The following is a 953,175-nucleotide window of genomic DNA, read 5'->3' as shown; positions in this document are numbered from 1 at the left end:
GTAATGCTAAATACTCACAGTGTGTCATAGCCTGAATGAGTCTGATCACAAATACACCCACAAGAGTTGCTGGCACTTCCCTGAATTTAATGTCCTTAAACTATAATATTATTAAGAATAATTTCCCCCAGTTTTCCATGGGAAGGCAGGGAGATGACCAAAAATGAGCCAGCACAGGTGGTCCTTGAAGTGAGCTCTGGAAGCAAACTGGAGCGTTTGGCACAGGAATTGTGGTTTTGGAGAAGATGGAGGTGATGGATTGGAATCTGTTCACAACCTCAAAAATGCTGCAACCCAACCCTTGCTGTGTGAGTCTCTTCCAACACTGGATATTCTGTAATCCTACAATGCTGGCATTCCATGATACTGAACAGCAACCTCCTTGCCCACAGTCCTTGCTTTACCATGGACACGCTCCATCCCTTGCCACAGGATCACCTTTGGGAAAAGGAAAGGTGCATGTGACCCTGTCCAGGGCTGGAAATCCAAAGCTTGTTTTTCACCAAACATCAAACAAACCTCTCCCAAGAGCTGCCTCGCTTTCCCCATTTCTAGGACACTTTCCCAGTCACATCCTTGTGTTAAAAAACACTGTACAAACCCCAGGATTGTTGTTGCAGAGGCGGAATTCCTTAGGAAAGGCAGGAACAACCATCATTTGCATCACTTGGAGCTGCTGGGTGTTTTCTAACCCAGGTTCATTCTATCATGTCAAACACGCTGCTCTTCCAGAAGTGGTTTTACTGCCCAAAGCTGCACCTTAACGATTTAATTGCATGGAAATTGCTGAAATCTGTAGGTGAGTCAAGAGTACTCATTTATACGAGCTGTATTTGAAACACGAGGTAATTAGAAGCATGATAATTCCTTACTTACAAGGGGAAGGATTCCACAGTAGCTGTTGAGGAAGAGCCTCTATTTATTACAATCAACAGCTGTATCTGTGATCATTAGCAGAAGGGCAGAGTAAGAGCACAGGCACTTTAATTCTGAAATAAAAGATACTTTATTCCTGAATAAGCAATGTGTTTTCAGAACAGAAGAATTACTCCAAAGTAAAGTGATTTTTATCTCCAGGCAGGGTGTGCACTTCAGTGTGTTCCTGTGTAGCTGTTTTGCCACATTTCCCCTGTGCAGACGAGCTCTCAGCCCCACAATTTCCTATGCAGCTATGCCAAAATAAAAATCTCATTTTCTGTTTTTCTGAGCAGGTTTGCCAATGCCTTTGCCCAAGGACGGTGATTTGAATGGCAAGAGATTTGTGCACTGGCTGGAGGGAGTTTTTCCTCAAACTGCCGACTTGCCAATATTGTTTTTGTTAATTGGCAATTCCCATTGACTGCTCTGGACCAGCAGGGCCTGGAGCCTGCAGAGGGGGTGAAATCGATGGGTCCCACCTTTTCATCCCTGACAGCTGCAATAATCACCTCATTTAGGAGGAACTTCATCAGGACAAACAGCAGCAAATCTGCCTCAGAACTGTGACCTGGCTGCCTTTCAATCCTGGGCTCTAATTGCTAAACCACTGCCTGCTTTCATTGAGCAGCCCTTTCCCTTCACTCCTCACCCAAGCAAAGCCGCAGGTGGGAATTTATGTTTTCTTTAAATGAAAGGGGAGAAATCGACAGAGGCCTGGCTGGTGCAGCATGTGAAGGCTGAGGTCTTTCTTGATTAATAATATATGATAAAATGAGGCTGAAGTGTCTTGAGAACATCATTTTTCCTTACACAATTTACAATGAAGGGTCTCCATCTGAAAACTGATGGAAGGAAAAACAGACTAAAGATTTTTTTTTCTTTTTCCCATTCCTTTCACATAGTATTTTATTGCTCTGAGGTGTATCAGGTAAAATGGGTGGTTCCTGGATTACTGAAACTAAAGAAAGTCCAAACTGACAAACAAAATGCTCATGATGATGAATGAATCCTTGTCACAACTTGTCAACAGAGATCAGATTAGCTCAGTAGAGGATCCCCCATTCAGAAGGGACTGGGAATCACAGATGGTTTCACTCATCCTTCCCATCCATCCTCCCTTCAATAATAAAAAAGGAAAGGAGGGGTGAGCTTGTACTGAGCTATTCCTCATCAGCTGGGCCATTTTCCCCCATAGTGCAGAGTTCTGCCAAAGAGAATTCTGAAGAGGCACAGGCAGAGCAGTTCTTTGGGAAATATGGTTTATTCCCTTGGGATGATGCCTTGTGAAGGAGCAGAGGCTGGGCAGAGTTCCTGAATAAAGCAGGGATTCATTCCAAGCATCTCCTCCATGGATGCACCTTGGGCAGCACCAGAGCCCAGCCAGGGCTGCACCCAAGATGAACCAAAATGGCCCCAAAATGCACCAGCGCTCCCGGGGTCTCTCCCTGGGATCAGTTCTGCTCCATTTGCATCTTGCAGTTCATTGTCCCATTCCAGCTTTAGCCCCTGCAGTCCCACCCTGCTTGTTTTTCTCTCTCCAGCCCACGGGGTTTGTGCTCCTGGGCTGAGATTTGGGTCATTTGTCCTTGGTGCCCAGCTGGAGCAGGAATTGTTTTGTCTCCCTGCTCTGTGCACAGAGCTCACCATCCCATAACATGAAGCTCAGAACTGCACACCAAACCAGCAGAGAATCTGAAAAATATAAAATCCAAACCCTGAGGCATCGTGGGAAGTGTTTTACAAATTCCACTGGCCAGAGTTCTGTTCCCCATGTGACTTGTGTGACACTAAGGGATTGCTTCCCTCCTTTCCTGAGGTAATTTCATCTGCAATCCCTTTCCACAGTTTATCCTCTGATATTTTCTAAGCGTTTCCTGGGAATTCTTGGGAATTCCTAACCCTAAGAGATTTAGGGCTGATGTACACATGGGGTCTCTCAACCACAGCTGTACCATTTGAAAAAAATACCGCAAATGCTTTGTTATTTCATTTCAAACATTGGTGAAAATGTCAGACCAAAGGGTTCAGCCCACACCACCTTCTTACAGGTGCAGTTGCCTTGAGTGTAATGCTTTAATATTGGTTATAAAGAAATCCCCTTTGACTTCCAGCAGTGTAGATGGGAGCAGAGTGAAGGCCAGAATTTCCTTCTAAGCTGTAGGAGCAGTTCTGCCTGTAGAAAGTGAGCCTAATCTTGTTGGCATCTCTCAGTCAGTTTAATAAAAATGATTTTACCCTTCTTCAGGAGTTGGTCACCCCCACATCAGCTGCATTAAGCTGAAATTGGTGCATGGGTAAAGAATCAGGTTCCAGCCACTCTCTTCTTCCAAATAATTCTGGTTTTCTTATGAAGCTTTACCGAGCTTTGCCAAACTGCCTGAGTAAAGAATAGAGTACAAGTGTGCTGAAACATCAGGATTTGGCTCTAGGATTAGTCACACATCTGGATGACCTTGTTATTCCTCTTTACCATTAAATAAGTGTGAACTAAAGCTGGTTTATGTTGTTTTTTGGATTTTCTGCACAGCCACGATCAGTTTCTCTTTCCAGCACGTAGCTGCCATCAATTCTTTTTGTCTCTGTGAATAAGGAGAAACTCCTGGGGCAGGAGAAGGAGTTGCCTGGCTCAATGCTGGGAATCAAGGCAGAGATATGATTCAAATGTCTCCTTATTGTTTTTTGCCTCCTGACATTTCCCACGTTGCACTGTGTTCTGCTGCTGCAGAGAAGTAATAGCTAAGATTAAGTTAAGTGGAAAAATACTGCTGCTTTTCCAGTGTCAAAGCCACAGAACCTCTGGTAATGCAGTCCCTGAAGGAAAGCAGAGCAGGTGTGAGGCGTTGCTCTTCACAGGCAGGTAAAATGCTGTAAGAGAGGATGTTCACCTCCTCTTAACCATAAAAAAAAAAAAATCCAGTTATTTGGTTTATTTTTCCCCTTTATTTTACTTATCTTCACTCAGGGAATGTTGTTTCCACCATTGTCCAGAGGCATTTTCCAAGTCCTCAGGTTAATAGGTGCGGGCTGCTTGTTGGCTTCTTGAAATTAAAATCCTTAAGCCTTAATCTTCCTTTGGAACCATGAAAAACCTTGGGTATACAAGAAACATAGAAAACAACTCCCATTCCAACTCTCCCATGTTTAATTATAGCTTTTTCCCCCCTTCTGTAAAGAAGTTTTTAAATCCCACCCACAAACTTCTTCTTTTAACCCAGCTCCATTAAGTTCCTCATGACTTGAAGATTTGTTGGGCATCAGCTCTTGCCTCAGCTGATATCCAAGCCTAAATTCCTACAGTTTGGGGGAAAACAGGTGGCTGGATAGAAAAGAAAGTCCCAGAAGTCCTGCTGGCACTGAGCTGGAACCACTTGGATCATCTATCCCAGCAAATCAGTTTGGGAGGAAGAGTTAATGGATGCCCAACCCCAGGAAAAACCCTCAGATCAGAGCTCCACCTTCTTAAACCACGGGCAGCTGAGCACAACAAATGCTGGAGATAAGGCTTCAGAAGTTCCAGTGCTCACAGGAATATTTAATGCAGCTTTGGATATTTTCTGGTTTGTGTAAGTAGAAGCTCCAGGCAAGAGCAACAACAAGAACTTGAAGTGAAGTGAGTAAAACTCCCGGTAGCAGCAACGCGCTCTTGTATTTCCAGGGGAAGCAGCGGTGGTATCAATCCTCCTGAAATGAGACATCAGCCAGCCAATTTCAAGGCTTGTCTTGCAGAAAATGGGGCACAAGATGCAGCAGCTGAACAGTCCTGCTGGCCTCAAATTTAATTTGCTCCGAGGTGATATAAGAGCAGGATAATACGATGGTTGTTGTACTTCTAGAGAGATTTTGACAAAGTAAATCTATCACTGACAGGCACCACCACTCCTGTTTCACAGGAGGAACTGTGGCCCACAGATGCTAAAATCAAGCACACCACAACAGTCCCCACTTACCTGGCAATCTCAAGGATTTGCTGCCAAGAGGGGAAGAAACTGGAATGATCTGTGCTCGGTCTGCAGTTCAACACAGGAATTTTGATGGATATTCCAAGGACCAATTGCCTGGTCAGGCTCTGATCCCAGGGAACAAGTGATGGGATGAGAGGAAACAGCCTCAAGCTGCACCAGGGAACATTCAGTTTGGACATCAGGAGGAATTTTTTCATGGAAAGGGTTGTCAAGCATTGGAATGAGTGCTCAGGGAGGTGGTGAGTCTCCATCCCTGGATGTGCCCAAGGAAGGCCTGGAGGTGGCACTCAGAGTGGGGGACAAGGTGGGGATCAGTCACAGGTTGGACTCCATGGTTTTAGAGGTCTTTCCCAACCCAAATGATTCTGTGATTTTACAGAGAATGAGAAGTGCCTTTGAAAGGGCTTCCCACACTGCTGTTAGAAATCTGAGCCACTGTTTGACCAGCACCTTCTTGTCCTTCATTTTCACTAAAAAATAAAAATCAGGCAGAAAAGGGATTTTTTGGGGGGAGTTTCTTTAAGAAAAAGCCCTTCAGACCTTCTGTACTGTAATGTCCCACTCTGAGCTTCAATGATCCTGTGTCTGTCACATGTGGCTGATGGTTTTTGGCTCTGTTGCTTTTGATGGTGCCAGTTAAATTCACCCTGAGCACTGTTGTGATCCCTCCCCCTGCCCATGCCTGGGACAGCATGAGGTCAGGACGAGAGGAAACGGCCTCAAGTTGTGCCAGAGGAGGTTTATATTGGATATTAGGATTTTTTTTTTTCATGGGAAAGATTGTGAAGCATTAGAGCAGGCTGCCCAGGGCAATGGTGGAGTGACCATCCCTGGAAATGTTCAAAAAATGTGAGAATGGGGAACTTGAGGGCACAGTTTAATGAGGAACATGGTGGTGCTGAGTTTACAGTTGGACTTGATGCTCTCAAAGATCTTTTCCAACCTTAACAATTCCATGATTTTATGTGCCCAGACTCAGCTCTTCAGCTTAGGTGATGGAGAAGGGTTTTACTTTCCCCTCACCCAAAAACTTTACAATGCATCACGTTGGAATTATTCCAGTTTGGTGGGGAAGATGAGCCCTGAACTGCCCTGACTCTCAGGCTGGGCAAATCTAAAATTTCTGGACAAACCCATCAGGCATCCTCAACCTGGAACCTGTTGAGCAGCAACCAACCTGCAAGAGCTCAGTGACGGCAATTCCCAAATATTTGATGGTGTGAAGGGTTTGTGGGCAGAGTGAGGATGCTCAGAGAGCTGCAGGCTTTGAAAGCCTTGTGATAAAGGGCCAAGTGAAGCACCAAATCTACAGGAACAGACTTAAATCAACTTTATTGCACAGCAGCGTTCTGTGGGCACTGAATAAGGCTGAAGACTGATGCCTTCAATTTATTCTGTCAGCAAGAAGGACAAAATCAGCAAGACAGATCCTTGCAGATGAACCCCATGACTCCTTCACCACTGCAGGGTTGGAGACACAGCAGACTGGGAGATTTTGGGTTGTTTCACCCATAATCTTTCAGTCACCAAAAGATCTGACAGTGCTTTTAAAGATGTCAGTGGAGCAGAGGTGACCTTTGAGGTCCACATGACCTTTGGAACACAAGAAAGATGAGTCTCTTGCGAGATTCACTTGGAATTGCAGGAATTTAAGCTGTCAGGGCACCTGAAAAGTTCCCAGAGGTGGTGGTGTATCCAAATGATTCAGCAGAGGTTTTGTGATTCCCATTGAAAATCTGGTCAGGCAATAGTAAATGCTCAGCAAGAAAATGAAGTATTACCTGCTGTACATCTATAAAATGAAATGTAATGTGATAAAATGAACTAAAAGGTCTCCTCATCTCTGCATTAAAAACGGCATTGGTGTGACTGCTGTTGCTGTGTAACAATTCCCCTTCAGGAAAGGCAATTCCTACAATGTAGGATCATTTTTTTTTCCTTGTGATCTTTATGGGTTTGGGAAAGAAAAACATTTCAAGGAGTACCCAGCTGCAGGGGTCTGGTGAAAAATTAGATCAGCACAAGTAACAGGTATTTCCCACAAACTGAGAGGTGTCTGTCAGAGCAGGTGCTGGAGATGACTGGGCACTGAAGGACATTCAGCTGCTCCTTTTGCTGCCTTTCATCACCCCTTCACTGCCACCCTCCATTCCCCATCCTTCCCCAAATCATCTCCTGCTTCCCACTGTGTCCCCTCTTCCTTCATCTTCACGTCTTCCACTAAACAGCACTGATATTTTTAAAATTGTAGTGGCACAACCTAAATTTTGCAAATCACTGTGCTGCTGGTTCCTGTGTTAGATCTTTCTCCTTAACTCATGTGCCTCATCTATTTGAATTATAAACTCATCAGGGCAGAGGCCACATTTTAACTGTGGCATAGTGGAGATTTATGTAGCATAATTAAGCAGCATAATAAAATACACCTCAGTGAAGGCTGAAATGGAAATTGTGGAACCCATGTTGGTTTCATTGCTCTTAAAGTGAACATGTGATGACTTTTTTCTTACTTCTTTCGTAATTTAGGTGAAGGGACTTGATGCAGTGAAATTGTCACTGAGAAAGATCTGCTGGTGGGCTGCTCACCCAGTCATACCCTGTCCCAAAAGAAATTGTTCTTCTGACTGAAGCTGTGTCCCATGTGTCCTGATTTACCTTCCTCAGGCCTTCAGCCATTTCCTGGGCCTGCAAGAGAACTGGAGAGGGACTTTGGACAGGGGTATGGAGTGTTAGAACAAGGGGGAATGGATTTACTCTGCCAGAGGGCAGGGATGGATGGGATATTGGGAGGGAATTCCTGGCTGGGCTGGAATTCCCAGAGCAGCTGGGGCTGCCCCTGCATCCCTGGAAGTGTCCAAGGCCAGGCTGGATGGGGCTTGGAGCAGCCTGGGATGGTGGAAGATGTCTCTGCCCATGGTAGGGGGTGGCACTGGATGGGCTTTGAGGCCCCTTCCAAACCATTCCATGATTCTGTGATTTGGTGCCACTGTGGCAGAAGATCTCCAGACCTCTCCACCTTCTTCTGTCCCTGTGCTTGTGACACCCTCATGAAACTGAGGTCAGCATCTTTCTTGTGTCGGGGGCTACAGAACCTGGAATGTGATAACAACAAATACCCGTGCTAGATTTGTGCTCTCCTGAATTTCTCTGTATTGGCAGCAAGATTCCCTCATGGATCACAGGGAGCAGAGTGGTCCCACCCAACTGTGCTCATGGCATTAAACAGGGCAGCCATGGATTCAGGCAGACAAGGAGAGTTGAAAAGTGCAGCACAGAGCACAGCCTTGGCTGTGTGCTTTTCACACCAAGGCAAAAAGGAACCAGAGGACATAAACACACGCCTCACTTTCATTTTTCCAAGGGAAGAAGCAATAAGTTTGTAGCCTTGGGTTATGAACTTCTTGGTCTCTCAATCACTGTCTTGGCAACCAGCTGTGGTCATTATGAGTTCAGTAAATTTTGGGAGCTTTGCAAAATGCTGCAGCCTCTTCAGCAAGAAGCTGTTTGTCTGAAGTGGGTTTATTTCAGTGAGTACAGACGTTGCAGGAAAAGCCATGGGGGTAGAGATGCTCCTTAGTGTAATTTTTCAAAGTTAATGCTCCCCTGCTTCCATGGAATAAGAAGGGGCTGGAATATCTATGAGAACTTTATTCCCACCACAGCTGGAAATATAAATCAGCATGCTGCAGAAGGAAAACAAAATCCAGAGATTATTTTCCCTTGTTTGGGTTCCTTCTTTCCTCAGTGTCTCCACGTGCTCAGCTCTCCCTGAGCTGGGAGAGAGCAGGGAATACACAGAGGAGCCTGGAGCCACCAAGGATCACAGCAAAGGGAGCAGCTGGGCTGGCACACACCTGGAACCTCTGGGTCCAGCTCTCTCCTCTGGAAGGTATCCATGACAATGGATCTTGGGAATGCAGCAAAATTCTTTTTTTTTAATCCCTGCATGTGGTGGTGTTCACAGGGGGTCCCAAGACGAGGGAAGAGACGAGAATCTTGACTCCATGTTTCAAAAGGCTGATTTATTATTTTATGATATATATTATATTAAAAATAAATTATATACTAAAACTGTACTAAAAGAATAGAAGAAAGGATTTCATCAGAAGGCTGGCAAGCAATAGAAAGGAATATGGAATGATAATAAAATCTTGTGACTGACAGTCTGAGACAGCTGGACTGTGATTGGCCATTAATTAGAAACAACCAACCTGGACCAATCAAAGATGCACCTGTTGCATTCCACAGCAGCAGTAATTTGTGTTTTTCTTTTCCTCTGAAGCCTCTCAGCTTCTCAAGATTAAAATCCTGGCAAAGGGAATTTTCAGAAAATATCATGGCTACACCTGCAGGCTCTCTAAATGCCAACATTTTCACCAATAACCATCCCTTGAGACAGAAAGTTTTCATTCTGCTACTCAGGAGCCTCTTTACCCCAGCAGAGCTGCTCACTGCCCTTGTTCTCAGCCAGTATGAGGCAAGTCCTGTCCCCCACTTCAAAAAATCTGGTTTTGTCACCCTTTTCCCATCCAATACACACAAAGATAACACAGCTCACTGTCTGAACCCCTGTCATAGGAAGGAGTGGCCTCCTGTGGTGGGATTAGAGCACTCATCCAACCTTGAACAGTTCTTCTCATTCCTCTCCTTGGGGACTACACAACCCCACACTGAAATCAGTAAGGTTCCTGCAGTCCCAGGCTGAAGTTCTTCGAATTGCAAAACCCACCCAAAATGAGTGGAAAATGAGCAAAACAAGTTTTAAAAAATGAAAGAAAAATTTGAGGTCTGGCATTAAGCCAGGTAAAATTGAAGCGTTTCAGACTCATGCAGGTATCAAAGGAAAAGGGAGACAACCCAGGCTGAGAATGAGAAGCCTCTTTACCCCAGCAGAGCTGCTCACTGCCCTTGTTCTCAGCCAGAATGAGGCAAGTCCTGTCTCCCACTTCAAAAAATCTGGTTTTGTCACCCTTTTCTCATCCAATACACACAGAGATGAACACAGCTCACTGTCTGAACCCCTGTCACAGGAGTGGCCTCCTGTGGTGGGATTAGAGCACTCATCCAACCCTGAGCAGTTCTTCTCATTCCTCTCCTTGGGGACTACACAACCCCGCACTGAAATCAGTAAGGCTCCTGCAGTCCCAGGCTGAAGTTCTTCGAATTGCAAAACCCACCCAAAAGGTGAAAATGAGCAAAACAAGTTTTAAAAAATGAAAGAAAAATTTGAGGTGTGGCATTAAGCCAGGTAAAATTGAAGTGTTCCAAATTCATGCAGGTATCAAAGGAAAGGGGAAACAATTGAGGCTGAGAATGAGGGGTGCAGAAAGCCCTGATTAGGAGAGTGGCACCATGGGCCTGATGAAGAAATGAGAGGGGACAGCTTGGAGTTAAACATCAAAGTACAGACAGGTGAGATCATAACAGAATGAAAGCCAAGCATGGACTAATGTTCTGCTGGGAATTGTTCTACTGTGCTGCAAGGAGCAAATTTCCCATTGTCTCTGCTTGAAAATCCTCTGTGCAAAGAAGACCTTTGGCAACTCGGACCTGGACTTGGCATAGCAAAACAACATTAATCCTCAGCAATTACAAAGTGTTTTCAGGCTGACCTTCTCCTGCCACATGGAAGCCGGGCAGGAGGAAGAGCCAGAGGTTTGGAATGTGTCTCTGAGGCTTGGATCATAATGAAAACATTCATGCTGCAATCAGAGAGTGGCTGCAGACCATGTGGATGTGCCTGGGAGAGCTTTAAAAGCTGTTTGGGGAGGCAGAGAGAGGGGCAGCATCCACAATGTGATGCTCAGAGCCAGCTGCAAGCCCTGCCTGAGACACAGCAGAAATGAGTGTTTAGCTCAGCATCCCTCTAATTAGTGCTGCCGGTAATTGGCTCTATGGGTTAAAACTGGAGCCTGGCAGCTGGGCTTCTTTGAAGGCCATGACCCAGGTGAACCCAAAAATCAGCTGGCAGCAAAAAGTGAGGTCCTTAGGTGGAGGTATCCACGTGTGGTTGCACTTCCCAGGACACACTGGCCCATGTGGGGACTTGGAGCTGCCTCAAGTGGCCTGAGGTGTGGGAACCCTTGGAGAAGAGATGGATCCACAAAAACGCTGATGGATCAGCAAGTTAGGACAAGTGCTTGGCTGATTTAGTGAGGAAGAAGGGAGATTGTGATGTAGGGAAAGACTCAGCCTGGATTCTGGAATGTTCCATGGATCATTCCCTGTGATTCTGGAATGCTCCATGGATCATTCCCTGCTGTGTTGAGGGAAAGAGCCAGCAGCCATTCCAGGAGACCCAACTCTCATCTTTTAGGACTTGGCCTAGCCTTCCTCCCAGTGACTGGCCAAAAACCAATGGGAATGGGAATGGGGCTCTGTGGGGCAGGGGAACACATGGCAGAGTGAGATTTCTTAGGACAGTTTGAGTTATTAAGGAGTATCTCCAACAACAAGTGGCTGTGTTCCTCTCCCACCTTCCTTCTACTCACTTCCATATGGGTAGCTCAAGAAATTCCTGTGTTTTCCTTATTGTCAGCACTGGGTGCTGAATCAGGAGAAAGTTCCCTGGAGCATTTGCCCAGCTACTCACCGCACTCAGGTCCCAAAATGACTTGGGCCAACAGAGGGAATTCAGGATTTTAATGAGCTATCAGATCCTGAGGTTGTAGTAGAACTACACCAGCAGCAAATCCTATTTGCTGTCCCATTCCGTGCTCGAGGGCGCTGACACACTGCTCACTTCTACTGGAGAAAAGTCTTTTTGTGCTGAGAATAATGAATGGCCTGAGCCAGAGTGTGGCCAGATGGTCCCAATCAGCAGTTGTTTATAGCCAGACCTGGAAGAACAGGTCAGGCAAACCCCCTGACCCTAATGCTGTCTGTAGAAAAATAATCAATTTACAAGGCCAGGCAGAGCGACCTGTGAGCCCTGTTTGTTGATCCAAGACATAACGGCTCAATAGCTTTAATTATTAAAGCCAGAACAGACAACCATTGATCCTCCCATTTAGTGCCATCTCTGCAGCCTCAGGGCCAGGGATTTAGAGCAGGGGAATTTGCAGGGAAAGAGAGAGAACCAACTTTGAAAGGCTGATCCACTGGATCACCAAAATTTTGGACCCTGATTTTGAAATCTGGCTCCCACCTGTCCATCCATTCCAGTACCTCAGAGCAACCAAGTGATGACTCTTCCCTGAGAACACAAGTTCCTACTTTTCAGCTTAACAAGGCATTGAAAAAGTCATTTATAGAGTTGACCCAGATCATCTTTTCTCTCCAACAGTTCACAAAGCAATCGGTGTAAAGGACATTAATCAAGTTGGCGCCAAGAGGTAATTGAAGACAGTAATTACTCAGTTTTTATAGAGCTGGAAATGTAATAAGGATTTTAAGAAAGTAATAAGTGAAGCTTTCTGCTGAGAGATCCCCTGGTGCACACAGTTTAGCCAAGGGCCCATCTTTTTGAAAATACATTTTCGTGTAGTTATTACATCACTGTCTTGCTGGGACATCTCTCCTGAGCTTTTGTAAATGTAATGGGCTTTGCTGAATCTGAATCCATCATCTCTGCATCCTGAATTTCCGTGGCAGATTGACACCTCTAATGCAGCAACAATGCAGGAAGCAGCAAACACACATTTTTGTGCTTTACCTTCTCCCAGCTCCTGCCTTCCCTGCTCCAACCTGGTGGATTTCTGTCAGGCACCCAATTTTTCGCTCTGCTTTGGAAGCCATGACAAAAAGGATCTGATTAAATTTCCCAAAGGTACATTCAGCTCATGCAGCAGCTCTGAGGCTTTTTGTGGTCAGAAGTGGAGGCAAATTTTCCTGGCAGGCTCAAAGGCCATTTCATCTGCTTCAATCACAAGATTCCTCAACAGAAAGAAAAACTTGGATGAAACGGGAAATTTACCTTCACTTAAACCTGATGAAAACTGACAAAAACTCCTTGTTTATGCAGAATACCCTGAGTTCAGTGAGATGCTGGTCCAGTCATTCCCTGATTTCTCAGTCAATTTTGGGATCCATCCCACTCCTGAGTCCTCTCCTTACCTGGTATTTGTTCCTTATGGGCTCTGAAGCACAAACCTAAACTGCTCCATGCCTTTGTTTCTCCACTTTTGCTTACTTTGCTCTGAATTCCATCCTTAATTCTTTGGAAATTCAATCCCTGCTTGCTGGGCACCCCTTCTGTCCAGACTTGTCCCTTGAGTTACTGATGGGGACTGTAAACTCTTCAAGGCAAACAGCAAATACACTTTAATTTGCTTATTTGCAAATTGGTTTGCACAGCGTGGTGGCACAAGCAGGTGCTGCTGGAATAGGAAGCCTCAGTCTTGGCTAAATGGGTTAATTAGGGGGAGGTGACAAAAAGCTCAGGGGATGTCCCAGGCCCACACACTCAACCTCAAAATTTCTACCACATTTGCTACTAAGGCTTGACATGACCCTGGTTCTTTTAAAATGATTTTAACATAAGTTCCAGCTACATCTGCATTCAAACACTCTGGGCTGGGAGCACACATTCCATCACTCCAGCAGGTAGCTGCAAGGGGAAAGCTCAAGTTGAAGAATTATTTGGGATATGTCTGGTTCTGGCTCTCCTCCAAGGGCAGACAGCTCATTACTAGCAAAGCACTTCTGTTCTACAGGGTTTTGTGGCTTTCTGGCTCTGATCTTTGATGAAATTTCATTTCATGACAGGTCTATTCACAATATCTCCTCCCTAACAAGGACCACTCCCTCTGGAGGGAGAAATCTTCCATGATGTTGCTGGGATGGGATCCACCTGGCTCTGCTTCAACCTCTTCCCTGCCTCGCAGCCAGCAAAGTCCTCTGAAGCTCCAGGAGGAAAAAACTGGGCTTGAATTAATCACCTGTGGTTCTAGGTGCATTTGCTGCATTGCACAACTCATCTCTGCATTCACTTGTTGGTCTCATTAGGTTTGATTAAAATTTGGTAGAGAATTCTAGGACCTTCCAGTGACCCATTGTGGTGTCTGCTGGAAATTTATTCAGGTCAATTAGACATCTGCCACGTTCAGCCTCAAAGGCCGTGACACATGTTTGCTCAACAGGGTATGGCAACAAGGAGAAATTGAATTTGCATGCCGAGCAAGGTGCCACGACGGTGTATCAATATCGGTTTTTAATGAGATGTGCTGGCTTTCACAGGCAGCAAAAAGTGGAAATTCATGCTAAAGTGTCAACAAATGCCAGTCAAAGGAATCTCTCTGTGGTGCCTGAATGCAAAAGACACAGAGGGATAGGAAGAGTCATTTGGATCAGCTTGTGGACTCCAAGAATTGAATCAACTTGCATTTATTTGGCTGCACTTGCACAAGGTAAAATCCCCGCAAAACCTGGGGGGCTGTTTTGAGCCCCTCGTGACCAGAAAGCCACTGAGGGGCTGGAGCATGTCCAGGGAAGGGTCTGGAGAACCAGGGGGGGCTGAGGGAGCTGGGAAGGGTCTGGAGAGCCAGGAGGGGCTGAGGGAGCTGGGAAGGGTCTGGAGAGCCAGGAGGGGCTGAGGGAGCTGGGAAGGGTCTGGAGAGCCAGGAGAGGCTGAGGGAGCTGGGAAGGGTCTGGAGAACCAGGAGAGGCTGAGGGAGCTGGGCAGGGGCTGAGCCTGGAGCAAAGGAGGCTCAGGGGCCCTTGTGGCTCTGCACAAGTCCCTGCCAGGAGGGCACAGCCGGGGGGGTCGGGCTGTGCTCCAGGGAACAGGGACAGGAGCAGAGGGAACGGCCTCAGGCTGGGCCAGGGCAGGTTTAGGTTGGACATTAGGAAAGATTTCATCCCTGAAAGGATTGTCCAGCCCTGGCACAGCTGCCCAGGCAGTGGTGGAGTCCCCATCCCTGGAAGTGTTAAAAAAACCCATAGAAGTGGCACTTTGTGATATGGTTTAGTGGGCATTCAAGTGAAGGTTGGACTTGATGATCTTTTGAAGATTGTGATGATTGATCATTTGAAGACCTCTTGAAGGTCTTTTCCAGCCTTACTAATTCCATGGTTCTGACTTTCCCAAGCCAAGGGTGGTTGCAGAGCCAGGAAGAGAATCCGGAATTCCTGAGTGTCCGATGACACCAGACTAACAGGGACCCTCCCAATTACTGCCATGTGTAAAGTGAGTGCAAACACAGACACAGCCTGCAGCCAGACCTGTTCAAATGTAAAAATGTGTAACTTATTAATGCAGCTCCCTCAAAAACACATGGCTGGTTCACTCAAAGAATCCCAGAATATTTTGGGGTGGGAGACCTTAAAGATCATCTCATTCCAACCCCCTGCCATGGGCAGGGACACCTTCCACCAGACCAGGCTGCTCAAATACTGAATTTTGGGCACTCAGGATACTGACCAGAGGCCACTGATTGATTTGAATGTTTCCTTTATTTCCAATTTCTTTGGTCTAAAAAGTAACTTCACCAGTTTAGCTGAGTAGCTGCTCCCTGCCAGTTGTCCCAAATGGAGAGTATTGTACACATTTTCCATAATTAGCTAATTTAACCAGCTAATTTAACATCAGTAGCAAATCTGTGAGTTGAACACCAGCAAATGAACTCATTAAAGAGAAAAAGACTAGTGCTTTCTCCTTTCTTGATCTTTTTTTTTTTCTTGTTCCCTCTAGTTTTGCACTTTTAGCAAGATGCTCTGGGGAAATCAGGATTTCAGGGAAATTTGGATGATCAAATAAAGAGGGATTTATCGATGAATTAAAAAGGATGCATTGGAATGTCAAAAAGCTTTTTCAGGAAGATGCCAGCATTGTCTGTCTTGTTTAGGAGGGACCCAAGGCTAGAGGACCCCACATGGGCTTCTTTTAATTTGTTCTTCTCAGCCTCCTCAAGTGCTGCACCCTCAGAGTGTCCTCTCCAGCCCTGGGGCTTGCTGTGAACACTGATTATTTCAGAGATAAATCTGAGGACTTTAGAACACATTATTGTGGCTTTCACATTAGTGTGGCCCAGGACACAGGGATTTAATTGTCTTCTCACCCAAAGGCTTCCACCAATCCTTCACTACTTCAGATACTGCAGTTGGACCAGATGACATCCAGAGGTCTCTTCCCACCTCAATCATTCTGTTTCCTTCTTTTTTGCTGCTGTCTGTTGGTAAAATTTTGGTGCTAATACAAGGCATGAGTGTACCCAGGTAAAATGTTACAATACTCGAGTAGCCCAGCCATGAGAGTGTGAAAATTCTGTTATCTCCAGACACCTGTGGCTAGAGATAACCTCTGTGTTATCTCCAGGTACCAGCTCTGCTCCTGATCTGTGCCTGGACAGACCCTGCAGCTGTGCTCAGGTGCAGGTGTGTTTCTACTGAGGGTCTGAGGCACACCAGAAAGTGCCTTGGGTGAGAAAGTATGTGGGAGGTTCAGGGAGCAGGAGGAGTTTAGGATGGACATTGGAAAACATTTCTTCACCAGAGGGTGATCAAGCATGGAACTGGCTGTGGTTGAGTTGCCAGAGAATTAGAATCACGGAATGCTTTGGGTTGGAAGGTGCCTTAAAGCTCATCTCATTCCAACCCCCTGCCATGGCAGGGACACCTTCCACTATCCCAGGCTGCTCCAAGCCCATCCAGCCTGGCCTTGGACACTGCCAGGGATCCAGGAACAGCCACAGCTGCTCTGGGCACTCTCTGCCAGGGTCTCACCACCTTCACAGACAGGAAGTTTTTCCTAATACCCAATCTAAACCTACTCTCTTTCTGTTTTAAGCCATTCCCCCTTGTCCTGTCTCTCCGTCCCTTGTAAACACTCCTTCCCCATCTTGTTGCCTCCTTCAGGTCCTGGAAGGCCACAGTGAGGTCACCCCAAAGCTTCTCAGCTTTGTCTCCAGGCTGAACAACCCCAGCTGTGCCAGCCTTTCCTCCCAGCAGAGCTGCTCCATCCCTCTGCTCATCCTGGTGCCTCCTCTGGACTCCCTCCAACATCTCAAGGTCCTGTTTGTGCTGGGAGCAGAGCTGGAGGCAATTCTGCAGGCGGGTCCTCGCCTGAGTGAGCAGAAGGATCCCACAGGAAGGGTTTAAAAGCCTTGTGGCACTTGGGGACATGGATTAGGGGTGGGCATGGCAGTGCTGGGGGCATGGTTGGATTCTATGATCTTGGAGGGTTTTCCCAACCTCAATGATTCCATGATTCCGTGATGGGCAGGAGGGTTGGCAGGAGAGGGCAGCTCCTCACCCCACCACAAGGTTAACAAAGCACAGTCACACCCACAGCTTCCAGAAAAGCAGCTCAGGGAATTGTTCCAGGAACAACTGGACGTGCTCTGGTGTGGCTGACAAGGTGGGGATCAAAGGTTGGACTCGATCTTGGAGGTCTTTTCCAACCTCAGTGATTCTGTGATTCCATGATGAGACATTGGGCAGGAGGGTTGGCAGGAGAGGACAGCTCCTTCTCACCCTGTCACAGGGTTAACAAAGCACAGTCACACCCACAACTTCCAGAAAAACACCTCAGGGAATTGTTCCAGGAACAACTGGACATGCTCTGGTGTGGCTGACAAGGTGAGGATCAAAGGTTGGAGTCGATCTTGGAGATCTTTTCCACCATCAGTGATCCTGCGATTCATCGAGCGGGATGCATCACCTGGAAGTGATCTCAGCCCTGCTCCTCTCCAAAGCTGACCCAGCTCCCACCCTGTTCCTTCAGCTGGAGATTCCACTCTTGGCTTGGACAGATTGGAACATCCTTGCACAACTTTGAAGCCCCATTAATCCTCCCCCCAGAGCGTGTGTGTATGAATAATAGATTTTCTGTGCTAAAACTATCAAAGCTCCTGCAGCAGCTGCTCAGCTCCCTTGGGCAAATATCCTGGGAAGGAGCTGCAGCAGCAGAGCAGATTTGCATGTTTGATGCATTGCTGTGTCTCAGTTTCAAAGCACACAATCTGTTGGCTCTCAGCTCCTTGCACACTTGTTGAAGCCAAGATGCTGGACTGCAGCACAGTAGAAAGTGTGGATTTTATTTATTTTTTTATTTTTTATTTTTTTTTTGGAGACGCTGAGAAGTTTCTCCCTCCCAGGAGTGCAATTTATATCTTGATTAATCTAAAAGTTTGAGGCTTTTATGCTGAGGGGTACAAGGGGACTTTTTTTAAGGAGTGTGGGTAAGAGTAAAGAGGAAAGGAAGGCGTGTGTGGAGTCACTTTCATCCTGGAAAATCAGCTATGCTGGAGGCAAATGCTGTGCCTCAGTGGAGCAGAGACAATTTCAGGTAATTAATGTTCTTCCTTTACCAGCACTGGGAAAATCAGGGATTTTAGTGGGAGATTTATACAACTTTATGTCAAAGCTTAGAGCGGCTGTGGAGAGGGGCTGATTCATAAGGGAAAGTTCAGAATCTGCACACAGGAGCTCAGCCCTGAGTCAAGGATGTTGGGTTGGAGCTGAGGAGGTTTAAGCCACTTTCTTCCATAGCTAGTGAGTTTTTCCAGTCATTTTTCTTATCCTGATTCAGGCATTCTCCTAAAAAACCCACATTTGGCAAATAAAGAGGCAGTAAATCCCTCACATCCCCAAAGAGTAGGGAAGAAAACCCCCACAAACACAAGCTGACAGCAGTGCAAAAAGAGATTTTTAGCAGCTCTGTGGACAGCTTGACCAGCCAAGAAAGTTTCATTGTGGAGTTTAGAAAGCAAGAACTGCCAAAAATTGAGCTGACATAAAACCACTCATGGACATGAACACTAATATCAAAAAGTCCCTATGAAGAGGCCTTGCTGTGGCATAAGGATGAGGATTTAGATTGAAGATTAGCAAGATTTTGATCACAAAATCCTCTTTCAACCAGCCTGACCCACCACAGCTCCCTGTGGGTGTTTGCATCTGATTTCATTTCAGAACTGCCCACCCAGACACAGCTGCCAGTCCATGGTGAGCATTTGGCTCTGCTCAAGTATGGGATGGGGTCATCCTTGAACTCTTCTCCCATGTGCAAAGTCTTTGGCCTCACAAAGTCCTTGGACCTACAAAGAATCCTCCAGAAATGTCCTGCTAGAAGTGCAGAAAAAGGCAGAAAAAATCAACATTGTGGTTTCTACACCCTCCCCGGTTCTAATACAAACAATTTAATTCCCAGACTCTAATATAAAGAATTTAATTCCTGTCTTCCACCTTCTAATGTGTTATCTGTCCTACATTTGATTATGTGGGATTAGAGTGAGAAGATATTATCTTTATCCTTAACAAGAGGAGAAGAGGAAAATATTTACTTTTGTGGCTCATGTATCATCAGCTGGAAGAGCTGTGAAGGTGCCTATTGATATTCAGAGGTGACTCCTCTACTCTTAAAGCAACCCTGAATGTGAGAAACCTCTTCCTCCAGGTTGTAGCTCCACTCCCAAGTTGCCTGACCTTTGGATTTGCATTTCTGGGAGTGCAATCAGTGCCTCAGCCCAGGAGTTGTGAGGGTGCCCTGAGAGGAGCACAGAGACCTTTCACTCCTGGTTTTCATGCCTGAAGATGATGCCTCAGGTTTTAGCTTTTATATTTTTCACATTCTGTGCTGCTTTAGTGCGTGGGTCTGAGCTTCATATTATGGGATGGTGAGCTCTGTGCACAGAGCAGGGAGACAAAACAATTCCTGCTCCAGCTGGGCACCAAGGACAAATTGTCACTGTCATATTTTCTGAAAAATCCCTTCACCAGGATTTCTTTTCCTGGGAAGCTGAGAAGCCTCAGAGAAAAAGGAAAACAATATGATCTCATTTGCTTCTCCTGTGTTTTGCTGCTTTGGAATGTGGTTGGAGATTGTTTATCCAACAGGTGATTGTTTCATTGGTTTCATGTGAGTGGTTTTGACTCATTGGCCAATCAGGGCCAAGCTGTGTCAGGACTCTGGAAAGAGGCACGAGTTTTCATTATTATCTTTTAACCTTCTGTCTGTATCCTTTCTGTATTCTTTAGTATAGTTTAGTATAGCATAATATAATATAATTATAATATAATATAATATAATATAATATAATATAATATAATATAATATAATATAATATAATATAATATAATAATAAATTAGCCTTCTAAGAATATGAAGTCAGATTCATCATTTCCTCCTTCATCCTGGGCACCCAGCAAATACCACAACAAATGACCCAAATCTCAGCCCAGGAGCACAAACCCCGTGGGCTGGAGAGAGAAAAACAAGCAGGGTGGGACTGCAGGGGCTAAAGCTGGAATGGGACAATGAACTGCAAGATGCAAATGGAGCAGAACTGATCCCAGGGAGAGACCCCGGGAGCGCTGGTGCATTTTGGGGCCATTTTGGTTCATCTTGGGTGCAGCCCTGGCTGGGCTCTGGTGCTGCCCAAGGTGCATCCATGGAGGAGATCCTTGGAATGAATCCCTGCTTTATTCTGGAACTCTGCCCAGCCTCTGCTCTAGCTCAGCCTTCTCAAGGCATCAAAGATCTCACTGCTCCCCTAAAAAGCAATTTGCACTCCCTTCCCTGGCAACACCTCAGAGCAGCAGGCAGGATCTGGCTCTCCAGGGGCACAGGAGATGGTTTTGTGCAGGGTGAGATCCTACAGGCAGCAGAAGGATGAACCAAAACCTGAGGCAGAGACTTCTTCTCCCCTTTACCACCTGCAATTTGCAAAGCCATTGCTGGGGGCAGCCAACAAAGCCAAACAAATCCCAAGTGCCTCCCAAACAAAAGGCTAATTTAATTTCAAATTGATTTGCGCTCTCGGTACAAGACACTTGATTTTGTACCTCTCAGCAGTAGCACAAAAATAAAAAGAGCATCTAACAGTGATTAACATCTGAGTCATGGCTTGCTGGGTATGTCACACCAGCTGAATTCGAGTGTTCCACTGGCACAGGAACTTCCAGACAACATTAAACTTTCCTGGCGGAATTGAGCAGCCCTCCTTCATTTGTGCATCTGCTCAGCACATGGTCCCTGGGCTCACAGGCTGGCTTTGCCATCTATAAAAGGCTGCTGACTTCCCATCAATAAGATGCACGTTGCTGTTTGACAAGAACAATGTGCTCAAAGAACGGGCTCACAATAGCTCCTATCAATCAGGCGCTCTGTGGAAAATCAAAGATGACAATGAAACCCACAGCATTAAATAACCCACAGTGCTGGAAATTAATCAGGAATCCTGGGTGCTTGAAAAACAAATGTGTTTTTAATAAATTGGATTTGAGCATCACTTAGAAGCCCTGGATTACCAGCTGAGTGGAGACTGGTTTGATTTGCACTGATAAACTCCAGGGGAGCTGGTGCCTCTCTATATCCAAGCCATTGATGTCACCCTGAGCCTGCTGGGCTTGGTGACATTTAAGCAATGTGGACACAATTCTTTTTAATACATACAGAATAGGTTTTATGAAAAAAACCCCAACCCAGGGCTCTGATCCTGCTCTCAGCAATCCCCAAACAATCCAGGGGTTAATAAGAACCTCTGAGCAGAATTTCAGTAACAGTTCACTCTTTGATGAAAGAGAATGAAGAGTGTGTGACATAAATTGGAGAGGGACATTGGAAAAGGCCTGCAGGGACAGCACCCAGGGAATGGCTCCCAGTGCCAGAGGGCAGCCAGGGATGGGATCTTGGCAATGAGGAATTCCTGGCTGGGCTGGGATTGCCAGAGCAGCTGGGGCTGCCCCTGCATCCCTGCAATGCCCAAGGCCAGGCTGGACACTGGGGCTGGAGCAGCCTGGGACACTGGGAGGTGTCCCTGCCATGGCAGGGGTGGTACTGGATGATCTTGATGATCCCTTCCAACCCAAACCATTCCATGATTCCATGATTCTATAAATCAGTGGTGTCACTGTCTGAATGATTTACCTCTGTTTTCATTGCTTTTCCTTCCTGCCTCAAAATTTCCTAAGTCCAAAAACAGAAAAGATCTTTCCATTATTTTCCAACAGACTCTTTCACTCCTTTCCTCCACCCTTTCATTCCAAGAAAACCAGATTAGTTCAGAGAGTCCCTTGCTTACCAGACTATGGACTGAGTACCCCCTCCCATATCCTGGGTCAAACAAAACACTCTCCAAGGTCAGGGAAACACTGAATATAATTCCTGCATTTGGTTTTTGAAATTAACACCTGAAAGAAGATTTTCATCTGCCAAGGACATTAATAGCACAAAACAGAGGAATTTAGCCTGGAATTTGGGGAAGACTTGAGTTCCTTATCTATTTCACAGAGTGATGTCTACTCTTAGGTGACTGAAAATGCAGAAGAGAACTGTACCTCAGAATTTTAATTATTTAATTGACAGAAATGTGCAAGAAAAAAGGAAATTTATGAAGAGCAGAGTGAGACAACGGTGAAACAAAGCTGAGAGGTGATAAATTCAAAGTTAATGTAAAAAGATATTTTATCAAAGATTGCTTAATTAATCTGCAAATCTCACAGTCCCAAAATAGCGCTGAGGCTTGGAGACTTGAAGGACTGAAAGCAAAGGTGTGGATACTATTTTGTCAAATTCAAACAGGCAGTTTAAACAATTTCAAAAGAGCTCAGAACAGACAAAATACTGCCAAGCTTCAAGGTATAAACCACATCTGGACTCTCAGAGGCTGGGGACAAATTCTTCCCAAGACACAGAGCAGGGAAGAGCTGAGCCAGCTGGGAGTCAAGTGGCACTGGCTGCCCTCAAAAGCAGCACCAGGAATTCCACAGCCACTGCTCTGGTCATCCATGGACATCCCCACGTGCCTATCAAAGCCTTCTTATCTGAACAGGAAACTCCTTGTTTGCCAGGACCAGCATCTCCAGCATCATTAGATGCAAAAATGGGAACATTATCTGAGTGGGTCTCATCTGTAACCAAATTCCCGTTGATTTCAGTGGGAACTATCACTCTAATCCACACAGGATTAGCAGACTTCAAAAAATATTTGAAAGCACAAAGCTTGAGTGTTTAAATCCCACTGATCTCAGCTGGAGCTGGGAGCAGATCCAAGGAGAAAGTGCTGAACCCCTCACTTGTGTGGCTTCTTGTCCAGCCCAGCCAATCTCATCCCTCTTGGACTCTTCCCTGCAATTAAACTGATAATTAAGAAATAATAGCATAATATAAATGGAGAGTCGCTGGCTAGCACGGTTAACATCAGGGATAAATTGAGCAGTAATCTGCAAAGGATGTTATTGCCATTATAAAAATAAAGATCTGTCTCCCCAGCCAATCAATTCAGCAGATATATACCAACAATCAAATTGTTAAAAATGACTTCTATAAATTACCCAGTGCTCCATCTAATGGAGCCAGAAACATCTGTGAGACAATTTAGAGCTGACATAACCATACGTCGGGAGTGCTTTTTCATCCTGCTGCCTTTCTGTTCTCTTCAGAGCTGCAGCAGGCAGCTTTGTTTAATGCCCCCGTGTGAAAGCAGCCTGGATTTTCACACCACAGTCAGTTTGGCTTGGAGAAACCTCCAGAATATATACGCATTTAATATGGGCGGAATAATTCCATTTCCTCAGTATTATTTCGGCTATGCAGTTACAATCTCCTTAATTCTTCATTAAACCCTCTGGGCTCGGGGTTGTTGCTGGGTTTTTATGATCAGCCATAGTTCTTTTGAATGAGTGTGGAAAGACACACAGAGGAGCAGTCCTGGTCATGTATTTTTTAGTCAGATATAGTGGTGATTTCAGATAAATCTGAGTGATTTAGCACCTTGCCCTAGGCAGGGCCCAAGTAGTGTCTCTGAGAACTTGGTCTAGTGGAAGGTGTCCCTGCTCATGGCAGGGGCTTGGAATGAGGTGATTTTTAAGGTCTCTTCCAACCCAAACCATCCTATGATTCTATGTTTATATGGCTGCTCAATCCCAGAAAGGATAAAGGGATTTAAAGGTGGAATGTTCTTCCTTTTGCAGCTTTGTCCTGGCCATGCCCCAGCCCAGCCCTCTCCAGCTGGAATACACCAAGTGGCACCACTGAAAGCCACCAAGTGGCACCACTGAAAGCCACCAAGTGGAACCATTGAAAGCCACCAAGTGGCACCACTGAAAGCCACCAAGTGGAACCATTGAAAGCCACCAAGTGGCACCATTGAAAGCCACTGAGTGGCACCACTGAAAGCCACCAAGTGGCACCATTGGAAGCCACCGAGTGGCACCATTGGAAGCCACCAAGTGGCACCTCTGTGCCTGCAGGCTCCTACCAGGGTGTGAATTTTGGGAAGGGACGGGGTGAAATGAGTGATGTCCATGCTGGCTCCTGGACTGAGCCGTTACTGAAAGAAATCAGGAAAATCCTGGCTGGGAAGGGTGTCTTAGTTGAGACAGAGACAATACAAAGCAACACACTCCATCTCCAGAAGGTTCCAAACTGTTTTTATTCCAGCATTCATGCTTTTTATACATTCTCACACAACTCATCAGTTTGCACTTCACTCATGGGTCACAAGCGACAAACAAGGTGCTCATTGGAACAGGCAGTTGCAGTTTCTCTGATTTATCCTTCTTTCTGTCTTGGGTTCTGTGTCAATGACCTGGGGAGGAAATTCTTTCAGGGGTAAACATGGATCCTCTTATCAAACATGGATCCTGTTATCAAACATGGATCCTCTTCATATCAAACATGGATCCTCTTCTTATCAACCATGGATCCTATTATCAAACATGGATCTTCTTATCAAACATGGATCCTCCTATCAAACATGCATCTTCTTCTCAAACACGGATCCTCTTCTCAAACATAGATCCTCTTATCAAACATGGATCTTCCTATCAAACTTCTCTCTGGCTCACAGAAGTTCCTGTAAAACCTTTTCCACAGAAGGGTGGAGATGTCGTTGTTTTCCATGTGGGGTGATTTCAGGGTCAGGACTCACACCTCAGGCAATCCTGTGAGCTGCAGGAGCGGAGCTGGTATTTCCCAGTCCATAGAAAGTTTGGACACTGTTGTCCAAGAATCCCTCAGTAACCTTTGCTCTGCATCAGGAATTAAATCCCTGCCTGGCTTCCCAAGGCCCTGCTTCTCCACAGCTGTCAAACCAGCACTGGTTTTTAATTCAGACAGCAGAGGAGAGCTCATTTCTCTGTCTGGGCACTATGTGTGATAATCCAGGCTCTGTAAATTAAATTTGGGCTGCAATTTAAGTACGCAGGGATTTGGCAAGGCCCAGAGCTGCCAGCAAGCAGACGTTGCCATGATCAGCTCAGTGCAGAGCGGACATGGAAGGGGAATAAAGCTGGGAACAGTTGGGTCTAAAATCTCATCTGTGTGCAAATGTGGCTGCTCCTAATTTTTCAAATAGGACATGCACAAGCGGGACCTGCTCCTTCTGAAGCTTTGCAGCTCTCGTGTTGGTTTAAATTAATTTTGCATGAAACTCACTTTCAAATCTTAAAATTAGCTCCAACTTCCCTGGCTCCCTCTCGTCTGCTCTACGGGCATTTTCTTCTCCCTTTCATACTTTAATTCCCCTTTCAAAAACACTCTCCCCTGCACAAAACACACTCTTCTAGAATCTTCTGTGATTCCAGTTATTGTCCCATCTCTTTTCACTTCTTTTATCCGTGTATCTCTCTTACATTCATTTTTTCCCCTCTCCATTCACCTTCTTCCACCCAGCATCATCTGTCTCCATGGAAACCAGTTTGTAATGATTCCTACCTGAACAAGTGGCCAAACCTTGCTTTATTTTTATCCCCCATTGTGATCTTTCCCTTCGAGTTCTTCCTTTCTCTTGCCTCTCATGGTTTAGTGGCGCTGTCATCTCTGTGGATATTCCCTGAGTATTTCTCTCTCTGCAGCCATCCCCTCCTTCCTCCCATTTTCCCCTGTATTTTGGAATCCTCTGGGGTTTTGTACCCCAGTGAGTGGTAGTTTCAATCCAAGGCAGGTGTGAAACTCTCCTGTTCATCAATGGCTTGCAGGGATCTGCCTTCTATTCTCCAGTCCATCTCTTCTGATTTGCATCTTCCCCCACTTTCCGAGGGCTCAATTTGCATATTCTTTCATCTGGGGAGCACAAATTAGGTGACATTAATCTGCTTTGCCTGACCTCACTTGATATTCAGGATCTTGTTTATCCCATCATTCATTTTCACCTTCCACTCATCTGCAGTTGTTTACAGCTTTATCTGAATTTCCACTGGGGCACTCCAGGAGCTGCAGAATTCAGCTCCAGCTTCCCAAAGGAGTCACTTCCCTCTAAACTCCTTCTATTACCTCTGTTAACTAAACACACTTAATAACACCATTCTTCTTCTTGCCTTCTGGCTGATGAAACCCAAGATCATGTTTGACTTCTCTTTTCTCCCTTTCCTACCGAATACTGCGAAAATCCACCCCTCCCTTATTTGTCCTGACAGCTAAATTACCTTCCCACCTTTCCTAAATCAATATGCCACTGTCTATCTTTGCTTCATCAATCCCTAAAATGTTGCTCCTGTGGCACTGATGACAAGGCACTGCTTCTCCTTGAGATGCACAACTGGTGCTCAGTGACTCCGGAGGCCCTGGCACAGGTTTTCCAGGGAAATTGTGGCTGCTGTGGATCCCTGGAAGTGTCCAAGACTGGGTTGGATGTGGCTTGGAGCACCCTGGGATGGTGGGAGGTGTCCCTGTGAATGACAGGGGGTGGCACTGGATGATCTTTAAGGTCCCTTCCAACTCAACCCACACCAATCTCAAACATTGTGAGACTCTGTGTTTAATAACTGATAAACATCCCAGCCTGTGCCCCATTTTCCCCAGACTCTCCAGACATGCTGAGATGCCTCACTTGCTTTTTGTGCTTCCTGAGAAGGGAGAAGTTCACAGAGCAGGTTAATAAATGCTTAATTTTCTTCTTAATTGCTTGGTATCCTCAGCCAGGTGTTGCAGTGTTGAGGGTCCTCAGGATGAGGTGAGAGATGAGAATTGACTCCAAGTTCTCAGAAGGCTGATATTATATTATATTATATTATATTATATTATATTATATTATATTATATTATATTATATTATATTATATTATATTATATTATATTATATTATATTATATTATATTACATTATGGTATATTATACTATACTATACTATACTATACTATATTATATTATATTATATCATATCATATCATATGCTATACTAAAACTATACTAATCTATAGAGAAAGGAGACATCAGAAGGCTGGACAAGAATGAAAAATAAAAACCCATGACTGACCAGAGAGTCTGACACAGCTGGACTGGGATTGGTCATTGAGTAAAAACAATTCACATGCTGGGAAAAAATTTCTCCAAATCACATTCCAGAGGAGCAAAACATGGAGAAGCTGAGGCTTCTCATCTTCCCAGGAGAAGAAATCCTGGCAAAAGGATTTTTCAGAAAATGTCACAGTGACAGCCAGGGAGAACCCATCCTGTAGTGGGCTGATTTCATGGCAAGGTGCATCTCTTTCATGCCAAACTCTGTACCTCGTTTTCTGGCTGGTAGAGTGACAAATAGCAGCAAGAATAATTCCAAACATCAACAGGCAGAGAGCCCTTGCTCCTCCACACCCTCAGTCCCCACACAGTTGCTTATCCCCAAGCACAGGGGGTGTTCCCATTCTTCTCTGTGTTATTCCCAGCATGGAATTTGCTGCTTGCACCAGCAGGCAGTGGCAGCAATGCTGATGTAACCACAGCAATCTGCCTTGGATTGTTTGTGTGGAAGGGCCCACAGGTGGTCTGTGAGTCAGAAAGAGTTGGAGAAGCTGATAAGAGTCACCTTTGCCCCTGAAGGGAGTCCTACCAAGGCCATCAGCATGGAAATGGAGAAGAAGAGGTAAACAAGGGCCCTGCAGTTGGATTTTGGTGGAAAACAGTGGTGGAAATCACCCTGCACCGTCCATTATGTTGATTTATTGTGGCCAGGGAATAGGTATAAACTTTGTGAGGGGGTACAAAAAGACAGCATGCTGCTAAAATGAACAAAGGAGAGAAGTTCTTACATACATGGTGTTCTTCTGTTTGTTACAACCATCTCAAGGACACATTTGAACCTGAAATTCCAACTTTTTGCACACATCTGCTGCCCATCTGAGCTGTCCTGGGAGCAGCTGGAGTGGATCCAGGGGGTCAGAGGGTTCCTGCACAGCACAGCAGGGCTGTCCTACATGCTTGAGATATCCAGAGAAGCAGCAGGGGCACCGTGCCTGAACTTTGCATTTCTGCAGCAGCACAGCAGCTCAGACACCCAGAATAATGACAGTAGGATGATGAGCTGGGTGGGGTGAGGAGAGGGAGGAGGAGGACCCACAGCACTGCAGCTTCTTGCATTGGTACTGAGCCATGGGAATGCTGGTTTAGGATCATGTTTGATAATGCTGCATGTCCAAATGCTGCAAAGCCCTTTGATGTGAGTGTTTGTGCACTATTCATTATGGAGACAGCCTGGGAGAGCTGGGGGTGCTCACATGGAGAAGGGAAGGGTCTGGGGAGACCTTACAGCCCCTTCCAGGGCCTAAAGGGGGCTTCCAAAAAGGAGGCAGAGGGACATTTTATACAGGCAGATAGTGCCAGGACAGAGGGAGTGGTTTCAATCTGACAGAGAGCAGTTTAAAACCACTGAGACATATTGTATTAGGAATAAATTCTTTGTTCAGAGCATGGTCAAGCACTAGAACAGGGTGCCCAGAGAAGCTGTGGCTGCCCCTGGAAGTGGCCAAGGCCAGGTTGGAGAGGGCTTGGAGCAATGTGGGATAGTGGAAGGTGTCCCTGCCCATGGCAGGAGGTTGGAATGGGATGAGCCTTAAAGTCCCTTCCCATTAAATTTGTTTTTGTGGTTCTCTGGTGTACACTGGCTGATCTGTCTCTGCAGGCAATGGAGACTGGAGCTGCTCCAAGGGCCTTGCTGAGCAGAAGGTTAAGACAGGTGAAACAGGGAACATCTCCTGCCCAGGACAACCTAAGGATGAACTCCCCAGCTAGTTTGGTTCAAAGTGGAGATGCAGATCCCTCACAAGGAATCTCTGTTGATCCCACCACCACCCTGAGTCTGGTCTGACTGGAGATGTGTCTGTGTGCAAAGCTGAGCACTCCAGGGTGGGATGAAGCACTTTCTGTGATAACCTGTCCTGTTAAACACCTGTGGGAGCCAGGCTGATGTGATCCAGCCCAGCAGAGTGTGTTCCCCTCGTGTTACAGGCTGGGAACACGTGCAATATGTCAGAGCACTTAGGCAAGGCAGTGATATCAATAAAACAAAACTCAGCTGCTCTCTTAGCATCTATTTCATTTCCCCATCTGCAGTCACAATTGGGGAATAACTAATTCAAATCAGAACATCCCCAGCATGGATTTAGCACTGCTGCTAAATTCCATGTCGTGCTACCACCACTTTCAAACCCCACAATGAAAACACCAAGTGAAATCACCTTTGGGAGGAAAAGACAAATGAAGCATTTCCTAGACAGAGGAACACATCACATCAAGAACCAGAGGTCTGCATCAGATGCACCACGACAGTTCCCCTTCAGAAAACATCCCAGTGGTTCTGTTACTCCAATTCATGCTGTGAATTGTGGATTTGCTTCCAGATGAAATGGAAGTTGCCAGGTCTCCATTTAAAGCAGACACAGAAAATAGGGAAAAATTGGGTCATTCCACTGGGGGGAAAAAATGCAGGCAGGCCTGACCTCTTCTTTAATTTAAGGACCTGAATTTTACAAATTCACTGACAGGAACATAAGAAAAATATCCCAGCTCACCCCAAAGATGTATCTTGTTCAGTGTCCTGCTCAAACACCCAAACAGACTTGCTTGGTGTGCTCTCCCAGCCTCCAGGAATTTGTAGATAATGAATTTTGTATGTCTTAATTGCCATTTTAGTGTTTAATAACTTTTGGGGCTTTATCCACTCATGTTTCTCCGAGCTGCTTGGGACATTTCAGCCCCCACCTCTTGCAGTAGGGAGGCCTTTCCTTCTCTGCTCTGAACCAACCACCTCCTCATTTCATTGATGTTCCCTTAATTCTTGGCTTCAAAAACCGGTGAACAACTGTTCAAATTCACTTTCTCCAGGACCTTCATTTTTTTATAGATTTCTAACATAATTCTCCCTTTCCTCTTATTTTTTCCCCATTTTCCCTGTGGTACCTCTATGACCATTCCTGCTGTGGGAGCCACCCCACTGAGCCCCAACCTTCCCATATAACCTTTTCCTTCCCATGTATCCTTTTCCTTCCCATATAACATTTTCCTTCCCATATAAACTTTTCCTTCCCATGTATCCTTTTCCTTCCCATATAAACTTTTCCTTCCCATGTATCCTTTTCCTTCCCATGTATGCTTTTCCTTCCCATATAACCTTTTCCTTCCCATATAACCTTTTCCTTCCCATGCATCCTTTTCCTTCCCATATAAGCTTTTCCAGCTCCACTTTATCCTTCCCAAGACCAGGAATCCAGTGTTACACACAGTGCTCATGGCACACACAAAACCCAAGGAAATATTGGCAAAATCAGAGCTGTCTTGACCTTCTGTGGCTGGCTGCCCAAAGAAATGAAGGAGAGGGAATGGTGATAAATTGATCAAGAAAAAAAAAAAAGTTGGAAAACACAGACAAGGGCTGAGGGCCCCCAGCTTCTCAAAAGATGATGAAAAATCATAAAGAAGCAGCAAAGCATCCCAAAATTTGTCTCCTAGGGAGGAATCAGTTCTCCTGATTAAGGACATTGCCTTGCCAGGCCCCATACAGGCATTTAGTGTGAATTAGGATGTCTCTGGTGTTATTGCAGAAGGCAGGAAAACCTTCAGCACCTGGTCATTCATTTGCCAAATGTTCAGGGATTTGCAGAGGTTAAACAGACTCCATAAATGTCAGATGTCGACAGCACCACTTTCAGCAATAATAAACTTGAAGCAGAAGAAAGTTCCCTTAAAATATCAACCTTTCACCCAGCAGGGCTCCTTCCAGGCTTTAAAGATGCTGCACATTACTGGCCCATAAATATTGGTAATGAAAAGGTCAAGCAACCTGTTAGGAAAATCTCACTGCTCGGTGAATGAGCTTGGGAAATCACAACTGGTGTGAAAATCCAGTGTTATAGCCCTGGTTCTTTTGTGTCCAGCCTGTCCTAATTCACAGAGCTAAACCCTGTCCTTGCTCTGAAATGATCTTGAAGTTGCAGTGGCTGCACCATGTGCCAGAATTGGCTCAGGCTGAACTTTTAACCAGTTTTTCCTGATGAGCTTAGCAATGTCTTTCAGAAGAAAGTTTTGGTATTTAAAATATCTTTTTATTTCATGGGAAATTTTCAAAAGTTTTTTTTTAAACAACTATTTTATCTAGAGGCAAAAAAAAAAATAACCAAACCAAAAAACAGCCAAGAAAGGATAAAAGAAAAATGTAGTAAGGAGGATGCAGTACATGCAAGGTCAGGCTCTGCTCCCAGGGAACAGGGACAGGAGGAGAGGGAACAGCCTCAGGCTGGGCCAGGGGAAGCTCAGGGTGGATTTGGGAAAATTCCTTCCCAAAGGGGTTGTTCAGCCCTGGCACAGCTGCCCAGGGCAGTGATGGAAGCCTCTGAAAATGTTCAAAAAATGTGTGGATGTGGCACTTGAGGACATGATTTAATGGTGACCATGGTGTTTGGTTGACAGTTGGACTCAATGATCTTTTCCAAGAGTTCTATGATTCTATAAATAAAACATATTACTCAATACAGATCACCCAATATATTTTTCCCAACGCTGCCAGAAAGCAGCATCTCTTTTTTTTTTCCCTGTTTCCAAACACTGAACATCCCTGGGAAAACAAGAAGGGAATTTACAGCAGGTTTTTTATTTTCCCCGCGTTAGATTGCAATAAAGATTAGGTCGGTCAGCTCTGTGCTGCTCAAAAGTTTATTTACTTCCCACTGTGATTTCTCCTTGAAAGAGTAAGGGCAGGGTAACCTTTGGATCTTCAAAAGCTCTGTCACTGCTGTGATTACTCCAAGAGAAATTTGTGTATTGTTGGGTTGGCAGCGAGCGCTTGATGCCGCCGGAGATTCCCGTTAACAGCTCAGGTGAGCCCAGAGGAGCCGCAGCTCCTTGGATGTTTCTATCCTGCATCTCATTAATTAATCTACTCCAGCCAGCTCTTCCTGATCCATTGTACATTCCCTGCTTATGCAGCCTTATCGACCCGACCCTGGGGAAAATCAATTCTTGTAATCTATCTTATTACATTTAAATATATGTACAGAGCTTGATACGCTACAGCAGCAGCGGGGCTTGGGAGAGGCAGGGGAAAAAAAGGCTGGGAAGGAGGAGGAAAAGCCCTGCAGAGCTGCCCCAGTTTAGGGCTTTTCCAAGTTCAGGCCAATACAAACTAAGAAAAAGGATTTAGGGGAAGGGGTCACTTTCATCTCAGGTGAGGGCAGGCACAACCTGGGATGTAAATTCCCAGAAATCCATGGTGGGGTTCCCAAGGCTGCCAGAGCCCAGGAGCATTGGACAATGCTCCCAGGGAGAGGGTGGGATTGTTGGGGTGCCTGTGTCTCGGGATCTTTGGTCGCTGTGACCCTGAGAGATGTTAAAAGTCTCTTTTCCCAGCCCTAGTGCTTGAAGAATGAGTCAGAGCTCTTCATTTCTCGGTCTCAAGGTTGTTTATTGCCTCTTATCTATAAAAAATTTTCTCCTGCCCTGCCAAGGTCCATCCAGCAGGACACTTCCAGGCACTCTGCCCGCCCCTGGGGTGGTGTAGTGTCTTTATACTAAAAAATTCTGTACACAATGTTTACAATTACTTTCCAATACCTATCCCCTATGTTAGACAGTGAGCTTCTACTCTAAACCAATCTGTGAGTGCCACCATCACAGCAGGAGATGGAGGCCAAGAAGAAGAAGGAGAAAGGCTGGACACGCCCAGATTCCTCCATCTTGCCCCCTGAACCCCCATTCCAGAAACCCCAAATTCTGCTTTTCCACCCTGTGATAACTTCACTATTATTCTACCTAAACTGTTGTGGCTTGCTGGTCTTCACATAAGGTTGGTGATTTGCTCCACAGGTCATAATCAAAACCACAGATGCTTTGGGCTCTGTGCCAGGGTCTCTGAGCCCCCTGGCAGAGGTCTTGGCCATCCAGGAGAGCCAGAGGGATGTCCTGGGTTCCCACACCTCTGCAGGGCCAGGAGCTGGATCCTTGTTGATCCCTTCTACCTCAATGTATTCCATGATTCCATAAAAAGCCCTCAGAGTTCATGCTTTTAACTCTGGATGTCCCTGCTATTTTAATCAAAATACAAAATCTTAAAAAGCAAACCCATTTTTATTCATCAGTCCAACAAAAACTGTATCATTATCCTCCTTTTGTTGTTATTGAAACTGTTTTCATATTTAAGTAGAACTTGATAGATAAGGTGACCTGAGTTTCAGCTCAGAGGTTGCTGTCCACAGAAGCTGGGGCTGCCCCTGATCCCTGGAAGTGTCCCAGGCCAGGTTGAGCACTGGGGCTTGGAGCAACCTGGGATAATGGAGGGTGTCCCTGTCCATGGCAGGGGGTGGCACTGGATGATCTTTCAGGTCCCCTCCCACCCAAACCATTCCACGATTCTGTGATTAGGATGATAAAGAATATAAAAGGCCAAGAAAAAATGATCTGGGGATGTAAATGACTCAGATCCCTGGAAAAACCCTGGTGAGATTCTTGTAATGCATCCTTGGGGACAAGAAGGAGATTAAACAAGCAGGAAGGGCTGGCATGGATTTACCAAGCATAAATCATTCCTGACCAGTTTAACCAGGCTCTTCATGGTGATGCTTTGTGGGAGTGATGCCTCAGGGTTTAGCTTTTATATTTTTCCCATTCTGTGCTGCTTTAGTGTGTGGGTCTGAGCTCCATATTATGGGATGGTGAGCTCTGTGCACAGAGCAGGGAGACAAAACAATTCCTGCTCCAGCTGGGCCCCAAGGACAAATGACCCAAATCTCAGCCCAGGAGCACAAACCCCGTGGGCTGAAGAGAGAAAAACAAGCAGGGTGGGAGTGCAGGGGCTAAAGCTGGAATGGGACAATGAACTGCAAGATGCAAATGGAGCAGAACTGATCCCAGGGAGAGACCCCGGGAGCGCTGGTGCATTTTGGGGCCGTTTTGGTTCATCTTGGGTGCAGCCCTGGCTGGGCTCTGGTGCTGCCCAAGGTGCATCCATGGAGGAGATGCTTGGAATGAATCCCTGCTTTATTCAGGAACTCTGCCCAGCCTCTGCTCTAGGGCAGCCTGCACAAGGCATCAGGAGGACTTGGAGAGAGTGGACACTGAAGCAGGAGAGGTTCAGACTGGAAAAAAGGACAAATTTTTCTATGAGACTGATCAGGAATTGGCAGAAGTTTCCCAGCTTTGTTCACTGCTGTCCAGGACAAAAGAATGATGTGAGGATAACTGAAAGCAGGAATTACATCCAGAAGGGAAATGATTGATTCTATTTTCTTTATTTTGACTTCCAATAAGTGAGAAGCAGAATAGAGCCATCAAGGAATCAGAAGTTGATATGCAGACACAAAACCCCTCCTAAGACAGAGGGTGGGTACATTGAAGCTGATTTGTAGAACAGATGGAGCTGTTGATGTGAGCTAATTTTTTGTTAAAAAGAAATGAATGCCTTTAGAAGTGGCCAATAAAAGCCCTGGGGATTATCCACCTAAGGAAAGGCAGCACAGAGTGCTGTGTCTGGTGGTGTTCCATTTTTCCTATCTACTCATTTGAGACTGAAAAGGGGTGAGTTTGCTGAATCCAGAACACCCTTCCTGTGACCCAGAACTGTTGAGTTTTATTTTCTTTTTCTTCTAGAGTTGGGATTCAATGTGTGAGATGATATTTCTTGTTTGGATTTAGATGTTTATTAGTTCTTATTTATATTATAGCTTTACAAACTATGAGTTTTACAGTTCTTCACTCTAATAAGTCAAAAATGGAGCTGTATCTCTCTCTCCACAAGGTCTTTTAAGGATAAACTGTCTAATTAAAAAATCATACTTAATTTTACTTTTAACTTAATAACTAACTACTTGTGGTTTATAATGTGGACTTTTTTATTTAATTACAAAATACTAAAACTTATGAAGAAGAAGGTGAAGAAGAAGGATTTGTTACTGCTCTAAAACTTCTATTTTGTTATATATATATTACTATACCTTAAACCCTTAAACTTTAGGTTTTCTACTATGTGATATTACACATTTCTATTCAAACTTCACACTCATAATCTTAGTTCTATTATTCAATTTTGGAAGCCCTCTCTACAGCCTCAGGTCAATGCAGTGTTCTCTTGGGGTCAGCGTTAGCACAGAAAGTCTAAAATTTTCAGTAACCTGGGTTAAAACACAGAACCATCCAGGCATGGACAGAAATGGGTGCATGTACACCAAAAATATTATAAAAATGGCGTTTTTTAATGGAAATCTGCAGGGCCTTCTCCTTTTTTGCCCCTCTCCTTTGTTTTTTCTAAGCCGACTTGAGAGAGAAGGGACAGAGGATGTGAAGCCTTGCTCTGGCTGCCTTCCTCTGACAACAGAGGCAATGACAAACCCGAGATGCTGCCAGCCCTCCTTCAAGGGCTGGATTGATGTCCCTGCCTTGTGCTCAGACCCAGCTGGGAGAAGGGGAATTAGGCCTTGTCTTTCAATTACTGCTGTTTTGCTCAGGGCCGCACATTGAAGCCTCCCAGCGGAGAAGTCCCTCTTACCGCTTATCATCTCCGCATTGTATTTGAAAATAAAGCTTTTAATTAAAACTGGCATTTCTCAGCTTCCCACTGGCAGCCAACATCTGCCTGAGAAGGAATATCTTTTGTGACACTGGCAGTACAGAAGCCCAGTGTTAAAGAGAGTAAATAATTCACCCCTCTCCTGCCAGCAGAGGATTCGAGCTCCTCCGCACTTCGGGCCATGAAAGACCCCTTGGCACTTCCCAGCAGCCAGGGGGTTAATCCAGTGACCTGGCTGGATTCCAGCTCGAGTGATCTCTGTCTCAAATCCCCCACCCTGCAGTTCCACAGTGAAATAATCCCCTGCCCCTGTTCTGTCATTATAGAATCAGAGGATCATGGAATATCCAAAGTTGGAAGAGGTTCATCCAGTCCAGCTCCTGCACAGACACCCCAAGAATCCCACCCTGTGCATCCCTGGGCTCCAAACGCTCCTGGAGCAGCCTTGGGAATGTGGCCATTCCCTGGGGAATGCCCAGCACCCTCTGGGGAAAGAACCTTTCCCTAAAATCCAGCCTGACCCAGTTCCACAGGAGCTGTCTGAATTCCCCCACCCTGCAGTTCCACAGTGAAATAATCCCCTGCCCCTGTTCTGTCATTACAGAATCAGAGGATCATGGAATATCCAGAGCTGGAAGGGACCACGAGGTTCATCCAGTCCAGCTCCTGCACAGACACCCCAACAATCCCACCCTGTGCATCCCTGGGAGCACTGTGGGAATGGGAATTTCTTGGGAATGTGGTCATTTCCCTGGGCAGAGCCCAGCACCCTCTAAGGGAAGAACCTTGCCCTAAAATCCAGCCTGACCCAGCTCCACAGGAGCTGTTGATGCTCAGGGTTAAACAGACCTCGGCTGGCTCATGCACAACAGCATTTCCTAGCTGGGCTCTTCCCCAAAATCATGCCAAGGCATCTTTTCCCAACCCCAAGATGCTGCTCCTGCTCTGAAGACAAACCTTGTGAAGAAAGTCACCCCCAAAGCAATATTTTGGCAGAGTTTTCAGCAGCTGACAGGGACCATCTCAAATGCTGCAACCTCAGTAATGCCACAACACTGCCTGCATTATCTCACTTAATTAACACCCAAGGATGAAGAGAGTCTTAACAATTTTGGCAAAGCTCTTTAAGGGCTTGAACTGCACAATGACACAATTGAATCCTCTTCTGACATCTTTTAAATGTGATGTGGATCTTTTTGTGTTCAAAGTGAGGATCCTGACATGTAAGTTAATTTTATTATGCCTCTCCTGAGGGCAAGGGTTTTTCCTCTGCTCACAGTTGCATATTCTGATGTAGGGCAATCATCTCTCATCCTCCTCCCTGCACTTCAGGCACTTTCTGTACCAAATCTGTCATGTTCAGAATAATCCTGGTGAAGGAGAATGGGGAGAGGGCACATGGGAATGACTTCTGGACAAAATCTCTGATGGTCACGTTAGAGGTCTGTGCTCTGACTTCTACAAGTTTCACGATATTCTAGAATTCCACCAACAAAAAAAAAAAAAAAAAAAAAAAAAAAAACCAAAAAAAAAACCCCAAACCCAGGTGGGAAATGGTGATGATACAACACCAGACAATAAAAATCAACATCAATTATCCTCCAGCACTGGCAACCCTGGAGTCATGAAAGTCAGGGAAAAACAATAAATAGAAAACAAATGTGGCCTCAGGAGCTTGTTCATAAATTTCCATGGCAATAGCTCTGCATGTTCCCAAACCTGGAATAGTCTCAACTCAGATATTAAAGCTCAGAATCACCTCTGCTAATGCACCATTTCTGTCTGACACAACTGACATCACCCTGCAAATGCTTTATGGTTTTAGCAGCTTTTCCCCTCCCATCATTGAATATTTAACAGTTCTAATTTACCATTGGGTTATTTTGGCTGAGTTGTTCATGGACTGAACTGTACAGATGAGAGGAAATTATCAGTCACACGTTGAGGAACGACATTTTGTGTTTCCATCTCCAATCCCTGTTATCCCACAACCTCTTCTATCAAGGTTGGGGCTGCCCCTGCATCCCTGCAATGTCCAAGGCCAGGCTGGACATTGGGCTGGAGCAGCTTGGGATGGTGGGAGGTGTCCCTGCCATGGCAGGGGTGGCACTGGATGGGATTTAAGGTCCCTTCAACCCAAACCTTTCCATGAATCTGTGATTTAGCTTTTCCATCTCTTCTGCTGACTGGATACATTTGCAAAAGAGAAAATGTTCCTCCAAACCCAACTGTAGCAGAACGTGGCCTTTGGTATTTTTGGGGTTCCCCAGATGGAGGAGGAATTGAGAATCTGACTCCATGTTTTTAGAGGGTTAATTTATTATTTTATGATATTATATTATATTAAAGAATACTATACTAAACTATACCAAAGAATAGAGAAAGGATATTTACAGAAGGTTTAACAAGATATTAATGAAAAACTCATGACCCTTTTCAGAATCTGACACAGCCTAACTGTGATTGGTCATTAAGTCAAAACAATTCACATGACACCAATGAAACAATCACCTGTTGGATAAACAATCTCCAACCACATTCCAAAGCAGCAAAACACAGGAGAAGCAAATGAGATAATATTGTTTTCCTTTTTCTTTGAGGCTTCTCAGCTTCCCAGGAGAAGAATCCTGGGCAAAGGGATTTTTCAGAAAATATGATAGTGACAGTGGCCTGTGGCCCATTTCTGGGACAATCCTGACAAAAAAAAATATAAATGTCTGCTTTGGACACTTCCCAAAAGGAGTAGAAAGAAAAAGAATTGCATTCTCCACAGGGTCTTTTGAAAAATCTCACCCTTAAAGCATTTTAGGCCCTGGAAGAACAAATGTGACAGAAGTGGGCATTTCCCTGTGGATGTGAGGCCTCAGGCCTTGGCTGCCTTTCAGGGAGGGTCATTTAATTAATCCAGCCCCTCTCCAGAGCAGGGCCCTGCCATGGCTGCTCCGTGCTGGGCAACCATTAAAAGATAAGAACTGCAATCCAAATTTGTATAAAGATCTGAATAGACAGGGCCCAAGTTGCATGAAAGAAAGAAAAGCACAATCAGCATTTGTGCTGCTGAAAAAAAAGAAAAGCAGGCACGGGGTCTGAGTCTTTGCACAGGCTCGGTCATCTGTGGATGTGGCACTTCTGCAAGTTCCCTGATTGACTGGCAGTGAAAATCAGAGCTGAGGAATGGCCTCAACCTGCTTTGTGAGGTGGAAAATGGATGTTGGAGTAAAACTTGTCAAATACTTTGGTTACAAGGGAGTAGGAACAAATCACTCTTATATTTCTTCCTATTTACAAGTAGAAAATCTCTGCAAAACTCCCTGCAGGAAAGATGTGCTTACGAGACTAGACTGCAAAATGAGCAGAGACCTGAAACAGATCTTGGATCTTCATCAAAATTTACATTTTTTTATTTGAAAATTGAACCTCCAGATCCAAACCTGCCAGTGGTTCAGAGGCTGGGCTGAAACTGCAGCCTGGTAAAGGGGATTTTGGCCATCACTTGCAGAAGTCTGTGGACTGATCCAACACCAAAAGGTCTCAGGACAGCTCTGGACTTGCTGAGCTGGGTGTCTCTGTGACCACAAATGTCCCCTGAAGAAGGGCCTTGTGTCTGAGCTCATCTCTGGAGACACCCCCATGGCCACTGCCCAGTAAAACCCAGCCCTGGGTGGGGACAGGAGGATGGACACACCCCTGGGGACACCCAGGAGAGAGGAGAAGAAACCCCCCTGTGGACATCACACCCCTGACAGGGAAGAAGAGCTCAGGGTGGTGGCAACTCCCCACACCAGAGTGTGGAAGGAGAACAAGGTGTTCTGCATTGCTGTTATCTCAGGGCTGAGATCTCAGGGAGCTCTGTCCCTTTTCCCTTGGAGAATAATTCCCAGCTCTGGTTTGGGTTTGGATTTTGCCAGGTACAGATCAAGGGTATCTCAGAGCATCTGTCCTCGGCTCGGCTGAATCAGAAATATCAGACCCTCATCTTGCTGAGCAGAATTTTCTATTATAGGCAGGAGTGTTATTAAGAAAATGTTCACCTCCTGATATTCCCAAGGGAATGAACCACCTCTCTCACCTCTCTCACATCTCAGCAGCCCCGCAGGCTGAAGAGATGCAGGAATTTTACTGCCCTTGGGAACAATCTTTCCCTGAGAACAAAACCCAACAAACTGTAATTTGGCAGCCAATGTCATCTTCAGCATAATCAAGTATTGACTTAATTAGAAACCCTTTAAAGTGATGCATTGGGAGAAAAACACTTTTTTTTTCAAAGTATTCCTCATTTGTAATTATTATTTCACTTGTGAATCTTCCACACTCCATTGAAAATGCCATATGGAAAACAAATTAGTTTGCTACAGTGACTAATGTTTATTGCCTCTGCTGCTCTGAAGTTTTGGGCCAAGTTTTTAAATCACCAGTGCTTTCTCTGGCAAAAGTGCCCGAGAAATTGGTGTGGATGAGCAAAGTGTGGAGAGGAGTAGGAGCAAGACTCCGGGGAGCAGCAGCATGTCCCACCTGGGCACTGGGAGAAATCCAGGAATTTCAGAGCAGGCAGCTCTTTATTTCAGCAGCTGCCTGAAAACGTTGGATGTGCTGAATAGGAGAGAACTGAAATGCTGCTGCTTTCTCTGAGAGAGGGATGATATCCCTGGGATGCTGGTTTTGGGAAGGTTCTTCTGAGCTGTATGGCTGTGCAAGGCCTTTGCACCTTTCTTTAGATGAGTCTTTCCACTTGGAATAATATAATAAATATAATGTAGCATAACATTACATTATACTATTATATTAAATATATATTATTGTCTATTATATATATATAATATATTATAGGATTGTATTAAATATAATAGGCTGTAGTATATTATATAATAATATATTATATTATGATGTAAAATGATATTATATAGTATAATGTAATGTAATGTAATATAATATAATATAATATAATACAATCTAATACATTATATATGATATATATGATAAATAAGATATTATATTATATATTATATATTATATGTTATATATGATATATATTATGTACATAATGTATTACATATATTTTATATATTATATGAATAATATATTATATTATATTATATTATATGTTATATATGTTATATATATTATATTATAGGTAATATAATGCATTTTGCTTTACTGCACCTGCCATTCCAGGCTCAAGTGTCTCCATTTCACTTGGCTCTCCTCTGATCCTTCAGTGCTTTTTTTCCTCACTCTATTCTTCCCCTTCATTAAGTGCAGGCATTGCTTTTACAGCACAGTCCCTTCCAGGCTTATCCTGCTTCCCTCTTTTGAAGCCTGTCCACAAGCTGGACTCTGTCCCACCTTCTGCTGCATTTTCCATGTGCTCTGTCCTCTTTCCAAACAGGAACATAAGAAGCTCCTTTGTTGGGCATGTTTGGCCTTGCACCACTCACTCACTCACTCAGGTAGAAATCACTGGCTCTCCTTCCAGCCACGTCCAGGTTATTGTAACAACCAGAAAAGATGGGATTTCACTTTGCCTTTCCATCCTTCCCCTGGAGCTGGGAGGGACCATCTGGATCTGAGTGCTCAAAGCCGGCGAGAGTTTTTTGACTCCCGTGCTGTGGGAATTTAATGGAAGCTCTGATCAAAGTTTCCATGGCAGAGTCCTGCATGAGCAAGCTCTGTTCCTGACAGCCATATGGAATTCCCACAGGAGAGGTGGCATCTGGAGGATGCCCACAGGACGTGTGTTCATAAAAGTGAGTATTGGGAACGTGGATCAAGCAAAACAACTCTGGCATCCAAAGGCAGGAGCACAAAGTCTTGGAGAGTGTGGGAGTTGCTCAGGACTAAGGACTCCAGGGTTTGGGCTGTTTGTATCATCATTAGGTATTATTTATTACTAATAATATATTAATCACTGCTTGGAGGACAGGACAGTTGGCAGCAGTGACTCTATTAGCCAAAATTATGAGTGTTTCAAAACACCATCTGTTGCTGGTTACCTCGAAGCCACGAAAATAGAAACTCAATTTACATACTGGACTCTGCTGAGGACACACTGCTGGGCACAGGCTCCGTGATTGAGGAGGAAATTGCCTCTTGCTGTTCCCATCCGTGTCTGTCTGGACCTCCTGCCTCCCTCTTCCAATGGATTCCGATGCTCTTGTCAGCTTCTGCATCTCTGAGCTGTGGAATCATTTATTTACTAACCCTGGATAGAAATACAGGACAAAAATCTTCTCAGTTATCACAGGCCACCACATCATCTGGAGGGAAAAGCACTCTGCTGCTGTTACCTCAGAAATCTTTGGAATAAAAGGACATGTATAAATTTAAGCTTCCCATTCAGGACTCAAATCCTGCATTAAAAACATACAGGACACAGCACACGTCCTTTAACAGGAAACCCTGTTAATGTGGCAAAGTAAAGCACTTGAAAATTAGGGAATGCCAGATTGATTGTTGCCATGGAGAAGTCCTTGAGAGCATTAATCACTGCCTGGAGAGCTGGGATTGAAGAGTGTGCAGAAAAGGAAAATGTGGGGCCACACACAGCTCCAGGGTGTGGAAACAAACCCTCCCATGGCTGGTGATCAGAACCACCCTGTTATCCCAGCAGGGAAGGGATGTGTCCTGCAGGAGAATCCCTGTGGGATGGGGTGTTTGACATTCCTGCAGCAGGGAAGGGATGTATCCTGCAGGAGGAATCCCTGTGGGATGGGGTGTTTGACATTCCTGCAGCAGGGAAGGGATGTATCCTGCAGGAGGAATCCCTGTGGGATGGGGTGTTTGGCATTCCTCCAGCAGGGAAGGGATGTGTCCTGCAGGAGGAATCCCTGTGGGATGGGGTGTTTGACATTTCTGCAGCAGGGAAGGGATATGTCCTGCAGGAGGAATCCCTGTGGGATGGGGTGTTTGGCATTCCTCCAGCAGGGAAGGGATGTGTCCTGCAGGAGAATCCCTGTGGGATGGGGTGTTTGGCATTCCTGCAGCAGGGAGGGGATGTATCCTGCAGGAGAGTCCCTGTGGGATGGGGTGTTTGGCATTCCTGCAGCAGGGAAGGGATGTATCCTGCAGGAGAATCCCTGTGGGATGGGGTGTTTGACATTCCTGCAGCAGGGAAGGGATGTGGATCCACAGAGTGGATCCTGGTATATTAAATACATATTATATATATTTGTATATGTATTATATATATTTATATTTAGTGGATCCAGAGTGAAAACCCTGAGGAGCTCTCAGCTCTGCCAGGGCTGTGTGACCCCGAGCCAGACACTCTCCTGCTCTGCACCTGTAAAATAGGGATAGAAGTGCTTCACTTGCCAAATGCCTTTGTGAGCAAAATGTTATTCAATATAAATTAACAATTTATACATTATATATTACATATTATATATATTATATTATATATAATATATAATACATTACATAATATATAATACATTATACATTATACATTATACATTATACATTATACATTATACATTATATTGAATATAGAATATAGAATAGATAGTAGATAGTATAGAATAGATAGTATATTACATATTACATATTAAATATTTTATATTCTATACTATATATTACATATTAAATATTATATATTATTGATATCTTATTCTGGTATCTGATATCTGATATCTGATATCTGATATAATATATTATCTATTATCTATTATCTATTATCTATTATCTATTATCTATTATCTATTATCTATTATATATTACATGGGTGCATTTTTCAATGTAAATTAAAGCTTTTTGAAACAATAACCATAGAAATACAGAATAGTTTGTGTTGGAAGGGAACTTAAAGCACTTTTAATTCCAATCCCCTGCCATGGTAGGGACCCTTCCACCATCCCAGGGGGCTCCCAGCCCTGTCCAGCCTGGCCTTGGGCACTTCCAGGGATCCAGGGGCAGCCACAGCCTTGACAGAAGAGGGATAGAAGAGATTGGAGATGGAAACACAAAATGTCCTTCCTCAGTGTGTGACTGATAATTTCCTCTCATCTGCACAGTTCAGTCCATGGCCCAAACAGCTCAGCCAGAGCAACCCAATAGTAATTTACAACTCTTAAATATTCAGTGATTGGAGGGGAAAAGCTGCTAAAACCAGAAAGTATTTACAGAGTGATGTCAGTTGTGTCAGACAGAAATGGTGAATTAGCAGAGGTGATTCTGAGCCCCAGATCTGGGCACAGCACCCCAGGTGGGGTCACAAAACTGCATTTTGGGGGCCTGTCTTTGTTTCCTCTCCCTGCTTTGTTACTTCTCCCCTATTGCAGCTGATTAAAAAAGATCTGTCTCTTTCACTGCCCTTTGATGTGAGCATTGGCTGCCCTTTACTCACCACTCCGGTTTAATATTCCCAAATTTTATTAACCAGCTATTTACAAACTGCCAAATCAAACAGATTAGCAAGCAAGACCGAAAACAAGACAAAAGATCCTGTGTTAGTGTCTGACTGAGTAAATAATCTGCCTGGGTCATGCATAATTAATCAGTTTGCTGTTTCACCATTCCTGATCATCCTGGCAAATAACACACAACTCTGGGTTTTGCTTGGATTGCCTCTGTTGCACACACAGGCAGTTGGCTGCATGATTTCTTCCAGAAAGGAAAAGAGCAAATTTCACAGAACAAACCTCTGGAGAAGCTGGCGACCTCCCCACAGTAACCTGAGAGCTCTGGGCTGTGTGAGTGCAGCATTAGAGATAAAATCCTTCTCCAGAAAGGGATCAAACATCTGCAGAAATGTGGCATGATCCACCTTTCCCCAGTATGTGGCCACAACAGCTGCCACAGACAGAAATATTCATATTAGTTGGTTTATTGTATCTTAACAAGAATCTGATTAGGAAAAAATCAGGAAAATGTTTAGTTTTAATCTGTTAGATCTGCTGAGGTACCAGCAAAGGCAGGAGGTCCTTGTCAAGGCTGTGCCAAAGGAAAGAACAACCAAAGTTCTTTTCCACTTTGATTCCCACAATCCTTTTTTATGCTGTTTCCCATTTCAAGCTCATCATGGAAGGCCCACTGCTCCCTCCCTGCCAGAGTGAGGCAAACTCAGCCATGGAGCAGAGATTTCATCCAGCTCACACTGAAAGCTCTGGCCTCACTGGCAGGAATGTACTGGGCAAAAATTGGAGTGGCAGGATGGCTCAGTGAGGCTCAGCCAGCTCCCATTTCTGGGGATCACAGAATCCCAGGATGGCTTGGGTTGAAGGGACTCAAAGCCCATCCAGTGCCATGGGCAGGGACACCTTCCACTGTCCCAGGGTGCTCCAAGCCCTGCCCAGCCTGGTCTGGGACACTTCCAGTGACCCAGGGGCAGCCACCGCTGCTCTGGGCACCCTGTGCAGTGTCACCACCTTCATAGTAAAGAATTTCTTCCTAAAATCACCATCTTCAGCAGACTCAGGTGTCTGACACTGGCAGTAAGATGGGGCAGTCCCCCCAAACTGCCCCTGCTGTCCCCAACCCAACCTGAGCAGACACCTGAGTTTTCAGAGCAGTGTAAGAGTCTGTTCCTCACCTTGATCTTCCACGTGCCCACAATAGGAGATTAAAGCTCCAGGGACAGGATTTTTAACACCATTTAATCCACTTTGCCCTCCTGCCACATTTCCTTCCCTTGCCAACGCTCCTGAAGGAGAACCTGCTCCAGGCACCCAGGGTGGACACAGGGGATTTACTTTTCCTTCAGCTTTGTCCCAAATCCTTGCAGATCTGTCTCATAAAATGTATTTCTCCTCCTTTAACACCCACCCTCTGTTAGAATTCCTCCTGAGAGGTTGAAAAGCTCCAATATTTGCTCCTTGTGGAAGTGTTTCAGCTCTGTAATCAAATAACCCATCAGTCATCTTTCAATCAAGGCACAAACACTGAACTCCCTGACTCACTGTGGAGCTTTATTTCCACCCCTGAGTTGTTTCCTGGGCTCAAATCCACAGTGCACCAACCCCTGGAATAGATTTTTGGGGCAGAATGTCATCACTGGTGTCCCTCATGCTGCATTCAGAGGGAAATGCACCTCTTTCAATTAGTCACTGTTCTCCTGAATTGTTTAATCTCCTCTTTAATTATTATGGCACTTTAACAACGGAGCTGTCAGCCTGTTGGAAAATTTACTCCTGGAAAAGCAAACAGTGCCAGTGGAGTAACCTGGATGGCAAATAAAGGACTTTTCCCTGCTGATTCCCACAGACTGGGTCTTGTTTAAAGCTCCTATAATGAGCTGAAGGAAATACAGGCACATTTCAATTAAAGAACCACAATCTCCCTGGGGAAAGCTCTCCAAGAAAATTGTGTAAAGAAACAATCTGACTGCTCTCCATTTTGGGTTTGGATACACGGAATTAAGGTCTCTAGAAGAATAAAATATTTTATTAGGCAGTGTGGAGCAAAGTGATGCTGATCCATTTTCCTCTAATAAACTTTAGGCCACTGGATTGAATCAAGGGTTTCACTTTCCCCCAAAGATCAAACCTAAGATTGAGGCTTGAATTTCCCTGTAGAAATTGAGGGGTTTCAATGAATGCATATCCAGGACTGCTAAGAATTGCTTTTTCTTTTGAACAGTAAACTACCAAAAACACTGAAGGATTTTACATGAATCCTACTCCATTTTAAACTGTATCCTACACAATTTTAAAGTTGCATCCTTCATAATTTTTAAGTTTCTTACTTAGTTGGAGCTGCTGTCTCACATGATGTTGGATATTGGATAAGCTCTATTATAGAAAAAAAGTCTATTTTAGTGGCAGTGGAGGTGATGTCCCAGCATGGGATGATTCTTTTCATGTCTGCTGGAAGGACTGGAATGGGATTCAGGACAAGGGCAGTGTGGAAGTAGAAGGATCTCACCCATAAATAAAGAGATAAGGCACAGAAAATTTAATTCCAGGAGGGTGAAGACTGTTGTGTTTGTATCCAAGAAAGTGTTTGAATCCTGATTTTTTTATCTTTTATTACTGGGGGACAGTAAAGACCTCCCCATCCTCTGTGACTTTGGAGCTTTTACCCACATGCTCCTTCAAGGAGATTTCTCTCACATTGGAAAATTAATTCCTCTTCTAATTCTTCCTGACTCTTCTTTCCCTCTTGAGCCTTTTTCCTGGTGGCCAGACCACCCCCAGGCTGAGGCTGAGCTCCTCAGCAATCCCCACATCCCCATGGACACCCAGTGACCCTTCCATGTTTCCATGGAGCTCTCCATGACCACTCTGCTCCTTCCCCTGGGCTCCCTGTGCACACCAGGCCTGGCCTTCCTTGTGGAAGAGGCTTTAGAGCCACTTCTGAGAGCCAGAGAGAAGGTTGGGAAGAGGATCCATGTTTGATAGAAGGATCCATGTTTGATAAGGGGATCCATGTTTGAGAAGAGGATCCATGTTTGATGAGAAGAGGATCCATGTTTGGTAAGAGGATCCATGTTTGATAAGAGGATCCATGTTTGATAAGGGGATCCATGTTTGATAAGGGGATCCATGTTTGAGAAAAGGATCCATGTTTGATATGAAGAGGATCCATGTTTGATAAGAAGAAGATCCATGTTTGATATGAAGAGGATCCATGTTTGAGAAGAGGATCCATGTTTGATATGAAAAGGATCCATGTTTGATAGGAGGATCCATGTTTGAGAAGAGGATCCATGTTTACCCCTGAAAGAATTTCCTCCCCAGGTCATTGACACAGAACCCAAGACAGAAAGAAGGATAAATCAGAGAAACTGCAACTGCCTGTTCCAATGAGCACCTTGTTTGTCTCTTGTGACCCATGATTAAAGTGCAAACTGATGAGTTGTGTAAGAATGTATAAAAAGCATGAATGCTGGAATAAAACCAGTTTGAAGCCTACTGGAGATGCAGTGTGTTGCTTTGTATTGTGGCTGTCTCAAGCACAGCACTTCCTGGCTGCTGAGGAAGCACAAACAATAAACAGAGATATCAGATAATGTTTTCCAGAGAGGAATTCTGCAGTTCAGCCCCCACAAAAATATAAAAAAAAAAACAACAAGGGAGGGAGAGAGGGAGGGAGATGTTTAATGATGCAGTGAAAAAAGTGAATATTAACAGAGAGAACTTCAAATTTCTCTCTCTCTTCAGAGAGAGCAGAAAGGACAGAGAATCATCAAAACCCTGATGGTGAAAGCTCAGCTCCCAGGCCTTGTGACTCAACACCAGCAGCTCTCTCCATGTGTAGGAGCGTTGGAGGGTAGGACGGTCGGGATGGACGGAGACGAGAGATCTCTGAAGCCAGGTCGTGGAACTTGGGGTTTATTGCAAAGGGCCTGGGTGCAGGGGCCTTTTGGGATTTGGGGTTTATTGCACAGGGCCTGGGTGCAGGGGCCTTTTGGGATTTGGGGTTTATTGCACAGGGCCTGGGTGCAGGGGCCTTTTGGGATTTGGGGTTTATTGCACAGGGCCTGGGTGCAGGGCCCTGCTGGGATTTGGGGTTTATTGCACAGGGCCTGGGTGCAGGGGCCTTTTGGGATTTGGGGTTTATTGCACAGGGCCTGGGTGCAGGGGCCTTTTGGGATTTGGGGTTTATTGCACAGGGCCTGGGTGCAGGGCCCTGCTGGGAGCTGCCAGCCACAGCTCGGAGCAGGCCCGAGAGAAGAGAGGGGCAGAGAGGATGAGAGGGTGAGAGAGTAAGGGAGTAAAAAAGGGTAAGAGGGCAAGGCTCCCGTTACAACACCATAAATCTTCTTCTGTGTTGAATATTTTAATTCTCACTAACCAATCTCATACAAGATACAAATCCCATAGCATTTCCATACAGCCTATAAGAATCACTACATTACCACACTGTGTTACATTTTAAACCCTAAAATCCTCTTTGGGCCAAGCTGTAGGGTCTGCTCGGCCCCTTGGGCCTGTCTGCAAGCAGAGGGTGTTGTTCCATCAAAAGGGGATCACCTTCAGCTGGCCACACCATTGTTTTCCAGTTGTTCAGTAACTGAGGGATCTCAAACCTTGCTTTCATTTCAATCTCACTTATAATTTCCATATTCTCAAAATCTTTTGCCAGCCAATCATATTTACAAGGCTTTCCTGTTTCATCTTCCCCAACCATCCAAGCCCTTGATGCTCCCTGCAGGAGGCTCTGGGATGTGGCCTGGATGATGCCCCAACCCAGCCAAGTTCTCTGATGAAAAACTCCACAGGAGGCAGAGCCTGGTGAAGGTCAGGGAACATTGGGGCTGACATTGATGTCAAACATGAAATCCTCCTGCTTTTGTACCCAAGCAGCTGGATCCCTGTGGATGTGGCACTTGGGGACATGGCTCAGTAGTGCTTGGCAATGTTGGGGAATGGTCAGACTTTATCTTAAAGGGCTTTTCCAAACTTTTCTGTGATTCCCTGATTTGATGTTCCTGCTTGTTTTCCAGATTCTCAATTCAATACCTGGAGTTTGCCAGTTTGAGGTGGATTTTCTGCCTCCACACATCTGAAGTGGGTTCAGATCAATCACCATCAGAAGCAATTAATAGATGGATTTTGATTGCTACACTTTTATTTGCCATTCTGCTTTTTTTGTTGTCTTTTTCCCTGGTAGAAATGCACTCTCTGCTAACCACTGAAGGGAACTCCTACAATCCCATGTACCACAATTACACCAGTCCTGAAATGAGCCCATTATTTATGTGAACATATAAAATGTTCCACTTTTACACAGCCCAACTTCCCTTTCTGTTTGCAGATTGCTCCTGAGAGTTGTGAGCTGGAGAGGAGTTTATTTGCCAGTAGTGAACAAATGATCTTTGGACTGCAAATTTGTGTTCAGCCCTGCCCTCCTGGATTGAGCCAGGCACAGGAGACCACCCCAGACAGGCAATCCCTGTCCTCAGGGATCACCTGAACCCATGGAGCTCCTTGTGGCATCCACTCCATCGCTCTGCTGGAAACAGCCACTTAAAAATTCATTTTTGAAGTCCCTTGGTCATTTCTGTCTGTTAACAACACAAAAACCCCAATACACAACGTGCTCTATGTGACCACAACCATCTTAATTTATATTTTATTTGTACTGAGGAATGGATAAAAAGTTATCCCTAAAGTTCAGGTTTTGGGTGCTGGAGTGAAGCTTAATTTAGATTAGAGGAGCTTTATGCATACTTGGGAATTCTGGATTATTCACACAGAGATTGCTTGGAATGGATCAAATCAGGTCCTTTTTTTTGGTCACTCATTCAGTAATTAGGCCTGAGTTCATCAGCTGAAGAGAAAACACAGATAAGAAATGTTTGGGAAAGAATTTTTATTGCTCCTAAGATTTAATATTCAGACATTATAGACTTGAGTAAATTCTAATTGTGTTTCTAACTCTTCATTTAATAAATGGACCATGGAAAAGGAAAGAAGAAAAAAAAGTCTGTGAGCAGTGGGAGGAAAAAGCAGAAAATGAGACCATGAATCAAATGTGGACTTGGAGATGACAGTCGGGCTGGCTACAAATCCCACAGCTCACTTGCTGCTGAAGGGAACCACACCAGTCAGATAAAAGGATATCAACATAAATTATCACAGATTAATGTGACATTATGTTAATACATCACACTTTGAAGTCCACAGGTAAATCTGAGGGTCCTGCATGTAACACATCAAGCACTGAAATCAGCTTTTCTTTTTATTTTTTTTTTTGCTCAGAAAAAGAAAAATTCATCATTGATCAGAGTGTGAAACTGACAGGAACTGAAATTTGTGCCAAAAGCACCAACAGCACCAGGGTGTGGCACAGCAGGGCTGGAGGCCAAGGTCCTGCACAAGGGTCAGGGCAACCCAAGCACAAATCCGGGCTGGGGGGACAATGGCAGGAGAGTCCTGGCAGAAGGACTTGGGGGCATTGGTGGGTGAGAGCTGGACATGCCCTGGTGGGCACTGAGAGCCACAAAACCCCGTGGCAGCAGGGGAGGGAGGGGGATTCTGCCCCTCTCAGGTGAGACCCCACCTGCAGAGCTGCCCCCAGTCCAGCATCAGCAGCACCTGGAGCTGCTGGAGAGGTTCCAGAGGAATCCATGGAGCTGCTCCAGGGCTGGAGCCAGGCTGGGAGAGCTGGGGGTGCTCCCCTGGAGAAGGGAGGGATCCAGGGAGAGCTTCCAGCACATTGCAGGCCTGAAGGGGCTCCAGGAGAGCTGCAGAGGGACTGGGGCCAAGGCCTGCAGGGACAGCACCCAGGGAATGGCTCCCAGTGCCAGAGGGCAGCCAGGGATGGGATCTTGGCAATGAGGAATTCCTGGCTGGGCTGGGATTGCCAGAGCAGCTGGGGCTGCCCCTGCATCCCTGCAGTGTCCAAGGCCAGGCTGGACACTGGGGCTGGAGCAGCCTGGGACACTGGGAGGTGGCCCTGCCATGGCAGGGGTGGCACTGCAGGGGCTCTGAGGTCCCTTCCAACCCAAATAATTCCTGATTGTCTGCATGTCCTGAAGATACAATCCATGATTTACTCATTGTGATGCCTTGAGCTTTAGCTTTCATATTTTCCAGATTCTGCATTAGTGTGTGACTCTGAACTCCATATAAAGTGTCAACAAGTTCTCCTCACAGCTCAGTCACACAGAACAATCCTTTTCTAGCTTGAAAACCAAGGACACCACTGCAGCTTTAGGCTCAAGCAATAAAAACAGCAGTGAATTGAGGTGAGCAATCTGTAAGGATGGGACTGCATAACCTGGAGCTGGAATTGGACAATTAACCCCAATATGGAAATGAACTAAAACTTATAAAAGTGTGAAAACTCGTGACTCACCAGCCATCTTGGCTCCATCTTGGCTCCATCCATGGCTGGGCTCTTGCACTGCCCAAGGTGTATCCTGTGAAGGCCTTTGATAAATATCTTTATTCCTTTAACTCTTCAAGCCTCTGTTCCAGGCAGCCTCTCCAGGCTTCAGTGGTATCCCTGTTGAGTTTGTGAGGTCCACAGGATGAGATGAGAGTTGTAAATCTGACTCCATGTTCTCAGAAGGCTGATTTATTACTATATTATATTATATTATATTATATTATATTATATTATATTATGTTATGTTATGTTATATTACATTATATTATATTATGCTATACTAAAACTATACTAAAGAAAGAGAAAGGATACAGACAGAAGGCTTAACAAGAATGAATAATAAAACTCATGACTGACTCCTCAGAGTCCAACACAGCTGATGGTGATTGGTCTTTAAGTAAAAACAATTCACATGTTTGGATAACCAATCTCCAGACCACACTCCAGAGCAGCAAACACAGGAGAAGCCGAGGCTTCTCATCTTCCCAGGAGAAGAAATCCTGGCCAAGGGATTTTTCAGAAAATATGACAGTGACAGGATCCCATTGCCAGCAGAAGGCTCTGTGTTCTGTGCCACAGGAAAGAGCTGTTTCCATGCTCTGAGACCTGGCAGATGTTGCTGTGACATTCAGTGGCTGCTGAGGAGGAGCTGAGGAACAATCCCAGCCCTTCCACACTGAACAGTTCTATGGGGCACACAGGACTGATGGGGTCTCTGGTGTTGAGATGACCCTGAAGTGTTGGAAAGTCTCTTTTTCCCAGCCCTGAGACCCAAGAAGAAGACAGGATTCCTTGGCTCTTGTTCTCAAGGTTGTTTATTTTCTCTTACCTAATACATTGTCTGTTTGGCCTGCTGAGATCTGTCCAGCAGGTCAGGTTGTGGCACAGTCCCTGCCCTTGGGGTGGTGTTGGCTTTTTATACTAACAACTACCTGTACTTTATTTACAATAATTTTCCAATACCTATCACCTATGTTAGACAGTCTGGCTCTACTCTAAACCAATCCAGAGGTGTCACCATCACAGCAGAACATGGAGGACAAGAAGGAGAAGGAGAAGAAGGACAGGACATGCCCAGATTCCTCCATCTTGCCTCTTGAACCCCCATTCTAAAACTCCAAAATTCTGCATTTTCACCCTGTGACAAATTCCCTATCATTCTGCTCAAACTCCTGTGGCTTGTAACTCCTCACACAAAGTTGGGAATTGTTTCCATGGGCTAAAATCAAAGGCACAGCTGTTTGTGACTCTGTACCAAGGTCTCTGAGCCCCTGCCAGGGTCTGGAATCACCCAGGGCAGCCAGAGCAATGTCCTGGGTCTTGACAAGGACCACCAAGGGACACCTGGCAAAGTCACTCAGTGTGACAGTGACTGAGCAGGAGATGCTCCACAGAGCAGAACCTGACAGCAGGAGTGCAATGAGCCATGAGCACCTCACCCATCCAGGGTTCCCATGGCATTTTAAAATTCCTCACACAAGAGCCTGAATTTTAATAGTCATTTGTTCCTGGGCTCATTAGGATTTATTTGGGAATGCCTGGCAAGGCTGTCCTTCAGTACTGGTTGAGTACATCCGAAAAATCGAGTATTGAGTGGTGGAAGAAATATTTCTGCCTCAATGGAATATGTTCAGACAAGGACAAACAGGACTGGACAAGAGCGTTGTGATTTAACAAAGAATCAGGCATTTATAACCTGGTCATAAAAATGGAAAATGTGGAAAAGCACATGGCAGAACAAAAAGGGAAAGCTTTTAACCTAAAAATAAAATAAAATAATGACAACCTAATCACTGTTTTGGGCACTGCTGAGGCCCCACCTCTGTCACTGTTATATGTTCTAGAAAAATTTCTTCACCAGGATTTCTTTTCTTGAGAAGCTGAGAAGCCTCAGAGAAAAATGAAAACAATAATTATCTTCTTGCTTCTCCTGTGTTTTGATGCTTTGGAATGTGTTTGGAGATTGTTTATCCAACAGGTGATTGTTACATTGGTTTTATGTGAATTGATTTGACTTAATGACCAATCACAGTCAGGCTGGGTCCAGGCTCTGGAAGGAGTCACCAGTTTTAATTAGTATCTTGTTAAGCCTTCTGTAAGTATCCTTTCTCTATTCTTTAGTATAGTTTTAATGTAACATTCTTTAATATAATAATATCATAAAATAATAAATTAACCTTCTAAAAAAATAAAGACAGATTCATCTTTCCTCCCCATGACAAAAGACCCCAAAAATTCCACACACCTCAATTCCCGTGTTCAGTTTTGGGACCCTCGTGACAAGAAGGACCTGGAGAGGCTGGAGCAGGTCCAGGGAAGGGAATGGAGCTGGGAAGGGTCTGGAGAACCAGGAGGGGCTGAGGGAGCTGGGAAGGGTCTGGAGAACCAGGAGGGGCTGAGGGAGCTGGGAAGGGTCTGGAGAACCAGGAGGGGCTGAGGGAGCTGGGAAGGGTCTGGAGAACCAGGAGGGGCTGAGGGAGCTGGGCAGGGGCTGAGCCTGGAGCAAAGGAGGCTCAGGGGGCCCTTGTGGCTCTGCACAAGTCCCTGCCAGGAGGGCACAGCCGGGGGGGTCAGGCTGTGCTCCAGGGAACAGGGACAGGAGCAGAGGGAACAGCCTCAGGCTGGGCCAGGGCAGCTCAGGGGGGATTTTGGAACAATTCCTTCCCAAAGTGCTTGTCCAGCCCTGGCAGAGCTGCCCAGGGCAGTGGGGAGTCCCCATCCCTGCAGGGATTTCAGAGCCCTGTGGATGTGGCACTTGGGGACATGGGTGGCCTTGGCAGGGCTAGTAATGGTCAGACTTTATCCTAAAGGGCTTTTCCAAACTTTTCTGTGATTCTCTGATTTGATGTTCCTGCTTGTTTTCCAGATTCTCAATGAAATACCTGGAGTTTGCCAGTTTGAGGTGGATTTTCTGCTTACACACATCTGAAGTGGGTTCAGATCAATCACCATCAGAAGCAATTAATAGATGGATTTTGATTGCTACACTTTTATTTGCCATTCTGCTTTTTTGTTGTCTTTTTGCCTGGTAGAAATGCACTCTCTGCTAACCACTGAAGGGAACTCCTACAATCCCATGTACCACAATTACACCACTCCTGAAATGAGCCCATTATTTATGTGAACATATAAAATGTTCCACTTTTACACAGCCCAACTTCCCTTTCTGTTTGCAGATTGCTCCTGAGAGTTGTGAGCTGGACAGGAGTTTATTTGCCAGTAGTTAACAAATGATTTTTGGACTGTAAATTTGTTGTAGCTTTTTCCAACATTAATTTCTAACAGTATTTTATTTTATTTTTTTTCTCCATCTAGCAATACCCTCCAAAGAGCTCTCCAATGGGCCTGACAGCCCACAGAGAGAAGCTCCTGACATATAGATAGCCCTGGCCTGCAGCAAAGACTCTTTCATTTCCACCTATTAGAGGGGAGCCATAAATTCTGGGGTACCTCAGTCCTGCTCTTTCCACTGCCACTGAACTTCCCAGACACAGCAAAATCACCCAAAGCCATTTTGAGATTTAATTCTGCCCATTTGTCCCTTTTTTTTAACCCTCCTGCTGAAATCTCTGCATATGTTCTGTAATTTCCAGCCATAGAAAACAATCATAAAAAGCCCCTGGTAGGAAAGAGCTGTTGTTAAAACCTTAATTCCTAAATATAAATCTTCCTGTTCAGTGAGGCAAGGGTTGTGTCTGGACTCTGCCAAATAAATTGGGAAGAGCTGCTTCTGATTTGGAGCTGAGCATTTCCACAAGTGCCATCACTCACTGAATAAACACAATTTGACCCTTTAAAAACATTCCCAGAGGAGAAAAATAAAGAAAACTCATTGCCATCAGTTTGTTGGTGCTCAAAATAAAGACAGAGAGATCCACATTTATTCTGTGAAAATAAAACAGTTCCAGGGATGTTGAATTCTTAACAGTGCTCAGAATGAAGACAGAGGGATCCACATTTATTCTGTGAAAAAAACCCCAGTTTCAGGGATGGTGAATTCTTAACAGTGCTCAGAATGAAGACAGAGAGATCCACATTTATTCTGTGAAAAAAAAAAAAATTCAGGGATGGTGAATTCTTAACAGTGCCCCCTCACAGAAAGTGGTTTAACATCTATAAAAACAGCCCATAAACATCACATCACACCCCTCAGGAGAACAGCTTTGTGCCCTTGAAATATTCCCCAGCAATTTTTATTTGGTAGCAAAGTGGCCATCAGCAAGATCTTAAGCCCCAAGGAAGGCAGCCAGTGGCTGACAGACACTTTATATCCAAATAAAAATGGGTTGGAAATGGATCAAGGAGGCAGGAGCAGCTCTATTGATGCTGGTGGTGGTGTGGGGACAGAGAAATGAGATGTGGCAGCTCACAAAGGCTGCAAAAAGCTGCTGGGATTGTGCAAAACCCACCTTGGGACAAAGGGGAGGGGAAGGTTTTGGGATCACTTTGGTGCAAATAGCCTTTCCCTCCTTGAGCCAAGAAATGAAGGACTTGGAAGGGGAAAAGAAGCAAAGAGGAAGTTTCCCAAATATCGTGGTTGTTGGTGTTTGGTAGCATTTGACCAGCAGAAGATTTGGGACTTCAGGAGGAAAGAGAGGTTCCCAGACTGGCCAGAGCTAGATGCAGTTTATCTTGCAGGCTGAAAAGACAATTCATTAATAACATTATTAATCTGCTGGAAAGGAAATGACATGCCCAAAGGGACGGTGCTAATGGGAATTTCATGTGGAAAAGGGAATGAGGCACCAGCCCAGGCCCAGGGTGCAGCAAGGCCCTGGAGCTCTCACCCCTCAGCACAGCAGGGAACCCTGTGTGAAAAACACCAATCACTTGTTTTTAGAGTTTTAAAAGTTTAAGAGTAATTAAATGGTTATTAAAATAGCAATATAATTAGAGTAATAATAATTTTGGACAATTTGGATTAGGACAATACGAGACAATAAAAACAAAGAGTTATGGATGTCTGGGTACCTTTTCTGGGCAAAATAAGCCTGAAAAAGGACACAGTTAACAGAGGATTAACCCTTAAAAACAATAACCTGTTGCATATTCATACACCTCATCCATGATGCATAAATTCCATTCAAACACAGGATTCTGTCTGGGCAGTGTCAGCTTCTTCCTCTGAATCCTAACCAGCTTCTTCATGGCTGAGCAAGGCAAGAGGAAGTTCATTTCTTTTGATAAGAGGGCAATAAATTCTTTTTCTCTGAAAGATTCAGGTGTCCTGTGGCTGCTATCTGGTGTGAGTCCTTTCTTTAGAAAAACAGTATCCTACATAGCATAGTTTCTATTTTAACCTTATGTTATAACCTAAAACTGTATTTAACACACTACTTAAGAAAATTACTACAGCATAACTTTCTAACACAATACATATAATATTGATTGGAATATTTGAGAAAAGCCAATCATAAAATAGGCATTTTTCACACGTGGAATGGTTTAGGCTGGAAAAGCCTTCCCAGAACATCGAGTCCAACCATTCCCAGCCCTGCCAAGGCCAACACTGACCATGTCCCCAAGTGCCACATCCCCAGGGCTCTGAAATCCCTGCAGGGATGGGGACTCTGCCCCTGCCTGGGCAGCTGTGCCACGGCTGGACAGCCCTTTCAGGGATGAAACCTTTCCTAATATCCAACCTAAACCTGCCCTGGCCCAGCCTGAGGCCGTTCCCTCTGCTCCTGTCCCTGTTCCCTGGAGCACAGCCCGACTCCCCCGGCTGTGCCCTCCTGGCAGGGACTTGTGCAGAGCCACAAGGGTCCCCCTGAGCCTCCTTTGCTCCAGGCTCAGCCCCTTCCCAGCTCCCTCAGCCGCTCCTCAGAGGATTTTCAGCACCCCGGAGGTGCTGGAGGAGCTCGGATACCGCGCAGTTCAGGGACGGCCATGACTACATTACCCAGCGCGCACCGCGCGATGGGCACGCCCCTCCCGCTTCCTCCCTCCGCGGAGCATCACGGGACTTGTAGTCCTCGCGCCCCACGTGAAGTTCGCCCCGAAAAACTTCCCGCACCTTTCCGGGTACCTGTCTCTCCCCGGCAGGGGCGGGCCGCGCCGTTTCTATAGCGACGCGCCGGCTCAGCCAATAGGGAGCGGCGTTCTACGGGCGGGGCGGCTCGCCTGGCCAATGGGCAGCGGCGTTGCTGCGGGGCGCGCTGGCAGCGTGCTCGCCGAGTCTCCTTGGGGCCGTCCGTGTGTCCGCGGGCCGAGATGGGCGGCGGCGGCAGCACCCGGCGCGTCACCTTCGAGGCGGACGAGAATGAGAATATCACCGTGGTCAAGGGCGTGCGGGTGAGCGCGGGGCCGGCCCGGGGCTCGCCGCAGCGCTGCGGGCTCGGCCTGCCCGCGGCTCCCCTTCCCACTGTCCCTCCCCCGTGTCCCAATGGCTGCCCCCGCTCGCTTCCCGCTGCCCTCAGGGATTTCCCCTCTCGGGGGGGATAAGGAGCGTGTGGGCCGTTCTGGGGGCTCCGTGCGGCTGCAGGAGCTGCGTTTGTCTTTGCCTGACCTCCACATGGAGCTCCTCCCTTTGCCATGTCCTGCCCTGCACGCCTTGGATCCACCTTCACTGTGTGTGCCACCGCTCACTGCCCGGCTGGCCTTGCGAGGACATTAAAGTGCCACCCCTGCCATGGCAGGGACAGCTGCCACTGTCTCAGGCTGCTCCAAACCCTGTCCAGCCTGGATTTGGACATTTCAGGGATCCAGGGGCAGCCGCGTCCAGCTCCAGGGCAGGTGGCAGCAATGCCACCCACCCCTGCTGTCTGTAACGCCCCTGGATCCCTGGGATGTCCCGTGTGAAAAATGCCTATTTTATGATTGGCTTTTCACAAATATTCAAACGAATATTATATGTGTTGTGTTAGAAAGTTATGCTGTAGTAATTCTCTTAAGTAGCCTGCTAAATATAGTTTTAGGTTATAAAAAATGTTAAAATAGAAACTATGCTGTGTAGGATACTTTTTTTAAAGAAAGGACTTGCAGCGAGACAGCAGCCACAGGACACCCGAATCTTTCAGAGAAAAAGAATTTATTGCCCTCTTATCAAAAGAAATGAACTTCTTCCTGCCTCGAGGGCACTTTTAGGATTTAGAGGAAGAAGCTGACCCTGCCCAGCCAGAATCCTGTGTTTGAATGGAATTTATGCATCATGGATGAGGTGTATGAATATGCAACAGGCTGTTGCTTTTAAGGGTTAATCCTCTGTTAACTGTGTCCTTTTTTGGGCTTATTTTGCTCAGAAAAGGTACCCGGACTGTCCATAACTCTGTTTTTATTATCTCCTATTGTCCTAATTCAAATTGTCCAAAATTATTATTACTCTAGTTATATTACTATTTTTATAATCATTTTATTACTCTTAAACTTTTAAAACTCCAAAAACAAATGATTGGCGTTTTTCACATCCAAGGAAGGATTGGGGCACCCCAGAACTTGTGACCCAACAAACTTCAGGAATTCCTGCAGCTTAGGAGTTGTTTCCATGTCAGACACTGTGTGGCCCCTAGCAGGAGTGATAATAATTTATCATTTATTGCTGCTTTTTAGGGAGGAGAGGTGCAGGAGGAGCCCTGAGAGTTCATTCTGTTTCAGCAATCTGATGTTTTCCATTTCTGGTCATTTAATGCTCTTGAGTAAATAGGTGACAGGGATATAAATGTAATGTAATTTATATATTCTCCACAGTGGGGTTCATGTGCTCTGAAATGTTCATGCTCATGTGCTCATGTGCTGGGGCTGCCCCTGGATCCCTGGAAATGCCCAAGGACAGGGCTTGGAGCACCCTGGGACAGTGAAATACGTCCCTGCCCTGGCAGGGAATGGAATTCAAACTCTTTAAGGTCTCTTCCAACCTAAATAATTCTGTGCTTGGATGACAGAAGTTGGAATCCAGAAGTTCTTATGCTAATAATTCTTTCCCTTTTGTTAATGTTGTCCATGGGCTTCCATAGATGTGGAATTGGAGGCTGCTCTTACCCTGATGGGTTCTGCACCATTTGAATATTTTTCTGTGCTTGTGTCAACATCAGAATGAACTTTGTGTTCCACTGTGACACCTGTGTTGCACAAGTCCTTGCAGGGCTTTCCCAGGATGAAATTCTTCATCTGGGTTGAGTGCTCTGCATCTCAGAAAGGCAAATTAAATCACAGAGAAAGGCAAAACCACTGATTAATTACCAGCAACACACCCAAAAGTGTTTTATTTCCTTTACTCTTCCCTGTGTCCTCTTTGAGCACCAAAATAATTTTATTCTGCTTTTTTTGTGAGGGGAGTGCTCTGAACATTGAAGGGCACTGTTTATGTTGGGGGTTGAATTGGAGCAGCTGCCATGTGTTGCAGAGAGGCTGCAGGCTGTGTTTTTATGGGGTTTTCCTCCATTTGGAGGGGAAATGGGGACAGGAAGGAGCTGAAGTTTCCTTGGTTGTGTTTTGCAGCTCTCTGACAGCGTCATCGATCGCATGAAGGAGCCCTCCTCAGGCAGTGGCAGACAGCACCGAGGGGCAGGTGAGCTTGGCTCCTCCTTCTCAGCTTTTCATGGCAAAAAACAAATCAGATTTGCCCTTCAGAGCATCCCAGTGAACTCATTGCCCTTTCACAGGGATGGGTTTTTTTGACATTAATTTTTCGGCTCATTTTTAGCTTGTGGACTGATGGAGGAGTTAATTCCTCTTGGTTTTCTTTTCTGCCTGATATTCAAGTGTAAAACACAAATTAGAGTTGGTTTTCCACACTGTTATCCATTGTTAAAGATTTTAAAAACTCCAAAACTGCCCAGAACATGCAAATATCCAAATATGTCTTGAAGGGAAAGGGAATTTTCCCTTCCCTTCTGAAGGGAATATTCTTGGTCCTTTAATCAAAACTGACTTTTAGTTTGGGAAGTGTTGGAATCCTACATGCCCTGGGTCCCTGGAATGTCCAAGGAAGGATTGGAGCAGCCTGGGACAGGGGAGGTGGCCCTGGAATGAGCTTGGAGGTCCCTTCCCACCCAAACTGCTCTGGGATTCTGGGATTTGGGACACTCAGAATCTATCCTGAGGGATTTTTATGGAAGTTGGGGATGGAAAAGGGGAGGGAGACCCTTCCTGGAGTCCTGAGATTCCCAGTGAAGCCCCCGGATCCCAAAATCCCTTCCTAGAGAGGAGTCGGGGTGGGGATGGATCCAATCCCAGGCTGGGAGAGCTGGGAATGGAGGGAATTCCCTGGAGAGGGAGACTGGGCTGGGATTTTGGGAAGGGATTCCCAGAGCAGCTGGGGCTGCCCCTGATCCCTGCAATGTCCAAGGTTGGACCCTGGGGCTGGAGCAGCCTGGGACAGGGGGAGCTGTCCCTGCCATGGCAGGGGTGGAATTAAAAGCCCTTTAAGGTCCCTTCCAACCCAAGCCATTCCAGGATTCCATGAATTGCTGGACCTTCCCAAGCTTAGAAAACATTAAATGTGTTTTTCCTTGAAGAACTTGTGATTTTGGGGAAGTGCTTCTGTATCCCAGACAAATAACACTTTACAAAAATAAGAAAAGATGCCTGGAGGGAGAAACATTAAAGTTCTTAAACCCAGCCCTTTCTTCCAGGCAACCTCTGGTAGCTTTTGGTGGAGGAATAATGGATTAAGTTCCATGGAAGAATGTGTGTCTTGTTGCTTGCCAATAATGATGAATTTATTGACTTCAGTTTGGGGTCAGAAATGAAATTACATCCACTTACATCTAAAGACAATGTCTGAAAGCATCTCAGCTTGCTTGGCTCACTTGCTGGCTTCTGAGTAATATTAAATGCACTAAAATATTTAACAAGTGTAAAATCTTTCAAGTCTGTCTGTGATTCCTAAAGCAATATTGATGGAAAGTAATTTGGTCAGGCAGCAAGGTTTAATTTTATTTTTTTTTTCTGGGTGTGTATTATACCTAAAGCTTCAGACAGAGGGAATGCTTTAATTCATTTTAGCTTAGTACATATTGGAAAAACTAATAGTTTATTAGGGGAAAAAAAGAAGAAAAAATGCTTAAATTATCAAGAGTGTCAGTAGCTCAGACAGTAATTTTTTTCCCCTTTGCAGAAACAGATTCTATTAAGGACACAGAGGATTTTTCTCCTTTTTTTTCACTGTATTTATTATTATGTCTTCATTAAATAAATGAGCCAAGGCTGATTTATATCACAAAATATTGTGTAGGGGTGAAGTGAAATAAGCCCTGCTGGTGCCTCTCAGGAGCTGGGTCACACCTTGCTGGTTTTCATGGATGAATTTTTGTAGTTTGGTTTCTTTTTTTGTGCTGCTGTCTGGTTTTGGGTGGAGTTTCAGTGGATACCTTGTGTCAGGAACATGTAAAGAGATTATTGGGATGTGAGGATTTCAAGCCTTGGGTTCCAGTTGGAAACAAACCCAGGATTTAAGTGAACTTTAGGAGAACAAACTTCATCTTTTGGTTGTGAGGTCACACAGGGGAAAGCTTTCAGGGACACATTTGGGGAAAGGGGGAGATCCTTAAGGACATCCTATTCCTGCACATCCCAGTCCTCAGAAAAATCAGGATTATGAATTTTAAATTTAATGTATTTGAAGAGTTGCAGCATGTCCTGATGATATTAGTAATTCTGGATAGCTGGATACTGCATGGAAAACTGAATTTAAAACTGGAATGTCTGAGGAGAAATAAGAGAGAGGCTCTGCAGTATTGCTTGTGAGAATTACTTTGTGTTCTCAGTTTTTGGGAGCACCTGGAAGTTTAGAGAATTGGGCTGAATTTCTGCCAGTTAAGCAAGACTCCTCTGCAAATAAACCCTGGCAGTTCTTTGCCCTTTCATGTATTAATTGCTTCCATCCACCTTTTTTGTTCCAGCAGCACTTTTTCTCTGCATGAACTGAAAGATGAAATAAACTGACATTTGTGATGTTACTTTCTAGAACTCCTCTTATTTTTAGAACAGGAAAAAACCCAGAAGTTTGGCAGTGCTTGGGTTGATTCCCTTTGCTGTGAGACACCTGGGAAGCTCAGAAGTTCCTGATGTGGATTTTCCACCTTTTTTCCTGCAGCAGGAGCCAGGAGAGCTTGGGTTTTGCATTTGTTTTTATTTGCCCTCCTCTATTTACAGCTCTGGGAATTCTTCCTAAATTGTGTTTTAAACTTGTACTGGAAACCTGAAATAAATGGAGTAGAAGCCTCAGGCAACACTCAGATTATGGATCACTGATAGCCTGAAAGGCCATTATTTTCTTGATATAAATTCATATTACTATTATTAATAATAATACCCATAATAAGAAGAATAAATAATAAAAAATATAATATTATATATATCAAAATTTATGTATTGTTATATATTATTAATATTATTATTGATATAATATTATATATTAATATATAACAATATCCCTATATAATATTATATTCTGTATTATTACATTACATATCAATATATATCTATAATACATGATAATATATATTTGTCTATTGTATATTTATAATATTTCTAATAATAATAATATTATATTACAATATAATAGTATAATAGATTCTAATAATAATATAATATTATAGTATTATAATAGTATAATATATTTCAATATTTCAATATTATATTATTATTATTATTATTATTATTATTATTATTATGTAATGATAATAATAATACTATTATTAATAATAATAACATTCCTTTTCAGTGAGGTGCCTTGATATCTTTTGAGTTAAAGGAAGTGTTTTATTATTCCAAAGGTGAAATGTTTTGTAACTCACCAGGTTGCTAAAGGTGCCAAAGTTGCAGTGCTGGCAGTGGAACAGCAGATTTTTAGTGGAGTTGACATTCCTGTTATTGGATTGCAGGAGAATAGGGAGGATGGAATTCTGCATTGGAGATGGAGGAAGTGCTGCTGGAATTAAAGTTTTTGCTGTCCTGGTGATGTGCAGGGTGTGCTGTGGGTGCTTTCAGGTGGCTGGGTAAGCCCTTGTCAAATGGTGCTGGAATTCCAGGGAAAAACTGGCAAATCAGGGAATTGAATATGGAAAATATCCATAATTGTGTAAAAGGAATGTGCCCCTGGATCCCTGGCAGTGTCCAAGGCCAGGGTGGACAGGGCTGGAGCAGCCTGGGACAGTGGGAGGTGGCCCTGCTGTGTCAGGGGGTGGCACTGGATGGGATTTAAGGTCTCTTCTAGCCCAAACTATTCCATGACCATCCAGAACCTGGTGAATTTTCATCTTGCAAGGCATGAATGAAAAAGCTGGTCCTGTATTCCCAACATTTGTCTCATTCCCAAGCAGCATTTTGAATCTGCTGTTGGGATTTCAGCAGCCCTGCACCTCTGGGCTGCCTGGTTTTGGTGCTATTCTGAGTGCTGAGACATCCTCTGCAATTTTACACTAAAGGCAAGCAGGAATAAAAGGCAAAAGGTGTTGGAACATCCCCTGCAAATGTGATATTTTAACCTCTAATTGATGTCACAATGAACCTCATCTGCTCATTATCCTAACGTGGTGTGCAGTGATTTAATCCACAAGGAACTCCCCACCAGAACAGCTTAAATATAAATAAATATAATAAATATAAATATAACATAATATATAATTATATATTTTATATTTATATTTACTATATTTAATTTTATATTTATTATGTTTATATGATTATATATTATATTAATATGTAACTTTCTGAGTGCTGGGACATCCCCTGCAATGAGGGATTTTACACTAAAGGCAAGCAGGAATAAAAGGCAAAAGGTGTTGGAACATCCCCTGCAAATGTGATATTTTAACCTCTAATTGATGTCACAAGGAACCTCATCTGCTCATTATCCTAACTGTAGCCATGATATTTTCTGAAATAAACTTTCCTGAGGATTTTTCCTCCTGAGAAGCTGAGAGGCCTCAGGAACAAAATGTAACCAATGGTTATCTGCTGCTGTGGAATGCAACAGGTGCATCTGGGATTGGGCTCATGGGGTTGTTTCTAATTCATGGCAAATCACAGCCCAGCTGGCTCAGACTCTCTGGTCAGTCACAAGATTTTGTTTTCATTCCTTTTCTATCCTTAGCTAGCCTTCTGATGAAATCCTTTCTTCTATTCTTTTAGTATAGTTTTAATATAATATAGATCATAAAATAATAACTCAGCCTTCTGAAACATGGAGTCAGATCCTCATCTCTTCCCTCATCCTCAGACCCCTGTGGACAGCACCAGGATCCTAACGTGGTGTGCAGTGATTTAAACCACCAGAGCAGCTTAAATACAGAATTAAATAGATTTAAACATGCTCCAAGAAATGCCACTTGTGTTAACATGAACCCAGAGTTTGACATGATACAGATTTGGATTGAAGGAGGTTTTTTCCAGTGAGGGTGGGGAGTTCCTGGCAAAGGAGGGAAGTTGTGCCTGGCTCTGGCTTCCCTGGAGGTGCCCAAGGCCAGGCTGGAACCCCCTGAAGTTAAAGTTGTCCCTGGCAGGGGGGACTGGACCAGCTGAAAACTGCAAAATCCATCCCATCCCATTCTGAAATTCTGTGTTTGTGCCACTGTGCAGTTTGGCCAAGCTAAATGTAGCATGGATTTCTCTGTCTGCCCCTACCTCTTTTTGTTTCTTTCCTTGGAATTTTATCATCCTGCTCGACTCTGAATGGGAAAAGTGCCCCCTGTGTGGGCTGGAATTGCACTGAGTGATTCCCAGCCCCCCTTCTGCTCCCACTGTTGCTTTATTGGTTGTTACTCAGTGTTGGAAAGGGAACTAAAGGAACAAATTCTGAGTTTCCAAGGGTTCTGCAAATGGAGGAATTCAGTATTTCAATCTGTGGCCTTGGGCTGTGGTTTTGTTTTCTTTCCCTAAAAGACTGCCAGGGTGCAAGCCAATTTATCCCATGCCTATTGTCAGATATCAGGGGGGCATTTAATTGATTTAATAGTTTCTTATTTTACAACTGATGGAAAACTTGGGCTATTCCAGATAAAATTTCAAGGAAATTGAAATTTCCTGAAATGGCCCTGAATGTGCCAGGTCCTGTCCTCATATGTGGAAGTAAATAGGTCTCAGGCACACTCATTGCAGTGACAGCCACTTTCTTTTGTAGCTTTTTGCCTTTTACAAATGATTTTCTGTGTGTGGCTTCTTGCAGAGAGGCAGAATTTATTTTTCAAGGAGCCTTCATTTATAAATGTCGCTTTTTGTTTCCATCTATTCTTAGAAACAGGTAATTTTTATGTACTGCCTTCCATGTGCTTTTTGGGTCTCTGGTGGATTTGGGGAAATTAAATTTCATGCTATTCTGCTTTAGGCTGCCTGTGCTCTATTAGGGTTTGCTGAGTGCAGACATTGCCTCTCCAAATCTTGTGTAGCACACAAATAAAGGGATTTTTGTCATAGCTGCTGTTTAACAAGCACATCCAAAGTATTTGCTTAGCAATGGCTTGTGAGTTAAAAGTTAAAACCTTCTGCTTTTTCATGTGGGAGCACGAGATTTGTGCTTGTTAAAGCCTCATCTTCCAGTGCTTAGCAGGAAAATCATTTTGGAAAACAGCTGTTGTGGCTTTTGTGTGATTTTTGTATTAATTTCTAGTGTGAATTTTGTATTAATTTCTAGTGTGATTTTTGTATTAATTTCTGCTAAGCTCAATTCAGGAGGAAGAGTTAAGTTAATGGAGCCCTTTGCAAAACATCAGGAAATAATGAGTTTTAAGGATTAGATCTTGATGCATTTATGGATGGAAGTGGTGCCATTGCATTTTACTAGTTCTGAGTAAATTGTTTTTGTAGTTAAATCCTGGCAAAGCTTTAGGACTTTGAGCCCAGCCTTAGGCTGAGCTTGCTGAAAATGCAGCCAGAGTTTATCTCCTGTTTATGAGCCAGACTTGCATGGTAGGGTTTTTGAGTTTGGGGGTTTTTATAGATGTTAAAATTAATTAAAAACCTATCTAACAACATTTTTTTTCCTTTCATTTTTCCTTAGTTTTGGTTACTTCATGCATTAAAAATCAGAAAATGCCTTTTTGGGACCCATTTGTCTTTGTCAGAAATGTGCCACGTGTGTTCTTGCAGAATTGTCTGTGTTCTGTCCTATTCCTCCTTTGTCCTTCAGAGACCTTCCTGGGATTATAGGTCAGAAAGCCCAGATAGTTGGCTCAGATAAAGAGCTTTGTAATTTAAGGGATTGTTGGAATAGAAGTCATTTCGAGCAGTTTGAATGATTTTTTTTTTTTAATCTTCAAGAACAAAATAAAAACCATTGACCATTTGAAGGAGATAAACCCAATGAGTAAATTAGAGCTGTTTGATTTTACCAACACCAGTCTTGATAGCACCAAGCAAGGAAATTGTCATTCAGCTCTGTAGAATCCTCTCTGGTTTTATAGCACACCAGATATTCTTATCCAAATTTATCTCTGCACTGACTGAGGAGCAGAGGAGTTTAAGTGCATTTGTTTCTTGTGTATTATTGAAAAATAGCACTTGTTAGCTATAACACCCCTTCAGCAGCACGAGGAGACCTCCACCTACTAAAACCTTTAGGTTTAATAGTAAATTGCTACTTTTCTTCCCATCCCAGTTTATTTACAGCCAGAGACTCCTCAGTGTGGTAGAAAAAAGCCCTTTAAATGGACGATTTAATCGCATTAAGATGAAAAGAAAAGCTTTGTTTTATATTCTTTCATCTTCAGGCTGCAGCAAAGTGTTCCTAAAGCTCTTCATCACTTGTCAGCTGAGGCAGGTTAAGTGTTTTGTTGGTGCTGCTGCTTGAAAGCTTTGTGCAGTTGTTTTTTAGTTAAACAGCAGGTACCACTTAGAGATCCTTTTCCTCAGCCTCAGGGGAATGGGAAAAACTTTTCTTGCCACAGTTTTTCCCCCCATCCTGCTTTGCTTGTGTTCTGAACTCTTTGACTTTCAATGATATCATATGAAAGTTTTGGCCAACACCAGGCTGGAAATTGGGCTTCAGATATTCCTACCTGTTGGTTGAAATAGAAATTTAAGGAGTAAGGAAAGGACATTTCTTCCCTTTTCTTGTTTTTTGCAAGGTTTATTGTGTGCCTCTGGCAATGCTTCACAGAGCCAATTTATCAGATTCTCATTTTTAGCTTCATTAAGCACGTTTGATTTCACCTCATGTTAATCACATAAAAACAAGCATTTAATCTCAGCTGCTTTTTTAGAGTGGGAGATGGTTCCTTCCCAGAAAGGTTCTGCTTCTCCTTTTATCTCTGGAACTTTTCACTGAAGGAGTTGAAGGTTTGTCCAAGATGCTTCACTTTTGGTTTCCTCCTCTTTTCCTCCTTTCCTCTTCCTTCCTTTCCTCTTCCTCCTTTTCCTTCTTTTCCTCCTTTTCCTTTTCCTCCTTTTCCTTTTCCTCCTTTTCCTTTTCCTCCTTTTCCTTTTCTCCTTTTCCTTTCTTTCCTTTTCCTTTCTTTCCTTTTCCTTTCTTTCCTTTTCCTTTTCTCCTTTTCCTTTTCTCCTTTTCCTTTCTTTCCTTTTCCTTTCTTTCCTTTTCCTTTCTTTCCTTTTCCTTTCTTTCCTTTTCTTCCTTTTCCTTTTCCTTTCTTTCCTCTTCTTCCTTTTCCTTTTCCTTTCTTTCATTTTCCTTTCTTTCCTTTTCCTTTCTTTCCTTTTCTTCCTTTTCCTTTTCCTTTCTTTCCTTTTCCTCCTTTTCCTTTTCTCCTTTTCCTTTTCCTCCTTTTCCTTTCTTTCCTCTTCCTTTCTTTCCTTTTCCTTTTCTCCTTTTCCTTTCTTTCCTTTTCCTTTCTTTCCTTTTCCTTTCTTTCCTTTTCCTTTCTTTCCTTTTCCTTTTCTCCTTTTCCTTGTCTCCTTTTCCTTTTCTCCTTTTCCTTGTCTCCTTTTCCTTTTCTCCTTTTGCTTTTCTCCTTTTCCTTTCTTTCCTTTTCCTTTTCTCCTTTTCCTTTCTTTCCTTTTCCTTTCTTTCCTTTTCCCCCTCCTTTTTCCCCTCTCCTTTTCCCCCATCCAGGAGAGGGAAGCAGTTTATCCTTGATCAAAATCTGCATTATCCCTGATCCTACTGATTGACATTTCTCCACAAGGGGACATGGCACCAACTTAGGAAATTTAAGGAGGAAAAAAAGGAAAATATCAGGAGAAATGGGTAGGAAGAATTAAAAGACAGTGGCTATTCAGAAGAGTGATTTTGGTGTTAAACAGAAACCTAAGGAAGCTGGAATTTTGGGAGGAGCACCACTGATACCAGATCATGTTGGTCAGAACTCAGTGGTTTTGTGTTTCTGTGCCTGTGTTGAACACATTTATTTTTGCTTTTATTCTACTCAGAAGATTTTTTATTCTACTCTGAAGAAAATAGAATGTTCCACTCAAAGTGAACCTTAGTAATTCCTGAATTCTCTGGGAGCATCTTTGTGATAATCAAATTATTCTTTCTCCTTAAGATTTTCATATTTCAACTCTTCAGCCTCTTTTTTTCCCCTGTAGTACCTTGGTTTTCTTCCTGCTTACAATTTGTAGCACTAAAAAACCACCATTTTTAGTAAGTATTTCATCAACTGAGACCAGTCATTGGCACAAGTGATTTTGATTAGCAGATCTCATTGCAGATCATTAAAAATGCAGGTGTTGGATTAATGATGTTGTGAGAACTTCAAGCATTTCAGCATTATCTTTTATTTTTATACCATTTCTGAATAATGAAAATAACCATAAACATCATAATTACATATTGTTTGCAGCCTGTTTTCAGTTATTATTAAAAGCAGCAATACAGGCCTGGATATTGGGCTGAAAACACACATTTCAAAGTTGACAATGCTGTAGCTGTGTGCTGATAATAATAAAATAATTCAATAAAAAAAGCTGCTTTGGCTGGAGTTGGAGAAAAAGCATCACAAAGTGTATAAATCACCTCCAGTTTCCTTGGGAGAAATAAATCCTTTCTAGGAGTTCCTTGAGGGTGCAGATATTTGAAATGTGAATATTGGCTATTTCCAAGCTGACTTCTTGGCTCCTGTTGTTAATATTACATGAAATAAATGTTTTTTCCCACTTGGTCACTGAATTCACTTCCAGATTATTCTCCAAAACAAGCTGCTCTGTGGGCTGTTGGACTATGGAAATCTTGTCTTCAAGGCAAGAAATTCTTGAAAATTCTCCTTTTTAAAAGGGATTCTCATGTCCAGGACGTTGTACAAATGTTTAAATTCTTTCCCTCATCCCTTTTCCAGTCAGCAATTCCAAACCTGAACGTGCTGCACTTTCCATCAGAGCTGAATAAACAAATGGTACAATTCTGCTTTGCTCTGCTCTGCTGGATCCTTTGTAGCAGCCTCTTGTTATCAGCTGACTGAATGAACAGGAGATGAGATTTGAGCACGCCACAACAGCTCCTAAAGATCCACTTATTTCTCACTGCTGCTTTCTTTGTCCCCAGTTTGAGATGGAGTGATTGCTTTCAGAATTTGTGCAGCCTTTTGGTGCCCCTGTCATCGATAAATGAAATTAGGACTTGATATGGAGATAGTCACCTGTTTTACTTTTCTCAATATTCACCTTCTACTGGGAACATTTTTTAAATCCCTTTAAAATTTAGTGTTAAATGGCTTTAAATGTACAATGTGGAAGCTTGATATCCTGATTTATCTTGCCATGCAACTCCAACCACTGAGAAATCTGTTTAATGGGATCAGCAGAGCTATTGATGAGTGTTATCTTCTTTTTTCTTTCATTAACCTTTACCTGTAAGGACACTTCCACTGCTTGTTTTTTTTTCACAAAAAAAAAAAAAAAAAAAAGGATTATGGACTCTTATGTTTTTCTCCCCCAGAATAGCTTTGAAAGTTATTAAGCAGTTTTAGCCACAGAGGTAGATATGACAAGGATAATTCATTAACAATTACAATTGTTATTAACAATTACAATATATTAACAATCACAATATATTAACAATTACAATATATTAACAGTTACAATTATTAACAGTTACAATTTATTACAATGAATTTATTGACATGTTTGTTGATATCTTGGGAATGGTGTCAGTGGCACTGTTGCAGAGTTTTGTGGCATTCCTAAAAGCTTCCTCAGAGGAATGTGCTTAGGACAGATGGGGAAAAATCATACTGGATGTGGATCTGCTGCAGAATGGTTACAAAACCTCTCTTAAAGCACCTTTTCCACCATTCTTGTTCACTTTCTTTTTCCATCATTCTTGTCTTTTCCTGGTTTAATTGTAGATTTGCTTCTCTGAGTCTCACCGCTTCCCCTTCCACCTTACCAACGCTTTTAAAATTCTGCATTATTCTTTCCATCCTCCTTCTTGCTGGATTTCCTCACTCATTTAGGTAGGAAAAGACCCTTAACATAACAGAATTATGGACTGGTTTGGCTTGGAAGGACTTTAATAATTATTTTGTGCCATGGGCAGGGACACCTTTCACTGTCCCCGGTTGCTCCAAGCCCTGTCCAGCCTGGCCTTGGACATTCCAGGGATGCAGGACCTTCTGTGGGCCAATGTCCCCACTTTAAAAAAAAGAATTAATGTCACACACATTTGATCTATGGCATCAAGGAACAACTTAATGAATGGCTTTAATTAACATGAGCCAAAATGAGTGCTGGGTGCAGGTTTGGGGTGTGCTGGTCTATAAAAGCAGAGCCACCTGTCCCACAAAGAGTTGGAATGTGAATAGTTTTCAGTAAAATTCCACGCTTGGAGCCAGTGTTTCTGCCCATGGAAAGGTATAAAAATGTCTCTGTGAGTGAGTGATGAGCAGCTCTGTGATCTCCTTTTTCCTGCCCAAAGTGGCTCCAGGCCAGAGCTGAAATGGGCCAAGGATGACTTTTCAATGCCACTGCTGATGCACAATCCCAGCTGGAGATTCCTCCTTAGAGATGATGGTGGCAGATGAGCTGAACATCAAAATTTGCTATTTTTGTAGCCCTGGCAGTGCAGGGCTATTTGGGAATGTTGGACTGAGCAGGAGTGGTTGGCATTAGTTGTGACTTCTAAGAGATGTTTCAGTTAAAAAACCCTTTTTTACTTATCTGCTACGTGTAAAAATCCGTAATTATTTCCCTGTTCTCTGCAGTGGTAGAAGGAGTTTGTTGAAATACACGTGAAAGAATTTAAAACAGATTTTTTTTCCCCTAGAAGATGAAAAGAACACCAGTAAATTTCCCTGCACTGTCAGATAAAATAGCTTTACAATAAACTTCTGAACCATAAAGATCAGGAAGTGGACAACTTAAACTGTCCTGAAAGGACACCACATGCTTAATCCTCTTGAAAGCAGAATCATCAAATCCTTCTTATCGTTGCTTACAATATGATGATTATTTTTTTAATGTTGAATTATGGAATCCTGATGCTTTTATCCATTGTGTTCCACAAGAAAAGCCTTCCTCTGTGTGTGGAGCAGGGATTACTGAAACAGGTGAAATGGGAATTTTCTCCACTGCTGTATTCAGTTGAAGGCAGGGATGGTATTTTAAAGGTGTCTGATACTTCTGTTTCATTATTTTTATTAATTATTTTAAATTAACAGGAGGGCAAAATGACTTCAAATAACAAGTTATTATCTCTATATTTGATTACAGAGTTGGGGGTTATGAAGAAGTTTTGGTTGAAATAATTCCCTCCCTTCCAGGGGCATCGAGAAAAATTGAAAAAGTCACGTTAAAACTCCACACAATCATTTATCCACACAGCAGGAGTTCCTGCAGAAACTAAAAATTAGGGGAATTTATATTAACTGGCTTTTTTTAACTCACTGCACTTACTGGTGGGAAATACCTGATTTTATGGGCTCTCCCATATTTTGAGTTGTATTGAACATATTTCATGTTTTTTCTCTTGCACAACATCCCTGTGTCTGTCACCTGTTTATCAAATTCAACTCTTCCAAGACAGGATATTTCAAACTATCAAAAATATGTCAAACCCACATATTTTTGGTGGAGTCAATCTCAGAAACAAATTGTTTTTATAAAACAGAGCTGTTAGCACAGGCAGGTAGAACCTAATTCAAGGAGTCACAGGGGAAAACCTCCTCATCCTGTTTTTTCCAGCCCCCTCAGAAATCCAGTGTATTTTGCTTTATCCCAACATTAATGGGATATTGAAAGGAGAATATTCCAAATATAATAGGAACTGACTTTGTTTTGTTTCTTCTAGACCATGCACTGTCTTGTTTCTAATTGAAATTAGTATAAATTGATTGATACCCACATTTACATTGGAAAATAGGGAATGTAATCTATGCAAGAGCGCCTTTGGAAAGTAAAATATTAAATATTTTTAAATTATGCGCACTTAATTGCATTGTTTTTGTATTTCATTAGCCTATGAGCTCGTCTGAAATATTCCTGCACATTACCAATATTTAACAGTTCATAAAAATTTCTGTCCTTGGAGGGGAGCTGTGTTTGTACTGAATTCCTGATTGGAGGAAGTGCCTGGAATTGGGAATTTCAGTGGAAAAGTTGCTGGGTGTGTTGGTAGTTAAAATTGTATGAATCTGAAAGTAGAGTTTATTCTTGAGAATGCTCTTTAAAAATAATAATATTTAAGGAAACCCACAGCAGGTTAAATGCTGGGTTTTAAAGCACAGAAATTACTTTTTTAGTGGTTTTAGGGTTTTCTTTCTGCTGCTGCACTGAAGGAATGGTTCATTATTGTTTCATTGAGTGCAAGGCTAATTTGGGTTATTTATAAGGTTAAAGATCAGGTACAGCAGTATTTGAAACCCACTAAATTTTTTAAAAATAATTTCCTATTTTCTCCTCTATGCTGCTCCCAGTTCTCTTTGAGAACTAAAAATTAAGGAAAGCAGGGTAGATTTCATGGTGGTGTTGTCTTCCCACCTGATTTAAACACAACAAATACATTTCCTACAGCTTTAATTGACATTGAAATTATCTCTTCCCCTATCCCAGGGTGCTCCAAGCTCCATCCAACTCAACCTTGGACAATTCCAGGGATGGGGCAGCCACAGCTTCCCTGGGCAGTGTCTGAGGGAACAATTCCTTCTGTTCTTACTGAAGATTTTTGGCCTGTGGAATTTAGATCTGGACCAAACCAGAGCTTTTATTAGGCAGAAAGAATAAATCAAGGCTATTTACATATTATAATATTTGAATTGTACACATCTGGAGTTGAAATGTGGGTGGGAAATGGTTTTAATTGTGGAAGAGCCCTGATGTGTGTGAGCTGGGAAGGCACCAGGCACGTGAGGTTCCTGATCCAATATTTCTGAGCCTTAAGGTACAATCAGGAATTTTCCTGCTGATATTTTCATGAATTCCCTCACTGTGCCAGCAGCTGAGGCAGATGGTGGGGCTGAAGGCAGCCCTGAGGTGCCCTGTCCCAAATATTCCTACTTCAAGGGATGGGAGAACTTCCCTTGGATGGATCCATGGTTTGACTGCCCTGATGTTGGTTTTCATATTCCTACTTCAAGGGATGGGAGAGCTTCCCCTTGGATGGATCCATGGTTTGACTGCCCTGATGTTGGTTTTCATATTCCTACTTCAAGGGATGGGAGAGCTTCCCTTGGATGGATCCATGGTTTGACTGCCCAGATGTTGGTTTTCATATTCCTACTTCAAGGGATGGGAGAACTTTCCCTTGGATGGATCCCTGGTTTGACTGCCCAGATGTTGGTTTTCATATTCCTACTTCGAGGGATGGGAGAACTTCCCTTGGATGGATCCATGGTTTGACTGCCCAGATGTTGGTTTTCATATTCCTACTTCAAGGGATGGGAGAACTTTCCCTTGGATGGATCCATGGTTTGACTGCCCTGATGTTGGTTTTCATAATCCTACTTCAAGGGATGGGAGAACTTTCCCTTGGATGGATCCATGGTTTGACTGCCCAGATGTTGGTTTTCATATTCCTACTTCGAGGGATGGGAGAACTTCCCCTTGGATGGATCCCTGGTTTGACTGCCCAGATGTTGGTTTTCAGTGCCAGAGGGGAAAGGCAGAAACTGCAGGAATTCACTGGGATGTGGTTTTTGCAGCACAAAAAGGAGTTTTCCCATGGTTGGGAGGTACCTTGGAGCTGTGTTCTCTGTTTGGGGAGTGTTCCAAAGGGATTGTTGGGTTAAGTCCATGAATTTTGGTGCAAGTGAAAGGGATTTTAGCAAAGTTTATCCTGGCTTGGGGTGTGGCTGATTGAACACGGTGGAGGTGCCTCATTTCTGACTAACATTTCATATTCTTTAATTCTTTACACCCTCTCTTTCCCTTTAACCTTCTTCCTTCTGGAGGAATCTTCCAGAAACCACCCCCAGAGCTTCATATTATGGGATGGTGAACTCTCTTCCCAGAGCAGGGAGCCAAAACAATTCCTTCTCCAGCTGGGGACCAAGGACAAATGATCCAACTTCTGTTGGATAAGTCCAGAGGAGGGCACAAATTTAATAAAGGGACTGGGGCACCTCTCCTACAAAGAGAGGCTGAGAAAGTTGGGGCTGTTCAACCTGGAGAAGAAACAAAGATTATGTGGAGAACTTGGAACAACCTCCCAGTGTCCTGTACACTGGACAGCCTTTTTCTTTTAAATAGCCAAGCTTAACTAGAAGGAAAAACAGAACTTGGGCATTTTTTGTGTGGTGTTTTCTTGTTTTAATTCATTATCTGAACATTACCTAGCTAAGTATTTTCTAAAAGACATTTGATTGTACCAAAGCTAAGTGTCTCTTCATTAATAACTTAATGCACCTGCCCTTTCCAGAGAATTTAGTGAAGGTGCCTGCCACTAAATGCTGTTTGCATTAATGTTTTTTTTTTTCCAAATGTAGGGCTAATGGGCAGATTCCCAGCTCTGCAGGCTGGAAGTTATTTGAATAATTTGTTCATCTCACATTGCTGATTTCTCAGGCTAACATTTCTGAGGCTGCAGGTGTCTGCTTTCCCTGAGGTTTGTTGTTTACTGCTCGGGGTGTAATCCTGCCATCCTGCTGATTGTTTCTTTGCTGCTTTAGAGAGAGAGGAAAAAGGTATGGATTTGGATCTTGTGATAAACAAAGGCTGAGGAGTTGGAGTAAAATACTTCAAGAGTTGTAAAAATCTTTCTGTGCCAAGCTGTTGTAGATGTGGAGGAGAAAACTGCTGATGGTTCCTCAAGAATTGGCATCATGTGAAGCTTTGCTCCCATCCTGCTCATGGGTGGCCTTTGGAATTCCAAAGCAAAGCACATTTTATGCATCTGAAACATCAGGAACTGATGGGGAGTGAGAAGTGCTTCAGTCCCTTTTGCTCCTCTGTCAGTTGTCCTTGCAAGTACCCAAAAACCTTTTGGATCCTGTGGAATATCTTGGTTTTCTGGTTCTTTATTTGTCTGATTTTGAAGCACAAGTGGGCTTCAGATTAATAAAAATTAAATATTGAATAAATATTCAATAAATATTTATAAAAATAAATACAAACGGTTAAGCAAATGGCTTGGCACACTCATACAAAGGGTTAAGCAAATGGCTTGGCACATTCATACAAAGGGTTAAGCAAATGGCTTTGTAAACTCCTTATAAATATATTTTTAGTAGAAATCAGGGCTTGTGGCAGTTTAAAAAGATGGTGGGATAAGCCTTTCTCAGGTTTGCCAAAGGATGTTGGATGGATGGAATGTTGGGCTCTGGAGCAGACTGAATGGAAAAGTGTTGAAATCTGCTTTTCCACAAGGGCACAGGACAAGGAGGAATGGCCTTAAGCTGAAGGAGGATGGGTTTAAGTTTGATTTTAGGAAGAAATTGTCCTTCAAACTTTGCCTGAAGAATTAGTGGACAAATAAGAAAAGTCAGGGTGCTGTTTCCCAGAGGCCACCAAAATGGCAAAAGTTCCTTGTGCCTGGACAGTCCCTGCTTGGTCTGCCCAGATCCTGGCAGGAGCTTGCTGGATTTTATCACTGTTGACCCTGTGTGGATCCAGACTCCCACCAAAGCTTCTCCCTCAGTGCCCTCCACAGCTGGGAGGGGAGAGAAAATAAATTTAATGGAATTCCCATGGAATCTCCTGGGAATGTCAGCTCTGGAGCAGCTCCTGGGTTTCTGCAGGGGGTTCCTCTCATATTCTCGCTCCATTCTGCTCTGTCCAGCTGCACAATACTTTTTCTTTCTTTTAAAATCCGTTATCCCAGAGGCATCACCACCATTCCTGGCTGGCCCAGCCTGGTGGGTCCATCCTGGAATTGGCTCTGGATGTGGCGGGAGCTCCCAGAAACCGCCCCCAACCCCAAACCCTGCCCACACAAACCCAGCACAAACATTCTGTGTCTGGGAGCACTTTGGTGCCTCTCAGAGCACTGTGCTGATGCCTCAGGTTTGGCTTTTATATTTTTCACATTCTGAGCTGCTTTGGTGTGCAGTTCTGAGCTTCATATTATGGGATGGTGAGCTCTGTGCACAGAGCAGGGAGACAAAACAATTCCTGCTCCAGCTGGGCCCCAAGGACAAATGACCCAAATCTCAGCCCAGGAGCACAAACCCCGTGGGCTGGAGAGAGAAAAACAAGCAGGGTGGGACTGCAGGGGCTGAAGCTGGGGTGGGACAATGAACTGCAAGATGCAAATGGAGCAGAACTGATCCCAGGGAGAGACCCCGGGAGCGCTGGTGCATTTTGGGGCCATTTTGGTTCATCTTGAACCCTTGAGTGCATCCAGAGGGGCAGCGAGGCTGGAGAGGGGCTGGGAACACAAAGCCTGAGAGGAGCCCCTGAGGGAGCTGGGGGTGCTCAGCCTGCAGCAAAGGAGACTCAGGGCTGCCCCCATCGCTCTCTGCAGCTCCTGAAAGGTGCCTGTGCTCAGCTGCCCTTGGGCTCTTTCTCCAGCAGCACTGACACAACCAGAGCACACAGCCTCGAGCTGAGCCAAGGGAAATCCAGGCTGGAGAGCAGGAAAAAGCTTTTCCAGCAAGGGGGATCAAGTTCTGCAATGGCTGCCCGGGGAGGTGGTGCAGTCCCCAGCCCTGGGTGTGTTTGACAGCCTGGATGTGGCACTGGGTGCCAGGGGCTGGGCTGGACTCCGTGGCCTTGAAGGTCTCTCCCAAGCCAGGGATTCTGGGAATTCTGTGAATCTGCCCAAGGTGCATCCATGGAGGAGATGCTTGGAATAAATCCCTGCTTTATCCTGGAACTCTGCCCAGCCTCTGTTCCAGCTCAGCCTTCTCAAGGCATCTCTGCAGTCTCTTTGGGGTGCCCATCCCCATTATCCCAGTGTTTTTCCATCCCCATTATCCCAGGAGAACTCTGCCCATCAAACACCCGTCCCTGGCTGTGCTGAGGGGCCAGAGCAGCTGTTCCTGGTGTTTGGAATGTGTTCCCTTCACTGCCCAGCTCACAGATGGGTTTGTGATGGGAGCTGTGCACTCTCACACTCACCTCACACTTTGGTTTGTCCTCCTGGAGGAGCAGGGGAAGCCCTGGGGTGCAGGTGTGACCTTGTAAATGTACCTGAAAATCTTCCCACTTTGCTCTGGGATGAAGCTGCCACTGGTTTCAGCATCCTGAGAAACTTCTAATGTTAAAGGGGGTTGTGGTGGGAATGGCTATGCAATAATAATTTAATGTTTAATAGAATAATATTAATATATTAATATTTTAGCAGACTTGCACCCCCCAGGTTTAATATTAGCTAGTATTTCAGTGGTCAGCTCTATGTTTTTAATGCCCTGTTGTGTGAGCAGAGATGGCCATCAGAAATGTTATTTAACATTTAATGTTAAACACTCTTTTCCTGATCCTCTCTCAAAGAAATTCCCTTTTCTTTTTTTAAATGCTTTTTCCCCTAGAACAAATCCCTCCTCCTTGTAGAACTACAATTTTTAATTTTTTTTTTTTTGTAACTGAAACATCATAAAGCTCCCATTTGGGAGCTACCCAATTACATCTTACAATAATTCCATTGAATGATCTATAGCTCCACTTTTATTCCCTATTAGTATTTGCCTGATCGATGGGCAGCCTAATTGATTGTTCAGGTCAAATGTCTTTATTGGCTGCTGCCTGAATCCCTCCTCATTATGACATAAACCATCCTCTGGTCTGTTGGAGTTCTTGTACTCATTTTTGTACATCAGAACCATAAATTTCATTCTGTAGATGCTGGTGAACAAGATAATTAATGTTTGTAATAGTAATGTTTGTTAATAGTTAATGATAATTAATGTTATGTCAATCAAGGTAATCCCAATAAAATGGGGGTTTCCTTTTTCACCCAGCTTTTTGCTAGAGATCTGTGGAAAGGTTCATATTTCCCTTGGAATTTTAATTTTAAAATATTTTTTAGGCTGGGGTCTCACTGGTAATTTAGAATTTTCCCCCCACTTTTCCCTCTGTTTCTGTGATCTCAGCATTTCCTGGGCCTGGCACGATGGATATCGATTCCTGCTGCTTTTCCAAAGATATTTCTAACTGGATTAGTTGGCCAAAACTCCCATAAAATTGATGAAGCTGCTTCATTCATTCATAAAACCCTTTTGTGAGGCTGCTTTAGCATGAGCAGAATTGCAGGGAGGCTGAACTAGAACAGAAATGTGGGATAATGATTTTGGATAATCTTTGCAGATAAACCCAGCTCCTGGACATGAGGTCACAGAGACTCTCCAGAGCCTAAAAATGAATTTGAATTTCCCTGGGCTTGATTTTCCTGTGCAGGGTTTTTATGGCCCTTTTTGGGGTTCAGCAGTTCTGTTTTCCTGGGTGTTGTGGGGTGGGATCCCACCCTGGAGCTCTGGGCTTCCATGGAGGGGGATCTGAGGCGGGAGTGAGGGAATTTTCTGGAAATCCAGAGCATGGCACAGCTTCAGTTTGGTGTAGGTTGGGCTTTATTCCAGGCAGGATTAGGATTAAGCTGGATTTTGGTGGTTTTGGAGATGTCTTTCAGCCTTGCAGGATTGGTGGCTCTCCCTCTTTTCTCCCTCTGTTTGTATTCTTGAAGAAGTTGCTTCCCTGGTTTTTTTGTTGTTTACCAGAGTTTCACTGATTTATCTGACTGAATCTAAGTGAAGGAAATGTTCTTTCCAGATCTTGATTAAAATCAGGAGAATTTGGGGCAAAATCTTTCTCTAGGATCTAGAGATATGCATATTTAGGATGTTGTAAGAGCTTTGTTGTGTAAAATGCATCTGATAATACTTGATTTGTTACACAAAGATACTTATTTTGGTTCTATATGAATAAAAAGCTTCATTTTATGACTTTACTGTTTATGTCTCTCTGTCATCCCCATAGTTTTACTTTACAAAGCCATATTTCTGAAGAAAATATTTAATTTAATGTACAGTCCATGTTGTTTAATTTTTGAGAGATTGCACTAATTGAAAAGCTGTTTAATAAGAAAGTTTTTTAAAGGCTCACTGGTGTGCTAAAATTTCAAAGATGGTTAAACCACAAGAAAGCAACTCCAACTGCTCTGAGGAAAAAAAAGCAAATAAACAATTGAGGGCACTGTATTATGCAGTTGTTTCTGTAATTGGGGATGAGTTGTGTTCTGTTAACATTTCACTGAATTTTCTTTTAATTGCAGTTAGTGATGAAGAGCTGAAGAAAAGAATAGCTGAGGAACTGGCACTGGAACGAGCCAGGAGAGACTCTGAAGCTCAGAAGAGAAGGTTGGTTCATTAATAATAACAATATTTCAAACAAGCTTGCCTTTAATGCTTTTATTTTATTTATCTGCTTACTGGAAATAACTGAATTTTGTGCACAAACTGCCTGTGAGGGCTCAGGGGGCTGCAGCAGGTTTGGATATTAAATCCATGTTCAACAACAAATGAGCTGGAATTTCCTTGTAAGAGCTGATCCAAACTGTTGCTCTAAATCCCCTTTGACCTCTGGAGCTTGGCTTTTTTTGCTGCCTTTTAAGCTCAATTTTGCTGATTTCTCTGGAGCCCAAATAATCACTTTGAGCTGCACAGACAGAGCAGGGTGGGGTCCCTGTGACCCCAGGGCTTGAGCAAAAGTACCTTGAAATGGGAATTCTGGAGATTTCTGGGAATTCTGGAATGCCCAGGATGTTTTGAGGTACTTTAAATATGTAAAATACTGTATTAAACCAGTTCACACCAGTAAAACTCTTTTGGTTCCTTTCTGTATATTGAAACATTCCTTTCTTAGGCATGTTTTATTCTTAGAGGTTGCAGTGATTCTGAAAGCCTGATCAGAGCCATTATTAATAATTAAAAATTCCTCTTTAAATATAGAAAATTTGGTATCTGCTGAACTTCTGTGTTGATTTCTCCTTTCAGCGATTGTTGTAAATAGATAACACAAACACACTCAGTACAAATACAAATATTCCACACTGTCCTCCACTGAGAATGGGAAGAAAGGCTCATTATGATGGATTAAAAAAAATTAGGCTGTAATTAGTACTACTTCAACTGTCTGCATAGATCTCAGTTGTTTCCTACCCAGCATTCTGTTATTTAATTGAGTTAGGTTGATGGAGTATATAATTAGATAGGACTGTATTAATGTCCCAGGGAAAAAAAAAAATCAGGCTTTTCTGTTTTTTTTTGCATCAGCAATAAAGGAAATCAATAACTTCCAGTGAAATCCCCCCTCTCCTCAACTGGGCTTTGGGAGGAAAACTTGGGTTATTTTGGAGCTTTTTGAATGCTCAAGACTTCAGCTAAATGGGATTAAAATCTGGAAATATTTGTTTTGCAACTTCAGCATTTTCTAATGTGACACTTCCAGTACCTTCCAGAATTCTCCTTGCAGGGGTTGTGCCTTGGTCTGTGAAAAGGAGGGAGCAGATGGGGTAAAATATCAAAGTAAATTGATGATGATGATGATAAAGAAAGGAAAAAGATCAAAATTTGTTAACAGCTTCAATTCTTTTCCAGTTCTGATTTATTTAATTCATTGTTTTTGGTTGTTTTATTATCATTTTTACACAGTATTTGCAATTATAAAAATCTGGTTTTAACAGAGCATAGAGGTTTTTTTGTCTTGGATGAAACAACTGTAAAAGATGCAGATGTTTTTCTATAAGTAAAACTTAAAGTCTTTATGGGCTGAATTCTGGTGGAGGTTTGTGTTTTAAAAGCATTCAAGAAACTCACATTATTCAGGTAAATTCTTTTGTCTTTCATGTGCAGAATGTTCCAGCTAATAGAAACACGGAATATAAGCTGTAGTAATTTGTGATATAAATCCAAACACATTGATGCTGTTTTGGAAAACAGAACAAAACCCTCAGCTCTACAGTTAAGCTTCTTGACCTTGCACTTGTGATTTATTAACAATTTCATTTCATAACCTGCTAATTTTAAGAGAAATCCTGTTGGGATGTAACATAAAAATTAACTTTTTTACCTCCATATTCATCTCATGGATTGTTTTACCATGAATGGTATATTTTACATATTTATATTCTCACTTCTTTCTCTAAACCAGGGTTTTTTCCCCAATATTTCAATGAAATAACATTTCAACATAAAAAATATCTGAAACTTTGGGCTGTTTGTTTGTCTGATTCCAACTGCCTAATAGCTGATTTTGGTGCTGTTCTGTGAGCAGTGGATGAGCACATTTGGGTTGGATTGCAAAATGTCTTTTACTCATTTCAGACTGTGAAGGGAAGAAATCTTAATTTGAACTTCCAGCTAAATTATTTATTCACACATCCCTCCACAGTACAGATGGGCTGCTATATAAAGTTACAATCTGTGCTTATTTTGGGGATTAGAGCTGAAGAATGACTCTTAAATTGTATTTTAATGCCATCAACTCTCTAACAATATATGAATTACAGCTTCTATTTAACAGGACTTGGAATAATTAATAAAATAATGATTTAGACCCACCCTAGAATATATTTCCAAAATTCTGCATTGATTCCACTTTACTCTTCCCAACTGTTGTTCCTCACTTTGGGTTTTTTAACATTTTGAAATGTTTCATCTGGAAAGTGTTTTCATTTTGGAAAGTTCATTTAGAAAATTGCTGATCATTGATTTACAACAGAATTTGTAGAGTTTGCAACAGTAACTGGGAGCAGTTAATGTGGCAGAGCTGCAGTCTTAGGGTGATACTCAAGGGAACATAAAAATGAGAGGATGGACACAAAAACTTAAACCTGACAGTGGTGACAGGTAATAAATGATAATTAAGAGAAGAATTCTGAATAATAAATAAGAGAAATCCACACAACTCAATGGAACCAGTGGGTGATAATTTCAATTTTGCCTTTTCTCTGCTTATTCTAGACAAGCTCAGCAAATGTTTAGCATTTTTTTCTAATTTCCCTAGAAAATGAGGAAATTTTTAATGTCATGGCTTTGAGAACAGGCATTGGGGAAATAACTAAATTTCCTTCTCCCATCAGAGAGCAGAATTTATCCACTCCATCCATTAACTTTGTCCTTGGATACAAAGCTGTTCATTTGTTGGGCTCCACCATACTGATGGTGCTCAGTAAATCTGTTTTTCAAGTTTGCTTTAAATGAAAAGTGCAGGCAAAGTAAAAAGTATTTTGAGGCAGCAAAAAGAACAACTTCTATCATCAGCATAATGATAAAATTTTAGATACTGCCAAGCTCATCAGAGTGCTGGATTCCTCCACTAAAATATACAAACCACTGCTTCAGAGGCAAGTGATGGATGTGATTTCCCATGGAAATTGAACGTTCCTGAATGATGACTTGCCTTTTTTTCCACCCCTGAAAATCAGAGAAATTTCAGACTTTTTATTTTGCTAATCATTTAGCTGAGGCTAATGATATTTGGGCGGGGTTCAGTTTCTTGCTTGGTGAGTGTTTCCCAGCTTCCACTTTTTCAATATGATTTGGCACAGGGCAAATATTAATTATATGTAGACTGAGGTGGTTTTGCAAGCTGCTGTGGCATGGCAGTGCCTTCAATCTTCAGTACATTCATCCCTGGAATGGTGTTGGTGTGCCAGAAATCTGTCCCTGCACTTTGGATGGGAATGTCCTGTGACGTGCTCTGATTCCAGGGCTTCTTTCTTAGAGGAAAACTCCTGCTGGAAGGAGGAATTTTAAGGCAGGAAAAGGCTTAAAAATAGACTTTGGTTTGTTTTGGTGGCCCTGCAGTAATTCTGCTGCCAGCTCTGCTCTAGAAGTGTTTAAGGTATGACAGAGGAGGAGAGGAGAAGGCTCCAGGGAGAGCTTCCAGCACATTGCAGGGGCTCCAGGAGAGCTGCAGAGGGACTGGGGCCAAGGCCTGCAGGGACAGCACCCAGGGAATGGCTCCCAGTGCCAGAGGGCAGCCAGGGATGGGATCTTGGCAATGAGGAATTCCTGGCTGGGCTGGGATTGCCAGAGCAGCTGGGGCTGCCCCTGCATCCCTGCAATGTCCAAGGCCAGGCTGGACACTGGGGCTGGAGCAGCCTGGGACACTGGGAGGTGTCCCTGCCATGGCAGGGGTGGCACTGGAGGGGCTTTAAGCTCCTTCCCACTCAAACCATTCCAGGATTCTCTGGTGGCTTTTGATAACTGAGTTTTTTGTGTGTATCTGCCATCTCATCACCTGTGAGCAGGTGGTCAAACTTGGGTAACTTTTCTCTTAAAAAATCCTTTCCTTGAGTAATGCAGACGAGAGCTCATTGAGCGTTGTGTCTGGGTTTGAAAAGCCAGGTGTCTGCTAAGGAAGGCAGGAGCCTCCCCTGAAATGGAAAATGCAAACCCCCTCCCTCTGAATTGTTATAAATTTGAAATGAAGGGGCTCTCAGGCAAAGATATGGGAATAGGAATAAGAGTTATTTACGAGGAAAACTAAAAATTCAAATGCAACAGTACAAACAAGAAACCAGCCCACTGTCAGAGTGAGACCAGGAGCTGCCCTCTGTGTGTCAGGGGGTGGCACAGCCCCATCCCATGGGGGCTCAGCCCTCCTGCAGTGCCAGCTGTGGCTCTGCTGGAGCAGGGGTCCTGCACAAGGGGGGAGTTTTCCTCTGCAGCTCCAGGGCTGCTGCAGATGGGCCTGGGCTCCCTCTGGCAATGCAGGGCAGCAGAAGCTGCTCCTCTGGCAATGCACTGGGCAAAGGCTGCTGTGCTGTGCCCAGGCTCAGATTGGATCCAGGTAGGAATGCTTGGCTCCTCCCCTGGGCAATGCAGCATCTCCCCATGGGATGCTGGGATTGGATCAGCCCTGCAGGGACACTCAGTGGCCATGGACAGCAGAGATCTCCTGCAGGGAGGATTGGCTGTGGGAGAGATAAAGAAAAAACTGCCCCATGAACAGAGAGAACTGCCCCAGCTCTGACAGATGGGGATGGAACACACACAGCCCCAGCCACATCTTTCAACCTAAGACACATTCCCTGGGAATGAAGTGCTGGGGTTTTGTTCTCTGTGGTTTTGTTCTCTGTGGCTCTCTGGGCTCCAGAGGATGTGACATTTTATCTGTCACCAGCTGGACAACTGATTGCAGCCTCTGTTTTTGCCATCCTCATCTGTTTGGAGGAATCTTTTTAAACTGTAAATGAGCTTTGACTCCGCCCTGGTGCACGGAGTTGCTCTGTGATGGGTTATTAAAGTTGTAGCCAGGAGATTTTTTTATTTGTTGTTTTGTTGTTGTGCTTCAAGGAGGGTCTGGAGATAACTGCTCATCACTCTGGGGTTTCATTGATGCTCTGAGTGCCTCCCCCCAACCTTTTTTTTTGTCATGTCTCAGCAGCACATTGCATAAATGATGAGCTCTTAGTAAACCTGGGGTAGAGTGTTGGTGCAGAACAAATTCACCAGTGAAATGTAAAGTGAGAGAAGAATGAAGAAGAGTATTGGACAAGAAACCTTTGGGAAACTGCAAACCAAAATTGTTATATTAAAATCAATACTGGGGCTTGACCTTTCTGTGCTAGTGGATACTCTAAAACTTCCTATTGATTTCTGGTGTAATGACATGTTTATTCCAGTTTCCTGGCACAGGTGTGGAGAACAAGGGGGAAAATAAAATTATGGATTTCTTTACAATATTAATTTTATATTTCAGTGAGTTAAAGATATGAGGAGCATCTTAATGCATCTTTAGTTCATATGGGGAGCTAATTAATTGTGATGAAAATTTCTTCAAAGCATTCTTTTCCTCCTAAATGATATTTTTTTTTTCCCAAGTAATCAACTATGTTGAATTGGGAAACCTCCTTTTTCCTGTAGGATTGTCCTCAGGGGGAGCAAAAAATTCCTTTTTAGGAAATAGCTGTTATTTTGTGTTCTGCCACAGGGACCTGTTGGTATTGTTTGGATTAAGTGGGGAAAGAGTCTGGAAAACTCCATCTTCTCTGCTGCTGGCAGTCAGAGGAAAAGCTGGGAATACTCCAAAGCAGTAAAAGTGATGATAATTGTTTTGACATAGGAGAGCTCAAAAATAAGAGTTTAATATCTCCTGGTAAGAGAAGCTGCACTGGTTTGGTCAAACCAGAGATCCCAGTTGATAATCACATCGAGGAATGCCAAGGGGATTTTTATTTTATAAAACTGGTTTTATAAAAACTTAAAATCAACCCTTTTTCCTTGTGTTGGAGTTCTGGCTGCTGAGAATTGGAGATTTCTGTGCTGCCAGGCACTGACCCCCAGGAGAACCCTGCACTGCCCTGAGGCCTGGAGAAGCTTCCAGAATGGAATGATGGAACTGGGATTGTGGGTGTGCAGTTTGGACAGGAGTGTGTGAGATCACAGGGGGGAAACTCAGAGTTTAAGGGTTTAGAATGCAGGAATGGATATAAAGCAAGATGCAGGTTTGGGGCAGGGCTGCTCCTTCTTCTTCACCTTCTTCTCCATGGGTTTGGGTGGTTTTGTGTCATTGGATTAAAAAGCCCCCATTGCAGGCATGGGTGGTTGGTTATTGGGTTAAAAGTGAAAATAATTAGGTGTCATTTCTTAATTGGACAGTTTATCCCTAAAAGGCCTTGGAGAGAGAGAGAGATGGGGCTCCATTTTGAGTTTGTTAGAGTGAGGTGTAGTAGAACTCAGGGTTTGTGAGACTGACACGGATAAGAACTAACAAACATCTGAGTCTGAACAAAAAATATCATCTCAGGCATTTAACACCAACCTTGGCAAAAAAGAAGCTGAACTCACCAACCTGCTGTCCCTCAGTTCCCAATTATCCCAAAGGCAATCAGCAATTAACTTCTTGGAGTTCTGGCTGCTGGGAATTGGAGATTTCTGTGACCCCCAGGAGAACCCTGCACTGCCCTGAGGCCTGGAGAAGCTTCCAGAATGGAATGATGGAACTGGGATTGTGGGGGTGCAGTTTGGACAGGAGTGTGTGAGATCACAGGGGGGAAACCCAGAGTTTAAGGGTTTAGAATGCAGGAATGGATATAAAGCCAAGATAGAAGTTTTAGGTCAGTGCTGGTCCTTCTTCTTCACCTTCTTCTTCATGGGTTTGGGTGGTATTTTGTAATTAGACAGAAAAATCTGCATTGCAGACTTCGAGTGAATAGTTATTAAGTTAAAAGTGAAAATAATTTAAGTATAATTTCTTAATTAAATAATTTAACCTTAAAAGACCCTATAACAAAAGATTGTTAATCATTTTGTACCTTACTAATGAAGAACTGCAGAACTCACTACCTATAAAACTATAACATAAATAAAAATAATAAACACCTAAATCTAACCACAAACTAAGGTCTCAAATACCTTCAATCCCAACCTCAAAAAAGAAAAAAAGCCCAGTTCAACAAAAGGAAAAAAAATCCAAAAACCAACATTTAATGGATTGTGTGAGGATAATAACAACAACAACAACAGCAATAATAATAATAATAATAATAATAATAATAATAATAATAATAATAATAATAATAATATATAATTAAATATAAGATTATATAGTCTTATGATACGATATTATTTTAATAATAACAGCAACAACAACAATAATAGTAGTAATATTAATAATAATAGTAATAACAAGAATAATATAGTTAGGAGGAACCTAACTATAATAATAACTTCGAAACTTGAAATTAAAAAAAAACAAAAACCCTTGGAGTGCCAAAGGGCCCCTTCAGCCTCAGGGCTGGGAAGATTTTGGCTTCACATCCCACCTTGAGTTCCTCCCCCCTCTCTCAGCAGACACTTCCCTTGTCTGATCTCACACTCAGCAAAAGATTTGGATTCAGATGTTTCTTAGGTCTTATTTATATTGCACTCTTTATAATTTGTGTGTTCTGTAGTATTTAAGTCTAATAATTTAAAATGGAGATGTATTTCATTTTTTATAAGGTTTTTTTAAGGATAAATTAAGAAATGATACTTAAATTATTTTTACTTTTAACTTAATAATTAATAATATGAGACTTAATACTTGTGTCTCGTAATGGGGATTTTTTTATTTAATTATACAATATTATTTAAACTCATGAAGAAGGTGAAGAAGAAGGTAAAGAAGGACTAGTTTTATTTTAAAACTTCCATCTTGTTTTATATATATTATTATACTCTAAAACTTTAACCTTATGTTTTTTATTAGGTGATATTATACACTTTTATTTAAACAATACACTCATAATTTTAGTTTTATCATTCAATTTTGCAAGCTTTTTTTACAGCTTTAGGTCAAATGCAGTGTTCTCTTGAGGGCCAGTGTCTGTCAGTATAGAAAATCTAAAATTTTCAGCAGTCAGGGTTCCAACAGGAGCCTTTTTGGGCAGGCAGCTCTTCAAAGCAGGGAAGTTTAGTGTGTGATTTTTACCTGCAAAATGCCAAGGAGGCATCAAAGTGTTTATCAAGTTGGGAAGTATCAAACTGCCTTAGAAGCCTGTTGAAGTTTTATTGTTTTCAGTAAAAAAATGCATTGTTTTCAGAAGAAAAAAAGGTGTTTGGCAATGGCAGAGTTACTCTCCAAGGTTTCCTGCTCTGATTCTCCATTAATACCATTATGTCTGGCTCTCAGGATATGGAGAGATGAATCTTGGAGATGGGAGGTGAAAATTGGAGAAAGCAGAGCTATAATTCACTCCTGCCTTTATAAACCCCAATTTTCAAGGGCTTATTTTTCACATGGATTTTAAAACCTGCCATCTCAGCTGACAACTTGGATACCGAGCTTCATCTTGATCAGTTTATTTCTAGGAGAGATGGGAAAATGACTTGGAGCTGGTGAGAGAGCATCCACAAAAATAATCCTGCTTCATAGTTTCAGATTCAGGTAGGAAAGAGGAAAACTATTTCCCCCCCTGGCAATTTTAAACAAACCTTTGCTTTCAAACTGCTGAGCTCTTTCATTTTGAAAAGCAGCAAATGAGCAGCAGAGAAACACTTAAAAATAGTAATAATAATAATAATGATACTAATAAAAATTTTTCTAACTGTCACTTCATTTTAATGGATAATTAATGTTGTCATAATTCCAGGACTGCTGTTGCAGATCCCAAGGGGAAGGATATTAAGTTGGAAAGTAATTTCAAGTGGAGTTATGTGGCTAGCTAAACATACACAAATTATGTAAAGCAGTTTTACAATTCTAACTCAGGTTCTCTGTGTCCCTCAGGCATAAAAGTGGGAATTTGCTCATCTATTTTGTCTCTATATAATACTGATCTAAATGCACCTATTTTAAAAGCAATGGCTTTATGAAGTGTAATTAAAAATCCCCTCAAACAACCTGCCCCCCTTCCTACTCACCCCTCCTCCTTCCAACACCAAACACTGCCCCAAAAACACTCCCACAACTCAGGAATCTCCAAGAAAACTCAACCACTGACAAGAGTCACTGTCCTTGTTGCTCTGAGTGTTCACAAGCTGTCCATGGAAGTGCTGTTGGTAAATTGAATTAATTGGAGTGAGTTGAGGAATAACTGAGATTTGAAACGAGTCTTGGATCTTCTGATCAAGGCCTGGCACATAAAACCACGTGGTCATTAGCAGGGATTTCTCCTTTGACAGATATTAGGCTGGGGTTGGAAGGCAGCTGGGAAAGGGAGAGGGATAATGAGGGGGTTCTGCTGGATGGTGTGGCTTGGATTGAGAGTTTGGGTGATGTGACAAGTCTGGTGTTTGAAATAGGGTGACTGAGGCAGTGATGGTTATGTGGGACAAGGTGGAAAATAACCTTAAAATTATATTTTCAGTGTTGGCTTGGGTTTGAGAACAGACATCATGGAATCATAGAATCATGGGATGGTTTGGGTTGAGAGGGACCTTCAAGATCATCTCATTCCATAGGAGCAGGGCCACCTCCCAGTGTCCCAGGCTGCTCCAGCCCCAGTGTCCAGCCTGGCCTTGGACACTGCAGGGATGCAGGGGCAGCCCCAGCTGCTCTGGCAATCCCAGCCCAGCCAGGAATTCCTCATTGCCAAGATCCCATCCCTGGCTGCCCTCTGGCACTGGGAGCCATTCCCTGGGTGCTGTCCCTGCAGGCCTTGGCCCCAGTCCCTCTGCAGCTCTCCTGGAGCCCCTTCAGGCCTGCAATGTGCTGGAAGCTCTCCCTGGAGCCTTCCCTTCTCCAGGGGAGCATCCCCAGCTCTCCCGGCCTGACATTGGATCCATCTCCTCCCCAAGACATTCATGGACCCAGGGCCTTCACTTGGAATCTCAGCAAACCATGAAGGGTCTCCCTTCTCTTCTCCTCTCTTTTCTCTCCCCATTTCCCATAAAAATCCCTTGGGATGGATTCTGAGTGTCCCAAATTGCAGAATCCCAGAGCAGTTTGGGTGGGAAGGGCCCTCCAAGCTCATTCCAGGGACACCTCCCCTATCCCAGGCTGCTCCAATCCTTCCTTGGACATTGCAGGGATGCAGGGGCAGCCCCAGCTGCTCTGGCAATTCCAGCCCAGCCAGGAATTCCTCATTGCCAAGATCCCATCCCCGGCTGCCCTCTGGCACTGGGAGCCATTCCCTGGGTGCTGTCCCTGCAGGCCTTGGCCCCAGTCCCTCTGCAGCTCTCCTGGAGCCCCTGCAGGCCCTGCAATGTGCTGGAAGCTCGCCCTGGATCCTTCCCTTCTCCAGGGGAACATTCCCAGCTCTCCCAGCCTGGCTCCAGCCCTGGAGAAGCTCCATGGATTCCTCCAGATTTGCTTCAGCAGCTCCAGGTGCTGCTGCTGCTGAGGGTCCCAGAGCTGGACACAGAACTCCAGGCAGGAGTTCAGCCTAAAGAAGGAACAGAATCCCCTGCTCTCCTTGTTGCTGCTGTGGAACATGTCCCAGACTCGTGTGGGAGTTGTGTGACAGTGTGGGATGGACCAGAAATGAGGGAGGATTTATTGGGATGGACCAAAGATGAGGGAGGAGTTACTGGGATGGGAAAAGGTCAGTGCCAGCTCAGGGATCAGTGCTGGAATCACTTCCCTGTTCTCAGCACTGTGTATCCTGAGTTAAGAGCTAATTTATATTCATGTATGGCAAATGTTAAGGAGGAGCAGTCACCCTGAGGAAGAAGTGGATATGGAATAAAGAGATGGAGTTCTCATTAAATTTAATCATGAGAAGTTCAAGCATAACTGCTCAGAAGGGTGATCCCTTCCCTCTTCTGCCTGTGCCAGAGTCGTGAGAGCTCCTGGTCACTTGTGATGGATTTGTCAGAGGGTTTTAATGGTGCTGGGTCTGGTGGGTAAAGTGGGGACAATTTGGGTCTCTGTCATCACATTTGACTGGTTTTGCACTCATGAAATGATGATAAATCTGGGTTTGATGAGATGTGTGAACCTTTTTGAGTTCAGATATTCCCATGATTTTAAAGCTTCAGCATTTTGGATTTGGATTTGGAATCTTGAAATCATGGAATCTATGAGGCTGGAAATTCCTATAAGATGAAGTTCAACCATTAATCCAGCACTGCCAAGCCACCACTAAACCATGTCCCAAGGTGCCACATCTTCAAGTTGTTTAAATCCCTCCAGGGATGGGGACTCCAGCACTCCCTGGGCAGATGTGCCTGGGCTGGACAACCCTCTCCATGAAGAAATTTTCCCAATATCCAAGCTAAACCTCCTCTGGCACAGCTTGAGGCTGCTCCCTCTCCTCCTGTTCCTGTTCCTTGGGGTTAGATCCCAAATCCTCTCCCGGCTGTCCCCTCCTGGCAGGGAGTTGTGGAGAGCCACAAGGTCCCTCCTGAGCCTCCTTTTCTCCAGGCTGAGCAGTAGGAGCACCAAAAATTTGAAAGCAAAATGTCCTTTTGACACCACGGCTTTCATGTGCAGAAAAATGATATTTTCTGTTAATATTTGCATGATTTGAAAGGTTTAAAAGTGAAATTTTAGAACAGTTGTTAAGAATGTCATTGCTACTAATGTTAGGAACAGCTCCTGTCACTTGTGCTGTGCAAAGTCTTATGTGAGTGGAGAATAATGTTTTTAATGAGCGAGCAGTGGTAGAAACTTCAGTTTTGAACAACTTCTTTGTGTTTTCTGTGCCTTGACCTCCCAGATAATTTGTTTCCCTCTCTCTGTCCTTCGTTAGGTGTTTGTAAAATCAGAAAAACTTGAGGTAATTTCCCTGACTTTGCAGACAGGTGAGATGGAGGCAGAGCAATCTCCATTTCACACCTCTCAGGGCTCAGCTCAGCTTGGAGATGTTTTCCTGACGTCTCTCACATCCTTTCAAATCCCTGGGCAGCTTCGCCGGTTTCCAGCCGCGGCTTTCCTTGGCGCATCCCGCTCATGAAATATTGAAACTCAGCCCTCACAGACATCACTCTCTCATTAATATTGCAGCCTGCCCTAAACACATTGCTCCAAACATTTTGGGATCTTCTCTGATGTCGGGTCTGTCTGTCTGTCTCTGCCCTGACACGGGTAGGGCGGTTCTTGGGTGGCACGCGATGCAAAGGACGAGTCTGGACTCTTCAGCTTTTCGATCTTCAGGTTGTTTATTATTTCTTATCTGCAAAATTTTCTGTCTGCCCAACAGAGGTCTGATCTGCAAGCAGTCACAGGCACTCTCTGACCACCCACGGGGCGGTCATGTCTTTTTATACTAAAATCTACGTACACAATATTTACCTTTATTTTCCAATGCTTTTCACCCATGTTAGCAAGTGCACCTTCACCATAAACCAATCCCCAAGTGCCAACATCACCACAGGAGATGGAGGACAAGAAGAAGAAAGAAGAAGGACGAGACACGCCCTGATCCCTCCATCTTGTCTCCATAACCCCCCTGTACCAAAAACCCCAAAGTTTATATTTCACCCTCTAAATGTGTCCCTTTTACACCTTTCACTCTAAAGTGATTCTCTTGTCCTCAAACTCTTGTCACTTCTGTGGATGGATCAAAATCAAGCCACCAAACACTCTTGGCAACATTCCAGGGTTTTCGAGACCCCCAAGGGTTCTCCTGGCATCTCTGGACATCGGGAACGATGTGCTGAGATCCCACACTCTGAGTCCATCAGGTGCAATTAAGGAGCTTGTTGAGGTCCAAGAAAGCAGAAAACCTCATGAATGCTCCTCATATTGCACCATCTCCAGTTGGAGTGAGTTTTTGGGTTCCATATTGAATGATACCTCATGACATTTTTCCCTGATTCATAGAGGATAGGATGATTTTCCTGACAGTGGACTTTGGAAGGGGGAATATTTTGATTTTTGCTTGCTTGGAAGTAATGAAAAATGACACTGTTCATGCTTTAGGCTTGAGTGAGTTTATGGTGGAACGTCACAGATCCATCAGATTGTGTAGCTTGGAGACTGTAATAAAGATAAAACAACTGGCAAGTAATCACTGCCCTGAAAAAATAGCAAAAAGGAAATTCTTAGGCTTTGATAGTGTAATAAATTTCCAATATCTGAAAATAAGGGTTGGAAATGACAAATCACTGCATTTCTCTAAGAGTATTGTTTGCCAGTTTTGGGTTTCTGTGGATTCTTGATTAATGGAGAATAAACTGTGAAGTGGCCATCAAAGCACAAAACTAATATTTTTCAGCTTTTCTCAGTGTGCTGCTGTTGTCTCTGAATTAAAAGGTGCTTTTTCCTTAATTAACATCTGCAGGTGTTTTTCAAGAACAACAGAAATGGATATTTTGAAGTAAACAAAAGAGGGAACTCTTGTGGATTTAGAATTAAATTACTCATCTTGTTATTGTGGCTAACAGGGGTCATGCTGGGCATGAGGAGAATCCTGGGCCATAAATCCACATGGCAAAATTAACAATTTGCTTTTCTTGAACTTAATTAAAAACTAGATATGAAAAGGATGGAAACAACTTGGAGTGCAGCAAAGTTTTATCAGTTTTTTTTTTTTCAGAGTGTATTTTTGTTTTTCTTGTGATACAGAAAACTCCTTGGCCCTCAGAGATGATTTCTTGTTTGGGTCTTAAATTTCTATTTCTGTGTTTCAAATTCTAATTTCTAATTGGAAAGTGGAGCCAGTTTTATATTTGTGCTTCTCTTACCCTGTTTGACTTTATATGATGGTTGTCAGTTATTAATTTTAGGTTGTGATTTAATTGAGAAATTATCTTTCCTCTTGTTTTGCCTTGTGTTACTATGTTGTTATTACTTGATTTTAAGGGATGTGGGTTAAGTGTTTCAGTCTGTTTTAGATCATGCACTGAAATATTTGATAAATTCACAGGTAAATTCTCTTGTGCTTAATCTTGCATGTAGGACGTTCATAGTTGAAAAGCTGTACAATAACAAATGCCATTAAAATCCCATATTTCCTGCTCTTCCAGAAAAAAAAGATAGGACTAAAAAGATGGAATGCAGAAGCAGAAATGGTTTTTTGGTGAAGTATTTTCCCTTTGGTCTGAAGCTCTGCTGGAGAGGAGGTTGGAATGGGTGGTTTGATCACATGGATTTGATTTCTGCACCTCCTGCCCATATCTCAGAAAATCAAAGTTAACAAAATCCATATTTTTATTTATTTCTATTTTAAATCTATTTAAACTTTTTATATTTATATATTTTTTATATCTGGGATAGTCTTCCAGAATTCTTTTTGCTTGTTGTTGTGTGATTGCTCCTCGAGGTGATGTGGTGGCTTTTGTGTTCAACGTGAGCCAAATCTGATTTAGAGGTGGAATGTACTGCAAACATTATTTTGATTAAAGTGACTTCAGGACTAAAACAGTCCAAAATTTGTCTTACAGTGGAGCCTGAATATGACAATGTGATAACAAAAATACTCAAATTCTTGTTATGCTTCTCTGACAGGAATAAATCTTCTGAGATCCCTAAATCCTGGGTGATTGGTTTGTCAGGATTTACCCATCCTCTTACAAAAAAATACAGATATATAAATTTTCTTCACAGCATTAAGTTAAGAGTGTTGAAGTTTTCAATGACAGTGCTGGGGAAAGGCAGGAATTGTTGCTTTTTTTGTGTTAGTTGTGTGCTATAAAGCAGTTGGGAAATGAAATATTGTGAAGTGTTAACGCAGACTTTAACTGGAGCTGCTTCTTAATGCTTGATGTGTGTTTTCCAATAGCACCATGAGAAGTGATTGCCTTGCATGCCACACTTCATTAAATCAGCCACTCCACACTTCTTAAAGCAGTATTTCATAATTATTTCGAAGGATTTTATTCAAAAAGATATCAATTGTGTGGGGAAAATGTATAGCCAGCAGCCTTTTCTGCTGCTTCAGCAGCTTTTTTAACATCCTTTCTGTATAAATGATCAGTGTAACGCTCTCTGTTGTCTGGAGTTCTGTGCTCAAACACAAGAACCATTAACTTGAGCCTTTATTTCTGCTGTAATTAAAAATGCCACTTGAAAAATTCCTGTGGAATTCCTGGAGTAGTGACAAGTTTTTATATATATATATATATATATATATATATATATATATATATATATATATATATACACACACACACACTTTTTTAAGTTTTATTTTTTTATTTTACTTTTGCCTAGCTAATATAACTTATAGATAATAATATCATTTATTACTGTAAATCCAGCTGATGTTTGCCTTTATTTGGTACATGCTGAATGCCAGGAAAATGAATTTGTAATGCCAAGGAAAAAAAACCCTACTGGAGGTTGATGCAGGCGAATGTTTGCCATCAGCAGGATCTGCAGAATGTTTGTTTCATTAAGCTCCTACAAGCCACCCAATTATGGAACTCAAATAAATGAAAATGACTTCAAAATCCCGCTTATTTGTTAAAAACTCTGCTGAATTTCAATCAGTTGAGATGGCAGTTTAGGATATTGTTTTGGGAGTAAAAACTGCCCTAAGTTAAAGTTTTTTTGAGGAATTTAACTCGTTGCGTTGTGTGATCCTGGTCACAGAAATGAGGGTGAGAGTTGATAAAAAAAGAGTTGAAATTTTTGCTTGAAGGTGCTGCCAGAAGCAGTGTTGGACATGAAGAAGTTCCTTTTTGGCCTAAATTGTAAAAAATTTGATCATGAAATAGTGTCATTTTCTTTTATGGTAGAACACCCTGCAAGGAAAGGGAAAGGAAGGAAAAAAACAAACAGTAAAATGCATTTTCTTTGACTGAGGTGACCTGAGTGTTTTGATCTAGATTTAAATGAGAGATTAGGAAGAAGATCTAATTTGATAAAAAGAAGAATGTAAATATCTTAGTGCTGGGGGGGTTGCTTTATATTGGGTTTTTTTGGAGGTTTTTTTTTTGTTCATGAGGGTTTTTTGGTTTTTAATTTTTCATCGTTTCGAATATTGAAACTTTTGGCTGGGTTTTTCTGCTATTTTATATGTAAAATATGTTTCATATCTTTTAATTACTCTGCTGTGTACAGCAGCATAAAGAAGAGACATTTTTAATGGAAAACCTGTTTTAGGAGGTCAAATCCAAGAAGAATGAGGAAGGATCTTCCTTCAGTCTTGGAAAGCATTAAATGCTCTTTATTGCTCACCAGAAAAAGGTGCTGAGACTACTATTTTGACACTTTTTTTCCTTTTTAGGCAAAACATGATTTCTCCAATCCAAGAGACAACCAGCATGTTTTGACTGAGCTGTGTGAAGGATTGTTATGATTGTATGAAGGATTTGTTATATCAATCCTGATGGAGTAATTTAGGGGACCTTGGGAAATCACTTAATGGAATTTGGTCCATGTCTGCATAATCTGACTTTTTTATTTTTTTTTTTTTTAGCTGGAGTAATTGAAGATGCAGCTTAATAAACTTTTATAAAGATTCCCAGTTGGTAGCTGCATTTCAGAGGCTTTGGAGCTGAGCACTGAAGTAATACATCTTGTAATTGTCTTTTTTCCTCCCTACCTCACTTAAATGTATTCCCTGGGGAAGAATCTAATGTACTCTAATGCTGGTACCTTTTACAAAGTGACCCGACTCATTAGGATTTGTTCTCCAGAGCTCCCTTGACAACAGATAAATGCACTGAGAATATTGAAGCTTCCTCTCCATCACTCTTTCAAACAACAACAACAAAAAAAGAAAAATCTATTTGAAACCCAGTGTTTCATAGCTCCATTACTGCTCTGAGTTCCGTGCTTGGTGTCACAGCACACAGGTTTTATTCACTGAGTGTTCCCATGAAAATGAGACACGGTGTGCTTGTCTCAAGCACTCCATTGAAGGTTTCAAATCTATTTATGGCTCGTGACATAGAAACATTGAGAATTTTCTGGGCCTGAAGTTGCCTTTATTAACTCTGTTGCAACAAGTTCAATAACTTATTTTCTCTGCTCCTCTCAGGTGGCTGGGAAAGGTTGATGATGGTTCTTCGATCTTCGTGGAGCTTGGGAAATGGGTGAAGTCCTTGGGTTTATGGTGTGTTTAGGGAGGAAAGCACTTCCCCAGTGCAGGAAAGCTTTTAGGTGGAAATTGAGTGCCTGCTGGCTGCTGGGAAAAGGATTTTCCCAGAAAAATGGTTCCATAAAACCAGACAAAAAACCCAGCCAACCAACAGAGTTTTCTGCATCTTACTTAAAAATATATTTATTGAATCAGTTTTAATTTATATGATTTAACGAACAATTGTGTCAAAACTTGTAGCTTTTGTGTATTCAGATTTTGATACTTCAATTAGAAATAAACTTCTGGATTCTTTCAGTGAATATTTCTATTGAAATGTCTTAAGAAGCCAAGAGTAAAAAGCATTGCTGTGACAGCTTTTAAAGCGACTTACCTGCTTTGCAACAACACTTGGAAAGTAGATTTTGAATTTTCCCTCAGCCTAAATCTCCCTGCACCTCCTGCAGGTTGAAACAAGAGCAAATGTACGTTCGGGATGAGTTTGGCAAGCTGCTGGAACGGGAGAGGATCTCCTCAAACGAGCACCTGACTCGAGCCATCCTTCGCGAGAGAGCGGCCACCGAGGAGGAGCGGCAGAAGGCTCAGCGCTTTGTGAGTCCTCACGTGCTGGGAAGGGTGGGAGTGGGGCAGGAAAGTCTCACAGATGTGTGTGTGTGCTTGGCAGAAAGGTCTGTGAATGGAGAATTTGAGAGTGACATAGAGGTGGAAGCAAGGTTTGGTATAAAAGAATAGTGGATGTGTAAATTGAGGATTGCTCAGCCAGTCTTGCTGGACAACGGAGAAAGCAAAGGTTGTGTCGTGTCTCTGAATGTGGAATTTGAGAATGAAATAGAGATGGAAGCAAGTTTTGATATAGAAGAATAGTAGATGTGTAAATTAAGGTTTGCTGAGTCTGATTTATTAAAAATATGGATATTGATCTAGTACCGATATCCAGCTGTGGTGGACAAAAACTCCCTAACAGTTTAGAGTTAGAAAGTGTGTGTTTATTGTGGGATAGCTCCCAAATACACACTGTGATTTACAGGTGATTCCAGAGTCCTTTTATCTGTACAAGTATTGAATACCCAAAATACAAATCCATATCCATAACTTTGGTACATCCCATTCCCAGATCTAGATCAATATGGATATTGATCCAGTACCAATATCTAAAAACTCCCTAACAGTTCAGAGTTAGAAAGTTCAGAGTTATTGTGGGATAGCTCCCAAATACACACCACGATTTACAGGTGATTCCAGAGTCCTTTTATCTGTACAAATATTGAATACCCAAAATACAAATCCATATTCATAACTTTGGTACATCCCATTCCCAGATCTAGATCAATATGGATATTGATCCAGTACCAATATCCAAAAACTCCCTAACAATTTAGAGTTAGAAAGTGTGTGTTTATTGTGGGATAGCTCCCAAATACACACCACAATTTACAGGTGATTCCAGAGTCCTTTTATCTGTACAAGTATTGAATACCCAAAATACAAATACAGATTCACATCTTTGGTACATCCCATTCCCTGTTCCATGTGGTAATTAGTTCAAAAGCTGTTAAGCATTTGTTCCTTGAAATAGGTCTGTGGTCCTTTTCATGGGGGGGGGGTCCCAAAATGAGGAAGTAAATGAAGTCTTCCTCATTATGACCTTTCTACCTTTTCAATGCAAATCTGACAAATGAACCTTTGATGGAACTCCCATTCCCTGTCTTCAATTGGTTTCAGATCAGAGGAGGCCACAATTGTCTTATGTTCCTAAAAGCCATTTATCAGTTTCTGTATTCTTCATTATAAACCCAGCTAACCAAACATTGTGCTGACAAGCAATCAATTATTAGTTAACTACTAACTCTTAACTTCATCAAGGCCTACCCATTTATTTTAATTAACTCCAATAAAGCTGATCTCTAACTAAAATCTTGGCTCCTCTAAAATCTCTAAATTCCTTAAAGTTTATGTCTCAAGTCTTGCTGGACAACTAAGAAAGCAAAGGTTGAGTCTCTGAATGTAGAATTTGAGAATGGAATAGAGATGGAAGCAAGTTTTGATATAGAAGAATAGTAGATGTTATTTCCTGTATCAAAGCTGAATTCAAAATCTCTACCACAGGGAAATGCATTTCTGTGTATCCTTTGTCAGGATGCTTGAGAAATTCCATATTATGGATATGAAAGTCCTTTGTTTAGTTATTTGGCTGGTTAATTATCACTTGCTTCAGAATATCAAAGTTAGCAGTTGTGTCATCTGGGTTTTGCTCAATCTTCCTGGTTCCATCTGGGAAATTTGGAAATAGCTGGTGCTTCTTGGGTTCAGGTTTGTTATCACCACTGCAGATTTGCCATTTCCACTGTAGCCTGTTCATTCTTTGAAGTGGGTACTCTAAGATTACAAAATAGCAATAAGGTTTTGTTTATTTCCTTAAAACTGAAAATATTGAGTAATTCTCACCTTCCTGTAAGCCTGCTCCTTTATTTTCCTTCAATTAATTTAATAAATTGAGGATTGCTCAGCCAGTCTTGCTGGACAACCAAGGAAGCAAAGGTTATGTCGAGTTGGAAAGAGGTTCTGTGACTTAGAGCAAAGAATAAGCTGACCACAAACAAAAAGATGTTTTTACCAAGCAGAAAGATTCCACAGGCAAACAAGACATGTCCATGTGGCAAGTAGAAAAAAGTTTAGTTATCTGGCTGGGTAATTTTTAATTTTCCCTTGCTTCAGAATATCAAAGTTAGCAGTTGTGTCATCTTGGTTTTGCTCAATCTTCCTGGTTCTATTTGTGAAATTTGGAAATATCTGGTGCTTCTTGGGTGCAGCTTTGTTATCACCAGATATTTTCAATTTCTACTCGTTCATTCTTTGATGGGTGTACTCTAAGATTGCAAAGTAGAAATTAAAGAATTTTCCACTGCAAGAAAACTGAAAAGCAACTTGAAGCTTAAACTGTGACATACTAACTCAAGTGGTTGGACAGCATTGACCATAACATGGTAATTGCAGTAGTTATGACAGGCTATAGGTAAAAGTAAAGGTATTGGTTGGTTCTTATGGATTAAGATGCTCAGCAAAGAAAAATTTATAATGCAATGTAACTAAAACTAAGGGTCTTCAGGCCTGCCTGCAGCTGTAGTGTGCCTCTGTCACCAACCCTGGACTGTTGTAACATCTTGGATACAATAAACTGCATTTTGAAGACCCCATGAAGGCTGTTACTCTCAAATATTTACAGAAATCACAGATATTCCAAGCACCTTTCTCCTCTGGCCTATTGGTAGAAGAGGAGAGCAGATCTCTTATTTTATTTCTTTTTTCATGACTAGGTAGCAGCATGTCATTTTATTTTGGTTAAATATCCCTCTTTTAAGGGGTTTTGCTGCTTGTTCCCGACTTTGGAAGCAGCTCAGTGAAAAATTCTGTTTAAAAGATTCATCTCTTGTTAGAGCTGATGTATTTAACCTTCCTGACAAGGAAATTGGAACATATGGTTGGCTGTTTTCCTCAGAAAACTGACATTATACAGTTCAGTCCATTTCAAATGTCTGCCAGATTTATAACTTCCTCTATGGAGTGTTTGCTTGCTGTAGTGAGTCTCTATTGACTCTTCTTTCTAACAATAATCATTATTGTATGAGGTGGGAATATGCTTTAAAAATACAAATATACTTGAGGGTGAATACTAAAGAAATCATTATTTTCAAGGCAAAAAGTTGAAAATACTTAATGTGAGCATTGCTGTGAAAATAAATGGGAATTACTTATGTCAGCTGCAACATAAATATTTGTTGGGCTCTCTAAATCTGGAGTAAAATCCAAAGGTTTTGAGGTTTATGGGTTGGTATCTTAGTAATCAATCACTTCAATAAGCAATAGCTTTGTCTGTGCTGTGGGATTTAAAATCTGATGTTCATGTTATTTTTCCAAATCCCAATTTTAAACCAAACCAATTCCACCTCAGTGCTGATATCTTTTCCAGCAATTTCTGGATTCTTTTTCACCTCTGTGCTAATGTTATTGTTGAAGAATAATGTCAATGTTGTAAACAAATGTTTAATATTTTGTCATTGTAAAACATGGGAACAAAGGAGAATGGAAAGGAATTATGACCAAGGTACAGCATCAGTTATGTGCCTTAAATCCTTGGATTCTTAATGTTGTGTGGGAGAGATAAGGGTTTTGTGGCCTGGAGCTAATGAGGAGCTGAAGATTTATAATGGAGACTATTATTTGCATAATTACTGGGGGTTTGCATCTTTTTCTCCCTGTTGTGGTGATTTTGGGAAGCACAAGCTGGATTTCTCCTCAGCCAGAAGCTCAAGAAATTCCTTATTATGGATATGGAACTGCTTTATTTAGTTATTTGGCTGGTTAATTTTCACTTACTTCAGAATAAGATATATAATTTTATATATATATATAAATATATATATATATAAAGTTAGCATATATATATAAAGTTAGTTATATATATATAAAGTTAGTTTATGTCTTCTTGGTTTTGCTCAATCTTCCTGGTTCCATTTGGGAAATTTGGAAATACCTGGTGGTTCTTGGCTGCAGGTTTGTTATCACCAAACAGATATTTTCCATTTCCCCTGTGGCTTGTTCATTCTTTGAAGTGTATACTCTTAATATTGCAAAATAGCAATAAGGTTTTGTCTGTTTCCTTAAAACTGAAAATACTGAGTAATTCTCACCTTCCTGTAAGTCAGCTCCTTTATTTTCCTTTAATTGGTCAGATTTTATTCCTTTGGCTTCATTGCTTACCCTAACCTGTGCATTTATTTCTTGTAACAGAGCAGAATTCCACATCTGTACCAAAGGAAAATGCATTTCTGTGTATGCTTTGTCAGGTACTGTGAAGAATTCTGTGTTTCAGTAAACTGCTCCAGCAGGTTTGTATTTTATGGAGCCCAGATTTGATTTGTCAGACTCTTTTTGGAGAAAAACAAAAGTGTTCCTGAAGTGTCAGTAGCGAAATAAATTCCTTTGCTGCTGCTAAATTGTTTAAATAGTGCAAAGGAAAAGAAATTATGGTGAAGAAGGAAGAATTTGATTTTTCCTTTGTAAAGGGTGCTAATTCAGGTTTTATTAAATAGATGCAAAATGAAGTCACATTTCCCATTCTTGAAGAATAAATTTATAGTGTTATCCCAAAAGTTTAGAATTAGCTTTTTATACAAATGAGGGAATAGAAAAGGATGAAATGATGTGTTAATACCTGAAATACTTTTGTGCTGTGACATGTCCCAGGAAGTGCCCTCAGTTCAGGGGTTGGCAGGTGGCTGCTGGGATGTCAGCTCCTGCAAAAACACATTTTGGGCTAATCCAAAGGCTTGCCAAGCAGTAATTCTGACATTTGTGCCAGCAAAAGTAGAAATTATTGTTCAGAGTGGCATTTCCAAACCCTGGAAATCCCTTGTGGGGTTAGTGTGAGGATTTAATCAACTCTTGGTGCTTAACTCAGCAGAAATTAAGGCAGCTGCTGTCTATTCCTGGAGCAGTCCTTGAAATGCCACTGGCTGGGAGCATTTTGGACACAGCCTGGGTTTGCTTATCCCACAGATTTGGGATTTTGTTATCCCACAGAATTGGGCTTTCCTTGTCCCACAGATTTGGGATTTCCTTATCCCACAGATTTGGGATTTCCTTATCCCACAGATTTGGGCTTTCCTTGTCCCACAGAATTGGGATTTCCTTATCCCACAGATTTGGGCTTTCCTTGTCCCACAGATTTGGGATTTCCTTGTCCCACAGAATTGGGATTTCCTTATCCCACAGATTTGGGCTTTCCTTATCCCACAGATTTGGGATTTCCTTGTCCCACAGATTTGGGCTTTCCTTATGCCACAGATTTGGGATTTCCTTATCCCACAGATTTGGGATTTTCTTATGCCACAGAATTGGGCTTTCCTTATCCCACAGATTTGGGATTTTCTTATCCCACAGAATTGGGCTTTCCTTATCCCACAGATTTGGGCTTTCCTTGTCCCACAGAATTGGGCTTTCCTTATCCCACAGATTTGGGATTTTCTTATCCCACAGAATTGGGATTTCCTTATCCCACAGATTTGGGATTTTCTTATCCCACAGATTGGGATTCCCTTATGTCACAGATTTGGGATTTTCTTATCCCCCAGATTTGGGATTTCCATACCCCACAGATTTGGGCTTTCCTTATCCCATAGATTTGGGCTTTCCTTATCCCACAGATTTGGTATTTCCTTGGCTCCCAGCACACCAGGGTTGGGTGCTTTGATGGTGAAGAATTTATTTTCCTCTTTTCTGTCATGTCAGTGCCGATAGGAGCTGAAGCAAATACTTCACAAACCCATCCTGCAGCCCTCCCTAAATGCAGCCAATCTGCTTTATAACAACTCCAAAAGCAGCTCCATTGAGGAAATTGCAGAGTCTGTGTGCAGGGCAATTGTCAGGGGGGCAAAATGAGAACTGCTTGAAGTGGCCTTGCCACCAAACGAGGTGGTTTTGTACCTTTAGCTTTACTCACCTTGGAATTGTGACATTTGCAAAGCATCTCAGTGTGATTTCACCAATGGACAAAGTGCATTGTGTGCTGGAAGTCAAGAACTGCAGCTGGTTAAAAATACTTCTTTTTTCCACACACTCTTAACATGGATATGATGTTTTTTTCTGCCCATTCCTCTTGAAAAAGAGCTTCAGAATAAATCAAATCTTTTATTTCAGCCCAGCCATAAAGAATTTTGATGTTGGTGTGGTTCTCTGCAGCAAAGGGTGAAGCTGAATGTCCTTATGATGGCTCCAAGAATACTTGAATTATATTTCATCACTTAGACCTGTTCTCTGCCATATTTATTATTGGAGATTTTTGCTGCAAATCTCAAACTTGGGCCTGGTTGAGTTGGGCACAGTCTTGTAGAGTGGCTTTCAATGTGGTGGCTTTGCCATAAATAGTTTATTGATGTTCCATCACTTGAGTCATTATGAAAGTCAGGGTGAGATGAGGAGAATATGGAGTAGAAAATCAATAGTTATCCAAAGTGCAGAGGACCTGTTGTATTTCCATCTCCTAATAATGACCTGGAGTGTACTGTGAACACATTTGCTCCTCTGTCTGGACTGAAACGAGTTGTCATTAGAAGCCTTTATGTTAGAAAATGGTTTTATTGAGCTGCCAATGACATTAAAGTCTCATTTCCCTTTGAAGAGGCACAGAAATATTGTTCTGTTCATGTGCTGTAACCAGAACATTAAAATTTGATTATTGCTATCATTAGAAGTCTGTATCCATACTAATGCAATTACATCTATTTGCCCATGTGTTGTTCCAGGCTTTCATTGAAGCACCTGGTTGAGAGTGAAATCTGCTGGTGCTGAGGAATCTCATTGTTTTGTAAATTACTTTCTGCACAAGAAGTTCTATCAAAAAATTCCTCGCTCAGAAAAAAAAATCAATCTGGTAGAAGTATCTTTATATTAAAAAGCACTTTTTTTTTGCACTTTAGGTCACTGTGATAATCAGATTATTGGAGATTTTTTTTTTTCCCTGGCAAAATCCTATTTGAGATGTGAAGTTCTTTTACTTGTCTGAGCCCTGAGATCAATAGACAAAATACATTCCTGGCCATATCAGAGCTGAAGTGTGTTGAGTTCTGTGAGGAGGAAATCTGACCTGTTGTCATAATTGAATACAGGTTGTTAAAATGGAGTCTTCTGCTCCTCTGGGCCTGAACTGGTTTGGTGTTTTCCCCATCACCCTGGGGTGACTGGTCCCAGTCAGTGCTGGGCAATGACCTCCTCTTTGGGCTGCATTTATTTTTCCTGTCCTCAATTCATTAACTCTGGCATGAGGACGTTTCCTATTTTCCATAAACAGATTAAATCCTGACCCTTCCTGCTCTTTCCAACCAGGCCTGGACAAACCATATTTTAAGGATGATTTCACTAGGAAATACCAGGGGGAAGAATTAAATGAGTTAAGGCATTAGTTCTCAGGAGAAGAGTCTGTTTACAAACCTGCAGTATTTATTACATACCTCATTTAGCTCATTCATCATTTTAATAGAAAAATGAATCTTTTTAGATGATTCTGAAATAATTTGAGGTAAACTACACAGCCTGAGGCAAAACAGGATTGCTTGGTGCAGGGAGGGCTTTTGGAGAAGTAAGCACGAGCAGAGACTGTAATTCACAATTTATGGCAGTAAAAATATTAAAGGCTCATATTTGAACATGAGATTTAAGGTTTGGGAAGCACATGGTATAAAATTAAATCTACTGACAGTTGTTTTGTCTCTCCTTCCTCAGTTTTATAATTTAGCAAGTAGAAATTTTTCATGAAACCTTGTTGAAAGTGGAGATTTGGGGAGATTCACTCATAAAACCTTATTTAGTCCTACACACATGGGGTTTTTTGTGATGTTTTTATGGCTTGGAAGTGGCAGTTTTGTTGCAGCAAAAACTCTGTTTCCTATGGGCAAACCTGGATTTGGTTGTTCCTGTCATAGAAGACAGGAGGAAGAAGGTATTTTGGAATATTGAGGATGGGATCTATCATTTTTTTGTGTGTTTAGTTTTGGGGGAAAGAAGTTTGGTTGGTTTTTAGGGAAGGGAGTGAGCTACAGTGAGCAAGACATTTATATTTGGAATATACACAATTCTACTGCACTGACTGCACTCCTATGCCTTGGAATAAACAGAATGTTGCTCCTTTGGTTTATGTCTCTCCTGGCACACATTCCTTCTTCCTCTCCCTCTTTTTTAGTATTTCTACTGCAGCACTAAAATGTGTGGGATAGAAACTCAGGTTTTTGGGGTAGCTCTTTTAGGGGATCTTAAAACAGGTGATGTGAAACTACTGTGGGAGCAAGAAGCTCTTGCTAAGCAAATAAAATTGATAATTTTCTCACAAATAAGAAAAGGGGCTGCCTGTCACATATTTGCAAATCATGAGTGATTTTCTTATCTGGCCTTCAAGAAGTGAAGGCCCATTTGATTAAAATTAATTAATGAATTAATTAATAAGTGAACAGTTTTCCTTCCACCTTGATGGAGGAAAAGAGTAAAAAGAATTTCAAATAGCCTGTGAGTGGTGCTGGAGTTGGAATCCCAGTGTAATTTGTCACATAAACTGGTAAATAAATGTTTTATTTCCTCTCTGAAATTGCCATGAAGGGCCTGGGAACCAGAAGTTGCCTTTTCCTGGGTCTCTCTTCTGTCCCTTTACAACATCCATGCTGACATTCAAAATATTTGTTTCAGTGGAACAATAGAAATAGTTTTCTCCTTCCTTCAGCATTTCACTTGGCAACATGTTATAGATGTATTTTTTATAATTTTTCTGTGTAACAGTTAATGGCTTTTTTTTTTACTCTGTGTCAAAGTTTGACAGACAGGAAAACCACGGTAAAATGAGAATTTTGAAGGCAAGCAAAGTACAGAAAAGGAGCATTTATTCTCTTTAAGCTTTCTTTTTGAATGGTGAATGTGTTTTGATAGTCAAGCAGCATTTAAAGCATGTTATTTTTTAATTCCTATATAGCAAACCCCAAGATATTTGACTGAAGCAAAATTAATCAGTGTTATTTCAGCATTCAGATGAAGATCTAGTGCTTTACAAAGCCTGCTGCTCCATCAATTTGTTCTTTGGGTTGAATTCAAATTGAGTTCATTTTTATAGATTCACTGCATAATACTCTGCTCTCTCCTCCCTCATTCATTAACCAATTTGTTTGTGCTACTCCCTTTTTATTGAACGGGAACAAAATTGCCCTGCTATCTCCCCAAATGAATATCATCATTCCTTGTCATGCATGGGCAAAAAGTAAGGCTAATAATCCCTTTTTCTACACACCTTCCCTCTTGCAGGGACAAGTCTTCCTTCTGCCCTGGAGGTAGCATGAGAAGAACACTTAAAATCCTGTTCTTTGTCTATAAATATTCCAAGCCAGGCTCTGTCACCATCATATTTTCTGAAAAATCCTCTCTGCCCAGGATTTCTCTCCTGGGAAGCTGAGAATCCTTGGAGAAAAAGGAAAACAATATTATCTCATTTGCTTCTCCTGTGTTTTGCTGTGTTGTAATGTGTTTGGAGATTGTTTATCCAACATGTGAATTGTTTTTAGTTATTGGCCAATTATGGCCAAGCTGTGTTGGACTCTGTAGAGAGAGTCACAAGTTTTTCAATAGTATTTTTTTAAGCCTTCTGTAATTATCCTTTCTGTGTTCTTTAGTATAGTTTAATATAGCATTCTTTAATATAATATAGTATCATAAAATGATAAATCAGCCTTCTGAGAACATGGAGTCAGGTTCATCATTCCTCTCCACAACAGGGGATCCCAGAAAATACCACAAGGCTCCTTTTGATGACTCATGGGCCTTTGGAGCGTGTACACCCTGCCAGTTGTGTGACACAACAGAAACCACATCAAAGCCTTGTCAGGGCTTCTCCTTGTACGTGACAGGCTACAAATCCAGGGGAGGCATTAAAATGTGTTTGTTTGACACTGCACTCGAAGCGTGACGTGGGCAAGGCTCCTCTGCTCAACAAAACCACTGAATCACAGAATCACAGAAACCCAGAACCACAGAATCCCAGAGAATCCCAGAATGATGAGGTTGGAAGAGACCTCTCAGATCATTGAGTCCAACCCATGCCCCAACACCTCAACCAGACTATAGCACCCAGTGCCATGGCCAGTCTTTTTTTAAACACATCCAGAGATGGTGATTCTGCCACCTCCCTGGGAAGAGCATTCCAGTGCTTTGTTATTCTTTCAGTGAAAAACTTTTCCTTAATATCCAACCTGTCCCTTCCCTGCTGTAGCTGGAGGCTGTGTCCTCTGGTTCTGTCAGGGACCGACCCCACCTGTCTGCAGCCTCCCTTCAGGAAGGTGTAGAGAGCAATAAGGGCACCCCTGAGCCTCCTCTTCTCCAGGATAAACAGCCCCAGCTCCTTCAAACAGGGTTCCTCACAGGGTTTGTGTTCCCAGCCCCTCACCAGCCTTGTTGCCCCCTCTGGATGTGCTCAAGCATCTCAACATCCTTCCCAAACTGAGGGGCCAGGACTGGACACAGCACTCAAGGTGTGGCCTCACCAGTGCCAAGTGCAGCGGAAGAACGACCTCCCTTGGCCTGGGCCTCTCTTCCTCTCACTTTTATTCAATATTTCCTTGCTCTCACATTTAGCTGGTTTTTTGGGTAGGGATATTCACTTTAGAGTGCTCTGGTTGTCCTCATTTTGGGTTGAATTACCAGATTTTGGGTTGAATTACCAGATTTAGGGGTTTTGAGGGACAGAGGGATGGAAGTCATAGGGCGGTTTGTTTTAGGGCTGTTTTCAGGAGTGGCTGAGGTCACTTGGTGTTGAGTTTTTATCTTCTTTTTGCCAGGGTTGGGGCTAAATATGTGAGATGATATTTCTTGTTTGGATTCAGATGTTTATTAGTTCTTACCTATGTCACAGTCTCACAAACCCTGAGTTCTACAGCACTTCAATAACAAACTCAAAATGGAGCCCCATCTCTCTCTCTCTCCAAGGCCTTTTAGGGATAAACTGTCCAATTAGGAAATGACACCTGAATTATTTTCACTTTTAATCCAATAACCAACCACCCATGCCCACAATGGGGACTTTTTTATCCAATGACACAAAACCACCCAAACCCATAGAGAAGAAGGTCAAGAAGGAGCAGCACTGCCCCAAAACCTGCATCTTGCTTTATATCTATTACTGTATTCTAAACCCTTAAACTCTGAGTTTCCCCCCTGTGATCTCACACACTCCTGTCCAAACTGCACACCCACAATCCCAGTTCCATCATTCCATTCTGGAAGCTTCTCCAGGCCTCAGGTCAGTGCAGGGTTCTCCTGGGGGTCAGTGCCTGGCAGCACAGAAATCTCCAATTCTCAGCACCCAGGGTGCCAACAGCTTGATTTGCTCAGCTTGGAGAAGAGCCTGAGGGAAGTCCTTTTTAGATGTAATTTCAAGTTTTTAAGGGTTTTTTAATATCTTTTTAATATCCTTTCGTATCACTGTCTGTCTGGAATATATTGAGTTGCTCCAGTGTTGTAGCAATAGGTGCCAATACAGCTAAAGCAGGTGTACACAAATCAATTAATATTTCAAGGAGAGGATGAGGAAAAATGTGGAATGTCATGGTGAAGTCTGTAGGTTTTGAGGGATTTTATACAAATTTTAGGAAATTTTTCAGTCCTCTCAAGTGTTATATAATCTGTTCTCTGGTAGCTGTACCATGATGTGCCTAGAGGAAAAACTACTCTGCCTTCTTGTTTTTTAAAGAAAGGAAGAGTTTAATATAAGGCTTAATAAATTGAGGATGTTAAAACACCTGTTTAGTTCAGTAATAAGAATAAATCTCCTGATAGCCCAATCTTCTTAAGGCTGAGGGTCTTTGATTGCACTCAGCCCTGCAAAGTGCAGGGGAATTTGGAGCTGGGAATTCAACCTCCTGCCAGGAACTGTGATGCTGAGGGTGTTTGTGTGTACAGTTGGGTGTTTGGGGAATCTGACACAATATTACAAATGGAAAACAAAAATAAACTTGGAATAATGTAAATAATAGAAAGATTTTAAGACAAAGAGGCTCCTTCTGATGCCTTATGAAGGCTGAGCTAGAGCAGAGGCTGGGCAGAGTTCCAGAATAAAGCAGGGATTTATGGAAAGGATCTCCTCCATGGATGCACCTTGGGCAGCACCAGAGCCCAGCCAGGGCTGCACCCAAGATGAACCAAAATGGCCCCAAAATGCACCAGCGCTCCCGGGGTCTCTCCCTGGGATCAGTTCTGCTCCATTTGCATCTTGCAGTTCATTGTCCCATCCCAGCTTTAGCCCCTGCAGTCCCACCCTGCTTGTTTTTCTCTCTCCAGCCCACGGGGTTTGTGCTCTTGGGCTGAGATTTGGGTCATTTGTCCTTGGTGCCCAGCTGGAGCAGGAATTGTTTTGTCTCCCTGCTCTGTGCACAGAGCTCACCATCCCATAATATGGAGCTCAGACCCACACACTAAAGCAGCACAGAATGTGAAAAATATAAAAGCCAAACCTGAGGCATCACTTTGACTTCACACAAGACCTGATTTCAACAAGTAGCCAACAAAACTTTAATTTTGAAAGGAGAAATTGGTTTCAGCTGTCAGTGCTGTAAAAAGTTTCACACAGGCATGATATGGGAGAAGTTTGTCAACATAAATTTGGGGTGGCTGAACCAAAAGAAGATGATAATATTTCTTGTCTCATTACTTTCAGTAATTTAGTTGAGTTTGGAAAACCCACCCCTCAGATCACATAACAAGATGCTGCAGTGTCTTTTTTTTCGAGATATTTGAATTCAAATCACGCTTCTAAATAAATAAATAAACCTCATTATTTCTCATTTTCCTAATTATCATGCAGATAAACAGTGGGAATCGTGACATTAGGATAAGTAAGTGGCTTATGATTTTGCTTCAGAGGAAGAAAGTCTTGCTGTTCCCCCTTTTCCTCCCTTGGGCCACACAGGAGTAATAAATGAGCAAACCCAGAGTAGTTTCTGATGGATGCTTAATGGGGCTGTGCTGGAGCCAAGGGCTGCTTTCTGCAGCAGCTGTCACAATTCCGAGTCATTAACACACCTTGAATGCTTGCATTCCAAAATCAGGGCATGTCAAAGCCATAAAGGCACAAAGCCATGACTTTGAGGAAGGACTTTGGGCTGCAGGCTGAGGGAAGTATTGGAGTTGTGGGGCATGAGGAGTGTGAGTGTGAATTAAAACAACTCAAGTCATTTTGGAGGTTACAGGTTGACTTTTAAAGTTTATTTATGTCTTTAAGCCTGTGAAGAACCCATTGAGGGACTTTTGCATCCTTTTTGGTGGTTCCTGCCTTTGGAGCCAGAAAATCTTGAAAATTTTCTTGAATTTCTTGAAAATCTTCTGGGAGGGAAGAGGATTATTGTGTGCAGCAATAACAAGTCATTTCCAGTGTGTAAAACAACTGAAATATTCAAATATCCCAAATATTCAAGTCATGCTAGCAGACTCACAACAATGGCTTCATGTACATAATATTTTGGAGTGAGGAAATACTTCTGTGGAATAACTATCAGGTTTTCTTGTAATGCTCTGGAAAGAAGGATAATTAGTGGGGGTTGTTTCTGCCTTCATAAAGGGACATCTAAGAAGTGCTCAGATAAAGAGGTCAGCTGGATCTTTGTTTTACATCCTAGTAACTCATGTCATATTTTAATTTTCCTGCTCACTTTTATCTGCCTGTTTGAAGCAGGAGAAAAACCCCCAAACGCTTGTAGTTATTCCTTTTTCAAAGTAATGATGTGGGAAGGAGATACTGAACTTGAGGAAATCGTTCTTTGAACCAACTACCTGCCAGTGAGGGACTGCACAGCACTAAAATAGCAACCTTTGATAGGTCTGGAAAGTGAATTTGAAATTTTTTTCTATGAACCAACTTGACCTTGAGGAAAATAAGGGGATGTTGACCCTCAGCACATCTGCAGGTGACACCAAACTGACAGAGAGGAGGTTTGGCTTGGAGATTAGGGGAAGTTTTTTTCCTTGTGAGGATGAATTAGATGTGGAATATCATGGAAAAAGCTGTTTGTAATTATCTGTTCAGAGTGTTGACAGTCTGGTGCCTGAAAATGGGTAAAGGTGATAAATAAATGAGAATTAAAGATTACAGAAATACAAAGTTCAGAACTGAAGTTCACCACAGAAGAAATAGCACATAAAGTAACTCCTGAAGTCATGATTTTCCTGTGTTTTGTTGTTTTGGTGTTGCTTGTTTGAGAGTAATTTTGTTCTGCTTTAAAAAAAACAAATTTTCCTTCTCTTCATCTTTGCAAAGCCCAGAGACATTAATATCATATTTTAGATATCGGGGAGAGTAACAAAACTCTTTTTCCATGTGAACTGCTGGACAAACCCAGGGCATTTTTTAAATTTTCCAAGTTGTCTTGAAAACAAAAATAGTTTTTACAGTTGGAATTGTGACTCAGTGCTGGTTTTGTGTAGGCTCATATCTGAGTTTTAATTTTTCTTTTTAAATGTGGTTATTTATTTCATAAATTCTGCTCTTAAATTGGTTTTTTTTTTTTTGGAACATGTTTCTGTCTAAATTTTTTTCAATACCCCACTTCTTCCTCAAATCTGTTTCTTTCCATCTCTGCCAGCTCCTGCTGCTTCCTCCCAGTTCTTCATTTTTGCTTTCTTTTTCTCCAGCTCTCTCCCTTTTTTCCCTCTCTTTATGGAAGAACCACGACATCCTTTTGTCCCTATCTTCAGGACAAACTTCTGCCTCTTTTCTCTGATGCCTGGGAGTTTTTTCACTCTTTAATTTAATTTTGTCCTCTTGGTCTCTATTGTCTGATGCTGCAATGTTCCAGAGTTGGTGGAAGGAATAATTGCCAGCAGAATTCCCTATAATCCCTACATTCCTGAGAGGACTTTTTGTGTTCTACAAAGCTCTGGAGATCTCTGGGCTCCCTTTTTCTATTTAATTTTATTTTTCCTTAGGGTCTCATGGACATGGTTAAGTTAAATTTGATTTTATTGGAGGTAGAAGGAGGAAATGGCCTGAAACTGTCATGGTGGGCACCTCTGTGCTGGCTCTAACCAGATTCCTTGGAAAACTCCATGAATGCTGAAATTTCTCAGCAGGAGAAAATGAAATTCTGTTTATTATTAGTGAAAGGTTTTCTCTCTTCTTGACATGGATGAAATGAATTTGGCTTAGGCCCTCAGAAAAGGTGGAGATGAAGCGTGGAGCATCTTTGACTCTCTCTCGTGCTTCTGGAACTGTAGCTCGAGGGTCTGTGGAGTGGAAAATGAATGGAAAGTAATTTTATTTTATGGAGAGGGTGACACAAGGTTTTTGCACTGCTGGAACAGTAAGGAGACAACAATTTCTATTCCCAGTAGTTTTCAGTGCAAGTCTGATCATAATTTGGAAGGAAAAGAGGGGGTTTTAAAATCAGTTTTACTGTTCACATTTGGTTTTAAGGGTGTGATGGTTAATTATGCAGAGGAATGAAACTAATTATGGGAATCTCCAGTTTATGCTGCCTTAAAAGTTTATATTATTTGGATTTTTTCCTGTGCAGTGGCCTAGCTTTAAAGCTTTATTCCATAGTATCCCTGCAAAGAGAGGAACATTTTCCCTGCCTTCATTTCAGGTGCTTACAGGTGTCATCAGCTGTGCCAGAATTTTTCACCCTCAGATCTCCTTAGTATTAAAGAAAAACAGGTGTTTTCAGAGTGCAATCTGAGCTGGCTCAGGTGTCAGCTTTCTGATAAAAGTGCATTTTCCTGAAGAAGTGTCCATGTCTCTGTAAATGCCTCTCTGGCTTGAGGGCTTCTGGTTGTCTTCCTGTTACATAATTAAGGTGATTAAACTAATATAATTAATTAAGGTGTTAAACTTCTATATTTAAGATGCTTTTCACACAAATGATGTAAATATTATCATGGCCCCCACATCCATGGCACATGAAAGCTGCTGATTATAAATCAGAACCATCCATGTGACAGGACAAGGAGCGGTGGTTTGAAACTGATAGAGGATTTAGGTTGGATTGAAGAAGAAATTTTGTGTGATGAGCCTGGGAGGTCCTGGAATAGAATTCCCAGAGCAGCTGTGGCTGCCCCTGGATCCCTGGAATCCAAGGCCAGGTTGGACATTGGGACTTGGAGCACCCTGGGACAGTAGAAGGTGTCCCTGCCATGGCAGGGGATTGGAATTTAATGATCCCAAAGGTGCCTTCCAAACCAAACCATTCCAGGATTCCCTCTTAGAACGTTTTTTTTTTTTTTCCTTTTAATAATTTGTGAAGAATTGAGGAGAGTCAGAGGTTTTTCACTGGGCTCCCTTTTCCCCTTTTTCCATCATTTGGTGTGATGAGGGTGGGAGGTCCTGGAATAGAATTCCCACAGCAGCTGTGGCTGCCCCTGGATCACTGGCATTGTCCGAGGCCAGGTTGGACATTGGGACTTGGAGCACCCTGGAACAGTGGAAGGTGTCCTTGCCATGGCAAGGGGTTGGAATTTAATGATCCCAAAGGTCCCTCCCAACCCAAACCATTCCAGGATTCCCTATCAGAACATTTTTTTTCCTTTTAATAATTTGTGAAGATTTTGGGAGAATTGGGGGTTTTCCACTGGGCTCCCTTTTTCCTTTGGGATCTATTGTACACTCCATTGTTCTGTTAATTTAAAGTTTTAACTCTTTGGCCTTAAAATCCCAAATTTGTACTTGTTCCTGCATTCCTTGGGATTGGGGCATGTCCTGCAGGATTAATTATGGATGTTAATAATATTAATTATGGCCACTGGGGGGTGGAAGTGGATTAAACCCCTTCCCCCAGAGGGGTTTTAGTGTTGTGCTGCAGGTTCTCATGCAAGGGCTTCCCTAAATTTCTGAAGGAGCTGCCTGTGCTTTCCTGGGATTTCCTGCTGTGTTCTTGGCAGGGTGCTGTGATAGCACTTTAAGGGAGTAATAAATAGCTTGTGTAAGTTGTTCCTTTAAGTTAGAGTTTCTATAGAACAATTTTACAAATTGTTGCATGTCACAGCTGTAAATGGGTCGAGCACATCGCCGAGTGTGGAGCTGACAACAACAACAAAAAAATCAGGGCTTGTACTGCTCATGAGAAGAAAAAAAGCTATTTTATACTCCATTAAACTGTTACACATCATAAATAATTTATGCTCAGCCTGCTCTGTTCTGTAGCAAAGATGATAAACTCGACATTTTTGGAGCATTTTAATGGATATCATCATTTCCATGAATTTCTCTGTAACAGAAACCTCGTTCCTGCAGTATTCCCCGGTCATTATAGGGATGGAAGTGGGTTAAATGATCAGAGTACATTCCAAAGTCAGTCCTTGAGTCTTGCTCTGAGTTCCACAAGTATTGGAAATGGATTTAAAATATATTGTTGGAAGGGACCCTAAAGATTATTTAATTCCAACTCTCCTGTTTTAGGCAAGGATGTCACCCACTTGAGCAGGGTATATATGTAGTGTCTAGATCTAATTTTGCTCATTTTAATTAATGTTCTAATTTTTATTGGTTATTTCTATTATTTCCAGAAGTGTCTGAACACCTAATGTAATATTATGAGTGTGTCTCTGTTTCCAGACCAGAATGTTGATGATATTTCTACTTTTCACTGAACTTTCTGATAATTCATACATTTTCTCAAGCACACAGGAAGGTTTTTAGACTGTTTTGTGTTCTTAAATCAGCCTTTTGCTTCGCCAGTGAAAATATCTTAATTTTTTCTTAGTGAAAAACTCTCCAAACAAAACAGCACTGTAAAAATAAAACATGCTTGGAGATTAAAAAAAAAATACAACAAAACTGAAGTCTTTTGGACAGCATTTTTTAAAATGTGGAATTTAAAAGCTGACTGAAATGTTCAAAGTTGTAGATGAATGTCTGAATGGAGAACTAGTTCTGTTTATGTTGTGGTTTTATTTCTGGAGTCCCATACTGTTGTTATCAGATCTCTAAAGTCCCATACCTCTTTGGTGTGTTCTTATGGCTGCAGATCTTCATGGCACAGACTCCTTCTTCTGCATCTTGCTCTTTCTCAGCTCAGGGCTCCTTCCAGGCTCTCCCTGACTGGTTAACCCACCCCCTTTTATCCCAGTTATCTTCATTGGTCACAGCTGTAGCCCAATTAAGGACATCACAGCTGCAGCCCATCAAGGGCAACCGGGACCTTCCAGGGCAAAGCCTCTATACAGATATTCAAGTACAATACATTTCCTCTACTATATTTCCCCCTTTTCTTTTACTTACAGAGCTAGGTTTTACATACAATACCTCAAGTACAATACATACATTTCCCTTTGACTCAAAGGCCATGTACAACCCACATATTTCTCTATGACTCAAAGGCCATGTACAACACACGTAGCTCTTTGCTCAAAGGCCATACTCTTTCACAGCTCCTTGACCCAAAGGCTATGTTCTTTTGCAGCTCTTGGCTGTCTTATCTTCTACCAACTATCACGTCGGGGTCACCAATTGTTGTTGTTCTATTTCTGGAGTCCCATACCTCCTTGGTATGTTCTTATGGCTGCAGATCTTCACAGCACAGACTCCTTCTTCTGCATCTTGCTCTTTCTCAGTTCAAGGCTCCTTCCAGGCTCTCCCTGACTGGCTAACCCACCCCCTTTTATCCCAGTCATCTTCATATTGGTCACAGTTGCAGCCCATCAAGGACAACCAGGACCTCCCGGGGCAAAGCCTATATACAGATATTCAAGTACAATACATTTCCTCTACTGTATTTCCCCCTTTTCTTTTACTTACAGAACTAAGTTTTACATACAATATTTCAATTACAATACATACATTTCCCTAAGACTCAAAAGCCACCTCTACTATATTTTTATGTATACAGGGTTTTGGTGTTTCTGAGTGTGTTCCTGCTGTGTTTTCCTGAGGTGTGGTGCCTGAGCTGAATATCCAAAGGGTTAAAATGGGGCTTCACTTAGAGCTGCCTGATTTTCTTCTGCTAATGAATAGATAAAATGTGATGTGGTATTTTTGGGGTCTTTTGTCATGGGGAGGAAATGATTGAATCTGACTCCATGTTCTCAGAAGGCAAATTTATTATTTTATTGTATGATATTATATAAAAGAATGCTATACTAAACTGTACTAAAGAATAGAGAAAGGATACAGACAGAAGGCTTAATAAGATAATAATGAAAACTTGTGGCTCCTTCCAGAGTTGTGACACAGCTGGACCGTGACTGGTCATTAAGTAAAAACAATTCACATTATACAATTCTATATAATATAATAAATTATAATCAGTCTTGGATAAACAATCTCCAACCACATTCCAAAGCAGCACAACACAGCAGAAGCAAATGAGATAATATTGTTTTCCTTTTTCTCTGAGGCTTCTCAGCTTCCCAGGAGAGAAATCCTGGGCAAAGAGGATTTTTCAGAAAATATCATGGTGACAATGTGATAATGCTGAAAGGGAACTGCTTCATCCAGTGAGTGATGCAGAGGAAGTGTCCAGAATTGATATTTGACTTGGGGTAGCAATGCTGGATTTAAGGGTGAATCCAGAGTGCCATTAATAGAAATTACAGTTCAGGTTCCAGTGTTGGTGCTGGGAGTTCATCCTGAAGTTAGAAATGAGATAACACCAAATTTTTATTTTCCTGTCAAGACTGCAAGCATCCCCCAAGGGAATCTTCTTTTTGACAAATCCGTTTTCATGTTTATACTCCTACACAAAATACAATCGGTTGGGTTGGAAAAGCCTTTAAGATCCTCTGGACCAGCCATCCCCCAGCACTTCCAAGGCCACCACTGACCCTGTCCCCAAGTGCCACCTCCACATGGCTTTAAACCCCTCCAGCTCTGGGGGTTCCACCCCTGCCCTGGACACCCTGTCCCAATGCTCATTATTTCACTGATAGTACTGATAAAACACTTGATATTTGTGTTGAACACCATTGTAGTGTTGAATTTTAAATGATGGCAGAGATTTTTTGGGCTTTTGTGTGTGTTCTTCAAAGTATTTTTGTGTAGATTTATAATAGAAATGTCACCTTAAACTTGTTTTGTATTAAAGGAATAATCAAGTAGTTTTGGTCTCTGTGAGAGATTGGGTGTGTAATTACACCTTGAATTTCTCTTTGTTGTTACCTGCTCCTTTAAAACTGCTTAAACCTGGGTAGAATATTGCAGAAAATATTTTCTAGATAATGAAATTCATGGTCCTGTGCCAGGAGATGACTTTGACTGGGGAACTGTCCTCGGACAAATTAGTGATGCTTCCCTTTGTGTAGAACATTGCAGAAACAGCAACAGCCATATTAAATCTTAATCAATAACAATGTTTCACTAATTACAGGAGCGAGTTTGTATATTGGATAAATTGCTGTTTGTAAACGTTGTATTATATTAACTAAACCAGCTAATTACCAGAGCAGAATAAACATAAGGTTTGCTAAAAGCTTCCATCCGTAGCTGGGAGCAGTGGCTGCTGTCTAATATTTCAGTCAATGTGGAAAATAAGGTAATGACATTATAAATACATTTATAACACAGGACGATTTCTTCTGAAATGCATGTAAGTATTATTGCTTTACTATGAAATATGATTTATTTAATGCATTTCAGCCCCCATAATATTAAGATATAATTGAGATGGGGGGAAAAAATTGCATGCAGTCAGAGTCTGCATGAAAGTGAATCACAGTCTAAATTGCTTGTAATTTTAAAAGCACTTAGGGGAATAGTGAAATTTAGCTAATGCAGCCTTTGGTGTAAAAAATGGGAAGAAAACAATTGGCCAGTCTTTCAAGTTTTATTTGACTTCACATGGTGGTGATTTTTTTTTTTTTTTTTGTATCCTGGTGACTGCCAGTCTGGGAATGAATAAACAGAGCTGCTAAAATTTATCTCTGTCCTGTGGTGAGAAATAGCTGCAGATGCGGGGAGGGATGGGCATTTGGGGTGAGCAGTCAGGAGCAGAGCTGGGGGGGAGCTGGCAGTGAATGATAGCACAGAGTGCTGATGATCTGAGATGGGAATTCTGATGGTTATTGCTTTCAAAAGGCTGGAGCTTTCTGGCCTTTATGAGCAGTTGTTGGTGATTTCACTAAATCACAGAGCTCCCACACGGGCACCACCAGCTGAGCTGTGCCAGAGCAATCCCAATTTCCCTGCTAATGGACACCAGCCTGGGCTTAGCTTAACATGAGCTGTCAGCTGGAGAGAGCCTGGCACTGCTCCTTGTCCTCAAGCTGGCTCCAAAGATGGAATAAACAAGTCAGAGTAACCCCTGGGGCTGGGCCATGATCGCTTGGTCTCAGTAGGAGATAAAACGGGTGCTTGTAAAATCAAGCTCATTTTGGCTTTTATGATGAGTAACTTCTGTTGAAGAGATGACTTCCTGCTTTTAAGACATTTGTCATTTCTTGTGTAAAATGTATTAATGATTCCATAAAATATAAATCATGGAATCACAGAGTGCTTTGGGTTGGGAGGGATTTTTAAAGCTCCATTCCATCCCCCTGATCACAGAGAATGAGAGTGTTCACCTAGAGAATCCTGGAATGGTTTGGGTGGGAAGGGACCTTAAAGCCCATCCTGTCCAACTTCCTGCCATGGCAGGGACACCTCCCAGTGTCCCAGGCTGCTCCAGCCCCAGTGTCCAGCCTGGCCTTGGGCATTGCAGGGATGCAGGGGCAGCCCCAGCTGCTCTGGCAATTCCAGCCCAGCCAGGAATTCCTCATTGCCAAGATCCCATCCCTGGCTGCCCTCTGGCACTGGGAGCCATTCCCTGGGTGCTGTCCCTGCAGGCCTTGGCCCCAGTCCCTCTGCAGCTCTCCTGGAGCCCCTGCAGGCCTGCAATGTGCTGGAAGCTCTCCCTGGAGCCTTCCCTTCTCCAGGCTGGACACCCCCATCTCTCCCAGCTGGCTCCAGAGGAAATCATCTCCCATTGCCCATAATTTCAGGATTATTGGCAGGCAGAGCATCACAGGTAGGAGGTGAAACAAGGAGTCATGGATGGCTCAGCCCCATCATCTCCTGGCTGGACAGACCCTGGGTTTTGGCCAGCACCTTCTCCATCCAGGAATTTCAGTGGAGGAAAAGGAAGCCTCCAGCAGCTCCTCCTGTTCCCCTTGCAGGAGCTGTGTCCCTCACCCTGCAGCCATTCATGCAAATTCTTCCCTGATTTGCTTTAGGTATTATCCCTGTGCTGGAAAAGCTGGAATGAATGGTTTGAGCTAATCCCATTCCCTCACTGCTGGGTTGACACAGAACCGTGGCAGTGGGATCAGGAACCTTTGCAGAGGGAGCAGCTGCACCTGCAAGATGATGTTGAATCTCATTTGACCCAAATTAATTTAAATCTCCTGCAATGATTAGTTACTTTGTGAGTAGTACAGACTGGAAAATTCTCTAAGCCTTTCTAATATTAACTCCAGATTACTGGATGTAATCACTTTTTTAATAAAGGAGAACTTGGAGGCTGGCAAACCACATTTTATTTTGTGTGATTAATTAAAAAGCATAGCAAGGATGAATAATAAACATAAAGAATTGGTAGCTCCACTGAAGCACCACGGCTCCCTTGCCTCTGTGTACTTCTGCAGGCCGTTGCCAAGAGATTTTGTGAGAATTGATTAAAATAGTTTGAAATAAGGCACTGTCTATAGAAGTTCAAAGTAATTGGTATAAGTACTTTTATTAATAAAGAGAGCTTCCATAGAATGAATTCTATCTCCAGGGCTCTCAAAGGGCTTTTGCAAGTTAAATATATAATTAAGTACATTATCTCACACTATTCACTGAAATGTTTTTTTTTTCCTGGGATAGAACACAGTAGCAATTTATGGTGTGAAGATCTATGTGAAATTTTGCTGATAAATGAGAAAAACACAGTCCTTGTATTGTTGAAATCCAGTGTACAATGACAACTGAGTGTTAGAACAGAGAGAGCAAGACCAGTACAAGCCCAGCCTAAAATGAATCAGCAACATGAGCTTAGGGAAGGCTTGGATTGCCTTCAGAGCAGAGGATGTGGAATTAACATCTGCCATGGTCTGCAGCTTTGTGTGGAGCTTTAGTGACTCCTAGGCAAGGACTAAGCTCTGACTGAAGTGGGAACTGGGAGCCTGTTGCTTTTCACCATGAGGCTGCTCAGGGGAGTTGTAAGATGTTGCTCATGGTTGTATTTTTGGGTTAGGTCTGCTCTGGTGCAGCAGCCAGAGTTTATTTGGGACCAGCTTTGTGATACTGATTGGTGAAGCCACAAAATTCCTATTTTGGAGTCAATGGATTGTTGAGATTGTGAGGGGTCCCCAGGATGAGGTGAGAGATGAGAATCTGACTCCATGTTCTCAGAAGGCTGATTTATTATTTTATGATATGATATGATATTATATTAAAGAATGCTATACTAAAGAAAAAGAAAGGATACAGACAGAAGGTTTAACAAGAATGATCATGAAAAACTCATGACTGACTCCTCAGAGTCCAACACAGCTGATGGTGATTGGTCATTAATTAAAAACAATTCACATGAAACCAATCAAACATTCACCTCTTGGTAAACAATCTCCAGCCACATTCCAAAGCAGCAAAACAGGGAGAAGCAAATGAGATAATATTGTTCTTTCTCTGAGGCTTCTCAGCTTCCCAGGAGAAGAGATCCTGGCAATGGGATTTTTCAGAAAATATGGCAGTGACAGTGGACATGGCTGGAGCAGTGCCTGAGTGAATGAGGTGGGACCTGGGGCTGCTCCTCCTCCTGCACTTGGGGCCCACCAACCCCATGGAGCTCCACAGGCTGGGCCAGAGGGGCTGGAAATGTCCCTGGGGGTGCTGGTGACAGTGGCTGGACATCCCCAGGTGTGCCCAGGTGGGCAGGAGGCCGATGGCACCTGGATTTTAGCAGGAATGGAGTGGCCAGCAGGGTCAGGGAAGGGACTGTCCCCTGAGCTGGCACTGCTGAGGGACCCCCTGGAATCTTGGGGTCAGCTCTGAGCTCCTCAGGTCAGGAAGGACCTGCAGGGGCTGGAGAGGGTCCAGGAATGGAGCTGGGAAGGGTCTGGAGAGGCTGAGGGAGCTGGGAAGGGTCTGGAGAACCAGGAGGGGCTGAGGGAGCTGGGAAGGGTCTGGAGAACCAGGAGGGGCTGAGGGAGCTGGGCAGGGGCTGAGCCTGGAGCAAAGGAGGCTCAGGGGGCCCTTGTGGCTCTGCACAAGTCCCTGCCAGGAGGGCACAGCCGGGAACAGGGACAGGAGCAGAGGGAACGGCCTCAGGCTGGGCCAGGGCAGCCTCAGGGGGGATTTTGGGGAAAATTTCTTCCCCATCGGGGTTGTCCATCCCTCGCACAGCCGTCCTGGCAGTGCTGGAGTCCCCATCCCTGCAGGGATTTCAGAAGCGTGTGGAGGTGGCACTTGGGGACATGAGCAGTGATGGCCTTGGCAAAGCTGGGAATGGTTGGACTGGATGATCTTAGAAGGTTTTTCCAACCTGAATGATTCAATGATTCTGTAATGGAATTATTCCAAGGCTTTGATCTAAAATCCTCTTTAAAACACCACTTAGAGTAGTGCAGTGTGTATCAAGTACTGGCCTCAGAAAGATCTCCTTCCAAATCGGTAACAAAGTAAAATAAACAGGCATTGACATATAATGATGAAAAAATGGGATTTTTATCCGTGTCTTCTCTCACTTCCCTTGGGCAGTAAATGTTTTTAAACATTTTCATGTTTTTTCACTTTTCATGTGTTTTTCTCTTTGAGAGCAGCTGCCACCTGCGTGCTGGGCTCTGCTGAAGTCTGAGGGATGTTCAAGGGAATACAAAAAGCACAAATTAATGCCCAAATTCTTGGTACCAATCTCAGTTCTAGCAAAAACCTCTTCCTCCTTCCCACCTCCAGATCCACAGCAGTGAAGTCAAACAAAATTTAATTTACTCCAGGAATGAAATGTGGTTTGGTTTAGAGCTCAGACTTACTTGTAGGTGTGAATAAGTGTGAATTCTTGAAATAATAGTGAAAATATTTAGCATGAAATAGAGATTTGCCATGTGTGCTAATGCCCATGCATGCATTTCTGTGTGGGGATGCATTTATGGATGGAAAATTCATATTTAAGTTGACATCTCTGCAAAATAGAAAAGATTCAAATATCGAAAATCAATAAAATTATAGAACTTTTATTATTTTATACTGCTAGAAGCAATTTGCCTGTATAGCTCTGGCTTCAGAGGAGGGGAAAAAAGAGGATATTTTTCTAAAGCTGCTTAGTGAACAACACATTTTCATGTTTGGATTTGTCCTTTTTTAAATGGAAACCCTGAATTTTCCACCTTTTCCCTGCCATCATCCCATGGCTTTTCCCCCTGACTTCCTTTCAAGTCCATTCACTTTGGGATCCCCCATGTGGCAAATCCCTGCAGTGCAGCAACATTCCAGCTTTCATTTCCAGAATTCTTCATTCATGTCTTGAGCCAGAGAAGGCTTTGAGGGGCTGCAAACTGACAGGCTTTGAGAAAAAATAGTTGAAAAAGCAAATAGAATTTCCCCCCCCCTTATTAGTTGTCTTTTATTTCTTTTTCTGCTTATGGGGGAATTTATTTTCAAGCTGGAGAGTGTGAAAATAAGCAGAATACAACCGACATTGAGTTAAATATTTAAAAATATTTTTACAGCTTTTTACAGATTTTTATATATTTAAAGATTTTTTTACAGATTTTTATATTACTTAATATATTTACAGATATTTTAGGTATTCTTTATTGTTTTAAAGTATTTTTTCCTTTGAAAATCAAATTGAGTATAATAAAAAGAAAATGAACATGACTTAGACCAATAATTTGTTGTACTTGAAAAGAAAAGAATAGTTTAAAGATGCAATTTTTCCCAAAACCCATAATTTTGGCTGGTTTCATGGATAGCTAAAACCTGTGGGTGACAGTTTAGCAATTCCAGTCCTAACCACTCCATGGAACCCCTTTGTCCCCAGCACAGGTATTTTAGTTTTGAATTATTTTTTAATAAAGTGCCCATGAGGAACTCTACACCTACAGGAATGCATTTTGTGTGTCTGGAAGATTTCTTTATCTTAACACTTCTTGCCAGTCCTTCCAAATGCACAGAATTACCTGAAATTGCATTTTTTTTTCAGGCTCTTTAACTCAGTGGTTGGCAAAGACCTTTTGTACACAGAATTTCTTCCTTCATTTTATTTTCCAGCATGACCTGTAATGGCTCTTTAATTTCAAAACATGACTCTGTCTAGATCAGCTTGTTTTTACCTCAGCAAAGTTAATATTAAGAGCTGCAGCTAATAATAAAAATTTCTTGGAGGAAAGCAGGCTGGAACTGGAGCTGGTGGGTGCTGATGGGGGCTGAGATAAGGAATAATTTCAGAGAATGAGCTTCATCAAGCTGAGCCTTCCGTCCATAATCATTGTTCCTGCCTTTAATTTCCTTTTACATGACCTTCCCTGATCGCTTGGGTGTCATCCCTGTAACAGTTGTGCCCAGAAAAGATAATAATTAAACACAATTGGAGTGAAAAGAGAGGAATTGTTATGGTTTGGGTGTGCTGGACTTGTCAGCACCATGTCTGCAACATTTCATGGGCACAAAGGTGTGGGTGAGAGGAAGGAATTTTTTATCAAAACTTGTTTTCATTTCATACAATGATGGAATGGTTTGGGGTTGAAGGACCTTAGAGATCATCCAGTGCCACACCTGCTAAACCTGGTTCAGCTAAAATTTTTCCTCAAAATTTGGTTTTAGCAGTCAGAATCCCAGGATGGGTTGGGTTGGAAGGGATCTTTGGGATAATCTCCTTCCACCCCTGTTATTGTCATATTTTTTAAAAAATCCCTTTGCCAGGATTTCTTCTCCTGGGAAGCTTCAGCTTCTCCACGTTTTGCTCCTCTGGAATGTGATTTAAAGAAATGTTTACCCAGCATGTGAATTGTTTTTAATTAATGGCCAATCACAGCCAGCTGTGTCAGACTCTCTGGTCAGTCACAGGTTTTTATTATTCATTTTTTTCCTAGCCTTCTGATGTATCCATTCTCTTTCTTTAGTATAATTTTAATGATATGATGTAATATAATATAATATAATATAATATAATATAATATAATATAATATAAGTGAGATGATGTGATATAATATGATATAATATGATATCATATTATATAATATATGATGTGATATAATGTGATATAATGTGATATAATATAATATAATATAATATAATATAATATAATATAATATAATATAATATAATATAATATAATATAATATAATATCAGCCTTCTAAGAACTTGGAGTCAGTTCTCACCTCTCACCTCATCCTTAGAGCCACAACAACACCACAACAATTAATAACCACAATAACCACACACCCCTTCCTCCATCCCAGATTGCTCCAAGCCCCATCCAGCCTGGCCTTGGGCACTTCCAGGGATGGGGATATTAAAACAGTGAAAAAAAGCTTAATTCTGAGAAAAAAACCCCAGCCAGTAAAACCCAAATAAACCCTAAACCAAATCCAATGAAAACAAAAATGTCTCCCCAAATCTATATTTTGAATTCTGATTTTTTCTTGGCTTTTGGTGGAAATCTTCACATGATCACCACTAAGAAACTGCTTGGAGCACAGAAAATTAATGAAAATAAGTTTTGAAGAGACCAACTCAAAGTTACCCTGAGGCTGAATTAGCACAAGATTTTAATTTTAATGTGTTTAATACTTTACCTGGCTTGTTTATAAGAGTGAGCATTGATTGCTTTGCATTCCCAGCATCAGTGCTGATCAAAGATTCTATAAAATTATCACTGCCAGTTTTTCTTTCTGGAAATAGAGACTGAAATACAGAGGAATGGATTTAATTAACCCTGCTGTACTAACAGGTGGGAAAATGAAACTCCTGCCCTCTGATTTTTAATTTTAGAACAGAAAAGTTCCTGCTTCTGTTTCTGGATTGATTGAATTCTTAGTCACAGTTGCATTGGAGTTGGGGCAGAATGACACCAGGTACAGCTGATATTTTACTGTGCATTCCTCCTTCCACCATGGCTTTCATGGATGTAGTGATTAAAAATAATTTTAGGACAAAATTCTGGAAAAATAAGGATCTGCCACGGTGGGAGAGCACTGTGGAAAATCCTTATTTTTATTTATATTCACCCTTTGACTCTCCTGAACACATTTAATCCTCAGAGCTCTCTGCCCTGCTTTCATTTATTAGGAGTGGTTTTAATTTGAAAGCTTTTTCTGTGACAATGCAGATCAGAGTGACACAGGTTCCCCACAAATGTTCTGCAGCTCTCTCCAGTCCTGGACCTTCAAATAATAAGATTAAATTAATTTGTTCCTGCCTTAGATCTCTCTGTGGGCATGTGGAGCTCGCATGGCCGGATTTTGTTGCATGCTGAGTGCTTGGCTTTTTAATTTTAATATTTTTAATATTTCTACATAAAAATAGACTCCATAGTTCTAAAAAAAAAAAAACAACAAACAAATAAACAAAAACCTCTGTGGTTTATTTAAGGCAGGAAAAATTTGTGCTAACAAGAATCACTCAAAGCTGTTAAATAAGGAGTGTTTGTAACTTGATTATTTGACATAACTTTTGCTCCTCCTGAAGCTTTTAAGGCATTTTGAAAAAGAGGATCCCTTGAATTTGGCTCTTAAGCCAGAAGTGATGCTTGAGACCTGTCCCAAATGTGGGCACTGGTGTCAAATGTAAATAATTTTTCCTAAATAAATCAATGTTTTGGGGAGAAGGGGAGTTAGGGGCAGAGTGGAGCCAGGTTTTATGGTAATGACTTTTATTGATGGAATTCCAGAGTGCTTCCATTAGTGGGAATGGTTCCACAATAAATGGGGATCCAGCCTCCCCCTGCACTGTGCTAAGATGCTTCTGAGCTGATATTTTTCATAAGCAGATCATTAATTTTTTAAAAATTTAATATTCAGGCAAGTGGGTAAGGCTATAGATGTAATTTCTCCTTTAAATCTAAATTTCCTTGCCATTATGGCTTTATGGCTGTCTAAACCTCAGTGATAAGATAATACAAATTATTAACCTACTCCATTTAACTTATTCTCTTCAATGTTTTTATTCCTTTTTATCCAGAGGGGTTTTTTTAATTCCAAGGCAATCTTTGAATTGCTTACACGAGTAATTATGAATTTCTGAGCATTCCACACCTGGTTTGTTGGTTTTTTTTTTTTTTTGTACCTCTGGAAATATTAGAAATCATTTTACTGCAGACATCCTGAGAAAAAGAGCAGCAGGATTGTATCTCCCATTCCTCATGCTGTGGGTGCATCTGAATTTTTAAAAATCCATCAATAGCTTAAAAAAAGAAAAAAAAAATCCACCAGAAAAGAAGAAAATTCCTTCTTCCAGCTGCAATTCCCAGGTTTTTTTTGGTAGATCAGGTTCTCAAGCCATAATTTGGGATTTTGTCACCTTTTCCAGATCTATCTTTTTTTTCCCCCATTTTATTTTCATTTTTTCCATAGTTCTTGCATTTCTGTGTCTTCTGATTGAGCAGTCTTGCTCTGAGAACATCTCAGGAGCAGGAGATGAGCTGTGGTTGGGGTTTTACCATCTCTGCTACCCAACTTTGATGAAATTTTAAATTTTTTTTCCCATGTAAATACATCTGCAAGCAGAGAGGGCAATAAAATCCTTGGCACAATTATTCCTCCTCTAAATAATAGACAGAAAATCTAAATTATACTCAGGGAACAGGAGGATAAAAGTGATTCCTCTCATGGAGCTCAGAGCATGCTGAGGGTCCCTGTGCTTGCACCCTTATCAGGTATTTTGTACAATTTTAAACCTCTAAAGGGTGAATCTTTGTCTTCAGATTTGCTTTTCTGTTGTACAAAAAAAATTGAATTTAAAATATTGTTGTCACTTTTGAGCAGTTTGGGAATGTTTGTGTTAAAGCTTTGGAGTTTTTTGAGGAGCTGAGCAAAGAGGAAATCAAATATTCAGGGGTTTTGATACTCCCTGTTATATTAAAAAGAAACAAAAAACCCCTGTAAAAGTATCAATGTCTGGTTTTGGTCCCACAGAATTCAGGGGTAGATTTGTAGTTAGGTAGTAAATTAAGTATAAACATAAATATAAATAATTACATTTATAAATAAAATTTAAAATTATTTAAATGTAAATAAATATAAATAAACAAATAATAAATAAATTTATAAATAATGAATACATTTATAAATAATACAAATATATTTATATCTAATCACACACACAGATGGTCAAAATTTTATACTCAGAGTGAGGGAAAAATCCACCTGTGTGCCTAAAGCACACACAAAAAAATTCTCCTGTTCCTTTTTCCAGCTTAATTTTGGTGGAGTTAAGAATTCCAAATTCCTGCCTGCATTTTTATGTCACTTGAGCACAGCTCCATTATTGACTCTCATTTCATTTGAGTATCCTGAGCATTAAATACTTCCATTGAAAATCTGCCTGTTTGCTGCTAGAATATGGATTTAGGAATAAAAATAAAACTATTCCTTGAGTTGTCTGGAATATTTCTCTGGTTTTTTGAGTAATGTAGACTTTGGCAGAAGTAAAAGCACTGAAAGGTGACACCTCTAAACTCCCTGAGAGGAAAAAATCAAACATAATAAAAATAAAATGTCTGGTTCGAATAGGCAGATTTCACTCTGAGCATTGCTCATTGATTTTATCTCAAGTTTTTGGGGTTTTTAGGGTTTTTTTGAGTCTTCATTGATGCAGCAGCTCTGTTTATGTGAAGCACAGACCATGTGCAGCTTGGACTCTTTGGTACAGATTTAGAAAACTGAAAATTCATGTTTCTCTTAAGATTTTGAACCCTCACAGCTTAAATTTCAGGCAAAACTGCTGTGTCTGGTTTTTTCTTAATCAACTCCAGTCAAGTTTCAGGAGATGTGAGGTTTTTCCCCATCATTAAATAAGTTTATTACTCATTCTGTATTACAGATTAAGCTTTCACAGGAGCAAATAAGACACTCTTGAATTTCAGTTTACAGCAGCTGAATTTCTGCACCAGGAGTGATCTTGCACATACCAGAGATTCCCAGTTCCAGGTCTCCTCTGGAATTTCTGGGAAGGGTTTTTCCCCATCATTAAATAAGATTATTGCTGACTCTGTATTACATATTAAGCTTTCACTGGAGCAAACCTTGAATTTTAGTTTACAGCAGCTGAATTTCTGCACCTGGGGTGATATTGCACATACCAGAGGTTCCTAATTCCAAGTCTCCTCTGGAATTTCTGGGAGCACTGGAAAGGTTTTTCCCCATCATTAAATAAAACAAGGCCCTGTTGAATTTCAGTTTACAGCAGCTGAATTTCTGCACCTGGGGTGATATTCCAGATACCAGAGAGTCCCAATTCCAGCTTTCCTCTGGAATTTCTGGCAGCACTGGAAAGGTTTTTCCCCATCATTAAATAAGATTATTGCTCATTCTGTATTACAAATTAAACTTTCACAGGAGCAAATAAGACTCTCTTGAATTTCAGTTTACAGCAGCTGAATTTCTGCACCAGGGATGATATTCCACATTCCAGGGAGTCCCAATTCCAGCTTTTCTGGGAGCACTGGCAGGAATGACAATTCTGCTTCTACCAGGGTTTCCTGGTCAGGATCTCAGTGCCCAAACACAATTTAACTTGGGCATGGAAAATACAGCCCTGTCTACCTAGAAATGGGATGGAATGGAGGAAATGCCCGCTAGAGCTCCATGGGATAAAGAAGGGAGTGAAAAATTGTCACTGCTAGGAACTGGCTGGGTTTGGAAAGGTAAAATAGAGATTTTGTCTGTATTTCAAAACAGAGCTGGAGCCCTCTGCCATGGAGAAAACTGGGGGTGCTCACCTGGAGGGGAGAAGGCTCCAGGGAGAGCTTCCAGCACATTGCAGGGCCTGAAGGGGCTCCAGGAGAGCTGCAGAGGGACTGGGGCCAAGGCCTGCAGGGACAGCACCCAGGGAATGGCTCCCAGTGCCAGAGGGCAGCCAGGGATGGGATCTTGGCAATGAGGAATTCCTGGCTGGGCTGGGATTGCCAGAGCAGCTGGGGCTGCCCCTGCATCCCTGCAATGTCCAAGGAAGGATTGGAGCACCCTGGGATAGGGGAGGTGTCCCTGAAATGAGATTTGAGGTCCCTTCCCACCCAAAGTGCTCTGGGATTCTGCAATTTGGGACACTCAGAATCCATCCCAAGGGATTTTTATGGAAAATGGGGAGAGAAATGAGAGGAAAAGGGAAGGGAGACCCTTCATGGTTTGCTGAGATTCCAAGTGAAGGCCCTGGGTCCATGAATGTCTTGGAGAGGAGATGGATCCAATGTCAGGCTGGGAGAGCTGGGAATGTTCCCCTGGAGGGGAGAAGGCTCCAGGGAGAGCTTCCAGCACATTGCAGGCCTGCAGGGGCTCCAGGAGAGCTGCAGAGGGACTGGGGCCAAGGCCTGCAGGGACAGCACCCAGGGAATGGCTCCCAGTGCCAGAGGGCAGCCAGGGATGGGATCTTGGCAATGAGGAATTCCTGGCTGGGCTGGGATTCCCAGAGCAGCTGGGGCTGCCCCTGCATCCCTGCAATGTCCAAGGCCAGGCTGGACCCTGGGGCTGGAGCAGCCTGGGACACTGGGAGGTGTCCCTGCCCATGGATGGGGTGGACTGAGATGAATTTCCAGATCCCTTTCAACTCAAACCTTTCTGTGATTCCATAATTCCAAATGCACCAGAAGATTCCTGTATTTTCCTGCACGTAAATAATTTTTATATCACTTTGGATGGTCAGAGATTGCTACAGAATAAGAAACCAAAGATTGCTACAGAATAAGAAACGAGAAATTATTAATAAAAATAAAAGAAAATTATTTTGAGAAAAGCGGGATTTCTCTTGGAAAACCAGGATTTTTAGCCTCTCCATCCATGGGTATTTGTGTTAATTAGAGTGTCAGGTGAACTTGAATATCTGAGTTACCATGCTGATAGATGGGATAACTTACTGATAGTAGCAAGGCAATTAAATGTAATTATAGCTATATATAAAACATGTAATATAATCTCTTGTTTTCTGCTTTGCAAAGAAGTATTTTTTCCCCCTTTTGAAATTTCTTTCTGACATCTCTTAAAGCTCCATTGTATTTGTTACTCCTCTAGCCCTAAAATGATTAAAAAGGAGAATGAATTTCTTTAGAGTGTGGTAGAAGGGAACTTGAAGATCATCCACACAATTCAGAGAATGACCAGGCTGGGAGAGACCTTCAAGCCCATGGAGTCCAGCCCAGCCCCAAGAGCTCAGCCAGCCCCTGGCACCCAGTCTGAGGTGCATCCACAGGGTGCTGTGTGCTAAAACTGAATCTCCCCCATCAAACAGGAAATAGACTTGCAAACAGAGGTGGAGGAGACTCCAGATTTGTTTAGGAACCTGTTTTTTTCCACATTTGCTGTGGACATCTGTGTGAGCAAAACACTCCATCCTCTGGAAGCTTTGTGGTTGGGCAACACCAGCTGAGCTCTCTGGGCCTGTGACTGCCTGTGGGACCTGCCATGGTGCCAGGAAAAGCATTGCACAGAATGCACAGAATGCACAGAATTTCACAGAATTCCCAGAATCCCTGGCTTGGGAGAGACCTTCAAGGCCATGGAGTCCAGCCCAGCCCCTGGCCCCCAGTGCCACATCCAGGCTTGTGAGACACACCCAGGGATGGGGACTGCACCACCTCCCCAGGCAGCCATTGCAGAACTTGATCCCCCTTGCTGGAAAAGCTTTTTCCTGTAGGGGGATACAGCATGGGTAAATGGAGGTGGTATAGAATGTATTCTTACCCCCTAAAGAGTTGCAGCTGAACCAATTACTAAAGATTAAGAGCAGGCCTGATGTTAACAGGCCACAGCTGTAGCCAATAAGAACAGTGTTATAAAAGAGTGGATTGGTGGGACCTGGAGTCACTTGGCTGCTGTGAGGAGAGGAAGAGTCAGTGCCTAGAGGAGCTGCCTACAAGAACCATCAAGGAGGTACAAAACTCTGGCAATATGGAACCCTTGCAATGTAAAGACAACAGAGCTCTTGCACTATAATGACAACATTTTCCTGCTCTCCAGCCTGAATTTCCCTTGGCACAGCTTGAGGCTGTGTGCTCTGGCTGTGTCAGTGCTGCTGGAGAAAGAGCCCAAGGGCAGCTGAGCCCAGGCACCTTTCAGGAGCTGCAGAGAGCGATGGGGGCAGCCCTGAGTCTCCTTTGCTGCAGGCTGAGCACCCCCAGCTCCCTCAGGGGCTCCTCTCAGGCTTTGTGTTCCCAGCCCCTCTCCAGCCTCACCATCCAGTGCCTCACTATCCACATTTTCCACCTTCATTCATGAAACTACAGAATGGTTTGGGTTGGAAGGGACCTTAAAGCCCATCCAGTGCCACCCCTGCCATGGCAGGGACACCTCCCAGTGTCCCAGGCTGCTCCAGCCCCAGTGTCCAGCCTGGCCTTGGACATTGCAGGGATGCAGGGGCAGCCCCAGCTGCTCCCCACCCTCCCAGGGAAGAATTCCTTCAATCCCCACCCAGGTGTTTTTCCTGTTTCATTGCAGAGCCCCATCTTGTTGAATAACCTGAATCACTGCAGGGTGTCGTGTACTCTGTTCTAAAGGCTGAATAAACATTTTATGAGCTCTTTTCCTCTATTTATGATCAGTCATGTTTTGTTCTGCACATTTTCTCCCTTCCTCTTAAAGGACAGAGCAAAGTTGTAACTCTTCTATCATTTCCAAATTAATCTAATTTGAACAATTCTTTGCCATTCTCAATTTCATGCAAATACCAGTGCCATTACTTGTGCAAATAGTTGGTGTGTCTCTCCACGTTTAGAAAATTAAGCATTAATTCTCACTGTGGGCTAGGACAGCCTGTGTTGCATGACAAATAGATTGGAGGCATGCAGGAAAAAAAATTACACTTCACAAATCCAGCAGAGAGCTTTGCTTTTGAGCACTCACAGCGCTGGGTAGAAAAAAAGAAAGATTGTATAAAAATTGACATGTTTTAGCAACTCCCAAAAGAGGGTGGTGGGGGTTTTTTTCTCCATTATTATAGAAGGGCTTGGCAGCTTCTATTTTCCTGAAGCATCCTATTGACTGGGATGAAACCTCTTTTTTAGAAAGCACTTTTAAGTGTTTGCTTTCCCTTCCAGATGCTCTCACCCACAACAGAAAAAAAAAAAAAAAAAGTTAGTGTTAAAATAATGATGTTCCTTTGGAAAATGCAGGGATTGTGGAGCCTCCAAACTCTGCACAGACTGAACTCAGACTCCTGGCAGGTGCCCCTGGGAGCCTGGAAAAGGAGGGGAAGGAAAAGGAAAAAAATGAAAAGGAGGAGAGGAAAGGAAAGGGGAGGAAAGGAAAGGAAAAAGGAAAGGAAAGGAAAAAGGAAAGGAAAAAGGAAAGGAAAGGAAAGGAAAGGAAAGGAAAGGAAAGGAAAGGAAAGGAAAGGAAAGGAAAGGATGACAAGAAATCTTTCCTGAGGCTGCACAAGGAGTTGACCCAAGGGCACAGCTCTCCTCCTGTATGGGATGGTGCTTCCTCAGTTTTGGGGTTATCTTCAGGAGATGCAGGAAGGGCACCATGGATAACCTGGGTGGGGACACCTCCCAGTGTCCCAGGCTGCTCCAGCCCCAGTGTCCAGCCTGGCCTGGGACATTGCAGGGATGCAGGGGCAGCCCCAGCTGCTCTGGCAATCCCAGCCCAGCCAGGAATTCCTCATTGCCAAGATCCCATCCCTGGCTGCCCTCTGGCACTGGGAGCCATTCCCTGGGTGCTGTCCCTGCAGGCCTTGGCCCCAGTCCCTCTGCAGCTCTCCTGCAGCCCCTTTAGGGGCTCTGAGTTTTCTCTGGGTCCTTCTCCTCTCCCAGAGTGGAAGTGGGAATGGAGAAGCCTGAGGAGCAGCAGTGGTGCTTTCCTTTGGTGAACCTGGGCCATGGAATCCCTGTCCCTGTCTCCCATGTGCTCCTCAGCACTTTTGTTCTTTTTCAGGCTGGAAATTGCTCTTTCTGCTGCCTGGAATTCTTTGGGTTCGGGATGATGAGGCTGATTTTGGGAAATTCACTGAGCAGAGACTTGCTCAAGGCATTGGATGCAGTCAGGGTTTGTGGCTCAGCAGTTTTAAATTCCTCATTAACTCTTATTTTCCCAGCTGATGAGATTCTGTAGTTTTGTACCTTGAGTTCCATTTCCCAGCAGTTTCTCACCCCCTTTAGCTGCTGCCCCAAACAAGGAGAGGCAGCTCTGCACAAAGCTCTGGGTGTGGATCTGTCATCCCCATATAAATTCTCATCTTGAGTGTGGTATAAAAAGCTGGCAAGGTCAATTTTAAACTTTTTTTTTTTTCCTGGCTGTGTAAATACAGCATCACAGCAGCCGAAAGGGGCTGAAATTTAGGACTCAAATCAGGTTTTTTGTCAGACACCACCTGAAATAAATTAGTTCCTTGGAGTTTCCTTCTGCTGATGATCTCAAATAATTGACACATGCCACATTTCAGTGTTGTTCATTGTTTAAAATAATAATATATTATTAAAGGATGGTTGATGCTCCAAGGAATGCAGAGTCTGAGGCAGTTTAAAGGCAAAAGTGGGTGTTTTCAGAGGTAATACCAACATCTCAACTTTTCAGGTTTTGCTGAGCGATCGGCTTCGCTGATAACTTGTGGCAATGAGTTCTGCAGGTTAATTATGCATTTAATTGGTTTCAAATTTGTTGCTTTTCAATTTCACTGTTCACTGAATATTTCCTCGGTCTTGTATTATGAGAGGGAGTAAATAGGAGAGCCTGGCTCACCTTCTCTGAACATTTAATTATTTTGTGTACCTCTCTCCTGTACACACAGCTCTTCTCAGGGGTTTGCTCTTTATATATCTCCAGCTTTTTCTTTTCCAAAACTTTCTCTGCAGTGACCAGAATATAAATACACAGAGAGTGATCAGAGCTCTGGGAGGATCTGAATTTTATTTCTATCAAATCCTGTGATCTCATTGTGGTGCTGTCTTCTCCTTCCCCTTTTCTTCCTAAATCTCCTCCTGTTTTTATTTTGCTGTTTTAACACACAGGACAAGTTTGCCTTGGCTGTTTCTGTGGGAAAATCAAGTTTTTTTTCTCTGGGGATTTGTATTCAGGATAAAAAAGCTTCACCTGGCTGGCGCTGACTTTTGTTTCCAAGTTATTTTCCACTCATCCTCATTGGATCCACTGCTGGAAATGTCCAAGGCCAGATTGGACAGGGCTTGGAGCACCCTGGGGTAGTGGAAGGTGTCCCTGCCATGGCAGGGGTGGCACTTCAAGGTCCCTTCCAACCCAAACCCTTCTGGGATTTTACCTGCCATGAAATTCTCTGGTTTGATCTTTTTGGCCATCCCAATGCAGTAATTTTCATGAAAACCTTGAGGATTTCATTGAAGTTCATTATTATTTGCTTTACGTTGTTTTGTGCATAAGAATTATGCACAGAGTTAATAGAAATATTTTTCTGTGCTATTGAATTTTTTTTGAACATCCTCTTGGGCAGCTGCTTTATTCTTTCCAGGTGTGACAAAAATCTACACTAAACTGTATAAACATTTTAGTAGAACCATGTAGAACCATGTTTTTGGAACAATCCCTGCAGTGTTAAACCCTTTAAATGTTGTGTCAGCAAATGTTCATGACAGGGATGTCAGAGCATGGAATAGAAATGTCAGCATCAGTCCCTTTCTTCCCTGTTTTTCCTGGCTTCAATTACTTAATTATATTCATAATTTTGAGGGTTTGTTCAGTTGCCCATTCCCAAACTCCTGGCACACTCAGACATTCACCATCTGAACAGGGCAAGGTCTTATTAAAACCAAAAATTATTATCATTTATTAAAACCAAAAATTATTGTCATTTTTTTTTACTATGGTCTTCACAAAGCTCAAGTCTTTGTTTCCCTTTCTGTCTTGCATTAAATCAGCTTTTCCCATCCAGCTGAATATTTTCAGTGCTTAGAATATTTATTTATTTCTGTTAGAATAACACAAACAGCAGCAGAGCTTGAAGCTTAATTCTGTTAAACACTGCACAGATGTGTAGTGAGTTCCAGGCTGTGCCCTGGAGACTCTGAAGTCAAATGAGAAGAGAAATCAAAGTGCAGTGAGTGGAAGTTGGACACAGGAATTCAATGACACGTGTTATAGGATTATATAAAAGGGAAATGCTCACCAATAATCGATGCATAAATCAATCCCAGCCCCTTTCAGAGCTCTTCTACTCAAGGTAATAATTCTCTGGTGCTTTTATTTCAGAATAAGTTGTTCAATCTTGAAAGAAAATGCTGAAAGACCGGCGTTGTAATTTAGTAATTAAAATACAAAGAGCATTAAATCCTGCTGTGTTCTCCCACTTTCCCAGGGGTTTGCTGGGTCTTTGTTTGTAGGTAGTAATTTAGAGAGTTATGGTAACTACATGGTATTAACTTAGGATTTTCACACTTAGTTAAATATTTTATGGATATAAAGTGAAGAACTGCAAACTATCCTGTTAATTGTTTGAATTGAGTTTTCAGAGTACTGGAAAAAATGAAACAGAGCTAAAAACTGACTTATTAATTGGGATAAATGTTTAGTTTGATATATGTACACACCACTAGTGTAAATATTTTCTTTACCACATTAATTTTTTGTGAGTCTCAATGCCAAAAGGTCTTTGGGGAATGTTGGACTTTCCAAAAGTTCACTAAAATTATCTTCCCTTGGCAATGCTGAGGCTAATCCCTGAATTTCCCTGTTAAGTCAAATATTCTGTTTAGAGATGAATTTGTTTCTGAGTTACATCTGCAGTCTGAAATTACCTGCTGGTTACAATTCTTTTATTCTCCAGCTGAATAGAAAAATCTCTGGGAAATAAAATGGCTGCATAATTTGAGACTGAATCAATGAGTTTTGATGGTTTGTTTATTACTACATAGAAGAATTCAATTTAACAAGATCAAAATTCCAAAAAACACAGCTAAAATACCTTTAAGACAAACAGATACCTGTATTTTTAGTGCCTTTTTGAACATCTAAAGATGAAGGTTCTGCTTGTGTTGTATCTTTCAAACTGAGAAACACCTGATGTAATTACAAGTGGCTCAGTTCTTTGTCTTGAGCAGAAATCAATCCCTTGAATAGCAGAGCAGCAATAAATGTCCTCTTATTTGCTATTCCAAAGTGGATTTCCCTCCTTGGGCATTGTCACTTTTTGCCTTCAGTGGGAATTGGTTCTCAGGATCACAGATTGAGCAATGAGGCACCTTGTGCTGGGAGGGAATGATCTCAATTCATGCAGAGTTTGGGTCACTTGATAGAAGGACTGGGATATTCACAGATGGAAAATAACCCTGGAGAATGGCCCCTGATGCTGAGGCCTCTAATAAACACAAAATACAGGAGGATTTCAATGGGATTCCAAATGAGATTGGCTTTGAAGTGCCTTCAATGAGGTGGTGAATTTTTATTGCTTTTATTAATGCTGCATCCCTAAGAATTATTTCACTCTTTCTGTGCATTCCATTGACTCTTCAATTTACAAAGCAGGAGAATTGGGGCTTTTAAAATGATGATAATACAGCATTGTTGATAAATAGTGCTGGAGTTTGGACACAAGAATGAAGAGCCCTAGGTGGAAAGCTTAAATTTACACATTTTCTCTGAATATTTGGGTATGAGGCAACTGAGGTGCAAATTTCTTCTCTCTGGCTTGGTTTTGGATTTCAGTGGTGAATTTTTGGAAGGGCAGTACTTCCTTATGTTTTGCTTTGTTTTACATCATGTTTGGTTTAAAAACGCATCAAATATTGGCTCACTGTGCTTAGCAATAACTTTTCTTTACCCTTCTGTTGTTTAATCCAGGAATTGAAAAGTATTTCTGTAAAATCATCATTGATACCAATTCTGAACACGGTAAAAAATGGCAAAAATATTTATGGTTTGCTCCAATAGCAGTGGAAGAACAAAGATGGAAGTAGAACACAGTCCTAAATCAGTTTGCTGTCAGTTTTTTCCCTCAATTTTACAGGATAACGGTCCTCTTGCTCTGTTTCATCCACTTTGGCTCATGTGGAGCAGTCTGCTTCTTTCAGTTTAGTGAAAAACTCCATATTTGACATATGACTGAAACATCAGAAGCTGTCAGCCACGGTTAGAGACAATATTTGAATTGCTACAAATACCTGGCAGCAGTACAGATAGTCTTTAAAATGTTTGATCTCCTTGGATTGTGTTGGCTGACTGAAAAGCATGGATAGAGTTTCAGGAATAAGTCATGCCTCTCTTTCATTCCCAGTGACACACAGAGATGTAATTCAGATTTTTTTCAGCGTCTCTTTTTCCTTTGAACTGTGGTTGGATGGAAACATGAGGCTTTTCTGCCTGTTGCTAATCACTAGAATAGTCATGAGTGTATTTTAATTTTTATTTGCAAGGAAATCAAGTCTTCAGAGTCTGTTGTTTTGAAGCTGAGCTAACCAGATGGTTCATTGGGAGTTTGGTGAGAAGTGGCAGCTTTTCTTTAGTGCTGATATTGTACAAGGATGGGTTGGAGCAACCCGGGCTGGGAGCAACCTGGGCTGGTGGAAAGGGTTGGAGTAAGGTGATCTTGGAAGTCTCTTCCACCCCAAATCAGGCTGGGACTCTGTAATTGTTCATTTCTGCTCACTTGGTGCAAGTGTGTGATTTTTCTGCCCTTGTTTTGGGGTAGGATCATAAAATAAATCAGGCTGGAAGAACCCGGGGTCCTCTCACGTGAATGGTGACTCAGAACTTCCCTCCTGCTGCTTCTGCTCCATGAGCCCTGTCCCTTCATGGGGTCTGAAGGGCCTTGCAGATGGAGGAGGCTCAGCAGAGCTTCTCTGTCTCCATGCTGGGAAGTTCTCAAACCCCAGCTGGACGCAGCCCTGGGGATGCAACCTCTGGGGTCTCTCTGGGTGTGTCTGCTCTCCCTAAATCATCCACCTCCTCCTTCTCCAGTGTCCCACGTCCTAGAGGGGCTGCCCAGTGAGGTTTGGAGTCCCCATCCCTGCAGGTGTCCAAGGAATGCCTGGAGGTGGCACTCAGAGCTCTGGGTTTGGGACAAGGTCAGGATTGGGCACAGCTGGGACTGGATGATCTTGGAGGGCTTTTCCAGCCTGAGGGATTCTGAGATTTTCCTTGTTCAGCTTTTTATTCTGGCATAGGAGAAGCTCTTGTTGGTGAGGGCGATGGCTCAGGGTTTAGCTTTTCTATTTTTCCCATTCAGTGCTGTTTTAGTGTGTGGGTCTGAGCTCCGTATTATGGGATGGCGAGCTCTGTGCACAGAGCAGGGAGACAAAACAATTCCTGCTCCAGCTGGGCACCAAGGACAAATGACCCAAATCTCAGCCCAGGAGCACAAACCCCGTGGGCTGGAGAGAGAAAAACAAGCAGGGTGGGACTGCAGGGGCTAAAGCTGGGATGGGACAATGAACTGCAAGATGCAAATGGAGCAGAACTGATCCCAGGGAGAGACCCCGGGAGCGCTGGTGCATTTTGGGGCCATTTTGGTTCATCTTGGGTGCAGCCCTGGCTGGGCTCTGGTGCTGCCCAAGGTGCATCCATGGAGGAGATGCTTGGAATGAATCCCTGCTTTATTCAGGAACTCTGCCCAGCCTCTGCTCCAGCTCAGCCTCCACAGGGCATCAGGGGCAACAACCTCAATGAATTTCTGCCTTGGTGGAGAGTGACGTTCCTGTGGGTTTTCCTGTGCATGTTCCCATGACTCACATTTGGATTGGAATCTGTAACTCTTTTCTTGGCATTTGTACATTTCTGTTTTTCTCCTTTGGTCTATAATGAGATTCAGTAAATGAAGCTTCTTGTCACATCTTCTGTTCTACACTAGATCTTTACTTGTTCATAAATTCAATTTTTTAATTTTCTCCATTAGCCTCCTCCTCTCAATGTGATCTTTTTTATCTGCTCGACTCACTCTTTTAGGACTTCATTATTTTTAGAAAATGTACTGTAGCACATTTAGTGGTAATTACAAAAGCTTGTTTTAATTACACTTGTCAAAGACTCCGTTTTATGATGCATTATTGGTGCTGCCATTTCCAATTCCTAACAATTCTCCACCTTCACAAGTGGAAATGAACATCCCTCTTTTCAAGTGATGTGTCCACATGATTTTTTTGTGCTTAGGGATGATTTTGTGTGTACTGATAATTTAAAAGGAATTCTTTGAGGGGGAAGGGACCAGCATCTGTTCCCAAGAATATCCATAAGTTCCTGGTGTTGCCTGTTCAGTATGATGAGTGTATTTATATGCTGAAACAGAAGGTTAAAAATTAAAACTGGGCCATTAAATTTGGAAATTGGGAGTTATTTTTCTTGGGATACTCCATGCAGTGGAAGAGGAGAGTAGTTTTTCTGATCATAATAATTTATGCAAATAATGAAGCTTTATCTGATTTTATCTGTGCAAACGTGGAGGCACGGGGTCATACCTGGGTGAGTGGGAGAGGAATTCAGTGGATGTCAGATCCCTGGAAACATCCAAGGTCAGGCTGCACAGGGCTCTGAGCAGCCTGATGGAGTTGAAGGTGTCTCTGCTTGTGCAGGGGTTTGGGAGATGATCCTTAAGGTCCCTTCCAGCCCAAACCACGATTTATGAAATGCCCAAAAACTGTTTTACAATGTGACACTCACAGCCTGGACCTGAATTCCCAGCTCTGGAATTCACACCTAGCTCTAACCATGAATATGCTCATCCAGCAAACCTCAGGCTGGAAAACACATGGAAAACCTCCAGCAACGTGGTGGAGGAAGATCATGTTGTTTTGAGAGGATGATGGTTTGAGAAGATCATGTTTTGAGACAATCATGTTTGGAGAAGATGACGCGTTGAGAAGATCATGTTTGGAGAAGATCATGTTTTGAGAGGATCATATTTGGAGAAGATGGTGCTTTTGAGAAGATCATGTTTTGAGAAGATCATGTTTTGAGAGGATCATATTTGGAGAAGATGGTGCTTTTGAGAAGATCATGTTTTGAGAAGATCATGTTTTGAGAGGATCATATTTGGAGAAGATGGTGCTTTTGAGAAGATCGTGTTTTGAGAAGATCATGTTTTGAGAGGATCATGTTTGGAGAAGATGACGCGTTGAGAAGATCATGTTTTGAGAAGAACATGTCTTGAGAAGAACTTGTTTTGAGAGGACAATATTTTGAGAAGATCATGTTTTGAGAGGATGATGTTTTGAGAGGACAATATTTTGAGAAGATCATGTTTTGAGAAGATCATGTTTTGAGAGGATCATGTTTGGAGAAGATGGTGCTTTTGAGAAGATCATGTTTTGAGAAGAACATGTCTTGAGAAGAACTTGTTTTGAGAGGACAATATTTTGAGAAGATCCTGTTTTGAGAGAATGATGTTTTGAGAGGACAATATTTTGAGAAGATCATGTTTTGAGAAGATCATGAAGATGATGTTTTGAGATCTCTCTTGTTCCCACCCATCCTGAGCTGCCAGCAGATCTCCTGTGGGATGGTGCTTAGGGAGCTGCCACCACTTCCTTTTAAACTTTAATCCATTCATTTTTCCTTCAGGCTCATCCCAAGACCTGCAGACACTCCATGTGGGCTTTCCCAGGAGAGGAGCCCTCATTGCTGTGCTCAGCATTTCCTTTGGAAAATCTTCCCTCACAAACCTGATGTGACAGGAGCTCTTCCAGCCCTCAGCCCCAAAGCCAGGTCTGGAATCCTTGGATGTGCCCTGGGAGGTCACCAGTCCCTTGGTGTGTCCACCTGCCCCATCCCCTGATGTTTGGTGAGATGAGCCTGAGGCAAGATCTTCAAGGCACTTTCACCTGGCTGATGTTAATTTATAAATTCAAACTGGAGTCTTCCTTTGAGGCAGATTGTTCTTTTCCCAGAAAAACCCAAACTGGAGACATCTCAGCAGTTCCACTGTGAATTGTTGGGATATTAATGAATTTGGAGTTTGGACTCTGTGCTGAGGGGCAGCTCCAAACCTGGGACTGCCAAAGGCTTCAGGAGCTGAGTCTGAAATCTGCCTACAAACCTACATGCAACCACCTGATAATGTTTTTTTTTTTATCTTCACCTTAAATAATAGCCATTTATGACCACACACACTTGGAATCTTGTTGCATCCAGCAGTAGATTCCTTTTTTTAATTTTAAAATTTAATTATTAAACATAAGTTTTCAACTGTTCCTCTGTTCTCCCTCACAGAGGACAAAATAAATGTGTTTTTGTTGTATCCAGTGTGAGCAGAGCTTGGTTTTGTCCCAGATGGCTCTGCTGGTATCCCTGCAGTCAGGTACAAGGTGATTCCTGGAATTTTTTTGTAGGGAAGAAATCCATTTTTCCAGAGATGGCAACTCCTACCAGAGCTGTCCAAATCCAGGTGCTACCTTTGAAAACAAAACCCAGGTTGGCCTTCAAATCTTGGTCCAATTTCCCTGTGATTGTGAAGAACCTGTATTCAGTAGTAGTGATCTGGTTTGGGTATTAAATTTGGGTGGTTTTTCTTTAGAAAACACCCAAGCAAAGGTTTTGTCTGTCAGACCTTTTCACGAAGAAACAACCAACCTGTTCCAGTACCTCATTTACACCTGAAGTGCAGCATTCAGCTAATTGAAAACATGGCTGTTCTTAATTATTTTCTTGCAGCTCATTGACATTCACAAGGATCTTGTTGCTGCAGCCCCATAAATATAATATTACTTCACAGGTTTTTATTTTGGCACTCAGTTCTCCTCTATTGGCATATTTATAGTCTCCTGTATAAATGAATAATTTTATTTATTATTAATTCATTTGAACTTTGCTGTGTCTGCGTTGCTATACAAGTGTTAGGGGTGGAAGAAACTCTTTTTTGCTGATTTTCTTACTTGCCAACCAAATCTTCCAGTTACTTTCACAAATCAGGGAAGCAAACCTTTGGATAAACAGATTATTTAGTATTTTATACATTATATATATTATATATATATACACACATTATATATACTATATATACTATATATATATATACACTATGAATACATATATACTATAAATATACTATATATATACTATAAATATATACTATATATATACTATATATAATAGAAATATATATTATAAATACTATATATATACTATATATATAGTATATATATACTATAGTATATATATATACTATAGTATATATACCATACTATATAGTGTATATATACCATACTATATAGTGTATATATATATATATAAATATACTATATATACTATAGTGTGTGTGTGTGTATATATATATATATATATATATACATACTATAAGTATACTATAGTATATTTATCAGTGACAGATCACCACAGTGAGCAGTGTCACTGCAGAGCAGTAAAATCCAGTTGGTTTATGATTATTTTGGGAGGTCCCATGGAACCAAAGCTGAAAATCAACCCAACTTTCCCAAGTTACTCAAATTTCCAGAGCAAAATCTTCCATTCAGAGGAATATCCTTGGAATAAATGTTACTGTGATCAGGGAACACAGCAAGACAGAGGAAAAGGATTAAGCTGAGCTTAAATCCTGGAGGATAAGGATGGGTTTTGTCTCTTCTGTCGTCTCTGTGCCCTTGACCTGTTGTGCTTTACACCCTGCAAAGCTGTGCCCTCGAGAATTGTCAGAAATGGGGTGAGTGAATCCAGTCAGGAGGTTCTCCCCTAGGTTTTATTCCATCCCATTGCCTTTCCAAAGTCAGTTTTAGTTCCAGCTCTTGGATAGAATCATGGGGAACGCGGTTGGAATGTAAGAACTAAACATTAACTGAGTTCTCTTGAACTTTATGGAATATTCAGTATATATTTTCTTTGTCATTAGCCTGTTTTGAACATCAGGAATATTCTGGAGATCTTCTGTGCTTTGGGGATCATGGGATGGTCAAACATGGAATATTGGCAATGGGTACCCATGAAGATGCCTTGCAGATATGGAATATGAGATCTGGAATTTGAGATAAGGAATATGAGATCTGGAATTTGAGATATGAAATATGAGATCTGGAATGTGAGATACGGAATATGAGATATGGAACATGAGATATAGAACGTTAGACCTGGAATATGAGATCTGTAATATTAGATATGGAATATGAGATATGGAATGTGAGATATGGGATAATGGAATGTGAGATATGGGATATTTGATATGGAATGTAAGATATGGAATATTAGATATGGAATGTTAGATCTTGAATATGAGATATAGAATGTGAGATATGGAATATGATATCTGGAATATGAGTTAGGGAATGTTAGATCTCTATAATGAGCAATGGCATATTAGAGGTGGAATAAGAGATGTGGAAAATGAGATCTGGAATGTTAGATATGGAATGTGAGATATGGAATATTAGATCTGGAATGTTCAATCTGGAATGTGAGATATGGAATATTTGCTACGGAATGTAAGATAGGAAATATTAGATATGGAATGTTAGATCTGGAATATGAGATTTAGAATATTAGATATGGAATTTGAGATCTAGAAAATGAGATATATAATATGAGATATGAAATACGAGCTATGGAATATTAGATCTGGAATGTGAGATCTGGAATATGAGGTGTTCTGGCACAAGTTTCCAGAGAAACTTGTCTGTCCCTGGATCCCTGGAAGTGTCCAAGGCCAGGTTGGACAGGACTTGGAGCAGCCTGGGATGGTGGAAGGTGTTGGGGTTGGAATGAGATGATTTTTCAGGTCCCTTCCAACCCAAACCATTCCATGAATCCATATTTGGGAGAGGATGGCTTGGGGGGACACAAAACCTGCAGTGAATTTTAGAGGTTCTATAACCGCTGGATCTGGGGCGTCATCAGAGATTGTCTGTAGGGAGAAACAAACTGTGACCAATACGGAACATGGGAATTTGGCTGTGGAATAATTCATGGGATGAGCTCTGGAAAAGCTGTAATTAATGAGGCAAGGCTGATTTAAATGCTGGGGGACAGGGCACGTGCTCCATGGAATTCTGAGAGGCTGGCAGACAACAGAGTTTAATTCATCCAAAATATGTTTTTTTTAGAATATTCTTGAGGAAGTTGCACAAAAAAACCCAGCAATTTCCAAGTAGTTTTCTGCATTTTTCCAGATACACCTGAAATGCATGTGGTGGAGTTTTTTTGCATTCTTTCTGTTCACGATGATAAAATAAATTTAATTTGAATTTTAACATTTTTTACATGCTTCAGGACATAGAAGCAAAGGTAAGGAATTGAATGAGGAAACAAGGGAAAATCCAAACTTTTTAATGTATTCCTTGGGTGTTTGCTAAAAAACCCAAAAGATTTGTCTTGACAAAGGGAATCAAATCTTGTATCTGTACAATCTGTGGTGTAATTGTTGTAATGACCTTTATTAGATGATTATTAGTCACTAAGATATTTTATTAAAAAATGCTGAACCTGGAAAGTATTTGCACTGATAATTTAGGTGTTAAATCCTTCCTAGCTTGTTAAAAATCACTGGTCTGCTATTTACACTGCAGGACTTAGAGCTTTATATATATTTAACAAATTCCTCTGTGCATGTGTGCTTTTAAAATGTATTTTCTGATTTTTAATGAGTCCCCTTAATCCTGGAAAATGGGAAATACTGCAGATGAAAAGCCAAAAACATCAATTTGCTGGGAGCAGTATCTCTTAAAAGAACACTCAGGTCATACTGGGATTGAAAAGATAAATATTTTAAATTATTCTGTATTATTTTAGATTATTGGACATGGGAGTGATCCCGTGGTATTAGTGAATACTTCAACCACTCTGGGAGTTTCCAGAGGAGTGATTCCTAATTAAACAGAACAGGAGAGTTTTGGATGCACTTTTTAGCAAATATATAAAAGGATTTTGTTTTCCCAAATATCCACCTGTTTAGAATTAGGTTTTATTAAATTCAGAAGTGATTTGCCAAGTTAATTCAAATTAAAACCAAAAATAAATCCCAGCCTGGTGCATTCTGGTGATGGTTCCAAATCCATTTGGGCAAACTCGGGCAGAGCTGTTGAGGAGGGGAGGAAAAAGCCCAGAACTATGGATAATATCCTTAATATTTTCAATATTTTTATTATTCTGTTCCTTTTTTTTAGGCCAGGCAGCTGGAAGAGAAGGACAGGGAGCTGAAGAAACACGATGCTTACTACAAAGAGCAGCTGGCTCGGCTGGAAGAGAGGGTAAAACCTTTTTTTTCCCCTTTAATGAACATTTTTCCCCTTTTTTTTTCCCTTTCTGTTCATTTCTGCTCCTGGTTATATTTACAAGATGACTTTTTTAAGGAGAGAAAGATTAAAATTCTGGCCAGAAGGGTTATTTTTGTATTGCTGCTGCTGTTTCTGGCTTAATATTGACAAGGTGGAAGGTTTGATGGGAGAATATTTGTTTTCTTTCCTAACAAAGTTCTCACATTTGCCGTGGGATTTCATCTGTCATGGTAATTACAGACAGAAAAATGAAATAATGAGGTTATTTTATCCCAACGCTGATGAAGAGCCAGTGGAAATGAAGAAGTGTCACCAAGTAAAATAATTTAAATTAAAATAACAACAAAAAAAAAAGTGAAGTGTGAAGGGACATTGCGAATTTCTGCTTTCAGTGGGTGGAATTAGTGATTCCTCCATCAGTACATGGAGAGTTTAATTTTAATTCCAAGTTTATGCCGTGTTTAAAAGGCACTTCTGTGTCTTTATCTCATCACAGACTTGAAATTAAACTGTAGAGAGCAGCTTGGGAAGCTGTGGGACTTGCTTACAGTGGCTTAACATATTGCTGTTAACATTCCTATTCTTTACAGGGTATTATTTTATAGGATGTTAATTTCAAATAATTACTGCTGTCATCATTTCCTGGCTCCCAGGTTGGTTGTAACCTCCAGCCTGAATACATTTGCCTCCTTTACCCCTCTGCCTTCTTCCTGAGCTTATCTATTGGTGATTAATTCCGATTTTTTTGTGTTAGTTGGTTGTGAAAATTGCTAACAAGATTCATATTCATTGATACAGCTTAGCAGGCCAGAAGAAAACTCCTTGTTTTTCTGGATTAGGAGGAAGAACATGTTGCATAAATTATCAGGGTGTGTAATTGGTCTTAATGAATATTTTAAATCAAGGGTACATCCGATAGCGTGTCGGTGTTTTGTCCTCTCTTTGTGAAGATGACATTAATGAAGTCCCATGTTCTTGGCAATGAAAAAGAGCTTGAAAGGATGAGGGAAAATCACTTTAATGATTCTAAATCGGTGCATTATTTAAACATATATTAAAAATATTTAATATATTTTAATTAAAAATTAAGATCCTGCATTAAAAAACTTCACAGGACACTTTCCTTTTTCTCCCATAACTGGCTTGGTGTTAGAGGAAAAACCTTCAGTGGGATTTTATCCAAACTGGATTTTTCTGGGGTCTTAGTGTGGAATAATTCATGGCAAAGGGTGTCTGATAAACCATGGGTCTCGGACAGCTTTTTCTTTCACCTTTTTTTACCTTTTACATCTTTTTTGGTGTTTTTCTTGGTCATTTTTCACATTCATGTAGGTCAGTGGCAGAGTGATTTCACTTGCTCCTGTTGGTGAAGACTCCAGTGTGTGTAAATACATTTTTGTGCTGTGCAAGGGAGATAATGAACTTTAAATAACTTCATTTGAGTTCTGCTGGAGTGCCACCCCCAGGGAATGTGAAATAGGAAATTCTGCCATCTCTTGGTTTCTCTGCTTGGTTTGGAAATCCCTGAATTCTTGTTTTATACCATGGGTGATGTTTGCTCTGCATTCAGAGTGGAGTTTCTGTGCTTCCAAGCCTTCTCTTTTCATTCTGACTCCTATTTGTGAGGTAAAATCCTCTGCTTTTCCAAGTTGTCATCCACTTTGTCATCAAGGTAAATTTTCATCTCTCTCCTACACAAAAAAAGTGCTGTTCCAGCTCTGAGAGGGGTGAATTCTGTGTTCCAAATCTGACTTGGAATTTCTTCAGAGAGGTGGAGATTTCAGAGTGAAAACCTGGACAAGCAGAGGGGTCAGAGCTCCTGCAATTCCACCTTCCCTCATGGGCTCACCTGGGAGCCTCTGTGCTGGGAATTTTGAAAATTGGGATGGAAATAGGTGTGGAAATGACAGAGCATGGAAAGAGGCTGGTTTGTTGTTCCTGAACTCGTCCTGATTTCAGTGGAAGGTGCACAGAGACAGAGCATGGGCTGCTCAGCGGAATTGGAATTTCGGAACAGGAGGTGGGGTGGGAGCAAGTGGAGCTCGGAGAATTCGTGTCAGGATGAAGAAATGTTCAATCTGAGTCTGTCACCTGTGACAAAGAATGCTAATTACAATCTCAGATCATTCCCACATCAAATAAGCACACTTTAAAAACACTTCAGTTATGCCTGTGTGGTATTTCTGGCTGTTGCATCATGGAGTGTCAGAGCTCATCTCGATGATTAATTGGCTTTTTGATTATTTAGCCTTTTCAATTAGAAGCATCATATTTGTGTTCTTCAGTGCTGCTGAAAAAACAATGCAGACGTTGATAATAAAGGGAGATGACAACAGAACAGATTAGTGTCAGCACAGTGTGCTCCTTATGGAGAAAATTATCCATATTCAGTGCCAGATGAAGCCTGTCAATTATAAAATATTTCAGTGACTGAGGGAAGATGCTCAACCTTTACAGGGTATTAATACAGGACAAAATAACTGTGCACAAGTGACAGCTGTGATAGTAAAACATCAACAATTCTATTCTCAGGGGGAATAACTGTTCATAAATTTGGTTTATGTGCTAAAAATCTTTTGATACTTCCCCAAAACCCAGCAATTCCCCGACCAGCTGCCAGTGTTTCTAGGTCAAAGATAGCACATAAGCTATTAGTTATTACATGCTCCACAGCAGCAGAGCAGGAGCAGAGAGTTGAACAAAGCAGTTAAAGAACAACCTTGCCCTGCTCTGCATCTGACTGGGGTGTGCAGCTGTGATTTAGGTGCTCACACGTGGGGCTTGGAAGGGAATTTGTCTCTGTTTTTCATTGTCCACCCACAGGAGGAAAGTGGTTCTTGACTGCAGTAAAACCCAGACATAAAACAGTGCTGAAGTCACTGAGTTTTTGTGCCCCACACTGTGTTAATTATTTTACTTACAAGGTCAAGGTCCTGCACAGGGGTCAGGGCAGTCTGTTGGGAAGGATGAAAGTTTGACAAGAAGGTCTCACAGATATGGATGCTTAGCAGAAAGATTTTTAAATGTAGAGTCCGATGAAGGAATAGAGATGGAAGCAAGTTTTGATATAGAAGAAAAGAATTGCTGAGCCAGTCTCACTGGATAACCAAGGAGGCAAAGGGTGTGTTAGTTAGAAGGGGTTTTATGGCTTAGAGCAAAGGATAAACCCACCCCAAACAAGAAGATGTTTTTACCAAGCACAAAGAGAGAGCACAGGCAAACAAGTCAGCAAATGGTGCAAGTAGGAAAAAAGTCTCAGAATTTTTCACTGCAAGAAAACTGAAAAACAACTTCTAGCTTAAACTGTAATGCACTAACTTGGAGTGATTGGAGAACAGTGACATGAATATGGTAATTACAGTAGTTATGACAGGCTGTAGATAACAGTTCAGGTATAGATGGGTTCTACTGCATGAAGATGCTCAGCAAAGAAAAGTCTATAATGCACTGTAACCAAAACCAAAGGGTCTGCAGGCCTGCCTGTGGCTGGAGCTGACAGCTGTGGGCACAGCTCTGTCACCCACAGCCCTGGGCTGCTGTGACACCTTGAATACAATAAACTGCATTTTGTATACAATAAACTGCATTTTGGAGAGCCCCTGGAGGCCCACATCTCTCATTCAGGCTCTTATAGCAGTCCAAGCACAAATCCAGGCTGAGGGGAGAAAAGGATGGAGAGCAGCCCTGGGGGAAGGACTTGGGGACTTTGGTGAAGGAGAAGCTGGACATGCCCTGGCCATGGGCATTGGGACCCAGAACCCCCTGTGGGCAGCATGGGAGGGGGGGATTCTGTCCCTGTGCCCCTCTCAGGTGAGACCCCCACCTGCAGAGCTGCCCCAGCCCTGGGGACAACAGCAGCAGCACCTGGAGCTGCTGGAGAGAGCCCAGAGGAACCCATGGAGCTGCTGCAGGGCTGGAGCCAGGCTGGGAGAGCTGGGAATGTTCCCCTGGAGAAGGGAAGGCTCCAGGGAGAGCTTCCAGCACATTGCAGGCCTGCAGGGGCTCCAGGAGAGCTGCAGAGGGACTGGGGCCAAGGCCTGCAGGGACAGCACCCAGGGAATGGCTCCCAGTGCCAGAGGGCAGCCAGGGATGGGATCTTGGCAATGAGGAATTCCTGGCTGGGCTGGAATTGCCAGAGCAGCTGGGGCTGCCCCTGCATCCCTGGCAGTGCCCAAGGCCAGGCTGGACACTGGGGCTGGAGCAGCCTGGGACGGTGGGAGGTGTCCCTGCCATGGCAGGGGTGGCACTGAGTGATCCTGGTGGTCTTTTCTAACCCAAGCTATTCTGTGACTCTCTAAGGAGAAAATTTTTTTTTTTTTTTGAATAAAGAGTGAAATCAGAGCCCTTTTTCAAGGGAGGCCATTCCTACCCTGTGTGGCACATGCATCTCTGTCTGTCCTTACTCATGCACTTCCCTGTAGCTGAGGCTGTTCCATTTCTGGTGTTTATAGGGAAAATTGTTGATATCTTCACTTGCTTGTGTGGCATTCACATTTTCTGGAAAAATCCCTTTGCCCAGGATTCTTCTCCTGGGAAGCTGAGAAGCCTCAGAGAAAAAGGAAAACAATGTTATCTGATTTGCTTCTCCTGTGTTTTGCTGCTTTGGAATGTGGTTGGAGATTGTTTATCCAACAGGTGATTGTTTCATTGGTTTCATGGGAATTGTTTTCCCTCTTTGGCCAATCAGTGCCAAGCTGTGTTGGGACTCTGGAAGGAGTCAGGAGTTTTCATTATTATCTTTTAACCTTCTGTCTGTATCCTTTCTCTATTCTTTAGTATAGTTTAGTTTAGCATTCTTTCATATAATATAGTATCATAAAATAATAAATGAGCCTTGTGAGAACATGGAGTCAGATTCATCATTCCTTCTTATGTCTGGGGGCAACCCAAATTCAATACTCTTTGCCCTCTAATTCCAGTGGAGAGGTGCAGTATTTTTGCCTGGTTTCAGTGCCAGTCCCAGTGTCCATAGACTTTATTCATAACCAGCTCTACATCTCCAGTGGCCCCTTTGCTGTGCAGCTTCCATTCCCCATCATCCCTGGCAAACAATCTCCATGCAGAGCAGCTGCCATCCCCGCTTTCCTTCACCCCTTTGCTTTTTGCTTTACAACATTTTTTATGAAGGGCACACGACCCTCTCCTGCTTCTTGCTGTAGTTTTGGCATCACACAGACACTCAGTGAGCTGTGTGTGCTCCTGCTCTGCCTCTGAGACTGATGGGACTCCCCAGTTCCAATTTCCTCCAGCAAACCCAGCTATTTTCATGTTGCACTGCTTCCTAATGCTAATATGCATCATTAGGAGAATCCTGCCCCAAGTCATGGGAGCAGAAGGAAATTAATTTTAATACCCTGCTGTATGACACAACTGCTTAGTTTATCAGTGTGAATGAGCAAGATATGGATCCCCATATTAATCATAATATTTTCCACTGGAGCCAAATTTCTGTGCTCCTAGAAATACTTTTAAGTGTTGAGCAGTTTGGTGTGAAGGTGGTTTTGGGGTGAGGTAATAGGATTATCCTGGAGCAGCAATCTGAGGGGTGGCTGAGGGAGCTGGGAAAGGGGCTCAGACTGGAGAAAAGGGAGCTCAGCCTGGAAAAAAGGGGCTGAGCCTGGAGCAAAGGAGGCTCAGGGGGCCCTTGTGGCTCTGCACAAGTCCCTGCCAGGAGGGCACAGCCGGGGGGGTCGGGCTGTGCTCCAGGGAACAGGGACAGGAGCAGAGGGAACGGCCTCAGGATGGGCCAGGGGAAGTGTGGAAATTGGGAAATTCCTGTCCTAAAAGGGCTCTCCAGCCCTGGCAGAGGTGGAGTTCCAATCCCTGCAGGGATTTAGACAACTTGAAGATGTGACACTTGGGGACATGGCTTGCTAGTAGCCTTGATGATCTCAGAGGGCTTTTCCAACCTGAACAATTCCACAATTCTGCCATTCTGTGGGAATTTGGAGGTTTCAGTGTTACCTTGGATTCAGCACACATTTAACAGCCTAGGACTCACTGCTCTGACAGTCTCAGCCATTCCACAGCCCCCACACAGCCTTGTGGTGACTTTTGTGTGGGGACACTCGTGCCCCACAGAGGGCTCAGTGCCAGATCCCAGCCTGGGAATGCAGACATTCAGTTCAGGAAATGTTGATCCACTTCTCTGCACCCGTTTTTCCCCTGCCTTAAACGTTGAGGAAGGATTTGCAAATCCCAAGCTCTGCACTTAATTTGGGGATTCTGCTTTCCATAGAGGCTGTCAAGGAGCATTAACCTTAAGGTAAGATGAGCACACAGAGCACAAAGCTCTGAGCTGATGGCACATTCTATCCCAGGTGTTAAATGGTATTATCCATCCTGCTTGCTACAGTAAATAGGATTTTGCTATTATGATGTGTCAGGATTTTCAGAGAAATCAAATTTACTAGACACTAAACTGCCATCCTCACTGCTGAGCAGCTTTATTCTGGGATCTTGTATTCATCCTAATCCTGTTGGTAGGAAATGCTTATACCAATTGTGTGGGGAAATTATAACTTAATGATCTCTTCCTTTTTCTATTCAAGGCTTAGTATGGCCCAACATGCTCTGCAGTGATAGCCCCAGTGCTGAGCTGAGGAGCTGATCTGCAGCTTCCCAGCCAGGAATTGGCTTTTGCTCATCAGCACAAGTGCTCAGGTGCCAGCAATGCCAGCCCCACATTTGTTGAGATGCTTCAGAGCCTTGTTTACCTTTTCAGATCTCAACAACTCAATACTCAGAAGCTGTTTGCTGGGCTTTTTGTAAAGTGGAGTTTGCAAGATGGAGATAACAGAGGGGGGACTGGTACACAGCAGGATAATAACCACAAACACTTTCATTCCCTACAAGGTAATTTAGCAATTTAAAGGGTTTTATTTTTTCACTTCTATTTGTGTTCAGTCATCAGTGTGTTTACTCTTTGTGATCTCACGTGGCTGTAGCAGGGAGAATTCCATGAGCAGAGGATGATTCTACTCTCACCTCTCAGAGTGTTTGGAAGTCTGTGTTTGCCAGAGCAAACACATTTACTCTCCCCACATTTGTGTGCATTCCTTCACACGTTCCAAAGCCAACTAGCAGGGATGTAGGTGCATGTTTGGAGACTTGAGGCTGCATCCAGCCAAGTAGGAAATTATTTTGGCTGATGAGCACTTAGGGAAGAGGCAGGGACAGCTCAACAAACCTGGTGTTCTCGTTCCCATGAAAGCATGGAATTACTCCAATATTCCCTAAATATGCGTGGTTTGAAAGAAAATAGGTCCATCATTCCCACTCTGCTCCTATTTTTGAGATTCTCTTGGTATTAGTTTCCTGTTTCTGTTTGCCTGGCTCTATTTCCCTTTCTGTATCAAATAAATAAATGTATATATGCACCCACACACACAGAGTCAATACTTTAACTCTATTTCCAAGCACTTTTCCAATAGAAGCAATAAAATACATTACAGCTTCCATGTGATGAATTCCACTGACTGCCATATCATCTCATTGTTAATGAATTGTGTTATTTCTGTGAAGTTAGTGGGGCCTTTTCCTTTTTAAATGGATATTCAGCTGCCACTGTGACTTCTTGCAGCTCTCCCAAATCGCTGCAGTGGGAGACCTGAGGAGAAAATCAAGATATATTAATTTCTCATTTTGTGCTTGGGCCAAGAGACTTTTCTATGTCTCAGCTCATGTGCTGCACCAGGGAGATAAAAGTAGGAGTTCATCAGACTTTCCCAGTGCTTTGTATTTTCCACATTGCTCCTGAAAAACCACCCTTTTTAGCACTGACCAGAACGTAATGTTTTTGTCAGTTTAGCATAATAAAGCTGTCAACCCAACCAGTGATCTTGCCAACATTAGAAAATTCCTCTTTTCAGATTTCATTCTGTTTGGGGGACAGAGCTTTTGTTGAATTGCTTCTTGCCTGGCAGGTTGAGATTAGGAAACTTGCTACCAATTACAATATCTGAAACCTCCACCTGATTGACAGCCCGGGCTGGAGTGTTGGATTTAATGCTCTGCCTCCATATCTTGCCCAGTCACAATCATTATTCTGAACAATTGGGTCTCAGCCTTGATTTCCTTTTTTTCCTCCTCATAATCTTCTATTTACCCTTTCTGACTAAGTAGCTAAGATGTTTATTATTAAACACACACCTCAGACATGCATTTTTCCCCCTAGTGCACCAAAAATGCAGAGTTTCATGTTTGCCATGAAAAATACCTGCTTCAGTCTCATCTTTCACTATCACATATCCAATCAATAGCAAGGCTGAAATGCTGCTTAATAACAAAATGAGGAGTTGTTCCACGCTGAATAGCAGCTATTGATGTTTCCCTAAATGTTTGTATATAGATTATTTTGCATTATGTATGTGTATCTATAGAGAACAAAAAACCCCTGTGATAACCAATATTCCAGGATTTTTCCTGCTGTGCACTAAGATACCTGATCATTTTAACATGGAACCACAGTTTCATACAGGTTGTTGCAGTTTTTTATTGTGCCAGCATGTGCAAAAAAAAAAAAAAAAAAAAAAAGGTTCAGAAAGACTTCTGGTTATTCTGTAGTTTCAATTCAGGGAAAAAGATGACTTAATTCCATGTTTTTATTTTGGAACAATTAGCACAAGTCCAAGGAGTGATGGTATCTGGATGGAAACTGATAACTCAGAGCCATGGAGCTGGGATGTGTTTATAGAATCACAGATTAATTTGGGTTGGAAGGCACCTAAAAGCTCATCCAGCTCCACCCCCTGCCATGTGCAGGGACACCTTCCACTGTCCCAGGGTGCTCCAAATCATCTAGGAATGCCTAACCTGGACAAGAGAAGGCTCCAGGGAGAGCTTCCAGCACATTGCAGGCCTGCAGGGGCTCCAGGAGAGCTGCAGAGGGGCTGGGGCCAAGGCCTGCAGGGACAGCACCCAGGGAATGGCTCCCAGTGCCAGAGGGCAGCCAGGGATGGGATCTTGGCAATGAGGAATTCCTGGCTGGGCTGGAATTGCCAGAGCAGCTGGGGCTGCCCCTGCATCCCTGCAATGTCCAAGGCCAGGCTGGACACTGGGGCTTGGAGCAGCCTGGGATGATGAAATCCCAGTAAAGCCAAGTTTATCCAGCACCTGTCACTTTTTGAGTCAAAATTCCAGCATTTCCTCAGCCCCCTTGGTGATTGTGGGTGTTTTTTTGAGTGTAGCTTCATCTGAGCTTTTCCCTTATCCTCCTTCAAGAGCAAAAAAAGCTGTCACGAGAGGGAAACGTTTAAAACAGGCAAAAAGGACCAAACGGAAGGAATTTTTTGAATGTTAAAAGCTGTGTTTATCGCTTTACATAGGATATGGCAAAATGTTTTAACATATGGGGAGTTAATGAATAAGCAGCTTTTGCTTCACCCTGCTCTGTTCTCTCCTCCCACCATCTTCCCATCACAAGCTGAAGTTTGGGAACAAATACTGTGCTAAGTTAATGTTGGATTAAAGAAACCCTCAGGGAGGATTTCTTAATTGAGGTAACATAATTAGAAATGATTACAACTCTAAATTGAAGTGACCATTCCCCTGTGCTGGCCCTGCTGAGGGACCTCAGATCAGAGGGGCCGGAGCGGGTCCAGGGAAGGGAACAGAGCTGGGAGGAAGGGTCTGGAGAACCAGGAGAGGCTGAAGGAGCTGGGAAAGGTCTGGAGAACCAGGAGGGGCTGAGGGAGCTGGGAAGGGTCTGGAGAACCAGGAGAGGCTGAGGGAGCTGGGAAGGGTCTGGAGAGCCAGGAGGGGCTGAGGGAGCTGGGAAGGGTCTGGAGAATCAGGAGGGGCTGAGGGAGCTGGGAAGGGTCTGGAGAACCAGGAGGGGCTGAGGGAGCTGGGAAGGGTCTGGAGAACCAGGAGGGGCTGAGGGAGCTGGGAAGGGGCTGGAGAACCAGGAGGGGCTGAGGGAGCTGGGAAGGGTCTGGAGAACCAGGAGGGGCTGAGGGAGCTGGGCAGGGGCTGAGCCTGGAGCAAAGGAGGCTCAGGGGGCCCTTGTGGCTCTGCACAAGTCCCTGCCAGGAGGGCACAGCCGGGGGGGTCGGGCTGTGCTCCAGGGAACAGGGACAGGAGCAGAGGGAACGGCCTCAGGCTGGGTCAGGGCAGCCTCAGGGGGCATTTTGGGGAAATTCCTTCCCAAAAAGGGCTGCCCAACCTGGCAGAGGTGGAGTCCCCATCCCTGGAAGGATTTAAAGCCCAGTGGATGTGGCACTTGGGGACATGGGGCAGTGGTGGCCTTGGAATGGTTGGACTCAATGACTTCAGAGGGGTTTTCCCACCTTAATGGTTTTATGATTAGAGGAAAACAGTCCCTTTTTGCCTGAGCATTAGATAGTAATTATTCTCATCAGAAAGCAATAATGTTTATGAGAAATTATGCTTTTTTTTTAAATTGTAAATAGTCCTGCAAACCCAATGGCTGAAATCATGGAATCATAGGAACACTCTTCCTTTATTACAGGAAGACTCGCTGCCTTCATTTTCACTGCTGTCACTCTGAGTGATATTTTAATTTTTCCTGCCCCGAAAAATAGTCCAGTCCCATAACTGATGGACAAATTAAAGAATCCCCAGGAAATGCTGCTCAGAGTTTCTGTTTGCCAGCACAATAAATGCAGAAGGCAATAAATGTCCTCTTACATCAAGAGGAGGCGGGTAATGAGTAAATGATGGGAAAAGGGATTTTGAAAATAAATGATCAATCCACTCTAAGTTGAAAAACAATTTATTAATAGCTTGGCCTTCAGTGAGAGAGAGGGATCTGTGCAGCCAGAGGAGCTGGAGATGGACCACTGACACCTGGCAGCAGGAGATTTTTGGGAAGTCCATTTAGGTTTATGAACAATAAGCTGTGATTTAAACCAGCTTTTTCCATATGAATTTTGCTGGTTCACTGTTGTGTTACAGGAAAAAAAGAGATTTAATTTTTGTTTCTGTAATTTAAGCACAGAGGATGCTGGCTTTGGGGAGAGCTTTGTGTAAAAGATGCAGCTTTTACAATGCCTGCGTGTAGGGGGATAGAACATAAGTAAATAAAGGTGGTATAGAAAGTAATTTTACCCCCTAAAGAGTTGCAGCTGGGTTAATTATTAAGGATGAGGAGCAGGCCTGATGTTAACAGGCCACACCTGTAGCCAATCAGAAGAGTGTTATAAAAGAGTGGATTGGATGGTTGAGGGGAGCTGGAGTCTGTTGGCTGCTATGAGGATGAGTCAGTGCCTAGAGGAGATGCCTACAAGAACCATCAAGGAGGTACAAAACTCTGGCAATATGGAACCCTTGCATTGTAGTGAGAACAAATGGTGACCCTGACGTGATTTGGGAGAAATGACCCTGTGGATTTGAGACTAAACTATATGACCCCGTGGATTTGGGGAAACGGGATTTGACTATATAACCCTTTGGATGTAGGGAAAAGGACTTGAATACTAAACTATTGGTAAAATACATCAATTGCAGCCATTCATATTTGTTCAATATGAGTATAAAAGCTTTTGACGATAAGTACTTTGTAAACTGAGAAAAGCTTCAAAACTGAACCAACATTTAGAAATATATATATTTGTACTATAATATATTGTCTGAACATCTATATAACTATTGGTTCTGAATGAAATGTGTGAATATGTCATAATGTTAATTTATTTAAATATGTACTTCTAGAAATGCTGCAACTCTGTAATTAAAAAGGGGGAATTGTAGGGGGATACAGTATGGGTAAATGAAGGTGTTATAGAAAGTAATTTTACCCCCTAAAGAGTTGCAGCTGGGGTAATTATTAAGGATTAGGAGCAGGCCTGATGTTAACAGGTCACACCTGTAGCCAATCAGAAGAGTGTTATAAAAGAGTGGATTGGATGGTTGAGAGGAACTGGAGTCAGTTGGCTGCTGTGAGGATGAGGAAGAGTCAGTGTCTAGAGGAGATGCCTACAAGAAACATCAAGGAGGTACAAAACTCTGGCAATATGGAACCCTTGCAGTGTAGTGACAACAGAACTTGTGCAATATAATGACAACACTGAGGAATTTTGGGCTCTGCACCACATCCTGCTCTGGGTTTATCATTTTTTCACCTCATTTTGTTGTGCTTTTCATGTGCAGAGGCCAAACCCTGCTCAGGAGTGGCTGTGTCCAGTGACAACATCCTTTAAATCAGGGAGAGTCTGGCCACAGTGAGAGCTGAACCAAAATCCTGGGATTGTGGTGCAGAGACAAGAGAGCTGCACCAGCTCTTTCTGACATTGTTTGTGACACAGATCCTGCCTTTGGCCAGGCTTGGCCACAGGAATGAAAGTGTAAATAAAGTTTTTTTTTTTTACCTTGAGAATTCACTACAAAAAGCAAAATTCTGTGTTTTTCTGTGTTCTGTGAAACTCCCTTGAAACTTAAACAAGGAATTTAAAACTGGGAGAAGGAACTGTCATTAAAGATGATCAGAGGGAGTTGTAGGAAGAAAATAGGAGAGAAGAGAGAAAATCAGAGTAATGGACTTGGTGACAAGCCTAGTGACAACTTTTTTGCAGCCAAATTTTTGCTTTAAAGAGCAAAACCAGTTGGTTTTGGGCACTGCAAGTTTCCTTTAAAATCTCTGATCCCCCATTCCTTCAGGAGAGGTGAGATGGCGTCAAGTTTCTATACTTGAGATCCTACTGGAAAAATAATGTGCCATTTTTACACTCATCCTTGCAAGGTGGAATTTTCTTCTCTTTTTTTATTCTGATTGAACTTTTTTCCACCCTCTTTGTGGCTTCTGTTTTTGGGTGTGAAATAGGCCCAGCTCTGCTCTGTTGGTCTTGGTTTTAATTGGGAATTTGCCACAGCAGAAGTGGCTGAACCCTCAGAGCTGGGGTTGGGGACAGAAATGACCCTTTGAAATTCAGAAATCCTGGTGCTGGTGGCATGTTCAGCCCCTTCAGTGTGTCAGGGAGGAATGAAAGTGCCCAGATCTCACTCCTTTGGAACCCAAAAGCATTTTCATACCTGAGAGCTGGGGCTGTTCAATGCAGCTCTATTCACATGCATATTGCTGGCCCTCTAAAGGCATTGCCTTTTGAAATGGAGGAGGATAATCATGTGTTTGAAATCAGGAGATGCTCTCCTGCCACTTTAGAAATCTTGATTTTTTTTTTTTTATTTTTTTCCCCTATGTCAGGAAGTTTAACCCTTTGCAGGCCAGAATCACTCGGGGAATTTGTGCACAGGGAAGCAGCAAAGCAGAGCTGTGGTAATTGGGAAGCAAATCCAAATGAACCCTGGCAGAGGAGTTCAAACATTTGTCTGATTCTCAGAAGAGAGTTATCATTGTTTTTAATGTCTTACTTTTTTCATATCTGGTACCACTTTAATCCAGTTCAGAGATTTTTTTTCCTGCAACAAAAATTGTCTATTTATTTATCAACTTAAAGCCCAAAGAAGATATTCTGTTTCCCACAGACTGAGACAATACTGCAGAATATTTTCTGTTGTTTGGTACCATATGTGTTTTTAAAAGCACTGCAGATCATTTTTGTTCCATGCCAGCTCTGATATCTGTTCATGCCAAGCTTCCTGTGGGTATCAGGAGTTCAGAGAATCGTGGAATCAGAATGGTTTGGGTTGGAAAAGACCTTAAAGCTCATCCAGTTCCAACCAAGGGACCCTTCCACCGTCCCAGGCTGCTCCAAGCCCTGTCCAGCCTGGCCTTGGACACTTCCAGGATCCAGGGGCAGCCACAGCTTTTCTGGGAATTCCATCCCAGGGCTTCGTGGAACTGCTTCTGTTTCATCCCTTGGGAAAGTCACCATTTTTTCACTTTTCTCACCATTTTTTCACTGCCTCACTTTCAGCAGGCAAGAGAAGAGCAATGGAACCATGCAGATACTGAGTGAATTCTCTGATAAATTCTGTACCAGGAGGCAGCACACAATTCATTATCCAGAGGCATCAGTTAAAATGTGCAATCTTTTCCTGTAACCGTTTTATTCAGCAACTTGTGAAGGCGTGATTTTCAATGGTTATTTACTCATTTCTGGCACTCCTTGTCTGCCATGTGTTCATCCTGCTTCCCTTTCTGGATCAGATTCCAGCTTTTAAGATGAGGAATTGTTGTTTTTCATATAGGGCAGCTCCTGTTTCACGTGGATTTGCTGTGCAGGGCAGTGAAACAGCAAAATGCAGCTTACAAAACTGAATATTGGGGACTTTTCTGGGTTGTACTGAAATAACTCCTGCATCAGTTTTCAGCAAATCCTGCTCTGTGGTGTTTGGGGCTGTGTTTGGGGCTGGATGTGTGTGTGGCTTTCTGGGATTACAACAATAATGGGAAGATTTTTCCCTCTTTTTTTCATTCCCATCTCCTGCTGGTTTTGGGTTTCTGGAGCTTTGCATTCAGCAGGTAAAGCTGGAAGAGGACACAATGAACCAAAACAAAACTTTTTGGAAGCTCTGGATTGCTTTGTTAAGAGGAAGAGGGGAGGGAATTCTGTCCCTGTGCCCCTCTCAGGTGAGACCCCACCTGCAGAGCTGCCCCAGCCCTGGGGACAACAGCAGCAGCACCTGGAGCTGCTGGAGAGAGCCCAGAGGAACCCATGGAGCTGCTCCAGGGCTGGAGCCAGGCTGGGAGAGCTGGGAATGTTCCCCTGGAGAAGGGAAGGCTCCAGGGAGAGCTTCCAGCACATTGCAGGCCTGCAGGGGCTCCAGGAGAGCTGCAGAGGGACTGGGGCCAAGGCCTGCAGGGACAGCACCCAGGGAATGGCTCCCAGTGCCAGAGGGCAGCCGGGGATGGGATCTTGGCAATGAGGAATTCCTGGCTGGGCTGGGATTGCCAGAGCAGCTGGGGCTGCCCCTGCATCCCTGGCAGTGCCCAAGGCCAGGCTGGACACTGGGGCTGGAGCAGCCTGGGACACTGGGAGGTGGCCCTGCCATGGATGGGGTGGAATGGGATGAGCTTTAAGGTCCCTCCCAACCCATCCTTTCACTCTTTAAAAAGAAAATCAGAGTTGTTTTGGAATGAAAGGAGAGCCCCAGTGTGAAATCAGAGCCTTTTTCAGGGAATGCCATTCCCTGTGTGCCAGAGCTCAGTCTGTCCTTACTCTGTCCTTACCCTGTAGCTGAAACTGTTCCATTTGCTGTCTTTAAATGATAACTGTTGATATATTTTCTCCCATCTCCCTCTAATTCCATGAATAGGTGCTGTATTTTTGACTTTACACTTCCAAATAATTCCTTGGCAGCCAAACACACCCTGAGAAACAAATCCAGCCCAGCCTGTGTTCATTGCACCTCTCCAACAGCTTCCATGAGCCTCCTTCCTTAGAAACTGAAGAGTTTCTGCTGCTCCTGTCACTGCATTTTTTAGAAACTTTCTTTAATTATATGTTTAAAATAATGTGCAGAATGCTGATGGTTTGAGAATCTCTTGTGGCTGAGCAGGCTGGAGTTTTTCAGTGGGATCTCAACTGAGCAAAACAAAACAATTCTGTGTATAGGTGAGATGAGTTATTGGATAATAGTAGAGGTTGGGCTTCCTTTTGTTAGAAACTGTGCAGAAATTGAGGTTTTTTAAAGGCCTTTTAAAAAGCAGTAAATGACCCTTTTAAATTCAAAAAACATCAGTGAATTTTTTGCTTTGAATTGTTGCCATGAACTGACAAGAGATTATTTCAGGTACTTGTAAAATTGAAAGAACTTCATGAAAAACTGAGAAATCCTTACAAGACCTGTGCTTTTATATTGGAAAATCAAGTGTAAAGTGCTGTGTGTGTTTGTACCATGCAGCATGTGGGATGTTTTTGAAGTGGGAGTTTTACCAGTGGTTGACAGAACAAGGATTTAGTGCCAGTGTTTGAGGGGATATTTGATGTCTTTTTCCTGCAGTAGTTGCTGCAATTAAAAGTTTGCAGACATTTGAACCTCCTTTTATGTGACTGAGTTTGCTGGCAGTGTTTTACTCCTCTTCTTGCCCAGGCTTAAAGAATTTGAAGACAAAATTACTGGGGAATTTCAGGGTGCAGGTGCCACAAATACAGTTCCTGCTGGAAGGAATTCCTGGCCCTGCACAGGACAACCCCAAAAATCCCACCCTGTGCCTGAGAGAGCTGTCCCTATGAGGTAATTCCAGATTTTACAGTAGCAAAAGGGATGTTTCTCCTGTAGCTGCCCAGATTAAACATGTGGGAGCTTTTGAGAGTCACTTTTGTACTTGGAGGGAGAAAAAGGAGAAAAAAAAATATTGATTATATCAAGTTCATCCTCAATGCTCTCATGCCTTATAAAGCAAAATACAAAAATCCAAATTTACAAGTATTTCCATATGTTATCAGCCAGCTGGGGAATCAATACAGAGATGGAATTTATCCAGCTGGACCTGTTGCTGTGAGGAGTGAAGGAGAATTGCAAATGAAGTGGTTGTGTTTGTGGCTTTTTGAAAGAACTACAGCGTGGAATCCTTCTCTCAGCTGGGAGGTGTTATTTGGGCATGGCACAAGTCTGGAACAGAGCATTTGTGGGTCTAAATTCTGGTGTTTTTGTAAATCTCAGAGTGGTTTGGTTTGGGAGGGACTTTAAAGCTCATTTCCATGGCAGGGACACCTTCCATTATCCCAGGGTGCTCCAAGCCCCATCCAACCTGGCCTGGGACACTTCCAGGGGTGAATCCCATCCTAAAAACAAATTCCAGGATGGATACAGGGGTTGGCAGACCTTTTATAACCCTACACAGGGAAATGTTGAATTCACAGATTGTACTCCAAGAAATGGTTGTGGTAGAGGGTCAGAGTGTGTGACACAAAGTGAGTTCACAAAAATAGCTGAATGTCTGTTCAGGGAAAAAGGGGAATGTCTGGAGAAATGCAGGTGTGCAGCACAATGGAACCCTTGGAATGGGAAAGAAAAATAAAAGTTACAGTAGAAAATAATCCAATCTGTAGGACAGAACATCCCCCAAACACCAGGGTGCTCCAAGCCCCATCTATCCTGGCCTGGGACACTTGCAGGGGTGAATTCCATCCTAGAAAACAAATCCCAGGATGGGTACAGGGGTTGGCAGACCTTTTGTAACCCTACACAGGAATTTCCTACAGGGAAATGTTGAATTCACAGATTTGACTCCAAGAAATGGCCGTGGTAGGGGGACACAAAGTGAATTCAGAAAAACAACTGAAAAGTCTGTTCAGGGAAAAAGGGGAATGTCTGGAGAAATGCAGGAGTGCAGCACAATGGAACCCTTGAAATGGGAAGGGAAAATTAAGGTTAGAGTGGGAAAAAAAGTCTGTTTGTAGGACAGAACATGCCCCAAATAGCTGTGGGATGGCTGAAATGCAGAATAACAGCTCTGGCTTCAATGATGCCCTGTGGGAGGGAGATGGAAATGGCCACTGGGAATAAACCAAACTCAGGAAGAATGCAGGAAAAAGGAGCCCAGGAAATGGTGGGAATCACCTTCAGAGGCCACAAAACCCAGTTACAGATGAGGAAGGTTTGTAGGAGTCTGTGTTTGAATTATTTGGCCTCGTGTGTCAGCCCGCTGTAGGAATTTGGTGGGTTTTGCCTCATTGAGAGCAATGCTGTGATTTTTAAACCTCCAGATCAATGTGCTTGGTGCTGATAATTCCACTGTGTCATGCTTTCATTTTCCTAGGTCCTGGATTGATTCTGAGCAGGTTTTTAGGGAGAGCCCAGCTGCCTTAGTTGTGGCTGCTTTTCCTTCAGGAGGCAGTTCCTGAGCTCAGTGGGTCTGCTGGGATCCACTCTGGGAAAAGCACTGCAAAATTCTCCCTTGCCCTTGATTTAAACATGCTCAGAGCTCGTTTCCTTTCTTGCTTCCCTAAATTTAAATTAATTAATTTCCCTAAATTAAATTTGAGCAGAGTTCTCCACCTAATCTGAGTGTAAAATGCAGTTTGCTTGGATTCAGGTGCTTATCACTCATCCAAACCAATACCTACATTATTTTTCAGCAGGGATTTTTTTATATCCTCAGCATTTTTGTTTGCTGATTCCTCCTCGCTGCTCTCACCTGGTGTTCAAAGCAGCTGCCAGAGACCATCCTTGAAGTCCTTTAGTTGCTTCAGCATCACCAAAACCTGATATGGATCCGTAGATTTTTACAGTTTGGCTTTTGTTGTAGCAGCATCAGCTGTCAGTCACTTGGTATCAGATTTTCTGCCTTTTCTTGTGGCTCTTTTCACTTGGATCTTGAACTTTGCACAATGAAAAACCTGCTCTCCATATTCACCCCCTCTTTGCTCTCCTGCTGATCCCGACCATCAAAATAGCACCTGACAGTGAGACCAAAATTCAGATTATTTGTGGCAGCAATGTTGAAAAAAGTTCATTGCTCTGACCAAATTAAAGTGGTTTTGAATATCAAACTCATCCTGTTTGGATGCTGCAGCTCATAATTCCACAAAATGAGAATTTGATAGGCTTGATCAAGCTGGTTCCTGAGGAAAGTTCCCACAAACACCAGCTCAAAAAAAAACACAGACAAAACTTTTTAAAGCAGCGAGAGAAACAGCAACGAGCCTGTGCCATGGCATTGTTTCCAGGGTTGTTGGATTGAGAGAGACAGAATATTTTAGGATTTTTTTTTTTCAGGAACTTTATTCATGGTCTGTCTCAGGCTGGCGTGCGAGTGTTATTTGTGCTTTTCAAAAAATGGTAATCTTGCACTCATTATGGCCTGAGGCAGCCAATCTCAGGCAGCAGTGATGGGGGAGATCTAATAAACACAGCTAAACCCAGCTCTTTTCCATTGATTTGAAAGAAGACAGAGCTAATCTGTGATTCTTTCTGTTGGGCTTCTGCCACAAGATGAATTTCACCTCCAGCTGCAGAGCAGATTGCACATCTACAAGCCAAAAGAGATTTTCACTCTGATAGCAGATCTGAATTTCCATATTTATGGAGTTGTTCTGACTGCAGGGGGCCTTGGGAGGTCCAAGCACTTGCTCAGAGCAGGTTGGTGAGGGCTTTGACAGGGGGATTTTTGGGGACCTCCAGGGCTGGAGATACCAAAACCTCTTATGATCCCTGTCCCTCAGCTATCCTTGGAGGAATTATCAAACTATTTTTTGACCAATTTCACGGGATCTCTGCCTCCAAAAACTGGCTAAAATGAGTTGGAAACAAGGGATGGTTAAAGGGATTTCCCCAGATCTTCGCTGACTTTGAGATTTCCCCTTAAAATCGTGGCTGCTGTAGGCCATGGAAGGGCTGCCCTGGACTCTGCTGAAGTTTTCCTAAAAGAGCTTCATGGATGACCTCAAATTGTCTTCCTTTGGGTCTGCAACACCTCAGGACTTGGAAGATTTGGAATGGAAGATTTCAACTGATCTGACTTTGTGCTGCTGTAGCAAAGCTGAGTGTTTGGGAATGATCCATGCAGAATGGACAGCTCTGTCCATGGAATAAAACACTTGGGATTGCCTGTTTTGTTCCAAAACACTTTGGAATTCCAAACACTTGGAAGTCACAGCCATTCCTGGATGGGACCCTGAGCAACCTGGGCTAGCAGGAGGTGTCCCACCCCATGGTAGGAGTTGGAACTGGATCATCTTGAAGGTCCCTTCCATCCCAAACCGTTCCAGGATTGTAGAATTTATGCTGATCCTGCTTTGCTTTGAGCTGTGGTTTCCTGTGATGTCATTTTTGTTTTGCATGGGTGGCCACTGGACCAGTATTGAAGCATTAATTCCATAAAAGCAACCAGCACCAGGAATTTAAAATCCTCATTCCTGTGCTGCTGTCTGCACCTGATGCCACCAACAGAAGGGAGTTCCCTGCTTAGATTTCTTGGGCATCACCCCTGGCAGCAGCAATTCCCATTCCTGTGTGCCTCAAAGATGTACCACACTCATTTTGGGGGCCGTGGAGAAATAACCCCATTGGGAAAACAGAATTTAAACCATGGAATAGTGACAGGGCTGAGCTGAGAGGGGAAATTGGAAATGGGAATGATCTAAATGAGGCTTCTCATCATCAGGAAGGGCCATAAATACACTTGTGCATTTTCAGGTGCATCTCTAAGCCTAAGCACATTTGTATTAATACCACTACTACAATTACATGCAGATTAGCTGCTTGGCTGAATAGCTGTAAGAACTTGGAATAGATTTGTCCTTTTCACCAAGGTTTTCATTTTCTTTGGCAGCTCTGAGTGTTAACAAATTAGAGATCGATGTTCTAGCAGGGCAGAAAAGTGAAGTGAGCCATGGCTGGGGAGAAACTTCAGAGCCATTAATAGTTGCAGTTAAAGGTATTAGTTAGTGGTGCCTGAAAAACTGAAAATCAAAAGAAAAGGTCAAAAATCATTCTCTTTTTCCCCATTTTCTGCTGATAACTGAGTTAAGTATTTTACCCTGCTTGCTGCACTCTGAATATCTTTGACATCTTTGAATATCACTGAAATTTTTGACAAAAACCCATCATGGAATCCAGCAAATACTGGTGGGGAGTGAATTTCCATTCTGCAGGTTGCTCCTTTGTGTTGTGGAATCACTGATTGGTTGGGACCTTAAACTTCACCCCATTCCAACCTGCCATGGGCAGGGACACCTCCCAGGTTTTTGTTTGTGTGGGGGTGTGGCATTTTCAACAACTTTGGGTACTTTTTGGGTTTTATTTCTCTGTAGGAACAGGCACTGGGTGGTTTCAAGTGTCCCAAATCCTCCCTTGAGTCTGTGACAGTTCAGGCACCCCTTTTGTTACAGGCACAGCCTGGTCCTGACCCAGCTTCTCTCAGGACACAGCAGACAACTTCAAAACACAGAAGTTTTGAAGTTCCAAAACTTCACTTGGAAGTTTTCTAAAGGTAGAAGAGAGGGCATTGCACTTAAATTTGAAACAGGGAGCTCTGTGCAATCACCACCAAAATCCTGATAATTGCCTTGATCTCAGCTTCCTTATCTGGGTGTCCTCAATAGGCTCAGTCCCAGGTTCCTTCCTTTGCTTTTTTTTTTTTTTTCTCTGTGGGGCTTCTTTTTGAATTCAGTTTGAATTCCCTCTCCCTTCCTTGCAGCCACTTCTCCCACTTGTTGCACATAAGAAATTCTCCTGTGCTGTAAAAGCTCATCCCCTGCTCTGTCCATTCATCTTTAATCCCTGATCTGTCCTGAATTGTGCTGGGAGGGATTTGTTGGGTCCTTCCCCAAAGGCACCTTTGATGCTGTAGTTCAGGATTGGAAAACTGGCTTGCTTTGGGCAGTGACCATTTTTTTTGTGCAAAGATGCTCCATTTGGATAAATTTCATAAAATCCTGATTTTCAGCCCTATGGCAGAGCCACAGAACTTTGCCCAGTGAGGTCAGTCAGTCCCCTCATTAAAAAGGAGCTCCTAATAGGGTTTAAAAACAAGAATAAAAGCCTTAAGTGTTATGTAGGATCTCTGAACGTGGATTTGGACATCCTTAGTTTCATCTCTGGAATAAAAACTGCACCAATTGACTGACTAGAGCAGCTGGATCAAATGAGAGCAGTCAGAACTTGTAGAAAGAATAACTTATCTAAAAATTCAAGCACAGGCCTGATGTGCTGACATTTCAGAAGAAATTCCCTCATCCATAGATCATTTGGAGGCAGAATGAAGATGCAGTGTTACTTGGGAAGCTGTCTGATGTTAAATGCTTGGTTTTCCATAGCTTATTAAAATCAATTCAGGCACAAATAGAGGCTTTAAACTCAAATGAAAATGCCATTGGAATGGTCATATTTATAAAGCTGTAATTTAATGTAATTTGGAACTGGGGTGGAGGCACAAAGCAGCTGATGGCTTTATTGGGTTTTTTTTGGTCTTTTTTTTTTCCCTAATTCCTTCTCTCCTCGCTCACTTGGTGGCAGTTCCAAAGATGAAACATGACTGGAGGTTTTCAAGTTTATTTCTTCTAATCTTGCCTTTCTCTCTGTAGTCCAGAGGAACCCATGGAGCTGCTGCAGGGCTGGAGCCAGGCTGGGAGAGCTGGGAATGTTCCCCTGGAGAAGGGAAGGCTCCAGGGAGAGCTTCCAGCACATTGCAGGCCTGCAGGGGCTCCAGGAGAGCTGCAGAGGGACTGGGGCCAAGGCCTGCAGGGACAGCACCCAGGGAATGGCTCCCAGTGCCAGAGGGCAGCCAGGGATGGGATCTTGGCAATGAGGAATTCCTGGCTGGGCTGGGATTGCCAGAGCAGCTGGGGCTGCCCCTGCATCCCTGCAGTGTCCAAGGCCAGGCTGGAGCAGCCTGGGTCAGTCTTGAGTTTGGACTAAAAGTAAGTGAAACAATTTCCTTGTGCCTTTGGAAATCTCTTTTGAGGCTCTTCAGATCTCAGGCTCTGTGTCAACAGGATGATTAAAACAAAATGCTCCCTATTATCCACAAATGGCTTTGTTAAAGATCCTGAGATGAAATGGCCACAAGTACAATTAAGGGAGAAAAGGAGCTTAACTGCAGCAGAAACGGATTTTAAAAAGGCACAGAAAACTTCCCAATTTGCCATTCAGGGAACAGGATAATCTTTGCCTGCCGATGCTTTGAGTCTTTTCGTGGGGGAGGATGAGAAGGAGAGCGAAGTCTTTAAATTAAAAATTCTCCCCTGATTCTCAAAGGTGCCAAACAGCCCAAGCCCTTGGTTCCTTTGGTGGGTGGAGCAGGTGCTGAGCTGAGCTGGAGTCAAGCTGGGCTCATTTTTGTCTTTCCCAGCACTGACTTGAAGCAAAGGGCAGATTTGTCTCTTTTGTATGCAAGTCAAAAGTCTTTTTTTTTCTTTGTCCAATCAACTGTTAACTATGTAACTATTAAATTTAATTTTTAAAAAAATTAAATAGATTGCATGAATGTTACTCTCCTAATGAATCTCTTCAGGGCTTTAAGGGCTTAAAAGCAAGAATTCAATGCCAAAATCAGTCGTGGTCTGTCTGCAGTAAAAAACAGTTTTCACCACATTTTTAATAAAATAGTGCATATAGGTGAAGCATCTCTGGTGAAATTAAATGAGGGATCTCAAGTTCTCCTGGTTCTTTTGATAATCTTTTATCAGCTTGGATGACACAGGATCTCTCAGAACTTTCCCTGCTTGCAAATCTGAAGATTTTCAGCCCAGAGTGAAACGTGTGCTTGTGCTTTGAGTTCCTCCATGCAGACAAAACACTGACCTTCTGAGGGGCTCCAGGGATTTATTTTCTGACACAGACCTTTGAAATCAGAGCTCTTGAGAGAAATAATTCTCCTCTTATTCCTCCAGCTTTAAGGAGCTTCTGCTTCCACTTTTGCTCAGGGAAAGTGATTTCAGTGGCAAACGTGGTGAAAACACTTTCACCAGTGGCCACATGTCATTTTTCTCCTCCTGACTTTATGGCATTATTTATATTTTCTGTGGCTCTGTGTTTGTATCAGGGCAAATTGGATGGATTTAAAAGTGAAATGGAAATTCTCTTTAACTTCTCATTCAGCCTCTGTTTCTTTCAGTTCACTTGGAGGGAAAAGGCACCACTTGTTACTCATTTTTACTGCAATATCTTCATTATCTTTGGGCCAGAACCTCTGGGTTTGGGTTTGAAGGGGACTTTAAACTCATCCAGTGCCACCCCTGCCATGGCAGGGACACCTCCCACTGTCCCAGGCTGCTCCAAGCTTGGACAGGTGGGAAGTGAATTTCCATTCTGCAGGTCACGCCTTCATTTTGTGGAATCACAGATTGGGTTAATAATAAACCAATAATAAATGCCTGCCTTTATCTGGAGTTGAGGAAATGATGCTACAGCACCATTTTTAATCTGTATTTAGGGAAATGACCACTGCACTTTTATCTGAAGGATTAGGGAGGACTTGGAAAATGAAACTTCATCTCTGGGTTACGGAGAGTTTTTCTCTAAAAAAGAATCTGAGGGAGTTTCAATAACAGACCTGAGCCAACAAACAGCACACTTCAGCTAAGATAACAAATGATTTCTTGATAGCTTGTAGGATTAAAACTTCTGGGCATAGAGAGCAGCTCAGTTGATCACTTGAACTGCAATTAAAAAGCAGAACAAGTACACCCCAAATATTGTTTTTATGTCAGAAATGCTCCTTCATGCTTGAAAATGAGAAAAAATTGCAATCGATCCTTACAACTGTTGTGTTCATCTTTATTGACTGGCCCAAAGAAAGACAAATGGCAGCCTCAATAAGATTCCAGTCTGTGCTGGCCTGGGAGGGGACAGGGGGTGATGGAGAACCATTCATCATCTCAGCCCTGCCCTGCCCCGGCCACGCTCGCCCCACCGTGGGCTCGTCCTGATGCCTTGGGAATCTGAGCTAGGACAGAGATTAGATGGAGTTAAAGAATAAAACAGGGATATAGTAAAAGGATCTCCTCAGTTGTGGTGTTTGTGAGGGTCCCCAGGACGAGGTGAGAGATGAGAATTTGACTCCAAGCTCTCACAAGGCTGATTTATTATTTTATGATGTTATATTATATTAAAGAATGCTATACTAAAACTACACTAAAGAAAGAGAAAGGAGATATCAGAAGGCTAAACAAGAATGAATAATAAAAACCTGGGACTGACTCAGAGTCCAGCACAGCTGATGTGATTGGTCATTAATTAAAAACAATTCACATGTTTGGATAAACAATCTCCAGACCACATTCCAGAGCAGCAAACATGGAGAAGCTGAGGGTTTTCATCTTCCCAGGAGAAAAATCCCGGCCAAGGGATTTTTCAGAAAATATCATGGTAACACTCAATGGATGCACCTTGGGCAGCACCAGAGCCCAGCCAGGGCTGCACCCAAGATGAACCAAAATGGCCCCAAAATGCACCAGCGCTCCCGGGGTCTCTCCCTGGGATCAGTTCTGCTCCATTTGCATCTTGCAGTTCATTGTCCCATTCCAGCTTTAGCCCCTGCAGTCCCACCCTGCTTGTTTTTCTCTCTCCAGCCCACGGGGTTTGTGCTCCTGGGCTGAGATTTGGGTCATTTGTCCTTGGTGCCCAGCTGGAGCAGGAATTGTTTTGTCTCCCTGCTCTGTGCACAGAGCTCACCATCCCATAATATGGAGCTCAGAACTGCACACCAAAACAGCACAGAATGTGAAAAATATAAAAGCTGTACCCTGAGGCATCACTGTGAACCTGCTAAAGCAAACCATTGGTGCCCAGTGGTGTCCCCATGAGCTGCCAAGGTGGGTATGAGCCAGGTGGGCACTTTCTGCCCTCCACTTTAAGTTTCAACTCTGACTCTTTTTTCTGTGGATTCAGGGAATTGAGCAGGGGAAGATTTGAGATGCTGAACCTTGTTGAATTATCCTGGATTTCATCAGAGAATATTTGTTGGCTTTTTCAGCACCTTTCTACTCCTTTCCCCTCACCTTGGCCTTTGTTTCACCCTCTCTGGAAGATCTGAGTTATGTGTCAAGCCCTCCTGGTTGGTCCTGTGCTGAGGAACTGGGGCTCATTTTAATCAAGGCTGAACGGTCATTCTGGCCCTGTGCCATGCCATGGATCCCATCCCATCCCACAGATCTCATCCCATATCACAGATCCCATCTCATGGATCCCGTCCCCTCCCATCCCACAGATCTCATCCCATATCACAGATCCCATCCCATCCCTTCCCTTCCCATGGATCCCATCCCATCCCATCCCACGGATCCCATCCCATCCCATATCACAGATCCCATCCCTTCCCTTCCCATGGATCCCATCTCATCCCATGGATCCCATCCCATATCACAGATCCCATTCTATCCCACAGATCCCATCCCTTCCTATGGATCCCATCGCATCCCACAAATCCCACCCCACAGATCCCATCCCACAAATTCCATCCCATCCCACAGATCCCATCCCATATCACAGATCCCATCCCATGGATCCCATCCCATGGATCCCTTCCCATGGATCCCTTCCCATGGATCCCATCCCATATCACAGATCCCATCCCTTCCCTTCCCATGGATCCCATCCCATGGATCCCATCCTATCCCACAGATCCCATCCCTTCCTATGGATCCCATCGCATCCCACAAATCCCATCCCATCTCATGGGTCCCATCCCATCCCCCTGGGCCTGCCTGGGGTTGCTGAGTGCCAGGGGGTCACTGGTGTGAGGAGAATTTCACTTCCATTTGCTCTCTGGCCGACGATGATTTATGAAAAAATAAATGAGGGTGCGTGGCAAGCTGGGTTTGAGTGCAAATGAGTGATGAGGAGTGGGGCTGGCACTGGGGAGTGCAGCACAGCTCTCTGCTCCTGCTGATCCAGGCCTGACCTTTGCCTGCAGTGCCTCTTACCCAATTTGTTATCATTTGTGAGAAAATATTAGCCCTGCAGTACAATTTTACCCCTGTCTGGAGCTGGCATTTTATTCACTGATTTTGGTACATTTCGAGATTATTGTTTGCAGGGAAGAGGCTTGGTAGATGAAATCTTATAGTGGGAAGGAAAAATGTTTTTCTTTGCAATTTTTTGTAGTTGGTGTTGCCTCTTTTGGAATTTCAGGAAGTGTTTTTGCAGGAGTGAGACCTGCACTGCTCATAAAATGATAAATATTCCTCAGGACATGTTTACTCACCCAGTGACCACAGACCTGTGTCATCTGTGACTTTTATGGAAGAGTGATCTCTCTACTTACAGCCTTTTCCATTTTTTCCCCCCCTAAAAAATGTTTTCATCCTATTTCTTTTCCATACATCAATGTCTTAAGCTAAACTGCTTTATTTTACCCAAAATTAAAATTGGAATGATGCTTCCCATGGACTGGATCGTGGCATCCATGTGTATTATGGAGTCATGGAATGGTTTGGTCCATCCAATGTCACCCCTGCCATGGCAGGGACACCTCCCACTGTCCCAGGGGGCTCCAAACTCTGGCCTTGGGCATTGCAGGGATGCAGGGGCAGCCCCAGCTGCTCTGGCAATCCCAGCCCAGCCAGGAATTCCTCATTGCCAAGATCCCATCCCTGGCTGCCCTCTGGCACTGGGAGCCATTCCCTGGGTGCTGTCCCTGCAGGCCTTGGCCCCAGCCCCTCTGCAGCTCTCCTGGAGCCCTCTCTGAGATCCCCCAGAACATTTTCCTCTCCAGGCTGAGCAATCCCAGCTCCCTCAGCCTGACACAAATTAAATATTTGGAAGATGCCAAATCAATATTGAGGCATCAATAACTCCAGAGCACAGGATAAAGTCCAGGTTGTTAAAAGAAGGGTTCAGCTGGTTTTGATGTAATCACACAGTGTGGGATTGTCAGGGTTTTGTTGCCATGTTAACATCACTCCCTGGGATGCCCATGACTCAAAGCCACACCAGAGTTCTTGCAAGTGCCAGCACAACTTTTTTGCTTCTCCACACCCTGTTGCCAGCAGCACTCCCAGGAAAATGATTTCAGAGGAGTTTGGAGCTGCTCAAACTTTGCTTTCTCCCTCCAGCTGGGCAGCCAGGTGCCTTGGTTATTACAGCTGAGGTCCAGCTGTGCCCAGGCTATAAAAACCTCCTGAAAAATGCCACCTCTGTGTTATTGAGACATGGAGCAAAACAACATCCCAGTGATTTATCTCACCCTGCATTGTCACAGAATTCTTCAGGCTGGAAAAGACCTTTGAGGTCATCAAATCCAACCATTCCCAGCACTGCCAAGGCCACCACTGAGCTGTGTCCCCAAGTGCCACCTCCACAGGGCTTTAGATCCCTCCAGGGATGGGGACTCCATCCCTGCAGCTGTTCCAAAGCCTGACCAGCCTTTCCACGAAGGAATTTTCCCAATATCAAAGCTGAGCCTTCCCTGGCACATCATTTTCACACCTAGAAAACTTCTGTGGCTTGGTGAGCATCTCTCACCTGCACTTTGGAAATGAAGGATTTTGTAGAACTGAGTCAAAGCCATGCCTGGGTTCAGGAGAGATGCAAAATCTCTTCTGAAGCTGCCTGGCTTTAAAAACTGAAATTAGCAACTGATGGAAGCAATCTGGGAGTTTGGAATATTCCAGTAAATCCTCAGAGGTGCGTTTTAAAGGCAAAGAGCAAAAGGGAAATTGCAGCTACTGTTAATTTATTGTAGGATTTTGAAGCTTGACTCGAGTGCCACCCCTGAGGCAGGGGGGAGATGTGTGTGAGGAACACAAACAGGGCACTGCAGAGAAGTCCAGAATCACTATTTGGAGTTTAATTTCTAATGAAGAAGTTGCAAAGCCTCCAGGAGCACCTTGTGCTAAATACGGGATTCTTGCCTCATGTCCTTTTACAGTTTCTTCCCCAAGAGCCATTCCTTCTGCATAATCAGGACACACTAATTCTAAAAAAAAAAAACACCCCCAAAAAAAAGTGATTTCTGAAATTCTGTCATTTTATGGTTAAGTTTTGACAGCTTTTTGAAACAACTTAAATCCAAAATCAGCTTTATTGACTAGATCTTAGCATGGCTGTAAATGATGCTAACTGAAATCTGTATTTATTCTGTTTTTCTTTTTTTTTTTCCAGAGTGCCCAGTTCTACAAAGTCACCACTGAGCAATACCAAAAAGCTGCTGATGAAGTCTCAGCTCGCTTCAAGTGAGTCCCCCCTCCTGTTTTCTCCTGGCTGAGTTCTTACCCCATTAAAATGCACAATCATTCCCCTTTCCTCCCTCACAGATCCTATCAGTCCCCCTGGCTGTTGAAAGGAGGGAATTTGGGAGAATTTGGAGGCCAAGGTATAGGAACCATGAGCTGCAGAGAAATGGGATGCACACTTTGTACACATTGATTAATTTCTAGTTGATAAGAAGCACGAATTATTCTAAAAATAGATTTGATGGAGCACCAAAAATGAGATTCCAACTTTGCATCACAATGGCACCACGGGAAGGATTTAAATGAGGAATTTCACTCTGCCCTCAACAGTGAAGGTCAGATTAAATAATTTTTATTAGTGCTGAAGAAAGTGAAGTGAAGATCTGGTAATTGATGGATCAAAGTGACAGTGACCCTTGGCCTTGGACCTTCCCTTTGGGCTGCTTCATCCCTCAGGCTCCAGGGTCCATTTATCATTTTAGTGAGGACACAGAACTTTTTACAACCTCAATTCTCTCCTCTAACCAAGAAATGCTGCAGAAAAATGAATTATTCTGCCACGATTTTTGTAGATTTGTGGAGGGATTTTCTTCTGGTTTGTGTTTTGTTTTGGTTTTTCGATGAGCGGGAGGAGAAAAATCCTTTCTGAGCTGCTGATAATGATACAAATATAATTTTAAAGTATAAGAAAAACTCATTTTATCTCTAAACAGCAGGAATTGTTGAATATTCTTGGGTGTATATATAAAAATTTTGTAGTGTTTAATGGTCAGAGTATATTGAGCACTAAATTCATCTGTCCCTTAAACAGGATGACCATTGATCAAGGTCTGATTTAAACATAATTTGCAGGGTTTTCCAGCATGTCTGGAAATCCAGGAAGGTTGGGATGAAATTCCCACCTGGTATCTCCTTCCTCTGTTACAGGGGGATATTTTCAGCTTTCTAAATCAAATTATTTTCTCATTGCACATGCATTATTCCAAAAGAAGCTTTTGGTGGGATTTGAGGTTTTGCTGAAGGGCTCTGGGTGGGTTTAGTGGGCAGAGGTGGGTTTGGGATTGGGTTTTTCCTCCTGATACATGAAGGATTTCCTAAGTAAATCCAATTCTTTGGGTTCCTTTTTGTGCACAAATGGAGCTGATTGATGGAGCAGGGGTCAGTCCTGAGCATCAAAGAAATTTAAGAAAAATTTAGAAATTAAAAAAAATTAAGAAAATAATTTTATAGGGTGCAGAAATCAAGGAATATTTACTAAGGAGGATTTGGAAAGGGAACCACATTCCTAACCCTTGATGGGATTGTACTTTTCCTAATTTTCTAGAAACTAAAGGTATAAATTGAAGTCATCCATTTGACTGTTCTGTAATAGCAGTACTGCAATCACTGTGCTGTTTTTGCACTTGAAACCAAATTCCCTAAAAATTATTGGGAATTTTTACATCTGTGGTTCTGGTATTGGTCCATTGCCTTCCAAGAAAAAAAAAGGAAAGAAAAAGGTGCCTGAAATATGCACATAAATTGTGGCAGATTTGATGAAGTGCCTGAAACACCAATATTATTTATAATTTAAAGGTTTTTCCTTACATAAAATCCTTTCCAACACCGTGTCTTTTTATTGAAGGTTTCAGTGCAGGAGGTGTTATTTTATCACTGCCTCTTTTATGGAACTTGATGGATAAATGAGGAATGATTTAGTGGGACCTGAAGATGCTCTTTTGGCACTTCTCATGTGCAGTTTAATTGCATGTGAGGATTGAGAGGACAGAGGCTCCAGTGGTGTTTAAAGAGTTGTTTAATTGGCTGTAAAAGAAGAATTAAATAAGGTTGAGCTGCTAAATTTTGTTAATGCATAAAGCCATGTGCTGCCTGTGATTGCAGGTTCCAAGTGCAAGATTAATGGATCTAATTGTGGTATTACTAGCAAATAGTCTGACTTTATTTTAGGCATGTCTAGAATTAGGTACCCAGTTTTAGTGCTATAATTTCAATTTCTTCCACTTTTTAAGCTGCATCACTTCCCAGAGCAAGAAGTGGACGGTGTTGTTATATATTAAATATTTCCTGGATTTTCCTTCCTCCATTTAATCCCTGAAATTACATCAACTGTACCTTCATCAGTCTTTAGGGATAATTAAACTTTATTAAAAGGGGAAAAATACAAATACCCTGCATGGGTTTGGATCGGAGACCTAGCACATCTTGTGTCTGCAGTTCCTATTGCTGCCTGCATTAAACTGATATTCCAAATATCCATGAGGAATGTTTTATCTCCACCAAAGCCCTGATTCACATTGATCAAATTGGGAATTATCAAATGCTTCATCTCTTTACCAGCCTAATTCCCATTGATCAAATCCTAAATGAGCAGGTTCAGGCAGTTCCTGCAGTCCCCAAATCACATTAAAACAACATTACAGGGCCATGCTGCCCCTCCTAAAGCTGGAATTATCTTCCCCCAGTTCCATTATAACCCCAATTATTCCATTATGAACATGGCTCTGTTCTAATGAGGAGTTTACACAAGGAGAGAAGAATGCAACGTTACAGGAAGAGCTGGGCTTTGGGCAAAGATTTGAACTTTTCCTAATCAAATTCTCCCTTTGTTTTGTGGGTTTTTTCCCTTAATTTGGAGGGCTGGGAGCGGGAAATTCGGCAGCTGCAGCGGTGACATTTTATTCCCCCGTGGTGTCTGGAGCCAAGTGACATCTTCATTATTCATTTAAGAAGCAGAGAGGGCAAAGGCAGCCTAAAATAAATGTTTTTATCTTCAGTGGGTTTTGATTTCTGGTGGTGTATTTAGAATTCATAGCTGTGCAGCAGTGCTTTTTCCTAAATATTCTGCCTAAATATTCCTCTCCTGCTCTGCTGTCTTGTGGGCAGCATGGGATTCCTTCTTGCTGCTGGGTTTTTTTGGGAAAAACTTCATTCCCAGCCATCCAGACTGATGGAAACCCCAAATCCTCCTGGGGGATTGACTGAGCAGTTTGGGGTGAGGTTCCCCCCAATACTGGAATGAATTCCCCAAAGTTTGCTTGGACAGTGACAGTTGTGATCCAAAGGATGCAGCTGGAAGTGTTGGGTGTTTATTCTGAATTACACATCCAGAATAAGTACAGAAAAAGTACAGTTTTGTAGTTAGGTCCCAAGTCTGGGCTCCTCCACTTTTACTGTGGATGTGTGGTGTAAATTTGTGTCAAACTACTTGAGACTGTTTCTTCAAAAACTCTGTTTGTGCAGTTGCAAATAGCTCCTCCACAATTAATCTCAGAATCTCTGAGCCTCTCTAAAGGGGCTTTATTCCTTTATTATGAATCTTTTGGACATGATTGTCTCCATCAATTTGCATAGAATGAATGGGAATAAATGACAAATCACCAATATAATATCTTCCTTTAATTAGGATTTCTCTATCACAAAGCCCAGGTCGTTAATGTTAACTGAAAATAAAATCTAAGGCATTGTTACCATCAGAAAATCACTGAGTGGTTTGGCTGGGAAGGACCTTAAGGATCATCCAGTTCCACCTCCCCCATGAAGTTCTGTTTGATGCTCAGCTGGGAATATTTAAGATGTTCCCAATATTTCCTGGGTGTTCTGACTGATGCTGTTGTGATCTGTGAAGCTGGGAAGGAGCATAATGAAACCACAGTAAATTAATAACAGCAACACTTGGATATTCAGGTATAATTGTCTCACAAAGCAGTGGTGCCAATTCTCTGGACACTGAGGGGGGAAAAAAGCAGGGTAGAGAGAAAATCAGCATTTTATTGATGACTTTGGAGCGAGTCCAGGGAAGTGTGGCTTTATTTCCCTGTCCTCGTTACCCTTCTGATGTTGGGGCACATATGGTGACTTTTGAAGGGCTCTTGCACTGCCTGTAAATTAAAAATGTTGATAGTTTCTTAATGCAAATATCTTCAGTCACCATCCTGGTGCATTCACATAACTCTGTAACATAGAAATCTGTGGTGCTGAGAGCCAGGCAAAGAATTTCTGCTTTATTTCTCCTTGTGCAGAGCCAGACTTCCAGTTTGTACCTTAAATAACCTCATTGATTCCCAAAATGGTTTGGGTTGAAGGGACCTTAAAAATCCCTTAAAGGGACCTTAAAAATCCCATTCCACCCCCTGCCATGGGCAGGGACACCTTCCCAAGACCAAATTGCTCCATCCTGGCCTTGAATTAAAAGCAGCTGCTTTTAAAACCTAAAGTTAAAACTACAAATTACCAGTTATTTATGAAATACCACCTACTGTTTTGTCAGTAACAGAAAATAGGAAGCTACAAAAATTCCTGCAGGCTTTGTGCCTTTAGTTCAGCTTTTTTTTTTTTTTTTTTGCTTAGCCAAGGGCAGTGAGCTCTGCACAGAAACCTCCTGAATTAATGTTTTCTTTTACAATTACAGCAAATAGAAGTGGTGCTTTGTCAGGAGAGAGAATCACTGCAAGCTTGTTGGCCTTGATGATGCTGTTGCTGGTGGTATCCTTGATTTTTTTGTCATGTGTTCTGTCTGGGGATGATGGTCCCAAGTTCCTCCTGACATCCCTTAGAGAGGTGTGAGCTGTTTGTAAGTGATGCTGGAAATTAGAGAATTAAACACCATAGCTCAGCTCAGCCACCCAGCCTTTCTTAGCAACAGAGGTACCCAAAGGTCTCATTCCTCCTTCTGCTCTTGCCCCTCTTCACACACAGCTGTGCTGCCCCCAGGAGAGGTTTTTGAAGTGCTTCAAGCAGAGGTGTGTGATCTCAAACACATTTCACTCCACCAGCCAGGTGGAGGTGCAGCTTTCCAGCATGGCAGTGATGCTGTCACCCCTGTTAGCTTGAAACCAGCCCAGATTCTGAGTGCACAGAGCTGCTGTGTCGCAGACATCTTTCATGAAAAATCCTTTCTTAGGATTTTTCCTTGTGAGAAGCTGCAGTTTCAGCAACCAAAAGTAACCAATGGTTATCTGCTGCTGTGGAATGCAACAGGTAGTCCTGTGATTGGTCTCCTGTGGATGTTTGGATTTCCTGACCACTCATGGCAGAGCTGGCTCTTGCTCTCTGTCTGAGACACAGATCTTTGTTATTCATTCTTGTCTATTCTTAGCTTAGCTAGCTTCTGAAGAAACCTTTTCCTTTCTATTTCTTTTTAGTATAGTCTTAATGTAACATATATCATAAAATAATAAATCAAACTTTCTGATCATGGAGTCAACATTCTCGTCTCTTCTTCATCCTGAAAACCCTTGTGACCGCAGTCACACTGCTGCAGCTGGGAAGAGACTTCAACAAATCTTTCCAGCCTCTTGTTTTTCCTGCACATCCCAAACCCAGTTCCTTTTGAATCAACTCTTTTCTTTGCTCAGTTCTTTAACTCAGGGCTTGGATTCACCTGAGGGCTGCAGGAGCAGAGCTCACTCAAGAAATCTCTTGGACCTTCTGCTGCTTTGTACAAGAGATTGTGCTTTGACCTTTAAACATCACCCAGTCCCAGTTTAAAGAGTGGGTTTTGGTGGGCTGGGGGCTGCAGGAGCAGAGCTGAAGCTACAGGAGCAGACCTCACTCAAGAATTCTCTTGGACTTTGTTTTGTACAAGAGCTTGTGCTTTCACCCAGGGACCTTAAAAATCACCCAGTTCCACTTTAGAGAGGGGATTTTGGTGGGCTGGGGGCTACAGGAGCTGAGCGGACTCAAAAAATCTCTCAGAATTTCTCCTACTTTGTACAAGAGATTGTTCTTTAATCCAAGAGCCTTAAAAATCACCCAGTTCCAGTTTAAAGTGTGGATTTTGGTGGGCTGAGGGCTACAGGAGCAGAGCTCACTCAAGAATTCTCTTGGACTTTCTTTTGTACAAGAGATTGTGCTTTGACCCAGGGACCTTAAAAATCACCCAGTTCCAGTTTAAAGAGGGATTTTGGTGGGCTGAGGGCTACAGGAGCAGAGCTGAAGCTACAGGAGCAGAGCTCACTCAAGAATTCTCTTGGACTTTCTGCTGCTTTGTACAAGAGCTTGTGCTTTGACCCAGGGATCTTAAAAATCACCCAGTCCCAGTTGAAAGAGGGATTTTGGTGGGCTGGGGGCTACAGGAGCAGAGCTGAGGGCTACAGGTGCAGAGCTCACTCAAGAAATCTGGATTTTCTGCTGCTTTGTACAAGAGCTTGTGCTTTGACCCTTAAAAGTCACCCATTTCCAGTTTAGAGAGTGGATTTTGGTGGGCTGGGGACTACAGGAGCAGAGCTGACTCAAAAAATCTCTCAGACTCTCTGCTCCTTTGTACAAGAGATTGTTCTTTAATCCAAGAGCCTTAAAAATCACCCAGCTCCAGTTGAAAGAGGGGATTTTGGTGGGCTGGGGGCTACAGGAACAAAGCTGAGGGCTACAGGAGCAGACATCACTCAAGAATTCTCTTGGACCTTCTGCTGCTTTGTACAAGAGATTGTGCTTTGACCCTTAAAAATCACCCAGTTCCAGTTTAGAGAGTGGATTTTGGTGGGCTGAGGGCTACAGGAGCAGAGCTCACTCAAGAAATCTGGATTTTCTGCTGCTTTGCACAAGAGCTTGTGCTTTGACCCAGGGACCTTAAAAATCACCCATTTCCAGTTGAAAGAGGGGATTTTGGTGGGCTGGGGGCTACAGGAGCAGAGCTCACTCAAGAAATCTCCTGGATTTTCTGCTTTTTTGTACAAGAGCTTGTGCTTTGACCCAGGGACCTTAAAAATCACCCAGTTCCACTTTAGAGAGGGGATTTTGGTGGGCTGAGGGCTACAGGTGCAGAGCTGACTCAAAAAATCTCTTGGACTTTCTGCTCCTTTGTACAAGAGATTGTTCTTTAATCCAAGAGCCTTAAAAATCACCCAGTTCCAGTTGAAAGAGGGATTTTGGTGGGCTGAGGGCTACAGGAGCAGAGCTGAAGCTACAGGAGCAGACATCACTCAAGAATTCCCTTGGACTTTCTGCTGCTTTGTACAAGAGTTTGTGCTTTGACCCAGGGATCTTAAAAATCACCCAGTTCCAGTTAAGGAGAGGATTTTGGTGGGCTGGGGGCTACAGGAGCAGAGCTGAGGGCTACAGGTGCAGAGCTCACTCAAGAATTCTCTTGGACCTTCTGCTCCTTTGTACAAGAGCTTGTGCTTTGACCCTTAAAAATCACCCAGTTCCAGTTAAGGAGGGGATTTTGGTGGGCTGAGGGCTACAGGAGCAGAGCTCACTCAAGAATTCTCTTGGTCTTTGTTTTGTACAAGAGGTTGTGCTTTGACCCAGGGACCTTAAAAATCACCCAGTTCCTGTTGAAAGAGGGATTTTGGTGGGCTGAGGGCTACAGGAGCAGAGCTCACTCAAGAATTCTCTTGGACCTTCTGCTGCTTTGTACAAGAGCTTGTGCTTTGATCCAGGGACCTTAAAAATCACCCATTTCCAGTTTAGAGAGGGGATTTTGGTGGGCTGGGGGCTACAGGAGCAGAGTTGACTCAAAAAATCTCTCAGAATTTCTCCTCCTTTGTACAAGAGATTGTTCTTTATTTCAAGAGCCTTAAAAATCACCCAGTTCCAGTTGAAATAGGGATTTTGGTGGGCTGAGGGCTACAGGAGCAGAGGTGAAGCTGCAGGAGCAGAGCTCACTCAAGAATTCTCTTGGACTTTCTTTTGTACACGAGACTGTGCTTTGACCCAGGGACCTAAAAATCACCCAGTTCCAGTTAAGGAGAGGATTTTGGTGGGCTGAGGGCTACAGGAGCAAAGCTGAGGGCTACAGGAGCAGAGCTCACTCAAGAATTCTCTTCGACTTTGTTTTGAACAAGAGATTGTGCTTTCACCCAGGGACCTTAAAAATCACCCAGTTCCAGTTGAAAGAGGGGATTTTGGTGGGCTGGGGGCTACAGGAGCAGAGCTCACTCAAAAAATCTCTCAGAATTTCTCCTCCTTTGTACAAGAGATTGTTCTTTATTTCAAGAGCCTTAAAAATCACCCAGCTCCAGTTGAAAGAGGGGATTTTGGTGGGCTGAGGGCTACAGGAACAAAGCTGAGGGCTACAGGAGCAGAGCTCACTCAAGAATTCTCTTAGACCTTCTGCTCCTTTGTACACGAGGTTGTGCTTTGACCCTTAAAAATCACCCAGTTCCAGTTTAGAGAGTGGATTTTGGTGGGCTAGGGGCTACAGGAGCAGAGCTCACTCAAGAAATCTGGATTTTCTGCTCCTCTGTACAAGAGATTGTGCTTTGACCCAGGGACCTTAAAAATCACCCAGTTCCTGTTTAAAGAGGGGATTTTGGTGGGCAGCAGCTGCCCTATCTCAGTTGCTCTGCACCTCTAAACAAATCAGAGAATCCTTTGCCCTTCTCCAGTGATCCTTTGGACTCTCAGAATTCCCTGAAGGCATTTGCAGTTTGTTTATGTGTGATTGTCGCTTCAGCCATGACAAGTTTGGGTTTCCCTGCAGCCACTCAGGTATTTAACTTTGTTTCTTTGATCACTGCAGTCCATTAGGAGCAAGGGCTGGATAAAACATGAATTGTGCATTTGGGGCTGGAACAAAGGGGAACCTGGTGGAATATTTGTGTGTTTGTCTTTCTCAGAGAATCTGGGCATGGGGATGTGTTTTCATCACATCTCTGAGCTCTGATGTGAAATTTCAACGTGCTTGTTTGGTCAGGAGGCAGGATTGAAGCTCTGACAGTGTGCTTAGAGTTACATTAACTTTTAAAATCCATTATTCAAAATTTAGCACATTAATAAAGAGGGCAAGTCAGTTCTTTCCATCTTTGGCATAATCTTTTTTTTCCCCCTTTCTAGAAATCATGGATACATTCATTAAATCTCCCCTCAGGCTATCCCCAGCTTTTCCCACAGTGAGATCCTTTACTCTCTGTAATGGAGAAAGCAATCTTAAAATTAATGTTTCTAAAGCACCAAGTCAGGAGTAGGATTTTTTATTAAGTTTTCTATGAATTAATATGTAAAATAAAAGATTTTTTGGGAGGGGGGACAGGTAGAAGAGGATAATTATTGTAAGATATTGTTATGGGGGATAACTGAGTAGGATGGAGTGGGATAACTGTGTAGGGTATTGTGGGATAACTCTGTGAGAAAGCAATCTTAAAATGGAGAAAGCAATCTTAAAATTAGGAAAGTAATATTAAAATTACTGTCTGTAAGACACCAAGTCAGGAGTAGATTTTTTTTTTAAATTTTATATTAATTAATATGTAAAATAAAAGATTTTATAGGAGGGGAGACAGGTAGAACAGGATAATAATTGTAGGATATTGTTGTGGGGGGATAACTGTGTAGGATATTGTGGGATAACTCTGTGAGAAAGCAATCTTAAAATTAAGAAATCAATCTTAAAATGAAGAAAGCAATCTTAAAATTACTGTCTGTAAGACACCAAGTCAGAAGTAGGATTTTTTTTTTAATTTTCTATGAATTAATAGAATTATTTTAAATTAACTGTGTAGGATGGAGTGGGATAACTGTATAGGATATGGTGAGATAGCTCTGTGAGAAAGCAGTGTAAAAATTAAAAAAGCAATCTTAAAATTAAGACAACAATCTTAAAATTAATGTTTGTAAAGTACCAAGTCAGGAGTAGGATTTTTTATTAAGTTTTCTATGAATTAATATGTAAAATAAAAGATTTTTTGGGAGGGGGGACAGGTAGAAGAGGATAATTATTGTAGGATATTGTTGTGGGGGATAACTGAGTAGGATGGAATGGGATAACTGTGTAGGGTATTGTGGGATAACTCAGTAGGATGGAATGGGATAACTGTGTAGGGTGTTGTGGGATAACTGTGTAGGATATTCTGGGATAACTCAGTAGGATGGAATGGGATAACTGTGTAGGGTATTGTGGGATAACTGTGTAGGATATTCTGGGATAACTCAGTAGGATATTCTGGGATAACTGTGTAGGATATTGTGGGATAACTGTGTAGGATATTCTGGGATAACTCTGGGGGAAAATTTGCCTGTGGAAGGGGAATTGGAACTGGATGAACTTGATGATCTTTAAGATCTTTTCCAAGCTGAACCACTCTGTGATTTTATGGTCTGCAGGTCCTTTCCTTATTTAGGAGGTCTTTTTCCTGTTCAGGGTGGATGTGTTGGAAAGAGAAATGTGTTCAACCACTGCTGCTTTTCTCCATTTTCTGCATTTTCTGCTTCTCCATTTTCAAGCATTTTCTGCTTACAGAGAAACACAAAGTCATTTGAAAGACTTCCCCGTGAAAGAAGCAAGTGAAACTCTGCCCTCACCCCTTGGTGGTCTCCTAGAATTGGTTCTGATTCTCCTTTGGAGATTTATGTATAAAAGTTTATTTATTCATAAATAAATGAATTATATTAGGAATATAATTTACACTGAGAATTGTACTGGGAATCAGCCCAGTGCTGGGGAAATTCCTGGATGTCCTCACTGGGACAATCCCTGCCCTGGCTGCAGGTTTGGGAGCTGCTCCTGAGTCATGAGCAGCTCCTCCTGGTGTGTTTGGCATTCCAGGGCACATCTGGCTGACTCCTCCCTGCCCAGGTTTATTCCAAACAAGGAATAAAGCCTCTTGATTTAATACTTTATGCTTTGTTGGGATTTCCTCTGAACACCAGTCACAGATTTCCCAATTACAGCATTAAAGCTGGGAGGTTAAACCCCACAGCAGCTCCTTTTTATTATTAATTTGTTCTGTATTTCCTAATCTTTTGTGGCTGAGATTTACAAATACCTTTTCTAAGGATGTTTTTAATGAGGCCAAGCCATCTGTAGGATCAAATCCTACAAATCTCACTTGGGAGCCTCCAGCACAGACCTGCCTTTGGGGAAGGGAGAATATTTCCCAGAGCTGCTGGTGGGATTTTTTTAAGGAGAATTCACCTGTTCCAGGGTACAGGGTGAAGAATGAATTACAAATTATCTCTGTTGCCACATGACATGTGGTTCCCCTCTTTTATTTTAATCTCCTTTCCAGCAGTGCTGGAAAATCAGGGCCAAAAATACACCACAGCCATTCTGCTTGGAGTGCACCTGAGGGAAATCACTGTTTAAAGGCAAAGTGGGCAGTAAATATTTGGGGAAATAATCTCAAATCGTGGTTGCAAAGAGCTGTCAGGCTCAGCAAATAAGGCTTGTAAAATGAGGATTATGGTTTCTTTAAAGTGGTTAAATCACAGGATCACAGAATGGTTTGGGTGGGAAGGGACCTTAAATCCCATCCTGTCCAACCCCCATCCATGGCAGGGACACCTCCCACTGTCCCAGGGGGCTCCAAACCCTGGCCTTGGACACTGCAGGGATGCAGGGGCAGCCCCAGCTGCTCTGGCAATTCCAGCCCAGCCAGGAATTCCTCATTGCCAAGATCCCATCCCTGGCTGCCCTCTGGCACTGGGAGCCATTCCCTGGGTGCTGTCCCTGCAGGCCTTGGCCCCAGTCCCTCTGCAGCTCTCCTGGAGCCCCTGCAGGCCCTGGAAAATACAAATTAACACAGATCAGGTCCCCCTTCTCCTCCTTCAGAAGGTATGGGTGCCACTGCAATAAGTTTATTAATTCTGTCAGATTTTCAGTTCACTACCTGAATATAAAACCCCTCAGTCCCACAGATTTGTGCTAAAAGAAATTCCTGAAATCCTGATAATTTCCCCTTCCAACTGCAGTTCCTTAAACACAGCCCACGTTTTCCTGGGGTCTCTATTTTGTCTATTGTAGCACAATACACATTTTTCAAGGTGGAAGGGGAATAATTTCATCCTGCATGGAAAGAAATGAGAAAAGCAGTTATTCCTTTCAAACTTCCCTTGCCACTTAGCGTGGCTCCCACTTCCAAGGCATTTAGGAGCTCCATTAAGCCCCTGGGTTTGCTCCTGTGCATGCATTAGGAGCAGAGCTGGGGTAATATGGAACAGATTTGCTGTATCATGGACACATTTATGAAGATTGATAACAGCCAGGGCTCGGTGTTAACTTTTATTTTCAAACAGGCTGCAGGAGAAACTGCCTGGTATTGCTTTGAGGCTTTGATTTATGAAAAGGTTTGCTGCATGAAAAAGACATCCCATAAAGCAGCTCTGCTGGCAGGAGCATTATAAAGTAGGGTTGTGAGTAGAGCAAACAATAACTAACTGTAATTATGTTCATTATTGTCTCTATGAACTCCCTGTACCTTTTAAGGGGGGTTTCTGCACTTATTCCCTCCTCAGCTTTTAAGTGGACTCACCTTTCCCATGGAGTGGGATGAAGGTGAGAAAATCCTGCTGGTTTCTAGTGGCAGCACCCCCAGAGAGGCTTTTTCTGTTGGTATGGAATGAAAGAGGTCACTAAAATTATACCTGATTGCACAAATGATGCCAGGAGGAGGAGGAGGAGGAGGAGGAAAGGCCTGTGGTAAAAAATGTTGTTTCTTTTACAATTCCCATCACGGATTCATTTTCCCCTAAATTATGACTGTTCTCTGAGGGTTATTTCACACTGTTGCATTTAAGCCCCTTCAAAACAAACCCAAAAACCCCAACATGATGGCAAAGATCACCAGGTTGCAGAACTATTTTCCTTCTCTCAAACCATCCTTTGTAACAGGATGAGCCTCAGGAGCAGCAAGATGAATTCTTCACTCAGCAGCAATTAGCAGAAAACTTTAGTGAGAGCAAATTGAAATCAAGGGGCACGACCTAACTGGGAGAAATGTGAGTGGTTAATCTAAAGTTTGTCAAACTTGAGCTGCTTTGACTTAAAAGCATCCCTTTACCAAACCACCTGAAGACCTTGCAAAAAGAAATAGGAGCTTGAAAATTGTGCTGAGGTTATAAAACACAAGGATGACTTTTTTGGAGCAGAGTGAAGCTCTGTTAAATAAGCCAGTGTCTAATTAATGCTGCCAGCACAGGGAGGGGGTGAGGAGAGGCCTTGGAAAGGTTTTTGTGAGCTGGCACTGAGCTTTCCATCAGGATCCTCTGCCTTGTCCTCAGACTGTTCCCCTGGTGCCCTCACAGATCCAGGGAATGGTTTGGGTTGGAGGGAACATTCCAGACCATCCAGTGCCATGGCAGGGACACCTCTCACTGTCCCAGGCTGCTCCAAGCCCCAGTGTCCAGCCTGGCCCTGGACATTGCAGGGATGCAGGGGCAGCCCCAGCTGCTGTGAGGGGCTGGGAACACAAAGCCTGAGAGGAGCCCCTGAGGGAGCTGGGGGTGCTCAGCCTGCAGAAAAGGAGACTCAGGGCTGCCCCCATTGCTCTCTGCAGCTCCTGAAAGGTGCTGTGGAATTTGCAGGCAACCCCGACAAGGGAAGAGATGAGAAACTTGACTCCATGTTTCAGAAGGCTGATTTATTTTTTTATGATATATATGAAATTAAAACAATATATTAAAACTATACTACAGAAAGAGAAGGGAGACATCAGAAAGCTAGAAAGGAATGAATAAGAAAATCTTGTGACTGACCAGAGTCAGACACAGCTGGACCTGTGATTGGTCATTAATTAAAAACAATTCACATCCTGGGTAATCAATTCTCCAAATCACTTTCTAAAGTAGCAAAACCTGGAGAAGCTGAAGATTCCCAGCTTCTCAGGAGAAAAAATCCTGGCAAAAGGATTCTTCATAAAATATGTCAGTGACGAGGTGCCTGGGCTCAGCTGCCCTTGGGCTCTTTCTCCAGCAGCACTGACACAGCCAGAGCACACAGCCTCCAGCTGAGCCAAGGGAAATTCAGGCTGGAGAGCAGGAAAAAGCTTTTCCAGCAAGGGGGATCAAGTTCTGCAATGGCTGCCCGGGGAGGTGGTGCAGTCCCCAGCCCTGGGTGTGTTTGACAGGCCTGGATGTGGCACTGGGTGCCAGGGGCTGGGCTGGACTCCATGGCACTGAAGGTCTCTCCCAACCTGGTCATTCTGTGATTCTGTGATTCTATAGGAATTAATAGATTTTTTTAGTTTGTTTGGGTTATTTCTCTTCTGTCCTCATTGCAATTAGTTCTTTGTTAGTTTGGCTCATCCTCCAGCTCTCACCAAGGTTTTCCTCCTGCAAGCTCCCAATTCCTTGGAGGTTCCTGACTTTGATGGAAGATGTGACCACTGAAGGTCACAGCCCAGTGGTGGCTCTTGAGTCAAGGCTTGGAGAGAAGGGTCCAGTCCCCAACCCTGCCATGGGCATTTCCTGAGTCACATCCACACCTTGGAGAAGTCCTGGATGGAGTTAGAGCTGTGCTGGCTCTTCCACATCCTCAGTGCACTGCCAGGGGCCCATTCCAGCCCTGAGCAGCTCCAGGCTCTTCCAAGATCCCATCCCTGGCTGCCCTCTGGCACTGGGAGCCATTCCCTGGGTGCTGTCCCTGCAGGCCTTGGCCCCAGTCCCTCTGCAGCTCTCCTGGAGCCCCTGCAGGCCCTGCAATGTGCTGGAAGCTCTCCCTGGATCCCTCCCTTCTCCAGGTGAGCACCACCAGCTCTGCCAGGGGCTCCAGCCCTGGAGCATCTTTGCTGTCGTGTCTTACAGCAGCCTGAGGGAAACACCCACCAGCAAGCAGTGAAAAATTACTTGAAAAATAATTTAAATAATGAGAATAATGAAAAAAAAAGTGAGTGTTGTCATTTACAACTCACCCCTCCAGCTCTAATTCCTGACCTGGTCCTGGTATGGGGAACATTTTCTTTTCTTGGGTGCCACAAAGGATGTTGAGGACATTCTGTTTTAATGTTTCTGTAACACATTGTATATTGCTATTAAAGTATGATTTTATTTTTATTTAAAATTACATTTATTATTTTATTATTAAAATAAATTTATTAATAATATTAGTATTATTAAAATAGTAACTTTAAACTATCATGCCTTACATAAAATGACTCCAACATCAACACTACTATACCAAGCAGTACTATTTTATTTTTATTATTTTATTAAAATATTATTTTAATAAAATAATAAAAATATATTATTTTATTATTTTATTAAAATATTTTATTTTATTATTATAAATAAATTTATTATTAACATTATTATAATTTTAAGAAATACTAGTTCTAAACTGTCATACCTTAAATAAAATATCTCCACCTTTAAATACTACTATACCAAACAGTACTATTTTATTTTTATTATTAAAAAGAAATTTATCATTAACATTATTATTTTTTACATATTAACTGTAAAATATCATACTTTAAATAAAATAACTCTACCATTAAACACTACTATACCAAACAGTACTTTTTTATTATTAAAAATAAATTTATTATTAAAATGATTATTATTAAAAAAGAAAGATTAACTGTGAACTACCATACCTTAAATAACTCCACCATCAAACACTACTATACCAAACATGTTAAAACTCCAATATAAACTAGAATCCAGAACAACAAAATAACATACCCCTATTAACATTACCAATACATTTTTCTCCATTCCTTTAATACAAACCTCACTTTACTTTTACCTAAAAAAATATACAGTACACCTAAAACCAACCACCCCAAAAATAAAAACACAACCCCACCATCTACCATAAACCAATCCAAACTACATTAATAAAAAGTAAAACTCCAAAACATCTACAATACATCAATAACATCATTGTGTAGAAAAACACAACAAAAGTATTTTAAAAAAAGAAAAAATCATCCAGGTTTCCTAAAGCTAAAATATATTCTCAGCATCTTCTCAGTGGGATTATTGCTCTTGGTTGGAGTTGATGACAACATCTACAATAAATACATCAATAACATCATTGTGTAGAGAAACACAACAAGAAAAGTATTTAAAAAAAGAAATCTTAAGACTAAGATATCTTAAGACTAAGATATATTAGAGCAAGGTGCAGTGGCCACTGGTTCTCAGCACACTCTCAGTGGGATTATTTCTCTTTGTAGGAGTTGATGACGTTTGATTGTTGAATCATTTGATTGATGAATTTGTTGTTGCAGCCCTGCTGATTCTGTTTTATGAAAAGAGTGGCTCGACCTCATCCCAACCCAAGATTTGTAGAATCACACATGGCCTTTGTGGCTTAGCAGAGTGAATCCAAGCCTGTTTTCTTAAATAACTTCATGGCCAAATGAAAAATTGGCATTTATTTTGCTTTCTCTTAAGATTACAACCTTCAGTTCCCTCGAGTAATCGTCGCCCACGCGAGCGGCGAGGCTCGAAGTGTTTAACTGGTGATTGCTTTTTCTGGACGCTGCTTCTGCCCAAAATATCTTTGATTTTTGTGGTCACTTAACAGGGGTTTGGGGCCTTTTATAGCTGAAGAGAATAGTTAAATATATATTGCTCTGGAGAGTAATATTTGGATAATAATGAGTTAGTGTCTTGTGGTGCTTTGTGTTGAGTGCTGTAGTTGACCTTTGCTAGAGAGGAAAAAAGTGCCTGCTTGTTAGAACATATTATTTAGCACCTTTAGAAAGGCAAAACTGGTTGGTTTGGGGTGTTTTTTTTTTTTAGTGTGAGGCTCAGTGAAGGTTTTATCACCAGGGTTTGGGGATGATGGTGTGGTGTTAGGCCTTTACAAAGCCTGCAGTGAGTTGCAGCTCTTAGGAAATAAGTGGCAGTAATAAATCCACAGTGTGCTTTGCTGTCCTGCATTTGGTTTATGCTGCTCATTTGGATCTGTCTGGATTTTTTTTTTGTGTGTCTGTGTGCTTTACACAGTGATGTAAAGTTACTGTGGAAAATTTAATGCAGGGACAGGGAGAACACTAAAATAGATCATTTAAGTGGATGAAACTCTGTCTTTTTTGCCACCTTCATAGAGAAGCAGGGTTCAAACTGTTGCAGAATTATTTTTTCCTTTGAAAATTAGAAATATCAAGGTTTAATCTATCCAAGTAATCCTGCAACTGGCATCAGTCACTTCTTTGAGAAATAACAGCAAAACATCAGTTCAGTCTCCCAGAGCCTGGATCTGCCTTTCCACCAGCTGGGGCTGGAGCTGAGGAGAGCTTTGATTCCTTTGCTTCCCTAAACCTTCAGAAACCCCCTCCAAATTCCTTATTAGGAGTAAATAGTAAGAAACTCTAGCACATGGTGTTGTTTGCAGTGATGATCCTTGACTTGTGTTCTCCTGAACAGCCAAGTGGAATCTTGCCAGTCTTCATTAAATAATTCTTTTTTGGGGTGAGTAAGGCTGAGCTCAAGTGATACCACATGCAAGCTCTAAAAATAGTCTGTGATCTGGGTTGACATGAAGAGGTTTGGATGCAAATGTTGGATTGCTGATCATGAAATTGGAGGGGTTGGCTCCATCCACGCTGAGCTGATGGGACTCTGGAGCTGGGAAGAGTTTGGATTTTGTCCTCAGCAGTGGTGGGACAGGCTTGGGAATGATCTGGGATCATTTTTTGGCTCTGAGCTTCCCAAAATTAAGAGCTGGGTTTGATCTGTGCAAGGCCAAGAAGTATTTCTCTATATATTTCTATTTATAACATTTAGGTACTACAGAATACTCCACAAAATTAAAACTGCTCCTCCTTGAGTTCCTTCTAATTAAAGCCTGCAGTTGCTAAATTCTCTTTCCTACTTTCTAGCAGCATCCATGCCCCTGTTAGAAGGAATTTGTATCATTGCCATGCATGTGATTGTTTATTTTAGTATCTGCTATTCACTAAAAACTGTCCCTTAAGCTAAAAAGAAAAGTGCATCCTAAATTTGGGTAATTCCAACACTCTGCTCCCTTTGCAGCTGCAGGAACCAGCTGTGGGAGAGGTACATTTGTGCATTAATAGTGGTGTGCTTTGGATTTGAAGAGGGTTTTTCTTCTATTTGAGGGTTTTTCCTCTATTTTTGGAGGGGAGGGGAATTTTATAAACAAATAGTGGTTTGGGATCATGCAAATCGGTTCATATCAGTTTAAATCAAAGTATTCAAACTCATTTTGTCTCTCAGGGTGGATGGGAATCCTGTCTTCATTTGTTAGCTTGCTTCTTGACATATTTGGAATTTAAGCAACCACAGCAGGTCAGATCAGAGTCTCCTGAGCTGGGAGTGGGTTTTTAGGGAATGCTGTAAAAATGAGGGAAGTGTTCAGTGGTACCATTTTGCCTTCAAACAAGTGGTGTTGTGGGGCTTTCCTCTGGCACATCTTGCTTGTAATCTCCTGCTGGGCACCTCACACCTTCCTGTAGAATTCTCTTTGAACTTTTGAACTAAATGTGCTTTTGATAACCCCAGTATGCTCTGACAGTGAGTCCCAGCTTTTCATTGGCTGTTCTTTGGGAAAGGTTTGGATTATTGAGTCCCAGCCTTTCATTAGCTGTTCTTTGGGAAAGGTTTGGATTATTGAGTCCCAGCTTTTCATTGGCTGTTCTTTGGGAAAGGTTTGGATTATTGAGTCCCAGCTTTTCATTGGCTGTTCTTTGGGAAAGGTTTGGATTATTTTTGCATTGTGAACCCACTGCTAGGAAACCTGTCTATAATCCATTGATGATTTCATCCTGTAATTCATTGATAATTGAGATCCAGCTCTTGCAGTTGTCCTTCTCTGGGCTGAAGAGATCTGCTCCTCATGTGGTGTCCTGAGGGCCTGAAGGTTCTCCTTGGCAACCAGTTCATCCAACAAATTAGGATCCACAACCAGAATATTTTTTCCTGATCCTCATCCTGTTGTCTTCCTCTTCAGTCCTTGCCTGAAAAAGGCTTTAAGGATGTGCATAACTTTCCATGGGCAAATGTGAAATTGCTCAATCCTGGAATGGTTTGGGTTGGCTGGGACCCTAAAGCCCATCCAGTTCCTTCCCTTTCCCTTTCCCTTTCCCTTCCCCTTTCCCTTTCCCCTTCCCCTTTCCCTTTCCCTTTCCTTTTCTTTCCCCTTGCCTCTTTCTCCTTTCCTTTTTCCTTTTCCTCTCCTTTTTCCTCTCCTTTCCTTTCTCCTTCCCTTCCCTATTCCAAAAGCCAGAATGTTTGAAGTAGATCTTTATTTGCTTTTGACAAGGCTGGGTAAGAGATGAAATAAATGAGAGGGTGACAAACATTTGCCTGGGATTTTGGGGTGCAGGGGTTTTTGGAGAAAGGATATAAAATAACACAGGGAAGATTAATATTGGACTTGATTATGAGTAGCACAAAAGGTGGAGTAAGCTGCATTCCAACCTTTAAGTCATTTCTTTAGTATTCCTCTGTGGATTTTACATTCTCAATTGCAAAGCAGAAACCACTGTGGTTCCCTTGCAGCATTTCAGCAGAGATTCATTAGGAAAATTCTTTCTTTGACACCTTTTGGAGAAGTCACACTCAGCACCCGAGTGTAAATAAAAGCAAGAATCAACTCTGCAGTGCTTGATCTTTTGCTGGCAGCACTTCCCACGCAGTGATTGTGAGGGCTGTGTGTGGGCACAGCTTGATTAGGGACCAGCATTTGTAGATATTCAGCAATCAGATCTGTGTTTTTCCTTCCCAAGCACTGGGAGAAGAACTGAACCATTTGGTTTGTGCCTCACACGTTCCGTACCCTGCCTTCGAGTCATCACCTACTGCATGTGCAAAAACAAGCTTCAAAAATAGTTTAATAGAAAGAGTAAATTAATGGAAAAACTAAAAATAATGGTGCAGCAATGAGGACCTTCATTACCATATGCCCTTTTGTCTTTTTTTTCCCTGGGGTCTGTTCTACAATTATTTTCTGTGCTACAAACCCGTCCTGTGGATTCACTCAGCAGTGATGCTGCTGGGAGAGGCTTTTTGGGTGAGGTGATGTTAAAAAAAGAAGAATCCTTTCACCAGCACCTTTTTGGGTGGGGATAAAGAGCACAAGTGCCTTGCTGCTGTTTCAGAGGTGTCCTCCACACTTCAGCTTTGTGCTGCCCTTCCCTCAGGTTCTCCTGAGCTGGGCTCACATTTCTCTTGCTGCCTTCATATGCAAAAATCCCTCCACTGTGGCCTTTCCTGTCCATCTGCTCAGCTAAATCCTTCTCTGCTCAGGCTACCAACCTTTATTTTCCTTTTTTTTTCCTCCTGTCCAAAAGAAATGGAATCTTGCCCTGACTGTGTCTGGTGAAAGCAGCGCTGCAGATTTTCCTACCCCAAATTCACATCATCCCCTTTCATCCTGCTGCTGGCTTCCTCACCAGTGTTCTCCAGGAAAAATCACACATCTTCACTTTCCCAGCCCTGCCTGTCCCATTTCTGCTTCCCTGCTGTTTCCAGTTCCCTACTGACTTCTCTCTGAAGCATCTGTGACTCCACCTTTACCCCCCACTCATCCCCATTTCAGTTTCAATCTCATTTCCAAAATTCCCAGAGCAGCTGGGGCTGCCCCTGCATCCCTGCAATGTCCAAGGCCAGGCTGGACACTGGGGCTGGAGCAGCCTGGGACACTGGGAGGTGTCCCTGCCATGGCAGGGGTGGCACTGGATGGGCTTTAAGGTCCCTTCCCACCCAAACCATTCCATGATTCCATGAAACACCTTTTGCTCTTTCTCAGAAGGAATTTCTGCTGGACACAGACAATGTTAATTGATTAAATTCCCACAAATCCTTCTGAAACCACTCTTCATAAAGCACCTGAAAACAATTCAGCTGTTACACACTTCATGGGCTGCCCACGGGTGTGGATTGCCTTTGGTTTCACCATTTGTTGTTCCTTATCCTTGTGTTTATTCTGAGAACACTGAGAAAAGAAACACCTTCCTTTTTTTGTTGTTTATTTTGCATTCTGCCAGGCCTGGTCACAGCATGGCTCCTCTCCTCCATCAGTAGGACTGAATAAACCAGGTCAGAACACGTCTGCAGCACCCTCCTGTGCTGCTCCTCTGGGGCTCAGTGGGATCACCTTCATTTGTAGGGTTTTGTCTTCAAGTGAAGACTTCCCTGGACTTCCCCAGCACAGCCCCATGCTGGGAACCAGCCCCAGTTTGTGGTTTGGATGTGCTGAGCCGCTCTGGGGAGGAGGCACAGCAAGATTTGATCTTAGAGAGCTGCAGGTTGGGCTGGGCTGGGCTGCTTGGACACAGAGCACCAGTGTGGTCTGTTTAATTCACTGCTTCAGAAGTAGCCAAGGGTTACACAAATAAAATCAGCTGCCTTTGATAGGTGTCAGCCCTTTAATGAGGAATTAAATTAAGCCCTGGGTACTCCTGCCCATCTCATGGCACTATTTTTATCTCACGCTCTCCTTTTTTGTTGCTATTTTTTTCCCCCCCATATTTTTTTATGACAATTGCTTGAAGTCCTGATCTGGGGGGGATTATGCCAGATACCTGCACAGCTGGAAACTCATCAGCCATTCAGATTCCTTCAGTGAGAGTGTCAGTTTTAGCACGAAGCTCGCAAAGCTCACCGTGGTGATTTCAAATTTCCTCTTTAGTAGACATTTTGTTTGAATGCCATGAAGGGGCTCCTCTCCCCAAGCCCCCAGGAGCACAATAAGCTATGCTCTTTGAGAGAGCCCAGATGAGTACAAAGTTCCCTTCATTAAATTTTCTTTTCATGCTTTAGCATAGAATATTTCTTTTTAAGACTGTCTCTCCCTCTCTCATTTCCTTTTGTGTTTTCATCCTATTACCTTTATGAGGTTGTGATGCATCAGCTCTCTGGAAATGGTGGGTGCACAGCTCCCTCAGAGGTTTATTCCAGCACTGAAAGATTATTCTGGCATGGGAGGTGCTTCAGGAGCAGCTGGAGAAGGGAAAGCAGATCAAGGAATTGCAAACTTAATAAAACCACGCTGTTCCTCACATGCCATGTGGCTGCTGCTCATCTTGACTTGTGCTGAGAAAAGCACAAGCTTGGAGATTTTGGGTGTGTTGGTTCTGTTCAGGAGTTCTGGAGTTGCACTGAGCTGGAGATCTGTCAGCATTCCCTGCCATTCCTGCTGCACTCCCATGGCTTGTGGTTTTCCTTCAGTTTAGTTGTGAAATCCCTGAGCAATTAATTAATTAATGAATTAATTAAATGTGGTGTAGGACACAATGTTGTTTATTTTACAGGGGCAGGTCGTGATAGGATAAGGGGCAAGAGATTGAAACTGCAAGAGGGAGGATTTAGATGGGATATTGGGAGGTAGTTCCTGGCTGGGAAGGCACTGAGGCCTTGGGATGGATTTCCCAGAGAAGCTGTGGCTGCCCCTGGATCTCTGGAAGTGTCCAGGGTTGGGGCTTGGAGCAGCCTGGGACAGTGGGAGGTGTCCCTGCCATGGCAGGGGTGGCACTGGATGGGCTTTCAGGTCCCTTCCAACCCAGCTCATCCTGTGATACTCTGGTGACACTTTTCCTGCTGCATGTCCCACAGTACAGATCTCTCTCAGGGCATGGGATAGTTCAGCACCTCCTGCTCTGAGATCTCCTGGCCCTGCCTGGCACCAGACCAGGTTGCTTTATCCACTCAGGCATTTAAAACCTCCACATTTTCCCAATAGATTCCACATAATTGCTGAGTTTGCACTATTAACCTTTTCTTCTGAGCTTTTCTCTCAGTCAAACCCCACAGGCCCTAAAGTACTTCTGTAAAATGACCTTTATTCATGGGACCACTGAATGATTTGGGTTGGAAGGGACCTTAAAGCCCATCCAAATCCATCCCCTGCCATGGCAGGGACACCCTCCACTATCCCAGGGTGCTCCAAGCCTGCCCTTGGACACTTCCAGGGATCCAGGGGCAGCCACAGCTGCTCTGGCAATTCCACCCCAGCCAGGAATTCCTTCCCAATATCCCATTTAAGTATTAAATGATGTAATCATAGCAGCTTCAGGATGTTCTCTGTTAGGGAGATACTGCATTCCCCTTTGGAGGAATTTCCTTGCTGTTTTTTCTGACCATCCATCTGTGAGTGAGTCCAGAAATCAATGGGAAACCCTTCAGAGGGGTTCCCATAATGCACAATGGAACCTCCTTTCCCAACAGGAGATTCTGCAGCCTGTGGTTTATGGCCCTCTAATGCCAGGCAGTGATTTCATTTAGTGCTTTCCCAAAAGTGCCAACAGAGCATTAGGGGAGTGGAACAAGCACAGCTGATCAATACACAGACAGTGCTCACCTTCAGATTAATCCAGGAAATGGACCTGGCTGGCTTGGAGGAAGTGGCTGTGTTCTCACAAGGACAGAGCTGAGAGCAGGTTTACAAAAATCCCCCCTGAATGGGGGTAAAAAGTCAGAGAGTGAAAACAAATCACTGAGGGGCAGGAGATGATGTGGCTCACAGGGCTCCCATAGGGTTGGCAATGTACAGAATCCTTTGGAACATTCAAATAAGGAATTTTGGTCACTGATGGTGTGACTCTGGGGAAAACCCCACCATTTAAAAGCTCTTTATCATGGCTTAGAGAGTTCCCCCATTGAAATGGCTTTATTTACATTGACAGAATTTATGCAGCCGTGCTAGAGCAGCCATTCCTTTCTCTCTTCACCTGTGTATAAGAATTCATTTTAAAATCACTTGTGAATAAAGGCACAGCAAGGTTTACTGTGGGTATTTTTAGTTAATTCAGGCTCTCTTGTATTGATTTATCAATTCACACCAGGAGTTTGGGCATTTTAATGGAGCTCTGGTTTAGCTGGACCTAAATCATCACTGCTGGGAGATGTCTACAGAGAACATCCCTGCTGTTTCTGTGTTCCCTGTCCCAGTGCAGACCTTGCCATCCTCCCTCCATGTGCAGCAGTTTGTGGTTGCACATTTTGATGCCTGACATGCCTTTGAAGCACGTGCTGATCTCAGCACAGGGGGGATTAAGGGAAAATCCTCCCCTGTAAGAGTCTGCAGAAGTTTGAACTTGGAGATCATAAAGTGTGGAAGCACCTGGGACTGCATTTAAATTCTGGTTTAGATTTCACAGATTCAGATAATGAATGAAAGGAGGAAGAGATGTTTTATATAGGTACATGCTGTAAAATCAAGGTGACTTAACAGTCTCTTTATTTTAGCACCATGTCTTCAGTGATTGTCAAGAAATCAATTCCCCGGAGGGGCAGCGTTTGTGCTTCGTGTTTCATTCCCCTGATGGAGGAAATCTGCCCTGGCCAATCAGCAAAATGAGAATCAGAATCACAGAGTGGATTGGGTTGGGAGGGATCTTGAGGATCACCCAGTTCCAACTCCATTTCCATGGGCAGGAACAGCTTCAACTATCCCAGGGTGTTCCAAGCCCTGTCCAACCCAGCCTTGGACACTGCCAGGGATGGGGGTGATGCCTTGAGAAGGCTGAGCTGGAGCAGAGGCTGGGCAGAGTTCCAGAATAAAGCAGGGATTCATTCCAAGGATCTCCTCCATGGACCCACCTTGGGCAGCACAAGAGCCCAGCCAGGGCTGCACCCAAGATGAACCAAAATGGCCCCAAAATGCACCAGCGCTCCCGGGGTCTCTCCCTGGGATCAGTTCTGCTCCATTTGCATCTTGCAGTTCATTGTCCCATTCCAGCTTTAGCCCCTGCAGTCCCACCCTGCTTGTTTTTCTCTCTCCAGCCCACGGGGTTTGTGCTCCTGGGCTGAGATTTGGGGCATTTGTCCTTGGTGCCCAGCTGGAGCAGGAATTGTTTTGTCTCCCTGCTCTGTGCACAGAGCTCACCATCCCATAATATGGAGCCCAGACCCACACACTAAAGCAGCTCAGAATGTGAAAAATATAAAAGCCAAACCCTGAGGCAACAGGGCAGCCCTGAGCAGTCAGTGCCTGAACCTCACCACCCTCACAGGGATGAATTCTTTCCTCTGGAAGCGTCCAAGGCCAGGTTGGACAGGGCTTGGAGCACCCTGGAAGGTGTCCCTGACCAGGGCAGGGGGTTGAACTGGATGTGCTTTGTACCTTCCCACCCAAACTGATTCAATAATAATAATAATAATAAAATAATGCAAGTTTTTTTGTCTCTCCTGAGATGTTTTTAGAAGGAAACCCTGAAGCTGTTGTCTGTTCCCACAGGAGATACGAGTCCCATCCCATCTGTGGGGAGCTGCAGGATAAAATCCTCCAGTGCTACCGGGAACATGCCCAGGAGACCCTGAGCTGCTCTGCCCTGGCCAGCCAGTACCTGCACTGTGTCAATCATGCCAAACAGGTGAGCTGGGCCTATTCTCACTGAAAAATGATGGAATGATGAGCAGAGGCATTTCTAATTAGTCCTTCCTCTGTGCCTAAGCATTTCCCAGTGTGTGCATTCCCAGAGCTCTGTGGAGACCACTCAGAGTTGATTTAAATGCTCAGGTTTCCATCTCTTCCCCTGGGAAGATGTTGTTTAGTGTAGCAGCTCTTGCTGTTGGCAGATGTTTCCTGTTATCTACAGTTTTAGCAGTAAAACAAGGGGATTAAAATACCTGGTAGTCTTTACCATAAATTTGAGAAACTCATGGATGCCTCAAACTACATCAGTGACCACTTGGAATTCTTGATTTCTTCTGTCTTGTGTTATGCAAGACTCTAAAATTGCCCTTTACCTGCTCTTGCCCTCCTCTCCTCCAGTTTTGTAGGGTATGGATGCCACTGCCAATTAAAATCTTTATGCTTTATTAGTGCAGCATGAAGGAAAATGACAGTAATACACAAATCATTAAATTAAAAGGAGCTACAATTTCTCAGTTTTACTCTTTTATTCATCAGCTTGCATCTTTCAAATACAGAAATGCATGCATTGACCTCAATTGTGTTCTTAAACAAACCAGGAAATGCAGGATGTGTAAAAAGTGCTTCAATCAGTCTGTTGATCTTTATTTCTGCCCAAATCTGTGAGTTAATATTTGAGCACGTGAGCACACCCATCTTTATGTGATAGCAGAGACCTGGTGAGTACAGCTGGTGTTTGATCATGGTAATCACCTTCCCTGGGCTTAACTCTGCCTGGGCACAAAATCCCTGAGACTTTGCCTCTGATCCTTCTCCGTGACCTTTTGCTTTCAAATGCTGCAGCCTTGAGCTGGTATTCCCAAAGATCTGCTGGAATTAACACTCCTCGTTGTGCCTCAGTCACTGAGAGCTCCCTGTCCCTTCCAACTCACTTATTTTAATATATCCTTCATTGGTATTTGTTGTGCCATCCCTGCAAGTGTCCAAGGCCAGCTTGGAGCACCCTGGGATGGTGGGAGGTGTCCCTGCCATGGCTGGGGTGGCTCTGGATGGGCTTTAAGGTCCCTTCCCACCCAAACCCTTCTGTGAATTCCATGATTTCTCCTGCTGCTCATTTTGGAATGCACCAACATGAGAATCACAGAATCATTAAGAATCTTCAGCCCATCCAGTCCAGCACAGCCAAGGCCACCACTGACCCTGTCCCCAAGTGCCACAACCACATGGCTTTGAAATCCCCCCAGGAATGGGGACTCCAGCTCTGCCCTGGCTGGACAAGCCTTTGAGTGAAGAAATCTTCCACAATATCCAACCTCAGCCTCCCCTGGTGCAGCTTGAGGCTGTTTCCTCTTGTCCTGTCACTTGTAGCCCTGTTTTGGTTTGTTCTCTAGTGGATTTCCCCATGGCTCTGCAGCATCTGCAGCACTAATTTACTGCATGTATATATTTTTTTAATTATTTGTTTAAAGTAACCAGAAAAAAATGGATTAATTACTTAGACATGTTTAAGCTCTAAGTCGAGTTTGTATCTGATAGGAATTTCTTCGGAAGACTCTGATGGGGATGAATTAATTCATGTTCAGAAGGTGCAGGAAAAGCAAATTGCATAAATATGAGCATTAGGTTTTTGAACCCTTTTAAACACCTTTTTTTTTGTTGAAGATCTTTATCCAAGCCTGTCAAGTAGTTAAAAGTGTTTCCTAAATGTTTCTTATTCTGTTTCACACATGCTTCAAGATGAGAATTCAGAGAGGCTTCTCTCATGATAACAGAGAAGGAGAAGCCTTTTATGATGGAAATATTTGCAAGCAGGAGCAATTGTTTTTCATAATGAACTCCAGCCCATCCTCCACGTGCTGCAGCTGTAATTGTAATTATTTTTACTCACTGTTTGCCCACATGTCCAGACAGTTCCTTTGAAATAATTCTTAAACGCCGCTATAAAATCACTTCAAAATTACCTTCTCTGTGTGCCTGGTTGGGAGCCAGAGGAGGGGGATAAATGGCAGATTCAGAAATGAAAAAGTTAACTGACACTGGCTACAAGAAACAAAGGAAGAAGAAAATTTGCTAGAGGGAATAGAGCAAGATATTGAAAAGCAAATAAGTGAACTAATCCGATTTCCTGGCGGTGAGTCTGGGCACTTGTGCTCGGGCTGAGCACACTCTGTGCTTTTCATAAATTGAATTTATTGACTCCTCTTTCTTCCCTATCTTGCTTATAATTATCTCCCCCTCTCTTCTGTGTGCTCCTTATTTCTCATGCTGTCTGTAATCTCATGTCTCTATCTGTCCTTTTCTCCCCTCTTTAGAAAAGCCCAGAGAGTTGTTAATTCAGAGGGGTTTGACACATTGGTGTATCTTGCCTTCAAATCTCTTCCCAAAGTCATGAGAAGCTGGGGAGATAAATTAAACTCTGTTATTAATGTTTGCATGTTATTATAATGATAATGCCAGTAATGGAGAGGAAAACTTAACCTAATGGAGCCATTAAGAGGAAGATATTTGGATTGTGTCTGGCATTTATTTATGCTGAAGTAACTCCAGCCAGACCATCCATGGCTTTTTAATCCTTTCTCCTGGTTTTCCAGCCATGGATATGGACTTTTAACTGTTAAAATACACATTTTAGGGGTGTTTTTTTCAATTTTTCCCCCTCCTGGGTTACAAGAAGTTCTGATTCTTACAAAAAAACACAACTAGTCCATGGTTTAACAAATCTGTGCAATAATTTCCTGTTAAACCATTGAATTCCAGAAGGATTCAGGCCTCTGCAGGCAGGTGAGGTTTAAGAGTACTTAAAATAACAACACCAGCAGCTGCTGGTGCCTGGCAGCCTGGCTACAAAATGTTATCCTTTAGCCTTGGATAAAGTGTAAATAAATAGTGTAACCACTATTTTCATTTGTTGGATCAAGTGGGTCCTTAATTATGCATCCTAAATAGAATAAAACCAGGATTTTAGCCTCATCTTCCAGTATTTTGATAGCAATTTCCAGTCTAAGAGAAAAATAGATGGAATTTGTGTATCTGGAAACACTGAATTGAAATGAAGCAAAAAGACCTCATCATTTAGCACTGCCCTCATTGAAGGAAGTTTATTGTGGACCAGCTTCCCTCCATGGGGTTATGTAAAAGAAAATAATAAATTAAATGCACTAATGTTAAAAGGCAAGCAAAAAAATGCATTAATTTAAAAAGGGACCAGCTTCCCTCCATGGGGTTAGGTTAAAAAAAAAAAAGGAAATATTTTAAATGCATTAATTTAAAAAGACAAGAAAAACACTAAAAACCCCAAAATATAGATAAAGCCAAAGCAAAGCTTGGAACAGCCCTGTTTGTCTGAAGGTGAAATTTTGTGGGCAGAAATCTGGATGTGATGAACAAATATCTGCATTTTCTTTCCTTTGGACACTAAACAAAAGTAGACCAATTTTTCTCAGATCCCTTGGGAATTTCCTCTGTTAACTTGTGCAGTGTTAAATCAACATAAAGTTAATATTCAGCTCAGAGATGGCTTGGAGTGAGTCTGTAACTCCTGTGCAAAAAGGAATTTTCCAGGTAGAGCTTTCCAGAAATCTCCATGGGGGTGCCATGGATTGGAGGTTTTGGTAACAGATGAAACTTCCCCAGATTTTTGTTTGCACCCAAGGAGCTCAAAACTGACTCTTTTTTATTCCTCCAGCCTCTTTTTCTCCTCTTTGGATGCTGGTGGAAGATTTTGTGGGCACAAGGACAGGCACCACCTCTTTGTGTGGATTCCTTGGAGAATTTTAAAGTCAGAATTGTTAAGGTTGGAAAACACCTCCAGGATCATGGAATCCAAGCGTTCCCAGCACTGCCAAGGCCACCACTGACCATGTCCCCAAGTGCCACATCCACATTTTAAAGGGTTTTAAATCCCTCCAGGAAGGGGGACTCCACCCCTGCTCCCTGGGCAGCTGGGCCAGGCTGGACAATCCTTTTGGGAAAGACATTTTTCACAAAATCCAGTCTGAGTGCAGCTCTTAACCCTTGCAGGAGCTGGGTGGAATAGCACAGTTTACTGGACTTTTTAGGAATAATATGAGAATTTGGTTTTAATTCCCTTTATTGTTAATTTTCCCTAATTTCCATGACTGTGACAATGCAGTCCAGACTTCCAAGGTGTGTCAGTGTTGCTCAGACACTCGAATCAGCTGTTTGGAGGATTTCAAGGTTTCAGTTTGGGCTTGTTCCTGACATAAAGCCTCAGAATTATCAAATCTCTTCTTGCCATTTCTTGCAAGGAGAGACTCATAATTAGTCCTTACTCATTTGATGGGTTTTGTGGCAAGAAAAAGGGTTTGGGTTGGAAGGGGCCTTAAAGATCATCTCATTCCAAACCCTGCCATGGGCAGGGACACCTCCCACTATCCCAGGGTGCTCCAAGCCCTGTGCAACCTGGCCTGGAACATTTCCAGGGACAGGAAACCTGGTCTATTGAAAAGAATTAAATTATTTTTAAGCTCCTTTCCAAGCCAAACCATTCCATGCTCATGAAGCCCACACTGAGTGCAACATGTTGAGACTGTTGGGGTTTGATTCTGACTCAGCACCCAGGAAGGAGCCAGGTGAGGGATACTCAGTGTTGGATGTTTCCAGGATATTTTTCCTCAAGAGTTTAATTGCTGGGAATGGGATTTTTCTTACTCTAAGGTCAGGTGTTTTAATTTCCTTTAATAGCCACAGCACTGAAGCCATGATAGCATGAGGGGAGATGAAAATGGATCATTAGTGAGACTCTTCAGGCCTCCAAACCACTGCCTTGTTGAGTGCTCAAACTGCTTCACTCTGCTTCTGGGACTTGTCTCTGGCATGATGTGTTTATCAACAATGTTTTTGCTCTGCATTTTTACTTTAAAAAATGAAGATTCTAGGGGGAGAATTGTAGCCAAACTTCAGAATAACTTGGAGTTACTGAAATGTGTGTTTCTCCCTGTCTCTCCCCTCCCCTCTGATGGTTTTTGCAGCAGAGAATGCTTGGGAGAGGAGGATAAAGGCATTGTCCGAATCAAGCACAAGACCATCAACTAATTTCAGCAGAAGAGCTTTTTTTTTTTTTCCTCCCCAAGAACGACCCAGCAGCCCATTTGCAGGGCAGCCCAATAAAGAGAAGAAGTGGAAGAGCCATTTGAAGGGCAGCATGCTCAGGGCTCAATCAGCAGGAGCGCTCGGGAAGCCAGGCCTGGATCTCCTTCCATCAGAGCTCGCCCGTCCGAGGCCGTATCAAAGCCCACTTATTGCTGATTGAAGGCAGAGAAAGAAAAGAGCCTTTCTCTGACCTCAGAGAGGGGAAATATCCTTCAAATGCTGCTATTTCACTGGAGGATCTCCTCAGAAACATCTCTCTGTCCGAGGCAGGGGTGTAACCCCTGCAGCGCCGGGAGGGACGCGGCCGTTCCTCGGAGCAGCCCCTGGTCCCGCTGTCAGAGTTCTCCTCACAGTGCAGAATTGCAAATTGTGCTTTAACTTATTTCCCAAATGGCCTGGCTTGATGAAGTCTCTCTCTGCAGGCCTTCTGCTGGAATGATGTTTGTGACCCAACACTTTGGGTGCTCCATGGCCTTTGTTCCCATGGGATGGTTCTGTTGTGCTCCTCGCTCGTATCAAGTGCTGACGAGAACGCCTCGCTCTGTACCAACAATAAATCTATTTTATGCACAAGATTGATGCTGCAGTCTGTCTCCCTTCCCACTCCTCGGGGGTGGATGGTGTTCCCTCTGCTGTGTCAATCACGCTTTCCCAGCAGATGTTGTTGCTGAAGCTTTTCAAGCACAGACTTTCATGCACAACCAGCCCTGGTGTCAGGAAGGGGGCTTGGATTGAGCTGTTTTCCATCACAGCCACCTAAAAGGATCCCACGTGATGGGAGTGTTGTGATTTATCCAGCAGCACTTCCCTCCTTGGGAGATGCTTGTGAATGGAGCAGCACAAGCTCTCATTGCCTGAGAGGGTGTGGGTTCCCCATCCCTGGCAGTGTCCCAGGCCAGCCTGGATGGGGCTTGGAGCAACCTGGGGTAGTGGAAGGTGTCCCTGCCATGGCAGGGGGGTGGAATGGCAGGGTCTTAAAGTCCCTTCCCACCCAAACCATTCTGGGATTCTGTGAAAGGCCAGAAACCCCCTCCAAAACCTCCAAACCAGCTTTGTGCAAGCACCCAGTTTTCTTTAATTCTTTTTCTTCAGCTAAAAACTGCCACACTCCTTGTCCCAAGCAATCTTAGAAAAGACTTTTTACACAATAGTGAAAGTAATGATGTCAAATGAGCAGCGAGTCTGGAGCCTTCTGCTGTTTATTTACCTGTTCTCCCTCTCTAATTGGCTGTGTTTGAACCTCATCCTCCTGAACAACTGCGGGTGCACCTGTGGATCTCATTAATTATTCATGCAAAATATTACCAGTGACTTTCCTAATTATCAAGATGCTTTGTGAGCACTGTTTAATTAAGGATTTTTTTTTTTTTTTAATGCTGCCCAGAGAAGCTGGAAATTTTTTTTTAAATTTTTTTTACATGCCAAGCAACCGTAATGTTGGTGGGAGGGGAGGATCCAGGAGTTCAACATCAGGTGCCAGGTAAACTGCTCAGGAGAAACAACAGGGACATAAGCACCGTGTTTACACAGTGCCTTGCTGTAGTGTTTACAAATCAGCTAACTCACAAATCCTTCTCTCTAATGTTCTCTTTTGTAACAGAGAGCCAAGAAGTTGGCAGAGCCAGCCTTGCCAGACTCAGAATTGGCAGCAAAATACAGCGTAGAGGAAAAGCAGACGTTTTTTCAGGCCAGATGATGCTGTAAAATCAGGGGAAGAGCTGTGTCGGGAAGGAAGGTCTCTGTTACTGCCAAATGTTTATTGGTTTCTCATCCTGACAGCCTTGAGCAATGAGAGTCAGCCTTGCCTGCTTTGTTCCAACTGTGTTTGAGGTGTTGTGTTCTTTAAACATCTTCTGTGGCATCAGGGCTGGCATCTGCAGCCTGCCGGGCTTGGGCTTGGGCTTGGGCAAGGCTGGTGGCAGCAGCAGGGTAAGGAGTTTAGAAATGGCCCTGGTGGTGGTGTGGGCTGCAGAACTGTCCATGGTGTGGGATTCAGAACTGTCCTTGGTGTGGGATTCAGAACTGTCCTTAGTGTGGGCTTTAGAATTGTCCATGGTGTGAGATTCAGAACTGTCCATGGTGTAAACTTTAGAACTGTCCATGGTGTGAGATTCAGAACTGTCCATGGTGTAAACTTTAGAATTGTCCGTGGTGTGGGATTCAGAACTGTCCTTGGTGTGGGCTGCAGAACTGTCCTTGGTGTGGGATTCAGAACTGTCCATGGTGTAAACTTTAGAATGTCCATGGTGTGGACTGCACAACTGTCTATGGTGTGGACTGCAGAATTGTCCACAGTGTGGGCTGCAGAATTGTCCACAGTGTGGGCTGCAGAGCTGTCCATGGTGTGGATTTCAGAACTGTCCAGTGTGGGTTTCAGAACTGTCCATATTGTAGGCTTTAGAACTGTCCACAGTGTGGACTTCAGAGCTGTCCATGGAGTGGACTTTAGAACTGTCCATGGTGAGAACTGCAGAACTGTCCATGGAGTGGACTGCAGAACTGTCCATGGTATGGATTTCAGAACTGTCCATGTTGTGGATTTCAGAACTGTCCATGTTGTGGATTTTAGAGCTGTCCATGGTGTGGAAAACCTTTGCCTTTAAAGTAGAGCAGTAATTCTGGATATTTCTGGCGTTTCACCACCACCTCTGCTTGTGCCACCCACACCTTCTCCTTTTGTGTACCTGCACCCCTGTCCTGCTGTAGGTGCTTGATTTGATTTTTTCCTCCTCCCCACTTGCTGAAATAATGAAATCTTGGAAGTTTCCTTTTTAGCATGGAAAACCTATGGAGAAATTTCCCTCCTGTTCATGATTTTAGGATTCTGTGACCTTTTTTAACACCTGCAGATCCCAATCCAACACCAGCTGCTGGTGACAGCAGGAACTGCTGGGACAGAGCAAGGCCAGCCTCCTTCACCACCAGCAGGGACAGAGACAGTGGAGAAGTGCCAGGATTTTTGTCCAGGGTGTCAGATGTGATTTGCAGGACCCAGAAGTCGTGGATTGTCCTGTGCCAGGTGACAGCACCCTGCAGTTCCCTGCCCGTGGGCAGTCCTGTTCCATCAAAAGCAGACAAGGATTTTGATTTGGGCACAAGCAGCTGCAGATGTGGATTTTGTGACCTGCTCAGTCCATAATTTGTGGTGGTTTGTGCTGAGCTGACACTCTGGGAGCTGGCTGGAGACACAGGAGGGGATGTGGGAGCAGAGAGCAGAACAGGGAGAGGTCCTGCAGCCAGGAGGGTCCTTTCTGTGCCTCTCTTCCCACAAAACCCTCTGGGGCCATGGCCAGCACTGCTGACACCACTCATGTCCCTGCTTTCCAGGGAAGGAGCTGGGGGCTGTTCCCACTGTCACAGCAGAGCTCAGGACAGCAGTGAGTGGCCCCAGGGCAGGATTCCCCTGGGGCAGGGGTGCTGAGCACGCTGCTGCTCTCAGCTCTGGGCTGGCTCTGTCACCTCCCTGGCTGCTCTCACAAGTGTCACCCAGGGCCTGGCAGCAAAGGGCAGCTCTGCTTTGATCACCAGAGCTCTGGAGCAGCAGCCCTGGGGAGGAGGGACGGGACCTGAGCTCGGCCATGGTGTCAGGGGGGACCTGGGTCTTCAGGTCCTTGAGGGAGGCAGCAAAATTCCGGGGGAACGTGGGGCACTGAGCCAGGGCTCCTCTGCAAGAACGTCAGCTCCATGTGAACAAAGACACTGGGTAATTAGAGAGGTAATTAGTTTGGTAATTACTAAGGTAATTAGTTTGATTCTCTCTCAAGCCAGTAACTGCTGGGAAGTGCTGGAGGGAGCACCTTGAGTTTCAGGCTGCAGCACCCCCTGAGGTTAACCCTTCACCCCCTGCTTGGGAAGCTGCAGCTGGCATTGCTGGAAATGAGAAATTTTTGAGGGAAAATAACCCTAAACCCCCAATTTGTCAGAGGTTTTGTGCCCAAAAACTTCTGAGCCACCTTCTGATGACACCCAGAAGTGCTTGTGCCGTGGTGCCATGGTCAGGGCAGGATTTAAGGCAGATCACCCAGCAGTGGTGTGTTTATTGCAAGGTTTTCTATTTCCTTTAGAATGCTGGGGACACCTTTAGGGTGGGGACACTTCCTGGGGAGCTGTTGGGCAGTGTCCCAGTGTCACTGCTGAGGCTGATCCCTCCTCCTTGTGTTGGATCCCCCCCATCCCTTCACCCCTGGGCTGCTTTGCTGCTTCAGCAGAGGCATTCCATGGAACCCCTGACTGCTTTGGGTGGGAAGGTCTCGGGTTTCTGTGGTTGAGATGACCCCTGAGGCATTAAAAGTCTTTTTCCCCCACCCCACAACCAAAGAAGAAGTCGAGATTCCTCAGTTCTGCTTTTCAGGGTTGTTTATTTTCTCTTATCTATTCCATTCTTTCTCTGACCTGCTGAGATCTGTCCAGCAGGTTGGGTTGTGGCACAGCCCCTGCCCTTGGGGTGGTGTTGGCTTTTTATACTAACAACTACCTGTACTTTATTTACAATAATTTTCCAATACCTATCACCTATGTTAGACAGTCTGGCTCTACTCTAAACCAATCCAGAAGTGTCACCATCACAGCAGAAGATGGAGGACAAGAAGAAGAAGGAGAAGAAGGACAGGACATGCCCAGATTCCTCCATTTTGCCTCTTGAACCCCCATTCTAAAAACCCCAAAATTCTACTTTTTCACCCTGTGACAAATTCACTATCATTCTGCTCAAACTCTTGTGGCTTGTAACTCCTCACACAAAGTTGGGAATTGTTTCCATGGGCTAAAATCAAAGGCACAGGTGTTTGTGACTCTGTGCCAAGGTCTCTGAGCCCCTGCCATGGTCTGGAATCACCCAGGGCAGCCAGAGCAATGTCCTGGGTCCCGACAGGAAGGGACCTTCCAAATCATCTCATCCCACACCCCTGCCATGGCAGGGACACCTTCCACTGGGCCAAGCTGCTCCAAGCCCCATCCAGCCTGGCCTTGGAGCCATTTCCAGCTTGGGGTGCAGCTCAGCACCTGGAGATGAGTTTTTCTGCCTGTGTCCTATGAAACCAGGCATTTTCAGCCCAGGAAAACCATCCCTCCTTCCTCACCACATCCTGTGGGTGGACAGGGCAGTGCAGCTGTCCCTGATGATCCCAAAATGAAGCTCAAACTGCCAGTGCTCATTTGGGAGGCTGGTGCTGCAGGAAGTGGATCTAATTCCCCAGAAAACTGCAAGCAAAGCAGATTCTTCCCCGTGTTCATCTGTTGCTGGTACAGAAATAGCAGGGCTGGGAGGGACTTGGCACATGCTGGAGTCCACTATTCCATAAAAACTGATGGAGGAAATTCACAGGTTCCTTCAGCTCCTTGCCATGTTGTTCACAAGTTTGATCGTGGTGGAGGGATCAGATCTGCAAAAGGTTCAGTGGGTGAAGTGTAGTGGGAGCAAGGAGATGAAAGTCCATTAATAGATGAAAATATTTTTGCCAGACATGAGAATTCACTGGGTGTCTCCTGTTTGTCAGGTGGTGAGAATTTTTTCTCCCCCCTTCTCAGTTTTAATGTTATTAACACTTGGCCTGCTTTGAAAAGGTCAAAGTCAGCTTGAATGTCCTCTAGTCTGACTCTTGGTGAAAAGCAGGCAAACAAGAAATCTGCATCCCAGAGCTGCCTTTAAACAGCAGGGCCTGATGAAGGAGTTTGCAGCACTGGGTGAGCTCTGGCTGATAGCCAGGTGGTGTTTGAGGCCAGGGAAAGGGCTCTGAGCTCTGTTCTTGCTGAAAGTCCCACTCCTGGAATTGGGCAGACAAATGAAACCTCTGCTTTTGCCTGAAAAAATTACCTTTGACATGAGAAGTCTGTGACCAGGAGGCAGCTGCAGGAGCACAGGAAAGGAGCAGGGCAGGAGAGATTTTTGGTTTTACACCGTGGAAGTTGATCCTGTTGATGTTTTTGGGAATACTGTAAAGTGCTGGGAATGGGGAACCTGAGTGAGGCTGGAGCAGGTAGATGGAAATGATTTAGAAAGAAAACCACTTTTTTAGCATCAAACAGAAGGGAAATCTCCCAGCTCCTGTGCCTTGGTCCCAGTTTGGTCTGGGAGGAGCAGCAAGGGAATGTTGTGGCAAACGGGTGCCTGAGTTCTTTGTTCCTGCAGGTCTGGGGTGAAATTGCTGGAGAGAGGAGGTGGGAGAGGGACAAGAAGGGATATTAAATACCCTGCAGTAAAAGCAGAGCTGGCTGGGATCCTCTCCAGGCCCTCTGGAGTGGGCATTTTCCTGGGAAGCACCGTGAGGTGTGGGATGTGCCTGTGATCAGAATCATTCACTCCAGCAGTGAACTCCATGTGCTCCTTGGTGTCAGAACCCAGGACATTGCTCTGGCTGCCCTGGGTGATTCCAGACCCTGGCAGGGGCTCAGAGACCTTGGCACAGAGTCACAAACACCTGTGCCTTTGATTTTAGCCCATGGAAACAATTCCCAACTTTGTGTGAGGAGTTACAAGCCACAAGAGTTTGAGTAGAATGATAGTGAATTTGTCACAGGGTGAAAATATAGAATTTTGGGGTTTTTAGAATGGGGGTTCAAGAGGCAAGATGGAGGAATCTGGGCATGTCCTGTCCTTCTCCTTCTTGTCCTCCATCTTCTGCTGTGATGGTGACACTTCTGGATTGGTTTAGAGTAGAGCCAGGTTGTCTAACATAGGTGATAGGTATTGGAAAATTATTGTAAATAAAGTACAGGTAGTTCTTGGTATAAAAAGCCAACACCACCCCAAGGGCAGGGACTGTGCCACAACCCAACCTGCTGGACAGATCTCAGCAGGTCAGAGAAAGAATGTCATAGATAAGAGAAAATAAACAACCTTGAGAATGAGAGCCAAGGAATCCTGTGTTCTTCTTCAGTCTCAGGGCTGGGAAAAAGAGACTTTCCAACACCTCAGGGTCATCTCAACACCAGAGACCTCGTCACCTTGGATGCCAAGTGCACCCTCAGGGAGGCTCTGAAGCAGCATCACTGTGAGTCACCAGCGAGCCTGGCCTTGCTGTGGGGTTGATTTTTCTTTAAATGGAAGGATTTCAGTCTGATGTGGCAGCACTTTGGGGGGTTTGAGCAAAGCTGTTACCAAGGAGAACCAGACCCGTGTGTGTCATCAAAGCTCGGTGACTCAGGGCTCCCACAGAGCCCCTGCCCTTCTCTGGCTGCTCCTCCCAAAGCCTCTGGGACCTGGTGGCCTTGCAGGTCCTTCCCTTCTGCTGCCCAGAGAGGTTGGAGCTTCCTGCAGGTCCCAAGGGGACCCCGTGCTCAAGGCGAGGTCATGGAATCACCAGGTTGGAAAAGACCTTAACCATCATCAGATCCAACCCTCAGCCCACAGCCACACCATGTCCTTAAGTGCCACCTCCAGGGGTTTTTGGAACATTCCAGGCGGTGGGACTCAAGACAAGGTGGTGTCACCTCCCTTTTTTCCCCAGCTGAACCAACCAGAATTTGAGTTTTGGTCCATGAAAGAGATGCCAAGTGCACCATGGGTGTCACCCACGTTGGGCATCAGGAGGAATTTCTCCATGGAAAGGGTGGTCAGGCCTTGGAAGGGACCTCAGGCAGGTTTGGAGTGCCCAACCCTGGAGGTGTCCCAGGAATTCCTGGAGGTGGCACTCAGAGCTCTGGGCTGGGGACAAGGAGAGCATCGAGCACAGCTTGGACTTGGTGGTCTCAGAGATCTCCAACGCCAGTGATTCTGTGATCAGGGGATGAGGTTTGTAATTTCAGCATCACTAAATGCATCATTCAGCCTTTCCACGCCTCTGTCTCCGGGTGGAAATCACTCTGCCAGGCTGGAGAGCACCCCATGGGCTGGAGGACATGGAATGTGCAATGGACCCACCAGGGTGGGCTCTGGCTGTGTGGGTGGCTGTGTCTCTCCTGTTTCTGAGTTTTTCCTTGGACAAGCTGAATTAAGGAATGGTGTTGGGTCTGTCCTGGGGCTGTGTGGCCACCAAGTCCTCCCTGGGACACCCTGGCTTTGCTGGGAAAGCTGAAATGGTTGGCTCAGCTAGGGAAAGAGGGGAGTGACACCCCCTTGTCTTGAGTCCCACCACCTGGAATGTTCAAAAAAGCTGAAATGGTTCAGCAGCTCTGCTCTTGAGCTTGGCATGTGAGAAACAGCAGAGTCCAAACAACTGCTTTGCCCAAAAAAACCCCAAAAATATCAGTTTGTCACTGCTGTCCCCGATGTGGATCACGTGGGGTTTTCTTCCCTTGGATCTCAGCCTGCAACAATCACCTGCTCAAGACCATGAGGTGCTGAGGGCAGGCAAGGGCCCCAAAAGTTGCCTGTAGGAAGTTCATGACCCTCAAACATCAACAACCTTTTATTAAATGTGTTTAATGTTGTTGCATTAAGGGGAAAGCTGCTCTTTTTTTCAATGATTATTTAATTTTTTAGGGGGTGGTGTGATGGTGTTTGCAGGGGTCCAAGGATGAGGGAAGAGACGAGGATCTGACTCCATGTTTCAGAAGGCTGATTTATTATTTTATGATATATATTATATTAAAACTATACTAAAAGAATAGAAGAAAGGATTTCATCAGAAGGCTGGCTAAGAATAGAACAGGAAAGAATGAATAACAAAGGCTTGTGGCTCGGACAGAGAGTCTGAGCCAGCTGGGCTGTGATTGGCCATTAATTAGAAACAACCCCATGAGACCAATCCCAGATGCACCTGTTGCATTCCACAGCAGCAGATAACCATTGGTTACATTTTGTTCCTGAGGCCTCTCAGCTTCTCAGGAGGAAAAATCCTAAGGAAAGGATTTTTCAGAAAATATCATGGCTGCAGGGGTGGTGTACAATGTGCCACAATCTGACTTCCAACCAACTAAAGGCAAGCAGCACAAACACCAACCTGATGTTCTGGGGCTTCAGCCCTTCTCCTGGGTTTGCTCTTCAGTGATCTCTTGCCCCTGCCAGAAGTTATTCTCCACTTGATTTAAGGGATTGCAAACATTCCTTCTGCCCAGCTGCCCCTGGGGATGCCCCAGTTCCCTCCCTGGTGCAGGAAGGAGAAGGCTCAGGATCCCTGAGCGGGCTCCTTAATTTTTAAATGGAGTTTCTGCTCAGAGGTTAAATCATTTCAGCTCTGATCCTCCTTAAAAGTGGTGATTAATCCCCTCACACAGAGCAGGATCATGTACAAAAAACACCAACGTGGCCCTGGGCATTTTTCCCCCTCCAGTAATGAGAGCAATTCATAACCCAGCATCCCTTCAAGATCCCAGTTCCCCTGGAGGAGACAGCGCTGCTCATAAAAACAATCCTGAGATGCTCTGCCCCCCAGTTTCTGGTGGGGAAAAAGTCTGCAGAGAAAAGTAATTGTTGGTTTAAAACTTCAGCCTGCATTCAGCAGCAATCCATCACCTCCCAGCATGTTTGGGAGCTCAGGTTACTCAATATTCAGGCTGGGAATCCTCAGCAGGAAAAAAAAAAGGGACTGGGGGCACTGTGAAATATTGCCAGGGAAATTCTCTCTAACCTGCTTGCATTTCACACCCTTCTCTTTGCTGGGCAGGGAGGGAAGAGGCACCAAAGCTCAGTTCTTGTTTCTGTTCCAGCCCTGGGAGAGGCAGCAGGAGTGTGGGGATGTGGAGAGCAGCTCCATGGCTGGGAGTGCAGCTCTGTGCCTGGGATGCTGCAGGGCCCTGGAGCTGCAGAGGGGCTGTGGTGGTGGGCACACAGCTCCTGAACACACCTGGGATGTGGATTCAGGTGTTAAACACATCTGGGCTCTGGTGGTGGGCACACAGCTCCTGAACACACCTGGGCTGGGGTTATAGGTGCTAAACACATCTGGGCTGGGGTTTAAGCTGTTAAATACATCTGGGCTGGGGTTTCAGGTGTTCAATACACCTTGGGCTGTGGATTCAGGTGCTAAACACACCTGGGCTGGGGTTACAGCTGTTAAACACGCCCTGGATGGTGTTGCAGGTGTTCAGTCCCCCTGGGCTGTGGCTTCAGGTGTTAAACACACCTGGGCTGGGGTTACAGGTGTTTAATTCACTTCAGGTGTGGTTTCAGCCCCTAAACACACCTGGGCTGGGGTTACAGGTACTAAACACACCTGGGCTGTGGTTTAAGCTGTTAAATACATCTGGGCTGGAGTTTCAGGTGTTAAACACACCTGAACTGTAATTACAGGTGTTGAACACACCTTGGGTGTGGTTTCAGGTGTTAAACACACCTGGGCTGTGTTATCAGGTGTAAAATGCACCTGGGATGGGATTTCAAGTGCTCAATACACCTGGGCTGTGGTTTTTCATGCTAAACACACCTGGGCTGTGGATTCAGGAGTTAAATACATCTGGGCTGCAGTTTCATGTGCTAAACACACCTGGGCTGGGGTTTCAGCTGTTGAAAACAACTGGGTTGGTGTTGCAGATGTTTAACACACCTGGGCAGGGGTGTCAGTTCCTGAACATACCTGGGCTGTGGTTTTTGGTGTTAAATACACCTTGGGTGTGATCTCTGGTGTTGGACACACCTGGGCTGTGGTTTCAGGTGTGCAACACACCTGGGCTGAGGTTTCAGGTGCTAAATACACCTGGGCTGTGGTTTCAGGTGTTGAACACACCTGGGCTGTGGTTTCTGGTGTTGAACACACCTGGGCTATGGTTACAGGTTCCAAACACACCGGGGCTGTGGTTTCTGGTGTTGAACACATCTGGGCTGGGGTTTCAGACCCCCATCAGTGCAGTGGCCTTGTCCCCATCTCCCTTTAAGGCAGACTGGGAGAGAAGCCAAACTGCTGAAGAAGGAAACACAAAGGATTGCTGCCACTCCACATAAATTTACATCACCAAGGCCGTTCCAGGCTCCAGGGAGTCCCTTTGGCTGCAGCTTGATGTTAATTCTCTGTAGTTACAGCCACCTAAGGGGGTCTGAATGCCAAACTTTTCATTCCTTAAGGGTAATTTTTACAAGCTGTTGTTGATCTGTGCTCAGGGAGGCTGGGGAGGTGTCTGCTCACAGCACTCATGGGGTCACAGTGGGTCTAAAACCAAACCTGACCTTTCCTAGCCAGGGTGTGGGGATAACACAGCAAACCCCACCCCATTTGGATGTAAAACTTCTCCTGAAAGATCCCAGAATGGTTGGGTGGGGTTGGAAGGGACCTTTGAGATCACCTCATTCCCTCAGTGACAGACAAAACTTTATTTCTGACCCAGAGATGTGTTTTAAAATCCTTTATTCCATTTCCAGTCTCATGTGAAGGGTGAGACAATGGAGATGTTATAATTTATGCTATTAAAATCAGAAGCCAATTATTTCCTAATTACAACACATGATAAGTGTTTCTTGGTCTGTCAGCTTTTTGTTACTTTATGTTGTAGATGCTTTAAAGCCAGCCATCTAAAACTACTCCTTGTGGGTCTTACTGCAGTGTAAGACAAAATAAATCTACAAATCCACTTCCCACACCTCAGGAGTGTTCACCTTGACAAACCAAGTTCTCACTGGGAGAGGATCTCCTGTGGAGATGCCAGTGCAGGGCTGCCACTGCAAAAACCACCCAGCTCTTCCCTTCCTCCCACCTCCTTCTCCAGCACAGACTGCTGGAAAGGTGAGATGGAGGTGAGCAAGGCCATTTTCCACTCACATTCCTGCTCCATCATCCCACAGCTGGAAACTTTCCTGCTTTGAGACACGTTGAGTCTGGATCTGTCCTGGACACTTCTTTACCCAGGGGAAGCTCTCATTTGGGGTTTGGTACAGTTACCCTAAACCTGTTTGTCTTGAGGGAAGATCACTCAGCAACTCCAAGCTTCTCCTGAGAGATGTCAGAGACACAGGGAAAGAAAACACCAGGGTAATTTTATTTCAGGGTTGTACCACCCTCTGTTCATCACCTACAGCTGGAAGCCCTTGAGCCAGTGCCTCTTCTTCCTGCAGCCCCCTCCCATCCCTTCCAGAGGGGTTTGGATGCTCCTTTTCCAGCAATGCCATTTATCTGCACGGGCCTCAGACTCTGAGCTTGGAAAAACCCAGGTGAGGGTGCACAGAAACAGATCTCAGAGTTTTTCTGCACAAAATTAACATCCCTTTGCCCTCAGTGAGGACCTGGGGTAGTTTCCCAAATGCTCCATCCCTGGAATGTCCAAGGCCAGGTGGGACAGGGCTTGGGGCAGCCTGGGACAGGGGGAGATGTCCCTGCCATGGCAGGGGTGGCACTGGGTGGGCTTTAATGTCCTTTCCAACTCAAACCAGGGGTTTCCATATTCATGGAATTTCCATATTCATGGGTTTCCATGAATAAGACTTGGATCACTGTTTTGTCCATCCTGCAGCTGATGAACTGGATGCAGATGGAGCCAACTCCTTGTCCTGCTCTGGGACCTCCCTCAGCTCACTCCTCTCTCTGCTGGGAGATGCTGACACTGTTGGATCCCCATCCCAGTGAGTTCTGGACACCCCCCATGGCCCTGCACTCATCCCTGCTGCCCAGAGCTGCCAGCTCCTCTTCCCTTGCCTTGGCCTCCCCTCCTGCTGCAGCCCCAGCCAGGTAATTGATCAATAATGTGTGGCAGGAAGCTGGACTGTAAACCTGAGTGATGGGGCAGATCACAGAGCAGAGGGATTGAAGAGCCATCCCCTGGGGCATCACAGAGGTTTATGTCTGGTAATATCTTGTGGAATAAAAATAAAACCTGACACAACATGCTGAATGATCCTCTGATGGGGGAGAGGGTTCCTGGCTGGCTGCAGTTGTTGCAGTGATGTCCACAGGGTTATTGTTGGCCATAATTAATTCCCCTGCTGGCAGGCTGAGCATGGAACCTGCTTCTGCATCCCTGACTCCTCTTTTCCCTCAAGCAACAGGATCAAGGCGTGCAGGATGTTCCCAAAAGGAGCAGGGAATTCTTTTTTTGGGTTAATTCAAACCCAGGATGAAGCAGCAACAACAAAGTTTTCACTCAGCTCTTTGTAAAGGGAAGGAAGGGACAAAAGCAGTGTTTCTTACACCCCCACAAGTTGTTTATTGGATGAGATTGACACTTCTGGGAACAACCTGTTTGCACACCAACCCCTCTCTTGTTAAACATCTTCATTAATTAACTCCATCTGGCTCGCCTGCCTTTGGATAGAAAAGCTTTCTTGCTTTGATCATTTGCTGTTTACATCTTTCTTGCCGTTTGGTAAAACACACAATAAATACTGTGTGGCACAAAACAAACAAAAAAAAAAACAACCCTGAAACATGCTGAAAAACTGTCAAACACCTACAAAATGTAGGTTTTCTGATCCTGATCAGATCCTGATCCAGCTCAGTTCCCCTTGAGGACAATGGAGCCCAAAACCACGTGCATGGTTCAAGGTGGGGTTTGCCACCTCCAGGTGTTTCTGGAGCCCCTCCAAGAGATGATGGTGTGTGATGGTGTGGCCCCAAAATTCCTTTCCTGCAGACCTGGGTCTTGCAAAGACTTGGGAGCAGCTGCTTGAGGTGATGGTGGGGTCTGGATGTCCCATCCGTCCCCCATCCTTCCTTCACCACTTTCCTGGGAAGCACAATGGGATTTGCATGGTTCCCTGTGAACTCCCTGTGAGTTTTGGGGGTTTTTTCTGTGCCCAGGATGGTGCTGGCTGAAGCATGGGGTGGAGAAGGGACCAGGGCTCTGGAGGATGTGATGGATGCCTGAGGACAGCTGCTGCAGGAGGCAATGCTGAGCTGAGCATTTTTATGGAGTATTTTCCCTGTGCTGCTCTCCTGGTTTTGTGGCATGTTCCCCATGGTGGGTAACTCCAGAGGATGGGACTAAAGGGGGTTTCCTTGTGAGCCTTTATCACTTTGCAGCACCCTGGACTGGCCCTGTTCCCCCCTGTGTCCCCCAGGATGTCCCTGCAGCTCCTCAGGGGTGCCAGCCCTGCCAGGCAGTGCCAGGGCTAAGCAGGGCTCTGTGCCATTCACAGTCCCTGAACTTGATTCCTTCACCGAGGGTTCTGCTCCTGGGAAGCTGAGAAGCCTCAGAGAAAAAGGAAAACAATATTATCTCATTTGCTTCTCCTGTGTTGTGCTCATGTGGAATGTGGTTGGAGATTGTTTATCCAACAGGTGATTGTTTCATTGGTTTCTTGGGAATTTTTTTGACTCATTGGCCAATCAGGGTCAGGCTGTGTTGGGACTCTGGAAAGAGTCAGGAGTTTTCATTATTATCTTTTTAGCATTGTGTAAGAGTATTTGCCCTGTCCTGCTCTCCTGGTTTTGTGGCAGATTCCCCATGGTGGGTAAAGCAGGGCTCTGTGCTATTCACATTCCCTGAACTTGATTCCTTCACCCAGGATTTTTCTCCTGTGAAGCTGAGAAGCCTCAGAGAAAAGGAACACAATTCTTATCTCATTTGCTTCTCCTGCGTTGTGCTCACATGTGGAATGTGTTTGGAGATTGTTTACCCACAGGTGATTGTTCCATTGGATTCTGCTGTGAGTTGTTTTCACTCTTTGGCCAATCAGGGCCAAGCTGTGTCAGGACGCTGCAAAGAGTCACGAGTTTTCATTATTAGCTTTTTATCCTTCTGTAAGTTTCCTTTCTGTATTCTTTAGTATAGTTCAGTGTAGCCACATTTCTCTTCCCAGAGAAAAGCAAGGCACAATTCTTCCCAAGAATATTTCTGGTTTTCACATTCTCTGGACCTCAGAGAAAGGAAAAACAATTCTTACCTCATTTGCTGTGCCTGTGTTTGTGCCAAAGCAGAATGCAGTATGGAGATGGTTTACCCACAGTGATGGGGTTTTGGTTCCTTGGCCTGTCAGGGCCAGGTGTGTGTGTGTGTGTGTTGGGACTGTCAGGACAGTCACCAGATTCTGTGCAGTGTGTGCGGAGTTGAGTGCTTGGCAGATTCAGTTTAGATGTAATATAATATAGTGTAATATAATTTTGAATAATGTAGTATAATAAAGTAATTAATTAACCTTCTAATATCAGTGAAGCCCTCCTCATCATTCCTCCTTCATTGAGGCCTTCTCAGCACAGCAATAGTATAGTTTAGTATTCTTTAATATAATACAGTAGAATAAAGTAATAAATTAGCTTTCTGAGAACATGGAGTCAGATGCTTCATTCCTTCCCTTGTTGGGCTGCCTGCATTTACAGCAGGGCTCAGTTTGCCCCTTCCTGTGGCTGGGATGTGCAGACTGACCCTGTCCTGCTCCTGTTCTGCTTCCCCTGTCCTGCTCCTGTTCTGCTTCCCCTGTCCACTCCCACCCCAGGTGCTCTCCCAGGGCTCTGTGGCCACCATGAGCATCCCTGGGATGCTGGGGAAGGGGTTTCCATGGTGACAGCACACTGAAAATCTCCCAGCACGTTCCTTTCCTCAGTTTTTCCCCCAGCTTGGGTGGCAGGAGGGGATGGGGTCCCCCCAGGCTCCCCAAACCTGCCCCATCCAGCTGGGTGGGCTCCCTCCCATCCCAGCCATTCCCCCAGAGATGGGAAAGGGCTCCTCCTTCTTCCCATCTCCTCAGGGAAAATGTAAAAGCATCAGGCACTGAAGTTTGGGGTGCAGGGGTGGGGGGGATTGGTTAGAGCTCTCCCAAAGCTCTCCTGAAGCTGAGTGAGGCTTTTCCCTTGGCCAGGAGCTGTGCAAGGGCTGATCTCAGGGTAGGACTCAAGGGCCATGCTGATCCCAGATTTGGAGCTCCTGGGGAACAGCCTGGAGTCTGTTTTGGTTTTTTACAGAATTCCTCCTTCAACCCTCTCTGCCCCTTTCTCTGTTTGAACAACTTCCACCCTTGCAGTGTGAGGAGGACTCTGCAATAAAGTGCCATTTCCAGAGCAGAGGGTGAAGAAGAGCCCTGGGCTGTTTGTCCACACAAATAAAACAGGAAAGAGATCACTCAGCATGGCAAAGCTGTGTTTCCATGATGAAATTTTCCAGAACAAGGTGACCAAACCCAGTCTGTGTTTTGGGAAGGCCAGGCTGGCCAGGGCTTGGAGTGGGATAGTGGAAAGTGTATGGGAACAAAATGAGCTTTAAGGTCCTTCCACTCAAATCATTCCACGGTTCAGAGTCCTTTAGCCCAGGGAAGACCTCCCAGTGCCTGGGAGGCTGCTCAGGGTGCTCTGAGGCTGTGACAGAGCTGCCAGAGATAAAAGGATGTGCAATTGTGAGCTGGAGTTTGCTCTGTGCCCTGACCCTGTCTGGTTTGCTGGAACAGATGGAGCTGGGCCTGTCTGCTCCTGGGGAATGGCAACAGCTGGGAGTGACCTGAGGACACATCTGGCCACAGCTGCTGGGCTCTCCCCAGGGGCCACGGGTTAAAAAGGCAAATGTTTATTCTGGTCCTTTTCTGAGTGTTCCTGAGAGGTGAAAGCCATTTAGAAAGTCAGATTTAAGATCTAGACAAGGACAGGGGGTTTCTGTAATGGGGATAAGCAGCAAAGGAAGGCTGGGCTGGGGGGAATCAGGGGTCAGAACCCACAGTTTGAGCTGGGGGAGCATGGGGTGCTCAGGGAGGGTTTTGGGGTAACTGTTGGCCACTGCATTGATGGGCACTGGTTTGGTGGGCACTGGTTTAATGAACACTGGTTTGATATTCACTGGTTTTCTGTGCCCTGGTTTGATGTTCACTTGTTTGATGTTCTCTGGTTTGTTGGGCACTGGTTTGATGTTCTCTGGTTTGATATTCACTGGTTTGCCCTGCACTGGTTTGATGTTCACTGGTTTGATGGGCACTGGTTTGGTATTCACTGGTTTTCTGTGCCCTGGTTTGATGTTCACTTGTTTGATATTCTCTGATTTGTTGGACACTGGTTTGAAATTCACTGGTTTGATATTCACTGGTTTGTTGGACACTGTTTGATGGGCACTGGTTTGATGTTCACTGGTTTGGTGTTCTCTGGTTTGATTTTCTCTGGTTTGAAATTCACCGGTTTGATATTCACTGGTTTGATATTCACCGGTTGGTTGGGCACTGGTTTGATGTTCTCTGGTCTGATGGGCACTGGTTTGATGTTCTCTGGTCTGATGTTCTCTGGTTTGCCCTGCACTGGTTTTCCCTACTGGCCCTGTGTTGGCAAAAAGAGAATATCAGCAGGTGAGCCTGGCCATGGTGGGGAGAGGCTGAATGTCTCTGTGAGAATGGGAGCACAGCCCTGTTCTACAGATTTCAGAGCTTCCTGCAATTTCAAATATCCAGTAAAATACCAAAATCACCTTTTGTTCACACACAGAGCTGTCGTCATTTCCAATATTGGGGGTCTGGGTGCATTTTCTGTGGGACAAAGAGACCCCTGGGCCTGGCAGTCTGGGGAGGGAGAGGTGTCAGAAGGAGATGTCACAGGAAAGGATTTGGATGCTTTTGGATGAAGCCCCCTGTGTTGTTCCAGACAGCTCCAGAAGATCCTTTCCCACCCTGGGGCAGGATGAACTTCACCTCACCCTTCCTGGCAGATGTCTGGCCAGTTTGCACCAGCTCTCATTCTGCCCATTAAAAGGGAATTATTTGGGATCATTGAAGCATCTCTGGTCACGCTTTGGTGGCTGGCACCACATGGGCTGGCACAAAAGCTGCTCCCTAAATCCAAGAGTTTACAGTGCCCTTGATGAGTCCATTTCCCAAACCTTCTGTTTTCACACCAACATTGGTTCAGAAAATGCTGGACTCACAGCCTGGGCCGGGGAAATCCAGGAGAAGAGCTGGATCCTGGTTTTGGGGAAAAGGGAGGGATTGATGTCCTCTGCAGCAGGGATTTTATAGGGGCAGCAGGGAGCCAGTGCTCCCCAAAAAATGCCTCCTGATCCTTGTAGGGAAGATGGGAATAGCCAGGGGGATGCTTCAAGTTTTCCCTTTTGCTGGATCCCACAGGCATTTGAAGGGTTTCTGCTCCTACCTTGTGAGTTGGGCAATGACCCCAAAATGTTGCAGGTTTAGAAATGAGTTTGTGGTTATAAATCTGAGTTTGACTCTGATTGAATCCTCCCAGTCTCTTTGTGTGACCCAGGTGAGCCTTGGGAATGCTCAGGAGAGTGTTTTTTATGGATTTCAGTAGATTTCTGCATTGTGTTTCTGTCCAAGATTCAAACCAGTGGATCTGGGAGCTGCAGGTTGGTCCTGGTGCTTTTCTCTCCAAATTTGGTTAAAGGGAAGAAATTCTTTCTTGGCAGAGGTTTCCCAGAGAAGCTGTGGCTGCCCCTGGATCCCTGGAAGTGTCCAAGGCCAGGCTGGACAGGGCTTGGAGCACCCTGGGATAGTGGAAGGTGTCCCTGCCCATGGCAGGGGGTTGGAACAGGCTGACCTTTACGATTCCTTCCAACCCAAACCATTCCATGGCTCTGTGATAAATCCAAATGTGTGCACTTCTGCATTTTCCTGGGCAAAGTCAGGTCACAGCCATGACAAAGCAGGGGCAGGCTGGGAGTGCCCACCAGGGTGTGCAGACAGACTGAACCTCTGCAGTGACTTCTGCCAGGTGGGAAAAGTCTCCCTAAATGACTCCCACTATTAAAAACCTCCTTGTTAAATCTGATTTTTATAATTTTTTTCCGTGTTTTTAGGCTCTTTGAAACACTTAGATCAGTCTGACAGCCATGCTCTTAATAATAATCTTAAACAAACTGGTGCAGCAGTTGTTTGTTGGGGTGGATTGCTTGGAATTTCCAGGGAGAAGACGACATTTCCCTGTGATATTGCCAAAGTGCTCAGTGTCAGACAAAACTGACCATCCAAGCTCTCAGGAATCCAGCTAAAGCTTCATTTTTATGCCCCCCAAATGATGCTGATCTCTGACAGGGAAAAATAATCAATGTTTGGCTGGGTTTAATAAACTCCAGGTTGTGCCTGTGGGCTGCAGGGAACTCCATCACCTTCATGAAATGGGGACACAGAGAGGGACAGGAGGTCCCTGGGAGCCTCTTCCACAGCTAGAAAGAAAAAATGAGGATCTGTGGTTGTGGTCTGGCTTCTAATCCCTCTCTAGAATCCTGGAATGGTTTGGGTTTAAGGCTTGCGTTTAAGGAACCTTAAAATGGTTTGGGTTTTAACCTTGAAATGGTTTGGGTTTAAGGTTAAGGAATCTTAAAATGGTTTGGGTTTAAAGGTTAAGGAACCCTAAAATGGTTTGGGTTTACGGTTAAGGAACCCTAAAATGGTTTGGGTTTAAGGTACCTTAAAATGGTTTGGGGTTTAAGGTTAAGGAACCTCAAAATTGTTTGGTTTTTAAGGTTAGGGAATCTTAAAATGGTTTGGGTTTTGAGGTTAAGGAACCTTAAAATTCATCTCATTCCAACCCGCTGCCATGGCAGGGACACCTTCCATCATCCCAGGGTGCTCCAAGCCCCATCCAGCCTGGCCTTGGACACTGCCAGGGATCCAGGGGCAGCCTCAGCTTCTCTGGGCACCCTGTGCCAGGGCCTCACCACCCTCACAGCCAACAATTCCTCCCCAATATCTTTCCTAACCCAAATTTATTGTTCCTCTCCAAAGCTCAGCCATGGGTAGGATTCATCCCCTCAGTGTCTCTTCCTTAAAGTGGGGCTAAATCCTTTTTTCTTCAGGAAAAATGGTGTGTCCCAATGATGACCCTGAAGGTGACTGGGAAGAATTTTCCTCTTAGTGAAGGAAAAGGGACCTGCCATCCTTTGAATACCCATCCCAGCCTGCATTAATGCAGCTGCTCCACTGCTCCAAAGCTCTGCCAGCTCGAGTGGATGTGTGCCAGAGTGTGATGGATGTGTTGATTTTCCCTTTCTCTCTGGAGCTCAAACACTCTGCATGGATTTGTGTCCTCGTTTGGGTGCTGGGTGAGCAGCCAGGCTGGGAAGCAGCTCTGCCTGTCGTCCATCAAACCCTCCCAGGGCTTTGTCTTCATTCCCACTCTGCTGCTCCTGCATGGAACTGGGGCTGGGGCCCTGCCAGGCTGTGCTGGGGCTGGGAGCTCTTCACCACAGCCTGGAGAAACTGGGACAGACAAATGGCATTTGGGGTGTTCAAGCCAGCCCTGTGCTCTGTGCTGAGTGCTGAGCTCTGCATCCAGGGGCTGGGAAAGCTCCTCTCTGTGGAGAGGGGTGGGTGAGGTCCCTGTGAGGCCTTGAGCTTTAGCTTTCCTATTTTCCAGATTCTGCATTAGTGTGTGACTCTGAACTCCATATAAAGTGTCAGCAAGTTCTCCTCACAGCTCAGTCACACAGAACAATCCTTTTCCAGCCCCAGAACCAAGGACAGCTTGGGTTTTGGGGAGCTTCAGACCCAAAAAGTGCAAAACCAGCAAATTGAGGAGAGCAAACTGGGAGGATGGAACTGCATAACCTGGAGCTGGAATTGGACAATTGATGCCAATATGGAAATATTGGGGTTATATATAAAATGTATATATATATATATATATATATATATATGTATATATATATATATATATATATATAAAAAAATATATAATATAATATAATATAATATAATATAATATAATATAATATAATATAATATAATATTATGTAATATAATATTATTTTAAGATTATGTTATATATAATATAATATTATAATATATATTATAAATTACATTATAAAATAGAATATAAAATATAAATATAATATATATATATTATAATTATATATTTATATAATAATATAAATGATATAATAATATAAATAATGATAAATAATATGGTAAATAAAATATAATAAATAATGATATAATAAATAAAATATAATACTATAATAATAATATATATAATATTATATATATATATAAATAAAATCTATTATAAAATATATGGAAATATTTGGGTTATATTATAAAAGTGTGAAACTCTCATGACTCAGAGTCCATCTTGGGTCCATCTTGGGTGTAGCCACAGCCAGGCCTCTGCACTGCCCAAGGTGTATCCTCTGGAGACCTTTTAATAAATCCCCACTTTATTCCTTTAACTCTGTCCAGCCTCTGTTCCAGGCAGCCTCCCCAGGCATTACCTGGAGGGTGAGGATGATGCAGGGCATCTCTGGATGGAGCCTTGGCATCCTGGACATGGAGAGATTGATCTCCTCCCTCTTCAGCTCTCTGTGCTGCTGCAGATTGTGCTCCCTGTTTATCCCTGTCTCCATCAAACATGGGACAGAAGCAGGGGGAGCATTGGTCTTTGTGCCTCTAAGGGAATTTTGGGGGCCATTAATCCCATCTTCAGGATCCTCAGGGAGCTGCTTGCCTGCTGATCCCTGGTCTTTGCTGGAGACAGCAGTTTTCTTTCATGAGACCATTTTTGGTTTTAATTCATTCACAAAAAAAGCTGGACAGGGAGAACCTGGAGCCCTTGGGGCTCATTGGATGCTGGGTTTTTCCTGTCCCTGAGCAGCCTGGCAGGAGCAGGAGGCTCAGATGAGTGACCTCAGAATCACAGAATTGTTTGGACTGGAAAAGACCCAGAGGGGTGTGGTGGTGTTCACAGGGGTCCCAGGATGAGGGAAGAGATGAGGATCTGACTCTACGTTTCAGAAGGCTGATTTATTTTATAATATATATTATATAAAAAGAAAATGATATCTTAAAACTATACTAAAAGAATAGAAGAAAGGATTTCATCAGAAGGCTGGCAAGCAAGAAGAAGAATGATAACAAAATCTTGTGTCTGACCGAGAGTCCGAGCCCGCTGGGCTGTGATTGGCCATTAATTAGAAACAACCACATGAGCCCAATCACAGCTGCACCTGTTGCATTCCACAGCAGCAGATAACCATTGGTTACATTTTGTTCCTCAGGCCCCTCAGCTCCTCAGGAGGAAAAATCCTAAGGAAAGGATTTTTCATAAAATGTGTCTGTGACAGAGGGGTTTGTACGGAGGCACCCACTGCTCCCAGTGCTGGTGGCCTTGGCAGAAGAGCCAGGACCTGAATTTCTCAGGAATCTGCTTCTCCTCTTCCTGAGGAGCGCTCAGGCTCTCCCTGCTCACCCAGCTGTGCTGCTCTGGACACAGAAAACATTTGCTGGACACATGAAAAGTTTCTCCAAGGAGAAATACCCCAAAAATGCCCTGCTAGGAGGCACTGAGGTAAACTTTCCCCAGCCAGGCTGTGACATCCCTTAATTGGCCACCAGCCAGTCCAAACCCTGCTCTTAGAAGCACCTTCCAAGGGATGGGGTGGATTTATGGAGCATTAACACCACCAATTCCCAGGAAAACCAATTCCATGGGGTGCTGGGATGTTGGAAAACCTCAGACTGCAGCTGGGACATCCTGGGCTCCCTGCCTTGGCTGGGGGATTGTCACTGTCATATTTTCTGAAAAAATCCCTTCACCAGGACTTCTTCTCCTAGGAAGCTGAGAAGCCTCAGAAAAGAATGTAAATAATAATTATCTGAGTTGCTTCTCCTGTGTTTGCTGCTTTGGAATGTGGCTTGGACATTGCTTACCAACAGGTGAATGTTTGATTGGGTCCATGTGAATTGTTTTTAATTAATGACCAATCACCATCAGCTGTGTTGGACTCTGAGTCAGTCACAGGTTTTTATTATTAATTCTTGTGAAGCCTTCTGATGTCTCCTTCTCTTTCTTTATTGTAGTCTTAGTATAGCATAATATAATATAATATAATATGATGTGATATGATATAATATAATATGATGTGATATAATATGATGTGATATGATATAATATAATATGATGTGATATAATATAATATAATATAATATAATATAATATAATATAATATAATATAATATAATATAATATAAAATATATACATGGAGTCAGATTCTCATCTCTCACCTCATCCTGGGGACCCTCACAAACTCAACAGCTGGTGTGACACTGGGGCCATCTGTCCACACTGACAAGGCCATAACCAGTCAGAGCCAAAGAAAAAGTCAGATTTGTGACCTTGAGTCACTGGAGGGAGAATCAATTCTCCCACTATAATGGTAATTATGAGGTGTATCTTCCCCTCCTACCACCTGGGAAGCTTTATTGGGACTATTGATTAGGTTTTATTCATTAAACAGCAGTGGTGGGAAAAGGAAAAGTTGAGGAAAAGCTCCCACAGCAAAAAACTGGCAGGCAACACCCCCAGGGATCTGCCCTGGCACTGGGGAGACCCCAGGGAGGGTGGGAGGTGAAGGCTCCCAATTTGGCTCTATTGTAACTTCCCCCAGTCAGGGGGTGGGTTTTGTTTGCTTTGCTTGAAATGCTTTTGTTTGTTAGGATTTTTTTTAAACTACTTTGATGGTTGAGGGGTTTTCCAGATTAAAATCTTCCCTATTTATTTATTTATTTATTTATTTATTTTACTTTCAAGGGATGTGCTGGAAGCTTTAAATGGTTGGGAGTTACATAACAAGAGTTCGATTATATTTTTACAGTGAAGAGATAAGCTCTGTAAAGCCTCCATGAGCTTAAAAGACACCTTCCAGCATCCTTGTGTGCTACCCATGCCAGCCAGCCCTGGGCTATCCCTGGATTTTATCCCAGCAGCTGCATTTGCAGCCTTGACTGTGAGGGAAGTGTCTCCTGTGGCTCCCTGTGCACACACAGCCCTCTCCTCACCCTATGGATTTGGGATCTTGGCTTCCCTGAGCTCACCCATCAGCTCCACAGAGCTTAGCAACACCAAATCTGTGTTTGCCAACATTTACACCCACAGAGAGGGGGAATTTCAGTGTCCCAGTGACTGTGGGGATGCTGCAGTCAGTGCTGAGCTGTCCTGGCTGTGGGTGATGCCTTGAGAAGGCTGAGCTAGGACAGAGATTAAATGGAGTTCCAGAATAAAGCAGGGATTTATGGAAAGGATCTCCTCCATGGATGCACCTTGGGCAGCACCAGAGCCCAGCCAGGGCTGCACCCAAGATGAACCAAAATGGCCCCAAAATGCACCAGCGCTCCCGGGGTCTCTCCCTGGGATCAGTTCTGCTCCATTTGCATCTTGCAGTTCATTGTCCCATTCCAGTTTTAGCCCCTGCAGTCCCACCCTGCTTGTTTTTCTCTCTCCAGCCCACAGGGTTTGTGCTCCTGGGCTGAGATTTGGGTCATTTGTTGTGGTATTTGCTGGGTCCCCAGGATGAAGGAGGAATGAATGAATCTGACTCCATGTTCTCAGAAAGCTAATTTATTATTTTATGATATGATATTATATTATATTAAAGACTGCTATACTAAACTATACTAAAGAATACAGATACTTACAGAAGGCTAAAAAGATAATAATGAAAACTTGTGACTCCTTCCAGAGTCCCAACACAGCCTGACTGTGATTGCTCATTAAGTCAAAACAATTCCCATGAAACCAATGAAACAATCACCTGTTGGATAAACACTCTCCAACCACATTCCAAAGCAGCAAAACACAGGGGAAGCAAATGAGATAATATTGTTTTCCTTTTTCTCTGAGGCTTCTCAGCTTCCCAGGAGAAGAAATCATGGCAAAGGGATTTTTCAGAAAATATGACAGTGACAATTTGTCCTTGGTGCCCAGCTGGAGCAGGAATTGTTTTGTCTCCCTGCTCTGTGCACAGAGCTCACCATCCCATAATATGGAGCCCAGACACTAAAGCAGCTCAGAATGTGAAAATATAAAAGCCAAACCTGAGGCATCAGACACCCCTGTCCCCAAGTGCCACAGGCACAGGGCTCTGGAACCCCTCCAGGAATGGGAGCTCCAGCCCTGCCTTGGGCAGCCCAGTGCCATGCCTGGAAACCCTTTCCATGGGGAATTGTCCCCAGGGTCCCCCCTGAAGCTGCCCTGGCCAGCCTGAGGCTGCTCCCTCCTGTCCTGGCCCCTGTCCTGGCCATGGAGCTCCCCAGAGTGACCTCGTGCTCCCTGCGGAGCTCGGCCTTCCCAGCCCCTCTGGGCAGGATCCAGCTGGGCCCAGAGCCAGGCCTGGCCCCAAAGGTTGGATTGTCCCTGGGCCAGGGCTGCTGGGCCAGCCCCACCTGGAGATTCCATGGGCTCCAAGGGGCACACGTGGGATCTGACACAGCAAAACCCACACTTGGACCCGCCTGAGCTTCAGCCCACGGGGTTTGTGCTCCTGGGCTGAGATTTGGGTCATTTGTCCTTGGTGCCCAGCTGGAGCAGGAATTGTTTTGTCTCCCTGCTCTGTGCACAGAGCTCACCATCCCATAATATGAAGCCCAGACCCACACACCAAAGCAGCACGGAATGTGAAAAATATAAAAGCTGAACCCTGGGGCATTTTGGGTGTTCTCCTGTAAATTTTGGGGACTGCAGCCAGCAGAACAAATCCCAGCTCTGGGGACACCCAGGCTGGCAGGCACAGGTGGGTGTGCAGCTTTCCCAGCACGTGCAGGGAAATCCCAGATTCAGCTCCCTGGGATAGCAGGGAGGGATTTTCCAGCACAAAGAGAAAAAAAAAACCCAGCAAACCCACAGTGCAGAACCCTGAGGGGGAACAAGCTCTGACCTATTTTATCTCATGGACTGACTGGAGATGAAGGCTCGACTCCCCAGAGAAAAGCCACCTCTCCAGGCCAAATGTGACTTGTCACATGAGGGAGGACATGGTTTTCCACTTGGATGTCCCTCCCTGCCTCAGTGCAGCCCTAAATGTTTCTCTGGGTCTGCATTGAAAGCACTTGAGATGGGGTGGCTGCTGCACCTGAATGTTGCTCTTGTGTAAGACACAGCCCACAGTCCAAAGACATTTCTTTGATCACTTTATACCATTTTGGATAAGATATTTGCTGTTAAATCTTTGTCCCATTGTTGCCTCTCTGCACTCAGATTAACTCTTTGGTAGGACATTAAGGAATCAGCAATAGAACAAACAAAATTCTGGAATGGGAGGGATTTTCTGGCTGGGAGGAGTTCCTGGCTGAACTCTGGAGTCGGGACAGGCAGGATTTGAATGTCAGATATTGGCAACACTTCCTAAAGTGCACTGCAATTTGGGAAACCCTGGGGTTTGCAATCACTGGATGTATAAAAGCTGGATTTCATAGGTTATCCATATATTTAATCTTTTTTATTCCTTTTTTTCCCCCTTCATGTACCACTTTTTCCAAGCTTCAAGTTCCCAGGAAAGGAAAATAAGGTTGGAATAAGCAAAATAAACAGGTCAAGATGAGACAGCTTAGGTGGTTAGTGGAGATTGGATCTTCTATGCACCTAAAAATGGATCTTGTATGCACCTAAAAATGAGTGTGGATGAAAATAATCCTAAACCCAACATCTTTAATCACCTTTTTTTTTTTCTTTTTGTTTTCTTTTTATCTTTTTATTTTCAATTTTTCTTTTTATTTTCTTTTTTCTTTTTCTTTTTTCTTTTTTCTTTTTTCTTTTTGTTTTCTTTTTCCTTTTTCTTTTTTCTTTCTATTTTCTTTTCTCTTTTTTCCTCTTTTTTCTTTTTTCTTTTTTCTTCTTTCTTCTTTTTTTCTTTTTTTTTCCATTTTCCTTTTTTCTTCCTTTTTATTTTTCTATTTTTTTAAAATAACTGGGATATCAGACTGTTACCATGGGCAAGATGAAAAGCAGAGGGTGGGAAGACAACATGGAAATTACTAATTGCCCCCCAGGAAAAGCATCCATCAGGAATATGCCCAGCAATGGACAGATGGCAATTCTTGAGTGATTTTATCTTTGGATGCTGAACACAAAGTTCCTGCTGAAAGTTTCCTCCAAACCTTCCTGTGGAAACTGTTTGTTTAGAAATATTGGCCTTCTGCACAGAATAACAATGTCAGGGAAAAAGTCCTCCTGGAATATTTGCCATTGATTCCCCTGAGCCTGTGCATTAATCCAGGTACCATGTTCATTTTTATCAGGTTTATTCTTCCCTAGAGGCTGAGCCAAAGAGCTTCCAATTTACCCAGGTCATTAGTGATTTATATGATAATTGGATCTAAGTTGATTTTAACTATTTGCTTTAAATCTCCTGGGATTTGTATTCTTGGACATTTTAATGCCACTGGAAATTTCACTGATTAAGCAAAGACAAGTATATGTACTTAATTAGTCCTGAAACCAATTAGTCCTTTGTCAGTCAAATTAATCTTGCATCTGGACTTTAAATGAGCTCCAAGAATTTTGGGGTTTGACCTTTGTGGGCTCGAGGGTGGAGTTCAGCACATTCCCCTGGGATGCTCAGCTTTGTCCTCCTTTGTTCCTGCTGCCATGGAATGTCTGAAATGCCCTCGTGGGTGACCATCGAAATGGGAAAAGGGACATGGGAATGATGGTGGAGCTGATCTCCTGAGGGTGGAAGGCAATAAGAACATTGGAGGGCTCTGTTGGGGCTTCCTGCCCCCATGGCAATGACCAAGAGGGTCTTTGTAGTGCCAGGACAGACTGACAGGAGTGGTCTGGCTGCAGCCTCCAGGATTAGGAAGCTCATCCTAATAAGGTTAGGCTCTGTAGGAACCTAATCCTGACAAGGATGAGGTTCTACAAATGAGCTATTCAAAAGATTAAAGACACATAAAGCTTTGCTCAACCTCACCTGAGGTGTTGCTTGGGCCACTCCCCCCTTGCGTTGATCTAGAGTGGGTTTTAGAGTGTGGTGTGAATTTTTAATGATTGTCTGACTTGTGGGGGAATAGGGAATTCTAAAAGTGTGGTGAACACTCTAATCTATTAAAAATGTGGCTATTTTTTTGTGCTGGGGATGTAGGAGTTGTTGTTGGTTTTTACTTTTTGGGAGACACTTAATGAAGTAAAAGTTTGTAAAAAATATTGGTAAGTGTGATTGGTTGTTCCCCTTGTGGGTGTAGAGGTAAAAGCTGTACTTGTGTACAGGGTAGGAAATGTGGCCCTCTTCCCATGCAGAGTGCAGGCCAACACCTTCTCCCAGTTTTTTTTTTTCATTAGGATTGGGATGGATATCCCAAAATCACAGAATGGGGAAGATTGGGAGCAACAACTGGAGATCACCCAGTCCAGCCTGCTCCAGCAGCAACTCAGGATTGTGTCCAGACAATCTGAGTAATTCCAGGGAAGGAGACCCCACAGCTCCTCTGGGGAGATCTGTTCCCAGATGATCCCTCCCATCCTTGCAGGACTTCCTGAGGATGGTGCTGACCTACCTGAACTTCTGCCCTTGGGCCCACAAGTACTCTGGCAAGGTGAGCATCACACCCCCACTCATCAAACTCATTGTTTTCTTCCATTTGGCTTGATCTGGTTTGCCCACAACAAAGTTTTGGGTGTAGGACACAAACTCTCCAAGAATGTGGCCTGTGGACCCAGAGGCCAAATCTGACACTTAAGAAATGTCAAAATTTTGGTTCTTTTCCAGGTTTGAGGTGTGCAGCACCGCAGGTGGAGGGGCATCAGTAAGAGCAATGTCCCCAGAGATGGGGAGGAAGGGCAGAGGTGGGATCTGGATTTATCCTGCCCAGAGGAGGAGAGGAAAGTGTGCTGGGGAGGGCTGGGATGTGCTGGTGGAAAAGGTCTGGGAGATGCAGAAGGTGTGGCAGTAAATCTGTACAATTCCTCTTGTTTCCTTGCAGTCCTTCTGAGACTCTGGAAAGGCCAGATTTGGATTTTAGGCTCAATTGCAGCAACACTTGTCCACCCAAATTTATCCTCTACCCTTTGATCCTCCTCCTGCTCTGAGCATTTGGCCAAGGGTCAGGGAGGAAGTCTGAGATGGAGCCAAGAATAGACCCCTGCTTCATTCAGCTCCCTGTCCTTCTTCCCAGCAGGACAAACAGCTGGACACATCCAGCCTGCTGGCACCAGGAGCTGAGCCAAAGGTCAGAGCTTGGGCACAAAGATGCTTCTGTCTGCAGGGCTCTGATCTGGGCTGAGGCTGGCAGTCAGAGCTGCCTCAGATGCAGATGGGTCTGGGGGCTGGGAGGCTGAGGCAGAGCAGTGAATATCCCAGGGAAAAGAAGCCTGGAGAGAGAGGAGTGTGAGGGGATGGACAGCTGGAGCCTGGGCAGGGTGCAGCCATGGGACAGCTCATCCTACTGCTGGGGTCACCAGGAGGAGCCATGGGTGGCTCAGGTGCCCCTCCTGACCCTGACTCTTGGTGCCATCTTGTCCCACCTGGGCGGTTTGCACCTCCACAGCCTGAGCTCTCCTCCCTGCAGGTGATCCCACCACAATTCCATCATTTTTAGGAGAGGGCCTGCAGGGCTTTGTGCTGCTGCAGTCTCGTGGTGAGTCCCAGGTCTGAGTGCCCTGGCTGGGCCACAGCTTCCATCCACCCTCTCATTCCTCAGTAATGGGGCTCTTTGTCTTGGAGGAGATGTTCAGGACTGTCCCTCTGACCAGGGAAGGACTTAGAGGGTTCCCTGCAGTTGGGATAATCATTTTTGGAAGGTGAAGAGCACAGCATCCTGATGTAGATCCACCAGAGTGAAAGGCAGGGAGAGCAGAAAGGGGAAGGGAGCCAAACCCCCCTCTTGGCTTTGGGGTTTCAGCCAGACTCTCTCTCTGTAGCATCTCTTTAGTGTTTTTAACCACTGAGAGGCCTTAAAACACATGAATTAATGACTGGCCATTCTTTTCCTCTGATAACCATCCCCACTGTGCAGGACAGGACCTTGCCTTCCTGCCATTCCTGCAGCCTGCCCCATTCTGACCCCAAATCCTTCAGGTTCAGTTGTTGCCTCATCCTGTGAATTTACCAGAGGACAGAATTTGGCTGGTGCTGTCTGGTCAGGGGTTTCTGTAACTAAACAGTGGCACCTTTCCCCTCAGGATAAACCTTTTGCAAATCCCAAATGAGGAAATCAGGAATTTAGGAAACTCCTCCTGCAAACATTACCCAGCCTCTCATCCAGCTGGAGAGGAGCTGTCTGCAGGGAGCTGGGGTTTAATTCACTCCTGAGCCTGGATGGATTCTCTGCTCCCCCACTCCAGTTGGAAACCCTTTTCTAGGATGTCTGAGAGCTGTCATTTATTACCCACAGAAACTATAAGCTGAAATCTATAGCTGCAGCTTCACTGAAGGGTAATTCCTGCTGGAGCTGATGCTGTTAAAAGGAGACTCTTCCTGCACAAAGCAGCCCTTTAATGACTCTCAAATGCAACTCAGACAACAACCACACCACTTACACCCTCTCCAAAGATCCAGGCTCTGCTAAGTGGATTAACTGCTTAGGGAACTCTCCCAGCATGGTGGCCAAGCTCTGACCCTGTAATGGACCAATTAAAAGGTCAGTGTTACTTAGGGCTGCAGGAAGAGCTTCCACACTCCCCTGTCCTACCCAAGGCCAGTATTGACATTTTAATGTGTTAACAACACAACAAATTCATCCTTTGGATTCCTATTTGCATTTTGGAAGGCACCAAAGAGTTGGGAAGCACAGGCAGCAGGAAAACCTTGTTGTCTAAACTTTGTTGGGAAACTTTCCACGGGGACAGATTCCTTGTCACCTGCTCTGACACTGGCTCCTGTGGCTCAAACTGGAGCCACCTTGGCTTTACGAGCACTTCATGTTGTGCTGGCAGCACAAAGCCACCATGGAGATTATTCCACCCTGGCCATGGGGAGCTTCCCAAGTCCTTGCATGTGTGGTGCCCCCAAATCCATGGCTGGATTTGATGTCCCCTGGCAGGAGAGCCCAGGGCATCCTGCTGTGACCACACCAAACCACCCAAATGAGTGATTCCAGGGCTGCCTGTCTCCCTCCAGGCTGTTTGAGGAAACCCTGCTGAGGATGGGACACAAAATTGTTGGGAAGGATGAAAGTTTGACAAGAAAGTCTCACAGATATGGATGCTTAGCAGAAAGATTTTTAAATGTAGAGTCTGATGAAGGAATAGAGATGGAAGCAAGTTTTGATATAGAGGAAAAGAATTGCTGAGCCAGTCTCACTGACTAACCAAGGAGGCAAAGGGTGTGTTAGTTAGAAGGGGTTTTATGGCTTAGAGCAAAGGATAAACCCACCCCAAACAAGAAGATGTTTTTACCAAGCACAAAGAGAGCACAGGCAAACAAGGCAGCAAATGGTGCAAGTAGAAAAAAGGTCTCAGAATTTTCCACTGCAAGAAAACTGAAAAACAACTTCTAGCTTAAACTGTAATGCACTAACTTTGAGTGATTGGAGAACAGTACCATGAATATGGTAATTACAGTAGTTATGACAGGCTGTAGATAACAGTTCAGGTATAGATTGGTTCTACTGCATGAAGATGCTCAGCAAAGAAAAGTCTATAATGCCCTGTAACCAAAACCAAAGGGTCTGCAGGGCTGCCTGCAGCTGGAGCTGACAGCTGTGGGCACAGCTCTGTCACCCACAGCCCTGGGCTGCTGTGACACCTTGGATACAATAAACTGCATTTTGGATGCAATAAACTGTATTTTGGACACAATAAACTGCATTTTGGAGAGCCTCTGGAGTCCCACATCTCTCATTCAGGCTCTTACACAAAACTTTCCCATCTTTGGAGGCTTCTCCAGCACCTTTTTTTAAAAACATTACTTTGGCAAGCTGGGAGATGGGTGGGGGGGTTAATTCCTAGCAGAAACACTGCAATCCTTCTGCTGTCACCTGCCTGTCTGGTCCCTAACCTTGAATGATGCACCCTGGCATCCCCAGGGACTTCCTCTGATTGATTGATCCCTATCTGAGCTGGCAGATGGAGGAGGATATTTACTGCCCAGCAGAGAACCCTTCAGAAAGATGTTTTATTGAGGCTGCTCAGAGAACAGGAAATGCAATAAAGCACCGAGAGACAAAAGAACAGAGGTAAATACAACCTGCTACCTGCTAGAAAAGAGAAAAATACAGCCTGCTACCTGTTGAAAAAAAGGAAAATATACCCTGCTACCTGTTGGGAGAGAGAAAAATACACCTTGATACCTGTTGAAAAAAAGGAAAATATACCCTGCTACCTGTTGGGAGAGAGAAAAATACACCTTGATACCTGTTGGAAAAGAGGAAAATAAATACACCCTGCTGCCTGTTGGAAGAGAGGAAAATACAGCCTGCTACCTGTTGGAAGAGAGGAAAATAAGTACAGACTGATACCTGTTGGAAGAGAGGAAAATGCAGCCTTGATACCTGTTGGTAAACAAGGAGAAGAGGAAAAGAGGAAAATACACCCTGCTATCTGTTGGAAAAGAGGAAAATAAATACAGGCTGCTACCTGTTGGAAAATGAGGAAAATAGAAAATACAGTCTGCTACCTGTTGGAAAAGAGGAAAAATATACCCTGCTACCTGTTGGGAGAGAGGAAAATACACCCTGATATCTGTTGGAAGAGAAGAAAATACACCCTGCTATCTGTTGGAAAAGAGGAAAATAAATACAGGCTGCTACTTGTTGGAAAAGAGGAAAATAAATACAGGCTGATACCTGTTGGAAAAGAGGAAAATGCAGCCTGATACCTGTTGGTAAACAAGGAAAAGAGGAAAAGAGGAAAATACAGCCTGCTATCTGTTGGAAAAGAGGAAAATAAATACAGGCTGATACCTGTTGGAAAAGAGGAAAATAAATACAGGCTGATACCTGTTGGAAGAGAGGAAAATGCAGCCTGCTACCTGTTGGAAAAGAGGAAAATACACCTTGATACCTGTTGGTAAACAAGGAAAAGAGGAAAAGAGGAAAATACACCATGCTATCTGTTGGAAAAGAGGAAAATACAGCCTGCTACCTGTTGGAAAATGAGGAAAATAGAAAATACAGCCTGATACCTGTTGGAAGAGAAGAAAATACCCCCTGCTACCTGTTGGAAAAGAGGAAAATGCAGCCTGATACTTGTTGGAAAAGAGGAAAACACCCCCTCCTGCCTTCCAGGCCAGCCCAAGAGCTGGAACAGCCCATCCTGCCCACTGGCACAGGTCACTCTCTGGCCATCACCTGCAGCAAGGGATGGCTGCTGTTTGCCAGCTGATGTATTGAGCCAATAAAAGGCATTATTACATTGCCCATCATCACTGACAGCAGCAGAGTGCTTTGCAGAGAGTGATGGCTCCCTTTGGAGAGGCTCAGAGCAGGAAGAGGTGGGTGTGGATGTGTGTCAGCACAGGAGATTCCTCTGTCTGGAGGGAGCAGGGCTCTCCAAAGACAGCCAGCAGGAACAACTGCTTCATTCTGGAGAGGATTTTGTAGAAAGGGCAATGCAGCTTTCTGTGTTTTAAACTGAAGTGCAGAGCACTTCAGGGGAAGGGAGCCAAACCCACCCTCTTGGCTTTGGGGTTTCAGCCAGACTCTCTCTCTGTAGCATCTCTTTAGTGTTTTTAACCACTGAGAGGCCTTAAAACACATGAATTAATGGCTGGCCATTCTTTTCCTCTGATAACCATCCCCACTGTGCAGGACAGGACCTTGCCTTCCTGCCATTCCTGCTGCCTGCCCCATTCTGATCCCAAATCCTTCAGATTCATCTCATCCTGTGAATTACCTGCTGGAAGAGAGGAAAATACCCCCTCCTGCCTTTCAGGCCAGCCCAAGAGCTGGAACAGCCCATCCTGCCCACTCACACGGGTCACACTTAGATCCCAAGGATGGATGCTCACCTGTTGGTTTTAGCAAGGCAGCTCTGAAGTTGTTTTTATCAGCAAAATTGACTGCAGCAATTTTAATTTATTTTATTTTATAAAATTTAATGTAGTTTATTAATTAAATAAAAATAATTTTAAATATTTGATTTTATAAAATAAAATAAATAAAATATTTTATTTATTTTATCATTTTTTATAAACACAATATATTTTTAAAATGCATTATTTATTTTATAAAATATTTTCTTTATTTTATAAAATATTTTCTTTATTTTATAAAATTTATAAAATTTTAAAATATTTTCTTTATTTTATAAAATTTTATTTTTTTATAAATTAAAAAAGTAATATTTTTAAATATTTTCTTAATTTTATAAAATAAAATAAATAAAATATTTTCTTTATTTTCTAATATTTAATAAAATAAAACATATTTTAAAAATATATTGTTTATTTTAGAAAAGATTTTATTTTATAAAATTTATACCATTTTAAAAATATTTTATTTATTGTATGAAATTTAATTTTTTTTATTTTATAAAACTTAATTTATTTTCATCAGCAAATGGACTCCTGCAGAAGGTGTGGGGTCAGAAATGTGCTTTTTTGCCAGTCATAGGTGTGCATTTGTGCACCTGCGCCCATGGGCACACCCTTCCTCCACAGCACACAAATCCATAGGGGATGTAAGAGTTTCTGGGACTTCTCCTGGGTTTTGCTGTTTGTTTGATCCAGGGGCTCTGTAGTGAAATGCAGGAGCAGCCCAGAGCCCAGAGCAGCTCCTCTCCCTCCCTCAAGTGCTCTGAGCACCCTCAGCAATCCCAGATTTCCTTTTCCCCTGGTCCTGCACCTCTCAGTGAGGCAGCCTGGCACCATTTATGGGCCTGGATTTCACCTTTGTCCTGGTTTTGGGCAAATTTGGGAGAAAACCTCGAAAGAGATTCTTTAGAAAGCAGATTCAAGTGGTCTCTCCCCCAACTGGTTCAGGAAAATATTTCCTTGGAGAAAAGTGGAAAAAACCAGTTTATTTAAAAAACCTGAAAAGCATTCAGCAGCACAAAAAAAAAAAAAAAAGAACAAAAAGTTGTGGTTGAGGCCTGACCATAGCTGGTCAATGGGGTCACCTCTGTGTCACTGTCACATTTTCTGGAAAATCCCTTTGCCCAGGATTCTTCTCCTGGGAAGCTGAGAAGCCTCAGAGAAAAAGGAAAACAATATTATCTCATTTGCTTCTCCTGTGTTGTGCTCACATGTGGAATGTGGTTGGAGATTGTTTACCCACAGGTGATTGTTCCATTGCATTCTGCTCTGAGTTGTTTTCACTCTTTGGCCAATCAGGGCCAAGCTGTGTTGAGCCTCTGGAGAGAGTCAGGAATTTTCATTATTATCTTTTTAGCATTCTGTAAGTATCCTTTCTGTGTTCTTTAGTATAGTATAGTATTCTTTAAAATAATATAGTACCTTAAAATAATAAATGAGCCTTCTGAGAGCAAGGAGTCAGACTCATCATTCCCTCCTTCCTTCATCGGGGCACCCCACAAATACAACACCTCTGTTCCATCACTACAGGGACCCAAAGGTGCCACACGGCTGGTGGCCCATGGTGGCCTCATTCCTGGAGCTCTGTACCTGGAGTTTGGCCTGAGGAGGCCCCAGCTGTAAGAACACAGCCCTTGACAGGATAATCCTCCCTTCCTCTGCTGCCACGGGGCCCAGGGACCGCTCCAAGGCACAGCCCAAGGGGATTATCTGGACTTTGTGGCTTTGTTCCCTGCTCAGGAGGTGCAGGGATTACACAGGCACCATGGCTGGTGAGTCAGCACTGATTGTCTCATTCACAAAAACAGCTCCTTTGGAACTTCAAACAGCACAGAGGAGTCTCAGGGAGACACAGAGGGATGCTAAACAATTCCATCCACAGCTTTTGTGCCCAAATGCCCTGAAAATGCTAGACAGTTGTAAAACTTGCTGCACATTCCCAGCCTGGCAAACACCCCTGTACCTCTCTGTTTAGCTAGGTTTGATTATATAAATATTACATTTGGTTATGTATATAATACATTTATATATAATAAAATAATAAAATAAGTATATATAGTATTAATTTAATATCTATAATTCTATATAATATATAAATTATATATAATATAATTTACTTTAATTATTTATATGTATAATATACATTTAAATATTTAAATATATATATAAAAAGATATATATTTATACACATATATATTTATACATATATATATTTATACACATATAATATAAATATATACATTTAATATGTTCTAAAATATATTTATTTATATATATATACCAAAATATATATAAAATTTAAATATTTAAATATATACAATATATATATTATATTAAAATATTTAAATATATATAATATGTATTATATATATCTATATATATGATATATATAATATGTGTTTATTTATATATACTATAATAATAAACATTTATTTTTTATAAATAAAAAAATTATTTTACACATATATATATAAATACATAAAATAAAATAAAATAAAATAAAATAAAATAAGGGGTGTATATATATATATATATATATATATATATATATATATATATAAAATTAAGGTTTATATAATATATATATTGCATACACACAGACACACACCGAAAGCAGTTTTAAATTACAAATGGCTTTTCCCTGCCCATAAATCACACAGGAAATTGGCTGTAGCAGCCCCAAAGAAGCCTGCCCTCCCCACTGTGGCTGGAGGCAGAAGACACCCAGGGTGTGCAGCCCCCACTGCTCAGCCAGGGCCCCCTGTCAGTCCCCCTGCCCCAAAAACATTTTTAGCAGAGGTCAGAGCTGGTGCAGCAGCAGCCCCAGGTCATTGCAGATGAGCTCTGGCCGTAACCTGGAGGTGAGGCAGGGAGAGGAGCTGTCAGGGAGGGAGTGTTGATGGAAGTTTCCACTTCTGGATGAAGGCTCCTGGTGGTCTTGAGTTACCCCTGACAAGCCCTCGTGCTGCTGGATGTAAAATAAGTGCCAAAGGCAGGTCACAAACAGGGGGGGTGTGCTTGGGGCTGGTCCCCTCCCAGCTCAGGGTCAGGCTGAGGGCTCTGCTCTCCCCCTGTCAGAAGCCAGGACATCCCTCTGGCTGCCCTGGATGGCTCCAGCCCCTGCCAGGGGGCTCAGAGACCCTGGCACAGAGCCCAAGACCTCTGTGACTTTGATTATGACACATGGAAAAAATTACCAACCTTATATGAGGATCTGCAAGCCATGAAAGTTTAAGTAGAATGACAGTTAGTTTGTCACAGGGTGAAAATGTAGAATTTTGGGGTTTTTAGAATGGGGGCTTGGGGTCCCAAGATGGAGGAATTTGGGCGTGCCCTGTCCTTTTTCCTTCTTCTTCCTGGCCTCCATCTTCTGGGTGATGTTGGCACTTTTGGATTGGTTTAGGGTAGAAACTCACGGTCTAACATAGGTGATAGGTATTGGAAAATAATTGTAAATAATGTACACATAGTTTTTAGTATAAAAATTCAACACCGCCCTGAGGGTGGGTAGTGTGCCACTGACTGACCTGCTGAGCAGACCTCAGCAGGCCAGAGAAAGAATTTTATAGACAACAGCAAATAAACAACCTTGAAAAGCAGAACAGAAGAATCCTGACTCCTTTGGTTGCCAGGCTGGGAAAAGAGACTCTCTGACACATCTCGGGGTCATCCTGACCACAGAGACCCCCAAGATCCCCCTTTTTCCCTTATTTTCCACCTCATGGTGCCTCTCCAGCTCTCTCCTGTTCCCATGAGAGCTGGGAAGAGGCAGAGCAGCTGCCTCAGGGCTGGTCCCAGGACTGGGACTGTACTGAAGCAAGGGATAGAGAGATGTGGATTAGAATTAATACAGAAAACTCTTAGAGATTATTGTGGTGGCTACATGGAGTAAAAACTGGTAGAAATCAAAGTGGAATGCAGGGCATTGTGAAATGGGATGAGCTTCCCACCAATTCCAACCTGCCCTTCCAGCACTGGGTTTACTGGAGGGCCCGAGAGAGGTTTGGTGTGGCCTTGGTGCTTTGGAAATTCCCCAAGCTTTGCTCTCCAAGTGTCTTGATTTGAAAAGCCAGGTGTCTGCTAAGGAAGGCAGGAGCTTCCTTTAAAGTGGAAAATGTAAACCTAAACCCTCCCTCTGAATTGTTATAAATTTGAAATTAAGGGGCTCTCAGGCAAAGATATGGGAATAGGAATAATAGTTCTTTACTAGGAAAAAATAAAAAAATGAAAAGAAAATATAAAAATAAAAATGCAGTAATACAAAACAACACTGGCAGAGTCAGACCATGCCCTGCCCCCTGTGTGTCAGGGGGTGGCACAGCCCCATCCCATGGGGGCTCAGCCCTCCTGCAGTGCCAGCTGTGGCTCTGCTGGAGCAGGGATCCTGCACAAGGGGGGAGTTTTCCTCTGCAGCTCCAGGGCTGCTGGAGATGGGCCTGGGCTCCCTCTGGCCATGCAGGGCAGCAGAAGCTGCTCCTCTGGCAATGCACTGGGCAAAGGCTGCTGGGCTGTCCCAGCACCTCAGATTGGATCCAGGTAGGAATGCTTGGCTCCTCCCCTGGGCGGAGCTTCTCCCCATGGGATGATGAGATTGGATCAGCCCTGCAGGGACACTCAGTGGCCATGGACAGCAGAGATCTCCTGCAGGGAGGATTGGCTGTGGGAGAGAGAAAGAAAAAACTGCCCCATGAACAGAGAGAACTGCCCCAGCTCTGACAGATGGGGATGGAACACACACCCCCAGCCACATCCTGCATTTCCAGCCTAAGACACTAAGCCAGCCAGGGATGGCTGTGTTGGCAGCTCCCAGCTCTCAGGCCACACTGAGCCAGTGCATCATCGCTCTGCTGCATCCTTCTGACAGCAAAAAATACCTCCGACTTTCAAAAAATACCTTGAAGGCTTCATCTTGGCTCATTTCCTTTCCAGGATTTTTTTTTTCCTTAGAGTAAACACCCCCATGTCCTCTTAAGAACTGACATTTTCTCTGAACCTTCTGCCACACCATACTCCTGAGGAAGGAATTTCAATAATGACATATCAGTGTCCCTAAGTCCTGTAAAGTGTTTTAAAAACCAGCCCTAAGGGTTTGATTTACCTGAAGGGACCTCATTCATGCCCCAACAGGTTGGGGATTTTTGTCTTTCCCTCCTAGTTCCCCAACAATTGAACCTGGACTTTTTGTCCATCAAGCCCAGCATAATTAAAAAGCAATTTTTGTCTTTTTTCCTTTTCCTTTTTTTTATTTTTACAGTGTCTTGATGATTTATAGACAATGAGATTTTATCAGTAGAGCACCACATTAAGAAAATGCTTGTTAATTATCTTCTGCTTAATATGATAATTTAGCAAAAAAACAACACCTATTAAGAGCTCCTCATTAGGTGAAACGCTTCTCATTTTTTAACACACAAAGTGTCCAAGTTAATGAGGTTCACCTTCGATTTGTAGCTCGCTGGGAGATTAAAAGCTCCCTCCATTTATAACTCCTCACACAGCTCTGTTTCTAAAGGCTCCAACTCCTGGCTGGGGCTCTGCCTCTTCAAAGGCAAGGTGACAAACCCCTCTCTCCTCCCATGAAAGCCTTTCCAGCCTCTCCCACACCCTCCTGCTGCTTCTGTTTCTGTGGGGTTGGTGCTGCTGAGGTGGAAGTTGGGCAGGACCAAAGCCAGCCCGTGGTGGCAGGGACAATCCAAAGCCTGTTTGTGTCACTGAGCCCCACCTCTGATCTCTGTGGCGCCACTGAAACTGGTGGAGTTTGCCACTTTTCAGGAAAATCACACTTTGGCTGCATGGGGTGGAATTCCCTCCTTTCATTCTGTGTTGGAGGAGAAGCTGTTTTGGGGAGTAAACCTGGTATTTGTGTTTTACCTTAGGGTGGGGGTTATTGAGAAGGAGGGGTCTTCCCTTCTGGAAAAGTGGCTCCCTCATGAGATCCCTCCTTGTGAGTGTCATTTTTACAAATACAAACCAAATTCAGGTGTTGCTTCAACCTTTTATCCCCTTTCTCCTGGATAAGGCCACGTGGCTGTGCTGATGATTCTTCTCACAGGATCACATCATTTTCATGGAAACCCGACCTTTACAGGTGGGACAGGAGGCTGCTGCTACTGTTCAGGAGAGCTTTTGTAATTCCAAGGTACATCTTACCCACTTTGTCCAGCTGGAAAATGCTCTAAAATCCCAGTAAATGCTTCTAAATTCCACCTCAGTGTCTTCCTTTCTCATTGCAGGGCTGGGAGTTGAACTTGAGGGCCCTCCTGGGTCCCTTCTAATTCAGATTATTCTGTGATTTTGGAGCAGATAGTAATTCCATCTGTGTACCAAAAGCAGGCAGCATCCAGCATTTCCATTATAAATGTTTAGGGAAAATATTCGTGACCAGACAAACTCCCTCAAGTTAAGATTTCCTATTTTTCCCCCTCGTCGTTTCTCCCAAACTTTGCCACCCACCGTGAATATTCAGCCTGGCTTTGTACAAACCAAGAGATGAAAAGAAATTCCTCCATCCTCCCCTTTTACACCCTTCCTTTTCATCCCTCAGCCATTCAAGCCTGGCCTCTCTCCGAGCAGATCAGCCAGTTTAATTTCATAGTGGCCCGTGGATTAACGATGGTATCGAGCCTGTGAAATGCCTGTGAAAATCAGATTGAGAGGACCCACAGTTATCTCCCTTGGCGAGCAGCATCTTAGATAAGCTCCACACTGATGAGAAGGCCTCTTGCTGGTGTGGGGGTTTTTTCTTTTTTTTTTTCTTTTTCACTCTTGCAAACTCATCCTGAAGCGCGAGATGCGAGTTGGGTGCTCTCTGTTTTACAGCACGTCACGAGTAATAAAGGCTCGGCAGCCCAAATGAAGAACTTCTTGACAGCTCTGTAAAATATCCTGTCTTCAAATTATGCCTTTGGGGACCCGTCTCCCACCTCGCTGCTGTCAAGAGCCTGGTGAGTGTGGAGCTGCCTGGAAATGAGTCAACAATTTGAGCGGGCAACTGGAAGGAGTAAAACCCAGCGCGGGCTGTATTTGATTAACGCCGAGGCGATGAGAAGGAAGAGTGGGAAAAAAGCTTCCTTTTGTCACTGCAGTTAACAAATCTGTCTCTGAGCACAGGCAGCAGCTGCAGGAAGAGGGCACTTTATGCATTGCCCTTTTTCAGGACAGATCACTTGAAACACTTTAGTCACGCTGCTTTAATCATCTTCTGCAAAGCCCCAGTAATCGCAGTCTTCTCACGCAAGCCTTGTAAGCGAGCCCCTCCAGGCTGCACGGTCGTGTAAATAAATAATTACATCCCAAATTCTGCATTAAAAGGACATTAAGGCCACAAAGATGAAGTTGGGAAGGGGCAGGATGCTGGTGGCCTGTGCCCACGTGGGGACAGGCATTAGGAGAAGAGCTCTAATTGCACGAGGGTAAAGGATGGGAAGATGTCACCAAAGCCGCCCCTCATGAGGTGCTCCCGTGGCCTGGAACATCACCTTTGTCACACCTCTGGCTGGTTACATGCTCAGCACTCATTTCTTTCATATATAGAACGTACAATGGATGCAATTAAATGTGTTTTAATTATGAGAGCTGTGAAATTCTTCAGGGAGAGCAGGAAACGTGGTTTGGGTTATCCCTCCGCAAAGCAAGGCAGTTTTGGTGACACTTTCCAAAGCTGGGACATTTTTGGATTAGGGCAGTGGATGGACACATCCATGTCGTGCAGATGGGATGTGGACAAGGCAATTTATTACTCTGGTGAATCAGGATACATTTATAGCCAGGAACATCCTGAGCAGAGGTAGAAGAGCTCCTGGACAAAAGTGTGTGCCCATGATTGAGGAGCCTTTCCAAGGGAAACCCCTGGATGTGCTGCTTTTGGCTGGTGTAAAGTAAATTTTCATCATAGCAGCTGGAATTGGGCTGTTTTGGATTTGCTAACACAGGGATGTTTGGTTATTGGTGAGCAGCTCTTGCACAGAGCTGAGGCCTCTAAAACTCCTCACCCTACCCAGCCCTGGGGAGGCTGGGGCTCACAAGAGCTTGGGAGGGGACAGCTGACCCCAATGACCAAGGGGACATTCCAGACCAAGAGCTTGGGAGGGGACAGCTGACCCCAGTGACCAAAGGGATATTCCAGACCAAGAGCTTGGGAGGGTTCACAGCCAGGACAGCTGACCCCAGTAACAAAAGGGCCATTCCAGACCATGTGGTCAGGATATAAAGCTGGGAGGAGGAGAGGGACGTGGGGATGGTCAGGGTGATGGTGTTTTTTCCCCAAGTCACCATTCCATGTGATGGAGCCTTGCTGTCCTGGCAGTGGCTGTGATGAGAATTGGGCAGTCAATTCCTCATCTTGCTTTGCTCCTGAGTGGCTTCTGCTTTCCATATCAAAATATCTCCATCCCAGCCCATGAGTTTTGTCACTGTTACCCCTCCTGCTGTCTCCCCATCCCATGGATGTGTAGAGCTGTTTCCAGCTGGGATTTAACCATGACTCAGGATTGTTTCTCTGCTGAACCCACAGCCCAAGGAGATGACCTTGAGCAACCCCATCTGGATTCAGAGCTGATCCAACTTTGCAGCTGGCCTTGCTTTGAGTGGGGAGCTGGGCCAGACACCCCCAGATGTCCCTTCCAGCCCAAGGCATTCTCCAATTTATTCTTTGTTTCTTGCTGACTGCGTGGCATTTTCACTTAAAGTTTTGGGGTTTACCAAATCTCCAGTTTCCTTGACTTATTATTTTATTATTAAAATAAAGAAAAACAGTCATAAAGATCCCATTTTTTCTTTTTTTTAGACAAGGTCTGTTTCCTCTATTGCAGAGGATCTGCAAAGGCTGTGGTCTGCAGCTTGATTCAGATCAGGGACTAAATTTTGGCCTAAACTCATTCCAGAAACACAACCTGACCACAACTCAACTTCTTTTTGCCCTCTCATCCTTTGTAGAAGGTCTCAGATTCATTAATGCATTTCAAACATTTAAATCCTGATTAGTAATTTTAAGAATCAAATCTTGATTTTTCATTTCTCCTCCTTCAAAAGAGAATTTTTGGGTTGTGACCAGCCCTATTTCAGCCCTGGCTCTCCCACAAAAGTCCCTTCATCTTGCACACACAGAAAGTAATTTAGACTAAAATCTTCTTTGTTGACCATTCATTGAAACCAAGCAATCCACTTTGTAAAAATGTTGAATAGCTAAAATTGCAGCTAAAACCTAATGGTACCTTAGAGATCTAACAAAGAAAGCTCCAAAAAAGGCTCAGCTTTGGGAAGAAATGAGTTTTTGCAGCTGAAATCAAGCAGCCCTAATGGATGTATGTTTTTTATCTATGTATCAGCTCCAAGAATTTAATGTGAGGATCACACCACAGCTTCATCTCAGGAGAGTGTTTTGAAAGGAAATTCATAATCCCATGGACAGAAGGGATGGGGTCACCCCCTGAATGACAGGGAGAAACCTGGTGCCTGCCTCTGTAAGAAAGTTGTGTCCTGGGAGCCAAACTCTGCAGACAAAACCCATTCAGCCATGTAATCAGGATTATAATGTAATGGTATATTTGGGTTGGATTCAAGTATCCACACTGGCAATTTGGGCCTTTCCTAGGTTTGATTTTAAAACACCTATGTTCATTTTGCTCAGGGTTATAAACATTTTCTTTCTTCTTTTTAGCTTTTCTCCTTTTTTTAATAAGGAAAAAGGCTGAATTTCCATAATTGCCCCTCTGTGCCTGCTCTGTTGGTTGTCACCAGGACTCATCTCTGAGATTCATCCTGCAGAATTATGCTGAGTGTGATGGGTGCTCTCTGTTGAGCAGCAGGTGAGAGTAGAAAAATCTCATTTCTGTCACCTGACAGTGGGAAAATTGTGGGATGGGAGCACCAGGCTAGGTCAGTGCTGACAAACACGGGCCAGGATTTGGGCTGGGAGCAGGATTCTTGGAGAGGTTTTGGCCCAAGCCCAACAGTGCATCCCAAAATGATGCCTTGTCATGGTTTGGACAATCAATATGTGTCCTATCAATCCACAGACTCTCAGCCAACACCTGCTCATGTCAAGTTCTTCTCTCTCATTCCTTCTCTGTTCTTTACTCTTGCTGGTGACAGGGCTGTAAGGAATGTCCTGTGATGGATGTCCAAGGACATGGGTTTGTTTAGTTTGGAGAAAAGGCGGCTGAGGGGCTCTCTACATTTTCCTGAGGATTCAAAGCAGAAAGGGAGGTGCTGATCTCCCTGGTATCCACTGACAGGACATGTGGGAATGGTTCAAAACTCTGCCAGAGGAGGTTTAAACTGGGTATTAGGAAGAATTTCTTCACTGAAATGCTGGAAAAGGCTTCCTAGAGAGATGATCAATGCCCCAGACCTGTCAGTGTTGAAGAGGCATTTGGACAATGCCCTTAAAAGCAGGCTTGAACTTTTGGACAGCCCTAAACTGGTCAGGCAGTTGGGCAGGATGGTGACTCTAGGGCCTTTCCAACTGAAATGTTCTATTCTATTCTATTCCATTCCATTCCATTCCATTTCATTCCATTCCATTCCATGCTATCCTCCTTTTTTATTCTAAATTCTATATTCCATTCCATTCCTTTCCATTCCTTTCCTCAGTCATTGCCTGGGAAGCCAAAAGGGGCCCAGTTTATGAGTTTATGGAGAAAAATTTTCTTTCTCCAAGTTCCTCTCCTAAATAAGACGGGACCATCACTGGGGTGGGCTATCAAGGCAAACCTTCCAGGGTTTATGCAGCTGCTTTCCTGGATGGGTGAGGGGAAGGAGCATGGCCAGTTCACACAAATGACTCAGGGGATGTGGCCACCATGTACCAACAAGCTTTTCTTGAAAGCTGAAGTTTTTGGAGAATTTTTAACTTAGCAAACACATGGCTCACGGGGAGTGGAAAAAGCCATTTCCCAGGTATCAGAATGACTCCACCTCTTTTTTCTCGTGTCAAAACCCTATTCCAAAACATGGAAGAGCCAGCCCTGCTCCTCTAGAAAGCTGAACCAATCTTTTCTCATGGTTTGTCCCATACATTTTCACTCAGAATGCGTTGCACTCATTTTGTATTGAAATCTGAGCTTCCTCCCTCATTCCACCTCCTCTGGCAAATAACAACCCAAATAAGCAGGTCCCCAGCATCAGCTGGGCCAATTAAACTTTGGCAAAGTAATGAAGATCAGGAGGCAGGGTGTGAGCAGCCCGGGTGGCCTGACAGCTTCGAGGAGCAGCTGAGGATGGGCCTTGTCATCAGAAAGGGAAAAAAAAATGAGTCTTCCTCTAACTACCTTAGGGGTCATTAGCTGAGCCTGCTGGTGCCCTCACCTGCTTCTCCTGCTGACCCCCTGACCCCCCAGACATTATGTTACATCCCTGTGCAATGCTGAGCCTGTGGGTGAAGTCTGAATTTTACTTGTGTTGCTCATTCAGCATCATTTAAGCTGCACTTAACTTGAGGCTGCTCCTACCCCTGTGAGTTACTCCACACTTGGTCGCAGTAAATTTCGTATTCTACTCCTCACCTTCTCTGTTAAGATCAGCCTGCAAAATGGTTGTGTCCTCCTGAATGCCAACAACTGCCCTCACTTCATTGTCTCAAAAAAATTCAATGATCTCCCATGTCTGAATCAGTAGTCAAAAAAACAAACATTAGAGGGTGCCAGCCTCAAATTTGGTGATTTGCCCCAGTTGGAGATTTGGGGCTTCTCCAGCTCTGCAAAACATCGTTTCAAACTACCTTTGTATGAGCCAAGATTTAAAAAAAAAATAAATATAGAATCAGAGTGGTTTTGGTTTGAAAGGACCTTAAAGACTCTCTTGTTCCAACCCCTCTGCCATGGCAGGGACACCTTCCACTAGGCCAGGTTGCCCAGAACAGCCATGCCTGCATTGCTTCCTTTCTATATTTATATATTTATTTCTCTAAATCTGTATGGATGATGCTGCTATAAACATGCTTCCCTGGTTTCCAGAGGAATGCTTTGCTCGTCACAGGATGTTGCAGCCATGGAGGGTGGTTTCAAACATGAATTTTTATCTAGCAGTGCCACATCATTTTGGCCACAGCCATTCATGGCGTTGGGCTGGTGTCAGGTGTTATGGTTCCTGTTTCTGGGTCCCAAATGAGGTCAGAGGTTTTGCTTTAATCCCCATAAATCCAGGCTGAGGGATCAGCTGCATCCCAAAGACAGACCCTGCTGCTCCCAGCTGGTTTTATGGGAAGTTGTCAGGCCACTGCCTTGCTTTAAATCAACCTGACTTTACCAAGGCTTGGGTTAAGTGTGTGACATTTTGGTGCCATCCTCTCAGGTACCTGCAAGGTGTCTGCACATGGTGGTGGCACATATTCAGGGTGAGAAACACTATTTTCTGGAATGATCTCCAAATAAAAGTAGCTTTTTCTTGTGCAGCTACCTCCAAATGACCAGTGCTGTTAATTTGGCATAGTATAACCTGAATTACTTTCACAAACCAGAATTATTCAGGGAAGAGCAGTGAGAGGATCAGGGAGCAGGTGTGTAACTCCACTAGGCAATGACAGGCAGGAGCACATCCTACAGCAGGTCCTAAAACACTAAAGATCCCTGAAGTCTGTAAAAATCAGAGAAGGAGGGATATAATGTTGGGCAGTAAACTGGGTTATGACTGGGGAGAGTAGCACTTCAGGCTAAATATCAGAGGCATCAATTCCTAATGGCCAGGGAAAGAAAAATGATAAAACATTCCAGCACTTGGGGTATTTAAATGTGTCCTTAACAGGACAGTGCCACAGTGCTGCTGTGATCCTGCCTCTGGCTGGACACCACAGGGGCATTCCCAGCCCTGAACTAATTCCCAATCTGATTTTGGAAAGCCAGCTCACTTCTCTAAGTCTCTTGTTCCCTTCCCACATTTTCTTGACTATTTGAATTTTAAACTCGACAGGGCAGAGATTAAACTTTGAACTTAAACCCTGTTGTGCCTTGCATTGTGGCATTCACATTCTCTGAACAGAGAGAGACAAAACTCACTCTCTCAGGTTTTTTCCTGGAGAAGCACAGGGGGAAAACAGTGTTTATCTCTGCTTACTGGTGTTTTGCACATGTGGAATGTGTTGGGAAAATTGTTTACCTGAAGGAACTTGGTAATTAGATGCTGGTGGAGATTGTTTATGTTAATTAGCCCATCAGGTCCAAGCTGTGTGGACTGTGGGTCTGCAGGCAGTCACGAGTTTTTCAGTAGTATTAAATATGATATTGTATAGTAGTATAGCATCTCTCTTTAATGTAATACAGTATAGTTTTAATAAAGTGAGTATTCAACATTCTGAAGCCTTAGAGTCAGATACCAACCATCACCTTCATCAGAAGTCCTGATTTTACTATATTGCATAAGGTGGCCTTGATTTTTGGGCACTGCTGAAACAAAACCTGGGTTTTCCAAGATGCTCTGAGCAGCAGCCTTGATTTTTGGGCACTGCTGAAATAAAACCTGTGTTCTCCAAGGTGCTCTGAGCAGCAGCCTTGATTTTTGGGCACTGCTGAAATAAAACCTGAGTTTTCCAAGATGCTATGAGCAGCAGCCTTGATTTTTGGGCACTGCTGAAAGCTGAAATAAAACCTGTATTTTCCAAGGTGCTCTGAGCAGCAGCCCTGCCATAGGGAGCCAGTCTGCCTGCGAGGAGGGTTGGCTTTATGAATACAACACAAAGTTTGCCCTTGGGATCCCTCTGTCTGCTGTTGCTAATGATCAGTGATTTTCCTGCTCATCCTGCTCACCGAAAGCAACAGGGAGAAGCTGTGAGCAGCCCAGCTGCATTATGGATGAGCTGGGATTGAGATGGGCTGCCCTGTGTCACTGGGATGTCACTGAGATGTCACCCTGGCTGCTGGCCCACCCCTGGAAGTGCCACTGGTCACTAATTGGCTTGGTGGGTGTGGAGCTGGCTGGAATGCTGTAGGGATGTGCTCCCTGTGGATGGAGTGACAAAACTGTTGGAACTCAGGACATCCCCCTGGCTGTCCTGGATGGCTCAAGCCCCTGCCAGGGGGCTCAGAGACCTTGGCACAGAGCCCAAGACACCCCTGTGACTTTGATTTTGATCCATGGAGCAAATTAGCACCTTTATATGAAGAATTACAAGTCAAGAGAGTTTAAGTAGAATAATAGTTAGTTTGTCATGGGGTGAAAAATAGATTTTTGGGGTTTTTAGAATGGGGGCTTGGGGTCCCAAGATGGAGGAATCTGGGTGTACCCTGTCCTTCTTCTTTCTTCTTCCTAGCCTCCATCTTCTGGGTGATGTTGGCATTCTTAGATTGGTTTAAAGTAGAAACTCACTGTCTCACATAGGAGATAGGTATTGGGAAGTTATGATAGACAATGTACACGTAGTTTTTAGTATAAAAAGATAACACCACCCTGAGGGCAGTCAGTGTGCCTCTGTCTGACCTGCTGGACAGACCTCAGCAGGCCAGAAAGAGAATGTTACAGATAAAAAATAATAAACAACCTTGAAAACTACAGCCAAAGGATCCTGACTCCTTCTTCGACTGCCAGGCAGGGAAAAGAGACTTGTACCCATCTCAGAGTCTCTCTGACCAGCAGAAATGCCAAGACAAAACAATCTTTTGTGCCTTTAAAAAGGAAATAAGCCCAGAAGTTTCTCTCTTCCATTAGGTGAAAAAGGCATCTCATAGGCTTGGGGGCCTTCACCTCAAACTTAAGGATGGCCAATTGGACAGGAGCCAAAAAGTCCCATCTGGTTTATTTATTAGAAAAAAGAAGAGAACAAAGAAACTGATGGCTTTTGTGAGGTGTTGTACCAGGGGCAGGTGTTGTGTTGTGCCTCTTGCACCTGGGTTGGTTTTTCTCTGTAAAGAGTTTGTTATTTTACCTTCCATTAAAACCTTTTTGCTTCCAACACTTCCACAGAAGCCATCCTGCTGATTTTATGCCTCCAAAAGTAGCTGAGCTGTCTTAGGTGTGAAATAGATCTCCAAGAGATTATGAGACCTAAAAACTCAAAAAAGCTCCTATTTCAGAATACAGAATGTGCCAGCCCTGGGTCCTGCTCTGTGGGCAGAGGGGTGGGGAAGCAGGGCTGGAAGAAAGGCTGGCCAGCATCACAAGGAGCAAAAAGGAACATCCAGGCTTGGTTTGGATGCAGGGAAAGGTGTGTTTGTGGGAGTTTGAAGCTCTGGTATTGATCAGCACCTAAAAGGAGCCCAGAAACAAAGGCTTCCTCCTCTTTAAAGTTCACTTGCAGAAAATAGTAGGACTTGTTCCTTGGGAGTCAGCTTGCCAGGGAAAGGTTGATGTTCCCACCTTGCACAGGAGGTTGGGAACAACACTTTGTAGCATGGAGGATGAAGCTTGAAAAAAAGGAGAGAGATTTCTCTCTTCAGCCCCTTTCTCCACCTGAATTGAGAGGGAGGGCCAGGGGAGGCCTGAGAGGGGGTGATTATTTCTCTCTAATCACAGAGCATCTGCCTCAGAAATGCTCCACGGTGTGAGGGATTCCCTCACAGAGACTCCCTGTGGGTAAAGCACTTGGCCAACTTCCTTTTGGCCTCTTTGATGGCAAAACCCCCATTCCTCTGCCAGGCTGCTTTCAAATCCTGCATTCTGTGTAAAAAGAAGGCCGCAGATGCAAATTCTGCAGTGGGAAGAGGACACCTGGATGTTATCTATGTTCAGATACAGGTTACTGTGGAAACAGATTGTCCAGAGAAGCTGTGGATGCCCCTGGATCCCTGGAAGTGTCCAAGGATGGGGCTTGGAGCAAGCTGGGATAGTGGGAGGTGTCCCTGCCCATGGCAGGGAGTTGGATTGGGATCATCTTTAAGGTCCCTTCCAACCCAAACCATTCCATGATTGGAAGCTAAGCCAGTGTTGGAGGTCCCCAAATTGTGAGCATTGCTGCACAAAGCACAAGCAGGGGATGGTTAGAGTTGGATGGAAGGCAAAAAAACAGTGAAGAGAGCATGAAACAAAATCAAGGAGCAGGGAAGGGGCAGAAGCTGGCATCAGGAACTGCATCAGGGAAAGGCTTTGTGCAAGCAGCAGGCACAGCTGAGTTCCTGGCCAGGGACAGGCACCAAGGAGCAGAAGGCTTCAGTGAAGAAGGGATAGAGGAAAGCCTTATAAATATGATTGTCTGGCAAAAGATTTTGAGAATATGGAAACTATAAGTGAGATTGAAATGAAAGCAAGCTTTGAGATCCCTCAGTTACTGAACAACTGGAAAACAATGGCATGGCTGGCTGAAGGTGATCCCCTTTTGATGGAACAACACCCTCTGCTTGCAGACAGCTCCAAGGGGCAGAGCAGACCCTGCCAGCTTGGCAGAAGGGGCCCAAGGAGGAGTTTTTAGGGTTTAAAATGTAATACAGTGTGGTAATGTAGTGATTCTTATAGGCTGTATGGAAATGCTATAGGATTTGTATCTTGTACTGGATTGGTCAGTGAGAATCAGAATATTCAGCACAGAAGAAGATTTATGGTATTGGAACGGGAACTTCGCACTCTTACCCTTTTTACTCTCTGATGCTTTTGCTCTCTTACCCTTTTACTCTCTCACCCTCTCATCCTCTCTGCCCCCTATCTTCTCTCAGGCCTGCTCTGAGCTGTGGCTGGCAGCTCCCAGCAGGCCCCTGCACCCAGGCCCTGTGCAATAAACCCCAAATCCCAAAAGGCCCCTGCACCCAGGCCCTGTGCAATAAACCCCAAATCCCAAAAGGCCCCTGCACCCAGGCCCTGTGCAATAAACCCCAAATCCCAGCAGGGCCCTGCACCCAGGCCCTGTACAATAAACCCCAAATCCCAAAAGGCCCCTGCACCCAGGCCCTGTGCAATAAACCCCAAATCCCAAAAGGCCCCTGCACCCAGGCCCTGTGCAATAAACCCCAAATCCCAAAAGGCCCCTGCACCCAGGCCCTGTGCAATAAACCCCAAATCCCAAAAGGCCCCTGCACCCAGGCCCTGTGCAATAAACCCCAAGTTCCAAGACCTGGCTTCAGAAATCTCTTGTCTCTGTCCGTCCTGACCATCCTACCCCTTGATGCTCCTACAGGGTGGGTTCAGAGCAAGGATTCAAAGCAAAGCACAGCCTTTCAAAGCTGCACATCACAGAGGTGCTTCCCACCTGCTTGGTGTCTGGCTGCTGGGTGTAGCCCTGGTGGGTCTGTCCTGGCTTGGATGGGCAAACAGCATCCCTGTGCCTGCACAAGGACTGGTCCCCAGATTGCTGTGGGGGCTCTGATGAAGCCACATCGTCACACAGTCTGGATTCCACCTCCCAGGGGGGTTGAGATTGTGTTTTTCAGAGCTGATTTGTTATAGCACTGTGGCCATTTCAATTGTAGGAGTTGTTGATAATTTTTCATAATTCATCATGCCTCCGCCGGGCCTCTCTCCAAGAGCTCTGTGTGGTTTAAGAGGGGATTTTTCTCCATAACAACCCCTTGTCCCCTTCTGCCACCGATCCTGGGGTTTCCCCTCGATGGATTTAATAAAAATGCTCTCCAGGCTTTTCATCAGCTGAGAAAAATGAGCCCTCCTGCCTGGCTGCAGCTCTGCAAACTTTCCAGCTGATTTGGTGACGCTGCGGCCGATCCTGCTGCAGCTCCTCGTGCTGTGCGGAGCTCAGCTTTGAATTCTCTGCATGCTGAGAGCAAACAGGGGCTGGAGAGGAGGTTCCTGTGCACATCCTGGTAACTGCAGCAAGGAATTTATTTAACTGCAGCAAGGATTTCTATTACAGGGGGTTCCTGTGCACATCCTGGTAACTGCAGCGAGGATTTTATTTAAATAAAATGCAGGCATGGCACTGTGGCAAAGCTGGCTGGAGCAGATGGAATCCCCCTGGCCTGAGCTGAAGCTGCTCCAATGAGCACTGCGTGCCCTACACTGATGACTTCTGATGGATTCTCCCTCCAGCCCAAATAACAGGCCCATAATTCTGTGTCTGAGCTCCAGCTCCAGGGAACAGCTCAGCGTGAGCTGTGGGTTTGCTGGGTTCTTTCCCCCCTAAATGGATCACATTCCAGAGTTTACCCAGGTCTCCTGACAGCTGTGTTTTCTGATTTGGCAGGTTTTAGAAGGGGGTTTGGTGGTGTGGCTCTGGTGCCTTGAGAGGCTGACCTGGAACAGAGGCTGGACAGAGTTAGAGGAATAAAGTGGGGATTTATTAAAGGTCTTCCAAGGATACACCTTGGGCAGTGCAAGAGCCTGGCTCTGACTACACCCAAGATGGACTCTGAGTCACGAGTTTTCACACTTTTATAAGTTTTGGTCCATTTCCATATTTGGGTTAATTGTCCAATTCCAGCTCCAGGTTATGCAGTCCCATCCTCTCAGATTGCTCTCCTCAATTTGCTGTTGTTTGCACTTTTTGGGCCTGAAGCTGCCCAAAACCCAAGCTGTCCTTGGTTCTGGGGCTGGAAAAGGATTGTTCTGTGTGACTGAGCTGTGAGGAGAACTTGCTGACACTTTATATGGAGTTCAGAGTCACACACTAATGCAGAATCTGGAAAATAGCAAAGCTAAAACTCAAGGCATCAGCTCCACTACATGAAGCTCAATTGATGGTTCTGCCCCAGAAAAAATGCTGGAGAAGGCAGTTCCCTCATGGATCTTCTCCATTGTCTTGGGAAGGAGCTCCTCAGGTGGACAGAGCTGCTGAGCTGCACAGCCACAGCCTTTTGGATGAGGTGGTGCTGTGCCCACCTTGCCCCCTCCAGACTCCCACAACATTTCAGTGTCTGCCAGTGCCCTGTAACCCAACCAACTGGTTTTGCTGCAGCTCAAACCAACAAGTCTGGTGGTCCTTGCACTGGGATCAGCAGGAGGGGAAGAAAGAATTCAGGGCAGATTTGGGGAACTTCCACCCCCTGAGAGCAGCATGAAAATCTGGGGGATTGCCAGGGGAGGAGCATGAAGCATCCAGGGATCAGCAGGTTACACCAGGGCAGGGGATGCAGGTGGAGCAATAACTTGGAGGCAGAACTTGGTGGAGATCCAAAGCCATTTCCAACCAAAACTGGTTTTGCTGCAGCTCAAACCAGCAAGTCTGATGGTCCTTGCTCTGGGATCAGCACGAGGGGAAGGATTTGGGGAACTTCCATCTCCTGAGAGCAGTGTGGAAATCTGGGGGTTGTCAGGAGAGGAACACAAAAGCATCCAGGGCTCAGCAGATTACACCAGGACAGGGGATGGTGGTGGAGCAACAACTTGGAGCCAGAACTTGGTGGAGATCCAAAGCCATTTCCAAGCTAAAGCGGTTTTGCTACAGCTCAGCAAGTCTTGCACAGGGATCAGCACGAGGGGAAGGATTCAGGGCAGATCTGGGGAACTTTCACGCCCTGAGAGCAGCGTGGGAGTCTGGGGGTTGCCAGAGGAGGAACATGAAGCATCTAGGGATCAGGACAGGGGATGCAGGTGGAGCAATGACTTGGAGCCAGAGCCTGGTGGAGATCCAAAGCCATTTCCTCCCTGCAGGTCCCCAGTCCCCTGCAGTGACATGGGGACACTTGGGTGTGACCGTGCAAGGAGCTGAGCCCAGGTGACAATCTGTTCCCAGGGAGCCAAGATGTGCCTGCTGCTTGCCCAGCCTTGGAGCCTCTGGCAGGCTGCCTGCTCCACGTGGAGATGGGAGCAGAGTTAACTCCACCATTGCCACCAAGGAGGTGCACAAAGAGGGCTTGGAAGTGCCCGTGGTCCTCCTGTCTCATTCTGGCTCTTCCTGAATGGTCAGTGCCTGATGCCAGCTTCTGCCCCTTCCCTGCTCCTTGATTTTTTTGGTTCATGCCTTCTTCACTGTTTTTTTTTTGCCTTCTTCACTGTTTTTTTGACTTCTTCACTGTTTTTTTTGACTTCTTCACTGTTTTTTTGCCTTCCATCCAACTCTAACCATCCCCTGCTTATGCTTTGTGCAGCAACAGCCACAATTTGGGGACCTCCAACACTGGCTTAGAGTCCAATCACAGAACCATGGAAGGTTTGGTCTGAAGGGCTGAGAAGGATTTTAGGGGTGTTAAATAGGGTCTGGCCTGGCTGTCCCCTGTCCTTGGGGTTCAGTGGTCCCCACAAACACATGGTTGTCTCCCGAGCCACCAAGGCAAAGAACAGCAGGAACTTTGCACCTCCTGGGTTACAGGAACAAAGTTATTTCCTACTTTATTCCACCTTCCAAGGTGATTCCAATCCCAATTCTTCCCCATCTATAATTTCTTTAAATTCATTCTGCAATGCAAAGAAAAGGTACTATTTATCTGAATTTCAGGCTGTGTCTGATTCTTTTCCCCTGAATTTATGGTCTCTACTGCCTGTCCTGTGTTGCAGGTTTTCTCTTTGTACCTCCCTTCCCACTCTCTCCATGTTGTGTGTCCCACCTATGACTGCTGGATTAGGTTTTCCCTAAATATAATGGGGAATTTTCAGCCCTGAAAATACTGGAACAGCCCTGAAGAGAAGTATTTGTGTACATACAGACATATATATTAAATATACTTTTGAATATTTAATATTTTAATGTGCTTTAATTTTTTATATATATATTTTAATCTATCCATTTGGTCTCTTCTGCTCTTTAGGGCTAAGAACCAAATCTGCCTTGTGGTTTCTGGCCATATGAAGCTTTTGGCAGAAGCTTGTAAGATTTTATCTTTCCCTTTCAAGGCCATGCAGACAATGTCTTTTGCACATACTTTAGCTCTTCCCTGGTCAAAAGTGAATATAAAAATCCTAATGTAAAAGTTAAGCCAAAAGTGGATCTTCTTTGATGGCTCATCCCTGACAAATCAAAGGGAAGTGTGCCTGGCACTCCCATTCCGTGCAAATTTTCCCTCATTTTTCTGTCTGTTTCTAAGAAATAGTTTTTCTAAGGAAGTGTTTTATTATGAAAAAGCCACTTGAGACTGGTGGCAACCCCTCCTGTGGTCTGGCTGAGCCCTTTCCAGAGGGCAGCACTATTTCTATGTGTGTATCCACCCCAATTTGCAGCCACCCTACAGTCCAGGATCAAACCTCCTCTTCTCTGGCAGGAGCTCCTTACTCCTCCAACTGACAAATTTGTCTTTTATCTTGTCTGTGCTTTCAAGAACTGAGACTAATGGTGATCTCAGGCTTATAAATCTCTGTCCATACTGCAAAGCACTAAGATTTGCTGTAGGACACACGGGTTTATCCATCCAGAGCATGTAGGAAATGAGGAAATGTCCCTTTAAAGCTGCAATGTGAATTTGGGCATTAGAAAACATAATGATTTCTTGGGTAGGCATCTGTCCAGCCCAGTATCCACAGTTTTGCCATCCCCTTTAGGGATCATAGAATCATGCAATCATTAGGTTGGGAAAACCCTCTAAGATCATCAAATCCAACCATTCCCCAGCACTGCCAAGGTCACCACTGACCATGTCCCCAAGTGCCACATCCACATGGATTTAAATCCCTCCAGGGATGGTGATTCTGTTACCTGGAACAGCTGTGCCAGGGCTGGACAACCCTTTCAGGGAAGAAATTTTTCCCCAGTATCCAGCAGAAACCTCCCTTGGTGTCACTTGAGGCCATTTCATCCTGTCCCTGTTCCCTGGAGCACAGCCCGACCCCCCCGGCTGTGCCCTCCTGGCAGGGACTTGTGCAGAGCCACAAGGGCCCCCTGAGCCTCCTTTGCTCCAGGCTCAGACCCTGCCCAGCTCCCTCAGCCCCTCCTGGTTCTCCAGACCCTTCCCAGCTCCCTCAGCCCCTCCTGGTTCTCCAGACCCTTCCCAGCTCCCTCAGCCCTTCCTGGCTCTCCAGACCCTTCCCAGCTCCCTCAGCCCCTCCTGGTTCTCCAGACCCTTCCCAGCTCTGTTCCCTTCCCTGGACCTGCTCCAGCTCCTCAATGTCTGTCACGACCCCAGCACTGGACACAGGGCTGACCAGCTGAAGGATGGCCACAGCAAATGGGTGACATCACCTGGGTTCTGTTCCCAGGCTGGCAGGGTGTCAGGACCCAGGACATTGCTCTGGCTGCCCTGGAGGACTCAAGACCCTGGCAGGGGACTCAGAGACCTTGGCACAGAGTCACAAACACCTGTGCCTTCAATTTTAGCCCATGGAAACAATTACCAACTTTGTGTGAGGAGTCACAAGCCAAAACAGTTTGAGTAGAATGATAGTGAATTTGTCACAGGGTGAAAATGTAGAATTTTGGGGTTTTAGAATGGGGGTTCAAGAGGCAAGATGGAGGAATCTGGGCATGTCCTGTCCTTCTTCTCCTTGTCCTCCATCTTCTGCTGTGATGGTGACACTTCTGGATTGGTTTAGAGTAGAGCCAGACTGTCTAACACAGGTGATAGGTATTGGAAAATTATTGTAAATAAAGTACAGGTAGTTCTTGGTATAAAAAGCCAACACCACCCCAAGGGCAGGGACTGTGCCACAACCCAACCTGCTGGGCAGATCTCAGCAGGTCAGAGAAAGAATGTCATAGATAAGAGAAAATAAACAACCTTGAAAAGCAGAACCAAGGAATCTCGACTTCTTCTTCGGTTGTGGGGCAGGGAGAAAAAAGACTTTTAATGCCTCAGGGGTCATCTTAGCCACAGAAACCCGAGAGCAGGGATTTGAGTGTCAGCAGGACTCAGCACCTCTGGCTTCACCTGAGCCAGGTGGGTATGGGCCAGCTCCCAGCAGCTGGTGGCTACTGGGGGGGCATTGCTGTGCTGGGCTGGTGTGACCCAGCAGTCATGGAGTCATTGTGCCTGTCCCATGGGGAGGGGGACAATGGGTCCCAGTCAGGTCTGTCTGCCTCCATCCCTGCCCTTGGAAGCTGAGCACTCTCCGTGGAAGGACAAGACAAAGAAAACAGAGGGGGATGCTTCTTATAATGGAAGCTGTGCTCCCCTCCCCTTATTTCCAGTAAGTGAGCAGGAAGGCCAGCCCTGGCCACCAGAGAGTATTTAGGAGTAATTGAATCACTGGATTAGCTAATGCAGCATCCATTAGGAGTCCATGCCATCCCCAGAGGACTCAGCAGACATAAAGGAGCTGCAGGAAGCCGTGAGCATTCCATGTATGTACATAAACCTCCTGCTTCCAGACTATAACTTTCTTCCTGGCTGACAACACCAAGGTGCTGCTGGCCCTCCTCCATCCCCCTCGGCACCAGGTCTGAGCTTGTCCAGATGGCCCTGGAAGGTAGAGAGAAGCCCAGGCAGTCACTCAGTGCTGCTACAGCTGATGTGGGGGTAGGGGGAATGGCAGCAGGGCTCCCAACTTGGCTCCTCTGGGTGTGGAGAGGAGCAGTTGGGAGTGCTCGGGCGGATCCAGGCTGGGGAAGGTTCTGCCGGGAGAAGCAGCCGGCTCCAGACTTGGCCCGGGGCACGGCGTGCCTGGCAGATGGCAGGGAGGGGTGGGTGAGCGGTGTGAGGCAAGATTTCAACACAGAAGGCCAAAACACTGCTCACCCAGCCAGGGGGAATGTGCCATGCCCGGGGTGCGCTGGCAGCCGTCCCCGCGCTGTGGCCAGAGCTGGTGTGAGCCCACGGTGAAATAAACACGGGCAGGAGACCTTTCTCCTTTTTAATGCCTTTATTGAAGGTGATCAGCTCGGGTGGGTGTTGGGGAAGATGAAACAGGAAAGCCTTATAAACATGATTGTCTGGCAAAAGATTTTGACAATATGGAAACTATAAGTGAGATTGAAATGAAAGCAAGCTTTGAGATCCCTCAGTTACTGAACAACACGAAAACAATGGTGTGGTTGGCTGAAGGTGATCCCCTTTTGATGGAACAACACCCTCTGCTTGCAGACAGGCCCAAGGGTCAGAGCAGACCCTACAGCTTGGCAGAAGGGGCCCAAAGAGGAGTTTGTAGGGTTTAAAATGTAACACAGTATGGTAGTGATTCTTATAGGCTGTATGTAAATGCTATAGGATTTGTATCTTGTACTAGTTTGGTTAGTGAGAATCAGAATATTCAACACAGAAGAAGATTTATGGTATTGGAACGGGAACCTTGCCCTCCTACCCTTTTTACTCCACTTACCTCTTTTACTCTCTTGCCCTTTTTACTCTCTTACCTTTTTTACTCCCTTAATCTCTTATCCTCTCATCCTCTCTCCCCGTCTCTTCTCTCGGGCCTGCTCCCAGCTTCAGCTGGCAGCTCCAAGCAGGGCCCTGCACCCAGACCCTCTGCAATAAACCCCAAGTTCCATGACCTGGCTTCAGAGACCTCTTGACTCAGTGTGTCTGTCCTGACCATCCTACCCGCCCAACACTCCTACAGGTGGGAAGAGCCTATGGGTCCGCGCTCACATCACCGCTGCTCCCAGGAGCGACTCTGAGGAGGAAGAGGAGAAAAAATACAATTTTGTTCACTGGTCTGTGGGCAGAGCTGGGGATTCCATCCTCACCACAGCAAAAGGAAATTCCCACAATTTTGGTTTAACATTTGAGGTCCTCCGGCTAGCCAACATCCTCTAGGTTAGGGTGAGGGCTAAAAAGGGTCTTAGAAGCTACTAGATTCTGTTCCTCATGTCTAGTCACCACTTTGATTCATCAATTTTGTGTTGGCTTGTTGTTTTTAGGGGTTTTTCGCTAGGTTTGGTGAGGGGTCTTTCCCGTTGCATGCTGGATCTGATGTCATTTGCATGCTGACTCTATGTCCCTTCCCCTTCACTGTCTGGGTGCCATCCTCCAGGGAGCAGCAGGGTGTCACTGACAAAAGGGGGAGTTCTTAACCATAAATGACAGGTAGTTAATGAAAACAACAGGTGATTACAACAACAAACAGTTAGAACTCCACCCTGGCAGCAACTGGCCCAACCTGTGAACTCTGCAACCTTTTAAACAAAATGGGCAGCTGTTCTACTCATAACACACAGTGTTTGTGGGCACCCAAGTTGGGCTGGGGATTTTCTGTCTGTGTTTGGAGCTGCTTCTCCTCCTTCAGGATGTTAGGAAAATTAATCTACAAACACCAGAGGTTTATGTCCAAAAAGGAGACAGAGGAGTCCTTTTACTTTATTGGCATAAAGGGAGAGGCCATGGGGCATTCCCCTGGGATCTCTCAGATTTTTGGAGGATGCAGCTTCCTTTTTATCCCAATTTCCCAGCCGCATTTCCCTTCTCTCTTTCCCCATTGGCTGAGGTACTTGAGAGGTTCAGACTTCCCAAAACGCCTGATACCAGAGATTTCCCTCTAATGTACAACCCTCCCTTTTCATTTTTAATTCTTGTGGAATTTAAGGAAGTTTTTCTTCCCCATTGTTTCTTTCATCTTTCAATGTCTAATTTAATTTATCAGCGAACCTAAGGTTTATTTGCAAAAGCAAATATCTTTTTCCATTCATCAATCAGTAGAATCCTTCCCATTGTTTCTTTTATCTCCCAGTGCTGGTTTTATCCATCAGCAGACCCAGAGCTTGTTTCTAAAGACAAATCCACCATTCCTCTCAAGGAGCAGCAACACCTCCAGATGCTGCAAAGTTAAAATGTGTGTGCTCTGAATTCTGGAGGAGGGAAAGGAGGAGCTGGCCTGGGTGATGGAACAGGAATTGGAGTGCTGCAGGTGGGTCTGAAGCTTCACTTCCTTCCAGCTGGGCCCACTGGGTTCAGGGTGCATAAAATTGCTTTAAACAGCATGGATTTCATGCTAAGCTTTCCAAAGAGAGAAGCACAAGTCCCATTACGTGAGAGGCTTAAATCTCAGCAAAAACAACACATGGGGCTGCTAATCCTAATTCACTTACACACTGCTCCATCCTTTCTCCCACTTTGAAGTGTCCTTATTTAACAGGCAAAATAGCTGGAAGTTTGCATGATGGAGCCTTTCCCAAACTGGGTGAGCTGTTTCCCTGTCTGTCTTTCCCATGGTGACCAGTTCACACGTTTTTGTGGGAAGGGGAGGCCCTGTGGCAACCTAAATATAGATGCACAAAAGGAAACAAATGCTACCCCCTGTAAATTTTGCCATCAGCAGCTGGAGTGGGACACACCATTGCTTAGCAGGAGATTAGTTTTGCAGGCTCCGTGTGTCTAAAGGGAGAATCATCTATTGTTTGCCATTTAAGATTTATGGCATCTCCGTTCAGACTGAATAATTTATCCTGAATGAGCCCTGAAACCCTTTGGCAGTTGCAGGGAGGAAAAAAACACACCCCAGGAAAAAAAAAAAAAAGTTTCACCCTAATAGGAAAAAATCAGCAGGCATTTGGAGAGGGGGGAGGAGGGGGTGGTGAAGGGTTGGTTGCACTGCTGGAGACCTCGGTGGTTCTGTATCCTTTGTCATTACTTTATAATGATGAACTCCGTCGTTAGGAGCCATTCATTCCCCCTTAGCCTGTGTGATCTGAGCCTGGTTTGATGGGATCCAATTTAGCATTTCACTCTGGGCTCCATTCCATGGCCATTTGGGTTTGGAAGTGAAAGGCAGTTTGATGGTGCCTTGATGGTGCTTTAAACTGCTGTAAAAAACGCTGGCGAGGCACTTCAGTGAGGATCATCAGCCCGGGCCTGCTCTTTGAGGCAGCTGCTTTTCTTTGTCCTAAAACTTGGGCTGAAAGTGGGTAGGGGTGCCTTGTGCCCTGTTCTGGATTGTTTATGGGGTGAGAAGGAAAAGGGGGACCCTGTGCCAGCCCCTGGGGCTCACCCAGGTGAAGGAAACTTGAAAATTGCAGGAGACTTCTCCACTGTGGTGTTTGTGGTGTCCCCAGGATGAGGTGAGAGATGAGAATCTGACTCCATGTTCTCACAAGGCTGATTTACATTATATTATATTATATTATATTATATTATATTATATTATATTATATTATATTATATTATATTATATTATTACATTACATTACATTACATTCATATCATATATCATATCGTATATCATATCATATTATATTATATCATACTAAAACTACTAAAGAAAGATAAAGGATACAGACAGAATGTTCAACAAGAATGAATAATAAAACCTCATGACTGACTCCTCAGAGTCTGACACAGCTGATGGTGATTGGTCATTAATTAAAAACAATTCACATGTTTGGACCACAGACCACATTCCAGACCAGCAAACACAGGAGAAGCTGAGGTTTCTCATCTTCCCAGGGGAAGAAATCCTGTCAAAGGGATTTTTCAGGAAATATGACAGTGACACTCCAGCACTGAGATCTGCACCCCAGCACAGCTCCCAGTTCCACCCCAGGCTAAGAGAAGAGAATCCATCTGGATTCTCCTGGTTCTGGGGATGGAATATCAAGCGCTGCCTTGGTTGTATCCCATGTCTTGGTGACTCCTGAGCTCCAGCTGTTCCCACAGCCAAACCACTGGGGCTGGGATTATGGATTTGAACAGAGCAAGGCTTGCCCCAAACCTCAGGATCAAGCTGGTTTAGGGTTTTTTTCACCTTTTTTCCTCTCAAATATCTGACTTTAACTCTGGTTTTGAACTTCCTGGTTCTGGAATCAAATGCAGCAAACCGCTTTTGTTTCCATTTCCATCCAGGCTGAAGTGAGGATGTGAAATATTCCCCAGTAAACTCAGAGTCAGGCACTTAAGAGAAGCTTTTCTCTAGATAAGCCTTTGACCCTCCTCTGGGTTACTCACTTCAGTGTCCAGAGGTGATTGAGCTCTCTAAACATTGGGTTCAGCCCAAGGCACTCCCTCAAATTGAATAATTTTCCCTTCTTCCAAGGCCACCACATTTCATTAAGCTGTTGCCATCAGACTCCTCTAGATTTTTTAGGCTGGTGTGAATCAGGAATAAGTCAGGGTAAAGCTCTTTTTTCTTTACTTACCTCCACCCAAGCATGTTATTTTCAGAGCTATTCTCTGTGGATTTAGTGGCTCTTTGATGTTTGGGACTCAAAGTACTCATGGAGGTGCTTTGCTATTTTTCCTGTCACCATGTCCTACAAGGCCCTTTGGCTTGACCACGATTAGTAAGGGAACACCAGAGGATTTCCCTTCCAGGTCACTGCCTCAAAGTCAATCCAGCCAAAGGATATTTCTGCTGTCCAGGTCACAGGGTCACTTCTTCAAGGGAAATTGGATGACTTTTCCAGCCTTTTGAGCAGTCATGAGCAGCAGTGACAGAGCAAACCCAGAAATGGCATCACTGAAATCATCCAGCATCTTTTCTGTCATCCCCAAGCAGAATGCCAAGCTCCCTCCAGAAGAACTGACTTTAACAGAAGTGTGAAAGACAGTTGGAAACCCCCTTTTTATTTTTATTCCATGGGATTCCATTGCAGTTCCAGCTGGATGAAGACATTTCTAACTTTACATGCTTACAAGTTTTCAGTTCAGTGAAAATGTTAACTCGGGAAGACAAAGGCTGGGAAATAAGAAAAATTGTTTCCAATGGATCATTCTCTGCTGCCTAAAGAGAATTGCTCCATTTTTTTTCTGGATATATTTCTTGATAAGCATCTTCCTCTAGGATCTTAGAGGAAAAAGGGTGGTGGAACCTTGTTGGAGATTTCATATCCCTGCTTACGGCAGGGGGTTGGAACTACAGGAACTTTCTGGTCACTTCCAACCCAAATCATTCTGTGATTTCTTTTTTCCTTGGTTTCTTCCTAGTTTTTTTTTCTTTTTTTTTCTTTTTTTTCCTTTTTTTTTGTTTTGTTTTGTTGTTGTTGTTTTATTTTCTTTTTCTTTCTTCTCTTTACTTTTTTCTTTTCTCTTTTTTTCTTTTGTTTCTTTTCTCCTTTTTCCTTCTTTTACTTCTTTGTTTGTTTGTTTTCCAAAAACAGTATCAGCAACAGAAATCAAGCAAACAAAAATCCAACAACTTTCTGTAGAACAAGTCCCCTGACCAAGGGGATGATTTATTCCAGGCAGGAAATCTCTCACTGTGGGAGAATAAGGCTAAAGGCAGGTGAGAAATTCTCCCACCCAAACATTTGAGGTTTGAGCCACTCAGCTGCTGGGTTTGATGTTGAAGATACTACTGGGAAAAAAAATAAATTACTGCTTTGAGAAATAATTTGTGATGGGAAAATGACATTTATTCCTAAATGCAGGGCTGAAAAAGGAATCCTCCCAGAGGGTGGTGGGGCACTGCCCAGGCTCCCCAGGGAATGGGCACAGCCCCAAGGCTGCCAGAGCTCCAGGAGTGTTTGGACAACATTCAGGGGTGCAGGGCCAGGAGCTGCACTGGATGATCCTGGTGGATCCCTTCCAGCTCAGGACATTCCATGATTCTGTGAAACTGTGAATACCATTTTAACTGTACACTATGGATGAGCTCATGGCCAAGAACTGCCAGCCTCCAGCCATCCCCTGCCTCCAAAACCATACATTATCTTTATTATTTTTGTTCCCAAACATCATCTGCTTTATTCCCTTTATAAATATTTTGGGATGTACAGCACCACAAACTCCAGAGTTCCACCAGAGCTGAAAGCAGCTGGGTCAGGAGCAATGCAAACACAAACCTGGGGAAGGCACTGCCTCCAGCTGGGGATAACAAAGCCCTGTTGGAATGGACAGAATGATCTCTTGGAGGCCAAATTGACTCAAATTGGAGCTATTTCAGCTCAAGTTGTAATTATTTATTCTCTATTTACCCCACTGTAATTTCTTTGCATCTCAGCTTTGGAACTGCAGAGTTCTCACATCATTTTTATCCTGGGGAATCTGAGGGCACTTTGAAGGGCTGTGTGAAATGATTGTGGACTGGCTGTCACCAGTGGAAACTGATGTTAGGGACAGAAACCAAACCCTGCAGGGTTGATGGAGAGCACTGCAGATGATTTGGAATTTTACCTAAATGTTAGCTTAACTTTCCCCTCATCCAATACTATCTCCCAGTTTCTTCAGGCTCTGAATCCCTGGGAGCATCAGCACAGGTGTGAGCCAAAGCTTGGACTTTACCAAGGAGATTTTGTCTGGCAAAACACTCCTGGTCCAGCCCAGGCATAGAAATGGATGGTCAAAAATGGGGAGGAAAAGATTCTTTTTGTTTGCCCGGCAGGGAATTTCTGTTTAATCAGCAGTTGTTTGCAAAACCAAACACTGGCTGCCATGAGCCAAGGTCCAGGAACATCAATATCTGGGCTCTCTTCCAGGGCTGTGGCTGAGCTCCAAATGGTTTGTGAGTGAGGAGGAGGAGGGAAAGTGGCTCCCAGAACTCTGCAGTTGGCAGGATTGGTGTTTGCTGCAGTGCAGGGACAGGGACAGGGACAGGGACAGGGACAGTGTTCATCTTGCTTGAGTGAATCCCCTGGAGAGGGGCTGGGAACACAAAGCCTGAGAGGAGCCCCTGAGGGAGCTGGGGGTGCTCAGCCTGCAGCAAAGGAGACTCAGGGCTGCCCCCATCGCTCTCTGCAGCTCCTGAAAGGTGCCTGTGCTCAGCTGCCCTTGGGCTCTTTCTCCAGCAGCACTGACACAGCCAGAGCACACAGCCTCCAGCTGTGCCAAGGGAAATTCAGGCTGGAGAGCAGGAAAAAGCTTTTCCAGCAAGGGGGATCAAGTTCTGCAATGGCTGCCCGGGGAGGTGGTGCAGTCCCCATCCCTGGGTGTGTTTGACAGCCTGGATGTGGCACTGGGGGCCAGGGGCTGGGCTGGACTCCATGGCCTTGAAGGTCCCTCCCAAGCCAGGGATTCTGTGAATTCTGTGAATTCTTGGAATTCTATGAACCTTCTCTGGCCCCAGCTGAGGATTGGCCCAGCTGCCCAGGGCAGGAGTGGAGTCACATCCCTGGCATTTCACAGCCCTGTGGATGTGGCACTTTGGGACATGGTCAGTGGTGGCCTTGGCAGTGCTGGGAATGGTTGGACCTGATGATCCTGGAGGCTTTTCCAAGCTAAGATTCCATGGCTCTGTGGTTGGGGTTGCTTTGGGAAGCACTTCAGTTGTTCCTGTTGATGGAATTCCTGCATTGGCCACCCAAACCCAAGCACAGATCTCCCCTCCCAAGGAGAGGACGGAGCTCTCAGAGAGCTCTGACTGAGTCCTTGTAAAAAGCCAGGAATAGTTTCTGATGGATACAGAATTCCTGATAAAAATCAGGAAAATTTCTGATCAAAATCAGGAATATTCCTGATAAAAATCAGCCCAGGGGGCTCCTGCATGTTCTTTGGGAAATCAGATCTCCTCTCTTGAGTGCTTGGTCAGGAGCCCCCTTGGTCAGGGGGCTTTTTCTATAGGAAGTTGTTGGATTTGTTTGCTTGATTTCTGTTGCTGATACTGTTTTTGGAAAACAAACAAACCAAGAAGTAAAAAAAAGGAAAAAGGAGAAAAGAAACAAAAAAAAAAAAAAAAAAAAAAAAGAGAAAAGAAAAAAGTAAAGAGAAGAAAGAAAAAGAGAAGGAAAAAACTCAACAACAACAGCAACAAAAAAAAAAAAAAAAAGAAAAAAAGAAAAAAAACCAAGGAAAAACACAAGAGAAAAATGAAAAGGAAAAAGACTAGGAAGGAAGAAGGAAAAAAAAATAAAGGACAACAAATGAGGAAAAAAAGATAAAAGGGAAAAGAAGAAAAAAGATAAATATTTTAAATTATTGGTCTTAAAAAAAGACCAAAACAGACAAGAAAATAGGAAGAAAGAAACAAGAAAAAGAACAGAAAGTAAAAGGGAAGAAGAAAAAAAGAACAAAAAGGTAAAAAAAAAAAAAAAGGAAGAAGAAAATAAAAAAGAAGAAGAAAAAATATAAAAAGCTAAAGAAGATGAAAAAGGAAAAGAGAAAAAAAATTAAAAAAGAAAAAGAGAAAAAAGATGAAAAAGAAAAAAGGAAAGAAGAAAAATATGAAAAGAAAAAAGAAAAAAAGAATAAAGAAGAATAAGCAAGAAAAAAGAAGGGAGTTCTCTGAACGGGCACATTTTTAATCAGAAATATTTTTTTAAAAAAAGAAAGCTCCAGTTTCCCTACAAACCGATAAAATGCTGTTTCCAAGTGTCCATATTTTTAACAAATCCTCTCCATGTGACAGAGTGACACAAGCCCAGTGTTCTGCAGCTGCCCCAGGAGCTGGGCTCCCATCCCTCTCCTCAGCCCCTGTTCCCCATCCTCTGCCTTCCCCTTGGGGACCCCACAGCTCTGAGGGGCTGCAGCCTCCTGGGGCATCATTGTGGCATTCAGGCTTTGTCTTTGCCAAATGTGAGCTCTGGAAATCCCTTCCCAGCTGAGTTGGCCAAACTGCAGCACTTAGGACCAGAGTGAGAGTTACCACCAGCAGCACGAAAATTCAGCATTCACCAGGTGTTTGTTTTATTTCTCTTTTTTTTTTTAACCCACTGAAAATGTGATATGTCTTCAGCAGTTGATGCTTTAAGTGTCTGTGGCTTTTCAGATATTTTTTACCTTTTTTTTTCTTTTTACTGTTGTTTGTAACGTCTCTGAAAGCCTTGAAAAATGTCAAATTTCCATCAGTTTGCAGAGGATGAGGTTTGATATCCAAATTCAGGCTCAGATGCCATGGTGGCTAAATCCCAGGAGTGCTAAAAAAAAGACTGTAAGAGTCATAAGCTGACAAATACATTTTAAATCTTATGGTATCTTTTCCATATTAATAAATAAACAACCCAAAATCATGAGGTGGTTTAAGAATATCAAGACTGAAAACAGGTGAGGAAGAAGGTGAGGAACAACCATTGATTATGATAAGAAAGGGTAAAAAGCTGCCTAGGAAATTCTTTGTAGGGCAAATGAAGGTGGGAGAAAGAGTAGGGAAGTTGTAATTATTTATTCTCTGCTTTCCCCACCATCATTTCTTTGCATCCAAACTGACAGGAGATGATCAAAGCCAGAGAAATTTGCTTTGGATTGACCAACACTTTATTTAAATTAAAATAAAAAATCTGTTCTGTTTTGTTTTCCCTCCAGATGAATATTAAAAGGTGACATAGCTAACATTCCAGCCCACTACAACTTCACCTCCTGTTTGGATCTAAAATGGAACAAATTTAAGTAATTTTCTTACTGTGGGCATGAAAGGGACTGTGGGCCTCTAATCACTGCCTGTGGGTTTGACTCAGCCATCCATAAACTGCAATATCCACTCGTTTATTCCTTCTCATTCAATTGCCTCCAAATTGCTTCAAACTGGCTCCAAGGCTGCTGGGGAAAGAGGAATTCTGCCTGATCCTCATTAGAGGGGCAGGAGTGAGGAGGAAATGGGAATTCTGGGCTCCTTCCTTCCTTCCTTCCTTCCTTCCTTCCTTCCTTCCTTCCTTCCTTCCTTCCTTCCTTCCTTCCTTCCTTCCTTCCTTCCTTCCTTCCTTCCTTCCCTCCTGTTCAAATCCATTTGTGTTTTCAGACAAAAGCCAAACCACTTTTTTGGGTGATAGCTTTTACATTTCAGGCATTTTGGAGATTAAAAAAATCTATCAAAAATGTAATTTTTCTGTCTCAGAGTGATGGACAAGCCATGGGTCAGGTGCCCTGTGGTGAGGACATCATGGACACCACAAGGGTGGTGCACATGGGCTTTTCCCTATTGCTGGACAGAAAAACTCTGGAATTTACCCTTTTATTTTTTTTTTCCATCCTAGATATGACAAGCACTGCATAATTGATGCCTTCCCTAATCCCTCTCCACACCAGCTGATGGATGAAGAAACATCTTGAGATGTTTTCTGAGCTTCTCTGAACACAAAATCCTCAGAAACTGGGCTGCCCCACTGGACAGCTTTGCTGGTTCTCCATTCCCAGTTTGATAAGAGCAGCAGAGCCAGGGTGTAAAAAACCTTCTGGAGGCTTCTGCTCCATCCCTGGGCTGAGCATGGATGCTCTGGAGATGGGAATGGTGGCAGCTTTGCAGAGCAGCTCCCTCATTTCCTCCAGCACTCTCAGGGCTCCACTGAGCCAAGCAGCCAGAGCAGAAAATGCTGCATTGCACCAAAGGCACTGAGACAGGGAAAGAGAGAGAGACAGAGAGAGAAATCCCCCAGTCTGACAGGAAAAGGCTGTGCCTGTCCCACTCCTGACAGGCTGTGCTGGGCCATGGAGCAAGGCACAGCTTCCACCCAAACAGAGCTGGGGAAAGCTCAGCCCCAGCCCTGGGAGGGTTTTTTGGTTCTGCATTTCATGAGGAGCCCCCCTGAAAGCTCCTGTCTCAGCTCAGGCACCTTTGGCATCTGCAGAGAGGCAAGGAAACAGTTCCAGCTTGCTGCCTGGAAATGAGAGCTGCAGTGTTGGCTCGGCTGGGGAGGGGTCAGTGCAGGCAGGGACAGATGATTTTCCACAGGATGGGTCTCTGCCCCATTTCTGTCCCCTCTGCTCCCTGTCCTTGGCACCCTGCAGTGGGCTGGGTCAGCTGTGCCCTCTCCAGCCACCCCTGCAGGAGTCTCTGTAGATAGGGAGAGCAGGGGCTGGCCCAAACAGGGGCACAGAGGTGGTGACAAACACCAGAAATTAAATTTAATCCATGTCAGCCTTCCCCAGCACCCTCAGACTGAAGGAACATCCCTCACATCGTCATTCCTGCTGGAACTGGGCTCAGCTCCTTCTGCCACAGCTGGGGGCTGGAGGAGGAGACCAGGCTGGTGCCCATCCTGATGATCTTGGCCAAGAGTCCAGACCCTAGAACTGACTCCAGGACAAAAATCTAGACCCCAGAACTGACCCCAGGACAAGAATCCAGACCCTAGAAGTGACCCCAGGACAAAAATCCAGATCCTAGAACTGACACCTGGACAAGAATTCAGATCCTAGAACTGAGCCCAGGATGAGGATCCAGACCCTAGAACCAATTCCAAGTCAAGAGTCCAGACCCTATAACTGACCTCAAGACAAAAATCCAGACCCTGGAACTGATCCCAGGACAAAAATCCAGATCTTTAATGAGCCCAGGACAAAAATCCAGACCCTAAAACTGACCCCAGGACAAGAATCCAAACCCTGAACTGACTCCAGGACAAGAATCCAAACCCTGGAACTGACTCCAGGACAAGCATCCATACCCTAGAACTGACCCCATGACAAGAATCCAGACCTAGAAGTGACCTCAAGACAAAGATCCAGACCCTAGAACTGAGCCCAGGACAAGAATCCAGATCCTAGAACTGATCCCTGGACATGAGTCTAGACCCTAGAATTGACCCCAAGACAAAACTCCAGACCCTGGAACTGATTCCTGGACAAAAGTCCAGATGCTAGAAGTGACCCCAGAAAACCTGCAGGAAATCTTGCCAGATGAGGAGTGCTTCCTAAAAAAAAAAAAAAAAACCCAAAAAACAACGAATATGCCTCTTTTGAAAATGCTCCTGTATAATCAGTGACCAAGCTGAGGGCTACAGCTGATCTGTCACCTCAAAGCCATGGAGCCATTGGATCTCCCAGCCTCATCTCCTGGCACTGTGTCCCTCCCTCAGGAAGAACAGCAGTCATCCATTGGCACCCATGGAAATGAAGGTCACAGAATCCCAGGATCACTGAGGTGGGAAAAGATCTCCAAGGCCATGGAGTCCAAGCTGCAGCCAATCTCCACCATGTCCCCAGCCCAGAGCATTGAGTGCCACATCCAGGCCTTCCTTGGACACCTCCAGGGATGGATGGGGACACCAAACCTCCCTGAGCAGTCCCTGCCAGTGCCTGGCCACCCTTTCCATAAGGAAATTCCTCCTGATGTCCAAAGTCATGGATGAAGTCATTGTGAGGTCTGTCCATTCCCTCACTGCTAGAAGACCATCCTGGTCTTATCAAAATCAATCACTTGTCCTGGAGACAAGTCCTGTCTCATATTCAGGTGATTTGGTCTACAAATGGTTAAATTTGGGAGTTTGGTCCCCTTCACCTCGTGGGTTATCATGGAGGGGAGTCCCTGAGTAGCTATTGGCTGTTGAGGTTCCATCACTGAGGTACCAAAACTGGGCAGCCAGAGCAACCTCTGACCATGAGCCCTTGTCCTGCACACCTTTAATATCCTAAGGTTTGTCTCCAAAGAAGTTGGAATATCCGCGTGCTCTGGAAATGGAGGCAAGGAGGGAGGTTGGAGATGGAAAAACACAAACAAACAGGGAAAAAAAATCATGAGTTTAAGCTTTGAGAGGCAATAGTACCTCCTGCAGAGACAGTAAACAGAGATGAGTTGTTTCCAAGGAATACCCAGTAACAGATCCTGGAATCAGTGAAAGCTCAGAGTAAACAGGGGGAGGGAGGCAGGAGCACAAAATGTGTCACATGAACAGAGAAAAATTAAATGAATCTTTTCCTTCTTGTCTTCTTGATTATCATTGTTCATCTGCACATCAAAATCACACAATATTATGTGTCTGGGGAAAGATAAATCGCATTGCCAGCAGGAAATGGGGTGGGAGGAGCACTCCAAACCCCCATTTGTCCTCAATCTGCTTCAAACCCTCAGCTGAAACACAGTGGGACAAACCTTGAAAAGAGTCAGGCACTAGAGATGATGGGACACGTGGAAAAATCAGGTGCAGACTGGAGCACAGAGACTGGGAATCGATTCCTGAGGGAATTTGGAGGATTAATATTTAGGTGGCCTGTGGGAAACCCTTCAGGGGGATTTGCCTTTCAGGGCGTTAGGCTTGGGCTTCCTGGAGCTCCATCCTTTTTGAGGGGCAGGAAATTTGCCCTGTGAAAAAGAAGCCCCCAAAAATCTCTGGCTCTTTTTGATAATTGGAGAATTCTTGTCAAGAAAAGGTCGAAGCCAGAAGTTGGGATGCATTTGAGGTGTTGGGGCTGGGTTGGACTCGATGATCTTGAAGGTCTCTTCCCACCCAGTCATTCTGTGAATTCTGTGAATTCTGTGAATTTTATTGTCCTATGTAGCAGAGTGATGCATTCCCATCTCTCCTCCACTTGGTTGGAGACATCACATTGCAATCATTAAAGGTCTTGGGCATTGCAGGGATGCAGGGGTAGCCCCAGCTGTTCTGGCAATTCCAGCCCAGCCAGGAATTCCTCATTGCCAAGATCCCATCCCTGGCTGCCCTCTGGCACTGGGAGCCATTCCCTGGGTGCTGTCCCTGCAGGCCTTGGCCCCAGTCCCTCTGCAGCTCTCCTGGAGCCCCTTCAGGCACTAAAATGTCCCAATAAACTCTCCCTGGAGCCTCCTCCAGGCTGAACAATCCCAGTCCTCACAGGGGCCGTGTTCCAAGGCTCAGCCTGGCTGACCTCTTTCCCATCTTGTATTTTAGGATGTGTTGCTGTCCTAGGTTGATAAGGAAGTGAGTTCTCTGGGAGGTGGTGGTCAAACCAATGGGTGCTCAGTTATGAATATTGGCACCTGCTGTGGCCACTGAAGACATGGATGTGCCTCTGAGAACATGGGGGGTTTCAACTCTGTCTCCTGTGGTACAAGAGGGACTCCCCTCTCTCCTTGCTGAACTGGGAGTTGATTATCTGAGGGGTGGTAACTTGACTGAGAATCCAAGGTTTTGTCTCACTGTGCTTGGGTGGAAACTGGGTGGGAGGAGGAGGAATGTTTTGGAAGGTTTTCATTTTGAATTTTGTGTGTGTTCCTTTTATTATAGTTATAGGTTAATAAAGATTTTTTCCCCTTTATTTCTAAATTTGAGCCTGCTCTACTCTATTTCTGGTCACATCTCACAGCAGCCATTAAGGAGAATATATTTTCATGGGGGCACTGGCATTGCACCAGCATCAAACCATGACAGTTGCATTACCTGTGATTGTTTGTCTTGAGGAGGGACCAGGGGGTCAGTCTGGATTTTGGTGGGACAGGAAGCCACCCTTAGCACCCATGGATTGAACAAACAAGGGGAGGAACGTGCAGTGGGGGGAAATTCTCTGTTGTTCTCAGGCTTGCCTGAGGGCAGGCAATGAGGATGGGCACGTGTCACTGTTATATCTTCTGAAAAATCTTCTTTGCCCAGGATTTCTCTCCTGGGAAGCTGAGAAGCCTCAGAGAAAAAGGAAAACAATATTATCTGATTTACTTCTCCTGTGTTTTGCTGCTTTGGAATGTGGTTGGAGATTGTTTATCCAACAGGTGATTGTTTAATTGGTTTAATGTGAATTGTTTTGACTTAATGACCAACCACAGTCAAGCTGTGTCTGGTTTGGAGGAGTCATGAGTTTTTCATTATTATCTTTTTAGCCTTCTGTCTGTATCCTTTCTGTATTCTTTAGTATAGTTTAGTATAGCATTCTACAATATAATATAATATAATATAATATAATATAATATAATATAATATAATATAATATAATATAATATAATATAATATAATATAATATAATATATCAAATTAGCCTTCTAAGAGCATGGAGTCAGATTCATCATTTCCTTCCTGCCACGGGGAAGGAAATCAGGAATTTTCCTACTCCGAAATAGGGGGAAGGAATTTTCCTACCCCAAAAATACCACAATCATGGAGATGCTCTCCTCTGTTCCTGATGCTAACTGGGAATGTCTGGCTGTAGAATCAGCTTTGAACCCCTCCATTGGTGGCTCAGCAGTGCAGCCATGCCCCCACTCTTCCCCACAGAGCCCCTGGAGATTTGTGCTCCCAGCCCTGGAAGCTGCAGGTTCAGATCCCTCCATCCAGCAGACAAGGCACAATTATATCTGGAAGGCAGGTGCCAGGTACAGATCCTCCTCACATCTCCTGCTGCCTTCCCCCATGGCCCATTAATATCTGTATTATCCATCTTCCACAACCTTCCTGGGGCTGGGGCCTTGCTGGGCTGTGCTGCTGCCTCTGGATAAATCAGCCAGAGGTGTCCAAGCCCTGCAGGCCTAGGGCTGAGCACACTTTGTCACAAAGGCCAGGGGGTCACCAGCCACGCTCAGCTCCACCAGCTGAGCTCCAGCCCTTCTCTCCCTGCTGGGAGGGGTGACAGGCTGTAAGAGCATCAAGGGGGTAGCACGGTCGGGATGAATGGAGAGGAGAGATCTCTGAAACTAGGTGGTGGAATTTGGGGTTTATTGCACAGGGCCTGGGTGCAGGGGCCTTTTGGGATTTGGGGTTTATTACAAAAAGCCTGGGTGCAGGGGCCTTTTGGGATTTGGGGTTTATTGCACAGGGCCTGGGTGCAGGGGCCTTTTGGGATTTGGGGTTTATTGCACAGGGCCTGGGTGCAGGGCCCTGCTGGAGCTGCAGCCACAGCTCAGAGCAGGCCCGAGAGAAGAGAGGGGCAGAGAGGATGAGAGGGTGAGAGAGTAAGGGAGTAAAAAAGGTAAGAGAGTAAAAGGGTAAGAGAGTAAAAGGCAAGAGCTAAGAGACAAGAGGTAAGAGTGCAAAGTTCCCGTTCCAATACCATAAATCTTCTTCTGTGTTGAATATTCTGATTCTCACTGACCAATCTAGAACAATACACAAATCCTATAGCATTTCCATACAGCCTATAAGAATCACTACATTACTATACAGTGCTACATTTTAAATCCTAAAAACTCCTCTTTGGACCCCTTCTGCCAAGCTGGCAGGGTCTGCTCTGCCCCTTGGGCCTGTCTGCAAGCAGAGGGAGTTGTTCCATCAAAAGGGGATCACCTTCAGCCAGCCATGCCATTGTTTTCCAGTTGTTCAGTAACTGAGGGATCTCAAAGCTTGCTTTCATTTCAATCTCACTTATAGTTTCTATATTCTCAAAATCTTTTGCCAGACAATCATATTTATAAGGCTTTCCTGTTTCATCTTCCCCAACAACAGGCAAAGCTGCCCCTCTCCTTGTCATGTCACAGGGCTGTGTTTTGGCTCCCCAGGACAAGTGGGGACAGTCCCTGCCCCAGACTGAGCTGCTGAGGGTCAAGCCCAGGCTGTGACACTTGCAGTGCCCACAGGTCAGACCATCACTATTAACAGGAAGCCCTGCACAGCTCCCTCTTCTCCCAAACCACTTCTCCTTGCTCAGTTTTCAGAGCAGCTGAGCTGAGGAGAGGAGTTTGGAGTCAGATGTGAGAAGGAAAAGTGCCAGCACCATCAGCACAGGTCACTGAGTGTGTCTGAGCATCCCTCAGGCTCTCAGCAGCACATCTCACCCTCCCTGTTCCTCACAGGGGCACCCTGCACTGGGTATTCATGAGGTCCACCCCAGGGTTCTGTAGGGAGATGTTTTTAGATGCCAAAAATGCAGTTTTTTTCTGTACTTTTTGAGCTGCTCTGGGCTTGGCCATTGAACCTCTACAAGTGGCTGCTCTCACTGCTGTTTACGACCACTCCATGGGAGCTCACCCTGCTTCCCTGCAGGGATTTGTTGCCTTGGTAGTGAGCAAAGGAAACTCAGACAGCTTGAAGGGGAGATGATTGTGACTGTGTGATGCAGCCCCCACAAACCAGCCACTCAAACAGACTCACTGAACTCAGCTCCTTTTCTTGTCCCCCTGCTCCCAATCCCCCACCTTCCCCCAAATCCCACACCCACAGTTTTTTCCAGAGGACTGATGTGTTTATTTGCACAGTGCCAGGCTGGGATTCCTGACTTTTTTTCTGCTTTTTTTTTTTCTGGGTTTTTTTGAAGCACTGGGCGAGTTATTTGCCTGACACCCTGTGTGTCAAGCCCTGCTCCTGTAAAACAAACAGGGGATGATGCTGGGAAAATAAATACAGAGCTGGCTGGCTGTACATAAAAATAGCTGAGGTGGTGGGGGAATTTAAGCACCAAGCTGTGTGCTTGTTTTGGTAAGGACTTGCAATGAATTGTGCTTATTTCATCCGGAATTTGTGGAGCTTGGTGGGGAATCCTTGGGCTGCCATCATCCATCCTGGCCTTTGGAAATGCCTTGCTACAATTTTTACACCAGCTGAGGAAATATTCCCCTGGTAAAACAGATTTTTTTCTCTCTTTTACAGGCTACCCATGGGATGATTAAGTCTGCAAAAGACCTCAAAGATCATTAAGTCCAGTCATTAACCCAGCACTGCCAAGCCCAACCACTAAACCACATCCCCAAGTGCCACAACTGCACATTTTTTGAACATTTCCAGGGGTGGTGATTCCACCTTTTCCCTGGGCAGCCTGTGCCAGGGCTGGAAAACCCTTTCAGGGAAGAAATTTTCTCAAATACCCAACCTGAGCCTGGGACTGCAGGGGCTGGTCTGTGCTAAAAAATAAGGGAGAGCAGCTGCCTTCACCTCAGGAGGGAAGGACAGATTTTGTGCCATCACAAACTTGGTATTTTGAGTAGGGATGATTTTGAAAATCTGCTTAAATAAACCTTAAATGCACAACATTTAAGGTTTGCACAACAAATCCTCATCCAAGAGAGCACCAACAAAACAACACCCAGCAGGTATTTTTTTGCCCAGATGTTTCAGGGATATGATTTTGGTGTGGTCCCACAAGCAGCTGTGCTGGGCCACTTTTTGGATGTGGGAAAAATGAGCTGCACGGGGAGGCTGAGGTTTCCTGAGCTGATTTTGCACCAGGAAAAGAAATTTTGTGAAATTTTTCTGTAAGCAAGATGCACAGACCTGCAGATGTCAGGGGAGGAAATCCATGGATTTCTCCATAAATTCATGGAAAAAGCCCTGAGAAGACAGGGCCAGACCCAATCCTCTTGCAATTCATTAAATCCTTCCTCCTCCTGGGGCAGGTGCTGGTCGAGGGAAGGGGCAGGAGGTGGAAAATGCTGACATTTTTGATCCCATTTTGATCCCATTTTTGATCCCATTTTGATCCCATTTTTGATCCCATTTTGATCCCATTTTGATCCCATTTTTGATCCCATTTTTGGTCAAAGCCATTTCAATCTCAACAAAAACCAAGTGGCTCTTTTTCCAAGTGGCTTCTAAAGCCTTACAAAGAGGGTAATGACCCTATAAAGCTCAGCCTTGGGTGATTTGGGATCAGCCCAGCTCAGGCCCCAAAATGCTGAGAGCCCCCAAAGGACAGGGGAGGAAATCCTGGATTTAGGGTGCTATCTTGAGTACAGGAACACCCACAATCTTAAAAACTTCCCCTGCAAGGAAACTCTTTGCACAAAACATGGCTTTGCCTTGCTCTTCAGGATAATTTCCAAGACTTGTGCACAGCCAGTATTTCTTCAAGACAGAAAAGGAATGAGCCTGTCCCCAAAGCAAGGAGCTCCTCCAGGGTGCCCTGGACAATAACAGAGTGAGGAAGAGGAGGAGGAGGAGGCTGGTGCTGCCCAGCTCCTGGGACAGTCCCCTTTGGGGAACCAGGCCCATCTGTGGAGCAGCCACCAATTGGGATGGGGCCATTAGAGATCATAAATAACATGGGACGTGTGGAGCTCCAGGGAAATAAGCCCTGGATCCCAGCACCATGCAAAGGGATCATTTTTCCTGTTACTTACAGCAATGCTGTGCCTGCCTGACCCCTGCTCCCTCACACACTGATGCATGCTCACAGTTCCAGGGCCAATCTTCTCCTCAAGCAATGGGAAATATGCACCAAGCAGCAAGAACCAATTGCTTCATTTGTTTCCTTCAGAAACCACTGACCTCCAGCCATTTCAGACCTCATAAAATACATGGAGAGCTCTGGGTCCATCCAGAACTGGAGGAGTAGGTGTACTACTAGGATATACCTATATCCAGGTATCTTCTGTAAGGAAAGAAAGAGAATAACCCTCCTGACTTGGATATTTGCTCAAAGCAATTCCTCCAGAGAAAGCAGGCAAACTGTTTTACAGCCTACCAAAAGCTGCAGGCAGCATGGGAACAAATTCATCTCCTTTTATGTTTTTTTTCACAATGAAATGTAGACTTTCATTCCCAGCACTGCCAAGAGTTGTTGCAGCACCATCACTTTCTGTCTGTCTTAATAAGTGCAGTCCTGTTATTTCACAGCCTTGCTCTGCTCTTTTTTTCTTTTTCTTTCTTTTTTTTTTTTTTTTTGAGTGCTTTTACCATTTCATTATTGATATTTCCTTTCTGCTTTTAGGTGGGTGATGCTATAACTGGGAACTGCCACCTTAACCAAGCTTGCAGTCAATAGTCATAGATCCAGCAGGCTCTGGCTGTCAGTCTTTCTGCTGCCTGCTCTGTTTCATTTCCCACAGTTTTCATCCCCCCGAGGAAGATTTCATTCTTCCCTTCCCTTCCTCCCAAGCAGAATGAGCTTCTTTTTTCGGGATTTGGAGAGCTAGAAATGCTTCCAATAGCTGATTCTTGAGCACAGGTGAGATCAGAGAATTGTTTAGGTTGGGAAAAACCCCTCAGATTGTGGAACCCAACCTTCAAACCAGCACTTCCAAGCCCACAACTCAACTGTGTCACCAAAAAATACAATGGTATGGATAAGTGTTGCCATGATATTTTATGAGATAAAATCCTTTTGCTAGGATCTTTTCTTCTGAGAAGCTGAGAGGCCTCAGGAACAAAATGTAACCAATGGTTATCTGCTGCTGTGGAATGCAACAGGTGCAGCTGGGATTGGGCTCATGGGGTTGTTTCTAATTAATGGCCAATCACAGTCCAGCTGTCTCGGACTCTGACAGCCACGAGCTTTTGTTAGCATTCCTTTCTATTCCTTTCAAGCCTTCTATGAAATCCTTTCTTCTATTCTTTTAATGTAGTTTTAATATATCATTTTCTTTTAATATAATATATATCATAAAATAATGAATCAGCCTTCTGAAACATGGAGTCAAGATTCTCATCTCTTCCCTTGTCCTGGGACCCCTGCAAACACCACCACATTTGGTGACCCCGAGTGAAGAATTCTACAGATAAGCAGAGTTCTTCCCTGCCATTGCCAAGCCAGTTCCTGTCACCCTGATTTTTTAAGATTTTCTAAGCCTTCTGATGTTTATATTCCTGTAATGAACTTTCTCACACACCTTCTGTAAATAACTCGTTGTTTTACATTCTTTTGTGGAAGAGGAAAAATTTTATGGACTGTTGGATTGCCCATTGTCATTGGAGAGGTGGCACTGTCCCCCTCCAATCCACTGTCACTTTTAGGAAACTATAAATGTTGAAATTAAAAAAATAAACTCCCTTTTTTTGCCTTGAAAACAGCAGTGTGTGCACCTTGTGTTATTTTGTGCCCTATAGTGACAAGATCCCTCTTGGAAGGACAGTGTGGAAATGGAAGAGCTGGGAAATGGAGCTGCAAAAGCCTTGCTGGGGGGTGTTCATCTCACCACGCCAGCACAGGCTGGTCATGCTCTTCTAGGAAGGGTTGGTTTCAAACCTTCAACAGCCAAATAAATGCTTTTAGACATAAAAGTGCTGAATCCTGAGGAATCTGGACAACACCCACTTCAACAGCCAAATAAATGCTTTTAGACATAAAAGTGCTGAATCCTGAGGAATTTGGAGCATAAACATTGCCTGTATAACAAAATAAATAAAAATATAAATAAATAAATAAATAAATAAATCACCCTTTCCTTCTGTTTGGACTGGAGCTGTTTGAAAGAAAGAAAAATAAATTCTTTTGAGACGTAAAAAGGGTGGCAACCCAAGAGAACACAAAGATTGTCTCTATCACTGAATCAATAAATAAAGAAATGAATAAATAGATAAATAAATAAGCCTTTCCTTCTATTTGGACCAGAGTTGTTTGTGAGACAGGAAAATTAAAATAAGACACGCATAAGTGTGATTCAAGTCTCATCAAGTGTAATTCCTCTGAAGGTTGGATATCCAGCCTGAACAAAGTTTGGGTCTCTCTCCACAAAGAGCAGAGTTTCATTCCAGCCTAAGCTCAGCATCTGGGACAAAACATCTCCTGGAATATGTTGCTTTTTGAGTTTTTATTAAAATCATCCCAGGGTTTCTGAGTTCAAAATCCTCTCAGCCTTTTCCTGGGAGCTCCCTGGAAGCTTGAAGCCATGGCTGATGCAGAGAGTCCTGTGATAACCTCCAGAGTCAGGCAATAAAATTCAGTTTGGGTATCAGCCTAACCCCCCAGCACCTCCCAAAAACCTTCCTCAGTCTGCTGAGACACCAGGAGCAGCTGGATTCAAATTCCGCGTTCCTCTCAATGCACTTTGTGCTGGTGGGGAAAAAAGCAACCTGCAGGAAAGATTCATGGAAAAAAGTCTCAGAGCTCCTGGCTGAGAGGGGCTCTGTGCTCAGAGGGAAACCTCTCTGGCAGTTTGATTGCTTTTGGAATCAGCAAAACAGGCTGCAGGAATTGTATTTCTTCAGCCAAGGAAACAGAAGCCAAGTGGAGATGGAATAATAGTCTTCCAGGAGGCTGGAGACACTTGAAAAAGTGATGAGAGCAATTCAGGTTTTTCTAGGAGAAAAATAAGAAGAAGTGAGTTTAATTTTCAGCAAAAAGAGGTTCAGTTAGGATCCTAGGAGAGACTGGAATTCATGTTCACAATAAAATGCTAAAGTGGCTAGACAGGGATGGCTGTGAGATTCCCTGATTAGAGCTTTTCATCTGGGACAAACTTCTGTTGAGCATAAGCCATGTCCCTGGTTCAGCTTTGATCCAAGGGGCTCACCTGTGATTCTGTGATAGATTTCTTGTAAAGAAAACTGATCACCTTAACCCCAAACTGATTCCACAGTTCATTTCTCCCCTTAGCACGAGACCTGGGGTTTGGCCCAAGGGTAACAGGGCAAAGCTTCTCTCTGCCTTAATTTAATTTATCATCTCTGTCCATCCAGGCTGCTGGATGATGAGGCTGATTTTAGGTTGGAACCCCTCAGTCTGGGGCTACACTCAAATTCTATCTTTATCTCTACAGAGAAACGGAAAATTCAAATTTGAATTCCAATTCTAATTCTAATTCTAATTCTAATTCTAATTCTAATTCTAATTCTAGGTTGGAACCCCTCAGTCTGGGGCTACACTCAAATTCTATCTATATCTCTACAGAGAAATGGAAAATTCAAATTTGAATTCCAATTCTAATTCTAATTCTAATTCTAATTCTAATTCTAATTCGGAACCCCTCAGTCTGGGGCTATAGTCAAATTCTATCTATATCTCTACAGAGAAATGGATCATTCTAATTTGAATTCAAATTCCAATTCCATTTCAAATTCCAATTCCAATTCCAATTCTAATTCTAATAATTCTAATTTTACTCTAATTCTAATTCTACCTCTACATGTGAGATAGAATTCCTGTGGGTTAATCTCTCCACTTCTCTTGATCAGGTCTCTCCAGGAGGCTCTCCAAAGGCTCTGCTGGGAAATGCTGTCAGGTTTAGAGGGAATTCAGTCCACCTGAATGTGCCTTTTTAAAGGTTTCCAGAGGGCACAGCTGGACTGATCCTGCATGGGCTGGCTTGATAGCAAAGGTTTCTGGAGTCTGCTCCCATCCTTGCAGCTCTCACTTCCATAATCATGTATCTATTTAATGACTTGGCTGGAGATGCTGCCTGCAAGGCAGCCTTGGGAATTCTTCCCTTTTCCAGAGGCCAGGTTAGGATGATAAAGATATTCAATGATCAGTGCATGCTAATGCTGAGCTATCACATTACTGACAATTGTCAGGTTGCTTCCCTTTGGACTGGCTGGATCTGGTGTTTTTGTACAGTGTATTATGGGCTAATTAATGCTGTTAATGATAATGGTTCTCCTGCAAGAAGCCTGGAGTCTTATCTCTATTAATCTCCTTGTCACCATCCTTTTATCAACCCATTAAAGGCAAGCAGGCTGCCGAGTGGGGCTATCAGCCCCAGCAGGATAATTCACTTACACCCAGATGGAAAGCACTCCACAGAGGGAGGATGGAGCCTTCCACTCATGGTGGGGCCCGGGCTCTGCTCTCCTGCCTTCCCCTGCCCTCCTTTTCCCTGCACTTTGAGCCACCACCCAACTCTGCTTGAGGTTAGAGGGTGATTTATCATCCACAGGGCACCTTGGCAATCTTTAATATCTGCTGGAGACACGGGTGTTGGACATTCTTCTAAACCACAAATCAGCAAAGCTGCTTCTTCTTATTTTTTTTTTCTTCTTTTTTTTTTCTTCTTCTTCTTTTTTTTTTTTTTTTCCTTCTTTTCTTTTAATCCACCACGAAGAAGAAAACACAGTGTTTGGAGAGCATTGGTGTTCAGGGCACTGGCAAGAGGAGGGTAAATGGTGTTTCATCTGGGGAAACTCAATTGAGATGTTCTTTCCCAGTCAGTCCCTACCCCCAAGTGGGAGAGCAGGAAATTCTCCACATTGGCTCCCTGACAAAAAAAAGGAAAGGGGTCTTTTGTGTTTCTGTGGTGGTGGAAAGAGCCACAGACACCTTTCCCAGGGGAGAAATGATCACAGCAACAGAAATCCATTGGACAGATAAAAGCAGATTCTGCTTATGCTCAAAAGCAGCATAAATAGGAGCTGGGGAGGTCTGAGGCTGCAGAGAGAAACCCTTTCTGATACGTGTCTCTTCTCTGTCAAAACAGCTTAATATTTTTTTCTCAAATGCAGGCTTGAAAGCTGCCTTTGTAAAGGAAATGTTTAAACACAAAGAGCTTGAAGAAGATGTAGGGATAATCTTCAGGGATCTGTCGTTGCAGAGAGGGACTTTGGAGAACACAGGCACGGTCCAGCCATTCATGTCACCATCACCACTCCGGAGTGGAAAAGGAAAACAGTTCAGGGTCTGAACTGTTCTGGGGTCCTTCTGCAGCCCTCTGGCTTCACAGCCTGCAGGGCTCACCTGTGCTGGCTTTGCTCCTCAGCCACATCCACCCAAAATTTGCTGCTCCACACAAAACCGTTCCACTGGTTCAAGACACCCTGAGACGTTATAAGGCCACAGGGAAATCACAAACGCTGGCAGAACAACATCAGTGCCTCCCACCAGCACCCTGCAAACTGCCAGCCTGTTATTTTACTCTTTTCCTTCGTGCTTTTATACCTGGGGAGCTGGGATTCCTGTGGGCCATGCAGGACAGAGCCAAGTCTCATCTGTGTGTGTGAGCTGTCACCGTCACATTTTCTGGAAAAATCCCTTCACCAGGATTTCTTCTCCTGGGAAGCTGAGAAGCCTCAGAGAAAAAGGAAAACAATATTATCTCATTTGCTTCTCCTGTGTTTTGCTGCTTTGGAATGTGGTTGGACAGTGTTTATCCAACAGGTGAATGTTTCATTGGTTTCGTGGGAATTGTTTTAATTAATGACCAATCATGGTCAGGCTGTGTCAGGACTCTGGAAGGAGTCACAAGTTTTCATTATTATCTTTTAGCCTTCTATAAGTATCCTTTCTGTATTCTTTAGTATAGTTTAGTGTAGATAATATATGATATGATATGATATGATATGATATGATATGATATGATATGATATGATATGATATAATATAATATAATATAATAATCAGCCTTCTGAGAACATGGAGTCAGGTTCATAATTTCCTCCCTTCATCGGGGGACCCCAAAAATACCACAGGGACCTGTTTGGTGTGGCAGCAGCCAGAGACAGATGCACAACGCTGCTCCTCATCAGCTGAGGGCAGAGAGCCAGGAGCAGCCAAGGGCTGAGAGGTGTGAAACAACAGCATCCCATAAAACAGCTAAAAAATCCTCTTATTCGGGTTAAGACAGGCAGTGCACCAAGGCACCCTCTTAGGATGATGTTTCCCCAGTTATAGAGTGAGGGGAGATCAAACCCATCTTGTGGAGGAGCTGTAAAAGTCCCAAATCTTTCCCATGATGCAGGGGCTGCAAATGTTCAGCAAATTAAGATCCTTCTCATTTTGCAGGGTGAGTCCTTGACTTGCCTTTTCCCTGTGCCACCAGACTCAGCAATAAGAAAAATAACTTATTTCGCCCTAGGAGACAAATCCATAGGAAATTCATGGATTTCTTTACCCCTCATCCAGCTGTCATCTTGTGCACCACACCAAAAAAAAAGGAATTTCCCAAATAATCACTTCCATCTAATCAGGCAAATGATATCCAGCCTTGTCCAAAGATGGATGGATCAAGGAAAATGTGCAAGTGGTGTATTCCTGGTGTCTCCAAAACACCCAGCTCCTGTATGAACAAAATTCCTTGACAACAGATTATTTTGGAAAAATTCTGAGTGGGGCGTAACTGTGGGGATGCCATCAAATCCCAAATGATCCTTTTTTCAAGTAACAAAACCCTGTTGAAATGTTTTACCTCACCTGGAATTGTGAAGAAAAATACGTTAAAAAATTACATCTATCATGAAAAGCTTGATTTGAGAGGTCAGGTTTTCCTAAGCTGGGCTTTGTCTGGCTATGGTTCAAGCCTAGCACAAATCTCCTGGGTGACATAGAGGACACAGCTGGCACAGCTGGCAGGTGACTCTGCAGAGGGGCTGATCCAGACTCTGTGGCTCCACCAGTCCCTCTGGATGTGCCCAGATGGAAAAATTCTCAAATTCAGCCCCCTGGTTGCAAGGCTGCAGTGAGAAAAAGAAAATCCTGTTTCCCTACACACCCTGAGGATTTGAGGAATTGTTCTTATTAGGGAGAGCTGGTGGGAAAACAGAACAAAAAATCCCAAATCTGCACCAAACTTCCACCCCCCTGAGGCTCTGAAAGTGCCCAACAAATGGCTCAGCTCCTCCTAGATGAAGTTTTGGACACCTGGAAATTTTCTGGAGCTGCATTTCATCTTCATTTCAGCCCCAACCCCCCCGATTCAGCCACGAGTTTTGATGGGATCTGATTGAAGTGTGCCCAGGAAAAAATATGAAACATAAACATGGGGATGGCAAAAATCAGCTGGACATGCCTGCTCATCTATTTACCTCAGAAAGCCTCCCTGGAGACAATGCCTGATTTTCTTCCACAAATGAGCAATAATCAGAAAGGGAGTGTTGGCCAATGGCTGCCAATTTTTGCAAACACCATCCCTGGCTTCAACATTTGTCCCCATTTATTTTGCATAAGTATTTTCTTTTTTTCAGACTCTGCTAACTCTCTATCTCTGTCTTTTTTTGGTTTTTTTTTTCTCTTGCTGGTGTCTTTCTTACAGCTCTGAAATGCAACAGGTGAAACCTCTTAGTCCAAAAGCTGCTGGAAACAACAGGAGCCTCTGGTGTCCAGCAGGCTGTGAGGTAGGGATGGAATTAATTAATATCTAATTAATAATTCGAATAATAATAACAAAAAGTGTCATGTGATGATTACAGCTCCTAGCTGGATTATTCCATAAATCCAGATGTGCTCCTAGACAATCCATGAAATCTTCTCTCAGTTCCTGCTGCTTGCTTGCCATGCTGGTCTTTCCTTCCATTATCTTTATTTTTGTTTTCCCTGCTGAATAAATTGCATTTTTTGGGATGTACTTCCACTGGAAGCAGGAGATATTATTGCAAAGTGTGTGGGAATACAAGAGCTGGTCTTCCACAAGTTTTGTGGATGTGGAATCCCTGTCCTAATCCTGGATACAAGGTCTGGGAAGGGTCCTGTGATCCAGTTTGTCACCCCTGGTTTTTTAATCTTTATAATAATTTTAACCATTAAATCCTCTGCAATCTTCTATCTCTAATTATTTGTTGTGATGATGTAAATTGGGAGCAGTTTTACTCCTGGACAAGTCAGGAGGAGCCTTGATGTCCAAGGAAGTAAAAAAGAAACTTTCATAAGTGATCCTTGGCACATTCCTTGCCCACAATCCCATCCAAGGGCAGGGCACTGAATCCTTAGTTCCCTCTGATAAGGTAGAGATGGATAAAAAATGTCTAAAACAGTGGTTCTGTAAAATTATTCAATAGTTGTAACCCCCCAGCCCTGCTCACAGGGCAGGAAAATAAATAATAACAGTTTAATATTTGTCCAATGCTCTGCAAATCCATAAAAAGTCATTTTCTCTCTCCAAGATCATTAAATAAAACCCCAGAGTCTTCAGGGGCTGGAGAAATGGGGCAAACACTCGATGTGGGAGCAGAGGGAGCCACAGAGATTGCTCAGAACAAGAACAAAGGAGGAAGGATTTGAGGAGAGGTGAGGCTCAGAGGAAGGACAGAAAGGTGGAAAAATCCCCTTTACTAAGAACACACAGCTGTGATTTTTACATATTTAAAAAAAATTCCACATGAAACAAAATGAAGAAAGCTCCTTTGATGGGTTTATTGCTCTGTTTTTATGGATCTGATTCTTGTTCCTACAAAGGTCTCATTCCATCGTTGACCCTCAACAAAGTGATTTTATGGTGTGTTCACCCTCCCTTAAAATAACCCCAAAATGTGGGGTTTTGTATAGGAATTGAGTCAATCTCTCCAGTTTCCCCACATTTTAAATGTCACTCTCAAACCCTTCTCCAAGTTAATTCATTGGGATAAAAAAACCAATTGTTTCAATGGGCGAAAAAATAAGAAAAACCCTTCTCTTAATGCAACATTAAATTATGATTTAAAGCCACAAGAGCCAGAAAATGCAGGGTGAAAGTTCCCAGAGCCCACTGAACAAGCCCTACCCAAAAAGGAGCTGTGATTTATTGATTTATGATGATTGATTTATGATTATTATTTATTGATGTTCGCATCCACCCAGCACAAAAATCCCAGAATGGACGTGGCACATGGGAAGTTCTGGAGTGGCTGGGAGCCTTTTGACCCACAAGTATCTGGAAAATCAGAATTTATCTATCTATCAATCACTCCAACAGCCCTGCTGAGCTGTGGCCAAGGATAATTCCCCACATGTTGAGTTTTAATTTTTTTTTGTTAAGGTTAATGCGAGAGATGGTATTTTTTGTTTGGATTTCAATGTTTATTAGTTTTTATTTATGTTATAGTTTTATAAATTGTGAGTCTTCTAGTATTTTATGCTAATAAACTAAAAAACTGGAGTTGTGTTTTTTATAAGGTTTTTTAAGGATCAATTGTTCAATCAAGAAATTATACTTAAATTATTTTTATTTTTAACTTAACAACTAATTACTTTAATTAATTTTTAACTAATTTAATTAATTTTTAACTTTAAAACTAATTTTTTAACAACTTAACAACTAATTACTTGTGGTTTGTAATGTGGACTTTTAAATTGAATTATATAATTATATAATTATATATTACTTAAACTTATGAAGAAGGAGGATTAGTTTTTGTTTTAAAACTTTTGTTTTATATATATTGTTATATTTTAAAGCTTTAAATTCTAACTTTTTTTACTATTTGATATCACACACTTTTATTTAAACTAATCACTCACAACCTTAGTTTTATCCTTTATCTTTGGAAGCTTTTTCTATGGCTTTAGGTCAATAGCCTTCTTTTGGGGTTTGGTGTTTATTAGTTTATTTTAAACAAAAAGTTGAAAATTCTGTTTATTTCAACTTATTTATTTTAAGCAGAAAGTTTAAAATTCTGTTTCTTTTAAACAGAAAGTTGGAGAGAGGTTTGTACCTTCCTCACTTGTCTGGAGTCAAAAATTGTGAATTTCTCATCCCTGAAAGTGTTCAGGGCTACCTGGATGGGGTTTGGAGCAACCTGGGACAGTGAAAGTGTCCCTGCCCACGGCAGGGGTGGCACTGGATGGGCTTTTCAGTCCCTTCCAAGCCAAACCAGTCTATGACTCTATGATTCCATGAAAAATAACAATAACAGTTTTAGCTCACCTCTCCACTGATTTATGACACTAAAAACTGATCTGAAAAGGTCTTTTCCTGCTGGTTTTTGTTTTTTTTTTTTCCTTGCCCACCTGATTTTTTACCTTAGAAATAGCAAAACCAGCAAAGACACAGGAGAGTCACTGTGGTGCCCTGGAAGGGTTTTTTTGCTCTTTATCAGAGACATTCATAAGTCCACAACAAAATTTCTTTCTCCTACTGTGTTCTCAGGCCCTGGAGCTGAAGGGGAGATAAAAATGAAGCAAATGCCAGCTGGAAGGTGAATTGGAATCCCATCCCCTTTTCACTTACTCATTGTCCATCTCTTTTGACACCTTGGGCCCTTCTAGCCACGGGTTTGTCGGGTGGCTTTGATTTTTTTTTTTTATTATTAAAAAAGCCATGGAAATACTTCTGCTCCCGTGGTGCCATCCATCTTGGCAGCACTTTGAAGCCATTAGTTAATTGAGTTTCTGCACAGTGCTGTGAAGGGGGGGAAAGCTGCCTGAGTTTTAGGAGATTTGTGGGAAGGAGAAGGCTGAATTTCCCTCCCCAAACCCCACAGCTGGGATTCAGCCAGCTCAGATAAAGGTGCCCCTGCAGGAGGGGGTGGTTGGAGTCCTGTGACACTTTGCAGGAGGTTTTATCTTCCCTTACAGCAAATCTCTGTGTTTGGCTGGTAAAAAGAGTTTGGGGAGGCGAATCCAACGTCAAGGAGTTCGGACAGGACTGAAAAATAAATTTGTGTTGGAGGCAAGAGTGATTTGCAGCAAGCCAGGAGCACAGGCACTGCGAGGTTTTGTGTTTCCTTGCAAACCTTGCTCAGTTTGTGGCTTAGAGCCAGAAATGACATCCTGGAGATGTCTGTAAAACCACAGATACCACTGAGAGATACAATAACCAGGGGGCATCCACTCTGACAGGCAGGCAGCCCTTTGTAAAAACCAAGCTGAAAACAAACACCAGGACATCCTCCAGGTGGGAGCTGCTTCTGCTGCCTGCATCCTCACAGCAGGGATTTGCACAGGGTCAAAAAGCTGTTGGACAAATTCCTGAGAGGAAAACCCCAAATTCTGAATGCTTTGTAAATATAGAGGGCCCTTTCCCAGGCATCTGTAGTGGGGGCTCTTGCTGGATGGGAGCTTGTTAGGGTAATTCTGGGGTTTAGGGGATGGGGAGTGCTGGGTAACATCAGTATCCATCCATTCCTCCATCCAGCATCCATCCAACCATTCCTCCATCACCCACCCACCCACCCATCCATCCCTCCATCCATCCCTCCTGGTGCCCTCAGATCCCACCTGGGACACCCCTGAGCTGCCAGACCTCCAGCACAAACATTCCCTGCAGCAGAACCTCTGCTGGCTGGCAGAGAGGGCAGGGATTGTTGTTCCCACTCGTGATCCTGCAGGGATGGGTTTAGGGTCAGTCACCTTGCAGGCAGACTCTGGGCACACAGGGATGAGGGAAATCTGCAGAAGCACATCCCAAAAAGCACCTGCTCTGTGGCTGAGTGAAGCTGCAGTCCCTGGCAGTGTTTGCAGCTCTCAACTTGCCTCTTATTGAGGCTTCAGAGCAGAGGCAGGGCTGGGCACCAGAGCACAGAGGGTGGATTTGGGCTCAGGCCCATCCATGCTCCACTGAGTGTGACAATCCACCAAATGTGTGACTGGAAAGAGCAGGGAGAGGAGGGGGAGGCACCTCTGCCAGCCAGATCCAGCCTGGGCTCATGCCTTAAATTTTAGTTTTTCTATTTTCCAGCTCCTGTTCTGCATCAGTGTGTAGCTCTGAACTCCCTGCAGTGTTTGTGAGCTCTCTTCACAGTTTGGGCACACAGAACAATCCCTCTGCCCTGAGAACCAAGGACACCCCACAGCCTCAGGCCTGAAAAGTACAAACAAAAGTGAACTGGGAGGGGCAAACTGGGGGAATGGGACTTCATCACCTGAAGCTGTAATTGATCAATTAACCCTGGAAATGCAAATGGACCAAACCTATATCTGCCCAAAAAAACTTGGAACCCTAATTACAAAATACCACTCAAACCCGTGAAGAAGGTGAAGAAAAAGGTGAAGAAGAAGGACCAGCTACTGCCTAAACCCTCCATCTTAGCTTTATATATTTTATTATATTCTAAAACTCCAAACTCCAAGTTTCCCACCCTGTGATATGACACACTTCTAATCAACTACACACTTGTAATTCCAGTTCCATCATTCCATTCTGGAAGCTTCTCCATGGCCTCAGGTGAAATGCAGTGCTCTCCTGGGAGTCAGAGTCTGGCAGCACAGAAATCTCAAATTCTCAGCATCCAGACCTCCAACACTGCCTCTTCCAGGCTCTTGCACTGCCCAGGGTGTATCTATTTAGGCCTTTAATAAATCCCCACTTTATTCTCCAGCTCTGTCCAGCCTCTGCCCTAGGCAGCCAGTCCAAGGCATCGGGGCACCCCTGGAAATGCCTCACTGGGGCCCAGGAAGGAGCACAGCAGGATTTCCCCATGAATACAGCAGGGTTCTCCCCTTCTGCTGTCACAGACATTCACAAACACAAACCTCACCCTGCCAAATCTCACCCAGACACTCTCTGGATTTCTCAATGCACAGCTTGGAGTGTCAGGCACCAAATGGATCAAGGCTGCTCCAGCATCTCCCCTGCTTTAACAGCTCCTCTCATGTCCCTTGTTGTCACCCCATCATCATGACTCTGGCAGCTCTGGAGCTGCATTTTGCTGTCACTCTGCAGCTCCTGCAAAGCCTCAGAGAAGCAGCTATACAACACAGCCCTGAGGTGAGGGGTATACAGTACAGGTAAATGAAGGTGGTATAGAATGTATTCTTACCCCCTAAAGAGTTGCAGCTGAACCAATTACTAAAGATGAGGAGCAGGCCTGATGTTAACAGGCCACAGCTGTAGCCAATAGGAACAGTGGTATAAAAGAGTGGATTGGTGGGAGCTGGAGTCAGTTGGCTGCTGTGAGGATGAGGAAGAGTTAGTGCCTAGAGGAGCTGCCTACAAGAACCATCAGGGAGGTACAAAACTGTGACAATATGGAACCTTTGCCATGTAAAGATAATAGAGCTCTTGCACTTTAACGACAACACTGAGGGATGGATATTTTCTCTGATATCTCCCCTCATCCCTTGTCTTGGCCACCTCTTGTAAGAGGGGACCCTGGTCTGTGAGACTAAGATGGGAGGAGAGAGGAGGATGCAGCCCCAAAGAGCTCCTGGTTTGTTATTTGGGGCTTGGTTTGGTTTTTTCATTTGTTTGGGTTTTTTTGGAAGTGCCCTTGAAGATGCTATTCCTTGGTGAATTACTCAGCACCATATAAATTCCTACTGGATGTTCCCTTTGGTTTTTCTTGGGTACCATAGCATTGGAGAGGAATAGAGGAGTTCAGGAACCCTCTGAATGGTTCCTTTCAGGCCTGATTTCCATGAAGCAAAGTCCTGGATGGTTTTTTTTTGTTCAAATTCACATCAGGTGGTGCCTTGTGCAGAAGGTCTGAGCTGCAGCTCTCGTGCCAGCCCTCTTCCCTCTGACATCCCCAGCACATCCTGGGACAGAGGGAGGGACAGCAGGAGTGCCTTGCTGTCGCTGCAGCTTGTGATGACTCCAGGAATGGGTTTCAGAGCAGGATTCATCCCAGCTTCCCTCTGAAACCTGGCCTTGTGAAAGGTGCCCCTTCCCATGGCAGGGCAGCTGGGACTGGGTGACCCTTAAGGTCCCTTCCAATCCACTCTATGATTCTGTGAGACAAAATCTGGGGGGAAACTGCAGGTTTTGCAAAGCTGGAACAGTCAGAGATAATTTTAACCTCTAACCTCACCCACATTTCCCTTCACGCCATCACACTGAGCATTGCCAGGATGAAGGATGCCATTATTCCCATGGGAATGACCCTGGGGCTCTGGAGGGAAGGATGCTTCACATGGAGCTGGTCTCTTGGCTCCACACCATGTCCAGGGGCTACCTCCAGCCTGCTCCAGAAGCTGTCTGACCCCCAAGTCCATCCCTGGGCAGAGCTGGGAATGGGGACTGCAGAATTTCCTCTTTTCCATTTGCCTTCTTGGAGCTTGGAAGGAGCACACCAGGGCTGTGCCCTGCCTGAGGAGCTAAAGTGTCACCCTGTTCTTCTAAGTTCTTCTGAGCCTTGTGATGTTTACAGTCTTGTAATGAAGTTTCTCACTCACTTTTATGCAGATAATTATTGGTTTTACATTCCTCTCTGGAGGAGGAGAAATTTGATGGACTGTTGGTTTGTCCAGTGTCATTGGAGAGGCGGCAATTTCATCCTCCAATCCACTGTCACTTTTGAAAGTCTATAATTATTGGAGTCAGTGTGAGAGCCTGAATGAGAGATGTGGGACTCCAGGAGCTCTCCAAAATGCAGTTTATTGTATCCAAAATGCAGTTTATTATATCCAGGGTGTCACAGCAGCCCAGGGTCTGGGTGACAGAGCTGTGCCCACAGCTGTCAGCTCCAGCCCCAGGCAGGCCTGCAGACCCACAGCCCTCATTCAGGCTCTTACTAATGGTGCCCCACGTTGGGCACCACTGGAAAAGCTTAAATGAGGGATGTGGGACTCCAGGAGCTCTCCAAAATGCAGTTTATTGTATCCAAAATGCAGTTTATTGTATCCAAGGTGTCACAGCAGCCCAGGGTTGTGGGTGACAGAGCTGTGCCCACAGCTGTCAGCTCCAGCTGCAGGCAGCCCTGCAGACCCTTTGGTTTTGGTTACAGGGCATTATAGACTTTTCTTTGCTGAGCATCTTCATGCAGTAGAACCAATCTATACCTGAACTGTTATCTATAGCCTATCATAACTACTGTAATTACCATATTCATGGTACTGTTCTCCAATCATTCAAAGTTAGTGCATTACAGTTTAAGCTAGAAGTTGTTTTTCAGTTTTCTTGCAGTAGAAAATTCTGAGACTTTTTTTCTACTTGCTACATCAGCAGGTTTGTTTGCCTGTGCTCTCTTTGTGCTTGGTACAAACATCTTCTTGTTTGGGGTGGGTTTATCCTTTGGTCTAAGTCATAAAACCCTTTCTAACTAACACACCCTGTGCCTCCTTGGTTATCCAGTGAGACTGGCTCAGTGATTCTTTCCTTCTGTATCAAAACTTGCTTTCATTTTTATTTCTTCTTCAGATTCTACATTCAAAAATCTTTCTGCCAAGCACACATATCTGTGAGACCTTCTTGTCAAACTTTCATCCTTCCCAACAAGTCAGGAAATAAACCTCCCTTCTTCTTACCTCGGAGTTCCAGTGTCTGTGTTGTTTTACTTCGTGTCCTATTGCGACACTGAAGCATCACATGGAGTAAATAATGATAATAACAGCAGAGCTATTCTGGTGTGGCACGTGCCCTTTTGTGTCTGATTAATGCTTCCCCAGGGCACAGAGCCCTCCCTGAGCCCATCCAGCAGTGCTGTCCCCGTTACCATGATACTGCTATTGTTGCCTGCTTCTCCCCTCTCCCTCCCATTGATGAGAGCAGAGAGATGATGGATGGCTGGATTAGATGCTGCACACCTACTTCAGGCTGACAAAGTGATATTTTTCTGTCCTGTTGGATGCATCTCTCTCCCATTGTGATCAGGGAACAATTGTGGCAGGGCAGTGACTGTGCTTTACACTGACGTGTGCTGCATCCTCCCATTCATGGCATTCAAAAAGAGAAAAAGCAGGCTGGCAAATATCATCAATTACAGCAGGAGTGCTGCAAGGTGAAATGGAATAACCATGTGCTTCACTGTTCAAGGTTCACTGAAGGTCCCAGGCAGGAGAAAAGAGGCATTGCTGCTGGCCTTTAAGGACAGCTACCTCTCTCTGCTCTGAGGCTGAGTCCCATGTAATCCAATTTCACATCCTGCCTTTAAAATGTTATTGGATCTTCCTGGAATTCACAAAGGTTGGGACTCCCAGGAGGGGTACAGCAGAAGCCCAGGACTCCAAAATGTATTCACAAGGCTGGAGCAACACAGCAAAATTTCTTTCTCCTATCTTGTTCTCAGGCCCTGGAGCTGAAGGGGAGATAAAAATGAACAGGTGGGTTCTAGAGAAAAGCTGGCAATTAAAAGTGTCCTCTCTGGGGCTGGATTTGCTCTTGAAGGGCTACACTGTGCAGCTGAGTTTCCAACAGAGCTCTTGGTTTCAGGTCTATCATTTCCCCAGTATTTCCCCAATCATTTCCAGCAACCTGGTCCAGTGGAAGGTGTCCCTGCCCATGGCAGGGGGTTGGAACTGGATGGGCTTTAAGGTCCCTTCCAACCCAAGCCATTCTTTGATTAAATTATTTACTGCTGGTAACAGTGACTAAATTTCAAGCAAGGCAATCAAGGATCCTCTTCTCACATTCCCACCTCACTGAGACCTTCTGTAGGGTCTCCCATTGCCCTTGGGTAACACTGCTGCCAGGGCACAGCCTGATCTCCAGAGAGCTTGGAAGATCATGGGCAAATAAAAAACCTCATCCCAGTGCATTCCACCAGGGGAATGTGGCCTCAGAGAGAGGAGGAAGGATGGGTGACACACCAAAGCCATCCTGGGATACCAGCCTCTCTCCTCCTACCAAAAATAAACCACAAGTGACCAAAAGACCTGTCTGAAGCACCACAGAGCTGCTGGGAAGCTGCTGGCGTGGCTGGGCCTTGCAGCACTGCTGTCACAGCCGAGAGAGGAGAGGGGATGGATATTTCTGAATTCCCAGCTGTCACAGCAGCAGGATTTCTGTGGGGAGCATTTATTTGGAAATCTTGCAGTGACTTCTTTTACAAATATAGGCCCAGGATTTCCAGGGAAGGAGCTGTATCAGGAAAGATCTGGCACACCCTAAATAATAATCATTATTATTAGCGTAATTATATTAATTACTGTAATTACAAGCAGGGCAAGACACTACAGGAATTACAGATGAGTAGGGTGCACGCAGATGCCAAATGTTAGTGGGTTTTCCCTTCCTCTCTGCAGTCTGAAAGCATCTGCAGTGCTTAGGAAGAGGAATGCACACACAACACACCCAGCACACGCACGGCTCCAGCCCGGTGTCAAGATCAGAGTGTCAGGTAGAAAATGCTGCCAGAGCCTGGTAGGCAAAAATTGACAAGGGAATCCAGTGTTATCTGGAACTGCTCTCTCCAGAGAGGCTGAAAATCTTTGATAGGTTCACTCCAGGGGAAATAACTTCGGAGGATAAGAGGCATTGATGTGTGCTGAGCAAAGGCAGCCCGCGTGCGGCAGCTTGGAGCTGACATGCATTCTTCTTTTTCCCAGCTCTCTTTTTTCCCTCTGCTCATTTTCCCTGGGTTTTTATTTTTTTTTTCTCACTCTCTTTTTTTTTTTCCCCCTCCCTTTTTTCTAATTTTGCTTTATTATCATTTTTCAAAGCAGCCTGGGATCTCACAGTGATGGTAAAGGATAGAAAGGATTGAGCTGTGCCAGTGGGGGGAATGAGGACCAGGAGATGAGGGGAAATGTCAACAGGCAAATCTGAAAAGCAAACGTGGGGAAGGGCTGTGTATCTAGGCTGGTGTGTGTGTTTGTGCTGATGGAGCCTCTGATGGAGCACAGGAAATATTTTCAGGATTTTTCCCCATCTTTGGAAAGGAGGGAAAGGTGGACCCTTGTAGGAATGTGCCCCTTGTTGATGGAGTGACATAACCATCCTTTGTCACCTTGAAAAGGAAATAAGCCCAGAAGTTTCTCTCCTCAATTAGGTGAAAAGGCATCTCATAGGACCTGGGGGACTTCACCTCAAACTTAAGGATGGCCAATTGGACAGGAGCCAAAAAATCCCATCTGGGCAATTTACTAGAAAAAGAGGAGAACAAAGAAACCAATGGCTTTTGTGAGGTGTTGTACCAGGGGCAGGAGGGCCTCTTGCACCTGGGTTGGTTTTTCTCTGTAAAGAGTTTGTTATTTTGCCTTTTAATAAGCTTTTTTTTTCCAACACTGCCACAGAAGCCATCCTGCTGATTTTATGCCTTCCAAGGTAGCTGAGCTGTGTTGGGTGTGAAATAGATCTCCAAGAGCTTATGAGACCTGGCTTGAGGAGACTCCTACTTCAGAGCCTCTTTTGCCAGGAAAACCTGCAGCAGTATTCCCATCCTTTTGCAATCCAATGGTCTGTCCTTGTACCTCAGGGAATGCTGCTCCTGCCATGGCACAGCCCACACCACTCTGTGAGGGTTTGCATCCTCTTTAATACCTTCCAGCTTCTCCACTGCTGCAAAACCATGATGTCTCCCTGTTCTTATAAAGTTCTTCTAAGCCTTCTGATGTTTGCATTTTTGTAATGGAGTTTCTCACGCGCTTTTAATGTAAATAATGATTGGTTTGCGTTCCTTGATAGATTTTGCATTCCATTTCTGGAGGAAGAGAGAATCGATGGACTGTTGGTTTGACCAGTGTGGTGTGGAGAGGTGGCAATTTCATCTTCCAATCCATGGTCACTTTTAGAATTCTATAAATATTGAGGTCTGGAAATAAAACCCCCACTTTTTGCCTCGCACATCTCAGCGTGTGAGCGTCGTTCATTTTGTGTTGTGTGGTGACGCCACGACCTGGGCAAGCACCACCCCTCTGGCACAACACAAATTCTGAATTCTGCTCCAGCACAGCCAAGCTGTTGGATGAGCTCACTGTGCTCACAGGCTCTTGGAATCTCTGCTGCTCACAGTGACCCTGAGATGTGTCAGAGAGTCTCTTTTCCCAGCCCAGCAGTTGAAGAAGGAGTCAGGATTCTTCTATTCTTGTTCTCAAGGTTGTTTATTGTTTCTGATCTATGACATTCTTTCTCTGGCCTGCTGAGGTCTGTCCAGCAGGTCAGACAGAGGCACTCTGCCTGCCCCTGGGGCAGTGTTATCTTTTTATACTAAAAACTACCTGTACAATATTTACCATAACTTCCCAATACCTATCCCCTATGTTAGACAGTGAGCTTCTACCCTAAACCAATCCAAAAGTGCCACCATCACCCAGAAGATGGAGGCCAAGAAGAAGAAGGAGAAAGGCTGGACATGCCCAGATTCCTCCATCTTGCCTCCTGAACCCCCATTCTAAAAACCCCAAAAATCTATTTTTCACCCTGTGACAAATTAATTATTATTCTGCTTAAACTTTTGTGGCTTGCAGATCCTCATATAAGGTTGGTAATTTTTTCCATGAGTCATAACCAAAGTCACAGGGGTCTTGGGCTCTGTGCCAGGGTCTCTGAGCCCCCTGGCAGGGGTTTGGGCAATCCAGGACAGCCAGAGGGATGTCCTGGGTTCCAACAACAGGCTTTGCTGGTTTGAGGTCTGTGGGGGAAGCACGTTGCTCCACCCTTATTTCTGTTTAGGGGAGCTGGTGTTTTTTGGGGGGTCATTTGGGACTTTTTGCATCTGCCTGCAGCTTGCTGAGGGCTGGGTTATTTCTGAGCTGCTCTATGGTCAGGAAAGAGGAAGATTCACGATTCTTGTCTCCCAGCTGGGCTGGGTTGCACAGGGGATGTTCCTCTTTCTCTCCATCCACTACAAAAGGCACCCAGACAGCTCATGCAGATTCACTCATCCCAGCTGATGGCACAGAAAGTTGGATGGATGGAACCTGGACAGGGATCATTCATTCCCTTTCCAAGCCTGAGGATTTTTCTTTCATCCTGCTCCAGTTTTGGGGTTTTTTTGCTCCTGCAGGACAGAAAGGACAGGAAAATGGTGCTGTAGGAGTTCAAACACCTTGGGGACATTGCAAAGTCTCTGGATGGAGAAGGGGGATCTCTAAATGTTGCTATGGGGCATCCAAAGTTCTGGGATGTGATTCCAAACCTTTCCTTTTGTATGAGCCCACACAAACCTGAACCCGGACGTGGGCACGGGGGGATGCAATGAACTCAAAGCCTTGTGGGACCACCACAGCCTCTCCTCACCCTCCAAACCTCCCTCCCCTGGGGACACTGCACCCCAAAGTTCTTCTCCTCTCACTGCACCTGCCCTTGGAAGAGGATTGTTTTATTTACAGGTGTAGCACAAGGCAGGAGCTCAGTTTCTCACCAGGCTAAAATAAAGGAAAAGACCATTCCCAGGTCCAAATGGCTCTTCTTTGTTTTTTTTTAATTTCCTGTTTTCTTGCATTCACCAAATCCCAGACAGACTCAAGGGGCTGTAGCTTCACTTCCATCATGTGGTCCAAAACCTGTGCACCATCCTGGCTAAACCAGTTCCCTGTGCTCTCTGTGTGGAAACCTCCAATTTCAGAGCTGTGCTGGTTTCACCAACCCCAGAAAGGCTGAACAAAGACAATAATTGTTACTATTCATTGCATTGCAGCAGATTTTACATATGCCAAGCAGAACTGCCATTCCATCCTTTTGGGAAGTGCAGCTTGGCCTCCTGCTCTCCAGCAATTCCCACTCCAAGTGCCCAAACCCTGCAATCTGATCTGCAGAAGTGGGAGATGTGGCAGGAATTGCCCTTCCTGTGGATATAAACCCATGTTTTAACAACAAGGCCATCTCTGTTTGCTGTCCCTCTTCCAGTCTGAGGATCTGGAATGATTGCTCAGGGAATGTGGCTGATTTATCCCCCTGGGATTCTCAGAAGGATAAGGACTTATGGAATTTGGGAACAACAGAGAGCCTCTGTTAAGTGTCCCATCAACATTTCTCTGTCCTGGCTAAGCACAGTGCACATCCTCACTGGGGTTATAAAGGGAATTATGGATTTTAGGGGGATGAGTACCCAAAAAAGCTGCCTGTTGTTTGAAATCACCATGGATTGCAGTTCTAGGGAAGCTTTCGCTTTACTGGAGCAGAATTCCCTATTCCTCTAGCTCACTCTGTTCATGACATCTTCACAGGGCAGAAATTTTTTCACAAGAATCTGTGAATTTGGCCAATCTGGCACCAGCAGCTCTCCAGGCATGGGGGTGTATTCATTTCCAGCAAGAAATCAGGGGGTTTGCTGCACAGGTGGAGAGGTGGTTCCAGCCCTGCAGCCTGTGCAGACACATCCCAATCCCACCAGCAGTTTTGCCCCAATCCCACCAGCAGATGTGTCCCAGTTTCCCCAGGATGGCTGAGCTGGTGGGGTGAGGTGGTCTGGGCCATCAGGAGCTTGGGCAGAGCTGTGGGTTGCAGGTAGCCCAGCTCCTTTTGGCCAGGAGCCTGCAGCCTCAAAACTCACAGGGAAGTCATCTGAAAGCTCACAAAGTATAATTGGTTCAGGAGCCAGCTCAGAAGTCATCTTTGTGATGCAGGAGATGTCTTCCAGATTAAAAAAAAATAAAATTAAAAATTAAAAAATCCTGCCTTGCCTTTGGAAAACTCTCAAATGCCTTCCTGGATTGACTTCTTGCAACAGTGTGGGCTGAGTTATGTGAAACATTTCCTCCCAGCTATTGCAGAAGGAGGCAGGCTGGAACTGGAAAAGCCTTTCCCAAAATCACCCAGCAGACTTGGAGCTTCCTGCACTGAGAATTTTGGAGCTCCTGGATTCTGGTTTCATGCTCAGGAGGCCACGTTTTGTCTCTGGATGAGGGAAAACAGCCACATCCAGGGAAGCTTTTAGCCTAGGATCAGTTTCCACCTGGAAGATGCAAGATTTGTTTTGGAAAAAATTGTCAGGCAACAGTTATTTAGAAGGAAATAATTCCCAGTGAGGGATTGAACTGACCTTATAAACTGTGCAAGTGAACTTGTGGGCTCCTTCCCTCCCCTGATGGAATTAGCTCCATAAAATGCTTCGCAGTCCATTTCTTGTGGTCTGCATTTATACATATTTTACTCCATAAACATACATTTAATGTCCCCTTGGAAATTATTCCCTGCCCGTACTTAAAGCTCCACATCATCCTAGGGCAGCAAGTGGATGAAAAATAATTGAAACCATTAAGATCAGCTTTTATTTCAAAGGAGGGGAAAGAAAAAACCCCACAAGGTAATTGTTGGAATGTGTCTTTTTTAAATTACACAGTCCCTGGGATGCTTCTGCCACCGATGTGTTTTAATGCTGTAACAAAAATGAGGTTTTCCAGTGAGTTGTGATATTACATTTCTGACCACGTGGCACCAGAGGGACCTGGTGACATCTGAGTTGTGCCTCCACCTCCAGCCGGGGACTCACCTCCATCCTCAGGCTGCTTTCCAACATTTCCAACATTTCCAACAGTTATGCTCCCACCTTTCCCTCAGAACTGCAGTTCTTTGGGATTATTTCTCTCCAGTTTTAATCCTAATGTTATCCCTAAAATTATAACCCCTCACTTTTCCTGGTTTGGCATGAAAAGGGTAACCCTGACTGGAGTGAAGCTGTTGTACTGATCCTAAGAAATTTGAGCTAAGTTAGGTTCTTCTTTTTCCTCTTTTACCAGTTCTCTGCATCACTCTAATTTCAGGTGAGTCTGCATGAGATTGAACACAGGTTAGTATTTCTGTGGGTAGAATTGATGTGAGTGAAGATGTGTGAGGGACTGAAGGGTGACAAGATGGGATCTTCAAAATGAAACTGATGGTTCAGAATGATCTCAGGTGTGCACATGCCCAAACAACAGAATTGTATTTATTAACTGTATCTCACCAAATTCACCTGTAATGGCACCTGTGACATCTACACTGGGGTAAATATCACATTTTTTGAGACAGTTAACACAACCCTTTGTCCACAGTGAGGGTCCTGGTGGTCATTTCCCACTGACCCTCTGACCTCCAGCTGTGCCAAAAATTCCCACCTGAGTGAACTCCCCCCGGCCCAGCTCCCTGGTTTGCTTTAATTACAGCTGCTCCTGCTCGTTGTGGGCTCCTAATTAGATGTAAGTGGCAAAGAAAGAGCTAATCTGAGCTGCTGCTTGAGAAACACAGCCTGAAATCAAAGAAATTGGGGTCAGCACCTGACTACACTTCTCTAATGCTGGCTGCTGATTAGCTGCTGTTTACATGAGTGGCTGCAGCTCCTGTTTCTGGGGGAGGCTCCTCTGCAGTGCTGGGCAGTGGGCACTGATGGATTTGTCAGCTCACAGCTTTTAATTGGCTGGAGGGGGTGGCAGGACTCCTGGGAGTGGGAGAAATGTTGATTATAACGTTGGTTATAACATTACTAGAACCCTGTGGGGGAAAATGAGGCATGGATGGGGTGAAATAGGAATAAGAGCAGAGCCTAAATCAAGCAGTTGGGTTCTTTGGGTGTTGTGCATTGTCCCCCAAATGATGGAGGGGTGGTTTGGATGCCCAGCTCAGTCTAATTCCTTCCTAACTCAGCATGGCCTGGCCATGGTCCAGCAGCACAGAACCCCCAGCTTGGGCTGCAGGGGAGGGAGGGGGGATTCTGCCCCTCTCAGGTGAGACCCCACCTGCAGAGCTGCCCCCAGTCCAGCATCAGCAGCACCTGGAGCTGCTGGAGAGATTCCAGAGGAATCCATGGAGCTGCTCCAGGGCTGGAGCCAGGCTGGGAGAGCTGGGGATGCTCACCTGGAGAGGAGAAGGATCCAGGAAAGGTCCCAGCATCCATGGCAGGGGTGGCACTGGACGGGTTTTAAGGTCCCTTCCAACCCAAACCATTCTCTGAAATGAATGAAGTTTGAGGATTCAAGACATGCAAAATAATTTGAGAGATGATAAATTGTGTTTGGTTCCATGTGGAAATAATTGAAATGTGTGTGAGTGCCAGTGCAGTGAATGAGTGCAGGAGAAGCAGAACCTGGTGTTCCTGTCCTGAAACAGAACCTGGAGAAATAGAACAGGAGAAACAGGACCTGGTGTTTGTGTCCTGAGTGGTTCATGGAGCCAGGCTGGGAGAGCTGGAAATGTTCCCCTGGGGAAGGGAGGGCTCCAGGGAGAGCTTCCAGCACATTGCAGGCCTGCAGGGGCTCCAGGAGAGCTGCAGAGGGACTGGGGCCAAGGCCTGCAGGGACAGCACCCAGGGAATGGCTCCCAGTGCCAGAGGGCAGCCAGGGATGGGATCTTGGAAGAGCCTGGAGCTGCTCAGGGCTGGAATGGGCCCCTGGCAGTGCACTGAGGATGTGGAAGAGCCAGCACAGCTCTAACTCCATCCAGGACTTCTCCAAGGTGTGGATGTGACTCAGGAAATGCCCACGGCAGGGTTGGGGACTGGACCCTTCTCTCCAAGCCTTGACTCAAGAGCCACCACTGGGCTGTGACCTTCAGTGGTCACATCTTCCATCAAAGTCAGGAACCTCCAAGGAATTGGGAGCTTGCAGGAGGAAAACCTTGGTGAGAGCTGGAGGATGAGCCAAACTAACAAAGAACTAATTGCAATGAGGACAGAAGAGAAATAACTCAAACAAACTAAAAAAAACCCTGTCAATTCCTATGGAATTACAGAATCCCTGGGTTGGAAGAGACCTTCAAGGCCATGGAGTCCAGCCCAGCCCCAAGAGCTCAGCCAGCCCCTGGCACCCAGTCTGAGGTACATCCACAGGGTGCTGTGTGCTAAAACTGAATCTCCCCCATCAAACAGGAAATAGACTTGCAAACAGAGGTGGAGGAGACTCCAGATTTGTTTAGGAACCTGTTTTTTTTTCCATATTTGCTGTGGACATCTCTGTGAACAAAACACTCCATCCTCTGGAAGCTTTGTGCTTTGGCAGCACCAGCTGAGCTCTCTGGGCCTGTGACTGCCTGTGGGACCTGCCATGGTGCCAGGAAAAGCATTGCACAGACTTACAGAATGACCAGGTTGGAAGACCTGTTTTTCTCATTGAATTGTTGAATGGTTTGGGTTGGAAGGGGCCATCAGGATCATCCAGTTCCATCCCCTGCCACGGGCAGGGACATTTGTCATTGGACCAGGTTGCTGCAAGCCTGGCCTAGAAGGGAGGGAATAAAACCTGGGGATGTTTGTGCAGCCTCTGGGTGTTGTGTTGGAGAAGGTTGGTTTGGGGAGGGTGTAAAATCACATAAACCCAAACTTTGCCTTTCTCCTTCACACACAGAATTCCCAGAATGACCAGGCTGGGAGAGACCTTCAAGGCCATGGAGTCCAGCCCAGCCCCTGGCCCCCAGTGCCCCATCCAGGCTTGTCAAACACACCCAGGGATGGGGACTGCACCACCTCCCCGGGCAGCCATTGCAGAACTTGATCCCCCTTGCTGGAAAAGCTTTTTCCTGCTCTCCAACCTGAATTTCCCTTGGCACAGCTCGAGGCTGTGTGCTCTGGTTGTGTCAGCGCTGCTGGAGAAAGAGACTGAGGTTTGAACTAATTGCTACAAGGAACCAAACAAAAAAACCCAACAAAACCAAAAACAAAAACCGGAACAATCTAAAAGAATCTGTCAATTCCTGTAGCTGATGTTTGTGTTCTGCCACAAGCTCGAGGCAAGAATCATTGTCACACCCAGCCACGGACAGTGTGTGGGTTTCTCTCTGTGCAAGAGCCATAAGTTTAAAAAATTTATTGATTTTATAATTAAGGAACTCTGCAATACATAAAGTTAAAAGCCGTGCAAGCGTCTACACAGAGACCACATAAAGATAAACAAACATTTAGATTTAACACAGCATAAGTGCAATAATCACCCATAAATGTAGTCATCACCAACTGTTTAATATAGATCAGTAGCAAACAAAAGAATAGATGGGATGGAAATTATTATTTGTACTAGGGGAGCTGCAGAGGCCACAGGCAAGATCACATCTCTGCTGTGGCAGGCAGCACCCACATGCATAATGAGAGGCAGCCCTGGTGAAAACAGCTCCAAAATTAAGTCCAAATTCAAGAAGAGGAGCAGTGGAAGGAGGGACATGGTCCCATCTGGAGGTCACCAGACTGCCAGGGTGAAGCTGAGTCCTCCTGGTGCCCAGATCCACCCCAGAGCATACAAATGAGATTACACTGGCAATTGGTTTTATTTCTTTTATATAACTTTGATATAACATAAAATCATCAGGAAAAATAACGTGATTTCTTCCCAGGCTGTTTTGGCAGGGGTAGAAGCACTTTTTCAGCTGAGTTCATGGACCACCTGCCCAGTGTGTGGGGAGAAACTCTCCCTCTTTCCTTCTCTGCTTTTTTTTTGCTCTTTAGACATCACAAAATGTTCACTGAGCAGGAACTCTGGACATGCTGTCCCAGCAAGGAGCTCACAGGGTCGTTTTTCTTCTGCTGTTGCAGTCACAGGGTAGGATTCGTCTCATTACACTGGAGATATTTATATTTAAGATACCTCCCTTGATGCTCAGCAGAAAAAAAAAAAAAATTAAAAACCCTTTTTTTAGCTTTATAGGGAATGTTCAGACATTTATCCAGGGCATGTCAGCCCCTGAGTGTGATGCCCCAGCTGGGTGCCAGGGGTGCCCATCGTGGTGGAGATGTCCCAAATCCCCAAATCTTCATGTCATTTAACTGGAGATATTTATATTTAAGATACCTCCCTTGATGCTCAGCAGAAAAAAAAAAAAAAAACAACAAAACAACTTTTTTAGTTTTTGCTGGGTGCCAGGGATGGCCATCATGGTGGAGGTGTCCCAAATCCCCAAACCTTCATCTCATTTAACTGGAGATATTCATATTTAAGATACCTCAATGCTCAGCAGAAAAAAAAAATTAAAAACCCTTTCTTAGCTTTTTAGGGAATGTTCAGACATTTATCCAAGGCATGTCAGCCCCTGAGTGTGAGCTGAGGGTGATGCCTCAGCTGGGTTCCAGGGGTGCCCATCGTGGTGGAGGTGTCCCAAATCCCCAAATCTTCCTCTCATTTAACTGGAGAGATTTATATTTAAGATACCTCCCTTGATGCTCAGCAGAAAAAAACAAAACAAAACAAAAAAACCCCAAAAAAACAAAACAACAAAACAAAACAAAACAACTTTTTTAGCTTTTGCTGGGTGCCAGGGGTGGCCATTGTGGTGGACGTGTCCCAAATCCCCAAACCTTTCTCTCATTTAACTGGAGAGATTTATATTTAAGATACTTGCCTTGAGGCTCAGCAGAAAAAAATAAAAATTTAAAAATCCTTTTTTAGCTTTTTAGGGAATGTTCAGAGATTTATCCAAGGCATGGCAGCCCCTGAGTGTGAGCTGAGGGTGATGCCCCAGCTGGGTGCCAGGGATGCCCATCGTGGTGGAGGTGTCCCAAATCCCCAAACCCCCAAATCCAAAGCCTCTCTCTTCCCTGCTGCAGCAGAAATTTGGAGCATGCTCTCCCAGAGCATCCCACAGGGCACAGGAGGGATGAGGAGTAGGATGGACTCGCTGTTGGTCACCACCTCCTGCCTTTGCCCCATCTCTGCTGCCTGGGACATTTCCTCTGCCATGTGCTGCCCCTGACATTGTTGGCCTGATCCTCTGATGAGCCTTTCATGGTTTCTCCAGCTCCTTGAAAATAATGGAGGTTAATTTACCACCCTAAACTGCTGCAGCATCTCAAAGCCATGAGGAAAAAGCTGTGCATTGTCTCTCCTGTGGCCCAGCCTCCCTCTGCTCCAGTGAGGGCTGTGGTCCCAGGATGTGCAGAATATGTCAAGTTTCACGTTGTCTAATTCCCCCCCAAAACAGATTTTTCAGAAATAAGGACAACTCCTGTGGCTTTGCAATTAAATATTAAAAGGCCTTGATTAAAGAGCCATAAATCACTGAAAGGCCTTTAAATTTCTGTGATGTCTCCTGGCCTGGCATTGCAATCTCATTTTGCAGTGGTGAGAGACAGGTACCTCCAAATATTGGCCATCAGCTGTTGATGTCTACAAGGTAAAGGATAATGGGGAAGGAGTGAAAGAAACATTTAAATCAGGGTAATAAAAATGTGCTGGTGGGACAAGAAGTGAGCAGGGGAGCTGGAAATGGGTGCAGCAAGTGCGGAACGGGGCAAAGTGTAAGTTTAAAATCTCCTGGTGTGGTGGAAGGTGGCCCTGCCCATGGCAGGAGTGGAATGAGATTTTCAGATCCCTTCCAACCCAAAGTGCTCTGTCATTCTCTGATTTTCACCTGTGGCTTTGTCCTGCTCAGGTCAGGGATTCCTGTGCAGGATGGAAGCAGAGCTGTGGTGCCTGCAGGGCTGGGGGCTCTCCCTGCAGTCCTGTGTGCCCCAGACCTGCTGCCCTGGAGAAGATCCTGATCACATTCCCTCTGCTGTGGTGCAGGAATGAGCTCCAGAGTGTTCCATGAGCACAGCTGGCCCTGGAGTGGAGCAGGGGAGGGATGAGGAATATCCTCATCATCCCCATAAACTCCAACTTCGCCTCGTTCAGCTGAGATCCATCTGATGCTCTTTAAGCTCTCCTTTCAAGCCCACCATGAGTCCATTCCTGATGCTCTGGGATGCAGAGGGAGATGGAGAAACATCCTCCTCTCCACTCTGGGCACCAGGACTGACAGATCCAGGATCTGCTCCTGGTCTGTGTGTAGAATCCTGGGATCTTCAGGCCTGGAAAAGTCCTGTGCAAGAGCACTGGCTCAGGGACATGCCAGGAGAATATTGGCAAATTCTCCTTCTGTTTTGGAACCCCCAAAACCCTCATGCCTGGTCTATCACCAGCCAAGGGGGTGAAGAGGGGATCCCCACTCCTGCCCCTCCTGTGCTGCAGAATTTAATGCAACGTCTCAAGATGTGGCAAGGAAATGAATTATTTGGAAATGATGTGCAGGAAGGGAGGGTCAAACCTAGTGGATAATTTATTCATTACTAATATCTCCAGCAGCTGTAATTGAGGTGCTCTTTTAATTGTCCAAGCCACTCCAAAAAAACCCCAGCTTTTCTAATAATGGCTTGGAAGGTAACTTGTCATTCAGCTGTATAAACCTCTATCAAAGCTGGGTTTTGACTGGCTGATGGCATCACCCACTGCCTTGACTTTATTTTAGCTTATTAAAATTGATCCTAAATAAACCTGATCTGTCCCAAATTTTTTTTTTCTTAAATTAATTTGAATGCAATTTGTTCTCAGCGAGATTTTCTGCCATGTTGCATCTCGCAATGCAAACACGAGTTTGTTGGGTCACTCTAATTAATTTGATTTTGTATCTCAGCCCTCCTACCCATCACCAGCACTAAATGGAATTATTTAGAAATAACAGAGATAATGCTGGCAAAATAACATGCTGTGACAGGACCAAGCTTTGCTTCTTTAGGAGAGAAAAAAAAAATAATAATACACAACATATTGAGGTGGTTTATTTTTTGATTAAACGCTTCTGCTTCGCCTCGGCATTTATCTTTCTGAGACAGCTCCAGATCAGAGCAAATGCATCATTCCATTACCATTATCTCCCTGTACATTTGAGTGGGGGTCCCCAGATAATAAAGGGCTACAACGTGCGTGGCCAGCTCACACCTCCAGCAGCTCTGATTCCTTCAAGAGGATTTCTACAGGAGGCGTTGGCAGGGAAGGGAAGGGGGAGGAGGTTTCTTTGTGGGGGGGGGGAGGCAAATGGCTTCAAAGAGATGAGTGGAACAACTTAATTCAGAGATTTTTATAGGAATATTGGTGTCAGGAGCTGCACACAGCGACCTGGGCTTGAGGAGATGGTGTTGGGTGGTTTTATTCAAAAGCTTTGACACAAGAGCTGAGCAACTTGAGGATGTGAGATATCCCCTGCTCCTGGATGGTTTGGAAAGAGGAAGGGGAGACAGGCAGGTGTTGCAGGTGATGCAAAGCATGGGAGGGATTTGGGATGAATGAATTCCCAAAAGGAGCGTGATGGTGTAGTAGTTTTGTGCAGATTCTTTGTTTCTTTTCTCTGTTAAGGTCAGGATTAAATGCCTGAGATGTTATTTCTTGTTGGGACTCAGATTTTTATTAGTTCTCACCCATGTCACTGTCTCACAAACCCTGAGTTCTACAGAACTTCACTCTCACAAACTAAAAATGGAGCCCAATCTCTCTCTCTCTCCAAGGCCTTTTAAGGATGAACTGTCTAATTGAGAAATGACACCTGAATTATTTTCACTTTTAACCCAATATCCAACAACCCCTGCCTGCAATGGGGACTTTTTTATCCAATCACACAAAACCACCCAAACCCATGGAGAAGAAGGTGAAGAAGAAGGTGAAGAAGGAGAAGGTGAAGAAGGTGAAGGAGAAGAAGAAGGAGAAGGAGAAGGAGAAGGAGGAGAAGGAGAAAGAGGAGAAAGAGGAGAAGAAGAAGGAGAGGAAGAAGGTGAAGAAGAAGGAGCAGCACTGCCCCAAAACCTCCATCTTGCTTTATATCTATTCCTGTATTCTAAACCCTTAAACTCTAGGTTTCCCACCCTGTGATATCACACACTCCTGTCCAAACTGCACACCCACAATCCCAGTTCCAATCCATTCCATTCCATTCCATTCTTCTCCAGGCCTCAGGGCAGTGCAGTGTTCTCTTGGGGGTCAGTGCCTGACAGCACAGAAAGTCTCAAATTCTCAGTAATCAGCATTCCAACATTTTGGGTTCACCAGTTTGAGATTTCCCTGCCAATGCACTGGTTTGGGTGAGTGGTGGAATAAAATAATCCAGAATAATCCTGGGTGAGAGAAAAATCCATCGTGCCCTTGTTACTCCTGAATTAATGGGAGTTTTCCATGAGGTGGGGCAGTGGGGAAAGCAGAGAGGGGAAGGTCTCAGCATGACCCAGAAACAGAATAAATACTGGTGAAGGGAACATCCATAGGGATAACACGTGTTAAAGGGTGTTCCCCTATAGAGGGGGGATTTTGCTGATGTGAGTGTGGGTGGTGGCCCCAAGCACCCCCAGTGGCTTCTGGCCAAAGGCTGAATTCCAGACCATTATCCCAATCTGCTTGGAAATAGACATTGAAGTGGAAGGAGGTAAAAAAAAATGGAATTAGGAGGGAAAAAATTGGAATTTGTACACTTGAGGCGCGGCACCATCAGTTTGTAGCACTGCAAAGGGACCACAGGTCTGCAAAGGTGTTTTTGGGCACAGTCCATTTTCACCACAGAGGAATCCAGCCAGGATGACAGGAGAGAGAATTCCCTGTGTTTGGTACAGGTCCTACCAGTGAACAAAGGGGAGAAAGCAGATGTCTTCATGTAAATATTCAGTTGTATGTGAATATATTTCTATTTTTACTGAAGTTTTTAGGAAGGGTTGACTGCACCAGCCCCAGTCCAGCATTCCAGAAAGGATCTGCTCTTGTGAATTTGGGAACATGATAAGAGGTCCTTTCTGAAGGGCCCAGCAGCATTTCTCAGTCTGTACCAGGGTACCCCACACCAGCTCTTTAACAAGTGACACTGCCCATCAGGGAAACATCTTCCTCTTGCCCTTCCTGTGTGTCTCCTCAGTCTCTCCCCCTTCTTTTCTGTCATTTCTCCCTCTGCTCTCCCTCCCTGATGCCATGGTGATGGAGCTGACACGTAAGAACAGCTATTCTTCACTGGGGTTCCCACAGCATCCCGAGATGAGCTCCTGCTCCTCCCCCTCTCCTGTCTCCCACCTTCCCTAAGTGGGTAAATCTGAGTGCTGCCAAACCCACGTGCTAAAAAAGATGGGCCAACATTCCCCCTCCTCCCTCCCTGCTTCCAACTGGCTCTAAAAGCATGAATTGCTGCAAGGAAAAAAAAAATAGCATAAACGTTGGGCTTGGTTTGTGGGTTTTTCTGGTTTTCTTCGGAGCTCGGGGTTCTAACAAAATAAATCTTTCACTCCCTGCTGTCTGCAGGGCCCACTGCTGGTTTGGGGCATTTTCAGCCAGATTTGACAGGCAGCAGGGAGATCTTATTCCTGAAAGTTTTTGGAAGTAGTTTTTGGCTGGGTGGATGTTCCCTGAGTGAGAGAAATGCCAAGGTGGGATTTACAAATCCCCCCTATTCAGGATTAGCCTCCAGCGACATCCACAATTAGCTGTGAGATCTGGTAGGCTGTCAAGTGCATTTTATGTATCCTTTCCCCACTATCTGAGGGAGGCAAACTTCCCAAAAGACCTTTCTAGAGTGTTACCAACTGCAGATTCTGTGAAGATCCCTGCAGCTCTATCCTGGCTCCTCATCTCTCTCCTGGTACCCACTGGAGCTGCACCAGCAGCAAGTCTGGCCCAGGTTCTGCAATCCCAAATCAAAGCCCTAATCTGTGGATAAGGCCCTTCCCTTCTTCAGGCTGTCCTATTTCCCTTTGGATTTATTCTGATTTAAGGGCTGCTTCTCCTCAGATGAATCCAGCCTTCCCCTCTGTCCTTCCAGACACTCTCCAGCTCCTCCTGAGTGTCCCTGGGCTGTTTTCCTCTGATTTCTCCATCTCATCCCTCCATCCTCACTTCTCCTTCCCTCTCTCCTTCCAGACACTCTCCAGCTCCTCCTGGGTGTCCCTGGGCTGTTTCCCTCTGACTCTTTACCCATTTCTCCATCTCATCCCTCCATCCCTACTCCTTATCTTGCCCCAAAGCTCTCCAGCCCTCCTGAGCAGGGATTGATAGCTCTTCCTCCTGGTATTGTCCTCCAAAATGAAACAACAATGAATTCCTCCGACTTTCTGTGGTTGTATCTTATCACTCCACCTGCCTGCTTCCAATATTATTCCCTTTCACTCCTTTCCCGTTGTCCCCTCTCAGATCCCCTCGTTTAATTGGCCAGCCCCAGCCTGGGTTTTGTAGTCTCCTTATCATGATGGGCTGAGTGCTCCCCTGGCTCCCATCTCACCCTGCCTCCCTCCACCTGCCCCTCTCCCCTGTCCCTCCTCCCGCTGTTTTGTTTGGCCAAATGACAGCCTGGGTGTGACCAGAGGCGATAATGGTCGGCAAATATTTGAAGGGGGAAGGAGAAAAATTGTCCCTGGGGGAGTTTGAACGGGGAGGGCAGGGATGGGGAGGGTTGGGATGGGGTTGGGAAGATGTGCAGATGATGCTGTCGGCCTGAGGACATCATAAATCCCCTCTGGGTGGGAGGATGGGGATGGGGAAGGAGCATCTCTCTCATCTCTCTCATCCCTTGGAATGGGCAGGTCCTCTCTGGAAGGGGCATTTTGCTGGGGAGATTGGAGTTGGAGCAAGGGGGCAGAGAAGAGGGGATGGGAAGGGAGAAAACAGGAATGAAATAGCAGCAAAGAGGGGAAACTTGGGCTGGGAACTCTGGAAATCTTTAACTTGAAGGGTTGGTGAGCTGGTGCCTGAATCCAAGTGCTAACATGGACTGGAGCACACACTGATGGGAAGGAGCTCTGGAGAGGAAGGGGACAGTCAGACCCTGCAGGTCTGTGGCTCCTGTGAATTGCTGGATTTGCCCCTGGGACAATATAAAAGGAGATTTTGCTCAAAAACACCCAAAAAAGTGATCAAAAAAAATGAAGGCAAACCTCACCTCTGGTTGACATCGTGCCTGCTGAAGGGCTGGGAAGAGGGAGATGCTGCACAACTGGTAAAAATGTTATTTATAAATATTCTACTGAAAAATCTGCCCCAAAAAACATCCCTGCAAAGAGTGGCAGGGGAGTTAAGGCAGTTGCCAGAGGCTGTGCAGCAAAGCAGTGACAGAGGAGAAAGGGCAGGTGACACCCCTCTGCTCCATGCCAGGACACCCTGACTTCCCAAAAAATCCAGTGTGCAAAGCCCCAAGACTCCAAGGAAATGCTGGGCAAAGCACAAGCAGAGGGTGGCTGAGATGGACCCTCCCAAGGGCTTTTTTTCTCCACTCATCACCCAAAATTGGTTGTACAATGCTGCAAAGGAGGGGGAGGCAAGGTGACCAAGTGACACAATCCTGCTCTTCCCTGCAAACTTCTCTTACATTTTTTTGGGCAGCACTCTCATCCCATTTTCTGTCAGCACAACCCTCCCTGAAGCTGGCAAAAAAATGAGAGAGTGACAGCCCTAAAGGTGTCACTTAGGGGCAGAGCTCACCCTGAGCTCACCCAGAGCCCTGGCCCAGCTTTAAACCAGCTTGCACAGCATTTCCCCCCCTCCACAAGCACGATAAAGACATCCTTTGTCAGCAGCAGGGATGGTGACAGCTACCCAGGAGAGGCCAATTTGATCCCGTGTACCAACAGAGAGGGGCAAGCTGGAAGCACCTGAGAGACCGGAGGGCAGGAGGGGGTGACAAAGAGACCTGGAGGGAGAAGATTTCGAGCTGGCAGCCGCGTCCCCGGGCTGTTTTGTGAAGGACTGGCCCGGTTTGGGGGGTTTTGCTGCAGGTGGCGCTGCGATGTTGGGTTTGAGCGCTGCCTGCGCTGCGCTCGCTGCAGCCCGAGCTGGAGCAGCCAGCGCCGGCTTCCAGCCACTTAAACACCGCGCTGCTTTAACAAACTTGTAAAATGGCGGGGGAAAAGAATCATGGAAAAAATCTCCGCACAAACGAACTTAGATTTTCCGTCTCTCTCCCTTTTTTCTTTTTTTTTTTTAAATTTTTTTTTCCTTTTTTTTTTCTCCTAATTGGCTTGTCCTGTGTTGTTGGAGCCTTGAAGTGTACAGGTGGATGTCCTGGCAAAAATGATTTTTTTTTTCTGTTCTTTGGGTGTTGGTGGAAGTGATTCCTATGTGCCACTGTGTGTGGCTCAGGTAACAAGGCAAGAAATGAAAGAATGCATCAGTGAGGGAGGAACCACAGAGAGATTCAGGGAGGCTGTTGTTGGCACACAGGGCTTCAGGGGCATTGGGGGATCTTTTGGGGCAGCAGGAGGGGAATCAGGTGTGTGGGGTTGTTTGGATGGAGACAAGAGGATTTTGCCTCATCCCCGATGATGCTGAGGCAGCTTTGGTGCTGTTTGAGCAGAGCAGGGGGTGCCCAGCACCTCTCTGTGATCTCTGCTGTGACTTGGGGGGGAAATACCCACTGGATGACACCAGGGTGAGCCTGAACCCTCCTCGTCCTTGGGCCCTTTTGCTGCAGAAATTCCCAGGTCAGGGGAGGTCATTTGGGTTTTGCAGCCCTAACCCTCTCCCGCCCCCGCTGCCCGGTTCATGAGCAGGCCTATAAATAAAGTCTCATTTGTCACTCACTCCTTCATGAACCCAAACAGCACGGGCATCTATTGACTCCTGCCATTGTCTTAAGAAGCAGAAAGAGCTGGTATTCATTTCTTCCTCCCTACCAGCTAGTGGGAAGTAATCTGGGCATATCCAGATTATCCGTGTTTAGGGAACAGGTTTTAAATGTGAGACCGAATTTCCTTGAGATTTTCATATGTTTTTATTAAATGGAGCTGTGAGCTAGGCTGGACACTCAATAATGCTGTAGCACTCAGAGCAGCAGTGATCTTTAGAGGTTACTAACCTGCCATTGTATCTCTCAGATTCCTGTCTGGCTCCTCCGTTGTCATTTCGCTGCGTTATTACTCTTCAGGCTTCACATCGCATTCATTTCTCTGAATGAAAACAAATGACTCCTTGCGAGAAGTAGGAGATAAAGAATAATAAATACATTTTATGCACCACCTTAAAAAAAAAAGGGAAAAAAAAAAAGGGCTCTGAATCCCCCATCCATCCATCAGGAAATGTAAACGGGAGCTCAGGCAAAACACACACACACACAGAGGAGCGCGCCGGGGAGATAAAACTTGTTTTAAGGAAAACATGATATTGTTTCTAAATAAATATCTTGGAGGATGCAAATAGACAGCCCCCGGCCCCTGTGCTTTGTGGCATAAATTTAAGATAATTAAAAATACTAAGCTGGGATTAAGCCTGATTTTCTGTCAGTGGTGGAGGCTGTGGGGAGGAGGGGGGAGTCCTGCTGTGCTTGGTGCTGCACAACCCCTGGAGAGGCGATTCCTGCCTCTGATCTCGGGTCTGGATTGCCGAGGGTGCTGGGACCCCCTTCCCCAGGCACCCCCTGCCTCCCTGCCTGATGCCTTTGCCTTCTGCTGGGGAAGGGGAAGCTGCAGGGCCGCTTGCAGAGTTTTCTCCCCGGCCTGAGCATGGGCAGCCCCCCTGGAAGCAGAGGAGATCTCCCCCAGCTGCTTCTCCTCTTCTGCAGACCTTTGTGAGGAGCCCATCCTCGGGGAATCGGGGCTCCCTGGGGAGCAGCCCTGTTGCTATCACCACCCTGAGAGCATCCCTGCCCTTCCCACACCTGCTGCCGGCTCTGGCATCACCTGCAGGGAGGAGTGCGGCTCTCACACGCGGAATGAACTTTTGGGGTGGGCTCTGGGGGACACCAAACTCAGGTAGGAAGCACCAACAGCTTCTGAAAAAATCCCTTTATTCCTGCGGCTGCCGGGAATGGAAGGGAGCCGGGGCCAGGGGAGCAGCTCGCAGCCGCTCTCCGGGATTGTTGCTCACCCCAGCTCGGGGACTGATCTTCCCCGGAGCCTCCCCACGCCCCGCTCCCCTCCTCGCTGCCTCCGAACCGGAGGAGAGCCTCAGAGAGGGAAGGGAAGGCACGGAAAAGGGAAGGGAGATACCAAGCAAAGCCGGGAAAGGCTTTTTTGGAGGAGCAGATGGGGGCAGGCAGCGAGATGCTGTTGATTCCGCGAGTGGGTTTTGGGTTTTATTCCCTTTTTTTTTATTTTTTAATTTTTTTCCTCTATTTTTCGGGGAGGGCAGAGACGTTTCCCAATTAGCCCAATCAGGCTGGAGATCCTAGGTGTCAGTAGTGAGTAGGAGCGAGGGAAGGCACCGGAGGAGGAGGAATCCAGGCAGCCGGAGTTCCAGCCGGGGGAGAGCGGCGGCGGCAGCCCCGGGAGGCGGCCCCGCTCCCTCCCCGTCCCCATCCCTTGCCCCAGCCCCTGCAAACTTTAGGACGACGAAAAGCGCCTTGGGGGACCCCCTCCAGAGACAACCTGCGCTCCTCCGCCTTCTCCCCTCTCCCGGAGGTGGGTGGGCTGGAGAAAGGAGGAGCAAGAGCGGCCACTCTCTCTCTGCAAAGCTAAAAAAAAAAAAAAAATAGGAAAGAAAGAGAAAAAAGGATAGAAAGGGATTTTTATTATCGCTTCAATTTTTTATTTATTATTTTTTATTGTCCCTCCCCCCGTGCATTGAGCTGCTGTTGCCACAGCACTTCTACACCTCTCTCCGGCTATTTTTTTTTTTTTTTTTTTTTGTAATTTTTTTTTTTTTTTTTCGGAAAGGGGTGTGTGCCTGTGTTTGCAAAAGAGCCTGGGTGTCCAAGCCGGCTCCGCAGCCACCATTGGAGAGGAGGGCTGGGGAGGAAGGAAGGGCTGGCTGGCGAGACAGCCGCAGTGCGAGCCCTCCCCGGCGGGCGGGCGGGAGGCCGCGGAGCCGGGCATGGCCCCGTAGCGCATCCCCTGCCTGCATCCCCTGCCCGCACCCCGCCCGCAGCTCCGCTGCCCGGCTCCCCCCACTGCCGGCTGCTTTAGAAGCGGAGGGAGGGAAGGGCTGGGGGAGGGAGGGAGGGAGGGAGGGGAGGGAAGGGGTGATTTGGGGGGGGAGTGAAAACTGGAGCTGCTTCCCCCCCCCAATCCCCCCCCCACCATTCTCCCCCCCCTCCTCCGGCTCTGGGCGAGCCAGACACGGTTTGCCCAGTGCAGAGAGAGGGGCTCCGTGTTCCGCCTCCGTGGAGTATTTGGGATTGGAGAGAGACACACACGCGCACACACACACACACGCACACACAGAGACCATCTGCAGTGTCAATGCGGCGCCTGCTCTGAAGACTGAAGTGGGGGGAAAGGAGAGGAGAGAAATATAATATATATATATATATACATATATATATATATATATACACACACCAAAACCCACCCAAAGCAAGCCAGGAGCATTCCCAGGTAAGGAGCCCCCCGCCCCACCCGGGCAGCGGGGGCTGCGGGAGGATGCCCCGGAGGATGCCCCGGAGGATGCCCCGGCAGGGCTGGCGGGGCTGCAGCGGTACCTGCCCTCCACACCTGGCGGCAGCCAAGGGAGGGGGTCTGGGAGGTGCCCCCACCGCTGCTCGCCACCCCCGAGTCCCGGCAAGGGGGTCTGGGATGGAGGGCAGGGACCCCCGCGGGCAGCGGGCTGAGCCGGGGGGCTCGGGCACGGCCCCTCCCGGCCCGCCCTGGGAGGATGCTGGGCGGGGGGCGCGGCGGGGACCCCCCTGCTCCACATCCCCGGCGCGGAGGGGACGCGGTGCCCGCTGTCCCCCGTTCCTGATGGCTTTTTCCCCATGCACAAGGCTCAACTTTTCTCCCCGGAGGTAGCGGCTCAGCCCGCAGCCCGTCCCTCGTCACCCCCGGCATCCCCCGGCTGCGGGTTTGCCTCCCCTCGGGGGGTGTTTTCCCCCTGCGATGCTCCGGAGCTCTCCTCGGGCGAGGAGCTGGAGGCATTTCCAAACTTTTCCTGCTCGCGGTGAGGTTGCAGCTGGACGGGGCTGGAGGCAGAGCCCAATTCCCGGGGAGGATAATAACACCTCCCGGGTGACCCATGGATGGGGACAGGGGACAGCGGCCATCCCTGGTAGCGAGCACCTAAGAGGGAAGGGCAGACCCTCGCGGCTGTCCTTTCCTGCAAGGTACTGGAGAGTTTTCCTGCCCAAATCCCGGCTGCGGAGTCAGCGCTGCCGAAGCTGCCTCCTTTCCCTCGGTGCATGTGTGTGCTGCGTATCGATGCTCTGCGTTTATCAGACATATGCCCTTAAATGATGTACACCGGGAGAAGTGATCTGAACACCGAGCCGCGCGTTGTTTTGCTGGAAATCCACGTTGTTTTGCTGCAAATCTAATGCTCCGGCAGCAGCTGAGTTCCTCCCAGACAAACAAACCCGCTTGCTCAGCCCCAGCAGGGCTGTTTGGGTTTGTAGCGGCTGCATGTGGCTGCTCCATCCCCAGCCCGGAGGAAATCCTCCTTCCTGGGGCTCCATCTGCTCGCTGTGCCGGGAAGGGATGGATGAAGGGATGCTGGGGTAGGACCCCCGAGAGGGGCTCGCCCTAATGGCAAGGAGCCGCTGGAACGCGGGTGGCTCCGCACCTCTCCCGCAAAACTTCCCCACCCGGCTCTGCTTCCCAGCCTTGCTCGCTGCGAACGCACCTGACTGCCCACGGCTTCCCTCCGCCGCCGGGAAAAGAGATTTTGGGAAAAGCGAGGGGGGGTGTGCCGGGAAAAGAGATTTTGGGAAAAGCGAGGCGGGGGTGTGGTGCTCCCCGGGTCGTGGTGTGAGTGGTGCAGAGAGGGGAGGTTCGGAGCGGGACCCCCGAGATGCCGGGGGATGCTCTCGATCCGCGGGAACAATGACGGTGCCAGGGGATTTTTACAGCCGATGCAAACTGCTCGCAGCCTTCTAGGGACTTATCTTGAGCGTGCACGAATATTTCGGAGGGCGGAAAGCGTGTTAACTTATTTTCCTCAGCTGCCCTCTGTTTCAGCCGGGTGTTGTTTGTAGAAATCCAGGAGCGGGCAGGACCAGCGGGGCACGGGAGGCTCGGGCTCCTGTGCTTCTAATTTCTGTGATTTTAATTACGGCGTGTGCCTCCCAGCGTGGGATTAGGTGCTTCCTCCCCCCGCCTAAGCCTCTGGCTGGAGGTGCAGGGGATGCGAGCAGCGTTTTGCTTGTGGTTTTGTGTTATTGTTTTTGGGTTTCTTTTTGCCGGGGGAAGTGCGTGTTTGTTTGTTTGTTTGTTTGTGTGTGTGGGATCCTTCGCTAAGCCGGGTTTCAAGCGGTGCAACAGATGTGTGTGTGTGTGTTTCTCGTGTGCAGCCAGGTTTAAACACGCAACCCCAGCCCCGGCACGAAAAGCTGGGCTTTTCTCTCCTCCTCTGCCCAGACCCACCCTCCGTGGGGTGTCTCCTTTCCGAAAGGGTCACTCCAAGGCTTCTTCTCTCCCTGTCCCATCCCGAACGTGCGGCGCTCGGCGGTATCGATACCACGCGAAATGAATGCCAGCCGCATGATCTAAGTGTTGTTTCTGTCCAAGACGGGTGTTTTAGATGCTCAGTCGCGGTGCTGTAGGGAAGCATTTGCTCGAGGATCGCAGGCACTGCTGTCAAACGCGCTGTGCGCGGCTGGGGAGGGATGCTGCGAGCCCAAAGGGACGCGCTGAACTTCTCCGCAGGGAGAGCGAACATTTGAGCTTTTCCTCAGCGGATTCACCTGCCGGCACCCCTCCCTGCAGCGCAGAGAGCAGAGAGGGGGTGGGTGAGGCAAAGCCAAGGGCTGAGCAGAGGCAGGAGAGCGGCTGGGCTGAGCTGCGCTGCTGGGAAGGCAGGAGCCGTCTGTGGCAGCTCCATCCCGGGGGGCTCAGCCTTGCCGGAGCTGCTTTCATATCAATTCCTCCACTTTCGCAGGCTGACGAGGGGGAGGAGAGATGCCGGCGCCCCTTTTGTGTTGCATCTTTTTCCTTTTCCCGAACCGCTTTGTCTCTGCCTCCCGATGCCGAGGGGATGCAGTAAAACCGAGCTCCCGCTCGCCGTGCCGGGGCTGGATTCGTGTGATGAGCCCGGCAACATCTTACGATGCTCGGGGTGTGCTGAGGGTTAAAGCCATGTGGGAATCAGTTTTTTTTGTGAATAAGGGAGCCCTGAGGAGGATGCTGCGGTGCTCCACGCTGATCTGACCTGGGGAGGGTGTCAGAGGTGGGGCTGCTGCTGAGTTTTGGAGTTTGCAGTGCCAGAGTTTGGGGCTTGGCACTGCCCACATCTGTTTGGGAGCGGGATGGCGTGGTGTCCTGGGAATCATTTGGCTGCTCTTGACATGTTTATTATTTATAACCCCTCTGAAGCGGGCTCCCACATAGCTGAGACTCCAAAGTCTCATGTGCTGCCCATGAATCCCCCTCCCCACCTAAGGATGCGTTTTGGGCTGTGACCGTTCCTCCTAGCAAAGCCCTCAAACTGCTTCATGCTCTAACACAAAGCATCTGGGGAACCTTTCTGGCTCTCGGAAAGGCTTCAGAGGGCTCTTTCTTACTCCTTCCTTCTGGCTGGTGAGACTCGGGGAAGGGGCAGCAGCGCTCCAGGCGCCCAAGGCAAGGAGACTTCCCGTCTGTGCAGAGAGTCGGGGCAGCCCAGCGCCTTCCTGCAGGGCATCAGTGATGAGCGTGCTTCCCTGCCTGGCTGTCTTCCTGTGAAAAGTGCTTTATATCCCTCGGCTTTGAGCTCTCAAGGAGCCTGTGACAAAAAGAAAAAAGAAGAAGGAAAGAAAAAAAAAAAAATTACGTCGTGCTGCCCACATGTTTTTCACTCAGGCTCTGAGTGGTTTTAAAACAGAGCTGTTCACTCAATTCCTGTGGTATGGATGGGGAAACTGAGGCACAGGGTTTTAAAACAGAACCATTTACTCCATTCCTTGGTGTGGATAGGGAAACTGAGGCGCAGGGTTTAAAACAGAACCATTTACTCCATTCCTTGGTGTGGATAGGGAAACTGAGGCAGAGGGTTTTAAAACATACCTGCTCACTCAATTCCTGTGGTATGGATAGGGAAACTGAGGCATGGGGTTTAAAACATAACCATTTACTCCATTCCTTGGTGTGGATAGGGAAACTGAGGCACAGGGTTTAAAACAGAACCATTCACTCAATTCCTGTGGTATGGATAGGGAAACTGAGGCACAGGGTTTAAAACAGAACCATCTATTCCATTCCTGTGGTGTGGATAGGGAAACTGAGGCACAGGGTTTAAAACAGAACCATTCACTCAATTGCTGTGATATGGATAGGGAAACTGAGGCATGGGGTTTAAAACAGAACCATTCACTCAATTCCTGTGGTATGGATAGGGAAACTGAGGCACAGGGTTTAAAACAGGACCATCTATTCCATTCCCATGGTGTGGATAGGGAAACTGAGGCACAGGGTTTTAAACCATAACCATTCACTCAGTTCCTGAGTAATTGGGAAACTGAGGCACAGGGTTTTAGAACATACCTGCTCACTCAATTCCTGTGGTATGGCTAGGGAAACTGAGGCATGGGGTTTAAAACAGAGCCATTCACTCAATTCCTGAGTGACTGGGAAACTGAGGCACAGAGAGGCAAACAGCTCAGTCCACATTTATTGATGAGGAATTCTCACTCACCAGCCTGAAATGCAAACTGAGCCCCCAGTGGGATTTTGATGAGAGCAGGGAGTGATGCCTGCACTCCAGTCTGTGCTTCAACAGCCAAGAGCAGCCCTTGGACACCACGGGACATTTCCAGGATTGAATTTTTTTCCAGTTAAAATGGCAAATGGGTGCTTTGAAGTGAGAAAAAATAATGGAATTACAGAATAGTTTGGGTTGGAAGGGACTTTAAAGATCACCTAGTTCCAATGCCCTGCCATGGGCAGAGATAACCAAACATTTTGGGTTAGAAAACTGGCCTGGGAGCAGCTGTGCTTTCATGGATCTCAGTCCCAGTGCCTTTAAAATTTGCTGCAGAATGTTTTGAACCACCTTTGGAAATGGAGACACCACTGCAAAAATGATGTGCTGAGTTCCCCACAGCCTGTGTGGTGATTCTCTGTACCTGGCATTCTCCCTTGGGGTTTCTTTGACTCATCCCAAAGAATAGTCTGGGTTTTTCTGTTGGTGCATGAGCTCTGTGAGTTTGCCTCATCCTTCAAGGGCTGAGCAGCCACTCATGTACGAGGTGCCAGCTCTGTGTCCCCGCCAGAGCACCCAGTGTCGTGTGGCTCCATCCTGAGCCCTTTCCTTGGTAAAAACCTCTGGGAGCCCTCAGAGATGATCTGAAGGCCCTGAACATTGGTTTGAAAGCCCAATGACCACTTTATTTTAGGCACCTGTAGCCCTCCAGCTCCAGCTGATGTGAACATTGCCAGGGACATGCTCCCTTCCAAGGGGATTCCTGGAGCCATGGAGGAAGCCAACTTTTTGCTGAAATATGATGATCCCAGCTGTTCCTACCTCAAACACTAATGTTTGTAGAAAACACCAAGTTCTCAGAGCCTGAAGACCTGGGGGAGAGCAGTAACTGGGTTCAAACCCCCATCCCACTCTGCTGCCCCTCAGCAGGTGGCTCTGACCTCACCTGGAATCACCAGAGAGGGAGAGAGATCATTTGCAGACTCTGTGACTTGCTTTTACTCCAGGCTTTGCTGCTGAGAGGGTTTGCCCCCCTTTAAAAAAGTGGTTTTCAAATGCTTCATGCAGTGAAACGAAAATCCAGCCCCAAAAGTCAAGTGGCTGAGACTCCCAGGCTTCTTTTGCATGGGGATAAATAAAAGGTCCTGGTGAGTGTGGCAGGATTTGCACTTGTGACCCAAAAGGGAGATGTGAGACCTCTGCTTCTCCTGCTTTTCATGCCTGATCTCTGAGTTTCCTTCCACCTCTATTGTCCCCACACTGATCTGCTGGGGCTTTCCCACCCAGCCATTGGCAATAAATAAATAAATGGGATTTGAACTTGCCAGGAGAAATGTGTGGCTCTGATGCAGATAATACAGGTTAGCTTTCAACTACAGGCATTTGCACGATCTAAACCCACACAGTTCCCCCTCCTCTGCTCTCCTGCAAGGTCCAGAGGAATAAATCTTGATCCTTGAGCCAAATGAACATAAATGTTTGTGAAATGAGGCTCCACGACCTCTGTGCTATTTCTCCTGGAGCTTAAAACACTCCACTAGGGAGGAAAGGTGAGGCTGGTGAAGATGTTTACTCTCAGTAGTGCTTTCCTGGGAAACAGTGAGGTGATGCTGGCCTGGTGACCACCTGTGGATGGTTAATATTTATATATTTGCTGTTTTTTCTGAATGAGGAACTCACACTTGCTGCCAGCAGCCCCCTGATGCTCATTCATGCCGAGCCTCGCTGGGGACCGGCCGGGCATTCCACTGCTTGGTGACTTGGTTTTAGAGTTATAGGGATCAGGAGGATGAATTAGCAGTAAATTACAGCCTGGATGGCTTCATCCTCAGCAGTGACAGGGTTTAAATTAAAAATATCTTGCTGGGATGAAGCACCAGTAAGTCAAGCTCTGGTGTTGTGTCAGCGAGAGCTCAGCCCCGGTGGAGCAGGAACACGAGGAGCCCTCACATCGATTCCCAGCTGAAATGGGAAATTGCCACTTTGTTTCTCCCATCAAATATTCTTCCTTTCCTTTCCTTTTTGCCTCTTTCCCCAGCTGGAGGGAGGATGGCCAGGCTGGGAAGGTGAGGGAAGCTTTGCGGATTCGCTGCACGCGCGTGTGGCCCTGTTTGACTTGGTTAGAGCATATTTGATTGTGAAAAGGGATTTATTTGTTTTTTGTGACAGGGGATTTGTCTATAATGTAGTGCTGGAAAGAAAACTCATTTAGAGACTAAGGAGGTGTATCCTGTTACAATTGCCTATTGATGGAATAGCAAGTGCTTGGTGTGCTACACAGCTTCATTTTACTTTAGGGAAACTTCTCCTGGGCTGCCAAAGGGAGACTTGGGTTTGATGGAGAGCTGTCCCACAGCCCTCAGGGGCTTCTTTGGCTTCTTATTTCCCCATCTATCAAGTGGGGGAGGTCTCCTAGAAGTGACTGTCCCTTCAGCCACCACCTAATTCTTCCTTTGCTCTAATGATCTTTAAAAATGACTCATTTTTTGTGAAATGAGTAGAACCAGGGGGAACTCACTCACCAGCTGAGGAACGGCATCATGTCCATGGATAATTGTCACTAATGGGCACTGTCCCACCCCTGGGCAGTGCCACCTTCTTCTGCTGGCTGGGAAGAGGCTTTCAGAGGTGCTGAGGAACAGGAGGTTCTGTATTCAAGGCAAAGGCTCTGCCCCCACAGCCCAGACAGGGAGAGGAGGTGAGCTGGGAATACAACCCCACCAACTGTGGAACCAATCAAAAGCTTGGGTTTTTCTTTAATGGACAATCTAGGGAAGAAAAACCCACAGCCAAATCAGGGTGGGCATGTGTGCCTTGGAAAAAAGGAGTTTTGGGGCTGTTTTGGGAAACTCCTCCTTAGAAAAAAGAGTTTTTAGGCTGTTTTGGGAAACTTCTTCTATTTGTCAGGGTTTTGGTGCAAATTTCTGGGTCTTGCTAAAAGCAGAGCAACACGTGGAGTTTTTAAGCTGTTCTGAGTTGTATAAGGGTTGAGGGGTATTTGCATGGATAATTTTGGGTGTTTCCTCCTTTTGGTTGTGCCTCACCCTTTGCACTCTCCTATTTCCTCCTGGCTGGACAGTGAGTGGAGCTATCCCCTGTCACAGCCTCCTTTCCTTCCAGCCCTCTGGATCCCAGCAGGGATTTGGATTTGGGGGGTTGTAATGACCTCAGTACCCAGTGCTTCTGAGACTTTCTACCCCCATCCTTCCTTGGATCCCAGCAGTGATTTGGGGGGTTGCAATGACATCAGTACCTGGTGCTTTTTAGACTTCATACCTCAGCCCCCCTGGATCTCAGGAATGATTTGGGGGATTGCAATGACCTCAGTACCCAGTGCTTTTGAGGCTTCATACCCCATCCCTCCTTGGATCCCAGGAATGATTTGGGGTTTCTAATGACCTCAATACCTGGTGCTTTTGAGACTTTCTACCCCCATCCTTCCTTGGATCCCAGCAGTGATTTGAGGGGTTGCAATGACATCAGTACCTGGTGCTTTTTAGACTTCATACCCCAATCACCACTTGAACCCCAGCAATGATTTGGGGGGTTGCAATCACCTCAATACCTGATGCTTTTGCGACTCCATACCCCCATCCCTCCTTGGATCCCAGGAATAATTTGGGGATTTCAGTGACATCAGTACCTGGTGTTTTTGAGACTTCATACCTCAGCCCCCCTGGATCTCAGGAGTGATTAGGGGGGTTTCAATGACCTCAATACCCAGTGCTTTTGAGATTCCATACCCCCATTCCTCTTTGGATTCCAGGACTGATTTGGGGATTGCAATGACATCAGTACCTGGGGTTTTTGAGACTCCACACCCAAATCACTGTTTGGATCCCAGCAATGATTTGGGGTGTTGCAATGACCTCAGTACCCAGTGCTCTTGAGCTTCCAGCCCCATCCCTCCTTGGATCTCAGGGGTGATTTGGAGATCGCAATGACTTTGTGTTTTGAGACTCCATACCCCATCCCTCCTTGGATCCCAGGACTGATTTGGGGATTGCAATGCCATCAGTACCTGGTGTTTTTGAGACTCCACACCCCAATCACTGCTTGGATCCCTGACTGCTCCTCTCCAGCTCATCCACACAGCTTCCCCAGTGGGGGCAGTGCTCAGGGACAACCTGGAGGGGCACTTCTTGCTCTAAGTCCATCTGTGCCACCACTGAGGCCACCTCTGGGAGGGCATTCACCCTGAAGACGGCGGGATGAGCTCTGAGTTCTCTCCTGTGCTGAGCTGCTATGGTGATGAGTTGCTATAGAAACACATATTTAGCATTATTATTTATTATTGAAAGGTGCTTCTTTTCATCCCTTAAAAGCAGGGTTGTGCCCAGCAGACCCCAGTGGTGGCTGTGGGACACTGCCCACCCTGTCCATGTGGGATGGGGGGGTTAAGCTTCCTGGGAATGCAGGTTTATCCACGCTGGAGGCAGGGAACCGTGCTGTGCTGGCCCAGCAGGCTGATCTGGTTAAACAAATCCCCCAGTTTGTTCCTGTCACAGGTCCCTTCCCTCATCAGATCCCTCCTTTGGAGGGGGATTTGAGTGTTATAATGAGCTTACTCATCTCCAAACTGGTAATCTCGTGCCACCACTCGGGGTGCATCAAGTTCTGGGACAATGTCTGCTCATCCAGCACAAATGCTGCATTCACAGCCCCTCGTGGGCATTGCCTGGTGAATACCTGCTCTTATCTCTGCCTCCGCTGCTCCTCCTTGCTTGCTGGAGTCCCTCCCTGTCTGCAAGCCCCTCCTCTGGTGCTCCTGTGCTGGGGTCCAGCTCAGCTGAGCCCCTCTGGATCTGCAAGGGCCAAGCAGAGCAAGCCCTGCTCAAGGCATGGCTCTGCCTGCCCTCACCATCACTTTCCAGTGCCCATGGGTGGGATGGATCCTGCTTTGGGGGGGTCTTGCTCCCCAGGAATGGGGGCAGGTTTGCTCTGCAGCAGAGACCCGTTTATCCAGCACATCCCTGGGTTTTTATCCACCATCCCTGGGATGCTCAGAAGGTGCAAGAAGGATGCATTCACAGGGATTCACAGCTTCCCCTGGAAGCTGGCAGTGCTGCAGAGGTGGCTCTTCAAGAAAACCTCCCTCCTCCCCTCCTGCTGTCCTTGACAGCCTGGCAGCCCTGAGGATGCTGCAGTGGCTGCACAGGGGTGGCTCAGTGGGGACAGGAGGTGCTGGGAGGATGGAGAGGTGTCCAGGGCCACTGGGAGGAGTGGGGCTGCTTTCCCTCTCTGGCTGGGGCTTGGCTTGCAGCAGGGATTAGCTGTGCAGTTCTTTTCTTGTTCCCTGGAAATTGCCTAGTGGGAAAAAAAAAAGGCAAAAAAAAAACAACAAAAGAAAGGAAAAAGGAAAGAGAAAAGGAAAACAACAGAGCTTTTCTGGATGCTGAATGAACAACTGGGAGGTGAAGTTGTGGAGCAGCTGCAGGGGGTGGCTCAGCCCCTCCTCTCACTCCCTGCACAGGTGCTGCAGCTGCAGGTGCTCCCCTGGAGACGGGGTGGGGAGGGATGCAGGAATGGCTGGACCACTGCAGGATGCTGGGGAGGCAGAGCCCTGGGCTTGGGGGATTCTCTGCTGCTGCTGCTGCTGCTTGCAGGGTGAGTTCCCTGAATGCCTGCAGGTCTCCACCTTTGGCAGCCTTTGAGGAAACAAAAGGAGGTTCTTGAAAGCACCCCCTCAGGCAGGAATAAAACACCTTCCTTTGCAGAGCCCTCTCACTGCTTGAAGTCATTCCCTTTGGGCTTTGCATTTTCCTTCTTGGAAGCTCTGCTCCCTGCAGGGAAGAGGAAAAAAAATTCCTGGGGTGAAGGAGCTGGGCTGAGGGGGATGGGGGCCCTTCCTGGAAATGGAGGAAGGGATAAAGGGGTCCAGTGGAGGGGTCTAGGGGTGAATGGAGACCCCTGTAACCCCTTGTGTAGGGTCACATCCAGCCTGGCTCTGCTGTAGGGATGGTTGGGAGCATCCTGTGGGGTGGGAGGTGCTCCTGCACATCCCAACCCCTTCTCCTGGTGAGGGGAGGCAGCAGAGCGGGGTTTCTCTGAAAGGAGGAGGGCTGGCTGTGGGAAATGAGAGCTTGCTATGCCCTGGTTGGGTCACCCTTGTCCATGTGGGTCAGGAGGGTTTGGGGTTTGCCTCCACCATCCCTGTTTTCCACTCTGAGCTACACCAGCTGCTTGGATACGTGATTTGGAGAGGCATCCAAGTGATGGAATGGATTTGGGGCCGATTTGGGACCCCTGTGAGTCCCACCAGCCCTGAGACCACCCAGTGTCAGATCTGTCTCCAAAGCCCACTGAGGGTGGAGTCATTTTGGCTACCTTTGCATCCTCTGGCTTTCCCTTGCTGATCTCCAAGGTCACTCCCAGAGATCAGGAGCTGCTCACCTGGGCCAGGAGGGACTTTGGAGCTGCACCCTCTGCCTGGGTGAGGGATGGAGAAGGGAGGAGAGCCATGGCAGGAGCTGGGGACTTAAACCAGCACCCCTTAGAGCCACTCAGGAGGGATTTCCCCCCTCCTTTATGAAGGAGTTGCTGCCCTTGCCTGCCTCAGCAAGGCAAATGGGATGCCCGAAAATGAAAGCACCGACTTTTAGGACAAATTTCTCTCTGCATAATATCTCAAAGAAAGCAAGGAGAGGAAACAGCAAGCAGGCCTAATTAGGTAAGTATTCCCCATTAGGAAGGGGAAGGAGCTATCAAGTCGATTTCCATTTCCTCCTTGTTTTACATGCCTGATTGTTCCGCCTCTCCAGGAGGCGGTGTGTGAAGTAGGTCTCTCCTTAGCTTGGAGAAGTAAATAATCAGGGCACCACGAGCTCCTGAAGCTCTTCCCAAAGCTTTCCAAATCTGGACTGAGCTGAGGATTTTTAGCATCTTCACCAGCTTTCCAGGAGCTCCTCAGCATCCATGAGACCTGGCAGGGACTCGTTTTCCCCCCTTCATGCTGAGAACCAAGGTGGGCAGCAGGACTTGCATATTCCTGCAGATATTTCTCCCTGTTTGACCTGTTCTGGGTGGAATTTCTGCAATTTCCTGGCTGCTTCCCAGTATAAACCTGGGTGTGGGTACATGGAGGTGCATTGGGAAATGAGATTGGGATCACCACCCAGCCCAGCCCTACCTGAGCCCAGCGTGTCCCCATGATGTCCCCAGTGTCCCCACGGTGTCCCCACGTCCTCCTGGCTGTGTACCCAAAGCTGCTCTGATTGGGATCAGCCCCTGAACCACCACTCAGGCCATCCCTACCTGAGCCCAGCATGTCCCCATGATGTCCCCATGTCCTGCAAAGCTGCTCTGATTGGGATCAGCCCCTCAACTCCCACACAGTCCACCCCTATCTGAGCCCAGTGTGTCCCTATGGTGTCCCCATGTCCTGCAAAGCTGCTCTGATTGGGATCAGCCCTTAAACCAGCACCCAGTTCACCCCTACCTGAGCCCAGCGTGTCCCCATGATGTCCCCATGTCCTCCAAAGCTGCTCTGATTGGGATCAGCCCTTAAACCAGCACCCAGTCCACCCCTATCTGAGCCCGGCGTGTCCCTATGATGTCCCCAGTGTCCCCACGGTGTCCCCACGTCCTCCTGGCCGTGTACCCAAAGCTGCTCTCCTGGCTGTGCTCTCTACTGCCTCTTAGAACAACACATTGCAGCGTGGGCTGCAATTATGGAGCCATCAACGGGTTCTTGTGACACATTTTGGCGAGCCTGGGGACGCTTTGTGTGCACCAGCCTGCGAGGGAAGCTCTCTCCTCCCCCCCTTGTGCTGCCTCCCCCTGCTGCAGAGTCTGTAAGTGGTGTTATTAAAGGCTGTCATTGGCACAGTCAATGGCTGACACAAGGCAGCCCTCAGACTTTGACTCATCACACACACACACACACACACACACTTTGCAATGCATGAGCCACAAAAAAAGCCCATTTCTCACCAGCATCACCCTTTCCCCAGCTGCTTGGGCCCTTTTCTGCATTCATTTCAGAGAAGAAGCCTTGATTGTCCTGCAGTGTGAGGAAGGGATTGGAGTTGCATCATGCTGCCTGCACGTTTCCCAGCTCTCTCATTATCTTTTGCTGGAAGTTGTGATGCCTTTTTTTCCCTAAATACAACTCCATATATATAGATATATATGTGTGTGTGTGTGTGTGTGTGTTTTATACATATACATAAAAATACACATTTATATGCACATTGCTACACACAAATGCAAACTGCACATGCTTTGGAAATGCCAATCTGTTCACCCTGCACTTTTCACAGATCACTGCCAATTTTCCCTCACAGTTCAGGAAAGGTTCTGCAGGTCCAGATTTTTGGAGAAGGAGGAGCAGCCTTGCTGCAATAGCTGGAATTAGGAGGAATTTAGGCATTAAAAAAACCCCCAAAAATTTTACTTTTTCCTCCAGCATCCCTTGATCAGATGCTGATGGCAGAGAGATGTTTTCCAGCTGGTAAGGAGGAGAGGGAAGAAAGAAAAGAGTTTGAGGTTTTCTTCCACTGCAGAACTGGGAAGAAAAAGAGCAAATTTGGACAAACCTTTGTGTCTGGGCATGTGCTCCAGTTGGGCTTGGCTGCCTCAGTGCTTTTCAGAAGGTGCTGGTCCAGGCCCTGCTGGAGACAAAGGAGTCTCTGAGGGGCTCTCAGGGGTAGGGGATGATTGTGCAGCATTTCTCATCCTTCCCAGTGGCTCAGCTGGACCCTGGCCACGAGCACTCAAGTGGGGCAGCACGAGGTGCCACGAGCCTGGAGGAGATCCCAAGCAGATTGGAGCTCCATGACAATCTGCTTTTCTGCTTTCCAGTCCTTGGCTGTGCCTGGACACGTGCAGAGGTCTCCCTGCCTCCAGCTGGTTGATGCACAAGGTTCTTGGAGCCACATTTCCCCCACTCACAGCCCTGCTGGCCACTCAGGCTGCTGCCCTGTTCTGCTGCCCTGCTCTGCCTTCCCTCCTTCTGGGGATTTGTGTGGGAGGATAATTCTGAGGCTTCTCCAATACTTGTACAAGGGTATGGAGAAGTGACTGTGAGATGCTTGTGATGCCTCAGGTTTGGCTTTTATGTTTTTCACATTCTGAGCTGCTTTGGTGTGTGGGTCTGGGCTTCATATTATGGGATGGTGAGCTCTGTGCACAGAGCAGGGAGACAAAACAATTCCTGCTCCAGCTGGGCACCAAGGCCAAATGACCCAAATCTCAGCCCAGGAGCACAAACCCCGTGGGCTGGAGCTCAGGTGGGTCCAAGTGTGGGTTTTGCTGTGTCAGATCCCACGTGTGCCCCTTGGAGCCCATGGAATCTCCAGGTGGGGCTGGCCCAGCAGCCCTGGCCCAGGGACAATCCAACCTTTGGGGCCAGGCCTGGCTCTGGGCCCAGCTGGATCCTGCCCAGAGGGGCTGGGAAGGCCGAGCTCCGCAGGGAGCACGAGGTCACTCTGGGGAGCTCCATGGCCAGGACAGGGGCCAGGACAGGAGGGAGCAGCCTCAGGCTGGCCAGGGCAGCTTCAGGGGGGACCCTGGGGACAATTCCCCATGGAAAGGGTTTCCAGGCATGGCACTGGGCTGCCCAAGGCAGGGCTGGAGCTCCCATTCCTGGGGGGGTTCCAGAGCCCTGTGCATGTGGCACTTGGGGACAGGGGTGTCTGATGCCTCAGGTTTGGCTTTTATATATTTCACATTCTGAGCTGCTTTGGTCTGTGGGTCTGAGCTCCATATTCTGGGATGGTGAGCTCTGTGCACAGAGCAGGGAGACAAAACAATTCCTGCTCCAGCTGGGCACCAAGGACAAATGACCCAAATCTCAGCCCAGGAGCACAAACCCCGTGGGCTGGAGAGAGAAAAACAAGCAGGGTGGGACTGCAGGGGCTAAAGCTGGAATGGGACAATGAACTGCAAGATGCAAATGGAGCAGAACTGATCCCAGGGAGAGAGCCCGGGAGCGCTGGTGCATTTTGGGGCCATTTTGGTTCATCTTGGGTGCAGCCCTGGCTGGGCTCTGGTGCTGCCCAAGGTGCATCCATGGAGGAGATCCTTGGAATGAATCCCTGCTTTATTCTGGAACTCTGCCCAGCCTCTGTCCTAGCTCAGCCTCCACAAGGCATCACTTGAAGCCTTTTCACTCAGTGATTTGCCTCTTAGTTTCACTTGGTCCTTGTCTTCTCTCCTGTCTTGCTTCTCCCTCCCTGGGAACACAGGCAGCAGAATCAGCTTTATTTTCTAAAAAGCAGAAAGGTCTCCAGGTGTAGGGTTGTGCTCACCTGTCTCTCCTGCACTGCTCTCTGCCAGTGAGTGACTTCTCTCACCACCCATAATCAGCCTCTCCCCAAGGTCTCTCTGTTGCTGGGCTCAGGGTGAAGGTTTTACAGCCACTGCCTCTTCTCAAGCACAGGAGAAAAATAATCCCTTCCTCAGCTCAAGGAGCAGCTTTTAAACTGGTTCCTGCTGCTGCTGAGGCAGGGTGGCTGCAGGAGGGGCCCAGCCCAGCCCCTGGCAATGCTGGGATGGATGGAGGATGTGTGTGTCAGGCTCCCCACGCAGAGGAAGGAATCAAATATCTGCCCTATCTCAAATGCCATGCTGGGCTCCTCTGGGACAGAGTTATTGGTGAGGAGGAAGCTGACCTTCTCCTGTGTTTATGAACTGAATCTCTGGTTCACTTTGGGTTTGATTTCTCCCCCCTCCCCTCCTGTTACAGAGTGCAGTACTCCATTTCAAAGGAAATAACATTTTCTTCATTTTCTCTTTTGCTGGGATTTTTTTTAAAGTGTTGCTCAAGATGAACAGGATTCCTTCCCCTCAGCTTTCTGTGCTTTACCCTTGGCTTGTCACTCTGGAAGTGGATGTTGCTTGCCCATGTTTTTTGGGGCACCAGGGATATTCCCCTGTTACAGCTGTTGAGGTTGCACAAATTCTCCTGGAGCTGGGAAAACACATAATTATTTTAGTAGTCAGACCCCAGCGAGTCTGAGAATTAAAAATTCTCCTCATTTCCCTCAGTGCCACATGGATCTGTCCTTCTTCCTCCTGGCTGACTTATCTCCAGCCTTCCCTGGCACAGCTTTAGCTGCAAATCCTTTCCTGCAAGGGCTGGTCTTGAGCATCCTTAGAGCAGCAAGTCCTTTGGAGCCCCATTTCCTTTTCCTTCTGCTTCTGCCTGTGGAGAGCAGATTTTAGGAAGCTCAAGAGCTCTGTCTCTCCTGTGCACAGGTCCCTTGGAGATATTTAAAGGCACTTTGCTGAAGTTCACAGGTGACTTTTGAAAACCTTGGCCATTGCATTCACGTATATATATATATATATATATATAAATATAAATATATATAAAATATCTGTTCTCTCTTCCCTCCTGTTTTCTTTCTCTGTCAGGAATCCAGCTGTGCAACATGTGGCACTTGTAGGGCTTGGAAGGCAGGAAGATCAAGCAAACACAGAGCTTTCAGCAAGAAGAGATAAATTTCCAGAATAAATTCAAGCCACGTAGGCCCAGTCTGTTTTAGTTTTAATGCCCTGCTGGTAGTGATGTGTGGGAGCTGCAGATATAAAGCCAGGGAGAGAAGAAGAGTTTATTTGTATTATTTCTGGCACCTTGATAGAAAGAAAACCCCAGCTCTGAGTTCGTGGGGCTTGGCACAATGTTTGTCTGCATGGTCTGGAGCAGCAAACTGCCTGTTGAGCTCTGTCTTTGTGCCTGGCTGGAAGGCAGAGGAAAAAAAGGGAATTATCTGCCCTGACTGTTGTAACTGGAAGAGGAAAGTGCTGGATTTGTGGCAGTGTGTGGGATGCAGATGGCCCCAGAGGAGAAATATCTTGTTATTAATAACCCCCAGAATTGTGATAACAATTTCCCACCTGTGTGGAAACGCCGCCGCTGTTTTTATCTCAGCACAGGAGCTGGGGGCTCCCTGCTCAGGCAGCTGCTGGGGTTTCCTATTTACTGTGGAGACAGAGGGCAGGATTTGGGGTGTTGAGCCCTGATCATAAATTGGCCCCAGAGTAGAAATATCTTGTTATTAATAACCCCTGGAATTGTGATACCAATTTCCCACCTGCGTGGAAACGCCGCAGTTTTTATCACAGTGCTCTGGCAGGAGCACAGCTGGGAGCTGGGGGCTCCCTGCTCAGGCAGCTATTGGGGTTTCCTATTTAGTCCAGAGACAGAGGGCATGGCAGAATTTGGGGTGTTGAGCCCTGATCATAAATTGGCCCCAGAGTAGAAATATCTTGTTATTAATAACCCCCAGAATTGTGATAACAATTTCCCACCTGCGTGGAAACGCCACCGCTGTTTTTATCTCAGCACAGGAGCTGGGGGCTCCCTGCTCAGGCAGCTGCTGGGGTTTCCTATTTAGTCCAGAGACAGAGGGCAGAATTTGGGGTGTTGAGCCCTGATCATAAATTTGCCCTAGAGTAGATATATCTTATTAATAATAACCCCTGAAATTGTGACAGCAATTTCCCACCTGTGTGGAAACGCCGCCCCGGTTTTTATCACAGGAGCTCTGGGCTCCCTGTTCAGGAAGCTGCTGGTGTTTCCTATTTTCTGCAGAGACAGAGGGCAGGGCAGGATTTGGGGTGTTGAGCCCTGATCATAAATTGGCCCCAGAGCAGAAATATCTTGTTATTAATAACCCCCAGAATTGTGACAGCAATTTCCCACCTGTGTGGAAACGCCTCGCAGGTGACAAATTCTATATCTTACAATATAGAATATCTAAGACAAATCTTATGAATGAAGATAAGAAATCTTGAAAATCTTATGGAATGAAGATATCTATATCTTATCTTTCTCTATAAGATAAAAAGCACAGCAGCACCCAGCACAAAACACTGCTGTTTTCAGCCTAATGCCAGCACTAACAACTCAGACTTCATCCCTCTTTCCCTCTGCCTTTTTCCTCTAATCCAGAGTTCATTTCCATCCCTCTTTCCCTCTGCCTTTTTCCTCTAATCCAGAGTTCATTTCCATCCCTCTTTCCCTCTGCCTTTTTCCTCTAATCCAGAGCTCGTTTCCATCCCTCTTTCCCTCTGCCTTTTTCCTCTAGTCCAAACTAAAACATTACAGGGTCCAACTCTTGAGTCAAGGGCAAAATTCAGCCCAACCTCCTGCCTCAGTGATGCTGGGTCATTAAAACCCACCTGCATCCAGTCCCCAGACATGTCCCAGCCACACAGGAGGCAGGAAAAGGCCCTGTGTCCTCCAGCCCTGGACCTGAGCCCGGGGAGATGGAGCACAGGTGATGCTCTCCAGGAGCAGGGAGGATGCTCCTGCCTCATGTCTCAACAGCTGTGACTGCATCCCCAAGGGTAATGGGCACAGGTTTACAGCTTTTCACAGCATTTGAGGCTTGTGTGGCATTCCAAGTGCAGCTCTGGGGTCCTGTGAGGAGAGGGAAGAGAGCAGCAGGTCCTGTTTTGGAGGCAGTGGAGAGGCGCAGACAGTGCCAGGTGAGGCTAAGGGGCTGGAGCACACATTGGTACAGTGCTTGTGGGTTTTACTGTTTTAGCACCTGGGCATCTGCTTAATAGTGTTTCTTCAGCTCTTAAAAGCTGTGTTATCAAGGGCTCCATTTCCTGTGAGCAGGATTTTTATGAACAGAGGTGACCTTTGCACGCCCCCCACATTAAAAACACCTCTTGTCTCAGCCACAGGTGCCTTTATCCTGTGTGAGCAGAGATGAACAAAGCAGATGGTGTTTGGATCTGGATTAAATTAGAGTTCTGCTTGCAGCTGGCTTAGCAAACAAATAACTTTCTTCTGGGTAGCACAACCCAGATCTCCAACCTCTCACTGCAAACTAAAGTGTCCTTTGCAGCCTGCCCTGCTCACGTGCCCCTCTGTGCTGCTGGGTTTCTGTGTGCCACCTGTCCTAACACAGCTAATGCTTTGTGGTGATGCATCTGCAATTGTGAGGCTGTGCAAACAGCTAAAACAATTGCATCACCCTCCCTGTGGCTGCTCTGGGGTGTGACCGTGTTCACAGGGGTCCTGGGATGAGGGAAGAGACAAGGATCTGACTCCATGTTTCAGAAGGCTGATTTATTATTTTATGATATATATTGCATTAAAACTATACTAAAAGAATAGGAGAAAGGATTTCCTCAGAAGGCTGGCTAAGAATACAATAAGAAGGAATTATAACAAAGGTTTGTGGCTTGGGCTCTGTCCGAGCCAGCTGGGCTGTGATTGGCCATTAATTAGAAACATCCAACATGGGCCAATCCCAGACCCACCTGTTGCATTCCACAGCAGATAACCATTGCTTACATTTTGTTCCTGAGGCCTCTCAGCTTCTCAGGAGGAAAAATCCTAAGGAAAGGTTTTTTCATAAAAGATGTCTGTGACACTGGGGTGATTTGTGGGGCTGCTGATGGCACCAAGCACGATCCGTGCAGATGAAGGGTCAGGTCCATGAAGTGCAGGGCACCTGCAGCTCCCATCTGTGTCTGAGTGGACATGGGGAGATCTTTATGGGAGGAAAAGTGGGGATTTTGCCTTTTTGCAGCAGCAGCAAGCTGCCCACATGGAGCAGAACGTGCTGGCTGTGTCTCCTCTCATTGCTGGTCAGTGTGGGGGAGCACAGGGATGAACTGCAGGAAGCTTGAGCAGCAGGAGCAGACACCTCCTCCCTTCCTCCCCCCGGCCTCCCAGGCTGGGTGCCAGCAGCTGGGCTCTGCTGTATCATTTCAGGACATGCTGGATGCATCCCTGCATCCCACAGCTGAGCAGGGTGACCACTGAACTATTTAAAGTCGCCCCAGCGCTGACACTCGGGTGTGTAATGCAAATTCTGCTGATGCTGGGAAAGTGCTGGGGCAGGGGATGGGTTAGGACTGAGGGGAATTTATCACTTTTGGGTGTGTGTCCCTCAAACAAGCACCAAAGGAGATAAGAATAGAGAAAATCAGAGGTGAAGGAGCTTCCCCTGGTGCTACATGCGTGGTTCTGTGTTACAGTAACTTTTTTGAGTTAGGTCTAACAAGCTCTTAGAAGCTTATAACACACTTAAGATAGCTCAGCTATCTTAGGAGGCATAAAAATCAGCAAGATAGCTTTTGTTGCAGTGTTAGAAACAAAAAAAAGTTTCATAAAAAGCACAATAACAAACAGAAAAACTGAGCTGGGTGGCAAACGTTTTTGCTATTAGTAAAACACTTTACAAAAGCAATTAGTTTTTTTGTTCTTTTCTTTTTCTATTAAATTGCTTAAACAAAACTTTTTAGTTTTTGTCTGATTAACTATCTTTAAAGTCCCCTGGGTCCTATAAAGTGTCTTTTCACTTAATCAAAAAAAATTAAAAACTTATAAAGTTCTTTCCTTTTAAAATGACAAAAAATCATTTTGTCACTCTATCAACAAAACCCACACTCCTACAGCTCTGCAAAATAGAAGTTATTGCTGTGGCACGGAGCTGGGAATTCAACCTGTGGGATGAAGATTTGTCTCTGCTTTTCTGGCTCTGTGTGACCTTGGGCAAGTCACAGAATCACAGACTGGTTTGTGTTGAAGGGACCTTCAATAATTTTGGGCAGGGACACCTTCCACTAGCCCAGGTTGCTCATCAGGATCGAGTTCTCCTCCTCTCTTGGTAAGCTCAAGTGTTGTCTGATCCATCCTAGGAGCAGTGGGAAAAGCAAAACTTTTCCTTGCAATATTTGTGTTATTAGATGTTCAACTTGGTCAGATTTAGACAGACTTTTAGCCATGGCCACAAGAGAAGGAGCATTCTGATTTTTCCTCCCTGCTCCAAAGCGTGCCACCTTTTCAGTGAGGCAGAAGGAAGAATCTAACAGAGGTCAAATATAGAAAAAAGGAAAAAAAAAGTTAAAATCAGTAACTTGCAAAAACTTTTCCCCTAATTTAGTTCTCAGCATTGCCCAAGTCATTCTGAATGCAGCTTTCCACAGAGCTGGTAGCCTGAGGCAGACACTGAGCTCAGGAAATTGTCCCCTGAGTGGTTCAGGTCTGTCAAAGTAATGAGGACCTTAAAAGTGAGCCTTGGCACAGAACATGTCAGACAAGCTGAGCTGTAGGTGTTGCTGCTAATGCTCACTGGAATTATGCATGCACACAGTGCCCTGCACGGGAATTGCATCATTTTGGTGCAAAAAATAAATGTGTCTGTACAGGATGGAGTTGTGTATGTCCCTGCAAGCACAGCCTGTGTGTGTTTGTGTGTACTGCAGCTCCTCTCTAATCTGCTTGTTAACAACCAGAGCATGTGATGATCTCCTCACCCACATGAGCTCTGTTCTGTCTCCTGCCTGCCTCTGATCCGGGCCATAGGTGTCCTGTCCAGCTCAGCAGCAGCTCAGGACTCTCAGGCACGATTTGGGATTATTTATCCTGCAGCAACAGCCGGGCTGGGCTCTAAGAATAACTTTCCATTGGCCTTTGGATGTGTTGGCAGGAGCTGGGCTCGTCACAAAGTCACTGGGAGAAAAAATTAGCAGCAAATTAATAACAATTTATCCATGGTTTTATTTCTGGAAGGAGGAATTGAGTTTTGCTGCTGGTTCTCTGCTTTTGTGGTCCTCCTGTGCCACCTGTAAATTGGGACATCACAGGACAGTGGTGGGACAGATGTCAGGCTGCTTTTTATTTTTTCTTTTCCCTTGAAATGCTCCCAAAGCTGCAGCTTATCAGGGCTTGTGTCCACAGTGCCTCATTACAGCTCTCAGCACAGAGAGTCCTTCCCCAGTGCTGCTGCTGGGCTGGAAATTGGGTCTCAGCTGGAAGTCTCTGCTTGGAAAACGTGGGGCTCTCCATCAGTGCTGTCCCTGTGCCTGCCTCTTGGCTCAGGAGCAGCTCAGCTGCCCTTCAGCCTGCTCAAAACATCCAAGTCAAGTGGGGACAGAAGTTTTTTTTTTAACCAGAATGCTCTGAGGGGAAGTGTCTGAAGAGGGCAGATCTTGTTTGGTCTGATCTTGGGTGTTTCTTCTCAGGGAGCATCTTGCTCTGGATGCAGCAGCTGTGCTGTGCCCTTAATTTTGAACATCACAAAAAAGTACTGTTATGCCAGAATGGTTAAAAATGATGAACAATTGTAATGCAGTTTTTATGGGGTTTGTAAGGGAAAGCCAAGAATAGCACACAGGAGATTGGCATTAGTTTAAAAAATGTCTATTTGGTGCTGTATTATTTGTGAAGGAGAGGTCGTGCTCTGTAGCAATCTCATATCTGCAGAAGATGCCTGGAATTAGGGACTAGTGAGATTTGGGGCAGAAATATGGACTTTTTATCCTTCTGACACCTCTTCAAGAGCCCTTTCCAAGCCCTTGGAGGCAGCAGGAATAGACACTTCAGCTGACATGTGAAAGTTTTGAACGTCCAGACTGGGACCTAATTGCCCTGGGTGCTACAAGATGGAAAAAAAAGATTCATCTGACCCCATCTGACCTGCTGGAGGGCTGAAAGACAGGGAGCAGTTGGTGGAAGAGCTGTCATGCAGAAGGCAGAGTGATAAAATGAACAGTACATGTCTGCCCAGGAGGTTCAGGGTGCCTAAAAACCCACCCAGAAGAGTTTAGGAATTTGGCCAGAGTTAGGAAGTGCAGAGCAAATAAAAAAAGGAGGTACCTGAAAGTTTCTTTTTCAGAATCTCCTGTCAATATCAAAATTCTGCTAATGGTTGCAGTGAAGTGCAGCTTTTTTTTAGGGTTGGGAGAGCAAATGCCAGTCAGCACTGCTGCTTCCCAGGGGTGTGCTGGGCTGGAGATCTGGCTGGGATTTGGGATGGCCCAGCCACCCCTGTTTTATGGGGCTGGCTCATCTGCTCCCTTTAGCCACTCGCAGGAGAAGCTGAGGATGAAGAATTTGCTGTGTCAGATCTTTTCCCTGGCCCCATCCAGAGCTGGTGGCTGCTGCTCCAAAAGGGGCTGGATACCTGCCATAAATGAAAGCAGGAGATTTTATGCTGAGTAAAGCATAAAGAGAGACTCTGTTCTCGCCTCTGCTGCAAACCTTGCACCACAGAAGAGAAATTATCACACCTCTGACTCTTCCTGCCAGCAGTACAGCGCTGCTAACAGCATTTTCTTGATGTTGCCTCTCCTGCTGTGTGTCCAGCCCATTTCCTGCGAGGTTTGGTGCAGTTGCAGGATTGATGGTGCTTCCCTGGGGGATCCTGGCTCTCCAGGAGCACACAGCTGTGCCCTGCATTAACCACATCAGCCTGGCCACTTGTCAACTCCTCATCTGGTAGGAGTTCCCACGTTCTGTGAGCCAGCAAGTGCTTGATTTCCAAATCTTATTCCCCATCCCTATCCAGGCACTGAGCAACCTGGTCTATGGAAGGTGTGCCTGCCGATGGCAGAGGGCTGGAACAAGATTTCTTTTAGGTCCCTTCCATCCCAAACTGTTGAGTTTTTATCTCCTTTTTTGCAAGGATTAAATGTGTGAGATGGTATTTATTGTTGGTCTCAGATGTTTATTAGTTCTTATCTATGTTACAGTCTCACAAACCCGGAGTTCTACAGCACTTCACTCTAACAAACTAAAAATGGAGCCCATTCTCTCTCTCTCCAAGGCCTTTTAAGGATAAACTGTCCAATTAAGAAATGACACCTGAATTATTTTTACTTTTAACCCAATAACCAACCACCCATGCCCTGCAATGGGGACTTTTTTATCCAATGACACAAAACCAGCCAAATCCATGAAGAAAAAAGGAAAAGAAGAAGGAGCAGCCCTGCCCCAAAACCTGCATCTTGCTTTATATCTATTACTGTATTCTAAACCCTCAAACTCTGAGTTTCCCCCCTGTGATCTCACACACTCCTGTCCAAACTGCACCCCCACAGTCCCAGTTCCATCATTCCATTCTGGAAGCTTCTCCAGGCCTCAGGGCAGTGCAGGGTTCTCCTGGGGGTCAGTGCCTGGCAGCCCAGAAATCTCCAATTCTCAGCACCAGGGTTCCAACACCAAACCATTCTGGGATTCCCTGATCCTGCTATCATCTCTGATTTTCCCAGTCCTGTTGCTTTTACTTTTTCCCTCAGAGCACTCTGCTCCAGCTGTGTTTTGAATGTATAGCAAAATCTCAGACTTTGAACGCTGGGGATTCTCTGCTGCCTTCTTTGCCAGTGTTTTCCCCTGCTCCAAATTTAGATCTCAGTGCTTCCACAGCCAGCTGATCAAGGTTTTGGTTTATTCCCTTGAAGTCTCATGCTTTATCTCACAGAGATCTGGAGAGTGAAGTAGCCAGTGGCCACCAAGTCCCTGTGAATGCAGAGTGGCTCTCCCTGCCAGGAGGCAGCTGAAGAACAGTGAGATTTGGCTCCTGAGGATACACACAGTGCTAATTGTGAGCCTTCAGCCTCAGACAGGGGACTTGTGTCTCACAGATCTTCCCAAAATTGCCAGGCAGGGGGAAACATCCACCCACTGCCATCCAGAGCAGCATAAACTCTGCTAAAACAGCTTCAGCCAACAAGGAACCAGAACAGCTGCCTGGAAATTCGTGGGGAAAGCCAGGTCACAGACCCTTCCTGGCTGTGCTAGGGCTCCCACCTGAACCAAACCCAGCAAATTCTGATTTTTTTGGGCTTTTTCAGAGCCCCCAAAACCTCAAAGGGAATGTGTGAGCATAAACTGAGCTTCTGAGGAAGGAAATGCCATTTTCCTCAAGGCTGTCCTAAAATGCTGGAATGGATACACGAGCTGGGGAGACCTGCTGGGATGAAACCCAGTTCATTTTCTTTTCAATATTCATCACTCCTTTAGGGGCAGAGGCTGGGTTTATTCCTCTTTGTGTCTAGAGCTCATCAGGGTCTCCTTCCCAGTGAATTGCTGTCCTGGTTTCTGCTGGAATAAAATTAATTTTCTTCCTGGGATGGTGTGTTTTGGATTTGGTGTGAGAATAGTGGTGATAACACACTGAAGGTTTCAGTTGCTGTTAAATAGGCTTTAAATGAGCTCCAGGACTTTTCAGCTTCTCATGGCCTGACAGGCAGAAGGCTGGAGGTGCACCAGGAATTGGGAAAGCACAAAGCTGACCCTGAATATTAGGAATGTTCCATAAAATTTTAATTTTTTTGGCCAACCTGGCACTGCCAGCCCCATGAGAGCTGCATGTCAGTGAAATACAGCAGAGAAACTCTTAGTGCTGGGGAGAACAGAGTGCCAGCACTGTGTGATGGCTTTGCTGGGGACAGGAACGAGACAGAAGCCAACCTGACACTCTGGCTTTTGGCACTATTTCCCTTTTCTCAGTGCCTCTATGATCTCACACCCACAAAAGGTGGGACCAGCCAAGCTAGGCACTGCTGTGACGTGAAATCAGTGACCTTGGGTGCTCTTGCTACACCAGTTTGTTTGTTGGGGGGGTTTACATTTCTCCAGTCACTGTGATAAGGAGTAATTTTCATGGATTTGTCCTCAGGACACTTTCAGGAGGCTGGGAAATACCTGTGTCATGTCATTGGAAGGTTGGGTCCCTTCCAGTTCTGGATGTTCCATAACACCCAGCCCTGGGGACTCACATCCCTGTCTGCTCCAGAAAAGAGAGTTTAACTCCAGTCTTTGGATTTGTAGGTTATTTCCATGACCTCAAAACTCCATTCTCGTTTCTGTGACGCTGAATATTTGTGTTCTTTCATTCAAGTCTCTGTAGCAAATTCCTGGAGGAGCAGAGAAATCATTACAAACCCCTCTGCTCTCCCAAGCACAGAGGAGCACAGCTCTGACCTGCTTTTGCTGGTAGAAAACCAAATTTGAAATGCAGGCAGAAACAACATCCACATGCAGTTTTATCACATGGGAAGAGCTGGGAAAAAAGGGAATAAAGTCCCACCCATGGCATGTGTTAATCCCATCATTTAATACTCTTCTGGCACAGACACAGGTAACAAGGTGATGGGCAACATCTGAGTGCCTGAGAAAAATAATCTGTGTGATGAGGGAAGGCTGTGTTGTCCCTCTGTATTTTAATTCTCTTGCAAACAAACCACTCCTGAAATAAATCCCTTTATTTGGAACAAGCTGCAGCTCTTGCAGGGATCTGTTCTTTTTGGTGAGCTCCAAAGTAAAGCTCCTCTGGTGTGGGGTGTCCCCAAAGTGAGACTTGCCTTCAGCTTGGGCAGGTTGTAAGTTCAGCGAGAAAGGATTTAGCCAATGTTAGAATCCAGTCTTTGTTGGGGAAGCTGTTGACAATGTCCCTATATGGGTTTTTCTTGCCATGTTGGCTCCCAAAAAAAGCTTCTGTCCATGGTAATCAGGGTTTATTAAAGGAAACCACGAACAAAAGTCTTTAGATGAGATTAAAGGGATTGTGTAGCTGCACTTGGTGCTGAATTGCTCTGTGCTGGCTCCAGCACTTGGAGTCTGCCTCATCAGCATCTCCTGCATCCCAGGCATGAACAGCTTGTGAAAAATGCCTATTTTATGATTGGCTTTTCACAAATATTCAAATGAATATTATATGTGTTGTGTTAGAAAGTTATGCTGTGTTAATTCCCTTAAGTAGTGTGTTGAATATAGTTTTAGGTTATGACATAAGGTTAAAACAGAAACTATGCTATGCAGGATACTTTTTTTCTAAAGAAAGGACTCACACCAGATAGCAGCCACAGGACACCTGAATCTTTTAGAGAAAGAGAATTTATTGCTCCATTATCAGGAGAAATGAACTTCTTCCCACCTTGCTCAGCTCTGAAGATGCTGTCAGGATTAGGAGGAAGAAGCTGACCCTGCCCAGACAGAATCCTGTGTTTGAATGGAATTTATGCATCATGTATGAGGTGTATGAACATGCAACAGGTTATTGTTTTTAAGGGTTAATCCTCTGTTAATGTGGGTCCTTTTTCGGGCTTATTTTGCCCAGAAAAGGTACCTGGACTGTCCATAACTCTCAGTTTCTATTGTCTCATACAGTCCTAATCTAAATTGTCCAAAATTTTTCTTACTCTAATTACATTGCTATTTTTATAACCATTTTATTACTATTAAACTTTTAAAATTTTAAAAACAAGTGATTTGTGCTTTTCACAAGCCTGAGTGCAGGAAAAGTGTAGCCACATTTCTCTTCACAGAGAAAAGCAAGGCACAATTCTTCCCAAGAATATTTCTGGGATTCACAATCTCTGAACCTCAGAGAAAGGACAAACAATTCTTATCTCATTTGCTGTGCCTGTGTTTGTGCAAAAGTGGAATGCAACATGGAGATGGTTTACCCACAGTGATGGTGTTTTGGTTCCTTGGCCTATCAGGGCCAAATGTGTAGCCCCACATTTCTCTTCACAGAGAAAAGCAAAGCATGACTTCCCAAGAATATTTCTGAGACTGACATTCTCTGAACCTCAGAGAAAGGAAAAACAATTCTTATCTCATTTGTGGTGCCTGTCTTGTGCCAAAGTAGAATGCAACATGGAGATGGTTTATCCGGAGTAATGGTGTTTTGGTTCCTTGGCCTGTCAGGGCCTATCAGCGCATGCGTGTCAGGACTGTCGGGACAGTCACCAGATTCTGTGCAGTGTGTGCAGAGTGAGTGCTTGGCAGATTCAGTTTAGATGTAGTGTAATATAATACAGAATATTATAGTATAATAAAGTAATTAATTAGCCTTCTGATAAGATGGAGTCCTCCTCATCATTTCCTCCCTCGTTGGGGCCTACTCAGCCCAGCTATAGAAAATCAAACACAGGAGCGTGCTGCCTCATTAGCTGGGCTTCATTAGCCACCCTGGCACTGCCCAGGAGCCCTGGGTGCTCCTGGCTTCCTCCCAGCCAGGTGAGGAACTCACCCCACCAGGGCTGCCAGGCCCACTGTCCACAGGGATGGGCTGAGTTCTCCCTCCCTCCCTCCCTCACTCCCTCCCAGAGCTGTGTTTCAGCTCATTTTGGTTGTATTCAAGGCTTTAACATATATTTTTTTGCACTGAGCTGGACCCAGAGTGGGATTGTTTCTATGGCTTTCTGTATCCAGGCTCTTCCTGCTGACTTTGTGGTGTCCCTGCTGCCACACGTGGCCGTGGCTGGGGACCTGGTGAGGTGGCTCTGTCTGACACCTTTGATGGCAGGAGGGCTGTGTGTGTGTGTCTCTGAGGGAAATGCTGTGGTAATCACATGTTCTCTGAGCAGAGAGAGGCATAGTTCTCCTAGGATTTTCCTGGGAAACTGTGAGAAGCTGTGGAAAACTTGGAGAGAAGAATTCAAACAATATTATCTCTCTTTCTGTAAAAATATCTATTAAAAACCATTATTATAATAAATAGAAATAGAAATATAAAATAAACAATGGGGTTTTTACAGATATTTGGTTTTTTATAGATATGCTTCTCCAGAGTGTGCTGTTCATAGGTCACCAATAGGTGAGAGAAGATTCACCAAGGCCAATCAGGTCTTAGGTCCACCATTGTTTCTATAAGAACTGTACATTTCTAATAATAAGGTGTCTTTTCATACCCTTTGAGGATGGAGTCTCTGTATCACCTTTGGCTGTCCCTGATACCCCTTTGGTGATAAAATACTCTTATGCTCACCCAGTGATGTGTTCCTCTCAGGAGCTGTCACTGGAGTGGGGTGGATTTGTCCCAGACTCCAGTTTAGGGACATGACCATGGATTTTGTGAGATTGTCAATCAAAACCCAGCTCTTTCTTTCCTCTCTCCCTGTACACTTCCTCTTGAGTCCTCCCCTCTCTCTCAGCTGACAGATCAGTCCTTTGTGTCCTCTTTATTCCTGATTTATTCCTACTTCCTCAGGCATAACTCATCCTTGACTTTGTCCCCTTGCACGCTGCTGCATTTTGAGGATGTATTCATCATTCCCTAAATTTCCCATCTAATAATCAGAGTTAAAAGCCATTTGGAGTGTTTCTTCCTCTGAGACTCTTTCACATCCAAGCTGTTTTTGCCCAGAATCCCATGTATTTACCACAGTTTCATGTTCTGGAGTCTTGGGATTGTGTCCTGGAGATGGCTAAGCAGATCTAAACTGGCAACCTTTAACTCAGTGGTCTCAAACCTTTGCTAGAAATGCTCAATAACAGCAAAAAGAAAAAGTAACCAGGCTGTGGGGTAGCACCATAACTTGCTGTTTTCCAGGGGGAAATCAGTACTTAAACCAAACTCTGGGAGTTCAAGGCATCTTCTGGGCAAGGTGTTGTTTGCAAGCCATAACATTGTGATTCCACAGGCAGGACAGTGGTGTGAAACCTCTGAAACAGCTGTCTGAAACAGCTGGATTTGCTCTGTGACCTTCCCAGGGACCTTGGATGTGCTGATGGAGAGGTGATGTGGCAGGAGCCACGTCAAGGGATGACCTGGCCTCACACAGGAGCCCTGTGGTGGCTCATGGCATCCCTGCTGGCCATAACCCCAGTGGAAAAGGCATTTTGGGTTTATTTTGGAAACAGCCAGCTCAGAGCCCAAGTTCAGCCCTTGCTGGCTGTGGCCTTTTGTTTATTTGCTTTGTTTTTAGGATATAATTACTCTCTTGTAGTCTCTGCATGTCCATGGCAGTGATTATTGCCTGCCCAGCTGCTGTGATTCCTGCCATCCAGACACAGGGAAAAAAACCCATCCACAACCCTCTTCTCCTTGGTGCATCCTCTGAGGGCTTGTACAAACCCTGCTCTATTCTGCAGGCTAAACATCCAGGCCTCCTTGCCCCTGACCTCTGCTGGTATTTATTAATTAAGCCAAATTATAAATTATGAGGCTCCAGGACTGATTGGGGCTCCAGGACAGAGGGTACAGCAGGAGCAGATGGGAGAGGAGAGAGTGCCAGCAGCAAGCAGAGAGAAAATCCTGCTCCTAGGGTCACTCAGATGGCTGCTGGAAGATGGCAAAACAGCCCCAGGCTCTCCCTGCTTTGTCCCAAAAAGCTGCTCCTGGTGCTCTCAGACTGCTGATGCTCTTTCCTCTGCAGGTGAACTTCCCCCCCCATGAGGTTCAGTGATTTGGAAAGCATCCTTGCCTGCTGTAAAGACTTCCTGCAGTTTCTCACTGGAGTCTCTCTGGTTTCCAGATGAAATTTGCTGTCTTTTCCTGGAGGGATCACAGAATGGTTTGGGTTGGAAGGGATCTAGCAAGGTTCTCCTCACCATTCCTTTCTCCTGTGAGTGATAGCCTGACCTCAAATCAATTCTCACCTGCATGGGCCTTGAAGAATTTATGTCTGGAGCCCGTCTCTTCTCATTTTGTGTTGGCTGTTTGTTTGAATGGGCAGATTTTATCCCATTTTTGCAGGTGCTGTGATGAATTTTGGGTGGAGGGGCTGCTCACTATCAGCCTTGAGATTGCAGCAGTTCCCATTTCCCTGCCCTGCAGCTCTGCTGACTCTGCAGAGCAAAATACAGTAAAATACAGCAAAATACAGAAAGTCCTTCCTGGAGTTTCTCACTGGAGTCTCTCTGGTCTCCAGATGAAATTTGCTGTCTTTTCCTGGAGGGATCACAGAATGGTTTGGGTTGGAAGGGATCTAGCAAGGTTCTCCTCACCATTCCTTTCTCCTGTGAGTGATAGCCTGACCTCAAATCAATTCTCACCTGCATGAGCCTCGAAGAATTTATGCTTGGAGCCTGTCTCTTCCCATTTTTTGTTGGCTGTTTGTTTGAATGGGCAGATTTTATCCCATTTTTTGCAGGTGCTGTGATGAATTTTGGGCAGAGTGGCTGCTCGCTATCAGTCTTGGGATTGCAGCAGTTCCCATTTCCCTGCAGCTCTGCTGACTCTGCAGAGCAAAATACAGTAAAATAGAGGGGTAAAACAGATACCTTTTTAGTACTTGAAAAGAATAATTTCTCCCTAGATCTGCCTAGCTCCTGATCAAACCAGTGCCTGTTAGAAAGGTGGATCATAACTCATCAGTGACGGGAGCTGGTGTTCAGGGTCACCACGTGATGCTTCTGAACACAGGGCTCAAACAGGGACAGCTTCCCTCTTCTGCTGCTCCCTCAAGGATGGGTCCTTTTGAAAGAGGAATGGTTGTGTGGGGGGAGCTCATCCCACCACTGCTCTATCCATCATTATAAAGGTTATTAACAGCCTACGTGACCAGCCTGCCTATCCCTGCAGAGCCAGTCCTGCAAACTCTGCACTATAAGCTTGGTTTTATTAAATATTTGCTTGACCAGAGAGGCAAAGCAGAACAGGGTAAACATGACTAAAGTAAATGTGGGCTGACCTTTGTCCATCATCCATGCAATGCCTGCGGCTGCTGCAGCAGGGAGGGCAGCAGGAGGTGAAGGTGATGCTACAACAGACTGGGAATTCTGGCTGCTGTGAGAGAATTTTGAAATATTTGGGGTGGCATAAAAGTGGTGGCTGCTCTACAAGCCCAGACTTATCCTTTCCACTATCAGATCTTGGGGTGTTGTGAGGTCCCCAGGATGAGGTGAGAGATGAGAATTTGACTCCATGTTCTCAGAAGGCTGATTTATTATTTTATGACATTATATTAAAAGAAATGCTATACTAAAACTATACTAAAGAAAGAGAAATGATACATCAGAAGGGTAAACAACAATGATAATGAAAGCTTGTGACTGACTACTCAGTCAGACATAGCTGATGGTGATTGGTCATTAATTAAAAACAATCGACACGGAACCAATCAAAGATGCACCTGTTGGTAAACAACATCCAGACCACATTCCAAGCAATCAGATAATTATTGTTTACATTTCCTTTCTGAGGCTTCTCAGCTTCTCAGGAGAAAAATCCTGGCAAAAGCATTTTTCAGAAAATATCATGGTGACAAGATCTAATCAGCCTATGGGTCAAAAGAATGTGGGATTTATTCTCCCTATTATTTTTGAAGTAAATTTTTCAGTTCCACTGGTGTTAGCAGAGCTGCACAGATATGAAAAAGCTGCACATCCAGGCCTGTGTCACTGTCACATCTTCCTCCCTGCTGGGATCTGCAAGCAGGGATTTTTTCCTTGCCTCCTACTTGTGCCAGCCTGGCTGCCACCACTGATGACACCCCTGATTTCAGCAAAGTCACTCTGTGACAGAGGGGCTGGGACACTGCAGGAGTGGAGCTGTGTTTGGCTTGTGTCCTTTCTAAAATCAAGAGCAGCTTTGTGAAGTTCTGATCTGTATGACAGGGGGGTGAAGGGCCTGGCCACCAGGTTTGTGTGGTCAGCACTCAGTGAGGAGTTTGGCTTGTAAGGCCTGAGCTGGTAGAACTCCATGTCCTACATGCTCTGTGGGGCCATGAAGGGGTAAAGCTGCTCTTAGTACAGAAGCAACCAAAAAAGTGAAGGAAAAAGGAGCAGATGGATGTGCTGAGTAGGAAGAGGTGTTTCCATAGGGCTTGGTGATGTTTGAATCCCACTAAATGTTTGAATCCCACACTGCTCCCATCACCATGATCAAAACCTGGGAGACTTTAAGGGACTGAGTCGTGCAAGGAAAGCCTCTTTCCTCTCTTTGGAAAGGTACCAGGCTGGTTCTTGGGTTGTTGTTTTTCCTACTTCATGGTGCTTTAGGCTTTTTCACTGCTGGTAGATAAACAACCCCTTTCTCCTCAGTCAGCTGAGATCCCCAGGAGAGCTGGAATCTCTTTTAGATGATGTTTTCTTGGCTGTGCAGTGGGTGGAGAGTGGTCTGTGGTGAGAGCCCAGGGCAGAGAGGACACCCAGTGCCCCTTTTGGTCCCAGCCCTTTGCAGATGTGGCAGTGACAGCTGGCACACCACAACCCCTGTGTCTGTACTGCAGGCTGGGCTGCTGTGAGGCAGCTTTGATCTGGATTCACAGAGCTCCTGCCCAAACAGAGCTGTTCTGGGCTGGGATCTCCCTGAAAGGATGTTAATGTCACACCAGAGCTGGCTCCTTCCTGGCAAACTTCAAGGGCTGCGGGAGAGCTCAGCATCCATCTGGCCCCCATTCCTGTAGGCAGATCCCTGACCTTCTCCAGGCTTCAGTGCCTCGTCCAGAAGAGCAGGATAATAATCCTTCTCCAGTTCTGGTGTCTCAGATAGCAAATCCACAGCTGGGCTGGTGCTGGCAGTGCAGGCAGCAATGCTGGGTGATGTTTTTACCATTACCCTTCTGCACTTGCAGTCAATATTTATGCTGCACCGTGGGACACGTGGGTGTGTAATGGAGAGGGAAAGGGTGCTGATTTATTACTCTGCTGTGTGATTTCTGCTTTTTCTCCCAGCATCTTTTCTGTCAGGAGGGTTCCCTTTGTGCTGGTTTTAAGTAGAGAGCTCAGAGTGGAGAAAGGGAGGATTAGCAATTAAATACGCTCTGATGATGGCATGGTTGTGAAGGAGGGAGGAGGAAGGAATACTCCATAGTAATGTACTTTTGTTTTCTTTTTTCTCTGCTTGTAGGACAGAATCTGCCAGGGAATTGGCGTTTTGAAGAGTTTTACAGCTTCTGATCCTTGTTGCCTTGGGAATACAAACCTCTCTAATCATGTCGCCGGCCATGTGGAAATGGACTTGCCTGGTTTCTCACCTCCTGCTGTCCACCACAGTGTCACCTCTGGGCAGACAGCAGCCACCCCATCCAAAGAGGCCCTTCATCACCTTCACTGGAGAGCAAGCAGAGGGAAACTTCAACCACTTGGTGGTGGACGAAAGGACTGGGCACATTTACTTGGGGGCTGTCAACAGGATCTACAAACTCTCCAGTGACCTGAAGGTCCTGGTGACCCATGAGACTGGTCCTGATGATGACAATCCCAAGTGTTATCCTCCCAGGATAGTCCAAACCTGCAACGAACCCTTGACGCCCACCAACAACATAAACAAAATGCTCCTCATAGACTACAAGGAGAATCGGTTGATAGCCTGTGGGAGTCTGTACCAAGGCATCTGCAAGCTCCTGAGGCTGGATGACCTCTTCAAGCTGGGGGAGCCCTTCCACAAGAAGGAGCATTACCTCTCTGGGGTGAACGAGAGTGGCTCTGTTTTTGGAGTCATTGTTTCTTACAGCAACATGGACGACAAGCTGTTCATCGCCACGGCCGTGGACGGCAAGCCGGAATATTTCCCCACCATCTCCAGCAGGAAGCTCACCAAGAACTCTGAGGCTGATGGGATGTTTGCATATGTCTTTCACGACGAGTTTGTGGCCTCCATGATCAAGATCCCCTCAGACACCTTTACCATCATCCCTGACTTTGATATCTACTACATCTACGGCTTCAGCAGCGGGAACTTTGTCTACTTCCTGACTCTGCAGCCTGAGATGATCTCCCCACCCGGCTCCACCACGAAGGAGCAGGTTTATACCTCCAAGCTGGTGAGGCTTTGTAAGGAGGACACGGCCTTTAACTCCTACGTGGAGGTGCCCATTGGCTGTGAGAAGAACGGGGTGGAATATCGATTGCTGCAGGCTGCCTACTTGTCCAAGGCTGGAGCCATCCTGGCCAGGTCTCTGGGAGTTGGCCCTGAGGATGATATCCTCTTCACAGTCTTCTCCAAGGGGCAGAAAAGGAAGATGAAGTCCTTGGATGAGTCTGCTCTTTGCATCTTTGTCCTGAAGAACATCAACGACCGCATCAAGGACAGGCTGCAGTCCTGCTACAGGGGAGAGGGGACGTTAGATCTGGCCTGGCTCAAGGTCAAGGACATTCCCTGTAGCAGCGCGGTAAGTGGAGCCCTGAGCACCCCACCTTGCCCTCCTCAACTATCAACAGGTCTTGTCTTCAAATAACCAACGGTCTTGTCTTCAAATAACCAACCTTAAAGCAGAGGCCAAGGAACTGAGACTGCTTTGTCCCAGTGCTGGCTCTGCCTCCAGCTCACCACACCACCTGATTTAATCAGTTCATGCCCCAGTTAGCTCATGGACAAGCTGGTGAAGGTATCAGAACAAGCAGACATGCTGTGTTTGCTGAACTAAGGGGGCCTGGAATATTTGGGAGGGACATACCTGTTGTAGTTACTTCAAGGGTGAAATCACTTAGAGCCAGGTGCACTCTCGACTCAAACCCAAACCAAAACAAGACCTAGAGATGTCACAGCTTGTGCCAGTTTCTGTGCATGCTGGTGTCATTTTGCTTCCCTGGGCTGTAGCTGGGGCAGGATTTATTCAGGGAACTTTATGAAGCCAGGGCTTCATTTCTTCCAGGGCTGAGAAGCACTGGCCATTAACCATCAAAGCCCCTCGCCTTCCGGTCTCCAGCCAGCTCTGCACTGAGAAATTAAGGCCTGGCTGCAGATCAAGGATTAAACACTGCAAGATTTAAGGGCAGGATTGGGGTAGAGGCTGGTCTGTCTGACCTACAAATGGTCTGAAGAAATTGCCTCGGTTTATTCTGAGTGCCACTGCAGGAATGTGCACAGGGCTGGCTTTGATGGCAGGCACAGACAGGGGCATTACAGCCCAGGGCTGCAGGAGCCTCTCCCCAGGCTTTGATTCCCACCCTTAATGAGCTCTTTCAAGTGAGAGGCCAGTTCCAGTCTGAGCAAAGGGAATAGGGAGAAAAGTCAGAGTGCTTTCCTGCCCCAAAATCTCCAGGCAGGCAATGGGATATGGGATATGGGATATGGGATTGCTCCTTGGTGCTCCAGCCTTGTTTGCTGGGGGATTCTCCTGATGCTCCAAGGATGGGCCATGAGGAATGTGGATGGCAGTCTCATTGCAAGGACACTGATCCTGCCTTACTCTGCCCTAATTCCCCTTTACACCCCTCAGTGTCCTTGCTTGACCTTGCCCTGCCCTCATTCTCCCACACCAAAGGGACAAATCCTTGATTTCAGTTGGGATCTCCTCTGCCTAGACCCTCAAATCTCCCTGTGGAGCATTGCACAGGGAGAAAGGCTGTGCCCAAATCTGGCTTTGATTTTTTTGTTTAGCCTCAAGGCCTGTGCACATTCAAAGAGCTGCCTTTAGATTTAAGCTGGGAGCTTCCCACTGGAGTTTCTTTCCTGGGCTCTTAAGCCTCTCCGTGCATTTGCATATTTGCTCTGCTTGTGCTCCACACTAACGTTTGCAGTGCTGGACCTCTCCAATTAGGAGGCTTGAAACCACTCACTCCTGCTTTCTGTGGCTTTAGACAGGAGCAAAAAAAGCCAGCAGCTTTCTTGTGTCCCATGGGGTGAGTCCCAAACCAAGAAAACTGGTGTCAGACTGAGCAGGGACAGGAGCGCAGAGCTTGGAGAGAGGACACGGTGGGGAAAAGTGTTGGAGCATATTTATGAGTGTATATCTTCACTGTGAATCAGAGGCACTGCAAAAGGACCTGGAGATGCTTGAATTAAAAGCAGCAAGTCTGAAGTGTGTAACTAAGTAGGCTGAACTCCCCTTAAATGAGCCTGCTTAGAGCTGCTGGCAAGCCCTGCCTGAGATCAGCTGTGCTGCCTGAGGGAAGGGGTATTAGTGACTTGGCTGCTGAAAGGGGCTGCAGAGTCCAGCTGCTAAGCTTGGAAAATATTTGATGGTTGGTGAAGTGTTTTGGAGGCTGGATGTGTGTCTGTGAGAGCCTGGTCTCCTCTGCTGGTGTCCTGCTTGCCAGCCAAGCCCCAGCTCTGCTGCTCTGCCACTCACACATGTGTTAGAGGCAGCTCTAAAAGCAATCACAGAGCCATCAGTGAGACTTTCCCTGTGTTTGTGGGGATGTCAAATGTTTATCTGGTGGTGAAAACAGAGCCTTAGCCTACCTATGGTTCAAGCTGGAACTGAATTTCAGCTTTGCTGCCCTGCCTCTGGCAGCTGAAATCCTGGATGAGAACAGGTCCTGCTGGGCACTGAGCATTCCAAAGGGACAGAGGAGAGATTTGGATTAGGTGTTAGGGAGAAATTCTTTACACAGACGGTACTGAGGCATTGGAACAACTTGCCCAGAGAAGCTGTGGCTGTCCCTGGATCCCTGGAAGTGTCCAAGGCCAGGCTGGACAGGGCTTGGAGCAACCTGAGATAGTGGAAGGTGTCCCTGCCATGGCAGGGGTGGAACTGGATGATCTTTAAGATCCTTTTCAACCCAAGCCCTTCTGTGATTCTTTGTAGGACTGAGGAGCTGGTCTCACTGCTCTGTCCTTGCCTATCGAGGCACCAATTTGTTTTAGCAACAAATATTCTAATTTTTGTAATATTTCTAACAGGGCAATAACTGACTCAAGGGGGATCCACATGCCTGGATACTTCTGCTCCTGCCTTGGTGTAATCCCTGCTCAAGGCTATTTCAGGGCTAGAGAAACCTCCTGGGGACTATTCCCAGCACAACTCTGCACACAAATAATTCCAGGGATGTGGGGGAACAATGCTCTGGTCCCCAGCAGCAGATTCTGTAGCTCCTCTGGTCAGGCAGCTTGCTTACATCTGGAGCTGAGAGAGCTGAGGTCAGGAAAGACCTTGGCTGGACAAACTTTGTCTCATGGTTAGAATTCAGCAGGAGGCATTGAGTCCCCAGACGTCCTGCAGGGTTGGATGTCCTGGAGGCTTGTTCCAGTCTGGTTTGCAAAGGCCAAGGCAAAGACAAAAACCAAAAAAATTCTGCGATGAGCCTGTGGTTTCCCCCAAGTGCCTGTTGTAGATGGCAGCAGGGTGGTAGCAGAATCTCTAGGGCAGGAAAGGTGAAAGTCCAGAGATGAATGGAGAATCCTCAGTATTCTTTCTTCTCCCATCCCTGTGTTACAGCTGTCCTCCCATTCATCTTCAGCATAAATCGAAAAAAAAATGACAGATTTTTATGTCTGGGCAGTTGATTTGCAAATTGGTGATGTTCACTCAGGTGATGAATGGTCTCAGGTAATACCTCTCTGCAAAAGCAGGATGATAGCTTATATTTAAGCAGTACACTTGACCCCAAATGCTTAGAAATTCATATAATCAGAGAAAAACGAGGCTGGGAAAAAAAGGATTCCTCTGAGGTCATCTGATTTGCCCTTCTGCCCTACTTATAACGCTTCTGACAGATGTTTGTCTCACCTGTTCTTAACCTCTGGCTATGGAGATTCCTCTCTCTCCCTAAAATCTGTCTGTGCTGTGAGGAAGCTTTCCCTCATGTGGAATCTAAATCTCCTCTCTGGATGCTGAAGCCCTTCCTGCTTATGCAGTCAGAGGGCACCTTCAAACCCTGTGGACGTGCAGGGTGTTGGCAGAGGCAGGGCTGCTCTGGAGGGGAAAAAAAAGGCTTCTTAAAACAGAAAAGCAGCTTCATGTTGGGTAAAGAAGGCTGTGGTTTCAATGTCCTTCATAAACTTGGTAATGGAGCAGCCTGACCTGGTTGAAGTTATCCCTGCCCATGGCAGGAGGCTGGACTGGGTGAACTTTTAAGGTCCCTTCCAACCATTCTGGGGTTCTGTGACAGTGTTGTGGAATGCTGGATTTCTTAAAAAGTAAAAGGGGGAGAAAATAAAAGGCAGTTTGAGAGGAGAATGGAGATGTAAAAGTGTTATTTCTGTCCAGGACTTGATCATTGGGGCATTTGTTGATTGCCATCACAATGAAATAAGATTATTGGGTGCATTTTGAAGCCTGGTGAGAGTTCCACTCCTGGGATGCTCAGCAGAGGAGGCAGGGGAGCCTTTCCCTCTACCTTGGGGACCAGGCAGGTGAAAGCTGTGAGACAAAAAGTGGATGAAGAAGAGGAGGGTGCTGGAGACTGACCCCAAAGCAGCCTGAGGGTGTCAGGGCTGTGGGGAGAGGAGAGGAGCAGGGATCCTGCTGGAACTTTGGCTGGCAATGAAGCCCCAAACCAGGGGTGCTGCTGGTGTGTGACCCTGGCTGTCAGCTCAGGCGCTGCTCACATCCCAGGGCTGCTCTGCTGGCAGATCCTGGCCTCCTCCTCATCCTCATCCTCCTCCTCATCCTCATCCACCTCCCAGCCTAAGAGACTCCAGTCCCTGCCATGCAAAGCTGTCGCCTCCACCACTGCAGCTTCCACCAATATCTGCCCAAGATAATCAGAATGTCAGTCCCCAACTCCTGCCTGGCTTCTGCCTTTTGCTGGTATTTTCCTTTCCTTTTGGCAGGAAATGGGGTTTGACTGTTTAAATTGCTGCATTCAGTCTCTTCCTGTTTTTCATGGCAGCGCTGTCACTTGGGGGAGAACAGAAATGTTTTCAGAGCTGACTGGCCAACAAAAGGCCTTGTGTGAAGAGCTGGGCAATATTTTCCCAACACTTTGCTACCAGAAGTGGATGTTTGGGTCCCAAGCCATTGTCTGAGGAGTGACTTGGCTGTGAAGGCTTCTTGTGGCTGTTGGTAACTCCCCAAAACCTCTCTGCAGATGCTGCTGGTGAAAGCTCTGAGAGTCCTGCACTATCTCCATGCATTTGTTCCTCAAGTGGGCTCCTCCTGCTCTCTCCTGCCCACCCCTGATGCAGCACTGCTGTTGTCATGGGGTTTAGCTGCATTCAGGAGGAGTTTTTGGGATTAGTTTTTGGATTTGGGTATGTTTGGGGGCCAGCTGGGTGCACTGACATTTTCCTTTGGCAGCATTGGGATGAACACTGCCTGCTCCTTGGGGATCACCCTTGGGCTCCCTCCTGTTCCATCCCACCAGGTTAGGAAGGGCTATTTCCAGCTCAGGTGGTGGAAAGACTTTTTGTAAGGTATGGGACAGTCAGCTGGACTCCTGGGAAGTGGAGAGATGACTGAGATTTTGGTTTTTTCAGCCTATTTCATATTCCTCTTCCTCCCAGGGCTTCTCTTTGCAATCAGTGGTGTTAACAGGGATGGCCAAAATTTTTCAGCCTGTTTCATGTTCCTCTTCCTCCCAGGCTTGTGTTCACCATCCCTGGTGGTGACAGGACACAGAGCACCTCTGAGGCACCAGGATGTGGAGCAGCAGGAGGCTGTTTCACAGGGGGGTTGGCAAAGGCAAAACCCCTCAATTTGTGCCCCAGGGTCTCCTGGATCTTGGTGCTGTGCCCATCTGTGGCAGGAGGAGGAAATATCTTTGCTCTTACATTTCTCTCTGGCATGGTGGGAAGCACAACAGGGTCAATAGAAAGAAGGACCAGCTGGATCTGTTGGAAAGAAGGGGTGTTTCAAGGGGAAAAAATCACTTTACAAGTAAAAAACCAGGAATTGCCATCCCTATCTGTCATTTCTCCCATTTTCCCTTAAAAGAGAAAGGTTGGGGGAAAGGAATGTTAGCTTTTGGTGAATCCTTGGGATGAGGAAGGTGTGGAAGGAGGTCCAGGGGCTTTGGCAGCCCTGCCCATTTCTTCTGGCTGCACTGGTGAGGACGTGAGCCTGACTCTTTCCCAGGGGGATGGATCAATCCCAGGGATGAGTTATCAGCTTCATTTTACCTCTTAGTCTCCCTGCTTGCCAGTTGGGCTATCCTAAATAAATCCCTGTGTGTGTCAGTGCCACTGGTGCTTGCACAACAGCACTTTTTGCTCATGCCAATGTTGCAGTGTTGTGTCCCCAGGACGAGGTGAGAGATGAGAATCTGATTCCAAGTTCTTAGAAGGCTGATATATTATATTATATTATATTATATTATATTATATTATATTATATTATATTATATTATATTATATTATATTATATTATATTACATTATATTATATTATATCATATTCTATACTAAAAATATATTAAAGAGAAAGGAGACATCAGAAGCCTAGACAAAAACGAATAATAAAAACCTGTGACAGACTAGAGAGTCTGACACAGCTGGACTGGGATTGGTCATTAAGTAAAAACAATTCACATGCTGGGTAAACAATTCTTTAAATCACATTCCAGAGGAGCAAAACATGGAGAAGCTGAGGCTTCTCATCTTCCCAGGAGAAGAAATCCTGGTGAAGGGATTTTTCATAAAATATCACAGTGACATCCCAGCTGGACAGACCATGCACAAGTTTTGTGTACATGTCTTTACTCCAAAGTAAAGACATGTACACATTTTCAGGCTGGTGTTTCTGATTCAAAGGTTTTGTGGACAGCTGAGGTCAGTTCTTGGTCAATTTTTAACAGCATTTTCTTCTTCTTCCTCTGAAAATGCAAATAAGAGCAGGAAACCCCCACAGAAACGATAAAGTTCAGTTTTTGGAAGGGCAGTACCCCGAGCAATGCTGTAATGCCTCTCTGGGAATGCTCACTGGAGCAAACAGGCTGGTGGCTGCCAGATCTGTGTTTGTGCTCTTGCTCACATCAGTTTGTGTTGGATGCTGAGTGTGCAGAGCTGGTGCTGTGATAAGAGGTGACAAGTGTCCTCCTGCTGACACTGGGGCTGGAGAGGGTGGGATCTGAGCTGGGGAGGAAGAGGGACACAATCACTTCTGATTGTGATGGGGTGAATTATAACATCTGTGTTGTCTCACCCGTCTCATGAGACTGAAAAGGGAATAAAAGTTTTGAAAACACCTCTCACTGCCCCATCTCTGGGTCAGAGAAGGGTTTAATCCAACAGGTAGGGCTCTGACTTCAAGGTTTCTGCAGCTGAGCTCTGGGATTTGCAAACCTTCCCCTGCACCTTCCACCTCCAGCAGGCCTGAGCCTCACCTCCCCTGCAAAGCTGGCTCTGCTCCGGGGTGAAAAACTTCCACAGAGAGGAATTCCAGTTATTTCCCCACAGGAGGCAGCTCAGGGAGATACACAGCTGGTATTTCTCATGGTTGTGGTGGAAGTGGCCAGAGATGTCTGGGGCTGTGCTCTTTGGAGAGCAACTGAGTTCATGTCTCCAGTGTTCCCAGTAAGGTCCTGGCTCCTCTGAACTGGGATTGGGAAATTCTCCCCACTGTGGGGTGAGCTCAGGCAGAGTGTGGGTTCATCTCTTTGCCCTGGGGGATGGTTCTCTCTCCCAAGTGCCACCTCTCTGCTTTCAGCCAGCAGGGACAGAGACAGGTCTCTGCCTCTGCAAAGTGCTCTGCGCTCCAGGCAGGGAGAAAAGGGGCTTTGGGTGCTCTGAGGGAGAGCAAAACAAAAACTCCTAATCCCCCACATCAACAGAAGCTTGCACTTAAGGGCTGTAAATCAGGGCCTAATTGCTTGGAGAGGATGATTGCATTTGAGGTATTAAGTAGGTTTCTCAGTATTAAACACCTGTCCTTGAAAGGATACTGCCTGACCAGTGGATGCAGAAATAATTCTGGCAGTAATTAATTACCTTCACCCTGAAACACCCCCATGCTGAAACCTCTCCACAAATCCTCATTGTCCTGGGGGGAAAAACCCAAACATGCATTGGAAACAACCTTCTCAAACCCACTTATTTCCTTCCAAAGCACAAACCAGGAGGAAAGCCTGTGTCTGAAAGTGGCTGGGTGCCAAACCCTCTGACAGAGCTGCTCTCTCACATCGGGGTGACCCCGCTCGCACAAAATGTTCATTGAGGGCAGAGCAGGGCCCAAGGCTGCTGTGTCTGAGATATTCCAGGCACAGCTCCCTCCCCCAGCATCCCTCCCATCCCTGCACCAGCTGGCTGTGCCCGAGCAGCTCAGCATCACCCCAGGTGCTGCAGCTCCCTGGTGTGCAGGTGAGCAGAGTCCCAGACCCTCCATCCCTGCGCCATCTCCCCACCACATGGACAATCAGATTTATTCCTGGAAACTGCTCTTTGCTGCTTCCTCTGCCAGCAACCCAGGCTGTTTTCTTCTGTGGTCGAGCCCTGAGGTCGTCTGTGGCTCAGCTTTGCATTTTTGGAGGCCTCCACGTGATCTGCTCACATTCTCTTCCTCGCCAGGAGATTGGCGACTTCGCGAAGCTGACCTCGCCTTGCCTCGCCAGGAGGTCGCCTGTCAGGCCAAGAGACTTGTGCAAGAGGGTTTTTTTTTTTAAATTGGAAAAAAAAATGCAGAGAAAGCAAACCCCAGATGTCCTGGAAGAGCCAGAAGCAAAATGACTCCAGCTCCCTTGGTGAGGCTGCTGCTATTTAAAGCAGCCGGAGCAGGGGAGGTTGTACAATGCCCATTCTGTTGAGGAGGGGTTCGAGGGGGTGCTGGATTCAGCTTTGCTCTCTGGGATAAATCCTGCACAGACCCTTCCTCCCTCTCCTGATGCCAGTGGAGCTGTGGGGGTGAAACACAGTGCAGACTCTGTCTCAGAACTTGGAGGCTCAGTGAAGATATTCAGCCTCCGGGAGCGCTCTGATGTGTGTGTCTATTTATTGATATTCCAGGAGTATAACATAAGACTTATCTGTTTTTCCCTCCCTGAAATGTCTCTATTTATCCAAATTGCATGGATGGGTTCCTATTGTACCTGCTAGGATAACACAGATATTGGAAGAGTGGATAAAGTGGAGATGGAGATGAAAAAAGCTCTTTTACTCACAGAGAGATGCCTGAATCACATCTGACCATATTTCTGCCCCAGACAATCCCAGCCTGGCACCTGCATGGCTTTGCTGTTGGAGGATATAGTTTTTGCTCTGAGTTTGTTTGAAAAGCATTTTACTGAGAATGGGACTATGACCCTGTTCACAGGGGTCTTAGGATGAGGGAAGAGACGAGGATCTGACTCCATGTTTCAGAAGGCTGATTTATTATTTTATGATATGATATGATATTTATTATTTTATGATATACTAAAAGAATAGAAGAAAGGATTTCATCAGTAGGCTGGCTAAGAATAGAAAAAGAAGGAATGAATAAGAAAGGCTTGTGTCTTGGACAGAGAGTCTGAGCCAGCTGACTGTGATTGGCCATTAATTAGAAACAACCACATGAGACCAATCCCAGATGCACCTGTTGCATTCCACAGCAGCAGATAACCATTGTTGACATTTTGTTCCTGAGGCCTCTCAGCTTCTCAGGAGGAAAAAATCCTAAGGAAAGGATTTTTCATAAAAGATGTCTGTGACATGGGACAATCTTTGGGTAACCCTGGCAACAACTTTAGGACAAAATTTGGTGTTTGCAGAGCCAGCACAGACCTGGTTGTGCAGCTGTATCCAGGTTCAGGATGGAGCTGGAGTTCCGTCTCTGGAAGTGTTCAAGGCCAGTCTGGATGAGGCATTGAACAACCTGATCCAGTGAAACCTGTCCCTGCTCATGCCACTGACTGGTCTTTAAAATTCCTTTCAAGCCAAGCCATCCCATGATTCTTTATTTAAAGAAACACTCAACACTAGGAAAGGCAAGACAGCCAGATAGGCCTGGAACTGAATGGTAAAGACAGAGTTTGCTCTGTTTCCTCCATGCAGCACTGGGAGCTGGTGCAGCTGATGGAACATGTGGGTGACATTAGATGAGTACATTGCATTTCCCCGTTTCAATGTCATTACCCCGTCGTTGTCAGTGATCCAAAATATAATAGGATTTGTACAGCTGATTTATCCTGTAAACAAGCAATATTAGCCAGGCACGTATTTAGACAAGGAGAGAGAGTGGGAGAGGCAGAGTGAGGGAATGTGCAGCAGGGAATAATAAAAATTCACTCCTCCTAATGAGGGAATGACCCACTGTGGTGGTGTTTGAAGGTCCCCAGGATGAGAGAAGAGATGAGAATCTTGACTCCATGTTTCAGCAGGCTGATTTATTATTTTATGATATATATTATATTAAAAGAAAATTATACACTAAAACTATACTAAAGAAAGAGAAAGGAGACATCAGAAAGCTAGAAAGGAATGATAATAAAAACCCATGACTGACCAGAGTCCTGATACAGCTGGACTGGGATTGGTCATTGATTAAAAACAATCCACATGGAACCAATCAAAGATGCACCTGTTGGTAAACCATCTCCAGACCACATTCCACAGCCATCAGATAGATTTACATTTCTTTTCTGAGGCTTCTCAGGAGAAAAATCCTAGCGAAAGGATTTTTCAGAAAATATGTCAGTGACAACCCAGCACTCTTGGGTTGGGGCTGTTGGTTGGGGATCCCACTCCAGGCAACACAGGGCTGTGGTTGTGATGGTGTCCCTGCTCCCAGGGCTGCCTGCAGCCTCCCAGTTGCTCAGTCCTGCTTCTAGGTTCGGGAGCAGTTGGAATTTCAGTGAATTGACACTGCCTGGTACAAACGCTCTGAATTCCTCAAGCACCAAGATCTGCCCAGATAAGCAGCTACAAGCAGGAGATTTTCCCTTTCAGGGCTCGAGTGCTTTAATTTGTTGTTCAAACTGATAACCAGGCCTCTTTAAATGCATCTTCTGTGAGATGATGGCACCAGACACATCTCGATTCTCCCCGATACAGGATCTCCACTCTCTGTTATTTGTTGAGCAGAGCCAAGCTCTCACCATTTCCAGCAGCACATACATCTCACTCATTACAGCACTTAAATCACCTTTGCAGGACCGTGGTGAGGCTTAATTAATGCTTTTAAGAGGCTCAGGGCTCTCGGGGTGAAGGTGTTGCCTGCATGCAAAGCAGCCTTGTTGTTTAATTTCTGCAGCGCCGTTGGCGCGGGCGGCACTTTGCAGCCCAAATGATGATTTTTTTTTGTTTTTTTTTCCCTGTGTAACAAAATAATAATTATAGCAATTGTGATTGCAGCAACAGTGAATTGCTGGTGGTGCCATCAAAGGGAGGCAGCCAGACTTTATCTGACCAGGTGCTGGTGTGTGTTCAATAGGAATGAGAGGGCTGATCAGGGACATCCTTTAGGATAAATGCAGCACCTTCTCTCAAAGGTGTTTTTCTGATACCCAAAACCCCCTTTTCACCTAAGATTTCCTCTCACTGAGACTCATTCTCCCCATCTCACCTATATATATACCAATACCAGTATTGCTGCTGTGTTTCAGGTGTGTAGCAGAGCTTTGCTGCTGGAATAAGTTCTTACAGAAGAGCTCTAGCAGCTTATTTGATCAATACTTCCCTTTTGAAAAATCCCTAAATGCTTATTTACCCAACAGTCCGTGCCACTTTCAAAGGCAGAGTCTCCACACTCAATAATCTCTTTTTTTTTAGGGGTGTGAAAAATTTTGAGTGAATTTTTCAAAGCAGTGATCTGAGAGCCACAGAGATTATATTCCTCTGTTTATCCCTCAATGCTGCAGCCACACGATCCTCTGAGCCAGCAAGGGGAAGTTTATGGGACCACAGGAAAGCTCAGTTTCCTTTTGCACCTTTTACAGTCACACTTGCTGCTCTTCAGGTCACATCCATCCTCCTGGCTTGCAGGGATGAACCTCAGTGGCCACACAGCTCTGGGGTGTGGTTTTCACCCCACCTGCATGGCTTGGGGTGCTGATGCTGAGATTTGGAATTGTGATGCTGGAAATTTTCTGAAGAGATGGAAATGCAATATTGTGAAAAATGCCAATCACTTGTTTTTAAAATTTTAAAAGTTTAGTAGTAATGAAATGGTTATAAAAATAGTGATACAATTAGAGAATTAATAATTTGGACATTTTGGATTAGGACAGTATGAAACAAGAGAAACAAAGAGTTACGGACAGTCCAGGTACCTTTCTGGGCAAAATAAGCCAGAAAAGGGACCCACATTAAAAGAGGATTAACCCTTAAAAACAATAACCTGTAGCATATTCATACACCTCAGCCATGATGCATAAATTCCATTCAAACACAGGATTCTGTCTGGGCAGTGTCAGCTTCTTCCTCCTAATCCTGACCAGCATCTTCATGGCTGAGCAAGGTGGGAAGAAGTTCATTTCTCCTGATAATGGAGCAATAAATTCTCTTTCTCTGAAAGATTCAGGTGTCCTGTGGCTGCTATCTCTGTGAGAGTCCTTTCTTTAGAAAAAGTATCCTACACAGCATAGCATAGTTTCTATTTTAACCTTATGTTATAACCTAAAACCATATTTAACACACTACTTAAGGGAATTAATACAGCATAACTTTCTAACATAACACATATAATATTCATTTGAATATTTGCAAAAAGCCAATCAAAAAATAGGCATTTTTCACAAATATGCAAAAGGGAGATTTGGCTGACACAGTGGTGTTTGGGATTTGGGATGGGAAGGTCTCCATGAATCTAATATTTTATTTATTATGTTTTATTATCTCAGTCTGCATTGCTGCTGGAGGTACTTTCCCTTCTCAGACTTCTGGGGTCTAACCAAGGCACTGGAAATACCACTTAAATAACAATATGAGTTTCCTTCATGGGGACATGAGCAATTTCCCTCTAATCACAGCATCTTAAAATGGCTAGGTTGGAAAAACTCCTCCAATTCCACCCCCCTGACATGGATAGGGACACCTCCCACCAGATCAGGTAGCTCAGAGCCCCCAGCAGCCCAGTGCTGCTTCCAGAACAGTCCCAGCAAATGTGGGAACCAGAGATGGAGAACAAGCAAAAATCAATCTTTGCAATTGTGTCACCATGGCTGTGACAGGGTCAGCTGAAAGCAGGGCTCTGCATCTCTGAGGTGTGACACAAAAAGTAAGGAAAGCAGCCAGAAGTATTGAAATTTTGCATTATTGAGCTCTAGAAAATTTGTAGGGGCTCACTAATGGATTTAGCTTGCACACATCTTTGGGCACTTAAAAAGGCAGGACTTGGAGGATGTTACATTTATAGCACAAATTTACAGCACAATTCCTTTTATCCACAATTCCTGATAATCACCCAGCTCTGCTGAGCAGAAGGCCTGAAGACTGAAGGAACCTGTTGCTCTCTGCAAGAAAGGCAGCCTCCTCTTCAGGAAATTGCAAATTTTACGATGTGGAGGAACATGGTGTGGACTGTTGGGGAGCCTCACACTCCCAGCAGAGCAGGAACATAAATGCAGGCATAAAAAGTCTGTACTCCATTAAGATTCTGCAGCACTCTGGAAACTTGACACCAGCCCTTGAACTGATGCTTAAACTCCAGACCTAAAAACCAAATGCCCTGTAGAAGTTCTAGTCAATTTGAGTAACTTTCCCTCTTGTTCTTTTGTTCCTGAGATGTGTCTGAACGAAAACCTCTCCAGCATAGTGGGTGCAATTTCTCTATAATTGGTAAAGTTCCCGTAACTGCACTGTCATTTGTATATGGTGACATGTAATTGCACAGCAAGCACTGCTGTGGGTGCACAAGTGAAAAGCAGTGTGCAATTAGAATGTGTTTCCAAATGCTGGCTCTTGATCTGCTCTATCACAGAGCACCCTGGGGAAACAGGGCTGGGTATTTTTGGATGTCATCACACTCCAGACTGACCACTGAGGAGGGGTGGGTTGGTGACCTGTGCTATCTTTGGTCGCTGCCTATCTCTTTGAACACAAAATTTTGAGATGCAGATGACAAAGATCTGCAACCAGGCAAACCTGCAGCCTTTTCCTGACCTAGGATAGGGAGTGTTGGAATCCTGGATGCTGAGAATTTTAAACTTTCTGTGCTGAAAGGCACTGACCCACAAGAGAACACTGCATTTGACCTGAGGTCGTGGAGAAGGCTTCCAAAATTGATTGATAGCTCTGGAATTATGGGTGTGGAGTTGGTTAGTTGTGTGATATCACAGGGTGGAAAACTTAGAGTTTGGTATTTTAGAATATAGAAATAAATATGAAGCAAGATGGAGGTTTTAGGGCAGAGGCAGGTTGTCCTTCTTCACCTTCTTCTTCCTTCTTCTTTACCTTCTTCATCTTCTTCTTCCTTCTTCTCCATGAGTTTGGGTGTTTTGTAATTGGACAGAAAAGTCCACATTGCAGGCTTCAGGTGATCAGTTATTGGGTTAAAAGGGAAAATAATCTAGGTTTCCTTTCTTAATTGGATAGTTTAGTCTTAAAAGACCTTGTACCAAGAGATTGTTGGCCATTTTGCCCCATGTTAATGAAAGGCTGCAGAATTCATGGTTGTGAGACTGTTTTAGTGATAAGAAATAATAAACACCTGAGTCTGAACATGAACTGCCATCCCAAGCGCCTTCAATCCAGACCCAGAGAAGCCAATAGGGGAGGGCAGTGACAGGCATCAAATTCCAGGAATGATGTGGCAGGAGGGGAAAGGCAGAGAGGGGCCCTGTCCATCCTGCACTGGGATTTCACAGCTCAGCCCAGCAGCAGGATGAAATGGGATGGTTCTGCTGAGTTTCTGTGGGGAGAAAGGGCAAGTGGACCAAAATCCACTGATTTCAAAGGAGGCAGGATGGCCAGAAGCAGAGATACTGCAGGAGGGAGAGTCAATCCAGTTTCAGGAATGCCAAGTGCTAATGCCATGGGCAGGGCAAAGCAGCACCCAGCCAGGAATTCACCTTGCACTCAAACATGCTCAAACCACCAAGAGAATGTGTGCAGGCAAACAGGAGCAGCACAATCCTTGGGTACCATCCTGCTGCTGCTGGAATTTAAATTCCTGTGATTTGCAGGGAGATGTTTTCCATTATTTCCAGCTCCACTCTGTGGGAATTTATGGTTCACCCCTGCTGCAGGTGTCCTAGACCCTAAATTTCTAAGCTTGTGTCCCTTCAAATACCATGAAGTTCCTGCTGAGAGGTTTTTCTATGTCTTCCATCTCTCTAGATTTTTAAATATCCTATTGAATGGACATGTGCCCACCTTCACCCTCATTCAGCTCTTGCAGCCAGGTGATGGAAAAGACCTTGGATGTCTCCTTGCAAAGACTCAAATGCCTGTAACTGCTGATTTCTTACTGCTGCTGGCTGCCTGGCCCTGCTGGCAGCACAGACATCCATTAATGTGTGTTCCCTCCATCCTCTGCCTCAGCCAAGCCTGAGATAACAGGAGAGAGGAGCCAAGTACCTGCCACCACATGAAGACAGGGCTGTTAGGTATTAGCTGTAAATCAAAGGCAAGACTTGGCCACTGGGACAGCCTTTATCCCTGGTGAGTCTGTGGAATTGCTTTGGAGCCTGCTGAGATATCTGGGAAAAAAAAGGCTCCAGTGCTTTGATTGAGGAAGAAGGTTCTGCTGGAGTGAAAGCAAGGAGGAGTGAGGCGTGGCTAATCCTTTATCAAGGCTCTTCCCCAAATGTGGATTAGGCTGTGTTTGATTATCAGGGGCTGTTTCAGAGGCAAACAGTGAAAGCAGATGTTTAAGGGACAATTGGTGTATTATGAGCACTGTTTGCTCCTGTCCCCTGATATTTGGTGCTTCTGCCACTCCTGCAGTGCCAGCACAGCTCATTCCTGTTGGGAATGAGATGAGGACAGGCAAGGAGGTGATGGAATCAAATCTCCAACCCTTCTGCTGAATTTGGGGGTTTTGGGGGCTCAGTCAATCCCTCCAGGACTGAGCCAGCACCAGCCTTGTAAAGCCATCCTCTCCAGGAGGGCTTGGATGTGTTAATTATTTATTTGATAGGTTTAATCCTGGAGGAGGCGAACTCCTGCCAGAATCCTGTAAATCAGGGCCATTCTTTTGCACATCCTTCCTGTTTCAGTGGTGACTGTGACACTTGGCCATGGAGTCAGGGTTGCAGGTGGTTGGTGACACAGGCAGAGGTGGCAGGAGCAGAGCACAACCAGGTAGAGAGGCAGCTGGTGGGACTGGGGAGGGCATTTATACCCTGGGAGCTGCCAGTCCATCTCAGATGAAGATATTTTGGATACGCAGACCACCTGTGCTTCTGAGTTTCCTTGGGGCAGGGTGGTGGTGAGAAATATTCCCTCATTTGCAAGTGGGAATTCGGTGTGGGATGATGAAGTGGTTGATCCCAGCCCAGCATTCCAACTGCAGGGCCCCCATTCCCTTCCAAGTTACCTCTGGCTGTGACTTTCTGGGTTGGATTTTAACTGCCCAGGATGTGGGAATTGCTGAAATCATTCCCACCTATTTTAGACCTTCCCTTTGCCTCTCCCTGCTATCCCAGCCACCGCTAGAAGTGAATTCCTGCCCTCACCTCCCCCTTCATTCTGCAAAGTCGTTAACGTGAAATTGCCAGGCAGAGAAGCTCCAGAGAGTTTAACGTGGCTACTTTATATTGCTGCTAGGAGTGTCTGGAATTGAAAATAAACCTGTGCTTGCAACTCCTGACCCTTTCATCATAAATCCAAACTTCCTTACGTGTCTGTCTTTGCTGCAGAGGATGACTGTATTTCTGTATTTCTGGCTCTACAAAGGCCTGTGTGCAGCTGAGAGCCACAGCTGTGCAGGAGCTGGGTGCTGTTTATTTGGAGGGTTTTGCTTGCTGGCATTTTTTTTTTTTTTTTTGGCAGATGATCCCCCAGAGGAAATAACCCAAATATGTTCAATGAAAATAGTTTTCGTGTGGCTTGCTGGCCTTGCTCCTGTTCCTGGGGGAGGGCTGTCCACATGGCAAACCAGCAATGCTCTGATTGCTTCTCTGGCACCCAACCAGCAGCACACAGAGTTCTAGAATTGTTTGGGTTGCAAGTGACCTAAAGACCATCAAATTCCACCCCCTGCCAATGGGCAGAGACACCTTCACCTATCCCAAGTTGCTCCAAGCATTGTCCAACCTGGTCTTGGGCACTCCCAGGGATCCAGGGGCAGCCACAACTTCTCTGTTCCAAGGCCTCCCCACCCTCATCATAAACAATTTATTCTTTAAACCTAGTGTGACTTTACCTTCTTTAAAAAATCTGCCCCTCTATTTCTGTGTAAGTCCTTCTTATAAGGATGTGTTCTCCTGTCAGTAATGTCAGAGGAAAAAAGATGACATAAATAAGGCTTAAATTTAATTTTGTGTCTGTGTGAGATTATCAGCCCCATTAAGGGCAGGTCTGAGTTCAGCTGGAGTCCAATCAGGTGCAGGAGGAGCTACCCAGTGGCAATTAGATTAATGAAACCTCAACAGGTTGGAGACAAATCAGCCACAGGTGTTTGTGTTTAATGCTGTGATTTTGGGGGCTGTGTCCTCCCAGGCTCCTGCCTGGATTGGGAGGGTCTGGATGGAGTAGAAAGGCAGCCAGAGGATGCTGTGGCTCCTTTCTGGTCTCTGCTTCAGTGGAAGGGCTGGTTTTGGCTGTACTCCTCTGACTGTGCCAGCTCTGCTGGATTCATCTCATTTCATCGTTTGTCTGAGTAATTTTCTCTGGTTTGGGATGGAGCTTTGCACCCTGCACCTTGGGTAAGAAGTTTGCTGGCACTATGAAGCTTTTCATCTTCTTGGTGGTGAAGAAAGCTGTCTTGTTTTCCTTGGAAACTTTCCTCCCTTTCCCCTCTTTCTGCTCTTTGGGATTTTCCTGCTTTTAGTCTGAGGTGATTGTTTCCAGCTTGTCAGAGTGAGCACTTGGGCAGTTTGATTGTACCCCTGAAACACAAATTGTGCTCATCTCTGAGCTTAAGGGTTTCTGGGCAAGGTGGGCCTAACTTTGGGGACCTGGACTCTTGGATCTTACATCCACAGGAAAATTCAGCTTGGAGGGACTTCAAGGGGCCACACAGTTGGGCTGAGGGCATTGAAGTTTGGGGCCGATTTTTGTGGGCGGAAATTTTTTGGGGCCGGTTTTTGTGGGCGGAAATTTTTTGGGGCCGGTTTTTGTGGGCGGAAATTTTTTGGGGCCGGTTTTTGTGGGCGGAAATTTTTTGGGGCCGGTTTTTGTGGGCGGAAATTTTTTGGGGCCGGTTTTTGTGGGCGGAAATTTTTTGGGGCCGATTTTTGTGGGCGGAAATTTTTTGGGGCCGATTTTTGTGGGCGGAAATTTTTTGGGGCCGATTTTTGTGGGTTGGAAATTTTTGGGGCCGATTTTTGTGGGCGGAAATTTTTGGGGCCGAGGGGATCACCTGGAGTAGTTTTGTGGCCACCTGGCTCTGTTGGAAGGTGCATTTCCAGTTTGGTTGGGTGGTTCCTTCTCTGGCACACCTCCTTTCCCTGCTGATTATGGATTTCCTTGTACTGAAGCTGGGTTGCAGATTTATCTTGGACTTGTTGCTGTCATTTTGGACTAGCAGCATCCTGCCTGCTGCTGCTGGAGGCTGCTGATCTGCTCCCTAATTGCTCTTTTAGCTCTGCTAAAAAGGGCAGTCCACAAACACTAATGACTCCTGCAGGCCAGAGCTCAGGCTAGCTGATCCCTCCTAATGGCCCTTTGAATTCCTCCTAGGTTTTATGTATTTATAAACACATTTAGGACGCATTATTCTTCTATTCAGCAAAACCATCTGTAATTATTGCCCGTAATTGCTGGGTGAGGATAAAATGAATCAACTATCAGGCTTTTACTGCTGGTGAACTCACTTTTTTTAACTGTGTTTCCAGGAAGATGTGAGCTCAAAGAAAATTGTCATGGTCCTTTAGTTCTGATATATCAAAACTAGGCAACCTTCCTGTACACTTAATTATTGCTTCTCTAGGCCTTAGCAAAACATCTTAAGTGTTGAAATCTGTGAGTGACTTCAGAGAAGTTAATAAACTCCAACTGCTCTGGCAGTTTGTGCTGGGATATTTGGAGTTTTATTTGATTTATTCTGTGGAGATCTGTGACCTGTATTAGCTTCACCTGCCTTGATGGTGCCTGAAGGTGGAAGAGCTGGCAGTGCCATGTTCCTGCTGTGTTTCTGGAACTCCCTGAAGCCCAAGGAAACGCCCTTAGGGACAACTGGACATGACATTAATTTAAGAGAAGGGATCCCAGTGGAACATCCATGTGGTGAAAATGCCACTGAGTTCAAATGCGGTGGGTGTTGGAGCTCAGGAAGCAGTATTGATGGATAGGGGTTTTCCTCTGGTTGTTGGGAGTTCATGGGTATCTCCAAAAAAAAAAAAAAAAAAAAAAGCTGGAAATTCCCCGTGGTAGCTGTGGAAACTTCCCTTCTCTCAAAAGAACTTCAGGGGTTTACAGCATCCCAGTTAAATCACAGAATGGTTTGGGTTGGAAGGCACCTTAAAGGAAGGAAAGATGGATGTTAATGTGCTTACAAACAATTCGATGGGTGAGGGGTCTTTAGGAGGAATGGGTGTTAATGTCTTTGAAATGGGCCTCAATGTCTGTACCAACCACAAAACCTGGGAATTTTAGCTACAGTTTGAACTCCTGAGCTTTAGGGTTGGACAAATGGGTCCGGGTAAAGTCTGTGGCACTTCTGGATGGTAGATTCCCTGAAGGCAGACTGCCAAAGCTGCTGAGTTTTGGGGGGAATGATAGGTTCAGGGGGGGATATGTGGGAGGTGGATTGGGAAGGCTGCACCTTCCTGGTAATGGGGAAGGCAAGAGGGTGAGTTTAGGATAAAAGGAGGCTGTGTCCTCTGAAACCTAGAGAGTGAAACCCCATGGGGGTATGCCCCAGTGGACTCTCTCTTCATTTATTCCAATAAAATTGCAGAACTCCTCTGTCTTTTTTATGGACACTTGCATTTCACAGAATGGTTTTTTCCACACTATGGGTGGGAACACCTTCACCTATCCCAGGCTGCTCCAAGCCCTGTCCAACCTGGCCTTGGACACTTCCAGGGGCAGCCACAGCTTCTCTGGACCATGCGTGCCAGGACCTCACCACCCTCACAGCCAACAACTTCTCCCCATCTAATGCTGCTCTCTGGCAGTTTGAAGCAATTGCCTCTTGTTCTGTCCCTCCATCCCTTTTCCCAGGTTCTGCTCCAGCTCTCTTGGAGCCCCCTGAGGTACTGGAAAGGGCTTTAAGTTTACGATATTTAATTCTCTCCCTTCTGCAGATTTGGCCTGGGCTGACCATCTCTTTCTTGGACAATGCCTGGACACTCCTCAGAGGATGATAATTTCCAAAGATGTAACTTAAGCAACCTTGCTGAGTTCAGAATTAGGAGAGGAGTGGTTATTTAGGCTTTGTAGATGTGATCCTTAGTGTTGGATCCTGGGTCTAGAGGACAGGTCAGGGTCTATTTGTCTATTTTATTATTTGCCAGTGCAGATTTAGCTTAGTATTTCTTAGTCTGGATCTACAGGAATGGTGTACTTTTTTTTTTTTTTTTTTTTGACAGAACTTAGGGACGTTTAAGACATTTTCAGCAGAGTTTCACTTGATTGGTGAGTCTTGACTGGTAAAACTGACTGGTACAGCAGTAGGAAAAAGGCTTAATGTAATGTATCCTGCTGGGCTGTCATTCAAGAGAACCAACTTTCCAGTTCTCCTTCTGGCTGTAACTCATTGTGTAACTTCAGAGAGTTTTTTTTTCTTTTTTCCACCTCTTTCTCCAGTCCTCCTTGATTTTTGTCAGCCTGTATAAATTACAGGCATGTTACGCAACAGATGGATACTTCCCAAATGGCTGAAAAATTGGTGACTTCAGCTGTTTACCCCCTTTTTCTTTCTTCCTTTGCAGCTGTTAACAATTGATGACAATTTCTGTGGCCTGGATATGAATGCCCCCTTGGGAGTATCATCCATGGTGCGAGGTCTCCCCATTTTCACCGAGGATGGGGACAGGATGACCTCGGTGATTGCCTACGTCTACAAGAACCACTCCCTGGCTTTTGTGGGCACCAAGAGTGGGAAGCTCAAGAAGGTAAGACCTACATGGCCCTCTAACTCAGATTTTCATGTTTTTATGGTGATTTAAGTGTTGCGTCGAGCACGAGCACGGTCCTTGTCCTAAGGTGCTCCTATTTTGAGGATAAAAAATGGTTTGGTTGGCAAAAAAACTGGTTTTCACCCTCAAGGGATAAAGATGATCTGAGAAAGGATAAAATCCTCATTCCAAGTGGTTATTCATCAGGAAATTAATGCTTCAGAAGTCAAACCACAGTTGCAGATGGACATGATGTGATTTGCATCCAACAGAATTTTTGGTGTTCAGACCGTCTCTAATTGAGTCATTGATCACAGGGTGTCTGTGCATGCTGGAGAAAATCAGACTGGGGCTGAAGTTTGGGAAACTTCAGGATCCATGCCCTGGAGATCTTTCTTCAGAGCAGCGTGACTGGGTTGTGATCTCACCACGAGCCCAGCACGGGATCGGCGGCCGCCCCGCGGACATCAGGCTGGGGTTTGTGCTGAAGGAAGAGGGTTTGCTTCAAAGGAAAGCTGTGTCCTGAGCCATAATGAGCTTTGTGTTTATGGCTGGTGCCACACAAACAGAATGAAGAGTGTGTTTGTGCTCCTCTTTGGGCATTCTCACTGAAGTGTGGCCATTGCATGGCTGGGGTTTGCCTCGTGAAGCCCCCAGAGAGGCTGGGGAGGTGGAATCCTCCACCTGTGGCTTTCCCAAGGAAAGAAGAGTTGTTGGAAGTGGGCCAGTGATGGGCACTGGCTCCATTTCAGACCCTCTGTGCCAGTCTGACAGTGTTGGTCTGAATGTTCAGCCCAGGAGTGTTGTAAGACATTGCCTGTGCGAGGAGGTGGTGGCTTGGCCATGGTCATGGAGATGGGGGAGAAGCTGGGAAGGGAGGTTGGCCAGAGCCTGGTGATGTTTTAGGATGTTGTTTCCTCTTTAAATCCCTTCTGTGAGTGAAGACTTCCAAGTTGGGGCAAAGTAAGGTGATGTGAAAAGATGACCCACTGTGGCTTGTGGGGAGTAAAGGGAGTTGTTTGCATACAGATGCTTAAGGATAGTCTGGAATCTCTGTTTTTTTTTTTCTCTACCTGTTTCTTCACTTGAAAAGCAAATCTGGGCTGTAAATTCAGATGGCATTTCCCCCATGCTGAGGGAGGAATGGGATCCTGCCCACTGGCAAATGTCTCTGGCTTTGCTCGAAGCAGAGGAAAGACTGCTCGTGCTTTTGAAAAGAAAATATGGTAGGTTTTTTTTTTTATTATTATTCAGGCATGTGAAAAAGGAGCCAAATGGTTTTAAAAAATGGTCATAATAAAAATAATCTCCTCCCCTGGCTAATTAGCTTTTGCTTCCCTGTCATGTGTGATATCATAATAAACTGTTCAGTTCTCCAGTCAGTCTCTTGGAGGGAGGGAAATGGGGCAGCTGAGATCTGAATGGTAAATATCAAAAAGACCTAAACTCTTAATGACTGCTCTCCCTGCACTCACAAGCTTTTGGTTGGGGGTTTTTTTTTGGCTTCAGGAGAAGAAAACTCAGCCACAGCTCTGTCTTTGCCTTTGCAGGTCGCACTGCAGAGTCCAAGATCTGATTCCTTTTTCCTTTTTAATAGGGGAAAATAGGAGAGAAAGCTTTCTGTGCTTTATGGAGTGTGGTAGGGAGCGGGGACAGCCTTATAGGGTAAAGAATGAGCGGAGGAGAGCAGAAGTGGCTGGTGTAACTTGAGAAAGGGAATAAAATTAAGCTTTTTCCTAACATGCTGAATATTCTACTTGTGGTAGTTCCTGCTTTGGGTGAGTTGGAGCAGGGCTGGAGCCTTGGGCTGAGATTTGCTCAGGTGAATGAACTTCCCCCAAAGAGGCAGAACACAAAGCAGAATGAGGCTCCCCCGAACCATGTGTGATTGTTTTGGACCAGTTGATCCAGACTCCTGGAAACCTTTAGGTCCAGCCCAATCTTTGCTGTGCCTACTGCAATCCCTGACTCTGCTCCTCACATTGTCCCCCTCCAGTGCTCCTGAGGGTGTCTGACTCTGGGACAGCAACCTGTCACCTCCTCTGGGTGGTTTGGCACTCAGGACTTTCCCTTGATGCCCCTTGGCCATGGCCCTTTGGAATGCTTTGTTTTCCACCTTGGCTCATCAATCAGGTGCTGCCAGTAAAATGCTGCATTGGGATTGCAGCTCCAGCATAATCCATTATTTCAGCACAAAGTTTGTTTTCTGTTCAAAAACACCGGTAAATTGGAGTAAGCCTTGTAGGATTAGATGAAACTCCTGGACATATCCCAGGAGCTGGGATTTCTTTTTTTTTTTTTGTGCTGTTGGCTCCTACCAGGCATGTCACACTCTACTGCTTCTCCTGGTGCAGTGCAGCTCCTCGGTCAAGCTGCAGTGGAATTTTTGGGATGGCATGAAAGAAGAGTTCTGAGATCATCCCCAAGATAGCAGGATTTATTCTGTGCTTGGAAGACTCACTGCAAGTCATTACAAGATGCTTTTGGAGAAACTTTGCTGCTTTTTTTTTCCCTGCAGTTTCAGTATTTTCCTCTCTGTGTGTGGTTTTTTTTAATGTATGAAAGTGGCAGACTGTGTATCAGATTTTGATTTATGTGATCCATGAATGCTCTGCAAAATACCCACAGTCATAAAGCAATATCTGTTAGTTGATATACAAATGTCACATGTGTCAAAGGAATTTATCCAGTGGCACACACAACTGAAGGAAAATATTGTGCTTTACGGGAACATATCATTAAAATGAATACTAGCAGAGTATCAGGAGTCTGCCCATGTAACCAAGACAACAAAGAGGAAAAGAAAAGGAAAAACCAAGATAGAGATAGGGTAGGGAAAGTGTGAGTGAAACCAAATGACACGCTTGGCCCCAGCTATTTCAGTGCCCCAGGCAAAATACATTTCACAACTCCTGCTCATTCACAAAGCTCCCTGTGCAGTCCATCAGGAAGGAACAGAATAATGTGCTGGAGAAATATTCCCTCCAATGCTGCTGCCTTGTCCACGCCACAGCCCTATTGTATTTGTGGGGTTCCCAGACGAAGGAGGGAATGCTGAATCTGACTCCATGTTCTCAGAGGGCTCATTTATTATTTTATGATACTATATTACAGTAAAGAATACCAAACTAAACTATACTAAAGAATACAGAAAAGATACTTACAGCAGGCTAAAAAGATAATGAAAACTCATGATTCTTTCCAGAGTCCTGACACAGCTTGGCCCTGATTGGCCAAAGAGTGAAAACAACTCACAGCAGAATCCAATGGAACAATCAGCTGTGGGCAAACAATCTCCAACCACATTCCACATGTGAGCACAACACAGGAGAAGCAAATTAGATAAGAATTGTTTCCCCTTTTCTCTGAGGCTTCCCAGGAGAAGAATCCTGGGCCAAGGGATTTTTTCAGAGAATGTGAATGTGACACAGCTCAGCCCTGCAGAATGAAGAAATAAATAGGATAAAAATGAAGAGCTGTGGAAAAGGAAAAATTCTCCCTGTCCATATAAAAACTGTTGTCCTTGCATTAAAGGTTTCATGGGGATTTGTGGGTTCTTGAAGATGGAGAAGGGTGGCCCAGGGAGGAGAAGTTCAGTCCTTTGCTCTGCCAGGAACTTCTGGTGTGTCTCCACATTCATTTTCTCTTCTGCAAATGGCAGGGAATGATTTCCTTGCAGGAGAAAATGAATGGATTAAGTGCTGTGAGGTGTGTGATCACCTCAGCAGCTTAATTCAACAGATCAGGTGGGATGGAAAACCAGCTCCTGACCCACTCGTGGCATTGTTTAATGAGAAATATTTAATCTTGCTCTGCTTTGGTTAGAACCCAGTGTCTGATTTCCTCCTGTGCTGGCTGTCCCATGTGTCTGTACCACTTTGGTGGTGAGTGTTCCCACAGTTTAGTGCAATCCAGGGATCCTGATGGGCTTCCTTGGCTGCAAAGCCCTCTGCACCCTGGGGAATGCTTCAGGCAAAACCCGTGGCTGAAATGCAGTTGGCAACCCTGGGAGTTTTTAGTGATTTCTTCCAGGAGATGCAAAAAGAAACTTGAGTTTAGCAAATGTCTGGTTTGTCTCCCTGCAAACAGCACAAGAGCTATTCCTGGAACTGTTCTCCCTACAAACCACTCTGCCATAAAACAACCAGGTGCCAAAATTCCCTGCCTTTTTATTTTTTCCTTTGCTCACTCTCTCATTCACACTCAGCTCTTCAGTGGCAGGAGAAAAGCAGGGATGTACCCATGGCCTTGGTTTGGAATTTTCCTGGTGCCACTTATACCTGGCATCACTAAGAGAGTGTAGCAGTATTCCATATTCCTTGTATTCCTTCCCCAGGCGTTTAACTTATGGGTCGCTACTTCTGTAGAGATCATTTCTAGTCAAAGAAACACAACTTAGCTGCAATAATTCTGTGTGGAGATGCAGGTGTAAAGGGGGAGTTGAGCTTACAAAAATGTCAGCCTGGGATTAGCCCCAGGAATTGCATTTCTCACAAAAAAAAAAAAAAAAAAAAGATCTGGTCTATTTTGAAATGTTTATTTGATAATGGAGTAGTAGAAATTTTCATTTATTTGAAACTTCCCTGTAAGAAATTGTTTGGTTTCTTTTTATTCCATCCAAATATTTCACTCAAAGCCTTTTCTGTGCTGAATTCCTTGCAGAGAGAGAACTATAACTTAAAAACCAACACTTTCGCTCTGCGGGCTGTATTTAATTTTTCATCAAATCCAATCAGTTTGTGGTCTTTGAAGGATTTTTAGATGTGGAATGTCATGTGGGGTGAAGGTTTTCTTTTGGATCCAACAGCTCTGAAATCTGGCCAGCACTTGCAATCAGGTATCAACTCTGTTTAGGAGAACATCACCAGTTCCATGGTTATCCATCCTCTGGATAACCCAGAGCCCTTGGGACTCTGCTTTCCTTGGATCCAGAGACACCACAGGGAGAATTTAAAATCAGAGAGCTCGGATTTGCAGTTCTCATTTTGGCCCCTCTCACTGTGGTGTTGGGGAAGTGCTAAGTTGTGACTGGAAGTGTTCAAGGCCAGGTTGGATGACGAGGTCTCTGGTGTGGAGATGACCCCGAGGTGTTGGAAAGTCTCTTTTTCCCAGTCCCAAGATGAAGACAGGATTCCTTGGCTCTGGTTCTCAGGGTTGTTTATTTTCTGTTATCTATGACATTCTTTCTCTGACCTGCTGAGATCTGCCCAGCAAGTTGGGTTGTGGCACAGCCCCTGCCCTTGGGGTGGTGTTGGCTTTTTATACTAAGAACTACCTGTACTTTATTTACAATAATTTTCCAATACCTATCACCTATGTTAGACAGTCTGGCTCTACTCTAAACCAATCCAGAAGTGTCACCATCGCAGCAGAAGGTGGAGGACAAGATGAAGAAGGAGAAGAAGGACAGGGCACACCCAGATTCCTCCATCTTGCCTCTTGAACCCCCATTCTAAAACCCCAAAATTCTACTTTTTCACCCTGTGACAAATTCACTATCATTCTACTCAAACCCTTGTGGCTTGTAACTCCTCACACAAAGTTGGTAATTGTTTCCATGGGCTAAAATCAAAGGCACAGGTGTTTTTGACTCCATGCCAGGGTCTTGAGTCCTCCAGGACAGTCAGAGCAATGTCCTGGGTTCTGACAGTTGGATGTGGCTTGGAGCAGCCTGGCAGAGTGGAAGGTGTCCCTGGCCATGGAATTGGTGTCCCAGTTCCAGCCAGGGGGTTGGGATTTACCTCCCATCTGAGGAGGGGGCAGCTCTGGGATTTCCATGCTTGGAATGTCAGTGGTAGCTGTAGGCACAGCCACATATCCCCACTGCTCCCCAAGGCCAGAGGGGGTTTCTGAATACACACAAAACAAGAAGCCCTTCTCAGTTTGGATGCTCCCTGGAGGGAATTCTGCAGCTGACAGCTCTGTGTGAATGCCAGCAGGGAAACTCAGCTCCCTTCTCCTTCCCTCTGCTGCCTTTAAAGACTTGGGGATCTTTTGAATTTTATTTTTTTTTCCCCCAGCTGTTTGGCAGGTGGACTTGACTGCTCTGAAAATGTGCTGGAGAGGCTCTGGCTCCTGCTGGGAAGATGGTTTCTGCAAGAGGGGCTGGTTCACCCAGGCCTTTCCTCACAGCTTCCTGAGCCAGCAGGAGTCCAGGTGCTTCACTGACTGGTGATGGAGTGATGCTGGCTCCTGTCAGAATTTGATGTTTGTAGTTGTCTGTGCTCTACCTTGATGTGCAGTCCCTCTTTGAGAGGTTGGTGCCAGCTTAGACACCTGGAAATTAGTTAATTTTTCTGGCTGAAGCACTCAAAGTTGTGGTTTTGGTAGCTGTGATGAACTCAGCACTTGGTATTTGTGCTGGGTGAAAGGGGTGGTGGGAAGTTGTTGGTTTCTCTGGGTCTGGATTGAAGGCACCTTAGATGGCAGTTCATGTTGGGACTCAGGTGTTTATTATTTCTTATCAGTAAAACAGTCTCACTACTGTGAGTTTGGCAGCTTTTCATTAGAAGGCACAAAATGGCCAACAATCTCTTGGTACAAGGGCTTTTAAGACTAAACTATCCAATTAAGAACTTACATCTAGATTATTTCACTTTTAACCCAATAACTGATCCCACAGAGCCCACAATGGGGACTTTTCTGCCACCCAAACCCATGAAGAAGGAGGAAGAAGAAGCATGAAGAAGAAACCCAGGACAGCACCCTGTGCCCTCCATCTTGCTTCCATCCACACCACACTAAAAATCCCAAACCCTAAATTTCTCACCAAGTGATACACCTACACTGCTCTCCATAATCTATTTCACTCTTTTGTGGATTCCAGTCTATCTTGAAGTCTGGGAAACTTTCTCCAGGAATGAGGGTCAAAGTCAGTGCTGCCCTGGGGGTCAGGGCAGCCCAGAGCAGACACAGAAATATTCCCAGTGCCCTGGGTTTCCACAGGAATCAATGTGGACATTGAGCAATGGCACAATTTCTCCTGGGTCATGCAATAATCATTGTCTAGTGATCATAAAGTCCTCAAACATCACCTAAACATGAATAGACTCTGTTCCCATGGGTGAAATCAAAGATGCAGGATATGCAAATATGTTGCCAATAGATGGAGGGAAGGTGATCACCTTGGGCTCAATTGCCAGGCCACATCCAGATGCTGCCCCCAGTTTTAGGCTACTCAGAGCAAAAGCTTTGTTGACAACCAGAACAGGTTCAGGAAATGGTCAAGAGTTTGGCCAGGAGCTGGAGAATCTTCCTTGAGAGGAGGGGAAGAGAGGAATGAGCTTATTCAGGCTGGGATGAGAAAATGTGGAGGGACCAGGTTACAGCATTGCCATGCCAACAGGGAGGTTATTGAGGACTTGGAGACAAGTTCTTCATGTTGGTGAGTGAGGAGAGGATCTGGAACAGCAGCCATAAGTTGGCATGAAAAAATTCCAATTGGACACCAGGTAAAGCTTTTTGTCCATGAGGACCTTGAAGAAGCAGCTCCTGTTCTTGGAGACTTTCAAGGCCAGAAGGGACAGAACAATCTGGTCTAATCTCCCTGCAGAACCTGCTTTGAACAAGAGGCTGGGTTAGATCTTGGGTCTCTAGCTGCTCAGAATGACCCCAAGATGTGTTAGAAAGTCTCTTTTCCCAGCCCAGCAGTCAAAGGAGTCAGGGCTCTTCATTTCTTGGTCTCAAGGTTATTTATTGTTTCTTATCTATAAAATTCTTTCTCCTGTCAAGCCAAGGTTTGCTCAGCAAGACTGACAGAGGCACTCTGCCTGCCCCTGGGGTGGTGTTATGTCTTTGTACTAAAAACTACATGTACAATATTTACAATAATTTCCCAATACCTATCACCTATGTTAGACAGTGACCAATCCAAAAGTGCCACCATCACAGCAGAAGATGGAGGCCAAGAAGAAGAAGGAGAAAGGCTGAACATGCCCAGATTTCTCCATCTTGCTCCCTGAACCCCCATTCTAAAGACTTCAAAAATCGATTTTTTCACCCCATGATAAGTTCACCATTATTCTACTCAAACTTTTGTGGCTTGTAATTCTCCATAAAAGGTTGGTAATTGTTTTTTCCAAGGGCTAAATCAAAGGCACAGGGGTCTTGAGCTCTGTGCCAAGGTCTCTGAGCCCCCTGACAGGGTCTCGAGCCCTCCAGGGCAGCCAAAGGAATTTCTGGGTTCTGACTGTTAGAGACCCTGTGAGGTCCCTTCCAGCCTGGGTTACCCTGTGATCCATCCTCTGCCCTAAATCCACACCAGAGGGGCTCTGTCCAGGCTCTGCTGCTGAGCTGGTGCAGCCAGCACTTGTTTGAAGCACCCTCTAAGGTATTTCCATCACTGCAGGTGGCTGCTTTGCCTCTCACATCCCTCATTTCCCTCATTTCCATTGCTCTGGGACTTCCAGCTACAACTTCTCCATGTCTCACACTGCAGCTTGTTGCAGTGTAAAACTGCAGGAGGAAAACTCCATTTTTTTTTCTTTCTTTTTTTTTTTCCATGTGACATGAAGGCTGCTGTTCCTGGGAAGAACTGTAGCCTGCTTTTTTGGCAGAGAGCAATTAATTTTCCATGTCTCTCCTTCGAGTACCCCTCTCTGCTTTCTGACTACTCAGCAATCTCCGTGCTGGTGTGCAGGGTTTGGCTGAGCTGTGCTTTCGCTGGGTGCTTTTCCTACATGTGTTGAGTGCTGCTCTTTTTCTTTTTTTTTTTTTTTTTTTTTTTTGGATATTCTGGTTTAGCTGTGACTCAGTCTTGTCAGAGATGGAATCTTGTGATCATGCAGCGAGATTTGCAAATAACTGTCTAATCCCTCCAAATTCTACACCAGCAGTTCTGCACTGTGTGTTTTTGCTCCCAGCTCCAGGAGATAGAGCAGGCTCCAGTGAGCCCAGGGGAGGCAGCAGGCCGTGCCTTCACCTCTTCAAACCCTTCCTTTAAATGCAGCCTGCATTTGACAGCTTTGCAGAGCTGGGTTTCCCCTCAGAGGGGTGTTGAGCAGGCTGGGGGATGTTAGTGACAAAAGCAAACAGGAGGGGACAGGTAACAATGTCCTGCTGCCGGTTCCTTGCTGGAATCCATGGGTCCTGCAGCCTCCTGGGGGGACAGCTGGCTGTGTCACCTGCCCTGTGGTGGTGGCAGGTGATGTTCTGCATGGTGTCAGGCTGCAGAGCCAATGGAAATCGTGCAGGGGTGGGATACAAGGAAAAGCAAATCCATTCCCATGTCCCTCTGGTCCATTTGCTTCTCTTTGTCCCTTTGTATTCAGGGAAATGCTGTGGCTGGGACATCAGGCAATCAGCTTTGGTCTTCACCTGCTCCTTCTGCTCTCCAGCCTCCAGAGAGGCTGTTGAGCTCTCCATGCACTCCAGTGAATTCCCAGATGGGTGCCCAGCCAAAAAGGCTCTTGTGATGCCTTCCTCCTCTCTAGCCCCTTCCTTTTTGACTGGGATAATGACTTTTCAGGGAGCCCTTGAAGTGCCTCTTGCATCTGCCTTTGATTTGAATGCCTCTTGCCTGCTGACCCTTCTTAAGGGAAGTCGGCTTAAGTGTGGTTCTCCTAATTAGTTTTGCTTTAATTTAATCTTTTGAAATCATTTTATCAAAAAGAGGAAACCTTCTCCCCACTCCCTTATTTTATCGGCCTGTTTTCATGCACGGTCTCTGGGTTTATTTCTCTGTTTCCCTTGTCTCTAGATAGGACATCATTTGCATATTTGATTAAGCTCCATATGTTATCAGGGAGCCAGTTGAAAGAAGAGCAAGTCCCTGATAAGGTGCTGTGCATCCATCTCTCCTTTTCACTTTGCATGTGGTTGTAGCAAGATGATCTTTTTAAGAAGTGGTCCTGATGATTTTTTTTTGGGGGTGATTCTTCACATTGTCTAAATTTTTGTCTGGACTCCTCACTAAGTAGTTAGTGCTAGGAAAGCACTGAAGCTTTAGAAAATGGATGTAGTTTACTGAAATGCCATCTTTCTACAAACCCTTTGCAGAAGACCCCAAATGAGCCTGGATGCTGATCGCTGGCCCTTGGCTGCTCGTTTTTCACTGTCCTCCACTCCATCCTCCTCACCACCCTGCTGCTGTATCTGTGCCCCAAATCAGCTCCTCTGGCCAGATGTCTGATCTCTTCCTCAGCTGCTGGTGGGGGCAATGCAAACAGCACAGTTTGACAGCTCCTGACCTTAGGAAGGGATGGGCAAAGGAGAGGAGCTGGGCACTGTTGGGGATGTGAACTGGGCAGTGAGATCCAGGTTCAGTTTTGCAGAATCCACAGAATTCACAGAATCCCTGGGTTGGGAGGGACCTTCAAGCCCATGGAGTCCAGCCCAGCCCCAAGAGCTCAGCCAGCCCCTGGCACCCAGTCTGAGGTGCATCCACAGGGTGCTGTGTGCTAAAACTGAATCTCCCCCATCAAACAGGAAATAGACTTGCAAACAGAGGTGGAGGAGACTCCAGATTTGTTTAGGAATCTGTTTTTTTCCACATTTGCTGAGGACATCTGTGTGAGCAAAATACTCCATCCTCTGGAAGCTTTGTGGTTTGGCAGCACCAGCTGAGCTCCCTGGGCCTGTGACTGCCTGTGGGACCTGCCATGGTGCCAGGAAAAGCATTGCACAGAATGCACAGAATCACAGAATTCCCAGAATGCCTGGGTTGGGAGAGACCTTCAAGGCCATGGAGTCCAGCCCAGCCCCTGGCCCCCAGTGCCACATCCAGGCTGTCAAACACACCCAGGGATGGGGACTGCACCACCTTCCCGGGCAGCCATTGCAGAACTTGATCCCCCTTGCTGGAAAAGCTTTTTCCTGCTCTCCAGCCTGAATTTCCCTTGGCTCAGCTGGAGGCTGTGTGCTCTGGTTGTGTCAGTGCTGCTGGAGAAAGAGCCCAAGGGCAGCTGAGCCCAGGCACCTTTCAGGAGCTGCAGAGAGCGATGGGGGCAGCCCTGAGTCTCCTTTGCTGCAGGCTGAGCACCCCCAGCTCCCTCAGGGGCTCCTCTCAGGCTTTGTGTTCCCAGCCCCTCACTTCCTGCTCAATGGCAAGTGGAATATGAACCAATTATGTCCTGGAGGGCATCAGGCACAGCTTTGCTGGGTGGTGGAGGGAAGGGGTTGTCCTGCCTTGCTCCCACTCTGAGTCCTGTGTGCAATTTTGGATGCCACTGTATAAGAAAGATAATGATAAAGCCATTAGTGTCCAAAGGAGGGCAATGAAGATGGGGAAAAGCCATTTGAGGAGTTTCTGGGGTCATTTGGTTTGCTCAGCATGGAGATGAGGAGTCTGAGGGAGACCTCATTGCAGTCTGCAGCTTCCCCCTGAGGGGCAGGGACTGCTCTCCTCTCTCTGTGACCAGGGACAGGACCCAAAGGAACATCTGGAGCTGTGTCAGGGATGGTTTAGTTTGGAGATCAGGGGAAAGTTCTCCCCCACAGGGTGATGGGGCACTGAACAGGCTCCCCAAGCAATGGGCACATTCCACATTCCTCTGTCTATGACCAGGGACAGGACCCAAAGGAACATCTGGAGCTGTGTCAGGTTTAGCTTGGAGATCAAGGAAAAGTTCTTCCCCCAGAAGGTGGTTGGGCACTGAACAGGCTCCCCAAGCAATGGGCACATTCCCAAGGCTCCCAGAGCTCCAGGAGCACTTGGACAATGCTCTTGGGCATGCACAGGGTGGGAGTTTAGAGTGTCTTGAGCAGGACTGGAAGATCCTTGTGTGGGTCCATTCCAACAGAGGATATTCTGTGGTTCTCTGAAGCTCTTTGCAGGATCCCGTTGTGCCTGTGGGGAATGTTCTGCACAGAAATTTTGTGTCCCCACTCTTCACTCTTCCCGTTGACTCTGCTTTGTTGAGTCTCAGCTGGGCTATCTCCTGCAGGTAGCTGCTGCACTCTGGGCTGACACCTTCTCCCAGGTGCTGGAAATCACTGCTGTGCAGGCAGCAGGGCTGGAGGGGCTGAAAACAGAACAGCCACGGATGCACAATTCTGAAATGTATTTTGTACAAATACGTGTAAGAATGCAAAAAAATCTCTTTAAGTAAACACATGCCTTGCAGCTTTTGTTCTCTGAGTATTGCACTATGAAAACAATTTGCCTTAAGCAGCTCTCCCAGCCCACCCCAAGGAACCCTCTAATTTGAGAGCAGCTGTGGGATACCCCTGAGGAAATACAGGGGAATGAGCATTTAACAGTCATTTTCTCCTCCTTTCTGCTGATGTTCCAGCTGGAGGATGCTTTGTTTGGGTTGTGACCCATAATTAGGCATTTGTGGTGGTGATCAGAGTCCAACTCCTGGCCTGGCAAAGGCAGGGCGAGTTCATAGCAAACAAAAGTAGTGTAATTAGTTGTGTTGGAGCTGGAGAAGGGACCACAGCTTGGAAAAAGAGTTTTTCCCTCAAATGACAACGAAGTGTAGGAACCAGAGGTTTGATTTACGAGCCAGCTTTTAATTAGAGGGCAAAAAGGAATGTGCCTCTCTTTGTTAGGATAAGCAGCAATGGGCTGGGGATGGTTTGAAGATCTCTCTCCACATCTCCCCTGCACACACCCCATGTCCTGATCAGTGCAGAGGTTGTGAACTCTTGAGAGGGAGCTTCAGTGCCACCAGCACATCCAGGAGTTGTGAGTGCTGCTGGTGGGGCTTGAGAAATACAAGCAGGAACAAAATAAAATAAAATCCCCCTTGCTCCTTTCCAACTTGAGCCCTCCCCTCATGCTTCTTTCATTTTGGTTTAAGGACTCTGGATCTGTCGTGTCCCATTCTGTGGTGGCAGCCTGGCTGGAGAGAGCTCAGGCTCTGGTGGATTGCTGGGGGTTGGACTGGTGTGTGAGGAGTTGTGCTGGTTTTGGGGACAAGCCTTGATGGATTGCTGGTGGTTGGACTGGCGTGTGAGGAATTGTGCTGGTTTTTGGAGGCAAGCCTTGATGGATTGCTTGTCTGTGAGGAATTGTGCTGGTTTTTGGAGGAAAGTTGATGGATTTCTGGCATGTGAGGAGTTGTGCTGGTTTTTGGAGGCAAGTTTGATGGATTTCTGGTTGTTGGACTGGTATGTGAGGAGTTGTGCTGGTTTTTGGAGGCCCCAGCCCACCTGGTGTCTGTGGGAGTGAAGATGTGCTGCTCTGTGGGACTCAGGGATCTGTTCCTGCTTGTTCTGACACTTGTCTTTTTGTTTTGCTTTGGGTTTTTTTTCCTTTAACCTCCCAAACCCTGCTGATGACCTCTCACCTCTCCTAAATGAAACCATATGGAAGAGCTGCAGGTTCCTAGCCCTCTTTGGAATTAGGAAGGCTTTGATTGCTGGGTGAGGGGTGTAGAAATATGGACTGAAGGCCAGACCAGGGCAGTCCATCAAAGATGAGATTTTCCAAGTCCCCCTGGGATGCTGTGCCCAGGGTGACCCAAAATAATCTGCCTGGCTGTGACAGCAGCAGCTAAACCTATAGACCCGCCTGTAACCTGGTGGTGTCAAATCTAGGTTGATGTCAATGACTTTTTTCTCATTATTTGACTCTAATTTCTTGGATTGGTTCATCCTGGCCAATGTCACTATGGCACCATGGATGGTCTTTCCTCCTCTAAACTAAAAGAGGCATTGAATTATAAAGAGTTGGAGTGATATTTGAATTCAAAACACTCCCCAAAAAAAAGATTTGCCAGCTGGGCTGGTGTCCACACTTGACTAGAGATGGCAGGACAGTGTTTGTGGAGATACCCCTTAATCCATGGAACATCACCCCTGAGAGCTGTTCACCAGGAGGCACCAAGCTGGGATCCCCCTTGGAGCAGCCAGGCTGGAAGTGTGTGCTGGAATCCACTGGAACACTCCAAGGCTCTAAAGAGAGATGGTTTGGGACCCCAGGGGGTGCCAAGAGAAGCCAAGACTTTGTCATTGTCATATTTTCTGGAAAAATCCTTTTGCCCAGGATTCTTCTCCTGGGAAGCTGAGAAGCCTCAGAGAAAAAGGAAAACAATATTATCTCATTTGCTTCTCATGTGTTTTGCTGCTTTGGAATGTGGTTGGAGATTGTTTATCCAACAGGTGATTGTTTCATTGGTTTCATGGGAATTGTTTTGACTCATTGGCCAATCAGAGCCAAGCTGTGTCAGGACTCTGGAAAGAGTCAGGAGTTTTCATTATCTTTTAAGCCTTCTGTCTGTATCCTTTCTGTATTCTTTAGTATAGTTTAGTTTAGTATTCTTTAATATAATACAGTATCATAAAATAATAAATTAGCCTCCTGAGAGCATGGAGTCAGATTCAGCATTCCTTCCTGCCATGGGGCACCCTGCAAATACAATAAAGTCTGGAGAGGAAAGTTGGGAGCAAGTTCCTCTGTGGGTTTGAGCTCTGGTTGCACTCTGTCGTGCTGAACGTGTTCTGCTGGTGATTCCCAGGGCTGGGTCACTCTGGATAACAAAGCAGCAGCTCCTGGGGGGTTCTGGTGGCTTTGGGAAGCTCTGCTGAGGGTTGTTTTTGCAGCTGATGTGGTGCATTGGCAGAGGAGCCCAGCACGCTCCATCTGTGGCACCCTGGCCGCTGTGCTGGCATCCCACCCTGCTGAGATCCTCATGGATGAGCTCTGGAGTCATCCTCCCGACTTCTTGTAATTTTATTAATTATTTTTAAATTGAAGCTGGCAATAAATTCCAGTGATGTCAGAGGAAAAAGGTTATCACTGAGACTAGCAGAATTCATCATATGAATTTTTCAAGACCCCTCCTGATGAAATCTAATTAAACACCACCACTGGCACTGTGCACATCTCCCTGTGTTTGTCATGTGGCTGATCAGGGCTGGGTTACCAGGGGGAGTTTATGGCTTGTGATATCTGCTGGGGTGGATGTGGTTTCACACAGCACAGGCACTTTGATCTTTTTCCCCCCCACTGCTCACAGATTTCTGTGGGTTTTTCTCGGGTTTCCCGTGCCACTGATTGATCTCCTCGGGCTCTGAGGGAAGGTGTTGAGGACAGAGAGAGAACCTGAGTGACAAGGACACTTCTCCTGCCCTTCTGGGAAGAGGTGGGACCCTGGCACCCTGTGAGCTTGGAGTGTCTCTTACAATGAGAATAACTCATTTTGTTGTTTCCTTATGGAACGGAGCAACATTTTACAAGAAATAAATAAACCCAACCCAAATGCAGCCCCGTGCCAAATCAAAACTGATTGCTTCTCCCTCCTCTCTCTTTCAATACAACAAACAAGCTGTGAAAGTTGTGTGGTCTATGAAACAACCACTTATGGTTATTTGACCTCCTCCCCTCCCTTTCCCTCCTTTCTTTTTTATTTAATTAGTTCTCTTCTCACAGATATTTCTACTGTGAGATAGAAAAGTCAAAATGTTTTGATGCTTTCAAGCCCCTTCTCCCCCTGCGATGATGTAAATTAATTCCCCAAATCCCACCTAAATTCTGAATTTTTAGCTAATTTTTCTATTAATGGAGAGAGAGAGGGGGAAAAAAAAAAGAAAATGTTTGCAAATTTGTATGTCTGTTTTCCTTGCACGTCTGTCTTAGTCTGCAATATGTGGAGAGGTGGGAGATCTTATGAGACTGCTGCCTTTAGTCTCTTTGTTAAACTTCTTCTGCCGGGTTAGCATTTTTGTCTGCTTGGAAGCTGGAGGATTGAACTCACCTGGGAGCCCCAGTAGTGAAATAAATTATCATAATAGAGCAGGAAAAGAATATATTTTAAGATGGTGAGCAGTGCAGGACTGCCCTGGTGTATTACATCTGTTCATGTAGAGATGTAAGATGTGGCTTTGGCTTTGGGGCACACGGCTGGGATATTCTTGTTTTGAGGGGAGGGGGCTGAAGGGATGCAGGTAAATATAACATAAATACAGTCCCAAACACATCCTGACACTGATAGCAACTAATTGCAAGCTAAAGCTGAGAATTGATTGTTAATTCTTGGTTTTTAAGCCAACCTCTAAACAGTTTTTAGAGGAATCTGGTTCTTCTTAGGGGACTGGCAGAGAGATGGAGGGCAGGAGATTGGAAGATCTGTTGTAATTAATATTCCAATGCTCTGCCTTAACAAATTGTCAGCACAATGGGTGGAAGTGCAGGTGCAGGGCTGTTCACCAGGGTGTTTTATGCCCTTCTGTTAAAAAAAGATTAAGCTTTAGCTTGAACCAGGGTACCTGGCAAGGGGGATCTGAGCTCAGAGCAACAGGATCTGAACACCCCCAAAGTCATTACACAGATTCTGTCATGTTTTTTTAACCAACATTGATGTTCTGTGGGGTTATTTTTCCCCCTGGGGTTTTCACCTTGCTCATTTTGCAGCCCCTGCCCCTGTGGTGGAGCCTTTGTGCTGCTTCCTTCCCTGTTAAGGAAATCTCAGGCTCTTCCCCCTCTGCAAGCCCTGCCTGACATTGCCATGGCAGTGCTGCCCTTCTCTTCACTGCTAGGAAAGATGAGATCACTGGCACTAAATATATCCCCTTGTCCATGCCAGGGATGCTCTAGCAGACTCTGCAGTGACTTATTTTCTATGTTTTGCCAATTCTCTGTGGCAGGTGATTTCATTAACTGCTCTTTGATTTGTCTTGCTTTTTGTTCTTTTCACTCTCCTGATGGGAAGGTGCTGGTGGCCACCTTGCAGTTCCTCCCTCCAGGTCAGCCTTGTCACCTGGTTCCCAAATTTACTTCTCTGTTTTTATTTTTTAAAGAAAAATAAGCTGAAAAATGTGGAATTGGAGTCAAACTGCCCAAAAGTTCCCTCTCAGGGTTTCAGGCTGGGGTGGGATCTGCTCCCAGTTATGTTCCATGGGTGATCTCTGGATGATCTCAGGCTTGTCTGTCTGCTCTCCCTGTTTATGCTGCAGTTATTAAGATGAAGAGTGGGGTGGGAAGATGATGTTTGGGGCAGGACTGAGTTCCTCCTTTACAATATCTGGGCTGGGGATGGTGTCTTAGCAAGGTTTTCCCCATATACATTCACTGGGACAGTCAGTGTGTGCTCCTTGTGGATCATCCTCACATCTGCAGTGTTTTATGAGCAGTGTGACCCCCAGCTCTGCTGTTCTGTCATCTATCCCCTTTCTTCCACTAATCACCTTGCCTCAATGTCCTTTTAACTTGCTTTTTAGGATATTGCAGTTCTCCCTCCTCCATGCCCTCTGTTCCTTACCCATAAGGAGCTTCCTTCAAGCCCCCACAATATTTTACTGCTGGGGTGACCCTTTGGCTCTGTTCACCTTTGATGTCCATCTACAGTTTGATCAGACTAAAATATAAGAATCCTGAACTCACTTCCTGCTTTGCTACTGACTTTTGTGGACCTAGCTTTTGGAGAGTGGGGTTTCAGCTCATTAAATGGGGAAATCTCCATTCCCAGGAAGTTCTGTCAGCTTCCTCCCACTCCAAGGAGAGAAATCAGAGACCTTTCAGCACACAGCTCATCTCATTCTGCAAGAGAATGAAACTGCCTTAAGCAGGGCAGGTGAATTATGTCCAAAAAGGTTCTTTTCCTCTCTATTAGAACTTAGGAGAGCTGAGGACAACTTGTTCAGATGTGAACATCCCTTATTTCTCTGTTCCCTGGCTGTAAGTGACAGTAATGGTGTTTCTCTGCTTTGATAAGGATCTCATCAACAGTTGGTGGTCGTGAGGTGCTCCAACATTATGATAATAGAAAAGCTCAGTGCAGGCTTATTTTTTGCAGGGTTTTCCTGCTGGAAATCTGATTAACATGTTCAGATGGGGCCATTTATTTTGGTCCTTCATGTTTTCTTCATTCTACTGCAGGTGGAATTTAACCTTTTCTGTGAAGGTCAGGGTCTCTTACCTGGGGCAGGCAAGGAATATAGAGGAGGTGGCTCAAGAGTAGGGACACTGGGCTGCAACTTCAGCTCAGGTGATTTAGGAGGAAAAAGGGGCTGGAACAGACCTGGCACATCAGCACCCCCTAATCCATGGTTTCCTTTTGATGTCCTCGCAAACTCTCCCTAAACTGCTAAAAGCTGAGGGAAAAACCTTTAGTCTTGTTTAAAAGGGAAAGGAAGCCTGCAGGATTTATGGCACCTGCAGTGAGCAGGGGCACTGCCAGTGAGTCCAGGGAGGAGGCTGGGGTCTCCTTGGGATCACACATCTGACACTCACAGGTGAGTTTTGCTGCACTGATAGCTCAGGTTTTGGGTTTTATATTTTTCACATTCTCTGCTGCTTTAGTGTGTGGGTCTGAGCTTCATATTATGGGATGGTGAGCTCTGTGCACAGAGCGGGGAGACAAAACAATTCCTGCTCCAGCTGGGCACCAAGGACAAATGACCCAAATCTCAGCCCCAGAGCACAAACCCCGTGGGCTGGAGAGAGAAAAACAAGCAGGGTGGGACTGCAGGGGCTAAAGCTGGAATGGGACAATGAACTGCAAGATGCAAATGGAGCAGAACTGATCCCAGGGAGAGACCCCGGGAGCGCTGGTGCATTTTGGGGCCATTTTGGTTCATCTTGGGTGCAGCCCTGGCTGGGCTCTTGTGCTGCCCAAGGTGGGTCCATGGAGGAGATGCTTTCCATAAATCCCTGCTTTATTCTGGAACTCTGCCCAGCCTCTGCACAAGGCATCAGCAGCAGCACCACGGGATGCTTTGGGTGGCACAGCACATTTGAGGATATTTTGGAATGCCCAAATTATTTCCACGTGTTTTGGAGACTGGAGTTGGCAGGATGGGGTGGATTAAAGAAGTGAGAAAGTATTTAGGCATGCAAAGATGAAATCAAGATACTTTCAGGTGCATGCTTGCACTTACAGGAGGCCCTGACACCCAGGAACTTGCAATCAAAAGGGCACAAGTAACTGGAGCAGACCCTGAAAGGGGTGAGTGTGGAGAGGAGCAAATTTCATGGAAGGAGTGGATGCTAAAGGCCAGCTTGTGGTGGGGGGTGATGTGGAGAGCATGAGGAATTGTCACGGTCATATTTTCTGGAAAAATCCCTTCACCCAGGATTATTCTCCTGGGAAGCTGAGAAGCCTCAGAGAAAAAGGAAAACAATATCATCTCACTTGCTTCTCCTGTGTTTTGCTGCTTTGGAATGTGGTTGGAGATTGTTTATCCAACAGGTGATTGTTTCATTGGTTTCATGTGAGTTGTTTTGACTCATTGGCCAATCAGGGCCAAGCTGTGTCAGGACTCTGGAAGGAGTCACAAGTTTTCATTATTATCTTTGTAGCCTTCTGTCTGTATCCTTTCTGTATTCTTTAGTATAGTTTAGTATAGTATTCTTTAATATAATACAGTATCATAAAATAATAAATTGGCCTTTAAAGAACCTGGAGTCAGATTCATCATTCCTCCCTTCGTCTGAGAACCCCACAAATACAATAAGGAATGGTCAGAAAAAACCCAGTGTGACATCATGGCAGAGCAGGAAGCCTTGATCTATTCCTGGCTCTGTTGCTGATTGCAGCATGACCCCGGGCAAATCACTCCCCTCTCCCCATCCCTGCCCTGCTCCTCCCCGAGCTCTTCAGGGGAATGGGCTGTCACTTGCAATGAGCCTGTCCTGAGCACAGCCACCCTTTGATTTCATCCTGATGCTTCCCAGGCTGCTGAACCCAGAGTTCAAAGCTGGGTGCTGTTTGTGGGCTTCAGCTGCCTTCAGATGCAGAAATTTCCACGTGCAAAAATTCCCCCTGGTGGGAGTGGGGGCTCCTCCCACGTGTGTTTGTGCAAGGGCTTGGGCTGAGCTCTGTCAACACAAGGCTTTCCCCAGCTCCCTCAGTATCCCTGATTTCCTTGCCCCCTCCCAACAGGTTGGTCATAAATTAGGTTCTGATGTGGGGATTGGATTTCACTCCAGCTGCCAGAGCTGTGGCACATCTGGGGTCCTCCTGTGGTTAATGACTTCACAAAAATGAAGCAATAAAGGTTATGATGGCTGTGTTTTAACCCCGTGGCCCTCGTTCTGCTCAACAGGAAGGTTTCCCTGGAACAGTTAAAAACCTGCTGTCTGCATTTAAATATCTCCCAGTGATGTGCCATCTCTGAGCAGCTTTTTATGAAGTGATTTGAATTTTGAAATTTAACAAAGCAGAAGCATTTTTTCATTCAGCTTTTTCTTCATAAAAGATGAAATGGTTCTCTTAAAACTGGAAAAAAAGTCCTGTCTCTAATTTATGCCATGATTTAGAATTTACATACAACAGAGCAGGCAGTATAAAGAAGAAAGGGGGAAAAACCCACCTAAAATTGAGGATTTTTGGTGTGAGTCAATAATGCTTTTTGAAGGGATTATTTATCTGTGAAGAGCAGTTCCCAGCTCTGGTCACCAATGATCCCTTCAAGGGATGGTGCTTCCACTCTCTCACAAACTCAAAGCCATGGTGAGGAAAGCTCAGATGTGACTTTGGGCACTGAGCTCATGCTGCATCAGAAATGCTGACATTTCAGAATGTGTAGATTCTTAGAAATCAAGGTGTCTTTTCCCAGTCTTCCTTTCCTGATAAATACCAGTTGCCTAAAGAATAAATCTACTGTTTTTTATTGAAGGGAAGTGAAGTTTTGGTGCTCCAACCAAACCCTGGTTGTGTCTGTTGGGTGCTGTGGATGCTGCTAAAGCTGCCACTGTAGGATTTGGCTGCCCAGCAGATCAAATCAATAAATGTATTTATCCTCCCAGCTCTGCTGATAGGTGTGGAACTGGAACTGTGTCTGAGTTGCAGAGGGAGCAAAACCATTCAGGCTCTGAGCTAAAGTGGATTTACCTGGAAAAAGGCAGATATTTAATTTTGAGAGTGGTTCCCATCACCTCCTAGCCAGGATGTCCTTGTGTACAGTCAGTGGACTTAAAAGCATCATTTGTGGATATATCTTGGAGATATCTGCCTATTTTCTATATAAATAACTCCAGTCCTTAAGGGGAAAGTCACTTCCCCTTAAGGGGAATTCCCTTCCTGACTTGCTGCTGGGGTGGCTCCTTGGGGCCAATCACAGCAGAAACTCTGGGTTTGCACCAAGCTGCACAACAGGAATGAACCACAAGGTCCTTGGGCTGACAGCAAAATTATTCCCTTAATCACAGCAGTTGTCCTTAACAAGTTATTCTGCTGCACTTGGGGAAGAGGGGTTTTTCCCTGACCCTATTTCCACCCTAAATTGTGTTTTACCCTTGCTCCCAACATCCTCAGGATGTGCTGGTGGTGCTTGATGTGCCAAATTCTTGTTAAAGGGCAAGAAAGGCATGGCAGACACACACCCAGAGGAGATAAACATCTCCCATTTATTTGTTTAACACTTTATTCATTGCAGAGGACACTCATCTGTTATGAAGTGTATTGACTTCCCCTCCACAGGAGATTTCCAGGAGATTTGCTGCTCCAGCACAAATCCTGAGAGGGCCCTGGGTCAGTTTTTGAGGAACAGGGGGGCTGATGTTGGAGCTAATGAGCTTGTTATGAGACATATCCTGGGATCTCTGGCAGCTCCAGCCTCTGCCACCGTGTCCAGCCAGCCTGCAATTAGGAACAAGGTCTGTGACACTGCTTTATCCTAAATCTGCAACCAGAAATAAATGTTTGATTTTCACTGAACACACAGAAACTCCTGATCTGCAGAGCGGGAACAAATTTTTCTTCTTTATGACTCAAAAATCTTTAGAAGTCCAGAAGTCCTCAAGGACTTACCTTTAAAAATTAGGTAAAATTGGAATTTTTTTTTGTTTTTTTTGGCAGAGCTGCTGCCCATTTTTTGCAGGGATTCAGAAATCAGAACAGTGTTACCTCAGGTAGCTGGAGCTATAACCCAGGGCAGAGTGCTCATGAGAGCTTGTTAGGTAATTGGTATTGATAAATTGCTGTGGTGGAAGGTAAAAGATTATCTGGATGCCTGTGACAGATGCAGACACACAGACCTGGGGCCATGTTGCCTCCTTGCCATGGAATCATGGAGTGGTTTGGGTTGGGAGGGACGTTAAAATCATCCAGTTCCAAGCACATCTCCCACCCTGCCAGGTGCTCCAAGCCTCATCCAGCCTGGCCTTGGACATGTCCAGGGATGGGCAAGATGGCTCTTGGCTGGAGCTGGAAGAGCTCAGTTGTAATTCAGAATGCGAATCCAAGATGCCAGAGCATTCCTGCAAGTGATTCCCTCTCCTTTGATCCTGAATAGTTAAATCAGGGAATACAGGTATGGAAGTGACCTCAAGAAGTCCCCCGTGCCCCAGAGCAAAGCCACTGCAGCCAAACCATTCCTCTGGGATGTTCCCATTAACTCAGCCACTGCAGACTCTCAGGCCAGGCCCCAGGAGTCCAGTGGCCTCTGCCTGACTCAGATCATTTCTGACTGTTGGGTTTGCAGGTTTCACCCTTATTTTATTTTAATGAATGTCACAAGCCTGCAAGCTCTGTCCTATATCTGGGGACGTGCTCTTCTGGGGGATTATCCAGCCATTGTCAGAGCATTCATCTGAATTACCCCATTCATTTCAGCCCTATTCACTCCCAGCCATCCATTATCCTCACCTTTCTTTCCCTACCCAGAATATCACCCCAGCTGCTCTTTCTTCTTGCCCTGGAAACTTTAAATATAGATAGATATGTTAATTGGAATCATTGCAACAAACGGTCCCAGTCACCCTGCAATTCAGGGAACATTTCGTGTTGCCATTTAAATGATGAAGGTTTCTTTCCTTTTTTTTTTTTTTTTCTTTAATGCCACTGACAGCTACTTGTGTTTAATTCATTTTGATTTTGTTAGGAGGGGGAAGTTATCAGGATCGTATCATTAAAAATGCATGCTTGGGTTATTCATGCATGTTTCACATATCCCTGTGTATGATCCATCATAATTCAACATTAGCCAATGGGGATACCAAGTGGAAAGGGTCTGCTGAGCATACACATAATTCAATTACACCTGTGACGTCACATTGATTGGATTCTTAATGACACCTCTGAGCTGTGCTGGGAAAAAGGAGGGTCTGGGAAAAAAGGAGGGTTTCCACCCAGGCTGCAAGGTTTGTGCTCCTGATCCTGGCTGGCACAAGTTTGGGCCTGGGCAGGAGCTGGGCAGCTGCTGGGAGCTGAAGGACAGATATGAAGCAGCTCAGGCAGGAGCCCTGAGTGCCACAGGAGTTGTGCTGCTTGGGCTGTAGTAAAGAAATGAGATATTGTTCCTGGTGTTTTATCTTAGCAGGACAGCAGTTCTTGTGTGTCTTGGTTTGAAAAGCCAGGTGTCTGCTAAGGAAGGCAGGAGCCTCCCCAGAAATGGAAAATGCAAACCCCCTCCCTCTGAATTGTTATAATTTTGAAATTAAGGGGCTCTCAGGCAAAGATATGGGAATAGGAATAACAGTTCTTTATTAGGAAAATTCAAAATACAAATGCAATAGTACAAACAACACAATCCACTGTCAGAGTGAGAGCAGGCCCTGTCCCCTGTGTGTCAGGGGGTGGCCCAGCCCCATCCCATGGGGGCTCAGCCCTCCTGCAGTGCCAGCTGTGGCTCTGCTGGAGCAGGGATCCTGCACAAGGGGGGAGTTTTCCTCTGCAGCTCCAGGGCTGCTGCAGATGGGCCTGGGCTCCCTCTGGCAATGCAGGGCAGCAGAAGCTGCTCCTCTGGCAATGCACTGGGCAAAGGCTGCTGGGCTGTCCCAGCACCTCAGATTGGATCCAGGTAGGAATGCTTGGCTCCTCCCCTGGGCAATGCAGCATCTCCCCATGGGATGCTGGGATTGGATCAGCCCTGCAGGGACACTCAGTGGCCATGGACAGCAGAGATCTCCTGCAGGGAGGATTGGCTGTGGGAGAGATAAAGAAAAAACTGCCCCATGAACAGAGAGAACTGCCCCAGCTCTGACATTGGGAATAGAATATACATTTATTTTACAATCCAGGACACTGTGGCAGAGGGACAATGTGTCACCTTGCAGCAAATCCTCCTGATCTGGGATAGCTCTGCTCCCACTGGAGCACTGGTTTGGTTAAAACCCCTGTTCCCCTTGATGGGTGATGTGGAGCAGTGCATGGTGGAATTCTCTGCAGCTGAGGAGGGAAACAGATTGATTTTTGATTGATTGATTTAAAGACAATGCAGCTGGTGGCCCTTTTATCTTCTGCTCTTGTCATAGATCCTGACTTAAGATAAATCAGTAATTACACCTTCCTTCCCCTTCACCTCCACGATGGTCTTTCACCCTGTTAGTGAAATGAATCCCTTCTTTCCAAAGCCTGATAGCAATATCCACAAAGAGGCAGTGCCATTTCTGGGCCTCCAGGTTCCAGAAGTCAGGGAATGTAAAAAGGTTGTAAAAATGTCCATTATTTTGATAGCAAGGATGGGCTCCCTCTGTGACAGGAATGTTTGGGCTGGATATGAGGAAAAGGTTCTTCATCCAGAGGATGTTTGGACCCCAAGGCTGCCAGAGCTCCAAGAATGTTTGGGCAATGCTCTCAGGCACAGGGTGAGATATTTTGTGTGGTCCTTTTTGGGGCCAGGAACTGGACTGGATGATCCCTGTGGGTCCATTCCAAATTGGGATATTTTATCTGTAATTCCACCTAAGGCAGCACTAGGATGCTGAGCTCAGTTGGGATGTCCTGGCACTGCTGCTCCTTGGCATCAGTCAAGTGGAGCAGGGATTGCTGATGCAGAGTTTTCTTTGATGGTCCTAAAAAAATAAAAAGGAGGGAGGCTCGGCATCCCTCGCTGCCTCTTGCTGCAATATATTTAAAAATAACTCCTCTGTGAGCGTGTCCCAGCACCTCTCTGCCTCAGCACTTTTGAAGCTCTGGTGCATTCCAACCCAACACTGGATTATCTCCATTTTACTGGTGCTGGATCATGAGCTGAGAGAACTCAAAAATATCTCTCCTTATGGTCATGGCTGGGAGGAGAAATCACTCCTGACTCCCAGAGCTCTGCTTTAAGCACATGAACATTCCAGCTACCAATCCTATTGATTTTCAATTATGGCTCAAATGGAAGTGGTTGTAGCTTTGTGCTTACCCTCGGGAGGCTTTGCCTTGTCATTGCTGCTGGAGGAGCAGGCGTGGGGAAATGCTGATGTGGACGTGTGGTTTTGGGGCTGGAGCTCACTCCTGGGCAGAAATGAGGGTTAAACCAACAAAATCCCTTTTTATGGCACTGGATATGCTGTTGGGGGGTGTGGCATGGAGAAATCATGGCTATAAATACAGAGCCAGTGTGGCGTGGCACAGAGTTATTGCTGGCATGAGAGCGGGGTATTTTTAAATTACGTGGGGAGACTTGATTTCAAATGGGAGCAATGCTCAACCTTGCTGGCATGTCCAGGGTGGGCCAGGCAGGAGGCACATGAGAAGCTGGAAGCTGCAAAATTCACACTCTCCCTTCCCTGATTTGTAGCTTGGTCAGTGTTTGCCATGGCTGCTGTGAGCAGGTGGGTGTGAGGGTGGCCTGGAAAAAACACAATTTGAGTTTTGAAGGTACCTTCCTCCTTGGATTTCTCAATTTGCCAAAGGCAGGAAATACTGGAAATACAGGAAATACTGGAAATACAGGAAATACTGGAAATACTGGAAATCCATTCCCTTGGCTGAGGATGCAAAGGAGTTAAACAATTTATAGAGCCAGGTTAGGATTATGGAACCACAGACTGGTTTGGGTTGGAAGGGACCTTAGAGATCATCAAATTCCACCCCCTGCCATGGCAGGGACACCTTCCACTATCTCAGGTTGCTCCAAGCATTGTCCAGCCTGTCCAACCTAAGATGCAAATGAGTTAAATAATTTATAGAGCCAGGTTAGGATTATGGAATCACAGAATGGTTTGAGTTGGAAGGCACCTTAAAGATCATCCAGTTCCAACTCCCTGCCTTGGCAAGGACACCTTCCACTATCCCAGCCTGCTCCAAGCCCTGTCCAGCCTGGATTTGGACACTTCCAGGGATCCAGGGGCAGCCACAGCTTCTCTGGGCACCCTGTGCCAGGGCCTCCCCACCTGCCTGTGTAAAAAATTATTTTTCCTCTGTTCTAAAAGCTTCCTTTAGTCCCTGGAAGGGGCTCTGAGGTCTCCCTGGAGCCTTCTCTTCTCCAGGCTGGACACAGCAGAGGAGCTCCAGTCTTCGGAGCATCTTCCTGGCCTCCTCTGGATCCTCTCTCACAGGTCCATGTCCTGAGAGCTGTCAGTCTCACAAGGGCCCCATCTTTCAGATATTCCCTAAAATCCCTCAATTTTCCCCACCAAACCCAAGGATTGTTATTCTCCCCAGCCTGCCCAAGAGCTGGGATGAGTTTGCCAGGGTTTGGATTTGCCTGGGCCTTGACATGCCCTGCCCCACATGTGTGGGGTGCCCTGCTCGCTGTGTTTGTTGCCCTGGCTTTCCCTGAGAGCCATCAGGGTGTTATTTATAGCAGCTGGGGCAGCTGGAGCCCAGCTTGGGTTTCCATCACCTGCTCCCCTGCCCTGCAGCAGGGCTGGGTTTCAGCCCAGGGTCAGGAGCTGACCCTGACCCATCGCTGCCCTTGGCCACAGGGCTCTGGCTTCATCCTCTTCATCCTCATTTCCCCCTCAGGGCAGAGCCTGCAGGGAGTGAAGTGCAGCAAAAACCTGAATTATATATTGCAGGATGATCTTAGGGAGGACTAAAGGGAATATTCTTCAAGGTTTTATACCTCTGTAGTTTGCGTGTTTGCCTTGAACCAAACCCATTTCTTGTTAATAATATTAAAAATGAGCACCTTTTCTGTGGAGCAACCTCTCTTTGGGATATGCCCTCTTGAAGGTCCAGAAGATCTTTTTGGGGTCCTGCAAGTCAGTGCTGAGCATTCCTGAATGGCAGGAGGAGAGAATCTCTGTTAGATGGAATCAGGATCCTCACAGGGAAGGTTCCAGGCTGCTCTGATCTGTGGTTTTTATCTCACTTCTTCTCCCTGGAGGGGAGCAAGCAGCCCTACCTGCCTCTTTTCCCTCCCTTATCAGCAGCATCTGGCATTATCACATATGCTGTATTTCCTCCTTGCAGTGCTGACATGAGGGACATCTCCCACGGTTGATAACAGCATAAAAAAAGTGGGGAATTAGCAAAGCCTGGATGAGTGAGTCTCCATGACTGCTTCCTTTCCAGCCTGAACACCACCCCTGTGGTGTTCAGGAGGTGACCACACTCCTCCTGCCACTTCCATGGATATCTGGAGAGTGCAAACTCTGTCCATGTGCTGGCAATAACCAGGAGACAGTGGCCAGAGTGGCATGCAAAAATAAACTGACTTTTTATTTTGCCAGGGAAGCTGCTGAGAGCCAATTTGATTTTTTCAGCCTGAGTGTGCCTGTGAGGAGGCCTAACAGAGGTGAAAGGGCTGCAGCTTGATTATAGGCTCCCTTTCCCTGTTTTTTTGAGTCCCAATTGGAAACAGCTCCCCGCAGTGGCTCTGCTTCAAACCCTGCTCCTTGGAGCTGACTCTGCATCCCGGTGGGAGGCCCTGGCTTCCCACAAGTTCACAACCTTCCCTCCCTGCCCCTTACAGCTCCCTGGAAAAGCTCTGTGAGCTCCCTCCTCCCTCTGCCTCGCTGGGGAAATGCCCTTTGTAATGCTCCCAGCTTTTGTTTTTTGCATGAGCTGTGTTGGGGTGAGCTTGGCAAGCCTGCCAGAACATCATGAATAAGTTAGGAGGGAAGCAGAGCTCGGGGTGTGCACGGGCAGGGAAAGCAGGCTTGGTGCTCAAACAGCCTCCAGAGTGCCTTGTAGTGGCATTTTATACCCTCTTTACTTTTATGCCCTTGTTGATCCCAGATTTCTTCAGGAGTCTTCACTGGTCTTGTAGCTCCCCAGACATGGCTGTCTTCATTTTTCAAATTTGGTGCCCTATCCTGATATTCTGATGTCTAAGAGATTTCTTGCCTCAAATAAAACATCCTCAACCCACAGAGTTCATGGCAGAGTTTTGTGTCTCCTCAAAGCCTCTGCCACCACAGCATCCCATTGCCCAAGGCTCCTCCTGCAGGCTCTGGTTCTCCCACTACAAGAGAGAAATGGTTAAAAGGGCAGAGGGGACACTGTGGTCATTCACTGCCACCAAATGCACATGGCCTTGTAATTATTTTTATTTTTTAATGGGATTTTCCCAGGAGACGTAACATCTGTGATGTTGAGGTGAAATTTCCCAAAACCATCTTTGGACAATTGGCCAAATGGGGAGCACCTTCCTCTTCCTGGAAACATCTCAGCTCCTCTTCTACTCAACTGCTGGTGCTTTTTGATTCCTGAAGGAATCAAGGAGTTCTCAACCTCAGGGATGCCTCTGTGCCAGTGAGGACAGCCACACTTTGCCCTCAGCCTCTGGTGCATCAACCAGATATTTTTGCATTTTATCCCATTCTCCCTCTCTCTTTGAGCCCCTTGTCACCATGATTTCATTCATGCTGTCCCTGGAGGGTCATTGCCAGTCACCTCTGTGCAGTTATTTCTGCACAGTTGGGGCTTTGTCATGAAAAACAAAACTCTCACTCTGCTTCATTCCCAGAGCTGCTGGATCAGTTCCTGATTCCTTCCTTGGCTTTATTTCAAACCACAGCAGGTCAAGGAAGGAGGTAGATCAATGTCCTCTCCAAAATGTGACCTGCTCTGGATTAGGAGGACTTTTCTGACTGCTACATCAGGACTTGTTGAAGGGTCAGGGAGCAGAGCTCCTGTATAGAGATCTAGAACTGGAAATGGCATTTTGGGTCAAATCTCTGTCCCTGCCATGTCACCCCCTTGTGTGGCTCTGATTGCAAACCTTGCAGGCTCCGTCCTTACCTTCATAATTTTCTTCTTGGCCCATTCTTGGCTTCATTCTTTCTGCTTGGCCCAGCCCAAAGGTTCCTCATTGCTGGTGAGGGAGAGGTGGGATCAGCTGGACCTAAACTGAGACCCAGGAGCTGGACACAGGGACTGGGCCTAAACTGAGGCCCAGGAGCTGGACTCAAACTGAGGCCCAGGAGCTGGACACAGGGACTGGGCCTAAACTCAGACCCAGGAGCTGGACACAGGAACTGGGCCTAAACTGAGGCCCAGGAGCTGGACACAGGAACTGGGCCTAAACTGAGGCCCAGGAGCTGGACCCAAACTGAGGCCCAGGAGCTGGACACAGGAACTGGGCCTAAACTGAGGCCCAGGAGCTGGACCCAAACTGAGGCCCAGGAGCTGGACACAGGGACTGGGCCTAAACTCAGACCCAAGAGCTGGACACAGGAACTGGGCCTAAACTCAGACCAGGAGTTGGATACAGGAACTGGGCCTAAACTGAGGCCGAGGAGCTGGACACAGGAACTGGGCCTAAACTGAGGCCCAGGAGCTGGACCCAAACTGAGGTCCAGGAAGGTGCCACCTCCACCAGATGTCCTTGCTGGAGCCCAGAGGTGACATCCTAGGGCTGGGCCAAAGGCACTTTTCGGTTCAGAGTCAGGAGAGAAGATCACCCCAAACAAGGAGAAGGTTTTCATCTATTTGCACAAAGCTGGTGAGCTCAGGATGCCCAAATGCTGCCCTGTGCAAGGTGTCTGTGGGATGCAGCTGCTCCTTTGGGGGTGTGACCCCAGCCCCAAAGCCACAGGTGTCACAGAACCATTGTCCCAGAATTATTTGGGTTGGGAAAGACCTCCAGGGTCATCAAGTCCAACCTGTGGCCACCTTTTCAACTAAAACAGAGCACTGAGTGCCTCCTCCAGTAATTCCTTGGACACTTTTAGGGATGGGGACTCCAACCCCTCCTTGTGCAGCCCATTCCAGTGTTTGACAACCCTTTCCATGAAGAAATTCCTGCATGAAGAAGATGTCCAACCTGAGCCTCCCCTGTTTGCTGTGATGGGAAGTGATCCCAGATTTGGAGTGATGCTTAAAAATTGCCTCTCCCATGTTTTTTTTTTTTTTTCTATAAAAAGCAGCAAAACCAGTGCATTGAGCATGTCTTTTCTGCAACTGCTTCCACCAGGAATATTTGATAGAGACGTGTGCTCACTTCACACAGAGGAGCTAAATGTGATGAAGGGATTTATTAGCAGATAATATGAAATGTGCTCCTGCTGCTGCCTCCTCTGATTTCATGGTGCAGGACAAGGTTAGTTTTGCCTTTTCGTTTGGTTTTCCTTCTGAGTGCTCCTCTGATGGCTGCTTTTCCTTCTGCTCTGTGTCCTGGGGGAGCTGAGTCAGCACAGAGCACCCAGCCCTTGCTCAGAGGAATTTGCACTGGTTTTGTTTGTTATTTTGAGTACAGCCAGTTCTGCTTTGCCTTTAATTGACAAGCAGGAAATATCTCTTGGTCTTTTCAGAGAGCTGAGTCCATTGCTTGGAGGAGGAGGGAAGCTCATAGGAAACTGGGGTTTGAGTGATTAGCAAACAGAACATGATTTTGTTGCAAATGTAGCTCTTAATACTCAAGGTGTCAAATACTCTGAGTAATGATCATGTTTTAAATATAGTTTATAACTTTCTTCTCATGCATACACCTCCTACTGTATCTGCATGGTGGAATTTACACCCAGGGTGGCTGTGTATAGATGATGTCTCTGTATAATTACACCTCCAGAGGAAGAGAGAGATCTGTCGCTGTTTATTTTTAAATATTATCTATATCTGTGCATCTAAAGAGAGAGAGGGTTTTTACACAGATGGAATCCCTTTTAGGTCACATTTCAATAATAATTACAGCTTAATGATGCTGCAGCTATTTTATTTTATCTTGTATTATTTTAGCTGCTTCTAATAATTGCTAATTTCCCTACCACAAAGGTCATGGCATGGATGAGAATAAACACGTCGTAAACTGGGTGTAGTAAATAAATCCACTCCCCAGAAGCTGTGGTGCTGAGCACAGTGAGAGTGCAAGGACTGGGAAAACAGGCTTGCCAGTCATTTTCTGCCTGTATTAATGGCAGTTGTGTAATGAAAGATCAGACTGTGGTAATTGATTGAGGTGTCTTTGATGTGGGGTTAAACTCTTAGTAAATCGTGAGTAGCTACAGGACCCTTTTTACAAGACCTGACTGTCTGGGTTTGGAAAGCCAGGTGTCTGCTAAGGAAGGCAGGAGCCTCCCCTGAAATGGAAAATGTAAACACCCTCCCTCTGAATTGTTATAATTTTGAAATTAAGGGGCTCTCAGGCAAAGATATGGGAACAGGAATAAGAGTTCTTTATTAGGGAAATATATGGGAATGGGAATAGTTCTTTACTAGGAAAATTAAAAATACAAATGCAATGGTACAAACAAAACAACACTGTCAGAGTGAGAGCAGTCCCTGTCCCCTGTGTGTCAGGGGGGTGGCACAGCCCCATCCCATGGGGGCTCAGCCCTCCTGCAGTGCCAGCTGTGGCTCTGCTGGAGCAGGGATCCTGCACAAGGGGGGAGTTTTCCTCTGCAGCTCCAGGGCTGCTGGAGATGGGCCTGGGCTCCCTCTGGCCATGCAGGGCAGCAGAAGCTGCTCCTCTGGCAATGCACTGGGCAAAGGCTGCTGGGCTGTGCCCAGGCTCAGATTGGATCCAGGTAGGAATGCTTGGCTCCTCCCCTGGGCGGAGCATCTCCCCATGGGATGATGGGATTGGATCAGCCCTGCAGGGACACTCAGTGGCCATGGACAGCAGAGATCTCCTGCAGGGAGGATTGGCTGTGGGAGAGAGAAAGAAAAAACTGCCCCATGAACAGAGAGAACTGCCCCACCTCTAATAGACAGGAATAGAACACACACCCCTCCTTTCCAACCTAATGCACTGACACAAAGTTACTCACTGGTTACACCTCCACCAATGCCTCCAGCTTGGATTTGTAAAGCTCCATCACCTATCCCCTTCCTCCTTGCTGTTGTGTTTTGGTGTTATGTGTCTGCTGAGATTTTCCTGAGTTTATTTCCTGCACTGGAGAAAAAATCAATCCGCTCCCCGTGCCATCAAATGTCATCTCTGATTGCTTTTGGAGACAGGAGACAAGATTTGGATAGACTCAGTACCACCAAAATCTGACCCTAAAACTTGTGACTGAGAGAGTTTCTTTGGTTTTATTTGTTTGGACTCCTGGATGAAGATTACTGGTAGACTCTGGTTTAGATTAGATTCTGGTTTAGATTAATGGTTGAAGAAAATTTGATGGGCCACAGAGGGCTGGGGCTGAGTGGCTGCTTGGTGTAAGGAAATGATCAGAGAATCCCAGAATGGTTTGGGTTAGAGGGGACATTAAAGGTCACCTTGTTCCACCCCCTGCCATGGCAGGGACACCTTCCACTATCCCAGGCTGCTCCAAGCCCCATCCAGCCTGGCCTTGGACATTCCAGGGATCCAGGGGCAGCCACAGCTTCTCTGGGAAACCTGTCCAGGAAATTCAGGAGCAGTCTCTGATCAGCACTGCCAGGGATGGAGCTCATGGAGGTGATGAGCTGCTGGCTGTGCCAAGGATTAACTGGAGAGGGAAGGTAATCCCAAGGCAACAGGTGGGATATGCTGAATTTGCAGGACAGAGAGCCCATCCCAGAGGGAGGGATTGGGCTGCTGAGGTGTCAATACCTTCACACAGAGCAGCTGATTTTGGGTGTGTGTCTGGGCCCTGTGAAGCCATCATGTGTCACCATGTTCACAGGGGTCTTAGGTTGAGGGAAGAGATGAGGATCTGACTCCATGTTTCAAAAGGCTGATTTATTTTATTATGATATATATTATATTAAAACTATACTAAAAGAAGAAAAGAAAGAATTTCATCAGAAGGCTGGCTAAAAATAGAATAGGAAAGAATGATAACAAAGGCTTGTGGCTCAGACTTTCTGTCTGAGCCAGCTGACTGTGATTGGCTTTTAATTAAAAACAACCACATGAGACCAATCCCAGATGCACCTGTTGCATTCCACAGCAGCAGATAACCATTGGTTACATTTTGTTCCTGAGGCCTCTCGGCTTCTCAGGAGGAAAAATCCTAAGGAAAGGATTTTTCATAAAAGATGTCTGTGACAATCATGGGTTTGGAGTTTTTTTTTTTTAGCTGAATGGGTAAAATCCTGGTTCTGCTGAAACTTCTGTCAGAGTGAACAGCCCTGGGGATGTCTGGGGGAATTCTGTGGCAGTGGAATGAAGCATCTTTTCTGGAGAGAGTGCTTGTGGGAGGAGGGGAGTGGATTGTTCTCACCTGCTTCCATCCTGCTTTCTGCACTGCTGCTCCCATCTCAGTTATCTCCACCACGGTGCTGTTTTTTCCTCCCTCCCTTCCAACTGTGCTGGCTCTGGAGGAGATAAAGCACAGCCTGACACATTTCTGTCTGCAGCTCTCCCTCTGCATGGCTGGGCTCCTCACACCTGCCTGCTGGGAGGAGCAGAGGTGGGAGCAGCTTCGGCTGCTTGGCTCCTGCCACATGATCCCAATCCAAGGTGGGATGTTCCTGTGAGACAGGGAACTGAGGCAGGAAAAACCTTAATGGTTCAGGGACTGCTGGTTGATCTAGCTGCTTAAAAAAAACATTTTCAGGTGCTGGTCCATTGAGGGTAAATGTTTCTGCAGGTCAGATATTGGACCTGAGTTTTTTGGCCCCCGCAACTGTGTGATCAAACTCTCAGCCATGCCTGATCTTTTATTATCCCACCCAAAGCATTCCATGACTCTTTGTTTCTATCTCCTCACCTGGCTGGTGTGATGAGGTGGGTTTGGGGTGCCTGGAGGTCTCTTTGGGCAGCAGCAGCCTCTTCCTCTCTCACACACCTCTATTATGTCAAGCAATACCCTCACACAGCATCTGAAGGGATTTTTTTTTTTTTTTTTTTTTGCATGCAGAGAACCTCCTGGACACATCCTGGATATTCCGGGGGTTTCCAGCAGTGAGAGGTGGTGTTGCAGGAGCTCCTGAGTACCCCATTGGGCTCCTGGCCCTTTTCTCCTTCCTTTCCCATAGTTTGGAAACACCAGAGAGCAGTGACAGGCAGTGCTGTGTGAGCACCCTGTGCTTGTGCTGCTGCTGCTTTCCATTGATAATTCACCCCAGGATCAGCATTCACAATTAATTCAATTAAAGGGGCCTCATCACTCATTTATGAGGAAGGGAGGCTTACAAAGGGCTGTGCACAGGGAACATGTCTTTGTGTGCTAAGGATGGAGCTGTTTCTAGCTGGGTGCTGCTCCTGTGGGGTCTGTGGTGGGGAACTGGGCATCTTCTGGCATGGGGAGGGCATCAGACATGGGGGGTTTATGCAGTGATATAGCAGAGAAGCCTGGCCTAACACTGAGATGTGCTTTTGGCATGATTTGTGAGGGTTTGGGTCCAATCTAAACCATTTTAGTGGGGCAGTGCAGTGCAGGGATCCCTCCTGGGGGTGCACAGGTGTATCTGCCTCCGGAATCCCCAGTTCAGCCCTTCTAACTTTGATAACAGCCCCAAATTTTATATGTTTTCCTCTCCAGCTCTGTGATGAAAACACTTTTTGTGTCTTTAAAATCTGCCTCTCACAGATTTTAACTCTCTGTCCCTGTCCTCACTTGCATCCTGCCCTTCAGACCCTCTGTCCTCTCCAGCCAAAGCTGGAGATGATCATCACAAGAGCTCTTCTCTCTCTTCTTCCACATCCACATTGAGTCTGTAGCTATTCTATCATCAGGGAGAGACTTTTCCAGCTGGGGATTTGGAGATTTACTTGGGAAATTTGGGGATTTACTTGGGGATTTGGGCTCACACCATTGACCAGCTGGAATGTGGGTCTTTAGCTTTCCAGATTCTGGCTCACAATCTTTCTCCTGGAATGAGTTGGGAAGGGAGGGAAATGTTTGGCTTTTGCACTCAGGTGAGGCTGGATTTTTTTGGGAATTGGGAAATTTGCCTGACAGCACAAAGGTGTTGTAAAAAAGGTGATTACTTCACCCCTGGTGCCCTTGGGAACTGGGTAAACACTCCTGGTAAATCAAAGTCCACCAAATGCCAACAGGATTGTGTCACCTCATGGGCAAAAGCTACCTGTGAAAATGATTTCTGGGTGGCTTTTGCCTCAAATTGCTTTTCCTCCTTCTGTTGTGGCTGTTTGAGGTTCTCCAATCACCACCACAGCTCCACACCATCTCCAGGATAATGAGGATGGAGCACCTTGCTGTGCCCAGCTCAGGGTGGCAGCTGCTGGCGCTCCACATTTCCTAGAAGTGACTTGACAGGGAGCTGTTCCCAGACTCTGTCCTTTTCCTTCCTTATTTCTGAGCAAAAACATAATTTTGACAGGCCAGTGATGCAGAAAATAACTTGCTGCTCTCCAACTGTTGCATCCCCTGACCCCAATTAGAATGTGGTGCATGTAGAAGTGTCAGCTTCTTGCTTTCTCTCCGCTCCCCGTCTCCCTGACCAAAATTCCCATTACAAAGATGACACCTGAGTGCTTCACGGGGCAGAAAGAGCTGCTGACCAAAGAGAGAATCTGAGTGGATGTGAAGTCCAGCTCCTCTGGGGGTTTTCTGCCCTTGGTTCCAGGACAAGGAGCAGGAAAACTGTCAGGAAAGGAGTGTGGTGGTGTTTGTTGATGGTTGGGTTGGATGATCTTAGAGATATTTTCCAACTGTAGTGACTTTATGATGGAATTAGATATTCCAACCTATGGGAATATTTCCCCTTCACCTGCCTTTGTAGGGGTGGATCCATAGGATTGAAATGTAAAGTTCCATTGGAATGTAAAGTTTCAAGGCCAAAGCCTTGAAGCTGTGGCTGCCCCATCCCTGGAGGTGTTCCAGGCAAGGATGGATTGGGCTCTGAGCACACTGGGATAATGGGAGGTGTCCCTGCCCATGGCAGGGGGTGGAACTGGATGGTCTTGAAGGTCCTTTCCAACCCAAACCATTCTGTGATTCCATGATAAATCTCTGTGTTCCTTGCAGACCTCCAGAGCTTTTCAACAACTGACGCCCTGAGGGCTGTGAAGGATAAGTAATAGTGTCTGTGGAAGGGGTGTGAGGCAGCCCATGGACCAGTGGGATTCAGCCCGTTTCAGTGGGATTCAGCTCATTTTAAAGGTATTTCAGTGGGATTCAGCCCATTTCAGTGGGATTCAGCCCATTTTAAAGGTATTTCAGTGGGATTCAGCTCATTTCAGTGGGATTTGCCCATTTCAGGGGTATTTCAGTGGGATTCAGCCCATTTCAGTGGGATTCAGCCCATTTCAGTGGGGTTCAGCCCATTTCAGTGGGATTCAGCCTATTTCAGTGGGATTCGCCCATTTCAGGGGTATTTCAGTGGGATTCAGTGGTATTTAAGTGGGATTCAGCCCATTTCAGGGGTATTTCAGTGGGATTCAGCCCATGTCAGGAGTATTTCAGTGGGATTCAGCCCATTTCAGTGGGATTCAGCCCATTTCAGTGGGATTCAGGACCATCCAAAACTCCTCCTTCTTTTACCACCCCATGACCCTGCCCTTCACGTCGAGCACCCGCTGGCAGCTCCCTCACGTTCTCCTGCAAGCTTGGCATGAACTCAGGCTGAGAGAGCAGAAAGCAGGGCTGGATTTGTGCCTGAGCTGGCTCTGGCTTCTCCTCCCACTGCTCTGAAAGTTGAGTTTTTGGGATGGGACATTGGGCTCGTTCCAAAGTGAGGCACAGCCTCTCCTCAGGTTATCTGAGTGTGATTCAAGGGGATGGCAGGAGGGCAGAGCTCCAGCCTCTGACTCATTCACTCTTTTCCCACTGCTGCTGTAATTCAAGTGGAAATCTCAGGAGATGGTGAAACCTTCAGGCATGTGAAAGATGCCAGGATTTGAGTGCGTGTGAATGAATCCAGGGCTCATTTCTGAACTTGGAAAAGCAGGGTAGCATTGCTGGGATCTGCCTGCTGCTGTGGAGGGGCAGAGCAAGGGAGAATGGCTTTCAGCTGGGGGAAAGAAAGTTTAGATTAGATATTAGGGGGGGGAAAATCATTATTGGAAGGGTGGTGAGGCCCTGGCAGAGGTTTCCCAGAGAAGCTGTGGATACCCCCTCCCTGGAAGTGTCCAAGGCCAGGTTGGACAGAGCTTGGAGCAACCTGGGACAGTGGAAGGTGTCCCTGCCCATGGCAGAGGGTGGAATGAAATGATCTTTAAAGTCCCTTCCAACCCAAATCATTCTGTGATCTTAATGGTTGGGTTTGATTTCAAATGTCTTTTCTGACCTAAGGGATTCAATGATTCTGTGATTTTTATCATGGTAAAGCTCAGGACCAGCACAGGGACACAGCTGAGCATGCAGAGCATGCAGAGCAGAATGTTCCATCAAAGCTCCTGTGGGATTTCCCTCCCTGCTGGGTGCCCTGGGACCTCCTGTAGTCCCTGAGGATGGACCTGGCCATGAGTTTTCCTCCCTATCAGGCCATTGGGATTCATCAGCATGCTCTGGATATTCCTGCTGGATTCCTTTGTGCTCCCTCTGACACTCCCTGTGGCCTTTTTAGGCAGATATTGAGGTGAAGGTGGAATATCCTCCTGCCATGGGGTGATGGAGCTCGCTGCCAGGGTCAGTGCATCCAGGCCTCCCTCAATCCTGCTCCTGACATTGAGTTTCTAGTCAGGCTGCTCATCCTGACCTTCCCTGCAGTGCAGGGCACAGGGAGGGTCCGTCCCCCAGGCCGGGGTGTTGGCTGTTCCTCCCTGCTTGGAGGAACCTCAAAGAGTTCCAGAAACCCTCCAGTGCTGCAGCAAGGAACATCCTGCTGGCTGGAAACTCTGTGAAGAAAATCCAAGCTGTGATCAGAAAGCTGATCAAAATTTTCAAATCAAAATACCATCAGGATTTTGATTTGAAACAACTGAAGTGTAAGTCATGCCAGAAAAAAAAACAAAAACAAAAAACCCAAGTGTGACCCTGTTCACAGGGGTCTGAGGATGAGGGAAGAGATGAGGATCTGACTCCATGTTTCAGAAGGCTGATTGATTATTTTATGATATATATTATATTAAAACTATACTAAAAGAATAGAAGAAAGGATTTCATCAGAAGGCTGGCTAAGAATAGAAAAAGAATAATAACAAAAGCTTGTGGCTCAGACTCTCTGTCTGAGCCAGCTGACTGTGATTGGCCATTAATTAGAAACAACCACATGAGACCAATCCCAGATGCACCTGTTGCATTCCACAGCAGCAGATAACCATTGTTTACATTTTCCTCCTGAGGCCTCTCAGCTTCTCAAGAGGAAAAATCCTAAGGAAAGGATTTTTCATAAAAGATGTCTGTGACACCCAAGCACCTTTTTTTTGGCCCTGGAAGAGTTCTTTTGTCCATTAAACAACAGCAACAACCACCACTGCAGCTTCCAAAGCTCCTGAATGAACTCTTTCCTTTGTTCCTGCTGTGTGAGGAGCAGGTGATGCTGAGGTGTTTCAGAGTTTCAGCTCTGAGGAGGTCTTTAATCTGAAGGAATCATGTAATCTGTGAGTGACAGGAGTAATTGTGACACTGATTGAGCTGTGGTGGCTCCACTCAGAAGACTTTTGTCTCTGTACTTGGGATGAGTGGCAGATGAAAGATATGCTTCCTAATTTGTGCCATGAGAGCAGGAGAAATGATGTGGGAGGGAAGAACTGAGCCCTCTGAACGGATCAATCCCTTCATTCATTTTCTTCTGCGCTCTGCATTGGGATGGTGAAGACTGCTGCTCTTGGAAGGACCACTCCAGATGAGGAATGGTCTTCCATTCCATTTCTGATCCTTCTTTATTCTGGCATGAAGAAGGATCAGAAACTCCCCCTTTTTCTGACCATCTTCCCCAGAGATGATAACCAGAGGGAGAAAACAGAAAATCTGTTCTGTTCAACACTGCTGTCAACAAAGCCCTGCCTTGGCTCTCTGGCTGGAGAGCTCAGAACGTGGTGAAAAATTTCAGTAATGTTTATTTTACAGAAGATAAGCTTTAAGCTGAATATATGATGGTGTTTTGGCTGACAGCAATCAGAGTTTTTTTTTTTTTTCCCCTAAAATAAGAAAAGAGCTGCCCAATCTCCAGCTTCATTTTAACATGAAAAATGTTGGTGGCTTGACAATGGTTTAAAAAAGGATTTCTGGATGAAAACCTAATGAATGGCTCAAAAGTTGATTAAGAAGGAGGGGAGATGCTAAGTCAAAGTTTTCTAGCTAGAAATATTGATTTATTATCCAGCTATCTTTACAAATGACAAAATAACTAATTAGATACAATTTTTCATCAGAACTTAAAGCTGCCATGGGTGTAAGATGGAAGGTTTTATGTAGAATTCATAGTCTCAAATTCTGATTTAAATGTAGTATAATGTGTATTGAGAGTTAGTCAAACACACTGAGGCACTGGGAAAGGCTTAATCAGATTCTACAGTTCTGACCCCCTGTAGATTTTTATTTTTTTTCTGATGAAGGATTTGAAAAGGGCGTTTTGGAAAGATGTTTTATATGGTAGTAGTCTTCTCCCATAAAACATCAGCCACAATAATTATTTTTATGCAGATCCTGAGGCACAGAAAGATTAAATGACTTTCTCAAGGTCAGACAGTGAGTCAGAGGCAGATCCAGGGAATGAAGGTGAGTTTTGATTCAGGTTTTGATTCTCAAGTAGCTCTCACTCAGATCTCCAGGGCTGGATGCACTCAGTCATTCTGGGTCTGATGCCCCAGCATTTCCTATCCCAGTCAGGAGGATTTCAACCCTGGAAGTGGATAATCCCAACCATTTTTTGATTTGTCTTTGGAATCAGCATGACCTTCATGAAGCTGTTGATGAGCACGTTGTCCTCGGTGGGTGAACTCCCCTGGGATTACTGTGGTGATGAATGGCTTCTCCAGTGGCCTCTCAGTACTTAAAAGGAATTATAAAAAAGGGGAGAGTGATTTTTTCCATGGGCAGTTGGTGATAGGACAGAGAGGAATGGTTTCATACAGGCAAGAGGGCAACTTCGGATCAGGTGTTAGGAAGAAATTCTTTATTCACAGGGTGGTGAGGCCTGGAGCTGGTTTCTCAGACAAGTTGTGGATATCCCATCCCTGGAAGTGTTCAAGGCCAGGTTGGATGGGGCTTGGAGAAAAGTAGGGTAGGGGAAGGTGTCCCTGTCTGTGGCAGGGGCTGGAACTGGATGATCTTTAAGGTTCCTTCCAACCCAAACCATTCTGTCATTCTTATTTGGCTGTGCTGCCACTCAATATCCGAGGTGAATATTGTGGGAAGGGATCAGGCAGAGACTTTTCTGCATGGCTTTCTACTGATAAAAAACCTGTCCTTAGTTTCAAATCCTCACTGGATGATATTCAGACCATTCCCTGGGACCACCCGGAGACTGGAAACCTCAGATCATTCCTGGATCGCCTGGAGAGTGTCACAGACTGAAGTGCTGTGACATTGCTGCCTGTAAGGACACATGTAGTGGTGAATCTTGCATTGCTGCTGCTGCTGGCCACTGCTGGGGAGGGATTTGCATTCTGGCCTTTTTGCAAATCTCTGTGCTCAGCCAAGTTCAGCTGCACCAGCTCCCAGGGGACACATGAGCTGGAGAAGTTGTTCGCTCGCTTGGTGAAGTCAGATATGTCAACTGCATTCCTCTCTGGACATTGTTTGTGTCTCCAGATATCTCCTCATGAATTATTAGCTATGGAAAAGACTTATTGCCAAGATACTGAGCTTAGTTTAGTCTCCTGGTCACTGCAGGTTTCTCTGCAGATATATTTTGTTCTGAGTGTCTCGAATGCTGCTCCTCCCGAGGTTTCCCCCCGGCCTCTCGCCTGCAGTCTGGTGGTTCTTGCTGTCAGGAAGTTATCCCTCATGCTCAGACTATTTCTTATCAGTCTGTCACTTTTTCAACTCATTGAGCTGATAGTTCACCCAGTGCTAGAGCTGTCTCTCTGTGTCCTTTTGCCCTGGTCTCCCCAAGGGAGCCCCTTCTTGCACTAAAAGAGACTCAATGACTTTACACGTCTTTTTACACGTCTTCTTCTGCCCTTGTGCTCTGGCTGCTTAGAGTCTCAATCTCAGAGTCTCAAATTCAGAGTCTCTAGATCCAGTCTCAAAGATTCTGGATCTGACCTGCAGTGAACTCTGACAGAATGAGCTAAAGAATAGATTTTACCAAACAGAACAAGGGAATCATTTAGGTTGCAAAAAACCCCTCTAAGATCACCAAGTCCAATGATTCCCTCAGCACTGCCAAGGCTACCACTACACAGTGTCCCCAAGTGCCACATCCACATGGCTTTTAAATCCCTCCAGGGATGGGGACTCCACCACCCCTGCCCTGGGCAGCCTGTTCCCAGGCTTGACAACTCTTTCCATGAATTTTTTTTTTCCCTAATATCCCACCTCAACCTTCCCTGGTGCAACTTGAGGCCATTTCCTCAAGTAAGTGATGAAGATATTTGAGTTCATAAATCCCAAGGGTTTAGACATTCTCATAAACATGAGAGTTGTACCCATGAAGGTGTGAAATGGTCCTTTCTGTCCTGGATGTATGTTATTTCTGGGGCCATGGGGAAAGCCTGAGTTATTCCAGCACTGAAACTGTTTCTCAGATTTGCAGCAGGGATGTGAAGAAACAGGGAAGAGAAGGCAGGAAAAAAACCCCCCAAAAAACACAAGAAAGATGATTTTTGATGCTCATCTGAGGAACCCAGAAAAGGCTGAATCTGAATCTCCTCATAGATTCAGTTCAGGGCTTGGACACCACAGAAATCTTCCAGACACCCCATCCATTTAGGGCTCATAAAGGCAGCTATCCCATCTTGGCTCCAGATATGCACAGATGTTGAGCAGAGCCTTGCCCTGCCGTGCACCATCATCTGGCATCCCCATCCTCCTCTCTGGAGGACACCTCAGCAGCTGAGCAGCTGGACTGGAGAGGAGAGCAGCAGTGCTCAGTGCTGATGAAGCACTAATGTAATTAATAGCCTCTTACCGTCCTTACATTACCAACAACGTCAGCGTGTCAGGAACTATTTACAATATAACTTACACAAATGTCATTTTGCTACACTGAGCACTTCATATTTTGCAATTCTCTGCCACAGTAATAAAATCAGTCAGCCAGTCGGAAGGGAAACACACCCAGGAGATATCATTATTAATGGCACTGGGCCAGGCTTTCCACGAGCTGTGCAGGAGGCAGAGGAGCAGAGAGGAGCTCATTCCTGCACTGAGATGCCCTCAGGTCTCTGCAAGGATCACTTTGAATCCAGCTGAAGGAGGGCTCAGTTGTCCACTCAGCAAACTTTGGAAGGGTTTGTCAATTATCTCTCCTCGTGGTTAACATCATCCCAGTGTGTTACCCAGGGCTCTGCACAATTGGGTTTTAAAGGTCTCAAATAATTTCATTTGTCTTGAATTGATTGTTTCCTGCACTAAAAGATCTTCCTGCTTAACATCCTGAACCATCCAAAGGCCCCTTGGCCTCGTGGGCTGGGGATTCTGCACTGGTGCTGAGTGAAGGTGGCTTTGATGCCCTGGTGCTTTGTTTTAAAGTCATAAATTAGTAGATGGATAGGACCTTGGCATCCCTAATTGGTCATTTGCAGGGAGTGCTGGTCTCTGACACTGTAGTCCTGGCTCATTGTGGCCTTGCAGCTCAGAAAAAAGGGAGGAAGTGACTTTATCCCCAGGCAGAGGGTGAGTGGAACAGTTTTAAACTAAGAGGAGAGGTTGGCATCAGTTGTTAGGAAGAAATTCTTCCCTGTGAGGGTGGGCAGGCCCTGGCACAGGTTGCCCAGAACAGCTGGGGCTGCCCCTGGATCCCTGGAAGTGTCCAAGCCTGGCTTGGATGGGGCTTGGAGAAACCTGGGATAGTGGAAAGTGTCCCTGTCCATGGAAATGGGGTTGGAACTGGGTGATCTTTAAGGTCCCTTCCAACCCAAACCATTCTGGGATTCTATGATTCACGGGGGTGTGAAGACACTTTATTACTGAAGGTGCCCAAATCTCATTGTTTTAAGGCAGAATATGCTGAAATATCCTAAAAATCTTCCATCAGGATGCAGCTCCCAGTGATAGCAGTGCAAAAATTCCTGCTGATTTCCCTGGGAGCTGCACAGATCCCAAAAGGACTTTTCATATCCTGTTGTCTTCTCTGATGAGAAGAAAGACTTTTCAAAGTGCCACCTTTACATGGATTGGTCTGTTGGCATTGATCTTCCAGAAAGGCCCAGCTTTGCAAAGCTGGGATCAAATGATTTCCTGCTGTTGTCCCTCTATTTTCCTCTGCAAAATCCTAAACTTCTCTATGCAAGTCTGCCATATCAGGATCCAGGAATATTTGTGATTTTTGTAATGGATATGAGACCCATTATTATGGATCTCTATGCAAGCAAATTATGTGACAGCATTTGAAGGTATTTTGCTGTGGTTTCAGATCTAACAGCAGCCATGGCAAATTCACATTTGTCTGTTAAAAAAAGAAAAAAACCACATAGGAAAAATGAAAAAAATCCCAGCACTTGATGGATTAAATAGTGCATTGACTGCCTAGAGCATTGGAGGTCTGGGTGGGATAAAAATGCACATATTGAAATCAGTGGAATTACATGAAATGTAGAATTTGCCCCTTCAGTCCTCACTTTTCACTGTCACATTCTGATTCCAAGGCAAAGCAGGGATAAATCATGAACAGAATGGGGAAACGTGGAGCCTGTGTCAGCTAACACAGGTGCCCGAGCTCCTGCAAGCTCTTGAGCTCTTGCAGAAGAACTGATGAGCAGAAGTGGCTGCAGGGAGAAACCTCCAAGGGCTCAAATCAAGCAGAAGTGTCAGTCAAGTAGCCTGACAATGCCTGGAAATCAGCTCTGAATTCTCCAGGAAGAGCATGAGGGGAAAATGATGCCATTTGTTTGCAATTCTATTACAATGCATCAACAGATCCCTTGCAAAATGCTCCTAATGAAAATGGGCATGATGGGTGTGCACAACCAGAGGCTGTGAGGAGAGAGGGGATCTGGGCCTGGATTTGCTGCTGAAATTTGGAAGTGGTTTGGTCAAGCTCAGGTGGATCTGACATATCCATAAAGTCAAGTGTTGGGAGAGCATGGAAGTGAAAAATGTCATTTTTGGTGCTGAAAAGGAGGTTTTGGTAAAGAGGGAGTTGTTATGGGGTGGTTTAAGTGTTTGGTAAAAACAGCAAAATGTGGACAAAAGATATAAAGTCTGAATGGATTAAAAATCACCTGGAACTGAGGCAGGTCTCCTACCAGACATAATTCCTCTGTCTTCCTTTCCTGCTGAGAAATCCAGCTTTTAGCACTGTTTGATTTTTGTTGTTGTTGGGTTTTGATGGGTTCTTTTTGGGGCTGGAGGAATTTCCATGGGAATTGGATAGAAATCAACTGTTCATTGTCTTTTTTGCTGTAAGAATGAGGGATTTTTGCAGGGAATGAGTCACCTCTGGAATGATCTGGGCCTGGATTTGCTGCTGAAATTTGGAAGTGGTTTGGTCAAGCTCAGATGGATCTGACATATCCATAAAGTCAGGTCCTGGGAGAGCATGAGGGTGAAAAATGTCAGGTTTTGGTGCTGAAAAAGAGGTTTTGGTAAAGAAGGAGTTTTTATGGGGTGGTTTAAGTGTTTGGTAAAAACAGCAAATGTGGTTTTGGTGAAGAACAAGTTGTTATGGAGTGGTTAAGTGGTAAAAACAGCAGAAGTGGACAAAAGATATAAAGTCTGAATGGATTAAAAATCACCTGGAACTGAGGCAGGTCTCCTACCAGACATAATTCCTCTGTTTTCCTTTCCTGCTGAGAAATCCAGCTTTTAGCACTGTTTGATTTTTGTTGTTGTTGGGTTTTGATGGGTTCTTTTTTGGGGCTGGAGGAATTTCCATGGGAATTGGATAGAAATCAACTGTTCATTGTCTTTTTTGCTGTAAGAATGAGGGATTTTTGCAGGGAATGAGTCACCTCTGGAATGAAAAATTGCAAGTTTTAATTATTTTCACATTATAATTTTTTTCCAGTCATACCAAGGACAAGCAGAACCTAAATCCTTCTCCTAGACAGAAAAAAAGCAATTAGGCTGCCATACCAAAATAGTTGATATGGGATGACCTGTTGGGGATCTGAATAAAACTTCTGAACCAGGTGACCTCGAGGATTACCTGGGATTTGTGCTCTTTTGGGGAATTGTTCTGTGGACAAGGAACAAGCTGGTTCTGAGGGTTACTGGTGATCTTCTGGTCTCTGCTTCTTCTGGAGTCTCACCTTTTCAGAGAGGTGAGAGGTGGGAATTGCTCAAAACTGTCTGCAGTATAATCTTAGTCCTTGTTGGAGGCTACCAGCGTTTCCCTACGAGTGGAAAGGTTGAGTGAGGCTGGAAGCAGGAGTGTGATAGCACAGAATTCCCACTGTGCAGTCCATTTGCCCCACAAATTGTGTGTCAAAAATACCAGATTACACCCATGGAACAAAATGCCAGGTCTGGAATGCTGGAATTTTGTAACATCACACATCTACTCATGTTGGTTTCAGATCCAGAAGGATCCATTGCTTTCTCCCTTAAAGGACTATTGGGCAGCAGAACAACAAATTCCCTGAAGGATTGGCCCAGAGCACCTGTATTTTTTTTTCCTCCACCGTGCAAATATGGGTATTGTGGCATTAAATATAGCCTGGGATGGTGGGAATACTCTGCTGCTTTGGCACTGAGAAGCTCCATTGAAGAAGGGCAGGAAATTGGGTTCCCTGAGCCTTTTTCCCTCCCTAGGATGATGCCTAAAAGATCAGGACTAATTTGTGTCAGGGCAGAATTTCTACTAATTATATATTTTATTTATGTAGATTTTTTTCTCCTTCCTCTTCATTAGTTTTTTTTTTTTCTTTTTCTCCCACTTCTGCTTCTTCCATTTTCTCTTTTCCCTAATGCTTCCCTAAAGCAAAATAAATGAACTTATGGTAAAACACAGTTTTTATTGTCTGCACTGAAATTTCACTGAAATTTTACACCTGCTATTTTTTTGTCTGGACTGAGACAGAGGTTAAATAAGAGGTAGAGTTGTCTTTCATCTTCACACTGGTCCTTGAAGTGCTGCCTGGGCAAGGTCACTTTTAGGACCAGTCTATCCCCCTGTGCATCCAAAAAGTGAGCAGGGCCCTGAGGAAGAGTGTGAAGATGAAGCAGCTCCATTTTCCCAGCTTCCAGTAGGGTGGGTGTTGTAAGGAAGAGTTCTGAGGGAATTTTTTAAAAAAAAGTCTTTGGGATTTGCCTCAATTTTTCATGAGGGGCAGCTGAGGTGTCTGAGCATCCTTTGGAGCATGGAGGTGGCTGATGTCTCCTGGGAGCATGGAGCTGCTCTCTTCCTTTCTTTTCTCCATGCTTTAGGATGGATGATGCTTTTATGAGCCCCAGGAACATAAAAGAGACCTGCTGGCCCAAAGAGGAGGAAAGAAGGGGGAAAAGAGTGACTTTAGGGCTGTTTGGAGGGAAACTGGGCAGGCAGGAGGGTGCTTTTAATTAATTGTTTCCATCATTCATGTTTCTGAGAGCACCTGCACAACAGAGGAACTGAACTGGACTCACTGCTGGATCTTTTCAAGATTGAAAAGCCCTTGACTATTTCATGGCTTTATATGAAGGGTAAACACAACACTGAGCTATTTGACAGCAGGACCTGGCTGTTGTTATCACCTCTTGTCCTTCTTCTACTTTAAATTTACATTTTTATTTAAAGCTATTTTCTCTCCTCCCAGTAGATGGAAAACCTGGAGTTATCTCCAAGGTTATCACAGGCTGTCCCTTCCCAAGGACCGTAGCACAGGTAATTTGGGGAAAGTCAAGCAGCAGGGAGAATGTGAAGGGAGCTCAGAGCAGACAACAAACAGATTTAAGTGGGAGGAGAGTCCAATAACCATGAGATGGAGATTTGCCTTTGGAACAAATAAAGAAGGCTCCCTCTTTAGTCAGATCTTTTTCACCCTTTTAGAAATAGCAAAACCATATCAGCCCTGGGAGAAAGGGGCAGCCCAGGCTGTGGTTGATGCTCCAGATGTGAGGAGGACACAAAGAGAAGGAAGAGCTGCAGATAACTTCTCTCCTATCAGCACTTGAGGGAAATTCATTGCTTGGATCTAGACCTGGGGGGGGGTGAAGCCTGGCCTATCACAGACCTGCTGTAAGGCAGCAGCTCCCCCCTGTCTAGGTGGCATGGCAGGTGAATAATCTCTTTCAAACACTTGCTTTTATTCATGGGGATTGAAGCTTCCTTTTTGAAGCATCAAATCCCACAGTGGAATTCTGGGTGGTGTACACAGGAGAAATCATCTTTTCTGTCGCTGCTTGAATTCCTCAGAACGGGGTGGGGGGGAAAAAAGAGGCTCCCAGGAGCAGCTCAACTTTTGTGGAGGTTTGATAAAACCATCCCTGCTTCTTGTTGGTTTTCATTTTCTTTTAACACTCTGTAATAAAGGGAAAGGATTTCCAGGGGCTGTTTCTGGCTAAGGTTCTGCTGGGGATGGCTTTGTGCTCTTGGTGCTTTTCCCCCCCCCTCTCTCTTCTGGTGTGGCTCTTGCCTTCAAGCCTCCTTCTTTTTTAATTTTTTTTCCCCCTAAGAAGAGATTTTTTTTTTTTCTTCTGCAGAGATAAACATGATGACTATTTCATGAGCATGGAAAAGCTCAGAAGCACTTGCAAAGTCCCAGCTCTTGTTTGATTTGTCCTTTGGACAAACAAGGGACAGTTCATAACTATCCATGGAGGAGAGATTTGTTTGATTCCATCAGCAGCATTGCAGGGAGTTATGGTGGATTTGGGCTTTATTTGTCTTTTTGTTTTTTGTTTTGTTTTGTTTTGGTTTTTTTTAAGTGGAAATATATAAGGGAGAATTATTGATTTCATTCTCCCATAACTGTTAATTAAACTTCTCTTCCATAGGTGTAAATCTTTTCTTATTCACTTGAAGACCTCTCATCTTTAAGGGAAATTATTTTATAAAGTATAAATTACATGTCAGACTGTTTTTAGGCACTTTCAGGCTGGTTAGTTCAGAGACAGCACTGCAAAAAGGAGGCAAATTGGGTTTTATTGGGGGACAACTTCCTTTCTCTCCCAAGCTGGCTGTTTTGTTTCATAATGGAATTTCTGACCTGCAGTCGAGTGTGTGGCTTGACAGGCCTGGGCAAATGTGATATCCCAACAGGATCCACGGCAGCTTTTCTGTATTATTTACTCTTATTTACTTATTTATTCTATTCCTGAAGTGGAAGTGGCTCTTACTCAATATAGAAACCCACACTGTGCTGTGTGATAATGGAGGATTTATTCCTGTTGGGTGTAGAAAGGAGCCCCAGTGCACAACAACATCCCAGTCACTCGTGTGCTGCATGAGATATTTCCAGAAATACTTCTCCATCTCACCTCTTTTCAGTTCTTTTTCCTTTGTGTGAGGCTGGAATAACCCTGGGAAGAGGGTTTACCATGGATCTCACTCACACTTTGCTCTTGGGAGGTGACACAAGAAGATTTTGTGGGTTTTTCTTTTTGTTTCACTTGGGTAACACAGCTGAGATCCACAGCCAGGAGGTGGGAAGGGCAGAGAAGGGTGACAGAGAATAGGAGGTCACTGGTCCATACCTTGCCAGTGGAGGTTCAAGCTTTTTTTTTTTTCTCTCTTCTGAGAGAGCAGAAAAATGGGCATATGTTTGTTATGAATGTGGATTTCAGAGGGGAAAACATCCCTCTGCCCATTTCCACCACAAGGTTTCCTTCAAGGGGAAAACAGGAGAAAATCTAAAACTGATCTTCCCTATCCTTAGGTGCCTTTCTGCCCAGTCTGGGTTCAGCTAAAAACAGTGTCTGGTTGGTTAGCCTGGGTTTGGGTCTTTTTTTCCATTTCCCAGTGCTGACAACACAGGTGTCCATGAAGACTTGAAAAATCCATCAATTCTGGAATAAGTGCTGAAAAGTGGATGTAGGCAGGGTTCAGATTTCAGCCCCTGGGCACAAACCTGTTAAAAGCTTGAAAATTAAATACTTCAGGGGGAAAAGGAACTTAGAGCTTGTAGGTAAATGCAGCTTTTAAATAATAATTTATGTCAGTGGTTTTAGTTCTGTATATTTTATCCTTTTGGTTGTTTCCTCTCTCTCTGTACATCAGTGTCTTACTGGGGATGGAATGAAACCTGAGCTCAAAGGCAGACAGAAAACTGGAGGTAGAATATTACTCACCCCTGTTTTACAACTGACTGAATTTGGGGATTCATCTGTATGACTGTAGGACACAAAATATTTCCTCTGAGTGCCTGATTCTCCATTTCTCCCCAGCTGACAAAAATCAAGCAAAACCTGTATTTTCCACCTGGGAGGGCAGAAGGTTTCCAATAAAGTCCATGGTGCAGGGAAATGAGGGATGCAGAATCTCCCAGGGCTGGGTGTAGGATCCAGTTAGCAACACACTGGACAAGCTGTTCTGATTTCAGGGTTTTCTCTGTGCCATTGCCACCAAATTTCTCAGAATCCTTGGCCAAATGCCTCGACCTGGTGTTCAGGTTCATCTTTTTAAAAAGTGAGGCAGTTCTGATAACATGCATGTGACAAAGGGGGAACCTTGAGCCCTCCAGGATGCAGCAGCAAATCCAGACTGAAGGCATGGCTTTCTAACATGGTCTAACATAATTTTGGGTTTTTTTGCTTGGTTTTGCTTGTGGTTTTTGGGTTTTTTTTTTTCCCTCATGAATGTGCTGGTCTGACCTTGCAGATATAACCTCACCCTTGTAGCCATGCATGTACCCTGAGAAATGCTGGAGTGATTATGCATGAACATTAATTAATCCCCAGCATGTTGGGTGTCAGGGTATTGGGGGACATTTATTCCCTTCCACTGCTTGCCTCATGCATGAAAGTGTAGAAAAAGCCCGCAACACTTAGAATTTTGTGTGGTTTTTTTGCCTATTCCCAGGAACTCCTATTTAGATGGAGGTTTTCTCAGCCAGGGACCACTTCCAGCAGCGTGCAGTGCCTGGCACAATGGGCCCCTGCTCTTGGTGGTGACCTCCAAATGTTGCCACAATAATAATAATAATAATAATAGTCTGTGGCTTTTGGCACATCACCTATTAATCACAGCAGCTGTCAGGCAAAGCATTAGATGGGAATAGCTCCCTGCAAGAAAAAACAAATACAACAACACCCTGTGGCTTGTGGAGCTCGAATCCACACTCTGGAGGGTGCCAGGGAAGGAAGGAAGGGCTAAGCTGTGACATTTCACTCTGATTTGTTAACCTTGGCTGCTGTTCAGCTGCTCACTGCTCAGCCCAGGGGGTCCCCAGGGACATCCAGCATTTGAAATATTTACAGTGAGCACAAGCTGCAGGGAAGGTGCACAGAGGCACCAGGGACACAGCTTGCCATGGGGAAGAGGCATTCCTGGCATGGTTTATGTGCTGATCCCATATTTAAGGCAGGTGGTGAATTTTTCTCCACTGAATTTTGTTTTGTGCAAAGAATTTTTTTTTTTTTGCTTCAGGTCCACAGGGTGATCCCTGCTGGAAAGAGCAGGGAGCTTTATCAGGCACTTCCCTCAATCCCATGAAATGTGGGGGTCTGATGCCACAGACCACTCGTTTCTCTCCTCAGAAAAGGAGGTGAATGTGTTCAAAATTCACCCTCCAGAGGCATTCCCTGAAAATTGCTCCCCATGTTTATGCTTGAAAAATTTCCTGGTGCTACACTGGTCCATCTGCAGAAAGCAAACTGGTCCATTAGAACATCTGCAGAGAGCAAACCCAAACAAATGAGATTACTGTCAATTTGTGCTTATTTGAATTACTGGATAAGTCCTAGTCATGGATCAGGGCTAAACATGTACAAATAATTGATTTTAGGTTCAGTGGCTCAAAGCAAAAACACATGGAAAATCTTCTGGTTGACCTAAACTACTCTTTTTTCTCGGTTTTCTGTTAAAATGAAGGCATTTAAAAAAGCAGCAAGAGAATGCAATGCTTTAACACAGAGCATTGCTAAATATTTTAAGCTTTGTGAAATATTTTTCTCTTCACTTTGATACTTTCTAACTTTTGTCATTTAAAAAATTCTACTAAAAATTCCTTCAAAATGAAATATCAACATCTTCGATGCTGCAATTTTACAAAGAAACTTCGCAAACTTTTCCCAGCTATTAACAAATATTGTGCTGTGGGTAATGCTTGCCCTGTGTTGATTGATGCCAAGTCAACATCTCTGTCCAGTTGTAACTCAGACCCCAATGTGAGAGATGCTGTTCAAGGAGTGAGCAGGAAGATTTTTAACTGAGGATTCTGACACTTCCTGCTTGAGGAATTTATTTTATTTATTTTATTTTATTTTATTTTATTTTATTTTATTTTATTTTATATTTTTTGCAGAGGCCAAGGGCATTGTGGAGTTTTGATCAGTTGGGTTAATTTTGCACTGTGAAATATTGGGGGAATTGGGGTGAACTTGAACTGGAGGTTGATTTGAACCCTCTAACCAAGACCTGCTGTTTTGGGGTTGAACCAGAGCTGAATTTCAACCTTTTCTTCTTAGAAATGACACCACTACAAATCCATGGAAGATTTGGCATCTCATAGGCTCCAGGCAGGAAAGAGAAAAGTGTGCTTGGACCAGACCAGTGGGAATAACCCAAACCAAGATCCCCTGTGTGCAGTGCTGAGGACTGAGCTGTTCACCTCCTCCAGGTGCCACCTCCATGAGCTCAGTGTGTCCCTGTGTCCTCCACCCCAGCAGCTCCCTCTCACAGACATCTTTCATGAAAAATCCTTTCCTTTGGATTTCTCCTCCTGAGAAGCTGAGAGGCCTCAGGAACAAAATGTAACCAATGGTTATCTGCTGCTGTGGAATGCAACAGGTGCATCTGTCATTGGCCCATGTTGGTTGTTTCTAATTAATGGCCAATCACACTCAGCTGGCTTGGACTCTCTGTCCGAGAATGATAACAAACAAACCTTTGTTATCATTCTTTCTTTTTCTATTCTTAGCCAGCCTTCTGATGAAATCCTTTCTTCTATTCTCTTAGTATAGTTTTAATGTAATATATATCATAAAATAATAAATCAGCCTTCTGAAACATGGAGTCAGATCCTCATCTCTTCCCTCATCCTTAGACCCCTGTGGACAGGGTCACAGCTCCCTCTGGACCTTTTCCACCTGGTTTGTTCCCTACAGCCAGCAATGCCAGCTGAAGGCTTTTGGGGCAGCTTTGCAAACCACCAAGGGCTAAATTTGCTGGTTGAGGAGGCTTTGGAGCTGCTTGGGTTGAGGTTTTCCAGGAGGAGAAGTTGTGAGGATGAGGATGGTGGCAGAAGTGAGTGTGCCCGGAGCATCCCTGGCACCCCATCCCTGCCATGGGGGAGGCATCAGGGCAGGAGGCCCCATGGAACAAACATGGAACAAATCATGGAACAAAGAATTTCCCTGTTCCCTGCCTCTGGGAATACCTGGCCCCACCCATCCCAGTGCAGGTACTCTGGGAAGGGAGTGCAGACCCCAGCAGAGTTTATTGGTAAATGCTACCACTGATTAAAACAGGCTTGAGCTGCTGTAGGAACAAGAGGTTGCCATGGAAACAGTCTCTTGATGTGTCCAGGTTTTGAAACCACTTTTCCCTCCTCTCCCACCCTCAAGGCTTCTTTTCTGCTGTTGTTTTGTTGGAGATTTGCTCTCCTGGGGTGAGGTGGTGCAGGTGGGCTCTGGGGACCAGGAAGGTGCCAAGAGGAGCTGCTCATCCCAGGGAGGGCTGGGAGGGTGGGAGACCCTCTCTGCTTGTAGGGACCCTGCAAAATGGGGTGTGGATGGACCCTGGAGGGTCACAGTGTTGTGGGGGCATGTTGGAACTCAGCACATCCCTCCAGGTGTCCAGGGTTGCTGAGGACCCTGCCGGGGGGCTTGGAGCTGGCATGCATCCCAGAGCACCTGGGGATTTGATTTTGACCCGTGGAACAAATTACCAGCTTTGTATGAGGGCCTGAAAGTCACAGAAGTTTAAATAGTATAATAATAAAATTATCACAGGGTGAAAATGTAGATTTTAGGATTTTTGGTATGGGGGTTATGGGGACAAGATGGAGGAACTTGGGCGTGTCCAGCTTTTCTTCTTCTTGGTCTCCATTTTCTGCTATGATGTTGGCACTTTGGGATTGGTTTAGAATAGAAGTGCACTGTCTAACATAGGTGATAGGTATTGGAAAGTAATTGTAAATATGTTATTTGTAGTTTGTAGTATAAAAAGACAGCACTGCCTTGGGGGCGGTCAGAGTGCCTGTGGCTGCCCTGCTGAGCAGATCTTGGCTGGGCAGAAAGAAAATTTTATAGATAAGAATTAATAAACAACCTCAAGACCGAAAAGTGAAGAGTCCAGACTCGTTCTTCAGTTGCATGGGCCAAAGCAGAGACATCCTGCACATCTCAGGACAGCAATTAACAGCCAACATCCCAAGAGGGGCAGGGGAGAATATGCCAGGGAAACCCTCCTGCCATCAGAGCTGGGATGCTCTGCAGGGCTGTATCCCACTGGAGCGTTCATCTCAGTGGTGACTCTGCTCCATCCCCTCTTGGGAATGGTGGCAGAGATGGGAAGCCACCTTTGGAGCAATGGCAAATCAAGCCACTGCCATGAGGAGTGGCTCTGAGAGGCAAAAGAGGAGCCCCCTCCTCCTTCCCCAGCCCTGCCTGGGCTCCCCACCTTGGGAGAGGAGCTTTGATTCCTCTCAGGTGGGTGAGAGGCAGCCCCTCCCCTGTGCTGGTGTCATTATGCAGCTGTGCTGAAGGGCCATTGAGGGCCCCTGCAAAGCTCTGAGGAGAATTTTCCTCGTGGATCATTCAGCCCTCTTTTCAGATGTGGAATTTTTTATTTTTACCAACATCCTTCTTTGTTTTTTGCGGTTTTTTTTTGGAAACACAGAAGCATCTGCATAAGCATAGGCTCCTCCCTGTGTGTTGCTGCTTTTGTCTCTTCCCTGGGAACTCCCCTGGCTCTTTCCAAGTCCATCCTAAGCTCCTCAAATCCTGCATGAAACTCCTCTCTGCAGGAGCTATTGAGGATATGATACTATAATGTTTTATATTATTTTACTATATTGTATGAAGGAGTTATTTCAGTGTTTTACTGAATCCAGAGCAGGCCTGGGAAATCCTAAACCTGGGGTGGCTTTTCTGTCATGTTCTAAAAGTTCCAAAGATTTTCCTCTACAACTCCCTGGAGGGTGGAGCCAGGTGAGGGTTGGTCCAGGGAATAAGGGACAGGACAAGAGGAAACGACCTCAAGTTGTGCCAGAGGAGGTTTAGATTTGATGAATTTCTTCACTGAAGGGGTTGTTGAGCCCTGAGAAGTGCTGGAATTGCCATCTCTGGAGGGATTTAAAATCTGTGGATGTGGCACCTGGGGACATGTGTCAGTGGTGGCCTGGGCAGTGCTGGGGGAGCAGTTGGACTCGATGCTCTTGGAGGGCTTTTCCAACCTAAATGATGGCAGGAGTTATGAAATCCGAGGTAACCTTCCATGGACTTGCTAAAACACATGGAAAATCTGTTAATTTTTTTCAGTATTGCATCATTGTCCAGATTTCCTCAGCAGGAAAGATAATGCCACAGCAGTCCCTGTTTGTGGTTTATTTTATGTATTTATGGTAAAATCCCCAAGAAACAGAGGCCATAAAGATAAAGAATAGAAAGAATGACCTGCCAGGCCTCCCCCTGGGCTTCATGGAATCACAGAATGGTTTGGAAGGGACTTTAAAGACCATCAAGTTCCAACCCCCTTGCCATGGGCAAGGACAGCTCCACCAGAACCTTCCACAGGCCCTGCTGGGCCATTTCTGCATCCAGGTATGGGCTCCCTTGGGTCTGAGCTGCTCTCCAAAGGTGCCTTCTCCCTCTCACTGCCTGATGCAGCAGCAGTGACTGGTTTCCTAAATTACATTAAATTTATGTGAATCCAGGTCTGAACGCTCCCTGTGATTTCAGAAGAGTTAATTTGGAAACTTCTGTGTCATTTATCTGTGTAATTCCCCAAACTTGATCTGCACTGACTTATTTTAAATGACAAAATGAGTCTTTTTGGACAAAGATCTCCTAATGCTTTGCTTGCCCAGCAAGACCTGATGATAAAATGGGGAACACCCAGCAGCCAAAATTGGAGAAGAAACCTCCAAAAAGCCCATCCCTTTTGCTCCAAGCTTGTAGGAACTTCTGTACATCCCCATGTTGTGTGTTATTTCTCAGGTTTTCAAATTTCAAGGCCTCCCTCAAAGCTTGGACAGTTCCTCACTTTCATGGCATCTTAAAAGGGAGCAGGGAGGCCCTGGAGTCCTTCAGCAGGAATGTCTCAATCAAAGGTGCCATGAAAGGGGTTTAATTTCAAAAAGCTCTGAATTACACCTCGATCAGGAAGGACGTGGCAATGGTGGAATTGCTGAGCTCAGGAGGTTAAAGAATGAAGGGGAATTCACAGTTCACATCTATGACACACCAGGATGAGAGAGCCTCCATCCTCAGAGCAGCTATCAAAGCCATTTCCCTGTTCCCCTGCTTTTGGGAGATTTTTAATTACTCTGATGTTGGTTAAGAGTCACTTTATGGCCAAAGAAGTGGATTCTTAAATTCAAGGATGTTTGTTTTTTTTGCTCCCAGCAATAATGGCTGAGCAGCCAACCAACCCCAGTGAGGCAAGGAGGATGCAGTGAGCTCAGAGCTGCTCTGAAGCCAGATCAAATATCAGTTCACATTGCAGCCCCTGCCTCCACCTGCACCAGCATGATGACAGGAGAATTGCTTTGAAACCCTCTTAAAAAAACCATCCAAGACAGTGCTCTCCTGGGAAAGCCTCTCCTTTCCAAACCTTCTATTCCCTGCAGCTCTAATGCCAGAGGTGGCAGGTGGTGAACCTGTGCTGTGGGGAGGGCCAGGGGAATTGGAGAAGGGGAATTAGGCAGGTGTTCAGCAAGGCAAGGAGCAGCCATTCAGCACTGGAATTCCTGGCTTCACCTCCCAGCCACCTGGAGGGACCTGGGGCTCTGGTGTCACAGCAGAAAATTGGGAAAATACTGGAACAAGGAAGGGCTGGGGCCACACAGGTGAAATGCCCAGCAGGACTTGGGTGGAAGGGCTGTGTTGTAATTGTGGGGTGCCCCGTGGCAAGGAGGAATGATGGATCTGACTCCATGCTCTCAGAAGGCTAATTTATTATTTTATGATGATATATTAGATTAAAGAATGCTATACTAAACTATACTAAAGAATACAGAAAGGATACAGACAGAAGGCTAAACAGATAATAATGAAAACTGGTGACTCTCTCCAGAGCCTCAACACAGCTTGGCCCTGATTGGCCAAAGAGTGAAAACAACTCACAGCAGAATCCAATGAAACAATCACCTGTGGGTAAACAATCTCCAAACACATTCCACATGTGAGCACAACACAGGAGAAGCAGATGAGATAATATTGTTTTCCTTTTTCTCCGAGGCTTCTCAGCTTCCCAGGAATAAAATCCTGGGTGAAGGGAATTTTCCAGAAAATGTGACAGTGCCACAGGGGTGGAGGAGAGGTCAGGGGTGTAACCTGGCTGAGCTACAGCCACACAAGCAGATTTCCTTGGAGCAAAACATCCTTGGGGGAATGGGTTTGGGGTGGTGCTTGTAATATGGGCACAGCTTTGTCCCAGTGTGTGCAGCTGCCCTCAGTGTCTTGCTGGCAGTCCATGATCTTCCTGCTGGCACATCAGAGCCTGGCTTAGCTGGGGAATATTGCATAAGCCTCACTGGGGACCTCAAGAGCAGATTAAGTCCTTGAGCATTTTCCTTCTGGCTGCTGGTGAAGTCTGCTGCTCTGAGGAGATCCAGCTGGGCAGGGCTGAGACCTCCCCCAGACAGGCAAGGCACGGCAGGAAGAAAGATTTCCCTTCCTCAAGAGCTCAATTCTGGATTTTTGGGAGAAATCCTTTCTTGTGGCAGCTTGCAGTGTCCAGCTGCAGAAGGGACCTCTCTCCAGGTACCACAGTGATGATGATGATGATGACGATGGTGAGACAGTCAAGTTAAGGCAAAGACAGAGTGTGATGAAGTCCCTCTCCCTCCCCCAGGCAGAGCTCAGACTGGGAAAACGCTTTGGATGCTGTGGCCTGTAATTATGTAATTCCTCCTCGTTATCTTTTCTAATTGTTCTCAGTGCTGTTTCCTAAACTGATTGGAAACAATGGCAGATGGGGGTGAAGTGGGAGGCAGACGTGAGCATGGCAGGCTGCCAGCATAGTACAAGGCTCTCCAGAAAGGGAGAGAGGAAAGGAAAAAGAGAGGGAAAAAAAAAAAAAATATCCACGGTGGAGACTTGGATGCCAGGACCTGAATGGAGGGGACACCTGAACCACTGCCAGGCTGGGAGGTGCTGCCTGGGGATGTCTCATTCAGGCTCATGCATATGCAATTTTCTCTCTTGCATTCAAGAAATCCCAAGCCTTCCCCCATGCCTGGCACACCTCTGCTCCCCCAGAGCTTTGCTCTCGTCCTTTCTCTCCAGCACTCCAATGATGCACTTGGAGCCCTCACTGGGAGGGGCTTTGCCAGGACAATCTGTGGCCTTCTCCCTCTGGCACTGAGTTGTTTGTTTGCTTGTCTATGGGAGAAATAGGTTAAAAAATAGGAGAATTAGGCTTGCTGCATTTGGGGGTGAGTGCAGGGCAGAAGGAGGGCTGTGGGGGGAGGTACTGCAGTGGGATTTTCTCATTTTTCGCACAGGTTTCAGGGGAACCACAGGGTGCAGCTCCCTGGGAGCTCCTTTTTGTCATATTAAATCATTTTCTTTGCTGCTCATCCCCCACTGCCCTCTCCTTATGCGGGTGAGGGTTTTTTTTTTTCAGGGATGTGCATCCCAGAGGTGCTGGATCCAGCAGAGATTTGGGGATCCAGCAGAGCCCCCTGCTCTCCTCTCACTGCCAATCCTCTTTTGCAGCACGGTGGGAAGGGGGAGCTCACACTGCTGCTGTAATTTTTGTGTGGAGAAGGCCAGAACAAGCCTGGGTGCAATTCTGAGCACCAGTTTCCTGTGGCAGGGGGAGAGGACAGATGTCTGTGGGGTGATGGGGCATCCCACAGTGGCAACATCACCACCCCTGCAGGGTAAATCTGGGTAGATCTTGTCTGCAACTCATCTTTTCCTTTCTCAAGAGCATTGCTTCAGTACCTGTTGAAGCCATTTGTGTATCTGACCCATCTTGCATCCCTAGTGCTGCTCATTTCGACTTTTTCTTGTTTTTTTTAATGCTCTTACAGCATATCTGATTGTGAAAAACGCCAATCGCTTGTTTTTAAAATTTTAAAAGTTTAATAGTAATAAAATGGTTATAAAAATAGTGATACAATTAGAGAATTAATAATTTGGACAATTTGAATTAGGACAATACGAGACAATAGAGACAAAGAGTTACAGATGTCCAGGTACCTTTTTATGGGCAGCACAAGCCTGAAAAAGGACACCCATTAACAGAGTTTTAACCCTTAAAAACAATAACCTGTTGCATATTCATACACCTCATCCATGATGCATAAATTCCATTCAAACACAGGATTCTGTCTGGGCAGTGTCAGCTTCTTCCTCTGAATCCTAACAGTGCCTTTGAGGTGGGAAGAAATTCGTTTCTCCTGATAATGGGGCAATAAAAGACCTGGCACTGGGATGCAGGGGCTGGTGTTTGGGAGGAGCAGGTGTGGATGGGGAGGCAATATCACCACCTCCTTCCCAGGTGCCAACCTTCCCTCTGCAAGAGGGAAATCATTCTCCCTCCAGCCCCAGGATTGATTATTTATTGTGTGTGTGTGAGGTGTGTACTTCCATCACTTTCACCACACATCTGCATTACTTTCTTCTCTCTTTTTGCAGAACACAATCCCAGGACTGTCTGTTGGGAAATACAATCAGAGAAACTCATGTTATTTCACACTATTGTTTTTCTTCTATTAGTAGTATTTTTCTTTTTTTTCTCCCTTTTTTCTCCCTAACTCATGTTATTTCAGTGTGTTTCACACTATTGTTTTTCTTCTATTATTAGTATTTTTCTTTTTTTCCCCCTTTCTCTTCCTTTCTTTCCCAGTGTAGAACAAACACAGCGAGACTGCCAGAAAACTGGCAAGCTTCAGCAAACCAGGGGCAGTGATTTTTTTTTTTTAAAGTATCTTAATGGAGTCTGTATTTTTTTAATTGTTTCCTCAGCCTGCAGAGAAAACAATTAAAAAATTGTTTTTCTCTCTTTTTTTTTAAAATACCTGCAGAGAAAGCCTGCAGGTATTTAATAAAAGAGGGAGAGAATTCAACAAACCCCCTCCCTTCCTCCTCTTACCAACCCCTTTTAGAAAGTCCATGAACCTACAAGAACTCTTCTGAGTTATCCATATTTCAGAATTGGATCTGCTGAATTGCTCACAGGCATTCATGAAGGAGGTGGAATTATCCTCCAGGTTAAGTTTTGGATCAAAATATTTACACAACAACCAGACTCACCTGCATCAGCACCCTTGCAGCACTCCTGATGTCCTTCCATCCTTCTCCCTGTTTTTTAAGCTGGAATTTTCTGTCTTCCAGTTAAATCTCCTCCAGGTCCCTGCAGACCTTGTTTCCTTCTGCACACAGGCAGCAGCACCAAAGCTGTTTTCCCCTCCTGGTCTCATGTTGTGCCAGGAAATGTTGGATATCTGGAAAATTCCTTCACCAGAAAGGTTGTCAAGCACCGGAAGAGGCTGCCTAGGATAGTGGTGTCCCCATGCCTGGTGGGATTTGGGGATATGGGTTAGTGGTGGACTTGATGATCTCGGAGGGTTTTTGGAGCCTAAATGAATTTGTGGTTGGTTCTGCCTGGATTCCTTGTGTGTGGGGGAGTGCTCAGCTCAGAGGTGATCTCTGGATCCACCCTCCTCCTGTCCTGGTCCCAGGTTTCCCCATTTGAGCCATTAAATGGAGCTCCTGGGAGCTGCAGAAAGCTGTTGTGAGATGGTTCCTGTTCCTGCTCTGCTTCAGTGCAGCACAGGGAGGCTGTGGAGGGCATGGGGAGAGTCAGCCCTTGGTTGTGGGAGCAGTCATGTCTTGATTTCTGGTCATCAAAAAATCCAGAGACATTTCCTTAGAGCTGAGCAGGGAAATCCCAGCCTCTCTCTTCCAGCCATGTTCCTCTGCAGGACCTTGCTTTGGTTCTGCTTACCTGAATTCCCCAGCTGCCTGTGGATTTGCAACTCATTTTACCCAGTAGAAAATCCTAAGCTGTTTTTTTAGGGTTTTTCCCCCCCCTTCAGGAGCAATGTTTTTGTTTGCTTGCTGTTTTTAATGCCTTTCTCTTTGGGGAGTCTGAGTCAATACACTATATTTTTTTTTTTTTGTGGTGAATAAACTTTGCTGTCTCAGTTCATCCTTGTGAATGATTTTAACAACTTGCCAAATGCTCTCTGCTTTGCTTCTGTGACTCCAGTCTGATTTCTTGTGGTCCTAAACCCCCATAGGTTGCTCCCAACTCCATCCTGTAAATCCATATCACTCCCATTTTCTGTGTCTCTCCTACCAGGGCACTGAAACTTCTGGAAAATAGCTTTCAACCTTGAAAATGAGCATTCAGAGCTGTCTGTAGGTGTAAGATAATGAGGCAAAACATTCACCAGGGGCTGTCATTTACTCCTGCTCCTCAGTGATGATCCAAAATCCAGGGCAGAGGGTGAGGCTCTTGCTGGAATGAGCTTCCTGATGCTCAGCTCATCTCACAGAAGTGCATTAAGCATTAAGGTATGGGCTTAAATAAACAACACAGAGCTCAAAGGGAAATCCTTCATGTGATGAAGGCCTATTGAATGACTAATTTGATTTAAAACCAGGCCTCAGAGCCATCCTCCAAGAGCTCTGTGCATGTATTTCCAGGGAGCCTGGGTTTTTCTGTCTCTGCACAGGTCAATGCTGCCATGAACTCTACAGGAGAGGGGCTGAGCTGTGTCCAGGCTGTGGCATGTTCAGCACTAACACAAAATTATAGATTATTCAAAGCTGTCAAGCTCTCTGTGGCCTACAGAGCAGGGGTGCAGGGTATCCATCTTTTGGATCCTCCTTGAACAACATCAGCCCCCTGAATCAAACCCCTGGATTGAGAATCTCCTGAAACACAGCTGAAATGGGCTGGTGCCATAAAAATGTTGCCAAGGTCCCTCACAATCTCTGTAGTTTCATCTCATTTTCCAGCCCCATGTTAAACTCTGACACAAAGATCAGGAGCCCCTAAACCTTCTTCTAAAACCCTTGGGGAGCCCACTCACCTCTGAGCCCTGAGAGGAAGCATTTGCAAGGCAGAAAAGCTGCAGTAAAAATCCCCACACGAAGCTGAATTCCTGGAGTTTATTTTCTAGGTCTGAAAGTGACAACTTGTTGGCCTTGAAGATTTTTCACCAGCGCCAGAATAATCCAGAGGGAGAGATTTTCTACTTCTTTCTCAGACCATGGGATAATTAGCAGATTTTAATGACTGCTAGAGAAAGCTGGCTAATGAGCTATTAAAAACACCCCTTACCCAGCCCCTAAGTGAAAGCCACAAAGCAGTTGGTCATCGTTCTGACCGTGTGCATCTTAAAGATATTTTTCTTTTCAAGCGAATTGTGGCTGCTTGGTGTTTGCTGGGGAAAACTCCAATTGGGAATGCAGCAGGATGAAAAATGGTCTGTTCTGCTTCCACAGAAGTGTGGAGTACAGCCAGAGCCTGGTGCAGGAATTGCAGAATCCTTTAGGTTGGAAAAGGCCCTTAAGGCTGAGCCCAACCATTAATCTAGCACCGCTACTAACATTAACTACTAACTCAGCACTACTGCTGATTCACTCATGAGAAATCCTTGGCTCTCTGTGGCCTCTTGAAGTCCAGATGTGTCCTGTGAGCCAAATTCCTGCCACATGGATGCTGATATCACATGGTAGCACCAGGGCTGGGACCCTTTGGTGCCATGAACTCTTGTTTTTAGAGCCATTTTCACACTTGGTTTAGTGACACCTTGGCAGCCAGGCTGCTCTGCCTGGCCTTCCTTGGGGTTTTCTCTTCAGGTAACAGGGAGAAATTCTTCCCTGAGAGGGTGGGGAGGCCCTGGCACAGAGAAGCTCTGGCTGTCCCTGGATCCCTTGAAGTGTCCAAGGGTGGCTTGGATGGGATTTTGAGCAGCCTGGGATGGTGGAAGGTGTCCCTGCAGATTTTGGAAGATTGTTAAGGTCCTTTTCAACCCCTAGAGAGGGGCTTGGAACACAAACCCTGAGAGGAGCCCCTGAGGGAGCTGGGGGTGCTCAGCCTGCAGCAAAGGAGACTCAGGGCTGCCCCCATCGCTCTCTGCAGCTCCTGAAAGGTGCCTGGGCTCAGCTGCCCTTGGGCTCTTTCTCCAGCAGCACTGACACAGCCAGAGCACACAGCCTCGAGCTGTGCCAAGGGAAATTCAGGCTGGAGAGCAGGAAAAAGCTTTTCCAGCAAGGGGGATCAAGTTCTGCAATGGCTGCCCGGGGAGGTGGTGCAGTCCCCAGCCCTGGGTGTGTTTGACAGCCTGGATGTGGCACTGGGGGCCAGGGGCTGGGCTGGACTCCATGGCCTTGAAGGTCTCTCCCAAGCCAGGGATTCTGGGAATTCTGTGTATGAAGGAGAAAGGCAAAGTTAGGGTTTATGTGATTTTACACCCTTTCCAAACCAACCTTCTCCAACACAACACCCAGAGGCTGCACAAACATCCCCAGGTTTTATTCCCTGTCTTCAAGGCCAGGTTTGGAGTGACCTGGTCTAGTGGAAAATGTCCCTGCCCATGGCAGGGGATGGAACTGGATGATCCTGATGGCCCCTTCCAACCCAAACCATTCAACAATTCAATGAGAAAAACAGGTCTTCCAACCTGGTCTTTCTGTGCATTTTGTGCAATGCTTTTCCTGGCACCATGGCAGGTCCCACAGGCAGTCACAGGCCCAGAGAGCTCAGCTGGTGCTGCCAAACCACAAAGCTTCCAGAGGATGGAGTATTTTGTTCATGTAGATGTCTATAACCATGTTCACAGGGGTTCTTGGATGAGGGAAGAGACGAGGATCTGACTCCATGTTTCAGAAGGCTGATTTATTATTTTATGATATATATTACATTAAAACTATACTACAAGAATAGAAGAAAGGATTTCATCAGAAGGCTGGCTAAGAATAGAATAGGAAGGAATGATAACAAAGGTTTGTGGCTCAGAGAGCCTGAGCCAGCTGGGCTGTGATTGACCATTAAATAGAAACAACCCCATGAGACCAATCCCAGATGCACCTGTTGCATTCCACAGCAGCAGATAATCATTGTTTACATTTTGTTCCTGAGGCCTCTCAGCTTCTCAGGAGGAAAAAATCCTAAGGAAAGGATTTTTCATAAAAGATGTCTGCGACAGATGTCCACAGCAAATGTGAAAAATACAGGTTTCTAAACAAATCTGGAGTCTCCTCCACCTCTGTTTGCAAGTCTATTTCCTGTTTGATGGGGGAGATTCAGTTTTAGCACACAGCACCCTGTGGATGTACCTCAGACTGGGTGCCAGGGGCTGGCTGGGCTGGACTCCATGGGCTTGAAGGTCTCTCCCAACCCAAGGATTCTGTGAATTCTGTGAGTTCTGTGATTCTTCCTGAGCACGCTGAGTGCTGAGGTGAAGGGAGGACACAGCCAGGGTGCTCCGTGCTCCCCACGTGTCTGTCCTGCGTGACTCAGGCCGTGGCAGGAGATCGCCCTCGGTGCCTCCCGTCTGTGCTCCTGCAGACACTGACAACTGCTCCTGCTCTCCACAGCAGAGGTGGACAGCTTTGCAGAGCAAAATAGCTCCACACCCTCTGGCTGTGAACTCTGATGCTTCTTAGCTCAGCTCTTGGCATGTTCTCCCTTCATTAGTGCTCCTTGCCTCCTCCCAGGGTTGTTCCCCTCCCTCTTCCCCTCTCCCCTGATGTAAAGTGGTTTCAGAGGGACAAAATGTTAGCGTGACAAGACTGAGGCCCCTTTTGCTTTTTGAGGTGACTTCTTCTCCTGTCACTTGCCATTCCCTTCAAGAACACTGAGGTTGTGCAACCCACTGAGCTGGGGTGGCAGCTCCTGCTCAGGGGCTGTCGCTCTCCCCATCTGCTCCCACCACAAATCCTGCCCTGCCATGCCAGGGAAAGAGCCTCTTCCCTGCTTTTGGGGAGATGCTCACCTCTTCCACCTCTTACATGAGGACAAAGGACTTCACTATGACACAAATGAGAGCATGTGGGGTTTTTTTAGGGATTGATAAGTGACAGGGTTTGTTCATCTCCTCCAGCCCTGACATCAGCTGCAGAGAGGTCTCTGAGTCTCAGCTGCTCTGAGTGACCCCAAGATGTGTTAGAAATTCTCTTTTCCCAGCCTGGCAGTTGAAGAAGGAGTCAGAACTCTTCTGTTCTCATTCTCAAGGTTGTTCATTGTTTCTTATCTATAACATTCTTTCTCTGGCCTGCTGAGGTCTGTCCAGCAGGTCAGACAGAGGCACTCTGCCCACCTTGGGGCAGTGTTATCTCTTTATACTAAAACCTATGTGTACAATATTTACAATAACTTCCTAATACCTATCACCTATGTTAGACAGTGAGCTTTTACCTTAAAGCAATCCAAAAGTGCCACCATCACAGCAGGAGCTGAAGGCCAGGAAGAAGGAGGAAGAAGGACAGGGCATGCCCAAATTCCTCCATCTTGGGACCCTGAGCCCTCATTCTAAAACCTCAAAAATCTATTTTTCACCCCATGACAAACTAACTATTATTCTACTTAAACTCTCATGACTTATAATTCTTCATATAAAGGTGGTAATTTGCTCTATGCATCAAAATCAAAGTCACAGGGGTCTTGGGCTCTGTGCCAAGGTCTCTGAGCCCCCTGGCAGGGGCTGGAGCCATCCAGGACAGCCAGAGGGATGTCCTGGGTTCTGACAGAGAGGCTCCATATTTGCTCCTTCCTTAGGTGTTGGTGGGCACGAGCTGGAGTCTGAACTGGAGTAACTGGTGTCACCCCAGTCACTTTTCATGGGGTAGTTTGTGTGTTGCTTCTCCCCAGGTCCCACTCAGCAAACAAGAAACATGGAGAAATTAAGTCCTCCTACATGGCTGATTTCCTTTTCCAGCCCCTCATGTGCAGCTCTCTGATCTCACAGTCTGTTGTTATGGAAATAATGCAATTACAGTCACTGTGAGTAACGAGGAAACACAGTCTGCCACAGGGAAGAAAGGGAGACCAATTTTCCAAGGTTTCCTTAAGTATTTGGTGAGAGGAAGAGGAGGGAGAGACACAAGTGCCACAGGGCAGACCTGTATTGGTTTCCAGCTCTTATCCTCTTTCTCCCCAAGAATTCACATCATTTTTTTGCTCTTCTGTAGAGAATGGCCAAACCTTGGCCAGTGTGTTCACTGCTGCTTGGCTAATTAATACTTCTTAATCAAGCCAGTGAAGGTGGACAGCGTTTCAAAACAAAGCCAGTCCCCAGCCTGTGTGCAGCTGTTACCTCTGATGCTTTTCAGCTTTGGCTCTTGATGTATTAATTCATTATTGCTCCCTCGACCTTCAGGGGGCTGCTGGCACCTCCTGCCATCGTCCTTCCCTTCCGCTTCCATCCTTCCCTTCCATTTCCATCCTTCCCTTCCATTTCTATCCTTCCTTTGCACTTCCATCCTTCCTTTCCACTTCCATCCCTCTGCACTTCCATCTTCCACTTCCACTTCCATCTTTCCCTTCCATTTCCACTCTTCCCTTCCACTTCCATCCTTCTCTTCCATTTCCATCCTTCCCTTCCACTACCATCCTTCCACTTCCATCCTTCCTTTCCATTTCCATACTTCTCTTCCATTTCCATCCTTCCCTTGCACTTCCATCTTTCCCTTCCATTTCCACTCTTCCCTTCCATCTCCATCCTTCCCTTCCATTTCCATCCCCTTCCATTTCCATCCTTCCCTTGCATTTCCATCCTCCCCTTCCACACCACTGCTCCATCAGCTGCTCTCACAGGTACCTGCTCCTAGGCTGGCTCCTGTAGTAGAGTTTCCAGCTCTCTGCTCTTGCAAACCTCTGGAATTCTTCCAGACCATGGTACCAGGAGTGGTCTGTGCTGAGGGGATGCCTGAGAGCCTGCGGGAAGGCTGATGGAGCAGCCCTATGGAGCCTAAATGCTGCTGCCCTTTCCAGTGCCAACACATCAGACAGGGGTGCATTTGCAAAGATAATGTAAAAAGAGATGTGAAACATTGAGGGATGAGGCACAGAGGAGGAGATGGAGGCTCCGTTTGAGTGTTGGTTATCAAGTCTGTAGGATATACGGAAAAATATTTTTATTTCCTGTGCCTTTGTTCAAAGTCTTTAAACAGGGAAGATGAAACCTTGATTTTAACTGTCCTAGGGACAGGGACTATTGCTGTCTCTGGAAGCATCTGACTTGGGGTGATCACTGATTTCTCTGAAGATGAAAATGTTCTTTTCTTTAAACTATTTTCTGTCAAGCAAGGGCTTGAATGGCTCCGATTGCTCAGGCCTGGGGCAGTGACCCGTTCCTGAGGCCAGTTTGCAAATGACTCTGTGCTGCTCAATCCGACAACATTCATTCCTCTTTCCTCCTTCCACCCAAAAAAAAAAGAAAAAAAAAATGCTTCAGGGAGAGAAAGACAGGGAGAAACAGAGTGGAAGCTCTGGAAGGGTTGTCTCAGTTCCCAGCAGTCACATTGCTCTCGTCAAAGCCAGCCAAGTGGAACTGGTGACACTCACCAGAAGAGCTGCTCTAAATTAAGCAAAGCTGCACAAAGTTTGTAAACAAGAGCTGGGGGCTCCAGGCTGCAGGAGGGAAAGGTGGCAAGTGTGGTTTGTCCTGTGGAGGAAACCAGAGTGGAGCAGAGCCCTCTGAAATGGCTCTGCTGAGATCTGCATGGTGTAGGAGTTCCATAGGTCTCCCAGTTTGCTGGAAAAGCAGATGCCCCATCCCTGGAAGGGTTCAGGACCAAGTTGGAGCTGGGCTTTGAGCAGCTTGTTTGAGTGGAAGGTGTCCCTGTGATGCCTTGAGAAGGCTGAGCTAGAGCAGAGCTAAAGAATAAAGCAGGGATTTATGAAAGGGATCTCCTCCATGGATGCACCTGGGGCAGCACAAGAGCCCAGCCAGGGCTGCACCCAGGATGAACCAAAATGGCCCCAAAATGCACCAGCGCTCCCGGGCTCTCTCCCTGGGATCAGTTCTGCTCCATTTGCATCTTGCAGTTCATTGTCCCATCCCAGCTTTAGCCCCTGCAGTCCCACCCTGCTTGTTTTTCTCTCTCCAGCCCACGGGGTTTGTGCTCCTGGGCTGAGATTTGGGTCATTTGTCCTTGGTGCCCAGCTGGAGCAGGAATTGTTTTGTCTCCCTGCTCTGTGCACAGAGCTCACCATCCCATAATATGAAGCTCAGAACTGCACACCAAAGCAGCTCAGAATGTGAAAAATATAAAAGCTAAACCTGAGGCACCACCTGCCCATGGAAGTGGGCTTGGGATGAGATGATCATTAAGGGCCCTTCCAACCCAAAACCAATCTGGGATTCCGTGGTGTCCTCTGGGCCAGTGTGAGGAGCAGGGACCTCACTGGGAGCTGGACAAGAAGCTGACAAGATGTACAGGAACAGAACAAGTAGAGGAAGGGTTGATGAGGTTTTGCTTAGGGAATTATTCTTGGTTTTGAGTGTCCCATCCTTTATTGCAGTGAGGATATTCACCCTGTTCTGGATAACAGGACAGAGATGGACTGGGATGGAAGCTCATCCTATTCACATCTTTTTATATCCATTTTACAACACTAGTCAGAGTAAGGAGGCTTTAATGTGAATTGGAGCCCCTGTTTTCCCAGTCTGACCTATCCAGGTGTGTTTGGCACATTGTCTGACTCCCTGAACAATCCCTCTAGAGGGTAGGAAGAGGTTGAATTTGCCAGGCAGGTTACAGTGCCCTGTGGTTACCTTACTCTGTGGAAATGCCCTGCATTATGTTTATTTTTGATGATGTCTTCTTGATTATGATGGAATTTGATGATTTCTCCATAGGCTCTCCTACAATTGTTGGAGATACTTGGAGTTTTTTCCCAGCCTTAACAATTCTGTGATGCTGTGACCTGGTGATTTGGTTTGTGGGCACTGAGGGCAGGGAAGGATAAGTTTGAGTGTGCCAGCAAATTGTAATCTTCTTTTCCTTGTTCTGCTTCCCCTCTTCCCAGCTAGAAAAGAATCTCTGTTGTGTGCAAGGTTTATCATGCATTGGCTGTGTCTCATCCTGGAGAAAACCACTGCCCCTTGTGACTTGGGGGATCTTTCAAGATAAAAGAGCCCTGTAAGAAAATGCTTTTACTGTTGAGCATTTCATTATAATTACAATTTATTTTGAATTGCGTCTTACAGCAAGAATTTAATCTAATTTTGATTATCCAGAGGATTTAAACCTCTTCAGCTCCTGTTTTAACTTGCATAAATAAAACTCCTATCTTCCTTAACTTATATTCCTCAGCAAGCCCTCCTGGTAGGGAGAAATTTCTTTATTGTACCCCATTTCCAGAGCTATTGGCATGAGGATATTGTACAGAATGAAACACAGAGGTCTGGATAACTTTTTCCTCAAAGAAAAAGCTCCCCATGGCTTTTTTTTTTTTTTTTTTTGTTGGGAAGGCACTTTATCTTGCTGATGTATTGCATTACTCAGAGTGCCACCTTTAATTCCTACCAACTGCTAAATGGAGGATCCTAAATATTCCTCCCTTAAGGGGCTCTTGCCAAGCTCAGTGCAGCCCAAAGTATGCAGTGAAAAAGTGGGATGGGAAATGAGAGTCAGGAAGGGCCTGAGCCAGTTGCTGGTTTCCTTATTAACAATTAAAGTTTGAGGCAGAATCGAAGAGGGATGTGGTTGTCTCTGTCTGAGACAGAAAATTGCTTCTCATTTCTGATGGATCCTGCCAGTCTGTGCCAGGGGCAGGGCTGCTGTGGCTTACCTGGAAAAACTCCTGCAGCCAGCATGGATTTCAGCTGTAAATGCCTGGGAAAATGCTGCATCCAGAATGTGGAGGGGAGGGGTGAAAATATTTGGAGTGCTGTGCTCAGGTCCAGAATTTGACTGTTCCACCAAAAACCCTCCTGCCACAAAGCTTTGTGTTCCATTTACTGGAAAAAAACCACTAAATAAATCCCTTTTGGTGTTGACAGGCACTATAAAATATTGACTGCAACCATGATAATTATATGTCTAATTTATTATTTAGCTGTGTCCATTTTCACTGTATAAAACCAGCCTGAAGACCAGGGTGGTGGGTACAATAACAATAAATATATGATCTTCTAAATGTCTAATGTGGGTTTAGCCATGGTGATTCCAGATTGATGGAATGAGTGTGTAAAATCTTCAAGAAGAAGTAAAAAAATCTTCTGCATCTCCAGATAGATCCCAAAACAAATGGGCCCCTGGTTTTCTATAGAAATCTCTTCATAGGATCTGAAAAGAAACAGCAAAATCCTGGTTAAATACTAGTTAGACACAATTATTGTTCTTCCTTTAATCTAATTAAGCCTTCAATTTAGTGAGAAAAGCAATTAGCATCTGAAAAGCCAAGAGGGGTGGTAGAAACAGTGGAGGAGGCAGGTCCCACACAGTGGGAGAGAGGAAAAAATGCTCTCAGTACCAGTGCAGAAGGGAGATGCCATCACTGTATATGGCACCAACAGCTCTGTGCAGTCCATGGTCTTTAATTCCAGTGAAAACAGGAATTTTAGTTCCCCAAATTGATTTTGAAAATATTTTATGAATTTACAATAAAGACCAGGAATGAAGAAACAAAAATCAGAGCAGGGTTATTTTTTTTTTTAAATGAAAAAATGTTCCTCCCATCAGTTCTGCTCATGATCTTTTTTAGCTCATTTTTGTGGTAGAGTCGTGGTTTTGTGCTAACTCTGTAGTTTCCATGAGGACATTGGGTTCTTTGGATGAAATGAGCTGTGTTTTGGAATGATCCTGCATGGAATGATCCAGGGGTTTGCATGGATATCTTGTAGAGCAGAGTTACAGCAGAGTTTGAGCTCCTTCCCAGAGAAACAAGGCGAGAATGGAAAGTGCCAAGGTCTGGTTTAATTTGTGATTTGTTGGCTTGTGGGAAGTTTGATGGAGGAAGTGATTGCAGTGGAGACTGCTGGGCTGCTTGGGAGCTGGGGCACGGATTGGGAGAATGCTGCCACCAAGGCAAGGTCTTCACTCAACACAGCTTTTAATTATTTAATTGTCTCTGGCAAAATCCAGCATGGGGCAGTATTTGGTAGTAAAAGTTTAGAGATATTGGGAGATTTTTTTTTTAATGTGTGCGGTGGTTTTAGTTTAACAATGGGCAGAAACTTCCGTGGTACAAAACCAGCACATTATGGTAGTTGTAGGAAAATACAATTTAATTATTTAATTGTCTCTGCATGAAATCCAGCGTGGGACAATATTTGTAGTAGAAGTTCAGAGATATTGGGAGATTTTTTTTTTAGTGTGTGTGGTGGTTTTAGTTTGAAACCAGGCAGAAACTTCCGTGGTGCAAAACCAGCACATTGTGGTAGTTGTAGGAAAATACAAGTGGAGACTCAGAAAATGGTGAAAGGAATAAGCAGTTAAGGCTAGGAAAGGAAAAAAAAAATGGAGGGAAGAGTTGAGAGGCAGAATAACCACACTTGGGAATATTATTGCAAGGGTCTTAATTCCAGGACAGGGACACAGTGATTCCAAAGGTGTTTTGAGAAAAATATTGCTGCATAGGGATGCTTTTGAGAGATGTGACCCAAATCCATATTAGCTGGATGCTAGTTATCCTAGCAAAGACAGGATCCATGGGGTGGCACTGAGGGATGCGTTGGCCAAGCAGCGAAGAGCTGCCGTAAAAACTGCCAAAATGTGAGCCCAGCTCAGCAGTAAGAGGATCCCAGCCTGGAAAGTGCTGGGAATGGGATTATATCGAGTGCTTTCCACACACAAATGTATTTCAGAAGGTGTCACAGGAGTAATTGAAAAACATCAATAACCATTGATAAAAACACAAGACTGGACACGCCTGGCGGAACCTCTGTCCTCTGGTAGCCAAGAGTGAGGATCCATAAAGGGCTGAAATGAATTGTTATTCTCTTGCTACTTAGATGAGATTCACGGGAAAGTTGCTGATTTTTGCATGAAAAGATGACCTTGTCCTGCAACCAGATAAATCTCTAAAGTCTTTCCACCCGTTGGAATTGCTTTATTGAAGTTGTGAGAGGAATTTATTTGGTCCTCAGTCAGGTAGTTTTGCTGGAAGCAGCATCCTTAACTGAAGTTAGGGATCCCAAAGGATTAATTTTCCTCTAACTTTTAAGCTAAAATATCTGGGCTGGGTTAGCATTTGGACAGGAGCTTTAAAACCCCAAAGTGGCAGAAGTTGGAGCAGAGGAACAATGGGGTGCATGGTATTTGCTGGAATGTGCTGAAGTTTTGGCAGGATGTTAATCTGGAGTTGTTAAAGTTGTTAAAGGTTCAGTCCTGACTTCCTTGTGGTTGTTTTAAATGGACAGTGCCCCACAGCCCAGACCAGCAGACTGAGGTTATGGACCTCAGCATCCTGGCCAAGTCCAGCTTAGGTCTTCAAAGCAACTTGAGTGGGATTAACTGTTCTGTGGGCATTTTCTGAGTTCTTGGATTTATGGACTATTTTTTTATTAGGACAGTCTTGCACAGTGTTTTCCTCATAGTATCTATGGATTACTTTGCTTTTTTCTTACCTGTTTATGTGGCTCAAGAAGGTGCCTGTGGACCAGAGACTAAAAAACCACTGAGTCCTAATATTCTTCAGATCTTCAGGTGTTGAATAGGAAGGAGTATTAAACTATCATCTAGAGATGATGTGAAGGGGTTTTAAGAACACCTATGGAAACCTCTCTGGGAGAATTTGGGTTTATCTTCATATAAACCAGGGCTGAGATTCAGAATCCTTCTAGGAGATTGAGTCTAAGGTCTTCACTAAATGACCCCTTTTCTCTTTTTTGGCTGTTTTCTATCCATGGCTGAGAAGGGAAGAGTTAGGACAAAGCTGTAGGAAGAGAGACAAGGAAAGAGTGAAGGCAAAAGTGATGTGCACTTTAGAATCATGGGATGCCTTGGGTTGGAAGAGACCTTAAAGATCATCAAATTCCAAGCCCTGCCATGGTCAGAGACACCTCCCACTATCCCAGGTTTTTCTAAACCTTTTCCAACCTGATCTTGGACACTTCCAGGAATGGGGCAGCTACAATTTCTCTGGGCAAACCTCACAGAGAAAAATTTCTTCCTAATATCCAATCTAAATAATCCCTGTTTCCCAGGTGGATGTTGCATGGGTAGGCAGAGGGTTGGGAAGGCTGTAAAGATTAAGGGATGTTGGATGACTTATGCAGTTGCAGAGAGAAAAAAACTGTGTATCAGGAGTAGGAAAGCAGATGCAGGAACGTTATGGGATGGGGAATAAGGATTTGGTTGTTTCACCCTGGCACATGAAGTGAGGAAATGTCCTGACACTGCTTTGCTGTGGGAAGCAAAGGGGTAGAAGTGGGACATTAAACCTGGGACAAAGCAAGCGAGAGGAGAGGCACTTGTGTCCCATGGGAATGTGGGGCTGCAGGAGGCTGAATCCCTGGGTCAGGAGCTCTGCTAGGACTGGGCTCTGGTGTCTTCTCATGTGTAACAAAACATTTCAGCTGTCTCTGATGCTGTGCTGCTGATTCCTGCCTGAAATCCTTGTCTGATCACTGGGCAACATGTGGAACTCCTGTTCCTGCCCTCACCCTCCCCGTGAATTTTGGATTGATTTATTCAGCCTGCATCTCAAATGTCCAAACCTCTTTGGTGCCTGATTGCTGTCTGGTGGTGGCTGCTGGTCCCTCCCAGAGCTCTGATCCTTTTTGCCCATTTCCATCCCCCATCCCAGCAATGGGTCAGCTGGGAGAGACAGAGGGTTGATTCCTTTAGGAATCTCTGTGCCTGTGATGGGAACTGTGTTTGCACTCAGATCTCCTGTGGGTTGGTCAGTGCAACAGGTGAGTGTAGTTTGCAAGTGGTGTTTCCTCAGACATTATTTTTAATGCTTCTGCTTAGTCCACACTGGACTCCCCACATTTTTTCCTTTTCTCTCAGATGTATTTGATCACAGGCTTTCATGTAGTGCTGGGAAAGGCCTCCCTCACCAAAATACCTCTGTTCTTGAAAGCTTTATTTGAAGGATTTAACACAGATCTCTCCACTGAGCCACAGTCTTGGTGGTCCTAGGAGGGACCCCGATTCTGCTGAGATTTCTGCTCTTGCTTTCAGCTGGCAGTGCCACCTCTGTGCCCTGAAAGGTCAAAGTAAAGCCCTGGCCTCATGTGGGACAAGGTAAAGCACTGGCCTCATGTAGGACAAGGTCTGCACTCTGAGTTTTGTCCTTTGCCCCAGCAGAGTCTCCTGTGCACCTTTGGGAGGAGAGTGTAAAAGCATCTGGTGAAGCTGATGCCTGAAGTTTTAGCTTTTCTATTTTTCACATTTTATGCTGCTTTAGTGTGCAGTTCTGAGCTTCATATTAGGGATGGTGAGCTCTGTGCACAGAGCAGGGAGACAAAACAATTCCTGCTCCAGCTGGGCACCAAGGACAAATGACCCAAATCTCAGCCCAAGAGCACAAACCCCGTGGGCTGGAGAGAGAAAAACAAGCAGGGTGGGACTGCAGGGGCTAAAGCTGGGATGGGACAATGAACTGCAAGATGCAAATGGAGCAGAACTGATCCCAGGGAGAGACCCCGGGAGCGCTGGTGCATTTTGGGGCCATTTTGTTTCATCTTGGGTGCAGCCCTGGCTGGGCTCTTGTGCTGCCCAAGGTGCATCCATGGAGGAGATCCTTGGAATAAATCCCTGCTTTATTCTGGAACGCTGTCCAGCCTCTGTTCTAGGTCAGATTCTCAAGGCATCAAAGCAGCAGCTCTTTAAAGGGATCTCTAGTGCCTGGAATGTTATAAATCAGCTCCTTCCCTGGGTGTTAGCAGTGAGGATCTCAGCCTCAGTGTTCTGAGAGTTTGGAGGGTTTTCCTCAGACCTTTCCAGACCTCAGAGACCCTGCAGGGGCTGAGTTCAAGAGTGGCTAAATCCCCTGTCCTCTGCCAGCAGCCTGCAGTCACTACCCTTTCCTAAGGACCAATTTCATGGGTGGCATTTCCAAATCCAGCAGAAAATCCCAAACCATGTGAGCAAGGAAGAGAGGAAATCCAGGTCTCTATTCATGCCACTTAAAGGAAATTTGTGTGTGGATGCAGCTGCAAATTCCCCACGTAGCTGAGTTTGGGCTGAGGGTGGTGGTCCTGCAGTGTCCCAGTACTGAGAAAATGAGAACTGGGAATGGAATGGGAACTGGACCCCTGGATCCATTTGGGATGAAAAGGCAGCACAGATAAAATCCTCAGTAATATTGATGTGGGTAATGCCAAGGACAGCCTGTCCATCCCTGACCACTGTGCTGTGAGCCAGGCTCAGTGGGGTTCAATGAGATGAAACTTTACCCTGAACTTGATGCTGGAGACAAACCCAGTTTTATTTCCAGTCTGCCAAAGCTGCTGCAGCTCCACCTCAGCTCCCCCATGGCAGATCCCTGCTGCTGCCATACGGAGGAGTCTCGCAGAATTAAGCAACAAACTTTTCATTTTAGCCAAATTCTGGCCTGAGGAGCTCCATACCTACACTGAAGTCCTAGAGGATGTTAAAAAATAGCTAAATATAGTAACTCTGTGCAGAGGGGCTCATCCTCAGCTGTGCCATAGAATCACAGAATATCCTGGGTTGGAAGTGAGCCACAAGGTTCATTAAGTCCAACTCCTGCACAGACACCCCAAAATCCCACCCTGCCCCTGGGAGCAGTGTCCAAACTCTCCAGGAGCTCTGGCAGCAATGAGGCTGTGCCCATTCCCTGGGGATCCTTTCACCCTCTGGGGAAAGAGCCTTTCCCTGATATCCAGCCAAAATCTCCCCTAACACAGCTTCATGCCATTCCCCCAGGATCTGTCATCTCAGTGACACTTGGATGCACACCAGGGTTTGTCTCTGCTAAAATCCAGAGGAAGTTTCTCTATTGAGCACCCTCAGTGCTGCTTCAGAACCTGCTTTTCATCCTCAGAGGTTCCAGTTTGTCAAATTTTTTTCCTTTTTTTTTTTTTTCTCCCTCTACACTTTTAAGCAATTCTAGAGAGCAAGAGGGATAAGAGGACTAAAGCTGGTGGCTTGGGACTTGATAAATATTTTCCCTCTGGAAGATTTAGTGTTTGCAGAAGGTGAGTGATTGATTCCGCTGGTCACTTAATTGAAGCAAAATGAAAAGCGAATTTCCAATAAGCTAAACCATTATTCATCCAGGATCTCCAACCTGCACCCAGGCAGCCCTCACTCAGCAAACCCCAGGCTCTGTGTGAGTTTCCAGTGGAGGGCTTGGGAGGATCTCTCTTTTTCATTCCTGTGCACTGGAGGGGCATCACAATGCCAAAACACTGCTGAGGATTTTCCTTCAGCTTTGGTGGGGTGCTGTGAGCACTCAGATATTGCAGTGACAGGAGATCCAATAAATATCCTGGGAGATGGATGGCTGGAGGGGAAAATGAAGTTGGACTCTGTGGCATTTTATTTTCTGAAAATTCCCTTCGCTCAGGATTTTTCCCCTGGGAAGCTAAGAAGCCTCGGAGAAAAAGGAAAACAATATTATCTGATTTGCTTCTCCTGTGTTGTGCTCACATGTGGAATGTGTTTGGAGATTGTTTATCCAACAGGTGATTTTTTCATTGGGTTTCTGTGAATTGTTTTCACTCTTTGGCCAATCAGTGCCAAGCTGCATCAGGACTCTGGAAAGAGTCACAAGTTTTCATTATTATCTTTTTAGCCCTCTGTCTGTATCCTTTCTGTATTCTTTAGTATAGTTTAGTATAGCATTCTTTAATATAATATAGCATCATAAAATAATAAATTGGTCTTTTGAGAGCATGGAGTCAGATTCATCATTCCTTCCAGCAAATACAATAGGACTCCACTCACTCTGTTCCTTGATGTCTTGGGGGAAATTTTGCTGGTGCCTGGTCAGAGTTTCAGAGTTAACTTCAGCAGAGCTGGGGGTTGGCTGCTGGGTTTCCAGCACAGTGAAATGAGATGAATTAAAGAAAAACAAGCATGGCACTTAATTGCAGCTCCTCCTGGGACCAAATCTGTCAACCTTCAAACAGTGACATGACAGCAAACAGTGCAATACTCCATGCAGATGCAGCTGGGATGGGTAAAACGTGCAGGCAGGAGCTGGATTGGTTTTTATTTCCATTTGCAGTGAGCTTATATAGAAATTATAGGGTGTCCCTGTCATGGGAATGATTGATATTTGACTCTGAGGTTTTGGAATGTTGAGTATTTATTTTATTAAAACTATATTAAATGATACTATACTATACTATACTATACTATATTTATATTACAAAGCATATTAAAGAATACTTACTACTAACTAAAAACTTGTGACTGTCTGTAGTTTGACAGTCTACACAGCTTGGACTTGATAGGCTAATTAACATAAACAATTTCTACTAGAATTTAATTATTAAATTCTTTTAGGTAAACAACTTTTTCAACACATTCTACATGTGCAAAACACCCGTAGCAGCAAGCAGAGATAAAAATTGTTTTCTCTCAATGCTTCTCCAGGAAAAAAACCTGAGAGAGAGAATTTTGTCTCTCTATTCAGAAAATGTGGATACCACAAGCCTGGAATCCAGGAAGGCTGTGGGCAGCACAACCCACATCCCTGCCAGGCACTGAGTGCCAAGTCTACCTGGCCGGGACCCAGAACTGCTCCTCCTGAATTGTGTCATGAGAGAGGAGCTGGTGATGAGACAGGGTGACAAAGGCCTGCCAGGAATGTGGCAGGAGGTTTATGCAGCCAGGTAAAATGTCACTGAAGGATTCCACAGCCCTGGAAATGCCCAAGGCCAGGTTGGATGGGGCTTGGAGCAACCTGGGATAGTGGGAGGTGTCCCTGCCCATGGCAGGGGATTGGAATTGGATGATCTTGAAGGTTCCTCCTGACCCAAATCCTTCTCTGTAATTCTATTATATGGTTTTATGATTAGTGTTAACAGAGGGGTCTCCTCTCTGGGGGGAAATTCTGGGCAGCAGAGAGGCTGTTCTTGTTGAGCAGCTGCAGTTTCATGTCAAAGCCCAGTATAATCTCTTCAGAAGTCCTGCTGCAGTGCATGTGGGCAGGGTGGTAACTTGTGAGGAAAATGATAGGAGTTTGGGGACTAAAGTTTAATATACAGCTCCTATAAAATATAATAATCATGGCCTCCACATGTGCAAGCCAACCCCCACACATGGTTTGGATTAGTGCTGGGGGTGGGTGGAATGACCATGTTGGAGAAGCAGAGCACCTTCAGCACTAACACCACATCTCCTGAGCTAAAATGTGATCCCAGCAGCCTTAAAAAATGGGATATTCATCTTTATTCAGAGCCAAACACGAGTAAGGAATGTAATCCCAAGTCTTGATGCAGAGATCACGGGTGCAGAAGGGAAATCTTGGAGCTGAATGGGGATCCCACAGTTAAAACCCAACCCTCAGCAGTGTGTTGGTGATGGTATTTCTTATTGTGGCAAATGGATTGTACAGAGAAACTAAAGCAATGCAGAGCCTGAGCTGCTCACAGAATTAAGATCTGCCTTCAATGTGGGACTGAATTTCTGGGGCTGGCTTTTGTCATGCTTCCTTTGGCAACCATCCCCGTTCCTCTTCACTTTCCCTGTAGCATTCCAGTTCAGACTGCCAGGACATCCCATGCCTGATGGGATGAATTGCCCAGACCTGCAGCCTTCCAGCCAGAGTCAGAGGAGCTCAGGGAGCCACGGGGACAGAGCTCAGGGATCAGCTGTAACCATGGGCTGTGTGGCAGCAGCATTTCTCAGCTCTGGCTGATTCAATTAACTTCACTCTTTGGCCATTGTGCTCATCAACTCCCCTTTATTATTAATGTAAAAACACACAATGGCAGGAGAGCTTTCTTTGGGGCTGGGTGGGGATGTGTTTCATTAAAATAAGCAGGTCCTGCTTAGTTCTAATTCCACAAGTTCATCCCAGTGGTACCTGAGACAGGTGAGCTGCTTGAATGCTTTGCCATCCATGACACTGGGGACTATTTTTGGGGAAAAGCACAGGTTTCTCACAGTGCTCTAGAGAGATGCTCTTTTTTAGGGGGTTAGAAGGTGAGGGATTATGGGGATTTTTGAAGAAATTTTGAATGAGTTATAGACAGGACCTCTGAGTTGTTTTTGATGATGCAATTTATTTTCTTATCTTTTATAAAGGCAGGAAGGGTGAGTTCGACTCATATCTTCACTGCATGGCTCAGAAGGTCACAAGACCCCTAGTTAGAAGACCTTTTAAGGAGTTATTGACCAATAAAACACTTCCAACAAGGATATTTATGTTTTTGACCCAATCCTTAAATACTTGGTCTTATGGACCCATGTTACAGTGTGAGCTTTCTTAGCCAATCATGTTATAGCACACAAACCTACAGTACTGCATTCTAAACTCCTTGTTTACCTCTGTAACTACTTCTATTTTTTCCTAGATCTTAAACTCTAAAACTCTAAACTTTCCTCTACTTAGCTTAACGTGTCTCTGCTTCAAACTATAAATCCACATTCTCGCTTCTAGCACCTCAGTTTGGAAGCCTTTTCCAAGGTCTCAAACCAAATCCTAAAGCCAAAGTTTATTTGGTTTTAATTTAATGGCCAAAGGAATTCTCAAAGTTCTGAGAATTCCTTACATTTCAGATTCCAGCATGGGGTGGATCATGAACCCCATGTGAGTGTATGTGCAGAGGTAATCAGAGCCTTCACCGTGTGTGATTTTATGTCCATACCTGCTTTGTTGCATCTATAATATTTGTGTGGTGACTTGCAGGTGTTTTTTTTTTTTAAATGAATTGGGCTTGGAGGGGTCACCCCCTTGGAGGGGTCACACTGACAGCCACAACACAGCCTTGCTGAGGTGTATTGTGGCTATCAATGGCTCTGGCACCACTTGCCCTTCTCATCCTCGGATGGAAAGGAGCTCTAAGCCCTCAGCCCAAGCTGCTGCAGAATCCCTGTTTCTCTGAGCCTGTCCACTCAGCTGCTGTCTCCACAAACCCACAGGCTGCTGAGGAAGGAGGCAGGTGAGTGATGGCAAAGTTAGTTGTATTTTCCAGTGGCTTTCCCTTGGCGCCGCCGCCATCGACCTGGGCTGAACCCACGGCACTCACAAAAAATGAGAACCATTTCTCATCCCCAAGCCTCTGCCCCGGGCTCTGTCATTTTTTTTCAAGAGAAATGCTTAAACACTTACCAGGCTCCATGTGCTGAGGGAGGCTGGGGAGCAGGTCCAGCCAGCTGAGCTCCTGGGAGCTTTGGGATGAAGCAGAAGAGGAGCTGCTGCCCTCAGCAAGGCCAAAAAATGTCTCCTCACCTCTGAAATTTGGTCCAGTAACATGCTGGGTTTTTCTGCCTTGTCCCAGCCAGCTCTAGGTTATAGAGAAGGAAATGAAAATTATGTATGTTTGTAACCAGAGCAGCCCAAAATATGGGCAGAAGGGCATTTTCATGCTCCACCATGGAATGATGCTGCTGCTCAGCCGCTGTGGTTGACAGGGAGCAGCAGTGACATCCAGGGTATCCTGAAAAGCCAGCAGCTTTCCTTCTTCCAGCCCTGTTGGGTCTGGCAGCATGGCTCACAGTCCCCAAAATGCATCCAAATGAGTGGGAATACCCACTGCTGAATCACTGCCTGTTTTTCTCATTGAATTGTTGAATGGTTTGGGTTGGAAGGGGCCATCAGGATCATCCAGTTTCATCCCCTGCCATGGGCAGGGACTTTTGCCACTAGACCAGGTCATTCCAAACCTGGCCTTGAAGAGAGGGAATAAAACCTGGGGATGTTCATGCAGCCTCTGGGTGTTGTGTTGGAGAAGGTTGGGGGATCATATAAACCCAGACTTTGCCTCTCCCCTTCACACACAGAATTCACACACAGAATGACCAGGCTAGGAGAGACCTTCAAGACCATGGAGTCCAATCTGTTCCCTGACACCTCAGGCAGCCCCTGGCACCCAGTGCCACATCCAGGCTGTCAAACACACCCAGGGATGGGGACTGCACCACCTCCCCGGGCAGCCATTGCAGAACTTGATCCCCCTTGCTGGAAAAGCTTTTTCCTGCTCTCCAGCCTGAATTTCCCTTGGCACAGCTCGAGGCTGTGTGCTCTGGTTGTGTCAGTGCTGCTGGAGAAAGAGCCCAAGGGCAGCTGAGCACAGGCACCTTTCAGGAGCTGCAGAGAGCGATGGGGGCGGCCCTGAGTCTCCTTTGCTGCAGGCTGAGCACCCCCAGCTCCCTCAGGGGCTCCTCTCAGGCTTTGTGTTCCCAGCCCCTCTCCAGCCTCGCTGCCCCTCTGGCCCCGCTCAGTGTCCCCAGGCCCTTCCCAGGCTGAGGGGCCAGAGCTGGGCACAGCCCTGGAGCTGAGCCCTCCCCGTGCCCAGGGCAGGGCACAGTGACCTTCAGCCTCTGTGGAAGTTCAGTCCCTCAGAGTGGCAGCAATCTCTGAGCTCCACTCGTGTCCCTGGAGTCCCATCACAGCAAGAGAAGGGATGGTAATGTAACTCAGTGCCAGGTTATTCCTTCACTTATTTTGTCCAGCCAGAATGTTCCTGCTGAGGGTAATGGAGTTTCCCCTTGTTGCAATAGGACATGAAATGAATGACACACAGAAGCTGGGACATCCAAGGTAAAAAGAGCGTAGCTTACTTCTGACTCCAACACTTATAGACTTTCAAAAGTGACCATGGATTGAAGGATGATATTGCCACATCTCTAACCACACTGGTCAAACCAACAGTCCATCAAATTTCTCCTCCTCCAGAAAGGAACACAAAACAATCATTATTTACATGAAAAGTGTGTGAGAAACTCCATTACAAAAATGGAAACATCAGAAGGCTTAGAAGAACTTAGAAGAACAGGGAGAGACCCCTCTTTCCCCCCCTTCTTGGAGAGTGTTTCAGAGTCTAATAGATGCTACTGTCAGTATATTTTCTGTAGATACCACTCAAGTTTCTCTCAGCCATCCCTCATGATAATCAGTCAATATCCTTCTTTGGAGCCTTTTCACCCTCCTGCTTCTCACCTTTGCTGTTTATCTGAGCCCAGCTCCACAGCTGAGCCCTCCTGAACTCCACACTCTTTTCCCAATTTGCAGAAAGCTGGATTAGCTTTTCAGTAGCCTGGGTCATCTTGTGAGAGGGAAAAAAAAGGTGTGTTAGAGGGCAACCAATTTATTTGTTTAATATTCTGAGAGCAGCAGCCTCTTGTTTCCCCCGTCGCGTGTGCCTGTGTATAATAAATCTTCTGGGAAGCAGGGGTAGGATAGATTGGGGAGCTTTTTTAAAACAAGCCCGTGGTGTGTGGATTCATTTGGTTTGCTGAACGCCCAGGCTGCAGCAGAGTGCACAGAAAATTGCTCTGGCAGGATCAAGAGGTCTGGGATGTCTGGCAGCAGGAGCCGTGGAGGGCAGAAAGTTTCGCAGCTCCTTGGTGCTGCAGGTGGCAGGGAGCCCTCAAGGACATCACATCCATAATATCCAGATTTGTGTTGGTGTTTGCTGCAGTTTGGGATCACACCCAGCTCTCCTGAGCCCCAAACAGGGGGCTACATCTTCAGTTAACAGGCTGAGTGTGGCCTTTCCTTGTGATTGGCGTGGCAGCACACGAGCCACAGGAGATGCTTTTCCCAAAAAATGCAGTGGAGGTTTGTTTTTAGCCCAGCTGTTTCTACAGCCTGTAAAATACACTACAAACTCCTCATCTTAATGCCCAAAAGGATGTAGCCACACACCCCTCCAGTGGCACTAATAAAATAATGTAAAATGAAATTAATCCACCTGCTAAACCCCGACATGTCACCAGATAATTATCAGCAGCATACAATCTCCTCCAAGGAAGATCTTATTCTATTAAAGAGAAATTGGCCTACACTTGAGCTGCAAGAATGACAATGTGCTCTTTAGATGAGGTTTCCAGCCTTGGAGTTAAAGCATACAGAGATCTCTGATAAGCAGCTTTTTTTTTGTCCAGAAAACTCCGAGGCTTATTCTGAAATAAGGCGATTATAATTATTTTCAATAATGATTGTTTTTGCAAACTTGCATCTGGGGTTTAGATGCCATCTAATCTTGCACAGTTAAGAGTTCTTGAAGGTCAGGTCCATCAGAGGTGATGGACTAACACAGAATTGGTGGTTTCTGGAGTGAGCCTGCAATACCTCCAGAGGAGTTAATTTGCAAATCCCACCTGATCTGAGTAATTAAGGGATCCATGATACACTCCCAGGGATTGTTGGTAGGAAGGATGTGATCACCAAAGGAATGAGCAATCCCTGGCTTGCTGGGTGATATGGGAAGCACCCTCTCTCAATTTCCCTACCTTTTGGCAGGGAGGTTCATTCTGCTGTCCCTCTATCCCGGGAGCCTTCAGCTGGAGAGATCAGCATGGGACAGATTTTGCTGGATTTTTTTTGGAGTGATGGGACCACCCCAGTGCACTCCTGGCAGCTGGTACTATTCTGTCGAGTTTCCCATGTGGATCAACTTAAATTCAGTCTCATTAAGGGCCTCTAAGTGAAATCAAATGCCACTTTCCCTTTTTTACCAGACTTTGCAACATTGTTGTGTGAGATCCAGTGGAGGAATGAAGATTCTTCACCCCCCTTCTCCAGCCTTGATGGGGCTCTGAGCATCCTGGTTTAGTGGAACCATGGCAGGGGTTGGGATGAGATGATCTTTAAGGTCCTTTCCCACCCAAACCATTCTGGATCATGCTTAGAGCTGAGTCAGGACCCTCATTGTTTTTGTTTTGTCTTCTCATTGAATGCCCTGGCTGCCCAAGCTCAGCTGGAATCTCACCCTGTCCTACATCACTGCAAAGCATGGATCAGCTGTGGGATGCTCTGACTGAACTGCTTTTTCCTGAAACATCAGCATGAAGCCCTGTCTTGGTTTGGAAAGACAGGAGCCTGCTAAGGAAGGCAGGAGCCTCCCCTGAAATGGAGAATGTAAACCCTCCCCACCACTCTGAATTGCTATAAATTTTAAATTAAGGGGCTCTCAGGCAAAAATACGGGAGCAGGGAATGACAGTTCTTTAATAGGGAAGAAAAAAAAATAAAAGGATAAAATAAACAATGCAGTACACTAGAACAACACTGTCAGAGTCAGAACCCAGCCTGGCACCCTGTGGGTCAGGGTGTTGGCAGCAGTTCCATTGGAATTGTGGCTGCAGCCCTCCTGCAGTGTCAGGGGTGGTTCTGTTGGAGCAAGGAGGTCCTGTAGAGAAGGGTGTATTCTTCCTCTGAAGATCCAGTGGAAGAAGAGGCAGCTGCTGTTCCTCTGGGCAATCCAGTGGAGAAGCTGTGCTGGTGTTCCAGAATCTCCGGATTATATCCAGGTAGGAATGCCTGGCTCCTCCCTCTGGGCTCACATCTCCCAATGGGATGCTGTAGTTCTTATCAGTCAGGCAGTGACATTCAATAGCTGTTATCAGCAGATGTCCCCTCCCTTGGGAAGTGTGAATGTGGTCACTCAAAAAGAGACATGAGGCAAACTGCCCACTTGACAAAAGATAATCTGCCCTAGAGATGGCAATAGAAAACATCTTGCATTGCAGTCTGGAACAAGCCCTGCCAGAGGTGGGATGGAGGCTGGAGAGGGATTTGGCCCCTGGCTCCCAGCATCTCCCACCCCTCTGCCAGCAAAGTGGTCAGTGAGTGGATAAATGAAGGAAATCATCTCTCTTCCCACCAGGAGGAAAGGGGCTCCAAGATTTTCAGTTCATCTATGGAAGCAGAGAGACACAAATCAGAGCTGTCCCCTGGGGCAAATCTCAGTGTAAGCACAGCCCTGTTACAGGACACCAGAGGCTCCACAGTGTGGGGCTGGCAGGAGAACCTGTTCTGAGGGAATGGCAAGAGGAGTGGGCCTTTAAAAGCTGAGCTTTGCACTCAGGTATTTGTTTAATAAGTGTGTGGCCAGATGCTGGTGCTTGGGAAGGCAGAAATTCCCCTTGCATGTGCAGCAGGAGCAGATGAGGTCTGCAAAGCCCTCAAATTATGGTGAGAGTTTATGAGCCTTTCTCCAGAGACTCAGAAACACTGGGTTTAAATAATTTTATTCTTTTTAAAGTATGAAACTCTCGAGTGTGGGGACCTCTGTTCTGCCCCAGTCCATGGAGAAGGGAACAATGCACGGACAGCAACAGCAGCTGGATTTCTGATTCCAAGGAGGGGATGGGATGAGATGTTGGTGTTTCCTTGATCTTGAATGCCTGCTCACAGGCAGCCAGAGCCCTGCAGCTCTGCCTGAGCTCTTTCCACCCAACAATCATCTCTTTTCCCATGGCCACCATGCTCCCAAAATCCCAGCGCAGCCAGGAAGGGGTTTTGGGATGGCAAGGCAAGGTCAGGTTTTATTGGAAGGGATGTTTAAGAAGAGACACATGAACAGCCTGTGGGAGCAGGTCCAGAGGAGGCCACAGGGATGCTCAGAGGGCTGGAGCCCTGCTCCTCCCCAGCCAGGCTGGCAGAGCTGGGGCTGCTCACCTGGAGAAAGCTCCAGGGAGAGCTCAGAGCCCCTGGCAGGGCCTAAAGGGGGCTGGAAGAAAGAGTGGACAGACTTTTTATCATGGCCTTTTGCAACAGGACAAGGGGGGATGGTTTTAAAGTGAAGAAGGTTGGATTTAGATAAGTTATTTAAGAAAGTTTTTTACAATGAGGGTGGGGAGGCCCTGGCACAGGGTGCCCAGAGAAAGCTGTGGCTGCCCCATCCCTGGAAGTGTCCAAGGCCAGGCTTGGAGCACCCTGGGACAGTGGGGGATGTCCCAGCTTAGATTAGTTGACCCTTAAATGTCCCTTCCAACCCAACCCATTCTGTGATTCTGGGTTCCTAGATAATGATTGTACTCATCCCACCTTCCTCACCTTCTAGCATTTCCCATTTTCCCTCAAAACACCACCAGCAGCCCACCAAAGCACTACAAACCTCTTGGGATCCCTGTCCCCTGTGGCTCTGTTCCTGCAGGGCTCCATGCCTATGGCAAATGCATTCCCAAGGATAACCCTGCACTTGGAGCTTGGCTGTGATTGGAATCTTTCCTGCAGAAAAAGGGGTCCCTGATGGCTGTCAGAAACATCACCCAGCTCGTGTGACATGGAAATGGGGGTGCAGGCAGGGTCTTGGGTTTCTGTGGTTGAGATGACCCCAAGGTGTTAAAAGTCTTTTTTCCCAGCCCCATGACCGAAGAAGAAGAAGTCGAGATTCCTCAGTTCTGCTTTTCAGGGTTGTTTATTTTCTCTTATCTATGACATTCTTTCTCTGACCTGCTGAGATCTGTCCAGCAGGTTGGGTTGTGGCACAGTCCCTGCCCTTGGGGTGGTGTTGGCTTACTAACAACTACTAACAACTACCTGTACTTTATTTACAATAATTTTCCAATACCTATCACCTGTGTTAGACAGTCTGGCTCTACTCTAAACCAATCCAGAAGTGTCACCATCACAGCAGAAGATGGGGGACAAGAAGAAGGAGAAGAAGGACAGGACATGCCCAGATTCCTCCATCTTGCCCCTTGAACCCCCATTCTAAAACCCCAAAATTCTACTTTTTCACCCTGAGATAAATTCACTATCATTCTGCTCAAACTCTTGTGGCTTGTAACTCCTCACACAAAGTTGGGAATTGTTTCCATGGGCTAAAATCAAAGGCACAGGTGTTTGTGACTCTGTGCCAAGGTCTCTGAGCCCCCTGCCAGGGTCTTGATTCCTCAAGGGCAGCCAGAGCAATGTCCTGGGTTCTGACAGCAGCATGGGCAGTGCAGGAAGTGTGTTTCCTCTCCCAGGCAGGCAGAGCAGGAGCTCCAAATCAATTTGGGAAGGTGCAGGGACTCAGGCACTCTGGCTAATCCCTTTTCTGAGCACAGCTCACCTCTGTGCTCTCCTCCTCCCCTCTCCTTTCTCCCCAGTGATTGATTCCCATCCCCTCCTCTCCTCTCCCCTCCCCACATCCTCTTTGAACTCTGCCTGCTGATCCCTCCTGCAGTGGCCAGGGTGTCCTGCAGCTTAGGGTTTGCAGGTGACCTGTTCTGGGGGATAAATCTGTAGGGGGATGCAGTATGGGTAAATGAAGGTGTTACAGAAAGTAATTTTACCCCCTAAAGAGTTGCAGCTGGGTTAAATATTAAGGATTAGGAGCAGGCCTGATGTTAACAGGCCACACCTGTAGCCAATCAGAAGAGTGTTATAAAAGAGTGGATTGGTTGGTTGAGGGGAGCTGGAGTCAGTTGGCTGCTGTGAGGATGAGCCAGTGCTAGAGGAGCTGCCTATAAGAAACATCAAGGAGGTACAAAACTCTGGCAATATGGAACCCTTGCAGTGTAGTGACAACAGAACTCTTGCACTATAATGACACCATAAATCCTGCTGGGACACTCCAAATATTGTGTTATCTACAATAATAATGGTCAGGAATGAAGGCTGTGGGGATGCGGGACACCCCTTTGCCAGTCCCTGCAGCATCCTGAGGAGCACTGTGGGCTTTTTGGAGGGGGCGGGATTTATGTTTGTATTTCCAGGTATTTGTTTTTAAGGCAAGGCCACACAAAACAGGGACTTTTGAGTAGAGCATGGAGTGAGAGGATGAAGGGGAATAGTTTCAAACTGGTGGGTTAGAGGGGATATTGGGAAGGAATTTCTGGCTGGGAGGGTGGGGAAAGGCTGGGATGGAATTCCCAGAGCAGCTGTGGCAGCCCCTGTATCCCTGGAAGTGCCCAAGGCCAGGTTGGATGGGGCTTGGAGCAACCTGGGACAGTGGAAGGTGTCCCTGCCCATGGCAGGGGGTGGAATTAAAAGCTCTTTAAAGTCTCTTCCTATCCAAACTATCCTATGATTCTATAAATCTTTCTGTGAGAGTTTATTGATTTTGATTGGGGGGACTTTTGTGCTGAAAGCAGCTACTTTGTCTTCGATCAGGAGGTAAAACTATGTACTTTGCCTTTTTTAATGAACTCTTGCCTTGCAAGGAGTGGTTTTTCCTGCCATGTTCATTTAAGGAAACCCAAAGTGAAGCCTCCCCACTGACAATAAAGAAGCCTCCCAGTGTCACTCACAGAAATATCCGAATATGACATTTTATCTGCTTGAGCAAACGCAAACAGAAGCCCAAACTTGTGGAATTTGCTGTGAACCAGAAGTTGGGGTCCCCACATAACTCTGGCTTCCCAGCTGTAGGGCACAGAAATTTGGGGTTTCAGACCCAAACCTTCCTATGGCTCAGGTGGGAGCTGTGATTTCAGATCTGTTTTGACAGGAGGATCCTGAGCAAATCCAGTCCTGCTGGAACCAATTTTCTTTGAAACCTCAACCCTTGTCAGTGATATTTCTCCTTGTGGCTTTTTCCAGCTTCTCTGCTCCTTTTAGGCTTCAAAAAAAGCAGAGGCCAGGCTTGAAGGCATATTGCAGGTGTCCAAAACTCAGTGCCCATGGAGGTGTTTTTGGTGCCTGATCCCAAATGTCCCCTCATGTTATGTCACAGACATCTTTTATGAAAAATCCTTTCCTTAGGATTTTTTCCTCCTGAGAAGCCTCAAGAACAAAATGTAACCAATGGTTATCTGTTTCTGTGGAATGCAACAGGTGCATCTGTGATTGGTCTCATGGGGTTGTTTCTAATTAATGGTCAATCACAGTCCAGCTGTCTTGGACTCTCTGTCAGAGCCACAAGTCTTTGTTATTCATTCTTTCTTTTTCTATTCTTAGCCAGCCTTCTGATGGAATCCTTTCTTCTATTCTTTTAGTATAGTTTTAATATAATATATATCATAATAAATCAGCCTTCTGAAACATGGATCAGATCCTCATCTCTTCCCTCATCCTGGGACCCCTGTGAACATGGTCACAATGTTGACAGAAGCCTTCCCTTGCCTTCAGTGTGTTTCTGCTCATGGGTTCAATCAGGGCTCTGCTAATTATTCCCCTTGATTAATTGCTTGGTAATTTTGCTGTGTGTTATGTGTTTGTTAGTCCAATGGTGTAGCAGCTGCTGTGTCCTCCTGCCCTGTGTGTTTCTCCTGGCCCTGCTCTCCCAGGAAAAGCAGAGGCTAAGCAGGGACAATCTGCTAAAATGGAAGTGGCACTGCTGGCCCCAGAGCCTGTGGTCACCTCTGCAATTAAACCTTAACGAAGGCCAGACCTGGCTGGGCAGGAGATCAAGGCAGGTGCAGAGGATGGAGTCAATTTTGGCAGGTGCCTGAGAGCCCTGACCTCCACATTTGAGGTTGCTGGTGGTTTGTTGAGATCTCTCACCCTGCTGAGGGCTGGAGAGATGCACCAGGTAAAGCCTGGCTTGGATTTTCAGGCTGTGCCAGGGTTAGAAATTCCACCATGCACAAGCTGTGGCCCATGGCTGTCCCCACAGTTTCATTCCCAGCTCATGTCCTGATGAGGTTTGGGGTAGTTTGGGCTGGAGTTCACCCCAAGACAGACTCCCTGGTAGGAGTGTGGGCATGAACTGCTTTGGGAAGCAAGGAGAATATCAGCTCTAATCTGATTTATTGGCTTATCCACCGATGTAGCCACCCACTCCTCCAGAAAGCACAGGGGAAAAAGGGTCTAGACCTGCTCTTCTCCCTGCCAGCAGCTGCTCCCCCAGAACTGCTGGCACCATGTGTAAAACCACAAAGTTTGGCCATTTTTTGTGCAATTTCTTCATCATCTGGATGTCCCTCTCATTAGTGAACAAAATGCCTTTTTTGAGATTTAAGTCACACTTGGCCAGAGGCCTGAGCATGATCACTACAAATAAAGCTTCCTCTACTGAGCCTCCCAATAAAGCATCTGTACTTATTTAAAAGAGCAATAAAATAACCCTCCAAAGCCCTATGAACCCTGGGAAATCATTGAATTATCCAGAAAATAGTAAATGCTGTTTTCCACAGAAAAAACACCCAAATTCTCAAGATTGTTTTGGGGTTGTTTGTTTGCTTGTTTTGCTGTCAGAAATCAGATAGATGGGGGAAATTGGGCTTTTTGCAAGTGGTTCATTCGAAATCCCCATTCCCCATCCTAATAATGCTTGATGGGAAATTTTCAATTAGCCCCGATCATTATCAACATTTTGCAAATTAGGGAGACTCAGGCACAGAAGCGTAATCATTTGTTTATGGGCGTTGTGCATGTCAGAAAGCAGATTAGGGCTGTCCCCTGGGCCATTCCTGATAGCCTGGCCAGTTCCACTGGGGCTGAACTCCACGCAGGCCTGTTCAGAATGAGAAGAGGCTGTTTGTTCAAGGCTAATTTTAATTATTTTTGTGTCTTTTAAAGAGGAAGCCCTGTCATAGATCTGGGAATCCAGGCTGTCTCTGCATGTAGTTGTTCCTCCAGCTCTGGTCTCAAATTCAGATGACATGGGAAGTGTATGATGTGTGACTGCAGTTTTCCAATTAGACCTTCCTGCTATGGTCTGAGACCTTAATTTTGTTTGATCTCCAAAATTAAACTTTGAAATTAAAAGAATCTTCCAAAGCAGAGAGAAAAATAATCCCTAAACTCTGTGTCTTTTTGGTTCATAGAATCATGGCATGGTTTGGGTTGAAAAGGACCTTTAAGGCCATCTCACTCCAAGCCCCTGCTGAGCTCAGGCACACCTTCCACTACACCAGATTTGTAACTGCAGCACTCCAGAGCAGCTTTGATTCAAACCATAACATTTGGCAGGTGATCAGTCCATAAATATTCTAATTGCTGATAGAGTTTTAAATTAAATATGTAATGAGATCCTTTTCCCCCTTTCCATCTATTTTTCACTACAGTTGCAGAAGGAATTTTTAATTTTTTTTTAAGTGAATCGAGTGAGAAAGGGGAAAACAAAGTACAACAAATGGGCTGCAGAGCTCAATTCAGCTCTGCTTAGTGCCTGCTCATGCTTTATTAATTGTGAGAGCGCTGCTGCCCCTCATAGGTGTTGAGCTGGGTCCCTGGGGAAGCTCATCTGTGTTTGTGTTTGTGAGGAAAGACACGGCAGGCTTGTTTGGACAGATCCTGGGATGCACTAATTAGAAGTTAAAGATCCACATTCTGGCACGAGATGGGAATGCATTAGAGCAGGGAGCAATTCCTAATGCTCTGACTCCTCCGCAGCACACGCCGCATTAAAGCCTGTGGTGCTTCTTTGATCCACGCCACCAAAATAATTCCAGGGACGAACACAAATGAGGGATAATAACTAATTTAACTGGACTTATTGGAGAGAGACACTGCAGAAGATTAGGATATCCAGAGCAGACTGTAATTGCTGGGAGATTGGGGTCTGATGCCTGTTTATCTATTCTATTAATCTTTCTCTGCATCTGTCCTTCCACTCGATCAGTTGCCCATTAGCCATCATTTAGCTCCTGTTCCTGTCTTTCCTGCCTTCAGTGTCTCACCCTTTCTGTCTGCTTGTTAGCTAGAACAGATGTAAGGAAATTGCATTCTGCACAGAAGGTAAATGGCAGCTCTGAGCGGGCCAGATTTGGGTTTTGAATGTTCTGGTGTGACTTTGAAGAAGTTAAGAAACTCTTCAGCATTCAGAGTAGCACTGTGGCACCAAAATTGGTCCCCCACCAGTGATCCACCCTTCAGTACTTGTTAAATCATCTCTACAGCATGCTGGTGGATAAGTGAGATTCCAGGTTTTAAGCCATTGGGATCATGACTGGATTGTGTCCATTTCTGGGGAAGCACTTTCCCCCTTGCAGCTGATTCTTTCCTTTATTTTTTATTCTCTTCTTGTGAGCCTGACTTGATGTTCAAATGCCATTTTTAGGGAAGTGCTGAGGGGTGAAGAGCCAGGACAGGTCTAGGTTGAGCACAGTGGAATTGCCAACATTTGCCATCCATCCATCCATCCTCCTGCTGTGCCTCTTCCTATCCCTGCCTCTCCCTGTGCTCTCCCACTCCTTAGCCTGTCATCCCTCTGCTCTTCTCCTCAGCCCTGGACTGTTCATTTAGACTCCATTTACCTATTCACTGTTGATTTTGCACGTTAAAATCCCTGCCCATCTTTGCTTAGCTAATGGGGATATTCTCTGGATCTCATTTTCTAATAGGGCATTAATTAGACTTTTCTAATGGGATCCCTTCGGAATCGCACATTGCATCCACAAGAGACCTTAATGCTTATATATTTATTTATTTTTTTCTTGAGGGAACCAAAGGAATTGGACATGTTTTCACTCTGGTCTTGAAGCCTGGCCACCAAGCTCCCAAAAAACAAGGTGTACCTCAAGAGTGGGGCAGTCAATGCCCCTGTCTGTCATCAAAAATTCCCTCAATTCCGTCTAGAGGGAACACACACTACACAGGAGGAACAAGGAGATGGAATTAAGGAGATATATTGATGTGTCTGTATAAAATGAAGAAAACATAGGCCTTGGAGACTTCTGGGAATCTTGGGCTTGAGTATTCTTAAAGCTTCCATGGATTTTTGCCTGTGTGTTAAAAATATTGTTAACCCCTTAGGAAATTCAGTGCCTGGAATCAATGCACATAACACACAGGTGCCTAATAATGGAAAATGGGATTGATGGGTTGGGCTGGTAAAATCAGCCCAGCAGTTAATTCTGCTGCCACAACAAGCCTGTCAATAATGCTCCCTGCTGATTCCTGCAAGGATTTAGGGAATACTGCAAGACATCTGGGAAGACAAGAGTTGAGTTTGCCTCAGCAGAGTTGGAAAAAAGATGGGAGTTCAGCTCCAGCAGGGAGTGTGTGTTCTCTAGAATAGGTCTGGGCACTGAATCAGGGACAGCACATGGCAGCACCTCCCACTCCCAAATGCTGGGAAGATATTCCCCAAAACCCCCACAGCCCCAGCCTCCCGTCTCCCTCCCAGCTATTCCTGGCTGCTTTGGGGCACACTGACAGACTTTCTGATCTTTTCCAGGTTGGTAGACTGAAAGAAAGTTTTTCACTGCATTTCAGTTCCCTCTGGATCTGACCTAGCACTGATTCTGGAGTGTGAGCGAAGCAATCCAGAATTTCGTGTTTTATCAGGAAGGATAGAATCTGAGAAGGAATAAAAGTGATTTTTCTTTACCTGACCCCTGTATGGTGGTGCTGAGACCATGTGTGAAAGGAAGAGAGATTCATTTTGTGGGAGGCAGCATTTGGAAGACCCTGTCCTGCAGGAAAACATCCCAAATGATGGGACCTTGGGAAGGTGAGCTGCTGCCCCTTCCAGTCTCAGCACATCACAGTCATCTCACTCCTTGGAGCAGATCAAGTTGCCTCTGGGTTTCTCTTCAGGTTATGAAGTATTTGGCTCTCTCCTGCTTCTGTGCCAGGCTCTGAGCTGGGATTTGTCTCCTGGATGTGTTCAACACCCTGAGCCGTGAAGCAGGAGAGAGAGCAGGATTGCACCATGCTGATGTAGCCAATCTTTGGGTCCTGTGCCCAGGGGTTTTGCCTCCTCCATGCCTGGTGAGCAGGAGTGGGGTTGGGATTGTGCTTGGAAAAAAAACATCTGGCAATATTGACTTACAGATGTTGCTCATTTTTCTCTCTGTAATTTGCTCCATCAGAGATTTGGTTAGACCTTTAAAGATCACCAGGTCCAACCCCCCTGCCATGTTCTTCAACAACAAAATGTTGCTCAGAGCCCTGTCCAAGCTGAACCTGAACGTTTCCAGGGATGGGGCAGTCACCACCTCTCTGGGCAACCTCTGTCAGTGTTTCACCACACCATCATCAAAACATTGCTCCTTATATGGATGTTTCACCAGCCTGAACTCTTTGTTTGCTCAGAGGTTGTCCTTGTTTTGAAGTTGATCCTCTTTTTTTTCTTCCTTAAGCTCCGAGCTCATGAGGAAATCAGCTGTTGGTTGCTAGGCTGCAGCAAGCCCCAAAGTGCTGATGGAACCGGGCTGTGTCTGAGAAATTTGGGTCTGAGGCCAAATTTCAGACACCCACAGATTTCAGGGCAGTCTAGATGTGACTCTTCAGTTCTTTCCCTTCGTGGGAGGTGAATCTCTAATCTCTTCCTCGGCTCTTCCCAGACACGGGGATTTTGGGGTTACGGATCAGATCCACCTCTGTGTCTCTAAATAACAATAAGGGGATTATCCTCCTTGAGGGGGTGGGAATTGGAGGCAGGAGTGGGCTCTGCAGGAGACTCTCTGGGACCCATATGTTGGGTGGATGGTTAATTTTTGCACTAGGCCAAAGACCAGCAAATCTGCCTTGTGTCGATGCTGGGTGCCCCAGATCCTGTCCTGCCCATGGTTTATTAAGGATCAGGAAAAAAAAATTGCTGATGGTGCCCACTCCATGGAGAGGGGGGAGGTGTCTGGGCAAGTCTATTACATCTGGGCTTCTTTCCAGCGTGAATAAAAATGTTCTGTATGTCCAGAGTTATCAACATACTCTTTTTTATTCCTGTCAATTAATCTGATCCAAATAAGTCGCTGCTGCTCATGGAATAATAGCCTTGAATGTAAAGTCTTATTTCTCATCTGCTTTGTGGACTACACTCCAATGTTGCTGGCCCCAGAATGATGCTGTTCAATTATTTTGAGCTAAATCAAGCCTTCTTTGGCCTAAAAACCTGCCAGCCTTGCTGAAGGAGTTCAGTGGTGAGGAGGGAGCATCCCAGCTCTACCCTGGTTCACACACTGCTTTTCCAACCCTGTCCTGGCTCTTGGCACCTCTTGCCCTTCTCCCCGTGCTGTTTATTTTTCCTTCCCACAGATGAAAGGCAGGGAAGCAAACAGCACCAGGGCTAGATTGTTCATGGCTTATTGAACAATTAGTTTCAGCTCAGGGTCTAATCTTCCAGCATTTCTTTTCTTCCCTTTGTGTGCCAAGCGTGCCTTGCGAACTTGTTGGCTTCAGGACTCGTGTGGTGCTGGGGCTCTGGGCTCCAACTCGGCTCAGAGGGCTGCAGTGCCCACAGCAAAGCAGGTGTGAACTGCTCTGGCTGCTCTGACAGGAGCAGGAATGGGGCTGTAAGCAAAAAATAAAGAATAAAAGCTGAAAAAGGAGCATTTGCTCAGGCTGGGGTATGCCCCTCTGGCATTCCTCTTCCTGATGTCTCTCCATCAGCTGGATTCTCAGAATCTCTGCTGGTCAGAGTCACTCTGAGATAGGTACAGGCCTCTTTTTCCCAGCCCAGCAGTCAAAGAAGGAGTCAGGATTCTTCTGTTCTCATTCTCAAGGTTGTTTATTATTTCTTATCTATAACATTCTTTCTCTGGCCTGCTGAGGTCTGTCCAGCAGGTCAGACAGAGGCACTCTGACTGCCTTGGGCTGGTGTTGTTTTTTTATACTAAAAACTACATGTACTTCATTTGCCATAACTTCCTAATACCTATCCCCTATGTTAGACAGTGAATTTCTACACTAAACCAATCCAAAAGTGCCAACATCACCCAGAAGATGGAGGCTAGGAAGAAGAAAGAAGAAGGACAGGGCATGCCCAAATTCCTCCATCTTGGGACCCTGAGCCCCCATTCTAAAAACCCCAAAAATCTATTTTTCACCCCATGACAAACTAACTATTATTCTAGTTAAACTCTCTTGACTTGTAATTCTTCATATAAAGGTGGTAATTTGCTCTATGGGTCAAAATTAAAGTCAGAGGTGTCTTGGGCTCTGTGCCAGGGTCTCTGAGCCCCCTGGCAGGGGCTGAAGCCATCCAAGGCAGCCAGAGAGAAGATGTCCTGGCTTCTGACACTGGATGAGGTTTTTTCAACCTTTTAACCCTTTTCAAGGCTCTCTGTGTTTCCTTTGGCTGGTGGGCTGTGTCAGGAATGCAGGATCTGGCTCCCTGGAGTGCTGGGGGGGTGTCAGGCATCAGGACATGTCTTGGCAGGGTGGGACAGTGCCAACACCATCCTGTGGCACCACAACAGGGCTGCACGTGCTCCTTGCTGCCTCCTGAATGAACTTTGCTGCCGTGTGCCAGGAGCTGGAGTGCTTGTGCTTCTGGAGGAGGAAGGGTTTGGATGTTGTCTCTCAGGATCTCAGGGCCATCCCAAGGCTTGGGACTGGGGCAGAAACCTGACTGAGAGGAGAGCTGTGCCTCATTTCTTGCCCAGCACCTTCCTCCTCTGAGCTCTGCTCTGTCTTACTCCAGCCTGCCACATTTCTCATCCCCAGCGTTTGTGGCACTGTTTGTTTGGGACTTTTTCCAGCTGTAGCAATTCCTGACCTCTCCCTACACAGGCTCACACGTGAGTGGATTTTTTTCCTCCCACATTTGGGCCCTCCTAACCCCAGCTCAGCAATCTTGCTACTGTTCACTACTCCATAAAGAGGGTTCAGTTCACGTGATCCCCCCCTCCCATTAGCTGCTCCAACTTAAGCCTCGGGCAAATAGTCATTGAGGATTTATTTTTATTAAAAAATAAAAAAAAAAGTTGGATTAAATATTCTGATGAACAAGAATAACATTAGCAGCTGTGCCTGCTCAGCCAGTGTGATCCCATCCCTCAGATCATAAGCTGATTGCCTGGATGGGTCAGTCAGTTGTGCCAGCAGCCCTGCACTGATAATGCTTCACATGTTGTTTTCATAGTGCATGAGGGGTCTGGGAAGGGTTGTGATATCCAGAGAGGCTCCATGGGTGCAGAAATCCTTTCTTCAGATGCCTTTGAGTGCTGTTGACCCCATCTGAGGGCTGTGACTGCAAGAGCCCACCTGGCAGAGGTGCCATGCACGGCCAAGGTGTGCTCCCTGCAGCACAGAAACTACTCCATCACCTGGAGGAGGTGATGGGGACATGTCACAGACATCTTTTCATTAAAAATCCTTTCCTTAGGATTTTTCCCTTCTGAGAAGCTGAGAGGCTTCAGAAACAAAATGTAAACAATTTTTTTTTTGATTGTCTGCTGCTGTGGAATGCAACAGGTGATTGGTCTCGTGTGGATGTTTGGAATTAATGGCCAATCACGGCAGAGCTGGCTCTCTCTCTGTCCAAGCCACAGACCTTTGTTGATTCATTCTTTTCTATTCTTAGCTGGCCTTCTGATGAGAACTTTTTCTTCTATTCTTTTAGTGTAGTTTAAATATAATGTATATCATAAAATAATAAATCAGCCTTCTGAAACATGGAGTCAGATCTACATCTCTTCCCTCATCCTAAGACCCCTGTGAACACCATCACAGGGACACTGGGGAACCTCAGCTCAGGTGGGGAGAGGTGACCTGGAGCCTTCTGCTCAGGCAGTGTGGAGCTTTGCCTCTGATGGCTCAAAGGGAGGCACAGGCTGGAGGGAATGTGGGGCAGCAAATCTCCTGCCCCACCCTGAGGAGCAGGGCATGGGTGATGCTGTCACCCCCCGACACGAAGCTGAGCAGTGTCCTTGGGTCACTCCTATTTCAAGGTGCTCAGTTATTACTGGGTCAGTAAAATCCCTTCCTCTGCCCCCACAGCAGCCAGAATTAGGGTTTCTTCTCCCTGGGGAGCAGTCCCCAGGCCCATGCTCTCCCTGTTTGTGTTCCAGTGTTTGTATCAACACCTTAAATCCTGCTGCTGCTGAACCCTGGGCTGGCTCCTGCTTCACAGGGCCCTGCCAAAAGCTGTGGGATGCCCTTTGAAGATGGGGAAGCAGGAGCCATAAAATTATGCAGCCTTATTAGTGGTGTTATTATTTCTTCTTTGCAAACATCTGAGACTCTTCTTATTCCCCCTCCCCCTGCTCCCAAATCCTGTGGCAGCTTCCAGGAACCTGCAATCAGAGGCACCACTCAGCAGCCCCAAACTGCACGTGGGGGTCCCAAGGGGGGAGAATTCGTGTCCCCTTCCCAGATTCATCTCTCCAGGAGGGCCATGTGTGCCTCAGAAGCTTCTGTGCCACGTAGCTCTGCTGCCAAGAGATAAATCCCAGCGTGGGCACTCAGCCTGGCAGAGGGGAGCATCCTCCTGGGGTGCCAGCCCTTGGGAGCTGGGCAACTCCCAAGAGGAGAAAGCCCAATTTTCACTGGAAATCATGGAATTACAGACTGGTTTGGGTTGGGAGGGAACTTAAAGATCATCTCATTCCAAACCCCCTGCAGGGATACCTTCCACTATCCCAGGTTGATCCAAGCCCCCTACAACGTGGCCTTGGACACCTCGTTCTCAAGGTTGTTTATTATTTTTTATCTATAACATTCTTTCTCTGGCCTGCTGAGGTCTGTTCAGCAGGTCAGACAGAAGCATAGTGACTGCCCTGGGGTGGTGTTGTCTTTCTATACTAAAAACTATGTGTACATTATTTACAATTATTTCCCAATACCTATCACCTATGTTAGACAGTGAGTTTTGGGGAATTGACAATTGGGAAACCTTTTCCCAGCTGGAAAGTGGGATCTTGTACCCTGCAGATCTTGCCCTGAAATGTGGGAAGGTGGATGAGGTCTTGCTGGGGTTTTCACCCTCATTTTTGTTATTTGAGGCTTTGCCACAGAGGAAACTTCCCTGTTGGAAGTGAAAACTGCCACAGAGGCACTGCTGAGCCACATTCTCCTTGTGGGACTGGTGTCACCTCCAAAAGACAGATCCTACATCAGCATCAATAGCTTCTAGCTGAAAATCTGTTTGGCTTTTTGTTGTTTTGTTTTGTATTTTTTGTGGGTTTTTATTTTGTTTGTTTTGTTTTTGTTTTGGTTTTTTTGGTGCTTTTTGTTGTTTGGTGGTTGGTTTTTTTTTGTTTTTTTGGTTTAATTTGTTTTGTTTTTTAGTTTTGGAGGATTTTGTTAGTTACAGTGTATGAAAAACAAGACTGTGACTTTGTCCATTTGTTGGTCTGGGATTTTCTCTTTTATCCTGGAATATCTTGCATTATTTTAGGACCTCTGTCTGGATGTGTTTAAAAAAAGACTGGACATGGCACTTGGTGCTATAGTCCGGTTGAGGTGTTAGGGCATAGGTTGGACTCGATCTGAGAGGTCTCTTCCAACCTCATCCTTCTGTGATTCTGTCTCAGTGCTGCAAACTAGACAAACTGCAAATATTACATTTCTGCTCTCTGTAATCTTCTAAGAATTCCTAGTGGATGCAGGACTTCCATCAGGATTTTCATCCCCATGGCCGGGAAGTTGGAATCAGAAGATATTTCCAACCCAGCCCATTCTGTAATTCTGTTATTTTATGATGTTTTTTCTCCGTGGGGAGGACACTGTCACAGAGATGAAGAGCAGAGTGTGATTCTCTTCAGAGGGTGATGGATGTGGTAGGAAATGCTGCATGAAGGTGTTGCTCCCCTTATTCTGCAGAGAAAACCCTTTTTTTTTTTTTTTTTTGTGATTGGAGAGAAGCAGCTGCTCTGTCCCAACAAAGCAGAGCTTCTCTGATGCTTCAGGAGTTGTTCTACAAATATCCCTGGGTTCCTTGTGAACAGGACTCGTGTAAACCTCGTGATCTGTGAGTTGAGGTTGACCAGAATTTAACAGGCAAAAAGAGTCAGGAGAGGCTCTCCCAGCCTGGGACAAATATCCAACATAGAATCATGGTGATGCTCAGGCTGGAAAAGTCTTTTGGAATAATGGAATGAAATTGTAGAATTGTTTAGGTTGGAAAAGCCCTTTAAGATCAAGTCCAACCTTTCCCCAGCACTGCCAAGGCCACCACTGACCCACGTCCTCAAGTGCCACATCCACTGAGCTTTTAAATCCCTCCAGGAATCATGACTATGATTATGGGAATGGGATAAGAGCAGAGAGTGGGCCTGATACCTAACCCTTGGCTTGCACCAAGAAGATGAGGAAGAAGAAGAAGAAGAAGAACTTTCATACAGAAAGTTGCATTGGGATGGTTTTGTTGAGTTGCTGTGGATGATTTTTCCACCCCTGCACATGTTTAACTCATTTTCCGAACCCTTCCCCCAAATCTTCTGCCACTGGCACCCAAACTGCACCAGGGAAATACCTGTTCCATATTCTAGTGTGGGAGAGAATTGGAAGGAGAAAAAAAAGGGGCAGAGAAAGGAGCAAAAGACCCACTTATGACATGGGAGATTAAATAATTAGCAAATGTGGCAGGAAAGACGATGAAAAACAAGTGCAGTGATTCATGTTCTATGTCTCCTACTGCAGAGAACACTTTCAAGTGTCAGACAGCATGACAGTCACTCTTTAAAGCCAATTAAAGTTTTATAATAAATAGAAGCCTTTTATTTTTTTTAATCTCTCTCTCCCCATGAGATGATGGAGTTCACTGGCAAGAGCTGGGTGTGATGCATTTGCCAGAAATCCACAACAAATGGATACAGAGACCTGCTTTTCAAAAGCCTCTTTTTTGCCAATTATTTACCTTCCTTAAATTCAGCTCCGGAGGGGAAAGGAACCGTAATAATATCGCATTTTCTCATTGTGCTTTTCATTGGAGGAGATTACAGCCGATAACCTGGAGAGGGCAGGGAGAGGGGCTCTCTTTTCATGCTTGGGCAAGGTGATTTTCAGGAGCTCGGAGAACAGCAGAGCAAGACGTGAGCTGGCAGCAGATTTTGGGATCCCCATGGGCGGGGATTTCATTTGGAGAAGGCAGGTTGCTCTGAGCTCTGCGGGTGGAGGTGGGTTTGGAGGTCAGGTGGGGGTCCAATTAAGTGAAGCAGGGTCATTTTGGAGCCCAGGAGAGCAAAGGATGCGAGAGAAGGAGCTGGAATTTATTTTCTTTGTGCGCCATCTCTCCGAGGGAGTCTGGTGCTTGTTGACCTCTTGGACTGGTGATACTGGAAGATGCTGTGAATTGTGAGGAGCTCTGGTGAAGGCTGTGCAGGGGAGGGGACTCTGGTTTTGTGGCTCTTTTTCCTTCCCCTCTAAGGTAGCATGGACTTGCACAGGATTAATTTCACCAAACTCCTCCTTGGCTGTTCCTCCTGCACAGCTCATTGTTGTTTTGTCTTTGTATTAATGGTACTTCTTGCCAAAAAACAAACAAAAGAAAGGATTTCCCACCACTCCAGGCTGGGGGTAAGATGAAGTTCACAGCTCTGAATAAAGAGATCTTGCTGGGGAAGAAGCTGTGGGTGATGCTCCTCTCTGAGCCACCACGGCCTCTTCATCCTCCTCTTTCCCCATTTCCTCTCCCATCGACAGCGCTTGCATTGACGCGCCTTTATCACACACATACAAAAATACACCTCCAACCAATTGAAATGTTAATCCAATTAACACTCAGAGAAAATGAAAGGACACTGAAATGGAAGGTCCCCCTCGCCATGGCCCCCAGTCTCCCTTGGCTGCAGTAGCTCTGTGAAGCTCCTCAGACTGGAGCCCGCGATTCCCCGAGCGGTGCCACTTTCATGTTTTGGAGTGGGCAGGTCTGAGATGCAGGCAAACAGCTCCTTTGTTCCCCATCTCCTCAGCTTTATTCGGGAGGGTGATGAAATTATTCCTTAGCTTTGCTGCCAGAGGGGAGCTGGAGGAGCGGTGTTCCCGCTATTAGGCAAAGATCCCTTTAATTGGACAGAGTGAATATTCACTCTTTAATAACGCCGGGGCTCTAATCCTTCATTAGGTGCCTGCATCCCCCCTCCCCAATGGTTTTTAATGACCCGTTGCCTGCATCATTAATATCACAAGTGCTGACACTGGGAGGAAATGCAACAATCAAAGGGACACCCTCAGAGGTCCGGGAGCAACAACATTTTCCATCTCCCCTTTGTTGTGGGAAATGTCCTGCACAACCAAACTGGCTTCAAGTTCTGGCCTCCCGTGGTGGGCAAGGGTAGGGTTAACTCCTGAAAATTGCAGGAGCTCAATTAGTTCAATTAGGAGCTTGATAACTAAAGCAGCTCTTCCTGAACACTGTCTGGGACCCGTGGGCTCTGCCTGCAGGCTCTGAGCACTCCCACACTGCCCCGTTCCCTGGGGCTTGCAGCTTTTGAGGGCAGCTTCACTTCCAGAGGGAAGGTGGGATTCCCACCACCCTTACTCCATCCTGGGCTGGAGCAGCTCTCTGTAGGAATCCATGCCACATTACTCCAGCATATTCTTGAAGGCAGAGTCTGGTCCAGAGAGTCCCAACTGGGAGATATTCCATAAATCAGAAGAAAAATTGTAAAATCCTTTTTTCCCTCAGTTTTTTTTCAGTGTTCTTTTGAGTGCCTTCCCAGCAGTGCATGAGCAATAAGCACCAGTCACATCCATCCATCCCCAACTGTAATTTTTTTTTTTTTTCTCCTGTGTGACAGCACTTGCCTTTTGATAATCTCAGAAGGAGACGAGGGGGTATTAACATAACAAATCTGTGGCTGTCTAGAGAGTTCCATGTTGCTGGCACGTCACAGGATGTGTACGTTGAGCGCTGCTCAGTTCTCATTGTTCTAAATCCACCCAGTGTATTAAGACCTAATGAATTACTACCTGACAAATTAAGCAGCTGCTGCAAGGAGCTCGTGTTGGCAGTGTCCTTCTCTCCCTCCTCCTGTGCTATTTGGATTTTACAGCTTTTTATCCTCGTGCTGTCAGTCTTGGGGAACACTTTGGTGACTCTGCATCATGGTGAGTGTGGTGGATGCTCTGCAGAGCCACTGAATTAAAGGTACACGTGGTGACACTGGGAGCTGGATGTGGCCAGTGTGATCCTTTATGAGGTTTTTAGGCTTAAAATGGGAGGTTTTGTTCATAGAATCGTAAAATATCTCAAGTTGGAAGGGACCCACAAGGATCACAGAGTCCAATCCCTTGTGAACAACCAAATCTGGGGAAGGGCACAGGGAAGGGCTCTGGTCTATCCCACTGTGCTGCACTCAGGAGAGAAAAGCTGCTCTCCCTGCAGTGGGGGAACAGCCCAGCAGTGCTTTTGACAGCTGTGGAGGGGGAGAAGTGACTCATCTCTCTGGGTTACATTAGATGAGAGAAAAGTGTTTGTCTAAGCTAGAATTTAATGAGAAAATAGGGGTTAATAACCTCCAAGTCCTGGCTATTCTGGGAATATTAGCTTCAGTTTTCATGTCCTTTTCCATCTAATTTATACCAGGGTGGGTACAGCTCACAGAGATGCCCCAGCTGTGATCTCTCCCTGGTGCAGCACGGGGATGGGCTCGGAGCTGTCACCTTCTTCCATCAAGGCACAAGGATGCTGCTCTGGGGAAAAAATTATGTTTACTCCCAAGTTTCCTTTCACTTTCTGAAGTGCTCAGTGATTAACTTCCCAGTCTCCTCACAGTGCAGACAGTGTTTGTGCAGCTTTTATTACCTGAGCTGCTCTGGCAGGGGAAGTTGTGTGCCGTGGGTGAGCCGCTCGTCTCTCCGGAACGTCTCGAGCGGCCACACGGTCTCTCCTTCCATCCTCATCCCTCCTGTCCCCTGGAGCTGCTGCAGGAAGGGAGGCAGACTCCTCTTGAAAACCACAGGAAGATGCTTTCCTCCTCCACCCCATCAGTCCTCTCATGGCTGGCACCACCACAGAGCGTGCCAAGCCAAGGCTTTTGTGCAGCATGCTGGGGTGGATGCTGTGTGCAGACTGCCTGTCTCAGCCCTGCAGGATGGATGGGGTCAGGGCTGGGGGGATGCTGATACCTGCTTATCTTTCCATGCCTGCTTGCCCCAGCCCAACATCTGTTTGCAGCAGGTTCTCTGCTCTGCCCTTTGTTACTGTGCTGTGCACTGAGGGGTGCGGACTGGAAAGGGTGAGGAAGGTGGGATGTTGGAATTTAGGCTTCTGAGGTCTAAGCCTGATGCTGGAGTGGTTTATAATCACACCAATCTCCTCCCACAGACCCTCTAGCCTCAAAGGAGCTGCTCATGTGAATACATTCATGGCCAGGTGGGATGGGACTTGGAGCAGCCTGGTCTGGTGGGAGGTGTCCTGCCCATGGCAGGGGTGTGACCGTGTTCACGGGGGTTCTTGAATGAGGGAAGAGATGAGGATCTGACTCCATGTTCAGAAGGCTTGATTTATTATTTTATAATATATATTACATTAAAACTATACTAAAAGAAGAGAAGAAAAGGTTTCATCAGAAGGCTGGCTAAGAATAGAATAGCAAAGAATGATAACAAAGGTTTGTGGCTTGGCTCTCTGTCCGAGCCAGCTGGGCTGTGATTGGCCATTAATTAGAAACATCCAACATGGGCCAATCCCAGATGCACCTGTTGCATTCCACAGCAGCAGATAATCATTGGTTACATTTTGTTCCTGAGGCCTCTCAGCTTCTCAGGAGGAAAAATCCTAAGGAAAGGATTTTTCATAAAAGATGTCTGCGACAGAGGGGATTGGAACAGGTTGAGTTTTAAGATCCCTTTCAACCCAAACCACTCTGTGATTCCTTTCCTGGAAGGTGTGAACCTCCAGGCTGGGCTTTTCTTTTGAGTTATAAAATCAGGCACACCTCAAATGGAATATATCCAGATAGTGAGGCTGTGACACTGCCCAGGGACTGCTCCATGCTCCTTTCTGTGCCACAGAAAACAGGTGGCACTGGCTGGGTTATCATCTGTTCTCAGATCATGTGAACATCATATCCTTCAAAATGGACACATGGATTCACACACACACCTCATTGCAGAGCTCGAAATCACACCAGGCACTTTGTCTGTGCACAGTTCCCTGCTGAGCTGCTCTAAGAACCAGCTCCCAGGGCAGAAGCACGCTCAGATATCTGTGTACAACCTTCACACGCAGGGAACATCCGAGGGCATGCTCCTCCCCATGCAGAGCTGGAGGCAGTTCTGCATTTTTCTGTGGCTCCTGGATCCTGGCAGGCTTCCCCACGCCAAAAGGCTCTGACTGTGCCTACTTTGCAGGTGCCACACTCTGTCTGCAAGCACAGGCGTCCCACAGAGGGATCCTGTGTGGCCAAGAAGCCCAGCTGTCCCCAGTCAGTGTGACAGCTCCGTGTGTGACATCAGCCACAGCCGCCCCGAGCACACGGAGTGATGCAGATCAGCCTGGGAAACGTGTGTGCACCCTGGGGGAAAAATGGGGATCTGGGAGTCCTGCTGCCTTGGCAGATATGGGGAAAGAGCTGGAAATCCTAAGGAATGCTATCATGGCTTGCTGTAATGTCACAGCTCTTTTTGATCCCTTCCATGCATGGGGTGATAGAATAATTTGGGTTGAAAAGGACCTTCCAAGGTGTAGCTCAACCCACAGCTTCCACTGCACCAGATTGTCCAGAGCCCTGTCCAACATGAATTTTTCTAGGGATGAAGCATCTGAGCAACTTGTGCCTCATCATGCCCACTGTCAAAAAATTTCTTCCTTACTTCTAATTTGAAGAGCTCCTGCCTGTGTAGCTGTGCCTGAATAGTCCCTCCCTCCCCAGTGCTCAGGGAGAGCACCCCCAAATTCACAAAATCTTTGTCCTGGTCCAGCTGGGACCCTGCTCTCCCAAAACCTGTGGAGGGGACTCCTTTGTAAAGGGGTTGCACCATTGGTGCCTCTCTGGCAAAAAGATGAAAGAAGACGATGGAACCTCTAAGAGCCTCTGGCAAAACTCCTGATCCTTGGAAGGAGTCCTATTACAACTTTTTGTCATATGTCAAGTCCAATAAAAGACGCAACCACATGAACTGGAACAGCTTTACAGGCCACTAGGGACTATTTCTTGATTTATTTCCTTGATCTGCTGCAGACAAGTGTCCCTTTCCTGCATTTGATGGCATTTTATTGGTATCACCTTTTTTGCCAGGCCATGTTCAATCATAACCATCCATGACAGCGTTTGAAAAGCTTCTTACAGTTAGTACAAACAGAACCCAGCTTCCCAATTTCAGTGCACTGCCTTCCCCTTCCCAGTCTCAATTCTCTCCCCCAGCTAGCCCAGTTTAATCCACTTGATTATTTTTTCTTCCCCTTACCCCCTCTATCTACTCTGCCCCATCTTCCTTCATTCCCACCATCCTTCCCTCTTCTCTTTGCACTCCAACCCTGTAACCTGTGGCCAACCCTTCTCTGATGCTGATCCCTCTTTGTCTTCATTCATCCCTGCCTTCCCTCCCTGCTCCATCCCTTCCCCAATCTGTTCAAGGCTCCTGTTGCAGACACTCTCTCAGCTCTGGAACAGCACATGACACTCCTGGCAGTCGTTCTGAGCTTGGCTGCTGTCCCCAAGTTGTCTGAGGCTCTTCTGAGAATGATGAGAAGCTGCTGTGTGCCTTCAAAGTCACAGCTAATTGCATTAGCTCCAGATCATGTAACTCCTGTAGATGACAGCTGCCAAATTTAGGAGCACTTGAGAGGTCTTATAGAAGATGACGGGGATGGTGTGCTGGATTCAGCAGAAGGGAAGTCCTGGGTGTTTGTAGAGGCACTGGTGGTGGGTTCTGTGTTTTTCAAAATTTTCTGCTCTCTTATTCTGGCTTTATTGGGAGTATTATCTAAATAATCTATGTATTATCAACATTCTCTATATATTATCTATTTATCTGCCCATTCTTAAGCCCAGCATTGCCCACCATCCCCACTTAAAATTCAGGATATGGAGGAATATAATCTAAACAGAGTAAAGCCTCACCTCCCTCATCTCCCTGTGTCTGTTCTCCTCCTTGTTTTTCTGGTGGTGTCTGAAAGCAAATTGCAGTTTCCAAATCATCTCAAACCCCAAAGCGCTTGCACCAGAGGCATCTTGGTGTTAAATACTGGCTTTGAGACCTGCTTTGATCATCTCTGTCTCAGTGCTTTTTATATCCCTGTGTTGGCAGAATTTAGGAGAAAAATAATGAAATTAAACCACCTCCACCAAAAGCTTGAAGTGGCTTGGATTAATATTTCCCTCTCCCATGACACTGAAGCCTTGAGGTGGGAGTTTTCTCTTTCTAGTCAGTCTCACAAGACCAGCTGCTGTGTTTTCCTCCTCATGGAGGATATTAACAACACCTGAACTTGAGAGCACAACTTTCTCTGGGGAGGTCACACGCAGAAGTTCACAGAAGGTGGCATCCTTTTTCTCTGGGATCATTGATGATTCCTCTGTCTGGAGCAGTCCTCTCAACCTGAGAGCAAAACAAGCATCCACAATGCAGCAGGAGATCTAAACCCAGTTCTGGCAGTGCTGAAATGAAGGCTGTGATCACCCAGCCCCTGTAGCTGGAGGGCAGAAATGTCACAGCCAGAGTGATCGGGGATAAGGCAGAAATTTTATCTGCTGAGATCTCACACAGCTCTGTTCCTGTTTATCTCAGGATCTGATAGGAGCTCACACCCCAGTATCACAAAATCCTGTGCTTTAATTTGGCCTCAGAAAAGACATTAATGATAAAAGACAATATTAAATATAGCATGGTTGCTATTCCTCCCTGCACTTGCGCTGCTTCCTTTGGTGGAGCCCACAAGAGATCTCATAGCAACTTTAGCTCCAGCTGCATGGGAAGACCTAGGAGAACTTTTATATTTTGTCCAGTTCCAGGTCACCTGAGATGTCTGAGTCCTGCTGAGCAGGATGATTGGTGTGAAGGGATGAGTGCTTGGTGTTTGCAGCTCATTTCTGTCGGCTCTGTCTGGACACTCTCACAAAGTGTTTTTTTAGCACTCTTACAGATGATTGTTTTTTTTTTTTCAGGTACCACAGTTTATGTTCATTTTTACAATGAAATTTGATTCTCAAAAGTCAGTTTATGTGGTCAGGCTGTGAAATTATATTATGGGGACCATGCCTTCAGTCCAAAGAATTTGAAATTCATTAATGATCACATAGAGCAGTTGGATCTGCTGCATGGATGCATCTGCAACCCAAGCAGATTAGGATTGAGATATTTGAAGCCACCTAACAGATTTAAGAGAAATGGAAAAAAAAGCCCCAAATCAACCCCTAAGTAAACCCTTCCTGCTAGTTTGAAGGAATATTATTTTAAATCCCCTAATCGGCTCTGAGATGAACCTCTAAGCAGCATGTTCAGGGTCAGATGGGGAGTCTGTCACAAGGGGGGCGCTAACCCAGATCTGTGGGGCTCCAACCCCACAGCATCCTCCACTCACCTGCCTTAGGGAAGAGGCAATCCCTCAGAGCAGGCTTTTCCCAGGGAGGAGAGACCAAAACCACCCTCCTCCCAGCACTCTGCAAGGCCATTCACTCCCTGGAAAGCATCAGCCACTTGTGGGCCAGCTGGGAATAATTAAAAAAATAAATAAAAAACCCACTAAAAATTAAATCTTAAGGAAATTTTTGTTTAGTTTTCCATGCAGTAGGTGAGAGGAAAGGCAGCAGTGTCTTGCCTCACTGGAGTGTTGGACCCAGTGAGCATCACTCTGATGCTTCCCACGTTTTGCAGCCTGACGGCTCAAGGCTGTGTTAATCTCCCTTCCCTGCCTAAGCCTTTCCCAAATCCCTGTGCTCACAATCCCCCTGTGGTGAGAGATCCCCCTTGTTAGGGAAGGAGGCACTGAGGTGCAGCTCTGGCAGGGCACAGATGGGAACTCTGGGTATATCCCCAATTTCCCCAATGCTGACAACTCACATGCAAAGCTCTCCCATCAATAATCGTGGGCAAAGCAGAGATTGCTGATTTTTATTTATTATTTTTTATTATTTATTTTATGCAGAGAGGAGCAGAGATAAAAACAACCTGGTTGATTCAGTTGTGGGTCTTGTATTTTTGGGGTGCCCTGTGGTAGGGAGGAATGATGAATCTGACTCCATGTTCTTAGAAGGCTAATTTATTATTTTATGATACTATATTATATTAAAGAATACTATACTAATAGATACTAAAGAATACAGAAAGGATACTTACAGAAGGCTAAAGGATAATAATGAAAACTTGTGACTCTTTTCAGAGCCTCGACACAGCTTGGCTCTGATTGGTCATTAATTAAAACAATTCCCATGAAACCAACGAAACAATCACCTATTGGATAAACAATCTCCGACCACATTCCAAAGCAGCAAAACACAGGAGAAGCAAATGAGATCATATTGTTTTCCTTTTTCTCTGAGGCTTCTTGGCTTCCCAGGAGAAGAATCCTGGGCAAAGGGATTTTTCCAGAAAATGTGACAGCGGCAGTGAGAACCAAGCTGAGGCTCTGGGTTGTATTTGTATTCAGGGCAGGGCATGGGGATGCTCAGAGGGAAACATCCCAAAGGTGACTCCCAGTTCTCCCGATGACAAATGGCTGCAAACTGATCCAGCAGATTCTTCCCAGCGTGGAGCAGGCTGAGGGATGTCAGCAGTGCTCGGAGGTGATGTGAGGGCATTCTGTGCCAGAGGTTTTTCAGTCAGTGCCCACTGTACTGTCACATGGGCACAGAGCTGTTCAGCATCTCTGTCAGGCACGGCGAGCTTGTGCACAAGATGCTGCCACGGCCTCTGGGGATGTGGGGAAGGTCAGCTGGTGTAATTTACTCTGCATTAATTCTCCAGAGATATCAGTCTGTCTGCTGTATCCCTGATGCTCCAGGGTGCTCATGGATGTCTGGGAAATGCCAGGACATCCTTCAGTATGGACTGAATCCTCCCAAGCTGGCACTGCCAGGTGAACTGCACCAGGGAGAACAGGAAATGTGGTTAATAAGGTTTATAAGATTTTCAGCACAGATTTAAGAAGATTTGTGCCACATTGGACAAATCTCAGAGGATTCATTAAGTGTTTGAGGCTCAGTTCTTATCTGGTGACACACATGAACCTTTGGGATATTTGGTGGTGAACGCAATGTGCCCGATTTGCCTCTGAGATTTTCAGGTTTGCCACTGAGCTAGACTTCACATCTGAAAAGTCTTTCTCATGTGAGCTCAGATGGCTCAACTTCTGGCTGAGATGGAGCTGTGAAGAAACTGTGAAAGGAAAAGCAAGGGAGTCGATAGGTTTGGAAACAGTCTCGTGAAGCAGAGGCAGCGTTGAGGGGAGGGAAAGCTCCATTTCCTTTTCAGGTCAGCTTTGATTTTCCTTGTCATCATCTGGGCACGGGAAGCCCCTGGAAAGACATCCCAGTCTTGGTCTGGATGTGCCTTGCTGATGTCTCGTGTCTTCCAGTGCCATCTGGACCCCGTTTAGCTCAATATCCCCAGGGGCTTACGGCGAGCTGGAGATTGGCTGGGCAAAGCTTCAGAGAAATCACATCTTGGTGTGTGATGAGCTGTGCTCAGAAAGGAATCCCACAGCTCCCAAACACCCTTTGGAGAGGGCCACAGACGTGTCATGTGGGCAAGCTGGCAGAGCTGGCATTGGAGCTGCCCAGCCAAGCTCTCCGGGCATGTGGAGCATCCCACACTGGCAGAGGAGCAGGGATATTGGAGCAGGGATGGACCAAATGGATCTGAAAGCTGATGAGTGGGAGGAATGAATCCTGGGATCAGGAGTGGATTGGGATTCTGTGTCTTCTGTTGTGAGCTGAACTCGGGTTTAGAATGTGAACATTGGAGAAGCCATAAGCAAAATGTGGAGCCTTGCCTGAGCTCAAAGAGCCCCTGCTCTCTGTAGGAAGCTGAATCCAGGCTGCAGCACATCCAGCATTTACCTGACAGCCCTAAACTCCAGGATTGACTCATTAATTCAAGACCATAATGAAAGGTAAATGCAGATACAAATTTATGCTTCCCATCTCCAATTCTTCAGTTTAAAGAAAACCCAAGCTTTGGGGTTAATAAAATAATACTGAAAGGTACAATACAGATACAATTTATGCTTCCCATCTCAAATTCCTCAGTTTAAAGAAGACCCAAGCTTTGGAGAGGCAACAGGACCCAAATACCTGAATTTTACCATTTACCCTTTCTTTGAACTTTTGCTTCTTTTTTATAGAATCCTAAAATGGTTTGAGTTGGAAGGGGCCTTAAAGACCATCTCATTCCAGTCCCCATGCCATGGGCAGGGACACCTCCCACCAGATATTTGCTATCTTTAGATCCCTTCCTGCTTCCCTCCAGAGAGAGACACAGATTTCACTGGGCACAGTGGCTTTTTCACTGTAAAAAAATTAAAATTCTTGCTTCACTGCTGTTGTAGAAATAAAGCCCAGGAGAGGCTGGATTAGACTGGGCTCAGATCTGAAACAGGAGACAGGATGGAAAGAATATAATCCTTTTCCTGGTCCTACATGCTGACCTGGACCTCACTTTTCCTTCCCTTCTGATGTTTTCCTCTTCACTCTCCTCTCCCTTCCTAGGAGAGATTTAAGGACAGATCTTTAACATGCAGAATTTTGGGTTCCTTATGATCTGGGAGGGTGGATAGGACAACAAATCTCCCCCAATTTCCCGTGTGCATCCCTCCCAGAGCCTGTGTGTGTCCCAGCAGGACCTGCCGTGTCTGCAGCCCTGCCTTTGGCTCTCAGTCAGCCTTGGCTCCTGTCCAGAGGCTTGCACCAGGTCTGGCATTGCTGGGATGGACTGCCAGACACAATCCTCAGATCTCCCCGCTCCTGAGTTAATTCAGGGCTCTCCGTGGATTAATTCCAGAGCCAAAGACAGATATGGAGAGCAGTAATTACCTCTCTCCCACACAGATCTGTTCCCTGAGACGGCACACGGTATTTTCGTGTCACTGAAAGTTTCTCAATGGCTGAGATCTGCTGTGCTGCCTAATGAATTAAAAAAAAAATAAAATTGAGGGAAATAAAAGGGAAAAAGGGAAAAAAGGGGAAATATGTAAAAAGAGGGATAAAAGAAAAAAGGGGGGGAAAGGGAAAAATTAAAGAAGTGGTAAAAAGGAGGGAGGAAAGGAAAGGAAAGGAAAGGAAAGGAAAGGAAAGGAAAGGAAAGGAAAGGAAAGGAAAGGAAAGGAAAGGAAAGGAAAGGAAAGGAAAGGAAAGGAAAGGAAAGGAAAGGAAAGGAAAGGAAAGGAAAGGAAAGGAAAGGAAAGGAAAGGAAAGGAAAGGAAAGGAGGAAGGAAAGTAGGTGGGTTCAGAATGTCATTGTAAATGGGGTAATAGTTTGACTTGATCTTAGAGGTCTCTTCCTATCTTAATGATTCTGTGACCAAACTGCTGTTTCCAGCTAAAAATCTCCCCATAAATCCCCATCCCAGTTTGCTTCTTTGTGACCTGTGCCCTGTGTAAAAGCCGTTTAGGTGTCAATTTGAAGTGCCCAGACACAGCCTGGGCATCCCAACATGAAACTTCAAGCATGGAGAGAAACTCCAGGAAGATTTGATGTCCTGGAGAGCTCCCTGGGTGGAGGGGATGAGGAGTCTGCCTGCTCAGCTGCTTCCCCTTGGGGGAAAACACCCTGCTTGGCTTTGCTGCATGCCCCGTGGCTGGGTTTTGGGGCTACAAAACCACGTCAGATGCCCTGGTGTGTGTCCAGGTGGCCCAGCCAGGCTGATTCCAGGCTGCTTGGAGAGGGAGATGCTGCTGCAAGCAGCTCCCCTTCCAGGCACACATTTGGGCGGCTGTTTTTAGAAGCGAGCAGATGATGTGCTAATTAGAAACAGGGCCAGAGCCATCCCGGCTGGTTTCAAGTGTCTCTCCTTTCATCAGGGCCCAGACGGGAAAAGGAGCTCCCTGGCTGGGGAACAGAGCTCTCCCTTTGCTGGGAGGAACAAAAGTCCCACAGAGAGAGATGGGAAAAGAGCACCAGGGCTGGAGGCAGAGAAAGTTCACAGCAGTGAAAGGCTCCCAGCAGGGAGCTGGGGGTGCTCAGCCTGCAGAAAAGGAGACTCAGGGCTGCCCCCATCGCTCTCTGCAGCTCCTGAAAGGTGCCTGGGCTCAGCTGCCCTTGGGCTCTTTCTCCAGCAGCACTGACACAGCCAGAGCACACAGCCTCCAGCTGTGCCAAGGGAAATTCAGGCTGGAGAGCAGGAAAAAGCTTTTCCAGCAAGGGGGATCAAGTTCTGCAATGGCTGCCCGGGGAGGTGGTGCAGTCCCCAGCCCTGGGTGTGTCTGACAAGCCTGGATGTGGCACTGGGGGCCAGGGGCTGGGCTGGACTCCATGGCCTTGAAGGTCTCTCCCAAGCCAGGGATTCTGTGAGTTCTATGAGTTCTGTGACTGTGGGAAGAGGAGGAGGAAGTTGGAGTTGGGACTTTGGGGTTGGTGGTGTGACCCCATGTGGAGTGAGGGTACCAGCATGCACTCTTGGGCTTGGTCCTTGGCATCAGGGCAGTAAAACACCTGCCTTGGGAGCAGAGGGTTGGTTGGTTTTGGTTCACAGGACGTGGTTTGGCAGTGCTGGACTCGATGGTGTTTGAGAGCTTCCCCAACCTCAATGGTTTTGTGATTCTGTGATTGTAGGACCCATCACAGCCCACATCAGTATTTAAATCAGTGCACAGTACTGGGTCAGATGTGAATGTGAGCTGTGTCCTGGCTGCTCTTCCAAACTCATGAAGGAAAAGGCTTCCCATGACTGTTTTACATCTTGGTTTTCACTGTTGAGTTTGACTCAGTCCTCCTGAATTGCTGATGCTACTCAAAGGCAGGTTTAGAATTAGGCAGGGGATGGAGGGGGTCCAGACTTAGCCTAAATCTTAAGCCTGGATTCTGTAGTGCTCCAGAATCCCCTCTACTTTGCTTACATGCTCTGTGCTTGTGGATGAACTCCGAGTTTCCTTTCAAGTTTATTTTCCTGGTGCCTCTCCCAAAGACTAGATTGTACCATGTAGGAACAGCCCATCTGGGGATTCCCTGCATATCACAAAAGGAGGAGGAGAGATTTGCTCCAGTTCCTGCAACTTTTGGTTTTCTGGCAGCACAGGGGAGTGAAAAACTCTCTGTGGGTTTTGTCTACAGCCTTTTGAAGTCAGTGGGAAACTCCTGTTACTTTGGGAGGCTCCAGGCAATGTGCAGAGTAATTTTCTTGCAGCAACATTGGGTGAGTTTTATTCCAATCCCCAAAATCCTCCCCTCCTTCTGCAAAGGCAGCATATACCTGTTACTCCCTTCTTTTTTTCTTCCATGGTGCCTTTTGCTCTCTCTATTATCCCATTCGAGTCTCACAAACCACAGGGGAGTTTCCAAACACACAATTTTAAGGCCTTGTGGTCAATAAGAAATTTATTGACAGACCCTACTGAGGCCAGAATGAAATTCAGCTCTTGCACCCAGGTTTTCTTGGTGAAGGGTTTGGCAGCTGGATTTACCTGACAGCCCTGAAGTCCAGGATTGACTCATTTAATAATTCAAGACTATAATGAAAGGTACAATGCAGATACAAATTTATGCTTCCCATCTCTGATCCCTCGGTTTAAAGAAAACCCAGGCTTTGGAGAGGCAACAGGACCCAAATATCTGAATTCTACCATTCACCTTTGTCCTTTCTTTCCACCTTTGCTTCTTTTTTTATAGAATCCTAAAATGGTTTGAGTTGGATGGTGGTTCCCACTGACAGCTCTGGGAAAAAGGGATGGGAACAGAAAATCACCAGGGATTGAAGAGGGTTGTGCCCCTTGTAGTGCAAATTCACACTGAGGCTCTTGATTTACCATGTTTCTGATTAAAAAGGCAATCCTATATCCATGATTTTCATGTCAGGGTCATGGTGGGGTTCTTGGGGGTGTCCTGTGCAGGGCAGGACTCAATGATCCTTGTGGGTCCCCTCCAACTCAGGATATTCTGTGATGGGCTGAGGGAGATGAATGAGGAGCAGGAAAAGCAGCTTGGCAGCCCAGGCCACTGAGCCAGCACCTTCCACAAATCCTCAGTTCACTTTGCCCTGAACTCTGGAGTGGCTTGAACTCTGTCTGCCCCCCTCCAGAGCAGTCATTTGCTCTGTTCCCATCCTCTCCCAGCGAGCTGCACAAACCCTCTTCCTTCCCTGCTTTAAATAAGTCCCTGTTGCTCTCTGGGCTAATAACTTCCCCCTCATTTTTGCAGCTGTGAGGTTGCTTGATGGAGAGGATAATAAGTATGTCTGAGCTTTCAACTAAAAACCCAAACCAACTGAAAAACAACCCAACCAAAACCGAAAACACCCAAAGGAGATAAAAAAGAAATCTTCATTGGAGAGAAGTGAACTAAAGTTTCCCATGCAGAGCAGCAAAGCAGCTCTGCAGCCTTCTTGCTGCCACTATAATCAGAAAAGCATTTCTTTTTTCTTGTACCAGCGTGCATATCAGCACTTAAAAAGGGAAAATAAATTACGAGGAGTGGAGCTGGAGGCAGGAATCATCTTCCAGGAAAGAGGAATGAAGCCTGCAGCTCCATTTAGTTAATATGTTCTCACGAGGCGGGGGTGCTTGAGCGTTTTATATGAGCTCCTAAGCCACTGCAGGCAGGGAGTTTCTAGAGGTGGTGCCACGGAGAGTAAGTCACTAGGAGAGCAGGTGTTATTTCTAAAACAAAGATTATGGTTTATGGCATTGCAATTACAGACTTCTTTCCAGCACTGTTATTGCTACTGCTGTTGGCTTCTGCATTCAGGCAATGTTTGGGTTTCATTTCAAAGGAGAAATTGATGATGCAGTTATTATCCCTTTGATGCAATCCCACTCTCGTATAAAGGATGCATAAAGTTCTGCTCCCTGAATACGTCTGGCAGCCGAACAACGGGGGTGAAGTTGCTTGTGGTTCCTTTTTCTAGTTAGCACTTTGCCTAAAAACTTTCCCTCCACCCTTCCAGCTATCTATGGGGAGCCCAGCCTGATTTCTTTATGGCTCTGGCACTTCATCAAACCCCAGGATCTGAATCCATCCAATCCATGCCTTCCAATCGGGCTTGGCCTCTGGGGCTCCTCTTCTGACATTGCACATGGACTTAGTTTTGGGCATTGCCTTCTGCTTCTTCTCTTTGCCTCCCCTCCCTGGGTGCTGAGCAAAGAGCAGTTCTCAGGCTTTCCAAATTTAATGAGGTTTTACCCAGCCCTCAGTTCATTGTTATTTATAGAGGTTTACCAGGAGGAGAACTCAGAACTGGTGTTCACCAGAGCAGATGTTCTTTAGAGAGGATTGTTGTCTGCAGACAGTACCTAAAATATCTGTTACTTCAAGGGAAATTTGAGGGCAGATGTTGGTGGTTTTTTTTTTTGTGGAGCCAGGGCTGTCACCTCCACTTTTATCAAAGCAACTCCTTGCCTGCTGGTCAGCTTCCATTCTGGAGAGGGGAAGGAAAACACAGGCAGAATTTGGTGTTTCCAAACTGTAGCCATTGGGAGGAAACGGATTTGATTTTTGAGATCTCAGCCCACATCCAAGCAATTTTATCCCACTGGGACTTGGCAGTGCACTGCCTGGAGGGAACAGGAGTGAAAGGACACGACAGGTCCTGGAAGTGTTTCTTGCCATGAGCAGGAAAGAACATTTATTTGTGTCCTCAACTATTTGCTTGAAAAATCAAGCTCCTAAAATGGGAGCTTAAAGCCTCTTGTAAATACTAAGGGAAGGACTTGCCTGGCTGTGCAGGCAGTGCAGGAGCCCTCAAATCCCCACAGCTTCCAGGAGTTTTAGTCCTCTGTTGTTTAACAGAGACCTGGGAAATCACAAGCAAAGCCTGGTTCCTAATGGTCGATGATATCAGCAACACGGTTCCAGTTCAGCAGCACCAAACATTCCACGTCTGATAATGGAACTTCCTGGTGCATTCAACCAGAAAAGTAGAAACTAGATTGAAATAAAGATGCTACTGCCCCTGCCAGGCTCAGGGAGTGGGGTTTTGCTGCTTTCTGCACAGGGACACCCAGCCTATCCCAAATACATCTGGACTCTGCTGCTGTTGTTGCTCCATCAGAGCGTGTCCGGCCAGAGATGAAGTAGCTGGATACTGGTGAATGTACCATGCTGGTTTCTGACTCCTGGGTTTGAGTCCACAGCAGGTCAAAAGGAAAGAAAAGTTTTTTTTTTTTGTGTGTGTTTTCTTATCCCAAGGGTGGAGTTTGTCCACATCATGTAACCAGGCTGACAATTTGACCTCGGTGGATTCAAGTGTGCAAGAGGAAGCCAAGGCTGTCCATGCATGTGAACACAGAATCAAGCCCTGCATCCTTCCTCTAGGATTTTAGAAGAGCCATACAAGCATTATGTGCCTAAAATAGCTTTATTCCTTCTTATTATTATTATTGTTTTCAGCACAAAGCCAGCTTTTTACTGAGCAGGTTTTATTTTCAGAAGAATGTGGACTATGCAGAGATTTCTGGTATTTCTATCAAAAGCAAAAAAAACCCCAATGAAATAAAGAAGAAAGAAAAGAATACTGGAAAAGAAAATATACCAGCATTGGTGATTACTGTGGTTTGGTTGCTTGTCCTCCTTTGCTCCAGCAACAACAGCTCCAATTTGCCAGAGAATCACAATTTTCCTTATTTTGCCAATTTTCCCCATTTGCCAGGGAATGACGTGATGCCTTTTTTCCTACCACTCGCAGTGTCCTGTAATGAGGGGTGATGTTCATCTGGAGACCTCAGGCTGCCCAGGAGCATGGAATGTGAGGATAAACTTAAATTGCAGCTTTGAATGGGCTGCCTGGATTATAGAGAAACATTTTTTTGGGGTGATTTCTCTGGATACGTCCAGTATCTTATGGCTTTCCATAGCTGAAATCTGTTCTTGCTCTGTGTTTTCCAGCAGATCCTTTTGCCTCCCTCTGCTTTCTGTAAACCCCTTGGAAAAGTTCCACTGCCCTGGAGGACATCTCATGGTTGTCTCCAAAAGCCTTGTGATGTCTCCATAGGGTGCAGTCATCCCATACCTTTGTGTGGGGAGGGATGGGAATTTCTGAACTGAAACCCTCTCATCCCACCTCAAAGAGCTCAGGCGGATGGTGCCCAGAGCTGCCCATCTCTCACTTTGCTGAGGGTGATGAGTGACCAGCTCAGGATGAAGGAAAGCACAGTGGAGCCTGAGTTTAGGGTATCTAGACAAAGCTATGAGATCTGAGGGGTCACAGAGAGATTTGGGACTAGCACATTGACTTCAACACCTCTTTGTTTCTAAGCAAACCCCAGCAGGAGCTGAGAATAAACTGGCCCCACTCTTCCCTTCTGGTGACCAAGGTCAGGACACCTTTAAGGTGTTCAAGACCAAGCTAGACTGGGCTCAGAGCAACCTGCTTTGGTGGAAGATGCTCTTCCATGGCAGGGAAGTTGGGATTTGATGATCGTTTAGGCCCTTTCCAACCTGAGCCATTCTGTGATTCTGTGACCATTTTCACTGACCCACCTCATGAGCAGCTCCACTTTCATTTCTGATCTTCCCAAGCTGAGCTTCTCTCCTAAATTTCAGAACCCCTGAGACCTGCACAGGCTGCACAAAACAGAAGCAGTTTAAACAGAAACAATGCAAAACCAAGTGCTGGGTTGAGACTTTTTTTTTCTGATACCCTGCAACCAACCTAAAATCTTTATATCCTCTGTGCCCTGCTGACCTGGCCTCAGCACCTTTGGTGCAGAAAGCATCCCAAATATTGATCAGGAGCACGATGGGGACACTTCCTTGCCTGTCCCTTCCTGCACACAACACGTCCACAGGCACACATTGACATGCAGGGTTTCCATTGCTGCTCTTAACCCAGGCATTTACAATTCCTCTCGCGCTCCTTGCGCTTTCTTCTTAAAGAAGGCAAATAAAAGTGTGAATAATCAATTTCCTAACTGGAATTAAAAACGGCTCCAGTTAAAATAAGGGAAAGCGTGAACCAGCATGTAAAGTAGGATGGAGGGGTTATCTGAGCCCCCATTAGTATCCTGCTCATGCAGGAGAACAATTAACGTGTGCATGAGAACGATTAAGCAGAAGGTAAATTACACGGAACGCGCCCATCCACCAAACAGGAGGGCTCGTGGTCAGGGCTGGTGTGAGAGTTTTTATGGCTCAGTTGAAACAAGTGCCAGAAAAAAAAACCAAACAACCTTGCTTCTCTGCTTGCTCAGGGCTGGAGACCAAAATAGGGTGATAAAGATCCGGTCTCATCTCGGGCTTTTATCAGAAGTCGGGCAGTTCTGTCTGAGTAAAGGCAGAATTGGGGTGGGTTTAATGAGCTCTTTAAAGGGAGATTTTAAATTCTCTTGCTTGTGGAGCGTGATGTCAGTGCTAGACCAGGGGCTGGGAATGGGGTTTTGTGTGTGACTCACCAGTGAACGTTTCCTGGGGCAAATCTTTGCCTTTGATTGTCTCCTGGGTAGAGCGATGAGGGCAATGGCTCCTTGTCAGCTTGGGATGCTCTTTGAAATATTCCTGTGGAAAAACTACCAGACAAATGTGAAATGTGGGGCTGCCAGCCTGGAACCCAAGGGATGCAGGAGGCTGGATGACCCCAAACCCTGTGCACAGCTTCTCAGGGATGGTGGAAGGGATCACGAGAGCTGTGGCCTGCAAAGTGGCCAATTTAAGGAAGGATAAGTCCTACCATAAAAGAGAAAACGGAGCATCAGGATGTGTTTGGTTGCTTCTCCATGTGGAAGATTTCCAAGATCTCTCTAGTGAAAGCAGGTAATGGATTTTGAAGGTGATCTCAAATATAAGAACAACTCTGCTCATTAAAGTCTCCACAGCCACTACAGCAAATCACAGCAGACGCCTTCCAGGAGTTTTGACAACAGACATCAACCATCAACAAGGATAAAATAAGGACAAGTCAAAGGCTAGTATTGATTCCAGGAGCCTTTGAATTAAATCCTTGTTGGCCCACTCAGCATGTGGAGCTCAGACCAGTTTCAAAATGCCTGTTCTTTGTGGCTGTAAGGCTCAGTGATATATATCCTTAAAAAAAAAAAGGGTGAAAAAAGCAGAAAAAAATAGATTGGCTCTTGCTGTAATCAATAAACAGAGAAAGGGCAATAGAAACAAAGTGGTAATGGGAGAAGTGTGTGTAGGGGAGCCACTCTAGTGGTATTTGTAACAAAAGAAGGTGATAAATGAAGAATAAAGATGAGATAGTTCTCAGTAAAAAAAAAATATTAAGAAGAAATAAAAAGCAAAAGCCTAATTTTTAAGTGGAAAATTTATCCTAATGAGGGCTTTGTGTGCAATAAAAATATTATCTCCATGCTGTCAGATAAAGGTAAAAATGTACTTTGGTGCAATTTAAAGAAAAATCACAATTTTAAAAAGTCTCCCCAGTCTTCCACTTTTTGTTTTCTTGTTGGAATTAACATTTTCCTCACGGGTTAGGAAAGCTGTTTCAATAGTACAGCTCAGATCTGTTGGAACGAGACCCTGAAAGGACTGAAATCAGTCAGGCTCATCTCATCACCCGAGCAGAAGAAAGTGCCCAAAGTAACTCAATCCCAGTGCTGCAGAGAGGGTGAATTCAGATGCCAAACTTGCAATTTCACAGCCTGGTTGTTTACAACTTCCTCATCATTTATGGCTCATTAGGATGTGAATCAGAGGCTGCCTCATCCAGGTGATGTCCTCATCCATGGATTTGCCTGGTGTTAAACACCCAGGGGTGCTCCTGGCCTCTGGAAGGGAAATGTGCCTTTTCCTTCTTCCCTGGGGTCTGTAGCTCCTTTTCTTTGCTGCATTTGAGGTCTGTGTGCAGCCTCTGCTCATCCTCTCTCCTGGGGGGTTGTTGTATGATTGGAGTCACGTGGAAGGCTTTTATAATAATTTTATAGGGGGTCAAGAGGCAACGAGGAAGGCTGTGGACCATCAAACTCACAGGCCTGACGTAGTGACCTCTGTAATAAAACTCAATCATTTCCCTTCTGCAAATCCCAGGGGAAGGGGAGGAAGAAATGAAGGAAAAATAAAAAAAAAATAGCAGAAAAATAGAAACCAGAAAGAGCTCTTTCAAAATTCATGAAAGAGGAAAGTAAGGTTTTTGTTGACATTCATGTTTGATGAAGAGCAAGCACACAGGCAGGACGAGCTCCCCCATAAGCAAACACTGCTCTGGGCTGTGTCCCGCTTTCCCTGCTCCAATCAAGTGATCTAATTAGCTCCAGGAGACTTCAAAGCGTGGGGGGCAACAGCAGGGGGACGGAGGGGACAGATCTCAGGTGGGGTGAAATCTTAGATGGCAGGGGAAGAATGGTCTTGGGGTGGCACTTTGTGGGTGGGAGAGGAGGGGGTCTGCAGGAGCTGAGCACAATCAGCGAGCGGAAAGGAGCTGATTTCATCCCTCGCCGTTCCCCACCAAGAATGAAAAGGCAGGGGATGTTAAATCGAGTCCATTGAATCAGATTAAGGGAGATTAGCTCTTATGCTGTTGCTAGACTGGGAGATCAGTTGACCAGTTTTTTACTAATTTTCCCTCTTGGGGTTCGGCGTTATCTGAGATTGATCAAAACCCTGGGAGCATTTTATCTGGAAGGCAAGGGCCTCCCTCCCAGGCCTCAGATCTAAGCCCTGCATTCTGAGCCTTGATGAGCTGCATCTTGCTCAACGCCCCTTCGTTACAAAGCCTGTGTTCACTTGACACGGCTTGAAAGGTGCTCATTCAAAAAAATTTTCTTCCTTCCAGACGTATTTTGAAACAACTCTGAATGAGTTGTTTCAGCAGGTTGATGGGGGATGCTGTGGGCTCGGGGTACCTCATTGTGTCTATTCATGTAGGAAATGGAAAAAGGGATTTTTGAGGTTGTCTTTGTCTGATGCTATTTTTTTTTTTTTAATTTTTTTTTTTTTTTTTTTTTTTTACAATCAGGGGAATAGGAAACAGTTATCTTTAATCATTTTTGCTTAGCTGTTGACATATGAACGTTCTTCCAGAGCATAACAGAGTGTGAATTTAAAGGCAGTGAGTTTTTCCAGAAGACAAGTCCTCAGGGAGGCAATGTTTCCACTGTTTTAATATAAGTGGATGAGCCCCTGGTTAATGCTTTGGGCTGCAATTTAGGAGTTCAAGGTGCAATTCCCAGCTCTGATGTAAAATATCTGCAGCTTTTGATGAGTCCCCAAAGGTCCCATCTGTTGCTGACCAGGACCATTTACAGAAGCACAACGTGGGTAAAAACCACACAGAGCAGGGGATTTCTGGTTTGCAGCAATTATTGCAGCTCTGCAAGGAGCTGGATGGGATTTCACTCTTAAGACCATTGTTCCCTACCTGTGACGTGAGACAGTCCTGTCCTCTTTGCACCTTTGCCCACTTGATACCTTCAGCAAAACACTGAATTAGAAATGGCAGCTGCAGTTTCACAGAATCATGGAATATCCTGAGCTGGAAGGGATCCACAAGGATCATCCAGTGCAGCCCCTGGCCCTGCACAGACACCCCAGCAATCCCACCCTGTGCATCCCTGAGAGCATTGTCCAAATGTTCCTGGAGCTCTGGCAGCCTTGGGGCTGTGACCATTCCCTGGGGAATCTGGGCAGGGCCCCAGCATCCTCTGGATGGAGAAACTTTTCCTGATCTCCAACCCAAAACCTCCTTGGCACAGCTCCAGCCATTCCCTCGTCCCCCATCCTTGGTCACAGAGAGCAGAGATTGGAGCTGCCCCTCCACTGCCCCTCAGGAGAAACCTGCAACCTTTGATGAGTCTCCCTTCAGTCTCCTCCAGGCTGAAAGAGCCACGTTGGCTCTTAAAGTGGTGGTTCTGCTTTTGGGAAGGATTTTAGGCTGTGTTTTTCTTCATCATCTGGGTTCCCCTTGTTGCAGGTGCATGGAGGGGTACCGTAGTGGGGGTGGTGGTTTTCTCCAGGACAGGAGGGAGGCTCAGGAACATCAGCTGGAAGTAGGGAGCTTGGCTTCTGAGGGAAACACTGAGGACAACACACTTTGGAGTCCCAGTGGAGACCTGCTCCCTCAACAAGCATCCATATCTTATTGCAAAGTAATGTTGGAAGCAGAAAAATAAGGTCTGGGTCCTCTGCCACAGATCCTGACATTTAAAGCTTCTCTGCCTCATGGAATCATAGGATGGCTGGGGCTGGAAGGGAGCTCTGGAGATCACAGAATCCAGTTGGAGCAGATTGCACAGATTCACATCCAGGCACATTCTGATTATCCCCAGAGGAGGAGGAGACCCCACAACCTCCCTGGGCAGCCTGTTCCAGTGTCCTCAAGTTCCAAACCTCCACATGCAGGATGGTGTCTTGCTGGCTTCACAGAGGAGGTTGAAGTTCCCTCAGGTTGTTTGTGGTCAGAGCAGATGGATTTGTCACCTTTCCTTGCTTGGGCATTTCCTTTCATTCACCAACCCCATCCCAATTATTGCACTTTAAATATCCTCACTACTCAGTCCTGGCTATGGGAGGGCTCCTTTTCCCCTGTCCTGGTCTGAAGGGACCTGTTTTGACCTTGACTGACCAGTCAGTGCAGATCCAGTTAATCCTGGCCATCTCTGACTGTGAGATCCTATATTTGGAAGGCTGCAGGCAGGGCCAGAAATTCCTAAATTGTTGCTCAGCAGGGCACCACAGATCCATTATGTCTTTTTTAGCTGCCCCCCCTGTTCTCCCTTCTGCAGCATCAACCTGGCTGTGCCTCCTGGAAATGCATGGAGGAATATCACAGGGCAGAAAATGCTGCAAATATAATCAGAAGTTGGCTGGATTCAGCTTTACAACCAGAACAAAGAATTTCCTTCAGTGCAGCATCAGCTCTGGAAGTTCCTTTTGGTGAGCTGCTCTTAGGAACACACAATTTAGTGGAATGCATCCTTGATAACAAACCAAGAAAATCAAAAAACAAAACGCCCCAATGCTCTCGGGTGGTGCTGAGGCAGAGAATGTTTCTCTGTACTGAAATCCATCCCAATTCAGGAATATTTCTGAAAGATCTGGTGAGTGATGCTGTGTGACAAAGGATCACCCTTGGAACTCTAAGTGAAATCCATTTATGGAATCATATGTGACAACAAACATGAATTCATAAAGACCAGTGATCCTAATGAACATGATATCCCTGTCCTAATGAAAACCTAAAGGAGTTCTGCAGGGAATAAAACTGTAGAGGTTCACAGAAAAAACATATACCCTTGAAAATAAAAAAATAATTTCAAAAACCAACCAAGATGCAGCAATCAATCATTTGTAAAAATCTTGAAACTTTTTTTTTTTAATTTTCATTTCTTTGTTGCTTCCAACAAGGAAAAGTGAGTGTTGATTGTACTCCCTCCCTTCACAGCTGCATGCATGTCTTTTTGATTTGGGCTGGCTGGCTGGATCATTAATTGAATATAGTAAGGTCTTTTCAGATCTTGGAAAAGAGAAAGAAATAAAGGAAAAAAAAAAAAGGGAAGAGTTTTTTATTGCTGTTTATATTCCCCATCAGGGCTTGACAATCCAGCCTGTCTGTTCCAGAGGGCTTGGACCACCTGAGTCTAAGTTTAGATCATATCCTGCTACATTAAACTCCACACATAATACGTTGGCCACATGGGAAAATTTAAGGAAAATGAGATTTTATTAAAACCAGGAGACCGCCTGACTGCAGAGGGATATAATAACAGTGTTATGAGGTTCTTATCTCACATGAAAGTTTCACATTTCCCTGGTTTCCTTTCCTTTATGCTACTGTGGCCTCCCCCTCCCCCAATTCCATATGGGTGTCTCATTATTTAATGCAACAGCTGAAAAGGCAATTAATAACCCTATCACCACAAATGTTTGATTGTTTAAGGAAGGCCCCATAGAAGTTCTAAATTAGCACAATGGCATCAAAGATTCCCATCAGCATCCCAAACACTGGTGGGTCATGCAATCCCCCTTCCCAGAGGGAAGCAGATGGAAAGGGGAGAGCAAAGTTGGTTTGTGTGTCAAGGAGAATGTTTTGGGTGTTGAGCCTGAATTCCTTCTGCTTTCACATTTTGAAGATGCTGTTCTGTGAGGTTTTCCCAGGTTCTGGAGGACATCTGGATTTCATGGTCTGCCAGGCACATCATGATTTGCTCTGGAAGCACCACAGATCTCGTGCTGAGGTCTGAGCAAGCCTCTGTCACAGACATCTTTTATGAAAAATCCTTTCCTTCGGATTTTTCCTCCTGAGAAGCTGAGAGGCCTCAGGAGGAAAATGTAACCAATGGTTATCTGCTGCTGTGGAATGCAACAGGTGCATCTGGGATTGGTCTCATGGGGTTGTTTGTAATTAATGGCCAATCACACTCAGCTGGTTCAGACTCTCTGTCCGAGCCACAGGCTTTTGTTTTCATTCTTTTTCTATTCTTAGCCAGCCTTCTGATGAAATCCTTTCTTCTATTCTTTTAGTATAGTTTTAATATAGTATATATGATAAAATAATAACTCAGCCTTCTGAAACATGGAGTCAGATCCTTATCTCTTTCCTCATCCTCAGACCCCTGTGAACAGGGTCACAATCCTCTTTGTACAAGTCTGCTGGAGCTGAAGGTGACATCCCCCTCCTTGGGGACAGCTTTGGAGTCCCACTCTTGGATGGCTCCATCAGTTCACGTTCACACCTGGTGTCCTGTTCTGCCCTGGCCACACTGCCTGTGCCCATCCAGAGACATTTCTGGGATGTCAAAGGAGCTCTGACAGCCTCAGCTCTTCTCAACACTTGGCTCTGGTTGGACTCCAGCAGATCTTCTTTAGCTGATGGTGTGGTGGAATTATCAGAAAAGGGGGACAAATCCAGACTGGCACTGACTGTTGGAAGAGAAAAAACTCCATAATTCATCTTCCTTGAATGAACTTATGAACTTCCTTCATGAAACCTGAGGATTCTTCTTGGGATTTCCCCCCCCCCCCTTTACCTCCTTCACTCAGATAATCGCAGAAGTCACCAAAAATCACTAAAAAAACATGTGCTTGATCACCCCAGTCTTCAGAGACTCACCTCAGCCTTCCCCAGGGAACATCCCTCCAGCATTTCCCACAGGTGCTCTGATCCACACATCGCTCTGCCTGGGGTTTGCTGCTCTAATTATCCTCCTGAGATCCATTCTGTGGCTGGGAGCTGTGGGAAGGCTCTCCAGAGGCAGCAACAGGCAAACCTCTGGCATTCCCACTATTCCAGATAGGTGAAATCCGAGGGAGGATTTCTAATAAAGTTCTTCGAGTGGGGAAGGGTTTTGCAGCACTGCTGGATTACATCTGTGCTCCTTCCCAGGCCATTCCCAGGGCTTTGTCAGGAATAGATTAGATATTAGATTAGGCATTCTGGAGAAATTGTATGAGAACTAAATGCTTTTGATGAGTTTTATGTTCAAAGCAATGCATTCAGGGCAGGGAAGGAGCGCTGGCTGCACACTTTGCACAGTTATTACTTTTTATCAGTTTGAGTCACTTATCTCTTAAACGATTTCTTTTATCATTTCTGGGTTACTCCACTCCTGGCATTCTGCATGGGATGGTGTCTCAGGGACAGAAATGCAGCTTCTGTGGCTTCTCCAGTCTCACCTTGGAGTTGGGGACACTTTTTCTGGGTAGCCCATCTGGGGAGTCCTGGGTTGCCTTCTCTGGGGATTGGCTGTTTACAGAGCAAGCAAGGTATTTAATTATGGTACTTGCACCCTGGTGGTTTGCTGGGAATTGTAATCAAAAGAGGAGGCTTAGTGAAAAGCTTAATACAGCCTGTGCAAGTGATTTTTGCCTGAGGGGACGAGGAGAGTTGAAAGGAGCTGCAGTGGTCAGAAAAACAAACATACAACTCAAACTAATGAGACAATTGCCTCTTCCTATGCCAGAGGTTCTGTGGAGACCTCGCTGCTCCCTCACAAGGTCCACGAGACCTTCTCAGGGTGCAAGGTCATTTCCTTTCCCTTCCTAATGAACTTCCAGGGAGGAAAAGGTGGGGAGAATGTATTGCTGTGCTTTTGAGGGATTTGTGCTGTTCTGAGCACAAACCCCAGTTTCCTGGGCTGTTCTCTCATGGCCCTTCTATCCCTCGGATGAGCTGGATGAAATCCTGCTCTTAGAGATGGATGCTGTGTTCCAGTGTGTTCTCACAGAATTCCCAGAATCCCTGGTTTGGGAGAGACCTTCAAGGCCATGGAGTCCAGCCCAGCCCCTGGCACCCAGTGCCACATCCAGGCTTGTCAGACACACCCAGGGATGGGGACTGCACCACCTCCCCGGGCAGCCATTGCAGAACTTGATCCCCCTTGCTGGAAAAGCTTTTTCCTGCTCTCCAGCCTGAATTTCCCTTGACACAGCTGGAGGCTGTGTGCTCTGGTTGTGTCAGTGCTGCTGGAGAAAGAGCCCAAGGGCAGCTAAGCACAGGCACCTTTCCTGTGGGTCTTCCTCAAAATGGCACCACTCATTTTGGGCAGGCTGGAGGAACCTGGGCTGCTCAGAGATATCCAGGGATGGACACATCAGCCCATTCATGGAAGAAGGGATTCATCCCCTCTCTGTGCCTGCTTTGAGTGGGATGAGAAATCAGAGGACAAAATTGCAGCAAAAGTGGGGAAAATGGGGAGAACCCCAGGGGTGGCAGCAGGCTGGAAAGGCTCCCAGGGGGACAGGTCCTGGTGTGTCCCATGCAAGGGGAGCTGGGCTGGCTTTGGCCAGCAGCAGGAGCAGCTGTGGGTGTCAGAGGGCTTTTGGCACAGCAGGGATCCCTGATGTGGCTCCTCTTTGTTCCACAGGGTTCAGAGCACAAATATGCAAGGACCCAAATGCCAATGGATTCCTCCCACTAGCGGCCCCAAACCATTCCCAGCCCATACCCCTGACTTCTCTCAGAGGGAAGAACCACTGCAATCACTCATCTTAATCACTCCAGCCCTTCCAGTTCCACCCCTCACAAGCTCCCACTGACACAGGGATGGCTGTGGTGTGGTATTTGTTGGGTCCCCAGGATGAAGGAGGAATTGATGAATCTGACTTTATGTTCTTAGCATGCTAATTTACTATGACGTGATATGATATTATAGAATGCTATACTAAGATTTTACTAAAGAGTAGAGAAAGGATACTTACAGAAGGCTTAACAAGATACTAATGAAAAACTCATGATTTCTTCCAGGGTTTTCATACAGCTGGCTGTGATTGGTCATTAAGTAAAACTAATTCACATGAAACCAATGAAACAATCACCTGTTGGATAAACAATCTCCAACCACATTCCAAAGCAGCAAAACGCAGGAGAAGCAAACGAGATAATATTGTTTTCCTTTTTCTCTGAGGCTTCTCAGCTTCTCAGAAGAAGAAATCCTGGTGAAGGGATTTTTCCAAAAAATATGACAGTGACGCTGTGTGGCTGCTGTGACCACTGTGGGGCAGGTTTTGGGTGGGATAATCCAGGTGCTGAGGTAAAAAACTGGGGACATCCCATTATTTTCTGCATGGAACTGGTTGCTGCTGTGAACAGAACTGTGTCTGAAGCTTGTGGTTCCTCTGCTGAGAGCTGATGGATCAGGAAGGGTTTGTGTCCCTGGATAGGTAGCATGAAGGATTGGGAAATGTCTTCACTCTCTGTCCACTCTGGGGATTGCAAATGCAGTGGGGGAAGAAATGCATATTTGGGGAAATAGAATAATTTTATCATATTTCCCCGAATCACGATGTTTGACTTTACATTTATGGGATTTTTTTTCCCTGCAACAGGAATCCCAAATTCAGGAAGGCATTAGCCCACCTTCTCAGTCAGGTACTTGGCTGTGTAAGAAGGTCCTTCCCTTTGGATTTTAGTGTTTAATTTGTCAGTTGGACAAGAGGTGGAGGCACTGATGGATCATGTATCCCTGGAATTGGGATTGCTGGCTGGCTGGGAGACAGTGCCACATAACCTGGGAGAGGAGCACCTGGAAAGAGGAGGGAGGAGAAATGGCAGCAGCCATGGGAGGATGGGGTTGGGATGAAGGATCACCCTCATCCTCTTTTGTGTCCCATCAGCGACCCTTGTCCCAGCAATGGCAGATGAATTGCAATACATTGCAGTTACATGAATTGTATTACAGATGAATTTGCTCTACAGGGAGCAAAGAGAAGGATTTTAAAAGCAGAAATCTTCCCTGTTTGTTTTGTTTTTTAAGGTTAAGGCTGAACACTTTAAAATTTCCCACTCTTAAGCAATTTGCATGTTTGTTTCTAAAGGTTTAATGAAGGAGGAAGGGTGTCATCACTTCTAATTTGTAAATATAGATGTGTGTGTGTCCCTGGTTCAGTGAGGGGTGTCCCTAATCATGGCAAAAGGGCTGGAATTAAATCATCTTTGGGGTTCCTTCCAACCCAAACTATTCTGTAATTCTGAGTGGATAGTGGTGCTGTGACCTGGAAGTGTCCCAGGCCAGGTTGGACAGGGCTTGGAGCCACCTGGGACAGTGGAAGGTGTCCCTGCCCATGTCAGGGCGTGGAATGAGATGATCTTTAAGGTCCCTTTCAACACAAACCATTCTGGGATTTTGTGACTTGTCCAGCACATGTTTCAGCAGAGTTGGGAATGGAACTGGACTCATGAATCCATTTTTCCATACACATCTGGCAGCCTGGGACCCAAGGTTTATATTTATATACATTTAGATTTATAAATTATATTTATATTTATTATTTTATGTTTATAATTTTATTTTTATTTTTTATTTTTATTTGTCTCTCACAGGAACTGCCAAGAGTTGCAGCTCCAGGGCTGCTGGGAGGCAGTGTCCCTGTCCCCTCTGGGGCAGATAAAGTTTGCTCTGGTGGCCACAGCAGCCTGGCTGCACTGGGATGGGGGCAGGGAGCAGAGCCAGCCCAGTAATTTGGTGTTATTGGAAATATTGCTTTTTGCAGCCCAGCATTTGGTTTTCATTTGGTGCCTTGCTCAGCTCATTTCTGCTGGCGCTTCACTTCTGATCCAATTGAGTTATCGATGCAGGCAGGGAGAAGGAGGCAAACAAGATTGGTGTCACTTTTTTTTTTTTTTGTGGTTTTTTTCTTTTTTTTTTTTTTTGTTTCTCTACCTCCCTCTTGCTTCTTTGCTTTCAAAGATCAAAAGAGGACAAAATAAAACTTTCTATATAATGAAACACAGGCAGAGGGAAAAATTGTTTTCAGTCTTCCTTTAAGGTTGCTGTTGGTATCTTTGATTTAGGCACCAAGGCTTTAATCAGAGTGTTGGAGACGACACAAAAATTATTCATCTAACCAAGTTCCCCTCTCACTCTCTTTCTCTCTGTTTTTCTGTCTCTCTTTTTTTATTAATGTGGGTTTAAAAAGATTCTCAAACTACAGTGCTGGCTCAATTTTGTTTTCCCAACTAATAACCCAAAGCAGGATCAGCTATTTTGCAGCTGACAGATCTGTCTCTAAACTAGATTGTCTTTCTTGCTGAGTTCATCCATCATGTATGAAGTTAAAAAAAAATATAGAAAAAGATAGAAAAAAAATAATAAAAAATATTTCTTTTCCACGGGCTCATCTCTCCCTGCAGCAGCAATGACCTGAGCTCATCCGTGCCTTGGCAATCCCACTCCCAGCATGGGATAACCAGGACACCACTGCAATGGCAGACATTTTTTGGGGTGATTTTCCTGCTCCCAGGGGGCTCAGTGGGGTATTTATGGGATATTTTATAAGGCATAGCCACGGAGCAACCAGTGCTGCTTGTGCCTCTGAGGGAGAACTGGAACATCCTTGGGCAGCTCTGTTGTGGCTCTGCCCCTTTTGTGGCACTTGGACCTTTGTGGTGTTTTCAGAGTCCCCCATCATAGGGAGGAATGAATGAATCTGACTCCATGTTCTCAGAAGGGTAATTTACTATTTTAAGATACTATATTATATTAAAGAATGCTATACTAAACTATACTAAAGAATACATAAAGGATACTTACAGAAAGTTAAAAGATAATAATGAAAACTCGTGACTCTTTTCAAAGCCTCAACACAGCTTGGCTCTGATTGGTCATTAACTAAAACAATTCCCATGAAACCAATGAAACAATCACCTGTTGGATAAACAATCTCCAGCCACATTCCAAAGCAGCAAAACACAGGAGAAGCAAATGAGATAATATTGTTTTCCTTTTTCTCTGAGGCTTCTCAGCTTCCCAGGAGAGAAATCCTGGGCAAAGGGAGTTTTCCAGAAAATATGACAGTGACAGACCTTGTTGTGGAAAGGATAAAAAATGTTGGTGCTGAGCACTGATGTGCTTAACCTGCACCAAGGGCACCTGTTGGAGATTAACACAGAAATTCAGCTTGTCCTGGATATCCTGTGGACTTCCAGCAGACAGTGGTGTAAGGACTTCCTGAGGTGAAGGTTATATCCTGAGCAGTGTTTAATAGCTCTTAATGGACTCATCCTCCCTCAACCACCCGAGCTTTAATTTATTTTTTCTTTAATTCATTCATATTTTGTTGGCCTGCCTGACATCCTGCCCAGACCAGTTCTGTAATTTAATTACACACTGGATGAAAAAGTGCTTCCCTTCTTTTGTCTTCAACCTGCTGCCTGCTGCTGCCTCTGCCAGATCCCTTTGCTCCTGTGTGCCAGAAAAGGAAAATATGTTTGCTCTTCCCTGCCTCTGATCTGTGATTTCATAGACACCTCATCACTTCTCTCTTCTCCAGGCTAAAAGCTACTGGTCCAATATCTCCTTTTCTGAAGCTGTTTTGTACTTCTGCTTATTTTATGCCCTTCTTCTGCATGAAGATAACAAAATAAATATGAGGCATAAATATAAAAGCACCTGTTTGTGTCAGGCCTTCACTCACACTGGCTGTAGCAGATCAATTCTGCATGGTACCAACCTGGAGCAATCTGAGCCGTGTTTTCCCCTCTGAGGGACAGGAATTATCCACAGGGATATGAGGAGGAGGAAGGGGAGAAAATTAACAAAGAGGTTTTTGAGGAATCATATCCAATTTCCAGGCAGCAGGGGCTGTTAGAGGGGAGAACATCCTTCCTTAGAGGGTGAGGAGAGTCTGGTCACAGTCTTTAACCCAAAGCTGTCAGATCTCTGTGGTGTTGGCTGTGCTTGGTTTCACTCTTTTCTCTAAAACTACTTTTTTCCTTGGTTCATTTCTTAGTTTACTCTTCTTTTTTTTTTTTTCTTTTTTTTCCCCTGTAATCTTTGCCTCTCCAGGCAATCTTTGCCCCCCTTCCAGGACAAAATCCAACCATTTTTTGGAAGATCAATGAGAAATTCCAGAAGGGAGAGGAAACCCTCAGAATCTGGTGGTAGAAGTGCACCATGAGGGGAAACCAGGACATGGTATCTCTTAACTGCAGTCCCCCAAAGGGAATATATTTGTTAAACATTATAATTACCCTTCAGTGCTGAACTCCACAGCAGTTGAATCCACGGCAATGCGCATTATCATTTCTGAAATGATGCTTTCATTTAGATAAGGCATGCAATTATACATCTTGATTAGGTCACTGTTCCCAGGAGCTCCAGCTTATTTATGATGAGTTGCCCCCTTTTGTAAATGATGTGGTGAGGCTGTGAATAAAGACAGATTCCCTCCCTCTGCTCCTTACCCCTTCCTTACCCTCCACAGACCCTTTTGCTCTTCTTCTTCTTCCCTCAATGCACACTTTTGTGTGGCAAAACCAAAAATCCATCCATCAGAGAGAGAAAAATGTCCTGTACGTAGTGGGGACATTGCCATGAGAAAGGAGATCTGGGAGTTCTGCTCATCCCTTGGTTTCTTTGTGAGACCTGCTAGGGGTGGTATTGAGGCTGGGATTCCCACCCACGCATTTTAGACCTCTAAAATTGCCATTTTGGACCTCTAAAATTGTCATTTTTTTGCACAGCAGTCAGCTCAGTGATCAGTGGCACCTCCTGAGGGTGCCTTGTCTCAAGCCCTGACCTGGGGATGTGGTTTCCAGCCCAGCCCATGAGCTGTGTGTTCTCCAGAGCTCAAATAACTGCACTGGCAACAGACCCCACACAGGATTCCCCTTCCCTCCTCACTCCCCAGTTCCATTGAACCAGTGCTGAAAACTCCCCCAGTTTCCATAGGACAAGTGGAAATGAGGTCTGATCCTGTTGATTAACAGGGAAGTGTTGATTGAGGCAAGGAAAGTAGGATGAGAAAGTTCCCAGGGAAGACAAGTGGTGTGGAAAGAACTAAAGAGAAAGAGCAGGAAAATTATATTCTTGAACTGTTTCTGGAGTGCTTCTGTCACAGACACATTTTCTGAAAAATCTTTTCCTTAGGATTTTTCCTCCTGAGAAGCTGAGAGGCCTCAGGAACAAAATGTCAACAATGGTTATCTGCTGCTGTGGAATGCAACAGGTGCATCTGGGATTGGTCTCATGGGGTTGTTTCTAATTAATGGCCAATCACAGTCAGCTGGCTCAGACTCTCTGTCCGAGATACAAGCTTTTGTTATTAATTCCTTTTCTATTCTTAGCCAGCCTTCTGATGAAATCCTTTCTTCTATTCTTTTAGTATAGTTTTAATGTAATATATATCATAAAGTAATAAATCAGCCTTCTGAAACATGGAGTCAGATCCTCATCTCTTCCCTCATCCTGAGACCCCTGTGGACACGGTCACAGCTTCTAAGGAGCACCTTCCTGCTGGAAACTGGAATGGCCTTTTGTTTCTCCAGGCTGTTCTAGTAAATCCAAGCTCAGGGAGGGAATATTGAGGAAGCACAGTCAGGATGAAGCCAGTCTGCTTCTATGATATCATCTTAGATAAATAAGGATCTTATCGGGGAATTATTCAGGCTGGGGAAGAACTTTGAGGCCAGCCATTCCCCCAGCACTGCCAAACCCACCCCAAGTGCCACATCCCCATGGCTTTTGAACACTGCCAGGGATGGGGATTCCACCACTGCCCTGGGCAGCTTGTTCCAGTGCTTGACCACTCCTCTAGTGGAGAAATATTCCTGATATCCTACCTAAACCTGCCCTGGCCCAGCCTGAGGCCATTCCCTCTGCTCCTGTCCCTGTTCCCTGGACTGTCCCCTCCTGGCAGGGACTTGTGCAGAGCCACAAGGGCCCCCTGAGCCTCCTTTGCTCCAGGCTCAGCCCCTGCCCAGCTCCCTCAGCCCCTCCTGGTTCTCCAGACCCTTCCCAGCTCCCTCAGCCCCTCCTGGTTCTCCAGACCCTGCCCAGCTCCCTCAGCCCCTCCTGGTTCTCCAGACCCTTCCCAGCTCCCTCAGCCCCTCCTGGTTCTCCAGACCCTTCCCAGCTCCCTCAGCCCCTCCAGACCCTTCCCAGCTCCCTCAGCCCCTCCAGACCCTTCCCAGCTCCATTCCTGGACCCTCTCCAGCCCCTGCAGGTCCTTCCTGACCTGAGGAGCTCAGAGCTGACCCCAAGATTCCAGGGGGTCCCTCAGCAGTGCCAGCTCAGGGCACAGTCCCTTCCCTGACTCTGCTGGCCACTCCATTCCTGCTAAAATCCAGGTGCCATCGGCCTCCTGCCCACCTGGGCACACCTGGGGATGTCCAGCCACTGTCACCAGCACCCCCAGGGACATTTCCAGCCCCTCTGGCCCAGCCTGTGGAGCTCCATGGGGTTGGTGGGCCCCAAGCACACAACACTTGGCCTTGGTGAATTCATCCAGCTGCTCCCAGCCCATGGATCCAGCCTGTCCAGATCCCTCTGCAGAGCCTCCCCACCCAACTTGGTGTCCTCCACACACTGACTGAGGGTGCCCCCAGCCTCCTCATCCAGATAATTGATAAAGATATTAATGTATGAAAGAGAACTCTTCTTCCAAAGATTTCAGTGTGGGATGGGCATAGATAGAGGCAATCCAGAGTGAATCAGGGTACAGGAATGAGAAGTGGGACAAATTCACCAGGCTCAGGAGAGAGTGAGCAGGACCTGAGCAGTCCTGAGAGGCAAGACAGTGCCAAGAATAATCCTACATGGTCGGGGGAGAGATGGGCTGTTATTGATGGGATTTTAAACAGCTCTCAGTTGCCTTAACTGTTTCCATCTGCCACCTTCCAAAGCTGCCTTGGGGCCAAAGTGCAAGTCCCATCCCAGATGACCTGGAGGCTCTTTCCTGACTCTGGCTCCTCTGCATCCACAGTTCCTCAAAGAACACAGCACATCTTAAGCAGATTAGTGTAATCTTGATCTTCCTCCCTTGCAGATCTGTGATCCTTTCTCCCCCTCTGTGCATCCCAGCAGCTCATAATCACCTTTTGGGGTATTAAAGAGGTGTTTTCACTTGGTGCACTTGGCCAACCCCACTCTCCCCTCCCAATTTTCAGAAGCAGAAGCAGAGAGAGGAGAGGTGCAGTCAAATGGGACAGTGTTTCCCGTTTGCAAATATTTATTTGCAATAATTATCCATTTTTTTTGAGATTAAAAGAGCCATTCACATGTGGAAAGCAAACTGTCTTATCTCTCTTTTTAAATAATATGTTTAGAAAGTTTGACCGAGCATGAAAGTTCATCCTTCAATATTGCGACTTGTAATCCAACAAGAAATATTTACTGTATTATAATTGGCATCATTAAGCTTAGGTGACGTTATTAATACTAATTAATACTAATTAAACTGCTATAAACCTAGTTTGCAGTTACATAAACACATCATCTCCTGAACCGCCTGCCTACATGTTCTGGCATTGGAGGGGGGGGGTTGGATAAAAGCAAATTCAAATGCAAATGATATGAACATACTTTAATCAGAGGATCAGAGAAATCAGACACAGGGAAGGCTGATTAGGGCTGCTCTGTTCTCCAGAGGCAGGGCCAAGACTGTCTCCCCACAGAGACTCCCAGGAGCTTTGGGCAGTCTCACTCGAAATGCCCCAAGCCATGGGACTTCTCCTCTGTGTCTCAGGAAGAAATATTCCCAAAATCCCCCATATCAAGAAATGGGACTTGATATTCTGTCAGAACCCAGGACATCCCTCTGGCTGCCCTGGATGGCTCCAGCCCCTGCCAGGGGGCTCAGAGACCCTGGCACAGAGCCCAAGACACCTCTGACTTTGATTTTCACCCATGGAAAAAATTACCAACCTTATATGAGGATCTGCAAGCCACGAAAGTGTCGCAGACATCTTTTATGAAAAATCCTTTCCTTAGGATTTTTTCCTCCTGAGAAGCTGAGAGGCCTCAGGAACAAAATGTAACCAATGGTTATCTGCTGCTGTGGAATGCAACAGGTGCATCTGGGATTGGTCCATGTTGGCTGTTTGTAATTAGTGGCCAATCACAGCCCAGCTGGCTCAGACTCTCTGTCTGAGCCACAAGCTTTTGTTATCATTCCATTCTTTTTCTATTCTTAGCCAGCCTTCTGATGAAATCCTTTCTTCTCTTCTTTTAGTATAGTTTTAATGTAATATATATCATAAAATAATAAATCAGCCTTCTGAAACATGGAGTCAGATCCTTGTCCCTTCCCTCAACCTGAGATCCCTGTGAACAACATCACACGAAAGTTTAAGTAGAAAGATAGTTAGTTTGTCACAGGGTGAAAAATAGAATTTTGGGGTTTTTAGAATGAGAGCTTGGAGTCCCAAAATAGAGGAATTTAGGTGTGCCCTGTCCTTCTTTCTCCTTCTTCCTAGCCTCCATCTTCTGGGTGATGGTGACACTTTTGGATTGGTTTAAGGTAGAGATGGACAGTGCAGTATAGGTGATAGATATTGGAAAATAATTGTAAATAAAGTACACGTAGTTTTTAGTATAAAAGACAAAACTGCCCTGAAGGTGGTCAATGTGCCACTGACTGACCTGCTGAATGGACATCAGCAGGTCAGGAAAATAATGTTATAGATAAAAAATAATAAACAATCTTGAAAAGCAGAACAGAAGAATCCTGACCCCTTCTTTGGTTGCCAGGCTGGGAAAAGAGACTTTCTGACACATCTCGGGGTCATCCTGGCTGCAGAAACCCCCAAGCCATGGGACTTCTCCTGTGTCTCAGGAGGGAGCTGCCTGCAGACTGACAGAAATGGGACTCAAAATTCAGCCTCTGCTTTCCTGCTGGGGCAGAATTCAGCTGCAAAACAGAGAAAATCCATTCTCGACTCTTGAGGAAGGGCTTGAGATCACACCCAAGGGCAGAGGGGAAGAGAAAGGCATTTGTAAGGCATCTCTAAAGCTGTCTGTTAGTGCAGCAGAGCTGGAAAATCATCTCCCCCTCTTGGTTTGGCTTTCTGGCAGCACTGGGCAGTCCTGTCACTGCTGGCAAGAAGTGGCCATAGGCAGCACCCAAAAGCTCAAATGTTTGACCCAGTTTCTCTACAGCTGGGAAATCCATCTTCTGTCTAGAATTTCCCTGAGTTTGGCTACTTCAGGAATATCATGAGGACAGCATTTTCCCTGATCCATTGGTATTTGGGTCCCATCTGGAGCCAGAAAAGTGCAGAATCATGTGGAGCATTAAAAATAGGAGTGCCCTGAGAAGGCAGCTCCTGCTTGCTCCAAGTTCCTGCTCTCTCCTCCTTTTCAATCACCTGTTTCCCACTGGACCAGAAGGGTGTGGGAGCATCTAGGGCAGAGACCAGAGCAGCCCTTTCAGGATGGTGTTTTTCCAAAGGAGCCCATGCCAGAGGCACTTATTTCAGAAACTGCTTTAAAGCATTGCAGCTCCATTCCTTGGCCTGTCTGTGGCTCATCTGCAGAGTGGCACAGATCACCAAAAACTCCTCTTAAACAAGATTTTCTCAGTCCAAACTGATGGGGAAAGATCCCTACAACCATTGAGAAGTAGCTCCCCAAAGCAAGGGTATGTTTTCCATGATGTCTGCATTACAAACATTGCTCTGTTGGTTGCTGGTGAGGTAAATGAATAGTGGAGGCTGCTCAGAGAGACTTTTGGGTCTCAGATTCACAGCTGTGACTCTCAACCAGCAAATCCATCTTTATTCCTGATGTTCATTATCAAGTTGGGGTTCCCAGCTTTGTTTTTCCTTCCTCTGGCTCCCCTGGGCACTGCCCAATGAAGTTATCTGGGCTTTTCTAATGGATGTGGTTAAAGCCAAGCACAAAGATTGAGATCTCAGCGCAATCAAAGATTTTTGTCCAGCTCCAGCTACCCTCATGTAGTTTTACTGACCACTGAGTCCTCCCTGAGAGGCAGGTAGGTCCCACAGAGTTCAGACTGGGCTGGGTGAGTGTCAGGACAGCAGGGATAAAACTGTGTCCATTCAGGCCACTGGGAAGGGATGTGACAGCAAAAGCTTTGTGGCTGCTCGGGAACCACAGAGCATTGCTGGGCTGTGCTGCCACCCTGGATCCATCAGCCCCATTTGGCCTGTCTGAGCTCCCCAGATACATCTTGAAGCAATCCCCAGGCTGTTAGGAAAGGAATAAGGTTTGTTTCATCAGATGAAAAGCATAATCTTCTTGGGCAGCTCCATGTTTGTGCTAATGGGCTGCAGCTGCAGAGCTGTGACATGTCAGATCTCACCACACACACACACACCCCGTGCGTGGACAAATGCGCCCACATCTGGGACATGGAATAACAAAATTTCTCCTAAAATCTACTTCACAAAAATGCCCATCCCACCTGGGAGCATCCTTTCAAATTTCTTTGAAGAGAAGGGCCAAACTCATTCCTTTTGTTAATATTCCACTAATGATGAACATGTTTGTCTAGGGTTTATGGAGTGAGAAGTTCAGAAGGGAAGCTTTGGTAGCATCCCCCAAAACTTAAGAGGTCATGGGTTGGGAGAGGAAAGACTCTAAAGCTTCTCTAAAAACTTTCATTTCTTGTAAAAATGGATCTTGAAGCATCCTGTCAGGAAAACCTTAAGTTTGGCTGGACCTGGAGTTAAACTGCTTTCCCTGATGCCTTGTGAGAAGGCTGAGCTAGAGCAGAGGCTGGGCAGAGTTCCAGAATAAAGCAGGGATTTATGGAAAGGATCTCCTCCATGGACCCACCATAGGGCAGCACAAGAGCCCAGCCAGGGCTGCACCCAAGATGAACCAAAATGGCCCCAAAATGCACCAGCGCTCCCGGGGTCTCTCCCTGGGATCAGTTCTGCTCCATTTGCATCTTGCAGTTCATTGTCCCATTCCAGCTTTAGCCCCTGCAGTCCCACCCTGCTTGTTTTTCTCTCTCCAGCCCACGGGGTTTGTGCTCCTGGGCTGAGATTTGGGTCATTTGTCCTTGGTGCCCAGCTGGAGCAGGAATTGTTTTGTCTCCCTGCTCTGTGCACAGAGCTCACCATCCCATAATGTGAAGCCCAGACCCACACACTAAAGCAGCACAGAATCTGAAAAATACAAAAGCTGAACCCTGAGGCATCCTCCCCTTGCAGGATCTGCTTTATGGGAACGCCATCCCTGACACAGCCAGATGTGGAGTGGTTGGTGTTGTAAAAAATGGCTTTTATTGTTTAACAAAATTGTCACAAGATGTCACCAGGATGTGGATAAGCTCCTAACATCAGTACTGAGGTACAAAGTGGTATTTTCATGGTGGAAGGCTCCTCTGTGTGTCTGGGGCTTCAGGAGGGCTCAGATGCCCTTTGGTAGAGCCAGTGTTGGCCCATTTGGATGTGAAGTCAGGGACATCTCTCGAGGTGCAGGGTGAATGATCACTCAGCCTCTGCCCCTGTTAAACCTGAGGTGCTGCACCCTGTATTTAAGTGAGCTTTATTATCTCCTTCCCAAGTTTCCACATTTCTTTCCACATTTCACACGGGGTGGGTGACTCAGGAGCAGACAGAAAATAAAAACCACTAATTTCTGCAACACCTTCTTCAGAGGAGAGCAGCCTGGGGACTGCTGAGTGCAAAACCCACCACGTTCCACATGTCTGTGCACGTCTCAGGGCTGCTCTCAGTGTTTTTTTGGGAGAGGGAGGGACGTGTCACAGAGAGCCCCTGACCTCCAAGCTCCTGAGACCCTCCCGTGTCTAATCAGGGGACGCATGAAACAAGCCAGGTCGTGGCAGTGACTCCTGACTCACCCTCCCAGCACGGGGGGGACCAAGCAGGGTCATGTTTTCATTACTGCCTGTGGCTCTGATGCTCTCAGCTCTCTGGAGGTTAAGTCAAGGTCTTGGCTTTGAGATTTTTTGTTGTTATAACCTTACACGGGCAAATACTTCACGTGAAGTTCTGGCAGGCTGGCTGTGGCCAAGAAAATGCCATTTTCTGCCCAGGCTGCCAGAAAAGCAGAGCTCTGGCCATGGCAGCCAGGCTTTGGCTAACAAACAGGGGTGAGTGCTGTGTTTTGGCAGCCAGCTTGCTTATCAAATTGATATAGGAGCCTATAAGCAATTGCATCTGGATTTCAATGGGTTCCCCAGCCTGCTCGGCTGCTTGGGATCCACGCCAAGGGAAAGGAGAGGAGTTGTGAGGAGAATACCCAATTTCCCTCTGTGAGGACTGATTTTAGTTTAATGCAGCCTCCTCACCCTTAAATCCAATTAAAAGCCTATATTATGTCAGTGGAAATTTATGCCAATCCTAATATAGTCTAATAAGCCTCAAAATAGCACTTTGCTAGTGAAAAGTCCTGTGGTTTAATTTGATTCTGAGCCTAATAACAGGCTTAATATGAGGGAATTGGCCCCTTTTTCTCTTCTAACGGGGCTCCACATGCCTGCTCCCTTTTTAGGAAGGAAAAGGTTCTCTCCAAAGCTGGGGCAGGAGACAGCTCACCTCAGCAGGTTGCCTCTTTTCCACTTGTTTCATTTGTTGGCTGTGGGAAGTCTCTCTAAAGGCATCCCAGGTTGGAATCTGTAATGAAAAGCAGTGAATATCAGACTGCAAAGGCTCAGGTCTTTCTTTCAGGTTTTCTGTGCCTTACTTTTCTTAGGCACTGTGGTCAAAATCATTACCTTGACCATCACTCAGTCCCAGCTCAGGATCTGACCTTCAGAACAAGCTTTTTGCAGGTGCCTTTCACTGACAGCTTCAGAGACACAGCTCTTTCTATCCATCCATACCCCTAAAACTTTCCCTGGCCCCATCCTCTTTCAGGGTTTCTGTTCCTAAACCTCCCTGTGCCCTCCCTCTATGCCAGCGTTGCAATGTCCATTAGCAGCCCATGGTGTCCTCTTCCCTGGCCATTTGGGAGGTGTTCATTCTTTTAGAGTATTTCAGAAAACTTCTCTTCAACAGCCTCATTATTGTCCCACAGCTTGTTCTCTGGGATAAACTACATAAATCCCTGATTCCTTTAGGCTCCAGCATTAACACTTCATAGAATCACAGAATATCTCAAGTAGGAAAGGACCATAAAGATCAAGTCCAATTTCCTCCTCCTCCTCCTCCTCACAGATCTACCTGAAACTAAACCAAGCATTGTCCAAATGCTCCTTGAAATCTGATGGGCTTGGTGAGACTTCCTTTCCCTGCAGGGTGTTCCCAGGAGATAAAACCTGCAATGTTTAGGCAATGGTCATTCTGGGGAGGCTTTGAAGGAGCTTGTTTGGGTGGGAATCTGATCTTTTCAAGATGCTGATTAGAATCAGAGAATCACAGGATGGTCTGGGTAGGAAAGGACCTTCAAGATCATCCAGTGCCATGGACAGGGACACTTTCAACTGTCCCAGATTGCTCCAAGCTCTGTCCAAACTGGCCTTGAACACTTCCAGGGATCCAGGGTCAGCCACAGCTTCTCTGGGCTTCACCACTCTCCCAGCAGAAAAATTCTTTTTGTAATGTTTAATCTACAACTGCTTGGACCTGCTTCTGGCTGCTGAACCCTTTGCTGAGCCCATCTGCTCTGAGGTACCGCTTGATTTGGAGGGGGGCTGTCAGCTCCAACCTCACACCCTGCTCCCCTGCCCTGGCTGTCCTGCTCAGCTTTCCTGCACACACTTACCCAGCTGCTGCTCTGCAGTCCACAGATGACTGAATTTCGGGGGTGGGCGGGGTGATTTTGATATAGCACTTACTAAAATGTGTGGAGATAAAAGCCTCTGCAGGAACATAAAAGGCCCTTTGTACTCGCAAGTTGTTGCTGTTATTTTTCGATTAAGAACAATAGTAAACAGAGCTGCCTCCAGGAAAAGAAATAAAGGGGAAATAAGGAATGATTTGATCTTAAAATAAGAGAAAACACTTTTTTTTTTTTTTTTTTTTTTTTTGGAGCACCTAGTAGATTTAGGTGCCTAAGCCCCTTTGAGTCAAGCAGTCTGACACCCAGCTGGCACAGCTCTTCTCTTCTGACTGAACCAAAGACCACAAACCCTCCCCATCAGGTCCAGTCCATCTCTGGGCTACTCTCTTGGCATCAAACAGATTTATGCTGGTAGGAAATTTGGCCCAGAGCCCTGATGAGCAGCGCTGTGCCTCGGCAGTCCCAGGTGGCAGTTTTGTGTCTCCGGCACCTCTTATTCCTCCTCTCCTTTGTACAGAAGGCGACTTCACGCTGCCACCCCTTTATCCCTGTCCCTGCCCAGCCCAGCCCTGTCCCCCCATCTACCTAGGGGCAGGCTGGTGGGTTAAGGGAGCTTTGTTTATGCCCTAATCCTCACGTGTGCTCAGCCTGACAAAGCTCCGTAAATGTCCCGTGTCCAATCGATTGCCGCGCTCGCTCCGGCTGCTCGGCAGCTCCTCCAGCCAGGGCCAGATTGCTCTGGCAAGCTCATCCATCCTGCAGGGATGGATGGGGGCAGAAGGGTGGGGGATGGATGCCTGGGATTGGGTGTTTGGGATTGTGGGGGGAGGGAGAGCTGGCGGGCAGTGAGCAAAGGCAGGGTTGGAGTAGTGCTGGAGATGGCGACGGGCACGGAGCTGTCGTCTTCTTCATCCCAAAGCCTTCCCTGCTGATGGTGACCCCATGCCAGATCTCATGGAGCATGTGGGATTTAATTGCACCACTCCTCGTGGCCATGGAATGCTCAGCTGGCCCCTCCTCCTCCTCATCCATGTCCCTCAATTCACTCTGAGCCCCCCAAATTCTTGTGCATCCTCGGCGACCAAGGACATGGAAAAATGAAATTATTCTGCCAAGGTTGGTACTTCCCATCTCTGCCCCAAATTCTGCAGTTTCAATTCCTTGCCTAATCCTTCCCATAGCTCAGGACAGGCAAGTTTCCAAAATTTCTTGGGCCTAAAAATGTCTTTATATGCGAGGTGGAAACGTGGAAGTTCTCTGATCCAAGGGACTGGGTCTGCATTAGGAAGTGTCATATTTATTTCTAATCCTAGAAGCATTTAAATGCTAGATATAAAAATGTGATTTTTTTTTTTTAATGCATAGTGGAGCTGTTCAGGATTCTTTTCAAGGGTTTTATGGCTCCTTCTGTGCTCTGCACATTTAAGCCCAGAGTGACTCAGTCATCCAGTTTCATAGAGGACAAGAATCCTTGTCCCAGTAAATTACTTTACAAACTTCTTGAAAGGTTCCTAAAGTTTCTTAAATGTCTCTGGCTTATTGAGGCAAGACAGAAGAATGTGAGAAGCAAGGGGGAAATGGATTTATTTCCAAAGGCTGTGCACTGAGAGCCTCACATGTCAGGAAATTGCATTCCCTCCTTGTTTTAAAGCTTTGTGAAGCAGCACAGCTCATGCTGGTGTGTCCTGTGCCTCTTCCCTGCACTGCTCTGGCCAGGAGTAGGCTTTGGGGTGCTCTTCCATGGGAAAAGGTGACATGATTTGGGAAGTTTCCATTCCTTGCATTTCCCCAGCCCTGGTGCTGGGTATTTCATCTCTCCCTTATTTACCCTTATTTTCTTGTGTTCCCCAAGGCTTGTGAATGCAGCCCAGCAGCAAAGACTGACCTGCTCCAAGAGGGCTGGAGAGGGGCTTTGGACAAGGGTCTGGAGAGGCAGGACAAGAGGGAATAGCTTCAGACTGACAGAGGGCAGGGCTAGATTGGATGTTAGGAGACAATATTGTGGTTGATAGGAAGGAAGATGTTCAAAGCCATGGTTTGAACCTTTCATGGGGTTATAAAGCAGCACTGAAAGCCAGTGGCCACCTGGGGCCATCTGCTCTGCAGCCCCTCAGATTCTGAAATCCTGAGTCAAGCATCAGGAACCATCAGATGAAAAAATTGTCATCAATTTGAACTTTTTTTGATTGTCCTATAGTTTCTCTGTCTGTGGCTGATTTCCAACCTCCTTTCTTTATCTTGGCTTCTCCTTGTATTCTGGAACGCCTCGAGGCAGTGCTTTCTGTTTGATGGTGTCCATAAATGGGTGGCTGCTTCAAGACTGGCCCTGCTCAGTTTGAAGTAGGTGAGGTCGTATTTTCAGGCCTCACCTACCCAAGAACTCAGAATTCCCTTTTACACAAAGAAGCCAACACTGGGGTTCCAAATGAAACACTTGAATCCAGAAGCTGGAGAATCCAGAAGCCTGGAAATTTTTGAGTCAGGTTGGATGGGACTCTGAGCAACCTGCTCTAGCTGAAGACATCCCTGCTGATTGAAGGGGGACAAGATGACCTTTAAATGTCCCTTCCAACCCAAATGGTTCAGCGATTCCATGAATTCTGAATAAACTCTGAGCTACCACGAAACCTCTCTGGAATCAGCAGAGCAGACAGGGAATATCTCACACCAGACAGTGCCTTGGATGAAGCCAAACTCTCTGGAAGGCTCCAGGTCAATCCTTGCTCCGTGATGGTTTAGTTGCCATAGAGACAACCAGGTCTCACTTCATCCCCCAGCACTGTTGCTATTCACTGGTGACCCCTCTGGATTAAAGTTGGAGTGTTTTGGATCATTCTCTTTATTTTATCAGTGCTGTAGCACACCGTCTAATCCTAGCTGTACCTCTCAGGAAGGGAAAAAAAATAAAAAGAAAGAGACAAAAAGGAGCCAACCTCCTTCCCCACCATTTGTTGTAGAGGCCAATTATCCGAAGGGGTGACAAGTAGAAAAATGAATTAACCAGAGCTTTGTAATGTCAGCATTATTTATCGTGTCTAACTTTGCCCAGCTCAGCTGTGGATCAGCAAAGAAGTGCTTTTATTCTTCCCTCCTCTTTTTGATGCTGTTTTTACCTTTCCTCCCTTCCTTGGCCTTCTGTAGGTCCTTTGCTCTGCCACACCATTGTGACCATGTTCACAGGGGTCTTAGGATGAGGGAAGAGATGAGGATCTGACTCCGTGTTTCAGAAGGCTGATTTATTATTTTATGATATCTATTATATTAAAACTATACTAAAAGAATAGATGAAAGGATTTCATCAGAAGGCTAGCTAAGAATAGAATAGGAAATAATGATAACAAAGGTTTGTGGCTCGGGCTCTCTGTCCAAGCCAGCTGGGCTGTGATTGGCCATTAATTAGAAAAAAGCAACATGGAGCAACCTCAGATGCACCTGTTGCATTCCACAGCAGCAGATAATCATTGTTTACATTTTGTTCCTCTCAGCCTCTCAGCTTCTCAGGAGGAAAAAATCCTAAGGAAAGGATTTTTCATAAAAGATGTCTGTGACAGACCATCCTTACGGAATCTTTTTCTCCTGCTCCAAACCAGGTGGGTTTCCCAGCTGAGATGAGGGGCTGGGGAAGAGATGCCCTGCAGGAGGTGCAGGAGGGGAGATCTCCCATCTCTCATCTTCCCCTCTGCCCCTGTGATAATCAAACCACTCTGTTGGGTTTATCTCCTTTCATCTCCAACTCACACAAGAAGTAGGTGCTGAGACTGGAACCTCTGCTCCCCTTTTTTTTCCCCCCTCTGCCTTTTCCTGTGCACACTTTGCTGAGTCTACGCCCTCTCCCACCTGCTGCAGTGAGGACTTTTCAAAAGGAAAAAAAAAAAAGGCACTTGCTGGCAGGAGGCAGGAAAACAAGGGACACTCAAGCAGGATCCAGCCTGAAAGCAATGCCCTGGCAAGGAGCCCACAAACACTTCAGATGTGAAGCACCGAGTCACAGAGCAAAGAGGCAAAAAATGCATCCTTGTAAAGCCACAGTGAGGCTGCACCTGCTCCAAACGGCTGCAGCCAGTACACTGTGACACTTCAAAGCTGCCAGGGAATGAGATACTGGAATCAGATACCCCTGGCAGGGTGTAAAAGTAGCCAAATCTTGCACTGAGGCAGCCGGAGTGCTGCTTGATGTAGGGAGCAAGCCTGGAGGATAGTATGTGTGTATCCAAATGACAGATGATGGGGAAAGAAATAAATTATCTTGCAGTGTGTCTGTCCCTGTATGAGTGTTGCTGGCTTCCCTGCATGGATTTCGAGACCATCTTCACTGTGAATTTCTCCTTCCAACACCCACAGCCTGCAGAGCCTACACATGCATTAATAAATCAGTCAGGTTATTGGCTCCAGAGGTGATAGCTGGGTTTGCTGGTTCAACTGGGCCGGTTTTTGCTGTTTAAAATCCAGTTGTTTCCTCTCTGAAGGTATCTTGGTGGGGTAGGCCAGCCCAGATCCGACAGCACGTCAGGAATTTTCCTGGAGGAGTGGGCAGCTGCACCAGTGTGGCATGCAGGCTGTCAACTGGCAGTAAATCTGCTTCAAGCTCTTTTGTTGTGCCAAGCAATTGCTGAATAACTTCTCTGAATTACTTCCAGTCGATATCTCTTATATGAAAAGCTCACAGAAAGCTTATTATGTTCAAAATTCGCCAGATACGGATTCTCACACGCTAAACATCCATTAGCAACTGGATAAAGGCAACTCTTGGGATCACATTTCTATAGGGGCAGCTTTTTGCAGACATGCAGGTGAAGCTGGCTTTGTGTGAGGCATCTTGGATTTGTTCTCATACAAGTGAAAATAAATTCTTAATAAAATCTGGTGCTTGAGGCCGGGCATGAGATGAGCAGGACTGCAGGCAAAGCCAAAACGTGTAATAATCCTGAAGAGGAGGGGAAGTTTTGTTTGTTTGTAGGTGATTTTTAGCCCCATCCTTCAAGGGTTAATTTTTGGAGAGCTGAGATCTTTGAATGGTGAGAAGAGCATCTTTATCCTTGCTGCCTGGGCATGCTCTCAGTGCACTCCTTGCCACGAGGCTGCTGAGTCTCAGGATCTCTGGTTGGTCACAGTGACCTCGAGATACGTTAGAAAGTTTTATTCCTCAGCTTGGTGGTCAAAGAAGGATTCAGAACTTTTCATTTCTCGGTCTCAAGGTTGTTTATTGTATCTTATTTATAAAATTCTTTCTCCTGTCTTGTCAAGGTCTGCTCAGCAAGACAGTCTGAGGCACTTTGCCCACCTGAGAGGCGGTGTTATCTTTTTATACTAAAAACTACATGTACAATATTTGCAATTATTTTCTAAAACCTATCACCTATGTTAGACAGTGAGCTTCTACTTTAAACTAATTTAAAAGTGCCACCATCACCCAGAAGATGGAGGCCAAGAAGAAGAAGGAGAAAGGCTGGACATGCCCAGATTCTTCTATCTTGTTCTCTGAACCCTCATGCTAAAACCCCCAAAAATCTATTTTTCACCCTGTGATAAATTCACTATCATTCTACTTAAACTTTTGTGGCTTGTAATTCTTCATACAAGGTTGGTTATTGTTTTTTCCAAGGGCTAAATCAAAGTCACAGGTGTCTTAGGCTCTGAGCCAAGGTCTCTGAGCCCCCTGGGCAGGGTCTCAAGCCCTCCAGGGCAGCCAGAGGAATTTCCTGGGTTCTGACAACTCAGTGGGCATTTCAGTGGATTTTTTTTTTTTTTGTTTTAAATGTGAGGTGGTTGTTAACATACTGGGTAAAATGTCGTGGCAGGGTTTTCAGATGTGGCCAACACAGGGCTGATGCTTCTCTAACTAGAGATCCTGGGATGCTGGGGAAGCAGCAAAGATGACTTGTCCCAAAATTACCTCTTCCAAAGAGCTGCCAACAGCCAGATTCTTGCTTTAGAAGGAACAAGAGACTGTACAGCTGGATCCCATGAAGGTGAAATTATTTCCCATTGTCCAGCTGCTAGAAATGACTTTAAAATAACCGGTTAAGTCAATGCACCAATTACTCTGTGGTTACAATCTCTAGAAGGTAATTGAGATCTCATTTGTCCTGGCAAGGGATCTGTCTTTTTCCTGTTGACTGGATGGGAAGCCTGAGATGACAATTTCCAGCTCAACATTGTGGCTAACTAAAGCTCAGTGGGGTAAAAGCAGTCACAAGCTTGGTTTTGACTTCATTTTTCTATGCTAGGTTCATTTCTTGTGAAAGGGTTTGTCAGGTCTCAGAAAGAAAAAGAAAAAGTGGAGTGTTGGAAAAGAAAAAACTAATAATTTATACAGCTTTTAGGGCCTCCTATTTGAACCAACTTGTGTTTGAAACAAAAATTATCTCTGTTAGACTTGATATTGATTATGATGGATTCAAAGCAGAGCCCCAAAACCTCCAATCTTTCAGTTTTGAGGAGCTTTCAATGATGAATCAGACTATTTTTCTGGCCCCTGCAGAGTTGATGTTCTGCACCAAAACCCACCATCCAAACTGCCACCAATCTGCTGCTGTCTGTGAGCTGAACTTCTCTGAGTTAGTCCTTACTATTTTCTTCTGAGAAGACAAATGTTTAGATGACTTCAGGCTGAGTCACAGCTGAAGAAGACCCTGAGATCAGCTCAGTTGGTTGGAGGATGGTGCTAATAATGCCAAGATTGAAGGTTTGGTCCCCCCATATGGGCTCATTTAGGAGTTGGACTTGATGATCCTTGTGGGACCCTTCCAGCTCAGAATATTCTGTGATTCTGTGTGATTGTTGTGGTGAAAAGCTGGATTTGGCTACAGTGAAGGAGGAGATCTCCTTCACTTGGGCTGGTGGCTTGGATACCTCTGCAGGGACTCCGAAGGTTGCCTTGAAGGTTGGTCCACCCAGGCTTGGTGACCAATTGTTTTGACCTCTTCCAGCCAGAAGAAGGTTCCACCTTTGCCATCTTCTGCAATTGGTCACCAAGCAATTGGTCACCAAGCAATTGGTCTTCTGGTCTCATCCTCTTGATGCTCCAGGCCAACTGGACCCCAGTCTGCTGCAAACTGGAAGCCATGGAGTGGAGCTGGTTTCATTTTCATCCCATGGCTGTCGATGCCCCTGGGAGCCCAAAGCACCGCCAGTGGTGGCAGCAGGGGCTAGGAAGGGGCTGGTGTGACGTCCTAAATCACTCTGTGTGTGGTTTTATGCCCGTGAGTTCATTCATCTGGGACAGAAATCTGAGCTGAACCTGCATGAACCCCTGAGCAGTGACTATGGGTAACATGGGAAGGAGGCACCTGCACCTCTGCATAACCTCTCGTGTCACTGGTCTGGCTTCATTGCCACAGTGGTGGCAGGGAAAGAAATGAGTGGTGATTCAGGCCAGTCATAGTTGGTATCATCCAGGCTCTTGGCCAGCAAGGATTTACCCAGGGCTGATCTTCCCTCTGCATTCAGCAGCTTGAGTGATTTGGCCAGCAAAGCATCCAAAATCCCAGCATCACCTGATGGATTTTATCCATCTCTCTCCCCACTCTCCCGTCCTTTCATCCTCCTTGGTGCTGGCAGAGCAGGAGTGCAGGCTGCCATGCAGGCAGCAATCTCATGGCCAGGGGGATTAAAAGGGTCTGGGAATGTGGGATGATCCCTGGAGATCCTTGGGATGCTCCCTGGAGCTCCCAGCCTTGACTCCCCACTGCTCAGAGCTGGATGGTGCTGTGCCTTGCAGGCAGAGGATCAAAAACCATCGTGTCCCTTGTCACCCAGCTGTCACCAGGCTCCTGGCTGCAGCAGGGCACAGGCAAGGGTGTGGTTTGTTTACTCACTGCAGAGGGTTCATTAGCTCCAGCCCTTATTCCTGGAAGTTTCCAGGATCCCAGGGGAAGCTGACACGATGCCCTGGGCACCCCTGAGTGGCAGAGGAGGAGAGCAGAGGGAGGAAGGAGCTGGAAGCACCCAAGGCAGTAGGGCTGGGAAAGGACATTGCTCCATTTCCACAGCAGACATGCCCCTGAGAGCTGGAGCTCCTTGCCCAGGGTAAATGCCTGCATTTATCATTGCCAGGGTGATTTCTTGGCCACCCAGGCTCTTCTGGTTGTCCCATTTTTATTTATCAGTTGCCACCACCTCTGGAGAGCAGGGCTGCCCAAGCTCTTAGGGAGACCAATCTCCATTGCCTCTTGAACAGCAGCTCCCCACTTCCATCAGCTGCATTCCTCTGACACCCCTAAAAATGCCCTCTCCCAATGGGGGAAATAGATTTGTAGAAAATTCTTAAGTCTTGATAGAAGGTTTATATAGTATGTATGTCCATGTAAATGTGTGTGTGTGTTTGTATGTAAATATGTGTATGTTTCTGTGTAAATATGTATGCATGTTTCTATGTACACATGTATGGGGTTTTTTTTGGAGTATAATGATGTGTTTTGGATTTTTTTTTTTTTAAGAGTTGTGGTTCTTTTCTTCTGATGGCTGGAACTGGAAAGGTAAATTGAGGAGCATCCTCTGGATGCAGTGGAATGTTGAGAGAACATTCTGTTAAGTTGATGACAACAAGAGGTTAGTTTTTGGAACTATTGAAAGAGAAGGAAGTCTAGGTTGTAGATGGTTTATGTTTTCTATGATTTTGTTGATTGGGCTTAATCCAACATCCTGAGCCTTGCTTGTTTGCTTCACCAGACTGGAGATGGATCAAGCTCTAATTTGGGAGAAATGGATTCCACATCCATTATTGAGATCTCCCCATACCTGTGCATGGGGAAGTGTGTTTAACATATTTTGTTATTTTGGTGCAGGTTGAAATACACCTGTTCCTCCTGACACTTTGATCTCCACAACTCCCTGATGTTGTAGAGAGCTGAGGGTTGGCCCTGTTTCCCAGGTAACAAGTGATAGGACAGGAGGAAATGGCTTCACTGAGCCAGCTGAGGTTTAGATTGGATATTAGAAAAAAAAATTCTCCATGGAAAAGATGGGAACAGGCTGCCCAGGGAAGTGGTGGAATCACTGCCCCTGGAATGTCCCAAAAATGAGTAAATGTGTTGCTTAGGGACATGGTTTAGTGCTGAAGATGGCAGTGCCAGACTGATGGTTGAACTCAATGATCTTTTCTGGCTTTAATGACTCCTTGATTCTGTTCTTTGATGGTGTCTCTTGGTTTGAAGCCGTGGCTTTGTTTGCATATTCACTTTCCCCATGTTCACTGCTCATTTAGGCACCCTGGGAACATCTGTGAGAATTTCAGAGGCTGAATGAATTTTCCATTGCTGCTGTGTCTCACCCTGAAACCAGCTGCATTTCTCCAGTGGATTAAGGGATTTTCTGTACTTTCTAATTTATACCAATCTTGATATTCTCAGATATGAGCTGGGTTCTCCCCTCAGTCGTCACTGCTGTAAACTGGGAGTGAACTTCACTGAAAGTTTTACATGGGCATGTATTGACAGAACAAGGATGTTTTAAAGTTTTAAAGGGTGTTTTGGGTGTTTTAAACTAGGAGAGGAGATTGGTTATTAACCAGAAATACTTGTGAGGGTGGTGAGGCCCTGGCACAGGGTGCCCAGAAAAGTGGTGGCTGTTCCTGGAAGTGTCCAAGGCCAGCTTGGATGGGGCTTGGAGCAACCTGGGATAGTGGAAGGTGTCCCTGCACATGGCAGGGGGTGGCACTGGATGATCTTGAAGATCAAACAATTGTCTGATTTTAAGAACTTTTCTTTCTTTCTATCTATCTATCATCTATCTATCTATCTATCTATCTATCTATCTATCTATCTATCTATCTATATCTCCAAGAGGAGGAAACAACTCTAATTTTGCTGTTTAAAATCACAATGTGCCCATCTGAAGTATAAACCTGGCATACTGGTTGATTTCTAACCCTGGATGTGCATTGGCTGCAAATCCCCTGGAGGGACCTGGGCTGGAAGTTCCTTTAACAAAATAAACTGTTTAAACTCTCAGTTTTCCACCATGTGATATTACACACTTCGATTCAAACTATACACCCATAATCCTCATTCTATAATTTAATTTTGGAATCTTTTTCCACAGCTTCAGGTCAATGCAGTGTTCTCTTGGGGGTCAGTGCCTGGCAGGACAAAAAGTTTAAAATTCTCAGGAACCAGGGTTCCAACAACTATTGTCTGATTTTAAGAACTTAAAGAACTTAAGAACATCCTACTTGGGATGGAATTTCCTTTAACAAAATCATCTGTGCTACATTAAGTTCTGTGTGTAAACAAGTGCACAAGGTTTGGCTTTCTAGAAATAAACCCAGAGGCAGCAGTTTGGGGTGTGCTGTGTACTAGGGCAGCAAAGGGCAAGGGAAATGAGAGACCAGAGCCTCGAGGAGTTAAATGAACACTTTGGAGCTTAAGAACCTCCTGATGCTTCATGGGAAAATGGGAAAATATTCTATTTAGAGGCTCTACTACTCACACATCAGATGTTTTCTCCAGTTCTCTCTCTGTGTAATCTTTTTTTTTTTTTTTTTTTTAAATCATCATCGGGGGCAATTTGCATGAGAGGGATCTTTGTCTGTGAAGTGCCCATCTGCTGTGCAGCCCCACCTCCCCCCTGACGACAGAGCCATCTGCTTTTGACATCACAGCCAGCAGGGCCGAGACCCAGGCAGCCTCAGGCACCTGATTAACACCTTGCCTCCATGCCACCCTGATACCTGAAAGGGTTCCCAGCTGCTTTCCCTGGCTTTTTCCCCCCAGACAGGGATGAGTGTCTCAGGCTAGGCTGGGCTGGTGAGTGGGAGGTGCACACAACCAAAGTCAGGAGCGGTTTTGAGCAGGGACAGTGATTTTTGATTTGCCTTTGTGTGACACGTCATGTGAAGGAGAAGTCCCCTTGTCTCTGCCTCCTGGGAATGGAATAATAATAATTATGAGGCTGATGATCACTCTTGTGAAGCAGTGCTTGATTAGCTTCACTTGCATCTGCTTGAGACACTTCTAATTACACAGCAGTGTCCTGGTGTCATTCATCCTCCAAACTAAAACTGATTTGCCCTTCAGAGCTCGTCCCACCCCAGTTAGGGATGCTCAAAACCAGACTGAGAAGAGAAAATATCCACTACAGACCTCATCTCTGACTGATTTACCTGCTCAGGGCTTAGGTACCGCATGGATAAGCACAACATGTCTGAAAAAAAAGTGTATCCAACAGCCCAGATGGTCATGGCTTGGTGAAAACAGTGGCACCTTCCAGAGTGCCAGCACTTGTCTGGCTGTGTGTCCTCGGGTGGGTAACAGCACGGGCTGTCACCAATGCTGCACATTGAAGGAATTTGCTGTGCTGAATTAAGAGAGTTGCCTTCAGGTTAAAGCCCTGCTGCATCTGGATTTTTGGGCATTTATATTCATTTTCCTGCCTCGAGTCCTTGTCCAGGTGGTGCTTGAGGTTTGAGGTTTTCATGTGTGCTGTGGTTTTTTTGTTTGCTTTTGGTTTTGGTTTTTTTTCCCCCCTCTGTATAAATCTGCAGTGGGTTTCTCTCCTTTGGGAAGGAGCAGAACCACTGCAAAGCCTCTCTGGTCTGGCTGCCATCCACCCAGAAACCCTGAGCAGCTCCCAGGCGCGTGGAGGGATCAGCTGTAAATCCAACACGTCCGGGAAGGGCTGTGCTCTGCACAGCCCCCGCTGGAGCAGGCTGGGAGATCCCACTTCATTTCATGGAGTGTGGAAGTGCTGCTGCAAGCTCTTTTTCCTAGTTATTTTAATCACCAAAAAGTGCAGGGTGATGCTAACTGAAAACTTGTCTCAAATTCAATTTTGATTTACTTTTTTCAATGAAAGCAATCTGTAAGCAAGGCTTGGATAGGAATTTGGAAAATGTTGTGGGTTTAGGGTTTTGAAATGAAACTTGTGAATTACTCCTCTGGGAACCGAGCTTATCTTCAAAATTCACTGAAACAAAACAAGCCAACTGTAATATTATTGATTAACATCAGCATGGGGGTGACATTGGTTTTGATGATAATAATAAAAGACTAAGAACAGAAGAGGGAAAAAATATGTTTTGTTTCAGGTCAAGCAAGTTGTTTTGTTTTACCTGACCCATTTCCCTTCAATAGTCTTTCATTTAACTAAGAAAAGCTCAGGAGACAAGTGGTGTGGATTAACCCTGACCAAAATTAAGACCAACAAGAGAGGTTTTCCTGGGCTTGTAACCAGGGTGTTTGATCCTGGGAATGACCCTGGCATTCAATGTGAGCACAGCCACTCCTCACCACACTCCCTCAAGGCAGGGAGGTTAAATCCTGGAGTGAAGTGCTTCTGAGCAGGTTCCCAGCCTCTCCAGCCTCTCCAGCTTTGCATGGGAAATACCAATGCACGATCCCAAATTCCTCTTGAATCCAGACCTATTCTTCCCCCTTCTGCCACAGCTGGGGGGAATTGAAAGAAGCAGCAGGACAGATTGTTCCCCAAAGTTTTCCTTGCTCGCCAGCAGGTCCATTAATCTCATTGCAGAGCTGCTGCTGCTGCACCAGGTGCCCAGATTATTCTAATATTGCCACCGTGCCTGCCAGGAGAGGCTCGTGCTGGATGATAACTCTTCTAATCCACTTACTGAAGGTGCTTTCTGGCTGCAGATTGAATACAGCTTCCCCCTCTGATTGTGTCTCTGCCAGTGCCAATGGAAACTCTTAATCCTTTGCAAGCATCTGTCAAATTCTTCTCCCGCCCAGGACCCCCTCTTTTGGTGAGCCCTGAATTTCGTGGGAGGTGAAAGCCAGCAGCACCTTGGGGGATCAAATGTGCATTTACATTGAGCTATGCTGGAGGCACATGGGTGCTTTGAAAGCTCCATGGAGTGGGAAGAAAATCCTTTACTTCCCTGTTGGAATCCAGGACATTGCTCTGGCTGCCCTGGAGGACTCCAGACCCTGGCAGGGGGCTCAGAGACCTTGGCACGGAGTCACAAACACCTGTGCCTTTGATTTTAGCCCATGGAAACAATTCCCAACTTTGTGTGAGGAGTTACAAGCCACAAGAGTTTGAGTAGGATGATAGTGAATTTGTCACAGGGTGAAAAAGTAGAATTTTGGGGTTTTTAGAATGGGGGTTCAGGAGGTAAGAGGGAGGAATCTGGGCATGCCCTGTCCTTCTTCTTCTTCTTCTTCTTAGCTCTTCTTCTGCTGTAATGGTGGCACTTTTGGGTTGGTTTAGAGTAGAGCCAGACTGTCTAACATAGGTGATAGGTATTGGAAAATTATTGTAAATAAAGTACAGGTAGTTTTTAGTATAAAAATATAACACTGCCCCAAGGGTGGTCAGTGTGCCTCAACCTGACCTACTGGACAGATCTCAAAAAGTCAGAGAAAGAATCTTATAGATAAGAGAAAATAAACAACCTTGAGAACTAAGGAATCCTGTCTTCTTCTTCAGTCTCAAGGCTGAGAAAAAGAGACTTTCTAACACCTCGGGGTCACCTCGACACCAGAGACCCCATCACTTCCCAAATCTTGTCTTAGAGAGGGCGTCCTGGAACAAACCCACGAGCAGTCAAACACTGAAGCATCCCCCTCCCTTTCCTTGTCCTGGAGCTCGGGGAATGCCGGTGCTGGTGGGAGCTGGCAGCGTGCCGGGGCTGCACAGAAGGCTGGGGGGCTTGTGCCATGTGGGAGCCGGGCAGACTGGGAGCAGCTGTTGGAAATGCAGCGAGTTTGGGTTTGTTTGCAAAGCAGGACGTGGGGGTGAGAGGCTGGGGGGGAGCAGACAGCCCCCCCGACTCCCCCTCTCTAGGGTGGAGAGTTGCTTTTCTTCTCAACTTAGAGAGGGTTTTTTCTTTTTCTGTGCCCCGTGAAATAGGGGAGTGATGCAGTTATTCAAGTCTATTGAAAGCAGCGTGCAAAAGCTGCTTCACTTTGTGGTGCAGGTCTCCACCCAACAGGCTGGTGGGGCTTGAGGGCATTTTTAGCTTTATGCTAAAAATGGGGGATTTTTCTCCACCCATGCTCATGGCTGGTCCCTTTCCATGCAAGGGTGGCCTTCGCCCAATTTCCTTAGTTGGTCAAATTAATTGACTCTGTTTTATTAAACAATTCATAATTGAAGTATTGAAGGCTTTTGGGTTGCCTTAAAGCCTTGATCTATTACTGTGCTCGTCATTGTTTAAAAGTAAAAAAATGTCTCAGTTATCCCTTTCTTCTCCTTGGGAAGTCCAAAGCAGTGAAGCTTTGCAGATTGTGGATGTCACAGAACATCATACATTTGTTTTCCCCTTTTCTAGCAATTTAACACATTGTGCTTTTGCAGAGGTTCAAAAGTTCGCTCAGCAACAGTTGGTTCCTGGAGCTCGTGCAAAGGCCTGTGAGGAAACTAAAAAAAACCCCCAACCAACACCATTCCATGGCTGCAGGACATAACAGCAACAAACCACATGTAATGCCCTTAATGTTGCTCAAATTATGCAAGAATGCAACCCCTCAAACCCCAGCAAACCCATGTTTTCTGTTTCCTCACCATATGTCAGTGTGTTCTGCGAGTTGTTAGAGGTAAAGCCTGACCTTTACATGGGGCGCTTTCTGACTTTCTTTTAATTTGACCCAGCAGCTGGGATCAAAGCCCTGGTACGTTGAAACAGCCTAAAAATATGGAAAAAATCCTGTTTGTCCTTCAGCACGCTTTAGTGTGCAGTGGGGAGAAGGGCTGGGTGAAGGGCTGGGTTAGCAGATGTTGCCCACACAGCGCCTGCCATCGGTGCCACCTCCAGAGCCCAGAGCCAAGTGTTGAGCTCTGCTCTCCTAAATGCATGCAGATGTTTGAGGGCCTGACAGATGGGACCCAAAATCGTGTGGAATAGACCCAAACAGTGAAATCACTGAGTGGGGATGGCTGCTGGGGTTTGATGGATTGTGGGGCTGGTTCATGAGTCAGCTGGAGGGAAAGGGGCATCCCCTCCTGACAGGAGAGGTGAAAAATGTCATGGAGTGTCTGTTGGTTGTGAAGGATGGTGGGTGAAGGTTCCTCCTCGAAAGATGGTTCAGGGAAATCATTAATTTACTGGGTTTTATCTTGTTCTGAGATTATTCAGGAGTGGGCAGCAGTGCACAGCCTGCCAGGGAAAGTGGGATGAACTGGGTGCTCCTGTGGAGTGATTCTGCCCTCTGGTTTGGTGTTGGGAGGGCACTCAGGGGGATGGGGCCAGGCTCTTCCTGAAGCTCCTAAGGGTGACAATAATGCCCCCAAAGCATAAAAATTATGACAGATCTGATGAGCAGCCCTGAGTTCATTAACATTGCCAAAATCAGGCCCTGACCCTGATCATTGCAGGGGAGCTGGACTATGTGACCTTTAAAGGTCTCTTCCACCCCAAACCATTCTATGATTCTGTAATTCTACAATCAGGATTTGGACATGCCCATGCATTTATCCACAGACTGTTGCACACAGCAGTCCCTGGGTACACTCTGCCACCCCCTCTTGTCCCAGTTCCAGCAGAGTTTTCCCCACAGGTCCCTTTTGTAGCTGTAATAGAGTCCCCAGAGCATCCCAGCCAGGCTGGTGACACGGGGGCTCACACCGTGTGTCCCCAGACCTCTGAGCAGCCCACAGGAGCACTCTGTGCACAATGAAGGTGGCAGACTGTCAAAGCTTTAGCTGTGCTTTCCTGACTCCTCAGCCAGCTTCCAGAGAGGGGCTGCAGTATCTTCTGGGCCGTCAGCCATGCCAGAGAGCCGGAATTCTGGAATCTGTCTCTTGGCAATGCTGCTGGCTGCCGTGCCTCCTCTGTCTGCTGCTGCTGCAGGCACTTTGCAGGTCTTGTCTCTGGGAGGATGCTAAACACCCTCCCCGCCCCTTTGAATGCCCACTTTGTCTAATTACCAGCACATTTGCCAATGTGGTTTTGGCACCAGCCAATCTGTTGTGTCTCAACAAGGGCTGAGCTGCTCCAAGGGTTAACACCTCCCAAAACCCATCCTCAGTAAGCAGAGTTGGGGGCAGTCCCTCTGGTTTGGTAGCAAAAGGATCTGAAAGCACAAACCCAAGCTGTGCCATGTCATTTGGGGACAGCAGAAGTGATTGTGGCTCGTTTTATGTTCCAGCTGGGAGTTAACAGAGGAGCCAGGATCTGCAGTTTGACTTTTTGCTCGGCAGCATGGCAGTGCTCCTGTGTTCCCCCAAGCACCTTCCCTCCAACAGGAAAACCAGCAACACCTCCTTGGAGGAGATTTATGAGCCAGCAGAACTGACACCACTTTGCTCAGTCCCTCAAGGCACAAGCATGGCCCCAACCCTTATTTTTTAGCAGCGTGGAGGGTCCCCTTAGCGGCGATAAACGCGGCGTGGCGTTGAACTTCAAAGGCTGCTGGAGCAAACTTCTCCAGCCTGGTGCCACATGGCGAGGAGGGACAGGGCTGGAGTGACAGATGCACCCACAGATGCACAATCAGGGGACAGATGTGCCCCTTGGCAAGGGGCAGGGCTGCAGGAGAAGAGGTGCAGACCCCAACTGCTGTTTCACGCTCCATCCCTTTACAGGCTACCCTATATTTTGTAGGGATTTTACTTTGGTGGAAATTTAGTGGCAATTCCTGCTGTGGGGTGGAGCCTGTTCGGGGTGTTCCCATCTTCTGGTTGGGTTTTGCTCTAGGGGATTTGGTTTTTTGTGGTGTGACCTGGTGAGCAGCATGTGGGGACAGCTGCAGGGTGCTGGTGGAGCCACACCTCAGAGCATCCCCAGCTCCACTCCTCAGGATGGCATTGAAACAAAAGGATTGAGACAGTGTGAAATAAATGCCATTAATTTCCCCTTAAATGGAGATTTCTTTCGCTGCCCTCTCACAGCACTTTCTCTGCAGAGTGCCCACACTCGCTGCTCCTTCCTGGGGTGCACTGGGACCTGCTAATTCCACCCTGGAGGTGTTAAACTGCATCTGCACTAGGTGCTAAAAGGTGTTCAGTCTGAGGAATAAAAGGAAACATGGAAAGAAAGAGCACTTATTTCTCCTGTCTGTGCACTGTGTGTGTGGCTGGGACATCTCCCTTGCTGCTCTTAGTGTTTTTCAAGTCTGGAAAAACACAGAAAGCAGGAGTTTGTGTGTCTGTGAAGGCAGGAATTCTCCCATAGCCTGGCAGCAAATCTCATCTCTTGGTCCAGGCTGGGAATAAGCTTTATTGTCCCTGTGTCGTCCCTTGTTTGTTTTCCATATTTTGCCATTTAACTGCAAATCCTGGTGGACCTGCCTGACAGGAACACTGATGCCATGTGCCCTGCAGCCACGCGGCTGCAGCTTCTCCATGGTGAATTATCCAGCATTTCAGTGCTGGGAATGAGTATAAAAGTGTTCAAAAGTGGAGGAAAAGAGGATAAAAGTGGAGAAGACAAAGCTTTTCTTGCCCTATTCTCCATGTTTATCTCCCAGGTGTCCACAAGCAGGTATCCACCACCTTCCCTGGCTGCAGATTGACTCCCTGCCTGGCTGGCTTCTCCTTGGACTCTGGAATTTCCTGCCTTTGCTCCTTGACCAGAGCTCAGGCTGCCCAGGGCAGACCCTTGGAGGCTCCTGGGCAGAGCTGCATCAGTCTTAGCATCAGTCTTTGAGCAGGTCCAGAAGCAGCCCCTGCTCTTATACCCCAACCTGCAAACACTCAGGGAGGCAAATAACCGCAATTCACAGCAAAACAAAGCTGTTAGGATTCTCCTTCGTGCTGTTAATGAAGGTAATTAAGCTGCATGCAAAGAGACGGAGGTTGGAAGGCATGGAGAGCAGGCCATGATTTCATCAGAACATGATGTTCATGGTTTCCTTCTTTAGGAGGACCTTTTATCCTTTCTTAGGGTGAGGGGAAGGGGTTGGCAGGAAGAGCAGAGCTCTTCCAGGGTTCTGTGAGATGTGCTACAGCTGCAACAGGTTGGAGGAAGGGTTTTTAGGGGTGGGTGGGAACAGGGCTCTTCCTGCATCTGTGAGCTGAGTTTTTCTCTACTGTCAGTGGTTTCCTCCTACCCTGACCCTGATGGTGGGGAAATTTTATCAATTCTTCCACTGGGACAGCACTGGCAGCCCCCACCACCTCTGGCTGCATCCATTTGGAAGGCTGGGGACAGCAGGGCGTCCTATCTGTCCATCCTGACAGGCAGGGGGAGGCTGGAACTTGATGGTCTTCAAGATCCTTTCCAACCCAACACCACTGCTCAGGAAAAGGGGGGGGTGTGACTTCCTCGCCACAACACAATCTCTCCTCCCTTCCTACAAAAAGAAAACCCCAAACCACCAGCAAATAAATAAATAAATAAATAAATAAATAAATCAGTGTCCCACTGCGATGGTGGCTGAAGGTGATGATGATGATGATAAGGAGGAAGAGGCTTTCAAGGCAAGTTGTGCCAGTGGATCCCAGGCAGCAGAGTTGTCTGGTGCCTGAGGGGGATGTCTATGAGCAGAGGGAATTTGTGAAGCTGTGTGGAAACCCAGGGCACTGGGAATGTTTCTGTGTCTGCTCTGGGCTGCCCTGACCCCCAGGGCAGCACTGACTTTGGCCCTCATTCATGGAGAAAGTTTCCCAGACTTCAAGGTAGACTGGAATCCACTAAAGAGTGAAATAGATTATAGAGAGCAGTGCAGGTGTATCACTTGGTGAGAAATTTAGGTTTTGGGATTTTTAGTCTGTTGTGGATGGAAGCAAGATGGAGGGCACAGGGTGTTGTCCTGGGTTTCTTCTTCATGCTTCTTCTTCCTCCTTCTCCATGGGTTTGGGTGGCATTTTGTAATTGGGCAGGAAAGTCCCCATTGCAGCTCTTTGGGATCAGTTATTGGGTTAAAAGGGAAAATAATCCAGGTGTCAGTTCTTAATTAGATAGTTTAGCTTTAAAAGCCCTTGGAACAAGAGATTGTTGGCCATTTTTGCGATGCTTTTCCAGTGCGCTGAGCCTGGTGTGAACAGCATGCAAAACTCTAGATAAGACAACAACAAACAAGAACCTGAAGACTGAAAAAATCCAGTGGGTCTCTCTTTCCTGACACAAGACCACTCCAGGAGGGTCTCCCTGGACAGGGGAGTCCCCTGGGAGGGCCCAGCCTGAGTCCCAGAAGTCGGGTGTGAAAAATGTGTATTTTATGATTGGCTTTTCACAAATATTCCCATGAATATTATATGTGTTGTGTTAGAAAGTTATGCTGTATTAATTCTTTTAGAGTAGTGTGTTAAATACAGTTTTAGGTTATAACCTAAGGTTAAAATAGAAACTATGCTATGTAGGATACTTTTTTCCTAAAGAAAGGACTCACACCAGATAGCAGCCACAGGACACCTGAATCTTTCAGAGAAAGAGAATTTATTGCTCCATTATCAGGAGAAATGAACTTCTTCCTGCCTTGCTCAGCCATGAAGATGCTGTCAGGATTAAGAGGAAGAAGCTGACACTGCCCAGACAGAATCCTGTGTTTGAATGGAATTTATGCATCATGGATGAGGTGTATGAATATGCAACAGGTTATTGTTTTTAAGGGTTAATCCTCTGTTAACATGTGTCCTTTTTCGAGCTTATTTTGTCCAGAAAAGGTACCTGGACATCCGTAACTCTTTGTTTCTGTTGTCTCATATTGTCCTAATCCAAATTGTCCAAGTTATTATTACTCAAATTATATTACTATTTCTATAACCATTTTATCATCATGAAACATTTTAAAATTCTAAAAACAAGTGATTGGCATTTTTCACATCGGGGAATCGGCAACAGGTACCCCAACAAAGCTGCTGCCACACGCTGCAGATGAGGTGTGTGAACACAAATCCACCTCACCCAAACTTGGGGATTTGTGAACTCACATCCATCCCACCCAAACCTGGGGATTTGTGAACTCACATCCACCTCACCCAAATTTGAGGATTTGTGAACTCACATCCATCCCACCCAAACCTGGGGATTTGTGAACTCACATCCACCCCACCCAAATTTGGGGATTTGTGAACTCACATCCACCTCACCCAAATTTGAGGATTTGTGAACTCACATCCACCTCACCCAAACTTGGGGATTTGTGAACTCACATCCATCCCACCTAAATTTGGGGATTTGTGAACACACATCCACCTCACCCAAACCTGGGGATTTGTGAACTCACATCCATCCCACCTAAATTTGGGCATTTGTGAACTCACATCCACCTCACCCAAACTTGGGGATTTGTGAACTCACATCCACCTCACCCAAACTTGGGGATTTGTGAACTCACATCCACTTCACCCAAATTTGAGGATTTGTGAACTCACATCCACCTCACCCAAACTTGGGGATTTGTGAACTCACATCCATCTCACCCAAATGTGGGCATTTCCTCCCCAATCCTGTGGGCTGTGGAAGCAGAGCTGCTGCACAAGGCGGCTGCTGCAGCCTCCCACACCTCATTGTGGATTCCTGGGGAGTGCACGACTGGAAGGGGGAGCAGGTGCAGCCTTTGGAGGAGGTGGGACCAGCAATTATCAGCCCGAGCGTTAATTGTCGAATTAACATCACACTGTGTAACACGAGTAAATAAGAGTCGGCAGTTTGGGTTTCTTGTGGAAACCTTCATTGCAAGGGCTTTGTGTCTGCTCTGATCTCTCTTACAGAGCCTGGCAGGAGTGGCTGGTGTTGTCTGAAATAGCCTGGATGGTTTTTCCTCCCCACAAAGCAGGATTCAAAGTGGGATGAACATGCAGAACTGGCCTGGACATAATTTCTGCAGAAGTGCCTATGTTAACACAGTCTATTATCTGGCTGCAGGTTGGGTGTGGGTGGCTCTCCATCCTTTTGGAAATTTCTGTGGGTTTTCTGCTTTTCTGGTAACTTTGACCAGAAGCTGTTAAAAACCCACTGTACATTCCACACTCAGAGGCAGCTGCATTTCAGGAGTGGAGTGACACTGGGAGCTGAAGCCCCCTTTTCTCCAGGCATCTTCATCTGCCAGGCACTGCAGGTCCTTGGGGATGATTATAAGGTATTTATAGTTGAGGAGATGGATGACTTGGTCCTAACAGTCTGAGTGATATCTCAGCGATGGCAGCCTTAAACACAGACAGCTAGAGGTCACATTTGATTACATAAAAACTGGATTTCAGCCCAAGCAGCTGGGAGAGATGTTCCTCCCTCTTTGAGAAATGACAAGTGCAAAAAAAAAAAAAACCTCCATCCTTCCTGACTTGGGTTCCTGAGGCAGCCAAGAGCAGAGTGCAGGGTTGGGTGTCAGTGGCTCTGTTATCCTTGGCAGCAGGAAGCAACTTGTTAGTGGTGGCAGCAGAGCCCCAGCTGGCAGGGTGGAGAGGCTGGGTGTCCCCAGCATCCGTGTCCCTGTCCCCTTGCAGGGAGGGCACCAGGACGTGTCTGCTTTCTGTGCTGGTTGTTCATTTGTGGGTGTGTAAATTCCTGCTGCTATTACACGGTGAGGTGATGCAGAACAAAGCTGCTGATTAACACATGCAGGAGCCATGGATGCTCCTGGGAAGGGACAGGGACTCTGCTCCATCCACTGCCAGCTGAGCAAGGGCCTGGCCAGTCCCTCCAGAAGGAAAATCCTAAGGCTCAGGCATCCCTCATGCTGGGGATGGTGGGGTGGGGTGTGCAGGTTGGTACTAGAATAAAATAAAACATGTGTGGGACAGATCTCCCGCCCTAAATGAACTTGTTGGCATCTTCTCTGTGGTCAGCCCTTCTCACAGCCTGGCAAAAAGGGACTGGTCCAAGTTGGAGAATGTGACCATGTTCACAGGGGTCCCAAGATGAGGGAAGAGATGAGGATCTGACTCCATGTTTCAGAAGGCTGATTTATTATTTTATGATATCTATTATATTAAAACTATACTATAAGAATAGAAGAAAGGATTTCATCAGAAGGCTGGCTAAGAATAGAAAAAGAAAGAATGATAACAAAGGCTTGTGGCTTGGACAGAGAGTCTGAGCCAGCTGACTGTGATTGGCCATTAATTAGAAACAACCACATGAGCCCAATCCCAGATGCACCTGTTGCATTCCACAGCAGCAGATAACCATTGCTTACATTTTGTTCCTGAGGCCTCTCAGCTCCTCAGGAGGAAAAACCCTAAGGAAAGGATTTTTCATAAAGGATGTCTGTGACAGGAGGAGACCTGTTTTTGTGTGGATAGGGCAAGAATAGAACAGGAGAAGGGACAGGAGGGTGGGAAGTGAGAAGAGAGAGCCAGAAACCAGAAAGCTCTGCTGGTTGGGAGCCAGGCACCTGCACCTGAGGGGAAGAGAACAGGACAGGTGAGAGCAAAGTGGGGCTGGCTCTGAGCTGTTGAGGTTTGCTGGCTTGGTTCCCTCTTGCAGAGACAGCAGAGAGCAGAGCAGATCCATCCCTGCATGGATTTTAGCTGGATGCTGCTCAGATGGAGAGCTGCCAAAAAAGTGACTGACCCTAGAAGAAGCCTGGGTCTGGGAGGGATCAGCTCCTGCAGGAGCCACAAGATTTGCAGTTGCTGTGCTCCTCTGGCTTTGCCACATCATCAAAACCAAAGAGGCTGAAGCTGCATCCAGGTGGAGACCAGGGTTGGAGGTGCTTCCAGCCAGGAGGGCAAAGAAGGTGTGATGGTGTCCTGCTTATCACCTTTCTCCTTTCCCTGTCACAGTTTTCCTGACTCTCAGTCCCCAATTCCTGCAGCTCCAGCAGGAGCTTGCCTGCAATCCTTCATCCCCTTCCAGTCTGGTGTGGTGCTCAGCCAGGCTGGGCTTTTCCAGACCCTTTTCCAGGTGAGCTTTGGTGTCTGTTGAATAAGGCTGGGACAAAAAGGAAGGGCTGGAGGTCCCTCTGTCTTGCCAGAGCTGAACAATGGTGGGGAAGGGAGGTCAGACCTGGCCCCATGCAGGCAGAGCTGCAGGGAACACATCAGCAGCAGCTCTTTTGTGTCCTCCTGCCCTCCAGCTGGAGGGGTAGTGGCAGGCATGAAATTCCCCCTGCAGTCCTGTCAGCCTGAGGGACAGAGTGGCCCCTTGGCCCTCCTGAGGGTGTGGGGAGGCCAAGCAGAATGGAAAGGAGTTGTGCCCTGAGGGAAGGAGCAGCTTTGTGTGTCTGGGGTCCCTTCTGCAGCCTGTGCTGGGCTTATCTCACACAGTTATATCACCAGTGTTGGACACAACCTCAGCTCCTGGGGCCACAGGGCTCATGGACACGAGTGCTTGCATTTTGTATGTCCCTGTGGATGGGGAATGTAGAGCAAAGCTACTCCAGGTTCATCATCACCTTTCCAACAAGCTGCTCTGTGAAGGCTGAACATTTTTCCTACCTCTTAAGCAAGCCCAGATCCCTGTCAGGAGCACAGCCAAAGTCTCTGAGGTTTTGTAGAAATAAACAAAAGCCACGTAGAGTGAGGCCAGCTGCTGAGCCCAGATGTGGGATGGTGGCCACATGCTGCTCCTCTGTGCAGACCTTGCTGTCACCTGGAATAATACTCAGTGCTGGGAAGCAGGAGGTGTTAATCACACTGATGTGAGAGACCTGACCTTCCCCATTTGTGCAGCTATCCAGCCTCCAGCAGTGGTATTTGACCCACCAGAGCCAGGGAGATGTAGATATCATAGTCAGGGTGCAATAGACCTATTCTTCCCAAGCTGTCACTCTGTTTAGGGTTTTGTCACAGACCTGGTTCTCCACAGCTGGAAAAGTATGAAAATATGTGTTGGGTGTCTTGGTGGAGTCCCAGGTAGTCCTGAGCTGGTTGTCTCCAGCTTTGTGTAGTAAACCAGAAACCAGAATTAATTAAACCAGAATATTTATGTAATAAACTAGAATATTTGTGTATTAAACTAGAATATCTGTGTATTGAACCAGAAACTCACAGATGCATGAGCACAGGACCCACTGCAGCCACACATGGGCAGGCTCTGACCTGCCCACTTGGCACTGGACATCTGCATCCTGCTGGGAATGGAGTGACTCCTTCAAAAGTCCTGAGGGTTCCCAGCTTGGAGCACTTGGTGTTGAACAAAGGAGAGGTCCCAAACATCACAGAGCCATAGAATGGTTGGGGTTGGAAGGGACCCTAAGGATCCCATGGTGTTGTTCTGTGTTCACTGGTAGCCAGATGGACCCCAAGGCAGAACCCTAGAAATGAAGCCCAGGCTCTGGTAATTCCTTGGGGCTGACTAAACATGGATTTTGGGTAAGTTCTTCTGGCCAAAACCTCTGGCTGATGTTTGCATTTGCTTCCTGAGGATTCAGTGTCCAAGTCAGCTCCCAGCACTCCTCACTTACTGCTGACTCTGGAGCTCAGTGGTTTTGCTGCTCTGAGAAGTTATTCCCACCATCAGACTCTCTCAAAATGATCCTGCCAAGATGCTCTGAGTCCCCCTGTTAAGCAGCAGGAGAGTTCAGGCTGTGCCTCAGAATAATTATGCACAAGTCACAGTGTCAAAACAAAGCAGAGGATCCTAAAACACTCACGGCTGTGCTGCACTGTTCCCATCCGTGTCCTTGAGACACTTCAGCACCTTCCAGAAAAAGAACTATCAGGTGCCAAATGCTGGCTGCAGTCCCCTTCTCTCCCAGGTGCTGCTTCTCAGGAGATTCAGACTTGGCTGGGAAGGGAGCAGGGGTTATCCAAGGCTGTTTGCTGTGGGATGCTGGGGTGATGCTGGGACAGGCTGTGGCACTGGAGCCTCAGGACGGACCCTCGTGGGGTCAGCACCAAACTTTTTCTGTGGGAAGGATGCAGGCTTGTCACAGACATCTTTTATGAGAAATCCTTTCCTTAGGATTTTTTCCTCCTGAGAAGCTGAGAGGCCTCAGGAACAAAATGTAAACAATGGTTATCTGCTGCTGTGGAATGCAACAGGTGCAGCTGGGATTGGTCTCATGTGGTTGTTTCTAATTAATGGCCAATCACAGCCCAGCTGTCCAGACTGTCTTGGTCAGTCACAGACCTTTGTTATCATTCTTTCTTTTTCTATTCTTAGCCAGCCTTCTGATGAAATCCTTTCTTCTATTCTTTTAGTATAGTTTTAATGTAATATATATCATAAAATAATAAATCAGCCTTCTGAAACATGGAGTCAGATCCTCATCTCTTCCCTCATCCTGAGACCCCTGTGAACACGGTCACACAGGCTCTCCTGTGAGAGAACCCTGACACAGAGGAGCCAAGGTCCTTGCAGTCTAAGCAGGAGCACTTCAGGTCCCTCCTGTTTCAGACCCTCAAAGTCTGTTTGTATTTGCAGTTCTCTGCTTTTGGAGGTGAGCTGTGGTGGTGTTCACAGGGGTCTCAGGATGAGGGAAGAGATGAGGATCTGACTCCATGTTTCAGAAGGCTGATTTATTATTTTATGATATATATTATATTAAAACTATACTAAAAGAATAGAAGAAAGGATTTCATCAGAAGGCTGGCTGAGAATAGAAAAAGAATGAATGATAACAAAGGCTTGTGTGTCGGACAGAGTCTGAGCCAGCTGGGCTGTGATTGGCCATTAATTAGAAACAACCACATGGACCAATCCCAGATGCACCTGTTGCATTCCACAGCAGCAGATAACCATTGGTTACATTTTGTTCCTGAGGCCTCTCAGCTTCTCAGGAGGAAAAAAATCCTAAGGAAAGGATTTTTCAGAAAATGTGTCTGTGACAGTGAGCCACTGCAACCTGGAAATGCTGGCTCCAAGGCCATTTGGGATGTGGAGACAAGTGACAACACCACACCTTTGGGTTGCCCTTTACATCAGCTCTTTCCTCCTTTGCCTCAATTCCCACACTTTTATTGCATTTATTTTTTATGGGACCTTCTGAGGGAGGTACAGACATGAGGCTATCATGGAGCAACTGTCCCATGGTCCTCCAAAGCCAGGGACACCAAATCTGCCAGCTGGGGTGAATTTAGGGCTCCTTCCAGCCCATCTTCCCTGTTACCACTGACAGGAGGAGCTTTGGGAGAGGCGTGGACATCACCAAGACATTTTCCAGACTATTTTGGCATCAGGCAGTGCCAAAGGAATCAGCAGAGCTGTTTCTCTGGAGAATGCCCCGTGGGGCAGGGCTCTGGCTCTCCATCCTGCTGCCACCATCCAAGGCAGTGTCAGCAGCCTGGGAGCCACCAGCTAAGGGAGGCTGATGTCACTTGGGGCCCCACGTTGTGCTCAAAGCCCTTCAGCCTCAATTTTCAGCATGGGGGCAGCCAGGGCTGTGTCCCTCTGGCACAGATTCCATCATCTCCATTCCCACCCCATCATCTCCATGATGGGTACATACATCAAGGTGGATCCATCCTCTCCTGCTGCTGATGGGGCCACTACAAGCCATGGAGCCAGAAGTTCCTTTAATCAGTGTTCTTCCTTGGGGTTTTCAAATGTTTCCAGGCAAGGTGATTTTTAGGCTAAAAAAAAAAAAGCACAAATTATCTCAATAATTGATGTGTTGCCACTGTCTGAGGCCCTTTGGGTGCTGCAAGCATCCCAAACTGGCTGTCACTGGAATGCTGGTCATGCTTTAAGCTGTCATCAGCCAGGTGAGACCACCAGGTACTGGCAGATACCATCCAAGGAGAGTTTATTTTATCCAGCCTATTCCCCTAATCCGTTTGAGACACACTCCTGGGGCTTTGAAGGGGATTTGGGATCCTGCAGCAGGGATCATCCTGTGGGATCAGCCCAGGGATGGAGGAGGGGGATGGTGCCTCTGCTCCCAGGGTTTCCAGCTGCCTGTTGTTCTGCTCTGATGTCAGGGAGGCAGCTCTGCCAGGGAAATCACAAAGGCAGCCACAAGTGGGCTTAAAATAGCTCTCCATGGAGGAGAGAGGGGAGGGAGGGGGGCCAGGGCTCTGCCTGCCACATTGACAGCTTTCCCAGGGAGCCTGGACTCTGCCTGCCTGTGCTCTGCCTCCTCCCAAATGGAAACCCCCCCGGGGCAGGAGGAACCTGGTGCCTCTTGGATTCTGCAGAGAGCTGAATGGGAGCCAGCAGAGTGCCTTGGTGGCCAAGAATGCCAATGGCTCCTGGTCTGGATCAGGAATTGTGTGGTCAGCAGCAGCAGGGAGGTCATTGTTCCCTGCCCTGGGCACTGGGGAGGGCACAGCTCGGGTGCTGTGCTCAGTTCTGGCCCCTCAGTTTAGGAAGGTCTCAGAATCTCTGCTGCTTAGAGTGACTCTGAGATAGGTACAAGTCTCTTTTTCCAGCCCAGCAGTCAAAGAAGGAGTCAGGATTCTTCTGTTCTCCTTCTCAAGGTTGTTCATTGTTTCTTATCTATCACATTCTTTCTCTGGCCTGCTGAGATCTGTCCAGCAGGTCAGGCAGAGGCACACTGACCACCCTCAGGACAGTGTTACCTTTTTATACTAAAAACTATGTGTACAATATTTACAGTAACTTCCCAATACCTATCACCTATGTTAGACAGTGAGCTTCTACCTTAAACCAATCCAAAAGTGCCACCATCACCCAGAAGATGGAGGCCAGGAAGAAGAAGGAAAAAGGACAATCTTGGGGTCTCTAGCTGCTCAGAGTGACCCCGAGATGTGTTAGAGACTCTCTTTTCCCAGTCCAGCAGTCAAAGAAGGAGTCAGGATTCTTCAGTTCTGTTTCTCAAGGTTTTTTATTGTTTTTTGTCTATAAAATTCTCTTTCTGGCCTGCTGAGGTCTGTCCAGCAGGTCAGACAGAGGCACTCTGCCTGCTCTGGGGCAGTGTTATCTTTTATACTAAAAACTATGTGTACAATATTTACCATAACTTCCCAATACCCATCACCTATGTTAGACAGTGAGCTTCTACCCTAAACCAATCCAAAAGTGCCACCATCACCCAGAAGATGGAGGCCAGGAAGAAGAAGAAAGAAGGACAGGATACACCCCAATTCCTCCATCTTGGGACCCCGAGCCCCCATTCTAAAAACCCCCAAAAATCTATTTTTCACCCCGTGACAAACTAACTATTATTCTACTTAAACTCTCTTGACTTGTAGTTCTTCATATAGAGGTTGGTAATTATTTTTCCATGGATCATAACCAAAGTCACAGGGGTCTTGGGCTCTGTGCCAGGGTCTCTGAGCCCCCTGGCAGGGTCTTGAGCCATCCAGGACAGCCAGAGGGATGTCCTGGCTTCTGACAGGAAGGATGTTGAGATGCTTGAGCACATCCAGAGGAGGCAACAAGGCTGGAGAGGGGCTGGGAACACAAACCCTGCGAGGAACCCTGTTTGAAGGAGCTGGGGCTGTTTATCCTGGAGAAGAGGAGGCTCAGGGGTGCCCTTATTGCTCTCTACACCTTCCTGAAGGGAGGCTGCAGACAGGTGGGGTCAGTCCCTGACAGAACCAGAGGACACAGTCTCCAGCTACAGCAGGGAAGGGACAGGGTGGATATTAGGGAAAAGTTTTTCACTGAAAGAATAACAAAGCACTGGAATGCTCTTCCCAGGGAGGTGGCAGAATCACCATCTCTGGATGTGTTTAGAAAAAGACTGGCCATGGCACTTGGGGCTATAGTCTGGTTGAGGTGTTAGGGCATGGGTTGGACTCAATGATCTGAGAGGTCTCTTCCAACCTCATCATTCTGGGATTCTCTGGGATTCTGTGATTCTGGGAGGTTTCCAGGCAGCTGGGAGAAGGGGACAGAGTCAAAGTGGCATCCCAGTGGAGGGAGGGGGACAGCCCCTTCCTGGCTGGTGGCTGGGTTCCTTCCAGAGCCAATTCCCCCTTCCCACATTCCCACTCCTCCTGTGGCATCCCTGAGATGCCAAGGGCACTGATTCCATGGTGTTTGCTCAGCCAAGTCCCTGCAGATGCCAAGATTGGGGGCTTCAGGGATAAATGAGGTGGCTCTTCAAGCAGAGGATGTGGACACCACACTGAGGGCTGATAAACCAAGAAACGCTTGTAATGTATTGTAATTAAGAAATATTTGGCTTCTGATTGTGATGGAGTGAATTATAACATCTGTATTGTCTCACCCTTCATATGAGACTAAAAATGGAATAAAAGTTTTTAAAATGCCTTGTGGTGTTGTGAGGTCCCCAGGATGAGGTCAGAGATGAGAATTTGACTCCATGTCAGTCAGGAGTTTTTATTCATTCTTTTCTAACCTGATGTATCCTTTCTCTTTCATAAGTATAGTTTTAGTACAGCATTCTGTAATATAATATAACATCATAAGATAAAAAATCAGCCTTGTGAGAGCATGGAGTCAAATTCTCATCTCTCACCTCGTCCTGGGGACCCTCACAAACACCACACTTCAAGAGCTGCCATCACACTTGGTTAGTGCCAGCTTGGAGAGGTGTGAAGTTAATGCCAACACACTTCCTTATGTCTGAGCAGAGGAGATGTCCCCTAGAGAGGGTGGCCAGCCTGGGGTCCCTCCTGGCCACCCAGCTGTGGCAGCAGGGGCATTTTATGGTCCACAGATGCATTTCCTGCATCCCTTTTTGGCAGCACCCAGCAGAATAATGCCCTCACAAGCACCCTGGCTCTGTCTTCTCTCCACAGGCTGGCAACTCTAGAGCTGATATCCCACCCCTCCTCCAACCAGCTGGGGTTTTTTATCATTCCTTTTGCCAAGTTGCAACCTGTGTTGTGTGGTTGTGCTGATCCTTGTCTTGCACTCATAAATATTCAGTGTATGCTGCAGGAGGCTTTGGGCTGGAGCGTGTCACACAGCAAGGAGCCTGATTTTGCTGGGCACACAGCACTACAGGAGCTTCCCTGACCCTCCTCCCAGGGGATAACGCTCCCATTCTGCACCTTTTTGTCCTTAAAATGGAAAAAAATTCAGCCAGATAAACCTTTAGTAGATCAGGGCTGAGGGGGTTTTGTGTTGGGGCAGGCAAGGTTTGCAAACTTCTGGTGCAGAGAAATTATGAAGTGCTCTGAGATAAGGTACCTGCCCTCTACATGACTCCAAAAATGCACTTTTCCCTTTATGACTGTCCCAAACCCAAAATATCCTCAGTTTTTGCCATCTGGTCCATGTCCCCTGTGTCCCCAGCAGTGCCAAACTCGACCTGTTCCAGCCTGGCTGCTGGAAGCTCTCCTTGGCAAGGAGGCTGAACGTGACTCATGGCAGTGTCCATGTCCATGTGTGCAGCCTCAAACATTCTGTTCTGCTCTTTCCCCCATTTGGGGCCCTCCTTTGGGGATTCCACATCTGCTGTTAGCCCAAAGCTTTAAGCTGATGTGAGGCTGCAGCCAACTTTCTGCTTTGGATTCAATTTGCCAGGGGTTAAAGAAGATCACTGCTCTTCTCTGTCCTGTGTCCCAAACTGGATTTGGGATGTATTGCATCCAAACTGGGATTTGGGTGTATCACAGAGTCATGGAAAGGCTTGGGTTGGAAGGGACTTTAAAGATCACCAGGGACACCTTCCACTAGAGCAGGCTGCTCCAAGCCCCATCCAGCCTGGCCTTGAACACTTGAAAAAGGTATTTAGTGCAGCATCACTCTCAGGCTGTCTGTCCTACCTCCCATCCTCTAATTTAGGGACTGTCTTGCCTGAATCAGATGAAATTCTCCCTCAAGTTTCCTATAAAATCAGACATTTTGTGAAACTAATTGGGAATTTTATAATATGAGAATACTGCTTTAAAATCATGGAATCATTGAATGGTTTTTCTTGAAACAAACCTTACAGATCATCTTGTTGAGGGCAGGGATGCCACACTCTAGTCCAGGTTTCTCCAAGCCCTGTCCAACCTGGCCTTGAACACTTCCAGGGGTTTTGAGCACCCTGGGATAGTGGGAGGTGTCCCTGCCCAAGGCAGAGAGTTGGAACTGGATGGTCCTGAAGTCCTTTCCAACCCAAACCATTCCATGATTCTATGATCTACCTGACAAGACCTTTTCAATAGCTTGGTTTGCAGTGTATTTTTACTTCTTTGAAGCCTTGGAGCTCAGGCCTGCTCTCTCCAGGATGGGAGTTTGGGGCACACTTGTCTTTTTGCTCTGCTTTCCTGGCTATCCAGAGAAGATACACTGAGAAATTCTGCTCATTTCTGATTCTATCATCTTTATCTGCAGCATTTAGAGTGTGACCATCACACCTTCCACACCCACTCAGCCCACCTGGGTGAGAGATTTGCTCTGGCAGGTTTTCCATCCCCAAATCTCCTTGGCTGGCTCCATTTTGCACTTTAACAAGGAACAAGCACTTCATAACAGCTGCAGACATTAAACTCTGCTGGACCTTCAGACCATGAACCTAAAGGAAACATAACAATGAATTAAATGCATTAATGAACTTGCACAACAAGCTCTGGATTTGTCAGGTAAATTGTAGAGTGTTTGACCACAAACCTGACTCAGCATGATCCATTACCAGGGAGGTTTGGGAGCTGCAGGTGGGGATGGATACCAGCATTCCTCCTCCATCTGTGTGCCAGGAGGTTCTTGTATGTCCAGCCTGGGCAGCCATCCCTCAGTCCAGCATCTGAAGTGAAATTCCACCTAAATAGATTCACCCTGTCCCCAGCCTGACTAGGAGGGGTCCTGTGTGGCTGCTGTGTGTTTTTACTTTGAAGCCTTGGAGATCAGGCCTGCTCTCTCCAGGATGGGAGTTTGGGGCACACTTGTCATTTTGTTCTGCTTTCCTGGCTATCCAGAGAAGATACACTGAGAAATTCTGCTCATTTCTGATTCTATCATCTTTATCTGCAGCATTTAGAGTGTGACCATCACACCTTCCACACCCACTCATCCCACCCGGGTGAGAGATTTGCTCTGGCAGGTTTTCCATCCCCAAATCTCCTTGGCTGGCTCCATTTTGCACTTTAACAAGGAACAAGCACTTCATAACTTATTCACTTCATAGCTGCAGAGATTAAACTCTGCTGGACCCTCAGACCATAAGCCTGAGCACATTTAATTCATGTAACAATGAACTAAATGCATTAATGAACTTGCACAACAAGCTCTGGATTGGTCAGGTAAATTGTACAGTGTTTGACCACAAACCTGACTCAACATGACCCATTACCAGAGGTTTGGGAGCTGCAGGTGGGGATGGATATCAGCATTCTGTGTGCCAGGAGGTTCTTGCATGTCCAACGTGGGCAGCCATCCCTAAATCCAGCATCTGGAGTGAAATTCCACCTAAACAGATTCACCCTGTGAATCTAGGAGGGGTTCTGTGTGGTTGCTGAGTGTTTTTTTGGGACCAGCAGAGGTTGCACAGCCTCCAAGGTGTTTTTGCACCCCAAAGGGTGTTTGGCAGGTGGTGTTACCTTTTCCATGGATTGTGCTGGGAAAAGGGCCTGGTGGTGGTACTTGTGATCAATTCTAGGGACTGCTGTCCATTGCCTCTCATTCCCTGTCATGGGCAAATACCCTTTGGTGTGCTGGTGCTGTTTAATCATTCCAGGAGGGATGCAGATGGAAAAGGCTGAAGCACAAACCTGTGACAACACAACACCACATTTTGCCCCCAAAATCCTTGCCATATTTTGCCCCCAAGTGCACAGAAAATCACCTCCTATGGAGTCCAAGGGAAGAAGCAATTAAAAAGTGCTTGGTTTTCCTGCAGCACTGAGAACAACAGGGTGCAGCAGGATGCAGCCCATGCCCCGGGATAAATGTCCTCAGGAGAGCTGTGGCTCCCTGGAAGTGCAGGTGGCTGCTAATTTGAACAGTATCCACTCTTTGAATGAAGCCAGCAGGGGTGAGGAACAGGGATTTGTCATTTCTAGGAGGTGGCTTTGGGTCCCTGCCAGCTCAGCGGGGTTGGGAAGCTCCTCTCATCCAAAGCAGCAGCTGCAGAGTCAGCCCCAGCCAGAACCTCCCCTGTGCATGGGGAGGCTCTCCAAAAAACAGGGGATAATTGGGTTGGGAGACACCTGACAGCTTGCCCAGCCCATCCCACTGAAGGCAGGATCCACTCTTACCCATATCCAGCCTGACAGAAGCTCCTCCAGCCTGTTCATCCACTCCCAAGCTCCCCAAACCACTAAAAAGCTTCTTCAGTGTCTAAAGCCAGCCTCCCTACTGTTATCCACGGAATACCCACCCCAGACAGGGAGAAAGATTTATTTTCTTCATTTTTCTGCTCCACATTTGAAGCTGATTATTCTGCTTCCCCTCTAAACAACTCTCCAGTTCCTCCTGTGTTGCCATGGAATTTCTGGCTCTCCAAGGTCCCCCTTGAGTCTGATGCCCTGGAGTGCCCCATTCCTGGCCTTGGCAGCACCATCAGGGCAGCTGGACTGTGCCATGTGCCCACATGCTCTGGGATTGGGGTCTGTATCTCCTGCAGCAGCTGATTTTAGCACATTTATCCCCCTTTTGCCTCAGTCCCACAGTGCCACCGAGCCTGTGCTCTCATTTCTTGTTTCCTGAGAGTATTTGCCCTCCCTAAGTCCAGTCCTGTTTCTTTTTCCTTTTCCTGAACTGTTCCTTCTGCTCATCCAGCTGCTTTTGCATCCCAGGCTCTCCAATCAGCCTTTCCTGATTTAACAACCTTCTTCCTTCATCCTGGTCACCCAGGGAGTATCAGCCAGCCAAAGGGCTTGGGTGTCTTCCCACAGCTCCCAGGAGCTTGGTGCACCCTCCAAAAGCTCAGGCTGCCCTAGGCTGGTGCTCTGCAAAGGAGGGATTGAATTCCCAGAGGCAGCAGAAGGATGAGGTCTCTTAGAGATTGCTCACCTACATCTCCTTCCTCCTGCATTCCAGGGTGGGAAGGACTCCTTCCCTCACCCAGGATTCTGGATCCACATGCCCAGGATTTCCCAGCTTGTGGACAAGCAAGGAAAGATGGTTTTGAGGCAGGCAAGAGGATCTGGGTCAGGGATCCTGAAAACAATGGAGAGTTTTCCTCAGCAAGGTGCCAACCACCCTTTGAAGTGTCAATCACATCATTGGGCATTGATTTTTCTGTGAAGCTCTCCCTGCTGCTGCCCTCCCAAGAGCCAGGCTTTCTGCTGACAGCCTGTCTGGTGTGGGAATTTCGAGGATGTGCAGTGCAAAACTTCCACAAGTTGCCTGCCTTGGATTTGGGTTCCTGGAAATGGGGCCACCCCTGCTCCCCAAATGAGAGTGTTCCCATATCCTGCTGCTGCCCTGGCTGGGAACTGGGTTTGCACCAGCAGAGCCTTGGATGCCTGGTGCTGGGGGCTCTTCTTGGCAGGGAATGGAATTTAGGGGGTGATTTTGCCATTGATGCTGTGGGATAAACTCAGAAAACTTCCACGTGGCACAACAGTGGGGTTTTCCCCATGGCCTTGGATGGCATTGGACTGACAAGAGAATAGGTGTAGATTTGATATTAGGATGAAATTCTTCCCTGTGAGGGTGGTGAGGTTGCCCAGGGAAGTTGTGGGTGCCCCAACTCATTCAAGGCCAGATTGGATGGAGCTCTGAGCACCCTGGGCAAGTGGAAGGTGCCCCTGCCCATGGAATTGGATGATCCTTAAGATCCCTTCCAACCCAAACCATCCCATGATTTTATGATTTTAGTTTTCAATATTTTTTTCTTTTTTGCTGGATCCCATCAAACCTCCAGATCCCTCCAGGACATATTTAAATTACTTTTCACGTGTTGTAGCAGGGATTCTACTTTTACTCAAAGCAGTGGATGTCTCTGCATTTAAATGATGACGTTTTATTTTCCTGGGACTGACAGCTGGGAAGTTCTAGGTGGCTCCAGCTTTATAATTACCTCTGTCTGTCTTGCCTGTGTGTTCATGCACACTCACACGTGCACTTGTGCTCAAGAGGAAGCAGTGAATGCAAGGAACAGCTGGATCCACTATGTGACACGTCAGGAAGGATTGTTTTTCTTTAAACATCTTTTTATCTCCATCTCAATGCTGCTTTTCCTGAATGAAAAACCCTGGAAATCCTCAGCCTGTTGAGGGGAAAAAAAATAATGGAGGTTTGCTAAATATTGGTTGTGTCTGTGTGCACTTGGCTCCTGCCTGGGGATGGTGTATCAAGGAGAGTTCCCCAGGGGCTGGACTCCTGGGACTCTTGTGAGGAGGATGCCTTCAGGTTAAACTTCATGACAGGCAAGGCAGAACAGCCCTGGGGATGGCTGAGATTGAGCCAGAATTGTGTTTGTGCAGCATTCCTCCTCTTCCCTCTGTCCTTCCCACTCCCTGCTCCATCCCAGTTGGATTTCCTCGTGTTGAACCAATCCTATCCTTTCACTGCAAAGACATTTAAATGTTCCAGCTTCAGAAATAGAGAAGATCTCCATTTCTCTCTCCAGAGCATCTATCTCTTCAGCAGAGAGATATCTCCTGGCCAGAGAGACCTGATCTCTGTGGGTGTCCTTCCCACTCCCTGCTCCATCCCAGTTGGATTTCCTTGTGTTGAACCAATCCTATTCTTTCATTGCAAAGACGTTTAAATGTTCCATCTTCAGAAATGGAGAAACCATCCCTCTCCAGATCATCTATCTCTCCAGCAGAGAGATATCTGCTGGCCAGAGAGACCTGATCTCTGTGGGTGTCCTTCCCACTCCCTGCTCCATCCCAGTTGGATTTCCTCATGTTGGACCATTCCTATCCTTTCATTGCAAAGACATTTAAATGTTCCATCTTCAGGCAGGTGTCCAGCAGGGAGATATCTCCTGGTCAGAGAGACCTGATCCCTGTGGATGTGTGGGCAGGCAGAAGGTGGGGGTGAGATTTTGGGAGTGAGGCCTTTCCCCATCAGCCCGAGAGGCCGCGGAGTGGGGTTTGGAGAGGCCTCATCTCACAGTCTGTTTCCTTTTCCTTTTAATGTGTTTGCTCTCTAATGTGTGTTGACACAGTAAACACACGTGTTTGTACAAACATCCCAGCTGAGGCTGCTCTGAGAGCCCCTTGCAGGGGGTGGGAAATGTGCCTGGCAGATGTTGGGAGCCTGGCACGCTCCACTTGTGCCAGAGGTGCTGGGAATGGTCCCCACTGGGAGGAATTCCATGGGACAGCAGGAGGAAGAGTGTTGGATTTTCTGGGTTCCCCAGATGGAGAAGGAAATGATGAATCTGACTCCATGCTCTCAGAAGGCTAATTTATTATTTTATGATGCTATATTATATTATATAATGCTATACTAAACTATACTAAAGAATACAGAAAGGATACAGACAGAAGGTTAAAAGATAATAATGAAAACTCCTGACTCTTTCCAGATTCCCAACACAGCCTGACCATGATTGGTCATTAAGTCAAAACAATTCCCATGAAACCAATGAAACAATCACCTGTTGGATAAACAATCTCCAACCACATTCCAAAGCAGCAAAACACAGGAGAAGCAAATCAGATACTATTGTTTTCCTTTTTCTCTGAGGTTTCTCAGCTTCCTAGGAGGAAATCCTGGGTAAGGAGATTTTTCCAGAAAATGTGACAGTGACAGAAGAGGAGGCTTTTGAGGGATTTTTTTGGATTGCTGCTGAAATACACAGGAGCCCAGTGCTGTCCAGGGGCAAAAAGTGTTCCATTGTGGATTTGGACTGGTGTTGAATGTGAGATGGTGAGGAAAATATGGATAAGGGTGGGGAGAGGCGGGGGGAACTGGACAGAGCTCCTATGGAAGAGGCACTTGGATGGAGATGGAGCTGAGATTGTGGGAAATGAAGGGCAGAGCCAAAGCTTTTTGTGAGGTGCTGCCAAAGCTCCCTTCAAACCCAACACTGGGTGTTGAATGGGACAGGAACCAAGTTTCCCCATGGAAGTGGTGGAGTAATCATCCCTGGAAGGGTTCAAAAAGCAAATAGAATTTGTGATCTGGCTCAGTGGGGTGGTGGTATTTGGCTGAAGGCTGACTTGATGATCCCAATAATTATCTGATTTGCTTCTCCTGTGTTTTGCTGCTTTGGAACGTGATTGGAGATTGTTTATCCAACAGGTGATTGTTTCACTGGTTTCATGTGAATTGATGGTGACTTGATGATCTTGGAGGTCCTTTCCAAGCTTAATGATTTTATGATTGTAATTTCTTCCAGATTCCCCTCACAGTTGATCAATGTGCTTTGGCACCTGAATTGATGCTCAGAGTTGTCTGTGGGATTTTTTTCCCAACCATAAAATGCAGGAACCAGGGTCGTGGGGGGCTGAAAATTGGTTGAATGATGTTAAAACTGATCCCATTGTGAAATGATAGAATATCCTGAGCTGGAAGGGACCCCCAAGGATCATCAAGCCCAACTCCTGGGCTTGCACAAGACACTCCCAACGCCTTGCACAAGACACCCCAACAATCCCACTGTGTGCCTGTTGAGTATAACAAGAAAAACAGAGATTAAAGCACAGTTCTTGGACCCTCTTGTTGCAATAGGCCACACTGAGCAAACAAACAAAATTAATTAATTAATTTTGCCCTCAAAATTAAGGCTTTCTGTACTAGCCCATGCACACCTTTCAGCACAGGGAAGCCAGGAAAGGGAGAGATGAGTGAAAGTGAGCCTGGCCCAGCTGTGAGAGATGCCAGACACTCACTCAGCCTGAAATTTGTCTCACCTAATGCTGGTCATCAGCACTGAATCGAAATGAGCTGCTGTTTATAGATAATGGAGAGAGACTGGCACCTCCAGAGAGCAATTCACTCCATCTGCCTGAGACACCTATTTAGGATGGCACAGATCAGCCCTTGGTGAAACCTGTCTCTTCCCATCCACTCCAGGGGAAACCTGCCTGACTCATTAGGAGAGATGTCTAATTTTGGGGAGGACCATGTTAAACAAGATGAATCCCACGTTTAGTGCGTGCCTGGAGGGTGACTCTGGTGACAGCAAAATGTCTCTGGAGCCAGCAGAGCCTGGCTGCTCTCTCCTCAGCTGTTTTCAGGTTGGTTTTTTTGCCCCTCTTTGCACCCAAAATATCCTGCTTTGAGCTGGGTTGCTGTGAGTGACACCTCATTTTGTCACAGTCAGGGGGAGTGGATGGGGCAGTGTTTGTGACAAAAGTGGAAAAATTTGGAGGATTTCTGCCACGTTTCTCCATCCTTGAGGCAGCTCCTGCTGTCCAGGCTTTGGAAGGGAGAGAGAAGTCACTGCTCCCATAATGGGACAGAGGAGGCTCAGAACAAGTGACAGGGAAGGGCAGGGTGGGACTGGCACAGGGTTTGATCCTCCTCAGCACCAGGGATGGCTGTGCCCATGGAGTTTTCCCTGCTGCTTCCCTGCCCTAGGAAGGCCAAGGGCAGTTTTTAACTCTTTGGTGGGTTAGAAACCTCTGTGGTAATGAAACCATACAGGTGGTGTTTGAGGTGGGAATTGGCTGTCCCCAGTCCCACTGGTGTCCCCCTGGGAATATTTCCTGGGAGTTGGCTTCAAAGCTTCAGAAATACAGGAATTAGAAAATTTAGTCCATTTTCACACCTGTCATCTCTGGGTTTTTTCTCCTTCTAAACCCCCCTTCCAACCCTATAAACCCCTTCTGTGCCAGGACATGCCACCAACTCAAACTCATGGATTATTTTGGATAATTTCACCTCTGGGGAAGAGCTGACATCACCCTAAAACCCCCCAAATCTTCTGTGTGGGGGGCTTGGAGCAAACCCTGGCTGCAGCCTGTGGGACAAAGCTCTGCTCTTCCCACTGGGATCTCTGATGGGAGGACAGGGCAGGATGAGACCCTTCCCAAACCATTGCTCCAGCTCCGGGACATCTCAGGGAACTGGGATCCCTTTAGGAACCCACTCCATAGAGCTGCTGACACCCTGTGGCTGTCGGGGAGAAACGCAGCGACTTTCACGGCAGGGTTGGGCAAATTTGGGCTTGAAAAAATGTTCTTCCAGGAAAAAGAAAAAAAAAAAAAAAAAGCGACCGTTCTAGGAATTAAAAAGAGGGAAACCAATCCAGCAGACATTTCCCAGCTGTGCTGCCACAGGGACAAAGGTGGCAGCTGGCTGCCTGCCTGCTCGTGGCTGTCCCTGCTCCTCTCCCAAGGCCATGGGCTGAGGGCAGGAAGCTTTGAAGAGCTCCCGGTTTGGGGTGGGGAAAGGCCAGGGCCAGCAGAGATATGAGCCATGGCCACTTCTTCACCAAAATAACTTAAACTCTTTCTCCTTCCTTCTCCTCTCGTGGTTAGTCACAGCTTCCACACAGAACAATATTTTCCTCTTGGTGTTTTCCTTCCCAGCCTCCAAGAGGTCTGTGTGAAAACAACAATCTCTCCCTTTTATAAGCCACCAACTCCTCCTCCTCCAGGAGAGAGCAAGAAAAGGACAGGAAGAGTAAAAAAAAATAAGGAGAAGGAGAGGCAGGATCATGCTCTGCCCCTCGACACAAAAAGGGATGGGGGGAGTTGTTGGCCTGGGATAAAATTGGCAGTGTGATGAGTTTTAGCTGCAGCCTTTGAAGATGAGAGGAGAAGCAGCTGATTGTCATGGAGGGAGCAGGCTTGGCCCTTTAAACAACAAAGCCTGCAAAGATAGATAGCCCCAAAAAGAAAAGGCTTCACACTGCCTGCCTCTGTCACTGCCCCACAGAAAAATGTTCTGAAACAGAAATAGCAGCCCAGGGGGAACCATTAAGGGCAGGATGAGAAGCTCCAGTCTCCTGCCATGAATGCTGTGCCCAGGAGGGTGCAGGCAGTGGGAGGGGGATGGCTGCTGGTTCCTGGGGCAGCTGGATGGGGTCTGGCCTCCATCACCCAGGCTGGCACTGCCCTGCCCCAGGGATGCAGCTCTGCGCTCCTGCTGTGGAAATGAAGCACCTGAGCCAGCCCTGGATTGCTCCCCATGGTCCCTTTTGGGGCTTTGTCCATTGTCTCACCCTGTTTTAAACAGCCTGGGAAGAGCTGCAGGGCTCAGGGCTGTGAATGATGCCAGGGCCCCAGGAGGCACCGAGATGGGGCTTTAATGGCACATCCATGATGGAGCTGTGCCTCCTGCATCCCTGGTGGGATGGTCCCCCCTCTCTGGGACAGCTGGTGTGGCTTTTCATCCCTCTGAACTCCTTGGAGAGTGCTAAAATCCAGTGCTGGGGCCAGAGTCAGCCAAAAAAGGGCAGGAGGGACCCCCAGATGTGACAGTGTTCACAGGGGTCTCAGGTTGAGGGAAGAGATGAGGATCTGACTCCATGTTTCAGAAGGCTGATTTATTATTTTATCATATATATTACATTAAAACAATACTAAAAGAATAGAAGAAACGATTTCATCAGAAGGCTGGCTAAGAATAGAACAGGAAAGAATGAATAACAAAGGTTTGTGTCTCGGACAGAGAGTCTGAGCCAGCTGGGCTGTGATTGGCCATTAATTAGAAACAACCCCATGAGACCAATCCCAGATGCACCTGTTGCATTCCACAGCAGCAGATAACCATTGTTGACATTTTGTTCCTCTCAGCTTCTCAGGAGGAAAAATCCGAAGGAAAGGATTTTTCATAAAAGATGTCTAAAAGATGTCTGTGACACTCAGACAGAGGGACAGCCTTTGGATGGTCCTGGGGCTGGCAGGGGGACAGTGGGGACAGAGGTGGCAGTGGGACAGCCACTGCAGCTGCGCCATCTGCTGCACACGTGGAGAAGCTCCGGCCAAAAAGGAGCATTTTGGGTTGGTCGTTTCCAAAAATAATCAGCAGTCCAGCCCCAGCCCCTTCTCCTTCCCTGTGACAGTGCTCACAGGGGTCTTAGGATGAGGGAAGAGATGAGGATCTGACTCCATGTTTCAGAAGGCTGATTGATTATTTTATCATATATATTACATTAAAACTATACTAAAAGAATAGAAGAAAGGATTTCATCAGAAGGCTGGCTAAGAATAGAATAGGAAAGAATGATAACAAAGGCTTGTGGCTTGGACTCTCTGTCTGAGCCAGCTGACTGTGATTGGCCATTAATTAGAAACAACCCCATGAGCCCAATCCCAGATGCACCTGTTGCATTCCACAGCAGCAGATAACCATTGGTTACATTTTGTTCCTGAGGCCTCTCAGCCTCTCAGGAGAAAAAATCCTAAGGAGAGGATTTTTCATAAAATGTGTCTGTAACACTTCCCCTCCTTTTGCAGCCAATGTTGAGGCAGAGCTGCTTTTTTGCCATCTCCCGTGGACCAGGAAAACTTTTGATGCAGTTTGGGAAGGGTTAGTTTAATACCTGTTAAAAAAACCTTTTTTCCCCTCCTCCTTTTCTGTCCTATGAGGCAGATCTGGAGAGAGAGAATAAAACAAAGGAGCTCCAGGCATTTGTCAATCAGTTTTCCCCAGGGCTCTGTGGAGCATCCTCAAGGGATTGTGATGATCTCCAAACCTGGGGTTGCTCTGTTTTGTTTCAGTTTCATGGAACTGATCCAATTTCATCACAACAAAATGCCAGAAATGTGAAAGGCTTTCCCTGAAAAGGAGATGAGGCTTTGAGAAAGAAGGAGCAAATGGCAATTCCTGTAAAAAGTCTGTTTTTCAGGGAATCCTCAATATTGCAGATGTTTCAAGCTGTTTTTTGGGTAAGGTCAGTGTGTACCTCACAATGCAGAGGGTTTTGCATGTTATGTCTCCTTAACTCAGGATTTCAGTACAAAATACCCCAAACTTTGGGAATATGAAACACCTGCACTATTCCACTCTGGCAGCACTTCAAGGAAAAGGAGTCACTCCTATTTTGGAGGTTAAAAGTCCTTTTTTTTCTATTTTTTTGCTGCAGTTGCCAGCACACATAAATGTCCTGCAGTCTCTGGTGCTACTGGTGTGGGGTAACCTTGGGAGAGCTGGGGGTGCTCACCTGGAGAGGAGAAGGCTCCAGGGAGAGCTTCCATCACATTGCAGGCCTGCAGGGGCTCCAGGAGAGCTGCAGAGGGACTGGGGCCAAGGCCTGCAGGGACAGCACCCAGGGAATGGCTCCCAGTGCCAGAGGGCAGCCAGGGATGGGATCTTGGCAATGAGGAATTCCTGGCTGGGCTGGGATTGCCAGAGCAGCTGGGGCTGCCCCTGCATCCCTGCAATGTCCAAGGCCATTGGAGGGGGCTTGAAGCACCCTGGGGATGGAACTGGACGAGTTTTAATGTCCCTCCCAACCCAAACCATTCTGTAATTCCATTATTTGCTCCACCCCAAAGCTGGAGCTGATCCTGGATACAACTGGCTGCTCTTAGGAGTGATTCTGCTGAAACCTTCAATGCAGGAGGGGCTCAGCTCTGACACCCCTCACCTTCCAGCCCCTTTTTGCTGTGTCAGTGGGGATGGGGGGGACCCTGCTGGGACACAGCCCGTGCAAGGACAGAGCCAGGAGAGCCGTGTGAACGAGGGAAGGAGCAGCAGGGATGAAAGGAGCAGTAATTATGCATCTCAATGCCCTCCCTCCCCAGCAGCCCTCTCAGGTACATCTGATCCCAGAGCTTTTGTGTCCTGACTGGCACTGGCTGTATTGATGCTGAACTCCTGACCTTGCTTTGTCTCCAGCCACGACCTGATGTCAGAGTGGCTTTGGGTCGGGTTTCAGTGCCCGGGTTACCCTGAGGTCCCAGAGAAAAGTGATCCCTCTGCTTGTGTGAGGGACATGATCCTGCTGTCCCTCCCTGCCCACAGGACAGGGTGGATGGCTGTGGAGACAGGAGATGCTGCCCAGGCTCTTCTTCCATCACCTTCCCATCACCAGAGATGCAGCTGAGCTTGCTGCATGCTCTCCTCCTTGATGGACATGCTCAAAAGAGTGGGAAAATATCCAGTTTGGGAACCCTGGTGCAGTGCTGTGATTGGCTTGGGGAAGCAGTTTTTTCCCAAATTCTGCTGTCCAAATGCACCAGGGGAAGTTTAGGTTAGAAATCAGGAAAAAATTCTTCACTGAAAGAGTGATTGGGCACTGGAATTGTCTGCTCAAGGAGGAGCTGGGGTCACCTGTTGGAACCCTGGGTGCTGAGAATTGGAGATTTCTGTGCTGCCAGGCACTGACCCCCAGGAGAACCCTGCACTGCCCTGAGGCTGTGGAGAAGCTTCCAGAATGGAATGATGGAACTGGGATTGTGGGGGTGCAGTTTGGACAGAAGTGTGTGAGATCACAGGGGGGAAACTCAGAGTTTAAGGGTTTAGAATACAGGAATAGATATAAAGCAAGATGGAGGTTTTGGGGCAGTGCTGGTCCTTCTTCTTCACCTTCTTCTCCATGGGTTTGGGTGGCTTTGTGTCATTGGATAAAAAAGTCCCCATTGCAGGCATGGGTGGTTGTTTATTGGGTTAAAAGTGAAAATAACTCAGGTGCCATTTCTTAATTGGACAATTTATCCTTGAAAGGCCTTGTAGAGAGAGAGACACAGCTCCATTTTTAGTTTATTATTGAAGTGCTGTAGAACTCAGGGTTTGTGAGACTGTGACATAGGTAAGAACTAATAAACATCTGAGTCCCAACAAGCAATACCCTCTCATTTAATGAGATCTACATTTAATCCCAGCCTTAACAAAAAAGAAGCACAGACTCTGCACAGTCAGCATCCCTGAAGGTGTTTAAAAGAGCCTGGATGTGGCACTCAGTGCCATGGTTTAGTGGATGAGGAGGTGTCTGGTCATCGGTTGGACTTGATGATCTCAAAGGTTTTTCCCTACCCAGTTCATTCTGTGATCCTGTGCCTCAGCAGTGGTGTCTGGGCCATGGCAGTGACCACCCCAGCAATGTTTGCACTTTGTCCCCACAGGTTTTCAGGCAGGTCCCTGTTTGTTGGTGTCCCCTGATGTGTCCCAGGGATGAGCAGCTTGCACAGAGGCAGCGAGCTGTGTAGGTAAACAGCAAACCCCAGCAAACCTTCAGAGGATGGGGGAGTTCTGCAGCTCATGGGATGCTGCTTTTAGAGCTCAGACATCTCAGTCTGGCATCAGAAGAGCACCTGGCTGTTTGGCCTCAGACAGGACATTGTTCTGCTACTGACACAAGTTTGGGGAAAGATCTGAGGCACAAAGGGAGCTGCAAACCTTTGAGTTGGCCCTGTTGGTAGGGTAGTGACACTTCTCAGCTCTGCTCTGACTCCCCTGCTGGGCTGTGGTCCCCTGAGCACCACTTGGCTCAGCTGAAGCATCCTTGGAAATGGTCTGTTAGGTCCTTTTTGTGCTCAGCTTTTCCAGACTCTCTACCTCCTGCATTTCCCTACGTTCCTATTTTGCTTCCTGTGAACAAGAGGTTTTGGGCTGAATCAATGCTGCATGATGGTGATGCCTTGAGGAGGCTGAGCTAGAGCAGAGGCTGGGCAGAGTTCCAGAATAAAGCAGGGATTCATTCAAAGGATCTCCTCCATGGATGCACCTTGGGCAGCACAAGAGCCCAGCCAGGGCTGCACCCAAGATGAACCAAAATGGCCCCAAAATGCACCAGCGCTCCCGGGGTCTCTCCCTGGGATCAGTTCTGCTCCATTTGCATCTTGCAGTTCATTGTCCCATTCCAGCTTTAGCCCCTGCAGTCCCACCCTGCTTGTTTTTCTCTCTCCAGCCCACGGGGTTTGTGCTCCTGGGCTGAGATTTGGGTCATTTGTCCTTGGTGCCCAGCTGGAGCAGGAATTGTTTTGTCTCCCTGCTCTGTGCAGAGAGTTCACCATCCCATAATATGGAGCTCAGACCCACACACTAAAGCAGCACAGAATGGGAAAAATATAAAAGCCAAAACCTGAGGCATCAATGTTGTTAAATTCACAAATACCATTCTAACCAATTTATGGGGCAACTTTGCCTCCTCACCAGCCTGATCCAGGGTTTGATTCCCAGCTCACCTGCATGGCTCCCAGGAGTCTCCTGCCTCTGCCTAAGTGGAATAATATGCCAGCACTCCCCTCCTAAATCCCTCTGGCTCTGTTAATTCTCCCCTGAACACGCCTTGTGCCTTGCCCCCTGTGCCATACAGCTCCTCAGGGCAGTTCCCAAATCCTTGGGAGTGCACATGGAGGGCTCTGCTTCCTCCACAGGGTCATCAGCTTCCCTCCCACACACCTGGCTTGGTGCTGGGTGTGCTTGGCTGAGAGGAAATCACTCCCTGCCACCCTCAGCCCCTGCATTCCCACCTTTTGTTTCCCTGTGAACGGGGGCTTCACACTGATGGTCCTGGCTGGGGATTTACTGACATTAAAAATGGGCCTGCCACACTGTTATTTTTAAATTCATTTGAATTAGTTTTGGATAATTCAATCAAGGGGTCTGAATACACTTCTGGTTAATTCTGATTGATGTGCCAGGCACCCCTGTGATTAAGGGTCTGGGGATATGTGCCATTCTTGCACTATTGGAGGTAATAATTAAAATTATACAATGATAGAGTTGTTAAGGTTGGAAAAGACCTCTAAGATCATGGAGTCCAACCTAAGACCATCACTAAATCATGTCCCCAAGGGCCACATCTACATGGCTTTTAAATCTCCCATGGTTTGTGTGGGGTTTGGAATGAGATGATCTTTGAGGTCACTTCCAACCCAAACCAGACTGTGATTCTCTGAATGGAGAGGAGCAACAATTTATCTGGTGTTCCTGGAAGGAAAAAAAAGCATGAGAGACATTTTTGGGTCCAGAGTCTGCTAGGTGTGATAGGACAAGGGGTGATGGTTTTATCCTGAAGGAGAGTTGATTTAGGTGAGATATAAGGGAGTTTTTACAACTGGCTCACGTTGTCACAAATGAGGGAGCAGTGGGAGGTGAGAGGAGCTCTTGGGGACACTAGACCTCAGTGAGACCTTTGCTGAGGTTGGCTGGTGGAAGAGCTGGGGCTTGCTGGGGTCAGTGCTGCTCATTTGGGGCTGGATGGGGAGAAAGGGGGTCTGTGCTGGGGCTGGGCTGCAGAGAGCCCTCCTTGGTCAGGTGTCAGACACAAAATCAGAGGTAGATTGGGAGCATCCTTCAGCCTATGGGAGGTGAATGGAAGAGGCCTCGTCCACTGTTTCAGTGCTGGATCAGTTTTCTGGCTGCTTTCATGAGAGGGGAGAAAGGTCAAATGTGAAGTTTTGTCCCCAGATGGTGCTTCCCTTTTATCTGAGGCAATATTGGAAGATAAGCATTCGCTTTCTCTTTTTCTCTCCTCCTTCTATTTTCTGTGGATAAACATAGATTATGAAGGTTAAAAAAGCTTTGAGGGATGTTCTTTTTATCTGATATTAAGTTCTTAATAGGTCACCTTGGCATTGAGGAGCCCAGGAGCTGAAAGAGTCAGCAATTGAATCACAATAACCTTTGCAGAGCACAGCCCTGTCAGTGGGGCTGGGGCCCAGAGATATGTGGGACCTCATTATCTCAACCTTAGCCCCAGGGGTGTCAGCTGACAAAAGGGGCTGGGGACAGCTTTTCTTCCAGGTTCCCCTTTCCCCTGGCCCTGGAGATAACCTGTCCCCATTTTGCTGACAGGAATTGTTCCCATGACACCCACCCAAACCCAGTGCTCTCAGTGAGGCAGTGAGGAAAGAGCTGTGGGTCCCAGATTTCTCTCTTTTCAGTGATGCACTCACAGCCCATCACTCTGCAATTCTGAAGCCATTTAGCACCAGCATCTGACACAAATATCAGTGCAAGAACAGCCAATCTCACTTGACCGGTGATAGCATCTCTGGGATACGGTTTTTGATTTTTTTTTTTTTTTTTTAAAGAAAGTGCCCAAATCCTCAGCAAAGCAGGAGCTTTGGTCTGCCTCTCTTAAGCTTGAAAGGGAAATTGCAAATGTGTCTCTCTATCTCCAAGATTGAATGTGACAGGCTGTGATTGAGTTCGCTGCCCTCGCTGGTGCCTGGAGCTGCCCAGGGCCCTGCACCACCCGAGGTGTGGAAATGCCCCCCTTGGGATCAGATCCCCTGGGTTATCTATCCCAGGTCCTTTTGGGGGAATGCCTGTGGTCTCCACAGACTCTGCTGGGTGTGATAGGACAAGGGGTGATGGTTTTATCCTGAAGGATGGTTGATTTAGATGAGATATAAGGGAGTTTTTACAACTGGTTCACGTTGTACAGAGAGTTGGTGGATGCGCCTTCCCTGGAATCATTCCAGGCCAGGCTGCACGGGGCTCTGAGCAGCCTTATCCAGTTGGAGATGTCCCTGGCTGTTGAACCAGGTGACCTTTAGAGGTGTCCCTTCCAACCCAAGCATTCCATGATTCTGTTTTTCTCTCATTTCAAGCCAGCGCACACGTGTGCTCATCTCTCCATCACCCCTTGGTGATCACATCCTCAAGCCAGGAGGATGATCCTGGATGATCCAGGTGTTTCTGGGTGCCTCCACACCCCCTGTTTTGCCTGCCTGGGTACCCTTTCACACTGCTGTGCTGATGTATGCCTTGCTGCCTGCATCTCCACAAGAATTCCCGCGTCTCCATGAGAATTCCCGCGTCTCCACTCGTCCCTCCCGTTGCCAAAGGGCAGCTGGCTCCCTCTCAAGTGCCACAGTGTGGTGAGGATCCGTGGGTGTCTCCAAGCTCTCCCTGTCTGGCCACACTCAAAGGACCCTTTGTGGTGCTGCCCTGCACCCCCTTCCCCACGGCTCCCAACCCTCGGGGTCAGCGCGTTCCCGGAGGGATGAGCTCATCCCTGCGGGAGTCTGGTCCCTCAGCCCCATGAACAGACACTTATAAAGGGCTTGCATTCATCATCCAGCCTGTCTTGTGCTGCATCTGTCTTCATTCCATCCCATATTACTCCCTGCCTGGGTTTTTGAGCTGTCCCACAGAAGGGTTTGTGCTCCGGGCCAGCTGCGTTGGGAGCATTGTGTCTGGTCAGTCCTGGTCACACACACTGGGTGAAATTTCTGAGGCAAAACTCTGAGTCTCTCTGGTGTTGCAGCTTGTCTGAATTATTTTTATCTGGGGTTTGAGCCCTGCTGAAGAGCTGACCAGATTTGAGGGAGCATTTTGGTTTCTGCAGCTCTTGAGCTGACACCCGTGCTCTCACATATAAAAAATTAATTTTCATACTTTTTTCATTATTGTTCCCTTAATCCCAATCAGAACCAGTGTGACCCAAAGCAGTCTCTTTATGAAGAACCAGGAGTGATGGCAATAACAGCTATAAATATTTAAAAGTTAGCAAGTTCCCAAAATATTGGCCTTGTGAAAGAAATTCCACCAGTTTGGGAGAAACAGAAGCACCTGAGTGGCACTGTGGTGACCTTTGAGATTATCCACTGGGATCATAAATATGAACATCCAGCAGCAGGACCCTCTCTGTGAGACCTGAACTTTACCTCTGGGAATGTCAAACAGAGAATCCTTATTTTCCATGAAGGACCTGGAGTGGCTCTGCAGAGCACCCATGGCAGGATTTGTGCCTGAGAATGACCCATGGATGAAGAGACAGCTCTGTTTCCAGTGGGACTGAAATCCTGCAGAGCTTGGGAGGCACAGAGCCTGGATGGGCTCCTGTGGGGCAGGAGCAGGGTTGTCCCACCCTTGTCCCTTCCACAGGATGGTGAGTGGTGGCTTATCCTTCCCTGATGGAGTTTCATTCCCCCAAAGCACTCACTCAGCTGGACAGAGCTTGTAAGAGCCTGAGGTCAGAAATGTGGGTGTTAAATCTGGTGGCCGAAGCATTCCAATGGCCTCTTCATTTGGCCAGGCACAACTTGATGCAGAAATTGTCCTTTAGAGATGCCACTGATGCCAGCATGGAGTTTCCTAGGACCCACCTGCAGGTCAACACCTTGAATACCCACCTTCATTTTCCACTGATAGAGGACAGAACACAGTTTTTCAGGCTTAAATAACTTTAATTTCAGGTTGCAGGGTTGGGGTAAGTGGAGAACAAATGTCCAGGTGATTCCTTGAGAAGGCTGAGATAGAACGGAGGCTGGGCAGAGTCCCAGAATAAAGCAGGGATTCATTCCAAGGATCTCCTCCATGGATGCACCTTGGGCAGCACCAGAGCCCAGCCAGGGCTGCACCCAAGATGAACCAAAATGGCCCCAAAATGCACCAGCGCTCCCGGGGTCTCTGCCTGGGATCAGTTCTGCTCCATTTGCATCTTGCAGTTCATTGTCCCATCCCAGCTTTAGCCCCTGCAGTCCCACCCTGCTTGTTTTTCTCTCTCCAGCCCACGGGGTTTGTGCTCCTGGGCTGAGATTTGGGTCATTTGTTGTGGTATTTTCTGAGTCCCCAGGATGAAGGAGGAAATGATGAATCTCACTCCATGTTCTCAGAAGGCTAATTTACTATTTTATGTTATTATATTATATTAAAGACTGCTATACTAAACTATACTAAAGAATACAGAAAGGTTACAGACAGAAGGCTAAAAGATAATAATGAGAATTTGTGACTCTCTCCAGAGTCCCAACACAGCTTGGCACTGATTGGCCAATGAGTCAAAACAACTCACATGAAACCAATGAAAAATCACCTGTTGAATAAACAATCTCCAACCACATTCCAAAGCAGCAAAACACAGGAGAATCAAGTCAGATAATATTGTTTTCGCTTTTCTCTGAGGCTTCTCAGCTTCCCAGGAGAAGAATCCTGGGCAAAGGGATTTTTCAGAAAATATGACAGTGACATTTTGTCCTTGGTGCCCAGCTGGAGCAGGAATTGTTTTGTCTCCCTGCTCTGTGCACAGAGCTCACCATCCCATAATATGAAGCTCAGACCCACACACTAAAGCAGCTCAGAATGTGAAAAATAGAAAAGCTAAAACTTCAGGCATCATAGAACAGAATCTGAAAAATATAAAAGCTAAACCTGAGGCAGCACAGGGTCTGTGGGAGCAAGTGCACTCCAAATGCCTGGGTCTAGGGTGGCCACTGGCAGCAGGAGCTGAGGAGGAGGAGGAACAGCAGGTTTGGAGCCCTTGCACTGATCCCAGCCCTTGGTGGGGACTGGACTGCAGAGGCCTCACTCAGCCTGGTGCCATAGGTGAGTGCCAGCAGCCCTGTAATGGATTGCCTGGCAGGGCTGGGAGCTGAACACGGATGCTTGGCAGGCCATTACCTTGAAAAATGAGCTGTGCCGAGCTTGCCTTGTGTTGTTACAAACTAATGATTTGCATTGATTAGCACATGGCTCATGAGTGTCTAATTTATCAATCAGGGAGCACCGGGGGAGCGCGTGTAAACCATGCTCTCAAAAATGATGTCATCTGTCAAGGGGCTCCTGCATGTGAGAGCTGCACATACCTGACAGCTCTCCCTGCTGAGGGACAGGGACCTGCTCATGTCCTTCCCTTTCCCTCTGCTGTTTCACGTTGGGGTGAGCCCTGCAGTTCAGGTACAATTCAAGCTGTAATTGTTAATTTTTATGGTGCTGGGAGCAGCAGTCAGAAACCCACTGTGTTAGGTGATGTCCAAGCCCAGAATGAAGGGCTTGAAGAGAAAGTCATTCTTTGTGGGGGAATAGAATATAAGAAAATAAAGATGGTGTAGAAAGTAATCTTACCCCTAAGGAGTTGCAGCTGGACCAATTAGCAAAGATTAGGAACAGGCCTGGCTTTAACAGCTGTAAGCAATGAGAAGAAGAGTGCTATAAAAGAGTGGGGTGGCTGGTTGAGAAGGGAACTGGAGTTATTGGAAACACCAAGAAGGTGTGAAACTTTTGTGATATGGAACCCCTGCAATAAGATGCCAACAGATCAAGGGCATCTTCAGTCAGTTCTGGGATCACATGAGGCATCTGCCAGAGGGCTCTGGACAGGCTGGATCCATGGGCTGAGGCACAGCAGGACCCTGTGCTGGGCTGTGCCCTTCAGTGACCATCACATCCAGTGCCACAGGCTCCATCCCACAGCTGGACTTTGGATGGGAAAAGCAGCTTATTGTGGGGGGATAGAATGTAAGAAAATAAAGATTGTGTGGAAAGTAATCTTACCCCTAAGAAGCTGCAGCTGGGCCAATTATCAAAGATTAGGAACAGGCCTGACTTTAACAGGCCACAGCTGTACCAAATGAGAAGAAGAGTGCTATAAAAGAGTGGGGTGGTGTTGAGAAGGGAACTGGAGTTAGTTGGGTGCTTTGTGAAGGAGAGAGTCAGTGCTCTGAGGAGTTGCCCACAAGGAACACCGAGAAGGTATGGAACCCCTGCAATAAGATGACAGTAATTCTTTCACTTTGTCTAATTTAATTCGTAACTCCATTGCAGCCAGGGGTATGTCTTGCAGTAAATGTTAGGGGGGTCCACAGTGGGATGGGACAGCAGTCCTGTGCTGTGGACTGGGAGCAGCAGTCAGAAAACCACTGTGTTAGGTGATGTCCAAGCCCAGAATGAAGGGCTTGATGAGGAAGTTGAAAAAAAGGGATCTCTGTCAGCTGGGAGTTTGTCTTTGGGCTTGAAGAACCCTCTGGCCCAAAGCAGGTGACTTTAAGATGACAAAGGGTTGATTTAGGTTGGATATTAAGGAGAAGTTCTTCCCTGTGAGGGTGGGCAGGCCCTGGCACAGGGTGCCCAGAGAAGCTGTGGCTGCCCCTGGATCCCTGGAAGTGCCCAAGGCTGGGCTGGATGGGGCTTGGAGCAGCCTGGGATAGTCAGAGATGTCCTTGCCTATAGGAGGGGGTGGAATGAGCTGAGCTTTTAAGATCCTTTCCAACCCAAACCAGTCTATGATTCTATGATCCCAGTGAATCCCACTGTGCTGGATGTGTGTAGGACAGTGACCCGCCATGGAACCACAACACCCAGGAGCTCTGTGATGCACAGTGACCCACATGTCTCCAGAAAACCAAGCAGATGCCCACCAGCATCTTCTCCCACGTTTCTTTGGCCCTCCTGAAGCAGGAGCCCTCTCTGCTATGCTGGCTCTGCAGGGCTGATCTCCTCCTATCCAGCAGCCAGGCACAGCTGTGTTTGACCCAATTTTCCAGGATTACACCAGAGGTCAGTGGATGACTCCAGTGCAGGGATTAAACCCTGTGGCCCTGCCCAGTGAAGGCCCTGTGCCCCCTGGCCTGGGGTGGGGATTACACTGCAGTGCCTGCAGATGATCAGGATTAGCCAGCAGTTATTCTAGGAACGCTGTCTTCTTCAAAACCCTCTATTGCTGCTGGGAGAAAAGGCCCTGGGGGAAGGCTGAGGAAGAACCATTCTCCCTGGCTGCTGCTATGCTGTAGGTGCAGCAAACAAGCCTTGTTTGCTGACAACAAGATTTGTTCTGTGAGATTGGATTCGATGATCTTGGAGGTCTTTTCCAACCTTAGTGATTCTGTCACATGAGACCTTTTGGACAAAGGAAATACAAACCAGGAACCTCATGGAATTGCAAAGGCCAACCTGCTTTGCTGTCCCTTCTGTTTTGTGGGGTGCACTCAGGGGCACCTACATTTTGGGAGGGTGACTTTTACTGGGTGATAGAGACAGGACAAAGAGGAATTCTTTTAAAGTAAAAGAGGAGAGATTTAGATTAGATATTAGGAGGAAATTCCTGACTGTGAGGGTGGGCAGGCCCTGGCACAGGTTGCCCAGAGAAGCTGTGGCTGCTCCTGGATCCCTGGAAGTGCCCAAGGCCAGGTTGGGATGGGGCTTGGAGCAACCTGGGACAGTGGAAGGTGTCCCTGCTTATGGCAGGGGGGAAACTGGATTGTCTTTAAGGTAACTTCCCACCCAAACCATTCCATGACTCTCCTGTCCAGATCAGCTCTCCCCTCTGCTCGGAGTGGCTCCTGTCATGACAGGAGTTTGGGTTCTGGACAGCACTGAGAGCAGGAGCTTCAAGAACACTGTAAACACCTCCACATGGCTGGGGGTGCTCTGAGATCCGTGTTTGGATGGGATGGCAAGGTCCAGGCACAGAGCATTTTAAAACATGTGTACAGGAGAAGAGAGAGAGCTGCTGGCTGAGGCAGGAGTTAAGGGTGTACCTCATGCCTTGCTTTTTCAATTAGTGTTTCTAAAAGCTTTTAGGATCAGTGGATAGACAGGGCTATTGAAATGCCATGTTTTATTAGGAATTGATCTCCTGTTAATAGGCTTTAGGCAAATTAGAACAGATTATTTTACTGGAAAAAGGAGGGAAATGGGCAGAACATGGAGTGTCACCAGCCCCTTCCCTGTCTTTGCTGAGATCAATAGAGCTCCATAATGAGACCCAAATCAATGAAAAAGCAGGAATAGGTGATCATCAGAGGGGCCTGACATGAGCTCGTACACTTCATGCTGTGTCCTTTCTCCCTCTCCATACCAGGAACAGCAGCCAGCAGTCCTGGCATCCTCTGGGGAACATTAGGTTCATAAAACAGGGAGGAACTGCTATTGGAAAAGCAATGAAGTATTAGTGGCCCCTGTGCAGTCATAAGGCTCTGGCTGGGCCCTTCTCAGAGCAGCCTGGATTGATGTGCTGGGCTCCAGGGCTGCTTGGATCCCCTGGAAATGCTGTTTGCAGATCCTTAATCCAATAGTGAGAAATGATGATGGTGATTTCAGTGAGATGCCCTGCAAGAAGGAGAGGCAGGGACAGCAAAGGAAGGATGCCTCAGAGGATGGGGAGGACAAAACAGAGGATGGGGAGGACAGGGATGTCCAAAACATTTTCCCTACTTTCTGAGGCAGTACCACAGTTACTGTCGCTCCCTCTCACCCTGGCAGAGGTGGCAGGGCCTGATTCCACGACCTGAAGGATTTTCCCTTTGAAATCCACCCTTGCAGCCCATTTAACCCCTTCCCTGGGGAACTGGGGCAATTTCATGGCCAAAATAAGGCACCAGCATGACTTGAGTGAGAGCGGCTGGAAGCGCCGGGGCAGGAGGTGATGAATTCCCTGGAACTCCATCAGCCCAGGGGCTGCTGACACTGCACAAAAGCAGAGTGGTGGGGAGGGATGGCTTGGCCGAGCTTGCCATGGTTCACCAAGCTCCTCTTCTGCTTAGTTATTCGTTTAATTATTTGTAATGACTCTCATCCACCCAGCGTCTGCTCCTGCTGCCCGCCTGGCCAGTCGCCGTGATCTGCTCCCCACCATGCTCCCAGCAGCCCTGGATGGTTTTAAAGTGCTTTATGCAGAGATATTAATTGAAGGGGACCTTATTTTAACTCTGGTGGGCCAGGAGTGATGGTTTTAGAGGAGCAGGAAACAGCTGAGCCCAGTTGGCACAGTGGAAATGATCCTTTTTTTTTATTTTGCTGCCAGAGACCAGTCCAAGCTGCTTGGACAAATAAAATAGAAGTGAGGTTGTAGCTGGAGATTGGGTTAGGAGTGTGTTTCTGAAGTGAGTCTGAAGATAATTTTGAAAGGACACATTACACTAGATCAGGCTCCAAGTCCCATCCAACCTGGCCTTGAACACTTCCTAGGATGGGACATCAAAAACCTCTCAGAGCAGCCTGTGCCAGTGCCTTTTTCTTGAATAAACCAAAACTGGACCATGTTAACGTGCTCCAAACACTGATTCATTCTATGGGACAGGCTTTGATGGGCCTGGAGTAAAGCTCCTGAAGTACATCTGTGTGGATGGATTTTAGCAGGAAATGTCACTTTTTAGGAAAGAATAGAGGTGCTAAAAGAGGTGTGTGGCCGTCTCTGGAAGGAAGGTGTTTCTGTTGCTCTGCTGAGTTTAAAGATATTTTCTTTTTTGCCACAATCGTGATTTGTCTTCCAGCAAAGGCACCAAGTGCTTGCTACCACCAATTCCTTTTGTTCCCCAATCCTGCTGCTCTTTCCTTGACAATTTTGAGTCCATCCCCATGATTTGGAGAGGGTTACTGTGTCCCACTCTTTGATAACTACGTGATACCAACCTCTATGTCCCTCTTAGAAGTGTGATTGAGGCATCTGCCACCAACTTGCTGGGGAAACTGTCCTCGAGCATCAGCCTCCCGTGGATCCCTCAGCAGCTGGGGAGGCCCAGATAAGGCTGAAAACCACCAGCCAAGTGATGGAAGGTATCTTTTACCCTCTTTCATCTACCAGACCCGTGGGCTGCTTGCCAGGGATGCCTGTGGGTGTAGCCATGGCCAGGGTGGGAGCTCAGAGAAGGCCGGAGCCTGTGTCTTTAAAGATTAATGGTGTTGTTTGCTCATTAAGGAGATCGTTTTGAAGCCAGAACATTCGAGTGCAAGCATCTGTTTGCTACTGGGAGAGGATATTTATTGTCTGATACTTCAATGGATGTAAATAAACAGCCAGCCCTAGATAATGTTCAGACAAACAAACAAACAGCTGCCAGAATGGGTCCCTTGGTAGTTGACCTTCGGGAAGCATCACGCTGATGTTTTAATAGCAGCCAAGCCCAGGGAGTGAAGCCTTCCAGGAAGAAGAAGGATTAATGTGCAGCCTGAGAGTGCTGGGCCCTGGGAGCTCCCACATGTCCTGGGTTAAAGGAGGACAAGGGAGCTGAGCTGAGTGTGCCCCGTGTTCACAGGGGTCTCAGGATGAGGGAAGAGATGAGGATCTGACTCCATGTTTCAGAAGGCTGATTTAATTATTTTATGATATATATTACATTAAAACTATACTAAAAGAGTAGAAGAAAGGATTTCATCAGAAGGCTGGCTAAGAATAGAAAAAGAAAGAATGATAACAAAAACTTCTGTCTTGGACAGAGAGTCCGAGCCAGCTGGACTGTGATTGGCCATTAATTAAAAACAGCGAACATGGGCCAGTCACAGATGCACCTGTTGCATTCCACAGCAGCAGATAACCATTGTTTACATTTTGTTCCTGAGATCTCTCAGCTTCTCAGTAGGAAAAATCCTAAGGAAAGGATTTTTCATAAATGACAGCTGAGCATCTGGGGCTCTGAGGGGTGGGCATGTCCAGGACAGACATTCAGGGAGGGGGAGCAGGTGGATGATCCCATTGTGGGGTAGATGGGGGTGTTTGTGGACTGTGGGTTGTGGTGGACTGGGCATTTTGAGACTCACATGTAGTCCTGGAGCCCCCTGTGTCACTCATCCCCCTCCCAAGGAGCTCATGGTTCACAGGCAGCTCCCAGAAGCGACCCCAACTGCACTGTTAGCCAGGTTCTCATCTCCTACAGCCCCCAAAAACATCTTGAATATGGGAATGCCCATCATTCAGTCAGAAGAAACCTCCATCCATGCCAGCACCCCAGCTCCAAGTGGGGCTTGGGGCTGATGCCAGCAGAGAAGAGCAGGAGCAGAGGGAAGGGGGGTACGTTCTTCAAATTCCCTGCAGCTGGAAACTTGTGTTTCCAAGCAGAGATTGTTTCTGTGTCCCTGACTTTGTGGTGATCACCTGCAGGGTTTGATGAGAATCTTCCCATTTTTCCTTCACAGACTCTTCTCTGATTTTTTTCACCAGCCCAAATGCCCTGGTTCTAGCAGGAGCCTTGGAGCCAGGAATAAATCTCAAAGAGAAAATCCAGTTGTGTTGTCTGATTCTCAGGACTGTGCAGAATGTGTAGAGAAGGTGGAGATCCTCAAGGCTCTGTGCCTGGGGTCCAACATAAGAGAGTGTTTAAGACAGGTAAAGGCATGGCTGGAGTTAGGGGCTACACTTATGGCTGCAGTCTCCCATAATCACCTCACTGCTGGCACAGGGCTTGCACAGGCTGTGCAGTGTGGGTTGGTGTCTGCCAGATTTTCTGGCCTTTTTCTGAATTTTCCTTTTTATTAGCCACCAGATTTAGTAGAGAGAGGGGTTTCTGCATGTAGAGCTGTTGGGCTGTGGGAGTGTGACACGTGTGTGTGTTTGCACATGTACAGCACAACAAGCCCTGTCCTTCTTTCCCTCCCTCCCCCTCTGCAAAATAATGAATTTTCAGGCTATTAGGCCAGCAATAGCTGTTAAATCACTTCCAAGTAGCTCTGCATTCCTGGTGTGAAGCCTCTGCAATCTTTTACCTGCACCAAATGCACAGGGGAGATCCCTGGGGGCTGTGCCTCCTGTCTCCATGGTTTGTTAACTCCTCTCCAGCCTGCCTCTTCCATCTCCGTGCTCTTTCCCCTCTAATGGGGCCTGGCAAAGGCTGAGGACAGTGACTGAGCCCTGGGGTGATAATTGGCTGCTTACATATCTGGCAGCCTGCAGATCTGACCACGGTGGTGCTGGAAAATCAAGGTCAAAGTGGAGATGTGAGGTTTGTTTAGCACAGGGATCAGCAGAGAGCGAGGATGCTGTGACAGGAATGAGAAGCCACCAGGGACTGAGGGGAGGCTGAGTGGAGACAGCAGAAAAAGCTCCCTGAATGCTCCTTGAGAGGGAGAACTTGGAGCTGGAAAGCCTCAGAGGGAAAGAGGAAAGGCTCCTGCTTTGGGGGTATTTGGTGTGTTGGAGCAGAGCCCCAACAGGGAGCCTCCTGTGCTCCTCAGCCTGCAGCTCCTCCTGCCTCCTTCCTTTCCCCTGCCTGTCCCAAGGGGAATGACTCAGCCCAAGCCTCTTGGCATCTTTGCCCTTGGCCTCATGGGTGATTTACATCAGGGTCCATTTTCAAGAGGGAAGAACTCAGAGGAGCTGAATTTCCCTGTGAGGGACCACAGAAATGAGCAAGCCCCTGCTTCCAGGCAGCCAAAGCTGGTGGGAGTCAGGGATGTTTAGAGCTGGGCTTCAGATCCTGAATTCTTGTGTTTCAGGGATGTTCAGGCTTCAGACACCAAATTCTTTGTGTTTCAGGGATGTTCAGTGCTGGGATTTAGACCCTGATTCTTCGTTTCAGTGATATTCAGTGCTGGGAATCAGACCCTGAATTATTTGTGCTTCAGGGATGTTTAGAGCTGGGATTCAGAACCCAAATTCTTGGTGTTTCAGGGATGTTCAGTGCTGGGCTTTAGGCTCTGAATTCTTTGTGTTTCATGGATGTTCAGCGCTGGGCTTTACACCCTGAATTCTTTGTGTTTCAGGGATGTTCAGTGCTGGGCTTCAGACCCCAAATTCTTTGTGTGTCTGTGATATTCAGTGCTGGGCTTTAGGCCCTGAATTCTTCATGTTTCAGGGAAGTTCAGTGCTGGGATTCAGTCCCTGACCCCTTGGTGCATCAGGGCTGCTCAGTGCTGGACTTTATGCCCTGACCTCTGTGTGTGCTGATGCTGGATGTGTGCTGCTCTCATCAGCAGCTCCATCAAGATGACAAATTAACTGCAAATCCTCCCCTGTCACTGGAGTAGCCCAGCAGCCAAGGCCAGCACGTGCTCCCACTTCTGCGGAGTCTGATGGATAACATGCAGGATCTGAGCATCCCTGAGCACCCTCCACACCCTTTGCTGGCACAGAGAGCCCCTTTAAATCCTATCTGCTTCATTTTCTTTATCTTTCCTGGGGAAATAATATTCCTTTGTTGTCCCACAGCAGGTGAGTAGATCAAGGAAGGACAAAGATAACAATCTGTATATCACTGCTGTCCTTTACTCATACAGGCTTTCCAGACCCTTTATCGTTCCCTTCTTTTTGACTTTCCAATACAGAAGATGATTCAGGCTCAGTTTCTTGGCTGAGAGGTTGATACAGAAGGAACAAGCTCAAGGACTGTGCCAGGGAATAGTGGGAACAGGTCTTGACACCATAAGTTCTCCACAGCTTGTTATTTCCCTTGGATGGGAAGGGTGCTTTTTGCTCAGCTATCCAGCTGCAGGCTGGGAATCTTTGGTCAGGAAGGAATGGAGATGATAATGTGGGGCAGGATGAAGATCTCCTATAACTTTGTTTCCTTTAGGGAAAGGTACTGTGATGTTTGTGTTGCTGCAGGATAGAACATTTTCAGAAAGTGAAAGGCAACACATGGGAAACAGAGGGACATAAGGAACGTGGAAACGTGAAACGTGTTTCATGAAACGTGGAAACATGAAACTCTGAAACATGACTGTGGGGTTTGCTGCTGCACAGAGCCTCACAAGGTTCAGGAGAACTCCTGAGAACAGCTGTTTTATCATGACTTGTTCTATATTGAAAGGGATTACAAACCTTCAGCTGCTTTTGAGCCCAAACTCCAGAAATTGTTTTTAAGCAGGCAAAGAAAAGTCTGTAATTTTCTGCATTTTCTTCTGCATCACTGGATCACTGTCAGGGACAGACTGGGACTGTTTGTCTGGTTCCTCCTCATAATCCCAGTTATTGATGTCCCTAAGTGACACCCTGTTATGAGAGGTGTCTGGAATCATAAGGTGCCACGTTGGTGCAGGACTGATTTCAATACCTGATATATGCAATCAGCAAGAGAAATAGTCTGTGTTGCACTGAACACTCTGCAATAATAAATTGCCCCGTGGAACATTAGCAATAAGAGCAATAATATTATCTGAGTGGCATTCCAGTGAGTCACTCCTGCAGATTTGTGTGGTTTTTTATCTCCTGCTCACCACCACCGCAGATCCTTCCCTCATTGCCATCATTTTGAGCATGGTGGATTTGTCCAGGCGCTGACAGGAGCACAGTGACAGTGCCAGATAAAAGCCAGCATGCTCTGCATTGTTCTCACAGTGCTCTTGTGTTGATGGGAGCAGCAGAAGTGATGAAATCTGCTTCTTCCTCTTGGTGGGGAGGCTGGGAAAAGTTCACTTCTTGTTGACAGTGGTTGTTGTCTGAAAGACCTGGGGCAGAATACATTTGTCCAGTAATTATTTTGTATATATATTATCTATCTATTATATCTACATATCTATATATCTGTATATATATAGACATGCATATATATGTCTATATACATATATTTATAATAATATATAATATACATGCATATAATATACATAATGTATATATAATCTATATAATATATACATAATATAATATGTAATATATATTATATAATTATAACATGTATTATATAATTATAATATATATTATATTATAATTTATATATAAAATAAATCTATTAAATATATAAAATATAAATACTATAACTGGAAGTAAATCTATAAATATAAATAAATATACAAATAGAAATATAGATAGAAATATAAATGTATATATAAATGTATATATATAAAAATGTATATATATAAATTTATATATATATGTATATATATATGTATATGTGTATATATATATAATTTTGTGTATGTATTAAAAGTAGATGTATATTTCTGTGAGGGTGGTGAGAGAGAAGGCTTCCCAGAGCAGCTGTGGCTGCCCCTGGATCCCTGGCAGTGTCCAAGGCCAGGCTGGACAGGGCTTGGAGCAGCCTGGGATGGTGGAAGCTGTCCCTGCCCGTGGCAGGAGGTTTGGAATGAGATGGTCTTTAAGGTTCATTTCAACACCAATCACTCTGTGGTTCTGTAATTATTTGTTTTCAGTGGAAAGAGGGAGCAATGCTCACGCTGTGCCTGTGTTCTTGTTGTTGCTGCACAGATCCGTGTGGATGGCACCAGCAAGAACACGCTGGAGTACGAGATCGTGCAGGTGGTGGACACTGGCCCCATCCTCCGGGACATGGCCTTCTCCATGGACCACGAGCATCTCTACATCATGTCTGAGAAGCAGGTAAGGAACTCCAGCAGCACCTGCTGCTTTATAAACCTTTACAAACCTTTCAGCTCCATCCTGCTGTGGACATCAGGCTGCTCATTAATTCTGCCAGTGACCACACTTCCCACAAGGATGGGCTCTGTTGTCAGTCTCAGGGTTTTTATGCTCATAACCCCATGGTATTTATATACTTTTGCAATACTGAGGGGCCAGGGGCACAGAACTCAAGGGGAAGGAACCACCCCAGAATTGTTTTGTCCTGCTGGCTGCTGGAAAAGGAGTTGTTGCTGCATTGTTCTCCATCCCCACCCAAACTGTGGCTGCATCTGCCACAGACACAGGAAGGTGTAGCACTAAATAACTGCCTCTAACTGGAGTTTTTGGAGAGGCTGCAGCCTCTTTGGGACACTGGGCAAGAGTGCAGGATGCTGCCAGCCAGGATGCAGACCCAGTTTAGTGTGGTGTTCCTGTTGTGTTGTCAGCATTGTGATCGAAAATGCTGGCAGCCAGATCCCAGGGAAGGAATAACCTGGGCATTCAGCATGGAACCCTGGCTGATTTCAGTGGAATTCATGGCCTTGGGAAGTTTGCTGCTTGGGCTGGGGGTGGGAGGAGGAGATACTTTTACATGAAGAACGCACTGTTTATACTGAGTCCTGTGGGTGTGCAGGATTACTTGAGCTATCATACCTGGCTGATTCACAGATGCTCGTGAGGAGCTCTAAATCCACAAAAAGAATGGGAGCAATGAGAGATTGTGGTGGGTGATGGTAGTTGCCCTGGAGTGGAGGCCAGCAGTCTGAGGGGGACATGTTCACCCATACATGTTCAGTGATTTATTAAATAAGTATTACTGGTTATATTTTTAATCTACAAGGGTCATTTCTTCCTCCTGCACCACTTAAAATCAAGTGGTTTGTGATGTCTCCAACCATTTCCCTCTTCTGTGCATATTTATACCTGAAATTTGGTGTGGGGAGGGGAGCAACTCTGTAAATTCCTCCTGATTAAAGAAGCTGAGAGATGCCATAACTCAGGAGACAGGACAGGACGACAGAGCTGGGATTCCTTCTCATCTGCTCCATGCTGGGCAAAGATGGGATTTCACTTCCAGTCCCGAAGTGGAAACACTTCCAGTCACTTTTTGGAATGGGGTGAGAAGCTGGAGGCAGGTGATACTGAGCTCCTGCAAGACTTTGAGCATGACACCATTCCTTTTCCTCATTCTTTTGCTGCCTGGGCCCTTTCTTTTTCCTTCTGCACAGAGTGGGGCTCCTTGTGGGCCAAAGCCCTGGAGCAGAACAATGAATGCACCAATAACCAGCCCAGGGTTTTCAGGTGTGCTCAGTGTCCTCCTTGTGCAGGCCCACCTGAGGTCACCTCAGATGTCAGGACCCAGGACATTGCTCTGGCTGCCCTGGGTGATTGCAGACCCTGGCAGGGGCTCAGAGACCTTGGCACAGAGTCACAAACACCTGTGCCTTTGATTTTAGCCCATGGAAACAATTCCCAACTTTGTGTGGGGAGTTACAAGCCACAAGAGTTTGAGTCGATTTAGAATGGGTTTTAGAATGGGGGTTCAAGAGGCAAGATGGAGGAATCTGGGTGTGCCCTGTCCTTCTTCTCCTTCGTCTTCTTGTCCTCCGTCTTCTGCTGTGATGTTGGCACTTTTGGATTGGTTTAGAGTAGAGCCAGACTGTCTAACATAGGTGATAGGTATTGGAAAATTATTGTGAATAAAGTACAGGTAGTTTTTAGTATAAAAAGCCAACACCACCCCAAGGGCAGGGACTGTGCCACAACCCAACCTGCTGGACAGATCTCAGCAGGTCAGAGAAAGAATGTCATAGATAAGAGAAAATAAACAACCTTGAAAAGCAGAACTGTGGAATCTCAATGACTTCTTCAGTCACAGGGCTGGGAAAAAAGACTTTTACTACATTGGGAGCCATTTAAAACAATGAAACCTGAGACTTGGACACCACTGCTGCCTTTGCACAGCCCTTCAGATTTACAGACACTCCCAGGGGCTGTCTCAAGCCTCTGGGGGAAAGGGCAGTGGGACAACAAACACCATTCCCTCACATCCTTAAAACATGAAATCTGGAACAAGAGGAACAGTTCATTTTTCCTCCAGAGATTTAAAAAAACTTCTTTTTCCTGGTCCATTGACTTACCTGCACTTCTCTGACCATGACAGCATGAGCAGCTTCATTTTGGGCTTGGCTGTTCCAAAGCACAAGTCAAAGCTGGTGTTTTTAGGACTCCAAGCCCTGTAGAGAGCTCTTGGCACCTTAGTTAAGGTGTTTAGGGCATGGGTTGGACTTGATGATCTCAGAGGTCTCTTCCAACCCAGATATTCTGTGATTCTGTGAGCTCTGAGCCCCTGTGATTTATCAATCATCTCCTCCCACCCATCTTTGACGCCCATGGGTGTCTCTGTGAGAGAGGCTGGTGAAAAAGGCAGTGGCTGTTGTTATTTAAAATCTGATGTGAGCCTGTGAAACACTCAGCGCTGCATCAGCCTTTGCCCAAATCTGATTTTATCTGAGGCAGGCAGTGTGAGTGACAGCACTGCCGTCCCAGCAGTGCAGTCACTACCTGTGTGCTCGTGACAGAACACACTTTAAATGCTGGAATAAATTAACATTTGGAGAGCCTCAGTGAGTGGGTGCAGGGGTTTGCCTTTGCTGGAGGCAGGATTATGAAGAGGCTGCCCTTGGGGAGCAAATATCCCACCCACTCTACAAACCACGGATAGATCTTTTATAAAAGGGTGAAATCTGACTTATCAGAGGTTTTCACTGCCCCCAGTGGTACTGGGAGATCTGATCTGTGGAGATGAGGGACAGGGGGGTGATGGCTTACCCTGACCTTTTTAAAGATAGACAGGCACCAGGGCTTGTGCTATCCCTGGGGAAGGAGGAGGTTTCTCCTTGTTTTGTTTTTTTTTTTTTTCCTCAGCTCAGCCCTGTCTGTGCCCCAGAGATAAGAGTGGTTCTGTTATTACCTGTGTAGTTATTAAAAGCTGTTTTCATAAAATCATAAAATCATTAAAGTTGGAAAAGGCCTCTAAGGTGATCAAGTCCAACCTTTGACCAAATACTCCTGTGCTCACTGAACCACATAATGAAGTGCCACTTCTACTTGTGTTTTGAACGCTTCCAGAGATGGTGATCTCCACCACTGCCTTGGGCAGCCTCTTCCAATGTCAACCAGTGCCTCTTCCAATGCTTAACCACTCTTTCACTGATGAAATTTTTCCCAATATCCAACCTGAGCCTCCCCTGGTGCAGCTTGAGGCCATTTGTTCTTGTCCTGGGGGTGGTTACCTGGGAGAAGACACAGACCCCACCTCACCACAAGCTCTTTTCAGGGAGTTGTGAGGAGCAATGAGATCCTCGCTGACTGTAAGAGCCAAGATGAGGGATGTGGGACTCCAGGGGCTCTCCAAATGCAGTTTATTGTATCCAAAATGCAGTTTATTGTATACAAAATGCAGTTTATTGTATCCAAGGTGTCACAGCAGCCCAGGGTTGTGGGTGACAGAGCTGTGCCCACAGCTGTCAGCTCCAGCTGCAGGCAGCCCTGCAGACCCTTTGGTTTTGGTTACAGTGCATTATAGACTTTTCTTTGCTGAGCATCTCAATGCAGTAGAACCAATCTATACCTGAACTGTTATCTACAGCCTGTCATAACTACTGTAATTACCATATTCATGGTACTGTTCTCCAATCACTCAAAGTTGGTACATTACAGTTTAAGCTAGAAGTTGTTTTTCAGTTTTCTTGCAGTGAAAAATTCTGAGACCTTTTTTCTACTTGCACCATTTGCTGCCTTGTTTGCCCGTGCTCTCTTTGTGCTTGGTAAAAACATCTTCTTGTTTGGGGTGGGTTTATCCTTTGCTCTAAGCCATAAAACCCCTTCTAACTAACACACCCTGTGCCTCCTTGGTTATCAGCAATTCTTTTCTTCTATATCAAAACTTGCTTCCATCTCTATTCCTTCATCAGACTCCACATTTAAAAATCTTTCTGCTAAGCACACATATCTGTGAGACCTTCTTGTCAAACTTTCATCCTTGCCAACAACTGATCCTCCTTTTCTCCAGGCTAAACAGCTCCAGCTCTCTCAGCCACTCCTCACAGGACTCGTGCTCCAAACCTTATGGTTTTGCCAGACTTGGCTCCACCTCTCACAAGAGTGGAAGCCCCTGTGATAAAGCAAATTTCTCCAGCTTGTCCCAGTCTGGACATCCCAGTTAAAGGACATCCCTTTGACTTGGGACACCTAAAAAAGAGCTGTCACTGTAAATCTGGATACAAGAACATCTTTCTCACGCTGCCAGAATAATCCCCTGGCCTTTTTAAGGTCAATTTCTGCATGGGAGAGTTTTCCCCAGTGAATTTGGGAGCCCTTGGTTTGCACATGGGGTTTTCCTCTGGAGCTGGACTCCCTGGGCTCCAAGGGAGATGGAACCCAGCTCAGCCTTGTGGTCTGTGGCTGAAACAAGCCCTGCCTTGCTGCTCCCCTGGGCACTGAGAGGTGACAAGCAGCATTGCCCACTCAGTCAGGGGTGCAATGCTCTGAGGAGCAGAATGCAACAGCTTTTCACCATTGGCTAGAAATCCATATTTTATACAGACAGTGATTGAAGGAGGGAGAGGAGATTTGTCACTGAAACCCAGAGACAGGGTCTACAGAGGTCCCATCATTTCCCAGAGATGTGGACATCCCCGTGCTTTAGGTGTGAATGGGTTTCAAGTCCCTGTTGACAGCACAGCAAAGGGTTGGTGCACACATGGGAGCTGCCAGGATGGATCAGGACATCATCCCTGTAACTCCAGCCTTCACAAACACCCTGAGGGAGCTACAGCCACTATCCCAGCTTGCTCCAAGCCCCATCCAGTCCAACCTTGGACCTTGCAGGGGTCCAGGGGCAGCCACAGCTTCTCTGGGCAGCCTGTGCCAGTGCTCATCACCCTCAGAGCCAAGAATTTCCTCCTGATATCCCATTTAAAGCTACTCCCTCTGTCTGAAGCCATTCTCCCCCTGTCCTGTCACTACATGCCCTGCAAACAGCTCCTCTCCACATTTCCTATGGCAGTGCCCTGGAGGCTGGGGCTGCTCCTTTCTCCTTTTTCTGTTTCTGGAGTGCAGAGGAGCCCTGTGCCTCACATGCTGATCTCAGGGGATGAGGAGCAGATGGGAAATGCTGGGAGAACAGGAGGGTCTCTGCTGCAGCTCCTCTGCATCTTCCCTGCTCTTCATCACACATGCCTGGGCTTCCTTCCCTCCCCTCATCATCTCTGAGTTTCTTTCTCTTCCCAGCTGAGAAACTCCCTGGAAGTCCTTGCAGGGATGGAGATAATTCTTCCACTCCTTTCTCATTCTCCCTGCCTTTCTCTCTGATCCTTTGCAGCCCTTTCCTCTCATTTCCAGGCTTGCACTTGCTTTTCCAGCCCTCTTGCATTGCTGCCATCCCTGTTTCTCTGCTCTCCCAGCTGTCTCCACAGTGCTGTCTCCTTGTTCCCTTGCTGCTCAAGTGTTGACACACACACAGAGCCCACCTCTGCATGCCAGGAGGTGCAGGATGCTCACTCCCCTGTCCCACCTTTGGAAGGTCACCTCCATCACTCCCTAAATAACTTTGTTTTAGCAAGTTGGGCTCCTGGGTGTCTCCCAGCATTTTACAAAGCTCGTACAACACATGGAAGCAACTCCAAGACAGGAATCTCAGCCCTTCCTTTTGATAGAGAGGGATCAAAGGCAAGAGCTGCAGGAAATAACCTTAAAGGCTCAAAATCCAGAAGGTAAAGAGAAAGAAGTGTCAACTTCATATTATTTAAACCTCATGGTTTTGAGCTTTCTTGTACTTTTGGTTTACTGAAGGTTAGGGAAGACTGTTCTGCAACCAGGTTTTGAGCAACCCTGTGTTACTTATGAGCAACTTTACCCGTCCCTGGAAGTGTCCAAGACCAGGTTGGACATTGGAGCAACCTGGGCTAGTGGAAGGTGTCCCTGCCCATTGCAGGGGTGGAACTGGGTTTTTATTTAAACCTCATGGTTTTGAACTTCCTCTTACTTTTGGATTACTGAAGGTTAGGGAAGACTGTTCTGCAGCCAGGTTTTGAGCAACCTTGTGTTACTTATGAGCAACTTTACCCATCCCTGGAAGTGTCCAAGGCCAGGTTGGAAGGGGCTTGGAGCAACCTGGGATGGTGGAAGATGTCCCTGCCCATTGCAGGGGTGGAAATGGGTTTTTCTTGTGCCTTAAACCATCCTGTGCTTCAGTGTTTGCCTCAAGGAAGGAGATTTGCTGTCCCTCCCTGTGCAGGCAGGTTTGTTCTGTGGGTCAGCTTCACGCTCCAGTGGAAAGCTGTGCTTTTCCCCTGTAAATTAGCAGAAAGTCACCCACAATCTGTGAATAAATCACATCTGTGCAGTGCTATCATTCCCTAAAACCATTACAGTGTGTCGGAGGTGAGGCTGGTAGGGTCATGCGTAGCAGAAGCAGATGGGTATTTTGGAGGCTCTTTTAAACTTTGCCAGGGAAATATCAAATAAATATGTACTTCAACTAAAGCGTGGCAGAAAGCACATTTGGTAAAAATTAAGTAACTGTACTGCAAATCATGTTGACAGGGTCTTTTTGGCCTTTTTGTGTCTGTTTCTCATTAAAATGGGGAAGGCTTATACCTATTTATCTCCTGAGATTTATTCTTCTCCCCTCAGCCACTGAGTCACTATCAGCAGCAGAATTATTGTTTGCAAATTAGCTGCCAGAGAGGAGGGGGTGTCTGGCCAGTTTACTTCTGGTTTCATGACCACTGATTAAAATCTTGTCTGCTGCTTATGTTATTGTATCAATTAGTTAAAGCAATCATTAATAACTTTGCTTAATTATGGCTTAATTTCTTCAAATGTGGTCTTTGCACAAGATATCAAGCAGCATTAACTCCTGGTTTTGGAGTGGCTGTTTCTAGGGGATTGTCAGTTTAAGGCTGTCCCCAAAAACACTGGCTCAAGATCACAAGTTTTAAAAATAACTCAAGAGAATTTGTTTGTTTGTTTTTGCATTTTAATTTGCATTTGTTTGGTTGTGAGCCATCAGGTTGTGTGCAGACCACGTTTTTCATCATTGGGCCAGAACCAGAGAATGCAGAAAGATCTTGTTTGAAAACAGAAAGCTGAGATTTTTCTAATAGGTGTAACTTTTTAACCTGGGGGTTTAAAAGCAGCAGAGACTCCCAGAAACTGTAAATTTTGGTGCTGTCATTGCAGATTTCTGTTATTCTGCTGTCTTGGAGTGTTGGTTTAGGAGGGGCTGTTAAAGATGACTGCTGTGCACATCCACTCTTTGGAGGTGGTCAGGTCTTCTGCAGGACTTCACTACTCAACTTCTGGAAGGTCATTGGCAGCATCATCTCTTCACTGCATTAATTATCTGGCTGTTAGGAAGAAATTTTTGGCTGTGAGGGTGGGAAGGCCCTGGCACAGGGTGCCCAGAGCAGCTGTGGCTGCCCCTGGATCCCTGGAAGTGCCCAAGGCCAGGCTGGATGGGGCTTGGAGCAACCTGGGATGGTGGATGGTATCCCTGGTGGAACTGGATGATCTTTGAGGTCCCTTCCAACCCAAACCATTCCATGATTCCATAATTGGCTATTCCCAAACCAGACTGGCATCCTACATAAGATCAGGGCCGCCACAGCTTCTAAGATGCCCAAAACTTGATCAAATTCACCATTCCATGATTCCATAACTGGCTGCTCCCAAACCAGACTGACATCCTACATAAGATCAGGGCCACCAGAGCTTCCAAGGCACCCAAAACATGGTCGAATTCACTGTCATTGCAAAAATATGTCACATTCCTCTCCCTCTAAATCCTCCAAAGCAGAGGGCTCCAAACCACCCATCTCCTTGCCAGCTGCCCCACTCTTGGGCAGCCCTGCACAAAACTGATAGGCAAGAGCAGTTCCTAGAGTTCACTCAATGCCTCTCAAGCAATGAGTGAAATCCCAGTTGGCAGCAAAGGCAACTTTTGTTCTCTTTGATTGTTCTTTGCTGCCCCTGGAACACTCCTCATTACCCTCAGCAATATCAGAGGCTGAACTCCGCTCTCCCTCGCATTTGCTTTCACCTAATTAAGGGCTTGTTAAATAAGGTCAGATGCCCTCTGAGAAATGGCTGAATAGATGGAAAATCCCGCATGGATGCTCAGCTATGGATGGAAAAGACACTGTGTGAGTGAGTGCCTGTGTTTCTCAGCCAAGAAGGATAAAAGTGATTTGGCCCACTGGCAAAAACAGCAGTGCATTGTGCTGCTGACTCTTTTGAAATAATTCTTTATCAGCAAAAGGCAAATTATTGAAAAAAAAGTCATCATTTAGCTTGATTTTAACTCATTTGCTGCTTTCATGTGGGTGTTTTGGAGTAAGCTGGGATAATTCAAGGAGTAGGGAGTCCCTTAACCTCCTGCTGGGTTGGTTGTGTGTTCCAGAAGGGATATGAATAACTGAGAGAGCTGAGCAGGAGGGGAACAGATTCGAGGTCTTGGAGGTGTCCCAAATGCATCGTTCATGGCAAGGGAAGAAATTCCACTTGGGGCTGTCTCCATCCCATGAGATAAACGGGCAGCTGGAATTCCAGCTCTCACTGTCCCTCAGCCTTGGGTTTTTCACACTTGAATTAAGCTCTTTTTATGCTTTGGAAAGGTTTTCATGAGCCAGTTGATGCTGTATTGAAGTTCCTCACTTTGCCCTAAAACCAGGACTCTGCAAAGTGCACTGGAAAGGAGGAAAGGCTGGGAGAAAGTCCAGGATTTGGGAGACCTTGAATCATTCCCTGCCTTGCTCACAGACCCCTGGTACTCTCAGACACACAGTATGACTTTTGGGCTTGGACTTGGTGATCCTTCCAACCCAGGATGTTTAGGAATTTATGATTCAATGACAGTTGAGGGCAACAAGGCTGGAGAGGGGCTGGGAACACAAACCCTGAGAGGAGCCCCTGAGGGAGCTGGGGGTGCTCAGCCTGCAGCAAAGGAGACTCAGGGCTGCCCCCATCACTCTCTGCAGCTCCTGAAAGGTGCCTGGGCTCAGCTGCCCTTGGGCTCTTTCTCCAGCAGCACTGACACAACCAGAGCACACAGCCTCCAGCTGTGCCAAGGGAAATTCAGGTTGGAGAGAAGGAAAAAGCTTTTCCAGCAAGGGGGATCAAGTTCTGCAATGGCTGCCCGGGGAGGTGGTGCAGTCCCCAGCCCTGGGTGTGTTTGACAGCCTGGATGTGGCACTGGGTGCCAGGGGCTGGGCTGGACTCCATGGCCTTGAAGGTCTCTCCCAACCTGGTCATTCTGTGACATCAGCTGTGTGCAAACCTCTGTAACTCCCTGTGCCCTGAAGGTACAGAAGATATTTCCAAGATAGGACCTCTTTTGGAACTCTCTGTAGCACCTGCCACTGACCATTAAAAACTCAGCTCTCCTCCTGACCTGTGCCCATGCCCTGATGAGAGCTTTGGTTCCCAAAGGTCAGAAGGACTTTTGCTTTGTCACCATCAGATGTCCAGTCTGAGCTTTGCTGTGCATCAGAGAGAGAAATGCTCCTTCAGAGAATAATTTGTGGCCACCTAAGTGACATGAGTTAAAGGTTCCTTGATCCCATCTGGAGGAACCTTGATGAGCCCAAGCTGTGTGGAGAGGACCAGCAGGGAGCAGTTTGACAGCTGTTCACTGGAGGGAAGGATTTCACACAAAATGCAGGTTGGGATCCCTTTGCTTCATGCTTGGCCTTGCTGATCCATGCCAGAGCCATCCCAGAAAAATTACCTCCCTGCAAGCTCATTGCATTAATCACTGGGCCCAGCTGTGGGGGAGGATCTGCAGCTGCTGCAGTACTTTGGGTTCATGGATCCTGGTCGTGGGCAGAGTCTAAACCCTCCCTGCTGGCAGGACATCAATTCCTCTAACTCTGGGTCGGAGCACTGCTGGTGAAATTTTGCATCTGATGAGCAGAGGGGCCAAGTGACACATCCTTGGTTGTGCCTGTGACAGAGCAGAGCATCAGGGCTGAGTCTCTGGGTCCCCCCAGGGCCAGGATTTGGGTGCATTTAGCCCACATGAACACAATTTATTGCCTGTCACACTAAAAGACCTGTGTTCAGACACAGTGGTGGCATATTTGTGCCTGAACTCTCCAGTTGTACCCTGCTCTGCGTGTTCAATATTTGAGGGTAGAACCACAGCTTTCCCAGTGCCATCTGTGGATCTGCATTTGGCTTGAGCTGCAGCCTGAACTAATGTCAGCATCCATCTCTCAGCCTGCCAAAAAAGCCATGTCCCCATGCCAGGATAGTTCCTCCACAGGCTGCTCAGAGAAGCAGCACAGGAGCTGGAGGATTCTCAGAGGGTTCTGAGGGTGCTGTGTTATTTAGAGATTGGTTTAATTCATCTTTGGGATTCCTTGCCTTAAGGCTGGGGCGGGGGGGGGAACACACCTGCAGGGCTTTTCCTGCTGTCAGGACATGAGGTATGGGATGGGTCATTCAGTCTAACCAGGTCTCCTTCCTCCTGCACCTTGTTTGTAGGTTTTAATTATTCCCTCTAGTTCGTGGGGTCTGCTGACAGCTCCCCCCTGCCTTGTAAAAAATGAGTTGTATTGGGTTGTATTGTTTAACAAAATTGTCACAAGATGTCACCAGGATGTGTGGCACAGGAGACAGAAAACAAGGAATGGTGGAGGAAGGAGTGAGCAATGCCCAGAAATGCAAAAAAACCACTTGCAGAGTCACTCCCTGGGTGAGGAAAGGCAGGGACTATTGATCCTGGGGTGGGAAGCCATGGAGATGTGTCCCCTGGGGCACAGTGCTGGCCAGCACATGGCCTGGGGGTCACCTGGCACTATTGATTGTGCTGCTGCTCCTCTGTGCAGTCAAACACAGGCTGCTCACTACAGCTGCTGGGCTGTTCTGGGAGAAACAAGGTGGATGTGTGGAGTTTAATGCATCCCTCTCATGTTTAAAAAAAAAAACAACAAAAAACTCCCCACTCTCATCTCCCTGAGTGCTGTCAGACTGGTAGGTTGTGTTTTCAGCTAGGAATAGGTCAGAGTATTAAGGGCAGCTCAAGGAATTTAGTTAGAAATCTGAAAATCTCCCTCCACCCTTCCCCCAGCCCCTGACCCTGTGACAGACCCAGGAGAAGGGGAGAAGAAAGAGGAAACCTAAGAAGTTGGTGATTACATGTGAAGCCTGGCAGATGTGTAATCCTGGGCTCCATTAAACATCTGTCTGCTCCAATCTCCCTGACAGCCAGGTCCCCTCCTCTGCTGCCCTTGCAGGTCACCCAGGGGCACAGGGTGTTAATCACCATCCTCTGCTTTGGGGTTCCACGGCCCTGACGGGGCAAGAGAGCTCCCAGGGAGGGGAAATTGGGCAGGACAATGCCCAAAAAGGCTCAGAGCTACGGGCACATCCACAGCTCTTGGGGTGGAGTTTTCCATCTAACACATCCTTGAGTGCTTTCCCAGATCGGTGTGATGCCTCAGGTTTTGGGTTTTATATTTTTCACATTCTGTGCTGCTTTAGTGTGTGGGTCTGGGCTTCATATGAGGGGATGGTGAGCTCTGTGCACAGAGCAGGGAGACAAAACAATTCCTGCTCCAGCTGGGCACCAAGGACAAATGACCCAAATCTCAGCCCAGGAGCACAAACCCCGTGGGCTGGAGAGAGAAAAACAAGCAGGGTGGGACTGCAGGGGCTAAAGCTGGAATGGGACAATGAACTGCAAGATGCAAATGGAGCAGAACTGATCCCAGGGAGAGACCCCGGGAGCGCTGGTGCATTTTGGGGCCATTTTGGTTCATCTTGGGTGCAGCCCTGGCTGGGCTCTTGTGCTGCCCAAGGTGCATCCATGGAGGAGATCCTTGGAATGAATCCCTGCTTTATTCTGGAACTCTCCCCAGCCTCTGCTCTAGCTCAGCCTCCACAAGGCATCAGGTGCCTGTCTGGGACCATTCTCTTAATTATTGCATTTTAAACATTTTTCCAAAGTTCTTTCCATTTCAGGCTCATGTGTCTTATTACTTTCTTTGAGGCAAGTATTTGCTCTCTTGGGGCATTTCCTTGCACCAGAAGTGCACAGAGTTATCATTTTCTAATGCATTTTCTATTTTTCATGTGATATCCCTGAACTCCTAAGCACACTCCACGTTAGTGGATTAATAGGAATTTCATTGTAAGACTCAGGGAGAATTTTTTTCAATGCTCCAGAGTTTGCTGTGTCTTCTGCACTCGTGGCTTTGAGTCTTTCTTGCTGTAAGGCCCCTGCTAAGTATCTTTCATCACTTTATATTACTTGATACAGTCATTATCATCATATGTAGTAGGGACTCGAAAATGAAATCCATTCCAGAACCTGCCCTTGAAAGGCAAACTGGCTTTTATGTTCTTTTCTATTAAAAAAACCCTTTAAAGTCATACTGTAATGTTATTTTTTCCCTATTTTTTTTCAGGGTTTGGGTTTTTTTCCTGGGTCTTGTGATTTTTCATCTTGTGATTGGAGACAAGAGTACTCAGCTACCCTGAAAATTATTTTCTTGTTGCATTTCCTAACTGTATGAAGAAATAATGGGAATACTTGAGACCTAAATTAGTCAATCAGTCTGTCTTGCTTTGTTGTTTGTTTTTTGCTTTTTGTTTTTGTTTCTTTGGTTTTTGTTTTTGGTTTTTTTTCCTTTAGAAAGACATTTTGAACCAGCAATCTGAGCACTTGGTCAATACTCTGCTGTAATTTAGTTTGCAGTGTAAACTTGGCTTTCACTCGTGTTTGGGTGGTTGGGAAGATTTGAGGGGACAGCAAAATCCATGCAAAAAGTTGTGTGGATGAATCAGTGGCTGTTTGCACACAGAAAAGGGAATTTCTCTGCTAAATGTCCCTCATGTCATTGCCTGGATAAAGGCCATGTTAAGATTTTTTTTTAATAATGGGATTTTTTAAAATAATGGTCTTTAAACTTTTAGTTTTACAGTCTCATCCCAATTGCAGCATTTCTCTCATCAATCCTAGGAATCCTTTCCTTCAATTCACCTCCTGAATTTCTCACATCATTCCTAGGAATCCTTTCCTTCAATTCACCTCCTGAATTCACTTATTTTCCTACATAAACACCTGCTCTTGTGCCCCTCCTCTGAGAGTCTGGATCCGTGGATGCCTTCATGATGGATTTATAACTTGCAAAGCCCTTTGGGATTCTGGAGGATGAAAGACAGTGTTTGTACAAGATCCCTGCCCTCGTGACATAATTTGGGAAGCTTTCCCTGGAAGGAACCTTCCAAGCACTTGTGGGTTCACGTGTCAGTGGTTTCTGGCCCTAGGAGGGAAGGTAACCCGTGTGTTCCCTCCAAGCATCACACCAGGAATGTGTTTTGATGGAGCATGGACTCCAGGGTGATTCACATAATTAATGCTGGGCTCACGGAGCACTGGAAAGAGGGAGATGTTTGCACTGACCTGGGCTCCATCAGGACAAGGCTTCCTTTATTCCCACATGTTATATCTTTGTTTTATTCCACTTTTTGGTTAAATGCAATGAAACAGTGAACGGTTTCTGGCTGTGAAGCCAAATCGTGCTTTGTGCCCGTAGATCTCAGCTTTCTTCCTCTCCCCAAAACAAGGATAGCTCCATTCAAATTGATAGGTACTAAACCCTAAAGCCATTCCTGGGCTCTGGGAGGTTTCCTCCTCCTCTCCAAGAGCATTATCTCCTGCTGAAACTTAATTCACATAATTAATGCTGGGTTCATGGAGCACTGGAAAGAGGGAGATGTTTGCACTGACCTGGGCTCCATCAGGACAAGGCTTCCTTTATTCCCACAAGTTACATCCTTGTTTTATTCCACTTTTTAGGTTAAATGCAATAAAACAGTGAACAGTTTTACTGCCTTGTGCCTCTATATCTCAGCTTTCTTCTCTCCCCAAAAAAAGGATAACCCCATTCAAATTAATAGGGAATAAACCCAAGTAATCCATGAACACTGGGAGGCTTCCTCCTTCTCTCCAGGAGCATCATCTCCTGCTGAAACATCCACCTCAGGCCATGAACTGGCAGCTTGGCCATTAGGATCCCCTTGGCAGTGACTGATTGTGGGGATCTCTTTTGCTGTGGAAAATGTGGAACTGATTGTCTGGGCGACCCCGCTTGACCTGGGCAATTCTGCATTTAACCTGGCTTCAGACATAATAAACTGGAGTAATTAGCAGGGAAATTCAGTGGTGACACTTGTAATTGATTGGAAATGCCAGTCCCCAATGAGAGCAGAGCTGTGGTGAGGGCTGTGCTGGGAAGGGGTGGTGGGGATGCTGTCAGGAGGCAGGAAAATGCAGGGAAGGAATGTGGAGCCTGCTGGAGGTTTGCTTTTCTTTGCAGCTGAGAATGCTGCAGGTTTGCTTTTCTTTCCAGCTAATGGCCTTGGTGAATACACTATCCATCACTAATTACTGATCCATCCACTCAGCACTTTCCCAAGGTTGAGCTCACACCTCTGGGAAAATCCACCTCAATCTCTGCGCAGCCCATCTCAACCGTGGGCTTGCAAAGAGAAAAACACCTTTTGTGCTGCTCATCTGAAAATCCAGCAGTTTGTGGCCCACCAAGGAGGCAAAGATGGGGCCTTTTTGGGAGAACATTTATTTCAGATCATGGATTGATGGCATCTTATCTCCTGTGTCAACGTGGATCTGTTTGAAGCACAAACCTTCCCGGGCTTTGTGCTTCTAGATTGATGACAGCTGAAAAAGAAAATATTTAAATTAATTTCTCTTTCAGAATTGTGTTTAAAAGTGGGAATTTTGCTGTCCTGGCTTGAGGCAAGGCCTCAGGACTGTGTGTGTGCACACCTTGGAGCAAGGTACCTGTGGCATGGGAGCTGGAATGGCCTGGGAGTGTCCCCCAGTCCATCTTGGACGTGGTTCAGGGATGACCACAGCCAGTGACAGTTCCTGAGAGGCATTTTGGCTGCAGCTGCTCCATTTGCAGGCCAAGGGAGCCAAATGAGGTGTAATTCTGGTATTCTGTGTTCACTGGCCTGAGGAGCAGAGTGAGGGAGGCACATGAAACTTCCCAGTGCAGGCACGGCTGTCCAGAGTGGTACAGAATTGTATTTGCTGGGAAAGGCCCTGATGAAGGCAGGAATGATGCATCAGACTCCATGCTCTCAGAAGGCCAATCTATTACTTTATTATATTATACTAAAGAATACTACACTATACTAAAGAATACAGAAAAGATACTGAATGCTAAAAAGATAATAATGAAAAGCCCTGACTCTCTCCAGAGTCCTGACACAGCTTGGCCCTGATTGGCCAAAGAGTGAAAACGACTCACACCAGAATCCAATGGAACAATCACCTGTGGGTAAACAATCCCCAAACACATTCCACATGTGAGCACAACACAGGAGAAGCAAATGAGATAAGAATTGTTTTCCTTTTTCTCTGAGGCTTCTCAGCTTTCCAGGCAAAAAATCCTGGGCCAAGGGATTTTTCAGAGAATGTGAATGCCACAGTACAGGGCTGTGTGATTTGTGTAGGAGGGTTCAGGGTCTCTGCTATTCTAGTACTTAAAGAGAGCTTGTAAAGAAAGAGGAAGAATGATTATTTGCATGGACAGGAAGTGATAGGACAAGGGGACAATGGTTTTAAATTTAAAAAAAGAGAGATTTTAATTAGATAATAGGAATAAATTCTTGCCAGTGAGGGTGGGCAGGCCCTGGCACAGGGAGACCAGAGAAGCTGTGGCTGCTCCTGGATCCCTGGTAGTGTCCAAGGCCAGGGTGGACGGGGCTTGGAGCAGCTTGGGATGATTGAAGTTGTTCCTGCTCATGGCAGGAGTTGAAATTACATGATCTTTAAGATCCCTTCCAACCCATTCCATGATTCTGTGATACTTCACAGGACAGGAGCCATTGCAAGCTGTCAAGAATTTAGTGGGTTTTTTCTCTTGTAGTGCTAATTAAACATTTAAAATCTTGATGAAGAGCTTCTTATAAACAGGAGTAGAAGAGAAAAGTGGGTCCATGTTTAGGGAAAGCTGAAGCAGCCACTGGGAGAGCTTGGCAGCAGCCTCTGGAGGGGGATATATCAACCATATCTTATGGAAAAAGGTGAGAAAATAAAATGTGGGGGTCATTGGCCTCTTATCTCATAACAGGGACACAGCCTCAGAGGTTACAGCTGTTACACCATGAGAAATCTCCATTTGCTGAGGTTTTTTTCTTCAAGGAATGGTTTTCTTGAGGTGCACCCTCCTCCCACCAGAAGGAACCTCTGGAAACCAATCCTGGGCTTGGGGAACACTTTCCTGTGCTGGATCAATAAATAAAAAGGGAAAAGGCAATACAGTGACACCACCATATGCACTGAAGCATCCCATGGAGATTGTGGAGTCTCCAAACAAACATTAGATGTGTAAACAGTGGAACAGCATTCCTTTACTGCAGACCCACTTATTGCCTTCCTGATGATTTATTTTCATTAATTTTCATCGCTAAACAGACAAAAGTGCTTGTGGCAAACATCCCTGCTCCCTCGCAACTCAACATCCCCCCTTCCTCTTTTCCAGATTTTCTTTTTCAGCTGACAACCAATCCATCAGCTGCTTCTTTGTGGCACAAAGTTTGCACAGCCCAAAATTTGCAGAGGCTCCTTTCCCAGTCTTCAATACTCTGACCCTTTTGGGATGTTATTCTTTCTACTTAGAGGAGCAGTGGTAACAGTGAAGATGCAACAAGATCTTTTAAATACTGAAGTATTTGTGTCTGATGGGTATTTTTGGGTTTGTAGCCTTTTGTTTGCTTCCTCCTGTGCAGTTTGGAAGGAAGGAGGATTCACACATGACAACTGCACTTTGGAATAATTTTTCCTTAAATCAGAGGGACTTATGTGTAGGTTTAGGCATTGGCAGTTTTACCCCAGGATCCTGGAAAAAGAGAGGAAGCATTTTTTTCTGGGTGCCTGGATGTGGCACTGGGTGCCAGGGGCTGGGCTGGACTCCATGGCCTTGAAGATCTCTCCCAACCCAGGGATTCTGGGAATTCTGTGAAATTCTGTAAATTCTGTGCAATGCTTTTCCTGGCACCATGGCAGGTCCCACAGGCAGTCACAGGCCCAGGGAGCTCAGCTGGTGCTGCCAAACCACAAAACTTCCAGAGGATGGAGTGTTTTGTTCACAGAGATGTCCACAGCAAAAAAACCAAACAGGTTTCTAAACAAATCTGGAGTCTCCTCCACCTCTGTTTGCAAGTCTATTTCCTGTTTGATGGGGGAGATTCAGTTTTAGCACACAGCACCCTGTGGATGCACCTCAGACTGGGTGCCAGGGGCTGGCTGAGCTCTTGGGGCTGGGCTGGACTCCATGGGCTTGAAGGTCTCTCCCAACCTGGTCATTCTGTGAATTCTGTGAAAGTCATGTCACAGAGGCATTACCTGGCACTTTTAGACATTTCTACATCCAAACCCAGTGGGATCACCTTATCTGCCAGGGAAGCCTGGCTGGGCTGGAAGGCAGCCTGGGCCTGGCAGGGCACAGCACCATTCCAGTAATGCATCCACAGATGGGAGGCTGCCCAGGGGCTCTGGGATAATGGAGTGCCTGGGCTAATGAAATTAACCTGGCATTCACAGCATGAGTGGGGAGGAGGGAAACTGTCCCTTTCAGTCTTCCCAATCATCCCCTGACATCTCATTCCAGCCCAGAAAGGGAAGGAGGCAAGGGGAGCCTTCCAGCAGAGTGAAAATGTGCTGCTGTGTTGGAGTCTTATTTTATAACTAACTAACCAACCATGGCCTGCAATGTGGACTTTTTAATCTAATTATACAATAACACCCAAACCCATGGAGAAGAAGCTCAAGAAGAAGGACTAGCACTGCCCCAAAACCTCCACCTTGCTTTATATGTATTACTGTATTCTAAACCCTTAAACTCTGAGTTTCCCACCCTGTGATCTCACACACTCCTGTCCAAACTGCACACCCACAATCCCAGTTCCATCATTCCATTCTGGAAGCTTCTCCAGGCCTCAGGGCAGTGCAGGGTTCTCTTGGGGGTCACAGATATCTCCAATTCTCAGCAGCCAGGGTTCCAAAACTGCTGCACAGATGCAGTGCTGGGGCTTTCTGGAAAACCACAGGGGGCTGGGCTGTGGTGGCTCCAGCTGGGTGACAATGCCAGCACAGGCTCGGGGAGCCCTGAGCCACCATCACTTGGCAATACATTTGTCACTCCAGCTCCAGACAGCAAATGAGGCTGATTTAATTAACCCAGGGAGCCCTGCTGGCCTTGTGTGCAGAGCTCAGGACAGCAGGATGTGGATGAGGGGAGGCAGGGAGAGGAGGGAGAGGGGAAGAGGGCAAAGACACGAGGCTGGTAGAGCATCAGGAGCCATCTCAAAGCACTTTGCTTCTCACCACTGAAAGCCCTTCACAATTAGTCTTGATGTGATTTACATTTACTTTAAGGCATCTGCATAATGGGATGTAATGCACAGGAAATGCAGTCATGAGCTCCTGAAAGCTTTTGGGGACTGACAATTCCTGCAGGGCACAAAATCTCCCTTTTCCCTGCAGCTGGAAGTGAGTCTGGCCTTTACAGAGAGTGTGCTCATGGGCTAAAATGCCCAAAATTTACCTTTCAGTGTGTCTGAACAATCAGTTCTATTCACCAAGCATCCAGACTTGCCCTTCCTTTTCCACTTTTTTGATGGATTTCTTGGGACCTTGGACTTCTTACTTAAGCACCAAGCAGGAGGATTTTCATCTCTAGATTTTAGAATTCTAGATCTAAATTCATCTAGATTGATTTTTCAATCTCTAGATTTCCATTCTCATCCAGGTGAATGTTGCTTTGCGACAGGGGCAGACCTGGGGCTGGGGGAACTGAACCACCTCTGCCCACACCTGGCAGAGCTTTGGTGGGCAGGTTTGCTGTGAGAGACGTCCCTCCTGCTTGTAGAAAGTCACCTTGGCCAAGGAGCTCTGAAATTTTAATGCTCCCCACCAAATATTGACTCTCTGAGGGCGTCTGAGTAAGCCCTTAGTGGAGAAGTCGATATTTGTCTGATGTTTCAATGGATAATGTTGCTTTTCTCTGAATTTCCCCTGGACTCTGCTGGCCTCTCCCAAACTCTCTGCACAGTGGCAGAAGCAAGATAAAAACGTGGGAGGAGGAGGAGGGAGTGCTCCTCTTGGAGGGTTGTTTAGTGCTGTCCACTTCTCCCTGCCTTAATGAGGCTCTTTGTTGGGTTCCTCTCTCTAAACTCAGCCTCTGAGCCTGGTGTAATCACTCCCAGCACACAGTAATCCTTCCCCATTTGGCTCTCCCTCTCTCTCTGAGGAATTTGGACAGCCAAAATTTACCATGGACACACAGAAACGTTGCAAGAAATGCAATTTTCCATGAACAAACATTCCTCTTTTCACTGGAGATCAGTGCAGGATAATCTTGCCACTCCATCCTGAGTGGGTCTCACCTGTCCTGTTGGGAAAAGAAGCTCCAGGTGAGATTTTAGGTAGGGTTGTAGCCATAAATTGGTAATAGAAGGCAAATGTGTCACCATTTCCTTGCTTTACTACACAGCAATCCTTCCCCATTTGGCTCTCCCTCACTCTCTGAGGATTTTGGACAGCCAAAATTTACCATGGACACACAGAAACGTTGCAAGAAACGCAAACACCTCAGCAATTTTCTATGAACAAACATTCCTCTTCCCACTGGAGATCAGTGCAGGATAATCTTGCCACTCCATCCTGAGTGGGTCTCACCTGTCCTGTTGGGAAAAGAAGCTCCAGGTGAGATTGTAGGCAGGGTTGTAGCCATAAATTGGTAATAGAAGACAAATGTGTCACTTTGCTTTACTACACAGCAATCCTTCCCCATTTGGCTCTCCCTCTCTCTCTGAGGAATTTGGACAGCCAAAATTTACCATGGACATACAAAAACGTTGCAAGAAATGCAAACACATCAGCAATTTTCCATGAACAAACATTCCTCTTTTCACTGGAGATCAGTGCAGGATAATCTTGTCACTCCATCCTGAGTGGGTCTCACCTGTCCTGCTGGGAAAAGAAGCTCCAGGTGAGATTTTAGGCAGGGTTGTAGCCATAAATTGGTAATAGAAGGCAAATGTGTCACTATTTCCCTGCTTTACTGCAGCTCCTCAGTTGAACTCTGCAGCAAAGGCTCCATCCTGCCCTTGGACATGGTCATTCTGCCTCCTTGGGTAATTTAACATCTGTCCCCTACAAGTCTGAGCTGCAGAAGGATCCCAGTGGGGTAGAAGTAAATACATTGCCTTGCAGGCAGCAAAATCACTGCTGCAGGTTAAATTTCTGCCAATTTACCAACCATTAGGGACTCAGTCTAAGTTGGCTGTGCCTCCTAAGAAAGAATAAACCTGTAAGCAGTGTAGCTCTAATATACTGAACAATTAAAGAACTTGTTTCTGATTGAAGTTGAAATTCATTATATTTCCATTTGCAAGGCGAGCTGGGCAGGTTTCAAAATAAGTGCAAAAAGGAGCTAATTTATATTTCTGTTCGTGCTTGTAGCAGCTAGTAAATAAATCCAGGTGCTCAAGGGGAGCTGGGAGACTTTAATTTCAATGGCAGCTTGGGTGTTTGGTAACTGTGGGAGTCTGGAGCTAAAATAAATGCAGAGGAACAGTTTTGAGCAGCAAAGAGCGTTGGATTTGTGGGTGCATCTTCTTTGTTGTTTTGAATTTGTTGATGGAATCTCAGAATGTTTTCTGGTGGAGGGGACTTAGGGATTCATTCCAACGCCCTTCCAGGGGCAGGGACACCTCCCACTATCCCAGGGTGCTCCAAGCCCTGTCCAGCCTGGCCTTGGACATTTCCAGGGATGGGGCAGCCCCAGTTTGACTCCCCAGTAGAGATTTTATCCCATCCAACTGCTGCTTGATGCCTTCACAGATGTGTGGCACATCTGGAAGACATCCCTGTCTGGGATTGACGTTTCTGGGGTGGTCACCTCAGCAGGGCAGCCTGGGCTGGCAGGAGGTCTGATCAATATTTATGTGGCCAAGAAAGGGAGTGAGTGATGCTGGTATGAGCAGTGTCATATTTAAAAGGTGTCTCCACTTAACTGGAGGTCACAGTGTACACTCTCCTTGAGTGGTGGCATCATTTCATAAAAAAGCTTTTTCATTAATTAAAGTCCCTTAACCTTGCGTCGTGCTCAGGGTTTGGTATAGAAGCTTATTTTTTTCTGATCAATATATATTACCATATTTCCTAGAAAGAAGCTTTCACCCCCTCAATTAGCTGAGGAAAAAATAATTGTGTGCATTTGAAAGCATTTTTGTGCCTCTAGTATCCATTAAGTAGATCAGAGCTGCAGTTTGCTTGTTCTTATGGACTTTTGTCCATATCAGTTACCCAAAGGAGCAGAAAGCATTGTTTGCTCTCATTCAGATGACATTTCAATAAATGCCAGGGGAAAATGATGATTCTGTTCTGCCTTTTTTTATTTTTATTTTTATTTTTATTTAAGCTTGCAAGAGAGGGTATGAACTCATGAAAATACTCCAGCCCATAAGTCAGGAGTTTTTGGGTTGTGATTCCTATGTGGTCTCCATATGATCCCCCACAAGTCACTAAAGGCCACCAAAAGCTCCTTGCAGCAAGGTCTGGCATTTATTCTTATGTAACACCCAGGGCCACTGATTTTGGTGAGGTTTCCAGGCAGGAACATGCTTATTAATTTATTCTCAGAATTAATGGAATTGAGCAGGAGAGGAGAACTGTTTCATCTCCCAAACCTTCCCTTGCTTCCAACTCCCAGCACTCTGGGAAGCCTTTGGGCAACTTTGCACTCCCAAGCCATGGGCAGAGCCCTGCAGGTGAACTCATCCCCTCTCCTCCCCAGCAAAATGTCCTCCTTCCCTCCTGCTGGGCTGGAATTAATATTCTTATTTCAATCCCTTTGTACAGGAAAAGCTAAAAATTAATTGCCTGTGCACAGGAGAGGTGAACAAGCAGATGCCCAGGAAAGCACAACAGAATTATTGAGTGATTCTGCTTTAATTAAGTGCATCAGAGAGCTGGGAATGGTGGGGCCCCGTGCTTGGTGCCAGTAACATCATTGAGAGGAGGATGTGAAGGGATGGCTGCTGCCAAGGCATGATGGAAGGTACTCAAGGAATATAGAAAGCTGTTTTAATTCTGGCTTCCTTTGAGAAAGCTGCAGCTACAGCCAATAACCATAAAACTACTGGGGCAAAGCTGCAAAAGCACCAAGGGCATCCCTCAAGCACTTATCTCTGTGAGTCCTGTGAGCAGGGACACCTTTTATCAATGAGAGGGGAGCACAGCAGAGCTGCAGATGTGAATTCCTTGCCAAAAAAAGGGGCTGCAGGCAGCATTTTTAACCTCTGCCTGAAGCTGGCACCATCCAAACCCATCCAAGAGGGAGGAGTTTTGGGGCATCCTCCCTTCTGAGCAGGTGAAGCATCCAGAGAAAGCATCCAGACACCTGCTGGAGGTGGGAGAGAAGAATTGGTGGGAATTGGGTGAAATACACTTGATTTCCTGCAGGTTCAGCTTTAGGATAACATGAGGGACCCCAGCAGTGGCTGCTTCACAGCAGTGCTTTGCAAAGAGAGACAAAGCAGCTCATTTTAGGGAGTTATTTGCAATGTCTGTCAAAAATTATTTTTACTTCAAGTCTTTATACCACAGCTAAGGGATCTTGGCTTGTCTCCAGTGTCTGTGTTTTTCCTCCTCAGGATTCCCTGTGATCCTTACAGAGATGTTGGAGACTCTGGCTCTGCCACCAAGGAGCAGCTCAGATTTTTGTCCAAAGCTCACACCCAAAGCAGAGACCAGGTTGTTGACAATTATTCCAATAATTCTGCCACAGAGGCAGCATGTGGCCTTGTCTCTGCTGGGCAATAAATAATTTTTTTCTCCCCAGGGAATGAATTCTCCTCCCTTTGGGAGGGTGCAGCATCTCCCCTTTCATTTCTTTCCATCCCCAGCTTGCCCAGGTCGTTGCTCTGTGCATCTCAGGTGGCCTGAACAGTGATGATTTTGGGGTCTGCCACCCAAAAAATGGCCAGAAATGGGTTCTGAGAAGTCACATAATTATATCACTTCTTCAGCTTTAACTCTGAGTGCTTGGACCAAACATTCTGGCAAGCTCAAGCTGTGCTTTACTTTGGAGTGCCATGGTTTGATGCTGGTGCAATGCCAGGGCCCCCATGAAAATATATTCTCCTTAATGTCTGCTGTGAGATGTGACCAGAAATAGGGCAAAGCAGGTTCCACTGGGGAACTTCCTGGGGAAGCCTGTGGTACAAGAGGGACTCCTCTGTCCTTGATGAACTGGGAGTTGGTTACCTGAGGGGTGGTAACTGGATTGAGAATCTAAGGTTTTATCTTATTGTGCTGTGGTAGAAATTGGGAGGAGGAGTCTTGGATTCTCTAGCTGGTCAGTGACATTGAAATGTGTTAGAAAGTCTCTTTTCCAGCCTGGCACTCGAAGAAGGAGTCAGAGCTCTTCATTTCTCAGTCTCAGGGTTGTTTATTGTTTCTTATCTATAAATTTTTTTCTCCTGTCCTGCCAAGGTCCACTCAGCAGGACAGACAGAGGCATTCTGCCCATCCTTGGGGCAGTGTTAGCTTTTTATACTAAAAACTACCTGTACATTAGTTACAATAACTTCCCAATACTTATCACTTATGTTAGACATTGTGTTTCTACTCTAAACCAATCTAAAAGTGCCACCATCACAGCAGAAGATGGAGGCCAAGAAGAAGAAGGAGAAAGGCTGGACATGCCCAAATTCCTCCATCTTGCCTCCTGAACTCCCATTCTAAAAACCCCAAAAATCTATTTTTTCACCCCATGATAAATTCACTATCATTCTATTTAAACTGTTGTGGCCTGCAGATCTTCATCTAAGGTTGGTAATTTGCTCCATGGGTCATAATGAAAACCACAGGGGCATCTTGGGCTCTGTGCCAGGGTCTCTGAGCCCCCTGGCAGGGGTCTTGGCAGTCCAGGACAGCCAGAGGGATGTCCTGAATTCCAACAGAGGAGGAGGAGGAATGTTTTGGAAGGTTTTCATCCTGAGTCCTGTGCGTGTTCCCTTTCAATATATGGTAAATTAATAAAGTTTTTTCCTTTATTCCTAAGCTGGAGCCTGCTTTGCTCTGTTTCTGGTCACATCTCACAGCAGCCATTAAGGAGAATATCTTTTCATGGGGGCACTGGCATTGCACCAGTGTCAAACCATGACATTAGCTATTGAGATTTTCTTCTCACCTTCTTCTATTCTGGCTCCCAGGCTCTCTGTGAAGGACACATCACACTCCAGGCACACAGATCCCACACTGGGAGATGACCCACCTGGAATTAGCAGTGTGGCTCAGACATCAAGGGGTGTCAGGATGACTGCACATAATCTCCCATTAATTAAAGCATTTTAGCCCTCAGTTCCAAGGCTTTAAAGACCCAAACCCACATCACTGCTGTAGGAAATGTGTCTGGGGATGCCAGAGGTGAAAGTGCTGACAGAGAACTCCAGAGAAATTAGGAAAATCAGTGATCCATGGCAAAGCCCTTCAAGGACATTTGTGGGGTTGTTTCTCAGAGTGCATCAAGCACAGAGGGAAGCAGGGAATTTGTGGGAATGGCTCCCTGGGGGTGCTGAGTTGTGGAAGCTCCTTGGCTTGGTTCTTATGGACAAATTGCAGTAGGGATCAGGACATTCTTCCTAAAATTTTGTTCATCCCCTGGGTTATTTCCATCCTCCTCTGACCTTCTGGGCACTGCACTGATTCAGCTGCTGATCCTTAGATGTTGGAGGATATTCTGTTAAACGTTGCAGTTGTGCTTCAATGCATAAAGTTGTTCTTCAAAAAAGAACAAAGTTGTTCTTTTTGAACAAGTTGTTCAAAAAGTAAAGTTGTTCTCCAAATCACAGAATCATTAAGGTTGGAAAAACCCTCTAAGATCATCAAGTCCAAGCATTAACCCAGCACTGCCAAGCCCAGCACCAAATCATATCCTTAAAAGCCACATCCATGCATTTTTTGAACACTTTCAGGCTTCTGTGTAACAGGAGGATAAATTTAACAAAAAGCCCAGATCAAGTGCTAAGGGTCTAGAAACGGCTAAAGATGGACTTAAAGTTTAAACCACACTGAAGGAAAAAGAAAATGTAAATTATCTCCACTTATCATCATAACTGGAACCTCAAAGGTGCTGTCAAGGTTTGGTAGAGGTGCAGTGGGGAAGCTGGGCATGGCCTGTGAATGGAATAACAGAGCTGCAGGAGAGCAGTAAAACTGAAAAATAACTTCAAAACCGTGGAGATTTTGGCACATCCACTCTGGTGTTGCTACCAACAAACCTGGGACCACAGGGAGCCTTTGGGCAGGGTAAGGATTGTGGCCAGAGAGGAAACTGCAGGGAAAAATTAGGGGGATAATGGGGTCTCCACTGGAATTTTGTGCACAGTGGCCTTTTAGGGCAGCCCTAATCACATTTTGTGCATTTTGTCACACTCTGGGGCAGTGTCCCAGGTCTAGCACAGCATCTCAGTGCCTGAAGGTAGAGAGGAGATCATCTGGCAAAAATCAGCTCCATAACCTGAACGTGAACAGCCATTTCCAGTATCCAAAGCAAACTGGACCTCTTCCTTTTTATGTGCCCACAAAAATACCGCAATTCTGCACTGCTCCTTTAATTTTTATGGCATTTTGCTTCTTTCTGTGGCGTGCAGGAACTTGCAGTGTGCTCATAACAACATAAGATCACAGCATGGTCTGCTTTATATCTGCATATGTACAGAGACACACAATGTTTCTCCCAGCATGCAGAAAGAATAAATTCTTGAGTAATTTTTCATTGTTGCCTTTATGAGCTTCAAGAAATGAAAAAAAAAAAAAAAAAGAAAATAAACTCCAAAAGCCTCTAAAACTAATAAATAATTTATTCTGAAGAAATTGCAGTTTATTGTGCCAGACTTTAGATAGCTTGGAGTGCCACATGTGGGATCTGGGACATCTTGTCTATATTCTCATTATATAATTTTTATTATTTTTTTTCAGGGAGTCCATGAAGTTTGTGTGTGTGTACTTGCATTTGTGGGAGAGCATGTGCATGTGAAGGCAAGAATAAGGAGCAAAGAGATGTAATTTCTATCTGTACATGAATCATAGAATGGTTTGGGTTGGAAGGGACCTTAAAGATCATCCAGTTGAATATTTGTAAAAAAAAAGAGATGAAACCCTCTGTTTTGGATGTGCAGGCTCCCTTCATCATCCAACACAAATGATGGATTCTTTATACCTCTTTCCAGAGCAGGACAGGTCACTGGTGGTCACTGGGGCTCCTGGTGAGCTTTTTTTTTCAATCTAAACAACCATTTAAAACACACCAGATGAACTGTGTCCTCTTTGTATGGGTAAACACATGTGGGGTTTGTGCTGTGGACCACAATAATATGATTTTTTGTGGCTGCATAATTAGCAATTGCAGTTTTCCAGGTGAGTACCCATGGTGGCTGCATGGACAGAAGTGTCTGACCACAAGGCACTTTATAACATTACCCAGTGAAATGAGACACTAGGGAAAATAAACCCAGAACAAAATGACAAAAAACCCTCATCTGTGTGGGCTTTTTGAGGGTCTGCCTTAGAAACACCAAAAAAGTGACATTCAGGGTCATCTTCTTGCTGTAGCTGAGGGGCTGAGGTTACCTGTGGAGTCACAGAATCACAGGATGGTTTGGGTTGAAAGGATTTTAAAGCTCATCCAGTCCAAGCTCTGCCATGGGCAGGGACACTTCCCAGCAGCAGATCAGGGAGCCCAGGGTCTCATCCAGCCTGCATTGGCAACCAGGCTGCTGGGCCTGGCCTTCCAGAAACAGGGCTTTGCCACTGACCTCTGGGGTAAATCATTTCTCTTTTCTCTCTTTGTCATTCTGATCTGTAGGAGATCAATCTGTTTAATTTCCAGTGCCTTGAAGCTCCTTTCTCCCTGAATTTTCTGCCACTCTCATCATTTAGATGTAGACCTGAATGTCTTTTACTCCACGTGTGCAGCAGGGTTGGGGTGGACACCGGGTGCCCTCCACCCAACCAGTCCATCACTCCCTCCCTCAACAGGACAGAAAATGAGATTTTAAAAACTGGTGAGTGAGCCTAAAGGCAGTTAAATAAAGCAGAAAAGAGAATTGTGCACAGAAGCAAAGGAGAACAAAAGATTTATCCTCTATTTTCCATCAGCAGGTGATGTCCAGACACTTCTCAGGAAGGAGGACTTCAGTATGTCTGACAAATATTTTACTAACAAATCCAACTCCTCTTCCTCCTTTTTCTTAGCTTTTCTTGCTGAGCAGACACCATATGGTCTGGAATATCCCTCTGGTCAGTTTGGGACAGCTATCCTGGCTGTGTCCCCTCCCAGGATCTTGCCCACCCCCCGAGCCTGCTGCTGAGGAGGAAATGTTGGAGAGACAGCCTTGATATTGTGGCCAAAACACTGGAGTGTTACCAACACCTTCCCATCTGCCAGTCCCCAGCACTGAGAGGGATCTGGGAGAATTAACTCCATCCCAGCCAGGCCCAATTTGAGGGCACAACACCTCCCAGCAGGGAAACCTTGGCACATCAATAAAATAGCAGAGATAAACGACTGCTGTGCCACCAGGGCTCGTGTCGTGGCTGATGCTTAAAATGAAACACCCCCAAATTCACACGGAGTGGAAAACAGAGAGCTGGGAAAAGCACTGCCTGAGCTCCTCCCTTGCTGATTCCAGGGGCTGGTTTGCATTGGTAAAGCCAGAGTAAAGCCTGGGATGTGACATCCCTGCAAGATGAGGTCTTAGGGAGATGAGGCAGCCAAAGCGGAGGGGCACAGGGTCACTGCTGCTCCCGATTGCTGCTGCCCCTTGCTCAGGCACGCTCCAGGATCAGCATTTCCAAGCAAAGCTGGATCTGTATTTCCCCTTAATGTGCCACTGGCTGCTTGTCCTGACCTCTTCCATGCTGCCTATTACCTCAGCTCTGCTTCCCCTCCCTTCTGATCGAATTACTAAAGCACACAGTGGAGTCTCTTGGCTCAACAAAATTTAATGACAGTGACAACAGAGGAGGATAATAAAGATAAATCAGCTGCTCCCAGGAAGGAAAGATGAAGTAAGAGCAGAGTGAGTTAGAAGGATACACCATGTGGTGACCCTGGTGTGTGCATGCCCCTCATCATCCCTTTTCTCCCAACATCTGTGAAAGAAAAAGCAAATTTTTCCTGCTTTTTGGGGGGATTTGACAGGAAAAGCAGAGAGCAGACGGGACCAAGGCACTGGAGATTTCTGCCTTAGGCTTGTACTTGCCGTGGAATTTGGGGTACATCACCACCTCTTCTCCATCTCCTCCCCAGGCTGGAGGCTGAGAAGAGACCAGGAGAAGTTTTTCATTATGGAAAACTGTAAAGAATATCAGATCTGGGGTTTTGATCTCATCCCTAGCCCTGTGTATTCATGTGATCCACACAGTTAGTAAAGGGAAATGGAGTTGGTAAAGGAGCTCCTTCGTTCTCAATGCCTATAAACCCCTGGCCACAGCAAATCTTGTTAATCCAGCCTTTTCTGACAAGATTTCTCATGGAAGCCAATGGAAGCAGAGCCTGCAGTGACTGTGACTACTGAAATCTCTTCTCTGACATTCAACGTTTCCAGTTGCAGAGCATTTAGTTTTTAATGATAATTCCTGGGGAAAAAAAAAACAACCTCACCCTTCAACTGCAATCCTCTCTCCCCTCCCACCAGGTTGTTAAATGTTTGCAGCCTTGCCCTAAACAGCCCAGCACAAAACAGTGAGCTGTAGCTGAGACCTCCTGCAAGCTCAATAAACTTAATGGACGTCCTCAAGAACTTGTAACTGGGAAGATTTAGTTCCTGAAGAAGAAGAAGGAAACAAACAGCCAGAGCAGCTTTGTCTGCCTGTTGTCCCTCATTTTGCCAGAAACAGCTGTTCACGCTGGGATTAGCTCAGAGGTTTGTACTGAGCAGAGTCTGACTCACAAGAACAAAAACAGGAGATCATTACATCTCAGTGCAGGCTCCAACTGCTGCGGGCTGCACGGGGAGAGAGAAAATTAAACTGGAGTGGGAGCTCGATGTGCAGAGATGCTGCACAACTTCTGTGTGTGACAGAGCAGAGGGAGGAGGGAGCACATCCAGCTCTGCAGGGCTGGGATGAAGCTCCAGCCAGGGGCATGGAGGACATGACTGCCAGACTTCCCTTCATGCAGCCCCTTTGGTCAGGATTCCTGTGAAGCAAATGCTCAGAAGAGGAGGAACAAAGTTAATTATTTTACAAAGATGCTGCTTACGCACAAATTCTGCTTCCCTCCAGACAGTGAGTGATGGGAACAATTTCCCCATCTTTTTGAGGCAGGTGGCAGAGTCTTCACCCTCACTGAATTTTTCAGTGAAGGATAGTCTCTGAGTTAGGTTTGAAGCATTATTTCCACACTTTAGTGGAAGGTGTCCCTGTGTGTGGCATTCACATTCTCTGGAAAAATCTCTTCACCTGGGATTTTTCTCCTGGGAAGCTGAGAAGCCTCAGAGAAAAAGGAAAACAATTCTTAATTTCATTTGCTTCTCCTGTGTTTTGCTGCTTTGGAATGTGTTTGGAGATTGTTTACCCTCAGGTGATTGTTTCATTGGATTCTGCTGTGAGTTGTTTTCACTTTTTGGCCAATCAGGGCCAAGCTGTGTCAGGACTCTGGAGAGAGTCAGGAGTTTTCATTATTATCTTTGTAGCCTTCTGTAAGTATCTTTTCTGTTTAGTATAGTATAGTATTCTTTAATGTAACATAGAATTATAAAATAATAAATGAGCCTTCTGAGAACATGGAGTCAGATTCATCATTCCTGCCTTCATCGGGACATTTCCCAGCAATGTCCTCACTCTCTGAGATGACAATGAATCTGTTCCAGAAGGTGCTCAAAATAACCCTTGGAGACTTAACAGAGGGGAAATCTGAGCTTTCATCTGTCTCCCCACTTGAGAAGAAAGAGATGGAGCAGGGGTATAAATAACCATCCCTGCAAGGCAGAACTGGTGGGGCTGAGCACTAAAACACAACTCCAGGTCTTTGGCCAAGGTGGAAGGGTAGCCAGGGCTTCAGGAGCATTAATTGCAGCCAGCCAAGGTGCCTGGTACCCCTGAGGCAGCAGCTCCAGGGCTTGTTGTCAGGAGGTTTTTCTCATCAATTTTGGTGCTCTATGGTTTAGCCATTGGGCCATGACAATACTGAGTTATTTGATGAGGAGTACAAAAATAAATTAAGGCCAAAAAAAAAAAATTACTTAGCAGCAGCCATCAGCAGATGATGGAAGTGCAGCCTGCTCTGTTCCAGGCAATGATGACTTACCATGGAGGAATGGGCTTACTGAGCATTTCAGGGCACTGTTTATTATATTACAGGGCTGAAGGGTGGGGGGGAGTCCTGCCTGAAAGACAGAAAGACAAAGAAAGGTGACCCCGAGTTCACATCAGCACTGAACTGGGGCTGAGAGCCTGTCTGGTGAAGCCCTGTGGGCTCCTCAGGACTTACAAGAACAGTCTGTTCCCACCCACAAGCCATCCCCTGACAAGGATGGGTAGAGCAGAGCCCCTGAGCTGCAAGCACAGATTTAATGTGAAAGACTGTCCAAGCAACCTTTTCATCTCCTGCTTTCCTCTCCTCCCCTCCAGGGCTTTCATCACTGTTAGAAAAGAAGTTATTCGAAGAAAGGAAGTTGTTGTTAAATCAGTAGCTGCTCCCTGATATTCCACATGCTATTAAATTGTCATGTTGGGTAGAGGGATGCTGGTTCCTTGTTTATAGCAATAATAAGGTGAGGATGGAGAGCTCTCACTTGATTCTGTCTTGTGTTTCAGCCCATTTTTTCTAACCCTTATATTTTGTCCAACATGATTTCCTAAACCAGACCACCCATTTCCATGGAGGCTTGATGGAATGGTTTGGGTTGGAAGGAACCTTCAAGGCCATCTCTTTCCAGCCCCAATGCCAAAATTGATGAGAAAACCCTCCTGACAACAAGTCCTGGAGCTGCTGCCTCAGGGGTACCAGGCACCTTGGCTGGCTGCAATTAATGCTCCTGAAGCCCTGGCTACCCTTCCACCTTGGCCAAAGACCTGGAGTTGTGTTTTAGTTCTCAGTTCTGCCTTGCAGGGATGGTTATTTATACCCCAGCTCCATCTCTTTCTTCTCAAGTGGGGAGAAAAATGAAAGTTCAGATTTCCCCTCTGTTAAGTCTCCAAGGGTTATTTTGAGCCCCTTCTGGAACAGATTCATTGTCATCTCACAGAGTGAGGACATTGGAAGGCTCTGCCACGTGCTGTATTGATCCCTTGACTTGATTAGTTGGTGTATTGAATACCCCTGCTTTTCTAATCTAATTAATGCAAGATAAATACTCCATGCAGGGGCCTGGAGTCACGTTCCAAGAGTAATCAGGGACTGGGACTGATTAAAACCAGAAGGCTTCAAGGATAATTTATGGACTACTTGACACTGCTGGCAGTTTGGGGTATTTTGGAGGGCTCTGTGTTGTCTCTGGCTCAAAATTGCCTCCTTGGCGGGCTCCAAATCCAAATTCCTGCTCAACCCTCAGTAAGACAGCTTTGGGTTTGGAGGGGTTTCATCTCCGGGGTGAGACACCAGCCTGGAGGTGAGGACATCTGGTTTCACATCTCACCAGCAGTGAGGACACTGTGCCAGAAAGGCAGATGTGTCACTTCATCTCTGACCTTCAGAAAATCACATGTCATGGTCTGATAAAAATGCTGAGCACCAGGCATGTGAGGACTTCGCTCTTATTTGGGAATCTGTAAGGAAACATGGCTAAATTATTGAGATGGAGCTTAGTTCCAGTTTGTCCCTATTTCAGTCCAGATCTTGGTGTTTCAGGACAAAAGAAGGCTCTGGATAAAGAGGGATAATAAAGAGGGCTAACCGGAGCAGGGAAGGTGAGAGTGATAATTCATGTTACGTGCATTAATTAATTAACTCACTAGGAGGGAAGGAACACCATCACTGCTGTGAGGAGCAGGGAAAAGAGACAGAGGGGATTTTCATGCCCAAACCTGTGTGCTGCAGATGTGGTTGAGATCTTGGGGGTGAATTTGGTTCCAGTCCCCTCCTGAGGCAAGGCCTAACTCCTCTGGAAGGAAGCCTGGCTGGGTGGATTGTGACACAGGATTCATCTTCCCTCTGCTTTGTCCTCCAGCTGTGGTGGCTCTTGTGACACCTGGCCATGGGATGTTCACCCTCCCACACTTTGATGAACAGCAGGAGAAGTGAGGAGTTCAGGGGTGGAATTCCAGGGCAGTCTGTAGAGAAACTGCTCTAAAATGTCTCCAGAGTGTGGGACAAGAGTCTTCTGTGAGAGGTGGTTGAGCCAAGCTCCACCTGCCCCAATTGCAATTACTCTGTGTCACTCTCATATTTTCTGGAAAAATCCCTTTGCCCAGGATTCTTCTCCTGGAAGCTGAGAAGCCTCAGAGAAAAAGGAAAATAATCTTATCTGATTTGCTTCTCCTGTGTTTTGCTGCTTTGGAATGTGGTTGGAGATTGTTTATCCAACAGGTGATTGTTTCATTGGTTTCATGTGAATTGTTTTGATTTATTGGCCAATCAGAGCCAAGCTGTGTCAGGGCTCTGGAAAGAGTCAGGAGTTTTCATTATTATCTTTTTACCCTTCTGTCTGTATCCTTTCTCTATTCTTTAATATAGTTTAGTATAGTATTCTTAATATAATATAGATCATAAAATAATAAATTAGCCTTCTGAGAACATAGAGTCAGATTCATCCTTCCTGCCTTTGTCAGGACATTCCCAGCACATACAATAATGTAATGGTCCCTTCTAATCTTAAAAGTTATTAATTTGTATGATCCCTGAATTAAATATCCTTGGGCTTTCCTTTTATGTCTGGGAGCCCCACAAATACAAGAACTCTGTGGTTAGAACAGCATGACCATTTTTTCCAGGGAATAGGGAGCCTGAGCATGGGGTCACTGATAGGAATGGCAGGGCCATCTATCCCAATCCCTTCCTTTTGCATGGATGTTTTCCCAGGCGGGAGCACAGCTCGTACAGCCAGGGGAAGGCAAGGGCAAGTTCAGCAGCCAGATGTAATTGCATTTTCTTCCACAATTGCCTGCAGGGCTGAACCACGGCCCTCCTGCGCCTGCCTCTCTCCTCACAATGCATCAGAGAGAATTGGTGTAAAATCCAGTTAAAAGGCCACTCTGGGGTCCCAGCTGCTGCTGCACAAATTGCGGATGAATTTCCCCTCTCCCGTATCCGCCTGATGGGTTTTGTCACCCAGCCCCATATGGCTGGGTTGGATTTCTGCTCCCAGCCTGCTCTGTTGGTCTCTCCTCACAGGCCCTGTAGCTGAGCTCTTTCTGCACTTCAGGCTCCCTGTTTTACAGTGCTGTCATTACACCAAGATTTCTCTCCCTACACGTGTAAAAGGGAGCCTGAGATTAATGGGGTGTTGGAGTGGATAATCACAAATCCAGCTGCCCCAAGGTAGCTGAGAACAGAGATGGTGCAGGGCAGGGGGAAAAGGGTAGTGGGGCCTGAGGGAGCTTTGTAGGGTACATTTATCACACTGTTGGCAGAGAGATGCAATTTATATGGACGGAGCATAAATCCTGTTGGAGTTGCAGGAGGCTCCATATGGGCAGCTGAGCACCTGGGCCTGTGCTGGTGCTGGAGCCTGAAATGTGCTGCTGTGGCCATCCTGCCAGCTCTCTGCTGCTCCTCTTCCCTTTCCTGCATTTCCTTTTCCCTTTCACATCCTGGTAATTTCCATTCTCAGCCCTCCCTCTCTGTGGGTGCAGGTGAGCAGGAAGGGCATTTCCCTGTGCTCTGCTCACAGGGACACATCTCTGCTGGAGTTACTGAATTATTTGGAATAACTGGAGTTAGTGGATTACTGGAAAAGCTCTGCTCACCAAGCTATTCCCCGGGAACAGGTTCTGCTCCAGGGATTTTTCTCAAAAGACCTCATAGAACCACAGAATTGTTTCGGTTGGAAGGGACCTTAAAGCCCACCCAGTGCCACCCCTGTCATGGCAGGGCCACCTCCCACTGTCCCAGGCTGCTCCAGCCCCAGTGTCCAGCCTGGCCTTGGGCATTGCAGGGATGCAGGGGCAGCCCCAGCTGCTCTGGCAATTCCAGCCCAGCCAGGAATTCCTCATTGCCAAGATCCCATCCCTGGCTGCCCTCTGGCACTGGGAGCCATTCCCTGGGTGCTGTCCCTGCAGGCCTTGGCCCCAGTCCCTCTGCAGCTCTCCTGGAGCCCCTTCAGGCCCTGTAAGAGGCTCTGAGGTCTCCTTGGAGCCTTCTCCTCTCCAGGCTGAACAGCCTGGGAATAAGGATGCTGTTGCACTGATTCTTCCTAGGTTTTGTGCTGTATCTTCATACCCTTCCCAAAAACCTGCCAAGCACATCTCCCCTATATCATTAATTGTCCTCCTAACATCTTTGCCTTTTCACAATCCTGAAAAATACTTTTCCTTTTGGTTTTACATTTTAGAACACAGAGCACCAATATCTCCATTATTCTGTCCCTGTCACTATCCAGTCACTCTTCCCTGGATTTCAGCCATCCTTTGTTGCACCCCCAGCTTCTACTCCCAATTTAACAACCACAAATTTGTTATTCAGCTCCAGTCTGCAGACACACACACACACACATGGAGAGGTCCCAAGAACTTGGAATAAGGCTTGGAAATGAAATAATAAATAGAGACCCTCCTCCCTCCCTTCCTTCCTCACACATACTACGTGTTGCTCCAGCAAACGTTGAATAAATCACTGAGCTATGGGGTAATAAATCTTTCATGAGATTAGGACCATCTGAACCTCAGCGATTGTGTGGGGAATGTATAAATTCACATGCAGATATAGAGTGCAGGAGGAGAAAAAAAAAAGAATCTTTAGATTAGTTATTAACTTTGGAAACACTTGATGAGTTTTGATTCATTAAGTGTTTCAAAGTCTTGTTAATTTAATAAGTACCGATGAGGCTGTAATGTAAGACAACAATCAGTAATTTGGAGGGGGGAAATAATAAAGTAGTCATTACACAGCAGAATGTTTAATCAAAGAATGTGGAAACTTACAGTTTCACATTAATTTGAAAAGGTTGGAGATTTAAAATTAATATTAGCTCTGACACAGGGAGGCTTTTTCTACAAGCAGATAGGGTTTATATAATTGCTTGGAATTAAAATGCCTGTAAATTTAATGGCTTCACCTCTATAACTGGATCCTCAGGCTCTATAGGTAGAATTGAAATGGACCTAAACCAGTCACAATCCTTCAAATCCATTTGGAATTTTGGCTGCAAACCTCAGGCTTTGGTATTCTTCTGGTGTCTTGTGCTGGGATGGAAAGAGCTCCCAGGAAACTGAGACACACCAAGGAAAACTCAACTAAACTTTTGTCTACCATGGAAACATCTCTTCTTGCCCAGAAAGTTTTGGATGATCTTGGATCCCTGGAAGTGTCCAAGGCCAGGTTGGATGGGGCTTGGAGCAACCTGGGATAGTGGGAAGGGGGAGGGAACTGGGGGGTGGAACTGCATAATCTTTAAGGTCCTTTTGAACCCAAACCATTCTGGGATGATTTTGTGATGATGATTTTCATCTGATTTGTTACCTGAGACTCCATTGGCAGAGTTATTTTTCTGCTGTGACCTCTCTCACTCCCTTAGCTGTCCGTACCAGGATTCCACAGATCCTTCCCCAGATCCTCCCCAGGATCCTTCCTGTGTCTCTGTGCTCCCCAGGGAGGCAGCATGGACAGCTTGTTTGCACACAGCCACAGGCATTTCACACATCCAATTTTATCCCCAGCTCTGCGTCTGCCTGTACCTGTGAGCGTGTGGGATGTGTTTGTGCTGTACCTGTTTGTGGGACAGGGAAAGCAAACCCAGGTGGGCACTGGTGCTGAGTGTCCAGCCCCAAGACAAACAAAGTCATTGCAAAACTCCCTCTGGAAAAAAAGGGCAGCTGGATGAGTTCTTGGAGCTGTTGGTGCTCCACCTTTTTCCAGGCAAGCCCCATAATTCTAAGACTTATTATTTTCACATTTCTCCCCATCCTGACAGGGTTTGCTCTGCCCATGACTCTTCATTTGGTGTGGTTCTCTAGAGGACAGGGTGACACTGTCCAGCTAAGCAGAGTGGGAATGATGGTCTGACAAGCAGCAGGAGCAGATAAATGTGATTTAATTTGTCCTCTGTCTAGACTCAACTTAGGTAAGCAGGACAAATCTGTCCAGACACAGTTTGTCACTCTTTTAGTGTCTGTCCAGGCTTTCTCCTCTGCAAGGACAGAAGGAGAAGGGAGCAGCCTCCTCTCACAGCCAAGCTGCTGGAAAATCCAGTTGGGATTCAGCTTGGATTCACCATTAGCAGGCTGGAAAGGTGGACTAATTAGATGGATTTCAGGCCTGTGTGGGCTCAGCTTTGCCTTGCTGCTGCTGCTGGTGTCCTGTGGGACTGCTGGATATGGAAAGGAGCTGACTTGGGGAAAAGCAGAGCACAAGCCCTGCCTGGCTTTGCAAGGCTCTGCTTCCAGCATGCAAACCACCAGCTCTGCTCTTTGGGTGCAAAGGGAATTTCCCCTCTGCAGAAACTCAAAAAATTCACTGTGTTTCTGCTCTCCCTGGGGGATCCTCATTGTGCTCTGGAAAGAGAAAACCCTGGACAAAACACAGTTGGGCTATTTGAAGGAGTCAGGATTTTTTTGTAAAGGGAGAGTCTATGTTCAGCCACTTTGGAGAACAACCAATCTTGGATGCATATTTTGTCCTGAAAGCTATTGTTTAAAGACGTGTTGACTTTCTCCTCTCTTATATATAGAAGTTCATTTCTTCCCCTTCCTTGCAGGAGACGAAAATGAAATTATATTTTCCTTTACAGACCACTTGAACCATTCTCATTGTTTTTTGTTAATGTCCTTTTGGTAAGGGGAAGGGAAAAAACCCCAGAAATATCCAAATTTCAGTTTGATCCCAGTTCCTATATTTATTCTGAGGGCTGACAGACATAACAAGAGAAAATTTGTTTACTATAATTTTTTTCCTCTAACTTCTGCCCTTGTACAGCTTCAACATCCTCCCAGTGTTTGACATTATTTCCTGTGCCCACTGAACACTTTTGCTCTGTATTTTTGACCCAGTTTCCATTGGCTGCACCCTTGGGTTGACAGGTCATGCTTTTAAATGATCCCTGTTCTTCCAAATAATGTCCTCTCTTAAGATTTTTTTTTTTTAATGATTATTTTTATTATGTGCTTTCATGGCACCAGGAGATGAATAATGATAAGGAGACAAAGACACCTAATATTTATAAGATTATTTCAAACTACTGTGTGTCCTCAGGTGGTTTTATGCTCAGCAAAGAGATTTATTTTGGGGTGAATAGTAGTTTCCAAATATATCTATATGGAGGCATGGATGATTTGTAAGCTCTACTGATCTTCCCACAAAAAAAAAAAAAAAAAAAAAAAAGGAGTTTTTTTTTTTTCCCTGAAAGAACTGAGTTGTGTGATTTTTATGGCATTCCCTTGATGTAGGGATGCACTTTGTTCTTCCTGTGCTATCCATTAATTCCATGCAATGTTCAGGTAAACTGGAGGGCAGGCAGCCTCCAGTGCTGACCTGCAGCATCACAGCTCCTGCCACATTCTGGGCCAGTGGATAGGGAAGGGGATGAGATGAATTGCAATGAAATTTATCATTTTCCTTTGTCCAAAAGTCCCGAGTCCTCCCATGACAATGGAGTGGGAATGAAAGGATTGGCTTTGAAGAGGGAACTAGAGGGAGCAAAAAGCTACAAAAGCCTCTAATGACCATGGGCACAGGGAAAAACGTTGATGTAGGTAAGGGAAGATGAAACTGATGATTCCTGAAGTGAGTTTGATCAGAAAACTGGCACAGAAGGAACCCTGGAGGGGCTGGGAGTTGGGTTCTGTGTGCAGGCACATGTTGGGGTGTTGGCTTGAGTGTTCAGACACCTGGTTCAGCAGCAAGTTGTTACAAGAGTTATTTTGAGGCTGGAATTGAAAATTCAATTTATTCTGCTGTTCTGTTTTATTTGTGGGGGGGAAAGGAGCATATCCTGCAAGAGAAACTCTAAACACAGGGTTTTCTCTGGCCTGAAACTGCATTTTTAGAGCCTCTTCTGTGCAGCTAAATGGACAAAGCCAGACAGGGAAAGCTCTAGATTTGAGTCAAAATAAAGAATAGGAAGAAAAGTCTTGGAATGCTGCATTGGCCACCTGCAAGCTTGGAGAATTACTTTGATTTTTTTCTTTGAACTTTAAAAATTATGGAAGTTACGATATGGATAGAAAAGATGAGAATAGGTTAAAAAATGTTACAGTGCTGCAAAACACTCTTCCCATTTACCTTTCTCCATAAATTCACCAGTGCTAACCCATTAGTACAAATAAATGATGGTATGCATGGGGAGATGTTTTCAGCAGCAGAGGTCAGATTATACCACAGAATGAAGGTAAAAACCCAAATTTCCTGGTGGTTTTGAGGAGATCTGGTGCCCAACCCAGAGCCTACTCGGATCTCAGCTCTTTGGCTGCCCTGTGGGATGTGGGGGGAGCACTGTCCTCACTCTGACACGATTTCAGGATGGATTTTGTTCCTGTAGCCAAACTGTTTGTGTCCCTGACTGGCTTCTGTCATCATCACAAAGGTCCAGTTTCAGGGAGGGATGGGCAGTGCTGAGGTTATTGAGAGCTGTATCTTGCACCTGCAGAAAATGCTTCAGAAAGGGGGAGAAGCTCAGATCTTGCAGCAGAGAGGTGGAAGAAGGAGTGCTCAGGTGACAATGACAGCTTTCAGTGATGGGGATCCCTTGTGCTGGTGTTCACAGGGGTCCCAGGACGAGGGAAGAGATGAGAATCTTGACTCCATGTTTCAGAAGGCTGATTTATTATTTTATGATATATATTATATTAAAAGAAAATTATATACTAAAACTACACTAAAGAATAGAAGAAAGGATTTCATCAGAAGGCTAGCAAAGAATAGAAAGGAATGATAATAAATCTTGTGATTGCTCACAGCCTTGACACAGGTGGCTGTCATTGGTCATCAAGTAAAAACAATTCCACTTGCTGGGTAAACAATTCTCCAAATCACATTCCAAAGCAGCAAAACATGGAGAAGCTGAAGCTTCCCAGCTTCTCAGGAGAAAAGATCCTGGCAAAAAGATTTTTCAGGAAATATGTCAGTGACAATCCCTGGGCTGTGTCTTCATTGATCAGCCCCCGTCATGGCTCAGGGACTCCTCACAGGGTGGGGAAGGTAGGGGTGGAATGAGAGCAGCTTTGTGTGTGCTTGGTGGTGGATCTGCAAGGAAATCCTGCAGCTCCTCTGCAGGGAGGATGCTCTGACCCCACATTCATCCAGCACTCAAAGTGTCAGGCACAGCCAAGAGCTCTGAACAACCAGGAGCTTTCAAATCCACCATCTCCCCACCACCTTCCCAGGAGGAATGGCCCAGAGCATATTTTGGCAGGAACAGGGTTGATTTTATCTCTCACACCTAAGGATTTGGCTCTTTGACCTTCGAGGTACAGCCTGAGCTGGTTGGGATGGGGACAAGGACATTCTCTGTGGTCTGGTGTCACTGTCACATTTTCTGAAAAATCCTCTTTGCCCAGGATTTTCTCCTGGGAAGCTGAGAAGCCTCAGAGAGGAATGAAAACAATATTATCTGATGGCTGCTCCTGTGTTTTGCTGCTTTGGAATGTGGTCTGGAGATGGTTTACCAACAGCTCATTGTTTCATTGGTTCCATGTGAATTGTTTTTAATTAATGACCAATCACCATCAGCTGTGTCGGACTCTGAGGAGTCAGTCACAGGTTTTTATTATTCATTCTTGTTAAGCTTTCTCTTTCTTTAGTATAGTTTTAGTATAGCATTCTATGATATGATATGATATATGATATGATATATACTATAATATAATATACTATAATATACTATAATATACTATACTATACTATACTATAATATAATATAACATAATATAATATAATATACAATATAACATGACATAACATAACAATCAGCCTTCTGAGAACATGGAGTCAGATTCTCATCTCTCACCTCATCCTGGGGACCCCACAAACACCACAGTCTGTGCTTGGCCATGCTGTGGAGTTTGGGATGCTGTGGTGAGTCAGTGGCAGCATTGCTGATGGGGAGGCTGTTCCTGGGAGTGTTTGCAAAGCAGAGGCTGGCCTGGAATTCTCTCCATCTGCTGCAGAAGCAGGGATGGTGCTGCCCATGCCATTTAATGCCAGGGATTTCACACCGAGCTGAGCAGTCCTGGGTCACTTTCCAACAAACTCCAGAAGCCTTTGCAGGACAGCTGTCCCAGAGGGAGCATCCTGCTGTGTCCTGGATGGACACACAGACAAGGCCAGACGGGCTTCTTGATCAAACCCTGCAGGAATTTCTCCAATCCCTCTGTGGTCCCAAACCATATTTGGCACACCAACTGTGATAACGTTAAGGGACAGTCAACAACCCAGCCTGCTGCTCCTCAGTGCTGCCAGACCCTGCAAGCAGCACAGAAATGCCAGAATTCTCCTCAAAACAGCCACATATTTCAGGACTGTTTCTCTCTATTCACCCTACCAGGAGCCAAAGTCTGGCCTTCCTGGACAATTGTCCATCTGAAAGGGTCACCAGGGGCACTGGAGTGGATGTTGGGTCTCTGATTGTGGCACAGGCAACACATTTTGGGGGCTGATATCCTACCCCCCTCTAAGATACTCCATAGACCATAAGATGCTCTTATTTTTATGAATTTTGAATTCCCATCTATGGCGTGCCTGGCTTTATCCATGACTTAACCTCCCTTGCTCCACTGTCTCTTTTTACCAAACAAGGTGAATTAAATAACCCTCTGTCAACATTTTCAACCTTCCACTATTTTTCCTGGGATGTTCAGTGTTGGATTCTACAGAAGAGACCCCTGCTGCTGCCCAATATTCCAGGCATCACCTACTACTAAATTTCATAATTTTCTTTTGGGATACCTCAGCCATGAAGGGATCTTAAATCTATTGATGCTGCATCTATGGAAGGGTTTTAATTTTGCTCATGAGGGACAAGTCCATCCTAGCAGCACATGCCAAAATGCCACACAGCCAGCACTTACTTTGAATAATAATTAAGAAAACCAGGAATAAATAGCCTGTATATGCCACAGGAAAAATGTGGGGGGATTTTTCTACATCTACAAGTCAGATAATGTGTTTAGAGAAAATGAGTTAAATGGAAGCATCACCCTGTAGCAGATCTAATAATCAGCTTAAATGTCTGCAAAAGAAATGGAGAAAAAAACCATTGTGGATATTCAAGTCTAGCCCGAAACTGCACATGATTTATTCAATTTTGAGTTGATCCAATAAAAGGTGGCAATTTAATCCATTCTATTTAACATTTTATACACAAAGACACAGATAAAGAGGAGCAAGAGATGGGTTGGAAATGGTTGGTCAGCTTGAGATGGGAGTTGGACCTACACAGTCTGAGTTCCTATGGACATCCCTGGAGTCTGTGCTAGAAAAGGTCATTTCTAGCAGTGAGCACCAATCCTTCAGTCATTGTAGGAAGAGAAGACATTCAGGAGGTGAAGGATGAGATGGAGGACAGACAATCAACACTGTCAGGGCCAGTGTGACAACCCAGCTGCTCTGATCACAGCTTTGTCCTTTTGTTATTTCATTTCCATTACTTATATTCACATTCATAACTTCCTCTTTTACTTGCCTTTTTTTTTTTTTCCTGTTCTCCTGCCTCCCTCCATGGCTGATAACATTTTTTTGGAAGGAATGAGACAGAGAGTGAAGGTTCAGAGTGTCTCATGCATGCAGAGCTTTCCAGACTGCTGCTTTTGCCATCCCCATCCTGGAGATGAGATGCAAGATGGATCTTCTTTTCCCTTGACTTGTTTGACAAACCTAATGTGCAGCTGCATAAAATATTTTCCCTCCAGGCAGTGGAAATGTCAAACTGTGTCTCTGTTGGTGACATGGGCATATTTAAATTGGGTTTTTCTTACCAGACAGCACTTTAGGGGACTTTGTCCTGTCAAGTATCCCCCAGTGTTGGGCACTGCAGGGGATCTGGGGCACAGTGCACACGCACATGCCTGGCACAGGGGTGATGCAGCACTGCCTCTAATGTGTATTTGAACATCATTTCTGCAGGATTCGTGTGGTTGAAGCACACACCTCAATCTAGATTAGAACCAGAGACTCTCCTATGAAGGTAGGCAGAGAGAGTTGGGGAATTCAAGCTGGAGAAGGGTCTGGGGAGACCTTCCAGTGCCTCAAAGGAGAGCTGGAGAGGGACTTGAGACAAGGGCATGGAGTGATAGGGCAAGGGGGAATAGCTTTATATTGACAGAGGGAAGGATTAGTTTGGATAGTGAGAAGAAATTCTTGTCTGGGAGGGTGGTGAGACCCTGGCACAGGGTGCCCAGAGCAGCTGTGGCTGCCCCTGGATCCCTGGAAGTGTCCAAGGCCAGGCTGGAAGGCGCTTGGAGCAACCTGGGATAGTGGAAGGTGCTCCTACCCATGGTGGGGGGATGGAATGAGCCCCATCTCTCTCTCTCTCCAAGGCCTTTTAAGGATAAACTGTCCAATTAAGAAATGACACCTGAATTATTTTCACTTTTAACCCAATAACCAACAACCCATGTCCTGCAATGGGGACTTTTTAATCCAATGGCACAAAACCACCCAAACCCATGGAGAAGAAGGTGAAGAAGAAGGAGCAGCACTGCCCCAAAACCTCCATCTTGCTTTATATCTATTACTGTATTCTAAACCCTTAAACTCTGAGTTTCCCCCCTGTGATCTCACACACTCCTGTCCAAACTGCACACCCACAATCCCAGTTTCATCATTCCATTCTGGAAGCTTCTCCAGGCCTCAGGTCAGTGCAGGGTTCTCCTGGGGGTCAGTGCCTGGCAGCACAGAAAAGTCTGAAATTCCCAGCACCCAGGGTTCCAACATTCTGTGGATGAGTTTTCTGGGAAGGATGAGTTTTCCATGTGTTGCAGATGTCAGCTCATGTTGTGGGGCACTTTCCTCCTTGTTTCTTACATTGCTGCCCCTGAATTTTTTTTAGTCCTGGAGGTGTTTTCATGCAGAAGAGGAGGTTTTAAGCCTGAAGGGGAACACATAAAAAAGAAACCCACAGGGGAAATGGCGAATCAGGCATTAAAACATGCTGGGAGTCAGGGATTTCATTCTAATGCCATGGGACAACATGCACATGCTTCCAGGATGGCCAGAAATGCCTGATTTCCCCAAAGAATCTTGTTCTGTTGTCTCTTCTGATTCTTTTCTGATCCCTTAAGCAGAAGAGGACTGGCTTCCTCTGTTGATGCCCATTTGAAAATAGTGTGATCACACAGTGCCATGCTGAACTTGGGCTCCCAGCTCCTTCTCTCCAGGGAATCAGTGTCAAGCAGCTCTGGCTATGAGCTGAATGGAATATTCCATCCTTTTCTCAAGAGAAAGCAGAGCAAGAGATTTTCAAAGCACTCCTAGGTGCCACACTAAAACCCAGACACTCAAGATTTATTCCAGGGTCCATTTTTAAACTGGTGTGTTTAGATGTGCTCAGCATTTTTTATGGTGCTGTTCTATTTATCTATTCATAGTTTCTATGTCTGTTTAGCTGCTGTTGGATGATTCAGAGCAGTAGCTCAGCTAAAAAAAAAAAAAAAAAACACAAAATAAAGTTTTAAACTGGAATAAAAGTCAATGAACAACGTGCTCAGGTTGAAATATGCTGGTTGAAATTAAATTCTGGTTGAAATATGCTAGGTTAAATTAAATTCACATAAAGCTTGTGTGTAAACAAGTCCAAAGTCTAACTTAACTTCTGTGGACATATAAACTGGTGGTTTTGGATGAGCCCAGCACTCAAATATACAATTTATACTGCTAAAGTTTTGCCCCACAGTGTGTCAGCTCTGGTGATGAAATCCACATTTATACCATGTTGTAAGAGGAGAAACCAATGAAAATTGAGGAGAAACCAATGAAAAACCAATGAAAACACAGTTTTCCTTTGCTTTTACTGGTTTATGATATTTTTACTGAACTGAACAAATGGAAATTAAAGGAAAGCAATGCAAGCAAGCCTTTTTCCAGGGTGGGGACAGCAAAACTTGTGCAAACAGCATTTGCAAAAGCAGCCCTGCAGGTTTTACATCTTGTCACCAGCACCTAGAGCATATCAACATTTTGGAGTTGGCTGTAACACAGGCCTGGGGGAATAAACACAAGGATACAGCTAAACCAGGAATATAAATATCAAACTAAATATAACTCAGAGGAAGAAATGCAGGAGCTGTAACTTGTCAGGTATTTGCTCTAATGAAGGTTGATCTGTGAGGAATTAGCACCAGGGAGATCTGCACACCAGATGCTCCACAGTCCAGGGCTGGGGAGTTTTAACTCCAAAGTCCACCCAGGGCCAGCTCTGTGTGGCACAGAGGTGTCAGGAGCTCTCAGCTGCCTCTCACCACTGTGGATCTGTGGTTTTACTAATCCAGGACTCAACCAGCCCTGGCTAACAATATGCTGATGTAGGTCTGACCACTTCTCCACAGCTGATCTTAATTTTTGGCTTTGTGGCCAGTTTAGGTTGAAATCAAGGAGCAAAATCTGATTTGTTTTTCCTGGAGATCATTAATGTGCAGCTTTTTGGGTGGGGGGGAAGGGTTGTTTGATGATCAGCGAGCTCTGGAATTCAGCAGTAGGTAGGAGACAGCTAAAAACTCTCCCATGGGAGAAGGAAGTCTTTGGTTTTACGTAGAGCAGAAAAGACACCACAAAATCAGAAGTACAAACCCCCTTCTGTCAGTGGAACAGATGTGGCCCAGTTTCCCACTGTGTTAAACGACCTTGGTGGAAATGGAGAAAATCAGGCCAGTGGTTCATTTGTTCATTTTCATCCTTGGACCTCACTGACCTCCTGGCCTTCAGGCCTTGCTAGTGCTGTCTTGAGCTGTTTGCCCTCCCCTGATGCTCATCTCTCTTCTTTCCCCTCTGACTGCTCTGTTCTTCTTCCCATCCTCCTGGATCTGGTATCCAGAGGTTCCCTGTGTGTCTGCCCATGGCAGAGGGATGGAGCTGGATGATCTCTAAGGTTCTTCCAGGCCATTCTGTGATAACCCACAGAAACCCACAGATTTCTGTGATAATCTGACTCAGCACAAGCAATTCTCTAAGCTGGGTCCTCTGGATTTCTGGGATGGTATCAGCCACAAGGAAGTGGGTCCAGGACAAGCTGAGTTACAGATGTTTTATCCAAGCAGCATCTCATTCCATGTCTCTCCAGCTGGCTTTCAGCAATTCCTTGCAATTCTGCACTCATTCCTCTAAGTTAATTTCAGTGATAAATACCTGATATGCAGCTTAACAGGGAATCTGCTAATCAGGTAAATAATAGACTGTCAGCCAGGATTCTTGGAAGTCTTGCTGGGATTGCCTCTGTGGGGACACAGCAATGCATGCCACCAACAGGATCCTTACCTGGCATGAAACCATTTATTAAAGCAGGATCAGGATTATGAAGCATAAATTGCTCCTAATTTCATCAGCTTTCTCTGCTGCCCCAGGAGCCTTTCCTTGTTTGTCTTCCAGACTTTGTTATTTAACCAGACACTGATCAGGTGACGATGAGATAATTGCTAGGTATCAAAATTAACAAATCAATTAATTAAGAGGAGACCTAGGACTTCCTCTGGCCAGCAGTTCCCCTCCACTTTGCTGAGTTGGAACAGAAATCACTGCCAGCTTTATTTGTGCAGAGTTGTGTGATTATCTGGGCAGCACTTGCCCTCTTGGGAAAATTACATTTGTTTGTATTTGCTATGCTTTTCCAGAAGTCCTCCAAAGGTTTGTTTGGGAATACTAGCCAGCTCCAGATGAACAAGCTGAATAGATAAGGTTGTCCCAGCCAGCTGGGGTCCAGGAGTTTGCTCATTGTCCCCTGCCATTGACCCTGCTGTCACCACCCAGCCCATGGAAATTGTGGTTATTTTCCATTCAGAGACAACTGGGAGAATTTTCTGGAGGATATTCAGCTCCCAAACTTGCAGGCTCCTGCCTGCCCACGGTCCTCATTCCCCATCTGCTGCACAGCCTCCCATTATGCAAATAGAGGCAGCTCGCTTCAAGTTTATTTCTTAATTTAATAAATGTAATTTAATAAATCTTAACACGATACATTTCTGGTGAATGGAAGGATAGCTGAGTGCACAAAACAGCATCAGCTGTCAGACAGCCTGAGTGTTCTCCAGGAGCTCAGACTGCTCTGAGAATTGTTTCTTTTCAGAAGATTTTGCCAAATCAGATCTGTAGTCATGCCTGGGTCTTGCTTTTGATCATGGCCAGGAGGAAAAATTACTTGACCCATTCAGTTCCAGGAGAAGCAGGAGATGGCTGGAAGGAGAGGGAGCTGTGTGCAGTGTGACACTGGACGTGGTTTTCTGCCTAGGACAGCAGTGTCACCTCTCGTTTATCTCCCCTCTGTCCCTGCACTAGAGATTCCAGCTCAGGGCTTCCCCCCTGCTTGTGACAGCACAAGTGAGTGGGCATTGCATTTATCCCCTTCTGCAGAATTAATTCACTTCCTGCTGCAGCCCACCCAGATTTGGGTGTGCAAGGCACCAGGTGTTTGAGAGCATCTTCTTTTGGGGTGTGACAGTTCAGCCTGGTGATCCCTATTTCCCAAGAATACCCTCAGGATCTCATAGGACTTCAATGCTGCAAGGTGGGAGTGGACTATGGCAATCTCCTAACCAAAAAAAACCAAAAACCAAAAAAAACCCAACAAATCCAACCAGGTACTTCCCTGAATGAGCTTCTCTTTGAAACAGAGCAAAGGGTAAGAGGGGCTCAGGTCTTTTTTATGTCTCCACCAAGGGGACACATTAAGGTGTCCACTCTGGGCTGGACACCTGCTTGAGGGCCAGCAAAATTCTTGTCTCAGGAGCCAGCTCAAGTTAGGTTTAAAGTCCAAATCCAAAGAGGAGGGTCAGCATTTAGGAGATTTTGCCATCTTGCATCAAGGCACCCTAAAGAAGTTTTAAGCTTTCTGCACTGGGGGCTTTACTGTACGTGTTTGGATAATAAAACAATCCCCATGCTGATAACCATAAAACTGTCTAAATATGATAAAAAACACCATCCACAAGTAAAATTTCCCTGCCAAGTAGCAAGGATATATCCTTTTGCTGAAGCAGGAAACCAAACTGGGAACTGAACGATTGAAACTTTGGCAAAAGTAAAGAGGAAAGAAGCAATTCATTGGAATCTCATTATTTGGATGCCATTCCTGCAAGGATGATTTTTCTGACTTGTCCTGTGTCATGATAACCTCACGCAGAAAGATGGAGAGTCCAACTTTTGTTTTTCCCCATTTTCCTCTTTTTTCTTTTTTTGTATCATTATCATAAAAAAAACCCCAAAACCCAATCAACAAAAAACTGCCCTGCCTGCATAAGGAATCTTTGGGTCAAATGTTCAGCCACTTGAAAAAATATATAAAATAAAACACATGTATGTGCTGTGGAGGCAGTTGCTGGGTGATGGGTAACATATGCAAAAACCCGGCATCCAAATGCAAGAGGAGGCTCTGGAGGCACCAACAAAGATAGATATTTTTGGTCACAGAGACAATTGTGCCTTTTATTTTTTACCTCATTCAAAATTTTTCATGAATGCATTCATCTCCCTCTTAATATCAGTCTTTTATTTATAGATTTTTATTGAAAACTTGACTGTCATTGTTTGGGGAAGACAATGAAACCAAATTTGAGTCAGTTCTTACTCTTGTTCTGTGATTTTCCAGGAAGAAAAAAAAAAATCTGTGTAAAAATGTCTCTGTGTAAATTTATTAAAGTGGAAAAAACCCAAAGAAATGCAAATCAGAAAAAAAACCCCAAAAAAGCAACCAAAATACCAAACCCAGAAAAATCTTAGATTTCTTTTACTACAAAGAACTGTTTAGGTTGGAAAAGACCTCCAAGATCATCAAGTCCAACCATTAACAAAGCATTTCCAAAGTCACAGCTAAACAATGTCCCCACGTGCCACATCTATAAGTCCTCAAACCTGGAGCAGAAAAGCCATTGTTCCATCTGATGGTCCCTTGTTAGGCTTTAGGATTATTAGGAGGATAAAAGAGAAAATTCCTCTTCCTGTTGAGTTTGAGTGTGTGGAGAAGGGTATGAAAACTCATATTTCAGGCCCACAGTTCTTTTCAACCATCCAGCAAACCCTTGGCCTCTTTCCTGCAGGTGCCTCTAGCAAAACTTCCATGGTGTCTTGGTTTCAAAAGACAAGTGTTTGCTAAGGAAGGCAGGAGCTTCTCCTGAAATGGAAAATGTAAACCCCTCCCCACCTTTTTCTGAATTCCTGAGAGCCCCTAAATTTAAAATTTTATAAATTTTAAATTGAGGGGCTCTCAGGCAAAAAATTATGGGAGCAGGAAATAACAGTTCTTTAACAGGGAAGAAAATAAAAAGATAGAATAAACAATGCAGTAAACTAAAACAGCACTGACAGAGTCAGAACCCAGCCTGACACCCTGTGGGTCAGGGTGTTGGCAGCAGTCCCATTGGAATTGTGGCTCAGCCCTCCTGCAGTGTCAGGGGTGGCTCTGCTGGAGCAGGGATCCTGTAGAAAGGTGCAGTCTCTGCCTCTGAAGATCCAGTGGAAGGAGAGGCAGCTGCTGTTCCTCTGGGGAATCCAGTGGAGAAGCTGTGCTGGTGTTCCAGAATCTCCAGATTATATCCAGGTAGGAATGCTTGGCTCCTCCCTCTGGGCTCACATCTCCCAATGGGATGCTTATCAGTCAGGCAGTGACATTCAATAGCATCTTATAGGCAGATGTCTCTCCAGTTGTGGAAGAGATAAGGAAAACTGCCCCCTGAACAGAAGACCACTGCCATACAGATGGCAAATAGAATACAATTCTCTTGACAACCCAGGACACATGGGAAGCATGGGAATGGAGTGCCTGGCTGATATTAGCATCTGGGGAGGGCCCTGAGCACAGAAATCCTCTGTGGAAAGGAGAGCATGGCAAGAGGGACCATCTGTGGAGGAGCAGAGTCATCCTCCCTTGCAAGCACTCAGCACTGCAAATTCCCAGAAAATTCCTCCCTGTGCATCAGGCCCGGGCGCTGGGAGAGGACACGTGGGGCCGTGGGTGGGTGAAAAGCACACAGACTTCCAGCAGCTGGCACTCCTGCTGCCACCCACGGCAGAAAAAGGGCAAGGGAGTTGGAAAAACACCAGGCCCAGCAGAGGGAGGCTGCCAAAAATCCACCTCATTCCCGTCGGCCGGCTCATCCACAGCGGGGCCTTGCTGACACAGGACTGGGTTTGCCCTGTCCTCCTGCACCCTGATGCACTCAGGGACAGCTCCTGCCCCAAATGGAGGCTCAGCTGGTCGAAATTCTCATGGTTTATAGGATAGAGAGCTGAGATGGCCTCGTGAGGTTACAGAGAAAAGGGATGCAGGCCCTGGAAGCTGCATCCAGCAAGGGCCCAGCTGTGTGTCATCCATGCAGGGTGAACAGGGGGGGATGCAACGTGAAGAGATGGGCTGTGAGGGGGAACTTATCACCTCCAATAACTCCTGGGGGTTTAGCACTAGAGGAAACTGCCAGAGATCCAGCCAGGAGCTGTTATCACCTCTGGTGGGAAGATCTGGCTTGGCCCTCGCTGACCTCATTTCCCTGGCAGCATCATCTGGGTGCTCATAAAAGAATCAGGGAGATAAAGGAGGTATCTTTGCAAGAAATGTCTCTGTTGGCTGCCAAGGAAGCTCTTTTTCCTCACAGGAGCTTTGTTTTCTCCGTCTGAGTTTGATTTTGTCTGACTCTCTCTGCTTTGGATACAGTTCCCACATCCAGGATGCAGGAGGAGGGTTCAGGAAGTCTCTGGGCTTTTCTCAAATTCTCCATTTCTCACCTCTCTTTTTTTGGAACTGCTTTCTGTGTTCCTCCTGTTTCTGCCCTGATAGGAGTCCAAGGTGGGGGTTACCATTGATTCCATTAAATTCCAATTAATTTATTTATTTGCTCCCTGGTACCCTGCCTGATGTATCCATTAGAAGGGAATTGAGAGCCAAGGGAGAAGAACTCCGATGGATGAGACAATGTGTGTCTGTTCCCAGGTGCTTCTGGACAGCTCTCTGAAGACAATTTTTTCCCCAGTTTTTCACCAAGTGTCCCTCACACTTGGTCTAATTTTGCAAGGGAAGATGCAGAAAGTCCTTGGCAGTTATGCATCAGGAAAAAAAAAAAAAAGACAAAACTCAAGCTTTTATTTTAATTAGACTTTCCGCAGGAGATCCAAATGTATATAAATCCCCAGGGTTTGGCTCTGATAATATGAATTCCCAAAGGGCTCAGCCCCAAGTGCTGAGAAGTGTACAGGGAAAGGGTCTGGGGTTTACAGGAGCAGTGAAATGCTTGTGTCTGTCTTGGAGAGTTGGTGTGATCATGGCTTTCTGCTCTGGGCTGATCTGAAAAGATTATTTAATCTTTTTCTTCACTCTGTTGTCAGGGATGGTGACCCTCTACATCCCTTTGTGGATCTGGACACGAAGGTGCCTAAATAATTGTCAAATAATAATTCTCAAATTAGGCTTGATTTGGCTCTGGTGGCCTCTCTGGGGGTGCCTGAAGTTTGGCACTGGGTGGGCCTTGGGTTCCTCCTGAAAAAAGATTTATCCTTTATCATGGTACAGGAGCCAAGTACCTTTTGGGATACCCCATATCCCAACCACCCTCTGGGCTGGAGCCTCTTTCCTCTTCCAGTTTTGGGCCTGTATTGAAAAATAGAATAGAAAGAATAGAAAAAAAGAAATGGAAATAGAAAGAAGAAAATCTCTTGAAGCAGCACACGTCCCAGTAAGGCTGACTCTGGTAGAAATGGTGATGGGTAATCACAAGTATCCTAAATATATATTTTTTAAAAAGCTCTGGCCAGGAGGTCACTGGTAAATCAAGTTTCAACCACCATTATTTGCTTAAAACTGGATCCAGTTTTATTCATGACCTTTTTTTAGCCTTTTGCATATTAATACAAAGGATAATGACACTGATGAATATTGTCCAGTGAATGCAGGGAGGGCCTGAGGGGAAAATGAGCCATTATCTCCCCTTCCCTCCACATCCAGGTGCAACCTTCTGTCTGCGTCTCCAAGAGGCCCCAAGTGATTTATTGATACAGCAATCTGATTTTGGTAATTAAAATTGATTTTCAGCTTAAGCTTTGTAAATACAATGATCCATAACAGACGTGGGTCATGTTCTGGGGGAAAGGGGGAAGAGGGAATCAGGGAATTGAGGATGCCAGGAGGAGTGATGTGGATGACACACAGTGCTGGAGGAGGAGAGAGGCAGGGTGAGGTCTGTGAGCTGGGCTGAGCTCTGCAGGGCAACCCATAAAAGCCTTGCAGAGTCCCTGGGAATGTGCTGATCCCACTGTTGGGTGGCAGCAGGGCTGCCCTGAACCTGGATTCCAACATTATCAGCTCTGGAGGCTCCAAGGGCTGCCAAGAAAAGCAGCTGGGCCTGGGAGCAAAATCCTGCTTGCTGCTGAGACGTGGAGTGGAAAAGGAGCACAGGGAACAGCTGGCTCCTGGGAGAGCTGGGGGACTGTGATTGAAATCCCATCACTCAATCCCTCTCCTTTAACCTCCTCCTGATGGAAATCCACTGATCTCAGAGCAGGCCCAGAGTTGGGAGAGCTGGGGGTGTCCAGCCTGGAGAAGAGAAGGCAGAATTTATTGTGGCTTTTCAGTACTTAAAGGGAGCTTAGAAGAAAGAGAGAGAGTGGCTTTGTACTGGACAAATCCTCATAGGAAGTGGTTTCAAACTAGAAGAGGAGAGATTTACATTTGATGTTGGGAGGGAATTCCTGGCTTGGGAGGGTGGTGAGGCCCTGGCACAGGGTGCCCAGAGAAGCTGTGGCTGCCCCTGGATCCCTGAAACTGTCCAAAGCCAGGTTGGACAGGGCTTAGAGCAGCCTGGGAAGGTGTCCCTGCCATGGTAGGGGTGGGACTGGATGATCTTTGAGGTCCTTTCCAACCCAAACCCCTCTGAGACTCCATGAAATTTGTCTGTGGCTACAGCTGAGGGCTGAGAGCAGAGCATCTCCTGCTGCAGGGCTCTGCCCACTCACTCCTTGAAGCATCCATCTTTTCCCAAAACCTTTCCCCTTTCCCTGTGGCAAGGACAGGCTGTGCCCACCCTGCACGTGCACAAAACTCCTCTGCTTTGAGCCAGAGGGATTTGTGCCCCTTTTGGCACAAATCTGAGCTCAAGCACCTTTTCCTGCTTGTGCTTCAATTTCCTCACTCATTCAGGGCAGGGAAAGTTGGTTTTCCTTCTGTGAGCAGCCTGTGCTGCCTTTGAACAGTCTGGAGGAGGAATGATGTCCCTGGGCTGTCCCCATCCCGGGCACTGATAAACTGAGCTCTGCTGGGAGATGTGCACGTTGCAAAGGGCTGGGAGCTCTCTGAAATCCCAGCAGAAGAGATCTCTAAGCTTGAAGCCCTCCACCTCCTTCTTCCCCAGGCCAAGCACTTAAATCACTCCCTTTTGAGGTTGAGAGGGAACATGGCAAGCCAGCCCACACACTGGCTGTTTTCTGCTTCTGAGCCATTTTTCCAAGCCAGCCCACTTTTGTAGCAGGGCTGCTTCCATTAGCTGATAATCTCACTGTACAACTTCTGCAATTGCTTTTGGGAAATCTCAGTGCATAACATCTATTACATTTCCCTTGCCTACCTTGGCAGTAATGCTGCAGCTTCAAAGAACTCCCCATAAGTTAGTTAAGCAAAAAGACCTCCTGCTTGTAAATCCATGCTGGCTGTCTCCTCTAATCCAATTATGCTTTACAAGGTGCTTCCCTCACTAAATCCTGAAAAATTGTTTCTGATATTTTTACCCACAATTTATGTTAAGCTCCTTGGTGTATAATTGCTTGTCTAATCTTGTGCTCCTATTTTTGAATAATGGGGTTAGGTTTGACATTTCTGCAGTTCTCCTGTGTCATCTGAGAACTGCTAAAATGTTATTACTCAAGACTTCACTCACGTGTGTGTGCTTATTTCCTCCAAAACTGGTGAAGTTCATGTACCTGAACCATGTCTGCACTGATGGCTTTGGTTGCCATTAATGTTCACTCATCAGCTGAACCCCCTTTTTGAAACAGGTGGGAAATGCAGATGGAGCAGCCAAAGTCCTACTCACAGTAGTAATTCTGCTTTTACTCTGAGTATGAGAGCTGGGACTTAATTCAGTCTCCATCTTCAGACACCGGGAACCATCAGCAAAAGATGTGGGGCTTTGTGCTGAGGGTCTTTCTGGCAGAAAAAAAATCATTCCTATAATTTCTGGAGAAAATGATGCTCAGAGGAGACTTTATTACACCCTACAGTTACCTAGAAGGAGCTTGTGGGGCTCAGTGGGTCAGGCTCTTCTCCCAGACAAGTGACAGAGAGGAAACAGCCTCAAGTTGTGGCAGGGGAGGTTCACGTTTAATATCAGACAAAATTTCTTCACTGAAAGAGTGGTTAAGCTTTGGAAGAGGCTGCCAAAAGCAGTGGTGGAAACATTCAAAAACTGAGCAGATCTGGCACTTCACCCTATGGTTTAGTGGGTATCAGGGGTATTTTGATTGAAGGTTGGATTCAATGGTCTTGGAGGTCTTTTCCCACCTTAATGATTCCATTGCGAGGGATCATGAAATGGGTCCCCCACAGCCCAGAATCTGAAGGTTTTGCCACTCAGATCTGGGATTCTTTGGGGTTCAGGAAGACACACTACCCCTGATTATGAAGCTGGCTTTAAAATTTTGAGCACACCAGCAGGTAACAGGCAATATTAGAGGAGGGAGCTGAGCAGGAGGAGCTTTATTTGCCTGCCCTTTTCCTGTTTTCAAAGGCAGCAGCAACTTCCCAGGCAAATGTCTCTGTCTGTGACGGTGGCATCAGCTGGGAGTGTTTTTTCCACAGCATTGGCAGGGAGCTCTGTTGAGATGTCACATCATCACACAAGCAAGATTTAGGGAATAATCCGTGCTGTACCATCAGCAACACCATGGGTTTGAGCCAGATGAAGGAAAGTGGCATCCTCTGTGCTGGCAGCCAGGCAACAAAAGGGATGGAGCTGCACTGGGGATGGAGCAACAGATGGGTTTGAACCTTAAATAGACTGGTCTTTTCAAACCAAGAGGAAGAGTTGTGGTTCCTCATGCTAGAATCCTTCCTAGCCAAATATCACATTTGCAATCCTCAGCCTTTCCTTAAAGTTTAACTGGAAAAAAAAAAAACTGAGGAGAAAAGAGCAGAACAGCTTCTCCAGCAAATCCCTCCTTTAAGGCCAATGTTTTTAACCTCTAAAAAGGAGGAAACAGCTCCCCAAGCCTGAGCTCCAGGTGAGATCCTCCTCATAAAGAGCACTGAGCAGATTCCAGTTGCCAGTCCTGCTGGATGAGGGAATGGTGGCTGCAGGGACCTGGAGAAAAACACAGCAGAAAAGGTAAAAACTGAAATCCAGTTTGTTAAAGGTGGAGCTGCACTCTGACCCCTCTCCTTTCCCAATAACCCGTGGGGTTTGTCCTGAGCTTATCAACATCCAGCAGCCAGGGGAGCTCAAGGATGCTCTGGGAATTCAGCTTTGTTTTCCAAGCCTGGGAATTCTTGTCTAACAACCAGGAGAGGTTTTTATTTCCTTCCTTTTGGTGGACAGTTTGAAGAGCATCTCCTGTTCTCATGAAAGGTGAAAATTAAAGGTGAAAATTAACTGTCCTCACTCACCATTTCTGCCTCTCAGGATGTGCAACCCAGGATTTCAGTGATCTCTTGTAACAGGGACAATCATTTCTCAAGCAGGGACAGGTTCTGCAGAGAGATCTTCCAGACTTCTACTCATTAATGACTTATTAATGCTGGCTCATATATATTTATCCAAATTATGATCTCTGGAGGATTATTCTGCATCAGACCCTTCATCTCCTGTACTTTGGGTCCAAGTTCTGCCCACCTCCCACCCCTCCAGCTGTCCCAGATAAATTGCTACCACTGGTATTTCCAGCAGAACTCCTGATCCTCTAATTCCTTTCTGGGGGGAAAGGTTTATTTTGGAAAAAAAGATTATTCTTATTGCTCCAAAACCAGCTCAGCATTTCTAAGTTCAGGTGCACAACTTGCAAATTACAAGTTTTTTTGCCTCCACTCTGATGTGCTGAGCCTAAAAACAGCTCCTTGCAATCTGTCAGGGCTCAGTGGACTGAATTCTGTGAGCCAGCATCTCCCCATGGAAATTTAATTTTAGCCCTTGCAGTGGGTCCTGGCAATGATTCTCTCCATTGTTGGACAGAATTTCCTCAGGACAAGGACTAAGGTGGTTATTTATGTTTTTATCCTCATTCTTTCATTTTAAACAGCATTCCTGGAGATGCATTTGTAAGCAAAGACAGGAAAAAAAAACACCCTCAAAAAAAAATTGAAACATTTTGCAGCTTAATGCTTTAATGTGATTTTTAATTTAAAAAATAGTATCTGTCTAGACATTTAGAAGCCTTAAATTATTCAGATTATAAACCATTCTCTAGGTGCTAGAAAATACAGACACCTAATACAAGGCCCTGGCTTTTATAGGATACTTTCCCCTTTTATGAAGCATCTCACTGGAGCTGACAGCAGAAACAGGAGATGGAGAGGGCTGGATATTAGTTTTTATTAAATCTGTCAATTTCTAAATAATTAAGGAAGCATTTGATATAAATTGTACTTCTAAATCATGCTTTAATCTCAGTTATTTTGCCAAAATGGTTTCTTAGTGAGCCTTTATGCCTAAAAGCACCCCTGGGCATTTGCTCCCCATCTGTGGGGTGGTGGGGGAGCTGGTGGCCTTTAGCTCAGCTTTTGGCTCCCCCCACCTTGTCACTCAGAGGATAAACCTCCTGATAGATGGCAGTGCCAATAAAAAGGTTAATATTTTTAAAAGCTAGATAGATCTTTGTTTAGCTGCCATTTTGTGGCAGTCCTGCAGTTCTGTTAGGAGGAGTTTGCCCATCCCTGGGTTGACTAATTGGTCTCTGAGCTATCCTTTGCAAGGAGGGCCATGCATCAACTTCTGCTTGACAAATTGTATGAAAAAAATAAATTAAAAACCACAAACAAAGCCAGGGAAATGGAGAAGTTAATTCTAAACTATAACTAAATGTTCTGGTGAAATGGAATTTTACTGAGATCTGACCCGTCTGGAGTCACAGAAAAATGAACCAGATTCTTTTATGAAAGGATTATGATTTCTGCAGACATTATCTGGGGTGGAACTGTTCAGCCTACATGCAAAAAAACAATTTTGATGATATTTCGTGGGCTGCTCTGAATTTGAAGTTAGGGATTCAGATGTGGTGGTCAAGTTGTAGGAACTACCAGTGATGGGCTCACTGATGCTCCAGACCAACATCTTGGAGGAAATGAGAAGCTGGGGCTGCCCCTGAATCCCTGGAATGTCCCAGGCCAGGTTGGATGGGGCTTGGAGCAGCCTGGGATAGAGGAAAGTGTCCCTGTCCATGGCAGGGGGTGGCACTGGATGGGCTTGAAGGTCCCTTCCCACCCAAACCATTCTGGGATTCTGTGAAATCAGTAGGAGAGGACTGGGGGCTTTTTTGAAGCCCTGGTCTAATTAGGTGAGAATTGAATTAATTACTCTCAACTTGGTAAATATCTTTTACACCACCAGCCAACATCCTCCTCTTTCCCAGAGTTTCCAGCATCACAAATGCTCTAGATTTGTGAGAGATCCCAAAACAACAAAGAATTCAGATTCATGCACTAATATTTGAGGAATTTTGCTGGAATTTCCATGGAATCACAGAATCGTTCAGGCTGGAAAAAACCCTCCAAGATCATCAAGACCAACCATTAATCCAGCACTGCCAAGGCAAACACTGAGCCATGTCCCCAAGTGCCACATCCAGGTGTTTTTTGAACACTTCCAAGGATGTGATTCCTTGGGCAGGTTCCAATATCTTACCACTCTTTATTTCCCTGTGAATTGTCTTAAAAGCCTGTGCTGTCAATAGCCCACAAAACCTCTGACATGAACAGGAAAATGAGGTGGAAAAGGGAGCCCCTAACACAGCAAACTAATTGCTGGGATGTTTATGCATCAGCAGAAAACAAAACACATCTAGGGCGATGATAAACTTCATCTCTGCTGTCTGTGTGGCTCATCTGGAAGAGGCAATTCATCCTTGTCTGGCAAATATGGCAATTACTGTCCCAGTCCCATTACAGGCCTGGTCACAGGGTCAGACAACTTGTCTTGTGAAATCTGCATCCTGATGGAGAAAATGGAGTTTAAAGCTGAGCGAGACGAAACCCGTCTGCAATAAAAATAAAAATAATAATAATAATAATAATAATGAAAACTTTTCACTTCACATAAAGCCTGTGTGCCTAGCTAAGCTCTTTTCAGCCCAGGCTGACAATTATGGTTGGAACTATTTGGTGACTAGTTATAAATTCATGGGATTGAAAGCTAAAAGAGACTGGTGTGATTGTCTAATGTGATCTGCATAACTCAGGTCACAGAGCTCCTCGGGGAGATGTCTGCTCTGAGCCCTCAGCTCAGCAATATTTCATATCTTTTAGGAAAACAAACTGAGCTGAGCTAAATGTTTCCAGGGATTCAGAACATGCTTTTCTAAACATCCCCCATTAGCACCAGGCAATCCCAGCAGTCCTGGAGCTTCACAGCATCCTTGGGAGCTGCAAATAGGATCTAACTCTTGCTGTGTATGGGGAGGAGAAAAAAAAAAAAAAAAAAAGACTGCTCCAGATTTATCCCCCCTCCCTTCATAAGGAATGGGCAGAAATAGTCCTTGGTGGGGTTTGTGTCCATCTCAGAGATGATTCGGCTGCATGGAGGGAATTGGAGATTAAATAAATTCTAAATAAAGGGTCTCTGGCCAGGGAGGGATTAGAGCTGGGCTCCTACCTGGCTTGTATTCCTTTCTTCCCTGACTATTTCTGTTTGCAAAGGTATAAATAAGATCTTCAGACAGGAAAGGATGTTTGGAGTTGCTGATTCAAGGGGTACTGGGTGAAACAAGAAATAAAATAAGTGTTAAACCTCATTTTCCCTTCACCTCCTTTTAGGACAAACTCCTATAAAATCTGTGTGTCCTCTGGAGGAGATAAAGGAACAGGAGCATGAACTCTTGTGTTCCCCTGAAACATGAGCCAAAAAGGTGATATTGTAACTCCTGGCATTAAAGCAGGACATCTATAGCTCTCCTTAGGTAAAATCCCAGGCAGCTGCAAGCAAACTCTCCTCCTCACCTATTATTTTGGTGAGATTTGAACCTGATCCTCATCTGGCTTGATAACACATCCCTAATTTCCTGCTCTCCATAAATGCTGAGGAAACCACTCTCCTGCCTGCGCCGGGTGAGGGCTTTTCTCCACGCCTGCTGTTGGGTTAATAAACCAGGGGCAGGGATTGCTGCTTTGGGAAGAGGCAGCCTGTAATCCTGGGGAAGCAGAGGTGAAATTGCTCCTTCAGGACATCCATTATTGCCACCAGGCTGCACCCGTGTGGGTAGGAGAGAGACAGACAGACAGATGTCATAGATCCTGTAACAGGCCGGGGAAAAGCTGTGGTTATAATTTTATGGTTCACTGGTGTGAAATGGAATCTGAGAAATAAAAGAAATGTTCCCCACAGCCCCTTTGCTGTGCTGTACAAACCTGACAGGGCTTAGGAACACCGTGAGCTGGCTGCCAGGCTGGGGGTGTGCACAGGAGGAGTGGGATTGGGGACCATCAGTGTGAAAAACACCAGTCAGGTTTTTTTAAAATTTTAAAAGTTTAATAGTAATAAAATGGTTATTAAAAACCAATGTAATTAGAGTAATAAAAATTTTGGACAATTTGAATTAGGACAATACAAGACAATAGAAACAGAGAGATATGGACAGTCAGACAGACGGACAGTGGGATTGGGGATCATTAGTGTGAAAAACACCAATCACTTGGTTTTAAAATTTTAAAAGTTTAATAGTAATAAAATGGTTATTAAAAACCAATGTAATTAGAGTAATAAAAATTTTGGACAATTTGGATTAGGACAATACAAGACAATAGAAACAGAGAGGTATGGACAGTCAGACAGACAGTGGGATTGGGGATCATCAGTGTGAAAAACACCAGTCACTTGGTTTTAAAATTTTAAAGGTTTAATAGTAATAAAATGGTTATTAAAAACCAATGTAATTAGAGTAATAAAAATTTTGGACAATTTGGATTAGGACAATATGAGACAATAGAAACAAAGAGGTATGGACAGTCTGGGTACCTTTTCTGGGCAGCACAAGCCTGAAAAAGGCCCCACGTTAACAGAGGATTAACCCTTAAAACAACAGCCTGTTGCATATTCATACACCTCATCCATGATGCATAAATTCCATTCAAACACAGAATTCTGTCTGGGCAGTGTCAGCTTCTTCCTCTGAATCCTGACGGCGTCATCCTTCCCAAGCGAGGTGGGAAGAAGTTCATTTCTCCTGATAATGGAGCAATAAATTCTCTTTCTCTGAAAGATTCAGGTGTCCTTTCTTTAGAAAAAGTATCATACATAGCACAGTTTCTATTTTAACCTTATGTTATAACCTAAAACTATATTTAACACACTACTTAAGAGAATTAATACAGCATCACTTTCTAACACAATAATTTGTGTTAGAAACTTTCTAACACAATAACAATATTCATTTATTTATATAATATTCATTTGAATATTTGCGAAAAGCCAATCATAAAATAGGCATTTTTCACAATCAGCACCTCTGTTGATCCTGTGCATGCCACAAGCCTGTTGTGGCTGGAAGGAGGCCAGGGCAGTGTCCAGAGCTCAGGAGAAGGGATCTCAGCTTGCCCAGCTTCCCTGCACTTCAGCCAATCTGTGCATCAGAGGGTTTCTTAGCCAGGTCATGTGTGGCCACAGCAGTATTTAGACAGTGGCCAGATTGCTTTAATAAAACTTGTGTCAATTCTCATGCCAACCAAAGGATGAGTGTGTTTGACCTTCAGGCAGCCACTTGAGTGCTAGGCCTGGCTTTCTCCTCATCCCTGATGTTTTTTATTCCCTGTTCCCTTCCTGGAAGGGCCTGAAAGCCACAGGTGAGAGGCACTGGCCCTGTTGTGAGTGTGTCTGCATTGGCTGGAGAAAAGGAGGAGTAAGGAGCAGCAATGAGAAGGTCACCTTTGCTACTGAGATGGAGAAACCAAGCGCCCTGAGCTCTGCAAGGAGACTCCAAACTCTTTGAAGCCACTGGCTTCTTTTTGGGGTGAGGGTGAGACATGGATGAAGGGGTTTAGGGGACACCAAACTCTCTGAAGCCACTGGCTTCTCTTTGGGGTGAGGGTGAGACACAGATAAAGGAGTTCAGGAGACTCCAAACTCTTTGAAACAAACCACTAGCTTCTTTTTGGGGTGAGGGTGAGACATGGATAAAGGGACTCAGGGGGCTCCAGACTCTTTGAAGCCACTGGCTTCTTTTTGGGATTAGGATGAAACACGGATAAAGGGGTTCAGGAAGGTCAGCAGTGTCCTGCCAAGAGGCACAAATATCACCTGCCTGTGAGCCAGCCCTGCAGGGAGGTGCTGGGGCAGTGAGGAAGCTTTGCCCTCCCATCTGCTGGAGGTGGAGGGCAGGAGAGAGTCCTCTGAGCTGCACAGGGTGTGTTGTGTTTCAGAGGTGCTCTCTGAGCACCTGACACTGCTCCTTGCTCTCCTTTCTGTCCCCTTGCATGACATGCCAAGCACGGCTCCCTCCTTTGTGGCCAGGGACAAAAGGGTATGTGGGGAGTGTATCATTTCGGGTTTTTTATTTTCTGGTGAGCACTGTGAAACGCACCTGAGCAAATCCTCCAGCCCAAACCCTTTTGTAAGGGCTGGCCACAAGGGAGGCAGGTGTAACCAGAGCCCTGGAGCCAGCATGCCTTTGATCTTTGAAGTGGAGGGCTCCTTTAAGGTGCCTTAGCGGGCTAATCCCGCTCCCTTTCAGGGTGCCAGTTTGGGAACCACCTGGATGGAGTTGGCAGGGGCTTTGTGGGGTCTCTTGGGTCTCTGTGCTTTGTGCACAGGCCAGCTGGCAGCGTTCACCTTGTTCATGAACGTTTTCAATAGATTTGGGCCCAGTATTGATCCCTGGAGAATACTACTAGGAAAACCCTCAGGCTCTTTGAGAGCTACCAAGTATTAAGCCATTTCAGAGATCTCTTCATGCTATTTTTAGGGTTTGGGACTTTTTTTTTTAAAAGGGAACAGGCTGTGGAGTTGTCTCAAGCACTGTGTGGAAAGGTAAAGACAGGGCATCAACAAAGAAAACTTCATTATTTCCTTCAAGAATGGATCACCTATTTCCTTACAGATTGACAAATATGCTATTTTTTCCTAAAATCATACTGCCCAGATGTCATTTGGCATCCAAGAACACCATCCCCCTGTCCCTGCCCCCCTGGATGGCGGCTTTTGTGAACTCAGGGCTTGGCTGGAGGAGCTGAAACGGGATCTCCCTGTTATATACAGCACCAAAGCTTTACCTCAAATCAAATTTGAATAGTTCCCTGCAGGGACAAAAGTTCTGTTTCTCTGCAGAGCCTCATGCCAGCTGTTTTTTTTCCCCAGGAAATCTGGGCGCCGGGTCTGTCGCTCCATAAAAAGAAAGGTGCGGTGGGAGTCTCGTCTTTCTGCTTTGGCTGGGGAGGAATGTGAAAAAAACTCACCAGGGTACAAATGAAACTAATTGGAGGAATAAGAACCTTGTGTGCTGCTGCACAAGCTCGGGGATGGTGCAGAGGCCTAAATTTGGGGTTATTACCAGGAGTCAGGAGGGTTTTACAACTCCACAGGTTTCCCAGGTTGATCCTCTCTAACTTTGGGCTCTTCAGCAGGGAATTTAGGTGTAAAGCTGCAATAAACAGGCACTGGTTAATGCATGGCTCTTCTGAGGATGACCTTGCACACCTGAGACCTGAGTTATCCTACATCTAAAATGCTGGGGACTACATTCATGATTTAGGAGCATTCAGCCTCCCATTCTAAGGATTCCTGAGGGCTAGAAGGGGTAATATTAAGGAATGTTGAATAAATCTGAAGCTCCTGATTTGGGCCAAATGGCATCTGGGCAGTATGATTTTAGGAAAAAATAGCATATTTGTCAGTCTGTAAGGAAAAAGGTGATCCATTCTTGAAGGAAATAATGGAGTTTTCTTTGTTGATGCCCTGTCTTTACCTTTCCACACAGTGCTTGAGACAACTCCACAGCCTGTTCCCATTTATAAAAGAAAAGTCCCAAACCCTAAAAATAGCATGAAGAGATCTCTGAAATGGCTTAATACTTGGCAGCTCTCAAAGAGCCTGAGGGTTTTCCTAGTAGTATTCTCCAGGGATCAATACTGGGCCCAAATCTATTGAAAACTTTCATGAATGAGCAGGAAGTTGATATTAAATCCCACAGATAAAATATTTAGTGGAACAATGATTAGCTCAGCATTAACCACAACCAGGGCACAGAGGTTGGGCCACTTTGGCTCCCGCAGACAAAACAAACACAAACTTTGCTGTGTCACAGGAAGGAATTTAGGTCAGGCTGGGAAGTGGGAGACTGAAATGGATGAGGGGCCCATTTCTTCACATCTTTCTAATGGGTTTTTTCCTTGTCTGGCCTGTTGTAGAAGCAGGTTGACATCATCCTGCATCCTTGGAGGAGTGGGAGAGCTGTAGTCATGCTCTGTGGCCAGATGGGAAAAGCAGGACTAAAGGCCCACAAAAATAATTTGTAGGAAGTGGGAAGGTCCTCGTAGGGTTTGAAAGCATCTCAGTGTTAATTTATCAGTAGGAATGTTGAAGAATAACTTGATCAGGACCTCTGAGCATCTTCATGGGGTGAAAACAGCAGGTTAAAGGGCTTTACAACCTGGAAAAGAAAACCAAAATAAACATCAGTGGTTGGAAGCCAAAGGCTGATGAATTAATGAAAAGTAAGGTGTGTGAAGCTTTTAATGGTGTGAGTGATGAGCTGCTGGGACAAGCCACCATTTGGAGGATTCTCCCTCTCCTGGTATCTTCACATCATCATGGGAGATCTTTCTAAGGCAAGATGCTTCAGCTAAACCCAGATTATCTGGTTCAGCCTAAGAGCAGGTGGGTAGTGGCCTGTGATGTACAGGAGGTGAGGACAGATGATGTAGTGTGGCATTCACATTCTCTGAAAAAATCCCTTCACCCAGGATTTTTCTCCTGGGAAGCTGAGAAGCCTCAGAGAAAAAGGAAAACAATAATTACCTCATTCGCTTCTCCTGTGTTTTGCTGCTTTGCATGTGGTTGGAGATTGTTTATCCAACAGGTGATTGTTTCATTGGATTCTGGTGTGAGTTGTTTTGACTCATTGGCAGGTTGTTTTGGCCATTGTTTTGACTCATTGGCCCAAGCTGTGTTGGGACTCTGGAAAGAGTCACAAGTTTTCATTATTATCTTTTTAGCCTTCTGTAAGTTTCCTTTCTGTATTTTTTAGCATAATTATAATACAATATAATATAATGCAATATAATACAATATAATGCAATATAATATAATACAACACAATACAATATAATATAATAATAAATTAGCCTTCTGAGAACATGAAGTCAGATTCATCATTCTTGCCTTTGTCAGGACATTCCCAGCAAATACAATAATGTAGTGGTCCCTTCTAATCTTAAAAGTTTTGCATTTATATGATCCTTGAATGAAATATCCTTTGGGATTTAGTTTTATGGCAAGATGAATGCCTGGGAAAGCTGGGAAAACACGTGTAGTGCTTCATCCACTGAAATATGGGCACTGGGATGAAGCAGCCCTCACTGCACTCAGTAGGAATTCTGCATTTCAAGCCCCCTTTGTGAGTTGAAACCACACAGAGAAGGGGCTGGGTTTTGCTGGGGTCTTCTTCCCTCTAATTCCATGCCAAAACAAACAGCAGGGATATCTAAAGACAAATGGATGTGCCCTAAAATAGTGACTTGCATCTCTGCCTGGCCACTGCCCCTTTTGGTAGCATTAATTACCCCCCAAACCTTGAGGGGGCTCCCACAGGTGCCAGCTGAGCAGGGAGTGCTGTCTGCTTTTCCCTCCTTTAATAAACTGACACATACATGTAAAGGTTTGGGAATTTTCACATTTTCTCCCTGAATCCTGCTCAACTCTGGAGTGAAACCCTCAGGAAGGCTGCTGGTGGTGGGAGCTCTGCAGAGGCAGAGGTGCTGTGATAGCCCTGAAAGCCCCAGTTGTGGGGCTGTGGGTTGGGTTGGTGTGTGTTTGCTCAGGAACAGCTGCAAGCAAACGTTATCACAGCTCTCCCTGCCTCACATCTGGAGATTCTGGGCTGCAGATTAAGCAGTGTGACCTCAGAACTCTTCAGCTGATGTTATCACTGTGATTGATGCTGCCTGTGGAGCTCCTGTCAGAGAGATTTGAGTGCACTGCTTGGAGAACAATGTGTGAAAGGAGAGGGGGTAGTGATAGGAGGAGAAAATTTGGGGTGGGGTGTGTGTGAGGGTGTCTGGGAGCAATCCAAGTGCCCCTTTTTGTGGCAAGAGATGTGGGCTCTGGGGAGCTGTGTGAAGATCAGTGCCACTGCACCCTCACTCAGCTGAAAGCAATCGAGATTTCTGAGCCACCTGCCTCTGATAAAACAGTCACAGGTCAACCTGATGTGCTGTGTTTGTCACCTGGGATGAGCCTGAGGGATGTGGACACCCCTGTGCTCAAACAGAGAGGTGACACCCTGCTAAAGGCAGTGATTTAATAAGTGATTTAATAGCTTTTGGTGAGATAAGGCCCTGAGAGCCCAGGGAGGGGACAAGATGGTGAAGGCTACAAAGAGATGACCACCATGTAGCCTCTCCTTTTGCCCAACATGTGGCTAAAAATGGTAAATAAATGGTTAAAAGAGAAAGGATCAGGACAAGTCTGATGAGGAGAGGCTGAGGGAGCTGGGAAAGGGGAGCAAAGGAGGCTCAGGGGGGCCCTTGTGGCTCTGCACAAGTCCCTGCCAGGAGGGGACAGCCAGGGGGGTCAGGCTGTGCTTCAGGGAACAGGGACAGGATGAAACAGCCTCGAGTTACACCAAGGGAGGTTTAGGTTGGGTATTTGATAAGATTTGTTCATGGGAAGGGTGGTCAGGCATTGGAACAGACTGCCCAGGGCAGTGGTGGAGTCCCCATCCCTGGAAATGCTCCAAAGCCCTGTGGATGGGGCACTTGGGGACACATCAGTGGCGGCCTTGGCAGCGCTGGGTTGGACTCCATGACCTTGGAGGGCTTTTCCCACCTTAATGATTCTTAATGATTCTTCACCTTAATCTGATCAGAGGTACAGGGTGGTTTCCATGTGGGAGGTGACTGGAGAAGCAGGAGCTCCTCAGCCTTGAGGGAGGTGAGCTGGGGTACATGGAGACATTGGCAAACTTAGGAGTGCCAGGAGGGGATGGATAGGACCTGACTGCTCAACACCTCTGCAAATACAAGAATTACAGAGCATGAAATTAAACTGTTGAAAAATCAAGCCCTGAACAAATGAAAGCAGGTGATTCCTCCAAGCAGTGGGCGCTGTGGATCTGTGAAAATCCCTGGCAAAGCGTACTGTGGATGCAACAATGCAATTTCAAGGATAAACCAAAATAATGAATTATTAAATAAATAAACAGCTCTTGAGGTTATGATGGTTATGATATTTTCCCTGAATGAAAATAGCCAAAGGCTGGGCAGCTGCTGGGGACATAAATGTTTACTCTGGTCTTATTCTTTCAGGCCATGGCTGATGGAACTGGGATATGTGGGGTGTTGGTCCCAGCCAGTACAGCTGCTCCTGTGTGGAATTATGGGGGATTCAAAATCTGATTGTGACTGAAAAAGGGGCATTTATCAAACTGCCCCAGTTCCTGTAGCCTGATAGTGCTGGCAGGGGTTGCATCCTGCACAAGGGAGTTGGATCAACACAGTCCTTCAGGAACTGCCTGGGTCAGGAGTGGTGGAGCCAGAAACCTGGGAGAGGGTCAGGGTGCCAGGGGAGAGAGAGGAGCAAAGCTCCTCCAGGCAGTTGGATGAGGATGAGGATTAGGATGGAACTTCATAGCCCAGGGAGATATTTTTCGGGTTTTGTGTTGTTGAAATGACTCCCAAGGAATTAAAGAGTCTTTTTTTTTTTTTTTTTTTAACCCTGTGACCAAAGAAGTTGAAATTCTTTAGCTATGGTTTTTAAGGTTGTTTATTCTCTCTTACCTATGACATTCTTTCTCTGACCTGCTGAGATCTGTCCAGCAGGTCAGGCTGAAGCACACTGATTGCTCTTGGGGTGGTGTTAGCTTTTTATACTAGAAACTCTGTGTATTTTATTTACAATAATTTTCCGATACCTATCACCTATGTTAGACAGTCTGTCTCTACTTTAAACCAATCCAAAAGTGCCACCATCACCCAGAAGATGGAGGACAAGAAGAAGGAGAAGAAAGACAGGACACACTTGGATTCTTCTATCTTACTTCTTGAACTTCTATTCTAAATCTCTAAAATTTTATTTTTTCACCCTGTGACAAATTCACTATCATTCTACTCAAACTCTTGTGGCTTGTAACTCCTCACACAAAGTTGGGAATTGTTTCCATGGGCTAAAATCAAAGGCACAGGTGTTTGTGACTCTGTGCCAAGGTCTCTGAGCCCCCTGCCAGGGTCTCAAGTCCTCCAGGGCAGCCAGAGGAATTTCCTGGGTTCTGACAATATTAAATGTGTAAAGATGGAATTTGCAGTGGTGACAGCATTGAATAGATGGGAATAGACACAATGAGATACCTGAGAGGGCTGCTGAGGAGAATTAATTTGTGGGAAGATGCTCACTGATAACTGAGGATAAGGATCCCTTCCCATGATGGGGTGTTGGAGCCAGATGATCTTTAAGGTCCCTTTCAACCCAAGACTTTCTCTGATTCTGTGGTGGGAACATCTGGAAAGAACAGCATGACCTGCAAAGCACCATCACCAGCAGAAACAACTCCTAACTTCTCCCTGTGTTTTTTAACTTTCCAAGCCTCCACCAAGAGCCTTCAAGGGATGCTGAGCTTTGACAAACCCATTGCAGTGGCATGAATTCCTTCAGAGGTCCCAATTAAATCTATTTATAGCCTTTTTGGAGCCTGAGTAACAACCTCTCCCTTGCTCAGCAGCCACGCTCCAGTGGCCACACAGGCACCAGCTCTCATTAAGCCTGGCCTGGCCCTGCATTAATTGTGACACGAATCTCTTTTTTTGAAGGCTTTTGAACACAAATGTTTAGCCAAACCTCATTTGTTTCACAGTTTACAGAGTGAAACACTTGACCAGGGGATCAAGATTTAGTGTAAACAAGGCAGGGGGAGTGTGAAGGTACCTGGATGAAGCAGGGACAAACAAGGATGGAATGCTGCAGGCAGAGGAAATGAGGCAGAGCTGATGGTTTGTAGGGTGGGGAAGAAGGTGTTTGGTTTCATCAGGTTTGGGTAAAATCACCTCTTTCTCCTTCCACACCTCTGAGCTGGTGAACTCTGATTTTTACAAAGAAATTTAAAGATTTCCCTCTCTTGTGCCACTGGGATGCAATCCCAGCTGAGGAAGGGTTTGGCAACCTTGGTGAGGGAAAAATGGGTGAATTTGGTGGAAATCTGAACTGAAACCTCTGAGTGTGTGAAACACTTTTCTATCGCCGGCCGGGGTCTCTGTACAAATCACAAACAGGACAGGGCTGCTGGGAACGTGCCTTGAGCTGTTTGATTTCCAGCATCAGCCTCATTCCATGGTTATGACAATGGGAGGATGCCACCAGCTCACATCCCAGGCAGCAGACACAGAACTCAATGTCACCACTCACTTTAGCAGTTTTTTGACCAATCCCACAAAGCAGAAGCACATTGTCAGTGGTTCCATCCAACCACTCTAAGCACAGGTACCTTTGGTTAAACAATGCCTGCTTATTTCAAATCCAAACCTGCCTGTGAGCCTTCAAACACAATGCACAGAGCTGCATTATTAATCTTCAAACTTCCTAATATCTTGCTAGATAAACTTTTCTGTAGCTTAGAGAGTTATTCTAGACAAGCATTAATACACAGACCATTGTTCTGTTTGTCCTTGCTTTTCTACTTTTTAAATAATTTTTCTGCTGACCAATCTCATGGCTGCTGCTTAGCTCTAATCACAGTTCCACTGCCTCTGAGGGCTGCCTTTTGCAGCTTTCCTAAAACCCTCTAATTTTGTGGATTCCCACACTTTTCAACCCCCAGGATGCCAACCAAGCTCCCAGCAGGACACTGTGTCCCTGCTCCTCCTGGAGTGGGGTTTTTGGGAGGGGAGTCACTAAGAGAGGAGGAATTCTTTGAAGAAGGGACAGCACAGGGCAGAGGCTGAGCAGGGAAAACTGGGAACTTGCCAAACCTTTAAGAAAAGGGCTGAGATCATCTTTGTTATCTGTCTGTTCCCTTGTAAATACAGCCAGGAGAGAGAGCAGGGATGAGGTTGGTGTGAGGGCTGTGACAGAGCAGATGGGGAAAAGCTCCTGCTCAAACCCCTGGCACCACACAGGGGTTTTGGAGTTCTGCAATGGTTCACAAGCTGTGGAACACAGGGGATTTCCTACAGCACTCCCCAGGAAATTAAAGAAAATATATTTTGTGTTGTGACTGGTTATTCTGGTGCTGTGATTAAGGAGAGGCCTGAACATATCTGAGGATTATTCTCAGTGATAAAATTTGAGGAAGAGCAGAAAATGAAGTGTGGCATTGGTGTGGGAGTCACCTCACCCAGTGACTGTGGTGTACATTGTGTCTCCACCTGACCTGGCTGTCCTTTATATCCACTGAACAGACACAGAAACATCCAGTGTGTGATTTATCTCATCCCTGCTTGACATCTGAAACAGAGAGCAGACAAATCCTGCCCTGCAAAAGGTCTCTCCTTCAACAGAGCACGAGTTCCTAGCTCAGAATTGGACTCTGATGTTGTAGACAGAGTTTAGTGAGAAGGCAAAGCCCTCCCTCTTCTCACCTGCCACGACAAAGCTGTTCCCTACAAGCTGCAAGACAGACAGACTTGATAGATCAGAAATGAAGCCCAGCATGGTTTACATAGAAAACCCCTGATCTGAGGGGTTTTCTGAGCCAGCTGCAGGGCAGGGTCCTGCCAAGGGGTGGATGAAGAGAAGAACTGCACTGCAAGGTGTGCAAAGCCAATTTCACTGCTGTAGGAGCAGAAATCTCATCCTGGGAGCTTCTGATGGGAGCTGCCAGCACTCAGCCTCACCTCAAAGTTTCCTGGAGCTGTTGCCACAGAGGCTGTGGGCACCAATTCATTCTCTTCATCTTTTCATCTTCTTGGTGTGCCTCTGTTGGTGTGAGTGGGGATTTGCTCTGGCAGTGTCAGAGTGGAGAAATCTCTCACCAAAGGTGCCCAGAACAGAGACAGGAGAGGAGGAGGAACAGCAAACACACAACTGGAGGTAGGGGTGGACAAGGATATTTGATCAGGTAATTTATCCTGTCACACAGCAGGACACTGACCCCCACTTTAATTATTGTGTCATTTGTCCTTGACAGCTACTGCTGCTTCCAATTAACACCCTTAATTAAACCCCCCAGTTTTCCAAGGATATAAGCATGGATTTAGTGGGAAGAGGGCTACAATGGAGAGGCAGAGCTTGGAGGGGTCTGATGAGAAATGACATTCCCTGTCCCAGTGGGACTGGCAGGTTATGTGCTTATCCTGCAGAAGTGGCAGGCTGGGATCACACCCAGCTCCTCAACCAGCAGTCTGACATCTCCCTGTGTGTGAGCCCTGTTTCTCACCAGGGTAAATAAATAAAAATTATTTTTATTATAATATAATATATTATAATATAAATATAATTTATATTTATATTTATATTTATTTACCCTGATGGTATATAAATATAAATATAAATAAATATAATTTTTTTTGCCTTCCTCTATTTAATAAACTGTATTATCATGAACACTCTATTCAGGGCTTTGAAATCAAATCAGCTCCACTCTTAATCTTCCTGCAGTTTTTTTGGGGTTTCTCACCAGGGTAAATAAATAAATAATTTTTTTTTTTTTAATATTTATTTACCCTGGTAAGATATAATAGTCCTAATACTAGTACTAATACTAATAATTTATTTTATTTAATTTTAATTTTATTTAATAAATTATTAATTAATAAAATAATTTATTTTATTTAATTTTAATTTTATTTAATAAATTATTCATGTTAATAAAATAGATTAATATTTATATTAATAAATTATTTTATGATTTATTTTATTTTATTTTTTATTTATAGATATATATTTTTTATTTATTTTCCCTCTCTGGGCTTTGCTTTTCCCTGTTCCTGCTTTATTATTGGGTCTCTAGGTCAGGTAATAAGGCACAGGATATCAAACATGACAGAGGAAATCCAAGTCCCTTTGTCCATAATTCAGGCCAGAATAAAATCAGCATCTTGGGATGCTGTGCAGGTGACTGAACACCCTCACTGACTCTCATAAAGGTGCAGAAGTGCTTCAACTTGTGCTTCCTTCAGGTGGTTTTTTGCCTTCCTCTATTTAATAAACTGTATTATCATGAACACTCTATTCAGGGCTTTGAAATCAAATCAGCTCCACTCTTAATCTTCCTGCAGTTTTGTGGGGCTGGCTGAGCCTTGAAAGATAGCAGCATTCACAGAACCCACATGGCTTGACAGAGCCACTGTTCAGTGTTTTGGAAATGTATCTTTTGACTGTTGGGAAGGAAATGGGCTACTTAAGATGCCTTTTTGTACATTTAAATTAACTTAGTCCATCAGACTGAATAAATCCTGTCGCTGTATTAACATCCAATTATAACAACAGAGATTGAGCAGTGATTCAGGTTTTGACCAGAATGTTGGCAGTTTAAGGGGGAAAAAGGAGTAATGTATATTGAAATAAAAAAAGTCAAAAATGGGAGCCAGAAAATTGTGACTGAGCACATAGCAGGAGCTTTTGTGAATGCATAATGGCAGAAGCAGGAGCCAAATTTCTAACAGGATTAGCTGTTCCTGTCTATCAGATCCAAAAAACTCAATAATTTTGTTTTAAATGACTTTTTGTAACTCATTCATACTAGGAATAGGAAGGGGAAGGGAGGCTGGGAGCTGGAGAATGTGCAGTTTGGAATTTAGGCAGGATCAGAGGTGAGGTGTTGTGTGAAACACCCTGAAGGAGCAGCTGAGCTCTGAACCATTCAGCACTTTGCAGATTTTGCCAGATTTTTAAGATGTCCTTATGAGCCAGAAACTCCTGCGTGATTTCTTTGGGGAGCAGTGAATGAATGTGTTGATGAGGTGAAATATTTCTTCCAATCCTGCTGCAGCCATGGCAGCTGGGCCTGCTCATTGTCCCTGAGAAGGACACAACAGCCACCTTCCCCTTGTCCAGCCCTGGCTCTGGGATTGCATCTCACTGGGACAGGGACCATCTGTCCCTCTGCTCTGCCCTGGGCTCACCTTTGGAAGCACAGCAGCTCCTGGATGCCCACCACGTGTGTGGACAGGCATCTGAAGGGACCTTACCCTTCAGATATCTTCAATATCTTCAATATTCAATGAATCCAGGGCCCGAATATGTTGTATTTAATAACCTAATTTACAGCACTTTGCCAAGAAATGGCAAATTCCAGTCCTCTAGGACTTCTCTCTTGTTCCTATATCAGAGCCAGCAGCTCCTGGATGTCCACCAGGTGTGTGGACAGGCATCTGAAGGGACCTTACCTTCATATCTTCAATATTCCCATGAACCCAGGGCCTGATTATGTTGTATTTAATAGCCTGGTGCTCACTGAGGAGGTGTTAGCTGAACTTCCTCCTCAAATTTGCTCAGATGCCATAAACCCCCACCTTCAGAGACACTGAGGCAGTTCCTCCTTCTGCTGCTGAGACCTCACTTCCAGCTTCAGCTCTCCTTGATGAAATGGGGAGATGTGGGGATGCAATCAGGGAATCTCCTGAGCTGGAAGGGACCTGTGAGGATCATCCAGTGCAGCTCCTGGCCCTGCACAGACACCACAGATCCCACCCTGTGCATCCCTGGGAGCATTGTCCAAATGCTCCTGGAGCTCTGGGAGCCTTGGGGATGTGACCATTCCCTGGGGAGCCTGTTCAGTGTCCCACCACCCTCTGGGGGCAGAAACTTTTCCTGATATCATATATTTCCTTAATATATGGGATTTAAGCCCTGAGAACAGCAGCAGTCTGTTCTTACATCCATATATTGCTCTGGCACAGTGAGACTAAAATACCAATGAAGCTGTGACCACTGCAGGAATAGAAATTACTCCAAACTGGCTCCTAATGCCCCAAAATGAAAGAAAGACATTTTCCTTTTCTAATCCTGCTGAATCCCTGGTTATTTCTGGGCAGCACTCTCAGGCACGTGGTGGATTATTGGAGTTGCCCTTCAATCAAGGACTGAACTTTAATGGTCCTTGCGGGTCCCTTCTAACCCAGGATATTCCAGGATTCCATGGTATTTGCCGCAAAATGTTGAATCCAGGTTTCAGTCCCACAAAGAACCAGGGCTAGGGGCCCTCACCAAGGTTGGGAAATGACCTTGAAGAGTTTGTCAGGCTCTCCAAGGATGGAGAAGGGGTGGAGGGAGTGAGCACAGCCTGGTTTGCCATGGAGATTTCCACCTCCAGCACTGCCTTGGTCCCTTCATCATTATTCATCAAGTGAATAATGGCAAGGCTCTGTAACTGGGAGGCTGCATGGACTTCCCTTCTGCTGACATTTTAGTGGCTGTTCCCTGGAGGGACACAGTCAGCTCTCAAACCCTTCAACGTGGAAAGCTGAGCTGAATTAATTACAGTTTATGCTCCAAAAAAGAAAATAAGACCTCTGATGTGCCTTATTTGCTTGATGTTCTTCCTCTTTTCAGCAGACGACCCTTAGGTGGCTTTTCTTTCTGCTGCAGCTCCTTTGTTTTTTGTGTTTTCTTTCTGCATTAATTGGGAGGTCTGACACTTCCAGCCCAAGACATTTATCAGCGTGGTACAGTTTTAATTAATCTCACCATAAAGCTGCTAGAGGTGAGCTCCTAAAAGGACTTTTAGGGCAGGAATAATGCACACAGAGACACACCCTGGTGGGATTGACAGGATTTGGGATGTGGGGGGCTCGTGACAAATCCCTGTGGGCCCTGGGACAGCAGAACAAGCCAGGTGTGCTCCTAAAAGCAATGCATATCCCACAAAATATCCCCAAAAACACTGAAAAGAAAACATTTCTGCAAAGATGAAGTCTGGGTTCCCAGTAGGTTTCTCCTGCCAATGAGCTTGGCTATCCTTTGATGGCTAATTAACTAATAAAAATAAAACATACAGAGACCACCTTTTATCTACTTTTTTTACAGCAATTTGCCAAGAAATGGCAAATTTCAGTCCTCTAGGACTTCTTTCTTCTACCTATATCTGAGCCACAGGTGGATTTTAACTCTGAGCATTCAAGCCAGGATCAGCAGGTGTTGGAAAAGTTCATTTTCTGATCTAAACTTCTCAACCAAGGCTCACTTCTTACCAGACAGGTGTAAACTGGCTCAGAAACGAGGTTGGATGGAACTATCTAGAGCTAATGAGGATAAATCAAGCAGCACCATATGTCAAACTGAGGGTGGTTTGGGTGGGAACTTCAGAGCCAAACCCAACTGTGCTCACAAAATTCTAATTACCAGGTGGGAATTGCATCTGGATTGAGGAATGGCAGATTTAGAGTCTTTCAAAACTAAATTAGCTGCTTCTTCTTCAAGTCCTCTGGTGGCCACAGTGCAAACATGGCCAAGCTTGATGTGATTGAGATAACTCACAATACATTTTTCTCAGGTGGAAATACAAGGTGGGAATGGCTGACATAATAAATTATAATGTGAGACTTATAACTTATAAATTTATAAATTATGAATTGTAAATTACAAATTATAGTGTGATATATATTATATGATATATGATATATTATATATTAGGTATTATATATTATATATTATTATATATTATTATGTGATACCTTTTGGTATCTTCTTGTAAAAACTTTTGTCTTTTTGGAATTTGGATTCAACACAGACTATTGGGTTCAACAAGTTTAATTGGGTGAAAACCTGAGGCATAAAATTTATTCTTCATGAATAGGTGATACCTTCTTGATCAGAAGCTTAAGGAAGGTGAAACAACCTCATTCATGGCCAAACAATCTTAATTTTTAAACTTCTTGAAAGAATCATAGAATCTTGGAAAATACCTTTAAAATCATCAAATCTAACCATTAATTCACCACTGCCACAGCCACCATAATTAGAGAAATCTGAATTACTCCCTCCCTGTCTTGTTCTTCTAACTTTTACTGCTCTGTGGTTTGTTCTGATTGTGTTTTTATGCTCATGGCTATAGATTCACTTGAGAAAAGTGAGTTTGTGTTGTTTTTTGTTTGAGTTTTTTCCCCTCATTCTCACTTTTTCATTAAAGGCTTTCAGTAGCCGCAGTTGGCTCCTCTGGGTGACTTGGCACAGGCTCTGGTGCAATGGTAAATAAACCCCATCGTGTTTCTACCTGAAGTTTTCTAAAGCTTCTGCCATTTGCCAGAGGCAAAGCTGCACATTTTCAGCTTTTGCTTATAGACTATCAACTGGGATTTGGGGGTGAGAAAAACAATTTCTGATACAACCAGAAAAAGGTCTTCGTACGGAGCTGGAATTTTGCCTGATACATATTTATATTAAAATAAAAATATAAAAATTAAAAAGCCAGTTCTTGGTTCATTTACAGATGCAGTTGAGATGGATCTTAGTCTGTCACTCCACAGCTCAAACTCTCCTGAATGCAGTGCCAAGTAAAAAAATTGTCCCTGGGATCCAGGTGCATTCCCTCATCATTTGTCAGGAGTAACTGTTCTGCAGTTTAGAGCTGGCAGCTCTCAGTGGTGTTTCATCAGGATAATGCCTCACTCCATCATCTGAGGGAATAAACTCTCCCTGCTGACAGGAACTGGGGTGAAGACACCAGCAATTGACTGGATATTACAGAGGCTCTCTGAAGCTTATTCAATGGAAAAGGGACTAGCAGGTCATTGGGCCCAAATTGTGTGTTTGGCTTCAAAAGCTGTGAGGGGCTTACAAAATGTAAGAGGAATCAAAATCTGTGAGACAGGAGGTCAGGCTGGGCAGTCCCTTCAACCTTTGAAACCTCTCACTGAAACACTTTAATTAAAAAGGAAAAATAAAAGAAAAAATAGATGATAAAATGAGGTATTTTGGCAGTACCTGGGTGTTTCAGGTCCTACTCTAATGCCTTCTGAGCTGCAAAAGCAGGGCTACAGGAAGAAAATATCCAGCCTGGTAGCCTTTGTCCCTTCCCTGCTGGGAGCAGCCTCTCCAGGGATGGGACAAGAGATGGTTGGAAAAATGCCCAGGCAAAGGGGAGTGGAGCTAATGCTTCCCTGGGACCAGCAGTGGTGGTGGCAGTGGGGACTGGTGGTGGCAGGAGGTCATGGGAGGGAGACAAAGATATCACAAGACCTCAGTTCTCACAGGAAGCCAGAAAGAAACAGAGTCCAAAACCAGAGAGATCAATGAGATCCAGGGAGTTTAACTTACTGCAGAAGATCTCAAAATGAATTAACTTAATTTCAAGGTACCACATCCCCCCAGCCTGCCTGATTTGCTGATTGCTGGGAAATCCTGCAAGTGATGAAGGGCTACAGGGAGAGGGAAAGGCCACAGGGGATGTGGAGCAGGATGTGGATAGGGATTGCTCCAGGCTGAGCTCTGGAGCAAACCCATCCCCATCCCTCTGCCTGCCCTGCGCTGCAAGGGTGTTCCTGCAGGAGGACAGGTGTAGCCACATTTCTTTTCACAGAGAAAAAGCAAAGCACAGTTCTTCCCAAGAATATTTCTGATATTCACATTCTCTGAACCTCAGAGAAAGGAAAAAAACAATTCTTATCATTGCTGTGCCTGTGTTTGTGCAAAAGTGGAATGCAATGTGGAGACTGTTTACCCACAGTGATGGTGCTTTGTTTCCTTGGCCTGTTAGGGCCAAGTGTGTAGGCCCACATTTCTCTTCACAGAGAAAAGCAAGGCACAATTCTTCCCAAGAATATTTCTGGGTTTCACATTCTCTGAACCTCAGAGAAAGGAAAAACAATTCTTATCTCATTTGCTGTGCCTGTGTTTGTGCCAAAATAGAATGCAATATGGAGATGGTTTACCCAAAGGGATGGTGTCTTGGTTCCTTGGCCTATCAGGGCCAAGTGTGTTGTCACAGACATCTTTTCTGAAAAATCCTTTCCTTAGGATTTTTCCTCCTGAGAAGCTGAGAGGCCTCAGGAACAAAATGTAAACAATGATTATCTGCTGTTGTGGAATGCAACAGGTGCATCTTTGATTGGTCTCATGTGGTTGTTTGTAATTAATGGCCAATCACAGTCAGCTGGCTCAGACTCTCTGTCCGAGCCAAAGTCTTTGTTATTCATTCTTTCCTTTTCTATCCTTAGCCAGCCTTCTGATGAAATCCTTTTTTCTATTCTTTTAGTATAATATAATATAATATATTCTTTTAGTTTTAATATAATAGATATCATAAAATAATAAATCAAGCCTTCTGAAACATGGAGTCAGATCCTCATCTCTTCCCTCATCCTTGGACTCCTCTGAACATGGTCACAGTGTGTAGCCCCACATTTCTCTTCACAGAGAAAAGCAAGGCACAATTCTTCCCAAGAATATTCTTATCTCATTTGCTGTGCCTGTGTTTGTGCAAAAGCAGAATGCAATATGGAGATTGGTTACCCAGAGTGATGGGGTTTTGTTTCCTTGGCCTGTCAGGGCCAGGTGTGTGTGTGTGTGTGTGTGTTGGGACTGTTGGCTGAGATTCTGTGCAGTGTGTGCAGAGTTGAGTGCTTGGCAGATTCAGTTTAGATGTAATGTAATATAATATAAACTAATACAGTATAATAAAGTAATTAATTAGCCATCTGATAAGATGGAGTCCTCCTCATCATTCCTCCTTTGTCGGGGGCGAAAAACATCCACTACAGACAGGCAGGAAGGGGACAGGGAGGGTGGCACCTCCACCCAGCCATCCTGAGCTGTGTGAGAAGCCTGACAGGTTTTCCCTTCCCTCCTGCAGCTCACCAGGGTGCCCGTGGAGTCGTGCAGCCAGTACGAGACCTGCAGCGAGTGCCTGGGCTCGGGAGACCCGCACTGCGGATGGTGTGTCCTCCACAACACGTGAGTACCAGCCCAGCCCTGCCTGTCCCCACCACCTGCCCTCATAGAAACACAGCTGATGCCTGGAGAGGCCACCTAGAGCAGAGGCTGTTCAGGCAGGTCGTAGTTTTCTTCATTAAGTAGGGATTTAAGTGGTTACCTGAAGGTAATACATGTACCTGAAATCATGTTTCATGAAAAAACACAACTTGCTTGGTAGCAAAGCCATATCCAGCAAAATGAAGTGAGCAGTGGCATTATTAAAACCTAAGAAAACAGTGATGGTTGGATGATAATCCAACCCTTTAAGATTATAATCTTAACCCTTGATTCTAGTGCAGACTCAATAATGGAAATGTTTTGAAACTAACAGGTTCAGGGTGTTCAATGTAACAGTTTTCTTAGGACTAAAATGTGCTTGCTTACCTCACTGCATCATCTATTACCACTGTGAGGAAAAAGGTAAATATGCTTCCTTTTTCTTATGTTTTGCACTTAGCAGCACACGTACATGGTTTATTTTCAACAGCCTAATAATCAGTCAGCTCAATCCAGATTATTAATCTACTTTCCTGCACAGGAATTTCCTATTAAAGTAGGGATTTATTAAAAGGCCTTCAAAGGATACATCTTGGGCAGTGCCAGAGCCTGGCTCTGGCTACACCCAAGATGGACTCTGAGTCACGAGTTTCCACACTTTTATAAGTTTTAGTCCATTTCCATATCGGGGTTAATTGTCCAATTCCAGCTCCAGGTTATGCAGTCCCATTCTCCCAGATTCTCCTCTCCTCAATTCCCTGTTGTTTGCACTTTTTGGGCCTGAAGCTGCAGTGGTATCCTTGGTTTTTAAGCTGGAAAAGGATTGTTCTGTCTGACTGAGCTGTGAGGAGAACTTGCTGACACTTTATATGAAGTTCAGATCTACACACTAATGCAGCACAGAATCTGGAAAATATGAGAGCTAAAACCTAAGGCATCAAGGTAGAGGGGCAAAATGCTGTCTCAGTCCCTGGCTGAGCCAAATATCTCCAAAAAAGTCTCTGGTGTTTGCTGGAGAGAGACTTTGCCTAATTATGAAGAGTTTTTTGGAAGACAAGGGGAAAGAAGGGTGGCAGAAGCTGGCAGAAGCTTCTCCACCAGTTTGCTGGTGTTTTGAATTCAGCACTCCAGCAGCTCTTCTCTGGGTCACATTTTCCTGGTGGTTCCCATTCCATTTGAGGGAATTTGACTCTGGCCCATTCCATTTGAGGGGATTTGACTCTGTCCCACCACCTCCAGCTTTGCAGTGCTGACCTGAACCTCTCCTCTTTTGGACATGTCAGGATCTCCATTGCCCTTAGAGAGGAATCCATGGGGATCCGCTCCAAGGGCTCCACTCCAAGGAAGTTTTCATTGGGACCTTATGGTTTAACAAGCCAAGCAGGGGCCTCATTCCACTCTCCCATTATTTTGTTGTACTGGTTTATCCCCTGCCTCACAAGAAATGTTGGATCCAGGTGTCCTCAACACTGGGATATCAGTTCATTCTTGTTTTTCTTTAGGCTTTCAATGTAAGTGATGCCAAAGCCCTGGGAGGGAGGTGTCAGCTTGGCTGAGCTCCTGGCCCTGAGTGGCAGGGAGGTCTCCTTTGCCAAGCCCCTCTGAGCACAGACAGGGGCTGGAAGTGCTGGGATCTGTCCAGCCCAGGGCTCCAGCTGAGAGTGGCTCTGCAGGGTGCTGTCACTCCAAGGCTCACCATGTCCTTGGCAGCCTTGGAGGGTTTTTCTGATGGCCTTGTCGGTCTTCACCCTCTGAGCTCACCTGAATTCTTCCTGTTGAGTTGCAAACTCTCCAGGTGGAGACAGGGATCCAGTTGATGTGATAGACTTTGCTACCTCTCCTTGCTGGAACAGAAGGGAACAAACCTGGACCATATTCCAGCCTTCTGTCGATCCTCTGAATGCTCTGCTTCTGTCAGCTTGTGTGACCCTCATCCAAAACCACGGCAGTCTACCTAATTTCAAATCAGATCTGGGGGATCCATCCCAAAACATGCCCAAAAATGGGGCTCATGCTCTGGAATTGTTCAAGAGAACCTTGGCAAACCAGTCCTGAATTGTGGTGTGGTGGGTAAGAGCCCAGAAAACTTTCATCTTGCTGAGTTGAGGATATTTCCATTTGACACAGAGCTTTACAGTGTGTTCCCACCCCATCTCACCCTGCATCCATCTCCAGTGTGTTTGCTGTCAGTGAAGGGACAGCACAGAGATCTGCAAGCAGCATAGAAAGGCATTAATTTGTTCACTGATTGTACCACAGCAATGCTGGATATTTCATCTCCTTGCATCCAGGGTCAGTGGCAACAAAGAGTCAAAACATGCAGCAATAAATCCCCAAAAGAGAGAGAAGGGGCACAGAGAGCTGCAGAGTGAGGAGTACTGGGAATGAAATGGAGGGTGATGGGTGGGGCTGGCAGATTGAATTTGGTCAAAAACATCTCTGTGCAGGCTCAGCCCTTGAGGGAGGAGTGTGGCTGGAGTCTAGACCTGGCTGATGGCACTGTGTCCTCCTCCCTCTGGCCACTTAACCTCTGATTCCTTATCTGGAAAAGAGAAACACCTCTTGTTTATGTACCTCGCAGCAGGGTCACTGAGGTTGACTCCCTGACGGGATTTTTTGAAGCACTTTGAAGGCAAATGTTATCAAATCCCACTTCAAGTCTTTTGCTTCCCTCTCAGTTAAGAAATCTGATTTTCAGTCCTAGTTTGGGAGGGGTTTTCAGGGCAGCCTCGGGTGCTCCTTTCTGAGTCTCAGTTTCCTCATCCTTTTGGGCAGCCCTGAGAGCAAAGGAGCCAATTACATCCCACTCAACAAGTTTTGGCTGCACAGGATATTCAGGGTAAGGATATTGGAATACTGAGTCTCTAATTAGAAATTTTTGCACATCAGGACCCCTCAAGCCTCATTAACAGACTTTTCCTCAAGTGGGATACGTCATCAACAACTCCTGCACGAGGATCCCTGGGGAAAAATGCCATCAACGTTTCCCATCCTGGCTGCCAACCCTTCCCTCTTCCCTCCCAGTCAGGAATCCCAGGGGATTCCCAGTTCAGGGCTGAATCCAGTGATGGGGAAGGCAGGGAGGAGGCAGCTGGGCTGTGCAGGAGCTGGGATAGGGCAGGGTTGGGAGCCAAATTTTTGGGCAATGCCACGCTGTTCCCTCATCCTCCTCCAGTATAAACCATTAAAAGGAGCAGAGGTGGACTGGGAGACAGGTGAGAACTGTCCAATGGGTACAGCAGGGTGGTTTTTTCTCTCCCATGCACACCACTGTCACTATAGGACATGAAATAAAATGGCATCTACACTGGAACTTTTAAGGTAAAAAGAAGGGAAGTTTATTGTCACAGACATCTTTTATGAAAAATCCTTTCCTTAGGAGTTTTCCTCCTGAGAAGCTGAGAGGCCTCAGGAACAAAATGTCAACAATGATTATCTGCTGCTGTGGAATGCAACAGGTGCATCTGGGATTGGTCTCATGTGGTTGTTTCTAATTAATGGCCAATCACAGTCAGCTGGCTCAGACTCTCTGTCCAAGCCACAAGCCTTTGTTATCATTCTTTCCTTTTCTATTCTTAGCCAGCCTTCTGATGAAATCCTTTCTTCTATTCTTTTAGTATAATTTTAATATAATATATATCATAAAATAATAACTCAGCCTTCTGAAACACGGAGTCAGATCCTCATCTCTTCCCTCATCCTGAGACCCCTGTGAACACGTGTCACAGACATCTTTTCAGTAAAATCCTTTCATTAGGATTTTTCCTGCTGAGAAGCTGAGAAGCTACAGCAACAAAATGTAAACAGTGGTTATCTGCTGCTGTGGAATGCATCAGGTGGATTCTTGATTGGCCCATCCTGAATGTTTGCAATTAATGGCCAACCACAGACCAGATAGCTTGGGCTCTCTGTCCGAGCCACAGATCTTTGTTATTCATTCCTTTCTATTCGTAGCTAGCCTTCTGAGAGGAAGCCTGTCCTTCTATTTCTTTTTAGTATAGTTATAATGTAATATATATATCATAAAATAATAAATCAAGCCTTCTGAACGTGGAATCAACATTCTCGTCTCTCCCCTCATCCAAGAACCCCTCTGAACACTGTCACAAACATGGTCACAGTTTATTTTTTGCTTTTAACATTTATAGATTTTCAAAAGTGAGAGTGGATTGGAGGATGAAAGTGCTACTTCTTTAATGACACTGGACAAACCAACAGTCTGTTAAATTTTTCTTCTTCTGTAGAAGAACGTAAAACAAAAATTATTTACATAAAACTGCATGAGAAAGTTTATTACAAGAATGTAAACATCAGAAGGCTTAGAAGAACAGGGTGACACACCTCTCTTATTTTGGAATATTCCCTACAAGGGCTGATGCAACTCCTCTTCCCCAGACCCCCATTTCCAGCTCTCTTCAGCTCCCACTCCCCATCCATGTTTTCCCAGCAGAGCTGGGCTATCTGTGCCCAGGGCAGCGTGCCAGGGCTCAGGAATTGATTTCCACAGCTCTGCTGTCCTAACCTTACACTGAGAAACTCGAGTCCTCTGAGAGAGAGGCAGAGACAGACAGACCCACAGACAGGAGAGAGGGGGGAGGATTGATTGGCCTCTGCTCCGAGGAGAGGAGCTGATACAGAGCAGGTTAACCGAGCTTTTCATCTCTGTATCTTTACCCCCATCTTGCCCCCCCTCCTTTTCCCAGCCCTGCTCCCTCCCGGGCTCTCTCAGGCCTCTTTAGGTGGTGATGAATCATTTACTTGGTGTAAATTGAAATTGTGGCTCTTGCTGGTAGGGGGAGGGAGAGGGGCTGTGGTTGGGAGCAGTGGGGATGGAGCAGAGCTGGCACTGGGTGCCTGCTGCAAGGTCACAGCAATGTCACCAGCCGGGATGGGGACTGCAGAGAGGGCTGGGAGCAAAGGGAAGTTTTCTGCAAGCCTGAAATGAATTCAGCAGCTTCCTCCTGTGTCAGAGGCAGCACTGCCCAAAGATGCCACCCAAATCTGGCCACTCTGGTAATCCCCTGGCAAGTCACTCCTGCCTCACCCATTCCCAAGCTGTAACCACCCCTCTTCCTTCTTTCCCACCAATAGTTCAAACTCTTTATCCCCAGAGCAGGGGTAAACCCCTTCAGCTACTGAAAGAGCCCTCCCTAATTCTAGATTGGATATTTGGAAGGAATTCTTCCCTGTGAGGGTGGGCAGGCCCTGGCACAGGGTGCCCAGAGAAGCTGTGGCTGCCCCTGGATCCCTGGCAGTGCCCAAGGCCAGGCTGGATGGGGCTTGGAGCAACCTGGGACAGTGGAAGGTGTCCCTGCCCATGGCAGGGGGTGGGATTGGATGATTTTGAGGTTCCCTTCCAACCAAACCATTCCATTATTGTATGTACATTCCCTGGTCCATCTGCATGTGGTCACCAGGTAGGTTTTCAGCCCTGCACAGCATCCCTGGGTTGTGTTTATCACCCCAGACTGGAAATTTGGGGCAGAAAAGCAGCATCCCTATAGAGAAGGGCAACATTTTATTAGAGGGAAATCCACTGCTGGGTTCAAAGGGACCTGTCCCAGGCTCTGCTGTGTTAGTGACACTCCTGGATTTTGGCTTTGCTGCCTCATTTCATCCCATGCAACATCCATCTAATTCCAGGAGGAATAGCTGAGCACACACAAGCTGTCCTCAAGGAGAATGCAGCAGCCCCAGGCAGAAGCCTCCTTCTGCTCTGGAATCTGCCCTTGCAGGTCTGGGGACTCCTTGCCTGGCAGGTCATTAATTGCAATCAGAGAGGGAAACAGTCCCATTTTCTGGGAGAACTTGTGATATTTCAAAACTTTTTTTTTTTCCCCTCCAGCTCGCAGTGGCCAATTATTTTTTTTAATAAGAAATGTTCTTGAAAGCTGTTCTGGAAGGGGCTGATTCCATTTAGTAATTGGAGAATGATTCATTTAGGCTTTGGAAGTCCTCGTTTTGGGGTTTGATTTCATTTTTTAGCAAATTGCGTGAGATTTCAAAATAAAAAGTCATTCTGAAAGGAAGCATTATTATTTTTTTTAATTTTATTTTTTTCCATTAGAACGAAACATTTGGGCATCTGTGATTTCTTTCTCCCCCAGAAGCCTTTACCAGCCCTAGAGACTGAGCAAAGCAGTCAACAAGAGCTGTTGGTTTAGAGGAGCTGACATTTGCTGTGGAGGGAAGAGGGATTGTTTAAGCATCTCCAGTCTGTCCTGCTTGGAGATATCTGAGCCAGGAGCTGGCTCTGCTCCCTGCACTCCTCTGCTCAGCTCTGAGGAGCTGCTCCTGTCCTCTGTGTGTCCTTCTGGCACCCAGAGCCTCCCCAAGACACCCAAGCTGGCTCTGTTGGCGTTGCAGAGCATGTGCCAGCAGATCCTGCTGCTCCTGAACCTTGGGAATGGGAGCCAGTGGCCTCCTGAAGGCATCCTCACCCCATGGAAGAAGCAATGACATAAATCTCTCATGTCTGGGCCACCTTCCTGGATCCCTCTGACTCTGGGTTAGTCAAGGGATGGCCAAAATCTCCCTCACACAATTTCTCAGGTGGAGCTGGTCTGGATTGATTATTAATTTTATGGATCCTGTTATGAGACACCTCAGAAGTCACTGTGATGTCTTGAGAAGGCTGAGCTGGAACAGAGGCTGGGGAGAGTTCCAGAATAAAGCAGGGATTCATTCCAAGGATCTCCTCCATGGATGCACCTTGGGCAGCACAAGAACCCAGCCAGGGCTGCACCCAAGATGAACCAAAATGGCCCCAAAATGCACCAGCGCTCCCGGGGTCTCTCCCTGGGATCAGTTCTGCTCCATTTGCATCTTGCAGTTCATTGTCCCATCCCAGCTTTAGCCCCTGCAGTCCCACCCTGCTTGTTTTTCTCTCTCCAGCCCACGGGGTTTGTGCTCCTGGGCTGAGATTTGGGTCATTGTTGTGGTATTTGCTGGGTCCCCAGGATGAGGGAGGAAATGATGAATCTCACTCCATGTTCTCAGAAGGCTCATTTATTATTTTATGATATTATATTATATTAAAGAATGCTATACTCAACTATACTAAAGAATACAGAAAGGATACAGACAGAGGCTAAAAAGAAAATAATGAAAAACTCCTGACTCTCTCCAGAGTCCCAACACAGCCTGACCATGATTGGTCATTAAGTCAAAACAATTCCCATGAAACCAATGAAACAATCACCTGTTGGATAAACAATCTCCAACCACATTCCAAAGCAGCAAAACACAGGAGAAGCAAATGAGATAATATTGTTTTCCTTTTCTCTGAGGCTTCTCAGCTTCCCAGGCAAAGAAATCCTGGTGAAGGGATTTTTCAGAAAATATGACAGTGACAATTTGTCCTTGGTGCCCAGCTGGAGCAGGAATTGTTTTGTCTCCCGCTCTGTGCACAGAGCTCACCATCCCATAATATGAAGCCCAGACCCACACACTAAAACAGCACAGAATGGGAAAAATATAAAAGCTAAAACCTGAGGCTCAATAAGAGAATTTTTTTGGTTTTCCAACAAAAAACCAGCCTTGTTCGGAGGGGTTTGATACCATTCTCTGGCACAGACACCCACCCTGGTGTCCAGGGCTGACCCTCCACATCCTCCTGCCCTCCACCTCTTCCCATCCACCACAGCCCCTTGTGTGTACAACTCATCCACCCTGAAACTACAGCTCTCCTTTCTAACATGACATGAAGGGGGGAAAAAAAAGCCATTTAAAAAAGCTGTTTTCAAGTGATCACAGTGGAGGGGGAGGGAGGTTTGTTACCCACGCTCAGACTCACTGCCAGACCAGGAGGAAAAAAAAGGGAAAAGTTCCAAAGTGCAGCTCGTGGTGCCTGGGCTCAGCAGGTAACCTGATGCACTGCCTCTGGCAGAGCTCATTGATCGTCCCTGGCTTTAACTTTCTTGGTCTAAGTCTTCTGAACCACCAGAGAGTCTCAGGTAACCCCAGCTGCCTACACAGGCTGCAATAAGACCTTTCTTGAAGGGTCTTTTTCTTGTTCGACTTTCTGCTGTCTGAAAGCCCGTGACTCTTTCAGGCTGAGAGGTTTTGTTCTTTCTTTTTTCCCTTTTTTACCTCCTTGTTTTTGCCTCACAGTCTTTTCCTCCAGTGCTGCTTCCAGAAGGGGCTGTGTGGGTCAGGGCTGCAGGGTCTCAGAAGGGCAGGAGGTTGGAATATCACTCCTGAGCTTTAACAGTGAGAAAAGAGGGATTTCCTGACTCCTGCAGGGGTTTGTGATCCTATAAACCCTCAGCTGTCCCTGCCTGGTATTCCCCATGCTGTTTTTTCCCAAGGTGCAGACTGGAGTCCCTCCAATAAGGCAGCAATTTGTGGGTGTTTTGCACTTGCCTGGAATGATGAAAAAGTCATAGAATTAGGGAATATCCCAAGCTGGAAGGGACCCATATTGTCACAGACATCTTTTATGAAAAATTCTTTCTTTAGGATTTTTCCTCCTGAGAAGCTAAGAGGCCTCAGGAACAAAATGTAACCAATGGTTATCTGCTGCTGTGGAATGCAACAGGTGAATCTGTGATTGGCTCATGTTGGATGTTTATAATTAATGGCCAATCACAGTCAGCTGGCTCAGACTCTCTGTCTGAGACACAAACCTTTGTTATCATTCTTTCCTATTCTATTCTTAGCTAACCTTCTGATGAAATCCTTTCTTCTATTCTTTTAGTATAGTTTTAATGTAATATATATCATAAAATAATAAATCAGCCTTCTGAAACATGGAGTCAGATCCTCGTCTCTTCCCTCATCCTCAAACACTTGTGAACACCATCACACCGTATGGATCATCAAGGTCCAGCTCCTGGCCCTGCACAGAAGAACAGCCCCCAAAATCCCACCAGGTGTCTGAGAGCATTGTCCAAACTCTTCCTGAGCTCTGGCAGGCTTGGTGCCATCACCACATTCCTGGGGAGCCTGTTCCACTGCCTGACCACCCTCTGGGTCTCATATTCATAGTTGGTGCCACTTTTATAGAAAAATCTTTCTCCTTTCCTGCCCCAACCCAGCCCCATTCTAAATCCCCAAAATTCTACTTTTTCACCCTGTGACAAATTCACTATCATTCTACTCAAACCCTTGTGGCTTGTAACTCCTCACACAAAGTTGGGAATTGTTTCCATGGGCTAAAATCAAAGGCACAGGTGTTTGTGACTCTGTGCCAAGGTCTCTGAGCCCCCTGCCAGGGTCTGGAATCACCCAGGGCAGACAGAGGAATGTCCTGGGTCCCAACACTTATGGAAACTGGAGCTGGTGTTTCAGAGGGAAAAACAGCAGGGGAGCATCAAAGCATCCTGCCCCAGCCCAGGGAATCTCTGATCTGCCTGCTGAGGTACAGCTAAAGTACCCATCCTTTCACACCTTTGGACAAGGAAATAGCCCCAAATGGGACAGCTCTGCAATGGCCTTTTGAAATGAGATCCCCAGGGAGGAGGAGGAGGGAATTTTCAGCACTGGGATGGTGGCTATTGATGGTGATAAAGCCCTGGGTGAATCAGAGGCTCCTGGGAATCCTGTTTCTCTGCGGATAACACTGAATAAACCCCTCTGAGCAGATCCCCAGTCCTGGAGTGTCGCCACATTTCTCTTCACAGAGGAAAGCAAGGCACAACTTCCCAAGAATATTTCTGGGATTCACATTCTCTGAACCTCAGAGAAAGGAAAACCAATTCTTATCTCATTTGCCTGTGTTTGTTCACAAGTGGAGGAAAAGGCTGGCGTCTCATTGTCAGTTCAAAGTGCTGGAAAGCCACGAGTCAGCCTCAGCCCAAGTGGTTCAATTAAGGGCTGTGGCCAGGGCATTCCAGGAATTTTCTCAATATTTTTCGATACTATCAATGGATTTCTAATAGTTATTGGTGACTTTCTTTTTTTTTTTTTTTTTTTTTTTTTATTTTATCAGAACCTTTCTCTGAGGTCCAGAGAACATGAATCCCAGAAATTTCTTGGGAAGCTGTGCCTTGCTTTTCTCTCTGTGAGGAGAAATGTGGCGACACCGGAGAACCGACCCTCAATGCCATCGTGTCCCCCTTGGGAGCACTTTTCCTGCCCTGGTGAGCCAGGCAGTGCAGGGCAGAGCTGTGCCCTTCACAGGTTGATTATCTCAGTGCCTGTGACTGCCTGAGGCAACTCAGGGACAGCACTGGGCACTGTGGGCCATAAGACGCAGGCGTGTGGTAAATGTGTTTTGATAACAACCTTTCCTTTGATTAGCTTATTTTGCTAGAGGGCAGTGGGGAAGGGTGGGAAGATAATTAGTTTGTGCAGTGGGTTCCAGCAGAAGCTTTCTCCTCCTGCAGCCTTGTGAGTTTGGTGTCCTACTTGGGATTTGTCTCCGTCACAGGAACGTTGGCAGTTTGGGTTTAGCATTGCAGAAAGTTCAGCCCCTTCAGGGGAAGGTTTCTGGGTGAAATACCCACATATCCCACAGGAGACATCCAGGGAGGGAACAGGGGCTGGGGAAAGCTGCCTGGCCACCCCAAGCAGCCTTAAAAATCTCAAAAATCACTGGAGATGAGATGCAAAGTTACAGGGACTGTCACACGGAACGAGTGTTCCCTGACTGGAATTGCAACGTGGATGTTGGCAGAGCCAGCAGGGAGATTCAGACCTCAGGAACCAGCAAAATAAGGAATAATTCAGGTGCTTAAACACAGATAGATTTGGAATATAACGAGACTTTGAATTATAGGTGGTTTTATGTACACAAAGAACTTGATTCAGTGCTGCAACTGGGGAGCCTCCGGTGTGAGACCTGGGGCTGACAAATATGGCACAGAGTCTACATTTCTTCTGTAGGATAAGATGAGATCCTGAGGCCATCTCAAGTGACTTTAGAGCTCTGCATGTTTGGGATGTTCTGCCCTCTTAAATTCCTGGAATGGACAAAATTCTGTGGTTTTTGCGATGTGACCCCTCTCATTCCTCCCCTGATGTTTGTAGGGAATCTCTTTCTTTTAAGGAATCTATGTTGCTGTCAGGTACTCCCTGGTGTTTCTGCAGCCAATGAGGGAAAGTAGCACATAAAACCAGCCCTCCCCAGGGTGGGGGGACATAGCCTTGTGCTGCCACTGCTGCCTCTGTGACATTTCATCAGCCTCCACCTGTCACAAGTCTCAGACGGGAATGGAGCAGGAGAGGGTCGGGGAGAAATTCCTCCTAAAGAAAAGCACTGCAAACCTTTAAGGTGTGTCTTTGTCCAGCCTCAGTCTCTCACACTCCTGCCCATAAATTCAGGCCATCAGAGAACCATTTGTGTGAGAAGAACCCTTCAAAAATCATCACATTCCACCCCCTGCCATGGCAGGGACACCTTCCACTATCCCAGGGTGCTCCAAGCCCTGTCCAAACTGGCCTTGGACACTTCCAGGGATCCAGGGGCAGCTACAGCTGCTCTGAGCTCCCTGTGCCAGGGCCTCCCCACCCTCACAGCCAAGAATTCCTTCCCAATATCTTCTGCTGCATATTCCCATATTCAGTGACCTGCCACCCAATCTCTCCTTGTGCCACCAGCACAGCCCCTAAATCTCCCCATTTCTCCCATATCCCCTGCACTCCATCCCCCAAGCAGAGCTGCAGAGGTAGATGCTTTCCCTTTGACTTCTGTACCAGGGAAGAAATAATAATAATAATAATAATAATAATAATAATAATAATAATAATAATTTGGATACAAGAATTGAGTTTTTTGGAACCATCTCCACAGGGCAGTGGTGACACCATGAAGCCTGCCAGAGCTCAGGCAGAGTTTGGGCAACACTCTCATGCACAGGGTGGGATTTTTGGGGTGTTCTGTGCAGGGCCAGGAGTTGATCCTTGTGGGTCCCTTCCAACTGAGGATTCCCTTCCAAGCAGAACTGTGGTCCAGGAGGGAGGTTCTGAGAGTTCACAGGAGCTTCTGGGCTTGAAGCTGATTCTCTCATCCTGCTGTGGGGCTTTTTTTTTGTGGGGCATCCTCCTCAGAGTATTTTTCTTCCTAAGCCCAGCAACATCTGCATTTCTTTTGCTTGGTGAGTTGCTCTGAGCGACTCATGTTCCTGTTTCCTTGAACATCTTCTCTTCCATCGCTTCCAACTTCAGATATGGATGCAAGAAACCAGGATATTCAAAGAAAACGTGTTTTTTCTGCAGGGAAGGCCAAATTCCCAGTGAAGAACAGAAGTATTGGCTCTGAATTTCTCCTGCCACTGCTTCCTTATGTGCTGTAAGGACATGGGGCAGCCCCAGAGCAAACAGCTTGGCTGTTTCTTGCTAGAAAGCATCCACCTGGTAATGGAAGGAAGAGCAAGTTTCTTTTAATTTCCCTCCAACATTTTCTTCCCTGCCTGGGAAGTTTCACCCAGCAATTAGCAAGACTTTTTGTGGGAAAAAAAATAAAGAGGAAGCTGAGGAAAATTTGAGATAAATATTCTGAGGAGGAGGGGAAATGCTGGGACAGAGTGGAGGAGCTGGAGGATGATCCTGCCTAGCCTGGATAAAGGGATTTGAGAGGTCAGGGATGTGGGAATTGCTGTGGGCTGAAGGACTGAGTCACTGTTGTAAGACAAGATCTGGGACAGGTTCTGGCTGCAGAAAACACGTCCTGAAGCCCTTGGAACATTGAGAAAGGAACGTCAGCATGATCCACTGCTCACAGGATTTTCCTTAGGCAAGAGAGAGCAGAATTCATTTCCTTGCTCTGCCGTGGTACCTTACATGAATCTGGACAAATTACTGAGGATGGGATTTATCTCATCTGCTCCTCGGTTTCCTGTCTCTGCAGACAGTGGAGACAAGGACTTTTCCTGAGCACATTCCTCCTAACCCTGAGCTGTGGAAGGCAGTGGAATAATTGCCCTCTGGAAGTGCCAGTTTCTTTTAGAAGCTACTGAGGAGCCTTAAATGACCATTTCAAACAGTGCCTGACTTAAAATGACTCAAATCCTTAATTTCCCTGTGTTTTAGTCCCTTGTTTGTAGGACAGGAGCAGCAGCTTCTCATCACTTGAGTGGGTGTGAGATCCTAAGGCTTAGAGTATTTTGGACAAGGGATGGATTGCAGAAGTCCTGTAGGGAGCTGGATGGGATGACTGCAGTAAAATACATATAATGCATTATATATATATATATATATATAATGTATATTATAATGTATTTTATATATATAAAATACATTATAAAATTGTTTAAGTATAAATAAATATATCAAATATACTATAAAATTATATTATAAAATACATTATATATATAGAAAATATAGATATATATGTATATATAAAAATGCATAAATATCTATAAATGCAGTAAAATATATAAGTATATATAAATAGAAAACATATATAAAGCATGTATAAAGCACAAAAATAATAGTTCCATCTCACAAGTGTCTGAGTAGGCTTTGAGTTTGTTTAATTAGAGCAGAAGGAGCCTTGGCAGACATGACAAGGTGCAAACACACGTGAAATTCCTTGATTGTCCCAGTGAACCCCCTTCTGTCAGAGCAGAGGTGGCAGCAGAAGGGTTAAGGCAGACAGGGATGAAGCAAACACTCCCCATGCCTTGCTTCTCCCTCCCATATCTCATTCCCAATGCCTCCTGCCCCTCTGCCCCAGGCAGTGGAGGAGATCTGCATTTTAATTGAGACATGTGAAGAAAATAACCTCAATCTAACTCAGTCTAACTTCCCATGCCTGGAAGGCCTCTCCCTTGGTAGCTTGGTGCATATTTTGGGGTGAGGGTGGCTTAGAGCCCCATCCAACCTGACCTTGGATGGTCCCAGGGACCCAGGGACAGCCACAGCTGCTCTGGGCAGCCTCCACCAGTATTTTACCACCCTCATTGGAAAAAAAAAATCTATATCTCACCTAAATTGACCCTCCTTCAGGTTAAAACCAGCATTAATGAGGGCCCTGCATTAGTGGGACCCCTGTATTAATGAGTCCCCTTTATTAAGGAAACTTCACTCTAATGACTCAGAGCTGAGGTGAGGAGATGACCACAAGAAAACCAAGCTCCTTTTGTCCTTCAGACCCAAACCCCCACCACAAAGATGTTTTGCCTGCAGATTTTCTCAGCTGTAGCTGAGGGACAGGAGCCTCCCTGTGTGGCATTCACATTCTCTGGAAAAATCCCTTTGCCCAGGATTTTTCTCCTGGGAAGCTGAGAAGCCTCAGAGAAAAAAAAGAAAACAATAATTATCTCATTTGCTTCTCCTGTGTTGTGCTCACATGTGGAATGTGGTTGGAGATTGTTTACCCACAGGTGATTGTTTCATTGGATTCTGCTGTGAGTTGTTTTCACTCTTTGGCCAATCAGGGCCAAGCTGTGTTGAGATTCTGGAAAGAGTCACGAGTTTTCATTATTATCTTTTTAGCATTCTGTAAGTATCCTTTCTGTATATTTTAGTATAGTGTAGTATTCTTTAATAATATATTTAATAATAATTTTTAAAAATATATTTTTATTTCTTTATTTATTTATGTTTATATATAGTTATAGATTCAATAATAATATATTTGAAATAATAATAATAAGAAGAAGAAGAAGAAGAAGAAGAAGTTATAAGGTAATAAATTAGCCTTCTGAGAACATGGAGTCAGATTCATCATTCCAGCAAACACAATACCCCTGGACCTGTCCTTCCCTGTGGCTCCCCAGAGCTGGGAACAGGCAGCCAGACACGTCCTGCCCCCAAGACCACTTTGGAAGGGCTGCCAGCCAGCCCTGCCAGGGAGCACAGGGTGATTTTGTGCAGGGCAGGAGGGCAGGGTTTCAGTTCAGATAGCACTTGCCTGCTTTGTCTGCTCCCAGTGTGTTAGAGCTTGCCTGGCCTGATAAGGTGTTATCAGAGCAGAGCATCTCTGAGATGTGGCAGGGCCAGAGGTGGCTTTTCTGCAGGTAGCCCTGGCCCCTTTCCACCCAGCACCCCTGAAGAGGCAGCCAGTTAATAACAGGAGGAGGAGGAGGGTGGTGTTGGGATGCTTGCCAGAAGCTTTAGCTCTGTGCTTTTCTCAGGGAGAAGAGAAAATGCAAACATGGATACAAACAAATCAACCTGATTCCTTCCTCATCCTCACCCAGCCCCAGCCCTGCAAACAAGCTCACAAATAACTTTCAGTGTATGATTAGGCAAGAAAGCAGAAATGATTTTTCCATCTTGAGGCTATTGCCTCATAAAGTTTATTTCCAGAAAATGTTCTGAATTTTGCAGTATCTCTGGGCAGGGTCTCAGTGTACCTGGACCTGTGTGGTGGAGAGTTATTTTTTACCAGAATTGTAGGGCAGCAGTAAATCTTTGTTCTCTGTTCTCCTCTCTGCTTTTAAGGACATTAAAAAAAAAAAAATCTGGACCTGAAGAATTCCCTCCTGGGCTTATCTGATAGAAGATCATAGAATTACAGAATCCTAGGATGGTTTGGGTGGAAAGGGACCTAAAAGATTATCCAGTCCCATCCCCTGCCATGGGCAGGGACACCTTCCACTGGTATTGGACACTTCCAGGGATCCAGGGGCGTCTGGATCAGGATCAAAAAGGGCTGATGAGAAAGGAAGGGGAGTGGACCCACAGCATAAACTCATCTGTCCAATTGACAAAATATCATTTGATGGCCTCTTGAGCTGTTGAGGAGCACATCAGTTCCATTATTGAGTGTTTTACTTGATCTGCTATTGACTGGGGTGAGCTCGAGAGGACAGCCTTCCCCACTTCCCCCATCCCCAAATTTAAAAATAAAAGAAGTAAATGCTTTGACTTTTTTATTCTGCCTGGATGTTTAGGGAATTTACTGCTAATAAAAAAACCCCAAAAACCAAACAAGAAAAAACCCAACCCTTAAGCATGAAAACATGAGTAGAATGAATTATAGCAAAATCAATTAATACTAACAGTATCTATTAAATATTGCACTCTGGAGCTTTGCAAGAGTACATTGCTGCTCTGATATGATCATGACATCATTAACATAATATAAAGAATCAAAAAATCAATAGCTTGCTGGAGCCCAAAATTAAGGCCAAGCAGTGTGTTATAGCATATCTTTAAAAATCTGAAATAGCAACTTGTCTCTGTCATGTACAACCCATTTGCAGATGAAACATCTCTCCCAAAGTGGATGGGAATTTGTTTGGCCTGCCTGCCACTCCTGCAGCTGCCCCTTTAGGATACTTGGCATGAAGTTATCTCACATTTTCCAGCACAAACTGAGCAGGAAAACTGAGCAGGGTTACTCTGGCATAACCCTTGAGGAGAAAATCTGAGCAGGGTTACATTGGAGTAACCCTGGAGGAGAAAATCTGAGCAGGGTTACATTGGAGTAACCCTGGAGGAGAAAATCTGATCAGGATTACATTGGAGTAATCCTGGAGGAGAAAATCTGCGGAGGGTTACATTAGCATAACCCTGGAGGAGAAAATCTGATCAGGATTACATTGGAATAACCCTGGAGGAAAAAATCTGAGCAGGATTACATTGGCATAACCCTGGAGGAGAAAATCTGGTCCAGGGTTACACTGGCACAACCCTGGAGGGGAAAATCTGGTGCAGGGTTACGTTGGCATAATCCTGGAGCAGAAAATCTGAGCAGGGTTACATTGGCATAACCCTAGAAGAGAAAATCTGGTGCAGGGTTACATTGGAGTAACCCTGGAGGGGTCCAGAGCAGGCCCAGGGTCACTGCACTGCTGGACAGACTGACGGATCTCTGCAGGGTGGGAACATGCACCAAGTGTCTTCTGCTGCTGCCTTGGTTTCTATTTTACAGTGCTCATGTCGAGGAGGTTCTTTTCCTTGGCTTACCAGGTTCAACTCTTCTGCTTGCATTGAGGAAAAAACAAAAAAACCACCCCACAAATAGAGATAGGAGAGGCTTTCAGGTGGGCTGGGAGAGGTGTTTGGGAGAGAGGGGACTGGTGTGGGTCTGCCAGAATCATAAAATGGTTTGGGTTGGAAGGGGCTTCAAGGACCATCTCATTCCACCCCCTGCCATGGGCAGGGACACCTTCCACCATCCCAGGTTGCTCCAAGCCCTGTCCAGCCTGGCCTTGGACATTCCAGGGATCCAGGGGCAGCCACAGCTTCTCTGGGCTCCCTGTGCCAGGGCCTCACCACCCTAACAATAAAGAATTTTTTCCTAATCTCCAACCTAAATCTGCCCTCTGTCAGTTTGAAGCCATTAGTTGGTGGCAGGAGAACATCTCTGCACATTTCTGAGGGCAATCAGAGAGACTCCAGTGGGAGGAATCCTGTGGTCATATAGCATATATTTACAGCAGGAATTAAAGCAACTCCATAGAATATTTTATTAGGCACTGGAAGACAATTCCTATTGATGCAAATTTATTAGGATGGAGCTTGGCTTGGGCCAGCTATGGATCCTTCAAACAATTCCTGGACATGTTTGGGCATGAAAAGGATCAGGGAGGGTTTCCAGGAGGTGTTTTGGAAGTTAATAGAGTTCAATAACGTGGCTGTGATCAGACCATGCCATTTGGCCCCAGAATTAGGGAATATTTCCTGGTATTGTTCAGTGCACTGATGGGATGTTGCCACAGCTCCCAGTTGCAGGGGGACAGTGGGAGGAAAATCCTGGAGGAAAGACTCACACTGTTGAGATAACGGGCTAAAACATTTTTACGGAGGCATTTTCTCAAATGCAAAGCCAGAGAAAATGTTTCAGTGCATTAGTTAAGAAAACAGAGTAGGAAAATTTGGGAGGAATAAGGAAACCTTTCAAAGAATGGGACTGACAGAGGAAGGAAGATATTTGTTGCCAGTTAAATAAAAATTAGGCAGGGAAGAGGTTTCAAAGGTTGAAACTCATTGTCTAAAGGTGAAGTCATAACATGCCTTTATCCTTGGAAGGCAATTGGATTGGAACTTGATAAAATTCAGGTTAAAGCATCAAAAATCAATCCCAATGAATGTCCCTTTTAATCAAGGCACGTGAGAATAGGCAATCAGACAGAATTAAATATATACTTGCTCCTGTGCACTGTCTGCTTCAAATGAAGATGCTAATGGGATACACAGCCTGAAACCTCGATAAAGGGAAGCTCATTTATGGCATAAATCACCCAGGAACAATAGAGGAGGCCAAAATGATAAAGGAAGGGCTTCCATGTTAAAGAAAATGTAAAATCAAAGAAAGAAAATAAGGTCAATGTGCGCACAAGTGACAAGGTGTCCCCAGGGAAGGGCAGGGTGTTAAGGCTGCTTTATTGACCACTTGAAGGCTGTGACAGTGACAGTGACACGCTGAGAGAAATGCAAGAGGTTGGGAGGGCAGAGAATGTGGTAATGAGAGGCTTCAAGTGGCCTCAGTACTGAGCAAATGTCACAACGCCCGGAGCTCCTACCTGCAAACCCAGGAACAGAGACACAAATGTGGATTTATTCTTGATTTACTCCCAGGATGTGCTGCAGGACACAGATATTCAGTGCATTGCTCCGAAAAGGCGACCACGTGCTGCTCAAATCCTGTAGAGGCAGAGTAAAATAAATAAATAAAAATTAGCGGAGTTCAACTTCAAAGTGGAAATAACGTAAAATTGAGGAGCTTGTTAAAAGGAGCAGACAGGGTAAAAAAAAAAAAAAGGTGCAGTGCCTCACAGTATCCTGCATAAAAACATGATGTAACAGGCTTGTGAAGTTATATGAGCTGTGAAAAAAGACCTAAAGATAGTAAAAGTGAATGAAAAAAAGAATTAAAATACCTACTTAAATGGCAAAGTCAAGAGACATTATTTAAAATAAGAAGTTGCACTCAATGAAAGAAAAAAAACAAAGAATAAAAAGATCACTGAGTCTGGGGTGTGAATTGCAAAACAATCATCAGGCAGCCCACATAGGAAACACATTGCTAACCTCATAAAAATAACTGATTAAAATTTAACGAGGTTCCCCCGGAAGTTTACTTTACAAAGGGCACAAGCTGTGTGAAGTGGCTGCTGCTGAGGCCTCAGCAAAAAAATGCTTTTACAGCATAAAAGTGATGTTCACTGCAAGATCTTGGGAAACTCTGGTGTGAAATTGCCGCATTATTAAATCTGCTCTACACCTCATTGCCTATTCTGGCCTTGATGGAAGAATGAAAGGTGGAAAACATATATATTTGGTTGTTTGTTTTTTTTTTTTAATCAAACTCCTGAAAGGTTCAAGATCTGGAATTTGAAACCATGAAATTTGAATCCAGGCTGTGGCTGCCCCATCCCTGGAAGTGTTCCAGGTCAGATTGGATGGGCTTTGGAGCAACCTGGGATAGTGGAAGGCAACCATGGCAGAGGGATTGGAATTAGATCATCTTTAAGATCCCTTCCAAGGCACCATTCTGGGATTCTATGATTCTATGGAATATTTTTATTCCCATTAATTTGGTTGAGCCATGATTGAGAATAGATGAATAAAAAAAGAAGCACATGACACGCTGGGGGAGGGCGGTGGGTGTCACAAATCAATTATTGCTCCTTAAATAAATCAAAGTCCATGTGATAGGGATGATGTGGTTAATACAAAGGAATTTATCCTTTTCCCATAGCTAGGAACCTCAACAATGCTGTCATGGGACAGGAAGATGAGCCCTCTGATAGATCAGCAGCCAGTTCAAAGGTGGGAAATAAAGACCATGAATAAAGGGTTGTGCTGGAGGGAGGGAGTCTCTGAGAGGGTCCCATGGGAATGTCTGCTGAGGGTGTTTGGTATATTTATAAATGGGCTAAAAAATGGGTGAAGAATGAAGTAGAAAAGGTAATTGGTGCTAGAGAGGGTTTTCAGGGTTGTCAGAGGTACACAAGGAGAGATTGTGTGACTTGGCAATTTTCATCTTAAAAGAGAGATGACTGAGAGGGCCACAATAGATCCAGACAATCAGGAGGGCAATGAAGACAGGGAAGAAAGGATGATTACTGCTCATTTCTCATAACACAAGATCTGGGGAACTTTATATGAGATTATCAAGCGGAATATTAAAACAAACAGAAGAAAGGACATTTTCATACAGTGTATCATTCATCTGTGCAGCACTGAGAGGCACATTATGGAGGCCAGCAACACAACTGGCTGGAAAGCAATTAGACAAATTAATGAAAGAAAGATCTGTTGAGAGCTGTTCAATACAATGACATCAGTGCAGGCTCCAGGGCAGGCAGCCCCTTGCCAATGCTGGCTGGAAGCTGGGAGCTTAAACCAGGAGAATTTTCACTTTATTATCTTTGTTTTGTCATTTTTTTTTCCTGCCATTGGAGTGGGAGAATGAATGAAGGGCTCTATGGATGTTTGGGCTGAGCTGTTGCAGCCATTTCTACTTTTCTGCATTTTCAAGAGCCTCTGAAATGTAATTTTGCACATGAAAACCCCCTGATCTGTGTCCTCAGCTCTCTGAGTCTCTCTCCTGCCTTCACCCAGGTCTAAGTATGTGTCACTGCAAAGTTAAGAGGAGATGGCACTGTCACTCCTCAGATGTAAGGATTTCTCCTCTGAATTTTGGGTCTTTTGGAACTAGGGAAGGAATTAGGGCTGGAATTAATAGCCTGGGCCTGGCTGAGCATTCCAGTTCATCTCTGTCCTCCTTGGCAAGTCCATGGGCAGAAATCTCTGATTCTTTCCTTTAAACACCCATGAAATCAGAGGGAACAATTCAAGGTCATTACAGAAGCACAAAAATAGAATCTGTACCTCAGGGGCTGTGTGAGACCAGAGAGTGGGACATTCCTGGGTCGGAATAGGGATTAAAACTTCTCACAAAGTTCTGAACCAACTGGTGCTTCCTCAGAGCAGCTCCAGCAAATCCCTCCATGGGTGCTGCACATGCTTTAATTAGACATTGAATCACTGACTAATAATGAGACCCCTACATAAATGTGTCCTTGCTCGTGCAGTCCCCAGCGCTGACCCAGAGCTGCTGATGTAGAGCCCGATGAGCACCTTGGCCTTGCCCATCCAGCCAGGAGGAGTCTGGACACCCTTTGCAGACATGGAGCCATCAAACTGCTCCTCCCCATGCCCAGCACTCCTTGGAGGTGGCCCTGGCTCTGCTCTTGGCAGGGTTGGGTGCTCTGGCTCTTTGGGGTGGTGTTTGGCCATTTCCCTGTGGCATTTCCCTCCCATTCAGCCACCCCGTGCTCCTGCTCCCAAACTGCCTCTCACCAGCTGTGGATTTTGCTGGCTCACAGTCCAGACTGAATTGTGTTTGATTAGCTCAGTAAATCCAGGAAGGGGAAGCCAAGATTGTTGCAGAAGCCTTTCAGCAGCAGCAGCGGGGAGTCCAAATCCCCATTAAAATGTGTGCTCGGCTCATCTCCACTCTCTCATTTTTGCTGTGTCCCTCCATCCCCTCCTTTGTTTTCCTGCCTTTGATTGCAGCTGATGAAGTTTGGATCAGGGCTGTCATGCTGGGTTCATTATGAAGTGGTCTTTTCCCTGCAGAATCCATCAGGATTCCTGGTTTTCCATCTAAAACTTGAGGTTCCATGGGTGAGTGATGTTTCTCCTGTGGATCTCAGGTTCTACAGCCTGAAAAATAAAAAAGTTGTCTCAAAGTTTTGCTCCTCCCTGACATACAGGGAGGAAATGTGCTGGATTTATGGATTTCCTTTGGATGTGTGATGGGGGATGCTTTAAGGGTGGATTTTGAAGGACAACTTTATCCGCTCATCTAAACGGTTCCAGCGTGAGGTGTGTCAATGTCACAGCCACCAGCTGAGCTAAAATTCAACCTGCCACTCACTGTGACAAGGTCGTGAGAGATAGCAGGGTGGAGAAATCCCTGAGCTGAGCTGCAGGAAGCCTTCAGGGAATTACTGCATGGATCTTGCTGGACCCCAGACTCAATCATAGATTTGAGAAAACCCTGAATGTGGATGTCTTGTGAGATCTGTGCCCACTGTGAGCTCTGGGATGAGCTGGTGGGCTCCTATTCTGGTCAGACTGGGAATAAAGGAAGAGTTATTTTAACAGGATCAGTTTCTTGTGCCAGAGAGGGATCTGACTTGCTGCTGCTGGCTCCTCTTTTCCAGCCACCTCCTTGGTGCTGAGGATCCCCTTTCTGGAAAGAATCCCCTTTCCTTCCATGTGAGAATTACCAAAGACCTGAGGGGGAAAGTAAGGAAAGGAATCCATAAAGCAAACACAAACTGGGATTGAGCTGTGTTTGAAGGGATGGAGGGAAGCTGCAAGGAAAGAAACACCAGCCTTGCAGCAGGATGGAAATAATCATCGACCACCTGAATCACCCAGCATCCCACAGACCCTCCAAGAGAATTTCCTCTTGTGTTACAAGAAAAGCTCTTTAGAAGAGACTCTCAGGATGAATCACAATTCTTGTTCCAGAGGAATTAAGTTTTTAAATATCTTTAGAGCTCTCTGAGTCTCTCTCCTGCCTCCACCCAGGTCTGTGTATGTGTCACTGCAAACTGGCACTGTCACTCCTCAGATGTAAGGATTTCTCCTCTGAATTAAGTTATTAAATATCTTTAGAGCTCTCCGAGTCTCTCTCCTGCCTCCACCCAGGTCTATGTGTGTGTCACTGCAAACTGGCACTGTCACTCCTCAGATGTAAGGATTTCTCCTCTGAATTTTGGGGTTTTTGGGACTAGGGAAGGAATTAGGGCTGGAATTAATAGCCTGGGCCTGGCTGAGCATTCCAGTTCATCTCTGTCCTCCTTGGCAAGTCCATGGGCAGAAATCTCTGATTCTTTCCTTGAAACACCCATGAAATCAGAGGGAACAATTCAAGGTTATTACAGAAGCACAAAAAATAGAATCTGTACCTCAGGGGCTGTGTGAGACCAGAGAGTGGGACATTCCTGGGTGGGAATAGGGATTTGCTTCTCACAAAGTTCTGGACCAATTGATGCTTCCTCAGAGCAGCTCCAACAAATCCCTCCATGGGTGCTGCACATGCTTTAATTAGATATTGAATCACTGACTAGAAATGAGACCCCTACATAAATCTGAGGTCAGCATCTCCCACCTGCTGTGCCTGAGCTGGCTGCCTCAGTGCAGGCAGAAGGTCTGTACCTGCCCCTGACCTTCCTCTAATTATTTGGAATCCATATTATGGACCTTGCTGCACAAGGCAGCCAATGCCAGGTGTTAAATTAATAAGCTGAACCAGGTTTTCTGATCAGTGCTCTGGGCTGTTTGCCATTGCTTTTTCTCCTCAACATCTGACAAAATAACCCAGGGCTTTGGTCAAAAAGTATTTTGTGATATTGATAGGACTTTGAAAGTGTTGGGTATTTTTTTCCTGCTGGGTAAGAAAGAAAAAAAAAATGGGGGAAAACTCATCCAGTCAGGGGAAAAAATAGGGGAAAACTGATCAAGTGAGGGAAAAAAGTAAGCAGAAAGCTGATGTTGGGGTAAAGTGTGTAAAGGTGGTCACAGACATCTACTGCAGGTGCAGTGCTGGTAATTTAGTGCTGTTGAACTGAAAATACAAGGAGATAAGGTGCTGGGGAGATTTTAATCCATACTGGCACAGATTCAGCCATGGGATGAGCAAGGACAACTGCCCAGCTCCTACCCATGATTGTGGATTAAAGTCTTACTCAACAGCAGGCTGAGGAACATCTCACCATTATGGCCAAAACAGCTAAATCCACGTGCTGGAGGTAAACAATTAACAGGCTGGGGGAGGGAATGTCAGTGTGGGACAGGGATTCTGCAGAGTGGCTGGCTGGGAGTGAACCTGTCACCTGAGACTGCCACCAGGGAAATCCCTGACACGGGCATTCATTTGCTTGTGGAGTACTTCCCCTAATAGAAGAGGCAGCAACACATCAATAGAGCATCCAGGAGGGGCTGGAGAACATCCTGGAGGAGATGCCTGGAAAACACAGAGGGGGTGACTTGGGATGTTGGCCCCAGGTTCAGATTTTTGGGGTGAATAATTGAGAGGGGCCCAAGGAGCTGCTGCAGGCAGAGCTGTTGGGCTGGACCTACAGTGTCACTGATTTGCTGGTTCTGTGGAGAGATTTTATGGCTGGTTTTAGGGCTGTGTTTGGGGTTGGAAGGCTCTGGTGTGCTCAGTGTGGTTTTTGGGATGGCTTGGCCACCTCCTCCCTGTGGAGGAAGGTCCTATCACTCTCACCCTGCAGCATCTCCCATGGGGAATCTCCTTTTGTTCTCAATGATCCCTGAGGGTCCCTCCCAGCTCAGGATATTCTGTGATTTTCTGTTTTTATGCTGCTTCTGGCAGCAACAGTTCAAGGTTGAACAGTTTGAGGCAGAGTATCCTCCTTGTGCACCTTACCCTCTGCTGCACAGAGATTTTTAGCATCAGGACAGGAGGTAGAGGACAAAAATAATTGAGAAAGTAATAGTTGATTGAGGTCTCTAAAGTTCATGGATATCTCTGTTTTTTACATCCAGCACCCTCCTTTTGGTCACTGTGCCTGCTGCAAGTGTGTTAAAAAGAGAAAACACAAAGATTACAGAATTGTGGTATTTTTGGGGTCCCCAGGATGAAGGAGGAATTGATGAATTTGACTCTATGCTTTTAGAAGGCTAATTTATATTATATTATATTATATTATATTATATTATATTATATTATATTATATTATATTATATTATATTATATTATATTATATTATATTATATTATATTATATTATGCTATACTAAAACTATGCTAAATAATAGAGAAAGGATACTTACAGAAGGCTAAAAGATAATAATGAAAACTTGTGACTCCTGCCAGAGTCCTGACTCAGCTGATTGTGATTGGTCATTAAGTCAAAACAATTCACATGAAACCAATGAAACAATCACCTGTTGGATAAACAATCTCCAACCACATTCCAAAGCAGCAAAACACAGGAGAAGGAAATGAGATAATATTGCTTTCTTTTTATCTCTGAGGCTTCTCAGCTTCCCAAGAGAAGAAATCCTGGAAAAGGGATTTTTCAGAAAATATAACAGTGACACAGAGTTTGTGCTGGAATGGACAGAGGGGAAGGTTCTCTCTAAAAGGCAGCAGTGATAAAAACAGATCTTCTGTCCATCCATCCATCCATCCATCCATCCATCCATCCATCCATCCCCCACATGTAATAATCCTGATTGCAGCAGACATCTACCTCCAGGTATCTCTCCACTCCTCCCCATCAGAACAGAAATCCATTCAGAGCACAGGGAGAGTGATTGGTGTTGTGTGGATGCTCCAATAGATTTTTTATTGCACTTTCCATGCAGTTTGCAAACCCCCAGCCATCCCAAGGCTGCCTTTGCTTCATCAATTCTTGTGACTGCTTAATGCTGATGCTGTAGAGTTTGGCAGCCTCCATTAGGAATGGCTTTCCCCATGATATTAACAGGCAGGGAAGCTTTGTGCTGATGGATAAAGCCTGGTGTAAAACCTGATTGGAATCAATCAGAGTAATTGTCTGGATGTGTGGTGGTTAATAGGAAACCTCCTGCATATTATTGGCTGGTTTATGCAGCACAAGGATTAACTTCTGCTGCCTTTCATGGCTCACATCCTCTCCCGAGCTGCTGGGGGAGGTTATGGATCTGTTGGGAGGCTCATGGAGCTTGGGGAGTGCCCTGCAGCTTTTATTTGTCCCACTGATTATTCTGCTTTTCTGTCTGTGGCTACCAAATGGGCAAAAGGCAGCTGGCATCCTGTTCCTTGGGTGAGCTGAGCCCAGAGCAGGGCTTGGGGAGGCAGCAAGGAGCAGAGGTTCTCTGAGCCTCATGTGTGCCTCAGACTCACACACTGGCCATCAAACACAGCCCTGAATCCATCCAGGTGTTCCTATAGCTGTGTTGGGGAGGAAACACAAGGAGACATCCATCAGGAGCCTGGGATCCCTCAGGATCAGGGTGCAGAGCCAGCCTGGCAGGGCTGAATGTGAGCAGGCACTGTCTGATCCAGCCAGGGACCACCACAACCACCCTGGAACAGGCTCCAGAGGCAACAAACACTGTGAGGTGTCACCCACAGCCCAGGAGGACCCAGACAGCTTCTGCCTGATGAGGAACTCTGTGATCAGACACTCAGCTAAACCCTCTGTGGCTGCAGGAAGCAACTGGACCACAGCACCTGGCATGGTTACACATAAACTGGGAGCAGCTTCCTTTTTCCTTTCCCTCTCCTCTCCTGAAATTTCCTTTCCTTTCCTTTCCTGAAATTCCCTTTCCTTTTCCTTTTCCCATTTTTCCTTTCATTTTTCCTTTCCTTTCCTTATTAAAAAGCACATTAAGCTTCCTCAGGGAAGCATCTCCCTAGCTGTCTGGTAGCTGTGGGTGCAGCATCCTCTGACCTGCATCTGCACCTCCAAATTCTACTGAGGGTGTTCTTGGCTGGCCTCTGGGTTAGTGAGGAGTCAGTTTTCTCCCTGACAGAAAGAGTGGGCTTTTCCCCCACTCTGTTTTGGAGAATTTATAATTATTAGGGTTGATAAATCCCCACAAAACACAGAGACACCACTGGCATTTCATGAGTAAGGGGCTGACTCTTGCCTCAGGTCAGGAGTAGTAACTTTAATTTAAATTCAGTGCTGGAAACGTCTGAATCCCTGGAAAGAGATCTTTCTTGCCAAAGAGCAGGAGGAGAGGGAGAGCAAGGTTTGGCCAGGAGAGGCCAGTTCCCCTCAATGACCAGAGCCCTGGGTACCACCTGAAGTGCAGCAGGCTGGGGTCTGAATGAAAGAGCTTCCTGAGCATTTCTTTCTTCCCTCAGTGAGTCGAATACTATTAACCTTTAAGGCAAAATTATATTTTGTGCCTCTGGGAAGCAGTAACATTTCACAGAGCTGCACTGGGGAATCAGGTAAACAATTGTTAACTCTCTCCAGCCCCGTTTCGAGGCCGCCTGTGCAAACCCAGCCAGGCTGAGAAGGTCCCTGAGCTCAGGAACCCCTGAGATGGAAGGCCCAGCTGGAGATCCTCTGTCCCTGATTCAGCCTGAGGTCCCAATTTCATGTGGCCGTTCAGTTGAACAGAATCATAAAATCCCAGAATGGTTTGTGCTGGAAGAGACCTCAAAGATGATCCAGTTCCTACCCCATGCCATGGGCAGGGACACCTCCCACTGGAACAGGCTGTGACCAAAAGCTCTGCATTGTTATTTTGCCATTTCTGAGCCCACACAGATTTTGGGGAAGAGGCCTGGCTTTTCACAGCTGAGGATGTGGTTTTTGGGAGTCACGTCATAAGAAACCATTCATGAACCTGTGCTGTGATATCTCTGACAACAGGGGACAAATCTGCTGTTTGTATCACTGCTATGAAATAAAGCCATGCTGGCTTTGAATTAAACATCCAACTGTGCTTAGAATCTGCTTCACCCAGCAGCTGTGACAGTCCAGAGGCTCTGACCAGGTCCTGTCCTGCCCTTGGACAGAGTGTGGGACTCCAGCCCACCAAAGGCACGTGGACATTTTACTGTCAGGGTGGAACTGGTGTTGAACTCCACCAAGCCTTAGTGTGCTTTGCAGAAGAGCTTCTGAATCTGTTGGATACTGGGATCCATTCCTGTGGGGAAGAATTAAAAAATAAACTAACGAGCAAACCCAAAGAGAATTAAAAAGTGAGGCCTTTCTCTTCAAGCCAGTGCTCCCAACAGCAGGCAGTGCAGGTTGGGCAACCAGCAGCAGTGAGGGGGCTCTGAGCCACTCCAGCCTTGGCAGGAGCCACAATCCCAGGACAAAGTCAACACCTTGGGTGGAAAATTAAATCAGTGAAGCAGCAGGAGCCAGAAAGCAAACGATGCACCGGCAGCAGAGCCGGCTTCCAAATTGAAATATGTTTGCTGGGGATTGTCCATTGGCTTGGGGAGTTATTATTTCCATTTCTCTAGTTATGAATTAATTTCTAGAGGACTTAATCATCCCCTCCCTTTTCCCCTCCACAACCCCCTCTTCCCTTCTCCTTCTAATTTTCCACTTGACTGGGGATCCTCTGACAGTGAAAATTCAGGCTTAGAGGAGGTCCACGCAAGCTGCTCCATTAGGTTGGATAATCTCATTGGAACCAGTGGCTTGGATAATAACACCTTCACCTCCTGCACAGCACCTGATTCCAGTGGCACTTAACACCCTGGGCTGGAGGGATGGAAACACAGGAGAAGGGGAAGGGGCAGAGCCTGCACCCAGCACCCTTTGTCCCCTGGATCTGCCCATCTGCCAAGGACACTTCTGCAGTTTGAGGTAAAAGCCTTCTCCACTGCTGGGGAATCACAAAATCATTGTGTTGGAAAGACCTCAAAGACCATCAGACTCAAACTTTGTCTTGAACGCCCCTGCCCATAGAGCCAAGTGCCACATCCACTCATTTTTTTAACATTTCCAAGGATGGTGACTCCACCACTTTCTTGAGAAGCCTGTTCCAATGCTTAACCACTCTTTCAATGAAGAAACTTTTTCTAATATCCAACCTGAATCTCCTGGCACAGCTTGAGGCCATTTCCTCTTGTCCTGCTGCTTATTACCTGGAAGGAGAGACTAAAAACTGGGAGGTGCAATTAAAAACCTGAGTTCTGCCACCAACCCATAAGATGGATAGCTTGAATCCAGGGTTCTGGATTGGATGTTGATCCTGAGGGACTTCAGGCAGGACATTTTTGCCCTTCAAGTGCATAATTGGAGTTCTGTCCATCACAAATTATCATGTTGGGAGAAGATGTCTCATATGGGTGGATGAGGGACAACATGAAACTGCACTTGAATTCCTGTCTCCTTCAGCATTCCCAGCCTTTTCCAACCACCTACCCACACTGGATCCCTCCTGTGTTGTAGCACTGTATTGTATTTGCTGGGAAAGGCCTCGGTGAGGGAATGATGAATCTGACTCCATGTTCTCAGAAGGCTAATTTATTATTTTATGATACTGTATTATATTAAAGAATGCTAAACTATATAAAGAATACAGAAAGGGTACTTACAGAAGGCTAAAAGATAATAATGAAAACTCCTGACTCTCTCCAGAGTCCTGACACAGCTTGGCCCTGATTGGCCAAAGAGTGAAAACAACTCCCAGCAGAATCCAATGAAACAATCACCTGTGGGTAAACAATCTCCAAACACATTCCACACGTGAGCACAACACAGGAGAAGCAAATGAGATAAGAATTGGTTTCCTTTTTCTCTGAGGCTTCTCAGCTTCCCAGGAGAAAAATCCTGGGCAAAGGGATTTTTCAGAGAATGTGAATGCTACAGCACTGCCCCCCAGCCAGAAGGAATAACCCCTTCCCATGGTCACTCCCATCACATCCCCCTGTCTGGCTCACTCCAGGTGTGACCAGAGAGCAGCACCATGTGAGCTGTGTCCAGAAATTCCAAAGGGCAGGGAACTAGGGAATGAGCCTGGGAGAGGCACACCTGGAATGTGTAATGGATGGCTCCATCACCGTGCATCTGACAGCCCAGGCTGCTGGAGGTCACTCCCAGCACCAGGGCGATTTCTCAGTGCTTAACCCACCCCCTCCAGCCATGCACAGAGGGGGGAAATCCATCCATCACCTGCTGACATAGTTTTCCTGGCAGCTGGAGCGTGAGCAGGGGTTCCTGGGGTAGCCTCGGGTCAGGGAGTGCTTCCCAGAGCCTCATGGTGTGAGGGGGGCTGGGCCTGACCTGATTGCTTCAGGAGAATTACCCCTAAAATAGTAATAATTAAAATTTTTAAAAAGTCAAAATTACCACCACCACCACCACCACTAATAATAATAATAATAATAATAATAATAATAATAATAATAATTCCTTTTGGCTGCATGTTTAAACTACCAGAGGGATGAAGCCAGGATTGGTTTTAAGGTGTTTTGGAGCCCCAAAATTTTCTGTTTCTGTTTCTTATGGCTTGGTTCTGGATGGATCCTCCCTCCACTCCAAACCTCTCTGCAGACCCAACTCGAGAGGAGGCTTAGGAAGAGAGAAACTCAGCTTGTTCCTTGGCTTTTTGGCTGGATCAGGCTTGGGCAGAGAAAGGCAGAGAGATTAAAATTAAAATACTTCTTGCTCTAGTTTTCCTCTTATCATTCTGCCCCCAAATTCCCGTTCCTAGAAGGAGCTGTGGTGTGAAAGGCAGAATTCTTATTGTTGTTTTTGTCAGAGCTGGGGCAAAATGCTGATTTAAGTAGCTGGGAAGCTGCAGCTCTGATCCAAAGCCTGTGCATTGGTCATGTGAGGGTCTGAAAACTGCCATGGAAACACAGCTTCTCTTTATTTCTGGTCTCTGTTCACCTGTTGAAGGCTGTGCATCCAGCTCAGCCCAGCCTTTTTCCTTGCTCCAAGGAAACAAATAGCTTAGGGATGGATCCAGGGCTTCAGGCATGGCCTGAGTGGGGTTGGTGGAGGTGCATGGATGCCTTTTTCAGGTAGCAAATCCCATCCCACTGATTTCACAGCCCACAGGGAAAGCCAAGCCAGGGCTGAGAGGTTCCTTGGCTTATTTTTCCCAGCTTCCTGCAGTTTTCTCTCCCACCAGAGCCATGGAGCTTCTGGAGACTCCCTTCCCAGGCCTGTATGGGAATGGGGACTCAATGCAACTCCCTCTATGCTATCCTGTGGCTTTTCCTGCAGAAAAGTCTGGGCCCAGAGGGAGGAATTGTCTCTGCCAGGAGCAAATACTGGAGTTACAACACCCATCAGTGTAGGCTCTGCTGCTGGAGGACAGAGGGATGGATGGATGATGATTGGATGGACAGATGAACAGATGGATGGATGGATGGATGGATGGATGGATGAGGAAGAGGAAAGGAGCTTATCAGCAGTGTAAAAATAGAGATACTGATGAAGATTAAAAGGAGCAGTGGGTTGGGAAGAATCTGGTTTGAGGAACTCTGTGGGATCTCCTCTGCCTTGCACCCTTCTGGGTAAAACGGCTCCAGAAGTTCCCAGGGGTGGGGGATTTGGATGAAAAGTGTTCAGGCCTGATCAGTCTGTGGATGTGGCATTCATATTTTCTGGAAAAATCCCTTTGCCCAGGATTCTTCTCCTGGAAAGCTGAGAAGCCTCAAAGAAAAATGAAAACAATATCATCTGATTTGCTTCTCCTGTGTTTTGCTGCTCTGGAACGTGGTTGGAGATTGTTTATTCAACAGGTGATTGTTTCATTGGTTTCATGGGAATTGTTTTGACTTAATGACCAATCAGGGACAAGCTGTGTCTGGACTAGAAGGAGTCACGAGTTTTCATTATTATCTTTTAGCCTTCTGTAAGTATCCTTTCCGTATTCTTTAGTACAGTATAGTTTAGCAGTCTTTAATATAATACAGTATCATAAAATAATAAATTAGCCTTCTGAGAACATGGAGTCAGATTCATCAGTTCCTTCCTGCCATTTGGGGCACCCCACAAATACAATATGTGGGAATGCTTTCCCTCTCCTTGCTGTGCTCCCCCAAGGCATGACAGCAGATGCTGACAGCAAAAGAGCAGTGAAATGAGGTACTGGTGAGCCTGGCAAGGATTCAGTGTCTGTGTGAGTGGGGACTCCTTACAGTGCCCTTCCTATGGCTCCCTGACCTCCTGGAAAACCTCCTTGAACACAAATCATCCTTGAACACAGATCCTCATTTACCTTTTAAGAGACAAGGCTGAAGTGGCACCAAACCCTCCCACCTGGAGGACTTTTTGGCTACGTTTTCAACAATCACTTCAAACCCTACTGCCTTGAGAAGCAGTCCAATCATCTGGCTCCAGCTGCTCTGGTTGTTCCTGTGTCTTCTCCTTTCCTCCTGCTGGCACAAGTGTTTGTGGAGCCATGTGGGAAGGAGCTGGGGCTGGAAGGAGCCATTTTCTGTGCTGAGCTCATGTGGGTTGGTTCCCAGTGTGGATCACCCAAGAGCTGTGGGGCTGCTGGTGCCAGCAGGAGGAGGAGGGCAGCACACAGGGCTGGGTCACTGCTCCTTCTGTTGGCTTGCATCTCTTTCGAGTATTTAAGGCATCTTTTTACGTTGAATTTTGAGCATTGGTTTCCAAATTCTTGTTACTATTTTGCCCTTTGTCTGCTGCAACAAAAGGACCTTGAAGGTCAGCCTGTTGTTTGTGAGTGTTTGCAAGTTGTTATTTATTTATTTCATCCTTGAACACAGACCTGATTTGCCTTTTAAGAGACAAGGCTGAAGTGGAACCAAACCCTCCACCTGGAGGACTTCCAGGTCTCACTGCAGCCTTGAGGAAGCCTCAGCACCATTAATCAGCCCCAGTCTCTGAGCAGGAGACCCCAAATTTGACCTTTCTGAAGGCAATGGCACCTCCCATCACCTTCACCAACAGATATTTGGCATTTGGACCACAGTGACAGGGAAAACACCCAATTAATTTCCTTGGAGTTACTCGAGAGAAGCTCCCACGAAGAATTTGGGGATGATGCTCTGAATCAGGCCAGGAACAAAGAACCTGAGCCTCTTTGAACAGATTATTTGCATCAGCCCTTGCAGAGGAGAGCATGTAGGAGCAGGGGAGAGTGTAGGTGTTATCAGCCCAGGTTCTGGGGAAGACACTCACAAATATTATTAGCATGAATAGGAAGCACCATGATAGGATGCTCTCTGGGAAAAGTAATTTTGTTCATTAATTACTTGCCTTATCTAGCAGCCTCGTTCCCTTTTCTCTCTCTTTCTTCTTCTTTTAATTTTCTTTAAAACGGCTCTAAGTGAATTCAGCGCGGGGAAAGGAAAGTTATTTTGCTGCCTCCTCAGAGACAGGAGCTTGTATTACTCAGGTAGCCTTCAGCTGAGCCTCCAGGGGTTTCTCCACCTCCATATGAAGCTCAGCCATTCAGGGGCAGATTCCAGGCAGATTCCTGTGATTCCTTTCTTGTGGACCACCTCAGTGCTGTGGACTGAGTGCAGTTCTCATGCCTTTGGCTCAAGTTCTGCCTCTTTTCTGTGGTTTTTCTGCTCTGCGATTTTCCTCCTCCTTTAAGCTACCAGGCTCTTGTTGTGCCTGGTAAGTTCAGCAGCAAAAGGAGCTGGAGGGCTGTGATTGAAGGGGCAGCAAAGCAGAGATCCTGCAGCTTCAGAGATGTCCTTTCCTTGTGTCTTTGACCCTTGCAGGAGGTTGGGAAGGTCAGAGGATGGAGGGAGGAGATCCCCATCTGTGCTGGCTGTTTTCAGGCTGCTTTTACAGCAGGAAGTGATTTAGGAATGGATTTTTGGAGGGAATTCTTGGCTGTGAGAGTGGGGAGGCCCTGGCACAGGGTGCCCAGAGAAGCTGTGGCTGTCCCTGGATCCCTGGCAGTGCCCAAGGTTGGGATGAGGCTTGGAGAATCCTGGTGTGCTGGAAGCGTTCCTGCCCATGGATTATCTTTATTGTCCCTTCCAACCCGAGCCTGTCCATGAATGCACAATCCTGTGATTCACTGAGGAACTCCACTTTTCCCTATTAACCAGCTGAGGAGTGGGTTTCAACATCACCTTCCACAGAATGCCTTCCTCATTCCCACACCTTCCTTCCCCTGTGCCAGCAATAAAAATGATTTCCACTCTTCTATTGGACAAAGGGTCCAAATTTCCAGGGATTTGCATGTGAAAAATGCTCAAATCGCTGGTCCCTGGTTACACCCCAGCCATGCATTACCTGTGTGGTCCTTGGGGCCACCTCTGAACCTTCCTTCAGCCCCTTCGTTAACCCCCACTTAGATTTCAGCCCCCAATTTGTTGATCTGTTCAGTTTTTCCAGTTGGACTCTTGCCTGCAGGTACAGCCTGGCTTGCCATGGGCTCTGGCTGGGCTGGGAATTCTCAGATTTTCCCTTGGAGAGGGGAGAAATGGAAAATCATTGTCTCTTAGCCTGTCTTGATGCAGGACAGGATCTGGGCTACTCATGGTTGCATTTGATGCTCCAACCCCATCTCCCCCAGGGAAGATTAGCAGAGCCAAGACAATGCACAGCTCTGAAAATTTGGGGAGGGGGAAAAGGAGAAGGGGCAGGAAATCCCCCAAAGCAAAGGGGAGGGATGCTGAAACTTGGGGGAAAGGAGAAGGGGAATGAAATCCCCCAAAGGAGAGGAGAGGGATGCTAAAACTTGGGGAGCGGGCTCAGGGAAAGGAGAAGAGGCATGAAAACCTTCAAAGCAATGGGAAGAGGTGCTGAAACTTGGGGGAAAGGAAAAGGGGCATGAAATCCCCCAAAGCAGGGGAGAGGGATGCTGAAATTTGGGGAGGGGGCTCAGGGAAAGGAGAAGGGGCAGGAAATCCCTCAAAGCAATGGGGAGGAATGCTAAAAATTTGGGCAGGGGGCTGGGGGAAAGGAAAGGGGGTATGAAATCCTCCAATGCAGGGGGGTAGGGATGCTAAGACTTGGGGAAGGGGCTCAGGGAAAAGAGAAGGGGCATGAAATCCCCGAAAGTGGGGGAGAGGGATGCTGAAACTTGGGGAGGGGGCTGGGGAAAGGAGAAGGGGCATGAAATCCCCCAAAGCAGTGGGGAGGGATGCTGAAATTTGGGGAGGGGGCTGGGGGAAAGAAGGGGAATGAAATCCCCCAAAACAGGGGGGAGGGATGCTGGGGGACAGGAGAAGGGGAATGAAATCCCCCAAAGGAGAGGGGAAGGGATGCTGAAACTTGGGGAGGGGACTCAGGGAAAGGAGAAGGGGCAGGAAATCCCCCAAAGGAGAGGGGAGTGAACTGAAACTTGTGGAGGGGGCTCAGGGTAAGGAGAAAGGGCATGAAAACCTTCAAAGCAATGGGGAAGGATGCTGAAACTTGGGGGAAAGGAAAAGGGGCATGAAATCCCCGAAAGTGGGGGAGAGGGATGCTGAAACTTGGGGAGGGGGCTCAGGGAAAGGAGAAGGGGCATGAAATCCCTCAAAGCAATGGGGAGGAATGCTAAAAATTTGGGCACGGGGCTGGGGGAAAGGAAAAAGGGCATGAAATCCCCCAAAGCAGGGGTGGGGGATGATGGAACTTGGGGAGGGGGCTCAGGGAAAGGAGAAGGGGCATGAAAACCCCCAAAGGAGAGGGGAAGGGATGCTGAAACTTGGGGGAAAGGAGAAGGGGCATGAAATCCCCCAAAGCAGAGGGGAAGGGATGCTGAAACTTGGGGAGGGGGCTCAGGGTAAGGAGAAAGGGCATGAAAACCTTCAAAGCAATGGGGAAGGATGCTGAAACTTGGGGGAAAGGAAAAGGGGCATGAAATCCCCCAAAGCAAAGGGGAATGAACTGAAACTTGGGGAGGGGGGCTCAGGGCAAGGAGAAGGGACATGAAATCCCTCAAAGCAGGGGAGGGGGATGCCGTTTGTGGATCTCTTGGCTTTGTAGGGCGGGAGATGGAGGAGCAAATCCCTCGCCCCCACGCCCCGGGGGGCTCCGGGGGTGGGCTGGCACAATTGCTGGGCTGGAGGGAGGAGCCCACCTGGGGACAGAGATAAGGGGCGGGCGGGGGGATTGCGGTTCCGCAGCGTGAGCCGCACGAGTTATCAGGGCAGAAACTCGGCTTCTATTACCATGCATTAGAATAGATTAGCAGGCAGAGCAATTAGCAGCCTCGCTCCTCTTTGGCCAGGCGACAGGGGCGGTGGTGCTGGGGGGAGGCAGCTTTGGCAGGGCAGATTTTGCCTCCCCAAACTGCAGCACAAGGACAGGGATGGAGTTTTGCTCCTTCCACCCAGGACTGCCCCGCTGGGACATTGAGAAGAGCAGCTTTGGATGGTGGGCTGAAGAATTTTGTGGCCTGTGGCCCCTTAAAAATTGCATCCCTGGGAGAGGCAAAGCTCCAAAGAGTGAAATTCCCAGTGATTATTCCCAGCAATAATCCAGATTTTTTGAGTTTCTACTTCCAGGTCCCTTTGGAAAAATCTACAGATCTCTTGGTGCCCATATAGTACCTATTAAAGATCCTACAGCTTTTACTTCCCCCAGTATCTTTCCCCCCCTTTGTCCAGTTTATCTCAATGCCCTACTGGGATATTGAGAAGAGCAGCTTTGGATGGTGGTCTTAAGAATTTTGTGGTCCCTTAAAAATTGCATGCAGGGGAGATGCAAAGCTCCAGAATGAATTCCAGATCTTTTGAGTTTCCATGTCCCTTTGGAAAAATCTACAGATCTCTTGGTGCCCAAATAGCACCCGATAAAGACCCTACATATTTTACTTCCCCCAGTGTCTTTCCCCCCCTTTGTCCAGTTTATCTCAATGCCCTACTGGGACATTGAGAAGAGCAGCTTTGGATGGTGGTCTGAAGAATTTTGTGGCTTGTGGTCCCTTAAAAATTGCATCCAGGGGAGATGCAAAGCTCCAGAATGAATTCCAGATCTTTTGAGTTTCTACTTCCAGGTCCCTTTGGAAAAATCTACAGATCTCTTGGTGCCCATATAGTACCTATTAAAGATCCTACAGCTTTTACTTCCCCCAGTATCTTTTCCCCCCTTTGTCCAGTTCATCTCATTGCCCCACAATGAGATTGCATCCAGGGGAGATGCAAAGCTCCAGAATGAATTCCAGATTTTTGAGTTTCTACTTCCAGGACCTTTTGGAAAAATCTACCTCTTGGTGCTCAAATAGCACCCATTAAAAATCCTACAGCTTTTAATTCCCCTGGTGGCTTTTCTCCCCTTTGTCCAGTTCATCTTTGATGCCCTGCTGGGACATTGGGAAGAGCAGCTTTGGATGGTGATCCGAAGAATTTTGTGGCTTGTGGTCCCTTAAAAATTGCATGTGGGGAGATGCAAAGCTCCAGAATGAATTCCAGATTTTTTTTAGTTTCTACTTCCAGGTCTCTATGGAAAAATCTAATGCTTGGTGCCCAAATAACACCCATTAAAGACCCTACAGCTTTTACTTACCCCAGTGTGTTTTCCCCCCTTTGTCCAGTTAATCTTTGATGCCCAAACAGCATCTTCTGGGTAGTTGAGCCTGTTTGTGGTTAGAACCAATGATGAAATATTCAACTCCTTCCTCAGATACTCATGAAGTTGCTGAGAAAACTCCTCACCAGCAGGACAGGTTTCCCAGCAATAATCCTGTGCATTATCCCAAATTTGTCACTTTTCCTGGAGCATCTCCTGCCATTTTTTTTTTTTGGTCCAGAATGGAGTATCCTGGGCAGTTGGTCAAATTTAACTTCTTGGTGCCAGGGACAGCTAAATTTCAGCCATGCCCTGGGCAGCCTGGAGGTGAAAGAGAGAGGGCAGGGAGGGAGTGGGGTATTCACCACATGGCCATGTAAAGTTTAAGGTCAATTATGTCTGTGTCTCGACATTTATGGCATTCCTGTTCTCAGGACCCCCAGGGAGCCTGGAAATGTCAAAACATTGCTAAAACTGACCTTAAACTTTACATGAGAGTGGGACTGAGTCTTCTCCCTTTTGCTGGCTCCAGCCAGAAAATTGCTTTGGCTGCAGCAGAGGGAAAGGCAAATTTCAGCTGCTCCCTCCTTCCCCAGCCTTGCTCCCCCTTGGTGATAAATGCACCTCAGGAGACCCAAAGCTGGCTCTGAACATTGGTCAGATTCGGGCTAAAACAAACCTCTTCATCCATCCCCAGATTCCTTTAATTGCTCTGTTCTCCTCTCACCCTTCTTTCTGACTGGAAAATCAAAAAAAAAAAAACAACTTTTCCCCACTAAGGAATGAAGCTGTCACATTGCATCTCACCCTGAAAGAGGGACCAGACTGATGAGCCTGAGCTGGATAATTTGGATCTCCAGAGCCTCCCAAAGCCAACCATCTCTGTCCTGAATCTTTCCCAGATTGCTGCCCCCAGCCTTGGCTGAAAATGCCATTCCCAGCGTTTGCACTTGGCTTCCACCGAGCTCCCTCTGCTGATCACTCCCCAAAGGCACCTCGGACCTGCCTGTTCCTCACGGGAACAGGGACAGGCACCCCTGGGTGATGCTGGGCAGGCTGCTCTGGGATCCATCAGCCTCTGCTTGCTTGGGGAATGTGGGGCTTTGTAGAGAGAGAGGGGGAACCCCAAGGGCTGCAGCAGTGCCAGCAGCACCTCTGCCACCTCCTAGGTTCTGTGCTGCTCCAGCTTATAGTATGTCCTGGTTCAGGGCAAATTTTGGAGAGAACCCCCAAAGGGGCTCCTCTAGGAAAGCAGATTCAATCGGCCTCTCCCCCAACTGGTCTGGGAGAAAATACCTCCTTGGAGAAAAGTGGAAAAAACCTGTTTATTAAACAATAAAGCCTCTTGCTGTTCCGAAAAGAGATGACAAACTGAGAAATCCCCTCCCTGGGTCGCAGTTCAGGTCACTCAGTCTCTTATCAGTCCCTCTGGTGCTGGAAATGTCGCAGGCCAGGCCCGGCCCGGTGGCCACAGGTGGGAGCTGCTGATTCTCTGCTGGGTGTTCAGGCCAGAGCAGGTTTAAACAGCTCCAAAAAAAAGGGAAAAAAGAAAAAAAAACAAAGTCCAGGGAACTTCTTTGCCTCAGCAATGGACTATAATAGAACCTTGAGTTAACCAGGACTTTGAGATCTTCTTGATGTGACTGGGCAAACTCTATTGGCTGGACTATGAGGACTTAGTCTCTCCACGTTTGGTAGCTGTACTCCTGTCCTGGTTCAGGGCAAATCTGGGAGAGAACCCTCAAAGGGGCTCCTCTAGGAAAGCAGATTCAATCGGCCCCTCACCCAACCAGTCCAGAAGAAAATACCTCCTTGGAGAAAAGTGGAAAAAACCTGCTTATTAAACAATAAAACCTAAACAATATTAAACAATAAAACCCTTTGCTGCTCCAAAAGAGATGACAAACTCAGACAGTCCCTCCATGGGCTGTAGCTCAGCTCACTCAGTCTCATCAGTGCTGGAAATGTCGCAGGCCAGGCCCGGCCTGGTGGCCACAGGTGGGAGCTGCTGATTCTCTGCTGGGTGTTCAGGCCAGAGCAGGTTTAAACAGCACCAAAGAAAAAGGAAAAAAAACCCACAGTCCAGGGAACTTCTTTGCCTCAGCTAGCTAAACTAACTGAAAGCAAAGGAGAGCTCTGTCCCACTGTCTGTCCATCCACAGACAACACAGGCCAGGAGCAGGAATGTGGAGGAGCGAGTGCAGTGTCTGAAAACAAACTGCTGCTTCTTCTCTGCCCCCTTCACTCTCTGGAACAAGTCTTAAAGGTGCAAAACTTATTATTCAGCATAAACAGAACAAGATGATTGGGGATAAAAGCATCATATAGTCAACCTAGGACAGGTATTGGCAGGGAAATGCCCCAACAAAGGAGGAATGATGAGGAGGACTCCATGGCTATCAGAACGCTAATTAAATACTTTATTATACTATATTATTCTATATTATATTACACTGTATATTCTATACTACATTACACTATGTTACATTACATCTAAATTAAATCTGCCAAGCACTCAACTCTGCACACACTGCGCAGAATCTCGTGACTGTCAGCCCACAATCCCCACATGATGAGGTCTCTGGTGTTGAGATGAGCCCAAGCTGTTGGAGAGTCTCTTTTTCCCAGCCCTGAGACCCAAGAAGAAGACAGGATTCCTTGGCTCCTGTTCTCAAGGTTGTTTATTTGCTCTTCTCTAATACATTGTCTGTCTGACCTGCTGAGATCTGTCCAGCAGGTTGGGTTGTGGCACAGTCCCTGCCCTTGGGGTGGTGTTGGCTTTTTATACCAAGAACTGCCTGTACTTTATTTACAATAATTTTCCAATACCTATCACCTATGTTAGACAACCTGGCTCTACTCTAAACCAATCCAGAAGTGCCACCATCACAGCAGAAGATGGGGGACAAGAAGAAGAAGGACAGGACATGCCCAGATTCCTCCATCTTGCCTCCTGAACCCCCATTCTAAAAACCCCAAAATTCTACTTTTTCACCCTGTGACAAATTCACTATCATTCTGCTCAAACTCTTGTGGCTTGTAACTCCTCACACAAAGTTGGTAATTGCTTCCATGGGCTAAAATCAAAGGCACAGGTGTTTGTGACTCTGTGCCAAGGTCTCTGAGCCCCTGCCAGGGTCTGGAATCACCCAGGGCAGCCAGAGCAATGTCCTGGGTTCTGACACCGACACACACACACACCTGGCCTTGATAGGCCAAGGAACCAAAACACCATCACTGTGGGTAAACAATCTCCACATTGCATCTACTTTGGCACAAACACAGCCACAGCAAATGACAAGAATTGTTTTTCCTTTCTCTGAAGTTCAGAGAATGTGAATCCCATAAATATTCTTGGGAAGAATTGTGCCTTACTTTTCTCTGTGAAGAGAAATGTGATGACCCTGCTTGGCCTAGGAGAAAAGTTCTGCTGTGTTACAAGACCAAAAACTTGACAAAAAGCCACTATTGCTGTTATTTGTTTTTGTGAGAATCAGAAAATCACAGAAGGGTTTGCGTTGAAGGGACCTTAAAGCCCATCCAGTGCCACTCCTGCCATGGCAGAGACACCTCCCATTGCTCCAAGCCCCATCCAGCCTGGACAGGAACAATTCCAGGGATGGGACATCCCCAAATCACCCTTCCCCTCATGCCTGCACCCCCTCTTAGATTTCAGATCCCCAATTTGTTGATCTGTTCAGGTTTTCCAGTTTGACTGGTACAGCCTGGCTTGCCATGGGCTCTGGCTGGGCTGAGAATCCTCAGATTTTCCCTTGGAGATGGGAAAAATGGAAAATCATTATCTCTTACCCTGTCTTGTTCCAGGACAGGGGGAACCATCTGGGCTACTCATGGTCTTCCAACTGAGACCTAAATCCATGAAATCCACATCTTCTGTAGCCTGCTCCTGATTTTTGTTCTGGAAAGGAGACCACTGGAGGCGGTGGTGGGAGTGAGGGAGGCAGATGGATAATCTGAGGGAAAAAAGAAGGGAACAGGTTGAATTTTAAGGAGAAAAACTAAAGAGAGGAGAAAAAAGAGTGGGAACTTTGCCCAAGCTGCAAACACACCACTGGGAAGAGGTGAGGATTGGGATGGGGCAACATCTCCATCTTGCACAAGGGGAGGACCCCAGTGTGAGGGACCCTACACCACAATAAGCTCAGGAATGAACAGTTTGGGGGTGAAAAGGAGAATTCCACCATTAAACTTGTATCCTACCAAAATATCCCACCCTGGCCTGGTGACCCCTCCTCACTGGTGTGACTGGGGGTGCCCTGACTGCCCCCCAGCACTGGAGGGAAGGTGTGAGGAAAGGGGGGCTGAGATCATCCATCAGAGGGTGAGAGAATTCATCCCCTGAGGGAAATGTCACTGTTTAGAACCAGAAAGGAAAACTGAAATGTCAAAACCTTTTGCAAAAGAGTGATTCCAGCAAATTACCTGTTTGGAGGTGGTGGAAAGGTGTCATTTGGGGCTGCTGGGATGACCCAAACCATTGAGCTGTCTCTGAGCTTTGCCATCAAACACAGATTTTTCACGTCCCTCTCCTTCCCTGAGAACCCACCTGAACAACCATGATCAAAAGAAAGCTGCTGTGCATCAAATGGTGAGGCTTCTCCAAAAAGGATTAATTTCTTTAGAATTTATATCTGGGAATTAAACATTTTTGATGGTGGTTTTTTTTTCCCACTGCATTAAAAAAAAATTACATTGTGTGCTAATTGCCACTTGTAAAAAGGCCCCAAATACTCTGTTCTGAGTAGCAATTTCTGATCAGATCCAGTCACCACTCTTTTGTCTTGAAATTTGTTATTAATTAACAGAATTGCAGATAAGACCTTTTCCATTGCCAGAAAACTGACTTTTTTGGGTCTCACATTCAAATAGCTGGATAGTTTAGTCTTCTTCTTGGGAAATTATGGGGAAAAAAGTAAAACGGAATCCAAATCTTCTCCTTTTTCAACAGTTATGGTTATGAGCAAGCAAGGCTTGGTCAGGTGAAAAATAAAGGTAGTTTTTGGGGGGCTGGGAGGGGTTTATGTTTGTAGGGTGGTGGTTTAGGGGTTTTTTGTCTACAACAGGATGATGGAGATGAGAGTCTGGGCTTGGTTTGGCCAAGATTTAGGGATTTAATGGCCTGATTTAGAGATTTAATGATGATTTCTTGTGTCCCAAACCAGGACCCCCACCTCAGGCTTTGCCCTGCTCTCAGTCTGTGCCTCACTTTCCTGTCTCTGCCTGCTAATTCCAACCTCATGGAGGTACCCTGAACTTTAATTAGCTGCAGGCAAAGCCCTCTGAGATTCTTGGGGGAGAGACACGAGAGAAGAGGAAAGTATTAATTGAACATTATTAAAATAATTGGTTGGTGGCTGGCGAGCAGAGGGTGAGCAGCAGTGGTATTTATTCTTAATGGGAGCTGAGGAGGAAATCACATTCCTCATGGCTCAGTGGTAGGAGCAGCTCCTCAGTGTTTGTGCTGATGGTTTTGGACCAAGCAGGACACTTGGAATTGTTGAGGACACAGCTGATGAGGAAAGAGCAGCTGCTGGTGAGGCACCCAGAGGTGTGTGGTGTCTGCATCACAACCAAAACAAGCTCAGGGGTGGGAAATGCTCTTTTAGGAGCCTGGAGTGTGGTGCCACTGGGTGGGAGCTACACATCCCCCAGTTATAGCAGGGAATTAGGGAATGTGGCAGTGGAAAGGGATTTTGGTGTATGGGCACCCTTGGAATGTTGGGGCTACAGGTATTTTATTTGGCAGTAAAAAGGGGATTTTTTTCTGTGTAAACAATAATAAACACACCAGGTGAGAGTCACAGGAGCTCCCAGGGCAGACAGTGACTGTCACCAGGGACAGAAGAAATGATGAGTTGAGCTTGGGATATTTCATCATCCCTCCCTCAGCCCAGCTGCCTTCCAGGTGACCACTTTCATAGGCAGGGCCTGGAAATACTTATTTATTAAAAGTCCATCTGCCTTTATTTACAGTTTGCTGAACTTCTGGGGCTGCCACATCCCCTCTGGGCAGATCCTTCTGTGACCAGATCCTTTGTCACTTTTGTTCCTGCATCTCAGCCTCACCACCCAGGGATCTGAGGCTGGTGCTGGAGGGAAAGACTTCTCTGCACATGTTGGAACAACTTTTTCTGCTGTTTTTTTCTCTCTTTGGAGAGGACAGAACATTTTTGGTGGTGCAGAGGAAGGCTGGAGGGAGAAGGTTTCTTTGTGTCAGGTATCTTTTTCTGCTCACCTGAATTGTAGGATCACAGAAGGATTTGGGGTGGAAGGGACATTAAAGATCATCCAGTTCCACCCCCTGCCATGGGCAGGGACTATCCCAGGCTGCTCTAAGCCTCGTGCAACCTTGGACACTTCCAGGGATCCAGGGGCAGCCACAGCTTTTCTGAGCAACCTGTGCCAGGGCCTCACCACCCTCTGAGCAAACAATTTTTTCATAATATCCAACCTAAATCTCCCTTCCTTCAGTGTAATCCATCACAGGAGACCCCACCACGTGGAGAACCTCAGCTGCAGGTGCTGGGCAGACACCTTGGGTGATGTGTGAACCCACAGGGTGCTCCAGCTTAGGAGAGGTGAGGTGGTCATGGTAGAGGAGATGGAGGAAATTTGTCCATCCTTCAGATGGACAAAATGATCTGAAGAGGAGCTCTTGGAGTCTCTGTGGTCAGGATGACCCTGAGATGTGTCAGAGTCTCAGCCTGGCAGCTGAAGGAGTCAGGATTCTTCTGTTCTGGTTTTCAAAGTTGTTTATTTGCTCTTATCTATCACATTCTTTCTCTGACCTGCTGAGATCTGTCCAGCAGGTCAGGTTGAGGCACACTGACCATCTTGGGATGGTGTTAGCTTTTTATATTAAAATTACCTTATTTACAACAATTTTCCAATACCTATCACCTATGTTAGACAGTCTGGCTCTACTCTAAACCAATCTAAAAGTTCCAACATCACCCAGAAGATGGAGGATAAGAACAAGAAGGACAGGGCATGTCCAAATTCCTCCATCTTGGCTTCTGAACCCCCATTCTAAAAACCCAAAATTCTACATTTTCACCCTGTGACAAATTCACTAACATTCTATTCAAACTCTTGTGGCTTGTACATCTTCACACAAAGTTGGTAATTGTTTCCATGGGCTAAAATCAAAGGCACAGGTGTTTGTGACTCCGTGCCAGGGTCTCTGAGCCCCCTGCCAGGGTTTTGAGTCCTCCAGGGCAGCCAGGGGAATGTCCTGGGTCCCAACAAGGAGCCCCCATCACCCCTTTCTGCATGCACAAACCTGCCAAAGCCACTGGCAGGTGGCTCCATCCCTTCAGATTTGATTCCTGAGGCAGCTGTGGTCACTCACCTGGGGCATTGACCCCAGAGCCTGAACCCTGACCCAGAGCCCAGCGCAGCAGAACTCCCTCACCACCAGACTCAGCACCAGGCATTTAGAGCTTTTCCAACTGAGGAACTGCATTCAAAAAGTCAGACAGTGAAAGTCAAAAGTTAGGAAGTGGCAGAATTGAGGTCACCGTGGAAAAAAGGAATAATAACCTGTGATCCTGTAATTAAAATCTGGCTTGCAGTGTGTGAGTGCAGGCAGCAGATTTGGAAGTACAGAAGCTGCTTTCAGTCTGGCAGTCCCTAATTCCTGAGACCCTGACACAGCAGCCTTAACATTATGTTAAACCCAGGCTTAGTTTGGTTTGGTTTTTCATAAATTCATGCTTTGGATGACATTATTTTCACCCTATGGCAGACATCAAGGCCACAAGGCACATCAGTCTAATATGCAGCAAGAGTTTGGTCTGAAAAGTTTAATTTTTTTAAATGTGTATGACCTGTAAACAGCAAGGTAAAATGTGGATTATTATATTCCTGCTTAGTGGTGGGATTTGGAATACAAACCACATTCCTGGATGCTTAATCCATATCCATAGATTTGAACTGAGGCTGTTTAATTTTAGAAAATCCAGATGTTTCTGTTGTACTGCAAATGAAGGAAATAAATGGGAGATAACAGAACATCTTGAAGAATTTGAGCACTTGCGTTTCGATTCTGAGCCCAAAAAGGTTTCCCTTCCAAGCTATCCCCAGGAGAGGAGCTCCCACACCCTGTGGAGCTTTAATGGGATTGCTGTGGCTGTTTGTTTTATGGAAGTGCTTGGAAAAATCTCAGGTCAGCATTTTGCCTCTTGGCTTTCATGCCACCATGGGGGAGTTAGAGTTTTGGGGGTATTTAATGGGCTATTGGTCCAAGCCTCTGGAGAGTGCCCGTTTAAAATTCCTGATCCAGCATGTGGCAGTGCCAGAGGAGATTTAATGGGATGAGGGTTCCTGGGGAGGAGAGAGCAGGAGCTGCAGTGCTCCTTTTGCTCCCTCAAACCTGCAAAGTGTGCTGAGAATGGCCTAAATATCCCTTTATGGGTTCTTCCTCTGGAAATACAAAACTTTGCCAGAAAGATGGAGAAATTTGGAGTTGGGGTGTTCATTTCATCTAGTCATTCCTTAGAGAGAAGCCAAGCCCTGAAGTTTTAGCCAGCCCCAAGCTTTGTAACATTGGGATTAACCACATATAGAGATTTGTGGCATGTGTTTCCATGGATCCTCATCTGCAAATCCCCGTGCACAAGGATGCAGTCTCTGCTCCAAGGTGTAGGGATGCTGAGGGGTGATCTTGGAGCTCCAGCAGCCCCCAGGCTCTCTCACAAGTGAGACTCTGAAGTCTGGGAGCAGGTGAATAATTTAACATCCGCACTTAAGTCTTTATAGCTGCTTTTAATGGGGGGTAACAGCACTGCTAATAACAAAATCCATTGAAGACACCCTGTGCAAGTCCATAACATTAACTTAATGGCAGGAGGTAATTGGCATGCAGCTGGAGCTGTCCTTTTGGATTAACCCTGAGGATTTCCAGGCAGACACCTTCCTTGGAGCAATGGCCTTGGCAGCGGGCGTGGAGTGAAATACAGATGTGGTTTATGTTAAACGAGAGCAAACCTGGGTGGAAGCAGGGCAAACAGCCACCAATCCACTTTTCTGGGTTGTGTTTGCACCACACAGGTGAGATGAGGGGTAGTGACAGCACTGAAAACATCAACAGTCAGTGGGTGGTGTGAACTTCAGGCATTTGTGCAGCCCGGGCGTGTGCACACACAGATTTCACTGGGCTGTCACTTGTTGGAAACACCTGAATTTTTAAGATTCAACTCTCAGCACTTCTAGTCAGCCATTTTCAAGACATGTAGAATTATACTCTTTTCTGACCTGGAGATGGGGCAACTGAGAGGTGTTTTAAAAATTTTTATTCTATTTTTAGTCTTATGAGAAAGGTGAGAAAACACACATGTTATAATTCACCCCATCACAATCAGAAGCTAACTACTTCTGAATTACAATACATTTTAAGTATTTCTTGACCTATCCCAAAAAGGCAGATGCAAAAAACACCTTAATCTGCAGGGACAGTTGTTTGGGAGGGTGGCTCCATCCCAGAGGTGAGGTACCAGCAGCCCAGAGGCACCACACAAGTGTGCAGCATCCTCAGGAGGGACAAAAAACAACATGGGCTGTGCATGGCCTCTCTTTAAGGACAGCCCTGTCTGAGGTGTCCCACAGCCCTTGGACAGCAGAGTTGGAAGGGCTGGGGGTTTGGCCTAGGGAAGGTAGTGCTGATGGGTGAAGAGACAGAGAATTCCTGCAGCTGGGATGGAGCTTTCACCCACCACCCTCCCTCCTCTTACAGGTTCCTTGTGACTCCCCAGCCTGCTTGAGCAACCCCACAGCTGCCAGCAGCAGAGTTAATGCTCTCAGGCACGTGGTGGGGCTCTTGGGAGTGTCCTGTGTGACCGTGTTCACAGGGGTCTGAGGATGAGGGAAGAGACGAGGATCTGACTCCATGTTTCAGAAGGCTGATTTATTATTTTATGATATATATTATATTTAAACTATACTAAAAGAATAGAAGAAAGGATTTCATCAGAAGGCTAGCTAAGAATAGAAAAAGAAAGAATGATAACAAAGGCTTGTGTCTCGGACAGAAAGTCTGAGCCAGCTGACTGTGATTGGCCATTAATTAGAAACAACCCCATGAGGCCAATCCCAGATGCACCTGTTGCATTCCACAGCAGCAGATAACCAATATTTACATTTTGTTGCTGAGGCCTCTCAGCTTCTCAGGAGGTAAAATCCTAAGGAAAGGATTTTTCATAAAAGATGTCTGTGACAGTCCTGTGCAGGGCCAGGAGTAGGGCATGATGATCCTTGTGTGTCCCTTGCAGCTCAGGATATTCTCCACAATCCCATGAGCGCACCAGGGCACGTGTGTGGTTTTCCACTTGTGCTGTCCCAAAGAGCACAGAGCCGACTTTCTGTCCACACTAACCGAAAGAAACATGGACAGGAGACCTTTCTTCTTTTTAATGCCTTTATTAAAAGCAATCAGCTCAGGTGGGGAGAACCGACAGAGTGACTCAAAAGAGGAAGAAAAGTGCAGCTTTGTCTACTGGTCTGTGGGCAGAGCTGGGGGCTCTGTCCTCACAAGAGCATCAAGAGATTCCTAACTCTCTGCGTTTAACATTTGAGGTTCTCTGTCTAGCTGATATCTTTAGGTTAGGGTGAGGGGTAAAAAGGCCTTGGCAGATACTAGATTCTGTTCCTCATGTCTATACATCACTTTGATTCATCCATTTCATGTAAACTCATTGTTTTTAGGGGTTTTTGGCTAGGTTTGGTGAGGGGTCTCTCCCATTGCATGCTGGATCTGATGTCATTTGCATGCTGACTCAATGTCCCTTCCCCTTCACTGTCTGGGTGCCATCCTCCAGGAAGCAGCAGGGTGTCACTGGCAAAAGGGGGAGTTCTTAACCATCAAGGACAGGTAGTTAATGAAAACAACAGGTGATTACAACAACAAACAGTTAGAACTCCACCCTGGCAGCAACTGGCCCAACCTGTGAACTCTGCAACCTTTTAAAAAAAAATTGGCAGCTTTTTCTACTTATAACACCCTGCAGCTCAGGATATTCCCCACCATCCCGTGAGCTGGAGCGCGCCAGGGCGTGAGCAGGGTTTTCCACTTGTGCCCTCCCAAAGAGCACAGAGCTGACTTTCTATCCACACTAACTGCTGCTCCCACCCCCCAGAGCTGTCCCCACGCTGCCAGCCTGGCCGTGTGCTCACCCTGTCCCTGTGTGTTCCTGTTTCCCCAGCTGCACGAGGAAGGAGCGGTGCGAGCGCTCCAGCGAGCCGCGCAGATTCGCCTCGGAGATGAAGCAGTGCGTCCGCCTCACCGTGCACCCCAACAACATCTCCGTGTCCCAGTACAACGTTCTGGTGAGCAATGACAACCCCCTGCCCCCTCTCCTCGGGTTTCACCTGCCCGTGCAGCGTGGCAGATCCAGGGATTCAGCAGCAAGAGGTTCTCCAGACTCCGTTAACTTCCGTAGTGGCTCTGCTGGCGCAGGGAAAGATTCGCCACGGGAGGACGTTTTGGCATTGGTTATTCTCTGACATTTTGGCATTGGTTATTTGTTTAAAAGTCTTGAAGTGGACTAGGGAGAGTCTTCCTTGTTGTCTGTGAGGGCAGGTCTGAAGGGACTCTGTGTCCTGCAAGCGCTGTGTGGTGCCCTGGGAGAGGAGTTAATGAATAGCTCTAGGCAAGGGACATTTTTGTGGTTAGAAATTGCATTTTAGAAGAAAGCCAAGTGAAGGATGATATGAATTATTTCAGTGAGCTCCAAGTTCCTGTCATTTTGGATGGAAATGTCTCCTTCTAACCTCCCAGGAAGTCCATCCTGCTGCAGCACTAGGCATGCAGAGCAGGGAGGCAGGATGCTGTGCAGAGGAACCCGAGGTTTCCAGGGCTCCTGCTGTCTCCTGTGACCTTCCACAGCACAAGTTTTAACCTTTCTGACCTCGAGCTACTCAGTCAGCAGCCAAGGAAACCACACAGTGAACGCTGGCAGAGCAGCAGATGATCCTGATCATTCCTGGGCTTGAGGCAGGAAATCTCTGCTGAGGATCTGACCAGTTTGTGGTTTCCCTCCTGACTCATGGCAGCAGCACCAGGTGTGGTGAGATCCCAACATGCCCCAAGAAGGAGACAAGAACTCATTTCTCTCAGGCTACCAGTGCTCTGTCTTTTTGACCATGCTAATTTGGGCTGCAATTAAGTTAATAACCCAGGCCCTAAAAGCTCTATCTCTAGGCAAGCTGGTCATTAGCCCCACACCCTGAAAGGCCTAAATGGAATTTAGGCAGCTGCCAGACCCCTTCCAGGTGACACGTTTGGATTTCTCCAGGGATAATGAAATCAGCCTTTCAAAGCCTGCATGTCCAATCATTGCTGCTTTGTTTCAGCCTCTTAACTTTGCTGTGACTTTACTTTCCCCAGGCTTCAAACAAAACTGATCTGAGACATCTTAGGTTCTTTGTTCTTCTGGGAGTTCAAGGTTTCCTTTCCGTATTCTCTCAGTAGCTGTTGAATTCTTTCATGTTGGAATAAATCCTGGGGGACTGGCTGGCTCGGGGAGACTGAAAATGATAACAGAATAAGAGACCTTTTCCTCTGGGTTACTCCCAGGGTGAGTCAGCCCAGAGCTGCTGGGATCAGAAGTTGCCATCATCTGTTACCCAACAATCTGCATGGGCCTTTTGATGGAAGTCTCAGCCCAGTCCCAGCTAAACTGGTGACCCAGTTCATCCCATCAGCAGAGGCAAACCAGGAGGGGAACAAACAGAGGGTTGATGGTGTCCTGGGCAGATCTCAAATCTAGAATGCTAGGATCTTGAATTCTAGCAAAATGTCAGTGACAGTGAGTTCTGCCCATGGAGGCAGAGCAGGTGTTTGTGTGGTCAGCCACGCTTTTAAATTTTGGGCACTGACAGGGCCTTGGAAAACCTTACCTGAGTCTGTTTCACTGCTCTGGGCTCTCTGAGAAGAGCTGCTTGCTGAGGGAAGGCTCCATGCTTTCCCTGCTGTCCCAGGAGTGTGGGATGTAGGACTTCTTGTCTGCTTGGGCTGTGCACTGGCTCATGGAGCTTGTGGCCAAGCGCTGGTCTGCCCACCAGTGTCATCTTCTGCATGGCACAGCTTCCTCCTGCATCATCCATGCCCAGAGGGAGATTTGTTAAGGAAAACAGATTCCAGATTCCACTTCTCCACTGCTAGCAGGGAGAATGAATTCAGCCTCAGTGCTAAACTCATCCAAACAACCAAACTTTTTTCCTGTTCCCCATCCAAAACAAAAAGTAAAAAAAAAATCACCTTTCCCACTGCCATTCCCATGGCCCCAGAATGATCCTATTCTCTCAAATGGCATCCAGGGCTAAGGCCTGTTTGCTCAGCCTTCCTCCCTGATGGTCCTCAGTGTGGAGAAACAGCTCCAGCCTTTCCCTAAGAGAGGGAAACACACTGTGTGGGAGCACTGCGTGCTATGTCACCTTCTCATCCGTCCTGCTTTGTCACCTGGACTGACCCCTGCTCTTTGTGCTGGTACAAACAACACCTCAGCATGCACCTGTGTCTCCTTTCAGTGCCTGTCACCTCAGAGGGACCTCAGCCAGCTCAGGGATGAGGCAAGTGTGGAGAACATCTGCATTTGAGCCTGTGCTGAGTGGTTGGCGCCAGTGTTTGGTCACAAAAACACTAAACTTACACCAATTCCCAGGTGCTAGGGGTCCCTGGGGTGCCCCTCTGTGTTCAGGCATGACCTGGTGAGTTGAGCAGGACCCTCAGTGATGGAGAGCTGTGGGACAGGACCTTTGTTTGGGAAGCTGACAGCATGACTGTGCTCTTCCAAAGCATGGACATGGTGCAAACCAGCCCCGAGATTCATTTTCCCATAACCATGAGCAATGCCAGAGGGTGTTGTGAACTCCAAAAACACAGGCAAATCCTCCTTCATGGTTTTTTTCCCATATGGAACCCCAGGATAGCACGAGGAGCCAGCTGGTTCTTCAGTGGGATGGGCAGGAGAGGTTTCTGTGCCTGTAGAGACAGGGGATGTTTTGGTGGTGGACTGAAGGCTGTCGTGACAGTGTTCACAGGGGTCTTAGGATGAGGGAAGAGATGAGGATCTGACTCCATGTTTCAGAAGGTTTGATTTATTATTTTATGATATATATTATATTAAAATTATACTAAAAGAATAGAAGAAAGGATTTAATCAGAAGGCTGGCTAAGAATAGAAAAGGAAAGAATGAAAAACAAAGGCTTGTGGCTCGGACAGAGAGTCTGAGCCAGCTGGGCTGTGATTGGCCATTAATTAAAAACAACCCCATGAGACCAATCCCAGATGCACCTGTTGCATTCCACAGCAGCAGATAATCATTGGTTACATTTTGTTCCTGAGGCCTCTCAGCTTCTCAGGAGGAAAAATCCTGAGGAAAGGATTTTTCAGAAAAGATGTCTGCGACAGGCTGTAACTAGACTCTCCTCACACAGGAAACTTGGGGACAGAGTGCTCCCCCCTGCTGGTGCTGGCAGAGCAGCCCGTAGAGAGTTAGACTGGAGCGCTCCAGTTTCTCTGGAGTCTGCAGAGTGCCTCTTGTGAGTAGCAGTCACCTTCCTCAGAAACCCTGGGGGCCACCACAGCCCTGGGGGCCACAGCTGGCTCCAAAGACTCCCTGCCTAACCTGACACCTGCATGAGAGACAGCGAGCACTCCCTCCCCTGCACCTCCCAGCCAGCACTGGGACACTGTGCAGCTGTCCCTGCACAGCCACCTGCCACCTGTGCCAGCACCAGCATCTTGTGCCCTCCCCTCCTCACTGGTCCCTCTCCCCAGTCGCTGCTTTCTGCTGAAGGAGGATGCTCTCTCTCTAGCAAGAGGCTCTTTGTCCGACCTCTCCAGTGTAATTCTCTCCTGCTGGCCCAGCTCTGTTGTTTGGCTCAGTGTTCTCTCTTCTCTCTTTTTCTGCTTCTCCTTCTCTCCCTCCATCTTTGCCTGCAGCTGGTCTTGGAGACCTACAACGTCCCCGAGCTGTCTGCAGGAGTCAACTGCACCTTTGAGGACCTCTCGGAGATGGATGGGCTGGTGGTGGGCAGCCAGATCCAGTGCATCTCTCCAGCTGCCAAGGAGGTGCCCCAGATCATAACAGAGAATGGTGAGTACCCCACAGCTCCTCCACCTGTGCCTCTCCCTCCCATCCTCACCCCACACCCTGTGTCTGTCCTTGATGCCCTGTGAATCTGACCTAGAACAGAAGTTAGACAGTGTTACAGAATAAAGCAGGGATTTATGGAAAGGATCTCCTCCATAGATGCACCTTGGCAGCACAAGAGCCCAGCCAGGGCTGCACCCAAGATGAACCAAAATGGTCACAAAATGAACCCAAGATGGACCAAAATGGCCCCAAAATGCACCAGCGCTCCCGGGGTCTCTCCCTGGGATCAGTTCTGCTCCATTTGCATCTTGCAGTTCATTGTCCCATTCCAGCTTTAGCCCCTGCAGTCCCACCCTGCTTGTTTTTCTCTCTCCAGCCCACGGGGTTTGTGCTCCTGGGCTGAGATTTGGGTCATTTGTCCTTGGTGCCCAGCTAGAGATGGAATTATTTTGTCTCCCTGCTGTGAGGAGACCTCACTAATATGAAGCTCAGACCCACACACTACAGTAGTACAGAATGTGAAAAATATAAAAGCCAAACCCTGAGGCATCATCATCAAAGGAGGATTTGGCTCATGAGAGCCTGAGGAGAGGGCAAGGAAAGCCCTGGGAGCAGGAGGGACTCTGGAGCTGCACATCATGGCAAAGTTGTGTGGATGTCAGAGTGTTTCAGAAGTGCCAGCCTTGAGCTGCAGCCCCAGCAGCTGCCTTGAGGTGCTCCTCTGTGTGACACGAGGTGTTTGCAGGCTGCCACCGAGTGGCAGTTGCACAAATCCAGCAGAGACACGACATGGATGTGAGCTACTCCCTCTCCTTTTGGCCAGGCTGTAGTTACACACCAGGGGTACAGGCTCTCAACGCATCCCACCCTGTGTAACAGACCGAAATTCCTCCAGAGCTGGACAATCCTGCCTGTAATTTCACCCTGCTCCTCCCAGATTTAAGTCTGTGTGCTCAGCTCTCTGTCTCCATTCCTGGCCTTTGCTGCCTTCAGCTGTTCCAGGTTTGCTTCTGGCTCCTTCTCCCACAGCGGTCCAGCACAGAAAAATGCTTTGTCTCCAAGGGTGCTTCCCCTATCCACAACTTCCTGCACTTTTTCCTTTCCCTTTTCTAACAAACTTTCTGGGTAATTTCAAGAATTCCTGTGGCTCTTTACAGGGACTTATTACAAAAACCTTGACCCTGCTATCACCCCCCATGAGACACAGAGAGGATGCCGCCAATTTTTGTCCTTGGCTTCCTGTGTAAATTTGCTGTAAAATTTGCCTCTGGAGCTCCTCAGACCGCAGAAAATGAGGTGACATGAACTGTCACCATCACCTGTGCTCTCCCTGAGCTGCACACAGCTGCTGTGCTCTCCACTGCAGCCCCAAAACAAGCTCCCAGGAGGTTGTCACCACTCTCAAGTCCCACTGAGTTATCAGTCATGTTTGCTTACCAAGACAGGCACCAGAAATTCTTTCCTTGCCATGGACATCTGTCCCAGGCCAGGCTATCATCAACCAGCAAACAAAAACAGCAGTGAAAGGTGGAGACAGGACAAGAGGGAGAGATTTATCTGCTTTCAGGGCACCTGCAGCTTGTCTCAGCTTCAGAGCTGCTGCTCTGCACCTCTGCAAAAACCAAGTTCTCCCTGCAGTGCCAGAGGCTGGATTTGAACCAAAGGACGTGTGACTATCACACCTGGGGCCATCCAATTCTCATATCCTGGTTTAAAATACCTGCAAGATGCTGGCAAAGTTGTTAAATATGGCAGAGTAGACGTGCAGCAGGGCCAAGCAAGATGTGTCCAGTGGTGTGTGTGCCCCAAGGTGGGTGAGTGAGCACCAGGTGCTCCTTGTGACCCCTTGTCAAGTTTGCTCTGGCCTCACTGATTAATGAATCTCTCAGGTGAGGAGGAAAATTATGCAATTATAGACTGGTTTGGGTTGGAAGGGCCTAAAAGATGATCTCATTCCAACCACCAGCCATGGGCAGGGACACCTTCCACCATCCCAGGGTGCTCCAAGCCCTGTCCAGCCTGGCCTTGGACACTGCCAGGGATCCAGGGACAGCCCCAGCTTCTCTGGGCACCCTGTGCCAGGGCCTCACCACCCTCACAGGGAAGGATTTCTTTTGTAATATCTCATCTAAATTTGCCCTCTTTCAGTTTAAGGCCATTCCCCCTTGTCCTATCACTCTGTGCCCTTTTATAAATAGCAGGGAAAGGGCCACCCAGGTAAATCTTGAATTAAACCTGGATCACTTCCCAGCTGACTGCCCAGCTTGGAGCAGTGGGAAAAGGGATGGGGAAATGGTGTGGAGGAGCTGGGGTGAAAAGGGAAAGGTGCAGAAATGGGTGGATCCCCCTATGAGTGCAATGGATTTCACATCTCTCACACTGAGATGGGTTCTTTGCAGCCACAGGCAGAGGGGAATGGAGCCTGGGGTGAGTGAACATGGAAGGAATGTCCACATGCCCTTTTTCTTTGGGAATGTTGAGTGAACCAGCAGTATGCACCAACTTTAAGGACAAAATTATATTTTAATGGCCCCAAATTCCAGGCATCTGCACTCATTCTTTGAGCTTGGTTTTCCAAGCTGTCACTCTCCAGTCCAGACCCCGCTACCAGGCACAATAATTTCCAGTGGCAAAGACACACTGTACCTGTGGGAGAACTGGGCTCTAGAAGGATTTTATAACACTTTTTACATCTATTTTACATCTGTACTGAGGACAGCCCAGCCAAGGTGCTGTGGGATAGCTCTAGAAGGTTTCATTTTTTACACCTACTGAGGACAGCCCAGCCAAGGTGCTGTGGGGCAGCTCCAGGCTCAGGCTGGTGGCCTGGCCACCAGGGCTAACAGAGCAGTCACACCCTGATGTGCCTATTTTTCCCTCCAGGTGACCATCACATTGTCCAGCTGCAGCTCAAGTCCAAGGAAACGGGGATGACCTTTGCCAGCACCAGCTTTGTCTTCTACAACTGCAGCGTCCACAACTCGTATGTTCAGTTCCTTTGGCAGCATTTTCTCGTGGGCACGTGTCCCTCGCGAGGATGTTCAAGTGTGGAGGTGACCAGGGGCTGGGGTCACTTGTGTGGTGCCCACAATGGTGGGTCCCTCCTGAGATGACTCAGAGCATAGGGACCACTTTTCCTGATGGCAGAGCATCGAATTAGGAGCAATTTGCTACAGAATTGAGTCAAAACTGAATTGTGGCCTCAGCACGTGGCCCCCTAATCTTCCTATTGCTCATTTCTTTGTGGATTTTCAGCTCCTCATATGCACCTCCAACCCTCATCCATGCTGCCAGTCCCACCAGTAGCCCACCCCAGATGGTTAACATAGACTTAAACCCTCCCATCTGGAAAAATAAAGCTTATGGTTCCTGCAGGATATGCGCTGAACCCATCTGATTCCCTCAAGACCACGTTACCCATGATGCGAGCACCTTTCCTGCCTCACATCCCGCTTTTCTCAGATTTTGCTGCCACCCAGGGCTGCTCAGGAGCTGCCCCAGTGGAGCAGACCCACAAATGCCTGCAGAAGATGTCCTTGCAGCAGGCTGCTCCAGCCCTGAGCAAGGCTGAGTGGCTCTGTCCCCACCACTGAGCCATCACAAGTGCCAAAAGCAGATAATTACTGTGGCTCAGCAATTCGCAAGGAAAGGCAAATCTTATTTCCATGTTCCTGCTGCTTTGACAAACAGTGTCAGAAAGCAAGTGTTGGGGAAGGGGGGGGAGAGCAGCAAAGATGGTGCTGTTAAATATTTATGGCGTGTTTTGGTTTCTTACTTGACAAACTATAATACGCTATCCATTTTTAATTCGATGTATCAGAGCAAGCACTTGTTACCAATTTGAAGAATAAGTTGCTGTACCAGAGCTGAGAGTGGATTGGGGTTGAGAAAGATTTCACAGAGACAGGAGAGAGGGGGTGTGTCTGCCTGTTGAGCTCACACACAGGAGCTCTGGAGTTTTTCTCTCCTGCCCATTAAAAACCCAGTGGCGTAGAAGGACCAGGAAAATTCACTTCCCTGAAGTCTCCTCAAGGTACCCTCCAGGCACTGCAGCTGCATAGAATCATAACATTGTTAAGGCTGGAAAAGCCCTCTAAATCTGGGCCCTCTAAAAGCCCAACCTAAAATTGTTGAGGCTGGAAAAGCCCTCATAGAATCATTAAATTGTTAAGGTTGGAAAAGCCCTCTAAGGTTGAGCCCTCTAAAAGCCCAACCTAAAAGTGTTAAGGCTGGAAAAGCCCTCTAAGGTTGGGCCCTCTAAAAGCCCAACCTAAAATTGTTAAGGCTGGAAAAGCCCTCATAGAATCATTAAATTGTTAAGGTTGGAAAAGCCCTCTGAAGTTGGGCCCTCTAAAAGCCCAACCTAAAATTGTTAAGGTTGGAAGAGCCCTCTAAGATTGGGCCCTCTAAAAGCCCAATCTAAAATTATTAAGGCTGGAAAAGCCCTCTAAAGCTGGGCCCTCTAAAAGCCCAACCTAAAATAGTTAAGGTTGGAAAAGCCCTCATAGAGTCATAAAATTGTTAAGGTTGGAAAAGCCCTCTAAGGTTGAGCCCTCTAAAAGCCCAGCCTAAATTTGTTTAGGTTGGAAAAGCCCTCTGAGGTTGGGCCCTCTAAAAGCCCAACCTAAAATTATTAAGGTTGGAAAAGCCCTCATAGAATCAGAAAATTGTTAAGGTTGGAAAAGCCCTCTGAAGTTGGGCCCTCTAAAAGCCCAGCCTAAAATTGTTAAGGTTGGAAAAGCCCTCATAGAATCAGAAAATTGTTATGGTTGGAAAAGGCCTCTAAGATCACCAAGCCCAAGTCAACCAGCACCACCACCATGGTCACCATTTAACCTTGTCCCCAAGTGCTTTTTAACACTTCCAGGGATGGTGACTCCACCACTGCCCTGGGCAGCCTGTGCTGGGCAGCCAGTGCTTTACAACCCTTTCCAAGAAAAAAAATTCCTACTATCCCATCTAAACCTCCCCTGGCACAGCCTGAGGCAGTTTCCTCTCATTTTGGCACTTGTTACCTGAGACAAGAGCCTGGCTGTCTCCTCCTGTCAGGGACTTGTGCAGAGCCACAAGGTCCCTCCTGAGCCTCCTTTTCTCCAGGCTGAGCCCCTTTCCCAGCTCCCAGACCATTCCCCAGCTCCATTTCCTTCCCTGGACACTCTCCAGCCCCTCCAGGTGTTTGTCATGAAGGTCTCCAGAGTGTGAACGACCAGGACTGTGCAGAGAGCTGGGTTTGGTTGCTGCTGAGCAGACATCACATTAAATTTAAAGGGAAGTGTGATGTAGGTCCAGTCAGTGCTGTAACACTGCCAGGGGAGGTGTCTGCAGCTCTGACTCTGCACAGCCCCTGGGCACAGGAGAGCAAAACCTTGTAAGATGAAGGGAATGGATCTTTCCTGCACCCAGAGGAGGTGATGCCCTAAATATGCCCTCTGCTTCTCAGCTACCTGCTCCAGTAGTCTTTACTTCTCCTCTGAGATGAAAAATATGAGTTAATATATTGGCAGGGACCTCATCACCCTGAGCAGAACTCACACCAATAAACCTGTGGGACCCAGGGGGAGAAAATTCCCTGCTTCATCTTTGGTTTTCTGGCTTTGGTACATCCCAGGTTGTCTCTGGCCTCTGTGTCATGTGTGGGAAAATTAACCAGACTGGATTGCTGTGCTGGTGCCCAGGGCAGTCAAAATACAATAAATATTTATTATTCCTCTAGTTGCAATGATATGAATGCAATCTAAATTACTTAATCCTATCAGGCATTTGAGATGCCAGTGACAACCAGCTCAGGCCAGAGTAAATCCAGCTCTTTGGGTCAGTGCAAAGCCTGTGTCCTCCTGCAAAAGCAATGTTCTCCAGGCTGTGGAGAACATTTCCCATTTTCCTCTGGGAAAGGCTGTCAGTGATGCCTTGGACTACCTGGAACAGAGGCTGGACAGAGCTAGAGAATGAAGTGGGGATTTATTAAAGGCCTTCAACAGATACACCCTGGGCAGTGCAAGAGCCTGGCAGAGGCTACACCAAAGATGGACCCAAGATTCACAACAGTCACGAGTTTTTTGGGCAGATATAGGTTTGGTCCATTTGCATATCAGGGGTTAATTGTCCAATTGCAGCTTCAGGTGATGAAATCACATTCCCCTAGTTTGCCCCTCCGAGTTCAATTTAGTTTGTACTTTTTGGGCCTGAGGCTGTGAGGTGTCCTTGGTTCTCAGGGCAGAGGGATTGTTCTGTGTGCCCAAACTGTGAAGAGAGCTCACAAACACTGCAGGGAGTTCAGAGCTACACACTGATGCAGTACAGGAGCTGGAAAATGTAAAATCTAAAATTTAAGTCCCCTAAGGACCCAGCTGGCCGAGTGATTGCTCTCTGTGTCTGTTGCAGGTGCCTGTCGTGTGTGGAGAGCCCCTACCGCTGCCACTGGTGCAAGTACCGGCACGTGTGCACCCACGACCCCAGCTCCTGCTCCTTCCAGGAGGGACGAGTCAAGATGCCCGAGGTAGGCACAGGGAATGTGCCACACATCTGGGATGCTCAGGGCTGGTGTCACCTGCACACAATCCCTGGGTTTGGGAGAGACCTTCAAGGCCATGGAGTCCAGCCCAGCCCCTGGCACCCAGTGCCACATCCAGGCTGTCAAACACACCCAGGGATGGGGACTGCACCACCTCCCCGGGCAGTCATTGCAGAACTTGATCCCCCTTGCTGGAAAAGCTTTTTCCTGTAGGGGGACACAGCATGGGTAAATGGAGGTGGTATAGAATGTATTCTTATCCCCTAAAGAGTTGCAGCTGAACCAATTACTAAAGATTAGGAGTAGGCCTAATGTTAACAGGCCACACTTGTAGCCAATAAGAACAGTGGTATAAAGGAGTGGATTGATGGGAACTGGAGTCAGTTTTCTGACAGGACAAGGAAGGACAAGGAAGAGTCAGTGCCTAGAGGAGCTGCCTACAAGAACCGTCAAGGAGGTATGAAACTCTAGCAATATGGAACCCTTGCAATGTAAAGATAATAGAGCTCTTGCACTATAATGACAACATTTTCCTGCTCTCCAGCCTGAATTTCCCTTGGCTCAGCTCGAGGCTGTGTGCTCTGGCTGTGTCAGTGCTGCTGGAGAAAGAGCCCAAGGGCAGCTGAGCACAGGCACCTTTCAGGAGCTGCAGAGAGCGATGGGGGCAGCCCTGAGTCTCCTTTGCTGCAGGCTGAGCACCCCCAGCTCCCTCAGGGGCTCCTCTCAGGGTTTGTGTTCCCAGCCCCTCTCCAGCCTCGCTGCCCCTCTGGCCCCGCTCAGTGTCCCCAGGCCCTTCCCAGGCTGAGGGGCCAGAGCTGGGCACAGCCCTGGAGCTGAGCCCTCCCCGTGCCCAGGGCAGGGCACAGTGACCTCCCTGCTGTGCTGCCCTCACTGCTGACACTGCCAGGGCACAGTGACCTCCCTGCTGCTGCTGACCTTGTCAGTCCACAAAGCCTTCTCCATCTCCAGTCCCACCCTTTCCCTCCTCTGCTCTCCCTCCCCTCTCCCTCTGCAGGGATCTCCTCTCCCCTCTGCTCTGCCAGACCTCAGGGACCTGATCCCTCCCTCCTGCACACCACAGGCAGTGTATTGTGGGAAATGGATTTGTAGAAAATTCTCAAAGCCTGACAGAAGGCTGGAATGGGACAGACGTTGCTGAGAGAGAAATGGAACTGGAGATGTTCCAAAGGGTGGCCTTACAAATAAGAGTGGAACTTTGGGGAGATAGAACTGTGAAAGATGCGTTGCAGTGGGACCCACCAGGGGTAATTTTAGATGGTTGGCTTTGAGGCATTTACAGCATGGTGTGTCTAAAGCTATAGAAGTGGCAAGAAACACTTATAATGTCTTGTAATTAAGAAATAGTTGGCTTCTGATTGTGATGGGGTGAATTATAACATCTGTATTGCCTTACTCTTCACATGAGACTGAAAATGGAATAAAAGTTTTTAAAATGCCTCTCAGCTGCCCCATATCTGGGTCAGAAAAGAGCAAAACCCAACAGTGTGTGACACCTTGGAAACTCATCACAAACTCCTGGTACCAAAGGTCTGGGAGGGATGGCAAACACTGGCTGTGCCTCTCCTCCAGGAGAGAAGGAGGTGACCAACCTGAGGCTGCTGAGACCTGGGGAGGATTTAGGGCTTTGGCCATGGGGTCAGTAGATTGCAGCTGTGTTTGGAACACCGCTGGGGCTTTGTGGGTTTGGTGCCTAATGGCAGAGGCATCCAACTGCCCCCACATTGCCACTGACTGAGCTGAACTGCAGCTTGGGTGTTAACACAGAGCTGCAAATGCTGCCTGGCTGGTGTTGTAAGCAAGGAGCCCTTGCAGGCAAGGGGAATACAAATAGGAAGCCACTTAATTCCTTCCTGGTACCACATGTAGTGTCTGTGACATTGCCATTCCCTCCCACCCCTTCTGTAAATGCTGGTGGAGCTGTCACATTTGTGCTGGTTGAGATGTCCTGCATCAGATGTCCTGACCTGCTCTGGCACTGGGAAAAGCCATAAATACTGATGAGTTCTCCATCTAGCAGGATTCAGGATTTTCTGTAGAACTACTGGAAAATGTGCTGGGGAGCTGGAGGGTTTGATGCCCTGAGCTTGGTGGTGGAGAGGTGAGGAAAGGCAGCCCAGGGTTATTCCAAAATTTGGGTTATTCCAAAGCCTTGTCGCACTTTGGCCAGTCCTGCTGGCCACAGGTTTCTGTCCCATCCACTCCAGGCACTGTGGGAACCTCATTTTCTTGCTGAGTGGAATGTTCTGGGTCACTTTGTCTCAGTTTCCCACTGTGCAATGTCACAACCGCCACCACCACCCCTGCTCTCCTCTGCTGTGCATCAAGCACAGGACTCACCCTCCCAGCTCTCCTCTCCTCCAGTCCCCTGCCCAAAGTGAGATGCCCACAAACCTCAGTGGATCTCCTGATCCACCAGAAAGGAAATCATGAGAGTTATCCCAGTTTCTTAGGGAAGGGAAAGGGGATGGCACAGCCGCTGCTCTTTGCTTTGTCCTCTCCAAGGTGTTTTTCTGCAGAACTTGGGAGAGGGAGGAATTCATCAAACTCTGCCTGGTTTTTAGCTTCATCACCTCTCTTCCAGTTCTGTTTCTGAAAGATGTCCTCTTCAGGAGGCAGCTCCATTCTGGGGGGCTTTGTCAGCAGAGTTTGCTTTTCCTCTCTTCTGCCCCCTTTAACAGATAATTCCCTGCTAAGCTTTGTGTGTTCCCTTTCTGATCTTGTAAAAGTGAGATTTTCATGGCAGCAGGAAGAGGCACAGACCTGACCTTGGAAAGCCACAACTGATCTACAAGGCAATGACAGCATCATGGATGTTTCACTGTGTATGGGGGCTGCAGCATTTTTTTGCCTTCTCTGGGCACAAATGGGACCTCATTCCCCTGGGATACAACATTTGGAATAATCTGCTAAGCTCAGGAGCTGGTTTTGCTGTCTGCTCCACAGAGGAAGCAATGGAATGACAAAATCTGCAAGGATAAAGGCCTGGCAACTCCCAGAACTTTCAGAGCTTGCTTTGTGCCTGGCAGTGTGAGAAACACCCTTCAGCTTCAGGCTCCTTCTCATTCCCTCTGTGTGTTTGTGGCTCTCAAGGGCTGGGGAAGGATGGCATCACAAATGCCCTCTGACAAACAGATTTGCAATCACTCTGTGGCCAGAAAGGTTGGGTTTTTTTGTTTTTTCTTCTTTTTTTTGTCAAATGGCACTTTGAAGGAATGTCTATCTCCCACGCTTCTCCTCAAAGCCATCTTCTCACTGACTCACTGATCTCACTGAAACTTCCTCTGCCTACTTTTCACTGTCACCTGCAATTCTATCATTTTCTGTCCTGTGCACTTGAGTGGGTTCTCTGAACAACAGAAACCATTCAGAACCCTGAAGAAGCCCAGCCTGGCTCCTCATTGCCAGCCCAGACTGTGACAGTGTTCACAGGGGTCCCAGGATGAGGGAAGAGATGAGGATCTGACTCCATGTTTCAGAAGGCTGATTTATTATTTTATGATATATATTACATTAAAACTATACTAAAAGAATAGAAGAAAGGATTTCATCAGAAGGCTGGCTAAGAATAGAAAAAGAAAGAATGAATAACAAAGGTTTGTGGTTTGGCTCTCTGTCTGAGCCAGCTGGGCTGTGATTGGCCATTAATTAGAAACAACCCCATGAGGCCAATCCCAGATGCACCTGTTGCATTCCACAGCAGCAGATAATCATTGTTTCCATTTTGTTGCTGAGGCCTCTCAGCTTCTCAGGAGGAAAAATCCTAAGGAAAGGATTTTTCAGAAAAGATGTCTGTGACACCCAGACTTTCCCCTGGTTCCTGGTGATGCAACGTGACTCACATGTTTGACAGGACCCAGGTCTGTTCCCATCTTCAGCAGAGCTCAAAGTCACCCTCACTATAATAGTGGCTCCATTTTCACTGGCCTCTCACATCCATTCTCCTTTCAATCCTTTCCTCTACCAGCATTTGGAGCCCTGGAGGATGAGGAGAGGGAAGGCTTTGCCACCACCCAGGCATGAGTACCTGCTAAGTAAAACTTACTGGGAAGCATGGGGTGGTTGCACCATCCCATCTTCTGTCTCTCCATGAGTTTGCTGAGCAGATTAACTCAGGCATCTTCCCAAAGCAAATATTGGTGTTACTCTGTCACATGGACCTATGCCAGAAACTCCTTCCCTCTGGAGCCATCCCTGCTGGCACACCAAGGCTTCTCCCTCCCCATCACTGTGGCCTTCAGCTTCTCTTGCTATGCCCACCCTCAGGTGATTTTTTTTTTTTCTCTGTTTTCCTGTACAACATCTTGCCATCCTGTGGGAAGAGACTGCCCACTCTCCAGATGGTCTGGGTTGCAAATGGGCTCGTTTGGGCTGGCACCCCTCAGCCCTGGGCCAGTCTGGAGCGCTCTCAAAAGAAGGTTGTGCCCTTGTGTCCTCCTGATTCCATCATTTCCTTCGGATGCCTCACAAATTTCTGGGCTCAGCCTTTCATCTAGGCCTCATTTATGTTCTCTGAGAGGATCTTGGGGTTTTTGTATTTCCTTGCAGTATGAGTTGCTGGTTGGTGCAGGATGCTGGATGGATGTGAGAGTGATCCAGAGGGGCAGCAGAAAGGCTTTGGCAGTGACCCACATTGTCCAGAAAATGCTGTAACCTGCCACCCAAGGGCAGCCTTTGAATTGTCTTGTGGATAGCTGGGATCAGCCAGCCCCAGGCTGGGAATGGCAAAACAATCAGAGATGGAGAAAGGACAGAAAATGTCTGTTCCCTCACCATCAGCTCTGAGATATGACTTTCTTACTTGTCAGGTGAATCAGTTCTGTCTGTAACAGATCTGGATCAGCCACTCTGGGAGCTTTGGGAAAGCCCAGGTTTGCTCCAGTGAAGAGCTCCAGCTTAGTCATAAAGCAGGAGTATTTATGATTATGGCACTGATCTTAATCACAGAGGGTTCATGATGTCCCCAGATGATTTGTAGAAGAAATACTTCACCTTGGCGTGTAATTTCCCTTTACAGCAGGGTTTTGAAAGCCTGGCCCACTCACTTGAAATATACTGGGTGACTTCTTGCTTTAGAAAGGGGAGCTGATATTATTGTTACTGAGGCAGGAAGGGAAAGCAGGAAGGAAAAAAGGACATTTTAATACTGTAGCGGATTGTTGTTGCTGCTGTTGTTGTTTTTCCCAAAGAGCTGATGGCAAAAGTAGAGAGAATTAGTCTCAGAGATAAGTGGGAGGGGACTTCTTGGGGTTTTATTTTGTTGTCCTGTCTCTGCTTTTGACATCTGCTGCTGACCAGAGCTGAAGTCAGAGTGCAGGCTCAGAGTCTGAGCACAAACCATTGCAGATTCCCACTCTGAAATCAACCCTTACCTGACACAATCCCCAAGCAAGAGACCTCAGCCAATTCCTTCTGTAAATGGGCAAGACAGTCAACAAGAACTGGGGGGAAACTGAGGCAAGAGGGGTAAAACAATGGATTTGAGGATATCCAGTGTGCCAGGGGCTGTAGAAACCACACCTGTCTCCTGACATCAATTACCCAATGCTGATTGCATCATCTGTCTTGTCTCCATTCAGATCTGCTCTGATCCAGGGAGAAGTTTTCATGTCAATGTTTCTGTACAAGGAAGGGATGCTGGGATAGCCTGCTTGAGTTGATGGGATAAAGGAATAAATCTTTTATTTGTGCCTTTTTCTCTGAGATGAGCATTATCTTGTTCCAGGCCTTGCAAGGATTTTAGCTTTGTGTGGGGAAAAAAAGAAGGGGAAAAATGGCACAAGCCAAAAGCAAGCCTAGATAACAAATCTGTTATTCACCAGGTTTAACAGATACATAATAATTTAATTACCTTGAAGGAGGTTTTCATCTTTCCCTGCTCAGCCGACATGTGCGTGTGTTTTTCTTTCTCCCTCAAACAAGCCTTTCATTAAAAGGATTTTCATCTGCTGCCTAAAAAGGGGAGAGAAGAAAAGATCCCTCACTGAGGTGTTTTATGTGGAGTTGTACGTGCTAATGACAGCAAAGCCCATATAAAAGGAACAACTGCTTCAAATATTCATTTGTCAGGAGTGATGGGGAGCCCTGTGAGCTGTGTGCTGGAGAGCAGCTGCTGAGGAGCAGAGCATGGCTTTTGCTCCTGCCTTGGGCCAAACCAAGAGCTGTCCTGGTGGCCTCCATCACCACTGCACTGATTTGGCTCTGCCTGGCTGCTGGTCCTTCTTGGGAAGGTGTTTGTTGGGAAATGGAGTGGAAGAAAGGGGGGAAAAAGCAGGTGGAGGGTGATGATAGCTGAACTGACAGGAAATTAAGAGGCATTTGGATAATGTTGTTAGTAACAGGCTCTAAATTTTTGTTAGTTCTGAAAGTGGTCAGGAAGTTGGGTAGGATGGTGGTTGTAGGTCCCTTTGAACTGAAAATACAATATTTTATTCTATTCTGCTCTATTATTCTATTCCATTCCATTCCTGTCCTATCCCATCCCAATTTATTTGGTTAATGTCCATGTCTCCTCATTGTGGACTTTGCAATAAACTCAGCAGTGCCTCCCCCATCCTGCTGCTCCGTCTCAGGCTCAGAGGGGACTTTGCCCCAAGGTCTCCAAAACCCAGACATGTTTCCAGGCCCTCCAAATGTCCTGTTCTGTCCTCTTTACAAGGTGCAGAAGGAAATCACAGCACCCACCTGCTCCCAAAATGCACCCCAGTGAACTGGGTGGCTGCACTGGGGAGGGGACAGAGGACCTGCTGGGCCATTGGGGGAGCATGGCCAACTCCTTGCTCTCTTGCATCAAAAACCCTTCTGGTGATGCATCTTCAGCTGTTGCTGTGGCAACTGCTCGGTTTTCATCCCTCTCCTCTTTCCAGCTTCACTTAACCCATCTAGAGAGGCGACTGCTGGAAGCCTCAGCACGGGGAGAGGAGAAAAACCACCCCTGCTCAAATGAATGCACCTCTCCTTTCTCAGGGGCTGCAGTGACAGCTCCAGCCAGGCCAATCCCAGAGCTCCAAACCCTTTCCTGGCTTGTCAATTATCCCTTCACTTATCCTGGCACCTGTCTGTCATTAAGGGGAGGGTGTGAGGTGGAGTTTCTATGGCAACTGCAGGCAGCTTGCTGGGCAAGGCAGGGGTGATGCCTTGTGCAGGCTGAGCTAGGACAGAGGCTGGGCAGAGTTCCAGAATAAAGCAGGGATTTATGAAAAGGATCTCCTCCATGGATCCACCTTGGGCAGCACCAGAGCCCAGCCAGGGCTGCACCCAAGATGAACCAAAATGGCCCCAAAATGCACCAGCGCTCCCGGGGTCTCTCCCTGGGATCAGTTCTGCTCCATTTGCATCTTGCAGTTCATTGTCCCATTCCAGCTTTAGCCCCTGCAGTCCCACCCTGCTTGTTTTTCTCTCTCCAGCCCACGGGGTTTGTGCTCCTGGGCTGAGATTTGGGTCATTTGTCCTTGGTGCCCAGCTGGAGCAGGAATTGTTTTGTCTCCCTGCTCTGTGCACAGAGCTCACCATCCCATAATATGAAGCCCAGACCCACACACTAAATCAACACAGAATGTGAAAAATATATGCAAAATAATATAAAAGGCATCTAAAATATGCCTTTTTTATACCTTTTATATGCCTCAGGTATATTATTTTATACCTGAGACATCAGGGGCACTGGCAGCCACCCCATGCAGGTAGGATCTGCACACATTTCGTGGCACCTGCAGCACAGGGGGTTGGTGTTTAGCATCTGTTTCACTCCTAGGAGGGTTTCTAAGCACGTGTGATAGAGCTTGGTCTGCTCTGCATCATCTCCAGGGAAGGCAGGGGTAATCCAGGAGGAGGCTGCAGCTGGTGGTTTGGATCCAGCTGTGCCTTGGGTCTCCTGGTGGTTTGGCATTTCAGTCTGTGGCATTTCAGCCCCCATCCATTATTACAGCACTTTCCCAGAAAAGGAGATGTGTCCTGTAGTGGGTACATCCTCTTCAGAGGGGGTGCTTCACATAATGATGAGAGGAAATTAAACACGGAAAATGGAGGCTGGGCAAAAAGCTCCCCTTTGTTCAGGGAGCCTTGTTAGAGCATGAAAATGCTGCTCACAGCCAGTGTCAGAGCCACAGGTTTGATTTCAGCAGATGAGAGTTGTATTTCTGACTCTGAGTTGGCTTGGACACATTCACCTTTCCATGCCCCTGGTTCCCTCACACCTTCTGATTTGGGTAAGCACTTCCAGTTAATGGGTGCTTGTACCATCCTTAGTTCCTGGAGCTGTGATCTCACAGTGGGGGCTGCTCATGAGAAGCCTTTGAACACGTACAAACCAATTAGATAATTTGCTGTTGTTTGCCAGTCACGATGACTTGCACTGAGGTGAAGAAGAAGGAAAGTGTGAAGAGGCTTCTTCTGTTATTTTTGGGTATCTTTTGCCATCTCTGAGCCTTTCTGCCCTGCAGTCATCCAGCTGGCAGGGGAAAAAGCTGGTAACTTGTTCCATTTCTGCTGTAACTTTCAGCAGAGTTTGCGATGCATTCATTCTTAGAATCATAGAGCAGTTTGGGTTGGAAAGGACCTTAAAGATCATCAAGTTCCAGCCCCCTGCCATGGGCAGGGACATCTCCCACTATACCAGGGTGCTCCAAGCCCCAGTGTCCAGCCTGGCCTTGGACACTTCCAGGGATCCAGGGGCAGCCACAGCTGCTCTGGGCACCCTGTGCCAGGGCCTCCCCACACAGAGAATAAATAATTTCTTCTTAATATATATCTCATCTGTCTAATATCTAATCTATTTCTGATCATTACGGTGGTGAATCTTCAGGAAATCTGCCCTGATGCACAACAGCTCCATCCTTTCTCCTCTCGTTGAGATGTCCAACCAAAACACCACAGGATCTGAGAAATGATGGAAAGGGTTTTTCTGAGAGCAGTACATCCTACCTTAATGCACGTCTTGTTTTCTCAGAGCTCAGCCTCACCTTGTGAGTGACTAATCAAGGACCTGCTCGTGTGATTTCGAGGAGCGGCTCAGGGTTGGAATGAGAGATACAAGAAACATCTGACACTCAGCACTGCGTCCCTGCTGTTTTTCATAACAGTTGGGATGCTCATCTTTGTCATGCAGGATTATCTATCCCACAGGACAGAGTGATCTCAGAATGCAGCAGGCTAATGTTCATCTGTCCCTGCCAACACAGCATCCTTGACAAAACACCGGGCAGCGCTTATGTTGTTTTGAAAGCCCAGCTCAGTGCAGTGCTATTGTAATGCCTCAAGTGGCTACAGGGTTTTCTGGCTCTCTGGATATCTGTCAGGACTGCTGGGATCCCTGTGGCACCCTGCAGTCTGAGGGAGGAAGGACAATTCCCCATTCAGACAGTCCATGGTGATGTCTCAGCTTGGAAGAATTTGCTTTTCTCCATTGTCGCATCAGCCGCATTCACTGCTTTGGGGGCTGGCCAAGGAGAAACATTCTCAGGATGTTGAGGCTGCAGATAAGAGGTGAGGCTGGAATGTGTGTCCTGCCTCTCTTGGGGCACCTCCAGGAGCCCAGGCCCTCCTTCCCTGCCTACTCTTTGAGCACAAGTCCATTTGCTTTGGCTTGGGTGTTATCTCATGCTGCTGTGGATCTCAGGGAGGGAGAGGATGATAAGAGCTGTGATATCATGGTCCTGACCTTCCCATTGTGGAAGACAAGCTGTGATGATTCCCTGGGCTTCTGTCCTCGTTTCTAAAGGAAGTGACCTCTGTGCAACCTCCAGCCCATCTGTTCCTCTGTCTCCTCCATCCACTGCCAAACTCACTGACCATTCTGGGCCTCGTTGGGCCAAAGACTGGAGCCCCCAAAGTTCCAGAAAGTCTGGAGTTCTCAGGTTCCTACTGGCTGTAAAAATGCACAGCTTTAGAGGAGAAATTGGCTTTCAGTCCTCTTAGGAAGAAAGCACTACAGCTCAGGCTGAATCCTTGTTAGACCCCAGAAGTCCCCACGGGAGAGTGTTGTCATGGGAATGCCTCCCACTTCTGAGGAATTCTTAGTTGGATAATGTCCCTTATGTGTGCCAAACCCATTTCTTGGCACTGGTTAATAATGAACTTCGTTGAGGAGTGACAGGTCAATGTCATTATTGTGGAATCAGAGTGATTTGGGTTGGAAGGGACCTTAAACATCATCCAATTCCAACCCCTCTGCTGTGGGCAGGAACATGCACGGAAGTTCTTGTGAACTTCTGGTAGAACTCCTTATAGAAGGACAGAAGGCTGGCTGGGAAGGGTGCAGATTTATATAGGCATAATTAGGGAAGGAATTAATTACTGTTTTATGAGCTGCCTGTGCTCTGCTCCGTGCCTTCCACAGCTTTGCATGATCCAGTTTTCCTGTGTGAGTTGTTTGGAAGAACTCCCTTACTTAATCAGGGTTTTCCTTTAACAAAAGGCAGATTGCCCAAGTAAATACATGGTTTTCTTGTCTCTTGCACACACACCACCTTCCTCAATGCACATATTCATATTATTTATTATTTCCAAGCTCAGGAAGCATCAGGACTGAGGCTACTCACATGTCCCCAGTAGCCTCTTTCCAGCAAGCAGATGGACCTCACGACAAAACCATTGACTATTTTTGTCACTGGTCCACTCCCCTAATCCGGTGACCAGAAGGCTCCTGCTCTCTGGATCATTACTTCTCCTTCTGAGAGTGTGTCAAAGCAGCAAAGGGCTGAAAGAAAGCTAATGTTGTGTCTCTATTTAAAAAGGATAAATGTGGCGCTTGGATAATTATGGCAGCCTGACCTTGATCCTCGTGAAATAATGGACCAGCTAAGAAAGACTCTATTAATAAAGAATTAAAGGAGGGTAAAATCATTAATGTTCATCAGCAGTGATGTGCGGACTGACTTCAGAGGCAGAACAGTCCTGGGTTAGGATCAAGCTCTCAACAGACCTGGGTCATTTCCCAGCACTGCCTGTCTGGCCTTGGGGGAATCACTTTGCTCCTAATCACCAGGAGTGGGCAGTGAGCCATGGCAGGGGAGGTTGCTTATCTTCATTTAGATCCTGCTTGTGAGCAGCCACTCTCTGGTGATCAGCATCACTCATCAGTCCCCAGCCTCCACAGTACCAGGCCAGGGACCCAGCGCAGCTGAGATGATCTCCTGTCCATCAGTGAGGAGGCTCTGCTAGAGGTTTCCCTGAGAAATTTTGGATGTCCCATCCCTGGGAGTGTTCAAGGCCAGGTTGAAACCACCTGGGATAGTGGAAGGTGTCCCTGCCCATGGCAGGGGGTGGAACTGGATGATCTTTAATATCCTTTCCAGCCCAGCCCATTTTATGACCTGCTGGTCTCCCTCCAGCTGTGGTATCTGTGCCCTGATCTGTGCAAGTCGCCACTGACATGTGTCACAGTCACAGTTTCTGAAAAATTCCTTTGCCCAGGATTTTCTCCTGGGAAGCTGAGAAGCCTCAGAGAAAAAGGAAAACAATATTATCTCATTTGCTTCTCCTGTGTTTTGCTGCTTTGGAATGTGGTTGGAGATTGTTTACCCACAGGTGATTGTTTCATTGGTTTCATGGGAGTTGTTTTCACTCTTTGGCCAATCAGGGCCAAGCTGTGTCGAGACTCTGGAAGGAGTCAGGAGTTTTCATTATTATCTTTTAAGCCTTCTGTAAGTATCCTTTCTTTATTCTTTAGTATAGTTTAGAATTCTTTAATATAATACAGTATCATAAAATAATAAATGAGCCTTCTGAGAACATGGAGTCAGATTCATCATTCCTTCCTGCCACGGGGCACCCCACAAATACAATAGACATGTGCAGCTGCCAGAGTGCACAGAGCTAAAACAGAACCAAATCTTTCCTTACCCTGGTCACCAGCCCCTCTAGGCCAACCCCCTTTTGTCAGGTACCAGAACCCCTTGCAATGCCTGACAAAAGAGAGCTGGAATTTGCTCCTGAGTACTCTTGACTAGAAAGGAGCCGCCAGAAGTGACAGAGATGCAGGGACTCAATTATTCCTTTGTTGTCTCTGCAGATGTTTACACTTCCCATAAATCCTGTTGCTTTCTCCTCATCAGCTGCCTTTAAAGTTCGGAGCGTTTTCCTCATGTATTATTACTTTTCCTGTGCCAATAAATAAGCACACCATCAATCAAGCTAACAACATTGTAAACTTAGGAAATGCAGATAAAATATATGGTGCATTAAAAAATTCTTTGACCGGGTGAGCTTTTTTTCAGAGCTTGTATGATTGCTGCTGGTGCCGATGTAAATTTGGGAGAAGTATATCCAGAAATTTATGGAGCTTGGATTCCTGCCTACAAGGCATTGACCTGATTCCACTTTATAACATAATAACGTTCCCCAGCACTGTTTGTGTAAATTTTAAATATAATTTTTACAACACTAAGAATTAGTGGTATAATAATGTAAACACAGCGTGGACTGTAACTCACCCCTTCTCCTCCTTCACTGGGGATGGAGAACTCCTTGCTGCTTCCTTCTCCAGACCATCCAGGATCTGGGAAGCTGTGCAGGAGTTTAAAAGGCACCAGCTTGGCAGCCCTGGGTTTGTAGCAGTACAGGGTGGTGACCCCGTGTGACTGTGCAGAGGTGTGAGGGACAACTTCAGGAAACAAATTCCAGGCAGTCCCTGCTGCCTCTCATTTGTAAACTTGCTTTTTTCCTGTGTTTTATCCAGGTGAAATCTGATTTCTGCAAGGTCAGTGAAAGGTCAGGGGGATTTTGCGTCTCTTTTGCCTGTTTTCCCTCTCCTTTTTCTCATTCCTTGTCTGCCTTTTCTTTCTCTTTCCTTGGTCTCTTTTTGTTTTGAATCTAGTTTTTTTGTTTGTTTGTTTGTTTGTTTTTTAATCTAGTTTAATTTACAGGGCATCCAGATGCTGTGGTCTAGATATCTTTATAAAAACCCAATCCCTGCCTCTCAACTCTTACCCTCTTGACTTGATTACAGCAGAGTGGGCGGGTGACAAAGCCAGAGGGAACACAGAGAAAACAGAACATTGCAGCTCGGCAGAGCAGATGAACAAAAGATGTATTTATTTACGTAATAACTGAGTAAATAACATTCTGAGTTTCATTTCTTATGGGGTCCCAAAGGGCCTGAGTGAGTCAATCTTGGTCACCGCTTAGATTCACAGTGTGGTCATTTATTTTTTCAGGCAAGATGCCTTAGATAAGGTACAAAGATGTTTGCTGGATGAGGGATATTGAAAAGAAAGTCTAAAAAAACCCCTGTGAAGTTAAAGAAATGGATTTTAATGGCAGAAGAAAAGAGGAACTGGATGCTTTGAGTAATGATGGAGTTAGTGCTGGAATTAAGTAATGAAGGAGCAGTGAAGGAATTAATGGTCTGTTCCTGAATGGAGGTGACTCCTACTCTTCTTGGAGAGGAAGGGTAAAAACCCATTGCCAAGGGTTGAGTAAAGAAATAAAGAAAATTAATATCTGGGCAGTGGTGCCCCCAGTGCCCTCAGCATTAGGTGAGCTTTATTTTCCTTCCATAGAAAGTGGAGATCCAGCCAATGCTGCCAGGGATGGTGTGGGAGGAGTATGAAGGAAAAGCTGGAAACGTTCCCTCCCCTGGATGCTCTGGCTGACAAGAGATGCACAAGTGGGGATGGGTGAACCCCAGTAAAAGGTGGTGGTTTCATTGTATTAAACCTCCATGGATGTGTTCCCTGTTCCCATGTGGAATGCCTGCCACCCAAGGTAGATAAAACTCCTTCTCTACTGGGAACTGGAAAACACTTTGATGATCCTTTGGATCATAATCCTGGCCAAAAACACTAACAGAGAGTGAAACTGTGAAAATAAGTTGGGAGAAAACCTGTGCAGTATCACAAGGTTGCGAGACATCCTGACACGCCTTTTCCTAGAAGAGAAACTTGGGGTATTTTGTAGTCTACAGCTTATAGTGGGAAAGAGCACAGTGAAACCTCCATAAAATCATAACTCTGGATGTATGAAGCACCATAAAGAAACCAAACTAATTAGTTGAGGGCTAAGACCACACAGCCTCAGAGAAGCCTCCTCACCCTCTTTAGCAGCGTCCTCTCAATGGCTCTCACTGGAGACCAGCTTGAGCTCAGCTCTGATGAAGGCCATAACACACATGTGAGAGAAAAGGTCCTCATATTTCTGAGACTTTATTATTCCTGCTAGCTACAACAAAAACACATTTGCAGGCGCTCTATGAGGAGTTATAAATAAAGAAAATTAAACTACCATCGACCCAATGAGTACAGCTCATTTCGTGCAGTGGTTTCACTGCAAAAGCTCTCTGACTTGGTAATTGGCAAAATTTTGGTGATGTGAGGTGTGCATCACTGCTGATACCAGTAATTGGCAAGGGTGGAGGATATTATTTTAAATGGACTGACTCATTTGAAAGCATTCAAGAACTAGAATGAAGCTACACACACAAAATGAATCAACAATGATTCTCTGGATTGCCAGCTCCCCTTAGAGTCAGGCAAAAGACTTAATTTATTATATATCAAAGGCAAAAAGGGATGGGATTGTGCCCATCCTTGGTGCAGTTGTTGGCAGTCTATAATTTTATTTCCCTACATCCTGTGAAAATTGTATTTTTCCAACTAGGTGATGTCCATAGCAAAGGAGAAGGGTGAAGAGAAAGTGTCTCCACTGCAAAATGTCCAAAATAACTCTTTTTACAAAGCCTTCTGCTTGGGTCTACTCTGGTCAGCTTGATGTTTTACCCTCAAAAATACACACCTGGCCTGTTTTACTCCCAAAAATACAAACCACCCAAAGCTTGACAGAGGCTGCAAAATGAGTTCTGTGTTTGAATCTGAACCCAGAGCCTGGTCCAAGCTCTGAGGTTTTATGCAGTACATCACCCAATGAAATTGCCTTTTCCCCTCCCCGTTTCAATTAGAAAGAACATTAGGTCAATCAGATAAAGCCACATTGGGAGGATTTCCTCTTTATGGCGCTTGCCTCTTCAATTATCTATAATGAACTTCCTCACAGCACTGCAAAGCTTTTTATATGCAAACGAACCCTGTTTTGGGGCTGCCTCAATCACTGCTCGTTAATGAACTTGAAACAAGTGTTATCGGAAAGGTTACAGCACCAGTGGTGGAGGGGGACAGGATAAAGCCACACAAGAAAGACCAGGCTGGAGGGCTGGGATTGGCCTGCAGGTAGCAGAGTGGACTATCTCCATCCTCCATGCCACAGCCCCCACCAGAGGCTTTTCTCCGTGACACACATCAAGTGAAATGCCCGCTCCTGGGAAACGGCTGCTCGGCAGCTGATAGGGCTTCCCCACCCTCCTGCCCCACTGATTCCCTCTGCCAGGGCATCTCTCTCTCAACTCCTGGAAAAAAAAAATCAAACAAGGAGAGGCTGCTGCCAATGTCTTTCCTTGTGCCAGGAGAAAGAGAGGGAGCTGAGGCAGAGGCCCCAGGATTTGTTGTGCAGGGGAAGGGGAAGGGTCAGGGTGTTGAAGACATAAGGTCCCAAATGGTGTTTGCATCTGCTGGTGTGATCAGTAATGAAAACTCTTCAACATAGCCTGGATCACCTCCTTCTTCTGCCCTCTGGGGTTTTTATTGGTCTTAAATCAGCCAGAATTATAGATTATGCCTCCCTTTTTTGTGCTGAGTAGCTGCAGGGAGCCATAATGCTGGTGTGCCATGGTATGGTAGAACCATTGGACCCAAGCTTGGGAAGACTTCTCAGATGGTTAAACCTTGCTCTTTTATCAAGAAAAATGCTTCAGTGACACTTTACCCATTGTGTCTTAGCACTAGGAGCTCCCTGGAAAGGTTCCATCACAGAACAGAATAGCAGCAAGGACAGGGAGGGCTGGAAGAGGGAGCATCTCCTCAGTCCTGCAGCCCCACGAGTGCAGAGGGTGGCAGTGATCAAACTCATCCCTTCATTGCAGTACCCCATGGGTTTTCCACCTCCAACCCTTCCTCCTTCCAGCCAGGTTAATGGGATGGCCTGTGAAGCCTTGGCAGCACACATCAAGCCAGGCCTTGTGCCAGATTATCTCAGACAAAGAGCCACTGGATCCAAGGTGGTTCAGCTCCACCCAGCTCCAGGGGCTGTCCTGGTTCTGGTGCCGGCCCAGTTTAAGCCCCTCAGTGGCTCTCAGTCACTTCCACCATGAGCATCACCCTGTAAATGCAGATGAAAAATCATCTCTCAGGCTCCTCAGTCTGGCAGCCCCTTAGGACAGATCCTCAGATGCTCTTTGGGCCTGGGGAAGGTTCTGGACTTCATTGCAGGGATGCATTGGGTGGTTACTGGATTTTCTGCCTGCCTCTGGCCAGGGATGAGCTCACATCCTCCACATGGTGAGTGTTGGCTCTGGTAATTCTGTCCCTGGTTGGTGTAACTACAGATGTTGCACATCTGATCCATTTCTTTATCTCCCTCAGCTACTTGCTTCATTAAGATGCTCCCACCATCTGCTCTAACAAGATTCCAGGCTCTCCATGAGCCATAAATTCCACTTTTGTACCCTTCAGTCCCTTTCCCTACTTTTCTGCCCTGAATCAGTAATTTTCCTCCTGCCCTTCCCCTGTCTCTGCTGGAACCAGCTGGACCTGGGTTTAACTTTGGGCAGGACAGGCAAAGGCTGCAGAATTTCCTAAAGAGCTGACATCACCCCAGAATCCATGAAAGGGACATCTTGCAGCTGTCTGACTGGGCTATGAAGAAGCAGAGCATGGCCACTCTGACTAATTAAGCTGTGCTAATTAATGAAATTTTAAATGCAGCCACCTGCTAGGCTGCTTTGGGTGCCCAGGGTTCACCTCGTGTGAGGGACCCATGAAGAGGCACCACATTAGCAAGATCCACTTGGCATTTCTCCTTTTGTGAGCCAGTGGAAAGCTTTTCCAAGAGGTCTCCATGCTTTTTGTGACCATTGTTTCTTGGCAGCTGGGTCTAAATCTCTGTAATGAATATTTTCTCATCTTCTGAGCCAAAATAAATTCTCTTTTTAACAACCCTGACTCTGTAGGTTCCAACAGGTCTTGCTGGAGCTGTGCCTTTTGTACAATGGTGTGCTGGCCGTTGGGAACTGAGGAATTGTGCTCAGATTTTTGCTTTATTCACTTTTATCATGGCATTGTGACTGGGTTAAGTCTGTGGAGAGAACATGATTGCTTTTCCATTACCTGAATAAACAGAGCAGGTGTGAGAAAGCACCAGAGGTGGCTTCCCTGGGTCCTGGAGGCTGAAACAAGCCAGGGAGATAGGAAAGGATGGTGTTCAGGAAAGGAGGAAGGAAAGCAATCCTTGCTCACCTCTTTATCTGAGCCTTCCCAGGAATGCTCCTTGAATAGCTCAGTAATAAACCAAGGCCCAGGGAGCTGCCAAAGCTTTGTACCCAGGCAAACTGAGAAGGCTGGGAAGCACCACAGGACTCTTCCTGAGGCTGGGAAACCCGTGTGCTGACTTGGTTTGGTGTCTGCTCTCTCCCCAGGACTGTCCCCAGCTGCTGCAGGCCGGGAAGATCCTGGTGCCCGTGGAGGTGATCAAACCCATCACTCTGAAGGCCAAGAACCTGCCCCAGCCCCAGTCAGGCCAGCGGGGCTACGAGTGCATCCTGAACATCCAGGGCAGCGAGCAGAGGGTGCCGGCCCTGAGGTTCAACAGCTCCAGCGTGCAGTGCCAGAACACCTCGGTGAGCTGCAGGCGACACACGTGCCCACAGCACTGTCCCCAGTGTCCTCTCACAGCCCTTCTCATCTCATTCAGGCTGCTGGAGCTGTTAATCAGGAGGAAAGAAGGCTCAAGGGAGAGTTTGTTGCTCTCTAGAACCACCTGGAGGTTGTGGTGGGGTTGGGGTTTGGTTTTTCTCCCAAGCAGCTGGTGATAGGACAAGGGGAAATGGCCTCAAAATGCCAGGGGAGGTTGAGGGTGGATATTAAGAAAAATTTCTTCACTGGAAGAGTGGTTAAATGTTGAAATAGGATGAAGGCAGTGGTGAAGTCACCATTCCTGGGGGAGGTTCAGGGTGGATATTAAGAAAAAATTATTCACTGGAAGAATGGTTAAACATTAAAATACAATGAAGGCAGTGGCGGAGTCACCATCCCTGGGAGAGTTCAGAGGAGGTGCACACTTCACAATTTGGTCTAGTGGGTGCAGGTTCAGTCAAAGATTGGATTTGATGATCTTGGAGGCCTTTTACAGCTTTCATGACTCTGTGGTTCCAAACACAGGCAGGAAAAGGTTGGCTGGTAGCTTGAGATGCCCTTTTTTCTCCTTGGGCTGGCTGCTGCCACCACTCAGTTGTTGCTTCTCCCCCTGGATCCCATCCTCAGCTGTGACCCACAGGCAGCAATATCAGCTTAACCTGCTCTTATTCCCACAAAAAGGGCTTCCAGTGGGACAGGTGTTGCTGTCAAGGTGAGAGTGAAGGTAATTTTGGGGGAGACCGATGATAAAACCCCATAGAAACAGTCTGACAAGTGGCAGCATGTAATGGGTCAGGAAAAAGGTGAGAACACAAAATCCCAGAATGGGTTGAGTTGAAAGAGACCTTGAAGATCATCCAGTTGAACCTTGAATCTATCATCATAACCTTGAACCTATCATCCAGTTCCAACCCCCTGCGTGGGCAGGGACACCTTGCACTGCACTGGGTTGCACCAAATGCCTTCAAAGGATGGGTGGGATTAGGCTGAGTCAAACCTTCCTCCAGCCCTCACATTGCCCCCCATGTCTGTCTGTCTGTGCCCACCTCCAGTTCCCCACCTGAAGGGCAGGACCTGTGACTCTCCTTGCAAGGAACCTGTGTGAGGCATGACAGTGCTGTCACCACAGCAGTGTCACTTTTGGGGACAAACCCAGTCAGCACCCAGTGCAATGGAGGCCTCTGCTTCTCCAGGGGTTTATCCATGTCTCCAGGATATGCATTGAGTGATCTCCATTGCTGCTGCTGCGAGATGATTTATTAGTCAAAGAGCTAATTACAGGCTTTAGCCACTCCACGCTGGGCAGTGCTTGTCACAACATATTCTGCTGCATTAAGCAGGGCTGAGGACTGCAGGCACTTCACACATTTTACATCTGTTGCAAACAAGCAACTTCCCAACCGATGCTGCTCTTTTATTTGTTCCTTTGTCTCCCTCCCTCCCATCTCTCCCTGATTTCCATTACTGGTTAATGACCTGTGAGCATTCAGGTTTCAGGTTAGAAATGGACAGACTGGGAGGTTCAGGAGGGATGCACATTTTCTTTGGAGTGTTATTTTTAAAATGGTGGAAGCTGAGGGGGAATTGCATGGTGGTGGGCAGAGATTATATCTGTCCAAAGAGTCTTAGCAGGCAAGGCAGACCTTTAATGACCCTTTAGAGTCAGGAATTCTCTGGCACACGTAGGCATTCCAATGAATTATCCCATTTAAGGATTATTTAAGCATAGTTGGGCTGAGCAGGAAAGTAACCCCAGCCAGCCTCAGCATCCCACTTTGTAGAACCCAATAAAAGAGTGGTTTTGACAGGTAATGGGGATTATTCCCACACTACCTGCATGCTCCAAGAAATTGCCAGTGCCTGGGAATGGAGAAGTGGGGTTTGATGAGTCCCCAGATGGATTTGTTCATAGGATGCCTGAGTGCTGTGACTGCACCATTTTGGCTTTAATGTCTGTTTTCCTAAGGCTCTGCCAGAGCTGCAGAGGGTGGCAGGGCTGAGCCTCAGGCTGGTGCCAAGGCACTCCATGACCTCACTGCTGGTGCTGTCTGCAGGAGGCTTGTCCTGTGTTTTTGGTGGCCCAGGTGGATTTAATTCTTCTCCAGGGACAGAGGCTCATTTGGGAATAAAACCAACTCTTTTCTATCCTGTTTCTGCCTACTCTCTCCCTCTGCCCTCCCCTTTCCCTGTCTCTCGCTTTCCTCCTTTTTCCCTCTTTTTGCTTCTTTTGTCTTTCCTTTCCTCCCCTTTCCTTCTCTTGTCTTTCCTTTCCACCTCTTTTCTTTCCCTCCTTTTGAAGGAGCTTTGACTCTCTGATTTGAGGTCTTTCTTCTTTTCTTTCTTTCTTTTTTTTTTTTTCCCTGAAAAATGTTATTTCATTGTTGCTTGGAATTTGCCAGACACTGAGAGAAAGAGATGTGGAAGGGAGAGACAGACAAAAGAAAGCAGCATTCAGAGAGATACAAAAAGGCAGCAGAGAAGCCCTGGCTGGTGGAGCAGGTGGCAGAGGACACAGACAATGGGGAAGGAGTGCTGGAGATCTGTCTCCATCATGATTATTTCCTTCCCTGCCAGAATTAGCATTCAGGCCGGAGCCACTGCAGCACAATGAGCCTCTGCTCCGGGGGTCACCTGGCTTTGGAAAGAGCTGTCTGAGCCTGTTTGCAAATCCAACCAACCCCCTCTGACAGAGCTTTTTACTCAGCAGAGTTGCTGGAGGAGGCACTGAATGTAGCACCTGCATTGCAGGCTTGGAGAGGGTCCAGGGGAGGGTGGGAGGATGAGCTGTGATGGTGTGTCCCTGAAGGGATGCTGTCCTGCCAGCAGATCCCTCTGTTGGTGCTGCATGCTAGACTAAGCAATCAGCCCTGCCTTCTTTTCCAAGATCTGCCCTCTCCCATCTCACACGAGGCACCCAGGAGCTCAAATTTGCCTCTCACAGAAAAAACGTCTGCAAAACTCAGGATTTTTTCTACTTTCACATGGGATAGAGTCAGGGAAAGAGCCTTAACTTTTGCTCTGCATCTCCTGATCCCTCAGGATTTACACCAGGGGTCAGAGGCAGCTTAAGCACCTTTTCAAAGTGGCTCCAAGTTCAGTGAAAGATGCTCTCAGGACAGCCAGGTGTGAGCAGCCTGTCTGTCAGTAATGCCACATCCAGCACTGATGATCCCTGGGTGCTCAGCCCAGTCAGGAGCCAGATCTGCCTCTCTGCCTGTCTTTCCCAGAGATATTTCATTTGATAACAGCAATAAGTCTCTGCAGGCAGCACCATTCGGGACAATTATTGTTCTTGTCAAGTGGTTTGAGACTCTCAGCTCTGGGCTTTGTCCTCTGTCACACCACCCAAGGCACACAATTATCACTCAGAGGGACCCTTCCTGCCATCCCTTATTGCACTGGTGATAGCTCTGCCAACAGCCTGGACGTGGAGGGACTGGAGGGGATGAAAAGCAGGGGAGCTGAGGAGACACAGAAATAAGGAAGTAAAAATGTCAGCAGGAAGGGCTGAAATTGCTGGATGTATCAGGGCAGAGTGCAATCTTCCCAGTGGGAAGTAATGGGAGCCCCAGCACTTGCAATCAGCCCAAAATGATCAAGGAAGAGGGAATGGGGAGGGCTGACCCACCTGAGCATGCCATGATCTGTGCCATTACCTGCTCCACTGGCTGATCCCTCATCCTTGCTTGGTTCCTGCCCACCCCTGGCCTTGGCACACCCTGGTTGCCACCAGCAAAACCCCTGCTGCTGATTTTGTCCTGAATCCTTCTCAGCTCTGCCTGCTGTGAGACCCGAGGAGGTGCAGCTGGAAGTGCTGTGTGGCCCAGGGACAGGAGAGCAGGTCAGCTCTATTTGTCACATCATTGCACCTCAGCAAGAGATCTCGGTGGCATTTGACTCCGTGGTGTGGCTCACAGTGAAGGGAGTGATAAAAAAATCCAATAGAAAGCAGAGCTGAGAAAAAAATGAGGAGCTATTCACAGAAATCATGGGGAAACACAGTTGTGGGTGGCCAAAAGACAAGCACAGGGCTGTGAGTTGTAGAATCCGGGGATGGTTTGGGTTGGAAGGGATCTTAAAGATCATCTAGTTCCAAACCTCCCACTGGCTGATCCCTCATCCTTGCTTGGTTCCTGCCCACCCCTGGCCTTGGCACCCCCTGGTTGCCACCAGCAAAACCCCTGCTGGTGATTTTGTCCTGAATCCTTCTCAGCTCTGCCTGCTGTGAGACCCAAGGAGGTGCAGCTGGAAGTGCTGTGTGGCTCGGGGACAGGAGAGCAGGTCAGCTCTATTTGTCACATCATTGCACCTCAGCAAGAGATCTCGGTGGCATTTGACTCCGTGGTGTGGCTCACAGTGAAGGGAGTGATAAAAAAATCCAATAGAAAGCAGAGCTGAGAAAAAAATGAGGAGCTATTCACAGAAATCATGGGGAAACACAGTTGTGGGTGGCCAAAAGACAAGCACAGGGCTGTGAGTTGCAGAATCAGGGGATGGTTTGGGTTGGAAGGGATCTTAAAGATCATCTAGCTCCAAACCTCTCACTGGGAATGTCACCCTCATGCATCTACTTCTCTAATTATTATTTATCTATATTTAAATGAAAGAGAAACCCCAATAATCACGTGGACCCTGTTTGTGGGTGATACCCAAATATAAAAATTCAGTCCCAGCTCTGGGAAGCAAAGGTGCAAGGAAACAGAATGACAGTGAGCAAGTTTTCTGCCTTTGTATGGCTGGAAAATTGATGCAAGGAAAGATTAAATGGTTTCCATAGGATCATGCAAGGGGTTGATGGCAGAGCCAGGTACAGGAATCAATCCCTGGATTTGAGCTCTAATCACAAAAGTCGTGTCAGGGAAAACAGACCAACACTAAAATTCTGCTAAAATTCTGCAGAAGTTTCCACACTATTGGACATGTTTGAGGTACAAGGAGGGATATACCATGAAACCACTCTGGATTTATCATCCTGTGTGTGCTCAAGCCAAATTACCAAAGGACAGGATGCTGCAAGTGGTCAGGCGTGGATTTGGATTTGCACAAACTGCAGGAGTATCTGATGCTACTGGAGAGTTTAAAAGGCAAAAATAAGGATACTTGTGAGTTCTAAACATTGCTCCTGTGAAGTGCAACAGCTCCTTCTAGTAGATTTTTGTCATTTCCTGAAGAGAGCCAGTTTGTGTTCCAGGCAGCACAGCCTTTCCTTCTCAGTCAGCTCCCCATATTGCCCATGATTTCCTGCTTTGATGAGATTATTGTGATTAGATTCCAGACTGGGCAGACTTAGGGGTCAGATTTGCATCTTCTGGGATGCTTTGCCTGTGTTGGGGGCAGTTGTGCCAGGGAAGGTGGAGGGACAAGCCCTGATGGTATGAGCACTGCTCAGGAGCGTCCGGGAAGCTCCGCTCCCCTGGAGATCGATGCTCCAGCCCTTTTTTCTCCCCTGAAACACATTTCCATCTTATTGTCATGGCTGAGCAAGTCCTTTTCAAAGACTCCTGTTGAGTTCAGTGGGCTTTGAAGAGGGGTCACAATGAGTGAGCAGCTCCTGTGGTCTGAGGAGGACGGAGCATTTCCTCGTGGCTCCTTTGCAAATTGCTCTGTTCCGCTGCCCTGCAGCCCACACAGCACTGGATGGGGTCAGGCAGGGCCAGTGTGAGCATCCTCATCCCAGCTGGCTTCATCCTCACAGCTCTTCCATGGGATTCATCCCCTCACACCCCTTTCCAGCTCTGGATCGAGCCTGCTGGGTTAAAAAGCCTAATTTGTCTAAAAGTCACCTCCAAGGACAGATAAAAGGAAAAGGACTTCTTGGAGTCACTTGTTTCTTTAAGCAAGCCTGTAGTATTTGTTTTTTGTTAATTTTTTCTTCTTTTTTTAAACAAAACAACCCCCCTTTGCTGTTACCAGTGACAGCTGAGATCTACTTTTCTGAGCTTTTATTAGGGGAAATCTTTTCTCTGTTAGTGACATGTGGTAAATAGCTTTTTTCTTTATTAATATTATTTTACTGTTGTTATTCATTGTGGAATTTCCAGCAGGTGCTGAGTGTTTATTAAGGAAACGTGCTTGGTTGGGGGATTGGCTCTGCTGGTGGATGGGTTCTTGTGTTGTATCAGTGGTAGCCCATTCTCATGAGGTCCCTGGAAGACTTGCTTACACTCTCTAAGTGCCTTGGCAGACTCACTTCTGAGGTGCAAAGCACATACAATACTGAACATTGCTGGAAACAGAAAATATGTACTGACACCCAGACACTTACTGAAACTTGTTTTAAAAATACATATCTATGCTTACACTAGGAAAAAAAAAAGCCATAACTTGCTGAAATCAATGATCTCCAGTTTTTAATACCAGTACTTGTCTTATTTTTTTAGAGATGAATATAGAATTTTTCAAAACTAGGTTACTTCTCATGAAGAAAAGTGAAGTTCTTGTTAAAGCGAAACAGCAAAGGTGGTGTCAAAATTACAAAACATTTCCTGGTGATTCCTTTGCAAATTGCCAGTGTGAGCATCCTCATCCCAGCTGGCTTCATCCTCAGAGCTCTTCCATGGGATTTATCCCCTCACATCCCTTTCTAGGTCTGGATCAAGCCTGCTGGGTTAAAAAGTCTAATATGTGTTTGCCCCTGGTGCTGCAGACAGACAAGATCTAAAATCCCAGCTGAGCTCCTGCTGCTGGGATCTTCCATGGGAAGAAAGGCTCCAGAGATTCCAGCTGCCTGTCCCTTGGCACCCTGCCTAGGCTCTGCTTCCAGCTCAATCCCAAAACACACACGAGGCTCTGGTGAGGCCCTTTCTAAGACTCATTTTCTGACTTCAGGATGACCAGTTATTCTGAATATATCCCATTTTCCATTCCCAATCAGCGTTTTCAAAGTGCTGTGCAAAGCAGGTGTTCCTGAGTGGCAGAAGTTTAATTATTCACCACTCTTCAGGCACTTCCCATTCCTGTCCCCCATCCTTGCATCCAGTGGTGTGGGTCTAGACAGCTCTGCATCATCTTGGCTCTTGCTGGCAGTGCCACCCAAAATTGTCGAAAAAATGCAAATCCTGAATGAGACTGTCTACTGCAAAGGGCCTGGCTCACCTGGGCTGCTCTTTACCTCCATGGAAACCACAAATACCCATCAATTCCCTACAACTGGATCATAATCACAGCGTTTTGCAGATTAATGGCTAATTGTGTTTGGTCTGTGCAAAGAGGAATTACTGTGCAAGCAGCTCCCACTCTGCTGTAATGGACAGAAATCACCAGTTACCATTTACTCCCCAATTATACAGCAATTAATGGATCCAGGAAAATCTACCTGCAAAGCTCAGAGCTTTGGCATCTCTGTGGATAATCACAACAGGGGTTTAAGGGATGGGGAACTCCTTAGTGACTTTTTTGGCCCAGCCAAACCAGCTTGCTGAGTTGTATCTAACCTTGTAGTGGGGAGAGTATTTTCCTTTCAAAGTGGGACTTTGTCCTGCTGTAGATCCCAGTGCAGTGTGAGATCCCTGCTCTTAAAATTCTTCAGAAGTTTCCCCACTATTGGAAAAGTTTGAGGTACAAGGGGGGATATACCATGAAACCAGTCTGGATTTATCATCCTGAGTGTGCTCAAGCCAAATTACCAAAGGGCAGGATGCTGCAAGTGGTCAGGCATGGATATGGATTTGCACAAACTGCAGGAGTATCTGAAGCTACTGGAGAGGGTAAATCCTATTGTGCACTGTGCTCAGCAATAGTAGCAGGCACAAAATATTTCTCCCCTTCTTTCTTGCTCCCTTCTGTCCTTTCATCAACCATCTCCTCTCCCACCATCAGGCTTTGGCTTTTTGGTGAGGTGTTGGGTGGGAGCTGCTGATGGAGCTGGGCAGTGGGGTGAACCCTGGGTGAACTGGCTTGAGATAAATCAAAATCTAGGTGGAAAAAAGCTCTCAGCACCACGTGGAGAGGGCCTCCAGAGAGCAGCTTCCATTTCCTTCCTTGGGGTCACCTCTGTGTGCCTTGACTGCCCCTGACAAGTGTTTGTTTAATTCTGTCCAACTCTCTCAGAAGTTTTTTGCAGCTTTTTAAGACATATTTGCTGGAAACTGGATACTCCTTGTTCAGCTGAAGCTTTTCTGGATCCAAGTAGGGAAAAGTGATTGCCTCCTGGGGTTTACACATGTAATGAGCTCTATCTGCTCCATCCCCAAAGGAGAATTGTTTGGGTTTTGGCAGCAATATGGCATTGTTGATTTACAGTCTGTTCATGATCTCCAGCAGTCCCCAGACCCTCTCCTGCAGCACTGCCCAGCCACTCCAATTTCAGAGCAGTTTGCATCAACTCCTCCTACTGAAAAAAAGAACCCCCATTTGCCAGCATTGAATTTCATTTGGTTGATTTTGGCCCAGTTCTACAATTTGTCAAGTTTGTTTTGAATTCTTAACCCTGCTGTTGGAGGTTCTTACAGCCCCTCCAGAACAGTCATGAAATCATCCAAGTCAGTAGTGAAAGTACTGAGTAATGCCAGACTCAGGACAATATTGCTTTTGAAACATCCTCCCAGCTTGACGTGGAATTATCTGATATTTTTTTGTTTAATGGTTTTTGCATAAACCTTATGGTGGCCTTTCTTAGGTCATATTTCCCTGGTTTGTTTATGGGGATCTGCTGTAGGATAGTAGCAAACACTCTCCTGAAATCAGGATAAATCACATCTGCTGCCTCCCCTTTATCCACAAAGTCATTAAGCCTGTCAAAAAGGAAATTAGATTGGGTTGACACAATTTGTTCTTGAAAAATCTGTGCTGGCTGATTTTTATCACCTTATCATCTCGCAGGTGCTTATAAATTGATTGTTTAATAATTTGATGTACTTTCTTTCTGGAAAGCCAAGTTAGGCTGACAGGTCTATAATTAAACAGTGGCTCCATTTCCCCCTTTTTCAGGGGGTTTCCCTGATCTTGAGACTTTACTCAGCTTCCAAGAGTTCTTCAAGACATCCCTAGTGTAAATAACCTCACCTACCCTCTCAGCACCTGTGGGATACCCAGCAGAGGCACAGCTGGATGGAAGACCCAGAATATGGAATTTACACCTTAAAGTTGCTCCCAACTTTGAAAAATACTTTTCAAAGCTGTGCTCTACACCCAAAAAATGGATTTCAAAGTTAAGGCCCATCACATGCAAACACACTTAGATCATGGAATATTTTTCTGGCTGATAGGCCAAGAGGGAGTGGCTCTAAGTTAAAGAAAGGTTCAGATCAGATATTAGGAAGGAATTCCTGGCTGTGAGGCTCTGGTTGTCCAGAGAAGCTGTGGCTGCCCCTGGATCCCTGGCAGTGCCCAAGGCCAGGTTGGACAGGGCTTGGAGCAACCTGAGATAGTGGAAGGTGTCCCTGCCAGTGGCAGGGGTGGAACTGGATGATCTTTAAGGTCCTTTCCATCCCCATTGTGGGATTCTATGAATGTTCACCTAATGGATAAATGGATTTTTATGAGGGGCATGGTTGGAGCTCCACAGCTTTGGGAGCATCCCATTGCATTCTGGCAGGTGCTGCTGATTAGGGAGGTGAGTGACAGCTCCATTTCTCTTGTTCTCCATGCTCAGCACCACCCCTTGCCTCATCCCATCCCCTCCCCACCTCCAGGCACTCTCTAAGTCTTTGGGGTTTATTTTATTTTTTTTTTTTTTTGGTTTGTTTTGTTTTTCCTCTCCCACTTCTAGTACTCGTACGAAGGGATGGAGATTAACAGCCTGCCAGTGGAGCTGACAGTCGTGTGGAACGGGAATTTCAACATTGACAACCCAGCACAGAACAAAGGTAAAGAGTTATTTCAACTTGTCCTTGGAAGCAGTAACCTTAGCAACGGGCCCTCGCTCCCTACACTTAACAAAGCCGCCACCGTCTCCCCGTGCTGGCTGCTGCACACTTGTTCTCTGCACTCTGCAAATTACCAATTTCTGAGTGCTTTGTGTGCCTCCCCCCAGCCCTCCAGTTCTCTCATTCCACCTGAGAAATGCGACTCTCCCTCCCACTTGTGTTGCTCTCCCTCTCCCTTCATCGTCCCTGCCTCCCGCTTCTCCCCGCATCCTCGTGCCTGCTTTTCACGCCCCTCCCTCTCCAGGTTTTTTCTCCCCCTCTTTTATTTCTCCTGAAGTGATGCTCTTCAAGTTAACATGCCAGGAGAACGGGCTCTCTGCTCAGATGCAATTTAGTAATGAGCAGGAGAAGGCAGAAAGGGAGCAGGAAGGCTGCAGCTCTCCAGTGGGAGAATTCTGAGCAAAATAAAATGATGATGATGATGATAAAAAGGATCTGAAAACCACCTGTGTTTAACCACCACCAATGGCACAGGTTTGGTGTGCCCCTCACAGAGGGGGCTGCACATCCAGCCACAGCCCTGGGGCAGGCTGGGTGTTTCTGGAGATGGATGGTCTGCCTACATCTTCTTCTTCCTTCTTGTCTTTCCACCCTGGAACCTTCCCCCCAGGCAACCCCTCCCCTTGGCTGCCCTGCATTTGCAGCTCACACCTGCAGATTCTCTTCTTCTCACATCATCACCTCTCAAAAATGTCTCCCTCCCTCTCTTTACCTTGTCGTGGACACTTCCCACACCTTCTCCCACTCAAGCTGTCCCCAGCAGGTTCTGCCATGGTGCTGTCACACAGTTCCACACTGTTTTGGTTTGAAAAGCCAGGTGTCTGCTAAGGAAGGCAGGAGCCTCCCCGGAAATGGAAAATGTATACCCCCTCCCTCTGAATTGTTATAAATTTGAAATTAAGGAGCTCTCAGGAAAAAATATGGAAGCAGGAATAACAGTTCTTTACTAGGGAAGAAAATAAAAGTAAAATAAACAATGCAGTAAATCAAAACAAGACTGACAGAGTCAGAACACAACCTGACACCCTGTGGGTCAGGGTGTTGGTAGCAGTCCCATTGGAATTGTGGCTCAGCCCTCCTGGAGTGTCAGGTGTGGTTCTGTTGGAGCAGGGATCCTGGACAAGGGTGGAATTTTCCTCTGAAGATCCAGTGGAAGAGGCAGCTGTTCCTCTGGGAAATCCAGTGGAAAGGCTCTGCTCGTGTCCCAGAATCTCCAGATTGTATCCAGGTAGGAATGCTTGGCTCCTCCCCTGGGTGCAGCATCTCCCCATGGGATGATGGGATTGGCTCAGCCCTGCAGGGACACTCAGTGGCCATGGACAGCAGAGATCTCCTGCAGGGAGGGTTGGCTGTGGGAGAGATAAAGAAAAAACTGCCCAATGAGCAGCAAATAACTGCCCCAGCTCTGACAATAGGTGGCAAATAGAACACACATTGCTTGGCAATCAAGGGCACACACCCACCCTCATGCTGAGGGGTGAGGTTCCCACCAACACCACGTTCAGCCTGGAGAGCAGCACAGAAAGCAGCTCTTCTCCCCATGGCACAACCCTATCCTCCCTTCTCCCCCTCTGAACGGCAGAGATCTGGCAACAAAACCCCAAAACTGTGACTTTTGAGGGTTAAATCCACTCAGCAAACACAACAGGCTGGAGATTCCTGCCCAGCTCTGGCACTCAGGCACAGCCTGTGCTGAAGGTGCCACCCTGCCTCTGCTCTGAAGTTTTCTCCTTCTCTCCAAGCTGTGTCAAGATGTTTCCAGGACAGTGCTGATTTCCATGGCCCAAAGAGTGCCATGGGCTGGGAGAACCTTTAACAGTGTGGCTTGGAGGTCAGAATTTGAATGCTTGCCCCAGTCCTGCTTAGTTTTGTGCTACCATAAAATGAGCACCCCTGGCACAAGGTGATCCACACCAAAGATGTAAATCCTTTTCTTGGGCTGCATTGAGCTATGCTAAGTCATGTGGGAGTGAAATAAATCTCATAATCATGATGATCATATTTTAGGGCTGTTTGTGCCAGTAACATAAAACAGACTAGGGGTGAACTCAAGAATCATCTTCTGCACAGGCCTTTTTTGGGTTATTCCAAGCCAAAATGTTGCAAATAATGACTAGGAAAAAATCTGGGAAACAGCACTGGCTGGTGGCTCTCCCAGATGAGTAATTTGGATATTATCATCATGTTTTGTGTCAGGAAGAGAGTTTAGGCATGTTCCCATAGAGATACCACATGGAAGCAGTGCCACACAGAGGTGACCAAGATGCCACTGCTTTCACATCCAGCATCACCATGGGCTGGGCTGGGAGGTTCAAATGCCAAACTGACCCAAACCTGCTAAATTATCTACAGAGATCCCCACTGGTAGCAGCTGAAGCAGAACAACTCAGCAAATTTGAAATCTCACAAAAAACTAAGGAAAGAGGTGTATCCCATGAGGTCTGGAAAACACTGGGTTTGACTGATGTTTTGCAGGCTTTTTGGGGTACTTTTGGGTACTCTTCTTGCACCCAGCATGGAGAAGTAAAGAGTTTCTGAGTTTTTCTTACATTGGCCAATACTTGCTGACTTTGAGGGGGAAGGTATGGAGAGACAGGGCCTTTCAGCATAAATATTTCCAAAGCCTTTGATTTGGGATTGTATAAAGATAAAAACCACTTTAATAACCCACAGACACAGTGAAACAGGAGCACAGAGGGAAAATCTCTCAATATGCCCACAAATGAAGGAAAGAAAAAAGTCTGAGAGCCTTGACTCTGTCACCTTCATCTTCCAGGAGGAGAATTCTGCTATCAGTCTCCTGTGCAAGCCAGGCCTCAGTTTCTACATCTGTAAAATAAGGATAAATAACATGATCTCATTTTGTAGGAGGACTTCAATATTTTTAGGTTCTATTAGAAAAAGCTCAGAGTGCTTCTAATCACTTAACAGCTCAAAATGGAGCTAAGCATTAATCACTGCTGTCTGTATTAGAGTGGAATCAACTCTGCTTCAAAGTGGGAAGCAGACTGAATTTCTGGAGCAGAAGGAAGGGTAAAGGCTGGTTGTGAATCCCTGGAATCAGCCTAATAATGAACCACTGTGTATTCACTGTTACCTTTTGGGATTTCTGTCAAGTGGGAAACCTGAGGGGCATCACCTTAACACAAAATCCTGGTGAGATTCACACCCAAGTTTAATCTGTGGGTTGGCCAGCATTGCTATAGGACACGAAAGAACAGAAGCTCAAACCGCTGCTCTCAAGGTGAAGAAAAAGGGAAGTTTATTTTCTGACTCTAACATTTATAGTTTATAGTGACTGTGGATTGGAAGGTGACAGTGCCACCTCTCCAATGACACTGGACAAACCAACAGTCCATCAACTTTCTCCTCCTCCATAAAGGAATGCAAAACAATGAGTTATTTACAGAAAGTGTGTGAGAAAGTTCGCTACAAGAATGTCAGCATCAGAAGGCTGAGAAAATCTTAAAAAACCAGGGTGACAGGCCAGGTCTACAAAATTCTTTTAAGATGAAGTGCTGAGTCTGAGGCAGGTTGTTGGTGACACTTTATGACATTCAGTCCATGAGAAAGGAAGGGACTGAGGCCAAATCACTGCCCAGGCATCATTTCCTCCAACCTCGTGCTTGTAGATCCTCACCTTACCTTCTGCTCCCATACCTCTTCCTCTCCCATAACTCTTCCTCTCCCATAACTCTTCCTCTCCCATACCTCTTCCTCTCCCATACCTCATCCCTCCTGCTCTCAGTTTCCAAAACCACCTTTGATGAAGAATGAGCTAACGAACTAACTTTATTTCAAGGAGGATGTCCATGGTTTTTCCCCCATTACTCACCCCCCTGGAGAGTTGCTGTTGTACCTCTGACATGAGCAGCCCAGAACACTTTCCCCCCTTTCTCCCACTGCCATCCCACCCTCCCCTGAGCTGCCTGCCTCTCTCAGGCCCTGTGTGTTTGCTGTCCCTGCAGTTCACCTGTACAAGTGCGGGGCCATGCGGGACAGCTGCGGACTCTGCCTGAAAGCCGACCCCGACTTTGAGTGTGGCTGGTGCCAGGGACAGAACCAGTGCACGCTGAAGCAGCACTGCCCAGCCCAGGACAGCCAGTGGCTGGAGCTCTCCAGCACCAAGGGCAAGTGCACCAACCCCAAGATCACGGATGTAAGTCGTGGTTCTGCGAGAAGCTGGGGATTTCCCTTTCCTTGGTTTGTTTTCCTGGTTTGGGCTTGGGTTGGTGATGGGGGGGTCAGGGCTGAGTTCTGATGGGCCAGGAAAAGCCTCTGGGGATATGAGGCCATGGTGGCTTCAAAGGCAGGAAGAAAATTTTTACAAAAATTTTTTTTACAACCCAGGGGTGACCCTGGGTGTTGAAACCCTGGGTGCTGAGAATTTCAGACTTTCTGTGCTGCCAGGCACTGACCCCAAGAGAACACTGCACTGACCTGAGGCCTGGAGAAGCTTCCAGAATGGAATGATGGAACTGGGATTGTGGGTGTGCAGTTTGAATAGAAGTGTGTGATATCACAGGGTGGAAAATTTAGAGTTTAAGGGTTTAGAATACAGTAATATAGATAAAGTAAGATGGAAGTTTTAGGGTGGAGGCTTGTCCTTCTTCTTCTTCTTCTTCTTCTTCTTCTTCTTCTTCTTCTTCTTCTTCTTCTTCTTCTTCTTCTTCTTCTTCTTCTTCTTCTTCTTCTTCTCCTTCTCCTTCTCCTTCTCCTTCTCCTTCTCCTTCTCCTTCTCCTTCTCCTTCTTCTCCTTCACCTTCTTCTTCTTCACCGTCTTCTTCTTCTTCTTCTTCTTCACCGTCTTCTCCATGGGTTTGGGTGGTTTTGTGTAATTGGATAAAAAAGTCCCCATTGTGGGCCATGGGTGGTTGGTTATTGGGTTAAAAGTGAAAATAATTCAGGTGTCATTTCTTAATTGGACAGTTTATCCTTAAAAGGCTTTGTAGAGAGAGAGATGGGGCTCCATTTTTAGCTTGTTAGAGTTCCCTATTGATCATGTTGACTGGGCCAAAGTAAAAGCTGGAGGAAAGGTTCAAAAAGGAAATGAGAGAATAGGAAGACCATTAAGACAAAGAGCAGAATAAGGGAGACAAGACAGGGGAGGCAAGTCAGGCCTGAAATCTAAAGGGATTTTTTTCTGCTGTCTTAGGATGCCTTTGTCATAATGCCAGGTATGTTTTCAGGGTCACAGGACTGGCAGCAGGACAGATCTGAGCCTTGAAAAAGAGGGCTCCATCCCTTCCAGCTGCCTCCTGCCTTGAGCACCTCTCAGTCACCAGGCCTTACTCAACATGAGCACCTTTTCAATGTGGCCAGGGCCTGATTTACAAATGGGAAAAGTCAGGAGGGAAATGACACAGGGAAAACATGGGAAAATGCAAAAGAGGAAAATCCAACCTCCACAGTGGTGCTTTAATAGGGATAGTTAGGTGTGTTATTTTCCTAGAAAGCAAGAAAAGCTTTTTAAAGTTATATTTGATTCAGATTCAAAAAGTATGGGTGTTATGGAAGAGCCCTAAACCAATATCTGTGCTTGAACATTTGGGGAGAGCAAAGGCTGGGTTAAATCTGTTTTCCTAGATGTTACTGAAAATAACCCCTTTCCCTGTGTTTTGATCCATCTCCCTCCCATTCACCAGCTTTCAAAGCTCTCTCTCAGTTGAACTGTTGGAGTTCAGTTTATTCTGATGTTTATGGCTCATTCTGGTGTTTCCAAGGTGAAGGTCTCTACTTTACTTGGATTTATCTGAGACTGGTAATTCTGACCCCACCTGGACCACCTGAAGCTGTGAAATCAAACCCAGGCATCCAGAAAGGACAGCTAAATTCAACTGAAAATTCAGCTTTGAGTTCTTGAAAATCACTTGGAGCCGGGGAAAACATTTTCAAAATATTTTCAGATTCTCAGACCTTTTGAAACAATGATAGAATTTGGTATAGGGCAGCTTATGGATAGATCAACTAAAGCAGAAATCCAAAACACAAGGACCTGGGTTTGCAGAGGTTCTGAAGGTTCACCCACATTTCCCTGCCATGCTTTAACCCTAATCCTTCATCTCCAGCCTCATTTTGAAGAGCAAACCCCTCATTCTCGACCCTGCAGCTCCAGAGTGCTTCAAATTCTGCTGGCATTTCCTCCAACAACTCTCTGAGCTCAAACAGATCATTGCAACACTCACTCATGAAATATTCCAGCTGCCTGCTGCAATCCTAAGTAGCTCTTGGAAGGCCTTTTTCTGAGCCATTAGCATGGAAGTAATCTCAAGTGACTGGATATATATTGCAGCTAATGGTAGGACTGGAGCTGTGGGGTGGGAGCATCCAGAGCCTGGAGAGGAGCCAGGGCTGGATCTCTGCAGGGAAGAACACGTGTACTCACACTTGTAGGGGCACTCACACCCCCTGCAGCACTGATCTCCCCGTTTCTCTACCAGCTCTGGCATTTACAGAGCCACTCAGGGAAATTAAGGGACTTAGAGACTCGCTGAGCCACAAAAACCTCCTTTAGGAGTGACAAGCAGCAGTTGATGTGAGCAGAGACTGGAAATTGAGATGCAGCTCTGGGTCTTCCAGAGGAAGCTGAAGCTTCCTGGCAGCTTTTGTTTCCCTGCCTGGATTTTCCTCTTCAAAACCGACAGGTCTCGTGCCACGTTTTTCACCTGTGGTAGAACAGGCTCCTCCTCTCCTGCTGTGAAAACAACCTGGAAACACCTTCCTCTTGGTTGAATCTATGCCAGAGCTGTGAAATAGGGTTAAAAAATCTTCCATGGGGTCCTGGGAGAATCCCAGGCCCTCCTGATTCCAGGAAATAAGTGGTTTTTAAGGAAATAAGTGGGTTTTGAAGCTGGCCTTCACAAATTAAATATTGCCCAGGGAAGGATTCGGTGGTGCTGTGTTGGCTTTGCTCTAGGAAGTTTCCTGTTGATGCTTTTTGAGTCACAGCAAGAATTTTTTGAAATCTTGTGCTTTAGACAGCTTTCCCTCTCCCTTTCTCTCTCCCTTTCCCCTTTCCCCTTTCCCTTTCCCTTTCCCTCTCCCTCTCCTTTTCCCTTTCCCTTTCCCCTTTCCCTTTCTCTTTCCCTCTCCCTCTCCCTTTTCCTTTCCCCTTTGCCTTTCTTTTTTCTTTCCTGGAAAACCACCACAAATACCTCCTGGTTCTCTTTAGAGTCAGACATAAGTCACACTCACTGAGGAGTTGGTTCACAACACCTAAAATTAATATCCTAAAGTTAATATCCTAAAATTTAATATCCCCTGGAGGTGCCTGGCTCTCCCTCCTTTTATTAAAGGTTGGCCCTTCTAAAATTCACCCTTTGGGTGGGAATTGCACCAACCCTGGTGCCAGGCTGGGTGCTGGGAAGGGGTTGGGAGCAGCAGGGCATGGCTGCCAGCCCCAGATTCCCACCTGGCAGAGCCAGGGGCAGGTGGGAATGGCCCTGAGACAGGGAATTCCCATTTGATCACTGCAGGGAGAGCTGTGCCAGCCCTGGCAGATGGCAGCCATGGCATCCTGAGCAGGCAGCAGGGAACACCCTGCTAGGGAAGTGTTTGAACCCCTCTCAAGTGAGCAGTGGCATGGCAAAGTGGGCAGGATGAGGAGCTGCAAGGGCAGGATAGAGATAATTAAGGGCCAGCCCTGTGATTCTGGTGTTGTTCCAATGCTCAGGACACAGTTCCAGTGCTGATTCTCACCTGGCTCTGGACAAGGGGGATGGAGCAGGACCCAGTGAGGGTCTGGTGCAGGGCCAATCTGGGATGCAAACACCATTCCAGCAGCCCCCAGGTTGGTTGGGATGGTTGCTCCTCTCATGCTGAGACCCAGAGGCTCCACAAATAATCTGTCCATGCTCCCTGCATGCCCTTCCAATGGCCCCAGCTGTCCCAGGAGGGAAACTGGAGCTCTTTCAGGAAGAGGTGTTGGCACAGAGCAGCTGCTGCTGTCTCAGTCAGCATCCACCTCCTCCACACCTAACCCAATACCCTGTTCCTGCTGTGGCTTGGCTGGTTTTTTTTCCAGGTGGACATTTTCAGCTGAATTTCTGATGCATGACCATTACCTCCATGTGCTTTGGGCTGGGAATTTAGGATTTCAAGTGACTGGCTCAACCCTTTATGTCCTTGTCTCGTCCTTTCTCCCATTTCTCTCCACCGTGTCCCTCTGCTGCCTTTCCATGGCTCACATCTACAAAGTGCAAAGCTCAGCTGCAGCTCCACAAATCCCCACAAAAAAATCTTCAACTCATCTCTGGATGTTTTGCAAGTAGTTAAAAGAGAGTAAATGAGGTCTGGGGCAGAATTTTGCATACTCTGTGTATCTGAAGTAGGTTTGTTCAGCATTTATAGTAAGTGTCCCTAGTGATCCCCAAAAGTTGTCTGTTCTTTCACCTGACAGGTTTTGTATTTTTGCTGCCCCCAGACGAAGGGAAGGAATGATGAATCTGAGTCCATGTTCTTAGAAGGCTAATTTATTATTTTATGATACTGTATTATATTAAAGAATGCTAAACTATACTATACTAAGGAATGCAGAAAGGATGCAGACAGAAAGCTAAAAAGATAATAATGAAAACTCGTGACTCTCTCCAGAGTCCTGACACAGCCTGGCACTGACTGGCCAAAGAGTGAAAACAACTCACACCAGAATCCAATGAAACAATCACCTGTGGGTAAACAATCTCCAAACACATTCCACATGTGAGCACAACGCAGGAGAAGCAAATGAGTTAATATTGTTTTCCTTTTTCTCTGAGGCTTCTCAGCTTCCCAGGAGAAAAATCCTGGGCGAAGGGATTTTTTCCAGAAAATGTGAATGCCACGGACAGGATTCTGGTGCCTGCTTTGATCGTTCTCCTTTCTCTTGGCTTGTTTCCCCAGATCAACCCCGTGACAGGCCCTCGTGAGGGAGGCACCAGAGTGACCATCCGTGGGGAGAACCTGGGGCTGGAATTCCAGGATATCGCCTCCCACGTCAAAGTGGCCGGCGTGGAGTGCAAGCCCCTGGTGGAAGGGTACATCCCAGCAGAGCAGTAAGTGGGGTGTGTGGCACAGCAAAGGCCACAGCACACCTAATGACATTCCTACCTGTAGGGCCTTCCAAGGAATCCATTCCAGCCTGGGAACTGAGGGGTGGAAGAGGCCATTCCTCACATGCAGCTTGGGATATTCCATTTATTTAACAATCCAGTTATTACTGTGTTTGGAATGCATATTTAGGTGATCCTCATGGCAAATGCCTTGAAGTTATCCTGGTTTTCACCAAGCAGTCACTCCAAAGTGTTCAATTCCAGTTTGGAAGGCAGCAATCCTGAAAAGTCTCTTGCTAAATGCAGGAGTGATCATTAAACCTTAGAGCTGCCTCCACCATGCCAGGCTGGAGCTGAGAGGGATGGAGCCAGACCTCAGCCCAACATTCCTCTGTGTGTTTAAGTGGATTTAACTCCACCTCAGCACTTGTCCCACACAGAAGCCACCACTTTCTCAAGAATAACTTCATCCACAATTTGGATTCTGGATGGGACAGTAGAGGGTGGATTAATCTTCAGTCCATCCCCCAGCTGTGTGCACTCTTAGCTGCAATTCCATCTTACCAAAACCACTCCTGAAACTCTGCTCCTCTTGGTATTTTCCCCTCAGGATCGTATGCGAGATGGGGGAGGCCAAGCCCAGCCAGCACGCCGGATTCGTGGAAATCTGCGTGGCCGAGTGCAAGCCCGAGTTCATGGCCAGGTCTTCTCAGCTCTACTACTTCATGGTAAGTTCCTGAAAAAGTTCTCCTTGGCCCTGAACTCCTTGGCCTTGCTCCTCTTTGCTCCCTCTGTCCATTGTCCTTCACCACGTTGAGCCTCCGAGCTCTTCGCTGCCGTTCCGGTGCACCAGATTGTTCATTCCATTTCCTTTCAACATCTTGTTCCCAGCAAAAATAGCTGGTCTAATTAAAGTTTTAACAACCTAATAATAGTCCAGATTATTAGTCTAGTTACAGTTCCATGCAGCCGCGGTCCAAATTAATACAGAAAATTCTCATTAATAGTTAAAAGTGCTGTACAGGAAAGAATAAAAAAGAGCTAAAAAAGGGAAAAATTTCCCTAGTATCTTTTTTTTTGGGGGGGGGTGTAATGATTTTGCTACCAACACCCCTCTGCTTGGAGCCACCAGTGTTGTCCAGAAGAAACTTGGGGGCTGTCACTACTCATTACAACCCCGGGATCTTCAGCAGCATGAGTGTGATGGTCTTGATTGGGTTTCTTTCTCCTCCCTCCTGGATTCCCCCAGGTGTTTATTCATCCCATCCACACCAGGAGCATTGGGATCAGGACAGATCCAGCTCAGGCTGCTGGTGAGCTGTAGGATGTGACTGGGGCTCAGTGCTGGTTTTGGATGCTCCATGATGAAACAGGAGACACCTGCAAGCTTCAGCTTCAGTTCAAGTGCAAACGCATGTTGTACACTCAACCTGTGCTTTATTCCTCCCTTCTGATGATGTTTCTTGTCCAAGAGACCTGATTATTCCTCTAAGGCCCCTTGCTGGGGACATGCAAGCATTGTCTGGCCTTGATCTGTTCAGATCCGTGCAGGTTTGAGATGAGAGGGTCCCTTTGTTCCCATCAAAAGCTTTCGGCTCTTGCAAGAGAATGGGTCTCTTCTGAAATTATTCACATGCCTGAGCATTTCTTTATGGTAAAGGGAACTTGTAATGAATGCAAATGTCTTGGATTCCCCCCTCGAGCTACAGAGGTTTCTCTGTTCTCTGCATTTCCCGGTGTCACTCGGGTGTTGCGGTGGCGGGGGCACGGAAAACACCTTGAGAGAAAGCCCCTACCAGGCAGCCAGAAGGGCTCTTTCCACGACATTGCACTTCAACGTGTCACCTTTGCTACTCCTGGAATTACTGTCTGCTTTTGATCATCCGTGTCCATCTGTGACAGCTTTTCCCTCCGCTTGCCGCCTTCCCGGCTGCCAGGGCACGAGCGCGAAGCCACCGGGGTTTTTCTCCTCTCAATACCTCCATACCTTTGTGCTAGACAAAAAAAACCCCAAAATACAGGCACTCTCCAGCCTGCCCATCATATTCCCTCTGCCGTGTCTGCTGCTTTCACAGTGGGAGCTGTGTTTTTTTGTCTTCCTCGGGTTTTTCTGCCAGGAGGGCAGAGATGCTGTTGCAGGAATCTCGACACGCCTTGGCATCCTGCAGCGGTGCGTGGCAGCTTCAAGGGAAAGAAGATGTTTGAAAAGCAAGGAAGGGGCAGCACCTGGGAGATAAATGTCACTTCTTGACTCATAGCAAATCTTCTGGAAAATTGGTTTTTGAGAGGTTTGAAGGAAAACTTGGTTGGAGTTGGCCAATTGGTTCAGCCTTACCCTGTCTTGCAAGAATTCGAAGAGATGATGGTTTGGGCTCAACAGAGTATTTGATTTCAGTGTTTTAAGAAAGAAGTGGCTTAGTTTAGAGATGCCAGAATGGTTCTTCTCCACCTTTCTAACCAGAACTTTTAAATTCAAATAGCTGCTCGTTTGTTTTAAACTCAACTGTGATCAAAACCTGCAAATTGCATTAGAAAGTACAATAAACCAAGAGGGAAACAAAGCTGAAATGAAATTTATGATGATCTAAATGAAATATATTTTTTTAGTTATTCATTTTCTTGCTGTGATTATTGTCCCAGTCTTTCAATGAAAAAAATATTACATTAACTGAAAAGTTTACCTTTATTCTGGCTTTAGATGAAAATATTGTGTCTCAGTGCAGGTGTTGTGGGCTGCTCCACATTTCTTCTGATTCTGTTCCTAAAATCCTTGTTTTGGGGAGCATTTCCCATCCATCCTTTTCATCTTTTCCCCTCTTGCTGCTCTTGTGGAACCTCTAGAAAGGAAACCCAGGTGCACAAGCTGTGTTTGAGTCACATCTTGCTCCTCCTGTGTTCCCAGGAGCAGTGGAATGGGAACCAAGGTCCTGACAAGCTCCATGGGGGGCAGTTTAGACCCAGCTCTGATGGTGCTGCTCTGTGGAAAACCTGTGTGCAGGAGATGCTGGAGGAACGAAAGGGTTGGGGAGCTGAGGAAAGTTGGTAAAATCCTAGAAAATGCATAAAATTTCCTGTCCTCTTTCCCTCATTGTCACTCTCCAGCCTATCACAGATCCACAAGACTCTCTTTACATTTTCCACCACCTTCCACCAGTGAGGAAATGGTGAATAATCTGGAGTTTTGCTGTGAATGTGCTGTGCAATATTCAGGAAGGCCACTGTGAATAATTAAAGGTTGATCACAGCTTGGAAAGCTGAGCCACAAACCCATTTGTAAGATTGGCTCCAGGCACAGCAGGGCTTTGCCAAGGAGCCTTCCTGCTGTGGCTGTGGCCTGTGAGGATCCTCAAAATGCCATGGCTGCTTTATCTACCCCAAGGAGAGGGCAGGGAACCCACCCAGGGGTGGGACAAAGCTCTTTTGGGTCTTTAACTCAGATGTTCTCTGTGATTTTTGAATCAGATGCTGCTGCAGTGCTGTTGTGTAGGCTTTGGGCATCGAGTTGGCCATTCCCAACCCATTTTCTGCCAGCATCAGCCATCAAGGTCAGCAGGAATTTGTACTGGTGGGGGTGTCCATCAGTAAGGGAGCTGCCATCAGAGCTTGAGGTGGTATCCAAAATATAAATTAGTGGTCCTGAAGTGCACCCTTTGCATTTCCATACTCTTCCTGCAGTTTTTATCCCATTAAAAGAGAATGGTAGAGAATATTTCCAGAAAACCACACTCCAGGCTTGGAGAATAGCTGGAATGCTGCCCAGTGGAAAAGGACCTGTGGCTGAACATGAGGCCAGGTGTGTCCAGGTGGCCAAGAAGCCAAAGGGGGATACCTGGATTGTATCAGGAATAGTGTGGCCAGCAGGACCAGGGCAATGCCCACCTTACTGTGCTGGGCACTGCTGAGATCCCACCTCAAATCCTGGATCCAGTTTTGAGCTCCTCAGGGAAGGGAACAGAGCTGGGGAAGGGTCTGGAGAGGCTGAGGGAGCTGGGAAGGGTCTGGAGAACCAGGAGGGGCTGAGGGAGCTGGGAAGGGTCTGGAGAACCAGGAGGGGCTGAGGGAGCTGGGAAGGGTCTGGAGAACCAGGAGGGGCTGAGGGAGCTGGGAAGGGTCTGGAGAACCAGGAGGGGCTGAGGGAGCTGGGAAGGGTCTGGAGAACCAGGAGGGGCTGAGGGAGCTGGGAAGGGTCTGGAGCCCCAGGAGGGGCTGAGGGAGCTGGGCAGGGGCTGAGCCTGGAGCAAAGGAGGCTCAGGGGGCCCTTGTGGCTCTGCACAAGTCCCTGCCAGGAGGGCACAGCCGGGGGGGTCGGGCTGTGCTCCAGGGAACAGGGACAGGAGCAGAGGGAACGGCCTCAGGCTGGGCCAGGGCAGCCTCAGGGGGGATTTTTGGGAAAATTTCTTGATGAAAAGGTTGCCAAGCACTGGCACAGGCTGCCCATGGAAGTGGTGAATCATTGTCCCTGGAAGTGTTAAAGGTGCTTAGGGAGGTGCTTTAGTTGTGGCCTTGCCAGTGCTGGGTTAATGCCTGGACTTTTCAAAAACCTCAAAAATTCCATGTTTCTAAGTATAAAACCAGATTCCAAGCCATCAGGTGAAAACCAGCCAGGTTTAAACACAGAAAGTGCCCAGCTCTGACAGCAGATCCTTCTACAGAGCTGTAAGTCCGGTTTTCATGTTCTGCCCTTCCTCCAAGAGCTGCATTTAGAACAGGAGCAAAATGGAAAAATGGAAATCTTGCCGCTGTTTTTCAAAATGATTAAACCAGAGGGGCCTGGGAACAGAGGTGGCTCTGTGTGTGCGAGAGTGGGAGCTGTGGGGTGTGTCAGGTGGTTTTATAAACATGGATTAATGGTCTCCAAAGCTCAATAAGGTGACTGCATGATGTACCTGCTCGCTCAGAGGAGCTGAGAGCTTCAAGCACTTGTGTCATCATTCTTAAAGAGAGGGGAAAGAAATAATCTTCATTTAAATGCATATAGTAGCTTTTCACTTGGGACTGAATGGAAAGTTTTTCTATTAAAATGCAAATGAAAGAATAAACTGTAACACCAAATTTCTCCCTGAATATTGATGTCTCCTCTCTGCATTGTGGTAACAGGGTGATCTGTGCCTTCAGAGCGCGAGTATTTTATCTTGATTTGGGGAAGAAGGGAGGGTGGCAAGGTAAGAAAAAGAGTTTTGAGATTTGGGGCCTCTAAAGGAATTGTGCCCCTTTTTTGATATATTAACACAGTGCTGTGTTAGGCTGGGAAAAGAGGCTCAGAAAATCAGCAGGAAAAGGGAAAAGGTGTTCAAAGGACAGTGCTGCTCCTGTGGCTGTTGCATTTCAGAGAAGCACCACCACCATGTCTCAGTGAAGGACAGCTCAAGGCTGCCTCAATATCCAGGTCAGATAAGAGAAAGATTTAAGGTCGTGAATGGCCATTTTGCACCAGGGCAGGTCCAGGTTGGACATCAGGAGGAATTTCTTCATAGAAAGGGTTGTTGAACATCGGAATTGCACCAGGAGGTGATGGAGTCCCATCCCTAGAGGCGTTCAAGGAACAGCTGGATGAGCTCTGTTCTGGTTGTCAAGGTGGGGATGGGTCACAGGTTGGACTGGATGACCTTGGAGGTCTCTCCCAACCTCAGTGATTCTGGCATCCTGGGTGGGAGAGGCAAGAGCAAACCCAGACGTTCTGCTGAGCCCTCCTCCATCCAAGGGGGAATGGCTTCCCACTGCCAAAGGGCAGGGTTAAATGGAATATTGGGAAGGAGTTGTTCCCTGTGAGGATGGTGAGGTCCAAGAAGCTGTGCCTCATCCCTGGCAGTGTCCAAGGCCAGGCTGGACAGGGGTTGGAGCACCCTGGGATAGTGGAAGGTGTCCCTGCCTATGGCTGGGGTGGGACTGGCTGATCTTTAGGTCCCTTCCCACCCAAACTCTCCTGTGATTCTGAGAATCAATAAAGTTGAGTGATCTTCTCAAAACCAAACCATTTTCATCACTTGTGAGTCCCACAGTTTGGAGGTGGAAATTCCCCATTAAGCTCCAATCAAACCAGTTCAGTGCCTGAGTTACCCTGCAGAGCTGGTGGTGTGTGACAGCAGAAAGAGCCCTGGGCTGTGCCAAACAAGCAGTGGAGATGAGAGGTTGTGACCCAAGGTGCTCCAGGCATGGACCTGTCCTTGCAGGAATATTTCTGAGTGGGTACAAGGGCAGATCTCATTTTGGAGGAGAGAGAACAGACTGGGGTTGGGTCTGAACTCATCCCACCAAAGCTGGCACTCGAGCAGAGGGTCTCTGACAGATCTGGTGTCACCCCAGGCTCCTTTATCAGCCAGATGTGGCCAACTTCAGAAGCCCAGATTAATCCTTGGGGTTGGTCCCTCTCTCCAGCATTAACAGGAGAGGGGAGGTCTCTGTGCTGTGTCTCCAACACCTCCCTTTGCCTCCACAGACTCTGACCCTGTCTGACCTGAAGCCGAAGCGAGGACCAGTGTCGGGTGGCACCCAGGTGACAATCACAGGCAACAACCTCAACGCTGGCAGCAATGTCATTGTGACCTTTGGGAGACAGCCCTGCCTCTTCTACAGGTACAGATGAGCCCTCCTTGCTGCTCATGCCTGAGTGCAAAAGATTAAATGCCACTTAAAGTCAGGAAACTTCTCCTGCAGCCCTGACACCTTGCCCCTCAAGCGCCTCCTTTGCTGCAACAGGACTTGTGCATTCTGCACCATGCACAGCCTTGCTGGCCATGTTTTGGGGAGAGAAAATAGGATTTATTTCATTGTTTTGACTGGTATTTGATGTGCTTTTTCCCGTGGCCTCTTGTCAGATTTCAGTACAATTCTCCACGGTCCTGCGCTCTGCTACTTGCTCTGGGAGTGCGTCGTTTAAAAGATTCATTTTCATGTCCCTGCTTTAGTGGAGGTGACAAAGAAAATCTGACAACATCAGTTCGAAGTACTAAACCACCTCCCTTTTATCCCAGAATAGTCCTGTAGTGCTAAGAAATGGATGATTTGCAACATTTCAGCTCCGTGTTGGCTCCTGCTCAATGGCGCTTCAGAGAGGCTTAATGTCAGTGTTACCTGCTGGATGTTCCCTGATCCCTGTGAGAATGAGTCTGAATCCCATTCCCAGGGGCTCCTGCAGCTCCAAACTACCCTGAGCAACACATTTTGCTGCCAGTAGAGATGGGGGCTGAAGATGAAGTTGGCACATTTCTCCCAAATATGTCCTTGGCAGAGGAAAAGCTCATTCACAGGAGACCTGGGAGCACTGCCCTGGGGCAATGCCCTTCCCTCTCCTGGCTGTGGGGATCCTCTTTAGCAGCCTGTCATGACTGTGGAGCGATCCAGCATCCAAAATTCAGCAGGGTGAAGTCACAGGCTGTGATTTGAAATGCCAAGTGGGAGCCACAGCTGCTTGGAGATGCTCACTCAAGGCTGGGGAATTTTAGGAGGGATTGAGCATTGTCTTTTGGGGGAATTTAGAGGGCACCTGGAGGGTGCAGTCATTGGAGGTGGCTTACACCCCCATTTTAGGGGTATAAGGTGAGGCTGCATCACAAATCACAGGACTGGGAAGCCTGAGAATGTTTGGTGCCTGGATTTTTGACTCATTTTGAAAGGAATGCAGACCTGGAGCTGGTTTTGAGCCCTGCCAAAAAGGAAAAGTTTATGCAGAATCCTCTTTAATCATAAAATGCTTCCCACTATATTAGCACTTCCAGAGGTCCCAGGCATGCTGCAAACTGCACTTAAAACAAGACTTACAGTCCTAATGCAAAGCAAACTTTATGATCCCAGACCGCAAAGCTGAGGTGCAAACACCCCTTTTACGAGCTGCTGCTGCACATGTCTGCAGGCAGGAAGGAAACATCCATCAAACATTTAATCACAGAGAAATACTTCTGCAGAGAGGCCTGGTTTGGACTGCCCTTGGGGTTCAGATTTTACTCTGAGTCCTGAGAGATGAGTGCTCTTGTGGTTTTATTCAAACCAGTGAAAAGGCAATGCCACTTCCCCAGAGACTGCTACAGAAACATAAATGGGTCACACTGAGTTCCACCTCTTCAGTGCACAGGACATAAGAATAAATTTGGGGCCACAGGACATAAGAATAAATAGTTGGGCTCTTTTTGGCACCATCTTGCTGCTGGTAGCACCTGGTTCACATTTACTTTCTCCACTTCCCAGGAGATCCACCAAGCACATTGTCTGTAACACCACAGCCTCCTACGAAGGCTTTGAGAAGGTGAAGGTGTCTGTGAGAGTGGACAAGGCCAAGATCCATCAGGAGCTGCACTATGAATATGTAGAGGATCCCACCATCCTGAGGATCGAGCCTGAGTGGAGCATCTTTAGGTGAGAATCCCAGGAAAACCCTTCTCCCAACTCCCATGGTTTTTTAAAGGAGCACTGCACTGATAACTTTGGCCCTTGGTGTAGAAAATTGATTTCCAAGCGTTGTGTCCAGCAAGAATTTGTGCAGGGAAACTTTCCAGAGCCAATAGATCCCTCAGGGTGGATTAGAGTGAAGTGACACTGAATGATCAGTGTTTGTATAATATAATATATATGTAAATATATATATACATAAGTAGATATATACATTATATATGTAAATATATATATTATATATATATGTATATAGGTTTATTTTAGAACAATTTGGTTTTAAGGGGAAGCAGCTACAAAGCCATTTTGGTTGTTATTATATCTAGCAATATGAAAATACAAAAGCCTAAAAATATCACATAAGAAAATGGGTAGGAAAGAAAATGAACGGATGAGAATAGAAAAATTCCACCACTCATAGGCTCCACAGAACTTGGTCATTGCAAGTTTCATGTCAGTCAGTTGAAGTGTTGGTCACAGACTGGATCCATCAGAGGACAAGGGGCATCCCAAAGAAATTATGAGCAAAATCCCCAGAACACAACCTCTGTTGGGTTTATACTCAGCTGGAATACCCAGTGGGGAGTTTCCCACTGGATGATGGAAAGCTGTGGATCAGGGACACCTCGATGATGGAATGTGGTGCATCACGAGTTTTTGACACCTTCAAAGTCGACACAGCTGCCCCTTGCACCAGCCCAGTTGGCTCCATTATGTCCCATCCTGGCCCAGCAGCAGAGTGAGCACCTCAGGGGCTCTGTGTGAATGTCCCAGCACTGCCCTGGCCGGGGGAGTTCCCACAGCTGAGCTCACTTGATGCCTCAGGTTTTAGATTTTATATTTTTCACATTCTGAGCTGCTTTGGTGTGTGGGTCTGGGCTCCATATTATGGGATGGTGAGCTCTGTGCACAGAGCAGGGAGACAAAACAATTCCTGCTCCAGCTGGGCACCAAGGACAAATGACCCAAATCTCAGCCCAGGAGCACAAACCCCGTGGGCTGGAGAGAGAAAAACAAGCAGGGTGGGACTGCAGGGGCTAAAGCTGGAATGGGACAATGAACTGCAAGATGCAAATGGAGCAGAACTGATCCCAGGGAGAGACCCCGGGAGTGCTGGTGCATTTTGGGGCCATTTTGGTTCATCTTGGGTGCAGCCCTGGCTGGGCTCTTGTGCTGCCCAAGGTGCATCCATGGAGGAGATGCTTGGAATAAATCCCTGCTTTATTCTGTGACTCTGCCCAGCCTCTGCTCTAGCTCAGATTCTCAAGGCATCACACTTGATAGGGACAAAGTTCCCACCTCCCAGGGTTGGCTCCAGCCTGAGCTGAGCTGAGCTTGCCCCTGGCACCTGGGTGGGTGCTTTGCCCATGGCAGCTTCCCCCGAGTATTTGAGCCACCAGCATCCCAGTGTCTCTTCTACAATCACATTCTTCTCCCTTGACCTGGGAGGACTGGACAATAGTATCACGTTTATCTCATCCCAAGTTCCCTCCACACTCCAAAATCTGTTTGTAGGTGTATTTGGGGAGGGGTGGCTGCGGTGGTCACAGATGAGCAGCTGCTTCTTTGCAGTTTGCTACAGTGGGGAAAAAGCCTTTCCATGATTTTAGCAATATTTAAGCCATGAACCATTTAATTCTCCCACACTTTGCAAGCTGCAATTCCTACCTTTCCCACAGCCTTCATGGACTTGAAATTCCCACATTTCCCACAGCCCTCATGGACTTGAAATTCCTATATTTCCCACAGCCTCCATGGACTTGAAATTTCTACATTTTTCAAAGCCCTCATGGACTTGAAATTCCTACAGTTCTCATAGCCCTTCTGGACTTGAAATTCCCACATTTCTCCCAGCCCTCATGGACTTGAAATTCCCACATTTCCCCCAACCTTCATGGACTTGAAATTCCTACATTTCTCACAGCCTTCACGGCCTTGATTCCTCAGGACCAAGCACTGCCTGCTTGGCCATGGTGCCTGGAAGCCCCAGGGCTCTGTCCTGAGATGAAACACAATGGGAGCCCTGCTCCTTGCCCCATCCAAGAGCCTTTCTCCTCATTAGGGATCCCTTTTTCTCTTCACCCCCTTGATGCTGCTTTGCTGAATTCACAGGGCTCACGTGAAAGTGCCTGAGAGCAGCGTTTGCCCTGGTTGTGGGAAGCATCCAAGCGATCCCCAAACTCTCAGAAGCCTGGAGGAATGGCCTCAGGAAGGGAGAAATTGGTCATTAAATGCCCTGGTATTTCCTTGAAAAGATACAAAATAAGAAGTCTTAGTCTCCCCTCATTCATCCAGGCAGCTCTCTGCTTCCCTGTCAAACTGGACTGATTGGAGTCCCTGGGGATTAGGAGCAGAGCTTGTAAATCCCCCCACTTCAGCTCCCATCCCAAAGATGTTTTCACAAATCAATTAGTGCCTTTAATTACCGTGAGGGAATTTACTGATTTAGCCGGATTGAGTCTTTGCACATTGGGCTTGAAGCTTTAATGTCAGGATTTTCCATTTGGGGCTTTTATTTCCAGTCAGAGTCCAGGTTATCAGTGAAATGAGAAATCACTTTACTCCCTTAGAAAGCCAGTTCAGTGCTGCTTAAAAAGGTGCAAGATTGACAGCCTAGGAGAGTGAATTCCTGAAAATCCCCTGGAAAGCTGCAGCACAGGGACCTTCCTCTTCCTCCTCCTCTCTGGCCTCAGGTGTGGCTGGGATGTGAGGAGTTCTCCACAGCCTCCTTGCTCCTTGATTTCTCTGCTGAAGCTGCCAGGCAGAGGAGAAGGAGCAGCCAAGGAGATGCCTCAGGTGTGATAGCAAAGCTTTGCCCAGCCTGGAGGTGCAGGGACTCTGTGTCCCATGGCTGGGTGGGTGGGATCTCCCATCCCAAATCCCAGAAAAAAATGTAGATAAGGGTGAGGTGCTTGTTTAGGGGATACTGGGTTATTTGTGGGGTGTGTAGCTGCTGGAATGGATGGAATCTCCCATCCCAAATCCCAAATCCCAAATCTCAGAAAAATGGAAATAAGGGTGAGGCATTTGTTTAGGATGTAGTGGGTTATTTGTGGGGTGTGTAGCTGCTGGGATGGATGGGATATCCCATCCCAAATCCCAGAAAAATGGAAATAAGGGTAGGTGCTTGTTTAGGGGGTACTGGGTTATTTGTGGGGGGTGTAGCTGCTGCGATGGATGGGATCTCCCATCCCAAATCCCAGAAAAATGGAAATAAGGGTGAGGTGCTTGTTTAGGTTATTTGTGGGGTGTGTAGCTGCTGGGATGGATGGGATATCCCATCCCAAATCCCAGAAAAAAATGGAAATAAGGGTGAGGTGCTTGTTTAGGGAGTACTGGGTTATTTGTGGGGTGTGTAGCTGCTGGGATGGATGGGATCTCCCATCCCAAATCCCAAATCTCAGAAAAATGGAAATAAGGGTGAGGTGTTTGTTTAGGGGGTACTGGGTTATTTGTGGGGTGTGTAGCTGCTAGAATGGATGGGATCTTCCATCCCAAATCCCAGAAAAATGGAAATAAGGGTGAGGTGTTTGTTTAGGTTATTTGTGAGTTGTGTAGCTGCTGGGATGGATGGGATCTCCCATCCCAAATCCCAGGAAAAATGGAAATAAGGGTGAGGTGCTTGTTTAGGGGGTACTGGGTTATTTTTGGGGTGTGTAGCTGCTGGGATGGGTGGCTGGGACTGCACATGTCTCATCACTCATGGAATTAATAAGGCTGGAAAAGACCTCTAGGATAATTGACTCCAATTCTTTACCCAGCACTGTCACATTCACCACCAAAATGTGTCCCCAAGTGACACATCCACACAGCTTTTGCACACTTCCAGGTATTATTTGAGCATTTCCAGGGATGGAGCATTTTTTGGGTACAACCTCTCCCCTTTGCTTTCTTCATCTGAAATCAGGAAGCGTCAACTTGAGCATTTTTAACCAGACCTCCCCAGTTTCATCCTCTTTCTTAAGCACTTTTGAGTCACTCCAAAGGTTGGACAACCCTGGAGAGAGAAGATGGAATATCCAGGATTCCCAGGGGGGTTTGTGGTGTCAGGGAGAGTTTTAGGTGCTGTAGCTGTGGGGCTGAGCTACTCCCAGGGAGAGATGATTGCCACTAAACCAGCTTTGCAAGACCAGTGAATGAATGCACCAAGCCTGGCTTAAAACCTTTATTTTTCAGAACAATAAAGAAAAGATTACTGCTAATTTATTTCCATAGCCAAAAAAAAAAAAAAAAGTCATGCTGGGCTGGCAAGTAAATAAAATTTTATGAGCTCCATTAATACTTTTGATCTGAGTTTGATTTGAGTTACATCCAGCAATTACCTGAGTCTGAAGGCAGAAAATGATACTCTCAGGGTTTTTTTGGGGCAATAAACTGTTAAATTCTGAGGGCTTTTGGCACCTCTGTTATTTTGCTGGGCAGCAGCAGGTCTCCAGGCTCTGCTCCCACCTGGCTGAGCATCCAGATGCAGGCACAAATGCCATTGGCCGGTGATTTTCAAGGCAAGAAACTGTTTTATTTCCTTTCTTTTCAAGCCAGAGAGGGTTTAGGGGTGATTTTAAGTCTTCAGCAAACAAAAAAACTGCTTTACCTTTTTTCTTTCCCTCTCTCTGGTCAGGTGCTGTGGCTGTGTTTATTACCTGTGGTCCGAGCCTGCAAGCTCAGATTCCAACCCAAATAGAGGATTTTTAACTTGTGGGTTTAAAGCTGTGTGTACAGATTTGGTTGATTAAATAAAAGGATTTGTCTTTATATAGACACACATACCTGTAGGTGTGTTCACACATTGGATTTTTGTGGAACACATAAAACTTTCAGCCAAGTAAAGATATAAAATCCCATCTAGCTTGAATCAGCAGAGATTATTTATATTCGTAATGATATTATTATTAGATTATATAATAATAGCAATAAAATTGTATTTTTATTATTGATATAAAGGCTCGCAGCCAAAATTCAGAAGATCCAGGACAGTGGAGAAAGAACAATTTGGTTTATACACTTCTGGGTTTTGAAGAATTCTCTCTGGATGATGTCAGGAATCTTCACAGGGAAGCTGAATTTTGGAGAGAGGATTTTTTTTTCTGTAAAGCAAGGAAGGTCTATTGTAAGCAGATGTGTGACTTCATCAGGATCCCTTGTGCATTCAAAAAAACTCATCCAGATCTTATGGAAACAACAAAATGTGGGTTTTCACTGTAAAATTTCCCATTATAGTTGATATTTCAGAGAGAAAATACTTGAGATACTCTGCAGAGCTCAAGGTCAAATATTGCCCTAACCATGGACCAGTCCAGCCCTTGAGTGAAAGACCACGAGGAGCCTCCCAGAGAAGTGTCCCCAGACATCTGCTGAGAGATGTGGTTGTGCCAATTCTCTCTGGATGAACCCCAAAAGTGTTTGGTTCATCAGTGTGGGTGCCACTGCAGGGGCTGGAGCAGAGCTCACCCAGACCTGGCATCTCTCCTGTGTGTGTTTGCATTCACTCCTGCCTCCCCAGCTGATTAATAATGGAAGATAAATCAGGAGCACTGCAAACAAAGGTCAGAAACGGGGGAGATTTGTTGCCTTCTTCCTCCCAGGGTGTTTATTCTCTGGTGTTTTCTCATTTATAATGCACATGCTTCACCTTTCCTGTTCGTGCAGCTTTACCTGGGGGCAGGAAGGGGATTCTGAACGTTCTTCTCACTACCCCATTGATTTCCACATGGCCTCCCCTTCCCAGCAGGAAATAAACTGCATCCTGGACAGTGTCCAAAGGGAGTTACAGAGGCAGGTGCTGAAACTGCTGAGAGCACTACTCACCCTGGGAAACCCTCAGAGATGGGGCTGTGTGCTGATGGCATTTCCTCCTCCTGTCCTGGCTGTGTCAGCCCTGACAGGGGAAGGTTTTGCTTTCTTGGACATCTCTTCTCCTTTCAGCCCTGGATCACTCTGCCCCCACCTCCTGCTGTACCAGCCCTGCATCGATGCCCAGAGGCTGCCTGATATGGCAGTTTCAGCAAGCATTTTTCTTCACTTATTGTAAGAGCCTAAATGAGGGATGTGGGACTCCAAGCAGCTCTCCAAAATACAGTTTATTGTATCCAAAATGCAGTTTATTGTGTCCAAAATGCAGTTTATTGTATCCAAGGTGTCACAGCAGTCCAGGGTCTGGGTGACAGAGCTGTGCCCACAGCTGTCAGCTCCAGCTGCAGGCAGCCCTGCAGACCCTTTGGCTTTGGTGCATTATAGACTTTTCTTTGCTGAGCATCTTCATGCAGTAGAACCAATCTATACCTGAACTGTTATCTACAGCCTGTCATAACTACTGTAATTACCATATTCATATTACTGTTCTCCAATCACTCAAAGTTAGTACATTACAGTTTAAGCTAGAAGTTATTTTTCAGTTTTCTTGCAGTGGAAAATTCTGAGACCTTTTTTCTACTTGCACCATTTGCTGCCTTGTTTGCCTGTGCTCTCTTTGTGCTTGGTAAAAACATCTTCTTGTTTGGGGTGGGTTTATCCTTTGCTCTAAGCCATAAAACCCCTTCTAACTCACACACCCTTTGCCTCCTTGGTTATCCAGTAAGACTGGCTCAGTGATTCTTTCCTTCTATATCAAAACTTGCTTCCATCTCTATTCCTTCATCAGACTCCACATTTAAAAAATCTTTCTGCTAAGCACACATATCTGTGAGACTTGTCAAACGAGACTTTCTTGTCAAACTTTCATCCTTCCCAACAACTTATTTCTCCCCTTATGAATGAATGAATGAAAACTTGTTTTGTTCTTCCTTCCCTCTTTACGGGACCACGAGACGTGGTCAGACACTTTGCAACCAACATTTAGGAACACAGATCACCCATTCCTGGTGTGATGGGTTCTGATATCCATCACCTGGGTTCATTCTTTAATTCCATTTCTTATTCTCCAGTGGCAACACCCCCATTGCTGTGTGGGGAACTCACCTGGACCTCATCCAAAACCCCCAGATCCGAGCAAAGCACGGTGGAAAGGAGCATGTCAATGTGAGTATGACTGCAGAGCTGGAATATTGGTAATATTCCAATAGGAGGGGACATGCCACACTGGGGACAGGGGCTGGCTGACACCTCTGGAGCTTGAAATCTCCTATTGCAGCCCAAAAAAGAAGGCATGGTTTGTTTCCAGAAATATTACCCCATCCCTGAAGGACACACACACAAAAAGAAGGTTTTTGGCAGGGCTGGAACCAAACTTCAGGGTCTCCTGAGACCTTCACCTTTGTCTTTGCTTCTCCAGATTGCTGGGATTCATTTCAGGTAACCTGATATCCAAACTGGAATCCTGAGCACAACTGAGCATGCACTGCACAAACACTTGTGGAAAAACAGCCAGAGTGTGAGACCTAATTGCAAGGTGGTAGTGAGGTTTTGACTAATCTGTGCTGTGCAAAAAATCTTCTTCAAGGGAAGAATCTTCTATTTCCAGAAGGAAACAAAGTCAGGGGAAGATGCTGACACTGGCAAGAGAGGCTGAGCTCCCTCTCCAGAGGCACAGGAGGCCCTATTGAAGTGCAAACTGCTCCACACACCTGCCCCAGCAAGGCTTTCCTAACCCCTGCCCAGCCTTGATTGTGTGATGGGGAATAAGAATAACCCATTCTCCTCCCTCTCCCTGAGAGCCATCTGCCCCCCAGGAAGGGTGAGGGCATTTCCCATAAACACTCCTTGGTTTTGGTCTTTTTTCCCCCAGATCTGTGAGGTGCAGAACAGCACAGAGATGATCTCCAGGATCCCTATTTCCCTAAAGACTCCTTGGTTTGGGTTTCTTTTTCCCCAGAACTGTGAGGTGCAGAACAGCACAGAGATGATCTCCAGGATCCCTATTTCCCGTAAACATTTTGGGTGTCTTTCCCCAGAACTGTGAGGTGCAGAACAGCACAGAGATGACCTGCCAGGGTCCCTATTTCCCATAAATATTTTGTGTCTCTTTCCCCAGAACTGTGAGGTGCAGAACAGCACAGAGATGACCTGCCAGGCCCCAGCTCTGGCTGTGGACCCCAATCACCAGTCTGAGCTCGCCGAGCGCCCGGAGGAGTTTGGCTTCATCCTTGACAATGTGCAGTCCCTGCTGATCCTCAACAAAACCAACTTCACCTACTACCCCAACCCCATCTTCGAGGTTTTCAATCCCTCAGGGATCCTGGAGCTGAAGCCTGGAAGTCCCATCATCCTGAAGGTGAGATGGGCACCAAGGACTGGACTGAAATTCTGCTTCTTGCCTCTCTGTGCCTGCCAGCAGCCCCATAAATCATCCTGATTGCACCCCAGAAATTTCCTCCATTCCAACAACATCAGAGTCACCATCAGCAAGCACCAAGCACTGCCCACACTCATAACTAAAAATTATAAACTCCCATGTGCAGCTTAAATTTGTACCCACTGCTGTTCACCAGAAAACATCTTCTACCCTTGCAATGTGGCTGATAGTGAAATACTCAACTCTGTTTCATTTCTTGTTCATTCAAGACCTTCCTCTCCCCCTTGTTTTAACCCAAATCAGTCCCTTGCAGTTTCTGTAAACTTCACAGCTGTACAGAGAAGGAATTTTATGATGCAGCATTCCTGTATCACTATTTTTACTCAGTGAATATGCAAAGAAGTTATTTTACCTGCGGATGCTTTTTGCATGTTTGGAAAGGGGTCTGCCTTGCTTGCCTGCCTATGTTTAGTGAGGGCTTTATTGTGCAGGACTTAGATGGAGCATTTCCCACTCAGCTGCAGAGAGGGAGGAGCAGGACAGGCCGTTGTGACTGCTTTGAGTCTGTGGCCACTCATGCTGCTCTCTGCGTGAGTTTCTAAATTGCCTTTTCCTCTCTGTGTGAGCAAATGGCGAGCTACAAATGTCATAATGGAATCATATTTAGCTTGGAAGGGACCTTAAAGACCATCTCATTCCAACCCCCTGCCATGGGCAGGGACACTTCCCATTAGACCAAGCTGCTCCAAGCCCCATCCATCCAACGTGGCCTGGAGCAGTGTCAGTGCCCAGCCATCCACACCTATCAAATGCAATATCAACACTTGTATCCCAAGAAGGAACCAGAGGGGGAAAGAAATCTCTTTGCTGACATTTATTTGGTTATTTTGGGGTGTGATGTTCCTTTCTATGCAGGGCAGGAATCTGATCCCACCTGTGGCAGGAGGCAATGCCAGGCTGAACTACACCGTGCTGGTGGGGGAGAAGCCCTGTGCGGTGACCGTGTCAGACGTGCAGCTCCTCTGTGAGTCCCCAAACCTCATTGGGAGGCACAAGGTGATGGTAAGTGATGCCTGACCCCCAGCCCCTTCTCCCTGGGTGGCCTGGGAGGGCACAGCAGAGCTGCAGAGCTGGCAGAGGGCTCCAAGGGGTTTGCATCACTGTTTGAGTTCCCAGAAACATCAGGGTCCCTTTTTGGTGTAATATTCTCATCAAGGGTGGCTTGGAGAAGTAGAACAGTGGAAAAGTGACCTGGAGGTCTTTGTGGACAGTGAGACACCTTTCATGATCAAATCCCAGTAGGAGAGTTTGCCTCTCTTCTGTTTTTGTATGGGCTGTATGAACCCTGGATTCTCATGTGAGATCACGTTTAACATGTTCCTACATGAAATCATTAAATTCAGCACAGTCCCCATCACTTTGTTGACAGGATGGTGACTAAAATTTGCCTTTATGTAAGAGAGAAAAAAAAAAAATAAGAAGCAGTGTGTGGACAATAGTGTGACTGGACTTCAGAGTTTTGACTTCTATAAGACTCAGTGTGCTCCTACAAATCCTTCCTGAATGAAGAATGGACCTGGTGATTACATCAGAGGGAGCTTCTCCTCCTCTCACCATTTATTTATTTACTCCTTTTTTTACTTTCTTCTCAATAATTTGAATTCCTTGATGCTGGTGCTTGATAAACATCATATCAGCAAACAGCCTGGAGTTGTACCAAGCTGTGGGTGGGAACAACAAAAGCTGACAACTGACATCAGTGTTTCTCATTCCTTGTGAACAACTGTTCTTCTGTTGTGCCTCCCAAAGCTGTATCTGTCACATATTAATTTATTTATTTCGGTGAGACTCAGAGAGTTTGATCTTTAAAAAGATTTTTCTGGGAACTTTTAAGGAAGCAGAGCTCATGATGACCGTTTTGGGTCTTGTTTGTGGCTGCTGATGGGATCCCTTGTAGTGGCTACTTAACTTCTCTGTGCCAAAGTTTGTCATCTGGAAAATAGAGGCAATAATCCTCTCCAGCCATGCAAATACACCATGACTCTCGATTCATTGCAAAGCACATTAAGACTCTCCAAGAAGAGCAATAATGAACTGAGAGATTTTCTCTGTGTGAAAACCAAAGCTTTTGAGCACGGCAATAAATGTTCCCTTTCATTTTCATGGATATGATTAAACATATGGTTAGTCAGAGACAGACAAAGCCAATCCTGGGGAGACAAAACTCAAAGCCAGGTGAGCAATAATCAACCCCTGGGGATCCTGGATGATGGACATCTGGCCAGGCTGCACTAATTGGGAAGACTCCCCTGCTCCTGCAGCTTTGGACAGTTTAAGTGAAGCAAAGATTAAAAAACAATCCTTTTTTGAGGATGCTGGACTGCTGGGAAACTGGGAAGATGATGGAGGTGCTCAAGGATGGACTTTGCATCTGGAACCAGGGCTGGAAAATGCCTCCTCCAGCACGGCACAGGATCTCTGCTGCTCAGGCTGGGACCATGTTTCACACAAACTGATGCCTCAGGGTTTAGCTTTTATATTTTTCACATTCTGAGCTGCTTTAGTGTGTGGGTCTGGGCTTCATATTATGGGATGGTGAGCTCTGTGCACAGAGCAGGGAGACAAAACAATTCCTGCTCCAGCTGGGCACCAAGGACAAATGCCCCAAATCTCAGCCCAGGAGCACAAACCCCGTGGGCTGGAGAGAGAAAAACAAGCAGGGTGGGACTGCAGGGGCTAAAGCTGGGATGGGACAATGAACTGCAAGATGCAAATGGAGCAGAACTGATCCCAGGGAGAGAGCCCGGGAGCGCTGGTGCATTTTGGGGCCATTTTGGTTCATCTTGGGTGCAGCCCTGGCTGGGCTCTGGTGCTGCCCAAGGTGCATCCATGGAGGAGATCCTTTGAATGAATCCCTGCTTTATTCTGGAACTCTGCCCAGCCTCTGTTCTAGGCATCAAATCATCTCTCTGATGCCTGCCTCCCAATTTTGCCAAAGATTTACTCTCTGACCTTGAGGAAATTGTTTAACAAACCATTTCTTGCAAAGTGAGGTGGCCACGAGCTGAGAGGGAGCCATGGGAATGAATCAACTGGTGCAACACAGAGATTATTTCTAAGTGAAGGGGCAGTGGCAATGACACACGTTGATGTCAGCACGCTTTTGATCTGTCTTCTTTTGAGCTGTCTGATTTTGAGCTGTCTTTTACACAATGACAGAATTAAGTATTTGAAAAAAACATAGCAAGGAAATAAAAGGCCTGGGTGATGGTTAAAAACAAGATTGACTAAAACTCAGAGGCAAGTTTTTCCAAGGAAAAGAAAGAGATGTGAGAAAGATCCACAAGTGGCTATGCCAGAGAAGGTCTGCAGGGAAGATGTGGAGCATATTTGAAGGGTTGCTGGTTTCTGACACAGCCTGGAAAGTACACCAGACTCTTTATAATGAATGGAGAGATGGTCAAATGCAGCAGCTGAAGGTCAGGGCATAATTCATTTCATCCTTAGAGGGATAATTTTATTTGCACCAGGAAAGACACTCCTTCAGAACTCCTGAACTCCTACAGGTGGCCACTAGGACTTCATTGGAGAAAGCCAGGCTCTGACAGAGCCCATTTAGAACATTTAGTCTAATTCAGGACAAATTCATGACTCATAGTTTTTAAAAATGGGCAGATTGTTGCTCCTTTTGTGAGTTCATGGTTGGTCTTCTGGAAGGTAAAAAGAGCTTCCTCCAGAACCACTTGGTGGATTAAGAAGTAAAGGACAGCTGTATGTGCATATTTTCTTGTGTTTCTTTTAAAAGCTCACAATAACACTGCAGCCTCGTAGAACTTTCTTCTTCAAGAGCCAGATTCCCTCAGATCACGGCAGCTTCACTTGTGGATTGTGAGACCTTCCCAGTGATGAAACCACCTTTGAAGGGGAACACGCTGGGCCTGACTTTGAACACCTGCTTTTTTGGAGCTTAGATCCCCTTGTCATGAATGGAGAGAAATGGGAACTTCCACTGAATGAAACGCCTCATCCCAATGTCAAAGGTGTCGGGAGCAGCTCACATAAATCACATCCTGAAAGTGTTTTTTCTCTTTGTTGGCTCTGGAATCGTGCTGCAGTGTCAAACTCGGATGTGCACGCGGAATATTTGGTGAGAGAAATCCCACCCGTGGAGAGGGGCTGTTCTTCCAGCTTTGAGGATGGATCTGCACTGGGATTTGGGATTGGGATTGTTTGAGTTTAGTCTGATATTCCTTGAATGGACTCGTCTGACTGCAGGGCTTGGAGAAAGAGAAAATGAAAAAGAATTAAGCAATTTATTGATCCACTGACAGCAAGGAAAGCGTGTGCGCTGTGAGAAAATTTTGGGACAGTGGTCTAGGGCAAAAGGGAGCAACATCCAGTGCATGGATTAGGATGTGATTTTGGCCGTTTGCCTTCTCAGTTGAGCAGGCCACATTCCAACAACAAACCTCAGGATTTATAAGTGAGTTGGATCTTGGACCTTGTATCTTGAAATAGATGGGAAAACTCATTACTGCTGCATCCCAGCTGTATGCCTGAGGTTCCTTCATCACTGAAAATGCTCTGCAAGCCATCAGTGTCATGGTAGCAATTGGTCATTTTGAAACTATGACCTGAACAGATGAGTTTAGGATTGGTTCTTTTTTTCATTGTGGACATTTCATCTCTCCAGACCCCCTCCCAAAATGGCATGAGAGGGATGGATGGAAATTAGCTGTTTTCAGACATTCACTTTGCTCTTGTCCATGACATAAGGATTGTAGTTGTGTCTCTTTGGCCATCCTACACCTGGTGGTAAAGCAAAACAACCTTCTTCCTTGAGGCTGCAACTGGGGCTGCAGTAACTTCTAGGAGATGATAAAGTCACTGAGATTCATGTCCCCAGAAAGGGTTGGGGTGGAGAGCACCTGGGAAAATTAATTAATTCATGATTCTGCCGTGTAGTCCCTTCTGCTGGCTCCAGCTGGGCCAGTTTCTTTCTTCCTCTGCAGCCTAGAGAGGAAACCTGAGTAGGTGCCTGAGCTGAGATGGAGGAAGCCCTGGGATTAGTAAATGCAGGCAGGCTGGAGACGAACTGAGGGCCAGTGGGATGCAGGACAAGGCTGAACACCAGGCTGGGGTGTGGGGGAGAAACGTGAGGAAATGTGAGGGAGAGCTCCTCACAACGGAGGAAGAAAACAGTTTAATTCCACACTGCAGTGATCCCAGGTGCAATGGGAGCAGGAAAGAGTTATTCCTGGGGTCTTAATTGCATTTCTGCCTGGCAATAAGAGTTTGCCCTTTGTGCAGGGCCAGCTGTGCCTCTCTGTGACGTGATGGAGCTCATCATCCTTCAAGCTCTTTGCATGGCACCTTCCCAGCTTTCTGCTGACCTACAACCAGCATTCCCAAACCACAACACAGCCCTAGAAGCCTTTTTATACTTCAGTCCAGCCAGAACACCTTTTCTCCCACCACTCAAGCTTTGCCTACTCTTCAAATAGCTTTGAACAGCCTTGTAGTAGCCTAAAGCCAGTGGTGTCCTGTGGGATTCCTGCTGGGAGTGGTGTTCATGTTGTAAAAAAGGCCTCTAAGGGACTTGCTTCAGCAGAACATTTTGCTCAGAACAGGAGTGCTTGCAGGGTTTCTTTCTGGGTGTTAAAACCAAGGCCCTTTCACAGCAGCTTCTTCCAGAGGCTGGAAGCAGCTCTGGGAACCTCTGGGAGTAGATGGAGAACAAAAAGCTATGTTCAACTCCTACTGGTGAACATCTGCAGTCATCCTGACAATGTACAGCTAAGACAGGGGCTGTAAAGAGAATGGGCCAGGCTTTGTGGAGTTTGTGGTGGATTTTCACTATCCCAGAGGCTTCTGAGTACAGTTTTATCTGGTGGGAGAGTCAAAAGAAAATAGTGACTCAGATTTCTGCAGTCCCACTGTACTCAATGGGTCAGCTCTCCTCTGCCCCATTGTGGGGTTAGGACTCATCAGACCATACCTCAAGCTCTGTTTTCTGTGTGTATTTTGGGCCTGAGTGACATCAGTGCTCCACACATCAGGATGGGGAATGAAAAATCCAGAATGAAATCCAAACTGATTTGGAGAAATTGTTACTCGTGACTTATCTCACCATAAATCCTTTGGTGGCTGGATTCATGGTGACTGCCAACAGAGGTGATTCTATCATTTCAAGTGTTTTTAAGGTGTTCCATATCCAGATACCTCCCCTTTTTGGCTTGGGAGACAAGGGGCTGTCACCATTCACCCTCGGCCAGGACGATGACAGAGCTCCTCTGCGCTCCTGCTCAGTTTGACAGTCTCTTCGCTGCTTTCCCTCTAGGCTCGTGTAGGAGGGATGGAGTTCTCCCCAGGGATGGTCTACATCTCCCCAGACAGCCCTCTCAGCTTGCCAGCCATTGTCAGCATCGCGGTGGCCGGCGGGCTGCTCATCATCTTCATCGTGGCCGTGCTGATCGCCTACAAGCGCAAGTCCAGGGAGAGCGACCTCACCCTCAAGCGCCTGCAGATGCAGATGGACAACCTGGAGTCCAGGGTGGCCCTGGAGTGCAAAGAAGGTAGGGTGAGGGAGGCAGGATGACACTGTGTCAGTGTTGGGAGAAGGGAGACATCCAGCCATAAAGCTTTGAGACAAAATACCACGGTGTTGAGCTACGGTGTTGAACCCTGTGGGTGCAGCTCAAGCCTGGATCTAATCTGACTTTCCCTGTTTTCCCTTAGTTCAGACTTTCTCCACCCTCTCCCAGAGTTCAGGGAAGTTCAGACTTTCTCTCACCCAATCCTCTCCTAACTGGATTTGATAATTCAAAATCCACAGAAGGCCTTGGCACACATCCCTGGGGAAAGGCTGTGTGGTGGGAAAGGCGACCCTGCTCTCGTCCACCTTCTTCCTCTCCACATGTTGCCTTATTCCTTATTCTCATTCATGAGGATCAGGGGTTTTTCCCATTCTGGTGAGGCTGATCTGGATTTTCACTGCTCCCTGAGTTGTTCTGGTTTTGTGCCAGCCTTTGCAGAGCTGCAGACAGACATCCATGAGCTGACAAGTGACCTGGATGGAGCTGGGATCCCTTTCCTTGACTACCGAACCTACACGATGAGAGTCCTTTTCCCTGGCATTGAAGATCACCCAGTCCTGAGGGATTTGGAGGTAAAACAAACAACATTTCCTGTTTCTAGCTCCTCTCATGCCTCCCTGTTCAGTCCTGAATGCCAGAGATTCTGTTTCAGTGGTGGGGATGTGATGACTTAATTATGCTGTGTCCTACAAGGGGTGAAACAGGTCTTCATTAAAAATCTGGGTTGAAAGGGGAAACGTTTGCTGTTATCTTAGATCATATTAGATCATAAAATCATTTAGGTTGTAAAAAACCTCTAAGACCATCAATTCCAATCATCAACCCAATGCTGCCAATTCCATCCCTAAACCATGTCCCCCTGTGTGACATTCACACACTTTTTGAAAACATCTAGGGATTATGATCCCACAACTCCCCTGGACAGCTTGTTCCACCATCACATCATCCTTTCAATTTAGAAATTTTTTCCAATTTCCAATCTAAACCTCCCCTGGCACAACTTTAAGGCTGTTTCCTCTCATCCTGTCACTTGTTACCTGCTAAATTCTGTCTGATCACTCACTTATTTGGAAAACTCATAAATCATAGGTCTACTCAATTAAGCTTCTCTTTGGTCTTAACTCTTCTGTGGCTTGAGTTTTAGACTAGATTTAATATTTTCTGCCATGCAGGGGCAAGGAAAACCTGTTGTATGACAGAGGAGCATGTTTGCCTGTGTCATTCAGCTTTTCATGACCCTCACGCTACTATGAGGCCAGGTTTTCTTTGTGGCAACCCCTATAAAAATAACCCACCCCTATAAAAATAACCCCCTGCCACTGAGGTTCGCCTTTGCTGCATTCTGGTTTGCAGTGAGGTCAGAAAACCACAGTGTCAGTCTGTCCATACCCTCCCCACATCTTCCTCCTCCACCCCAACGCTCTGGATGGAGATTTGTGTGATACTGTCCACAAATCTTGGGGTCTACACAGATCCTGTATCATCTGAGTGGTGACAGGAGCTTGATGGGAGCCCAGGTGAGGTCTGCCAGGCTAAAATCTGCTCCAGGCTCTGGCAGATGGACAGGCTCTGCTCTAGGAATACCTGGGCTGGAGAATCAGGAGCCACACCATGGCAAAGGTGTTGGCTGAGCTCTCTGCAAAGCCTTTGGCAGGCTCTGAGCTCCAGAGAGGTTCTGGCATGGGTCTGGGAGATTGCTGGAGGCCAGGCCTGGGCTTGGTTGGCAGGAAGGAGGAGCAGGAGCTGGCACAGGCAGGCCCACGCTTGGCTGGCTGTGTAATCAGAGATGCCTGCTCAGCTTTGCTCCTGCCACGGGGAAGAGCCAAAATTCATCCGACTGTGTGGAGAGAGACATTAAAAAACCTGATCTGTCAGCAAGGAGGGCTTGTGGGACTGGGCAGGAGGCTGAGTTACACGTAGCTACCATACAGATTTGGAGTGCAGGTTGAGTGGCATCCAGCTGCTTTCCCTCAGGATGAGCAGATCCAACAAAGGAGGAACGAGGGGTGCTGAACCTCTCTCTCACATGTGTGCACACACACACAAACACTTCCATCATCTCCACAGCCAATTTCCATCCCTACATTCATTAACCCCATCCACAGAACAGCATCTGACCCCTGCAGAGGCCTTAGCACGGATGCTCCCCTATGTAGATACACACTGAGCTAATGTTTCAATCCAACACCTTTGATCTCTTCTTCCTTTCATTCCATTTGTTGGTTTTTTTTTTTTTCCCCTTGATCCTTTGTAAAGCTTCACCAGCTCTCTCAGTGTCAGCATCTTTGGCTACCAATGTGAGGGCAAGCTCCCATTCTGCTCCCTTCTCTGAAGCACCCAGAAGGAATTGCTATTTATTGCAAAAGGCCCCAGCACAGATCCCACAGTGAGGTCTTATTTATTTCCAGTTCATTTGCTAATTAACTGCTTCCAGATGCAGCACAAAATACTTTTCTTGTTATTTTGTTTTAATTCTCCATAATAACCCTGGGATAGACAATATTAAATGTTCAAGCGAGTGAGTTAAAAATAATTATTGGCGGGATGGGTGGTGGTGGTTTGTTGGTTGGTTGGTTGCCTCAATCTATTTAGGAAGTAATTTATTTGTTGGATGCAAAAAGAGTTCAGAACTCTAATTTCCAGAATTAAAAAGTAACAACTCTATAAGGGGCCTTGTATTGCTTGGCAGTTTAAGCAAGTCAACTTCTTTTGAATTAAAGTGCCAAATTTGGGTGGTTATTAATTCACATATGCCTTGGTGACATGTGTTGCTCTGTGGTGAGACCTTCCAGCTTCCAAGAAAGGTTTTCAAGGGCTAGAACAGCTTCAGCAAGTAGAGGGATGAGTTTGGGGTTCTCTGTTTAGTTTCCATCTTTGCCTGGAGCCAGAAGGATCAAAAAGACCTCTGTGGAGCCCAAGGTCCAGCACTGAGGTTCTAAATTGTTCTGTATAAAAATGAGTTCATCAGCCTCTCACAGCTGAGAAATTCGAGACTTATCACTCACTCTGTCTCCAAAACACCTCAGCTCCCAAGCCCAGGGGTTCTGCTGGAGCTCAGGGTGTCCTCTCACACATTCGCCTGCCTTGCTCTTCAAACCAAGGCCCAGTTCCATGGTCACCATCTCAGCCACTGCCTCACTGTCTCTTTTCATCCTCTCAAAACCTCACCCTGGGCTCTCTCTCCCATTCGCTCTCTTTCTGCCTCTCTCAGCTCCCTAAAGCTGAACCCCAAACTTCTGCAAGCAGGATTCTTTCAGGAATGAGAAAGAAGTCTTGGATGAAATCAGAGTAAGACTTCAGTCTGACTTAAATAAAAATATAACGTGGCATGGCGACACATTTAGGCACCAGAAATCCCTTTTGGATGTATTGATAGCCCTTGAAAACCTTTCTTGGAAGCTGGAGGGTCTCACCACAGAAGAACACATGTCACCAAGGCATATATGAATTAATAATCACCCAAATTTGGCATTTGAACACAAGCGGGCCCCTGGCTGGGTAATAATCAGCATAGACCCCATGCATTTCAGAAGGCTGACCATAATAATCTTTATTAAGAAACCCATACTTTTATACCCTAGATCACTACAGGTAGACCTAATTTGTCCTCTAATTAAAACACCATCACCATTGGCTAATTAAGAAACCACCCTTTGGTAAACAAATCTCCATAACACATTCCACACGTTCACAATACCAGGTGCAGCAAGTGAAGATAAGAATTGTTTCTCATTCTTTTCTCTGCTCCTCTCACAGCCTTTCCCACAACAATGCCTGGGAAAGTTGTGTTTCTCTCTGTGGCCAGAGAGCTGCTGCCACAGATGTACTGATCAGAGAGGAGAACACAGGACTGGAAAAATCATCTGGATGTGGCTGGGAGTCTTCTCAGACTTCCTAATCTTTAGATGATGTATGGATTCCTATCTTGTCTTTCCTTAGCTGTGGAGCTGGAGGAATGAGAGCAGAGAGAGAGTAACAACAGGACATTTGACAGTGGGAAAATGAGGGAAAGGGAAAAACTCCTCTGACATACCTCTGACTGCCATGGAGGACTCAAGACCCTGGCAGGGGGCTCAGAGACCTTGGCACAGAGTCAAAACCACCTGTGCCTTTGATTCTAGCCCATGGAAACAATTCCCAACTTTGTGTGAGGAGTTACAAGCCACAAGAGTTTGAGTAGAATGATAGTGAATTTGTCACAGGTTGGAAAAAGTAGAATTTTGGGGTTTTAGAATGGGGGTTCAAGAGGCAAGATGGAGGAATCCCGATGTGTCCTGTCCTTCTTCTTCTTCTTCTTGTCCCCCATCTTTTGCTGTGACGTTGGCACTTCTGGATTGGTTTAGAGTAGAGCCAGACTGTCTAACACAGGTGATAGGTATTGGAAAATTATTGTAAATAAAGTACAGGTAGTTCTTAGTATAAAAAGCCAACACCACCCCAAGGGCAGGAGCTGTGCCACAACCCAACCTGCTGGACAGATCTCAGCAGGTCAGAGAAAGAATGTCATAGAAAAGAAAAATAAAGAATAAAAGAAAAAATAAACAAACTTGAAAACCAGAGCTGAGGAATCTCGACTTCTTCTTTGGTCGCGGGGCTGGCAAAAAAGACTTTTGATACCTCGGGAGCCATTCCAGCAACACAAAACCTGAGAAACTCCCTTTCTTCTTGCACAGGTCCCTGGCTACCGTCAGGAGCGGGTGGAGAAGGGCCTGAAGCTCTTTGCCCAGCTCATCAACAACAAGGTGTTCCTGCTGTCCTTCATCCGCACGCTGGAGTCGCAGCGCAGCTTCTCCATGCGCGACCGCGGCAACGTGGCCTCGCTGATCATGACGGTGCTGCAGAGCAAGCTGGAGTACGCCACCGACGTCCTCAAACAGCTCCTGGCTGACCTCATTGACAAGAACCTGGAGAGCAAGAACCACCCCAAGCTGCTGCTACGGAGGTAAGGATGGCTGGGCACGGAGGGAGCCGGGCTGGGAGGGCTGTGCCTGTGTTGAGGTTTCTCATGAGCAGGATGGGAGTGCTGGGAGATGTTCCTTGGGGTTTATTGTAGCCTCATTACATTTTTGAGACAATTGGAAGATGGCAATAGCTGATGTACAACCAGCAGGGGCCTAAGATTGCTTTGTGTCTTGGTTTGAAAAGACTGTCTGCTAAGGAAGGCAGGAGCCTCCCCTGAAATGGAAAATGCACACCACCTCCCTCCAAATTATTATAATTTTGAAGTTAAAAGGCTCTCAGGCAAACATATGGGAATGGGAATAACAGTTCTTTACTAGGGAAAATTAAAAATACAAATGCAATAGTACAAACAACAAAAAGAAACACTGCCAGAATCAGAACATGCCCTGTCCCCCTGTGTGTCAGGGGGGTGGCACAGCCCCATCCCATGGGGGCTCAGCCCTCCTGCAGTGCCAGCTGTGGCTCTGCTGGAGCAGGGATCCTGCACAAGGGGGGAGTTTTCCTCTGCAGCTCCAGGGCTGCTGGAGATGGGCCTGGGCTCCCTCTGGCCATGCAGGGCAGCAGAAGCTGCTCCTCTGGCAATGCACTGGGCAAAGGCTGCTGTGCTGTGCCCAGGCTCAGATTGGATCCAGGTAGGAATGCTTGGCTCCTCCCCTGGGCAATGCAGCATCTCCCCATGGGATGCTGGGATTGGATCAGCCCTGCAGGGACACTCAGTGGCCATGGACAGCAGAGATCTCCTGCAGGGAGGATTGGCTGTGGGAGAGATCAAGAAAAAACTGCCCCATGGACAGCAGAGAGAACTGCCCCAGCTCTGACAGATGGGGATAGAATATCTCATTTCCAACCTAAGACACTTTGTTACAGAGCATTTAAAAAACTTTCTAGCCAATAGCATATTGCTAAAGCTTACAGGCAGTTTTTCTAGCCAATTACTAAAAGCACATGTACACCTGCTTCACACAGTGCTTGCTTGTATGCTTTCTATTAGCAATACACACTTAAGCTTAAAACCTTCTACCTAAACCATTATTAAGCTTAAAAGCTTCTACTATCTTGCTAAGCATATTTTTCTGCAGTCTTAAGGTCTTTCTTAGCCAAGCCTAAAACTCAAGCTATTGTTTCATGTCCTTGCTTGCTTGTACTATTGTAACTTTTTCTTCTTTCAGACTCTGCAGCTGCACCTAGTTCTAAGTTTTCTGTTCTTTCTATTTCTAAGGCCTCCTTTTACAGATTTCTGAAAGTCTTCTTTACCTTGACTATTTCCCACAGTGCCCACATAAACATCATAATCATCTTTGGAGATGTAGATCTTGCTCTGTCTCCTCCCTAACCAAAAAGTAGTCAATGATCAAAAGTTACAGAATGAATCCACCTCTGGATTTTCATGTGGATACTACAGAAAGTTTCACAAGGAGAGAAAGAGCTCAATCCTTATTTTGGGCTCTTTGTGTGCTTACAATGTTAATTTATGCTTACATTTCCTTTTAATTTGAAAGCTCCAGTCATGTTGTGTAGGAGCTATAGGCATATCACATATATGGTCTATTAAATCCCTGATGAGAGGATGTCAACTTCCATCTCCTGCCTGGGATATGGATTTCCCAGCTTTGTTTCTTGTTCCTGAGTTAACTACAGACACCTGGAGAGTCTTCAGCTGCATTTTGGGATCTCATTTCTCTCCCAGAGCTGGGAGTTTGTGGAAATCAGCAGAGGAGAGAGGCAACAGAACTGGTTTCATCCAAGGAACAAGTTTGAATTGATGCTTCTTGGCCTGGCCTAAGGTCTAGACTCCACAGTTCTGTGGGAAACCTCAAGTTTGGAATCTCCTGCTGTGTAATTAATGTCCTTTCCTTGCCTAGGGAAGTGCTCCCTCTTCTGCCTTTAGGATCAGATTCCTCTCCCTTTCACAGACTGGATCGACCTCCTGGTTCAAGAACCCTACATACAATCAGGGAGGGTTTCTGGAGATGAGTGGCCTTTGCCACAGCTCAGAGCTGACTCTGAGGAGCCCCCAGATGATTACAATGGACAGCTTGGACACAGAGGAGATCTCTGGTGACCGCTGGGCTGGGGGGATTTTTCATCTGCCCACTGTGCAGAACCAGCAGAAAAGGAGCAGAAGGCACTTCCTGGCATTCAGGGCAGCAATGCCAGGGGCAGAGGCTTTGCTTTTGTGTCACTTGACTCCCTGATGTGATCAGGCCCTACAGCCTGGCTGGTGACACCCTCCAGCTGTCCCCAGGCTTCCTGCCTGTGCTTCTTCTCTGATGCTGCATGGCACTGCCTCCCCCCTTCATTTCCCCCTTTTCCTTCCCCTTTCTCCATCTCTTTGTCTTCCCTTCTTGCTCACTCTGAGCATCCCATCTTCCCTCTTCCTCCTTCCTCCAGCCTTTTTCTAAGTCTAATCCTCTCTGCTGGACATTAATTGTGGCCTTTGGAAGGAGAGCCAGTGAACAAAGAAGGCACATCCAGTGTTCCAAACCCTGGGAGCACCAGGAGAAGTCAGAGAAGTCCTGCACTGGGCAGCACCAGAACAGAACATGTGAATAGCTCAGTGCCTTGGGTCAGATGTTGGTGTGAGGCCCTCAGACAGCTCTTTGGAGAAGCTGGATTCAGCTTGGTGCTTCCCTTCCCTCCCCCATGAGTCTGTGAAAGGGAATCTTTTGGAGTTTTGGAGGAGTTTGACAGAAGAAAGGAGATGAACACTGTGTCCAGTGTTCATCCTGCATGACATTTATGGCCCCAGAGAGATTTTCTGGGCAGTGAGCAGCAGCAGCAACAAGGAAGAACCTCTGCATGGCTTAGGTGAGACCCACTTTAATGCTTCCAGGCAGGGACTCTTCTTTTTTTCTTGGTTTCCCCAGATTTCTCTTGTTTTTTCTCCAATGCATGTGCTGAAGCCAGCACAAGTTTCTGCAGGAGAAGCTCACCCTGAAGCCTGGAGATGGATTTTTGTTTGATTGAGGACAGAGCGCCCAAGGGCAGAAGGATGAGCTCTGTGTATGTGCCACAGTAACACATTGAGGAGTGTAATCACTCCCAAATGCCAGGGAGATAGGCAGTGCCAGATAACTGCTCCCCAGAGACTGAGATCTGTCTCTCCTGAGTATTTATCCAGCCTCCTTGACATATGGCCTCGCTCCGAGCTCCTCAGATTTGATGGATTTATCCGCCCTGAGCTCTTTGGAGAAGATTCCCTCAAATGTCATCAACTCCTCCTCGTTGTTGGAGACACTGGAAAACAGACACGCACAGGGACTTGTAGTCACAGGAGAATCAACAGGGCAGCAAGGGTTTTCCTGCAGGTTTCCTAGATCCAAAACTAAAACAGGGATCCTAGGACGTGCTAAATCCTGATGGTGCCATGCCAGACTTCCCACTGGGCAGGAAGATGGACAAAGGCAATATTTTGATAGGACCAGCGTGACAAACTCATTCCCAATTCTCTTTTTTTCTCCACTTTAGGACAGAGTCTGTGGCTGAGAAAATGCTCACCAACTGGTTCACCTTCCTCCTCTACAAGTTCCTCAAGGTAAGAGGAGGAGCATGCCTGGAAAAACAGCTGCTGTCAGGCATTTCTTCTTGGTGAGGATCAGTTGGGGTGAAAACTTCCCAGATAACAAGTTAAAGGCTTTTTTTTTTTTTATGTTGCCTCTGGAAGGAGGTCACTGCCTAATAGGAGATGGGCTATTTTCTGACCCAGGGAGAACAAAGAGGGACACTCTGTTAGAGAGGCAACTTGTTGGTCCCTCTCTTGTACAGAGGTGGGATTTAAGGGTCAGTGTGGAAATGGGAAGGATTTCAGAGCCTGCCTGAGACCTGTGTGGAAAACGCTGTCCTTTTAACAGCAGACTGAGGTCTCCATCATGTGGTGACCCATATTTCCAGTGCACAGGGGATGGAGATCTTCTTCCACCCCAGCTCAGAGGCAGCACTGAGACACAGCCCCACAAGTAGTGGAGGGGCACCCATCAGCAAAGCTGTGAGAAAGAACTTGAGTGCAAGGATTTGAGGCACCCCCTGAGCTCTCTCATTCCTCCTGGAAGGTCTCCTTGGGCTTTGTGTGGTTGAAAAAGTCTTTCAGTCTTTGAGCCCTGCCTCTGACTGTAGGGGGATCCAATTTCCCCTGCAGGACCCACACTGAGCCTCAAGAATCACAATTGCCAAGCTCAGAGCCAGCCTTTCTGGAAGGAGCTGAGCTCTGCACCGCTATCCCCACTCCCACTGCAGCTGCTAAATATCCTCCCACCTCACATCCTCATTTGGACAGAATAACCACCTCTGCCAGGCAATTTGAGGCTGCACAAATAAACCCCAACCCCCCTGAGCCTTCCCCAGACACAACCAGTTCAAGGACGAGCACATGGGAAAGTTTTGAAGGTCCCTGGAAGGTAATTTCAGTGACTCCAGTATCAGATCCCTGCTTTCAGCTGAAAGGAAAGGATATAAGGAGGTGACTCTCTAAAGAGCTGCTTTTATAATAGGCTTTTTTCACCCCACTCAGCTACTTGTCTTCTTGCCTTAGCCTGAACAGAGGCCTGATAAGGGCAGGAGACAGGCACACAGAAGCAATATGCTGCTGGCAGATAAGCTAATTAAGTGGGAGACAGGTGTAGGGACTGAAAAAGGGGCCACTTTGCCTCGATTATTAACTTGTTTTCGCTGGGATTTACACCAGAGGAAAATGACCTGGCTGGTTGAGCTGGGACACGAGAGGAGAGGGCGAGGAGGGCAGGAAGGAGGGAGGGATGAAGGGGAAGGGAGGCAGGAGCAGAAAGCTCCTCGGGGTGCAGCAAGGGAGGAAAAGTGTGGGAAGAGTGAGTGGAAATGATGAGGAGGAGAAATTAGAGACAGATGAGCTGGGCTGTGCCTGCCTGGGGGTGCTTTTTGCTGTCCTGTGCTGGGCCCCACACTTCTGTCACCTCCACACGGGTCCAGGGGCACATCTGGGCCTGAGAATTGCTGTTTGCCTGCAAATTCCTGTTTGCCTGCAGCATGAGAGTGCTCGGGGAGTCTGTGGATTCTGAGCAGACACCCAGGGTGTGGCACCAGCCATCCATCTCCCTTTAAAACCTGCTTCCAGGCCATTTGGGACCCATCCACTACCTGCTCCACCAGTGCAAAGCCCTGGCCTGGTGGCAATCACCTGAACAGGCCCAGCATTGCCAGGGAACACTGACACCATGACACTCAAAGAGTCACAGAACAAGCTGAGCTGGAAGGGACCCACAGGGATCATCAAGTCCAACTCCTGGTGATGCACAGGACCATCCCCAGAGGTCCCATCATATGCCCAAGAGCTTTGTACCATCAAGTTCAGCTCCTGGGGCTGCACAGGACCATCCCCAAGGGTCCCACCATGTGCCCAAGAGCTTTGCACCATCAAGTTCAGCTCCTGGTGCTGCACAGGACCATCCCCAAAGGTCCCACCATGTGCCCAAGAGCTTTGTACCATCAAATCCAGCTCCTGGTTCTACACAGGACCATCCCCAAGGGTCCCAAGGCTCGGAGATAACTCCTCCATGTGCTCCCACTCCCATTCCCTTCCACATTGACCCCACATCCTGACGGGACACAGACTTCTTAATGACAGAACAGTGCTGGTGTCCTCTCAGTGCCCAAATAGTCCCATCCTTGAGTGACCCTGAAGCCCAAATGAAGCTGGTGGGTGATGGAGCAGCAACACTGCATTTGGGAAAGCCACATCACAAAACTTCCCTCGTTTGCCCAAGAGCTTTATACCATCAAATCCAGCTCCTGGGGCTTCACAGGACCATCCCCAAAGGTCCCACCACGTGCCCAAGAGCTTTGCACCATCAAATCCAGCTCCTGGGGCTACACAGACCATCCCTAAGGGTCCCACCATGTGCCCAAGAGCTTTGGACCATCAAGTTCAGCTCCTGGGGCTGCACAGGGCCATCCCTAAGGGTCCCACCATGTGCCCAAGGGCTGGTTGCACTCTGTGGAAGCTGAGGGTCACCTCTGATCCTGTGCTGTTGGAATGGACTGGTTCCCATTGATATCCACCATGAGCCATTTGGGTTGGCGAACCGAGGCACTCACTGGGATGCCCAGGCTGGACTCTCAATTCCAGCCTGCAGTTTCACCTGGTGGTTACCTCTCATCCCTGCAGGAGTGTGCTGGAGAGCCTCTCTTCTCCCTTTTCTGTGCCATCAAGCAGCAGATGGAGAAGGGCCCCATCGACTCCATCACGGGGGAGGCGCGGTACTCGCTGAGCGAGGACAAGCTCATCCGGCAGCAGATCGACTACAAGACCCTGGTGAGTGCTCTGGGCACACCTTCCCCTGGGCTGATCCACAACCTTCTAATGCCTAAAGGGCATTTAGGCAGCAGAGACCAGTGGTTGAACCTCTGGGGTGATTTATTCTTGTGTTTTAGTAGGGTAATTCTGCCTAAGGGTGGGCACGAAAATTTAAAAATGATGAGGATTTCGGCATCAAGGAATAGTCAGAGGTGCACAGTGCAGGTCAGCTCTAGAGCTGGTGCAGCCCTCCCTCCTGAGAAAGCACAAGTCAAAGAAAAAGGAACTTGATTTAAAGATTTCAAGGGAAAGAAAACCAATCCCTGTCACTGAGCCATTTCTCCCAAAATGGAATTGTCTGCATAGGGTAAGATACACATTGCATATGTGCAGCTTTAGCTTCTGCTCTGAGATTACACCCTCTTCCCACTTGATTAAAGAGCATCAATTAAAGAGCATTAGATATCTCTTCTTAGGGTGTTTGTGGGCCTTCATTCTTCCCTGGATGCATTAAATCCACTCTAAGTCTCTGCTGGATGAAGAACACTTTCTAAGCCTTCAATGATCCTTGTAATTTTTCTATTTCCCATCTTTATTCTCAGCAAATCCCAAGTTTAAGGACAGTCAGAAGATGCTCTAAACTGATCAGATTATTTTATTTGCACTTTCAAATGAGGGAAATTCATCTCACTTAGCTCCAGATACCTCTGAAGGCTGTGTCCAATCACAGAATCATGAGGTGGTTTGGGAGGGGACCCTAAAAGATCATTTAGTTCCAAGTCTTAGACCTTAACCTGTCTTAGACCTGTCTTAGACTTTAGCCCAGGCAGGCTGATGCTAGAAATGCCCTTCCATGTTCTTCAACTCCAGTCTAGAGCTGAGCTTTGATTGAATCCAAGTCTGATGAGGGGGTGGACTTAATTCTTAAATAAGGCCACGGTTGTATTCTGCATATTAAAAACGTGACTTTCCTACTGAATTGGCAAGAGTGCTGCTTCTCTGCTGTTATGTGTGGCTGTCTAAAATTTCAGAAGACTGATCACACATGGAGAAAATGAGCAGAAAAGAGGAAAAAATGCAGCCACAGAGCGATCACTTTCACCGAAGGAAATCCCCCCCGATCCTTTTAGGCTTGATCTGAAGCAGCCAGCAAAGGGTAGTAATTATACATCAGGCTGAACAAAGCTCTCCTCTGCTGGCTTTGTGCTGTTTGATGATAATCAGCTCTCCCTCTTACATCTCAAGAGCAGACAAATATACCCCGATAGGAATCTCAGCAGATTTACAGAGATCAGCTCTGGTGAAGGAGATTAGGAAGGAGCAGAATATGAATAGGATTGTTCTTCATTTCTGTTTCTCTTTATTTCTGTTTTATTTTGTCCTTCTTCTACCTTCCTTGAGCTGCCTGACATCTTTTATTAAAAATATAGAGTAATGAAATAAAGCCAGAACTGATTCAGTGGTTGCAATATGGGAATTCCAACAGAAAAATGGAGAGAGAATATTTACAGAGGCCTGGAGTGACAAGACAAGAGGGAATGACTTCAAACTGAAAGAAAATAGGTTTAGATTGGAAATTAGAAAAAAAAAATTCTACCCTGTGAGGGTGTTGAGGCCCTGGCACAGGGTGCCCAGAGAAGCTGTGGCTGCCCCTGGATCCCTGGCAGTGTCCCAGGCCAGGCTGGACAGGGCTTGGAGCAGCCTGGGATGGTGGAAGGTGTCCCTGCCCATGGCAGGGGTATAGAATTAGATCACCTTTCAGGCCCTTCCAACCCAAACCATTCTACAATTCTATAATTCTCAGAATGCTTTCCTGTGCTTGGCTTTTTTGGGGTCTTTCTCCTTTTTCTCCACCAAGCCTCACTGTATGAAAACCCCATGGAACATTCCAGCCTAATACAGAGGTGAGAGAAGGATTTCTGTCCCTGAGACTGGAACTTCAGAGATATCCTGGTCTCAGGAAAAACCACACAAACTCAGAACCATGGGAGTAATCACAAGCTGTGCCTTTATTATTTAAATGCCACTAATGTGTAGTGGAAATCAGGGCTTAGCTGAGCCAAGCTTTGCATGTATACAGACACTCAGAGACAGATCATGGCTGGAAGAGCTGGCAGATAAAAAAAAATGCCCAAGGATGGAGTAAAAGGTCAATAAACACAAATCCAGAGAAATGAGATGTCCCAAGGCCACACAGAGTCAGTAGGAGAGCAGGGCTTGGAGATAACTTCTCCAGGTACTCCCATTCCCATCCATGCTGACCCCACACCCTGATGGGACACAGAGTGACAGAACAGTGCTGGTGTCCTCTCAGTGCCCAAATAGTCACATCCTTGAGTGACCCTGAAGCCCAAATGAAGCTGGTGGGTGATGGAGCAGCAGCAGCCCTGCATTTGGGAGATCCATATCACAAAACCTCCCTCAGAGTGACCAGTCCTGTAGGAGCACAAGTCATCACGGGGTCTCTTCCCCACCAGCTGACATCAGAGATTGTGTTGAAGGCGCTGAGCAGCACTGCTGGAGCAGTGGGATTTTGCTTTGGCTTGAGTATGGAGAAAGGTTTCATACTCCACATGAGAACAGCTGGAAAACTCCACTGGAAAGATGGGGAATATGTGCCAAAGCCACTGTGCTCCAGGAGTGGGGTTGGCTTCCTTTACTGGGGTTTGAATTCCCTAAAATGTTTTGGAGGGACACCCTTGACAGTCATTGTAAGGCACACAGAGGTGTTTTGGGGTTTTCAGGGGTCACCAACTGCCCCATCTGTGCTTGGAGCACACGAACAGCCCTTGGGAGAATTGCCTGCCCTGCTCCTTCTTCCAGCTGAGCTGGAAAAGAGGGAAGCAAGGATTACTGCAGCCAGGGTGGGATTGAGTGTGGCTCACTCAGGCAGAGTTTTCCTGACACCTTCTAAAGTTGATGCATCCCTGTGAAATTCCGGGATAACCCAGATCAAGTACCCATTGTCACCTTCCAGCTGGGTGCTGGTGTGCGGACACTGCTCAGCACCTGCAGGAGATGTTGGGGTCTTCTGCCCCAGCTGCTGGCCTGGCAGGGCAGCTCAGATCATTTTAAAGAACACCAAGGGCCTTCTGTGGGGAGCTGACCCAAAATCCAGCTGTTTTTATCAGAGATTATAACACCACAGAGCTTCCCCTGACTGGCACCAGCTGATTTTAGCTGAGCTCAGACCACTGAGAGAGAAACCTGGAGAGTAACTTGGTCCCCAGAGCCAGGTGTGACCCCAAAGAGCTGTCCCAGGCTGCCATCACTGCTCCATTTCCCTGTGATAGAATAATTTTAGCTGGAAAACATCTTTAAAATCATTAAGATCCTAAACTAAACACCAGTGCAGGCTCTCAGCAATCAGGTGGGATTTTCTGGATGCACCCAAGAAGTTTGCAGAGGAAGAGGTTCCTGTGGGCTGGGAATGGGCATAACCCAGGAGAGCTGCAGACCAACTAATGGCCTTCAACACTGGATTCATTTCAACAGTTTTGTGTACAATTCTGTGATCCTTTGAGATGAAAGATGCCCCAGAACTGTAAATCTCTGCTGTTATTATGATCTGAATTGATGATGCTTTTTCAATACTTCTGGAAGTGACATACAAATAATAGCATTATGATCTAATCAATATCTCCTATTTACATCTCCCCTTTCATCCAGCAAGATCACAGAGCTCTTTGTAAGCAGTATCTTCACAAGTCCCTCTTGGCTGAGCACAACATCACCAAAGGGAGCCTGGTGAGGCAGTGTGTAATTAGGCTGATAGGATTTCACCCCTTTTTTGAGTTCCCACTGTATTTTTGGAGGTGAGGATGGAAAGTGATGGACAGTCCAGCACCTCTTGCATGCTACAGAAGGGAATTTAAGTCAAGGTAAAATTTGTCTGAGGCACCAAAACCAACATATCTGCGCTTGTAAAAGTGCCACTGGAACATTTTAATGACCATGTACAGCCTGGAGCATCACTGAACACCCCTTTCAAGTGCAAAGGTGTGCTAAGTTTATAAAACTTTGCAGACTTCACACCTGTGCCACCAGACATGAGCAGAATGGTCAAGAGAGACACAGGCAAGGCTTAGCAGGGAGATTGCTGTTAAATACTCTGTATTTAAGCTATCCCCCCTCACCACATGCTTTGCATTTATTCTTGGACAGAGCCGAGAAAATCAAATTTTCCTTCTGAAAAAAGAGAGGCCTCTCCACTTGGGTTGATTTTCTTCTTCTATATGTGAAAGCAAAGGTTGCTGATGTTGGTTTGTGTTTCATTTCTTAAGGAGCCCTGCATTTCAGATTAATAATATTCTTCTGAGGAGGGTCTGCTCATCTCCATGGCTGTGCAGATGGACAAACATAAAGATTTTCACTGGGATTATCAAAACCAGGTGGCAGTGCAAGGAGGCCACTCCTGAATTATGTCACCTTGACATCTCAATGAACATTGTTTACTGAAAGCACTCAGCTGGTGTTCATGGATTTTCTGCTCTTAAGAAAGAAATTCTTCCCTGTGAGGGTGGTGAGGGTTAGAGGTGCCCAGAGCAGCTGTGGCTGCCCCTGGATCCCTGGCAGTGCCCAAGGCCAGGCTGGAGGGGGCTTGGAGCAGCCTGGGACAGTGGAAGGTGTCCCTGTCCATGGCAGGGAGTGGAATGAGATGATCATTGAGACCCCTTCCGACCCAAACCCTTCTGTGACTCCATGATTAAATAGAATGAAGACCCTCCCAGGTGAAACCACACCTCTGTGCCTGTGTGAGGGAGGGAATACCCTTGGTACCCATTTTTATGGCAGTCATATTTTCTGGAAAAACCCCTTTGCCCAGGATCTTCTTCTGGGAAGCCTCAGAGAAAAAGGAAAACAATATTATCTGATTTGCTTCTCCGGTGTTTTGCTGCTTTGGAATGTGGTTGGAGATTGTTTATCCAACAGGTGATTGTTTCATTGGTTTCATGGGAATTGTTCTGACTTAATGACCAATCAGGGTCAAGCTGTGTCAAGGCTCTGGAAAGAGTCGCAAGTTTTTCTTTAGTATCTTTTTAGCCTTCTATCTGTATCCTTTAGTATAGTTTAGTATTCTTTAATATATTCTAGTATCATAAAACAATAAATTAGCCTTCTGAGAACATGGAGTCAGATTCATTATTTCCTTCCTGCCACGGGGCACCCCATAAATACAACAGTTTTTTGCACCCTAGACCCCTCCTGTAGGATGCAGACACCATGAGGGGGGGCAGCCAGAGGGTTTCAGTGCCCTGTGCAAGGTGTGGTGCCTCTCCCTCAGGTGCTGAGCTGCGTGAACCCTGACAACGTGAACAGCCCCGAGATCCCGGTGAAGATCCTCAACTGCGACACCATCACCCAGGTCAAGGAGAAGATCCTGGATGCCATCTTCAAGAACGTGCCCTGCTCCCACCGGCCCAAAGCTGCTGACATGGACCTGGGTAGGAGATTGCTGCTGGCCGGGGGGGGACAGGGGAGCTGGGAGATGGACAAACTCCATCCAGAGACTTTGCTCTGGACAAAGACCATAGAGGTGTTTTGGGGTTTTCAAGGGTCACCAACTGCCCCATCTGTGCTTGGAGCACAAGAATTTTGTCTTATCTATCAAGAGTTCTATTATCATTGTAGTGCAAGGATTCCATATCACCAGAGTTTCATACCTCCTCAGTGTTTCTCATACACAGTTCCTCTAAGCACTGACTCTTCCTAGTCCTTGCCGTAACCATCTGACTCCTGATCCCACCAATCCACTCTTTTATAACACTGTTCTCATTGGCTACAGGTGTGGCCTGTTAGCATCAGGCCTGCTCCTAATTTCTAATTTGGTTCAGCTGCAACTCATTGGGGGCTAAGATTACATTCTATACCACCTCCATTTACCCATACTGTATCCCCCTACACAAGAACAGCCCTTTGAAGAATTGCCTTCCCTACTCCTTCTTCCTTACTCCTTCTTCCAGCTGAGCTGGAAAAGAAGGAAGCAAGGATTACTGCAGCCAGGGTGGGATTGAGTGTGGCTCACTCAGGCAGAGTTTTCCTGGCACCTTCTAAAGTTGATGCATCCCTGTGAAATTCCAGGATAACCCAGATCAAGTATCCATTGTCACCTTCCAGCTGGGTGCTGGTGTGGGGACACTGCTCAGCACCTGCAGGAGATGTTGGGGTCTTCTGCCCCAGCTGCTGGCCTTGCAGGGCAGCTCAGATCATTTTAAAGAACACCAAGTGCCTCTCTCCACACCCCCTGCAAGGCAGAGAAATCACAGTGAGAGGGCAGAGGGGATATTTTGGTGATGTTTATGCTCCTTGCTTAGGAAATCTTTGGCCTTAAAAAGACCAGTACCATGCTTTTCTGCTCAGAGAATTCATACTTGGCAAAGGTCTGGAAAAAGCATGAGTGGGGCTGTTCTTGTTCTCTTGCCAAAGATCCCTGGGAAAAAGATACCTGGAGAGAGAATGCTGGGAGTAATCTGAATTTGGTGTCCACAGGAAGGTGTTGTACCACACCTGGAGAATATGGAAAAAATGTAGAAAAATCTGGAGGATATGAAAAATTGTAGAAAAATCTGCTCAGGCCATTGCTGAGATGTCTGGTGGAGAGCTGGGGACTCCATTGTGGCTGAATCTGCCAGAATTTGCTCTCAGTGACCTTCAGTGAAAGAGACTGGGCTGGAAAATGATGAAGTCTATAAAACCAGCTGAGCTGTAGAGGAACCAAAAGGAGAAGGAATGGACCAAGGCCAAGAAACAATTCACAGCAATAATGAAGGCAGCAATGAGAGGTCAGGGATTGAAGTTAAGTGTCTGAGTGTGCATATGTGTAGGGGAGGGAGGAGTTCCTGACAGAAATTGCCCATCAAAGGCAGTTAGAATAACGAAAGAAGCTGCCAAAACCAGCAGCAGTAAAGAGCAGATCACGTACATCATCCAGAAAAGGACCCACGATGGCTCTGGAGTGCTGAGAGGTGGGGAGAGCCTGGGGGAAGGCAGGGCAGGGTGCCAGGGCACAGCACACCACAGGAATGGGGCTCACAGCCACATCTCCTGGCCCATCTGGTGGTCACAGAGAGCAATTCCTGCAGATCTCAGGCTGGGTGTGGCTGGGGATTGTTTGTTCTGCTGTGACGATGGAGGATGTGTCCATAATGAGATGCAGGAATTTTACCTGCACACTGTAAATACAGGGATTAACTGGATTCCACTTTAGTTCTGGGAACCAGAAGTGTGTGTGTGTGTGTGTGTGTGTGTGCAGGTTTCCAGCTGGAGGCTGACAATTCTGCATCCAGAATTGCTGCTGGTTTAGGAAATAGTGACCTCTTCAAGACCAGACTGCACAGGGCTTGAAGCAACCTGGTCTGGTGGAAGCTGTCCACAGAAAGGGGTTGGAACTTTTAGATCCCTTCCCACCCAGCCCAGTCTGTGATTTTATCACATCCTGAGTGGTGCTGAGGAGCAGAAAGTTCCAGAAAGTTGGCATGAGCATGTGCACCCCCTCAGAGAACAGGCTTGCCCACAGTGACAGCAGACTGGCTATTGGGCAGCTCTGGGAAACAATTAAATTAGTTTATATTTTAATTGTTAAAATAGAAACTAATTTATATATACCTCTCGATGAGGCAGCTCGGGGGGGGGAAACAATTAAAATATAAACTAAAAACCCCTTATCCAGTAGAAGATAGCAGCAATGCAGATAACAAGGTGGGAGGAGCATGGGTGAAACAGGAACAAGAGTGTGGCATTCACATTCTCTAAAAAAATCCCTTCGCCCAGGATTTTTCTCCTGGGAAGCTGAGAAGCCTCAGAGAAAAGGAAAACAATTCTTATCTCATTTGCTTCTCCTGTGTTGTGCTCACGTGTGGAATGTGGTTGGAGATTGTTTACCCACAGGTGATTGTTTCATTGGATTCTGCTGGGAGTTGTTTTCACTCTTTGGCCAATCAGGGCCAAGCTGTGTTGAGGCTCTGAAAGGAGTCACGAGTTTTCATTATTCTTTTTTTAGCCTTCTATAAGTATCCTTTCTGTATTCTTTAGTACAGTTTAGTATAGTATTCCATAATATAATATAATATAATATATTAACCTTCTAAGAACATGGAGTCAGTTTCATCATTCCTTCCTTCATCTGGGGGGAGCACAAATACAAGAGGGTCCACACACCCAGCCACAGCTCCATCCCAGCTTCTCCTCAAGGAAATGATGCTCCTTGGCCCCTGGCATCCTTCAGAGATGCTGAAGGCAGCAAGGGGAGTGCAGAAAGCCCTGCAGGCCCTCAGGAGCCATCCCAGAGCTCTCAGGATCAGCCTGCACTGAGCTCAGGGCTGCAGAGGGGCTGGAGCAGAGCAGGGCAGAGCAGATGGCTGCAATCTGGCCTTGGAACCCGTGGCTTTCAAACAGCAGCATCATTTCCTGCTCCCATCACCATTTTCTGGGCTTTCTGTCCACGCTCAGGCCAGATTGCTCACATGGCAGAAAGCAAACAAGCTAATGAGTTGTTTTGAGCTGTTAAATGCAGGGTAGCTGCAGGCAGAGGGACTTGTGTGTGTGGCAAATGTCACAACGTTTGGCAGTTGCCCAGGCAACTCCTGGAGGGGGTTGTCAGCTGAAAGCCTTGATTTTTGGACACCCTGAGGTTAGGTTTTAGTCCAAACCCCCAAATTGGAGCCCTCTGAGTAATGACTTCTTTCCACGGTGATGATTTTTGTTATTATCATTTTTAAAAGATCTCTCCCACACATGAAACACCCCATCTTTGGGAAAGCAGCAAGGTGTGAGGGTCACCAAACAGGAATGTGGCTTCATGCCGAGGTGTTTGCTCTTCCCTGGGCTCTGGATGCTTTTTGGAAGGTGGTGCTGAGGTCAGAGGTGGAGGGAGGGAGGGAGCTGTTGGCTTGGCTTGCTCTCAGTGATGCTGTCCCAGGTTCATTGTGGCCCATGCCAGGTGAGATTTCACTGCCTCACCAGCCCTGCAGTGCTGGGATGTGGGCTCATTTAAACTGGAAGCATTTAGACTGGGTCTAACTGCAGTATGTGTAGGGTAAGACAGAGAGTTTGCATTCATCTCTCCTGAAGACAGGCTGGGAGAGCTGGAGGAGACCCCAGAGAGACTTCAGAGCAACTTCCAGTGCCTAAAGGGTCTTCAAGAGAGCTGGAGAGGGACTCTGGGCAAGGGCCTGGAGTGACAGGACAAGGGAAAATGGTTTAATACTAAAAAAAGGGAGTTTTAGATTAGATTTTAAGACAGAAATTCTTCCCTCTGAGGGTGCTGGGGCCCTGGCACAGATTACCCAGAGCAGCTGTGGCTGCCCCTGGATCCCTGGAATGTCCAAGGCCAGGCTGGATGGGGCTTGGAGCAACCTGGGACAGTGGAAGGTGTCCCTGCCCATGGCAGGGGTGGCACTGGGTGATCTTTAAGGTCCCTTCCAACCCAAACCAATCTGTGATTCTATGATTCACTCCATACAGGATGAAATATTTCTCTGTCATTTTTCAGCTCCATGTTCTGAGATAAACTTTTGTTCCCATCCCTTTCTCCACCCCAGAAACAGAGCTGATTTCTCCTCTCTTCCTAGGCCTGGATCAGAGGGAGATGTAACATTTCCTGTGGGATTTGAGGTGCAGGGTGACATCTCCCCATCTTCCCTCTCCCCACAGAGTCACCCCCTTATCCAGGCACTGCTGCATTCACCTCATTGCCAAAGGGGCCCTGGAATTTCCTTTTTCCCAGTCAAGTTGAACAGAAAGGTTGTTCCTTAAAAAAAAAAAAAAAAAAAGAGAAAAAAAGGAGCAAAGAAGTAATTCCTGCGTGCAATAAAAAGATACACTATCTGCTGAATGAAATATAAAGGCTTCACAGCAGCTGTCTCCTGAGTTTGCATTTACCACTGCTCCTGATTGGAAGGCTTGATAAAGTTAATGGGATTTTTACCTCCCTCCCCCTCTCCTCCCTCTCCCTGGAAGGTGGGAGTGTAACAAATTGGATTGGAGTGTGTCTGTCCTTTGTGCTGGATCCCAGCAGAGAGGGGACAGGGTGCTGCCAGCAGGACAGAGCTGGCAGGGCTCACTTAATGCTGTGAGCATGGATGGCAGGGTCACCTTCTCCTTCCCATTTCCTTGCAGGTCTGTTTGTGGCCCCCTGAGCTTGTGGAGAAGGGGAGCAGTGAGGCCAGGAAGAGTTGGGGACAGCTGGGGATCCTTTCCCTATCATTGCTCAGGTGCTCAGTGAACTATCAGAGGTGAAGTGATTTGTGTTTGGGCAGGGAAATCAGGCTGTAAAACTGAGACTGGAGACTCCAAGCCAGCCCTGGAGGTTTTCCTCCTTGTTTTGTGCAGTCAGGCTGGCCCTGAGTCTTCCTCACACAGCCCTTCCCTGCAGGAAGGCCAGGAAAGGGCTCAGGAATCCCCTGAGTCTGCACAAAAACCTTGAGGAAACATCCCAGGGTGTCCCTGGAGCAGGGGGAAACCTGCTCTGAGCACCTTGCTCAGCCCTGGGATACAAATAAAGCCCAGGATAGGGAAAGCTGTGCTCAAAAACCTGTGCATCCCTCCCAAAACACGAGTGTGTGTCTCTCCAAAGGTGAGCCAGGACAGAAAACATTCAGAAACAGGAATATGCAGAGCCATGAAGGAGGGAGCTCAAAGTGACTCTGTCCCCATGACCCCATGAGAAAGGCACACAAGAAACACTCTGTGACAGCAGAATTGGCTTTGGCCTTGAGTGGGGCACTTTCTAAGAGCACCATTTCCCATCCCAGCCCAAAGTTCAGCATTTTTTGCTCTTCTAAGCAGTGTCTGGGAGCAGTTGGATGGCAGGGATGTGGCCCAGGTGGGAATGAGCAGAGAGCATCATCCTCAGACCCCACAGGGGTGATGTAGGTGCAGTGGTTTTCAATAGTTTATTCTATTTCTTTACTTTGTATTTGGTGTATGGTAGGGGATATGGTACATTCAATGTTATGTTCTTTAGTTTGGGTGCTGATAAGGTTGGTTTTGAAATGAGTTTTGTTGCTTGATTCAGTTTTTTTAGTGGTTTTATGATTTTAAAAGATTTGTTTTTTAAAACCTAAGATGGTGTTACAGGACATAGCATGAAGTATAGGGTAAGGCTCTAATTATTTAGTGGCGGTTTTAATTATTGTGAGTACACAGTGTTTACCTTGGTGTGTTTGGGATAATGTGATGTAGTTAACTTGTTAGGCTTTTCTATATTCATATTTGGAATATTGTCTGCTATTCTGTATGGCTTTTATTTGTTTGGTTTGTTTGATGGTAGTCTCACAGTTATGGATAATCTGAGAAATACTGTTTATGGTTAGGTTTATTCTTTGGTCTTGTGCTTACTTGTAGGTGGTATCTCTACCTCCTTAACGTCCCTGAGCTTCTTTCTCCTTTAACATTTGTTTTTCACAAGAGTGTGTACAGTTTTCTAGTAGCTAGAAGCTCTCCATCCCTTCCATCAATGTCTCCCATGCAAAACCACCCCAGCAGGTGAGGATGTGAGGAGCTGCAGGAGCTGAAGGGCAGTTCAGGATCAGTTCTCAGCCAACACAACCTTTGCTCACCCTCAGTGTCTCCAGCCAAAGTAACACCCAGCAATAAGCACAGTTGCTGACCTCTCCCTGCTAATTTCAATGAATAATAAAGGCAAGTGCAGCTTTCCCATTGCATTTTAATTATGTGATAAGAAAAGTGCTGAAACCAAAAGAAATTCGCAACGGTCCTTGCATTTTTATATTGGGAAAAACAAACAAGCGCGGCAGGTGAAGTCTCCATATCCAAGAGTTCATTTTAATTAACTCCTGCAAATTAATGGACTTTTTGCTGTGGCTCTGGCTAAGCTGTATTTGGTTGGGTCACTGTGACTGAAATGTGGCAACCAAGAATGGTCCAGGTTGACGAAGGCACAGGAAGAATTCCTCTCTTTTTGGTCATGTTCATGTTTTCCTTGCTTTAGGCAATTCCATGAGTCCTCTGTGAGGAAAGCTGTAGCAATCCTCCTCAGGGCTCCAAGATCTCAGAAGTCTTTTCTAACCTTAATGATTCTGTCATTTTATGGAGTTTTCTTCAGGATTTGAGCAAAAAATGGCACCCTGGGAAGTGGGGGGCTGCTCCAGTGCTGCAGGAATTCATCATTCCAGAGCAGAGGCTGCAGAAGTGGCAGCAGAGAGAGCCCTCCTGCCCACAAGCAGGTGCTGAAGATTTGTAAAATTTACATCCTCCATGGAGCAGAAGTTGGATCTGTCCCTGGCTTTTCCCCCCAGTTGTGCCCCTGCTATTTTTGCCTAATATCAAAAGAGAAAAACTCTTGCAATGGTGTTAAAATACTAAAATAAAAAGCAGACCTTTATCTGGAAGCTTCCAGGGGTCTCAGTGGTCATGGGTACGCCCAGTGTTGCCTTTCTACAAGTTTTATAAGTTTAACAAATTATCATATCTAACAAACATTTGCCAATTGGAAGAGCAGTTGGTCAGACAATTTTTCCCCTGGATTCAGAATTCAGGCAGTTTTCCCCCTGGATTCTGCTCCATTGGAGTTGATCCAGGGCTTCTTTGCCCCATTTCTTGTTGAGTCTTCTCAGATTCTGACCAGAAAACAAAATGTTCTTCTTGTAGGTCCTCTCCTTGAAAATAAGACTAAACAGCATTTCAGGAATGTGTTAGAAGCTCAGCTTATTATTTTAAAATCTAAGAGGAAGGGCAAGAAAAAATCCTAGGAGATAGGTAACTATGGAATAGCAGTCTACACAGCTACAAACATATGAAAAATATATAAAAAAATTTTGGACATTGCTATCCCTGTACCTAAGGGCTTTCTGCTGCTCATCAATGGATTTGAGATGGAAGAAGGATTTTGGGAGCACCAGTGGGCATGAGATGAGCTCAGCACAGGGGTTCTGTGCCCAACCAGACTCTGCTGTGCCCAGGGGACCCCTGTCTGGGCTGGGTCCTGGCAGAGACACAGATCTCAGGCACTGCTGAAGGCTCTGTCTGTGCTGTGAAAGGAGACAGCACCAGAATTTCTGTCCCTGGAACAAGTGGCATTTGCTCCTGTCCCATGGGGATGACAAACACAGCAAGGGCAGGCTGGTCTTGGGGACAGCTGTGTTGGAGCACGAGCAGAGCTGTGAGTAAATCAAGAGTTAAGGACTGTGAATAATCAGGGTGTAGAGATGATGAGTGGTGTGCCCACACAAGTGTGTCCACGTGGATTCTGGGCACAGAGAGTGCCAGGGCTCTGTCCCTGTGATGCCATTTTTGTCTTTTTATTTCTATGCTCCCTGTATTATTCACTCATCGCTCTCTGCAGCTCCTGAAAGGTGCCTGTGCTCAGCTGGGCCTGGGCTCTTTCTCCAGCAGCACTGACACAACCAGAGCACACAGCCTCCAGCTGTGCCAAGGGAAATTCAGGCTGGAGGGCAGGAAAAAGCTTTTCCAGCAAGGGGGATCAAGTTCTGCAATGGCTGCCCGGGGAGGTGGTGCAGTCCCCATCCCTGGGTGTGTTTGACAGCCTGGATGTGGCACTGGGTGCCAGGGGCTGGGCTGGACTCCATGGCCTTGAAGGTCTCTCCCAAGCCAGGAATTCTGTGAATTCACACATATATTGGTAGCCCTGTAGTCTATTATATTTGTGGCTAGATTTCCCAGTAATTTTCCATGGCCTTTCCCTAGGCAGAAAGACAAAACAAATCCCAGAGCCCCAAGCCCCAGGAGGTGCAGGGTCCCAGTGCTATCTTGGTTCTTCCTGGGAATCAAGGTTGAAAACAACTTTTTGAGTTACATTCTCATGGACAAAGTATATCCAGTGCCAAGGGGAGGCTCTAGAGAAGGGACTTGCATCACCACTTGTCCTCCTAACGGGTGCTTTTTATCAATTATGCTAATTTCCTAAAACCTATACAATCATACTCACTCCTGGGAGGGGCGGAGACTTTTGTGGACATCTTTCCACAACTGCCCCTGAAGGCCTTCAAATACAGATCAGCTCTTGTATTACTAAATATTACCAAAATTATCTTGAGTTTCATTTCCAGGTTGGGAAAAAGGCAACAAACACCTGTCTCATTTATTAATTAATTAACTTATTTATTTATTTTCTCCTTGCAGAGTGGCGGCAGGCGAGCGGGGCGAGGATGATCCTTCAGGATGAGGACATCACCACCAAGATAGAGAACGACTGGAAGAGACTCAACACCCTGGCACACTACCAGGTATCTGTGGGAGAGGGTGGGCAGGAGTTGGGTCTTCTTTCTGCCAAAGCAAAAAGCAAAATATTATTGTCTTGCCCAGGGAAGTGGTGGAATCGGCACTCCTGGGAGCATTCAAAGACTTGTGGATGTGGCACTTGGGGAGGTGGGCTGGTGGTGGCTTTGGCAGTGCTGGGTGAACAGCTGGGCTTGATGATCTTAAAGGTCTTTTCCAACCTTAAGAATTCTGTGGTTTTTATTGTGCTAGGGAGCAGAGGTAAGGAGTGGTTGAGTGGGAAGTAACTGGGCAGAACCCCCATGCTGTCCTTGTCCCATTTATCCTGAACAGCACTAGAGAGGAAGCCAAAGGTAGAAAAAAAATCTTTTTTTCCCTCTCAAAGGACACCCCTGGTGAGTGGAGGTGGTGAAGAGGAGATGAGAACAACACAAGCTAACATTTCTCATGCAGGCAAACAAATCAAGGCCTCTCATGCTCCTTTTTCCAATGTATCCATGACCTTTTAATGCAAGCAGAAATCAGAAGGAAGAGGGAAAAATGGAAAGAGGGAGGCTTGGTGGCTGGAAAAGGGAGGTGGAAAACAGCATGGCTGGAGAGCATGGAGCAGTGGAGTTGTTATTACAAGGAACTTTTTGATCTTTAACCTGGTCCAGGTGACCTGCTCTGCTTCCCTTCCTCCCTGCATGACCTGAAATTCATAATAGAGGGTTAGAGATGTCTGAAAATGTCTTACACAAGTGGTAGATTTAATGAAAAAAGTGAAGTTTTGGTCAAAGTCTTCTCCCTTGAAAAAAAAAACACCAGCAAAAAAGACCTCATTAAATTTAATCCGATGCTGACGATTTTGTCATTTCCTCCATCACACCTCAGCAACCTCTGCTTCATAACAAGATTATTTTCTCTTGTCACTTAAGAGCTGAGCTGAGGAGGCAGCAAGCAATAATTTGAAAAGGAAACAAAACTTTTACTTCAGATTGACTAAAGCATTGCTGGCTGATTTTGATTTGATTTTTTTTTCCCCCCAGACAGAGCAAGGACGTTTCCTGCTTTATTTCATCAGCAAACCAGGCATAATTTTCTTCCCTCTCTGTGCTTTTTCCCTGTTTTCTTTGCTTCAGGCAATGAGCTCCCAGCTGTATGATGAGCTGGGCCAGGTCCTCAGGAAACATCATTTTCCTGGCTGTCCTGGAGGCTGACACAGATCATGCTGGGACAGACACTGAGATTGCCTTTGCCTCAGTTTCCCCATCTGCGGTGTGGGGCTAAAACTACAAAGAGCCAATAATTGCCTTCCGTGATAGCTGAGGGGCTATTTAATTAGCCTTTGCAGTGCTTTGAAGATGAAAAACTCCATGCAAGTGCTAATTATTATTATTATTATTACACAGACAAGAGTTAGATGTCATTAGAAGGGATTTTTTTTTACCCATCTCCTCTTTATGATGTCTTATTTATCACAGATGTTCCTGATATGGCTCTTTTGAGCCATGGGCTTGTTAACATTTCTGACATGGGACCCACATGATTTGCCTTGTTGTAGAAACAGAAAGCCTGGCTCCTTTAAAAAAGTCCTGTGGTCCCTCAAAACATTGTCCCACGACATCCTGGACATCGGGCACTCCAAACCTGCTGCTTTTTCACCCTCTGACACCACAAAGAGAAAGAAGTTGTGGCTGTCCCTTCAGCCCAGCAGTGCCTTTGTCACAGGGAAGGGTGACAGGATCATAGTGGAAAACTGCAGACAGGAGTTTTTGAACCAGGCACCCAGATATCACCTGCAATCCAGGAGGAAGGAATGGAACATTTCACATCAGTTTTATCATCCTAATGAAACAGCCAAGCCTGTTTGCAGTAGCTCAGATGATTTTATTATTCTCATGCTCCTTCTCTTCCTAAGAGCTTCCCTGGGATGAACCTATTGTCAGATTTACTAGGGTTAATGCAAAAACCACCCCTGGAAGCGCTTAAAAGGCCTCTGGATGTGGCCCTTGGGGACATGGCTTAGTGGTGAACACAGTGGGGCTGATTAATGGTTGAACTCCATGATCTTAAAGGTCCTTTCCAACCTAAATGACTCAGTGACTCACACTGTCGTCACTGGGCTTTGAATCAGGGCCGGGATGGAGCAGAATCTGTTTGTCACCACTTGTCCCTTTGTCCAAGTGCAGATTCTGGCTGCAGATTTTGTCCCTTTTTATTACTAGACCAACTCAACAAAGCAAGAAATCAAAGCTTTGAGGGTAAACTGTGCCCTGCCTACAGAGACACTGATTTGCAGATCATGCTGCCCTGGGCATGGTCCTCAGCCACTTTTCAAAAGTTCATTGACTCAGTTTATCCTTTTTTTAATGCAGGTCCCAGATGGATCTGTGGTGGCTTTGGTCTCCAAGCAAGTCACTGCCTACAATGCAGTCAACAACTCCACGGTGTCCCGGACGTCAGCCAGCAAGTATGGTAAGGGTTTGTGTGTCTTGGGTTTCTGTGGTTGAAATAACCCCCAAGATATTAGAAAGTCTTTTCTCCCAGCCCCACGACCGAAGAGGAAGTCGAGATTCCTCAGTTCTGCTTTTCAGGGTTGTTTATTTTCTCTTATCTATGACATTCTTTCTCTGACCTGCTGAGGTCTGTCCAGCAGGTTGGGTTGTGGCACAGTCCCTGCCCTTGGGGTGGTGTTGGATTTTTATACTAAAAACTACCTGTACTTTATTCACAATAATTTTCCAATACCTATCACCTATGTTAGACAGTCTGGCTCTACTCTAAACCAATCCAGAAGTGTCACCGTCACAGCAGAAAATGGAGGACAAGAAGAAGGAGAAGAAGGACAGGACACACCCAGATTCCTCCATCTTGCCTCTTGAACCCCCATTCTAAAACCCCAAAATTCTACTTTTTCACCCTGTGACAAATTCACTATCATTCTACTCAAACTCTTGTGGCTTGTAACTCCTCACACAAAGTTGGTAATTGTTTCCATGGGCTAAAATCAAAGGCACAGGTGTTTTTGACTCTGTGCCAAGGTCTCTGAGCTCCTTCCCAGGGTCTCAAATCACCCAGGGCAGCCAGAGGAATGTCCTGGGTCCTGTCACATGTGCTGAGATGGACTGGGAGAGCACTGGGAAGAGATCTCAAACATCACAGTGGTCACCAGAATCTGAGCACCAGCAGGGAAAATGATGGGTGGGTGATTAGTTGGTGAAATGAGGCAGGAGGAGAGGATTTAGCCATCTAAAACTCTGGCAGTTCATTCAAAGTGTTGGTCCAAGTGGTTGGGTTGTTCTTGGGAGGTTCTCCTCCCTCATTAATGAAAGGAGGAGTCTGTATAATTAGCTGCCTCCCTCTTAGATCACCAAATGTCACTCTTTAGAGTTTGAGGTCTTTATCAGCAGATCTCAAGGCAGTGGATTGTTGTTCCCACTGTCCCCATGAGACAGAGAGAGTGACACAGTTGTGGAAGGGACTTCAGGTGGGAACTCTTCTGGAGGGCCAACAGGGACCTCCTGAGTGTCACCCACCCCCTCCACACCTTCCTCCCTGCACTAGAACTGCATCCAGCCCGTGTCTCACTAAGGTGATGCTGGACAGCAAAGCAAAATACCCCTGATGCACAACCAGAGTGCTGCAAACCCCCCTCCAACCTGAATGCTGCTGTCATATCACTTTATTAATATATTTAATTTATGGAAGCATCTCCAATCCTCCTTACTCCCTTTATCTTAAAGAAAAGAGCAGTTACTCAATGTCCAGAGGTGCCCCCTTCCACTTTCTCCAAGGACATAAATGATCCATGAGGCCTTATTAATATTCATCCTCTTTGCCATGTTGTTGCAATTACTGAAAGACACAGTGACCTTTGGAAAGGAAGACTTGAGGGGGGTTAATTTCTGTTGGATTTCTTTAATTCTTTTGCCATTTGATTTTTTCAGGAGGAGGGAATAGGGAAGGAGGCAGGGGGAGGAGAAGATGTGGTGGGTCAAAAAGTGATTGTTAATTGCAATTAAGAAAACAGCATCCAGAGAGAAAAAGGATATTCCATCTGATAATTAATATGTAGAGATTGGTAATGCATTAATGAGGCTGATTCAGATCTTGCTATAGAAAGGTGCAACACTTCTGATAATTATGGTTGGAAAAGGCAACATTGCTGGAAGGTCAGGGAGAGGGGAATGCCTTGTGCCATCACTCAGAGGCAAAGAAAGGTAAAATTTGGAGCCTAAAATATTCTTGGAGAGGAAATTTGTGGCTGTCCACCTGGGGTTCTGGCTGATTTCTGTCAAAACAAGATTTTGGAGCAGGGAGTGAGGATGGTTGGGCAGGAATTGTTTGCTTTGATACCAAGGGAGGGAGGGGAGGCAGCTCTTTCTAAATCTGGGGATGAGGAGCTAAAAAAGAGATCACATTAGAGACATCAATATTTTTTTGTTAAGCTGCATGGCATGGCATGGATAAAATATGGGAAAACCAGTCACATAAGGAACTGGTTACCAAAAAGAACTGGTGCTACCCATGAACCAAAGTGTCTGACAGTGACAGCAGCAATTGCCAGGGAACATGATAAGAGGTAAAGATTATAGAGAGCTGGAAATCATTGTTTGAACCTCACTTAATTTAGTAGTGTAGACATTGACATCACACCTGGCTTGTGGTTGCTGAGCCAACCACGTGGACAATGCTTTGAAAAACACGTTTGGTGGCACGTCACAAACAGAATTCCTGAAAACCCCAATGCCAGTGTTATGAATATGAACGAGGCCAAACTTTCTCTGGAGAAAGAGGTTCTCATTTATTAAAATAGCTGCAAGGAACAGAGTACCCAGGATAAGCCCAAGCACCCACACAGCGAGCCAAAAACAGAACAGTGTGCTAACCCCAAGTGCACTGGGTTCTCCCCAGAAAGCAAGGATCCAAAAAGAAGAACTTTGACCCAACTGAACTTCCCCCATTTATGGCACCCTTCGTGTCCAGGACTGGTCCATTTTGGATCTGCATGGTGATTGGTCCATTTCCAGGCTTCTCATTGGTCTTTAACGCCGTTCATTCTGGACCAATCGTTTCTGCAGGGCTTCGAATGATGGTCAGATCTTCCATCCAATCCCTCTTCGACCTCCCTTTGCCCTGCCAGACTGCCCTTCCACCAAACCCTGGATGCTTCTCCTGGAACATTCTAATAACCCCCTCCACTCTTAATGTAATGCAATTAATATAACATAATTAATACAATAGAATTGAACTATACCCTAATTTAACATAACTTAACTTTTCCTTATAACACCAAGAGCTGCTGAGACACGTGAGGGACCCCTGTTTTTGTGTGTCCCTGCAGAAAACATGATCTGCTACACGGGCAGCCCCAACAGACTCTTAACATAATACAATTAATATAACATAATTAATACAATAGAATTGAACTATACCCTAATTTAACATAACTTAACTTTTCCTTATAACACCAAGAGCTGCTGAGACACGTGAGGGACCCCTGTTTTTGTGTGTCCCTGCAGAAAACATGATCCGCTACACGGGCAGCCCCGACAGCCTCTTAACATAATACAATTAATATAATTAATACAATATAATTGAACTATACCCTAATTTAACATAACTTTTACCTATAACACCAAGAGCTGCTGAGACACGTGGGGGACCCCTGTTTTTGTGTGTCCCTGCAGAAAACATGATCCGCTACACGGGCAGCCCCGACAGCCTCCGCTCGCGCACCCCCATGATCACCCCCGACCTGGAGAGCGGCGTCAAGATGTGGCACCTGGTCAAGAACCACGAGCACGGAGACCAAAAAGAGGGTGACCGAGGCAGCAAGATGGTTTCTGAGATCTACCTGACCAGGTTACTGGCCACCAAGGTACGTGGTGAGGGCAGGGGACAAGGGCAGTTTGAGAGCGGGGTGGAATTTCTTGTCGGGAAGAAGTGAGAGGCCGCTCAAAGGATGCCAAAGTTGGGTGAAAAGAGAGGAATGGATGGGAAATAAGCAAGGGGAGAGTTCTGAGCATGTGGGGAAGGAGCTTGAGCTTTGGAAGCAGAGTCCAAAAAGAGACACTGGAAAAGCAAGGAGGAGTAACAATCCAGGACCATGAGATTGGTGGGAAAAGCACAGCAGGAGATGCTGGACTTGTCAAATATACTGGTTTGTAATTTGTACCAAAACTGAGCAAGTGAGGACCCAGGGTAGGTGCTCAGAGCAGGCTCCAAAGATGTGTCAGGCTTCACAGTCTGAAATGGCTCCTATATCACAAAATCCTAAGTTTTGTGGTACAAATCCTCCTCCACATTTTCCCTGGGCCAGTAAAGACTCTTGTGCTGATGACTTGGAGAGGGTTACATTGACCTTACAGTGAGACATGAAAACTCAGCATGCACAGAGAGAAAATAGAGATTAAATCAAGCCGGGGCAGAGCAGGGACATCCTGACCTGAGTCTCCAAACACATCCATAACTTTTTCATTTTTGTCAGGTATTAATAGGCACAAACACAATTCCATGTGTTCACGCAAATGCTGCCTGAGTTTGCCCATCAGACACATTTCCATCACTAGTTTAAGTCCTACTTTCCAGATTTACCTGCTCATTTATTCCTCAGCTCATTTTGCTTCTGATGTCTGGCTCTCCCTGCAGCCTCACTCAGGCTGGCTGAGCTGCAGAGGGATTTGGAGGAAAGGCAGCTTTGTCTTTAGCCCCTGGTTCATGCCCCATTCCCTGGCATCAGGAGGCTTTTATGGATCACACAGCATGTGAAAAATGTTGAAAAAGGAAAGTGTTGCTCCCCAGGGCTCAGGCCCCAGCTGGTGTAGACCAGCAAGCATTGGACTGGTGCTGATTTATGTTGTCTGGGGATGCAGCCCCTACCCCACCACTGAACTGCTTTTGCTTTCTGTTCTGGGTCACAAACTCAACACTTGGGTTGGGTTTTTTTGTTGGGTGTTTTTTTTATTGTTGTTGCTTTTTTTGTTTGGTTGGTTTGGTTTGGTTTTTGTTTTTTGGGGGGTTTTTTTGTTTGTTTGTTTGTGTGGGGTTTTTTTGTGGAGATATCTGGAAAGCAGCTGCAAAACCTGCACAGCAACAGAAAGAGTAGGAAGGTTGGGGTTTTATTGTTTCCCCTCTTGGGCCAAGAAATTTTCTTTTCTCATTGTGACCGTTTGAGGGAGGGAAGGAGAGAGAGCAGTTGCTGTAATACAATCCCCAGGAAGACTTCGTTAAACTGACAATGATTTTTATTCTGGTAAATCCCTGACCTCTGATACCCAAGAGCCTCTCCCCTAAAAGCCTCAAAGGTTTTTGTGGCATTTGTGAGGGTGAGCATGTAGAGAACTAATTCCCTGCAGGAACTGAACCTGAGAGCAGCTCTTCCATGTCAGACCAAGAGGATTCCCCCTCCTGAGCCCTTTCTGAGTCAGATGTGCTGCAGGGCTTTGTTCACCCTGCAGGAGTTCACACAAACAAAAGGTGCCTCTGTTTGTTTCCCAAAGAATAAATCAAGTGGTGAATCAGCCAGAGACACCAGCTTTCTAATTAAGTGTTTGTTAGCTCTAGGTAATCTTGAGTCACTCTGGTGGAACCCAGGGCTTTGTTTCTGGAAAGGAGACATTTCTTCCCTAGGCCCTTGGAGAAAGGGCAGAGCTGTATCTTGCAGGAGAGGAAGTTTTTCATATCAGGGAATGTTTGTTGGAGATTCAACCGATTTTTCGTTATTTTAGTGCCCTGCCTGGTTCCACCCCAAACCCAGCCTAGAACTCCTCAGCTGTCCCCTTCTCCAAACCTGGCCACCCTCAGACATTCCAGCTCCTCTCCTTCCTGCTAAAAGTCAATTGTCCTCACAAGGGTGACTCCAAGGCCTCAGTCTGGGATTCTCCTGCCAGTGGGGAATAAAAGATGAGGAGGCCTCTTGGGAATGAAGTTTGTGTTATTTAGGACACTGGTCACATATTAACCTCTCTAGGTTCTCTTGTCCTTTTTGTCTCTGCGACACCTTCTGCTGTGCTCTACAGCCTTCTACAGGCTTCTCTTCCCAGTTTAGATGGCCCTGAGTGAAAGCCAGCCTGGAAAATCGCTGGGTTTTGTCTCATGGATGCACTAAAGCATTGAGGATGGGATGCAGAGAGAGGAATCAGTGTGGAAATGAGGTGTAATGGTTCTTGTGATGATAAACATTCCTGCTTCAAGACATTTGTATTGAAATTCCCAGGTCATGTCACATTTAACTGATATTAGAGAGCCCTCAATTTTCAATCACACCTTGGTTTATCTACAGACCTGCCCTGTTTTAGTGGGGTACCAAAATTCAACATCCTCTGCCCACTTGTACCTCATGTTCTTCTTTCCTTCCTTCTCCCACCAGGGCACCCTCCAGAAATTTGTGGACGACCTCTTTGAGACCATCTTCAGCACTGCCCACCGTGGCAGTGCCCTCCCCCTAGCCATCAAGTACATGTTTGATTTCCTGGATGAGCAGGCAGACAAGCACAACATCCACGACCCCCACGTGAGGCACACCTGGAAGAGCAACTGGTGAGTGAGTGAGACAGCCCAGCACAGCCCAGCATGGACACTGGGCTGGAAGGAGACTAGAGGGAAGTGTGGTTGGCATCTGGCTGCTGGAAGAGCTGAGGACCCTGGTGTGGGGCTCAAAGGATGAGGCTCAGTTGTTGTCAAACCAATGGAGAAGTCAGAAGATCCCAAAATCTGAAGGATTAGCACTTTGGCTAAACAGGACCCAGTTTGCCCTGTGTTACATGGAAATGGCAGGATTTGTGAGGGATTTGATGAGGAAAAATGAAGTTTTTAATTGCTGCAGTGCCCAGGCTCTGCATAGGAATATGCAGAATATGCCAGAATATGCCCAGGCTCACATAGGAATATCTAGGGAGGCATGGGAGAGGATTCAACACCACTGCCTTCATCTGCACTGGGTGTTTTAATTCCCAGCTCTATTTGTTTGCCCACACGAGAGAGGTATCGCAGGGCAGCTGAGAATTTTAAGGTATCCAAGACATCCTCAGAGTATGTGGAGCACCTACAGGAGATTTGTACCCTCCTGGGTAGAGGCCAGGAGAGCATCTCCAATGGTGCAAGGTATTTAAAGGGCCTGGAGCTGGATGTGAGTGTTCTTTGGAGTGAGTAACAAAGGGTGACATCAGTGGCAAAGTGTGACATCAGCCCCCTGCTCCAGCTCCTCATCCCTGCAATGGGACAGTGGGAAAAGCCAGGATCGGTGGAGAAAATTCTCCTTTCTGCTGAGTTTCCCGGTTGGAAAGAGCTCCCTGGGGAATGGCTCCCTCCCCTTCTCCTGTGCAAACACAGGGACTATAAAAGGAGCAGCAGAGGAGAGCCGTGGGGCTCCCAGCTCATGCATTTTTTCCTTTTCCCAGCCATGCAGTTGGCAGATCGTCACAGCGCTGGTGACATAAAAAAAGAAACCCCATGCACCAAAGAGGCTTTCAACTAATGAAACATTAGCATATTATTAACATTATCTGCGGCACTAATCTAAGGCTGATTGCAGCCACTCAGCCTAAATGAGCAGGAGGTTTATTTAAGGGGGGAGGGGGGAAGGCAGAGTGTGTGTGTTTGTGGGAAAAGGGGCAGTGTGAAGAAATCTGTTCAATCAGATCAAATTAACTCAAAGTCACATCACAGGGCTCCGTTATTCCCAGCCAGGGACATGGTCCCCTCTCCCCTCCCCGCAGCCAGGCACACAAACACACACTCTGCTCCTCACCAAACACCTGCACAAGGACTTGTGCAAGGTTCACCCATCCACCTCATCCCCCCAGTGATGATTCTCCATTCCCAGCCTAAATTCCCACAACTCCATTGTGTCTCATTGCCCTTTTTTACTTATTCTTCCCTGAGGCCTTGTGGGACAGGCTGTCCAGAAAAGCTGTGGCTGCCCCATCCCTGGATTGTTCAAGTCCAGGTTGGATGGGGCTTGGAGCAACCTGGGATAGCAGAAGGTGTCCCTACACTTGGATAACCTTTAAGGTCTCTTCCCACCCAAAGCACTCTATAATTCTGTGTTTTCCAGCATCTCCCTCTTCTCCTGAACTTGGCTGACCAGATTCCCTGTGTGGGGCTTTCCTTTACATTTGTTCTGTGATTTTGCTGCTCAGGAGAACACACAGAGTTTTAGGAAAACACAGTGTCAACCCTCTGTCAGGAAGGTTGTTACCCAAAATCCATCAGGCTTGGAGATGAATTTTTTACAGTGTTGTGAATGCAATGAGCAAATGGGAGGAACTGGGGAGTTTGTCCTGGATATCAGGAGAATTTGCTAAGCTGAAATGATGCAGAGTGAAGGTAGATTTAGAAATCTGCCTGAGAAAGAGACAGGGGCTGGGCTCTGTGCTCAGTGACACATCCCAGCTCCTGGGCCTGATCACTGCAGTGCATCTGCCCTGACAAAAGGCTCCAGGCAAAGGCTGGTACATGTATGAGGTACATGTACCTCAGGGCATCTCATACAAATGAGCTGCTCTTTGGAGAAAAAGGGGGAAAGGGGCTTTGGATTGCAACTGGAATAGCATTTCCTTGGTTAGGGCAGATATATTTTCATATCAAAGGCTGTGATACTTGTTTCCCAGCTCCTTTTTTTTTTTTCTCCTTGAGGCAATGGGGCTTTCCCTGTCATGTAGCAACTGCTTCCTGCTCAGGGTACTGGGATCTTGTGCAGGCTTGGGTTGGAGCAGCAGAGAGTGACAGGACATGGTGTCCTAGCACACAGGGTGTGCCATGAGCAATTCCCAGTCTCCACCTGGGAGCTCTACCTACCTTTCTTCCCATGGGATTGCTGTGAGGGCTAAAAGCCAAGTCCCTCAATGACAAATGTGTAGAATCCCAGAATGGTTTGGGTTGGAAGGGACCTTAAACTCATCCAGTGCCACCCCCTGCCATGGCAGGGACACCTTCCACTATCCCAAGTTGCTCCAAGCCCTGTCCAAGCTGTTCTTGGACACTTCCAGGGATCCAGGGGCAGCCACAGCTTCTCTGGACAGCGTGTTCCAGTGCTTTATAACCCACACCATAATAATTTTTGTGGGTTCAATGCCTGCCTTCATGTGATGGAGCAACCAACAGGGTCAACTTTCCATTGCAACTTAACACAGAGAGATTCAGCGTGTTTGTCATCATCACCTAAATTTTACTCCCAATAATTTATGGACACCTTCAACAAGATTGTATTAAGACTGAGAAAAATCTGCCTTGTAAGGATTACAAGGACAAAAGGTGATGTCTCCACCATCCCTAGACTTGGTAGGGGAGGGATTCATTTCATAGCAATGTTTATCCCAGAATCTTCATATCCAGATCCAGAGTGTTTGTCCTCACCTAAATTTTACTCCCATTAATTTACGAGCACCTTCAACAAGATTGTACTGACTCGAAGACTCACAAAATCTGCCTTGTAAAGATTACAGGGACAGAAGGTGATGTCTCTACCATCCCTGGACTTTGTAGGGGAGGAATTCATTGCATAGCAAAGTTTATCCCAGAATCTTCATATCCACAGCGCGATCTTTGATCCCCACCCTCCATTTGCTGCTGAGGTGTCTCCTGTGAGCCGTGCCCTGACTGTGTCCCCTCTGCCACCTCTCCTGCAGCCTCCCCTTGCGGTTCTGGGTCAACATGATCAAGAACCCCCAGTTTGTGTTCGACATTCACAAAAACAGCATCACAGACGCCTGCCTGTCCGTGGTGGCTCAGACCTTTATGGACTCCTGCTCCACCTCAGAGCACCGCCTGGGCAAAGACTCCCCCTCCAACAAGCTCCTCTACGCCAAGGACATCCCCAGCTACAAGAACTGGGTGGAAAGGTGAGTTTCAGCTATGGAATTAGGTCGATTCTTTACCTTATTTTTCTGCCTGGGTCAGGGTCGGGATTAAATGCGCAAAGACGGCATTTCGTGTTGGGACTCAGATGTTGATTAGTTCTTATCCGTGTTACAGTCTCACAAGCTGTGAGTTCTACGGTACTTAAACAAGGCTACAAAATGGTCCCATATCTATCTCTACAAGATCTTTTAAGGATAAACAGTCCAATTAAAAAATTACACCTAAATTATTTTCACTTTTAACCCAATAACCAACCACCCGTGCCTGCAATGTGGACTTTTTATCCAATTACAAAAAACCACCCAAACCCATGGAGAAAAAGGACCAGCCACCACCCCAAAACCTCCATCTTGCTTTATATCTATTACTGTATTCTAAACCCTTAAACTCTAGGTTTCCCACCCTGTGATATCACACACTTCTGTTCAAACTGCACACCCACAATCCCAGTTCCATCATTCCATTCTGGAAGCTTCTCCACAGCCTCAGGTCAAATGCAGTGTTCTCTTGGGGGTCATTGCCTGCAGCACAAAAATCTCCAATTCTCACCATCCAGGGTTCCAACAGAATGACACAGAGTGACACAACCAAGCTCTGCTTTGTGGGTGGAGGTAGGAGGCAGCATCACTGTTACTTTTGGAAACTGCCCCTGGGGTTTTTTTGTCTTTGGCTTGTGCTAAGGGGAAATCTCCACCTTAGCCTTTTATTCCTCTACCTTGCAGCAGAGATGAAATTTAACTAATGGTGGGAGCTGAAGGTGTTTGCCATTATTGTTTCCTTTGAGGAGAAACTCTTGAGAAGTGGCAGAGGGAGGAAGGAAGGGGAGGTGATGTGTGTGAGCCCTGGGAAGCACCCAGGCTTCCCAGCCTTTCCACACAGGCCTGGAGTGGTTTGCTGCTCTCAGCACCATTGTGACAGTCCCCACACTGCCCAGATCCCAAGGGATTCATAATTATCCCCCAGCAAACTCCCTTGGAGGCTCTTCTGTGCCTTGAGTGAGATGCCAGACAATTGACAGGCTGCTGACTGAAGCTCTGCAGGTATTTTATGTCAGGTCAGAGGTCTTTCCAAGCATTTTGTCCATACTCCCAAGACCTGTGGCTGTACTTCCTCTGCTGTACCAAGGCAGAGGCACCTGGCAAAGCTGCTCCACAGGGAATACAACCAAAACATCTATTCCTGCAGCATGCTGGGGCCCCGTTTTCCATAGGGTTTCCCCCAAGGCAAGCAAACAGCTCATCCCGTTCTTCATCCAGCAGGAGCTGGGCTTTGCTTTCCAATATTCTGCCCTTGCCCGGTGTTATTGACAGGTTTGGGAACTGCACAGATGGGGAGCAGTTGCTGCTCTGTAAATACAAAGGCGGGTTTATCCCACAGATCATTCCTGTGCACTGCATCCAGCTTCCAGCCACGATTTCCTCTGGATGACTTCCCAGGCATGGCCTAAAGTTGACACCATGTCCTGCAGGCTGTACAAGGCCTCTGCTGCTGCAGACACCTCACACTGTGCTATAAATCCCTGTGTTGCCTTTGCCGGGGATGATTTTCTCTCGTTTTGTGACAGGAGTGTGGCTGATCAAAGAGCTCCGTCCCCTACTCGGCACGAGGCAGCTTTTTTTCCAACAATTCTCCCATTGGTCTGTGATTTGTCTGGACAATTATTTTTAGATGTGGTTAAACACTTCAGCAAATGTCGTTTCCAGGCAACCTGCAAGGTTCTTATGAGCTACCTTGCTTAATTATGACCTACTTTTGGTACCGTGTCCAAGTTTCTTAGAATGTATTGAGGCTGATTGCTGGATTGACCTGGATAATGGGAAGCAAGTGTTGGAGGTTCCATTTAGAAATCAAGTTTGCACCAACAGTGACCCAAAGGTGTCATTCTCTAGTGATGCTTTAGCAACACTCTGTGTGGTTGGGCTGTTTCTGAAGACAAATAATGTTTTTCATCTCAAAGAGGTTGATTTTATCCTGGGAGATGCTACATTTGAGTGACAAACTGAGGTATTTAAGTGGAGGATAGGATATTTCCTTATGCAACAAACAGCTTTTTTTCCTCTTTTTTTCTCTTTTCCCTCTGGATAAACAAAAAGCTGCAGTTTCCATTTTGGTTTTTTTTTCCAGTATTGATTTCACTTTACAACTTTTTGGAGCTAAATCCTGCTGCCCAGTGATCTTCAGCAATAGGTGCTGCATTTCCTTGGAAGTTTTCCCAAACAACTGGGTTTGCAAACGAGGTACATAACACCTCCTGCTGCTTGTAAACAGCCCTGGATTCCTGTCCCCAGCATGTGCTGGGTTGTTATCTGCACTGATGTCTGACAACTTGAACTGAAGCCCAAGGGGAGACTGCAGGTTTTGGAATATGGTTAGAGCTTCCTCCCTGCTTTTATTTTTGTGTGTCAGTTCCACTGACTCAAGGCAGTGGCACCTGGATGCTGTGGGAGATGAAAGAAAAAACCTATCAGGGATGAATAAAATATAATTTGAGTTCTACCCCGAGCTAATGAATTCCTTCTCTCCGTTCTGCAATTGTGCTTTGAGGGAGTTTTTCCAAATCCAAAGGCTTCCAGTGCTGGTTGGAGCTATTTCTGTAGTCAGCATCAGCTGGAGATGGCATCCTTCAAGACCACTAGACTTCTTCAAAGAGTGAATCAGGAGATAAAAAGTCAGAGAGTTTAAGAAGTGGTTGAGTAAATCAGAAAAACCTGAAATCAAACAAACTTCTTTGACAAAGAGGAAACTCTAAGAGGGTAATTAGTCAGTGGTAGATTGTGCCCAACTTGAGGCACTCTGGATTAAAATATGCCTGGATTTAGAGGTCTGGAAATGGAGCTGAGCTGCGTTACTCCAAGCCATCTCTTTTTCTTTCTTTTCTTTCTTTTCTTTTTCTTTCCTTCCTTCCTTTTCTTTCCCTTCCTTCCTTCCTTCCTGGAATCCTTCCTTCCTTCCTGGAATCCTTCCTTCCTTTTCTTTATTTTCTTTGTTTTCTTTCACCTTTAGGGCTCACAAAACTCAGAGCAGGGAATGAGAAGGAGGGCATGAGAAGGAGGAGGCAGGGATGAAAGAGCTTCCCTCCAATCCTTCAAATATTTGTTTTCCACCTGAGATTGTGCCTTGGGAAGGGAATAGTTGCAGCTTCTGGCCTCATCAGTGGTCTATGTCCACAGGGTGGACAACTGGAAATTTGATTCCAAAAGATTTCAACATCAAGACTTTCAGGAATCTTCAGTGTTTTTATTTGTTTGTTTGGCTCATGTTTTAGCGTGGGTTTTTCTCATGTTTTCAGTTACTTCTTTGTGGTGAGTCAAGAGTTGCCTTCAGAATTGGGATGCATGACAATGACTAATTAAGAAATTTTAAAATTTACCAATTTTTGTAATTTCCTGTTGACCTAATGGAAAACTATATAAGAAATGGACATCTTCCATGACATTTTGGGAGCTCGGTTGTTTTAGTGCCCATTTCTATAATTATTCTAGATAAAGGATTTGCTGACAACAGCAACAAAAAAAAAATTGTGCATCAGTTAAATTTAGTTGAAGATTCTCCCTGCTCATTGCAGAGGGGTTGGACTAGATGACTTCTAAATGTCCCTTCCAACCCAAACTATTCTGTGATTTTTTGAAAGTCCTTTTGTAACATTGTTGGAAGCAGAGGTTGACTCTGCCTGCTGAAACAATCCAGCTGAGAAATTCTGGCTTTTGGGAAAAAGCAGGTTCCCTGTTCAAATGAGACACAGAGAGCTGGAAACACGTGGTTAAAAAGTGTCCTGGTGCAGGCACATCTTGGATTTCCTGCTGCAGAACACGAGGCCTGATGAGGCAGGACAATTAACCCAGGAAATTGGGACAGGCTATTTAGCTTTTGTTGAAGCCACCACGAAGAGTCAGGCTGTAGTTCTAAAACAAAGTGGAGGCTTTTCAATTATCATTAAAAAAAAAAAAAAAAAAAGGAAAAGAATGGTAACGATAGAGCAGAATCTCATCTGACTTCAGTTAGTAAAACTCCATAGGCTCTGCTGAATTTACATTAGAGCAGCTTCAGATCTGCATCTTTTCAAGTTTACTTCAAATGTCCCCTTTGAGCCTGGAAATCTGGAGAACTTGGGAGCATTTGATGCAATCCCCAAGCAATACAAAGGGGAGCCTGTTCTAATTGGGACTGTCTCATTAGCATTCAACACCACACTGAAAAATGACAAAGGGCTGTGGCTGACCTTTCATTTCTCTCCATGCTGCCAAGCTTATGATAACACTTGTTTGAACTTCATTAACACCATTTAATTGCCTGCATCACAATCAATATGATGTTTCCCTACTGAAGCCTGGCACGGAGGCAAGGATGTGGGAGACTGAAAAGGGGCAGAGCACAAAAAGCAGAAGTCAAAGAGTTTTTCCATTTCACACTGGTGCCCAAAACACCTGCAGGGCTGCAAGGAGAGGATCTGGTGCTCGTTTTTTTTTTTCCCTCATCCCTGCAGGGACTTGGTCTCCTTTTGGCTGCTTATTGTGCATTGAAAAGGGCCCCTCTAAGAAAAACTTAAAGGAGACATCACAAGTGTTCTTAACTTAGGAGTCATCCAATGAAGACCATTCAAAATACGTTTGACAGATTCAGCATCAAAAGAAGCCTAAAGTGATCAGATATGTGGGATTCAGAATTGGAACATTTGCATTTCATTGTGTTAACCTGGGTGCAAACAGTGCCTGACACAGCTGGTGCTACTCCTGACGCCATGATCCCATCTACCTTTTATCCTTACAAGTACAGATACTTTTAGGATAAGGGGGAACAGTTTTAAACTAAAAGGGAGAGATTTAGGTGAGATTTTTGGAAGAAATTCTTTACTCAGGGTAGGAAAGCCCTGGCACAGGATGCCCAGAGCAGCTGTGGCTGCCCCCTGGATCCCTGGCAGTGTCCAAGGCCAGGTTGGATGGGGCTTGGAGCAACCTGGGATAGTGGAAGGTGTCCCTGCCCATGCCAGAGGATGGAACAGGATGATCTTTAAGGTCCTTTCCAACCCAAACCATTTTTGAATTGGTGATTCATGCAGCAGCTTTGTGTCCCATTATCCTTTAGATGTTGAGGTCTAGGTCTTGTTAGGAAGAGCTTTATGAGCATGTTTGGAGTACACAAAACAGACATCCTGTACCCATTTGGGATTTCACCTACCTGCTGTGTCAGCCTGGGGTTTCAGGGCTCTCAAGTCACTAGGAAATCTCTACCTGTGCAGTGCTTGTGATGTCTGCTGGCCACTTTGCAGCTAACTTTAGAAAGAAAGACAAACTGGACCAGTTTAAAGCAATAAAAAGTTGTGTGTACCTTAACATTGTGAGTTATTGAGGTTTTAAGGAGAAACTCTGAGGGCTTTAAAAAAGAGCATCACATGAGGGGTGCAAATCCTGGCTCTACTTTAAAAAATGAGTTTTCTGTGCCCCCTCTCTCTCTGCTGGAGAGAAGGCTCAAGAAGTAGCATACCAAAGGTCAAGGCAGGGGGTGTTGTCAGTGGAGATAATAAAAACCAGTGCTGGAAGGGGCCTCGGGAGGTCAACCCGACCATCGCCTGCCTCAGGGCAGGATCAGCTCTGTCCAAAGCCTTCCTGACAGATGCTTGTCTACCCCCATCTTAAAGGCCTCCAACAACAGAGCCTCTGCTGTCCTCGGGCAATTCATTCCCGTGCTTCCCTGTCCTTCCCATCAGGGTTTTCCCTGCTGGGCAGCCAAAATCTCCCTGGCTGTAATTAAAGCTCAGGCATCGCCATGGCAGGGGGTACAGCTCATTCCCTGCCTCTCTGGGGCAGCTTTTGGCATGTCTGAAGATTGCTCGCTTGTCTTTCTTCGCTTTTCATCTCAAAAAAAAAAAAAATAAATCACCCCCATGTTTTCTCATCACGCTAAAAAAGCTGTTCTTACACAGTGCAGCTTTCAGCTGGCAAGATGAAAATGTGTCCATATGGGGAGGGTGCAGCCCCACACATCCTCTGCTCTGAGGTGGTGCTGGGTGATCTCCTCTCCCAGAGGCTCTACCTGTGCACAAATTCACTCTTCAGCCACTGAGGCAGAGCTGTCCATCAGCCCTCCACTCTTTATTCCCAGGGGACAAGCAGCAGGAAAAGCCATGGAAAAGGCAAAATAAAAGCATTACCCTGTCTAGGGCTTGCACACACAGAATTGTTCCCTCCAACAGCTTGGGTTGGAAGAGACCTTGAAGCTCATCTCATTCCACCCCTGTCACGTGCAGGGACACCTCTCACTATCCCAGGGTGCTCCCAGGCCCCATCCTGTTGCCACATTTCTCTTCACAGAGAAAAGCAAAGCACAGTTCTTCCCAAGAATATTTCTGGGCTTCACATTCTCTGAACCTCAGAGAAAGGACAAACAATTCTTATCATTTGCTGTGCCTGTGTTTGTGCAAAAGTGGAATGCAACATGGAGATGGTTTACCCACAGTGATGGTGTTTTGGTTCCTTGGCCTATCAGGGCCAAGTGTGTAGGTCCACATTTCTCTTCACAGAGAAAAGCAAGGCACAATTCTTCCCAAGGATATTCTTATCTCATTTGCTGTGCTTGTGTTTGTGCCAAAGTAGAATGCAACATGGAGATTGGAGATTACCCAAAGTGAGGGGGTTTTGGTTCCTTGGCCTGTCAGGGCCAGGTGTGTGTGTGTGTGTGTGTGTGTCAGGACTGTTGGCTGAGAGTCACGAGATTCTGTGCAGTGTGTGCAGAGTTGAGTGCTTGGCAGATTCAGTTTAGATGCAGTGTAATTTAATATAGACTAATATAGTATAATAAAACAATTAATTAGCCTTCTGATAAGATGGAGTCCTCATCATTTCTCCCTGCCACGGGGTTCATCCTGTTTCGATACCATCCAGCCTGGTCTTGGACACTTCCAGGGATGGGGCATCCCAGATTTCCCTGGGCAATCTATTCCAGTGTCTCTCCAGCAGCTCAGATGCTCCCCAGGAAACTCCAAGTGCCATTCTGTGTCAGTGCAGTGTCCTTGCACTGCTTCAGTGCATCCCAAAAAAAAGAGCTGGTCGTTCCCAAGCTTTCCAGCAGCCCTTCCCTGCTGGAAGAGTCCCCCATATCCCTTTCACACACCTCTCCATCCTTCAGTGGTCTGGATCCAGCCGGCTATTGCATAACCCTAATTATGTTATTGCTGTAATTGCGTCTGCCGTCTGCAGCGCATGGATTCGTTACAAGCTTTTCATATGCTAAAATGATTATTAATGAGTGCAGTCCCATCCCAGCGACAAACAACAGCCATGACAAAAAGATCTTTTGGAAGGCAATTAGCTCCATGCTAAGCTGCCTAAACCATGGGCTGTGCTGGGAAATTTCGGGCTGGGGAGGGAGCACTGGCAATGTGGCTTTTCTCTTTTCTTTTGATGAGTTAATGAGTTACTGAACGGCAGCAGGCACAGTCATTCTTGTGAAACAGCTCCACTAAGGAGCCTTTCCCTGTCGGTGCCGAGGGAAAGAGCATTTATCCCTGGATAAACAGAGGACAAAATATATTCCCAGGACACCGTGATGGATGCCCAGGTCACTGTTGTGTCGCTTTCCTTGGGAAAACAAAACAAAACAGAACAAAACAAAACAGAATAAAAAACAAAATGCAACCCAGGGAAAGATGAGGTTGGAAGGAACAAGAATAATTATTTTTTTCAGTAGAAGAGTACCAGCTGTATCCTGGTACATCCCTTCTCCATCCTGCAGTGGCAGTGGAGGGTCTCCTGGGCTCTCTCTCCATTCAAGGCAGGAGGAGGTGAGTTGCTGTTCCCATGATATCTGTGAGGACACATCCCATGGCCTGGTTATCCTCACATCCTGGAGTGCTGGAATGATGGGTTCGCCCCAATTCCTCATGATTTTAATTGCCTACAAAGTCTAATGAAAAAAATTTCCTGTGGTCACATCAGAGGATGGAGAACCTTGAGGTAAGAATGGAGGCTGCTCCAGTGAATTCAGGGAAACTCAGACACATTAGGCTGGATCTTCTGATCTCCATCTGACTATCCTCTGGAAACAGCTGGAGAAGGATCCACTGGAGATGAGCAAAACTGGAGTACAGCAGTAGCAGCAAATCTGCTCAGGATTCTCATTTTTGGGAGCAGATTAAACTGAATTTACTGCTTTGCTTCGCTATTTTCTGTCTCATTCAGAGAGAATAAAGCTCAGTGTTGTGTTCCCAACCTTCTGCTGGCTGTGGAAGTGTGTCAAAGCCCTGTCCCTACCTCAGGTGAGACCTGGTGTCCCTCCACAGGTGACAGGACACCTCTCTGCCCCTGGCACTGCCTCCCAGCCCAGCTCTGCTGTGGGAGCTGTCAGCTGCAGGGTTGATGGAAGCTGCACAGGCAGCCCTGCAGATTCCAGCAGTGGGAATGGAAGGGCCTCTGGGGTTTGGTGACAGCTCCTCAGTGGGTTTTGCATTAGGGGTATGCAAATGGCAGAGAGGCTCTAAGTACCTCGGAGTATCTGGGCTGGAATGGAAGGTAAATAAAGACTCAGCAGGGATGTTGTCATCTCCCTGCTAGGATGCTTTAATACACACATTCATCATTTCTTTAGAGAGCACAGTGATGGCTTCATTAGAGACTCTTCTGCATAAATAAGTTACTGGGCCATGGCAGAATTTGGATGGAAGGATATTATGTCTTCTCACTCAACTAGATTGAGGCATTGGTACGTGTTTGCTTCCACTTCTTTTTCTTTTATTTTTGCCACAAAACACCTTGGTTGAATGGGAGATGACTTTTTAGGTGTGTGATGCCAGGGAATTGAGTCTGGAGGAGACCAGGATACTTTGGTGGGTGATGGCCTGTGACCCCAGAACACTGAGATCACATCCTGGCAGTCTGTCATGGCCAGAGCCCTGAAACTGTGATTCCTGAAACTCAGATCTGTGCATCCCATCCTTGGCTCCAGGGAACATTTCCTGCTGCTTTTCCTTGTTTCGATGAGTCACAGGAGTGTTGTTCTGCTTGGAATGATCTCTGCAGGGCTGGAGAGGGGTGGGGAGCTTTCAAACCCTTGTGAGTCACAGACTCAAGAGTCTGTTTGCTGCCAGGTGGAAAGGAAACAGGACAAACTTGCAGAAGGAGTTGATAAGTGTGTCTGTGCTCCAGTTTTTGGGAGCACCCTGTCCCTACACCCACTATCCTGCCACCACTTGGTGATAGCTCAACCAGAGAGGAAAAGGAGAATTTTAACTTCTTGTAAGAGCCAGACTGGCACCTCTCATGTCCTCCACCAACCCCATTTATTTTTTGCTGTGATGAGCCCCCTTCTCATTTCAGCCATCAGGAGGGTGTCTATCCAACATTCATGAGGAGCTGCTCTCTTTTCAGGGGCCATAAATCAATGTATTTCACTGTTTTGCAGCCTGTTTTCTTCACAGGTCTATGAATTGTGCTGGTGGCACATGGATTTTTTTTTCCAGTGTCAAGGCCCACCTTCCTTTTTGACCCTAAAACTCCTTGCTCTTTGAGCCTGATTCCTTGTTTTCTCAGCCATTTTATGGATGCCACCAATTCCTGTGTGCAGCTCAGATCTGATCTTCTCCAGCAGGTGATGCCAAGACCTGTTTAAATTTTCCTGTGAGCAGCAAAGGTCTAAGAAATATTTATTTCTCCTGCTCAGCATCTTCTCCTGGGGGTAATTCTGCAGGACAGAGCCTCCTGGGATTTCCAGGTGTTCACTTTACTCACAGACAACTGTCCGGGTCCACCTGGGGACTGAGGGCCAGGCAGAGTGTAAAGAAAATCAAACCCACACCACTTTTCACTGGAGCACTGGCAATGAGGAATATTTAGACCACAGGGCTGAGTTAGCCTAACATTTCTGGCTGGTCCTAAGCCCAGAAGACAAAATGCCAGGACTCCAGGGAGAGAGATGTTTTTGTGCCTGCTGGAAGTTGCAGTAAAATTAATGAGGTTTGCACGAGTTTTTATGGTGAAACAGAGTTTAGCTTTGGAAAATGTCAAGCAAGAAGGACCTCTGCCCCCTGAGCCTCCCTCTGCCAAGGATTATATCAGCATCCCACCACCAAAACCAGGTTATCAACAGAGACTGACTCATTGGGGTAAACCAGGGTGGGATTGAAGGGCACAAAACCAGACTGAGCACAGCTGGAGCCTCCTGCTGTGGAAGGGTTTCCCCCATGCTCTTGCCCTGCTCTGTCTTGCACAGGCCACTCCAGCAGCAGCTCATCCTGCTCTGTCACGGAGTATTTTCCCACTCACCCACCTCAAGCATGCTCACACACAGCATTTCCATGTCCAATTCCCCTGCAGTGGCACACAGCCTCCATCTCAGCAGGTGTCTCCACGCTGTTTACAGGACACCTGTCAGCTCTTTTGGCTCCCCGTCCCCTCTGCCTCCTAATTATAAAATTGTGGATTGCTGCAGCTATGGGCTTTTTTTTTTTTTTTTCTCCTTCTTCTTCTTACTTTTTTTTCCTTGTGCACAAAATGTCAAATTGCAGAAATTAAAAATGTAAATGATGGTGTCTAATTAACCAGTTGACAGCAGAGCACAGCTGCGAGTGACAGTGACTGATTACCTTCTGCAAACCTTGTCCTCCAAGACCTGCCTTACCCAGGGGAGGAAGGACATCAAAAATAGCAACTTCCTTAAAGAGACATCACTCTGCAGATGAAGCCTGCTGGGCAATGGTTCTGGGGGATCCAGATCCTAAAGATGAACCCCCCAGTCGTCCTTAGCTCCAGGGGAATGCTGTTGACTAGGAAAAGCAGATTCTTCTAGGAAAAGCAGATTTTTTCCCAGTCAGACTGGAGTTGAAGGCTGCTGCCACAAATATCAGGCCACCTTAAAATATGGGGCAAAAAGGAGATGCTGAGCAAGAGAGTTGTTGGGATAGACTGGATTGAGTGTGGGTGATGTTAGCAATGGGGGCAGATGTAGTGGTGAGAATGGTGCAAGGAAAAAATACAAATATTTGGGGTTTTTCTGTGTGTGGGAGTGAAATCCTGAGATGTCAGTGGGCAGCAAGGTCTCTCTGGGAAGAGAGGCAGGGCTAAAAAAGCTTAAATGTCTGACAAAGTGATCCAGCTTCAATCCAGCTCCTATTGACTGGGAAAGTTCACAGGATACTTTTTGGGGCTTCATTCTCAGATTGAGGTGAATACAAGACATATGTGGTGTTCAGGATGAGTGCTTAGTCATTTCCACCTTGGCTAAGTCTCCTTTCTTGCTGTAAAAGAAGAGCATGAGCAGGTGTTTCACTGAGGAACCAGAAAAGCCCAAGACAAAGCGTGGGGGTTCCTTTCTCCATTTTGTTTGCAGATTTGGGGCTTCATTCTCAGATTGAGGTGAATACAAGACATATGTGGTGCTCAGGATGAGTGCTCAGTCATTTCCACCTTGGCTAAATCATCCTTTCTTGCTGTAAAAGAAGAGCATGAGCAGGTGTTTCACTGAGGAACCAGAAAAGCCCAACACAAAGCGTGTGTTTTTTTCTCCTTTTTGTTGGCGGATTTGGGGATTCATTCTCAGATTGGAGTGAATAAAAGATATAATAAAACCTGGTGCTCAGGATGAGTTGCTCAGTCATTTCCACCTTGGCTAAATCATCCTTTCTTGCTGTAAAAGAAGAGCATGAGCAGGTGTTTCACTGAGGAACCAGAAAAACCCAACACTACGCGTGGAATTTTTTTCTCCTTTTTGCTTGCGGATTTCACTTCTTGATCTCCTGCTCTTCCCCTCAAGAAACCCCTGTGTTTGTGCCCCTCAGGTACTACTCAGACATTGCCAAGATGCCAGCAATCAGTGACCAGGACATGAATGCTTACCTGGCTGAGCAGTCCCGCATGCACATGAACGAGTTCAACACCATGAGCGCGCTCTCCGAGATCTACTCCTACGTGGGCAAGTACAGCGAGGAGGTGAGAGCCTGGGGACACCTCTGGGGGCCAGGGGAGAGGAGGTGAGAGCCTGGGGGGCACCTCTGGGGGTCCATGGGACAGCCTACCCATCCACTGGTGGGTCACTGATACCTGTCTGCATCCTGGCTGGGAGGGTGGAGGATTTAAGGAATGAGAGACAAGGTTTGGGGTCTTGAAAGGGAAGGTCTGGGATTCTGGATCCCTGTTTTGTGTCTCTCTTGTTCAATCAGGCTCAGCTGAAGTTTTTGATGGTCAGATGTTAACTCACTGGAGCCCTACGTGAGCTTCACATCCACAATGGGCAAAATTTGCTTAAAGACTGTGCCCAACATCATTCCAGATACCCTAAAACACCCCAAAATGGTCCAACACAGACTTCAAGGTGTCCAGCATGGTTCTATATATTGAAGGCCATGTGAGACCCCTTAGGGAATCTCAAGTGGCATGGCCAGGTGATGGATAAAGCTCATAAATAGATAAATAACAGATCTCCAAGATAAGAATCCATTTGATTGGTTGCAATCCAGAGGTCTGCATTGAGTCAGATCAAACCCAAACTCCCTGCCTAGTTCCCTCCTGGATGATTGACTTGCCTTGCATGATCTAAGCTAAGCCTGGGACCTGCCTTAGAGAAAGCTCAACCTCCTCTGCTGCTTTAAGATGCTGGACTCAGCCATTTTGGGGAAAGAAACTGAAATCCCAATCACTTCTTCCTCTCTCCTTTTCCAGATTCTCGGAGCCCTCGATCAAGACGACCAGGCTGGGAAACAGAAACTTGCCTACAAACTTGAACAAGTTATAACCCTCATGAGCATAGACAGCTGAGAACTGTCCTGCCAGGGACACCCTGGGAAGGATAAACCAAGTCGTGCCTCACTCAAGATCATCATCTTTACCAAGTGCAAGTTTTGATGGGCTGTAAGCAGAGTCACCCGAACAGCGCCCCTCTCTCTCTCTCTCTCCTCCCCCTCTCTCTTTCTCTCTTTTCCTTCTCTTTCCAAATCTATGGACAAAGCAACAGAGCCCCAGGGGTTAAAAGAAAAGACTGCAGAGGAATCTTGGCTCTGGGGCCATGAAGACATTTGGGTGGAGCTCTCCTTTTCACAGCTTCCCCTCTGCCTTTTGCCCTAGAGAGAAACTATTGAACACACACGAAAACCCCACCAACCCTCGCCCAGCATCGCATCCTCGCTCTGCAGAGGTGAAACTGGGAGGTAACTTCTGTCATGCTGCTTTAACTGCCCTCTGAGGGCTGTAGCCTCTGGAGAGGACATGGAAATGAACTCAGTATTACTCAAGTGTCCCAAGGGGAAGGCAGCGTGCCTGCAGGGCAGAGCCAATCCAGCTCCTCTCCTGCAGAGCCATTGCAATTCTATCCCTCGATAGCGACCCTCTGGGAGAGGAGGCTCCCCGAAAAATGCCACAGCTTTGTCCAGAGCAGGGCCACCGTGGGTCATCCTGCCTGGGCAAACAGCTGCTCTCCTGGGGCAGGGAAAGGGTCAAGAGGGGACGAGGAGACCGACGCTGCCCTGCCCATGTGTTTCATATGGTTCTTCTTATTTTCCCAAGAGCCGCGTGTCCCCCTCCGTCTTTCCCGTCGTGTCCTGTTGGTCGTAGCACTGCAGCAAAACGCTCTCTCTGCTGGGTGCCATCCTGTCTGTGGTGGTGGTCCTGCTCCTCCTGGCCGTGGAGAGCACAGCATCGTGCCCCCCTCGTTCCCACCTTGGCTTGAAAAGCAGGAGCCACAGGCCTTGGGTTGTTCCAGGCAAGGAGCTCAGCCTCAAAAGAAGAACCAGAAGGGTTTTTGTTTTGTTTTGTTTTTTAAGCTGTTCTTTCCATTTTGTTTCCTCCACTGGAACACAGCTGTTGTTTTCCCACAGTGGAATATCAGAGGGTTACTGAAATGCTTGCTGTGAAGTGAGGTGGTGCACGGGGCTGATGGTGAAGCCTTCCTTCCAAGCCGCTCCTAAGAGGAAATGTCACCACACGCGTTGGAAGGAAATCTTGGAGGAAATCCAAATGAAACACTGCAAAAAATTCTTCTACCTAGATCCCCCCAGCTGAACTGCCTCTCTCCTGGAGGTCTCTGAACTGCTGTGAGCCCATCTGCCTTTTGGTGCCAACTCCTGGCCTTTCCTCTCCTCCATTTCTGGAACCAACAGGCCTTGCTGAAGGCACAGTTGCTGCCTAGGAAGGATTTTATCTCTCTTTGCACTTCTTATCCCTTCAGGGATCGCTGTCACCATGGGACAATTGTGGGGGATCACCCTGTCCCTGTGCCATCCTCTGCTCAGCTTCTGCAGAACATCTCGACTTGTTTCATGGCCAACCAAAGGGGAGTGAGCTCCTGCATCTCTTTTGCCTTCAGCTGTTCCATTCACACAGCTGCCAGCCCAGGTAACACCATCACTAGAGACCCTCGGGGTGTGGAGAACCTTCCTTGTTCACCAGGGAGGCGAGAGCTGGGTCAGCATTCATCTCCCCAGCCATGAGCAGAGCTCCCTGGCAGATGGAGGAGCGGCTGGAGGAAGCCCACGTCCACCTCACCCCATCCTTGGAGCAACAGCCTGGATCTGCTTTGCACCTGGAGGGAGGAAGGGGTGCAGGGTGTATAAATTGATTACAGAGCGAGTTTTTTTGGGTTCATTCCTGTCTCTTGCTGTCAAACCAGAACCTCTTGGGAGTGACAGATCCCAAGTGCGTGTGAGGGATGATGTGGTGCAAGCAGGAGTCAGGCAGCGGGAGGGTTTCCTTCAGCCAAGCAGATACACACGTAGGCGAGTCCAAAACCACTCAGTCCAACACTGAACGTGTCTGTGGGGAGAAAAATCACCAGATTCACGTTGAAACAGCAAACTTAGGGACACGTCTTGGTTTTAAACCCCCAGACATTTCTCTCTTGATTGCAATTCCAATTATTTTGTGCGTGTGCGTGTGTATCTGTGTGCGCGTGTGCGTTCCTTCCTCTTTTTTTTTTTGGTTCTGCTTGCTTTCTGTGGGATTGCTGAGCTGATGGACTCATCATGCACCTTATGGACATCTCAGCAGTTTTAAGAGGCCTGCGCATTGGGGATGGTTTGGGTTTGGTTGGTTCTGCCATGGTTTTGTTGATCCATTTTAGTAACGTCGGCGCATGTTCCAGATCCATTGATTAATGGCTGTGAAAGTGGGAAGTCCCCACCAGAGCCAGTGGTAAGAAAATGACAACAAACAACACACAAACACAGTATTTTTTATAAGTACGTAAATTTAAGAAAAAGAAAAAGGAAAAAAAAAAAGGGGAAAAATTAAAAAAAAAAAAAAAGGAAGAAACCAAAGGTTTTGACAAACAAAGTGCCACAACAGATAAATATGGACCCTATTGTCATGCCTTGTACTCACAGCTGGATGGTAGGAGTCTAAGGACAAAGAGCTGGCTTGGAGGGAAGTGGTTATGAGTGATGGGCGATCCTGCCTGGACATGCGCACATGAGAGGAAGAAGAAGCTGTTTAACAGAAAAACAAAAAAAAAAAGTATCAAAATGAACTGGTGTGATCCTGTACTGTTACTGAAGTCAGAGGAACACCACAGGGGAAATCTGAGACTCACCCTGTTTCTTTTCGATGTTTTCAGGGCTGTGTTTTTGGTTTGTTATGGTTGTTTTCCATGGTTGTTATTTTATTTCTTCTTGCTGGTACGGAGTTTTTTCATCTGTATATTATATATATATATTTTTCAAGGAGAAACTTGAACACCTCAGAGACACTGAGAATGAAACACTTAGGGGAAATGGGAAGCACCAGGAGATTGGTGTCTTAACCCTTTCCAAACTTCCCATTTAGGCATTTCTGCTTTCCCTCCAACCTCTTCTTTCCCCCATGCCCAGGATTTGAAAGAAAATCTGCGTTTTGCTTCTCTTTCATCTCCTCTTTATTTCTTTGTCTTTCTGTTTCTCTTTAGTTTGGTGTTTGAGCTGGATTTGCTTTTTTGCTTGGAAAATGTGCCAGAATTGTGATGTAAATGCGTGGGCTTCCTCCCCTGTCCCCTTCAGTGCCCTTCCCATTTCCAACCAGTGTCCCAGAATCCCCCAGTCTAAGAGAAGTCTTGGCATCTTTCTTCCCAGCCTCACCTGTTGAGCTAACTATTTTTTAAGTGCATGTAAAATACAACTTAAAACAAAGACACAAGCAGAAGAATGAGCCCTACTACAACACGGATGCTTTATTTTCCTTTGATTTCTGTTCCCCCCACCTCCCTTTCAACACTTGACCAAAAATTCCTGATAAATAAGTAGTGTCCCACACTGTTTTTCAAGCCCCATGGAGAGAACTGGAGCCAAAGTTCCTAGAAGCCCATGGAGAGGCTCCTAATATCCAGAATATTCCAGATGATAGGCTGATCTTTACGGGCATTTCTCAAACACTGCAATCAAATAATTAATGCTGGCACCTGCAGCACCATCAGAAACAGGGGAAAGGGAACTCTTGAAAACTCTTTGAGGTTCTATGGAGAGAGTCAAGATTATTTCTTCACTGCAGGGTTTACAGCACAGAGGAATCGAGGATAAATTCAGCCAACTTCCTCTCCTAGCACAGAATCATAGAATGATTTGGGTTGGAGAAGACATCTAAGATCACAGAGTCTGAATGTTAAAACATGCCCCAGTCCTTCTCTTCCCACTCTTCATCCTGTCCTGAACATATCCAAAGGTTTGGTCCCACCCCACCACACATCAGCCTTGCTCTATTAGGTAAGAGGGCTATGCCAATTTTCATCCCTGTAGTGGTACCACTGCAGTTGTGTTATCTTGCGTCTTTGACACTGAAGACCATAAATTTATTGGGTCATGAAGGAGATTTACCAGCAGAGTTTTGCTTGGTAATTTCTTAGATTGAAAAGTGTTTCCCAATCTTCTGCATTCACCCACAAGAAAATGTTTGCCATGAAGGGAATGAGACCAAGCAAATCAGATAATTGTAATTATTTTTAATAGTGCTGTTGAAAACCAATAGATCAAATTTGAAGAATCCAGTCAGTGATCAGCCTTACTTTTGAGTCCCCTTTGAATTTCCTGGAGTCTGGGATTCCTGTGAGGTAAAAACTCAAGCACACAACAGCCAATATCAGAAGGACAATTGTTCAGAACTAAAAAAACCATGAAATGTAGATCTGTCCTTCTCCAAGGTTTTAACAAAGTGCTTTGGGGAGACACTGCAATTTGGGGACTTCCAAAAAAGGAGAAATGAAGATATAAGTAGTGAGAGTTGTCCTTCAGGGCAGGTGGAGGCTTTGGGATGTCCTAACTCTTGCCATCCCAACTTGGTGTGCTGTGGAGCAGGAAATTGGTCAAACACATGAACCTCAACATCATGGTGTGAACCTCAACCTCCTGCCCATTCCCAGCCTGAATTTTCCTGCTTTGCACCTGATGCAGCTCCCATTTCAGGGTAGTGCTTGGTCCATTAAATCCTGCAGTTTTCCTTCACCTCTGTGACTGTGCAATGCCCCTTTCCCCCAAAAAAATCTTGCTGTCTTACTGGGAATAGCTACTTTGTGGAGAATGCTTTGAAAATAGAGCTTGTCAACTGTGTTTTATTTGGGATGGCCCAATTCTCTACACTTGGTGAAGCAGCCAAGGGGACACAGGCTTACAGCAAAAAAAGAAAAGAATTTGTAGAAAGATGTCAAAAAAAAAGTTAGAAATAAAACCAAACAGAATTTACACTTGGAAATATAAATAAACCCACCAAAAACCCCACAGAAGTTACAAAGCTGCTCAGTCTAATCAACCTGTCACGTGTTTGATTTCTGTTGTTGTCGCTGTTTGTTCATTGTTTGGTTGGTTTGGTTTGGTTTTTTGTTGTGTTGTTTTGGTTTGTTTTTTTTTTTTTAATCTTCTGTTCTAAAAATGGAGAGTTTACCTCAAGAAATTCTTTCTGCTTGGAAACAGATCACCTCAAAGATGCTCGCAGCAGAGAGCAGTGTGCAGGGAAGCTCAGTAAAGCAAACTTGGGTGTGGAAAACAGAGGGAAAACCAGGACATTCAGGCTCTTCTCAGCATTCCCTTCTTTTACTGGTGTGGTCTGGCATTCCCCAGTGGAGAAGCTGCTGTTCACTTTTACACAGACTGAGGCACAAGAGCCAGTTGGAGAAATCAAGGCACATGTCCAAGCTTGAAGTCCTTTCTGAAGTATCTTAAGAGAAACTTGGTGTTATTTAAACTTTCTATGCTGCTCTTTCTCCATTCCCTGGAGAAATTCCGCTTTCCAGCCCAGGCTGGGGTAAGGAAGCAGAGAGATTAGGTGCTAGCTAAATGCTCCCAGTGTTTTCCCCAAGGATTAGAGAGGCCACTGGATTATTTAAGGTCACAAGAGAGGCCCTTCCTTGTGTCTGCCCCCGTGTCTTGGACGTACACGTGAGCCCAGAAGTCTCATTCTCTGTTTTGCTAAAGCTTCCAACTCAAAATCAATGGAAAGACATTTCCTTTCACCACAGTGTCACTAACAGCCTCAAAGAGATGTCAAGACAGCATTAGAAAGGAGGTTGGGATCCTTTTTCTTAGGTTGTTGTTGTTGTTAGTTTGATTTTCTTTTGAACTGATCCTAGTTAAAAGAGAAAGAAATAAAATTATACTATTTAAATTGGAATCCCGTTGTTACTTGGTAAAGGCAAAGCTTCTGTACCTTTGTTATAATTAATTGTATACCTGTGTATGTAAATATAAGGCATTCCTATTTTGCAGTCCAGAACAAAAAAAGAAAAAAAAAAAAACACAACTATTTGTAATATAGAATAAAGTTTATTAAAAAAAAATAAAGAAATAAAAATGCCCCAGGCTGTGATTGCTGCTTTCTGTGTCAAATGGAGTCAGAGGGAGGGAACTGAAGTCAAAGAAAAGCTGGAAAAAGACCTTAAAGATCATCGAGTCCAGCTGTTAACCCAGCACTGCCACAGCCACCACTAAACCATGTCCCCATATCCACATTTTGGAACCAAACCAACCTTCCTGCCCTTCCTTCCTTCCTTCCTTCCTTCCTTCCTTCCTTCCTTCCTTCCTTCCTTCCTTCCTTCCTTCCTTCCGCCACTTCCGCCACTTCTGCCACTTCCGCCACTTCCGCCACTTCCTTCCACCACTTTCTTCCACCACTTCCTTCTGCCACTTCTTTCCTTCCTTCCTTTGTTGTCATCTCTCTTTTCCTTCCCCCATCACACAAAAATACATTTATTGGATTGTTTGATTTTTTTTTTCCTTGCAGAGGTGGGATCCAGTCAGGTCATTCTTTTCCATTTGCTTTTGAGGTGTCATCAGCTCTATTAAAAAATAAAAATAAATAAGAAATGTTGACAAGCTGACTAATTCAGGGATGCTACTAAAGGAACCACATATGAGGTTTGTGGAAGGCAAACAGCTTTCTACAGTCTCAGCTCCATGGAGACCATGAAAAGGAAGTCAGAGAGTGGATTTCAGAGAGGGAAAGGAGTTGAATGAAGCCCTGACAGCTTCAGGCTGGTTCTGCTTAGCAATGCCTGGGTACCTACAGAGGAGCAGCACATGTACACCTGTAACTGACCACATCCAGCCATGGAAATGAGACACCTCTGTCCTGCTGCTCCTTGGGACACAGAGGAAAAGGCTTGGGGCTCAAATCATGTCAATTCTTTTGCTTCTTTTCTCTGCCAAGGTTGGGATTAAATGTGTGAACGTTATTTCTTGTTGGGACTCAGATGTTAGTTCTTATCTGTGTTACAGTCTCACAAGCTGTGAGTTCTACAGTACTTTAATAAGCTACAAAATGGCCCCATATCTATCTATACAAGGCCTTTTAAGAATAAACTGTCCAATTAAGAAATGACACCTGAATTATTTTCACTTTTAACCCAATAACCAACAACCCATGCCCTCAATGTGGACTTTTTTATCCAATTACACAAAACCACCCAGACCCATGGAGAAGAAGGTGAAGAAGAAGGACCAGCACTGCCCTAAAACCTCAATTTTCCTCTCAATATATTGTCATATTCTAAACCCTTAAACTCTGAGTTTCCCACCCTGTGATATCACACAGTTCTATTCAAACTGCACCCCCACAATCCCAGTTCCATCATTCCATTCTGGAAGCTGCTCCATGGCCTCAGGCCAATGCAGGGTTCTCCTGGGGGTCATTCCCAGCTCAGCCAGTCCCAGCAGTGTCACCCTCATGAGCATCCCCCACCAGACCCCTCAGGCCAGCAGGGTGAGTTGTGGGAATTGATGCTAAAAACCTCTGGGTGCAAGGAAGAGCTTCAGGTTTGGGCTCTTCTGAATTATCAGTGGGTTTAGGGTAAAACCCAAACCCACCTCCAAATAAAGAGCTATGAAGTGTTTTGTTTTTCAGGGCATTGCTTAAACCTAAACTAAAGTATCTCATTAAAACCTTCCTTTCAGACAAAGTGGTTGTATTTACACTTCCACCAGAGCAGTTTTATGCTATGTCTCCACCAGAAACTGCACAACAAGAGAGAGAATGTCCCTGTAGAAATAACAGCTTCCATGTCAGTAAGACCAGACAGGAAAAGGAAAAGGAGGAGAGGAACCTGAGGCATGAAAAGGTGAAATGGATTGCCTGGAATCTCAGAAGCAAAGCTCTCTGCAGCCCAGTACCAATCCCAACCCACCCAGCCACTGTTTTTGTGGCTGGCCACAGCCGAGTGTTGCAGATTTGGGAGAATCCATAGGGCAGGGCATGGTTGGCACCAATATTGTGACCCTGCTGATAAATCCTGGACCAGTTTCCTCTTGTCTTCCATGCCAAGACTGGGGAAACAACAAAACACCAACTATTCCCACGAAAACACCCTTCCAAATATTAAATGGAGCTGCAATTACCGAGCACAGCCAAGCAAACAGACTCCAGGCTTGTGGGAACTCCCTGTTGTCAGCTGGAAAATGTTTGTTTTTGGGGGGATTACATGTGTGGGCTCGCTGCTGCTGCTCAGCAGAGAAATTCCATGTGGATTTAATGAAAGAATGGGAGGAAGGAGGAAAGGCTCTGACATGGATCTGTCTGCAGCAGGGCAGGGCATCACTCTGATGCTCCCTGGGACCTTGGCTGTGGTCACATCTGTGTGACAGAGACTGGAGGCAACAGCCTCTTCTCCCACTTCCAGCCTCTGGAATGCCTCTGTCCAGCTCCCAAATGAACTGAGCTGGATACTCTAGGCCAAGCAGGTGGCAGGAGCCACCTTGCCATCATTAAAGTTGGAACAGCACTCTAAGATCACCAAATTCAGTTGTTAACCCAGCACTGCCAAGCCACCACTAACCCACATCCCCAAGTACCACATCCTTTCCCTAAAGTTTCTCTGTCCATGCTGGATTCTCCCTCCCAGAGGCTACAGAAAAGAGGCATTTTCAAAGCTTTCAAAGCTTTCCTGTTTTTATGGTCCATGAGAAATCAGGGCCATTTCCTGCACCTCAGTCCTTGCCTTCCTCCAGCTCCTCCAGTGAGGAAATGGTGACCATTTGCTTCAGGTCTGTGACATCCCTGGAGTGAATAACATCCCCCAGGTGTCCCACAGAAACCTGGCAGGGGAAAAGGCCCTGCAAAGCTCAGAGATGGTCTTTATCTCCCAGGTAACTCCTCTGCAGCTCAGCTTCCCAAAGCAATCCCAGATGTCAGCTGAGAGGGACCATTTCCAGCACCCTGGGGAGGATTCAAATTGCCTTTATTATTTTCTGTTTCCTGCTTTCTGACTCTCCCCAGGCTCAGCTGCCTGGATTGCATTAAGATGTTCCCCTCACCATTCCCCATCCTGCTTCAGCAGAGAATGACTCCAGCACCATCTCTCTCTGGATATCACTTGTCCAAGGGGTCCCTGCCCTGTGTTCAGCCCCAGGTGCACCTCACCAAGGTGGTGACAGGGGTAGGGAGCATAATTCTGAATCCTTTGCCTTGAAGAGATCAGCCAGCTTTAGTGCCAAGGTGTTCCAGCTTATTGAGTGGCAAGAAAATGACCCTGGGATCAATGAGGCTTTATTCATAAAACCACAGAATGGTTTGGGTTGGAAGGAAAATTAAACATGATCCAGTTCCATCCCCCTGGAATGGGCAGGGACACCTCCCACTAGATCAGGTTGATCAGAGCAGGATCTCTGCAAAATCACCTCTTCTGATGAGGACTTTTCTGAGTGGCCGTGGGTGTTTTCTCCTGTGGGGCTTGTCCTGTCTCTCTGTGCAGCCACCAGTGAAAACTGAGCCCTTCCAGGATCCAGTTAATGTCATTACAGCCCTTCTGGCCCAAACACATCAGTGACTGACAGAGGGAAATGCTGGAATTTCCTCTGGCTGGCTCCAGGGAGGAGCTCACCCAGCTGCAGAGGCTTGCACTGTGCCTTTCCAAAGCCAGGTGGGATGAATCCCAGCAGCGGCTCTCCCTTGACCTTTTTTGCTGTAATTGTTTTAGGAACAAACTCTCTTGTTCTCTGCACAGCAGAGTCCTGAACTTCTCTGCCATGTGCTATGTGTTCCCACAATGAAACAAACACTTGGGAGGGAAGCAGGAATCAATTTGGTCTTTTGCCTTCAGCAAAGACATTCAAGGAAAGAAAATTGAGAGAAGAAAAACAACAACAACTTCTTCTTTTTCTTCTTCTTTCTTTTTCTTTCTTCTTCTTCTTTCTTCTTCTTTCTTCTTTTTTCTTCTTCTTTTTCTTCTTTCTTCTTTCTTCTTCTTCCTCCTCTTCCTCCTCTTCCTCCTCTTCCTCCTCCTCTTCCTCCTCTTCCTCCTCTTCCTCCTCCTCTTCCTCCTCCTCTTCCTCTTCTTCTTCCTCTTCTTCTTCCTCTTCTTCTTCTTCTTCTTCTTCTTCTTCTTCTTCTTCTTCTTCTTCTTCATCTTCTTCTTCTTCTTCTTCGTCTTCTTCTTCGTCTTCTTCGTCTTCTTCTTCTTCGTCTTCTTCTTCTTCTTCTTCTTCTTCGTCTTCGTCTTCTTCGTCTTCTTCTTCTTCTTCTTCTTCTTCTTCTTCTTCTTCTTCTTCGTCTTCTTCTTCTTCGTCTTCTTCTTCTTCTTCTTCTTCGTCTTCTTCTTCTTCTTCTTCTTCTTCGTCTTCTTCTTCTTCTTCTTCTTCTTCTTCTTCTTCTTCTTCTTCTTCTTCGTCTTCTTCTTCTTCGTCTTCTTCTTCTTCTTCTTCTTCGTCTTCTTCTTCTTCTTCTTCTTCTTCTTCTTCTTCTTCTTCTTCTTCGTCTTCTTCTTCTTCTTCTTCTTCTTCTTCTTCTTCTCCTTCTTCTTCTTCTTCTTCTTCTTATTATTATTATTATTTACCCCTTTGAATTTCCTGCCTTCTCATAAATTCTAGTGGGCAATGTACTCACTGACCTCACAACTCCCCAAACCAAACACGATGCCAAGACTTCTCCACGGGCCAGCTTTCCTTCAGTTTGCCATCTGGGATGCAGCCCTGCTTCCTACAGCACAGGAAGGCAGGTCAGCACTCAGGCACAGCTCATGACACACAAACATGTGGTGGGCAGGGACGTGACAAGCAGAGAACACCAGCAGGCGTCATGTTTTTCCTGGCTACATCTGTGCTGGTAAATAAAAGGAGGCCAAGGTGGAGAACCAGGCTCTGTGATGAGTTGTCTGTGGTGTTCAGCTGTTAGCAGGCCCCCAGCACAATTTTTTGGATGATTTTCTCCCAGAAAATGGCCAGGCACAGCTTGGGATAAGCATCTATCATGGATTTTTTTTTTTTTTTTTCCCCTTCATGGGTAAAAATGCATCCAGTCTGGCTCTCTCTGTTCCATAGGCTCTCAGACATTGTGGCTTCAGAGGGCCAAATATACAGAACTAGACAAAAAAAAAATACTGGGAAAAGGTCTACTAGGTCAGGAGGTGTTTGTAAAAAAATATTGGAAAATGAGGTGCTTTAAAGGGTCAGTCTGCTCTGACAGTGAGAGTGCGGTGCTCATTTGTTTGGGGCTGGTGAGGGAAGAGAATGAGCCCAAGAAAATGGTCTGGAGTTGGATTTAAATTTTGAAATGCAGAGTTTGGGGACAGAGAGAGGATGCCAGAGGGAAATCTATCCACTGGAAAAAGTGCTCCATCCCAGGACAGCCCAGCTTTGTCTCAGACTGGCTGGTGTCAGGTTAGTCCTGGACACGGTGTCCTGTTGGGTTGGATGAACTTTTGCTGGAGGAGCACTAGGGTGCCAAAATACAGACCCTGAGCTACCACCAGGACCTGCCCTTCTCTGCAATGTTATGGACCAGGGCTACAGGTGTGGAGCTGAGCCAGATCTCATGTCCTGGATTGCAGAAATGCATTTGCAAGGTTTAGGCCACAGTGTGCTCAAAACAGCTTTTGGTTATTCTTACCAGAATAAGAATAACTGGAATTCCTCAAGGTTACTAAGACATAAATTGTACTAAATTAAGAAAAAACAGACTGAGGAACAGAATGCCAAGACCACAAGAATTAGGTAAAAGAGGGTGGTGAAGCACCTGGACTGTAACCAATCACATATCCTGAGAAGTGCATGCAGAACATGTGGACAAGACAGAGGCACCAGTCAAGAAATGTGTAATCAATGCAGTAGTTTTAGAATGTAGAAGTTTTATTTTAGTATGAATACAGCATAATGTAAACAATAAAACAGCTTCTGCCTAATTATATTTGTTAGTTGTCCAGGAGTCCTGATCTCACACACTGGATCAGGACTGGTGGCCCTGAGTTGGGTCTTGCTTGTCTGCAGTTCAGGACAAACCTGCAGTGTTGGGAAGGATGAAAGTTTGACAAGAAAAGTCTCACAGAGATGGATGCTTAGCAGAAAGATTTTTAAATGTGGCGTCTGATGAAGGAATGGAGATGGAAGCAAGTTTTGATATAGAAGAAAAGAATTGCTGATAACCAAGGAGGCAAAGGGTGTGTTAGTTAGAAGGGGTTTTTATGGCTTAGAGCAAAGGATAAACCCACCCCAAACAAGAAGATGTTTTTACCAAGCACAAAGAGAGCACAGGCAAACAAGGCAGCAAATGGTGCAAGTAGAAAAAAGGTCTCAGAATTTTCCACTGCAAGAAAACTGAAAAACAACTTCTAGCTTAAACTGTAATGCACTAACTTTGAGTGACTGGAGAACAGTAACATGAATATGGTAATTACAGTAGTTATGACAGGCTGTAGATAACAGTTCAGGTATAGATTGGTTCTACTGCATGAAGATGCTCAGCAAAGAAAAGTCTATAATGCCCTGTAACCAAAACCAAAGGGTCTGCAGGGCTGCCTGCAGCTGGAGCTGACAGCTGTGGGCACAGCTCTGTCACCCACAGCCCTGGGCTGCTGTGACACCTTGGATACAATAAACTGCATTTTGGATACAATAAACTGCATTTTGGAGAGCCCCTGGAGTCCCACATCCCTCATTTCAGCTCTTACACTGCAGGCAGCTTTCAGCCCTTGGGAAGAGCCACATGGAAAATCTCCAGGGCTCACCAGGGTCACCTCAGGGGCCACACCATGGCCTGTGCTCCTTCTTGGTGATGGATGACTCGGAAAGAAGAAGTTCAGGCACTGATCCAATTACATTAACAGCACCCAAGTTTGCTCTGTGCTTTCCCAGTGCCCCAGCTGAGCCAGAATCCAGGGAAACTGGCTCATAAACCTGCCCTGCTTTGCATTAGCAAAGGCAATCTGATTAACTCCCCAGCAGGAGCAAGGCACAGCTCCCAGCCCCAGCTCAGCTTCCACATCAGAGACCTCTGGTGAATTGGATCCAGAGGAGGCAGCTGTGAGTTATGGGGCTGGAATTCCATCAAGGGCTTCTGGGGAGGTCACAAAACCACCAAACAGCTCTCACAGCCTCCCCCCCTCTTCCCATGCACCATCCCCAAACAGAATTACAGCCCCATAATTCAAAGGGGGTCTGCTTGTCTGCAGGAGTCATCTGGGGCTGTAAATCCATCCCCTTTCCTGCCACTCTTCCATCTTCACAGGGGCTTCCAGCCTTCACCCAGGGCTCCTCACTTTCCCCACCCATCCACTCTTCATCTGCTTTCTCTTTCTTTTTCTTCTCAATGGAGCCATAAAAGCAGTGGGTGTCTCACACTGCTGACCACTCACAGCCAATCCCCTTCCCTTCACCCTGGAGAGTGAGAGCAGCATTCACTCTACCCCTCAATCCTATTTATCCACAACCCACTCCCTGGCACAGGCCAGACTGCAAACACCCTAAACCTCCTCAATGAAAACACACCCTGGTTCTTTTGCAGTTGGGCCAAACAAGGGCCAAACAACAATTTCACCTTAATTGTATTATTTTGATGGTTTAGGGGACAAGGAGGTATTTGAGTACACCCCTTTATAATTTTGCTGGCCTTTACATGCAGATGTTTACAAAACTAGTCTGGAATATTTCAGCATTATAAATTAGATAAAACTAAGTGATTCCAAATTTAATCTGTTTCCAAACAACAATTTCCCCTTAATTGCATTATTTTGATGGTTTAGGGGACAAGGAGGTGCTTGAGGACACCCCTTTATAATTTTGCTGGCTTTTACATGCAGGTATTTACAAAACCAGTCTGGAATATTTCAGCATTTTAAGTTAGATAAAACTAAGTGATTCCAGCCTTGTTCTGTTTGTGGGGTGTTTTGGGCACCCTGGGCTTCAGGGCTGGTCCATGTTTCCCAAAGGAAAATCCATCGTGTTTGTCTGTTGACAAACCAGACTGCAAATCCTTTGGAAGTTAAATCTGGGAAGCATCATAAAATACTCTCAGCACTAATTCAGCAAGAAAAAAAAAAAATAAAGTCCATAAAGGAAGGATTTTCTAGGGTCAGGCACAAAGCTGAGACTGGAAGATGCTGGTCACTCCATCTCTTCTACCAAACCTGCTGGTCAGTCTGAATAAGTAAGATAAAACTGGGTTTGGGCACTTCACATCTCCTCAGTCTCCCTTTTTCTCCTTCCACCAGATCTTTAACAATGTCCTGCCCTCAGGAATTTGGTGGGATAGGTCAAGAAGCAAGACCTGCAAGTGCTGGACATCCCAACATGAGATAGGACAGGGCTCAGGGATTTCTCTGTCATTTTTGTCAGCTTTCATGCATTTTATGATATAAATGATCACCAACTCCCTTGAAGACAGGAGGGAGTTGTGCCCATGTCAAACCACAATGAAACCAGCAGCAGATTTGCTGTGTTTGCTTAAACTTAGTGCTCTTGTGAGCTCAAAGGTGAAAAGCCAAAGGGTTTGTGGTGCTCTGACCTAGGCAGCAGCTCCAGAACACTTGGAATGGTTTTTCCTGACAAATGGTACAAATTTTGAGGGTATCTTGTGCTCCTGACTCTGAAAACAGCACTCTGGGGAGGTTTTTTTCACTACTCAAAAGTACAGGTAGGGTCATACATGGGCTTTAGGCCATATAACAAACCATGAAATGTTATGGGACAAAACATCTGGGACAAAATAGATGAAATTAACTCTGAACTCTTAAAAAAAACCAACTGATAAGAAACCATCAAGAGTCTTGGTGAATCCTAGCAGAAAAGTGCTCTGTACACTGGATTGTGCCCTGTGATCAGCATTGTGCAGTTTCATTTACATGTATAAACTCTTTAGTTACTAAGATTACCCCATGTAATATTTGACAATACAGCCCCTTTGGGAAGCTGGCTGTAAGGGGAAGGAATAAAACATTGTTCCAGATTTCTAGCCTGGGGAATTGCCTTAGAGGCTTGTTTTGGTTTACTTTTTTTTGCTTTGCTATTTCTTGCCCCCCTTTGGAAATCTCTCATTTTTTCTTCCTTAGGACAGAATTTCAATTAGCAGAAGGATAATGCCATTGGGAAGCACTGAATATCCTTGGAGATAAATCTGGCTGGGAATTGTCAATGCAATATCTGAAGCAGCCTGACAGCAGAGGTCCTGTAAAAGCTTAGATTACCCTTAAAAATAATAAAAATACCAATAATCACTGTGCCTTTCAGAGGGGGAATGAAATGGGTGGGAAGGAGGTTGTTTTTTTGAATTGCTACATTCAACTGCAAAAGAGGATGATAAAAGAAAAAGGAGTGTATTAGAGACACCCAAACTGCTGCATCTGCCTCATAAAATGTCTAGATAAACCCCTAGGCACACCTATAAACTCCTTTTGGGTGGATATTTCCATCAGCCAGCTGAAAGTTTCTTGTTGAACCTTCCCCCATGAGAGGGTTGACAGAGACCCATGAAAGCTGCAGGAGCCCACGTGGGGTGGAGGACATTGAGATGGTTCTAGAGCAGTCCTGAGCATGCAGAAGCATTCATTTGGTGTTTTCTCATTCTTAAAAAACAGGATTTTCAATGTAAGGCAACTTTCCTATTTTTAAGGGGCTGATCCTAATGACCAGTTTATGGCAGATTTGGGCTTTAAAACTGTGTTTCTTCAGTCACTGTTGCAACTGAATGGGCATTTTCATACTAAAACCACTGATTTTCAACTCCTTCTCTCTTTTTTTGAAATTAGTCAGCTTGGTTGAGAGTGGGATTTCTGCAGTAAGTTGAGTGTTTGTACCATTGCCAATATCTCCTTTAAATATTTTCAGGATAAATACCTGCAACAGACAACTGTGCACAGCTCCAGCCACCTGGCCACTGTCTTTGAATATTCACAATCAGCAAGGAGAAAAACCTTTAGGCACACCTATAAACTCCTTTTGGGTGGATATTTCCATCAGCCAGCTGAAAGTTTCTTGTTGAACCTTCCCCCATGAGAGGGTTGACAGAGACCCATGAAAGCTGCAGGAACCCACGTGGGGTGGAGGACACTGAGATGGTTCTGGAGCAGTCCTGAGCATGCAGAAGCATTCATTTGGTGTTTTCTCATTCTTAAAAAACAGGATTTTCAATGAAAGGCAACTTTCCTATTTTTAAGGTATGGGCTGACCCTAATGACCAGTTAATGGCAGATTTGGGCTTTAAAACTGTGTTTCTTCAGTCACTGTTGCAACTGAATGGGCACTAAAAACATTGGTTTTCAGCTCCTTGTCTCTTTTTTTGAAATTAGTCAACTTGCTTGAGAGTGGGATTTCTGCAGTAAGTTGAGTGTTTGTACTATTGCCAATATCTCCTTTAAATATTTTCAGGATAAATACCTGCAACAGACAACTGTGCACAGCTCCAGGCACCTGGCCAATGTCTTTGAATATTCACAATCAGCAAGGAGAAAAGAGGAGGAAAAAAAAAAAATCTTTCCAGTCAGGAAGCAGAAACAAAAATCATAATTAAAACATTAAATGCAGAACAAACCATCATTGCGTTTTGCAGCAATTTGGAGCCTAAAACTCCTGTTCACAGAAATGCTGGAAAACATGTGACTAGCATAGATTTGATGAGGAATGTGACATAATTCACAGGAAAAATAGCAAATTCTCAGTCTGGGGGATGAGTTAAACCTCAAAAATAATCTGTCTAGTCCCACAGTTTAGGCCTGCATGGGGCCAGCAGCAGTTTTTGGAGGATGAACTCTTCCCTGAGACTTTTCTCAGGGTTAGATTTTGGCTTCTTTAAGAACAGCAGGAATTTCCTTGTGATGGGATGGGAATCCCTCTACATCTTCATCTCAGAGGAGAGAGGACAAAGTGTAACTCAAAATAGTGGCATCAAAGGGGAGGAAACCACTCCAAGCACACAGAGAGAGGGTTCTGATCTGGGGAGATGCTGTCAGCAGCAGAAGACTGAACACAAAGAAGATTTGGGTTTCCCCACAGGCCTGCTGAGCAATTTTTTTGGGACCTCTGCTTTGGTTTAAGCCCATATTAACCCTTCAAGCACTGAAAAAAGCCCAGCTCAGCCATCACTGCTCCCTGGTCCTGCTGGTGGCTTCCCTGTGCTTAGAAAAATCTCCCATTTTTCCCCTTTCTCAGTGACATGAAAAGACAAAAACCCCAAAAATCTTTCTAAAACCATGATGCCAGTAAGTGCTGGTGAAGCAATATTTCCTTTTCCAGTCACAGCATGATCTTAGGGGAAAATAATCCTGTTTCTGCCTTTATCCACCTCTACAGAGATCACTCCAGCAACATCCAGTGGGACTGAGTGTCACCTGCAGTCTGAGCCTTGCAGGACTGAAATACCTCAGCTCTCCTCCTCTCCTGGCTGCTGTGGGCTCAGCAATGCATGAAAGCACCTCTCAAACTCAATTTATTTCAAACACAAGCAACCCTGATGGATTAATGTGCCCTAAGACTCCAGCAAATCGTTTGGGGGACTTGGGAAAGGAGCTGAGCCATCCTCAGACACCAAAGCCACACTGGTTTGGCCATGGGCTCCAAACTTGCCAGCCACCAGCATCACAAAGATTCCAGGTGAAGTTTCCTCTGGAGAGACGTCATGGCCAGCCCTCTGAGGCCAAAAAATGTCCCTGGAAAGACCTCAGGTGAGGTTTCCTCTGGAGAGAAGTCATGGCCAGCCCTCTGAGGCCAAAAAGTGTCCCTGGAAAGACCTCAGGTGAAGTTTCCTCTGGAGAAAAGCCATGGCCAGCCCTCTGAGGCCAAAAAGTGTCCCTGGAAAGACCTCAGGTGAAGGTGAATTGGTGCTGGAAGGCAGATCCAGTCCACAGGCACCCAGATGAGAAAAGTGCCTGGGCTTGTGTCTCCAGGAGGGAAAAGGAAGGTTTGCAGCTCTTCCCCTTGCCCAGGGGGGAAGTTACACAAGCCTCAGGAGCAGCAAGCTAAGATCAAAGGGGAGAAAATGAGGAAAAGAGAGAAGAATGGAGAAATGGGAATAAATTTTGCTAGGGTAGTGCTCCAGGGTTTGCTCTTTCTTGTGCTGAAGTTTTCAAGTCAACAGTCCTGTGGAATGCAGCTTTTCTTCTCTTCCTTGTCTTGTGAAGGGACACCTCCTCTCTCCCTTGGCTTGGACACATGAGGTGCAGGAATTAAAAATAATAGAATTAATAATAAAAAATAAAAAGAATAGAATTAAAAATATCCCTCCATGGCTGGGCTGGTCCCTTGGAGTAGATCACCTGCCTTCTCCTGGTTCCCAGGTGCACCTGAGCCACACCAGATGTCTGTCAGCAAGAGAGAAAAAACGAAATTCTTACTCCTTGTTGCACATCTTGTTTATCCCCTGTGGTTTTATCCTGTTTTGGGCTCAGAGGAACCTCCTCACCTTAATTCATCAGCAAGGCTGAGCCATCAGGTGGATTCAAGAGGGCTGAAAATGCCAACAGCTCCACACAGGGCTGGTAAAGGAGACATGGGAAACAAAGATACAGAAACCTGTGGCTCTGCAGAAGCACCTGGAGGCTGGGCACATAATTCAGGGTGCTAGGAATGGTTAAAGAAGTGAAATACAAGATTTATCCATCCCCTTCCCTTCTTCTGCCATGCATGGTTTTACAGTGAGAAACAACAGGAAAAAAGAGAAGGCAAATACAGCTCACAATACTCAGCACTGAGAAAGTGAGAGGGCTGAGCAGCACCTTTTGGAAGCAGAACAAAACCCAGAATAATACAGGGCCCAGAGGGCTCTGGATCATTACATTTTTTAATCAAAAATCTGCTTCAAACTTTGTCAGCTTCTCCCTTTAGCTGCCCACCTGCCTCTCTCTGTGCCCAGGGAAGGAGCAGAGCAGAGCAGAGGGCTCTCCCTTCCCACTGCAGTGTTTGTATACTGGAAACACTGCCTCCCCTTGCACCAGGGGATCTGTCCCAGCTCACTGCTCACAGCCCAGGAAAATTGCCAGGGATGGGTGATGGCTGAGAGGAACCCCATGGGGACAACAAAGATGACAGCAGCAATACTGAAGAGAGTGTGTTTGGCTTCCCACTTCAGCCTCAAGTCTGCTTGGGAAACAAAAAAACAAAAAAAAAAACACCTTGGAAAACAAACAAAAAAATCTGTTTATTTCCCAGAGAGGAAGAGGAGACAAGTGACTTGGATAATGCATATTCAGGGTTTGATAATAAGTTGCTCAGAAGCTTGCCTGCAAAATGATTTTATTCTTTTTAGGTAGGTCCACAATACTTGCAAGATCACCTAAGACTTGATCTCTCCATGGCAATGAAGTGAGACAACTCCCCAAGGGAGCCCAGACTCAGCTGTGGCACAAGTGGAAGCAAACAGGCTCCTGATGACTGATTGCTGAAATATGTTCAATATCTCTGGGGAGCATCAGCTGGCAGCAGCAGAGCTTGTGGGCTTGGGGTCCTGCAAACCAGGCTGGGTGGGAGGGAGGTGAAATCCCAGCTCAGGTGACACTTGGGTGGCACTCTTGGGTTGTTGTCTGTTAAGGCTGCCCCGAGATGTGCAGGGTGTCTCTGCTTTGGCCCGCGCAACTGAAGAACGAGTCTGGACTCTTCACTTTTCGGTCTTGAGGTTGTTTATTAATTCTTATCTATAAAATTTTCTTTCTGCCCAGCCAAGATCCGCTCATCAAGGCAGCCACAAGCACTCTGACCGCCCCCAAGGCAGTGCTGTCTTTTTATACCACAGACTACAAATAACATATTTACAATTACTTTCCAATACCTATCACCTATGTTAGACAGTGCACTTCTACTCTAGACCAATCCCAAAGTGCCAACATCACAGCAGAAAATGGAGACCAAGAAGACGAAGAAGATGAAGAAGACGAAGAAGACAAAGAAGAAGACGAAGGAGAAGAAGACGAAGAAGACGAAGACGAAGACGAAGAAGAAGATGAAGAAGAAGACAAAGTAGGAGATGAAGAAGAAGACTAAGAAGAAGATGAAGAAGAAGACGAAGTAGAAGAAGACGAAGAAGAAGATGAAGATGAAGAAGAAGACAAAGAAGAAGAGAAGAAGAAGAAGAAGAAGAAGAAGACAAAGACAAAGAAGAAGATGAAGAAGAAGATGACGAAGATGGAGGAGGAGGAGGAGGAGGAGGAGGGCTGGACACGCCCAAGTTCCTCCATCTTGTCCCTGTAACCCCTATACCGAAAATCCTAAAATCTACATTTTCACCCTGTGATAACTTTATTGTTGTACTGTTTAAACTTCTGTGACTTTCAGGTCCTCATACAAAGCTGGCAACTTGCTCCAGGGGTCAAAATCAAATCTCCAGGTGCTCTGGGCTGTGTGCCAGGGTCTCCGAGCCCCCCAGCAGGGTCCTCGGCAACCCTGGACACCCGGAGGGGTGTGCTGAGTTCCGACAGCACCAGCTGGGCAGGTATCATTTTTTGGGGGGTACAGGCTGGGTATTTTGGCTGTCAGGATCAGAATCCAGCTCTCTGCAAGGCATTTGGTGTTCAGGGCACTCCCAGCAGCAGATCCAGAATGTTTTCCTTCTGCTGGTCAGTGACAATTTTACAAGGCATTTTCTTTACCTCTGAGCAATGTCTCCTCACATATAATCAGAATTATAACATACACATCATTTCTCCAGCTACTACTTCCTAAATGGAGTGGGTTTTGCACAGCTTTCAAGGGTTTCCAGCACAGCAAACTGTTCTTTTATCAAACTGCTCTTAAATTGGGCACAAATGTTTCATGTGCTTTCAAATTTACAGCACATCACAGGCCTTGGGTTTATAAGTGACAGGGCTTAAACCTGAATGAAATTAATAAGACTACACAAATCAAACAGGTGCTGAAGTATTTGGGTAGTGATTTATAGAAGTCAACAAAACCAACATTTCTGCTTTCAGGGTAATGATAGTTATACTTGAAGGGAGGAACAGCATTTTGAGGTCTGGAGAAAATACAGAAAATCAGGGGGAAAATATAAAAATATGCTCTGGAAAAGGAAAATTTTGGGGAACAAGATGGGAGAAAATACCAAGAAGCAGCTTTCTTGCTGGTGTCAGGTTAATTACACCTTCCTATGGTGTCACAAAAGAACAGGGAGCTGTAAGAGGTGTCTGTGTTGCTTGTGGGGTGTTTGAGTCAGGAGCCAGCCCAGCACTGGCTCTGATTAGGGCCTGTAAATGCTGTTATTATCATCAGTAACAATCAGGATCCCTGAAACAGAGGCAGAACGGGGCTGGGGCTGCCCCGCTGATGTTTCTACAGCTAAGGGAAGGAAGACAGAATTCTTAGAAGGGCATGGAGTGTCCTTGTAAAGGGCAATTTACAATGGGTTTTAAACAGAAATAAACAGGTTTATACTGGATATTGGGAAGAAATTTTTCCCTGTGAGGGTGGGCAGGCCCTGGCACAGGTTGCCCAGAGAAGCTCTGGCTGCCCCTGGATCCCTGGAAGTGCCCAAGGCCAGGCTGGACAGGGCTTGGAGCAACCTGGGATTTTGGAAGGTGCTCCTGCCATGGCAGGGGGGGAAATTGGGTGACCTTGTGTTAGGTTGAAAGATGTGGCAGAGGGTGTGTGTTCCATCCCCATCTGTCAGAGCTGGGGCAGTTCTCTCTGCTCATGGGGCAGTTTTTTCTTTATCTCTCCCACAGCCAATCCTCCCTGCAGGAGATCTCTGCTGTCCATGGCCACTGAGTGTCCCTGCAGGGCTGATCCAATCCCAGCATCCCATGGGGAGATGCTGCATTGCCCAGGGGAGGAGCCAAGCATTCCTACCTGGATCCAATCTGAGCCTGGGCACAGCCCAGCAGCCTTTGCCCAGTGCATTGCCAGAGGAGCAGCTTCTGCTGCCCTGCATTGCCAGAGGGAGCCCAGGCCCATCTCCAGCAGCCCTGGAGCTGCAGAGGAAAACTCCCCCCTTGTGCAGGATCCCTGCTCCAGCAGAGCCACAGCTGGCACTGCAGGAGGGCTGAGCCCCCATGGGATGGGGCTGTGCCACCCCCTGACACACAGGGGGCAGCTCCTGCTCTCACTCTCACAGTGGCTTGGTTTGTATTACTGCATTGTTTTATTTTATTTTTTATTTTCTTCCCTAGTAAAGAACTGTTATTCTTATTCCCGTATCTTTGCCTGAGAGCCCCTTAATTTCAAAATTATAATAATTCAGAAGGAGGAGGTTTGTATTTTCCGTTTCAAGGGAGGTTCCTGCCTTCCTTAGCAGACACCTGGCTTTCCAAACCAAGACATTACCTCTCTTCATTCCTTTTTCCACCTCTGCCACCCACCTGGCTGCAGCACTTCCCCAGCTCTGTTTCATCCCAGCCCTCCAGCAGTTTTTCCCTCTCCCACCCCCATTCCCTGCACCTCCAGCAGCCTCCTGAATCTCCATTCTCCAGAAAAGCCAGAGACCTTTCCTCTGGCCGCCACCTCCAGTTATCCTTCCCCCAGCTCCACAACACCCTGCAGGTGATGCCCCTGGGTGGTCAGGGTGGACATTCCCTCCTTCCCCCACAGATTCTTCATGCCCTATTTATTCCTTCCCTGCCCTCAGCCCCCTCAGGAGGTTTCTGTGAGTCCCTGGCTGGGGACAAGCTGAGCTGTGCCATCATCCATCACAGTGACAGACACGCTGTGGAAGGGCTTGGTGGCACAGAGCCAGGGCTAATGGCCCGAGACACCACTTGCCTTCACTCCCAGCTGCTCTGGGAGCACTCCCAGGTGCCAATCCCAGCTCCCCATGGCCCCTGAAGGAAGGACGAGCTGGTTCAATGTCACATTCACATTTTCTGGAAAATTCCCTTCACCCAGGATTCTTCTCCTGGGAAGCTGAGAAGTCTCAGAGAAAAAGGAAAACAATGTTATCTGATTTGCTTCTCCTGTGTTGTGCTCACCTGTGGAATGTGTTTGGAGATTGTTTATCTAACAGGTGATTGTTCCATTGGATTCTGGTGTGAGTTGTTTTGACTCAATGGCCAATCAGGGCCAAGCTGTGTCAGGACTCTGGAAAGAGTCAGGAGTTTTCATTATTATCTTTTTAGCATTGTGTAAATATCCTTTCTGTATTCTTTAGTATAGTTTAGTTTAGCATTCTTTAATATAATATAGTATCATAAAACAATAAATCAGCCTTCAAGAACATGGAGTCAGATTCATCATTCCTCCCTGCCACGGGGCATCCAGCAAATACAATAGTTCAAGGCAGGGGGAGATTTGTAACAGTGGAGCTTGGGAACAGAAGCTGCCAGCATCTCTTTGGTTGTGCCACAGTCAAGACACAGTGACTTTGAAACCCTCCTGTGTGCCCCAGGAGAGCTGTGGTTCGTGGTCATGCTCTGTCCAGAGCCCAGGGCTTCTCATGGGTGACCAGCATGGAATGGCCACAGCCCTGCTCTGCTTCACCAAAGGACATGGAATAAGCATGGCATCAAAATCTGGAGTAAAATTACCTAGAAATGGTATTTTTGAGCTGAGAATATCTCTTCTCCCTGAGGTCAGGTGTCACTGTCCATTATCCCATGGTATTTCTCCCTGGTTCTGGATGCCTGCTCACCTCTGAAGGCAGCAGGAAACACCAATGGGGCCAGGAGGAGTCTGTCTGGCTGAATCTGGTCCTTGCTTTCTGTGGCTTTGCCTTCACAGAGAGCCAGAAACAGGTTTTTTTGCTCCCTATTTTATTTCCTTCTCCCACAGCCTTCAGATAAATGCTGTTACACAGCCTTTATTTCTTAAATGGCCTATCTTGCAGAGGGAGAGATGATCTTGTCAAAACTGAACAAAACCCCATTTTCACCATGAATCTGTGAGGTAACAAAACTGTGAGGGAACTTCAAAGTGCTATGGCACCAAAAATTGCTGCCTCCACAGCCTGTTCCTGCACTCAGCTCAAGGATTTTGCCTTCCACCACCTCAGCCCCTGGGATGGATCCCTTGCAATTCCATCCTTTCCAGAGGGCTCAGAAAGGAGAAGACTTTAAGGGGCACCAAGAATTGAGTGAATCTTATTTGTGTGAGGTGAAACTGTAGAGATCACTTTGACTTTTCAAAGGCAGCAAAAAGTGTTGCGATCCAGTATAAAAATTATCTTTTTGTGTGGGAGTGGGTGTGTAGGAGATGGAGCCATCACTACCAGTGTTCACCAAGCAGCCAATAGAAGGGTCCATAAAACCACCACCTCTTCTACCTACCATGAGCCACAGAAAACTCCCCAGTGCCTTCAGCTGACATTAAAAGCCTGTAAAACCTGTAAACCCTTCTGTGAAGACAGCTCATAGAGTTCTCAGCCATGGAAGTGTTCAAAAGATGAGTGAATCTGGTATTTTGTGATATGGTTTGGTGGGCAGGGTGCTGTTCAGTCAAAGGTTGGACTTGATGATCTCGGAGGTCTTTTCCAACCTTAATAATTCTATAATTTTGTGCAGCTCATTAATGGCCCCAGTAAATTCCCCTCCCTTTCCCTTTCCTGATGTTGGGACAAATGCTGTGACCTGTGGGGGAGGCAGACACTCCCTGACTGATGCAGCCACTGCAGGCTTTTAGGGGCTGTAACTGCTTTCTCTTTTCACCTTTTATGTGTGTGACATCCCCACCTGCATCCCCATTCTCCCATCCCAAAAGAACCCCGCTGCCCGTGCTGATTGCTTTGCTCAAATGAAACCAACCTTGATTCCAGCTCCAAGTTCTGTTTGCATCCCCTTCCAGGCTCATTTGCTGCTCTCAAAGCTGGGATTAAGTGGAGGAAAAAAAAAAAAAAAAAAACCAAAAAAAACAAGGGAGAAGTTAGCAACATTTGAAAGCAATTTAACCAGAGAGCAACTTTTAAATGAAGCCATTTAAGGGCAGATCCTCCCAGCTGTCTGGGTGTCCCTGCTGAGCCCACTGCAAATCAGAGTTCAGGACATCCCTGTCACTGACTGCAGGCTGCCAGGGAAGATGCATTAGCCAGGAATGTCCAGAGCATGATTAATCTCTCCCTCCTCATTGGGATGCTGCTGCAGTTGCCACAGATGTTCAAGAGCCTCCTGGCAGTGACAGATCCCTGCGTGGTCCTGACTCCTTACCAGGCAAGGAATGACAACAGCCACGGATTCCCAGGGCTGTGTCAGCTGGATTTTATGGGTTTCTTCCTCCTCTGGAAAGTTCTGTGTATTTTCTGGGAGGTTTCTTTATGAGTTGTGATGTGTTGGAATCATGCTTTGGCTCTTTCCCACAGTTCACAGGGGTAGATTGGAGATCTGGGGAAAACATCCTCCTTTCTCATCATCCCAGCCTGGAACTTCCCCATGGAGGAGGGAGGTTGTATCAGAGCAAGGAGGGGAGCCCAAGTTCTGTGTTTTACCTCCAACCATTATTTTATTTTTAGGGAGAACTGGTCAATCCTGCAGGCAGCTTTGCTTTCCTTGCATTGCCCTTCCTGATGTGGCAGCAGAGCCAAGAACCTGCAGTGGGGCTGAACCTGCACCTCCTGGGAGCCCATGGAAAACCAAGCATGAGGTGGGAGAAGCCATTCCCTGGGAGAAGGGGAAGTGACCAGTTCTTCAAGATGCCTGAGAACCACAGAATCCCTGAAAAGTTTGGGTTGGGACAAGAAAGACTGTCGCAGACATCTTTTATGAAAAATCCTTTCCTTAGGATTTTTCCTCCTGAGAAGCTGAGAGGCCTCAGCAACAAAATGTAACCAATGATTATCTGCTGCTGTGGAATGCAACAGGTGCATCTGGGATTGGCACATGTTGGATGTTTGTAATTAATGGCCAATCACAGCCCAGCTGGCTCGGACAGAGAGCCCGAGTCACAAGCCTTTGTTATCATTCTTTTTCTATTCTTAGCCAGCCTTCTGAGGAAATCCTTTCCTCTATCCTTTTAGTATAGTTTTAATGTAATATATATCATAAAATAATAAATCAGCCTTCTGAAACATGGAGTCAGATCCTCGTCTCTTCCCTCATCCTGAGATCCCTGTGAGCACCATCACAAAAGACCAGCTCATTCCAACCCCCTGCCATGGGCAGGGATGCCACCCACTAGCCCAGCTTGCTCCAAGCCCCATCCAAACTGGATGGACACTTCCAGGGGTGGAGCAGCCACAGCTTCTCTGGGCAGAATTCCCTTTATTCCTCATCCTGAGTTCTCAGGATGCCCCTTACTGCCCTCAGGTTTGCTTCCCCTGTCCATAAACAGGGGTTCTGCCCTGCAAGGTGAGATTCCTTGGTGTTAAAACCAGAAGATCCTGTCTGACCTCCAGAGAAATCTGACCACTCTCTCTTGGCCTTTGAGGCAGGCAAAGTTTTCTCTCATTCTTTAAAGGTCTCAAGGGCAGGACTTATCAACTTATCTCACTCCTTGCCCAAGATGATTCATTTTGCTGATGATCCATCCCACCAAAAAAAAAAAAAAAAACAACAAAATGACAAGTTTGCTTCACATTTTCATTTTAAATTTTCCACCTTCATTCATTTTCCACCTTCACCTTCATGCCATCAAATCTCATTTTGCATTTGTCTGCCAGCTGCGTTCACTCAGTGCTGACAAGAGCCTTCAAAGGAAAACCCTTCAGCTCCTCCTCCTCAAGTACAACCCTGTTTACAAATCAGCAATGAACTTATTTTGTGTAGAATTACAAAGCTGCAACCCCTGCTTGGCAGACAAAAAGTCACTCAGAATTCTTCCCGCTTCTCATATTATACCCAGCAAGGTGTATCCCACTGTCAGAGATGAAATCTTAGCAGCAACCATGAGAAAAATTACTCCCCACACTGCAGTGGCCATGCAAGCCTGAAATGTGAGCAATGTCATGTGCATATAAAACACTTCTGGACTCTGTGGATAAAATCCTGATGTGGAGAGAGGCAGCTGTGAAGCACAAGGACTCCAGCAGGTCCTGAGGCTCTGAGTCTCCTTTCCTGTGGATGTTGCTGCCTTTCAGCTCACTCTTAGCTCTCATTCAAAGGGGAAAATATCCACAGGGCTCATCCAACCTTCTTTTAGCCAGATCCAGGACATGTGGCTGCATCCCATCCTTGGCACTCTTTAAGGTCAGAACTTTATGGTCCTAAATCAAGAAGCCTCAGGCGCTCCCCAGGCTGTAAAGGCAGATGTGGATGATTAGCCCAAAGAGAGGTGCCCATCTTATGCTTTAAATTGAAAGAAAGTAGGTTTAGGTTGGGTTTTGGGAAGAAATTGTTCCCTGTGAGGGTGAGGAGACCCTGGCACAGGTTGTTCAGAGAAGCTGTGGTTGCCCTGGATCCCTGGAAGTGCCCAAGGGCAGGGCTTGGAGCAGCCTGGGATGGTGGGAGGTGTCCCTGCCATGGCAGGGGAGTTGTAATCAGATGATCCCTCCTTCCAACTCAAACCACCCTGTGATTCCATGATTCTGTGATTCTATGATTCCATGATTCCCTGCCCACACCCAGCCAGACAAATTCCAGGCAGGTCCTGGGTTTGCAGAGAAACCCCTCAGCGGTGCAGCAGATGAAAACAGAGCCAGCAGCATCTGCAGAGGGCAGGACCCCACATCTCTGAGGCACAGCTGTCTCCATTCCTCTCAGGGGGTTGCTGTCTCCAAGCTCTGGTACAAGCCATGATTGCCAGTTGCTTTGATGCTGATTAAAAAATGCATAAAAGGAACCCCCGAGAGCCAAAGCTGTGCTGGCACCGCTTCCTTATGGTACCAGGCGTGATGGATCCCGTCTCAGGCATGGTCTTGGGAATAATATCCAGCCTCTCCCATCTGTCTTCCACTCCCATATATTCCCTGATAACTCTCTCTGTGAAATTGACTTTCTTTGCAGGTCAGCACAATCTCATTTTGTGTTGGTGAGGAGGCAAATACAGTGTGCAAAGTGGGACATGAGCATTGTCTTGGTTTGAACAGACAGGTGTCTGCTAAGGAAGGCAGGAGCCTCCCTTGACATGGAAAATGCAAACCCCCTCCCTCTGAATTGTTATAATTTTGAAATTAAGGGGCTCTCAGGCAAAGATATGGGAGTAGGAATAACAGTTCTTTATTAGGAAAATTAAAATACAAATGCAACAGTACAAAAGAGAAACCAACCCACTGTGAGAGTGAGAGCAGGAGCTGCCCCCTGTGTGTCAGGGGGTGGCACAGCCCCATCCCATGGGGGCTCAGCCCTCCTGCAGTGCCAGCTGTGGCTCTGCTGGAGCAGGGATCCTGCACAAGGGGGGAGTTTTCCTCTGCAGCTCCAGGGCTGCTGGAGATGGGCCTGGGCTCCCTCTGGCAATGCAGGGCAGCAGAAGCTGCTCCTCTGGCAATGCACTGGGCAAAGGCTGCTGTGCTGTGCCCAGGCTCAGATTGGATCCAGGTAGGAATGCTTGGCTCCTCCCCTGGGCAATGCAGCATCTCCCCATGGGATGCTGGGATTGGATCAGCCCTGCAGGGACACTCAGTGGCCATGGACAGCAGAGATCTCCTGCAGGGAGGATTGGCTGTGGGAGAGATAAAGAAAAAACTGCCCCATGGACAGAGAGAACTGCCCCAGCTCTGACAGATGGGGATAGAACACACAGCCCCTGCCACATCCTGCATTTCCAACCCAAGACATTATTCTATAAATTAACTTTTCCTGGGAACAAGCACAGGTAAAGGCTGATCAGGTGATTGAGGGGCAGCAAGGCACATTTTAGGAGAGGAGATTCACCACATTTCATTTCCTGAAGGAAGTTGTCACTTAGAAAAATCCCACTGGACTGTGTGAAAACAAGGGAAGTTGGTAAAACCTCTTCAGACAGGTGACAAGCAGGGCAGGACTGACACCATGAACACTGAAAGAGAGAGATCAGGGAGCTCATGAATAAATTTGGACTGATAATTAAGAAAAATCAGTTAAATCATCAGAACCAAAAGGTTTAGAAGAGATATCAGAGGAGATAGGGTAAGGAACCAAGCTGCTTAAATGGACCATAATGCCTTTGTTTAAATGATTTTATTTAAGAGATTTTATAGCATAGATATCATAACAGCAGAGGACAGAGGCATCTCACCTGGTCTTGTGTCCCTAAAACCATCCCTCTTCATTCCATCTTCTGTTTTCCTTGCAGAAATGCAGAATAAAGGAGCCAGAAACTCCACAGCAGCCAAGCCCAGCCTGGGTAAAGCCAGCCCAAAGCAAGGCTTAAATTTAGCACAGAGGCTTGGGATGAAGGAGCAGGTGGAAATACCTCACATCCCAGACAAGCACCTGATTAATGCTGGCAGCCAGAGGGAGTCAAAGGGAGGACTTCATAATTCCTAGGCCACTAATCTCACCATCATCTAACATCCAGGAGAGGATGGATCCTTCTTCTTCCACGAGGGGGTCTGGCTGAAAAATGTGAGTGCCAGAGTGAGCAGCCATTGATTATCTTTATGAGCCAGCTCCTCTCTGGCTGTGCCGTTGGATTCATGGTCACTGCCCCATTCCCACTGCCCTTCCCTGCTTCCAGAGCCTCCACACCTCCCTGCCAAGCCTTTCCCTGCTGGATGATCCCAGCTCTGCAGAGGTGGGGCAGCTGAGAGGCTTTTTAAAAGATTTTATTATCAGTCTCATGAAAAAGTGAAACTTAAGAGGTGTAAAACTCAACGCCGTTCTATCAGAAACCAACTTATTTCCTAATTATAAATGTTTTTCAACCTATTAACTTTTGCCACACAATGCTACTCATACTTCTAACACCGATCAACTATTATTTTACCCACATGGTCTAGCTACAATACATCTTTCACAGTTCTAATTCTCTAAAATATCTGGTCTTTTTTCAATGCCATCTTTAAAGTTGTTTCTATTTTTTTTCTGCCAAGCCTTTCCCCAGCACCTCAGCATGTCAGGAGTGTTCCTGTCTTCCCTGCAACACAAATTTTCCTGCTCATTGCTGGGTGTTAAAGACAGTTCTCCTTCTCCTGACCTCTGCAGTGCTGGCTCATCCATGCAGAGAAAGTGGATGCATATCCCATTATCCCTTGAAGTGTTTTATAGCTTATGTTAAAGCTTTGGAGTTTGGACCCAATTTTAGGATCATGATACCTCTAAGGGGAAAGTGATGGGATGTTATCTGAAAATCATACTAACCATCAGAAGACAGATCAAAGTATTTATTTTATTTATTTATGAAATCTGAACTAGATGGTACAGCTAGGAAAAGAATGAATAGAAGAAAAATAAGCCAAACAAAAACGAACAAAGAAACCAACAAACCAACCACAAATATACCTAGAATTTAAATGATGTGAAAACCATCTTTTTTCTCTGAATTCTTCAGCTAGCAAGAGGACAGACATTTCCCTGGTTTCCCACACAATCCTCACTCCTTGGAGGAGCCCATATCCATTTTTGGGGATGTTATGAAAAGGAACTATTTACAAGGGAATGAAGCGATAGAAAGTAATGGTTTGAAACTGATAGCAGGCAGGTCTTGATGTGATACTAAAATGAAATTTTTCTCTGTGAGGGTGGGCAGGCCCTGGCATAGATTCCCAGAGCAGCTGTGGCTGCCCCTGGATCCCTGGAAGTGTCCAAGGCCAGGCTGGATGGGGCTTGGAGCAACCTGGGACAGTGGAAGGTGCTCCTGCCATGGCAGGGGGTGGCACTGGATGAAATTTAAGAACCATTCCATCCCATAAGGACTCTATGACCAAAATTCAAACTCTCATTCATCAGCTGAAGCAGTGAATCTCCTCACCATCATCTCACTCCTCTGGGAATACTGGTGTCAAACATTCAGAAATTACATCTTGAATGATTTTGTGGAAGCACGTTGCTGCACAGGCAGGAAAGACCTTGTAACAGCTTGATTTGGGTGAGGTCTACAAGAATAATCCATATGAAGGATGGATTATTAATTATTCTACAAGAATAATCCATATGAAAGATGGAGCAACTGGTGTCAGCCCAACCCTGCAAGGGGTGTCAGTGCCAATTCAACACCAGAGAATCCACTCCTGAAGCCTAAGGGATGCTTGGCCAGGTGCCATAGGCAACATTAATGACTAAAATTGCTCTTTTTTCCCATATGCAGCTTAGTTCACATCCCAGCAGGGGCCATTTCAGCAGCTGGTGGCTTTTCTTGCAGTACCCGAGTCAATCATTGACTGCAAATTAATTCAAATAGTTTTGGGTACTCATTTTCTGCAGTCTGTACTTGGAATCCATTTGTTTATCCCATAAGGCAAGAGAAGATTATTTCCTTGGCCAGACAGGCCTTCACCATGAGTTAGACTTGAGTAGAAGAGAAATGCAGCAGAGGACAAATGTGCAGACCCCACTGCACCCAGGAATTCACCCAGAGCCCTTTTAAATCCATGCTCATAAAGAAAAGACAACCAAACACTGATTTCCTTGTCCAAACACTGATTTCTTTGTCCAAACACTGATTTCCTTGTCCAAACACTGATTTTCACTGATTGTCCCTGGTCCCCAGTGCTGCTCTCAGATTCCCAGTGCCCAGCCCAGGCACACCCAGAGCTGATATTTTTCTAAACACTGCCCTGGTCCTCAGGACATTTGTGACCCCAGAGATACCCAGCTCAGGGCACAGTAAGCCCAGAGTGGTTTTGGTTTTTTTTTTTTTTTTGCCCCCAAAAATAATCCTTCCATGCTGCATTTAGGATAAAACTGCCCAGCATCATTGTCATGAGTTTTTAAAAAAATGAGAGAACTGAGGGTTGAAAATAGCCCCAGAGTAAATGTGTTTCAGAGATAGGTCCTTGATGAATGGGATTTTCCCTGCTGAAATCAAATTGTGAAGTCAAGCATTAGAGAACTAAAGTCCTTTTCTGTATTTTCTATTTTGTCATGGTTTGTTTTCTGATAGGAGTTACCAGTGTGACAAAAGGATTTATCATTTTTTTGTTTTAACTTCACTCTTCAGCGAACTCATTATATCATAAATTCCTTCTCATGCAACATCAGGCTGTTTTACTTTTATGACTGTGCCATTAAAGAAAAAAAAAAAAAAAAGAAAGAAAATCAAGAAACTCCACAACCCAGATCAGCTTTTAACTTTCTGTGAAAAGCAATGAAATCAGCTAGAGTTCCTAAAAGTATCATCTCCATTTTCATCATCCTTCAGGAGTATGAAAATTGTATCTGATCAATTTTCTTCTGCCATAATAGTTAATTTCTAATAACTGGGAAATGTCGTAAGACTCACTCAGGTTATTCAGCCATCCATTTACTGGTGCCATTCCTCAGTGTTTTCATATATTCCACAGTGAAAGCTATTAAGTCTCTTCTGTCATTCTGAAACCTTTTGCTAGATGAGGAAAAGTGAATTAAAAGTTAGTTATATAACCTGCAGAACCAAATGACAACTTAAATATAGCACACTCTGCAGTATGTGAACTTAGCAATTAATCTGCAGCTAATATTCCTCTTATTTGTCATTAATTTGTGGACAAAATGGTTTCTCCCAAGGTTAACATTTTCATTATCATCTGCAAACGATGGTACATCACCAAAGTTCAAGCCATTTGAATGTAGAGCACTTTTTACATTTTTTAAATATTCCTAATTCAGTTTTTATTGCTCTCCTGAAAACAATTAGGCAGAAAATGGATTATTCCTCTTTCAATGAACAACTATTGGAAACATTCTGAAATTTCATGCTTTCAGGCACCGGTGGCCACAGAGAGAAATATGCCCTTTCAACCAAGCCCTTAATTATTTTATCAATTGAAAGAGGAGCTAATATATTGTTGGCAATACACAAAGCACCGTCCTCCAGATCTGTGTGATTTTATCCATGGGCTAATCCTGGAAAACAATTACCTGCCCCAGTCCAGTGATCTACACTAAGAGCTACAATAATGACACTACAGTGCACCTCTGTCCCTCCTCCAGAACCAAAAAAAAAACCTTTCAAGGGTTTTGTTTTTAGGAGCTGCAATAGAACTATTTTTGTCATCTTTTACAATCCCCTGCTTTCCTGTATTTGCCAATCTATGTCAAGTAACTTGGAGACAACTTTAATATTTGTTCTGGAGAAGGCTTTTTGCTTTCCCCAGTGATCCATTCCCATTCTTTGGGCAGGAGCAGAGGATTCTGGCTGAGTGTGTTTGGACCTGCTGATTGATAAGGACAGGTCCATGTGGGGGTTTAATTCAATTAACTAATGGAAACCATGGGGAGAGTCCTCAGATTTGACATGAGGTCGTGGTTGCTTTCCTTGATTCATCCCCTGCATGTGCTGCCCAGTGATTTTTAGAAAATGTGCCACATCTGGACCAGATTTAGCACACAATAAAAACATGAGATAAAGTTTTCTTTGGAGACCAAGGGGTTGGATGTCCAGGGCGACCCTCCCCTGCACTTCCAGCAGACTGGATCTGTTGAGCTTTTTGTATTTTGAGGGGGAAAAAAGTCATTCATGTAACATTGGGAGAAGAGACTCAGGATGCTGCCTAAGGAAAAAGATGGGAAACAACGAATTTGGTTTTATTTAAGAGATGGACAGTCACAAACTGAGGCCAAGTGCACCCCTACATGTTCAGTTGCCATGGAGATCGGCAGGTTTTTATGAACCTCTTCCCAAAAAAATCACCCCAATTAGATCTGCCTTCATGCATCACACATGCCTGAACTGTTCCCTGAGGTTCCTTAAGTACTTGTGACTGATTCATTCTCCTTGCTGACATCTAAAGAAATAACCTTTACTTCCCAGTTCCTGGGCCGGCTTCAGTTCTGGTTTCATCTCTCCACCGTTTCCCCACAGCCCAAAATGGGTCACTCATTGCTGTAATCCTAAATTCCTGCCAGGGATCACCCAAGGAGGAAGGCCTGTCAAAAAGCATGGAAAAGAACAAAGTTTGGAGGCAGGAGCATGGGGAAGAGGAGGAGGAGGCACCAGGGTGTCTCTCTTGTGCTGCTTGACAGCTGCAGAGGTTAAAAACACTGGTATTTCCCAACCTGATAGTGCTCAGCATGGCAGAGGCAGCTTTGTCTGGAGCAGGGAGTGGGACAGGCCAGCTTTAGGTTTCTCTTTTTATTCTGAGCTGTTCAGTTCAGCCCTGAGTGCCTGGAGGTTGCACATCTGCCATCAACAGGGCAGCACTCTGTTGCTCAAATGTTGTCTCCCAGTACGTCCCATCACCTTCAGACAAAACCTTGTGAGACTGGTGAGTCCTCCCATGATTTCAGAGCAAGAAAAATGAGCACAAACGACCCTCTGAAGACCTGGGTGGGATTCCTTTGACTGAGTGCAAACGTCTGTGCAATAGGTGATCACATTTGGAACTTTTTAGGGAAATCCTGGCATTTCCAGGGAATGATTGAGCTCACCCAAATGCAGTCAGGATTAAGGGCAAGGCTGATTTTACTCCAGTAACTGTCAGAGGAGAGTTCAGCACAGCTGGAGGCCCTGGCAGTAAGGCTTGACTAAAATTAATTTCATGCAAACCCCTCTGAATTCAGCCTCACGCTGGACCCACGAGCTCACATTGACTGGTACCAATCATGTTGGGAAATTCTAATGACACTGACTAATTTAGTTTTACAGAGAAATGCCACTTTTAGTGATTAATCTTCAGTGAATTGTTGCAAAATTCAGGGGGGTGGATGAAATGAACATTTTGGAAGGCAGAAAGAGCATTATGTTAATTAGCTGCAATCATAAAGGGAGGAGAAAGCTTCTCCAAAAGCTGCACTCCTCTGATTTACAAGGATTTCAGCTGATTTTGCTGAAGCTGATTTTGTTCTCCATCTGAAAGGTCATTTCCAGCCTAAATGAGCTTAAGTTTTAAGGGGAGAAATTACTATTAAAAACTCACATTAAAGTGCAAGATTCTTGCATAACTGCATTATAACTGGTTACCAAAAGAATAATGGGAACTCTTCTGGTGGCCAAAGCAATTTTTCCTGCACATTTTGTGGTGATTTGGAAGCTGAAAGCCACGGGATTACAACTCTGACCTCCACAAGTTATCACAAAATCAGCTTTGAGAGTTTGTGGTCACATGAAGAGTTTCCAGATGCAACACAAAGATTTTCTCTGGTTGGGCTGATATTGCTTCTAAACACCCCCTAAAAAAAAATTCAGGCTTTGTGCTGGTGATTCTGAAATCAGGTGAGTTCACAAGAAGCTCTTCACAGGGATGGTTTAAGTCAAGGCCAGAGGACATCTTTTGTGTTGTTTAAAACCACCCAAGCCATAAAAAAGACTCTTCACTTTGAATTTATGAACCCCATTAACTTCCCCAGAAAAAGTCCCTCTCTCTTATTAAATCATTCCCTGGGAAGAGACAACCACACAAGTCATCCTTGGAGGAGGGAAAACCACAGCACTGCTTTAGAGGCTTCCAGATAAAAATTAATTAGCAAAACATACTGTGTAAAATCAGCAATATGCAAATGAGAGCAAATCCGAAGGCGTGTGTGCAGGGCTGAGCTGGTGCTGAATTACTGTCATATTTTGCATAAAAAGTATAAATAGTTTACCTGTTTCATGAAATTTTCAAAGATTTGTGATGTAATTGGGGATAATAATGATACCATTAAATATACATACAGAGATAAAAAATATTTTGTATAATTTATGGCTTCTGTGGGTTCTGCACTCCCAGTTTATAGATCTAAAAGTGGAATTTTTTTTTTTCAATTTTAATTAAGGTTTAACAGGTTGTGTGCTCGTGTAGCTCTTAATATTCTCAGCAATAGGGAAATATATTTCTTGAGAAGGGTTGAGGATGAACTTCACTGAACATTTTTGATGCTTTTGAACCAAACTTGCTTCATGAGTGTCCTAGGCAGCATTTTTCCCTTAAAGGTGTAAATCTTAAAAGTGTAAAACTTATTTCTGGGCTAAACAGACCAATGGGGATATGAGGATCATAAAGTCAGCAATCATGTATGTGTCTTGGTTTAGGGTAAATTTGGGAGAGAACTTTTGAAGGGGTTCTTCTAGAAAGTAGACTTCATTGTCTCATATTTTAACTGGTTTGGGAAAAATACTTCTTTGGAGAAAAGTGGAAAAAAGTGTTTATTTTACAGGTAAAAAAATTCACTAGCACAAAAAAAAAATATTAAACAATAAAACTTCTTGCTGCTCTAAAAGAGGTGGAAAACTCAAAGTGTGTTCCAATCCAGACCCTTTTCCAGAGCTGGCAGCTGTGGGTTGGGGACAGCAGGGTCAGCACTTAAAAGGTGTGTGGGTATCCACTCTTGCTAAGCCCAGACATGAATTTTTGTCATGTACAAATTTTTCTCGTGTACAAATGTGTTATGCTTAAAATAACAACTTTATCTACTGCCAGGAGGAGAGGAAAGAGCAGGGAAAGAGTCCTGGACTATGGGAATAAATCACACAGGCTCCATTTTCTTTGTGGTGGAAAAAAAGGCCATTCTTTATTCACATAACTCCTTTTTATACAGTTTTACAGAGCTTGTGTGGGACTCCAATTGGTTAGGAGATTCCTTGCCAATTACTTTATTGGTTAGTAATTGTTATTCTGCATTGATTGGTCACTCAAATTCTCATGTGTGTCTACATGTAGAGAAAGTTGTTTGTGTGAAAGATAGTTTTCATTTTTCTATGACTGTAAAAACAGTTTATACAGGTGCTGGTTGTTTTTTACCCAGAAATAGATTGTTATGTTAATGAACTGCTCACACCAGGATTGCTTTCACATGGGAACTTGCAAATGCCAGCTTTGACAAGGCCAGCCACTGATTCCAGGAGAGCAGGCCTGATTTTGTGAGGCCTTTCTCTCGGAATCTCTGCTGATCAGGATGACCCCAAGATTTGTTAGAGAGTCTCTTTTACAGCCCAGCAGTCGAAGAAGGAGTCAGGATTCTTCTGTTCTGGTTTTCAAGGTTGTTTATTTTTCTGTTATCCATAACATTCTTTCTCTGGCCTGCTGAGGTCTGTCCAGCAGGTTGGGTTGAGGCACAGTCCCTGCCCTTGGGGCTGGTGTCAACATTTTATACTAAAAACTACGTGTATTTTATTTACAATAATTTTCCAATACCTATCACCTATGTTAGACAGTGAGTTTCTACTCTAACCAATCCAAAAGTGCCAACATCACCCAGAAGATGGAGGCTAGGAAGAAGGAGAAAGAAGAAGGACAGGGAAGGACAAGGCACACCTAAATTCCTCCATCTTGGGACCCCAAGCCCCCATTCTAAAAACCCCAAAAATCTATTTTTCACCCTGTTATAAGCTAACTATCATTCTACTTAAACTTTTGTGGCTTGTAATTCCTCATATAAGGTTGGTAATTTTTTCCATGGGTCAAAATCAAAGTCACAGGGGTGTCTTGGGCTCTGTGCCAAGGACTCCGTGCCCCCTGGCAGGGGCCTGAGCCATCCAGGACAGCCAGAGGGATGTCCTGGGTTCCAAAACCTTTCTTTATGATTTTTCTACCTTACTGCAACACTGGACAATTATCCATGAGCAATCTGGTCTGGTGTTGAGGAGTGCAGATGCTGGATGGAGCCCAGTTCCATTCCAGGTGGGATTCCTTTGGTTTGACCTCAGACATCCCCTAGCCACTGAGCAGAGTTTGTGTCTGAGCCACCCAGCCCCCAATCATTCCCGTATCCCAGGCAAAATCCATAATTTTGTTCTGGACAATTATCCATGACCTGTTTGGTCTGGTGTTGAGTGCAGCCAAGTCTGGATGGAGCCCAGCTCCATTTCAGCTGGAATTCCTTTGGTTTGACCTCAGACAGCCCCTGGCCACTGAGCAGAGTTTGTGTCTGAGCCACCCAGCCCCAAATCATTCCCATATCCAAGGCACAATCCATAATTTTCTCCTGGAGGCCACAGCTGCAGGATGAGGTGTCTGGAGATGCTCCTTTCTCCCACTGCTCACAAGGTTTGTCCAAGTAACCAGGCAAGAGTGGATTTTCTTTTCAGGGTCCCTTAAATCAGGACTGATGGAAGCTCCTCAAGCTGCTCAGCAGCCTGGAGAAGAAGAAGCTCCAGGGAGATCTTAGAGAACATTCCAGTACCTAAAGGAGCCATGAGAGAGCTGGAGAAGGACTTTGGACAAGGGATGGAGGGACAGGGCAAGGAGGAATGGCTTAAAACTGCCAGAGGGCAGGGTCAAATGGGATATTGGGAAGGAATTTCTGGCTGGGCTGGAATTCCCAGAGCAGCTGGGGCTGCCCCTGGATCCCTGGCAGTGTCCAAGGCCAGGCTGGACAGGGCTTGGAGCACCCTGGGATGGTGGAAGGTGTGCCTACATGGCAGGAACTGGGACAAGATGACCCTTAAGGTCCATTCCCACCCAAACCATTCCAATATTCCACAATTAGATAGCTCGTTATGAGCAGACATAATTTAACCCTGCTCCCACACTGGGCACAGGTGAAGCCCTTGTACCACATCTAGAGGAAATATTTCAAAATTTCAATATTTCAGTGCCTTTTAGCCAGGAAAATAGTTCCAGTGATTTTCCAGTTCATGTTGTGCTCCTAAGAAGAGCTGTGCAGAGATTGCTTTGCATAAAAGACATGAATTTGAGTTGTGGGTACTGTCATCAGACATCTGAGATGGGGGAAGATGAATCCCATCACAATTCCACTCAGGAAAGTGGGCAATTAACCTTTCTCTCCCCTTTCCACGCTGAGTTATGGATTTATGTGGCAAAAGGGGCAACAAAGAAGTGCTTTAACGTGAATTATTTACCCCAAAGAATTACCATGTGCCCTTCCATCATCTGAGTCGCGGCACGGATCTGATTAACAAAATGCATCATGTAGCAGTCTGCCCTCAGGCACCTTCCTGGGAGGAACAGGGGCTCTTCTCATGGAGAGTGGGGCAGGAGGGAGCAAAGTCTGGGATTTTACTGTGACAGGGAGGTTTAGCCCATGAGGAATGACAAAGGACAAGAGAATCACGGTGCTGGAACAGGGAAAGGTCCCTTGACCACCAGGGATCAGGAAGAAATTGGACAATGGTTTGGATCCCTGACAAACAATGAGCAGGATTGCTCCAAGGGTCAGAGCAATCTTCCCCAATTTCCCTCACTTTTCACTGTTTCCTAATATCAAAGTTAATCTTTCTGCTGCAATTTAACCCCATGGCTTTCCTCTCCTGCCCCCAATGTCTGTGGAGAATCCTGATTTATGTCATAAAAGGGACTGTGAGGTGGACACCGCTGTCAGAGAAAGGGATTTAAATTTGAGTGCTCGTCCACCCCATATGGATGTAACAGAGAAATTGGCAGGAACCAGCAGGAAGAGCAGTGGAACAGGGAAAAAAATAGGTATCTTGTTTGTTTTCACTTTTCATAAGGGGAAAAAAAAATGAAACTTATAAAAATTGCACGAGCTGGGTCACACAGGAATTCTGCAACAGAGCTGGAAACTGCATCCAAGCCTTGTGAGAGCCTGCAGGAGCTGTAACAGCTTGGTGGCCAAAACTTTCTCCTTTTCCAGCAGCTGCAAAGGAGAACCATAGGTCCAAACCAACCAAAAAAAAAATGGAAAAGTGCAAAAAATTCCCTTCCTTGGTCAGAAAGGATGGCCACCTGCAGAAAACCAAGGGACAGCAAATACAGATATGCAGGCAGGAGTGTTTAGGACATGGAGCAGTGCTGCGTTTGGCAGTGCTGGGGTAACAGCTGGAATTGCTGATTTTAGAGGTCCTTCCCAACCTAAATGATTCTGTGTTAGAGGCACAGCAGAGATCTGGCATGGAAGGTGATGACCTGGCTGATTTCCATTTACCCTGGGTCATTTTTGTACAGCTGTGTGTTCCCAGGGTTCTGCTTCAATCCCAGCTGATGCAAAATCCCAGACTTGTCTTACCTGGTGCTGGAAAATGAAGGATACAGAGGATTTCCCTTATTTGTTGTCCACCACCACTCAGATGGTGCCCATAGCACCTCATTCCTGCCCAGGATCAGGCAGCACTGGTGCATTTTCCACACATTCTGCTAAATGGGATAGGTCTTGAGAGAGAGAAAAAGGTGGGGACACACATAAACCAAAAACCAATTTATCCTCTCCTGACCATTCCTCTTGCCTATTGGCCTCCCTGTGCTCACATCTCCAAACAGGGGTGGAGAACTTGGCCACATCCTCAAATTTGAGGCAGAGAGCAGGAAAAAGCTGAGGTTAATATTGCCATTCCAGGTTGTTTTATCAAGGAAAAGGGGATTAGCAAGCAGGAGATGAAAAGGACATGAAAAGTCTCCCCTGCACGAGCCATCTGGCAATCCCAGTGAATACAGACGTGACCAGGAAGCTTCTCCTGACCTGGCAGCCTGTGGGACAGTGGGCTGGGAGTGGGACCAGCCAGGATGGCTGTGTGACCCCTGCAAGAACCCTCAGAGCCTTCTCAACTGTTGGAACAACCCAGATCATCCCTCTGGCTGCCCTGGATGGCTCCAGCCCCTGCCAGGGGGCTCAGAGACCTTGGCACAGAGCCCAAGACTCCTGTGACTTTGATTATGACCCATGGAAAAAATTACCAACCTTATATGAGGATCTGCAAGCCACGAAAGTCTAAGTAGAATGATAGTTAGTTTGTCATGGGGTGAAAAGTAGATTTTTGGGTTTTTTAGAATGGGGGTTCAGGGGGCAAAATGGAGGAATTTGGGTGTGCCTTGTCCTTTCTCCTTCTTCCTGGCCTCCATCTTCTGGGTGATGTTGGCACTTTTGGATTGGTTTAAGGTAGGAACTCACATAGGTGATAGGTATTGGGAAGTTATTGTAAATAATGTTCATGTAGTTTTTAGTATAAAAGATAACACTGTCCTGAGGGCAGTCAGAGTGCCTCTGTCTCTCCTGCTGAATGGACCTCAGCAGGCCAGAGAAAGAATGTTATAGATCAGAAACAATAAACAACCTTGAAAACGAGAACAGAAGAATCCTGACTCCTTCTTTGACTGCTGGGCTGGGAAAAGAGACTTTAACACATCTCGGGGTCATCCTGACCACAGAGACTCCGAAACTCAACCCCTTCTCCACAAGAACAGGAACAGAGAGAAGAAAACAACCCAACCCAAGCTCCCCCCCAGAGACTGATTTATTCTGTGCTGGCAGGAAAACGAGGAGCCAACGTGAACTGCAGACAAGAAATGCAATTAAAAGGGAAAGGAGGCACTGCCTGAAATGGCTGTTTCCAGCAGGCAATATGCTGTGGATTACAACGGCTCAGGCCCGGAGTGGCAACATATGGCAAAACTCCCTCCGTCCCACATTAAATCCTGGCATTTTGCAGCTGTCAAGATTAAGCTGTTTGTATGAGTAACATTGTAGTTTGCTTATAGGGAAATAATATGTAGCCAGTTATGATTAATCAAGGTGTCCAAAAGCTGCTGTGGGCGACTGGAAAAGATTGGGTTCTGTGGCAGGAGCTTTGTCTCTTAAATTACTGACATATTTTTCCTTTTTTTTTTTTTTCCTTCTTTTCCCTCTCCTCCCCAGGGCACACAGGCAGTTGGGAAGAGGCAGATTTTATGCCCATGGTCCTCTCAGGAAAAATCCAGCAGATAGGGCTGGCTCCATCCATCAGCTGAGGGGTGATGCCTTTGCTTCATTGACCCAAGTGGGCACAAGGCTGCTCCTTCCAGAGCAGAAAATGTCCCTTTTCTGAAAAAAAAAAAAAAAAAAAAAAAACAAAATCCCTGCCTTTGGAAATCTGGAGGCTTTTCTCTGCACAGGATCATGTTATTTTTGTTGCTAGAGATGCTGGCTACCCCTCTCTCCTGCCAAGAGAAGTTGTGGATGCCTCACCCCTGGAAGTGTCCTTTGGACAGGTGTTTGTGTGCCCTTCCTGCTGGATTCTCCATTTGGGAGGATTCTCTTGTGCTTTTTCCCAGTCTTGCCCAAATCTTGTTTTTCAAATTGCACATAAGGCAGCCAGCAGCTCCTGATGGGAAGACAAAGAAGCAGCTCTGTTCCTGGCTATGCCTCTTGGCAGGGAGGCTGTAATTCTTGGTTATTTAAGGGCAGAGAACAGGTGATGTACAGCAGAACAACTCCATAGAAATCAATGGGAAGTTATGCTAGAAAATGCTGCAGGTTGTTCTGGAGATCCTCCTGGGAAGGGATTTACAACCAGCCTGTCCTGGCTCTGACACTTTCCTCTGTTCACTTCAACAGGGCACCCAAATCTCTCCCTCTTACCTTGGGCAAGGTTTTTACCCAGCTTTCTACACAAACACACAGGACGAGCTTTGGGATCTGGCCTAAAACACTTTTACACATCCTATCCTTTCCTAATGATAACTCAACAGCCTTTTAATCTGCAGATTCATCACTATTGTCCTCCCCCCACGAGCCCCCGAGGAGATTTATCCCTCCTCCTCTGCCCCATCCACATTTGTTGCTGATTAGTCAATATTTTCAGGCTGATGGTTTGGAATAGGACACCTGGCAAAGGCAGCCACCCCATCTCCCTGGATGAGCCACTTATGGGAAACAATCCTCTCCATAGGAGGCTGTTAATAGGGGCTGCAGGGAGAGTTATAGATAATCAATGCAGAAATCACATTTGTAAATGGCCCCTGTAGCTGCTTAATTAAGCACGGAGTTCTGGCATCAGGCATTAAAGCGCTTTAAGGCCTATTTGTCTTCACAGAAAGTATCCCAATAATATATTTGCAATTCTCTGCCAACCCAGCCTAATCTCACCTGCCTTTTGTGGATTAACAGGATAAAGTGATTTGAATAACAGTGAGGAACTTCTGGGGCAGGTGTGGAATCAATGACAGTGCCAAAGGAATATTTGCTTTTGATGCTCCGCTGAACAAATTTTTTCTCTCTTTTAACTTTCCTCTTGCATCTGACACCTGGGATGTGCTCTGCAAACCTCTGAGACACCAGGAAACTTTCCCTTCCTGACAGAGAGCTTGGGATGTGGCAGGGAGCAGATCCTCAGCCAAATTATTCCTGCAAGAGGGAGAAAATGAGGGATTCAGAAGCAGGTAGGAGAGTCAAGTTGTTTATGCTGCTGTTGTTGTTGTTATTATTATTTTATCTCCCACACTCCCTCCTAACAGATGTTCATTTTGAAGATGTCTTTGGGGATTGTTTTTTACCCTCCTCCTCTTCTTATCTCTCTTGCAATTCCTCCTTCTTCAGTCCCTCTCCTGCTTCCATCTCCGGTGGAAATTCAGTCTTGGAGCGTGTGATCAGCTGCTCCTGGGAGACTGGGCTGGATCTCAGGAGCACCTCAGTCCAATCAATGTCCTTCCCAAAATCCACCTGCTCCCCAGGTGCAAGACATCCAAATTCCCTCTCAGGTTTCCAGACAGACAACAGCTGGGACAGAGATAATAAATTGCACATTTCCAAGGGAAGCTCAAACCTGCAAAGTTTGACCAAAACAAATCCCCAAATGTTGAAGTTTTTCCTCCTTTCTCTCCACTTTTCCACAAGTCACAGCACATATTTTTAATTTTTTTTTTTTTTGGTAGATTTTCAGTCTAAAAATGCCATGATGAGGTGCAAGCAATGCCACAGAAATTAGAGTTGGGATCCTGGACAAAAGTGACTTCATCCCATATTAATAATATCAATTTTTCATCTTGCTGAGAACCTCAGCTATTTAAAATAACTTCTTGCTCTCTGACATTTTTATTTGCCTACTGCCAGAAAATCTTGAATAAACCCGTGGTGGTGGCACTCTTTCAGTGAATAAACCTGTCACGACTTTTGGGGGTGACTTCAGACCTCCCTCCTGCCAGGAACTGTGAAATTTGAAGGAATACTGTGCAAATCAAGTGGTGGGAATGCTTCCAGGCATTAGGAAGAATTTACTTGGCTGCTGCTGAGCCTGGGAGAAGCCAGGCCCGTGGGTTGTCTGCAAATAGGTGTCATTTTAGACATCCCATTCCCTACCTGGCCCCAGCACAATTTCCAAAGGGTTTGGGAGTCTCAGTCTGTGTCACATCTGCTAGCCTGGAGCATCTCAGATGGCACAAGGAAAGGAAAGGCATGATACTTGTCTAGGAAGGAAATTCAGATGTATTTTCGAAGATTATGTCAAAGGGAGCTGCAAAACAAAGCCAGGCTGTGCTAGACAAAACAATGAGGTGTGGAAAGCCCAAAATCTTATCCAGCCTCCTCCATACTACAGCACCACCCCAGGGAAAATCCCATCCCAGGGATGTGACTGAGCTTATCCCAGCCCTGTGTTTAATGATCAGGGTCCCTTTTATCACCAGTGCTCACCATTTGTCCTGCACCTTGTCGGGGGGGGGGGAAATTGAGGCAGAAATCATCCCTGTGCCAGAGGGGTGGGTGGTGCTGGGGTCTGGTCGTGGTTCATGGGCTGTGACCCCCTCTGTCCTCCCAGCTTTCATTAATCTGCTGGTGACAAGGGTCATAAAACACTGGGTGCTGCCCCTGCCTGCACGGGGAGGAGGTGGCAGGGATGTGGGAAAATCCTGGAGGCACAGAGCTGTGGAAGCAGATAAATCCTTGGGTGGGAACAAGGCTGGTGTGTCCTGAGTGTCTGCACATCCTCTGCAGGGAGCATTCCATGGGGGTGTAAGAGGGACAGGGAAAAGTGGGAATTGGTGATGGGAAAAAATTAAACAAAACATCCTCAGGCACAAGGTGGGGATGGTCCTGTGCAGGGCCAGGAGCTGGACTTGATCATCCCACAGGGTCTCTTCCAACTTGGCCTCTTCTGTGATTTGGGATAAAGAGAGGAAGGAAGTGGCGGAAGGAAGGAAGTGGCGGAAGGAAGTGGCGGAAGGAAGTGGCGGAAGGAAGGAAGTGGCGGAAGGAAGTGGCGGAAGGAAGGAAGTGGCGGAAGGAAGGAAGTGGCGGAAGGAAGTGGCGGAAGGAAGTGGCGGAAGGAAGGAAGGAAGTGGCGGAAGGAAGGAAGTGGCGGAAGGAAGGAAGTGGCGGAAGGAAGGAAGTGGCGGAAGGAAGGAAGGAAGGAAGGAAGGAAGGAAGGAAGGAAGGAAGGAAGGAAGGAAGGAAGGAAGGAAGGAAGTGGCGGAAGGAAGGAAGGAAGGAAGTGGCGGAAGGAAGGAAGGAAGGAAGGAAGTGGCGGAAGGAAGGAAGGAAGTGGCGGAAGGAAGGAAGTGGCGGAAGGAAGTGGCGGAAGGAAGGAAGGAAGGAAGGAAGGAAGGAAGGAAGGAAGGAAGGAAGGAAGGAAGGAAGGAAGGAAGGAAGGAAGGAAGGAAGTGGCGGAAGGAAGGAAGGAAGGAAGGAAGGAAGGAAGGAAGGAAGGAAGGAAGGTTGGTTAAGGAAATAAAGAAAGTGAACAAGCAAGAATAATTAAGAGGGATATTAAGAAAGAAGGAAGGAAGGAATCTGAGTCCTAGAAGTAGGTGTGAAATAGAATGAAGAGCTTTTCTTTGTCTGCCCAGACTCCCTTCACACAGAAGATCCCACAAGGACAGATCAAAGCCTCTGGGGATCTTCCCAAGCTCCTGTTGCTTGCTAGGCTTTAAAGGAGGAACTCCAAGGAGGTTCAGCCCAGGGACCATGACTGCCCAACCCCATTCCATGAAGGAGCATGTGCTGCTGAAGCCTCAGAGCTGCACAGGCAGAGCTGATTGACAATGGGGGAAGCTGCTTTGAAGCTGCATGGAGCCCTGGGTTTGAGTTTTATGAGGAGAGGACTCTCCAAAAATGTGTGCAAAATGAGGTACCACTCTCTGCCTTTAGTCCATCACTTCTTTCATGGCCCTGAGCCATATAGGACCAAATGCAGCAAGGCCAAAATCTACCCAAAAGAGAATCCCTTGTCCCTCCTGGTGTCATTTACAGCTCTTGTACTGGACATCAACTCCAGAGGATGTTCGGGAACACCCTTTGGCTTTTGTGGAGGAGGAGGGAGTGAGCAGACCCATGGGGGTGGATTTCTGGGTGGTATCTACAGCCAGGGATAAGAATTCTGTATTTTTTACTGCTCCACCTCTCCTCTCACGTCCTCAGGCTCTTGTCCTGTGGAGTGTGAAAAGTTTCCTCACGGATACCAAACACTGGGGTTCAACACCCACAAAGGGTTTGCGGCGAGCAGGGATTTGGTTCCTTCAGTGTATTTCAGGCAACGTTTTTCATCCACAAAGCAACAGATGAACACAGCTGCTCCCTGCTGGGCTCCATTACCGCTCCCTGGCTGAGCTGTTCCCTACTTGAAGACAGCAAAGGGGAAAGATTTCCGTACCCAGCTCAGAGGAGCGGGCAGGCTGGGTCAGGGGGACAGGCAGGACCCACATTAACCTCTCAGCAACTGCAAAATTCCCTGCAGGATCACTGATGGAGACAGCAGGCCAGTTTAAATCTCCATTTCCTCTTTTTCCCTTGAAGATTTAGTGCTGTACACGCCACAGCTCGTTGGTTTTGGGGGAGGTTTGCTCCCATTTGGTAAAAACAGCTGTTAAACTGCCAGACAGGTTCCAATCCAGATGCTAAATATCTTCCCCTTCATGTCTCTTCCTGCTTCCATAAAACCCTTCTCCTCCTTCCTCAGTAGTGTAAAATATATGAATAAAATATATGAAATAAATGTAAAATATATGAATGAAATCAGATTTTGCTCTCCTGTATTCATGGCTAAATGGGGAAATCTTTAAATTTGTCTTCACCACGTGCTCTATGACCCTGCTTCTTGATCTAATGGTTATTAGTCTACCAGAAGACTGAATTCCTAAGGTTATAATGAGTCTTAAGAGCTTAAAGCAGAGATTTTTAAAACTAAATACCTCAAAAATACCTGTAAGTGATCACCTTTACTCCTAACTATTGAAATAAACTCAAAATAGACTTGAAAATACTTTGGAAAATGAATATTCCCAGGCTGGGGGCCAGATTGATTCCAGACTCCATCATGTTAAATCCTGGACATGGGAGATGTCCCAGGAGATGGGGCAACAGCTCAATTGCTCTTCAGTGCTGGGAAATGTCCTCCTGGCCTCTCATCTCTGGGCCTCAGTTGCTCTGTCTGGAGAAAGAAATTCAAATTACTTCTGTTTCCAAAGTCCTCTGTGCCCTCCCATCCCTCTAGGGTGGAAAAGCTTTATTTTTCAGTATTTATGCCAAAGATGCCCATCCTTTACTTAGTGACTATTGCTCCTTTCAGTCCTAACACTGCACAGGTAAAAGCTTCAGCTCATCCCAGGACTGATTTTCTCCTAAAGTTGACAAAATTCTGCATAAGCAATGCCAGAGTTTTCCTGGAGATGTCAAGGGATCAATTAACAGCAGAATTTGATTTTTTTTTTCTGAACAACAACAAAAAAATCAATTAAAATATTTTGGGAATACAATGTAAATACTTTCCAAGTCCTTACCATAGGTGCTGTTGGATTTCCTCCAGAGGGTTTTTTGGGGAGGGGGTGAAATTTTTACAGTTTGTTAGCTGAGAGTTCATCAGAAATGTCATTTTTCCAAGGATGTTTATCAGCAGGAGGCATGGGATGCCCCACATATTTCTGGGAATTAACTTCTCATGCCATCCATCACATTCCTATGGCCAAGGTTTGTAGAACCTGGGATCTGCAGCTCACTGGGCTCTAACTTCCCACTGTGCTCTGTCTTGCACAGAGAGTCCTGGGATCATCTCACATGGATATTTCCACCTAAAATTTAGCATCTCCTATCACAGAATCAGGTTGGAAAAGAGCTTTGAGATCCTCAAGTCCAACCTATGACATAACACCACCTTGTCAACCCAACCATAAAACACCTGAGTTTTGGGGTCTGTGAGGAACAGGTCTCCATGGGATTTGGGTGTCCATCCCCTGCCAAATCCAACAAAATCCTAAAGTCACCAAAAAGTGCTTTATCTCACCCTAAAGTAGAGGATTTTGTGAGCCCTGGGTTGATCACTGACACTGATGCTGAGATCTTCATGAGCTCACACATGGGTTTGTTTATAAATCCATCCTTAACTACAAAAGCCATCGAACATCTTTGTTCACACAGCTAAACTCCCCTCCCCTCTGCAGAATCTTTAATCTACAAATAATGTGCACCTGAGCTGAGTGTCCTGGCTCCCTGCAGGCAGCTGGGCTCGAGCTGAGATCATCAGTGCAGTTAAAGCTGTCGTTCAAGCGACGAGAAGCGGATGAGAGATGAACCACACGGAATTTCAGTGCCCACATCAACTGTCCCTCCTGATGGAGATCACTGAGGGTGACGTGCTCAGAGGCAGATTCTCTGTTGTATCCCTGGGTGATTGTCCAGACTCCTTCCCTAATCACTGCTGAGATTGGCACCTGTATCCTGCCTCCCTTCTGCATGCCTCATGTGGTGACATGTCTTGGTTTGAAAAGCCAGGTGTCTGCTAAGGAAGGCAGGAGCCTCCCTTGAAATGGAAAATGTAAATCCCTTCCCTCTGAATTGTTATAATTTTGAAATTAAGGGGCTCTCAGGCAAAGATACGGGAACAAGAATAACAGTTCTTTATTAGGAAAATTAAAAATACAAATGTACAAAAAAGAGAACAACCCACTGTCTGAGTGAGAGCAGGAGCTGCCCCCTGTGTGTCAGGGGGTGGCACAGCCCCATCCCATGGGGGCTCAGCCCTCCTGCAGTGCCAGCTGTGGCTCTGCTGGAGCAGGGATCCTGCACAAGGGGGGAGTTTTCCTCTGCAGCTCCAGGGCTGCTGGAGATGGGCCTGGGCTCCCTCTGGCAATGCAGGGCAGCAGAAGCTGCTCCTCTGGCAATGCACTGGGCAAAGGCTGCTGGGCTGTGCCCAGGCTCAGATTGGATCCAGGTAGGAATGCTTGGCTCCTCCCCTGGGCAATGCAGCATCTCCCCATGGGATGCTGGGATTGGATCAGCCCTGCAGGGACACTCAGTGGCCATGGACAGCAGAGATCTCCTGCAGGGAGGATTGGCTGTGGGAGAGATCAAGAAAAAACTGCCCCATGAACAGAGAGAACTGCCCCAGCTCTGACAGATGGGGATAGAACACACACCCCCATTTCCAACCAAAGCATGACAAACCTGCAATTTACCCCAAGCCATGGGACACCACCACCACCACCATGGTCAGCTTGAGTGTGTCACCTCAAATTCTGGTTGTCCAACCCAAGAATGTGAGGAACCCTGGAGACACCACGTGTGGATTGAAAAGCACCTCTCAGTGGAGACTGATTTCACTTGCTCTATAAAATTTTGTTCTGATACTCAAAATCAGGGCATTATAGAAAGGTGTGAGGTGGAAGGGGCATTAAAGATCATCTTGTTCCAAACCCATGGGCAGGGACACCTCCCACTAGACCAGGTTTTATTCCAAGCTCTTTCCAGCTTGGCCTTGGACATTTGTTGGGATGGGACAGCAGAGCCCAACTCTTGCTGTAGCCTTGAAGGAGTGAGGTGGAAATATCCACAGATATTCATGTGGATATCCATGAAGGTGTGAGCTGGAAATATCCATGGATATTCATGTGGATATCCATGAAGGGGAGGAAATATCCACAGATATTCATGTGGATATTGATGAATGTGTGAGGTGGGAATATCCCTGGATATTAATGTGGATATCCATGAAGATGTAAGGTGGAAATATCCATGGATATTCATGTGGATATCCATGAAGAAGAGGAAATATCCATGGATATTCATGTGGATATCCATGAAGAGGAGGAAATATCCATGGATATTCATGTGGATATCCATGAATGTGTGAGGTGGGAATATCGCTGGATATTCATGTGGATATCCATGAAGATGTAAGGTGGAAATATCCATGGATATTCATGTGGATATCCATGAATGTGTGAGGTGGGAATATCCATGGATATTCATGTGGATATCCATGAAGAGAAGGAAATATCCACAGATATTCATGCAGATATCCATGAAGGTGCGAGGTGGGAATGATGCACTTGGATTCTCTGCTGTAAATCTCAGCATCCTTCCACCAACAGACCCCACCCTCCTGCAGTACCAATGGCTTTCAACCTCACCACAGGAGAGAAATTAAGTATATACTGACAAAAGAACTATTTTCATCCATGTCAGCTGCAGATTGGCCCCACCCCAGGCCTGCACATGCCCATAGAAGCAGAAGATGAAGCAACTGTTGTGAAAGATTCAGTAAAGGAATACAAATGCACATTTGTTGATTAAGAGTTCCCTTTGGCTTTGCCACTGAATCCCTCTACAAAAATACTCCTGTTGTTCTCCTCAGAGGGATTTTTTTATCCTCTTCTCCACCAAAAATTGAGAAATATGTTGTGTGAAATATCAAGACTAATTAGACCAAATGGTGCTCAGATCTGTTGCTGGTTTTCTGGAGGATTGCTGACAGCTTAGGAGACTTTATTTTTCTTTCCTGTTAACTGATTACGAACAATTCTCCACACGGTTGAAAATTCCTATGGAGGCATTAATGAATGTGGGATGGCTGTGGGAATGAAGAAAGTGTGACAGCATGTGTGGAAGGGTGTGGGGTTGAGAAAGGGGATGGGATTGTTTCTGGGGTGCACATGTGGGGAGGGAAGGAGTGTCTGTCCTTTAAAGCGTGTGTTTGTGGTTTTCTGAAGCAGGCAGAGGTTCAGGGCAGCATTTCTGAGGGTGGGGAGGTTCTCTCTTGTGGTGGGAGGGATGGATTGCACAGGGAGCTGCTGCTCTGTGCGGCTGGGGTGCAGATGGTGCTGCAGATGTGGAGGAACACGAGGGCTTGGGATGCAGAGCTGGCTGTGGGATGGCCTGGAGAGCTCAGGCACAGCTGGCTCACTTGTCTGAGAATGGCAGCAAATAATCCAGGAGTGGCTGCAGAAAGGACCATGGCATGGAGCTGTGCCAGGGAGCGTTTGGGGATCGGGAAAAGGTTCTGCACCAGGAAATGGTCGCAGCCCCAAGCCTGGCAGAGCTCAGAAAGGGTTTGAACAATGCTTGCAGGAACAGGGTGGGATTTCTGGGGGGTTTTGCAGAGCCAGGAGTTGGACTCAATGATCCTTCTGGGTCCCTTTCAACTCCCATGGTTCTATAATTCTATGAAACCTGAAATCACAGAAACCTGGCGTAAGCACCAGGCAGGATGAAGAGGTACTTCATAAAATGACAGTGCTAACATCAGTGAAAATGAGGATAAAGAGCCCAGGAATTGGTTTAGGGTGGGAATTAGAGTTAAAACTCACCCTTTGCTGTAGATCAGCCTCCCTTCAGGACCAGGAACAGAAGTGTTCATTTGCCTCCTCCTCACTTGATCTGATGGAGTGAATGTGACAGGGAGAGAATGACCTTACACCGCAGCTGATCCTGGACACGCTCACAAGGATTGTTTCTGAGAGGAAATGTAGAAATCATCTCACTTCTGCAAGAGAAACTCCAGCTCTGCTGTTCATAAAAGCTGTGACTGGGCCTCCTTGACTTTTGGGAGGGCTCCTGAGCTGAGCAAACACCTCGGTGTGGAGGCTGAATCCTCCCTCTCCATGGCCCATGTGCTGTGAGTAAATGTCAGCCCTGCAGTGAATGCACAGAGCTGAGTTAGCCCCAGATTCATGCCCCAAGGAGGGAGCTGTTAAAATGAGTGCCCCACATAGAGGAGTGCTTCAAATCCTCTCAGGCAAGTCCAAAATACAAAATGCCTCTTCAGCATCCTCTTCCCATCATGCCAGACCTTGCTGAGTGCAAAGCTCCACCATTTCTATGAGCAGGGTTGGTGCAAACCCTGAGGTGAGATGTGAGAATCCAAACCTTGTCTCCAGCTCACAGAGGTCCCTCAAGGAGTAGGATCTAAGCAGCACCCCTGGCAGACCTGGGCTTCACCATCTCCTGCTCCCATCCCAAATTTGGCCCAGTTCTGGCCCCTCTCTACCATTCTACCAGGCTTCCATTTGTGTTTTTCTTCTCCTTTCCTTTTTTTTTTAATTTTTTTTTCCTGGTGTTAGTTCCCAGCACACTGAGCTGACAGCTGCATTAAGAGACCTGAAAATACCATAGCAGAACTAAAGCAATTATTGTAATGTAGTTTAACAGAGGCTGTAATGAGAGAGAATTAAAAATGTGCCAGTCTCATCACAATTTGGTGTTCCTTTGACCTTCCAGGGGTACTGTCAGATGAGGAACTGAGCAGCCCCTCTGCTGTTCCCTTCTTTTTTTCTTGTCAGAATAAGGAACAAGCAAGGAAGGCAGCAAAACCCAACCAAATGCACCAGTCCTTTCTCCAGGGCTGTGTCTAGGTCACCTTTACCCTGATAGTCAAGGGTAGAGAGGTGCTAATTTATCATGGAGTAAAATCCATCAGTCCCTGATCCATCCACATCAAGCCTGCCTGGTAAACCCCACCACTGCTAAGGTGAAATTTAGGATATAAAGAGGCAGGAGAGTGATGTGGGTCTGGAAGAGGCCCCTGAATCAGCAGGCAGAGGTACATTGCTCACAAGCAATACCCTGGAGGAAAAAACAGAAAAAAATTTTCAAAGTTTAGAGATGAGACACAAAAAGGGTGTTAAAGTGGTGCCTTTTGTCCCTGTAATGATGACTCACGAAGATGCAGTCAGGTCAGGGAGGGAGCTGAGGTCCCACAATCCCCATCCCTCAGCACCAATTCACCCCTAATTTTTTTCATTTCAGGCTTTTTCCCTTCCCTGCAGCCTCTCTGGACCCCCCAGCTGCTGTTCACCTTCCTGACCAGTGAATCCTTTCAGAAAGGTCTCACCAGGGTGACCCAAACCATCCCACACCCACCAGGGCCCTTCCCTTCCCTGCCTGCTGCAGACCAAATGTCCCAAGGCCTCCACACCTGCACCACAGAAAGCAGCAGGGCAGGGGATCCACCTGAAAATAAGATTTGCTGGGATTTTATCTCCCCTTCTCCCCAGTGCTGTGAGTGTGCAAGTGCCCTGACCAGTAACACCATCACCAACACCTTCCCCAGGCTGTGAGTTGGAAAACACGCTAAAATTAGATTTTTCTCATCCAGATCGAATCTAAGCCTTGCAAATGGAGGAAGGATTCCTCATCTCAGCTTTAAATAGGCTGTGTGGAGAGGCCAGGTGAGTGTTTCAGCAGCCACCAGACCAGCACCTGCCACCAGATTGAAGACATGAGGCAGGGCTCACTGTCAAGTTTATTTGCAAGGCACAGGAAGATTTGTGGGCTCAGAAAAGCCAAATTTCACTCTGGGGACAGACACAGATGGGCTGTGGCTGTGCTCTTGGTGTAGTTTTATTTTCAACACAAAGTTTATCCCAGGCACTTGGAACAAAGTGGACTTCCCTGTTTTCCTGCCTGGAGGGAAGCTGTGAGACTGTCAGGGGCAAGATCAGGATCAAAAAACCAACATCTGAAAATGACAGCAGCCTTGCTGGTAAGATCAGGACCGAAAAACCAAGATCTGAAAAGGGGAGCAGCCTTGGAACTCTTTGGAGAATTCAAACTACTTAAAAACACCAAGTAAGAGTGGGAGCAACCCCTGGGTCAGGAAAGGGATGGCATGGAAAGCATTAGAGCATCCACCAGTGTGACTGCGGTCACAAGGGTTTCCAGGATGAAGAAGAGACGAGAATGTTGACTCCATGATCAGAAGGCTTGATTTATTATTTTATAATATATGTTACATTAGACTATACTAAAAAGCAATAGAAAGGAAAAGGTTTCTTGAGAAGCTAGCTAAGCTAAGAATAGAAAAGAATGAATAACAAAGATCTGTGTCTCAGACAGAGCAAGAGCCAGCTCTGCCATGAGTGGTCAGGAAATCCAAACACCCACAGGAGACCAATCACAGGGTCTACCTGTTGCATTCCACAGCAGCAGATAACCATTGTTTACTTTGGTTACTGAAACTGCAGCTTCTCACAAGGAAAAATCCTAAGAAAGGATTTTTCATGAAAGATGTCTGCGACACACCAGCTCAGATTAGAGTGCTGGGGGGTATCATGAGGAGGTGAAATCTCCACAGATAAATATCTGCAGGGTGTGCTTTGGCAGCAGCCCTCAACTGCACGTTCCAGGGAGACATCTCTGTCGCCCTGATTTTTTAAGATTTTTTTAAGCCTTCTGATGTTTACATTCTTGTAATGAACTTTCTCACGCACTTTCTGTGAATAACTCATTGTTTTGCATTCTTTCATGGAGGAGAGGAAATTTGATGGACTGTTGGTTTGTCCAGTGCCATTGGAGAGGTGGCACTGTCACCCTCCAATCCACTGTCACTTTCGGGAAATCTGTAAACGTTGGAGAAAATAAACTTCCCTTTTTTCACCTTGAGAACAGCAATGTGTGTGTGGTGTTGTTTTGTGTCCTATAGTGACACATCTCCTTGGTTATGGACCTCCACAGGGCAACCTCTGGGCTCCAGAGCAGGGAAGAGACTCTGATCCTCCACACTGCTCTTCTGTGGCACATCCGAGAGCGAAAAGAGGCTTGAGAAATTCTAAAACCAAGGAAGAGATCAGGAGGAGGCAGTTCCCACGTGGCAGAACCCAATGTGTTTGTTTTGTACTGCTCTGAGGCTTCTCCCTGTAGGAGCAGGGCCAAAAACCACAGGAAAAGATGTTCTTTGAAAAGCAGGCTTTTTGTGCTCATCATTAAAAGGGGCTGTGGGAAGTTACGGCTGAAGGGATGAACCAAAATGCAGAATGAAGTGGAAAACAGCCTGGCATTCAATTATGTTCTCATGAAACCAAGACAAACAGGTCCCTGAGCCCAGCAGTTATCAAAAAATATTCCTCCTTTTTTTCCATTTCTGACTTTGGAACAGCTTGGAGACAACAGCCCCAGACACCTCCTCTGTTTCCTGCCTTGATTTTGGAAAAACAGTGGATGTCAGACAGCTCACCTGGCCTGGAGGTCACAGGAGTGGTGAGGCACTTTTCTAAATGCACCACCTGAGGGTGGGGGACATGGCACAGGACCAGCTGGAGAGCTGTGCCCCTCTGGGCTGGAATGCAGGCCAGGTGGGACACGCTGGGACATCTCCGGTGGCATTTGCTGGCTGTGTGGGTGCCATGGTTTGATGCTGGTGCAATGCCAGGGCCCCCATGAAAATATATTCTCCTTAATGGCTGCTGTGAGATGTGACCAGACATAGGGCAAAGCAGGCTCCAGCTTAGGAATAAAGGGAAAAAAACTTTATTAACTTACAATATGAACAAAGGAACACACAAAACTCTGAATGAAAACCTTCCAAAAACATTCCTCCTCACCCCAATTTCCAACACAACACAGTGACACAAAATTGGATTCTCAATTCAGATACCACCCCTCAGATAACCAACTCTCAGTTCATCAAGACCCTTTAGATAATCAATTCTCAGTTCATCAAGAGAGGAGTCCCTCTTGTGCCATAGGCTTCCCCAGGAACCTCTTCTGCTTCCATGTCACACGTGGCACCACCCAGAGAACATTTGCCATCCTGACCTCTTCCTTCCATGTTGTCCTGGTTTGATGCTGGCCCAGTGCCAGTGCCCCCATGAAAATATATTCTCCTTAATGGCTGCTGTGAGATGTGACCAGAAATAGGGCAAAGCAGGCTCCAGCTTAGCAATAAAAGAAAAAAAAAACCTTTATTAACTTGCAATATATAAAAGAAACACACAGAACTCAGAATGAAAACCTTCCAAAACATTCCTCCTCCCCCCACGAAATTTCCAACACAACACAGTGACACAAAACCTTGGATTCTCAATTCAGTTACCACCCTTCAGATAAGCAACTCTCAGTTCATCAAGACCCTTTAGATGATCAATTCTCAGTTCATCAAGAAGAGAAGAGTCCTTCTTTTACCACAGGAAACACAGTTGAGACCTTTTGTGTTTCCATGTCACACGTGGCACTGCCCAGAGATCATTTGCCATCCTGACCCCTTCCTTCCATGCCCAGTGCTCTCACCACTGCTCATGGACCAGAGCTGCCTCCAGGGTTCCCCTTTTAAGGGGGAAGGGTCTGGATGAGCTGAGAGTTGGTTATCTGAGGGGTGGTAACTGAATTGAGGTTTTTTTGGAACTGTTTTACCCAGTTCCAATAAAAAAGCACAGTCTCTCACTTTCGGGACACCTGTGCCCCCTCAAATTCACCCCCTGGGGCCGAGGGGTCTTGAGAACAGAGATCTTCTTCTTCACTGAAGATCAAGGCCACCCTCCTCACCCTTTGTCTCTGTTCACACCACTCCTTCTCATGGGCAGCTGGATCCCACTCCTGCAATTCCAGCCATGATGAATGCAGCTGGCTGTCTCATGGAAGCTTCACCCTCCTTCCTCTGTCATCTGCTCCCTTCAGCCCCATTGAGGGGAAAGCTGAGCTTCACCCAACTCAGTTTGGAGCATTCCATGTCACACATGGCACCGCCTGGAGATCATTTGCCATTGTGACATCTTCTTTCCATGTCCAATGCTCTCACCACTGCACATGGACCAGAGCTGCTTCCAGGGTTCCCCTTTTAAGGATGCTTTTTCCAGTTCCAAAAAGCACAGTCTCTCACTTTTGGGACACCTGTCCCCCCCCAAATTCACCCCCTGGGGCTGAGGGAGTCTTGAGAACAGAGATCTTCACTGAAGGTTGAGGGCACCACCACCCTCCTCACCCATCATCTCTGCTCACACCACTCCTTCTCATGGGCAGCTGGATCCCACTCCTGCAATTCCAGCCATGATGAATGCAGCTGGCTGTCTCATGGAAGCCTTCACCCACCCTCCTGTGTCATCTGCTCTCTTCAGCCCCATTGAGGGGAAAGCTGAGCTTCCCCCAACTCAGTGTGCAGCGTGCCAGGAATGGTGATGATGCAGAGCAACCGCTCAGAAAGGAGAGGGTTTTTCCAGGAGACCACATGTTGCTTTTGAGACACTTCTGGGTTCAATTCTATTGCCACAAGACACTTAATTGCAGGGTGTTCTCCTGTGGTTTTTTCTGGCAGTGATGGGATCAATTTTAGGCAGCAGTGCATCCTTACAGCACCTGTGGAAGCAGAGTGGTGAAGGCTGCAGAGACAGGTATGTCACATAATGCTTTTGATTTCATTATTAATGCTGTTTTCTGTGCTGCTTTGCACTGTTAGTATAACCAGACTAATAATCAGTATTTTGATCCAACTGCTAATACTGTAATTAAGCCAAAAATAAGAGTTTTGTTTTTTTTTCCTGCAGACAGAGTGTATCCTGTTAACAAGATTCTGAGGGTCAGGAAATGAGGGGGCCCTGAACCTGCAGAGCTGCCTCTCTGTGATCAGCCACTTTCTCTTTTTTATCTAAATGAACATGCAAATACATACCACAGGCCCACTCTTTTTGCCAGTTACTCCCTGCAATCCTCTCCAAAACTGGCCTATCATTTTCCAGAAGGCTCAAGAAGAACTGGGTAAAATCGTTGAAGGTTTGTGTCCTTTAAAATTAAAAAATCCTGTGTCTGGGGGACAAAAATGCAGTGAAAAAGATTGGATCAAGATACCCTTGCTCATTAAAGTCAGGAAATGGTACAATCTGTAGGGTCTTAACTTTCAGTCCCAAAATAAAAACGCCTTTTCCTCTCCCTTTTATTTCTTCCCAAGCCATTTCAACGCTGCTTACTGCTGCAAAAGTGATCTTGATAAACTTTAAAAATGCTGCAGATCCCCTGGCTTTATTGGAATTCCCTGTTACAAAAATATCTCAGCTGAGGACTGAGTGTGCTGGGCACTGAAAGTGCTCAGCTGTGTGCTGCAGCTCTCAAACAGACAGCACAGATTTGCTATTGGGTCTTGGGTTTTTCAGAGCAGAAGAAATTATTTATTTTTTTAAGGAAGAAGATTGACAGCTTGTTGAAGGGGATGATCCTTCCTCTCTGCTGAGGCCACATGTGGAATGCTTCTGGAGTGCAAGAGAGGCATGGACATGCTGGACATGTAAATATAAATAAAGAAAATCTGTTTAAAGGAATTAAAAAAAAAAAAAAACAAAAAAAACCAAACCAACCAACCAACCAAACAAAAAAACCCAACAACAAAAAAACCCAACAACAAAAAAAACCCAAAAAAAATTAAAAAAAACCCTAAAAAAAGCCCCAAAACCAAAAAAACAACACTTCTTTCTGTGAAGGTGATTGAGCACTGGAAAAGGTTACTCTGAGAAGCTGTGTCCAGGCTTGGAGCAACCTGGAATAGTGGAAGGTGTCCCTGCCCATGGCAGGGGTTTGGAACTGGATGGTCTTTAAGGTCCCTTCCCACCCAAACCAATCAATGATTTAATGTTGCTGTGAAAAACTGGAGTTTTATCCCAAACTATAACCAAAAGCATGAATCATCCACGGAGCCAGATGGGTGACAGCAGGAAAGGAGCTGTGCAGGAATTATTAGACCACTGGTGTTCTTGTGGTATCCAGAAATAAGAGGTATCCCACAGAACCTGATGGAGTAGCCTCTGGAAAGAAGGAGGGATCTCTGTGTGAAGGAGTTTTGATGTTAACTGGTTCTTTTTGACACATTTCTGTCTCCCTGCCACCTGCACAGCCACACTTCAAACACCTCCCCAGCTGGAAATAAGCTGAAAAATAGTAGATGTTTTCCACCTATTAAAGCACTTTCCTAAATAAACCTGGGGTAAGCACCAGGGAGGATGAAGAGGTACTTCATAAAATGACAGTGCTAACATCAGTGAAAATGAGGATAAATTGCCCAGGAATTGGTTTAGGGTGGGAATTAGAGTTAAAACTCACCCTTTGCTGTAGATCAGCATCCCTTCAGGACCAGAAACAGAAGTGTTCATTTGCCTCCTCCTCACTTGATCTGATGGAGTGAATGTGACAGGGGAGAGAATGACCTTACACCGCAGCTGATCCTGGACACGCTCACAAGATTGTTTCTGAGAGGAAATGTAGAGATCATCTCACTTCTGCAAGAGAAACTCCAGCTCTGCTGTTCATAAAAGCTGTGACTTGGGCTCCAAGCACTCCTGAAGCTGGGAGTGGATTTTTTCCTGGGAGAAGGTCACTGCAAACTGCAGGAGAAATGCAGAACTGCTTTTACAGAGGCCACAAACCCAATTTTCTTCAGAGCATCTCCATGCTTGTTGTCCATGTGGCAGTAAAGGCTGACATGGCAGCTGAGAATTCATCTTTTCAGAAAGAAAAATTCAGATTCTTTGCCCTTTACAAAAATGTTTAACATCAGGAATTTTCCACTCTCGAGAGTGAGCAGATGGGAGGAACTTCCCTTAAATGCCATCTGCAGCATGACCATAATTTCATAACTCTCTCTGTCATGAAAGATCCCTTTTTAAGTCAAAAGAAGCCTGATCTGGGGGGATAAAGGGACATCTGAGCCTGCATTCCTTGTTTCCCTGTATTAGCACACAAAGAGGAGGTAAACACTGTGAATCCAGCTTTGGCAGACTGACAGGTGGCCTGAATAGGTACAGATATTTTTGATGACATGAAGGAGCATGAGGGCCCCAAGACACCCAGGTTTCTTCCTCCACACCTCCAGTGACCACTCCATGACACCTGATCCTCACCTGTTTCAGGAAAGGGTAATTTTCTCCTTGGAAACTCCTCTCTCTCTCCCCATGGACACTAGAAAGCCCTTGGAAAACCAGCTTGGATGAGATACCTGTTACATGGCTAAAATTGGACATTTTATCCAAGCCTGCACAACTCAACCCAAGACCAGGCAGAAGCAAAGAACTGATTTACTGGGGCACTCAGCTGGCCTCTGGGATAGCTCTGGAAATGCCAGATCCCAAATATCTTCTCTCTTGGAGACGCAGACAGAAAAGCTAAGACCCTCCACCACAACACTCATCCTGCAGGACAGTGCAAGATGGTTCGGTGTGCATTACTGGGAAATGCACACCAGGAATATTCCGACAGCTGAAGGCTGCTGGGCCCTAAAATTTCACAGCTACACATTAGAAAAAACATATTTATCTCAGAAAAACATGGCAGGAAGGGAAGCTCTGCGTGTGTGGTGAAACTAAAATTCTAAAAATCTAAAATTCAGTCTCCACCTGATATAAATAAAACAAGTTTTGGAGCAAGGCAGAAGGAAGGAAGTGGGCAGGAGGAAGGTGTCCGTGGAGCAGTTTCTCAGCAGAGACTAGGCCTCTCTGCTTCTACTTAATTGATTAATTCCTCCTTAGCAGAGTCATCTGTTTGATGTGCTTTTCCATGAAAGCAGTTCAGGAAGTTCATGGGAGTTAATCCGTGAAGATGGCTGGAGCTGCAAAGCCGAGCATCTGATTAAAGGACGCCGAGATCGCTCACAGCTTAGCTGCTTTCAAAGTTGTTCCCAAAGTCTTTGCTAACCTTCATATTTCAAAGTTCATTTCTTGGCACTGGGGAATTTAAAGGGGAAGGTTCCTTTTTAGCAGTGGGATTATTACTGTGATCAAAAAGCCAGGGGAATAAATTCTGAGGGAGGCCACACGCGAAGTCGTGCGTGCCCGTAAAACGCAGCAGATAAAAGATCCAGAGGAAAACCCACACACACACAGGCTCCTGTTCCACAGCCTTCCTCTCTCAGGTTTAGCTGGGTGTGTGTTCTATCCCCATCTGTCAGAGCTGGGGCAGTTCTCTCTGTTCATGGGGCAGTTTTTTCTTTATCTCTCCCACAGCCAATCCTCCCTGCAGGAGATCTCTGCTGTCCATGGCCACTGAGTGTCCCTGCAGGGCTGATCCAATCCCAGAATCCCATGGGGAGATGCTGCATTGCCCAGGGGAGGAGCCAAGCATTCCTACCTGGATCCAATCTGAGCCTGGGCACAGCCCAGCAGCCTTTGCCCAGTGCATTGCCAGAGGAGCAGCTTCTGCTGCCCTGCATTGCCAGAGGGAGCCCAGGCCCATCTGCAGCAGCCCTGGAGCTGCAGAGGAAAACTCCCCCCTTGTGCAGGATCCCTGCTCCAGCAGAGCCACAGCTGGCACTGCAGGAGGGCTGAGCCCCCATGGGATGGGGCTGGGCCACCCCCTGACACACAGGGGACAGGGCCTGCTCTCACTCTGGCAGTGGGTTGTTCTCTTTTTTGTACTATTGCATTTGTATTTTTAATTCTCCCTATTAAAGAACTGTTATTCCTGTTCCCCTACCTTTACCTGAGAGCCTCTTAGTTTCAAAATCATAATAATTCAGAGAGAAAGTGTTTACATTTTCCATCTCACAAGAGGCTCCTGCCTTCCTAAGCAGTTTTCTTTTCAAACCAAAACACTATCCAAGCCATTCTGCTCTGAATGCAGCACTCATCCCACACATAAAGTCAGAGCCATCCCTCGTGCCAGGGCTACCTGCCTGTGCCCAAGGACCTGGAGACGCAACCAGCACAGGAGTGTTGTCTCTGCAGGGGTGTGCATTGCTGCTGCTCCCAGCAGAGCCTGGCCAGCAGCATGGAAAGGGGAGCAGGAGCTCCAAGGGGGCCATAACTCAGGTGTGCTGGTGCTGAGTGATGTAATGAGGTGACAGAAATCCTCTGCTGGTGCCCTGAGAGGCAGTAACGGCGCGGGATGATGTGGGAGGCTTGCAGAGGGACGTCACACTGCCGAGCGATTCTGTGACTAAAGAGCAGCTGAAATTCAGGGGAAATAAGTGCAGGGTGGTGCACACGGGGAAAAGAAAGCAATCCTAACTTTATCTACAGTGATGGGCTTTGAATGGGTATTACTTACTCAGGAATGAGTTGGTGTTTATAATGAGCAGTTCTATGAACATGTCACCTCCGTGCTCAATGGCGGTGACAAAAAGCAAATTGAATGTTAAGAATTAATAGCAAAGGAATGGAGATCGAAATAGAAGCCATTATTACACCCCTGTGTAAATTCAGTGCGTGTCTGCCTCGGGAATGTTTTGAGCAGCTCTGCTGTTCCACCCACAGAAAGAATGCAGCAGAACTGGGAAAGATGTGTAGAAGGGCAATGGAGTGATCAAAGGTACAGAACAATGAAGTACTCCAGGAATATTTCATCTGAATAAGAGATGACAGCAGCAGAGTATGATAATAGTATATCAGATTATGAGTGGCATGAAGTGGATGAAAGAGAGCAACTATTGTTTTTTGTTCCTTTGAAAAGACAAAAAAAAAAAAAATGGGTGCTTGAGATGATAGCAGGTCAGAACAAAGGACTTGCTTCACACAAGGTGAAGGTAATCAAGAGATAATCCCCCCTTGCCTAGGGATACTGCAAGTGCTGGAAGTTTACTCAATGGAAAAATGTTCAACAACTTAATGGGAAAATATTCATGGGATTCCTAGTAAATACAAAGATACTCCAGGAATAATTATGATTTTGTTCTCTAGAGGGTATAAAAATATCTGCATTACCCAGTGTTTCACCTTATACTAGGTTGGGCAGACCCAGAGTGTGGGTGATGTTATCAGTGCTTGATTTCCTGTCTCCTCCTGGAGGATTTATTCCCCCAGAAGATTTATGGGGGAATCACCATGCCAGGAAGAGTTCAAAAATGTGTAGATGTGGTGCTTAGGGACCTGGTTTAGTGATGGGCTTGGTGATAATGGGTTAGACTCAGTTATCTTAGAGGCATTTTATAACCCCAACTATTCTATGAATCAGTGGTGAAGAACTTGGGACTTAGTCCTGGCTTTTCAGGAGGGCAGCTCTCTGGAATCTTTTCTGGATCAGCTTCAAGGCTCCTGAAGAAGTTTTTCCTCACTAATTTTTCACATTTCCTGAATTATGTTATGCAGGATTTGAAGACCTCAACATTTTCTCAGGTTCTTGGAGTTTTGAGGACAAATCAAACCTCACTGCTCTGCAGTTGTTATGAAGCTGGTATTGCCTCTCTGAATTAGGGGCAGATCAGGAGAGGAAAAGGATTTAACTCTATTAAAGAATATTTTCTGTGCCAGAATTCAATTCTATAGGACCACATAAGGCCCCAGAAGCAGAGTCACAGTGCAAAGGGAATGAGATCTGCTATCATTCCTGTATGACCTTGTCCATGGCTCAGCACCTCCTTCATCATTCACTCTTCTCTTCTCTTCTCTTCTCTTCTCTTCTCTTCTCTTCTCTTCTCTTCTCTTCTCTTCTCTTCTCTTCTCTTCTCTTCTCTTCTCTTCTCTTCTCTTCTCTCCTCTCCTCTCCTCTCCTCTCCTCTCCCTTTCTCTTTTTATGGAAAAAAACCATTTTATTATGGGACATTAGTGAGCTAATCTAAAGAAATTTAGGCAGGCAGATGATTCAGAAATATTTCTCTGTCCTCCAGCAGCAGAAACAATCAGTGGGACCCTTGTCTGCTATGGACAGAGCTGGATATTTTCACTGGTGAGGCACAAGTGGGTTTGAAGAAGGCAAAGCCCTTCTGAAAGAGTAGAAATGCCAGAGTTCAGGTTATGAAGTTCAACCAGGTCATGGAATGACTGTGGACAGGTGTTTTACAGCCCTACAAGTGCCCTGCCTTGTTCCCTCTCTCTCCATCCCTCATGAAGGCTTAGCTGAGGTACAGGTTAATTTTTATGATGGATTCACCTTGTCCATTTGCAAGCCAAGGTGCACTGATGTCTTCAGCCCTGGAGAAGTGATGAGGGGCCACACACACACACTTGAGAGCCTGCAGCACCCAGGCTGGTGCCAGAATCATCTTGGGACCCCATGGGCTGGGTGTGGAGGCAGAACAGATGGTTGTGAGTGCTGTGTTTAGAAACATGGGACAAGGAGGTGCAGCAGGAGTCAACAATTTGAGGTCATGCAGCCAGTGGAGATTCAAGCCCTGTGTCCTGCATGACATCCCCTAAAACTCTTTCCTTCTGACAGCCCCTGGTTGGAGAGCAGCACGAGCAGCACCCAAGCTGGGCTGGACATGGGAATTTGGAAATGATAGCCCAGTGGACAGGTGGAGCAGTCACACAGAGTTATCATCTGTGGGGGAAAAATATCTCTGCCCAAAGGGGTTGGGATGAGTCAGGCTAAGGATGCTGTAATTGAATAAAAATACTTGTGCTTTCCTGCAGTTCAGCTAATCCACATTAGCAGTTCACTCAGATTTCCTTCCCTCTGACAACAAGAGCACAGAATTGAGGGATTTTAGGGGAAAAAAACACACCAGGTACATTTTTAACAAAAGATGATTTAAGTGAAATGTGCTGGCCACCTTTCCCCTCTCCACTCAGACTGACCTTCCCCCCATCTGGCTTTAGAGAAGAATTTATCTGGGAAGTGAATATGCAGCAGGTTGCCCTTCCCTGGGCAGATCCCTGTCTCCAAGCACACAGCAGGCTGAGGTCAGCACAGGGAGCTGAATTTTCATCAAGAACAGATCCTTTTATTGTGGTTTGCAGCTCTGGACACAGAGATCAGGAAGGAGATCAGGTTGCCCGCTCTTACCTTTATCAGGACTTTCTTTCAGCAGGTGACATCATCTTATTGATAAAGGTCAGCTCCTTTCTGAGTCATTGAATATTAGAGATGGCTGGAGGCAGGGGGAGGCAGTGATTTGATGTGACAGGGCAGGAGGGAGCACACCAGCAGTGCAGCAGGACACAGGCTGCAGGAAAGGGCCATGCCATGATCCATTGTGACAAGGGGAGAGCTGTGGATGGATGGTTCAGCAGCCTGGAGTGACCCAGCAAGGGCAGGGGAGAGAGAGGCAAAATCCTCATGGTGTGTGTGCAAATGGGACAAATCTAAAGAGGCAAAAACCCCCATGGTGTGTGTGCAAATGGGACAAATCCAGAGAGGAAAAAACCCCCTTGGTGTGTGTGCAAATGGGACAAATCCAGAAAGGCAAAACCCCCCATGGTGTGAGTGCAAATGGGACAAATACAGAGAGGTAAAAACCCCCATTTTTGCAGTGTGATATACCCCATGATGTTTGTGCAAATGGGACAAATCTAAAGAGGAAAAACCCCCCATGGTGTGTGTGCAAATGGGACAAATCCAGAGAGGCAAAAACCCCCATGGTGTGTGTGCAAATGGGACAAATCTAAAGAGGCAAAAACCCCCATGGTGTGTGTGCAAATGGGACAAATCCAGAGAGGCAAAAACCCCCATGGTGTGTGTGCAAATGGGACAAATCTAAAGAGGAAAAACCCCCATGGTGTGTGTGTGCAAATGGGAGAAATCCAGAGAGGCAAAAACCCCCATGGTGTGTGTGCAAATGGGACAAATCCAGAGAGGCAAAAACCCCCTTGGTGTGTGTGCAAATGGGACAAATCCAGAGAGGCAAAAACCCCCATGGTGTGTGTGCAAATGGGACAAAAACAGAGAGGCAAAACCCCCCAATGTGTGTGTGCAAATGGGACAAACCTAAAGGGGCAAAACCCCCATGGTGTGTGTGCAAATGGGACAAATCTAAAGAGGTAAAACCCCCATGGTGTGTGTGCAAATGGGACAAATCCAGAGAGGCAAAATCCCCCATGGTGTGTGTGCAAATGGGGCAAATTCAGAGAGGCAAAAACCCCCATGGTGTGTGTGCAACTGGGACAAATCCAAAGAGGAAAAAACCCCCATGGTGTGTGTGCAAATGGGACAAAAACAGAGAGGCAAAACCCCACATGGTGTGTGTGCAAATGGGACAAATCTAAAGAGGCAAAACCCCCATGGTGTGTGTGCAAATGGGACAAATCCAGAGAGGCAAAACCCCCCATGGTGTGAGTGCAAATGGGACAAATACAGAGAGGTAAAAACCCCCATTTTTGCAGTGTGATATACCCCATGATGTTTGTGCAAATGGGACAAATCTAAAGAGGAAAAACCCCCATGGTGTGTGTGCAACTGGGACAAATCCAGAGAGGAAAAAACCCCCATGGTGTGTGTGCAAATGGGACAAATCCAAAGAGGCAAAAACCCCCATGATGTGTGTGCAAATGGGACAAATCCAGAGAGGCAAAACCCCCCATGGTGTGTGTGCAAATGGGACAAATCTAAAGAGGAAAAACCCCCATGGTGTGTGTGCAAATGGGACAAAAACAGAGAGGCAAAAACCCCCATGGTGTGTGTGCAAATGGGACAAATCTAAAGAGGAAAAACCCCCATGGTGTGTGTGCAAATGGGACAAAAACAGAGAGGCAAAAACCCCCATGGTGTGAGTGCAAATGGGACAAATACAGAGAGGTAAAAACCCCCATTTTTGCAGTGTGATATACCCCATGATGTTTGTGCAAATGGGACAAATCTAAAGAGGAAAAACCCCCCATGGTGTGTGTGCAAATGGGACAAATCCAGAGAGGCAAAAACCCCCATGGTGTGTGTGCAAATGGGACAAATCCAGAGAGGCAAAAACCCCCATGGTGTGTGTGCAAATGGGACAAATCTAAAGAGGCAAAAACCCCCATGGTGTGTGTGCAAATGGGACAAATCCAGAGAGGCAAAAACCCCCATGGTGTGTGTGCAAATGGGACAAATCTAAAGAGGCAAAAACCCCCATGGTGTGTGTGCAAATGGGACAAATACAGAGAGGTAAAAACCCCCATTTTTGCAGTGTGATATACCCCATGATGTTTGTGCAAATGGGACAAATCTAAAGAGGAAAAACCCCCATGGTGTGTGTGCAACTGGGACAAATCCAGAGAGGAAAAAACCCCCATGGTGTGTGTGCAACTGGGACAAATCTAAAGAGGCAAAAACCCCCATGGTGTGTGTGCAAATGGGACAAATCCAAAGAGGCAAAAACCCCCATGATGTGTGTGCAAATGGGACAAATCCAGAGAGGAAAAAACCCCCATGGTGTGTGTGCAAATGGGACAAATCTAAAGAGGAAAAACCCCCATGGTGTGTGTGCAAATGGGACAAAAACAGAGAGGCAAAAACCCCCATGGTGTGTGTGCAAATGGGACAAATCCAGAGAGGCAAAAACCCCCATGGTGTGAGTGCAAATGGGACAAATCTAAAGAGGCAAAAACCCCCACGGTGTGTGTGCAAATGAGACAAATCCAGCGTCACCTTCCTTAGCTGAGGATGGGAGCATATTTATTCTGTGAGATCTTCTGACATCATGAACCTGGTCCTTTCCTTAAAGTTCATCTCATTCCACCCCCTGCCATGGGCAGGGACACCTTCCACCATCCCAGGGAGCTCCAAACCCTGTCCAGCCTGGCCTTGGACACTTCCAGGGATCCAGGGGCAGCCACAGCTCCTCTGGGCACCTGTGCCAGGGCCTCACCTCCCTAACAGGGGAGCATTTCTTCCTGGCATCTCATCTAAACCTACTTTATTTCAACATAAAGCCATTAATTCTTTGTTTTAAGATCCAGAGCACAGCAGTCCAGGCTGGACCCAGGATGTGGATGCAGCAGAGCAGGGGAGAAGCAGCAGCAAGCAGGGACTCTGCTCAGTGGAAAAGAGCCTGTGATATCCATCACTTGCCATGTGCTGCTTGACTAACCTGAACATTTAAAGACATCAGGTTTGCTCCCAGGAGATTTCTCCTTCCTCCAAAGGGCTGTTTCTCATGCATTCAGCATCCAAGCATCTTGAGGAAAGGGCTCTCTGCTCCTGCAGGCTCAGGAAGGCAGGGACAGCTGGCAGCTGTTTCCTTCCAGCCCTCTTCCTTTCCCATCCTGTGAAATTTCACACCAGCTGTGGTCACCTGTTTGATTTCTCTTTGAGTGCCTGCCTTCCTCCACAAATTAATTTTGATTATTGTCTTTCCCAGCAGGGAGGGAACTCTTAGTGGTGTGAGCCTGCAGCATTCACTCTCTTTATACTTTTCTCTTTTTCCCCTGCACTGAGGCTAATTTTGAGGCTGCCTTGCCCAAAAACAACCCTCAGACCCCGTTCTGAAGTGTCATCTCCATTACATCACAGCTGCCTGCAGACAGGGCTCGTGGCTCCCAATCCACTCAGTTACTTGTGATTAAAACTGATTGCAAACCCCATCCTGGCTGCTCAGCCCGGGAATTGGGAACATCTTCATCATTTCTGACAGCTGATCTCGAGGCCTTTAGATGAGCCTGCCTGGCAGGACAAGATCTTCACAGGCTGCTGGGAGTGGGAGAAGAATATGGATCTGTGAGAAACACGTGGTGATTTAGGGGAAAAAAAAAATATAGGTTAGAACCCCCCCAAGCTGAAATTTGGCCAAGGAGGAGGTGAAAATAAAGCTCAGCTCTTTGGACTGCCAGGAACATCCCTAGGAACAGGTGATGGAGGAAACGGTGAAGCGGAGAAAAGCAGACCCCTGTCCAAGCCTTCACTCAGTTTGGGGCATCAGAAACTCATGGAATCAGTGTGAATGTTCCTGGAAAAACAAAGAAACAACTGTTTTGCTTCTTCCCAACAGCAGCAGTAGCACATCACAGTCTCAGGACTCTCCTGCACTTCTGCATCTGCTGCTGCTCCATCCTGTTCCCTTTGTGCAGCTGCAGCCAGGCAGCCCCTGCTGGGTCAGAGCAGGGCTGCAAAATTAAATTTTGCAGAGTGATGGAGCCTTAAATGTGCTCAGAGGGTATGGATCTTGCTCCAGACTGAGCTTCATCACCTTTCTGCTGGCCTGGATTTTGGCTTGATTTTGAAGATTTATATACTTAGAATTAACTATGGACTTTACATTTAGTATATAAGAAATGTATTTTTTAAATTAATTAAGAAAATATTTTAAAACATCATAAGTATTACATATCTTTATATCATAACCCACTTGTTTTTCCCCACCCGGAATTAACTATATTATTTATTATATAATATATAATTATATAACATTTATTTATATAATTATATAATTTATTATATAATAAATGTAATGTTTTAAATTAACATTTATTATATAATTTATTGTATAATTTATTATATATTAAATTTATTATATAATAAATGTAATGTTTTAAATTAATAAACGAAATCTTGTGAAATATCATAAATATTACATATCTTTATACAATAACTCACTTGTTTTCCCCCACCTGCTCTTGTTTGGGATCCAGTGCTTTGTGTTGAACTACAGCCTGATTTCCAGAGTTTGTTCTGAGGTGACAGAAAATCCACCAGATTGCTCAGGACCTTCTCCCAGCACGTTAAATCCTCTCCCTGATTCACCTCAGTCTTTACCTCCTCCAGCCTGATTTGAGCAATGTTTTCTCTCATTTCCTCTGAAACTCCCCTGCAGAATCAGCCAAACATCTCCATAAGGAGGTGCCTCTCCAGTGTCACCCCCAGGAACTGAACGGGGTAAATTTAACACATTTCCCTCTCAGAGTTTGTCCTCCAGACTTCTGAGTCACTTTTGCTGCTCTCTCCTGATGTCTCTCCAAGCACTGGATGCTCCCTTGCAGGCACAGACATCAGAGCAAGGGTGTCCCCCCTTCTGCCATGCCCAGATGAGAAATGATTCTCCTCATCTCACTCACCGCGTCCCGGTTCTGCATCCAGGGGCTGAGTCAGCCCTGCTCAGGGATCTCAGGCTTTGCTCTGAGGTTTTTTTCTCAAATCATTGCATTGGAGTTGCTGCCTTCCAGCACAGATTCTCCCGCTCCTGCCCATGCTCCAAGAGATTTTTTTTAATTAAAACAAACCTTTGCAGGGGTCTGTGCCCTGGGACCATCTAACTCAAGACATGGAGCTGATGTGCCCCTGCCAGCAGCCCAGTCACAAAGATTGTCACCACAGAGACCCAAAAAAGTCTCATTTTCTGCATCAGCAGGGGCTCTCAGGATTTCCCTGGATCCCTGGCAGTGTCCAAGGCCAGGCTGGACAGGGTTTGGAGCAGCCTGGGACAGTGGGAGGTGTCCCTGCCATGGCAGGGGTGGCACTGGGTGGGATTTAAGGTCCCTTCCCACCCAAACCCTCCTGGGATTCTGTGTTGGTTGGAACAGGAGCTGAGCTGAGCCAGCCCAGGCACAAAAGGCGTTCGTCTCATGTTCCCCTAGAGCTCATTACCTATGCCTCATTAGTATTCAGCTAATTTGCATACCCAGGGTGCACCGCGGGCCAGTTGCACAGCTCTGCTCACAATTCCCATTTTTGCCATGGGAACACTTGGGTGGGGACACAGCACAGGCTGTGACACTGCCAGGGGACCCGTCTGGGGACAGCACAGGGTCAAACTGGGGGTGGCACGGGTCACCCTGTCCTATAGAGGAACATCCATGCAGGGCAGGGTCTGGGGAGGGACTCACAGGCATCCTCTGGTTTCTCTTCAGATCGAGTAAATCTTTCGCCTTTTACTAAAGATTTCCGTGGAGAGGAACAGTCATGAGTGACTGAGAATTTTTGGTGGCTCTGCTTTGTCAGAGCTGCTCTTTTGTGGTTCAAAAATAGAGCAGATCTAGTGCCCTTTCCAGTACAAAGTATCTTGGAGAGGGGGTTATGATGGGTTGGGTGGTAACCCAGGCTGTTCAAACTGGGGGAATGAATTATCTGGGTCTTAGGGAAGGATGAAAGTTTGACAAGAAGGTCTCACAGATATGGATGCTTAGCAGAAAGATTTTTAAATGTAGAGTCTGATGAAGGAGTAAAAAAGAAAGCAAGTTTTGATATAGAAGAAAAGAATGGCTGAGCCAGTCTCACTGGCTAACCAAGGAGGCAAAGGGTGTGTGAGTTAGAAGGGGTTTTATGGCTTAGAGCAAAGGATAAACCCACCCCAAACAAGAAGATGTTTTTACCAAGCACAAAGAGAGCACAGGCAAACAAGGCAGCAAATGGTGCAAGTAGAAAAAAGGTCTCAGAATTTTCCACTGCAAGAAAACTGAAAAACAACTTCTAGCTTAAACTGTAATGCACTAACTTGGAGTGATTGGAGAACAGTACCATGAATATGGTAATTACAGTAGTTATGACAGGCTGTAGATAACAGTTCAGGTATAGATGGGTTCTACTGCATGAAGATGCTCAGCAAAGAAAAGTCTATAATGCACTGTAACCAAAACCAAAGGGTCTGCAGGGCTGCCTGCAGCTGGAGCTGACAGCTGTGGGCACAGCTCTGTCACCCACAGCCCTGGGCTGCTGTGACATCAATATAATATAAATTGAATAAAATACAATAAACTGCATTTTGAAGAGCTTCCTGGAGTCCCACATCCCTCATTCAGGCTCTTACACTCCCCCCTGGACCTCTTGCAGTGATTCCAGAGGAGGCTTCAGAGATGCTGGAGCCCCTCTGCTCTGGAGCTGGGGGTGCTCACCTGGAGAGGAGGAGGCTCCAGGGAGAGCTCAGAGCCCCTGCCAGGGCCCCAAGGGGCTGATGTAAAAGGAGGTGTGTGACTTTTTACCCCAGCAGATACTGATAGTATGAGGGGAAATGGTTTTAAACTAAAACTGGGAGATTTAGGTGGGATATTGGGTAGAAATTCTTTATTGTGAGGGTGGGCAGAGAAGCGGGGGCTGCCCCTGGATCCCTGGAGTGTCCAAGGCCAGGCTGGACAGGGTTTGGAGCAGCCTGGGACAGTGGGAGGAGCTCCTGCCATGGCAGGGGTGGCACTGGGTGGGCTTTAAGGTCCCTTCCAACCCAAACCATTCCTTGGCTCTGTTCTTACCTCTGAAGCAGCCCCTGGTGCCAAGGGAAAGAAATAGCTCCTCCTAAAGTGATGTACATCCTATGGATAAGGTTTGCCAAGTTAAGGTTGTGTGTTTACCAAAGTGGCACCTTTATCTTGAATTCAGTATGCCCACTCTTTGGGAACGTTTTCACCACAATTAATGGTGAAAGGAAGGGAAAGAAAAGGAATACTTTGGACCATTCACACCCCTCTCCTTCAAGAAATTAGTTTCCTGCCTTTATTTTTTGCCTGCCTTCATTTCCTACCTTGATTTCCCCAAAATTTTCTGTTTACACAAGTGAAACCCAGGGTGCCCAATTTTCCCTCCCAGAAAACCCCTCCATGTCTGGGTGAAGTGTGGCATCTGTCTGAGAGCACAGGGAAATGTTTTCATGTGTTCACAGCAGCCCAGAGTCAGGTCCTGCTGCATTAATTGTGACACTGAGCATAGCACTGAATTTATTTGGAATAATAAAGGGAAGTCTCCCAGGTGGGAAGCGTCCAGGGCACACTACAGACCCTGAATGAGATGCCTGGCTTGCAAGGTCCTGGCTTGAAGTGTTTGGCTGCCAACAAATCATTGCTGGCATCTTGGCAGTGCTGTGAACACCACAGACATCCCATCTTTTCCTTTGGCTCCTGCCCTGGGAGCCTCTCTTGTCATCCTCTCTTGGTCATTCTCCACAGACACAATTTGGATGCATTTGTGGCTGTGGTTGTGGTCACCTTGCTGTTCTGGAGGCTGTAAAAATCACCTTGGAGACCTGCATGGACATCCCTGGTGAGTAGAAAAGGCTGGAGGGAAAGATGCTTGGGTTTACAGGCTGTTAAAAATGAAAATAAACTGTGTTGCATTGGATCTGTGGGAGGTGGATGATTGTTCTCTGCAAAGGCAGAGTTTGGAGGGAGAAAACATTCCCACATCTGCTGTGGGACCTGCAAACAGTCCCTCTATGGCACAGAGTCAGAGCCACTCATCCCTCACATGAGTGGGACGAGGTGGAACAGAAATCCAGGGGAATTTGCATCACCAGGCTCACATTTTCCCTACAGCTTTTTATGGTTTAGGCTTTCAAACCCAGCCTGGCTACCCAAAGCAGACTCCTGCTTTTAAACAGCACTGAAATTGAGGGGCAGAGATTCCCCGACAGGATGCCTGGGATGCTCAGTGTCAGTGCCCAGCCAGATTTAACATGCAACCTGCAAGCAAGAGGCTGCCAGGGACAAGCAGCAGCTTTGAAGGTCACCTCGCCTTCAAGTAAATAAATAAATAGCAAATAAGAAATCAGGCAGCAATGAATAGACCAGAGACATTCCACTGGCTTGGACTTGATTTTTTTTTATATATTTCTTCCCTGCTCTTTTCACTTTCACATCCTCAAAGGTTGGTGCTAATAGGAGACCCCTCTTATTGCTGATGCCCACTGCAGCACCCTGGCCTGTCTCAGAGGCCCTGGGACCAGCCCAGAGCCCAGGCTGGGAGCACAAGTCCTGTCATCCCTGCAGCTGATGTCAGTCCTTCTGTCAGTCCCAGCCCATGGCAGGTGGGAAGATGCTCTGCAAATACTGGGTTTGCCTCTTAGTAGTAGGGAATTATTCCATCTGGGGATAATGTGCTCTGACTCCATGATTCAGGAATGCTGAACAAATGCTTTATTAAGCTATACCATATTACACTAATACTATGCTAAATTACATACCAAAGAGATGCTGCACTAAAGAATATTTGTGGGATTCACATTCCCTGAACCTGAGAGAAGCAGAGAAAAGAATGATCAAAACAATTCTTACCTCATTTACTGCTCCTGTGCTGGTCACAAGTGGAATGCATTGTGGAAGATTGTTTACCTGAAGGGAATTGATAATTGGATTCTGGTGTGAGTGTTTTGATTCACTGACCAATTGAATCCAGGTGTGTGTGTGTGTCGGGACAGTCACGAGATTCTGTGCAGTGTGTGCAGGGTTGAGTGCTTGGCAGATTCAATTTAGATGTGATGTAAAATATATAATATAAATATAAATATAATATAATATAATATAATATAATATAATATAATCATTAATTAGCCTTCTGATAAGATGGAGTCCTCCTCATCTTTCCTCCCAGACATCAGGCAAAAATATCACCTATAAATACTAAAGAGATGCTATACTAAACAGATACTCAAGAAAAAACCATGACTGCCTCCAACCATCACAACACAGCTTTTACCCAACTGGCCAATCAATCCAAACAACCCTCACCTTCAGCAAACAATCTCCATAACACATTCCACACGTGCCAAACAACAGGCACAGCAGGTAGAGATAAGAATTGTTTTGTCTTCTTCTCTGAGCCTCTCACTGCCTTCCTCAGGAGAAATCCTGGGAGAGAGAATTATAAGTACCACAGTCTTTGCCTTTTACACCACAATCCTCCTTGCTGAAGGGACGTGGTGGTGCCAGGTGTTTGTTTTCCTGCTCCTCCCTGCCGTGCCTAATGAGATCCTGGCTCTGCAAGCTCGGAGTTGACTTTTTCCAGCAGTTCCTACAGGATGGCCACATGGCCACTGACGAGACAGTCTGAAATCACACAAGGAGCTGTGCCAGAGCTGTTTCTGATTGTGTTGGTGCCATGCTGGACCCATCTGCTGCCTCTGAAGGGCTGCTCACAGAAGAAGCGCAGGAGATGGAGACTTGCTTCAGCTCCTTCTTGATCAGAGAGGCTCACAGCCAAGGGAGGGCTGTGCCTCACCTCTCAGAGAGCCCAGGTTTCTTGGGCACCCATCCATCATTAATTATCAGTAATTTTCCTTTTACTTCATCACTTTTTTTTTTTTCTTTTAAGAGCCACATCCAGTGGCTCTCTGCAGGCAGGAATCTGGGTGAGCTGACAGGACAGTTTCCCAGGGATGGTCTCCATGTGTAGATGCTGCACTAATTGAGCCCAGTGCTGTCCCAAAAGGGACAACACTCACTCAGGCAAATTTTTGTCACGCTCCAAGTCATAAAACTCATTTCCTGGCATCAGACTTGGAAAACAACACATAGAGGGGCATGACATTCCCAGCTGCCAACCAGCACAGCCTTACCAGGACTCAATATTTTGCCCATGTCACTGGCTACTCCCACAGGCAGTCCAGCAGAAGCCAGGGGTGGATGACAGGGAAGTTTTGTTCCTCTTAAAGAAATGCACCCTTGAAACGTGCTCCTCTTCACAGATCTTTCCTTTTTGGTCTGCCTGTCACTGAAACTTTTGAAAGGAGACCAAACCATCCAGCTGAAGTTGAGGCTCAGGACACTCAATCAGCATCTCACATTGCTGCTCTCCACCTCTCCCCTTTGTGCTGGGTAGATTTATATATCTCTAAAAATAAGGGATCCCATATACTTTAGGATCCCTGACCAGAAATGTGAGGAAGAGCTCTCATTCCCCAGCAGTGTGAAGAGGAGCTCTCCATATTCTATGGGAAAATTCCATGTTTTCCTGCAGGCTTGTAACCATGGAGTTCATCCTGCAGTGCAAGGAAAAGCAGGATGCCTGTTTAGGGAAAGCCCTAACCCTGAACCCCATATAGTAAGAAACTATAACTTCTAGAAGCAATAAAAAGAGCATCCCTGAGGGAATGAGGGACTGTGGGGACAGGCAACAGATCTTCTAGACACTCTAGGAATAAACAAAACTGGCTTTGTTATTAAAGAAATACAACCTGGTGATGTTTTCTTCTTTCTGTTCTAGCAGGAAGATGTCTCAGTTTCTTCACATCACAATGAACAGAGTGCCCAGAGCAGCTCTGGGTGCTCCTGGATCCCTGGAAGTGTCCAAAGCCAGGTTGGATGGGGCTTGGAGCACCCTGGGATGGTGGAAGGTGTCCCTGCCCATGGCAGAGGGGGCACTGGATGATCTTTAAGGTCCCACCCAAACCATTCCATGATTTTATGATAACCAACCCTTTCCCCATGAGTTAATGTGTGTGATGACCAAAACTGGGAACAACCAAGCTGACACATCTGCTAACTCCTCACCTCATGGGCACATCCATCACCTCAGGCTGATCCACCCCTCCAAGCAGCTGCTTCCCAGCCCTGCACTGAGATGTTCCCACCAGGAGCATTGTCACTTCCAGCTTTCCCAGCAGCCCAGGAAGGACAACGAGGATCCCAACATAAATCAGAACCCACCAAAGCTCTCCATTCCCTGCAGCTCTGAATGGGGTGGCTCCAGGCCTGACCCTCCCTACATGGGTGGCAGTGCCTGTGTCCCCAGACTGGCAGGAGTTGTCTCCTAGAAAGTGGAAAGTGGCTGGCAGGAGACCAGGTGATCTTGTCCTGATTTCCTCACTATTGACTCTTCCCCAATTAACATGATAATTGTTACCCTGTGGACCAGACATGATTAATCAGTAATTTTCCTCTTCCTTCCTTAGTTTTTTTTTTTTCTTTTTATTTAAGAGCAGCTGGGAAATGTCATCCTCTCCTCCAGTAGAGTTTGAAAGTTCCTCCATCTGGACAATCAAATTCCTGATTTTGTAAACACAGGGAAAGGAGGAGGGACCAGAAGAATGGGGATCCCCAGGGAGCCCCTCCACACCCCTCCTGTCCCTGCCTGAGGTGACTTTCTGCCCCTTCCCTCATTGTCCTGGCCTTTAGGAGCAGAGCCAGCCACTCCACTGAAGGGGAACTGAATAAGTGACTGTAAATTAAAATTAACATCCAGCAGCAAGGAGTACAAAGCCATGATTAATGGCCTTTTAATGCTCCACTGTTCCACACTCAGAGCGCTTTGTTTTAATGGTGCATGTGGGGCATGGAGGATGAAAAGTGAGTAGATGTGAGAACAAAGCACATCTCAGGAATTCTCACCTTTAAGAAGAGATAATCCAGCTCTCTTTAGCTTAGAATTACACAGAGAAGCCTCATATCCACCTCATCTCATCAAGTGCATCACAACTAAAAATGGAAGGGAGCAAAGTCATTAAAAGAAATGTCCTCTAACCAGCACTTACCCAGATAATTGTTTTTCTGCTTTGGGTTTAATTATAATGTGGGCCAATTGATTAATTGAGTAAGTTTCTATAACCTCCTCCACCCTTGCCCTAAGGAAGGCTCCAGTCAGACTTGCTGAATGATAATTATTTGTCTTTCAGCCTGTTTTAAGAGTTACAGCTTCTTCAGGGCCATGTCCATGGGTAACACTTCCAGCTGTTCATCATCCCATGTGTTGATATGTGCCAATAATTATCCACATCACTTGGCTACAGGAAAACTTGGAAGGGCCATGCAGGCAGCAGTCATTCTTAAACAATCCTTTTTTTTTTCTTTTTTTTTTCTTTTATTTTAAATTAAAAATTGCCTCCTAAAAGCATTTTCAAATAACTTCTGTCCAAGAACATGATCACACCACGCTCAAGTTTATCCAGTGTGACTGCAGCCAGCACCTAATGACAAGTTGTGATTTGCAGCAGGGATGATCAAGGTCAAACTGGATGAAAGTGTGATCAAGTGAGATAGCTATTAGTGAGATAGTTATTAGTGAGTGAGATAGTTATTAGTGAGTGAGATACTTATTAATGATCCCCTCAGCTCTTGGAATAGCTACTCCACCTGCTGTTCTGTGATGAGTAGACCTTTCCTCATGATCCAGTCTGGATGACTTTTGGAAAAATGAATCAGGTTCTTCAGGCATTATCTCAACTGTAATAACTCAGATCATTGATTCCCCTGGAGCAGATTTTCCCTGGGGAGGAAAGGGTTGGATGAGGAGTTCATGTGGTGATGTCCACACGCAGATTCCTGCAGCTGCTGGGATGAGCTCCATCCTTCCACTCAGGCTGACCACACGACCTTTGGCTTTGGGAAGAATCTGCTTCAAAACCCTCCTGCTCAATAATGCACTGCAAAAGGTCTCTGGTGATACAGATCCCTGCACTTCCCCAGGGATAAACTCCTGCTAAAGGAATAATCTGCATCAAAGACAGACTGTTAGAAAGAGAGCAGCAATACAACAGCATCAAACTTGGCAAGTGGCTCCTCCAGGAAACCAAAGCATTTTGAATTTTACAGCTCCCCACCACACTGACCTTGCTGAGGTTTCTTTTTTTTTATTTTGCAGGAACAAGTACAGGGAGATTTATACCCAGGAATATTGCTTGACACAAATTGAATGGTGGGTATAATTATGTATAAAAGCTCTCTTGTTGCAGAAAAAAAAAAAAAATCTGGTTTGTGGGTTAAAAAAGGAAAACAAAGCCAGTCTATTCCACAGTCAGACAGAGGAGATGTTTGTTAGTGCTGCTATTGATCAGTAACTATGGCAAAGCCCTGAGAAGCTCTAATATGAGTTTAATACAAGGAGTAACTGCATGATCTCATTGCAGGATTCATGATCCAGAGCAGGATTTGAGCTGCTGATGGCCAAATCTTTGACCTCCTCTGCTCCCCTTGTAAATATCTACTGGCAAAAACTCCTTGACAGTCTCTTGGTGCATCTGGTAGCCCTGGATTCCCAGCTGGTTCCCCTGGGGAGTGCAGAGGTCCAGCTGGTTTTTCTGGAAGGGAGGCTCTTCTGGAGCATCCCACGTCGTTCTGGATGGCAGAATGTGCACAGCCCTGCTTCCATCCCAGCTGGGAAAGCTGACAGCACCGGGAACTCTACCAAGCACAGGAATAGCAAACAGGATGCTGTGATGGCTGACAAAGGCAGGGAAATATCCAAAGGAGGCAAATCACCAGCCCGTGTAGCCCATAAACCTGATGGTACCACATTTTGGAATTTTGGAATCAATAGTTCACCACCACAGGCTATCTCCCTACAAAAGCAGAGCACATTTGGGATCTACCTGGGGCCTCTTCGGGGCTCAGTGCCCCGACAAACTTCTTAAGAGATTTTGGGTTTTTAAGAGGTTTTGGGTTTCTCCTTGGGAAAACTTTGGCAAAGCAGGAGGACACATATTCTATGAGTGGTGTTATTTTCATGGCAGTGCTGCTGATGGTACCAGGAAGGGTTTGCAAACAGCAGGAACACTTGTTGTAGGGTAAGAGGCTCATCACTGGTTTGATGAAGCCTGAAAACACATCCCATGTCCCAACATACTCTGCTCAGGAATCACTGGCAAGGGCTGGGGACAGCTTTTCTCTGCTGTGCTCTTACCAAAGCTCTGGGTTTTTGGAGTAAAATTGTGATTCTCCCCCTTTCTAAGATGGGGAAGGCACCTGTGCCAGCTCACTGCTGCTCTCCCTCCATCTCATCCCATTTATGCTGATACCACTCACTCACATCCACACACAGATGTGATCCTCACAGTTTTCCCTTGTGAAAATGGAAAGTATTCCAAAATGGAAGGTATTCCACCTGGGAGGCATGGGATGGATTATACCAGTCTGGCACATCAGGTCCTGATGACTAAAAAATGCAGAACATTCATAAATTTCAGAATTCTCATGCCTGAACCTTTCTCCCTGCTGTCTTGGTCAAGATCTCTGGATGTTTTGGAAGAGAGACAACTTGCCAAAGTGGAATAATTTGCACTTCAGTGTAAACTGAATTCATCCTGAGTGCTGCTCTTTCTCTAATTTTCCTGTAAGTGTCAACTCCATCCATGTATTTATGCACAGGAGTGACCTCCCTGACAGAAAATCAGCATAGTTAGAGAGATGGAGAATGCTGAGATTGTGGAATCATAGAATCATGGAATGTTTTGGGGTTGGAAAGGACCTTAAAGATCATTTAGTTTCATCTCCCTGCCATGGGCAGGGACACCTCCCACTATCCCAGGGTGCTCCAAGCCCTGTCCAGCCTGGCCTTGGACACAGATATGTTGTGTTACACGCTCCATTCATTAGAGCCAGCAAGCAGATCTGCAAATTGCAGGGGTCCAGGGGCAGCCACAGCTTCTCTGGGCACCCTCTGCCAGGGCCTCCCCACCCTGACAGGGAAGAATTTCTTCTCAAAATTCCAATCTAACCCTATTCTCTGTCAGTCTAAAGCCATTCCCCCTGTCCTGTCCCCCCTGCTCTTGCCCATCACCCCCTGCTCTCTCTCTGTCTGCAGGAACCACCCAGTCCACCATGGCACAAACCTTCCCCTGCTGCTCAGACCCTGTTCATCACCTCTGCCTTAACTTCCCTTTTCATTCCAGCCCTCCCCTGCTGACAAGGGGTGTGACAGTGTTCACAGGGGTCTTAGGATGAGGGAAGAGATGAGAATGTTGACTCCATGTTTCAGAAGGCTTGATTTATTATTTTATGATATATATTATATTTAAACTATACTAAAAGAATAGAAGAAAGGATTTAATCAGAAGGCTGGCTAAGAATAGAAAAAGAATGAATAACAAAGGCTTGTGACTGACCAGACAGTCTGGACAGCTGGGCTGTGATTGGCCATTAATTAGAATCAACCAACATGGACCAATTAAAGATGCACCTGTTGCATTCCACAGCAGCAGATAACCATTGTTTACATTTTGTTCCTGAGGCCTCTCAGCTTCTCAGGAGAAAAAATCCTAAAGAAAGGATTTTTCATAAAATGTGTCTGTAACAAAGGGCTCTCTGTGGCTGTCACTTGCCAAGGGATCTCTCCTGCAGATATGATGTGTTACACACTCCATTCATCACAGCCAGCTTGCAGATCTGCAAATTGCATGGCCAGACCTACAGAGGGCCTGACAAACTGCACTGGAGGGCAGCTCCTTCCCTCCAGTATTCATCTTCCCCTCCTCAGTCCCTGCCTCTCCCCATCAGTTCTGTGGCTGTCCCAGGGCTCACTCACCTCCCCACCGCTCTGGGTTTTCCCTTATCTGCTTTGCTGTGATGCCAATCTGAGATTCATGGCTCACTCCCAGCACAGGGACTCAGGACCCAGCCGCAACAGGCAAATAGATCATGTCCTAATGAAGGGAAGCTTCCTCTGAGCCACTCTGGTGCCTTTGCCAGCAGTTCTTCACCAGGACAGCGCTGGGCACAAAGATATTAAAGTAAAGAGTTACTGGAACATAAGTGGTGGCAATGATCAGCCCCTGACACCAAAAATAATGTGAATATTACTACTCCTAACAAAACAAACCTGTTCACGTGGCAGGCTGGTGAGTGGGCTGAGTTCCCATGGCAACTGTCGGGCGCTGGAGCTTGTAGGAAGAAAGTAAATATTCCGTTTGAAATGGTTCAGATTCCTGCCACCAAGTTCACACAGCACGGAAACATTCATCAGATCCCTTCGTTAGCAGCACAAAATGCCCCCCATCCCCCCTGGCAGCTTCCCAGACTGAATAATCCATGTCTGCTCTGCCTTTGAGGGCTGAAACTCGCACAGAGGTTTTAGGGAAGGGATTCCAGATGTTGGATGCTTTCACTCGAGCTGTCTGCCTGCTCCTCCCCTTCAGCCCTCCTTGCTGTTGGCTCCCTGTTCCCTCCTGAGGTGGGAGCAGGAGCTCCATCAGGATTTCTGCTGCTCCCTTTGGGTGTGGCACAGGCAGCCCTGAGCCCCTCCCTGGGCAGCCCAGTGCTGCACACATCTGTGTCGCTGTCATATTTCCTGAAAAATCCTCTTTGCCCAGGCTTCTTCTCCTGGGAAGAAGCTAAGAAGCCTCAGAGAAAAATGAAAACAATAATTATCTGGTTTGCTTCTCCTGTGTTTTGCTACTTTAGAATGTAACTTAGACCTTTTTTACCAACAGGTGAATATTTAATTAGTTCCCTGTAAATTGTTTTAACTTAATGGCCAGTCAGGGCCAACTGTGTCAGGACTCTGGAAGGAGTCATAGGTTTTTATTATTGATTCTGGTGAAGCCTTGTATCTGTATCCTTCTCTTTCTTTAGTATAGTTTAATAATATTTTATATTCTTTATATTTATATTCATAATATAAATAGTTTCATTTAGTAAATAGTTTTTAGTATAGTTTTATAATATTTTATCATATTTATATTTATATTTATATTTATATTTATATTTATAGTATTCTTTAGTATAGTTTTATAAATATAATATAAATATATATTATAATATATATTATAATATAATATAATTATATATATTATATATTATAATATAATATAATTATAAATATACATAATATATATTATATTATATTATTATATATTATAATATAATATAATTATGGATATAATAATAATATAATATAACATAATGTCATAAAATAATAAACCAGCCTTCTGAAAATATAGTCAGATTCATCTCTTCCCTCATCCTAAAAACCCTTACAACACACATCTGGACTTCAGGACTTGTAGATGGATAGAATATAAGAAAATAAAGATAGTGTAGAAAGTAATCTTACCCCTAAGGAGAGAACAGTATGGAACCCCTGCAATAAGATGACAACAAGGACTGGCTTTTGATGGATTTCTCTAGAATTGTGGAATCTGGACTTAAGGCTGGAAAAGACCTCCAGTGTCATCAAGTCCAACTTCTGACCAAACAACAGCGACTAAACCACAGCCCTGAGTGCCACATCCAGTCATTAGTGACACCTCCAGCCATTAAAATATTATTAAAGTATTGCCCAGGGGTGGGGATGGATGATTTGTGCCCTTGCCTCTCGCACAGCTCCTTCCAGGGGACAGAGGAGTTGTTGCAATGTTGATTTAACTCAGTGAGAAAGAAATCCAGGGCACTGCAATGCCAAGGACTCGGAGAGAGCTCTCACAGAAACCAATGTCCTCAGTAAACGCTGTAGGGACAGCACAGAAAGGGTTTGGCTGTGGGATTTCCTTTGGGGTGGAGCTAATGGTGCTTATCCTCAGAAGGAACTGGAAATTGCAGCCCACAGGTTCACCTGCCTCTGTGCAGATCCACCCAAGCTCTTCTGAGGAACTTTCTGGTGATGGCAGCTCATGGCTCGGGACAAAGCCAGTTGCATCCAGAAATTCTGATGGGAAAAAAAAGGTGATTAAATCATCTTTCTGTAGTTTCAATGTACCAACACTCCCCCAAGCCCCCTCCATCCCTCTCCCCCTTTGATATCTTCTTCCACAAGGCTGAAATAACCTTTGACACCCAGAACAAGCATTCCTGTGTTAGATTATTGAGGGATTTGAATAGGAATGGCAGCACCCACCTCAAGCCCAAAAGCAGCCCCTGAAGTGCTCAGCCCTGGCAGAAGGGATGGTCAGGAAATTCTTCTGCTCTCCACAACATGTAGGGTCAAGGACATGTGGTTGTCACCTAGACCCAAGCTGTGTGTCCCCATCCATCAGGAGGGTGGTGGGGACAAGGAGAGGTCACAGCTCTCCCGAACCCACCAGGGAAAGGGAGATTTAAGGAGTTTTTGGGGAATGCAGCCACCCACCAGTACACCCACAGCACCTGCAGGGTGCAGAGGGCCTGGAGAGAGGGAGACCATCAGTTCTCCTGCTCTGGAGCATGGCCAGATCCCTGAGTCAGTGTATAAAAACCACTGGGAATGAAAATAAATTTGATTTCGTATTTGGTTTGCAGAATCAGAGGGTCAGACACCCAGCCTGCCTCTGTGCCACATCCTTCTCTCTTCTGAGGAGGTGGGAGAAGAAAAATCCTTCACTTCTCTGCTGGGAAACAGAGACATAGTGACTTGTCCAGGGCAAGCAAGGGAAAGGAAGATTCACACATTTCATTAAAGGCTGGTGCCTGCAGCTACTTCTGCTCTGTGCACCCTGTACATTGCTGAAAAATCACCTCTGTGAGAGAGAGCTCCTCTCAGGACAGGCCAGATTAATCAGGATCCAGGAGTCGCCGTCTCCTCCTTGGCAATGAACTGGAGCTGCACATGCTGAGCTCTGACAGGAAATAAACTCAGTTAATTCCAGCCAGGAAAAGTGGGAATAGATCCAGACTTGGATCTCTGTCCAGCAAACCCAGCCTGACCGTGATGTGCTACCTCCCCTTTCTCATGGAGACCACCAGGGCAGGAATGTTCCTGGGGATAGGAACACAAGCTCTGCCAGGGTTTTGGGGTTTGGAAGCTCCTGAAATAGTGTGAGTTTTTTAGTTTTAATTTTAGTCTCAGTTTTAGGGGTTTTTTTTAGTTTTAGTTCTAGTTTTTTAATTTTAGTTGCAGTTTTAGGTTGGTTTAGGTTTAGTTTTAGTTTTTAGTTTTAGTTTTAATTTTAGTTTTTTAAATTTAGTTTCAGTTTTAGTTTGTTTTTGTTTTAGTTTTTTAGTTTTAGCTTCAGTTTTTTAGTTTTAGGTTCATATTTTTAATTTTAGATTCAGTTTTAGTTTTAGTTTTTTAGTTTTAGTTTAAGTTTCAGTTTTTTAAGTTTAGTTTGTTTTAGTTTTAGTGTTTTAGTTTTAGCTTCAGTTTTTTAGTTTTAGTTTTAAATTTTAGTTTCAGCTTTTAAATTTTAGTTTCAGGTTTAGGTTTTTTTTAGTTTTAGTTTTTTCATTTCAGTTTTAGTTTTTTAATTTTAGTTTCAGTTTTAGGTTGGTTTAGGTTTAGTTTTAGTTTTTAGTTTTAGTTTTTTAGTTTTAGTTTTAATTTTAGGTTTTTAAGTTTAGTTTCAGTTTTAGTTTGTTTCAGTTTTAGTTTTTTAGTTTTAGCTTTAGTTTTTTAGTTTTAGTTTCAGCTTTTAAATTTTATTTCAGTTTTAGGTTTTCTTAGTTTTAGGCTGTTTTAGTTTTAGTTCTACTTTTTTAATTTTAGTTTCAGTTTTAGGTTGTTTTAGGTTTGGTTTTAGTTTTTAGCTTTAGTTTTTTAGTTTTAGTTTTAGTTTTAATTTCAGTTTTTAAGTTTAGTTTCAGTTTTAGTTTGTTTCAGTTTTAGTTTTTTAGTTTTAGCTTCAGTTTTTTAGTTTTAGTTTCAGCTTTTAAATTTTATTTCAGTTTTAGATTTTCTTAGTTTTAGGCTGTTCTAGTTTTAGTTCTAGTTTTTTAATTTTAGTTGCAGTTTTAGGTTGTTTTAGGTTTAGTTTTAGTTTTTAGTTTTAGTTTTTTAGTTTTAGTTTTAATTTTAGTTTTTTAAGTTTAGTTTCAGTTTTAGTTTGTTTTAGTTTTAGTTTTTTAGTTTTAGCTTTTGTTTTAGTTTAGTTTTAATTTTAGTTTAGTTTTAGTTTTAGTTTTAATTTTAGTTTAGTTTCAGTTTCAGTTTTAGTTTGTTTTAGTTTTAGTTTTTTTAGTTTTAGCTTTAGTTTTTTAGTTTTAGTTTCAGTTTTTTAATTTTAGTTTCAGCTTTAGGTTTCTTTTAGTTTTAGTTTTTTAATTTCAGTTTCAGTTTTAGGTTTTCTTAGTTTTAGGCTGTTTTAGTTTTCGTTCTAGTTTTTTAATTTTAGTTTCAGTTTTAGTTTGTTTTAGGTTTAGTTTTAGTTTTTAGTTTTAGTTTTTTAGTTTTAGTTTTAATTTTAGTTTTTTAAGTTCAGTTTCAGTTTTAGTTTGTTTTAGTTTTAGTTTTTTTAGTTTTAGCTTTAGTTTTTTAGTTTTAGTTTCAGTTTTTAAATTCTAGTTTCAGCTTTAGGTTTTTTTTAGCTTTAGTTTTTTCATTTTAGTTTTAGTTTTTTAATTTCAGTTTCAGTTTTAAGTTTTCTTAGTTTTAGGCTGTTTTAGTTTTCGTTCTAGTTTTTTAATTTTAGTTTCAGTTTTAGGTTGTTTTAGGTTTAGTTTTAGTTTTTATTTTAGTTTTTTAGTTTTAGTTTTAATTTTAGTTTTTTAAGTTCAGTTTCAGTTTTAGTTTGTTTTAGTTTTAGTTTTTTTAGTTTTAGCTTTAGTTTTAGTTTAGTTTTAGTTTTAGTTTTAATTTTAGTTTAGTTTTAGTTTTAGTTTTAGTTTAGTTTCAGTTTTAGTTTGTTTTAGTTTTAGTTTTTTAGTTTTAGTTTTAGTTTTAGTTTTTTAGTTTTAGTTTTACTTTTACTTTTACTTTTACTTTTAGTTTGCATGCTCTGGTGCAATTCCCAGGCATGATTTGAGGCTTGGCCATGGATATGTGCAGCCACCTCAGGCAGCAGCTTTGAAACTGGGCTTTGTTTGATTGTTTTTAACTAATTTTCAGGGATCTGAACTAGATAGGGCACAAATACTGAAAAAAAGGAGATTTTATTGAACCCAAGGACTTCAGAACCAGCCTCTGGAGACACCAGAACTGCAGAAAGTTGGTGAAAAGAGGCTTCAAAATGGACTGATTTTCCAAGAAAAACGTGGATGGTGCTTAACTTGTGTTTGCAAATGATGTCTCTGACTGGTGAGATTCTGATCCAAGGGAAATGTGATGGCTCCTGTGCGATATTAGGGGGAAATGAGGCCAGGGAAGGGACAAGAGGGTGACCTGAGGACATCTGGCAGCAGGGAGAAACGGGAGGCAAGAGCAGGAGCACAGAGTGTCAGCAGGCAGGGACAGAAGTGAGCAACCCTTCTGCCTGAGGACATCCAAGTTCTCACTCAGCTCCTAAAATTCATGGAGGGGGATTAAAGGCAGCGTTAATATGCATGCAGCAGCGTGCTGCTCCTCTGTGATCTCCTGACTCCGGTATTTTTAGAAAATTTGGGTTGCTGAGGAGCAGAACCTGTCCCTCAGGGTTTGTCTGCCTGTTGGGACCCTTGCCCTGCCTAATAAAATCGTGAGAGGGAGGGGAGGACATTGACCACTGTGGGGAGAAACTGGAATTAACAGGTTGGGAGGAAGGGTCCCTCCTTTCAGCAGAGGTTCTCAGCCCAAGTGTGTGGTTTTACCTCCATGGCAGGGCTAGGAGGGCTCAGGGAGCTCTAAACTAGACAAAAGCAGCCCAAAACCTGTGGAGAGCACACTAAAGGTGTGTGATGGGGCTTTTCTGGAGAAAAACAGCCAAATCATTTCAATATTATTTTCTGTCCCAGTCTGGCAGTGCTGGTCCAGCTCAGGGGTCTCTCTCACATCCATTTTTGGGACAAAGGACAAATCCAGATGTCTCCACCTTGCTCTAGAGCTCAGGGGTCTCTCTCACATCCATTTTTTGGGACAAAGGACAAATCCAGATGTCTCCACCTTGCTCTAGAGCTCAGGGGTCTCTCTCACATCCATTTTTGGGACAAAGGATAAATCCAGATGTCTCCACCTTGCTCTAGAGCTCAGGGGTCTCTCTCACATCCATTTTTGGGGACAAAGGATAAATCCAGATGTCTCCACCTTGCTCTAGAGCTCAGGGGCCTCTCTCACATCCATTTTTGGGGACAAAGGACAAATCCAGATGTCTCCACCTTGCTCTAGAGCTCAGGGGTCTCTCTCACATCCATTTTTGGGGACAAAGGACAAATCCAGATGTCTCCACCTTGCTCCAGACACTGCAGGAACACTTCCAGGGGTGGGACAGCCAGAGGATCTTCCTGAATTCCTACAAAATCCCTCTCAGGCATTCACAGGATCCTTCTGAGCCTCATATTCAGGGTTAAATTCCTGTGCATCAGTTCCTGCCTCTTGTCCTCCTGCTTGGAATCCTTGGGGTCACTTAAGCCCAGAATCTGTCCCAGGGTATTTGCCCTGGCCCTCCACCCTGGGTTTCTCTAATTAATAAGTTGTCTCAATGTAATCTTAATGTGATGTAATCATCATTTTGAGCAGACAAAATATGCATTACTGACTTTTGATAGGGTTCAAACACCAGCTCTGATTTTTGCCTCTCTCCATTATACTTTTTTTTTGAAGTGTGCTGTGAAAATGTGTCACCCCTTGTGATTACACTAAGGGGAAAAAAAAAATGCAGAAGTGACACAAATTACTAATTACTTTATTATGCAGTGATTAAAGAAAAAAAAAGGAAAAGAATTAAAAGCTAGAAGTTGCTTCAGCAAATTCTATTTTTAAAGAAATAATTATTGAGTTTCAAATGTATTAAATTAGGTAATTCTCTGCCAGATTTCTTCCCCACTTTTAATCTTCATTCTTGGCTGCGTGGCTGGCTCTGCAGTCAATGCTCTGGTGGGGTGATGTGCTCAGCCCCATATTATTATTATTATTATTATTATTATTATTATTATTATTATTATTATTATTATTATTATTATTATGCATTGTTATTAATATATTAATATATTAATAATCTAGTTGTCTATATTTTCTCCATAGCTAACAGGCAAAACTAGTTATCATCATCTCTTCCTTCACAGGTGGCTCTTTTGAGCTTGGGTTTGTTATCTTTAATCTGTTGCTTGTTGCCAACAGACAGAACTAAGGAATTAATTTTAGGCACTTGGCTAGAGTTATGTGAGATGGTACATATTAATTAATATATATATTAACATAGAATATTAATAATAAAACAATAACTAATAATAACAACAATAATAGCAATAAGAATAATTATTATTATTATTATTATTATTATTATTATTATTATTATTATTATTATTATTATTATTATTATTATTATCAGTATGGGAGCACTGTGCCAAACACAGAGCCTGTGAAAGGTGCTGTGCAAGCACAGTGCTAGAGAGACAAGGCAGCCTAAGCTCCCACATTTTCCAGAGATGCCTCATTTCCTACAATTTCTATCCACGTGGTCAGAGGGGTCTGGGGACAGACCACACCACAGAGAAAAATCACTTTTGCAGTTGGCTGTGTGTTTCTGGAGGGTCTGAAGTGGGAATTCTCTGCTCTGGGCCTGGGAGGATCTGAGCTGCCAGGATTTCCCACTTTCACCACGCCAATGGTGAATTTTCTCCTTGCAGGGGATGTGGGAAAACCAAGTGGGATGTTCTCACTGACTCCAAGGGAGATCAGGGAAGCCAGCAGGGATGGAAAGGGTGCAGGAACAACTGAGCTGTGCCCATGGAGGAGCTCCCAGGCCACCTCCAGGACTCTGGGGAGCTCTAGGTCATGGTGAGCACCCCAGGAGACACCCCAGGATGTGCTGGAGATGCCCTGAGAAGGCTGAGCTGAAGCAGAGGCTGGGCAGAGTTCCAGAATAAAGCAGGGATTCATTCCAAGGATCTCCTCCATGGATGCACCTTGGGCAGCACAAGAGCCCAGCCAGGGCTGCACCCAAGATGAACCAAAATGGCCCCAAAATGCACCAGCGCTCCCGGGCTCTCTCCCTGGGATCAGTTCTGCTCCATTTGCATCTTGCAGTTCATTGTCCCATTCCAGCTTTAGCCCCTGCAGTCCCACCCTGCTTGTTTTTCTCTCATCATCCCATGTTGCTTATACTTTTTGGGCCTGAAGCTTATAATGGCTGTCCTTGTTCTCAAGCTGGAAAAGGATTGTTTTGTCTGCCTACCCTGCGAAGAGAACTTGCTAATACTTAATATGAAGCTCAGAGTTGCACACCAAAGCAGCACAGAACCTGAAAAATATAAAAGCTAAAACATTTGGGGATGGAGCAAGGCTGGAGGAGGTGACAGGCCCAAGTGTGGGTCCTGCTGAGGGGAAAGAACAGCTTAAAAATCAGGAGGAGAGATCCTGGTTAGTGAGAAGGCAGCAGTGTGAAGTCTGCTTGGAAATACCATTCCCCAATATCCTAGATCCTGGATTCAATGAAAGACACTCAGGTTTCTTCTTGATGAGGTCTCAGATTCAGGAGGGACAACAGCAGTGACTTTATCCCACCTGAAGATAATGGCAGTGACTTTATCCAACACAGTGCATGATGAATCTCAGCTCTCTAAGGATCAGCTCTGTAAAATCCCATTTCTCTCCAATCCCAGGCTGCAAGGAGATGTTTCCTGTCCCCCTGGATCCCAGCAATTCATGCTGGCAGTTTTACAGCTCTTCAGCAACGCTTAGGTGCCCTCTCTGCCAGGATAAGTGCCGCCTAACTTCATGCCAAGCTCACTAAGTCCTGTTTTTCTTTATTTTTTTCCTGTCATGCATATTTTGGTGAGCCTGTGTCCCCCAGAATCTCCCAGGACCTCCCCTCTCCCCCTTCTCTGTAATTAAACAAGAACTGTTGACAGATGCTGTCGAAGCCAGTTCCAGCTCGCCAGAAATTTTCAGCAAATAATAACAAGAGCTCAGAAATGAGAAGTCAGAAGAATTCAATTCAATATTCAAGAGACAAATTCTCAGCAGTACCTTAATTCAGAGAAGCATCACTGACACCACACAAGAAAAAGGAAAAACAATGCCTTAATGCTCTTTTTTTTTTTTTTTTTTTGCTCTGTGATGAGACACCAGAATAGAGAAGGGGAGAGTTTCACAAGGTTGGGTTTTTTTCACTTTTTACCTTCAGATTTGGGTCACTTGCCTTGCACAGGGTGTCTGAGCTGGAGGATCTGCTGTAAATCAGGGGATTTCAGTAAAAGAGGGTGCACACCCAAGATTTGCCATGGAAAAGTCACCAGGGAGACAAATGAGGTGTGGAAAAGGATAATGTTTGGAGTGAACTCCCTGACATCATTTTCCTTGCCAGGAGTTTGAAACACCACAGGGTCAGAAAGGATTTGTGGTGGACATTTCTCCAAGCAAGGAATTTGACAGATATTCCTGCTCTGCTGAACTTGCTTTGCTGCCTGCTCCCTAAGTCCTTTAAACAATGCTGCTGTGATTTGAAATGTCACATAACCAAAAGCATCATAATTGCAAAAAACATCCTCATTAACAAAAAAAGTTCTCCTTTCAAATTCCCCTATTCAGGCAGCTCTGTAAGCTTTTAATCCTTCAAGCACCAGTAAGTGACATCTTTGCTAAGAATGGCCAGTTTACATCAGCTGGGGAGGGGATCTGGGTTTGCTGCAGATGGAGGGGCAAGTGTTTAATGTCAGTTCTCAACTTCCAAGAGAAATTCCTCTTTTCAGACTCACAGCTACAAGTTGAGAGGCTCAAAAGCTCAAGACCAAGATGATGGGATGATGATGATGATGGTGATGATGATGATGATGATAAGAGGAAGTGATCTATGACAGAATCCCAGAATATCCTGAGTTGGAAGGGATCCCCAAGGATCAGCAAAGTCCAACTCCTGATCTTTTTCTGGGGGATGTGATTTTTCATTTGTGCCAGTGCATGGGGAGGTCACATCCCTGGGCTCACAGGGAATCACCTGAGTAGGTCAGGAGGAGACATGAAAAATAATAGGGTTTGTTTGTCAGTGAGACCCAGCTACAACCTCAACCAAAATGAACCCAAATTCAGATTAAATTCTCCCAAATCAAGCTCCACTTGGTGCCCAACTTCCAGACTGGCCTATTTGTTGTCCTCTGTTTTTCCTCCAAAATCCAGAAGGCAACAGAACAGCTTTCCCAGCATCCCAGTGACACTCCTGGGGCCATCACCTCGATTATATGGGACATCCAGACCATGCTCATACTGAAATATCCCATCCATGGAGGTGTGGTGTCAGCAGAGTGATCCAAGACTCATCCCAGAAGGGTTGGGAAGGATTCCCTACCACCAGTGTGGTGGGATGTGGGGTGCCCCAGTACTGGAAATAAGAAAAATTTAAAACAAACAAGGAAAATACCTCTTCTGTTGACTTTGGAAATGGCCAGAAATAGGTTCACTTTACAGCAAAGCTGAAAAAGAACCCACAAGTGTGAATGCCAAGTTGGTTGCTTTTGACCCAGAATAATTATTTAAAAGGGAAATAAAACCTACAAAATCTGAAGAAGTCATGTTTGTGACTCGCTGCCCTGAAACCAAGCAGTTTTGTTTGCATTTGTGTTTTAAAAGCAAAATATTTCAGTCAACGGGGAAAAATAATTTTCCTCCATATTCATGTTTTCAGTTTTGGTCCTTTTCTTCTTCGAAAATTGGGTCAGTTCCTAGAATTAAAATCCTACTTTGAAACACCTGAAACATTCTTCTTGAAATTGTCCAAGCACAAAAGGTTTTTTTATTATTTTATTCCTGGAATTCCCCTTTCATCTCCTCGTTCTAAATTACTCATTAAATTCAATGCGAATTTAGACTCATTTGCAAACTGCTTGTTTTGTTGGGAGCTTTTTTAAGGGTATTTACCACTCTCTGTTTGTACACCTATGTGAGAGCGCATAAATATCCGTGCATGGAACGTGATTCAATTTTGAGTCGTGGAGAGAGATTCTCAGGGAGTCTGAGACAGAAGGAATTGCCTGTTCAGGAGGGGGGTAGAACTTATTTCTTTGCAGCTACAAGGACGAGCAAGGAGAAGGCATTTCAGACATCCTGCTGCCAGTGCCTGCCAGACTTTGGCTCCCTGGAGAGACGAGGCAGAGCATCCCAAATATCAAGTGTCTGAACGTGTCCCTCTGTCACCACCAAATCCTGCCTGTCCCAGCTGGCACCAGGGAATTGCTCCTTTCCCGACTCTGCTGAAAATCAAACCATCCATTAGGGCTTTGCTAAATGGATCTGACATTCCCAGGTGTGGATTAACACCTCCTCAGGGCCATGGTGCTGTGAAAATCAGTGAAAATCAGCTCATTGAAAAGTCAGCTCATCGTTTGCGCCTCTATGCCCATCCATGCTCTCAGTGAGGAGGAGCCCCAGCACCTGCCAGCCCAGTGCTCAGGGACTTCCAGAGTGGTTTTCCAAGGTGTTTGACTTTCCCTGGAAGGGATGAAGGGGAAATGATGGTATGCTGTGAGGTGTTCAGGGATAAGAGGAATACTTTACCTAAACTGCAGGAAAAACAAAATCTCTCCAATAACATTTTTAGTGTTAATTAAGGCATTACTCTGTTCTGGCCAGGATGTGCAGCAGGACTCATTTCATCCACACATTGCCTGGGTTGTGAAGAGAAAATCACTCCATCACACGCGATCTTCACTAGATTTTTCACAAACTTTATACAGTCAAAATCCAGACAAATTCATTGGTTCAATGTTCATTGGTCCCAAATTGCACAATTTTTAGTATATGATTTCGTATTGGTTATTGATTTGTTTGTCAGTGAGACCCAGCTACAACCTCAACCAAAATGAACCCAAATTCAGATTAAAGTCTCCACAACACCTGCGGTGTTAATGAGGTCCTCATTCTCTTATGTCTCCTTTCCCAGGGCAGGAGTCTTGCACCATGCCAGGGGTGATATTTGGAGTTGATGTTCATTAATGGTTGTTATCTTGTGTGGGAGTTGATGTTCATTAGTGGTTGTTATCTTGTGTGTATCTTTTGTGCTACTTCCAGCCTGTTGAAATGTTAAGCTCATCAGGCCTCAAGTCTTTTGAAAAGAAACTTCAACTCCTTTCCCTCTGGGCAAAGATGAATAAAAAACCCTGACTAAAGCCATTTTAAAATTGTAGGAATTGTGTAGTTTCCAACAGTAGCTCAGGGTATTCCCACCTTAATGTGGTTATTCCTTTGGGTTGTGGTTATTCCTTTGGGTTTTGGTTTCACAATGTCTTTGGAGATGGAAGCAGATTTAAGTTCCCTTCCTCTTGTAAGACTCCCTGTCTTGCACATCACCAACATGGAAATCAGGGTTGTGTTCCTCCATCCCTCCCTGGATAATGCTGAGCATCACTGTTGGAAATGATACAACTTCTAAAATTTTTTAACTATCTAAGAGTTGTGACATTTGGGACCAATGAACATTGAAACAAAGAATTGGTTTGGGTTTTATGTGGATAAGTATGTAAAAATCAAATAAGGAACCATCTGGGCAATGTGTGGATGAAACTATTTCTACTGCACATCCTGGCCAGAATAAAGTAATGTCCTAATTCTGGAACACTAAAGAAATGCAGTTGGAGAGGTTTTGTTTGTCCTGCAGTTTCGGTGACATCACCACGATGATTCTTGGTCTGGACTCTCTTCCATTCTTGTTACCTCTGACTTTCCAGGAACAAAGCTCCATGGAAAACACCTAGATGTGGTTATTCCTTTGGGTTGTGGTTATTCCTTTGGGTTTTGGTTTCACAATGTCTTTGGAGATGGAAGCAGATTTAAGTTCCCCTTCTCTTGTAAGACTCCCTGTCTTGCACATCACCAACATGGAAATTGGGGTTGTTTTCCTCCATCCCTCCCTGGATAATGCTGAGCATCACTGTTGGAAATGATACAACTTCCAAAATTTTTTTAACTAACTAAGAATTGTGTCATTTGGGACCAATGAACATTGAAACAAAGAATTGGTTTGGGTTTTGTGTGGATAAGTATGTAAAAATCTAATAAAGAACCATCTGGGCAATGTGTGGATGAAACTATTTCTACTGCACATCCTGGCCAGAATAAAGTAATGTCCTAATTCTGGAACACTAAAGAAATGCAGTTGGAGAGGTTTTGTTTGTCCTGCAGTTTCAGTGACATCACCATGATGGTTTTTGCTCTGCATTCTCTTCCATTCTTGGTTCTTCTGCTTATGCAGGCACAAAGCTCCATGCAAACCTCACCAACACAGCTCCATCCCAACGCTCTCCTTGTGCTGTTGGAGACTGAGACCAATCCCACCCCTCACAGAATCCCATGGGAATGCAGGGGAGCTGCAGATCCCATGCTCTGCCAGAGGAGCCGCTGCTCACATAAATAAGGGATCAGTTACAGAGCAGACAGGAGTAATAGGATAAGAACAGCCAGAGCAGATCCAGCAGATCATTCCAGCTCAGTGTCCTGCTGCCAGGAGTGGCCAGAAGTAGGTGCCAAGAGATTATCTAAAAAAACCCATATAAGTGTGATTTTGGTCCCAGTGAGCCACACATCATGAATGTTTTTTGAGTTTTTATATTTAACAGCCCTGGCTGGGTTTTTCTGCCCATAAATTTGCCCAGTCATTTATCTATGGGAACACTGACATGGATTCAGGAGATGAAGGTCCTTTGATGTGCCGTGTTGGACAGCAATCCCAGGCAGGATCTGAAGCATCATGTTTAGTGTCACTGCAGCACTCAGGCTACCCAGGACATCTGCAAGGGAGTGGCAAAGGTGACATCAGCCCTAATGGGCTACAAATGTACTGGCCTGAAGCAGGACTGGTGTGGAAGGCAGCTCAGGGAGGATTTTCTGGGATCTCACTCTCCTGCCCCACTCTTGCTTCTTCCCTTCCAGCACATTTTTGCCACTCCAAGTGTCTGCTGTTCATTTGCAGCCCAATCTCATCCCTCCATGTACAAAAACCTGCACCAGGGGCTGTCACACTGAGGGGCTTTCACCCCCACCCTTCACTGGGGCCAAACTCAGGCTGGGATTTTTGGATGTCACACCAAGGGCTCCATGACAGAGGTGAGAGCTCTTGGGAGGCCACATCCTCCTGCATCAGCACAGGTGAAGGTCTCATCCTGCCCTTCTTTCTCCTTGCATTTGGATGCTGTGGGTATTGTTTCACCTTTTCCCAATGATGCCTCAAGGTTTAGCTTTTATATTTTTCCCATTCTGAGCTGCTTTATTGTGTGGGTCTGAGCTCCATATTATGGGATGGTGAGCTCTGTGCACAGAGCAGGGAGACAAAACAATTCCTGCTCCAGCTGGGCACCAAGGACAAATGACCCAAATCTCAGCCCAGGAGCACAAACCCCGTGGGCTGGAGAGAGAAAAACAAGGGTGGGAGTGCAGGGGCTAAAGCTGGAATGGGACAATGAACTGCAAGATGCAAATGGAGCAGAACTGATCCCAGGGAGAGACCCCGGGAGCGCTGGTGCATTTTGGGGCCATTTTGGTTCATCTTGGGTGCAGCCCTGGCTGGGCTCTGGTGCTGCCCAAGGTGCATCCATGGAGGAGATCCTTTTCATAAATCCCTGCTTTATTCTGGAACTCTGCCCAGCCTCTGCTCCAGCTCAGCCTCCACAAGGCATCACCAACAGCTGAACCTTTCTGTGAGGCTGGCCCTGGAAATGAGCTCCTGCAGCCTGCAGAGGATGCATTCCTTACCTTGTGCCCCTGGAAGGAATCAGGAGGGCTCAGGGAGCACCCAGGGGCAGAGGCACAGCTCCATCCCCTCCCCTCCCAGCTGAACTGTCCTTGCTGAAGTCACCAGAAGCTTCCCAAGCCCATCCCAAGGTAGCTGTACTCCAGCAGAGTTAACCCCTTCCTCAGGAACACAAACCAGCTCTGCCGTGCATTACAATCAGTGCCTTTTGAAAGCCCTGAATTGCCCCCTCAGCTTCCCAGCATCCTGCTGCTCCTTCTGGCACTGCTCAGGCTGGATTCTGTCATTTAAATCCATGGGGAGGCAAGGGCTTAAAACAACAAACCCACTTAAATTCAGGCATTTTGTGAGGAACACAAAGATCTATTCCCTTCTGTAGCCACAGCTCTCTGCATAGAGGGCAGGCACAACTTCCCAAGGATATTTCCTGGGAATTGCAGCGAGGAACCTCAGAGAAAGAGAAAACAATTCTTATCTCTTCTTGCTGCTCCTGTTGTTTTTGCACATGTGGAATGTGTTAGGAAGATTGTTTACCTGAAGTGATTTGTCAATTGGATTCTGCTGAGGATTGTTTTGTTTCCTTGGCCAATCACTCAAAGCTATGTCCTGACTGTTGGGAGACAATCACAAGTTTTCTTTAGTATGTAATTTAGTATAGTATAGTATATTTTTAATATAGTGCAGTATAATGTAATATAATGTAGTTTTAATAAAGCAATTGTTCAGCCTTCTGAATCAATGGAGTCAGATGCCAATCACTCCTTCATCAGGGGCACCCTGATTTTACTTTGCCTTCCCTGCCTGCCCCCAGCCAAATGAGACTTCCCCCAAATCCTACAGGATTTTGAAATAAGCTGGGAATGTTGGTAGTGCTTTGTCTGTTCTGACAAACCTCAGTGAAGGAGTGTTTCATTTGGTTGGTTTTTGCCTTATTCCAGTCACTATTCTGGTGTGATCGTGCAGCTCAGGGGATGTCACAAATCCAGATTGTCTGAGAGGTGTTTAACAAACCACACAACCCTACACAGGGGGAGTGGGAGCCCTTTTTGCAGCTAGGAAAGCAAGGGACAGACTTTCCTCTTTTTTTTTTTTCTAATCATTAGGTTGAAAAAGATCTCTAAGATTGTCCAGTCCAACCATTAACCCAGCACTGCCATGTCCACCACTAAACCATTTCTCCAAGCCCCAAATCTACACTGATTCAGCGACATAACAGAGTGAAGGAGGCAGGAATTCAAACCAAGTGCCAAGCTGGTCCCTAGCATTCTGTTCTAATAATTCAAGGTGCTTTAATCTCTCCTGTATCCAGAGACAAAAGGGTTTGGAAACCCCTGGATCCTGCTCTCTCCTGTCTGCATGGAAACCAACAGTTGTTCCTTCACTTTGCCCCTTTAAAAGGACAAATATTTTCCCTTCCTGCATCCCAGACAGGAGCAGGGGTGAGACCAAGGCTCTGGGAGAGGGTTCAGAGTGGGATGCACAGGGGTGTTCAGCCAGCAGCACAAGGACATTGAAATGGAGTGAGCAAAACTGGCTTCATTAGCTGGCAATTAGCTCTAAATTGATGATCATATGCTGCAATTGAGCTTGGAAGGGAAAGGTGGATCTGCCAGCTGGAGACAACAGAGTCTTTGGAGGCTGATCCCTGCTGAGTGGGGCAGGATTTATGGGCAGATCAGTCCAGCTTTGTGTGCTCTGGACACCTGAGAAAAATGTTGACTCCACTGCTGTCAAGAGAAGAGGGGGACAGTGATTTCCCTTTTTTCTTGAGTCCAAAGAGAATTGCAAGACCAAGCTGGACCACCCAGCTGCAATCCCAGCATTTTAGTAATTCCAGTCACTTAATAATCCTGGTGGTTTCCTGATCCCAGTTTCCCCAGAGCCATCCCAGCCAATCTGCTGCCTCATCCTTCCAGCTCTCCAAATCCAGGTGCCTCCCATCCCTGGTGCCAGTGTAGCCTGGCCATCAGCAGTGCTTCCCTTCCCTACCACAGCTCCCTCCTCTCTAATTCCTCTAATCCTGGCTTTTCCTGACTCCCTCTCACCCCAGAGCACATATATATTATTATATTATATTATATTATATTATATTATATTATATTATATTATATTATATTATATTATATTAATCATATCATATTATATTGTAGAATGCTATACTAAAACTATAGAGAAAGGCTACAAACAGAAGGCTTAACAAGATATTAATTAGAAACTTGTGACTGCCTAGAGTCCCCACACAGCTGGACTGTGATTGGTCATTAAATCCAAACAATTCTTCTGCTTTATTCTTTAAATAAAAAGAATAAAGAATAAAATTATTTCTTTATTATTTAAAGAATTAAATTAAATTTAAGAATTAATAATTAAATAAAATTTAAGAATTAATTTAAGAATTAAATTAAAAATTCTTTATTATTTAAAGAATAAAAACAATAAAGAATAAAATTCACCTGTTGGATAAACAATCTCCAAACAACATTCCAAAGCAGCAAAACAGGGAGAGGCAAATGAGATAATATTGTTTTCCTTTTTCTCTGAGGCTTCTCAGCTTCCCAGCAGAAGAAATCCTGGTGAAGGGATTTTTCAGAAAATATGATGGTCACACTGCATCTCCCCACCTTTGAAGGGCCAGAAAAGGGCTTTTATTGGGAGCCAGCTCCCGATGTGAGCAGCTCAGAGCAATTGATGGACCCTCAAAGCCATTGCCAGGCTACCTGATGCTTGAGGCCTCTTCCCCAGCCTTGCAGAGGAGGAATCTCTCCCTGCCTCCTGCTGCCAGACCTTCCTCTCTCTCTACTGCCCTCCTCCTCCTCCTGCAGCTGAAGACAAGCACCCAAAGCTCTCCTGCTCTGTGCTCTGTCCTGGGCTCCCTCCCACCCTGCTCCTCCAGAGCCCAGGTCCTGCTTGTTCTCACACTGGGGGCAAACACACCTCATCTCCAGCTTCAAACAGATCTCTGGCCAGCCAGGACATCTCTGGGGGCTGCCACCAGCCACCAGCCCAAGCAGTTTTGCAGCAGCTCGTGGAGCTGGAGGCCTCCTTCCACCTCCCTGCTCAGAGAGGGTGTGCACCCAGAGGGTGGCAAAGCAAGGCTGGAGAGTCCTGGTGCCTCAGCAGAGGTTGTCCCCACCACCCTGAGGAGCTGCAGGAGGGCAGAGCCTGGTGACATGTGGGGCTGGGATGAGCAGGGAGTGTGTGAAAGAAAGGGTGCACAGAGAGCAGACAGTGGGGAGAAGTTAATCATGAATGTTTTCCTTGCAGGTTACTGATCTCCCTTGCACATGGACTCCCCTGGGCTGGGAACCTGGTGAGCATGAGCTTGAGGAGAAGGGTTTAAAATGAGTAGGTGTTGTAGTCATTAATTTGTGGCTCGGTCTAGAGCCATCCATCAATTAAACCTCAGCCACTGCAGGCTGAGCAGCAGCCAGGTCCTGTTTCCCTGGGCACAGAGCAGGGAAAATAGATGGTCTGGAAGCACCTACATGCCAGGGGCTGCAGTGGCACTGCCCAGCCCTGAGGGCACAGCTGTCCTTGAACACACCCAGTCCCTACTGGGGCAAACTGGGCCATGGATGTGGGGCTCTGTGTGCTCCCCCTAGAAATCCCATCCCTAAATGTCAGTCCTGCAGGCCAGGCTCGTTGACTCCTGCACACAGCTGAGATGAATGCTCCTGGTGGTCCATCCATCCCAACGTGCCTTTCCCATTGTTCTCATCCCTCCAGGCCCCTGGTGACAGACTCTTGCCATTAGATATGATGAAGAGGGCTGTTGCCCCTACACAGGCACACTCCTGTGCTAGGGAGGCTCTGGGAATAATGGGAGCAATGAAATAAATGAAATAAATCACCCCAAGAGCAAGTGGCTGTGATGAATTAGGAGGTGTTAAACGCTCAGAGCAGACAGGGCACTACCAGCCCTTTTCCCCAGCAAAGCCACAAAGACAAGGGGCTCTGGGGCTTGCAGAGCCTGTAATTCCCTTTTCATATTTTGCCAGGAGTGCTTTCAGAGCAGGTTTGTTGATTGAATTTGTCAGCCACCATTCTGGAGATGGCAAAGCTGCTCTCGCTGCCTTTATTGTGGAGCTCGCACGAGGCAATTCCAAAGCATCTGTATTCATTCCAGGCAGCATTAGGTAGCTGATGATTCAGCCAGCTGCCAGCAGATAGCTGCTATCTCCTTGAGATGACTGAGTAATACAGGAATAACCTGGGGATTTTGCTCCCTTCCGGGTTTTATTTATTTATTTGGGGTGGATCTCATTTATCACCGGCGCGCAGGAGCCGAGTCGGGAGCGCTGGCATCCCCTTGGGCGTGGAGAGCAGGGCAAGGCTGCTCCTCATTTCCTTTGGACAGCTCTGTCTCACCCATTGGAGATGAAACCTCACTGAGCTGAGGAGCTGGGCTGGGAGATTGGAAGGTGTGTGCAGAGAAAAACACAAATTCCACACAGATGGGAGTTGTGGGGAGAGAAAAACAGGGAATTCTGAGGGTGGGTACGAGGGGATGGGTGAGAAGGGAAGAAAGTGGAAAAATCAGGTGGGAAGAAGGAAAAGGGAGCTCTGTAGTTCTACAGGGGAATTGGAAGTTGTGTGGGGAGAGAAAAACAGGGATTTCTGGGTGTGGATACGAGTGGATATGTGAGAAGGGAAGAAAGTGGAAAAATCAGGGAGCTCTGTACTTGCACAGGGGAATTGGAAGTTGTGTTTGGGGAAGGAAAAACAGGGGTTAAATAGGAAATAGGTTAAATGAGAAAAATAGAAAGGAAAAATAGGGGTGAAATAGGTTTAAATAGGAAAAATAGGAAGCAAAGGTAGGAAGGAAAAATAGGGGTTTCTGGCTGTGGATATGAGTGGATGTGTGAGAAGGGAGGAAGCTGGAAAAATCAGGTGGGAAGAAGGAAGAGGGAGCTCTGTACTTCTACAGGGGAATTGGAAGTTGGTTTTGAGGAAGGAAAAATAGGGGTTAAATAGGAAAAATAGGAAGGAAAAATAGGGTTTTCTGGCTGTGGATACGATTGGATGTCTGAGAAGGGGAGAGGTTGGAAAAATCAGGTAGAAAGAAGAAAAAGGAAGTTCTATGCTTCTACAGGACAATTGGAAGCTGTGTTTAGGGAAGGACAAAGAGGGGTTAAATAGGAAAAATAGGAAGGAAAAATAGGAAGGAAAAATAGGGATTTCTGGCTATGGATAGGAGTGGATGTGTGAGAAGGGAAGAAAGTGGAAAAATCAGGTGGAAAGAAGGAAGAGGGAGCTCTGTGCTTCCAGAACAGGTGGTGTGGTGGATGCTGAGGGTTCCTGGGTGCGTGGAACCTTCTGGAAGCAGGCAGAGGTGACTGTCTATTGCAGGAAGTCCTGACCAGCTGATCAATATGATCAAGCAGAAGCCATTTATTGCTTACATTACACACATATTTATGGACTCTACAAACCACTAAGTACACATTTCTTAATTGGTGCCTTTGTCTTGTTCCCTCATTTTCTGCCTGCATTTCTCAAGTACATGACTGGTTACAGTCCAGGTGTTTCATGTCCCTCTGTTATCCAATTTTTGCTGTCCTGGTATTTGGTTTCTCAGCCTCTTCTTTCTTAATTTAGCACAATTTATGTTCCAACAGCCCTGACGAATTCCTGAGGCTTTGATAACAAACTTAGGAGCAGGCTGGCCAGTGCACCCTTGGAAATCCATTGCCACAATTGTCCCTTGCTCTTGAAGGGCTGGGCTTGCCCCTGAGTGTGTTCTGGGACTCCAGTGGGTCCCAAAAGCCCTGAGCCTGCTCTGGAGCCTGCAGGATCTGGAGCAGAGCTCCTGGCCTTGGATGCATCCCTGGGATCTCCTCCTGCCTGCAGGAGCTCAGCTCCTTTCCCAAGGCCTTGGCCTGGCCCCCATCTCCACACTCTGGAAGGAGATAGGGAAATTTCAGCCTCCTGAGAGAGGTGTGTGAGATAAGTGGGCTTGAATCTCCCTGAAGCAGCTCTGATTTCTCTGGGCTGATTACAGAGGGAATTTGATGACAGCCTTAGAGCAGACAGAGCCACAGAGCAGCCCTGGATGCAGGCTGCACTCACAGCTCCTCTGCCCCCACTCTGGGCACTCTGGATTTCTCCTGCCTTTCCTCTGGGAGCCATAAACCAGTTTTTGAAAGTGGGATTGTCAGTTTTCTGTGCTCCCCCAGTGACCCCAGGCACAGGACAAACCTGCCCTGAACTCAGGACACTTTTCCACAGGAGCACACTCAGATTTTCCTTATTTCTCTCATTCCCTGAGTTGGACACTGGTGTCTTTCCAAACACCACGAGGGTGCAAGAGGGAAAACCATCTTTCCCTTGGATCATCAGCAAGGCCAACCTAGCACTGACAATTTCCAGAAATTAATCAACTTGCCAAAACTTGGACACAGGCACAGAGCATCAGGAAAAGGAGCATCCTTTTCATCATCATGGCCAGTGTATGGTGCCAGACAAGTGCAGATCCCAAATCCTTTGTCCTGGGGGTAAAGTTCACTTTGGTCACTCCACGTGGTCAGTGCTCATGGCTCTGAGACTCACAAGTGTTCTAGGTTGATAAGGAAGTGAGTTTTTTGGGAGTTTGTGGTCAAACCAAGGAAACCTCTGGCAGAGCAGGTCCTTATCTCCATCTCCACTTCAGGACAGAAAAACTTGAGTCACATCCCCAAAATCACCTTTTCTCCTGAGATGTTCCTGCATGGAAGCCTGGGGACGTTGCTACAGTTCTCAGGGACAGAGAAAAGGGTTTGGTAACTTCCTCCTGAGATAACCTGAAGGATCTCCTTCCACATCCATAGCCTTGCACTGCCTCTTTTTCTGACCTTTCCCCACCAGCACGTGTTGAATTTCCTTTCCAGAGGACAAAAGTGGAGCTGTCCCTCAGGGTCAGGCAGTGATGGGCCACAGCCCAGCTCTTCTGTCCATCCCTGCATTCACTGGGAGGAAAACTCCTCCTGTCTGTGAGGCAGGAACAGAAGGGAGAAGATGAAAGGGGGAGAGAGAGGGAGCATTTCAGGCTTGTAATTCGGTTACAGCACAGAGAATCAATTCGCTGCAGCTCAGGGGCCTGCTTGTTTCTGCAGGAACACAGGAACGAGTCCAACAAGGCTGCTGTGACAATCCCAAAGGCAGGGGAGGATGCCAGGCCAGCCCTTCCCCAGGTGCTGCCCCAAATCCAGCCTGTGGAATCCTGCACACAGGTGAGATGGGGTTATGGAGGGGGAAGCATGGCAGCTGGTCTGTACCAGACACACTGGGGGAAAAAATTCTGATTTTGGCAAGGTTTTCTCTGGCTGAAAAGAGAGCAACAATCTCTTGGGGATCCTACACACACATAATAGCATTTTTGATGGCCTGGAAGAGGGAGCATCTAAATGGGATTGCTCGTGGCTGAGCTGAAGGGATGTGGCACCCTGTTTGCTTCAGGCACCTGAGAAAAATAAATTAATCCAGGATCAAAATTTATCCAGAAATGTACAAGAGCAGAGAGAAAATAATGGGGAGAAATGTGGGGCAGAGGGTGAGTTGTGTCCCCCAGCAGTCCCTGTCCTTCCAAGAGTTAGGTGGGTGTCACTGTCACATTTTCTGAAAAATCCTCTTTGCCCAGAATTTATCTCCTGGGAAGCTGAGAAGCCTCAGAGAAAAAGGAAAACAATATTATCTCATTTGCTTCTCCTGTGTTTTGCTGCTTTGGAATGTGGTTGGAGATTGTTTATCCAACAGGTGATTGTTTCATTGGTTTCATGGGAATTGTTTTAATTAATGGTCAATCAGGGCCAAGCTGTGTCAGGACTCTGGAAGGAATCACGAGTTTTCATTATAATCTTTTAGCCTTCTGTCTGTATCCTTTCTGTATTCTTTAATATAATTTAGTTTAGCATTCTTTAATGTAATATAGATCATAAAATAATAAATTAGCCTTCTAAGAACATGGAGTCAGATTCACCATTTCCTTCCAACAACGAGAGCCCCAGAAAATACCACAGGTGGGCACTTTTCATTTCTCTTATCTGTGACAAGACCTGGCCACCAATTTCCATCAGTGCTCAGCACTGAGGACCCAGAATTGCACCCAAATTCCTTTAACTCTCAAAATCTGCCCAGACTATTCCTGAGGAATCTCTGTGTGAAACTGCTGATGTTCTGGCTTTGGGACACAACCCTACCTCTGGCTAGGCTGGGCAGCTCTGTTCTGTGTCCCCTGCACTTGGCAGAGACCTCAGGAGTGACAAATCCCAAAAAGGATGGGAAAGGAGCAAAAACAACACCAGGCTTGAAGCACAGAGAGCTGAAAGGTCTCAGGTGGTTGGGCCTGGCTGAAAACCACCAGGCACTGCTGCCACCCTTCCCACTGAGCGTCCCTGGAAAGGGAAGAATGAAACCCATTCCCTTTCCTTGCCCTTCTCTAGGGCAGACAGGGCTATGCCAGTGGCCAGGGTATCACCTGGCTGGGGGCACATGGGGTCACACAGGACAGGGGAGGATGTGCTGGGAGCTCAAGAGCTCCTAAACCACTCAGGACTGCAGGGGGGATCAGAGCTGCCTTCCTTGAAGAGCTTGAACACTCCAAGGACTGGAGTTATCCAGCATTTCTGGTCTGTGAAGAAGGAGCAGCACAAGAGATAAAGGCAGAGCAGTGAAAAAATGTGGGTGCTGCAGGAGCAGGTGAGAATTCAGCAAGTCACATTCCCTGAGTTTGGGAAGGAGGGAGAACAGCTTGGCCCAGCATCCCACTGTGCTACCTGCAACACAAACCCTTCATTCTGGACATGCTTTTGAAAGCAAAACAGTTTTAATCCCAAGAAAGTACAAGAAGACAAAGCAGAAATGAGCATCCTTTGACCAAGCACATTTTCTCTCTTTTTTTACCTTTTTGGAAGCTTTCATTATTCAAACATTGCAGTCAAGAATGGAAAATTCAGCCTTGCAGGGGCAGGTTGTTGACCATCCTGCTGTTCTCAGTCTAACCTTGCCTTGTATTTAACAGAGGCCTTGGGGTGCTGGAGTGACTCTGACACAGAGCGTTCAGGATGGAAAAATCCAGAGATGCCCACTGGAGCTCTTCAAACCAAGGATTCAAGAGCCTGAGCTGTTGGCTGCTCCTCAGAGTCAGTCTATAGCTTGATATCACCCAGTCCTAGGCCAAAATAAAAGGAAGGTTGACTCCTAAAATGCATTACAAACACTCCCTCTGGTACAGTGGCCGTGGGTATAAAGCAGCAACTCCAGGGCTGTCCCTTTTTGTCACAGAGATCCTCTGGGATTTTAGGTGGAGACTGTGGGGAAAGTTTCCCAGATTGGGGCACTTTGGGAAGCTGGAGGTGAAAAGAATTGCAGTTAGGAATGGGACAAAAGCTCCAGCAAGCCCTTTCAGAGCTGTCTCCTAACCCTGAGGGCACCTGGTGGCCTCTGCCAAGGGGACAAATCTCAGTGAGAAACTCCTGAGAGCTCCTTGTAGTGACCTGGCTGGCCAAACTCTGTCCTTTGTCAGACACAGGAGGACACAGGAGAAGCACAGAGTGAAAGAGGAAAAGACAAAAAAAAAGAATGATGGCCACACCAGCCTCTTGCAAAGCATCTGCTGTGGCGGTGCCAAGTGTCACCTGTATCACACTCCTGTCCCTACAGGGAGAATCCTTGCACCAAACCCCCTCACCCAGAGCCTCACACTGAGGAAGGGGATTTGGCTGCCTGGTTTTTGCTGCTGAAAGTTCTTAGGGAAGGTCCCTGCCCCTGTCTGCCCCACACTTGGGCAGGGGGGGCTGGCAGTTGTCCTGCAGATGAGGCAGAGGTTGATTCCCCTTGGGAATTGATATCCGCAGAGGATTTTAAGGGATCTGTGGGGGTGCTCCCGTTTAAGAAGTGGAATTCCTTCAATCTGGACAGCAAGAGAAGGATCAGCCCCAGTGCCCCCAGCGCCGCTGCTCCCCATCCCCTGCAGCTGCGGGATTTGGGATGGCTGCGGTGCAGGGTTCCCTCTGCTGGCCTGAAAACCCCACGGCTCCGAGCCCACGGAGGCTTTCAGCCCAGGGAAATGTCTGTTTAGAGACATTTATGGCATTTATTTTATTTAGACGTTTATTTATTTTAGAGAATCAAAGGGGAGTGCTGGCCCCAGAGGGTCCCTGACCTTCCCCCAGTGTCAGGACCCTTTTTGGACCCAGGGCAGATTCCATTCCCTCAGCACTGAAGCTCCTGATCCTCTTCCCATCCCAAATCATTCCTGCCTGTTTCTGTCTGATTTAGCAATGCCACTCTCCTCCTGATGCAGCACAAATCCCACATGTGAAGGGAGGATACAGGTGACCAAAACCAAAATACAACATTCTCTGTGGCTGGCCAAAATTCAGGTCTGGACATCCCTGGGAGCAGCTGGGGATTGCCAGAAGAGCTAAAGGCAGTGGATATCCAGGACCTGACCCTCCTGCCTGGGATGAGGAACCTTTCCCTGTTGTCCTTCATGCCACAACCCCTCTGTGGGTGTTTTAGGAAAGGAAAATGTGTGCAAAGGGAACTTATCTCCATCTCTAGGAAATGCTGATAAAGAAAAGAAGGATTGAAAAAGAGATAAAGCAAGTATTTAACTTCTCTGAAAGGTATTTGACCAGCCCAAGCAGAAGCACAAGGTCTTAGAGGTCAGAACATGGAACAACCAACACAAATAGAGGGGAAACTCCAGCCCTGTGATTGCACCCCAGTGCCTCTGCTCCATCCTTTGTCCCACACACGAGCACCTATCTCTCTCCTCCCCTCTTCCAACCTCTGTCTTTATTATTATCAAAGTGAAATTTATGAAGAGCTCGAGGCACTGGCGATTTCCTGGATTTCAATATAACTTCTTGCAATCTTAAGTGAACAGCTTGGTTGCTTCTGCCTGTCAGGGAATTTAAATTGCAAATTGAATAGTGAAATGCAGCAGCCAAGGGTCTGTGTCAGTGACTTTGGAGAGCAGAGATATCGCTTAGCAACTGGAGGCAGAGAGGGATGGAGGCTGCTGTGTAAACACGGCAGTGGAGGATCTGGATTTTGGGATCCCCTTTGCCCCTGGGGTGCCAAAAGAAATCACCCATTGGTGAGCTGGGGGTGTGACTTGGGAAGGAAACACCCCAATCCTGGCTCTGCTCAGCCTGGGCAAGGCTGGCAGCTTGCAAGGAGAAGTATTTTCTTTGTAGGCACCAGCTCCAGCAGGTGACAGAAAAGGCAGGGCTGTCCCCAGAGAAGCAGGGAAATGGCCAGAGCTGGCAGCCACTGGCTGAGATTTCCAGTTTCAGCTGGAAATAAGGACAAAATCATCACAATTTGGCCAAGCACCAGCACTGGGGCCCACACAGGTTATGCAAACTCTACATGAGAAGTTTTTTGCCACTCATGTGGAGGAGGTATGGCCCAGCTTTGAAGGTGGCCCTGCTTTGAGCTGGAGGCTGAACCAGACACCTCTAGAGGTCCCTTTCAACCTGTGCTATTCAACAATGCCATCCAATGTCCTTTTTTTAATTAAAGATGTTAAAAACTGGCTTCCATACTGCCAGAAAATATAACACAGAAGAGTCCTGAGGAATCACTTAAGCCTCCCCCTGCTCCTGGCAGGTTGAGGGACATCCAAAACTGTGCTGTCACCTCTTTACTGGGACTTTTCTTGCAGGAAGGGACATCCCACATCCCCCATGGACATTCTGTTCCTATCTGTGTTGTTAGAAAATGTTTTCCAATGTTAATCTTGCCTAAATGAGCTTCAGCAAGCTTTCAACCCACTGGCTTGAAGTTATTGCTTAAAAACACAAGCCTTCAGTGCAGCCACCATTTAAAGGCACAGCAAACTCTAATGTCCTGCAGCAGTGCATTCCACCAGCCTGTTGTGCTCTGAATTAAAATTAATAATGGCTCTTCATGGAGAATCCAACAGGCCAAGAGGGAAGGGATTCTCCTAGTCTGTTCTCCCTGATCACAACCCCTGAAATTTTGCATGGAGAAATCATCATTCAAGTCCACCTCATCCTAAATATCTCCAACAAGCAGAAACAGAGCTCTGTGACTCAGTGGACCTTGTCCAACACCCTGTGATCATGGACATCTTTCCTGAAGAAATTCAGGAAAGAAATCTCTGGGTGAGATTTCCCAGAGCAGTTTCCCTGTAGGACCTGTAGAAGGAGAGACATAGGCACTGTCCAGGAGCTGTTCATCTCATCCTTTCCATGGATCTATTCCCAGGTGGGTTGGACTGCTCCATAATGGTGTTTTTTCCTCCCTACAAAGGGATGAAGAAGGAGGAAGGTGCCTGCAGTGCTTATTTCCAAAAAAGCTTTAGGAAAATGAGCCCCGGCTCATATATCCCACACAGGGAAATGACCTGTGGGCCTGGAAGCTGTAGGACCTCACAGGAAAAGGCCTGGTAAAGTAATTGGAAATAATGGGATTAATTGGAAATAATTGGAAATAATTTTCCAATGGAAAACATGTGTTTTGGGAAATGCTACAATCAACAGGGAGAATTTATTTCCACTGAGGCTATGCTGAAGCAATTCCTTGGTGTTCTCCTTGGGGGACTGCTCTTAGTGCCAGAACAATGTGCTCCTGAGGAGAACAGGTCCTGGAAAGCTTGGCAGGGAATTTTTGGGTGAGGATCAAAGAACCAACAGCCACTAGATCATAGAATTATATCAAATTCAGGGTGACCCCAACGTCTGGGAATGATTGGCATCTGACTCCATTGATTCAGAATGCTGAACAATTGCTTTATTAAAACTGTATTATATTACATTAATACTATATTATAACCATACTAAAGAGATACTATATAAAAGATACATACTAAAAAAAACCCCATGACTGTCTGAGACAGTCAGGACCCAGCTTTGACCCAATTGGCAAAGGAATCAAAACAATCCTCAGCAGAACCCAATTGACAAATCACTTCAGGTAAACAATCTTCCTTACACATTCCACATGTGCAAAAACAACAGGAGTGGCAAGTAGAGAGAAGAAATGTTTTCTCCTCTTCTCTCTATGCTTCTCCAGAAAAAATCCTGTGAGAGAGAATTATGTCTCTCTCTGTTCAGAGAATGTGAGTACCACATTATATAATTATATAATATAAATAAATTATTTACATATAAATAATAATTATTATTTTATTATTATCTCTGTTCAGAGAATGTGAATGCCACAGTGGCTTGGGTCAGAAAGGACCTTAAAGATCACCTGGTTCCACAATGGGCAGGGGTGCACATCCAAGGCTATTCAGGGAGTATTTCCTGTATTTCTCCCCTGTTCCAGAATAACCCCAAATTATTTCCCCCATTGTAAAACACCCTCATAGGCTGTCACTTAAAAGGAGCAGGGATATTTCTCTGTCCATCCCTCACCCCCATGGGTACAGCATTGTTTGCTGCCTGGCCTCAAATGCTGGCATGGCTCCAGCCGTAGGAACCAGAAAGACTCACCCAGGAACCAACTGCAATTTCCCAGTCAGTGCTAAATTCCCTGAAATCCCACACTTCCTCTGGAAGGGTGTTGACATTTGCTCAGCTGCTTGTCAAATGTCTGGAGATGTGAGCGTCTCAAACAGGAGCTGTTGTCATGGAAGGAACACAAAGACAGGTATTTAGCATGATTTGGGGAGAGGTGTCTGGTGAGAGGGTGTTTTGTGTCTGCCTGCCTTTCCCCAGGAAACAGTTGGTGCCAGGGTAGCACATCAGATGGCAGAGGAGTTTTGTGGGATAAGCAGAGAACATTTCGATGTGGAAGACCAGCAGAGATGTGGAAAATTCCCCTGTCTCTGTCATTCATTTTCTTTCATGAAAAAAGGACTTGACAGGAGGCTGTAGACAGGTGGGTTTGGTCTCTTCTCCCAGGAAACCTGCAAAAGGATCAGAGGAAACAGCCTCAAGTTGCACCAGGTGAGGTTGAGACTGGATTTTAGGGAAAATTCTTCACTGAAAGGGTGATTAGGCATTGGAACAGGATGCCCAGAGAAGTGGTGAAACCACCAGCCCTGGAAGGGTTCCAAAAATGTGGATGTGGCCCCTGGGGACATGGTTTTGTGGTGGTGAATCCACCAGCCCTGGAAGGGTTCCAAAAACATCAATGTGGCCCCTGAGGACATGGTTTAGTGGTGGTGAAACCACCAGCCCTGGAAGGGATCTGAAAACGTGGATGTGGCCTCTGAGAACATGGTGTAGTGGTGGCCTTGGCAGTGCTGTTTAGTGGTTGGAGTCAGTGATCTTAGAGAGTTTTTCCAACCAGTGATCCTGTGTAGCATCAGTGACACTCAGGTTTGGCTCACCCAGGTGCCAATCACAGCTCCTTAAATGGGGGGAAAACAGAAGTTTCCAGCATCTTTTCTGTTTCAGGATGAGCTGAGTCTTTTCCTTGTGGTGTAACCCTTAGGAGCTAATTAGTCTTTGTGCCCTTCATTCCCATGGTGAGAACGCCATTCCTGTGATTTCTTTATTGAGCCTGGGCCTTGGGCAGTTTTTTATCCTCCATGAACATCTGCAGGTGAGAGAGCTCTTGACACCACCCTTCACAAACCACCTCGAAATGAATTATATCCCTGTCCCCAGGAATTCCAGTCCTTAACCCCTCAAGCCCACAGCAGCCTGAGGGAAGGGGAGCAACATCCTGGGGGGGCTTCAGAGACCCCAGTGTGTCTATGTCTCAGGTTTTGTGTTGCTGAGATGATCCCCAAGGTATTAAAACTCTTTTTTCCCAGCCCCACGACCAAAGAAGAAGTCGAGATTCCTCAGCTCTGCTTTTCAAGGTTGTTTATTTTCTCTTATCCATGACATTCTTTCTCTGACCTGCTGAGATCTGTCCAGCAGGTTGGGTTGTGGCACAGTCCCTGCCCTTGGGGTGGTGTTGGCTTTTTATACTAACAACTACCTGTACTTTATTCACAATAATTTCCCAATACCTATCACCTGTGTTAGACAGTCTGGCTCTACTCTAAACCAATCCAGAAGTGCCACCATCACAGCAGAAGATGGAGGACAAGAAGGAGAAGGAAAAGAAGGACAGGGAATGCCCAGATTCCTCCATCTTGCCTCCTGAACCCCCATTCTAAAACCCCAAAATTCTACTTTTTCACCCTGTGACAAATTCACTATTATTCTACTCAAACTCTTGTGGCTTGTACTCCTCACACAAAGTTGGGAATTGTTTCCATGGGCTAAAATTGAAGGCACAGGTGTTTGTGACTCTGTACCAAGGTCTCTGAGCCCCCTGCCAGGGTCTGGAATCACCCAGGGCAGCCAGAGCAATGTCCTGGGTCCCGACATCCATGGAGTGAGTAGAGCCCCATGTCCATGTGTGTGGCATCACTGGGGAGGTTTGTGCAGTGCTCTGTGCCTGGGCTGGAGTTTCAGAGCCTTGTGAATTTAAATCCCCTACGTCTCATTTTCCAAGAGCCAGCCTCTAAGAGAGGGGCTCTTTCCCTGCAGGCTGAGGTTAATTGGCTTGTGCTTTTAAAAGGATAAAGCTGCGGAGGCTCGGAGTCAGGGCTGTTCTCCAGATTTCCATTATAATCTACATTGCAGGAAAATAGCTTTCCTGATCAAATCATCTGTCCTCTCGGAGCAGAGGATAAAGAGCTGGTGATGTGGGAAATCTGCAGAGGGGGAAATCTGCAGTGTCTCTGTACGACCTTGCTGGACAGAGGAGAAAGAAGAGGCAAAGACTTTTCTCTGCTGTGAGGAAATGTGAGAGAGGTGCACAGCAGCAGTGAGCTGAATTAGGGCCATTCCTGAGCTTGGTGTTATGCACCTCTTGAAAAAAAAAAAAAAAACAAATAGGAAAACAAGATGGTGCACAAGAGTGGGAATTCTCTGGGAAATTATGTGAGTTTGGGACCAAGCCCAAATAATTATTAAAACTTGTGACACTCCTGTGTGACAGTGTTCACAGGGGTCCAAGGATGAGGGAAGAGATGAGGATCTGACTCCATGTTTCAGAAGGCTGATTTATTATTTTATGATATATATTACATTAAAACAATACTAAAAGAATAGAAGAAAGGATTTCATCAGAAGGCTGGCTAAGAATAGAAAGAATGATAACAGAGGTTTGTGGCTCAGCTCTCTGTCTGAGCCAGCTGACTGTGATTGGCCATTAATTAGAAACAGCCACATGAGACCAATCCCAGACCCACCTGTTGCATTCCACAGCAGCAGATAACCATTGGTTACATTTTGTTCCTGAGGCCTCTCAGCTTCTCAGGAGGAAAAATCCCAAGGAAAGGATTTTTCAGCAAATATCATGGCTACACTCCTGGCCCTTGAGAACTGCCTGAACCTTGTCCAGGTCAAAGACAGGTCTCAAACACCTGTGGAGAGAGGAAGCAAGAGGTGGCAGTGGAGCCTCCCCAGAGCCAGGGCTGCTGTCTCAAGCTTGTAGCTCATTCCCCAGAAAGCCTGGAATATCCCCTTTCCTTTCAGGACTGGGGATATATGGTTTCCATGCAGCTTTTTTAAAATTAAAACAAAACCAAAACCAAACCACCATTATTTTGGCCAAGAAATCAATTTGTTCTATATTTCACAAGAGCAGCAGCAACCTGAAGGAAGACAAACGAAGAGTGAGGACGAGGACTGGGAGGAAGAACAAAGAGTTTTTCACCTCTTCATTCACCACCTGTGAAAAGGGAACAGCAAGATTCACTTCCCAGATTTGTCTACTTCAAACTCTCGATTTTGATCTTTTCCTTTGATTTTTCAAACTCTTGACTCTGGTCAGCACCCAGTTCTCCAGGCAGCCTTCATCCCAGCAGAAACTGCAAGGAAAGCTTTTTCCCCAGTCACACACAGCCCTCCTGGTCCTTTCAGCTCCCATCTCTGGGAATTCTCACCAATGAACTTGGCCTTGCACACCTGGCACCTGAACATCCCTGTGGGTTCCCATCCCAGACCCAGCTCTCACAAGCACACAGCACCTTCTAATACAACTTCTTTTATGGCACAGGAAGAAAGTTCACTCAGAGAAGTTCACCTCACCATTCTAGCTCTCCTGAAAATTCCTTTTTCTAAATTTCTAAAAATCATATTTAAAAAATTCTTTAAAAATTGATGGGACCAAAACACCCAAATGCTCAAAGCCTGTGGTGAAATTCCTCATCTAGCTGGGTTTTTTCAGGTCCAGTTGTGATGGCTGCAACCCATTTCCCACAGAAAAAGAGGAGTGCCTGGCAGTCTCTGGGAAAAAACTGCATTTCTCCATCCATCCCCTATGTGGAGATGGCCTTGGAAAAGAGGAGGATTCATTGCATTCTGTGGGCTGCAAAGCTCAGGGTCAAGTTTGCCTGGTTCACCTTCCCTTGAAGTTTCTTTTCTGAGGCCACCAGTTCAGACTAGAAAAGTGAGTAAAGTACTGAGTGTTCAAGGCTGGGCTGGATGGGGCTCTGAGCAGCAGAAGGTCCCTGCCCATGGCAGAGGGCCTGAAATGAGCTGATCTTTAAGATCCCTTCCAAACCAAAACATTCCATGATTCTATTCCATGGAAAGGGCCTCAGTTTTCCTTTCTCCTCTAGCTCTTACCTGGCACACACCCAATCTCGGGTTTCTGTGGCTGAGATGAACCCTGAGGCATTAAAATTGTTTTTTCCCAGCCTTTCAACCTAAGAAGAAGTCGAGATTCCTCAGTTCTGCTTTTCAAGGTTGTTTATTTTCTCTTATCTATGACATTCTTTCTCTGACCTGCTGAGATCTGTCCAGCAGGTTGGGTTGTGGCACAGTCCCTGCCCTTGGGGTGGTGTTGGCTTTTTATACCAAGAACTACCTGTACTTTATTTACAATAATTTTCCAATACCTATCACCTGTGTTAGACAGTCTGGCTCTACTCTAAACCAGTCCAGAAGTGCCACCGTCACAGCAGAAGATGGACGACAAGAAGAAGAAGGAGAAAAACAGGACATGCCCAGATTCCTCCATCTTGCCTCCTGAACCCCCATTCTAAATCCCCAAAATTCTACTTTTTCACCCTGTGACAAATTCACTATCATTCTACTCAAACTCTTGTGGCTTGTACTCCTCACACAAAGTTGGGAATTGTTTCCATGGGCTAAAATCAAAGGCACAGGTGTTTGTGACTCTGTGCCAAGGTCTCTGAGCCCCTGCCAGGGTCTGGTGTCCTCCAGGGCAGCCAGAGCAATGTCCTGAGTCTCAACAACCCAACAGCCACATAAATTAGCACCAAGGCTTACCAAAGTTGTACTAGGTACTACAAGGGGAAAGAAAATCCTCCCCTCCTGAGGGTTGCCTTCACATTCTCTGAAAAATCCCTTTGCCCAGGATTTTTCTCCTGGGAAGTTGAGAAGCCTCAGAGAAAAGGAAAACAATTCTTATCTCATTTGCTTCTCCTGTGTTGTGCTCACATTTGGAATGTGTTTGGAGATTGTTTACCCACAGATGATTGTTTCATTGGATTCTGCTGTGAGTTGTTTTCACTCTTTGGCCAATCAGGGCCAAGCTGTGTCAGGACTCTGGAAAGAGTCACAAGTTTTCATTATCTGTTTAGCCTTCTGTCTGTTTCCTTTCTGTATTTAGTATAGTTTAGTATAGCATTCTTTAATACAATACAGTATCATAAAATACTAAATGAGCCTTCTGAGAACATGGAGTCGGATTCATCATTCCTCCCTGCCACAGGGCACCCCACAAATACAATACCTGAGCATCCCACTCACCCACTGACACCCAGAACTGTCACTCACCTCCCCTCTGCTGCTCAGCACTCCAGGGAAGTGCCATCCAAAGGCCATCTCCACCCCATCCACCCTGTAAACCATGCTTAGGATTTGGGAGAATACAAATGTTGAGATTTCTCCCTCTCCTGCGGCCGTATATTCTCACTGCTGAGCTTCTGCCCATAAAGTTTACAAGATGTTTGCCACAGGGGTGATTTGTATCAGAGAGGATGTTTACCTATGGTAAATCAAAGCCTGCTTCTTTGTGTTCTCCTGAAATTTCAATTACTGAAACTATTCCTTTATTTCTTGCTTTGCTGTATGTTTTTCTCATTTAGGCAATGAGCACCACCGTTCAAGTTTGTTCCTGTGTGACTCAAGGTTTTATATGACCCTCATTTTGCCTTGATGCTTTATGCTCTGCCTGGGTGTATTTCTCTCTTTGTATTCCCATTTTCTGCTTTGAGCTATTTTATAACACCTTGCTCCCGATGAAATTGCTGCTGCAGTTCCAGGTCAGGTTGTTTGGGTTCAGGAACAGGACTGTGAGCTTTATGAAAGTTGCAGCTCTTTCCCCTCCACTTTGCATCACTTTCTGACCTGAACTGCCACGTTCCACCCCTGTTGGGAAAGGTGGTCAGGGCTAAAAAAGAGAATTTCCAGGGAGAGCACTGGCAGGGAAGTTTAAGGCTGGTGTGCATTGCCCACCTGGAGAAATGGCTTGGTTACACTGTGGAGAGTTGGCTGGAGAAACTTAAAGGGCACAGGACTGATGCAGACCCAAATCCCAACAGGGAAAGCTCTGCCTGTTCTCTAGGACTGATGCAGCATCCATGGCAAACAGAATAATCCTTTTATCAATTTCCTAACTTGTAAAATTGCTTCCTTCTCCAGGCAGAGCAAGCTTAATAACCATGTCTGGGCTGTAGGTCTGGTGTAAAATCAAGAGTCCAACCTGCCTGACATGGACCCTGAGATCAGCTCAGGTGGCTGGAACGTGGTGCTGATAATGCCAGGATTGTGGGTTAGATCCCTGTGTGGACCATTCACTCTAGAGCTGGACTTGATGATCCTTGTTGGTCCCTTCCAGCTCAGAATAAGCTATAATTCCATATCCAAGCCCATCCTGACTGGTACCTAAGTGCTATTTCTCTTTTTCAGTCCTTTTAACATTTTGCAGAGGCTCTGCCTTTAGAGCTCTCCATTCTCACACCCATTTTTGCATGGTTTCCATGCAGCTTTTTTAAAATTAAAACAAAACCAACCCAAACCACCATTATTTTGGCCAAGAAATCAATTTGTTCTAATTATTGTGCTGCTTAACAATCCCTTGTCTGTTTTGGAGCATAGCTCTGACCATAGCACATCTTGGCCCCTTGCCTGCAATTATTGTTGTCTGAGATAATGTTTATGATTGAGTTCAGCGAGTTGTGCATTTCCTTATCTTTCCACATGTCTGTGAATGCCAGTATTTGGAGTCAATCCAACAGAATCCCAGGATGATTTTTCAGAGACAAGCCAACAAGAGAATATGAAAAGGGAAAATGTGATGGCAAGGGCGAGAATATGAAATTTCTTTTACAGATGCAGCGGGTTTGATAAACCCTGGGCATTGCAAGCTCTGAATTTTGGGGTCCAGAAAGAACCTAAACAAGACACAAAAATGTCCTGTGTGCACTGGGACATAATGGGAAATCTCCTTGTCCTGCTGTGTCCTCTCCACAAACACAGAAGAGTAGAAATAAGCTTTGTAAAAGAAGAATTAATTTCACATTAATGAAAAAAATATTCCAATACAGTTGGACTTCTCATCAATTATAGAACATTGAAGTCATTTTGGAGGCAGGGACATCAGTGATTGTGGTTCTCTGAGGTGTTGTGCAAACTTCAGGATATCCTTAAATGATGTTCCCTGTTCCATCAGCAAATGGGAATATCAGCAGAGACTGAGCAGAAATATTTGCTATCACCACGTGCAAAGTGCTTTGAGATCCTGGTATGAAAGAAATGGAAGATGAGCAAAGCATCTTCCTCACTAAACTCCTTAGCCATGGTAATTCTACACGGTCATCATTCACAGGAAGAATGTTTTATTTGGGAAGGAATAATCACATCTTGCTGCCAAAACATGAAATCCAATTATGCTGTGAACTAAAGGCTGTTTTAAAGGGTTTATAATTTCTCAGCTTTATCCTCATCAGGATATAAAGTGGGTTTTCTTCCCTTCCTTCCTTCACTTTTAGAAGGGCTTAGTCCATTTCCATCTTCCCTGAGTGACAAATTTCCCTTCTCAATGGCAGAGTTAACAGTTGGACTTTGCTTGGGATTTTGCCTCACACCTTCACTATTTCCCCCCAAAAAATCAAGGCAAACCTGTGATCCCTGCTCTGGTTTTATTGTTTCCCACTGAATATGAAATGTAAAACCATGGGAGTATTGAAATTGGGAGTTTCTGCCTGTTTCATCCTCCTGAACAGACTTTGTGGCTAAACTTTGGATCCAGTCCCTGTAAAATATCCATCCATGGGGAAATACTTTTTTAAAGAAGTGGTCCTTTCTCCTTTCTCCTTTCTCCTTTCCCTTTCCCTTTTCCTTTCTCCTTTCCCTTTTCCTTTCTCCTGTCCCTTTTCCTTCCCCTTTCCCCTTTCCATTTCCTTCTGTCTTGAACAATAAATAACAGCTCCCTAAGAATGGAAATTTTGTGTTTGTGGTGTGTCAAACTCCTCTCTATCCACTACTTTAAAACAGAAGGACTAAAAGCTCATCAGGACTGATAATTTAAAGGCAGGAGAATGGGGTTTGTTCCTCTTGCTGCCACAGATTTTTATTAAAAACACAGGTTTGGGAAACATATGGAGTAAAGGTGCTCCTTGAGGTGAGACAACAGGGAGATGGGGTCAGGGTGGGATTTGGTAAAATTCTGCTGCTCTAGAGAAGGGTTTGTCATACATGAGAGGAAAGAATCTCATCAGTGGATAAAGCAAGAAACTGATGTTTTAAAGAATGGCTCAGGATAAGAAACAGCCCTGGTGGCATTGGTGTGTTTAGGGAGGTTGGCAAGCAGGTGATGGCAGTGGTAGGGCTGCCATCCTCCAGAGGCTGAAGAAATACATTTGTCAGGAACTAATTAGGTGGAAATGACCCTGCCTTGCTGTCTTTCCACCTCTTTACAGCCCTAATTTCCAGTGACTGAGGAAATCCCTTGCTGGGTTAAGCCTCCCTCTATTAAACCCTGTCTGTATAGATTGTAAATCCTCTCAACCAGGCTGAGCCTAAGCTCAGGGCTGCAGTGGAGAGTCACAGGTACAGCCAGACCTAGTTCCAGTTCCAGGCAGCTGCAGGAGACCCCAGAACCAGCCCTGTCAGCAGGGACAGATGAGCACTGGGCTGGACTTCTGACAGCTCTGCCTTGTGGAGTCCACCTGCCTTTTCCCTTGGAATAAAATGGGGAGCTCCTGACCCCCAAACTGGGCTCCAAATCCAGTGTTCAGAGCTCCCAGGACTACTGAAAACACTCCTGTGCCTTCAGCCACAGAAACCTCTGGCTTCTCCTGCAGTTGCAGTAGCCTGGTCTGAATCCTGTGACAGCTGGAAAGCTCAAGATGGATGAGCTACTTGCCTTTCCTCCCTGATTCCTTGATTCATTAGTTAATGTCTGAAAAGCACTTTGGAGCTCAAGAGTGTTAAGTGCTATTATTATTAGAGACCTTTCATATGAATGTTGATTGAAAAAGATAATTGTTACCTTTCTACCTTTCATTCTTTTTTTTTTTTAATTTTTTTTTCCACATTTTTATTAAAGAGAACAGTAACTGGCTTCCCCAAGAGGTGGAAAGGAAGAGTTGGATGTGCTACTGACACAGGAGATGACGGTGAAGTTCTGATGGAGGACACTAAGAATGGAAAAAAATTGGAAAAACAGGATGGGGGCTCCCATCTCCAGAGGATGTAACAGAACTTATGGAGCAAGGCTTCTACTGCTTACACATTCCAGGCCATTTCAGTTCCTCTTATATGAAAGAGAAGGAATGGTTTGGTTGTGCTTTGCCAGTTGGTTCAGCTGCCCTCTCGCAGGCATTGTGTCCTGGGGTGTCCAGGCTGGGTGTCCTGTCTGACACATGTGTTGGATGTGCTTTTCCCTGCATGGATGCCTCCCAAACCCCAGCTCCACAGACCAAGACACTCTTATCAAACCAAGTCAGAAATGGCTGATGTTGCACCTACTTCAAAGACAAAGTCAGCACTGAAGTGTTTCTTTTTTGTTCCCTTGTTCCTTTGGTCCTTGGGCCAAGAGATAAAAATCAGGGCAGGGACCCAAAGACTCTGCAGGCTCCAAATCCATGGATATTTCTGAGCTTGGCTGGGTGGGATCTTTGGAGAAGGAAATTTAACTGGCACTGTGTCTTGGATGGTGGTGGACTACGGACCTTTTAAGGTCTTTTACATCCTGAATTATTCTGTGATTCTTAGCATGGGAAGACAAACTGGATCTCTGGGTATCCATCCCTTCCTGCTGGCTGCAAAGGGAGACGAGTGAAGGGCTAATTCAGACAGAGGGGTCTACACCAGAGACCTGTGAAGCTGTGGGTTCATTATCATGCAACCAAGTTTGAATGTCTTTTCACAGCTGTAAATCAAGATAGGCTTGTAAGTGGGAGAGTGGAAAGCAGGGTTGCTACCAGTGATGGTTGAATCACCCCCAAGAGGTCTTTCTCCACCAGGAGTAGGTAGAGTTTGGATAAATGGAATAAAAGTCCTATTTTTGCATGGAGAAAAGGAAAATAATCCATCCACTGTCTTCTGCCTCTAGGAAGTTTTGCCATGATGGGTTTGAAGGATTTGAAGGATCTAACTTGAAGCTTTAGGCAGAAAATCCTGAGTTAACTTGAGTTGTATCTGTCCAGGGCTTCCCTGACCTTCCTGGATGCTCAAATGGCTGTTCTGACCCACTTCAGCTCAGGGGAAGGTGAACTTTGAGACCTGGAACACGCTCAGCCATGGAGGACAAGCAGATACCCCTGGAGATCTGCAGCTGGAAATGCCCAGCCTGCAGGAGGAAAAATGAAATTTCCTCCAGGGCACTGTCCAGTTCCCGTTTAGCACACTGGGAACAAGCCAGACTGCCCAGGCTCAGCTGCATCCATGTCTTGTCTGCCCTCACACCATCATCTTCTTCACTCCACATGGGATTTCCATGGAAAGAAGCAGAAGAAAGAGACCCAAAACAGAGGCCATGATGCTCTTTGCATGGATTCTCTTTCCATGGAAAGAAGCAGAAGAAAGAGACCCAAAACAGAGGCCATGATGCTCTTTGCATGGATTCTCCTTCCCATGGAAAGAAGCAGAAGAAAATGACCCAAAACAGAGGCCATGATGCTCTTTGCATGGATTCTCTTTCCATGGAAAGAAGCAGAAGAAAGAGACCCAAAACAGAGGCCATGATGCTCTTTGCATGGATTCTCATTCCATGGAAAGAAGCAGAAGAAAATGACCCAAAACAGAGGCCATGATGCTCTTTGCATGGATTCTCATTCCATGGGGACCAAGACTGCCAGCATTCCACTCTCCTGAGAGGGGCAGGAAGGGGATCATGGGACCATGGGACCAGCCAGGCCTCTCCTGGCTCTAGGACAGGTGGGACCAACCATGGGCACAGTGCAAAATTGGTGTTTAAACAGAGGCTCTTCCCCTGGAGCCCTAGAGTCATTTTACCCTGGATCTACCACAGCATTGTCCTCCCTTTTTCCAGCTTCACTTCCCCTCTGATGGCTCCACCAGGTTGGAACTCACCTTTCACTCTCCCAGGTGGAAGCAAGGAACAAAGTGAAAAACCTGTTCCACTTCCCCCTGCTCATCCCTGCCCAGATCCTTTCACTTTGGGTTAATGGGACCCAGAGATGCTCATTTTGCACAGCTGTGGAGTAAAATCATTTACACAGACCAAAGATATTGCTCTCACAAAAATAAATTTGCCAAACTGCTATTGCCCCATCTTCCCATTTTTATCGAGCTGGGGCTGCATTAACATTAATGAGATGTTAAAGGAGAAGGGAAAAAAAAAGGAAGAAAGAAAGTCTTCCTGAGCAAATAATAACTACTCAGTCATAATTCAGAGGAAAATTATGGCTCTGTTACATGTTTGAAACTTTCCACTGTATTTCACTCCTGCTTTTGCTAAATTATGTGCAAATGATGGAAGTCCATACATACACATGAATGTGCTTTGCAAAGTTGAATTGTTTTCTTTGCCTGGAAATTATTTCCTTTTCCAGCAGCTCTCTATCTTGTTTCTTTCTCCTGTTCTCTTTCCGTCCATGCAGTGCAGATGAGGGCAAATTCCTCTTTCTTCCAAGTTCCAGCCTTGTTTAACTGGGACAAAGTCATTTCATGACTGAGTGAAAGGGACAGCAACTGAGATTCTGGACTACAGAAGAATAATCCCAGAAATCCAGATCTCATTGCATTGTTATTTTTGTTGAGATTGGAAAATGGCAACACCACTCGGTTGAACTCTATCAATTTTTCTTCTCTGCATCATGGGCTTGTCATTCTGGCCCAGAAAAGCTTTGGTTTATTTTCAGTCTATTTTCCTGTTGTCCTGTAGGTTCTCAATCACCTGGAAAATACAGAGTGAAGCAGCGAAAGCTACAGGTGTAAAGAGAAAATTGTAAGTTGTTTTGGACTTTCTTGATGAAGAGTCTTAGGGGGAGTTATTCTGGTGTTATGGATGGGCTCAGCTTGTGCACATCACACCAGGGACCTGACAAAGTGCTCTGAGAGAGGGCAGCCAAAGCCAAAGGTAATTCCCACCTTTCCTGCTTCAGAAAAACTCTCTGACAGCAGCAGATCTGAAGGAGAGCTGCTGACACAGACACCTCAATGATGTGTCTGTACTTGTTTCTGCAAAAACACCAGGCTGCTCAAAAACACACGGGTTTTGTAGGGAGAAAATAAAAGAGTCCAAGCTGGGATTTCCCCTTCTCCCAAGAAAAGGAAAACAAAACAAAAGCAACCCCAGAAAACCTCATGGCAAAGTCTTTCTCAGGGAAATCAGTTTGCTCTATTCTCCTGGGACAAGAAAAGCCTCAACACAACATCTCCTTTTCACCTGGCTTGTGGTCACCTCTGGTTACCTTTTCCTGCCATGGTTTAGAGGTCCTCCTCTAATTTCCCATCCTCTCCATTAGCAGGGAATGCAGATAAAGCCAGCAGCAGAACCCTGCAGTCCCAGCTCCTACCTGGCAGATAATAATGCAAATTACATGTGGTTTTGGAGGCCAGGGAATGTGGGAATACCTCAGGAACACTCATCCTTTGCTGACAGCAAAACAGAGCAGCCCTATATCAGAGATGTGCCCTGCATTTACTCCCAAGAGCTGAAGAAATACTTCCAGCCCATACAACCCACGGCTCACCAGGAGACAGATATGCAGTAATAATTCCCCTATTTAAAAATATAAAAATTTAAAAATACATCTAAAATTATTTAAAATTTTTAAATTTAAAAATTTGTGATTTATTTTAAATTTTTAATTTTATCTTATGTATGATTAATATATTTATTACATATCAATTATATAGATAAATATATAGAATCTATATATATTATAGATTTAAAATATATTAGATTATATATAAGTTTATAGATATAATTTATATATAAATAAATAATATATAAATATATATACGAATATATATATTATATAAATATATATTATATATAGATTATATATAATATAATATAATATATAATAAAGATAATATATAATAAATATTTCATATATATATATATATATGAAATCTTTATTATTATGAAATGATAAAGGGCTTTGTTTAGGAAAATGACACAGTGATCAGGTTCCACAGTAATAATTCCCCTATTTAGTCTTCTGCAACCCACAAAACTTATCTCTAAATGTGAATAACCACAGACTTGGGGTGCTGCATGGAGCACATGATGCTCTGGACCTGTTTGAAACCCTATTTAAAGCCTGAGAAAGCAGGTTTGGTTTTCCTTGTGTAAGTTGAACTTTAGCCCATGATGCCTTCCTGGGCTTTGGCCACAGATTTTTCCTGCACTGAGCCTCAGGACTCCTCAGAAAGTCTGGAATTTGTTCCCATTGCTGCTGCAAATGAAGCTGACTGAAAACGTGATCCTATTCTACCTCGTTTCATACAAACCATCTTTTCTCTTCATTTACCCAAAGCCTCTGTTTGAAATCTCTGGCCAGATCCACTCCAGACCGGAGGCCACGGGTTCATTCTCAACTTCTTCATTTTTTAATAAACTTCTCAGTAAGCCTCACCTCTGTTTCAAAGCTGGCTACAGCATCCCTGAGCCCCGGGGCTTTGCAGAGCTTTGGCTTTCCAAATGAAAGCCTGATGCTGGCTCATTGTTCCACAACCCCTGCTCCAGCCTGACCTAAGCCCCAAAGCCTAGGATGCAAGGCGGTGTCAGGATTACTCCTGCCTTTGGCAGGGAAAACACATCAGAAAAGAACAATTAACACTTTGTTAATGTGCCAAGGAACAGACTGATCTGTGTGCTGGCCAAAGGCAACAGAGCGACTGCTGTTTACCTTGATGTGTCTGTGCTGCTGTGCAGCAGCTCTGATAGCACAGCTTAGTCCCAGCCTTAGAGCACAATGACAGATGAGAGGTCCTCCTCTAATTTCCCGTCCTCTCCATTAGCAGGGAATGCAGATAAAGCCAGCAGCAGAACCCTGCAGTCCCGGCTCCTACCTGGCAGATAATAATGCAAATTACAGCGACAAAAAGTGGCGAAAATCCGCGGCAGGAAAATAGATGAATAGGGCTGATCTGGGCTCCGTGGGACAGCACCAAATGCCCCTCCCAAGGGAGGCTCAGGTTCTGCTCAGATCTCTGCTGCTTTCACCAGGCATTAACATTCATTCCCATCTGGGATTGCAGGCTGCCATCGGAGCCCTGGCATGCTGCTGTCACCAAATGTGACACAATACCTCATCAGAGAATAAAGGAGTTTTTGCAAGTCTCTCAAAAACTATTTCTGCCTTCGTGTTCTGCATCCTGTGCCTGGCTGGGAGAGTTGAAAGGAGTCTGATACTTAGGGCAGATCCCAGATTAGGGTCAGCAGATGTCTCTGCATCCCACTTCACATCACCATCCTGCCTCCAGTCCCTCCCATAAACCCTTCTGCATATGGACAATTTAATACCAAACAGGGAATATTCAACTCAGATCAGCCCAATTTCTCTGCTGCCTCCCTTTTACCCCAGGCTGTTGCTTTCCTGCCCCTCTGGGACTGTTCCCTCCAAGGATGCACCCACTGTGCTCTCGGGGGTCTCTGTGGTCCTGGCTGACCCCAAGATGTGTTTGAGAGTCTCTTTTCCCAGCCTGGCAACCAAAGAAGGAGTCAGGATTCTTCTGTTCTGCTTTTCAAGGTTGTTTATTCTTTGTTATCTATGACATTCTTTCTCTGACCTGCTGAGATCTGTCCAGCAGGTTGGGTTGTGGCACAGTCCCTGCCCTTGGGGCAGTGTTATCTTTTATACTAAAAACTATGTTTATTTTATTTACAATCATTTCCCAATACCTATCACCTATGTTATACAGTGTGTTTCTACTCTAAAACAATCTAAAAGTGCCAACATCACCCAGAAGATGGAGGCTAAGAAGAAGGATAAAGGCTGGACACGCCCAGATTCCTCCATCTTGCCTCCTGAACCCCCGTTCTAAAAACCCCAAAGTTCTACATTTGCACCCTGTGATAAATTCACTATCATTGTATTTAAACTCTTGTGGCTTGCAGATCCTCATATAGGGTTGGTAATTTTTTCCATGGGTCATAACCAAAGTCACAGGACTGTCTTGGGCTCTGTGCCAGGGTCTCTGAGCCCCCTGGCAGGGGCTGGAGCCATCCAGGACAGCCAGAGGGATGCCCTGGCTTCTGACACTGTGCCTCTGGATAATTCAGGGATTCCTGGAGAGAGAGGGGCCAGTCCTGTCCTGCTGAATCCATGGTGGGGTTGCTCTGCCCGCAGCAGGAATTGCTGCCTTTGCTCCTCTCTCTTTTCATTTTCACTCAGGCTCTCCCTGCCAAACCTCAGAGCTGAGGAGAGGCAGTGATTAATCAGGGGAAATTTCACCAGCAAAGATGCGGTCCTACAACCTTCACTCGAGATGGAATGGAAGTCACCAGGATAATAAAGATGGATAGGTGGATAGACAGACGGACAGATATGGAGATAGACAGATAGATAGATGACAGCTTGAATTCTGTACGTTAAAATTGTGGACAATCTGTCACCCAGCCTCCCTTCCCTTTTTTATCCCTCCCCTTTCTTAAATTATGCCTATTACTCTGGTGAAATTTATTACAATGTAAGAAATAATGACTTTTTAAAGATATTTTTTACTTTTTATGCAGAGGTGTGAGGGCTCCCTGAAAACAAATGGATGAAGATGTGAAAGCTTATTGGATTGTCACGTCGGATACATTATCCCCAGGGCTCTGAATGAAGAATTAGACCATGGAGATCTTATTTGACATTAGATGTTTCAATTTCTCCAAGAACATTAGGCATGTTGGATTCAGCACTGAATTCAATAATAAACAACAAGCATTGACCCTCCCCCCGTCCCCTTTTACCCCTTAGCATTTTAAGTCCAAGACATGCTATTAAGATTTATTTTACATTTTTATTATTGTGCTCACAAGGAAAGGGAGATCATATTTGCATAATTCATTTTTATACAAACCTCTCTGTATTACTTACAGCTGCCCATTCTTCCCCCCTCTAATATATGTGTTTATGTGGCAGTAAAACAATGACATTGGAACAACACACTGGGAATTATTTACCCCAACCCTGCAGGTATTGCTGTCTATTTATTAACCCCTGGGAATTATTTTGATGGAAATCCCTTTGGATAATGCTCATCAAGAGGCTGAGGTTGGGCAGCCTGTTCCTAGAGAGGAGGCAGGAGTTTAACATCAGCCCCTCTTGGGGTGCTCAGGGAGTGGCCACTCGCCCATGGAAGCAGTTTGGGCATTTTTAGGGGTGGATGTGGCTGGGATCAGGGTGCAGGATGAGTGCTGGGGCAGGTTCCCTGGGGTGCTGAATGTGGGCATGGGCACTGGATCACCCAGCATTGTACAGACTTTAGAGCTTTCCCCATGGATTTCTCCACATCCTCTGGACCACACCACCACAGCCCCACACACTGCCCTGCTGAGCCTCACCAGACACAAATCCAGGTTCTCCACACCACCTCAACTCCCAAGAGCTGCTCAGACCTTCCTTTGTCAGGCTGTTTTGTTCTCTGGGAGCTGTCCTGGTCCTTTCCCAAGGGAAATGCCCACTCCCCCAAACACACCCAGGGAGCTGCACCCCAAACTCCCTATTTTTTTTTTGTGTATTTTCACACTCTGCACTCACTGGTGGTGCTGGTGGTGCTGGTTGAAGGTGGTTGTCATGGAAACTCCCTTTTCTCTTTCTGCTAATTCTGCAGGATTTCATTCTGCAGCATCGATCTGTGAACGTGCCTCCTTTTCTTGCTCACCCTTTAAAATAACAGCTATTGGGAATATTTGAGGAATGTAAAATTTGCCTGGCCAGGGAGCTTCTCAGAGTGGTTGATATTGAAATTGTACCTACATCCAATAGCTGCACCCTCCAGCTGCTTTCAAAGGCAGCCCAGGAAGTCTCAAGGAGGAAGAATTTCCTGACCAAAAGGTTTTTCCCTCAACCCAGTGGGAGCAGTGATGGGTTCTGCCCCTCATGCCTGTCCAACCTACAGAAATTCCCACTCTTTTTCTCCCTCACAGCCTAGTCCTGCTCTGAGACCTAAATTCATGGTATTTTTGACATCCTGGCACAGCATCTCCCACATTTTAGTTGTGGAGAAACCAAACTCAGCGTTGAGTTTTTCACTTTACCATTGCTCCACTCATTTGGGAAGAGGCTTCACCCTCCCTCTAATACCTGGAATAAAATCGTGAGTCACTTTATTAACTGCTATTTTAGATAACTTCTTTTACTCTCTGAAACCTCTTTCCTGATGTTTTCCAGGGTCTTTGTCTGGTTCTGAGCATGAAGACAGGGTGTGTCTGGTGAGGAGGGACAGCTCTTTTTGACAAATGATCCACTCATTTCACAGAAATTTTCAGGAAAACAAACAGGAAAAAGAAAACCAGGTTTTAAACCTTTCTCTCTTAAAAGACCCACAGATGAGGGATCCCCCCAAAAGCAGGAGAATCATATTATTAAATTATTCCATCAGGGGCATGGCAGATGGATCTGGATTTCTTCACTTGAGGAAATTTAATCTTAAAATCTCTCTCCAGCTTGTTTCTCTTTCCTAAAAACATGGGTGGCCATTTTTAGGCTGCCATCAGAGTCCCCTAAGGTGAACACAGACATTTTCTGTGGTGTTTGAGGTCAGGGGAACAATGAGGAGCAGCGACTATCTGCACTCCAACATGCTGGATTTAATGACACTTCCATCAGGGAACACTCCCCAGAGCATCCCTCACATCTCTCCTGAAGTCAAATTGAAAATTTATTCACCCAGCCGGGGATTTATCTCACCTAGCCTCTCCTATTTCAGTGCAAGCATCACCCTCTGAGCAAGCTGTCTGGATGCTCTTTATAATCAGGGGAGAGAGATGGGCACTTCCAGAATGAGATTTGTCGGCCCTGCTTTCGACAGCTCTGTCTCCAGACGAGAAGCTCTGAACACCAGCAGGGCACGTTTGTCTCCATGACTGATAAAAGGGCTTAGAAATGCTGTCAAAATCCTGTTGTGGGACAAAGGGAATGTGGAATCCAGGACATTGCTCTGGCTGCCCTGGGTGATTCCAGACCCTGGTAGGGGGCTCAGAGACCTTGGCACAGAGTCACAAACACCTGTGCCTTTGATTCTAGCCCATGAAACAATTCCCAACTTTGTGTGAGGAGTTACAAGCCACAAGAGTTTGAGTAGAATGATAGTGAATTTATAACCAGGTGAAAAAGTAGAATTTTGGGGATTTAGAATGGGGGTTCAAGAGGCAAGATGGAGGAATCTGGGCATGCCCTGTCCTTCTTCTTCTTCTTCTTCTTCTTCTTCTTCTTCTTCTTCTTCTTCTTCTTCTTGTCCTCCATCTTCTGCTGTGACGTTGGCACTTCTGGATTGGTTTAGAGTAGAGCCAGACTGTCTAACATAGGTGATAGGTATTGGAAAATTATTGTAAATAAAGTACAGGTAGTTGTTAGTATAAAAAGCCAACACCACCCCAAGGGCAGGGACTGTGCCACAACCCAACCTGCTGGACAGATCTCAGCAGGTCAGAGAAAGAATGTCATAGATAAGAGAAAATAAACAACCCTGAAAAGCAGAACTGAGGAATCTTGACTTCTTCTTTGGTCACAGGGCTCAGAAAAAAGGGTTTAAATACCTTGGAGCCATTTCAGCAACAACAAACCTGACAAGGGAAGACCATCTATCCAAGCTAAAAAATTATTCTTATACCAATAAGTGTTTTAACAGTCTAATAGTTCAAGTTATCCAATTAGTACGATAAAATTTCATTTATGATGTTGCTCAAACTGCTGTATAGAGCCATTCCTGCCTTCCCAGCGTCCATCCCCCACCTCTGGTGTCCTGCTTACCCTGCTGTCAGAAGCCAGGACATCCCTCTGGCTGTCCTGGATGGTTCAAGCCTCTGCCAGGGGGCTCAGAGACCCTGGCACAGAGCCCAAGACACCTGTGACTTTTTGATTTTGACCCATGGAGCAAATTACCAACCTTATATGAAGAACTGCAAGTCAAGAGAGTTTAAGTAGAATAATAGTTAGTTTGTCATGGGGTGAAAAATAGATTTTTTGGGGGTTTTTAGAATGGGGGCTCAGGGTCTCAAGATGGAGGAATTTGGGTGTACCCTGTCCTTCTTCCTTCTTCTTCCTAGCCTCCATCTTCTGGGTGATGTTGGCACTTTTGGATTGGTTTAAGGTAGAAGCTCCCTGTCTAACATAGGTGATAGGTATTGGGAAGTTATGGTAAATAATGTACACGTAATTTTTAGTATAAAAGATAACACTGCCCTGAGGGTGGTCACTGTGCCTCTGTCTGACCTGCTGAGCAGACCTTGGCAGGCCAGAGAAAGAATGTTTTAGGTAAGAAACAACCTTGAGAACGAGAACAGAAGAATCCTGAGTCCTTCTTCAGCTGTTGGGCTGGGAAAAGAGACTTTCTACCACATCTTGGGGTCACTGTGAGCAGCAGAGATTCTGAGACCCTGCCAGTGTTCCTCTTCACCCCAAAGGGGACAGATCCAGTGTTTCTCCATGGAATGAGGAGGGGGGATTTAAAGCCATCACCACCCTGAGCTCCTCCCTGGCAGGGGTGTGATGGCCATGCTGGGGTTTCTTCTCCTCACTCTTGGTTTGTCCATCCCTCTGTCCCCACCCAGGGCTGGGGTTTACTGGGCAGTGGCCATGGGGGTGTCCCCAGTGCTGAGCTCAGGCACAAGACCCTTATTCATGGGACACTTGTGGTCACAGGGACACCCAGCTCAGGCCACAGCACGTATAGAGACATCCTGAGCTCCCCCAGTGTCAGGTCAGCTCAAAGCCTGTGGCCTTTCACTATCAATGGCTAAAATCACATTAGCTGGGCTGCAAAGGACAGCACAGAGAAGTCCCAGGGTGTGTATCCAGCGTTATTCCCAGTGGCATTAACCACAGGGCACTGACCTCTTCTTGTTCATGACCACTGTTCCATTCTCTCCACGGCATCTCCAGCCTAAAATGTGCTCCAGACTTTCCTTCTGTGTTTATTTTTTTCTTTCCCCACTGAGTTGTGGAATAATCAGGCTTAAATCAGGTTTCAAGTGACCCGTGGCAGCCTTTGCTCCAACCCCATCAGGGTCAATAGAGAAAGTTCTCATGTCAGAGTTAGATGAAGTTGCTCTGCAGGAGAAGCATTTTCGTGGAAAACCTCTCCAGCTTGATACTAATGGTGAAATAAGAAATATCTGTTCCATTTCTGAAGTTGATTCTCAACCCTTTGCACTCAGCAACTGTTACAAGGAGAGGTTTCAGGTGCCCTGAGCATTTATCTCCTGGCACAAAAGAGAGGTCAGAATCCAGTGTTAGCTCCACTTATCTGTCACCAGCATTGATGGGAAGCCTGCTCTTCCCCCAGCACCCGGAATTGCATTTCATGGACATGGGATCTGAGTAAGCATTACCCTGGAGTTTGATCCTGCCTTGTTTCAGAGCATGTAGAGATGTGCCTTCAGCTTTGAAGGGAAAAGGAGAAGGCACTTAATCAATAGCCATGTGAGTGATAAGCACATAAAAAAGATGAGCTTGGCCAGCCTGTATAATCATCAGCAGGACCAGATGGGAAATGTATTATTCAGGAAGAAAGATGACCATGGTGGGGATGGTTTTTATGAGGGTCAAGACTGCTTAAGGAGTGCTCAGTTATCTCATGGAGCCTCTTACCTGGAGCATTCAAAGCTCTTTATTAGGATGAGGAGTGAAATAACAATGAATATTTTTGGCTGTGTCCTGGAGAGGACAGAAACAGAATATTTTGACTTCCAGAATCTCCTGTCCGGAGCATAGAAGAGAGCAGAAAAATGTTATTTTTACTTCAAAATGTTATTTTTACTACAAAATCTCCTGTCCAGAGCACAGGAAAAATCAGAAACCAGGTTGTTTTAACCTCCAAAATCTCCTGTCCAGAACACAGGAAAAGAAACCAGGTTGTTTTAACTTCCAAAATTTCCTGTCCAGAACACAGGAAAAGTCAGAAACCAGGTTAACTTCCAGAATCTCCTGTCCAGAGCACAGGAAAAGTCAGAAACCAGCTTGTTTTAACTTCCAAAATCTCCTGTCCAGAGCATACAAATATGCAGAGGCCATAAAGATAATGCAACAGGAATTTTTTTCATTTTTAATTTTTTTTTTCTCTTCCATGACAAACACTTTTACACTGATGCAGTGTTGCTGTAGAACTGGAATCCAACAGGCTGAAATCTGTAACCTGCTCTCAAAGAACCTTTTCTTCCTCCACCAACACCAGCAGCTCCTTGTCAGGTTTAAGCCTGCCTGACTTCAGCCTTGCTGCAGCTGTGCAGTGCTGAGTGAAGAGGAATACTCGGGATGCACTTCCAGCTCCAGCTGTGCTTCTTGAAGTGCTTACAACTCCCAAAGGCACCTGCAGCTCTTTATCACCTTCCTCCTGCTTCCTCCAGCTGATCAGCCCAAGTGCTGGTGTTGCTCCTTCCTAACTCCCCGCCTTTGATACGAAGTGGAGTAGCAGAAATGCACTTTTTAAAGTGTTTTTAAAGCAGCCTGGCTCACTTTGGCTGTGACAGGTTGGGGAGCAGGATCACAGACAGCCAGTGCCTCTTGGATAGGGATGAGGTGATAACAGCCTCCAGCTGAGTGTATGGCAGAGGCAGGGCTCTCTTCAGACCACTCAGAGGGATGCTCATTCCAGACAGAGAGAATTAAATTAAAGGTGCAGGACTGTTTAAGCAGCTCCCTTCTGTACCAAATCCATGTCATTGTTTTAAAAAAATTAAAGTACATAATTGTCACTGTCATATTTTTTTGAAAAATCCCTTCGCCAGGATTTCTTCTCCTGGGAAGCTGAGAAGCCTCAGAGAAAAAGGAAAACAATATTATCTGATTTGCTTCTCCTGTGTTTTGCTGCTTTGGAATGTGGTTGGAGATTGTTTATCCAACAGGTGATTCTTTCACTGGTTTCATGGGAATTGTTTTGACTTAATGACCAATGATGGTCAGGCTGTCTTGGGACTCTGGATAGGCACAAGTTTTTCATTACTATCTTGTTAAACCTTCTGTCAGTATCCTTTCTCTATTCTTTAGTACAGTCTTAGTACTTTTAATTTTTAATTTAATTAATTTAATTTAATTAATTTAATTTAATTTTTAATTTAAATTACTTAGTATTCTTTAATATAATATAATATCATATCATAAAATAATAAATCAGCCTTCTAAGAACGTGGAGTCAGATTCATCATTCCTTCCCATGATGGGGGACCCCAAAAATAACCACAAATAATCACTCCAGTAGTCATAGTAAGAATCACAGAATTATAAAATCATGGAATGATGTGGGATGGAAAGGACCTTAGAGATCATCTCATTCCAACCCCCTGCCATGGGCAGGGACAGCTTCCACAGGGCAGGGTTATCTGAGTTCCAGGCAGCTGGCTGAGAGCAGGGCAAAGCTGCCTCTCTGAATACACAGGGCACCATGAGCCTCCCACTGATGTGCTTCTTTGAGATGGAAGCTGTGATCCTGATGATCCCACAGTCCCCAGGAAGGGCATTACAAACCAGAAATGTCTCTTGGTCATGGAAGATGCTGGAAGTAAAGCCTCATCCTGGGACCCCGTGCTCAGCAGAGATGATTCCCACTATGGGAGAGAGGCTTTGGCTTTCCACTGCTCTGCAAAAGTTGTTAAAAGCAGGCAGTCTTGGCAGGAAGGAGCAAAATCCAGGAAAAACAGAGGAGAAGAATCCCCTGCCCAGTGCTTTCCAGATGATCTCTGCATCTGAAGCTTCTCTCCACCCCCCCAGACCTGCCCTGGCTTCTTTGGCTTCCTGACCCCTCCTGCAGGGCTGTGCCCACCTCTGGAGAGCCCAAAATAAGAAAGATTGCTCCAAGCCCTGTCCATCCTGGCCTTGGACACTTCCAGGGATGGAGCAGAAGAGCCAGGAACACTGATTTTCCTTCAGTATTTATTGACTGTGGTGACTCTGCTCTTGTGAGACAACAGTTCTCTCCTAGCACAGGTTGATACATCACAAGAAAATCATGATTCCAGAACTTAATCTGGAGCAGCCTGAGCAAACCTGCCCATTCAGACCAACGGTTTACACCCTGGAAGGGACAAGGGCTGTGTGATAAAGCCACCCAAGTGTCCTCTCAAATCCAGGTGTTGTGTGCCTGATGTCACTCAGGGCCCAGAAAAGCCAAGCAGTGCCCCTTGAGTTGCCATTCTCGTGGCTGGTCCCTCTCCATGGTGGAGTTTGTGGTGACAGAATTAATGTGGCTCTAAAGGTAATTTGAAAGCGTCAAGAGAGGGAAATTATCACATGAAAATGCAAATCGTGCCTTATCTGGGCTGTTCCACGGCTGCTATGATTCATCATCATTTCTTCATCTGTTTTTTTTCTTTTCCAGGTGAGTTCTCAATTAAAAAAAAAAAAAAAAAGAGAAAGAAAAAGGAAAGAAGGAGTAGTGGTAGAGCAGAACTTCAATTGCCAGGAAAGATTTATGGCTCATTTTATCTGAATGTGAAACATCCTTCAACAGTGCAGGAATATTAAACATTTCAAATCACCATCTATCACTCAGCCCTGTCTCTGATGGTGACCACACATTCCTCACACACAGCTCAGGTAGCTCTGCCTTGTCCCCCAGGTTCAGGGCAGCACCATCCTCCCACCAGCTTTCCACACTGGACCAGGGGTGTAAAACTCTATTTACACCTCAAATTCCACTGAAGCTGCACAAATCCACCCTAGCAGAAGATCCACAGTGCTGTTCTCCACATTTCTCCTGCAGAACCTCTTTCTTTAATGCAAGGCACGGTGTGATGGGGTCACATCATCCCAGCAAACCTCATTTCCTGAGGGCTGTGTGTGGGATTTACAGACCTGCTCCATTTTACACTGGTTGCTGATGAGTGTGAGGTGCAAGGAAAGGGAAGCAGGGTCTGATTGCTCCCAAAAGAAGGGAGAATCATCAGGAGGTAAATTCAGCATAACTGGGTGGAGATATTTCACACACAAAAGTTCACCTCTGAAATTCCTTGTCTTAGGATGCTGTGGTGGCTGAGCATACAAGTGGTCCAAAACTTAAGGAAATTGATGAAATAGAAACATAGAAAGTGCATTAAACATGAAAATATAATTTCAGGCCTCTTACTCCCAGAAGGCGACAAGATGTAAAACTGCCAAAATGTACCAACCTCATTTTTTTTCTATTTTCCTCCAGTCATTTTTGGAGAGAGAACACAACTCCATGGATTGAGAACATCCTCTCTTCTCTCTACAGTCTTGGCTATTCTGTGGTGACCTCCCAGTGCAGCATGTGGGGGAGTGGGAAACAAAGCTGCCCAAACCTCCCTCCAGCTGTCCTTCACCCCAGCAGTCCAGACCAGGAACTGCCCAGGCAGAAAACCAACCCTGTGGATGCTGTGACATTTCCCCCCAAGTAATTCTGACACATCTCCCCATCCATTTTCTTAGGGACAAAGACAGCACATCAGGCAGACATCAGTGCTCCCAGCACTGCCCCTCTGAGCAGACACAGCAGTGACCCAGCAACAAGGACACTTTGGGGAAGAGGCTCTGAGGGAGGGATCTCAGGGAATTGTGACAATCTGAATGGTCAGCAGGCTGAGCAGAAGATTTCACCTCAAGCTGATAAGGCACTGGGGTCATGCCCTGCCTGCACCAGAACTGTGGGTCCTTACAGGATGCAATCTGCCCCTGGCGGTGCTGAATTTTACTTTTTCTGCCTTTTTGGCCAAATTATGGAAACTGGGATAAAAGATAAACAAGATTCTCACAGTTGAACTGTCAGTTGAGGGGTTGGACTTGATGATCCCTCTGGGACCCTTCTAACTCAGGATATTCAATGATTCTGTGATTTATATTACACCCTGCAGCATAAATACTTTCAGCTCTCATTTGGAAGTGACAAAGAATCACAGAATGGTTTGGGCTGGAAGGGTCCTTAAAGATCATCCAGTTCCAGCCCTGCCACCTGTTCTGACACCTTCCACTGGACCAGGCTGCTCCAAATCCCATCCAACCTGGCCTTGGACACTTCCATGGTGTAACAGAGGTTAGCTGGAGTATCCACTCCTGCTCATGAAGGCAGAGCCTCCAAACACAAGGTTTTAAGAAACAACAGTTCCATGCAGAAAATGCAAAGAAAAACACCCCATAATTCCATGGAGGGACACCACGGCACTCTGGAATCATCCTGTGCATTTCTGTGGGCACATTTCTTCACTTGATTGGCTGTCACACCTCAGGTACCCCCAGAGAATGCAGATAAAACACCATTAACCCACCCAGGTGCACGGTGTCAGTAAATGCACCACTCACAGGCAGTTAATCTGCATTTGCCACCGGTGGTTGACATTGCAGATCGGGTGTGATGTGCACAGATAAATGGCAATTAAGCATCAATACCTTCAGATCCCATAGCTGGCCAGGCTCCCTTCCAGAGCAGGGCCTGAAAGGAAAGCTCTGCCATTATCTGCACCCTGCACTGTGAGCATATCCATATCCAACAGCACTTAGGAACCACTCCAACAAGTGATCATCTTAACAGGGTCAGCACCTTTCCTCCCCAGGACCCCATAACAAACTTAGCATCAGCTCCTAACTAATTGAATTGGAGCATGATCAACAGTCTAATTGAAGACTGCCTCACATCCATTTCAAGCTCATAGGCTTTCCCAATTTGCTTTCTGAGCTTCTGCTCAGAGTTAGGAAAAAGGCACAGGAAAAAAAAAAAAAAAGAAAAGAAAAGAAGAAGGAAGGGAGAAAAAAAAAAGGAGAGGGGAAAAAATCGGCTTTACTTAACAGTTGCTATTTTGGTATCAAAAGGAGTCTGCATTGTTGATTAGAGAGAGAGATCATTATCCCTCTTAGGAGCCCGATGAAGGTCGTTGTGTTAACCTTCAAATCACTCTGTAACTGGAGGTTGCTTTTTTCTCCTGCTGAGCCACACTGGGAGGAAAAAAAAAAAAGAGAAAGAGCAACTCAAAGGAAACAAGTCCAGCTCTGCTGCTGCAGACTGGAAAAGCAGAGTGACAGGGTGGGATTAGCTTTGCATCTTCTGTATTGTTCATGTGTCATCAGATGAGGCAGGATGGAGGGAGAGGGAAAAAACCAGATTTAAATGTTTCATCTGTCCTGGTGCTGACTGGACAGCAGCAGAAAGGCACCCTGAGTGACTGCAGACAGCTAAAAACCAGCTCATTAAACACTTATGTGTGGGGAAGAGTTTATATATTTACTCCAGTGGTAATTATTGTTATTTTACACCCAACAAACTGCCCGTGACAAGATGATTCAGGTCAATGCACAGGGAGATTCTTGTCCGCTGCACGCTGAATGATGCTGCTGCTCCTTATTTTTTTTTGGTTTTATCCTGTTTCCTTCTTTTGTCCCTGTCCTGGCACAGCAGGTCCCAGCTGCACAGTGCAGGGTTATCTGAGTTCCAGGCAGCTGGCTGAGAGCAGGGCAAAGCTGCCTCTCTGAATACACAGGGCACCATGAGCCTCCCACTGATGTGCTTCTTTGAGATGGAAGCTGTGATCCTGATGATCCCACAGTCCCCAGGAAGGGCATTACAAACCAGAAATGTCTCTTGGTCATGGAAGATGCTGGAAGTAAAGCCTCATCTTGGGACCCCATGCTCAGCAGAGATGATTCCCACTATGGGAGAGAGGCTTTGGCTTTCCACTGCTCTGCAAAAGTTGTTAAAGCAGCAAGTCTTGGCAGGAAGGAGCAAAATCCAGGAAAAACAGAGGAGAAGAATCCCCTGCCCAGTGCTTTCCAGATGATCTCTGCATCTGAAGCTTCTCTCCGCCCCCCCAGACCTGCCCTGGCTTCTTTGGCTTCCTGACCCCTCCTGCAGGGCTGTGCCCACCTCTGGAGAGCCCAAAATAAGAAAGATGTGGATGTCTTGGAAAAAGTCCAGAGGAAACCACCAGGATCCTCAGAGAGCTGGAGCAACTCTGCAATGGAGCCAGGCTGGGAGAGCTGGGAATGTTCCCCTGGAGAAGGGAAGGCTCCAGGGAGAGCTTCCAGCACATTGCAGGCCTGCAGGGGCTCCAGGAGAGCTGCAGAGGGACTGGGGCCAAGGCCTGCAGGGACAGCACCCAGGGAATGGCTCCCAGTGCCAGAGGGCAGCCAGGGATGGGATCTTGGCAATGAGGAATTCCTGG

At 45.9% G+C, this 953,175-nt stretch overlaps 2 protein-coding genes, 2 long non-coding RNA genes and 1 other non-coding gene across 10 annotated transcripts; 4 read left to right on the top strand and 1 right to left on the bottom strand.

The window, feature by feature from the left end:
• Window positions 1–55,132: 55,132 nt before the first annotated feature.
• Window positions 55,133–57,313, bottom strand: LOC139588593 (uncharacterized). Of its 2 annotated transcripts, none has more exons than XR_011678745.1 (2): window positions 57,194–57,313; window positions 55,133–55,933 (listed from the first exon to the last, which is right to left on the bottom strand). It is a non-coding gene; the product is annotated as an uncharacterized lncRNA (long non-coding RNA). The 2 variants fall into 2 exon arrangements; XR_011678746.1 differs by lacking the exon at window positions 57,194–57,313 and adding an exon at window positions 56,353–57,166.
• Window positions 57,314–57,406: 93 nt separating this feature from the next.
• CHCHD3 (coiled-coil-helix-coiled-coil-helix domain containing 3) lies at window positions 57,407–204,739 on the top strand. Of its 3 annotated transcripts, XM_071424192.1 has the most exons (9): window positions 57,408–57,585; window positions 59,728–59,797; window positions 79,757–79,841; window positions 97,291–97,435; window positions 144,622–144,636; window positions 145,515–145,598; window positions 174,039–174,109; window positions 198,915–199,050; window positions 204,044–204,739. In XM_071424192.1, the coding sequence occupies exons 1-9, from the start codon at window positions 57,505–57,507 to the stop codon at window positions 204,068–204,070; spliced, it is 714 nt and encodes a 237-aa protein (XP_071280293.1). In that variant the 5' UTR covers window positions 57,408–57,504; the 3' UTR covers window positions 204,071–204,739. The 3 variants fall into 3 exon arrangements, with proteins under 3 accessions (XP_071280294.1, XP_071280293.1, XP_071280295.1); XM_071424193.1 differs by lacking the exon at window positions 144,622–144,636 and having other exon boundaries at window positions 57,407–57,585; window positions 97,291–97,459; window positions 145,524–145,598; XM_071424194.1 differs by lacking the exon at window positions 144,622–144,636 and having other exon boundaries at window positions 57,409–57,585.
• A 112,378-nt stretch (window positions 204,740–317,117) lies between these two features.
• PLXNA4 (plexin A4) lies at window positions 317,118–823,779 on the top strand. 2 transcript variants are annotated; one of them, XM_071424190.1, is made up of 32 exons: window positions 317,119–317,422; window positions 349,925–351,188; window positions 371,571–371,753; window positions 571,907–572,038; window positions 649,513–649,613; window positions 697,578–697,701; window positions 701,322–701,475; window positions 704,359–704,458; window positions 707,857–707,971; window positions 725,466–725,666; window positions 735,392–735,488; window positions 739,517–739,707; window positions 744,429–744,580; window positions 745,188–745,305; window positions 751,014–751,150; window positions 752,759–752,926; window positions 759,880–759,973; window positions 760,926–761,165; window positions 762,102–762,248; window positions 767,527–767,761; window positions 768,212–768,354; window positions 772,456–772,724; window positions 776,213–776,279; window positions 778,881–779,027; window positions 784,294–784,453; window positions 793,110–793,213; window positions 795,563–795,662; window positions 798,878–799,068; window positions 801,559–801,728; window positions 804,818–805,030; window positions 816,814–816,964; window positions 817,694–823,779. In XM_071424190.1, the coding sequence occupies exons 2-32, from the start codon at window positions 350,010–350,012 to the stop codon at window positions 817,787–817,789; spliced, it is 5,679 nt and encodes a 1,892-aa protein (XP_071280291.1). In that variant the 5' UTR covers window positions 317,119–317,422; window positions 349,925–350,009; the 3' UTR covers window positions 817,790–823,779. The 2 variants fall into 2 exon arrangements, with proteins under 2 accessions (XP_071280292.1, XP_071280291.1); XM_071424191.1 differs by lacking the exons at window positions 798,878–799,068; window positions 801,559–801,728; window positions 804,818–805,030; window positions 816,814–816,964; window positions 817,694–823,779 and adding an exon at window positions 798,710–798,771 and having other exon boundaries at window positions 317,118–317,422.
• Window positions 823,780–887,495: 63,716 nt separating this feature from the next.
• On the top strand, window positions 887,496–887,610 carry LOC139588731 (U5 spliceosomal RNA). Its single transcript, XR_011678790.1, has one exon. It is a non-coding gene; the product is annotated as a U5 spliceosomal RNA (small nuclear RNA).
• A 13,120-nt stretch (window positions 887,611–900,730) lies between these two features.
• LOC139587617 (uncharacterized) lies at window positions 900,731–903,214 on the top strand. Of its 2 annotated transcripts, none has more exons than XR_011678450.1 (4): window positions 900,731–901,249; window positions 901,418–901,484; window positions 901,735–901,814; window positions 901,933–903,214. It is a non-coding gene; the product is annotated as an uncharacterized lncRNA (long non-coding RNA). The 2 variants fall into 2 exon arrangements; XR_011678449.1 differs by having other exon boundaries at window positions 901,735–901,820.
• Window positions 903,215–953,175: the final 49,961 nt, after the last annotated feature.

Source organism: Agelaius tricolor, unplaced genomic scaffold (genome assembly GCF_023055355.1).
Source record: "Agelaius tricolor isolate 1412-34295 unplaced genomic scaffold, bAgeTri1.0.p SCAF_3, whole genome shotgun sequence".
Taxonomy (NCBI): Eukaryota; Metazoa; Chordata; class Aves; order Passeriformes; family Icteridae; genus Agelaius; species Agelaius tricolor.
Note: the sequence above shows the minus strand (reverse complement) of the source record. Positions and strands in the feature narration are given on the sequence as shown.

Bases quoted from the DNA above. Each gene is read 5' to 3' on its own strand.
- PLXNA4 (XM_071424190.1), top strand. From the start codon at position 350,010: ATGTCGCCGGCCATGTGGAAATGGACTTGCCTGGTTTCTCACCTCCTG. The intron at 371,754-571,906 runs GTAAGACCTACA...GTTGCTGCACAG, and splicing joins AGAGTGGGAAGCTCAAGAAG to ATCCGTGTGGATGGCACCAG. The intron at 725,667-735,391 runs GTGAGCTGCAGG...TCCCACTTCTAG, and splicing joins TGCAGTGCCAGAACACCTCG to TACTCGTACGAAGGGATGGA.
- CHCHD3 (XM_071424193.1), top strand. From the start codon at position 57,505: ATGGGCGGCGGCGGCAGCACCCGGCGCGTCACCTTCGAGGCGGACGAG. The intron at 57,586-59,727 runs GTGAGCGCGGGG...TGTGTTTTGCAG, and splicing joins CCGTGGTCAAGGGCGTGCGG to CTCTCTGACAGCGTCATCGA. The intron at 79,842-97,290 runs GTTGGTTCATTA...CACCTCCTGCAG, and splicing joins TCTGAAGCTCAGAAGAGAAG to GTTGAAACAAGAGCAAATGT.